This window comes from Schistocerca gregaria, chromosome 1 (assembly GCF_023897955.1).
Source record: "Schistocerca gregaria isolate iqSchGreg1 chromosome 1, iqSchGreg1.2, whole genome shotgun sequence".
Lineage (NCBI taxonomy): Eukaryota > Metazoa > Arthropoda > Insecta > Orthoptera > Acrididae > Schistocerca > Schistocerca gregaria.
In genome coordinates this window covers 1033437135-1034447425 of record NC_064920.1, presented here as the reverse complement: position 1 = coordinate 1034447425, position 1010291 = coordinate 1033437135, and the positions used below count along the sequence as shown (strand labels likewise).

General features: G+C 42.6%; 1 protein-coding gene across 9 annotated transcripts; it reads left to right on the top strand.

Annotated features, from left to right (window-relative positions):
* Nucleotides 1–517166: 517166 nt before the first annotated feature.
* Nucleotides 517167–1009486, top strand: LOC126279309 (calcium release-activated calcium channel protein 1-like). 9 transcript variants are annotated; one of them, XM_049979665.1, is made up of 5 exons: nucleotides 607166–607201; nucleotides 728771–728888; nucleotides 881435–881583; nucleotides 1008217–1008348; nucleotides 1008712–1009486. In XM_049979665.1, exons 1-5 carry the CDS (start codon nucleotides 607181–607183, stop codon nucleotides 1009234–1009236), a joined length of 945 nt encoding a protein of 314 aa, XP_049835622.1. In that variant the 5' UTR covers nucleotides 607166–607180; the 3' UTR covers nucleotides 1009237–1009486. The 9 variants fall into 9 exon arrangements, with proteins under 9 accessions (XP_049835629.1, XP_049835622.1, XP_049835623.1 ...); XM_049979666.1 differs by lacking the exons at nucleotides 1008217–1008348; nucleotides 1008712–1009486 and adding exons at nucleotides 893033–893161; nucleotides 898813–901852; XM_049979667.1 differs by lacking the exon at nucleotides 607166–607201 and adding an exon at nucleotides 630952–631070.
* The last annotated feature ends 805 nt before the right edge of the window (nucleotides 1009487–1010291 follow it).

Here is a 1010291-nt window from a genome sequence, read left to right as displayed (position 1 = left end):
ACGTTCGAAGTCCTTAGAACAAGGCCGTTAGGATAATCACTGAGTTAGTTGAGAAAACAAGTGAGAAGAGGACAACTAGATCATTGGAGACGGAGCACAGGATTAGGGAAGGATGGGGAAGGAAACCGACCGTGCCCTTTCAAAGGAACCATTCCGGCATTCGCCTGAAGCGATATAGGAAAATTACGAAAAATCTAAATCATGATGAGTTGGACGCGGGTTTGAAACGTCGTCCTCTCCAATTCGAATCCAGTGTGTTAACCACTGCGTCACCTCTCTCAGATAAGTGAAAAAAGACTGTAATCTATGAACTGGAGAAAATGAGTTTACTAATTTTCCAAAGAAGCTCATGGGGAAGATAAAAACATCTTTGGAAATTTGAGCCTCGCTCCTAAATGGTGAGAAACGTGCTCGATGCCCGCACTAATCGTGCTTTTCCTAATTTGATAGCAGCGAACGGCTCCGAATTTCGTGTCTTAGTCGGTCCATTTTGGCCGACGCTGCATTTCAAAAATGGCTCTGAGCACTATGGTACTCAACATCTGAGGTCATCGGTCAACCTACAGCTTAGAACTACTTAAACCTAAGGACATCATACACATCCATGCCCGAGACAGGATTCGAACCTGCGACCGTAGCAGTCGCGCGGTTCCGGACTGAAGCACCTAGAACTGCTCGGCCACAGCGACCGGCGATCCTGCATTTGCTAAGTTTTCTGTTTTCTGATGAAATTAACTAAATCCATGTGGCAGAAAGTAAGAGAAATTCTCTCTTTTCAAACCATGGTGGCGTAAAGTCTCATTTCGATACCCTTTGCACCAGAACATGACATCCGACAACTCACTGTTATGCTCTCTGCTAAGTACGATACTTGTACCAGCAAATCACTTTGTAATAATTTGTCTATGTGTAATATTTGTTTAACGGTATCAACTGAATTAATGCCCACTTAGTATGTAAACTGCAACATTTCTCCGCTCTTTGAACTATGTCCATTGGCTAACTTGAAATATTAGGAGATAAGACTGCGGCTTCGCTTTCCCCTTGGCTCGTTGTAATTCAAGAAGACTAAGTTCGGAACAAGACTTGCCAAAGGTCAGTAACAATCACAGACAATGAAAAATAACTAAAGTAGACATCGTGTATTTATTTCCTCAGATGTTCAAATGTGTATGAAATCTTATGGGACTTAACTGCTAAGATCATCAGTCCCTAAGCTTACACACTACTTAACCTAAATTATCCTAAGGACAAACACACACACACATTCCCCAGGGAGGACTCGAACCTCCACCGGGACCAGCCGCACAGTCCATGACTGCAGCGCCTAAGACCGCTCGGCTAATCCCGCGCGGCTGTATTTCCTCAGAGCATTGTCATTTCGCCTTCACAACACGCGAGAACTGTAAAGCAACTACAGTCAATATGGCCATACAAATGAAGAACCGTATATGTAACGTGCTAACGCAACATGTTCTAATTCCTTCACACTGGAGACAAAGTCTGTACAAAAGCCACTCAAACGTTGGAACTATAATGAAGTATTATCTGCTGAGCCTGGCTAGAATTATTTTTGCCCCAAACACAAACTGGTATCTTTTAACTGCGTTGTATCACTGTGCGCTTCAGTATATAGATATCTTTATAAATCAATACTGTTTTGTTTAAGCAAATTTCAGTGGTGAACACTCGAAAAATATGTTCTGCGGACTCAGAGGTATGTCTCAATAGGTATGCAACCACAGTATTTTTTTTCCTGCTTCAACGTGGCAACAAGACGTATATGAATATCAAACAGATTTTGCCACCAACGATGAAGTAGGCAAATACTGACGTTACTTTCTATGCGTTCATTTGTCTCGGTCTCTTCGAACACGGAGACCATGCAAGAGAAATTAGTTCTAGTTCGCCATCCAAAGCACGAGGACGCTGTTTGTTATCTGGGTCTGCTATAACCAGATATCCGCCTTACAGTGCGGTGTAATTAACTTTATTGGAAAGTAGCATACTTAATATTATTATGAAATAAGAAATAAAACAATATATATTACTGCAAGTTGATACTGTGAATAATTTTGTGCACTAAGGACAATGTTGTTGTTGTTGTCTTCAGTCCTGAGACTGGTTTGATGCAGCTCTCCATGCTACTCTATCCTGTGCAAGCTGCTTCATCTCCCAGTACCTACTGCAACTTACATCCTTCTGAATCTGCTTAGTGTACTCATCTCTCGGTCTCCCTCTACGATTTTTACCCTCCACGCTGCCCTCCAATGCTAAATTTGTGATCACTTGATGGCTCAAAACATGTCCTACCAACCGATCCCTTCTTCTAGTCAAGTTGTGCCACAAACTTCTCTTCTCCTCAATCCTATTCAATACCTCTAAGGACAATAAGAACAATAATTTCAATAGTCATTTCTGGGTCTTCTGTGTATAATTTAGGCAGAACTGTATCCATAGATTACCGACGAACTAGAATACTTTATTGTATTCCTCATTACATAATTAAAAGATAAAGAAACGATAAAAACAAACCAAAGAAAAATATAAGATGAAAGTAAACGATGTAAAACGCTATACGAGTATTGTTTGCGTAAGTACTGTTTCGTAAATGCTTATAGTTATTTTTCTTAATGGTGTCGTCCTGTTCCGACGCTGTGTCTTTCCGAAAACTTTTCCAGTTCCGGGAGGAGAGGCTAATGAGTTTGCTACTAATTAATTGGCTTCCACTCACTGAAGTCGGAGGGGTGGGGGACCTTGTAGTTGGATCGAAAAAACAAGCATTCTGTTCGATGTATAATTATGTGCAAATGGTTCAAATGGCTCTGAGCACTATGGGACTTAACTGCCGTGGTCATCAGTCCCCTAGAACTTAGAACTACTTAAACCTAACTAACCTAAGGACATCACAAACACCCATGCCCGAGCAGGATTCGAAACTGCGACCGCAGCGGTCGCGCGGTTCCCGACAATTATGTACAGAATATGCATATACATAAGGCTTCGTGTGTCTGTACAATGAAGAACTTAAAAGGCACATACACTATGTGATCAAAAGTATCTGGACACATGGCTCAAAATGACTTACAAGTTCGCTGCGACCTCCAACGGTTATACTGAAATTCAATATGGTGTTGGCCCACCCTTTGTCTTGATGACAGCTTCCAGTTCCGCAGGCATATGTTGAATCAGATGCTGGCAGGTTTCTTGGGGAATGGCAGCTCGTTCTTCACGGAGTGCTGCACTGAGGAGAGGTATCGATGTCGATCAGTGAGACCTGGCACGAAGTTGGCGTTCCAAAACATCCCAAAGGTGTTCTATAGGATTCAGGTCAGGACTCTGTGCAGGTCAGTCCATTACAGGGGTGTTATTGTCGTGTGACCACTCAGCCACAGCCCGTGCATTATGAACAGGTGTCGATCGTGTTGAAAGGTGCAATCGCCATCCCCGAATTTCTCTTCAACAGTGGGAACCAAGAAGGTGCTTAAAACATCAGTGTATGCCTGCGCTGAGAATGTGCCACGCAATACAAGGGGCGCAAGCCCCATCCATGAAAAACACGACCACACCATAACACCACCGCCCCCGAATTTTACTGTTGGCATTACACACGCTGGCAGATGACATTCACCGAGCTGGCAGATGACATTCACCGAGCATTCGCCCAAAACCTGCCATCGGATCGCCATGTTGTGTACCGTGATTATTCACTCCAGACAACGTTTTTCCACTGTCCAGTCGTCCAATATTTACGCTTCTTACAGCAAGTGAGGCGTCGTGTGGCATTTACATGCGTGATGTGTGGTTTATGAGCAGCCGCTCGACCATGATATCCAAGTTTTCTCACGTCCCGCCCTTCTGTCACAGTACTTGCAGTGGATCTTGATGCAGTATGGAATTCCTGTGTGCTGGTCTGGATAGATGTCTGCCTACTACACATTATGACTCTCTTCAACTGTCGGCGGTCTCTGCCGGTCAACATACGAGGTCGGCCTGTACGCTTTTGTGCTGCACGTGTTCCTTCACGTTTACATTTCACTATTACATCGGAAACAGTGGACCTAGGCATGTGTAGGAGTGTGGAAATCTCGCCTACAGACGTATGACACAATGACACCCAGTCACCTGACCACGTCTAAAGTCCGTGAGTTTCCTGGAGCGCCCACTCTGCTCTTTCACGATATCTAATGACTACTGAGGTCACTGATACAGAATACATGGCAGTAGGTGGCAACACAATGCACGTAATAGGAAAAACGTATGTTTTTGGAAGTGTCCAGGTGCTTTTGATCACATATTGTATGTTCTACAATGAACTGAGACAATGAGAAGTAAATAAGTACCTATTATGTATGATAATGTGGGACGTGTAAGGAATGTATTTCGGCTGTAAGACTAGATACTGGAACGATCACATAGATAATGTTGTGGGGAAAGCAAGCCGGCCAGAGTGGCCAAGCGGTTCTAGGGGCTTCAGGCTTGACATGAAAGAAAAATATAACACATTCCTGAACAATGTCAGTATCATGTTTGAAAACTGTTTTCCTCTAAAAGTTACTCAAATTAAACAGAAGTCTATAATAAAACCATGGATCACACAAGGAATAAAGATTTCCTGTAAGACAAAAAAGAAAATGTATCTGGAGACCAACAATAGCTCCAATGCTGATGATTTAGCTAAATACAAGGAATACTGTAAAATATTTAAAAAATCTAAACAAACACATTACGAGAAGAAGATAGCAATGTCAGGGAACATAATAAAAACAATATTGGATATAGTGAAAGAGGAGACTGGTAGAACCAGAAAGGAACAGGAGCAAATAGCACTAAGGGTAGATGACACATTAGTAACCGATGGGCATAGTGTCGCAAATCTATTTAACAAGTACTTATAACTGATAGAATGCGATTGTCAGGATCGGTAAATAATGCCCTTGAATATCTGAAACTAGCCTTTACATATAGCTTCAGGTACATGAATATGTCACTCACTTCACCAAAGGAAATAACTTACACAATGAAATCTTTAAAAACAAAGCATTTAGTACAATTCTAAGTTATTTGTGTAACCAGTTAATTATAACTGGGACATTTCCTGACTGGCTGAAATATGCAGATGTTGCGTAACGTATCAATAATACAATGTGACTAATCTCTCAATAAAAAAAAATGTGGGTCACTTATAACCTTTCAATAATTGACAGTCAATTTAACCTGATAAATTTTGGACGTCAACAATGCTGCGTCATGGCCCTGATACGTCATTCTGAATAAACTGAAAAATCTTACCTTAATTAGATCGCCGGATAACGCGTATATGTCTGCTCCTATAAGAAATTTTCCTGGCACAGCTAAGTGCAATGCTAGCCGATAGATTTGTCTTATATAAAAGGAAAGAACTGATTTTTCTTTTCAATAATCGGGATGGCCAAGGATTGGAGAAATTAGTGAATTCTTTAAATTGAGATGAATGTCAAAAGTTACTTTTTATGAGAAAGATTATTATTAACAGATTTTTTAAAAAAAACATTTACATGGTACTTGATGTAACAATACTACATATGCGCGAGGCTGCTTTTACCTTATCCTACAACGCTCAGGCTCCGCCATCGCTGCACACGGCCGGCCCAGCCAACACGATACACCAGACACGACTGCTCGCTAGTAACAACCTACTCCTACTGCTACACAAGTTCCTACTGCAGTCAGTACTCTTTGGTCTCAGATTCTCTTCTAGCTTACATATCGCAGGCAGCGCGTGAGCAATACATCGAAATTACATCAGCTCAAATGCGCTAGCAACAAATTCTTTAATTATGGACCTCTTACATAACCCTCCGCTGGGGGGCAAAAATTTGGCAGCGATGGTGAGTCAATTGGACCTCCCATGAGCAACAAATTTTTCTATAATCTATTTAACTACTTTGTCTACAGTCACAGAGTATATACATCATTGATAAGAGCAGAACATATTAAGAAATTAAATAGAGTGGACATGCACTGAGTACAAAACATATTCAGAAATGACAAAGTATATACGCAATGAGTACAAAATATATCAACAAATGACAAAGTGCACACGTACTGCATAAGTGTTTAGCATTTTTACATGAACTGATCACATTAACAAATGAAACAAAGTGCACACGCACTATAAAAGTTTTTAAAATTTTGTAAGTGCTGAATTCATTAAGAAAAGAAAGTGCACACGCACTATAAAAGTTTTTAGGATTTTGTAACTACTGCATTCATTAAGGAAAGAAATAAAGTGCACACGCACTATAAAAGTTTTTAGCATTTTATAACTACTGAATTCATTAAGGAAAGAAGTGCACATGCACTATAAAATTCTTTAGCATATTTAGGACAACTAATCATATTAACAAATGAAATGAAGTGCACAGGCACTGTATAAGTCTTTACCCTTGTATAAGAACTAGGAAAGGAATGGGAAGGATTGCATCATGGTTGTAGCACAATTGGTTGCACGTAGCTGCACTGAAAGTCCATATCTTTCTACAGAAGCACAACATCAAGTGAGACAATCTGAAGTTCTCTTCCCTGGAGTATTTATCAGTGTAGCCAAGGCACTGAAATGTTGTATTAATATTCAGTGTTATCATTTTGGTAGTACATTAGGTACACCAAACAGTAGGACCATAATAACATCTCCATCGTTCAAGCTGGTGGACAGCTTGATATGTCAACACCATATTCTTGTAGAATCCATACTCTTACAGCAACGTAGAATTAGTGCAAAAACCAATATAGTGCTCCATGATAATGAGGATGGACAGGATAAACGGATATTGCAGTAATTGCTGCTAATTAGGTCAGAAGGTGAAGGACATTAACTTTTATGCTAGTCATCATAGAATCACACTAGTGTATCAACCGATTTGAATGATTATTGGCACTCATTGGTTAGTTACTGAACATTTTACTGCATTATTCAGAAGTCATCATTCAAAGCAAGACTTAATTAATGGCATAGCATTTATGCATAAGTCATCATATTACAGTAATCAGTGGCATTCATTGGCCAGTTACAAAGTATTCATACAGTGTTACAAAACATTATTCAGTGTCATTCGCAAATCATCATTTAAAACAGGAGCTACTGAGTGTAGCATCAAGTTACTGGTGTTGATATACAATATCATGTAAGTGACTTAAGACATATTTAAAATGTAAGACACTGGAACTATTACTCAAGGTCGGTAGTCCAATAATACATAGACATAATGGAATCAATACACAGAAAAATTTGAATTTTATTTAAGACTAAAAATATATCTTAAACTGGTAGCATTATTTAGTTGTATACTGGTAATAATTGGGACTCGTAATAATTTTTTTGCTAGCAATGCATTGCACTGGGATCGATAATTCATTGCTGGGGCATGAAAATATTTGCTTTTGACTTATTGCTGGAAATAAGTATTAATAACGTCATTTGTCATGAGTCAGCTGTAGCAAGGTTATGAAACAAGTACAGTATATGTGATCACATTCATAAATGATAGACACAACTGGGTAAAAAAATGCACATACTAGAACAGGTTTAATAACTAACTACTTATAGCATATTATGTCACGAAAAGCTTCTCCTGGAAAAAATACAAAATGGATAATTGAGCTGGAAGAAGAAATGCATATTATGCATAAAATAGTGAACTTTGAATTAACAGGTAATGAAACGTGTACTTAATATGTATGTACTCTAGCTGTCTTTTCCAAAACATTCAGTCATTATACTATGCGACATAAGACATACTGTCAAAAGGAACTGCAACAAATACTTAAATAATTACATAGCATTTCTTAACTAACAGTAAATATATAAACTTCATCATTATCATCTGCAAAGAGAAACTTCATTATTTATATTAGCATATTCTTCATATAACTATTCATCATCATTTATTATCATCTGCAAAAAATAGACACTTCATTATGCATATTCATATTACCATTTATTTCATACAACTATTCATTATCATTCATTACTTCATATAGTATAGAGTTTCTTACTTCTAGCATATTTCATCACTAAAATTAACATCTGTAGTTCTGTCTGACAGTCTGCATCAATCGCCTTGTATTCTGAAAGAAAAATAATTAGTCAAGACTGCTATCATACGATGTGTACAGTATATTCTGGTTAATGCTTGTTAATTCTGATCCATTTACTCTTCATGACAATATATTGCATTTTCTTTCCTTCATTCTGATGGTAAAATTTCCATTTCATAGAAAACCACTGTGGTTGTTTAATTCATTTCTTTTACACGGTATTGCTTTCTGAAAAATGATGAATATGGATCAATATCTTGCATTTAATTCAATACCCATAAATAAAAACTTGTTTCTAGTAATATAATTAAGCATACAGCATAGCATGACAAAACATTTTAGGTCAAAAACAGACAGTTTTCAAGTGCAAAAAATGTATACACAGTATCATAATATAGCAGCAAAAAATGTTGAATATACATTACGCTAGAATTTGCTTGGCAGAAGTTGGTTGCGATGTCTTGCTGACTGTTGCAGAGAGAACGGGATAGTGCGTCTGCTACAATATTTTGTGTACCGGGAATGTGAACAATTGTAAAATTAAATTCCTGTAAATACAGTTTCCATCTGCTTAATCTGTCATGTGTAAATTTAGCGGAAAGTAAAAACTGGATAGCTCTGTGGTCTGTGTAAACGGTAGTATGTCTTCCATAAAGAAAATGCCTAAATCGGGTAAATGCCCATACAACACATAATGTAACAGAATAATTGCGTTCAGCAGGTGACAGAATGCGACTTGCAAAGGCGATGTTTTTAATTACTGTATTACCGTCTTCTTCAATTTCCTGAAAAATGTGTACGCCTAAAGTTGTGTTAGAACTGTCGGTGGCAATGGAAAAATTTCTAGTGAGATCTGGGTGTGATAAAAGTGGTGCGTTCAACAAAGCTTGTTTCAGATTGACAAATTCAGACTGCGCATGGCTATCCCAGGACCAAATAGTGTTTTTACCCGTCAGTTGGCATAATCTAGGGGTGTCTAAAGCAGACTAATGAATAAATTTACGGAAAAAGTTAATTAATCCCAGAAAGCTGCGTAATTGTTTCTTTGTCGTTGGAACAGTAATGGCACATAAAGCTTGAAGTTTTTCCGGGTCAGGCGCTATGCCTTCTGCTGAAATTACATGTCCAAGAAATTTTATAGTAGTTTTGCCAAAGTGTGATCTGCTAAGGTTAACCGTCAGTCCCCGTGCACAAAAAGTTTCCAACAATTGTTCCAGAATCAAATTGTGTTCAGACCAGTTAGCTTCTGCAATAAGAATGTCGTCTACATACGTTGTGATTCTGTCTTTAAGTTTTGTCGGAAGTATAGTATTCAAACAGCGAATAAATGCTGCTGAAGAAATTGTTAAACCGAATGGTAATTTACAAAACTGATAACAGTCACCAAAACAAAAGAAATGCTGTGTACTTTCTGCAGTTCGGGTGGAGCTGAATTTGCCAAAATCCCGATCTCAAATCTAATGTGGAATAAACAGCAGTACCATGAAATTTATGTAGAGGTTCTTTTAGTGTCTGTGGGCGATCTGTTTCATTAATAATATTGTCGTTGACATGACGCGAATCAAGTACGAGTCGAAGTGATTCACCCTTTTTCTTAACAATATGGAGCGGGTTTATGTACGGACTAACTGCCGGTTCAATAATACCTTGGTCAACCATAGCTTGCAGTTCTTTCTTAACTTGTTCTCTGTGAATATACGGAATGGGATTATGTTTGGCTTTAAACATGTCGCGCTGTTTAACTTGAAATTCACACATGAAACCGGACATAGTACCAGGGATGCTGTCAAAAACTGGAGCTTGCTGTGCGTAGCTCTGTACGTTCGTCGTCTGTATTTGCACTGCTTTGCTTTACTTTACTTTATCAGAAATCATTTGCATAACGTCATAGTCGGCTTCGTCTGGTGTATTGTAGTTGTGAACATACATATCTGTGAACAATGTGGAATGACAGTTTATGTTACGTGATGCAGAAATGACCTCTGTCGGATTAATTGTTTGTTCTTCTGCAGATAGAGAGTGCTGAAATTCTAATGCCAGTTGTACATTTTCATCCTTTAACATTAAATAGGAATTTTTAAAGTCAATAATTGCGTCGTGTTGTACCAAAAAATTCGTACCTAAAATAACGTCTGTCGTCAATAAGGGAACAATCCAAAAATTTGAGTGGAACGTATGACCTGCAATACAAAATGATAAGTGTCTAATTTTACATCTACTCCTTTACCAGATACTGCTCCTTTTACTTTAGTTTTGCCTAATGGTAACGTAGGATAAGTATTCTCTTCGTTACATTCGTTGAAAGTTTCTTCATTTATAACTGACATAGGTGATCCAGAATCGATTACTGCTGAAAATGTGAATGATCCGATATTTACTTCAATGACAGGGTGGGAAATGGTTTTTTTGAATAACTGGTTTTTCCTGCAAATGAGTGTCTCGGATGTCGTCAAAAGTAATAACATTCTCGTGAATAACATTCTGCGTGTCAAAAGTAGTGCTTACGTTTCTGGAAGATGCAACCTATATTGTATCTATTCAAATTCTTTCTGACGTACTGTTATTTGCGGGAGGTTGCTGTGGTATTTCGACTATTTGTACTGTTCTGTTATTTCTTCCTGGCTTATTAGGTTCGGGATGATACCGACTATCTGGTTCATTCATGATAATCTGTTGTTGTGGATGATTCTGCTGCTGGTAAGAGCGACTGTTACGCTGAAAACTGTGCTCATTACTTTTACGTCTGTCATAATAGTCGTTGCTATACGGCGCGTTGCGATAGGAGTTGAAATGATGCGTAGTGATTTCTTTGTTGCTGTGCGTTACTATTTGGTGGAGCCGACGCTATATGTGTAGGCGGCGAAACATAAAAGCTTGGTTGACCTTGCAGACTACATTGTTGGTTTGGTATGGTAACCGGCTGCTTTTGATGCTGTTGCGGTGAAAACCCTCTATTGTAGCCAAAATGTGTCTGCGATTGCTGATAATTTTGTACATACTGATGATTAAAATTTTGTCTGTTATTGAAATTAAGCTGGTAGTTCTTGTTATTTCGGGAGTGTCTAAAGAAAACTGTCACTTTCGGTAAAACTTGTCATATCAGATTTTCTCTACTCATTCCAAGTCCTAGACAGATCGATAGTTGAAGAGTTGTTTTGATAGGTATAAAGGATAGTAAAAGAAGGCAGCAGTGCAGAAAACTAAAGATGAAATAACACTACTGCGGCTCGGGGCCCTGTGAACGCTACGGCACATATTCATCGAAGTGTAATGAATCCCCTGAGGTCAATTACGCGCTGCAAATAATTTTTAGTTTCTGCATTACAGGCAATGCCGGTGAAAATTCAAAAACAAATTGTTGTATCCAGGCTAATTCTAGTTTCTGCATTACAGGCCAAGCTGATGAAAATACAAAAGCAAATTGTCGTATCCAGTCCAAAGGATGTATTTGTGTCCTGTCATTTTTAAATACCTTAGATTTTTTTCACGGATAAAAATTGCCTATAATCAACGTTATCGTTTCTGAATGTGTGAACTGGTTCAGGATTTTATGATAATCTGTTTGTCTGTGTCTGCCCGGATTCCAAGTCACGTACTCTCTGTAAATTACCTAAATTGTACTTGCTGTGTGAGTGAGAGAAATGTTCGGAAGTGGCGTATGCTGTATCGTGTTACAGGCTGAGACATTTTTCATCTCCGTCACTTCTTGCTGTAAAGAAGACACTTTTATACGCAATGTATTATTCGACGAACCTATCTCACTGATTGTCTGCTGTAAATTTTGGAATTCGGGTGTTTGATTGAAATAAATTGGTGACGTATCGTCTGATTTGGTGTCATTGTTGTTTTCGATAAAGTCAATACGACTGGCCAATTCATCATTTTTAGTGTCACAAGCATTAATTTGTTTTTGGATTTTACGGGTAGTTTTGTTCAATTTCTTAACGTCTGCTTTAATGGCATCGGGATCCTGTATTAATTCTAATTGTTCAAGTCTGTTGGTCACTGTCTGAAAGTCTACTGTGTGTGTCTGTTTTTATTTTAAGATCGGAGATTTCATCATGCAATTCGGTGTTCAACTGTTTAATAGTATTGACTTCGTCTGATACTGTAGCAATGTTATTGTCTACGTATGTTTTTGCTTTCGTAAATAATTTACGCTTATCTTGCTGTCTCTGTGCAGTAATTGTTTCCATGACTTGTTTCTTCACTTTGTTCTGTTGCTGTATGAATTTACGGTAACGCGTTTCACTGTTTTGCAGGTGGTGATTAAAACGTTCGTCAATTTGGCTGTTTTGTTGTTCAAATTTCGTGTCTACTTTCGCATCCAGTGTGCGTGAAAGTTCTGATGACAATTTAAACTCGTCGCGTAACTGTGTTGCGTTTTCAGAACATTGTTTAGCGACTGCACTAATTTCATCTCTAAGTAATTTAGTTGTGGCTGCATGTGTATTACTTAATTCTTGTGCAACGGATCTAATTTCTTCACTACTATTCCTAGCACAAGCCTTAATTTCCTCACGTAATTGTTCTTTAGTATCATGACATTGCACGGCAACGGCTGCAATCTGTTCATTAATCTGTTTAAAGTTCTCATTAATTTCTTTGATCGACCTGTCGTGTTTTTCATTCGACTGTTTGAAACTTTCATTAAGTTGTTTGAAATTGTTGTCTTGTTTTTCATTAAGTTGTTTGTTCTATTCATTAAGTCGTTTGAAATTGACGTCTTGTTTTTCATTGAATTGTAGCAATAATGCTACAAGTTGATCCAAGCCAAAATTACCGACTCTGTTCTCTGTACTGTGTGATGGTGTATCTGCATTTGTCACGTTTTGTGAAACCATTTGGTCATTGTCTGATTCACGAGAAGGTTTGCTAATTGGTTTTTCACTGAGGGTCACTACCTCGGAATCAAATAAATCTGACGTATTTTGACTACATTGTTCATCTTCGTGAGAAAAATTTATCTGTTCACTGTGTAAATTTTGCAAATCAGGTGTGTTAAACTGGGCAGCGTTCATTGTAACGGAACGTGCCACGTCATCAATTGTCCTTAAATTAACAGAGGACACAATTGAATTTGTTTGCTCATTACTAGCATTAAAATCATTACTAGTGATCGGCACGCACTGATTATCTGTAATTAGAGGATTATCACTATTACACTGACTGTCGCTAGTATGATCGGTCAAATTATTCGAGTAAGCTTTTTCACTCATTGCACATCGCGATGTACTGTTAACAGTTTTTCGCGGCATTTTCACAAATCAAATCTAAGCACAAAATCAAACAAAAACAAAGCAAAATAGAACAAATACAATTACAACAAAGAGCAATAAATTGCCAATGATCTGTGAAAGAAAAAGTGACAAATTAGTAAATGCGTTGCGCCAGATGCAAACTACTTTTAATATTAGGTAAATAAGAGCAGATATATAGCTGACTACTTCTCAGAAATTCACAAAAATACTATCCTGGCAGGTTGTCGACAAGTGTAACCTCCCCACAAAATAAAATAATATGAATAATATTCTCATTTAGTGTAACCTCAAAACAGAAAAATTCCTAAATCTCTCAACAGTAAAAAAAATATAATTATGTCTTTTACATTCAGTATAACCTACCAACAGGAAAATTGCGTAACGTATCAATAATAAAAATGTGACTAATGTCTCAATAAAAAAAATGTGGGTCACTTATAACCTTTCAATAATTGACAGTCAATTTAACCTGGTAAATTTTGGACGTCAGCAATGCTGCGTCATGGCCCTGATACATCATTCTGAATAAGCTGAAAAATCTTACCTTAATTAGATCGCCGGATAACGCGTATATATCTGCTCCTATAAGAAATTTTCCTGGCGCAGCTAAGTGCAATGCTGGCCGATAGATTTGTCTTATATAAAAGGAAAGAACTTATTTTTCTTTTCAATAATCGGGATGGCCAAGGATTGGAGAAATTAGTGAATTCTTTAAATTGAGATGAATGTCAAAAGTTACTTTTTATGAGAAAGATTATTATTAACAGATTTTTTTAAAACATTTACATGGGACTTGATGTAACAATACTACATATGCGCGAGGCTGCTTTTACCTTATCCTACAACGCTCAGGCTCCGCCATCGCTGCACACGACCGACCCAGCCAACACGATACACCAGACACGATTGCTCGCTAGTAACAACTTACTCCTACTGCTACACAAGTTCCTACTGCAGTCAATACTGCTCTTTGGTCTCAGATTCTCTTCTAGCTTACATATCGCAGGCAGCGCGTGAGCAAGACATCGAAATTACATCAGCTCGAGTGCGCTAGCAACAAATTCTTTAGTTATGGACCTCTTACACCATTGCTTTTTCTTGTGTACATTAAAGATCTTTCATCAGTTACACTGCCAGAAGCAGAGTTCGTTTTGTTTGCAGATGACACAAGTATTGCAATAAATAGTATGTCGAGTGTAGTTCTAGAAAGATATGCCAATGATATTTTCATGGATATTAATAAATGGTTTGAAGCCAATTCATTGACATTAAACTTTGAAAAGACTCACTATATGCAATTCAGATCCTGTAAGTGGTTTGCACCCAGCATATGCATAAAGTATGAAGACGAGCAGATAGAAGAGGTTGACAGTCAAATTCTTGGGATTACAACTTTATAATTCAGTTGGGAGGAGCACACCACAGAACTGCAGAAACGCCTTAACAAATCTGTATTTGCAATTCGAGTGTTAGCAGACATAGGCGACATAAAAGTGAAAAAGCTTGCATACTTTGCCTACTTTCATTCCATAATGTCATATGGTATAATATTTTCGGGTAACTCTTCAAGTCAAACAAAAGTTTTCAGAATCCAAAGGCGTGTAATACGTATTATTTGTGGAGTAAACTGATGGACGTCTTGTAGAAACCTCTTCAAAGTAATGGGTATACTAACTACAGCCTCTCAGTATATTTACTCCTTAATGAAATTTGTCCTAAATAATATATCTCTTTTTCCAATAAACAGTTCAGTTCATACATACAATACCAGGAACAAAAATGATCTGCACAAGGACTTAAAAGCACTTACGTTAGTTCAAAAAGGAGTCCACACTCATCTTCAATAATTTGCCAGCAAACATAAAAAATTTAGTTACAAATAAAGATCAGTTTAAAAGGAGCCGGAAAGACTTACTAGTGGCCAACTCCTTCTATTCCATTGACGAATTTTTTAATAGAAACAAATGATGTGTTGTATATATTTATACTATTAGTATTGTTACTTCAGCTTAAAAAAAGTGACATGTTCCACATCCACGAGGATCTCCTCAACACGGATCTATGGAACGAAAAACTAATCTAATCTAATCTAATCTAATCTAATCTAAACTACGGTCGAAGGTTCGAATCCTGCGTCGGGCATGGATGTGTGTGATGTCCTTAGATTAGTTAGGTTTAAGTAGTTCTAAGTTCTAGGGGACTGATGACGTCAGATGTTAAGTCCCATAGTGCTTAGAGACATTTGAATATTTTGGGGAAAGCAAACCGCAGACTGCGGTTTATTGGTAGAACACTTGGAAATTGTAACAAGTCTACTTTAGAAACTACATTCACTACGCTTGTCCGCCCTCTTCTGGAGTATTGCTGTGCGGTGTGGTACCCGCACCAGATAACTGACGTAGAACATCGAAAAGTTCAAAGACCGGAGCTCGTTTTGTACTATCGCGAAATAAGGGAAAGGGTGTCACAGATATGATACACGAATTAGCACAAAGACGTTTTTCGCTGCTGTAGGACCTTCTCATGAAATTCTCATCACCAATATTCCCTCAGAATGTGAAAATATTTTGTTAGGGCCCACATAATTAAGGAGAAATGAACATCATAATAAAATAAGAGAAATTCGCAAGGAGAGACTGAAGTGTTCGCTTTTCCCGCGCGCTGTTAGAGAGTGGAACCGTAGAGAAATGGCTTAAAGATGGTTAAATGATACCTCTGCCAGACAATTGTGAATTGCAGAGTAATCATGTAGATACAGATATTTGTGGTGGTGTCCGTATCTACCGGAAGTCTACTTTAACTTTCCCCAAACTACTTCCATTCTACGGGACAAGGTTCTTCGCAGCATTACTAATGGTTTATTTTCTTGCTTTATTCGAGTATGGGATAAGAATAAGTAAGAATAAAATTTTTCTGTATGCCTCTGCAAATGCCGGAATACCTATATTTCCCCTATGCTCAGTAAGTGAAGTAAATACAGTAAAAGTTTTATTTGTATGAATTACTGGTTCTCAACGGGTTGTCGTTTGGATATTGCCGCGCTGCTTCGTACAACTCCCCTTTGCGCTGTGTCGGCGTCTCCCTAACTCACACAGAAAATCCGATCGTATGCAGCCCTAGTTCCTGATAAGCCGCTACTGAATTTCTTTCACTCTCTTCCACACGATAACCGTGATGATCCCAAACAGCAGAGGTGAACTGCAGAACACTTCCCAAGGGACGCTTTGAAGTGCTCTCCACTGCACACCCAGTTTAATTTACAGGGTTTTCCTGTGATGATCTTACAAACTTTTAGGGCTAATGGAGAAGGGAAAATGTGCCAGTCTGACCCAAAAAACACTTGCTCGGAATTAGCTGAGACGGAAGTTATAAAGGCGAACGGGATGTCGAATAACTTTATCAACAACTTTCAAGAACCTATGAATCGTATGTATAACGTAATAAATTAATTACGTATCATGTAGGGTGGTGGGAAAAGGCAACTCCAATAATTCACAGCAGGCGGTTTGTTGTGATCAGTCCCATACGTCTGCAATCTCAAGATGAGGAGTTAAGTCTATCTGTTGCAACGAAACTGTAATTCACTGAGTTACGTACTTAGTTGGACAGGCAAGCGAATAAAAGCTGAGAAACCTGACAGGTGGCATAGAAAGAATATCCGTGTAGACCAAATCTGACTCACGCCATATTTGCAAGAATGGTTCATCAATGAAGGAAAACAGAGCAAATGGTAAGTAAGATCCTAAAAGGACAATGAAGTGTACAGATTTTTGACTTGGAATAATCAGTGCACGATGAGGAAACTTCTATCACTTGGTGCACGCAAAATGTATGTTGCGCGCACAGTGTTGTTACAAAGTAATGCGGCAATAGAGCCCTCTCGATTGCCATTCACGGAGAGTACAATTATTCACCAGGTACGGTAGGCTGAATCGTCGAAATAGTAAAGTATGGTCCTCCGAGAATACCTCGTTACAGCTGAGAAGATACATAACAAAAATTTACAGTGAATCTGTGGATGGGCATAAATGTTTGTGTTTATGAAATCCTCTGTCTCTTCTTCGTAGAACACTTCCACATTTAAGAAAACGTAGTATTTTTGTTATTCAACCTTAAACATAAGTGATTTGTTAGTAAGCCTGTATCTACTTCCTCCCTGCGTAATTGGACCTATTGAGGGTTTGATGTTGAAAGACCGTATTTATAAATTTTTTAGGAGAAGCCAAAAAATTACAATGAATTGCATTTATAAATAACTGATGTTTGGTTTCTTCAGTGACTTAAATTTTATTTAACTCGCATATATAATTTTAGAATATTACACTCAATTATTCCACACTTTTTAAAGAATGAGTAAATGAATATTTTAAAATAAAATTTAATGCATTTTTGACTGATTGAATCTTCTAAATTTCTATGATTTTTACAATTTTGGGCCCCCAGTAAATAAGATCATAGACAAACTCTCTACTCTGGTCTGCCATGAGGAATTTGAGATCGCCTATTTGCAGAAGTGATTACTCTGATGATGTCAGAGATTCATAAAATTCGTGATATTTCTGGCTAATGATATTTTATGTGCTAAGAATTAGCTTGTCATTTAATTATTTAATTCTTTTCTGCTTTTTCAGCTGTCGGTGGTAGTCCTGTATCAATTCCATGTCCTGCAACCTGAAGTTCCAGAGTATTCATCAGCGTGTTTTTAAAGTGCGGAAGTTCTTTTTATTGTAATTGTATTTGAAATGTAAGTAAAATAATTCATTGTTTCCTGATGTGAAACAATATTGTGTCCAGTCATCGCAGCACCCCCCCCCCCCCCCAATTAGTAATGATTTTTGTGTTTTAAACATTTCTCCTCTTGAAACTTCCTGGCAGCTTAAAACTGTGTGTCGGACCGAGATTCGAACTCAGGACCTTTGCCATTCGGAGGCAAGTGCTCTACCAGCTGAGCTACCCAAGCACGACTCACGCCCTATCTTCACAGTTTCACTTCTGCCAGTACCTGTTAGAGCATTTGCCCGCGAAAGGCAAAGGTCCCGAGTTCGAGTCTCGGTCCGGCACACAGTTTTAATCTGCCAGGAAGTTTCATATCAGTGCACACTCCTGCGCAGAGTGAAAATCTCATTCTGGATTTCTCCTCTTACTGCTTTAATATTGTACCAGTCTGAATGGTCCAGTTCTTTTACACTATACTTCTTGGTTTTAGAAACGAATGTAACCGTTGATATCACTTTGATGGAGCATAATTTCTGTCTTCCTACTTGCCTACGGGCATGAACATTCGATTTGAGAATGTCCTCGCTCGTCCACTTTTATCCACAGCACTGTTGTTTTTCATGTCGTCCAGAACACAGGAAGCTACCTCAGTGGACAGTCTACCAGCAATTCCTTCGTGCCAAACATGATTTTCAGTCCTCCTCCTTGCACAGTAGATGGTGCGAGTGTAGACGATATGTCTTATCTGATAAAATATAGCCCTGGACTGAGGTAAAGCACATTCCCGCTCAGCTTCGAGGTGAATTGTATAAACACGCGCTCGCCAAATTCTGCCTTCTCCTTTAACATGCTTAGTTTGCTTACTTGCATTTTTCATTTCATATATTGTCATCGTCCTTCCGCTTCTAATTTCGCATTAACGACACATATTGTCAAACATTTGTCACACTGCCCCTTCTGTGCAGTACGGGAGGCTAGGTTAAAGTTATTTTTCAATGTATTGCTGTAAATCAACTTGTTTTCTGGCGAAGTGGCTTGACTAATGTATTGCTGTAAATAGTGCCATACATTCCATAGGTACTAAAATCTCCTGGCAGGTACTCATCTGTGGTACCTTTACGGGGATATAACTGATGGCACTGATGCAAATGGTTCCATATGTTCAGTTATGAATTTTCTCCGGTATTGTGCTCTCTTAAAATCAGGTCTACTATAACCCTTTATGTCGTCGGTTTCCATATTAAATTCACTTCATATATTTAGATCGCACGTTATTACAGGGCCAGAAATATCCTTAACGGCAAAGGAAAGATTCTTTCGAATCTGTACGTATTAATTATCTTTTACCAGACAGAGTCCTTCATTTTTTGCCTTGTAGATGCATGCGCTTTGATCTATTTCATTCCTTTCTGTGATTCCTTAACTAATTTAATTATCTTCTTTGCGCTCTGAGACCGGCAATACCGCTGTAGTGTTTGTTAACTTGGATCATGTCTTCCTCGGTGAAATTTTGATTGCAGTTTCTGTTCCACTTTCAGCTATCCTATGTGTGTATGTGTGTGTGTGTGTATTTTTATTTGTGTGGGGTAGTGGTGAGGGGCGGTGGGCGGGGTATGTATGATATTACCAGTCTTTCTTTCAACCAATATGCCTTTTTTTTAACTCTATGCATCTGACCTCATTTGTTCTGCTTTAAAGGACAGCAAAAGCTTTCCACGGCTTCTCTCTCTATCAGATCTTCCCAAGAGGTAAAAGATGGCTTTGAGGATTCTATTATTCGACAAACGCCAGGAGAGCTGTATGTGACGGAGGTCCAGAAGTGCCGTACAAGGTCGCCGGCGCTCATTGTGAGTCTGCCGGTTGCCTGTGGGATTCCACAGAATAGAGCCTTGTGCGCATGTGTACGAGGGGCGTTTGAAAATTCCGTGCAAAAATAAAAACTACTTACGTGTTTGGGGTAAACCATTTTTATTTTTCGACATCGTCTCCTTTTAGACTTACGCACTTCGTCCAACGCTGTTATAATTTGTTGATTCCTTCCGAATAATAGGAACTGTCCAAGTCTGCAAAATAGCTATTAGTTGCTGCAACCACCTCCTCGTTTGAATAAAATCTTTGTCCTGCCAGCCATTTCTTCAAATTGGGGATCAAATAGTAGTCCAAGGGAGCCAGGTCTGGAGAACAGGGGGGATGTGAAACGAGTTGGAATCCTATTTCCATTAATTTTGCGACCACAACTGCTGAGGTGTGTGCTGGTGCATTGTCGTGATGGAAAAGGACTTTTTTGCGGTCCTAACGCCGGCATTTTTCTTGCAGCTCGATTTTCTAACAGGCCAATAACGATGAATAATATGCACTTGCAATAATTTTACCGTTTTCCAGGTACACAATGACGATTATCCCTTGCGAAACCCAAAAGGCAGTCACCATAACCTTTCCGGCCGAAGAAATGGTCTTCGCCTTTTTGGTGCTGATTCTCCCTTGTTAAACCATTCTTTAGATCGTTGTTTGGTCTCAGGAGCATATTAATGTATCCATGTTTAATCCACAGTGTTGAAAAGACGCTTAAAGTCCTGCGGATCTTCCTGAACAGCTGCAAACCATCCTTGCGACACTTTACACGATTCAGTTTTTAGTCAAGCTCAGCAATCGCAGAACCCATCTTGCGGATAGCTTTCTCTTGTCCAAATGTTTCTGCAAAATATTATGTACCCTTTCATTTGGGATGCCCACAGCACTAGCAATCTCACGCACTTTAACTCTTCCATCATCCATCACCATATCATGGATTTTATCAATGGTTTCTGGAGTCGTAACCTCTACAGGGCGTCCAGAATGTGCAGCGTCACTTGTGCCCATATGGCAACTCCGAAAATTTTGAAACTACTTATAAACTGTTCTAATCGAAGGTGCAGTCACCGTAATGTTTATCAAGCTTCTTAGTCTCCTGAGGCGTTTTTCCTTTCATAAGGTAATGTGTAATCACCACACGAATTTCTTCTTCGTCTATTTTTGACAATCACTCGACTTCCTTGATTCACACGAATGCCAAACACAAAGAAATAGACCAATATGGCGTGTGTTCTTTCCAAAGATGCTACTAGCTAAACATGACCTCGTTACGTGCCGGTGGTGCCATCTGTCGGACTTTGCACGGACTTTTCAAACGCCCCTCGTAATTTTCGTTGTGTTTATTAAAGTCACGCGCACCAATAAAAGGAAATACGACATTTTCAATATTTTTCACGTTTTTTGTGTACAGATGGAACCGTACACATGTGCTACATTAGAACGAATATGAGAATTCAAGAAAAAATTACGACTCGATTGAAGATTTGTTAATCACGAGGATGCAACATCTTACCTGGATAGAAAGTCATCGGCAGTTGTAGAAGTGATGTGAGGAGTTCCCCAGAGAAGTGTGTTAAGACCCTTGCAGTACATATAAATGACGTGCCTGACAGTATTAATAGCATTCTTAGAAATTTCGCAGACAATGCAGTATGAAATACTGTCCCATAAAAGCTCCACGAATATTCAATCAAGTCTCAGAAACATGTCAAAATCACGCTAAGATTGGCAGTTTCATTTAAATCATCAGAAATGTACAATCTTGCACTTCACAAAGCGAAAAAACAATGTATCCTATGACTACATTATCAATGAGTCACAGCTGGAGTCGGCCAACTCGTACAAATTACCTGGGTGTAACACTTTGTGGCGATACGAAGTGGAACGACCACATAGGTTCGGTTTTAGGTAAAACAGTTGGCAGACTTCGGTTCTTTGGCAGGACACTGGGGAAATTCAATCAGACCAAGGAAGGAGATTGCTACGGTCGCAGGTTTGAATCCTGTCTCGGGCATGGATGTGTGTGATGTCCTTAGGTTTAAGTAGTTCTAAGTTCTAGGGGAATGATGACCTCAGATGTTAAGTCCCATACTGTTCAGAGCCATTTGAAACATTTTGAGATGCATAAAAACCTGAACCGGCCGAAACTTGAAGATAGACGAAACTATCCCCCGAAAGCCCACTCAAAGTTTCAAGACCCGACTTCAAGTGAGAAATATAGGAATACAGGGTGTCCCAAGAGGAATAGTCTTTCTTCAGGGATATGACAGGAACGATCTTTCGAAGCGAAAAAGACTTGTAAAATATGGGCTCTGAAACGCATACCTTAAGAGCTACGAACACTTCTCCATCTTCGATGTGGTATCTGTTCTACTGCAAGCTCTTTGCTTTCCGTATTTTGGGCGAAGGTAGTGTGGAACTCGCCAAGAAAAAGCAGTAAACGTAGGCTCTAAAATGCTATGAGCTCTTATTCGTCTTCGCTATTTTGAAACAACTTTTCTACTGGAGCTGCTTTTTCTATCCACGTTGTTTAGTTTAGCCACTAAATAGGAAAGCTTATATGTTTGTCCGTGACGTGGCATTGTCTTGTGGAGCTCAGGTAATTACATTCTACGTCCACGGTTTCTAAAGCTAGCTCTCTGAACCACGTCACCTGATTTGCTTTGCCTTGTACACTGCTCGAGCTGCACATCGTTCGTTCAACCTTTACAAGTACTTCGTGGTACATCTGGCATCTATTGTTTATTCCAACTAGTAATTTCCTGTAAACTTTTTATGTTCCATTAGTTGTTAACAGAGCTAGGCGGCGATCATCGGCTGATTTAAGTTGAAAACAGCATGTGTCACGGTTCACTCTAGTATCTACACTCCTGGAAATGGAAAAAAGAACACATTGACACCGGCGTGTCAGACCCACCATACTTGGTCCGGACACTGCGAGAGGGCTGTACAAGCAATGATCACACGCACGGCACAGCGGACACACCAGGAACCGCGGTGTTGGCCGTCGAATGGCGCTAGCTGCGCAGCATTTGTGCACCGCCGCCGTCAGTGTCAGCCAGTTTGCCGTGGCATACGGAGCTCCATCGCAGTCTTTAACACTGGTAGCATGCCGCGACAGCGTGGACGTGAACCGTATCTGCAGTTGACGGACTTTGAGCGAGGGCGTATAGTGGGCATGCGGGAGGCCGGGTGGACGTACTGCCGAATTGCTCAACACTTGGGGCGTGAGGTCTCCACAGTACATCGATGTTGTCGCCAGTGGTCGGCGGAAGGTGCACGTGTCCGTCGACCAGGGATCGGACCGCAGCGACGCACGGATGCACGCCAAGACCGTAGGATCCTACGCAGTGCCGTAGGGGACCGCTCCGCCACTTCCCAGCAAATTAGGGACACTGTTGCTCCTGGGGTATCGGCGAGGACCATTCGCAACCGTCTCCATGAAGCTGGGCTACGGTCCCGCACACCGTTAGGCCGTCTTCCGCTCACGCCCCAACATCGTGCAGCCCGCCTCCAGTGGTGTCGCGACAGACGTGAATGGAGGGACGAATGGAGACGTGTCGTCTTCAGCGATGAGAGTCGCTTCTGACTTGGTGCCAATGATGGTCGTATGCGTGTTTGGCGCCGTGCAGGCGAGCGCCACAATCAGGACTGCATACGACCGAGGCACACAGGGCCAACACCCGGCATCATGGTGTGGGGAGCGATCTCCTACACTGGCCGTACACCTCTGGTGATCGTCGAGGGGACACTGAATAGTGCACGGCACATCCAAACCGTCATTGAACCCATCGTTTTACCATTCCTAGACTGGCAAGGGAACTTGCTGTTCCAACAGGACAATGCACGTCCGCATGTATCCCGTGCCACCCAACGTGCTCTAGAAGGTGTAAGTCAAGGTGGATATACACTGTACTAGTGCCGACATTGTGCATGCTTTGTTGCCTGTGTCTATGTGCCTGTGGTTCTGTCAGTGTGATCATGTGATGTATCTGACCCCAGGAATGTGTCAAAAAAGTTTCCACTTCCTGGGACAATGAATTCACGGTGTTCTTATTTCAATTTCCAGGAGTGTATAATTAGTGGGTTTCACGTTGTTACAAATGAAGCGTAGTACAGTGTTCTATGGAAGACCGCTTTCGTAGTTGGTTCTGGGCTTCCAGAGAGACACGTTTGGCGCTTTTGGTGTAGTCCAGAAAAGGAACACATACGAATGAGAAACAAAAATGCTGTGGAAAATTTGGTCACTGATGAGTTGCACAACAGTGTCAGTAAAACTGCAACACCACGATGGCGGCAGGGAACAAGCATCAAACTGCCATGAAGTGTGCAAGTAATAACGTGTCATTACAACGGTTCACAGCATGCTGGAGTAATGCCAGCTACATTCTCTATACAAAGAATGGTTGCACACAAGGCTTCTCATCTAGAGATCGCAAATGAGGGTTGTTTGTTTGTGACATTGTGTGGAGGCTCACACGTGAACTACCAGTGTCAGACTACATTCGTCATCGTCATACACCAACGGAAAAGAAATCTTAATACCAAGGAGGAGTTGAGCCACATAATCAAAAGTTGGAAGTGTGTTTCTACGTCTGAAAAACTATTCAATTTTGCACCGGTCGCATAGCAGTGGCGCTAGTAGCGCCGCTATTAGCATACAAATCAGGTTTCCTTTAAATATACTCTGTAACCGTCGTGAGCGTTAGTTACGTTTGAGATTTGAGGTGATGAGTTGATGTTAGTTAAGAATGTCTTTAAGGCGGCATAGACACCACTGTCAACACCTACGAGAAGATGGATGTCCTTCTGCGATATTGCAGAAAGACTTGGCAGGAATGTAGCCACTGTACATGTCACGAGACCAGCAATCATGTAGAGAATGTACGGTCGTGACATGACCGCATTTCGGACGGCCACGTGGCACTACCGAGAGGGAAGACCATCGTGGTCGGCGTATGGTTCTGGCGCATCTGCAGCAGCAGTTTGAGCAGCGGTTGGCCCCACAGTAACACAACGAACTGTTACAAATCGGTTACTTCAAGGACAGCTCCGAACCAGACGCTCTGAAGCGTGCGTTCCACTGATCCCAGATCATCGCCATTTGCGACTTCAGTGGTGTCAAGCGAGCGCTCATTGTATAGTTGGTCTTTTGTGTTTTCTGATGGAAGTTGGTACTTCCTAGATGCCAGTGACGGACGTGTGTTGAGGAATCTAGTTGAGGGTCTATAACCAACATGTCTGTTAGCTAGACAGACTGTACGTGCACATGGAGCTATCCTCTGGGGTTTCGTATGATAGCAGGAGCACTCTCCTGGTGATACGATGCACCCGGTTTGGAAAACTGTTCGTCAGTGTGGTGATTCGGCCTCTTGTCGTGCGATTGATGAACAGAAGGGATTGTTTTACAACAAGATAACGGTGGCCATCGCACCAATGTTATAATCCAACATACTCTACAGAAAGTCGACATCTTGCCTTGGCGTGCTCGACCGTAAGATCTATCTCCAATCAAGGACATATGGGACATCATCGGATGAAAACTCCAGCATCATCCACAAACAATCTTAAACCATCTCACTGTGGACCGACTAAGTGCAACAGGAATGGAACTCCATCCCACAAACTGACATCCAGCACATGTATAACACAATACATGCTCGTTGCATGCTTGTATTAAACATTCTGATAGCTACACCGACTATTGATGTTCCAGCTTCTGGTAGAGGGCGTCCGACTTTAGTTCTGGCCGACACCTTCTCCAGATTTCTTATCCACTGAAAACGTTTCGTTGTAGTTTGCCGAGACACTGGTTGTTACTACTCTACAGCCAATAGGATTGATTAAATGTAACATACAGCTAAAGCAGCATGGAATGGAATACCCACATCTGTCATCCAAGCTCAGTTCAACTCAGTGTGCAGCTGATTTAGAATTCTTCCGGGTCCTACTTCAAAGAAGGACCGAGTAAAGCCGAGAGATAGCGAGTTGTGCCGAGAGTGGCCGAGCCTCGGACTGCACACGTGCAGCACGCTGTGCACACCTGCAGTTTTGCACACTGAGCCTGGCATTTATACACATGGTGTTTCACAATTCATGTTACACACTTTTATAGTCATCCAGAGACGCTACAGAGCGGTAAAGTTATAAGTGCTGGCGCCTGTAAATGTATGTATAATATACAGGATGATACTGTGATGAGGTTATAAACTTTAAGTGATAATGGAAACGGATAAATGTATCAGTCTGAGGTGAGATACTCTGTTTCGTAACGAACGAGTCTAAAGTTACAAGCGAAAATCATTCTGATACCTTTGACAGTGGAATCCGCTTACTGATACAGTTGTTGCTAAAAATGTTGGGTATGCAACTTTCAAAGCTGGTAGTATGGACCAAAACAAGTAACATTTTCAGTAAACGTTGTTGTGGTCTTCAGTCCTGAGACTGGTTTGATGCAGCTCTCCATGCTACTCTATCTTGTGCAAGCTTCTTCATCTCCCAGTGCCTACTGCAACCTACATCCTTCTGAATCTGCTTAGTGTAGTCATCTCTTGGTCTCCCTGTACGATTTTTACCCTCCACGCTGTCCTCTAATACCAAATTGGTGATCCCTTGATGACTCAGAACATGTTTGTGCCACAAACTTCTCTTCTCTCCAATCCTATTCAATACTTCCTCATTAGTTATGTGATCTACCCATCTAATCTTCAGCATTCTTCTGTAGCACCACATTTCGAAAGCTTCTATTCTCTTCTTGTCCAAACTAGGTATCGTCCATGTTTCACTTCCATACATGGCTACACTCCATACAAATACTTTCAGAAATGACTTACTGACACTTAAATCTATACTCGATGTTAACAAATTTTTCTTCTTCAGAAACGCTTTCCTTGCCATTGCCAGTCTACATTTTATGTCCTCTCTACTTCGACCATCGCGAGTTATTTTGCTACCCAAATAGCAAAACTTATTTACTACTTTGAGCGTCTCATTTCCTAATCTGATTCCCGCAGCATCACCCGATTTAATTCGACTACATTCCATTATCCTCGTTTTGCTTTTGTTGATGTTCATCTTATATCCTCCTTTCAAGACATTATCCATTCCATTCAACTGCTCTTCCAAGTCCTTTGCTGTCTCTGACAGAATTACGATGTCATCGGTGAACCTCAAAGTTTTTATTTCTTCTCCATGGATTTTAATACCTACTCCGAATTTTTCTTTTGTTTCCTTCACTGCTTGCTCAATATACAGATTGAATAACATCGGGGAGAGACTACAGTAAACATGGGCTCCAAAATGCATACCTAAGGAACGATGAGCACTTTCTTTATCTTCATTCCGTGAAACACATTTTATCTATTGAACAAATGCTATGTAGCCTCTAGAAGTGTGTAACATGAATTGTGATACAGCCTGTACATTTTATCACTATGCTTTACACCCGATGCTAATGTGATACAAATACAACATTTCATCTTGCAGTTTAATTTGGGGCGTATTAACGGAGCACTAAATCTGCGACGAACTAGATATAACACACGTAACGACCGTGCACCCAGCATTTCATCCAAACGACAGCTATAATGCAATACATACTTTCCGACTTGTTTCTAGCGTACTTACAGTGGCTTATAATGCGTACAGAAGTAGAATGTAGCATTCATTAAGCGAGGTAATACAAGACCTGATGGTCTAGTGGTAAAGCGCTTCCTTGGAAACCGCCAATGTGCGGATTCGAATCCTGCTCGGACCTCCGAAATTTTCGCTTTGCATTTGATCCAACCTTCACCTCTCGGCGATCTGAGGAGTCACCAAGAATCACACATGGTTCAGATTCTACGTTAAACTGGAGGTCTTATTGACCTAATGGCATTAGTGAGGTAGGTTAGGGACACTCAAGTCGCCGAAGTGGCGTCCAATTTAATACTCGGCAACTGAACCAGGCGGAATTGTTATCGTAAGGTAATACTTCGTAAAAGTCATAGGGAAACGTAGACATAATCCTGTCTCAAGTGTGATTTGAAAATTTTGATAAGCGTAGAATAAGCGTGTGATTAGGTAACCGTTGCAAGTCAAACATGATTATTCACTTTAGTAGTGTTACTGGATAGGCATCTCGTTTTTAAACCTCATCGCATATTTATTGTGCGGCTAGAAAAAAAGAAGTATGTTGGTAATTCTTTTTGTGTGTTTGAGATCTAGTTGGTACTTGCTTGTTTATTTTCCCTAGTTGTCCAATCTGGTCAGAGACTGCGGCAACTATGTGCTGAACGACGAGGTTGACTTTTGGCTTGAGAATTATTTAAGGCAGTTTTCAATCAGATTCTTTTTCCTTTGCGTGCACGGGTTGAAACATTCTCTACTAACATGAGGCTGAAGTAGCCAACAAATCTGCAAGCATTTTTAAATAGATTTATTTAGGCCACGGAAGTGCTTTGAGAGATGTACGTCTCTTTGCCTTGACGTTAACGAATGCGGCGTACTAACAAACTTTGCAATACATGCAGGATCGTTTCAAACTACAAATAATAGCACAGACACGGTGCAACAAGTTGCTAAAAATGAAACATACATGACAACAATTTTGTAACAACCAACCTTTTTGGGGAAAATCCAATCACGGCCAAGCAACTGACCACAGACGTAGCTGGTTCATATGGGGTGTGATAAAAAATCCTTGGGGTGATCGTCAAGGAAGGAGGAAATGTTATGACGGCAACCACCAACGAAAGAGGAGGTCATATTCCAGCAGCTTTAATGAAGGGAGATGTTTTTCAACAGACGTCGAGCATTGACGCCAATGGTTACCCGATTTACCACACACCAACAAGGAAACATCACCAACGTGACCTCATATTTTAAGGAGAAAAAAGCACACGTGTAGGATACCATCACCAGCATTCTATCCCACGTCATAATTTGGCCATAATTCTGATAGTACGCACTTTTGACATAGCTTTTAAACTTTCGCGTGCTCCGGTAGTTTGTCATTCTCTGTGTTCCATATACTTTGTTCACTGTGTCAAAGTCCGCGATTTCTAATCTGTAGCTGGTACCAGAGATCTCTTGGCTTTGTACATTTGTATGTTGCGATTCCCAAACGCAATATAAACGAATGAAACGAGTTAGTGCGACATTAAAGAAATAGGGCAGTGGTGTTTAATTATTAACATCGTTGTTGTACGTTATTTTCTTTGCATTGTGAAGCTGGCACCGTTAAAATGAAGTACATATTATAGCGTGCCCAGCGAAACAATAATAATAAAAGACTTAAAAGACAGTATTTATAAAGAAGAGACATTTAAAAATTGGGTAATATACATGTACTTATTTATCCGTATTATAATAATTTCTCTGTGTAAGTTTCGAGGGCAAAGGAATAACAAAATGATCTAAAGAGACAAGATACGCTCTTTTGTTAATTTTTTAGTCATCTTCACTTCTTCTCTTGTCTTGGTTGCGTGTAAACGGACATCTTGCGAGGGCTTGCAAATGTAAGCATATTTGTACGATTTAAGCAGATAATATATTGATTTAATATTATTGTGCACTTTTAATTTGTAAGAGGTGATCCCGATTTCATGTCCGCCTTCCTTGATTTTACCTGCATTCAAGTAATTTACAGTTCAACAATCGCAGCGGCCGATGCAGCCAACGACGCCATTACGTGGCGATATTAACTTATAAAAAATTACCGGAAGCCAAACACTCGCCCGCTATTAACATAATATTCATTTTTCTCTACAGCCGCACTAAGTTGCAGAAAGTACGTAGCTTTAAGATTCTTATTTTCAGTACCATAGCTGACAGCCAGAGCAAGGACTCCGATTACGACGCAATGGTTAACAGAGGTAAAAAAAATACTCTTGCGCGTGTGTGGGCCGCAATTGTAATTAATAACTAAAGATTTTTTGCTTTAAAGTGAACTGACTAGACGAGGAAATTAATATGAAAAGTTTATTCCATTGTTCAATTTATTAGCTCCTGTTTTAAGATTCAGTGAGTCTAACGTTCATTAACGTGAAAAATAATTTAAGATTAATATTGTTAAAAAGAAGAACCTTACGAAAGCATTTAATCGTAAATCAAAATTGAATGAAATATCATTTTTGTTAAGGCCCACTACGTAAGTCGGCAACAACCAAAAATAATAATAATATATTAAATTACGGCGGCCGACGGACGCGAGATTGGCGCCGCAACTTTGGGGCCCGATCAAAGAAAAGGCGAAATTTATTAAATCTGATTATATTGTAATGAATGTAATTATGTATGTGCCTAATTGTTGTGAAATATTATTGCATATATGAATTCTTTTACATCTACAACAACATAACCACACTCTGAGGAGCTCTGGAGAAGAAAATGTGTAGAAAAGAAAAAGGATTTCGAGAAAGAAAAGTAACTAAGGTAAGGCCTATTGTGCAAGCATCCTGTGTAGCTCTGTGCGGAATACCGAACCCATATACACATGAGATACCTGCGGTGGAAAAATAGTAAAGTGCAAATTAAATTGTGTGTATTTGTGTATTTATGAGTCTATTTTTGGAGGGGATAATTATTCGTGTATGTATCAGTGTTAAAGATTTGTCAGTGTCTTAAACTGAATTTATTATGGGTAAGATAGGACAACCTAAAGCATGCGTATCAGAAGAACAAAATTCTATTAACATGGAAAGAGAGGATTAATTGCAAAACGTAAACGTATCCCAAGCCACAGCCTCGGATAACATAATTTCCGGAGCGGGGGGCGAGGATCTGTAGACGGTGAATGACGCTCCACAGCAGAATGGGAATAGAGTAACAACAACTCCACTGCCTGGGCAGGGGGGCCAATCGAATGCTAGATTAAGCGGAGCACCAGTATGCTCACAGATTGCAGACCCATTTGCAGAATTTCTGCGTAGGTTAGAAGAAAGAGATAGGGAGAGAGATCAGAAATTTGCTCAGATGCTCTATGAGCAAGAGCAACAAAGAGAACAGAAAGAAAGGGAAAAAGAAAGAATGTCAGAACAGAGGGAAAAAGAAAGAGACGAAAAACTGGTTCAGATGCTCTATGAGCAAGAGCAACAAAGAGAACAAAAAGAAAGGGAAAAAGAAAGGATGTCGGAACAGGGGGAAAAAGAAAGAGACGAAGAACTGGCTCGAATGCTACATGAGCAAGGGAAAGAATTTACGCAAAATCTCAGTGAGCAAGGGAAATAGTTTACGCAAAATCTCAGTGAGCAATGGAAAGAATTTACACAAAAGCTCAGTGAACAAAAGCAGCGCAGTGAAGCAAAACTAGACAGTATCCAAAGCGAACTTGTCGAGATGCGGGACGCTTGCAAAGAAATACCCGATCTTGTGCAAAGCTTACCCGGCGAGATGCAAAAATTACTGATATCGCAGGCTAGGGATGAAGACAATGTGCAAACTTTAACCAACATCGTGGATAATGTGGAGATAGATGCACGGAAATGTACTGATACATATTTGGAAATGCAAGCTCAAAAAGTCGAAAAAGAATTTAATGAATGGCTAGAAGTAAAGGATCGCGAGATATCTGCGAGGATTGAAAGCGATGTAAAAACAGCTGTAGTACAAGCGACTGCGGCCGCGAGTGTAAATATTTACGCTAGCGCTGCCGCACTAAACGCCGAATTAACACAGATCAAATCCCGTGTGACAGCGGATTTGGCGAATTGGCAACAGGAGGTCGCGCGGAGACACTCTGTTGGAAAGCAATGTAAACAATGGCGGACAGACAATGAATCCGACTCCGCCTACTGATTACTATAATTACGCCGACGGTATGCAGGGAGCGAGTGCGCAACCGCAACCTAATGTGAATTACGGGCACGAACAATATGCGATACCGTGCAGCGCATATCACGAAGCAATGAATGCCACAGAAGGTAGCAATCAGATGTGTAAAAAGGAGGACAATGTGATAAAACACAGGACATTCCAACCCTTCAATAGCGAAAAACGAAATGTCCACCCTGCGGTATACATTAAGAGCTTCAGGAATGTGTTTCTCAGGACATGGACGGAAAGACAAAGAATACAGTTCGTGGTCTCCTTTATTCAAGGTGACGCTGCACTGTGGGCCACCGACGTGTCCGAAAAATGTCGATGCAACAGTTTGAAGGTGCATTCTTGCAAAAATTCTGGTCCGATAGCGTCCAAGAAAGACTACGCTAGGAGTTGTACAGTCCAGAAATGTACAATCCTAAGATGGGAACGTTGCGCAAATATTTTGAAAAGTATATAAACAAAACCAGGTACTGGGACTAGCCCTTGTCCGATCGTGACATAATTAGATTAATAAAATGAAGTTTCCCAGTGAAATTAAAAGATAATTCATCAATGTGCCGGAATACGATATAGAACAATTCATGGAAATAGTGGATTCTGTTGACTTATTGATCGAAGATATGAAAACCGAAAACAATTGGAACCATTCAGGCTGTAATTAACACAGAGCCGATTACAATGGCAGCCACAGTAACGGTAGTAACTTAGGACCAAATGGTAACGGGAATAGGCAAGAGCACCGGCAACAGAATCGAGGCCAAAACAATGGCAATGGTTACAATGGCAACGGTTATAATCGTCAAAATCGGAAGAGACATCAATGATGGGCGCATGACTAATGGATATAATGGTAACGGCAATCCGCAATGGCGGAACAACCGAAACCAGTGGCGTGGTGGTAATGAACCGACACCACTGTGGCTACAAAACACAGCGCCACAATGGAACGCCGATCCAGGTCCATCAAAGAACATGTCAGGAAGTTACGACCGACCAAAGCAAAACCAGTGCCATACACAGTATCAAAATACGCCATCGGGGAGGCAGGGCGGCCAACCCAACAGTAGCAACAACAACTAGAACCACAATGTGAGGTAGTGACAGACAACTGTCAACCCACTAATGATGCCGTTAAACTAAAGACAGCCACAAAACGCTCTCCGTTGTTGGCTGCAGGATGGTGTAGTGAGGGCACATTCACGGATGACAGCCATAAACTTTGTATGCTGAGATACAATGAGGGAATAAAAATAGAAAAGGAACTTGTAGACATACTGCAGAAATGTAACCGAACCGACAAAAGTGTTGTGCAAGCTGTATTGCAAGCAGATACGCACGGAGCACCAATACAGGTAATAGTCGATACCGGAGTGTCAACCAATGTCATGAGTGCAAATTTTTACAAGCACTTGAGTCGAAATAATAGAATACCAGTATTGCCAGTGAAGAACTGTCGTGTAACAGGTGCAATAGGTGCACAATCTCATATCATAAAGCACCAGGTGCAAGTCGAGTTTACGGTAGGAAATGAAGCAATGAAAAGCTCGTACCTAGTAGTTAAGGAATTAGGTGTTGCTTTTATCCTGGGGATGGAATTTTTGCGTCAGAGGGACGCAAAAATCCACCTCTTGTGCGGGGAAGTAAGCCTTATGAATGAGGGTAGACGTGTAATTTTGTTATTGTTGAGGACACGGGAAGTGTACGGTAAATATTGCCGGAGCTCTCAATCTAGATTCGAAGGAATACAGGTAATGCTTTTATATTCTGACGTAATTACAAGAGAATCATATTATAAAGAATTTATTACTGTAGACAGAGAGGAAAAAAGAAACTGATAGCCATGAAAGTCAGGGAGTAAGAACATTTGACTGAAGCACCACAGAACGAATTGACTCAGCTACTGACAGATTATGAGAATGTGGTTTCGGAGAAAACCGGTGTTATCGGGGGTTACACCTATGACATCGAAGTGGTACCTCACGATACTTTCTGTCACGCAAACTACACCATCCCGTGGTCAAAGAAAGAGGCAATAACGAAGGAAATAATAAAAATACTTACAAAGAAAGACGTTCGCTCAGTAGAGCAACTTTTACATATGTGAATAATAGGTTAAGTTTGTATTTTTTTCTGTGTGTAAATGTTCAGATTTTAGTGTAACATTTAAAGACAGTGAGGCACACAAGATTGGTGCGGTTCAATTTTGTAGATGTTAAGGAATAACAGTATTTTTAAGCAATTGCATTTTCAAAGAAAAATTAACGTTGGTTTAAGAATATTTTACAAATTTCTTTTTCAAAAATGCTTTAAAAATATTTTTAAAAATTTCAACAGCATGTAATGATGAAAGAATTTTTCATTAATCTGTCATGAATATTTTTGAACTATAGTACTAATGAAACTTATGAAATTCAATATTAAAGTGTACATGTTGTTCCATGTATTTATGTCTATACCGATCCTGAAATATGATCAATCATAATTTACTAAACAACATGATTGCAGGGTGTACATCACCCAAGGTACCTCATGTGTTGTGGACAAGGTACAAAGCAAATCAGTAAACGCGGCTACCGCTAAGCACTGTTAAAATATGCTGCCATCTGCTAAGGCAGAGATTTGCACGAATTTAGCGTGTAAACAAAAGTCTCAAATCTAATACTAATCTAGAAACTTGCATGCTTGGCCTAGATTACAAAATGTGTCAAGTAATGTGAGAGGCAAAGTTTTGTAAAGTCGAGCCTGGCTCTGGAGGGCAAGTACCCAATGAGTAGGCAGACTATAGTGGAAAATGGAACGAGGTAATTAGTGTGAGAGACTGGTAAAACCCAACACGAGCCAAAATCGAGTTCAGAGTGAGTGAAATACATTAGTGTTTGTGAACTAATCGAAACAGTTACTTGAAACAGTGTGAAAAACTGAAGGTAAAACTGTGATACGGACAGTGAAATGCTAGTGTTGAACGTTCAACAGCGGTAAAAACGCCAAACGCCAATATTACGCACGAAAAACTGAATTTACTTCAAAGTGAACTGTTAACGTGAAGTGAACCCACAGTATTTTTGGGACAGACTGTAATTTCAGTGAGTACAATAATGCGAGATTGAAATGGGATGCGTGGACTGTTGCAAAACAGCGACCGCAGAAACGGCGAATATTTGTGCTAAGCTCGTACTGGGACACTCACCAGTGCCTACGAGCGCGGCGAAAACAATTTTATCAAGACAAAAACTGACGTGTAATGGAAACAGTAACGCATCGAAATTGCATTCACGGGAGAAGATCCATGTCAGTTATTCAGCAAGACAATGCTCGCTTGACACTCGGAAACTGGCGAAAACTTAACAACAACTGCCGCACTAATAAATGCTTCTTTCCCACTAGCGTAACCATCTGCAGTGGGAGGGAAATATTACGTTGGTTACGTATATGTTTCATGTACTACGTCGGAGATGCGTAGCAGAGCTGACTCCATCCAACAAGCGCGGGTGGGGGGGGGGGGGGGGGGGGCGGATATCATTCCACTCCGCCACGCCCGGCCGACACAAGCGCATCGACAACCGTGCAGCCGATCAGCTGATTCCGCGATGGCGAGAGACACTCTGGCGTCGAGCGGGCGTTGACCTCCCCGCATCCGCGGCGAACGCTAAGCACCGAACACACCAACCGGCGCCGTCGCGAGCTAAACGTCGCGGCGTAGATCATCAAGGACACCGCAATCAACGACGATATATAAATTGTTATAATGTCCTCATTTCAAACTAGTGTGATAGAAATACAACATTTCACCTTGCAGTTTAATGTGGGTACGTATTAACGTAGCACTAAATATGCGACGAACTATATATAACACACATAACGACCGTGCACCCAGCATTTCATCCAAACGACGGCTACAATGCAATACATACCTGCCGACTTGTTTCTAGCGTACTTACAGTGGCTTATAATGCGTACAGAAGTAGAATGTAGCATTCATTAAGCGAGGTAATACAAGACCTGATGGTCTAGTGGTAGCCGGCACGGTAGCTCAGCGTGTTCGGTCAGAGGGTTACGTGCCCTCTGTAATAAAAAAAACTGAGCTCATCGATCAACAATGAACTTCAATGGATGTCTTACGACGTCCGCCCCGAGATGCAACGATCAAAAGCGAACAAAACGGGATTAAAAAAAAAAGTTGTAAAGCGCTTGCTTGGAAACCGCCAATGTGCGGGTTCGAATCCTGCACGGACCTCCGAAATTTTCGCTTTGCATTTGATCCAACCTTCACCTCTCGACGATCTGAGGAGTCACCACATGGTTCAGATTCTACGTTAAACTGGAGGTCTTATTGCCATAATTGGATTAGTGAGGTAGGTTAGGGACACTCAAGTCGCCGAAGTGGCGTCCAATTTAATACTCGGCCACTAACCAGTCGGAATTATTATTATAAGGTAATACTTCGTAAAAGTCACAGGCAAACGTAGACATAGTCCTGTCTCAAGTGTGATTTGAAAATTTTGATAACCGTAGAATAAGCGTGTGATTAGGTAACCGTTGCAAGTCAAACGTGAATATTCACTTTAGTAGTGTTACTAGACAAGCATCTCGTTTTTAAACCTCATCGCATATTTCTTGTGCCTCTAGAAAAAGTATGTTGGTAATTCTTTTTGTGTGTTTGAGATCTATTTGGTACTTGCTTGTTTATTTTCCCTAGTTGTCCAATCTGGTCAGAGACTGCGGCAACTATGTGCTGAACGACGAGGTTGACTTTTGGCATGAGAGTTATTTAAGGCAGTTTTCAATCAGATTCTTTTTCCTTTGCGTGCACGGGTTGAAACATTCTCTACTAAGATGAGGCTGAAGTAGCCAATAAATCTGCAAGTATTTTTAAATAGTTTTATTTAGCCCACGGAAGTGCTTTGAGAGATGTACGTCTCTATGCCTCAACGTTAACGAATGCGGCGTACTAACAAACTTTGCAAAACATGCAGGATCGTTTCAAACTACAAATAATAGCACAGACACGGTGCAACAAGTTGCTAAAAATGAAACATACATGACAACAATTTTGTAACAACCAACCTTTTTGGGGAAAATCCAATCACGGCCAAGCAACTGACCACAGACGTAGCTGGTTCATATCAGGTGTGGTGAATAATCCTTCGAGTGATCGTCAAGAAAGGAGGAAATGTTATGACGGCAACCACCAACGAAGGAGGAAATCATATTCCAGCAGCTTTAATGAAGGGCGATGTTTTTCAACAGACGTCGAGCATTGACGCCAATGGCTACCCCATTTACCACACACCAACAAGGAAACATCACCAACATGACCTCATATTTTAAGGATAAAAAAGCACACGTGTAGGATACCATCCCCAGCAGTCGATCCCAAGTGATAATTTTTTCCATAATTCTGATAGTACGCACTTTTGACATAGAAGTATAGCTTTTAAACTTTCGCGTGCTCCGGTTGTTTTTCAGTCATTCTGTTCCATATACTTTGTTCACTGTGTCAAAGTCAGCGTTTACTATTCTGTAGCTGATGCCGGAGATCTCTTGGCTTTGTACATTTGTATGTTGCGTTTCCCAAACGAAATACACTCCTGGAAATTGAAATAAGAGCACCGTGAATTCATTGTCCCAAGAAGGGGAAACTTTATTGACACATTCCTGGGGTCAGATACATCACATGATCACACTGACAGAACCACAGGCACATAGACACAGGCAACAGAGCATGCACAATGTCGGCACTAGTACAGTGTATATCCACCTTTCGCAGCAATGCAGGCTGCTATTCTCCCATGGAGACGATCGTAGAGATGCTGGATGTAGTCCTGTGGAACGGCTTGCCATGCCATTTCCACCTGGCGCCTCAGTTGGACCAGCGTTCGTGCTGGACTTGCAGAGCGCGTGAGACGACGCTTCATCCAGTCCCAAAGATGCTCAATATGGGACAGATCCGGAGATCTTGCTGGCCAGGGTAGTTGACTTACACCTTCTAGAGCACGTTGGGTGGCACGGGATACATGCGGACGTCCATTGTCCTGTTGGAACAGCAAGTTCCCTTGCCGTTCTAGGAATGGTAGAACGATGGGTTCGATAACGGTTTGGATGTACCGTGCACTATTCAGTATCCCCTCGACGATCACCAGAGGTGTACGGCCAGTGTAGGAGATCGCTCCCCACACCATGATGCCGGGTGTTGGCCCTGTGTGCCTCGGTCGTATGCAGTCCTGATTGTGGCGCTCACCTGCACGGCGCCAAACACGCATACGACCATCATTGGCACCAAGGCAGAAGCAACTCTCATCGCTGAAGACGACACGTCTCCATTCGTCCCTCCATTCACGCCTGTCGCGACACCACTGGAGGCGGGCTGCACGATGTTGTGGCGTGAGCGGAAGTCGGCCTAACGGTGTGCGGGACCGTAGCCCAGCTTCATGAGACGGTTGCGAATGGTCCTCGCCGATACCCCAGGAGCAACAGTGTCCCTAATTTGCTGGGAAGTGGCGGTGCGGTCCCCTACGGCACTGCGTAGGATCCTACGGTCTTGGCGTGCATCTGTGCGTCGCTGCGGTTCGGTCCCAGGTCGACGGGCACGTGCACCTTCCGCCGACCACTGGCGACAACATCGATGTACTGTGGAGACCTCACGCCCCAAGTGTTGAGCAATTCGGCGGTACGTCCACCCGGCCTCCCGCATGCCCACTATACGTCCTCGCTCAAAGTCCGTCAACTGCACATACGGTTCACGTCCACGCTGTCGCGGCATGCTACCAGTGTTAAAGACTGCGATGGAGCTCCATATGCCACGGCAAACTGGCTGACACTGACGGCGGCGGTGCACAAATGCTGCGCAGCTAGCGTCATTCGACGGCCAACACCGCGGTTCCTGGTGTGTCCGCTGTGCCGTGCGTGTGATATTGCTTGTACAGCCCTCTCGCAGTGTCCGGTGCAAGTATGGTGGGTCTGACACACCGGTGTCAATGTGTTCTTCTTTCCATTTCCAGGAGTGTATAAACGAATGAAACAAGTCGCGTCATTAAAGAAATAGAGCAGCGGTGTTTAATTATTAACGTCGTTGTTGTGCGTTATTTTCTTTGGATTCGGAAGCTGGAGTCGTTTAAGTTAATTAGATGCTCTAATGTGTAACTTGATCGGCATGATTAAACTGTAAATCGAGAATCATTAACTTCGTTTCGAAATAATTCTTCAGTTGCTAAAGGTTATTCATCAATACTAGAATATTGTCAATATTAAACGTATATGTGCGTAAGGTTGGCTTATGATGTACTCACATTACTCAACAGTTTTCCTTAGAATAACGTATTCTCAAAGAAGTTTCACAACTTATTGGGCAGGTGTGTCCACCTACCGTCTCCACTTACCCGGCAATCAACATCTGGCAAAAAGTACGGCTCTAGTTGTTACTCCGCTGTACAGAACTTTGGCCTGGTTATTAGTTGCGTGCAATGGGGCACAGCGAGTGACAACCGGTGCGCACGAAAGATTAAAAGCTGCACTTTCAGAATGTCATATCTGAGTACTATCGGAATTATGGCCCAAGAAATTCGCGGGGGGACCGACTGCTAGGGCTCATATCTAACAACTGTGCTTTTTTCTCCTTAAAGTTTGAGGTCAAGTTGGATATGTTTCCCTGTTAGTTAAAATGACAGACTCAGATTCCGTAATGAGCAGAGGCTGAAAATGACAATCATACTGCAGCCATTGCAGACTTCGCTAGAAACACGCCCACTATTTTGCAGAAATGATATTATGCAGAGGGCTAAAAAATATAAGTTATTGTTCTATTGTGAACAATAGTGTCAAGATAATGACTTGTAAGGGAATTTCGGTAATGTTACTGTCTAGCGCAGAATAAATCTGTTGATTCGTGTCTCTGAAAGGAGTGAGTCATAAAGGATTTGATAGTTGTTGGTATCTCGTTCCCAAACTGAACACAGTAGCTTTCGAATAATGGTAAAGTGAAATTACTTTGCTGTGGAATAATGTTTGATATTGCTGAAATGTATGTTTCATTGCAAAGGACAAAAATGACGATGGTTACTGAGTATACTCATGGAGCAGAAACACTAATGGAAAGCTACATTTATCGAGGTGAGCTGATGACAGGAAACTTGACTGAATGTAACGTCGATAAATAGTGAACATAACCAGAATACATTTCTAAGGGTAACGTGTAAAGATTAAGTTGTTTTGTAGCTATAAACTCGCAAAGTCCAATTTTAAAATCGACGCCAGCAAACTTTCCAAAAGTGCACCAATTAAGCGCTCATCTCTCATTCATACATATTGTGTATGCTAGTGAAGACTTTTTATTTCAGGAATGTGGACTGTTGCACTTGCGAGTCATGGACGTGTGCAAAAATGATTTCAGAAGACTTGACTAAAAGCTGAGATATTTATCGTTTACATCTGAGTGGGTATCTTGCAATTTACACGTTAGTACTTGGCAGAGGATTCGTCGAACCACCTTCACTCTATTTCTGTACCGTCTCACTCCCGAGCAGCGCACCCTAACAACGAACACTAAATCTTTCAGTGCGAGCTCTGATTTCTCTCTCAATAAAATACATTCGAATTCAGAGGTTAAAGTTGAGGATTCAGAAATTCGTAAGAAGAACATACCGCAACGAAAAACACTTTTGTTTTAATGGTAGCCACTCCAAACCAAGTATCATACCCGTGACACTCTGTCCCCTATTTAGTGACAGTACAAACAGAACTGCACTTCTTGGAACTTTTTCGATGTCCTCCGTCTGTTCTCTGTGATAAGAATCGCGTAACGCGTAGCAACACTCCAGAAGTGGTCGGACAAGTGTAGTGAAGGCAGTGTCTTCAGTAGCTGTCTTGCATTTTCTAATTGTTCTGGCAATAAAACGCAATCATTGGTTCGCCTTCTCCACATCATTTTCTGTACGGTCGTTCCAATTTAAAGGGTTCATAACTGTAACGAAGTATTTAGCTGGATTGACACCTTTAGACTTGTGTGATTAATCGTGTAACAGAGATTTACCGGATACCTTTTAGTCTCGTGGGAATAACATCCCATCTTCGCATCGACCAGATATTTTGCATGAATCACTTTCCCGTTGCTTTCGATCTTATAATGATTCTATTAGACGCCATAATCTGCAAACAATCTACGACCACTGTTCAGACTGTCTCCCAAATCGTTCATTTGCTTAGGAACAACAAAGGGCTTTCTCGGGGAATACGACGTATCACTTCTATTCAGTCGATGAATTCTCTTCACTTTCTTTACTTTATGTCTACGGTCACAAATGTTTTGTCATCAGCCTACTGGTTTCGGTCTATGATGACCATCTTCAGATCTGTTTTATAAAAACATGTCCTAATATACTGGAGCCATAGTGGCATCGTAAAGTGTTACACATAAAATCAGCACAAACTTGATACGAGGCAGCTGCGTAACAACTGAATATAACTGCCCGGACACATAATAACTCTTCTTGTCCAGAACTAGATGTAAAAAAAGCGAAGGGACATCTAGAAAAATTATTCACATTTCGAGATATAGTTTTAGACGATGACAGGCGAGAAACTTTGGAAACAATTCTAGAATACATTTTTTACAGAAAAACGAAATATATGGGGTTGGAGACTAGTGAACGATAGATAGATTTACACATAGCACTACGATGCGATGGCATTAAAACGACAAAGCGTGATTATTTTGCGAAATATAGTGTCAATTAATGTTCATATTTTGTGCATTCCCTAGGTTTCATACCGTTACTTCGAATGTTGCACAAAATTATAAACATAAGAAAAATAATGTAAAGCAATTCCCTTCCTTTTTAAAAAACAAGGCAAACTTGTTATGATTTACGAACGTCAGACTCTTCAATGGAAAACGAAGCTAATGAAATGGTTGTAACAGTTATCTTAATCGTATGAAAGAAAGGAAGACTAGCGTTTAATGCCGCCTTCGTCAACGAAGTCAACAGAGGCAAAGCACAATCTCGGATGGAACAGAAATGAGTAAGCAAATGAACCATCTTTAGTTCGAGAAAACATCCCGAAATCTGAATTAATTCACTCAGGAAAACCACAGGAAACCTAAATCTTGGTGACCTTAACAGAATCAAACTCCTGTCCTCCTCAATAAGAGTCCAGCGTTTTCCAACTACGACATCTCTCTCGTAGTCATCTACGCAAGCGAAGAGTAACAAAACGACGAAAGACAGTCGATTCCATGGTCACAGCAAGCGAAACATAATGAGCAGCAGAGGAAAGCAAATCTGAATTCCAAGGCTGTATAGTCGAGTGGTCAATTACCAAGGCAGGTAGAAATGACAGCGCTAACTGAAACATATTTAAGACCACAGGAGGTTCTTCGCTTTTATTATTTATATTTTTGTTCTCTTGCAGGCTAATACTCTTTCAAGGGCCACAATTTGTCTTGTTGAGTAATACGACAGCCAAGTCTGTCCCCTAAGCCATGTCGAAAAACAAGATCACAAAACGTCGGGACAGCCAAGTGGAAATAACCTTGGCAATGTATTCTGCCACGAATCGCAACAGATAATATTACACCGTTTTGTACCAATATCGTAATACTGGTGCACTGTAGTAATCATTTCAGCAGCTCAATCCAACGGTAACACTTGCAGACTTAGTCACTGCAAATCCGAAGAGGTAATAACACTGTTATATGTTATATGTTATATGTTATATGTTATGTATCCTCCCCCCATGAACCATGGACCTTGCCGTTGGTGGGGAGGCTTGCGTGCCTCAGCGATACAGATGGCCGTACCGTAGGTGCAACCACAACGGAGGGGTATCTGTTGAGAGGCCAGACAAACGTGTGGTTCCTGAAGAGGGGCAGCAGCCTTTTCAGTAGTTGCAGGGGCAACAGTCTGGATGATTGACTGATCTGGCCTTGCAACATTAACCAAAACGGCCTTGCTGTGCTGGTACTGCGAACGGCTGAAAGCAAGGGGAAACTACAGCCGTAATTTTTCCCGAGGACATGCAGCTTTACTGTATGATTAAATGATGATGGCATCCTCTTGGGTAAAATATTCCGGAGGTAAAATAGTCCCCCATTCGGATCTCCGGGCGGGGACTACTCAGAAGGATGTCGTTATCAGGAGAAAGAAAACTGGCATTCTACGGATCGGAGCGTGGAATGTCAGATCCCTTAATCGGGCAGGTAGGTTAGAAAATTTAAAAAGGGAAATGGATAGGTTAAAGTTAGATATAGTGGGAATTAGTGAGGTTCGGTGGCAGGAGGAACAAGACTTCTGGTCAGGTGACTACAGGGTTATAAACACAAAATCAAATAGGGGTAATGCAGGAGTAGGTTTAATAATGAATAGGAAAATAGGAATGCGGGTAAGCTACTACAAACAGCATAGTGAACGCATTATTGTGGCCAAGATAGATACGAAGCCCACACCTACTACAGTAGTACAAGTTTATATGCCAACTAGCTCTGCAGATGATGAAGAAATTGAAGAAATGTACGATGAAATAAAAGAAATTATTCAGATAGTGAAGGGAGACGAAAATTTAATAGTAATGGGTGACTGGAATTCGAGTGTAGGAAAAGGGAGAGAAGGAAACATAGTAGGTGAATATGGATTGGGGCTAAGAAATGAAAGAGGAAGCCGCGTAGTAGAATTTTGCACAGAGCACAACTTAATCATAGCTAACACTTGGTTTAAGAATCATGAAAGAAGGTTGTATACGTGGAAGAACCCTGGAGATACTAAAAGGTATCAGATAGATTATGTAATGGTAAGACAGAGATTTAGGAACCAGGTTTTAAGTTGTAAGACATTTCCAGGGGCAGATGTGGACTCTGACCACAATCTATTGGTTATGACCTGTAGATTAAAACTGAAGAAACTGCAAAAATGTGAGAAATTAAGGAGATGGGACCTGGATAAACTGAAAGAACCAGAGGTTGTACAGAGTTTCAGAGAGAGCATAAGGAAACAATTGACAGGAATAGGGGAAAGAAATACAGTAGAAGAAGAATGGGTAGCTCTGAGGGATGTAGTAGTGAAGGCAGCAGAGGATAAAGTAGGTACAAAGACAAGGGCTGCTAGAAATCCTTGGGTAACAGAAGAAATATTGAATTTAATTGATGAAAGGAGAAAATATAAAAATGCAGTAAATGAAGCAGGCAAAAAGGAATACAAACGTCTCAAAAATGAGATCGACAGGAAGTGCAAAATGGCTAAGCAGGGATGGCTAGAGGACAAATGTAAGGATGTAGAGGCTTATCTCACTAGGGGTAAGATAGATACTGCCTACAGGAAAATTAAAGAGACCTTTGGAGAGAAGAGAACCACGTGTATGAATATCAAGAGCTCAGATGGCAGCCCAGTTCTAAGCAAAGAAGGGAAGGCAGAAAGGTGGAAGGAGTATATAGAAGGCTTATACAAAGGCGATGTACTTGAGGACAATATTATGGAAATAGAAGAGGATGTAGATGAAGACGAAATGGGAGATACGATACTGCGTGAAGAGTTTGACAGAGGACTGAAAGACCTGAGTCGAAACAAGGCCCCCGGAGTAGACAACATTCCGTTAGAACTACTGACGGCCTTGGGAGAGCCAGTCATGACAAAACTCTACCAGCTGGTGAGCAAGATGTATGAGACAGGCGAAATACCCTCAGACTTCAAGAAGAATATAATAATTCCAATCCCAAAGAAAGCAGGTGCTGACAGATGTGAAAATTACCGAACTATCAGTTTAATAAGCCACGGCTGCAAAATACTAACACGAATTCTTTACAGACGAATGGAAAAACTGGTAGATGCAGACCTCGGGGAGGATCAGTTTGGATTCCGTCGAAATGTTGGAACACGTGAGGCAATACTGACCTTACGACTTATCTTAGAAGAAAGATTAAGAAAAGGCAAACCTACGTTTCTAGCATTTGTAGACTTAGAGAAAGCTTTTGACAATGTTGACTGGAATACTCTTTTTCAAATTCTAAAGGTGGCAGGGGTAAAATACAGGGAGCGAAAGGCTATTTATAATTTGTACAGAAACCAGATGGCAGTCATAAGAGTCGAGGGGCATGAAAGGGAAGCAGTGGTTGGGAAAGGAGTGAGACAGGGTTGTAGCCTCTCCCCGATGTTATTCAATCTGTATATTGAGCAAGCAGTAAAGGAAACAAAAGAAAAATTTGGAGTAGGTATTAAAATTCATGGAGACGAAGTAAAAACTTTGAGGTTCGCCGATGACATTGTAATTCTGTCAGAGACGGCAAAGGACTTGGAAGAGCAGTTGAACAGAATGGATAGTGTCTTAAAAGGAGGATATAAAATGAACATCAACAAAAGCAAAACGAGGATAATGGAATGTAGTCGAATAAAGTCGGGTGATGCTGAGGGAATTAGATTAGGAAATGAGACACTTAAAGTAGTAAGGGAGTTTTGCTATTTAGGAAGTAAAATAACTGATGATGGTCGAAGTAGAGAGGATATAAAATGTAGACTGGCAATGGCAAGGAAAGCGTTTCTGAAGAAGAGAAATTTGTTAACATCGAATATAGATTTATGTATCAGGAAGTCATTTCTGAAAGTATTTGTTTGGAGTGTAGCCATGTATGGAAGTGAAACATGGACGATAACTAGTTTGGACAAGAAGAGAATAGAAGCTTTCGAAATGTGGTGCTACAGAAGAATACTGAAGATAAGGTGGATAGATCACGTAACTAATGAGGAGGTATTGAATAGGATTGGGGAGAAGAGAAGTTTGTGGCACAACTTGACTAGAAGAAGGGATCGGTTGGTAGGACATGTTTTGAGGCATCAAGGGATCACAAATTTAGCATTGGAGGGCAGCGTGGAGGGTAAAAATCGTAGAGGGAGACCGAGAGATGAGTACACTAAGCAGATTCAGAAGGATGTAGGTTGCAGTAGGTACTGGGAGATGAAGCAGCTTGCACAGAATAGAGTAGCATGGAGAGCTGCATCAAACCAGTCTCAGGACTAAAGACAACAACAACATGTTATGTATGTTGTTTCCAAGCCCCAACCACTTACTTTCTTTTTGTATTCATGTGTTTGTAGTGACTACTAGTCCAACGTTTTGTGTATTTTTCTGATGGTGTCTCATCACAATTGGTTGACGCCCATCTTGAAGTTCTCCGTTCAGTTCTTCAATCGTTGCTTCAAATGGCTCTGAGCACTATGGGACTTAACATCTATGGTCATCAGTCCACTATAACTTAGAACTAATTAAACCTAACTAACCTAAGGACATCACACAACACCCAGCCATCACGAGGCAGAGAAAATCCCTGACACCGCCGGGAATCGAACCCGGGAACCCGGGCGTAGGAAGCGAGAACGCTACCGCACGACCACGTTGCTTCACTTCGATTACATGGGGCATGTCACACTGCTGTGGAAAAATCGATATCCGCATAACTATCTCTGTTTTTTATCCATGTTAACTTGTGTTAGGATTTTTGAGGTTTTCTTGTCATTTTGAAAAATGGCTCTGGGACTAAACTTCTGAGGTCATCAGTCCCCTAGAACTTAGAACTACTTAAGCCTAACCAACCTAAGGACATCACACACATCCATGCCCGAGGCAGTATTCGAACCTGCGACCGTGGCGGTCGCGCTGTTCCAGACTGTAGCGCCTAGAACCGCTCGGCCACACCGGCTGGCTGTCATTTTGAAAGGCGAGTTCGAAGTATGTAGTGTCCCCGCATTTATAGCGATAGTGGCGTGTGCACCCTCCCAGGGTAGATTAATAGCTTTTCAGCAGTAATATATTGTTCCATTGCATTTTATCATCCTGTCATACACAATATTTCGCAAAGAGGGTATGTGAACAACGTCCACTCTTGGAGAAAACAGCATTCACTGTGTAGTTTTTCACTACATGTCGATCAACTTCGAGTCAACAGAAAAATGTGAGCATATGGCGTCTTCATTTACTATATTTAAAGTAACTGGGATAAGTTCTGCTGTATCCAAAGAGTAAAGAAAACACCGTGTATAATGTTGTTACACAGTACTCTCGATAAAGTAACATTCTCCTGCCGCTAGATGAGCAAATAATCAGCTGAACATTTGAAATTACGACAATTTAAAATACATGGCAGCATTCTTGAATATATCATATTCAGGCTGTAGTACAGAAGCTGAATGCTGGTGTATTCGCCAGTAACACACATACCCTGCCAGCCCAAAAAGTTTCGAGAATGGATTTGTGGTAGGTTCGTGTCAGTAATATCAAGTCTCGTCAAGCGTTATAACACTTGCCAGAAAAAATTTAACCATAATCAAGGAAAAAAACTAGCCCAGACTGAAGGCGATCCGCCTTTTATAAGAGCGATGTCAGAAAAGACCTCTCACGGCCTTGGATTCCACAGTCCCAGAGACTCGGCAACATGAAAGCGTTCTCACTTTTTGCAGTCGGCTGATTGCGGGGATATCTGACCTGTGATGCTGCAGCCATATATATTCCTGTCGTTGTTTGGCACTTAGAGTGAATTGCAAGGCAAGCGAAAGTAGTTACGAACAAGACTGATATCGTGCACTCTACTCTCTGTACTCATTAACAGTTCGTTGAACAGGTTCTCGTTCAGATGCTTGTATAACACCTGCATCCTTGGTCAACCTACCTGTAAAAGACGCAAGTTACTGGTACACTCCTGTGCTTCTTTGCACTACTTCAGTTACTTACATTAACTGAACACTGCTGGAGGAATATGCATATACTGGGTGATCAAAAAGTCAGTATAAATTTGAAAACTTAATAAACCAAGGAATAATGTAGATAGAGAGGTAAAAATTGACTCACATGCTTGGAATGACATGCGGTTTTATTATAACAAAAAAAAAAACAAAGTTCACAAAATGCCCGACAGACGGCGCTGGACAGCAAAACGTCAGTGACTGCGCATGTCAATCGTGTATAAAAGGAGCTGTCGCAGCATGTTGACGTTACCTGAAAAGGCGCTTTTAGTGAAGCTGTATTATCAGAATGGGGACTGTGCTAGTTCAGCGTTACGATCCTATCGCCATAGGAAGGTTATTCGAAAGGGTAAAGGTCCGTTTACAAATGCAGCTGTGGTGAGAATGATTTCGAAGTTCGAAGCCACGGGTTGTTTAGACGATAGACCCCGTAGTGGCCGACCGAGCACAAGGCGTAATGCTGCTGAGACACTTCAGGAAGACATGGAGACTGTAGCGGGTTCGTATGTGCACGGGGAAGTCAGCGCTCGCGCAGTCGCACGTCGCACCGGCATTCCGTACACTACTGTTTGGTTGGCACCTAGGCGTACGCTCCGAAGCCATCCGTACAAAATCCATCGGCATCATGAACTGTCGATTTAGTGAAGCGGAGGGCATTTGCGGTGTGGGCGTTTCAGAAGATGGCGGAAGATGACGATTGGTTGAGTAACGTGTTGTGGACCGACGAAGCTCATTTCAGGCTCCGAGGGTCTGTCAACGCCCACATCTGCAGAATTTGGGCTACCGAAAATCCTAGAACTGTCGTGGAAACTCCATTGCACGATCATAAAGTCACGGTATGGTTTGGATTTACCACCTCTACCGTTATCGGGCCTATTTTCTTCGAGGAAATGCGTGATTCTGGTTTTGTAACTGCTACCGTGACGGCTGAGAGGTACGCCGATATGTTACAGAATCGCATCATCTCCAGCCTGGCTGATAAACACCTGCCGGAACGTACGATGTTTATGCAGGATGGCGCTCCACCCCATATTGCTAGACGCGTGAAAGATCTCTTGCGCGCGTCGTTTGGTGATGATCGTGTGCTCAGCCGCCACTTTCGTCATGCTTGGCCTCTCAGGTCCCCAGACCTCAGTCCGTGCGATTATTGGCTTTGGGATTACCTAAAGTCGCAAGTGTATCGTGATCGACCGACATCTCTAGGGATGCTGAAAGAAAACATCCGACGCAAATGCCTCACCATAACTCCATAACTTGTATACATGGAAGAACCCTGGAGATACTAAAAGGTATCAGATAGATTATATAATGGTAAGACAGAGATTTAGGAACCAGGTTTTAAGTTGTAAGACATTTCCAGGGGCAGATGTGGACTCTGACCACAATCTATTGGTTATGACCTGTAGATTAAAACTGAAGAAACTGCAAAAATGTGGGAAATTAAGGAGATGGGACCTGGATAAACTGAAAGAACCAGAGGTTGTACAGAGTTTCAGGGAGAGCATAAGGGAACAATTGACAGGAATAGGGGAAAGAAATACAGTAGAAGAAGAATGGGTAGCTCTGAGGGATGTAGTAGTGAAGGCAGCAGAGGATAAAGTAGGTACAAAGACGAGGGCTGCTAGAAATCCTTGGGTAACAGAAGAAATATTGAATTTAATTGATGAAAGGAGAAAATATAAAAATGCAGTAAATGAAGCAGGCAAAAAGGAATACAAACGTCTCAAAAATGAGATCGACAGGAAGTGCAAAATGGCTAAACAGGGATGGCTAGAGGACAAATGTAAGGATGTAGAAGCTTATCTCACTAGGGGTAAGATAGATACTGCCTACAGGAAAATTAAAGAGACCTTTGGAGAGAAGAGAACCACGTGTATGAATATCAAGAGCTCAGATGGCAGCCCAGTTCTAAGCAAAGAAGGGAAGGCAGAAAGGTGGAAGGAGTATATAGAAGGTTTATACAAGGGCGATGTACTTGAGGACAATATTATGGAAATGGAAGAGGATGTAGATGAAGACGAAATGGGAGATACGATACTGCGTGAAGAGTTTGACAGAGCACTGAAAGACCTGAGTCGAAACAAGGCCCCCGGAGTAGACAACATTCCATTAGAACTACTGACGGCCTTGGGACAACCAGTCATGACAAAACTCTACCAGCTGGTGAACAAGATGTATGAGACAGGCGAAATACCCTCAGACTTCAAGAAGAATATAATAATTCCAATCCCAAAGAAAGCAGGTGCTGACAGATGTGAAAATTACCGAACTATCAGTTTAATAAGCCACGGCTGCAAAATACTAACGCGAATTCTTTACAGACGAATGGAAAAACTGGTAGATGCAGACCTCGGGGAAGATCAGTTTGGATTCCGTCGAAATGTTGGAACACGTGAAGCAATACTGACCTTACGACTTATCTTAGAAGAAAGATTAAGAAAAGGCAAACCTACGTTTCTAGCATTTGTAGACTTAGAGAAAGCTTTTGACAATGTTGACTGGAATACTCTTTTTCAAATTCTAAAGGTGGCAGGGGTAAAATACAGGGAGCGAAAGGCTATTTATAATTTGTACAGAAACCAGATGGCAGTCATAAGAGTCGAGGGGCATGAAAGGGAAGCAGTGGTTGGGAAAGGAGTGAGACAGGGTTGTAGCCTCTCCCCGATGTTATTCAATCTGTATATTGAGCAAGCAGTAAAGGAAACAAAAGAAAAATTTGGAGTAGGTATTAAAATTCATGGAGACGAAGTAAAAACTTTGAGGTTCGCCGATGACATTGTAATTCTGTCAGAGACGGCAAAGGACTTGGAAGAGCAGTTGAACGGAATGGACAGTGTCTTGAAAGGAGGATATAAGATGAACATTAACAAAAGCAAAACGAGGATAATGGAATGTAGTCAAATTAAATCGGGTGATGCTGAGGGAATTAGATTAGCAAATGAGACACTTAAAGTAGTAAAGGAGTTTTGCTATTTGGGAAGTAAAATAACTGATGATGGTCGAAGTAGAGAGGATATAAAATGTAGACTGGCAATGGCAAGGAAAGCGTTTCTGAAGAAGAGAAATTTGTTAACATCGAATATAGATTTATGTATCAGGAAGTCGTTTCTGAAAGTATTTGTTTGGAGTGTAGCCATGTATGGAAGTGAAACATGGACGATAACTAGTTTGGACAAGAAGAAAATAGAAGCTTTCGAAATGTGGTGCTACAGAAGAATACTGAAGATAAGGTGGATAGATCACGTAACTAATGAGGAGGTATTGAATAGGATTGGGGAGAAGAGAAGTTTGTGGCACAACTTGACTAGAAGAAGGGATCGGTTGGTAGGACATGTTTTGAGGCATCAAGGGATCACAAATTTAGCATTGGAGGGCAGCGTGGAGGGTAAAAATCGTAGAGGGAGACCGAGAGATGAGTACACTAAGCAGATTCAGAAGGATGTAGGTTGCAGTAGGTACTGGGAGATGAAGCAGCTTGCACAGGATAGAGTAGCATGGAGAGCTGCATCAAACCAGTCTCAGGACTGAAGACAACAACAACAACAACAACAACTCCAGACATGCTTTACAGTGCTGATCACAACATTATTCCTCGACTTCAGCTATTGTTGAGGAGTGATGGTGGACATATTGAGCATTTCCTGTAAAGAACATCATCTTTGCTTTGTCTTGCTTTGTTATACTAATTATTGCTATTCTGATCAGATGAAGCGCCATTTGTTGGACATTTTTTGAACTTTTGTATTTTTTGGTTCTAATAAAACCCCATGTCATTCCAAGCATGTGTGTCAATTTGTACCTTTCTATCTACATTATTCCTGGATTTATTCAGTTTTCAAATTTATACTGACTTTTTGATCACCCGGTATATCGCTAAAATGGCGTCTTCCACCTTCCCGCGGTCACATCCCAGTTGCGGAATACGAAGCAATTGCGTACATCAAGAGCTTAGATGTAAACCCAGTTCTAAGCAAAGAAGGGAAAGCAGAAAGGTGGAAGGAGTATATAGAGGGTCTATACAAGGGCGATGTACTTGAGGACAATATTATGGAAATGGAAGAGGATGTAGATGAAGATGAAATGGGAGATACGATACTGCGTGAAGAGTTTGACATAGCACTGAAAGACCTGAGTCGAAAGAAGGCCCCCGGAGTAGACAACATTCCATTGGAACTATTGACGGCCTTGGGAGAGCCAGTCCTGACAAAACTCTACCATCTGGTGAGCAAGATGTATGAGACAGGCGAAATACCCTCAGACGTCAAGAAGAATATAATAATTCCAATCCCAAAGAAAGCAGGTGTTGACAGATGTGAAAATTACCGAACTATCAGTTTAATAAGTCACAGCTGCAAAATACTAACGCGAATTCTTTACAGACGAATGGAAAAACTAGTAGAAGCCGACCTCGGGGAAGATCAGTTTGGATACCGTAGAAATGTTGAAACACGTGAGGCAATACTGTCCCTACGACTTATCTTAGAAGCTAGATTAAGGAAGGGCAAACCTACGTTTCTAGCATTTGTAGACTTAGAGAAAGCTTTTGACAATGTTGATTGGAATACTCTCTTTCAAATTCTGAAGGTAGCAGGGGTAAAATACAGGGAGCGAAAGGCTATTTACAATTTGTACAGAAACCAGATGGCAGTTATAAGAGTCGAGGGACATGAAAGGGAAGCAGTGGTTGGGAAGGGAGTGAGACAAGGCTGTAGTCTATCCCCGATGTTATTCAATCTGTATATTGAGCAAGCAGTGAAGGAAACAAAAGAAAAATTCGGAGTAGGTATTAAAGTCCATGGAGAAGAAATAAAAACTTTGAGGTTCGCCGATGACATCGTAATTCTGTCAGAGAGAGCAAAGGACTTGGAAGAGCAGTTGAACGGAATGGATAGTGTCTTGAAAGGAGGATATAAGATGAACATAAACAAAAGCAAAACGAGGATAATGGAATGTAGTCGAATAAAGTCGGATGATGCTGAGGGAATTAGATTAGCAAATTAGACACTTAAAGTAGTAAAGGAGTTTTGCTATTTGGGGAGCAAAGTAACTGATGATGGTCGAAGTAGAGAGGATATAAAATGTAGACTGGCAACGGCAAGGAAAGCGTTTCTGAAGAAGAGAAATTTGTTAACATCGAGTATAGATTTAGGTGTCAGGAAGTCATTTCTGAAAGTATTTGTATGGAATGTAGCCATGTATGGAAGTGAAACATGGACGATAAATAGTTTGGACAAGAAGAGAATAGAAGCTTTTGAAATGTGGTGCTACAGAAGAATGCTGAAGATTAGATGGGTATGTCACATAACTAATGAGGAAGTATTGAATAGCATTGGAGAGAAGAGAAGTTTGTGGCACAACTTGACCAGAAGCAGGGTTCGGTTGGTAGGACATGTTCTGAGGCATCAAGGGATCACCAATTTGATATTAGAGGGCAGTGTGGAGGGTAAAAATGGTAGAGGGAGACTAAGAGATGACTACACTAAGCAGATTCAGAAGGATGTAGGTTGCAGTAGGTACTGGGAGATGAAGAAGGTTGCACAAGATAGAGTAGCATGGAGAGCTGCATCAAATCAGTCTCAGGACTGAAGACTACAACAACAAGAACTGCCTTTTTGATCACCCGGTGTTTATTTTCTGACTGGTTTGATGCAGCCCGCTACGAACTCCTCTCCTCTACATCTGAGAAGCGCTTGCACCCTACGTCTTAATTACTTGCTGGATGTATCCCCATCTCTTTCTTCCTTTACAGTTTTACCCTCTACACACCCCTCTAGTACCATGGAGGAATAATACCCAGCTGATACTGAAAAGATCAGCAGAAGCTTTTAATCCGACACACTATTTGTCAAAAAAATTCCGATACTGATTTCATTCCTGGCGTATAAGCGACACTTGCGCGCCAATTGCAGTGTCAGCTTGAACTAACAAAACAGCAAACACCAGATGAGCGTTCGACTAGTCTGTTGTGAGCAGGCAGTGTTAAGTAGTGAACTTGCTACTGTCGTGCGCCAACGTTGTTGTATCGCGATGGAACAGCGTCTCTAAATTAAGTGTTCATGACATTTTTTAGAATGTTTTGAAGAAGAAAAAAGTGTGTGCAAAGCTGGTCCCGCATATCTTGACTTCCGAACAAAAACACGGCGCATAGACGTCTGCCGCAACTTGATTGAAATGCAAAACGTGGACCGTTCTATTCTGGCTAGTGTCATCGCGGCTAGAAAATTTTTGGGAATTTGTGGTAAAATCTTATGGGACCGAACTGCTGAGGTCATCGGTCCATAAGCTTACAGACTACTTAATATAATTTTAACTTACGCTAAGGACAACACGCACATCCATGTCCGAGGGAGAACTTGAAACTCCGACGGGAGGAGCTGCGCGAACCACGACAGAACGCTCCGGACCTCCCGGCTCCCGCGAGCGGCTATCACGTTGGACGAGACTTGATATTACTGACACGAACCTACCACAAAGCGACAGAGTGCACAAAATCCAGGTGAAAGGGCAACTCTTTGACGACGTTCAAGCCAAAGAAGGACCTTTCTGACATGAGTGTTCCGTGAGTTGTATTCAAATTAGAGAACACCTGAAGTAAGTAAACCACTGTCTTAAATTTTCTGCTTTCTATTAATGCACTGTCGCAACCTTTTGGGCTGGCTGGATATGTGAGTTATTGTTGAACACAACAACATTCAGATCTGCACTAGATCCCGGATATGATACTTTAAAGAATTCTGCCCTGTATTTTAAATTGTCCTAATTAGAAGTGTTCACTGATTATTTCATCATTTAGCGCGAGGAAAATATTATTTTATCGAGAGTACAGTGTAACAACATTACGATTGGCTCTGAGCACTATGGGACTTAACATCTGTGGTCATCAGTCCCCTATAACTTAGAACTACTTAAACCTAACTAACCTAAGGACATCACACACATCCATGCCCGAGGCAGGATTCGAACCTGCGACCGTAGCGGTCACGCGGTTCCAGACTGAAGCACCTAGAACCGCACGGCCACACCGGCCGGCACAACATTACGCACGGTGTTTTCTTACAAGTAAATGAGAATCCGTTCTACGCAAGGTAAGTACTGATATTAAATCGCTATGTATTAAATCTTTTCCATAGTCGCAAAGTAGTCTACACGTGGGGCAACCACAGTTAGAATAACATAATAAATAGAAATGGAATATTTCTTCTACAGGGATCCATTAGATTCTTGTTGGGTCGATATGATCCAGCCGACGAATTTTATACACGCAATACTCTCCAAAGTAACCGTATGCGTTGCTGTACGAATTCTAGTGAGCACTACTTCCGCTTATTGGTGAGTTACATTTTTATTCTTACCCTGTAGCTACTGACCCCTGCAACTGCGATTTATTTTACGAATTATTTTAATTACTTTAATAAAAGACTCCCGACTCTTGACCGACCGTATTATTTCATTGTTGGAACTTCCACATCCTCATTTTCTCGGATTACGGATATTTTTTAGGACGCCCACCATCAGTGCTTAACAGCCTTTTACTTTGATGACAACTGTTGAGGGATCACTCACTTTTTTTTATCTGCACCTTGAAACATGTAGTTCTCGTCAGACGTGAAGTGATTACTTGAAAGTAATGACTATGTGAATAGACTATGAACACCAGCATATAATATTGCATCTGTAACAAAATTTTTTAAAGTTTATTTAACGCAACGGCGTTTAGCAATATCTATGCAGAATAGCGTATGGGGGTGGAAGTTCAAGTTTAAAAAAAATTATTTATGATTCTTTTATTAAACAGAGACTGTAATTTTTTATATAAAAATGCACCTGAGGAGGCACCTTTAAGGTGCGAAACGGGTCTTTGAAAGGTCTGTAATAAACAGCTAATGCGTCGTATGGACTTTGTATGGTACTTGAATTACGTAATCATTAAGGCACCTCACCTGAACCTCTCGATACCAGCAATATTCTACTGTGTTTCTGTAAACTAGTTGACATATTTCTAAGACAACTTTCAGATTTGATTTCATTAATGTAGAGGTACTTTGATACATCGATATGTTTGTATTGCAATGATATTATTCTTATGTGTATTCTTTTTTTTGTCACTATGATCTTTGACGTATTTGTAACTCTGATTTTTGGGCGCGTAAGCGATTATTAGGTAGTTAGAGAGTCGGACCTTGAAAAAGTCAAGTCTTGGACGTTATGTTGGAAAGACGCATATTGTAGTCAGCTTATAAAATGTGAACTTTAACAGTGAGGAAGATGTTTTCAAGTATGTTTTGTATTGTGAAGTGATGTTTTGTGTGTTACGTGATATTGCAATAAAAGCAATAAATAGGAAATGTAACTTAAATTCGGAGTGCTGATTACTTTTTTTACATCACCATTGTCCTGCAAAAGTGTAATCTTCAAGAATGGTTTGTGAAACACATCTATAAAATTTTTGAATATAGCAGAATAAATTCTAGGCCTCTTTGCATCCGAGCATGGAATCATCACCACCTAGATTTTCGACGATTGAGCCATGATTTTACAACGAGACCAGCGTGGGAAACACGAAAAATGAATGCCTAGTTTATTCACTATTACATGAAATGACTTTATTAACTGTGCTCTAATGATACCTGCCACATAATAACGTGGTTGTTGCCCGAAAATGCAGTATTTAGCAGCGTGAGCAATACCACAATCATTATTAAATTTTGACCTTTGTTGTGGTAGGGTTGTTAGAACTTCCATTCATTTTAATTCTAATTTCCTAATTACATTTTGCATAATATCATGGTGTGAATGTTCCAGTACCATGAATCGTTTATATAGTATTCTAAGTCTTTCGCAGTGACATATAATCTGCAAGTAATCATGAAAATCAAAGGGCCAAGAACCGAAACTCAACTCACTACGATCTACATCTGCATCTACATACTCTGCAAATCACATTTAAGCGCCTGGCAGAGGGTTCATCGAACCACCTTCACAATTCTCTATTATTCCAATCTCGTATAGCACGCGGAAAGAATGAGCTCTGATTTCCCTTATTTTACCGTGATGTCGTTCCTCCCTATGTAGGTCGGTGTCAACAAAATATTTTCGCATTCGGAGGAGAAAGTTGGTGATTGGAATTTCATGAGAAGATTCCGTCACAATGAAAAACGCCTTTCTTTTAATGATGTCCATCCCAAATCCTGTATCATTTCTGTGACACTCTCTCCCATATTTCGCGATAGTACAAAACGTGCTGACCTTCTTTGAACTTTTTCGATGTACTCCGTCGGTCCTGTCTGGTAAGGATCCTACACCGCGCAGCAGTGTTCTAAAAGAGGGCGGACAAGCGTAGTGTAGGCAGTCTCCTTAGTAGGCCTGTTACATTTTATAAGTGTCCTGCCAATAAAACACAGTCTTTGGTTGGCCTTTCCCACAACACTTTCTATGTGTTCCTTCTAATTTAAGTTGCTCTTAACTGTAATACCTAGGTATTTAGTTAAATTTATGGGTTTTAGATTAGTCTGGTTTATCGTGTAACCGAAGTTTAACGGGTTCCTTTTAGCACTCATGTGGATGACCTCACACTTTTCGTTATTTAGGGTCAACTGTCACTTTTCACACCTTACAGATATGTTTTCTAAATCATTTTGCAGTTTGTTTTGATCTTCTGATGACTTTATAAGTCGATAAAGGGCAGCATCATCTGCAAACAACCGAAGACGGCTGCTCAGATTGTCTCCCAAATCGTTCATATAGATAAGGAACAACAAAGGGCCTATAACACTACCTTGGGGAACGCCAGAAACCACTTCTGTTTTACTCGATGACTTTCCGTCAATTACTACGAACAGTGGCGGATTTGTCATCGTTGACAGTAGAGGCAAACCTCGTACCTGCTTTATAGGTACGAATGGAGGCATTCATAAGTTTTCTTCATCATTTCCACAATTCTCCAATTAATGTAAAAGTACCACACAGGTGTGAAGATTTGGTGTAAAGTGCTGTATAGGGATTTCTGTCGACGTGATCCGGCGAGTTGTTTAGTACGTCACATTCTGCAGGCCGGCTGCACTTGTGAACGATTGGTAGCCAGCTTCACTGGGGTCAACCGAGGGCAAACGAGGACAGCCGGCGAGACACCTTTCTCACAGTCGGACAGCCGTCAGCCTGCGTTTTTTGTGCCTACCATCGCTACATCTACTCACTAACTTATATTATTGGTGAAGATTGTTCTTTATGTCCTAACATGGTTTAATGCTTTTCATTGGTTTCGTTGTAGACTGATGTGACAAAAGTCATGGAACAGCGATAAGCTCATATACAGATGGCGATAGTATCGCTTAAACAAAGTAGTAAAAGACAGTGGACCGACGGAGCTGTCATTTACACACAGGTGATTCATGTGAAAAGGTTGCCGACGTGATTACGGTCGCACGACGGGAATCAAAAGACTTTAAACACGGAATGGCAGTTTCAGGCAGACACCTGGGACGTTCGATTTCGGAAATCGTTAGGGATTTCAACATTCCTAGAACCACAGGGTCAAGTATGTGCCGAGAATACCAAGTTTCAGGCATTACCCTTCACCACGAACAAAGCAGTGGCCGACGGCCTTCATTTAACGACTGTAGAGTTGTCAGTGCTAACAGACAAACAATACCGCTTGAAATAACCGCAGAAATCAATGTTGGGCGTACGAGGAACACATCCGTCAGGACAGTGTGGCGAAATCTGGCGTTAATGGGCTATGGCAGCAGACGGCCGACGCGAGTGCATTTGCTGACAGGACGACATCGCCTGCAGCGCCCTTCCTTGGCTTGCGATCATGTCGATTGGCACTAGCCAACTGGAAAACCGTAGCCTGGTCCGACGAGTTCCGATTTCCGTTGGTAAGAGCTGATGGTCAGGTGACAGGAATTACAATTACGAGCAACTTAAATTGGAAAGGCCACATAGATAATACTGTGGGGAAGGCGAAACAAAGACTGCGCTTTGTTGGCAGAACACTTAGAAGATGCGACAAACCCACTAAAGAGACAGCCTACATTACACTTGTCCATCATCTGCTGGAATGTTTCTGCGCGGTGTGGGATCCTTACCAGGTATGATTGACGGAGGACATCGAAAAAGTGCAAAGAAGGGCAACCCGTTTCGTGCTATCGTGCAATAGGGGCGAGAGTGTAACTGATATTATACGCGAGTTTGGGGTGGCAGTAACTGAGACAAAGGCGGTTTTCTTTGCGGCGAGATCTATTTACGAAATTTCAATCACCAATGTTCTCTTCCGAATGCGAAAATATTTTGTTGACACCCACCTATGTAAGGGGAAATCATCATAATAATAAAATAAGAGATATCAGAGCTCGAACGGAAAGATTTAGTTGTTCCTTTTTCACACGCGCCATTCGAGAGTGGAATGGTAGAGAAGTAGTACGAAAATGGTTCGATGAACCCTCTGCCAGGCACTTAAGTGAAAATTGCAGAGTAACCATGTAGATGTAGATGTAGAATATAGGATAATATCAGCAGCAACAGAAAATGGTATAATAGGAATAGAATTAGTTATGAACAGGAAGGTAGGACAGAGACTGAGTTCCTGTGAATAGTTCAGTGATGGGGTTGTTCTCGTCAGAATCGACAGCAAACCAACATCGTCAACGACAGTTCAGGTATACAAGCCGTCTTCACAAACCGAAGATGGAGAGATAGAGAAAGCATCTGAGGATATTGAACGGGTAATTCAATACGTAAAGCCATAGTTGTTGGCTATTAGTTTGAAGAACTTCTGGACAATTCGAGCGAATTATTTGGTCTCTCAGATTGTCCGACGTGTATTCAAATGGTTCAAATGGCTCTGAGCACTATGGGACTTAAGATCTGAGGTCATCAGTCCCCTAGAAGTTAGAACTACTTAAACCTAACTAACCTAAGGACAGCACACACCTCCATGCCCGAGGCAGGATTCGAACCTGTGACCGTAGCGGTCTCGCGGTTCCAGAGTGAAGCTCCTAGAACCGGTCGGTCACATAGGCCGGCCTCCGGCGTGTATTCCATCGTACTTTTATGTGACATAATCGAGAGGTCAGTTCGTGCACAAAATCGAGCACCGGCTACACTTTCGCAATTGTGGGCGACTTTGAGGCTGCATGGCTCAATATTTCTGCAGGGGAGCCCCCGCCACGTCGAGTTGCGGCAATACGCCGGGGAAAACGAGGTCCGGCACGATATTAGGAGGTATCCCATGCCTTTTGTCACCTCGTTGTATGTCAAATCATTGCTACTTTTCTCCTTACTATATGATTAAGTACTACATCTTCTGTAACTCATGGCTGAACGTACTGGGGTTTCCAACTGCTACCAAAATATCCCTCAAGCGTCAATCTGTAGATAGTTTTGATAATGTTGGAATGAAAACTGTGGTGTCACAGCCAGACAACACACTTGCTAGGTGGTAGCCTTTAAATCGGCCGCGTTTCGGTAGTATACGGCGGACCCGCGTGTCGCCACTATCAGTGATTGCAGACCGAGCGCCGCCACACGGCAGGTCTAGAGAGACTTCCTAGCACTCGCCCCAGTTGTACAGCCGACTTTGCTAGCGATGGTTCACTGCCTTTTACGCTCTCATTTGCCGAGACGATAGTTAGCATAGCCTTCAGCTACGTCATTTGCTACGACCTAGCAAGGCGCCATTATCAGTTACTAATGATACTGTAAATCATGTACCGTCAGGAGCGACGTTCGTCATTAATGGATTAAAGTTAAGTATTCCACCAGCCTGCGTGACCTAACTCGCGTGCCTATCGGCCTCCTCTAATGGGAGGAAATGGAAATTTTGGCGGATATTCAAAAATGGCGGGAAATTCGAATTTATTGGTGGGATATTAAATTTCGTATGTTCACCTTGAGCTTCGGAGACCAACTGACCTTAGAGAGCGCTGTTGGCTTTCGCCCTCTCCCCACTACCCTCTCCCCCACCTCACTCCATACCCTCATATGAAAATTGGTGGGGAAAAGATCCAGTCTGTGCTGGGCTGCTACATAGTACAGGTGAAAGTCTTTATTTTGTACACAGTACAGAATATTGTTTATTTAAACATTTTGAGTTGGACAGGGGTATTTGCCATTGATTGAGCACCTGACAGGAGCTCCGTCCAGTTTCGCCAATAGCTGCCAGATATGGAGTTGATATTTTGACTATTAGTCTGGCAACAGAGGGTTGCTCCAGCCAGTCTACCCAACAGCCCAATATGTGGAGAATGGCAAACAATAATAACAGGACAGCAAGCTATCACTGAAGCACAGCCTCCTGCTAATCTACAAATGAATGTTGGGAGGAATGTAAGGACGGGTAATAATAATATTAAAACAAAAACCCACTGTCCCATTGAACCTGTAACTCAATGCCTCTATACACCGCACTCCAGTGCTAACATCATTTGGAATTTAAACACACTTATACCTCTTTACGAGTCGCAAGTTGCATCCTGATCAACAGAAACTTGGGATATATATTCCATGATGTTTTTTTTACGAATGTAGTGCTCATTATCTTACCTGAACGAGATGTCTCTAGACGAAAAAGAAAGTTGAGCAGTCGCATATAGTCACCTCCAGTCTAGGTCAGCGCCATGTACCAAGTGTATTGTGTACCTGTAGAGCCGGTCCACCGGGACAGCTGTGAGCCGCGACGGCCATAAGCCTCGTCTTCCGGTCACTCGAAATCCTCGTGATCACTCCCGCCCTGACTGCGATACAATGCGGCGCGACTTGGACTACCTGCCGCTCTAACCTTGACACAGACTCTTCAGTTTAAATAATCTGAAACGAAGACGTTGTATTGTCGATACACCTAGAATTCCTCATGCAAAATGTAAATTCCTCCGTTTTATACCAGTTATTTTCGAAGACAAAAGAAATCGGACCATATACACGTTTTCACATCGCTAAAGTATCGTTACTTCTTGTGAAATTCCTGTACGATACTGTGGCATAGGCTATATTTCCTATGAGTATTCCGGCATATGTTTTCTTATCAACTTAATATCAGCTACATCATGCACCACAGGACTAGATTAATAAACTCATTTTTGGCTCAGGACGGAGTGCTATGAGCATGCTTTGCTTCTGTCATAAGACGCCTCCTCACTTTCGAACTCTCTTAAAGAAAACAAGCCTCTCGTCGCATACGAAGTCTCTCAAGGTAACAACACAGGAAGTCGTAAATATCAGGTTTCTACTACGTATCGCTTTCTGAATTCGATAACATAGCTGATTTTATTACGATTATTATCTCTCCCTGAGTTGGTGCGAGAATGAAATTCAGATAAAAGGTCTGTCCACAACGAAAACACGCATGATTACCGCTCTAATTCTTCAGTCTTATCCCGGGGTTCTCTCACTCTCACTTCCACCTGCCTGGCGGCACGTAATCGATATCAAGTTGTTCGGCTGATTAATTAAGATGTTTCACTCTCTTCTCCAGCCCCGTGATGCCTCCCCCACTACGTTGCATGTGAACAGTTACCACTGCGTCACGAACCCCTGCCCTCGCGTAAGGGTTGTACCGTTCCCTGCCAACAACTCACCACTCACTGTGCCGGACAGCTCATAATGATTCGTCCTAACCTTCTCAGAAGGAATGGGAGCTTGAATGTCGCTGGGGTATATACCAAAATACTGAAAATATGCTTCCCCTCATTCCTCCTAAAAACCAAAGTGTTCTGTGTTTTAGAAATATCCTGGAAACGCTGACGCTATATGAGGAACAGGGTTTGAAGCTGTATGCTCTGCGCATTACATCTGGAGCGATTTTTGGAGGTAGATCCACAATACGATACATCTGAGATAGAGTTTGAAGGTGTCTAGAGGTGGATCCATAATGGGTTAATCTGGAATCTGGGATAAGATTCGATGATGGATCAACCAAATGTTACATCCGGAGGTGTGTTCTATGTCCGAAGGTGGATCCACCAGTGGAATATCTGGGTCATGTTTATGGGGGTCATCTGTAATACATGCACAGACACAGCAATACAAAAAATAGAGAAAACGCACTTCAACTGTAGAATATGTGGTTGGAAGTAACTGGATGACTTCGAGCACAGTGCTACACTATACCATCCAACTAATGTGCTGTTATGTCTTATACATAAGAATGGTACTCACGAAGGACTGTCTCCATGCATCGAACAGACATCAAGAATTCAAAATAGCGTGATTGGGTTGCACATCCGCCATCATTGCGGATCTTTAGAGTATAAAAGGATATCTGATAGGCGCAGCGAGATGTCTTGGATGGTTGTTATTACTGCACAATGTAGACCCTGTTGAGGTAGCCGGCCGCTGTGGACGAGCGGTTCTAGGCTCTTCAGTCCGGAACCGCGCTGCTCCTACGGTCGAAGGTTCGAATTCTGCCTCGGGCATGAATGTGTGTGATGTCCTTAGGTTAGTTAGGTTTAAGTAGTTCTAAATCTAGGGGACTGATGACCTCAGATGTTAAGTCCCATTGTACTTAGAGCCATTTCAACCATTTGTTGTTAGTAATATAAATCATATTCAAGATGCTATGCTTTTTAGCAGGATGTATTTAAATATGCTTACACCTGCTGCACAACAGTTTTGCGAAGAGCATTTTGCAATCTGCAGAGCTGTAGCACAGTCGAAAACGTCGTACAAATGGTTGAAGTCGAGAATTCGCAATTGGTAATATACGTACAGAGTCTCTATATTGCATGTGTGTAGAGTTGTCGGGGATGGATGGTTCTAGTTTTGATGCATAACATGCTAACTTTTCATCTACAAATGATGCTACTAGAGAGACGCACTCTGTAGGCAGAGAGAGGGGAGGGAAACTCTTATGGCCCAATATGCTACCTGCAGTCGACACACTGTTAACTAATGATGACTTGTTACAGGGGTAATAAAAATAAATAGTTGAAAGCTACAGTTTGTAGATGTCCTAACAGGGTTGTGGCTATGTATCAGAGTTGAAAGGTATAAACAGAAATAACGAAACACAGCTGGTAAACAATAACAGTATCTAAGTACTTACGAAAAAAAAACATCTGAGCAGCAACAGAAATAAACTCTGTACATATAATAAATCGCTGTTGCAGATTTCTGCACGATGAATTGGAAGTCAAATGAACATGTAGAACTGTTTCCAGACCTTTGAGTTTGCATGAATTGGTACCACCACAAGAGTCTGTACACAAGCTCTCTGATGGGTCAGACAGTACACGGAATTGTTTACAGACTTCGAGTTTCCAATACATCCACCATCTGCACCAATCGTTAAGCTTCACATAGGTATGAGCGACTATTGCTATACTCTTCATGCTCTTCCTCTCAAAATGCATGCATGTGGATCATCAGGGTGAGGGGTGGTCTTCGTATTTTTAGTAGGTTGGTGTATATGAAGCGAAAATATTCACGTATAAAATCAAACAACACATGGGTATGTCAGCTATATGAGCGCATACATATGGAAAAACTGTAGAAAAAATATGAAAAATGACATAAAATCTATGAAATTCGAGGAAAAATTGGTATAATCACGAAAAATTGATGTGAAATACGTATAATTGAGGGAAATACGTAAAATCGCGAAAACCTAGCAAGATTACAGAAATTAACTGAGAAAACATAAAATTAGAGAAAAAGTACCGTAAAATGAGTGTTGACCAAAGTCATTAAAATTGAGTACTGGAGAAGAGTGGATTGATGTTACAAATACACACCTTCACAGTGGAAAGAGGGGCGTTCTAGAGACATGGTGTCAAGGCGAAACGGTCATACTATCCTGTACATGAGCAATATAACCTTACATCGTACCATAGCTTGCACGTTCAAGAGGAAGGTTACCAGGGGTGGTGGTAAACTGCAATAAGACTGTTACATCTTCTCTGGCCACTGATCATGTTGTTTATTTCCTCAAAAGATGTCGCTGTTTCTTCATACGCATTGTCAGCTGCCGGAGATAATTTTGTAGGACTGTTGTGAACAAATGATAATTTCCGACCGTAATCGGCTTGAAATTCGTAAACAGCAGGCGTCATACACTTCCAGAAACATATGTAGTGTTTGTGTTACAAAGAAATGACTTTTTCTTTGGCGTGCAACGTAGTTGTTTTATTGCGTAACAGTTTGCCTCCATAGTTTATCGGAGAGAAACTGCAGGGAGAATGTATGTTATGCGCTGGAAACATATTTCTTAGACTGGAATATTAACAGAATTGGATTTCATACTGCTAATAGGTCGAAAACCGCTCAACTCTAGCTTTATAGCGTGTTTAAGAGCTCTTGGAATGTGTTTATGTTCCACTATCTTTTCTCTCTTTCTGATTCCTTCTTCGTATGGACAACAAACACTTCAGAATTGTTAGCACGATTGCTTTACATAAAATGTCTCAAACTCGTTTTCCAGGTCTCTGACAGAGATTTGTGAGGTACTACAAACCCTGTGTGTGCATCTACTTGACGGTTGTCCTGATTATGGAGTTAGCGCAGCATGCTGGCGATCATTTTATACGACTGATGCGAGCATAGTACAATTTCTGAACCGCAATCGGATGTGATCACTGGGCGCTATACACCTCTGGAAAGCTATATTGTGCATGTATCATAAACAACCTGTTTTCCTTTGGTGTAAAAGGAAGTAGTTTTATCATCTTAAAGTTCGTCACCATAGTGAATGGGACAGTTTGGATGTATGTCAGATGTGGGACAGTTATATCAGCGTTAGAGTATTAAGGGGGTTGCACTCTGCATTACTAATATTTCAGAAACCACGAGGCTTTAACATTATAGTGTGTTTAAGTGCAGAACTGTGTTGTCTCAGGAGTGCATGTTTTTATGTTCTAATGTCATTTCTCTCTTGCCAGTACATTCTCGTACTGACCCCAGCCACTAGAACGATTCTTCAGAATTGATAGCACTGTTAATTTACGTAAAATGCTTCAAACTCCATCCGTCTGGAGCTCCATCATACATAAAACACATATTTCTTCTTAACGGTCTGTCACATCACTGCAACACTCTCATATCTACAGTACACCGATGAGGGGTGCTAACCTCCTCGACATGCATGCATCTCGAGAGATCTTGCGCCCATGGATGGATGCGCGAGTACGATTGGTGCAGAACTGTCTCCGCTAAACAGCAGTTATGGACTCAGCTCGCTCTGTTCCTTAACGACGCGTGGAATGTGACTCTTAGTACCCTCCTACTTCTGGTCAGTAACAAATTAAATATGGGACAATGTTGCAGGGAGGGTTGGTCAAAGACAATGCGGGGAGATCTTTCAATATGCAACTTAACCCTGTGAATGCGAGAACTCTCCGTGACTCCCATCCACGTAGGGAATGATGGCCAATCGTATTCGTAAATTGTGTACTGTGATCGAAATGTAAAAAATACGTAAACAACCTAACTGCATCGGTTGTAGGATGCTGTCTGGTGTACTCTGGTGTTCGAAAATTAACCACGAATGGCCGGCCGGTGTGGCCGAGCGGTTCTAGGCGCTTCAGTCTGGCACCGCGCGACCGCTACGGTCGCAGGTTCGAATCCTGCCTCGAGCATGGATGTGTGTGATGTCCTTAGGTTATTTAGGTTTAAGTAGTTCTAAGTTGTATGGGACTGATGACCTCATATGTTAAGTCCCATAGTGCTCAGAGCCATAATCACGAATTAACGTATTGCCCAGTCCTCTATCTACATTCGTGATGTAGTATATGGCACGCGCAAAGCAGTGGAGGGGTAGTGTAGCGGTGATACAGAAACTGGGAAGCATACTGCCACGTCATTGGCGTTGAAATTACGATAAAACTGGTAAAGTTGCTGAAATTGATCGCAATACCAACTGTGGTGGTTATTACAGTACATCGTGCCACATCGACGGTGTTTTCCCCATCCTATATGCTGTTCATTACTACACAATGGCTGACACCACTTGTCTGAGACGGAGAGAGTCTTGGTGGGAGCAACACCTTTGTAAATTCACTCTTCATAGTAATTGCGCATACAATTGTGGAGTAAATTTATTGGCATGTAAGTCCACGAAGAGGCTTGTGTAAGAAGGTAGTGTGTCATCCTTACATAATATTAATGGATATGGATGCTCGCACTATGTAGCAGTGTTACCAATGTATTTAATAGTAATGACAACGACATATAAATGTGTCAGTTCATTGTAGGTTGACATGGCATAATAGCCATAACATCTACACTTGATAAATGCCTAACGCCGAAACTGCAGTCGTGAGATAAAGAAAGTGTTACAGTCACTGGCGTAAATGTGGAGTGTTTTGTAAAGTTCTGCATGACTATGAATCCCAGATATAAAAAGTTAATTAAGGCACACTTGTGTAATACAATTCTGGCCTAAAATTCAGCCCCTCAGATCAGAAAAAAACACTGCAATTCAAGACGTTAGAAATTACGTATACTACTGGGAACGTGAAATACACGTTTTCACAGAATGACACCCTATAACATGTGTTACGAACCCTCCCAAGAACGCCACATGCAGTGACGAGTTAGTGGACGGCCGCCCAAGAACGGAAACAAAGCATGAGTCGAGAGTAATTAACGAATAAGAAATCAAGTGACAGATTAGGTGCGTTTTGACGAGGAAAACAATACCGCGTCTCTATCTATTACTTTCATATCAGTTTTATTTCGAAGTGTCTAAAGATTCAACCGCAAACTAAATCAGCTAAATAATTACACAAACGAAAGAAACCTTGTAATAATAATCCCCCACATACAGGGAAATCGAAATCTGTGAACAAATCTCGGCTGCCGTCATTTTGAGAGGAATTAATACATTATTTAAAGTGGCGGTGGTCGTTAAAAAGATTGAAGTTGAAACGTAGCGTCCTCTTTGTCTTGAGGAGCGCACGAACACAGAACATCCTGCCGTTCCAAAGGCCGAGGCTGCGCCAGATTAGGAAACTTCTGGGTCAAGAAGCAAGCGGCCAGGTCTGTGGCCCAACAGAACTAACGTATTGTAAGCAATTTCCTTTGTTGAAGGACTGCATCGCTTCAGGATTCTACCAATAAACCACAATATAGAGTTTGCCTTACCCGTTACTCGTGTAATCTGATCATTCCATTTTAGATCATTTCGAATAGTTACACCCAGATACTTGACAGATGTTACCGCTTCCAAAGACTGGGCATTTATTTTGTGCTCGTACACTAATGGGGATTTTCGCCTTGTTCTACGCAGTAGTTTACACTTGCTAATATTGGGAGATAACTGCCAGTCATTACAACACGCATTTATTTTCTGCAAACCCTAATTGATTTGTTCACAACTTACGTGTGATACTATTTTCATGTAGACAACAGCATCATCGGCAAACAGTCTAATGCCGCTGTCAATACCATCAACCAGATCGTTTAAATGATCGTAAAAAGCAGCGGACCTATTACGCTGCCCTGGGGCACACCTGTAGTTACTCTTGTTTCTGTGGTCACCCCGTTCAGGACGACATACTGCTCCCTGTCTGTTGGAAAACTTCCTATTCAACCGCATATGTCATCGGATAGACCGTAAGCGCGCACTTTTTGGAGCAAGCGACAGTGTGAACTAAGTCGAACGCCTTTCGAAAGTCGAGAAATATGGCATCATCCTGGGAGCCGGTATCTAGAGCCTGTTGTATCTCATGCACAAAGAAGGCCAGCTGTGTCTCACAAGACCGCTGTTTCCTAAAGTTGTGCTGGTTTCTGTAGATGAGCTTCTCAGAGTCAAGAAAGGACATTATGTCTGAACACAAAATATGTTCCATGGTTCTTCAACAAATCAATGTCAGTGAAATTGGCTGGTAATTACGTGCATCCGATTTTCTACCCTTTTTATAGATTGCTATGACCTGGGCCTTCTTCCAGTCCCGTGGAACTTTCCGCTGCTCCAGTGATCTCTGATAGATGATGGATAAGAATGGAACTATAGTCAACATATACCCTTACAGGGATACCGACTGGGCCAGATGCCTTCCTGGCGTCTAAAGATCTTTAGTATTTTACAATCCCAGATACACTAACCACTATGTCAGCCATCCTTGCGTTTGTTAGATAATTGAAAGGGGAAATGGTGCTGCAGTCCTCTACCGTAAACGAGTTTTTTAGAGCTAGGTTTAGAATTTCGGCCTTCTGTTTATCATTATCAGTTACATTACCCTTACTGTCAGCAAGCGAAATATCCTCAGTTAAATTTGTGTAGCTATATGTGAATGCTATCTCTACATGCCATTCAGTGAACATGTCTATGTCAGTGGAGGCTGCCCGCAAGGGTACAATAATCTGTGCTAATTTCAAAATATATTCCTTTGTTGTGCTTTTTAAATCTTTAACTTCTGTAGCGATTTCTACCACTTTCCTGCAGTAAACATTCAAATCAGTGGCTCCATGGAAATGGGGACGTAGTCCATGCCTTCCCCCAGTCTGATACTTGGTAGAATAATAACATGAGATCCCGATAGCTAGTCAATATTTTCCCGCCCTCTAACTGCAGCAAGCTCTTTTCATTCAGCCCGACTGGGATACGAAAACTGTATCCTAGTTTTCGACTTTGTTGCATGTATTACATAACTGACTGGGAAAAAATGCATCTATGACTCGAATTCGACCTTTCAGCTTCAGTACTGTGGATAGAACTGCCAGTACATCTCGAGGACGGTTCCATATTTCATAGAAGCTAACCTTAAAATAATATGCTGGAGTATGGTAATTGTTCAGTAGAATGAAATCTTACTCTGTAAAGCAGGGCAGTTCCGCAAGTCGTTGTGTTTGAAACCGAGTTCCAGGTTGGAAACCGAAGCTATAACTACAGCTTCTTGGTGGATGCTCTTTCTAGGCACTGGTTGGATGCAAGGCCTCAACGCCAAGGTCAACCGGACGCCATCGCTGTTTGCTTGGCAGGCAGCCGTTCTCACTCACAGAGGAGGAGGAAGAGGAGGCGTAAGAGGAGAAGGAAATTCGCATGTACTGTTTTTAAAAATGAAACAGTTATTTGTGTCCGTCACTAAAACCGTTTTTAATGACGTTCAGTTGGATGAGCTCTCATATTCTGTTAAAGGTAGTGATGTTTATTTGTGTTCAAATGGCTCTGAGAACTACGGGACTTAACATCTGATGTCATCAGTCCCCTAGACCTCACAACTACTTAAACCTAAGTAAGCTAAGGACATCATACACATCAATGCCCGAGGCAGGATTCGAACCTGCGACTGTAGCATTCACGTGGTTCCAGATTGAAGCGCCTAGAACAGGTCGGCCACTCCGTGTGTACTTCCGCTGAAATCAGCCATTGGTCTGCATTTGAAATATTCCAGTAACTAAGCTTTACACATCACCAGTGCTGTAGAACTTGAAGATAGGGATGCAACATCTAGAAACACTTCGTGGATTGTATTAAACTGTGTGTCACTTAGATACCCGCTCTATTTGATTTTATATCACAAACAATCATAGTTTTTTGAACAACACTTTAAAATAGACAGAAATTGATTTTGCAAAGTCTAAGAAGACGTCAAAAAACGTTGCTGGACTAGGATCTGAACACTGCCTGTACATGAAACACGCCCAGAATCTACACTGATAAGCCAAAACATTACGATCACTGTACACCGAGATGTAGGGTGTCACCTCGTGACTTTGCGGGCATGTGACGCGGTAAGGAAAGTATGTGAGAGGAGCAGACACAGACGGGGATCACCCTATGGGCTGCAAATGAGGAAATCCATTGAGATAAACGACTATGAGAAAGGCAGGTTTTTATTACGCAGAGCCTATGAACGAGTACCTCGAAAACGGCGAAGGTGATCAAATATTCGCGTGCTACTTTCGTGAGCATCTATGGAAAGAGGCAGGACAGTGAAACTACCACAAGGCGCTAGATGGTTGGACGTCCACGATTCCTTACAGAACGTGGGTTTCGAAGGCTTTTCTTAATCTACATAGACATTCCGGAAGCCCTCCGTGCGTGGCGGAGGGTACCCTGTACCACTACTAGTCATTTTCTTTCCTGTTCCACTTGCAAATAGAGCGAGGGAAAAGCGACTTTCTGTATGCCTCCGTATGAGCCCTAACTTCTCGTAAATTATCTTCGTGGTCCTTACGCGCAGGGTATGTTGGTGGCAGTAGAATCGTTTTGCAATGAGATTCAAATGCCGGCTCTCTAAATTGTCTCAATGGTGTACCTCGAACGGAACGTCGCCTTCCCTCTAGGAATTTCCATTTGAGTTCCCGAAGCATCTCCTTAATACTTACGTGTTGTCCGATCCAGCCGGTAACAACTCTAGAAGCCCACCTCTGAATCACTTCGATGTCTTCCTTCAATCCGACCTGGTATGGATTCCAAACACTCGAGCGGTACTCAAGAGCAGGTCGCAACAGCGTCCTACGAGCCCTCGCCTTTGCAGGTGAACCATTCTTTACTAAAATTCTCCCAGTAAACATAAGTCGATCATTCGCCTTCCCTACCACAGTTCTCACACGCTGGTTCCATTTCATATCGCTTCAATATGTCAAAAATCCGCCTCAGGTGCGAAATGATACTGGTCTTTACCCAGGTTTCAGATAAAGTAATCTAGCCTTCTTCAGAAGCATAAAATAAACTAATACATGCTAGAATACGGCACGGTAAAACATAAAAACCTAGAGTACCGTCGTACCATGTCAAGCTACGTTACTTAGCTGAGGAACAGCCCCGGCTCCACTTTGTGGAAAGCGGTCGGTTAGCCACGGATGCTACGTTGGTGAGTTCTTAATACTTATTTACTTCGTAAATTTTGATTCACTAAGGCTCTCGCTCTCGTCCCATAGGTTGGGGTTTGAGAGAGAGGAATGAAAGTGAGTCAAAATATGTAAAACTCTAATTCCTTACCCTCAAACTCTAACCTATGAGGAGAGAGGGAGAGTTTTAGTTTTAGCGAATCAAAATTTACGAAGTAAATAAGTATTTTTTATTTATCCGTAACCATTTTCCACGCAGAAATGAGGACACGGATTTTCTTGAAATATAGCGCCAGGTACCAAGGATCAAAACAAATGTTTAAGACAAAATGTGCGTAGTTATTTATGTAGAATCTGAATCCGAAATAAAAAATGGGGGTTCCCATTTGAAATTTTAATGTTGCCTCCCGCCCTACCCCCAGGGGCTTGGGTGGAGGGCTAATTTTAGGATCAGCAGATGTCCCCATCGAAAATAATTAACTTTTGATTCTGCACATTTTTTCGTGTGAAGCTTCTTTTTCGAGTTATTCTGGTTTGTCAACTTAAATTTTTCACCCTCTGCACTATCTGCTGCTAGGTACTATACTAAAATTAGTTTCTTTTTAATTTCAAATTGCAACCCAAGAAATATCAATAATTTTATGTGAATCTATTAGCATTCAAGGAGTAAATAACTACTTGATATTAGAGACTGTCGTTTTCATAATTTAGAATGAGGCTCAAGACACTATAGTCGGTATTTCCCGCGTATGAAAAAATGGAGGTAAATTAAGTAATAAAAGTAATGTGTGTTAAACAGAAAAATTTGTTCCAGAAGAACTTCACTCTGCAAAGGTGTGTGCGCGAATTTGAAAAGTACTGCCAAATAAAGAATGTAGGAGTCTTACTTTGATAGCTCAGTCGGTGGAGAACATGCCTGTAGAAGCCAAAGGTCCCAGGTTCGAGTCTCGATCCGGCACTAAGTTTCATAATTTTTGGGTGTTCAAAACATATTACAATGAGATGTGAATCAGAATACGACAAAACAGGAAGGTATAGTAAAGAAATGTATTGTTAATATATTCTTACTATTGTTGTTACTATCATTGTTGTTGTCGGTTTCGTGTCATTTATATGCCACGCTCAAACACAAAAATTATACACTGAAGAGCCAACGAAACTGATACACCTGCCTAATATCACGTAGGGCCTCCGCGAACACGTAGAAGTGACGCAACACGATGTGGCATGGACTCAACTAATGTCTGAAGTAGTGCTGGAGGGAATTGACACAATGAATCCTGCAGGATTCGTAAATCCGTAAGAGCACGAGGGGGGTGGAGATATCTTCTGAACAGCAAGTTGCAAGGCATCCCAGATATGCCCAATAATGTTCGTGTCTGGGGGAGTTTGGTGGCCAGCGAAAGTATTTACGCTCAGAAGAGTGGAGCTACTCTGTAGCAATTCTGGACTTCTGGGGTGTCGCATTGTCCTGCTGGATTTTTCTAAGTTCGTTGGAATGCACAATGGACATGAATGGGTGCAGGTGATCAGAGAGGATGCTTGCGTAAGTGTCACCTGTTGGAGTTGTATCTAGCGGTATCAGGGAATCTACATCACTCCAACTGCACACGCCCCACACCATTAAAGAACCTCCTCCAGCTTGAACGATATCCTGTTGACATGCACGGTCCTTGGACTCATGAGGTTGCCTTCATAAGCGTACACGTCCGTCTGCTCGATATAATTTGAAACGAGACTCCACCGACCAGGCAATACGTTTCCATTCATCATAAATTCAATATTGGTGTTAACGGACCCAAGCTAGACGTAAAGCTTCCTCTCATGCAATTATGAAGAGTATACGAATGGAACTTTGGCTCCGAAAGTCCATGTCGATGATGTTTCGTTGAATGATTCGCACGCTTGTTGATGGCCTACCATTGAAGTCTGCAGCAATTTGCGGAAGGGTTGCACTTATTTCACGATGAACGATTCTCTCCAGTCGTCGTTGGTCCCGTTCTTGCAGGACCTTCTTCCGGCTGCAGCTATGTCGTATATTTGATGTTTTACCGGACCCCTGATATTCACGGCGCACTCGTGAAATGATCGCGCTGGAAAACCCCACTTCATCGCTACCTCGGAGATGCTGTGTCCCATCGCTCGTGCGCCGATTATGACCGCACGTTCAAACTCACTTAAATCTTGATAATCCGCCATTGTAGCAGCAGTAACGGATCTAACAACTGCGCCAGACACTTGTTGTCTCATATACGTGTTGCCGACCGCAGCACCGTTTTCTGCCAGTTTACATATCTCTCTATTTAAATCGCGTGTCTATACCAGTTTATTTTGGGCTTCAGTGCATTATCACTTTTATGGCCAATACTTTGCAACAAGGAGCACTTTCTGCGTGGCTTGAAGCTGTTCGACTTCGGTACCAGAAGAAGGACAAGAGTACTGGAGCATGCTTGGGGGTTTGGACTTCGCTGCTCTCGCAGGTGCTGCTGTTGGAGTTAATGTAGTTAGGTTGGCTTTGGACCTGCACACTCCTGGCCTATTATATGTCGACATGATATAGTTGTCACTGCAAGCAGATAGTAAGCCTTCAGTAGAAGTGATTTTCCTGGGATGTTGGGGATCTAGGCATTGCACAATTGCACTTCTCGAATTTATGGCGATGCAGTTAGTTCCTATAGTTCTTCTTATATCGCGGTCTCTGAACCAGAGGTAGTTGCCCGTACTCTTCAAATCGATGCAGCTTGGTAATCGGATATGTAGACCTAAAATTCAAAGTTCATCAACTTTGGCTGGTTAGGACCAACCTGACAACTAACTTAAACGACCGTTCTTAAGATTTGGGTGATGACTTTTTCCCATTCGCAATTTCCGACTCGCTTCAGTCTCAATGGACAGGAAACATATTTTCCGAAATTATTTCACTTGAAATCAGATACTAATTTCTTTCCCAGCAGGTAGTTACCATCCTTGAGGTAAAGACATCTCCCACGGCATAACGAGATGATTCATATCTTTACCAGTTAGGAATATTTTGCAACTTAGGTTGACGTAATTGCCAAGAGTACGAATTACTGCTATAGATATTCACGCAGTGAGGACTTAAGCAAAATCATGGAGATGTTAGATGTTTTTTGAATGTTTAGTGAAAATGGCAGGGCTTATGTAAACAGAGTTTTGTTGCGTACTGCATCATAAAACTTTACATGCTAAAAGAAGCATTTCATAGTTTACAAGCACGCTAAAAAAGGACATATTTGGGCATTTTGTTATCCACATGTATAGAGGGAAACACAAGCGACGGGGTAGGTACACAGATTTCTTTTTACTGAAAAGAGTTATGCTCTTAACTTGTCAAGCTTAAATTCAAATTCTGATCTGTCAATCTAGTATATTAGAGCCATCACAATACTGTCTGCTATATATTTCACACATAAGAGGAAATGCCATGCTGTCAATATTAGATATTACTTTAACGGAAGTTTCATTGGTCTCAGTACTAATGCCATATCTTGTTTCTACGTTCACGTAGTGAAGAGATAGACAAATTGTGGAGAAGGGACAAAAGAAAGCAGAGCAGAGAACTGACGTTTGTTATCCATATAAGAAAAGACCGACTGCGGGCAAATGTTACGCTGTTAATTCAGGGTGAATGTGTCTCCAGTCACACCTAAACATCTTTATTTCCTTTCAGTAGTTTGAATACCATGTCCTCATTTTTAAAGAGGATTTATAATTTTGCTGCATGATGTACATTGCAAAAAAAAAAAAAAAAAAAAAACCTTTCTAGACGTTTCCAGTCCACTCAAGACTTAATGCTGCGACAGTGCATATGGAGTACATGAAATGATTATATTTACAGATTAATAGCACAAGCAGTTCTGAACTATCAGGTATCGATCGACGCTGAAACACCCATATTAGTACGAGGTGTAGCCTTCGCGAACGGCAGTGCAGGCGCCGACTCTGACATGTAGTCGACCGTACAGATGACGAATACTGTGCTGTGGTACTTTGTGATAATCCTGCTTTATCGTTTGCGTAGTTCTCTAAAGAGCTGTTAGTCGACGAGTCGCTCGAGTCACTTCTCGTCCGTCACATCTTACACGTGTTCGACTGGAGTCAAGTTCGGAGATAGTGCTGGATAGGGAAGTTAAGTTGCTGCACATCTTGCAGAACACGATGAGTTTCACGGGCAGTGTGTGTGTGTGCGAACATTACCCTGTTGCAACATCGCATTACTTTCCTGTTGCAAGAATGGAAAAGAACGGGTCTAACAATATGCACCGAGCGCTGTTTAGCGTCCCCTGCAGAAACACCAAAGGTGAACGAGAGTTGAAGCTTATCGCACCCCAGACCATAAGGTCTGAGTTAGGGCCACTGTGTCTTGGACGAATGCACTCTACGAGACAGCGCTCAACAGGCCTACGCCGTATGCGGAAATAACCATCACTTGCGTGCAGGCAGAATCTTCTTTTATCGCTGAAGATTTCTTCCGAAATGTCTTCACAAAAGAAGACGAAGTAAATATTCCAGAATTCGAATCGAGAACAGCTGCCAACATGAGTAACGTAGAAGTAAATATCCTCGGAGTAGTGAACCAACTTAAACCACTTAAGAAAAGCAAGTCTTCTGTTCCAGACTGTATACCAATTAGGTTCCTTTCGCAATATGCTGATGCATTAGCTCCATACTTAACAATCATATACAGCCGTTCCTTCGACGAAAGATCCGCACCCAAAGACTGGAAAGCTGCACAGGTCACACCAATATTCAAGAAAGGTAGTACGAGTAATCCACTAAATTACAGGCCCATATCGTTAACGTCCATATGCAGCAGAATTTTAGAACATATATTGTGTTCGAACATTATGAATTACCTCGAAGAAAACGGTCTATTGACACACAGTCAACATGGATTTAGAAAACATCGTTCCTGTGAAACACAACTATCTCTTTGTTCAAAAAAAGTGTTGAGTGCTATTGACAAGGGATTTCAGATCGATTCCGTATTCCTGGATTTCCGGAAGCCTTTTGACAATGTACCACACAAGCGGCTCGTAGTGGAATTGCGTGCTTATAGAATATCGTCTCAGTTATGTGACTGGATTTATGATTTCCTGTCAGAGAGGTCACAGTTCGTAATAATTGACGGAAAGTCATCGAGTAAAACAAAAGTGATTTCTGGCGTTCCCCAAGGTAGGGTTATAGGCCCTTTGATCTTCCTTATCTATATTAATGATTTTTGAGACAATCTGAGCAGCAGTCTTCGGTTGTCTGCAGATGACGCTTGTGTTTATCGACTAATAAAGTCATCAGAAGATCAGAACAAACTGCAAAACGATTTAGAAAAGATATCTGAATGGTGCGAAAAGTGGCAGTTGACCCTAAATAAGGAAAGGTGTGAGGTCATCCATATGACGAACTCGTTAAACTTCGGTTACACGATAAATCAGTCTGATCTAAAAGCCGCTCGTGGTCTCGCGGTAGCGTTCTCGCTTCCCGAGCACGGGGTCAGGGATTTTTCCTGCGTCGAGATGACTGGGTGTTGTTGTGTCGTCTTCATCATCATCATTCATCCCCATTACGGTCGGAGGAAGGCAATGGCAAACCACCTCCACTAGGACCTTGCCTAGTAAGGCGGGTTTCCCGCGTCACTCCCCTACGCTCTGTAAATAAGTATGGGACTCATCACCATCATCAATCTAAAAGCCGTAAATTCAACTAAATACCTAGGAATTACAGTAAGGAACAACTTAAACTGGAAGTAACACATAGAAAATATTGTGGGGAAGGCTAACCAAAGACTGCGTTTTATTGGCAGGACACTTAGAAAATGAAACAGATCTGCTAAGAAGTCTGCCTACACTACGCTCGTCCGTCCTCTTTTAGAATACTGCTGCGCAGTGTGGGATCCTTCCCAGATAGGACTGACGGAGTACATCGAAATAGTTCAAAGAAGGGCAGCACGTTTTGTATTATCTCGAGATATGGGAGAGAGAGTGTCACAGAAATGATACAGGATTTGGGCTGGACATCATTAAAAGAAAGGCGTTTTTCATTGTGACGGAATATTCTCACGAAATGCCAATCACCAACTTTCTCCTCCGAATGCGAAAATATTTTATAGACACCGACCTACATAGGGAGGAACAATCACCGAGATAAAATAAGGGAAATCAGAGCTCGTATAGAAAGATACAGGTGTTCATTCTTTCCGCGCTCTATACGAGATTGGAATAATAGAGAATTGTGAAAGTGGTTCCATAAACCCTCTGCCAGGCACTTATATGTGATGTGCAGAGTGTCCATGTAGACGTAGATGTGGACCACGCCGCGCCATTCCATCTTCCAAGTGATCCTCTGTCGGCACTAATCGAGCTGTGCACGTCGATGCTGTAGCGTGAGTGGAAGACGGGCTAGAGATGTGCTTGCCCGTGGTCCAACTGCTAATAACCGGTTGGCAACAGTTCGTGTTGACACGTCTACGCTCACAAGCCCTCTTATCCGTTGTGTGGTAGCTGTACCATCTGCCACTCCAGCCCTTACAGAACGATGATCCTTGTTGCCGTCTGTGCTGCGTGGACGCTATCTGAACCTCGTATACGGGTGTGAGAATGTTCACGTCACCACTGACACCAGCATCGTTGCACAACTGATGCGGCACGTCCAACCTGTGTGGCAATTCTGCGAAAGGACCGCCCCTCCACTCGGAAGGTCACAATTTGGCCCTATTTCAAACTCACTCTGTTGGCTGTAGGAAGCACAAGTGCGTCTTCGTTATTTGGTTACTTGCTTGATTCACACGTTTGTACCAAAGAAAGCCTTCTGGTTGCGAGCATTCTCTATTAAAGGGTAGGAACAATGGCGCTCCGGTAACTATACCACTACGCTATCTGTTGGCGGACGCCATTGCAAACATTATCAGTTGTCTACTATCACATGCCGTCATCAGATAAAAATCGATGTCGTCTTTCCAGGTGCACTAACATTTTTTCCAGCAGCGTATATGTTCACGTCGCAACAATAACTTAGTCTAAATCCGAAAGTAGGGTCGGCAGAAGTAAAATACAATACTTTGCACTGAAAGCACGTTTATCGTGGTCACCAACGTACAGAGAGAACAGAACTGCCTCCTGGACGGAGAGTGCTGCTATTTATACAAATATAGAATATTCCAGTATATGTAAACATTAAAAACATAAGAAAATCTGGAGAAACGTCTGGAAATGATAAATACTAAGTAATAAATGTGGCCGGTGAGGCCCACAACAGGCCAACCAGAAAGGCTAGAGGATAGTCCACATTGCGTTCATCACATAACGGGGCATCGCTCTCTCTGGTTAGGAAACAGCGACCCACTGTTTCCGACGTTCTCAATGGAGCCGACTACAGCCTCTTATATCTAAGTGTTGTCAGTTGTTTCTATAGGGCACGGCTGCAGGCTTCTCGCGTCCAGGTCGTGTTGTCATGCCCTCTTCATTATGGTGAGAATCGAAGTTGGCCTCTCCCGTCGAAGCTTCACGAACATCGAGTTCAGTTTCCTTGAACGAGGAGCGCCTGAAGTCGATCTGCGTCTCAGGATTGTAGTAGGTCTTCTTACGGAGGACATGGACGACATCTCTGAGCTCTTCAATTATTGATAAATGGACATAATCCTCGACTTCGTAAGTGGCTTTCGACAAACTACGAAGGATGCGATACAGCCCGACGTAGTGTTTTTGTAACTTTTCTGACACACTCAATTTTCGCACAGACATAAAAATCTATAACACGTATACTGGCTGTATCTCACTGGCCGGTGCTTGGAGCTATAATGCTCTCGGTACTTGCCGCGGACGTCCAGGGACCGTATGCGAGACAGCTGCCTTGTTTCTTCGGTCCTCGTTAGGATGTGTTTCACGTTGTCATGCAAAGTGTCATCCGGTTGAGATGGAAACAATGTATTCATTAGCGTTTCACCTGGCGACCATGGAACATAAAAAAAGGCATGAAGCCTGTAGTGTCTTGCTTCGCTGCACTATATGCGAATCTACATCTACATCTACATGTACATCCATACTCCGCAAGCCACCTGACGGTGTGTGGCGGAGGGTACCGTGAGTACCTCTGTCGGTTCTCCCTTCTATTACAGTCTCGTATTGTTCGTGGAAAGAATAATTGTCAGTATGCTTCTGTGTGGGCTCTAATCTCTCTGATTTTATCCTCATGGTCTCTTGGCGAGATATACGTAGGAGGGAGCAATATACTGCTTGACTCTTCGGTGAAGGTATGTTCTCGAAACTTTAACAAAAGCCTGTACCGAGCTACTGAGCGTCTCTCCTGTAGAGTCTTCCACTGGACCTTATCTATCATCTCCCTAACGCTTTCGCGATTACTAAATGATCCTGTAACGAAGCGCGCTGCTCTTCGTTGGATCTTCTCTATCTCTTCTATCAACTCTATCTGGTACAGATCCCACACCGCTGAGCAGTATTCAAGCAGTGGGTGTCAAGCGTACTGTAACCTACTTCCTTTGTTTTCGGATTGCATTTCCTTAGGATTCTTCCAATGAATCTCAGTCTGGCATCTGTTTTACCGACGATCAACTTTATATGATCATTCCATTTTAAATGGTTCAAATGGCTCTGAGCACTATGCGACTTAACATCTGTGGTCATCAGTCGCCTAGAACTTAGAACTAATTAAACCTAACTAACCTAAGGACATCACACACATCCATGCCCGAGGCAGGATTCGAACCTGCGACCGTAGCAGCCGCGCGGTTCCAGACTGAGCGCCTAGAACCGCGAGACCCATTTTAAATCACTCCTAATGCGTACTCCCGGATAATTTATGGAATTAACTGCTTCCAGTTGCTGACCTGCTATATTGTAGCTAAATGATAAGGGCTCTATCTTTCTATGTATTCGCAGCACATTACACTTGTCTACTTTGAGATTCAAATGCCATTCCCTGCACCATGCGTCAATTCGCTGCAGATCCTCCTGCGTTTCAGTACAATTTTCCGTTGTTACAACCTCTCGATATACCACAGCATCATCCGCAAAAAGCCTCAGTGAACTTCCGATGTCACCCACAAAGTTATTTATGTATATTGTGAACAGCAACGGTCCTACGACACTGCCCTGCGGCACACCTGAAATCATTCTTATATCTGAAGACTTCTCTCCATTGAGAATGACATGCTGCATTCCGTTCTCTAGGAACTCTTCAATCCAATCACACAATTGGCCTGATAGTCCATATGCTCTTACTTTGTTCATTAAACGACTGTGGGGAATTGTATCGAACTCCTTGCGGAAGTCAAGAAACACGGCATCTACCTGTGAACCCGTGTCTATGGCCCTCTGAGTCTCGTGGACGAATAGCGCAAGCTGGGTTTCACACGACCGCCTTTTTCGAAACCCATGCTGATTCCTACAGAGTAGATTTCTAGTCTCCAGGAAAGTCATTATACTCGAACACAATACGTGTTCCAAAATTTTACAACTGATCGACGTTAGAGATATAGGTTATAGTTCTGCACATCTGTTGCTCACAATGTGTAGTATTTTATGAAGATAGTAAATGTTGTCGACCGAACAGATACCATTGATGACCGTGCATCTCCTCTAGAATAAATGATAATTAATTGAAACCCTCAGTTGCCGACAGGTGTTGTTGATATACCTCGATGGGGACAGTTGCAAATGTGTGCCCCGACCGGGACTCGAACCCGGGATGTCCTCATACATGGCAGACGCTCTATCCATCTTAGTCACCGAGGACACAGACAAAAAGCGCGACTCCAGGGACTTAACCCTTGCACGCTTCCCGTGGGCCCCACATTCCAACTGTCCACAGTCTACATACGTAATGTACCTAATAGATATTTGCCCATCCACTCATTACTCGTGCACAATGAGGTGCACAGTCATCAATGGTATCTGTTCTTTTGAGAACAGCTACTATTTCCACATATATAGTTAAAGGCTACTCGGCCATTGAGCTCCGTCTGTGCGAATGCGCACAGCTTGCGCGAACTCTTACAGGAATCGTCACTCAGTGGGCGCCTGTCACGAGTGGATGGGCAAATATCTATTATGTACATTACGTATGTAGATTGTGGACAGTTGGAATGTGGGTCTCACGGGAAGCGTGCAAGGGTTAAGTCCCTGCAGTCGCGCTACTCGTCTGTGTCCTCGGTGGCTCCGATGGATAGAGCGTCTGCCGTGTAAGCAGGAGATCCCGGGTTCGAGTCCCGGTTGGGGCACACATTTGCAACTGTCCCCATCGAGATATATCAACAACACCTTTCGGCAGCAAAGGGTTTCAATTAATTATCACTTATAGCCTTTTATCCCAACATCTCTGTTCGACATTAATGTACGAGGGTCAGTCAAAAAGTAATGCCTCCTATTTTTTTTCTACGTTTAATTGTCAGGAAATATAAATGCAATTACATAGGTTGAAAACCACAACATTGAGGATCATTTGTCATTTTTCAATGTAATCTCCGCCCATCTCTACAGTTTTGGTCCATCTTTGAACAAGGGCATGTATCCCAGCACGGTAAAAATCACAGCTCTGCTTCCTAAGCCATTGACGCACGGATGTTTTGACGGCCTCCTCATCTTCAAAATGAATCCCACGATGAGCTTCTTTTAGTGGCCCGAACAGATGGAAGTCTGATGGTGCCAGGTCAGGGCTGTATGGGGGATGAGGCAAAACTTCCCATCCAATTTTGACAATCTCGTCAGAGGTGTGACGACTGGTGTGTGGTCTTGCATTGTCATGCAAAAGAAGAACATCTGCCATTGATTTTGTTGGGCGAACTCGCTGAAGACGTGCTTTAAGTTTTTTGAGGATTGTGACGTATTGAACAGAATTTATTGTGCATCCCTGCTCCAAAAAATCAACCAGAATCACACCCTCTGTATCCCAAAAAACTGTTGCCATAACTTTCCCTGCCGATCGCACAGTTTTGAATTTTTTCTTCCTAGGCGAGCTTGTGTGACGCCACTCCATTGACTGCCTCTTTGATTCGGGTTCAAAAAAATGCACCCATGTTTCGTCCCCGGTCACAATTTTTTTCAGAAACTCATCTCCCTCCAAACGGAAGCGCTGCAAGTGTTGGGAGGCTATTGTTTTCCTTGTCTCTTTATTCTGATCGGTTAACATTCTTGGAACCCACCGTGCACAAACTTTTGAGTACCCCAATTGTTTAATAATCGTGATCACACTGCCTTTACTAAGAGAAATAATGCGACACACTTCATCTGCAGTCACCCGACGGTCACCACGAATGATGTCATCAACTTGCTGAATGTTGTGTGGAGTCACTGCACTCACCGGCCTGCCGCTCCGCTTTTCGTCAGTCAACGGTGTTTGCCCTTCAGCTTCCTTACAACGACGAACCCATCGTCTAACAGTGCTGACATCCACTGTCACAACACCATACACCTTCTTCAGTCTTTCATGAATGAGTATGGGCGTTTCACCTTCTGCATTCAAGAATTCAATCACACAACGCTGTCTCAAACGAACATCGATGTCGGCCATCTTACAAACTTCTGCTGTGCTGCCACCTGTTGACACAGAAAGTTACTACTGCAGTGGATTGCAGAAGAAGGTTTGAGGAATGGCGCCAAATTCAAATTTTTCACTTAACTTAATTTTTTTAAGTAGAAAAAAAATGGGAGGCATTACTTTTTGACCGACCCTCGTACTTCGATACACATCTACCAACGTCTTATTGAAACGTTCTGTGAAGCCATTCCTCCATAGTTTGTTGGCAGGTGTCACTCTGTGGGTGACGTCGCAACTTCGAATTACCCCCGGTACTGGGATTCAACGTCCTTGTGTTTGCAGAATTGAAATGATCCAACATTTCTTCTTCGAATCTTATTAACGTTCGTAAATCATCCTGAATGTTGAGCTGATAAGCCAAAAAATTATCGCCATGTGATTAGTATCGTATTTCTCCATCTTTTTATTGCAGTACAGCAGCGACTCTGAAGGCATTGATTCGATAAGTACTTGGTACGTTTTGCGGAGGTAGATAGCACCAGATACCTATGCACAGCTCACACAACATAACGTCATTTGTGGCTGCGGAATTGACATCCACTACTGTTCCAAATGTGTTCCAGGGGGTTCAGGGCGGATTAATTTGGTGGCCAAAAATCAAAGCGAGCTCCTTATAAAGCTGCCCAAACTACTGTAGCACGATTCTGACTTTGTTACACTGACAGTTATCTTGCCTGAAGATGCCACTGCCGTTGCGAAAGATACCAAGCATGAAGGGATGCAGGTAGAGCAGAGTAACGTTCACGTGATTTACATCTATCAAGGTCACACAGAAGTCCAGGTGAATGTTCATCTCAGCATAACACTGCACCCACCAACCTGTACCAGTGGTGCGGTGTATGCTGCCAGCAGGCGTTCACATCAATGACAGTGTATCCGGACACGACGTGGTGTAACAAGAAATGGGATATACCGGTCCAGGCGATACGTTTCCACTGTCGAATCCCGATGATTTTGCGCCCACTGTAGCCGTAACTGACGATATCGTTGTTATCATTGGGAACATGCAGGGATCGTCTGCTGCGGAGCCACGCGTTCGACAATATGCACTACACGGTGTGCAGCAGAACATTTTTTCCTGCACCAACACTGCACCCTGTCATCAGATCTGCCACAAATCGTCGCCGCCCTGCTTTTTAAAGCAGACAGGACTTTTCCCTGCACCTGTGATGAGGGGTATACGTCCATCACACTGTCGCCTACTCAAAGTTTCACCGTCCTTGAGCAACTTTCCATACATTCTCACGATGGTAACATTCGAACCGCCTTTTTCTGTTTCCCAGACGCTCGTTCCCAGTAGCCAGAAGTTATCAACCTGCCCTTTTCTCACCGTCACTTATGCCAGTGCATTACCACATTTACGGCGTGTATCGTCGCTAGAATAATGCTCCATTCGTCTCTCCTCCGGTTGTAAAAACTTGACGCGTTGAACACGAACCCGCAGTGCCACCAAGCGGCACACAGTCTCACTCTGGGCAGTAGTCGTAACGTTACGGTTCATCAGCTTCTATCGCTAGGATATAGCATCCCTTAAACCAAGCAATAGACATATACTGGGTGGCTATAATTAAAGTGTAGCTCTGCACAGAGGTCCAGTTTAGGCTGTAATTACCATGTGGAAACGAAACTTGGTAGTGGGACACATCTACACTACTGGCCATTAAAATTGCTACACCAAGAAGAAATGCAGATGATAAACGGGTATTCATTGGCCAAAAATATATTATACTGGAACTGACATGTGATTACATTTTCACGCAATTTGAGTGCATAGATCCTGAGAAATCAGTACCCAGAACAACCACTTCTGGCCGTAATAAGGGCCTTGGTACGTCTGGGCGTTGAGTCAAACAGAGCTTGGATGACATGTACAGGAACATCTGCCCATGCAGCTTCAACATGATACCACAGCTCATCAAGAGTAGTGACTAGCGTATTTTGACGAGCCAGTTGCTCGGCCACCATTGACCAGACGTTTTCACATGGTGAGAGATCTGGAGAATGTGCTGTCCAGGGCAGCAGTAGAACATTTTCTGTATCCAGAAAGACCCGTACAGAACCTGCAACATGCGGTCGTGCATTATCCTGCTGAAATGTAGGGTTTCGAAGGGATCGAATGAAGGGTAGAACCACGGGTCGTAACACGTTTGACATGTAACGTCCACTGTTCAAAGTGACGTCAATGCGAACAAGAGGTGGCCGAGAAGTGTAACCAATGGCACCCCATACCATCATGCCAGGTGATACGCCAGTGTGGCGATGACGAATGCACGCTTCCAATGTGCGTTCACCGCGATGTCGCCAAACACGGATGCGACCATCATGATGCTGTAAAAAATGACGTTTTGCCATTCGTGCACCCAGGTTCGTCGTTGAGTACACCGTCGCAGGCCCTCCTGTATGTGACGCAGCGCCAAGGGTAATTGCAGCCATGGTCTCTGAGCTGATAGTCATGCTGTTGCAAACGTCGTCAAACTGTTCATGCAGATGGTTGTTGTCTTGAAAACGTCCCCATGTGTTGACTCAGGGATCGAGACGTGGCTGCACGATCCGTTACAGCCACGCGGATAAGATGCCTGTCATGTCAACTGCTAGTGATACGAGGCCGTTGGTATTCAGCATGGCTTTCCGTATTACCCTCCCGAACCCACCGATTCCATTTTCTGCTAACAGTCATTGGATCTCGACCAATTGGAGGAGCAATGTCGCGATACGATAATCCGCATTCGCGATAGGCTACAATCCGACGTTTATCAAAGTTGGAAACGTGATGGTACGCATTTCTCCTCCTTACACGAGGCATCACAACAACGTTTCACCATGCAACGCCGGGCAACTGCTGTTTGTGTATGAGAAATCGGTTGGAAACTATCCTCATGTCAGCAAGCCAACCTTATGTGAATGCTCTGAAAAGCTATATCACAGCATCTTCTCCCTGTCAGTAAAATTTCGCGTCTGTAGCAGGCCATCTTCGTGGTGTAGCAATTGTAATGGCCAGTAGCGTTTATTGGGAAAAACATTGTTCTAGCGTAGGCTACCAGGTGCAAATCTGGAACTGTCAATGCAAGAAAGGAGTACAGGAATGTTTCCATATGTAATGGTTAGGACCGAGACTTGGGCCAAAAAAGGTCAAACAACTGAGAAAGTCATAATGTTGATTTTATTATTAACCAACGCTTACAAAATTTGTTCAGTATGAACACTGGAGGCGTCAACGAAATGTTGCACCTGGTGACCAAAATTGGTCATAATTTTGTCAGGGAAAATCGGTTCCACACTGTTGCATTAGTGTGTCTACCAAGTATCGCTGCCACACGACTACTCAGCCCACACTGGACTTCCTTCAGTGGCTGCTCTTTGATTGTAACCAACCGCCACCAGACACACTCACAGTAGGGGAACGGCAGTTAGTGTGGGACGGTGGGTAGTGTAGACCACTCGGTGGTTCACGAGTTTGCCGTAAAAGGGCCGACGCAGACAGTGCCTGGAATAAAGCGCAGACTCACTCCGCCACTTACTAGAGCTTGAGTGATGTTGCTCTCGAGTTTGTGTCACAAGTAAATTTTATTACTTTTGAGTGTCGAAGATGGTGTACGGTACAATTTTCTGCAATGGTGTTGTACTTTTACATCTACATTTACATCTACATGACTACTCTGCAATTCACATTTAAGTGCTTGGCAGAGGGTTCATCGAACCACAATCATACTATCTCTCTACTATTCCACTCCCGAACAGCGAGCGGGAAAAACGAACACCTAAACCTTTCTGTTCGAGCTCTGATTTCTCGTATTTTATTTTGATGATCATTCCTACCTATGCAGGTTGGGCCCAACAAAATATTTTCGCATTCAGAAGAGAAAGTTGGTGACTGAAATTTCGTAAAAAGGTCTCGCCGCGACGAAAAACGTCTATGCTGTAATGACTTCCATCCCAACTCGTGTATCATATCTGCCACACTCTTTCCCCTATAACGTGATAATACAAAACGAGCTGCCCTTTTTTGCATCCTTTCGATGTCCTCCGTCAATCCCACCTGGTAAGGATCCCACACCGCGCAGCAATATTCTAACAGAGGACGAACGAGTCTAGTGTAAGCTGTCTCTTTAGTGGACTTGTTGCATCTTCTAAGTGTCCTGGCAATGAAACGCAACCTTTGGCTCGCCTTCCCGACAATATTATCTATGTGGTCCTTCCAACTGAAGTTGTTGGTAATTTTAACACCCAGGTACTTAGTTGAATTGACAGTCTTGAGAATTGTACTATTTATCGAGTAATCGAATTCCAACGGATTTCTTTTGGAACTCATGTGGATCATCTCACACTTTTCGTTATTTAGCGTCAACTGCCACCTGACACACCATACAGCAATCTTTTCTAAATCGCTTTGCAACTGATACTGGTCTTCGGATGACCTTACTAGACGGTAAATTACGGCATCATCTGCGAACAGTCTAAGGAATAATATCAAACTAGTATTAATATGTCAGTAGTCTAATGTAAACTGTATTGTATTACGAGGGTGAGTCAAATGAAGAACTTAAATTTCTAATAAGAAATCGAAATTTTGCGCTATTCTCCTGTAAGTTGGTAAGCGTGCTACAAAGAGCGTGCAGATTGGCCTGTAGGTGGCAGCATAGTGCATATGCACACATGCCGTCGCAGTGTCAGTACAAAGATGGACGCCTCACTTGCGACTTGCACCAGGGAATAACAGCGTTCTGTTATTCGGTTTTTGCGTAGTGAAGGTGTGAAACCTATTGAAGTTCATCGCCGAGTGAAGGTTCAGTACGGTGATGCATGTTTGTCACAGCAGTAAGTCTACGAATGAAGTAGGAAGTTCGCAAATGGTGTGACTTCAGTGGAAGGTGCTCCTCGTCCAGGTCAGGCACAACGAGTTGTGACTCCAAAATCGTTCAAATGGTTCTGAGCACTATGGGACTTAACATCTGAGGTCATCAGTCCCTAGACTTAGAGCTACTTAATAAATAACCTAAGAACAGCACACACACATCCATGCCCGAGGCAGGATTCGAACCTGCTACCATAGCAGCAGCGTGGTTCCGGACTGAAGCGCCACTTTGCGCATGATGTGCTCCAGTTTCACAAAGTGTCTGCAAGATTGTTGCCACGGCAGCTGACTCCTGAAATAAGAGAACGACGAATTGATGCTTGTGAAGAACTTCTTTAGCGCTCTGGACGAGAAGGTGACGGTTTCCTTGCAAGAATCGTTACTGGGGACGAAACCTGAGTTCGCTTCCACCAACCGGAAACGAAGAGAGCGAGCAACCCAGACCTTGTCCCAAGTGATTTCGATATGTTTAGACCACTCAAAGACGCAATGGGAGGAAAGAAGAAGTGCGCCACGCATTGCATGAGTGGTTGCGCGAACCACCAAAAGAATTTTTCTCTGAGGGAATTTATGCACTTTGTAAACGCTGGAGGAGCGTAGGGGAGCGTAGGGGAGATTATGTTGAAAAGTGATACAGCTTTGTACCACTACTGCACAATAAATAATATTTAAGAAAATATTTAGGATTTTCATTTTACTCACCTTCGTAATTAAATTCTGCTCTCTTAGGCCTACTTCTGTTTCTACCTTGTTTTAATGCAGAACGTTTGTCGTATATGGCATGATACCAAGACTGAAGAAGAAGAAGCGTGCCTGCCTATGAGGGTTCAGCAGAGTGGTCGATAAATAAAGATGCGGACCTCGGGGAGGATCAGTTTGGATTCCGTAGAAATGTTGAAACACGTGAGGCAATACTGATCTTACGAGTTATCTTAGAAGAAAGATTAAGAAAAGGGAAACCTCTCGTTTGTAGCATTTGTAGACTTAGAGAAAGCTTTTGACAATTTTGACTGGAATACTCTTTTTCAAATTCTAAAGGTGGCAGGGGTAAAATACAGGGAGCGAAAGGCTATTTATAATTTGTACAGAAACCAGATGGCAGTAATAAGAGTCGAGGGGCATGAAAGGGAAGCAGTGGTTGGGAAAGGAGTGAGACAGGGTTGTAGCCTCTCCCCGATGTTATTCAATCTGTATATTGAGCAAGCAGTAAAGGAAACAAAAGAAAAATTTGGAGTAGGTATTAAAATTCATGGAGACGAAGTAAAAACTTTGAGGTTCGCCGATGACATTGTAATTCTGTCAGAGACGGCAAAGGACTTGGAAGAGCAGTTGAACAGAATGGATAGTGTCTTAAAAGGAGGATATAAAATGAACATCAACAAAAGCAAAACGAGGATAATGGAATGTAGTCGAATAAAGTCGGGTGATGCTGAGGGAATTAGATTAGGAAATCAGACACTTAAAGTAGTAAAGAAGTTTTGCTATTTGGGGAGCAAAATAACTGATGATGGTCGAAGTAGAGATGATATAAAATGTAGACTGGCAATGGCAAGGAAAGCGTTTCTGAAAAAGAGAAATTTGTTAACATCGAATATAGATTTATGTATCAGGAAGTCGTTTCTGAAAGTATTTGCATGGAGTGTAGCCATGTATGGAAGTGAAACATGGACGATAACTAGTTTGGACAAGAAGAGAACAGAAGCTTTTGAAATGTGTTGCTACAGAAGTATTTTGAAGATTAGATGGGTATATCACATAACTAATGAGGAAGTGTTGAATAGGGTTGGGGAGAAGGAACTTTTGTGGCACAGCTTGACCAGAAGAAGGGATCGGTTGGTAGGATATGTTCTAAGGCATCAAGGGATCACCAATTTAGTATTAGAGGGCAGCGTGGAGGGTAAAAATCTTAGAGGGAGACCAAGAGATGAATACACTTAGCAGATTCAGAAGGATGTAGGTTGCAGTAGGTACTGGGAGATGAAGAAGCTTGCACAGGATAGAGTAGCATGGAGAGCTGCATCAAACCAGTCTCAGGACTGAAGAGCACAACAACAACAACAACAACAACAACAAATGTTGACTTCAGTGCTTGTGTTGACATGCGACTCATTGCTCTACAGTACTAGCATCAAGCACATCAGTACGTAGCATCAACAGGTTAGTGTTAATCACGAACGTGGTTTTGCAATCAGTCAATGTTTACAAATGCGGAGTTGGCAGATGCCCATTAGATGTATGGATTAGCACGGGGCAAAGGCCGTGGCGCGGTACGTTTGTATCGAGACAGAATTCCAGAACGAAGGTGTCCCGACAGGAAGACGTTCGAAGCAATTGATCGGCGTCTTAGGGCGCACGAAACATTGCAGCCTATGACTCGCGACTGGGGAAGACCTAGAACGACGAGGACACCTGCAGTGGACGAGGTAGTTCTTCGTGCAGTTGACCATAACCCTAATGTCAGCGTCAGAGAAGTTGCTGCTGTACAAGGTAACGTTGACCACGTCACTGTATGGAGAGTGCTGCGGCAGAACCAGTTATTTCCGTACAATGTACAGCGTGTGCAGGCACTATCAGCAGCTGATTGGCCTCCACGGGTACACTTCTGCGAATGGTTCATCCAACAATGTGTCAAACCTCATTTCAGTGCAAATGTTCTCTTTACGGATGAGGCTTCATTCCAACGTGATCAAATTGTAAATTTTCACAATCAACATGTGTGGGCTGACGAGAATCCGCGGGCAATTGTGCAATCACGTCATCAACACAGATTTTCTGTGAACGTTTGGGCAGGCATTGTTGGTGATGTCTTGATTGGGCCCCATGTTCTTCCACCTACGCTCAATGGAGCACGTTATCATGATTTCATACGGGATACTCTACCTGTGCTGCTAGATCATGTGCCTTTACAAGTACGACACAACATGTGGTTCATGCACGATGGAGTTCCTGCACTTTTCAGTCGAAGTGTTCGTACGCTTCTCAACAACAGATTCGGTGACCGATGGATTGGTAGAGGCGGACCAATTGCATGGCCTCCACGCTCTCCTGACCTCAACCCTCTTGACTTTTATTTATGGAGGCATTTGAAAGCTCTTGTCTACGCAACCCCGGTACCAAATGTAGAGACTGTTCGTGCTCGTATTGTGGACGGCTGTGTTACAATACGCCATTCTCCAGGGCTGCATCAGCGCACCAGGGATTCCATGCGACGGAGGATGGATGCATGTATCCTCGCTAACAAAGGACATTGTGAACATTACCTGTAACAAAGTGTTTGAAGCCACGCTGGTACGTTCTGTTGCTGTGTGTTTCCATTCCATGATTAATGTGATTTGAAGAGAAGTAATAAAATGAGCTCTAACATGGAAAGTAAGCGTTTCCGGACACATGTCCACATAACATATTTTTTTTCTTTGTGTGTGAGGAATGTTTCCTGTAAGTTTGGCCGTACGTTTTTGTAACACCCTGTATAAAGAAAGCTGATAACAAATAAAAATGTATTTCTACACACATCTCACAGCTATAACGGGTCACTGACACAAATTTTTAGAATTTTTATATTAGGTTTGGCTGAAGTGCTCCATACTAGACGCCATGGTCCTGCCATAAACTAGCGTGGTATTGGCAGTAGGTAAGCAAGCAGTGACCCTTTACTTCATACAGGCGTCGGTACCTGTGAGTGAAACATGACGCTGTTGTGTAACGTGAATCACTCCACCGGTGTCGGTGAACGGGGCCCTGACTGGTCTGATCGACACGAACGCGGCTTGAAATCGGAGCCCGTCCGCTCTACATCAGGAAGGGTGACTTTAAAAAGCTCGTTGTCAACCTCCCACGTCTAGCAACGGCTTCACTGTGTGTATGGATTAATACGCACGTCCCTCCTATATGCGAGCAGGGTGAAACAACGGATTTACAGACTACCTGTTAACGTTCCTAGCGTCTATACGTTCCAGAGTTTTATAACATACTGTAATTTCGAACGTTATAGTGGTCTCCGAGCTTCTGTGAAGCCTCAGAAGTGACCGAGGAATCACTCGTGTAAAACATAGCGCTATCAGGCAAAAAGTACACTATTAGCCATTAAAATTGCTACACCACGAAGATAACGGGCTACAGACGCGAAATTTAACCGACAGGAAGAAGATGCTGTGATATGCAAATGATTTGCTTTTCAGAGCATTCACACAAGGTTGGCGCTGTGGCGACACCTACAACGTGCTGACATGAGGAAAGTTTCCAACCGATTTCTCATACACAAACAGCAGTTGCTCGACGTTGCATGGTGAAACTTTGTTATGATGCCTTGTGTACGGAGGAGAAATGCGTACCATCACGTTTCCGACTTTGATAAGGTCGGATGGTAGCCAATCGCGATTGCGGTTTACCGTATCGTGACATTGCTGCTCGCGTTGGTCGAGATCCAATGACTGTTAGCAGAATATGGAATCGCTGGGTTCAGGAGAGTAATACGGGACGCCGTGCTGGATCCCAACGGCCACGTATCACTAGCAGTCGAGATGACAGGCATCTTATCCGCATGGCTGTAACGGATCGTGCAGCCACGTCTCGATCCCTGAGTCAACACATGGGGACGTTTTCAAGACAACAACCATCTGCACGAACAGTTCGACGACGTTTGCAGCAGCATGGTCTATCGGCTCGGAGACCATGGCTGCGGTTACCCTTGACGCTGCATCACAGACAGGAGCGCCTGCGATGGTGTACTTAACGACGAACCTGGGCGCAAGAATGGCAAAACGTCATTTTTTCGGGTGAATCCAGGTTCTGTTTACAACATCATAATGGTCGCATCCGTGTCTGGTGACATCGCGGTGAACGCACATTGGAAGCATCACCCGGCGTGATGGTGTGGGGTGCCATTGGTTACATGTCTCGGTCACCTTTTGTTCGCATTGACGGCACTTTGAACAGTGGACGTTTCATTTTAGATGTGTTACGACCCGTGGCTCTACGCTTCATTCGATCCCTGCGAAACCCTACATTTCAGCATGATAATGCACGACCGCATGTTGTAGGTCCTGTACGGTCCTTTTCTGGATACAGAAAATGTTCGACTGCTGCCCTGGCCAGCACATTATCCAGATGTCTCACCAAGTGAAAACGTCTGGTCAATAGTGGCCGAGCAACTGGCTCATCACAATACGCCAGTCACTACTCTTGATGAACTGTGGTATGGTGTTGAAGCTGCATGGGCAGCTGTACCTGTACACGCCATCCAAGCTTTGTTTGACTCAATGTCCAGGCGTATCAAGCCCGTTATTACGGCCAGAGGTGGTTGTTCTGGGTACTGATTTCGCAGGATCTATGCACCCAAACTGCGTGAAAATGTAATCACATGTTAGTTCTAGTATAATATATTTGTCCAATGAATACCCGTTTACCATCTGCATTTCTTCTTGGTGTAGCAGTTTTAATGACCAGTAGTGTAGCTGCAGATGAACAGGTAGAGTCCGCCTTCATAGAATTCAAAAAGACTTTCCAAATCGTACCAGACGGTCGAATGATAACCAAGAAAGCATCAGACTATCTTCGCAAATACAAGATGCTTCGTTCGAAGAATTTACGAATTTTAGAACCCAAAATTTTACACTGAACGGAGAACATTCAACACGAAAGAAAGTAAATCGGGGTGAGCCCCATCGATGTGCAAAATGTCCATTAACTTTGTCTCTTCACATAAAAACCTTGTTTCATATGCAGACAAGGTTGCTATTCACAATTATGAGTTAGCGCTTGATTCAGAGATTGGCGGTTCGTTTCTTGCGGGTGAAAGACTTTATCACCCGTACTTGGCTTGCCAAGATAAGAAGAAGTGATAATTAAATCCTGGATATTCACCATGGATTGAGTATGTATATTATTTGCTGTACAAACGAAGGTTTCCTACCTAGATGCAAAAGCAAACCTGTAACTCCTACTATCAAACATACAAAAAAATACGTTAAGAACATAAAATAAAATGTAGCAACAAAATCTGAGTACGAACCAAAAGTCTTGAATTCTGAATATAAATTCTAAACTCAAACTACGTGTCGAATCCGGATATAAAACCGCTGGTCTCTAGCTCTCGGTTCTCCACAGGAAAAGCTGCCGATAGCCAGATGCGCTACCTGTTGTTATACACCACATATATAATGCTTTCTTTTCTTATAGTGGTACGAAAGAAATCGCAATAGTCGTCTTTCACATTAAGTTGACCTCCACACCTTGCAAGGAGTCCCTTAAGTGAGAGATCGCAAGTTAAATCTTCAGTTAGGCTCATTTGAAAGCGTTGTGGTAACAATAATGACAGGAAAAATATTAAGCTGCTCATGACGCACCTCGTGCAGACATCAACCTTCTATATACACTCCTGGAAATGGAAAAAAGAACACATTGACACCGGTGTGTCAGACCCACCATACTTGCTCCGGACACTGCAAGAGGGCTGTACAAGCAATGATCACACGCACGGCACAGCGGACGTGAGGTCTCCACAGTACATCGATGTTGTCGCCAGTGGTCGGCGGAAGGTGCACGTGCCCGTCGACCTGGGATCGGACCGCAGCGACGCACGGATGCACGCCAAGACCGTAGGATCCTACGCAGTGCCGTAGGGGACCGCACCGCCACTTCCCAGCAAATTAGGGACACTGTTGCTCTTGGGGTATCGGCGAGGACCATTCGAACCGTCTCCATGAAGCTGGGCTACGGTCCCGCACACCGTTAGGCCGTCTTCCGCTCACGCCCCAACATCGTGCAGCCCGCCTCCAGTGGTGTCGCGACAGGCGTGAATGGAGGGACGAATGGAAACGTGTCGTCTTCAGCGATGAGAGTCGCTTCTGCCTTGGTGCCAATGATGGTCGTATGCGTGTTTGGCGCCGTGCAGGTGAGCGCCACAATCAGGACTGCATACGACCGAGGCACACAGGGCCAACACCCGGCATCATGGTGTGGGGAGCGATCTCCTAAACTGGCCGTATACCTCTGGTGATCGTCGAGGGGACACTGAATAGTGCACGGTACATCCAAACCGTCATCGAACCCATCGTTCTACCATTCCCCTTCTTACTTCAATTTCCAGGAGTGTATTACGTTTCACAAAACGGACACCTTCGACATTGATTCAAGAAATGTTCAGCATAAACCATCAATTTGCCCCAAGAACACCGAATGAAAAATGGCGTGCCACAGTGACCACAAAGGTTCGCATCATCAAGAGCGAAGGCGAGCTCATCGGGGACCAGAACAAGCCATGGGCAAGGTAGTCCCACATCCATAATCGCTGTGTACGCAGTCACAGACGGTGCAGTGTGGCACAGAGAAGACGCCTACAGACTGTCTGCTGTGGAGGGTCACAGGAAGAATGGAAGCAGGAGAGTCGAAAACTAATGTCTCTCGATGACTTAATGTGGATCTTTCGATTGTCTTTCGGATGAGGTGACAGTTTATAGCGACCGAAACTGTATCCCTGAGACCAGAACAGGGCCGAACACGTGTGACATGAGAAAGACCGGACCGTTATTTGGCTGTAAGGGCAGGACGGTACCGCCTTATTACTGCACTGCAACTGGCATCTGACCTCGCAGCATCCACTGGACGTGTTGTATCGAGGCGGTGTACAGAAGGTTGCAGCAGAGTGGCCTTTATTGTTGGAGACCTACTGTTTGTTTACACCCGGCCTCTCTTCACAGAAGGGAACGTCTAGAGTGGAGCAGTCAACATGCCACCTGGATAGTGGAAATTCGGCCATCACATATGAGTCCCGATTTGGTCTGGAGAGTGATTCTCCGCGGATTCGCATCTGGAGGGCACGAGGAATACGATTTCGGGACCCAAAAATTGTGGAAGGAGGCCGATATCGAGGAGGATCCTTAATGGTGTGGGCAGGGATTACGTTGACCACTCGAACACGTCTCCATGAAACTGAATGGGTGAATCAGCAAGATTTGGCTGCTGTCAGGTACCGTGAGGAGATCTTGGGACTCATACGCGGTTGTTGCGAGGTACTGCGGGCCCAGACTTCGTATTGATTGACGGTAATGCTCGACCTCATTGAGCACCGGTGGTTGATATTTTTTTGGAAACGGGGAATATTGCATGTAAGGCGTGGCCTGCACGCTCTCTTGATTTTAATCCCATAAAACATGGGTGGGATGGACTAGGGAGAGGGTTGCATCACATCAGCATCCACCAACAACTCTTCAAGACTTGTTAGCAGCTCTGCAGGAAGAATGGGCCTTCTTGCCTCGACATGAGACTGAAGACATCTTTCACAGCATGTTCCATCGTTGTAAGGCCTGTGTTGGTACCAGAGATGGTCACAGACCATACTGAGCACATTAAGCAGTTGTCGGAATGTGAGTGGAAAGCCATTAAGTCGGGGCAAGTGCTCTACCATCTGAGCTACCAAAGCACGGCTCACGCCCGAAACTCACAGCTTCACTTCTGCCAGTATATCGTCTCCTACCTTCCAAACTTTACAGAAGTTCTCCTGCGGACCTTGCAGAACTAGCACTCCTGAAAGAAAGGATATTGTGGAGACATGGCTTAGCCACAGCCTGGAGGAAGTTTCCAGAACGAGATTTTCACTCTGCAGCGGAGTGTGCGCTGATATGAAACTTTCTGGAAGATTAAAACTGTATGCCCGACCGAGACTCGAACTCGGGACCTTTGCTTTCGCTGTGGCTGTGGCTAAGCCATGTCTCCGCAATATCCTTTCTTTCAGGAGTGCTGGTTCTGCAAGTTTCGCAGGAAAGCTTCTGTAAAGTTTGGAAGGTAGGAGACGAGATACTGGCAGAAGTGAAGCTGTGAGTACCGCGCGTGAGTTGTTCTTCGGTAGCTCAGATGGTAGAGCACTTGCCCGCGAAAGGCAAAGGTCCCGAGTTCGAGTCTCGGTCGGGCACACAGTTTTAATCTGCCAGAAAGTTTCATTTCAGCGCTCACCCCGCTGCAGAGTGAAAATCTCATTCTGGAGACGTTCTGTACTCTTTACATTGTTTCTACTCTTGGGCACCAGTGTACATTTACGGGATCTGGCGCCCATAACTTCGACGCTCAGTAGCGTCGTTCGATGACGTTTACGGGCCTTGGTTTCATATTCAAAATATTGTATACTCGCTCCCCTCTAGAAGTCCTAGGAGTTTGTAAGGGGAATTTACGAACACACTGTTTATCAAGAACACTGCTAATTCTAGTTCTATACTTATCCAAGTAAGCTAGCGACTGACGATATCGATGTCGCCTAAATATTACCTCTAGCCATCTATCACCGAGCGAGGTGGCGCAGTGGTTAGCACACTGGACTCGCATTCGGGAGGACGACGGTTCAATCCCGTCTCCGGCCTTCCTGATTTAGGTTTTCCGTGATTTCCCTAAATAGTTTCAGGCAAATGCCGGGATGGTTCCTTTGAAAGGGCACGGCCGATTTCCTTCCCAATCCTTCCCTAACCCGAGCTTGCGCTCCGTCTCTAATGACCTCGTTGTCGACGGGACGTTAAACACTAACCACCACCACCACCATCTATCCTTTTGTCTACAGGTGTGCAGACCTTTGTTAAAATATAATGAAACGGGCTACACATCCCATAGCAGCCAAACACTGCATTTCCTGCTTGCAAGTGTGACACGTCGTAGTACTTTTTGCTTTTAGTGACTACACGCCGAAAGAACAACACGATGCCGAAAGGCCGCTGTTTCATCAAGTGCCGTATGGCGTCATTTGGATGCATTGTGGAGGGGCACGGTATCAGCACGCTACTCTCCCGCAGTTCTCAGCTTTCCAGTCATTGGAGCCGCGACTTTTCAGTCAAGTAGCTCCTAAACTGGCCTCCCCAAGCTGCGTGCACCCCGTTCCAGTGCCAGCGCCAAGCAAAAGCACCTGCTATTTACGGGAATAAAACCTGCGTTTTACGCATGGCAGTCAGGCACGCTGACCGCTAAAACCAAGAGCCACAGCCCATCAGGAACACTTTTAATAAAACACACTGCGTTTCAGACTATCAGCAGGATGGTTACTACAAATGATTTTTTTATAAACTTAATGTAGTTTTATTTTTTTAGTGTGAAGGAACATTAAAAAGATCGTTCCGTATACCTATAAACGTTATGGATACGGCCGGTCTGCTCCGCTGGTAGATTGGTTGGTTGGTTGGTTGGTTGGTTTGGGGAAGGAGACCAGACAGCGTGGTCATCGGTCTCATCGGATTAGGGAAGGATGGGGAAGGAAGGCGGCCGTGCCCTTTCGGAGGAACCATCCCGGCATTGGCCTGGAGTGATTTATGGATATCACGGAAAACCTAAATCAGGATGGCCGGACGCGGGATTGAACCGTCGTTTTCCCGAATGCGAGTCCAGTGTCCGCTGGTAGGTGCTCCAACACAGTGATCGGTAATGGGCCCTTTCCTGTTCCAAGTATTTGTACATGATTCAAGCTCTCATGGACAGTACTTGCAATACTCAGATGGCATAATTCTGTGCTCGAGAGCTATTGACGCCAGCAAGACTTTAAAAAAAAGTAAAGGCTTTGTCTGATGCTACCGTGGAATGTTTTCTTATGATCAATACGAAAATAAATTTAAAAAACGCAATAAAATTGTATGTACCCTCTGTGACAAAGGATACCTAAAATGTAGGAACTGTCAAGCTTCTTGGGTCACGGTGGATAGTAAACATACTTGGTAAGAACACACTGCACATATGTAAGACGAGTCATTTACCTCCTGAGGAAACTGAAGCATGTGATAACTGATCAGTATCTGCTGATGGTATATTATTCACTGTTCCACAGCATATCAGTCGTGGCCTGTGGGGTGACTCTACAGGCTGCAAGAAATTCTATTACTACAAAAAAAGCAATAAGGATCAAACATGAAGCAGAAAACTGGACTACTGCAAGCCCGTCTTCACACGGCTAAGAGTGACGACGCTTTTCAGTCAATATTTCTTCACTTGGCTCATGTTCGTGAAAGAAAATCTTGAAACATTGACTAACAGGCGTGACGTTCACAATTACAACACGAGCAATGAGGAAAACGTAGACACCCCAAGCTGTCGACTCTCCATGACACGGGACGATTTTCGAACAGTAGCTATTACATTGTTCAACCATATAAATACTAAAATACAGTCCTCGGACTTGGTGAAATTTCAAGGAAAGATGTCTAAAAATCTACATCAAAAAGCACTGTACAGTTTAAATAAGTTCTTTGGCAGTGAACAATTAACAGATATTAGAGCGCCATATTGTCTTCTATAAATAATAAAGGAGGGAATTTAACGAGATGGGGCCTGGATAAACTGAAAGGACCAGAGGTTATAGAGAGTTTCAGAGAGAGCATAAGGGAACGATTGACAAGAACAGGGGAAAGAAATACAGTAGAAGAAGATGGGTAGCATTGAGAGATGAAATAGTAAAGGTAGCAGAGCATCAAGTAGGTAAAGGGACGAGGGCTAGTAGAAATTCTTGGGTAACACAAGAGATATTGAATTTAATTGATGAAAGGAGAAAATATAAAAATGCAGTAAATGAAGCAGGCAAAAAGAAATACAATATTTTCAAAAATGAGATCGACAGGAAGAGCAAAATGGCTAAGCAGGGACGGCTACAGGACAAATGCAAGGATGTAGAGGCATATATCACTAGGCATATATCAAGGGCTCAGAAGGAAAGCAAGTTCTAAGCAAAGAAGGGAAGACAGAAAGGTGGAAGGAGTATTTAGAGGGTCTAATAGGGGCAATGTAGTTGAGGGCAATATTATGGAAATGGAAGAAGACTTAGATGAAGATGAAATGGGAGGTATGATGCTGGGTGAAAAGTTTGACAGAGCACTGAAAGACCTGAGTCGAAACAAGGCGCCCGGAGTAGACAACATTCCATTAGAACTACTGATAGCGTTGGGAGAGCCAGCCCTGACAAAACTCGACCATCTCGTGAGCAAGATGTATGATACAGGCGAAATACCCTCTGACTTCAAGAAGAATATAATAATTCCAGTCCCAAAGAAAGCAAGTGTTGACAGGTGGGGAAATTACCGAACTATCAGTTTAATGAGTCACAACTGGTGTAAGTAGGCTGTTTAGGTTTTCTTATTGGTAACGCCACATTGCGCTCTGTCTGAAAAATCACTGGCTGTGCTGTGTGCAGTCAGTGGCTGGTTGGCATTGTTGTAATACTCGCCATTGTAGTGTTGGGCAGCTGGATGTTAACAGCGCATAGCGTTGCGCAGTTGGAGGTGAGCCGCCACCAGTGGTGGACGTGGGTAGAGAGATGGCGGAGTTTTGAAATTTGTAAGAGTTGGTGTCACGAACTGATTTATATATTATGACTATTAAGGTAAATACATTGTCTGTTCTGTATTAAAATCTTTCATTTGCTAACTATGCCTGTCAGTAGTTAGTGCCTTCAGTAGTTTGAATATTTTATTTAGCTGGCAGTAGTGGTGCTCGCTGTATTGCAGTAGCTTGAGTAACGAAGATTTTTGTGAGGTAAGTGATTTGTGAAACGTATAGGTTAATGTTAGTCATGGCCATTCTTTCGTAGGGATTTTTGAAAGTCAGATTGCGTTGCGCTAAAAACTATTGTGTGTCAGTTTGAGCACAGTCATGTAAAATTTTTCAAAGGGGACGTTTCATGTGTCGACCCATAGCCGAGGATACCTCATTGGAATCTTCTGATTTTTTCTTGTAGTTTGTGTAATTAGTGTAGCTTTTGTTTATTGCTGGCGCGTAATCATAGAGAGAATTTCCTTTGTAGTTGTAGTCTTTCATTGTTGTACAGTACAACAGTTGTGGCATGCATGTAGAGTTGCACCAAGTATTTCGCAGCTGCGCTTGCAATTAACTAGATATTATTTTCAGTGATATGTTAATGTGTTGTCTTATTTTTGCTTTTCAAATTGTGCTTTTTTGTGTTGTCGTGTGAAATATTGTGACAATAATGGCGTGTGAAAAACGTAATACTAGGCTCCAAAGTAAACTGAGAAATGACAGTGAAGACGAAAGCAGTGTGTTAGCGCCACCATGTAATGAATTAACTAATGTTCAAAGTAGTAATTTGGTAATTGTGCATAGGGAAATGGAGCGGGTTGCAAATAATGGTGTAGGCAGTGAAACAATTAGTGAACAGGAAAGCGTTATCGATCGATCGGTCGGCAACAGCTCGCCTCAGGATTCCGAAATGACAGGACACAATATTGCAAATACTGTAGATTCAGGTTTTGCGTCCTCACCGTTTTCTCAAATAAGTCAAGACACATTTTCTGTTTTTCAAACTGCGAATATTGCCGGTGCAAATGCATTGCCGAATAGGACTAAGGAACATGTTTCAGACACCAGTGCATTGTTATTACAATTAATGCAACAAATGGGACAAAAGCTTCAAAAGTTAGACACAATGGAACAAAATCTTCAAAAGTTAGACACAACGCTTGAACAAAATCAGAAACAAATGGGACAGAATCTTCAAAAGTTAGACACAATGGAACAAAATCAGAGACAAACACAGCAACAGTTGGACACAATGGAACATAATCTTCGGAAGTTAGACACCACACTTGAACAAACACGTGAAGATTTAACTACTGAGTTACATAACATTGAATCGAAATGTCAAAAAATCTGTAATGATGTAAAAACACAAATTTGTGAGCATTTTCAACCTATTTTTTCGCGGCATGAAAACTCATTACAGAATCACGAAGCAGCCATAAAAGAATTGCAAACTGTTGTTCGTGAAAATCACGACACCTTGCAAGCTAAAATGGACTCAGTTGCATCCACCGATTCGGTTACGCAACTTGCAAGAACTCAGGAAAACTTAAAGGACACAGTAGATTCGATTTCAACACAAATGGACACTCTGAAACTTGGTTCAGAAAAACACACTGAGGAAATGTGTTCACTATCGGAGAAAGTAGCCGAACTTTGGGATCAGTTCACTAATTTATCTACGAAGGTAGATGATAATCTGAATGACACAAAACCGGTAGTCTTTAATGACACAGAAGAGTGCGAACAAATTAGGAAATTCAAACAAAGTCTGAATCAAATTAGTACGCAACACTAAAGAGAAATCCGCGAAGTACAAGATCAGTTGACACAGGTAATACAAGAATTACGTATTTCAGAGGGACACTCGCACTCCAATACGGGAAGAGGGACATAAAAATACGGAACTGCCACAAAATAACAACACAGGGCACTTTGGAGATTATGAATGAAATTGGCAAAGTACACCGAATTTTGAGATGGAACCGCCGAAACGACGTAACAATGACCGATATGCGACCCGCCGACACGATGATTTTGACTATAAGCTGTTCATTACTACACGTAAATTCAAAACATTTAAGAATTCTGGCAACGACATTCATCCACAAGCTTGGCTCCATCAATTCTCTCATTGTTTTCCTCCCAACTGGTCACTAGAGCACAGATTAGAATTTATGTGTGGCTACTTAGAGAATGAACCGGCTGTAAGAATGCGATCGGTCATTCACGATTGCCACAGTGAAGGATAATTTTACCATGCCTTCCTCTCAGCATATTGGTCCCAAGCCACAAAGACCGAGTAAAACATGGCATCGTGATGATGAAACATTTCGAACAATCTGAATTTTCCAGTCTTGTGAAATATTTTGAAGACATGTTGCACAAGAATCAGTACCTGTCAAACCCATACAGCCCGTCAGAACACATCCGCATTTGCTTAATCAAATTGCCTGAACATTTACGGCATATTATTTTGGCAGGGCGTTGCAAAGACGACATTGAAGCTTTTCAGGGACTCTTACAAGAATTAGAAATTGACACAGACAGTCGCGGAATGCGAAAACAGGAAAACAATCACTACAGTTCACATCCGTCACAATTCCGTGACGACAGAAACAATAACTGGACACGACAGGTCTATTCTTACAACGCGAATCGTGACCAAAACAGACACCACCCATATGACAACCACTGGCGGAGTAATAATAGTTACAGAGAAAGATCGCATTTCCGTAGTAATGATTATAACAGAGACAATCGTAGAAACAGACAATATGGGAGCCAAAACAATTACTATCAAGGGAGACAGAATAACTTCAGACGCAACAGTTCAGCGCGCAGTTACGATTCAGGGAGAAATTCTCCACCACTTTACCGACAAGAAAGAAATTACAGAAACTACCGACAAATCGACAGACCTGAACTCCATCAGAATTGGCGGGATTCAAACAGAGCAGGGCCCTCTCGACAAGGAGAATTTGTCGAAGTTAGGTCTTCAAATCCCAATAACGACGCGCGCCAACAAAGAAACAGACAATGACTCGCACCGCAGGCAGCCACCTGCGCCTGCTGGCTCAGAGAAAAATAACAGAGACACTAACCTTGAGAAAAATTTTAGCATTCTTTACCGACGTAAACGACATGATAATTCCGTTGAAGCTCGAGCTTTGCAGAGTAGGAAGAGTAAAGGCTTGCACCACATTTTACATGTAAAACCGTTTATTGAAAGATAATCTGCTTTTTAACTTTGTCTTTGCCATAAAGCTGTTCACATCACGTCACTAGTATACTTTGTCACACTATGAATCTGTTAACATGCAACAATGTTTTGAAGTTAACTATCCAGTCTAGAACTTAGAGAACTTATTTAGACAGTATTTACGAGTGCATTGTTATAGTGAACAGACGTCACAGTGTTATTGTGTGTGTACATTCTTGCTTGTTAGTTGCACGATTACGTAACGACTATAAGGCTTACACACTTAGAACATTTACCAGTACTGCTAATGAGATTTTAATGCAACATTTTGGTTTACTTGAAAATACATTCTTTATTTGAAGTACATTCGGTGAGATTAAAGATGACTTTGCATTTGGTTTCTCTGATAGCTATACGATTATATCACGACACTACTAACATGTGACACGATTTACATTGTTGCTTTTGCGGTGTATCTGTTTTATATCTGCACAGTTTTTCTGTATTATTCTGCAAAGTAAAACATGTTTTAGTAGTAACTTTTGTGGTATAGCTACAATGAGACAGCCTTTATCGTAGCACAACAATATGTTACATTATAGTACTTTCTTCATCACGGTAAGGTACGTAATAACTACGATATCTATACGGAAAGCATTACACCTTCGTTTATGATGAGGTAAGTACATTGACTTCAGCAGAACTTTGCTTACAGAGGACGATAACTACGACAGTTCCACAGAATTATCTTACAGCAAAACGCACATTTAGCACTACAGGGCACGCATTTGAGTGATTAATTTGGTACTTAAACCATTTATTTATCAATATTGTTGAATTAAAAAGAAAGTTTTTTGTGATACATTTCATTCCATTGCTGTAATCGGTAACACCTGAGGGTATAATTACATTATTCCTCAGGGGGGTACACGCTTACTTTGTGTACCATGTGTTTGGCAAGCACAAGGAGCCCTAGCTAATATGGTATTTGTTTATACAACTTTACACATCGGTACCATATTTCTCTAACACATAAATTACACAGCTATCTGATCATTTAACTGAGAGAGACAAACATTTACTTTACTACATCAGTGACAGATGTTTACGTAATTACACCATTGGATAACTTCACACTTACGAAGTAGTATTTTGTGAACTGTTCATATTTTTTCGGAAACATTGTGATACTATGAGAGCTTTGAATGACATATTTGGTATGGGATCACGATTTTTAAAGTACGTTTGAGGCAGATGACACTTTTGACATGAGCAGAGAATTTTTTTTTAGGTTTTGAAATTATTGGAGGAAGCTACGGAGATTTTGAGAATTTGACTGTGGTGTTATGATGTTATTATTACGACGACGATGTGAATTATGCTGCTGAAGTATGCTTAAGCTGATACTATATGAGTTATTTGGTTATGCTACGTATCTGTTATGATGACATATTGAAGAAATGTCGACGAATATACATATGTGTAATAAGGTAAGGAATAATGAGTAGTGGTTAGGGACTCGTGTTTGTGAAAAAGGTTGTTGGAAACCAAGAATCGTACTTTAAGAGTTATGAAATGTATGTAAATGCGTGAATGTATTACAATGCCGACGAAAATTTTTTGAACACTGTTATATCAATAGGATTTTGTTTCTACAGATTTGTAACGCAAATTCTCAACCTGTGAAAATATTTTTATGTGAGACTGTCACTGTAGCGGAAACTGGTGTTGTAAATATTTCGGTAAGAAAGATAAGTGACCGTGACGTAATGCGTTGTGAGCGGCCAGGTGTGCCAGCCGCCTTGAGAAAAAGTCATTAGTGTGTGACTTTCAGAGGCACAGGTGGAGAAAAAAATAAAGAGGCCATTACCCTCGCTATTGAAATTCCTTTGTAGAAAGCATCGCAAAAACGACACGCTCATTACTTGGAAAGATATTTTCTTACATATGCATACCTGACAATGACAATCGTCTTTCTACGAGAGTTCAGAGAATTTGTACTAACTTATGAAATGTCACATGACTATTGAATGATATTTTTATACTTTGCCTTTCATAGTTGCTTGTTTCATTTGATATCTGTTTTCCAGCTGTGTTACAGCATTGGTTTTATAAAATAAAAGTAAATGCATTTGCTAATGTGAAAACTTTCTGTCAACAGATCTGTTAAATAATAATTTTATGATCCACATTCTTAAAAAAAAGGAGCACTTGGAAAGGAAAGAACAATAAGAAGGGACTAGTAACAGCAACTGCATACATAATTTTCTTTTCAAGTACTTGGTAATTTATTTAATAGAATAAGTTGTGGTGCACCACTTTAATTATATAGTCATTAAGATGTGATTATAACTTTCCCTTATCTGCATTGTTGTCTTTAGTGTACTATTTTTTTCTGCTTGTGGGTTTGTCATGTTGAGGTATAAGTTATTACATTTACTGCTGCTTGCTATGCTTACTTGCATTTTTTATTCATTGCTGTTTGTGTTAATCGTTTTGTGCTGCTGCATTGCGTCGTCCCTTAGTTTAGCATCTGAGCTCAGTAGATTTTAAGGGGGTAGACTATATAAGAAACTAACTGTGATGAATTGGAAGAGAAGCATTGAGAAGCTATATGAAAATGATTTGGCCAAAAAAAGTAGTGTACAGTGGAGAAAAACTATTTTTGAAACAGGATGAGAAAAGTACAGAAAGCAGGTATAGATAGGACTTTTTGGAAATAATGAAGAACGAAGGGAGATCTCCGAGAAGTAAAGAAAGTTTTGTTTGCAAAATACTGCAGTAAAACAAACCCTGTCCTTTCCTTTTGTGTTATCCCAGTATGTGTTTGTGTACTCTTGTGTATTTGTTTTCTTCCTGTCTCTGTGTGCTGTTTCATAGAATTTTTTCTCTTCTAATACTAAGCTACATTCACTATGATGAGGAATACTGTTATCCTCAAATATAATTTGCGTTAATAACATGTTATTTACTTCGTAAAGATGTTTACACATTATTTATTCTGTTTTGTTCTAATGCTCATGTGTGAAGTTGATGTTTCAAAAGTTATTCTGATCTTTTATGTATGTACTTATGTCGTAATTTTTTAACACTGGTGTATTTGCTGTTTCAATTCTTTTGTAAAGCCTGTACTACTACCAATGTTATCTGTTTTGTTATGATCTTTAATGATATATTATGTACCTTTCTTATTGTATTATTATGTTATAAAATTTTAATTGACACCAGTTCATCAAATTAAGTAACTTGTAAATTACATTTCACTGCACTCGTTTCATTGGTCATAGTATATGCACAATATGTGAGAAGTAGGGACTGATAGTGTTTGCAAGTGTATTGATAATTCAGCAAGGGACTGGTTAACAGCATTGCTGGTTCTAAGAACATTTCAAACAAATTCTTTGTGATTGGACAAGTGGTGGTTTATGGACTTGCTATATTCTCCGCAAGACTCTTCGAGGGTGATTGTGCGCCTGCACAGTCGCAACAGATGGCTGCTGGCCATCCCTACAAGGACTACAGTGGGTCTACACCTTTGATGACCCACCAATACCATTATTTCTACAAGGACTGCAGTGGGTCTGCTCTGTGATGACCTACCTACGGATAGTCTTCAACATCGACTGACTCTGCTGTGGCTGTGGCCTATTAACTGTCTGCATGTCAAGAGTCAGCACTGTCTTTCGTTGGAAGGACAACACTACTTCTTCAAAACTGCATGGAAATCCACTACTTCCGTGTGCATTTTCTTTTACTACTCAGACTTTGAGAAAAACACTGCAATTTTACTTTGATGAATGATCAGGACTGTCTTTATGGACTGTGAGAAAATTTTAGCTTTTGACCAACATTGTATCGATAAGTGTGTGCATTTCATTTCTTTGTCATTGTAATTATAAAAAAAAATTCAAATCTGTATTGGCCACTGCCCAAAACAATTTGTAATTTTTTTTTCTGGGGAGCATGGGGGCTATGTAAGTAGGCTGTTTAGGTTTTCTTATTGGTAACGCCACATTGCGCTCTGTATGAAAAATCACTGGATGTGCTGTGTGCAGTCAGTGGCTGGTTGGCATTGTTGTAATACTCGCCATTGTAGTGTTAGGCAGCTGGATGTTAACAGCGCATAGCGTTGCGCAGTTGGAGGTGAGCCGCCACCAGTGGTGGACGTGGGTAGAGAGATGGCGGAGTTTTGAAATTTGTAAGAGTTGGTGTTACGAACTGATTTATATGTTATGACTATTAAGGTAAATAAATTGTCTGTTCTGTATTAAAATCTTTCATTTGCTAACTATTCCTGTCAGTAGTTAGTGCCTTCAGTAATTTGAATATTTTATTTAGCTGGCAGTAGTGGTGCTCGCTGTATTGCAGTAGCTTGAGTAACGAAGATTTTTGTGAGGTAAGTGATTTGTGAAACGTATAGGTTAATGTTAGTCATGGCCATTCTTTCGTAGGGATTTTTGAAAGTCAGATTGCGTTGCGCTAAAAACTATTGTGTGTCAGTTTAAGCACAGTCTTGTATAATTTTTGTGAGGGGACGTTTCACTGGAAAATACTAACGCGAATTCTTTAGAGACGAATGGAAAAACTGGTAGAAGCCGACCTCGGGGAAGGTCAGTTTGGATTCCGTAGAAATGTTGGAACATGTAAGGCAGTGCTGACACTGCGACTTATGTTAGAAGTTAGACTAAGGAAAGACAAACATACGTTTCTAGCATTTTTAGACTTTGAGAAAGCTTTTGACAATGTTGAATTTAATACTCTCTGTCAAATTCTGAAGGTGGCATGGCTCGAATACAGGGAGCGAAAGACTGTTTACAATTTGTACAGAAACCAGATGGTACTTATAAGAGTGGAGGAGCATGAAAGGGAAACAGTGATTGAGAAGGGAGTGAGACAGGGTTGTAGCCCCTCCCCGATGTTATTCAATCTGTTTATTGAGCAAGCAGCAAAGGAAACAAAAGAAAAATTTGGAGTAGGAATTAAAAATCCATGGAGAAGAAATAAAAACTTTGAGGGTTGCCGACGACATTGCAATTCTGTCAACAAAGGACCTGGAAGGACAGTTGAATGGCACGGTCAGTGTCTTGAAAGGAGAATATAAGATGGACATCAACAAAAGAAAAACGAGGATAATGGAATGTAATCGAATTAAATCAGTTGGTGCTGAAGGAATTAGATTAGGAAATGACATACTTAAAGTAGTAGATGAGTTTTGCTATTTGGGGAGCAAAATAACTGATGATGGTCGAAATTGAGAGGAGATAAAATTTAGACTGACAATGGCAAGGAAAGTGTCTACGAAAAAGAGGAATTTGTTAATATCGAGTACAGACTTAAGTGGCAGGAAGTCTTTTCTGAAAGTATTTGCATGGAGTGTAGCCATGCATGGAAGTGAAACATGGACGATAAATAGTTTAGACAAGAAGAGAATAGAAGCTTCGAAATGTGGTGCTACAGAAGAATGCTGGAGATCAGATGTATTTATCACGTAACTAATGAGGAAGTACTGAATAGAACTGGATGGAAGAGGAATTTGTGGCACAACCTGTCTAGAAGAAGGGTAGGACACGTTCTGAGGCACCAAGGGATCATCAGTTTAGTATTGTAGAGAAGTGCAGAGGGTAAAAATCGTAGAGGGAGACCACGGCACGAATACACTAAACAGATTCGAAAGGATGTAGGTTGCAGTAGCTACTGGGAGATGAAGGGGCTTCCGCAGGATAAAGTAGTATAGAGAGATGCATCAAACCAGCCTCTGGACTGAAGAAACAACAGCAACAACATCAAATTTATGTATCTCTAAGTTGGCATTTTTTCCTTGTGTTTTTCTTTATTTGTATCATTGGTGCAAAAAGAGAGGCCTCTCCAGTGTACATCGTCATTCTGGTGTGTTGTGAATACAGCGCTGTTCCCTTGCCGCCGTCCTTACTGGGAACATTGGCGGACGTGATCCTGCACTGATCGCGCCATGCCATTCGTAAAGACCTTGGCTCTGCGTCCATTTTCATTCTTTCTTCTCTGAGAGTTAAGATTTCCTCCGTCTCTTGGCAGACCAATGTTCATCTGAGTACATCACCGTAAAGCATTGCAACTGGTTCCAAATCATGATATTCATAACACCATTGCAATAATGAATGGCGGTGGTTTGAAATCAGTATTATGAGCAGCAGTGGCGAGCATTTAGTGCGAGACAGCGGCAGTCTTGAAAACGATCTGTGGAAACATGGGTGCATGAAGTACTACGAGAGTTGTAACTTAAATAGTGGCAACTATTTATTCACAAACGATACAATAGAGTTACATGTTTGCACCTGTTACTGTCATTCAGAGTAGTCACTAGTGTTGTGTAGAACCCGTTGCCAGTGATGTGGAAGGCGTAGGATACCGTTAGTAGACCCTGTACTGTTGATGCTGCAAATGGAGTAGTATAAAGTTATGGTGATTATCGTGTACGACTGCGATGGTGTTAGCCTACTGCTTTACGTTCCTCCACGGCAGACCGTCAATGTACTGTATTACTGTTCGTTTTCGGAGCATCTCCTGCGACCAGCTTTGCGAAAGAAGCAGCGACACTTTCTGAGCAACCCACCCATCATTTTGCACGACAATGCGTGGGCGCATACAGCGCAAGCTGTGGCTGCTCTGCTTGGTCGACGGGACTGGGAAGTACTGTACCATCCACCATACTCCCCGGACTAAAGTTCTTGTGACTTTGATTTGATTCCGAAGACGAAGGAACCGCTTCGTGGCATTCGCTTCAGTACTGTCCCGGAGATTCGACAGGCAGAAGACCGCTCCATTCGTATCATCAACAGAACAGACTCTGCTAACGGTATACTACGCCTTCCAAATCGCTGGCAACGGGTTTTGCACAACGATGGTGACTATTTTGAAGGACAGTAACAGGTGCAAACATACAACTTTTTGTATCGGTTGTGAATAAATAGTTTAAGTTCGAACTCTCGTAGCAAGACCTGGAGCATCCTGAGTACCTTTGAAATTCCGTTGTTTCGTTTTCCCGTAAATGTGCACCCACTTTACAACCTCTTTTAAACACTGCATCAGCTTCCCGACCTTTATACACACACGTTCCACTGGTAACGTCAACATTAATGTGCAGATAAACCACTTCATGTCTCATATTATGTCTTTCATTAGTAATATGGCGCATGAGACGACAGCATCCTCAGATATTCATTGCCCAGGAGGCACTACCTTTGTGTCCACAGTGGTGCCGAGCGGGGCTTTAAACCTTTTACTTGTTGCCATCATGGCAATAAATATATGAAGATGCTACGTCTGATGAGTAATGTTTGTTGTTTTGTTCGTCAAAGACACTTGGCGCCCCACATAAATGTATCAGGAAGAGAACCCCCTACCACCGAAAGTAGTTTCTGTTTTTCAGGTGGCTGAACAGCATGCAGCAACTAAACGGAGCCGTCACAGGACTGACTAAATTTAGGCAGGCAACACACAAATTAGCAACAGTTAACAATAATTTGTAAAAACAAGTAAACCACTTAACTTTAGTATGATGATGTGTAGCAATGTTGTTACAAGTTCACTTGCGATCGTATAACGTTTAACACTGGTCTAGTTCTGAATCCAGTGAACGACGACTAACTTAAATAGTACAATGCCCAGTGGTCTCTCGTGATGGCGATCGTAGATAAATCACGATTTCTGTCTTCAGGCACTGTTGAGACATGCACACTGCGACACTGCGGCATTCAGTAGATGCTGCAAGGATTCTGTGCGACATTGGTTGTCAAGGAACCCCTTGAGTGCGAGGTCGCCAAGAGTCAATGATGTCTACGGGATTCGACGGCCGACTTATTGTCTACCACGATACTGACTGCAACGGGCAGCGGGGGGGGCGTGACAGGAGGTATCTAATGGTGAGCACAGTATGAGGATACGGAGTGTAGTGGAACTGCTTAGTCGACTAGTAACTCACAACAGTACTACAGTGCCAGTGGTATTGATATAAATCAGAGCAATGGCAACAATAAACAATGCAAAAATTGAATTGTGTCTTCAATAGTTGCCGAAGATAACATTTCGTCAGAAAGGAAACCAAGGAATTTCGTAGAATGAGAAAGAAGTGGCAGATGAAATATTAGCGTTTCTGCAAGATGAGTCAATAGAATGTGTGTTGTCGTATATGCTCTTTGGGTCTATGGGTCTCAGAATATTGTGTTCCTTAACTATTTTCGAAATGTAATGTCCCATGTTCCTATCTCCATCTGGTCTTTTAATTCCCGTCATGCGGCCATAGTCACGTCGGAAACCTGTTGTCATGAATCGCCTGAGTACAAAAGACAGCACCGTCAATGTAGTATCCTTCTATACCTTGTGTAACGACACTATCGCCATGTGAATATGTGCAAATCGCTAGCCCACGACTTTTTTCCGTGAAGTTTGCTTATTTGGACTCGACGAGTTACGCTGTCTCTAGACATATACATAGTTTTTAAAATACAGTCACTATTTACAGTATATGATCAAAAGTGTCCGGAAACCTGGCTGAAAATGGCTTACAAATTCGTGGCGCCCTCCTTAGGCAATACTGGAATTCAATATGGTGTTGGCCCAACCTTAGCCTTGATCATAGCTTCCACTCTCGCGGGCATACGTTCAATCAGGTGCTGGAAGATTTCTTGGGTAGTGGCAGACCATTCTTCACGGAATGCTGCACTGAGGAGGGGTATCGATGTCGGTCGATGAGACCTGGCACGAAGTCGGCGTTCCAAAACATCCGAAAGGTGATCTATAGGATTCAGGTCAGGACTCTATGCAGGCCATTACACGGATGTTATAGTCGTGAAACCACTCAGACACAGGCCGTGCATTATGAGCAGGTGCTCGACCGTGTTGAAAAAGGCAATCGCCATCCCCGAATTGTTCTTCAACAGTGGGAAGCAAGAAGGTGCCTAAAACATCAGTGCAGGACTGTTATGTGATAGTGCCACGCAAAAGAACAAGGAGTAGCCCGCTCTAAGAAAAACACGACCACGTATAACACAACCGCCTCCGAATTTGACTGTTGGCACTTCACACGCTGGCAGGTGACGTTCACTGGGCATTCGCCATACCCACATCTTGCCATCGGATCGCCACATTTTTTACCGTCATTCGTCACTCCACACAACGTTATTCCACTTTTCAATCGTCCAGTCTTTACGCTCCTTACACCAAGCGAGGCGTTGTTTGGCATTTACCAGAGTGATGTGTAGCTTATGAGCAGCCACTTGAGAATGAAATCCAAGTTTCCTCACCTCCCGCCTAACTGCCATAGTACTTGCAGTGGATCCAAATGCAATTTGGAATTCCTGTGTGATGGTATGGATAGATGTCTGCCTATTACACATTACGACCCTCTTCAACTGTTGTGGGTCTCTGTTAGTTAACAGGCTAGGTCGGCCTGTATGCTTTTGTGCTGTACGTGTCCCTTCACGTTTCCACTTCACTATCACATCGGAAAGAATAAACCTAGGGATGTTCAGGAGTGTGGAAATCTCGCGTACAGGCGTATGACACAAGTGACACTCAGTCACCTGACCACATTCGAAGTCCGTGAGTTCCGCGGAGCGCCACATTCAGCTCTCTCACGATATCTAAAGACTACTGAGGTCGCTGATATGGAGTACCTGGCAGTAGGATGCAGCACAATTTACCTAATATGAAAAATGTATGTTTTTGGGGTTGTCTGGATACTTTTTTATCCCTTAATGTATATGGAACATTGAAAGTCAGATTAAAGTCAACAGTGAGATAGCAGTAAGATTTGTTTATTTACCTGTGTACGGCTGTGGCGTCACGAGAAAGCCGAGGAGCCGCCAGCTCCAACCATTGTTGTTGTTGTGGTCTTCAGTCCAGAGACTGGTTTGATGCAGCTCTCCATGCTACTCTATCCTGTGCAAGCTTCTTCATCTCCCAATACCAACTGCAACCTACATCCTTCTGAATGTTTAGTGTATTCATCTCTTGCTCGCCCTCTACGACTTTTACCCTCTACACTGCCCTCCAATACTAAATTCTACATCTACATCTACATCCATACTCCGCAAGCCACCTGACGGTGTGTGGCGGAGGGTACCCTGAGTACCTCTATCGGTTCTCCCTTCTATTCCAGTCTCGTATTGTTCGTGGAAAGAAGGATTGATGGTATGCTTCTGTGTGGGCTCTAATCTCTCTGATTTTATCCTCATGGTCTCTTCGCGAGATATACGTAGGAGGGAGCAATATATTGCTTGACTCTTCGGTGAAGATATGTTCTCGAAACTTTAACAAAAGCCCGTACCGAGCTGTTGAGCGTCTCTCCTGCAGAGTCTTCCACTGGAGTTTATCTATTATCTCCGTAACGCTTTCGCGATTACTAAATGATCCTGTAACGAAGCGCGCTGCTCTCCGTTGGATCTTCTCTATCTCTTCTATCAACCCTATCTAGTACGGATCCCACACTGTTGAGCAGTATTCAAGCAGTGGGCGAACAAGCGTACTAACCTACGATATGTACTTAACAAGTGAAAAAGATACTGCAACAGGTGTCGAGCAATCCGATTCATCGTCCTTGTCGGACAGGGAGCCACAAATCTCCAGTGAAACGTAGTAAAGGATATTCGTTGTTCAAGGAGGGCGTACTAAACATAATTACATACGTGGAAGATTAGTCACAGAATAGTAAAAAGCAATTATGAGCAGTTTTCGAACAAGTCAGCAGCAATATGACCGTGTAGTGCACAAGAAATACTGCGCCTGTTCAGAAGAGGACAATTCGCACCTGTTACGAAAACTGCTGTTTCAAGGATGGTCGTTACAATTTACAGGATGTGGATATCAAATTCCTCGGCACGTATATTACAGTGATTTAAAGGAAAGCAGTGGACGGTTGATTAACTTCAAACAGAGCTGCGGAATTTGAATATATGTTGTTGTTGTTGTGGTCGTCAGTCCTGAAACTGGTTTGATGCAGCTCTCCATGCTACTCTATCCTGTGCAAGCTTCTTCATCTCCCAGTACCTACTGCAACCTACATCCTTCTGAATCTGCTTAGTGTAGTCATCTCTTGGTCTCCCTCTACGATTTTTACCCTCCACGCTGCCTTCCAATACTAAATTGGTGATCCCTTGATGCCTCAGAACATGTCCTACCAACCGATCCCTTCTTCTGGTCAAGTTGTGCCACAAACTTCTCTTCTCCCCAGTCCGATTCAATACTTCCTCATTAGTTATGTGATCTACCCATCTAATCTTCAGCATTCTTCTGTAGCACCACATTTCGAAAGCTTCTATTCTCTTCTTGTCCAAACTATTTATCGTCCATGATTCACTTCCATACATGGCTACAGTCCATACAAATACTTTCAGAAATGACTTCCTGACACTTAAATCTATACATGATGTTAACAAATTTCTTTTCTTCAGAAACGCTTTCCTTTCCATTGCCAGTATACATTTTATATCCTCTCTACTTCGACCATCATCAGTTATTCTGCTCCCCAAATAGCAAAACACGTTTACTACTTTAAGTGTCTGATTTCCTAATCTAATTCCCTCAGCATCACTTGACTTTATTCGACTACATTCCATTATCCGCGTTTTGCTTTTGTTGATGGTCATCTTATATCCTCCTTTCAAGACACTATCCATTCCGTTCAACTGCTCTTCCAAGTCATTTGCTGTCTCTGACAGAATTACAATGTCATCGGCAAACCTCAAAGTTTTTATTTCTTCTCCATGGACCTTAATACCTACTCCGAATTTTTCTTTTGTTTCCTTTACTGCTTGCTCAATATACAGATTGAATAACATCGGGGAGAAACTACATACAACCCTGTCTCTTTCCCATCCCAACCTCTGCTTCCCTTTCATGTCCCTCTACTCTTATAACTGCCATCTGGTTTCTGTACAAATTGTAAATAGCCTTTCGCTCCCTGTATTTTACCCCTGTCACCTTCAGAATTTGAAAGAGAGTATTCCAGTCAACATTGTCAAAAGCTTTCTCTAAGTCTACAAGTGCTAGAAACGTAGGTTTGCCCTTCCTTAATCTAGCTTCTAAGATATGTCATAGGGTCAGTATTGCCTCACATGTTCCAACATTTCTACGGAATCCAAACTGATCTTCCCCGAGGTCGGCTTCTACTAGTTTTTCCATTCGTCTGTAAAGAACTCGCGTTAGTATTTTGTAACTGTGACTTATTAAACTGATAGTTCGGTAATTTTCACATCTGTCAACACGTGCTTTCTTTGGAATTGGAATTATTATATTCTTCTTGAAGTCTGAGGGTATTTCGCCTGTCTCATACATCTTGCTCACCAGATGGTAGAGTTTTGTCAGGACTGGCTCTCCCGAGGCCGTCAGTAGTTCCAATGGAATGTTGTTTACTGCAGGGGCCTTGTTTCGACTCAGGTCTTTCAGTGCTCTGTCAAACTCTTCACGCAGTATCGTATCTCCCATTTCATCTTCATCTACATCCTCTTCCATTTCCATAATATTGTCCTCAAGTACATCGTCCTTGTATAGACCCTCTATATACTCCTTCCACCTTTCTGCTTTCCCTTCTTTGGTTAGAACTGGGTTTCCATCTGAGCTCTTAATATTCATACATGTGGATTCTCTTTTCTCCAAAGGTCTCTTTAATTTTCCTGTAGGCAGTATCTATCTTACCCCTAGTGAGATAAGCCTCTACATCCTTACATTTGTCCTCTAGCCATCCCTGCTTAGCCATTTTGCACTTCCTGTTGATGTCATTTTTGAGACGTTTGTATTCCTTTTTGCCTGCTTTATTTGCTGCATTTTTATATTTTCTTCTTTCATCAATTAAATTCAATATTTCTTCTGTTACCCAAGGATTTCTACTAGCCCTCGTCTTTTTACCTACTTTATCCTCAGCTGCCTTCACTACTTCATCTCTCAAAGCCACCCATTCTTCTTCTATTGTATTTCTTTCCCCCATTCCTGTCAATTGCTCCCTTATGCTCTCCTTGAAACTCCGTACAACCTCTGGTTCTTTTAGTTTATCCAGGTCCCATCTCCTTAAATTCCCACCTTTTTGCAGTTTCTTCAGTTTTAATCTACAGGTCATAACCAACAGATTGTGGTCAGAGTCCACATCTGCCCTTGGAATTGTCTTACAATTTGAAACCTGGTTCCTAAATCTCTGTCTTACCATTATATAATATATAGGATACCTTTTAGTATCTCCAGGGTTCTTCCATGTATACAGCCTTATTTTATGATTCTTGAACCAAGTGTTACCTATGATTAAGTTGTGCTCTGTGCAAAATTCTACCAGGCGGCTTCCTCTTTCATTTCTTTGCCCCAGTCCATATTCACCTACTACGTTTCCTTCTCTCCCTTTTCCTACTACCGAATTCCAGTCACCCATGACTAATCAATTTTCGTCTCCCTTCACTATCCGAATAATTTCTTTTATTTCATCATACATTTATTCAATTTCTTCGTCATCTGCAGAGCTAGTTGGCATATAAACTTGTACTACTGTAGTAGGTGTGGGCTTCGTATCTATGTTGGCCACAATACTGCGTTCACTATGTTGTTTGTAGTAGCTTACCCGCATTCCGATTTTCCTATTCATTATTAAACCTACTCCTGCATTACCCCTATTTGACTTTGTGTTTATAACCCTGTAGTCATCTGACCAGAAGTCTTGTTCCTCCTGCCACCGAACTTCACTAATTCCCACTATATCTAACTTTAACCTATCCATGTCCCTTTTTAAATTTTCTAACCTACCTGCCCGATTAAGGGATCTGACATTCCACGCTCCGACCCGTAGAACGCCAGTTTTCTTTCTCCTGATAACGACATCCTCTTGAGTAGTCCCCGCCCGGAGATCCGAATGGGGGAGTATTTTACCTCCGGAATATTTTACCCAAGAGGATGCCATCATCATTTAATCATACAGTAAAGCTGCATGCCCTCGGGAAAAATTACGGCTGTAGTTTCCCCTTGCTTTCAGCCGTTCGCAGTACCAGCACAGCAAGGCCGTTTTGGTTAATGTTGCAAGGCCAGATCAGTCAATCATCCAGACTCTTGCCCCTGCAACTACTGAAAAGGCTGCTGCCTCTCTTCAGGAACCACATGTTTGTCTGGCCTCTCAACAGATACCCCTCCGTTGTGGTTGCACCTACGGTACGGCCATCTGTATCGCTGAGGCACGCAAGCCTCCCCACCAGCGGCAAGGTCCATGGTTCATGGGGGGGGGGGGGGGGGGGGGTTGGAATATATAAGGTACCGAAATTTGAAAGAATGAGTCAACTTGACGACGCATTGAAAACTGCGGACTCAGCCCTAAAATTTGTAGATGAGGTAAACAGACTTATCTCGTCATTCAGTAAGAAATTTGTTTTCAACTCAGACCAGTCGGTATTTGTAGAGGAAATGCATATAAAAGGAACCCTGGAAATTAGAAGTACCAAGAGAGTTGTATCAAGATTAATTAACATCAATATCTTGACGCATTCGTATGCAGTTTTTCCGACATCTAATGTGGGTGGTAAACTGGCTAAAATGTTATTTACTGTGCTGTGTGAAGTCGGAGGTGCTTTGCCCTCTACGATTCTTTCTCGTGTGCGTGATCTTGAAAGGGATGCAGGGAATCGTTACGTCACAGCAAGGAAGAATGGGAAAATGGGCGTAAGAGAACTACAACTGTGGTATGAGCACCGCTTTTGGCTAATAGCTGGTGAAAATAATTAGGTTTTGATTGATTCCTGGTCTGCGTATAAAAAAATCATATTCCTTTAGAGAAAATTGTCATTCCTGAAAAGTGGGTGATATTGAAATTGGTACCACATAGAAACACTGGACAAATTCAGCCTCTGGATGTTTGTTTTCTCCGTGCCTATAAAACATATTAGCGCACTATCTGCAGTTACGCCTTAAAGGATAGCCAGTTTCACGGTATAAACTCCATGACAGGCTGTTTCGCATTCGGTTGCATGCCGTCACATTCCGTCAGTTCTCATCACCCCCGTTACACCAACATGATTCTATGTCCATCCTTTAAGAGTACATATCCAGCTGAACGTCCTGCAAGGTTTTTAACTCCCAAGGAGTGCACCTTCGATCTTGAAGGTGTGCATATATGTGATCACTGTGGTCCGATATTTTTCATTCGGTGTTCATGGTGCAAATTAATATTTTGTTTTGAACATTTCTTGAATGTCGACGATGTCCATTTTCTGACGTGTAATACATACATGCCATAGAAGATTGATCTTGCCATGTCCCTCACACTCATATTCTGCCGCGCCCCTGATGCGTATGGTGGGTAATTGGCAGCTAACACTTCTCCTGGCATAATTGTTAACACAAAACATTCAAGTGAGCTTCACTAAAGACAGAACTTACGACTTGCGACCTCGCACTCAAAGGGTTCCTTTGGAGTGAAGCCGTGCGTTCGCTTACATCCGCAATTGCGTAATGAATGTTCATTTGAGAACTATTTGCATTTCGTCAGGCGGAAGCATAATGCAGTCCGCGTTTTGTGCGCCTTCTATGGCGTCGTTCCTTAGCTACGTTGTGCCACACAGGAAGCTGGCCTTACCGTGTGGAATTCTCTTGGAGTATAGGTGTGCACCGTTCCTTCCGCCGGGGTAAGCACTTGTAATAACGTAACATGTGAATACGGCAGCTTATCTATACTAATAGTTCCTAGCGGTCGTTGTGTCTCTTACGAGTGATGCCTGCTAAACAATAAGTAATTCTGTTTGATGCTGACATCGCATTTATGGGCATTCGTATCGCACAAAACTATAGAATTTTTATAAAATTTTGAAAACATTATCGGCGAGCTTATATTAATATGATAATTAAAAACAGTCTTGTTCGCAAATTGTTTTTCATCGGAGAGACCGGTTTCGATCCTTAAGGATCATCTTCAGACTCCAGAACGGCAAGTGGACTTCGATGTAACAAGCTGTGCCACCCACGACGGAGTCGCAGCAATTTGCGATCAAGACTGTTTTTTATTTATCATATAATATTTTTGACTCGCCTGAAGTCGTACAACTACCTGTTCACGAATTACTCCGACGATTCCTTGCAGCCATCTTCCGGCATAACTATTGAGGTGCCTTTCACAAGGGAGATCGTGGATGTGGATGCATGGGCCACTTGTCGCAACGGTCACTCCCGACTGCTCTTCTGCCTGAAAGTTACCTGTGTCTCGGCCGGTTTGACGGAATTTTATGGGTCCTCCTCGGTCCGCCATCCCACACCGCTTGGCACTTTGTGTAGGGGCAATGGCCTCGCACGTACGACATATTTCCTGCGACACCTGAAACGCTCATGCAGTCGGCGGGAACAGCTACTCAAATAAAAGTTTAGTTGCCCAAATTAATTATCGCTCGTAATTTTTTGAACAACACTGTCACCTTGTAGTCCAAACTAGGTTGGGTTGTTTTGGGGAAGAGACCGAGCAGCGAGGTCATCGGTCTCATCGGATTAGGGAAGGATGGGGAAGGAAGTCGGCCGTGGCCTTTCAAGGGAACCATTCCAGCATTTGCCTGGAGCGATTTAGGGAAATGATGGGAAACCTAAATCAGGATGGCCGGACGCGGGATTGAACCGTCGTCATCCCCAATGCGAGTCCAAACTGCATGAATCCTCTATAGAAGTAACAAAGCCGAAATTAACAACACCCAAAGTACACCAGTGGTCAGATTTTGAAGTAATAGTAGTTAAAGTACTACTTTTAGTTATTAAAACTTTCAGGTGAAACTGTGTTATAGGAATTGGAATTCCCCAGATTTCTAGTCTGTATTAGCTGAATAACTGATGCGCTGAACGTTGGTTCACTGAGCTCTGGTCTGTTTCTTACCATATTACTCACTTCTTGCACAGTGCAGACCTCAGCTGCAGCAGCACTGCGTCCCCATTAACTCGTTACTTTTCAACATCCATTTATTCTGCATACTGAAGAAGCTTTAGAAGAGTTTGAAGGTGGATATGAACAATTGGGCTGTTCGTGAGTACTATTTGTAATAATTAAAGATGCATCTGATATCCAATCAGAGGATGTACTATCTCGCTCGGACAGTCTACTATGGATATACAAAACAATACATGTGAGTCGAAGTGCTGAAGCCAAGTGCTTGTAGTTTGCAGCGAGTTCCTTAGCGTTTTATAGGCTTGCTAACCTTGCCACGAGTTAGTTCACAGTGCTTCGTAGCAGGCGCGTAAACACTATTCTTCCTGTAAACAGTCCATACGATGTATGAACTCGGACTCAGTTTTCGAAACTTCTTCAACGCAGATGCACGAATTACAACACGTACACGTACACGGTCTTTCACGGTGTGTACTTCTTTCGCCAAGAGTGAAATTTTCGCTCTGCAGCGGAGTGTGCGCCGATATGAAACATCCTGGTAAATTAAAACGATGTGCTGGACCGGCACTCGAACTCGGGACCTTTGCCTTTTCCAGACAACAACTCTGCCAGAATGAGATTTTCACTCCGCAGCAGAGTGTGCGCTGATATGAAACTTCCTGGCAGATTAAAACTGTGTGCCGGACCGAGACTCGCACTCGGGACCTTTGCCTTTTGCGGGCAAGTGCTCTACCGTCTGAGCCACCCAAGCACGACTCACGCCCCGTCTTCACAGCTTTACTTCTGCCAATACCTCGTCTCCAACATTCCAAACTTTACAGAAGCTCTCCTGCGAACCTTGCAGAACTAGCCTACCTGAAAGAAAGGATACTGCGGAGACATGGCTTAGCGACAGCCTGGGGGATGTTCAAGAGCTCTATAAAATTTGTTACCCAAGCACGACTCACAACCCGTCCTCGCAGCTTTACTTCCAGCAGTACCTCGTCTCCTACTTTCCAAACTTCACAGAAGCTGATCTGCCAAACTTGTAAGACTAGCACCTCTGGTCGTGAGCCGTGCTTGGGTAGCTCAGTCGGTAGAGCACTTGCACGCAATAGGCAAAGGCCCTGAGTTTGAGTCTCGGTCCGCCACACAGTTTTTCTCTGCTAGGAAGTCTGAAATATTTTGCCAAGTAAAAAAAAAATCTTTATATTTTAAGGCTAACACACGCTCCTTCTCCCAGTAGAACGGATCGAGAATGTGCTGAGATGACAAAACTCACCGGTTAGCTCCTAATTGAGTCGGGTCTCCTTTTGCTCGGTATAGTGAAGCAACTCGACGTGGCGTGGACTTAACGAGTCGTTCGAAGTCCCCTGCAGTGAGCCATGCCACCTCTATAGCCATCCGTAATTGTGAAAGTGTTGCCGGTGCAGGATTTTGTCCACGAACTGCCGGACGGAGTGGCCGAGCGGTTCTAGGCGCTACAGTCTGGAACCGCGCGACCGCTACGGTCGCAGGTTCGAATCCTGCCTTGGGCATCGATGTGTGTGATGTCCTTAGGTTAGTTAGGTTTAAGTAGTTCTAAGTTCTAGGGGACTGATGACCTGAGAAGTTAAGTCCCATAGTGCTCAGAGCCATTTGAACTATTTTTGTCCACGACCTGACATAGCGATTATGTCTCACAAATGTTCTATGGGATTTGTGTCGGGTGCTCGAATTGTCTAGGACGTTCTTCAATCCAGTCAGGAACAATGGTGGCCCAGTGACATGACGCATTGTCTTACATAAACATTCTGACGTTGTCTGGAAGCCGCACGGAGTAGCCGGGTGCTTTGTCACGGTCCGCGCGGCTCTCCCCGTCGGAGGTTCGAGTCCTCCCTCGGCCTTGGGTGTGTGTGTGTGTGTGTGTGTGTGTGTGTGTGTGTGTGTGTGTGTGTGTGTGATCCTTAGCGTAGGTTAGTTTAAGTTAGATTAAGACTAGGGACCGATGACCTCAGCAGTTTGGTCCCATAAGCCCTTACCACAAATTTCCAATTTTCCGTTGTGGGAAACACGAAATTCATGAGTGCCTTCAGACGGTCTCCAAGTAGTCGAACGTAACATTTCCAGTCAGTCGGTTCAGTTGGACCAGAGGATCCAGTCGATTCGACGTAAAGACAGCCCACACCATTGCGGAGCCAACACCAGTTCGCACAGTGCCTTGACAACTTGTGTCAATGGTTTTGCGGGCTCTGAGCCACACTCGAACCCTGCTATCAGCTCATGCCAGCTGAAGTCGGAACTCATCTGATCAGGCCACTATTTTCCAGTCGCCTAAGGTCCAATAGACGTGGTCGTGGGCTCAGGAGAAGTGCTCGAGACGTTGTCGTTCTGTTAGCAAACGCACTCACGCCGGACGTCTGCAGCCATTCCCCATTAACGCCAAAAGTCGCCATGTTGTCTTAACGGATACGTTCATCGTACGAACCACATTGATTTCTGCCGTTATTTCACGCAGTGTTGCTTGTCCGTTAACACTAACAACTATACGCAAAACGCCGCTGCTCTCGGTCGTCAAGTAAAAGCCGTCGGCCAGCGCGTTGTCCGTGGTGAGAGGTAATGCCTGAATTTTGGTATTCTCGACACACTCTTGACACTGTGGATCTCGGAATTTTGAATTCCCAAACGATTTCCAAAATTAAATGTCCCATGCGTCCAGCTCCAAATACCACTCCGTGTCTAGAGCCTATTAATTCCCGCCGTGAGGCCGTAATCACATCGCAAACTTCTTCACATTAATCATCTGAGTGGAAATGAAACCTCCGCCTGTGCATTGCCATTTTATACCTTGTACGCGCGATGCTAGTTCCATCTGTATATGTGTTTATCGCAATCCAAAAATGATTCAAATGGCTCTAAGCACTATGGAACTTAACATCTGACATCTAGACTTAGAACTACTGAAACCTAACTAACCTAAGGCCATCACACACATCCATGCCCGAGGCAGGATTCGAACCTGCGACCGTAGCAGCAGCGTGGGTCAGGATCGTAACGCCTAGAACCGCTCGGCCATATCGCTATCCCATGACTTTTGTCACCTCAGTGTAAAGTTATAAATAGGCTGTTTATGTGTTTGTATGTTGGCAGCGCTATGTAGCGCTCTGCATTAATATCTCTGTGCACTCTGTAAGAGACTCTGTGGCTGGTGTGACACGCACTTGGAGGTGAACAGCCAGCATTGATGGAAGTGGGAAGTGAATAGCTAGCAGTAATTGAGGTTAGAGGTCTGAAGTGTTAGCGTAAGCGGATGAGCTGGACGTGTGTCCGTCATGGAAATTTAATTTTGTCAATGATTATATAATTTTCGGAACTGGATGTCAAGGACGATTATATAAATTTTTGAACTGGGTGTCACATTATTAAGGTAAAATTTCCTAAAAACATTGTCTGCTCTGCAACAAAATCTTTCCTTTGCTAACTACATGCTTATTAGTAGTTAGAGCCTTCGATAGTTAGAATAGTTAGAATCTCTTATTTAGCTGGCAGTATTGGCGCTTGTATCGCTGTAGTTCGTGTCATGAAGATTTTCTTATGAAATGTATGGGTTATTGTTAGGATTTCTTCTAATTCAGGGCCATTCTTTGGTATCAATTATTTGAAGTCAGGTTATCATTTTTTCAGCAGTCAGTCTTCGTTGCGCTGGGATATTGTGGATCAGTGTTGAAATGATAAGAGTAACTAAAGAGAAAGTAGGTCAGTACATTCAGTTTCACTCAGCAATTGCATAATTAAATTAAGAAGTTTCACCTTCTCCCAGTTATGGCAATATAAGCAAAAAAATAGTTATTTTATTAAGACGTTTCAAAGTACCTGCGTATGAGTACTATTCTCCCTGACCCTAATTTGCATTGAGAAATTTAGAGGACTAGATCGCGCACTTATGGCGTTCTTGCTGATCGCTTCCTACACACGGTATAGCCCGGGGTAGGGTGAGTCGTCACAGTCATTCCTCTTGGCGCCCCACAATCTGAATTGTTTACTCTATGCTTACATATACACTCCTGGAAATGGAAAAAAGAACACATTGACACCGGTGTGTCAGACCCACCATACTTGCTCCGGACACTGCGAGAGGGCTGTGCAAGCAATGATCACACGCACGGCACAGCGGACACACCAGGAACCGCGGTGTTGGCCGTCAAATGGCGCTAGCTGCACAGCATTTGTGCACCGCCGCCGTCAGTGTCAGCCAGTTTGCCGTGGCATATGGAGCTCCATCGCAGTCTTTAACACTGGTAGCATGCCGCGACAGCGTGGACGTGAACCGTATGTGCAGTTGACGGACTTTGAGCGAGGGCGTATAGTGGGCATGCGGGAGGCCGGGTGGACGTACCGCCGAATTGCTCAACACGTGGGGCGTGAGGTCTCCACAGTACATCGATGTTGTCGCCAGTGGTCGGCGGAAGGTGCACGTGCCCGTCGACCTGGGACCGGACCGCAGCGACGCACGGATGCACGCCAAGACCGTAGGATCCTACGCAGTGCCGTAGGGGACCGCACCGCCACTTCCCAGCAAATTAAGGACACTGTTGCTCCTGGGGTATCGGCGAGGACCATTCGCAACCGTCTCCATGAAGCTGGGCTACGGTCCCGCACACCGTTAGGCCGTCTTCCGCTCACGCCCCAACATCGTGCAGCCCGCCTCCAGTGGTGTAGCGACAGGCGTGAATGAAGGGACGAATGGAGACGTGTCGTCTTCAGCGATGAGAGTCGCTTCTGCCTTGGTGCCAATGATGGTCGTATGCGTGTTTGGCGCCGTGCAGATGAGCGCCACAATCAGGACTGCATACGACCAAGGCACACAGGGCCAACGCCCGGCATCATGGTGTGGGGAGCGATCTCCTACACTGGCCGTACACCTCTGGTGATCGTCGAGGGGACACTGAATAGTGCACGGTACATCCAAACCGTCATCGAACACATCGTTCTACCATTCCTAGACCGGCAAGGGAACTTGCTGTTCCAACAGGACAATGCACGTCCGCATGTATCCCGTGCCACCCAATGTGCTGTAGAAGGTGTAAGTCAACTACCCTGGCCAGCAAGATCTCCGGATCTGTCCCCCATTGAACATGTTTGGGACTGGATGAAGCGTCGTCTCACGCGGTCTGCACGTCCAGCACGAACGCTGGTCCAACTGAGGCGCCAAGTGGAAATGGCATGGCAAGCCGTTCCACAGGACTACATCCAGCATCTCTACGGTCGTCTCCATGGGAGAATAGCAGCCTGCATTGCTGCGAAAGGTGGATATACACTGTACTAGTGCCGACATTGTGCATGCTCTGTTGCCTGTGTCTATGTGCCTGTGGTTCTGTCAGTGTGATCGTGTGATGTATCGGACCCCAGGAATGTGTCAATAAAGTTTCCCCTTGCTGGGACAATGAATTCACGGTGTTCTTATTTCAATTTCCAGGAGTGTATGTCAGAAGCGGACAAAACACGTGCTCTATACTGTACACTAATGACCACTGGGCATTCTCCTGACGTAACAACGTGTACCGAAACTAAGCGCGAATGGCGATAAGCTGCGAAGGACACGATCAGGGGGCCGTGGTTCGCAGTAAAAGCGATTCGCTTCGGACCATGTCACGGACTGCGCGACCGCTCCCGCCGAAGGTTCGAGTCCTCCTTCGGGCATGAGTGTGTTTGTTGTTCTTAGCATAAGTCAGGTCAAGTTAGTGTAAGTAGCGTGTAAGTCTAGGGACTGATGACCTCAGCAGCTTAGTCCCTTAGGTATTGAAACACATTTGAACATTTCGCTTCAACACAGAAGCTACACAAGGTCAGTTGTGAGCCGAAGACGAAGCTCTACACCACTCGTCCGAAAACACGCGTAATTGTTAATGTAAAGCAAATCACGTTGATTCACTACAGCTGGATTCACGCCCTAGCTGTGCAAAGCGATGCCACAGTGTAGCAGATCTCTTCCATCCTTGAGGTAATGGCACAGTTTCCTAGGTAAGCAGGCTTCGATAGCGCTCCCGTGTCTACCGCTAGAACGTACTGGTTCTCAGTGACCTTTCCAGTGACTTTGTACAGTTACATCGACACAGTACGGCGAGGTATTTGTAAAGGCGGAATTCCACCGAGGCAGCACTAGGCGGAACATTGCTACTAGTCGTAGGCTGGTTGCTAGCGTTGCCATATTTTGGTGTGCGACAGGCATCCATGCTACAATTTTTATGTTTCACAGAAAAATGTTTTGCCTGATGTCGCATGCCATAACTTGCCTCTGTTCGTATCACGCTCCTCAGTGAGATCCGTTGAAGGTACAATAAGAAGTTACGTCTTGCCTTTAAAACGGCAGCAGCACTACATTCTTGGTCGTAACCTTGACTAACAGAAAGAAAAGAAGGAACAGAATCAGGATGTTGGAGCAGAGAACAGTTTGTTGGAGAACAAGAATCTCGCAGTGAATTATTTTTAGGAATTTGATGGGTGATTATAAACCGTTGTTAAATATTGTTACACGAATGTATTTAGTAGATTTTCGGTACTTTTGGGATAAGATTGTGCTAATGATGAGAAAATCAGGTAGCTAGGCAACACCGACTGATGACACACTCTTAAACGACTTCGAGATATTTAGCTACATGTTACAGTTATCCTTCATAGATTTATCTTGTTTTTGTCCTTCTTTCTCATTTCACTTATTAGGAAAATTACCAGTTACTGTCTCTATGCTGTTCATTTTTGGAACGCAACCTACGATCAGCTTAGAGACAGAAAAGATGACACTTTCTGCAGGACCTGACCATCATTTTGCAGGACAACGCTGAAGCACGTACAGTACAAGCTGTTACTGATTTGTTTGACTGATGAGGCTGCTAAGTGCTATACTACCAATTTCACTCCCCTCACTTAAGCCCTCGTGAGTTGATTTCTAAACTAAAGGAAACATTTCACGACATTCGCTTCAGAACTGCTACAAATTCATCGGGAAGTAGACAGCGCCGCTCGAACTGTCAACACAACTGGCACTGCTAAGAGTATCCTACGACTTTCACATCGCTGGCAGCGGGTTATACACAATGCTGGTGACTACGCTGAAGATCAGTAAGACTTTGAAACACGTATCTATTTTGTACGAACTGTAAATAATTAGTCGCCGCTATTAAAGTACCAACCCTCCTATATCCGTTTAAGAACACTTTTAACTCTTTGTAAAAGGCCTTGGCCGGCCAGAGTCGCCGAGCGGTTCTAGGCGCTACAGTCGAACCGCGCGACCGCTACGGTCGCAGGTTCGAATCCTGCCTTAGGCATGGACGTGTGTGATGTCTTTAGATTACTTAGGTTTAAGTAGTTCTAAGTTCTAGGAGACTGATGACATCAGCAGTTGAGTCCCATAGTGCTCGGAGCCATTTGAACTATTTTTTAAAAGGCCTTGGACTCGTCAATTTTTCCTTTCTCTGGGCAATAATTTGCATAGGGTTCGTCTTGAACTTTTAATCCTACTAGCATAATGCGCACAACTACGTATTCGTAGTCAGTATTTTATCTTTGAAGTTTCTGTGAATGTCAATGGCAACGCGTTTACTTGCTCTTCAATCCTGCTTTTCTCCACTGTAGATCGTAATATACTTACTGAGTTCCAGATGTTTTCTTCTCTGTTTCTGTAACTGCTGCAGAATATATTTTCTTTTCTTTCCAATGTTACGCTAAATCGACTTACGTAAGAGCAAATCCCCTAACGTTCCAGGTGGGAACTTGTCAAGCACCATTAAACCATTTTCTCTTTTTCCTATTTCTTACCCATGTCGTATCCTGTAATCCGTTCTGTTTTCGAGGCTAGATGGAGTGCTACAAGTCCGCTTATTGAGTCCCTGAATGACGCCCTGTCCCTCTGCAGGTGCGACTGCTGATGGGAGTACCATCTCTGAGCTGTCCGACCACCGCTCGTTACTCACATAAGTATACAGGGTGTAGCTAAATTCGTTACCGACTTTGAGGACAGGTTCCTTACACCAAAACAAGAAACATTTATCTAATAAACATGAGCTCTAAAGCGCATACCTCAAAGAGTACAATTCCGCTCTACCAAAACTACAGTTGGCACAGTACATAAATGATGCACTAAATGGTAATATTACCAGTGGCATTGGTAGGGAAAGAAATATAAACGAATGTAAGAGTTGTTTGTTTTGCACATTATTAGGACCGCACATCGTTCGGCGTCAGTCCCTTGTATAATTTATTTCCCTGCAAAATATAAATTGCATTTTATAAGTAATCATAATTGGTTGATCGCGAAACTTCTGCGCTCTATATAACGAAATCAATTATTTCTGATGCAAGTACAGTTTACATGCACAAACATAAAAAATCTATATAAGTTTTGTCGTTATTTCGTACTCAATGGAGTTCTCCATTAAAATCATATGTTTCCTGTTATTATTATTAATAACAATAACAACAACAACAATAATAATAATAATAATAATAATAATAGCTTTATTCAACATCGAATGGTACACTGCACATGTACAAAGAAACAGTAATGATAAAGTACACAAGACACATTCTTCTGAATACGTCATTAATTTCCAACAAAATTACAATAAGATGTTTATTGATTTCTATTCACATAATTTCACAAAGCATTTGTTGTTCTTCACGTAAGTGTGGTACTCTTCTAATGTGTAGAAAGGGTGTTTTACTAAAAATTTCTTAAGCTGATGTTTCAGTTTAATTGTAGCAAGAGCCATGACTGCACTAGCCAGTGAATTAGCTAATTTTATGCCTGCGTACTGAGGCCCCTTTTCGTAAAGTGCTGTTCTGTGGCTGCCAATGTAAAATCTTTCTTTATTTCTAGTATTGTACTGGTGGAAATCTGAATAAGTGTTTGGGTGCAGTCTTTTCACAAGCAATATGGCTTTTAGAATGTATGTGTTTATAATAGTTAACACCTCAATTTTTGGGAACAAGTTACGACAAGATTCCCTATATTTTGCTCCACAGATTATTCTCACACCCCTTTTTTGAAGAATGAATAGCTTATCTAGATTAGCTTTGGTTGTTGCCCCCCAAATTTCAATGCCGTAGTTCAAGTGAGAGGAGAAAAGAGCATGATACGCAGTCTTTAGGACTACGGTGTCTCTACAGAACTCGCTAATAGTACTGATTGCGAATATATTTTTTGACAACTTAGTTGCTAGGGAGTCAATATGTCTCCCATTTCAGGTTGCTTTGGATTGTTATGCCAAGGAATTTTACACTATACTCTTTCTTTACGAACTCGTTGCCCATGTATAATTTAATTTCATTAGTCAAACTACTTTTGTTAAACTCCATCAAATATGTTTTACTGGTGCTTACGTTTAAGTGGCTTTCATTAAAAAACTGAACAATTTCTTTTGTCACATTATTGCACTCGGCCTCTAGTTCATTACATGGTTCCATTTTACATACAATGGACGTGTCATCGGCAAACATAACAATTTTGGAATTTATAGTTCAGTATTTAATATCATTTACATAGATCAAGAACAGAAGGGGGCCCAACACCAAGCCCTGGGGCACGCCATATTTTATGCAAGTGATCTCTGATTTGTAGACACCACTTTCCGTTTTAAGTGGAACAAACTGTTTTCTATTGCTCATATAACACTTTATTAGGTCATAAGAAGCGCCTCTAATGCCCATGTTCCATAGCTTGTCTAATAGGATGTCAAAGTTCAAACAATCAAAGCCTTTTTCCAGGTCTAGGTATACACCTGCCACATGTTCCTTGCTTTCGATACCCCCTAACATCTCTTCAATTAGTTGAGCACCTGCAGTGCTAGTTGATTTACCTTTTAGGAATCCATTTTGATTTTCGAACATCAGGTTGTGTTTTTTAAGAAAGTTTAAAATCCTATTGTATATAACTTTCTCAACTATTTTGGAAAAGACAGGAAGGATTGAGACTGGTCTGTAGTTTTCTATTTTGTTTTTGTCACCTTTCTTAAAAATGGGTGTTACGTGTGCTATTTTTAGTCTGTCTGGAAAGGTGCCTGATTCTATTATATTGTTGACTGCTGCAGACAGAGGTACAAAGACATTTTGGCTACAGGCTTTTAAGACATTAGTATTTAGGCCATCATGCCCAGCTGAATTAGAGGGTTTTTAGAGAGGTAATGATGCCCATTATTTCTGCACAGTTTTTGGGGGCTAGATGTATACTATGGTCACATGTATTACCTTTAAAACTGTAGTGCATGTTTTTATGTTTGTCATTTATGGCTTCCCCTATGGAAGAAAAATATTCATTAAAAATATTTGCAATTTCCAGTTGGTCTTTTATGAGCATGCCATTGTTGTTAATAGTAAAGCCCATACGGGATTTGTCATTACAGGTTCTAAAACTGTTTATGACTGCCCAGATAACGGCAGTTGCTTTGTGTGAGTTTTGAAGCTTATTTGCAACATAGTTGCTCCTGGTCTGTGTGAGTAAGTCCTTATAGTGTGCTTGATATATTTTGAAGGCTTCATTTAGCTCAGGAATCTCTCTATTATTCAGCATTGCACTGTGGAGTAGTTTTAATTTTTCCCTCGCTTCAGTGACATTACTATTTACCCAAATATTTTTGTTTATATTTTTTGTTTGTTTCATTTTTGTGAATACAACTTGGCATGTCGTATCAAAGCAGTAATAGAAGTCAGCAGCAAAGCTATCACATGAAAAGTTATTATTTTCAAACCATTTTATTTGTGCTAGCATGCAGTTTAGTCTATTTATGTTGTCATTATACATTATTCTTTTAGTTACAAACTGTTGCTTTGTGGTGACAGTGGGGGCCTCATGGAGCTCCAGTTACTGACAAGTGCGGAAGTTGTCCATGAAAAACAGAAACATGTTTTAATAGACATTGATAATTTCAGTTTTGCTACAAACACTATCCACTTTTAACTAGCAGACAGGAGGCTAATTAAGTCGGACCAAAATGTTTTGTTGGTTACGCAGACCTTTACCTATCCTCACTATTCGGTTACTAGACAGCTCACTGCTTCCTGTGTCTAGGGAATCTAATAACACACTAATCGCATACGTAAACGTAGCGATCGAAATGAGGTAACGCCCGACAGGTATGCAACACACCCAATGGACAAGTAGTACGGTTACGATTGTAACCGAGCAGAGCTTCTAGGAAAGTTATCACAGTCTACGCTTACTTACGATACTTTACTGACGGTAGTTTTGCAGCTCTACTTAAGAGCTAACAGCCCTTGTTCGAGTTAGAAGAGCCGTGTTTCTTAGTAACGAATACGAACAAAATCTCACAACTCTTAAGATATGTGTTTTAGTGCATATGTTTACTGGACATTTTTTCCTTGTTTCGGTCCTTACTACCTCCTCTTAAAGTATGGAAAGCAAAGATCGTGCATTAGAAGAGATGTGTTTCACAGCATCGAAGAGGAAAAAGTGTTCATAACTTTTAAGGTATGTATTTTAGAGTCTACGTTTACTAGACATTTTTTTCTTACTTTAATGAATGAACCTGTCTTGAAGGCCTGTAAAGGGACTTAAGTTACACCCTGTATGTTTCTGATATCAGAACTAAATATTGCAAGAACTATTCCACAACTATGTAAAGTTTCTTTCATTCGTGATAGATTGCTATCTGTTAAAGTTTGATTTCCTTCTTTGCTTCCTAACCACTACATTCCTCAGCTTATTTTTTTCTTAATCTGGTATTTTTGTAGTCGCTTCTTTTAAGAGTCCAACAACTAAATCAAATTATGATAGTCTTCAATAAATGGAGGCGTTTTCACAATTGCTGACTTCACGTCGGATGCGACAAGCCGCAATGATCCAATGACTTATTAGGTACAACTCGTCGTTTCCTATCGACAGGTGGACATGCAGCTCGCAACAGCTTGCCAAGTACTGCATGCATGCTACAGCTGTGTATGAGGCATTTTTACTTTGTGTCACCCTGATCGAATTGTTCTGTGTAACATGCAGCATGAGCATAGCCGCCTACCACGTATTGGCGAGATGATGCCTGGGTGAAATTGAGGCTTATGTCACGTTTCTCCTTAGATATTATCAAGGATTACAGTTACTATGCGGTGTTCGTAATGCAAGTCTTATGTCAACAGATAACAGTTGATACAATTAAAGTTACAATAGACCCAGTTGGTCGTACGTATTGCAGAATTCACATCATTTCCCACAATACACAGGACTTGATATATCTAAGACAGTAAGGAGACTGTTGTATCTTGAAACACTTTAGAGGTTTTGCCTCTAGCCGCCTCTGTAAGGCATCTTTAATATATCTTCGTATTCCATTTTTGAATGATAGCATTCACTTTTTATGTGTTGTAACCTTCTTCTGAAATTACTCCGGAAAAGTAGGGGTTTTACCATAAGTGAAAAAAATGTTCCAACATAGAACATGGTGATATTTCTAGGCGTATAAATTCTGTTCAAATATAAAGACGTTGCCACCGGAAAATTTTGCCACTACTGTATTTAATAATCTGTCTGTTATATTATTACGCTACCACATACCAACAATTTGAGAGAAAATTAGGTAAAAGTATTATTAAAAATCTGTTGCAAGTTAGTAACATATTGAAATACAAAACGAACACCAATTTCTATTTCAAAGAAAGTCATGGTCACTTCCAAGAGTTGCAGATACAAATTTGTCTATTTAACAACCACTTTTGGTCCACAGACCATCATCGGCTTCGTAAAAGCATTTACAATGTCATATTAACCGATATAAAATCATTGGCGTCAGGTAATAAAATCCTGAATTCGTCACTTTTGTCACATAGTAATACAAATTACACTGAGGTGTCAAGAATCATGGGATAGCGATATCCAGATATGAAGATGGCGGTAGTATCACTTACACAAAGTGAAAAAGGGTACTGCAGTGGTGGAGTTGTAGCTTGTATTCAAGTGATACATGAGAAATGGTTTCCGACGTTATTGTGGACGAACGACGGGAATTAACAGACTTTGTGCGCGGAATGGTAGTTGGAGATAGACGCAAGGGACATTCCATTTCGGAAATCGTTAAGAAACTCAATAATCCGAGACCCACAGTACCAGACTGTGCCGAGAAACCAAATTTCGGCAATTACCTCTCACCACGGACAACGCACTGGCAGACAGCCTTCACTTAAGGACCGAGAGCAGCGGCTTTTGCGTAGAGTTGTTAGTGTTAACAGACAAACAACACCGCGTGAAATAAAACCAGAGATCAATATGAGACGTACGACGAACGTAACCTTTAGTAAAATGCGGCGAAATTGGCATTAATGGACTATGGCAACAGACGACCGACGTGAGTGCTTTGCTAACAGCACGACATCGGCTACAGCGCCTCTCCTGGTCTCGTGACTATATCGTTTGGACCCTAGATGACTGGAAAATCGTGGCCTGATCAGATGTATCCCGATTTCAGTTGGTAAGAGCTGCTGGTAGGGTTGGAGCGTGGCGCAGACTCCATGAAGCCACTGCAGCTTGTCTACAAGCACTATACAATCTGGTGGTGGAGCCATAATGATGTGGGCCGTATTTATATGGAATGCACTGGGTCTTCTGGTCCAAGGGCTATGTTCTCCTACTTGAAGACTATTTGCACCCATTCATGGGCTTCACGTTCCTAAACAACAATGGAATTTTTATTGATGACAATGCGTCATGTCAACGGGCCACAATTGTCCACGACTGGTAAGAAGAAGATTCTTGACAATTCGAGCAAATGATTTCCCCACCCAGATCGCCCCACATAAATTCCCTATAAAATTTATATGACGTATTCGAAAGGTCAGTTCGAGCACAAAATCAATCACCGGTAAAACTTTTGGGAGTTATGGACGACTATAGAAGCAGCATGGCTCAACATTTCTGCGGAGACTTCCAACGACATTCTGAGTCCACGCCACGTCGTGTTGCTGCACTAACGGGGTCCGACGTGATGTTATGAGGTGTCCCATGACTAGTCACCACAGCGTATATCCTCAAACATAAAGCGTTCCACGCAGTACTCTCATTCATGATATGTCGACCGTCAACATTGACGTTACATACTCTGACTATAGTCTTTTTCCAAAGCTATTTCACAGACGAAGACTGCACTGTAGTTCCTTCTCTAGATTGTAGCACAGACGACAAAATGGTAGATATCGAAATAGACGACAGAGGGATAGAGAAACAATTAAAATCGCTCAGAAGAGGAACGGCCGCTGGACCTTATGGGATACCAGTACGATTTTACACAGAGTGCGTGAAGGAATTTGCCCCCCTTCTTGCAGCGGTGTACCGTAGGTATCTAGAAGAGCGTAGCGTTCCAAAGGATTGGAAACGGGCACAGGTCATCCCCGTTTTCAAGAAGGGACGTCGAACAGATGTGCAGAACTATAGACCTATATCTCTAACGTCTACCAGTTGTAGAATTTTGGAACACGTATTATGTTCGAGTATGATGACTTTTCTGGAGAGTAGAAATCTACTCTGTAGGAATCAGCATGGGTTTCGAAAACCCAGCTCGCTCTATTCGTCCACGAGACTCAGAGAGCCATAGACACGGGTTCACAGGTAGATGCCGACACTATCCATTCCGTTCAAGTGCTCTTCCAAGTCCTTTGCTGTCTCTGACAGAATTTCGATGTCATCGGCGAACCTCAAAGTTTTTATTTCTTCTCCGTGGATTTTAATACCTACTCCGAATTTTTCTTTTGTTTCCTTTACTGCTTGCTCAATATACAGATTGAATAACATCGGGGAGAGACTACAACCCTGTCTCACTTCCTTCCCAACCACCGCTTCCCTTTCATGCCCCTCGACTCTTTATAACTGCCATCTGGTTTCTGTACAAATTGTAAATAGACTTTTGCTCCCTGTTTTTTACCCCTGCCACCTTCAGAATTTGAAAGATTGTATTCCAGTCAACATTGTCAAAAGCTTTCTCTAAGTCTACAAATGCTAGAAACGTAGGTTTGCCCTTCCTTAATCTAGCTTCTAATATAAGTCGTAGGGTCAGTATTGCCTCACGTGTTCCAACATTTCTACGGAAGCCAAACTGACCTTCCCTGAGGTCGGCTTTTACTAGTTTTTCCATTCGTCTGTAAAGAATTCGTGTTAGTATTTTGCAGCTGTGACTTATTAAATGGATAGTTCGGTAATTTTCACATATGTCAACACCTGTTTTCTTTGGGATTGGAATTATTATATTCTTCTTGAAGTCTGAGGGTATTTCGCCTGCCTCATACATCTTGCTCACCAGATGGTAGAGTTTTGTCAGGACTGGTTCTCCCGAGGGCGTCAGTAGTTCCACTGGAATGTTGTCTACTCCGGGGGCCTTGTTTCGACTCAGTCTTTCAGTGCTCTGTCAAACTCTACACGCTGTATCGTATCTCCCATTTCACTTTCATCTACATCCTCTTCCAATTCCATAATATTGTCCTCAAGTACAACGCCCTTGTATAGACCCTCTATATACTCCTTCCACCTTTCTGCTTTCTCTTCTTTGCTTAGAACTGGGTTTACATCTGAGCTCTTGATGTTTGTACAAGTGGTTCTCTTATCTCCAAAGTTCTCTTTAATTTTCCTGTAGGCAGTGAGATAAGCCTCTACATCCTTACATTTGTCCTCTAGCCATCCCTGCTTAGCCATTTTGCACTTCCTGTCGATCTCATTTTTGAGACGTTTGTATTCCTTTTTGCCTGCTTCATTTACTGCATTTTTATATTTTCTCCTTTCATCAATTAAATTCAATACTTCTTCTGTTACCCAAGGATTTCTACTAGCCCTTGTCTTTTTACCTACTTGATCCTCTTCTTCCTTCACTACTTCATCCCTCAAAGCTACCCATTCTTCTTCTACTGTATTTCTTTCCTTTATTCCTGTCAATTGCTCCCTTATGCTCTCCCTGAAACTCTGTACAACCTCTGGTTCTTTTAGTTTATCCATGTCCCATCTCCTTAAATTTCCACCTTTTCGCAGTTTCTTCAGTTTTAATCTACAGGTCATAACCAATAGATTGTGGTCAGAGTTCACATCTGCCCCTGGAAATGTCTTACAATTTAAAACCTGGTTCCTAAATCTCTGTCTTACCATTATATAATCTATCTGATACCTTTTAGTATCTCCAGGCTTCTTCCATGTATACAACCTTCTTTTATGATTCTTTAACCAAGTATTACCTATGATTAAGTTGTGCTCTGTGCAAAATTCTACCAGGCGGCTTCCTCTTTCATTTCTTTGCCCCAGTCCATATTCACCTACTACGTTTCCTTCTCTCCCTTTTCCTACTACCGAATTCCAGTCACCCATGACAATTAAATTTTTTATCTCCCTTCACTATCTGAATAATTTCTTTTATTTCATCATACATTTCTTCAATTTCTTCGTCAACTGCAGAGCTAGTTCGCATATAAACTTATACTACTGTAGTAGGTGTGGGCTTCGTATCTATCTTGGCCACAATAATGCGTTCACTGTGCTGTTTGTTGTAGCTTACCCGCATTCCTATTTTCCTATTCATTATTAAACCTACTCCTGCATTACCCCTATTTCATTTTGTGTTTATAACCCTGTAGTCACCTGACCAGAAGTCTTGTTGCTCCTGCCAACGAACTTCACTAATTCCCACTATATCTAATTATAACCTATCCATTTCCCTTTTTAAATTTTCTAACCTACCTGCCCGATTAAGGGATCTGAAATTCCACGCTCCGATCCGTAGAACGCCAGTTTTGTTTCTCCTGATAACGACATCCTCTTGAGTAGTCCCCGCCCGGAGATCTGGATTGGTGCCTATTTTACCTCCCGAATATTTTACACAAGAGGACGTCATCATCATTTAATCATACAGTAAAGCTGCATGCCTCGTAAAAAATTACGGCCGTAGTTTCCCCTTGCTTTCAGCCGTTCGCAGTACTAGCACAGCAAGGCCGTTTTGGTTATTGTTAGAAGGCCAGATCAGTCAATCATCCAGACTGTTGCCCCTGCAACTACTGAAAAGGCTGCTGCCCCTCTTCAGGAACCACACGTTTGTCTGGCCTCTCAACAGATACCCCTCCGTTGTGGTGGTCGTTAGTGTTTAACGTCCCGTCGACAACGAGGTCATTAGAGACGGAGCGCAAGCTCGGGTTAGAGAAGGATTGGGAAGGAAATCGGCCGTGCCCTTTCAAAGGAACCATCCCGGCATTTGCCTGAAACGATTTAGGGAAATCATGGAAAACCTAAATCAGGATGGCCGGAGACGGGATTGAACCGTCGTCCTCCCGAATGCGAGTCCAGTGTGCTAACCACTGCGCCACCTCGCTCGGTGTCCCGTTGTGGTTGCACCTACGGTACGGCTATCTGTATCGCTGAGGCACGCAAGCCTCCCCACCATGGGCAAGGTCCATGGTTCATGGGGGAAGCTACACCTTAGGAAACCCTAAACGGAGCACAATGTACGCTATGGGACTGCGAGGAGTGGCCGCGTGGTTTGAGGCACCCTGTCACGGATTGCGCGACCCCTCCCGCCGGAGATTCGAGTCCTCCCTCGGGCTTGGGTGTGTGTGTCATTCTTAACATAAGTTAGTTTAAGTAGTGTCTAGGGACCGATGACCTCAGCAGTTTGGTCCCTTAGGAATTCACATACATTTGAACATTTTGTACGCTATGGGGCGCTGTAGATGGAATAAAACTGCATCCAGGCAGTCAAGTGTACCTATGCCGGCAGTGAAATTGTCGGTGTATGCTGGTCGGTTGTAGGGAATCGGCGGAGATGTGACAGGAGGCTACTATGTTTGGACGTGATGTGACCACAACGCGAATAAAGTTACCTGTTTTTTCACTGTACCAAAGCGATCTGTCCAAGGTGTCTCTAAAAGGAATGATATACTACCCTCAACCATCTAACACTGCACGCTCTTCGGAACAGTGGTCGCAAAAAGACCACAACCGAAAGGGCCGGAAAAGAGTGTCTCGCCTTGTCAATGTCAGTCACTTTCAAACCTGACAAAAGTTGCTCCTGTCACTGAATGCGGGTCATTTTCAAACAGTTTTCGAGCGATCCTTTCTAAGAGAACGTCACGCAACGGAAACTTGGAATCGGGTACCTGCAAGAGGCATTGCTCGCACTGACACATAAAGCTCATCAGTGGGGGTGTAGTGTGATCTGGTGAGGAGAGAGTTGGCATGTTTTCAAATGATGTAAGACATCGATTTCACCGTCAGTCCAATTAGACTTCTAACTGCTGAGTTTGAATTTTATACACTGACCAGACAAAAGCGCAACACCACGAAAAAGTCAAGCAACATGAACGAAAGTTGGTATGCGCGTCTTTACATCTGAAAGATGAGGTCTATTCAAATTTTGCGTCAGTCACATGAGTGTGGCTTTAGTGACGCCTCTATGAGGATGCAAATCAAGCTTGCTTTAAATACACTCTATGCCAGTCATAAGTGTTAGCTACCTCTGAGACAGGACGTGATGAGCTGATGTTGGTCAAGAACGCCTTTGAGGCGACAAGTTATCAACACCTCACTCAGTTTGAATGAGGTCGTGTTGTGGGGCTTCGAGAAGCTGGATGTTGCTTCTGCAATAGTGCAGAAAGACTTGGCAGGAATGTAGGCACTGTACATGATTGCTGGCAGAGGTGGCCACGAGAATGTACGTTCGCAAGAAGACCTGGCTCCGGACGACCAAGTAGCACTACCGAGAGGAAAGACCATCATGTTTGGCGTGTGGCTCTGGCTCATCGCAGTGCATCTACGGCACCAATTTGAGTAGCAGTTGCACTACAGTGACACAACGTCCTGTTACAAATCAGTTACTTTAAGTACAGCTCCAAGCCAGACGCTCTCTGGCGTACATTCCACAGGTCCCAAACCACCGCCATTTGCGACTTCAGTGGTATCAAGCGAGAGCTCAATGGATGATGATGATGATGTTGTTTGGGTTGTGGGGCGCTGAACTGCGCGGTTATCAGCGCCCATACAAATTCCCAACATTTGCTCAGCCCAATCTAGCCACTTTCATAATTATATTTTGGTGTAAATTATTTAATGTCATGGGGTTTTGACATTACTCCTCGGATTTCTACAGAGAGAAGCAGTTAATATTATTCACCCCAATTAACATTGAACTGGTGAAGAAACATCATCGACACCAACGAGATAAGTACGCCCTCCAAGTGAGGACAACACAAATACCCAGTCATCTCGAGGCAGCTCACTGGATGGCAGGGTGAAGGTCTGTTGCGTTTTCTGATGAAATCTGCATCTGCCTCGGCTCCAATTATGGCCTTGTGTTAGCTATAAAGAGGTCAGTTGCGGGCCTGCAACAAACCTGTGTTCGTGGTAGACACAATGGACCTAAGCATGCATTTATGGTCTGGGATGCGTTTTCGTATGACAGCAGGAGCACTACCGTGGTCATCGCACGCAAATTTGTACGTCAGTCTGGTGAAGCTATCTGTTGTGCTGCCATAAATGAACAGCATTCCAGGGGGTGTTTCCCTTCCACATACCGCTGTTTAACTCAGTATGCTCCACGGAGCGTCGACACGTTACCTTGGCCTGCTCGATCACCAGATTTCTCCCGTCGAGCACATATGGACCATCATCGGGATTACAACTCCAGCTTCATCCACAAACAGCATTAACCGTCCCTGTATGGACCGACCACGTGCAACAGGCACGGAACTCCATTCCACAAGCTAACATCCGGCACCAATACAACACAATGCATGCCCGTTTGCAGGCAACAATCTGACAATGGCAACGATTATTATGGAACAAGCGTTTCACATTCGTAATAGCTTACCTCACATTTACATTAAACTGCCCTCATTATTTTTTGGTGTTGCGATGTTTTTCCCTCAGAGTAATTCGAAACCGTGTTACCTAATTACAATAGTAATAAAGCTGTCATCAACATGTAGGTAGGTTTGAACACCATAGTGCTTTACTAGGCATGGTCTTGTTGGAGGTGATATGCCACTGCCTTCGTCCTAGCTTTGAAATGACTTTTAGGGGCACCTACATTATAACGTGGACTCCAAATCACGGTACAGCTTGGCATTTTTCTCATCAACAAACATTTCCAGAATGGATAGGCGTGACAAATAACAGACAAAAATCGTGGGACTGACCTGGGATCGAACTGCAAAGCTCTGAATTCGTATTCTGGCACCTTACCACGGCGCCATTTTAAACGGACTTTTAATTCTGGTGCAAATATTGGGTGAATTCACGAAACAAAATTCTGAGGAACATTGTGTTCATTATAGTGAGTTGTTAAACCTCGAGGCAGCTTATCGTACCGCTGTTGCAACCCAACATACTCTACAGAGTGTCGACGTGTTGCCTCGGCCTGCTCGATCACAAAATCTGTCTCCAGTTGAGCACATATGGGACATCATCGGACGACAACTCCAGCGTCATCCACAACCAGAGCCGGCCGCGGTGGTCTCGCGGTTCTAGGCGCGCAGTCCGGAACCGTGCGACTGCTACGGTCGCAGGTTCGAATCCTGCCTCAGGCATGGATGTGTGTGATGTCCTTAGGTTAGTTAGGTTTAAGTAGTTCTAAGTTCTAGGGGACTAATGACCACAGCAGTTGAGTCCCATAGTGCTCAGAGCCATTTGAACCATTTGAACCACAACCAGCATCAACCATTCCTATACTGACCGATCAAGAACAATAGGCATGGAACTCCATCCCACAAACTGACATCCGGCACCTGTACAACACAATGCAGCCACATTTGCGTGCTTTGCATTCAACATTCATTATCAGTGTACCAGCATTTCACATTCGTAACGGCTTATCCCACGCCTACATTAGCCTGTGATCTTGCAATGTTAATCACTTAGTTATGATACCTAGACAAATGTATTCCCAAAAATTCATTACTCTTCATTAATTACTTTTTGGGCAGCGATGTTTTGTAGTCAGTCAGTAGATGGTTCTGTGATGCCTTCGGACCGTTTAGGCCATTAATTCAGATTTCCATGAAAATGAAACGAGATGTTTATTTCTACATTGTCGGCGACATACTGTTACCTTCTCCTCTACATCTTGATCAGTAAGCTGCGAATACGTCCGTCTTCTAAGATGACAACACCCATGTTCATAGGACTGCTCGCGTTCGCTCCTGGTATGACGAACCCAGATGCACCCTGTCACATCTCGACAGGGATAGCCGTTGTCCCTCAAATAACCGGTTTTATGTTATAGCGGAATATTTTTCATCTCCAGTTTAATCTGACTGTTAAAAGCGCTCGAAATCACCGGTTTGTGAAGTAATCAATTTTCGGCTTTTTACTGCTATTATTTCCGGTAATAAACGCAGTCAGGGAACAAAGATTGAAACACGTTAAGACGTTTGATGATACATAGAATGAAAATACCAAATAAAACCGGTAAATATTGGGAATCTTAGTTCGTTCAACGTTCGCCGCCTTTCTCGAAACAGATAAAGGGCTGAATATAACAAAAAATCAGCAGTATTCTCTTATTGATTCGAATTTTTTGAAACTCGGCTCAAAAATCACGTTGCAATCTAGGATCACACCACTATTTGGCCATTACGAATAATCAGTGTTAAAGAATGAAAACTGAGGTTGGAGAATTATATTTAAGTTGAAACTCCCTGGCAGATGAAAACTGTGTGCCGGACCGTGATTCGAACTCGGGACCAAGTTCGAATCTCGGTTCGGCACACAGTTTTAATCTGCCAGGAAGTTTCATATCAGCGCACACTCCGCTACAGAGCGAAAATCTCATTCTATTTAAGTTGTTTGTTTCCAGGAACTACTAGCAGATAAAGACATATTATGTAAACACAGGCTGTTGGTCAGGTATTTCCTATTTTTATTATAGAGTATGAATGAGTTGTTAAGTTTTTAATTTATAACTGTTGCTGTAATTTCCTTTTTCTATTATTATTTCATGGAAATGACAGTCAAATAATAAACTTTTGTGCAAAATTTGTAGCATTATTTTTTAGTTACTTTGAATGGAAAACCCGTTCTTTGGTCAAATATATTTAATTTTTAAATCAAATATGAATGCAACTGATCTTACTTGCTGACAAAACTGAACATACACATTAAAGAAACTAAAATGAATAACTTAGTAGGCATAAAGCATATGCCAGGAACAACTACACGCTAACAATTAAAATTTCCATGATTATGAAGATGCCCACTATTTATCGTCCAGTCTATCCACAGTTACTCGTTTCTGTAATATGTTGGTCTGTATCTCGATTCCTTTCATCGTAAAAAATATCTTACAAAACTATACCAATGTTTCAGAATCCACAGAACTTCCTAGAAAGGCAAATATTTTTTCGATGACAAATGATAAACCTTCTACTCTGCACGCAAAAAAAACATAAGGATCACTGCTTCTTAAAGTTGCTGAAAGTAAATGTTTCGTTTTGCAAAGAAACTCTGGGGCTCCTGTAGACCACTCTTAGCTACTTTCAAGATTAGAGTAAGTCAGTATAACTATAGGTATATCAATCACATTCACCTTTCGTCACTTTGTAAGATACTTCCAGAGTACGGACAGTGCCATTCCGCAATATAACTGATGTCCTGCGACGACAGCGAGGGCAACAGCTGCATTATTGTGTCAGCAGTGCTGTTCTGATACTTATGTGGTTCGTTTCTAACTGTTGGTGCAATATCACTGGTCACTTTTCCTATTTTCTATAGTAACTCAATGTTTCACAGCGATCTTATAATATACTCACATCAAAAAAAGTTTTGCAACAACCTGGTCCTCCGAACTCCTGAAGATAGACGTTGACTGTGTTTATTGTGTCACAGACACAGTCCCTTTGACTGTTCAGAGATGTCACTAAACTCTTCCAAAGATGTAAACAATCATGCATGAGCAGTGCCTATTAGACAGAGGTGGTCCGACAGCCGATCAGTTTGAGTCATTCCACCGGGATGGAGGTACACGGTTCGTATTGTCTGTAGTTCAACCATGCCTAGAGCGTCTATACCGTGGTTCGATCGCGTCCGCATTGTTACTTTGTGCCCGGAAGAGCTCTCAACAAGGGAAGTGTCCAGGAGTCTCGGGATAAAGCAAAGCGATGTTGTTCGGACATGGAGGAGACGCAGAGAGATTGGAACTGTCGATGACATGCCTCGCTCAGGCCGCCAAGGGCTACTACCACAGTAGATGACCGCTGCCTACGAATTATGGCTCGGAGGAACCTGACGGCAACCATGTTGAATAATGCTTTTCTTGCAGCCACAGGACGTCGTGCTACGACTCAAACTGTGCGCAATAGGCTGCATGATGCGCAACTTCACTCGTGACGTCCATGGCGAGGTCCATCTTTGCAACCACGACACCATGCAGTGCAGTAAAAATAGGCCTAACACCACGCCGAATGGACCGCTCAGGATTGGCATCACGTTCTCTTCACCGATGAGTGTCCCCTATGCCTTCAAACAGACGATTGTCGGAGACGTGTTTGGAGTAAACCCAGTCAGGCTGAAAGCTTTAGACACACTGTCCAGCGAGTGCAGCAAGGTAGATGTTCCCCGCTGTTTTGGGGTGGGATTATGTGGGGCCGACGTACGCCGCTGGTGGTCACTGAAGGCGCCGTAACGGCTCTACGATACGTGAAAGCCATCCTCCGAGCGATAGTGCAACCATATCGGCAGCATAATGGCGAGTGATTCGTCTTTATGGACGACAGTTCGTGCCCCCATCGTGCACATCTTATGAATGACTTCCTTGAGGATAACGACATCGCTCGACTAGAGGTGCCCAGCATGTTCTCCAGACATGAACCCTATCGAAAATACCTGGGATAGATTGAAAAGGGCTGTTTATGGACGACGTGACCCACGAACCAGTCTGAGGGATCTACGCCAAACCGCTGCCGAGGAGTGGGACAATCTGGGCCAACAGTGCCTTGATGAACTTGTGGATAGAATGCCACGACGAATACCGGCATGCATTAATGCAGGAGAACGTGCTACTGGGTATTAGAGGTACTGGTGTGTACAGCATTCTGGACCACCACCTCTGAAGGTTCCACTGTATGTTTGTACAACATACAGTGCGTGGTTCTCATGAGCAATAAAACGAGCGGAAGTGATGCCTATGTTGATATGTATTCCAATTTTCTGTACAGTATCCGGAACTCTCGGAAGCGAGGTGATGCAAAACTTTGCTGGGTGTTATCCGGAAATTTATTTTTCAGATTTTTTCCCTTTTCGACGTTATCGTCCCACGCTAGAGTATTATTTTTTGGATGACATTTCCCATGTACTAACAGTGCTTTCCCTAGACATTAGATAATTTTTAGGCATTTTATTTCCGTTCACAGTAGTGGCCCATTCATTATTAGTTTTTTCTCCCGCATTTTTCTAGGGCAGGCTTATTCAATAGTTATGCTTTGTAGATTTTGACAAGCATCTTTTGGATGTATTCATTTTGGTTTGATTCCTAACGTGGATAACCTCCCGAAAGCTGTGGCTATGTAACTGTTCTTCTACGTTATGAAAATATAACCATTGTGAGTTCTCGTCACCGATTTTTCTTGAGTGCCAACACTATGGTTCTATATTTTTCCCACTTCAAAAATATCACTATGATTTGTATTTTTAACGGATAAACCTGAAGATTCGTCTATTGAGACGTGAAACAAGTAGTTGCGAATAAAGCACTTGCATACAGCTGTGCGACTTTAGGAAATTTATAATTTTTCTGATTATGTGGATGGTTATTAGTGTTGACACTCGTTATTGTTATTCGTAATATCACTGAGAAGTGACTGCCCTCCCCAAAAAAAATTGAATCCATCTTTTCTTTTCCCTAACGAGTGGTTTACCACATTCACTTGACGCCAGTGTTAGAATGGTTCCTTGCAAAGGTCGAGGGGCCTGCAATGATCTCGTTGCTGAAGAGACGTTGTATCCTTTCCTTCCTTTGCCCGGCTAGCCGCGATTTTGTTGCGACCTGTAGAATCGTCACACGGAGCGTTGCAGTTCGGGCAGACCGACCAGCTGTGGGTCGTTAGGCAACCGGTTGTGCAAGCCGGCTTGTCCAGCCCAAGCCGGCGGCCGGCAGTGAAAGCGGTCGCAGTGAGGGTCTGCTGTAATCGCTGACGCCAGGGGCATCCTAAAGCGGGCCGCCGGCGCTGTTCCGGTCACCTGCAGCGGGCGACCGCCGACAGTAGCAGCCGACTACCCGCGCCACTGTAAGCACTGAGGATGCCGAGTATTCAGCGTAATGTCTGAACCGTCCAGCGTGTTCGAAGATAAAATTCTTCATCAGGTTACCTTCTATTCAGAAAGCTGTGGCACTCAGCGACTGTTATATCGACATGTAAATTATAGATTGCAGCAATCAGTCGTTCTATTTAAATTTTATTGTGCAGATCTAGATTTCGGATAGAAGCTAGCCATTCTCAATGTTAAGAATACAAGAAGTACATAGTTAGGTGGTGTCATTAAAAGTTACAAGTAATGGCTTAACTCGTATGGTTTGTATATTACTTACCACTATTATTTTCCCTCAATGTATGTAATTCCCTGTTGATTGGGCTTCGCCCACAGTTCATTGAATACTACCGTTTACGGAAGGCAGGCTGTATGGAGAACACATCGGTTAGTTACACGGCGCCATCTACATGAACTACGTATACAAACTTCAAGGGAAGTAAACCACTTCAAATTTGTATGAGAATTACATAAAATGAAACATAAGTAAAACTGAAACTTCCTGGCAGATTAAAACTGTGTGCCGGACCGAGACTCGAACTCGGGACCTGCTGTGAAGACGGGGCGTGAGTCGTGCTTGGGTAGCTCAGTGGTGGAGCACTGGTCCGCGAAAGGCAAAGGTCCCAAGTTCGAGTCTCGGTCTGGCACACAGTTTTAATCTACCAGGAAGTTTCATATCAGCGCACACTCCGCTGCGGAGTGAAAATCTCATTCTGGAAACATCCCCCAGGCTGTGGCTAAGCCATTTCTCCGCAATATCCGTTCTTTCAGGAGTGCTAGTTCAGCAAGGTTCGCAGGAGAGCATCTGTAAAGTTTGGAAGGTAGGAGACGAGGTACTGGCAGAACTACAGCTGTGAAGGCGGAGCGTGAGTCGTGCTTGGGTAGCGCAGTTGGTAGAGCACTTGCCCGCGAAAGGCAAAGGTCTCGAGTCTCGGTCCGGCACACAGTTTTAATCTGCCAGGAAGTTTCATATCAGCGCACACTCCACTGCATAGTGCAAATCTCATTCTGGAAATAAGTAAAGTTCTTTACATTGTCGCCCGACTTATTTCATATTTGCCTGGAAGTAATAAAATTTCCATGTTCACTCCTTCTGAGTCAATTATTGTTATTATTAAAATATTTGAATTACGTCAGGTGGACAAAACTTTGTAAAAAAATTAAAATTTAGAAAACACGAGAAGACACGTGCTGTATACACCTATTAGTTGGTTGGTGGTTAGTGTTTACCGCCCGTCGACAACGAGGTCATTAGAGACGGAGGGCAAGCTCGGGTTAGAGAAGGATTGGGAAGGAAACCGGCCGTGCCCTTTCAAAGGAACCACCCCAGCATTTGCCTGAAACGATTTAGGTAAATCACGGAAAACCTACATCACGATGGCCGGAGACGGGATTGAACCGTCGTCGTCCAGAATGCGAGTCCAGTGTGCTAACCACTGCGCCACCTCGCTCAGTACCTATTAGTTGATATGGCTTAAATATATTGCTGCAATATATATTTTACAAGATAAAATTCTATCTAAATGAACTCCTAAAAAGTTTAGCCTTTGTTGAATCAGTAAACAGATGAAAGTCGTGTGTACATTTAGTGATCATAATAGCATCACGAAGGAGAATGGCAGATCGAGAGCCGAAAAATTCTCCTTCTTCCAAACCTGTTTCACCTCCAGCAATGAAAATGTTCAGCGACAGTGGAGAAAGTTCAAGTTTATTGTAGAATATGGCTTCTACTGGTATCAGTAAATCCTCTGTTCTTTTAAGAAGAGTCCTCCCATGTATAAAAAACTTCAATTTTCCAATTACTTTACAAATGAGTCAATACACACTGAAGGAAAAAATGTAACACCAGAAAATAATTAATGTAGAGAAATGAAATTCTGGGAATACGTTTGTCTCAAAAACATATTTAAGTGATTGACATTGTAAGATCATAGGTTAATATAAGTGCGAGATAAGCCATTGTAAATGTGAAATGCTGGTGTGTTAGTAACCAGTGTAATCAAAACGTATGATGTGAGGTCCGCCAGATATGCAAAACACCGTTTTTTCTCAGTACCCAACCATGGTTCAAATGGCTCTGAGCACTATGCGACTTAACTTCTGAGGTCATCAGTCGCCTAGAACTTAGAACTAATTAAACCTCACTAACCTAAGGACATCACACACATCCATGCCCGAGGCAGGATTCGAACCTGCGACCGTAGCGGTCGCTCGGCTCCAGACTGTAGCGCCTAGAACCGCACGGCCACTCCGGCCAGCACCGAAACATGTTTCAGCAGCACTTTCCCATCATCAGTGGATTTCCGTTTTATTTATTCTTTGCACTTGGTGTGCATGATTTTTTCGGATCACTTGTTCATTATTTACTACAGGTAGCTTGTCATGTTATCGTGCGGCAGGCCCTTTTATTCCCCGCAACATGGTAAGGTGTCGTGATGCACACACATAAATATAAGACGTATTTTCCACAAATAAGGTCGTAAAACACTTTTCACTTCACCAAAACACAATGTAGTTGTGGTTTGTCACAGTCAACTACCTCCTTCTAACCAACACACGGCCATCACTGGCACCGAAGCAGAACTGGCTGTTATCAGAAAACGTAACAGTCCTCCACCCTTCACTCCAGTGAACTCTTGCTTAACACGAAGTCACAAATTGTGGTTGTTTGCGGTCAGTGGAATCCACGCTACAGAGAGTCTACCTCGGACCAGTCGTTGAAGAAACCGATCAGTAACAGTTATTTTAACTGCAAACCTGGTTAATACAAGGAGGAGCAAATCCAAGTGGTAAACATCCAAACGTACATGAACTGCGATATAGATGTGTCAGAAATCAGTTTGTGAGTTGGAGTTCCGTTCCTATTGCCCTCATTCGGCCAATACAAGGACGGTTAATGCTGTTGTTCAAGACATTGGAGTTGTCCAATAATGTCCCATACGTGCCTGATTGAAGACAGATCTGGTGATCGAGTAGACCAAGAAAACATGTTGACACCCTGTAGAGCATATTGGATTACAACAGCGGTATGCGGGCGAGCGTTATCTTGTTGGAACAGAACCCCTGGAACCCTCTTTATGAATGGCACCACAGCAAGTCGAATCACCAGACTCACGTATTAATTTGAGGATGCATGGGACGACCACGAGAATGCTCCTGCTGTCATACTAGATCGTACCCCAGATCATAACGCCAGTGGATCTAGCACGTAGACAGGTTGGTTGCACGTCCTAAAATGACCTCCTTCTAACCAACACACGACCATCACTGGCACCAAACTAGAACTGGCTTTCATCGGAAAACGTAATAGACCTTCACCCTGCACTCCAGTGATCTCTCGCTTAACACGAAGTCGCAAATGGTGGTTGTTTGAGGTCAGTGGAATCCACGCTACAGGGAGTCTGGCTCGGAGTTGTCGTTAAAGTAACCGATTTGTAACAGTTTGTTGTGTCACTGTGGTGCCAATTGCTGCTCAGAGTCCTGCTGCAGGTACAGTACGATGCGCCACAGGTATACTCCAACAAGATGGTGTCCCCTCTTGGTAGTGCCATGTGGCCTTCCAGAGCCCGGTCTTCTTGCGACCGAACATTTTCATGACTGTCGATACCAGAAATAATGTACGGTGGAAACATTTCTGCCAAGTCTTTCTGCAATATCGCAGAAGGAACATTCAGCCACTCGTAGCCCTATCGTACGAACTCGTTCAAACTCGGTGATGCGTCGATAATGGCGAATTGTCGCCTTAAAGCCAATCTTGACTAACATCAGCTCACCATGTCCAGTCGCAAAGGTAGCTAACGCTCACGAACGTTATAGCGTGTGCTTAAGCAAACGTGATTTACATACCCATAGTGGCGCTACAAGCGCCACTCTTAATCTACTCGCTTGAAATCTGAGTAGACATCATCTTTCAGATGTATAAATACACTTAGTAACTTTCGTTTATGTCGCACAACTCCTCCTTGGCGTTGCGATTTTTTCGTCATTATAATAAATATTTGACTTTAAAAGTGTAAAAAAAGAAACAGTTAACATAAGAAAGCCGCCAAGTGCTCTTATTACCAGATACTGGATGAGCAGATTGTGGGTAACTTGCGCTTCGTTTTAAGCAAAAAGCTAGTTGTTCATGCTGCTTAACGTTATGACCTCATAGCTTCCGAAACATATGTCATGCAATGAAATAATTTTGCAGGCACATTCACTGGAATATCTGTATACTGTCTGGAAACTGCGTTGCGAATTGAGTTAGTAGCGAAGAAGAAATAAATTAAAACACCGAAAATGTAGTAAGCGATAAACTTCTTTCCTTACATCTCTTCGTGGGAGAGTCAGCGAAAAAATTCCCGCAAAGGTGTTAAGTTTGTTGCAAGTTACTAAGCGATTTCATTCACAAATTCCGAATGAATATACACTGAGGTGACAAAAGTCTTGGGATACCTCCTAATATTGCGTCGGGCCTCCTTTCACCCGGTGTAATACAGCAACTCGACGTGGCATGTAATCGATAAATGTTTGGAAGTCCTCTGCAGAAATATTATGCCTTCTTGCCTCTATAGTCGTCCATATCTGCGAAAGTGTGGCCGGTGAAGGATTTTGTGAGGGAATTGACCTCTCGACTTTGTCGATGGGATTCATGTCGGTCGATCTGGGTGACCAGACCACACATATAGAATTTTCCAGAATGTTCATCAAACCAATCGCGAAAGATTGTAGCCCAGTGACATGGCACATTGTCATCCATAAAAGTTCCATCGTTGTTTAGGAACATGTAGTCCATGAATGGCAGCAAATGGTCTCCAAATAATCGAACATAACTGTTTCCAGTCAATGACCGGTTCACTTGGACAAGAGTACACAGTCCACTCCATCTAAACACAGAGCATTCGCCCGCGCAAGGCAAAGATCCCAAGTTCGAGTCTCGGTCCGGCACAGAGTTCTAATCAGCCAAGAAGTTTCATATCAGCGCACACTCCGCTGCAGAGTGAAAATCTCATTCTGGAAACAGAGCACACCATTACGGAGTCAAGCCCAGCACTTACAGTGCTGTGTTGACAAACTGCGCCACACTCGTACCCTACCATCAGCTCTTACCAGCTGAAATTAGGTTCAAAATGGTTCAAATGGCTCTGAGCACTATGGGACTCAACTGCTGAGGTCATAAGTCCCCTAGAACTTAGAACTACTTAAACCTAACTAACCTAAGAACAACACACACATCCATGCCCGAGGCAGGATTCGAACCTGCGACCGTAGCGGTCGCGCGGTTCCAGTCTGTAGCGCCAGAACCGCTCGGCCACCAGCGGCCGGCCTGAAATTAGGACTCATCTGACTAGGCTACAGTTCTTCAGTCGTCTACGGTCCAACCGGTATGGTCACAAGCCCAGGAAAGGCACTGCAGGCGATGTCGTGCTGTTAGCAAAGGCCCTCGCGTCGGACGTTTGTTCCCACAGCCCATTAGCGCCGAATTTCGCTGCACAGACCTAACGAATGCGTTCGTCGTACGTTCCACATTGATCTCTGCGGTTATTTCACGCGGTGTTACTTGTCTGTTAGCACTAACAACTCTACGCAAACGTCGCTGCTCTCGGTCGTTAAGTGAAGGCCGTCAGTCTCTGCGTTGTCCATTGTGAGAGGCAATGCCTGAAATTTGGTATTCTCGGTACACTCTTGGCACTATGGGTCTCAGAATATTGTGTTCCTTAACTATTTTCGAAATGTAATGGCCCATGTTCTTATCTCCATCTGGTCTGTTAATTCCCGTCATGCGGCCATAGTCACGTCGGAAACCTGTTCTCATGAATCGCCTGAGTACAAATGACAGCTCCGTCAATGTAGTATCCTTCTATACCTTGTGTAACGACACTATCGCCATGTGTATATGTGCAAATCGCTAGCCCATGACTTTTTCCGTGAAGTTTGCTTATTTGGGCTCGACTAGTTACGCTGTCTCTAGACATATACATAGTTTTTTTTATACAGTCACTATTTACAGTATATGATCAAAAGTGTCCGGGCACCTGGCTGAAAATGGCTTTCAAATTCGTGGCGCCCTCCTTAGGTAATGCTGGAATTCAATATGGTGTTGGCCCAACCTTAGCCTTGATCATAGCTTCCACTCTCGCGGGCATACGTTGAATCAGATGCTGAAAGATTTCTTGGGTAATGGCAGTTCATTCTTCACGGAGTGCTGCACTGAGGAGGGGTATCGATGTCGGTCGATGAGACCTGGCACGAAGTCGGCGTTCCAAAACATCCGAAAGGTAATCTATAGGATTCAGGTCAGGACTATGCAGGCCATTACACGGATGTTATAGTCGTGAAACCACTCAGTCACAGGCCGTGCATTATGAACAGGTGCTCGACCGTGTTGAAAGATGCAATCGCCATCCCCGAATTGTTCTTGAACAGTGGGAAGCAAGAAGGTGCTTAAAACATCAGTGTAGGACTGTGCCGTGATAGTGCCACGCAAAAGAACAAGGAGTAGCCCGCTCTAAGAAAAATACGACCACGTATAACACAACCGCCTCCGAATTTTACTGTTGGCACTTCACACGCTGGCAGGTGACGTTCACTGGACATTCGCCATACCCACATCTTGCCATCGGATCGCCACATTTTTTACCGTCATTCGTCACTCCACACAACGTTTCTCCACTTTTCAATCGTCCAGTCTTTACGCTCCTTACACCAAGCGAGGCACTGTTTGGCATTTACCAGAGTGATGTGTAGCTTACGAGCAGCCGCTTGACCATAAATCCCAGTTTCCTCACCTCCCGCCTAACTGTCATAGTACTTGCAGTGGATCTAAATGCAATTTGGAATTCCTGTGTGATGGTATGGATAGATATCTGCCTATTACACATTACGACCCTCTTCAACTGTCGGCGGTCTCTTGACAGTCAACAGAAGAGGTCGGCCTGTATGCTTTTGTGCTGTACGTGTCCCTTCACGTTTTCACTCACTATCACATCGGAAACAATGAACCTAGGGATCTTCAGGAGTGTGGAAATCTCGCGTACAGACGTATGACACAAGTGACACCCAGTCACCTGACCACATTCGAAGTCCGTGAGTTCCGCGGAGCGCCACATTCAGCTCTCTCACGATATCTAAAGACTACTGAGGTCGCTGATGTGGAGTACCTGGCAGTAGGATGCAGCACAATTTACCTAATATGAAAAACGTATGTTTTTGGGGTTGTCTGAATACTTTTTTATCCCTTAGTGTATATGGAACATTGAAAGTCAGGCTAAGTAAACTGTGAGATAGCAGTAACATTGTTGTTGTTGTGGTCTTCAGTCCAGAGACTGGTTTGATGCAGCTCTCCAAGCTACTCTATCCTGTGCAAGCTTCTTCTTCTCCCAGTACCTACTGCAACCTACATTCTTCTGAATGTTCATCTCTTGCTCGCCCTCTACGACTTTTACCCTCCACACTGCCCTCCAATACTAAATTCTACATCTACATCTACATCCATACTCCGCAAGCCACCTGACGGTGTGTGGCTGAGGGTACCCTGAGTACCTCTATCGGTTCTCCCTTCTATTCCAGTCTCGTATTGTTCGTGGAAAGAAGGATTGTCGGTATGCTTCTGTGTGGGCTCTAATCTCTCTGCATTTATCATCATGGTCTCTTCGTGAGATATGCGTAGGAGGGAGCAATATACTGCTTGACTCCTCGGTGAAGGTATGTTCTCGAAACTTCAACAAAAGCCCGTACCGAGCTACTGAGCGTCTCTCCTAAAGAGTCTTCCACTGGAGTTTATCTATCATCTCCGTAACGCTTTCGCAATTACTAAATGATCCTGTAACGAAGCGCGCTGCTCTCCGTTGAATCTTCTCTATCTCTTCTATCAACCCTATCTGGTACGGATCCCGCACTGCTGAGCAGTATTCAAGCAGTGGGTAAACAAGCGTCCTGCAACCTACTTTCTTTGTTTTCGGATCGCATTTCCTTAGGATTCTTCCAATGAATCTCAGTCTGGCATCTGCTTTACCGGCGATCAACTTTATATGATCATTCCATTTAAAATCACTCCTAATGCGTACTCCCAGGTAATTTATGGAATTAACTGCTTCCAGTTGCTGACCTGCTATTTTGCAGCTAAATGATAAGGGATCTATATTTCTATGTATTCGCAGCACATTACACTTGTCTGCATTGAGATTCAATTGCCATTCCCTGCACCATGCGTCAATTCGCTGCAGATCCTCCTGCATTTCAGTACAATTTTCCATTGTTACAACCTCTGGATACACCACAGCATCATCTGCAAAAAGCCTCAGCGAACTTCCGGTGTCATCCATTAGGTCATTTATGTATATTGTGAATAGCAACGGTCCTATGACACTCCCTTGAGGCACACCTGAAATCACTCTTACTTCGGAAGACTTCGCTCCATTGAGAATGACATGTTGCGTTCTGTTATCTAGGAACTCTTCAATCCAATCACACAATTGGTCTGATAGTCCATATGATGTTACTGTGTTCATTAAACGACTGTGGGGAACTGAATCGAACGCCTTGCGGAAGTCAAGAAACACGGCATCTACCTGTGAACCCGTGTCTATGGCCCTCTGAGTCTCGTGGACGAATAGCGCGAGCTGGGTTTCACACGACCGACTATTTCGAAACCCATGCTGATTCCTACACAGTAGATTTCTACTCTCCAGAAAAGTCATTATACTCGAACATAATACGTGTTCAAAAATTCTACAACTGATCGACGTTAGTGATATAGGTCTATAGTTCTGCACATCTGTTCGACGTCCCCTCTTGAAAACGGGGATGACCTGTGCCCTTTTCCAATCCTTTGGAGCGCTCCGCTCTTCTAGAGACCTACGGTACACCGCTGCAAGAAGGGGGGCAAGTTCCTCCGCGTATTCTGTGTAAAATCGAACTGGTATCCCATCAGGACCAGCAGCCTTTCCTCTTTCGAGTGATTTTAATTGTTTCTCTATCCCTCTGTCGTCTATTTCTATATCTACCATTTTGTCATCTGTGCGACAATCTAGAGAAGGAACTACAGTGCAGTCTTCCTCTGTGAAACAGCTTTGGAAAAAGACATCTAGTATTTCGGCCTTTAGTCTGTCATCCTCTGTTTCAGTACCATTTTGGTCACAGAGTGTCTGGACATTTTGTTTTGATCCACCTACCGCTTTGACATAAGACCAATATTTCTTAGGATTTTCTGCCAAGTCAGTACATAGAACTTTACTTACGAATTCTTTGAACGCCTCTGCATAGCCCTCCTCATACTACCTTTCGCTTCACGTAATTTTTGTTTTTCTGCAAGGCTTTGGCTATGTTTATGTTTGCTGTGAAGTTCCCTTTGCTTCCGTAGCAGTTTTCTAACTCGGTTGTTGTACCACGGTGGCTCTATTCCATCTCTTACGATCTTGCTTGGGACATACTCATCTAACGCATATTGTACGATGGTTTTGAACTTTGTCCACTGATCCTCAACACTATCTGTACTTGAGACAAAACTTTTGTGTTGAGCCGTCAGGTACTCTGTAATCTGCGTTTTGTCACTTTTCCTAAACAGAAAAATCTTCCTACCTTTTTTAATATTTCTATTTACGGCTGAAATCATCGATGCAGTAAGCGCTTTATGATCGCTGATCTGCATTAACTGTTACAAATATTTCGGGTCTGTTTGTCACCAGGAGGTCTAATATGTTATCGCCACGAGTCGGTTCTCTGTTTAACTGCTCAAGGTAGTTTTCAGATAAAGCACTTAAAAAAATTTCACTGGCTTCTTTGTCCCTGCCACCCGTTATGAACGTTTGAGTCTCCCAGTCTATATCCGGCAAATTAAAATTTCCACCTAGAACTATAACATGGTGGGGAAATCTACTCGAAATATTTTCCAAATTATTCTTCAGGTGCTCAGCCACAACACCTGCTGAGCCCGGGGGCCTATAGAGACATCCAATTACCATGTCTGAGTCTGCTTTAACCGTCCCCTTCACACAAATCATTTCACATTTCAGATATCCGTCAATTTTCTTCGATACTATTGCACTTCTTATCGCTATAAACACCCCTCCCCCTTCACTGTCCAGCCTGTCTCTGCGGTATACATTCCAATCTGAGTTTAGGATTTCATTACTGTTTACGTCTGGTTTCAGCCAACTTTCTGTCCCTAGTACTATATGGGCGTTGTGACCGTTTATTAATGAGAGCAGTTCTGGAACCTTTCTATAGACGCTTCTGCAGTTTACTATTAGCACATTAATATTGTTATTCCCTGTTGCATTTTGCCTACTCCTTCGTTGGCGGGTCTCAGGAGGCGTCTTGTCGGGCGTAGGGAGGGAATTCTCTAACCTAAAAAACCCCCATGTGCGCTCCACACGTACTCCGCTACCCTCGTAGCCGCTTTCGGCGTGTAGTGCACGCCTGACCTATTCAGGGGGACCCTACATGTCTCCACCCGATAGCGGAGGTCGAGAAATTTGCACCCCAGCTCTCCGCAGAATCGTCTGAGCCTCTGGTTTAAGCCTTCCACTCGGCTCCAAACCAGAGGACCGCGATCGGTTCTGGGAACGATACTACAAATATTTAGCTCTGATTCCACCCCGCGAGCGAGACTTTCCGCCTTCACCAATTCCGCCAACCGCCTGTACGAACTGAGGATGACCTCTGAACCCAGACGGCAGGAGTCATTGGTGCCGACATGAGCAACAATTTGCTGCCGGGTGCACCCAGTGCTCTCTATCGCCGCCGGTAGGGCCTCCTCCACAACTCGGATGAGATCCCTCGGCAAGCAGACAGAGTGAACATTGGCCTTCTTCCCCGACCTTTCCGCTATTTCCCTAAGGGGCTCCATCACCCGCCTAACGTTGGAGCTCCCAATAACTAATAAACCCCTCCCCCCGTGTGCCTGCTCGGACCTTGCTGAAGGAGCAGCCACATGTCCACTCACAGGCAGAGCGGGCGATGCCACACGGCCGGCCTCCACATTGACCCTCCGCCTTCTGCGCCGCGAACGCCGCTGAACCCGCCACTCCCCTTGGGGAGAGGGTGGCCCATCCGCGCCCTGTACCCGCGAAGATGTCTCGACAGCAGGGACAGTGAAGCATGTAACACCTGGGGTGTACCTTGCGACGCACCAGACTCCCCACTGCCGCTACACTCCGAGGCAACAGCCTGAAGACGGTTGACCGAGGCCGTCAACACGCTCAGCTGTTCGCGAACAGTGGCCAGCTCCTCCTGCGTCCGTACACAGCAGTCACACATCCTATCCATTCTAAGGAATCAATTTACTGAGGAGACTTAATCAACTTTTAACTGGTGTTCCCTTTGCGGCGGCGCGGTTCTTTCCGTCCCTTTACGACGGACCTACACCCACCTGTGAACATTGTCTCAGCAGATCATCAGTAGGAAACCCGAGTGTAACCTAGTGTACTTCGACGTGAACCAGGCTGCAATTTAAGTCACTAATCTACGTTTCGGGAGAAAGTTTTCACACAAATGAAAGTTTGGAAATTTTGTTCTCAATTAATATATTCTGAAACTTAGGTGAACAAGTATCACTGCCAATCCTGTGATAGTCTTAACACAGTCACTCATAATCCCTTTCACTCACGTCAGCAAGTTTATGGTGTTGCATTTCCTGAAAACGCAATAGCTACAAAAATACTGATTGTTTTTGATTCATAATGCTCGCCAAATGTTAAGTCTGTCGGTTCCAAATGCAGTCAGTTTTTAGCCACCGACCTGTTCAATACGCCATGCGGAATATATGTCTTTTCTCGTCACAAAATTCACTTAAAAATTCCGAAATTTCTACACACACATCGGAACAATTATGCCGTCACTTTCCAACACTTTTGATGTATGAAACACTGCTAGATCCGGCAATTTATCATTTCCAACGGAACTACTACTACACACGTCCGATCTGTTTCCTCGCTAGGCTTCGACTCTGCTCTAGAATACTCTCAGTCTTCTCTACCAGCAGAGAAAGGCGCGCGAAGAATATTGTTTAACCATTGGTCAGTTCACTCAACAGCCAATAGCAAAACAACAATCTCCCGTGTCAATCCGAGCTTTTCATCAATATCCAATCGCAAAATAGTATACCTAACGACTGCACTTTTTACCGACGTAATGATCTAATATGCTGATGTTTTGCTTATGCATAAAGTTATTTACTATTGTTATTTATACCTGAATTAACTTTCCCTTTGCCATAAACTTACTTTACAAATCTATTCTACAAATATCCTCTTTGTTCAAATCCATACTTCTTTGAAATGTTCTCACACTAAATCCTACTAAACTCGTTAAACAAGTATCTTCATATTAACCTTAAACCACACTCACACAACATCATTCATACTGCTAAAACACATTTATAACATTTTACATACACAAAAAGACATAATAACACTTTATGAAAATACTAGAAGAGTTTATGAAAAGGATTCTATTACTTTAGTACACTCTAGTGTACTAAAATCATAGTCCCCCTATCCAATATTGCCCTCTATAGGCTGATACATAAACTATGTGAGCGTCCAGTCTCGCGTCACTATCTGTCACTATCCAGCTCTGAACACATCTCTCTCTTAACCGCTCCAAGGCAGGATCGTTATACGACGCTACGCCTCACCTTGATGCCTCACAATATTCCCTACCAACCGATACCTTCTTCTAGTCAAGTTGTTACACAAATTTCTCATCTCTCTAATTCTATTCAATACCTCCTCATTAGTTATGTTATCTACCCATCTAATCTTCAGGATTCTTCTGTAGCACCACATTTCGAAAGCTTCTATTCCCCTTCTTGTCTAAACTATTTATCGTCTACGTTTCACTTCCATACAAGGCTATATTCCATAAAAATACTTTCAGAAACGACTTCCTGACACTTAAATCTATACTCAATGTTGACAAATTTCTCTTCTTCAGAAACGCTTTCCTTGCCTTTGCCAGTCTACATTTTATATCCTCTTTACATCGACCATCATCAATTATTTTGCTCCCCAAATAGCAAAACTCAGTTACTACATTAAGCGTCTCATTTCCGTCAGCATCACCCAATTTAATTCGATTACACTCCATTATCCTCATTTTGCTTTTGTTGATGTTCATCTTATATCCTACTTTCAAGACACTGTCCATTCCGTTCAGTTGCTCTCCCAGGTCCTTTGCTGTCACTGACAGAATTACAATGTCATCGGCGAACCTCAGAGTTTTTATTTCTTTTCCATGGATTTTAATTCCTACTCCGAATTTTTCTTTTGTTTCCTTTACTGCTTGCACAATATACAGATTAAATAACATCGGGGATAGCTGGAACCCTGTCTCACTCCCTTCCCAACCACTGCTTCCTTTTCATGCCCCTCGACTCTTATAACTGGTAGAGTTTTGTTAGGCCTGGCTTTAGTTCTAATGAAATGTTGTCTACTCCTGGGGCCTTGTTTCGACTTAGGTCTTTCAGTGCTCTGTCAAACTCTTCACGCAGTTTCATATCCCCTATTTTATCTTCATTGACATTATCTTCCATTTCTATAATATTGTCCTCAAAAATATCGCCCTTGTATAGACCCTCTATATACTCCTTCCACCTTTCTGCGTTCTCTTCTTTGCTTAGAAAGGGGTTTCCATCTGAGCTCTTGATATTCATACAATTGGCTCTCTTTTCTCCAAAGGTCTCTTTAATTTTCCTATAGGCAGTATCTATTTTACCCCTAGTAATATGTGCCTCTACATCCTTACATCTGTCATCTCGCCATCCCTGATTGGCCATTTTGCAATTTCCTGTCGATGCCATTTTTGAGACGTTTGTATTCCTTTTTGCCTGCTTCATTTACTGCATTTTTAAATTTTCTTCTTTCAATAATTAAATTCAATATCTCTTCTGTTAGCCAAGGATTTCTACTAGCCCTCGTCTTTTCACCTACTTGATCCTGCGCTACGTTCACTATTTTATCTCTCAAAGCTACCCATTCTTCTTCTACTGTATTTCTTTCCCCCATTCTTGTCAATCGTTCTCTAACGCTCTCCCTGAAGCTCTCTACAACCTCTGGTTCTTTCAGTTTAACCACGTCCCATCTCCTCAAATTCCCTCCTTTTTGCAGTTTCTTCAGTTTTAATCTATAGTTCATAACCAATAGATTGTGGTCAGAGTCCACATCTGCCCCTGGAAATGTCTTACAAATTAAAACGTGGTTCCTGAATCTCTGTCTTATCATTATATAATCTATCTGAGACCTTCCAGTATCTCCAGACTTCTTACACGTATACAACCTTCTTTTTTTATTCTTGAACCAAGTGTTAGCTATGATCAAGTTATGCACTGTGCAAAATTCTACCAGGTGGCTTCCTCTTTCATTCCTTACTCCCATTCCACATTCACTTCTTTTCCTTCTCTTCCTTTTCCTATTAGTGAATTACAGTCCCTCTTGAGTATTATATTTTCGTCTCCCTTCACTATCTGAATAATTTCTTTTATTTCATCACACATTTCATCGATTTCTTCTTCATCTGCGGAGCTAGTTGGCATATAAACTTGTGCACGTTGGATGTTTAGGTTTTTATGTTGGTAACACCACATAGCGCTCTGTATAAATATCACTGAATGTGCTGTGTGCAATCTGTGGCTGGTTGGCATTGTTGGAATATTTGGTATTGTAGTGTTGTGCAGTTGGATATGAACAGCACGTACGTTGCGCAGTTGGAGGTGAGCCGCCAGCAGTCGTGGATGTGGGGAGAGAGATGGCGGAGTTGATGATTTGTCCGCGTGTCCGTCAGAAAAAGCAAATTTGTGAGACTGGATGTCGTGAACTGATGTATTTTACTTAATATCTATTTTCTTGTTGCACTGTAGCATTTGGTTAAATAAAATTTAATAGATGTATTAATATCACTATTTCTATCTACAGACCCAGTAAAGAATAATTTTATGATCTACTTTCTTAGAAAACGGAGCACAAACAGATATTTCCCTTCACAGAAATTGCATACATAATTTTTTCAACGATTTGGTAAATTTTTTGGTACAGTAAGTAAAGGTGATGCATCAAATGGTTCAAATGGCTCTGAGCAGTATGGGACTCAACATCTGAGGTCATCAGTCCCCTAGAACGTAGAACTACTTAAACCTAACTAACCTAAGGACATCACACACATCCATGCCCGAGGCAGGACTCGAATCTGCAACTGTAGCGGTCGCTCGGCTCCAGACTGTAGCGCCTAGGGCCACTCCGGCCAGCTAACCACTTATATATATATACTAAGCTCAGTAGATTTAAGTTAGCTTAAGAGGGGTAGGCTATATAAGAGAATGAGTTGCGATGAACTGGAAGGAATGCATTGAGAAGTTATATAAAAGAAAAGGTTTGGTAGAAAAAAATGTGTGCACAATGAAGAATAATTCTTTTGAAAGAGGATATAAACAAAAAAGTAGGGTTTAGGGACTACAGGTATTGATAGGACTTTTGAGGAATAATGATGAACTACGGGAGATCTCCAAGAAGTAAAGAAAGTTTTGTTTGCAAATCAAATACTATAAATACTGCAGTAAAACAAACCCTGTCCTTTCCTTTTGTGTTATCCCGCTATGTGTTTGTGTACCCGTGTGTATTTGTGTTGTTTCTGTCTTTATGTGTTTATCTGACAAGAGTTATGTTGTTTAATTTTTCTAATAATGTGTTATTTACTTTGTAAAGATGTTCAGACATTATTTATTCTGTTTTGTTTTAATGCTCATGTGTGCAGTTGAGGTTTCGAAAGCCATTCTGATCTTTTATGTATTTACTTATGTCATAATTCCTGTAACACTGCTGTATTTCTTTATTTCTATTCTTTTGTAAAGCCAGTATTACTACAAATGTTATGTGTAGTATTACGTTCATTAATTATGTATTTTGTACTTTTGTAATTGTGTTGTTATGTCGTAAATTTATAATTGTATAAACACCAGTTCTTCAAATTAAGTTTCATTTCACTGCACACGTCTCTGTTGCTCATAGTGTATGCACAATATGTGAGAAGTTAAAAATAAAGGGGATTGTTAACGTTTGTGCGTGTGCTGATAATTCAGCAAGGGACTGGTTAACAGCACTGCTGGTTGTAAGGACATTCCAAAAAGTTTATGAGTGCACAAGTGGTGGTTTATGGACTTCCTACATTGTCCGCAGGACTCTTCGATGGTCATCTGGCCATCTCTACAAGGACTGCAGTGGGTCAACACCTCCGATGGCCCACCAATACCATTATCTCTACCAGGACTACAGTGGGTCTGCTCTGAGATGACCTACCTACCAATATTCTTCAAAACTTCGACTGACTCTGCTATGGGTTTTCTCTGTTGTGGCCCATTACCTGTCTGCATGTCAGGAGTCAGCACTGTCTTTCCATTGGAAGGACAACGCAACTTTTTGAAGACTGCACGGAAATCCACTACTTCCGTCTGCATTTTCTTTTACTGATCAGACTTTGTGCAATGCAATTACTACTGTAATTAATGATCAGGACTGTCTTTATGGACAGTGGACAATTTTTGCTCCTGACCAACATTGCATCAGTAATTGTGTGCTTTTGATATATTTGTTAGCGTTAATATAAATGTTTTTAACAAATATGTATTGGGCACTGCCCAAAACAATTTGTAACATATTTGTGGTAGCATGAGGGCTATGTAAGTAGGCTGTTTAGGTTTTTATGTTGGTAACGCCATGTAGTGCTCTGAATGAAAATCACTGACTGTGCTGTGTGCAATCTATGGCTGGTTGGCATATTTGCCATTGTAGTTGGATGTGAAGAGCGCGTAGCGTTGTGCATTCCTGTTTTCCTATCAATTATTAAACGTACTCCTGCATTACCCCTATTTGATTTTGTATTTATAACCCTGTATTCACCTGACTAGAAGTCTTGTTCCTCCTGCCACCGAATTTCACTAATTCCCACTATATCTAACTTTACCCTATCCATTTCCCTTTTTAAATTTTCTAACTTACTGCTCGATTACGGGATGTGACATTCCACGCTCCGACCCGTAGACCGCAATTTTCTTTCTCCCGATAACAACGTCCTCCTGAGTAGTCCCCGCCCGGAGATCCGAATGGGGGACTATTTTACCTCCGGAATATTTTACCCAAGAGGATGCCATCATCATTTAATCATACAGTAAAGCTGCATGCCCTCGGGAAAAATTACGGCCGTAGTTTCCCCTTGGTTTCAGCCGTTCGCAGTACCAGCACAGCAAGGCCGTTTTGGTTAGTGTTAAAAGGCCATATGAGTCAATAATCCAGACTGTTGCCCCTGCAACTGCTGAAAAGGCTGCCCCTCTTCAGGAACCACGCGTTTGTCTGGCCCCTGAAAAGATACCCCTCCGTTGTGGTTGCACCTACGGTACGGCCATCTGTATCGCTTAAGCACGCAAGCCTCCCGCCGTGTTATTACAGTGAAAATACAAGCGCGTTTGGAATGAAGGGAACATTTCATCAGCATTGTTTCGCAATACAATCAGACTCTTGAAGACAACACGTAGGGCCTTCTCATTCATAAACAGCACTACAGCTTGTGAAAATCGGAGCACTATTAAGAAATTATCCAAAGGATATGATCCGTACAAGAGTCTAAAAGCAGAGTATAACAAACAAGTACTTGCAGACGAGCAAGGAGAGCCATACGATAAGCATTCAGCTAATTCGAAAGTAGTATTCTATTTACGGACTTGACAGAAAATCTTAAAAAATTTAAGTACGTTGGGAGTATTCTCTGATGTGATGAAAGATGTGCCGGGGATATCCAGCAGTGGATCAGGCTGGAAAATCTTGTGCTTTGGTCCTCAAAAATGGGTTTAAAGATTAAAATGTGACTGTACAAATCAATCGTGAAAGCTATAACAAGTTAAGTGAGTGAGTGTTGGGAACTCACAGAAGGAAAAACAAAGAGATTTACAGCATTAGAAATGGAAGATGCGAGCTAACATCTCAAAGATGTGTGGACTCACATGCGGTTCTTCTTCGGCGAAATGTGTTGGCCGAAACTGGTCTATGGATTGAACCACACGTGTCGCACTACACGCCCTAAATTAGACACTTGTGACCCTTTGATTACAACGTCTGGCTGATAAAAAGTTTGCGAAATTGTATGAAACAAAGTTAATGTAACATATAAAAACAGTACTAATAATATCGGGAACTTAATTAACAACACATAAATGATGTAGGCCACACAGTTGCTATTTGGTTAGAATAATTTTTATTCAGAAAGAAAACTAATAGCGAAAGTGGTCGTATTTAGAATTACTATTACACTCGAGAGCATATCCATTTGACACAGTTAGATCATTCACAATCTCATCGCGAAACCCAAGTCCAATACTCCACCTTGATATTTACAAGAAAAGTTAAGAGTTCACACCAGGCGCGCGGCTGCTCACAGCTCAGAGACTAAGCCCGCGATAACACACAACGCGAAATTTTCTATGTCGTTTCACTTCCAAGCTGCCTAAAGACCGACTGTCCGCTTTAACGTCTCAATCCGAACTGTACCCTTTTGTGTCTCCAGCCGAAATGCCCGCTTTGGCGTCTGCGCCAGCACTGTCCCTTTGCCCGTCCCCGGCCAAGTTTCCCGCGCACCGAAGATCCTGCCTAGGGTAGTTCCCTTTCCTGAAGCCGTCCATCTGATTGCTACAACTTATTCTACAGTACTTTAAATTTTAACATATTTAAATCATCAAAGCTTGACCACTTTCACGTTCTAAATTAAGTAACAATGATATCCGTTACATAATAAACGTTAAAATCTTTTACATAAAACCAATACAATTTCCTTCTTAGCTTTGAATGTCACGGCCAGCAGTCTTGCACCTATGTGCTTTCTGATAAATAAATAAAGAACGAAAGTAACTATTATGCACTAAACTTTACATCAAATATTCTATTACCTAATGATTCAATAAGGTGTCATGCTGTCATCGTTCAATGTGTTTTGTGTGGAGGAAATAATGATCTGATGTTTAACTGAAATTACTGATAATTCAAATTTACTATATCTTTTAAACAAACAAAGTTACAGAGTTGATATTTACAACATTTGTCATTTTAATGATGCTTTTTTTTATACGAAATATCGATCGTTAAGATCGACTAAATCCTTCAGATTTTAGCATTCAGGTCTTTATTACGAAATTTGTGAATTTCTCTTTAACAGAAAATCATGAACTATTGTAGATATGATCAATGTTCAAGTGTTATAGGGATCACCATGAAAATTTATGAAGGATCGTAAATTAAAATTCCTGTGGTTTCATTCCCTGCATTACTACAGAATTAAATAGTTTTCGTAAATGTTTCCTTTTATGCCCGATATTAGGTACGCCATTTTTAACACTGCTTCGTCTCCTTAGTCACAAATGCAGGGCCGGCCAGAAATTCTGCACGTGTGCGGTGCTCCTGCACGTTTGCAACTTCCGGGTCACACCGTGCAGGCCGCAGCCGTCAGCGTTCATGTAGTGCATGTCTCTACGCACAGATGTCGCTTTATTCACATGCCGGGATACTCTAGTGCCCTTTCCACAGCTTGCAAGCCAACCATGGGAAGGTATTTCGCGTATTAAACATTTAAAATACTGTCACAGTCTACTCAATGAGACGTCTACTTTTATGTTAACAGTTTAACACAGTAAGACAAGTAATACAGTCAACAACCTTGAGTTAATATTAAGCCAACTTGACTGATGGCACGTAAATACGCGTAATGTTTTTGATCTCGTATTTAAGGGGTTGTTTTGGGGAAGGAGACCAGACGGCGGGGTCATCGGTCTCATCGGATTAGGGAAGGAAGATGGCCGTTCCCTTTGAAAGGAACCATCACTGAAAACCTACATCAGGATGGCCGGACGCGGGATTGAACCGTCGTCCTCCCGAATGCGAGTGCAGTGTTTTACCACAGCGCCACCTCGCTCGGTTAGTATTTGAGAAAGAGAGCACTTAGCGACTTCCAACGAACCTCATTCATGATTTCAAATAACATTAAACTAATGCAACGTTTCCTATAACTAATTCTCGGTGCCCTGAGTTGCACCCACATAATTTCTGTCTCACTGACCTCTGAACAGAATGCTAACCGCAGACCTCTCAATTATCACTTGTTATTTCAGTACCATTATTGCTATAACTTTCATCAGTTACGTCTGAAATCTACATAATAACCGACAATTAGATGAATGTTATGTTTTATCGACTTTAGGCTGAGCGTAGGCCTTCACACATTAAAAAAAACCTAAATGTAAGTATACACTGGAACAATCAGTTTAATGACCAACTTTCCTGATAATAATGTAACATGGAGCAGAATGAGGCAATAATGCACAGTTAGTAAACGATAATTTTTTATTTTAAAAGGAATAAATCCAAACACTTTTATCACTGGTCATGAGAAATGATAATCGAGTTGATGTGTCTCATCCATTTTCTTAAGGACATTTAATTTTGCTTGCCGTTCTTCACAGTTGAGTACACTACCCTGGTCTTTGTGATATGCATTGTAGTGTCTTTTAATTGAAAACTTACGCTGGCCGCCTATTATCCGGCGGCACAGCAAACATTGTGAGTTTTCACCAAGGGCTACAAAAAAGAATTGCAGTTCCCAGTCAGTTTTAAACGACTGAGAACGTAGATCTCCCGTCCTTTGCTTTTTCACAGTACCTGCCATTTCTCAGTACCTCTCTGTTAAGGTTACGGTTACCAGGGGTAAACGAGACTGGATATGTTGCGCTCTTGCTTGTACCACATAAACAGGGAAGTGGAGGCGCCGCCGTTCATTTAGGAAACATGTCTAATAACAGCTGCACACTGTGCAGCGTTTGGTCGGCCCTGCACAAATGCCTTCTACTGGTTACCCAATGACGTAAGTTCTCGTCTGTCTCACTAGCACACTACAGCACTTAGGCCTCAATAGACAACAGACATCTGTGAATTTCCCCACCTCGCGGTGAATCTGCACCATTTGTGGCACACGGTCCTGGATGACAGGGTTCGTTTCACAATTCCTGTAGGCTGACTCTTTCGACCAAATATTTAAATGAGAGCGAAATTCTCGTTAACTCACAAAGAAGATGTTGAATTTTCCAACCTGACTGCAGAATAAATGACGAAATAAGACAAAGGACGCAGATCCATTGTAGTATTAGGGATACAATAGAAGGAAGATAGCTGGGATGGTTAGGCCATGTCAAAAGGGGGAAAAAAAATGGAAGAACACTTAAATGGCAATTTCATGTAGGGAAAAGAAGAGTAAGACCACTGACAGTTTATCTAAAGGTTATCCAGAAAGCGATTTAGAGAAGAGGAATAGATGAGGAAGAACGGCCAGATCGAGGCGCTTGGCGACAGAGATGCAGGATGCGGCAGCAGCTGTAGCATTCCTCCTCCTCCTCCCCGCCTCCGACACGATCGTTTTATTGATCCTCCTTCAAGTCGTTGCAGAATAGCTTCACCGACAGGAATCGAAATAAATGACCTCGGATTAGAAAATCAACTACAATTGTGCAACAGAGCAAAGGCGATTGGATCTCATGGGATACCTATATGGTTCTGCATAAAACATGTGAGGGTACTTGTTCTTCTTCTACCAGCAGCCTACTGTGGACTGCTGGAGAGTCTGGCAAATATGTTGAAGAATTTTGGAAAACGTTTTATGCTCGAGGATTATAACCCTTTGGAAACAGAAAATTTCTTCTGTATGAATCAACATGGATTTCAGCTCGCTCTGTTCGGCCACGAGATGCAGGAGGCAGTAGATGGCTATCTACACAGTTCCACATTGTCGTCTAATGAACAAAATACGAGCTTACAGAATATCAGACAAGATTATTGATCAGATTGAGGAGCACCTATCAAATAAAATATAGTGTTTCGTTCTTAACGGAGAGAAATTTTCAGATGTAAAAGTAGGTATGGGCATACGGCAAGGGACTTTGATAGTACAATTTCTGTTTACAATGTATATAAATGACATACCGATTGTCAGAGGTTCCATAAGGCTCTTTGCGGATGATACTGTTGTACACAGAGAGGTCTCACAAGGAACTCCTTGATTGCGATGTCGCACGTTCAGTCTCTAGTAAGGCTCATTTGAAAGTGTTGTGTTAACAGTTATGACAGGAAAAATATCAGGTGCAAATGACTTAACATGTGCATCAGGAGGGTGATAGAAAATGAGTGTCAGGAAAGCACAGAGATCGACCTTCTATGGGATGTATGTATTACACTTCACAAAAACAGACATCGTCGACACTTGAGAAATGTTCAAAACAAATCATTAACCTGAACGATGAACACCGAATGAAAAATGGCGAATATTCGCACCATCAAGATCGAAGGCGAACTCCTCGGGAGTTAGAAACCTTGCAGGACATTCAGCTGTATACGCTCTCTTAAAGGATGCATATAGAATCATATTGGTGTAACGGGATGATGAGAACTGATGGCATGTGACGGCATGCAAGCGCATGCGAAGAGTCTGTCGTGGAGCTTATCGTGAAACTGACTGTCCTTTATGGCGTAACTGCAGTTAGTGCGGTAATATGTTTTATAGACACGGAAAAAACAAACATCCAGAGGTTGAATTTGTCCTGTGGTTCCAGGTGCTACGAACTGCAATGCCACACACTTTTCAGGAAGGGTAGTCTGCTCTAAGGTGTACAATTTTTATACGCAGATCAGGAATCAAGAGCTAAACTCCGCCCTAAGACGCCATGAAGGCCCAACTGTACCGACCGGCCGCCGTGTCATCCTCACCCCATCAGGAGTCACTGGATGCGGATACGGAGGGCATGTGGTCAGCACACAGGCCGTTTTGTCAGTTTACTAGATCGGAGCCACTACTTCTCAATCAAGTAGTTTCCAAGCAACATGAAAAAACGAGTTATTTTGATCACCTATTGGCCAAAACCAGTGCTCATACCATAGTTGTTTCATGCTGCCATTTCTCCACTCTTGCTTGGTGCGACGTAAACGTAAATTTTCTCTACTGCCCTTCCAAGATCACGCACACGAGAAAGATTGGTTTCAGGCAGAGCACTTCCAACTAACAATAGATAATTTTCCAGCCAGTTTAGTGCTCAGATTAAGAGTCGGCATAATTGTGTACGAATGCATAAAGGCGTTGATGTTGATACAGTTCTCTTGGTGCCTCTAATTTACAAGGTTCCTTTCATATGCAGTTCCTCTTCAAATCCTGATTGATCAGAGCAGAAAGCAAATTCCTTACTGAACGATAGGATAAGTTTGTTTATCTCATTAACAAATTTTCGGCCGATTCCTCAGTTTGTTGTGCATCGTCAAGTTGACGCTTTGTTTGAAATTTCGTTATCTTCCGTCTTCCACTTCTGTAGCATCGTTTAAAGTTACGGAACCATCACTGCTTCCCATGAAATCACTGCAATGTATGTCGCGCGCAATTTGATGCGCGTAAAGTAACAGGTCACTATCGTGAACATCCTGTCAGTCGTATCTAGCATAATTGAAAAGCCCAAACACGTTTTTGTAACGAGTTCTCCTCGCCCTGCCTTGAATATCGTAATTTTACTTATTCACTACGCGGTCATATTGCTGCAATATTACTCCGAAACTGTTCATAATTTTTTTTTATTATGCTGCGGATGATCCTCCATCTACGCAATTATGTTTGGTATCCGCTCTTTGGACAACGATTGTCCTTCACTGGAGAAGGGATTTGTGGCTCCTTGTCCGACAAGGACATTGTCCACACAGTCGAGAGTGCACGGGACCACACATTCTACTGACCCATCTTGTAGAAAAGCACCTCTTTGACAGTCTTCGAAATTCCTTGGCTTCCTTTCTGACAAAATATCAACTTGAGCAACTGTTGTAGATATAATACAATATTTGCTTTGTTTATCATTTGCATTGCTCTGCTTTGTGTCGACACCATTAGCACTGTAGCACTGTTGAGAGTTGCTCGTCAACTGCGTAGTTCAATCACGCTCCTTAGCTTCATGCTGCGCTGACCATTGGATCCCCCCCCCCCCCCCCCCCCCGTCTCACCCACTGTTGCCAGCCATTATTGTGGTTCCATGGTACACAGTACGTGGGATGTCGAAAGCTGTAAATATCATTGGCCTTTCGCGACCTCGCGTTCAAGGGATTCCTTGTCAGCGCTAGAAAATTGTAATCAAATGCATGAATACCCGTACACGATTGATTCTGTGTTTGGCAGTTAAATCTCAATATAAACAAATGTAATCCAAAACGCATAATTAGACAGAAGGATCCATTGTGGTATATGTCTATCATTCACTGGAAACAGTCACCTCCATTAAATATCTGAAGTGGAACGACTACATGAAACCAATAGCAATAAAGGCAGGAACGAGACTGATATTCATTAGAAGAATCTTGAGGAATTCTAATTCACCCACGAAGTACGTCACTTACAAAATACTGGTTCTATTGATACTTGAATACTGTTCGTCAATCTGGGGTCCGTAATAGATAGGTCTGATATTGGAAATAGAAGAGATCCAAAGAAGAGCAGCATGTTTCGTCACAGGTTCATTTACTGAGCAAACCCAGGAGCAGACGCTACAGGAGAGTTGTGCATCGCATCGTGGTTTAGTCTTAGACCTCTGAGAGCGTATGTAAGAATCAACCACAATACTGCTTCCTCCTGCGTATATCTCATGGAAAGATAACGATGGAAAATAAGAAACATTCGAGTTCACACCGAGGCTTACCAGCAATCGTTCTCTCGTGCACCATTCATGACTGGAATAGGAAGGAAGGAAAGTGACAGTAGTATACAAAAAACCTCCAAGAAACACCATAACATAGCAAGGTATAGATGTAGACGTAGACTCCGTTTATTGAGACCTTGGCGGCCGTGCAGTGAACTTTTATCTACAGGTTAAGGTTTCGCCTTTTTGCGCCGACTTGTGTAATGACTACCTAACGTTGCGCTGCCGGCAGTTATCAGCATGGTCAACAGGTAGTGAGATACCGTTGTCGTTAACTTCCGTTAGGAGGCGGATGTTGTTGCTGCTGACGTAGATAGTGCATATGCGTAGGTGGATTGTGTAACAGGCTCGTGTGTTTACGCTTTGTTAGGGGCAGTACCCGTATACTGTTTATTTCCACGCTTTCGATCTTACTGTCAAGTGCTAGCAGGAAGGTGAGATTAGAGGCGCCTCCAACACGCCCACTAGGGTTTAATTCATAAAATAAGTAGAATTCAAACTTCAAGTGCTGTCGCCTATAAAAAGATTCGTCCGATTTCACAAAACTACGTCTTCAACGCGAATTAATATACACTACTGGCCATTAAAATTACAACACCAACAACAAATGAAGATGATAAACGGGTATTCATTGGACAAATATATTATTCTAGAACTGAGATGTGATTACACTTTCACGCAATTTGGGTGCATAGATCCTGAGAAATCAGTACCCAAAACAACCACCTCTGGCCGTATTAACGGCTTTCATACGCCTGGGCATTGACTCAATCAGAGCTTGGATGTCGTGTACAGGTACAGCTGCCCATGCAACTTCAACACGATACCACAGTTCATCATGAGTAGTGACTGGCGTATTTTGACGAGCCAGTTGCTCGGCCACCATTGACCACACGTTATCAATCAGTGAGAGATATGGAGGATGTGCTGGCCAGGGCAGCAGTCTAAAATTTTCTGTATCCAGAAAGGCCCGTACAGGACCTGCAATATGCGGGCGTGCATTATCCTGCTGAAATGTAGGGTTTCGCAGGGATTGAATGAAGGGTAGAGCCACGGGCCGTAACACATCTGCAATGTAACGTCCACTGTTCAAAGTGCCGTCAATGCAAACAAGAGGTGACATAGACGTGTAACCAATGGCACCCCATACCATCACGCCGGGTGATACGCCAGTATGGCGATGACGAATACACGCTTCCAATGTGCGTTCCCCGCGATGTCGCCAAACACTGATGGGACCATCATGATGCTGCACACAGAACCTGGATTCATCCCAAAAAAATGACATTTTGCCATTCGTGCACCCAGGATCGTCGTTGAGCACACCATCGCAAGCGCTCCTGTCTGATGCAGCGTCAAGGGTAACCGCAGCCATGGTCTCCGAGCTGATAGGCCATGCTGCTGCAGACGTCTTCGAACTATTCGTGCAGATGGTTGTTGTCTTGCTAGCGTCCCCATCTGTTGACTCAGGGATCGAGACATGGCTGCACGATCCGTTACAGCCATGCGGATAAGATGCCTGTCATCTCGACTGCTAGTGATACGAGGCCGCTGGGATCCAGCAAGGCATTCCGTATTACCCTCCTGAACCCACCGATTCCATATTCTGCTAACAGTCATTGGATCTCGACCAACGCGAGCAGCAATGTCGCGATACGATAAACCGCAATCGCGATAGGCTACAAGCTGACTTTTATCAAAGTCGTAAACGTGATGGTACGCATTTCTCCTCCTTACACGAGGCATCACAACAACATTTCATCAGGCAACGCCGGTCAGCTGCGGTTTATGTATGAGAAATCATTTGGAAACTGCTCATGTAAGCACATTGTAGGTGTCGCCACCCGCGCCAACCTTGTGTGAATGCTCTGAAAAGCTAATCATTTGCATATCACAGCATCTTCTTCCTGTCAGTTAAATTTCGCGTCTGTAGCACGTCAATTTCGTGGTGTAGCAGTTTTAATGGGCAGTAGTGTACAAATTTGCCGTACATTTTAAATTACACGTCGAAACTAACAGCTTCTATTGGCACGAGTTGTCATTTACCGTTTGATGTGGTAGCTGACAGTGCCTCTATGTTACTGGCATCTGCATGTAAAACAATATTTCAGCCTTTCAACCATGGTCTCACGTATGTAATTTTTATTTTTTTTATTTTTTTGTAGGATTTGTGAAAGACTCCGTCCATGCGCTACGCCTACCAACAACTTCGAATGAACTTCCACGCAGCATATCAACAGCAGTGAACCTAGTAACTACAGGCATGTTCGCACAAGTATTGGGCTTCTGAATTACTGTTCTGTGCCCGGAGGAGGGCATATGGAACATTCGAGAAGAGTAATTGAAAACTTTGAATCTAAACCTGATTGCAAGAAGTTCCTCAAGGTTCTATGTGCATGCATGTAAAATATATAGCTTGTAAAATTGTTGTTTTTGAAATAAGATCCTTGTAATGCGATGCATAAGTTAAAATTTACTATAGTTTTTCAAATGGGTCAAATGCCTCCAAGCACTCTGGGACTTAACATCTGAGGTCATCAGTCCCCTAGACTTAGAACTATTTAAACCTAACTAAGCTATGTACGTCACACATCCATGCCCGAGGCAGGATTCGAACCTGCGACCGTAGCAGCAGGTGCGGTTCCGGACTGAAGTGCCTAGAACCGCTCGGCCACAGCTGCCGGCTATAAGTTTTCATCTTCACTCTAATAGAAGACATAGTCTTGTGAAATCGATGACTCTTTTGAAACAACTGGTATTACAATGCAATTCGTAGCGTACATTGAATTCGTTTTCAACAGAAACCTATGCAGACAAAAAATTAGCAAATGGGAACTACTCCCATGCAACCATGGCCCCTTTTACTACACATAACTCCTCTGTAGTGACCTTGGGATGGCATATCCCAATATTTTCAGGATCTGTAAATTATAGATTGTAGCAATCAATCGTCCTTTTTGAATTTTATTATGCAGATCAAGATTTCGGCTAGAAGCTAGCCATTCTCAATGCGCTATTATTTTCGCTCTATACGTGTAAGTCCATGTTGATCGGGCTTCACCCACTGCTCAATGTGAAGCCCGATCAACAGGGACATACATGTATTGAGCGAAAATAATAGTGCATTGAGAATGGCTACCTTCTAACTGAAATCTAGATCTGCATAATAAAATTTAAAAAGAAGACTGTTTGCTGCATTCTATAATTTACACGTCAATATAAAAGTCGCTTGAGTGCAACCGCTTTCCGAATGGAAGGTAACCTGATGATTTTCAGGATTGTTTCCTAGTTAAAAATTTTATTGTTCTATACTTTAGTTGAAACTGAACTTAAGTTTATGATTACTAGATAGGTACGTCGAATTCATACTTGTGTTGCAGGTTGGCTGTATGTGTCTACATCTGAATCTACACGATGTCTGGAGCCCAAGTAAAAAATGAATAAGGTCACGAAGAAACAAATAAAATACGCTTTTCGTTAAAGCTATCGACGTAAGTACGATATTCAGTATCCTCTCTATTGTAGATTAACAACTCACAGAAGAAGCAGTGTAACCTCTGTCTGCGTTGAAACGTCCCCTTAGAAAGATTGTACAAGACTGTGCTTAAACTGACACGCAACATTTTTTAGCGCAACGCAATCTGACTTTCAATAATCCCTACAAAAGAATGGCCCTGACTAAATTAACCTAGACGTTTCACAAACCACTTACCTCACAAAAATCTTCGTTACTCGAAATACTGCAATACAGTAAGCGCCACTACTGCCAGCAAACAGGCAATAGGCATAGTTAGCAAATGAAAGATTTTAATAGAGAACAAACAATGTATTTACCTTAATAGTGTTCAAAAGTGATAATATATATAGCAGTTCATGACATCCAGCCATTTCTCTCCCCACATCCACCACTGCTGGCGGCTCACCTCCAACTGTGCAAGGCTACGTGCTGTTAACATCCAGCTGCCCAACACTACAATAGCAGACAACAATGCAAACTAGCCACAGACTGCACACAGCACAGCCAGTGATTTTCATACAGAGCGCTATGTGGCGTTACCAATATAAAAAAACCTAGACAGCCTACTTACATCGTGAATGGTAGATGCCTTGTCAGTAACCCTCAGCTGGCTCTTAGGCCTTTGACAGTGCGATACACTGGGTCCAACAGGATGTCATGCAATCAAGAACTAGAAAAATTATCTTGTGAATAATTGTAATTTCCCTACATGAATACTATTTAATCTCAATGTTATGTACATAGTTCCACGTAGTCAGTGCGTACACAACTTTCCTACTAGAGCGCGCCCCGCTAAGCACAACAGCGCAGGTGCAGCGCTCGTCGGTCTCCGCAGTACGAGATGGCGCTGCCATAGAGACGGACCAAATTCTGCTTCCGCCGATCCGCGTATCAATATGTAACAAAGCCAATGAGATTGCTGCTTACGTAGAACCTTTTCTGCTTGCGGATCACACTCACACAGTGATACATGAACGCACAAGGTATATTAACGAGTGTACAGACCTCCGATAAGCCTGCACAAGTCTGCACAAGCCTGCACAAGTCTGCACAAGTCTGCACAAGTCTGCACAAGTCTGCACAAGTCTGCACAAGTCTGCACAAGTCTGCACAAGTCTGCACAAGTCTGCACAAGTCTGCACAAGCCTGCACAAGCCTGCACAAGCCTGCACAAGCCTGCACAAGCCTGCACAAGCCTGCACAAGCCTGCACAAGCCTGCACAAGCCTGCACAAGCCTGCACAAGCCTGCACAAGCCTGCACAAGCCTGCACAAGCCTGCACAAGCCTGCACAAGCCTGCACAAGCCTGCACAAGCCTGCACAAGCCTGCACAAGCCTGCACAAGCCTGCACAAGCCTGCACAAGCCTGCACAAGCCTGCACAAGCCTGCACAAGCCTGCACAAGCCTGCACAAGCCTGCACAAGCCTGCACAAGCCTGCACAAGCCTGCACAAGCCTGCACAAGCCTGCACAAGCCTGCACAAGCCTGCACAAGCCTGCACAAGCCTGCACAAGCCTGCACAAGCCTGCACAAGCCTGCACAAGCCTGCACAAGCCTGCACAAGCCTGCACAAGCCTGCACAAGTCTGCACAAGTCTGCACAAGTCTGCACAAGTCTGCACAAGTCTGCACAAGCCTGCACAAGTCTGCACAAGTCTGCACAAGTCTGCACAAGTCTGCACAAGTCTGCACAAGTCTGCACAAGTCTGCACAAGTCTGCACAAGTCTGCACAAGTCTGCACAAGTCTGCACAAGTCTGCACAAGTCTGCACAAGTCTGCACAAGTCTGCACAAGTCTGCACAAGTCTGCACAAGTCTGCACAAGCTCTACATTCGTCTGTACGAATCTATAGTCAAGTTTCAGTTTGCGCCTAGTGAGATTACCATATTCTTGTACATATCCATGAAGATAACTGTATAGACACTTTTGTCCAGTATCAGAGATATGTGAGAATAAGATTAACGTACCAATACCAAAGGAACTTCAGATTCTCAATTGTAAATAGCATCCAGAACCAAGTTAAGTAATTTTTATGGTTGTTATTATTTTAATAAATATGTGTGAAAATTAATCAAGTTCTGTTTAAAGTTGGTCACTGTCAATCTGCTACTCTAAGCGTGCAAGTGGCATTTCTATTGTCTGACCTAATGGAAGAAGATAAACACGCCACGATAAGACCACGAATCATATTGCTGACACTCGCCTACTTCGTTAGAGTGACAAGTCGAATAATCTGATGGTGTGTGTACTGAAGGTCTTACAGTACCCACACCACACTCAGATTACAAAATCTCATTAATTTTAACTAGCTGCATATTCAGGAATAGCCACATTCATGAAGCGTATAAATACAAAAATACGTAATTTTACCGCTGTAACATGAAGTATGAATGTTTATGAGTGATCTACATAACCATTATCAGTGACGTTCATTAAGACAAATATGAATACAAAAACACATTTTGCCGACGTTGCCTGTTTTCATAAGGGAAACTCTGGATGAATAACTAAATAATAAGGTGTAGTTGTAGATAATTTCAATAAAAGATCTCTAAATAAATTTAGTTTTCTGTCGAAGCGACCAACGCTCACCAAAACCGGATATCAAAAGACCCGTCATGGTTCTGACAAAATCATGTTATTCATACGAGAGATGGGTGAAGCGAATACCATCAAGAGTAAATTTTGAACACTGGAGAAAAATTCAAGGAGACTGTCCATAAGAGGGTAAATAAACATGTGTTCGGTAAACGCATAATTTTCATGCGAGAAGTCATTTTACCTGTACCTTACGTAAGTGTGTACACGGAGTTCCGTTGGACGTTATAGTATCACTCCCAGACACAGCGTATTTCTGAACAGACTTTATTTATTCCTTACCTTTCCAGAGGTTTTCGCCTTCCACGATGTCTGGCTGGCTGGCAACGCATTTACAAGCACACCACGCTGCCTCAACTACTGGAAGGAGTGCGTTTTTCAGCAAGAGATGCTACATGCCGGACACTTTTCTGTCTTCCACCCACTTAGGCACCCTGTTTGGAAACGACATCGTGTCGTCCACTGAAAATTACTGTACAGGGCTATGCATCTTATAATGTCCTCTAGAATGAATATATAAGAGGCGATCAAAAAGCTTCTGTTTGAGAAAGCTGCTGCGTATGTACAATGTATCGCGACTCCGATGCGCGTTTATAAGCACCGACATGTAAGCAAGGGATTAGTGTGGTATTCGTGTCTTTCCGACGTGTATACAGAAAATGAGAAAACGTGAACTATGGCGATGTTATTACCAAATGAATCCAAACAGAACCAACGAGCTGTTATTCTTTTCTTGGCTGCCAAAGTAGAGACAAAGTAGTAGACAGCCAATGGAGAATGATGAATGTGTGTGGGGCAGCATGTCTGTCGAAAAGCACTGTTGTGGAATAGTGTGCCAAGTTCGACGCTGGATACGATTCGCCACAAGACAGCGGTCGTAATACGGAAGCTAAAGCCACCCACCCTATTGTCCTGACCTCTTCCCATGCGATTATCACCCTTTGACGGCTTAGCAAAAGCCGTTGAAGGGACGAAGATTCGTGTCGGATGAGTATATGCAGCAGGACATGGTGTTTACCAAACAGGTATTTTCAGCAAGGTACATTGAAACGTCCCCTTAGAAAAATTATACATGACTGTGCTTAAACTGACACACAGTATTTTTTAGCGCAACGCAATCTGACTTTCAATAATCCCTACAAAAGAATGGCCCTGACTAACATTAATCTATACCTTTCACAGATCACTTACCTCACCAAAAATCTTCGTTAGTTGAACTACTGCAATACAGCGAGCGCCACTACTGCCAGCTAAATAAAAGATTTGAACTACGGAAGGCACTAACTACTGATAGGCATAGTTAGCAAATGAAAGATTTTAGTAGAGAATAAACAATGTATGTCCCTTAATAGTCATAATATATATAGCATTTCATGACATCCATTCTTACAAATGTACTGTTTCTGATGGACACACCTCCAGATTATCCATTCTCAAAAATCCGCCATCTCACTTCCCCACATCCATCACTGCTGGCGGCTCACCTGCAACTGCGCAACGCTACCCGCTGTTAACAGCCAACTGCCCAACACTACAATGGCCAACAACAATGCAAACCAGACACAGACTGCACACATCACAGCCGGTGATTTTCATACAGAGCGCTACGTGGCGTTACCAATATAAAAACCTGAACAGCCTACTGACAACATCAGTGGGATGATTGCCACAATGCTCACGGTGATTTTGCCCAAATGGAGTACCGATTCTGGGCTGTATCTTCCGAACGGAACCTTTTTGATCGCCCTGATACTTTCACCATTATCACCCTCATCGACAACAAAAATCACAATCGACATGTTCCACCACAGAGCTGTTCACAATATTTCTTTGACCTCTGGGATTATATTACAATGCAATTCCAGTGATTCTGTTGTCTTCCATTCTTGTCTTTCATGCTCTGAACACGATCCCACGAGTTTATTTTGTATTCCTTTACAATATCTGCAACTGATTCCGTATATGATTTCCATATAATGTCAATCTTTTTCGGATAATCTAACAGCAAGTATTTCACTACATAATGGAGAAACCTCATTTCAGACGAATAAATTTGTCTTATTAGTCAGAAATTAGAATGCAGCTTTCACATCCGTACATCGGCAAACGGATTAATTAAATCTCTGTATATTTTAAGTGGGGTTTCCCTTCGAATGTCACGTTTTAATAATCGTTGCATTTTAACACAAAACTGCCTAATACTTTGAAGCTTCATTTCAACGTCATCTGATTCTGTATACTCAGAACACAGGGTACTTTTCTTGGCTCCACATTTCTTTTTTATATGTTATACAGTTTTGTAGTTCAACATAGCTATAGCAGAATACTTTCTAAGCAGTTTGCAAGTGTTTTCAACAATTTGAAATTACTGATGTTTATAAAAAAGTATAAAAGTATTGACGAACAATATTTTTTAAAGTGCTTCTTCAAACTCAGGAACCATTTAATCCTATAAGTCATTTGTGAAGGAGACCTAATTTTTGCCAGGTACGTATGATATGATGACTGAGATACGAGGCCTATACTGCACATTAGGGATATTAACCAGAAGAAATATTATTATATCTTACATTTTTATATTTATATATTTCCTAATTAAGAGTTTATTATTCTATAATTTAGTTGTAAATGCACTGAAGTTTAGATCTACTAGATACATGCAGACCATTGCAAGCTACAGATAAAAACAATGCAATGTTTTATAAACTTAAGGAGGTATTTGTACATAAATTCTGAAAAGTACTACTTGTGCGAAACTGCAAATGAAGATTTGAATCACATTAAATTGTGCTTCGTAATATTCCTGAAGCATAATTCTCATCCCGCTGCATTTTTTCATCTTCAAGCTTCCTGTTGGCATTCGTTGTTGCACTTCCTCCTTTTGTGGTGAACGTATATTAAGTATATTTGTGTCCTCATAGTTCTGCAAAGTAACTATTAAGTTCCTTTTGGTACCATGAAATTATTATCGAGATAAAAACGTTTTACATACATGAAGATGTAATTTCTTAAATGTAATTACATCTGCCTAGCAATAGAAAACTACACTTAATTTGTCGTTACATGTAAAATAGTGGGGTGTATTGTGATACAGTTTCATAACCGATTATCAAAGGATTTTGTCTGATGTATGAAGCGGCGAAATGTAAACAGTGTGATGGCGTAGATTATCTGGAAGTACCTGAACGACAAGGCAGTAGGAAGGGTTTAGCATCACTACTACCATAAAAATTTGAATATCAGGAAGCAAAACATGTGAGAGTTTCTTTCATGAACAACTGATCCATAGGTTACTCTCCATATTATGTAATGCTTTGTTAATAAACTGGATGACGATGAAATTTCTTTTATCGAATTATTTGTTGTCAATTAATGAATATCTACACCACAAAAATCTGTGGCGTTTTCACAAACTTCCAGCAGGACGTAAACAAAGAGCGAAAATAAACAGAAGTAAGGATCATCAGTTACAGACATTGTAAGCCAGAGTGTTGCAAACGCATACAATACATCCCAAACAGCATCGCTAAAACTAAAAAAATTTCATTTCTTTTGAGAAATCCTACTGCAACTGAATTGCAACTGCAACTGAAATGAGATGGCTTTGAACCACATTCACCAACGTGACTCTTACATTTAGTTTATAGCGATCGTTAGACATTCTAAAGCAAATAAAATACATATCAATGTAATCAGAAAAGACTTCAGAATTTAATGAAGTTACAAAAAGATTTCGATTTTTCCGTCATTCAAGAGTTCCACGTTCTTCGTACGCCCTTTTACAGGTGATTCACGAAAATATGCAAATGTTTTAATATGTTACTCTACAAATAAAACTAAAGGAAAAAGTTCATATAAACAATGGTCCGCAAATGTTTGGTTTCTGAGTTACGGCTAATAAAATATTTTGCCTGAAATTTAGCAACTTCGTTAAGATAAAGCCATTGGAAACCTGTGCGAGATTAAAGTAAAGCACGATTTCCATTTTTTGTTGTTGTTATTGGTCTGGTGAATCTAATGAAACATGTTCCAGACGTATATCTGCTGTAGGTTTCCAGAAAATCCAGAGAAGCAAAGAAGTAATTTCGTAAAATTTTTAATTTATTAAGTACTTGGCTCAAGTTGTTTTTTAAATTCCAGACAATTACATAAAGTTTTAACAGAAGTTATAGAGAATTTAATTTTGGAAAAATTTGGTAATAACTGAAACTGTACGAATGTGAGATAATCTGCTTTTATTAATAGCATAGCACACATGAATTCATATTAAACCGGAAAAAACAAAGATCAGTGTTAAGGAAGTTGTACAGTGTATATAAAATTTCACAATACATTTACAAATGTTCAAAAATGTCTCCACCGAGTTCAGTGCATTTAGCTGCACGTGTATGAACAGATTTTGTTGCTCGTTTCAGTTTCACAGGGTTATTCTTAATTTCGCCTATTACATTCATAATGCGAGCATAATGGCTCACGTGTAATGACTTGGTCCTCATGAACTATGTCTTTCATTCATCCCCTGCCGGCCGGTGTGGCCGAGCGGTTCTAGGCACCTCAGTCTGGAACCGCGCGCCCGCTACTATCGCAGATTCGAATCCTCCTCGGGCATGGATGTGTGTGATGTCCTTAGGTTAGGTAGGTTTAAGTAGTTCTAAGTCCTAGGGGACTCATGACCCCAGATGTTTAGCCCCATAGTGCTCAGAGCCATTTGAACCATTTGAATCATTCATCCCCAGACACAAAAATCTATTGATATTAAATTGGGCGATCTGGGTGGCCATAGACATATAGCATCACTATCAATCTATTTCTAGGGAAAATGTTCATTTAAGTGTGTAGTGACACCGTTGGTGAAATGTGGAGGTGCGCCTTCATGTTGAAAATACTTTTGCAATCGCGAGCAAGCGGGGCATTTCTTCTTGAAGGAGTTGTAAGTACGTCTCGCCAGTTAGACGTTCTGGGAAAATGAATGGTCCAGTAGAGTGTGTGTTGATTATACCATACCACATATTTATGCTAACTCGCTGCTGGAAATTGCTTTGCACTGTTGCATGTGCGTTTGCTTCGGATCATACGTGCTTGTTATGTAAATTGTATATACCATCTCGAGACAACTGTGCCTCGTCAGTAAATAAAATGTATTTGTATGACTGCCGATTAGTTTTTAACCAATTGCACAACTTCAAGCGAAGGGAAAGTCCTCCCGGATGTAAATGATGCACTTTTTGTGTATGGTAAGTATACAGATTATTGTACTTCAGTGTACGCCATACCTTAGATTGTGACATGCCTAATCGTTGAGAGATAAGTCGTGTACTGGTATCAGGGTTACGTTGAACAGCATCCATAATATCCTCGCCATCGTCTTCACGTATTGACCGCTCGTACTGAATATGAACGCTATGTAGAATACCTGTCTCCTGTAACATTCGAAATCCTCCACTAATGGTTCGTGCATTCGGAATCCTCCGAGTTGGAAACGTACGCGATATTCGTTAACTGCAGCCGTAGCATTACCATCACATTTGTCATAAATAACATCATATCTGCATATTCCTCTGTCGTAAATTTGAAAGGCATCCCTATTTCATAAATAATCTACAAACTACAACAGTTACTATGTGGCTTCACATAAATACACTGTTGTTATTACGTTCTTTCAATGAACAATACAGAAAACTAACTCGTTTCAAGGTTAGGAAACGACTGAAGCAACTCACTAACGGTTGCCAACAATGACATAACGTTTCTACATTCTTAATGGAAAGTAAACAAATTTACTTGCATAACAATCTTTGCTTCTCACGTTGTTCAGGAAAACTGATCCAGATACACGTCTGGGACATATTTTATTAGAGTCACCAGATCAATAACAACACTTCACTTTAACCTGGTATAGTTTTGCGATGGCCTCATATTAGCGAAGTTGTTAAATTTCTGGCAAAGCCTTTTAGTAGCTGTAACCCCGTAACTAACCATTTGCGGATCTATGTTTATATGGAGTTTTTTCTTTAGTTTTACTTGTAGAATAGCATATTAAAATATTTGTATATCTTCTCGAATCACCCTATATTTAAATTCACTTCTTTATTCGATTATTTGTCCGTTTATTGCAGTTTTTGATCTTCTCGCTTCTAATCCTAGAAATATTATCGCTTTGATTTCCATTGTAGAAATGGTTTATAACATATGCAGCAGCAACCTGACTCAAAATGTATAAATTGATTATAGATGGCAGTATAGGCAGCAACTCTTCCTCATACAATTATCATCCAACGGTGACGACAAAAAGCGGCCCGCCAGGATAGCCGAGAGCAATAACGCGCTGCTTTCTGGACTCGGGTAGGTGCGCTGGCCCCGGATCGAATCCGCCCGGCGGATTAATGACGTAGGGCCGGTGTGTCGGCCAGAATGGATGTGGTTTTGAGGCGGTTTTCGACATCCCCCTAGGTGAATACCGGGCTGGTCCCCACATTCCGCCTCCGTTACACGACTCGCAGACATTTGCGTCACATTCGCACATATCCATGGCTTACACCAGACACAGACAGCTGGGGTACACAAGTTCCTTCCCGGGAGGTACGGGGTGGCGGTATGAAGGGCATCTGGCGTAACTGCGGGAGAAGGCTCAGACTAAGAAAGAAAGAAGAAAGAAGGTGATGGCAAAAAGTGTTATCAAAAAAATGGTTCAAATTGCTCTGAGGACTATGGGACTTAACATTGGGGGTCATCAGTCCCCTAGAACTCACAACTACTTAAACCTAACTAACCTAAGGACATCACACACATCCATGCCCGAGGCAGGATTCGAATCTGCGACCTTAGCAGTCACGCGGTTCCGGACTGAAGCGCCTAGAAACGCTCGGTCACCGCGCCCGCCTGTTATTAAAAGCCAAAGGTTGCCTGTCTCTCTGGACAACAGGTATCCACAATTTAAAAACCTCAGTGTTTGTCTGTGATGCTTCCTGGTCCGTTTTTGCAGCTATAAGGAAAGCGCCTTGCAGCAAAATGTTGTTGCAACGACAATCGCTCTGGCACGTGTGGTTGTCCATTGAGTTTGCGTGACGACATTTCGCAAGCAGATGGCGTGACATAAAGTAACCTCACGTCCGAGATGTCTATCCCACTGCCTGAACTCGTCCTGCAAAATTTTTGTTGATCGTTTCGTGTTCTATAACTGCAACTACTAATACAGAACCGGAACTTCTCGTAGTCACGGGTATCGTCGATCTTGGGCTTAAACCTCCGTTCATGGAAACAGTTTCTGAATAGTTCGGTCTACAAAGAGTTTGCATCGCTTACCTAAGAAACCCTGCTATCATTGTTCTAGGGAGTACACTTCTTGCCAGATGTGGAGAGTGGCGTTATATTTCTAATATGTGATATTAAACAACGGAAAGTCCTGAAAGGAATAATGACAGTATTATGAAAAGGAAAGTTGTTACTTCTCTTATAGCGGAGATGCTGAGTTGCAGATAGGACCACCAAAAAGGCTCTCAAATAAAGCTGGAGTTATGCTTACTACGCATTGCACATCCGATTCCATTTCCAGGTAAGGGGCCAATGCGAATTCGTTTTAATAAGCGTTCTTCTTTTCAAGGAACAACTCCCTTCAAGTGTAAGTAACTCAGTGATGCTGAGCCATAGTAATACAGTATGTTTTGGAAGAATACACCGCAATTTGACTGTATATTATTGTGTTTTTCTTCTGTAAAACCTAGATTTCGACTTTCTCGCAATTATAGAGTTTAGTGTTCTTAGACCGTTAACATCATTTTGCTGTGTATTGTGCAGGTTAACAATACGCAGTTGAGCACATTTGCTTGGCAATGATATAAAGCCATTGTTACAAGGCGTTAATTCTGTATAATTTGTATCAGTGTTAAGCAAATGTATTGAACTGTATGATTGTCATTCTGCACGGTACACAGCAAAATGATGTTAATGGTCTAACTGTACTCGATAATGACGTGAAAGCCGAAATCTAGATTGTACAGAAGAAAAATACAATAGTGTACTGAGAAATGGTGGTGTATTGTTTCAAAAAAATGTAAGGATTTATTTATAAATATTGAATGATTCCATTCGATTCGTCCGCAAACATGTTCAATGGAACGCTCCTCTAAGTCTGTAGCCTATGTCGCATAGGCTGACATTTGCTAATTTCTGTTTCGCTTTCGTAAATATCGTTTATCTTGTGCTGATCGTCACCAGTTGCCACCGGATTAATGCTGCGGTGTAAGGGCGATATCATAGCATTTCTCGAACCTCTTGAACTGGCAACAAACGAATTACATTTAGAAACAGTAACTTCATGCAAACTCTTAATATTAACAAAGGATAGGGCTACGACAAGATCACGTTAAGTCGATTAAGCATGAAACCTGAACAGGTCTCGATTCATGGTTGCAAATATCTTTCTCGCCAGAAAAACATATTTACTATCTATCCTGAGCGAATGTGCCAAGCGTGTCGGGCCAACAGGACTAGTTAACATTAGGTGACATGGAATCCTTATGCGAACGTAGAGAGCCCTCAGCAATTCTTGACTGACTGGTTGATTCATTCATCGACACGCCGTGTTCCGCCAAACTCATCATGACGGAGAGCCTTCAAGGATGTGGAAGCTGAAATTACACATTAAGAGGCAGAAGCAACCAAACAGCAAATTATACTGACAAGCAATTATAATTAGCACTAACATATTGAAACTGATAATTAGGGTGATTAGTACTAGATTACTTCATATACTGACCGACAAAAAAGTGAAGCACACAGAACGTTTGGTAGGATCTGAATATAACTTCGTGAAATTACTCACCATCAGTGGATATTTAAGTGATGAGACCATCTTGAGATTAAAGCTCTTCTGTCCTTGCTTACTTGAAAATAAATTTGCTTTTGGAAGGGATCCGCCTTGAGCTAAAAACATTTTTTTTTCTTTTCTTCTGTTATCCAGACATGTTTGGCTGAAGTTTCAACGTGATCAGTGGACTTTTATTTTCTTCCTATTAAACAACGGGAAAAATGCTCTTTACTACTTGTACACCTATAAATTCGAGTTTTCAAGGAAGTAGTTAAAAATTTGAAAGACAGACTAAGTTTTGTATAAATTACCTTGGTACCATATGCTGTGGTTCAGAATTTTCAAGTCAGTGTTGCTGTCTGTCGGAGTGTATCCATACCATTCTCATGAAATAGTGCAGTCTCACCTACAACGACTAACCATCCCACAGGGTAGTCAACATACTCAAAAAACAAGGACCTAAAATAGACTACAGACCAGATAACTCAGCACAGAGAAAACTAAGGGCAACCATTGTAACCTACTGATACTCCAGGACAGCAAATCAATTTATAATGAATAAACAAGTGGAAACTTTAATATTATTCACACAGTGTTTTCAGTTATGTGCAACGGTTAGACCATCAGTGACAAAGCCACTCCAGTTCCTGCTGCTAATAAGGCGACTACACCATTCGTTTGTTACATATCTTTACGAGTTTCAAACAGGAGCGACTTCAGAAATGGATAGTCACTGTGATTGCTGTGTACAGACGCGAGCTGAGTTGGTGACCGTTCGCTCACAGCTCCAGGCAGTGCTGGCCTCCGTCAGACGGCTTCAGGCTGCTGCCAATGGGCATCACTGTGGGGGATCGGATGTGAGGGATGTCTATCACGACCCACGTGTCCCCCGATCGGTCCACTGCACTGACGTGGCTGCCCCAGGTGCTGCCTGTACTGAGGGTGGCCCCTCTGCCCCTCACCCGTCGTCGAGTGGGAGATCATTTCTAAGTGTGGCAGGCAGCGAAAGACTTACCGAGGGGCTGATTTTAGGGCTTTGCCTGTTCGTTGACGAACAGGTTTCGGGCATTATCTGCGTCTGACAAAGTCTGTCAGCAGATGCAGTCGTTCCTTGTTCCAGAGGAAGCTTCTCGGCCCACCACCCACCACGCATTCACAGTGGGTGGATTTGCTGGTAATTGGGAGCTCCAACGTTAGGTTCATAAGGGAGGACATTAGAAACATGGCTCTCAAGGAGTGGAAGGAATCCAGTGAGCACTCTGCGCATATACTGGGGAGGAGTCATTCCGGATGTGTAGGGTGCTTCTGGATGCCATGAAGAGTACAGGGTGCAGTTAACTGCAGGTGATGGCCCATGTCAGTAACAATGACGTGTGTCACTTTGGATCAGAGGAGATTCTCTCTAGTTTCGGGCGGCTAGCAGAAATTGTAAAGACTTCCAGTTTTGCTTACAGGATTAAGGTGGAGCTCACCATCTGCAGCATCGTCGACAGAGCTGACTGTGATCCTTTGGTGCAGCGCCGAGCGCAAATTCTGAATCAGAGGCGAAGGCGGTTCTGTGACCGTTTAGACTCCAGATTCCTTGACTTGCGTCATTGGGTAGTGGGTTTCCGGGTTCCGCTTAATAGTTCAGGAGTCCATTACAAACAGGAAGCGGCTACATGGGTAGTGGGGACTGTGTGGAAGGGACTGGGCGGTTTTTTAGGTTAGAGGGTCTCAGGAAACCACAGGAAGGGCGTCCCACTAAAAGAAGGCAGGTAAAACACAGTAAGGTAGATGCAGATACGATCGGTTCTGTAGTTATAAATTGTCGAAGCTCTGTTGGGAAAGAAACTGAGCTCCAAGCCCTAATAGAAAGCACGGAAGCTAAAATAGTTATAGGTACGGGAAGCTGGCTAAAGCCTAAAATAAGTTCACCCGAAATTTTTTCAGAAGACGAAACTGTGTTCAGAAAGGATAGATTAAATATAGTTGGTGGTGGAGTATTTATATTGCTATCAGAAGTAGTTTACCTTGTAGTGGAATTGAATTACATAATTCCTGCGAAATAGTATGGGTAGAGGTTATACTTGACAATCGGAATAAACTATTAATTGGATCGTTTTACCGAATCTCCAACACAGAAGAAATGGTTGAACATTTCAAAGAAAACTTGAGTCTCATTTCAGATAGGTACCTCTCTCATACAGTTATAGTCGGTGGCGACTTAAATCTACCCTCGATATGCTGGAAAAATCATACGTTTATACCTGGCGGCAAGCATAAAACGTCATCCGAAATTGTACTGAATGATTTCTTAGAAAATTATTTTGAACATTTAGTTCATGAGCCCACTCGAAGCGTAAATGGTTGCAAAAGCATACTTGACCTCTAAGGGACAAATAATCCTGGTCAAATGGGGAGTATCATGACGAATACAGGGATTAGCAATCACAAGGCAGTTGCTGCTAGGCTGAATACCGTGTGAAACGTCCCCTTAGAAAAATTATTGAATTACTGTGCTGATAAATCTCTTAAATTATTTGATTTTCAAACAGCTGAGCAAAACTGAACGTACTCAGACATTTCGCTCTTTACCTATTCTGATCAACACTAAACTGACACACAATATTTTTTAGCGCACCGCAGTCTGACTTTCAATAATCCCTAGAAAATAATGGCCGTGACTAATATTAACCTATACTTTTCACAGATCATTTACCTCACAAAAATCTTCGTTACTCGAACTACTGCAATACAGTGAGCGCCACTACTGCCAGCTAAATAAAAGATTCAAACTACTGATAGGCACAGTTAGCAAATGAAAGATTTTGATAGAGAACAAACAATGTATTTACCTTAATAGTGTTCAAAAGTCATTATATGTATCTCAGTTCATGACATCCAGTCTTAGAAATTTACTGTCTCTGTCCAGATCATCCGCTATCAAAACTCCGCCATCTCATTCCCCACATCCACCACTGCTGGCGGCTCATCTCCAACGCTGTTAACATCCAGCTGCCCAACACTACAATAGCAAACAACAATGCAAACCAGCCGCAGACTACACACAGCACAGCCAGTGATTTTCATACAGAGCGCTACGTGGCGTTACCAATATAAAAACCTAAACAGCCTACTTACAACCGTAACACCCAAAAACATAAAAAAGAGACGCAAAGTACATGTATTTAAAAAGGCTGATAAAAATGCTCTTAACGCATTAAGAGACATTCTTCACTCCTTCCGATCTGATTACGTAAGCGCAGAAAAGATGTGGAATGATTTCAAAGATATAGTATGGACGGCAATTGAGAGAATAATCCAACTAAATAAATAAATGACGGTACTGATTCCCCATGGTACACAAAACGGGCCAGATCGCTGTTGCAGAAGCAACAAATAAAGCATGCCAAATTTAAAAGAACGAAAAATCCACAAGATTTGCAAAGTTTTGCAGAAGTTCGAAATGTAGCGCATTCGAGATGCTTTTCATCTTCATAAACATCTACATGGATATTCTGCAAATCACATTTAAGTGCCTGGCAGAGGGTTCATCGAACCACCTTCAGAATTCTCTATTATTCCAGGCGAAAGGAATGAACATTCATATCTTTCCGTAGGAGCTCTGATTCCCCTTATTGTATCTTGGTGATCGTTTCTCCCTGTGTAGGTCGGCTTCGGAGGAGAAAGTTGCTGATTGGAATTTCTTGAGAAGATTTCGTCGCAACGAAAAACGCCTTTCTTTTAATGATGTCCAGCCCAAATCCTGTATCATTTCATTGACACTCTCTCCCATATTTCGCGATAATACAAAATATGCGGCTCTTCTTCGAACATTTTCGATGTACTCCGTCAGTCCTATCTGGTAAGGATCCCGCACCGCGCAACAGTATTCTAAAAGAGCACGGACAAGCGTAGTGTAAGCAGTCTCCTTAGTAGGTCTGTTACATTTTCCAAGTATCCTGCCAATAAAACGCAGTCTTTGGTTAGCCTTCCCCACAACATTTTCTATGTGTTCCTTCCAATTTTAGTTGTTCGTAATTGTAATTCCTAGGTATTTAGTTGAATTTACGGCCTTTATATTTGACTGGTATATCGTGTAACCGAAGTTTAACGGATTCCTTTTAGCACTCACGTGGATGACCTCACACTTTTCGTTATTTAGGGTCAAGTGCCAATTTTCGCACCATTCAGATATCTTATCTAAATTGTTTTGCAATTTGTTTTGCTCTTCTGATCACTTTATTAGTCGATAAACGAGAGCGTCATCTGCAAACAACCTAAGACGGCTGCTCAGATTGTCTCCCAAATCGTTTATGTAGATAAGGAACTGCAAAGGGCCTATAACACTACCTTGGGGAATGCCAGAAATCACTTCTGTTTTACTCGATGACTTTCCGTCTATTACCATGAACTGGGACCTCTCTAACAGGAAGTTACAAATCCAATCACAAAACTGAAACGATATTCCATAATCACCCAATTTCACTATAAGCTGCTTGTGTGGTACAGTGTCAAAAGCCTTCTGGAAATTCAGAAATACGGAATCGATCTGAAATCCCTTTCCGATAGCCCTCAAAACGTCATGCGAATAAAGAGCTAGTTGTGTTTCAACAGACCGTTTTCTTCGAGGTAATTCATAATGTTCGAACACAATATATGTTCCAGAATCCTGCTGCATATCGACGTTAATGATATGGGTCTATAATTAAGTGGATTACTCCTACTACCCTTCTTGAATATTGGTGTGACCTGTGCAACCTTAGTCTTTGGTTACGGATGTTTCGTCGAGCGAACGGTTGTATTCGATTGTCAAGTACGGAGCTAATGCATCAGCATACTCTAAAAGGAACCGAATTGGTATACAGTCTGGACCAGAAGACTTGCTTTTATTAAGTGATCTGAGTTGCTTCACTACTCCGAGGATCATGCTGGCAGCTGTTCTTGATTTGAATTCTGGAATATTTACTTCGCCTTCTTTTGCGAAGGCACTTCGGAAGGCTGTGTTTAGTAACTCTGCTTTGGCAGCACTGTCTTTGATAGTATCTTCATTGCTATCGCGCATAGAAGGCATTGATTGTTTCTTTCCGCTAACGTATTTCACATACGACCAGAATCTCGTTGGATTTTGTGCCAGTTTCGAGACACAGATCCGTTATGGAAACTTTTATAAGCATCTCGCACATAAGTCCAAGCTCAATTTCGAGCTTCCGTAAAAGATCGCCAATCTTGGGGATTTTGCGTCTGTTTAAATTTGGTATGTTTGTTTCGTTGTTTCTGCAATAGTGTTGTAACCCGTTTTGTGTACCAAGGAGGATCAGCTCCGTCGTTTGTTAATTTATTTGGTATAACTCTCTCAATTGCTGCCGATACTATGTCTTTGAATTCAAGCCACATCTGGTCTTCACTTATATTATTAATGTGGAATGTGCGGAGTTTGTCTCTTAGGAAGGCGTCAAGTGAATTTTTATCTGCTTTTCTGAATAGGTATATTTTTCGCTTATTTGGGGATTACAACATTCAATCTCGCTACGACAACTCTGTGTTCACTAATCCCTGAATCGGTTTTGATGCTCGTTATTAACTCAGGATTATTTGTTGCTAAGAGGTCAAGTGTGTTTTCACAACCGTTTACTATTCGCGTGAGCTCATGAACTAACTGCTCGAAATAATTTTCAGGGAATGCGTTTAGCGCAATTTGGGATGATATCTTATGCGTACCTCCAGAATTAAACATGTATTTTTGCCAACATATCGAGGGTAAATTAAAGTCACCACCAACTATTATCGTATGGGTCTGGTATGTGTTTGAAATCAATTTCATGTTTTCTTTGAACTTTTCAACAACTGTATCATCTGAACTGGGAGGTCGGTAAAAGGATCCAGTTATTATATTATTCCCGTTGCCAACAATGACCTCTGCTCATACTAACTCACAGGAACTATCTACTTCAATTTCGCGACAAGATAAACTACTTCTAACAGCAACAAATACACCACCGCCAACCGTGTTTAGCCTATTCTTTCGGACATCGTCAGGTTCTTCGCAAAAATTTCGGTTGAGCTTATATACGGCTTTAGCCAGTTTTCAGTGCCTACAACGATTTGAGAATCAGTGCATTCTATTAGCGCTTGGAGCTCTGGCACTTTCCCAACACAGCTACGTCAATTTTCAACTGTTATACCGATGGTTCCTGTATCTACATTCTTCTTGTGTTCGGCCTGCGCCCTTTGTGATTGAAGCCGTTCTTGTGTTTTCCCGAGACCCTCTAACCTAAAAAACCGCCCAGTCCACACCACACAGCCCCTGCTACCCGGTAGTCGCCTCCTGCGTATTGTGGACACCTGATCTATTCAGTAGGACCTGAAACCCAATCACCGTTTGGCGCAAGTCAGGAGGTCTGAAATCGGTTCTGTCGACTATGCTACAAATGATCAGGTCTGCTTTCATCTTGCAAGCAAGACTGGCAGCCTTTACCGCTTCCGTTAGCCGCTCGAAACCAGAGAGAATCTCTTCTGATCCAAGTGACATACATAATTGGTACCGACGGGAGCAACCACCTGCAGTTGGATGCACCCTGTGCTCTTCATGGCATCCGGGAGGACCCGTTACACATCTGGAATGACTCCACCAGGTATGCACACAGACTGCACGTTTGTTTTCTTTCACTTCTTGGCAACCATGCCCCTAAGGGGCCCCGTAACGCACCTAACGTTGGAGCTCCCAGCTATCAATAATCCCACCCTCTGTGATTGTCCGGATCTTGCAGGCTGAGAGGTTTCCTCTGAAACCGGACAGGCGACAGCATCTGGCTCAGCGACAGCGTCAGCCACTGATAGCGCCCGGAACCTGTTTGTCAGACAACTCGGGGAGCCCTTACGTGCGGAATCTGGCAGAAAACTCAAAGAGATTCTGGTCACATATAAAGCACACCATTAACAAGACGTAGTCAACACCTTCACTGCGCGATAACAACGGTGAAGTCATCGAAGACAGAGCCACTAAAACAGAGTTATTACACACGGTTTTCCGAAACTCCTTCACCAAAGAAGACGAAGTAAATATTCCAGAACCCCAATCAAGAACAACTGCGAAGATGAGAAACATAGAAGTAGAAATCCTCGGTGTAGCAAAGCAGCTTAAATCACTTAAATAAAGGCAAGGCCTCCGGTCCAGATAAAATACCAGTCAGGTTGCTCTGAGAGTATGTTGATAAAATAGCTCCATATTTAGCAATTATATACAAACGCTCGCTCACAGAAAAATGCTTACCTAAAGACTGGAAAATTGCTCAAGTCACACCAATACCCAAAAAGGGAAGTAAGAGTAATCCGCTGAATTACAGGCCCATATCACTAACGTCGATTTGCAGTAAGGTTTTGGAACATATAGTGTATTTGAACATTATGAGTTATCCCGACCAAAACGATTTATTGACACATAGTCAGCACGGATTCGGAAAATACCGTTCTTGCGAAACACAACAAGATCATTATACTCGTGAAGTAATGAGTGCTATCGGCAGGGGATATCAAATTGATTCCATATTTTTAGATTTCCGGAAGGCTTTCGACACCATTACTCACAAGCGTCTTCCAACCAAACTGCATGCCAATGGAATATCATCTCTGTTGTGCGACTGGATTCGCGATTTCCTGTCATAAAAGTCACAGTTCGTAGGAACAGACGGAGAGTCATCTAGAAAAACAGAAGTAATATCCGGCGTTCCCCAAGGAAGTGTTATAAACCCTATATTGTTCCTGACCTATATTAACGACATAGGAGACAATCTGAGTAGCCCTCTTAGATTATTTGCAGATAATTCTGTCATTTACCGTCTTGTAAAGTCATCAGATGACCAAAACGAATTGCAAAATGAATTAGATAAGATATCTGTATGGTGTAAAAAGAGGCAATTGACGCTGAATTGAGAAAAGTGTCAAGTTATTCACATGAGCATTAAAAGACTTCCGCTAAATTTCGATTACGCTGTAAGTCACACAAATCTGAAAGCTGTAAATTCAACTAAATACTTAGGGATTACAATTACAAATAACCTAAATTGGAACGATCAAATAGATAATATTGTGGTAGAGCAAACCAAAGACTGCAATTCATTGGCAGAACACTTAGAAGGTGCAACAGATATACTAAAGAGACTGCTTACACTGGACTTGTCCGCCCTATTTTGGAGTATTGGTGTGCGGTGTGGGATCCGCATCTGGTGGGACTGACGGATGACATCGGAAAGTTCAGAGAAGGGCGGCTCGTTTTGTATTATCACAAAATAGGGGAGATAGTGCCACAGACATGATACGTGAATTGGAGCGGTTTTCTACTCAGATTGAGAAAACCTTCTGTTGCCACCCACATACATAGGGAGAAATGATAAACACGTTAAAACAAGAGTAAATCAGGGCTCGCACAGAAAAATTTAAGTGCTCGTTTTCCCCGCTGGCCATTCATGGAACGGTAGAGGGACAGCTTGAATGTGGTTCATTGAACCCTCTGCCAGGCACTTAATTGTAAATAGCAGAGTAACACACGTAGATGTAGGTACTGTGCAGTATGCTCAAAGAAGTGGGAGTGTTTTTGAAATGTTTCTCCCCACTGTCCCATGACTTCGTGATTGACTGGCTAGCTTCAGTATTGTTCTACCAGTAGCAGGCTAGGATTGTTTCCCTGTGAGAGGCATCGACCAGCTGTTGTCAGAGTGATTTTATAGTGCGTTTTGTTGGTGTATGTGATACTGGCCAATCATGTATAACTTGTTCGGAAATTAGTATTGCCTCCATCGCCACTGGTTCCACAATGTCGTGTGGCAAGTGATTGGGCTCAGAAGGGTCGAGTGTGTTTCGCTGGATGACCACGTGAGAGATTAGCTGCTGGTTTGTCTGTCTGGTATCTTACATTAGCTGTTGTTCTTTGAGATCTTTGTGACACCCTTTTAAAGTCTGATTCTGTATCTCAGCGGTTCGATAAGAGTAGTGATTTTGTTGACGAGGAGATAAGTTTTACGTGTCAGTCGAGAGGAACGACTAAAAGGTCTCACAGACGCACTGTGTGGAATCTTCAGTACCTAAATTAAGACTTGAGGTACCCTCTGCATTACATGCTCACTCAGTGGCGTTGTCAGAGGACATTTGGATTGCAAGTGCCGCATCCGAGAGAGTATTAGATTTAACTAGCTGTATCTTATTAATTTGTGACGATCTTCTAGATCGTCTGGTTGCTGGATGAACGTGAGCACCTCTAGTTACATCGCCACCTTATGTTCTGTATCTGTCTTGTGTATTCTTATCGCAATTTTGATATTACTTGTGCGTTGAAAACACGTCAGAGCATTTAAGTCGTCGGCTTGTGGTGATCACCCTGAGGCCGTTGTGTGGTTTCACTGGTTCTAAGGAACGAGATCATTGGTGTTCGTGTTATATGAACATTTCGTTTACTTATCTCTGCTGCTTATTTTACGGAAGTGTGCATATTTGTTAAGCTGCGCCCTTGTACTGCGTAAGGAACAACGGAGGTGCGTTCGTTGTCCAAGCTGTCCACTTTGCTCAGTGGCTATCTTGAGCTCTTATGTGCGACAATTGTTCTAATTCTTTAGTGCTAAATTAGCCTATGATGTTGGTTACTAAGACTATTGCTGAGTAGTGGGTTTTACCGATAGCGTTGATGAGGCTATTACCCGTTTAGAGGTTACGAGGTTTAGTGCCTGCTCTAAACGGAAGATCTAGATTAAGCTGTGGCTGATGACGATTAGCTGAGTGGTATTCTATTACAAGTACCTGGTGCCATAGTTATGAGTAACGGTAAGCTCAGTGAGCGGTCTAGCTTAAGCAGCCCTGGGTTTAGGTTAGAGAGCGGCCGCTAGTGTGTCTGCAAACGTCTTGTAACTTTTATTACTAAATTGCCACATAAAATAATATTAAGTATGTAATCACTAGGCTGTGAATATTGTTTCTTAATCGTAGTTATCTTGACGCTGTCTTTAAGGGGGGTATGACGTCAAACGGGCCGACTTGGAGCAGGAGAGGTACCACAGGACATTTTATTTTCTACTGTCTATACTTTTACAAATAAATTCATAAAACTTTGTCAGCATGAGCAGGAAGGATTCAGAGTTCACACTCATAACAGTGGATGTGCAAAAACAAAAAATAATTTTCTTTAGATATGAAATTTCATCATTTTTTCAGTTACTGTTGGCTTTATTTGTTACTATAGGTACATGTTTCTTCACAAGTAAGAGAGATTCTTTGATTAATTTTGCACAGCATACCAACCACACTTACAGGTGTATGAAACTCTAGAATTTTTCAAATCTATTAAAAACTGTGGTAAAAATTGAGATACTTAACTACAAAATTTGATTTTTTTTCTAAACATAAAGTTTAAAACTTAACAGCTCATTCATTTTCTCATAAATTAAATAGATTCTAGAGTTTCAGACACTTGTAAGTATGGTTTGTATGCTGTGCAAAATTCATCGAACAGTCTCTCTTACTTATGAAGAAAAGTGTACCTACAGCAAAAAATGCAGCCAATAGTAGGTGAAAAAACGATGAAATTTCACATGTAACAAAAATTATTTTGTTATGTGTTTGAACTTCCGCTGATAGGAGTGTGAATCCTGAATCCTTCCTGGTCATGCTGATAAAGTTTTATGAATTTGGTTCAAATGCCTCTGAGCACTATGCAACTTAACTTCTGAGGTTATCAGTCGCCTAGAACTTAGAACTAATTAAACCTAACTAACCTAAGGACATCACACACAGCCATGCCCGAGGCAGGATTCGAACCTGCGACCGTAGCGGTCGCTCGATTCCAGACTGTAGCGCCTAGAAGCGCACGGCCACTTCGGCCGGCTTTATGAATTTACTTGTAAAAGTATAGACAGTGGAAATTAAAATGTCCATGGTGCCTCTCCTGCTCCAAGTCGGCCCGTTTGACGTCCTACCGCCGTAACGCCCACGAGGCCAGAAATGTTGAAATCCCTATGTAATCATTACTCTAAGTTCTAGTGCACTGCACGACTGAATCTTTTGCTGTGGTTTTAAATATAGTCAGCGAGTGGTATTATTAGCTGAAGTGAGATCAAGTGGTTATACAGATCTCTGTTTTAGAGCAAGAGTGCTTCCGTTTGCCCTTGGTCTTTCTCTCTCGGCAGTTGTGGAGTCCGTACTGCCATTGCCACCGACGCCGCACTGGTCAAGCTTGATCAGGTTCTCGCATCTGGTTTCTGATTCATTCCAAGGACGTCGGGCGTTTAGATTGGCATCGCATCTGGGAACTTGTTAAACAAGACTGAGAAAAAAGTAAAAGAACAAAAAAATTAAAAAGAAAATAAATTTGCCAGTCCAACCAATCCACAGTCATAAACACCAAGATTTCCACTCTCAGTCCCTCGCTCCCTACACTCTTATAAATAAATAAGAAAATAGTTAAATAATAAATAAATGAACCCCCCTCTACACAAACACATGCACGCGCGTCGCAAATACACGTCACAAATATTCAAAACTCCCGCCCAGAATACATCCAGCTGTTCAGCTGTCCGCCATATCGTTTCCATGGTTTGTAAATAGTGACAGTGAAAATTAAACAGTGAAATCTTTCACAGTGAAGGTAAATGGGCAAACAGAAAAAATAAAATCATATTGTACATGAGCACACAGACTGATTCTTCTACACATAATTAATCAAGGTTGGGCCTAGCAACAACATTCCCAGTCGGTTGCAGATCATAGACTGTGAAAAGAAAGCTTAATGCAAAACTGAGGTGACAAGAGACATGGGATAGCGATATGCACATATACAGATGGGGATAGAATTGTGTAGAAAAGGTATAAAAGAGCAGTGCATTGGCGCAGCTGTCTTTTGTACTCGACTGATTCGTGTGAAAAGGTATTCGATGTGATTATAGCCGCACGATGGTAATTAACAGACTTTGAAAGCAGCTAGATGCACGGCACATCCCATTTTACAAATCGTTATCGATCAATATTCCGAGATCCAAAGTGTGAAGAGCGTGTCGAGAATGTTAAATTCGGACGTTACCTCTCACCACGGAAAACCCAGTGGCCGGCGGCCTTCACTTAACGACCGAAAGCAGCGTTGTTGGCGTAGAGTTGTCAGTGCTAACAGACAAGCAACACTGCGTGAAATAACAGCCGCGGAAATCAATGTGGAACGTACGGCGAACATATCCGTAGGGATAGTCCTGCGAAATTTGGCGTTAATGGCCTATGACAGCAGACGCCCGACGCTAGTGCATTTGCTAACAGCACTACATCTTCCACAGCGCATCTACTGGACTCGTGACCATATCGGTTGGATCCTAGGCAACTGGAAAAGCGTGGTCTGTTGAGATGAGTCCCTATTTCAGTTGGTAAGAGATGATGGTAGGGTTCAAGTGTGGCACAGACCCCGTGAAACTGTGGACCCAAGTTGTCAACAAGGCACTGTGGAAGCTGGTGTTGGCTGGATATGGTGTGGGCTGTGTTTTCATGGAATGCAGTGGGTCCTGTGATCCGACGGAACCGATCATTGACTGGAAATGGTTATGTTCGGCTGCTTGGAGACAATTTGCAGCCATTCATGGACTTCATGTTCCCAACCTTTTGAATTTTGTGGATGACAATGCTCCATGTCACCGGACCACAACTGTTCGTGATGGTTTTGAACAACATTCTGGACGGTTCGAGTGAATGATTTAGCCGTGCAGATCGCCCGACATGAATCCCCTCGAATATTTGTGGGACATATCGAGAAATCATTTCATGCACAAAATCCTTCCCTGGCAACACTTTCGCAATTATGGACGGTTATAGAGGCAGCATGACGCAGTATTTCTGCAGGTGACTTCAAACGGCTATTAAGTCTATGCACGTCGAATTGTTGCACTACGCCGGGTAAAAAAACGTCCGACAAGATATTAGGAGATATTCCGTAACTTTACTCACCTCAGTGTATTAGTGCCGTTAGTCCTACAGAAAAAAAAATCAAAAGGACTTTTTGTAGGTAATCTAATGTAGTTGTGTTTTATATTGGGATACCTTTTCGCTGGAGGCCACGGTTTCGAGTCATTCAAGAAAAACGCACAAATTTGATCTTCAAACGCGCTTCCGCCCCACACTCATCCCTCACCAGCCAGGCTTCCTTGTGGGTCGTTCGTTGCATGTATGACCACCGCAGGGGAGTCCTATATTGAGCACCAAACACGCTGTTGTTAACATTACAACAAAAATGGCCGTGTATGGGAAGCATGGACTGCTGATGAATAACGTCGTATTGTGCTCAGCGATGAATCACGGATCTGCAGTACTGTGGATGAGGATCATCGGTGAGTATGGTGGCGACATGGGAAGAGGTCTCATTCTTCCAAGAGGCACAGCGGTATTATTACTGGCGCCCTGATGTGGAGAGACTTCAATTCTCTGCTGGATGTGACAGAGGGAATCCTGAAATGTAGCGGTACATCACGGACATCATGAACCCTCACGTGTTACATATCCTGTGGTGTGTGTAGTAGAAGAGCTAGTTTGCCCATGTGTGCGTATTGGGTGTATTGAACCAGGGACTTAGAAATGATGGATAGGCTTCGTCCCAACGTAGCCTTCAGGGGTTTGCAACCCCACAACAGGCTACAGCAGTCCACCCACCTCACTGCCGCCCCACACCGAACCCAGGCTTATTGTTCGGCTCCCAGTGCCCCCCCCCCCCCCCCCAATCCCTCCAGGAATGTCTCATACCAGACGAGTGTAACCCCAAATTTATGCGTGGTAGAGTAATGATGGTGTACGTGCACATGGAGACAGTGAATGCGCAGAAATCGCCGACATAATGTAACAGGCTGAATAAGGGGAACCAACCCGCATTCGCCGAGACATGGAAAACCGCCTTAAAAACCATCAACAAGCTGGCCGACACACGGAACCTCGACGCTAATCCGCCGGGCAGATTCTTGCCAGGGACCGGGACGCCTTCCCGCTCTGGAAGCAGCGCGTTAGACCGCGCGGCTAGCCGGGCGGGCACTAGTATGCTCGTAGTCCCACCGCTAATAACCGCCGAAAAACAATTTCTGCGGACACGTTGTAACACCTCCGTTTTTTATCCCGTCCTGAACTGATCGAATAGCAGCCCAATATTTATTATTAACATGACCGTGAACCTAATGGGGCTGGTAATCGGTATTGACTCCTACGGAAGTTGTTACTTTCCAGTTCGTCTTGTTCAATACTATAATACTGAATGTATGGTAATAAGGAACACCAACACAATTCTACTAATTACGAACTTATATTCTTCTCAAATCACAAAAAGGAGACCGCCACTCCCTTCGTCATATATATCTAATTACGGCTAATCTAAGTACAGGCTTTCTTCAATTGCCATTATCGTCACACGCTAATCCATCACTGCATCCAACACTGCAATCCAAGGTTAGGCTGGCGCGGTAGACGCGAAACTAAATATCGGCACTAGTAACGTCACTGATCACTTTTACAAAGATGCTTTATCACTTTCCCGGTATTTATTTATTATTTAGGGGTCTAACCACGACGATGGTGACACCCTTCTCGGTTAAAAACCCCGTATTCCAATAATGGCCTCCACACACACCCACACCATTCCCGCCAACCACTCTGGCACATCTAGACACTCGCTCTCACAACAGGGCCTACGGACCCTTTACAACGTGTGGGCACCCAAGCCCCGTTATCTGTGCTGTGTAGCTGTACGATTTGCCCCTGCTGCCCTTACAGTACGATGTTCCTGGCGGGCATCTGTGCTACGTAGACGTCCAGAAGCTCGCCTATGGGTATGAGAATGTTCACGTGACCACCGATAACCAGCATCGTAGCATAAGTGATGGAGCATGTCTAACTTGTGCGGGCAATTCTCCGAAAGAAACATACTGCTATTAAGAAGGCCACAATTTGACCCCTTTCAGATTCGCCCAGTTGGCTGTAGGAAGCACAAGTGCGTCTCCGAGGCATGGTGGCTGCTTGTATCACACGTTGCATCACGCTGAGCCTTCTGGCTGTAAGCATTCCCCATTAAAGGTAGGTTGCTATCCCCCCAGGTCGTTGACTCATATACAGTCATCGGATAAAAATCTTAGGTGTGTCACAAACCACTGATAGAAGTAAACTGGTAGCGAAAATGGTTTATAGGAACGTGAATGATACACTACCCGACAAAGAAAGTGAAGCATCTAGAAACAGAGAAGGAAACGAAACGAAACGTGACGAATTGGTTAGGTATTTGATGTTATTTCAGTGATTACAAAATCGAGTCACTTTGGCAGTATGAGCCCACTTATCAGTACAACGTTGCACTCGTCTGGTTTGGTTGCATACACTGTTTCGTTTGTGAAGAGTGTCGTAGAGCCGTTCTATCTTGTCCTGAGGTGGGATGGCCCAGAGCTGTTTTATCTGGTCCTTGATGGTCCGGTTACTGGCACTGGGATGGACTTGACGTCTGTCCTTGTCCCACTCAAGTTCTGTAGAGGACAACTCTGGGGACTTACTGGCCACTAGAGTGCCTCAATATTCCAGCGGCCTTGCCGCAGTGGTAACACCGGTTTGCGTCAGTTCACCGAAGTAAAGCGCTGTCAGGCTAGACTATCACTTGGATGGGTGATCATCTAGTCTTTCTGTTGGCAAGCGGGGTGCACTCAGCCCTTGTGAGGAAAACTGAGGAGCTACTTAATTGAAAAGTAGAAACTGCGGTCTCGGAAACTGACGTACAGCGGGAGAGCGGTTTTTTTATTATTTCGTTTGGCATCAAGGATACATTACTTGAATTCAACGGCAATGACGTTACTATGCTGTCCACATGCCCCTCCATATCCGCATCCGGTGACGCCTGTGGCCTGAGGATGACACGGCGGCCTGTCAGCACCGTTGGGCCTTCAAGGCTTGTTCGGGCGGAGTTTAGTTTTAGTTTTAGAGTGCCTTAATGTCACGCAGAGAGTTCATAGGGACAAGAACCAATCGCAAAATGGTGCAACGATACTGTCACGTGAGAGGTAACACGTGAGGACGCGAGATGTCCACGACGAACGTAGTGTCGTCAGAGCTGCCTCAATCACTACCAGCCGTGACCTGAAGTTATCCATAATGGCTCACCGCACTATGATGCTAGGAGCAATACAGTTGTGCCTCTTCAAATAATGGGAAGAATGGGGACCCTCCCTAGTCGCTGCCACAAAGAGTAGTGCGGGACCGTAATTCATTTTTAATGCAATGTGACGCTATGTATCATCAACCCCTCCCTGCCAGTCAGCACTATGGGGCTCCTGGCCCACTTTATTGACATTTGAGATTTATGTCACTGTCCTTGACTTACATTCTGGCCTCTCTTGATCACATCTGCGACTTTTGTCTGTGATCTAATATGATATTATCAAAGCATGCACCATTTTTATGCTATGATTATGACAGTGTAACATCATTAAGATGTGGATATGGGAAATTCGAGAAACAGGTGTGAAATTAGAAAAAAATTAAAGATGGCAGTTGTTCGCAAATTTCACTGCACACACACACACACACACACACACACATACACTCCTGGAAATGGAAAAAAGAACACATTGACACCGGTGTGTCAGACCCACCATACTTGCTCCGGACACTGCGAGAGGGCTGTACAAGCAATGATCACACGCACGGCACAGCGGACACACCAGGAACCGCGGTGTTGGCCGTCGAATGGCGCTAGCTGCGCAGCATTTGTGCACCGCCGCCGTCAGTGTCAGCCAGTTTGCCGTGGCATACGGAGCTCCATCGCAGTCTTTAACACTGGTAGCATGCCGCGACAGCGTGGACGTGAACCGTATGTGCAGTTGACGGACTTTGAGCGAGGGCGTATAGTGGGCATGCGGGAGGCCGGGTGGACGTACCGCCGAATTGCTCAACACGTGGGGCGTGAGGTCTCCACAGTACATCGATGTTGTCGCCAGTGGTCGGCGGAAGGTGCACGTGCCCGTCGACCTGGGACCGGACCGCAGCGACGCACGGATGCACGCCAAGACCGTAGGATCCTACGCAGTGCCGTAGGGGACCGCACCGCCACTTCCCAGCAAATTAGGGACACTGTTGCTCCTGGGGTATCGGCGAGGACCATTCGCAACCGTCTCCATGAAGCTGGGCTACGGTCCCGCACACCGTTAGGCCGTCTTCCGCTCACGCCCCAACATCGTGCAGCCCGCCTCCAGTGGTGTCGCGACAGGCGTGAATGGAGGGACGAATGGAGACGTGTCGTCTTCAGCGATGAGAGTCGCTTCTGCCTTGGTGCCAATGATGGTCGTATGCGTGTTTTGCGCCGTGCAGGTGAGCGCCACAATCAGGACTGCATACGACCGAGGCACACAGGGCCAACACCCGGCATCATGGTGTGGGGAGCGATCTCCTACACTGGCCGTACACCTCTGGTGATCGTCGAGGGGACACTGAATAGTGCACGGTACATCCAAACCGTCATCGAACCCATCGTTCTACCATTCCTAGACCGGCAAGGGAACTTGCTGTTCCAACAGGACAATGCACGTCCGCATGTATCCCGTGCCACCCAACGTGCTCTAGAAGGTGTAAGTCAACTACCCTGGCCAGCAAGATCTCCGGATCTGTCCCCCATTGAGCATGTTTGGGACTGGATGAAGCGTCGTCTCACGCGGTCTGCACGTCCAGCACGAACGCTTGCTCAACTGAGGCGCCAGGTGGAAATGGCATGGCAAGCCGTTCCACAGGACTACATCCAGCATCTCTACGATCGTCTCCATGGGAGAATAGCAGCCTGAATTGCTGCGAAAGGTTGATATACACTGTACTAGTGCCGACATTGTGCATGCTCTGTTGCCTGTGTCTATGTGTCTGTGGTTCTGTCAGTGTGATCATGTGATGTATCTGACCCCAGGAATGTGTCAATAAAGTTTCCCCTTCCTGGGACATTGAATTCACGGTGTTCTTATTTCAATTTCCAGTAGTATATGTATATATCACCTCCCTCTCCTCTCTTCAAAATGGAGCCTAGTATTTCACTCATTATTAAGATAAAAGAGCCCGTTACAATGTAGCCTCATCTGCACTATGCTCAAAAGTTTCTGAATGACCTGAATTAGCCGGCCGGGGTGGCCGAGCGGTTCTAGGCGCTACAGTCTCGATCCGCGCCACCGCTACAGTCGCAGGTTCGAATCCCGCCTCGGGCATGGGTGTGTGTGTGATGCCCTTAGGTTAGTTAGGTTTAAGTAGTTCTATGTTCTAGGGGACTGATGACCTCAGAAGTTAAGTCCCTTAGTGATCAGAGCCATTTGAACCATTTTGACATGAATTATTTATCAAAAAATACGTCATACACCTAAAAAGTGTCTGAAGTACATAAAACTATGAAAATGTTATCAACTGCGATTTCATTACTGATTTTAAAAAATCGTTTATTGACTGGCTCACTAGCACCATTGGTAAATTTCATTGGGAACTATTATTCATTATGGAATAATACTAGGTGTACAACTTTGCTTCCGCCGTTTTCTCTCGAAATTCTGGGCTTTATTGTGAAAAACTTCCAAACAAATTATTATTCATAATATTGTCCATCGCTGGCCACTACATTCTCCCAACTTTCGCATAGATTACGAATCCTGTGGCGGAAGAACTGGGGGTCTTTTGTGGGACTCCATGAATCGATTCCATTTTGCACTTGTTCATATGGTCGGAAATGCTGGACAGCCAGACTGTATGCCACTGATCGAAAAATATGGTAGTCAGAGAGAACAACGTCTAACATTCTGCGTGGTGTCTGTTCTATATCGTGTCTCCCACGGCTCTCGCGCAACGGCGCTCTGAGCGTGTTTTTTAGGGAATTGACTAGTTTGAACCTGGGACCTATTGCTGTTAAGGAGACGCCACACCACACATGACATGTAGAGTTCAAAAGAGTTCAGCGAGACTAGCGATGATATAACCAAATAATGATTTCAGCGTCAGCTCCGTTCCACTCCCTGTAAAAGAATCTTAATACTAACTAAATTTACTGGAAGGGGTTCGAGGCTTTCTTATTTTTAGTTAGCTGGTAAAATAACGTCGAAAAAGCAGTTAAGTTTGCCATTGGAAATTTTATTCTACTTACAAAACATTGTTTATAAATTGCACTATTGATAAAAGGATATGTTATAATACAGGATGGTAAAAACCAACTGCGCTCAACAATAATGTGAACGAATATTCCATGAATGGGTTTCCAAGTTCTACAATGGATCGAAGGATAACCTATATCTAGGTTTAAGTTTCACAAAAGAGAAAACTATTAAAATGGTCTACAGTGACCCTCAATTATCTTTAATTACTTATTTAACTTGTCGTAAATTACAGTGGCTGATGTGGCTTCTCAATAACTATATAACAGAAAAATCATCGCGTTTCAGATTTTTACTTCAAGTGGCATCGTGTGCATTCATTACCTTGTCGGTGATCGTCGGGGGGCGGCGTACAGCACAGCTCCGCTACCTCGCCGTCTCGGAAGCAACTCTCTGCTAACTTCTGCTTACTACAATTTACTGAAGTTGGTTTAAAAAAACTATCTGGCTGTGTTTTCATCTGAACAATCAGGGTCTCAATGTTAATCTTAAGCTCCGCCTACAAAAATTCTCTCTGTCCAATGAGAAACGTTATACTTTTCGTGGTGGGGCAATGTTTTTAAAGTTTGCAACGTAACAGAGACGCGAAAAAGTCTCACGCTAAAACTTGCGGCTGGGGTGGCCCTTTTAGCATTATCGTAAGATCTATACTGTTCTTCTGGAGGGTTCTAGCTTTTAACATGGACTGGGAGTTGGTCCTAGCGGTTAGCTGGCGACTTGGGTGTCCGTCCCTTATCGTAGGACCTTCTAGCTTAACACGGTTCTGCTCTCGGCTTCTGTTCTCGTTTCTCCCCTCGGAACTGCGTCTGTCTCACGGTGGGAAGGTATGACATGCATTTAGGCATTCTTGTGTTAGTCTGTGGTATTCCATTTGCTCACTCGTTACTCGTATTACTTTGGTTAATTTGATGTCACGATTTATTCGGAGCTATGTGACATACTACTGGATTTGCTTATTATGTCAGGGTTTTTATGGAAGGTGTAGGATTTGCCTGACACCTTACAAACGTATGGAGACTATGGCGGGAGGGTGAGGACTTCTCATTTCAACGTTTCGCCGCGCGGGGTAGCCGCGTGGTCTGGGGCGCCTTGTCGCGGTCCGCGCGGCTCTCGTCGCCGGAGGTTCGAGTCCTCCCTCGGGCATGGGTGTGTGTGTTGTCCATAGCGTAAGTGAGTTTGAGTTAGATTAAGTAGTATATAAGGTCAGGTACTGATAACCTCAACAGTTTGTTCTCATAAGATCTTACCACAAATTGCCAAATTTCAACGTTTCCATGTACGTTTTGACCACTTTTGCGAGATGGGATCGAGCACTGACCTGATGAAAAATTATCTTTACGTGTCTATCGCTGTATTGTGGCCGTTTGTGTTTCAGTGCTGGACTCGAACGCATCAATTGCTTTCGATAATGGTGTCCTGTGACTGTCTTCGTCTGTTTTAGTAGCTACGAGAAAGTTCTGTCTTCCACCTCCACGCCTGTCTTCGACACCAAAATCAGCCTCCTTAAGGCGCTGAAAACATTCTCTGCACGTTCTTCCACTAATAGTTGCCTCACCATTGGTCCTACCCAGCATTTTAAGAGTCACGTCCGCAGAGTTCTTCATGTTAAAGCAGAAAATTGAAACTTCCCTCAAATGGCGAGAAATGGGTACGTAAGTTGACGTACTTAATCGAGAATAACCTTATGATGCAATCACAAATCGACTAATATTTTTATGGCATTAGGTTTACAAATGTCTAATCTTATTGTATTAGACCTATGACCAACCACCCGAACCCCACTTGCCGCTCCTGCCGTCTATTGCAAAACGGCGGAAGCAAAGTTGTAGACCTAATTGAGTATACACAGTGTAACAGGAAAGGGAACGGCCGGCCGAGGTGGCCAGGCGGCTCTAGGCGCTACAGTCCGGAACCGCGCGATCGCTACGATCGCAGGTTCGAATCCTGCCTCGGCCATGGATGCTTGTGATGTCCTTAGAGTAGTTAGGTTTAAGTAGTTCTAAGTTCTGGGGGACTGATGTCCTCAGATGTTAAGTCTCATAGTGCACAGAGCCATTTGAACCAGCCATTTTAGGAAAGGAAATGGCTAGCAGCAATACAAGCTAACTTCCACCATACATCGTACAATGGTTTGTGGAGTATGTATGTAGCTGTAGATGTACAGATAGGTAAAACATAACCTTCACAAATAGTTAAAACCCAATGTTTGCATATGCAATGTAACCAACGAATTAGTAATATTTATTTTCCAAATATGAGTTTTACTTTAAATACTATTTCGCAAAACTTAAAGAACAAAAAATAAATAAATGCCAGTTTAAGTTCCTGTCGCTTGTCTTCATTATGAGATGTTTACACAGGTAAAACGTTCAATGTTCGATATGAGTACCCTGCTTGATTTAAGAGATGACACAGCTTCAGATTAATTCTTTTCCGCTTATATAATGCTTTTCATGGGTCACAGTGCTCTTTCCAAGCCTAAAGTATCTGCAAGAAAACATCTGCAAAGCAAAAAAGTGTAATGCTTACATCAAATATCGCAATGTTTTTTTACACGCATGTAGATCACAAATCGCATGATAAAATAGTTGACATTAGAAGTTAGGCCACAGAGATCAGCGTCGTGAAATTAACCTGATGAGGTTTATAAGTGCAGAAAATACTTGTTAGCTAAAGTACTACGCTAAGCATGCAACCACACAAAAAAAACAGGCTGTCTGATTTACCAGAAGAATGTAGTTCGTTAGACCCGCTCTCGATGTAAGTCGCAGTGCACTCTCAAATTAAATATTTACACCTTTAATTTTTCCTCAAATACTATTTTATGAGAGAAGAAGATAGTGCATCATGTCATACATTGGAATAACGTAATCAGTGATATCAATTGATGATTTTTGCGTTCGTTACAACTGCCTCAGTCCTACGACAGTTTGTGCACAGTAACAACTTTCGATGAAGGTAGCTATATTTAGAATCAGAAACGTGGTGCCAAGACCCCCTAAACGTTCATAGACTGTGTTTCTTACAATCAACTATTAAGTAACTCCAACATCAAACAAAAATATGTGATCGCACATCCACGAACGCAACATGGCAAAAAAAACGAACAAACTGAGTAAACACTGGATTACCAAGGAAGATAGAAAGATGAGGTTTTGACGATGTTATTGTGATGTAGCACTTAAAGTGCATAATTTTTCGTAATGCACAACGAGAACTTCTATTGTGTTTAGACACATATCACAACCAAAGACGATCACACAGGTAAAACATCTCAAAAGAAGATGGCGCAACAATGCAAGCGATATTTCGAAAGTAAACTCTTTGATAAAATTATTTACAATTCATCAAGCACGCGCATGCACATGCACACACACACACACACACACACACACACACACACACACACACTGCTTGTGATAAGATGCAATTATAATTACAGATCTCTACAATAATTCCTGGAAGACATTCTTGAATAATTTCTCGAAATATGCAAGATTTTATACTCTTTGCGAAAATAGTGGACCTTCAAGCTAAATATTTCTGCATCTGAATTGTCTGTATTACTTATTAAAGTAATGACAAGTATTTTGGACAGGTCAGGAAAACTACTGGTGAATCCTGTTGATGCCTTGGGCAGATGGAGGGAATATTTTGAAGAGTTGCTCAATGTAGGTGAAAATACGATCATTAATGTTTCAGATTTCGATGTACAATGGGACAGGAATGATGATGGAAATAGGATCACATTTGAGGAAGTGGAGAAAATGGTCAATAGATTGCAGTGCAATAAAGCGGGTGGGGTGGATGAAATTAAGTCGTAACTCATCAAATATAGTAGAATGTCAGGTCTTAAATGGCTACACAGAATAATTGAAATGGCGTGGGAGTCGGGACAGGTTCCATCAGAATGGACAATAGCAGTAATCACACCAATCCTTAAACATGGGAACAGAAATGATTGTAACAACTACAGAGGTATCTCTTTGATCAGTGTTGTGGGTAAAATCTTATCAGGTATTGTTGAAAGGAAAGTGCCAGTATTCGTTCAGGACAAATTGGATGAAAATAAGTGTGGGTTTAGGACTCTTAGAGGTTGTCAGGACCAGATATTTAGCTTACGGCAAATAATGGAGAAGTGTTACGAGTGGAATAGGGAATTGTATCTATGTGTTATAGATCTAGAAAAGGCATATGACTGGGTTCCTAGGAGGAAGTTATTGTCTGTTCTACGTGATTATGGAATAGGAGGCAAACTTTTGCAAGCAATTAATGGTCTTTACATAGATAGCCAGGCAGCAGTTAGAGTTGACGGTAAATTGAGTCCATGGTTCAGAGTAGTTTCAGCGGTAAGACAAGGCTGCAACCTGACTCCACTGTTGTTCATATTATTTATGGATCATATGTTGAAAACAGTAGACTGGCTGGGTGAGATTAAGATATGTGAACACAAAATGAGCAGTCTTGCATATGCGGATGACTTAGTTGTGATGGCAGATTCGATTGAAAGTTTGCGAAGTAATATTTCAGAGCTAGATCAGAAATGTAAGGACTATGGTATGAAGATTAACATCTCCAAAACTAAAGTAATGTCAGTGGGAAAGAAATATAAACGGATTGAGTGCCAAGTAGGAGGAACAAAGTTAGAACAGGTGGACAGTTTCAAGTACTTACGATGCATATTCTCACAGGATGGCAACATAGTGAAAGAACTGGAAGCGAGGTGTAGCAAAGCTAATGCAGTGAGCGCACAGCTACGATCTACTCTCTTCTGCAAGAAGGAAGTCAGTACCAAGACTAAGTTATCTGTGCACTGTTCAATCTTTTGACCAACTTTGTTGTATGGGAGCGAAAGCTGGGTGGATTCAGGTTACCTTATCAACAACGTTGAGGTTACGGATATGAAAGTAGCTAGGATGATTGCAGGTACTAGTAGATGGGAACAATGGCAGGAGGGTGTCCACAATGAGGAAATCAAAGAAAAACTGGGAATGAAATCTATAGATGAAGCAGTCAGGATGAACATGCTTAGATGGAGGGGTCATGTTACACGCATGGGAGAAGCACGTTTACCCAAGAGACTCATCGGTTCAGCATGTGATGTCCGGAATTAAAAAAAAGGGAGGGTGGTAATTTTTTTGTTTTTCTTTTTGTTGAAAGGAAAGAAAGAAAAAAGGGTGAATAATGGTGAAGGGAAGTGGTTCTATTTTTACTGGAATGAACTTATTGATGGACATCACAAAAATTTATTTTACCTATTTTTTTTTTTTCCTCATCGAAGAAGACAACACAACACATATAGAAGAAATCATCACACTAATATTATCCACAGAATGATCGTTTCACAAGACACTTTCTAGCTCGACTGACTCTTAAGACTGAACAAGACTCGACTGACTCTACTCTCTCTCTGGACCACAGCCTCTTCACGTCCCTCTGGACCAGAGATTTCAACTGTGATTAGCACGCCGATTATTTAATTAATCGTACAGCCGCTGGGCGCGCGCTTGGCGCGTCATTTAAATGGGGTTAAACGCACACCGCGCGAGGCGTGGGCTAGCGGTGTCTTACAGGTATCGCCACACGGCCCCCTCTACTGGTGCGTAAGTTTTTCAAACTTCGCGGCAGTACCAGATTTGAGTTGACGAACAAGGTTGTGCAGTGTTTGCACCAGCATTATACAACATTTTCAAACATATGACAAGTACATACATATATAAAGAATTATAGCCTAAAGTACAAAGTTTAAGTAAATATACATAAATTGTTGCACATTACAAAATAGCCACTTTGAAATTGATCAATGGATGATTCATTTTTTTTTAGAGAGATGCCTGCACCGTTGGCAGTCCTGTTATTAAAACAATAGCTGCTACCCTGTATTCACAGTTCTTATTGTGTCGACCAGTGAGCACTATGCTTTGCCTCAGTTCAGTGTGGTGCGTCGTGCGAAGCACAGTAAAAGTCACAGCACCACAACTCTTTGTTTACTTTACAGTTTGCACATCAGGACAATAGGTAATGAATCTGCTTACGACAAAAGAACACAAAAGGTCATACAATTTGGTTTTAAGTTGTCGATGACAACAAAGTTCATGTCAGTATTGTTGGTGTTTAAGAGTGGCTGTGCGTGCACGAGTGCAGTAATTTTGATAAAGTGGTCCATCCACCACGCACCGCGGCACTGCGTACAGCCTCGCGCTCGGGTCCGCTGTTGAGGTATAATAGGCGGTGACACGTCTGGCGGCGCCACCCCTTACGACGGACGCGACAGTACTGGTAGCCGCATCCGAAGACCGTACAACGCAGACTTCCAAGCACTTTCCAAGGTAGGGATCACTGTGATACGCATCATTGCACTTTATCGTAGAATTTGAGATTAAACTTATCACTTTGTACGGAAAAAACTTTTCTATCATATTTTTACTCTTGACTGGTTGATTTCTCTTTATCAACACTATTTGATTTTTTTTTACACTGTTCAGAAGGGAGGTTCGACGTCCTGTTCCTTCTGAGAACACATTTTCACAGACACTTCACTTTTGAGCAAAATTACACTTTGCATCTTTTCTCCTTTTATATTAGGTGCACATAATAAGACTGTTTTGTGTGTGGCCTTCACAAGAGGACATTTAAGTTTTGAATAGGCAAGTTCAAAATTACATAGAAAAAATGGACATGTACATATACATAAAATGATTACCTACTATAGACATGAAATTCAATATACATAATACAAATGAACTTCTTCGTAGCTAAGTTGCTACATAGCCATTGAAATACTTTGCTAGTCGTGACCTGTGAAACTCTCCCAAAATTCATATTTATATAGAGAATACTAGTTGTTTACATCTTCAAAAACTTACAATTAGACATGTTTTGCTAGTCGTGTCCTGTGAAACTTTACAAAATTCAGATTTATATTGAGATTGCTAGTTGTTTACATTTACAAAATTTTACAATTAGACATGACATGACATATTTATGTACACGAAATTCAGGTTGTGCCATCTATTTCTTGCTGTGCATGTGCACTAACGGAGTACTATCTCCTTCTTTACAGAATATTGAAATCTATGGCATCTGCCATCAAGAATTCTGCAAAACTCGACGAGAGACCCTAAGTGCTGCAAATTATGAATGGACAAAATATACAAAAGAATAGTGCAAAAACCTCACTACCCCACTATCCATCGTCCAGCAGTGGGCAAGGAGGTGGGAGTAGGATCAAGATAGAAGGATTGGGTTATATTCATATTTACAAAATCTTCATCAATACAGTAGTGTTTTCACACATGTGTGCGACGAATAGTGTATCTGTTTGCGTAACGTATGCATCATAAACTTTGCCATTGCGCAAGTGTCACTGACTTTAAGCCAATTCATGTTGTATTCAGTTTCATCCTTTAAAGTTGATCCGAATTGCTGTGTAAGCAAAAAGAAACTCAATGATCATTGTCAATCACTTCCTGTAAATCAGTCAAAGATTTTTGCAAGAATCAATGTGAGTACCGTATATGGTTTAATTCACTCGTTGAATCAGTCATGTTTAGGTAAATACGCGCTTAATGACACGGTAGTTTATATTCCTGAAAAAAAAATTCGGTCAGTAAACGTACTAATAAATGACTATAGGATCCTTCCATAAGAGGTGTACTTTAGTGAGTATCACGTAGTAAAATAAATATATGAATTTCCTGTAGGTAAAGGAAAATGAATGCGCTTTAGTTTCCATAAAGACAAGAAAATCGCTGTGTCCACGAAGACAGCTGCGTCGTACTGCTTCACACACAAATCTTCAAAAACTTATCCACTTTGCTGAAAGAGAAAGAAAAATCTCATACACTAATGTATGTTTTCTTGTAATCGTGAATTGTACGTCGTACCGGTAGTCGTGTAGTTTTTGTTTCCTGGTCGAGAACATGAGCAGAGAGCGGGAGACTTCGTATCCTAGCAATTGTTTTATGAGAGTCGCATTTTCTTAACTCTGGTCCAGACAGAATGACATAAAATTGCATAACTTATATACTATCCCACTTACACAAATACATATGTCCATGTCCTCACAGTATCAAGTAATGAGTGCTAGATTTCACCTAAATTACTTCACAGTATAAAAAAACATTTTTTTAAATAGTGTTAATGTTAGTGAGTTCATAAGTTCGTAACCATTAAACACGACCTTCGTAAATGTAGAATACGAATCTTACGAAGGCAGCCTGCATGCATGGTACTACACAATTAGCCTGTGTAAAGAATGAGATTCTATAACGACAGCAATTTTTATTCGCTACGTAAGCAGATTATTTATTTCGCTGTGGCTGATAAACATTTTTCCTCCACAATGACCTATGTACAAAATTTACGTTTGTTACGATGGAGAGCACACAAACTCTTTTTGCCAAGCGTGAGATAATGGTTTTTTAAATAGGGCCCATACCAAATAAGTTTTTCTTTCTCCTTTTTTATTGCCTACACGGCGAATCATTTCTCATTAACATCTATCAGTATTCATACACACGTATCGTTTTCATTCATACAGCTTCATATAATTAATATTCACCTTTCTTCTCATAGAACAGCTTCAATATAAATCGCAAATCATCAAATAATACTACGTGGTGGCATCATTGGCTCACACACAACGAAATCCTCATCATCATCATAAAAACTACCTTATAAACTAAAATTCACATTCATTCTTTCACACTCATTTCAGCACAATCATTCACTCATGCTGGCGTATAGTATAGCATTCTGGTGGCTCTCAAATTCATCACAGTTATTAACATAATAAAATCTTTTTTCTTGTACATAGTTTCCTGTTCTAGAAAATGCCTGTTTAAGGAGTAAGTTTGGTCGCTAACTTCGTTGTCCTTGGCTAGTAGTCAAATTATTCGTAGCATAGTAAATATAACGTAGATTAAATAGTTCATGGATTGCATGTAATGTTTAACGTAGATTTGCTATAGTTTAATGCGTTATGATTCTTTGCATTGACTAACAATTAACACTAACATTTTAGCTGTAACTAGCACATCCTTTCTCTTGCTCTTACTTTACATACTGCTTTAAGTGGTGGTGGGCGTAAAGTCCTTTAACTTTCTGTGTTGTAGGGTATGCTAATAAATAACATCCAGGGTGAGGAATATCGACGATCCGGTATGGACCTGAGTAAACTAATTGCCATTTCTTAAGCAAACGTTTTAGCCTCGTAGATTTGGGATGGGTTGTGAGCAATACCAAATCATCAATTTCGAACACACGTGTCGGTCTGACCCGTTTATCAAATTTTTTCTTCCGGAGCTCCGCAGTGTGTGCCAGGGTAATGGCAGCTTGCCTTACCTTTTCCTGCAAAGAAATATCGTTCGAAGACAACTTAGGCAGGGGACTTGACCATGAGTTTTTTTCTGGTTCGTCTGATAATAACTCGGCAGGTGAGAATCCGGCTGAACTATGTGGCAAATTGTTCACAATGTACTCGAACGGAGCGAGGTATTCTATCCATTTGGAATGTTTTGTAGAAGAATGGATGCGCATAAATTGATTAAATTCTTTAAAAATTCGCTCAACGGGGTTACCCTGTGGGTGAAATCGGGAAGTAAGAACATGTTTAATATCGGAATCTTGCAGAAATGATTTCCACTTTGCACTCGTAAAGTACGATGCATTGTCCGTTAGGACAGCGACAGGTTTTCCGACGCGGGCTAGGTAGTCGGCCGAAAAGCGTCGAAGGATAGCCGCAACAGTGGCTGTGCGCAAGGCGTACAATTTCACATACTTAGTAAAAACGTCCAATATAGCCAAAATGTATTTAGCACCACCGCGGGATTGTGGATAGGGTCCGCCAATGTCTACGGAAATCAAATCAAGCGGTTGCTTTGGAAGAATGGGATGCAATTCAATTGATGCATGTTTGTTCAAATATTTTGCCTTCTGGCAAATGATACATTTGCGAATGACCTGCAGGACTCTACGTCGCATGTTAGGAAAAGAGCAGAAGCGTAGGATCTTGGCGGCACATTTATTAATGCCATAATGTCCCCAGGTTTTGTGGGTGAACAAAATGAAGTCGTCAACATAAGCTTCCGGTAAACATACCAACCAACGCTCTGACACGAGATGGGAACGATGAAACAGTACACCATTGTTGATCTTGTAGTAATTTTGAAGATTAGAATTTGAATTCTGACATAATTTTGTTTTTACTGTAGACCACCTAGGATCGGCATCTTGTAACTGTGCAAAATCCCTGCAGATTCGGTGATAGTAGCGGTTGTAGGATTCGTCATACATTAACATGACCTGAAAGTCGGAAGTTTGCTCATGCAAATCTGAAAGATTTTTCGCATCGTGCGGAAGACGAGAAAGAGCGTCCGCAACAATATTGGTTTCGCCGGAGATGTAAATAATTTCGAAATCGTATTCTTGTAACGACAAACACCAACGAGTGAGCCGGGAATGAAGTAATTTGCAAGACAGTAAAAATGATAAAGCTTGGTGGTCTGTATAGATGCGTGTATGTTTTCCCCAGAGAAAATATTGGAATTTTCGCATAGACCAAATAATTGCAAGGGTCTCGCGTTCCGTAACTGAATACGATCTCTCGCATTCAGTTAAGGTGCGACTGGCAAAACTGATAGGTTTTACTATTGTTCGATCATGTTCAACAGACAGTTGAAACAAAAAGGCCCCAAGTCCATAAGATGACGCATCGGTCGATAGGCAGAAGTCTTTGACATGTCCGGATGACAGAGGAGTGGTGCGTGGATTAATGATTGTTTAATTTTTTCAAAATCGGCTTGACATTCTGTAGTCCATCGCCAAAGGGAATTTTTCTTTAGAAGATTTAGAAGATGTGGGCTGTTAAGAGCTTGCTGTGTCACGAACTTTCTGAAAAATGACGAAAGACCCAAAAATGCTTTAAGTTGTTTTTTGGTTCGGGGTGCAGGAAAGTTGCGAATTGCTTCAATCTTTTTAGAGTCCGGCCTGATGCCTTCCGGCGTGATGATGTGGCCAAGGAACTTAATCTGTTGTCGGGCGAACCTTGATTTTTCCAAATTGATTGTCACGCCTGCATCGGCGAATTTAATCAAAATTTGTCTTAGAAGATCGATATGTTCTTCCCAGGTGGCAGTCGCCACAACTAAATCATCCACATAGGGAGTGATTTGTGAAAGTAAATCTGGCCCGAGGACGTCGTCAAGCGCCTCGATAAAGATTCCTGCACTTATTCGTAACCCGAATGGCAAAACACGGAATTGGTATGATCGTCCTTCGCACAAAAATGCGATATATTTACGTGATTCAGGATGTAGAAGAACCTGGTAGTAGGACGATCGTAGGTCGATATTAGTCAGAAATTTGGCGTTGTGAAATTTCAGGAGTTGTTCGTCCAGATTTACAGGGCGAGTATTTACCGGTATAATAATTTTGTTAATTTCGCGTGCATCGAGAACAAGACGCACGCTTCCATCGGGTTTCGAAACTGACAACAAAGGGTTGCAATACGGCGAGTGTGAATTTTCTATGATTTTCCAACGTAGTATTCTGTTAATTTCCTGCATAACCGCTGGTTTTTTAGACCACGGTATATTGTAGTGTGTACGACAAAATGTTAGGTGGGGTTTGACATCCATCTTGTACACATACCCACGTATGATACCAGGTTTATCTTGAAAGACTACTGAAAATTGTTGAAGAAGGTGAAACAGATTCTGTTTTTGCAAATCAGTTAGATGGTAGGCTTCGGCACACTTTTCCCACAGAGTTTTACTATCAGCATTGTAAGAAGAATTGCAATTGTTTGTCATAGAAAAATTAGTGATGGACACATATTGTACTTTCAAGTGACGTACGTCCCGATAAGGATTGTTGTTATTAATTGTTTTAGATAAAGGTATCAAAATTCTTTGTTTTCAACCGTCAATTGACAGATACCATTCCCTAAGTCAATCACTGCTCGATACTGATTTAAGAAATCAGATGCCGAAAAGACATGGAACTGTTAAATTATCCACAACAAGGAAATGATAACGAACATGCACGTTGGAAACAACAAAAGTTAGAAGAGCTTGTAATTTGACATTTTTTTATTTGTTTCCAGTGGCACCGATGATTCGGCAGTTCTGCACTGGAAATGTCGGAAGTTTAGAACCTTTATCTAGATCCAAGTACAGGGAACTAGAAATCACGCTTGCTGACGCTCCAGTGTCGAATAACACTTCTACAATGGATTTCTCTAACGATAAAACAGCAATTGCCTGAACCGTTACCTTTACTTTGTCGTTATTACTAGACTTATTATTCTCGGCAAGAAGGTCATGTTCCATAGTGTGTCCGTCTTGGAATCTCAAAAAACAATTTGCAAGATTATTTGCGCCCGTGCTCACGTTCTCGACCGGGGGTTGGGCGCTTACGCCGGTCTGCTCATGTTTTCCGCCACGTTATTAGGCGACGCATTTTGGTCATCACTTACCTCAAAAATATTTATCCTTTGTTCATGGACATGTTTGGTATTCGGTGGAGTTTGATTACCGCAGTCCTGATTATTAGCATTGTTTGTTGGTACAAAGTGTCGTGCATTCGGAAACATATAATTGTAGTTGTGTGGTGTATAGTTCGGGTTTCCCCACTGCGGGGGGTGGATAACTGACTCTAGAATTTTGACAGTTTGAATTATTCTGCTGATATGGCGAATTTCTCTCAAAATAACCAGGGTTGTATCTTCCATCCTGACGTCTGTTTTGATTGTTGTTGTTTCGGTTACGGTTGTTGTTGCCTCTGGAGTACTGATTGTTGTTGAAACTACCATTGCGTCTGTTGCCATTACTATTACTTTTTCGGTAAAATTGACCATTACCAAAACTGTTGTAATTGTTGGAATTTTGGAATCGGGGATCGCAAGATTGCTGCGAATATTGTGTGAAGTTGGGCTGTTGTGATTTTTGCCCCTGATTTTGAGGAAGCGGGTTTGCATTCCACATGTTACCGCTGTTGTTATTTTGATTGAAATTATGGCAATTGTTTTGGCGAGAGTTGGAATTAGCATTATAAATATGTGGAGTGTTCCCTGAATCTCCTCTAAACACAAGGTCTACTTCATTCAAATAATCTAGAAATTTCTTGATGTTAGTTTCCGGAACACCAATTAATTGTGTCCGGTAATGCAGGGGTAAATGACTTTTTAAGGTGTTAATCACATCGGCAAGATCGGCCGGTTTTGACCAATAAAGTGTTTTGTCCAGGTATCTTTCAAAATATTGACGCAAAGTTTCTTTACGAGGGTTGTATGGTTCGGGACTGTGAACTTCACGTCGAAGTTGTTTTTGCTCATGTTCTGACCAGAATTCCTGCAGAAAAGCCTCTTCAAATTGCTTGAAAGTTAAATTTTGCCTTTTTATTTCAGCTCCCCATCTGGATGCTCGCCCCCTCAACAGATTACTTACAAAAAAAATCTTTTCCGCATCTGACCAGTTGTGCGGAAACATTCCGTCAAAAGACCTAATAAAAACAATCGGGTGCACCGCTTGGGTATCATCGGAACTGAACGTTGGAAAATAGGCATGTTTAATCATGTTACCGTCAACAATACCGGCAGGCACTATAGGGCCTGAACTATTGTTCCCTGGTGAAACTTCATGGCACAAGGGTGGTTGAGAATTACTGTTTTGTGCGATCACTGAGAGCGGCTCTGTTTGATGTTTTTCGCTCGCAAATGATTCGCTGTTAGACTGTGGAACAAACTGCACAGTGAAATTAGGCGGTGAACTCGTTGTGAGTGGGGTTGTAGGCGGAACAGTAACTACGTTAGAATCGGGAGTTAATAACTGAGAAATTTGGTTTTTTAAAGTGTTGGTCTCGGTTTGCACCTGCGACATGGCCTGGTGTAAAATCTCTTTTGTAGCGGTTTCTACCCTTTGCTCAATGAGCTTGTTGCAAATACCAAATTCGTGCACTAATTTTTCTGCAATGTTTGCGTTACACTCTAAAGAAAGCGATTCTGTTTTTTCCTCCAAATGGGAAATTTTTTCTTTCATTTCTAATTGTTGTAAGCATACTACGCTAACTTGTTGAGTAATACCTTCGATATCCATCGAAATTTTATTTTGTGAGGTGGTTTGATTTTGCACGAAATTCTGAACTAGATCATTGACCTGAGCCTGAGCGTTCGTGACCTGATCCAACTTGGTTTTACATGACTGCATTTCGGAATTTGTCACTGTTTGATATTTAACAAAGGAATTTTCGTGAGTGTTTACACGACATGACAATTCGTTGAAACTTTCGGTCAATTGTGTCGTTTTTGAATTAAGTTCTGAGATTTGGTTAGCCTGTTTTTCCAGAGTAGATGTTACCTCAGAAGACAATTGATCGATTTTGCTGTTTAATTCTTTTGTACTCTGCTCCTGTTTATCAAATCTAGTGTCTAGTTTATCAAACCTTTCATTAAGGATGCTATCGATACTTCGCGTAAGAAGTTGTATTAAAATTCCGTACTGATTCGGATCAATGTTTGGATCATTGTTCCTTTCACTAGAGTTGTGCAAATTAGGATCGGAGTGGGAAATCCCTAGTTGGACACGTCTACTATCGTTTTCCATAGGGTCAGGATTATTGGGTGTGTCACCTGATGAATTACTTTCGTTACTTAGTATTATTTGATGTGATACACCTGCAGTAAATTCCATAGATTCTGGGCTGGAAAAGCCTAGGAAAGGGGATGCTGATGATACAGTAGCATCACCGTTATCAGTTTGCTGTTGCTGTTGTTCCATTTTTGCCAATAATTAACAAACGTGAAATATACAAATAGACACCCAGAATGGCGATGGCTTGCAAAGTACAAAAGATAAATAAAATTTAAATAGTTAGACGGTAATAACTATTACTTGGTAGAATTTCCAAAAATGTCTGAATTATTATTGTGGTTGTAACCGTATTCGCGTAGCTAATCTGAAAGTGGTGACATGACGTAACAAACAGGATTGACTCATAACAATGACTTCTGCATATCTTACTGTTGAATTTCAATGTTACAATAATAGAAATTCCATTGACAAAGGGTATGATTCTTGTTGAGGGAAAGGCATGGGAAATGGGAATAAAAGTTAGCATAGGCGGGAGGCGCACGCTGGACAATGGCATAGCAGAACAAATGCTTTTGCACTACTCACCGCGCTGCGTTGAAGCTTGCAGAAATCTTGTTAATCTTGAAACAACGTTAGCTCTCGTTTTCACATTGGGCATGAAAGAGAAAATTACAGTTTTTTAGCCAATGTACAAGACAATAAATATTACTACACGTATGATTTTACTTTAATTTGCCCTTGTTAAGTTCATTCCAGTAAAATCCGAAGATTGGCGTCCTGTAAACGGTCGCCAGTGTGATGTCCGGAATTAAAAAAAAAAAAAAAAGCGTGAATAAAGGTGAAGGGAAGTGGTTCTATTTTTACTGGAATGAACTTATTGATGGACATCACAAAAATTTATTTTACCTATTTTTTTTTTTTTACTCATCGAAGAAGACAACACAACACATATAGAAGAAATCATCACACTAATATTATCCACAGAATGATCGTTTCACAAGACACTTTCTAGCTCGACTGACTCTTGAGACTGAACAAGACTCGACTGACTCTACTCTCTCTCTGGACCACAGCCTCTTCACGTCCCTCTGGACCAGAGATTTCAACTGTGATTAGCACGCCGATTATTTAATTAATCGTACAGCCGCTGGGCGCGCGCTTGGCGCGTCATTTAAATGGGGTTAAACGCACACCGCGCGAGGCGTGGGCTAGCGGTGTCTTACAGGTATCGCCACAAGCTGTAGAGGGTAGGAGGAGTCGGGGTAGACCAAGGAAGACGTACCTGGATCCGGTTACGAATGATTTTGAAGTAATAGGCTTAACATCAGAAGAGGCACCAATGTTAGCACTGAATAGGGGATCATGGAGGATTTTTATAAGGGGGACTATGCTCCAGACTGAACGCTGAAAGGCATAATCAGTCTTAAATGATGAGTAAAATAAAGTTGTATTACATCTCGAATTACGTAAGAGTTTGCTTACTTTGAAAGCTCTATGGACCTCAGAATAAAAGTATTTCTTCGTCTAAGTTGTTTGCATAAACTGATTATGGGTCTACTTAAATAAGTTATACACTCCTGGAAATGGAAAAAAAGAACACATTGATACCGGTGTGTCAGACCCACCATACTTGCTCCGGACACTGCGAGAGGGCTGTACAAGCAATGATCACACGCACGGCACAGCGGACACACCAGGAACCGCGGTGTTGGCCGTCGAATGGCGCTAGCTGCGCAGCATTTGTGCACTGCCGCCGTCAGTGTCAGGCAGTTTGCCGTGGCATACGGAGCTCCATCGCAATCTTTAACACTGGTAGCATGCCGCGACAGCGTGGACGTGAACCGTATGTGCAGTTGACGGACTTTGAGCGAGGGCGTATAGTGGGCATGAGGGAGGCCGGGTGGACGTACCGCCGAATTGCTCAACACGTGGGGCGTGAGGTCTCCACAGTACATCGATGTTGTCGCCAGTGGTCGGCGGAAGGTGCACGTGCCCGTCGACCTGGGACCGGACCGCAGCGACGCACGGATGCACGGCAAGACCGTAGGATCCTACGCAGTGCCGTAGGGGACCACACCGCCACTTCCCAGCAAATTAGGGACACTGTTGCTCCTGGGGTATCGGCGAGGACCATTCGCAACCGTCTCCATGAAGCTGGGCTACGGTCCCGCACACCGTTAGGCCGTCTTCCGCTCACGCCCCAACATCGTGCAGCCCGCCTCCAGTGGTGTCGCGACAGGCGTGAATGGAGGGACGAATGGAGACGTGTCGTCTTCAGCGATGAGAGTCGCTTCTGCCTTGGTGCCAATGATGGTCGTATGCGTGTTTGGCGCCGTGTAGGTGAGCGCCACAATCAGGACTGCATACGACCGAGGCACACAGGGCCAACACCCGGCATCATGGTGTGGGGAGCGATCTCCTACACTGGCCGTACACCTCTGGTGATCGTCGAGGGGACACTGAATAGTGCACGGTACATCCAAACCGTCATCGAACCCATCGTTCTACCATTCCTAGACCGGCAAGGGAACTTGCTGTTCCAACAGGACAATGCACGTCCGCATGTATCCCGTGCCACCCAACGTGCTCTAGAAGGTGTAAGTCAACTACCCTGGCCAGCAAGATCTCCGTATCTGTCCCCCATTGAGCATGTTTGGGACTGGATGATGCGTCGTCTCACGCGGTCTGCACGTCCAGCACGAACGCTGGTCCAACTGAGGCGCCAGGTGGAAATGGCATGGCAAGCCGTTCCACAGGACTACATCCAGCATCTCTACGATCGTCTCCATGGGAGAATAGCAGCCTGCATTGCTGCGAAAGGTGGATTTACACTGTACTAGTGCCGACATTGTGCATGCTCTGTTGCCTGTGTCTATGTGCCTGTGGTTCTGTCAGTGTGATCATGTGATGTATCTGACCCCAGGAATGTGTCAATAAAGTTTCCCCTTCCTGGGACAATGAATTCACGGTGTTCTTATTTCAATTTCCAGGAGTGTAGATTAGTAGACGACTATAGTTCGATCTTTGTACCATGCATTAAATTCATCTAAATACATAGAAACTGGCTGTAAAAACGTGCCCATGAGCGTTACTGCAAATCTAACTGCTAAATTAAAATGCACCACGTATTACCAATGTTACTCCCACATTTAAACCGCGTCTCTAAATATGGTAGTTCGATAATGCTACAACACTTTGTCAGCGCAACCGATCTTCAAATTAAATATTTCCATATCCACATTGTATAAATGATTAAAGTCCACACGGATCGGTTACTGATAACATTGAATTCACCTAAAACACTTCTGCGGGTCTAATTTAGCGCTAAAGGGATACCGAGAATCAACTAAGTGAAAACTGATAACACCACACTACGATTAGCACAGTACAAAAGTTTGCAAAAACAGACATAATTTCTTATGGGATAACAGCAATCAGTGATTTTATAATGTTACTAAAAAACCGTCTTGATTGCAATTTTTTTTTATTCATATGACCGGTTTCGGTTAATTCACAACCATCTTCAGATCTGTAAAAATAAGGATACTAGTTTACTATTTCACGGAAGCAAATCTTTTTCATCCTATCTAATCAACATCAAATGTACCAGAGCGTACCTGATATTTCAGTTACAGGAATAACCCGTCAAAATCCAGATATTTTCACATGCTACGTCACATAAAATTGGTTGGCAGAGTGCACGTCATTTATATTAATTATAACACTATTACCGACAGGTGGCGTCTGGTACATTTGTTACATTCCATTTGCACATACTGTATTCAGTAGATCTATTTTTTAATTAAAAATACCTAATTAAAATATGTAGATGTCAAGGTTAAAATCAGTACTTGTCAGCATTAAAAACAGTAAAATTATTTTTATACGATCTAAAAAACATAGGGCGGTTCACCGTGGAATTTGAAGAAAACAACCATATAGATTACTTAGATTTAACACTCACAAAGAAAGATGGCAAGCATGAATTTAGCATATTCAGAAAACCTACGTGTACAGATCTAGTTATCAACGAGCGCTCTTGACACCCACCGCAATACAAATGGGCATATTTTACTTCGATGGTATACAGGCTACTAAGATTGCCACTAAGCCAACAGGAAGTAGAAAAGGAGTTACGTGTTTTAAAACAAGTGGCCGTAGCGAACGGATATCCGTGTAAGCAGGTGATGAATATTAATAGGAAGATAAAGAAAAGACAAATGGAACAAATAAAAGGAAGTCAAGTAGCAGTTAAGAGGAACAACAAGAAAAATATATAGCTCTCACTTACAATGGAAGAATCACAGATAAAATTGAAAGATGCTTTCGTAAATCCGACGTTAAAATAGGGTTCCGAACAAATAACTCGTTAAAATTGAAGCTCCGGCATAGAATATGTAATAGTAGGAATAAATTTCAGGATTCAGGTGTATATAAGATCAAATGTAATGACTGCTGTAAACAATATATAGGGCAGACTGGTAGGAACTTTGAAACCAGATTCAGGGAGCACACCTACTCTCAAAACAAAACAGCTTTTGGGGCGCATATGGCTGCGACAAAGCACTCAGTCACGAACATTGAACACAATTTAGACATCCTGCATAGAGCTCACAAGGTACGGTTTCTTAACATTTTGGAAGAAATTGAAATATACACCCACAAAAGTAAAGATCCGGATTTAATCCTCAACGAGAAAGCGAATTCAATCATAACGCCTATTTCAGCATTTATGACGACCTACTAAGACCTGCGCGGTGGAGAAGCCGGAAGACGCGTGCAGCGCCTGGCGTCGTTGACGGGGCCCTCCTGTGCGGCCCTCTTGCCCGCGGCGATGGACATCAGACGACTGAGCGGACCGCGGCACAACACCGAAATGGCGGGAAATACGGAAGCAGACCGTAGAGGAAAACAAGTTCACACCATCACCATAGATATATAAATCGCCCTATGTTTTTTAGATCGTATAAAAATGATAATTTTACTGTTTTTTTATTAATGCTGACAAGTACTGATTTTAACCTTGACATCTACATATTTTAATTAGGTATTTTTAATTAAAAAATAAGATCTGCTGAATACAGTATGTGCAAATGGAATGTAACAAATGTACCAGACGCCACCTGTCGGTAATAGTGTTATAATTAATATAAATGACGTGCACTCTGCCAACCAATTTTATGTGATGTAGCATGTGAAAATTGTTGGATTTGGACGGGTTACTCCTGTAACTGAAATATCAGGTACGCTCTGGTACATTTGATATTGATTAGCTAGGATGAAAAAGATTTGCTTCCGTGAAATTGTAAATTAGTATCATTATTTTTACAGATCTGAAGATGATTCTGAATGAACCGAAACCGATCATATAAAAAAAATAAAAAAATTGCAATCAAGACTGTTTTTAAGTAAGAGTACAAAAGGTTGTCATCTTCTGCTGTTTGGCAGTGGATAAAACTATATTCCCTCTACAGTATGTATCTGTAATGTTGTTGCCTCATTAAAGTAAGCATTACGAAGAGAGGAGACACTGTGCAACTTATTAAAATCAGTGTGTATCTGCAGTGGGTGTCAGCTACTGGGTGTGTCAGTTACTGGGGGTGTCAGCTATTGGGATGTCAGTTATTAGATCTTCAACAGGAGGGTTAATTGTAACAGTTGTTAAAGTAATTCTACAACATGTATTAGCGATCAATGATAATGATCAGTGGTCAATGACGAAGATCATTCATCAGTAATGATGACCAGTTGTCAATGATGACGTACCCCATAACCCACAATCTTTAACCCATAACCTATAAACCATAACATTTAACCCATATCATGTAACCCAGGCATCAACTACAACCCATTAATCATAGAACATAACTTGTAACCCACAACACAAAACATGTAACCCATAACCTGTAGCCCATAACTTGAAACCCATGACCCATTACCTTTAAACCATAGTTTGTAACCCTTAGCCTATAACATGTAACCCATAATCTGTAACCATAACCGATAACCTGTAACCCATAACGTACAATCCACAAATCGTAACCTGAAATCAACAACCCATTCCACTCTATTCGTCTTTTTGAAGTTATACTGCAACCATATGATTCTAAAATTTTCCATCTTAAGGACCAGTGGTAGCAGTCGTGAAGATAATCGTTTTACTTGTACTTACTTTAGTATACAGCCATTGATTTTGGCATTCACTGCAAAAAACCGTATCAGATATTGTTTAAAACATGAAGATGGGAACAGAATAAGTAAATTTAAACAGGGAGTTGTTCAAGCGATACAGCGTGTATCGTGTGATGAGAAATATACAGCATAGAAGCGGAGGAAATTGGGTTTGATAATGTACTTAATGCACAAACGGGCGGTAGTGGTAAGATTAATACGCTCGCAACTCGCACAAGTTGAGTATGTGAGGCACTGCAGTACCTCGGGCGCGAGATGCGACACCAGGAAGATGTTCGGAGGTGCAATGAGTACTCCGCCAGTTACATAAGAAGTGACATGAAAGCTAACACTCGACGAAGTGACACATCAGAAGAATAAATGTCAGCTATAGCCTTTCTGACATACATCTCCGGAGTGACTGACAGAATCGGCCGTGTATTGCACAAATGCGGCGTAAAGGCGATTTACAAACCAACCAAGAAGTTCAAAGTGTGTCTGACATCAGCAAAGGACAAAAGGGATCCATTTGCAATGTCGGGAATATACTGCACACCCTGTACATGTGGAAAAGTCTACGTGGGAATGCCTGGAAGATAAATCATTGCCAGAACCATCGGACATAAACAGCACTGCAGACTGGGACATGTGGAGAACTCAGGCGTCGTGGAGCACGCCCTGTGTGAGACTGACCACACAATAAAATTCGCCGGCACGGAAGTTCTCGCCACGGGAAAGAGATACCACGTCCGCCTGTTTAAGAAAGCCGTAGAAATTCAAAAAGAACAGCTTCTGTAAGAACGAGGAAAACCTGAAGCTAAATGGATGTTCGATTCCCGTGTTTAAGCGAACGACAGTTGCAGATAGCAAGCGGAGAACCACAGCGAACATGGCGTCAGACGTTGGTACGACAGGTTCATGTAATCTGTATCCGCACTCTAGACACCAGTCGACCACCAACAGTGCAAGGTACACCTTTGACAATGTCAACCACTTCTGCTGGCGGAACGTCAGAAAAATCGTCAAACAAATGTCGGCGGAAAACACGAGACAGAAGTCAACAGGTGCACAGTTTCACTCAGTTCTGTCCTATGGTATTATCTTCTGGAGGCTTGTAGCCAACATGAAAAAATTCAACACTCTACAATAGAGAGCAATAAAAATATTGTGCGAAAGTGGTAACCGAACATCTTGCAGATGCCTCTTCAGGGACGTCGGGATTCTTACCCTTATATGCCAACAGATCTGTGGTTGATAACAAGAGCGAATCTAGGATAAACTTGACAATTCACAACCTAAAAATCAGAAGCAGACATATTTTCCATGTAGGCTATTCTTCCCTCTCTAGGGTTGAGGATAAAATTTTTATATTTGGTAGCAAAAGTCAACAGAGCTTTCGAATGGACATCAAGCTGGAAATAAAAATCGCCAAATATTCTAACAAAGTAAAACACTACCCCAGTAGCTACTTCTTCCACAGTATATCTGAATACTTGGAACAGGGAATGTAAATGCTGCCAAATTCTAATATTCGAATGAGATGGATTCTTATTTTTCCAGTACATAGGCAGCAAATATTAAGCTGTGTTAAGTTAAAATGCTTTTTTTGAAGTATTGGATAACAAACGCAGCTTATCAGTATAGGAGGAGGAGCACTGGCTTGTTTTAAAGCAGTTATTTTTCTCCTCATTGGAGGTATGAATTAAACAACGCCGTCAGTCACAACTTTTTCGTGTTTTATTAACTACACGATGCATTTCGGGCCATGCGGATCCATCGTCAGGTGTACTTTGTTTTAATACATATTTTATTTGTTCTTCTGAATGAGGTGAAACGCATATTTCAGTCACGAAAAGGTTTAATGTTAGGTTATGAATTTCGTAAGTCGAACGCGGAAAATATGTGCAAAATAGTGAAAAATGAACAGGGAAGAATGTTTGCCGGTGCTAAAACGTTGAAAATGCTTTCCTTGGATTATGTGGTAAGTTTACACTGCTCATTTTACACTATTTTGCACATATTTTCCGGGTTCAGCTTACGAAATTCATAACCTAACATTAAACCTTTTCGTGACAGGAATATGCGTTTCACCCCATTCAGGAGAAGAAATAAAACATGTATTAAGACAAAAGTACACCTGACTATGGACCCACAGGGTCCAAAATGCATCGTGTAGTTAATGAAACACGAAAAAGTTGTGACTGAGGGGGTTGTTCAATTGATACCTCCAATGTTTTGAATAAAGTCACATTTTAAGCTGCAAAATATGGATAAAATTAAAAAAATATTTTTCTCCTGTTATACACCCCTCCCCCTGACCTGAATGCATGAACTGATTCGGTTAGAAGGGTGTCTTAAAACAGCTGAATCCTCTCTTGAGCAAGATGGCCCACATATGTTGTTGTAACTGAAACTGGACAGTGGCAATGGGACGGAGTTGACATCCAGGCTGGTCCCCCACATATTCTATCAGGGACAGATTGGGGATCTCGGTTGCCACGGTAGTACCTCAACATGCGACACTAACATTGTGTGGTAACTGTACGGCAGTTTGTTCTGAATAGCAGTGCTGTTAACAAGATGACTGTGGTATATATATATATATATATATATATATATATATATATATATATATATATATATATATAACGATTTTGGCGCTGATTTAGTGTTTATCATTTGACGATGCCACTATGGCTACATTGTATTAGAACATGTTTTTAAAATAGGTTTGCCTTCTCGTATTTAAAGCGCATAATTTTCACATCTACGCAAGTCATACTTTTCATAATGGCCTATTTGGTTGTTGTGCTTTTTCCCATGTTTTGCTGCAGATCTGAAGATTGTCTTTGCTGACCGAGAACGGCAGTCTGAGAACCTACAAGTTTATGATCGTAGACGTGAAATAAAGAAGTTTATTCTAAAAATGCTGTCTGTTGTTTCACACCTCTCCGAAAGAATGGACATCACATATACGTAAGTCAGTACTGTTAGATCACGAAAACATTACACGATATGCGCTACATCAAATCGCAGTTTCATGCAATTTTATACATGATGACATACACTGAGGTCACAAAAATCATGGGATACCTACTGATATCGTGTCGGACCAACAAGTCGTTGGAAGTCGCTCTGCTGGAATATTGACCCACGCTGCCTCTATAACCGTCCATAATTGTGAATTTGTTACCGGTGCAGGATTTTGTGCTCGAACTGACCTGTCGATTATGTACAATAAATGTTCTATGGGATTCAAGTCGGTTCATTTGGGTGGGCAAATCATTTGCTCGAATTGTTCAGAATGTTCTTCAAGCGAATCTGAGAAAGCTGGCAGGCAGTACATGGGGAGCAACCACATCAGTCCTCTGAGGAGCATCCCTTGCAGTGGGTATACTCTGCAGCAGAATACTGTGCACCAGCCTGGCTCCGAAGCGCCCCCATAGTGAAAGTAGACGTCCAACTGAACTCAGTTATGAGAGTAATTAGTGGTACAGTCCGGTCTGCACCTACTTGCTGGCTACCAGTACTTTTAAACATCTGTCCGCCAGATCTCCGTCCAAAGGCTGCTCTTTACAACCTCCGTCGGCAAGTTTATGAAAACAACTCGATCCCTGTTCGTGACGATTTGCTATCACTGCCCAGGAAACGCCTCATATCTAGAATACGAACATACGAAATGGGATTCCAAATGCTATCCACAGGATTCGACCAGGACGCAGAGTGGAAACGTGTGTGGGGAGCTACAAGAACCCGAAACCACGAACTTGTAGACAATCCAACAGTTCCAGTTCCTGGCTTCCACCAACCAAGGAAGGTGTGGGTGCAGTTAAACAGATTTCGGACAGAAGAGGGTAGGTGCAAATACACTCCTGGAAATAGAAAAAAGAACACATTGACACCGGTGTGTCAGACCCACCATACTTGCTCCGAACACTGCGAGAGGGCTGTACAAGCAATGATCACACGCACGGCACAGCAGACACACCAGGAACCGCGGTGTTGGCCGTCGAATGGCGCTAACTACGCAGCATTTGTGCACCGCCGCCGTCAGTGTCAGCCAGTTTGCCGTGGCATACGGAGCTCCATCGCGGTCTTTAACACTGGTAGCATGCCGCGACAGCGTGGACGTGAACCGTATGTGCAGTTGACGGACTTTGAGCGAGGGCATATAGTGGGCATGCGGGAGGCCCGGTGGACGTACCGCCGAATTGCTCAACTCGTGGGGCGTGAGGTCTCCACAATACATCGATGTTGTCGCCAGTGGTCGGCGGAAGGTGCACGTGCCCGTCGACCTGGGACCGGACCGCAGCGACGCACGGATGCACGCCAAGACCGTAGGATCCTACGCAGTGCCATAGGGGACCACACCGCCACTTCCCAGCAAATTAGGGCCACTGTTGCTCCTGGGGTATCGGCGAGGACCATTCATAACCGTCTCCATGAAGCTGGGCTACGGTCCCGCACACCGTTAGGCCGTCTTCCGCTCACGCCCCAACATCGTGCAGCACGCCTCCAGTGGTGTCGCGACAGGCGTGAATGGAGGGACGAATGGAGGCGTATCGTCTTCAGCGATGAGAGTCGCTTCTGCCTTGGTGCCAATGATGGTCGTATGCGTGTTTGGCGCCATACAGGTGAGCGCCACAATCAGGACTGCATACGACCGAGGCACACAGGGCCAACACCCGGCATCATGGTGTGGGGAGCGATCTCCTACACTGGCCGTACACCTCTGGTGATCGTCGAGGGGACACTGAATAGTGCACGGTACATCCAAACCGTCATCGAACCCATCCTTCTACCATTCCTAGACCGGCAAAGGAACTTGCTGTTCCAACAGGACAATGCACGTCCGCATGTATCCCGTGCCACCCAACGTGCTCTAGAAGGTGTAAGTCAACTACCCTGGCCAGCAAGATCTCCGGATCTGTCCCCCATTGAGCATGTTTGGGACTGGATGAAGCGTCATCTCACGCGGTCTGCACGTCCAGCACGAACGCTGGTCCAACTGAGGCGCCAGGTGGAAATGGCATGGCAAGCCGTTCCACAGGACTACATCCAGCATCTCTACGATCGTCTCCATGGGAGAATAGCAGCCTGCATTGCTGCGAAAGGTGGATATACACTGTACTTGGTTCAAATGGCTCTGAGCACTATGGGACTCAACTGCTGTGGTCATTAGTCCCCTAGAACTTAGAACTACTTAAACCTAACTAACCTAAGGACATCACACACATCCATGCCCGAGGCAGGATTCGAACCTGCGACCGTAGCAGTCGCACGGTTCCGGACTGCGCGCCTAGAACCGCGAGACCACCGCGGCCAGCTACACTGTACTAGTGCCGACATTGTGCATGCTCTGTTGCCTGTGTCTATGTGCCTGTGGTTCTGTCAGTGTGATCATGTGATGTATCTGACCCCAGGAATGTGTCAATAAAGTTTCCCCTTCCTGGGACAATGAATTCACGGTGTTCTTATTTCAATTTCCAGGAGTGTACAACATGCACAAGTGGGGCATTTCAAGTGACGGTGTGTGTGACTGTTGTGACACCCAAACAACGAGCCACATTCTGAATGAATTCCCAATGAGACGCTTCCCTAGTGGCATTGAGAAGCTCCATGAAGCATCCTACAAGGCACTCCTTTGGACCGAATCCATCAACAGTCTGAGCCGTTTTAAAACTTGTGTACTGTATATAATTTCGCATGTTCATTTTTATATATATTTCTTTGTTTTGCTAAATGTGTATTACTGTAATTGAGGCATACGATAATAATAATTCAAGCGAATCGCGAGCAATTGCGGCCTGGTGACATGGCGCATCTTCATTCCTACAAATCTATTGCTTGGGAACATGAAGTCCATGAATTGCTGCAAGTGTCTCCTATTAACCGAACACAGCAATGACCAGTGAACTATCGGTTCCGTTGAACCAGAGGACCCAGTCCACTCCAAGTAAATACAGCCTACACCAATATGCAACCACCACTAGACCGTACTGCGCCTTGTTGACAACTCGGGTCCATGGCCTAGTAGGGTCTGCGCCGGAAGTGTACACATTCCGCTTTTAACCGCTTGCCTGGTAGCCGTCCTGGCAAGCTGCCTGACGTTATCAGCCGAACGGACAGGCTGCTTTATTCTGATCCAAGCCAAGTACCGCCAACCCAAGCAGGCTAAGGGAATCTTGCTAGCCTGCCCGTCTTACCGCGGTGCTACGCTACTTACAAGGGAACCTCTCCATCGCACCCCCCTCAGATTTAGTTATAAGTTGCCACAGTGGATAGGCCTTGGAAAACTGAACACAGATCAATCGAGGAAACAGGAAGAAGTTGTGTGGAACTATGAAAAAAATAAGCAAAACATACAAACTGAGTATTCCATGCGTAAGATAGGCAACATCAAGGGTAGTCTCACTTCAGGAGCGCTGTGGTCCCGTGGTTAGCGTGAGCAGCTGCGGAACGAGAGGTCCTTGGTTTACGTTTTCCCTCGAGTGAAAAGTTTACTTTATTTTCGCAAAGTTATGATCTATCCGTTCGTTTATTGACGTCTCTGTTCACTGTAGTAAGTTTAGTGTCTGTGTTTGCGACCGCAACGCAAAACCGTCTGATTAGTAGACGAAAGGACGTGCCTCTCCAATGGGAACAGAAAATATTTGATCGCAAGGTCATAGGTCAACCGATTCCTGCACAGGAAGACACGTCTGATATATTCTATACGACACTGGTGACGGCATGTGCGTCACATGACAGGAATATGTTGTCGACCCACCTAACTTGTACACTTGGCGAATGGGTAAAAAGATTCTTCTACTTTGCCCGATTTAGGTTTTCTTGTGGATGTGGTAATCACCCCCAGAAAGTGATCGCATCGGACGGACGGACCGATAGATAATAATTGTCTGAAAATAAAATAATCAGCCTTACTTGATCGAAGACTCGAACCAAGGACCTTTCGTTTCGCAGCTGCTAACGCTAACCACGGGACCACGGTGCTCCTGAGCTCAGACTCTCCTTGATGTTGCCTATCTTGCGCATGGTATCAGTTTGTATACTTTGCTTATTTTTTGCATAGTTCCACACACCCTCTTCCTGTTTTCTCGATTGATCTGTTCAGTTTTTCAATCCCTGTCCACTGTGCCAACTTATAACCAAATCTGAGGGGGGTGCGATGGGGAGGTTCCCTTGTTAGCAGTTGCTGGCCGATATGGCCGAGCGGTTCTGCCGGCACGGTAGCTCCGCGATTTCGGTCAGAGAGCAGGTTGGCCTCTGTAAAAATAAATACTGAGGGGAAGGATCTGCCACCAAACTTGAACGGGATGTCTTGCGACGATCAATAACGAACAAAATGAAAAAAAATAAATCAATAAAAAGAGTAAAATTCGGACTTTTTTATGCGAGTATCGCAAGACGAGGCGCAATATACTATAGCTTATATAGTCATTATGGGTCACTGAGCCCAGAAAATTGAAGACTTTATATATCCTTTTTTCCTTTTCGGTGTATTTCTGGCTTATTTATTTACTTCGATATGAAAGGTTTTCTCTGCAAATTTACCCTCTTTCGACTAGCATTGGCTATTCTCAGTTCGAACCATCATCACGTCATCTCTAATGCCTGTTTTCTACTGAAAGCAGAATCTTTTCTGAAGGTCGAGATCCTTTGAACACAGGAATCTGAGGAGGTCTATTTTGACAAATGTTGATGGTGTTAGGACAGCAACCAGCCACAAATTTACTTTCAGTTCCTTTATTCAAAGGGCACCGTTACCGATTTCGAATCGTTGTGATTCATCCTCAGACGGTTTACACGATTTCTTTATGACATGTGTGTTTTTTACAGATTAATTTTCCTAAAATATAAATAATACGTAATTATAAACACGTCACACACAGATGGTTGCCTTACAGATTTTCGTTGCATGTGACTTACGTGAAACGTCGGTTTGGAGTGTTTGTTTCCATAACATTCGTCCAACAGATGTAAATACATTCCCACTGCATTCTTATTGTTGCACACGTAAATTGTTCTCACTAAACACTTTAGATTTGTCACTGAGAAGATTTCTACCACGCACCACATGTTTTGATACATACAAAGAGCTTACAAACACATGAATATCACAGATGCTAAGATATATCGTAACATTTGTCGATGATGTCCTATGTTTGGGAAGGATCATATATTCATACACTAGTACAGAGGCGTTGAATTTTTGAGTTGATAATTTTAAATTAATTATAAAGTTTTTTTTGTAGAACTGTATAGGTAAAATAGTATATTATTTAATTACATTTTTATAGTATAAATGTATAGTTGAAGATGCTGTTCGTGTTCCCAGAACACAAATGGAGGGATTTACCATAAACTAACAAACTAACGTGTGCCAGAAGTGCTTTTCCACAGCAAATCTCTTATGATATCACAATAAATGGTGTGGTGGAACTCGCATTAGAATATTAATTTCTCTTACGACAGTTAACTGCATCTGAATTATGGTTGGAGTGAGTGATATTTTGTTAGGAGAAAATACTTTAACTTGTGTCTGAAGACCTGCAGTTTGCCACCAAGAGCTTTCGTCTCTTGTGAAAGTCGCTTCAAAATTTATATTGCATAGTGCTTCACTTTTTTTTAATCTACTTTTGCAGCACCTCCCGTTCTGCTAAACCAAATTTCCCTTCTACAGCCAAATCTTTTTCCGTAAATCCAATGTACGCACCTTCACCTATCAACTTAGGCACTCAAGCTCCTTATTCACACCTCGAACGTACCTTACCTTTTCATAATCCACTTTATCACCCACACTCTGCCTTGAGTTGGTCATCGAAATTCCTGAAGACCTCCCCCAGTCTCAAACGAATGACCTTTGCAGCACTATCATTACCTATCACCAGTTGTAACGATTTTCATATTAAACTTCCTGGCAGATTAAAACTGTGTGTCGGACAGAGGCTCGAACACGGGACCTCTGTCTTTCGCGGACAAGTGCTCTACCATCTGAGCTACCCAAGCACGACTCGCGGTCCATCCTCACAGCTTCAATTCTGCTAGTACCTCGTTTCCTACCTCCCAAACTTCACAGAAGCTCTGGAAACTTCCAGGAAGTTTCATATCAGCGCACACTCCCCTGCAGAGTGAAAATCTCATTCTGGCACCTTCATATTTTTAAACCTGTGTGGCTGAATGGCGGCTGCATTGCTGCTACATCCCCAGAAGGGGGACTAAAATAATAATGAAGAAAAAATGTCAAAGAGTCTTACAAGATGCCATCGATAACTCGTTTTTTTTCATTAAAAATATTAGTTCTGTCTGAACTGAGTTATTCCGCAGAACACCAACAGTTGAAAACATGTACAGTAAACAAACTTCACTTTGTGGAATCTGCAATATTTATGCCGACGGCACACGGCGCTACTAGCGAGCCTTTCCAAAGTCAGCCTATTTTGAAGCTTTTGGCTAGCCGCCAGCAGGCGCCGTGTTCTCTCCGGATTCTCCATCACTCTCCGCAAGACCGACGGGTGGCTCTAAGTATCCAGATAGCGGTCGCCGCTAATGGCCGCGCCCACTGTGGAACAGATTGTACCCTCCTCTTTGTAAGTCAGCACACGCAGAGATTCGGGAGAAGACACGCAGAACCTTGGAACACTGCCACCGGCATCTGCGCCTCGTCTCCAGTTACTGGAAGCAACATCTCTGAAGCAAGTACTACATAGTGGGCGCGGTCTGTACGTCGTACCAATATTAACTTTTTCTATCCTATTCCGTTCGTGTATTGAGAGAACAAAAACTGGCTGACCAAACCGTCCGTCCAAAATGTTCCGAGACTTATTTTGTCCCTGGCATATGTACAGTAACTAGGGCGGCAGCTTGCACTAACTCCGTGGCATATTGTGGTGTGCGTACTGTAAGACCTTCGGCACACACACCATCAAATTATTTGACTTGTCGCTCTAGCGAAGTAGGCGCGTGTCAGCAATATGTCTCGCGGTCTTATCGTGGCGTGTTTATCTTCTGCCGTTAGGTCAGACGATTGAAATGCCACTTGACCGCTTAGAGTAGCAGATTGACGGTGACCAACTTTAACAGAACTTGATTAATTTTCACACACATTTATTAAAATAATAAAAATCATAGATATTATATAACTTGATTCTGGATGCTGTTTACAATTGACAATCTGAAGTTCCTTTGGTCTTGGTACGTTAATCGTATTCTCACATATCTCTGATACTTGACAAAGTGTCTATACATTTATCTTCTTGGCTATGTACAGGAATATGATAATCTTATTAGGCGCAGACTGAAACTTGACTATAGACTGGTACAGACTAATGCAGACTGACTAATCGGGTGTCTGTACCACAGAACACCAATTGTAACACTTCCCATATTTGGTATGTAGTAAACGGCATAATAAATGGTACTTATTCTGTCACTAAGAGTACTTCGTGGCAAAAAGGAAGATGAATCAAAGAGAGAATTATATTCGATTACAGGATTCGGAAAGTTGAATACCAACTAAGTCAAAAACTGCTAGCATGGGATTCTCCATGAAATACAAGGAAATATGAACAGAAATGAGAAATTTACTTACCATTTAAGTAAACTGAGCAACGGAATTTGTATTTCTTTGCAGGAACAAATATACAAGAGTCCACAGAACGTAATGTGATGATACAACCTCGTGTTTTATATGAAACAAAAGTAAAAAAGTAAATACTGACTCTTCACACCATCAAATATTACGAATGCACCCAAAAATTAAGCAGAGTAATAGCAACATACTTACACTGCAATTTAAACGAAAAATCACGATCACGTTGCTACGATACCAAAACAATTATGGAAGACTAAGGCATCCAATAGGAACACGAGACTGTAGATTGCTAAACTTGCAGCGCTCCAAGTGGTCTGGAACCAAACCAACGTCGTGTTAGCGAAAATCCCTATGAGTTTCACCCCCCTGGTCTGTACACTCGTTATAATACCTCCGAGTTTGATCCGCGAGGAGAAAAGGTTCTACGTTAGCAGCAATCTCATTGGCTGCGTTACATATTAATACGCGGATCGGCGGAAGCAGAATTTGGTCCGTCTTTATGGCAGCGCCATCTCGTAGAGCGGAGACGGACGAGCGCTGCGCCTGCGCTGTTGTGCTTAGCGGGGCGCGCTCTAGTGGGAAAGTTGTGTACGCGCTGACTACGCGGAACTATGTACACAACACATATGTACAGTAACTAGGGCGGCAGCTTGCACTAACAACTGTAAACAACAGATGTACGTTCGACCAGTCAGTGGGTGAGCTGACAGCGTTAAGTAGTGGACGTGCGGCCGTAGTGTGTCAACGTTGTTGTGTCACAAATCACAATGGAGTAACATATCTAAATCAAGTGTCCAAGACATTCTCCAGAATGTTTTGAGGAAAAGAGTTGGGTGTGCAAAATTTTTCACGTAAACCCTGACTCCAGAAGAAAAGCAACGACGCATGGGCACCTGTGGTGACTTGATGGAAATCCTAACGCGGAAAATCCTTTTATGGAAAAAGTCATAACGTGGTGTTATCAATACGAACCGACAACAAGATGACAAAGTGCAAAAACTCACATGAAGGGTCAACGCTTTGACGACATATCCGACAGTCAAGCTAGTGCGCCGTGCGAGGTGAACAACATCCAAAAGAAGGATGTTTCCAGCAGTTTCACGTCGTTGTATACACGTTATGTGCCTTGTATTAAAGAGGGGGGGAGGGGGGGGTGGAGAGAGAGAGAGAGAGAGAGAGAGAGAGAGAGAGAGAGACTATGTACAGCATCCGAAGATTAAAACCGTCATCTTAGCTATTCTCTGCCTTCTATTAATCCAGTCTCGAAGCTTCGCCTCTATACGCACTTATTCTCTTTCCCACAATTCTCAAGATAAGTACGTGAGATTTACAATACTGTCACCGAAACTATAGTGCAGTCTTCCCCGAATACTGTTTCGTTAACTTTACCAAACAGGTTTTCGCGAGAACAACATCACCTTTTTTCCGGAGTTCGCAGATTATTTCTGTTACATTTCCATAGGGGCTATGCCATACGCTTATGATTTTGGAGGAGCATCTCTGCATTCGTTAGATGATTGCTGTCTTGCTTATCACATTAAGGCTTCAAACACTAGATCAGAATTCTACAACTGGATGCGCTAGCATTTTGTAAGATTTTAAGCAGAGTCTCTATGCTCGAAGGATGATAGAGCTGAATGTCGTGTTCACCATACAGTGTGGGTCACTGATACAAGAACAGCATGTTGCACATTGTTTGGTACAACAACACCAAAGATTATACGAGGGGTGTTTGAAAATTCAGTGCAAAAATAAAAACTACTTACATGTTTGGAGTAAACCTGTTTTATTTTTCGACATAGTCTCCTTTTAGACTTAAACACTTTGTCCAACTCTGCTCTAATTTGTTAATCCCATCCGAATAACAGAAATTATCCAAGTCTGCAAAATAGCTATTAGTTGCTGCAATCACCTCCACGTTTGAATAAAATCTTTGTCCCGCCAGCCATTTCTTCAAAATGGGGAAAAAAATAGTAGTACGAGGGAGCCAACTCTGGAGAATAGGGGAGATGTGAAACGAGTTGGAGGCCAGTTTCCATTAATTTTGCGACCACGACTGCTGAAGTGTGTACTAGGGCATTGTCGTGATGGAACATGACTTCTTTTCGGTCTAATCGCCGCCGTTTTTCTTGCAGCTCGGTTTTCAGTCGGTCTAATAATGATAGTCGATGAGGATTATCCCTTGTGAATCCCAAAACACAGTCGCCTTAACTTTCCCGGCCGAAGGAATTGTTTTCGCCTTTTTTGGTGCTGATTCTCCCTTGGTAACCCATTGTTTAGATTATTGTTTGGTCTCAGGAGTATAGTAACGTATCCATGTTTCATCCACAGTGACTAAACGACGCTTAAAGTCCTGCGGATTCTTCCTGAACAGCTGCAAACCATTCTTGCAACATTTCAGACGATTCCGTTTTTGTTCAAGCGTGACCAATCGAAGAATCCATCTTGCGGATAACTTTCTCATGTCCAAATGTTTATGCAAAATATTATGTACCCGTTCATTCGAGATGCCACAGCACTAGCAACCTCACACAACTTAACTCTTCTGTCATCCATCATCAGTCGAAAATATATGGATGAATAAATAATTGCTCATGCAGTTTTGTAAAATGTACAAATATACAGTGACACAAGGAGAACAGAGAATATAGGAGGAAATAGAAGAAGAACATAGGCGCAGCACATCTTTCTAAAGTGTGGGATACAAAATGTAGCAATGCATCCAAAGGCAAACTAATAATAGTCTTCAGTCTATTAGTAAATGCTAGGAAATTAGTTTGTCTCCGAAAAAGATTTCTTACAAAACACTTTCATTTCACATACCGGTAGTGGAATACTGCCCAAGTGTATGATATATGTAAGGTTGGAGTATAAGGGAACTTCGAACTAACAGAAAGAACAACACCTCAAATGATCACCGGCTTATTTGCCTCGTGAGAGACCATTGCAGAAATGCGTCGCACAATGATAAACTTGTTTATACCCTATTTAAATGCATCGAACCACGTCCTTGAACTTAAACCGCGGGAATATAACGCACGGCAAGACGTTTAAATGACTGCAAGCCACCTCTAACGGTAAGTTTTACTTTCATGTACTAACGAGTCTGCTTTTGGCCATTTTCAAATATCCTGACAAAAAAGAAGCGACAAGAACGCAGTACGTCAAAATTCAATTAAAAATTAGACACAGTGACAAGCCAGATCATAAGATATGTTAACGTTAGTAAGGACTTGTGGACATTTGTCGACAACACATTTGTCAAAAATCAGCGATAGTACATTATGGCACACTTGTCACTCACACAAGTTGCATTTGAAGAATATCCACAGCGATTGTACTTTGAGTACAAGTGTCATAAGGCAATAAAATCTGCATCACTATGAGTCACTAATTTAGTTAAGATGGGTGCACGTCACAACTTGAAAATTACGTGTCTTACCAGATAGCATCGCACTCGAGTTACGCGTTATTACCGGTCATTAGTGGATGTGGGCATGGTACTATGGGAAATACTGTTACAAAGAACTCATGCTGAAGCTACACATGTTAATATGGTGTACAGAATTGTCTGTCCGTCCAGTTCCTTCATATTTATGTGGTTAGGGGTGGTGGGATAAGTTTGATAAAATGGTCAGGGTGTATAATCTACCAGTCTGATGAATTAAGAATACGATACAGGGTAACATCTACATTTGTATAATAAACCAAAAACATATGATTGCATGACAGGTCCTCTCACACAGTGTACGTGTATGTCGTGTGTTACCATGGTGACGATTCTACGGCGGATGGTTCTGCAACAACTCGTCGTGGGATTTGGACGAAGTTATCCAGAAACTTGTCATTTTGCAAGAATTTTTCTTCATTCAGAATCTATCAGACTGGTTCCTACGATTGTTATGGATTTCCATCTGCACCAACAAGTCTATTACTTTACCCTTGTGTAGTCTATGCAAAACCTGCAATGATTCACCAATACTGCGTGCTTTAATACTTTGAGTCCTTTAAACGTGCAGCAGAGATGTGGGTGTTATTGTAACACATCGGCCTGTGCCAGAGGGCATGAAAAATCTATAAGAAACATTGAATTAACAAAACGACTTGCGAAATGGTGAGAAGTTTCTGGACAACTCGCATATACTAAGAAGAGGTTCTTGAAAAGCATAAATTTCAGTTTTTAACCGATATTCGCTTCAAAGCCCTGCATTCTCCATTTGTTTACGTTATATGCTACCTATGACGTAACCATATGTTCGCAAAACGTCTGCATATTGTTATTCAGTTCTATGTTTTGTGGTATCCCAGTTTGATTTTGTTTCCATACCTGTTATTTTAAAGATATTGTCCACCACGTGGTTAGAACAACGTTTAAATTTACTCTCTAGGTCTTCAATTGTCTCTCTCCTTGCGGAGGCGGAGGCGACACCAAAGAACATTTAGTGTATGTCCATCAGCTCAAAGACGCTTTTGCAATGAACTTCGCCATTTATTGTTGTCCGCCATAAAAAGAAGCGGAATTATCATCATATTATTTGATTAAATTAACTGAAGCAATCTTACGTAGAGTACACGAGAGGTGCAAACTTGGAGCATTGTTAGAATTTTGGTGCTCGAATCAAATCAAGGTAAAAATACTTCTAACTCTCCGATTTCTCTGTTATTAATCAATACTTATTTGTATGTTCCCAGCATACTGACCACAGAGAAACAGAGGTAAAAGAAATGGTTTAATAAGAATGCTACGCGCATGAAAAGAGGCGACATTGGCAACAAATAGTAAAAAAGTAGGCATGGACAAAAGATATTCAGAGTCGGATGGTTAAAGTATAAATCTGCCGAAAGAGGAATGGATTTAATAGTTTTCTTTACTTAATCTTTGAAATCACATTGGATATAGTTTCTGTTGTAATAGAACTTGCAGTATATGTAGTATTGGTTACGAATCTGTGGTCGTAACGTTCTGTCCGTATGGAAGAATTCTTCGTCTTTCAACTTCTTTCAATCGTCCTCAGTACTTTTAATATAACTTAGCCGTCTGGTTATTCATGTTTTCTGATTTCACAATGACATATAGATTTTTAACATTCCAATGCACTTACAGTAGCAAGCAACTTTCATCGTCCTTTTTTCTGTCTTTGGTATTTTGATGGTGTTATGCTTCTGTTTCTAAACACGGCTAACGAGGCTAGAAGCCGTGAGGGCAGGTTTATGATGTGATACGCAACATCCACCTAATGATTTCAACACAAACCAATACTTGTATGATTGTTGGAAAATAGAAAACTGCATCAGTAATATGATAATCATTTTATTTTACTCACAACCGGTTTCGTGACCTTGAAACCGCATCTTCAGGTTTTTCCAGCATAATGATCATCTCAAGATGTGGTTATAATGCTACGAATCGGTCGTGAGTCCAAAAAGGTTTTTTGCAGTTGATGTGGTTTTCTATTTCCCAAAATACGGATTCGCAGCTATACGATTTCAGCTGTAACACGTCCACGCCGACCTGGTCGTTCCAGTTCTCGTCAGATAAGGTCAGAATCCCAAGGACATAAGGCTGACGCCAGCGAGGACATTTTCTGCCAATTGCCATGTGTTGTTTATTATGTATTTCCCTGTTTTTTGTATGCTTGTTTCACTACACGCAAACGGCTGTTCAAGGTCGAAGGCAGTGAGAAGAGCTGGCCTGTTAACTAAGTCGCTTTACACAACTGATCTTCGAGGTCCTGGCTAACTTCAAACTGGTGTGCGGCTCTCAAGCTTAAGCAATATTGGACCGCAGTGCTTTCAAAATAATTTGTGAGCAGTATGTTTTGTACACAAAATATCGTCATAAAGATTACTTAAGCTGCAAAATGTATATGATTGCCCCACTTTATATGTTAACGCATTTACAAAAAGGAATTATGAAGATGTTAGGGTCTCCTGGACGTGCAGCCACGTCTCGATCCCTGAGTCAACAGATGGGGACGTTTAATAGACAACAACCATCTGCACGAACAGTTCGACGACGTTTGCAGCAGCATGGACTATCAGCTCGGAGACCATGGCTGCGGTTACTCTTGACGCTGCACCACAGACAGGAGCGCCTGCGGTGGTGTACTCAACGACGACCCTGGGTACACGAATGGCAAAACGTCATTTTTTCGAATGAATCCAGGTTCTGTTTACAGCACCATGTTGGTCGCATCCGTGTTCGGCGGCATCGCGGTGAACGTACATTGGAAGCGTGTATTCGTCAACGCCATACTGGCGTACCACCCGGAGTGATGGTATGGGGTGCCACTGGTTACACGTCTCGGTCACCTCTTGTTCACATTGACGACACTTTGAACAGTGGATGTTACTTTTCAGATGTGATACGACCCGTAGCTCAACCCTTCATTCGATCCCTCCGAAACCCTACATTCCAGCAGGATAATGCATGACTGCATGTTGCAGGTCCTGTATGGGCCTTTCTGGATACAGAAAATGTTCGACTGCTACCCTGGCCAGCACATTCTCCAGATGTCTCACCAATTGAAAATGTCTGGTCAATGGTGGCCGAGCAACTGGCTCGTCACAATATGCCAGTCACTACTCTTCATGAATTGTGGTATCGTGTTGAAGCTACATGGGCAGCTGTGCCTATACACGGCATCCAAGCTCAGTTTGACTCAATGCACAGGGTATCAAGGCCGTTATTAAGACCAGAGGTGGTTGTTCTGGGTACTGATGTCTCAGGATCTATGGAAGCAAATTGCGTGAAAATGTAATCACGTGTCAGTTGTAGTATAATATATGTGATCAAGGAATACCCATTTATCATCTGCATTTCTTCTTGTTGTAGCAATTTTAATGGCCAGTAGTGTATATCTCCGGCTGACAGTGACAATCCAGGTTATTCTCCATGTCTGCAACCGATAGTTGTTTGTTCAGTAGCTCAGTGGCCATAATGTATAATGAAGATGCAGAATATATACTCAGATCAGCCTGAACATAATGAACACCTACCTAATAGCCGGTATGACCCCCTTTGGCACCTATAATAGCAGGGAAACAATGATCCATTGGTAGGTCGCTCGAGATAGTTGGTATCACATCCAAATTCCCGAAATTCCGGGAAGGCGGCCGATTAGCTCCCTCGCCATGTTCAACCATATACCAGATGTGTTCCATGGGGTTCAGATATGTCGAGTTTTGGGGCCAACACGTCAAATAGAATTCGCCACTGTGTTTCTCTAATCACTTAATCACACTCCTGGCCTTGTGACATGACGCGTTATCTTACTGAATTACGCCACTGTCGTCGGGAAACATGATCGTCGTGAAGCGGTGTACGTGGTCTGCAACCAGTATGCAATACTCCTTGGCCGTCATAATGCCTTTCACGAGCTTCATTGGACCCATGGTTCCCCACAGCGCAATGGAGCCAACATCAGCTTGTCTTCGTCCCGCAGTACAGTTGTCAAGGAGCTATTAGCCTGGTAGAAGACGGATTCGCTCCCTCCGATTTATTTTATTTATTTCTTTATTGTTCCTTGGGACCAAATTAAGGAGAAGTCTCCATGGTCAAGGAACGAGTCAATACATGAAATTATAACACGATAGTAGAAACAGATAAAATGAAATATAAGAAACGTATTCAGGCGACAAATCGTTTCTTTAAATAAAGAAAATCAACAATGTAACACTGGAATTTGCTTAATTTTTCAGCTCTTCCAGGAGCTCCTCGACAGAATAGAAGGAGTGAATAATGAGGAAGCTGTGTTTGGGCTACTGCTAAGATTTTTGAGTTTTTGTGGTAGCTTATTGAAAATAGATGCAGCAGAATAGTGCACTCCTTTCTGCACAAGGGTTAAGAAAGTGCATTCCACATGCAGATTTGATTTCTGCCTAGTATTAACTGAGTGAAAGCTGCTAACTCTTGGGAATAAGCTAATATTGCTAACAACAAACGACATGAAAGAAAATATATACTGTGAGGGCAATGTCAGAATTCCCAGCCTACTGAATAGGGATCGACAAGAGGTTCTCGAAATTACACCACATATAGCTCGAACAGCCCGTTTTTGAGCCAAAAGTACCCTTTTTGAATCAGAAGAATTACCCCAAAAAATAATACCATATGACATAAGCGTACGAAAATATGCGAAGTAGACTACTTTTCGTGTTGAACTATCACTTATTTCAGATACTCTTCTTATGGTAAATAAAGCAGCATTTAGTTTCTGAACAAGATCCTGAACATGGGCTTTCCACAACAGCTTACTATCTATCCGAACGCCTAGGAACTTGAACTGTTCCGTCTCGCTTATAATATGCCCATTCTGTCTGATCAAAATATCGGTCCATGTTGAACTGTGAGTTAGAAACTGTAAAAAATGTGTCTTACTGTGATTTAGCATCAAATTATTTTCCAGAAGCTGCGAACTTATTTCATGAACTACATTATTTGATAATGTTTCAATATTACACACAAGATCCTTCACTACCAATCTGGTGTCATCAGCAAACAGAAATGTTTTTGAATCACCTGTAGTACTAGAAGGCATATCATTTATATAAATAAGAAACAGCAGTGGCCCCAGCACCGACCCTTGGGGAATGCCCCACTTAACAGTGCCCCATTGGGACTGAACATCACTACCACTCTCGATATTGAGGAGAATTACCTTCTGATTTCTGTTCTTAAAGTAATAGGCGAACCAATTGTAAGCTACTCCCCTTACTCCATAATGGTCTAATTTCTGCAGCAATACTTTGAGGTCAACACAGTCAAAACCCTTCGTTGAATCAAAGAAAACACCTAGCGTTCGCAACCTTTTATTTAATCCGTCCAAAACCTCACAGAGAAAAGAGAATATAGAATTTTCAGTTGTTAAACTATTTCTAAAACCAATCTGTACATTTGACAGCAAATTATGTGAATTTAAATGCTTCAGTAACCTTCTATATACAACCTTCTCGATAACTTTAGCAAACACCGATAGCATAGTATGATGAAGAAGATATCGATATTTGTCAGACCATGCAACGCTTCGTCAGTGCGCCATGGTCCAGTACTAATGGTCACATGCCCATTCCAGAAGTAGTTTCCGATGCCGTGTTGTTAACATTGTCACATGCAGGGGTGTCGGTTGTGAAGGGCCATCGTTAGGAGTGTTCGATGCGTTGTATGTTCAGACACACTTGTACTCTGCCCATCACTAAAATCTGGTGTTTTTTTCCGCCACATTTCGCCGCCTGTCCTGTTTTACCAGTCTGTCCAGCCTATGACGTACGACATCAGTCATGAGATGTGGCCGCCCAACCCCACGATGTCTGGACGTGTTTTCACCTTGGTCTTCCCGCGTGCTGAAAACCCTCACCAAAGAGCTCCTCGAATACCCGACAGGTCGTGCAGTTTCCGAAATGCTCGTGCCGAGCCTCGGGGCCATCACAGTCTGCCTTTGAACTCAGACAGATCACGCACCTTCCGCACTCTACACAAGGACAGCACCCTCACTGATAGTACATAGACCCTACTTGTGTCTGACTAGCACTCATTCCTCGCCATGTGACGCTGCTGTCGCGTGAACGGATTTGCATCCATAGTATGTCTGAGGCCATAATGTTCTGGCCGATCAGTGTACATAGCTGACCATTAATATTGCAACACCGGTATGGATAGAAACAACGTAATCTTACATATTGTACGTATACGCTTTAGGAGCTACTGGTCTTGTGGTTATCGTTCTTGACTCTCGATCGCGGGGTTCCCGGTTCGCTATCTGCCGGATGGGCGATTTTCTCCACTTGGAACTGGGTATGTTGTCTTCATCGTTACTTCGTCAACATCGCCACTTAAGTCGCCGAAGTGGCACCATATATACAGCAAACAAACAAAAAATCGCAACGCCAAGAAGGAGTTGTGCGAAATAAACGAAAATTTGTAAGTGTGTTTCTACATCTGAAAGATGTCTATTCAAATTTCGCGCCAGTCGCACAACAGTGGCGTAGTAGCGCTATGATGAGGATGCAGATCAGGCTTGCTTCAAATACGCGCTCTAACGGCCGTGAGCATTAGTTACTTTTGAGATTGGACACGGTAATTTGATGTTACTCGAGAATGCGTTTAAGTCGCCATTATCAACACCTCACTGAGGTTGAACTAGGTCGTGTAGTGGAGCTAGGGAAGCTAGGTGTTCCTTCCGCGATATTGCAGAAAGACTTGACAGGAATGCAGCCGCTGTATATGATTGGTGGCAGCGGTGGTCACGAGAATGGACGGTCGCAGTAAGACCAGACCCCTGAAGGCCACATGGCACTACTGAGAGGGAAGACCATCGTGTTCGGCATATGGGTCGGCAGCATCGCACTGTATCTGCAGCACCAATATGAACAGCAGTTGGCACGCCAGTGACAACGAACTGTTACAGATCGGTGACTCGAAGGACAACTCCGAGCCCATTCCCAGTAGCGTGCATTCCACCGATCTCAAACCACCGCCATTCGCTACTTCAGTGGTGTCAAGCGAGGGTTCGTCGGAGGGCAGGGTGTTTCCTCATGAAAGATAGTTCTGTCTCGGTGCCAGTGACCGCTGAGCCTTGGTTAAACGAAGGCCGTTTGAGGGCCTACAACCAACCCGTCTGCGTGGTGGGCACACTGGACCTACGCAAGGGTACGATTTCATATCACAGTAGCAGCACTGTTGTGGTTATTCCACGCACCCTGACTCCAAGACTGAACGTCATTCTCTGGTTCGACCTTTTGTACTGCCATTCATGTTAAGCATTCGAAGGGGTGTTTCCCAACAGAATAGCGCTCGCCTACATACCACTGTTGCACCCCAAAATGCTCTACAGAGTATCGACATGTCACCTTGGCCTGTTCGATCACCAAATCTTTCTCCAATCGAGCACATATCATCGGACGACAACTCCAGCGTCATCCACAACCAGCATTAACCATCCCTGTATCGCCCGATCAAGTGCGACCGGCAAGGTACTCCATCCCACAAACCGAGAGCCGGCACCTGTGCGACACAACGTATGCATTTTTGCATGTTTGCATTCAACACTTTGGCGTTTACACCGGTTATTAATGTACCAGTATTTCGCATTCGCAATGGCTTATTTCGCGCTTACATTAGCCTGTGATCTAGCAATGTTAATCACTTAAATATGTTAACTAGATTATCGAAATTTCACTGCTCTACCTTGGTGTTGTGATTTTTCTCCGTCAGTGTAAACAGACTAGCACCATGCGGCCGAATTCCCCAGAAGGGAGTTTCCGGCCACAAATGACTCCCGCATATTTCAGTATAGTAGGAAAAGTACGTGATTAAATCTGTAGGTGACTTGGGAGTGTTCAAGTGCAAATTTAGTGTATCGATATGTCTCCTCTAGCTGGAACAATGGCCCTTATGAACGAAAATTCACTGCAGATTTCTATCTTCTTTCATGGGGCTGAGTATGGTCCACATTGATTCCGTGTTTGCACGACAATTGCAAGATCCCGACCAATGCGAGCAGCGATATATGGAAACGATGGACGGGATTCTCGACAGCCCACCATCCTGCCTCAGCGAAACTCCGAAATATGCTGGTGAACGTTTCTCCTTGCTGTACGAGGCATAACATGATCAAAAAGCAATTTATGAATGAGAAACCCGTCGAGTAATCTTTCATTATAATGGGTGAGTCAAATGAAAACCTTGAATATTTGTTTCAATATTATTTATTGTGCAGAAGTGCTACAAAGCTGTATCACTGTTCAACGTAATCTGCCCCACGCTCAGTGCACGTCTTCAAGCGCTTTCACAGTCCATAAATTCCTTTAGACAAAAATTCTTTTGGTAGTCCGTGAAACCACTCATGCACTGCGTGGCGTACCTCTTCATCAGAACGGAACTTCTTTCCCTCCCATTGCGTCTTTGAGTGGTCCAAACATCACTCGGAGCAAGGTCTGGTGAGTATGGTGGATGAGGAAGGCACTCAAACTGCAGGTCTGTGATTGTTGCAACTGTTGTACGGGCAGTGTGGGGCCTTGCATTGTCATGTTGCAAAAGGAAACCTGCTGACAGCAATCCACGTCGCTTTGATTTGATTGCTGGCCGCACATGATTTTTTAGGAGATCTGTGTATGATGCACTGGTGACAGTGCTCCCTCTATGCATGTAATGCACCAAAATGGCGCCTTTTTCGTCCCAAAAGAAAGTCAGCATAACCTTCCCTGCTGCTGGTTCTGCTCGAAACTTCTTTGGTTTTGGTGATGATGAATGGCGCCATTCCTTGCTCGCTCTCTTCGTTTCCGGTTGGTGGGAGTGAACCCAGGTTTCGTTCCCAGTAACAATTCTTGCAAGGAACCCATCACCTTCTCGTTCAAAGCGCTGAAGAAGTTCTTCACAAGCATCGTTCTCTCATTTCAGGAGTCAGCTGCCGTGGCACCCGTCCTGCAGACACATTGTGAAACTGGAGCACATCGTACACAGTATGGTGTGCTGACCCATGACTAATCTTTAAACATGCTGCAATGTCATTGAGTGTCACTCGGCGGTTTTCCTTCATCACGGCTTCATCTGCTGCCATATTCTGTGTTGCACAACTCGTTGTGCCTCACCTGGACGAGGAGCATCTTCCACTGAAGTCACACCATTTGCGAACTTCCTACTCCATTCGTAGACTTGCTGCTGTGACAGACATGCAACACCGTACTGAACCTTCATTCGTCGATGAATTTCAATCGGTTTCACACCTTCACTACGCAAAAGCGGAATAACAGCAGCTGTTCTTCCCTGGTGCAAGTCGCAAGTGGGGCGGCCATCTTTATACTGATACTGCGACGGTATGTGTGCATCTGCACTATGCTGCCACCTACAGGCCATTCTACACGATGTTTCTAGCACGCTTACCAACCTACAGAATAAAGGCGCGAAATTTCGATTTGTTATTACAAGTTTAAGGTTTTCATTTGACTCACCATCGTACTTAGAATGTAGGTGGCGTTAGTACTTTGAGCGGCTGCACTGGGATGCTAATCTCTTGCTTATCCAAGAATGTAGAAGGGAAGCATGTTGCACCTTGGATCACTTTTCAGAATTTCGCCCCTGCAGAAGAATTTCAGTATATTTTCTTATTCCATTTTGAACTGATAACATTAACGATAAGGACAGAAGCTGAATTAATGAATTAAAATTCGTACCAAAGTCGAGACTTTAACCTTGGTCTCCTGCTAACAGATCACCTATGCCTGAGGCACAGGCAGGCTTTCCTCATTACATACAAAGTTGGGGTGCTATTCCAATATCGGAGAGCCTGTGCAATACTGACGATTTTAGAAGGGGGAAACGGGCTGAAGACGTGAACTGAGGTTTAGGGATGGCACTGTGCTACGTTAGTCTGTGCAGCAGCAGGAGCTACAGTGCCATGGTTGGGTTGTGGTTAGCACATCTGCCTCGTAAGAAGGAGACACAGGTTCCAGTCTTGGGCATGGCACAAATTTCAATTCATTACTTCAGCTTCTATCCCTTTCAAATCTAAAGCTGAGACTCATGTCTGTAGGAAAATGTAATTCCATCAGACTGATAGCTCTAATTTTGTGTGTCCTGTAGTCCTTTTTATGGAACAACAAAAATTACTCAGGAAAAGTAATATTTTTGCAAAGTTAAAAACTGTTACAGGGTACAAAAAAGTCATGTACCTGGGAATAGACATTCTGTTCAAATTTGTGTGTGTTTCAACCGAGAAAATGTTGTCATACTGCATTTAATGGAGTAATTATTAGATTATTAATATACTATGCACCAGTAATCACTAAGTGGAATGAAACTGAGAAGAAGTGTTTTCAGAAACCAGTTACAAGTTACAAACATTTTAAAACAGAAGGTACAGGCCAATGGCTTTCAAACTTTTTGGGTCCACATTTCCCTCGTCCTGAACATAAACATATTCATATATGAACATTGTAACTGTTCTCGAAAGAACAGATACCGTTGATGACCGTGCAGCTTCTCTAGAATAAATGAGTAATTGAAACCCTCAGCTGCCGACAGGCGTTGTTGATATACCTCGATGGGTATATCAACATCAGGAGATCCCGGGTTCGAGTCCCGTTTGGGGCACAAATTTTCAGCTGTCTCCATCGAAGTATATCAAGACCTGTCGGCAGCTGAGGGTTTCAATTAATCATTTATTCTAGAGAAGCTGCACGGCTATCAATGGTATCTGTTCTTTCGAGAACAGTTACTGTCTTCATATATATAGTTAAAGCTACCCAGCCATTGACCTTCGTCAGTGCGAAAGCGCACAGGTTGCCCGAACTCTTACGGGAATCGTCACCTTAGTGTGCACGAGTAGTGAGTGGATGGGCAAGTACCAATTAGGTACATAATGTATGTAGATTGTAGACAGTTGAGAATGTGGGTCTCAAGGGAAGCGTGCAAGGGATAAATCCATGCTGTCGCGCTATTCGTGCGTGTTTGTTCGGTCAGAGAGCTGGCTGGCCCCCTGTAATAAAAAAAAAAAAAAAAAAAAAAAAAAAACTGAGTGAAAAGATCAACAGCGAACTTGAACGGATGTCATGTGCCGTCCGCAACGACCAAATATAACGAAAAAAAATGCCATGTAAGCAGGAGATCCCGGGTTCGAGTCCCGGTCGAGGCACACATTTTCAGCTGTTGCCATCGAGGTATGTCAACAACACCTGTTGGCAGCTGAGGGTTTCAATTAATCATTTATAAACATATGCAGCTTCTTTTGAGTTTTGACTCTGGGGTACATAAACTTAAGTTTCGAAAAAAATGAGTATGGGAAACAACTACCTAGACGACTGAAAAACCTGAAATGCCTGGACAGACGAGTCCCGATTGTAATTGGTACGTGTGTGGCTCAGAAGCTGTGGACCCAGGCTGTCAACAATGCACTGTGCAAGCTGGTGATGGCTCCCTAATGGTGCGGACTGTGTTTACGAGGAATGGACTTGGTCCTCAGGTCTAACTGAACCGATCGTTGACTGGAAATGGTTAGGTTCGGCTATTTGGATACCATTTGTAGCCGTTCATAGATTTAATGTGCCAAAACAACGATATAGAGTCAGCATGGCTCAGTATTTCTGCAGGGGACATTTAACGACTTGCTGACTCCCTGCCGCGTGAGCTGCCGCATTACATCTACATCCATACTCCGCAAGCCACCTCACGGTGTGTGGCGGAAGGTACCCTGAGTACCTGTATCGGTTCTCCCTTCTATTCCTCTCTCGTATTGTTCGTGGAAAGAAGGACTGTCGGTATGCTTCTGTGTGGGCTCTAATCTCTCTGATTTTATCCTCGTGGTCTCTTCGCGAGATATACGTAGGAGGGAGCAACATACAGCTTGACTCTTCGGTGCAGGTATGTCCTCGAAACTTTAACAAAAGCCCGTACCGAGGTACTGAGCGTCTCTCCTGCAGAGTCTTCCACTGGAGTTTCTCTATCATCTCCGTAACGCTTTCGCGATTACTAAATGATCCTGTACCGAAGCGCGCTGCTCTCCGTTGGATCTTCTCTATCTCTTCTTTCAACCCTACCTGGTACGGACCCCACACTGCTGAGCAGTATTCAAGCAGTGGGCGAACAAGCGTACTGTAACCTACTTCCTTCGTTTTCGGATTGCATTTCCTTAGGATTCTTGCAATGAATCTCAGTCTAGGTGTTCAGATAGACAGCGTTACGGTGGATAAAAGAACGCTCGAGTAGGTGTTAGGAGGTATTCCAAGATTTTTATCACCACCGTCACCAGAGTGTATAACCTGTTTGAAAAATATACGAAATTTTACCCGCCACAAAGCTCTGCATCTGAAGACATAACAATATCCGCCAAAGAGCTTTAATATATCATACAGCACTTAAATATGTAAGTCTCGTAATATTTACAAACGCTGCAGGTTAACACAGCCTCATGTCTCACAACAACAAAAATAGTAGAAAATGCCGGAAACTGCTTATGGTGGTTTCTAGTGCGCAGTCCTTTACGTGGTGCAAAACCTAGTCTCTTGATTGGAAAACCGACCAGGGCATATCACGTGTTTCTAGGTACATTATAGTCCAGGTGTAATACCCTCCCCTACACTTCATGTAAACTTGACGTTTGCTGGATGCCGCCGTAATGATGTTTCAGTTTTAACGGCCAGTGGTGTGCTGCTCATGAAATAAGTGCATGACGCGTTGAGAATTAACTACAGCTAAACACAGTAAGACTCCGTTTTTACAGTTTCTAACACACAATTTAAAAAACCCGACGTTTTAATTTCACAGAATGGGCATATGATTAGTGAAACAGAACAGCTCAAATTTCTAGGTGTTCAGATAGACAGCAAATTATCATGGAAAGCCCAAGTTCAGGATGTTGTTCAAAGATTTAATGCTGCCATTTTTACTATTCGAATAGTATTTGAAATAACTGATGGCTCGACACGAAAGTAATCTACTTTCCTTATTTTCAGTCGCTTTTGACGTATGGTATTATATTTTGGGGTAACTCTACCCATTCTCAATTGATATTTTTGGCTCAGAAACGGGCGGTTCGGGCAATAAGTGGTGTAAAGTCGCGAACCTCTTGTCGATCCTTGTTCATTAGTCTGGGTATTCTGACATTGGCCTTTCAATATACATATATATACATTATATATTCTTTGCTGTCGTTTCTTGTTAAAAATATCAGCTTTCACTGAATTAAAACTAGGCAGAAATCCAACCTGCACTTGGATCCTTGACGTTTGTGTAGAAAGGTGTGCAGTACACTGCTGTATCCATTTTCAATAAGCTACCACAAGAGTTCAAAAATATTAACTGTAGTCCACGCTCTTTCAGATCGAAACAGAAGAGTTTTCTCATAGACCACTCCTATTCTGCCGAGGAGTTCCATGTAAAATTAACCTGATTCCTGTGTTATATTGTTGATTGCGTTTACATAAACTTATAGCTTTTCTTCCTTTGGGTTCATAAACATTACATTTCATCTGTTTTTACTTTTATGTTGTAATTTCATGTATGACACGTTCCATGACCTTGGAGATTTGCTACTCAGTTTCGTCCTACGGGACTAGACGTGTAAAATAAGAATGAATAAAATGAACTAACAAGACACGGAATCGCAGATTCTGGGAAATAATGTGATTTTTTAGGGTAGGATAAGTGGGCGTCACGCATGAGCTACCTAGTGGCGTACAACTACTTTGATCGGCGAAAGGAATGATCTGAACTGTTCCATAATGAGTAAGAGCCCAGAGCCTACGTTAATTTTTAGGACGACACGGGGAAGACAATATACAGGGATACTTCTGCCATGCAAATAATATGCCGCTAAGCCTGATGTGAGTCGTTTCAAATCTGTTAGAAAGTCGCCCAAGGCACAGTTCGTGAGTGTAGACAGTGACGATCAACATAGTCACTGATGTTGAACACATTGTCGAGTCCTGAAGAGCTACCCTCACACACAAGAAACACCCAATGGCCAGATATTCCGCGTATTGCACGTGCCGCAGGCCTTACCAGATGCCCACACTCCGTCCACCCACCACATACTAACGATTACTCTAATTCAAGTATAGCTTTGTCTGCCAATATTCTATTGTTTCAGAGTAATAGGTAACCTCTGCGAACGCAACCATGCGCTGTGACGTCCCCTCTCCCCGTTTTGTTCTCGCTGGTGATGTTGAGCCGTTACTGCTACAGCTCGGTCGGTGGAATGGAGATGCGAAGCGCAGTGATGGTTGACCCCGTCGGACGACGTGGAACAGCACCTGAAAATCTCTAAAGAAAATTGTTCCTCGTGTAATGTATGAAAGTCTGTTTGCGAGTCCGCACAGTCTTCTCAGCGATGCGAACTGCTGATTATAATTGTCTGTTATGGTTTTATGAAAATTTATTATGTCCGGTTAGTATCATTCATCACCGGCATCGTTTCACACCGCTGAAGCGAGGAAAAATTCATTTGCAGTTCAATATCAGTAGTTGTTACGTCGCTAGGCAGCCTCTTTTAAATAACCTTGCTAGGCAGAATTGTTCACTACGGCATGACGCAAATCCAGAGATAATCTATAATGCTATCTTGCTTTCGTGCGTCGAAATATTATTTCGACAAAACATTCCTTTCAATGCTCAACGTTCATCAAGCCGCTCTTTCAATTAGAATGTTCACAGTCAATTAAGTAATTCAGTTAACGATGCAGCCAACACGTGAGATTTCCATTACTGACGAACAGTTTTATTGTTCCTTCTTAGCAATTAGTTTATAATCACCACACCACACGCACACCGATGGATCAGATCAATTATGTTCTTTTCAATTCGGTGATCGAGAAAGTTACAACTTTTACAATCGGCGTATTTGTATTATCTTCGTGTGGTCGTATTAATGTTTCCTACTCCAGGCTAATCGAGTATTCCAGTCTTCAATACTATGTCCAGTGGTTACTGTTCACTTTGAAGGTTGATTTCAACAATAATATCTCCAATATGTATAGTTCATTAACTCGTCCTACACTATCAGAATACCACTTCAGTTCAAGTTCTCAAGTCAGAATAACTGAGAAAAAAGTCCCCGCATCTCTATCATTTTTTCGGATGAATCCAGGTTCTGTTTACAGCACCATGTTGGTCGCATCCGTGTTTGGCGGCATCGCGGTGAACGTACATTGGAAGCGTGCATTCGTCAACGCCATACTGGCGTATCACCCGGCGTAATGGTATGGGGTGCCACTGGTTGCACGTCTCGGTCACCTCTTGTTCACATTGACGGCACTTTGAACAGTGGATGTTACTTTAAAGATGTGATACGACCTGTGGCTCAACCCTTCATTCGATCCCTCCGAAACCCTACATTCCAGCAGGATAATGCATGACTGCATGTTGCAGGTCCTGTATGGGCCTTTCTGGATACAGAAAATGTTCGACTGCTGCCCTGGCCAGCACATTCTCCAGATGTCTCACCAATTGAAAACGTCTGGTCAATGGTGGCCGAGCAACTGGCTCGTCACAATATGCCAGTCACTACTCTTCATGAATTGTGGTATCGTGTTGAAGCTACATGGGCAGCTGTGCCTGTACACGGCATCCAAGCTCAGTTTGACTCAATGCACAGGGTATCAAGGCCGTTATTAAGACCAGAGGTGGTTGTTCTGGGTACTGATGTCTCAGGGTCTATGGAAGCAAATTGCGTGAAAATGTAATCACATGTCAGTTGTAGTATAATATATTTGACCAAGGAATACCCGTTTATCATCTGCATTTCTTCTTGTTGTAGCAATTTTAATGGCCAGTAGTGTATATCTCCGGCTGACAGTGACAATCCAGGTTATTCTCCATGTCTGCACTCGATAGTTGTTTGTTCAGTAGCTCAGTGGCCATAATGTATAATGAAGATGCAGAATATATACTCAGATCAGCCTGAACATGATGAACACCTACCTAATAGCCGGTATGACCCCCTTTGGCACCGATAATAGCAGGGAAACAATGATAGATTGGTAGGTCGCTCGAGATAGTTGGCATCACATCCAAATTCCCGAAATTCCGGGAAGGCGGCCGATTAGCTCTGACGCCATGTTCAACCATATTCCAGTTGTGTTCCATGGGGTTCAGATCTGTCGAGTTTTGGGGCCAACACGTCAAATAGAATTCGCCACTGCGTTTCTCGAATCACTTAATCACACTCCTGGCCTTGTGACATGACGCGTTATCTTACTGAATTACGCCACTGTCGTCGGGAAACATGATCGTCGTGAAGCGGTGTACGTGGACTGCAACCAGTATGCAATACTCCTTGGCCGTCATAATGCCTTTCACGAGCTTCATTGGACCCATGGTTCCCCACAGCGCAATGGAGCCACCATCAGCTTGTCTCCGTCCCGCAGTACAGTTGTCAAGGAGCTATTAGCCTGGTAGACGACGGATTCGCTCCCTCCGATTTATTTTATTTATTTCTTTATTGTTCCTTGGGACCAAATTAAGGAGAAGTCTCCATGGTCAAGGAACGAGTCAATACATGAAATTATAACACGATAGTAGAAACAGATAAAATGAAATATAAGAAACGTTTCAGGCGACAAATCGTTTCTTTAAATAAAGAAAATCAACAATGTAACACTGGAATTTGCTTAATTTTTCAGCTCTTCCAGGAGCTCCTCGACAGAATAGAAGGAGTGAGTAATGAGGAAGCTGTGTTTGGGCTACTGCTAAGATTTTTGAGTTCTTGTGGTAGCTTATTGAAAATGGATGCAGCAGAATAGTGCATTCCTTTCTGCACAAGGGTTAAGAAAGTGCATTCCACATGCAGATTTGATTTCTGCCTAGTATTAACTGAGTGAAAGCTGCTAACTCTTGGGAATAAGCTAATATTGCTAACAACAAACGACATGAAAGAAAATATATACTGTGAGGGCAATGTCAGAATTCCCAGCCTACTGAATAGGGATCGACAAGAGGTTCTCGAAATTACACCACATATAGCTCGAACAGCCCGTTTTTGAGCCAAAAGTACCCTTTTTGAATCAGAAGAATTACCCCCAAAAATAATACCATATGGCATAAGCGTATGAAAATATGCGAAGTAGACTACTTTTCGTGTTGAACTATCACTTATTTCAGATACTGTTCTTATGGTAAATAAAGCAGCATTTAGTTTCTGAACAAGATCCTGAACATGGGCTTTCCACAACAGCTTACTATCTATCCGAACGCCTAGGAACTTGAACTGTTCCGTCTAGCTTATAATATGCCCATTCTGTCTGATCAAAATATCGGTCCATGTTGAACTGTGAGTTAGAAACTGTAAAAAATGTGTCTTACTGTGATTTAGCATCAAATTATTTTCCACAAGCTGCGAACTTATTTCATGAGCTACATTATTTGATAATGTTTCAATATTACACACAAGATCCTTCACTACCAAGCTGGTGTCATCAGCAAACAGAAATATTTTTGAATCACCTGTAATACTAGAAGGCATATCATTTATATAAATAAGAAGCCTTCCTAAAAGACAATTTCCATTCCTTCCGAACTGACTATGCGAATGTAGACGAGATGTGGCTCAAATTCAAAGATATAGTAGCAACAGCAATTGAGATATTCATACCTCATAAATTGGTAAGAGATGGAACGGATCCCCCGTGGTACACAAAAAAGGTCCGAACGCTGTTGCATAGGCAACGGAAAAAGCATGCGAAGTTCAGAAGAACGCGAAATCCTGAAGATGGGCTAAAATTTACAGACGCGCGAAATTTGGCACGTACTTCGATGCAAGAAGCCTTTAATAGGTTCCACAACGAAACATTGTCTCGAAATTTGGTAGAAAATCCGAAGAAATTCTGGTCGTATGTAAAGTACACAAACGGCAAGACGCAGTCAATACCTTCGCTGCGCAGTGCCGATGGTACTGTTATCGACGACTGTGCCGCTAAAGCGGAGTTATTGAACGCAGTTTTCCGAAATTCCTTCACCAGGGATGACGAATGGAATATTCCAGAATTTGAAACACGAACATCTGCTAGCATGAGTTTCTTAGAAGTAGATACCTTAGGGGTTGCGAAGCAACTCAAATCGCTTGATACGGGCAAGTCTTCAAGTCCAGATTGTATACCCATTAGGTTCCTTTCAGATTACGCTGATACTATAGCTCCCTATTTAGCACTCATATACAACCGCTCGCTCACCGATAGATCTGTACCTACAGATTGGAAAATTGCGCAGGTCGCACCAGTGTTCAAGAAGGGTAGTAGGAGTAATCCATTTAACTACAGACCTATATCATTGACGTCGGTTTGCAGTAGGGTTTTGGAGCATATACTGTATTCAAACATTATGAATCACCTCGAAGGGAACGATCTATTGACACGTAGTCAGCATGGCTTCAGAAAACATCGCTCTTGTGCAACGCAGCTAGCTCTTTATTCGCACGAAGTAATGGCCGCTGTCGACAGGGGATCTCAAGTTGATTCCGTATTTCTAGATTTCCGGAAAGCTTTTGACACCGTTCCTCACAAGCGACTTCTAATCAAGCTGCGGAGCTATGGGGTATCGTCTCAGTTGTGCGACTGGATTCGTGATTTCCTGTCAGGAAGGTCGCAGTTCGTAGTAATAGACGGCAAATCATCGAGTAAAACTGAAGTGATATCAGGTGTTCCCCAGGGAAGCGTCCTGGGACCTCTACTGTTCCTGATCTATATAAATGACCTGGGTGACAATCTGAGCAGTTCTCTTAGACTGTTCGCAGATGATGCTGTAATTTACCGTCTAGTAAGGTCATCCGAAGACCAGTATCAGCTGCAAAGCGATTTAGAAAAGATTGCTGTATGGTGTGTCAGGTGGCAGTTGACGCTAAATAACGAAAAGTGTGAGATGATCCACATGAGTTCCAAAAGAAATCCGTTGGAATTCGATTACTCGATAAATAGTACAATTCTCAAGGCTGTCAATTCAACTAAGTACCTGGGTGTTAAAATTACGAACAACTTCAGTTGGAAGGACCACATAGATAATATTGTCGGGAAGGCGAGCCAAAGGTTGCGTTTCATTGGCAGGACACTTAGAAGATGCAACAAGTCCACTAAAGAGACAGCTTGCACTACACTCGTTCGTCCTCTGTTAGAATATTGCTGCGCGGTGTGAGATCCTTACCATGTGGGATTGACGGAGGACATCGAAAGGGTGCAAAAAAGGGCAGCTCGTTTTGTATTATCGCGTTATAGGGGAGAGAGTGTGGCAGATATGATACACGAGTTGGGATGGAAGTCATTACAGCATAGACGTTTTTCGTCGCGGCGAGACCTTTTTACGAAATTTCAGTCACCAACTTTCTCTTCCGAATGCGAAAATATTTTGTTGAGCCCAACCTACATAGGTAGGAATGATCATCAAAAGAAAATAAGAGAAATCAGAGCTCGAACAGAAAGGTTTAGGTGTTCGTTTTTCCCGCTCGCTGTTCGGGAGTGGAATAGTAGAGAGATAGTATGATTGTGGTTCGATGAACCCTCTGCCAAGCACTTAAATGTGAATTGCAGAGTAGTCATGTAGATGTAGATGTAGATGTAGATGAAGAAACAGCAGTGGCCCGAGCACCGACCCTTGGGGAATGCCCCACTTAACAGTGCCCCATTGGGACTGAACATCACTACCACTCTCAATATTGAGGAGAATTACCTTATGATTTCTGTTCTTAAAGTAATAGGCGAACCAATTGTAAGCTACTCCCCTTACTCTTATTTCTCAATTTCTGCAGTAATATTTTGTGGTCAACACAGTCAAAACCCTTCGTTAAATCAAATAAAACACCTAGCGTTCGCAACCTTTTATTTAATCCGTCCAAAACCTCACAGAGAAAAGAGAATATAGCATTTTCAGTTGTTAAACCATTTCTAAAACCAAACTGTACATTTGACAGCAAATTATGTGAATTTAAATGCTTCAGTAACCTTGTATATACAACCTTCTCGATAACTTTAGCAAACAACGATGGCATAGTATGATGAAGAAGATATCGATATTCGTCAGACCATGCAATGCTTCGTCAGTGCGCCATCGTCCAGTACTAATGGTCACATGCCCATTCCAGAAGTAGTTTCCGATGCCGTGTTGTTAACATTGTCACATGCAGGGGTGTCGGTTGTGAAGGGCCATCGTTAGGAGTGTTCGATGCGTTGTATGTTCAGACACACTTGTACTCTGCCCATCACTAAAATCTGATGTTTTTTTCCGCCACATTTCGCCGCCTGTCCTGTTTTACCAGTCTGCCCAGCCTATGACGCACGACATCTGTCATGAGATGTGGCCGCCCAACCCCACGATGTCTGGACGTGTTTTCACCTTGGTCTTCCCGCGTGCTGAAAACCCTCACCAAAGAGCTCCTCGAATACCCGACAGGTCGTGCAGTTTCCGAAATGCTCGTGCCGAGCCTCGGGGCCATCACAGTCTGCCTTTGAACTCAGACAGATCACGCACCTTCCGCACTCTACACAAGGACAGCACCCTCACTGATAGTACATAGACTGACTAGCACTCATTCCTCGCCATGTGACGCTGCTGTCGCGTGAACGGATTTGCATCCATAGTATGTCTGAGGCCATAATGTTCTGGCCGATCAGTGTACATAGCTGACCATTAATATTGCAACACCAGTATGGATAGAAACAACGAAATTTTACATATTGTACGTATACGCTTTAGGAGCTACTGGTCTTGTGGTTATCGTTCTTGACTCTCGATCGCGGGGTCCCCGGTTCGCTATCTGCCGGATGGGCGATTTTCTCCACTTGGAACTGGGTATGTTGTCTTCATCGTTACTTCATCAACATCGCCACTTAAGTCGCCGAAGTGGCACCATATATAAAGCAAAAAAAAAAAAAAAATCGCAACGCCAAGAAGGAGTTGTGCGAAATAAACGAAAATTGGTAAGTGTGTTTCTACATCTGAAAGATGTCTATTCAAATTTCGCGCCAGTCGCACAACAGTGGCGTAGTAGCGCTATGATGAGGATGCAGATCAGGCTTGCTTCAAATACGCGCTCTAGCGGCCGTGAGCATTAGTTACTTTTGAGATTGGACACGGTAATTTGATGTTACTCGAGAATGCGTTTAAGTCGCCATTATCAACACCTCACTGGGGTTGAACTAGGTCGTGTAGTGGAGCTAGGGGAAGCTACGTGTTCCTTCCGCGATATTGCAGAAAGACTTGACAGGAATGCAGCCGCTGTATGTGATTGGTGGCAGCGGTTGTCACGAGAATGGACGGTCGCAGTAAGACCAGACCCCTGAAGGCCACGTGGCACTGCTGAGAGGGAAGACCATCGTGTTCGGCATATGGGTCGGCAGCATCGCACTGTATCTGCAGCAGCAATATGAACAGCAGTTGGCACGCCAGTGACAACGAACTGTTACAGATCGGTGACTCGAAGGACAACTCCGAGCCCATTCCCAGTAGCGTGCATTCCACCGATCTCAAACCACCGCCATTCGCTACTTCAGTGGTGTCAAGCGAGGGTTCGTCGGAGGGCAGGGTGTTTCCTCATGAAAGATCTGTCTCGGTGCCAGTGACCGCTGAGCCTTGGTTAGACGAAGGCTATTTGAGGGCCTACAACCAACCTGTCTGCGTGGTGGGTGTTGTGGTTGGCAGGAGAGCCTATCGTGTTTTTCTAAAGGAGGCCGAAATGCACGCGTCTCAGCTCACGCAGGCTGGCGTGAGGTCTGGAACATGACAAGGGAATTAGAATTGAGAAAAACGGACGCAGCCGGTGGAACACTTAACTTTAACCCATTAATGACGAACGCCGCTCTTTATGGTACATGATTCGCAATATCAATAGTAAGGATACTGGCGCCTTGCTAGGTCGTAGCAAATGACGTAGCTGAAGGCTATGCTAACTATCGTTTCGGCAAATGAGAGCGTAGAAGTCAGTGAACCATCGCTAGCAAAGTCAGCTGTACAACTGGGGCGAGTGCTAGGAAGTCTCTCTAGACATGCCGTGTGGCGGCGCTCGGTCTGCAATCACTGATAGTGGCGACACGCGGGTCCGACGTATACCACCGGACCGCGGCCGATTTAAAGGCTACCACCTAGCAAGTTTGGTGTCTGGCGGTGACACCACAGTGGGCACACTGGACCTACGCATGGGTACGATTTCATATCACAGTAGCTGCACTGTCGTGGTTATCCCACGCACTGACTCCAAGACTGAACGTCATTCTCTGGTTCGACCTTTTGTGCTGCCATTCATGTTAAGCATTCGAAGGGGTGTTTCCCAACAGAATAACGCTCGCCTACATACCACTGTTCCACCCCAAAATGCTCTACACAGTATCGATATGTCACCTTGGCTTGTTCGATCACCAAATCTTTCTCCAATCGAGCACATGTGGGATATCATCGGACGACAACTCCAGATTCATCCACAACCAGCATTAACCATCCCTGTATCGCCCGATCCAGTGTGACCGGCAAGGTACTCCATCCCACAAACCGACAGCCGGCACCTGTGGGACACAATGTATGAATTTTTGCATGTTTGCATTCAACACTTTGGCGTTTACACCGGTTATTAATGTACCAGGATTTCGCATTTGCAATGGCTTATTTCGCGCTTACATTAGCCTGTGATCTAGCAATGTTAATCACTTAAATATGTTAACTAGATTATCGAAATTTCACTGCTCTACCTTGGTGTTGTGATTTTTCTCCGTCAGTGTAAACAGACTAGCACCATGCGACCGAACTCCCCAGAAGGGAGTTTCCGGCCACAAATGACTCCCGCATATTTCATTATAGTAGGAAAAGTACGTGATTAAATTGTATGTGACTTGGGAGTGTTCAAGTGCAAATTTAGTGTATCGATCTGTCTCCTCTAGCTCGAACAATGGCCCTTATGAACGAAAATTCACTGCAGATTTCTATCTTCTTTCATGGGGCTGAGTATGGTCCACATTGATTCCGTATTTGCACGACAATTGCAAGATCCCGACCAATGCGAGCAGCGATATATGGAAACGATGGACGGGATTCTCGACAGCCCACCATCCTGCCTCAGCGAAACTCCGAAATATGCTGGTGAACGTTTCTCCTTGCTGTACGAGGCATAACATGATAAAAAAGCAATTTATGAATGAGAAACCCGTCGAGTAATCTTTCATTATAATGGGTGAGTCAAATGAAAACCTTGAATATTTGTTTAAATATTATTTATTGTGCAGAAGTGCTACAAAGCTGTATCACTGTTCAACGTAATCTGCCCCACGCTCAGTGCACGTCTTCAAGCGCTTTCACAGTCCATAAATTCCTTTAGACAAAAATTCTTTTGGTAGTCCGTGAAACCACTCATGCACTGCGTGGCGTACCTCTTCATCAGAACGGAACTTCTTTCCCTCCCATTGCGTCTTTGAGTGGTCCAAACATCACTCGGAGCAAGGTCTGGTGAGTATGGTGGATGAGGAAGACACTCAAAATGCAGGCCTGTGATGGTTGCAACTGTTGTACGGGCAGTGTGGGGCCTTGCATTGTCATGTTGCAAAAGGAAACCTGCTGACAGCAATCCACGTCGCTTTGATTTGATTGCTGGCCGCACATGATTTTTTAGGAGATCTGTGTATGATGCACTGGTGACAGTGCTCCCTCTATGCCTGTAATGCACCAAAATGGCGCCTTTTTCGTCCCAAAAGAAAGTCAGCATAACCTTCCCTGCTGCTGGTTCTGCTCGAAACTTCTTTGGTTTTGGTGATGATGAATGGCGCCATTCCTTGCTCGCTCTCTTCGTTTCCGGTTGGTGGGAGTGAACCCAGGTTTCGTTCCCAGTAACAATTCTTGCAAGGAACCCATCACCTTCTCGTTCAAAGCGCTGAAGAAGTTCTTCACAAGCATCGTTCTCTCATTTCAGGAGTCAGCTGCCGTGGCACCCGTCCTGCAGACACATTGTGAAACTGGAGCACATCGTACACAGTATGGTGTGCTGACCCATGACTAATCTTTAAACATGCTGCAATGTCATTGAGTGTCACTCGGCGGTTTTCCTTCATCACGGCTTCATCTGCTGCCATATTCTGTGGTGTCACAACTCGTTGTGCCTCACCTGGACGAGGAGCATCTTCCACTGAAGTCACACCATTTGCGAACTTCCTACTCCATTCGTAGACTTGCTGCTGTGACACAGACATGCAACACCGTACTGAACCTTCATTCGTCGATGAATTTCAATCGGTTTCACACCTTCACTACGCAAAAGCGGAATAACAGCAGCTGTTCTTCCCTGGTGCAAGTCGCAAGTGGGGCGGCCATCTTTATACTGATACTGCGACGGTATGTGTGCATCTGCATTATGCTGCCACCTACAGGCCATTCTACACGATGTTTCTAGCACGCTTACCAACCTACAGAATAAAGGCGCGAAATTTCGATTTGTTATTACAAGTTTAAGGTTTTCATTTGACTCACCATCGTACTTAGAATGTAGGTGGCGTTAGTACTTTGAGCGGCTGCACTGGGATGCTAATCTCTTGCTTATCCAAGAATGTAGAAGGGAAGCATGTTGCACCTTTCATCACTTTTCAGACTTTCGCCCCTGCAGAAGAATTTCAGTATATTTTCTTATTCCATTTTGAACTGATAACATTAACGATAAGAACAGAAGCTGAATTAATGAATTAAAATTCGTACCAAAGTCGAGACTTTAACCTGGGTCTCCTGCTAACAGATCACCTATGCCTGAGGCACAGGCAGGCTTTCCTCATTACATACAAAGTTGGGGTGCTATTCCAATATCGGAGAGCCTGTGCAATACTGACGATTTTAGAAGGGGGAAACGGGCTGAAGACGTGAACTGAGGTTTAGGGACGGCACTGTGCTACGTTAGTCTGTGCAGCAGCAGGAGCTACAGTGCCATGGTTGGGTTGTGGTTAGCACATCTGCCTCGTAAGAAGGAGACACAGGTTCCAGTCTTGGGGATGGCACAAATTTCAATTCATTACTTCAGCTTCTATCCCTTTCAAATCTAAAGCTGAGACTCATGTCTGTAGGAAAATGTAATTCCATCAGACTGATAGCTCTAATTTTGTGTGTCCTGTAGTCCTTTTTATGGAAGAACAAAAATTACTCAGGAAAAGTAATATTTCTGCAAAGTTAAAAACTGTTACAGGGTACAAAAAAGTCATGTACCTGGGAATAGACATTCTGTTCAAATTTATGTGTGTTTCAACCGAGAAAATGTTGTCATACTGCATTTAATGGAGTAATTATTAGATTATTAATATACTATGCACCAGTAATCACTAAGTGGAATGAAACTGAGAAGAAGTGTTTTCAGAAACCAGTTACAAGTTACAAACATTTTAAAACAGAAGGTACAGGCCAATGGCTTTCAAACTTTTTGGGTCCACATTTCCCTCGTCCTGAACATAAACATATTCATATATGAACATTGTAACTGTTCTCGAAAGAACAGATACCGTTGATGACCGTGCAGCTTCTCTAGAATAAATGAGTAATTGAAACCCTCAGCTGCCGACAGGTGTTGTTGATATACCTCGATGGGCATATCAACATCAGGAGATCCCGGGTTCGCGTCCCGTTTGGGGCACAAATTTTCAGCTGTCTCCATCGAAGTATATCAAGACCTGTCGGCAGCTGTGGGTTTCAATTAATCATTTATTCTAGAGAAGCTGCACGGCTATCAATGGTATCTGTTCTTTCGAGAACAGTTACTGTCTTCATATATATAGTTAAGGCTACCCAGCCATTGACCTTCGTCAGTGCGAAAGCGCACAGGTTGCCCGAACTCTTATGGGAATCGTCACCTTAGTGTGCACGAGTAATGAGTGGATGGGCAAGTACCAATTAGGTACATTATGTATGTAGATTGTGGACAGTTGAGAATGTGGGTCTCAAGGGAAGCGTGCAAGGGATAAATCCATGCTGTCGCGCTATTCGTGCGTGTTTACGGTGGCTCACATGGGGCGGCAAGGTAGCTCAGCGTGTTCGGTCAGAGAGCTGGCTGGTCCCTGTAATAAAAAAAAAAAAAAAACTGAGTGAAAAGATCAACAGCGAACTTGAACGGATGTCATGTGCCGTCCGCAACGACCAAATATAACGAAAAAAAATGCCATGTAAGCAGGAGATCCCGGGTTCGAGTCCCGGTCGGGGCACACATTTTCAGCTGTTGCCATCGAGGTATGTCAACAACACCTGTTGGCAGCTGAGGGTTTCAATTAATCATTTATAAACATATGCAGCTTCTTTTGAGTTTTGACTCTGGGGTACATAAACTTAAGTTTCGAAAAAAAATGAGTATGGGAAACAACTACCTAGACGACTGAAAAACCTGAAATGCCTGGACAGACGAGTCCCAGTTGTAACTGGTACGTGTGTGGCTCAGAAGCTGTGGACCCAGGCTGTCAACAACGCACTGAGCAAGCTGGTGATGGCTCCCTAATGGCGCGGACTGTGTTTACGAGGAATGGACTTGGTCCTCAGGTCTAACTGAACCGATCGTTGACTGGAAATGGTTAGGTTCGGCTATTTGGATACCATTTGTAGCCGTTCATAGATTTAATGTGCCAAAACAACGATGGAATTTTATGGATGATAATGGCCAATGTCACTTGACCGCCATTGTTCAGGAGTGGTTTTGAAAAACTTTCTGGACAGTTCGAGCGAATGATTTGGCCACCCAGATCTCATTGGACACATATTCGAGAGGTTACTTAGTGTACAAAATCCTCCACCGGAAACAGTTTCGCAATAATCGACGGCTATAGAGTCAGCATGGCTCAGTATTTTTGCAAGGGACATTTAACGACATGCTGATTCCCTGCCGCGTGAGCCACCGCAATACATCTACATCTACATCCAAACTCCGCAAGCCACCTGACGGTGTGTGGCGGAGGGTACCCTGAGTACCTCTATCGGTTCTCCCTTCTATTCCACTCTCGTATTGTTCGTTGAAAGAAGGACTGTCGGAATGCTTCTGTGTGGGCTCTAATCTCTCTGATTTTATCCTCATGGTCTCTTCGCGAGATATACGTAGGAGGGAGCAACATACTGCTTGACTCTTCGGTGCAGGTATGTTCTTGAAACTTTAACAAAAGCCCGTACCGAGCTACTGAGCGTCTCTCCTGCAGAGTCTTCCACTGGAGTTTCTCTATCATCTCCGTAACGCTTTCGCGATTACTAAATGATCCTGTAACGAAGCGCGCTGCTCTTCGTTGGATCTTCTCTATCTCTTCTATCAGCCCTATCTGGTACGGACCCCACACTGCTGAGCAGTATTCAAGCAGTGGGCGAACAAGCGTACTGTAACCTACTTCCTTCGTTTTCGGATTGCATTTCCTTAGGATTCTTCCAATGAATCTCAGTCTAGGTGTTCAGATAGACAGCATTACGGCGGATAAAAGAACGCTCGAGTAGGTGTTAGAAGGTATTCCAAGATTTTTATCACCACCGTCACCAGAGTGTATAACCTGTTTGAAAAATATACGAAATTTTACCCGCCACAAAGCTCTGCATCTGAAGACATAACATATCCGTCAAAGAGCTTTAATATATCATACAGCACTTAAATATGTAAGTCTCGTAATATTTACAAACGCTACAGGTTAACACAGCCTCATGTCTCACAACAACAAAAATAGTAGAAAATGCCGGAAACTGCTTATGGTGGTTTCTAGTGCGCAGTCCTTTACGTGGTGCAAAACCTAGTCTCTTGATTGGAAAACCGACCAGGGCATATCACGTGTTTCTAGGTACATTATAGTCCAGGTGTAATACCCTCCCCTACACTTCATGTAAACCTGACGTTTGCTGGATGCCGCCGTAATGATGTTTCAGTTTTAACGGCCAGTGGTGTGCTGCTCATGAAATAAGTGCATGACGCGCTGAGAATTAACTACAGCTAAACACAGTAAGACTCCGTTTTTACAGTTTCTAACACACAATTTAAAAAAACCCGACGTTTTAATTTCACAGAATGGGCATATGATTAGTGAAACAGAACAGCTCAAATTTCTAGGTGTTCAGATAGACAGCAAATTATCATGGAAAGCCGAAGTTCAGGATGTTGTTCAAAGATTTAATGCTGCCATTTTTACTATTCGAATAGTATTTGAAGTAACTGATGGCTCGACACGAAAGTAATCTACTTTGCTTATTTTCAGTCGCTTTTGACGTATGCTATTATATTTTGGGGTAACTCTACCCATTCTCAATTGATATTTTTGGCTCAGAAACGGGCGGTTCGGGCAAAAAGTGGTGTAAGTTCACGAACCTCTTGTCGATCCTTGTTCATTAGTCTAGGTATTCTGACATTAGCCTTTCAATATACATATATATACATTATATATTCTTTGCTGTCGTTTCTTGTTAAAAATATCAGCTTTCACTGAATTAAAACTAGGCAGAAATCCAACCTGCACTTGGATCCTTGACGTTTGTGTAGAAAGGTGTGCAGTACACTGCTGTATCCATTTTCAATATGCTACCACAAGAATTCAAAAATATTAACTATAGTCCACGCTCTTTCAGATCGAAACAGAAGAGTTTTCTCATAGACCACTCCTATTCTGCCGAGGAGTTCCATGTAAAATTAACCTGATTCCTGTGTTATATTGTTGATTGCGTTTACATAAACTTATAGCTTTTCTTCCTTTGGGTTCATAAACATTACATTTTATCTGTTTTTACTTTTATGTTGTAATTTCATGTATGACACGTTCCATGACCTTGGAGATTTGCTACTCAGTTTCGTCCTACGGGACTAGACGTGTAAAATAAGAATGAATAAAATGAACTAACAAGACACGGAATCGCAGATTCTGGGAAATAATGTGATTTTTTAGGGTAGGATAAGTGGGCGTCACGCATGAGCTACCTAGTGGCGTACAAGTACTTTGATCGGCGAAAGGAATGATCTGAACTGTTCCATAATGAGTAAGAGCCCAGAGCATACGTTAATTTTTAGGACGACACGGGGAAGACAATATACAGGGATACTTCTGCCATGCAAATAATATGCCGCTAAGCCTGATGTGAGTCGTTTCAAATCTGTTAGAAAGTCGCCCAAGGCACAGTTCGTGAGTGTAGACAATGACGAGAAACATAGTCACTGATGTTGAACACATTGTCGAGTCCTGAAGAGCTACCCTCACACACAAGAAATACCCAATGGCCAGATATTCCGCGTATTGCACGTGCCGCAGGCCTTACCAGATGCCCACACTCCGTCCACCCACCACATACTAACGATTACTCTAAATCAAGTATAGCTTTGTCTGCCAATATTCTATTGTTTCAGAGTAATAGGTAACCTCTGCGAACGCAACCATGCGCTGTGACGTCCCCTCTCCCCTTTTTGTTCTCGCTGGTGATGTTGAGCCGCTACTGCTAGAGCTCGGTCGGTGGAATGGAGATGCGAAGCGCAGTGATGGTTGTCCCCGTCGGACGACGTGGAACAGCACCTGAAAATCTCTAAAGAAAATTGTTCCTCGTGTAATGTATGAAAGTCTGTTTGCGAGTCCGCACAGTCTTCTCAGCGATGCGAACTGCTGATTATAATTGTCTGTTATGGTTTTATGAAAATTTATTATGTCCGGTTAGTTATTTATTGCAGTATCATTAATCACCGGCATCGTTTCACACCGCTGAAGCGAGGAAAAATTCATTTGCAGTTCAATATCAGTAGTTGTTACGTCGCTAGGCAGCCTCTTTTAAATAACCTTGCTAGGCAGAATTGTTCACTACGGCATGACGCAAATCCAGAGATAATCTATAATGCTATCTTGCTTTCGTGCGTCGAAATATTATTTCGACAAAACATTCCTTTCAATGCTCAACGTTCATCAAGCCGCTCTTTCAATTAGAATGTTCACAGTCAATTAATTAATTCAGTTAACGATGCAGCCAACACGTGAGATTTCCATTACTGACGAACAGTTTTATTGTTCCTTCTTAGCAATTAGTTTATAATCACCACACCACACGCACACCGATGGATCAGATCAATTATGTTCTTTTCAATTCGGTGATCGAGACAGTTACAACTTTTACAATCGGCGTATTTGTATTATCTTCGTGTGGTCGTATTAATGTTTCCTACTCCAGGCTAATCAGGTACTGCAGTCTTCGATACTATGTCCATTGTTCGTTGTAACTGTTCACTTTGACGAAGGTTGAGTCCAACAATAATACCTCCAATATTTAAAGTTCATTAACTCGTCCTACACTATCAGAATAACACTTCAGTTCAAGTTCTCAAGTCAGAATAACTGAGAAAAAAGTCCCCCCATCTCTATCACACAATATTACATTTTTTAAAATAGAAAAAATCTCGTAGCGTAGCGTTTGAAGTGCTATAACAAACAGTGCTCTCTCTCGACTTGATAGCAAGCAAGCTAGCAAGCGATCGAGCATTGTAGACGCACTGAATTTTCTTTTCGCCGCGTTTACAACTCTCTTTCACAATAAATGTCATCTCTGACCGACATATTACTTTGCACTTAACTTTCGTCGTACTGATTTGCAGTTATTACTGAGGTGTTTGATAGCTAATTAAAAATAACATTTCTTTCTACCTTTATATGACGACATACTCAGTAATTATTGAAATTGGTGTTCATCAAAACTTTAAGGAGTTATATTATTGTTGTCGTACCTGTCAGGATAACACTATTCCCTACTTTAAATTATCATGACATTCTTATTTGGGTTTTCAGGTTTCTTGGAGTGTTACAGTGCTTATCATTATTTTTAGGGGTCTGTACCCCATTCGCTAAAAACAGAATCGCTTTCTTGTCCGATTGTCTATCTCTCTGTCTGTTCGAATTTGAAGGACGGATGAACTTGAAATTTATGTCAGATATTAAGGTCTAAGGTACAATGGCGATGTAAAAAAATAAAGCTTCTAAATCAAGGCAGTCAAAAGATACGGCCTTGTATGTCACATATTTCGATAGTCGCAAACTCACTCATCAAAATCTACAGGGTACTTCCCGTTGACGCAGAATCATGTCGAAATTTGCCAAGAGGTAAGGTTTCACACTGCAACCAAAGGGAAGAATCAGAAGTTGTTAATTTGTAAGTACGTAACACAAAAAAATATTTCTTTTGCCATTTGTTATTCAACTTGAAACTTGAAATTAAAATATTCTCTAAAGTCTTGGCATCCCTGGGACTGATATCTTGCCAGAATCAGTGTCGATAGCAGGAAAAATTAGTCGCGACCATTGATTCTCGGAATGGATGAACTGCCTTTATACATAATTGAGATTGTGGGGAACGGTCAGTGAAGGAGTTCTACCTGCACCGGGCCAGTTTCTTTTGCTTTCAATCTTAATGTGTGGTGGAAAGATTTTAAAAGGTTTGCTGCAAACATTTATTAATCATTTTTCAAGCTGCGACATATTATTTGGGATCCCTGATCCGTATAATTTGGAACAGTTTCTTTTTTTTCACAGTCAAGAATAAGAAGATGCTATTTATTTATTACGATCTGGTTCGATTCTCCTTGAAAATAATCTTCAGATATTACGGTGATCCGTGTATCATGTGAAGCTAAACAGTTAACTGAATGTGATGCAAGGGTCATAATGCCTGATGATGGTTGTTGAAGACAGATGAAACCCTTCGTAATAATAACAAATTAAAGGGAGCCCTTTTTTTGCAAGAACACAATTTTTATATTATTTAACACGCATACACGTGTCACCATAGTTGTGGCATTCAAATACAGCACTGTTGGCAGTACAGGGAACACATAATGGAAGAAAAGAAACAATAAAATGGAAAATATCCCACTGGTGATCCACAACCGAAGTGAAACATGTTTTAGTATTAAATAAAACAAAAATTAAAGGCGGACGTCTTTAATTGGTCATTATTCTCTTCAAGCACGGAAACAGCGCTTAAAATCCCATTATGATAACAATCTTAATATAAAGAAATGGCTTTGTGATGCAGACAATGAAAAAAACCTGTTCTAAATTTATCAATTATTTTACTTAAAGAGATACTGCCATAAATTCAACTGTGACCCAAACTAGATACATTTTATGAAAATAAAGTAACTGATTGTAGTGACTGAACGTGCTGCATGTAATTGCTCTCTGACAGTTAATAAATGAACATAGATCAGCTTCTCAAGAATGAAACTATATCACGACATTCCCCCCCATACTGGGGCAAATGAAAGCTGTAGTTATCTGGAAGGAAGAAGACGCTCTTTTCACAAGGCGCTGTTGCGGAAATTTAGCAAACAGTCATTTGGGGACCACGAAGACAAAATGCGAGAAATTAGGGCTTCTACGGAGGCTTATAGACAATCAGGAAAGGAAATCACTGATAGCGGTGTGAGGGGTCCTCCGCCATGCACGGTACGGTGGTTTGCGGAGTGTGTATGTAGATTTAGTAAGGGCTTTGACATCCTTTGACGACGAGGTTATTAACGACAGTTCAGGGTCGGGTAGGACCAGGAATGTGAAGTCCTCTATCAAAGTATCCATCCTCACATTTGGCATGAGCGATAAAGGAAAACCAAATAAAAATCAGAATCTGGAATATAGGTTTAAGATTTAATGTCCTACTGACGACTAGGCCGGGTAAAATCCAAGAATACTTGCGAGGGATATGTATATCGAATGCGCGACTATTACGGCTCCAGATAACGATTCTGTTGCCAGCGTTGACAACAATAAAGAAAAAAGGTGGCCGATGCCGATTTTGTTTACAGCATTGGCAACAACAACGGTAAAACATGAATGTCCTCCAATAGTGAAATAAAGTGTTGTTGTTGTTGTTGTGGTGGTGTTCAGTCCTGAGTCTGGTTTGATGCAGCTCTCCATCCTATTCTATCCTGTGCAAGCTTCTTCATCTCCCATTACCTACTGCAGCCTTCATCCTTCTGAATCTGTTTAGTGTATTCATCTCTTGGCCCCCCTCTACGATTTTTACCCCCCACGCTGCCCTCCAATATTAAATTGGTGATCCCTTGATGCCTCAGAACATGTCCTACTAACCGGTCGCTTCATCTAGTCAAGTTGTGCCACAAATTTCACTTCCCTACAATTCTGTTCAATACCTCCTCATTAGTTATATTATCTACTCATCTAATCTTCAGCATTCTTCTGTGGCACCACATTTCGAAAGCTTCTATACTCTTCGTGTCTAAACTATTTATCGTTCATGTTTCAATTCCATACATGGCTACACTCCAAACAAATACTTTCAGAAACGACTTCCTTACACTTAAATCTATAGTGGACGTTAACAAATTTTTCTTCTTCAGAAACGCTTTCCTTGCCATTGCCAGTCTACATTTTATATCCTCTCTACTTCCACCATCATCAGTTATTTTGCACCCCTAATAGTAAAACTCCTTTACTACTTTAAGCGTCTCAATTCCTAATCTAATTCCCTCAGCATCACCGATTTAATTCGACTACATTCCATTAAACTCGTTTTTCTTTTGTTGATGATCATCTTATATCCTCCTTTCAAGGCACTGTCCATTTCGTTCAGCTGCTCTTCCAGGTCCTTTGCTGTCTCTGACACAATTACAATGTCATCGGCGAACTTCTAAGTTTTTATTTCTTCTCCATGGATTTTAATACCTACTCCGAACTTTTCTTTTGTTTCCTTTACTGCTTGCTCAATATACAGATTGAATAGCATCGGAGAGAGGTTACAACCCTGACTCACTCCCTTCCCCACCGCTGCTTCCCTTTCATGTCCCTCGACTCTTATAACTGCCATCTGGTGTCTGTACAAATTGTAAATAGCGTTTCACTCCCTGTATTTTACCCTGCCATCTTTAGAATTTGAAAGTGAGTATTCCAGCCAACATTGTCAAAAGCTTTCTCTAAGTCTACAAATGCTAGAAACGTAGGTTTGCCTTTTCTTAATCTTTCTTCTAAAATAAGTCGTAGAGTCAGTATTGCCTCACGTGTTCCCATATTTTTACGGAATCCAAACTGATCTTCCCCGAGGTTGGCTTTTTTCAGTTTTTCCATTCGTCTGTAAAGAATTCGCGTTAGTATTTTGCAGCTGTGACTTATTAAACTTATAGTTCGGCAATTTTCACATCTGTCAACACCTGCTTTCTTTGGGATTGGAATTATTATATTCTTCTTGAAGTCTGAGGGTATTTTGCCTGTCTCATACATCTTGCTCACGAGATGGTAGAGTTTTGTCAGGACTAGCTCTCCCAAGGCTGTCAGTAGTTCTAATGGAATGTTGTCTACTCCCGGAGCTTTGTCGTGACTCAGGTCTTTTCTGTGCTCTGTCAAACTCTTCACGCAGTATCATATCTCCCATTTCATCTTCATCTACATCCATAACGTAATCTTATTCGTTATTGATATCCAATTCCGCGTTACGTGTTTGCAACTGGGAACAATCCTTTTTTCCCGTAGTCAGGTTCACTGTATCACGAAAATTGCAGGGAAATTTATGCCACGCAAACGCAAATCGTGGAAGTACAGGTACTGAAAAACGAACAATTCGTCTTTGCCTCCTGGTCGGCCTCCTGTTCGATACTATGCTTGTGAACTCGGAAGACAAGAATTACACTGAAAGATTCACAAATTTGGGCTCAAATACTTCTTTCGCTAAACTATTGTACGACTTCCAGTCGTCGGTAATTATTTTGGTTCCTGACAAGATGAAGTGTCTTACTCATGGCCACTAAATTCGTTTGTCTATCGAAGACACCTTACCTACGAAACATTTCCAAGACTCCCTTTTCTATGCCTCCAAACACCCATATCTGTTCAATTTCGTTCTTCAAAAGTCGTCCTGTCCGGTATTTAAGAGTTACTAATGCGATTCATCTACTTGTACAATAGTGTTCTTACCACCTACAGGAGCAGTCACATAACACACCTCACGACAGAAACTAAAATAATGGCAGACGCTGTTGGGAGATAACCGTTTCTGAGGTTGTGTTTTCCAGGGTACATTCTTTAACTCAGCAAGAAACCGAAATAATACTCTGCTGTATCGTTAATTTGACGAACCATGTGCTTTTTCTTATAGTAGTTCTTTTGCGGCATTTGTTGCAACATAATTGGAATTGGATGTCAGCGTCACTCGTTTTCGTACCCAGTTTTACATATCGTTAGTCGGCAACAGATGGTATTCCCAACAGAAGTGTACACAATTTAGCACAAGGCTCAATCTCCGAATTAACTCACGGTATGTGAGAGTCATACAAGTCGGAAATGCACCGGTTTCTCTTATCTCTGTAATTAGATGTTCAGCTTTCAGCGAAAGTCGATCAGAAACGGTGACAAAACTCTCGCAAATTTTTTGCAATTGCTACTGCTGCGCTACCAAGAGGCTGATCAGTACAAACAAAATCGGTATCATGGGGCAAATTCGATATCTGTAGCCGTGTCAGTTGCGTGTTCGATATATATCATTTTCAGGTGCTCTTGCAAAGTACCCGACATCATATGGGAGCAGGCAAATGTTCAGACTGGACAAAGATCAGGAATGAAATCGACCATTTCCAAATCAAACAAACATTTCCGGCATTAACCTTAACCGTTCGAGGAACACTACGGGGAAGCTGAATCTAACTGTCAGACGGGGAATCCGCACAAAACGAGTGTGTCTTATCACATTGCCACCATTTCTCAGTGGTATCTGCTGCAGTCCTCAGCTTCCAACAACCTTAGTTATGGTATTGCAACGGCCAGGGAACTTTAAGTGACGTAATCAAACACTTCATTGCTTCATTCGCAGTGTTCTCTCGGGCAGGCACCGATACTGTACCAGGTTGCAATGGGAATTTCTTTGTGTTTTACCTAGCTGAACGCATAGAGTGATTCAAGAAACAATGGCAATGTTTATATAGAGTGAGAGACTTCAGTATGGTGGGGAATTAGCATTGTCGCCCGCATTGTTCAATACTGAGGTCACGTGTTCCACTTAGACTCTAACAGTTCTTTGTTACATCAGTTATCGGATATCCTGGGTACTGTTCACTGTTTTCTTCGTCCTACTATTTTTCATTGATGACATATTACTGCGAATCATGAATGCTGCCATCACTTCAGATGGCATTGCTTTTGACGCTTGAAAGGCACTGGACACTTTTCTCTCACATTTGTCTTCACGGGACATCCACAGCTGTTATTCATTGAAACCAGTAGCGCTCCAACAGTCCATTCCCATTGAGAGAGACTACTTTTCCTCAATTACGTTTGGCGTATTTCACATATGAGCACACAATACACAACTTAGTCTACTGTAAGCCGTTTAGCTTAAATTCAGTGAGAAAAAGTCGGGACACTAACTAGTATGAGCTACACCATAAAGATGCACTGTTACTGCACGCACACTGACTCATCTTAATGTTTGGCCACCACTGTGACACAGACGTTATTGAATATTTTAGCATATTTATGAATAAAATAAAAGAAGTTTTGATTTTACGATATATCTGCCTTTCTACTGCGCATTTCAGTCACAGATAATTATCACGAAATAAACAAAAACAAACTTAAGGAATAAGGAGGAGATAAAGAGATGCCAGTTGAAGGAATAAGGAGGAGATAAATAAATGCCATTTGTTTGCTGGACCACCATTAGCATAAAAAAAATAAAACTTCTCCATTGTAGGAATGAAGATGCTTATTAATACCTTATCTGAGATCTCGTTCGTAGTATTTCTTTTAAGCATATAAAAATTGCATCGTCGGTAGGAAAGAAGAGCAGTGTGTGGTACATTACTACTATTGACGATGTAAGTTACATATTGGCGCCATTGGTTTTATATCGCCTTGCTGGTATAACTGTTTTATTATAACTGATGAAATGGATCTGGTTGTATAATAAGGAAATTTTATCAGTAGCTCTTGGTGCTAAATCATGATGTTCTTTCAAATACTTACACGGTGTAGGGCATTACCTTCTTCATATGTTTTGGGTGTCTATGATTATATTAAACTGCTGATCTAGCATTGCCTAGCACTATACGAAACATTATATATTTTTATATTACTGTTTCTCTTCTTTAAAGACTATTAATTTGACATTTTTCGGTAGTTTTTGGTCTTAGTATTAAACAAGCTACTTAAATCGTCCGGTTCTTTCTGTTTCAGAAGTTTTATTTCCGCATAAACCTCACGTACTTTTGTTTGTGCAGAAAAATATTTATTATCAAAAGCTCGTTGAATATCCTGAATATTATCATAAGAAAGAAATTCATTTGTTTGAATAAAAATGATGAAATTCATACTCTTATTAATACTCTGCAAACATGTTGCCTGCTTGCGAAATACCGGTTGGAGTTATTATTTTATTAATTGTCCTGTGAGTGCATGTATCAAACACTACACCACTCTTCTGAGGTTGAATGTCTGATAAACCCACGTAAGTATCCGAAAAATCAGCATTTAAAGGAACGAATTTCACCCAATGATGTGCATTCAGCACAAATTACTCCTAACATTTTTTAATACCACATCTGACTTACATAAAATGAATTTGGTACTTCTTAATAACGCAACTGACTTACATGAATAAAAATATAATACTGCTCTGAATCTTCATCCATAGCACACAAAATTCAATGATGAATGGTGCTACTACCTGAAACAAAGATGTTACCTTTAATATACAGGGTGTTACAAAAAGATACGGCCAAACCTTTAGGAAACGTTCCTCACACACACAGAGAAAGAAAATATGTTATGTGGACATGTGTCCGGAAACGCTTACTTTCCATGTTAGAGCTAATTTTATTACTTCTCTTCAAATCACATTAATCATGGAATGGAAACACACAGCAACAGAACGTACCAGCGTGACTTCAAACACTGTTACAGGAAATGTTCAAAATGTTCTCCGTTAGCGAGGATACATGCATCCACCCTCCGTCGCATGGAATCCATGATGTGCTGATGCATCCCTGGAGAATGGCGTATTGTATCACAACCGTCCACAATACGAGCACGAAGAGTCTCTACATTTGGTACCGGGGTTGCGTAGACAACAGCTTTCAAATGCCCGCATAAATGAAAGTCAAGAGGGTTGAGGTCAGGAGAGCGTGGAGGCCATGGAATTGGTCCGCCTCTACCAATCCATCGGTCACCGAATCTGTTGTTGAGAAGCGTACGAACACTTCGACTGAAATGTGCAGGAGGTCCATAGTGCATGAACCACATGTTGTGTCGCACTTGTAAAGGCACATGTTCTAGCAGCACAGGTAGAGTATCCCGTATGAAATCGTGATAACGTGTTCCATTGAGCGTAGGTGGAAAAACATGGGGCCCAATCAAGACATCATCAACAATGCCTGCCCAAACGTTCACAGAAAATCTGTGTTGATGACGTGATTGCACAATTGCGTGCGGATTCTCGCCAGCACACACATGCTGATTGTGAAAATTTACAATTTGATCACGTTGGAGTACATACTGACGAAACTAAAATGAGCTCTAACACGGAAATTAAGCGTTTCCGGACACATGTCCACATAAAATCTTTTCTTTAACTATGTGTGAGGAATGTTTCCTGAAAGTTTGGCCGTTGTATATGAACCATAAGCTCAGTCAGAAGATCGAGAACGAATTTAATTGTATTAGTTGATGTGTGTTTGGATGTAGAAAAAGGGGAAATTGAAACCATCAGATTCTTACTTCTCGGTCACAAGACAAATTACTCTTCCAGAATAATAAATAACAGAATACTAAAACAACTGTACATATACATTGAAGAGGAAAGAAATTCTCGAACAGACAGAAATTAGCCTGAGTCTTGCCTCCTGACTTCCCTACCATACCGTGGTGGAGCCGTACTTTGCCATAGCGAAAGATGGCACTGCAAGCGTCGTGGTTCCGATGGCTGACACTGGTCGGCGTGTCTTCTTCATATCGGGTCTGTATTTACATAGTTGTCTGGCAGTGGTTGAATAAGGACTTAACCTGCCCTATGCTGAAGTAATTTTGCGAAAAATCCTAAACAAATTTAAGTTAAAAGGACGACGGCATCCAGATCAAGAGAAAAACCAAGCTTTATACTTGCGCAAAATTCAAAACAAAATGAAGAAGAAAATTCTAACGGAAGGGTAAAAAACATATGATCCTGAGTGAAGCTCCTGAATAAACGTGCGCTTAGAGCCAACGATCTCCTAACATGGAACAGCAGACGAAAATTTTTCTAAGTCCTTTCCACTTTCTGGGATCATAAACAGAAGTCTGTCAAATCCTATAGTTATGAACAGCATTTAGTCTGTCACAACTGAAGGTTATCTACTTGACTGTGTGCTAGAGCGGATGGCCGGTCTGCATTTGCTAATTACAAAGCAGAAGAACCTCGTATCTACTGCAAGTGCAGTCGGGCATAGGCCTGTTAATCTCGTATAGCAGTCAGCCCGACTCAGAAAATCGGAAAGTAGGAGTGATACAAGACTCTCGCATTGGGAATTATGTTATTATACATTCCCCCTCTTACTACCATTTCTCGCATACCTCTGCCAATCACAGGTCAAGGAACAGTGCAGAGAGTCTGTATTACAAAACAAAACAAAAACAAAAAAGAACAATTCTGTCCGCACCTGCATGTTTTTACATTTTGTGCTTGCCAGGAAAGCGTCTCCTACCGCCCCGCTGTCATAATCTTTAAGCCAATCAGCATTTCTCTTTCTGCACATTGATAAAGCCGAAACATTCTCACGTTCGTTTCGGAGTTTATCTAAAAAAAAAAAAAAAAAAAAAAAAAGCGAAACTCAACTGCACTGCAGGGGTTGAGGGTGAAATTCCACTGTTTCTCAGCTGAAATTCCCAATTCAGACTTCGCAGAGAACTGCCTCCCCAGGGTGGGGTGAGGAATGCAGTAAAATTTCCATAACAAAGGTTTTTCCAAATTTTCGTTGTATACTCCAGAAGCAAACTACTTTATGCATGTGCAAGCTCACGGGTGATGGTCCTCTGCAAAACCTCAGTGCCTGTCCCAGTAGCTGGTGCCACCTAGCGGCGGTCAGACCCCCCCCCCCCCCCCCCACCCGTTGTAAAAAAAATACTCATTGTAGCTAAAAGCTGAACTACACTTGTCATAAGAAGTAGGAAGATAGTTATTGAATTAAAGAATAAAGAGAATAAGAATGAGAAAATGCGTGCCCATTCATTGACTCTGACACTAGTAACACAGCAGATTTGCATACCTCTCGATTTAATGTGCTGTTAAGCATTTAAAAGGGCAGTTTTACGTGGTTAAAAACTATGAGAAACGGCTCCTACACCCACAATGTTTCTCATACTAATAAAATATGTTTACTGTTTCAGTATCACAGTAACATGCGATAAGCGTTTGACATACGACCAGTTTTGTGTAATTCCTGTCAAAATTAGTTCTTGGGACCCTATATGTTCGCAAACTCGCGGATTCAGTTAGAGAAAATGTGATAATGTTAGGATGTTGGTCTCTCTAGGATAAATTTCTGTGAACATCCATTGATATTTCACCATGGGGAAAGACATTTGCTTTCTAGATGGTGAAACATTAAAGTAAGGTTGCTTCACGGTTTATAGACGTAGACGAGGGAAATATTACTTTAAGATGAATGTAAAGAAATTTGGAACGGTGAAATAATAAATGTTCGATATTATTCATGTAATTTTATATCAAAAATTTGAAAAAAATATACACAGAATTACCAAATATTGCGAATAATATTGTATTGTATTGAATGGAACCGGGGACCTAGAAACGACAGAGAGGTTTCGTTCCCGTCGTAGCCCACAGTGGTTCACAACCGCACAACAGGCTACAGCAGTCCACTCACCCCACCGCCACCCCACACCGAACCCAGGGTTGTTTCGCGGTTCGGCCCCCAGGGGACCCCGCCCGGGCGCGTCTCGCACCAGGCGAGTGTAACCCCAATGTTTGCGTGGCAGAGTAATTATGGTGTACGCGTACGTGGAGAAAGTGTTTGCGCAGCAATCGCCGAAATAGTGAAACTGAGGCGGAATAGGGCGAAGCAGCTCGCTTTCGCCGAGGCAGATGGAAAACCACGTTAAAATCCATCCACAGACTGGCAGACCTCGACACTAATCCGCCGGGCCGATTCGTGACGGGAACCGGCACGCCTTCCCGCCCGGAAAGCCGTGCATTAGACCACACGGCTAACCGGGTGGGCTCACTAGTAATATTATTTATATAGCCTTTGCATTCTCCTTAATAACAATACACCAACACTCTTCCTTGTAATGTTATTGACATTTGACCCGTGAAATGGTACAGTGGTCCTTTTTGGTTTTTAATAGCTGGAAAGTGAAGTAATGTTCAGTGGGAACTGAACATCCAAGGAACTCAACTGCTGCATAAACGTATTAGATAACAAAGCGGATCACTATGACTGAAAGTATAAACGTACTAAAGGAGATTCGGACTACCTCTCTGTGGTTCGAGCTGAATCGCGTTTCACTGTGAAGCGAGTTGGCTGACGAGCGAGGTCATTAATAACTCCGGTCGGTGTCAACGTACAGCACCAGGGTCGTTGTTAGCTGTGGGATAATTTCTCGCGCGTGTCACCTTCAGCTGTGCTTGCCGACAGGAGTAGCAGTCATATGGCCGACAACGAAAGGCAGGCACTGGACCTTCAGGTTCCACTTTATTTTAAGGGTAAGGAACGACCTTCTACTCTCACACGAAGTGACCCGGTTGGCAAATTGGGACGCCCTTTGAGCCATTGTCGGCAGCCTTCCAGCTTCAAGTAAATTCACCGAACCAGTGTCAGAGCTTTCTGGAAAAATGGGATCAGTCGTCTTGAGTCCAAATTCCACATATTCGACGCCAGCGCCACCATAGGTCAATGTCAAGTTAATACTCGAATTATGGATTTCCTGCCTGACTCCTCGTCATTCAATCACCACAGTAGCGTGGTTCTCTGCAGCAAGTAACTGTTATAACATCACTAGAGGACGAGGACCTACCTTACACAGAACGATGCACGGAAGTACCGTATTCTGCTCAAGACGAAGTAGACTAGTACTGTGTTCCATAGCGTCATTCGTAAAACTGAAGGACATAACTTTTCACACAATTTTTTAACAATAAACAGAATTTTCCCAGGAATTCATTCAGCCCTAAGCAACAAGGTGTCCACATTCTGGAGAGGGGGTAGAAGACCTCTATAAAAAGGAACAGACGTCTAACTAGAAGATGATTATTACGGTACTCTAATGCAAAGACAGGGTAAAAACTAAAGAACGGCTTCTAAGAGTCAATCTTAGGGTCTGACGACAAGAGGCAGTGCATTGCTGATAAGCACAACGCATTTGACCTTAACACGTTCTTCCATATATATATATATATATATATATATATATATATATATATATATATATATATATATATATATATATATATATAAAAGAACATATAGAAGAGGGCTCTGCAATGAAACTAAGTGTAAGATTACTAATACTTATAAACAATCAAGAAATTATATGGGACACGACAATTCTACAACACTTCTGAATTACAAACGGTTATGGTCATATAACATGTAGTGAAAAAAATAGATTCAAAGCAAGAAAGAATCGAACTCACCAAGCAAGAAGTCAGAAGCGGAGACTATCAGAATTAATTAATGTATAATACCAGATTAAATTAAGCAAAATGTTTAGCATTTTAGAAAATGAAAATGATAAGGATATAAACGAAGTGAACAATTATTTACCAGAGATAATTAGGTAAACAGTGAATGATGGCGCAGGTATGAAGAAGGCCACGGATTAAAAAATCTACAATTATCCTGGCATTTCGGTAAGGCGATCAAAAACAATTACAAAAATATTAAACAGAAACGTTGGTTAATTATCATATTTCTTTAATGTTTGCATACTTCAAGAGATGAGTGAGAAACACAGAAAATAGTCAAAATAAAAGCATTCCCTATTTAAAGCCAGATGAGATGCAAGAAGCCATTCGAGCTACAAATAAAGGTAAGGTGCAGTTAGGTGTCAGTTTATCAAAAGAGATTGTTAAAACTGTAGGAAAAATAATTACAAAGAACTTGCTATTCTCTGAACACGACACTTGCGTAACATTCTACGATCTTTATTGTTTTTGGAAGTTAGGCCTTCTTCAGGTACAAAGATTAGTGTAGCTGTCAATTTTGTGAGCTCAGAGGTGCATCCAAAGAATTTTTCGATTGGATGTCAGAGATGACAATTACACTGATCAACAAATTTTCTCGAACTCTCACTACCATGACTTTTTCACTGATTTGTAGTGTTTTCGATCTGCTAATTTCAAATCTGAAATAGGTTTTGCTGTCCATCTTCTGGTTTCCATGCAATTCGAACTTTTTCCTTCCAGCCATTTGCGGTAGGATTAATTTCTTATATATTTATGTTATCGGCGAGGTTGTGACTTTTTATCTTTTTTTCTTTCTGATCTGGTGTCATTTCATCGGGGATACAAGAGACGTTTAGATAATTATCATCCAGAAAATTTATGTTAAATTTCTGTATAGAACACCCTTATTCGTTAGACGCAATATAAATTCCTTTGTGAGGCAAGCTTAGCTTCTTCCCAGCAAACAAGACAAAACATCGGCCACCACGTACGTAGTGCATGTCACAATTGTGAGAAAATACTGCGTGAATCGTAAGCGTTTATCTTTCCTAATCCCCATATCCTGGCGAGAACCAATGGATCACACAACCGACTGCTACTTTTGTATCGTTAATACCCTAATATCACCCTGAGTAATCAAACCTATTATGCACTCTATTGAGCTATCACATCCAGTTTTTATATGATTTACTCCATCTGCAATTGCGAACAGCGACCAAAACCCAGAGACAAGTGAATAAAGTTACTTTGACGTGTATTCCTCTAATTCTTCACAGTCCTCTCATCAGTTTTACAACTCTGAGCTGAATGACCTTGCGCGTGATTTGGGTATCTCTAAAGTTGCAGCTGAAGTGTTAGCCTCTAAATTGATTGCAAGAAAAATGCGTGCTGAGAGATACTGTAAAAGTGTCATTTTACCGAAAGCGGGAAGAGCCCTTTCCTTCATATGTTATAGAGGAAAATAAGTTTGTTTTTTGTCATAATGTCTCAGGTCTTCCCAAGAATTAGGTATTACATTGTACAACTGAGATGAATGGCGTTTATGTGTAGACTGTTCAAAGCGCAGTCTGAAATGTGTTCTAAGATATAATGGAAATGTCTATGCAGCTGTTCCAGTTGGTCATTCTGTGCATTTACAAGAGAAGCACAATGACATGAAGGCTGTGATTAACCTACTATAATACCAGGAGCACAACTGGACAATACGTGTGGACTTCACAGTGGTTAATTTGCTGCTAGGCCAAGAGAGAGGATTTGCAAGGTATTCCTGTTTTATTTGCATTTGGGACAGGCGAGCACAAGGTAGATATTAGAACCAGAAGGAGTAGCCCGTACTCGGGTCTCTGTAAGACGGCGCGCAAAATATTCCCAATGATCCACCTGACAGTCGAAAAAACATAATTTTCCCGCAACTCCATGTCAAATTAGGTTTAATTAAACACTTTTTTAAAGTATTGCGTAGAGACTGTGACTACTTCCGACATACGGTTAGTGCTGTGGTTGGTGCTCTTCCTGCTTTGTCTCTTGAGAAAATCAAGGCAAGAATGTTTAATGACTCCAGATTCCAGTACTTGTACGTGATACACATTTTATCGCAAAGGTGAACATCAAGGTAAGAGCTGCATGGGTGTCATTTGGGTAGATAATGGAAAATTTTCTTGGTAATAAGAAAGCTACTTACTACGAAAGTCTCATAACTGTTATGTTGTCAGTGTTTCATGTTCTGGGATGTAAAATGAGTATCAAAGTCCATTTTCTATACAGTCATCTTGATGAATTCCCTTCCAATTTAGAAGACGTTAGGGACGAGCAAGGTAAACTAAACTGTTCCATCGAGACCTCACGGCTATGGAAGAGCGCTATCAAGCGAGATGGGACAAACATGCGATGCTAGGCTGTTGCTTGAGTATTAAACTAGATCTCCCTGAAAAAGCCCACAAAAAGAAAAGCTTGAAACGAAAATTTCTGCCGCAGTAGAATGTGTTAATTAGTTTTAAATCACTTTTATCTAATTGTAACCTTATTTATGATAGTAGGTGTTTCAGTATATACCAATGTTTAATTGGTGTTTCATTTAATTTTTATGACCCAGTTGAGTTCTGGACACTTAAATATTTATCCACCTACATTATGATTTAAAGATAAAACAGGAAAATTGACATTTGGCGTTTACAAAAACTGGAGCTCTGAGAAAAAATTCGACCTCAGATCTTACATCATCACTCTTAAATTAAGTAAGAACAACTAGTGAGAGCAGTGGAACAAAAAATATGTTATTGAATAGTGACATTAATGTTTTCTGTAAGACAAAAGTGGAAAGAATTATTTCGATAAAACTATCAAGTAAAAGTTATTTATCTCAGATAAAATATTTGATACACTGAGTTAATGAACTACATGATAAATTCAACAATTATTCAGAAAAAAAGTCGAGAAAAATGTAATAAACTTTGTTGTCATGTTTCAAGAGCATGATTGAATAAGACGTCACTGTCTGTGCGTTTTTATCTAAAAATTGTGGAATTTATAATTGGCTGTCTGAGTACTGAACCCTTTCTGGATATTAGTGTTCTGACGGGTAGATTTAGTGCCTTCAACAACGTTTAGTTTCTCGGTCAGATAATCAAAAAGCAAGGCGCAGAGCATCTGTTAGCACATAAATTAGTATCATAAAACTTTTTAGGCGTCGTATTCACATGACGTGTAGAAGTAAAATAAAACGTTCAATAAAAACTGGTTAGGCTACATGTCGCTGTAGAGGGACTCAGAAGTTAATCAATGTCACGACCCAGGCGCAACATTAAACCGGTCCTACACGCAATACCAGCATTACATCTGTTGAGCGACTGCAGTTTCACGAATGATATGGCGAACAACATTGACAAGGGCCATACGTTCATCTCTCACCCAATGTTCTCATACACGTCTGCAAGTACTTGTTTGTTATACACTGCTTTTAGACTCTTGTACGGATCATATCCTTTGTATAATTTCTTAACAGTGCTCCGATTTTGACAAGCTGTAGTGTTGTTTACGAATGAGAAGACCCTACGTGTTGTCTTCAAGAGTCTGATTGTATTGCGAAACAATGCTCAATGAAATGTTCCCTTCATTCCAAACGCGCTTGTACAGGGTGTTTCAAAAATGACCGGTATATTTGAAACGGCAATACAAACTAAACGAGCAGCGATAGAAATACACCGTTTGTTGCAATATGCTTGGGACAACAGTACATTTTCAGGCAGACAAACTTTCGAAATTACAGTAGTTACAATTGTCAACAACAGATGGTCTGGGAAACTCTATAGTACGATATTTTCCACATATCCACCATGCGTAGCAATAATATGGCGTAGTCTCTGAATGAAATTACCTGAAACCTTTGTCAACCTGTCTGGCGGAATGGCTTCACATGCAGATGAGATGTACTGCTTCAGCTGTTCAATTGTTTCTGGATTCTGGCGGTACACCTTGTCTTTCAAGTATCCCCACAGAAAGAAGTCACAGGGGTTCATGTCTAGCGAGTAGGGAGGCCAATCCACGCCGCTTCCTGTATGTTTCGGATAGCCCAAAGCAATCACACGATCATCGAAATATTCATTCAGGAAATTAAAGACGTCGGCCGTGCGATGTGGCCGGGCACCATCTTGCGTAAACCACGAGGTGTTCGCAGTGTCGTCTAAGGCAGTTTGTACCGCCACAAATTCACGAAGAATGTCCAGATAGCGTGATGCAGTAATCGTTTCGGGAAAATGGGCCAATGATTCCTTTGGAAAAAATGGCGGCCCAGACCAGTACTTTTTGAGGATGCAGGGACGATGGGACTGCAACATGGGGCTTTTCAGTTCCCCATATGCGCCAGTTCTGTTTATTGACGAAGACGTCCAGGTAAAAATAAGCTTCGTCAGTAAACCAAATGCAGCCCACATGCATATCGCCGTCATCAATCCTGTGCACTATATCGTTAGCGAATGTCTCTCGTGCAGCAATGGTAGCGGTGCTGAGGGGTTGCCGCGTTTGAATTTTGTATGGATAGAGGTGTAAACTCTGGCGCATGAGACGATACGTGGACGTTGGCGTCATTTGGACTGCAGCTGCAACACAGCGAACGGAAACCCGAGGCGGTTGTTGGATCACCTGCTGCACTAGCTGCGCGTTGCCCTCTGTGGTTGCCATACGCGGTCGCCCTACCTTTCCAGCACGTTCATCCGTCACGTTCCCAGTCCGTTCAAATTTTTCAAACACATCCTTTATTGTATCGCTTTTCGGTCCTTTCGTTACATTAAACCTCCGTTGAAAACTTCGTCTTGTTGCAACAACACTGTGTCCTAGGGGGTGGAATTCCAACACCAGAAAAATCCTCTGTTCTAAGGAATAAACCATGTTGTCCACAGCACACTTGCACGTTCTGAACAGCACACGCTTACAGCAGAAAGACGACGTACAGAATGGCGCACCCACAGACTGCGTTGTCTTCTATATCTTTCACATCACTTGCAGCGCCATCTGTTGTTGAAAAATGTAGCTACTGTAATTTCGAAAGTTTGTCCGCCTGAAAATGTACTGTTGTCCCAAGCATATTGCAACAAACGGTGTATTTCTATCGCTGCTCGTTTAGATTTTATTGCCGTTTCAAATATACTAGTCATTTTTGAAACACCCTGTATTTTTACTGTAATAACACGGCGAGAGGCTTGCGTGCTTAAGCGATACAGATAGCCGTACCGTAGGTGCAACCACAACGGAGGTGTATCTTTTGAGGGGCCAGACAAACGTGTGGTTCCTGAAGAGGGGCAGCCTTTTTAGTAGTTGCAGGGGCAACAGTCTGGATGATTGACTCATATGGCCATTTAACACTAACCAAAACGGCCTTGCTGTGCTGGTACTGCGAACGGCTGAAAGCAAGGTGAAACTACAGCCGTAATATTTCCCGACGGCATGCAGCTTCACTGTATGGTTAAATGATGATGGCGTCCTCTTGGGTAAAATATTCCGGAGGTAAAATAGTCCCCCATTCGGATCTCCGGGCGGGGACTACTCAGGAGGATGTCGTTATCAGGAGAAAGAAAACTGGCGTTCTACGGATCGGAGCGTGGAATGTCAGATCCCTTAATCGGGCAGGTAGGTTACAAAATTTAAAAAGAGAGATGGATAGGTTAAAGTTAGATTTAGTGGGAATTAGTGAAGTTCGGTGGCAGGAGGAACAAACTTTTGGTCAGGCGAATACAGGGTTATAAATACAAAATCAAATAGAGGTAACGCAGGAGTAGGTTTAATAATGAATAAAAAATAGGAGTGCGGGTAAGCTACTACAAACAGCACAATGAACGCATTATTGTGGCCAAGATAGACACGAAGCCCACGCCTACAACAGTAGTACAAGTTTATATGCCAACTATCTCTGCAGATGACGAAGAAATTGAACAAATGTATGATGAGATAAACGAAATTATTCATATAGTGAAGGGAGACGAAAATTTAATAGTCATGGGTGATTGGAATTCGGTAGTAGGAAAAGGGAGATAAGGAAACGTAGTAGGTGAATATGGATTGGTGGTAAAAAATAAAAGAGGAAACCGCCTGGTAGAATTTTGCACAGAGCACAACTTAATCATGGCTAACACTTGGTTTCTAGAATCATAAAAGGAGATTGTATTCATGGAAGAAGCCTGGAGATACAGACAGGTTTCAGATAGATTATATAATGCTAAGACAGAGATTTAGGAACCAGGTTTGAAATTGTAAGACATTTCCAGGGACAGATGTGGACACTGACCACAATCTATTGGTTATGAACTATAGATTAAAATTGAAGAAACTGCAAAAAGGTGTGAATTTAAGGAGCTGGGACCTGGATAAACTGATAAACTAGAGGTTGTACAGAGTTTCAGGGAGAGCATAATGGAACAATTGACAGAAATGGGGGAAAGAAATACAGTAGAAGAGGAATGGGTAGCTTTGATGAATGAAGTATTGAAGGCAGCAGAGGATCAAGTAGGCAAAAAGAAGAGGGTGGCAGAAGATATATTGAATTTAATGGATGAAAGGAGAAAATATAAAAATGCAGTAAATGAAGCAGGCAAAAAGGAATACCTACGTCTCAAAAATGAGATCGACGGGAAGTCCAAAATGGCTAAGCAGGGATGGCTAGAGGATAAATGTAAGGATGTAGAGACTTATCTCGCTAGGGGTAATATACATACTGCCTACAGGAAAATTAGAGGGACCTTTGGAGAAAAGAGAACCACTTGTATGAATATCAAGAGCTCAGATGGAAATCCAGTTCTAAGCAAACAAGGGAAGGCAGAAAGGTGGAAGGAGTATATAGAGGGTCTATACAAGGGCGATGTACTTGAGGACAATATTATGGAAATGGAAGAGAATGTAGATGAAGATGAAATGAGAGACATGATACTGCGTGACTAGTTTGACAGAGCACTGAAAGACCTGAGTAGAAACAAGGCCCCGGGAGTAGACAGCATTCCATTAGAACTACTGACAGCCTTGGGAGAGCCAGTCCTGGCAAAACTCTACCATCTGGTGTGCAAGATGTATGAGACAGGCGGAATACCCTGACTTCAAGAAGAATATAATAATTCCAATCCCAAAGAAAGCGGGTGTTGACAGATGTGAAAATTACCGTACCATCAGTTACAAAATACTACCACGAATTCTTTACAGACGAATGGAGAAACTGGCAGAAGCCGACCTCGGCGAAGATCAGTTAGGATTCCGTAGAAATGTTGGCACACGTGAGGCAATACTGACCCTACGACTCATCTTATAAACTAGCATTTGTGGACTTAGAGAAAGCGTTTGACAATGTTTACTGGAATACTCTCTTTCAAATTCTGAATGTGGCAAGGGTCAAATAAAGAGAGCCAAAGGCTATTTACAATTTGTACAGAAAGCAGATGGCAGTTATAAGAGTCGAGGGGCATGAAAGGGACGCGGTGATTGAGAAGGGAGTGAGACAGGGTTGTAGCCTATCCCCGATGTTATTCAATCTGTATATTGAGCAAACAGTAAAGGAAACAAAAGAAAAATTCGGAGTAGGTATTAAAGTCCATGGAGAAGAAATAAAAACTTTGAGGTTCACCGATGACATTGTAATTCTGTCAGAGATTGAGAAGTACTTGGAAGAGCAGTCGAAGGGAATGGATAGTGTCTTGAAAGGAGGATATAAGATGAACATCAACAAAAACAAAACGAGGATAATGAAATGTAGTCGAATTAAATCGAGTGATGCTGAGGGAATTAGATTAGGAAATGAGACACTTAAAGTAGTAGAGAAGTTTTACTATTTGGGGAGCCAAATAACTGATGATCATCGAAGTAGAGAGGATATAAAATGTAGACTGGCAAAGGCAAGAAGAGCGTTTCTGAATAAGAGAAATTTGTTAACAGCGAGTATAGATTTAAGTGTCAGGAAGTCGTTTCTGAAAGTATTTGTATGCAGTGTAGCCATGTATGGAATTGAAACATGAACGATAAATAGTTTAGACACGAAGAGTATAGAAGCTTTCGAAATGTGGTGCTACAGAAGAATGCTGAAGATTAGATGGGTAGATCACGTAACTAATGAGAAGGTATTGAATAGGATTGGGGAGAAGAGAAGTTTGTGGCACAACTTGACTAGAAGAAGGGATTGGTCGGTAGGACATGTTCTGAGGCATCAAGGGATCACGAATTTAGTACTGGAGGGCAGCGTGGAGGGTAAAAATCGTAGAGGGAGACCAAGAGATTAATACACCAAGCAGATTCAGAAGGATGTAGGCTGCAGTAGGTACTGGGAAATGAAGAAGCTTGCACAAGATAGAATAGCATAGAGAGCTGCATCAAACCAGTTTCAGGACTGAAGAACACAACAACAACAACAACAACACGGCGACACTTGAAAACTTGGAAGTAAGTTATGGCAAAGCGTACTCATGAAGTAGCCGGCTGACTTCGGCATACACACTACAGATTAAAAACAAGGGAGGTCGAGCGTAAGAGAACATACTGATTTTCACAGTGATAAACAGAGTGTATGCTGACTACAAGTCGTCGTATCATAAAGAAAATTCTTTGTTCTTAGCCACTCACAGTTACCACGTCGGTTGCTGAAGCATGACGTCGTCTTTTCATTGAATGTCTTCATCAAGTAGCGCCTAGGGTCGAGATATGAAACGGAACGAGATGTACCTTTACGCCCATGTAAAAGATGTTTTCTCTGCCCAATAAAAAACACGAAGTTCAGGTTTCTGTCGTGGAACTCTGACGCAAGAACAGAGGCACTGTACGTTGAAAAGACACTGAAGATTAATGTTCTGTTTTCTCATACTACTGTTTATCTCCGAGAACATGTAATCTGGTAACTAACTACAGGTGTGAGACAACAATGGCTACGCATGTCTCGACAGTTCTCACGAATTGTGGACAATATATGTCGGGAGATCAGTGTGTCATAGGACCAAGCTAGAAATCAGCGTATCGTGATAAAGGCTCCCATTCCTTTTTCCTCCGTCATGAACGGTGCAAACAGCAGAACTGTTGCAGATAGTAGGCGCTGTTTCATTTGTGATGTAAATCCTTAACGTTACGAAGTTACTGTATCAGCCACTGTAACAAAATGTTATAAAACGTTCGTTTTACAGTATAAGGCAAACAATTACACACCAACCACCTTTCCTACGTGCGTGCCTTATCCACGATCTGTGTTAAGTAAAACTGACTTAACCGTACTTAATTGAACACGGTGTAGGCAATGCCGTCGGGCAAGCTTTCGAGGCCGTCAGGTGGCTTGGAGTGAGCGTAGAGAGGCCTTCCTGCCTTCATTACAATTTGCTTGTGGAAGAACGTTTTGGTAGCTCAGTGTCATTTACAAATTCACTTGGAGTCTTTTTGTGCCTATCACAGTTCTGTGGGAGTCACCAAATCATCTTAAGCTTCCTTTAATGATCAGTTTGCTAGTATGTCGTGAACACAGTGTCAAATCTTGCGAGACATTCCACAATGTTTATTTTCGTTACTAAACGACGATGTAAGACTGTAATTAGAGGAATGTAATTAGCCGCTTTGAATTAGCCGAGCGGTCTGAGGCGCTGCATTCTTGGACTGTGTGGCTCACCCCGGCGGAGGGGCGAGTCCTCCCTCGGGCATGGGTGTGTGTGTTTGTGTGTTTGTCCTTAGGGTAATTTAGGTTAAGTAGTGTGTAATCTTAGGGACTGGTGACCTTAGAAGTTAAGTCCCATAAGATTTCACATACATTTGAACATTTTGGACTGTAATTAGAACTGTGTGTCGTACTAAAAGGATCTTCAAAATATAGCACAGTAAATAAAATGCGACGGTTGGAACTTAAATAGTGGCAACTACTTATTCATAACCGATACAAAAGAGTTACATGTTTGCACCTGTTACTGTCATCCAAAGTAGTCACCAGCGTTGTGTGCAACCCCTTGCCAGCGATGTGGAAGGCGTAGTATATCGTTAGCAGAGCCTGTTCTGTTGATGGTGCGAATGGGGCAGTCTAAAATTGTGGTGATTCTCGTGTACGACTGTGATGGTGTTACTCTAACGCATTACGGTCCTCCTCGGCAGACCGTCAATTCACAGCATTCCTGTTCGTTTTCGGAGCATCTCCTGCGACCAGCTTTGCGAAAGAAGCAGCGACACTTTCTGAGCAATCCACCAATCATTTTGCACGACAATGAGCGGGCGCATACAGCTCTGTTGGGTCGATGGGACTGGGAAGTGCTGTACCATCCACCATACTCCACGGACTTAGGTCGTTGTGACTTTGATTTGATTCCGAATATGAAGGAACTACTTCGTGGTATTCGCTTTAGAACTGTTCCAGAGATTCGACAGGCAGTAGACTGCTCCATTCGCACGATCAACAGAACTGGCTCTGCTAACGGTTTGCTACGCCTTCCACAACGCTGGCAACGGGTTCCACACAACGTTGGTGACTACTTTGAAGGACAGTAACAGGTGCAAACATGTAACTCTTTTGTACCGGATGTGAATAAATAGTTGTCACTATTTAAGTTCCAACCCTCGTATTTTTGCACTTGCACCTGTTTTACTCTAGAAAGTTATAGGACGCAAGGAGTACAGGTATTTTTAATTCATTATAAAAATAACGCAAGGGCATTACAATATCTAACCATGCTTAAAACATAATTCATAAACAGCTATTGAACTTAGTCGGTCATTTACTCAGTTTTATTCAGCTAGTACTTGTACCATTTCTACTGTCAGTCCCTCAGTTGTCAGCTACACAGATGCAGTACTCGCTGCGCTTGGCGAGTCTTTGCTGATGAATCTGTGTGAGACAAGTTGACCTAGGCGCCCATAGGAATAACCGTTGTGGGCGAGTAAGCTACACAAGGTCCTCAAGCGTACGTCAGCAGACCACCGTTACGTGGTTCTCGATTCTGATTGGCACGTACTAATGGCCAAACGTGGAGCTCGCTTCGATTATCAATCTCTAGAAAAATTTTCCATCTGGAAACAGTCCTCTAGGCTACGGCTCCGAAATATCTTTTCTTCAGGAAGCGCTAGCCCCACATGGTATGCACAACTTCTCCAAACTTTGGAAGGTAGGAGAACAAGTACTGGCGTAGTTAAAGCTGTGAGGGGAGAAGAGGGGGTGATGAGTCGTGCCTGGACAGCTCAATGAGTGGAGCACTTGCCCGTGAAAGGCAAAAGTCCCAGGTCCGACTTCCGGTCCTACACACAGTTTTAATCTGCCGGAAAGTTTCTGTTATGTCTGTAGTGGAGATGGCCAATAAACACTGTCAGAGATGTACACTTACTAAGTTTATTTACAGTTTGAATGCTAAATAATTGGGATTTACGTAACTTGGAAGTACTGTGGGTTCTTCTGCGGCGCAGAGTTGTATACAAAGAGAATTAAGTTTTTCTTTCTAACGGTCGAATCAGATTAATGTGACCACAGCCCATGTTCGACGTCAAGGTGCAATAACCTGTACAGACGGCGTATGGCAGCGCTAGCAGTGGAGGGTACATAAAGCGTGCTGGAGGGACAGTGTAAAACAGTGTGACACTGGTTTCCGGGCCAACGCTGGAAACATTTCCGAAATGGTTAGTTTTATAAACTGTTCCCGTGTCGACGTGGTTAAAGTTGAAACGTCCCCATAGAAAAATTATGACTGCTGAAAAACTTCTTACGTAAATTGTTTCTCAAAGAGCTGAGCAAAACTGAACGTACTCAGATATTTCTCTCTTTACTTATTCTGATCATGACTAAACTTACACACAATATTTTTTTAGCGCAACGCAATGTGACATTCAATAACCCCACAAAAGAATGTTCCTGACTAACAATAACCTTTACCTTTCGTGAATCACTTACCTCACAAAAATTTTCGTTACTCGAATTACTGTAATACAGCGAACGCCAGTACTGCCAGCTAAATAAAAGATTCAAACTACTGAAGGCACTAACTACTGATAGGCATAGTTAGCAAATGAAAGATTTTGATGGTGAACAAACAGTGTGTTTACCTTAATAACGTTCAAAAGTTACCACATATCAGTTCATGACATCCATCTTTACAAATTTCCTTTTTCTGGCGGACACACGTCCAGGTCGTCCGCTTATAGTCAGTGACCTCTCAAAACTCCGCCATCTCTCTCCCCACATCCACCACTACTGGCGGCTCACCTCCAACTGTGCAACGCTATGCGCTGTTCACATCCAACTGCCCAACACTACAATGGCGAATATTCCAACAATGCCAACCAGCCACAGACTTCACACATCAGAGCCAGTGATTTTCATACAGAGCGCCACGTGGCGTTACCAACATATAAACCTAAACAGCCTACTTACAAAGTATACCATACGTGGAAAAATGGCGCTATCCAAAACCGAGGTAACTGTGGTGAACCACAGGTGGAAGATAGCCGGCCGCTGTGGCCGAGCCGTTCTAGTCGCTTCAGTCCAGAACCCCGCTGCTGCTACGGTCGCAGACTCGAATCCTGCCTCGGGCGTGGATGTGTGTGATGTCCTTAGGTTAGTTAGGTTTAAGTAGTTCTAAGTCTAGGGGACTGATGACCTCAGATGTTAAGTCCCATAGTCCTTAGAGCCATTTGGTCAAAGATAACAGAGGTGGACAGACGTGCAACTGTTAAGCAACTGACCACCCAGATGAACCAAGGGGCTACCAACAACGGTTCCTCAAAGACCGTTCAGCGAACGTTGCCGCACTTGGGCCTCCGCAATAGGTGCCCATGCACCCCGGGCTGATTGCTATTCGTTGGCTGTGATTGGCTGTGATTGGCACGCCAATACCGTTGCTGGGCGTCCATTGGGTGGCCTTCTCAGGTGAATCGCGTTTTATCCTCCATCGAACAGAAGGGCGTCAGCGGGTCCGTACCGTAGGAGGGAGCACTATGGTCTGGGAAATATTTTCGTGGCATTCCCTGAGTGATCTCGTCATTCTGGAAAGGTCCATTGATCAGCACAAGTATTCATCTATCCTTGGGACCATGTACACCCCTACACGCAGTTTAATTTTCCTTGGGATTAACGCATCTTCCAGCAGGACAATGCAACATGTCACATAGCTCGCAGTGTATGTACGTAATTCGAAGAGCACAACGATGGGTTTAGCGCACTCTCTTGGTCACCAAAGTCCCCGGATTTATCCCTGATCGCGGATCTGTGGGTCCACTTCGGTGGTAAGTTTCGCACAATGGATCCTCACCCGAGAAACATAGCGCAGTAGGCCAAGCCACTGGAGTCTGCATAGCTCCACACCTCTGTCGATTCCTTCCAGTACCTCATTGACACTGTTCCTGCACGTCCATGGTGCAAAAGGACGTTATTCACGCTTTTAACACGTGGTCACATTAATGTTACTGGATCGTGTATAAGTCACTGAATATGGCGTCGTGCTCACTCCCTTCTTCCGTACTAATGTTGATAATATTGTATTGTAGAATGTAGATGCACCAGAACGCAAGTGTAAAGCTCTGTGTGGCTACTGAAAAAGACGCGCCGGCCAATCAGAGTCGCATGCAGTGACGTCATGTGATTTTAGTGTCGTCTGGTGGCGTGTGTATGTAGCGCCACCCGGTGGAACTTTAGCGAGCTATGGATAGCGAACATGGCAGGCGGCGCACTGGCGGGAGATTTAGAGATTTAAGAGTGCCGTCCCTTGCGTAGATGAGAGCGGAGCGCGGTCAACGAAGGTGCCGTCGATACTGCAGTTTGAAATCATCGCATAGTCCGCTTCAGAGTGGTAATTCATTCTGGAACTGGTTTTTTGGATTCTTCGACTCTCCATCTAGTCCAGCCAATGATAGATGTACGAGACCCTGACCTACTACCGTAGGATCCAAAGACATCTCCCTCACAAACGAGAGTATTAAAATGCTAGTGAGAAATGCCGAAGCATTCGCATCAAAGTGCCGAAGTTTGAGGCGCTCCTCATACGCTATGGAGAACACATAATGTTATATCTAGAGAGCTATTTACAACCAGAAATCGATAAAAGGAGATTTTTGGGGAAAAATTAAATATTTATCGAAATTATAGGCTAATGGGAATTGGAGGTTGTGTATTTGTTGCAGTAAACAAGAAACTCAAATCCACCGAGATATAAATTGGAGCTTACAGTTCTTGGTTGACAGCTACGATGTCATGACATTGATGGCATCCGCTAGTTGAAGCTCTGCCTTATACCCCAACCTCCGAGCCAATTAGTTACGAGTAGTTCAGTGTAATTGTGAACCTTACGGCAAGTTGAGGGTAAGGATTTCCTGCTTCGTGTGTGAATTCCTACTGAATACGCAGGGAAAGTGTCTGCAAATGCACATTTTTATCTCGTTTGAAACGTCGAATTTCCAGGCGTGTTTCGATGGCCAAAAAAGCAGTAAGTCCCGTCTTGTTCAAATGGCTCAAATGGATCTCAGCATTATCGGACTTAACTGCTGAGGTCATCAGTCCCATACAACTTAGAACTACTTAAACCTAACTAACCTAAGGGCATCACACACATCCATGCCCGAGGCAGGATTCGAACCGGCGACCGTAGCGAGTCTTTCTCCATATGCATCATGTTACGCTTCCACACTTCAAGATACGCTTAAAGTCGTTACGACAGTAAAACGTCGTAACTCAAAAATTGTCAGTTTTGATTTAGATGTTCTCACATATTATGAAGAGTGTGCCACATAAAATGAAAACCCCTTATCTCAATACAGATATGCTTATCTCTTCTACAGCGAAGTACCAAAACCTTGTGTCTCATAATATTTACATCTTGAGGTGTGAAACATATCTCAGAACAATGTTTCTGCCTGGGAATTTAGCGCACTTTTTCATTTTTGTGCGAATTTAGTAATTATTTAGAGTTTGTTGGCGATATAACATTCGTTCTATAGTTTAAGTGTTATATAGTGTAGTGATTAATATGAAGTAAGTTATTAAGTGTTCAGCTGATTAGTTAATCTGTGCAGTAGATTAAACAGACTATCCAAAAGCGATGAGAACACAAATAACGAAGTACATTGTCTTCAGTAAAAAAAAAAAGGGATCAAGTGTAGGCCTATAATAAAGTAAAATTCGCCAACAAAAATTAGGTTAACTTAGATTTGAATTGTATGATTCTTTCGCTTCCTGATTATATGTTACTGTACCAGAGCTTAAATTTCTATTTGTAGACACTGCTCTGTGTGCATAGATAGTAATATCATGCTATAGACCAACATTAATGGTGCAGAGTGACCCAGAATTAGCTGTATATAAATTTCACAGCCAATTAGTAAAATTTTCTAGAGGCTCATCTTGATAGTCTGGAATTGAAGTGCAAGTATGGCCTAAACAATTTCTAATCAAAGAGGAGTAGAATGCAGACGGGTGTGTCCTTCGTGTTCTACACAGGACCGCTAGTGTCGTCTGACATATATATGCAGAGCCACACTCACAGGGAGTTTTATCAACACCCGCCTTCCTCTATTGTAAATCGTCTTTAACGGATCCGACTAAGGCCCTGCTCTTTGCTGGTGGATGGAAGATGACATTAACAAGTCGTATTATTCTGTCAAAGCAATCTGCCTATTTTAGAAGACACGTTCCCAGCATATGGAAGGAACGTAGTTGATTTACAGTCGTCGTCAGTCTCCTTAGACTGTTGCTTCTTGTTTTTATAACTGGACATGGCCTTCCGTATTTGACGCTAAGTATAGCCATTCTATTTCAAAACCTTCTCCAGGTGCACTAATTCTTCGTGAGGGCTGCCAGCATCCGATATTACATGCGCCTGATGACAGCTGAACGCCTGAAGATATAGACCTGTATGTGTGGGTTTTCTGTACACCAAATGTCCCAAAGACCCATCAATCTTACGGCATACTAACACGTCTAGAAAGGGTAAAGTCTCATCTTTCTCAATCTCTATAGTAAACTTGATGTTCTCATGTAAAGAGTTTAAATGACAAAGGAATTTTTCCAGTTGTTGTTTGCCATGAGGCCATACAACGAAAGTACGACCTACGTAACGCCAGAAAAACGTAGGCTTTAAGACGGCAGACGCAAGAGCTTTCTCCTCAAAGCCTTCCACAAAAAGATTGGCCACCACAGAGGAGAAGAGAGTCTCCATAGCGACACTGTCAGTTCGTTCCAAAAATTCGTTATAAAACAAAAAAAATAAGTAGAGGAGAGAGTATGTTCGAACAAAGCCGTCAAATCAAGTTACCAATAAGATGTAGCGAGTCAAATGAAGACATTTTGGTAAAAAGTGAGACCACATCGAAGCTAACTAGTAAATCCCAGCTGCTAAGCTTAACAGTCTTCAAACGATGGATAAAATCCTTGGAATTATGTATGTGGTGGCAGCACTTACACATATACGGCTTGAGTAAGGAAGCCAGACGTTTTGCAGTCGAATAAGTGGAAGCACCAACATTACTCACTATCAATCGTAGCGGAGCGCCATCGTTGTGAATCTTGGGCACTCCATACAGTCTTGGTGGAACAGCATTGTGTGGTCTCAGCCTCTTGATAACTTGTTCAGGTAAAGAATTATCGTCCAAAAGAGCACCAGTTTTTCTGGATATACTGTGAAACCGATAACAGTGGCTAACGGGCAAAAATTCTAACAATCAAGGAAGTAAGGAGCCACTGGGATCGGGCGAGGAAGCAGGGCCAAGTGCTGGTAGAAGTAACACAACACCTTACTTCTACTGCATTTATTAAATTTAAATTTGCTAAAATACAATATACAATCTGCCAAGATAATGAACATAGGTAGAATCAAACCTTAAGAAACTAGTTCATCGACGATTTAACATTGTAGCACGCAACATACTACTGCATATGCCTTAAGGGCTGAAGGGCCAATTTAGCAAAAATACATATAGCGGGTTCAGCCTGAAGGGCTAGTAAACTTGCAAACCAGAATTCACTTCACTTCAAAATTTAAGATATAAAAGGCCAATAGCACAGACAAAGAAAATATTCAAATATAAACGTATGAACAGAAGGTTTGAGCCTGAAGGGCCACCCAAATAATTAACTAGACTTTAAGTAAAGAGCAGATTTTCCAACAGTTTAGGCAAGGCAGTATGAAACAATAAGGAGGCCTGAGGGGCCGTACAACTTCCAAGTAAGGGGCCTGAAGGGCCAAATTAACAAGATAAGAAAATCTTAAAGATGTCAACTGGAAAATAACAAGTGATTATAAACAACTCGACCTTAAGGGCCAGGTAATGAATGAAATTAATCAAACAAATTCTGCAATAAGTAAGTAATGGCCAGGAATTCATCAGTAAGCCGGCCTTAAGGGCCCCAGTACACTACCAAGGGACGTTAAGTATTAAAACTGGATTTCAAAGCCTTAAGGGCTGTAGAGCTTCCAAAAGGGGGGCCTGAAGGGCCAATTCATCAAGGTACTTAATAAACAGCTCAGCCTAAAGGGCTAGCCGATGGTTAAGGTTAGGCAAGTTCTCAAAAATAGAAGGCTAATCAACAAATTTATCAGTAATCGCGCCTTAAGGGCCACAGTACATTTAGAATCCACATTAAGCATTGAGAACTATCATACAGCGAAGCAATTCCCTAAAACTTAGCAACCTTAAATAAATCAATTGATACTATCCAGCTTAAAACTTAGGAACAACAATACATGCATATACTTCTAAAAGATAAACTTGCATAAAATTTAAATTTGAAATGCAAACAATCGCACACCAACATGGCCAGCAAATTTACAAAAGTTTAACCACAGTTGCTGAGTATGGAATACAAGCAGCTGCAAGGCTACCAATCAGTCATGGTGCCCAAATATCATGATTTACAATCTTCACGTAGTACGAAACAGGAAAAATACAAGGCGAGCCCAAAATAGGAATTAAATGATGCCCTTCAATTACAAATAATTAAACCACAGCGTAAACCTGGCACATTTCACAAACTGGCGTAAAAGGCACCAGCTCAATGACACTGTTCATATAAGCAAACATACAAATAAAATTCTCTAACACTGCAAAAATTTTTAGTCCAAAAGGGGGCTGGTAATAACATACGGTATTAAAACAATCTTTAAGAAAAATACATGCACCAACAACTTTTAAGGTGTGCACAGCTACGTACTTTACAAATTTCATTTCTTTCTCATACATAGAACACGTAAGCTTGGAACTGACGACCAAATTGGTCACAAGAATCAATAGATAGTCACCAATACATCAGTTCCTATTTAGACAGTCTCCTAGTGTAACATGACAGAGCAACCGTTCACATTCACAGCCTTTGATTCAACATGTTCTACTATCCTCTTTGTACAGCATCGACCATGCCCTGAGTGCCTACTGCAAATTTTAACCAAGCAATTCACGCTCACGTCGACGCCTAACCGAGGATCCAGCCCAGCAGTACAAGAATAACCTACACACTCGAAGTCAAACTCCGCAAACGCAGTGCAGAACTAACATTCAACCCTTTCCTTCATAGGTTCAGAACCGGCGAGCTAAACCGGTGGACGGAAAACACACAATAACGGCGGCAGCAACATAAAGGAAGTCGCAAACACCACCCTAATACAAGGCAATAACAAGTCAAAAGCACAACGGCAATAGCGAAATATACTCAACTTCGGTCCCGGAGGAAAACCTGCTGCCCTCAGTGCTCAAAACATTCCCGGAGCAACCGTCCTCGGCGACTCCCACTATTATCCGGAACAGCAACATCACAGCTTCTTATTTCAGTTCTCTTCCGACAAGAACAAGCATAATCGGAGCTAACGGCTTCTCCAAATCAGACACGCTATGCGGTAGAACCTCACGGTGGAATGAGCCGGCCGACACCACACAAACCATCGCAAGTAAGACAAACAAGCACTTCCGGAGTCGATGGCGTACTGCCACGTTTCACGACTCAGTCACTCCACTCCGCCGACCTAGGGGCGGGGCATGGGACGAGGAGAACACACGGCGCCGCCACGTGGAAAAGCGCCGGCGGGAGGCCAAGGCGTAACTAGAGCGCGTGTTTAAACGAGACGGACAGAAGCACGTCTCATCAGGGAATACGACCACACCAATGTCTTCACGGAGGTTGCGAAGAGCAGCTCTTTCCGCTGAAGAGATGTCACTCCGTTGCGGCGCATGTTTCAGCAAGGTATGACACGATTGCGAACGATTGCAGAATCCATGGGAAGAGATCTAATAGCCTCCTCAATGGAACTGATGGAATCCATTAAGAAAAGTGAGAAGGTGTAGGAGCAAAGTTTAAACCTTTTGCAATCACTGAAATCATGGCATCGTCAAACGATATCTCCGTGAGACACACAACGGATCATCCCAAAAGGGGCTGTTGTGGTTTGCGTGTTGCGAGACTATTAAACGTAGTACTTTGTCTATTTATACTATTCCTGTGGCCCAGTCCGCCTTGGCCCAAGTTACACCGTCGATGCCCAACTAAGGGAGGAGCATCTTGCCGCAATCTTCAGATGCTCTTACCCACTTCCCAAACAACTGCCCCAACCTCGCCTCTCCACCCTCCTATAATACCTGTGATGCACCCCCTCCTACCTACTCCTCGAAATGTAAAGCAAAACCTCTTCCTGTCACCCCAGAGTTCACCATCCCTGTCCGCCCTCTAAATGACCCCATCCACCCCAACAACTCGCTCTGCCCTCCTCCTGCTGCAGAGGACATCGTCCACTTTGTCACCATTGTCCTCCAAAACATCCACCTCTTCAAGCTCCCCCACACCCTCTCCCAAATCGTCCTCGCTGCCCGCTCCATCTTCCTCCTCACCATCTATGCCACCTACTTTCACAACCAGACCCACTTCACCTACACCCCCCTCGTCTAAATCTCCCCTACCACGGGGTGACAACATTACTGTGTCCTTTACCACAATATCCGCTTCCTACCCACTCCTCTTCCTCCACACCCTCAATTGACATCACGTGGATGCCTTCATCCTAAGTGAAACCTTCCTCCAACTCCGTATCTCCGTCTCCACAGACCATGACAACCCTCACCACACCGATAACCTGTACCCCCCTTGATATTTAGGAACTGAAAAATAAATAGGGCCTAAACAATTTCTAATCAAAGGGGAGTAGAATGCAGATGGGTGTGTCTTTCGTATTCTACACAGCGTTCCTGGACCGTTCGTGTCGTCTGACCTATATATGCAAAGCCACACTCACAGGAAATTTTATAAACACCAACCTTCCTCAATTGTAAATCAACTTTAATGGATCTGATTAAGGCTCTGCTCTTTGCACGACCTTACCTTTGCCTTCACCCTAAATGGAACCTTCCTCCAACCCTGTACCTTTGTCTCCACAGCCCCTTACACCCTACACTCCACTGATAACCTGTACCACCTGGTGCATGGCGGGGTTTCTATTAGCAAGCTCCACCCTGTTCGGCCCCAACCTTTTCTCAACAACCCTGCCGAGCTTCTCACCCTCAGCTTCTTCTTTTCCCCATCCTTACTTTCACATGTGCGACCATCTACATCCACCCTCATACCCCCACCCCACAAGATTTCCTGGCCCACATTGACCACACCTTCTCCACCTATGTGATTGCAGCAGACTGCAATCTCCACACCTGTGCTCCTGCTGATCTCCAGAGGTGGCTTCAGTTTATAACCACCCCTCAGGGAAAACTAGTTCTCCTGCCCCAACACACCCAACCCAAATCAAACACCACTCCTGACATGATCCTAGTCTCTCCCAACCACCCCTGGGCACATCACCATGGAATTGACATACTTGGTAGTGAACATGCCCCCATCCTCCTCACTATCTCTGATGGTCGCCGGCCCTGTCCCATTCCTCACCCTGACATTCCTCCTAAACTTGTCTACGATTACTCCTGCGCCATCTGGGATGCCTGCCAGGAATCCATACACACCCAGGTCGAATGCCATCTCCTGACGATATCTCCTATACCGCTACCTTCCTCCACCAGACCTGACGCCGTAGCCTCGCGTATCCCTACCAAAGCCATCCACTCTCACTGCTTAGCTCTGCCCCACAGGCTGTCCTCCTCCTTCATGAATCCCGTCGCCTCTACCGATCCTTCCTCTGCACTCATGCCTGGGACACACTCACCCACCACTGGCAGTAACAACGACACATCTGCAACATGCTTACTGTGAAGAAATGCCGTGCCTGGCGACAAACATGCACACAACTCAACGCCACGCTCCCAGTAAACTCTTCCAAGCATGGTCTGCTATTAATTGCCTTACTGGGAACTGCTCTACCCCGCAATACCCTCTCTTCCTTGATGACCATACCTTTCCTGACAACCTCAGTAAGGTCAACCACATTGCCATCCGCCTATCCGATGTCTTTTCCCCTGGCCACGACCGTGTTGCCTACCGCCATCTCAAACACTGCCCTCCCTCTTTCCTTGCAGTCCTTGCCATCCTCTACAACGTAATCCTTGTCACCGGCTTCTACCCTGACCTGTGGAAAACCTCCCACATCCTGATGTTCTCCAAACCCAACAAGCCTCCATCTGATGCCTCTTCCTATCGCCCTATGTGTCTCACCTCGGTGTTCAGCAAGCTCTTGGAATCCATCCTTACCCAGCACATCCATCACCACCTCTGCTGACACCACCGTCTCCTCAATACCCAATGTCGCTTTCGACCTTCCTTCTCTGCTGAAAACCAACTCCTATGCCTCACTCATCTCCTCTCCCTCCAGCTTAACTCCCATCACTCCATCATTTTTATCTCCCTCTCTAGACATTGTAAAGACTTACGACCACATGTCCCAATATCCTGTTTAAACTCTATACTACACTCTTCCTATCAATTATGTACGTCTGATTGCCTCCTTCCTCTCCTGATGCCCCTTCTATGTTACCGTCCATAATGCTGATTCCCACACCTTCTACCCTTACATGGGTGTATCCCAGGGCTCTGTCCTCTCCCCTTTCTTCTACTTCCTGTACATAGCAGATATGCCCTAATCCCCTCCTCCAGTCCACCTCCTGCAGTATACCGATGACCCCACCTTCCTTGCCCTTGCTTGTACCCTTCAATGGTCCCATTGACTTCTCCAGAATCACCTTGAACTTTTTTCCACATGGGGGAACCAGTGGCTCCTCAAAATCAATCCTTCCAAAACCCAGGCAATCATTGTAGGTCATACCAGTCGCTCCTTCCGGCTCGTTGATTTTCCCCTTATCTTCTGTGACCATCCTGTCTGCCTCTCCCCCAGCCTCACCTACCTTGGACACACCATTGACCGTCACCTCACCTGCATCCCTCATCTCCTCTCTATCTAATCCAAAGCTGACAACTGGCTCTGTCTGCTTAAACTCCTCTCTGGCCAGACATACGGGTTGAGCCCCACTACCAACCTCCACCCCTACAAATCTTTAATCCATCCTATCTTCTGTTTTTCCAGCCCTGCTTGAATATCCGCCCCCCCCCAAATTCTATAAGTCCCTCCAGATCCTTGCGCACCATGCAGTCCTCCTCACCTTCCGTATATGCCTCCCATCCCACACGCGGCTCTTCTATGACCTGATTCCTTTCCCCTTCTGCTCATTTTCCTTGAACATATCTGAGTCCTCTACACCTCCCACTGACTTGATCCCCCCCCCCCCTATCCCCTGGTTGCTGCTCTCCTCTTCAAACCCCGCCCATTGCTGCGCCTTCACTGTTGTGTCCCCTTACCCTCCACCTCTACACCCTTCATCTCCTCTCCCAAGGTGGCTTCTTTTAACTTCCCATCCCGGATGATGCCCTCTCTCCCTCCATTTATCGCTCCTATCAACTCTGATCCTCACCTTCCCCTACCTCACTCTGTCCTTTTCCCAAGCTCCTTCTCCCCCCCTTCCATCTTGCTCCCCCCATCTACCCTGTCTTTGACTCCTTTCTCTCCCCTCAGTCCTTTTTCTTTCCCCTCCACTGCCTTCCCCACTCCTTCTCACATCTGCCCTGCCCGCTTTTCTGTGTCCTCTCCCTAGATCGATTCCTCCGTTTTTTTGCTTTTCCTTTCTTCCCCCTTTTTTCCTCCTCATCTATCTGGGTCCTTGCCCCCCTCATATGACTTCATAATCTACAGTGCAATGTTTCCATGCATGTTCAGTGTTGTGCATCCCCTTTTTCAATGTTGCGAACAGCCAGCATACTGTCACCATATTTTTTTAATTTGTGCCTCTCTATTTATTGTCTTTTAATGAGCATCACCAACCCCTTTGTTTTTATATTTCTTTCACAACTTTTTCGCCATGTTTCAGTTTTTACAGTCGCCATTTTATCGCCTGCTTTTATTGTCATTATATGTCCCAATTCAGTTTTCAACTTTTCTGTAGGCTGCAGAGCGGCGTATTATGATGCTGCCAGCATGCCCCCACTATGGGAGGGAAAAAACAGTGTAAGTAGGCTGTTTAGGGTTTTTTATTGGTAACGCTGCCGCCACGTAGCGCTCTGTATGAAAATCACTGGTTGTACCGTGTGCAGTCAGTGGCTGGTTGGCATTGTTGTAATACTCGCCATTGTAGTGTTGGGCAGCGGCAGCTGGATGTGAACAGCGCGTAGCGTTGCGCAGTTGGAGGTGAGCCGCCAGCAGTGGTGGACGTGGGGAGAGAGATGGCGGAGTTTTGAAATTTGTAAGAATTGGTGTCATGAACTGATATATATATTATGACTATAAAGGTAAATACATTGTTTGTTCTCTATTAAAATCTTTCATTTGCTAACTGTGCCTATCAGTAGTTAGTGCCTTCAGTAGTTTGAATCTTTTAGTTAGCTGGCAGTAGTGGCGCTCGCTGTATTGCAGTAGTTCGAGTAACGAAGATTTTTGTGAGGTAAGTGATTTGTGAAACATATAGGTTAATGTTAGTCAGGACCATTCTCTTGTAGGGATTATTGAAAGTCAGATTGCGTTGCGCTAAAAACTATTGTGTGTCAGTTTAAGCACAGTCGTGTACAATTGTTCAAAGAGGACGTTTCACATAGACCAGTCGTGTATAAATTTTTCTAAGGGGACGTTTCAACAGGTCTCTTCTCACTGTCTCCTCCACCCGTGGCCTACTGCAGCCCCCTGCCTAGCTGCCCCTCCAAAGTCCGTCCACGACTACCACCGTGCTGACTGGGATACCTACCGGGACTCCACTGCCTCACAGGTCGAAAGCAACCCCCTCGCCTTTCACCATCCTGTTGACATCATCCATGCCTCTTCCTTCCTTCTAAACGCCATCACTGATGCCGTGGAGGCCCACATTCCTACCAAACTAATTCACCCTCACCACCATATGCTTCCTCCAGAGGCCATCGTTCTTCTTCGTGAATCCTGTTGGCTCTACTGCTCCTACCTCTGCACCCATGATTGGGATACACTCATCGACCACCAGCAATTACAATGACACATTTGGAACCTTCTTACAGCAAGAAAGACCGAAACTGGCTCCAGACATGCACACACTTCACCTCCACCCTCCCTGTGGTCTCCTCCATCAGCCTTCCACTGCCTTACTGGTAGCCATCCCACCCCGAATGACCCTATTCTCCATGACAATCACCCCTTCCCTGACAACCTCAGTAAGGATAAGCATTTTGCTTCCCACCTATCAGAGATCTTCTCCATTCCCAACAGTCCCCATTTTGATTATTCCCTCTTCCCCACCATCCTTGACCACACTGATACCTCTGTCCCACCACTTGCCCCTAGTTTTCAGTACCTGGATCAGTCACCCCCTCAGACATCAACAGCCCTATCACTGCACACGACATCACACCCGTCCTCCACTCCAAATGCAACACATATGGCATCCTGATTTTTCCCCATCTACCCTCTCTTTGACTCCTTTCTCCTCCCTGAGTCCTTTTTCTTTCTCCGCCACTGCCTTCCCCGCTCCTGCCTCACGTCTGCCCTGCCCTACAGGAACCTCAAGGAATCCTCCCCCCCCCCTTCCTTCTTGGCTGTCCTTGCTACCCTGTACAACATCCCCCTCTCCACTGGCTTTTACCCTGACCTGTTGAAGACTACCCATGTCTTTTTATTCCCTAAACCCAACAAACCCCCCTCTGACTCCTCTTCCTACCGTCATATCTGCCTCACCTCTGTGTTCAGTAAGGTCTTCAAGATCGTCCTCTTCTGTTGTATTCACCGCCACCTTAACCAGCAGCAAGTCCTTCCCTTTACTCATTGTGACTTCTGGCCCTCCTTCTCAGCCAACGACCACCTACTTAACCTTACCAATCTTCTTTCCCTCCAACCAAACTCCTTTTGCTCCGCTATCTTTGTTTCACTTAACTTCCAGAATACCTACGACCGCGTCTGGTATCCTGGGCTCCTCCTCCAACTCCAGACCTATGCTGTCCCTATTAATTTCGTCTGTCTCATTGCTTCATTCCTCTCTCATCATCCCTCCTATGTCACTATCCACAATTCCAAACCCCATATTTTCTATCCCTCCACCAGTGTGACCCAACGCGCCATCATTTCCCCTCTCCTCTACCTCCTGTATACTGATGATATGCCCAAACCTCCCAACCTTTTCATCTCCTCCCATTTGCTGATGACACAGCCTTCCTGGCTCTTTATCCTACCCTTCAACAGTCTCAACATACCCTCCAAACCCACCTTAAACAGTTCACCACTTGGTGCAACCAGTGGTTTTTTTGTATCAACCCATCCAAGACCCAGGTGATCATCATATGCCACACCACCCACTCCTTCTGTCTCCATGATTTCTGCCTAACCATTTATGGTCATGCTATCCACCCCACTCCTACCCTAACATACCTTGGCCTCAACCTTGACTGCCACCTCACCTGGACCCCCCATCTCCTGACAATCCAACACAAAGCCCACAACAGACTCTGCCTCCTGAAATCCTGTCTGGCCAGACATGGGGACTGCATCCTTCCACCATCCTTCACACCTACAAATCCTTGATCCACCTGATCCTTTGTTATGCCAGTGTCGATTGGATTTCCTCCCCTCCTAGATTCTATGTACCCCTCCAAATACTAGAATGCCATGCAATCTGTCTCGCCTTCCACATCCGCCTTCCGTCCCCTATGTGCATCCTCTACGATCTCATCCCCTTCCCCCACCTTCTTATTTTCCTTGAACACATTTGCACCCTGTATATCATCCGCTGACTCTATCCCACACCCGCTAATGTCCCCCTTCCTCTCCAACCACAGCCCATTGTCGCACTTTAGCCATTGTGCCCTGCTCTCTCTCCATCTCCACACCCTCTACCTCCCTTCCCACCACAACTTCCAGCACCTACCCCTCCCACCAACTCTAAACCCACCTTCCTAACTCCTACTCATCAGGGCTCCCTCCCTTCCCCTGAGCAGTTTTCCCCTCCTCCACCCCATCCCTCTCCTATGCACCCCCTTCTGTGTCTCTGCACTCCCTCCTGCCTTGGCTTGCCTCTTCATCTCCTGCCTGCCGGCAGGTCCCTACCAGCGGTTTTTATTCTTCATGAGTGCTCTGTCGTTTCCAGTAGTTAAGTGTTTCGCTCTATGTGATTTTTATACTGTAGCCGACTTTTAACTTGTGTTTACCTCCAGTGTTTTTAAGTGTACTTAGAATTGCCAGCTGTGTTCTTTTAACTTTATGTCGACTTTTTAACTGTCCCCCAATGCATTTCCCCGTATTAGTTTATATTTTAACTCCCATCATCTCCTTTTACTGTTTTTATTGTCCCCCTTTTTATCCCCCTTTTTATGTAAGAGTTCCCCTTTCTGTATTTTTGTAAAGCCATTTGGCTGAACAGCGGTGAACTGTGCCGCTGCCAGACCTCCCTTGCCTGTATGGGGCAGGGGATTGAAATTACAATAAAGAAAGACAAAAGAAGGTCTCTTCAGTACTTCTTCTACTCACCTGAGGATGGCTGGACGTCTCTGGGCCGAAATATCGTGGCAGAATGTTGATGGGATCCGGCTGCAAAACCGAAAATTACTGGAAGGAATTTGCAATCAGTTGCAGCTGTTGAAATTTGAAAAATGTTAGACAGTCAGACTCAAAGAAAAATATCCTGAATAATAAAGTGGGGCCAGAACTTACGAATGAAGGTAATGAAACAATAAGATAGGGTTCTAAGAAAGGTAAGGCAGTACATTCTGTATGGAAAAGAAATGAAGCTAAAATTTCTAGAATGAAAGTTAGCCCTTCTGATTTGAGGAGGAATGAAGTTACTGATTACGATTTGTACGAATTAAAGAACTCTAGAGGACTGAAGTAAGAACTGAAACTGGTATCCACGAAAGAAAAAAGTTCAGATAAAATAGTAAAATAGATATTTATTATAAAACGGAGATATACGAGATATTTAAGCAAAATTAATACGTCAGACTTAAAAACAATAGGTTGGTAGCAAATAAAATTAAAATACCAAAACGAAAATATATTTTTCTCGTACCCACGAACAGGGGAAATTATTCGTAGTCACTTTCTATAATCCCCTTAATCCCCTCACAGTCGATACCTACAAACACATAATCATTTGCTTCCGAAGTCTCTCTTGAAGAACGTCCTTTTTGGGCAGCAGTCGGGATGCTGAACCACTGTGTTGTGTATTTTTCATTCTTCCTTCTTTGACAAAATCCTCTTCTTTCTTCACTCCCTCTTCTTACACCATTTGTAACTGCTGTCTGGGAAAGGGATATATTGTTGTAGAAGTCTTGATAAAGTTGAAGGGTGTTGTTCTCTATTTCCTGATGTTTTTTCCACTTCTAAAATTTTATTTAAAACTTATCTTGATGCGAAGGCCGCAGAAGAGGTATTGATGGAGGACTAATATTTGGCCTTCTTAATCCGCTTCTATAAACTCAAGATTACGGTCTAGTGAATAACTGAACTGCACTGTTAGAGGATTTTCTTTGCCGATTCAGAGCCACGTGTTATTCTTCCACTGTGTTTTGTTTCCTTCCGGTTGTGGTAGATCCATTGGATATTGTCCACTGTAACTTTCGTCTACCCTTGCGTAGTATCGTTGGAGTGGTACGCAATAATTTTCTTCCATCGGTTGTGAACGTGTAGCTGAATGCATTGCACTGTACTCTTCGCGACGTGGCTTTCCATTGTCAGGTATTGGTTGGGTATCTTGTCTGGCTAACCTTGCCGCTTCATTGCACGATCCAAACTGTCTTGAAATATACATTTGTGGTTCCGCATGTGTTTGTGATGACGTTTGTACATCAATAATTTCGAAACGTGTTTGTTGCTGTGCAGGCTGTCTGATTTCACGTATGTTACTTTCCGCTTGTTATTGGAATCGCAAATGCGTAATATCTTCGTTAATTGCTTGTTTTTCCGGTACTGTTACAGATACGGATGTGGTTGCAGACTCTGTGCCTGTTCGATCCTGTTCACTACGGTCTTCAATGGTTTGCAACAACTCTGTTCGCAATTTCTGAAATTGTCGATTCGTTTGAGCTTCTATTTCGACTATGCGGTTATCATATCTTTTCAGCGCTGCTTTTGTGATACGTTTGTGTAACACACTGTTTTCAACAATTTCATTCGCTGTACCTGTTGCTTGTCTAGTAATTACGTTTACCTGTTTCTTTACTTTCTTGACTTCTCCCTCGGCGTTGTTACGTAATGTTTTGATCTCGTCCTGAATGTCATTACGCAATGTTTGTACGTCCGCTTGTACCTTGTCAACGTCTGTTCTCAATTGATTGTGACCTGTTATTACGTTTCCTATCACTTCTGGAGATTCTTTTGCCTCGTCTTAGATATGACTTAGGTGTAACTGAATTTTTTTGTTTTGTTCTTTAATCTCACGCATTTGTCTCGTGGTTTCTGCATTTTGTTTCGTCATTTCTGCATTCTGAATTTTAATTTGGTTCGCAATTTCTTTATTTTGTCTTGTCATGGTTTCCGTCATTAATTGTAATAATTCTGCCAGAACGGTGGGTCCTATTGCATTTTCTTCCGACGTCCTACGCTCTGTGTTTTCGCCCAGTTGTTGGTTTGCAACCGATTGCATTGAACTGTGCTGTGACACGTTTCTGCTCGCACTCCTTATACTCTGTGGTGAGGGAGCTCTGATTACTTGTACTGTGGGTTCTACGTATTCAAGACGCAAGTTAGAATCCTCATCACCTGTCTCACTACTTTCCTGCTCCTCTGTTGTATGCTGACCTAGGTTTTCTGTGCCTTGGCGCACATTATCCTCGTTATGGTGCGTTATCTGTCTTATTTCTCGCGATACTGCATCGTCTGTTGTACTGTCCTCTATTCTCTGTCCATTTTCATGCTGGATCTCTACCTCAATTCGGTCAAGGTCTCGATCTTCCATCGCTAATCTTTCCGAATCCCTTATTTTCTGTTTTAAAAGCAATTCAAGCGCCCTACTTCGCGTCAACATGGGCTCATACGATCTCACGCGTTTCATAAACTTTTTGCACAGGCGACTTGACAATCAATTCACTTACTTGTTGGGTTAGAACCAACTTGTCAACGATGTATCCGCCACCTGCGCGCTTGATTTGGAGAGAAAACTTAATTCTAACAATTTTCAAAATTCATAACTTAATTATGCTATTGTCTCTGCCAGACTCATTTCTATTGAATACTTTTACTATATGTCGCTGCAGCTACTGTTTTCGACTATTTATAACATAAGAAAAAAAAATTTACTACGAAAATTTTTCAGCAGGTATTTTTCTGACGTACAGGTAGTTAGGCATGTGGGCGACCTTCAATCATGGTATTTTACCATCCGGGCAGGGTCGCCATTTTCTAACATTCTGGGTGGTGTCTGTTTGTTCTATATCGTGTCTCCCTACCACTTTCGTGCAATGACGCTCTGAGCGTGTTTTTAGGGTATGGTCCTTTTAGCGTTATCTTAAGATCTATACTGTTCTTCTGGAGGGATCTATCTTTTAACATGGGCTGGGGAGTCTCACGCTTAAACTTGTGGGTGGTGTGGCCCTTTTGGTGTTATCGTAAGATCTATACTGTTTTTCTGGAGGGCTCTAGCTTATAACATGGGCTGGGGGGGGGGGGGGGGGGGGTGGTCCTTGACATAATAGAGATGTGAAAAAGTCTCACGCTAAAACTTGCAGCTGTCGTTGTCCTAGTGTCCCTTGCCATGCCATTTCCACCTGGCGCCTCAGTTGGACCAGCGTTCGTGCTGGACGTGCAGACCGCGTGAGACGAAGCTTCATCCAATCCCAAACATGCTCAATGGGGGACAGATCCGAACATCTTGCCGGCCAGGGTAGTTGACTTACACTTTCTAGAGCACTTTGGGTGGCACGGGATACATGCGGACGTGCATTGTCCTGTTGGAACAGCAAGTTCCCTTGCCGGTCTAGGAATGGTAGAACGATGGGTTCGATGACGGTTTGGATGTACCGTGCACTATTCAGTGTCCCCTCGACGATCACCAGACGTGTACGGCCAGTGTAGGAGATCGCTCCCCACACCATGATGCCGGGTGTTGGCCCTGTGTGCCTCGGTCGTATGCAGTCCTGATTGTGGCGCTCACCTGCACGGCGCCAAACACGCATACGACCATCATTGGCACCAAGGCAGAAGCGACTCTCATCGCTGAAGACGACACGTCTCCATTCGTCCTTCCATTCACGTCTGTCGCGACACCACTGGAGGCGGGCTGCACGATGTTGGGGCGTGAGCGGAAGACGGCCTAACGGTGTGGGGGACCGTAGCCCAGCTTCATGGAGACGGTTGCGAATGGTCATCGCCGATACCTCAGGAGAAACAGTGTCCCTAATTTGCTGGGAAGTGGCGGTGCGGTCCCCTACGGCACTGCGTAGGATCCTACGGTCTTGGCGTGCATCCGTGCGTCGCTGCGGTCCGGACCCAGGTTGACGGGCACGTGCACCTTCCGCCGACCACTGGCGATAACATCGATGTACTGTGGAGAACTCACGCCCCACGTGTTGAGCAATTCGGCGGTACGTCCACCCGGCCTCCCGCATGCCCACTATACGCCCTCGCTCAAAGTCCGTCAACTGCACATACGGTTCACGCCCACGCTGTCGCGGCATGCTACCAGTGTTAAAGACTGCGATGGAGCTCCGTATACCAAGGCAAACTGGCTGATACTGACGGCGGCGGTGCACAAATGCTGCGCAGCTAGCGCCATTCGACGGCCAACACCGCGGTTCCTGGTGTGTCCGCTGTGCCGTGCGTGTGATCATTGTTTGTACAGCCCTCTCGCAGTGTCCGGAGCAAGTATGGTGGGTCTGACAAACCAGTGTCAATGTGTTCTTTTTTCCGTTTCCAGGAATGTATTTAAAGTGTTCCTTTGTCTTTTCAGTAAGGTCAAAATATTTATCAAATTCTACATGCAATATGTATCGCCAGGGTCAAGAACTTTGCGATCTGTTGTGTCAGAATGTTGACTTTGCCTGAACATATATATCCCGTATTTCAGTATATTGACTGTTTAAACCTGCGTTAAATATTACTATAAATACTCTTAAAAACATACACCTTAGGCTATTGCTATACTTGAAACCTTATTAAAGACAGCAGCAATTCTCCTACTGTATTGTATTCTAAACGCAGTCCAGGCATTGGCTTAGGACTTAAACTTTATCATCACAGAGTACAGCTATATGCAGGAAATCTCTTGTACTTCTTTTACTCAGAACAGATCCACCCTTTAGCTTACCAAATATGTGTTTAGATCATGTTCCTGTGAAACGTCTCTTGTGCTACTTCTACTCTAAGCCCCTCAATTAATGTGCGGTTTGTTGGTATAAGGTTCCAAAGAGTCAGATATTTTATTTCGCTCCGTGGATTATCATTTGTGTGTATGCCATGAACCAGATTAAGCGATGTTACAAAGTTCACGACGTCCACAGAGACAGTAGCTCTGATATCCACTGAAGGAAGCACGATTGCTCCTGGGTGTAACGTTCTCCTATTAGACTATTTTCATCCAAAATGTCTTTTCCAGGGCAACGATGTACTCAGAGATTGCATACTCCAGGGTAGGAATTATTCGAAAAACATAGCGGGACTTACGTCATTTTAAGAGGACGTGAACCTCACCATCTCTCAGAACCTGAGAACTTATGGTACAGAGTAGCCCAGTTTGGGGGTGTCGTTTATGCGAGCACCGTGGCTTGCTAATTATGACCTGTGACCGACGGAAGTGGGGTTCAGTTACCCGTCCGACGCTTCACGGTTAAGTTTACAACAGTGTCCATAAGACACATCAGGAGAATTCCGAATGATTGCTTGGGAAAGGCTACTTCTCATTTTTTGCCTCATCCTGGTCTAACCTGCAACAGGTCATCGTCTCTGGTGACCCACGTGTCATCGTGACATTATGCTCTAACTTACCTTCTTTCTTTTGCAAGGATGCTTCATTTACATTTCAATACTGAAGGCTGCACGCACACGCAGCTAAGCATCGTAATATAGCCACTCATACCTCCTTGGAACGCTGCCATGTCGTATTGCTTTAATGAAAATGGAAAGAAAAATCTACACGTTGTTGTGCAGAAAAAATTATCACATATTGCTTATCGTTTGGCCACGACGTCAACTATAACCGTTTTTATTTCACCCACTGTACGACTGCATTTATTGCTCATGTTGGTAGCTTGGATGCCTATAGTCCTCTTTTCAAACCGTGTTGCTAAACCAATACACTCCTCAGAAAAAATAAAAAAAGAAGTCCTGCGTTTTGACAGTGTTTCAAAACACTGTTTACGTATTCAAATATCCCTTACTGCTGGTACCTCGGCTTGTCACCTGCGTGTGAAAATATAAGCAAACATGAAAGGTGCTATACGCCTGCAGTTAAGGCAGCCGGCTGCTGTGGCACAGCGGTTGGGTATGGTTGGGCTGTTTTGGGGAAGAGACCAAACAGCGAGGTCATCAGTCTCATCGGATTAGGGAAGGACGGGGAAGGAAGTCGCCCGTGCCCTTTCAAAGGAACCATCCCGGCACTTGCCTGGAGCGATTTTAGGGAAATCACGGAAAACCTAAATCAGGATGGCCGGACGCGGGATTGAACCGTCGTCCTCCCGAATGCGAGTAGAGCGTGCTAACTACTGCGCCACCTCGCTCGGGCCAAGCTGTTCTAGGCTCTTCAGTCCGGAACCGCGCTGCTGCTACCTTCGCAGGTTCGAATCCTGCCTGGGGCATGGATGTGTGTAATGTCATTTGATTAGTTAGGTTTAACTAGTTATAAGTCTAGGGGACTGATGATCACAAATGTTAAGTCCCACAGTGCTTAGGGCCATTTTGAGCAGTAAAGGCAATGCAATATGCAGCTGTCAGAATTTTGACACACAGTTTCGTCATACTCGGCACGACAAACGCCTCACTACTGACGAGTAAACCTACGAAAGGGATACGCTTACATTTTGATCGACTTTGAAAATGCTGAAGTTAGAACAAAATAAGAACACCTATATTTTTATACGTGCCCATATAGCCGTTAAGCGGATGAAGTATCTCCTTGAAAATAACTGATTTTTATATTCCTGAATTTATACCATTGAAACGGTACATATATTTAAAAAACTTTAAATAAAAGTACTATCGTTTTTTATGTACGTTACAGCGAAGCGAAAGTCATTTTTACGAAGTCGTTTCCCACTCACTATTTCGTTTTTCATTTCGACATTTGACTAATAGCAAATCGTATCGTATCGGTCAATACGACACTCAGTCGTATATGATGAAGTGTTAGTCCAAAGACCCATTTGTGAGAAATAAGATCGAAATATGTCTGTGTTACTGTACGCGCGGCCAATGTGTGTCCGTTTCAGTGTCAGTTGTCATGTCGGTTTGGTTAAAAAGTCCTTTCCAGATAAATGTATTCTAAATGTATATTCTGCGTATATTGTTTTATACATTTTTTCTTTTAATTTTATGAAATATAAAATATGTTACGTTGTGTTCTCTTTTTAGATTTGGTTTTTTTTGTTTTTAAGTTGTAACCTTTCCGATTTAATTATGTATATTTGAAATTGTTCCTGCATAGTCATTCTACAATCACATACATCAAAAATTCTCAGAACTGTATTGAAGAGTGGAAGGGAAAACTGAAAATGTATTAGGGGAGAGCCAGCTAGTTTTTAGAAAAATTAGAGATATTCTAAAACTAATTTTAAGCTGTGTGACTAGTGACATATGAATTATTTGGAAAAAAGTAGGCAAGTGCGAGTATGAGGTTACCGTACGAACTTAATGATGTATGTTCATCCAACTCGGGAATCGAAATCTCGACGATTTTTGCCTGCTATCGCCATTGATATGAGCAAGATATCGATCCTGGGAGTCCCATAACTTTCGAGAATGCTCAAGTTTGAAGTCGGACTACAAGTGACAAAATGAATATTTTTCGTGCGATGTATTTACAAATTACCAATTTTCAGATTTCCCCACCTTTATTTGTACTGTGAAATCTGGTTTCCTGCCAAATTTCAGAATTCTAGGTCAAGGGGAAGTATCCTATAAGTTTTGACGTGTGTTTTTGCGAGTATCAAAACATGTCGTAAATGGTCATATATTCTGATTGCATTGACTTGGAAACTTAATGTTTTTACAACACCATGAGAACATAGGTCTTAGTATGTGACATAAATTTCAACTTTATGTATAGGTTAAAGTTAGATATAGTGAGAATTAGTGAAGCTCGACGGCAGGAGGAACAAGACTTCTGGTCAGGTGAATACAGGGTTATAAATCCAAAATCAAATAGGGGTAATGCAGGAGTAGATTTAATAATGAATAGAAAAATAGGAATGCGGTTGTGCTACTACAGTCAGCATAATGAACGCATTATTGTGGCCAAGATAGATACGAAGCCCACGCCTACCACTGTAGTACAAGTTTATATGCCAAATCGCTCCGCAGATGACGAAGAGATTGATGAAATGTATGATGAAATAAAAGAAATTATTCAGATAGTGAAGGGAGACGAAAATTTAATAGTCATGGGTGACTGGAATTCGATACTAGGGAAAGGGAGAGAAGAAAACTTAGTAGGTGAATATGGATTGGGTCTCAGAAATGAAAGAGGAAGCCGTCTGGTAGAATTTTTCACAGAGCATAACTTAATCATAGCTAACACTTGGTTCAAGAATCACGAAAGAAGGTTGTTTACATGGAAGAAGCCTGGAGATGCTAGAAGGCATCAGACAGATTATATAATGGTAGAACAGAGATTTAGGAACCAGGTTTTAAATTGTAAGACATTTCCAGGGGCAGATATGGACTCTGACCACAATCTATTGGTTATGAACTGTAGATTAAAATTGAAGAAACTGCAAAAAGGTGGTAATTTGAGGAGATGGGTCCTGGATAAACTGAAAGAACCAAAGGTTGTAGAGAGCTTCAGGGAGAGCATTACGGAACGATTGACAAGAATGGGGGAAAGAAATACAGTATAAGAAGAATGAGTAGCTTTGAGAGATGAAATAATGAAAGTAGCAGAGGATCCAGTAGGGAAAAAGACGAGGGCTAATAGAAATCCTTGGATAACAGAAGAGATATTTAATTTAATTGATGAAAGGAGAAAATATAAAAATGCAGTAAATGAAGCAGGCAAAAAGGAATACAGACGTCTCAAAAATGACAGCGACAGGAAGTGCAAAATGGCTAAGCAGGGATGGCTATAGGACAAATGTAAGGATGTAGAGGCTTATTTCACTAGGGGTAAGATAGATACTGCCTACAGGAAAATTAAAGAGACCTTTGGAGAGAAGAGAACCACATGTATGAATATTAAGAGCTCAGATGGAAACCCAGTTCTAACCAAAGAAGGGAAAGCAGAAAGGTGGAAGTAGTATATAGAGGGTCTATACAAGGGCGATGTACTTGAGGACAATATTATGGAAATGGAAGATGATGTAGATGAAAATGAAATGGGACATGTGATACTGCGTGAAGAGTTTGACAGAGCACTGAAAGACCTGAGTCGAAACAAGGCCCCGGGAGTAGACAGCATTCCATTGGAACTGCTGACGGTCTTGGGAGAGCCAGTCCTGACAAAACTCTACCGTCTGGTGAGCAAGATGTATGAGACAGGCGAAATACCCTCAGACTTCAAGAAGAATATAATAATTCCAATCCCAAAGAAAGCAGGTGTTGACAGATGTGAAAATTACCGAACTATCAGTTTAATAAGTCACAGCTGCAAAGTACTAACACGAGTTCTTTACAGACGAATGGAAAAACTAGTAGAAGCCGACCTCGGGGAAGATCAGTTTGGCTTCCGTAGAAATGTTGGAACACATGAACCAATACTGACCCTACGACTTATATTAGAAGCTAGATTAAGGAAAGGCAAACCTATGTTTCTAGCATTTGTAGACTTAGAGAAAGCTTTTGACAATGTTGACTGGAATACTCTCTTCCAAATTCTGAAGGTGGCAGGGATAAAGTACAGGGAGCGAAAGGCTATTTACTATTTGTACAGAAATCAGATGGTAGTTATAAGAGTCGAGGGACATGAAAGGGAAGCAGTGGTTGGGAAGGGAGTGAGACAGGGTTGCAGCCTATACCCAGTTTTATTCAATCTGTATATTGAGCAAGCAGTAAATGAAACAAAAGAAAAATTCGGCGTAGGAATTAAAATCCATGGAGGAGGAATAAAAACGTTGAGGCCTGCCGATGACATTGTAATTATGTCAGAGACAGCAAAGGACCTGGAAGAGCAGCTGAACGAAATGGACAGTATCTTGAAAGGAGGATATAAGATGATCGTCAACAAAAGAAAAACGAGGTTAATGGAATGTAGTCGAATTAAATCGGGTGATGCTGAGGGAATTAGTTTAGGAAATGAGACGCTTAAAGTACTAAATGAGTTTTACTATTAGGAGTGCAAAATAACTGATGATGGTAGAAGTAGAGAGGATATAAAATGTAGACTGGCAATGGCAAGGGAAGTGTTTCTGAAGAAGAGAAGTTTGTTAACATCGAGTATAGATTTAAGTGTCATGAAGTCTTTTCTGAAAGTATTTGTATGGAGTGTAGCCATGTATGAAAGTTAAACGTGGACGATAAATAGTTTAGACAAGAAGAGAATAGAAGCTTTCGAAATGTGGTGCTACAGAAGAATGCTGAAGATTAGATGAGTAGATCATATAACTAATGAGGAGGTATTGAATAGAATTGTAGGGAAGTGAAATTTGTGGCACAACTTGACTAGATGAAGGGATCGGTTAGTAGGACATGTTCTGAGGCATCAAGGGATCACCAATTTAATATTTGAGGGCAGCGTGGAGGGTAAAAATCGTAGAGGGGGGCCAAGAGATGAATACACTAAGCAGATTCAGAAGGATGAAGGTTGCAGTAGGTAATGGGAGATGTAGCTTGCACAGGATGGAGTGGTATGGAGAGCTGCATCAAACCAGTCTCTGGACTGAAGACCACAGCAACAACAATACGGTCACCCGTTCCTGATAAAAAGGGTATGTTTGGCGAATGTGATATCAGTTACAGAGACAGAAGGTAATACATTTCCTTGACTGACGGAATGGTACTGCAGGCCAGAATCAGGAAAGGTCTAAGGCAGGATTGACAGTTGTATTAAATTTGTATACTGAAAAGTAGAGAATTACTTCGATGTGGAGGTGACCTGTCAATGATGTAAAATCAGAGTGATACGATTCGCCTCGAACAACATGTCTCACGAACCTTTCCAGAAGTGACACTTAGTGAATCGCACACATGCTTGGCGGCACAAGGCCGAAAACAAAGAATCGGTTAGAAATTAATAAGCAATCAATCATATGACAAAATCAGGATGCTTTGGTACGTAACAACCAACCAATGTATCCACGATTCCCCTACAAATTTTATTTAGAGTTACTTGAATATTCAATCCAGATTTCAACGATTAACAAAATTTACGAGTAGAAAAAAATCTTCATTATAATGGATGTCTATCGCTGTCTATCCATCGGCAGCCATGAACAGAATAACAGCCCTATGGTCCTGTTTTGGACGCATTTGGTAATAAAGTCGCCATAGTTCAAGTTTCCGCATTTACCGCATGCACTTCGGAAAGACACTAATGTCACAATGATCCCTTGCCTTTATGTCGGTGCTTATATATCTGCATCGAAGTCACGATACGTTGCACATACAGTGCAGCGACGCCATCAACCGGACTTATTTGATCGCTGGTTATACTTGTCCACACTCTCTTTTCTGAAGTCGGAACAGTATCGTGGTTGACTGTTCCTTGTTGCTGTTTCTTACACACCGTACATCTACCACCACATCTCCATCGACAACCATACACTGGAACCGACTGTGAAGTGCATGGCAGAAGGTACTTTCCATTGTACCTTAAATTAAGGTATGAAGCCTAGGAAAAAAATATTATATACCACTGTGCAAGCTGTAATTAAATTAATGTTATCTCCACCATCACTGAAAGATCAATATGTAGGGAGCTGTAGTATATTTCTAGATTCCTCACTGGTACTTGAAACGTTGTAAATTGTGTTTTGAGAGATAGTTTGCGTATAATTGCAAACATATTGCAGCTCAGGGTTTTCTGTATTGACGTGACGCTCTCTCAAGATCGGACAAACACGTGCCCATTGCTGCAGCCCTTCTTTGTATATTTTCAATGCCTTCTGATACTCTTAAATTGGTCTGGATCCCATAAATATAAGCAAAAGTGTAGGATGGGTCGTACGAGTTTTTTTTGTAAAGAATCTCCTTCGTAGATTGACTGCTTTTTCCCCAGTATCCTAGCAAAGAAACCACCTGGCTCGCAATTAAAAGAGACGGTTTTAAACATTCGTTAATTCCAGCTGTTTCTGGATGCAAAGCTATAGGGGACCAGAAGCGTACGCGTCAGCTTAACAGCTTCATGATAGATAACGTTAGTCGCAATTTTTTTTGGAAATTAGTTCCTCTGTTTCACCTAATTTACCGTTTTCATTTTTCCGTTAGACTATCAGCACGGAATTCTGCAAGTGGAAGATGTACACTCCTGGAAATGGAAAAAAGAACACATTGACACCGGTGTGTCAGACCCACCATACTTGCTCCGGACACTGCGAGAGGGCTGTACAAGCAATGATCACACGCACGGCACAGCGGACACACCAGGAACCGCGGTGTTGGCCGTCGAAAGGCGCTAGCTGCGCAGCATTTGTGCACCGCCGCCGTCAGTGTCAGCCAGTTTGCCGTGGCGTATGGAGCTCCATCGCAGTCTTTAACACTGGTAGCATGCCGCGACAGCGTGGACGTGAACCGTATGTGCAGTTGACCAACTTTGAGCGAGGGCGTATAGTGGGCATGCGGGAGGCCGGGTGGACGTACCGCCGAATTGCTCAACACGTGGGGCGTGAGGTCTCCACAGTACATCGATGTTGTCGCCAGTGGTCGGCGTAAGCTGCACGTGCCCGTCGACCAGGGACCGGACCGCAGCGACGCACGGATGCACGCCAAAACCGTAGGATCCTACGCAGTGTCGTAGGGGACCGCACCGCCACTTTCCAGCAAATTACGGACACTGTTGCTCCTGGGGTATCGGCGAGGACCATTCGCAACCGTCTCCATGAAGCTGGGCTACGGTCCCGCACACCGTTAGGCCGTCTTCCGCTCACGCCCCAACATCGCGCAGCCCGCCTCCAGTGGTGTCGCGACAGGCGTGAATGGAGGGACGAATGGAGACGTGTCGTCTTCAGCGATGAGAGTCGCTTCTGCCTTGGTGCCAATGATGGTCGTATGCGTGTTTGACGCCGTGCAGGTGAGCGCCACAATCAGGACTGCATGCGACCGAGGCACACAGGGCCAACACCCGGCATCATGGTGTGGGGAGCGATCTCCTACATTGGCCGTACACCTCTGGTGATCGTCGAGGGGACACTGAATAGTGCACGGTACATCCAAACCGTCATCGAACCCATCGTTCTACCATTCCTAGACCGGCAAGGGAACTTGCTGTTCCAACAGGACAATGCACGTCCGCATGTATCCCGTGCCACCCAACGTGCTCTAGAAGGTGTAAGTCAAGTACCCTGGCCAGCAAGATCTCCGGATCTGTCCCCCATTGAGCATGTTTGGGACTGGATGAAGCGTCGTCTCACGCGGTCTGCACGTCCAGCACGAACGCTGGTCCAACTGAGGCGCCAGGTGGAAATGGCATGGCAAGCCGTTCCACAGGACTACATCCAGCATCTCTACGATCGTCTCCATGGGAGAATAGCAGCCTGCATTGCTGCGAAAGGTGGATATACAATGTACTAGTGCCGACATTGTGCATGCTCTGTTGCCTGTGTCTATGTGCCTGAGGTTCTGTCAGTGTGATCATGTGATGTATCTGACCCCAGGAATGTGTCAATAAAGTTTCCCCTTCCTGGGACAATGAATTCACGGTGTTCTTATTTCAATTTCCAGGAGTGTAGTATATGAAGAAGTTGTGGATAAAATCCGACGAAGTATCACCTTAGAGACAGTGTCGAATTGGTATTCAACAGAAATTAAGTTAGTATTGCAATGGTGCGTAAGTTCTTAGTGTTTTTCCATAAGATTAACAAACATAACAGATACACGTAACAGAGACTTCAGTCATCAATCACTATTTACACCAGTCTGTCAACGCTCGGGTAGTTTTCTGATTCCACGACTGTAGAAATCACATAGTTTTGAGGCGAAGAAATCATCGAGCCGTGTGCGGGGCGCGTTTTCAACTAGAAAGGAAGTTCCTTGAAGGTTCTTCGATACAGAACGGAAAACGTGCAAAATCTGACGGCGCAAGGTCAGGTGAATAAGATGGGCACAGAATTATTTCCCAAACCAAGTCCTGTACAGTGTTTTTTGTCAGTCTAGCAGAATGCGGGCGGGCATTACCGTGGAGTAGCATCACTCGACGCAGTCTTCCTGGTTGTTGTTCTGGAATCGCGTCAGCAAGAAGTCTCAGTTGTCGACAATAAATGTCAGCAGTTATCGTTACACTTCGGGGGAAGCAATTCGTAGCACACCATACCGTCGCTTTTCCACTAGTTGCATAAAATTATACACTACTGGCCATTAAGATTGCTACACCACGAAGATGACGTGCTACAGACGCGAAACGTAACCGACAGGAAAGATGCTGTGATATGCAAATGATTAGCTTTCCAGAGCATTCACACAAGGTTGGTTGAGCTGGCCCGAGTGGCCGAGCGGTTCTACGCGCTAAAGTCTTTGACCGCGCGACCGCTACGGTTCCAGGTTCGAATCCTGCATCGGGCATGGACATGTGTGACGTCCTTAGGTTAGTTAGGTTTAAGTAGACCTAAGTTCTAGGGGACTGTTGACCTCAGCAGTTAAGTCCCATAGTGCTCAGAGCCATTCACACAAGGTTGGCGCCGGTGGCGATACCTACAAAGTGCTGACATGAGGAAAGTTTCCAACCGATTTCTCATACACAAACAGCAGTTAACCGGCGTTGTCTGGTGAAGCGTTGTTGTGATGCCTCGTGTAAGGAGGAGAAATGCGTACCATCACGTTTCCGACTTTGATAAAAGTCGGATTGTAGCCTATCACGATTGCGGTTTATCGTATCGCGACATTGCTGCTCGCATTGGTCGAGATTCAATGACTGTTAGCAGAATATGGAATCGGTGGGTTCAGGAGGGTAATACGGAACGCCGTGGTGCATCCCAACGGCCTCGTATCTCTAGCAGTCGAGATGACAGGCATCTTATCCGCATGGCTGTAACGGATCGTGCAGCCACGTCTCGATCCCTGAGTCAACAGATGGGGACGTTTTGCAAGGCAACAACCATCCGTACGAAAAGTTCGACGACGTTTGCAGCAGCATGGACCTTCAGCTCGGAGTCCGTGGCTGCGGTTACCCTTGACGCTGCATCACAGACAGGAGCGCCTGCGATTGTGTACTCAGCGACGAACCTGGGTACTCGAATGGCAAAATGTCATTTTTTCGGATGAATCCAGGTTCTGTTTACAGCATCATGATGGACGCATTCGTGTTTGGCGACATCGCGGTGAACGCACATTGGGAGCGTGTATTCGTCATCGCCATACTGGCGTATCACCCGGCGTGATAGTATGGGTGCCATTGGTTACACGTCTCGGTCACCTCTTGTTCGCATAGTGGATGTTACATTTCAGATGTGTTACGACCCGTGGCTCTACCCTTCATTCGATCCCTGAGAAACTATACAGTTCAGCAGGATAATGCACGACCTCATGTTGCAGGTCCTGTACGGGCCTTTCTGGATACAGAAAGCACATTCTTCAGATCTATCACCAATTGAAAACGTCTGGTCAATGGTGGCCGAGCAACTGGCTTGTCACAATAAGCCAGTCACTATCTTGATGAACTGAGGTATCGTGTTGAAACTGCATGGGCAGCTGTACCTTTACACGCCATCCAAGCTCTGTTTGAGTCAATGCTCAGGCGTATCAAGGCCGTTATTCCGGCCAGAGGTGTTTGTTCTGGGTACTGATTTCTCAGGATCTATGCACCCAAATTGCGTGAAAACGTAATCACATGTAAGTTCTAGTATAATATATTTGTCCAATGAATACCCGTTTATAATCTGTATTTCTTCTTGATGTAACAATTTTAATGGCCAATAGTGTATGTTTAGTGGATGCGCACAGGTTTTTCTACGAGGAGTTGCTGCTTTGTTTGAACTCAATCACTTCTTTCTTTTGCTTATGGTAGCATAAAGACACCACATCTCGTCACCATTAACAACAGGGGATAGTAATGGTCGGTATTGTTCACGAGCCAATTGGTGATGACCAAGCAGAGATGCACGTGTGACCACACTGTGATTTTTGTGATTTTGGCTTAGAGCATGTGGTACCCATACACCGTATTTTTGAACCTTCGCCATTGCACGCAACTGTCGAACAATGGTGAAATGATCACAGTTCATCACTTTTGCTAGTTCTGGAATATACTGACGTGGATCATTGTGGATTAATGCGTTTAAACGATCTTCATCAACGCCCGAAGGACTTCCTGAACGTGCAGAGTCACTAATGTGAAAATGATCCTCCCTAAAAAGAGAAAACCATTTTCTTGGCGTGCTCTGTTGAATGACGCTATCCCCATACACGCCGCAAATGTTTCTATCTGCCTGAAATGTTGTCACCCCTGCACTGAACTCAAACAGAAGAATATGTCTGAAAAGTTCCGATTTCTCCACTTGGCACATCATTTTCTGTTGTCCACAGCTCCACTCTCGATCTCTAAATGACCAAATCACAATGTGTAAACTCAAGTAGTAACAATGAACTACAAAAAAATGACAATCGATAAACAAACTTATAGCAACCGGAATACCAAGATGCAAGAGATCAAAATCCCTTCGAACTTACTCACCAACCTTTTTGAATGAAATCTTCATATCTTATACTACTCTGGTACAATAACATTCAAAATAAATTTGTAACTTCGTTGCGACATTCGTTACGGTCAGAAAAAGTGCTCTGGATGATTTTAGAGCTGTTGTTAGCACTGGTGAAACTATCTGATCTTTGTATGGTCTGCATGCAAAGGATTTATCCATACCTCATCATCTTCCTCATTGTCAATGACCACATTTTTGGTGCGAACGAACCACTTTTACTGCCGTCATATGACGCACAGAACATGAAAATAATAAAAGCATAAATTTCCTTAACATTACAATTACGAATTCGAATGAGAAACACCAATTTGGCATAATCAGAAAATCAACAACCATCGATGTAAGTATCAACAGCAGTTCTTAGCGTGCATGTCAACAGAAAACATCATATATCAGAGCAATCTGATCCATTAAATTCCACTTGATAACACAGAGTAACTAAAAGAAATCAGTATTATTGAAACAATAGCCAGGAACTATGGCTACAATCCTTTCTTTATTGACAAACTTTGAGATCAAATAAAACCTAACAACACAACACATCTTCCACTTCCTTGTTACCAATACAAGCTACTAAAAGCACCACAGAATATGCTGTTATACCCTTTCTAGGAAGCCAGTCCTGTAAGATAATTAGTCTCTTCAAAAGTGCAAAATTCTTAATAGGTTTCTTCACAAACGGTAAGCTGCAACATCACGACATTGACAAAATACGGGCTTCCATCAACCCCCTTAAGAAATCGGGAGTGCACAAACTAATATGTCATTCCTACCCAAAATACTACATTGGTCAGACAGGCTGAGTGTTCGAGGCAATATTCAAGGAGCACCTCAGTGCAATTCGGCTAAGGAACTCAGACGAGTCCACATTTGCCACTCACTGCTGATGAGAAACAAAGCATTTAAAACAACTTACAGATGCTTCACAATGTCATTTACTGACAAAATGGTTGTACACGGAGAGATCGCAGTGATTGTTTCGCATACTGCAAGTATGACGGTGCTTTGATAAGTGTGGTAAAATAGCAAGAAAAAACATTTGTTTCGTAAACATCTCTTCTTACTTCCCGACATAAGTCTCCTTTTAGGGACATACGCTTGATCCAGCGATCCTCCATGTTTTTCATCCCATTGAAAAAATAGGTTAGGCGACGCTCCGCAACAAAATACTCGTTGACTGCAACTATCACGTTCTCATTTGATGAAAATTTCTTCCCAGAAAGCCAAAGTTTCAATTTTGCGAACAGGAAGAAATCACTTGAGGCTATGTCCGGTGAACAGGGTGAATGAACAACCACTTCAAAACCCCTTTCAAGCCCTTTCACCATTGTTATCGTTGATGTGTGGCATGGTGCATTATTATGACGAAAAAGCACTTTTTTGCGTGCCAGCCTTGGCTTTTTTCAGCCAGCGCAAACTTTAAACTTAATATGGGACACTTATGGTACTGTTTTTTTTTTTTCAAGTAATCTATGCGGCTTATTCCTAGGGAATCGCATAAAAACAGAACACAGCAATGTCATTCAGGTTCGCTCGCCGTATTGCATTCACTCTGCCAGCTCGATTATCTAACGCTCCTACTGCAAACCAAAGGCGCCAGCCATGAGGAAAGATTCACCAAAATCTCCCCCTCTGTCACCTTGATCTGCATCTCGTAGTTCAGCATTCTTTCTCCAGTCTGACCATAGTCTAATGTTTCTAGCTATGATTCAGTACATGTTCTCTGTATTGTTTGCCAGTGAAGGTATGAAACATCCCCTTTGAAAAATTATGAATGACAGTGCTGGGAAAACTCTTACGTTTACGTTGATTTTCAAACAGCTGAGCAAAACTGAACGTACTCAGACAGTTATTTCTTTACTTATTCTGATCATCACCAAACTGACATACGATATTTTTTAGCGCAACGCAGTCTGACTTTCAATAATCCCTACAAAAGAATGGCCCTGACGAACAATAACCTATACCTTTCATGAAACACTTAACTCACAAAACTCCTCGTTACTCGAACTACTGCAATATAGCGAGCGCCAATACTACCAGCTAAATAAAAGATTCAGACTACTGAAAGCACTAACTGCTGATAGGCATAGTTAGCAAATGAAAGATTTTCAGAGAGAGGAAACAATGTATTTACCTTAATAATGTTCAAAAGTCATCATATATACACTACTGGCCATTAAAATTCACTACACCAAGAAGAAATGCAGATGATAAACGGGTATTCATTGGAAAAAATTTACTATACTAGAACTGACATGTGATTACATTTTCACGCAATTTGGGTGCATAGATCCTGAGAAATCAGTACCTAGGCAACCACTTCTGGCCGTAATAATGACCTTGATACACCTGGGCATTGAGTCAAACAGAGCTCGGATGGCGTGTAAAGGTACAGCTGCCCATGCAGCTTCAACACGATACCACAGAGTAGTGACTGTCGTATTGTGACGAGCCAGTTGCTCGGCCACCATTGACCACACGTTATCAATCAGTGAGAGATCTGGAGAATGTGCTGGCCAGGACAGCAGTCGAACATTTTGTGTATCCAGAAAGGCCCGTACAGGGTATGCAACATGCTGTCGTGCATTATGCTGCTGAAATGTAGGGTTTCGTAGGGGTCGAATGAAGGGTAGAGCCACGAGTTGTAACACATCTGAAATGTAACGTCCACTGTTCAAAGTGCCGTAAATGCGAACAAGAGGGGACCGAGACGTGTAACTAATGGCACCCCACACCATCACGCCGGGTGATACGCCAGTATGGCGATGACGAATACACGCTTCCAATGTGCGTTCACCGCGATGTCGCCAAGCACGGATGCGGCCACCATGATGCTGTAGACAGAACCTGGATTCAACCGAAAAAATGACATTTTGCCATTCGTGCACCCAGGTTCGTCGTTGACTACACCATGGCAGGCGCTCCTGTCTGTGATGCAGCGTCAAGGGTAACCGCAGCCACGGTCTCCGAGCTGGAAGTCCATGCTGCTGCAAACGTCGTCGAACTGTTCGTGCAGATGGTTGTTGTCTAGGAAACGTCCCCATCTGCCGACTCAGGGATCGAGACGTGGCTGCACGATCCGTTACAGCCATGCGGATAATGCCTGTCTTCTCGACTGATAGTGATACGAGGCCGTTGGGATCCAGCCCGGCGCTCCGTATTGCCCTCCTGAACCCACCGATTCCATATTCTGCGAACAGTCATTGGTTGTCGACCAACGCGAGAAGCAATGTCGCGATACGATAAACCGCAATCGCCTTAGGCTACAATCCGACCTTTATCACAGTCGGAAACATAATGGTACGCATTTCTCCTCCTTACGCGAGGCATCACAACGCGAGGCATCACCAGGCAACGCCGGTCAACTGGTGTTTTGTATGAGAAATCTGGTGGAAACTTTCCAGCACGTTGTAGGTGTCGCCACCGGCGCCAACCTTGTGTGAATGCTCTGAAGAGCTAGTAATTTGCATATCACAGCATCTTCTTCCTGTCGGTTAAATTTCGCGCAGGTAGCACGTCATCTTCGTGTTGTAGCAATTTTAATGGCCAGTAGTGTGTATCTATCAATTCATGACATCCATCTTTACAAATTTCCTTTTTCTGGCGGACACACGTCCAGATCGTCCGCTTATAGCAACCTGTCAAAACTCTGGCATCTGTCTGTCCACATCCGCCACTGCTGGCGGCTCACCTTCAACTGCACAACGCTACGCGCTGTTCACATGCAACTGCCCAACACTACACCAGCGAATATTCCAACAATGAGTCCAAGCAGCCACAGACTGCACACAACGCAGTCAGCGATTTTCATACAGAGGGCTACGTGGCATTACCAGCTTAAAACCCTAAACAGCCTACTTACAGGTTTCCCTCGTCTTAACAATATACACAGTTCTGACTCCAGAATGCAGCTCTGTTTTTATTATTTCTTAATTTCTCCCATATTGGTGTTGTGATATCTTTCCATCTTTCCCAGTATTCAAACAAATCGGGGACCACCTGTTAGTAGGAACTTGGATGTCGTCTTATACGGCTGTAAGCTGGATATGAAATCAATTTAAAATCCCGGTGGCTAATTAATATTTTCCACGCCCGCAGACTGAGGCAAACTTATTACGTTTCCGCTGCCTGGGATAGCAAGAACTGAAGAAATAGCTGAGAGTAATGAGGAATTGATATTGGTGTTTAGTGAAACGAAGCGAGACCTATCCACCGTCTATAATATACACACAAGGGTGTAGTGTGCACACCAAGTGGACATCCTGTCTGGTTACACGTTCAACTTGGACAAGAGACTTTTTGCGCCCCAGTATGGTATCCCCAGTGGACACTAAAAGTTCGCCCACGTTCTACCTTGGCCGCATCCGGAGGCCAAATTGCCTGTGTCAATGACCAGTTGACTACTAGCTAGGGAAAATGCTGAGCAAGTTTCGGCAAACACGGAGGCTGTCGCAGCACGGGGGAACAACCGAGCGCCCAAGTCTGCAAATGAAACATGACGAGACCATGGAAGCTGAAGGATACCGCCATAGTACTGACGAAGCTTAGTATCGTTAGCAATGCTAGGTACAAAGCAATAATAAGTATTCAGGTGCCGAGCCAGCAGAAAAGAGACTCTTAAAGGTGAAGTTGCGAAAGTCTGAAGCCGCTAGGAGAGTTGACATAGAAGGAAGACACGATGTCATTGCCACCCCTACCATCACAGAGTACGCGGGAAGCACCAACATAAATACCCCACCTTTCGTGTCCCGACCTGATAGCGATCCCAGATTGATGAACAGTACTCAAGAATCGGGCGAACAAGCGCTTTATAAGCCACTTCTTACGTCGATGGATTATATCTCCTTAAGATTCTTCCGATGAATCTGAGTCTGGGATCTGCTTTTCCCACTATCTGTTTTATGTGGTTATTCCACTTAAGGTCGCTATGGATAATTACGCCTAGATATTTTACGTTAGATACTGTCTCCAGCTGTTTGTCATCAATAGTATAGCTGTACAGTAGTGGATTTCTTTTCCTATATATGCGCAATATGTTACGATATTTATATGGGCAGTCAAATAAAAATGAGACTGATTGAAAAAAGTAAGTAAACTGTTTATTATTTCAAAAGTAATCGTCATAATGTTAATACTTTTACACCATTGTGAGACAAGATGGTCAGTGCCTTCGCGGGAAACATTTTGCGGTTTCCTACAGAACTATGAGTGGAAGTGCACCTCTTCGTCCGAAGCAAATCGATGTCCGCAAATGTCTTCCACCAGGGCTCCAAAAATACGGAAAAAGCATAGAGGGAGGTCAGAACTGTATGGAGAATGTGTAAGAGTTTTCCCGGTGAAATTTCTGCAGCGAAATCGAAAAAAACCAGCACAAAATGCCCGCATCCATGGTACCAAAGTTGTTTCGACTACGCTGCAGACGTTTCTCTGGGAAACCCTTAGACATCCTCCACACAGATCCGATCTCTCTTCATGCTACACAAATCAAAAAAAAGTTTTTCATCACCCCAATTCCTAGAACTCCTGAAGATTGACGTTGACTGTGGACAATGTATCACAGACACAGTCCCTTTGACTGTTCAGAGATGTCACTAAACCTGCCCTAAGATGTAAACAGCCATGCATGAGCAGCGCCTATTAGACGGAGGGGTTCCGACAAACGATCAGTTCCAGTTATTCCTCCCGGAAGGAGGGACACGGCTCGTGTTGTCTGTAGTTCAACCATGTCTAGACGGTCAATACCGCCGTTCGATGGCGTCCGCATTGTTACTTTGTGCCAGGAAGGGCTCTCAACAAGGGAAGTGTCCAGGCGTCTCGGAGTGAACCAAAGGGATGTTGTTCGGACATGGAGGGACAGAAGCTGTCTATGACATGCCTCGCTCAGGCCGCCCAAGGCCTACTACTGCAGTGGATGACCGTTACCTGCGAATTATGACTCGGAGGAACCCTGACACCAACGCCACCATGTTCAATAACGCTTTTCGTGGAGCTACAGAACGTCGTGTTACGTCTCAAACGTTGCGTAATAGACTGCACGATGCGCAACTTCATTCCCGACGTCCATGGCGAGGTCCATCTTTGCAACCACGACACCATGTAGCGCGGTACAGATGGGCCCAACAACATGCCGAATGGACCGCTCAGGATTGGCATCACGTTCTCTTCGTCGATGAGTGGCGCATATGCTTTCAACCAGACAATCGTCGGAGACGTGTTTGGATTCAACCCGATCAGGCTGAACGCTTAGACGCACTGTCCAGCGAGTGCAGCAACGTGGAGGTTCCCTGCTATTTTGGGGTGGCATTATGTGGGGCCGACGTAAGCCGCTTGTGATCATGCAAGACCCCGTAACGGCTGTACCATACGTGATTGCTATCCTCCGACCGATAGTGCAACCATATCGGCAGCATATTAGCGAGGCATTCGTCTTCGTGGACGACAATTAGCGCCTCCTTTGTGCACATCTTGTGAATGACTTCCTTCAGGTTAACGATATCGATAGACTAGAGTAGCCAGCATGTTCTCCAGTCATGAACCCTATCGAACATGCCTGGGATAGATTGAAAAGGCTTGTTTATGGACGACGTAATCCACCAACCACTCTGAGGTATCTACGCCGAATCGCCGTTGAGCAGTGGGACAATCTGGACCAACTGTGCTTTGATGAACGTGTGGATAGTATACCATGACGAATACAGGCATGAATCAATGCAAGAGGACGTGCTACTGGGTATTAGAGGTACCGGTGTGTACAGCAATCTGGACCGTCATGTCTGAAGGTCTCGCTGTGTGGTGGTACAACATGCAATGTGTGGGTTTCATGAGCAGTAATAAGGGCGGAAATTATGTTTATGTTGATGTCTACTCCAATTTTTTGTATAGGTTCCGGAACTCTCGCAACCGAGGTGATGCAAAACTTTTTTTCATGTGTATGTTTCCATATTTTTTGTAGCCCTGAAGAAAGACATTTGCGGCCGTCGATTAATTTCAGACGAGATGCACGCCTGCGTGCAATCATGGTTCCGTAGGCAACAGCAAAAATTTTTCCATGAGGGCGCTGACTGCCTTGTCTCTCTGTGGGATAAATGTGTTAACAGTTATAGCTATTGCTTTTGAAATAATAAGCAGTTTACTTGCTTTTCTTCTGTCTCGTTAAATTTTAATGCCCCTTATATGTTAATTTTGGATTTGGTACGAAATATGAACAATTTCTGTACATGTAATGTAATCTGTGAAAATATTGTACGTTTATTAGTCCCTGAGGAGGCTTGATAAAATTGTATCAATAGAATACGAGATAGTGGAGGGAAGTCCTTCTGTGTTAAGGATTCAAACTAACGCCAATGGAAAATGTGGAAAGCAGGTGGAGAGCGCTCAGATGGGGACAGTGCACCAGTCAGTAAACAACCTTCATAGTATTCGTATTCTGTATAACATCATGGAAGTGTTTCCTCGGATGGTCGTTGGCTCAGATAGTGAAGATGTAGGATATGTAACAGTAAAATGAAATGATCGTATGGCATCGATGGGCAGTAGTCCCCACCTGGGGAAGTTCGGTCGCTGAGGGGCATGTCTTTTCAGTTGACTGCACATTGGGAGACTTTCGTATCGATGACCCGACAGAGAATCGAACCCACGCCCCCTTCATGGCAGTCAGACGTGCTGATCCCTCAGCTAACGTGTTCCCAGTGGAGATCCTTATTAAACTAGGGTGATCAGACTTTCAATTTTTAACGGGACTGTCCTTATTTTTCATCTTGTGTCCCACTGTCCTGCAAAATATTCAGTGGGACGCCAGATGTCCTGTGTTTTAGTAATCAGCAGTAACCTTATCTTTTCTTACACGTCGTTTTTTAACATTTAGTTGAGTGTAGCTTTGTCTTGAGCTCAAAGATGGAATAAAATAGAATTATTATGATTACGGCGTGAGGAGGGGTGCGAACAGAAGATTTTCCGTCGCCATGCTCAGTGCCAGTGACTTATGCGAGAACTTCGAGATTCGTATCGATTATTTGCTACTGCAGAGACGACGGACAGATGTAACAAGTTTTTGTTGAAGAACGTTGTATTGCTATCAATGTTCAGTTGTATTTGTAGTTACGAATTAGCTATTCACTGTTAGATGACGTAAATTTTCAGTAGATACAACTGACACGCTGTCTTCGGACTTTTACAGGTAACAGAGGTTCAACACTGGGTTCGGCCAGCTTGCGTAAACTGCGCTCCATTGTCAGTTGTTTGCTAACTCATACCCGCTAATATTGGAAAAAGAAAGTGTTCTTTCTTGATGGAAATCACGAGTACAAAGGTAGAATGTACGGTGTGTTGTTCAGTTCTTGCCATTGAACGTGAAGGACGTGCGGATATAACGCAGCGCGCAGAAAAAAAAAAAAGAAACACCAGTTGGCAGTTTCTCCGAGATCTTCTAATTTTGCAAATACGAATAAACTACGAGGGTAAGTCAATTATTATAAGCAAAGTAGTTATAAAATTTTGTAGTAATCAAACAGGAAACTTACAAGAACATTATTCGACATTGTCTCCTTGCGTTTCAAAGCACTTCTACCATCGTTGTACAAGCTTCCTGTTGCCCTTATAAAAGAAGGTGCTCGTTTGAGATGCGAGCCAGAAATGCACCACTCCTTTCACTGCTTCGTCCGAGACAAATTAACGGCCCCTTAATGCCTGTTTGAGTGGACCAAACAAGTGATAGAAGGAGCAAGATCGGGACTATATGAAGGATGTCGAGAAGAAATTCACATGTTCTAAGACAAAATGAGAGTCGATTTTAATGAACGTTTTATTGCCGTGCGTAATGCATGAAGTCCAGTCAGAACTTCAAAGGTGCTAAGTATGTGTCTGTGATAGTTGATGCATCAAATCACAAAAGCTTACAGCTAGTATTCCATTCCTGCCAAAGGTGTTCGGTGTAAAGTAATCTGTCTTCAGAACACTAGTGGACAAACGGTAGAATAATTAGCTAGCTGCTTCAGTCTGGAACCGCGTGACCGCTTCGGTCGCAGGTTCGAATCCTGCCTCGGACATGGATATGTGTGATGTCATTAGGTTAGTTAGGTTTAAGTAGTTCTACGTTCTAGGGGACCGATGACCACAGATGTTAAGTCCCATAGTGCTCAGAGCCATTTGAATTGGCTAGCTATATTCTGGATATTTAAAAAAAGCAAAATGTAGTTGACAAGATTGTCGCATACAACAGTGATCCTATGTTTGGTGGGTGCAAGAGGGCAGGAACAAGCAGTGTTTATTCGACACTGAACAGTGTTCTTAAATGAAATTCACGGCATCGGTTGTGAAGTCCTCGCGGTTCACAGTGGAGTTCACACGAGTGCAGACATTTTTCTCATCTCATAGAAACAATAGTGAACAACACTTTTCAATATTTTCACATTTACACTGTGCATGTGGAGGAGCTGAAATCATTCTGTGATTTCGTTGTTACTGGACACAAGCAAGTTCTAGATAGTATTGAAACTAGATGGTTGTCGTTGTTGCCAGGAGTTACAAGAGTTATTGATATGTATAAACCTTTGAAATCTTATTTTCTGTCTCATGACAGGTGCCCTACATTGCTGCAACAGTTTTTTGAGAATTGACAGCTACTTCTTTGGCTTTATTTCACACAAAGCAAATTTAAAAAAATTTCAAATTCAATTCAAAAGTTGGAAAGAACCACGATTTCAGCTACAGTATTAGCTGAGGAGTTAGAGGTGCTTAAAGGAAAAATCAGTAACAGGATGTTTAGTAAATTTAAAACTTCTTTTATATATATTCAATTTTAACTAACTTGGAAAAAGAAGGAATTTTCACTGAGTCAAAATTCGAGACGATTACCGTTTTATTTTATGATACTTTGTTGATTTATTTAGAAAAGCTGACTTCTCCATTTCAGCCTCCAAAATCTTTTCATTGGATAACACTATAAAATTCTGTTTCTTTGGCTGAACTTTTAAATTGTCTGAAAATTCTTAAGGCAGTATATTCAGGTCAACATTTCAGACAGATGAAGATGTATTGTTTGATGAGACAGGATGCGTGAACAACGTTGTATCCAAGAAACTTGAGGAATGGGAGTAATTTGGAAACAGGTAAGAGATGCTGTAATATACTCCGTACAAAGTACAGGTAGGGACTTCATGTAAAAATATGGAGACGTTTGTGAGTTTTGCTATTGCTATACTAGGCACAAATGCTGCTGTGGAAAGGGTATTTTCGATTGTGATTTCCATTGGATAGATGAGAAAAACCGTTTTACCTTGAAACCATTGAAGCAGTTGTAGTAGTTAAGACTCATTATCAAGATCTTACCTGAAAGGAATTCCACAGCCAGCTAGTAACCAATTCAAAGCTTTTGATAGATATTAGGCCTTCTGATAAGTACAAAGTTAGTAGCAATCACCTGATATAGTAGCTAGACGGGCAACGATTTTTTTTAATGTCTACATTAACGTTCATTTGTTAGAAACCATCCTGTAAGTTTCTCAGTATTTTGAATTATAAATTTCTTGGATAAGCAACGAATTATCATATTTTCTCATTAAAATATATGCCTTTTCATTTGTATGAACTTTAATTTTTAGTTATTTTGGTAAAGCGATGCAGTCATATATGCAGAATATTTTCTTTTTGCCTAGTGTCCCTTTTTTTGTCCTGATTTTTCGCAAATGTTCCGTTTCTCCACGTGGAAAATCTGATCACCCTATATTACAAGAAAAAGCCATGTGTGAGCCTGGTAACAGGCGAGGCTGAAACTGCACAGTATTCGGGGACGCCTACGTAGTGCATCGCGTCTTGGTCCCAGGTAATTTACTCCTTACTTTAGCATTATAAATTATGTGAACCAGTATCCATGTGTGTTTTTTTTATCAAAATAGTTTAATTTACGTGTGTATACAGACTGTTATTAACCAAACCATACTTCACCTGGAGTCTTCATCATATTAAAGCATTAATATAAATTTCTAGTTGGTTTACAACGTCAGCTTGGAGTAAATCGTATCTGATTACAACTCGAAAGTGCCGAACAGTTGTGACTACTTTTCAACATTGAATACGAGCGCGTCTACAGGAATCTCCTCACTTCGCAACTTCAGCACACTCTGACGGATGTATTGTGTAACTATATGCGCGTGGGCTCTAAGTTCTTTGTCTCTCCGCTAGATGGCACATCCCTACGCAAGCACAAAGATTGCCTGCATACCTCGAACGGCACGTTGCATTATTTTGCGATGCATGCGGATAGTTGAATAAGGATAGTTCCGTACTCGAGGATAATTAAGGAGCAGGTCCAGTCATCTGCAAAGCTCCGTTCATATCTTTTATATGGCCAACATCTAGTGAGAAATTTGCACTAAACGTGAAAACATTTTCTTTTTCAGATGTCAACCCTGATCTAACATTGTTTCCCTGGTACCTTAAATAAATGTCAGGACATTTAAAATGTTTCAGAGAACGGTGCAGTTATAGCTATTGACTAACTGTAATGGTTGTCCATAGGAAGACGCAAGCCTATCCCTCTTTACAAATTGGCAACTAAAGCACCTTGTATTCTTCACGCATAGACATTGTTGGAAGCCTCAGCCACACATATCTCAGCTTGTTCTATGTATCCTAATTGACCCACAACACCAATGAAGGCTTCTCCGCTGTCTAGAAACTCAGGTGGGCTGGCAATAAAGAAGCTCTAATTCTTACATTAAGCTTTACGTTCTGAAAACGTTCCATTGTTTAAGAAAAATTTATGATGCTGTCTAATAATTGCTCCTCTCTCATAGACAACCACTACCCCGTAACTGTAGTAAAGGTAATCACTTAAGCCCGGTCCACACGCAACGATCTGTCTGCGCAGACATCGGCGCAGATGTCTGTACATGCAAAAATCGCTGCAAATGTGGTGTGTTCACACGACACAAACCCCAATCTACTACTCGCCCGCCATCTGTCGGCGTAGAAAAGAAATATCAGTGGCCAGCGACTACGCTCCCCGTAAACGTCAAAAACTTAATTCAGTTATTTTGAAATATAGAAATGGAGGAAGTTCTGTTGTGGTCTGTGTTCGCAACTTGTGTTGCAAAAAGCATTCAGACCAACCGCATGAAACAGAGAAGGCGGTCAAAATGGTGTAGACAGTGGCTGCTAAAGCGAAAACAGTTTTCTCACACTTACTGCGAGAGTTGGAGGGCGAACCTGTTTTGTTTTACATACCTCGTGTTCCATTTCCTGGCACATTGACACTCCAATTTCATCTTCAATTGTACTCCTGCTTGGTCTTGGTGTTTCTTGATCACTAAGAAAGCCAAGCAGATCAAAATACCATAACGTTGGCTGGTATCCTTGATCTACTCTTACATCAGATCTTCTAGATTTCTGAACTTTGGATAACTCTTTTCGGTAAACAGTTCGCTGACAGACTTAATTTACTTGACTTGCCTTCATGAACTCATCCTTCAGGACAGCGTAAATAGCTTCACATGTGTTGGGTATTATTTTACTCAACGCTTGTCTCGATATTGCAGTTGAAAATTCCAGACCCTTGTAGCTCCTTCCTGTTGCGAGGAATCTTAATGTTACGCCAGCCGTTTATGATGAGATATTGCCCTTCTAATACAAGTATTTTCTCTCATAATATGAGGGGTTACAAGCATTAAGAGATAATTATAAGTTTCGACATCCATGTGCAAATAATTTCGCAAGTTCGCAACGAATTTTTTTTATTACCGTTTCTCTGTTTGCCGAGGCGTCAACTGCCCGCAATTTTTCAATTAGAGCATTGTATGCTGCTGTATTTTTGTCTCGGGTCACTATATACTTTACTTTCAATCTTCCACAAACATGGGTGGTTTCTATATATTTCAATGAATTCACTTACAAACTCTCGAGAACACTGACGAGTATCAGTCATTTTAATGCCCTATGCGCACAAATACAAACACTAGACTGAGCAAACAGCTGTTTCGCGCTAGATTTGCGGCGATCTCCTGTCCACACGCTCCAACTTGTCTGCGCAGATGTGGTTTGAACCCACAGATTTGAGAGGTTTCGCTCAAACCTCCAACTCGAACTTCCAGGTTTGCACACGCCTCAGGTTGGTGCAAATCTTCTGTCCACACGCAGCGATCTGTCTGCGCAGATGTGATGTGCGCAGACAGACCGTTGTGTGTGGTAGGGCCTTTAGTATCCTGCATCTTTGGTGTCTTTCCCATCTTTGACACAGCAGACAAAATAAACCAAAAAAATGTGCTCTTTACAATGCCATTAATAAATTCAACATTATAAGATTACCTTCAAGACAAAAGCATTTACTTGCAATAATCAAGTTTTAAGGCAAAAGCTTGAGTTAGGATCTGAGTTGCACTCTATGAAAACGACGGTTCCGTAATTTTGGCACATTGCACAAACGCCGTGGTAAATAGTAGGATTATCGGGTGTAACAGTAGAATTGGTAGAGGAAGAAACATAAATGAACGAGTATAGGAGACAATGAGAGTCGGAGAGCCGACGACTTCTTTTCATTTTTTTCACGACACATCCATCATTCCGTGATAGTCCGTTGCGTATTTTATATCCTTACAAAATATAAACTGCATTTTATATAATATAAATTAATTGATAGCATCATTTCTGCGCTTTTAAGTAACCAAAGCAATCACTTTGGATTCAAATACAGTGTACATGCACAAACATAAAAATATGTGTAATTATTTTATAATCAATAGAACGTTCTTCATCGTGGTCAAAGGCAAGAGTTTCCTGTTATTACTGATCAATGCGAAAGCTGTTTATGTATAACAGAGACATGTTTTGGATAAGTTCGACGAAGTATTGAAGCATTGTCAAGTATATTTTTGTTTCTTCTTTTTGCCTTTTCTCTGAGGAAATTGCGTTTTCTAGTGCTACACGATAAATCTGTATTGTCTTTCCTTTATTTTTACTACAGCATCCCTCTATGTGATGTTTATGGAACAAGCATCCCTCTATTTCACGTTACAAATAAATGATTTCCGAATAAAACACTGACAAATTCAGTTTTGCTATAAATGCTATTTATTCTTAAATAACAGACAAGTCTAGATGGTTGTAATGTGTTAAATGAAAATTTGGTACCTTAGCAGGTTGTTCGGCGCCTCAACTTGTACCAAAATGTCGGTATTAATGTAATACACTCCTGGAAATGGAAAAAAGAACACATTGACACCGGTGTGTCAGACCCACCATACTTGCTCCGGACACTGCGAGAGGGCTGTACAAGCAATGATCACACGCACGGCACAGCGGACGCACCAGGAATCGCGGTGTTGGCCGTCGAATGGCGCTACCTGCGCAGCATTTGTGCACCGCCGCCGTCAGTGTCAGCCGGTTTGCCGTGGCATACGGAGCTCCATCGCAGTCTTTAACACTGGTAGCATGCCGCGACGGCGTGGACGTGAACCGTATGTGCAGTTGACGGACTTTGAGCGAGGGCGTATAGTGGGCATGCGGGAGGCCGGGTGGACGTACCGCAGAATTGCTCAACACGTGGGGCGTACAGTACATCGATGTTGTCGCCAGTGGTCGGCGGAAGGTGAACGTGCCTGTCGACCTGGGACCGGACCGCAGCGACGCACGGATGCACGCCAAGACCGTAGGATCCTACGCAGTGCCGTAGGGGACCGCACCGCCACTTCCCAGCAAATTAGGGACACTGTTGCTCCTGGGGTATCGGCGAGGACCATTCGCAACCGTCTCCATGAAGCTGGGCTACGGTCCCGCACACCGTTAGGCCGTCTTCCGCTCACGCCCCAACATCGTGCAGCCCGCCTCCAGTGGTGTCGCGACAGGCGTGAATGGAGGGACGAATGGAGACGTGTCGTCTTCAGCGATGAGAGTCGCTTCTGCCTTGGTGCCAATGATGGTCGTATGCGTGTTTGGCGCCGTGCAGGTGAGCGCCACAATCAGGACTGCATACGACCGAGGTACACAGGGCCAACACCCGGCATCATGGTGTGGGGAGCGATCTCCTACACTGGCCGTACACCTCGGGTGATCGTCGAGGGGACACTGAATAGTTAAAGGTACATCCAAACCGTCATCGAACCCATCGTTCTACCATTCCTAGACCGGCAAGGGAACTTGCTGTTCCAACAGGACAATGCACGTCCGCATGTATCCCGTGCCACCCAACGTGCTCTAGAAGGTGTAAGTCAACTACCCTGGCCAGCAAGATCTCCGGATCTGTCCCCCATTGAGCATGTTTGGGACTGGATGAAGCGTCGTCTCACGCGGTCTGCACGTCCAGCACGAACGCTAGTCCAACTGAGGCGCCAGGTGGAAATGGCACGGCAAGCCGTTCCACAGGACTACATCCAGCATCTCTACGATCGTCTCCATGGGAGAATAGCAGCCTGCATTGCTGCGAAAGGTGGATATACACTGTACTAGTGCCGACATTGTGCATGCTCTGTTGCCTGTGTCTATGTGCCTGTGGTTCTGTCAGTGTGATCATGTGATGTATCTGACCCCAGGAATGTGTCAATAAAGTTTCCCCTTCCTGGGACAATGAATTCACGGTGTTCGTATTTCAATTTCCAGGAGTGTAGTTCCTTTCTTACAAAATGTGTATAGAAACCAGGGGAATTTGATGTGATTCTTGCACCATATGTTTGCAAATCGTGTTGTTCAGTATGTTGTAGAACGGCTGTAACTAGAGGCTCAAGAGTTTGTACTACAATTTCGGGTCGACGACTGAGACAGGTGCCGATCGGGTGGCAAACAGTTTCTGGCCTCCACGAACCGGCGTTGCTGTCAACTATCGCCGAAGCCGACGGCCGAGTACATGCAAATTTTATATTGCTGGACGACTGCAGTTCTGTTGCTAGTCGAGTAACTGGACCTACGTCACTTTACACTGCAATTTACACGGCATTTTTCCAGTCTGAGATCCGGAGGCGACAGAAAGATTGCAACTTAAGGAAAGGTAAGAGTCTACGCTGGGGACACTTACAACTACAGCTGTTAATGGTCTCTAGATAGGGGAAAAACCTTTAAGAGCGGGCCTAAGGAAATTACTGTAGCGCCGGAGGTCGATTTACGAAAGTGATTGGTCGCTAGCCTCTCGTGCTGTGGAGTTATTACTTCGGCGTTTAGTACGACCTTGATGAGGTTCTGTGTTTATGGTAGCTGATGAAATAATCGCCATGATAATATTGGTAAGAATTGCGAGTCTTGACCGGTGATAGGATTTCGCGAAACTCAGAGTGTGTGTGGAACAGTTACGTATTGGGGAATTTGAACTAAAAGGTCCTTAGTTTGACGCTAACTCAATTGCATACGACAAGGGTACACTATTGAGAGAAATCGGTTGATCGCCGATTCGTTGCTAAAGTCGAGATTGTAGACGGATTAAGTGCCTGAACTTTTCGGGAATTATAAGGTGATTCGCGAATATTTCATGGAAGAATTTATTGGAAGTTTGTAAGTGTTAGCTATTGAAAGTTCCACATAATTAATTGATGGAGCATTCTTTTTACACTGTCACACCATTTTATGCACTTTAGTAGAGACGAAGTGATTCAGCGGAGCCGGCACAGATTATTGGGGGTCGGTAGGTTTGTCAACGCCTGAAGTCTGTTTTTATGTGTATCTTTAATTTCAGGGCCCAAAGATGCGGAGCGATCGTTTCTTTGCTTTTCTTTTGTTTTCGTAAGTGGGGATCTGTGATCTGTGTGGCGAAATATAGGACGACACCCGTCACAAATCTTTTTTACGCACCCTGTAGTAGTATTTTAGTGTTGTTTTGTACTGAATAAACCAGTGGCTATTTGTTGGAAAGAAACCAAACGCTTTTTCGAAAATTAAAATTTAGATTCGTACCTACCCATATCTTACCCCTAAAGCAAACCGATTAAAGAATGGAACGTCCCTACATGGCAAGAGTTTTGAGAAAAGTTACGATGAAACCAAACGAGAAAGAACTATACAAAGCATCTGAAAGTTCCTTTTTATAAGAACAATAAAGATAGTTTTTGTTTATTTCTCTCCAAGACACACAAATAATTTGCGTTTGCTACTAATTATATTCATAAAAATCAGCAAGGCAATAGTTTTGTTGGGTACTATAAATTAGAATTGAGTTCTAAATGATATAACATTGACTCATGACCAGAGACGAGAGAAATGTTTAAATGATGTAAGTTGGTGCTTTAATTATCAAATAACGTTAGATTTAATAATCTGAAGTAATAATCATAAAGCAAAATAACATTGGTATTAATATTTTTGAAAAGAAGAAAAAACTGGAAAGACATATTTTTTACCTGTATGTGTGAGGATAACGAACGTAGCAATGCTCTCTGAGGCAGTCGCAGTTGTTGTTCAATGTAGTGGATGATGCTCAAAAAACGACCAGCTTTCCGAAAGAAGCGGCGACACTTTCTGCGCAACCCACCCATCTGTTTTTCACGACAATGCGCGGGCACATACATCTCAAGCTGTGGCTGCTCTGTTGGGTCGATGGGACTGGGAAGTACCGTACCAACCACCATACACCCCGGACTTAACTCCTTGTGACTTTGATTTGATTCCCAAGATGAAGGAACCATTTCGTGGCATTCGCTACAGAACTGATCCAGAGATTCGACATGCAGTAGTCCGCTCCATTCGCACCATCAACAGAACAGGCTCTGCTAACGGTATACTACGCCTTCCACATCGCTGGCAACGGGTTCTACACAACGCTGCTGACTACTTTGAAAGACCGTAACAGGTGCAAATATGTAACTCTTTTTTATCGGTTGTGAATAAATAGTTTCCACTATTTAAATTCCACCTATGTGTATAGATAGTCCGTTGCGCGAATAGTCTATTACTCTGTCTTATGCTAGTGCTAATCCCTGTTTCATGGCATTCTGCTCTGTGTGTCATGGTGAGATTTATTGACTACTGAGAAACATGTCATCCCGAGCAAAAAGAATAGCTGGAGGTAGCGCGCTTGTCCTCGACTAAATAAACAAGCTTTGAGTGATTGTTGGAAATAAATACTCTGTAGTTACAAGGCCATTGCTGTTCGGAAACGCATTGTACCTTAGTGGTCAGTCCATCTGGAACAGGAAGGGGGTTCTCTCTTTTGCCTACGGTATAGAAGATATACTGAGACTTAATAGCCACCTAACAAGCTACTTCTTTTTCGAAACAGTGTGCAAGCATGTAGTGAGCATAGTGTTAGTGTCAGCATAGTAATGTCTTCTGTCACGACATATCACTCCATTAAAGCCCAGTGCATGGTTCATCGCTTCCAATTTTTAGGGGAATCCAGTAAGACACTGATCGCATATGTAAAGAAAGCGATCGTTATGAGGTAACGACCGATGAGTAAGCAACACACCCAACATACAGGTAACGTGGGTACGACCTTAATTAAACAAAGCTACTAGGAAAACTACCGTAGTCTACATTTTCTTATGGCAGTCTACGGTAGTTTTACAACTCTAGCTAGAAAACAGGGTAGAACATAAAGGATTATTACAATGAAATGAACACTCTTAGCTGCTTACAGGCGTTGACATACGTCAACGGGGACAGATGAAAATGTGGGCATCTGTTCCCGTTGACGTATGTCAACGCCTGTAAGCAGCTAAGGGTGCTGATTTCATTGTAATTTCATTCTCACGAGCTGCATGATCACCAATAGTAACTGTTCTTTCGGACAAGTCCGAAAGAACAGATTCCATCTTAGTATATATATAAAGGATTATGTTGTGTTTTGCATGGAAACTGACATTTCTCCCAATGCTTTAGAATTATTGAATACTTCGTATCGATATCAATACTATTGGTATCGATACATACGAGTAATTGTCTAGGCTTACTCGTGTCATTAAAATCAGAAGTTCTGTAATCACATGCATCATGAAATCTGCAACATGGTTTTCCCTTTCCTAGGCAGCAGAGGATCAAGTAGTTAAAAAGTAGAAATCCTTGGGTAACAGAAAAGATACTAAATTTTATTGATAAAAGGAGAAAATACAAAAATGCATTAAGTGAAGCAGGCAAAAAGGAATACAAACGTCTCAAAAATGAGATCGAGAGGAAGTGCAAAAAGGCTAAACAGGGATGGGTAGAGGACAAACGTAAAGATGTAGAGGCTTATCTCATGAAGGGTAAGATAGATACTGCCTACACAAAAATTAAAGAGACCTTTGGAGAAAAGAGAACCACTTGCATGAATATCAAGAGCTCAGATGGAAACCCAGTTCTAAGCAAAGAAGGGAAAGCAGAAAGGTGGAAGGAGTATGTAGAGGCTCTATACAGAGGCGATGTTCTTGAGGACAATATTATGGAAATGGAAGAGGATGTAGATGAAAATGAAATGGGAGATATGATGCTGCGTGAAGAGTTCGACAGAGCACTGAAAGACCTGAGTCGAAACAAGGCCCCGGGAGTAGACAACATTCCAATAGAACTACTGACAGCCTTGGGAGAGCCAGGCCTAACAAAACTCTGCCATCTACTTAGCAAGATGTATGAAACAGGCGAAATTTCCTCAAACTTCAAGAAGAATATAGTAATTCCAATCCCAAAGAAAGCAGGTGTTGATAGATGTGAAAATTACCGAACTATCCATTTAATAAGTCACAGCTGCAAAATACTAACGCGAATTCTTTACAGACGAATGGAAAAACTGGTAGAAGCTGATCTCGGGGAAGATCAATTTGGATTCTGTAGAAATGTTGGAACACGTGAGGCAATACTGACCCTACAAATTTCTCAGAAGAAAGATTAAGGAAAGGCAAATCTACTTTTCTAGCATTTGTAGACTTAGAGAAAGCTTTTGACAATGCTGACTGGAATACTCTCAAATTCTAAAGGTGGCAGGGGTAAAATACAGGGAGCGAAAGACAATTTACAATTTGTAGAGAAACCAGATGGCAGTTATAGAGTCGAGGGACATGAAAGGGAAGCAATGGTTGGGAAGGGAGTGAGACAGGGTTGTAGGCTCTCCCCGATTCTATTCATGCACTATATTGAGAAGCAGTAAAGGAAACAAAAGAAAAGTTCGGAGTAGGTATTAAAATCCATGGAGAAGAAATAAAAACTTTGAGGATCGCTGATGACATTGTAATTATGTCAGAGACGGCAAAGGACTTGGAAGAGCAGTTGAACGGAATGGACAGTGTCTTGAAAGGAGGGTATAAGATGAACATCAACAAAAGCAAAACGAGGATAATGGAATGTAGTCGAATAAGTCGGGTGATGCTAAGGGTATTAGATTAGGAAATGAGACACTTAAAGTAGTGAAGGAGTTTTGCTATTTGGGGAGCTAGATAACTGATGATGGTTGAAGTAGAGAGGATATAAAATGTAGACTGACAATGGCAAGGATAGCATTTCTGAAGAAGAGAAATTTGTTAACATCGACTATTGATTTAAGTGTCAGGTAGCCGTTTCTGAAAGTATTTGTATGGATTGTAGCCATGTATGGAAGTGAAACATGGACGATAAATAGTTTAGACAAGAAGAGAATAGAAGCTTTCCAAATGTGGTGCTACAGAAGAATGTTGACGATTAGATGGGTAGATCACATAACTAATGGTTGGTTGGTTATTGTTGTTTAACGTCCCGTCGACAACGAGGTCATTAGAGACGGAGCACAAGCTCGGGTTAGGGAAGGATGGGGAAGGAAATCGGCCGTGTCCTTTCAAAGGAACTATCCCGGAATTTGCCTGAAACGATTTAGGGAAATCACGGAAAACCTAAATCAGGATGGCTGGAGACAGGATTGAACCGTTGTCCTCCCGAATGCAAGTCCAGTCTGCTAACCAGTGCGCCACCTCGCTCGGTCATAACTAATGAGGAGGTATTGAATAGAATTGTGGAGAAGAGAAGTTTGTGGCCCAACTTGACTAGAAGAAGAGATCGGTTGTTAGGACATATACTGAGGCCTCAGGGGATCACCAATTTGGTACTGAAGGGCAGCGTGGAGGATTAAATATCGTAGAGGGAGACCAAGAGATGAATACACTAGGCAGATTCAAAAGAATTTAGGCTGCAGTAGGTACTGGGAGATTAAGAAGCTTGCACAGGATAGAGTAGCATGGAGAGCTGCATCAAACCAGTCTCAGGACTGAAGACCACAACAACAACAACAACAACAACAACAACATCAGTGGTTCCTTGGACATCGGTTTCAGAGGAAGTCGCTGATTTTGTTCCAGTATCTTTTGCATTTGCGAGATGTCGTTTCCCATTTAATAGTTAATTGTCGACACCAAACTGCCCCTAAAGTTTTCGGACGAGATGTGTTCACATTTTCCTCTCGGGACGAATTTTCAGTACATTTACTCAGATACCACACACGTCTTCGTCAGTGTTTTCCGAAATTAGTTGAAATAATTATATGTATGCATTGTTCTATTGCACTATGATGCGAGTTATTTCACTTATCATGTTCTACTGATCCCAACAATCAAACCAAATTTAGCGTAGCGCATGGTGCTTTTCGATATTGTTCACCAGCACCTTGGACATGCTTGAAATCTTTTAGACACGTTGACATTTACATTTTGATCTATACATATAACTGTTTTGTTACGAGGAGTATCCACAAACAGGTATTATTATACGATGTCTAGAAGTCTTTCAACTAGAGTGAGAAACAGCTTTTCATTTGCAGACTTCTAGGTTTGACCATTGTTTATAATCATGTATGTTCCTCAGCTCGTTCTTGTTATTTAAAATGTTTGCTTTCGCTATAATATTTTTCTGCCTTAGACACACGTTGTACGAAGAACTTCATAATCTTAGAAGCACAAAACCTAAGTTTTTGGTGAGACGATTCTGTGTGTGACACTATAATGCACTCCTGGACTATCCTGTGCTCAGGGACAATTATTCTTCTTTGATCGCCTCACTTCTGAGCAAAACAATTTGCGCGCGCTATGCACAGCTTTCTTCCAGGAATTTTATAAGCGTACATGTGTCTCTATTTATCGATACTCCTTCTCCTACAAGCGTATTTTCGCTTTTTGTCCTCATTCTTGTAGCCTATCAATATCTACCGAATGTTTTTAAATATCATTATCACCAAAAATTAATTGTTTCGGGAAATGACAGACTAGTTATACAATTAATGAATCATGTATATACCAGATTTGGTTGAAACTGCTCCAACTTTCCTGAGTTATGCTTTCATGTCGTCTCTTTTCACCCTCACCCTTATTCATAGGGGTGCTAGGGCTGTCTTACAGTCACAGTAATATTTGCCAGATAGCAAGTGATTTGTATGCTAAGTTTGGTAGAAACTGATTTGGGCGGTACAGAGATACCTCACTATCTCTGCCTCCCGCCCTCCACTCCTAGAGGCGAAACGTTGACGGGGATATTAGCAGTGGGACCAGCAACCCCGAAATCTGTGGGTTTCATAATGTCATTATCGAACATGTATTTTTACGTGTCGCAGCTTGTCACTCCAAGCCATGCGTGTAGTAGGGATATATTACCCTAACATGTTATGTGTTATTCTTCTGTCACGCCCTCTTCGCCTCCACCTCCATCCCTAAGGTTCTTATACCCACAGTGCCTTTTTCCAGTCAGTAAGTACTATGATTACGAAGTTTAGTTGATATTTATTCAGTCGTTTAAAAGGAGATATGGAAAATACAAGCATACATATGAGGCATGGTCAGAAAGTACGTGCACTATGATCATAAGTGGCTATGGTCATCTTTTATGGGTTGGTAACACTGAATGGTACGGGGAATCCCCTGACAAAAACGAGCATCGCAGGAACACGCAGTACGTGAACTCACATTGTAGTTTCCTGTTGCGTGAAATATGTCGGTAAGAAATCTCGCTAAATACAAGCCAAGTGCTGTGATCATTTCGGTGTAATTTCTGTCTCAGAGGGAGAACATCAATGGATAACGATATTGTGAAACCCTAGAAAAACTCAAAAGGAGCATTCAAAACAAAAGGATGGGAATGCTTACGAGAGGAGTTTGCTTGTTGCATGACAATGCCAGTCCTCACACAGCCTCGACCACCAAGGCGCCGTTGAACCCATTTGGTTAGGATGTTTTGAACTATCCCCCTATTTCCCTGACTTGGCACCCTTAGATTATCACCTTTTCATCTTCCTGAAGGCACATGTGAGTGGAGTTAAGTTTCGAATGTAAGAACAGGAGCAGAAACATGTTCAGAAATGGGAGAAAAAGCTGGCGGGAGAGTTCTTCGGGGACGGAATAAAGGTTGGTTGGGTGGTTTAGGGGGGGCGGGGGGGGGGGGGACCAAACAGCGAGGTCATCAGTCCCACCAGATTAGGGAAGGCTGGGGAAGGAAGTCGGCTGTGACCTTTCAATGAAACCATCCCGGCGTTTGCCTGAAGCGATTTAAGGAAATCACGAGAGGGCATAAAGAATCTTGTGCCATGTCTCACCAAAGGCACCGAGTGAGATTGCGTTTATGTGGAAAAATAGTCAAGTGTATCAACAATATCCTGTAATTGTTTCAAATACACCTTTTTCTAAAAAAATATGAACACCTAATACACTTACTTTCCAAACATGCCTCGTACAATGGTTTTCCTCCTTAACTTCACCCACGTATGAATTTGACACTATATTGAACACACCTACTCTGTAGTCACCTCTTCCTCCCTGTGTCTGCCTAATTCTCCTAGCTCCATCTGTCTATGTCCTCCTCTCCACTCTCATATCTCTTGATCTCCATCTCCCTCTCTCTTTGTGCATATTCATTTCCTCTTCTCCTTCACTCTGCTCATCCCCTCCTCTATCCATCTCAGACTATCCCCACCTATGCTCATTAGGACATGTAGCCCCTGCAATAGAGATCAATAAATCAGGTCGATACATTTCCCACAAAACATGTGGCATGCTACACATCTGCAGCTTGAAAATTATTTATTTGCCCCTGAAGTACAGGCTACCATGCAAAGCAGGGCAATAAAGCAAGCCAAAACTGCTCCTTATTATGTAAGCTTATGGTGGAGTGGGAAGAAAGGAAAGGAAATGGAAGGAACTATTGATATCAGCTGCATCGTAAATTTATATGGAAGCAGCAGAGATGATTGAAAATGTGTACTGGACCGGGATTCGAACCTAAGGTCTCCTGTTTACTAACCACTGTGCCATCCGGACACAATGTTTACTGGAAATGCGCGGACTATGTTGGCACGCTCCAAGCCTATTCACATTCCACCTAGCGCCTCCTAGATGCAGTCCCAATCAACGCCCTGCATGCTCATTAATTTTAGATTCCCATTGGAGGCCGAACGTTAACGTGCATGTGCATTAAAAGTTCTGGATTCATTGTCATTGAAGCTAATCAATTATATGAATGCATGGTGCCTATTATTTTGGACAAATCCGAATGAACAGACACCGCTTATTTATATAATGACACCACCCACCAATGCAACTTGCCTGTCATGCAGGTCAGCCTATGCGCCAGGGACTGGAAAAACACGGTTTTCCTATATCTCCATTACTATTGGAGCTAATTTTATTTGTATAAGGATTATGCCTTATTTACTTGTACTGGAAGTAGCAAACATTTTGCCATTGTTATTGCTTTATCTGGTGTTTCATCTGATAGTGTCGTTAAAACTTTGAAATGTTTCGAAGCAGCACCTTGTTCGAGCGGTATTTTTGACTATTGGTGAAATGTAACAATGCAGCGGGATGCTAATTGTCAGGGTGGATTACGCAGTGTGCAGCACAAAAACAGATCGGTACAGACCAACTGCGTTCGCTGATTTGTTGCTCTTCGTAACCGAGACTTTGACCATAACGTCATCTGCTGGACTATAAATTAACTTTTTCTAGGCACGTCCAATCTGATTACGTTAGCAGATTCCGAGATTTTATATCTTAATAATCTTTATTATATTGTTTGATATGTTTTTGTCACATTCTGCGAAGACTGTGCAAGGACTTGATATGTGTTTGCCGTTTGAGTGTTCTCCTACAAAAGAGACCCAACATCTTAAAGCGAAACGTTATTTAGGTTTCATGATAACTAGACAAAGTTCATAAATAGGAAAATAATGGAGAAACACTGTTATTAATAGAAATTACCTGTAACACAGAAACACTCACCTCCTTTGATGGAGAAGAGTAACTGATTTTTCATTTTTGGATAACTATAAAGAAAATAAGGTACAAAGGGTAAATCAGAAAGATGCTAATTATGTACTCCTTTGTAAAAAAAAATTTTGTTGTTTCAAGAATGGTTTTTAACTCTGCAGACGAGTGTGTGCTGCTTTAAGATTTTGTGTCTGTTATAACTGTATGCTGACCAGAAGTCGAACCTAAGACCTTTTCCTTTCGCGGAAAGTTGCTTCAGCGATTGGGCTTTCTTTTTTTGTGCTGAAATGCGATAAACTGTGAGGAAAAGCTTAACCGTTATCAACTTATGCTTTAGATCATTTACATTAGGGCACAGTTAATTAATTAAAAATAGATCAACGAAAAAGGAGGCAATAACACTGTACGTTTTGTATCTACAAGCATATAAATTTTCCTTTAAGTAATATATACGATTTTAACTTCTCTTTGCGGAATATTTTCTCTGTGTTCTGTTGTTCAAATTTGTTTTAGATGAAAATGAATCTTCCAGGTAAAAAAAATTAAAGTGTATACATAATAAAACTGGCGTGAAACGCAAAAAAAATGCCATTTTCTTCGCTAAACACTAAAAAATGTGAAGTTACAGCGGACGATAATTTTTGTTATTTTCTTGTCCAGTATGCAGAACATCTTGGCGACAATACCGCGCCTGTGGTAATGGTTTTGAAGAAAATGTCCAAACCAGCTGCACTTTTCATTTAAAACTACGACCACCTTCGAGCCCCATGGTCTTTGTCTCATGGAAGAAGTCCTGAGAGTCACAAGACGACCTTTTGTCTCTACTGCGCTCTTATACGTAGTCTCAAAACAGTCTGTACATCCAAGCAGACTGGCGAGCTTTACTTACGCTATTACCTCTTAGCTGCCCTCCAGACCTATAGAAGTTGTGAGGTGGAGGGGGGGTCTTCATTCACCCTTGGATAGCCGGGATATCCCACTCGGAGGCCGGCACAGTGGCCCATTGTGTTTGGTCAGAGGACTAGCCATCCTCTGTAATAAATGTCTGAGAGGTGTCATTGGACATTCGCACCGAACTGCAGACGATATACGCCGACGAAACGGATAGACAGAGCGACAAAGGACGAAAAATAGTGTGTTCGGTCAGTGGACTAGCCAAAATCTGTAATAAAAAAAACTGAATCAAGTTTTCATCGATGGAACGTGACAGACATCATGCGTCATCTGCTCAGAACTGCCGAAGCAAATCGATGAACAGATTGAACGGAAGAGCACCAAAAATAAGCTGGTAGAGCACTTGCCCATGAAAGGTAAGGGTCGCAAGTTCGAGTCCTGGGCTGGCACACAATTTGGATCTTCCGGGAAGTTTGAAAACATTTTGCTGCGTTTTTATGCACTTGCACTGCCGCGGGAAAAATTAGTACACCTGGAAAGACGATGTCGATTTTGATGTGAAGACGGCACATGCCACCTGGGAGACAACAGATGTATTGATGACGGTTTAGTGGCCGAGCGGTTCCAGGCGCTTCAGTATGGAACCGCGCGACCACTACAGTCGCAGGTTCGAATCCTACCTCAGGCATGGATGTGTGTGATGTCCTTAGGTTAGTCAGGTTTAAGCAGTTCTAAGTTCTAGGGGACTGATGACCTCAGCAGATAAGTCCTATAGTGCTCAGAGACATTTGATAACGGTTTCAACGTCGTCCGCCAACAGTTAGCGTAGTGGCATAGCTACAAGAACACCATCTATGTCTATCTTTTAATAGGGAATGCTCACAGCCAGAGACTCAGTGTTGCGCAAACGTCTGGAGCAAGCAGGCAACTATGCCGCTGAGATGCCCTCGTGATTCATACAACCAACTCAGCGAGTTTCAAAGGGGTCAAATTGTGACCCTCCAAGTGGTGGGACGGTCCTTTCGGAGAATTGTCACACAAGTTGGACGTGTTGCGTTATCTGTGCAATGATGCTGGAATCAGTGGTCACGTGAGCATCCTCGAACATTTAGACGTGATTCTAGAAGACCACGCACCATAGACTCTCAGCAGGATCGTATTATTGTAAGGGCAGAACTGGTGGAACGTACAGCTACTGCGGCACAGATAAGAGGGTTTGTGAGCCCAGATGTGACAATACGAACTGTTGCGAACTGATTGACAGGAGTGGGGCTATGGGCACGCACACCTCTAGTCCCTCTGTAAGTAGCACGTATAAAAGGTCGCTATGTGTAAGGTGTGTGAAGCGCACTTTGAATGTATCCTGGTGGCTAAAAGAGCCACACGCACTTTGAATAAGAAAATGCTATATGACATTGGAATCAAGGTAAAAGATTGGGTAGCCCCCAACTCTACCCAAACCGACAATTAGTTTGTTCATTAAAAAAAACTCATAAGAGAACATTCATTGCAAAGTCACTCACAAAGAATGCGATGTAATTATTATGATGAGCCAGGCATTGTTACCGTGAATCAAATATTAAAATAAAGTAAAAAGTGCGTGGACATTGTGCATAAGAGCACCTTGCAACAACACTCCTGAAAACAAGATCTATTCTAAAGCATTTGTTTTAAATAAAAGGGAACACTAATCATTAGATCTGTGCGCATGGAAACACCATGGATAGGCTAACAAGGAAACTACAAGGTAAACTGCGTAGCCAAGATTGGCGGCAAAATTGTTTATTCATTAAAACATTAAGGTTTTAAATAAAAACACTAATCATTGGACCTGTGCACATGGAAACGACATGGATGGGCTAACAAGAAAACTACAAGGTAAATTGCGGAGGTAACAGAGACGTAACAACTGCTGTTGCCTGCTAACTAAGTACAATTTCTTGTGAAGCGGTACCTGATTCACAACACACTCGTATGCCCACGTGGTTTGCGGAGAGACAATTTCTACGTGCCGTGGCCAAGTTTTAACAACATTAAATCATGCAGTCGCGAACAATTAACATTTTTCAGAAAATACATGTGAATATACAAAGGGTAATGGCAGTGGATCAACAAACTCTAATATTAAACCATGTGGATGGCTTCCAACGGACATAAGATAAATAAGACAAAGAAAATTCGCGAAGAGGCAAAATTGTTAAGGTTCATGAAATATTAGAACGTATACAGATGCGGTCGCAGGCAGACAAACATTCACACTGAATCGAGGGCGCAATTCTTACATATGCAATCCCTTTGTGTTACGTTCTTCTGGAAGTCTGCAAAAACCTTGCATTCCTTACTGCGACAAGGTTAAACAATCTTTATAAGACGAGACACGAAACCAAAAGCTAAACGCTCTCCTCTCCCTACGAGACAACGCGACACGCCGTTAAACTAACTCACCCTCCTTCGAAGCGAGCTCGGCGGCAGACCCTCGGCATGCTGGAAGCAGACTGACGTCTCACACACTCCAATGTCCCCCACGCGACCCTGCAGCCAGGAAAACCCAGAGACGAGGATTCCGCCACCAACCTAACTCCGGTAACTTGCACACAAGGGGAGCAAAGCTCTTTGCCAACCTGAAAAATACAAGGGTTGGCCATTCTTTGCAACTACTGCTGATTCTCTCCAGTAGAATAAACCACTGTATAGCAAAATGAAACACACCCACATTACTTCGCTCACGTATGCAAGAGAGTTCTGTATCATTAGAAAGCAAATAAAATGATGTAAGGTGGCGTGGTCTCCTGATCTTCATTTCTTACATATTCCGTCCTCACAGTCGTATTCTGCACATCAAGACGCTTCATTCGAACCAAAACTCGATAAGGTAGAGTCAATTTTGTATGAATTCATGTAAGCGATATGAAAATCTAAAAATTAAATCGCAAGTGCGCACCGAGGTTGTAAAAGTCGAGGCTGGCGTACACAACATGACGGCCACAGGAATTTTCGTTCTAAAGAGGAAAGGAACCCCTTGGGAGCACCATTCCTTCAGAGGGCTGGGTGAACAACATACCTACTTCGGCCGAAGTGACAGCCCAGAGCGAAGGAATAATGACCCCCGTGTTTGATTTAAAAGCAAATTCCGCTACATTGTGTGGGAGCGCCCAGAAGACGTATTTTTTCACGGACCAACTACGTAGTTACGGATTTCTCACAGGAGGACAGTATACACCTAACAGAGATGCTACATATTTCCGCATTGGTCGACTCAAAGGAGACATCATCCTCCTGTTTAAAAGAGCAACGCTGATTGGCAGAATATTTATGACGCAAATAGCCAGAGGAGTGAGGGAAGGCAGCGAATGATATACCCTTGCAACTTTTCCAGAAAAAGAGGCCGTTCCGTTGTCGCTCTTGGAGCGGGAACTCGTAACGAGAGCGAGTGCGTTCGTACATGTACACAAAGAGCGAGGGACAAAGTCTCTCCTCAGTACTTCACTGGGAGAGAGCCTCTGTCATTAGCGAAATGGAGTGACACTCTATATTGAGTCGCTCGCGATTAAGCATTGTTCACTGTGTTGGCCACCACACTTACTGTGCGGTGTAAATACGGACAGAGTACTAGTTAAACGCCTGCGAGCGAGTATTGAGTGGCATCGCGGTGGACTGGTTATCTGACCGGGGTACCACGCCAATAGTTAGACTAGGGGTGCATAGGAGTCTTTAACTTCATCAAGGGAGAGTTTGATTGGCGAAGGTCAATCCATATAGAAAGAGATACTTGTGTTATTTAGCAGCGAGCGATGCAGGCAGCAGTCGTCGCAGCTCACGGTATTGTGCGCTACAGCTTATGTGAGCCCCGTCTCTCCTCCATAACAATACACTTCATTACATTTCTCTCGCGACAGCCTTGACCATACCTAGAAAAGTTATTCAAGTGTAGGTGCGGTTATCAGCCATTCTGCAGAGTAAATAACATTTTTAAAGAAAAAAGAGAAAAGAATCTTTCCATACTTTGTAAAATAATAGCATTCCTATCCATAAGAGGCAATCTACTGTTCCGAAAAGAGCCCAGAAATTTATAATTTTTTTATGAGAAAAAGTTTCATTTGATTTCTCAGAACTTTTGTGCAATATTTTTCGTTCGTTTAATGTTTTTCTTACACTAACTATCAATACTCTCATACTCAAATATCCCACTAGTTATGTAAGAATATATAAAATATTTTTGTGTCTTTTCCTTACAGTGGACGACTCCAGAAGTTACTTGTTGCTGAATGTTTTGCAAGCAGTTCTTGTTGGTACATTAGGAGCGTCTGTCTGACTTCTGTAGTAGTGTGGGGTGGAAGTTGTTTCTTGCAGGAGCCAAAGGGTACTTGTTGGATCAATCCATTGCGCAACTTGACAGAATAAAACCCACACACTCACAATTATAATGATGAGGGGACTACAGGACCCTTTCACCTCTTCCGCTCACGTCACAGCATCGACGTGCAGGGCTCGACCAGTGCCATCAGAGAATTACTTGCAGGATGGAATGGCATGCAGTGGTCTTCAGCGATGAAAGCAGATTCTGTCTGCATGCAAGAGACGGTGTGCGTACGACATAGACCTGGTGAGCGCTGTCTCGCAGAGTACATTTGTCCAAGACACAGTGGCCACACAACTGTGGTACATCTTTGGTGTTACTGGAAGTGAGCCTAACCAGCGTTTGGAACGTGCAGAATGTTATGAAACCCATTATTTTGTCGTCCCTGCAATAGGAAGGTGATGTATTGTTCCAACAGGATAATGCTGGCCCACACGCTGCCCGTGAAACTCAACGCGCTCTGCAAGATGTGCAGCAACTTAACTTCCCTGGCCAGCACGATCTCCAGACATGTCTCCAGTCGAACACTTGTGGGGTATGATGGGATGAGAAGTGACTCGTGCGACTGGTCAACCAACAACTCTTAAGAACTATGGTTAAAAGTCGAGCAGGCGTGGTATAACGTATCCCAGGATAGTATTCGCCATCTGTACGATCGACTGGATACCAGAGACAGCACCTGCGTACTCGTCTGTGGAGGCCAGATTACGTACTAATTTGGCTGCTGCAGCATGAGTCGATGCCTGATACTTCCGAACCGCTTGCCCTGTTGATCTGTAAATGTAACCATTTCATGCACTGTTGCAACAATAAATTTTGAGAGAACTGGAAACCTTTAAAAGAGTGTTCTATTTTTCCCGACAGTGTATGTTTTCTAGAGCTGGTAAGTACTGATGTTCTGAAATGTTTGTAGGTTACTTTTGCGATTCTTTCAGGTCGCACTGTTGTGTGAATTTACCATTTGGCATTCGTAAGAAAGGACGTCTTCTCGTCAACACAGTCGAGTTGTATGATCATCACTACAGTTCCTCGATGAAGCTTGTGTTCGCATATGCATAAGGAACTTCGCTTGCGTCGTCAACAAACTCTGCAACTATTGTTAGTACGAGGGTGAGTCAAATGGAAACCTTAAATTTGTAATAACAAATCGAAATTTCGCGCCATTATCCTGTAAGTTGGTAAGCGTGCTACAAACAGCGTGCAGAATGGGCTGTAGGTGGCAGCATAGTGCAGATGCACACATACCGTGCAGCATCAGTATAAAGATGGCCGCCCAACTTGCGACTTGCACCAGGGAAGAACAGCGTTCTGTTATTCGGTTTTTACGTAGTGAAGGTGTTAAATGTATTAAAATTCACCGACGAATGAAGGCTCAGTACGGTGATGCATGTTTGTCACAGCAGCATGTCTACAAATGGAGTAGGAAGTTCGCAAATGGAGTGACTTTTGTGGAAGATGCTCCTCGTCAAGGTCAGGCACAACGAGTTGTGACTCCACAGAACATTGTAGCAGTTGAAGCCTTAGAGATGGAAAACCGCCGAGCGACACTGAATGACATTACAGCATGTTTACAGATTAGTCATGGGTCAGCACACCACATTGTGCATTATGTGCTTCAGTTTCACAAAGTGTCTGCAAGATGGGTGCCGCGGCAGCTGACTCCTGAGATAAGAGAACGACGTGTTGATGCTTGTGAAGAACTTCTTCGCCGCTTTGAACGAGAAGGTGATGGCTTCCTTGCAAAAATCGTTACTGGGGACGAAACATGGGTTCACTTCCACCAACCGGAAACGAAGAGAGCGACCAAGGAGTGGCGCCGTTCCTCATCACCAAGTGATTTCCATATGTTTGGACCACTCAGAGACGCAATGGGAGGAAAGAAGTTCCGTTCTGATGAAGAGGTACGCCATGCGTTGCATGAGTGGTTGCGCGGACTACCAAAAGAATTTTTTTCTAAGGGAATTTATGCACTTTGTAAGCGCTAGAGGACTTGCATTGAGTTTACGGAAGATTATGTTGAAAAGTGATACATCTTTGTACCACTTCTCCACAATAAATAATATTTAATAAATATTTAAGGTTTTCAATTGACTCACCATCTTAGATGCTCATATGATGAGTATATTCCAACTTTTTGTAAGGTAACGTAACGTGTGTTGAAGTTCTACATATCTCGAGGAACAACAGGAGCCAACCAGTAAACGTGGCCGTTCTCTCCCGATCCGCATCTGAGCATCGGCAACAGGATATGTCAACACTTTGCTGAAAAGCGAAGAAAACAGGCCTCGTGTGTGCTGTGTTATGAAGGGCCACGTCTGTGACTTCGATTTGGTTTGACACGTCGACCCTCTGTAGTAGACGTGGTCCCAACGCTATGTCCTACGTCTTCCCACAGCCTCCATTATTCAGTCTTCTGACTTTAAGACCCAGGAAAAATTTATAATGAAAATAGTTCTGCTAAACACTAGAGGTAGCAGCAATTTCACTCCGCAGACATCCAGGGGAGTGCTTTGACGATGAGTTGTCCTTTCGAAATACTCCTGATGACCATCTGCTATAGTGGTATGTTACGTAATCCATAATAACATGCATCCGTGAAAGGAGTGTTGTTGTGGCAGACATTCCGAGAAAAGCGGATGCGCAAGGAAAGGAGTAGGACGATGACGTCAGTAGGAGGCGCCGTGACAACGAGTGTGTGTGCGTGTGTGTGTGTGTGTGTGTGTATGTGTGTGTGTGTGTGTGCTGGCGTCTGTGTGTGCGCGTGTCTCTTTGGGGCCGTACTTAGAACCCATAGTCCTCTAGGCTGAATTTGTAGTTAGGGCCCAACCTGGGCAGATTTTTTGATAATTTACCCACAAAAATAGGCTACGTTTTGAGCACTTGTCATATTAAAAGCCTATAACGTAGCTTTTGAGGTTTATTATTTACTTGTATAAAACTTCAAATGATTTAATGAAATGATGAGCCGGCGGCTGTGGCCGAACTGTTCTAGGCGCTTCAGTCTGGAACCGCGGAATCGCTACGGTCGCTGGTTCGAATCCTGCCTCGGGCATGGCTGTGTGTGATGTCCTTCGGTTAGTTAGGTTTAAGTCGTTCTAACTTCTAGGGGATTGATGACCTCAGATGTAAGTCCCGTAGTGCTCAGAGTCATTTGAACCATTTGAAACGATGAGATTAAAAAAAAAATGTTTTCGTAAGGAGCTTCCAATTTTAAATTCTTTCTTCCTTTTATGGCGATGAATTGATATTTTATGGCGATCCATAATTACTGATTATACGGAAACATGTGCTAAACGTCTTGTTATAGTGATAGCTTTACTTTGGTGTTACACTGTCGCAAACGGTAAGGAATATAGCTGCGACAGGAGTTTTACATATTTCATTACAACGTGCGTACAGCCCTCATAATGCCGTAATTCTTGAGTTATTCCCAGTTGGTAGCAGCATAATTACTTCAACAACAACAAAATACTGGTGTCCGCGTTAAACATATAAAAATATAAAATGTAAGAACTTGAGGCATAATTGAAATATTTATCGGCGGTTTGCTTCTAAACGTATACTAAGTCAAAATGTTTTCCATGTTTGCTTGCGGCAGTTGGTACCGCGCGCGTATGCCTGTAATTGCTTTGATCGCATAAACGCCCGATAGTTGCTATGTGGACTCCTCAGTAGTAGGTGTTCCCTGTGCTTTCTGTCCCGCAGCAAATGTCTGTCACACTGGGAACATCGTTTTCGGCGTAACAATGTAGAAATGGGTCAAGCGGCTTTGAGAAACTGGGAGTTTTCTTTCGATGTCTGGACATCACGCCAAGCACGCAGTTCCAGTGGCTGCTATTGAATTAATCTGTACGTCCTTCCAGCGGAGTCCTAGTACGTCTGAACGATATCAGACCGATAAGCACGCAGGCACGTACAATTACTTCATTCGACAGTACACGATGTCGTCCATAAAAGGCTGCGCCAACGGGCGTGAAATCCGCAGCTTTATCACAAAATCAACCCTGAGGACAGGCTGCAACGGAAGATACTGGCGGAGTCAGTTTTGGTAACAATGGGTGAAAAGAGGCATTCCTCGTTTTCGTCTGTTCCTCGGACGAAGTTACATTCCACAGTTCCGGCACGGTAAACACACGCCGTTGCCGCACATGGGAAACTGAACACCCCTACCCTCTTAGTGATAGAGAGGGCGAACGTTTATACAGAGTACGCGAGGGAACCTGCCCCCCTTCTTACAGCGGTGTACTGTAGGTCTCTAGAAGAGCGTAGCGTTCCAAAGGGTTGGAAAAGGGCACACGTCATCCCCGTTTTCAAGAAGGGATGTCGAACAGATGTGAACTGTAGACCTATATCTCTAACGTCGATCAGTTGTAAAATTTAGGAACACGTATTACGTTCGAGTATAGTGGCTTTTCTGGAGACTAGAAATCGACTCTGTAGGAATCAGCATGGGTTTTGAAAAAGACGATCGTGTGAAACCCAGCTCGCGATATTCGTTCACGAGACTCTGAGGGCCGTAGACACGGGTTCCCAGGTAGATATCATGTTTCTTGACTTCCACAAGGCGTTCGATACAGTTCCCCACGGTACTTTAATGAACAAAGTAAGAGCATACGGACTATCAGACCATTTGTGTGATTGGATTGAAGAGTTCCTAGATAACAGAACTAAGCATGTCATTCTCAATGGAGAGAAGTCTTCCGAAATAAGAGTGATTTCAGGTGTGCCGCAGGGGAGTGTCGTAGGACCGTTGCTTTTCACAATATACATAAATGACCTTGTGGATAACATCGGAAGTTCACTGAGGCTTTTTGCGGAAGACGCTGTGGTGTATCGAGAGGTTGTAACAATGGAAAATTGTACTGAAATGCAGGAGGACCTGCAGCGAATTGACTCATGGTGCAGGGAATGGCAATTGAATCTCAATGTAGACAAGTGTAATGTGCTGCGAATACATAGAAAGAAAGATTCCTTATCATTTAGCTACAATATAGCAGGCCAGCAACTGGAAGCAGTTAATTCCATAAATTATTTGCGAGTAGGCATTAGGAGTGATTTAAAATGGAATGATCATATAAAGTTGATCGCCGGTAAAGCAGATGCCATACTGAGATTCATTGCAAGAATCCTAAGGAAACGCAATCCGAAAACAAAGAAAGTAGGTTACAGTACACTTGTTCGCCCCCTGCTTGAATATTGTTTTCCAGTGTGCGATCCGTACCAGATAGGGTTGTTAGAAGAGATAGAGAAGATTCAACGGTCAGCAGCGCCCTTCGTTACAGGATCATTTAGTAACCGCGAAAGCGTTACGGAGATGATAAACTCCAGTGGAACACTCTGCAAGAGAGACACTCAATAGCTCGGCACCGGTTTTTGTTGAAGTTTCGAGAATATACCTTCACCGAGGAGACAAGCAGTATATTTCTCCCTCCTACGTATATTTCGCGACGAGACCATGAGGATAAAATCAGAGAGATTAGAACCCACACAGAGTCATACCGACAATATTTCTTTCCACGAACAATACGAGACTGGAATAGAAGGGAGAATCGATAGAGGTACTCGAAGAACCCTCCGCCACACACCGTAATGTGGCTTGCTGAGTACGGATGTAGATGTAGATGCAGATGACTCTCCGAAAGTGCATGCGTGGCGCGACTTGTTGAAGGACAAGGTTATAGGCTCAATTTTGCTCTCCGAGCCTACAATTAAATGCAACAACGTATGTAGACATACTGGAGGGTACGCTGTGCCTCAACTACCTCGTGACATGATTTTCTGAGAAGATAGGGCGCCATGCAATTTTGCAAAAATCGTGAGGGATTTCTTGCATCATGAGTTCCCAGATCGCTGGAATGAGACAGACAGTCCACCGATTGCTTGGCTCCCTAGAAGCCCAGAAAACACGCCACTGGATGTTTTTTTCTGTGGGGATTTATTAAGAAACAGATGTACTAGACCAGTTCGTGGTCTACCACAATTGCGCCATCGCGTTCGGCCATCTATTGCAAATGCTACGATCAGAATGCTGCAAAACACTCCGAGAGAAGTGGAATACAGATTAGGCGTCTGTCGCACCACGAATGGTGCACATGACGAGGTGTATTAGGTTTTTTAAACCTAAGGTGTGGTAGACAGCAAAGGACCTGGAAGAGCAGCTGAACGGAATAGACAGTGTCTTGAAAGGAGGATATAAGATTAACATCAACAAAAGCAAAACGAGGATAATGGAATGTAGTCAAATTAAATCGGGTGACGCTGAGGGAATTAGATTAGGAAATGAGACGCTTAAAGTAATAAATGAGTTTTGTTATTTGGGGAGCAAAATAACAGATGATGGTCGAAGTAGAGAGGATATAAAATGTAGACTGGCAATGGCAAGCAAAGTGTTTCTGAAGAAGAGAAGTTTGTTAACATCGAGTATAGATTTAAGTGTCATGAAGTCTTTTCTGAAAGTATTTGTATGGAGTGTAGCCATGTATGAAAGTTAAACGTGGACGATAAATAGTTTGGACAAGAAGAGAATATAAGTTTTTGAAATGTGGTGCTACAGAAGAATGCTAAAGCTTAGATGGGTAGATCACATAACTAATGAGGAGGTATTGAATAGAATTGGGGAGAAGAGAAATTTGTGGCACAACTAGACTAGAAGAAGGGATTGGTTGGTACGAAATATTCTGAGGCATCAAGGGATCACCAATTTAGTATTGGAGGGCAGCGTGGAGGGTAAAAATCGTAGAGGGAGACAAAGAGATGACTACATCAAGCAGATTCAGAAGGATGTAGGCTGCAGTAGGTACTGGGAGATGAAGAATCTTGCACGGGATAGAGTAGCATGGAGAGCTGCATCAAACCACCCTCTGGACTGAAGACCACAACAACAACAAGGTGTAGTATATATATGTCGTCGATACTTTCGTTGTGTAGAGACATGGTGAAGAACAGCACGGTGGCTTCCTAAGACACTTTAATAGCCTCGACGCCAACATAAAATTTACCATGGAATTAGAAAAGGACAAAAAACTAGCACTTCTATATGTGCTGGTCACTAGGGAAGGCGAAAACCTGGGACACAGCGTGTATCGAAAACCGACGCACACGGACCGATACCTGCACAAAATATCAATCCATCACCCGAGCCAGAAAACAGGCATGATTAATGCGCTCGTAACGCGAGCAGGACGAATATGTGAGCCGCACCACCTCAGACACGAAATTCAGCACCTGTAAACAGTTCTGATCAGCAATTGGTACACTACAAGTTATGTTATAAGTGTAACAGAGCCATGGGGTGCACTCAGCCTCGTGATGCCAATTGACGAGCTACTCGACCGAGTAGTAGCGGCTTCGATCAAAGAAAACCATCATAACGACCGGGAGAACGGTGTGCTGACCACACGCCCAACTGAGGATGACACGGCGGTCGGATGGTCCCGATGGGCCACTTGTGGCCTGAAGACGGAGTGCTTTAACAGAGCCATACACTCGGCGAAGTGACAGACCAGAAAAAGAAATATCGGGCACTTCCTTTTTGTAATACATTCCCAGAGTGACGGACAGAATCGGCCGTATATTGTGCAAACACGGCGTAAAGACGATTTTCGAACCGATGAAGATGTTCAGAGAGTGTCTCAGATCGGCAAAGGAGAAAAGGGATCCAATTGCAATGTCGGGAATATATCGCATAATATGTACACGCGGAAAAGTTTATGTTGGAACGACTGGACGATCAATCAACACCAGGAGCGCAGAACATAAGCGACCTTGCGGGTTGGGGCAGGTGGACAGCATGCGCTGTTTGAGGCCGACCACGTAGTAAAATTCGCTGCAGAGAAGAACTATCACACCCGCTGGTTCAGAGAGGCTATAGAAATACGCAAACATGAGAATAGCTTGGACAAGAAGAAAGCCTCAACGTGAACGAATCCTGGATTCCCTTGGTGCAGTGAACGACCATTGCAGGTAGCAAAAGGAGAACCGCACCGGAAATGACCTTGGAAAATTCATTGGATATTGGCGCGCCAAGCACATTACAATTTGCGGCTGCCAGCTCGACTCCAATTCACCACCAGCAATGGAGGTGAAGCTTTGACAATGCCAGCCATTCCCGAAGAACCCGAGAAAGAAGCTAACAGATAGTTTGTGTTTTAGGTGTGAAAAAAAGGACATTTTGAGTTACCATCCTTGCACATACTTTCGTCAACAAATATCCCAATTACTTCTCAGGTTCTACATCTACATCCACATCTACATCTACATATCTACTCCGCTATCCACCAAGCGGTGTGCGGCGGAGGGCACAATTGGCGCCAAAGTCATTTTTCACCCACTCTGTTCCACTCGCGGATCGCGCGAGGGGAAAACGACTGTCTGAACGCCTCAGTACGAGCTCTATTACATTTTATATTAGTATATGTTTGATTCGGACACCCTTCATTTTTATAAGAATAAATATATACGAGAAGACTTCGAGAAATAAGTTTCACGTTATTATGGTAGGCTAAGTAACTTTTATTGAATGCAGTACTACACTTCAAAGTAAAGTAGACACAGGAACTATTTTTTTACATAGTCACTAACTCTCTGTAAAGAACTATCGGCACGTTCTACCAGTCGTTTAGTTCCTCGACGACAGAAATCCGCTCCCTAGTCACGGAGCGATTCGAGAGCCGTTGTGTGGACGTCTTCATCGTTGGAAGATCTCTTTCCTCCCAGATGTTCTTTCCGTTCATTGAAAAGATTGCCTGGACGTTGGTCGATATGAATGGCCTTCCTTTCCGATCATCATCAGCCACGTTCGTACGGCGTTGGTAAAATTGTTGCCATCATTTCGCTGTAACTACGCGCGACGTTGCATTTGGTCCATGAACCGTCAGAATTTGATCGTGAATCTGTGTGCAATTTAGACGACTTGCCCACAAGAGTCGTATTGCGATCTCAACTTTGGAATACGTTTCCAGTTGCCATTTCAGTCGCACGCACAGTATGATGCGCTAACTGTGGTGTACTCGTTACTCGTTCTGCATTCAGAGCAGACTCTGCTGGAAACTAAGGTACTCTTCGCCACCGTTGCTGCGCAGTGCTCTTAGCGGGGGACGAAACGTGTAACTTACTTCCTAAAGCTCCTATGCGTTTTAAAAGAACTCGTTTGGTTATTACTCTTTTAAATTGCCCTCTAAAACGCTCACCGTGGTCGCATGACATTTATGACGTCACGAGTCATTGTGCTATTTTGCCAGACACTTAGGATCAGAAGGCATCTTGAAAATCTCGCGCAACATCTCGTTAACGAATAAAGTTATTTGAAAACGGTATCCTCCCGCTGTAAGAGCTCAAGAAATCGCGTCTGGCGACAGGAAGAAACAATTGTTGTGGGTCTCGGTTTGGGTGGAGTGAGAAATAGAAAAAGGGGCATTCCACGAAAACGAACTCACTACAACTTGACAAAATGCAGTTAACCGTTCTCTTACAAGACTTGGGGGTTTTGCCAAATTAAGTGCCAAACGGTAGTCCAACCACAGCTGGGAACTAGAGGTCAGAAAGCGCGAAGTTTGCGAAGTGAATTCTGAAGAAATTTGTGTCAGTTATCTATTGAAAAATTCAGCTAAATTAGCGCACACAGGAAAATCAAGTCTAAATCTTTTATGATTATAAGGAGGCACGCACCAAAGTATTTAAACAAAGAAAATTTTAAGAAGAGATTCAAAAATTAACTGACAGTTGCAAAACAAAGGGTTATTAGTCCTTGACCTAGGTCTCGATATTTCTAAAAATATCTACTTTAGAAATATGGAAACCTAAGTCAAGGACTAATAAACCTTTGTTTTGCAACTGGTTGGCTGATTTTAAACCTGTTCAGATTTATAGAGTTGCTGATTCGCAGCCATGCCTAAGATCTTGAAAGAAATTTTCTTAATTTTACATTTTTGTGGAGTGGGCCTCTAAGACAGCAGGTTACCAGCACGTAAATACGGAGGAGGGGAGGGGGGATATCACACTACTGTCGTAAAACTGTCCAAGCATTAATCAATCCAGATTAGTTTGCTATTGTTAGTTCCTTGAGAGCTGTGCGTTCACTTTGGTTAAGCTGATGCCACAACACACTGTGGATGCTTCAATTGCGTCTTTTAATGGGAATTCATGCACCTAGCGTAGTCTGTGTGGCGACCATGGATGGTCTCATTGGGTACACGGCGTATGTCACGGTAGCGCCCTCCAGAGAAAAATGGTTCAAATGGCTCTAAGCACTATGGGACTTAACATCTGAGGTCATCAGTCCACTAGACTTAGAACTACTTAAACCTAACTAACCTAAGGACATCACACACATCAATGCTCGAGGCAGGATTCGAACCTACGACCGTAGCAGCAGCGCGATACCAGACTGAAGCGCCTAGAACCGCTCGGCCACGGCGGCCGGCGCCCTCCAGAGCGGACTGGTTTCCATGAGCTTCTCTTTTCTGTCACTTTCGATCTACAGGGATATAGCACTATTGCGGACATCACTTGGTGTACAAAGGGTGATACTTTGAAGATAAAAAATTCTAGAACTGAATAATTACTGTGAATATGGAGTCGTCGAATGGCCCTAGATTCCAGAAATCCTAATGATCTAGAAAATTCATCTGAGTCACATTAATTACTAGTGCAACCAATGGCTGCTCAGAATCAACCACACCCAAACCCAGACTATAATTATAGGAAGAAACACCCGCAACTTCCACCCCCATGACTTCTATCTTACAATTTACAGCTGTCCTTTCCAGTTAACTAATATACTAACTATTTTGGACTAACCCTCCACCGATAAATAACCATCACAAAGAAATCTCACAACATATTAAAATTACTGGAACTACACTGCCTTCCACACCAACAAAATCTTGATCCAACCCATCCCGCTCTATGCAAACGTTGCATGGATATTCGCTCCACATCAGCTCTATCAGTCCTTCCAAATCCTTAAACGTCATGCACTTCGCCTTAATTTCCACTTTTCTTACTTTCCCACACAGATCCTTTACCATCTCATCAAATTCCCACCTCTTCTACCGAAAACCGAACACCTTCGAACAATATGTATCATCTGCAAAACTCGACTCTAATGATCCTGTTGTCTCGGTTATAATTTCCATTCCTATTAGAGTATGTTGCCATGCCCATATCGTCACATTCCACCAGTTCTACATCGGCACTTTCTTCACATCCCCTCTCAACTAAATTCTAACCGTCTCCCTCTACAGGACAATCAATTCCATCCCATCAAGGCTTCCCTTTCCTTTCCCTCCCAATCTTTCCCTACCCGTTTCCCTCCTTTCCCCTATCCCCTTTCCCTCCTTTCCCCACCTCCTTTCCCCACCTCCTTTCCCCACCTCCTTTCCCCACCTCCTTTCCCCACCTCCTTTCCCCACCTCCTTTCCCCACTCCCTTTCCCCACCTCCCTTTCCCTAACCACCTTTCCCCCCATTCTCCCCCTTTTCCCCACTCTTCCCCCTTTCCCCTCCTATAATGTTATGGTCTTGCTGACAACCCCAACAACTCTTTCCTTAGTGTCTGCCCAACATCTTCTCCGTCTCGATCGATACCACCCATCAGTCCTCTGTATTTCTACCCACACCCTCCTACCCCACTAAACACTTAACCTTTACCGTCCAACAGCACACCGTTTTTCCCAGGACAGGCCCTTTTAGTTCTACTAACAGTGCAGTACTCCATTTTCAAGATCACAGTTTTAAACCGAGATTTAACGTTTTAAATGTATTCTTATTGTTTTAGTTTTAACTTTTAGTTTCCCTGTAATAAATGTAAAAAAGTGAAGAAAATCAACCAAACACAACCAACAGAACCATAATGTACACCTAATGGGCAATTGATGCGTTTAATCCGCCAGACCTTTTTTCCTTCTCTTCTAAATTCATTGTGGTGTGAACTTCACTACAGAGTGAAACATGCACCTTTGAAGCAAAGACATTCTCACCTTTTTTCCTTCGTAATGTTAGTCCGATAACAAAATTTCTATATTGTTACGATGAGTATGAGATCTGCCCAAACGAACTGAGGATGGGAACCGAAGTGTTATCGTGCTAGTACAGCTCTGTTTGTAATGGTGTTGTTCTCGAACGGCAACGATCGGGTTGATGGCCGCAGTTAAGCAAACAGTTTTAATCTGCGAAGAAGTCTAAATCATGGCAAGCACATTTCTGAATTTTATAGTACATTTTCTTGTGACTTCCCATGATTTATTTCTTAAATACAAATGTAAATGTTCCATTTGGGGTTCCATTGTCTTAGTTCTTCACTGTTTCTCGTGTTGTTCCGCCATCGGTAACTAATTGTATGTTAATCAGTGCTGTTCATGACACCTACAACGCCAATTTGAAAATTCGCTGATATCTTCGTCATCATCATCTTTACGATTTAGGCCTGTTGGGCTCTTTCTTCTTCAGCGAAAATTGTCATCCCATCTGGTAAGTGTCATCCTACATTGCGTCGCCTGTTTTGCTTATACTGCAACATTACGGTAAGTAAATGACACTGCGTGCTTGTTCTAAAATTAAATAATTTATAACAGTCATAGTCCAGAAGTGTTGTTTAAGTGAAAACCCATCACTCTAGGGTTTGCTAGAGATGTCTTCATGTTAAAATCTGTGGATATGTTTTCCAGCTTAATCGCAGCTAACTGTTGGTCATCTTCTGGTTAGCTAAAACTACCCTGGTCTCCTGCAAATAAAAATTGCTTGAAAATAACGTTAACAATTTAAAATCATTTCTTAGTGTACTTAACCACTTCTGAATGGCTGCGACTATGTGTATATTAAATAATACTGGCGACATTAGGCATTCCTTTTTTACTTCCTGATTCACTACACTTTCTTTTTGCCACTAGCTTCCCAACTGTCAACTTTTATTGATCTAGTCTCATATAGGCTTTAAATTATTATAATCATATATTTGGATTATTCTCTAATTCCTTTTATTTTCCGTCATTTACATATGGTTACACTGCAAAACGCCCTTTCATAAACTATGGAAAAGACTGGCGGCAAGTTATAATCCAGTTTTTCCAATCAGCTTCTCTAGGAGAAATATAAATCGGAGCAACATATCTTCCTATAATGACATTGTTCTTTTGAGGGAAGTTCTTCACTAATTACATTTGACCTTCTTGTCACTACCCGCTGATTTTGTGGTTAGTATCCTGTGATAATATTGTCAACAAATATCTCACTTTCATCCACATATGAAGGGCTTATTTCAATAGTGGTACAAGTCCATTTTTGTTCATTCTGAGATACAGGGTCCTAAAGTTAAATGAGTGCTGAAAAATCTGTAGTTGAGGTACCTGAAATATCCAAGCATATGGCTTCTTGCTAGAAATGAGCCTTTCTTTCTGTTTCTTTCGATCATTAATTTCAGAAGCATCATAGACAGAAAAGTGGAGGTAATGGACTTGTACACTATTGAAATAAGCCCTTCATATATTCAATAAACTCTACTATAACGAATTTTCCGTAAAAATAAATTGTGTAACATATTAGATAATATAACTTCCACTGGAAGATGCCAATCATACGATAGGAATGATGAAATTTAGATCTGTGTGTTGATAGGAGTCGCACAGGAAAAGTAGTTGCCAGAATAACATTCATTGGAAGAATTATAAGGAAACGTAATGTACCAGTTGGCCGCGGTGGCCGTGCGGTTCTAGCGCTGCAGTCCAGAACCGCGGGGCTGCTGCGGTCGCAGGTTCGAATCCTGCCTCGGGCATGGGTGTGTGTGATGTCCTTAGGTTAGTTAGGTTTAAGTAGTTCTAAGTTCTAGGGGACTGATGACCTAAGATGTTACGTCCCATAGTGCTCAGAGCCATTTGAACGTAATGTACCAACGTTAGAGGTACCTTACGAAAAACTGACTCGCCCGTTTCTTGAGTACTTCTAAACAGTCTGACAGTATGGTTACAGGTTCTTTTAGTATTACGGAGGTGCTTTCCAAATTCCACTGTACAGGATACGTCGGTAAACGACTGTTTTTCCCTATCAAGATTCCCAAATGGAAGAAGAGAGGCAGGGCGGGTTTAAAGCCCAAGCGACGGAAGTGTGCACTTGCGAGGTCAAGCTGATTGCTGTGCTAGAGGAGCGGAAACTGACACGTGTGAAAGTATACGGTAATAGAAGCAAAAAAGTTACATACAGTTAAGAAGGATCCGCAAACGAGGCATTTGGCTTTAGTATCAAATACTATCGTAGTTAATATAAATGTACCTAAAATGTAATCTTTTCGATTAAATCCCCCTCTAATTGTTCTCAAACTTCATCCAAGTCCTACTTTAACAACAAATACTATACTACTTCAGCACGTTACGTGTCACAATTTACTGTGCTTTCGTACCTGTTAAAGGAAGCGCCCCACATATCGCCCTCACGTTTGGAAGCAATAGTGCAATCACCTCAGCAGTGGCTTACGAATTCTCTCAAGCACTCGCAGATCATCTCGCGAATCTTCAAAAAATAGTACAGTTCCTCAACTGCATGAATGGGGGTGGAACTCGTTTCATGTCTAAGATGAGACCAGGAAGAAATATCCAGAGGCCTGTTGTCAAGATACAAGTTGTGCTGGATCGATCCATCTTGGTCCATACTGGCGCATTCGATGAATTATACGAGCTGCAAAATGTGCCTGTGTCCCATCACGGACCTACGCCATCCCCACTGTTGCGCAAAGTAAGGTAGACAATTGGTGTAATTTGAGTTCAATTAGATATGGACTTTTCTGAAACGTTTACATTCAAATACTTTTATACTAACTGCGACAATACTCCACGCTGAAGTCACTGGCGGCTCATAGCCACACGTTTGTAATTACCTCATAAACGGGATTTTTGCTTCTGTAGTTTCACATGTTTCAGTTTTCGTTACAACAAAATTTTTGTTTTGATGTCACAGACAAATTAATAAATCTAGTATAGCTCAGAGCGTGGTGTAACTATTTTCATATGACGTCATTTCACTGACGGTCCTGTTGGTTTACGCTCGTGACATCACCATTAATCGAACCTAGGTCCATCTCGTGGAAAGCTTGAACGCTACCATTCAGCTGTCGAAGGGGTTATTATATTTATAGCACCGTAATACTGTAATAAATGCCGATTGGGGAGCAGTTAATAATCAGAAATGTACTTTTTGTTGTCAACAAAAATCATTCCCAAATCATGAATGATTTTGTTTCTGCGAGGTGATGAAGACTGAGAATATTTGAAAGACTTGCAGTAATGTGAGAGAAACGATAGTGAATCTATCAAGAGCATAAATTCTTGAAAGCAGTTTTCGTCTAAGAACTAAATTAGCACAGCAAGCCTGCGTTGTATATCCCTAACTCTCTGCTCGTAATTTCGATCATGTACTACCAACAAACCTTCAAACCCCGTTATTTATGAGCTACTTGCATCAGACTAATATGCTCTTGGTCAAACTACCGTTACCTGTTCACTGTCCATCGGCCAAAAATAACCTCCTCCACTCTCGTTTAGGCAATGTTCGAAATTCTACTGCAGTCTGCTACAGTTTCCCAGAGCAATTCCGAGTCCCAAAAACGTTTGAGTATGTTCAATCGCCGTTCCCCATCCACTGTTCCCATTATTTCCTTTCGTTTTCTGCTGATCATTATTAATAAGCCTTCAGCTCATTGCAGCTTTTCGAAGTTCAGTTGCTTAACGTTCATTGTCGGGTATACGCGCTTTCTGCTGCAACAGTCATGTAATGAATTTAGTGTTGTATTTATGCCTTACACGGTATTTAAGCGTTTTTGTACACTTCGAAGAACCCTAGCTTACTTTCACAGAATTATGTACTAATTACTCATATGTAACAGCTCGCTTCTATTTTACAATTCCCTGACGATTTTCGGAATATTACAATTTCATAATCACGAGATTTCAGATAAAACTCGTATATCGTTAATGTTGATATTGATCTTATATGTCTTTTGGGGTGTATATTGAAACAGACGACTGAAAACTTTCTTCGATTAAGCAAAACATTAAATCTGAAGAAACATTATATATCATGCATCTGTTCACTCGTGGATTACCATTTGTAAAATGCATTAGGAATATTGAGAACGTAATTGTCTATCGGAATCCACTCAGATGATGATAATCCCACTAAAGTGTGTCATACGTCCGAATGTTAACCTTTATTAATACCCAACAATGTAAGTTTGTTTAAATACATTTTATGCGGCACAAAAAAGGTACACTACATTAGGGGACACACAGTTACTGCAAATACAACTAAATAATTTGATTTCTTGTGTGGTGTCACCGCCAGACACCACACTTGCTAGGTGGTAGCCTTTAAATCGCCCGCGGTCCGGTAGTATACGTCGGACCCGCGTGTCGCCACTATCAGTGATTGCAGACCGAGCACCGCCACACGTCAGGTCCAGAGAGACTTCCTAGCACTCGCCCCAGTTGTACAGCCGACTTTGCTGGCGATGGTTCACTGACTTCTACGCTCTCATTTGCCGAGACGATAGTTAGCTTAGCCTTCAGCTACATTATTTGCTACGACCTAGCAAGGCGCCAGTATCCGTACTATTGATATTGTGAATCAAGTACCATAAAGAGCGACGTTCTCGGTTAATCGATTAATGTTAAGTATTCCACCAGCTACGTCCGTTTTTCTCAATTCTAATTCCCTTGTCATGTTCCAGACCTCACGCCAGCCTGCGTGAGCTGAAACGCGTGCATTTCGGCCTCCTTTAAAAACACGGTTGGCTCTTCTGCCAACCACAACATCTTGATTTCTTCCGGTCTGTCATTTTTTACCGAGTGTCAGCTTTTTCACTAGAAACGAAACATACAGAACGAAACAGAGGAATAGTAACAATTATTGTTTTCTTGTATGCAGTTCGAAAAGAATAAAAAGGGTTTTTCAGAAGGGGTGGTCGATATTCAGGGATATGACAGGAATGATCATTCGAAAGAAAAAGTCAAGTAATGCATACCTTAAGAGCTATGAGCAATTCTTGATCTTCGATACCGTGAAACAAAGCTCTTCTATTGCGAGCGCTTTGCTTTCCATATTTTGCGAAGTGGTAGTATGGACCAAAACAAGAAAAAAAGTCCAGTAAATATGTGTTTTGAAATCCATTCCTTAAGTTATGACCAGTTCATCTTCGCTACTTTGAAACACAGCTCTTCTAATTTTTTCGTATGACAGCAGCAGCTCTCTTCTAATTATTCCCTGACTGCAATTTTGTATGTCGACCTGTTGTGCTGCCTATTAAGGACAGCATTTCATTGGGTGTTTTCTAACAGGATAACGGTCGAGCACATGCTGTTGTTGTAACCCAACATATTCTACAGAGTGTCGATATGTTGCCTTGACTTTCTCGATCACCAGATCTGTCACCTATCGAGTACAGATGGAACATCATCGGACGACGATTCCAGCGTCATCCACAACTAGCAATAATCGCTTCTGTATTGACCGAACAACTGCAACTGGCATGGAACATCATCCCACAAACTGACATCCGGATTCAGTACAACACAGTGCATGCACATTTGCATGCTTGCGTTTCACATTTTGACAATTACACAGGTCATTACTGTACCAACATTGCACATTTGCAATGGCTTATCTCTCCCTTACATTAACCTGTATTCTTCTCAATGTTAAGCTTGTATTTTTTCCTCCTATCTAAGTAGTTCTCAATTCGTTCGAGCAATCAATCATTTATGATAGGAAACACAGTCATAGCTCAGTCATTCAAAATGATTAAGAAATTTTACTTGTTAGAATGAAATCAGGCGATGATTCTTCTTCTCTGCAGGCTCGTGCTTCGCGGCAGTCTGCTAATCTGTACAAATAAAATGCCTCGTAATTTTGGGAGCGTTGTATAATCAGTCGGGAAACCTCAGACCAAGCGGATATTTGGCTTTGATGAAGTTTAACCTTCCGAAGAAGTAATGGAGCTCTTGGATTATTAAATGAAGATTCGTATCCAGTCTTTCGGATGTTCCCTTCTGATTAACAACTACGCAATATATCTATGAATATCATTAATTATCAAATGTTAAATACACACCTTCTGTGTGAAGGAGCAATATATACACTCCTGGAAATTGAAATAAGAACACCGTGAATTCATTGTCCCAGGAAGGGGAAACTTTATTGACACATTCCTGGGGTCAGATACATCACATGATCACACCAGAACCACAGGCACATAGACACAGGCAACAGAGCATGCACAATGTCGGCACTAGTACAGTGTATATCCACCTTTCGCAGCAATGCAGGCTGCTATTCTCCCATGGAGACGATCGTAGAGATGCTGGATGTAGTCCTGTGGAACGGCTTGCCATGCCATTTCCACCTGGCGCCTCAGTTGGACCAGCGTTCGTGCTGGACATGCAGACCGCGTGAAACGACGCTTCATCCAGTCCCAAACATGCTCAATGGGGGACAGATCCGGAGATCTTGCTGGCCAGGGTAGTTGACTTACACCTTCTAGAGCACGTTGGGTGGCACGGGATACATGCGGACGTGCATTGTCCTGTTGGAACAGCAAGTTCCCCTGCCGGTCTAGGAACGGTAGAACGATGGGTTCGATGACGGTTTGGATGTACCGTGCACTATTCAGTGTCCCCTCGACGATCACCAGAGGTGTACGGCCAGTGTAGGAGATCGCTCCCCACACCATGATGCCGGGTGTTGGCAATGTGTGCCTCGCTCGTATGCAGTCCTGATTGTGGCGCTCACCTGCACGGCGCCAAACACGCATACGACCATCATTGGCAACAAGGCAGAAGCGACTCTCATCGCTGAAGACGACACGTCTCCATTCGTCCCTCCATTCACGCCTGTCGCGACACCACTGGAGGCGGGCTGCACGATGTTGGGGCGTGAGCGGAAGACGGCCTAACGGTGTGCGTGACCGTAGCCCAGCTTCATGGAGACGGTTGCGAATGGTCCTCGCCGATACCCCAGGAGCAACAGTGTCCCTAATTTGCTGGGAAGTGGCGGTGCGGTCCCATACGGCACTGCGTAGGATCCTACGGTCTTGGCGTGCATCCGTGCGTCGCTGCGGTCCGGTCCCAGGTTGACGGACACGTGCACCTTCCGCCGACCACTGGCGACAACATCGATGTACTGTGGAGACCTCACGCCCCACGTGTTGAGCAATTCGGCGGTACGTCCACCCGGCCTCCCGCATGCCCACTATACGCCCTCGCTCAAAGTCCGTCAACTGCACATACGGTTCACGTCCACGCTGTCGCGGCATGCTACCAGTGTTGAAGACTGCGACGGAGCTCCGTATGCCACGGCAAACTGGCTGACACTGACGGCGGCGGTGCACAAATGCTGCGCAGCTAGCGCCATTCGACGGCCAACACCGCGGTTCCTGGTGTGTCCGCTGTGCCGTGCGTGTGATCATTGCTTGTACAGCCCTCTCGCAGTGTCCGGAGCAAGTATGGTGGGTCTGACACACCGGTGTCAATGTGTTCTTTTTTCCATTTCCAGGAGTGGTATATATTTATCTTTTAATCGTTCAATTTCGTATCAGTTATTTTCCGTCATAAATCTTAATAATCAGATTACAGTTCTTCAAACAAAGCTGAGGTTATTCGGCACGAAGACAATCTCGGAATCTTTTTTCTTTCTAACAACCACCAGAGAGAGTACTATAAAGAATAATTATGCGTTCATGGCATAGCTATTGTATGAAAGTATTTTGCGCATGGATTCTGCGAGTATGAAGATAGAAATTTTGTGAACGTCATTAAAGGGTAGAATTGTATCAGAATAATTCATTGAATATAAAGACATATTACAATTGCCCCTCGCAGCGAGCAAAGTTAATGATAATACACTTTGCGAGCTAGCAGGAAAAATTTGTTGGGTTGTTTATTCAAAAGAGGCATATTTTGAATTAACAGAATTTTACTATAGAGAGTATGGGTATCATGTTAAGACAGTAAGTTACGGGAATACCTAAGCTGTAGCTTTGACATGTACCAGGGTATACCCGCATCCCGAGTACATAACAAGGGAAGATGTAGATTGGTGTAATTACGAGAAAGGTCTACCCATTTGGGAACTGGCCTTGCTAGGGAAACCCTGGAAAACACGGAAAAATAGACCCCAGCTCAGGTATTAAAGAAGAGAGGAAAGCCTATTCCAGTAATTTTGAAATATATAGAAGCTCCATAGATTAGATCGAAGGAAAAGTGCCTCATAGCCCAAAACAAATTTACAATAGTGCTCCAAAAAATTTTCAAAATTCTTCTTTCGATGATGTAGCCGGCGATCTCGTTGTGAAGTCGATGGAACAGGAACACTGGGTACGGACAGCGTGTAGGCGACGCACAGCGTTTGGTGGAGGCTTCACGGACGACAGGCGATGGCTTGTGGTACAGGACAGAAGCTCGTAACCTGCCGTAGAAACAGCAAGATGATCTCAGGAACAGATGGTCAGGGACGTGAACATGGAACAGGTTTAAAGTGGAATAAGAAATGGTTCTGACTGAATGAATCCCTGGAAGAGAGTAGATTAAGGCAACGAAGTCCATATTTCATCGTTGAACACAAAATCAGAGTGGATTCTTGTATTCTTCTTTCTGTAGTAGAATGGAACATCAATCACGCCTGACAATCGCGAATTTTTTTTTCCTCAATACCAAAGTTGTTTTGCATTACAACTGCTGATTGTCCACAACATGTCCAAAGAGACTGTGGGCATTTAAATTTTGTTGCAGCTCATATCGAATGTATTCCTATCAATTTTTTTCTTCTAATCTTCGTTTTGTTATAGTGCAGGTGGAAGTAGAGCATTGAATCTGTCCGAGGTTTGCTTTCAATTACGAAATTATGGATAAAACTTAAGTTTACACCTGATGAAAAATTTTGAACATAGACATATGGCACTGACTCCACAAAGCGAATAATTTTTAGAAAAAATTCTCTGAAAAATTATCATTATTCTTATAATTAATTGATTTATAGATCCACCTGCAAATAAATATAATTAATGATGACATATGTTCATTTAACAAATCAGCCACTCGCAAAATCTTCTTCATTCTCTCATGAACATTTATGGAAATATATTTCAACAACTAAGTCCATAATATGAAACACACAAACTGCTATTCTTAAAATGTTAATTAAAATTCTTAAATTAATTCTCCTGCTAAAGAAGGCATAAGGAAAAATCTAAAAATTATAATATTTTTCTCTTGCGCAACCAGAGAGTTTCTTCTATTATTTGCAGCAGTGACATTATTGACTGTTGCTTCATTTCACAGATCATCAAACACATAGCGTATTTACCTACATATCCCGCACTGTTCAAGTTTCACACGCAGTTCTCACATAAGTGGCGTGTCTTGGGGAAATGTAGATACACTTTCATTGTATATCACTATGGCTTCTGCTCTTAGTTCACACTTAAAACACTAGTATTTAACAAATTGTTCTACCTATCTTAAAATTTTGGCCTAAACTATCACAGGAGTAATCTAACTGTCTCTTAACCTATCACAGGACTAATCTCACTGTCTCTTAACCAATCACAGGAGCAATCTCACTGTCTCTTAACCTATCAGAGGAGCAATCTCACTGTCTCTTACCTTCTAGACAACATAAACTTCTTGATATTTATATACACATTCGACTCGTAGTCAAATTCCACTGTAAATTCTTCTCCATATTTGGTATCACAGATCCACGATCCTTCAAAAAATTTCTTAATATCATTATGCGGGAATAATCCCTTTATTCTTTTCGATTCGGGTTATGCCAACAAGTATGATCCAGGATTTGGTATATTTACAATAACATATGGTCCGGTATAAATAAGATTCCATTTCTTTATGTTCTTCATCAGTTTCGAGGAATGGATGTGTCGCCTCAATAAAACCTTTTCTCCAAGATGAAAAGTCAGAATCCGATGAATCCGTTTATCATATGTCAATTTCCGTTGTATTGCCTTTTTAGTTAAATTGACAAGTGCGAGTCGAATCTTTTCCTCCCATTTTAAATTCTGGTCTTCCTACTTTTCTTCCGTTGCCTCCAGGTTTTGGAACGACTAAGAGCGAAGAACAATATGGACTAGTCGATGGCTCAATCAAGTTCTATTCTAACATTCTATTAATCTCGCTTTGATTAGATTGTTTTAAACGCCAGGGGATCGGATAGTGCGTGTAACAGTAAGTCTGATGTGGCTTCACTTGTAGGTGACAACTGTACCCTTTAATAATTCCTGGTTTCTCATCAAAAATCTCTTCATATGGCTCTAACAAATAATGAAGCTGCTACCTTTGTTCTCCGGTAAGCTGATTTGATTCATTAGCTTTTATCATTGTTCTTTGGTTAAAGTCCTCCTGTTGTGTTAAATCCTTTGAAAGCTCCTTACAACGACCGTTTGTAGTGTCAATTAATTGAATTATGGCACCGCGACAATATTTCTCATGCACAGTTTCCTTTCTATTTTAATCCAGTGCTATCTCTTCTTCATTTAATCTAAATTTATCTATTCCTTCCAAAAAATCAATCTGACAATCGTACTGCTGCATACTCCCAATACGAAGAATATAGTCCACTAATAACTTCTCCACCACAAGGAACGTGCATTTTATTGCTACATTTCCCATTTTCATCTCTAATTGTGTTTGTATTTTGACATTGGGAGCGGGTGCTCCAATCGCTCCGATGATTTTGCAGTTTTGTACCGGCAAAATTGATACCTTCTTCTTCCTAATAATTCTCCTAAAAAGAGCGCCTGAGATGACATTGGCGGAAGCGGCGGTGTCTAATATCACATTCGTTGGAACTTCCTCTATTTCAACAAATACTTCCGATACCGGAACACTCGATCTGTCATTATGACACGTTATTAAATCCTTTGTTAACTCTTCAGTCAACAGCTCACCATCATTATATCCAAACAATTGTAATTTTACTGTTTCGCACCTAACAGATCCCCTGACCGCTCCTCCGGGGCACGATGCGGTCATGTTTAGTTTGACTGATTGTTGGTCCGATTGGTATTCGTCTCTTCAGCTACTTCAGTGATTATCGGTTGTTGTGGTGAAAACCGTCTATATTTGTCTTGCTTGATTCGTGTAATTTTTGTTGTTGTTCTGCTGGTGTTGGTAGAACTGTCCTGTGTTGCCATACATTGGATTATATTCAGTGATTATCGGTTGTTGTGGTGAATTCAGTCTATATTGTCTTGCTTGATTCGTGTAATTTTTGTTGTTGTTCTGCTGGTGTTGGTAGAACTGTCCTGTGTTGCCATGCATTGGATTATATCGATTAAAATTCCTATTGTTCCTAAAATAGCCCCTCGCTGCACCATTACTAAAGTTTCCATTATGGTAATAATTATTGTTTGCATTTTGTCCATTTCTAAGTCTCCTCGGAGAGTGTAGTTGGTTATGAATATTGTTACTGCTACCATTACTGCCATTCCCATTCGAGTTGCAGCTCGGATTCGCTTCTATTACCCTTCTTTGATGTGACATTTCTCTTGCCCTTTTATTGTCCTCCTCAATTATATCAGTATGATCAAGCGTAGTCATAAATGAGTCTATATCCTTATCATTTATATATAACAGCTGATTCCTTATACTGGTGGGTAGTCTGGACTTGAGTATCCTAAGTATATCCGGCACAGGAATCGGTACATCCCAATACAAAGATTTATTAATGTATTTCTCAAAATATCTCTTTAGAATTCCTCTAGAAAATGAGAAAGGCTCAGGATATAATACTTCCTGCCTAAGTCTTTCTTGTCTTCCAGCAGACCAATATTTTGCTAGAAAAGCCTGCTCAAATTCTTTATAACATTTACAAGAAAATCTTTCTTCGGATGCCCACAATGCTCCTGATCCTTGTATATATCCAGATACAAAACTAATATTTTGCCATTCTGTCCGAGATCGTGGAAATAGACCTCTGAAACTTCGAATAAAGACTACAGGATGAACATTCCTTTTGTCAGGGTTAAAGATTTGAAACTGTCTCTGTTTAATCATCTTCTCCTCAACGGTACTACGATTCCAAAAATCATCCTGTGTGGCTATCCGTTATATCGAATCTAACTTGTGACGTTCCAGCTCCGTCTACATCGGATCTTGACGTGGACGGAATGTCACTCGCAGATTGAGAATTTTGTTTCCTACTTCTCGCTGTTTCTAAATCCTCCTGCGAGAGATTTAGTGACAACTGGCTCGTCACAATATGCCAGTCACTACTGTTCATGAATTGTGGTATCGTGTTGAAGCTACATAGGCAGCTGTACCTGTACACGGGATCCAAGCTCTGTTTGACTCAATGCCCAGGCGTATCAAAGCCGTTATTACGGCCAGAGGTGATTGTTCTGGGTACTGATTTCTCAGGATCTGTGCACCCAAATTGTCACTAGACGAGCAGTAACAGTGAAATGGAGCTGTCAAGAGAGTTCAGTGACTCCGAACGTGGACTAATCACCAGATGCCACCTGAGTAACAAATCCATTAGGAACTTTCAGTCTTTCTAAAGCTGCCCAACTCGACTCTTGGTGAGTGTGGATTTGAAACGCGAAGGAAGAACTACAACTAAACCAAGACCAGGAAGACCTTATGTACTGACGAGCAAGGGTGGTGGAGCATTGCGAAGATTGGTTACAAAAAATCGCTTGAAATCAGCGAGAGGGAGACAGTGCGTCGAGAACGGGGTATGATGGTCGAGCAGCTCCTCATAAGCTACACATTCCTGCACTTAATGTTAACCAGCGCTTGAGGTGATGTAAAGAGCCACGCCATTGGACAGTGTACGACTGGAAAAGAATGTTTTGGAGTGACGAATCAGGCTGTATCCTGAGACAATATAATGGAAGGCTTTGCGCTTGGTGAATGCCTTTAGAGCGTTACCTGTCTCCAAGTGTAGTGCCAGCAGTAAAGTATGGAGGAGGTGGTTAGGGCGTGTTCCCCTCACAGCGCTTAAGAAAACGCTAAATGCGGAAAGATACTATTTTATAGCATTGTGGACTGGGAAAATGGAAACGATGACCGTTTATATGAGCATGACAAAGCTCCCATTCATAAAGCAGCATCTATGAGTCAACGGCTCGTGGACATTAACATTCCTGAAGTGGGTTGGCTGCTCATAGCTCCGACCTGAAGCCAGTGGAATACCTATGGGATAAGTTAGAACGTCACCTTCACTCCAGACATCAGCGTCCAACAGCGCTGCCGCCTTTGGTTTGGGTTCTTGAGGAAGAACAGGCTTTCAGCCACCTCACTGAAAGTGTCCCCAGCAGAGTTCAAGCCGTCCTAAAGGCGAAGGGTAGACATACCCCTTATTAATATCCACTCGGATGACATTTGTGAGCCTGTTGAGGATTCTACAAAGCGAACAAGTCTTCTTGGATTTTGCCGTGATTAGTCCACGTTTTACAGTGGCTAATGAAGAGAGCACAGAAACATCCGAAGAGGCTCGGCATTTTGTGATATCTTTACAAACATACCTGGCTGTCATCAATTCCTTAAATGAGCCTTCCAAGTAAAAATATCTGCAAGACACATCTTTTTCACTTTGAAAATGTTATGAATTGGTGAATAGTATAGTGAAACTAATGGAGCTAAGCATCCTAAACATTTTTAATTCCGTTACTTTCTCGTTCAAGTATTGAACAGAACGTAAGATGACACTTTACTGCAACACTGTTTTCCTTTGTTTCTATCATTTGTTGGTTGGAGAATATGGGCATTCTCAAAAATGACAATGGAGGTGTAGTACAATGAGAAGGTGCGCCTCCAAGTCAGGTTACTTTAAAGGGAATCTCGCTCTTTCAGATACAAGGAATGAAATGAGTCTATGTCATTACTGGAGGGCAGACTACGTCTGGCGTAGTTCGGTCATCTAATGCAGTCTTTCTATTTGACGCTATTTCAACGAGTTGCGAGTAGATGAAAACGAGGCGAAATGATTCGGAGAATACGAACACACGGTACCCCAACAAAGAAAATGTCCGATCCGCCCGCAGATTGAACCCGGGACTCTGCGACCCAGAGGCACCAACCCTAACCACTGAATCAGAGCTGCGATCATTCAAACAAAAATAAATGTAATAGTAATATTCGTAAATCAACCTCTGATTGGCTATTAAAAAAGACACTACAGCCTTTACTTACATGTTGACATTACTTTTCCACATAATCGCCACCCAGATTCAAATGTTTGTCGTATCATGACACTAGGTTCTATGTCACCCGATCAAAGAATGGTACAGCCTGGTGCTTCAGTTATTTGTAGCATTCTTGAGCGCATCGTCGGTCGTGAAGCACTGAATATCGAACCATGCCTTGTGGAAGGGATGAAAGTCGTATGTTGTCAACTTATGTCTATAGGGAGAGTATTGAAAAATCTTCCAACCAAACTGTCTGAGTTTTTCCTTCGTTCGATCCACAGCATGGTGTCGAGAATTGTAGTAAAGGAGAATGATTCCTCCGGTAAACATCCTGCGCACTTTGTTTTGGACTGACTTCGGAGTTTCGTAAGAGTCTTAAAATGAACCTGTGACGTCACTGATTTCTTACACCTTACTCTCTTGAGATCTAATCTAAAAATTCCTGTGTGATCCCCAAAAAAACTGTAACCATCATTTTGCAATTTGAAAGCGTCTGCTTCAATTCTTTGGATTTACTGGGTGAATGCGTGTGCTATCACTGTTTGGACTTTCACTTAGTTTCGCAGTGAACCTACTGCATCTATGCCTCGTCCACTGTCGTGATTCCGCTTGGGAAGTTCCACCCTTCTTCATGGTATTGCATGGGGGCTTCATTAAAAAGGAAATATTTGCAATAACTTAAGTAGCTGTGTGTCTCGTAACCGGTTGGCCCTGAGTAGTATTAGCACGCAATCTGATTGCATAAAATAAAAATAAAGAATGACAAGAAATTTCCATTAACACAATTAATCAATTAAGTCCCCTGCAACTATAAAAGCTAAGAAACAACAATACACAAGTGTAACTGTTATGTGTGTGGTAGTGTGACTCAACGTACATGTATCTGGCACGGTTCTTCCTCAATACGACAAAATATTTTAAACACCATTTACAATGAAATAATTGAAAAACCAGAAATACTATAATTGTACATATAAGCCAGAATTACAAGTCTAATGCATGAGCACGAGCCAGATGCTTTGTTGACTAAACCTGTGACCAAGAGGCATTGTCATTAAAGAAATGTGAAATAATTACTTTTTTACCTCAGTATATATTGACGAAAAATACACTATGATCATTGCAACATCTTCCATCAATGCACTACACCAACCGAACAGCATCTACTCTCTTGCCCAACCGAACAACTACTGCACTCGACATCCTCTGAACTAGTACTGCTCTCGACATCCTCTCAACAAGTACTGCCCACGGCAACCTCTGAACTACTACTGCACCAGTGGAGGCGGCGGAATAATGATCTTTGGCGCAATCTCTGGTGCTGTTACTCAGTGTAGCCATCTTTCAGTATCTCTGTAGCAATATCAAGACGGAACCAATTCTTTCAGTTTTGTGAACACCTGCTAGACGTTTTGGTAGGCACAGAGCACAAGAATTATGATAACCTAACTTCTCCATAACAATTGAACTTTGAGACACATCATCAGGAATAGTATACTGGATATCTCTCCTAAGAGTTCAAATGGTTCAAATGGCTCTGAGCACTATGCGACTTAACTTTTGAGGTCATCAGTCGCCTAGAAATTAGAACTAATTAAACGTAACTAACCTAAGGACATCACACACATCCCATGCCCAAGGCAGGATTCGAACCTGCGACCGTCTCCTAAGAGTCGTCAGACCCATGTTCTCTGGTGGTTCAGAGCTACCATGAATAAGGGTAGGAATTCCAAAACAGAATCACGACAGTGGACGAGGTTCAAAATGGTTCAAATGGCTCTGAGCACTAAGGGACTTAACATCTGAGGTCATCAGTACCCTATAACTTAGAACTACTTAAACCTAACTAACCTAAGGACATCACACACATCCACGCCCGAAGCAGGATTCGAACCTGCGACCGTAGCGGTCCCGCGGTTCCAGACTGAAGCGCCTATAACCGCCACACCGGCCGGCTGATCATAATCACCAACCCGACAGTCTCTGTAAGCCATTAAGGAAAGTGGGACTGCAGCCGGGACGATGTACTTGAAATATGATTAAAAAAACGACCGGCGGCTGTGTCTGAATCTACATCGCTTGTTCACTTTAACATATGCTACCAGTTTCGACACTAAATGGTGTCATCTTCAGCCCTCAGGCGTAACCTGCCATCCACAAGCGTTTTCATGTGCAATGAACAGAACTGTATGCAGCGGACCGAAATTAACTGAAATAGGTGCCTTCCGTGGCAATATGAAGCTCAGCATGATCAGATGGTATTCAAGTGAAGCCGTCCAAGCGACAGCAGCGTCACCAGGCGAAGAATAACTGCTAGTCAGACACGTGACCATCGGTACTGGACGTTGGTGCAGAGGCAAAGCGTTACTTGGTCTGATGAATCCCGACACCTTCTTCATCGGGCCAATGGGAGAGCGCGAATCCGTGGTCTTCCAGGGGAACAGGCCCTTGACAGCTGTGCTGCGGGACGGAGACAAGTTAGTGGCGGTTGTCATGCTCTGGGGAACGTTCACGCGGGCATCCTAGGTCCAATGCAGCTCGTGCTCAGGTTGCAGACCACGTACACCCCTTGGTGACGATCATGTTCCCCAGCGGCAGTGGCATTTTTTCAGCAAGATTATGTGCCACGTCTTGTTATCCGTGAGAAAGGTGGACACACCGACTATTAAGGTATGTGCTCATAATGTTCTGGCTGATTGGTGCACTTAGTGTATCTGTAGGCTACTGCTATGATGTCCTCAGTGTATATACACACAGGGTCTAAACCTCATACTGGAATACAGAAAACGCTGCGAGCAAATGAAATAACTTTACAGGGACGCTACTTAGTAGTGTGCTTAAGTTGAGAATTTGGGTCGGACGGAAAGCGTGTTCGGATAACAGAAGCGGTTAAGGCGATCGCTCGGGTAGTGCGGGAAATCCGGGGTCGAGTCCTGGTCCACCACAAGTTTCCAGCTTTCGTCATTGAGTTATCTGAGTGTCCAGCTGTGGCTGAAATCTACACCTCCTTCGAAATACATCTTCAGAACGTTCGGAAAAAGTCAGGCAACGTCTCGCTCACCAATTTCGTCAACATTTTGCCCAAGTTCTTTAGTCATAATTGAATCTCTTCCTGAGTCACTTTCATCGTGCACATTTGTGAGACGAATCTTGAATTTTCTGCTCCATTCCCTCACAGCACCATCATTCTTAACCCCATACCCACACACACGGGACAATCTACTATGAATCACGGCGGCATTGACTCCCTCTGAGTGCAGGAATCAAATGACAGAACGTACTTCGCAACTGGAGGGCGACGCAATAGCACCGTTCAATACAGACGCTTGCTGCTTACACATTGTCGAATGCAGTATGACCAAATACTCCTTTTCCAATCACATAGGCGACATGAAGCTAAAAGCGTTTGTTTGTTTTTAATACCCTTGTGTAAGTAATGTATCTGAACTGATGTGAGAAACTGTTACACAGCGATAAAAAAAGTAACTGTACAACGTTTGTGAACAATGGAAGATCATATTTTATAACTATAAAGTAAACTATATCTATGGTGGTGGTTTCTTTTTTAAATTGCCCCGATGAAACAACTCGTTCTCCGCATATTGTTTTGAGACCGACTAGAAGCAATCTCTGTGAGACAGGATACTGAATATTTTGTAGTTAAGAGATATTAAATGGATATCAGTAAGACTTTTCTGTGTAGTAATATTATGAACAGTTTTTGTTAAGAAGAGTGCCAAACCTTTGCAAGGTGTCTGCAGAGTACTTAAATTTAAATGTTAATCTCTGTAGCACCATTTGGCAGAGTCCCACGAACAATGTTGCTTCAGTTTGTATTAAAGTTTAAATAAAATTAGGCATTTATTACTATTTTCCCCATTCATTACTCTCGGAAAACATTAATGAGCAGACTGTGATATCGTGTCATTTGAACGGAGAAATTTAACCTCTTTAAAAGAAGAGGAGTTTTGGAATCACTTTGTTAACTTACAGACATACGAAACCAAATGCTATAGGAGTACACGAAAAAATAAAACCGTGTTTTTTAGTCTGTGACAGTAAAAAGATTAGTGTTTGTATGACGATGGGAACATTCAGCGTGTAATACCGCCGTAATTTGACATTACATTTATACGTCATTTCAATCTTCCTTTATGTAATATTACTAAGAGATTTTATCTTATACTTACGTCTAGATGGAATGACCTCCATAGCCCGCATCTCGTGGTCGTGCGGTAGCGTTCTCGCTTCCAACGCCCGGGTTCCCGGGTTTGATTCCCGGCGGGGTCAGGGATTTTCTCTGCCTCGTGATGGCTGGGTGTTGTGTGCTGTCCTTAGGTTAGTTAGGTTTAAGTAGTTCTACGTTCTTGGGGACTGATGACCATAGATGTTAAGTCCCATAGTGCTCAGTGCCATTTGAACCGTTTATTTTGAGTGACCTCCATAAAATACCTTGGAACGTTTTTTATTATGTAGTATGTTGCTGGCCAACAACTTTGCAGCAGTGATAACACCGGTTCCAGTCAGATCGCCAAAATTAAGCGCTGTCGGGTTGGGTTAGCACTTGGAGGGGTCACCATCCGGTCTGCCGAGCGCTATTAGCAAGCGGGGCGCATTCAGCCCTTGTGAAGTAAACTGAGGAGCTTCTTAGGAAGTAGCGGCTCCGGTGTCGTAAATCGCCGTACGACCGGGAGAGCGATGTGCTGACCACATGCCTCTCCGTATCCACATCCCGTGACGCCTGTGGGGTGAGGATGACACGGCGGCCGGACGGTACCGTTGTGCCTTCCAAGGCCAGTTCGGACGGAGTTTAGTATGTTGCTGACTTTGATTATGTATCTAATGTCTATAAAAAATAATAGTGAAATTTCGTATTATTTTTCTGACAGTTACAAAATTATGGAACGTTCCAAAGCCAACTACGAGATTTAGTAATTATCGTACTTACATCTAGCTGGAGTGACGTCCATAAGTCATCTTAGAACGAAAATTCTTTTATCTACGTCACGTATTTACTTTCTATAGAAATTTCGTGTTGTTTTTTGACATTTGTAAAATGACAGGTCGCTCCAGTGATGCTTTATTTTTACAAATAAATTATATCTTAGGTAGTCAGAGGAATGTTTTGCCAGAGGTGTTGTGCATTATGCTGATGTGCGATCTTAATGTTGTCTATTGTTTTTTTGTTTATCGTGTTGTGTTCATCCCTTTTATTTTTTTATGAAGTCAATAAAGTTTTCCATATAATTTTTATGTGTGAGATCCCTTGCTTCGTTTAAGATGGTATTCAGATATCTGTTTGTGTGTGCATAAATTTCTAGTTCTTCCAAAATGATCATGGTTTGGCGCTTTGATACCCCACGTAGAATGTTCAGTGTTTTCAATTGTGTTCGCTCTGTTATTTTTATTTTTTACCTTAGGTAAACAGTTGAGTGATTACTTTCGCAATCTCTCATGTGTTGTTTAAATCTTATACTAAAACTTCGGCCCGTCTGTCCAATGTAAAAACTGTTTCAGCCGTCAAGCAGATTTTGTCTACAGCTGGATTAGAATAGATAGGGACGACGCTTTTCCCTGATCTCAGATTTGTTTGTATATACACTCCTGGAAATTGAAATAAGAACACCGTGAATTCATTGTCCCAGGAAGGGGAAACTTTATTGACACATTCCTGGGGTCAGATACATCACATGATCACACTGACAGAACCACAGGCACATAGACACAGGCAACAGAGCATGCACAATGTCGGCACTAGTACAGTGTATATCCACCTTTCGCAGCAATGCAGGCTGCTATTCTCCCATGGAGACGATCGTAGAGATGCTGGATGTAGTCCTGTGGAACGGCTTGCCATGCCATTTCCACCTGGCGCCTCAGTTGGACCAGCGTTCGTGCTGGACGTGCAGACCGCGTGAAACGACGCTTCATCCAGTCCCAAACATGCTCAATGGGGAACAGATCCGGAGATCTTCCTGCCCAGGGTAGTTGACTTACACCTTCTAGAGCACGTTGGGTGGCACGGGATACATGCGGACGTGCATTGTCCTGTTGGAACAGCAAGTTCCCTTGCCGGTCTAGGAATGGTAGAAGGATGGGTTCGATGACGGTTTGGATGTACCGTGCACTATTCAGTGTCCCCTCGACGATCACCAGAGGTGTACAGCCAGTGTAGGAGATCGCTCCCCACACCATGATGCCGGGTGTTGGCCCTGTGTGCCTCGGTCGTATGCAGTCCTGATTGTGGCGCTCACCTGCACGGCGCCAAACACGCATACGACCATCATTGGCACCAAGGCAGAAGCGACTCTCATCGCTGAAGACGACACGCCTCCATTCGTCCCTCCATTCACGCCTGTCGCGACACCACTGGAGGCGTGCTGCACGATGTTGGGGCGTGAGCGGAAGACGGCCTAACGGTGTGCGGGACCGTAGCCCAGCTTCATGGAGACGGTTGTGAATGGTCCTCGCCGATACCCCAGGAGCAACAGTGTCCCTAATTTGCTGGGATGTGGCGGTGTGGTCCCCTATGGCACTGCGTAGGATCCTACGGTCTTGGTGTGCATCCTTGCGTCGCTGCGGTCCGGTCCCAGGTCGACGGGCACGTGCACCTTCCGCCGACCAGTGGCGACAACATCGATGTACTGTGGAGACCTCACGCCCCACGAGTAGAGCAATTCGGCGGTACGTCCACCGGGCCTCCCGCATGCCCACTATATGCCCTCGCTCAAAGTCCGTCAACTGCACATACGGTTCACGTCCACGCTGTCGCGGCATGCTACCAGTGTTAAAGACTGCGATGGAGCTCCGTATGCCACGGCAAACTGGCTGACACTGACGGCGGCGGTGCATAAATGCTGCGCAGTTAGCGCCATTCGACGGCCAACACCGCGGTTCCTGGTGTGTCTGCTGTGCCGTGCGTGTGATCATTGCTTGTACAGCCCTCTCGCAGTGTTCGGAGCAAGTATGGTGGGTCTGACACACCGGTGTCAATGTGTTCTTTTTTCTATTTCCAGGAGTATATATATATATATATATATATATATATATATATATATATATATATATATATATATATATATAGAGAGAGAGAGAGAGAGAGAGAAAGTATATATATATATATATATATATATATATATATATATATATATGGATTTGGCTTTGGTTTAGTCATCTCTTTTCATGTTATGTCTCTATGTATGTTGTCTTCTTCTGGTTTAGAACGGTCGTAGTAGATTTAAGTACTATATCTGGATCGAAGCTATTTTCTGTGCTATGTATTGTGGTGTTGTAATTTCATTTTTCTTGCTTCTTCTTCCAGCGGTACATTCACCATTCTACTGATCGTCGATTTAAAGTATGCGTACTTATGCGACCTGATGTGGCATGAAATTTTATTGGTGATGATATCTGTACCTGTAGGTTTTCTGTAAATTTCAAATTAGTGTTGGTCATTACCATTGTTTGTTTTTAGATCTAAGAAACCGATGGATGTGTTCTTGTTTGCTTCTACTATAAATTTTATTTTTTTGGTGCTGATCGTTTAATTTGTGGTGAACTTTTTTGTATATCCTTTTTGCCTCCATCTATTAGCATTAATGCATCGTCTACGTACCGGTAGTAACAGATGATTTTTGAGAGACGACTTAAAAAATCTTGAATACAGATCCACCTGACAACGCGCTGACAGTAGCTATTAATTTATCTACCTTTGGATTTAGTACTATCGTCTGATTCACAGACGAAGTGAAACGTTATGTGTATTATTATTTTTATCACTGTGAGTGCCAGTTTGCTGATAGTTTGGCTGGAACGTTCAAATAATTGTCCAAATATCTAAGAGGAATGGGGCAAGACGAATGGGCCAAACTGACCTCGTCATCTGTGGAACATCTGTTGAGCACTGGTTTCTTCGAAGCAGCTGCACTCGGTTATGTAGTTAAATGGGTTCAGAGCACCCCATTAATCCATAATGAACATTAGGTAGAGCAAACTGAAGAACAAGCATCTTCAACAAATAGCCCTCCCAACATGTCGAAACTAAGCTGAAGTATGTTTGATTTCAAACGACTGCCCAAAGAAAGGCCATGTAGGAAGAAACGGTAACGCAACACAGTGTAAAGTGCAAGTGTTTTAACAAGTTCATCTGTGAAACAAATGTTGGTTGATAACGAATACAAAGATGAGAGAAGAACGTTCAAAGGGAAGGAAACTTTCCATAGAAAGTACAATGCGGTGTCCTGCATATGATGAGATAGATGTATGTTGGGTCTCCCATAAGACTGGATAGTGTGTTGTCATACATAATTCCTTGAGTACAGTTTGAAGACTGAAGGAGGAAAATTTGTGTGATTTTCTTTTTTGTGGGCGGAATGAAACACAAGGATGTTGAGTTGCACTGATGTTAAACACAATAATCCTTTCAATATGTATTATTCATTCAGAAATACACTCCTGGAAATGGAAAAAAGAACACATTGACACCGGTGTGTCAGACCCACCATACTTGCTCCGGACACTGCGAGAAGGCTGTACAAGCAATGATCACACGGACGGCACAGCGGACACACCAGGAACGGCGGTGTTGGCCGTCGAATGGCGCTAGCTGCGCAGCATTTGTGCACCGCCGCCGTCAGTGTCAGCCAGTTTGCCGTGGCATACGGAGCTCCATCGCAGTCTTTAACACTGGTAGCATGCCGCGACAGCGTGGACGTGAACCGTATGTGCAGTTGACGGACTTTGAGCGAGGGCGTATAGTGGGCATGCGGGAGGCCGGGTGGACGTATCGCCGAATTGCTCAACACGTGGGGCGTGAGGTCTCCACAGTACATCGATGTTGTCGCCAGTGGTCGGCGGAAGGTGCACCTGCCCGTCGACGTGGGACCGGACCGCAGCGACGCTCGGATGCACGCCAAGACCGTAGGATCCTACGCAGTGCCGTAGGGGACCGCACCGCCACTTCCCAGCAAATTAGGGACACTGTTGCTCCTGGGGTATCGGCGAGGACCATTCGCAACCGTCTCCATGAAGCTGAGCTACGGTCCCGCACACCGTTAGGCCGTCTTCCGCTCACGCCCCAACATCGTGCAGCCCGCCTCCTGTGGTGTCGCGACAGGTGTGAATGGAGGGACGAATGGAGACGTGTCGTCTTCAGCGATGAGAGTCGCTTCTGCCTTGGTGCCAATGATGGTCGCATGCGTGTTTGGCGCCGTGCAGGTGAGCGCCACAATCAGGACTGCATACGACCGAGGCACACAGGGCCAACACCCGGCATCATGGTGTGGGGAGCGATCTCCTACACTGGCCGTACACCTCTGGTGATCGTCGAGGGGACACTGAATAGTGCACGGTACATCCAAACCGTCATCGAACCCATCGTTCTACTATTCCTAGACCGGCAAGGGAACTTGCTGTTCCAACAGGACAATGCACGTCCGCATGTATCCCGTGCCACCCAACGAGCTCTAGAAGGTGTAAGTCAACTACCCTGGCCAGCAAGATCTCCGGATCTGTCCCCCATTGAGCATGTTTGGGACTGGATGAAGCGTCGTTTCACGCGGTCTGCACGTCCAGCACGAACGCTGGTCCAACTGAGGCGCCAGGTGGAAATGGCATGGCAAGCCGTTCCACAGGACTACATCCAGCATCTCTACGATCGTCTCCATGGGAGAATAGCAGCCTGCATTGCTGCGAAAGGTGGATATACACTGTACTAGTGCCGACATTGTGCATGCTCTGTTGCCTGTGTCTATGTGCCTGTGGTTCTGTCAGTGTGATCATGTGATGTATCTGACCTCAGGAATGTGTCAATAAAGTTTCCCCTTCCTGGGACAATGAATTCACGGTGTTCTTATTTCAATTTCCAGGAGTGTATATAGAGTGAAGAAAAATGCGCGCACTCGGACTTCGCAGCTGGCAATAAAAAAATGTCTGTCACAACACTTCGTCCCCTCCTGCGCATATTTCGGGCAGTAAATGGACGTTAAAGATTGGCAATATGGCAACACTGTAATCACATGTGCCGTCGCTATCTCTGTCAGCAGGTAGATCAGTGCAGTACAGTTGGTGCAGTGGATAGTGTTTTCTGTTGGCTTGCAGGTGGTCGAGGGTTCGATTCTGGGTTGAGGCATATTTGTTTTTATTTGTCTGTTTTAGCCTGTTTGGTACTGTACCTGGCGTCTTAACGGTCGATTCTGGGTTGAGGCATATTTGTTTTGTTTGTCTGTTTTAGTCTGCGTGGTACGGTACTTGGTGTCTTAACCGTCATACAGCGATTACAATGGGTCTTCTACAAAACATTTGCAATTACGCACTACGAACATAGAAATGGAAGTAGCCTACATTGGTCAGCTGTTTTACTGGTCAGCTTTTAAAGAAGCCTTTCTCTTAATCCACAATGAAACGACAACTATCTCAAACTATTAACTAACTAAAATTGGTTGACCGCCAGTATCGTCAATTTGCTCTGGTTTCCCCTCTATCCTCTGTGTCCTTTGTTCAAACCATCTGCTTCCGAATGATTTTCGCACTGAAAGTCCATTTATCATAACCAAAAATCAAAACTTGGTAATAGGAACTTGTCTGTTTCAGAAAGACTCAGTCTTGAAAATTCTTTTTAGTTTAGCGAAAGCGTTCTAAATAATTTTTAATCAAATGTTTCTTTATGTTTCCAGTCTTGCAGTCTTCCACTGCTCCAGATACAAAAGCTCCAATTATTAATTTTTACTATTTGTTCGATATCATTTAAATATGTGACTGAAGGGACTTGCATAATTATATAGAGTATTCCTGGTGTAAATTCAAATATTTCTACAGATGACTGAAGACAGTGTATTGAACAATATTACATCAATATTTACTTCATTTTCAGACTTATAATTATAACTATTAGGAGCAATATGTTTTTAGATTCGTTAGTACCTCCAAGTACACGTGGCTAGAGCAAGCGATTGATGATTATTTTCCCCTTGGCAGCAGCTCAGGTGTTGAAGATCGGACACAAGGACTCAAAACGGTTAGTCTGTACTGACAGGCATTGTCCACTTTGTGGTAAAGTTACGACCGCGCAGAAAACATCCAGTAGTAAATTATATGACATGTTTGGGGGAAGACTGCTTGATACAGAAAAAAAATCTCCAGCTCTCTGATGTGTATACATATGAAGGTGCCACATACAAAAATATCTGCGCTTATACCTTTACACCCTGTACATCCGCTCGGGCATAATTTTAAACTAATGAAATACACTGACTGAAAAAAAACCACAACAGCAAGAAAGAGTTGTATGACATAAACCAGAATTGGTAGGCAATTTTCGGCATGTGAAGATGATGTCTGTTTCAGTTTCGCGCCACTCACATGTATTGTGGGGAAGGCTAACCAAAGACTGCGTTTTACTGGCAGGACACTTAGAAAATGTAACAGACCTACTAAGGAGATTGCCTACACTACGCTTGTCCGTCCTCTTTTAGAATACTGCTGCGCGGTGTGGAATCCTTACTAGATAGAACTGACGGAGTACATCGAAAAAGTTCAAAGAAGGGCGGCACGTTTTGTACTATCGCGAAATAGGTGTCACAGAAATGATACATGATTTCGGCCGGAAATCGTTAAAAGAAAGGCGTTTTTCGTTGCGACGGAATCTTCTCACGAAATTCCAATCACCAACTTTCTCGTCCGAATGCGAAAATGTTTTGTTGATACCGACCTACGTAGGGAGGAACGATCACCACGATAAAATAACGGAAATCAGAGCTCGTACGGAAAGACATAGTTGTTCATTTTTTCCGCGCGCTACACGAGATTGGAATAGTAGAGAATTGTGAAGGTGGTTCCATGAACCCTCTGCCAGACACTTAGAGGTGATTTGCAGAGTAACCATGTAGATGTAGATGTAGACTGGCACCAATAGCGTACTATTAAAGTGCAAATCAGATTTGCGTTAAGTACACGCTGTAATGCTCCTGAGCATTCGTTACCTGTGAGACAGGACTTGGTGAATTGATGTTAGTCAAGAATGCCTTTAACGTAACAAAGACACAATTATTAACACCTCACTGAGTTTGAACGAGGATGTATAGTAGAGCTACGAGAAGCTAGATGTTCCTTCTGCGATACTGCAGAAGGACTTGGCAGGAATGTAGCCACTGTACTTGACTGATTGCAGTGACAGTTACTAGAAAGTACGGTCGCAAGAAGACCGAGCCCCGGACGGTCATGTGGCACTACCGAGAGGAAAGACAATCGTATTCCACGTATGGCTTGATGCATCGTACTGCATCTGCAGAAACAATTTAGGCAGCGGAAAGCACCGCAGTGACAACGAACTGTTACAAATAGGTTACTTCAAGGACAACTCCGAGCTAGACGCCCTGTAGCCAGCATTCCACTGACCCCAAACTACTGCCATTTGCGACGTCAGTGGAGTAAGCGAGAGCTCACTGAAGTGCACAGTGGAAGTCTGTTGTGTTTTCTGACAAAAGCTGGTTCTACCTCGGTGCGAGCGATGGCCATGTGTTACTCAGAATAAAGCCAGCTGAGGGCCTGCAACCAACCTGACTGCGTGCCAGACATACTGAAGCTACACCTGAGTTATGGTCTGTTTGCGACTTCGGATAACAGCAGGAGCACTCTTGTAATTATCGGACGTACCCTGACTGCAAATTTGTATGTCAGTCTGGTGATTCGACCAGTTGTGCTGCCATTCATGAAGAGTATTACAGGGGGATATCTTCCAGCAAGATAATGCTCTTCCACATACCGATGTTTAACTCCACGGAGTGTCGACACGTTGCCTTGGCCTGCTCGATCACCAAATTTCTCCCATCAAGCATATATGGACCACCATCTGGTAACAACTACAGCTTCAACCGCAAACAGCATTAACCGTCCCTGCATGGACCGACCACGTGCAACAGGCATGGAACTCCATCCCACAAACTGACATACGGTACCAATACAACACAATGCATGCAAGTTTGCAAGCAACAATCTGACAATTGCAACGATTATTAACGAACAAGAGTTTCACATTTGTAATGCCTTGTCTCACATTTACATTAAACTGCCCTCATTATTTTTTGGTGCTGCGATGTTTTTCCCTCAGAGTAATTTGAAACCGTGTTACCTAATTATAATAGTAATAAAGCTGTAACAATCTGTAGATAGGTTTGAAGACTATAGTGTTTTACTAGGCATTGTCTTGTTGGAGGTGATATGCCGTTGCCTTCGTCCTAGCTTTGTAATGACTTTTATGGGGACCTACATTTTAACGTGGACTTCAAATCACGGCGCAGCTTGGCATATTTTACACTAACAAACTTTTCCAGAGTGTATAGGTGTGACAAATAACAAACAAAAGTCATGGGACTGACCTGGGATCGAACTGCATAGCTTTGAATTCGTATTCTGACACTTTACCAAGGCGCCATTTTTACCGGACTTTTAATTCTGGTGCAAATATTGGATGGATTCACAAAACAAAGTTCTGAGAAACAGTGTGTTCATTATAGTGAGTTGTTAAATCTCGGGGCAGCTTATTGTACTCTCGTGCGTGGTGTTATCTAAGCTCACTGATCCTTTAGCATCACGCAGATGTTTATCTGAAGATCAGCTGTAGTTTTCTCGAGTAGTACCACTGTGGTTTTTCCTCCTTGATCTTATCTATTTCTTGTTTAATAAGCCATTTGCGCTCCAGTCATTTGATTATATTGTGTTCATAGATAAGGAATGTAGTCTTTTGGAACTCCTGAATGAGTTTGGAAACCCTAGAAACGAAGTGACCTCTGTCCAGCGACTTCCTTTCACTGCTGGGAAATGTGCAACTTTTGTAGCACACTGCTGGCTGGTTACTGACGATTTCGGTTACCTTCTTCATAGATCAGTCGCAAAAGTGGTAAATATTTTCTGAGCGCACCTAGAGATCAACCATTCTGTGATCTTTAGTAGAGACATTCTTATTGTCATTAGAAAAGAAATGACTGATATAAACAAGAAAATAGTGTTGGAGTTTTTGGCGAAGTTAAATCCTTTTACACAGGTACTATTGACACCTTACCGTCAAAGTAACTTTGATTCGGGCATCATTCACCCGAATAACGAGAGTTCTATACGAGTTTGGTGGATTCGGGACTGTTTCAATACCAAAAACAATTAAAACACCGATGGATCAGATTATTCTGCCCGAAACCATGGCACCAAGAAACCCTTCGAGCTTAAGAAACGGTGTCAGCATATTTTGGGAAAATTAGCGTTGAGGTACGTTGCACAGTGAGGAAACTGCTGCATCTCTCTTTATGTCATCAGCACAAGCTATTTGACATACACTGCTAGATAAAGGCCTCGTCGAGACTTTCTTACACTTTAAGGTCCTTGGCGATACATATGCACGGTTCAACATCATGTTTTCTAATGTCGTCGACTCACCTTCCATTAAGTAATCGCCTTGGTCTTTTCTTGACTCTTGGGAACTGTCAAAGAACTTCCGTTATCGTAAGATTAATTCACACTACAACATATTACAGGAAATTTTAAACTATAATTTTTTCATTGTATTTTTAAAGTGGAAAGTATTGCTATTTTTGTTAGAAGTTAGCGTAGTTCAGTGCTTCAAAGCGATAAAAAAGGCAGACTACAAAGGTTGAAAAGAGGCGGTGCAAGAAGGAGGTTGTAACTTCCACCTGCCATCTACGTTGAAGACATAAAAAAATAAGATCCTTAGCATAGCTTCTGATGAACTTAGGCAAAGAAGTTTTTGGCAGCTCTCCTTTCTAATACATTTGAACAGTTATGTATTCCATAAGGAAAATTTCAGGCATTGTGCCATGTAGAATTAAAATTCTTAAGTTTTTAAATCATCGTTAAAAATTAGAATAGCAGTAGCAGTAGCCTGGTGCAACCATCATTGCGTCAGTCCAAATTGGATACAAAACTAGGACTAAAGAATACATTGCTAATATAATATTTTTTCTTCGTAAAAATGGCGGGTTTTGGATACCGGCTCTTAGTTGATTGTTCTGATTCCTGCTGCCTGACATGAATCTTCACCATTTCACTGCTCCCTCTTTATACCTTCATCTCAATGTATACTCTACTAGGGAGTAAAAACTTGTAGTCTTAGTAATATCTCTGACATTATGGTTAAGTCGCACTCACAGGGGAATGAAGCTCACAGCACATTTGGAGACCCTCCGTCATGTTCCTATACATTTACGTTTATACTCCCTACAGTGGCTGTGGACGACGGGTAGCAGAGGGTACTCCATTTAGAACAATCACTTCTCTTTCCTTTTGTCCCATTTGTGAATGGTGCTCGGAAAGAACCACCATCTGCAATTGATGTATGAGCCACACTTTCTTTCTGTTTAGTGCACCTCGTAGCACGTTGCACACGAAAGATCGGTATCAAGATTCGTCCCATGGTCAGACCTTTTTAACTGCCACAAAGATTCAAAACAGCGCACACGACAACAAAGATTAGAAACACGTCTCAGCATGAAGATGCCATTTGTTGTCTTTCAGTCGAAGCTCGAAGACTTCCTGGGTGTAGTACATATTATAGGTATCCGTAGACACAGACAGCTAGGTCTATAGCTATAATTCATCTTCGTAGAGCTTTTCCTGTCTTTCAGAGTGGTGGAAGGATACTATTCTAAAATATCATTTTCAATGGAACTCATAAGCAGTAAGCTGAAGCTAACGGTCAGTATTAAGTTGACTAGAAACGTATATTAAACGACAAAATTAACGCTAACGCATTTTATGCAGCGTTTGGTGCAAAACAGGAGGTTTTTTGCCGCTTTGCTTGATAAGAAGAACCAATGAACAACCGTGAAGAATGGTCTCCTTCAGGGCAGTGTACTGGCACCCTTACTGTTCAACAACTACATAAACACAAACGAAAACCGATCAACCCTTACGTAGTAGAACCCAGTACGATGTCCTCGATGGTGAGTGTTCATTTGTGGTGAGGGTATCATCTGGAGTGCCCCAGGGAAGTGTGTTAGGTCCGCTGTTGTTTTCTATCTACATAAATGATCTTTTGGGTAGGGTGGATAGCAATGTGCGGCTGTTTGCTGATGATGCTGTGGTGTACGGGAAGGTGTCGTCGTTGAGTGACTGTAGGAGGATGCAAGATGACTTGGACAGGATTTGTGATTGCTGTAAAGAATGGCAGCTAACTCTAACTATAGATAAATGTAAATTATTGCAGATGAATAGGAAAAAGAATCCCGTAATGTTTGAACACTCCATTAGTAGTGTAGCGCTTGACACAGTCACCTCGATTAAATATTTAGGCGTAACATTGCAAAGCGATATGAAGTGGGACAAGCATGTAATGGCAGTTGTGGGGAAGGCGGATAGTCGTGTTCGGTTCATTTGTAGAATTTTGGGAAGATGTGGTTCATCTGTAAAGGGGACCGCTTATAAAACACTAATACGACCTATTCTTGAGTACTGCTCGAGCGTTTGGGATCCCTATCAGGTCGGATTGAGGGAGGACATAGAAGCAATTCAGAGGCGGGCTGTTAGATTTGTTACTGGAAGGTTTGATTATCACGTGAGTGTTACGGAAATGCTTCAGAAACTCGGGTGGGTGTCTCTGGAGAAAAGGAGGCGTTCTTTTTGTGAATCGCTACTGAGGAAATTTAGAGAAGGCGTGGGGAAGGCGGATAGTCGTCTTCGGTTCATTTGTAGAATTTTGGGAAGATGTGGTTCATCTGTAAAGGGGACCGCTTATAAAACACTAATACGACCTATTCTTGAGTACTGCTCGAGCGTTTGGGATCCCTATCAGGTCGGATTGAGGGAGGACATAGAAGCAATTCAGAGGCGGGCTGTTAGATTTGTTACTGGAAGGTTTGATTATCACGTGTTACGGAAATGCTTCAGGAACTCGGGTGGGTGTCTCTGGAGAAAAGGAGGCGTTCTTTTCGTGAATCGCTACTGAGGAAATTTAGAGAACCAGCATTTGAGGCTGACTGCAGTACAATTTTACTGCTGCCAACTTATATTTCGCGGAAAGACCACAAAGATAAGAGAGATTAGGGCTCGTACAGAGGCATATAGGCAGTCATTTTTCACTCGTTCTGTTTGGGAGTGGAACATGGAGATATGCTAGTTGTGGTACGATGTACCCTCCGCCACGCACCGTATGGTGGATTGCGGAGTATGTATGTAGATGTAGATGTAGATGTAGAAGAACATTTATTTATGCAGATCATACAGCGTCTGCAGCTCAAGTCAAAACCTTTGAGGATGTGGAGATGAAGGTGACAACAGCCCTTGAAGATCTCGGTAGGTATTGTGATGGTAACCATCTGAAGACAAATCCAGGAGGAACCGGCTAGCCAGGATGAAATTAAATCATATGTAGTAAGCAACAACTATGCCACTAAGACACTAAAAAATACATGGGAGTAAAGTTGGATCGTAGTCTCACATTCAAATATCATTGCCGCATTGCCAAGAAACAAAGTTAAAATTATCTGCCCCGAACATCATCCGTAAACGTACTGGCACTACCTGGGTCTCAGCCAAACGTGCTCCTTACATCTGTCCAGGCACTGTTCTCTGCAGCAGAATACGCACCACCAGCTTGGCGAAATGTCACACATGCCAAACAGGTGAATACGCCGTTGAAAGAAACAGGATGCATTGTGAATGGCTGCCTGCAATCAATTTCTGTCACCAACATTTATAAAATTACGGGCATAGCGCCACCAGTCATTCACAGAAGATCAGTTGCAGAAGTAGAGAAAAATAAGCAAAAAATCGATCTCAGACGGCCCCTGTTTAGATATGAACCGTAAAAATCTAGATTGAGGTAGAGGTGCAGCTTCATGCACATAACATAAGCCATCCCACCAGCTCTTGGAACTCGCCAAATAGAGCTACGGCGAAATTCATTAATCGAAAGGGTTACAGAGAACGTCGAAGAGAAATCTCCTGAGAGCTTCCATCTACCGTATGTGACATGGAAGGCACTAAACCGATTGAAGACAACAGTGTCACAAGGCAAGGCGAACCCCAGGAAGGAGGGCTTCATGACTGAAGATGAGTGCTATGAGTGTGGTAACCTGCTTGAACCATAGTATCTAGTCTGCAGAAACCTGCCTGATCCCTGCACCACAGAAGATCTACGAGGTTCAAACGGCTCTGAGCATTATGGGACTTAACATCTGAGGTCATCAGTCCCCTAGAACTTAGAACTACTCAAACCTAACTAACCTAAGGACAGCACACACATCCAAGCCCATGTCAGGATTCGAACCTGTGACTGTAGCGGTCGCGCGGTTCCAGACTGAAGCGCCTAGAACCGCTCGGCCACTCAGGCCGGCAGTGACTAGCAGAATTTGTTATTATTTCTATAATTTTATATCAGATTACCTTCCATTAGGAAAGTGGATGCACTCAGCGACTGATATGTAATTTATAAATGATGGAGCGCAGCAATCAGACGGTTTTTTTTTTTTACACTTTGTATTACTCAAATCCAGATTTTGGCTAGTGCCTAGCCATTATCAATGCACTATTTTTAAACTCTTTGCATATTAGTTCCCTGTTGTTCGGGCGTCAGTCACATTTCTTTGAATACTACTGTCACTGTAGCTTCACTCTGGACGGTTACTGCCACATATTTGCTATTGCTGCTGCTTCCATTGCTTCGTCGAAAACAGCATAACTGAACACTTACATTGGGAATCAGCTCTTAGTCCCGGCCCACGCGTCAATCCTAAGCTTGTTTTACCGCATTTCAACACATTTTTCTGTCGTTGCATCTTTTTCTTTTTTACACAATAGCATTCTATAACAATAGCCTCGCGTAGTCTTCGACATTGTGCAGCATACCACCTATACAGGAAATGATCCCTGAGAGGATGAGGAACAAAAAGGATATGCAGGCCTATGACTGGAAATACTTTCCAAGGAAGGTACAATGATTTAAAGATGGAGATAAAAGATCTTTGACAGGTTAGGTTTTAATGACTGAAAGCACACATCAGAACGTACCAGGTAAGTGGGAATGTCTGTCTCAATCAGTGTTTTAGTTCCACACTCGAGAGAACACTGTGCTGGAACACCATCATGTAGTAGCCACACCACCCATTATACACCAAAAGGCACGTCTTCCTACAGTACAGACAGCGTCACTGGCAGGTAACGTTGATAGCCTCGCCTGTAAGGCGTTGTGGAAGAATGACTGACCCCATGAGCGGACGCTAATTAGTCCTGTTCACACAATGAGGCTGAAGCGGTGCTGTTGGTTCGCTGTCACCATACCATGGGGATTCTTTGTAGCCCACAGGTACATGTTGTGGAGGCTGACCTGTGGTAAGGTAACCTCGTCTTTGAATAGGATGGAAGACGGCACTCCAAGCAGCGAGGTCGTCTGTGCGACGAACCAGCAACGAAACCTTCTCCGAAACCAAGTTCGTAGGTAGAAAGGCCTGCACGTGCCTTAAGTGGTACAGATAGTGGCAGTAGTCGTGGAGGATGTTTCACTCGGCCGACTGGTTTACTCTAGGCTAGCGGGCCACCTGCCTGGTGCTGATGTACATTTACATATACATCTACATACATACTCCGCAAGCCACCACCGAGCGAGGTAGCGCAGTGGCTAGCACACTGGACTCGCACTCGGGAGGACGACGGTTCAATCCCGTGTCCGGTCATCCTGATTTCGGTTTTCCGTGATTTCCCTAAACCGCTCCAGGCAAATGCCGGTATGGTTCCTTTTGAAAGGGCACTGCCGACTTCCTTCCCCGTCCTTCCCTGATCCGATGAGACCGATGACGTTGCTGTTTGGTATCTTCTCCCAAACAACCCAACCCAACCCCAACCCAGACGCGGCGGTCCGCAAGCCACCGAAGTGTGCATGACGGAGGATATAGTGTACCACTACTAGTCATTTCCTTTTCTGTTCCACTCGCAAATAGTGCGAGGGAAACATGACCTCCGTACGAGCCCTATTCTCTCTAATCTTATCTTATCGTGAAATGTACGTTGTTGGCAGAAGGATCGTTCTGCCGTCAGCCTTAAATGCCAGTTCTCTAAATTTCCTCGATAATGCTGCTCGAAATGAACATCGCCTTCCCTACAGTGATTACCATTTGAGTTCCCGAATCATCTCTGTAATACTTTCGAAACTACGGGAAAACAAATCTAGCAGCCCATCTCCTTAATCCGACCTGTTTCGGATCCTGAACACTTGATCAGTTCTCGACAATCAGTCGCACTAGTGTCCTGTATGTGGTCGCCTTTACAGATGAACCACACATTTCTAAAATTATCCCCAATAAACCCAAGTCGATCATTCCACTTCATATGGTTTTGCAACATTACGCCCACATATTTAATCGTCGCGACCTTGTCAATCAGCACGCTACTAATACTGTATCCGAGCATTGTGGGATTGTTTCTCCTACTTACCTCCGCTACGCCCACCTGCACAAATATACATTTTTCTTCGTTTAGTGCTACATTCCATTTATCACAGTGCTAGCTGCTATTCATAACACGAAGTAGAAATTTTGTCTAAGTCATCTTGTATCCTCCTGCAGCCATTCAACGACGCCAGCTTCCCACACAACACGGCAACTTTAGCAAAAAAAGCGCAGACTGCCGCTAAACATGTCCGCGAGATCATTTATGTAATTAGAAAATAACAGCGGTTCTATCACACTGCTATGGGGCACTCCTGACGATACCCTTTTCTCTGATGAACACTCGCCGTCTAGGGCAACATACTGGGTTCTGTCTCCTCCTTCAAGTAGATCTACACTACTGGCCATTAAAATTGCTTCACCAAGAATCAATGCAGATGATAAACTGGTATTCATTGGACAGATATATTATACTAGAACTGACATGTGATTACATTTTCACACAATTTGAGTGCACAGATCTTGAGAAATCAGTACCCAGAGCAACGACCTCTGGCCGTAATAACGGCCTTCATACGCCTGGACATTGAGTCAAACAGAGTTTGGATGGCGTGTACAGGTACAGCTGCCCATGGAGCTACAACACGATACCACAGTTCATCAAGAGCAGTGACCGGCGTACTGTGACGAGCCACTTGCTCGGCCACCATTGACCAGACATTTTCAATTGGTGAGAGATCTGGAGAATGTGCTTTCTGTATCCAGAAAGGCCCGTACAGGACCTGCAACATGAGGTCGTGCATTATCCTGCTGAAATGTAGAGTTTCTCAGGGATCGAATGAAGGGTAGAGCCACGGGTCGTAACGCATCTGAAATGTAACGTCCACTGTTCAAAGTGCCGTCAATGCGAACAAGAGGCGACCGAGACGTGTAAACAATGGCACCCCATGCCATCACGTCGGGTGATACGCCAGTATGGAGATCACGAATACACGCTTCCAATGTGCGTTCACCGCGATGTCGCCAAGCACGGATGCGACCATCATGATGCTGTAAACAGAACCTGGATTCATCCGAAAAAATGAGATTTTGCCATTCGTGCACCCAGGTTCGTCGTTGAGTACACTATCGCAGGCTCTCCTGTCTGTGATGCAGCGTCAAGGGTAACCACAGCCATGGTCTCCGAGCTGATAGTCCATGCTGCTGCAAACGTCGTCGAACTGTTCGTGCAGATGGTTGTTGTCTTGCAAATGTCCCCATCTGTTGACTCAGGGATCGAGACGTGGCTGCACGATCCGTTACTGCCATGCGGATAAGATGCCTGTCATCTCAACTGCTAGTGATACGAGGCCATTGGGATCCAGTACGACGTTCCGTATTACCCTCCTGAACCCAAAACGATTCCACATTCTGCTGACAGTCATTGGATCTCGACTAACGCGAGCAGCAATGTCGCGATACGATAAACCGCAATCGCGATAGGCTACAATCCGACCTTTATCAAAGTCGGAAACGTAATGGTACGCATTTCTCCTCCTCCACGAGGCATCACAACAACGCTTGACCAGGCAACGCCGGTCATCTGCTGTTTGTGTATGAGAAATCGGTTGGAAACTTTCCTCATGTCAGCACGTTTTAGGTGTCGCCACCGGCGCCAACCTTGTGTGAATGCTCTGAAAAGCTAATCATTTGCATACCACAGCATCTTCTTCCTTTCTGTTAAATTTCGCGTCTGTAGCACGTCATCTTCGTGGTGTAGCAATTTTAATGGTCAGTAGTGTACTTCCCATGGAACACATTTCCGGTCATATGTCTGATATTTTTTGCTCCTTACCTTCTCAAATCGTTTCCTTCTGTGTGTCACCAATTAGCAAAATCACCCTGTATGCATCGTGAAAGTAACACCTCCGTAACACCCACCTGGGGTCTCCAGGCGTTACCTATACAACTGACGATTTCGTTCCGAAATATACAGATTGTAGTAGCAGAAATAACGTAGTTCGTGGCTAACGCATAGTTACGAGTTTTTATTTTTCTAATGAATCATTTTAGACTTGAAGGAAGAAGGCTGAAGCTTACTTGAAGTTGAAACCTACGATCGCTTTATTGCTGCTGAAATTGCTGTTCAGAATTGATTGAAACGGTTGCTGGCAATGGATGTTAAGTATTTTATCTGCAGAGAGTGTCGAAAAGATGTTTGGCAGAGAGGACAGCAGCTTGCGGTGCTGGCACACACTTAGGTTCGTGTGTTTGTTTATAAACGCCGCGGCCCTCCTCGGCTAACACACAGAAGTCCTGTCTGCAGCGAGATAGCATATCTGGCGGCACTCTTAAGACCTCTCAGGGTGAGATTTATGGAAGCAAGAGCCACACGTGTTTATAAAGACTTGCAGGGCAGCACGTCGGGAAGGCTAAAGGGCGCTGCTGCGAGTGCCAGCTTTTCTACGGCGTGTTTTTGGATACGCAGAGCGGACCAGCCTGAACCCAAAACTTCGCAAAAATATGATAAGCGTTTAACCTGCCATACAAAGAGTAATCGTCGTGTAAATTACGCTTCATGTTAGATTTAACATATTCTTTGTTAAGGCGCCATTCGGCGGAAATAATTGTATCTTTAAACTTAGTTTGGGACGTGTGTGTGTGTGTGTGTGTGTGTGTGTGTGTGTGTGTGTGTGTGTGTGTGTGTGTAAGCAAGTACTGAATTTGACGATGTATAGTGTATTTGTCCTTAAAAATTATTGTTTGTATCTCATTTCTTTCCTTCTACATTTACATCTACATCTACGTCATAACTCTGCAATTTCCAGCTGACTGCCTGTCAGAGTTAAAAAGTGGTTCAAATGGTTCTGAGCACTATGGGACTTAACATCTGAGGTCATTAGTCCCGTAGAACTTAGCACTACTTAAACCTAACGAACCTAAGGACATCACACACATCCATGCCCGAGGCAGGATCCAAACCTGCGACCGTAGCGGTCGCGCAGTTCCAGACTGGAGCTGCCAGAGTTCATCGGACCACCTTTAAATTACGAGGGTTGCCCAGTCTAAAACAAGGATACGAATGCGAAACGTTACATATCTACTATTTGAAGTCTCCTGTGTGAGCGCGCCAAGTTTCCGTCACTTCCGATAGAGAGCGTAGTGCAGGACAGTTTCAAAATGGCGTCTGTAGGCGATGTACGTTACATCCAACGTGCCGTCATTGAATCTCTCACTGCAGAGAAAGAAACGGTGGGAAATATTCACAAAGGCTTGTGCAATGTCTATGGAGCATCTGCTGTCGACAGAAGTACAGTAAGTCACTGGGCATGGAAGGTGTGGTCATCAGAAGGCCGTTCGGTGGAGCTCTAAGATTTGCACCTGTCGGGAAGACCATCCACGGCTGTCACACCTGACATGTTGCAGCGAGCTGATGTTGCCATTCGCGAGGACAGACGCATTACGACTCGGCAGTTGGCGCTGCATCTGTCAATCAGCAAAGGAAGTGTGGGTGCAGTTATGCACAGTCTTGGATATTCAAAAGTGTGTGCAAGATAGGTCCCACGCTGTCCAACGTGAATCACAAATCGCACAGAAGAAACATTTTTCTTGATTTCTTGCAACGTTTTGAAGCTGAAGGGAAGGCCCTCTTGTCCAGATTGTGACAGGTGATGAACTCTGGGTTCATCATTTTGAGTTCGGGACAAAACGACAGTCGATGGAATGGCGCCATTCCCACACTCCACAGAAGAAAAGATTCAAAGGAACTGCTTCAGCCGTTCAGCCGTTAAGGTAATGATAACCGTGTTCTGGGACTCTGAAGGTGTGATGATCATTGATGTAAGGCGGTACCATTAATTCATAAGCAAATGTTAACACATTAAAAAAAAATCAAGACGCACTTCCTGCGACTTCATCGCCACAGCAACCCAGGAGACATTGTGCTGCAACACGATAACGCTCGGCTCAACACAAGTTTGAGGACTGCTGAACAAATCGCGGAATACGGTTGGACAGTGTTACCAACTTTACAGCCCCAAGCTAGCCCCCTCGGACTTCCACTTGTTTGGGCCAGTAAAGGATGCCATTCGTGGAAATCATTTTAAGGACGATGAGGAGGTGATTCAGTGAAACACTGCCTTCGCTGCCAGGACAAGGATTGGTACCGACAGGACACACACACCCTTGTTTCGCGCTGGAGGAAGGTCATAGAACGGGATGGAGATTACTTGGAAAAGTAGGGTGTGTAGACAAAACACCATTATTTCGTGTGTTTAATTTTCATTACGTCCAAAAAAGAATCGTTGAAGAAAAAAATGCAGTGCATTACTTTCTGGGCAACCTTCGTATTCCTCTACCTTTCCACTTTCGAACAGCGCACGGGTAAAACGAATTCTTAAATCTTTCCGAGTGAGTTCTGATTTATCTTATTTTTACTATGATAATCATTTCACCTTATGGAGGTGGGCGTCAACAAAATATTTTTTTCTCTCAGAGGAGGAAGTTGGTGACTAAAATTTCAGAGGTGGTCCTGCGACAACGAAAATGCCTTTGGTTTAACGATCGCCACTCCAATTTTCGTATCTGATCCGTGGCATTCTCTCTACTGTTTCGCGATAACACAAAACGAGATACTCTTTTTTGAAATTTTTCGATGTTCTCCGTCAATCGTATCTGATGCGGATCCCACACCGGACAACAGTATTCCTGAAAAGAGCGGGAAAACATAGTAAACACAGACTATTAAACACACCTGTTACATTTTTTTAAAGTGCTCTTCCAGTAAATCGCAGTCTTTGGTTGTTTTCTCCAAAACAGAATCTATGTGATCGTTCCAATGTAAGTTATTCGTAAGTGTAATCCCTAAGTATTTAATTGAGTTTACAGCCTTTAGATTTGTGTGATTTATTGTGTAACTGCAATTTAGTGGATTCGTTTTAGTGCTCTTGTGGATGACTTCACACTTTTCGTGATTTAGAGTAAATTGTCACTTTTCGCACCATACAGATATCGTGCTTGAATCACTTTGCAATTCATTTTGACCATCTGATGACTTTACATGACGATAAATGAAACTATCACCTTCTAACAATCTAAGAGGTCTGCTCAGATTGTCTCTTAAATAGCTTATGTAGATCAGGAACAACAGAAAGCCTATAACACTTCCATGGGGAATGCCAGATATTACTTCTGTGTTACTCGATTACTTTCAGTCAGTTATTAAGAACTGCGGCCTTTTCGACAGAAAATCACGAAACCAGTCACAAAACTGAGACGATATTGCATGGGCACGAAATGTAATTAGAAGTCGCCTGTGAGGAACGGTGTCAAAAGCCTTATGAAAATCTAAAAGTAGGTAATCAATTTTTCGAGAAATTAGAGAACCTGTTGTGTTTCACAAGAACCATATTTTTTGAATCCGTGGTGGCCACTTGTCAATAAATCGTTTTCTTCGAGGTGATTCATAATATTCGAGAACATCATATTGTTTGTTAATGTGTATTTTGTTACAGATAATAGCCTTATTTAATTCAGTGGCAATCGTCGCTTATGTTCTCTTTGTTTTTCAACGGATCTAATAAGGTTAAAATGGCTCTGAACACTATGGGACTTAACTTCTGAGCTCATCAGTCCCCTAGAACTTAGAACTAATTAAAGCTATCTAACCTAAGGACATCACACACATCCATGCCCGAGGCAGGATTCGAACCTGCGACCGTAGCGGTCGCGCAGTTCCAGACTGTAGCGCCTAGAACCGCTCGGCCACTCCGGCCGGCATCTAATAAGGTAAATATCGAAACACCACACATATAGGGTGGTACAGCTCCCCTTCCGATCTGTTTTATGCAACCCGCAACGACCTGCGAAACCACACATTAGATTTTCATATTCACTCGCTCACTAAGCGCAAAATATTAGTCCTAAAAAAAAAAAAAAAAAAAAAAAAAAAAAAAAAAAAAAAAAAAAAAAGATTGGGCCGTTTTTGTAAGAAATTTGATATAATTAAATTTTACACTGTGTTGCGTTTTCGCTAGAGGCCGCAGTTTTCGATTTATTCAAGAAAGACACTTTTGAAGGTCGATTTTGAGCCATCCGTTGTGGCCGAGCGGTTCAAGGCGCTTCACTCTGGATCCGCGCTGCTGCTACGGTTACAGGTTCGAATCCTGCCTCGGGCATGGATGTGTGTGAGGTCCTTAGATTAGTTAGGTTTGAGTAGTTCTAAGTCTAGGAGACTCATGAGTCCCATAATGCTTAGAGGCATTTGAACCATTTGGAAGTTTAATTTTGTATGTTTTCCTTGAATAATTCGAAAATTAGGGCCTCCAGCGAAACGTATCCCACTATAAAATTTAACTGCATTGAATTTCCTACGAAGAAGTCCTGTTCATTTTTCCTGCAGCACTAATAATTTGGACATAGCGACCAAGAGAATATGACAACTTCGTGTGTGGTGTCTGAGGGCGTTATAAATTGCACAGGGGCAGTTGACTCACCCTAAATATGACAATGAAATGAAGAATAATCGGGTACCGGAGAAGAAAAGTGACACTCATAACGAGGTAAAACACCTTAAAATTTCCATTATTTCTTATGTTACACAAGACACTGATCTTACATACAAACGCTACACACGTGTTGTCTTATTCTGATAGTAGGTTCCTACGTTATCTCACGAAAAATGCAGAGGTTTTCAATGCAGACGTACGGTGATGTGCAAAGCTTATGGACGAAAGTGATGTGTCACTGCCAAGTAACATAGGTTGATGGAACTTAGTCCATACACAGATAGAACTACTATAGTACGGTATAAAATGCATCTGAAAGAAATAAGCAATGAGACGAACAGAAATGACATTTCTATTCAAAGTCACCACGATTCATGATGTTCCCGTGGGAATTACGGATGGCGAGAGATGGTTCATAATATGGCGCGTGATCACCACAGACGCCAGTGCACGCCCTGCAACGTGCTTCCATGCTGATCAAAGCACTGGCAAGGGGTTCTTGTTGTGAGGCGTTCTATGCCTTCAACACTGCGGTTGCCAGCTGCTGGATGGTCGCTGGTGCAAGTGGATGCGCTGCAGTACGTTTCCCCACCACATCCCAAACGTGCTCGTTGGGATGTATGTCGGAAGAACAGGCAGACCAGATGGTTGTCTAGCTGGTTTGGAGAGAAAGAGACCAAACTATAGGGTCATCAGTCCCTTGTGGGCCAGTCCATTCGCTCAAAATCCCCTCGTTCTAGGAGCTCCTCTACAATACTCTCATACGGCGAGTGGCAGAGTGGCAGGAACAGAGTCGAACATGATCGTTTTGGTGGTCTATGTGTTATGGTGTGGGGAGGCATAGTCTTACATGAGCGTATTGACCTTCAAATCTTTGAACACGGTACACTCACTGATCAATGTTCTAGTGGCACTGCATCTTTACAGGGGTGCATTCGGCCCTGACTTCACTTTTATGAAAGACAATGTCAGGCCGCATCGAACTGCGCAGATGGAGCCTACGTTTTGCAATGTCCGAGAGACCACCAATAATCAGTGTCATTATTGTCTTTGAATGAAGTATATATGTGCCGACATGTCCCAAAGAACAGATACCATCTTCACATATATATTCCGTAGAAATGTTGGAACACGTGAGGCAATACCAATACTGACCCTACGACATATCTTAGAATAATGATTAAGGAAAGGCAAACCTACGTTTCTAGCATTTGTAAACGTAGAGAAAGCTTTTGACAATGTTGACTGGAATAATCTTTTTTCAAATTCTGAAGGTGGCAGGGGTAAAATACAGGGAGCGAAAGGCTATTTACAATTTGTACAGAAACCAGATGGCGGTTATAAGAGTCGAGGGACATGAAAGGGAAGCAGTGGTTGGGAAGGGAGTGAGACAGGATTGTTGCCTCTCCCCGATGCTATTCAATATGTATATTGAGCAAGCAGTAAAGGAAACAAAAGAAAAATTCGGAGTAGGATTTAAAATCCATGGAGAAGAAATAAAACTTCAAGGTTCGCCGATGACATTGTAATTCTGTCATAGATAGCAAAGGACCTGGAAGAGCAGCTGAACGGAATGGACAATGTCTTGAAAGGAGGATATAAAATGAACAACAACAAAAGCAAAACGAGGATAATGGAATGTAGTCGAATTAAATCGGGTGATGCTGCAGGAATTAGATTAGGAAGTGAGACACTTAAAGTAGTAAATGAGTTTTGCTATTTGGGAAGCAAAATAAGTGATGATGGTCGAAGTAGAGAGGATATAATATGTAGACTGGCAATGGCAAGGAAAGCCTTTCTGAAAAAGGGAAATTTGTTAACACCGAGTATAGGTTTAAGTGTCAGGAAGTCTTTTCTGAAAGTATTTGTAAGGAGTGTAGCCATGTATGGCAGTGAAACATGGAGAATAAATAGTTTGGACAAGAAGAGAATATAAGCCTTCGAAATGTGGTGCTACAGAAGAATGCTGAAGATTAGATGGGTAGATCACATAACTAATGAGGAGGTATTGAATAGAATTGGGGAGAAGAGGAGTTTGTGGCACAACTTGACCAGGAGAAGGGATCGGTTGGTAGGACATGTTCTGAGGCATCAAGGGATCACCAATTTAGTATTGGAGGGCAGCGTGGAGGGTAAAAACCGTAGAGGGAGAACAAGAGATGAATACACTAAGCAGATTCAGAAGGATGTAAGCTGCAGTACGTACTGGAGATGAAGAAGCTTGCACAGGATAGAGTAGCATGGAGAGCTGCATCAAACCAGTCTCAGGACTGCAGACAACAACAACAACAACAACAACAACAACAACAACAACTCACCGGCCATTTGACCATCTTCTTCTGTGCGGATGCACAAACAGTGCCGAACTCTTTCGGGAATCGGCAGTAAAGCCGCGAGTAATGAGTATAATGAGCAAGGGCACTACGAATATACTGCGGGACAATCAGTTGCGAATGTGGGTCTCACGGGAGGCGTGCCAGAGATAAGTTCCTGCGGTCGCGCTATTCCTCTGTGTCCTCGGTGGCTTAGCTGGATTGCCGGCACGGTAGCTCAGCGTGTTTGGTCAGAGGGTTAGCTACCCTCTGCAATAAAAAATTAGTCAATAGCTCAACACTGAACTTGAACGGATGTCATGGGACATCCGCACAGAACAAGGAAAAAAAAGACGGATAGAGCGTCTGCCATGTAAGCAGGAGATCCCGGTTTGGAGTCCCGGTCGGGGCGCACATTTTCAATTGTCCCCGTTGACTTATACCAACATCTATCTGCAGCTAGAGGTCTTCATTTCATTGTAATTTGAATAAGGTGTCATTTCTTTTCGTGTGATTGCGTATTTCTTTCCGTTACTTTATGTACTACTATGTAGCAGTCATTTCTATGAATGGTCCAACTTTGATCGAACTATGTTACCCGGCAGTGACACGTCATGCGAAAGCTACTTTTGTCGTTACGTTTTGCACACCAGACTATGTAACTTCAATTAGGTCACGTTTTGAAGGCAAACATAAATGGCGATATGCTTTGTAACTAAAGGAATTCACACAATCATTCCTGTTATTTCCGGTGGAACGGAATAACACATCTGCACAAAATTTTTCTTTCATTGCCATTGAATTGATCGTTCCAGATCTAACTTGTCAAAGCCTAAGGGCACATTTCAAGGAAAAATAATAGGAAGTTGTGCATTAATAAGACGTGAGAGGTAGTTCATTAGTACTGAGAAGAGTCACGTACCTTCATTGCCTTACCTTACATGGGTAAATATCGATCTCGTTTCAGTCTTACAATTTTAGATATAGTTACAGGTATCATAGTGATAAGCCTAAGTATTGATTTCGTCAAAAGTGGCGTATACAACCTACAGAAAACATAAAAAAAGAGGACACACCAACGATGTAGAGTCCCCCTTTGCTGGAGTAACTCTAATACTTACAGCTAGACAGCTCGGCTGGGGGAGCGGTAATTTAGTTTACGGACTACTGCGTCCTGTTATGCATAAAATTCAGAGAACACCGTTAAGTAACTGAATCTTAATTCCAACTTCAACGATTTAAGCGTCATATGCCAGAAATGTTTCTGGAGGGACGACTTAATCAACAAATGTCGTTCAGCTATCTTGCACAAAATATTTATAAATTGTATAGACAAACCTTCCTCGTGAATCAGTATATCTCTACAAAGGAAATTTTTATGCAGGAAGAATAAACTAAAAGAAAGACCCTGTCAAAATTTTAACAGGTAAGGCGCCCTGCAACTACATTTCCAGAAAAGATAGGAAACTGCCAGATTCGTAGCACGCGACGCGGCTGGACAATTCTACACCCCTACTAGATCTGTAGCGGACTGCATACGCGCAACATGGCCGGCGCATCGATAAACGTACTTATAACACTCCTCAGCACGATCGTAATTTGTAAGGAGAATTTCAGTTTTCGTTGGTAAGTTCTCTGAAACAATTGTGTGCAGTTATTGTTTTACTCAAATTCGGAACTCATTTCATATCCATAATAATTACATGTTGCTTTCGCGGTAGTGTTAACGCTGTCCAATGGAGATAAAGCTAAATTAATATTCATTGTGTTCAAAGCTTTATGTTCAGCAATATGCACCCGGCTTTGCTTCGTAAAATCTGACCGTGAACTGTATAAATGGATGAAAGAGTTACTCAAAGTAATAAATACGAGCGAAAGTGAAACTAACAAGACTGTGAAAGGAAAAGTATGGAAAGATTGACAGTACTGGGTGGCCGTAAACTGCCGTTACCTACCACAAATAATCAATAAAAAAAACCTGAATTTGAATAAATAACATGAACAGCAGTACTTTAGAGGAGTTTTCTCGAGATGTGAACCATGTAGTGCTGCTCGACGGAGATCTACAAAACCGGATCCTCCGAATGGCAGTTGAGATGGACATTACTGATTTGAAGTTCACTTTGACCAGGTTAAGCAAATTCAACAGATCATATAGTATAGGAAGTCGCGAAACAACAAAGTTTGCTTCAAGTGAAAGTGTAGAGGAGATGCCATCAATTCGTATCTGACGTGAACACGAAGCTTTCTCTTGTCCCCGCATATGCTCTGTCTAAAGCCGATCAGTCAGGTTTCGTGAAGGAAGGTTTCGTGAAAGAACTGCGAGTAAACCGCACTTTATCGTTTCAGAGCGAAAAAGACAAAGTCTGCCGTGCAACCGATTAATGCTATGACACGTTCATGTACAACAGTGACAATGATAAGTATGAGTGGATCACTGTTTCCGCAGCTTTATATGTGTGTTCAGGGACTTCCAGGCTTATTAGGACCAAAAATAAAATAAGGTCTGTTCACTGACAAAAATCTTATAATCGACTTATCAAAATCTTAAAAAACAGGAAACAATGAATTTTAACATTTCATTCGAAAAGGTGTCTGATCAGGTGCAGAAATTAATTCATTGCTAGTGTTTGACTGTTGGCCAGTACATAACGATACCTCTGTCGTTGAGGAGGATAACGAAATCATTGCTGATTTAATCCAGATTCCACCTGTAACAACCAATGCGACTGTCGATAAATAATTTTTTCGACTCTGGAAAGTGTTTTTAAGTAAGCTGCTGGACAGGCTTATCAGGAGAACAGTATACTTCACTTCAGTCATTTGTGTATTATCAGTTTGTACCGGCACATCTTATGAACTACTTTAAATATGTTCAATACACAGCACAATAAGCAGATCAGTGACCAGGACCATTTCTCACTCCACCACAGTTCTGTCTGAATAAAACTAGTAATTACTGTGACGTGCCTGAAACCAATAATTTTATTTCGTCTTTCAAATGACACTTCGCTTTATTGAGACAACTATGGGAAATAAACAAGAACTGTTTCATTGGTTGTAAAATATAAATTATTCAAAAATTATCGTAATAATTGTACTATATGAATTATTGCAAAATGATGTAAGTGTAAAAAAATATTTCATTTCAATAAATTAAAGTCACGATTGATAGAAGTTCACTGTACAGTAACATCAAACACTGTCTTGATTTATTTTCCTCTGCTCGCCACCTGTCTAAGAAATACATATGCTACAGATTAACTGTCCCTATAAACTGCCTCTTATTCAAAACATTAATGATACTTAACATTTCTTGTATGGTTTAGGTGCTTCAGATTCGCTTTTGTCACTACGCTCCTACGCCGATGGCATGCTAGGCAGGAAGTGCTGTAGAAAGTGCTGCCATAAGCGGTTCTTCGTGAGACAAAAATGAACAGTTTAAAAAAACCTGCAGTGCGTCTTAGCAGCTAAAATTCTGACACTGCATTTCTCTCGTTGAATTTTTACTGCATAAAAAGTTTCGGGATGGGTTTCGAAAAGTCAGACTGGACCTTTGTCTTGTTGGTGAAAACAGTATACCAATACTTACAGTAGTTCCTGAGATTAGCCTTCACACACAGACAGAAAAACACCGCAGGGGACTTCAGTAGTTTGTGCAGATGTATAGATATACGAGAGTCAGTCATAACTTCTAATTAACTTCTCCTAATGTTACGTAAGTAGGTGTTCTTTGCTGGTATATTTCTGTAGTCGTGGTACACACTGAAATTCCCATATCGTAATGCAGTAACGCTGCCAGAGGATGCAAAACAAAACACTGATTAAGCGGATGATCATGGTGTAATATGTTTCCTGAATTTGAAACGGCACAACATTGCTACATTGCTTGTTAAGTAGGTGAAAGCGAACGTCATAAGTACATCACCATTTGACAACGTGGTTACGTGTCACAGACGTTTCCAGCGTGGTCACATAAGTCTGAATGACGAAGAACAAAGTGCATGACCATCTCTCCGTGAAGGACAGGCAGTCGCAGCTGAAATTGGGCCTTAGTCCCTGAAGGTAGACAGGAGTGCCCCAGGGAAATATGATGGGACTGTATTACTTCCTGTGTACCTGTATGATACGATGGACAGGGTGGGCACCAATTCGACGGTTGATTGCTGGTGGTGCTGTGGTGTAGGGGATAATGTCGAAGTTGAGTGACTATAAGAGAATACAAGACGACTTAGACAAAATTTCTGGTTAGTCTGATGCTCTAAATGTAAAAAAAAAGTAAGTTAATGCAGATGAGTAGGAAAACCAAATCCATAATTTTCGAATACAGTATTAGTAATGTGCTGCTTGACGCAGTAACGACGATTAAATATGTAGGCGTAGCGTTGCAAAGCAGTTTGTGGAACGAGCGTGTAAGAACTGCAGTAGGGAAGGTATATTGGAAGAACTTTCAGATAATTGTTGTTCATCTGTAAAGGAGACCGCATGTAGTGTACTAGTGTGACTCATTGTTGAGTATTGTATTACTGGTAGGTTCGAACAACACCCAAGTGTTACGGAGACGCTTTTGGAGCTCAAATGGGAATCACTGGAGGAAAGACGCACTATTGAGAAAATTTAGAGAACCAGCATTTGAGGCTGACCACAGAACGATTCTACTGCCGCCAACGTTCGTTTCGCGTAAGGAAGACGAATATAAGATTAGAGAGACTAGCGGTCATACGAAGGCATGTAGAAGGTTGTTTTCCCCTCGGTCTACATCTACATCTACATCCATACTCCGCAAGCCACCGGACGGTGTGTGGCGGAGGGTACCTTGAGTTCCTCTATCGGTTCTCCCTTCTATTCTAGTCTCGTGTTGTTCGTGGAAAGAAGGATTGTAGGTATACCTCTGTGTGGACTCATCTCTCTTTATTTGTGAGTGGAGCAGGAAACGAAATGCATAGTAGTAGTTGTAGATATTACCATTCGTCTCGGACCCTACGGTAGCTTGCGGAGTATGTGTTTATATGTAAATCTGCACCTAGTAGGTCACCCGTCAGCATGGGGTAAACCAGGCGACCGTGTGAAGCATCTTCCGCAACATCTGCCGCTACCCGTATCACTTATAGCGCGTGCAGGCCTTATTACCTACGAACTTGCCTCCGCAGAGAAGGTTTTGTAGCTGGTTCGTCACACAGACCATCGCGCTGCTGTCATCCATCCTGGTCACAGATGAGGCTGTGTTACGAGGGGAGATATCTTCAACTTCCACAACAGCTACCTGTGGGCTACAAACAATCCGCATGGTATGATGGTAGGAGAAACAAATCCGTAGTATTCGGGTACAGCGTTAGTTGTGTTCTGCTTGACACAGTCACGCCGTTTAAATATCTGGGCGTAACGTTGCGAAGCAACTGAGGATTTTGGTAGGAAAGGTGAATGGTCCACTTCCGTTTATTGGGAGAATGTTAGAAAGGTGTGGTTCATCTGTAGAGAATACCGCGTATAGAACGCTAGTGCGACCTATTCTTGAATACTGCTCGATTATTTAGGATTAGCACCACGTCGGATTAAAGAAAGACATCGAAGCGATTCTAGACTTGTTACCGGTAGTTTCGAACAAGAGGCATATATTATGGAAATGCTCCGGAAACCCAGATGGCAACCCCTGGAAAGAAGATGATTTTCTTTTCGAGGAACAGTATTGAGAAAATTTAGAGAACCAGTATCTAAGGTTGACTGCAAAAAGATTCTACTGCCTTAAAATAAGGACCTTGGATATACGAGAAATTAGGGCGCATACGGAGGCTTATACGTAGTCTTTGCTCCCTCGCTCTGTTTGCGAGTAGAACAGAAGAGGAAATGACTTGCAGTGGTATAGGGTGTCTTAAGGAGTGTGCGTGTAGGCGATAGTGGAAAAATGAGACCACTCAGGGTTCAGTTTTCAGCGTCTCCCACGTCATTTTGAACATTGCAAAGATCGCCATCCGCTGGTTTCTGTGCCCGTTAGTACCACTTCCAAATTTCCGCAGAATCGAGACAGTAATGGAACTGTTGCCGCTATGTCAAAATCGGTGTATCTGCATGATTCCGAGACAGAGGAGTAAAACTAGCTCGAGAAACATGTAGCTTTGCCGCCACCAAATAAGGCGAATACTAACAATTATCGGGCAAGATTGCGCTGTTTCCAGGGACTGGCATGCTATGGTGCAAACATATTCTGCTCTTAAGAAGCAAAATGACACAGGAGTACACTACCGAAATTTTCTGGCGAGATCACGGGAGGCCAGCAAGACGAAGCGCTGCGGGAAGCTGTCCAAGACGGGTTTTCGCTCCTCAACGCCACAGCTCATTCTGCACGGGACACGGTCACACATGCTGCTTCTTTGAAGTATCGAATGTTGCCTCACATTCCTTCTCGGTTGCAGAAACGACTGTGTGGAAGGCATTTCCAGAGTGATGACGAAATGGTTTTCTAGATGCAACATTTACAGCAGGCTTCTAGAACCACTCAAATGAAACTGTATCGTTCTACAGACCTTTTTCAAGTGTGAATTATCTATTGTGTTTATAAGCAGAAAGTTTCTACCAAACTCGAGATTCGAAACCGGGTCTCCTGCTCAGTAGACAGATATGTTAACCATGTTTTTTTTACTTTTTCTTTTCTTTTTTTTAAATTTTTTTAAAGTAAAATAAAAATAAAAACGCTGTTTCTCCGATTTATGGTCCAACAACGCGATTATTTTTTTCTTTTTTTTGTAACAGGAAGGCAGGGTAAACAAACAATCTTTATTCGTACAATTGCGCTGTCCTAGGGGAAAGTATCGAGACAGCAAAAACAATTTGGAAACCATAAAATATAAAATCAACGTACAGGCCACCCTCTTTTTTTCTTTTCTTTTTTTTGTAACATGAATAAAGTAAATGACTATCCTAGTCACGGGCGGGAGTGAAAATGAAGTTATCATCTGCATCACAATCCCTGCAGCACGCGGTGTCGCATCATAAATCTGTCAGAAAGCCATATAATCTTGACCACTTCTGCCATTCTGCCAGTGTGAGCGGCATGTATTTCTCCTGCGTCGACCATTCGAAGGGCCATTATCTGAGGCGGTTTCGGTGTTTACCATCGTTGTGTGTGTTTTTTTTTTTTCGAAGTGAACATAATCTAGTCATAACTGGCGCCAACAAGTAGGGGCCAGTTTTCTTCTCAGTGTGCCACGTGCCAATACAATTGAACCGCGCAGTGCTGTCTCTAGTCGTTCCGCTGCAGGAGTCTTCTCAGTTCTGGGACACCCCAGCTGTCGGGCGGATTTTGAAAAACACTTCCTAAAAAATTGGAAAAGTATGTCCTGTATTTCGTATGACTCCGTATGAGCTCGTGTTGTTCTTGTAAATATATCCAATAATCCATCACAAACTTAATATGTACGAATACAAATATTTCCTCGCATGTCCAGCGATACAATTGACCGCATACGTCTTTTGTTTGGGAAAAAAGGTCTTGTCCGGTAGAAAAAGTACATCCGATGTGATTTCTGTGTAGTTAGTGTGCCGAAGGAAGGCCAGTATTCGACGCGTCAGCATCCAGACGTCCCTCGCTGCGCCACACACTAAACCATGTTCTTCCGTTGGTAACAGTCCACAGTTTGTGCAAAGAGCAGAATCGACCATATGAATTGTATGTAATCGACTCCTGGTCACTCGTTTACGGTTTATAAGAACATACCACATCGATCTCGCTGCTGTTGACATTAATGGAGTATGCACTACACACCAGATGTTGTTCCACGTTCTCGACGGATATTTGAATTCCATTACGTTGCGGACATGTCGATCCATCAAGCACCTATAGATCTCCCGAGTCGTGGTATTCTCGTCGAAGGTACTTTCAGACGAACATAACTGTAATCAACAAGAAATGAGGCAATGTGTGCAAGAGAAGGCAAAATATTGTCTGCCGCAATAGGGGGTTCGTACGAAGGCGGAACAAGTACTTGTATCAGAGCTGACGACGTGGTATGCTTATGTTGTTGCCAAATTCGTATCATCGCTCGCATGTAAAGCGCCAGAGCTTTGCTTCGCACGTTTGTGAGGTTGAGGCCACCGTTCCGGAACTGTAGCGTTGTTGTTGTTGTGGTCTTCAGTCCTGTGCAATTTTCTTCATCTCCCAGTACCTACTGCAACCTACATCCTTCTGAATCTGTTTAGTGTATTCATCTCTTGGTCTCCCTCTACGATTTTTACCCTCCACGCTGCCCCCCAATGCTAAATTTGTGATCCCTTGATGCCTCAGAACATGTCCTACCAACCGATCCCTTATTCTCGTCAAGTTGTGCCACAAACTCTCTTCTCCCCAATTCTATTCAATACCTCCTCATTAGTTATGTGATCTACCCACCTAATCTTCAGCATTCTTCTGTAGCACCACATTTCTAAAGCTTCTATTCTCTTCCTGTCCAAACTATTTATTGTCCATGTTTCACTTCCATACATGGCTACACTCCATACGAATAATTTCAGAAACGACTTCCTGACACTTAAATCTATACTCGATGTTAACAAATTTCTCTCCTTCAGAAACGCTTTCCTTGCCATTGCCAGTCTATATTTTATATCTTCTGTACTTCGACCATCATCAGTTATTTTGCTCCCCAAATAGCAAAACTCCTTTACTACTTTAAGTGTCTCATTTCCTAATCTAATTCCCTCAGCGTCACCCAACGTAATTCGACTACATCGTGTTATATTTGATCTTAAAAAACATCCCAGTACTAACATAGTAACCAAAGGCAGCCACGAGGCGGCCTGCAATACCCTTCGGTATTGGTAGGATCTGCGCTAAATGGGGGCAGTCGTGACGCTATGTGCACGTTAGTGAATGCCACACGTTGGATCATGTCAAAGGCTCTCAGTGAGTTATTGCGTATCGTCAGACGAACATTTTGCAGAGGCCACAGATAACTCGCCGCCGCTGACCGCCGTAGTGAACGGGTAAATGTGATCCTCAGACATCTCAGCGATTCCACCGTCTGAAACGGTCCCGGTACGTCTTCCAGACCCCGTCCAATGTGCATAATTTTGGATTTCGTCATGTTAACGACACTGCCTGCCGCCGTCCCGTAAGAGTCTAGATGTTCAACAGCCTGACGCACTTCATGTCCTGATCTGACGAGAAGCATTAGGTCGTCCGCATATGTGCGACAAACGAAAGAGTTCTCATTAAGCGCTATCCCAGTAAGTGAGCGCCTCATAACACACATCAGCGGCTACATCTACATCTACATCTACATCCGTACTCCGCAAGCCACCTGACGGTGTGTGGCGGAGGGTACCCTGAGTACCTCTATCGGTTCTCCCTTCTATTCCAGTCTCGTATTGTACGTGGAAAGAAGGATTGTCGGTATGCTTCTGTGTGGGCTCTAATCTCTCTGATTTTATCCTCATGGTCTCTTCGCGAGATATATGTAGGAGGGAGCAATATACTGCTTGACTCTTCGGTGAAGGTATGTTCTCGAAACTTCAACAAAAGCCCGTACCGAGCTACTGAGCGTCTCTCCTGCAGAGTCTTCCACTGGAGTTTATCTATCATCTCCGTAACGCTTTCGCAATTACTAAATGATCCTGTAACGAAGCGCGCTGCTCTCCGTTGGATCTTCTCTATCTCTTCTATCAACCCTACCTGGTGCGGATCCCACACTGCCGAGCAGTATTCAAGCATTGGGCGAACAAGCGTACTGTAACCTACTTCCTTTGTTGTCGGATTGCATTTCCTTAGGATTCTTCCAATGAATCTCAGTCTGGCATCTGCTTTACCGACGATCAACTTTATATGATCATTCCATTTTAAATCACTCCTAATGCGTACTCCCAGATAATTTATGGAATTAACTGCTTCCAGTTGCTGACCTGCTATTTTGTAGCTAAATGATAAGGGACCTATCTTTCTATGTATTCGCATCACATTACACTTCGCTACATTGAGATTCAATTGCCATTCCGTGCACCATGCGTCAATTCGCTGCAGATCCTCCTGCATTTCAGTACAATTTTCCATTGTTGCAACCTCTCGATACACCACAGCATCATCTGCAAAAAGCCTCAGTGAACTTCCGATGTCATCCACCAGGTCATTTATGTATATTGTGAACAGCAACGGTCCTATGACACTCCCCTGCGGCACACCTGAAATCACTCTTACTTCGGAAGACTTCTCTCCATTGAGAATGACGTGCTGCGTTCTGTTATCTAGGAACTCCTCAATCCAATCACACAATTGATCTGATAGTCCGTATGCTCTTACTTTGTTCATTAAACGACTATGGGGAACTGTGTCAAACGCCTTGCGGAAGTCAAGAAACACGGCATCTACCTGTGAACCCGTGTCTAAGGCCCTCTGAGTCTCGTGGACGAATAGCGAGAGCTGGGTTTCACACGATCGTCTTTTTCGAAACCCATGCTGATTCCTACAGAGTAGATTTCTAGTCTCCAGAAAAGACATTATACTCGAACATAATACGTGTTCCAAAATTCTACAACTGATCGACGTTAGAGATATAGGTCTATAGTTCTGCACATCTGTTCGACGTCCCTTCTTGAGAACGGGGATGACCTGTGCCCTTTTCCAATCCTTTGGAACGCTTCACTCTTCTAGAGACCTACGGTACACCGCTGCAAGAAGGGGGGCAAGTTCCTTCGCGTACTCTGTGTAAAATCGAACTGGTATCCCATCAGGACCAGCGGCCTTTCCTCTTTTGAGCGATTTTAATTGTTTCTCTATCCCTCTGTCGTCTACTTCGATATCTACCATTTTGTCAACTGTGCGACAATCTAGAGAAGGAAGCACAGTGCAGTCTTCCTCTGTGAAACAGCTTTGGAAGAAGACATTTAGTAATTCGGCCTTTAGTCTGTCATCCTCTGTTTCAGTACCATTTTGGTCACAGAGTGTCTGGACATTTTGTTTTGATCCACCTACCGCTTTGACATAGGACCAAAATTTCTTAGGATTTTCTGCCAAGTCAGTACATAGAACTTTACTTTCGAATTCATTGAAAGCCTCTCGCATAGCCCTCCTCACACTACATTTCGCTTCGCGTAATTTTTGTTTGTCTGCAAGGCTTTGGCTATGTTTATGTTTGCTGTGAAGTTCCCTTTGCTTCCGCAGCAGTTTTCTAACTCGGTTGTTGTACCACGGTGGCTCTTTTCCATCTCTTACGATCTTGCTTGGCACATACTCATCTAACGCATATTGTACCATGGTTTTGAACTTTGTCCACTGATCCTCAACACTATCTGCACTTGAGACAAAACTTTTGTGTTGAGCCGTCAGGTACTCTGTAATCTGCTTTTTGTCACTTTTGCTAAACAGAAAAATCTTCCTACCTTTTTTAATATTTCTATTTACGGCTGAATTCATCGACGCAGTAATCGCTTTATGATCGCTGATTCCCTGTTCTGCATTAACTGATTCAAATAGTTCGGGTCTGTTTGTCACCAGAAGGTCTAATATATTATCGCCACGAGTCGGTTTTCTGTTTAACTGCTCAAGGTAGTTTTCAGATAAAGCACTTAAAAATATTTCACTGGATTCTTTGTCCCTGCCACCCGTTATGAACGTTTGAGTCTCCCAGTCTATATCCGGCAAATTAAAATCTCCACCCAGAACTATAACATGGTGGGGAAATCTACTCGAAAGTAGTGCTATCGCAAACAGCATCATGGAGAGTGGGCACCCTTGTCGGACTGAGCTGTTAATAGGAATCGAGCCCGCTTCCCGACCATTTACAATCACCTTCGATGGAGCCCCTCGTATTAGCCTCATAACGATGGAGATGAAAACAGGTGGAATCGCCATTCGGCTCATGTCTGACGACAAGAAGTCATGGTTTATCCTGTCAAACGCACGATCGAAGTCCACAGATATCATCGCTGCTCGCATTTTACACGTTTCCCGCAAGGGCGATAACGTCACGGTATTCACTTAACGCCGAGGATATGTTGCTTCGCACCCCTAGGCAAGCCTGATCAGGGGATATTATCCTGGATATCGCCAGCTTGAGACGAGACGCTAGTAGTCGTGCAAAGATTTTATAGTCGGTGTTTAGCATAGTGAAAGGCCATCTTCGGGATGGGAACAAGAAAGCCCGTCACAAAATCCGACGGTAGGCGCATGTCCGGACGCATCGCCTCATTGTACATCGACACCAACTGTGGCATCATCATGTCCACGAATTCTCGATAAAACTCTAGCGTAATCCCATTTGGCCCTGGTGATTTATGGGCCGCTCCTTTTGTGAGTGCCACCTTTAAATCGTCTTCTGTGAGTGGCTCCATAAGCGCTGCCTTATCCGTCTCTGTCAGTGTCGTTTGCTGACGTTGCAGTATCTCTTCCCCCACCCGACGGTCCGTCGGTGTACCGGCATAGAGGTGGCAGAAATGCTCTAAAAATTCTGTTGCAATGTCCTGTTGTGTTGTCAGTTGACGGCCATCTAAACCGTGGAGCACTGTTACCGATGCCCGGCGGTAACGTTTATGTTCCCGCGACACATGGTGCATCGAAGTACGTTCCCCAGTGATGGTGTCGGGACATCTTGCCCGTATTGGGATGCCACCCAGTCGTCGTCGCGTGATCGATAGGATTTGTGCCTTGACACGATGAACTTCCGCCTGATGTTCTGCAGACGGCACCTGGAATGACAGCTCACGAAGTATGGTGTAATAATAATCAAGAGTGTCTCTTTGCCATCTCGTCTTATCCCGACCATACTGTATTAGAGCTCTTCTTATTGCCGGCTTAGTACACTCGAGCCACCGTTGAAGTACGGAGGTATATGTTGATAGACGGCGTTGACATGTTGTCCACACCGCCTCGACTCTCTGACGACATTCGGGATCCGCCAAAAGTGACGAATTGAGCTTCCATGTCCCGCGGCTTTTCCACACACTTTGACCAGGGAGTGATATGGTACAAATGTAAGACAGATGATCAGTAAATGCTGCAGGCCATCGTTCCGCGTCGACCACCTTATCCTGTAGGCCAACCGAAACATATATGCGATCGAGTCTGCTCGCCGAGTGACTGGTAAAAAAAGTATATCCCTCGCGGTTCCGATGCATCAAGTCCCAGGTGTCGCTTAACTCCAGATCCAGGCATAGCACATGCAATTCACGACAGGTATTGTAATGTGGAGTCTGGTCTTTTTGGGCTAGAACACGATTGAAGTCACCACCTATAATGAAATGATCGAATCTGCCGGTAAATAAGGGCGCGATCTATAATATCTCGCACGCGCCCGTCTGTTGTCTGTGCCGGAAGGGGCATAAACATTGAGAATGGGAATTCCATTAACAGTTATCACCAGTCCTCGTGCCGAAGGTAGATAAGCCAGGTCGCGAACCGGAATCCCGTCCCGGTCCAATATCGCCGTTCCACTGTCGTTGTTCGAGTGCGGCGAGGTGTAGGAGATGTATCCATGTACTTCCTGGAACTCAGGAATGTAAATTTCCTGCACTATCAGTATATCCACGTCAGACGCGTATATCATGTCCCTAAACAACTGCTGTTTCACAGGCGATCTAATGGTATTTACACTCCTGGAAATGGAAAAAAGAACACATTGACACCGGTGTGTCAGATCCACCATACTTGCTCCGGACACTGCGAGAGGGCTGTACAAGCAATGATCACACGCACGGTACAGCGGACACACCAGGAACCGCGGTGTGGGCCGTCGAATGGCGCTAGCTGCGCAGCATTTGTGCACCGCCGCCGTCAGTGTCAGCCAGTTTGCCGTGGCATACGGAGCTCCATCGCAGTCTTTAACACTGGTAGCATGCCGCGACAGCGTGGACGTGAACCGTATGTGCAGTTGACGGACTTTGAGCGAGGGCGTATAGTGGGCATGCGGGAGGCCGGGTGGACGTACCGCCGAATTGTTCAACACGTGGGGCGTGAAGTCTCCACAGTACATCGATGTTGTCGCCAGTGGTCGGCGGAAGGTGCACGTGCCCGTCGACCTGGGACCGGACCGCAGCGACGCACGGATGCACGCCAAGACCGTAGGATCCTACGCAGTGCTGTAGGGGACCGCACCGCCACTTCCCAGCAAATTAGGGACACTGTTGCTCCTGGGGTATCGGCGAGGACCATTCGCAACCGTCTCCATGAAGCTAGGCTACGGTCCCGCACACCGTTAGGCCGTCTTGCGCTCACGCCCCAACATCGTGCAGCCCGCCTCCAGTGGTGTCGCGACAGGCGTGAATGGAGAGACGAATGGAGACGTGTCGTCTTCAGCGATGAGAGTCGCTTCTGCCTTGGTGCCAATGATGGTCGTATGCGTGTTTTGGCGCCGTGCAGGTGAGCGCCACAATCAGGACTGCATACGACCGAGGCACACAGGGCCAACACCCGGCATCATGGTGTGGGGAGCGATCTCCTACACTGGCCGTACACCTCTGGTGATCGTCGAGGGGACACTGAATAGTGCACGGTACATCCAAACCGTCGCCGAAGCCATCGTTCTACCATTCCTAGACCGGCAAGGGAACTTGCTGTTCCAACAGGAGAATGCACGTCCGCATGTATCCCGTGCCACCCAACGTGCTCTAGAAGGTGTAAGTCAACTACCCTGGCCAGCAAGATCTCCGGATCTGTCCCCCATTGAGCATGTTTGAAGCGTCGTCTCACGCGGTCTGCACGTCCAGCACGAACGCTGGTCCAACTGAGGCGCCAGGTGGAAATGGCATGGCAAGCCGTTCCACAGGACTACATCCAGCATCTCTACGATCGTCTCCATGGGAGAATAGCAGCCTGCATTTCTGCGAAAGGTGGATATACACTGTACTAGCGCTGACACTGTGCATGCTCTGTTGCCTGTGTCTATGTGCCTGTGGTTCTGTCAGTGTGATCATGTGATGTGTCAATAAAGTTTCCCCTTCCTGGGACAATGAATTCACGGTGTTCTTATTTCAATTTCCAGGAGTGTACATTCACTGCAGAGGGTCGCCCGACGGACGTGTCCCTGCGGCATTAGGTGTCTTGAGATGCGGACGGATGCGAGTCCCTACCAACAGAATGGTCCGCATCGGTGATTTCATCGTCCTGCTCTTACCAGCTGATATTATTGGGGTGCTCCAAATTTTCCATTGCTTCTTTGATGTGTGACATCTGTTGTTCTTTCGCAGCTTTAGACTCCGCCGCAGAAGGGGTATCAGGCCCCTGAGTGGATGCGTCGTCTGAACGACATGACATCTTTTCACCGTCCGAAGTCATATGGTCTGCGACATCCGAAGTTTTGAAACGTCCCCTTAGAAAAATTATACATAAATGTGCTTAAACTGACACAATATTTTTAGCGCAACGCATTCTGACTTTCAAAAATCCCTACAAAAGAATGGCCCTGACTAACGTTTCACAAATCACTTACCTCACAAAAATCTTGGTTACTCGAACTACTGCAATACAGCAAGCGCCACTACTGCCAGCTAAACAAAAGATTCAAACTACTGAAGGCACTAACTATTGATAGGGATAGTTAGCAAAGGTGAAAGACTTTAATAGAGAACAAACAATGTATTTACCTTAATAGTGTTCAAAAGTCATAATATATATAGCAGTTCATGACATCAAGTCTTACAAATTTCAAAACTCCGCCATCTCTCTCCCCACATCCACCACTGCTGGCGGCTCACCTCCAACTGCGCAACGCTACGCGCTGTTAACATCCATCTGCCCAACACTACAATGGCAGACAACAATGCAAACTAGCCACAGACTGCGCACAGCACAGCCAGTGATTTTCATTGGCGTTACCAATAAGAAAACCTAAACAGCCTACTTACAGTTTGTGGTTCCAAGTCAGACAGGTCCATAGTGTTAGACTCATCTGGGCTCCCAAGAAGAGAAGGGAGCGTCTCCGCAGAGGTTAGTCGGCGCTTTGGCGAGCGTTGTTTGCGCGACCTAACCTCGGGTTCTGGTGTTGGCGAATCTTGTATCTCCTCCTGTCTAGCCACCGCCACAGCGCCATTGGGGCCGTTCCACTTCAGCTTCCATGCCGACTATGATACTGTCATCCTGTTTCTGCACTACCCGTAGTGTTTGAGATTGGAGGTTGGTCGGAGCCATTCCTTCTTCTGTGGAGTTCGTAGGCGCCTCAATCAACTGCGGCGTCGGTTCGATAGGGCGTTCCGACCTCGGCATCACCTCCCCGCGAAGCGCCGCCACGTAAGTCACCGGCAGTGACGTTGGTGTAGTCGTATTCTGAAAGTCTCCGCTGGGGAGTTGCACGAGTCACCTCTGCATACAGGCAGATCGAAGATGTCCTTCACCACCACACCCAGAGCACGTCCGTGGCTGTCCATCATAGATGACAATAGCTCGACAGCCTCCGGTGTTGATGTACGACGGCACATGTTTCGTATGGGCAATTCGCACCTGTCGGACACCATTGAGCACTGGATACGTGCTAAAACTTTCCTAACGTTCGGCCGTATGACTAATAACTCTGCCATATGGCTGGAGTGATTCAGTGACCAATGATTCTGGTACCTCGAAAGGCAGCTCGAAGACTCGGATCGTACGCACTCCCAGGCCCGAATGAGCGACTAAAACTTCGCCAATATGACCATCGGAGTGTCGGAACTGGAATCCTCGTTTGGCGGCTTCAATGATCCTATTGCATGCTCCATCGTCAGTCATCTTTACGTAAAGAGTGCTGCTCACGATTGATAAATTAATTCCAATAATCTCCATGTAATTAAGATGCACTTCGTCCCTCAAGAAACGTTCGATTTCGAAAGCCTTCGGTCTTTCATACTCGTTACAGAAGGTGAACTGTATCGTGGTTTTTAGGAAATTGTGTGTCATTGCGTTCGATTCAAACAGTAACACACGCGAGTGACGACGGTGTAAACACCGCTTCTTCCGCAAACGTTTGCAGCCGGGACGTAAACAGTCTGAGTTGCTCCGCGGCTAAAGGCGGATTGCCACTAGGCCACCCTGGCACTACCCTATCACGTCTACCTCCTGAATCCAAATTCCCATTCACGCCTCAGCAGGCTTCGTATTCCCCCTAAAGTCGAACGGCAATACAGAGGTTTCCCAACTGTATTGGAATAGCACCTCAGCATCGAACGAAACAGAGGATCCTGTCTGAAACCCAGGCATAGGTACTGTAATTAAATGATATTGTATACTCCCAGAGACCTTTTCAAGTCTCAGACTTGTAATGGTTAGCGCATCTGATAAGTGAGTAGGAGACCTGGGTTCGTATCCCTGCTCTGGTCCAATTTTTCATACATTGCTTCAGCCAGCATACATAGCCTGCATACATGTCTGAGATGAAAAGGTCTCTGTAACAGTATAGTTTCATTTGAGTAAAGCATCTATGTTACGTTTTAGACACGGTCTCCTGTTAAGTTCGATGCTGAGTTGTTATTCCAGTACAAATGGAGAACCTCTGCAATGCTGTTAGAGTTTAGGGGGATACCAGGTCGACTGAGGCGTGAAGAGGAATTTGTATTGAGAATGTAGGCGTGCTAGTATAGTACATACAAATGGGCAAGTGTAAAACCTATCGATATTTCTATGTCAATTATAGTGTTGCTTTTGTAGAGTGTTGTATCTGTCATGGAAATTCTTTGACTATATATACTTATTTAAGTTATGTGAACCTTTGAATTATGTTGTTTAAACTGTGTTTGTCGATTTAAATAACTACTGGAATTATTGTTATGTAACGTACTGTAAATGACTTGGTCCATAGTTAGGTAACGTATGCTTGAATGTAAAAGCTGTGGATAAATCCCGCAGCTACGGAAGTAGCTTGGCGGAGTGGAAAAGGTGATGGCACGCAAGTGCAAATCGTCCTTTGTAATGGGTAAGGAGTCCGTGCTGAGCAGTGCTGTGGTTAATATCTCGCTAGCAGTAGCGGATCATTATGACTCATATTCTTGGAGTTTTGAGGCCAGAGGGGCTTAAGAGCAGCACTTGTGGGCCTCAGATACTGCATTTGGTGATACTATTATCATGGCATGGTTTTTGGGCCTATAAAATGTAATTCCGACGCCGAGAAGATCTGTAACAGGACGAGGCCAACAGTACTGCCATGGCTGCATCGCTGCCATGTTAACAGCCACTGCAGATTACGCCACTGGTACCACCAGCCTTCCACTAAATTGTTTATATTTGGCATTCTGTAAATGGACCAGGCATTTGTGAAATTTGGTTGATGTTGATAATAATCGTGGTATTGCTATAAAACTCTCTCTTTAAGGAATACTGCCATAGTGAATTTAATTCCGAGTGTCCTAATTTATTATGGAAAGACTTATTCGGCAGTTGTAAAAATAGTTGTGGTTGCTTTATGAAGTGTGTAGTTATAGTGTTTAAAGTTCAGTTTTATACTTCGAGAAACACTTCACTTCCAGTGCATTTTTAAATCACTCTGCAGTCATTTACCGGATTGCGGGGCCCTCCCGCCGGAGGTTAGGGTCCTCCCTCGTCCATGGGTGTGTGTGGTATTCTTAGCATAAGTTAGTTTAAGTAGTGTGTAATTCTAGGGACCGATGACCTAAGCAGTTTGGTCCCTTAGGAATCCACACACATTTGCAGTCATTTTCCTAAATAATTTGCCTTACTTGTAAAGCTGCCTGAAAATAGTAAAGCTGATATGAAGTGAGATTATTAATTGTTGCATTTATGCACTTTGACCAGAGTTACAAAATTTTATAAGTGTTCATTTCATGAGAAGTATTTGAACTTGAATTTAGTGATGTATTGGCATTTGCACCGTCAACAATATACTGAGTGGGCCATCAAAGCATATTTGTTATTTAAAGAGTTATAGTTTGTTGTGCTTTACTTAATTAATAAGTATTGATACTTACCATTTCTCATACTACTTGTGTAGTTTTGTTAATGAGAATGGTTCTCCAAACCATGAAACTTTAATCGCGCTCATGCACTAGGCAAGTAAATTATGAAGCGAAGCAAAGGCTCCTTCAGAGCCAGTGTAATTAGATTTGCAATCTGTGTAACTGCTTCAAACCGAGTATAAGAAAGAAATATTTACTTTGATAACTGTTCTAATGCAAGTTGGTTAATGCACAGGCATAGAGACCCTGTACTAAGCAGTGTTGTCGTAGAATATGATCATTAGCAGACCCCTAGATTTAAATCAGAATCATTTCCTGCTCGTCCCTGTTTAGTGTTCCACCTAGTTTCGAGTGTGTTGGTGATTGGTTCAGTAAACTGCTGCATCTAGTTCATTTAAGGTACGTGGTGTTGAAAGGCATATCTTACTGTCTGCTATCTCATTGGCCATTTGTTTGTCTGACTTCCAAGTTAGTAGCGCATTTATCTGCAGGGTTATGTTACTGTTAGCTTAGCACTGCCTTCTGCTTGACACAAGATTGCCTATTCTGGCTGGTGACCAATATTAATATGTCAGGTTACAACTTGATTTTGCGCTGGGAGAACGTCTGTTCCTGACCAACCCGTTTACTTTTGGTTACATTCTGCTGGAGTATTTCGGAAACGAATCCCAGTTTGATTGTTCTGTTCCCATTAGGCTATATCACGGTCACAGCTTTCTCAAAAATTCATCGCAGAGGTTTAACGTTAGCAAACAATGCCAGAATAGCGTACTGGTTAGCGCGTCTGTCTAGTGAGCAGCAGACCAAATTCGAATCCCAGCCATGGTACAAATTTTCAGTCTTCGTTTCAGTCCGCATGTATGCATTCTAAAACTAGTCTCCTCAAAGTTATCAACTGTTGTATTGATAGAAAGTGCAAAATCACTGATCGGGAGTGGGGAAAGAACAAATGCAAGAATGCAAGACTGGGGAAATATGCATGCCTAAAACAAAGTACAAAAATTGACTAGGTCAAAAATAAAATGACTAGTAGGTAAACTAAAAATGCCTTTGGAGATAAGAGAAGCTACTGTACGAATACCAAGAGCTCAGAGCAAAAACTAGTACTAAGCAAAGAAGGAAAGCTGAAAGGTGGAAGGGATATATAGAGGGTCTGTTGTAAGGAAAATAAACTTGGGAACCATATTCATAGAAGGAGAAGAGGAAATAGTTGAAGATGAGAGATATGATGCTGCGATTAGAATTTGAGAAAGCATTGAAGGACCTAAATGGAAATCGCCTGCTATAGACGACAGATGTTTTCCAACTGGTCTGCATGATATATGCGACAGGGACATATCTCCAGACTTCAAGAAGAATGTAACAATTCCAATTCCAAAGAAGGCAGGTGTTGATAGGTGTGAACACTATCGAACCATAAGTTTAATAACTCATGGCTCCAATATACTACACGAGTTATTTGCAGAGAAATACGAAGACTGAGAGAAACTGACGTCTGTAAAAAAACAGTTTGGGGTCCGGAGAAATGAACGAAGGCGGGAGGCAATGCTGACCTTACATCTTGTCTTGGAAGATAGAGTGAAAAAAGGCAAACTGACATTTACAGCATTTTTAGATTTAAAGAAAGTATTTAACAACGTAGATTCGCCTATGCTATCTGAAGTTTTGAACGTGGTAGGTATAAAATGCATCACTTACAACTCGTTAAGAAACCTGATAGCAGCTATAGAACTCGACGGACATGAAAAGGAAGAAGTAGTTGAGAAGGAAGTGAGACGTGATTGTAGCCTAACCCACGGTTTTATTCAGTCTTGGCAATGAGCAAGCAATAAAGGAAACTATGGAGAAATTAAGAAATGAAATTAAAGTTCAGGGAGAAAAAGCACAAATTTTGTGCGTTGCCGACAACATTGTAATTCTGTTAGAGACAGCAAAGGACTTAGTGGAGCAGTTGAACGGAGTGGACAGTGTCTTGAAAATAGATTAAAAGTTCAAGATCAACAGAAGTAAAACAAGGATAATGGAGCGTAGTCGAACTAAATCAGGCATCGCTGATGGAAGTAGGAAATGATATACTGAAGTAGTGGGTGAGTTTTGCTATTTAAGCGAAGGACAATGACGATGGACGAAGCATAGAGGATGTAAAATGCAGACTGTCAATGGCAATAAAAACATGTCTAAAAAAGAGGAGCTGTCAACATTTAACATAAATGTAAGTGTTAAGTAGTATTTTCTGAAAGAACTTGTCCTGCGTGAAGCTTCGTATAGAAGTGAAACACAGATGATAAATGGTTCAGAAAAAAAGAATAGAAACATTTAAAATGAGTTGCCATAAAAAAATGCTAAATACCATTTGGATCTCGAATACTTAATGAGTATGTACTGAATTGCAATGGGAAGAAAGAAATTTGTAACATAACTTGACTAAAGGAAAGTATCGGTTGATACTACACAACATGAGCATCAAAGAGTAGTCAGTTTTGTGGTGAAGGGAAGTGAGTGATGGAGTGGGGGAAGGGGAAAAATTGTAGAGAGAGACTTCGGACTGAATACAGTAAACAAGTTCACTGAATGTGGCTACGGAGAGAAATGAAAAAGCTTTCTCAGTATAGAATGACACGGATAGCCTCATTAAATCAGTCTTCGTACTGATGACCATAACAAGAACAATACCAACAAATTCTGAATATCCTTACTTTAAGGAATAAAAAATGTCAGACTATAAAGTTCCAGACACTAATTTCAAATCTCAAACATCTTTGATGTATATATCAGACTGAAGTGACAAATGAAAATTTGTTCCAAGGCCAGGTTTCAGACAACGGACTCCTCGTCACTGGGCAGATTCACTAACCACTACACCACCCTGAAAGAGTGGCTTTGCGCAACTGTATGGACCACCCTAGCATGCCTTCCTCCTCAGGTGGGCTGAAGCACGAATGGGAATGTGGACTGAGGAGGGAACATGCTAGGGTAGTCCATGCATCTGCCTTGTAGCAGGAGACCCAGGTTCTAATCCCAGCCTTGGCAGAAATTTTCATTCGTTGCTTCAGATTGCATATATACCTCAATGAAAAATGTATCTTCCATATGGTAGGCAAGACATTTGTGAATGTGGTGACTCCTTTGTTACCTTAGAGAAATTGAGTAAAATTGTAACGAAGTACAACATTTAGCCTGCTGATCTCGAAAATTCACTTTTCGTGTATTCAGAAAAGGCTAAAAGCAAACTGGATGTTGTTTCACTAACAAGTTTGTTGACGAATGTGTTAATAATATCAAAAGATACATACTAAGTCCACTTATGAATTTTTGTGGGTTTCATCCGTTTTCTGGATCATTTTTGCTGTCACAGACCTAAGTACATTATGTTCAAAAGAATGTGGGGAAATTGGTATTTCAAACTGTTACTATTCACATCTGGTTGAATGGAAACACCAATATGAAGGCAAAAGACGTGGCATCTAGAGATATTTCACTATTATATTCATTGAAATGACAATGAGAACTACAGCAAAATTTCGGGGAATGTTATCTCTGATTTCTTTGTCGTCAGTGACACATAACGTTAATGCGCACAACATTAATTAATTCTACAATTCATTCATTCGTCATGTTCAGTAGATCCCATCAAGAAAGAGATCAATCAGAGTTGTGGAACGAATCGAGGTGTTCATTGACGAGAGCGAATAAACGTTGTACAGTTGTTCTGCCACTACATTACCAATAACGTGTCACTATAATACTTATACTGCTTTTTCTAGAATGCTTGTTTGGATCATGAGTACTGTAAAGAACGTGTAAAGGTAATAAGATCTAAATGCAATCAACAATGGAAACCAATAATTAGGACACAAAAATATGAATAATTTAGACAAAACAAGCAATATTATCAAATGAAATAAAACACAAGGAAAATAAATAAAATAATAGCCTTTAAGCATACCTCCGCAATATATTATTTAATTAATTGTGTACGGTTAAGGAAGATCCACTTTTAGTTGAAAGTGTTGGAGAATCAAATTGAATGAAAAACAAAACTTATTTCCTTAACGACTGTAGAATTTCCTCATCAACGGCAATCGCATCGCCTGAGATCATATTTCAGAATTGTGCTGCTGTTTCTCCATAACCCCATATAGATATACGGACAGCAAATCCACTGGTCACTTCGTGAGACGCACTAGTCATATTGTCGCGAAAGAAGCTGAGTAGCGCCATGGTGTAGTGGTTATGATATTAAACTGTTGCATAGAGGGTTTTGAGTTCAAAACTCATCTGACCTGTACAATGTTAATTTCTAGAAGTGTCCACAAGTGTCAAGAATCATTGTACTGGAAAGTTCTGTAGCTGTGTATGTGTTCTGGCCGGAGGCAGTTCGCTCCGCGCTCTTGTATATGCAAGTGCTGTACAAACCTTCGTTAAGTGAAGTTAGTGGTCGTCATTCATCTAATTACACCTTCTTCTATGTGACAATATAGCGACCCAATAAATACGACATTCACCGCTTTGCGGAAGTTTCTTCACCTTCTACGTTTTTGCGTCTTAGCTGCTGATTTTTCAGCAGCACTCCTCTCTGGCTTTTACACTACAGAGCGTAGCGTCCAAACAACTAAGACAGCTGGACAGCGGATCGTAAACTTCCAAGCAGAATTTGCGACCCCATGAAGCACGGCTTCGGCAGTTAGATCTGCTAGAGTGTACACTTTCCTGAAATCGCCTGGGAAACTGCAAACGCGTGTTTAGTCATCCAGGCGGAGTGAGTCACCATTCTGTCTGTAATTGTCCTCTGGTGGACTGCCGCCCTTGCAGGACGTGGAGGACTATTATCGCTTGTAGCAGCGACCAAACGAGCGCGGATAAGAGCAATGTCGGTCTTCATTATACACTCATGCTCATAATTTAAGGATAGTTGGAAAACGTGGTACCACACAACGTGGAATTACACAAAACTGGAGCTAACAGCACAGGCACACAGGGAACACACAAGACACAGATCTGTAAGTCCACGGTATTGGTGATAAGTTGAGAAAGCCATCCCGAAACACATGTGCTACAAAACGCCACTGTTCCCTGCGCATGCAGCCCGACATCAATACGGGATATGATCACCATGCACCGTACACAGGCCGCACAACGGGTTGGCATACTCTGGATCAGGTGGTCGAGCAGCTGCTGGGGTATAGCCTCCCATTCTTGCAGCAGTGCCTGCCGGAGCTCCTGAAATGACGTAGAGGTTTGAAGACGTGAGCAATACGTCGACCGAGAGCATCCCAGACGTGCTCGATGGAGTTTAGGTCTGGAGAACAGGCAGGCCACTCCATTCGCCTGATATCTTCTGTTTTAAGGCACTCCTCCACGATGGCAGCTCGGTGAGGCCGTGCGTTATCATCCACCAGGAGGAATGTGGAACCCACTGCACCCTTGAAAAGGCGGACATACTGGTGCAAAATGACGTTCCGATACATCTGACCTGTTACAGTTCCTCTGTCAAAGACAGGCAGCGGTGCACGTGCACCAATCATACTCCCACCCCACATTGTCAAACCACGACCTCCATACAAGTCCCTTTCAAGGACATTAAGGGGTTGGTATCTGGTTCCTGGTTCACGCCAGATGAAAACTCGGCGAGAATCTCTGTTCAGACAATACCTGGACTCGTCCGTGAACATAATCTGGGACCCCTGTTCCAATGACCATGTACTGTGTTCTTGACACCAGACTTTACGGGCTCTCTTGTGACCAGGGGTCAGTGGAATGCACCTTGCATGTCTCCGGGCGAATAAACCATGTCTGTTCAGTCGTCTGTAAACTGTGTGTCTGGAGACAACTGTTCCAGTGGCTGCGGTAAGGTCCCGAGCAAAGGCTACCTGCAGTACTCCTTGGCCGTCTGCGGGCACTGATGGTGAGATATCGTTCTACGTCTGGTGTTGTGAACGTCCCGTACTGTGGCGCCTGGACACGTTTCCTGTCTGCTGGAATCGTTGCCATAATCTGGAGATCACATTTTGAGGCACACGGAGGGCCCGTGCTACGGTCTGCTGTGTTTGACCAACCTCCAGTTGCCCTAGTATTCTACCCCTCATAACGTCATCAATAATTGTTCTTTCAGCCATTTTCAACACACAGTCACCATTAGCGTGTCTGAAAACATCTGCACACTTACTCGCTGCACAGTACTCTGACATGCACCAACACACCTCTGCGTATGTGGACTGCTCCCAGCGCCACCGTGCGACGACTGCAGGTCAAATGCACCGCATGGTCATACCCGGAGATGATTTAAACCGGCAAACCGCCCACCGGAGCGTTTTATCACTATGTATCAGCATGATCTTTCATTTATGAGCATGAGTGTATACATATGGTATCTGGTTCTATCTAACATGACCGACAGAACATATACCACAGACACGCGGACTGGCCGTGCGCTTAGAGGCGCAATATCAGTTATAATGGTTCAAATGGCTCTGAGCACTATGGGACTCAACTGCTGTGGTCATCAGTCCCCTAGAACTTAGAACTACTTAAACCTAACTAACCTAAGGACACCACACACATCCATGCCCGAGGCAGGATTCGAATCTGCGCCCGTAGCAGTCCCACGGTTCCGGACTGCGCGCCTAGGACCGCGAGACCACCGCGGCCGGCTATCAGTTATAGCGCCACCCCTCCTGCCGGAGGTTCGAGTGCTCCCTCGGCCATGTGTGTGTGTGTGTGTGTGTGTGTGTGTGTGTGTGTGTGTGTTGTCCTTAGCATAAGTCAGTTTAAGTAGCGTGCAACTCAAGGGGCCGATGACGTCAGCAATTTGATTCCTTAGGAATTCACAAACGTTTGAGGAGATACCATTGTTTCTGATACTCAGTACCGGCGTGAAGCTCAACTGGACATTCACATAATTCAGTGGCGATAGTTGATAATTTGTGCCTGGCCGGGACTCGAAACTGGATTTCCCGCTTTACGCGAGCGATCGCTTTAACCGCTTCTGCTATCCGTGGACGCTTACCCTTCGATCGTAATTCTAAATTTATCTCACCCTACTAACAAGGCAAACTCCCCATCGCACCCCCCTCAGATTAAGTAGTAAAACGGCTGGGTGGGCAGTCCGTCAAAAACTGAACACATATCAAGTTTGTAAGCGAGAAGAAGGTGTACTGAAATGTGAAAAAAGGAGCAAAATAGGAACAGTGAACGGTCCAGTTTTAACATAAGAAACATTGAGCGAAGCAAAATAGCCCAGGTGTTGTGGTTTTGTAGTCACGGTGTTGAACTGTAAAGCGGGAGAAGCGTGTTCAAAACTCCCTTAATCATACTTTTTTTTCACAAAATTGTGAACTTTCCGTCAGGTTATTGACGTGTGTGTTCTCCTTCTGCAGCGTTGGCAATTATCATCCTATACACTGTTTATAGAACTTAAGTCACGTGGTAAAATATATTACGGTCGAAGTAAATGTGATAAAAAGTGAAAGCAAGTGAGATGCAGCATAGGTCTCTTAGAGAAGTGAATGCAAACAAAGGATGTGAACTACAAGAAATGAACTTAAGAGACAAAACTTTCAAAGCGGACGCAAGAGTAATAAAATGTGGTACTTGTATAGAACGAATATGAGGTCTGTACGTCTGGAGGTCGCTTCTTTACACCTCGGTATTTCAAACGGACGACACAGACACAAATTTGAATATAGCGAACAGATACGTCAATGATGGTATTGATAGTTCATAATTTTATGAAAAAGAAATAGGGGCAGAAGGAGGTCTGAACTCGGATCTTCTACGTGGCAGTCCAACACAGTGACCACATAACCACGATGCCGTGGCTATTCAATGCAGCTCGATGTTGCAGGGCCGGCCGGGATGGCCGAGCGGTTCTAGGCGCTACAGTCTGGAAGCGCGCGACCGCTACGGTCGCAGGTTCGAATCCTGCCTCGTTCATGGATGTGTGTGATGTCCTTAGGTTAGTTAGGTTTAAGTGGTTCTAAGTTCTAGGGAACTGATGACCTCAGAAGTTTCCCATAGTGCTCAGAGCCATTTGAACCATTTTTTTCGATGTTGCATATCTTGACTTCGAGCGTTCACTGTTTTGCTTTATTTTTCACAGTTCTGTACATCTTCTTCCTGTTTTCATGCTTGATCTGAGTTCAGTTTTTGATGGCCCATCTTACCACTAAATCTGAGGGGGAGCGATGGGAAGTTTCCCTTGTAAGTAATGTCTCTGACCATTTACCTCATTTAGAACATACTACTGTTTCCGATACAGCCACCTTGAGGAAGGTACTGACGTCAGGCGCAATTGGGCAGCGAATTAATTCAATGATGAAAATAAAAAAAATTTGTACTGAACCAGGACTCGAACCCAGATTCCTCCCTTTACGCGAGTAGTCGCCTTAAGCGCTTCGTCTATCTGAGTACCCATTCCGTCGGACCCTAATTCTCAAATAATCGCACACTACTAAGTAGCGTTCCTGACCATTTACCTCATTTTCTCACAGTTTCCCATGATACCGCAAGAGATTCGAACCCTATTATGCATCCTCACTGAGGATATAGTAGTCAAGCTTATAGACGAACACTGATGGGGAAAAAATAGCATCACAAAAAAATGATAAATGTCGAGTAATGAAATTTCGGGATTACATTTGTCTTGCTAACATATTTAAGTGATTAACATTGTAGGATCACAGGTTAACGTAAACGAGAGATAAGCCGTTGCAAATATGAAATGCTGGTACATCAATAAATTACGTACCCGCCATAATGTTGAATGCAAGCAAGCAAACGTGCACGCATTGTGTTGTACGCGTGCCGGGTGTCAGTTTGCGGGATGAAGCTCCACGCCTGTTGCACTAGGTCAGTCAATAGAGGGACAGTTAATGCTGTTTGTAGAGGGCGCTGGAGTAGTCGTTCGATGATGTCCCACACGTCTTCGAGCGAGGAGGCCAAGGTAACATGTCGAAACTCCTAACAGCATGTTGCGTTACAGCAGTGGTATGTGGACGAGCGTTATCCTGTTGGAAACACCCCCTGGAATGCTGTTCATGAATGACAGCACAACAGGTCGAATCACCGGATTGACGTACAAATTGCCAATCAAGGTGCATGGGATAACCATGAGGGTACTCCTGATGTCATGTGAAATCTCACCCCAGACCTCAGCTCCAGTTGTACGTCCAGTGTGTCTAGCATTCAGAAAGACTGGTTGCAAGAACTCAACCGGCCTCCTATTAACCAACATCGGGCTATTACTGGCGCTGAGGCAGAACCGACTTTCACCAGCAAATACGACAGACCTCCACCCTGCTCTCCAGTGAGCTCTCGCTTGACACCACTGACGTCGCAAATGGAGTTGGATTGGGGTCAGTGGAATGCCCGGTAGAGGGCGTCTGGCTCGGAGCTGTTCTTGAAGTAACCAATTTGTAACAGTTCGTTGTGTCACTGTTGTGCCAAGTGCTGCTCATATTACTGCTGCAGATAGGCCAGAGCGATACGCCGAAAACGATGGTCTCTCTCTCTCGGTAGTGCCACATGGTCGTCTGGAGCAGTCTTTTTGCGAGCGTACATTCTCGTGATCGCCGCTGCCAGCAGTCATGTGCAGTGGCTATATTCCTGCCAAGACTCCCCATAGTATTGTAGAGGGAACATTCAGCTCCTCGTAGCCCTCGTTCAAACTCAATCAGGTGTTAATGATGGAGTTTTTGTCACCTAAAGCAATTTTGACTAACACCAACTCACCACATCCAATATCAACCCAACGCTCATGACAATTACAGCAAACCTGATTTGCAGCCTTATACTAGCTCTACCTGCGCCACTCTTATACAACTGGTACGAAAGTTGAATAGACGTTATTTTTCAGACGTAGCAACATGTATAGCAACTTTCGTTTATGTCGGACAATTCCTTCTTCATGTTGCGTTTTTTTTCGGTTGTGTCGGACCTGTCGGGACATGTTCGGTAACGTGAACGAAAACTAAATTTTAGCTGGTTGCTGCTGTAAATTATGTACATTCCGTTCCGCATACCTCCTACGATTCTCTAAAAATGTCATTATACGGCAAAATAACGCTATTATATGGTTTAATAATGTTTCGTAAGAACAAAATACGCCAGAAATTTTTTTAGGAGAAATAAATTTAAGAGTTTGTCCGAGCGATCAGTACAGAAAACGGTTTTGTATCCTGAATAACCGCTGCCATCTACAATAGTAACTTTCCCTATTGCGTTTGTAACAACTTCGATAACATGGTATGACTTTGCCATTATGGGTAATATAAAGAAAAAGCGCGTTGTGGAGTGACAATTTGGGAACAAATGACTTTGTAGGTAAGCATTCTATTTTCAGCAGTATAGAGAGATAAATATAATGACCTCCGCCATTGCTCCCAAAAAAAGTTGCAGAATCATCGCCATCGCTGCGAGGACGACGTAATTCCGTCTTTTAGCTGTAAGGTTGGCCAAAGCTGACTCACCTCGGGTCGTGTACTCACGGACCTCTTTTGGTTCGATTCGCTGTCTTTCTCCTTGCACTTTTGTGATCCTCAAAAAAGTAATTCATGATTTAACTAATAAAACACTGTCCCAGTAAATCTTTTTCATGCACGGCACGGCGCATTTCAGAGATTTACTCCCATTTTCTAGTGGAATTATTTCCTTTCGTATTGTATGTGACCCTCTGCGCGTGTGTTTTTGTACTTTTTTGCCCTGTAGGGGTCTGTTTATGGTTTTACTGCAACAGCAAAATACAAATCTTTAGATTATTTAGATGGTAAAGTTAGGAAATTGTAGTTCTTGTGTATTACATACAGGTATTCTCCCCATTTAATTGCGGAGAATCTCTCACACACGCAAACGGGCAGCCACATGGGACACCCATTCACAAAAATAGGGGATTTTAAGACATTCTATCACTTCCCCAAGTCAAGTACAATGTATTTAATGGAAGAGCTGCAAATTTCTACATAATTCTCAGTGACAAAACTAGATAGTGAATCAATTTCTTAAAATACGTCTCCTTTATGTAACAATTATAGTAAATCCTTAAACTTACAGTATTAACTGATTCATTCATTCCTCTCAATATTTTCAACAAAATAGTAGAAAAAGTACAATCTAATACATAGCTGATAATTTTAGCAGTTGTTGGTGTTACTTGAAAAAGTTGTAAGTGATAGTTTGATGTAAATAATGTAATCCAAGAAAAACAGATCACCTTTTACCACATCTAAACTCTTGGGGAAGCAATACTGTCGTAGTATCTGTCTACCTTCTTTCAATTTCACTAAACAGCGTGCCTGATGTTTTGTGTGTGGGTATGTGTGGATTTCTGCACAATGAAGGTGACAAAATCCCTGTAAGTACGTACACAAAAAATACTATGAACATTACCTTCTAGCATACTGGAATTTTGAGCTCTGTCTACCCTCATGCAGAAAAATGAGAATGAGTTAAAGAGGAGCCGGCCTTCATGTAAGTACACAATTATAATTTTGCTTTAATATCCTAATTGTGCAGCGAAACGTGTGTCGAAACCTCGCAACATAACAAGATTCAGATCTTACCAGTGAGCCGGAGGAAACGTCATTCTAAAAACGCAAACAGCAACAGACACACGTTTGGCAGACAAATAAAAACAAGCCACAGTTCAGGACAGGTGAACTACGGGGCCGGCCGGAGCGGCCGAGCTGTTCTAGGCGCTTCGGTCTGGAACCGTGCGACCGCTACGGTCGCAGGTTCGAATCCTGCCTCGGGCGTGGATGTGTGTGATGTCCTTAGGTTAGTCAGGTTTAAGTAGTTCTAAGTTGTAGGGGACTGATGACCTCAGATATTAAGTCCCATAGTGCTCAGAGCCATTTGAAACATTTGAAATACGGAATTGACGACTGGCATATTAATTTAGACCAATAGCTGATTTCGGTTGGCAGCCATAAGACGTATACGAGTTAAAAGAAAAAGTAAACGAAGATGCCACAACTGGGGTGAAACATGGTAGGTTATTAAAGCAAAACATTATTACGTAAATTAAAGGTGGAAGAGGCAAGGAAAGGAAAGCGAAGGAACTCTTGACGTCTGCTGCTTTGGGACCTTACGCAGAATCATCGGCGAAGAGTGAAAATGTGTGGAGAACCAGGATTCGACCGCGGGATCTCCTGTTCATTAGACAGTTGCTTAAATACTGCGCCGGCCCGGCACTGTGTTCATCGTACTTGCACGAACTACCGTGGCACGCTCCCCGGCCGACCCACATCCTCACCTAGCATCCGCAATCCCCGTCCATGTCTTCCATGCTCGCTACTTTGGGATCCCCGCAGGAGGTCGAACGTAACTCTCCATCACTAAAAGCGTTGAATTCACTGCCCATCGAGATGAATCATTTATACACTCCTGGAAATTGAAATAAGAACACCGTGAATTCATTGTCCCAGGAAGGGGAAACTTTATTGACACATTCCTGGGGTCAGATACGTCACATGATCACTCTGACAGAACCACAGGCACATAGACACAGGCAACAGAGCATGCACAATGTCGGCACTATTACAGTGTATATCCACCTTTCGCAGCAATGCAGGCTGCTATTCTCCCATGGAGACGATCGTAGAGATGCTGGATGTAGCCCTGTGGAACGGCTTGCCATGCCATTTCCACCTGGCGCATCAGTTGGACCAGCGTTCGTGCTGGACGTGCAGACCGCGTGAGACGACGCTTCATCCAGTCCCAAACATGCTCAATGGGGGACAGATCCGGAGATCTTACTGGCCAGGGTAGTTGACTTACACCTTCTAGAGCACGTTGGGTGGCACGGGATACATGCGGACGTGCATTGTCCTGTTGGAACAGCAAGTTCCCTTGCCGGTCTAGGAATGGTAGAACGTTGGGTTCGATGACGGTTTGGATGTACCGTGCACTATTCAGTATCCCCTCGACGATCACCAGAGGTGTACGGCCAGTGTAGGAGATCGCTCCCCACACCATGATGCCGGGTGTTGGCCCTGTGTGCCTCGGTCGTATGCAGTCCTGATTGTGGCGCTCACCTGCACGGCGCCAAACACGCATACGACCATCATTGGCACCAAGGCAGAAGCGACTCTCATCGCTAAAGACGACACGTCTCCATTCGTCCCTCCATTCACGCCTGTCGCGACACCACTGGAGGCGGGCTGCACGATGTTGGGGCGTGAGCGGAAGACGGCCTAACGGTGTGCGGGACCGTAGCCCAGCTTCATGGAGACGGTTGCGAATGGTCCTCGCCGATACCCCAGGAGCAACAGTGTCCCTAATTTGCTGGGAAGTGGCGGTGCGGTGCGGTCCCCTACGGCACTGCGTAGGATCCTACGGTCTTGGCGTGCATCCGTGCGTCGCTGCGGTCCGGTCCCAGGTCGACGGGCACGTGCACCTTCCGCCGACCACTGGCGACAACATCGATGTACTGTGGAGACCTCACGCCCCACGTGTTGAGCAATTCGGCGGTACGTCCACCCGGCCTCCCGCGTGCCCACTATACGCCCTCGCTCAAAGTCCGTCAACTGCACATACGGTTCACGTCCACGCTGTCGTGGCATGCTACCAGTGTTAAAGACTGCGATGGAGCTCCGTATGCCACGGCAAACTGGCTGACACTGACGGCGGCGGTGCACAAATGCTGCGCAGCTAACGCCATTCGACGGCCAACACCGCGGTTCCTGGTGTGTCGGCTTTGCCGTGCGTGTGATCATTGCTTGTACAGCCATCTCGCAGTGTCCGGAGCAAGTATGGTGGGTCTGACACACCGGTGTCAATGTGTTCTTTTTTCCATTTCCAGGAGTGTATGAATGCACGGTGTGTGTTCACTCGGACATATTCAAAAGAACAGACACCACTCATTCATATAACAAAGCAATAATTGTGTACTTGCAGAAAGGTGGGCCCTCTCTAATTCATTATTGTTACCTTCTAAAAACAATCCGGAAATCTATATTTTCAGATTTTCTTATTGCAATAGGACCGTAAAAAGACGACTGCACAACAAAAGACAAGAATGTCGCACTATTATGGTACAGCCTCCCCAAGGACTCATATGAAATGTCCGATACCTCCTTTTTTTATATGCATCCGGATAGTTATCGGACACTTCAGTGCTTCCTAAGGCCTTGTATGTGTGTCTTTATGTATATCATTCTGTCCTATTTGATAAAAAACTTGATATTCATTGCGAAAGCATATGGAATGTTCTGAAAGGATGTGCGTTGTCATAATTATCGGTGGATTGTTGTCATTGATAAAATATGTACATGTACTAAATTAAGTAACCAATCGAGAAGTTGAAAAATAAGTCCTTAGCAATAAATACCTAGAGACTGCAGAGATGTTAGCATCAAAAATCAATGCTTCTAATGAACAAAATGGTAATCTAAAAATCGAGTAACAGAAGACCTCACTATCTTGAGAAACAGTTTAAAAGTTATTACCAAGCGATGTATTTTCATTAGTTATTCATTTTTATGTCTTCCTCTGTAATTAATATCCTTCGTATTCTAATTAACTCTCCAATTGATAGTTAGTAACCAAATCCAAACTGTAAGTAATTAGGTAACTAAAATAACACAAGAGACGATATTACAATTAAAGTTCAGAATGATTTTCTTATGGAAAACTAAAAATATTACTATAAAAGATTGTCATTGAATATTGTATTTTATACGTTATTCGACTGTAACATCAGTTTCTTTACGTTTTGTAAATTTTAACTGTAACATCACAATTGTACAAAATTAATAATGCTTTATTTTGGAAGTTATTGTTAAAATTCTATATAAAGCGATGCTGCGGCGGGTCAGTTTTGAAGTTACTTTTGGAAGTCAAAGAGTTCAGTGAAATCTGTGCATGTTTTGTTTACATGAGGAGTGTGCAGTTCAGATTTCAGTTAATGGGAATAAGTTTTGTGAAGCATGAAAATTTCCGCATTCATTCATCAATGGACCAGGCAGAAGAAACTTAAGTAACATTCAACATGAATCGTTACAACACCCAGTACTAATGTAAATAGTTCAACTTTAAATGGGAATAAATTCCTAAGAAAGTATGGTGCTACGCACGAAAAAGTAATTATCGCAGTCTTTTATTATTTGAATCATTACTTGCATGCTTTCGAGAATATCGATTATGATGAATGGAATTAATAATTATTGGCCTCCGGCATTCTTGTCTGCTAAGTGACTTACTGACTACTGATCTCGCTGATCAAAGACGGACTCACAGTGTGCTCAGAGTGATGTCATCAACCGTTTGTGCGTTCGTGGTGCTAAAATTTTTAAGTGTTGTATTTCTGTAAGTCTTGACCAACGATTAAAAAAGGGGTATAGCTTTCAACTGACGCGAAGGTAAATTGGTTGCATTAGCACCTCGAACTGGGTACATAGTATGCCGAATATTCTGCTGGAATTTACCCGAAAATCGATCTGCAGTGCTCGTTTTTTCGATTTAGCTTGTGGCATGTAGAGATATTTGCTCCTGATCGATAGGTGGATCTTCGGTGGTTGTCACCAGGGGGCAGAGAGAGGATGGGGGATATAAAGGCGCACCTGCCTAGGTAGGTGTCTCTGCCGACAGTGGTCTTGGAGTCGCAACAAGGAGTTGTAACGATACAAGGTGTGGCAAATTTGTTGTAAAAAAAAAGTCAGTACATTACATTACGGACGGTACTTTTAGTACATGTATTGCGTTCATGTCAAGCAAGTGTCGATTTGTGACGTCATCGTCCAGACACGAATTAATTGTGATCTAAATCCGTTTTGGCAAATTAATAGTTTCTCTCAGGCGATAAAATTTTATTTATTATGAAATATAAACTCTCGAAGTGTATTCAGAATGGGAAATATTTAAAATATAGGTATTTTGGTTATTCTATGCATAAATTTATGTGCAGCTTTTACTCCCTGACGACGACTTAGTAAAAGTGCAAAAGTGCGCATGTACGGTTCGCTTGGCCAGTGCGTTGAATTCTATTTTACGATTTGTTAACAGCATTCAGGTTTTACATAAGGTTCATACGGGATCTGAGTCCTCATATCGAAGAGTTGAGAGGAAAAAGTATTCAGTTACAACTACAAGCAAACCTTCTTACTCCGCAGCTCGTGGTCGTGCAGTAGCGTTCTCGCTTCCCGCGCCCGCGTTCCCGAGTTCGATTCCCGGTGGGGTGTTGTGTGATGTCCTTAGGTTAGTTAGGTTTAAGTGGTTCTTAGTTCTAGGGGACTGATGACCATAGATGTTACGTCCCATAGTGCTCAGAGCCAAACCTTCTTAGTTGGGAAAGTAGCGTGGGACCAGGTACTGGTTCACTTCCTACACAAGTTGGTCATGAGGAAAGGATGAACAACTTGGCGGTAGACGATGATGGCAGGTGGAGGATGCTATGGGAAATTGCCGTTTAAAAGATTGAGAGATTGGCAATAGATACTAATGAACGAGTAGTGCTGGTATTGCTATTGGAGCAACAAGCAAGGGGCTTCCATATTGCTGGTTATACAATGTTTCAGGTTGTCTATCCTTTAGGCCATGGACGATCAAGAAGCGTAAATAGTGAGACTTTGGAAAACGTGAGTCAGTGGTTGAATTCTGCAGAGCCTTGTTGCAGGGCATGTCGAGTAACGTGAAGAATGAGTTGACTAACAGGCTTTACTAATGAGGACAAGATAAGAGCGAGATGTTTGTGCACTACATTGAGGATTTTAGGACAGCAGTTTCGGCTCTGTATCTAGAATGGACGGAGGCGGAAGTGGTTAGCCGCTTTTTGGAGGAAATCCGCCAAGAAGATCCGTCTTGACTTATTTTTGTTCCTAAACCAGAGACTTTTCAGGATCTCAGTCAAATGGTATCCCTAATGGAGAATACTGGAATCAGAGATGAGAAGCGTGTAGTTAGGCAAAATACGGCCGAGTCACTGAATGTAGAAGTTCCACAGCAGGGGGGTGATTACAGGAGGAGCGCCTCAAACAAGATTGTGTTACACTTGTAATCGTTCTGATCATCTAGTAACGTGAGCGCCTCAAACAAGATTGTGTTACACTTGTAATCGTTCTGATCATCTAGTAACGTGAGCGCCTCAAACAAGATTGTGTTACACTTGTAATCGTTCTGATCATCTAGTAACGTGAGCGCCTCAAACAAGATTGTGTTACATTTGTAATCGTTCTGATCATCTAGTACGAGAAAGCAGGGTCCCTAGAGATAAGATCAGACAAAGCTGACACCAGAGGACGACAGCCCAGCTAAAAGATTTGCATGGGCTATTAAAAGGTTGCAGTAAGATTAAACCAGTGTCACGAACCTCCCTACCATTTGTGTACGGGTCTGAATCAAGAACCAGAGTGCATGTTAGTGGATTGAGGTAGTGATGCTTCTTTGTTATATTTTAAATAGTATAAGTGATTTCTCCATTCTGTAAATAACCACAGTTAAGTAAGGATCATACGTTGTGCAGTCAATGGAGAAACGTTGACTGTAGTTTTAAAAGTCAGAATTAGATTAGGCATTCAGGTGTTCACATGGTCAATGGATTTTATTGTGATAAAATGATCGTCCACACTGGGACTGTTAGGCTGTGATTTCTTGCAGAAGACATGGTGTATTCTCGAGTACCCAGAGTTTCATGTATAGATTTTAGCTAGAAAGAAGATTCAGACTCTGTACGCTTGGATTACAAGGACAAATATATAACGTGAAGGCGCAAAAACCACCGTTTAATGTAGGACCAAGCTAATAAGCTGCTGAAGGTACTGAGTGACTTCCCTGAAGTTCTGACAAACAAGCTGGAAGTAACGAGTTAATAGAACGTAAGATTCAGTTAACCGATCAGGTTCCAGTATAACAGATACCGAACAAATTGTCTCCAGTGCGGAATTGAGGAAAATATTTGATCAGCAGCTGGACGAGGGGTTATTAGGTCGTCAGTGTCCCCATATGCGTCTCCCATTTTCTTATTTGCTACGTCTGGTGGGAAGGAGTCTCGACTCGTCGATTTTCTCCTGTTAAATCAGAAGGTTGTCATAGAGTCAGTTCATTGCCAGACCTGCTTAAATGTTTGCCCTGATTCGCTGGAGCTCAGTTTTTTACCATCCTTGATTTAAAGAACGCCTATCACCAGGTCCATTTGGTGAAGGAATGTGAAGCACTGACGAGATCTAATACCGAGTAGAACATGTTTCAATACACTAAGGTTCAATTACGGCTGGTAGCTTGTGCCGCAGTGCTATCCAGACTGTTGGATTCAGTATTGGGCGATCTGAAATTCAACTGCGTCTGGCTTGATAATGCTATCATCTGTAGTCAGCTCATATCTGAATCATATTCACCAAGTGTTAAGTTGTTTTAGTGACATAGACCTAGTGGTTCACATGGCTCTGAGCACTATGGGACTTAACTTCTGAGGTCATCAGTCCCCTAGAACTTAGAACTACTTAAACCTAACTAACCTATGGACATGACACACATCCATGCCCGAGGCAGGATTCGAACCTGCGACCGTAGCGGTCGCGCGGTTCCAGACTGTAGTGCCTAGAACCGCTCGGCCACCCCGGCCGGCTAGACCTAGTGGCGAAGCCACCTAAAATAGATTTTGCCAAGAGCAAAATATCTTTCTTGTGCCATATTCTCTGGTAAAGGTCTAAGGATGCATATCGCACGTATCAAAGCTTCCAGTTTCCACCACCAAAGGATAAATAAGAGGTTGCACGGTTCACGGGAGTAGCCGATTCTTTCCGGACTCCAGTGTCCAATTTTGCACAGTCGGCTGACCCTCTGAACCAGTTAAGACATAAGGGAGATGCATTTAAGTGGGCTGACAACCAACAGACCACGTTCGACGTCTTAAACGTGCTTCAGCTGGTGCGCGAGTCTTGACTGATCCTTTTGCTTTAGTAGCGCAGTTTCAGATGTCAATGCCGTACCGTACCATCCTCAGCCTTTGTTTGCTGAGCGGGTAAACAGGAATTTAAAATCAACTCTAATTATATATATAGGCAGCTCAAAAACTATATTGGATTAATTTTTCATTTAATAGATTAACTTAGTATTTAACATGGCGGCGCACCCGCCAAATTAATGCTCATGTTGCAGCTCTCCGTTATCCAATTTATGGTCCATAAATGATCTTTTATCAAAAGACAACAAACTTGAAATCAGTCGGAGGACAGTATTATAAAGCTGCGAGACAGAACATTCGCTTGACGCACTGGAGAATAGCGGACCAGTATAATAAATCGGGGATAAAGTTCACTTAAAAAGTTTCTGGACTCAGAGCACGGGGCAGCAGAAAATAACCAACAAAATGCTATCGTGCCTTCGGGGATCTTATGAGGTTATTAAGCAGTGCCCGTTAAAAGATTAAATTTGTGCTCAATAGACATCGAAAGTATTCGAACCCGTTATTAATATCGTGTCGTGAGAAATGAGAAGATTAGACAGTGTAAGGCCCAGAGACGTATTTATAATTTATCAGACATTAATGGCAAAGGGAAAGCATACATTTGGTGATACGTTCACGAACGAATGTACTACTGACTGACTGTTATCATACCGAAACAATGCATACTAGGATCAACTCTCCTTCCACTGATGCCCAGGTGCCATCCGCATTAATTTAAGAACTTAATTGTGTCAGTAAAACAGAGACATACGAGACATTCCCAGTGTTTACTGAATTCCATTATCAGCTAGTATATAAACAAAAATATCTGTGATCATTCAATGGTTATTGAAGGAAGCTGATAAACCCTTTTTACAAACAGATTTAATAGGATTCAACGAATGCATACAGACTGCTAAAGTAACTAAATCAAATTACTCAGGGAAACAAATCAGTAAAAGGAGACTGGTACTCAATTGATATCTTACTCCAGAGTAATAAAAAAAACTGTCTTTGGATCCGTCGTGGTTGAGTGTATGAAATATCTCTGGAAAAAGGTGATCAATTTTTCAACTGCTAGTTCACACGACTAGATTCTCTACGTGATTCAGAGATGTTTTATGCCCGACCCACACGGCATGGTATGGTTGTTAACTAGCCGGGACAATATATACATAAACGTTTGAGATCAGATCCGCTGGCGGGGGGGGAACGGGAGGAGGGGGGGGGGACGGCGAAGCGATATCTGTGCAGTCCCGACGACGGTGTGTGTGTGTGTGTGTGTGTGTGTGTGTGTGTGTGTGTGTGTGTGTGTGTGTGTGGGCATAATAACCAAGGATTTTAAGTGCCCCAAATGAAGAAATCAAAATCTGGCAATTGGACTGGCCATGCAATGGATCGATCTTAACCAATCCATCTGTTCGGTAACTGGCTATCGAAATACTGGCATACTGTCTGTGTAAAATTAGGTGGAGCATCATCGTGCCAAACCCACATTCGCTGGATGACGCCTAGAGGTACCTCATCAAATAAATGAAACAACTCTGGTCTGAGAAATTTCTGGTACGTTTGTCAAGTAAGACGTTGCGGAAAGAACTAGGGACCAGTGAGATGGTCATGAACAAGTTTTTCGCACACTTTGAGGCTGAACCTCTGTTGGTTTATGTCTTGTCGCACTTCATTACGTTTTGATATGCCCAGACATGATTGTTACGATAATTGAAGATCCTATCACGTGAAAAGCCAACCTCATCAGTGAACAAGATTCCCCGAGCCTAGACGATGGTACATCGCACTGTCTACCACCATCTACAACTCTTTTCTCATTTGAGCCTGTTTCTAGCAAGCTTTGATGGAGTCGTACAAATCTTTGTCCGCGAGGTAACTGACTGCCAGGATAACGTTCAGCATAAAGGTGAGATGCTTTGTCCGAATTCTCATCTTCTCGGCCATATGTGAAGTGCGTGTCCTTAATTTTAGAAACTGTCTAAGTCATTGTGATGTGTCTTGATGGGAGATACCCTGAAGCAGAACAAACGACAATCAGACGAAACAAAAGAAATGTCATGACAACTGTAAACAAGAAGGTGTATTTGAGGTAAATTACACAGCCAGGAGTTACTACAGGGAATTCCTTTCATACTTCTAACACAAAGGATTTTCAGCTACATTTTCATATGAACTTTTTGTAATGTTTTGATATCAAGCATAAAGATCTAATGTTTCTGACACATATATTTGTGCACATGAAATTTATTTAACATTGCATGTTTTGTATCGAATAATTTCTTTTAAAATATTTAAAGAGTTGACAGTCGCCACTCAAGAGCAACTGCAGAAACGCAGCACACTGCTCTGACACGCGTTGACAGAAAGTAATTCTTGGGTGAAAGTCTCCTTCATTATACACTTGTACCCATTGACGGCAGGATTCCCACAAAGAATGTTCCAGATCGTCATGTGATAAACGCCTTCCTTTCCCGCAGTTCTCCTTGTACTATTTGATGGAGTTTCCTCAGCAATACGAAGAACCCGTTTGTCGAGCTCTTCTTTATTTCTTTTTTTTTTTCAGAGCATGCACCTTCAATTATCAGCCGGCTATCAGAAATTACGCTATTCCGTTTCAGTAATGTGACCACCTGTCAAAACACTGAATCACCACCTTTTGCAGCGCGGAGTACAGCGAGGCGTGCATGGAGAGAGTCTGTAGGGCTCTGGAAGGTTCGGACAAGGATGTGGAGCCGTGCCGAGTCAAGCGCCGTGACCAGCTGTGTTTGGTTTCTTGGTTCAGGATCCACTGCACGTACAGCCTGATAGAGGTGACCCCAGAGATTCTCGACTGGGTTTACAGGGTGCCAAACTTTCAGGAAACATTCCTCACACACAAATAAAGAAAAGATGTTATGTGGACATGGAAAGTAAGCGTTTCCGGACACATGTCCTCATAACATATTTTCTTTCTTTGTGTGTGAGGAATGTTTCCTGAAAATTTGGCCGTACCTTTTTGCAACACCCAGTATATCCAGGGAGGTTGGAGACCAGTGGAGCACAGTAAACTCGTCCTGGTGCTCTGCGAATCTCGGACGTACACTGCGAGCTGCGTGACACGTTGCGTGGTCTTGGTGGCAGATGCCATCAAGTCGAGGAAAAACAAACTGCATGTAGAGCCGGATATAGTCCCCGAGGAAAGGTGCATACTTGCGTTAATCTATTGTGCCTTCCAGAATTACGAGGCCACCCAGAGATTGCCACAAAAACATTCCCCAGACCACAACGCTCCTTCCTCCGGCCTGGATCCTTCCGAAGATTCTTGCAGGATGGTTGGCTTAAGACGTTACACGGCGTTCACGCCAGCAGCCGTCTGTCCGATGAAGCACAAAACGTAATTCATCTGAAAAGGCCACCTGTCGCCACTCAATGGACGTCCAGTTGTGGTAATAGCATGCAATTTCCAGCCTTCGTCGCCGATGAGCAGCAGTTAGCACGGGTGCACGAACGAGGCACTTGCTGCGGAGGCCCATACGCAGCAACGTTCGCTGAATGGTCGTTGAGGAGACACTGTTGGTAGCCCCTTGGTTCATCTACACCAGTGGCTCCCAACCTTTCTTAGACCACTAGCCCTGAGTGCAATCAGACGACACTACTTAGTACCTCTGCCCTGGCCCACGCCCGCCCCAGCTCCCCACCGCCTGTTGCCTCTCCCCCCCCCCCCCCTTCTCCCACATCATATTACCACCAACTTCAGCACCTAACTAAACTGTAGACTGAACGGCTGTGCTTGAAACAATTTTTCTTTTAATGAAGAAAGATGAATGACATTTAGTGTGTGTGTGTTTTGTAAGTAGGCTGTTTATGTTTTTATGTTGTTAACGCCACATAGTGCTCTGTATGAACTTCGCTGACTGCGCTGTGTGCATTCTGTGGCTGGTTGGACTCATTGTTGGAAAATTCACTATTGTAGTGTTGGGCAGTTGGATGCGAACAGCGCATAGAGTTGTGGAGTTGGAGGTGAGCCGCCAGCAGTGGTGGGTGAGGGGAGAGAGATGGCAGCCAGGAAGGCTGTGTAGAACACGAAAGACACACACATCTACATTCTACTCCCCTTTGATTAGAAATTGTTTAGGCCCTACTTGCATTTGAGCTCCTGAATGAAGGCATCCTACGGTATTGATTGAGGGCGTGGAGGGCAAGGAGTTTGTGGGCGGGCAGGGAGCGGATATTATGGTAAAGGATACTGTAATGTTGCCACACCCTGGTAGGGGAGATTTAGACGAGGGTGGTGAGAGGAGTGAAGGTGAAGTGGACCTGGTTGTAGGAATAGGTAGCATAGATGGTGAGGTGGAAGACGTTTACGTAGGTTGTTTAGGCTTTTATATTGGTAACGCCACGTAGCGCTCTATTTGAAAATCACTGGCTGTGCTGTGTACACTCTGTGGCTAGTTTGCATTGTTGTCTGCCATTGTAGCGTTGGGCAGTTGGCTGTTAACAGCGCGTAGCGTTGCGCAGTTGGAGGTGAGCCGCCAGCAGTGGTGGATGTCGGAAGTGAGATGCCAGAGTTTTGAGAGCGGACGATCTGGACGTGTGTCCTCCAGGAAAACGAAATTTGTAAGACTGGATGTCATGAACTGATATAGATATTATAATGACTTTTGAACACTATTAAGGTTGTTGTATCAAAATCTTTCATTTTCTAACTATGCCTATCAGTAGTTAGTGCCTTCGGTAGTTAGAATCTTTTGTTTAGCTGGCAGTATTGGCGTTCGCTGTATTGCAATAGTTCGAGTAACGAAGATTTTTGTGCGGCAAGTGGTTCATGAAATGTATAGATTATTGTTAGTCAGAGCCATTCTTTTGTAGGGATTATTGGAAGTCAGATTGCGTTGCGCTAAAAATATTGTTTGTCAGTTTAGTGAAGATCACAATAAGTAAAGACGAAACTGTCTGAGTACGTTGCGTTTTGCTCAGCTGTTTGAAAAACAAATGACGTATGAGTTTTTCCATTTCATTCTTAATTGTTCAAAGGGGACGTTCCAGTATGTGCGTGTGTTTTAGAGTGAATGATGAAGCAATGTATGGTGCATCACAAGTGCTACGCTCAACTCCTTCTCACACAAGGAAGGATAACTATCGTCAGTGAGGGTAGACATTTGTTACAAAACATTCTTTCCCTGCATTACTCCTCTCCATTGCGGCACTTGATTGACCTGCAACCCCATTTAAAATCAAACAAATTCAGATGAGTGCACTATACTTACTGTTTGTAAATCACTTGACTACTGTTCTCCGTAGTTCTGAACTGGCAGAAATTGGATGATGCTTTGTGTCTAACCTTTCTAATGATAGTAATAATAATGATAATGATAACACTGTGTACCGCACCATAGTAGCCCTTATGTAGCCACTGCTGTGTCGTGCTGTCAATAAATTAATCTCTCTCTCTCTAGAAGCGAGTAGTGAAACAATTTCTGGACTACAGCAGTTACTACCTAGAACTCAGCGAAGACATTTTCTTGAGATATTTAGCATTTTAAGTATATGTCTCACTTTTATCTTCAGCAATGTACAGGACTAAGCACAATATATGCGTGAACTGTGTGAGGAACCAGTAACCTCCACCGCATTAATGCTATTAATTGAGAAAAAGTAGTTATTGATAACTTAAATAATCAGTATTAGAGTCTTAAAATTGTGACAATAATAATGATTTTTTTAAAATAATTTAGTTCCATTGTAGGGTGGCTATAATTTCGAACCTTACAAACACTCATCCACATGCTTTGCCGTGATCCACAAACACAATTAGGTATCATCTCATAGATGGTACATTGTATATATGAATATATAAAGGAGGCTGACATTGTCACGTACGCCTTGTAAGCTCTGGGTGGAAGGCCCGCACAGGTGTTGGTCCTGTTTAAACACAGGAAGTAGCTAGACGAACGTTGTGGCTCTTGAGCGCGAAGACACAATACAGGGGCGACCGGCCGCTATTGTAGTAGGGCCAGAAGGATAACCGGATAATACTTCCGAACTTTGTAAATCTTGGATTGAGGTGAGAGGAACGAAGAAGCGGCGCCTCGGATACCACGCAGGCTGGATTATTTCCAAGGATTTTTACTCAGAAGCGTTCCATTGTATGAGTATAGGTATTTCCTCGCAAACTTTCCGCGCTGGACGACAAAAGACTAAAATATGGTTGGTCGGCGTTCGGAAGAATCTGTAGAGACGGAGAATATCCCGTGGTTTCGGGAATATGATTCGTTTTCGGAATTACGACGGTGGGGAGCTGAGCCTTGCTGGGAGGACAGCTGTGGAGAGACAAGATCTTCCGTTGTGAACGCCTGTGTGTGACGGTAGCTCGATATCAGCTTTGTTGGTACAGACAGACTTGCTGTCTTTGTTCTCAGGAGAGTTTATAGTTACAACAGTTAGGCACTGTACTGTTGCGAACCTATACGCTTCTGGACTTCACCACCGGGTTGGAAGTCGTTGAGTACGCAGCTAGCTTCAGTAACTGAGAGCACTTCCTCTGCCTGTACTTAAGTTGAAACGTTATCTGAACTCCGTCCTTGTGGCTGGGATTCGCATTTCTTGTCTGTAGAACACAGAGAGTAGAAGACAGTATTAGAGTATATTAGTCAGAGGACCGCTTTTTGCCGTCGTAGTGTTTGAAAGAGTTTATTTGTGGCTGGAGTTCGTCCATCGTCGCAGACGAGTGCGAGAACCGTCACTTCGACGCACCGGATGCAATACGTGCGGTGATATCGCAAATTGGCTCGGCTTATTAGGGCTATAAAAGCTAAACAGCTGTGACCACGTTAGTTGATTTCCACTGAGGTTCCACACCACCGTAGATCATCTTTGAAAGTAATGTCTTCTGGTGTTTGGTACGTAGATGATGTCAGTCATTTCGCGTTATTGATATCAGACCGCGCAGTCATAATAAGGGGCAGAGTTGTGCAATTGATTAGCAATTTTACTTAGGAAATTTAATCTTTGTAATATGAAGGTTCTTTATCTACAATAAATATATAAGCAGGAACAATGTTTATCATATAGTAGGATTACTTGCCTTCATCATTCATTTATGTTTAGATTGTAATTTATAAACTTAAGAGATTCTAAGATCTGCTTCAGGTAGTCGTCAGACAGGGCCAAATTTCATTTTAGGGTTTATTATTTTCCGTTGGGCACATTCATTTTACGCCCACCTGGAGTAGCATCTTGGATCGTGACTAAAACAGAATCAAATCGTTTTGTTTTTACCCCCATGTTGGGAACAACTGATGTGGACGGTCGGTTGCTCAACAGTTGTACGACTATTCTCTTGTACACATCTCCGCAGCCATCGTTCACCCGCGTCATCTATGGCCTGTAGTGCACCAGAGTTTCCATGACCCCATTTTTCCATACGCGGTATACTTTAATCACGATGGCACGCTAACAGTTTACAAGCTTTGCGCTTTCGTAAATGCTTCCACCCTTGGCCCCAAAGCCAATTATCATTCCCTTTTGGACGTCAGATAAATCGCCCCGTTTCCGCATTACGACAACGACGTTCACTGCGTCCCCCGACACGCTTTATACATCCTCCACTGCTCCTGCTACCAACTGCCGTCTGTGAGTGGTTATTGCATGTTGATATCGAACATAAGCAGTTGTCACAGTAATGTGACTGGAAAGTGTAAATCCGTACACAACTCAATTTGCTCATGATCGACGATCCATACTGTTAATAAATCCAGATAAAAGTGGCTTTTAGGCAGCTTTAACCTCTTGTTGGAAAGTTACATTCTGCTCCTCACATTCTCTCTTACCCATTGCGGAAAAATAACCTACGTAGTTACTGCTGATGATATGTCCACCCAGTTCTGCGAGTACAAACAGAGGAACCGGTAGACTGTTCAGTGACAATTGGGAGGCGGGCATCTGAGGTCTCCCAACGGTGTCGATTCGCGACCACCGGCTGAGTTCATTCATCATTACAACACTTGGCTGTGGACCAGCTAGGGCTGAGGAGTGTGTCGTTTCGTAATGTTTGATCTCGAGGAGGCATGCGCTTGGCGGGCGCCAACGGGCTGCTGCAGCGGCGGAGGGCGCCAGTTATTTTTGAACGGACGGCACCAGCGAAAACACCGTGAGCGCACTCGCCAGGTAATGCCCTGCCCACACACTGATTATTAACTGCCAGCACACGGCCCGTGCACGGCTAATGCGCAGATGGCGCGGCGACATTTGCTCTGCGTCTTAACCAGCAGGTCCAAAATATACAGCGTGACTCTTCTGTTGTTGTGGTCCTCCGTCTGAACTGGTTGGATGCAGCTCTCGTAGTCTACCATTGCAAGCCTCTTCTTCCCTGAATACTGCTGCAACCTACATTTATCTGAACTAGATTACTGTACTCGCCCCCCCCCCCCCCACCCCCATGCCATAAATTTCTATTCTCCATAATCCATTTCAATACCTCTTGGTAACTTATCCACTCTATCAATGTTATCTTCAGCGTCCCTCTATAAAACAACGTTTCAAAAAACTTCTATCCTCTTTAGCATTTTACTTCCGTACAAGGCAACACTACAGATAAATAGCCTCAGAAACGGCTTCACAACTCTTAAATTTATTTAGCTTGCTCACGCTGTGTTACAAGAGGCGACCTGTAAATATTCAGCTTGAAGAAAGACAATTTCTCAGCCAAAGTCACATTTGCAAAACCACTGTTTACGATGACCAATTTCGAAAAAAAGAGTTATCAACATATGATCTGTGAGTAGTGTATACAAAGTGTAAAACATATGACGTTATGAAAGCTAACTTGTTAAGTACCATTCATATAATACATATATTGAATTATTATTAGACGTACCCTCAATACAGGTTAACCATGTGGCCAATTTGAGCTATAAATGTACTCCATATCTTAATTAGCTAGGTAGTTCACGTAAGGTGCATTGGCATATCAAAGTTAAAACCAATATGTTTAGAGTTAAAACCAGCATTTACACGGTTCTTGAGATTCCAAAATCATACATGGACGTATCATGTGGTATATCTAGCAGGTGTTCAAATGGCTCTGAGCACTATGGGACTAAACATCTGAGGTCATCAGTCCCATAGAACGTAGAACTACTTAAACCTAACTAACCTAAGGACATCACACACATCCAAGCCCGAGGCAGGATTCGAACCTGCGACCGCAGCTGTTCCAGACTGAAGCGCCTAAAACCGCTCGGCCACATGGAGATCTGAACTGTGCAGTCTCGTCGCCAGCTATTTTTACGATCCGCAAGCATACTGTCAATAAACGTTATCGTGCCAATATTTTCCTTGTCTCTTATGTGCTACAAAGTCAGAATTTTGGATAACTACTGAGGTTGTAGTCTTAATGACATGTTTTCTTTCTTGACTTATTGTTTTATCTCCAAATGGTTATATACGTTCTTTAGTTTCAAGACAATATCTTTGCTTATGAGTGCTACCAAAATAATTTTATAATTCTAAGTAAGATTCTAGTATCATTGCTTAAAGCATTTATTGAGTATTATGACAGCTGTGTCGGAAGATTTCCAATTTCAAGTACCTGCTATACAAAGTTGGAGAATTACAATGTGCTATAGTTCTACAGGAACTTAATTTTTGTAAGCGGAGAATATGGTGAGTTCTTGGCGTATAACAGAAATTGCATTCTTAATTTTCATTATCACGAATTACACAAACAACTTGTTGAAATTAATTTTTGTATTTCTGAATTATGTAAATAAGAAGGGGACTTAGTCTACGTTGTCCTAACGTGTATATAACATCTGGTGTGACTGTATCCAGTGACTGTTTCAGTTAAATTTCACGTGAGATTCTAAAATGTAGATTTTGTACTATTTTATACAGTGCGGTGTAATATTTTCATATAATGTTGCAGTTATTTCCTGCAATTTTCGACATTTCGCACCATAAATGTTTTATGTTTACATAGTAACAGACTATGATCAGAGGAGACATCTTAAGGCAATTCAAGTATATGTATCCTGTCTTTGGTTCTCGACGTATTTCAACTTTTTTCTGACGTATAAGTAATATCTGGTGTGACTGTTCTTGCTACATTTCATGTGAAATTCGAGAAATTTCGATGTCACGTTGATTTTATGCTGTTAGGTTTCATGCAACAGGGTGTGCTATTTTAGGGTAAGTCGTAAATATTTAGCGTAATTTATGACAGTTGACACCACAGATGGCTTACACTTATGTGAGACGAGATTTTGATCAGAGATGACGATGTCTTTATGTATCTCTTGCATGTATATCCACTCTTTCACCCTCAGCCTTTACTGATTTAGTCAATAATGTCATTTAAATAATTTTTGTGTTTGAAATAACAGCAGGCCTAATCATAAAGAAAAAATTCATAATTGCATAGGCAACCAGTTAACACAGTTTCATTAAAATTACATATTTATATTTGAAATTGACGATGTAGTGAACACACAAGCTCTCAATTTCGTCTTCAAATAGTTTTTCGCGATGCAAACATATTGTCAGTAAACGTTACCGTATTGTTATTTTGTCTTAAATCCGACGTTATATAAAGATAGGATTTTCAAATACGACATACTGTCTTTTTCGACTTTCTGTTTTAGCTCCATATAATTATGTATTTCCTTTTGTTTTTAGAAAATATTTTAGTTTCTACTTAAAACAAATAATATTATACCAGTTATAACATGTGTATTAACATTACATATTTATATTAGCAAAAAACTGTGAAATGAACACACAAGTGACATCTAGCGGTACTAAATGTGAACATGTTCTCTAGTAACTTTCGCTGCGATCCAGTTCAGTGGCGCTCGTGCATCAGTGATGTACTTTGTGATCTGTAATATGGTGTCGCGTCCCAAGCGTGGGTTTTGCGAGGGATTGAGCGACACGGTTCGTAAACGGGAATTAGCCGGTTGACCTAATTGAGAGGGAGACTTTTGATCTGGCTAAGATGTTAAATTCCCTGGTGTGAAGGTACAAGGCTAGGATGTTGGTAGAAGTAAACTCGTATGGACGTTATAAAAGTTCTAATTTATTCATAAAGAATACAGATCACCCTAACTGCGTAGTGATTGTACCTACAGAATAGCCAAGCCCATTACAGAGACGGTGACTGACTTCCACCGTTCTGGCTGCCTGATAGAACTTTCCAGCACTTTGCTGCCCACACTAGCACCCTACGTCAGAGTCCCGCGGTCGCTGCCTAAACGCTCATCGGCGACTATCTCCAACTGTCTGCCTGCAGCCCGCCCTCAGCCCAAGTCGGCTGCTACTCACGCTGACTACCGTCGCTGCCTAAACCCGAGAGAGAGAGAGAGAGATCCCCGGAGCGGCGTGCCTCCGAGTTTTGTTAGCTCTTCCCCTTCGACCCCGCCAGCGCTTGGCATGACGTAGCGTCGAGTGCAACTTTTCCTTATTAGGGATTGTTTTAGTATTAACTTCAGTACTTTTCTTCAGAAGCTGGGTGGAGGGGTAGAAGGGCCTCTCCCTATATGGTCACGCACTGCGTCCTGAGCCCTTCATTGGCTCCTCATGACGTAGTGCGGTCCCCACCTAGGGCCCTCTTTCTTTCTCTCTCCGCTCCCAGACTTCTCCCTCTAGCCAAGAGTGTTGATACTGTAAGTTATTGCTTATTAAGGGACCTGCCCAGAGCGCCCTTTTTATCTTAATAGCTGAGTCTGCTTCCTTGCTTATCACGCGCAGCTGCCTGGCCCCTTGGACCGCCGCCTCGGCTATCTGGCTGCGTCGTTATCTTTTGTGACCCCTCTGACACGCCTGGCGTCCCCTGTTAACTCTATCTCCCCGTATGACTTCTGGTGTATCGTCTGAGAACAACTGCATTTAGACTTGGCTTTTCTGCGGTTACAACAATGGGACTGATGCACTTGGCGAAACAGTTTGCAAATACTGGTTTCAACTTTGACATACCAATGCATATTACGTCAACTGCCCAGCTAATTAAGATATGGAGTACGTTTATGGCTCAAATTGCGTACATGTGTTGTGAGGTATGTGTAATAATAATTCAATCTGTGTATTATATTAATGACATGTACGCTATTTCTCGTAATTTAATGTAAAGTCCCCCATTCGGATTTCCGGGCGGGGACTACTCAGGAGGACGTCGTTATCAGGAGAAAGAAAACTGGCATTCTAGGGATCGGAGCGTGGAATGTCAGATCCCTTAATCGAACAGGTTGGTTAGAAAATTTAAAACGGGAAATGGATAGGTTAAAGATAGATATAGTAGGAATTATTGACGTTCGCTGGCAGGAGGAACAAGACTTTTGGTCAGGCGAATACAGGGTTATAAATACAAAATCAAATAGGGGTAATGCAGGAGTAGGTTTAATAATGAATAACAAATAGGAGTGGGGGTAAGCTACTACAAACAGCATATCTTGTGGCCAAGATAGACACAAAGCTCATGCCTACTACAGTAGTACAAGTTTATATGCCAACTAGCTCTGCAGATGACGAAGAAATTGAAGAAATGTGTGATCATATAAAAGAAATTATTCAGATAGTGAAGGGAGACGAAAATTTAATAGTGATGGATGACTGGAATTCGGTAGTAGGAAAAGGGAGAGAAGGAAACGTGGTAAGTGAATATGGATTGGGGCTAAGAAATGAAAGAGGAAGCCGCCTGGTAGAATTTTGCACAGAGCACAACTTAATCATAGCTAACACTTGGTTCAAGAATCATAAAAGAAGGTTGTATACATGGAAGAAGCCTCGAGATACTGACAGGTTTAAGATAGAGTTAGGAACCAGGTTTTAAAATGTAAGACATTTCCAGGGGCAGATGTGGACTCTGACCACAATCTATTGGTTATGAACTGTAGATTAAAACTGAAGAAATTGGAAAAAGATGGAAATTTAAGGAGATGTGACCTGGATAAACTGACTAAACCAGAGGTTGTACAGAGTTTCAGGCAATGCACAAGGGAACAATTGACAGGAATGGGGGAAAGAAACACAGTAGAAGAAGAATGGGTAGCTTTGAGAGATGAAGTAGTGAAGGCAGCAGAGGATCAAGTAGGTACAAAGACGAGGTCTAGTAGAAATCCGTGGGTAACAGAAGAGATACTGAATTTATTTGATGAAAGGAGAAAATACAAAAATGCAGTAAATGAAGCAGGCAAAAAGGAATACAAACGTCTCAAAAATGAGATCGATAGAAAGTGCAAAATGGGTAAGCAGGCATGGCTAGAGGACAAATGTAAGGATGTAGAGGCTTATCTCACTAGGGGTAAGATAGATACTGCCTACAGGTAAACTAAAGAGACCTTTGGAGAAAAGAGAACTACTTGTATGAATAGCAAGAGCTCAGATGGATACCCAGTTCTAAGCAAAGAAGGGAAAGCAGTAAGGTGGAAGGAGTATATAGAGGGTCTATACAAGAGCGATGTACTTGAGGACAGTATTATGGAAATGGAAGAGGATGTAGATGAAGATGAAATGGGAGATACGATATAGTGTGTGAAGAGTTTGACAGAGCACTGAAATACCTGAGTCGAAACAAGGCCCCGGGAGTAGACAACATTCCATTTGAAGTACTGACAGCCTTGGGAGAGCCAGTCCAGACATAACTCTACCATCTTGTCAGCAAGATGTATGTGACAGGCGAAATACCCTCAGACTTCAAGAAGAATATAGTAATTCCAATACCAAAGAAAGCAGGTGCCGACAGATGTGAAAATTACCGAACAATCAGTGTAATAAGTCACAGCTGCAAAATACTAACGCGAACTCTTTACAGACGAATGGAAAAACTGGTAGAAGCCGACCTGGGGGAAGTTCAGTTTGGATTCCGTAGAAATATAGGAACACGTGAGGCAATACTGGCCCTACGACTTACCTTAGAAGCTAGATTAAGGAAAGGCAAACCTGCGTTTCTAGCATTTGTAGACGTAGAGAAAGCTTTTGACAATGTTGACTGGAATACTCTCTTTCAAATTCTGAATGTGGCAGCAGTAAAATACAGGGAGCGAAAGGATTTTTACAATTTGTACAGAAAGCAGATGGCAGCTGTAAGAGTCGAGGGACATGAAAGGAAAGCAGTGGTTGGGAAGGGAGTAAGACAGGGTTGTAGCCTCTCCCCGATGTTGTTCAATCTGTATATTGAGCAAGCAGTGAAGGAAACAAAAGAAAAATTCGGAGTTGGTATTAAAATTCATGGAGAAGAAGTAAAAACTTTGAGGTTCGCCGATGACATTGTAATTCTGTCAGAGACAGCAAAGGACTTAGAAGAGCAGTTTAACGGAATGGATAGTGTCTTGAATGGAGGATATAAAATGAACAGCGACAAAAGCAAAACGAGGATAATGGAATGTAGTCAAATTAAATCGGGTGATCCTGAGGAAATTAGATTAGGAAATGAGACACTTAAAGTAGTAGAGTAGATTTGCTATTTGGGGAGCGAAATAACTGATGATGGTCGAAGTAGAGAGGATATAAAATGTAGACTGGCAATGGCAAGGAAAGCGTTTCTGAAGAAGAGAAATTTGTTAACATCGAGTATTGATTTAAGTGTCAGGAAGTCGTTTCTGAAAGTATTTGTATGGAGCGTAGCCATTTATGGAAGCGAAACATGGACGATAACTAGTCTGGACAAGAAGAGAATAGAAGCTTTCAAAATGTGGTGCTACAGAAGAATGCTGAAGATTAGATGGGTAGATGGTATAACTAATGAGGAGGTATTGAATAGGATTGGGGAGGAGAGAAGTTTGTGGCACAACTTGACTAGAAGAAGGTATCGGTTGGTAGGACATGTTCTGAGGCATCAAGGGATCAGAAATTTAGTGTTGGAGGGCAGCGTGGAGGGTAAAAATTGTAGAGGGAGACCAAGAGATGAATACACTAAACAGATTCAAAAGGATGTAGGTTGCAGTAGGTACTGGGACATGAAGCAGCTTGCACGGGATAGAGTATCATGGAGAGCTGCATCAAACCAGTCTCAGGACTGAAGACACCACCACCACCACCACCACCACCACCACCAACAACAACAACAACAACAAAGTGATTTACCCTTTATGGACCTTATTCATCGATGAGATGATGGTAAGTCTACCGAAACCGGTCATCGTAAATAAGTACTTTACAACTGCCCTTTTGTCTTTCTTGAACTTGAATTCATTTTCGGTATTAATAAATTTTTCTTTCACAGAAATGTTCATCTTGCTATTGAAGTATACATTTATATTTGCTCTACTTCTTTCATTTTCTAATCCAATTTCTTTAGTACCACCTGATTTAATTTGACTAAATTCCATGACTTTTCTTTTACTATTGCTTATATTCATCTGATGATCTATTTGCCATAACAGTATCTGTTCCTCTCAACTGCTCTCCTAAATCAATTGCAGTCTTTGTCAGAATTATAGTAGTCAAAATAAATGTTGCATATAGCCGAAACTTTCATATTAGACGTTGTGACTCAGAAATACGTTATGAGGTCATTATATTCATCTGTTTGTAATGTAATTCTACCGGAAAAAGTCCATGTTTCTACCATGAGGGGGCAGTACGTGCAGTTTATGGCATATGCGAACCATGTCACCTGTAGACATTGCAGTACGTGTCCTGTGTCATTACGGGAGTTGTGTTGCCCCAGGACGGTTCGGGCATCAATAATGTATGATCAGAGGCTCGATATAGCCATCTCAGTGGAACTGGGAATGAGACAGGTGAATGTCAGATCCATATCACTGACCTCAATTTGCAGTAGGATTTTGGAGCTGTATTGGAACATCATGAATCACCTTGAAGAAAATGGCTTATTGATACATAGCCAACACTGATTCAGAAAATATCGTTCTTGTGCAACACAGCTAGCTCTTTATTCCCATGAAGTAATGAGTGCAGCCGACAAGGGATCTCAAATCGATTCCATATTCCTAGATTTTGTAAGGTGTCAGGCAAATCCAACACCTTACATGAAAACCCTGACATGATAAGCAAATCCAGTAGTATATCACATAGCTCCGAATAAATCGTGACATTAAATTAACCAAAGTAATACAAGTAACGAGTGAGCAAATGGAATGCCACAGACTAACACAAGAATGCCTAAATGCATGTCGTACCTTCCCACCGTGAGGCAGGCGCAGTTCCGAGGGGAGAAACGAGGACAGAAGCCGAGAGCAGAACCGTGTTAAGCTAGAAGGCCCTACGATAAGGGAGGGGCTGGACACCCACGTCTCCAGCTAACCACTAGGGCTCACCACCCGCACGTTTTAGAGTGAGACTGTTTCGCGTCTCAGGTACGTCAAGGACAACCCCCAGCCCATGTTAAAAGCTAGAGCCCTCCAGAAAAGCAGTATAGATCTTACGATAACACAAAAAGGGCCACTACCACCCGCAAGTTTTAGCGTGAGACTTTTTCGCGTGTCTGTTACTTTAGGACAATCCTCCAGCCCATGTTAAAAGATAGAGCCCTCCAGAAGAACAGTATAGATCTCACGATAACGCTAAAAGGACCACACCAGCTGCAGGTTTTAGCGTGAGACTCTTTAGCGTCTCTGTTACGTTGCAAACTTTAAAAAACATTGCCCCACCACGAAAAGTATAACATTTCTCATTGGATAGACAGAATTTTTGTAGGCGGAGCTTAAGGTTAACATTGAGACCCTGACTGGTCAGATGAAAACATAGCCAGATAGTTTTTTTAAACCCACTTCGGTAAATTGTAGTAAGGAGAAGTTAGAGGAGAGTTGGTTCCGAGACGGCGAGCTGGATGGCTGCTGCCCCGGCCGCTGTCGCCCTGGCGCTGCCTAAACACCGACAAGGTAATGAACGAACGCGATGCCGCAGTTTTGAGCGCATAAGGCTTCACTCAGAACTGCAGAAGTCTCATCTGTTACACCCCCTTTTTTGCGTAATAATAGTGTCGATTGTTAATGAAAACTCATGGTGTTCACATTTGCCACTTGAAGAACAGATCTGAAACGCGATGATTTTTCTTTTATATAGTTATTGAGAAGCCACATCAGCCACTGTAATTTACGAAAAGTTAGATAAGTTATTAAAGATAATTGAGGGTCACTGTAGACCATTTTGATAGTTTTCTCTTTTGTGAAACTTAAATTAAACCTAGATTATAGATGTGATATGGCATAGGTCATCCTTTGATCGATTGTAGCACTTGGAAACCCATTTAGGGAATATACGTTCACATTTTTGTTGAACGCAGTTGGTTTTTACCATCCTGTATTAAAACATTTTCTTTTATCAATAGTGCAATTTATAAACGATGTTTTGTGAGTAGAATAAAATTTCCAATGGTAAACTTAACTGCTTTTTCGACGTTATTTTACCAGCTAACTAAGAATAGGAAAGCCTTGAACCCTTTCCACTAAATTTAGTTAGTATTAAGATTCTTTTACAGGGAGTGCAGTGGAGCTGACGCTGAGATCATGAAGTATTTGGTTATATCATCGCTAGTCTCACTGAATTCTTCTGAATTCTGCACGTCATGTGTGGTCTGGCGTCTCCTTACCAGCAACAGGTCCCAGGTTCAAACTAGTTAATTCCCTAAAAAACTCACTCAGAGCGTCGTTGAGCGAAAGTGGCAGGGAGACACGATATAGTACAATCAGACACCACCATGGATGTTTAGCATTTCCATAAGGCTTTTGATACCGTTCCTCACAAGCAACTATAAATCAAATTACTTTCATATGGAGTATCGTCTCAGTTGTGTGACTGGATTCGTATTTCCTCTCAGGGAGGTCACAGTTCGTAGTGATAGACGGTAAATCATCGAGTAGAACAGAAGTGATATCTGGCGTTCCGCAAGGTAGTGTCATAGGTCCTCCGCTGTTCCTGATTTACATAAATGATCTAGGTGATAATTTGAGCAGCCCCCTTAGATTGTTTGCAGATGACGCGGTGATTTACCGTCTAGTACAATCATCAGACGATCAATTCCAATAACAAAATGATCTAGGGAGAATTTCTGTACGGTGCGAAAAGTGTAAATTTGCACTAAACAAAGAAAAGTGCGAGGTCATCCACATGGGTACTAAAAGAAATCCGATAAACTTTTTGTATACGATAAATCGCACAAATCTAAGGGCTGTCAATTCGACTAAATACCTATGAATTACAATTACGAGCAACTTAAATTGGAAAGATCACACAGCTAATATTGTGGGGAAGATGACACAAAGACTGCGCTTTGTTGGCAGAACACTTAGAAGATATTACAAACCCACTGCAGAGAGAGCCTATATTACACTTGTCCACCCTTTGCTGGAATACTGCCGCGCGGTGTGGGATCCTTACCAGGTAGGATTCACGGAGGACATGGAAAAAGTGTAAAGAAGGGCAGATCGTTTCGTGTTATCGCGCAATAGGGGTGAGAGTGTCACTGATATGATACGCGAGTTGGAGTGGCAGTCACTGAAACAAAGGTGTTTTCCTTTGCGACAAGATCTATTAACGAAATTTAAATCACCAACTTTCTCTTCACAATGCAAAAACATTTTGTTGACATCCACCTACGTAGGGAGAAATTATCATCATAATAAAATAAGAGAAATCAGAACTCGAACGGACGGATTTAGGTGTTCCTTTTTCCCACGCGCCATTCGAGAGTGGAATGGTAGAGTAGTTGTATGAAAATGGTTCGATGAACCCTCTGCCAGACACTTAAGTGTGAATTGCAGAGTAAACATGTAGATGTAGATGTAAGTCAAAGTGATGTCTCTGTAATAGTGAACAAGTTTCTAGCTGCGGGGTCAGTAGATCGTCACAGAAGTGACCGTAGAAGAAAAGCAACAGGTTTGCGGGACCGATAACTGCGTATAAAAGCAAGCAGAAACCCTCAACACGATGCTACACAACAACGGCGTCAGTTCCAGAAAGCTGCAGGAGGGCAGGTATCAAAAACACAAACGATAAGGAATAGTCTCCGTTAGCTGGGGTTATCGTGCCAGAAGACCTCTCAAGTCTGCCCCCTGAATCGGGTTCGGAGAGGGACTCCTGTCACATGGGTACTAAACCACTCTTTGTGGCAGCTGTGGAACACAACGCTCTTTCCTGACGAGACCCGTATCAGTCTCCACCTTGGCGATACTGATATTCGTGTGTGGAGGCATCGAGGACACGTTTACATCCTCATTAGATCGTAGACCAACATCCTTATCAAGGCAACTGAGCCATGCTTTGGGATGGAATCATGTATGGCCGTAGGACACCCCTTGTGTCAATACAAGGAAGGATGACTGTTGTGAAGTATCGGGAGGACATCCTTGCACGCGTTGTGGACTCATTTGGTGACCACATTGGAGCGTGATTCACGTTCTAGACAACAATGTACGTTCTCATTGACACAATCTTGTGAAATCATTCTTAGTGGAGCGTAGAATCAGTCGGATTAAATTGCCTGCATATTATCCAGATCTCAGTTGCATTGAGAATGCATGAACCACGCTAAAACGAGCACTTTTCAATCATCCTAGAGACCATACAGAGCATCATGGAGGCCGCTGGGAAGTAATTGGACAATATCCCACAGGCTTATCTTTACAATTTGGTAAGGCGTATGCTTTACCTCATTCAAAAGTGTCTCCAGCTACGAGGAGGGCCAATTGGTTGATAACCAATGTGTAATGCAAGATGACAATGAGAAGAAACTGTAGTGTTTGCAGTAGAATGCTCTGCAAGAGTTTGTTTTTGTTTTTTTGTTTGTGTGTTTCAAGTGAAAATGTGGTCCTCTTCTTAATTTTTGTTTTCTTGCGACTTTACCTGACAGATCGAAATCAGTTTTGTTTCCTATTATGCCTGGTATTGAGAATAAAGCAATATGTAATATTTATTTTGACCACTGTATAACGTCGTCGGTTGACCGCGAAGTTTCTTTTCCCTCAACTTTAACTTTCGTTACAAAATTATCCTTTGTTTCCCTCACAGCCTGCTCAGTGCACATATTGAGTAACGTTAAAAATAGGTTATAACCATTTTTCATTCCCTTCTCACTTATCCCTACCCTTCCAAGTACTTTGTTACAGCTGCATTCTGGTTTGTGCGGAAATTGTGAATTTCCTTTTGCTCACTGTATTTTGTCTGTATAATATAAGAGCTCAGGACATCTGAACTGGGTTACGCTGTTGTGGAAACACCCGTAAGATTTTATAACTACAACGATAGTACACCAAAAGGGGTTTTATAAAGCGGGGCGTTTACTCATACAGTATTAAAAACACTGGAACGCTAATGATGTAATTTAGGTTAAGGGGGGTACTCTTCTTTGATTTTCGTGGATTTTTCCCTAGTAAAATAAAGTGTAATGCTAAAACTGTTGCTGTAATTTTATTCCTTAAACTTTTGTCTTTGAGAAATCATGTTTGTGTCAACTGCTGCACCAAGTGGAAGAACCCCTTCTAACCAGAACATTCTTCATCGGTGGGAATTCCTGAAGCCCTCCTTTTGAACGTGTAAGAAAATAGTTTTGTGTAAGTCATTTTCAATATATTTTCTGTCCATATGCAAAAGATAATGGAAAACCATTAAGTTCGAACAAAATGGCCTCGTTATGAAACGTATGTTATTTTATTCACACAAATGATCAACGAAATACTGAAACGCCTCATTGCCATGCACTCAGATTCGTAGCCATAGCTGAAGGACGTGGCAAATTCAGGACCTAATTTGCTCAGAGTTGCTTAACCCACATCCTCAAGTAATCAAAGTGTACGTGCCAGGCATTTTGTCAGTGAGGTGAAGATTATCAGGGTAGTATTATATTTTACTTTGTTTTCAATAGGTAAATAGGTGGAGCAGGAAAAAAAATTGGGAATTTGTGGTAGGTTCGTAAGGAATCAAACTGCTGAGATCATCGGTCCCTAAGCTTATACACTGCTTAATTTAACTTTAACTTACGCCAAGGACAAGACACATCCCATGCCCGAGAGAGGACTCGAACCTTCGATGGGGGGGAGCCGCTTGAACCGTGGCAAGGTGTCCAGACCGCACGGCTACCCAGCGCGGCACAGAGCAGGATATTTAGATCTTGAGCAGTTGTACAGCTTGCTTCTTTTCAGCAAGGCTAGAGTTGGACAAATTACCTGCGTAACATTTCCTTCAACACCCGACAATGAGCCATATGCGCCAAGCAGTTCAACTGTCACCTCCCTGACAAACGTCACTGACATTTGAAAATTATACAGTGTGTCCCAGGTTTAATGGTCAGTATTCAGGAATAAGTGAGGAACGATAATTTTAACCAAAAATGTCCTGTAAACATGGGCTGTATAGTGCATACCTGAGAGCTGTGAGTGCTTCTTCATTAGAGGAGATGTGTTTCAATGTTGCATAGCTCTTAAGCTATGCACTTTAGAGCCTTTCTTGTTTTCGTCCATACGGCCATCTGCCAAAAGCCGGAAAGTAAAGAGTGCAGCGGAAGAGATTTGTTTTGCATTCTCAAAGAAGAAGTGCTCGGAGCTCTTAGGGTATGTATTTTAGAACCAGTGTTTACTACACATTTTGCTTCAAATGATCGGTTCTGTCGTATCGCTGAATACTGACCATTCCTCATGGGGCACCCTGTCTCTACGTATATCTCATTGCCTCAGTATCACGCTCCATATCTCTAGCGAGTATGTAAGGTGTCAGGCAAATCCAACACCTTCCATCAAAACCCTGAGATAATAAGCAAATCTACTAGTATGTCACATAGCTCCGAATAAATCGTGACATTAAATTAACCAAAGTAATACAAGTAACGAGTGAGCAAATGGAATGCCACAGACTAACACAAGAATGCCTAAATGCATGTCGTACCTTCCCACCGTGAGGCAGACGCAGTTCCGAGGGGAGAAACGAGAAGCCGAGAGCAGAACCGTGTTAAGCTAGAAGGCCCTACGATAAGGGAGGGGCTGGATACCCACGCCACCAGCCTACCTGTACGACTACACAACCCGCACGTTTTAGCGTGAGGCTTTTTCGCGTCTCTGTTACGTTGCAAACTTTAAAAACATTGCCCCACCACGAAAAGTATAACGTTTCTCATTGGATAGACAGAATTTTTGTAGGCGGAGCTTAAGGTTTAACATTGAGACCCTGATTGGTCAGATGAAATCATAGCCAGATAGTTTTTTTAAACCAATTTCGGTGAAATTGTAGTAAGGAGAAGTTAGAGGAGAGAGTTAGTTCCGAGACGGCGGGCTGGATGGCTGCTGCGCCGGCCGCCGCCCCCCTGACGAACACCGACAAGGTAATGAACGCACGCGTTGCCGCATAGCAGCGCATAAAGCTTCACTCAGAACTGCAGAAGTCTCATCTGTTACATCCCTTTTTTTGCGTAATACTAGTGTCGATCGTTAATTAAAACTCATGGTGTTCACATTTGCCACTGGAAGTAAAAATCTGAAACGCGATAATTTTTCTGTTATATAGTTATTGAGAAGCCACATCAGCCACTGTAATTTACGACAAGTTAGATAAGTTATTAAAGATAATTGAGGGTCACTGTAGACCATTTTGATAGTTTTCTCTTTTGTGAAACTTAAACCTAGATTATTGATGTGATATGGCATAGGTCATCCTTCGATACATTGTAGAACTTGGAAACCCATTCAGGGAATATTCGTTCACATTTTTGTTGAACGCAGTTGGTTTTTACCATCCTGTATTAAAACATTTCCTTTTATCAATAGTGTAATTTATAAAATATGTTTTGTGAGTCGAATAAAATTATCAATGGTAAACTTAACTGCTTTTTCGACGTTATTTTACCAGCTAACTAAAAATAGGAAAGCCTTGAACTCTTTCCACTAAATTTAGTTAGTATTAAGATTCTTTTACAGGGAGTGCAGTCGAGCTGACGCTGAGATCATTAAGTATTTGGTTATATCATCGCTAGTCTGACTGAATTCTTCTGAATTCTGCATGTCATGTGTGGTCTGGCGTCTCCTTACCAGCAACAGGACCCAGGTTCAAACTAGTTAATTCCCTAAAAAACACGCTCAGAGCGTCGTTGCGCGAAAGTGGTAGGGAGACACGATATAGAACAAACAGACACCACCATGAATGTTTAGAAGTAATCAAAATATCCGTATCGATACATTTTGTCTTGGTGCACCAGCAGCAGCAACAAGAACAGGGACTGTTCGAGTGTAATGACTTTTCTGGAGACTAGAAATCTACTCTGTAGGAATCGGCATGGGTTTCGAATAAGACGATCGTGTGAAATCCAGCTCGGGCTATTCGTCCACGAGACTCAGAGGGCCATAGACACGGGTTGCCTGGTAGATGCCGTGTTTCTTGACTCCAGCAAGGCGTTCGATACAGTTCCCCCACAGTCGTTTAATGAACAAAGTAAGAGCATATGGACTATCAAACCAATTGTGTGATTGGATTGAAGAGTTCCTAGATAAAAGAACGCAGCATGTCACTCTCAATGGAGAGAAATCTTCCAAAGTAAGAGTGATATCAGGTGTGCCGCAGGGGAGTGTCGTAGGACTGTTGCTATTCACAATATACATAAATGACCTTGAATACTGCTCAGCAGTGTGGGATCCGTCCCAGATAGGGTTGTTAGAAGAGATAGAGAAGATCCAAAGGAGAGCACCGCGCTTCGTTACAGCACCATTTAATAATCGAGAAAGCGTTACGGAGATGATACATAAACTCCAGAGGAAGACTCTTAGGAGAGACGCTCAGTAGCTCGGTAAGGGCTTTTGTTGAAGTTTCGAGAACATACCTTCACCGAGGAGTCAAGCAGTATATTGCTTCCTCCTTCGTATATCTCGTGGAGAGACCATGAGGATAAAATCAGAGAGATTAGAGCTCACACAGAGGCATACCGACAATCTTTATTCCCACGAGCAATACGAGACTGGAATAGAAGGTACCCTCCGCCACACACCGTTAGGTGGCTTGCGGAGTACGGATGTAGATGTAGATGTAGATGTAGACGGCAATCAGGAAGTACCGAATCGCCGGCGCAGCTGGGATTGCCGCGGCTCCTCCAAAATAGCGATCGGCGCGCCCCGAACACAATGGGCCATGAATCACGGAACGTTTCTGGGCGCCACGGCGGTGGCCGCTGGCAATGCTGGCCAGACGACACGTCGCGGGCCTGGCTGGGACACCTCACGCCGCTGCGCAGAGGATTCCGCGGCCCACGGCACTGGAACGCAAGCCTGCTTCGGTGCGCTCGTCTATTCTGGTGGCCCGTGCGATGCCTTAAAGCTGGCGTCCGCGGTCTCCCTTGGCTGGCTGGCAGAGCTGACGTGGCTTCATCGCATGGAGACAACGCAGCTGTCCGGGACACTTAGCGGGCACTCTGCCGATCTGCCGCCGGTCCCGGTGTTTCCATTGTGTACAGAGATAGGTCGGGCCACGTGGCCACCCGCGATACGTCAGACCTCGCAGCACTCTCGCGGGGGCACACTGTATACACTAACTTATTAACTCGATTTGACAGTTTTTTTTCTTTATTGAGTTTCGATTTCCCCCGCAGGGGGCGGGCTGGCACCAGCTTAGTATGCCGCTCTTCATCTTACAGAATTCGTTTTAGAAAGATGAAGATAATAAATAATAAAAACAGGCGATAAAATCGGAGACGTAAATGGTAGCATGGCGGAAAATCGTGGAGCTTAAAACATAGAACAAATGGATGATGATGCTAATAAAATATGTATGAAGCAGACAGGTAAAATAATTGACAGGCAATTAAAAAAACACGGCGACAGTCTGGCTTCTGTTCGCAAGAGACATAAAATTCACACCCAGCGACAGCATGATTTCAACAACACTGAAAATTCATTTGAACACTGCACTAAAAAGATGGCAAATATGACATACCACAGCCGAGGGTAGACGAGGGGAACATGGACAGATGGAAGGGGGAAGGAGAGGAAAAACGAAGGGGGGAGGGGGGAAAGTAGCCGATGGAGGATGAGGACCCATAAGGGAGTAGGGAAGGCAGACGAAGGGAATACAAAAGGAATCGGGTAGGGGGGGGGGGAGGGAAGGGAGGCAGGGAGAGGTTAGGCAGAGAGAAAACAGGATGGAAGGGGGGAAGGGGGAGCCCAGGGAAAGGACAGAGGATAGGAGGGGGTTTAGAATCAGAGTTGATAGGAGGGGTAAATGGAGGGAGAGACTGCATCATCCGGGAGGGGGAGTTGATGGAAGCCACCTTGCGAAAGGAGATGAAGGGTGTAGAGATGGAGGTTCAGGGGGACACAATAATGAAGGTGTGGCAGAGGGCGGGGATGAGAGAGGAGAGGAGCAAACAGCAGGTGAGGGGGATCAAGGCGGCAGGAGATGTAGAGTATGCGGATATGTTCAAGGAATAAGAGCAGATAGAGGAAAGGAAAGAAGTCATAGAGGATCTGCGTGGGGTACGGGAGGTGTATATGAAAGGCGAGGTGGAATGCATGGCACTCGAGGACCTGGAGGGACTTATAGAATTGGGGGGGGGGGGGGGGGCAGATATCCAGGTGGGACTGGCATAACAAACGATGGGACGGATTAAGGATTTGTAGGTGTGGAGGAAGGTAGAGGGGTGCAACACCCATGTCCGCCCAGAGAGGAATTTGAGGAGTCGGAGGTGGTTGTGGGCTTTGGATTGGATCGAGTGGCATGGGGGATCCAGGTGAGGTGACGGTCAATGGTGAGGCCAAGGTAGGTGAGGGTGGGGGAGAGGCAGACAGGACGGATGCAGTTGTTAAGGGAGAAATCTAGAAGGCGGAAGGAGCGAGCGGTATGATCTAAGATGGTTGCCTGGGTCTTGGAAGGATTGATTTTTAGGAGCCACTGGTTACACCATGCGGCAAAAGGTCAAGGTGATTGACAGTTTGCTTACCGCGCACGTGATATGACCACTAATGTCTTCTAGCAGTGCAGAGTACACCCTGATTCTAAACAGATTTTGCTGCGAGTGGCATTCAATATGTAATCCAACACATTTTTTTTCTGAAAGCAGGTTGCTTTTATTCAGAATTCCAATACACCATATTATCCACCACTCTTTCGGCTCCAAAAGACTGTTTTTCACGATAATCTACGTCCAGTGCGACAGGGAGGGCCTCTGTGCCCGCCATGGTACCACTCCACTGGTCGACGCCGTAGACAAAGTCTTGCTACATTTCAATAACCTCCCCATCATCCACGTACCGCTTCCTGTGGAATGCATCCTTCACTGCGCCAAACGGCGGAAGTCGGAATTTCCGAGATACGGGCTGTAGTGTGAACGAGGAAAAACAACCCAGTGAAATTTTGTGACGATGTTCGACAAAAAACTGACACGACCAGCCTTGTAACGCGCCAGTAATTTTGCACAGATGGTCCTTCTTGGCTCTATACGTTAGGCGGCGAGGAACCAATCGGGCACACACCTTTGAGTACCCCAACTGGTCGGCTGTTGTTTCAGCACTGCTAACAGAACCGTTCAGTTGTGCAACGACTAGTTTGATTTGATCCGCTCATCCGTGTCCACACGTTCTAACTTTGCAGGAGACAAAGCTGAATGCAGCCGACTGGCAAGCCTGAGATTAGACAGGTTTGAGCGACTTTGTTGCGTTGATGACAGACGCCTCGTGCAACGACTCGCTGTGCTTTTGATCACTGCGAGCGCCTATGAGCATCTGCCGTGCTCTCGATTTCCGCCAAAAGAAACTCAGTGACAGCTCTCTGCTTGGAACGCACCTCCATTACAGACACCATTTCGAAGGCTACGTATAGAGCCACCAACTATTGGAACTTCATGAAACTATAAGGGCTGAAGCGAGAATATTCCACGATGTCCCACAACAAATTCCGCATTTTTTATCCGAAATCGGGCGAGAAAAAATTTATTGCATTGCTTGTTAAAAGCCCCTCATATTTCCTTACGCCATATGATTCTGAAATTCCGTTTTTAGTGTTTTGACAAATCCATTGAATTTGCATGATGGGGTATGTCAGTAGCTGAATCTCTCACTAGGAAATCCACTATCTATGGAAAAGTAAAATGGCTGCTCAGTGCACGACAAACCATAACATATTGTGTGGCTGGCTGAGAGTACATGTCCAATAACGGCATAACGAAGAGTCACAACAATTTAAAATGAACCTGCAACAGATGTCAAGTTGATTAAGGCATGGCTGCATTTTTCCTGGATATGGGTGTAGGTGAAAAGAAGACAAACAGCGACTTTCAGGGTGTACAGAGACTGTCGGAAACATACGATTAGTGTTTATACGATCACCATCCGAATCAGTGAGACAAAGTACCAAAGACTACATTGCACAGTTTCATACTCAAGCTATCACAACTGTACGTTTAGAAAACAAAAGTCGTACAAGAACTAAAAGAACGTGGTGATGAATAAGGAGAACAATTTGCAGTCCGCAGCTCGTGGTCTAGTGGCTAGCATTGTTGCCTCTCGATCACGGAGTCGCGGGTTCGATTCCCGGCTGGGTTAGGGATTTTTCTCTGCCCAGAGACTGGGTGTTTGTGTTGTCATCATCATCAACATTCGTGATAGTGTCTAGATTGTTATTATTATTGTTGTTGTTGTCGTTGTCGTCTTCAGTCCTGAGACTGGTTTGATGCAGCTCTATATGCTACTCTATCCTGTACAAGTGTCTTCATCCCCCAGTACTTACTGCAACCTACATACTTCTGAATCTGCTTATTGTAGTCATCTCTTGGTCTCCCTCTACGATTTTTACCCACCACGTTGCCCTCCAATACTAAATTTGTGATCCCTTCATGCCTCAGAACATGTCCTACCAACCGGTCCCTTCTTCTTGTCAAGTTGTGCCACGAACTCCTCTTCTCCCAAATTCTATTCAAAACTTCCTCATTAGTTATGTGATCTACCCATCTAATCTTTAGCATTCTTCTGTAGCACCACATTTCAAAAGCTTCTATTCTGTTCTTTCCCAAACTATTTATCGTCCATGTTTCACTTCCGTACATGGCTACACTCCATACAAATACTTTCAGAAACGACTTCCTGACACTTAAATCTATACTCGATGTTAAAAAATTTCTCTTCTTCAGAAACACTATCCTTGCCATTGCCAGTCTACATTTTGTATCCTCTCTACTTCGACCATCATCAGTTATTTTGCTCCCAAAATAGTAAAACTCCTTTACTACTGTAAGTGTCTCATTTTCTAATCTAATTCCCTCAGCATCACCCGACTTCATTCGACTACATTCCATTATCCTTGTTTTGCTTTTGTTGATGTTCATCTTATATCTTCCTTTCAAGACACTGTCCATTCCGTTCAACTGCTCTTCCAAGTCCTTTGCTGTCTCTGACAGAATTACAATGTCATCGGCGAACCTCAAACTTTTTATTTCTTCTCCATGGATTTTAATACCTACTCCAAACTTTTCTTTTGTTTCCTTCACTGCTTGCTCAATATACAGATTGAATAACATCGTGGAGAGGCTTCAACCCTGTCTCACTCCCTTCCCAACCATTGCTTCCCTTTCATGCCCCTCGACTCTTATAACTGCCATCTGCTTTCTGTACAAATTGTAAATAGCTTTTCGCTCCCTGTATTTTACCCCTGCCATCTTTAGAATTTGAAAGAGAGTATTCCAGTCAACATTGTCGAAAGCTTTCTCTAAGTCTACAAATACTAGAAACGTAGGTTTACCTTTCCTTATTCTAGCTTCTAAGATAAGTCGTAGGGTCAGTATTGCCTCACGTGTTCCAACATTTCTGCGGAATCCAGACTGATCTTCCCTGACGTCGTCTTCTATCAGTTTTCCATTCGTCTGTATAGAATTAGTGTTATTATTATGCAGCTGTGACTTATTAACCTGATAGTTCTGTAATTTTTACATCTGTCAACACCTGCTTTCTTTGGGATTGGAATTATTATATTCTTCTTGAAGTCTGAGGGTATTTCACCTGTCTCACACATCTTGCTCACCAGATGGTAGAGTTTTGTCAAGACTGGCTCTCCCAAGGCCGTCAGTAGTTCTAATGGAATGTTGTCCACTCCCGGGGCCTTGTTTCGACTCAGGTCTTTCAGTGCTCTGTCAAACTCTTCACGCAGTGTCATATCTCCGATTTCATCTTCATCTACATCCTCTTCCATTTCGATAATATTATCTTCAAGTACATCTCCCTTGTATCGACCCTCTATATACTCCTTCCACCTTTCTGCTTTCCCTTCTTTGCTTAGAACTGGGTTTCCATCTGAGCTCTTGATATTCATACAGCTGGTTCTCTTTTCTCCAAAGGTCTCTTTTATTTTCCTGTAGGCAGTATCTATCTTACCCCTAGTGAGATAAGCCTCTAAATTCTTACATTTGTCCTCTAGCCAGCCCTGCTTAGCCATTTTGCACTTCCTCTCGATCTCATTTTTCAGACGTTTGTATTCCTTTTTGCCTACTTAATTTATTGCATTTTTATATTTTCTCCTTTCATCAATTAAATTCAATATTTCTTCTGTTACCCAAGGATTTCTACTAGTACTTGTCTTTTTTTTACTTTATCTTCTGCTGCCTTCACTACTTCATCCCTCAAAGCTACCCATTCTTCTTCTACTGTATTTCTTTCCCCCATTCCTGTCAATTGTTCCCTTATGCACTCCATGAAACTCTGTACAACCTCTGGTTCTTTCAGTTTATCCAGGTTCCATCTCCTTAAATTCCCACCTTTTTGCAGTTTCTTCAGTTTTAATCTACAGGTCATAACGAATAGATTGTGGTCAGAGTCCACATCTGCCCCTGGCAATGCCTTACAATTTAAAACCTGGTTCCTAAATCTCTGTCTTACCATTATATAATCTATCTGATACCTTTTAGTATCTCCAGGATTCTTCCATGTATACAACCTTCTTTTATGATTCTTGACCCAAGTGTTAGCTATGATTAAGTTATGCTCTGTGCAAAATTCTACCAGACGGCTTCCTCTTTCATTTCTTACCCCCAATCCATATTCACCTACTATATTTCCTTCTTTCGCTTTTCCTACTCTCGAATTCCAGTCACCCATGACTATTAAATTTTCATCTCCCTTCACTACCCTAATAATTCCTTTTATCTCATCATACATTTTGTCAATTTCTTCATCATCTGCAGAGCTAGTTGGATATAAACTTCTACTACTGTAGTAGGCATGGGCTTCGTGTCTATCTTGGCCACAATAATGCGTTCACTATGGTGTTTGTAGTAGCTTACCCGCACTCGTAGTTTTTTTGTTCATTATTAAACCTACTCCTGCATTACCCCTATTTGATTTTGTATTTATAACCCTGTATTCTCCTGACCAAAAGTCTTGTTCCTCCTGCCACCGAACTTCACTAATTCCCACTATATCTAACTTTACCCTATCCATTTCCCTTTTTAAATTTTCTAACCTACCTGCCCGATTAAGAGATCTGACATTCCACGCTCCGATCCGTAGAACGCCAGTTTTCTTTCTCCTGATAATGATGTCCTCTTGAATAGTCCCCGCCCGGAGATCCGAATAGGGGATTATTTTACCTCCCTAATATTTTACCTAAGAGGACGCCATCATCATTTAACCATACAGTAAAGCTGCATGCCCTCGGGAAAAATTGCGGCCGTAGTTTCCCCTTGCTTTCAGCCGTTCGCAGTATCAGCACAGCAAGGCCGTTTTGGTTAGTGTTACAAGGCCAGATCAGTCAATCATCCAGACTGTTGCCCCTGCAACTACCCCTCTTCAGGAACCACAAGTTTGTTTGGCCTCTCAACAAATTCCCCTCCGTTGTGGTTGCACCTACGGTACGGCCATGTGTAATGTTGAGGCACGCAAGCCTACCCACCAACGGCAAGGTCCATGGTTCATGGGGATAGGAGTGTCTAGATTGGACTGCGTAAAAAAAACTGGAGTGTGAAAAATTGGGACTTTGTACAGGCTCTGGTGACCACGCAGTTGAAATGTGCGCATAAAATTAACAAGTTACGAGAACAATTTGCCAATAACACCGATACGTTCTTATTGATATCCTGTAAGCTAGCGTCGGTGACTCGACCTGCGATATTGGGAATTTTCATTGGAGCGACACCAGTGGAGTTGAATTTTGCACACGCCATTTTTAGCACAGTGCGCAAGTACGGGAGAGCGGATGGGCTTTTGGTAGGACGTTTGTCACGGAGTCTAGTTGGAGCGTCGAACGTGTCAACTGGCCCACGCTTAGCAACAGTCGACAACTTACAAAGGCGTCGAGTTTTTCAGTTTGGAGCTGGCACTGTGATCGGAAGTCAGATATAGACTATTCGATTCCTTTCATGACCTCCTATTGCTGTTGTGTAACATTCCGATGCGGTGATTCCTGTTTCTGATCCGTTGACGAAGGTGGTACACCGAGGTTTATCTGCTGTAATGTCGTTGCAACAGCCATTACCAGGCTTTGGGGAAGTTAATGTTGAGCTTCCGTTGGCCGAGTTACATCGTCTTCTGATGAAGCAACGTTTCATTTAAGTAGCGTTGTAAATAGACATAACGTGCGCATTTGGTATAACGAAATGCCAAGGCTTGTGAATGAGTACATAGGGGACAGTCCAAAACCATTCTGTGGTATGTATTAATCCACGACGAAGTTATCCATTTTTCTTTCGCCAAACATCTTTTACCGGTACTGTGTTTTTCGATGTGTTTCAGAATTATATCATACCTCAATTCCAGGTGATACAGCCTCATGTAATGTTTCAAGTAGAGAGAATACCACCTCAATGGACAGCATATGTCCGGGAGTGTTGCTGGACGAGTTTCCGAATCGGTTGACTGTTACAGATGGCCCAATCCCATGGCCAACCAGATAGCCAGGCGTTATGCCATTGGCACTTTTCTTTCGAAGATTTTGGGAGACCAAAGTGTACGCCACACTTGTACCCGATATTCGCACGTTGAATATATTCATCACTCAAACATTTGAAACATTCAAATGTTACACAATGTGTGGCCTGAGATAGTTAGTTTGCGTATCGCCAGCGGTGTTCATATTGACTGCATTAAATGAAATTATACATTAGTGAAAATTTTGTGGCGCTGCGAATGCGTGTGCAATTATTGTCTCTGTGCCGATGCCCAAATATTTTGTATGTCCTGATATTGATTCTAGAGTTGTAACCACTTTGCATTAGAATAATCATTCTGGGACGTCCTCCATAATGTCAACTGGGATCTGAAAGCTTTTAGTAACTTCCTTTTGATTTTAGTCTTAATATTTTCTACTGGTTAGACATCGTCCCCCATTTCTTTTTATATTATCTGAGACCAATCCATCTCGCCGCAAAATTGCTCTCTAGTCTTCTAGAGACTATCCTAGTAGTATATCAGAAAATTGTAAAGAACATGGGTGTAATTTTGGATGACCATCTCAACTTAACAGAACATACTCTCACCACATGCACGAACATTTTTATTTTTTTCTATCCGCTGTAGAAATTTCTGAACATATTTTCGTAGCAGCTTCCATAGCCCTTATTTGTTTAGAGTAAACCGCCATTTGACTGTGTATTATTATATTTATCTTTTTTTACTATCCAGATTCAGGAAGAAATCTGCTGAGGTCGCAAAAGTTCCACTCTGAGGTACCAGCTTGGCAGAAGTTATTAATCGTCCATTCACACCTGACCATCAAGAGTATTACGCGAGAGGCGTGTTAACGAGAATCTCATCTATATTGCAAATGAGAACGAAAGCGCAACCTTTCAAACAGTGAATCATCGATAGCTATTGAAGCGAAGAGATTCTGATTTCCTTCTTTTTTTAGTCAAATATGAGTCCTATTAGGGCTCTTGATTTACTAGTTTATCTGGATGCGTCGGACGTCATACGACGAAACGCAGAACTACCGCACCCCTTCCACAATGTTAGGCAATCGACTGCGAAGGACCGTATTGGAAAATTCACTGGTGAACTCGCCTAAATTATTGTTGTGAGTTTACTGGGAATTTCACTTACTCTCTTCATTTTAGTCCTTCAAAGCTCGAAGACATCGAATAGGAGCTGCTCATTCACACTATTATTGGTATGAGGTGGTAAGTGCAGAATATAAAAATCAATCTGGAATAGGTGATTACCGTGCATCCATAGAAACTACAGGCAAAACACCGGTTTGCTCTCGTCTCAAACTAATGAATAATAGTGGGTTAAGGAAATCGATCCTTTCGGTACGATGCCCAAACCCACCAGAGTATCTAAGCATGCATTCAAATACTAGGAATTAAACCTAAAAATACTTTTCAAAAAGATATTTTCTGCAGTAAGATAGTAACCCACAGCCATAACCGATATCGAACGTCAACAGTTTGATATTCATTTGGAAAAGAGAGCACAGGAAGACCATCTCATCAAAAATAAAACAATTCTGGACCCAAAACCTTTAAGCCTAGAAGTGGTCTTAATTTCTACGAACGAAGTAATAAATTTAAATTATTAATAGTATCCTGCCACATGTAGGTAACTTGTATTTGCCAGCTTTTTCTTAGAAATGCAAACCCAAAGATAATAGCTGCCTGGCGAGGAGCGCAAAGATATTACGAGCTGTAGTCTATTTTCGTACGGCACGGATTTCGACAAACGTAATAGACGCTCGTTCCGCGTGTTTTACAGTAACAGAAAGCTTCACACTCGGCGTAAAAGTGGGTCTTGTATACGTGACCTGAATAGATGAAGTAAACTTTCAGTTTCCGAGAACTGCCGGAAGCTTTTCTTCTATTGTTCTCTTAAGATATCGCTGGCTAGGAGAAAGAAATTTCACTGTGGACTCGCTAATGACAGAAAGAGCATTAATAGTGTGACCTTGCCATTATTCCAGAAAATCTCTGTAGCTTTACCGGATTCGTAGATTCCTTTGTGAATCCCAATTTTTCAAGAGCTATCCATGTTTTAATAGGTGGCCTTTCGCAGAGTGCCTCATTGGGTTTTACTGTGTGTCGCTGTAAGACTGTCACAAACCATGCAGGTGTTCTTTGAATATATTCAACTACCGCGGTCAATCCAACGTGATATCGACCGCACGGAGGCGGCAGTGCTCCAGGACGAATACGAGATTCATCTTTAAAACACGATGGCCACACAAATGAAGAATCTTTAAAACAATTTCTTCCCAGGAAATCATTATATGCCTTTCCCTCTACACGATTCATGTGGACGTCCTTTTTATAAACGTTCCGTCGATTATCACCGAGATGTTTAAACGACCCCAGTGTAGTTTTGTCGTGGCTGACACTCTATCCATGCAAGATACCCAGGAGCAAAGTTTAAGGCATTAAGCTCGCTTTCCGGAGGACAACTGGGTTTTATGTGGTTTCCATAAATTACTTATGTCGACTGCCGGGGCGAATCGTTTAAACCACAGTCATACCTACAGGGCGAGGTGGCGCAGTGATTAGCATGGTTCAAATGGCTCTGAGCACTATGGGACTTAGCATCTGAGGTCATGAGTCCCCTAGAACTGGGAACTACTTAAACCTAGCTAACCTAAGGACATGGCCGTGCGGTTCTAGGCGCTACAGTCTGGAACCGCGCAACCGCTACGGTCTTAGGTTCGAATCCTACCTAGGGCATGGATGTGTGTGATGTCCTTAGGTTAGTTAGGTTTAAGTAGTTCTAAGTTCTAGGGGACTGATGATCTCAGATGTTAAATCCCATAGTGCTCAGAGCCATTTGAACCATTTTGAACCGAGGCCGGATTCGAACCTACCACCGTAGCAGTCGCGCAGTTCTGAACTGAATGGCCTAGAACCACTCGGCCCGTGATTAGCACCCTGAACTCGCATCTTTCCTCTATTTGTGTACTGTGCTTCTGAGCTGAACACAATTCCGACATATTTCTAGATGAATGTGAAGAATCGACTAAAACCATACTAATATTCACCATTATAGCCAATCTAAAAAAGTTTGTGCCACCATATTGATTTACACCGGTTGCGTATCTTATTTTTATCGGAACCCTCTGTCCTTTTATCCTTTGCATTATAGAAAATGTCTACACTCTGCCATCTGTGTAACGGAGCAATGACAACAAAACCAGCGGCTGTATTTGAATCCGCTTTCTTTACTCTTTTTAACACAGGCTAGCAGTTTCGACGTCAAATGGTGTCATCTTCAGGACTCAAGAGTAAACTGCCATTGATAACCGTTTTGATGTGCACTGAACAGAATAGTAGGCAGCGGGCCAAAATTAACTGGATTCCGTACCTTCCGTGGCAATAACAAACCCAGCATGGTCTGACGATGTACTTAACTTTAAATGCGTATTACACCAACTACAGATTGTCAATATCTAAGCACACGTCATCCAATACATGCGACTGTACGTTATTTGTAGTTTTCGATGTAACTATTTAAATTTTGATGTTAGCTGTTCATTATCTTCTCATTTCTCTTTAATTTTTTAATGACTTAAACTTGTTCACAACTATTTTTGTAGCTGTGTATTCTCGCGCGCCATCTATCAGCTTGTGTGACTTTAAAACGTCTTCTATTATTTGCTCAATATATTTCAATCTCTGTCTACCTCTGCAGTTTTTATCATATACAGCTACTTACAGTACCATGGAAGTCATTCCCTGATGTCTTAACACTTGTCATATCATCGTCTCCCTCCTTCTCTTTGCTATTAGCCATACGTTACTTAATTCGCCGATTATACGAAGAACCTCATTGCTTATGTCCACCATTTTTAACATCGTTCTACAGAATTAATTCCTGTCTTTTAATATTCAAGATCGCAAACAACGACACATTAAAAGATGGCTAGGTTCGGCTGTTCATAATCCCATCTTCAGATCGTGAACAATAACTATAAATGACAATTGCCTTAAGGTAACAGTGACTCATCGGATAGCAGGAAATATTCTAAACAGAATCATGTAAATAAATCACTGACAAACAAACGCCATTTGAACAGGCCTTGGAGGCCCAACGGTACCGACCGGCCGTCGTGTCATCCTCAGTCTTTAGGCGACGCCACGTGCGGATACGGAGGGGCATGTGGCCGACACACCGCTCTCCTGGCTGTTGTCGGTTTTCGTGAGCGGTGCCGCCGCTACTCCTTAACAAGTAGCCCCTCAATTGGCCTCACAACAGCACTCGACAGACCAGTCTGGAGATCCATCCAAGTGCTAGCCAAGCTCGACAGTGCTTAACTTCGGTGATCTGACAGGAACCGATGTTGCCTTTGCGGCAGGGCCGTTGGCAAATCACTGACACACCAATTATAAAATCAAGCATACTGCTAGCTGATAAAATGAGGCTAGGATACAACGTCTGCACATCACAGTGCGTTCCAATATAAGAATCGATCTCAATTCGGTGTTGGCTTTACCAATGAGATAAGCATTTAAGTTCTAATAAAATGAATAATTGCTGTAGTTACAACAATGAACCATTAAGAGACATTAATATATAAGAGATATACACAAAGAAACAAACCATTCTTAAAACGTTTCGTGACTGGGATTCACAGTCACATAAAATTTTTTGAAAGACATCATGTTTACGTCAGTGACTGTTAAACTTGTTATTTCCACTATTGCAAATTCGGCCTTAGGTCATTGGCAGGTGCAGATGTTTTGGTTTTAAGCCATGTCAGCTTTATTCACGCTGAAACATTTATACGTCGTTGTCATTTGCTGATACTTAGCAGCGTTACGAATGTATATAATAGCAAATGACAACTAAATATAAATGTGTCAGCGTAAAAGTTGACATGGCTAAGCCGGCCGGAGTGAGCGAGCGTTTCTAGGCGCTACAGTCTGGAGCCGCGCGACCGCTACGGTCGCAGGTTCGAATCCTGCCTCGGGCATGGATGTGTGTGATGTCCTTAGGTTAGTTAGGTTTAAGTGGTTCTAAGTTCTAGGAGACTGATGACCTCAGAAGTTAAGTCACCATAGTGCTCAGAGCCATTTGAACCATTTGACATGGCTTAAATCCAAAACATCTGCACTTCGTAATGGCCTAAGGCCGAAATTGTAATAGTGGAAATAAGTTTAATAGTACTGTAATGGAATAACCAAACACTTTTACTTATCTTTCAATAAGCAGTCATGTTGAACATAACAAGCTTTTCCAATTTTTGAACAAAATCTTTTGTCAGTTCAGCCGTAAACTCTCTTTTTAGCTGCGCTGGTTCTCGCAGACCTCATTATGATATCGGCAGCCGCTGTCCCGTGGAACTGAGCTGTAAAACTGAGAAGAAGATCCGCGTTGGCAAACTGACCTCCAAACGCTGCCTTCGGCGTCCTTTATGCCAGTGCTGGAGAAAACGCTGGTGTCGTGTAGTCTTCCCGTCGAGGGGAGGTGCGGCGCCTGATATGCGTATACTGCTACGCTGGCGTCATCTCTCGGGATCCGCAGAAACTGACGCTCGCGCTGGCGGGCTTTTGACGGCCAGCGCTTTAATGGTGTCGTACGATGACAACACACTAGAGGGAGCTGTAGACGGTAAAAACTGTAGGGGAAGACAAAGACTGCAATACGCCCAACAAATAATTGTGGGCGTAGGGTGAAAGTGCTCAAAGAATGGTGGAAATTTGTGGTCGGGCGCATCAGACCAGTCAGAGGGCTGATGAGCAATAAAAAGAAACAAAATAAAAATTACGAATTTTTTTTTCACAGTTGAATTCATTTCCAGAGCTGAGACGATACTCGAGATCTATGCAGTTTGATTAGGAGTCGATTGTGAGGAACAATGTCAAAATCCTTCTGGAAATACAGAAATATGGAATCCACTTGAGATCCCCTGCACCAAAGAACCATATTTTGAAGTAAGTGACTGAACATGTACTTGACTGTCAAGTGCAGTGAAATTACTGATGGCAAATATTGTGCGCATATTTGTAATGTACATGCAAGCCAACACTTCGTTGCAATTGCGATCGCAACTTCCGCTGACGCCCTTGTAAGAGTCTTCGATAGGCACTAACGTCTTCGACTAATGATTTTAATGTCTGTATTCTTCGGTTTCATTCTGTGAACGTTAGGTTGAGGTTTTGCGGACATAAGAGATGAACCGGCGCAATCGATTGCAAATAATCCAGGTGCTCCTCAAGGTTTATAAGGCCAGTTCCAGGGAATTTTCTCCGTACCGTCCAAAAGTGGACGCGGTTACTGTGACACCCTCGACGAGCATTTTCACTTCACCTTCGATATAGCCTTGAAGGAGGACATATTTATTAACAGTGGACAAATAGGGGTTGCTATCTACCGACCTTTCAAAATGTTCCCCAAACCTAGGCCAGCTCTCCTTGTCTCCTGAGAAGAGACACAATTTAATGGACGGTAATTTGACTGTCCTAGTAACTACGTTGGCCGGAAGGACCACATTATTCGTGCTTGAAGATTACATGGGTTCAGAGTTTCCGCCGGACACGATGATTACGGCACTTTGCTTTATCAACGTAATCCTCATACAAAATTCTGTCAGTGTTGTAATTTTCCTCTGAATAAAGGTCGTTAATTGGTCGTCAAACAGTAGAACAATTGACAGCATGTCTTCCAAACGTGCCTTGTAGTACGTAAATCCGGAGAGCAGTGTTTCAGCTGAGAATTCTCGGATCGCGGTGACGAGTCGAGCAATGTTCGATGTCAGGTGTGTTCGCTTTCTTTTCAGCGTATGTAGTTTTTCTGTCGATATGTCTCATAGTGCAATTAGTAGTTGTCGTGAACAATTCAAAATTATAGCAGCAGCAAGTAAACGAAACGTGACAGCTACTGCTGACAAAAGCAGCTCGGAAATCAACCAGAGCTAATAACTGCGAGACGCTTTGTTTTTCAATACGCCAAGATCTGCAGTAATTGTCCCACAGCAGTATTAACAGCAAGAAGGGGGCTGTAATTTTTCCTCGAAAAGCAGATCAAGACGAATTACATAACACGCGTGAAACAATCCATTTCCGCGAGCGTGAGTGTAATACGAATGCATGGCCGCTCCTCCTTATTAGGAAGTATGAAGTGTTTCTCGCATAAATTCTAAAATGCATTGGCTGCAGTGATCCTGTCTCTCAGGTTTCGGCACCAAATATTCGATGTAGCTCCAAGGAAATAAGTAAGGGGCGCCGCTTTGTTTCACAACAACAAGAACATTTCACATATACCAGAGAGAAAAAGAGTCATACAAATATATTATAATGTGTTATTCTATTGCGCAACAACAGGGGATCTCAAGTGGATTCCATATTTCCAGAAGACTTTTGATATTGTTCCTCACAAGCGACACCTGATCATATTGCATAGCTATTGAGTATCGTCTCATCTGTGCAAATGAATTCGTATTTTTATTTTATTTTATAGGTCATCAGTCTTCTGATTGGTCTGACGTGGTCCGTTCACGATTTTCGGCCATCCTCTTAGCATTTTTACCCTGCGTCCTCAATTATTTGTTGGGCGTATTCCAATATTTGTCTTCCTCTACAGTTTTTACCGTCTACAGCTCGTTCTAGCGTGTCGTCATCGTATGACACCATTAGTGCGCTGGCCGTCAAAAACCCGGCAGAGCGAACATCAGTATCTGCGGACCCCGAGGTGTGAGGCCAGTAAGGCAGTATTGCACCTCTCCTCTCCGGGAAGACTACACGACACCAGATAACACCGCAAATAACTACATTAGCTAGAGGAACGCTGTTTACGATGACTACAGTTACTAAAGTCACGATATCATGTTACGTACGGTCCACTGTGAGCGGAATATCGCATCTTCATAGTTTACACTGTAATTGGCGATGGCACTTAGTTTATAAATTTTTATAATCACCACCTCAAACATATTCATACAAACGAACCACAACTCAACTGCGTTCGCAATTTGCGCTAACTCCCTTGTTAGTTCCGAAGATATCTGTCTGCGCTGGACATTCCGCGCAAGAAGACATATCTTATCTAAAGGAGATGTTTTAATGGAGCTGTTAGCGGAAGAAGTAGACGGAGCGCTGAGTGCCCAGTAGATCCGAGGAGAAGTACGTCCGAATCCAAACGTGCTGCTTCCTGGTTCAGCTTTTAGTACGCAGTCTAAACAAACTCGCTCTAAAAGCAATAATAAGCGAACGCCAGAACCGTATTGCGTGTTCTAGGCACAATGTGTCACTGCCAACGCGGTCTGCGAAACCGTACTAGAGATACAGGAGCGTCTAAAGATACTGAACTCGTGTAGTTGGTATTTTCTTTGCCTCAAGCAAGGCAATACTTTTAAAAATTGCACGAAGAAAGACAAGACCTTCTGAACAATGAACTTATACACGCTTACGATGCCCAGATGTTAGAATAAATCAGACAAGATCGAGTTGATTTACCTATTTCTGATGCATATACAGACTCCTTTTATCTGTCACATCACATAGTTAGAAAAGAAAGACAAAGAACTATAAAATGGCTAGTTGTTTTCGATTGATCAGCTCTTGAAGAAGGCACACCGTCGCTGAACGATGTTTTATAAATTGGTCCTAACCTTCAACGAGAAGTAACGGCTGTGCTTTTACGATTCCGCCTACGACGTTCCGCCGTTATAGCTGATATCACTCAAGCCTTCCTTCAGTTTGCTCTTCACTCAAGACGACCGAGACCTCAAGACTTCTACGGTATAAGATCCCTGTCGATGATAGTTCACAATCAGTTCATGGAAGGGAACGATTGTTTACCGCTTCAGACGCCTTCCTTCGGTCCTACATACAGCCCCCTCCTGTTTTCAGCCACTCTCAGGAAAGTCACAATTCTCCACTACTGCAGCCTTAATACATAAGAGTACGTACGTGGATGATGTTATGGTCGAATAACAACACGGACTGATGTCTCTCTACTGAGAGCTGATCTCGTTGATGCAACAAATACAATTTCCATTGTCATAATGAGCAACAAATTCAGCACGAAACACAGAATGCCCAAGGACAAGACAATTAAACGAACATTGTAGTACTGGGTGTGTTGTAGGATGCAACAAACGAATGCTTTCTTTAGCCCAAATAGCTGTCGCTGGCAAAACATTAGACATGATAACAACCAAAATAATCTTTTTTTATAGTTACTGCAAGCTTCTACGGTCTTTTGCGTTTAGTCTCACCAGTATCCGTCAGCGAAAAGATTTTATTCCAAACCACTTGGTTGCTAGGGTTTTGATGAGACAAAATCCCGTCTCATAAACTTTGCACGAAATGGCGTACATTGCTATCGTCACTTCCGGATCTATCTAATATATCGATACGTAGGTGGACCTCAACCTCTGAGAACAGAAGCTCGCGCATATTATTTTTTGCGATGCTTCTGACAGAGTACACGGTGCCGTCTTTTACGTTACGTGTGAGCAAAACGGAAATACTTATGTACACGTAATGTTCGGTAAAAGCTTTAGTGCCCATCAAGAGAGTAATAATCTCACGTCTCGAATTGTTACTACATTGTTGGAAATAAGGCTGTTGCATTTTTTACAACTGTGATAATGACAATGCAACGTTTTGGGCTGACTGCTCCATGGCCCTAGCATGGATACGAGAAAAACTCGACACCTGGAAGACATTTATTAGTAGCAGAATTGTGACATTACTGTCACATATCGCAGTGGTATATGGCTTCATTTCAGGGCCATCATACTTTTCCATCATGTAGGTCATCTGTCATAGAAACCCCTGAGTGCAATCAGATATTAGGTAGTACCACTTAGTACCCCCACCCCTCCACCGCATCACCGACTTTCGCACCTAACTAAACTTTAGAATGAAAAAGAATTTTATTTGAGCACTTTTATTACTAAAATGACGAAAAAAGAATTATAGTTTTTTTTTTTGTTTTATTAAGCCACCAAGTAATGACTCAGTGAGACGATTGGTACTGCTTGTGTCGAACAACCTCTTTTTTTCAGTCCCTGCAGATCAAAAATTATGATCCAAATCCATTCAGTCCAATGTTTTTATTTTAACTGTTTTCACAGTCAAAAATCTACTTTCACATCTACAAATCTTGAACGCCCCATTCCTTTTCCATATGTGTGAGTGCGTGTGTTAGTAGGGGCGCCTTCCAGCACAACACTGTCACCTCCCGCACAGATCATGCGCGCGCGCCTGTGTGTGTATGTGTGTGTGTGTGTGTGTGTGTTTATGATGAAGCAGTTCCCGGTGTATTGCGATTGCTACTACAGCTCCTTGTCAGGTAAGAAAGCTAATTATCCACATACTTACTATTTGTAAATCACTTGATTGGTATACTTCTGCATTGGCAGAAACTGTATCTGGCCACTATTACAGTAATAATAATACTGTGTAAAGAACTATAGTAACCCTTGTGTATTTACTGTTGTATCATGCTGTCAGTTATTTCATTTACCTGTTTCGAAGTGAGTAATGAAGCAACTTCTAATATGCTGCATGAAATATCTACAACTTGAAGAAGACACTATCATCATATATTCCCGGTGCATCGCGACTACTACTACAACTCCTTGTCGGGTAGGAGAGCTAATTATCCACATACTTATTTGTTATGTATAGGCCCGTGTGTCTAGTTTTTATGGTCATCGATGTATGGCAGAAAGAACAAAGTATGTGTGTACTTGCCCGTCCGGTTAGCCGTGCGGTCTAACACACGGCTTTCCGGATTGGGAAGGAGCGCCTGGTCCCCGGTACGAATCCGCCCGGCGGACTTGTGTCGAGGTCCGGTGAGCCGGCCAGTCTGTTGATGGTTTTTAGGCGGTTTTCCATCTGCTTCGGCGAATGCGGGCTGGTTCCCCTTATTTCGCCTCAGCTACACTATGTCGGCGATTGCTGCACAAATAAGTTCTCCGCGTACGCGTACACCACCATTACTCTACCACGCAGACACAGGGGCTACACTCGCCTGGTGTAAGACGTTCCATGGGGGGGAGGGGGGGGGGGTGTCCACCGGTGGCCGAACCGCACAACAATCCTGAGAGAGGAGAGTGGTCCGGTGAGGGGTGGCGGAGGGGTGAAGTGGGTACGGTAGTCGTCGTGGGGGTGTGGACCACTGCGGCTGCAGCAGAGACGGAACCTTTCCATCGTTTCTAGGCCCTGGTTAACATACATACAATACAATGTGTGTAATTGTTGGAGTACGTGAGGAGCCTGTAACCTCCATCGCATAGTGTTATGCATTAATGTTAGTGATTGAGAAGAAGTAATTATTGATAACTTATATAATCAATGGTATGTTTAATATAATATTTATATATATATATCAAGGCTGAAATACAGTCAAACCCTTTTCGGTTTTACCGGTCAGAAAATTTGATTTTACCCTTCGAGGGGTAATTACCCCCAGGTTGGGAACCGTTCATGTAGTTGGTCTGTTCGACTATGTGCAAGGAGGGAAAAGCTTCGCATCTGCCTGTCGTTCAGGTGGCGGACTCTCGTGGCCTGTGGTAGAAACAGAGAGCCGTCAATAAATCTCACTGCGTCAACCACGCACCTGGACTTGGAGTCAGTCTGAAGGCCTCGCACCGTCGCCTTTTGTGCGTTGGCGAGCTGCGCCTAGGTGGGCAGCGACGTCACGTCGGCCTCGCCACTCTTTGAAGATAAAGTGGGTACGATAATATGGCTTCTCTGTGTGCGCTGCTTACAGCCATACTCCCGGCGCCAGCAAAAGCGTTGAAGTGGCGCCTCTGCTTTCGTTCAAAAATTTTGTTTCAGTCAGTGAGTTTGCGTCAGTTCGCCCAGAACGGAGCCCGGACGAAACAACCAATCGAAATAACATGATTTCAGTCAAGTATCAACTTCGCGAAGGATAAATGTGCATCGTGTACGTTGAGAGGAGTAGTTTGCTGACTTATCCCCGAATTTTCGAAAATTTTGTGTCGTTTCCCGGCCATCATGTTGGCAGTAGGATAGTCATCTGTGATTTGAGTGGTTGGAAGTTGGGAAGGAAAAAAAAATATTATATGAGGTTGATGACGGAGTTTCGAGTCGCGTGGTTGGAGATCGACAAATGCTGAGGATGCCGGCCGTCCACGGCTGTTTTGCAGCACTGAGCACTGCTCACTCGGAGCAGAAGTAAGCTTCCGCAGTCCGCGGTAGCGCGGGGTCTGTAACCTGAGGAGTTTGCTTCTCGTATGTTTTGGATGTGCAGCCTAAGCTGCCGATTTAACTCCAATTTGAATTTGAGTTCTTCAATATTGCATCAGCTACAGCCTCCGTGCAGTCTTGCTTCCGTAGTGTTCCTCCTACAGTGTTCGCCTCGCCCATTTTGTTAACTTAATTCGAGATTCAGCTGATTTTATTTCATTGCTACCGTTTGTCTAATATTTGCGTCATTTAAGAGGAAATAGGATCCTACGAAAGGCAGATTACTCCTTATTAATTGGTTCTATAATTAAAAGTTAAAATTCTATTTAAGGCAGTTACTTTTGACTCATCTTGTTCAACTTCAAAGTAAATAAAGATTTCGTTAAAAACAAATTTAACTTTTATTAACTTCTTTTATTAGTCCTACAGCTCTCGTGGTTTGGTAGTACGAAGGGACATTCCAGCCTGTAATCTTTGTAGAGGAGTCCCTTCAATAACAGTACAACCATTATCTGCCTGGTGGAGTGGATCGAAGTTGTTATCTAACTCTCATCCCAATGGCCATATGACCGTCACCAATTTGACCTGCTTGCTTCCTCGTTGTGATATACACTGAAGAGCCATAGAAACTGGTACACCTGCCTAATATCGTATAGGGGCCCCCAAGCACGCGGAAGTACCGCAATACGACGTGGAAAGGACTCGAATAATGTCTGAAGTAGTGCTGGAGGAAACTGATATCATGAACCCTGCAGGGCTGTCCATAAATCCGTAATAGTACGAGGGGTGGAGCTATTTTCGGAACAGCACCTTGGGAGGCATCCCAGATATGCTCAATAATGTTCATATCTGGGGAGTTAGGTGGCCAGCTGAAGTGTTTAAGCTCAGAAAAATGTGTCTGGAGCCACTCTGTAGCCATTCTGGACGTTTGGGGTGACGCATTGTCCTGCAGGAATTGCCCAAGTTCGTCGGAAATGCACAGTGGACATGAATGGATTAAGTTGATCAGACTGGATGCTTGCGTAAGTGTCACCTGTTAGAGTCGTATCAAGACGTATCAGGAGTCCCACATCACTCAGACTGCGCACGCCCCACACCATTACAGAGCTTCCACTAGTTTGAACGTTCCCCTCTGACATGCGCGGTCCATGGATTCATGAGGTTGTCTTCATACCCGTACACGTCCATCCACTCGATACAATTTGAAACGAGACTCGTCCGACCAGGCAATACGTTTCCAGTCATCAACAATCCAATGTCAGTGTTAACGGACGCAGACGAAACGTAAAGCTTTGTGTCGTGCAATCATCAAGAGTGCACGTGTGGGCCTTCGGCTCCGCTGACGTTTCGTTGACTGGTTCGCACGCTGATACTTGTTGATCGCTCAGCATTGAAATACACAGCAATTTGCGGTAGGGTTCCACTTCTGTCACGTTGAACGATTCTCTTCAGTCGTCGTTGGTCTTACAGGATCTCTTTCCGGTCGCAGCGATGTCGGAGATTTTGTTCTTTACCAGGTACACTCGTGAAATGGTCGTACGGAAAAATCCCCACTTCATCGCCACCTCGGAGATGCTGTGTCCAATCGCTCGTTCGCCGATTATAACACCACGTTTAAACTCACTTAAATCTTCACATCCAGCCATTGTAGCAGCTGCAACCGATCTAACAACTGCACCAGACACTTGTTAAATAGACATTGCCTACCGCATCGTCGTATTCTGCCTGTTTACATATCTCTACATTTGAATACGCAGGCCTATACCATTTTTTTTTTTTTTGAGCTTCACAGCAACTTTCGCAAGTTTTGCTTGTCCAGACTATAAAGCCATTAATAGATGCCACTAGATTTAGTTCTCACTCGAAACTATTACATACAGCTATATATATTGTTCGCTGCCGAAGAATACAATCCAACAGAGGAAATCTTCAGACTTAATTTATAAGGGTCGATGGAAAAGCTTCCGTTCGAAGATCATACAGTCTAGAATCCGTAGGCCAATCAGGCAAAATCGCCGTGAGCATTGAGGAATTTATCCCACTGACACAGCTGGTTGAACATACCCGCCTCATAAAACATCGCGTTCTGCTGCAAGAAGAAATCCGTAACTGCCCACTGCACATCCTCGTTCGAGAACAATCATCACCCTTGAAGGCCTTTTCTGAGGGACCAAAGGCGCAACAATCGCATGAAGAGAGATCAGCATTACAGAGCGGACGCTCGGGTGTCTCTCAGTTGAATTGGCGTAACTTTTGCTTTACGACATTTGCGATTGGGGATGTGCGTTAATCATGAAGCAGCAGCACTCTTGTTGCAGTTTTCCCGGACATTTCGCCTTAACTGCACCGTTATATACCCGCATCCGAGTCACGCTGGGTTGCATATATGCTGCAGCAATGTCCTCCAACGGAAACTTTTCAACGGACCTTATACTTCAGAGGAAATGACAGCAGCTCTCATCTTTTGGATCCGGTCAGTATATACATAACGCTTCGTCAGAGAAATCATAGCCTTACTGAAGAATCTATCACTGCCAAACAATTTAAAAATCTGCCATATTTGCATGGAGGCCTACTGTGGCTAGGAGGTCGTCTGCAACTCGAGAATTAACTCCCAGACTGAACTGACTCCAAACGAGCAAGCCACTCATCCTGGAAAGAAATCACAATTTCACAATGGTCTTGAATATTATTGCATACTCGCTTACACCATCTTGGGATTCGAATTTTACATGTCAAACATAGATTGGTCACGTCCTTGGTACTAGAAAATCTGTCCATCACTATCTACCACGAAAAATACTACTCTGCGTTGCAGATCAGGTAGTAGAGGCCTCACTGCGTACAGACAAGGTGACGCCACACGAAGCCTTTGAAGTCTCTGTGATTTTCGTTTTTTTTTTTTTTTTTAAAGGAAGCTTTATTACCAAGTGTTATGATGTTCTGTTGAGCTGCGCAGTGACGAGACATCCACCTTGAGATCGTTACCGCCGTAGCTGCAGATAAATCCTTATTAGCCATGTAAAGATTTGTTCGCAGTGTAGGCACTCACACACTCGTACAATTTACAGTAACAACGGTTACACCTTTCCGACAGTTAACTGAGAAAACTCGGAACTTTGGACGATTCTTACATCTGATCGAACCCACCAGTACATCGGCCAAAGAAGTATCACGTGGAAGTTCATCGCACCACGTGCGGTGTGGTTGGGAGGCTAGTGGGAGAGAATGGCTGGTTCAGTGAAACGATGCCTTCGTAAAATACTCGGGTGAAGCACTAGGGACGGGGAGAGACTTCAAGCTGTTCCTGTAGGCATCCGAACCGAAATCATCTAGAGACCTGTCTCCCAGACTGATGAGGTGCTCACCAAGGAGTACTTCCTGGTAGCAGCAAAGCTGAAGCCTTACTACTTCATCGAGAGGAATCGAGCCCTCAAAGTCAACTCGCTTAGTGAAAGTGCTCGAGGTCCGAGAGAAGTTAACAAAAGACTTCTAGAATCGTTGCATCAGTTACTTATTACTGCTACTTCAGAGATTTCACGAAGTTTAGAATGTCGGTAGAAGCTATAAGAACAGCATCAGCGACTTCGTCCTTCTTCAAGAAGACGTTTTGCCCGACATACTTAGGAAAGGACAAGGGCAAAGGACTTAAGAATAGGCCGGGACGGAGTTTATCGGATAGTTATTCTCAAAATTCTGGAAAGCAGAGAGATTACTAAGCCAAACCAACAGTTTGAGATTTCCAAGGCGGACTGGATGCCGCAGCGCAGTTTAATTAGACGAACTGACGGAAACAGTCAGAACACCAAAACATAATAAATGTAGATGAAAGGCCCGGTAAATCACATAGGGCTTTCAGGTAATTTGGGTTGTGGAAAGGGCCAGGGGAGTTGGGGTCGGATTCATTTCACAACTGTGATTTATTATCATTTAGTTCACAAATACACTTTTGAAAGAATTAAATTTGTTTCGCGGCTGAAGGCCTCCAAACAGATGCTTTAGAATAAGTTCAATTTTGAAAAGACATGACACAGTTATATTTACGAATAACATAAACCGTATAGATATATGATATCAGCGTGCGGGGCGGCTGAAGTCCACCGGATTAAATCTTCAAAATTCCAAATATACTATGATGATTACTGAAGGCAGAAGGCTAAAAGGGCTGATGCCCCGCAAGGTGCATAGAAAGAGAGAAACAAACGCAATAAGATGGCTGAATGCCGTGAAGTTAAATCTGAAAATTAAGGAAATATATATATTGCAACAATGGGTAAAACACTAAATTAAGTTTAAAAATTTCCTTTAGCAACACCAACGGCGGAAGGCCCATAATAACTTGTAAAATCTTTCAGAGGAAATTACAATAACCTTTCAAGAGCAGAAGGCAATAATGTTTGGACTTGAAGGAAACTCTGAGAACATGTTTCCAGGACTGAAGGCCCTCAATTAACCTTTCCCAATTGAAAATACAAAATACAGCAAAGCCGAAAAACCTTTTAAAATAAATTACAACAACATTAACACTGCCACAGAATAATTAAGGGAATAGCGTGCAGGAGCCTGCAGGGATCGGTCTGCCCTCCTTCACTTACACTCGATTCGTCAGAACCCAACCAAGGAACGGTCACGGACGGACCGAACGACCAACCGCTTGCTTGCCACGACGGAGTACACGAGAATTCAAGGTCCAAAAAAAGTTACAAGTATCACTATGCCCAAACAAACACGTATGTGAACTGAACTGCCAAAACTACACAACATGTTGGGCAGCAACTACCGGTGAGGTAAACACACTGCCTAAAAATTACGTTAGCGGCCAGGGCAGGTAAACAGAACAATAACGGCCACAAGGCAGAAAATTCGGTTGGTGCACTTAACTATGGATACATTAATCAATTCCACCCGACGGAAGCTATCTCGAACATCTACATCTACATACATACTCCGAAATCCACCATACGGTACGTGACGGAGGGTACCTCGTACCACAACTAGCACCTTCTCTCCCTGTTCCGCTCCCAAATAGAACGAGGGAAAAATATCTGCCAATATGCCTCTGTACGAGCCCTAATCTCTCTTATCTTATCTTTGTGCTCTTTCCGCGAAATGTAAGTTGGCGGCAGTAAAATTGTACTGCAGTCAGCCACAAATGCTGGTTCTCTAAATTTCCTCAGTAGCGATTCACGAAAAGAACGCCTCCTTTCCTGAAACATTTCCGTAACACTCGCGTTATGATCAAACCTACCAGTAACAAGTCTAGCAGCCCGCCTCTGAATTGCTTCTATGTCCTCCCTCAATCCGATCTGATAGGGATCCCAAACGCTCGAGCAGTACTCAAGAATAGGTCGTATTAGTGTTTTATAAGCGCTCTCCTTTACAGATGAACCACATCTTCCCAAAATTCTAGCGATGAACCGAAGACGACTATCCGCCAACTGCCATTACATGCTTGTCCCACGTCATATCGCTGTGCAATGTTAGGCCCAAATATTTAATCGACGTGACTGTATCAAGCGCTACACTACTAACATTACATATACAAACATTACAGGATTCTTTTTCCTATTCATATGCATTAATTTACATTTATCTATATTTAGAGGTAGATGCCATTCTTTACACCAATCACAAATCCTGTCCAAGTCATCTTGTATCCTCCTACAGTCACTCAACGATGAAACCTTCCGGTACACCACAGCATCATCAGCAAACATCTGCACACTGCTATCCACCCCATCCAAAAGATCATCTATGTAGATAGAAAACAACTGCGGACCTACAACACCTCCCTGGGGCACTACTGATGATACCCCCACCTCCGATGAACACTCAGCATCGAGGACAACGTACTGGGTTCTATTACTTAAGAAGTCTTCGAGCCACTCACATATTTGTTAACCAAACGCATATGCTCGTACCTTAGTTAGGAGTCTGCAGTGGGGCACCGAGTCAGAAGCTTTCCGGAAGTCAAGGAATATGGCATCCGTCTGATATCCTTCATCCATGGTTCGCAAGATGTTGTTGTTGTTGTTGTTTTCAGTCCTGAGACTGGTTTGCTGCAGCTCTCCATGCTACTCTATCCTGTGCAAGCTTCTTCATCTCCCAGTACCTACTGCAACCTACATCCTTCTGATTCTGCTTAGTGTATTCATCTCTTGGTCTCCCTCTACGATTTTTACCCTCCACGCTACCCTCCGATGCTAAATTTGTGATCCCTTGATGCCTCAATACATGTCCTACCAACCGATCACTTCTTCTAGTCAAGTTGTGCCACAAACTTCTCTTCTCCCCAATCCTATTCAATACCTGCTCATTAGTTACGTGATCTATCCACCTTATCTTCAGCATTCTTCTCTAGCACCACATTTCGAAAGCTTCTATTCTCTTCTTGTCCAAACTAGTTATCTTCCTTGTTTCACTTCCATACATGGCTACACTCCAAATACTTTCAGAAACGACTTCCTGATACATAAATCTATATTCGATGTTAACAAATTTCTCTTCTTCAGAAACGCTTTCCTTGCCATTGCCAGTCTACATTTTATATCCTCTCTACTTCGACCATCACCACTTACTTTACTTCCTAAATAGCAAAACTCCTTTACTACTTTACGTGTCTCATTTCCTAATCTAATTCCCTCAGCATCACCCGATTTAGTTTGACTACATTCCATTATCCTCGTTTTGCTTTTGTTCATGTTCATCTTATACCCTCCTTTCAAGACACTGTCCATTCCGTTCAACTGCTCTTCCAAGTCCTTTGCTGTCTCTGACAGAATTACAATGTCATCGGCGAACCTCAAAGTTTTTACTTCTTCTCCATGAATTTTAATACCTACTCCAAATTTTTCTTTTGTTTCCTTTAATGCTTGCTCAATATACAGGTTGAATAACATGGGGCAGGGGCTACAACCCTGTCTTACTCCCTTCCCAACCATTGCTTCCCTTTCATGCCACTCGACTCTTATGACTGCCATCTGGTTTCTGTACAAATTGTAAATAGCCTTTCGCTCCCTGTATTTTACCCCTGCCACCTTTATAATTTGAAAGAGAGTATTCCAGTCAAAATTGTCAAAAGCTTCCTCTAAGTCTACAAATGCTAGAAACGTAGGTTTGCCTTGTCTTAATCTTTCTTCTAAGGTAAGTCGTAAGGTCAGTATTGCCTCACGTGTTCCAACATTTCTACAGAATCCAAAATGATCCTCCCCGAGGTCCGCATCTACCAGTTTTTCCATTCGTCTGTAAAGAATTCGCGTTAGTATTTGCAGGTGTGACTTATTAAACTGATAGTTCGGTAATTTTCACATCTGACAGCACATGCTTTCTTTGGGATTGGAATGATTACATTCTTCTTGAAGTCTGAGGGTATTTCGCCTGTCTCATACATCTTGCTCACCAGCTGGTAGAGTTTTGTCATGACTGGCTCTCCCAAGGCCGTCAGTAGTTCTAATGGAATGTTGTCTACTCCGGGGGCCTTGTTTCGACTCATTTCTTTCAGTGCTCTGTCAAACTCTTCACGCAGTATCGTATTTCCCATTTCGTCTTCATCTACATCATCTTCCATTTCCATAATATTGTCCTCAAGTACATCGCCATTGTATAAACCTTCTATATACTCCTTCCACCTTTCTGCCTTCCCTTCTTTGCTTAGAACTGGGTTGCCATCTGAGCTCTTGATATTCATACACGTAGTTCTCTTTTCACCAAAGGTCTCTTTAATTTTCCTGTAGACAGTATCTATCTTACCCCTAGTGAGATAAGTTTCTACATCCTTACATTTGTCCTCTAGCCATCCCTGCTTAGCCATTTTGCACTTCCTGACGATCTCTTTTGAGACGTTTGTATTCCTTTTTGCCTGCTTCATTTACTGCATTTTTATATTTTCTCCTTTCATCAATTAAATTCAATATTTCTTCCGTTACCCAAGGATTTCTAGCAGCCCTCATCTTTTTACCTACTTTATCCTCTGCTGCCTTCACTACTTCATCCCTCAAAGCTACCCATTCTTCTTCTACTGCGTTTCTTTCCCCCATTCCTGTCAATTGTTCCCTTATGCTCTCCCTGAAACTCTATACAACCTCTGGTTCTTTCAGCTTATCCAGATCCCATGTCCTTAAATTCCCACCTTTTTGCAGTTTCTTCAGTTTTAACCTACAGGTCATAACCAATAGATTGTGGTCAGAGTCCACATCTGCCCCTGGAAATGTCCTACAATTTAAAACCTGATTCCTAAATCTCTGTCTTACCATTATACAATCTATCTGATACCTTTTAGTATCTCCAGGATTCTTCCATGTATACAACCTGCTTTTATGGTTCTTGAACCAAGTGTTAGCTATGATTAAGTTATGCTCTGTGCAAAATTCTACCAGACGGCTTCCTCTTTCATTTCTTCCCCCCAATCCATGATCACCTACTATGTTTCCTTCTCTCCCTTTTCCTACTGACGAATTCCAGTCACCCATGACTATTAAATTTTCGTCTCCCTTCACTACTTGAATAATTTCTTCTATCTGATCATACATTTCTTCAATTTCTTCGTCATCTGCAGAGCTAGTTGGCATATAAACTTGTACTACTGTAGTAGGTGTGGGATCCCGATTATGGGATCTGACATTTCACGCTCCGATCCGTAGAACAGTTTTCTTTCTCCTGATAACGACGTCCTCCTGAGTAGTCCCCGCCAGGAGATCCGAATGGGGGACTATTTTACCTCCGGAATATTTTACGCAAGAGGACGCCATCATCATTTAATCATACAGTAAAGCTGCATGTCCTCGGGAAAAATTACGGCTGTAGTTGCCCCTTGCTTTCAGCCGTTCGCAGTACCAGCACAGCAAGGCCGTTTTGGTTAATGTTGCAAGGCCAGATCAGTAATCATCCAGAATGTTGCCCCTGCAACTACTGAAAAGGCTGCTGCCCCTCTTCAGGAACCACATGTTTGTCTGGCCTCTCAACAGATACCCCTCCGTTGTGGTTGCACCTACAGTACGGCCATCTGTATCGCTGAGGCACGCAAGCCTCCCCACCAACGGCAAGGTCCGTGTTTCATCGGGGGGTTCGCAAGATATCATGTGAAAAAAGGGCGAGTTGCGTTTCGCAGGAGCGATGCTTTCTAAAGCCGTGCTGATGCATGGACAGCAACTTCTCTGTCTCAAGGAAATTCATTATATTCCAACTGAAAATATGTTCGAGAACCGTGCAACAAACCGATGTTAAGGATATTGGTCTGTAATTTTGAGGATCGGTCCTTCTACCCTTGTCATATACAGGCGTCACCTGCACTTTTTTTCAGTTGCTCGGGGCTTTACGTTGGGCAAGAGATTCGCGATGAATGCAAGCTAAGTAAGGAGCCAATGCAGTAGAGTACTCTCTGTAAAACCGAATTGGAATCCCATCAGGACCTGGCGATTTATTTATTTTCAATCCATTCAGCTGCTTCATAACCCCAGGGATGTCTATCACTATGTCCTCCATACGGGGATCTGTACGAGACTCAAACGGCGGTATGTTTGTACGATCCTCCTGCCTGAAAGAGTTGTCAAATGCTAAATTTCAAATTTCAGCTTTCGTTTTGCTGTCTTCCGTTGCCAGGCCAGACTGATCAGTGAGTGACTGGATGGAAGCCTTCGACCCACTTACCGATTTTACGAAAGACCAAAATTTGCTGTGGTTTTCAGAAAGATCTTTTGCTAAGGTATGACGGTGGTAGTGGTTGTATGCTTCGGGCATCGCTCTTTTTACAGCAGCACGAATCTCTACCAACTTTTGCCTGCCCTCATTCTCCCGATCTTTCTTGTACCGCGAGTGCAACTGCCTTTGCTTCCTGAGCTTTCTCCGAATTGCGCTGTTAAACCACGATGGATCTTTTCCGTCCATAACCCACTTTTCGCACACATACTTCTGGAATGCGTGATTTACAATGTATTTAAAATTTTCCCATAATTCTTCCATGTCCATCGTACCGGAAGTAAATGAAGTCGATTCATTTACTAAGTGGGATGCTGACAACTGCTTATCTGCTCTTTCTTGTAAGAATACTCTCCTAGCCTTCTTGGCCGACTTTTTGACTTTCGTAACCATAGTCGTAATGACAACATCATGATCATTAATCCCTGTCTCAACACTGACTCCGCCGGTGAGGTCTGGTCTGTTCGTGGCTACCAGATCTAAAATATTTCCATTAGGCGTTGGCTGTCGATTTAGCTGCTCAAGACAGTTTTCGTATAATGTGTTCAAAAGTAATTCACACGACGGCTTGTTTGTACCACCTGTAATGAATCCATAGACATCCCAGTCTATTCTAGGTAGGTTGAAGTCGCCTCCGGCTAATATAGCATGATCCGGGTACTTCTGCGATACAGAGTGTAGACTCCCTTTGAATGTTTCTAGAACTGTCTCGGTGGAACCTGGTGGCCGGTAATAACACCCAACAATTAACTTTATTTCTCCTAGTCCTGTTAAACGTGTCCAGATAACTTCTCAATCACACTCTACTTCAACCTCAGTAGACACAATATTTGTCAACTGCAGCGAAGACACCACCTCCTATGGTGTCTAATATATCTTTCCGATACACGTTCCAACCCTCACTAAATATTCAGAACTTCCTATCTCAGGGTTCAGCCAGGTCTCAGTCCCGAGAACAATTTGCGCGCCACACGCTTCCTGGAGGGCAGTAAATTCAGGAACTTTATTCCGAACACTCTGAAAATTTACTGCTAATATCTTGATAGCTGAAGTGTCTTTACACTGAGCGCGTGCCGATTTCCCTGCCTGCACGTCGACTGGTGAGTGTTCATCAGGACACCTCGCACTACTGCCTAGCCTAAAGAACCCCCATGCGCACGTCACAAGTACTCTGCTACCCGAGTAGCCGCTTCCTTTGTGCAGTGCACCCCTGACCTATATAGGGGCGTCCTACAATTCCCCACACAATAGCGCAAGTCTAGAAATCTGCATCCAAGACCGTCACAGAGTCGACGAAGCCTCTGGTTGAGACCCTCCACTCGGCTCCAAACCAGAGGACCCCAGTCCACTCTGGGAACGATGTTGCAAATAGAGAGCTCTGCTTGCACCCCGCGTGCGTGGCCAGCGGTTTTCACCAAAGCCGCCAGCCGCCAGTACGAACTGAGGATCGCCTCAGAACCCGAGCGACAGGCATCATTGGTGCCGACGTGAGCAACTACTTGCAGACGACTGCACCCCAAACGCCTGATAGCCGCAGGCAAGACCGCCTCCACATCTTGGATGAGGCCCCCCAGCAGACAAACAGAGTGCATGTTGTAATTATTTCCAGCCCTGTACGCTATTTCCCATCACGCTCCTAACGTTGGAGCTCCCAATAACCAGCAAGCCTTTGCCCGCGTGTGCCTGCTCGGGCCCTGCTGAAGGAGCGGCCACCTGCCCACTGGCAGGATGAACGGGCGAGGCCAGCCGGCCAGCCTCCACATTTACCCTCCGCCTCGAGCGACGGGAACGCGTTGCAGTCCGCCACTCACCCTGGGGTGAGGGCGGCCCAACGCGCCGGATACACTAGAAGGTGCCTCGGCGGCTGAGTCAGCGGACACAGCTAGCGACACTTGGGGGGTCGCTAGCGACGCGCCAGACCCTCCGCCGTCGCTGCACCTCGAGGCAGCAGCCTGAAGGCGGCTGGCCGTGGCCAACAGCACGCTCAGCTGCTCGCGAACCGCGGCCAGTTCCTCCTGCGCCCTCACACAGCATGCACGCACCCTGTCCACCCTGCTGCTAATATCTGGACGTATAGAGTTGCGACAAATACAACAGCAATATGCGACTGCACAGTTGCGTCACTAGCGCCAGATTGAACTGCGATATACGAACAATTACTTACGAACTAAGCAATCAAATGACAACGACTACGGCACTAAACAGATATTACAATGCGATCCTACCCATGTCTTAGTACAAATGACAACCGCCTACGCGATTTTACACTCTGCCGTTATTAAAATTTGATACTACTCCTTTCTAATTCGAAAATACGCAAAGATTCGAAAAACTTCACCACGCAAGCACGCAAACACCACAAAGTAATTTGAATTAAACCTGCGGAACTAATACGGAAAACTGAATATACGACTAGTTTCTGCTACTGCTGCACGCACGCGTGACTCTGCAAGCACAGATGAAACTAGACTGGCCTCTGCCTGCTGCTGACTGACTCTACGAAATAAACAGAAAGCACTGGCTGTCCAAAACAAAATTGACTAACGATTCGGCGAATTTATACTTAACAGCTATCAATATGCAATATAACTCCTCTCAAATGCGAGAATACGCAAGGATTTTATGTAATTAAATATGCAAGTGCACAAACACTCGGAAAGAAATTAAGAATCAAACTACGAAACAAATATGAAAGCTAAATATGCGACTCCCCACTGCACTGTTGCTACACTACTACTGCGCTGATACTGCACCAGCGGCTGCTCATGGCTCAGTCCACTCGTTTCTGCTCCCAGGGAAACCTCCACAACAACAACGCCGGAACCAACAACGTAATGCTCAAAACCACTTAACCTTCACGTCCTGGGTGGGCGAGCGACGATGCTCGTACCGATCGGACAGCTCCATCAGACACTGTACAGAGACCGCCAGCGGGCGCAGTCCACTACGCAGCACGGAGATGTCCTCGGACCGACCGACCGACCAACAAGCCACCAAAGGTCAGGCCTGACTTAAGTGATGCGTGGCGGCAACGGTCGGCCGGGCGATGTCCACGCAGGGCTCACTGATGATGCAAGCCGGCGACTGGCTGGCCCGGGCTGCGCTGCAGACGCATTGCAACTTCCTTGCAGAGCCTAACTCACGACCCGAACTGCCGCCGTGAACTCTCTTCCTTGCACGTTCCGACTCACTCCACGGCAGATGACAACCGGGGAGTCATAGCAGCCGAGCAAAGATCTCATCAGAGGGGATATATCGATATGCGCTACTAGCGCCAATGAAGGTCAGGCGAAACAGCAACTCAGTAACGCCAGTAATTTAAATTAACGTGGTGAGATGTAAATACATTAAAACAGGGTGTAAAATACCAAATGGTGCGATGTCGAGCCATGCACGGCTCATTAGAGAAATCAAATTTAGGGAATACATTTGTTTAGGTACATGTTTAAGTGATTTCCATTGCAAGACCACAGATTAATGGAAATGCGAAAAGACCATTGCAAAAGTGAAATGCTGGAACATTAATAATCGGTGTAACCGCCAGAATGTTGAAAGCAAGCAGCAAACTTGCACCCATTGTGTCGTATAGGTGCCAGATGTCAGTGTGTGAGGAAGAGTTCCATGGCTGTGGCACTTGGTCGGTCATTACAGGACAGTTAACGGTGGTTGTGGTTGACGCTGGACGCTAACGCTGTCGTCCGATGGTGCCCCCATATGTGCTCGACTGGAGACAGATTGGTGACCCAGCACGCCAAGGCAACGTGTCGACATTCTGTAGAGAGACAGGTGGGCGGACGTCATCCTGTTAGAAAACGCGCCCTGAGATGCTGTTCCTGGATGGCAGTACACCCATTGTGTCGTATAGGTGCCAGATGTCAGTGTGTGAGGAAGAGTTCCATGGCTGTGGCACTTGGTCGGCCATTACAGGACAGTTAACGGTGGTTGTGGTTGACGCTGGACGCTAACGCTGTCGTCCGATGGTGCCCCCATATGTGCTCGACTGGAGACAGATTGGTGACCCAGCACGCCAAGGCAACGTGTCGACATTCTGTAGAGAGACAGGTGGGCGGACGTCATCCTGTTGGAAAACGCGCCCTGAGATGCTGTTCCTGGATGGCAGTACACCCATTGTGTCGTATAGGTGCCAGATGTCAGTGTGTGAGGAAGAGTTCCATGGCTGTGGCACTTGGTCGGCCATTACAGGACAGTTAACGGTGGTTGTGGTTGACGCTGGACGCTAACGCTGTCGTCCGATGGTGCCCCCATATGTGCTCGACTGGAGACAGATTGGTGACCCAGCACGCCAAGGCAACGTGTCGACATTCTGTAGAGAGACAGGTGGGCGGACGTCATCCTGTTGGAAAACGCGCCCTGAGATGCTGTTCCTGGATGGCAGTACAACAGGCCGAATCACTGGGCTCACGTGCAGCCACGAAAGTACTCCAGCAGTCATGCAAAATCGCACCGCAGAGCATAGCTCCAGTTGTAGGTCCAATGTGTGTAAGACAAGTGATTGCAGGCGCTCGCCTGACCTCCTCCTAACCAGCACATAGGTATCACTGGTACTACCCAAAACCGGTTTTCACCAGGGAACATATCTCCACTCTGCCCTGCAATGAGCTCTCGCTTAACATCAATGAAGTCGCAAACGGCAGTGCTTTGGGGCCAGTAGAATCCACGCTACAGGGCATTTGGCTTATGGGCTACAGGGCGTCTGTCTTCGAGCTATCATTGAACTAATCGATTTGCAACAGTTCCTTGTGTCACTGTGGTGCCAACTGCTGCTGCAGGCGCAGTGCGACACACCACAGGCAAACGCCAAAAACGAAGGTCTTGCCTGTCGGTAGTGCCACGGGCTATCTGGAGCCCAGTCATCTTGCGACCGTATCTTCTCGTGACCACCGCTGCCAGCCATCATTTGCAGTGGCTACATTCCTGCCAAGTCTTTCTGACATAACGTGGAAGAAAGATCGAGCTTCTCATAGTCCGGTTACACAACCTCGTTCATTCTCAGTGGACTACTGACAACGATTTCTTGAAGGCATTCTTGACTAACATCAACACGCTAAGTCCAACCTCAAAGGTAACCGTATTTTAGGCAAACGCAATTTACATCCTCATAGTAGCACCACTAGTACTATCATCTTGCAACTAGCGCAAAATCTAAATAGACGCCATCTCAGATGTGGAAACAGATCTACGAACTTTCCCTTATCTTGCACAACTCCTTTTTTAACGTCAGAGTGTTTAATATCTTGGTATGACTGTCTCTCTTCATTATAAATAACGATTCTTCTTGTTGTGAATGTAAGCGGCGCGTGCTACTTATTTACTTGGATCTACAAGCAATACCTGGCATTAGCACTCATTATTGTGTATGAATAGAACGCCCATTGTGTTTAACAAGACCGATGTTTTCTGAATACATGTTGGTTATTTATTAACACGTCGTCTTCTTCGACGTATCTGATAATGTTTCGACAAAGTATACAGGGTGTCCCAGCAGGAATGGTCAACATTCAGTGTTATGAGAGGAATGATCAATCGAAGTAAAGAAGTCTAGTAAACTCAATAATGAAAACCTTAAGAGCTATGAGCACGTCTTCATCTTCGATACTGTGAAAGAAATCTCTTCTACTACATGCTCTTTGCTTTCCATATTTTGAGATGTGGTAGTATGGACTAAAACAAGGAAAAAGTCCACTAAAGATGGGCTCTAAACTACTTTAAGAGTTATGAGCAAGTGCTCATCTTCGCTGCTGTGTGGAACACGTCGCTTCTACTGAACAAGTTCTCATAGCTCTTAAAATATGCATTCTAAGAGCCCATATACTCGGCGACTTTTTCTTGTTTTCGTCCATACTGTGTCCTCCCAACACAGGGAAAGCAAAGAGCTTGCAGACGAAGAGATTTGCCTCACAGTGTCGGAGATGAAAAAGTGCTCATACTTAGTAAGGTATGCATTTTAGCGCCCATGTATACTACATTTTTTGTTTCGAGTGATGGTTCCTGTTACATTCCTGGATGTTGACCGTTCTTCCTGGGACACCCTGTACATTCCAACATCATTCTGCAAATCGATAACGCTCCATCTAGTAGCTGATAACAAGGCACTATATCCGCACCTAGGAAAGGTAGATCTTCCTTCCTTGTTGCGGGGGTCCTACAGTCGTCGCCGCATCCCGCATCTCTGTCGCCAAATGCCTCGATCTCACCATTCTTGCTCATCCTCTTCCATTCCTCTCGTTTCCGTCGCTTCTTGGATACCACTTAACCACACTTCCCGTGGTTTTCTTTTCCTTCCAGGAGGTTGCCATGTAATTACTCTCTTAGGCCGTCTGTCTTCTTCCATTCTCTTGACGTGCCCAAACCATCCTCGTTGTCTTCCTTCTACTTCTGTTATAATAGCTATGTGTCCTTTCTCTTATTTTTTCATTTCATACGTGCTCAAACCAAGGAATTCTCAAGTGGTCCGTTTCTTAACCTCTAAGTCTCTTTTTATTTATTTCTGTGAGTTCCCACTACTCACTCCCATACGTTGTTATTGGTTCCACGATGGATTTGTATAAATGAATTTTTACCTTTAAGCTCATTTTTGAGGACCAAAGTACAGGGTTTAATAGATGGATAGCCGCCCTTCTCTGCCAGATCCGTCGCTGGATATCTCTGTTACATCTTCCATCAAGTGATAGGATACTACTCAGCTACTTGACTCTTTACACACTTACTAAGATGTCCATCAATTCCCAGGTTACTTCTCTCTTCTCCGCAACACACATATTCCATCTTCTCAAAATTAATTTTCAAACCCCACTTTTTATACCGTTCCAACAACTCCATGAGCATGTAAGACATATCCTCTTCATCGTTTGCATAGAAAAGTGTGTACATACACTGTTTCCTATTTCAATGCCCATGTTCACGCACTTTCAGGGCCTTCTGCACATACATCTTAAAGAGTGTGGGAGACAGACTGCATCCTTGCTTCAGTCCATTAATTATACGGAAGACCTCTCTAGAAATTTCTTTCCCTACTTTGATGACACGTTCTGCTGGCCTGCAGAAGTTTATGCTGCTTCTACACAATTTTGTCAGTTTCCCTGGCCACAGCACCTCGGACAATAGCTTTAGTGGTACTGTATCATACGCTTTCTCAAGATCTATGAAAACCAAATGACAGCTTAGATTCCTTTCGAATCTCTTCTCCGTGATCTGTCTTGGAGTAAAGATGTTATCTACACATGACCTGCCTTTTCTAAAATAACTTTCTTCTTCCAATTTATAAACAAACTTCTCCATTCTTGATTTTAAAATAATACCGTGCAGCCTACTAACTGTACTTTCGACACTTACGTCACGATAATTGCTACATACTTTATTGTTTCCTTCTCAACGTAAGGTAGGTAGGTCTTACGGAAGTATTGCTCAATACTGTCCTTTCCGAATCTCCTCATGATTCCGTCTTGTACATCTCCACCCATTTCCCATTTGCTGTCCTCTACATCTACATCTGCATGCCTATTCTGTAAATCACAATTACGTGCCTGGCAGAGCGTCCATCGAACCACCTTCACAATAATTCTTTTTATTCCCCTCTCGAACAGAGTGCGGAAAAAATGAACACCTATATCTTTCTGTGTGGGCTCTGATTTCACTATTTTTATTGCGATGATCGTTTCTCCCTGTATAGGTCGGCGGCAACAAAATATTTTCACATTCGGTGGAGGAAGTTGCTGATTGAATCTCTTTTGTTTTAATGATGTCCTCCCAAAATCCTGTATGATGTTCATGACACTCTCTCTACTGTTTCTCGATAGCACAAAAAGTGCTTCCCTTCTTTGAACTTTCTCGATTTACTCCGTTAATTCTATCGATTAAGGTTCCCAAATCGTGCAGCAGTACTCCAAAAGAGGATGGACAAGCGCAGTATAGGCAGTCTCTTTAGTAAATCCCTTGCATCTTCTAAGTGCTCTGCGAATTAAATGCAGTCTTTGGTTCTCCTCCCTCACAATATTTTCTATGTGTTCTTTCCATTTTTAGTTGATCTTAGTTTTAATTCCAAGGTATTTAGTTAGATTTACGGCCTTTAGGTTTGACTGACGTATTGTGTAACCGAAGTTTAACAGATTCCTTTTAGCAGCCATGTGGTTGTCCTCACACTTTTCATTATTTAGAGTAAATTTGCGAATTTTAGCACGATACATATATCTTTTCTAAATCGTTTTGCAACTGGTTTTGATCTTCTGGTGACTTAACTAGACGATAAACGACACAATCATCTGCAAAAAACCTAAGACAGCTGCTCAGATTGTCTCCTAACTTATATATATATATATATATATATACGGACTGTAAAGTCTCTTTCAGGAAATCACGAATCCAGTTGAATAACTGAGATGCTATTCCATAAGCAAGAAATTTAAATGCAAGCCGCTTGTGAGTTACTGAGCCAAAAACCTTCTCGAATTCTAGGTATACGAAATCATTTTTAAGTCCATTATGGATATCACTCAACACTTTGTGCGAGTAAACACCTAGTTTCACAAGAACGATGTTTTCTAAATCCGTGGTGACTAAGTGTCAACAGACTGTTCTCTTCGTGGTAATGCATAATGTTCGACCACAGTATACGTTCCAAAATCCTACTGCAATCGACGTTAGTGATATGGGTCTGTAATCTAGTGGATTACTCCCATTCCCTTTCTTGAATATTAGTATGACCTGTGCAACTTTCCAGTCTTTGGGTACGGATCTTTCGTAGAACGAGCGGTTGTGTATTATTGGTAATTATGGAGCTATTGCATCAGTGTGCTCTGAAAGGAACCTGACTGGTATACAATCTGTACCAGAAGCCTTGCGTTTCTTAAATTATTTCGCTACACCATGGATATCTACTACTAAGTTATTCATGTTGGCAATTTTTCTTGATTCGAATTCCATTTATTTGTCTTCTTCTGTGAAGGAATTTCGAAATCCATGAATAGTAACTCAGCTTTAGTGGCGTTGTCATCAATAACATTTCCACTGTTACCGTGCAGTGAAGGTATTGACTGCGTCCTACCACTGGTGTACTTTACATACGATCAGAACCTCTTTTGGTTTTCTACCAGATTTCGATACAGAGTTTCGTTGTGGAAACTATTAAAAGCATCTTGTACGCGCTAAATTTCGAACTGCTGTAAAACTTAGCCAACTTGGGGATTTTGCGTTCTTTTAAATTTTGTTTGGTGAAAAATGAATGTGCGCAACGGAGAATAATAAACGCTAAGATGAAAATTTGGCCCTGTCTGACTACCCAATGAGGCAGATATTCGGATCTCTTACTTCTATAAATTACAATCTAAACATAAAAGAATGATGAAGGCAAATAACCCTACTACATGATAAACATTGTTCCTCCTTATATATTAACTGTAGATAAAAAAAATCCTTTATATTATAAAGTTTACATTTCCTAAGTAAAATTACCAATCAATTGCCCAACTCGGCCCCTTATTATGACTGCGCGGTCTAATATACACTCCTGGAAATGGAAAAAAGAACACATAGACACCGGTGTGTCAGACCCACCATACTTGCTCCGGACACTGCGAGAGGGCTGTACAAGCAATGATCACAAGCACGGCACAGCGGACACACCAGGAACCGCGGTGTTGGCCGTCGAATAGCGCTAGCTGCGCAGCATTTGTGCACCGCCGCCGTCAGTGTCAGCCAGTTTGCCGTGGCATACGGAGCTCCAGCGCAGTCTTTAACACTGGTAGCATGCCGCGACAGCGTGGACGTGAACCGTATGTGCAGTTGACGTACTTTGAGCGAGGGCGTATAGTGGGCATGCGGGAGGCCGGGTGGACGTACCGCCGAATTGCTCAACACGTGGGGCGTGAGGTCTCCACAGTACATCGATGTTGTCGCCAGTGGTCGGCGGAAGGTGCACGTGCCTGTCGACCTGGGACCGGACCGCAGCGTCGCACGGATGCACGCCAAGACCGTAGGATCCTACGCAGTGCCGTAGGGGCCCGCACCGCCACTTCCCAGCAAATTAGGGACATTGTTGCTCCTGAGGTATCGGCGAGGACCATTCGAAACCGTCTCCATGAAGCTGGGCTACGGTCCCGCACACCGTTAGGCCGTCTTCCGCTCACGCCCCAACATCGTGCAGCCCGCCTCCCGTAGTGTCGCGACAGGCGTGAATGGAGGGACGAATGGAGACGTGTCGTCTTCAGCGATGAGAGTCGCTTCTGCCTTGGTGCCAATGATGGTCGTATGCGTGTTTGGCGCCGTGCAGGTGAGCGCCACAATCAGGACTGCATACGACCGAGGCACACAGGGCCAACACCCGGCATCATGGTGTGGGGAGCGATCTCCTACACTGGCCGTACACCTCTGGTGATCGTCGAGGGGACACTGAATAGTGCACGGTACATCCAAACCGTCATCGAACCCATCGTTCTACCATTCCTAGACCGGCAAGGGAACTTGCTGTTCCAACAGGACAATGCACGTCCGCATGTATCCCGTGCCACCCAACGTGCTCTAGAAGGTGTAAGTCAACTCCCTGGCTAGCAAGATCTTCGGATCTGTCCCCCATTGAGCGGCCGGCCGTCACTCTATTGTGCTCCAGAGATCAGGTGCCACGACGTCCGTATAACTGCTTCCTGTGTTTAAGCAGGACCAACACCTGTGCAGGCCTTCCACCCAGAGCTTGAGTTCTGCCTGCAGTTTCATCTCCACTGGCGTTCCAACATCTACCAGTATAGGCAATCATTCATTACGCCGTTTTATAATAAAGACACTCCGTCACCTTTCATGCAATAATCGTTAACAATTATTTACAAGGCATACGTGACAATGCCAGTCTCCTTTAAATATGCATATATACGATGTACAATCTATCCAATGATATCTAATTGTGGGTGTAGTTCACGGAAAAGTATGTGGATGAGTGCTTGTAAGGTGCGAAATTGTAGCCACCTTACAGTTTGTTTGGTAAATATTTCTCAATTGCCGTCGATACTCCTCATTGTCCTTTCCGAACCTCGTTGTGATTCCGTTTCACACATTTCCACCCACTTCCAACTTTACTGTCCTTCAATCCTTTCCATTATTTTATTGTACTTCTTCGTGTTCCCTTTGCTACTTCGCTCCCACTCCTCTCCGTCCTTCTTCTTCCCCCCTCCTTCTGCCCCTCCTTATTACTTTCCTCCGGCAAGGCTTTATACTGTCACCGTACTTATTCGATCTGTATGCAGAACATGTTATGAAGAATGCAAGGCTAGGTGAAGGAGAAACAGGAATTAAAATAGCTGGAATAAATGTAAACAACCTTAAGTACGCGGATGATACGATCCTGTTGACAGAAAGTGAAGAAGAATTGAGAACACTCTTGCTGAAGATGAAAGTGAAAAGGCAGGTCTTAGGCTGAATGTGAAGAAAACGAAAATTATGGCTACTACACCTACCAATTCGTGGGATATAGCAGGAGTAACCGTAGAGGTAGGTACCACATTCAGTTATCTCGGTCCCGAGATCTCTGCTGATGGCGACTGCAGCCATGAAATCCGGAAACGCTTGTTGCTCGGTATACAGGCGATGTCAAACCTAGACAACGTCATAAGGTCCAGAGATATAATACTAGCAACAAAGATCCGTATTGTGAGGGCTATGGTCTCTCCAGTTGTGATGTGTGGATGTGAGACCTGGACCATTAGAAAGAATGAACGGCGAAGAATTGACTCCTTCGAATTGTGGTGTTGGGCGCAACTTCTTAGAGTTTCATGGACTGCAAAGAGAACCAACAGATCAATATTGGAGCAAATAAAACCAGATTTCTCCCTGGAAGGTCTAATGTTAAAACAAAAGCTGACCTGCTCTGGACACTCAATGCGAAGGCATGCCTCGCTGGAAAAAACATTAATGCTGCGGAAGATTGAAGGAACTAGAAGAAGAGGACGTCAGAGGATGAGATGAATCAATGGAATCACAGAAGCAATGTGTTCCAGCTTGGAAGGTCTACGGGAGAAAGGGCAAGACAGGAAAAAGTGGCGTGATTTGGTTCACGGGGTTGTAACGCCGGAAATGCATATCCTCCTATTATATTTATTTATGCATTTATGTCGATGTATACTTGGTTTGTTTACAAATATTATTTGTATTTTTACGCTGCGTCTTGCCTAGGGAAAACTATGTTATCGAACGATTATATCGATAGGTCATGTGGAGAACAAAAGTGTTTAGGATCTTTGGTAGTGTTAACTCTGCCGCGTGGAGCGCGGGCAGAGCAGAGTCTGGCTGGAGTAGGGCGGTGGAGCAGGTGTGTTGTGTGACGCTCCTGCGAGTTGTCGCGCTTTCGGGGTTTGGCAGCATGTAATTGCGCTCGACTTGCTATGATAGTTTCTGACACGGTGTCGCGGACGGGAAGCATTAGCTGGAGCACATCAAGAGCCCGTTTCGCCTGGTGACCGTGTCGAGAAGAAGGCGCGCCAACATCCAGCTTCTGCAACAGCGACGGCCGACTATGAGTGACTGTCGCCACCTCTCCGATCGACGACTGCAAACCTTCAATCAACCAACAAGAAAGACTAAAAGCTTGTAAAGTTTTAGAACTGTATGGCAGGCCTCAGCTTTGTAATGTTGCATAAAAAAAACAGCAACTTAGCATGAACCTTTGTTGCTCATAGTTCCAACTGCATTACCAAGCAGGGTCCCTTCCTTTTCTGGAATGAACCCCAGTGTCGTTGAAATTCATACGCCAGCATTAAAGTAATATCATTCCATTTCACTGCTTCAATTTCACAGTTCAGTTAAAGTATTCATAGCTGGCTACAATATTTAGATTACACGAGCAGAAATTAAGAGTGCCAGTTTTGTTACCATATTGTATCTTACCTGTGTCTGCAGCTCAGCTTGAGCGTACTAAATTTCACTATTGTTAAATGTTCAGAATCATGTAATTAAACTTCAAAGTTAAATCTCTTATTTCTAAATTGTGTAGATTCAAGTAGCTTTTGAAATGATTGTTGAGGTAGTCCAAGACTGACCTTATTTTATTGAATTTCGTAGTGCTTCATAAACAAAGTTCACTATTAATTTCAGTCACTAAATTAACTTTCAATTTTCCGGTTTTATTAATTCTTATGCTAAATTAAGTCAGAGTGTAGCGAAACTTATTACTTTTGACAAACATTCATTTCTCGCACAATACGTGACAACCTTCAGCTGCCACGCTTTTAGTGCTACATATACGTGCATTAATCTTTCATTTTCAGTTATTATAGTAGTTGTCCATGGGACTAGCGACCGTAATTTTCCCCAAATCTCAAATATCTAATTAACGCCAAATAGTTGTTAACGTAACGACCGCACATTTACTTTCTTTATTAACTTTACCCCTTTTCAAAATTAATTTCCACCAATTTCATTTGCATTTTTCCTTTCACTTAGATGTAACCTTTTCCTCCCTCTTTGCCGACAGAAAAGCAACAGGAGTCACTCAACAGAGGAAAGTCCACTGGACCTGACGAGATACCAATTCGATTCTACACAGAGTACGCGAAAGAACTTGCCCCCCTTCTAACAGCCGTGTACCGCAAGTCTCTAGAGGAACGGTAGGTTCCAAATGATTGGAAAACAGCACAGGTAGTCCCAGTATCCAAGAAGGGTCGTCGAGCAGATACGCTAAACTATAGACCTATATCTCTGACGTCGAACTGTTGCAGAATTTTAGAACATGTTTTTTGCTCGTATCATGTCGTTTTTGGAAACCCAGAATCAGCTCTAAAGGAATCAACATGGATTCCGGAAACAGCGATCGTGTGAGACCCAACTCGCTTTATTTGTTCATGAGAGCCAGAAAATATCCCCAGGTAGATGCTATTTTCCTAGACTTCCAGAAGGCGTTCGATACAGTTCCTCTCTGTCGCCTGATAAACAAAGAAAGAGCCTACGGTATACCAGACCAGCTGTGTGGCTGGATTGAAGAATTTTTAGCAAACAGATCTCATCATGTTGTCCTCAATGATGTGTACAGACGTTAAAGTAACCTCTGGCGTGCCACAGGGGTATGTTATGGGACCATTGCTTTTCACAATATATATAAGTGACCTAGTAGATAGTGTCGGAAGTTCCATGCGGCTTTTAGCGGATGATGCTGTAGTATACAGAGAAGTTGCAGCATTAGAAAATTGTAGCGAAATGCAGGAAGATCTGCAGCGGATAGGCACTTGGTGCAGGGAGTGGCAACTGACCCTTAACATAGATAAATGTAAATGTATTGCGAGTACATAGAAAGAAGGATCTTTTATTGCATGATTATCTGATAGCGGAACAAACACTGGTAGCAGTTACTTCTGTAAAATATCTGGGAGTATGCGTGCGGAACGATTTGAAGTGGAATGACCATATAAAATTAATTGTTGGTAAGGCGGGTGCCAGGTTGAGATTCATTGGGAGGGTCCTTAGAAAATGTAGCTATCAACAAAGGAGGTGGCTTACAAAACACTCGTTCGACCTATACTTGAGTATGGCTCATCAGTGTGGGATCCGTACCAGATCGGGTTGACGGAGGAGATAGAGAAAATCGAAAGAAGAGCGGCGCGTTTCGTCACAGGGTTATTTGGTAAGCGTAATAGCGTTACGGAGATGTTTAGCAAACTCAAGTGGCAGACTCTGCAAGAGAGGCGCTCTGCATCGCGGTGTAGCTTGCTCGCCAGGTTTCGAGAGGGCGCGTTTCTGGATGAGGTATCGAATATATTGTTTCCCCCTACTTATACCTCCAGAGGAGATCACGAATGTAAAATGGGAGAGATTGGAGCGCGCACGGAGGCTTTCCGGCAGTCGTTCTTCCCGCGAACCATACGCGAATGGAACAGAAAAGGGATGTAATGACAGTGGCACGTAAAGTGCCCTCCGCCACACACCGTTGGGTTGCCTGCGGAGTATAAATGTAGATGTAGATGTAGATTAACTTCGGCACGATTGCTTTTCCCAAATTTCCATTAGGTACACGCGGTTTAATTTTTCACTGTCATTAAGGTCGATAAGTGAGGGGGAGGTTACAGGGTGACGAAGAGTCGGAACCGACTAAACGAACAGAGAGAGAGAGAGAGAGAGAGAGAGAGAGAGAGAGAGAGAGTCACAGAACTGAGCGCTCTCCCGAGAACAGCGCCAAGGGCACGCGCCCCGACTGCCGTACCCCAGTTAACGCCACTGCGTGACATTCACCTGCAGACGAGTGGGAGGAATGCGCGGGCCGTGTTGAGGCCGGGAAGAGACGGCGCCCCAGTTTCCGTTCCTCAATCTCGATAGGCGATTGCAGGAATCAGCAGAGACCGCGGCGGGTCGAGCGCTTCGCGTGCCGTGCTGTGATGTGTTGTGGTGGGCGTGCGCAGCGGACGCTTGAAAGGGGGGGGGGGGGGGAGGTATCGGAGGGGCAGAGCCGCCACCAGCTGGGACGTGTGCCCGCTGCTCAGTTGTTGCGTGCCCGCGTCGCCGTTCACAATAAGCCTCCGAGTATCCCGCGTAGTGCGCTGCCGTGCCGCACAGTGCCGTGTGCGTTTTATTCGCGTCGTTTCGTGTTCTGTTCCGCTGTGCTGTGACCACACATGAGCGCTCCCTGGACTCTCCCCGCGCAGGTCAGTAACCGTGCCAGATGCTCGCTCTCTCTCTCGCACCCCATCACACGCTGTCACTGACACACTGTTCCGCAAACAATGGCGCGAGGCTTGCTCTAATTTTAAGAGTAAACGATGTCGGTGAAAATGTGCAGCTGTTTTGTATCTCCTGAAATCTTATACGCTTAGTGTTTTTTCAGCATTCGTATGTCACTTGTCAAACACTAATGCAGTCACATTAATAGAACTCGTAGTAAGCAACAGCTCACGATGCGATTGGAGTGGTTCTCTCAATCTTAAATGTTCCAGTTCGTCTGCTCGGCACTCAGAGTTGCAACATAATTCGTACCGAAGTTTTGTCTCCTGCGTGCAATGTGTCCACACTAGTGAACTATGCGTCTGTGAGAGCTAAACTTGAAATTAAAACCAACATTGCCACTAGAAGACACCTAAGATTGCCCACCTCGTGACTGATAAATCCAAACCTCAGTGAAGATTCTGGGTGCAATCATGAATACTATCTGTGCGAATACATAAAATATTCTATTTTTTCTAAAACTGATATGGTGAGACCGTGGCTGTGTACAATTAATGTAGGTCATTCTTGCAAAGAAGACGGCAACCAGCCACTATTAATAGTAAGAATCAAACTACATAAAATATTTTTCTTAAAAAGATATTTAGGGATGTTTCTTCTGACAACGGTAATGAACCGTTTAGCTACGATAACAGCAGGATCTGTAAACAGTACCGCAATAGTGGCTATTAATAGTGGCTGGTTGCTGTCTTCTTCTTTGTACGAATCAAACTACATAAAATATTCTTCTTAAAAAGATATCTAGGTATGTTTCTTGTGGCAACGGTAATGAACCGTTAAGCTACGATAAGGGCAGCATCTGTAAACAGCACCTCAATTTATTGTCGTCACATTTACTTAATGTGCAAATGTTTTCAAGTACGTCTCTTTTCTGCCGGTAATTGACAGGCTTTTATTATAAACATGTATTTATCATTAGGTCAAGATTTTGAGAGTCCTTCCTTGTGTACTGAACCTGAAGTCAGGTTTTTAAATTTTTTTCTATTTATTTCTGCCACTATCTAAAATTTCATTAGAAAACAATACGTAACACTATTTGAAGTTTTCACGATAAACAGTAATTTACACTGGTGTCATCACTAAAATTCTGAACGAAATGTATGGTGACTGTATTTTTTGTGTTTTGTTCCTTTCAAAAACTCATTGCCCACTTTTTCCTAAAACATGATCTTCCACGCACGTTACAAATGAACTACAGGTAGTCGTGTATATGCTTATGGTTGACTTAAAATTAATTTTTTCGTCTCTGCCCGATACTCGGTCATATATACGTAAGAGGGGCAAGAACTGTCCTTTTCTGTCTCTTATGGCGTTACACATGTTTGCACTTGTACTGCACAAGTGATCAATCGAGAGAAGTGGGATCCCAGAAACGTATACTCCCTCTCTCTCTCTCTCTCTCTCTCTCTCTCTCTCTCTCTCTCTCTCTGCGACTGGGAAGGGAGAACGTTTTCGTGGTTATAAATAGCCTCTCTGTTTTGAAAGGTGCAGCAGCGTGGCGCTGCTGCTTAACGTAGCGTTTTCCTAAGGAAAACAACATCTAACAGTGCTAAGTATGTGTGGCTTGTGATAGCTGCAAATTGCCTCTGACTGTGGACGCACTGTGCTGGAGAGCGTTCCCGCTGTCAATGCGCTACGGTGAAACCTTCTGTTGCGTGATTTCCCGTTATCCTCGGTGACAAATTGGAATCTCTAAATTAATTGTTATACAGAACAGAAAGTAAACGTCTTATTAGCTAAACGACTCGAGAAGCCCCGCAGTAGACGTATCTATTTCCTGCAGACATTTTCATTTCTGAAACATACACGACACGAATAGAAAAGCGCGGGAAAATGACTGCGTCTTGTATTTACTCCTTTGTACACTTTTCAAGAGTGATTAATTATCCTAGACGTGAAACCTAAAAATTGTTACTTACCATGGCGGACGAGTTTGTAATTAGATCCTCGAACATACAGAGAGGCTATGATGTGGAGAAAAAAATCACTTGTGACATCTCAAATCATACGCAATCCCACTCAAAGGTTTAGTCCAAAGTTTTAATTACATAAATGAGGTGACAATCATGGAAGAGCGATACGCACGTATACAGATGGCGGTAGTATTGCGTACACGTGGTACAAAAGAGCAATGCGTAGACGCAGCAGTCATTTATACTGAGGTAATTCGTGTGGATAGGTTTCCGACGTGATTATGGGCGCACAGAAGAAGCTAGGGGCATGGGACATTCCATTCCGGAAATCGACAGGGAAATCAATATTCCGCCATCAACAATGTCAAGAATATTCCAAGAACACCGCGCTTTTCTACTTCAGACATAACCTCTCACCACTGATAATACAGTGGCCGACGCCCTTCAATTAACGACCAAGAGGAACGACGTTCGCGTAAAGTTGTCAGTGCTAATAGACACGCAACACTGCGCGAAATAACTGCAGAAATCATTGTGGGATGTTCTGCGAACGTATCCGTTAGGACAGTGCCGCGAAATCTGGCGTTAATGGGCTACGGTAGCAGATGGTCGACGCCAAGTCGTTGCTAATAGCACGACATCGCCTGCAGCGCCTCACTTGGGCTAATGACCAACCGGTTGGATCCTAGACGACTGGAAAACGGTGACCTGGTCAGATGAGTCCAGATTTCAGTTGGTAAGAGTTGATGGTAGGGTTAGAGTGTAGCGCAGGCCCCACGAAGCCATGGACCCAAGTTGTCACCATGCAAGCCGAGATTGTCTTCATAATGGTGTGTGCTGTGTTTACATAAATGGACTGGGTTCTCTAGTCAAGCTGAACCGATAATTCCGGATATAATTGGACACCATATGCATCCACTCAAGGACTTCATTTTAAAGATAATGATGTAATCTTTATGGATGACAATGCACCATTCGCTGGTCCACAATTGTTTGTGATTAGATTGAAGAACATTCCGAATAATTCGAGCAAATGATTTGGCCACCCGTTGAACATCGGTGAACCGATCATTGAGCGGAAATAGATGTTTTAGGCTACTTGGAGTAAAAAAAAGGGTCAAATGGCTCTAAGCACTATGGGACTTAGCAACTGACGTCATCAGTCCCGTAGACTTAGAGCTGCTTAAACCTAACTAACCTAACGACATCACACACATCCATGCCCGAGGCAGGATTCGAACCTGAGAACGCAGCAGCAGCGCGGTTCCGGACTGAAGCGCCTGGAACCACTCGCCACAGCGGGCGGCCTACTTGGAGTCCATTTGCAGCCATTCATGAACTTAACGTACGCAGACGATGGAATTTTTATGGGTGACAATGCCCCATGTGATCGGAATACAGTTATTCGCGGTTGGTTTGAAGAACATTCTGTACAGTTTGAGCGAATGATTTGGTCACCAAGATCGCCTGGCATGAATCTCATCGGAGACTTATGGGACACAACCGAGAGATCAGTTCGTGCACGTTTTGTATTATTGAGAACTGGAGTCAAAGTATCACGGACGTGACACAGGATTTCGGGTGGACTTCATTAAAACAAAGGCGTTTCTCATTGCGGCCGGATCTTCTCACGAAATTTCAAACACCAACTTTCTCCTCCGAATGCAAAAATATTTTTCTGACGGCGACCTACATAGGGAGAAACGATCATCATAATAAAGTAAGGGAAATCAGAGCTCGCACCGGAAGATATAGGTGTTAGTTTTTTCGGCGCTTTGTTCCAGATTGGAGTGAAGTTGGGTCGATAAACCCTGTGCCAGGAACTTAACTATGATTTGCAAAGTATCCGTCTGGATGTAGATGAAAATACGTCACAGATGAATTTGTTTCCGCGTGACTGTGCTGGTAGCTTTTCCCGTACGGGTGGCTGTCTGGTGGCGGAGTAAACAAATTCCTTGAGTCGCTACAAACTGTCTTTGAGGTTTGTCAGTTGTTTATGCTGCAATCTCTACCACGATACATCATGTGACACAGGAGCCACTCTGGTAAAGCAAGTTTCGCTGCTTGCAACTCTTTCATGTCCCTCTATGTAAGTTGTAAGTTCCAGTTCATACTTTAGAGTCGACCTGCAGTAGGCTTGGACCAAGGTACGGGGGGGGGGGGGGGGGGGGGGGGGAGTAGTCTCATGGGACATACGTAGAATAAACAGACAAGAGAACTACGTGTCTCGAAAATGATGAGGAATTCTTTAAATTAAAAGTTAAATTTAACATAGGATACGGAGACGGGGGACTTAGGGAAGGCAGGAAAAGGTGTGGACGAGACATAATCAGCTATCGTTGGTTGCACGATAAACACTTACACTTTAAGGAAATATTTTATTTTAAACAATTATTTTAGAAAAATTGACTGGTAACTCAAACTACACTGACGGCTGAAGGCCTTATTAAGAAGAATTCAAATTATTTTTCGGCTGAAGGCCACAAGCAATATGAATAATTTAAACAAATATTATTTTTAAGCAACTGACACAATCAGGCCAAATAAAAAGGGAGTGATCCACAGACAGTTCTCCAAGGATCGACCTAAGAAAAAGTCCGTACAGCTGCGTAAGCGGTGAGACAGGGAGCCAAGAGTTATGCGCGCCTAACAGGAAAGCAACTCAAACTATGTTTAAACGCTGATCAGTCCTCTTAGCAACTCCACCTAACGTGTGATGACCATTACAACGATGGAATAATTCAAGCGAGGGCGAAGTAACAGCCAGCACCGCGTCTTCAGAATCCGGTGTTTAAAACATCGAAAGGCAGAAGATATCACTACAACCAAGGTAGACAAAACAAACCACAATCCACACCGCAGTCAAGGCGGCTGTCAAACTACACGTCATGCCGGACAGCATCGACAAGACGAGGACAAGTGCACTACCGCAAAAATACGCTAACGTCCAGGACAAGTAACTGACGCGTTAGCGGCCACTAGGCAGTAAAGTACCGGCTGGTTGCACTTCACCAAATAATAACTCAAAATTCAAAAAACTAATAACAGGCAGCAGAAGATAGCTAATAGATACCGCCAACTTGACACGCTCCACTTGCTGCTGTTCTTCTCACGGCGACCCTCGAGCAGCAACGCACGAATAAATGGCGTGATCCCAAATAGAGGAGGTTTCACTATTGGGTTAATGTTCACTCAACTCAACGTGGGAGGTCTGGTTGACAATGAGGTTGTGGCCCTCGCAACTACAGCCCCTCGATCCGGCAATGCCTGTTTGCCGCCAGCGGTCCCGGCATGTACTCGCGCTGCCGGACCTCTCGGCTGCTCCGTCCCAAGCGAACTCTCTACACACCCGCCCCGGAAAACACGTCCTTCCAAAGATACTATGGGTACTAGATATCGATCAACGCTGCTGCTGCCTCTTGCAGACAGACAATGCTAACAGACATAGTGGCACTAGTAAACAATAGAAGAAAACGAGACGCCACTATCACTATTACAAGGAGCCTACCTACCATCGGCACCAATTCGAGGCGCACACGGCTCAGATACCTTACTGTAACTTACGTAAGTGCCTGCCTAGATGAGTGGGATCTGACTAGCAACATGATGGCCAGATAAATGCGCACATTCTCAGGTTGACTGAATCTGCTATCTACAACATATCAGACACGATTCGTAAGACCAAAAATAGAACTAACAGAACACGGGAATGCAGGAAATGTATTCGTAGCTACGAATATGGACAACCAGCTGCTGCATAATGGAATGACGACAGTGAAAATTTGTACCGTACAGGGACTCGCGCCCGGATTTCGCCCTTATCGCGAGCGGTCGCCACACCTTGAGGCTACCCGAGCACGACTCACGGCTACATCCAAACTTCCGTATGTCATCGACCGAGTATTTACACCTTGTACTCCTACATCCATTATGTGTATTTCCGTACTCGGGAGACACTCTATTTGAAAGTCGTTTGCACTGTTTTGGCTGATAAATACGGCACTGAAGTGCACTGCAGTATCGTATAACACGAGACTTTCACTAGGAGGAGACAGGAAGAGATAGACTCTCAAGGCTAACTTCCCGAACATAATTGAAAACGACTACAAGAAACAGTATTCCCTCGTTTACATACCCACTTAGTTATAGTTTTCAGAGCTGTATTCATAGTCGAAGTGTCAAGTGAAATGCTGAGAGCACACTTCGATTTCCGTTTGCGTAAGTTATGACATTGTCAGAGTGTTGAGTGATTATTGGTATTATAGTTGTTAAATTAATTGTATGACACATGTCCGTCTCAAATTTTGGGACGAATGCAGTTTCTTAAATGTTATGCAAAAGTGATGCACTAACAACTGACGTAGGCAAATTATTATTATAACATTAAAATATTTTAAATGCTTTATGGTTATTATTGTTAATATCATCGGCATCTGTAGTAAGTGTAAGGTGTGGGTGCCAGCAAGTAATATTGTAAAACGTAAGCTTTAACGGTCGGAGAGTCACAGTTAATAAAATGTTCTGCGCTACTATACCGTGATCCAATGGATTTCACATTTGAACCCAACGTTTTCATCCCCATCTGCGGAGGACACTTTACAAGAGGATCGTAGCTTCTGGAAGTGTCTGAGTCGCACCCTGGCTCGCTACTGACAACAACAAGATTCCGTGTACGCGTGTTTCCGCGCAGTTGCGTGCCGTCACATGTTTTGGCTACCCCAGTGGAGTTGGCCGTAATACTCGTACGTCCATACGTCCGCTGTTGTCATCATCCTATTGTGGAAGACTGATACACATCTTCTTCAGCACCGAAGTCCAGGTGTCATTCAGTTTCACGCCCTCTTCTTTTCTGTTGTAACTCCTCGAGTGTCTTACAATCTCTATGGCCTCTCTGTATAGCCTTTCATGGTATCCACACACACACACACACACACACACACACACACACACACACACAAATACAAATACACGGAACCCTATAAATTCCGCTTTCTTATTTTTTTTATTATTCTCCGAGTGGTTGACAAGGATTCTTGGCCAATTTTAGTTGATCTTGTATCTTACGGGTGGATTTGTAGATCACCACGAAGTTCCGTCTATTTCAAGATTTTTGCTATCGGGACGGTAACGTCCGTAATGAAGGGCAGGAAAACTTATGATTTCTCCGGGGTGGTCTTAATGCTGTTTATACCTCAGTGGACGAATAACAGTTCTTGAGCAATGCATTGTCTGTGTGTGTGTGTGTGTGTGTGTGTGTGTGTGTGTGTGTGTGTGTGTGCTTGTGTGTTCAGAATGGTTCAAATGGCTCTGAGCATTATGGGACTTAACATCTGAGGTCATCAGTCCCTTATATTTTAGAAGCACTTAAACCTAACTAACCTAAGGACGTCACACACATCCATATCCGAGGCAGGATTCGAACCTGCGACCGTTGCGGTAGCGCGGTTCCAGACTGTAGTGCCTAGAACCGCTTACCGCTTGGCCACCCCGGCCGGCTGTGTGTGTGTGTGTGTGTGTGTGTGTGTGTGTGTGTGTGTGTGTGTGTGTGTGTTTTCGATGAACCGTGTGGCCTAAGCTACCATCTTCTTTTTTGAAAACTAGCACATTAACGAAATTTAATCTTCCGCCTGTCTCCTCCTCCACGGAAAACTGAATTTCCCTATTAATCCCGTTGAGCTGTTTTTGGAAACGACCTCGATCTTCTCTGCCGTGCCTCCACAAAACAAATGCACCATCCACGTATCGGAACCAAATATTCATTTTCTTGTTGGCAGTTTATAATGCCTGCTCCTCGAATTTTTCCGTAAAGAAATTCCTTACAGCTGAGCTTAAGGGGGCTCCCCATAGCCATGCCATGTGTCTGTTCACAGCATTCACCGTTCCATTTGAACTACTAGGTTGTGAGGCAACATTTAAACAGTTCTGCAATATAAGGGAGAAAAATCCGATTCAGCTGTTACAATGCGTCATTGAGCGGTATCACAGTACATTGTGATACCACATCAAAACTAATAAGTCCTCCGACTGGACCATTATACTGTTTAAGTTATTGTTAAAATGTGTCGAATCCTTGATATACTAATGTGATCGGTTGTTTTAATTGTGAAATCCATTCGGCCGCGATATAATAGCCCGAAACATTTTATTAATTGTCAGTAATTAATATTTCAGCGGGGGAGGGGGTGTGGGGAGCAGTGGGCTAAACAGCAACAAACTTTAATCCTGGCCAGCATGGTTCCAGTCCCCATTGGGTCATCTTGATTCAGGATTTTTTAGGTGCCTTCTGGCGACAACTGGCATTTTTCCTTAAAATGATCCCATCCTGCCCACACTTACAGTCGACAAGATGTTGAACTTTAACATACTTTCCTTCCTCCCTTCCTTCAATTTTCAAGTTCAGGCGGTTCACAGATCTCGCACCACAAGGTCGTTAATCCACCACGACAATTCGATTTGCCTGTGGCTGTATTTCTGTGCGCAGCACATTAAGCGCTGTCTAGGAGCAGGTAACGTCGTCGTAAGAGTGTCAGGTGGGTAGACGGACGTCAGCGGCTGCGGTATTCCCTGACAGCCGGCAGGCACTTACAGCGGCGTGAGGCACTCTGCTAAAGGCGCGTGCTTCCGCTGGCTGGATGACTTGCCGCTGTTCTTTCACCAATTCATGCTACCAGCCGGTGGCCATTGTGCGGTCTTCATAAATGAAACACAAAGAAAAAGAACGTCAGCAAGCTGCTTCACAGGATAATTTTCGCTTTTACCTTCCTCCTATTAATTATCTATATCCACACTCCGCAACCCATTTTGCTGCAGGTGATGGACGGTGCTTCTGGCACCATTATCATATCCGCTCTTGCTTGCTCCATTCGCACATGGGGCGTGCGGAAAATTACTCCCGGTATGTGTCGATATGAGTTCTAGTTTCTCTTATGTTTATAGTCGTGGTTACTTCGTGAGGTGTATATGTATATGAGGGTAAAATACAGGAAATGAAAAGCTTTTTAGAGCTTGTACAGAATCCAAACGGCAATTATAAGACTCGAGGGGCATGAAATGGAAGCAGTGGTCGAGAAGGGTGTGGTACAGGGTTGTAGCTTATCCCCGATGACATTTAACCTGTACATTGAGAAAGCAGTAAAGGAAACCAAATAAAATTTTGGAGTTGGAATTAAAGTTCTAGTAGAAGAGAGAAAAACTTCGCGATATCAAAGAACTTGGAAGAGCAGTTGAACAGAATGGACAATATCTTGAAAGGAGGATATAAGATGAAAATCAACAAATGCAAAATAAGGATAATAAAATGTAGTCGAAATCAGGTGATGCTGAAGGAATTAGATTACGAAACTAGATAGTTAAAGTAGTAGAGGAGTTTTGATATTTGGGTAGTAAAATAACTGTTGATGACCGCAGTAGAGAGGATATATAATCCAGACTGGCAATGGCAAGAAAAGCGTTTCTGATGAAGGCAAACTTTTTTATCATCGAATATAGATTTAAGTGTTATGATGTCTCCTCTGAAAGTGTTTGTATGAAGTCTAGCCATGTCTGGAAGTGGAATAATTTAGACAAGAAGAGAAGAAAAGCTTTTGAAACGTGGTACTACAGAAGAATGCTGAAGATTAGATGGATAGATCATGTAACTAATGATAAAATACTGAATACCATTGGGGAGAAAAGAAACTTGGACACAACCTGGTTAGAAGAAGGGATCACTTGATAGAAGACATTTGACATCAAACTATCGGAATTTAGTAGTGGAGGGAAGTGTGGAGGGTAAAAATTGTAGGAGGAGATCAAGAGATGGATACAGAAAGCAAATGTAAATCGCAGTAGTTATTCGGAGATGGAGAGACTCGCACAGGGCAGAGTAGGCTGGACAGCTGCATCAAACATGTCTTCGGACTGAGGACCACAACAACAACAAATATTGTAGAACATACTTCTAATAAATTAATAAGCAAGTCCCAGAGTCGAAAAATATGAAGATACGAGAGTGAGTCAAATGAAAACCTTAAATACGTAATAACAAATCGAAATTTCGCGCCGTTATCCAGTAAGTTGGAAATCGTGCTACAAACAGCGTGCAGAATGGCCTGTAGGTGGTAGCATAGTGCAGATGCACACATATCGTCGCAGAATGAGTATAAAGATAGCCGCCTCACTTGCGACCTGCACCAGGGAGGAACAGCCTTCTGTTATTCGGTTTTCGCGTAGTGAAAGTGTGAAACCTATTGAAATTCATCGATGAATGAAGTTTGAGTACAGTGATGCAAGTTTGTCACAGCAGCAAGTCTATGAATGGAGTAGGAAGTTCGCGAATGGTGAGACTTCAGTGGAAGATACTCCTCGTCCAGGTCAGACACAGCGAGTTGTGCCTCCACAGAACATTGCAACAGTTGAAGCCATTGTGAAGGAAAACCGCCGAGTGACACTGAATGACTTTGCAGTATGTTTATAGATTAGTCATGGGTCAGCACACCACATTGTGCGTGATGTGCTCTAGTTTCACAAAGTGTCTGCAAGATGGGTGTCACGGCAGCTGACTCCTGAAATGAATGCTGATGCTTGTGAAGAACTTCTCCGGCGCTTTGAACGAGAAGGTGATGGCTTCCTTGCAGGGATCGGTTACTGGGGACGAAACCTGGATTCACTTCTACCAACCGGAAACGAAGAGAGCGAGTAAGGAATGGCGTCACTCCTCATCACCAAAACCAAAGAAGCTTCGAACAGAACCATCAGCAGGGAAGGTTATGCTGACTCTTTTTTGCGACAAAAAAAGGTGTCATTTTGGAGTATTACATGCCTAGAAGGACCACTGTCACCAGTGCACCATACACAGATCTCCTAAAAATCATCTGCGGCCTGCAATCAAATCAAAGTAACGTGGATTGCTGTCAGCAGGTGTCCTTTTGCAACATGACAATGCAAGGCCCCACACTGCCCGTACAACAGTTGCAACCATCACAGGCCTGCATTTTGAGTGTCTTCCTCATTCACCATACTCACCAGACCTTTCTCCAAGTGATTGCCATATGTTTGGACCACTCAAAGACGCAATGGGAGGAAAAAAAGTTCCGTTCTGTTGAAGAGGTACGCCACGCCGTGCATGAGTGGTTGTGCGGACTACCAAAAGAATTTTTTTATAAAGGAATTTATGCACTTTGTAAGCGCTGGAGGACTTGCGTTGGGCGTGGGGGAGATTATGTTGAAAAGTGATACAGCTTTATACCACTTCTGCACTATAAATAATATTTTAAAAAAGTATTTAAGGTTTTCATTTGACTCACCCTCGTAAATAAAAGAATATTTGAAGAAGCAAGACGCAAAACGTCAAACTTTAAGAACACCTTGGATTGACTACCGTTATAGATTTCAATTTGGAACTTTCCCTTTGATCTTACAATAGCCTGAAAGTCTTACCCACAGATATGTCACTAAGCGAAATAGTTATAACAAATGGTACAAAAAAGACGCATTTTTGATTAATTATGAATGCACCGGCCTCTTGAAGTGATATACTTTTATAGCTTGCAAGTTATAATACGAGAATCCTTTAATCGCCAGTATGTCGTTTCCCGTCATTTTATTACTAAAAGTGTAGCCAAAAATGACGCATTGTCCAGATATCCGCAGCGCATCGGTGATTTGAAACGGAATTTTTTTTTTCACAGGATGAAAGTAGTAACATAAACTAACAGAAAAAATTGGAACACCGAGAAGGAGCTGTGCAACGTCAACAAATGTTTGTAGGAGTATTTCTGCATCTGACTGATGATATCTCTTCAAATTTCGCGACAGTCGCATAATAGTGGTGCTAGTACCGCCACCATGAGGTGAAAATCGTGTTTGGTTTAAATACACGCTGTATTGGTCGTAAGCGTTACTTATCTTTGAGACTGGACGTGATGAGTGGATGTTAGTCAAGAATTCCTTTAAGACAAAAATGTCGCAATTATCAACACCTCATTTAGTTAGAACGAGGTCATGTAATCACGCTAGGAGATGCTGGATGTTCTTTCTGCGATACTGTAGAAAGACTTGACAGGGATGCAGCCACTGTACGTGATTGCTGGCAGCAGTGGTCACGGGAATGTACGGTCGCAAGAAGACCAGGCTCCGGACAGCCACGTTTTAATACCGAAAGGGAAGACCATCGTGTTGGCGTATGGCTCTGGCATATCGTATAGCATCTGCAGCAGCAATTCGAGCAGCAATTGGCACCACAACGGCACGAGGAACGCTTACAAGTAGGTTACTTTAAGAACAAACCCGAGCCAGACCTCCTGTAACGTGCAGTCCACTGACCCCAAACCCATGCCAGCCAGCTGACCGAATTGGCAGAGCGGTTCTAGGCGCTACAGTGTGGAACCGCGCGACCGCTACGGTTGCAGGTACGAGTCCTGCCTCGGGCATGGATGTGTGTGATGTCCTTAGGGTAGTTAGGTTTAAGTAGCTCTAAGTTCTAGGGGACTGATGACCGCAGACGTTAGGTCCCATAGTGCTCAGAGTCATTTGAACCATGCCAGCCATCTGCGATTTCAGTGGTGTCAAGCAAGGGATCATTGGTAGGCAGGGTGTAGGTCTGTTGTGTTTTCTGATGAAAGCTAGTTCTGCCTCGGTGGCCATGTGTTTTGGTCACAAGGAGGCCCTGACAGCAGCCTGTCTGCGTGATGGTTACACTGGACCTGCACCTGGAATTATGGTCTGGGGTGCGAAATGTATGACAGCAGGAGTGGTCTCATAGTTATCCCACGCACCCTGACTGCAAATTTGTACGTCATTCTGATGAATCGACGTACTGTGTTACCATTCATGAACAGCATACGCGGTGTTCTCGCCGTAGCCGCGCGGTCCCATGCGCCTTGCCACAGTTCGCGTGGCTCCTCCCGCGGACGTTCGAGTCTCCCCTCGGGCATGGGTGTGTGTGTTGCCCTTAGTGTAAGTTTAAGTTAGATTAAGTGGTGTGTATGCCTAGGGAACGATGACCTCAGTAGTTTGGTCCCATAAGAAAATGGAAATTTGTGGTAAGATCTTATGGGACCAAACTTCTGTCATCGGTAACTAAGCTTGCACACTACTTAAACTAACTTGCACTAAGGACAACACACACACCCATGCCCGAGGGAGGACTCGAACCTCCAACGGAAGGAGCCACGCTGACCGTGACAAGACGCCTCAGACCGCGCGACAGTTCCACAGGATCTTGCCACAAATTTCCAAAGCGTTTTCCAACGGATTACCGCTCGCCCACATAACGCTGCTGTAACTCAACATGCGCTGTAGAGGGCGGTCATGTTGCCTTGGCACCTGTATCACCAGATCAGTCTCCAGCCGAGGACGCCCGGGACATCATCGACGACAACTCCAGTGTGTTCCTCGAACAGCATTTACCATCCCCATAACGGACGTGATCGTACGACAACTCCAGCGTGTTCCTCGAACAGCATTAACCATCCCCATAACGGACGTGATCGTACGACAACTCCAGCGTGTTCCTCGAACAGCATTAACCATCTCCATAACGGACGTGATCGTACGACAACTCCAGCGTGTTCCTCGAACAGCATTAACCATCCCCACAACGGACGTGATCGTACGACAACTCCAGCGTGTTCCTCGAACAGCATTAACAATCCCCATAACGGACGTGATCGTACGACAACGCCAGCGTGTTCCTCGGACAGCATTAACCATCCCAATAACGGACGTGATCGTACGACAACTCCATCGTATTCCTCGAACAGCATTAACCATCCCCATAACGGACGTGATCGTACGACAACTCCAGCGTGTTCCATAAACACAATTAACCATCGTCGTACTGACTGACCAAGTCCAACAGGCATGGAACTCCATCTGTAAGTAGGCTGTCTGGTAATGCCACGTAGCGCTCTGTATGAAAATCACTGGCTGTGCTGTGTGCAGTCTGTGGCTGGTTGGCACTGTTGGAATATTTGCTATTGTAGTGTTGGGCAGTTGGATGTGAACAGCGCGTAGAGTTGCGCAGTTGGAGGTGAGCCGCCACCAGTGGTGGACGTGGGGTCAGAGATGGCGGAATTTTGAGAGCGGATGATCTGGACGCGTGTGCATTAGAGACAGTAAATTTGTAAGACTGGATGTCATGGATTGATATATTATGACCTTGGACAGGTACAAAACACATTCTTTGTTCTCTATCAAAATCTTTCATTTGCTAACTATGCCTATTAGTAGTTAGTGCCTTCAGTAGTTAGATTCTTTTTTTTAGCTGGCAGTATTGGCGCTCGCTGTATTGCGGTAGTTGGAGTAACGAAGATTTTTATGAGGTAAGTGATTCATGAAAGGTATAGATTATTCTTAGTCAGGGCCATTCTTTTGTAGGGACTATTAAAAGTCAGATTGCGTTGCACTAAAAATATTGTGTGTCAGTTTAGTGATGATTAGAATAAGTAAAGAGAGTAATGTATGAGTACGTTCAGTTTTGCTCAGCTGTTTGAAAAGCAAATAACGTAAGAAGTTTTCCAGCACAGTAGTGGTGGTGGTGGTTAGTGTTTAACGTCCCTACGACAACGAGGTCATTAGAGAGGGAGCGCAAGCTCGGGTTATGGAAGGATTGGGAAGGAAAGCGGCCGTGCCCTTTCAAAGGAACCATCCCGGCATTTGCCTGAAACGATTTAGCGAAATCACGGAAAACCTAAATCAGGATGGCTGGAGACGGGATTGAACCGTCGTCCTCCCGAATGCGAGTCCATTGTGCTAACCACTGCGCCACCTCGCTCGGTCCAGCACAGTAATTCATAAATTTTTCTAAGGGGACGTTTCACATCCTACAAACAGACATCCTGCAGTTTTACAACATAATTCATGCACGTCTGCATGCATACATTCGACATTCTGGCGTTAATACCGATAATCAGTGTACCAGCATTTTACGTTTTCAATGGCATTGCTCGTATGTACATTAACCTGTAATATTCAGTGTTAATCGCTTAAATACGTTAATTAGAGAAATGTTTTCCCGAAATTTCGTTACTTAACATTAATTATTTTTTATTGTTGCGATTTTTTCCCGTCAAAGTAAAAACCAAGGAACATGTTCTTCAGCTGCAAACGCTGCAATCCAGCTTGACGTCAGCTAAGTTATTCATGTGGCGCAGGAAGAGGTCTTGCGCCCCATTGGCCACCTACCGGTACACGGAGCAAAAATCTGACGCGTTGGTTCTGCTCCGGAAAGTGAAGCCGCAGCCGCAGCTCCACGTCCCCGTTCTCTTTCCCTTTTCGCGTGTGGACGGCGCGAGGGGGCGGGCCTCGTCGTTGTGGATGTGCGTGGCCGCCGGCACGGCAGCGACTGCTTTGCGCGCACCAATTACTGTCGCTGCCCCCGCCGTGCAGCCGGCAATTGGCCCAAACGACGCGCGGCGCGATCCCCGCGTCTCGCCGCGGTCAGCCGGCCTCGCCGCTGGTCTCCAGTTACCGACCGCAGCTGCAGGGCGAACTGCAGAACGCGCCTGCCCACAGATGTGTGTGTCCCCTTGTCGCACTGCTTACGGCTCAGCACTCGTTGTTTTTTTTTTTCTTTTCTTTATTGAATCTCGATTCCGCCCGAAGGGGGCGGGCTGACAGCATCTTAGTAAGCCGCTCTTCAGCCTACAGACTTTGTTTAAAAAAAGGAGAAGATAATATATAATAAAAAACAGGCGACAAAATCGGGAACAAAGGGTAACATGGCGAAAAAAAAATCGTGGAACTGAAAACAGAGAACAAAGGGATGATGATGCTAATAACATACATATGAAGCAGACAGGTCAAATAATATACAGACAATTAAAAAACACGGCGACAGTCTGGTTTCTGTTCGCAAAAGACATAAAATTCACACCCAGCGGCAGCATGGTTTCTGTTCGCAACACGGGAAAAGACGAAACAACACTGAACAGTCACTGGAACACTGCACTAAAATATGACAGACCACAGCTGAGAGCAGGTGGGGGGAAACTGGTCAGATGATGCGAAAATAAAAAAGGGGGAAGGTGAGGGGGCGAAAGGTGCCAATGGAGGATGAGGACCCATAAGAGGGGGGGAGGGGGGGCGTGCTGGGAAGAAGCGACAGAGAGTGGGGAATGCAGAGGATGGGAAGACAAAAGGACTCAAGGGGGTGGGGGAGAGGGGAGGTAGGGAGAAGTTAGGTGGGGAGAAAAACAGGATGGAAGGGGGGGAGCCCAGGGAATGGATGGAGGAAAGGAGGGGGGGGAGGATCAGAGTTGATAGGAGGAATAAATGGAGGGAGAGAGGGTATCATCCAGGAGGGGGAGTTGATGGAAGCCACCTTGGGAAAGGAGATGAAGGGGGGTAGACATGGAGGGTAGGGGGACACAACAGTGAAGATGTGGCAGGGGGTGGGGATGGGAGAGGAGAGGAGCAACCATTGGGTCTCGTTCTTACTTGCAGCCCACGTCAAGTACGGACCCTGCAAAGGACTTGTGACGTCACACTAGTCGGATTGCCCGCCATACGTAGTGAACGTTCCGCTCTGTGCAAGGCCCACTGAAAAACAACATTTAATTCAAAAGTTATCCACTAAAGTTCTCAACTTTGTTGTGAGCTGCCGAGAGCCTACGTGCATTTAAACATTCAATCAAAAATTATTAAAGGTCTCTGAAATACACTGAGAGCAAAACAAAAAAAAGTGTATTTTAGAGCTTTCCAGTTCACTCAAGATCTCTTGTGGCAACAGTACATATGAAATACATGATATGAGTGCATCTGCAGATCAATAGCAAATTGACCCATGGTGAAACAACCATATTTGTATGATTGTAACTTCCATTGGCGGCACTGGAGTCGCTGACTCTAGCATCCAGTAGATTATAGAGATGGCAAACACTGTCCTGCGATACGTTATTCTACGCCTGTTCAATCTTTCCACGTAGTTCTACAAGAGTTATTGGTTGACGAATGTGTCGGAGGGCACAATTCACGCCAAAGTCATATTCCCCCGTTCTGTTCAACTCACGGATCGCGCGAGGGAAAAACGACTGTCTGAACGCCTCAGTACGAGCTCTAATTTTCCGTATCTTTGAATGGCATATCATTACGCTATCTGAATGTTTCTGGTAATAATATACACTCTACATCCTAGGCGAAGGTCGGATTTCGGAATTTAGTGAGCACCCCTTTTAGCCGGCCGGAGTGGCCAGGCGGTTCTAGGCGCTACAGTCTGGAGCCGTGCGACAGCTACGCTCGCAGGTTCGAATCCTGCCTCAGGCATGGATGTGTGTAATCTCTTTAGTTAGGTTTAAGTAGTTCTAAGTTCTAGGGGACTGATGACCTCAGAAGATAGGTCCCATAGTGCAGAGCCATTTGAACCATTTTTGAGCACCCCTTTCGCTTATCGCGCCGTCTATCTGCAAGAGTGTCCCACTTTAAACTTTCTATGAGATTTGTAACGCTCTCGCGATGGCTAAATGTACCAATCACGAATCTTGCCGCTCTTCTTTGGACTTTCTCAATCTCTTGAATCAGACCCAACTGGTAAGGGTCCCATACAGACGAACTGGACGAAGTAACGTATTATAATCTATTTCCTCTGTTGAAGGACTGCATCGCTTCAGGGTTCTACCAATAAACCGCAATCTAGAGTCCGTCTTGCCCGTTACTTGTGTAATCTGATCATTCCACTTGAGGTCATTTCGAATAGTCACACTCCGATACTTGACGGATGTTCCCGCTTCCAAAGACTGGGCATTTATTTCGTACTCGTACATTAATGTGGATTTTCGCCTTGTTATACAGAGTAGGTTACACTTACTAATATTGAGAGATAACTGCCAGTCATTTCAACACGCATTTATTTTCTGCAAATCCTCATTGATTTGTTCACAACTTTGGTGTGATACTACTTTCCTGTAGACTACAGCATCATCGGCGAACAGTCTAACGCCGCTGCCAATACCATCAACCAGGTCGTTTACGTAAACCGTAAAAAGCAGAGGACCTATTACACTGTCCTGGGGCACTCCTGAAGTTACGCTTGTTTCTGTTGAAGTCACCCCGTTCAGGACGACATGCTGCACCCTGTCTGTTAGAAAACTATCGATTCAACGATATATCATCTGATAGGCCGTAAGCGCGCACTTTTTGGAGCAAGCGACAATGTGGAACTGAGTCGTACGCCTTTCGAAAGTCGAGAAATGTGGCATCAACCTGGGAGCCGGTAGCTAGAGCCTGTTGCATATCAAGCACAAAGAGGGTCAGCTGTGTCTCGCATGACCCCTGTTTCCTAAAACCGATCTGGTTTCTGTAGACGAGCTTCTCAGAGTCTAGAAAGGTCATTATGTCCGAACATAAAATATGTTCCATGATTCTACAACAAATAGATGTCAGTGAATGTCCATAGAAGAGCGGCATTTGGCCATCGCGAGATCGTTGCAAACCTGTTTGAAGTGGGACACACTTGCAGATAGACGGCGCGCTATGCTGCTCACTAAATTCCGAAATCCGATCTTCGCCGAGGATGTAGAGCATATATTATTGCCACCAACTTTCAGATCGCGCAGTGATCACCATTCAAAGATAAGGGAAATTAGAGCTCATACTGAGGCGTTCAGACAGTCGTTTTTCCCTCGAACGATCCGCGAGTGGAACAGGGGGGGAAAATATGACTTGGTGGCTAGCGGAGTAAATATGTAGATGTAGCTGTAGATGAGTCTCTTCTGTCCCATCATATCCTACAAGTGGTGAATTGGAAACTAATCCAGAGATCATGCTGGCCAGGGAAGTTTCTGCACGTCTTGCAAAGGACGTTGAGTTACACGGGAAGTGTGTAGGCGAATATTATCTTGTTGGAACAATAAATCACCATCCTGTTGCAAGAATGGCAAAAGAATGGGTTTAACAACATTCTTCACGTACCGAGCGCTGGTTAGCTTATGTAGCTTATCGCACTCCGGACCATAAGGCATGGGGTGAGGCCACTGTGTCTTGGACGAATGCCCTCCACGAGACAGCATTCGCCAGGTACGCGTCGTACACACAAATTACCATCACTTGCGTGGAGGCAGCATCTGTTTTTATCGGTGAAGACCACAGTGCCCCATTCCAAGTGATCCTCTGACAGCACTGGACGAGACGTTCATGTAAATGCTGTGACATGAGTGGAAAGACAGCTAGAGATGCGCGTTCCTGTAGTCCCATTTCCAACAACAGTTCGTGCTGACACTTCTGGGCTCACAGGTCCTCTTATCTGCACTGTGGTAGCTGTACTATCTGCCACTGCTGTCCTTGCAATAAGACGATCCTGGTAGACGTCTGTGTTGCGTGAACGTCCAAAAACTCGTCCAAGCATGTAAGGATGTTCACGTGACTTTCTCCGAAAAAACCATCCTGCCACTCGAAAGGCCACAACTAGACCCCTTTCAAACTCGCTCAGTTGGCTGTAGGAAGCACAAGTGCTTCTCAGTGGCGTGACTGCCTGCTTGCACCACACTGGGACTTCCGGCTGTGAGCATTTCCTGTTAAATGGTAGACACAGATGGCGCTATCTGCTGTCGGACGACGTTGAAACCAGGTGGCATATGCCGTCATCGAAGTCGTCTTTAATCAGAGTAGCATTTCCAGGCGTACTAATTTGTTTCCTAATAGTGTTGTTACTCGCCCCCCGCAGGAGACATCTGCTGGCACTCACAAGACCTGTAGTGTCAGGTTCTGTGAGGTACCCGCCAGGGCCAGTCTTTCTCGTGGGCTCGTTGTCAGTGTCTGTCAGTCGCCATTTTGGTTTTCCGCGGCTTCCGTAACATTCCAGAAGAGGGCCTGTATCTTTCCTTGAGCAACGCCACGACTGACCCCTCTCCGAACTAGGGCTCAGTCACCAATAACCCTGATGTGAACAGGACGTTAAAAGTAGCTTATTTATCTCTACATCTGTACTCCACAAGCAACTTTATGATGTGTGGCAGAGAGTGCTTTGTGTATCACTCCCCTATTTCCTTTTCCAGTAGCCTATGCCGAGCGGGGAAAAAGACAGTTGGCAAACCTCCGTGTGAGCTCGAGCCTTTCTAATTTTAGCGTCATGGTCATTTCACGAGATGCAGGTGAAACTGCCCCAAAATGACAGAGCCTGATATACCCCGTATTTTTTGTTACTGCCACAAAGTCAGCATATCAGAAACGGTGAGTCCGTTACCTTAGACCAGGGGTGTCCAAACCGCGTCCCGTGGGCCATTTGAGGCTCAAAGCAAGTGTCAGTGCGGCCCAAGAAGTAAGCATTATCACACGACCAATAAGAAAAAAACGATAAAATTCCATTTACATGAACTACTGATAAATTGAATATTTTCAGTTTGTAAGTCCCGCCACGCGATGCTACTCTCTTATTGCTCCATTCCGTTCTTAACATTGCCGTCCGTGCTATACTTGAACATCCAGAATCTCTTTCTTATAAAAGGCCAATCCGTCAGACGCGTTCCAGCTTCGAAATTAGAGATTTTGAGACGTATAATGAAATTAATTTATGGAAATACAAGAAAATCCTGTGTTATTTCTGTACAGTTGTGATAAAGAACCTTTTTCATCGTAGTTATAAGCTAGAAATCTTCATATGGATGGCAATTACTGACAATGTTTGGTATCTATCAGTACCGTAATTCTGTTATAAAAGGTCTAATTTCATATACTATCCAGAGTTGTAAAAAGAATCACATTTGAACATGAACGTCTCTATAACGAGCTCTCACGAAATCCATTAACTGTCATGTGTAATTTCTGCCACAACAGATGATCGCTTCAAATCAGAATGTGTTAGTACTGCTGGAATCGTGGAAGCTTCTTCCCTTGCCCTTCGCCACCCCGCAGCGGCCATCATACTTATTGCCCTCGCACCCCACCCACATAAGACAAAGTTCTTTACAACGTCATTTATCAGATGGATTGCATAGAGTTGCAGTCTGACATCCAGATAAAAAAAATTTTGATCAAGCGTCTTTCTTGGAGTTTTAAAAATAATACCTGCCCAGAGATAAATATCCCTTGCTGCACAGTCAAGTATTACATATGTCATCTTTGTCTGTAAGTATGTACATTTGTGAACAGTTATTTTCAAGAATACAACACGCAAAGAGTAAAAACAGAACCAAAATCTCAGACGAACACCTTTAGAACACCCTGCTAATTGCAACAACTTCGATCGAACCTGATACTGAAACAATAGTTTCCTAAATTGAAAGTCAAATTACACATTTATTCTACGATCTTTAATTACTTATATATAAAATTATTAATAAATTCTCATACATAAAATGTCAAATTACCTCCATCATTCTGTTTTAGACTAAAGAACAACAAATTAATAAATTCTAAATTACTTAAATATAACTGTATACCTCCGACCATCCCTTCTTTTCCCAGCAGTTGTTTAGTCATTGTTAATATTCAGTATATTTTGTGCGAACCAAAAATACTCGTCTGCATCTAGTGCGACCCAGGTATGCTAAAAGGTTGAACACCCCTGGCTTAGAGGCTTACATGTTATTCGGCGAATCCGTGCACATCGGGCTTTAGAAGTCCCCTGTGGCATTCTACGCCTGGATCACTTGATTTATAATATTTTGTGCATAGATATGTCATTTTATCGGCAATCACAGTTTATGCTTCCTGTCTTTCCATTAGTTTCTGTTTATGGTAATATAATATGTAGTTTAAAAAATGGTTCAAATGGCTCTGAGCACTATGGGACTTAACATCTATGGTCATCAGTCCCCTAGAACTTAGAACTACTTAAACCTAACTAACCTAAGGACAACACACAACACCCAGCCATCACGAGGCAGAGAAAATCCCTGACCCCGCCGGGAATCGAACCCGGGAACCCGGGCGCGCGAAGTGAGAACGCTACCGCACGACCACGATATGTAGTTCATTATTATTATTATTTCACTAATAATGGTTGGAATTATAAGAGAATCAGTAATGACCAGTCATGGAATTGGGAGAGCATGCAGAAGGGTACTCATCTTGTTAATAAGAAGCATATCGGCTGACAGCAGGCCTCAGAAATGTTAAGAGTTCCTCAGTCTGCTTTAAGAAGCAGATACAATCAAGGAGAATCCAGTTGTAGGGGATGATACGTGTTCATTTCGGTTCCAGGAAACACTTCCAACATAGCTAGAAAACTGAACTATTACAGCACATTAAAGACCTTGAATCCAAGCCATTTCGACTTTCATTCAATAATGTAAGGAAACTGGCATCTGAGTTACCCAAGAGGAATGAAATCGGCATTTATTTCATCAAGCAGACATCGATGGCAGGTAAATGCCTGTTTAATTTAACCGATCAAACAATAAGCATTTAGTATGGTTCAAATGACTCTGAGCACTGTGGGACTTAACATCTGAGGTCATCAGTCCCCTAGAACTTAGAACTACTTAAACCTAACTAACCAAGGACATCACACACATCCATGCCCGAGGCAGGATTCGAACCAGCGACCGTAGCGGTCGCGCAGTTCCAGGCTGAAGCGCCTAGAACCGCTCGGGACCACCGGCCGGCTAAGCATTTAGTAGCCAACCTATAAATCGATAAACCAAACTTTTGTAATGTTTACATTTGACGTTTGCAAATGGAACTGAATATGTCTACGAGACGAAAGAGTATGTCACTTTGGACAACGGCTTTCATGACATAACATTGTGTAAGATTTCTGATAATACATTGTAGTAATAATAATAAAAGGTATAAAATACTTTTATTTCATGAACCACTGTGCAGTTAATATTTTTAGTGTTAAATTACCTAAAATAAAGCGTATAGCTCAGTAAATGTACCCACAGTAGAATTTTTTGTCTTATGATGTGTCCTATGTAGTAGGAAGCAATATTGTTTGTGTCATAGTGTCGTGGTTGCAACACGATTATATGGTAGGCTAGTCGATTCAGGATGGTGTGCAGGACGTTAGGTGTGTACTACCAGTTTTTCAGCAGTCGTGGAATCATAAATGCTCCATTAGAAAATAGAGAGAAAATGCTGAGACAGTTGTACAATGGCTGTTGGCAGTGACTCGGAAGTGTGATCGTGCATCGACCCCGCGGCCCTCTGCAGCGGATGGCATTGTTGTCAACGGCAGTAACATATCCGCCCAGTGTGGCTTAGTGGTGCGTTGGCCTTCCGCTGTAACCATTCCCCGGGAATGGTGCGTCAGATACTGATGCTCCACGATCATCTGCGGCAACAGAATTTAGTGGGCGAGACCGCAGCACTGGCAGCAGCGTAGGGTCGGGATGTCACTGCACCCCGAACCCGGGACCTCAGTGAAGGACACAGAACCAGTGACCTGGCGGAGGCTATTCTGCCGTCAGGCGCTTTTGCGGCAAAGGAGTGCCCGTACACTGGACAGATGGCTGCTCGGGCACTGGGCTAGGACCGAGACGCTCTGTCTCCGAACCCAAGACCACCTTCTTGTCGAAATAAACTATGATATCATTCATAGCAAATTTGCTTTGATCCATGTTACTATCCAACCGAAGAAAGTCCGAACAATACTTTAAGAAAATTAATTTTGCACTGTACGTCACCTTCAAAATGGAGTAAGAAATACAAAAGGCAAACCAAAATTTTGACCGACTAGAACCGGTCATCTTCGGAAAGAAGATAGCGCTGGCCCCTGTCTACGCCCAAGACTCCACCGATGCCGAACTACAGTTCTCTTGAGACCAATTGTTTATTCCGTTGCACATAGATCTTGCGGAGCTGCTCGTGACGAACGCGTAGCAGTCGCTTGCAGACAGTGAAGACAGCTATTTCCAGAATAAATTTGTTGCCATTCGCTGAAAAATTTTCTGTCCAAATGGTTCAAATGGCTCTGGGCACTATGGGACTTAACATCTGAGGTCATAGTCCCCTAGAACTAAGAACTACTGAGACCTAACTAACCTGAGGACATCTCATACATCCATGCCCGAGGCAGGATTTGAACCTGCGACCGTAGCAGGTGCACTGATATGCGAGGTGATATGCTCTGTGATATGAAACTCCTTTGCAGATTACGACTATGTGCCAGACGGTCAGTCGAAACTGGAAAAATGGCGGAAAAGTGCTCTACCGAGTAAGCCATCGGATCACGACTCGGGACTCGTACACACAGCTCAAGTTCCACCTGTATCTTATCTCCTACCTTCCACACCAATCCCCTAGGCTGTGGCTGAGGGTGCTAGCCCTGCAAGGTATGTAGGAGAACTGTGATGTGTGGAAGATAGGGGATGGAGTGGTGCCGGAAGCAAAGCTGTGAGAGGGGATCGTGAGTTGTGCTTTGACGGGTCAGTCGGTGGAGCACCTTTTTATCGTTCAAATTTTTCACGCACTTAACGACCTCCTTGGCTATCTTATTTTCTGCTGCTTACTGTGTCAACATCGTAGACATTGGTCCACTCACACCTAACCACGTAGACCCCAGCAATTTGGTGAGCATCCACAGGATCTACTGACTGAGGTTTGTGGCACAATGGAGAGACACTAGATTTGCAATCGATCTGAGGGGGTTTCGGATTCTCGACTGGTCATCCAGATTTAGATTTTCAGTGCTCCCTCTGAATCGATTAAACTCGAAACTGTATTGGTTCAAAAAAGAAAATCGGGTATTCCCTTCCTACCCTTGTTCAAACCGCTATTGTGCTCCATCTCTTTTGCGATCGTTGTCGACGGGACGTTGAAACACAACATCCTTTATTTTCGAATTCTTCAAATGGTTCAAATATATACGAAATCTTATGGGACTTAACTGCTAAGGTCAGCAGCCCCTAAGCTTACACACTACTTAACCTAAAGTATCCTAAGGACAAACACACACACCCATGCCCAAGGGAGGACTCGAACCTCCGCCGGGACCAGCCGCACAGTCCATGGCTGCAGCGCCTTAGGTCGAATTCTTCATGTGCTCTAAAAATCGCGGATTCTTAGACTGCTACAAAGTACGCTATGTGATCAAAAGTATCCGGACACTCCATAAACATACGTTTTTCATATTAGGTGCATTGTTCTGCTACCTACTGCTAGGTACTCCATATCAGCGAACTCAGTGGTCACTAGACATCGTGAGATGGGAGAATCGGGCGGTCCGCGCAACTCACGGACTTCGAACGTGGTCAGGTCACTGGGTGTCGCTTTTGTCTTACGTCTGTACTCGAGATTTCCACACTGCTTAACATCCCTACGTACACTGTTTTTGGAAAAGTGAAGAGATACGTACAGCACAAAAGCATACAGGCCGACCTGGTCTGTTGATTTACAGACGATTGAACGGTGGAAAAACGTTGTGTGGTGTGACGAATAACGGTACTCAATGTGGCCATCAGATGGCAGGGTGTGGGTATGGCGAATGCCCGGTGAACGACACCTGAAAGCGTATATAGTACGAACAGTAGAATTCGGTGGTGGTGGTGTTATGGTGTGGTCGTGTTTTTCATGGAGAGGGCTTGCACTCTTTGTTGTTTTGCGTGTCACTGTCACAGCGGAGGCCTACATTGAGGTTTTAAGCACCTTCTTGTTTCCCACTGTTGAAGAGCAATTCGGGGGCGACGATTGCATCTTTCAACTTGATCGATGACCTGTTCATAATGCACGGCCTGTGGCGGAGGACTTACACTACAATAACATCACTGTAACGGACTGACTTGCACAGAGTCCTGACCTGAATCCTGTAGAATGTTGGGTTGTTCTGGAATGCAGACGTAATGGCAGGCCTCACCGACCGACATCGATACCTCTCCTCAGTACAGCACTCCGTGAAGAGTAGATTGCCATTCCTCAAGAAACCTTCAAGCACCTGACTGAACGTATGCCTGCCATAGTGGACGCTCTCATCAAGGCTAAGGGTAGGCCAACACCATACTGAATTCCATCATTACCGATGGAGGGCGCCACGAACTTGTAAGTCTTTTCAGCCAGTTGTCCGGATACTTTTGATCACATAGGATATCTCCGCAGGACAGCCCCTTGCCTAAGCGATCGTTGATTCTTTATACAAAAGGGGAGTGAACAACATAAAATGCTCTTTTTCTCCATCTACAGTGCTCTGCAGTGAATCGTCCTAAGTGTCCTCAATTATGCAACGAGCCACAAGTTACAGCAAATATCTTTGTCAATAGTACACTCACTGAAAAAACTGCAACACCCATAAAGATGAGGTCACTTTATTCTACATCTACATCTACATTTATACTCCACAAGCCACCAAACGGTGTGTGGCGGAGAGCACTTTACATGCCACTGTCATTACCTCACTTTTCTGTTCCAGTCGCGTATGGTTCGCGGGAAGAACGACTGTCTGAAAGCCTCCGTGCGCGCTCGAATCTCTCTAATTTTGCATTCGTGATCTCCTCGGGAGGAATAAGTAGGGGGAAGCAATATATTCGATACCTCATCCAGAAACGTACCCTCTCGAAACCTGGCGAGCAAGCTACACCGCGATGCAGAGCGCCTCTCTTGCAGAGTTTGTTAAACATCTCCGTAACGCTATCACGGTTACCAAATAACCCTGTGACGAAACGCGCAGCTCTTCTTTGGATCTTCTCTATCTCCTCCGTTAACCCGATCTGGTACGGATCCCACACTGATGAGCAATACTCAAGTATAGGTCGAACGAGTGTTTTGTAAGCCACCTCCTTTGTTGATGGTCTACATTTTCTAAGGACTCTCCCAATGAATCTCAACCTGGTACCCGCCTCACCAACAATTAATTTTATATGATCATTCCACTTCAAATCGTTCCGTCCTCATACTCCCAGATATGTTACAGAAGTAACTGCTACCAGTGTTTGTTCCGCTATCATATAATCATACAATAAAGGATCCTTCTTTCTATGTATTCGCAATACATTAGATTTGTCTATGTTAAGGGTAAGTTGCCACTCCCTGCACCAAGTGCCTATCCGCTGCAGATCCTCCTGCATTTCGTTACAATTTTCTAATGCTGCAACATCTCTGTATACTACAGCATCATCCGCGAAAAGCCGCATGGAACTTCCGACACTATCGACAAGGTCATTTATATATATTGTGAAAAGCAATGGTCCCATAACACTCCCCTGTGGCACGCCAGAGGTTAGTTTAACGTCTGTAGACGTCTCTCCATTGAGAACAACATGCTGTGTACTGTTTCCTAAAAACACTTCAATCCAGCCACACAGCTGGTCTAACATTGTTTATCAGGCGACAACTGTTTCGAACGCCTTCCGGAAAATGGTATCTACCTCGGAGCTAATATTTTCTGGGTCTCATGAACAAATAAAGCGAGTTGTGTCTCACACGATCGCTGCTTCCGGAATCCATGTCGATGCCTACAGAGTAGATTCTGGGTTTCCAGAAATGATATGATACTCGAGCAAAAAACATGTTCTAAAATTCTACAACAGATCGACGTCAGAGATATAGGTCTATAGTTTTGCGCATCTGCTCGACGACTGAAGACTGGGACTACCTGTGCTCTTTTCCAATCATTTGGAACCTTCCGTTCCTCTAGAGACTTGCGGTACACGGCTGTTAGAAAGGGGCAAGTTCTTTCGCGTACTCTGTGTAGAATCAAACTGGTATCCCGTCAGGTCCAGTGGAATTCTTTTGTTGAGTGATTCTAGTTGCTTTTCTATTCCTTGGACACTTATTTCGATGTCGGCCTTTTTTTCGTTTGTGTGAGGATTTAGAGAAGGAACTGCAGTGCGGTCTTCCTCTGTGAAACAGCTTTTGGAAAAAGGTGTTTAGTATTTCAGCTTTACGCGTGTCAACATCTGTTTCAATGCCATCATCATGCCGGAGTGTCTGGATATGCTGTTTCGAGCCACTTACTGATTTAACATAAGACCAGGACTTCCTAGGATTTTCTGTCAAGTCGGTACACAGAATTTTACTTTCGAATTCACTGAACGCTTCATGCATAGCCCTCCTTACGCTAACTTTGACATCGTTTAGGTTCTGTTTGTCTGAGTGGTTTTGGCTGCGTTTAAACTTGGAGTGAAGCTCTCTTTGCTTTCGCAGTAATTTTCTAACTTTGATGTTAACCACGGTTGGTTTTTCCCGTCCCTCCCAGATTTACTCGGCACGTACCTGTCTAAAACGCATTTTACAATTGCCTTAAACTTTTTCCATAAACACTAAACATTGTCAGTGTCGGAACAGATATTTCGTTTTGATCTGTTAGTTAGTGTGAAATCTGCCTTCTATTACTCTTTCTAAACAGATAGACCTTCCTCCCTTTTTTTATATTCATATTAACTTCCATATTCAGGGATGCTGCAACGGCCTTATAATCACTGATTCCCTGTTCTGCACTTACAGAGTCGAAAAGTTCGAGTCTGTTTGTCATCAGTAGGTCCAAGATGTTATCTCCACAAGTCGGCTCTCTGTTTAATTGCTCGAGGTAATTTTCGGATAGTGCACTTGTATAATGTCACTCGATGCTCTGTCCCTACCACCCGTACTAAACATCTGAGTGTCCCAGTCTATATCTGGTATATTGAAATCTCCACCTAAGTATAATATGCTGAGAAAATTTATGTGAAACGTATTCCAAGTTTTCTCTCAGTAGTTCTGCCACTAATGCTGTTGAGTCGGGAGGTCGGTAAAAGGAGCCAATTATCAACCTAGCTCGGTTACTGAGTGTAACCTCCACCCATAATATTTCACAGGAACTATCCACTTCTACTTCACTACAGGGTAAACTACTACTAACAGCGGCAAACACGCCACCACCGGTTGCATGCAATCTATCCTTTCTAAACAACGTCTGTGCCTTTGTAAGAATTTCGGCTGAATTTATCTCTGGCTTCAGCCAGCTTTCTGCACCTATAACGATTTCAGCTTCGGTGCTTTCTATCAGCGCTTGAAGTTCCGGTACTTTACCAATGCAGCTTCGACAGTTTACATTTACAATACCGATTGCTGCTTGGTCCCCGCATGTCCTGACTTTGCCCCGCACCCTTTGAAGCTGTCGCCCTTTCTGTACTTGCCCGAGGCAATATAACCTAAAAAACCGCCCAGTCCACGCCACACAGCCCCTGCTACCCGTGTAGCCGCTTGCTGCGTGTAGTGGACTCCTGACCTATCCAGCGGAACCCGAAACCCCACCACCATATGGCACAAGTCGAGAAATCTGCAGCCCACACGGTCGCAGAACCGTCTCAGCCTCTGATTCAGACCCTCCACTCGGCTCTGTACCAAAGGTCCGCAGTCAGTCCTGTCGACGATGCTGCAGATGGTGAGCTCTGCTTTCATCCCGCTAGCGAGACTGGCAGTCTTCCCCAAATCAGATAGCCGCCGGAAGCCAGAGAGGATTTCCTCCGATCCATAGCGATACACGTCATGGGTGCCGACATGAGCGACCACCTGCAGATGGGTGCACCCTGTACCCTTCATGGCATCCGGAAGGACTATTTCCACATCTGGAATGCCTCCCCCCGGTATGCCCACGGAGGGCACATTGGTTTTCTTCCCCTCTCTTGCTGCCATATCCCTAAGGAGCCCCCAACTAGCAGTAAGCCCACCCTCTGCGACTACCCGGATCTTGCAGACTGAGGGGCAACCTCTGGAACAGGACAAGCAGCCATCTCCGGCCGAAGATCAGTATCAGCCGGAGACAGAGCCTGAAACTGGTTCGTCAGACAAACTGGAGAGGCCTTCCGTTCAGCCCTCCAGAATGTCTTTCGCCCCCTGCCACACTTCGAGACGACCTCCCACTCTACCACAGGTGAAGGATCAGCCTCAATGTGGGCAGTATCCCGGGCAGCCACAGTCGTAGTCCGATCGGGGGATGCGTGGGACGAGCTGGCCGTCCCCGACAAACCCCCATCCGGACCCCCACAGTGATGCCCATTGGCAACAGCCTCAAGCTGTGTGACCGAAGCCAACACTGCCTGAAGCTGGGAGCGGAGGGACGCCAACTCAGCCTGCATCCGAACACAGCAGTTGCAGTCCCTCACAAGTGATGTGACAGATAGTTGATCATTATAGGAGTGTATGATAACAAACTGAGACCAGATGAAACACACATGTCAAAGTAAAGGATGCTCAAGCAATCGCATCATTACACATTGTGCTCTCTGCCTCCTCTAGCGGCAAAGCAGCATTGCATTCTCGCATGCAAACGCCATAATGGTGCCGTATGGCATCCTGCGATAGACTGACCCAAGCATAGTGCACCGTTTGTTGCAATTCGGCAATGGTTCTTTCAGGCTCTCGAGAACGAGTAATTTTCTGTTTCGCCACGTCCCGTACGTGTTCACCAGGCGAGAGATTCGGCGTTCTTTTCTGGCTAGGGGCAGACCGTGTTACGCTGCAGCAGCAGTATGTGGTCGTGCTTTGCCCTGCTGCAAAAGCACATCACCTTCCTGTCTAATAAACTGCGGTGCTACGGGGCAAACAACCTGTGCTATGTAGGGGAACTGGTTGCTTTATCCCGCAGAAACACCAAATGTGACAGAGTTGCAACTGACGGTTCCCCACACCATGAGGCCCGGAGTTGGACCTGTGTATTGTGGACGCATGCACTCCGGAATAGTCCGCTCCCCAGGTCTAGCTGTGCACGTGTACGTCCACCGTTGCATACAGCCAGAACCTACTCTCATCACTGAAGACAACATTGCGCCATTCCACTCTCCAGTCAATTCCTGCGCGAAATCAAAGGAGCCATGCTTGGCGGTGTCGTGGTGTCAGTGGTAGCTTGTCCAGATTTTACTCCTGCTGCAAGCAAACGGTTTCGATTGGTCCTCGGTGACACAGCGGTGGAACACAGCGCCCGAATTTCTTTCTTGGATTGTGTTCGCTCGGCCACGACTGCTAGAACAAAGTGTCGATCTTAATGTGTGTCTGTATTAAGTGGAGTCCAGAACCTGGCCTATCATTGCTGAAAGCAGCGATACAGCACAGCGTGTATAGCAGTACTTCGATGCCTCCATCCACCTTCCCGCAGGCCTACAATGTCACCCTATTCAAATGCCTATAGTTGTTCAACAGGTGTACTTAATGGTCGGTGAGGCATGGTTGTACCTTAGAATGAGTGCTGAAATCACTGTACACCTTTGAGCTTATAACCCTACCACTAATTTTGTAATTTAGTATGCTTTTACCTAAATAACAGAAAACACTGTCTCTATGTTGCTGCGTACAATCCTCTTATTAAATTTGGTTTAGTTTCAAAAATAAAGTACATTATGGGAGGATAGTCTTCTTAAAAGGAAAAGTTAATCAATAGAGTTGCCCCTTTTTACAGGATCTGACCGTGTGTTGTGTCTAATGGAAAAGTAAGTCAGCCTATTCAATTCTTTTCCTAAGATCTTACCCAGCTGTTAGGAAGAAGCGCAGTATGAATAGCTAGGACAACTCAGTTCCAAGTTCATTTAGTGGTTTAAAATATCTACTAACTGTCGCCAGCTTGTCCAGGCAATGAAACAGTGAAGTTTTGGAAAAGCAGAAGTATGAATTTTAGCTACTTTCCTGCTACTGCTTAAGTAGCGTCTTCAAATAACTATTACGTAAGCTATGTTGGTGCAGACACTAGAATTTCGTTTTGACTACTACGCTCTTCTACATTACGTTTTTAAAATAGAAAGACCAGTAGTTAACTTCAAGTAAGCTAAAAAATTTTTTGACCAGGTGGGACATTTAGAAAAGCACTTTCTATAACCAACCAACTTAAATACTAAAATACTTGGATACTAAAGCACACACTTTTTATACCGAACATTTCACTGCAAGAAAACCTCTTTCTTACTGGAATTTACCTTCAGAAGTTATTACTCTCATTATTTATACATAAACAATTTAAATGGTGCCTCTTTATATTAAGTTGACACTTCATTAAGTCTGTAAAACAGGATACTCGGATTAATAAAACACCGGGAAGGAACCCTATGTAGATGTATGATTAGGATGAAATAACAGGGTGAACCAGTTTCTTTAAAGTTCAAGAACAGTTATTCACTAATGAAACACAGTTCAAATTAATGGTTCACGCTGTACAAAAGTAAAATACAAGAAAAAGGTATCTCATCTGGTGGATGTAGGCTTGGGAGTGGCGAACAATTATGATGGCTAAGCTATCCACAGTACGGCTTGCAAGTCTCTTGCTGTATAAGCTCAATTTCTCTTCTTGGCGGCGTTCATTTTTACATACAGTAGCCCAACTGTTCGCAGGTGTGCCGTACGACGTTTGCAGTCTTCATCCCAGGCATTTTTGTGCAAATTTGCAGGCAAAGCTTCTCCTGCTCCACAGGGGTGTTGCCTCAGTCACTGCTGCCTACAGACTGGGTGACTTGCTTCCCGCGCTTCCTCTAGGTAGTGCGCCAATTCACCCTTTCCACCATTTCCACTCCCCAGAGCCACTTTCGTTTCAAACAAAAGCACATTGGCTTTTAGATAACACCTATTTCTTACATTGTTCCTAAGCTTGACCATTTCTTGCAATTGTTAAATTTACGTCAACACGAGCAGTTTATACACACAAATGTTTTTAAATACAAAAGTCATCAGAAAATTGTTTAACGTAATAAACAATTTGCGTACTATTTTACATACAATGCAAAGAACTTCAACCTCCAGTATAGCACATTTTACTTTACACATTTAGGTAATATAGTACCAATATGAGAAAATTTTAAAGTAAAAAGTTATACAAATTTAGATGAACCATAAACAAATAGTGTTGTAAGCTCAGCAAAGTTATTGTGTGCATAGAAGAAACAGTGGGCGGGCAGACAAGACCCCTGAACGCCATTTGATCGTCGATGACCGTGACAAGTGAATCAATAAGAGAAGAACCGCTCAGTATAGACTTTTTATACCCTGGTGCCACAGAACACAGTACTTGAATATGTTGAATTTTCATCCGGTGGTGTACATTCTCAATCTGTTATATCCAACCCACTGAGTAAAGTGTAGTGGTTCTCGGATTGCCAGCTGTAAAATATTATAGCTTTAGTCATCAGAAACGACATACACTATACTCAGCAGGTTTTTACAATACGTGATTTGCACTATCGTCATTTCATCGGCTATGAATTCAAAAAAAGATTTTGAACAGATAAGTGACCGACTAAGGCCATATGGTTCAAAATGGTTCAAATGGCTCTGAGCACTATGAGACTTAACATCTGTGGTCATTGGTCCCCTAGAACTTAGAAATACTTAAACCTAACTAACCTAAGGAATCACACACATCCATGCCCGAGGCAGGATTCGAACCGGCGACCGTAGCGGTCGCGCCGTTCCAGACTGTAGTGCCTAGATCTACTCGGCCACCCCGACCGGCCTTTAGGACAGTGTTAAGTGAGAAGAGCATCACACACCGATGACCTCGGCCTAAAGCACAAGTCCCATTCCTTTGTAAACGCACTGAGCTAACAGACCCACTGAAAATTGTACAAAACAATCTGCAGGAAGTTCTATCGCTATTCTTCCTGCTGACACCGTGACACAGTTCTGTTTATCCGGAACACAACGTGAGCGTACAATCATTTTTACCTTATCGTTACATGCCACAGGTTCTAGTCTACTTGTCTACTGGACACGACCATGACATTACGTACCTCCATTATCTCTTTTCCACTGAGTCTGACCTTCGTGACATTATAGTAACTACAAGTTACCCACAAATTTCATAGTAACTTATTAAATGCGTGTTGTGAAATATTGCATTAATGCCCAATAAATTATGAACAAAAGGAAACTGTCGTAAGCAATTACGTAAATACAACGTTAAATTTCCAGTATAAAAACTAACCGGTTGACAGCAGTTGAAATGACACTTTGTGTTTCTTCGAACGAATTTTCATTGCAAAAATTTTCTTATCTGCGCTCATCTTACATGCTCTGTCCTCAGAGTGATAATTCAACTTTTATTCGTCCACTTGCATGCAATTATCTTGTTTACACCTTCTTTCACATTCTGCAGCTGAAGAGCGTGAATCTGTCAGATTAACTGTGAAGCATAAGTTGTGCACTGCATGCGGCGGAAAAGAAGGCCAGTGCCCACTCCGTTTGTCCGGATCTCATCCGAGACGTGGAGGAGGCTGTGCCGGCAATGATTGAGTACACCCGACAGCAAATCGTGGCTGATGTAGGTACGAACGAAGTCTGCTGGCCGAGTTCAGAGGCCATCCTTGTTTCCTATAGGCCCCAATTAAATATTTGATATATAGAGTAATTAGTTCACTCAGTTATGTGTTTTTAATTAAATATACTGAAATTATAATCCTATTGAAATCTATATTACCAGGAAAAAATGGTTCAAATGGCTCTGAGCACTATGGGACTTAACATCTATGGTCATCAGTCCCCTAGAACTTAGAACTACTTAAACCTAACTAACCTAAGGACATCACACAACACCCAGTCATCACGAGGTATTACCAGGAAAAAGACTTAAATTGACCATACCAGACACTTACGTAAATTATTCAGTACGTCCTCCCCCAAAAAAAGTGTAATTGAGCTAACCTATATCTCTCATCTCCAAAATTACAAACCGAATTCTCAGATCCCCACGTCACGAAAACAATAAATGAACAAACGGATACCCTGCGTCTCTGAAGCGTGTACTGAATAAACCTATATCCCGCATAATATTTTACAGGGCAGAAAGGTTCATATGGTGGCAGGAACACCTCTAATGGGCGGTAGAAGTCTTGAAACAGGCCGCTTAGGCAGATGAGTCGTGGTCCACGTAGGTAAACGTCCGTGGTAGGTTTCTTATATTGCAAGAACCACTTGAGGCTGTGCACGCCACTTGATAACATGGAAGTTGCCTTAACGCATGGGAAATATGTGCTTGATCTCTGTCTTACTGAGTGTATATGGGTCGCCGTGGAGAGGATACGTATTCGCTTTGGACTTACTCTGTCTACTGTCCGTGAATTGTACGTAAGTGTCAGTCAAGTGGTCTTGGATCAAGATGGAATGCCAGTGCTTGCGATGTTCTATGAAGTCCATACCCCGAGATGTTTAAGTGCCATCATCATGGCTAATGGAAGCGCAACACACTAATTGCTTGGTGTGTTTAATTCAGTTGATCATGAGCGTAAGTTAATGTGCTCAGAGGACTAATCAAATACTCACTTAGCTATTCCTTATTTATTCACGTGTTAAAACAATCAGTGAATTATGTTCTTTCAGTTAAGTCTTTGATTTATATTACACGTAAATGACATTACATTTCCATGATTTTTGTTGACGTCTTATAATCGCTTTTCAAGACACAATCCATTGGAGCATTGGTGAGCTGGAGATGAGAAATAGGAGAAGTAATATGCCGTAATATCCTGTCTTGGTAAAAGGAAGCGGTACTGAAATTCGTTTCTACCCGCAAAGTCAGAAGCCCTATTTATATTTCAGCTACAGCTGTACGATGTTTGTGCTTAGATTTTTTTATGATTGTGAAATTATCTTCATGTGCGTACAATATTTAATAATGATTGGAAAATTAGTGTAATTAGACGCTCTGTTTTATTTACTAATTGACTATAGAAGTGTTAGATTACAAGCGACAGGAAATTTGTAATTTGGCGCTCAAAAAGATATCGTTTTCCCTTTGTCACAATTTATAACAGTCTATCAGAAATTTCTAATGCAAGGTATCCGACAAGATTCAGTAGTTATATTCCTTACTAGAAATGGATAATTACGAGTAGACATTTCAATAATGCATGTTTTCGTATGAAATAGTAAAATAACAGTGTGTAAACGTATTCACATAGCCGACACGAAGGACAGACGTATACGAAAAGAACAACAGAAACTATCCGAACTTGGGTTACAATACGGTAAAGCTCTCCGAAATTATAAATTATGACCGTGTCATGGTGTAAGAGAACACAAGCAGTTCGTAAAAGGTTTGTTTCGTGTTGTTGTCGATACTCAGTGGTGTCCCTCTGCTGATCGATGACCTCACCCAATTGTTTCTATTGATCCCTATTTAGCTCTGTCGTTTGCTGCAACCCTCTTCCATAGCTTCCAAATCCTTCTCACTGCCCTCTTAGTCTTTCCTATCTCTTCCTCGCTCTTTGGTACAATCATTCTGATGTAAATTTGCCCCCACTGGCGTATGATGGTCTGCTGTTCTACACATTTCCGCCTCATTGCTTCTTCAGTTTTATTTCTTATTCTATTACGTATAATCGTGTACGTATGAACTGCATTCAGTATTCTTCCAGTATTCTTCGATGCAATGCCTTCTGTGTTAACCATGTGTTGTTTTCCTGTTTATGTCTTATGTCTACGTCTGCGAGCTATACTGTATGATCATGAATAAAAACTACAAACTTTAGGAACGGATTCCTGACGGGAAATGCAGGGAAAAAGGTCCTAATAACATGTGTCCGGAAATGGACGGAGTGCATGCAACGACAACAAATCGTCCCGGAACGCAGTACAGAGCTGCAGCTCATCCATGTTACAACGGATGCTCAAAGTGATCTCCATGGGATCGCAGCTGATAGAGATAGTAGCGGGGGACCGTTCTGAGCTTCAACAGCTGCTTCTCCTTTTGGCTTTTTGAGGGTCACATTTCTTCCTTCATAAAGCTGTGCTGATCTGATATGAACGCAGACTGGAGGTGTTCCAGGTTTCTCCAAAGCTTTCTCTATGAAAGAAAACATTTGCCAAAGTTTGAAGAAAACCCTAGTTTGCGACGTCTTCCACATATTATTGAATAGAGAATAAGACGTCGACGTTACCCGTCTGCAATCCCGAAACCTCATGCTGTCTCCGGTTCGAAAAATATTTTCTGTACGTTCGTTCAGTTTTCTGATCACTACACCCTGCTGAACTATACATTACATGCAAATGCGCAAATTTCTGTAAGATGTAATGTTCCATCTCTGATAATCAGTAAAGAACTGTAAACAGTGGTAACCTTCGACGTGGACATATCACAGTCGGTAGTGTATTGTTTTTTCAAAGTAGTACCATCGACATCGACGCAGCTTGCTTGTGTTAAAACATACTCACTTTGTAAAGACGTTCCTCACACTCATTGCTGAGTCAGGTCCTCGAAACACTCGAAATATTCCTTCCCTCCCATTCGTTCATCATCGAATGATACTTATTTAAGGATCCGCTACCGCCCGTCTAATATTGACTCTAAAAGTCTGATGCCTCTTTCTTTTTTTTTTCTTTTTTTCATTAGTCTTGTGACTGCAATGGTGCAGCTCGCCACGACCTTCCCTCCAGTGGCAATCTCTTTATCTGTTAACGCATGTCCGATCGACCAGTCCCTTCTCCTAGTTAGTGTTTGCTCATAGTGCTTTCCTCTTCGATTGTGCGAAACATTTCCACATTCCTTATCTGTGTCTCCTCCCCACTTTTACAGTAAAATTAGTGACGTTGGCTGAAATACGGAGGATATAAAATGCAGACTGTAAAATGCAAGAAAAGCATTGCTGAAACAGAAATTTGGTTCAAAACTGGTTCAAATGGGTCTGAGCACTATGGGACTTAACTTCTGAGGTCATCAGTCCCCTAGAACTTAGAACTACTTAAACGTAACTAACCTAACGACATCATACACATCGATGCCCGAGGCAGGATTCGAACCTGCGACCGTAGCGATCGCGCGGTTCCAGACTGTAGCGCCTACAATCACTCGGCCATCCCGGCCGGCAGAAATTCGTTAACATCGAATTTAAATTTCAACCTTAGGTAGGGTTTTTTTGAAAACTTTTGTCCAAAGTATGAAAGTAGAAACAGCTCCGGCAAGAAGAGAACAGAAGGCTTTTGCAGTGTAAAGCTACAGGAGAATGCTGAACATTAAATACGTGCAGCGGATAACGAATGAAGATGTACTGATTAGACGTCGGAAAAAAAGAAATTTATGACTTATCTCGACCAAAAGAAGAGAGCAGTTTCTAGTAATCGTCCTGAGGTATCAAGGAATCGGTCATGGAAAAAAGTGTAGGGATAAAACGTTTAGAGGGAGTAAGCAGGTTCAAATGAATGAATGTTGCTGTAACGTGTAGAGCTGCATCAAACCAATGTTCAGGGTGAAGACTACTACTACAACGGCAATTCATCAGAGAATCTTATGATTGATATCATTTTATGCTTTATTTTAATCCTACTCTTGAACATCTCTTTTATTTCCGTTATTGCTCTTTCCATGAGATACACTATGTGGTCAAAAGTAGGTCGGACACTGCGCTAAAAATGAGTTAAGAGTTCATGGCGCCCTCTATCCGTAATACTGGAACTCAACATGTTTTTGGCCCACCCTTAGCCTTGATGACAGCTTCCACTCTCTCAGGCATACGTTCAATCAGGTGTTGGAAGGTTTCTTGTGGAATGGTAGCCCATTCTTCACGGAGCGGTGCGCTGAGGAGAGGTATCGATGTCGGAGTTCCAAAACATCGCAAAGGTATTCTGTAGGATTCAGGTCACGACTCTGTGCAGGCCAGTCCATTACAGGGATGTTATTGTCGTCTGACCACTCAGCCACAGGTCGTGCATTATGAACAGGTGCTCGATCGAGTTGAAAGATGCAGCCGCCATTCCCGAATTGCTCCTCAACAGTGGGAAGCAAGAAAATGCTTAAAACATCAATGTAGACTTGTGCTGTGGTCGTGCCATGCAAATCAATAAAGGTGTGCAAACTCCCGCCACGAATCACACGACCACACTATAACACCACCGCCTCCGAATTTTACTGTTACCACTACACACACTGGCATATGACTTCACTGGACATTCACCATACCCACACCATGCTGTCGGATGGCCACATTGTGTTCCGTGATTCTTCACTCCACACAACGTTTTTCCACTGTCCAATCGTCCAATGTTTACTCCCTTACACCAAGCGAGGCGTCGATTGGCATTTGCCGGCGTGATGCGTGGCTTATGAGCAGCCACTCGACCGTGATATCCAAGTTTTCTCACCTCCTGTCTAACTGTCATAGTACTTGGAATGGATCCTGATGTACTCTGGAATTCCTGTGTGATGATCTGGACAGGTGTCAGCCTATTACACATTAAAACCCTCTTCAACTGTTGTGGGTCTCTGTTAGTCAACAGACTAGGTCGGCCTGTACGCTTTTGTGCTGTACGTGTCCTTTCACGTTTCCACTTCACTATCACGTCGGAAACAATGGACCTAGGGATGTTTAGGAGTGTGGAAATCTCGAGTACACGTGTGTGACACAAGTGACACCCAATCACCTGACTACGTTGAAGTCCGTGAGTTCCGCGGAGGGCCCCATTCTGCTCTCTCACGTTGTCTAAAGACTACTGAGATCGCTGATACGGAGTACCTGGCAGTAAGTGACAGCGCAGTGCACATAATATGAAAAACGTATGTCTGGGGGGGGGGGGGGTTCCGGATACATTTGATCGCATAATGTAGATTTCATCCCTGTCTTGAGCCCTTATTGACCGCCGGCCGCGGTGGCCGTGCGGTTCTAGGCGCTGCAGTCTGGAACCGCGCCACCGTTACGGTCACAGGTTCGAATCCTGCCTCGGGCATGGGTGTGTGTGATGTCCTTAGGTAAGTTAGGTTTAAGTAGTTCTAAGTTCTAGGGGACTGATGACCTGAGAAGTTAAGTCCCATAGTACTCAGAGCCATTTGAACCATTTGAACCTCTCATCATTATTGATCCCTTTTGATCCCTGTACAATGTTGCATGTTAAAAGAGGAGTCAAATGAAAACCAGTTATTTACACCTACACAATCATGATTTCCGCTTCAATGTATCGTATTAAAATGCCATCTTAGATAATTTATAACACTTAAAACACTTGATAATTGCACTTGAAGTCGAAATCATGATTGGGTAAGTGTAAATGTAACACTGTAAACAAACGACAATCTAATGGCGGTACTGACTTTAAAGAAATATATTATGACTGTGGCCGCGCATTATGAAAAAATTACAGAAAACGAGACAGTTGGAAAGAAAAGTAAATGAACTGTTTAGTGTTTCAAAAGCAGAAGTCGTAACTGTTAATATAGGGGGGGGGGGGGGGGGGGCGTTCAGTAAGTGATGCAACACAATTTTTCTCGGCCTATTTAGTTTGAAAAAATGTGTTCCGACTGATTGCAGCGCCATACGCAGCCTTCAAAAACGGCGTCTGTAAGGGGGATGCGTACCAAATAGAGAACTGCCATTGTGTTTATTTGGCGGGAAACCAGAGCATCGCATATATTCATAGGCGCTTCCAGAATGTGTACAGAGACCTGGCAGTAAACAAAAGCGCGGTGAATCGTTGGGCGAGACGTCTATCATCATCGCAACAAGGTTGCGCAAACCTGTCTGATCTCCCGTGTGGCAGCTTGTTGCACACAGCTGTGACTCCTGCAACGTTGGAACGTGCAAACACTCATTCGAGGTGACCGACGGATCACAATGAAACTCCTAGCTGCTCAACTAGACCTATCTGTTGGTGATGGTGACAGACTTTTCCGCCAGTTGGGGTACTCAAAGGTGTGCGTGCGTAGCGTTCGTTGCTGCCTAACAAAAGACCATAAAGAGCATCGAAGGACCATCCGTGCTGAATCACTAGCATGTTACAAGGCTGATTGTGACAGATGAGGGAAGGTTACTGATGGAGCAGGACTTTGGCTCCGTCGTAGACCAGTAGAGTGATACCATGCGGCGTTCCAAGCGTAGTGGCATAGCTACTAGAGCGCCATTTTTGTCAACCATTTAATGGAATGCTCACAACCAGAAGGGTCAGTGTGGTGCAGACGTGTGCAGCTAGCAGGCAACTATGCCACGGAGAGACACATAGCCAACTGAGTGACTTTGAAAGAGGTCAAATTATGGCCTACCGAGTAGCGAGGTGGTCCTTGTGAGAGCTGCCGCACGAGTTGGACGTTGTGGAACGATGCTGATACCAGTGGTCACGTGAAGATCTTCAGAGCCGGAGATAAAGTTCTGGGCTTCCATGCAGCACAGACGCCCATCAGGATCGTCGTATTGGGAGGGCAGCGGTGGCAGAGTGTACAGCTACCACATCACAGATAACAGGGCATGTGAGCCAAGACGTGTCAACAGGAACTGTTTCGAACTGGTTATTATCAGTGGGATTACGGGCATGCACACCTTTAACCCATTTTCCACACACCCACAGCATAGACGTGCACGGCAACTGGTGACGTAGGAAGAACACTCGGAAGATGGAATCGGTCGCCGTGGTCTTCAGCGATGAGAGCAGATTCTGCCTGGACTTGGAAGACCACAACTTCACCACTTTCAAACTAGCTCTGTTGGACGCAATAAGCAAGAGTGCGTCTCCATGGCACCATTGGTTGCTTGGGCCAAATGGTAGCAACAGATAACCAAACCTCAGATGAAATTGAGCCAAAATTATTGTAGGTTGTGGCACTGCAGAAGTTGACTCTGGCATCCAGTCGATGGTATAGATGGCGGATATCGTCCTGGAATACGTCATTCCACGCCTGCTCGACCTGTTCACGTGCTTCAGTAAGAGTGTTGGTTGACGAGCTACACGAGTCACTTCTCGTCCCATCACATCTCACATATGCTCGATTGGAAGCAAATTCAGAGGCTGTGGCGGCCGGTGAAGTTGCTGTACGCTTGCAGAGCATGTTGAGTTTCGCGGGCAGTGTGTGAGGAGCATTATCCTATTGGAACAACACATCACCTTCCTGTCGTAAGAACGGCGGAGGAAAAGGTTTAAAAACATTTTCTAGGTAATAAGCACTGGTTAGCGTCCACCCCAGAAACACCAAACGTGAACGAGTGTTGTACCTATTCGCATCCCAGGCCAGCGTGTCTTGGTCAAATGAACTCTAGGAACAGGGCTCACCAGGTCTATGTCGTACGTGCAAACGACAGTCACTTGCGTGCAGGCAGAATCTGCTCTCATTCCTGAAAACCATGGCGATCGATTCCATCCTTCAAGAGTTCCTCTTGAAACGTCCCCTTAGAACAATTATACAAGACTGGTCTATGTGAAACGTCCTCTTTGAACAATTATACACGACTGTGCTTAAACTGACACACAATAGTTTTTAGCGCAAAGCAATCTGACTTTCAAAAATCCCTACGAAAGAATGGTCCTGACTAACATTAACCTATACGTTTCACAAATCACTTACCTCACAAAAATCTTCGTTACTCAAGCTACTGCAATACAGCGAGCACCACTACTGCCAGCTAAATAAAATATTCAAACTACTGAAGGCACTAACTACTGACAGGCATAGTTAGCAAATGAAAGATTTTAATACAGAACAGACAATGTATTTACCTTAATATTCATAATATATATGATAGTTCATGACATCCAGTCTTACAAATTACAAAACTCCGCCATCTCTCTCCCCACGTCCACCACTGCTGGCGGCTCACCTCCAACTGCGCAACGCTACGCACTGTTAGCATCCAGCTGCCGCTGCCCGACACTACAATGGCAGACAACAACGCAAACCAGCCACAGACTGCTCACAGCACAGCCAGTGATTTTTCATACCGAGCGCTAAGCGGCGTTACCAATAAGAAAACCTAAACAGCCTACTTACATAGCCCCCATGCTCCCCACAAAAAATTTTTACAAATTGTTTTGGGCAGTGGCCAATAATGATTTGATAAAATTTTTCATAATTACTATAACAAAGATATCAAATGCACACACTTATTGATACAATGTTGGTCAGAAGCTAAAATTCTCTCACTGTCCATAAAGACAGTCCTGATCATTCATCAAAGTAAAATTGCTGTGTTTTTCTCAAAGTGTGAGTAGTAAAAGAAAATGCACACGGAAATAGTGGATTTCCATGCAGTCTTGAAGAAGTAGTGTTGTCCTTCCAACGGAAAGACAGTGCTGACTCTTGACATGCAGGCAGGTAATGGGCCACAACAGAGCAAACCCACAGCAGAGTCAGTCGAAGTTTTGAAGAATATTGGTAGGTAGGTCATCACAGAGTAGACCCCTTGTAGTCCTGGTAGAGATTACGGTATTGGTGGCCACCAGAGATGCAGACCCACTGTAGACCTTGTAGAAATAATGGTATTGGTGGGTCATCAAAGGTGTAGACCCTCTGTATTCCTTGTAGAAATAATGGTATTGGTGGGTCATCAAAGGTGTAGACCCACTGTAGTCCTTGTAGAGATGGCCAGCAGCCATCTGTTTGACTGTGCAGGCGCACAATCACCATTGAAGAGTCTTGCGGATAATATAACAAGTCCATAACCACCACTTGTGCACTCAGAAAAATTGTTTTTGAAATGTCCTTAGAACCAGCAATGCTGTTATCCAGTCCCTTGCTGAATTATTAACACACTTGCAAACACTACCAGTCCCTACTTCTCACATATTGTGCATATACTATGACCAACAGAAACGTGTGCATAGAAATGTAATTTACAAGTTACTTAATTGGATGAACTGGTGTCAATTACAATTTTATAACATAAGAATACAATAACAAAGGTACAAAATATATCATTAAGGAACATAACAATACAGATAACATTTGCAGTAGTACAGGATATACAAAAGAGTCGAAATAGCAAATACATCAGTGTTACAAAAATTATAAGTACATACATAAAAGATCAGAATAACTTTTGAAACATTAAATTCACACATGAGCATTAAAACAAAACACAATAAATAATGTCTGAACATATTTACAAAGAAAATAACATAGTATTTGAAAAATTCTACAACATAAATCTTATTAGCTAAACACATAAAGACAGGAAAAAGACAAATACACAAGGGTACATAAACACATAGAGGGATAATACGAAAGGAAAGGACAGGGTTTGTTTTACTGCAGTATTTTGCATAGAGATCTCCCTTAATTCATCATTATTCCCTAAAAGTCCTATCTAAACCTGCTTTCTGTATTCTGTTCACATCCTCTTTCAAAAATAGTTTTTCTCCATTGTACACTACTTTTTTTGGCCAAACCATTTTCTTAAAGCTTCTCAATGCTTTTCTTCCAATTCATCATAGTTAGTTTCTTATATAGTCTACCCCCTCTTAAGCTAACTTAAATCTACTGAGCTCAGATGCTAAACTAAGGGACGAGGCAATGCAGCAGCACAAAACAATTAACACAAACAGCAATGATAAAAAAAATGGAAACTGGCAAAAAAAAGGCAGCAATATTACAACTAATATAAGGCAATACGCAGCTAACAAGAAAAAATAAATCCGTAGTAAAACTGGCTTAACAGAGTAATACAAAGTGAAATTCAGTAGCACTATGCCTGGCACACAGTAGAAGCAAATGCAACAGCTTATAACTAAACATGACAAAGCTCAAGCAGAAAAAATATTACAGTAAAGACAACAATGCAGATAAGGGAGATGTCGATTCACATCTTAATGTCTATATAATTAAAGTGGTGCACCACAACTTATTCTACCATAAAAATTACCAAGTACTTGAAAAGAAAATTAGGTATGCAGTTCCTGTGAAGGGAAGTCTTTTTGTGTTCCTTCGTTTTTTTAAGTACATCATAATTATTTACTGGATCTGTAGGCATAAAATATCTATATTAGTACACCCATTAAATTTTATTGTAACCAATGCTGCAGTGCAGCTAGAAACTGGATATTAAACAAAATGAACAATCTCTCAGCTAGAAAGACAATAGATATAAAATGTTTCTCATCATTTCATTTCAGTAAATATCGTAAATTAAGAGCTTCACAGTGTAATCATATGTTTTCAAGTTTGCGCGTGGCGTATTTGCGATGCTTTCTACAAAGGAATTAATGTTAATAGCGAGGATAATGGCCTCTTTTTTTTCACATGTGCCTCTGACAGGCACACACTAATGGCTTTATTTTGTCAGGTGGTTGTCGCGCAGCTGGGTGCCCACGACGCATTACATGCAGGTGTCTTATCGAAATATTTACGACACCAGTTTCCGCTACAGTGGCAGTCTCATATAAAAAAAAAAAAATCACAGGTCAAGAATTTGCGTTACAAATCTGTAGAAATAAAATCATTTAAATATAATTGTGTCCAAAAAATTTTCGCCAGCATAGTGATACATTCACGCATATACACTCATTTCATAACTCTTAAAGTACGATTCTCCGTTTCCAACATCCTTTTTCACAAATCAGAGTCCCTAACCACTACTCATTATTTCTTACCTTATTACACATATATATATTCGTCGACACTTCTTCAATATTTCATCATAACAGATACATAGCATAACCAAATAACTCATATAGCATCAGCTTACACATACCTCACCAGCATAATACACATCGTCGTCGTAAAAATAACATCATAACACCTCAGTCAATTCTCAAAATCGTCGTAGCTTCCTCCAATAATTTCAAAACCTAAAAAAATGCTCTGCTCATGTCAAAAGTGTCATCTACCTCAAACGTACTTTAAAAATCATGATCCCATACCAAATATGTCATTCAAAGCTCTCATAGTATCACAATGGTTCTGAAAAAATATGAACAGTTCATAAAGTACAGACAAAATACAATTTCATATGTGTGAAGTTATCCAACTGTGTAATTACGTAAACATCTCTCACTGATGTAGTAAAATGAATGTTTGTCTCTCTCAGTTAAATGATAAGATAGCTGTGTAATTAATGTGTTAGAGAAATATGGTACCGATGTGTAAAGTTGTATAAGCAAATACCATATTAGCTAGGGCTGCTTGTGCTTGCCATACACATGGTACACAAAGTAAGCGTGTACCCCCCTGAGGATTAATGTAATTATATCCTCAGGTGTTACAGATTACAGCAATGGAATGAAATGTATCACGGAAAACTTTCTTTGTAATTCAAATATGTTGAAAAATAAATGGTTTAATGTGTGTCCTGTAGCGCTAAATGTGCGTCTTGCTTTAAGACAATCTCTGTGGAAGTGTCGTAGTTATTGTCCTTCGAAAGCTAAGTTCTGCAGAAGTCAATGATAAACGAAATTGAAATGCTTTGCGTATAGATATCTTAGTTAGTACGCTTATTGCCGTGATGAAGTAAGTACTGTACTGTACGTATTGTTGTGCTACAGAAAAGGCTGTCTCATTGTAGCTATACCACAAACGTTACTACTAAAACATGTTTTACTTTCCAGAAAAATTCAGAAAAACTGTGCAGATATAAAACAGATAAACTGCAAAAGCAACATTGTAAATTGTCACTCATTAGTAGCGTCGTGATAAAATCGTGTAGCTGTCACATAAACTAACCACTGTATCATCTGATATCTCACAGAAAGTACTTTAAATCCAGAATGTATTTTCAAGTAAACCAAAATGTTGCATAAAAATCTCATTAGCAATACTGGTAAATGTTCTAAGTATGTGAGCCTTATAGTCGTTACGTAATCGTGCAACTAACAAGCAAGAATGTACACACGCAATAACACTGTGATGTCTGTTCGCTATAACAATGCACTCGTAAAAACTGTCTAAATAAGTTCTCTAAGTTCTAGACTGGATAAACATTGTTGCATGTTAACAGATTCTTAGTGTGACAAAGTATACTAGTGACGTGATGTGAAAAATTTTATGGCAAAGACGAAGTGAAAACCAGATTATCTTTCAATAAATGGTTTTGCATGTGATATGTGGTGTAATCTTTTACCCTTTATAGTACTCAGAGTTTGAACTTGAATGCAATTATCATGCGGTATACGTCGGTAAAGAATACTGGAATTTTTCTCAAGGTTAGCGCTTATGTTATTTTTCTCTGAGCCAGCCGGCGCACGCGGCTGCCTGCGGTGCGGGTCATTGTCTGCTTCTTTGTTGGCGCGCGCCGTTATTGGGATTAGGAGACCTAACTTCTACAAATTCACCTTGTCGAGAGGGCCCTGCCCTGTTTGAATCCCGCCAGTTCTAATGCAATTCAGGTCTGTCGTTACGATCATATCGTCTGTCGGCATGTCGGTAATTTCTATAATTAATTTCTTGTCGGTCACGTGGTGGAGAATTTCTCCCTGAATCGTAACTGCGCGCTAGACCGTTGCGTCTGAAGTTATTCCGTCTCCCGTGATGATAATGGTTCTGATTGCCATATTGTCTGTTTCTATGATTGTCTCTGTCATATTCATTACTAAGGAAATGCGATCTTTCTCTGTAATTATTACTACTCTGCCAACGGTTGTCATACGGGTGGTGTCTGTTTTGGTCACGATTTGTATTGTGAGAATAGCCTTGTCGTGTCTATTTATTATTTCTTTCATCGCGGAATTGCGACGGATGTGACCTGTAATTGTTGTGTTCCTGTTTTCGCGTTCCGCGATTGTCAGTGTCAATTTCTAATTCTTGTAAGAGTCCCTGAAAAGCTTCAATGTCGTCTTTGCAACGGCCTGCCAAAATAATATGCCGTAAATGTTCAGGCAATTTGATTAAGCAAATGCGGATGAGTTCTGACGGGCTGTATGGGTTGGACAGGTACTGATTCTTGTGCAACATGTCTTCAAAATATTTCACAAGACTGGAAAATTCAGATTGTTCGAAATGTTTCATCATCATGATGCCATGTTTTACTCGGTCTTGTGTGGCTTAGGACCAATATGCTGAGAGGAAGGCATGGTAAAATTCTCCTTCACTGTGGCAATCGTGAATGACCGATCGCATTCTTACAGCTGGTTCATTCTCTAAGTAGCCACACATAAATTCATAAATTCTAATCTGTGCTCTAGTGACCAGTTGGGAGGAAAACAATGAGAGAATTGATGGAGCCACGCTTGTGGATGAATGTCGTTGCCAGAATTCTTAAATGTTTTGAATTTACGTGTAGTAATGAACAGCTTATAGTCAAAATCATCGTCTCGGCGGGTAGCATATCTGTCATTGTTACGTCGTGTCGGCGGTTCCATCTCAGAATTCGGTGTACCTTGCCAATTTCTTTCATAATTTCCGAAGTGTCGTGTGTTATTATTTTGTGGCTGTTCCGTATTTCTATGTCCCTCTTCCCGTATTGGAGCGCGAGTGTCCTCTGAAACACGTAATTGTTGTATTACCTGTGTCAGCTGATCTTGTACTTCCCGGATTTCTCTTTGGTGTTGCGTACTAATTTGATTCAGACTTTGTTTGAATTTCCTAATTTGTTCGCACTCTTCTGTGTCATTAAAGATTACCGGTTTTGTGTCATTCAAATTATCATCTACCTTCGTAGATAAATTAGTGAACTGATCCGAAAGTTCGGCTACTTTCTCCGATAGTGAACACATTTCCTCAGTGTGTTTTTCTGAACCAAGTTTCAGAGTGTCTATTTGTGTTGAAATCGAATTTACTGTGTCCTTTAAGTTTTCCTGAGTTCTTGCAAGTTGCGTAACTGAATCGGTGGATGCAACTGAGTCCATTTTAGCTTGCAAGGTGTCGTGATTTTCACGAACAACAGTTTGCAATTCTTTTATGGCTGCTTCGTGATTTTTTAATGAGTTTTCATGCAGCGAAAAAATAGTTTTAAAATGCTCACAAATTTGTGTTTTTACGTCATTACAGATTTTTTGACATTTCGATTCAATGTTATGTAACTCAGTAGTTAAATCTTCACGTGTTTGTTCAAGTGTGGTGTCTAACGTCCGAAGATTATGTTCCATTGTGTCCAACTGTTGCTATGTTTGTGTCTGATTTTGTTTCATTGTGTCTAACTTCCGAAGATTTTGTTCCATTGTGTCTAACTTTTGAAGATTATGTTCCATTGTGTCTAACTTTTGAAGCTTTCGCTGTGTTTGTCTCTGATTTTGTTCCATTGTGTCTAACTTTTGAAGCTTTTGCTGTGTTTGTCTCTGATTTTGTTCCATTGTGTCTAACTTTTGAAGCTTTTGTTCCATTTGTGGCATTAATTGTAATAACAATGCACTGGTGTCTGAAACATGTTCCTTAGTCCTATTCGGCAATGCATTTGCACTGGCAATATTCGCAGTTTGAAAAACAGAAAATGTGTCTTGACTTATTTGAGAAAATGGTGAGGACGCAAAACCTGAATCTACAGTATTTGCAATATTGTGTCCTGTCATTTTGGAATCCTAAGGCGAGCTGTTGCCGACCGATCGATCGATAACGCTTTCCTGTTCACTAATTGTTTCACTGCCTACATCATTATTTGCAACCCGCTCCATTTCCCTATGCACAATTACCAAATTACTACTTTGAACATTAGTTAATTCATTACATGGTGGCGCTAACACACTGCTTTCGTCTTCACTGTCATTTCTCAGTTTACTTTGGAACCTAGTATTACGTTTTTCACACGCCATTATTGTCACAATTTTTCACACGACAACACAGAAAAACACAATTTGAAGAACAAAAATAAGAGAACACATTAACATAGCACTGAAAATAATATCTAGTTAATTGCAAGCGCAGCTGCGAAATACTTCGTGCAAAACTACATGCATGCCACAACTATTTTAGTGTACAACAATGAAATACTGCAACTACAAAGGAAATTCTCTCTGTTATTACGCGCTAGCAATAAACAAAAGCTACACTAATTACACAAACTACAAGGGAAAAAAATCAGAAGATTCCAGTGAGGTATCCTTGGCTAAGGGTCGACATATGAAACGTCCCCTTAGAACAATTATACAAGACTGGTCTATGTGAAACGTCCTCTTTGAACAATTATACACGACTGTGCTTAAACTGACACACAATAGTTTTTAGCGCAAAGCAATCTGACTTTCAAAAATCCCTACGAAAGAATGGCCCTGACTAACATTAACCTATACGTTTCACAAATCACTTACCTCACAAAAATCTTCGTTACTCAAGCTACTGCAATACAGCGAGCACCACTACTGCCAGCTAAATAAAATATTCAAACTACTGAAGGCACTAACTACTGACAGGCATAGTTAGCAAATGAAAGATTTTAATACAGAACAGACAATGTATTTACCTTAATATTCATAATATATATGATAGTTCATGACATCCAGTCTTACAAATTACAAAACTCCGCCATCTCTCTCCCCACGTCCACCACTGCTGGCGGCTCACCTCCAACTGCGCAACGCTACGCACTATTAGCATCCAGCTGCCGCTGCCCGACACTACAATGGCAGACAACAATGCAAACCAGCCACAGACTGCTCACAGCACAGCCAGTGATTTTTCATACCGAGCGCTAAGCGGCGTTACCAATAAGAAAACCTAAACAGCCTACTTACACTCTGTCGACATCAGTCGAGCCGTGCACGTCGATGCTGTGGTGTGAGTGGAATACGGGCTGCAGTTATGCGTGACACCATCAGATATGGTGTGCCACAAGAATCAACATTAGGTCATATCCTCTTTCTTTTGTATATTGATGACCTGAATGACACTGTCCACGCCCACAGAAAACTTTATTTGCAGATGATACCAGTATTTTGATTACAGGGTCAGACCAAAAAGAGCTTCAATTAACTACAGATGCATCATTGCTGGAGCTAACACACTGGTTTGAAAAAAATAAATAAACTTATAATTAACACTGGGAAAAAGATGGCCATTAACTTTCATATATCCCACTATAAACAACAAAATGAACACGCATAGAAAATAAACAACAAAATTGTAAAATTACCTGATTATGTTAAGTTCCTAGGAATATATCTGCAGAGTGATCTCAAGTGGAATACACAAATTAAAGCTCTTACAACCAAGCTATCATCAATCTGTTACATGCTACTGATATTAAGCACAAACTGCAATAGAGAAATAGTAATACAGGCATATCACGCACATTTCCAGCCAGCAATCCGACATGGAATAATATTTTGAGGGAATGGACCCTGTAGTCATTCTGTTTTCAAAACCCAGAAACGAGCTATCAGAATCATCTGTAACATAAAGAGGCAAGGTTCATGTTGCTCTCTTTTCCCTACTCTGTACTTTCCATCCCTATATATATTTGAAATATTTGAAGTCATTTCTGATGGACCACAGTTTCTACTCTGTAAATGAGTACCAGTCAGAATGAAACAGATTTTCATAATGTTAAATTAATAAACAATCTATGGCAATTACTAGTTGTACATGTAACATTGTATTAATGTAGATATTTGTAGTCCACTGATATATATATATATATATATATATATATATATTATATATATATATATATATATATATATATATATATATATATGGTGGTCCATTGATCGTGACCGGTCCAAATAAGCATCAAACCAAAAAACTACCAAGAACGAAACTTGTCTAGTTTCAAGGGGGAAACCAGATGGCGCTATGGTTGGCCCGCTAGGTGGTGCTGCCATAGGTCACACGGATATCAACTGTATTTTTCAAAATCGGAACCCCAATTTTTATTACATATTCGTGTAGTACGTAAAGAAATATCAATGTTTTAGTTGGACCACTTTTTTCGCTTTGCGATAGATGGCGCTGTAATAGTCACGAACATATGGCTCACAATTTTAGACGAACTGTTGGTAACAGGTAGGTTTTTTAAATTAAAATACAGAACGTAGGTACGTTTGAACATTTCATTTCGGTTGTTCCATTGTGATATATGTAACTTTGTGAACTTATCATTTTTGAGAACGCATGCTGTTACAGCGTGATTACCTGTAAATACCACATCAATGCAATAAATGCTCAAAATGATGTCCGTCAACCTCAATGCATTTGGCAATACGTGTAACGACATACCTCTCAACAGCGAGTAGTTCCCCTTCCGTAGTGTTCGCACATGCATTGACAATGCGCTGACGCATGGTGTCATGCGTTGTCGGTGGATCACGATAGGAAATATCCTTCAACTTTCCCCACAGTAATAAATCCGGGGACGTCAGATCCGGTGAACGTGCGGGCCATGGTATGGTGCTTCGACAATCAATCCATCTGTCATGAAATATGCTATTCACTACCGCTTCAACCGCACGCGAGCTATGTGCCCGACATCCAACATGTTGGAAGCACATCGCCATTCTTTCATGCAGTGAAACATCTTCTAGTAACATCGGTAGAACATGACGTAGGAAATCGGCATACATTGCACCATTTAGATTGCCATCGATAGAGTGGGGTGGCCAATTATCCTGCCTCCCATAATGCCTCACCATACATTAACCCGCCAAGGTCACTGATGTTACATTTGTCGCAGCCATCTTGGATTTTCCGTTGCCTAATAGTGTGTATTATGCCGGTTTACGCTACCGCTGTTGGTGAATGACACTTCGTCGCTAAATAGAAGCGTGCAAAAAATCTGTCATCGTCCCGTAATTTCTCTTGTGCCCAATGGCAGAACTGTACACGACGTTCAAAGTCGTCGCCATGCAATTCCTGGTGCATAGAAATATAGTACGGGTGCAATCGATGTTGATGTAACATTCTCAACACCAACGTTTTTGAGATTCGCGATTCTCGCGCAATTTGTCTGTTACTGATGTGCGGATTAGCCGCGACAGCAGTTAAACACCTACTTGGGCATCATCATTTGTTGCAGGTCGTGGTTGACGTTTCACATGTGACTGAACACTTCCTTTTTCCTTAAATAACGTAGCTATCCGGCGAACGGTCCGGACACTTGGATGATGTCGTTCAGGATACCGAACAGCATACATAGCACATGCCCGTTGGGGATTTTGATCACAATGGCCATACATCAAGACGCCATCGACCTTTTCTGCAATTGGTAAACGGTCCATAATAACACGGGGAATGTATCACGAAGCAAGTACCGTCCGCACTGGCGGAATGATACGTGATACCACGTACTTACACGTTTCTATTACAGCGCCATCTATCACAAAGCGAAAAAAGTGGTCCATCTAAGCCATTCATATTTCTTCACGTACTACGCAAATATGTAATAAAAAATGGGTGTTCCTATTTAAAAAACGCAGTTGATATCCGTTTGACCTATGGCAGCGCCATCTAGCGGTCCAACCATAGCGCCATGTCGTTTCCCCCTTCAAGCTAGACGAGTTTCGTTCTTTGTAGTTTTTTGGTTTGATGTTTATTTCGTGAGGTATGTGGCCCAGTCACTATCAATGGATGTGTGTGTGTGTGTGTGTGTGTGTGTGTGTGTGTGTGTGTGTGTGTTTGTGTGTGTGTGTGTGTAATTTTTAACTTTGTGTATCATTAATGACCTGTCCTATATCTGTACAATATGTCACAGGACCAAAACTAAATAAATAAATAATCCCACCACCTATTAATATGAGTGTTTTAGCATGGGCAGATACCTGGTACCTCGGAACCGCTTGTCTGTTGGTCTGTAAATATTGTGATTTATGTATTCTATATGCACTTTTGCAACAATAGATTCCGACTGAACTGGAAACCTCTAGAAAGGTTTACTATTTTTTTCAGGCAGGGTATTGACGGTTATTTTCGAACCAATAAACAGTTTACTTACTCAGGTTGCCCGCCATGGTGTGGGTGCACGCAACGACTGTGGTTATATTGGGTTAGATAGAGCAGCAATCAGTCGTACAATTACGTTGCTTTAATATGACATTTATAGTCATAGTCGAACTGTATAAGCATTCACATGAGCACGAACAACTGCTACAATTCCGCATTGCATTGATAATGACCTGACACAGGTCGAAATCTGATCTGTGCTGTGACTATAAATCTCATATTAAAGTAACTTAATTCTGCGACTGATTGCTGCTCTATCTAACCCAGTTTACTTACTTTTTCCGTCCGCTTCTTTTTCATGCGACTGCTCCTTATACGTCTTAAATGCCTCCTCACGTAAGAAAATTTTCAAAATGGTTTAAGTGGCTCTAAGCACTATGGAACTTAACATCTGAGGTCATCAGTCGCCTAGACTTAGAACTACTTAAATGTAACTAACCTAAGGACATCACACACACCCATGCCCGAGGCAGGATTCTAACCTGCGACCATAGCAGCAGCGCAGTTGCGGACTGGAACGCCTAGAACCGCTCGGCCACAGCGGCCGGCTAAGAAATTTTCGTAGCAAAGGTAAGGAAAGAAACAGATTGGGAGTATTGTGACAACCCGTGAGAGGAGAAAAACATCGGAGATTAAATTAGATGACTCGAGCGACAGTCGGAAAGTTACGTCAAGGCTAGAGAACACAGTGCCAAAATTCAAGGCGTTCTGCTCGCGAGACCATTCCGAGTTGCCACGGCGGTAGACTATTGTGTTCTGGTAGTCGCCTGCAGGATGCTTATCGTGTGTTTGAGCAGACGCGGAGCTGCGCAGGTCGGGGCGTTTGCATAACAAGAGCAGCGCTCGGCGAGCACGCAGATCGCAGGCGCAGAGACGGACAGGGGTCGCCGTTTATAGACCCGTCGCGCCGTTTCGAAACAACTGAGCAATCGGCTGCCGCTGTGGTTCTCTGCCGCCTTGCATCTGGTCTTGTCGCGACCGCTGCGTCCGCTCCGGACTTTACTACGTGACGCTGCCGCGCCTTGACCTGGTTATCACGAGAGAAATGTGAGAGATCAGGGCTCTGTATGTGGAATCGGCATCAATCGGTATGCACGCAATGTAGTCGCTCGTTCCAATTGTAGTCAGTCTTTTATTCAGAAATACGTTTTGGATAGTATCGTGACGGCGCAGTGTGTATGATGCTACGACTGGATCTCCCAGATTTCGACTTTCGTGTCATGACCATGCTCATAACAATAACTTTCGCCATATTAACTGAAATGAGTTCGCCGATGTCGATGTACTTCTGTCAGAGACAGCAAAGGACTTGGAAGAGCAGTTGAACGGAATGGACAGTGTCTTGAAAGGAGGATATAAGATGAACATCAACTAAAGCAAAACGAGGATAATGGAATGAAGTCGAATTAAGTCGGGCGATGCTGAGGGAAACAGAGTAGTAAATAAAACACTTACAGTAGTAAAGGAGTTTTACTATTTTGGGAGCAAAATAACTGATGATGGTCGAAGTAGAGAGGATACAAAATGTAGACTGGCAACGGCAAGGAAAGCGTTTCTGAAGAAGAGAAATTTGTTAACATCGGGTATAGATTTAAGTGTCAGGAAGTCATTTCTGAAAGTATTTGTATGGAGTATAGCCATGTATGGAAGTGAAACATGGACGATAAATAGTTTGGACACGAAGAGAATAGAAGCTTTTGAAATATGCTGCTACAGAAAAATGCTGAAGATCAGATGGGTAGATCATATCACTAACGAGGAAGTATTGAATAGAATTGAGGAGAATAGGAGGTTGTCGCACAACTTGAATAGAAGAAGGGATCGGTTGGTAGGACATGTTCTGATGCATCAAGGGATCACCAATTTAGTATTGGAGGGCAGCGTGGAGGGTAAAAATCGGAGAGGGACCAAGAGATGAATATATTAACCAGATTCAGAAGGATATAGGTTGCAGTTGGTACTGGGAGATGAAGAAGCTTGCACAAGATAGAGTAGCATGGAGAGCTGCATCAAACCAGTCTCAGGACTGAAGACCACAACAACAACAACAACAGGTGAAATAACACAAAAGGTAGTATATTGTCTATATTTACAGACGCGTTCAATCGTTGAAAGAATAATCTGTTCCATATGAAGGATTTTGTAGCATTAATGATTCTCTTTACTTTTCGAGATGTTCGTTGGTTAAGTATCACAGATTTTCTTTGAGTCATGTACAAGCTTCTTAATAAAATTTTCATTTAGTATAAAAATTTTATAATACTTCGACTTCGTTCCCGTCATTAAATACGTTGCAATATCATTGAATGTGTATGTTCTCAGTACAACAGCGTTTATTAACAACAGATATGCACATGTATATACACTAAGATGACGAAAGTCATGGGATAGCAATATGCACGTATAAGATGGCAGTAATATCGATTACACAAGGTATAAAAGGGCAGTGCAATGGCGGAACTATCATTTGTATTCTCATGCTTCACGTGAAAAGATGTCCGACATGGTTGTGACCGCACGTGGGATTTAACGGACTTCGAACGCGGAATGTTATTTGGAGGTAGACGCATGGGACATTACATTTCGGAAACAGTCAGTCTCAAGAGAGCGCAGAAAATAACAAATTTCTTGACTGGTAGCACTAAACACGTCGTATGAATCAACAACACTCACGGTAAAAAAAAAAAAAGGTTCAAATGGTTCTAAGTACTATGGGACTTAACATCTGAGGTCACAGTCCCTTACACTTAGAAATACTTAAACCTAACAACCCTAAGGACGTCTCACACATCTATGCCCGCGGCAGGATTCGATCCTGCGACCGTAGCAGCAGCGCGGTTCCAGACTGAAGCGGCTAGAACCGCACGGCTACAACGGCCTGCCTCACGGTAAAGTGTAACGTAAAATGTTCACATTTAAAATCAGGCTAGATGTTTAAACGTGGTGAAACGGGTCTCCTCATATACACTACTGGCCATTAAAATTGCTACACCAAGAAGAAATGCAGATGATAAACGGGTATTCATTGGAGAAATATATTATACTAGAACTGACATGTGATAGCATTTTCACGCAATTTGGGTGCATAGATCCTGAGAAATCAGTACCCATAAAAAACACCTCTAGCTGTAATAACGGCCTTCATACGCCTGGGGATTGAGTCAAACAGAGCTTGGACGGCGTGTACAGGTACAGTTGCCCATGCAGCTTCAACACGATACCACAGTTCATCAAGAGTAGTGACTGGGGTATTGTGACGAGCCAGTTGCTCGGCCACCATTGACCAGATGTTTTCAGTTGGTGGGAGATTTGGAGAATGTGCTGGCCAGGGCAGCAGTCGAACGTTTTCTCTATCCAGAAAGGCCCGTACAGGACCTGCAAAATGCGGTCGTGCATTGTCCGGCTGAAATGTAGGGTTTCGCAGGGATCGAATGAAGGGTAGAGCCACGGGTCGTAACACATCTGAAATGTAACGTCCACTGTTCACAGTGCCGTCAATGTAAACAAGAGGTGACCTAGACGTGAAACCAATAGCACCACATACCATCACGCTGGGTGATACGCCAGTATGGCGATGACGAATAGGCGCTTCCAATGTGCGTTCACCGCGATGTCGCCAAAAAACGGATGCGACCATCATGATGCTGTAAACGGAACCAGGATTCATCCGAAAAAATGACGTTTTGCCATTCGTACACCCAGGTTCGTCGTTGAGTACACCATCCCAGGCGCTCCTGTCTGTAATGTAGCGCAAGGATAACCGCAGCCGTGGTCTCCGAGCTGATAGTCCATGCTGCTGCAAACGTCCTCGAACTGTTCGTGCAGATGGTTGTTGTCTTTCAAACGTCCCAATCTGTTGACTGACGGATCGGAACGTGGCTGCACGATCCGTTACAGCCATGCGGATAAGATGCCTGTCATCTCGACTGCTAGTGATATGAGGCCGTTGGAATCTAGCACGGCGTTCCGTATTACCCTCCTGAACCCACCGATTGCATATTCTGCTAACAGCCATTGAATCTCGACGAACGCGAGCAGCAATGTCGCGATACGATAAACCGCAATCGCGATAGGCTACAATCCTACCTTTATCAAAGTCGGAAACCTGATGGTACGCATTTCTCCTCCTTACACGAGGCATCACAACAACGTTTCACCAGGCAACGCCGGTCAACTGCTGTTTGTGTATGAGAAATCGGTTGGAAACTTTCCTCATGTCAGCACGTTGTAGGTGTCGCCACCGGCGCCACCCTTGTGTGAATGTTCTGAAAAGCTAATCATTTGCATATCACAGGCATCTTCTTCCTGTCGGTTAAATTTCGCATCTGTAGCATGTCATCTTCGTGGTGTAGCAATTTTAATAGCCAGTAGTGTGTATAGACTAAGGTGACGAAAGTCATGGGATAGCGATATGCACGTATTTATATGTCTGTAGTATCGAGTACACAAGGTATAAAAGGGCAGGGCAGTGGCGGAGATATCATTTGTATTCAGGTGATTCACGTGAAAGATTTCCGACACCATTGTGACCGCATCCGGGAATTAACAGACTTTGAGCGCGGAGTGTTATTTGGAGCTAGACGCATGGGACATTTCATTTTGGAAATCATCAGTGTCAAGAGAGCGCCGAAAATAATTTCTTGACTGATAGCACTAAACTCGTCGCATCAGTCAACATCACTCACGGTAAAAAATGGTTTAAATGTCTCTAAGCACTATGGGACTTAACGTCGGAGGTCATCAGTCCCCTAAACTTAGAACTACTTAAATCTAACTAACTAAGGACATTTCACACATCCATGCTCGAGGCAGGATTGGAACCTGCGACCGTAGCAGCATCTCGATTCCAGACTGAAGCGCCTAGAACCGCTCGGACATAACGGCCGGCCTGACGGTAAAGCATATATATATATATATGCTAAGGTCATCAGTCCCTAAGCTGACACACTACTTAAGCTAATTTATCCTAAGGACAAACACACACACCCATGGCCGAGAGAGGGCTCGAACCTCCGCCGGGACCAGCCGCACAGTCCATGACTGCAGCCCCTAATTAGTGATACCCAAAAAATCTGTGAGTGTTCCATATAATTATGGACCTAATTTAAGAAGTTAAAATGCTGTAATTGGCTATTCAGTAAGAGGTATAATATTACGTTAAATGCGTAACACGATAATTCCAGTATTAAAGTTAGAAACTGTATATACAGCTTGACGTATCGTTAACTCACAGCGCGCATATTACCCCGATTATACTCATCCAGTATTTGAGAATGAGAGCTCTTAGCGACTTCCAACAAACTTTACATATAATTTCGAATCTTTTCGAAACTTTTTCTCGCTGGCGGTCCCAAAGAATAATGAAAAGAAAAAGTTTTATTACTTAACTACATTTTTTCTATTCACGCAGTACAACTTCAGCATCAGGTAAGACGTTTTAATTTATTTCTTCTTTGCTACTAACTCCGTTCGCAACACATTTTGCAGGTAGTGACCACATATGCCATCTCCAGCGCGATAGCTGAGCTTGTTAATGCCCGCTTCTGAGGTTTTGGAGGGGCGTCAGCCCCGTATCAAATCCATCCGACAGATTAATGAGATGGACTGGTGAGCCCGCCAGCCTAGATGTGGCTTTTGGGCGGCTTTCCTCATCCTGCTGGGTGCATACCGGGCTCGTACCCAAGTCCCGCCTCATTTACACGATTCGCAAACGTTTAGAAAACGTTCGCACAGTTTCACATGGGTGATACTACAAGGAAACAGTTGGAGTACACATATTACTATTACGGGGTAGGAGGGTAGCGACAGGAGGGGCATCCGGCCACCCATTAAATGAACCGTGCCAGTTCCGAAATATAACCGTGGCGTCCCCGCGTAGAAGCGGGACAAAGGCAAAGAACGATACCATTGCACTACTGCCCCTGCAAAATGACATCATTGTACGACATATAGTTCAGGAGATATGACTTCAGAATCGTTGCGATGCGTGCAACGGACCTTTCATACATGACAATTCAATCTTTAAAGAATTGGGTGTGGGGCCTTACTGGCATCGATACAAGAAACAAAAACGTTCTGTTCTTTTGGTGACTTACAAAAAACGACGGATGACCCGTACCTTTAACAAAACAATGTACATGTATACTGTGCAAGCCATTTTACGGCGTATGTACTATCAGGCCGCTCCCTAACTTTGTCATAATGATTTAACGAACAGTCCAACCTTGACATACACCCATTAAAATAATTCGCTGGTTGTTGATTCCAGAAGTCCTCGAGGGTACAGTTCGCAGCTCGAGGTCTCGCGGTCACGTTCTCGCTTCCCGAGCACACCGTCCCGGGTGCAGTTCCCGGCGGGGTCAGGGATTTTCACTTGTCTCGAGATGGCTAGGGTTTTGTGTTGTCCTCATCATTTCATCATCATTCATGAAAGTGGCGAGACTGGACTAAGCAAATGTTGGGAATTTGTACGGGCGCTGATAATCGCGTATTTGAGCGACCCACAAACCAAAGATCGTCATCATCATCATCGAGGGTGCAGAGACGCGAGCGTTTCATCATTCACGGCGTGGCCAGTCTGGCACTTTAGTGCAATGCAGCCAAGTGCGCATGAACCTTACAGAAGGCTAAATTACTAAGATATTCCTCTAGCTGAGGCATAAGTAATTATAATAACTTCCTGGTGCGGACGAGGTCACCGACAGTAGCCTCTGTAAGAAAATAAGTTCGCCTATTCTTTGCGTGTGTTCATCGTTCAAAACACAAACATTCTGGTGCATCTACCATGCCCCAGTGATATGTGAATTTTCAGTGCGCCAAATCTCAACGACCTGATTAATGAATTTTCCTCCAGGTGGAATGTAGCTTAAAGATGAAGACCCAAGCTGCACGTTTAGCTTTGTTTGCTAAGCGTAACGTTTGGTGCGCTGCAGCTATATGAAGGAATAGAGAAAAATTAGTGTTTAAAGTCCCGTCGATAGCTTGGTGCCGACCGCTGGTGGCCGAGCTCTTCCAGGCGCTACAGTCTGGAACCGCGAGACCGCTACGGTCGCAGGTTCGAATCCTGCCTCGGGCATGGATGTGTGTGATGTCCTTAGGTTAGTTAGGTTTAAGTAGTTCTAAGTTCTAGGGGACTGATGACCTTAGAAGTTAAGTCCCATAGCGCTGAGAGTCATTTGAACCATTTTGATAACTAGATCATTAGAGACGGAGCAGAAGATCGGATTAAGGAACGGAAAGGAATCGTCCCGGCATTTGCCTGCAGCGAATTAGGAAAATCAGAGGAAACCTAAATGCGAATGGCCGGACGCTGTTTTGAAGCATCGCCCTCACGAATTCAAGCCCAATGTGGTAAGCAATGCTCGCCCGGTTGCAGTTGTACGTTTTTCGGGTAGTCTCATAGAATCTTAATGTAGCTTCTGGTATGTTATTTTTATTTATTTATTAATTTTTGCATAAACATGTGGTTCTTTTCTACTGCGGATGATCAAAAAAATGGTTCAGATGGCTCTGAGCACTATGGGACTCAACTGCTGTGGTCATCAAGTGAAATCCAGACCACGCCCACTTCCCATGGTATTTCGGCCGTTCTTCGATGTCCGACTCGTCAGTCGGCAAGACTCAGCACATCTAGGAGCACCTCCGAAGATGTCCAACGTAGCTTCGGACGAAACGTCAGGGATAGAAGAGTTCCATGGACCACGGTCCTACAACCCGGAAGAATTCTCGGCAGCTGAAACATCCGGTCGTGAAAGTCTTCCTTGTATGATGGAGAGAGACAGATCCACAGACACAATGAGCTGCGTGTTGGTTGGTTAAAAAAAATGGCTCTGAGTGCTATGGGACTTAACTTCTGAGGTCATCAGTCCCCTAGAACTTAGAACTACTTAAACCGAACTAACCTAAGGACATCACACACATCCATGCCCGTGGCAGGATTCGAACCTGCGACCGTAGCAGTCACACGGTTCCGGACTGCGAGACCACCGCGGCCGGCTGCGGATGATCAAGACGATCCAGAGGATGGGAGCTGCTGACACCTATGGCGATGTATCGTTCCTTGCAGGTGTCGCTAGTCAGTACGCGTGTGACAGCAAGCGTCACCATTATATTCCAAAACGCCGCCCATAAGAAACGGGATTCTTCCGGGGCTCAGACGTCGTGTTTTGTTGGTGAGATACATGTGTTTTGGATAGCCCTTGGTGTAGGGACCATTTGTGTACCCAACAGCACCTCACTATCGTAGACTACAGGATCAAAATTTAAATAATGTAAATGGAGCAACTCGGTCGGTTCTTTCTGCATTATATTAACCTATGGTGCGCCCTATTTGCTTATGCAGGCCCCATTTATGTCATGGGCAGTTCATCAGAAAACTAAAAAAAAACGGTTATTCGGCATCAAAACCGAGCAGCAGATTCCATGATGGCCAAGCTCAGTAAATGGCCGTAATTTTTACTATATATTCCTAAGACATCCATCTCGAGCAACCTTCACAATTTTCGTGATGTCTTTATCCGTTTCCGAGTTACAGAACTTCAAAATTACCCTACTTGAACACATAAAATACGCACTTAAAATTCGGTGTGAGGTGAAAACGTAATTTATAAAATGACGCAGCATAGAAAAATCGGCTGTAAAGTACCTCTGTTATAATCAGAAGGGTTCTGGAAACCACATGTTACAGTGCTGAAGCATATGCAAAATTTTTGTGCACCTAAAATCCTATTTGTTGTGCAAAATTAGTTTTGCAATATTTCAATTTACACACTAGTAAACTATCGAAATTTTAGTGACCAATGAAGTTCTTTTCATATGCTGTAGCAGGGAAATAGGAGGAACCAGCGGCCAAGGGCTCCTATCGCAGCACAAAAAAAGGCGAATGTGCTCCTGTCTGAAAGATTCTGACTGAAAAGTGGAGTTCCAGACGTCTCCTTCTATCTTCCTCAGTATCTTCAAAAATTTTCCCAAAAATTTTGGCATCCGAACACATACGCACCTTCTTATGCTGCGAGAGGACACAGTGACAGTAAAATAGAGACGGAAAAGTAATAAATACTGGTATACAAAGAGCAAAGGAGACAATGACACTGTGGGAGAAAGAGAAACACAGTGGCAGAGTACCGAAGTAGACTGTGAATGAACAGAGCTAGGAAAAAAATGAAGGAGACAATGCCAAAGGGAGAGGAATAAAGAGAAAAAAATGGAAATGGGTGAGAGCCAATGATAATGAGAGAAAGACTGTGAGAATGAGAACGAGGAGAGAGAGATAGTGACAGTGAGAAGATACAACAGTAGAGAAAAGGAATAAACGACATAGTACCAGTAAGAGAGAATGAGAGGGAAACAGTGACAGTGAGACAGTAGTAGCAGGACAGAACGAAGGAGACTGTGGCTGCGCCGGGCGGTGTGGCAGAGCGGTTCTAGGCGCTTCAGTCTGGATCCGCGCGACCGCTACCGTCGGAGTTTCGAATCCTGCCTCGGGCATGGATGTGTGTCATGTCCTTAGGTTACTTAAGTTTAAGTAATTCTAAGTTCTATGACCTCAGGTGTTAAGTCCCATAGTGCCCAGAGCCATTTGAACCATTTGAACTGTGGCTGTGAGACAGGAGGCAGTGTCGTCGAGACCAGAAAAGGTAATGAAAATGATTTGGGCTGGAGTGAGTGAGTGGGAATGGACAAGTGAGAGTGGGTGGGTATTAGGGACTTACAGCGATGGACTAGTGGGTATGAGCGAGTTACAGTTACGGCAGCTTGTTGGAGTGAGAGGTGAGTTGCATGTTAAAAGAGCGCAAACGTGTTCAAAATTTTGAAGGTGCTGGAGAAGGTAGAATGGGGCAGCTGGTACTCTACTTTTCAGTCAGTCTTTCGAATAGGAGCATATTCCCCTTTTTTGTGCTATAGTAGGAGCATTTTTTCTTGGTTTAAATCTGTTCGAAGGTTTTTCTGCACGTCTACTACAACAGTCGTTTTCATACAAATTTCCTCACACAAAATGCTAGCTCTTGCTGCTGTGGGTTCCACAATCTGGAACAAGGTAATGGTTCGGACGCATTGATTGCTCACATCTTTCATTGCACGTGTTAAGGACTACTGCACTGCGTCCCATCTGCACATCGTTGTGATGAAACTGCACTGGGACGCAAAACATACACTTCTCACAACCTACCATAGCCTTACGGAATCACCTTTTGGATTTCGTCTTTACCCTGTTTGGTGACTATTTTACATTTTCTACAATGAACTGTGTACTTCATTAGAATGAATTCATTTCTCATAAAATACACGTTACGGGTATGAAGTGCTAACAATAATCGTATATCGCGCCAGTGGAAGCAAGAAGCGGTGGAGAGGGGGAGAAGGTGTGGTGCAAAGAAAGTTTCCCATATTAGACATCATGTAACGCTACAAACATAACCTTCCTTCTTATGTTCATAACTTCAGAAATCTAGTATAATTACGCCCCAACTTGGTGGAAGTAGGAATGTTTTGTTTATGGTTATGTTTGCTGGAAGTTGACTATCCCACGAGCAAAATTTTAGATTTCGCATGCATATATCTACAATTGTTTTCTTTAAAGTGTTTACATATACAACCAGTTAATGGTAATACCAGAGAACGATATTGTTTCGTGTTTTACTAAGATATTTAGTACAATTGCTAGAACCATCGAAGAGTATTCAAGAAGCCTTCTTGCTAAAACTTTTGATAACTTTGCATTGTCAAGCGGTCGCACATGCAAGAAACTTTCGTGGAAAATGACTTTGATCACGGAAGCCAACGAACATGCAATATTCTATATCTTTCACGTTTATAATGTCCGCCCCCGGTAGCTGAGTGGTCAGCGCGACAGACTGTCAATCCTAAGGGCCCGGGTTTGAGTCCCGGCTGGGCTGGAGATTTTCTCCGCTCAGGGACTGGGTGTTGCGTTATCATCATCATCATCATTTCATCCTCATCGACGCGCAAGTCGCCAAAGTGGCGTCAAATCGAAAGACTTGCACCAGGCGAACGGTCTACCCGACGGGAGGCCTTCATCATACGACATTATTATTACGTTTATAATTCGTTCTTGAGCGTTTATGAAGGGCGAAAAGGGGCGATATCAGTATTTGCGACATATTTATGACGCGTATTACGCTATTTGACTTTTGACGATAGTCGGCAGTGCTTAAATGTCTACAATGTATGTATGAGCTTCCAATATTGGAATGAGAAAAAGTGAACAAAAGCATAATTCTATTTTTCTGCTATTCTATATGAGGCAGTTTTCTATACGTAAATCAAATAAATTGTATGGCTCCTCACATATTCCTGGATACATAATGAAACACTTGCCAGAATCGTGGCCGCTAGTGCAAGTTCTCGAAAAGATTCTGTGGTGTACGTTTTTGCACCGCGATAACACAGAAGCGCTCAGTCGGGGAATAACCTCTTCAAATATTGGTGGTGAGAGGTAACTTTCCTGTTGAAAGGAGAGAAAGTGAAGTCAAGTTCTTCATCTCAAGACCGTGCTTCGATATCCGGGGTAGAATTCCTCCAACCAGTGTCTCAGGAAAAGCAGGCGCGGCCCCCTGTGTGTTATTTGAGAACAGGATGTATGTGCCGTCTCGAACGACCTGAATGTCGGTGGGGACGGCTGACTGTCTTGCTCCTTGTACATAAGTCCTTGCAAAGATAAAGCGGAGAACAAATTTGCTACGATCCCTGCAAAACTACCCTTCCCATTCATGTAGATATAAGCCAGTTATGCTGGAATGCATGCTTTAGGGCGATACCCATATATCCATAGGAATTTTAAAAGAATATGTGTATACACTGATCAGCCAGACCTATTATCGATATAAACCTAGCGAGGAATGGCTTGCAGTCAGACACATGTACGGTACATGTAATGGCAGTGAGCGTGCTGTCCGCGTGTAGAATGGGGAAGGCTGGCGATCTATCTGAGTTTGACCGAGGGCAGATTGTGATGGCCCGGAGGTTCAGCACGATCATTTCGAAAACTGCATGACATGTCTGGTGTTTGAGCAGTGCTGTGGTGAGTGTCTTCAACACGTGACGAAACTAAGGTGAAACCACATCTAGACGTCGTGGTGGTTGGGCGGTCACCACTCATTACAGATGTCGGACGTTGTGGGTTGGCCACATTGGTAAACAGGACAGGCGGCGAACTATAGCGGAACTAACATTAGACTTTAATGCTGGGCAGAGTACAAGCGTGTCTGAACACACAGTGCACCAAACACTCCTAACAATGGGCCTCCGCAGCCGAGGACCTATGCATGTGCCAACTTTAACACCAGGACATCGGCAGCTACGACTGAAATGGGCACGTGACTATCGCCACTGGACGTTAGTTCAGTGGCAGAGCGTTGCATTATCTGATGAATCCCGATACCTTGTTCATCATGCCGGTGTCAGGGTGCGAATCCGTCGTCTTCTAAGGGAATAGCTCCTTTATACCTGTACTGCAGGACAGAGACAAGCTGGGGGCGGCTCCGTTATACTGTGGGTAACATTCACGTGGGTACCCATGGATTCAGTGGGGCTCGTGCAAGGCGCCATGACGGCCAAGGAGTTTCGTACACTGGTTGCACCCCACGTGAACCCCTTCATGACGATCATGTTTCCCGACGTCAGTGGCATTTTTCAGTAAGATTATGCGCCATGTGACAAGGCCAGGAGTGTGATGGAGTGGTTCAAGGAACACGTAGTGTGTTTCAGCTGATGTGCTGGCCCACAAACTCGCCAGTTCTGAACCCGATCGAACACATCTGATGATTGAACGTGACGTGAGTGCTCATTGCCCTCCTCCCCGGAATATACGGGAATTAAATAACTTGTGTGTGCGGATGTGGTGCCAACTCCTTCCAGCAACCTAGTAAGGCCTCATTGCTTGCCGTGAGGGGTAGCCGCGCGGTCAGGGGCGTCTTGTCACGGTCCATGCGGCTCCCTCGTCGGAGGTTCGAGTCCTCTCTCGGGCATGGTTCTGTCTGTTTCATTAGCGTAAGTTTATTTTAAATTAGATTAAGTAGTGTGTAAACTTAGGGACCGATGACATCAGCAGTTTGGTCCCATAAGACCTTACCACAAATTTCCAATTTTTTCCTCATTGCTTCCAAATGTTTAAAAAGGCGCTAAGCACTATGGGATTTAATAACTGAGGTCATCAGTCCTCTATAACTTAGAACTACTTAAACCTAACTAACCTAAGGACATCACACACATCCATGCCCGAGGCAGGATTCGAACTTGCGACCGTAGCAGCACCGCGGTTCTGGACTGAAGCGCCCAGAACCGCTCGGCCACAGCGCCCGGCTCCTCATTGCTTCCATGATACGACGTGTCTCTAGTGTTATCCTTGCCAAATTTGGATATACCGCCAATTAGGAAGGTGATCATAATGTTCTGGCTGATTAATGTATGTGTTCAAATGCGTGTAAACGTCTTAAATTTATGTGAAATACATGTGACATATGCGTGTGGTCAAAGTCAGAAGTGAAAGGGTCCTCGTAAACCTCAGGATCGGTTTCAATCAAATTTGGTACATACATTACTCATTATCTGGAAAGTAACACTTTGGGGATAAAAACAGCATCCGCCTTTTGGCATGGGAATGATAACATGGAGGTGGGCGGAGAGAGGGGGAAAAGGTAGACAGAGAGAGGGGAAAGGAGAAGATAAACTAATAGGAGATTGGATTATGTGCATACCTGGCCACACCGGTACTCAGGTAGTATGCCGATAAAATTCTCTGAAGCTGCCAGCCGCGTCAAGTGAATCTTTCGTATGACGTTATCATCTGCTGTTTAGTGTTGAGAACGCCCCTGTTACTTTTGTAATTGTGATATTTTCGTGTCTTATTCAAATAGTTTCTGTTGTATTTTTTAACAATACTCAATACTGCTACAGTAATCGGCTCTGTGTGGTGAAAAGTATTTAAACGACAAACTCTGGGAGGTTGTAGGCGGCATCAAAACAAATATTTTTCCCTAATGTCATTTTTTCCTACTAGGATTATTTAAACCGTTGGAGGCTGTATTACGCTCTTAAGTTGTAGGCAACTGCTGTCCACCAGTGTAGTAGTGCATTGTCTCTCTTTACTAATGGAACGATACACTTGGAGTGAGTATACTGATATGGTTGGTGCGTACTACTTAGCGCACCACAACGGACGAGCTGTACAGCGGGTTTATCAACAACAATATCCTAATCGCTGTATCCCGCACCACACGACCTTTGATGCTGTGTACCAACGTCTGCGTGAGACCAGGTCATTTAGCAGGTTACCTGGACAGGGGTGCCGTCGCACGGTAACAACGCTGTGATTTGAGGAAGCTGTCTTGCAGCATGTGGAGCGGGATCCTTCAATCAGCACTCGTGCAATTGCACGTAACATGGGGACGAATCAGACGAATGTAAGAACAGTCCATCGAGAGCAATTGTTACGTCCATTTCACTTACAGTGTGTCCACAACCTGGAACCAGTTGATTATCCACCCAGAGCACAGTTTTAGCAGTGGTACCTGGAACAGTGTGAAATGCATCCTACGTTTCCATCCTCTGTGTTCTTTACCGATGAAGCAACGTTCGGGCGTGACGGAGTCTTCAACATGAGCAATACGCGTGTTTGAAGTGAGGATAACCCACATGCCACAGTTATTAGCGCTCATCAAGTGCGGTTCTTCGTTAATGTGTGGGTCGGTGTTTTTGGAGACTGTTTAATTGGGCCGTGTCTGCTACCTAGTTGTTGTCTCTTGGTCATAAAAAAATTGAAAAGTGTTTGTTGGTTTAATTAATTTGCCGACAGAGAAATCTTCCTCTACCGGTTTAAATACTCCTCATAGGAAAAAATCACATTAGGGAAAAATATTTGTTTTGATGTCCCCTACAACCTCCCAGCGTTTATCGGTTTAAATACTTTTAAAATATTTGTTTTGATGTCCCCTACAACCTCCCAGCGTTTGTCGGTTTAAATACTTTTCACGGCATGTGTGGGTTGTACGAGGGTGCGCGCGCGCACTTGTAGATGTAGAGCAGAACATAGACAGTACTGTGGTTTTCATTTATAATTATATAACATAATTTCGCCCCGTGTATATTTTCGTTAGAAAATGGTAGAGAAAGAAAGGCAGTGTGGCAACACTGTAATCTCTTGTCCAGAAAGTATCTTCATTCAGTACTATCTGCCTAAGCTGTTCCGCGCCCCCAGATGCTCCGTGTTTACATCGGCGCCAGCTGCCGAGCGCCCTGCGAGCAGGCGAATTCGCTGCGTGCTGCTCTGTGACGAATGTGTTAGGTGTACCGAGAATTCGGTGAGTAATATCACATCGTACAACAAGTCATGTACCAAGCAATGCACGTTTGATAGAATTTCCCGAGACCCACGCTTTTGAGATTCTTGCATGGATTAGAGATTGAAATCACCGGAAGAAAATATAGCAGGAACGCAACTGGATTTGCTGTTGTATTCTTGTTTTCTGAATTGCTCACACGTGATACTGCAGAGCGGTTAGTCTCCCTTAATAATGGCGTCCGAAAATTCAAACACATTGACTGCTCCGTCGTTGACGTGTTGTTGCAACTCGCAATTTATGGAGTTCGGACTGTGTGGGTCTTAAACGTTGCGTTTGAGGTTCCTAATTACGAATTTTCTAAAACACTGAAAATATACGGAAAAGTGTTCTCTGTGATGAAAGAGTTTTGGACAAGTGCTAAATAGACAGTTGTGTTCAGTCAGTCCGAATGGAAATTCGGTAACTCCGTCATATACATGGGGTGAGTCGCGTAAGACGTAACACCCCCTCTATTCCGTGGGCGGTTGCACGTATCGGCATGCTGTTTTCGGCGAACCATAGCGGACTATGGAGGACATACGTTGGTACATGCACAATAATCACAACGTTTATATTGATCGAGATAATGAGGCAAGTACATGTTTTTTAAATGGGACGCTAAGTATAGCCATCATTCGAACGCTCTGGAAAAGACGCGTATAGTGATGTAACGCATGTTGCTATTGTGATTCAAACTTTGCTTAAAGGACGCTGGGAACTACTGTGCTATTGAAGGTCTAGGCAGTCGGAAGCGGCTGCAGACTGTAAACACGCCTCGAGCGACCCGTAAAGCCGGCCGCGTCGTACAGCTAGCAGGTCGTGCGACGTTGAACCAGTAGGGCGTGCGTCTCCTATCCAGACGTAGTTGCTGCTGGAACATTACGTCCAGATATGTACACAAATCAGGAGAAGTTAGACATGTTACTTCTGTATGGCGAATGTCGTAGGAATACTGTCGAAACCGTACGGCGGTACAGGGATATGTATCCTGATCGTCGGTGTCCTAATCGCCATGCCATTGCAAGAATGATTACTACACTAGTGCGAACAGGCCGCTTTAACAGCAAACAAAGCAGTAGGAAGACTGCGACCGACAGAGACCACGAAGAGGCTGATCTGGACGTGACGTTTATCGATCCTCACTGTGATACGAAACATATTGCCGCGGAATGTGGGGTCAGCCAGACGAGTGTCATGCGCAGCCTGCACCGGCATAAGTTCCAACCCATATCACATTTCACTCCATCAGGTACTCGAAGGACGCGATTACGAACGTCGTATGGAGCTTTGTCGGTTTGCTCTACAATGCCTGCGAGATGATAATACATTCTTCAAACGTGTGCTCTTCGCCGACGAAGCAACATTCACTAATCACGGGAATGTAAATTTACGTAACATGCAATACTGGGCACCTGAGAACCCACATTGGCTGCGTCAGGTTCAGCACCAAAGGCCATGGCGCGTCAACGTGTGGTGCGGCATTGTAGGAAATTACATCGTAGGACCTTATTTCATTAAAGGAGTATTAAATGTAAATTAGTATGGAGACTTTCTTAGGAACATTCTACCAGTTCTGCTAGAGGAGATACCACTCAATGAGCGCCTGTGTATGTGGTTCCAATACGACGGCTGCCCAGCTCACTCCTCACGTGTCGCAAGTCAAATATTGAACGAGACATTTCCTGACCGCTGGATTGGACGGAATGCTGCAGTACAATGGCCTGCCAGGTCCCCCGATTTGATTTCTTTTTGTGGGGAACACTGAAAGATGCGGTCTACCGCTAAGCCCCAACAATGCCAGACGACATGCGCCGCCGAATCGTCACTGGTTGCTCCGCCATATCACCCACTGACGCTTCATCGGTTACCCATTCTCCTAAACGTCGATTACAGATGTCTTGCAGTCGGGGGTAAACCCTTTGAGTACATGTTTAAGTAAACTACAACGCCATGTTTCCTTAAGAACACTATGAATTGTGAAGGTTATCAGTACGTACCAATGTATTATTAAACTATATTTGTCAATGACCAGTAACATCCTTGAAGTATAAATGTAACGCGTGTGGACAATGTGTATACCACGCAGGTTCTCCTTATGTCGTATTGTTTTATGGGAGGTGGTCAGCGTATCAATGTCAATGAAATGATTATCTTATCAAATGTATATTGTCTCGAATTGTAATGTCCAATACTATCTGTGGAAACAGTAGTTTCACAGCAGACACTTTGTTACCCTAGAGACACAATCAGGCGTCACCCAATGAAGAGTTTCTCATGACGCATCCATCAGTAACATTATCAGCGGCTTACTGTGCGTCAGGTGTGACATGTAAGCAGGAAGGGGAAAAAGCTTAAATGAGAAACTGTGTGAAAGACCGGTTGCTATGTTCACACAATAACTATTCATTTCAGCCTGGGAATGTCCATGCATTTGGCATAGTTCTCATATTCCCCTTTTGATATGCAGTTAGCTAGCATGTGCCACAGTTAAATACGAAACGCGACTTGCCACCCTTGTACATATGGTGTATCGTGAAGAGGGCGGATGAGTATTTACCTACGTAGCGTAGGCCGTGCATACTGCATAGAGCACGGCAACTCGGCCTCCGAGTCGCGCGAGGCGTGTTTACAGTCTGTAGACACTTCCGACCACCTCGACCTTCAATCGTATAATAGTTCCCAGCGTCTTTTAAGCAAAGTTTTAATCACAATAGCAACATGCGTTACATCACTATACGCATCTTTTCCAGAGAGTTCGAATGATGGTAAAACAAGTATAGCGTCCCTTTAAAAAAAATGTACTTGCCTCATTAACTCGGTCAATATAAACGTTGTGATTATTGTGCATGTAGCAACGTATGTGCCCCATAGTCGGCTATGATTCGCCGAACACTGCTTGTCGATACGTGCAATCGCCCCCGGAATAATGGGGGCGTTAAGTCTTACGCGACTCACCCTATATATACAGGGTGAGTCACCTAACGTTACTGCTGGATATATTTCGTAAACCACATCAAATACTAACGAACCGATTCCACAGACCAAACGTGAGGAGAGGGGCTAGTGTAATTGTTTAATACAAACCATACAAAAATGCACGGAAGTATGTTTTTTAACACAAACATACGTTTTTTTTTTTAAAATGGAACCACGTTAGTTTTGTTAGCACATCTGAACATATAAACAATTACGTAATCAGTGCCGTTTGTTGCATTGTAAAATGTTAATTACACCCGGAGATATTGTAACCTAAAGTTACCTCCGACGTTTTCGGATGCAGGCTGAGTTGGCATCCCTTCGGTCCCACCTTCAGGCTGTGTTGGCTTCGGTCACACAGCTTGAGGCTGTTGCCGATGGGCATCACTGTGGGGGTCCGGATGGGGGTTTGTCGGGGACGGCCAGCTCGTCCCACGCATCCTCCGATCGGACTACGACTGTGGCTGCCCGGGGTACTGCCCACATTGAGGCTGTTCCCTCACCTGTGGTAGAGTGGGAGGTCGTCTCGAGGTGTGGCAGGGGGCGAAAGACATTCCGGAGGGCTGAACAGAAGACCTCTCCAGTTTGTCTGACAAACCGGTTTCAGGCTCTGTCTCTGGCTGATACTGATGTTCGGCCGGAGATGGCTGCTTGTCCTGTTCCAGAGGTTGCCCCTCAGTCTGCAAGATCCGGGCAGTCGCAGAGGGTGGGCTTACTGGTAGTTGGGAGCTCCAATGTCAGGCGCGTAATGGGGCTCCTTAGGGATATGGCAGAAAGAGAGAGGAAGAAAACCAATGTTCACTCCCTGTGCATACCGGGGGGAGTCATTCCAGATGTGGAAATGGTCCTTCCGGATGCCATGAAGGGTACAGGGTGCACCCATCTGCAGGTGGTCGCTCATGTCGGAACCAATGATGTGTGTCGCTATGGGTCGGAGGAAATCCTCTCTGGCTTCCGGCGGCTATCTGATTTGGTAAAGACTGCCAGTCTCGCTAGCGGGATGAAAGCAGAGCTCACCATCTGCAGCATCGTCGACATGACTGACTGCGGACCTTTGGTACAGAGCCGAGTGGAGGGTCTGAATCAGAGGCTGAGACGGTTCTGCGACCATGTGGGCTGCAGATTCCTCGACTTGCGCCATAGGGTGGTGAGGTTTCGGGTTCCGCTGGATAGGTCAGGAGTCCACTACACGCAGCAAGCGGCTACACGGGTCGCAGGGGCTGTGTGGCGTGGACTGGGCGGTTTTTTAGGTAAGATGGCCTCGGACAAGTACAGAAAGGGCAAGAGCCTCAAAGTGTGTGGGGCAAAGTCAGGACATGCGGTGATCAAGCAGCAATCGGTATTGTAATTGTAAACTGTCGAAGCTGCATTGGTAAAGTACTGGAACTTGAAGTGCTGATAGAAAGCACCGAAGCTGAAATCATTATAGATACAGAAAGCTGGCTGAAGCCAGAGATAAATTCTGCCGAAATTTTTATAAAGGCACAGACGGTGTTTAGAAAGGATAGATTTCATGCAACCGGTGGTGGCGTGTTTGTCGCTGTTAGTAGTACTTTATCCTGTAGTGAAGTAGAAGTGGAGAGTTCCTGTGAAATATTATGGGTGGAGGTTACACGCATCAACCAAGTGTCGCTGTTAGTAGTACTTTATCCTGTAGTGAAGTAGAAGTGGAGAGTTCCTGTGAAATATTATGGGTGGAGGTTACACTCAACAACCAAGCTAGGTTAATAATTGGCTCCTTTTACCGACCTCCCGACTCAACAGCATTAGTGTCAGAACAACTGAGAGAAAATTTGGAATACATTGCACATAAATTTTCTCAGCATATTGTAGTCTTAGGTGGAGATTTCAATTTACCAGATATAGACTGGGACACACAGATGTTTAGGACAGGTCGTAGGGACAGAGCGTCGAGTGACATTATACTGAGTGTACTATCCGAATATTACCTCCAGCAATTAAACAGAGAACCGACTCGTGGAGATAACATCTTGGACCTACTGATAACAAACAGGCCCGAACTTTTCGACTCTGTAAGTGCAGAACAGGGAATCAGTGATCATAAGGCCGTTGCAGCATTCCTGAATATGGAAGTTAATAGGAATATAAAAAAAGGGAGGAAGGTTTGTCTGTTTAGCAAGAGCAATAGAAGGCAGATTTCAGACTACCTAGCAGATCAAAACGAAAATTTCTGTTCCGTCACTGACAATGTTGAGTGTTTATGGAAAAAGTTTAAGGCAATTGTATAATTCGTTTTAGACAGGTACGTGCCGAGTAAAACTGTGAGGGAGGGGAAAAACTCACCGTGGTTCAACAACGAAGTAAGGAAACTACTGCGAAAGCAAAGAGAGCTTCACTCCAAGTTTAAACGCAGCCAAAACCTCTCAGACAAACAGAACCTAAACGATGTCAAAGTTAGCGTAAGGAGGGCTATGCGTGAAGCGTTCAGTGAATTCGAAAGTAAAATTCTGTGTACCGACTTGACAGAAAATCCTAGGAAGTCCTGGTCTTACGTTAAATCAGTAAGTGGCTCGAAACAGCATATCCAGACACTACGGGATGATGATGGCGTTGAAACAGTGGATGACACGCGTAAAGATGAAATACTAAACACTTTTTTCCCAACCTGTTTCACAGAGGAAGATGGCACTGCAGTTCCTTCTCGAAATAGTCGCACAAACGAAAAAATGGATGACATCGAAATAAATGTCCAAGGAATAGAAAAGCAACTGGAATCACTCAACAGAGGAAAGTCCACTGGACCTGACGAGATACCAATTCGTTTCTACACAGAGTACGCGAAAGAACTTGCCCCCCTTCTAACAGCCGTGTACCGCAAGTCTCTAGATGAACGGAAGGTTCCAAATGATTGGAAAAGAGCACAGGTAGTCCCAGTCTTCCAGAAGGGTCGTCGAGCAGATGCGCAAAACTATAGACCTATATCTCTGACGTCGATCTGTTGTAGAATTTTAGAACATGTTTTTTGCTCGAGTATCATGTTGTTTTTGGAAACTACTCTGTAGTAATCAACATGGATTCCGGAAACAGCGATCATGAGAGACCCAACTCGCTTTATTTGTTCATGAGACCCAGAAAACATTAGATCCAGGTTCCCAGGTAGATGCTATTTTCCTTGACTTCCGGAAGTCGTTCGATACAGTTCCGCACTGTCGCCTGATAAACAAAGTAAGAGCCTACGGAATATCAAACCAGCTGGGTGGCTTTTTAGCAAACAGAACACAGCATGTTGTTATCAATGGAGAGACGTCTACAGACGTTAAAGTAACCTCTGGCGTGCCACAGGGGAGTGTTATGGGACCATTGCTTTTCACAATATACATAAATGCACAGTCTACACAACCTAAGTAATGACAATGGAGTTAGGTTTATCAGCTTCGCTACATCATTAGGGTTGTTCATCTCCAGCACAATCCTCCAGCGGAAAAAACATACATAAAGGAACCTGGGTATCACCAGATGGGAGAACTGTAAATCAAATAGACCATGTTGCCGTTGATCTCAGAGCCAAGAGATGGGTGATAGACATTAAGACAGCGCGGGGTGCCGAAGGTGGTAGTGATCATTTCCTGGTGAGAGGCCGTTTAAACGTACAGTGTAAAGGAAGAACGGGGCCTAAGTTAAAAAGAGTGGAAAGGTATCATGTGGAGAAACTGAAAGATGAGGCAACGAAGACCAGATACCAGTTGCAACTTAGTAACCGATTTGAAGCACTCAGTGAAGTGAACGCGAATCAGGACCTCGAACTAATGTGGGGAAACATCCAGAGCTCAGTTAGGTAAACAGCAAAGGAAAGACTCATGGGAAACCCAGTGGGCAAGAAGATCTGGTTTGGAAAGGGATGTGCAGATGCCCTGGAAAGGAGAAAGGAAGCCAGGAATAAATGGGTGAAGGGGACAAATCTGGCACAGGCCAAAGCACAATTTGAGGAGGTCTACACAAGCAATTCTGAGATGAGCAAAGAGGAAATACATAAGGATTATCATCACTGGAGCAGAAACAGACTTCAGAGGACAAAAGACGAGGGAAATGTTTCTGAGGGTGAAGTACCTCTGCAAAGGTCACCAGGCCAAGCAGAAATTTGTCAAAGATTCCCGTGATAAGATTCTGACCATCGATAGGGACATAGCTGAGAGATGGAAGGAGTACTTTCGACAGCTGCTAAATTGTGATGAACCCGAACTGCAGTTTGATTTCCAGTACCCAATTACAGCCGATGCAGACTATCCCCCACCTACCCTGGATGAGATAAAAACCAGAATCAGACACCTTAAACAGAATAAGAGTCCAGGTGAAGATGTAATACAGGCTGAAATGATCCTGGCAAGAGGAGAGAAACGTGCAGAAAATATACACCGACTGATACAGGCAATATCGCCCAAAAAAGAGCTACCAGGAGAATGGAAAACAGCTCTGATTTGTCCAATACATAAGAAGGGCGACAAACTGAAATGTGACAACTATCGATGAATCGCCCTGCTTAAGATCTGTTATAAAATCTTGTCCAATTGTCTCATACATAGAATTCAGCCAGTGGCAGAATCGGTGATTGGGGAGTACCAGGGAGGTTTCCGGCCAGGACGGTCAACAGTGGATCACATCTTCAGTCTCCGGCAGCTCACTGAGGAACTGGGTGCATAAGGTAAAGATTTGCATATTTTATTCGTTGGTTTTAAGAAGGCCTGTGATTGCATACATCGCAAGAACCTGCTCAACTGTTTAAGGGAGTTTGGCATAGCAGAGAAACTCATCAATCTGATAAAGATCTGTCTGAACGAAACACATGCAAAGGTGAAGATGGGAAATCGCGTAACTGAGGAATTTGAAATTGTGACAGGACTCAGGCAAGAAGATGGGTTGTCCCCTATCCTGTTCAATGCATGGTAAAGATTTGCATATTTTATTCGTTGATTTTAAGAAGGCCTATGATTGCATACATCGCAAGAGCCTGCATGCAGACGACATCTGTTTATTCTCTAGGTCGGAAGAGGAGTTAGAGCAAATGACCAAAGCACTAAAGGAGGCTGCCAGCAAATTTGGGCTAAACATAAACGAAGCTAAGACAGTTTACCTCGTTATGACGCGTGGTCATTGTCAGACTGCTGATCATCTACAATCATTGCAGGTTGGGGACCACTCCTACCAGAGAGTGCAAGAATTCAAATACCTAGGGGCACTTTTCACTGAGAACTCGTCATGTGGAGCAGAAGGTCAATGCCAGAATACAAGCAGGAAACCGATCTTACCACAGCCTAGCACAACTGCTTCGGTCCAAATCTCTCTCCAGACAGTTCAAGATTCGACTGTACAAAACCCTGATCCAGCCTGTTGTTTTATATGGCTGTGAGACATGGAGTATCCGGAAACAGGACTTCCATAAGCTCCTTGTCTTTGAGAGAAAAGTGCTTCGGAAGATCTTCGGTCCGGTTCTGGATGCAGATACAGGGGAATGGAGGATCAGATACAACCAAGAGCTTGAGGAACTATACCAACAGCCCAACATTGCAGGAGCTGTGAAAGCCAAACGAATGCAGTGTGCCGGCCATGTAGCCCGGATGGAGGATCACAGATGGCCTCGGAAGCTCCTGGATTTCACACCTACAGGAAAGAGACCGCCAGGGAGACCCAAGAAGCGTTGGAGGGATGGACTCCATGAAGATTTAAAACAAATGTCAATAGATGTGGACGAATGGCGGATAGCAGCAATGGACAGAATACAGTGGAGGAGGAAAATTGTAGATGCGTGCGGTCCACTGGGCCTGATCACGTAGTAGTAGTAGTAGTATATAAATGACCTAGTAGATAATGTCGGAAGTTCCATGCGGCTTTTCGCGATGATACTGTAGTATACAGAGAAGTTGCAGCATTAGAAAATTGTAGCGAAATGCAGGAAGATCTGCAGCGGACAGGCACTTGGTGCAGGGAGTGGCAACTGACCCTTAACATAGACAAATGTAATGTATTGCCAATACATAGAAAGAAGGATCCTTTATTGTATGATTATATGATAGCACAACAAACACTGGTAGCAGTTACTTCCGTAAAATATCTGGGAGTATGCGTGCGGAATTATTTGAAGTGGAATGATAATATAAAATTAATTGTTGGTAAGGCGGGTACCAGGTTGAGATTCATTGGGAGACTCCTTAGAAAATGTAGTCCATCAACAGAGGAGGTGTCTTACAAAACACTCGTTCGACCTATACTTGAGTATTGCTCATCAGTGTGGGATCCGTACCAGATTGGGTTGACGGAGGAGATAGAGAAGATCCAAAGAAGAGCGGCACGTTTCGTCACAGGGTTTTTTGGTAACCGTGATAGCGTTACGGAGATGTTTATGAAACTCAAGTGGCAGACTCTGCAACAGAGGCGCTCTGCATCGCGGTGTAGCTTGCTGTCCAGGTTTCGAGAGGGTGCGTTTCTGGATGAGGTATCGAATAGATTGCTTCCCCCTACTTATACCTCCCGAGGAGATCACGAATGTAAAATTAGAGAGATTCGAGCGCGCACGGAGGCTTTCAGACTGTCGTTCTTCCCGCGAACCATACGCGACTGGAACAGGAAAGGGAAGTAACGACAGTGGCACCTAAAGTTCCCTCCGCCTTACACCGTTGGGTGGCTTGCGGAGTATAAATGTAGATGTAGATATAGATGTAATTGAAAACGGAAACCACGTGTGTACGTGTACCTCACCCCTCATGGTAATGTACATGTGCGTCACTGAAAAAGACCAATAAAAAGGTGTTAGCATGTGGACTTAATGTGCTGTTCCAGTTTCTTCTGTACCTAAGGTCCATCACCGTTCCCTTTGGATACCTACGTAATTCGGTGCTCTCCGAAAAACGATCGAACAGCGGAGGAGTGGTACTCAAGCTTCAAGTTTAGGTTACAATATCTCCGGATGTAATTAACATTTTACAATGCAACAAACGGCACTGATTACGTATTTGTTTATATGTTCAGATGTGATAACAAAACTAACCGGGTTTCATTTAAAAAAACGTAGGTTTGTGATAAAAAAAATACTTCCGTGCATTTTTTATGGTTTGTATTAACCAATTACACTAGCTCCTCTCCTCACGTTCGGTCTGTGGAATCGATTTTCGTCAGTATTTGATGTGGTTTACGAAATATATCCAGCGGTAATGTTAGGTGACTCACCCTGTATATCGGAAGTCACTGAGACTTATTCTCGTCCAGTTATCAACCATAAACCTGCGCAGTCTGTCGTTCAACTGAACGTTTGCGTCAAAACTGTCCCAGCTGAATAGATGCCGTTTGTTTCTTTTAGAGGGAAATCAGTAATGAAACTGGAAACTTCACGGGTCACTTCTTGCAGCAATATTATATAATACTTACTTCCATGAAATATGTTTTACAATGCTCTGATCGAGTGCTCGCTAGGCATTTTGTTGACACTGACAGTGAAAGACACTACAAGTACCAGACGCCATGCAAGGTTTAAACTCTTGATACTTTTAAAAGAATATGTTCCTCTACACATCGTCGTTGTCTTCCCAAGGCATGCTTGTCGTCTCTTCTATGTCAGTATTAGTGCGCGACTGCATATTACACTGACGTTTTCCTTCAAGTGTTCTTTTCGGAGGTTGTTCTGCGCTTTCCTTCACGTTATTCATTTTTCGTCTTAATGGCCAAGTGAATAGAAAGAGCCTCTACCACCAGTTCAAAGGTCAGTTCGGCATTCAGAGGGATCAAGATGTTCCGTCAACTGTCGATGTTTCTTTCTAGGGTTCTGTTCCGGCGCTGAAGGGCTCTTGAGACACGACGCTTTCCGAACCACTGCGACTGACACCAGTCTGCGACTTTTTAGCCGACATTCCAAGAGAAGTTCCACTGTCTGGTGTTGGTTTCCGTTATTTGCCTTTTGTAGATGTCTCGAGAACTGACTGTCTTTCCTTGATGCGCATTGTTTTTATTTTTCAGAGAATCTTTCGTCGTGGGGCATGGCTCAAGACAGTTAAGCCCTGCATCGCGACTGTCGTCGGTAGCTTTCGCGTCAACAGCGGCCCAGCTGTAAATCGGCAGAGGGATTTCAGTTAAGATCTGTATGTGTTCTAATAATAAAACAGTAAAACCTGCCTGGCTGTTTGAACACGTTAATATCCAAAAATACTAGACGAATTTTCATGGGGTTTTCACTGGAAACATGAGCGTAGCTTTGGTCACCATGTACTATTTATTTCATCATCACCGAATCAGGAGAAGAAACAAAATATTGTAAAGTAAAGTTTTATCTAAAACCGTCGTGGTTGCCTATTTGAACACGCTAACCTCCAAACCTAGTAGACGAGTTTTCATGGAGACTTGACAGGTGACTTGAGCGTAGCTTGCGGCAACATATTAAGCTTTATTTCATCAAGATGAGACCATAAAAAAGAAAAATAATATGACGTTATTTAACAGTTTATCTAAAATCTTCTGTCCAACTTAGTAAAATGGTTCAAATGGCTCTGATCACTATGGGACTCAACTGCTGTGGTCATTAGTCCCCTAGAACTTAGAACTACTTAAACCTAACGACATAACACACATCCATGCCCGAGGCAGGATTCGAACCTGCGACCGTAGCAGTCGCACCGTTCCGGACTGCGCGCCTAGAACCGCGAGACCACCGCGGCCGGCTCCAACATAGTATTTTGGATGTATAGCCAGCACGACGTAGTACCCCAATGAACAAGTAAATGGCGCTGTTAGTTTCGTTGTACACCAAAGAGTCAATAGATGTCGCCGTTCCTTTTTTTAACTCAGTGACAGTTGTATTTCTGGAAGTTTACGTCAGTGACAGAATTAAGCGCCGCTAAGTTTTCTTTACAAACACAAACTAACGGCTAATTTACTTGGCTACGATATATGGACTTACTTATTTCACATTGTGCATCAAAACCTCAACCACATTGCGTTGCTTCTTTCATTAAATTTTATTTACATCCTTTGCTCTTTCATGTTGCTTTCGCTTTGTTTACAAATAAAAATGCCTGGAAAACAGGCGAATCTTTTTGAATCGCCAGAACTGTTAAAAAGCTGAGGATTATGCAGTCCCAAGAATCTAATGAAGATCGTGAGGTGAGACCTGCTGCGGTACGAGAATATCCGGCATTAACTCGTTCTTTGGCGACTTCTCCGAAACCGATGTGCGACGTAACTCTGGTCGAGAGTGTCATGCATTATATTGCTCTTCAGAATCCTTCACTCACAAGGACTTAACCTTACTTTTCTCGAAATTAACAAATTTTCTCTTTAAGTGGTGCAGGTGAGCGAATTTTTATACCCAGAATTTCGCTTACTCCTAACAATTACAATTTCGCTTTTTACATCTACAATTCACAGTGAGCTTATATTTGCCATTACCGTAAACATAATCCAAGGCCAGATGCTGCATGTTGCCAGCGTGGACGCTGGTGTCAGTTTCTTTCCACATGCCCAGTTCTCCGTGGCTCTCTCTCATGTTAGTGAAACAGACAAGCTGTTCGTTCATGTTCCCATTCATACTAATTCAAACATTGCATGCAAAGACGTTTTACAAGTCAAGAATAAATTCCACACTAAGAAGTCTCGGGAACAGCTATAAATAAATACCCAAGAAACTCCGGGTTACTCAGCCAGTAGTACATAATTTACATCAACTCAGTACTTCTACATCTACGTGATTACTCTGCTATTCACAATAAAGTGCCTGGCAGAGAGATCACGAACAGACGTGTCACACCCTAAGGATATCCAGAGAGAGTGAAAGAAGACAGATTAAAATATAATATCCACATATTCTTCCAAACCAGGGGAAGAATCAAAAAACTAAATGGCAAGACAGAAAAACAAAAAAAATCAGATCTAACAGGAGAAATAAAGCAACAGAGACAAATTTAGACTAGAAGCCAAGACATTCAAATGTTTTCAGGAAGATAAAACCAACACTGGAGTCAAATGGTCAGACCAGAAGAAAATACCTCATTGAGAGAAAATAAAAGAGTTTTGGAGGAGGATGAAGAACAAGAGAAATAAATTGTTATCTTGACGTGGCGCTTAGTTGGCCAGGAGGAAATTTTTTAAAAAATGGACTGGGAGCTTAAAGACATAATTAGTCACTACATTATGACGTTGATAAAAACTGTAACAGAGTTTGGTAATTACCTATGAACAAAGGTAGCTAACCCTACTGGTGAAGCAATTTTCTAAGGAAATGTAGCGGTCATGAAAGTGGTAAGCATGATAGTTAGTGCTAATAGATAGAACCAATTGCAGGAGCGTAAACCAGAAACTGGGTTATGATATTTTAGATAAAGCAGTGCGAAACAATAGACGTAGACAATCTGGCTACGTAATTTACATGTTTGCAAGGAAACCATCTAATTTGATAGAAGCAGCGATACGTCAAGGAGGAAAGATGGAGTACTTTTATTTTTCTTTGGGGGATAGGGTGTAACTGAACAAAAGGAGAGCAATGGTGACAATAGACCAGAAAGCATGGAGAGGTGTCGTGCATGAAAGTGTAAGCAGACTGTTTATGTGTTTATATATTGGTAGCGCTCTGTATTAAATCTCTAACTGCGCTGTGCGCAGTCTGTAAGAGACTCTCTGTAGCTGGTCGGACGCGGTTGGAGGTGAACAGCCAGCAGTGATGGAAGTTAGGCGTGAGTAGTTAGCAGTGATGGAGGTTAGAGGTTAGTAATTAGCTTCGTTGGAGGTTTGCAGTATTAGCACGAGCGGACGATCTGGAGGTGTCCGACTTGGAGATTGAATATTATTCATGATTATATAATTTTTGGAACTGAATATCACGGACGATTATATATTTTTTTTACAGGATATCACATTATTAAGGTGTCCGCCCCCGGTAGCTGAGTGGTCAGCGCGACAGACTGTCAATCCAAAGGGCCCGGGTTCGATTCCCGGCTGGGTCGGAGATTTTCTCTGCTCAGGGAGTGGGTGTTGTGTTGTCCTAATCATCACCATTTCATCCCCATCGACGCGCAAGTCGCCGAAGTGGCGTCAAATTGAAAGACTTGCACCAGGCGAACGGTCTACCCGACGGGAGGCCCTCGTCACACGACATTTCATTTCATTTCATTAAGGTGAAAATATAATTGCTCTGCAACAAAATCTTTCCTTTGCTAACCACGTGCCTATCAGTAGTTTGAGCCTTCAGTAGTGAGAATGTTTGTATTTATATCGAAACAGAAGTTTGTAGTAATTATTCTACATTTCTTAAGGATGCAAATACTAAACATGACGAAGCAGTCATGAAGACTTATGAAATGTGTAGGTTATTGTTAGGATTTCTACTAATTCAGGCTCATTCATTTGTATTAATTATTCGAACTCAGGTTATCATTTTTAAAGCAGTCACATCACTTTATCCTTGAATATTGTGAATAATTTATGAATAGGAAAAGTTTGAGTTCTGTTTCCCAGGGCAAATTCTGTGGGTCAGTTTTGAGATGATTAGAATAAGTAAAGAGAAAGTAGGCTAAGTACGTTCTGTTTCACTCAGCAGTTTAAGCAGGTTTACTTGCATTCAATTTCACTCAGCAGTTTAAGTAAAAACTTAATAAAGAAGTTTCATCTTCTCAGTTATTTCAATTTAAGTAAAAAATTATTTTATTAAGAAGTTTCAAAAGGAAACAGAGTAAACATTTAAACGTAATGTGACGGCGCTTAGTGTCGGCGAAAAACAATATTTGTACGAGTGACAGACACGCGTACAAAATGCGATTCGGTTGAGGAAGATGCACAGGAACTGAAGCATAAATCAGACATGGAATGATAACAAATATCACCATAAAATACATATATATTATGAACATTCAACTTGTACATTGAAGATCAGCATGTGGTGCAGCATAAAGTCTTCTGTCTACTGATGGCGTTAACATGCACAATTGTAAGTCTCTGTATAACAGTTCTATTACAGTTGACTGAAGCTAAAGTTCCACAGAGCTAACTATTCTAGCCGACAGTTGACATCTCTCAGGCGCGAAGTAAACACTGAATGTGCAATGCACGTCACTGTGCAGCTAAGTGGCTACAGTGGCATCGTCGTAGACCAGACTGACTGGGCCTCGAAGAGTAACTGGAGAGTAACTGCGAGTAACCCTGGGGTCGAGTCTGGCGCCCTGGCGGCGCAGCCGCACAGCGGGCGTGGATCGGCGTTGGTTGGCGTCCGTTGCAGTGGCGACCGCTGTGGACGGCCGATGCACTTGTGCTGCCAACTTCGGAGTTTTCGACCCTCTGTGTTATCGACTGTGCAACGATACCACAAAACACATCTCTAAAAGCAGAATGACACGACCGATAGCACGTTCATTTCTGTGCTACTTTTACATAATAGCACGTGTTTTGTTTGTTGTTGTTGTTGTTGTTGTTGTTGTCTTCAGTCCTGAGACTGGTTTGATCCAGCTCTCCATGCTACTCTATCCTGTGCAAGCTTCTTCATCTCCGAGTACCTACTGCAACCTACATCCTTCTGAATCCGCTTAGTGTATTCATCTCTTGGTCTCCCTCTACGATTTTTACCCTCCACGCTGCCCTCCAATACTAAATTAGTGATCCCTTGATGCCTCAGAACATTTCCTACCAAGCGATCCCTTCTTCTAGTCACGTTGTGCCACAAACTCCTCTTCTCCCCAATCCTATTCAATACCTCCTCATTAGTTATATGATCTACCCATCTAATCTTCAGCATTCTTCTGTAGCACCACACCTCGAAAGCTTCTATTCTCTTCTTGTCCAAACTATTTATCGTCCATGTTTCACTTCCATACATGGCTACACTCCATACAAATACCATCAGAAACGACTTCCTGACACTTAAATCTATACTCGATGTTAACAAATTTCTCTTCTTCAGAAATGCTTTCCTTGCCATTGCCCGTCTACATTTTATATCCTCTCTACTTCGACCATCATCAGTTATTTTGCTCCCCAAATAGCAAAACTCCTTTACTACTTTAAGTGTCTCGTTTCCTAATCTAATTCCCTCAGCATCACCCGACTTAATTCGACTACATTCCATTTTCCTCGTTTTGCTTTTGTTGATGTTCATCTTATATCCTCCTTTCAAGACACTATCCATTCCGTTCAACGGCTCTTCCAAGCTCTTAGCTGTCTCTGAGAGAATTACAATGTCATCGGCGAACCTCAAAGTTTTTATTTCTTCTCCATGGATTTTAATGCGTACTCCGAACTTTTCCTTTGTTTCCTTAACCGCTTGCTCAGTATAGAGATTGAATAACATCGGGGAGAGCCTAGAACCCTGTCTCACTCTCTTCCCAACCACTGCTTCCCTTTGATGTCCCTCGCCTCTTATAACTGCCATCTGGTTTCTGTACAAATTGTAAATAGCCTTTCGCTCTCTGTGTTTGACCCCTTCCACCTTCAGAATTTGAAAGAGAGTATTCCAGTCAACATTGTCAAAAGCTCTCTCTAAGTCCACAAATGCTAGAAACTTAGGGTTCCCTTTACTGGATCTATTTTCTAAGATAAGTTGTAAGGTCAGTATTGCTTCATGTGTCCCAACATTTCTACGGAATCCAAACTGATCTTCTCCGAGGTCGGTTTCCACCAGTTTCTCTATTCGTCTGTAAAGAATTCGTGTTAGTATTTTGCAGCTGTGGCTTATTAAACTGATAGTTCGGCAATTTTCACATCTGTCAACACCTGATTTCTTTTGGATTGGAATTATTATATTCTTCTTGAAGTCTGGAGGAATTTCGCCTGTCTCATACATCTTGCTCACCAGGTGGTAGAGTTTTGTCAGGACTGGCTGTCCCAAGGCTGTCAGTAGTTCTAATGGAATGTTGTCTACACCCGGGGCCTTGTTTCGACTCAGGTCTTTCAGCGCTGTGTCAAACTCTTCACGCAGTACCATATCTCCCATTTCATCTTCATCTACATCCTCTCCCATTTCCATAATATTGTGTTTTGTTTAAGGCCTGCTATAATTGTTGCATGAGGATGAAGAAGCCAGCCGCCGCATCACACTGTCTAGATATTTTTTTTTTTTTTAAGACATAGACGCGGAAACGCACTATCGATCGCCAGTATTCTAAAGAAAAAGTCTACGCAGTGCACTAAGTGTGTAGCACAGTTGCACAGTAAAATCGAAGATACTTGTTGAGCATGTGATTACATTGTTGCCAAGTTTTCTTCATATGATGTCAGTTTTGTACCGACGACATGCACGGTACAAATATTGGGTAGGGAAAATTTTTGTACTGTTAGCATGCACTGTCGCTTTTGACCATGAGGGAGAAAGGTCCGAGATACGTAGGTTAGTGAATTGTGGGTCTAACGGTTCTCTTTTAATATTCTATATTGGTTTTATGCTTTTTGATAGTACGTAAGATTAGAGGTTAGCATTAATATTTTCTTTATGTATGTGACACCGTTAGAAGCAGAGTATCTTACAGGAGGCCAAAATAAATCTTTGTTTTCAATTTAAATGAGCGCCAGGATCCCTACAAGGTTATCATAACTGTTTTTTCATCTAAATACAGTCAAGGCCAAAGTTCACAGATCTACGACAAATGGTGTCTCTGAAAGTATTTGAACTCTCGCAAGATTAACTCGTGGAACTCTTCAGATTTAAATTAAATAATGTTTTGAAACGATTTTGTCACTTCTGCTCTTGTGGAAAGCTGTAAGAAAAGTTATTAAGTCCACCGCGTAATGGCGGCCAATTGTTGCCAGTCAGCGATCACTGCTTTCGTCTTCTTGATAGCTCAAAAATACCAATTAATCTCTCTTTTCAATTAAAACATTGCGATTGGTGGCTGGTATGTTCTTGAAATAATACAATGAACTCATTTTTACACGTGTATTTCCGTTAATAACCTGATACACACCTTTTTTATTGTCTAGTCGAAAGAACAAAAAGAACATCTGCTAGCGTTCAACGCTAAACAGAATATCTATATAACAATAGTAACATAAGAATCATAAACAGTAGAAGAGCGAGTAATAACTTATCTTTTTCATCTTCTATAGTTATACAAAGATATAAATATTTTATTTAACCATACTGCGATGTTGTTTATCATCGTTATTGTCTTTGTCTACCATGGTATCGAGGTTATATTTTTTGTAATAATTTTATATTTTTTTCACAATTGACTTTCAGTCTGGTCTGTTTCGTCTTATTCAATATTTTTATACACACGCCTTATTCTTAAACATCACAAAAGGGACACCACATGAGGCACGTTGTGAATGGTGTCGAGAAGAAGGAGTGTCCACGTCTCACCGGTGTCCGTTCCTCATTCTTCCGACCGGAGCCAATCCTTCCAGCTGCGCGAGGCGACCTGCAGACTGCGCTGTGGCTCAAACAAGGGCGCGCTGGAAAGATAGCACAAGATGTCCGCATTCAAATATGGCACGGGAACCACACGGTTCACTGATTTTCAGATTAAGCGGCAATAATGTCAGCTGCATCAAACCCCCTCTTCGAAGCACTTTTTTGTACTGATTAAAGACACATCTTCAGTCATTATTACTGAACTAATCCTCACTGAAATGATTGTTACTGGGCAGCTAGTCGAAAATTTAGCGATGCCCTTTCTTAGAGCTGGAGGAGACGTAGTAGGAATAGACTAATAGTGGGGCACAAGATGATAATACGTGGCCACTGCCCTTCGTGCACAGTCAGAGCAGTTTGCAGGCTCAATACCTCTAGACCCGTCTTCCACTCACGGCTCAATCTTCCACTCACAGCACAACTTCGACATTCATAGCTCGACTCAAGGCGTCGGAGAATGACCCAGAGTATGATATGGTGCTCTGGTCTCCGGCAATGAAAGTAGATACTGCCTGCATGTTGGTGATGGTAATTTGCACGTTGATGTATACTGAGGTGGAAAAAGTCATAGGGCCCCGCGGGATTAGCCGAGCAGTCTAAGGGGCTCCAGTCATGGACTGTGCGGCTGGTCTCGACGGCGGTTCGAGTCCTCCCTCAAGCATGGGTGTGTGTGTTTGTCCTTAGGATAATTTAGGTTAAGTAGTGTGTAAGTTTAGGGAGTGATGACCTTAGCAGTGAAGTCCCATAAGATTTCACACACATTTGAACATTTGAACCAAAGTCATAGGATACCTCCCAATATCATGTCGGAGCTCCTTTTGCCTGCCGTAGCGCAACACTAAGACGTGGGACGGACTCAAGCCGTCGGAAATCTTCTGAAGATATACTGAGCCATGTTTCCTCTATAGCTGTCCATAATTGCGAAAGTCTTCCGCGTGCAGGATTTTGTGCACAAACTGACCTCTAGATTATGTCCCACAAATGTTAGCTGGATGGCTAAATCATTCTCTCGAATTCTCCTGAATGTTCTTCAAACCAATGACGAACAATTGTGGGCCGTGACATGGCTCATTGACATCTATGAAAATTCCATCGCTGTTAGGGAATACAAAGTCCATGAATGGGTGCAGACGGTCTCCAACTAGCTGATCGTGAGAATTTCTAGTCAGTGATCGGTTCAGTTGGACCAGACGACACAGTCCATTCCATGTAAACAGCGCACACCATTAAAGAGCCATCACCAACTTGCACAGTGCTAGGTTGACAATCTTGTCCATGGCTTCGTGGGGTTTGCGCCACACCCGAACCCCGCCATCAGCTCATACCAACTGAAAATTTGGACTCGTATGAGCTGGCCACTGTCTTCCAGTCACCTAAGGTCGAACCAATATGGTTACTAGTCCAGGAGAGACGCCGCGAGCGACGTCGTGATATCTGCTGTCACCATAGCCCATACCAGATTTCGTCGCGCTGTCTTAACGGATGCGGTAAGTCCCACATTGATTTCTGCCATAATTTCACACAGTGTTGCTTACCTGTTAGCACCGACAACTCTACGCAAATGCCGCAGCTCTCAGTCCTTAAGTGAAATCCGTCGGCCACTGCGTTTTCCGTGGTGAGAGGTAATGCTTGAAATCTGGTATTCTCGGCGCGCTTTTGACTCTGTGGATCACGGAATATTGAATTCCCTAACGATTTGCGAAATGGAATGTCCCATGCGTCTGACTCCAATTACCATTCCCCGCTCAGAGTCTGTTAATTCCCGTAGTGCGGCCAAAATCACGTCGGAAACTTTCTTATTTGACTCTCCTCAGTACAAATGAGAACGCTGCCAAGCCACTGCCCTTGATACCTTGTGCATATCGCTGTGATATGGCTTTTGGCACATCAGTGTAGAGCTGGTGAATGATGTCTCGATGAGCTCATCTGTCGAAGAGAGACTGGTCCCTCCCCACGCCTTCTGTTAAGGGGTGCGTCAAGCTACAGCTCTTGTCCACCGTCCACCTCTGGTGTCTATAGTGGGAACGTCGATCATCCCTCGATACAGGCAGAATGATGATCGACCAGTTCTTCTCGGGTACTTGATGTGATCTCCCAGCAGGATACCGCTGATCCATGCACTGCCCGTGACACGACGTCCTCTGCCAGTAGTGCAGCAATTCCCTGCTCAGTACGTTAGCTGGACCTGTCTCACATGTCGCACATGACGGGCCGACAGCTGACTTGAGCGTTTCGTCCACCCACAACTCTAGCAGAGCTACATGAATAGTTATAGCTGCCGTGGAATAACGCATCCCAAGACAGTATTTGTCTCCTTTCATGATTGTTTGCATGCCGGAGACAGTGCCCATCTTCCCAACAGTTGAGGTTAAAGCTTTTGCTAATATATAGTTTCAATATGCGTCCGGTGCCACAGAACCGCTTGAGCTATTTCTTCGTAAGCGTAATCCTTTCATGTTCTCCATATATGTTTTTCTCCAACAAAATTTGGGAGAGCTGGAAAACTCTCGAAGTGTGTGATATTTTTCTCCGGCGGCTTATGATACATACTGTGAACAGAATAAGATGTTAAAAAGTGCCGGGCGGAGTGGACGAGCGGTTCTAGGCGCTACAGTCAGGAACCGCGCGACCGCGACGGTCCCAGGTTCGACTCCTGTCTCGGGCATGGATGTGTGTGATGTCCTTAGGTTAGTTAGGTTTAAGTAGTTCAAAGTTCTAGGGGACTAATGACCTCAGAAGTTAACTCCCATAGTGCTCAGAGCCATTTGAACCATTTTTTTTTTGTTAAAAAGTGGCGTAACATTATAGAAGAATGTTTCTTTTTTTTGTTTCAGGTAAGGTCCTTGTTTAACTGAAGAAGGATTGCGTTACAAGTTACAGAAGAGAGTAATCATTGCCATCCACTACCTGACATGTGTCAGTAACGCCGAGACTCAGAATGCCTTCATTGGAAAGAATGGTAAGGATGCTCCAAACAGTCCCATCAACAAGCGGCTGTACAAATAGTTTTACAAGTCAGAGGTATGGCATATGGAGCTAAAAGTGGTCGACCAAAAGTGGCACCACTAGAAAAATTGAGCGAAGTGTCAGCATTCTTCAAGTCCAAAGAAGTATATGGCGTCCCCTATCTTGCCACTAGTTTCTCCGTAGATCCTGCTTATGTAGCACTGCGAAAGTGTTTCTACATCCGCATCTACATTTATACTCTGCAAGCCACCCAACGGTGTGTGGGGGAGGGCACTTTGCGTGCCACTGTCATTACCTCCCTTTGCTGTTCCAGCCGCGTACGGTTCGCGGGAAGAACGGCTGTCTGAAAGCCTCCGTGCGCGCTCGAATCTCTCTAATTTTACATTCGTGATCTCCTCGGTAGTTGCATCCGTACAGAGTTCATGCTGTTCATGAGTTGTTTCCTGAAGACAATCTTAAAGTATAGGTTTTCGCCAGTGGTTCATATCGTGTCTAGCACCAGACTGGGTAGAGCTCGATGCCTAGTTTCGGTCTGAAGAGGAACCGATTCCACGTTGGTAAATAAGTGAACGCACATAATTAATGCATCTGAGCTACGGAATATCAATACCAGCTACAGAAGTCCCGTCTGCACAAAAAATATGGGCGTTTGGTGTTCAATGTCACACAGACTAATCTTTATCGCTTTATTAGCCTCCACAGGAAACGGCGCTATAGAAAAGTGGGTTAATAGTTTGTTGTCTAGCTGCAGGACACACAGTTTCAGCAGGACGGGTCTAAAACAAATACAGCCAACAACGCTATAACATTCTGAAATCAGTGTTATCATAGCCAAGTGATGTCGAAAGGAGATTGCCCACTCCGTCACTTCATGTATCACAGTCTGACTTTTTTTGTTGAGATACGTTCAGGATGCCAGTTACAAAACCATTCCTCACAGCATTACAAAATAATTTTTATCAGAAAGCAGCACTTTCTGCTAAACACAGTATCCTTTTCTTTGTTACTGTCTCACACTAGTCTTGGTAAATAAGTTTAATATTGTGTGTATCGTTTTTTCCTTATTTCTGTAAAATTATTATACAGACTTTTGGGTCGTTTTCTAAAAATATAAGAAGTGCATCTATTTTGTTGTGGTTGCTCGCATTAAACTGCATTAATTTAAGAGCTGGGTGTACAGTGTGGGCTGCTGCTACACGTTTTGTAACTTGTCAGTGTGTCATCTGAAAAGCAGCCCGAAAAAGCTTATTTCTTTGGTCAAAACTTTGTTTTTGTATTGGCGTACCGCGAAATAAGACCTGGCAACTCAGTAAAATTAAAGAAGAATTCCAATGGTAACGCAAGAGACGAACAAAGTGAGTCAGCACGCAACATTCGGAAGCAATGCGAGTATGGAACGATCGCTGATGTTGCACGTAATATGGCTGGAAGACAAAGTTAATTGCTACACACCCTTAGAGCAGAGTGCTCAAAGTGCGAATGCAGTAGAATGACACCATGGGGAGAGAGGGATACCTTCATTGTGTTAACCATGCAGAGTGTAGTAAGAACACGTAAGTCCAACGTTAGAATGTCTATTCAGAGCACTGACACTGCAGAATGTTTCCACCACTGCCTCTGAAAGGCGAAGTCGAGACACCTTTCAGCTATAGCCAGAGCGTCCAGAAAGCTGGCCGGTCAAGGAAAGCAGGCCAAGTGAAGTCGTCATTACTTCGCAACAGCAACACATGCAAGAGAACTCGTGTAGAAATATTTCTCCAGTGACTTGAGCTACTTGTACTCATTTTGAGCTCATCTAGCCTGGAGTCTGAACCTATGTCGGCTTATCCTCTGCTCGTCGAGACGGTCTTCAGTCTCTGAGGGAACGGCAAGTCCTGCCTCAAGGTCATTGACATTGCGAGCCGCAGTGCTGCCGTCTGAGTCCAGACTGATAGGTGAGCTGTGAGTGACATCAGAAGACAGGCTTTCTGGTGGCCTAATCAGCAGGTCCCGGGAGGAGTCAATAACCATCACAGCGGTGAACGCACCTATATAGTTGCGTTCTAGCCTGCCTCCTGTACCTGTGGGCCTACTTCGATGCTGTAGACCTTGCTCCCGTATGAGGCCGCAGCCTGACTTCCAGCCAGTGGGTGCTTCCCAGGGCGCCGTCTGTGATGTCAACGAGAGCGTATCGTTACCCACTTCCCTCAGCTGCTATCACCTGAGGCAGGACGGACAGCACTGGCCTGCGACCCGTGACGTACTTCCAGTCTGGACTCAAGAGAAGAACGGGCGTCGCAACGACCTTATGACGTCACACTAGTCGGCCTATCCACCACACTTGGCGAACGCTCGAATCCGTAGAGGGCCCACAGAAAACAATATGTAATTGAAAAGATGCCCGCTAAAGGTCGCTATCGGCCGGAGACGGCTGCTGGCACGCGTTAGACATTCACTGTTACATGCTGTGAATACACGCCACGGCCTGTCTTTCTAGTTGTGGACCTCGGCTCCCGGCGCTGTGACGACCGTCAGGGCGCGGCGCGCGAGAGCTCAGCGAATTCTTGAGTGGCGAGCGCCACTTTTGCCCGCAGTAGCTGCTGGCAGCTGTGAATGAAGACAATGTTTTTTTAACAATAAATGTTTGTTTTGTCGATGATATTTTATTAGGCTTCCAGGGGTCGAACCAGCCATCTCCCACAGATGATGATGTTTGGTTTGTGGGGCGCTCACCTGCGCGGTTATCAGCGCCCATACAAATTCCCAACCTTTGCTCATTCCAATCTCGCCACTTTAATGAATATCTCCCACAGAGCCTAACGTGTGACGGTCTGGGCAGATTCTGATATCGACAACGTAACACCGTCATTTAAAGGAGTCACTAGGTCGCAGTAGTTTGTTTCAGAAATACACTCCTGGAAATTGAAATAAGAACACCGTGAATTCATTGTCCCAGGAAGGGGAAACTTTATTGACACATTCCTGGGGTCAGATAAATCACATGATCACACTGACAGAACCACAGGCACATAGACACAGGCAACAGAGCATGCACAATGTCGGCACTAGTACAGTGTATATCCACCTTTCGCAGCAATGCAGGCTGCTATTCTCCCATGGAGACGATCGTAGAGATGCTGGATGTAGTCCTGTGGAACGGCTTGCCATGCCATTTCCACCTGGCGCCTCACCTGGACCAGCCTTCGTGCTGGACGTGCAGACAGTGTGAGACGACGCTTCATCCAGTCCCAAACATGCTCAATGGGGGACAGATCCGGAGATCTTGCTGGCCAGGGTAGTTGACTTACACATTCTAGAGCACGTTGGGTGGCAAAGGATACATGCGGACGTGCGTTGTCCTGTTGGAACAGCAACTTGCCTTGCCGGTCTAAGAATGGTAGAACGATGGGTTCGATGACGGTTTGGATGTACCGTGCACTATTCAGTGTTCCCTCTGCGATCACCAGAGGTGTACGGCCAGTGTAGGAGATCGCTCCCCACACCATGATGCCGGGTGTTGGCCCTGTGTGCCTCGGTCGTATGCAGTCCTGATTGTGGCGCTCACCTGCACGGCGCCAAACACGCATACGACCATCATTGGCACCAAGGCAGAAGCGACTCTCATCGCTGAAGACGACACGTCTCCATTCGTCCCTCCATTCACGCCTGTCGCGACACCACTGGAGGCGGGCTGCACGATGTTGGGGCGTGAGCGGAAGACGGCCTAACGGTGTGCGGGACCGTAGCCCAGCTTCATGGAGACGGTTGCGAATGGTCCTCGCCGATACCCCAGGAGCAACAGTGTCCCTAATTTGCTGGGAAGTGGCGGTGAGGTCCCCTACGGCACTGGGTAGGATCCTACGGTCTTGGCGTGCATCCGTGCGTCGCTGCGGTCCGGTCCCAGGTCGACGAGCACGTGCACCTTCCGCCGACCACTGGCGACAACATCGATGTACTGTGGAGACCTCACGCCCCACGTGTTGAGCAATTTGGCAGTACGTCCACCCGGCCTCCCGCATGCCCACTATACGCGATCGCTCAAAGTCCGTCAACTGCACATACGGTTCACGTCCACGCTGTCGCGGCATGCTACCAGTGTTAAAGACTGCGATGGAGCTCCGTATGCCACGGCAAACTGGCTGACACTGACGGCGGCGGTGCACAAATGCGGCTCAGCTAGCGCCATTCGACGGCCAACACCGCGGTTCCTGGTGTGTCCGCTGTGCCGTGCGTGTGATCATTGCTTGTACAGCCCTCTCGCAGTGTCCGGAGCAAGTATGGTGGGTCTGACACACCGGTGTCAATGTGTTCTTTTTTTCCTTTTCCAGGAGTGTACATTGCAGCAGTCCCCCTGCTTAGCTGATTGATAACGTGTTTGCATGGCATGCAGCGGACCCAGGTTCGATTTCCGGCCGGGTTGGTAATTTTCCCCTCTCGTGAATTGGGTGTTGTGTTGTCGTCTTCATCATTTCAATAAATGGTTCAAATGGCTCTGAGCCCTATGGGACTTAACATCTGTGGTCACCAGTCCTCTAGAACTTAGAACTACTTAAACCTAACTAACCTAAGGACATCGCACACATCCCTGCCCGAGGCAGGATTCGAACCTGCGACCGTAGCGGTCTCGCGGTTCCAAACTGAAGCGCCTAGAACCGCACGGCTACACCGGCCGGCTCATCATTTCATCATCACTGACCTGCAAGTCGTCCAATGCAGCGTCACCGTAAATAAGACTTGCACCTCGGCGGCCGAACTTCCCAGGATGTGGCCTCCCAGCCATCAGTGCCACACGATCTTTTCATTTCACAAAAAACGTGGGAATGCGTGTTTACGAACCTGTAACGTTGTACTCAGCTATGTGAATCAAAATGGAATCCGCTCGCAAACTTTGTAACTTACAAGTCGACACTACAGACTGCTCGTTTTTATTTTCTCTGTACATACAGGATTTGAAGATCATCAATTTCCTAAAGCAGTACGACACACTGTGCTTCTAAAAAAAAAAAAATCCTTTGAATGTTAAAAGATCTGCAAGCTCTGTTAAGTACAAAAAAGTTATAGTGTATTACCATTTCAATTAACAAATACTGAATCATAATTTCTAATAAGAATAACATCTTTTAATTTTTAGTTGCTTGTCGAATGGGAGTAAATTAAAGTTTGACACGCACACGTAAAATGTCATTTCGTTAAATTAAAAAACATTGCATGCATCAATAAAACTTTTGAATCAGTATAAATAAAGATGTATTTTATCTCCTCTTGGATGTTTCTCAAGTAGGTGTCAAGTTTTAATTTAGCACTTCCGTAGTTTAATCAGTAATATCGCTTCCAACAAACTTTACACGTAATTCGAAACCTTTTCGAAGCCTTTTCTCCCTGACGTCCCCGACAAAATAGCGAAAGGAAAAATGTTTATAGATCACTACAGGTTCGTTCTTCATGCAGTAAAGCTTCAGCGTCAGACATGAAGTTTTACTTTTTACATCTTTATTGATAACTCTATTCGCAACACATTTAGCAGACAGTATCCACATATACCACAGAATGTATCTGGAAAACATATATCAATGTACGGCACATAGTTCAGAAGACATAACACAATGAAATTTGAAGTGCATAAAAAATAGTTTTTCTGAAAAAGTTTTTGTTTTATACACTATAAGACAAAAAGACGCACAACAAAGGAATTATCTCAATGAGACGGAAGTCGGCAGGTGTGCTGTACATGTACAGACGAACAAATTACTACAATTTAAGAAAAATTTGATGATTTATTCAAGAGAAAGAGTTTCAAAAATTGAGTAAGTTGATCAACCTGTGACCCTTAAGCAAACAGTTATTTAGCTTATCATTGATTGATACATTTGCTGGATGTCCTCCTCAGCGATGTCGTGCCAAGTTCTGTCCAACTGGTGATTTAGGTCGTGAAGGTTGTTGGAGAATCCTGCTTACAATGCCCTAAACGTTTTCAATTGGAGAGAGATCCAGCGCCCTTTCTCGCCAAGGTAGGGCTTGAAAAGCGTGAAGAAAAGCAGTAGAAACTCTCACAGTGTGCGAGCAGGCATTATCTTGCTGAAATGCAAGCCCAGGATGACTTGCCATGGAGGGCAACAAAACGGGCCGTAGAATATCGTCGACGTACCGCTGTGCTGTAAGGGCGCCGCGGATGGCAACCAAAGGGGTCCTGCTGTGAAAAGACCGTATGGCGGGCGACAGTCTGGTTGGTACCCAACTGCAACCTAGGGCGTCTCCATACCCGTCTTTGCTGGTCATCGTGGCTCATTTCGAAGCGGGCCTCATCACTGAAGGCTATTTTACTCTAGTCAATGAGACTCCAGCCGGAATTCTGACGATTTTACATGCCAATTGGACAATTTGGCACAATACCCCTCAGGAGGACATCCAACAACACGATCAATGCCGAGCCAAAGAACTACTTGCGTAAGGGCCAGAGCAGCGCGGAGTAGCCGCGCAGTTTGAGGCGTCATGCCACGGTCTGCGTGGCCCCTCCCGTCGGATGTTCGAACCCGCCCTCGGGATTGGGTGTGTGTGTTGTTGATAGTATAAGTTAGTTTAATTAAAAATGGCTCTGAGCACTATGGGACTTAACTTCTGAGATCATCAGTTCCCTAGAACTTAGAACTCGTTAAACCTAACTAACCTAAGGACATCACACACATCCATGCCCGAGGCAGGATTCCAAACCTGCGATCGTAGCGGTCGCGCGGTTCCAAACTATAGCGCCTAGAACCGCTCGGCCACTCCGGCCGGCTAGTTTAATTAGTGTGTAAGTCTAGGAACCGATGACCTTAGCAGTTTGGTTCCTTAGGAATTCACACACATTTGAACATTTTTAAGGGCCAGAGATGGACCGAAGCGTTACTGAGTCATTAGGTTTGTATTGCTCTTTCTCTTGCCTGAATCATCCAATTTTTCTTAAATTGCAATCGTTTCCTTTTTTTTCGTGTACATGTATATCAACTACCGATTTCCGTCCCATCCGGATAATTCCTTCGTGAAGCGTCTTTTTTTTTACGTTGATGGGACTTTGATCCTTTAAAGAAACGACAACGATGTTGGTGGGTGAGAGGGGGAAGATGGTGAACGTGGGAGGGGGGAGGGGGGGAAGAGGGATTACTGGTTTTGTAACCTAACTGAGCACGGAAATTATCTCTTCTTAGAAGGCTATATTTCCTAGTTGTTTCATGAGAATTTCTTCGTTCTAGATTAAGAAACTGAAGTCCAGGCACTAACCTTGAAGTGTTTTTAGTATGAAGAAAATCGAAGAGGACAGAGCAGTCCCTAAGGTACCCTTGTTATTCGTTTTGGGATACGGTTGCTTTACTTTTTACGTAGCTTGTGGCGGCACTTACGCATCCGTGATACCTGTGTTATCAGACTGCCCTAGTACCGTTCCAGTAGGCTGTGACGGACCCAGGGGTGCGCCGGCTCGCACCTCGGGACACGTGAGTCATTGTTGTGGAGGTCAGTGCGTGGCGCGCTGACGGGACCTCGGGGCCAGGAAGGCCGGACCGACCCCGTTACGGAGCGGCCTCAATAGCGCGTGCTTCGCAGAGCCGTGCTGTGCTCTGTTACCGTCGTGCTGCGACCACTTCCAGAAAATCGGACCGGTTTCTCGCCGGACGCGACAGCCTCCGCTGGTAAACAACGCGCACCACACCTGACACCTCGACCTTTCACTCCGTGCTGGTCGTTTCAAGGCTGTAGCTGTGGCACTTCCAGCTTCACACCAGACACTCAGATCGAAAGATGTGGTAGTGTAGGTGGGGGGGGGAGCGACCGTGGTGGCCGAGCGGTTCTAGGCGCTACAGTCTGGAACTCCGCGACCACTACGGTCGCAGGTTCGAATCCTGCCTCGGGCATGGTTATGTGTGATGTCCTTAGGTTAGTTAGGTATAAGGAGTTCTAAGTTCTAGGGAACTGAAGATCTCAGAAGTTAAGTCCCATAGTGCTCAGAGCCATTTTTAATTAAACTAACTTATACTAACAACAACACACACACCCAGTCCCGAGGGCGGGCTCGAACCTCCGACGGGAGGGGCCACGCAGACCGTGGCATGACGCCTCAAACCGCGCGGCTACTCCGCGCTGCTCTGGCCCTTACGCAAGTAGTTCTTTGGCTCGGCATTGATCGTGTTGTTGGATGTCCTCCTGAGGGGTATTGTGCCAATTTGTCCAACTGGCATGTAAAATCGTCAGAATTCCGGCTGGAGTCTCATTGACTAGAGTAAAATAGCCTTCAGTGATGAGGCCCGCTTCGAAATGAGCCACGATGACCAGCAAAGACGGGTATGGAGACGCCGTAGGTTGCAGTTGGGTACCAACCAGACTGTCGCCCGCCATACGGTCTTTTCACAGCAGGACCCCTTTGGTTGCCATCCGCGGCGCCCTTACAGCACAGCGGTACGTCGACGATATTCTACGGCCCGTTTTGTTGCCCTCCATGGCAAGTCATCTTGGGCTTGCATGTCTCTTAAATCCTCGCCCCCACTACTTCGTTTTTCATTTCGACATTTGACTAATAGCAAAATATATAGCATCGTTGATACCAATTTCGATCATATATGACGAAGAGGTATTCCAAAAACGTATTTGTCATAAATAAGCTAGAAATATCATTATATCACTGCAAATGTGTCCGATGTGTGTCCTCTTCATTTCCAGTTCTCATGTTGGGTTATTTGATAAGTCTTTACCAGATTCATATATTCCAAATGTATATTCTACAAATATTTTTTTTAATTTTTTGAAATATAAAATATCTCGTGTTGTATTTGTGTTTTCTTTTTGCATCTGGCGGATTTTTTAAAGTTACAACGCTATATTTGAAATTATCTGTACGTTACTGTAAATCTGTTCAACAATGAGAAGCACAGAGTTGCTCTCCTTAAAAAAAAAAGCTGAATGCACTTCGATTTTGCTCACCAATCACATCGGACAATTGCAGTTTAATGACAGTGGACACAAACAGCATAACAGTTTTTGAACCCAAACTGAACAGGTGTGTCACATTTAGATGGTTGCTATACATTGTAACCACTCTTGTACCAAGTTGACAAATACGGGAAAAGAAAACTGGTCGTGGGTGAGGGATTAAATTTTTAGAATATCATTTCTTAAATGCAAGATACCATAATTTATTATCTAATACCGTCTGAAAAATGTTTCAAGAATTTTTTCCATGGCCAAAACGTGTATGCGCATAATGGCCGAATCATACCGGTCTTTCTGGTAGGAGTCGTTAAAATATTCATGTTTATTAATGGTATTAAATTTTTTTTTCATTTTGCCCGGTCCATGAATCAAAACACAACACAGATTTTTCATTCGTATTATCTATGTAAACCTAATCGAACCGTTTCCTTACGAGCTGCGGTCACAATTTACCGGACGTAAAAGCGTACACAAGAATGTTTTCCTCATTACATAAACTTTTATTTCAACTTTGGTCCGAAGTTACCATATTTTTCCTTTAAATCTATGACTAAGGGGGACATTGAATTTCCGCTTGCAGACATAATGCGCTGTATCCCATAACTATTTGTTAAGACATTGAACGATTTTACCACAATTTCAACCTTCGATTTTTCTTTAAAGGATCATGTTCGTCTTGCATGCATTTCCAAATTGAAACCTGCCTAGTGAGAATAATATATTGCCCTCTCCAGTTAATAAAATAAAATTTTTGATTTGACAGACTCCACAAATTCGTAAGCTTTTCCCCTCAATTCTTCTTTATTCGCTGAAGTGAAATGAAATAATCGTATGGCGGCGATGGCCGAGAGTTCCCGCCCAGGGGAAGTTCAGCCGCCGAGTTGCGAGTCTTTTCAGTTAACGGCACATTTGGCGACTTGCGTGTCGATGATTATGATGATTAGGACAACAGCATCCAGTCTCCAGCGGAGAAAATCTCCGTCCCAGCGGGGAATTGATCCCGGGCCTGCTACATGGCAGTCAGACGTGATGACCACTCAGCTAAGGGAGCGGACTCTTTATTCGCTATTTGCACTTGAATGGCGAATTTATTGATTTTCCTTGAAACAATCTGGTGTCTTAATTTAAAATTATGAGTCCAATTTGAGGGACCGACGAACAAATGTGCTAAATTACGCATCCCTTGCTTGTAAGTCTCACCTCTTGACTTCCAGATTACGTTATCAGTGCTGTTTTATTCAGGGCAATTTGAAAACTGGTCAAAATTGTGGAATGCAAAGGCAAAATATTTCTTGGGTTCATCGACATTTTCCTTATGTACATAATTGCGTATAACTATATACACAGGGTGATCCAGCTGCCCATAAATGTTCAAATGGCTCTGAGCACTAAGGCACTGAACATTTGCAGTCATCTGTCCCTTAGAACTTAGAACTACTTAAACCTAACTAACCTAAGGACATCACACACGTCCAAGCCAGGCAAGATTCGAACCTGCGACCGGAGCGGTCACGCGGTTCCTTACAAGCACCTAGAACCGGTCGGCCACAGAGGCCTTGCTGCCCCTACGTATGGGTCTTATGCAACCTGCAACACTTTAAGAAACCACACGTGAGACTTTCATTTTCTCTCGCTCAAAACACAAACTATTGGACTTATAGAAAAAAATGAAAAGCACCTTTTTTGGAAATTGAATGCAACTAATTTTTGTACTGAGATATGTTATCGCTGGAGACCAAAGTTTTCGAGTTAGTCAAGGAAAACGCGTTTGAATCCCATTTTCGTACGTTTTTCTTGAATAATTCGAAAATTGCGGCCCCTAGCGGAAACGTATCCCGATATAAAATCTAACTAGATTTAAGTTCATCTAAAAAGATCCTGCTCTTTTTTTTCTGTAGGACTAAGAGTTTGCACATAACAAGCGAGGGAAAATTAAATCTTGCACATGGTATTTGAAGGCGTTGCGGGTTGCATAAAACCCATAGGTATGAGCAACAAGAAGAAGCGAGCTGAAAAATACAGTAAATAGGGCGTCCAGAGCTCAGCGTGGAAGCATCACAGTGTCTTTTTCTTTTTCGGTACGTGGCCTTTCTCTCACACCCTTTGCCCTCGCTCCGCTGTCCGTGCGCTTGGCTAAGAAAGAGAATCGTCTCTTCTTTCCCACATTCGGCATTTTTTTTTTACTTGGACAATTCTGTGCTTCCTCATTATTGTACTTACTACAATAATGAACGAACAATTTAAAGTATAATATAATTAAATATAAAAAATTAAAACCTGAGAAGAAAAAATACACCAAATGTAAAATCAAAACACAAATACAAATCTGGGAAAGACTTGTTAAACAACCCATCATGACAACTGATACCGAAACGGGCACATATCGAACGTGCGTATAGTGATAAAAAGATATTTTGAAACGTCCCCTTTTAAAAATTGTACATGACATTAAACTGACACACAATATTTTTAGCGCAACGCAATCTGACTTCCAAAAATCCCTACGAAAGAATGGCCCTGACTAACATTAACCTATACGTTTCACAAATCACTTACCTCACAAAAATCTTCGCTACTCAAGCTACTGCAATACAGCGAGCGGCACTACTGCCAGCTAAATAAAAGATTCAAACTACGGAAGTCACTAACTACTGAGGCACAGTTAGCAAATGAAATATTTTAATAGAGAACAAACAATGTATTTACCTTAATAGTCATAATATATATATATCAGTTCATGACACCAATTCTTATAAATTTCAAAACTCCGCCATCTCTCTCCCCACGTCCACCACTGCTGGCGGCTCACCTCCAACTGCGCAACGCTACGCGCTGTTAGCATCCAGCTGCCTCTGCTCAACACTACAATGGCAGACAACAATGCAAACTAAACACAGCACAGCCAGTGATTTTTCATACCGAGCGCTAAGCGGCGTTACCAATAAGAAAACCTAAACAGCCTACTTACAATTTCTAGTTTATTTCTTACACATGCGCCTTTGGAATACCTCTTCACCCTATATGATTGAATTTGATATAAACGATGTTATTCACTTTGCTATTAGTCAAATGTCGAAATGAAAAAACAAAGTAGTTGGGGAGGGGATTTCGAAAAAATTACTTTCTCGACAAATCTTGGTGCACGTTGTAAATTACATAAAAAATCATACAACTTTTATTTAAAGCTTTTTTATATCTGTTACGGTTTGAACAGTACTCATTCAGAAATATGTAAGGCAATTTTTTTTCCAAAGGGCTGTTTCACCCCCTTATCGTCCATATTGGTACCTATATCGCAAAACGAAAAGCCTAGTATTCTATGACTATCATGTCATTGAGTCACTGTTGGAATCAGCCAACTCATACATATACCTAGGTGTAACATTTTGTTGGGATATGAAATGGAATGACCACACTGGGTCACTCGTGGATAAATCAGATGGCAGACTACGGTTTACTGGTCGATGTGGTATCGGTGTACAAGGGAGATTGCTCAAAAATCGCTAATGCGACCCAATCTGGAATACTGCTCAAATGTGTGGATTCCTTACCAAATAGAACAGGGGGTATTGAAAGCACACTCCTGGAAATGGAAAAAAGAACACATTGACACCGGTGTGTCAGACCCACCATACTTGCTCCGGACACTGCGAGAGGGCTGTACAAGCAATGATCACACGCACGGCACAGCGGACACACCAGCAACCGCGGTGTTGGCCGTCGAATGGCGCTAGCTGCGCAGCATTTGTGCACCGCCGCCGTCAGTGTCAGCCAGTTTGCCGTGGCATACGGAGCTCCATCGCAGTCTTTAACACTGGTAGCATGCCGCGACAGCGTGGACGTGAACCGTATGTGCAGTTGACGGACTTTGAGCGATCGCGTATAGTGGGCATGCGGGAGGCCGGGTGGACGTACCGCCGAATTGCTCAACACGTGGGGCGTGAGCTCTCCACAGTACATCGATGTTGTCGCCAGTGGTCGGCGGAAGGTGCACGTGCCCGTCGACCTGGGACCGGACCGCAGCGACGCACGGATGCACGCCAAGACCGTAGGATCCTACGCAGTGCCATAGGGGACCGCACCGCCACTTCCCAGCAAATTAGGGACACTGTTGCTCCTGGGGTATCGGCGAGGACCATTCGCAACCGTCTCCATGAAGCTGGGCTACGGTCCCGCACACCGTTAGGCCGTCTTCCGCTCACGCCCCAACATCGTGCAGCCCGCCTCCAGTGGTGTCGCGACAGGCGTGAATGGAGGGACGAATGGAGATGTGTCGTCTTCAGCGATGAGAGTCGCTTCTGCCTTGGTGCCAATGATGGTCGTATGCGTGTTTGGCGCGGTGCAGGTGAGCGCCACAATCAGGACTGCATACGACCGAAGCACACAGGGGAAACACCCGGCATCATGGTGTGGGGAGCGATCTCCTACACTGGCCGTACACCTCTGGTGATCGTCGAGGGGACACTGAATAGTGCACAGTACATCGAAACCGTCATAGAACCCATCGTTCTACCATTCCTAGACAGGCAAGGGAACTTGCTGTTCCAACAGGACAATCCACGTCCGCATGTATCCCGTGCCACGCAACGTGCCATAGAAGGTGTAAGTCAACTACCCTGGCGAGCAAGATCTCTGGATCTGTCCCCCATTGAGCATGTTTGGGACTGGATGAAGTGTCGTCTCACGCGGTCTGCACGTCCAGCACGAACGCTGGTCCAACTGAGGCGCCAGGTGGAAATGGCATGGCAAGCCGTTCCACAGGGCTACATCCAGCATCTCTACGATCGTCTCCATGGGAGAATAGCAGCCTGCATTGCTGCGAAAGGTGGATATACACGGTACTAGTGCCGACATTGTGCATGCTCTGTTGCCTGTGTCTATGTGCCTGTGGTTCTGTCAGTGTGATCATGTGATGTATCTGACCCCAGGAATGTGTCAATAAAGTTTCCCCTTTCTGGGACAATGAATTCACGGTGTTCTTATTTCAATTTCCAGGAGTGTATACAGAGGAGGGAAGCACGAACTGTCACAGGTTTGTTCAATCCGTGGGAGAGTCACAGAGATACTGAAGGAACTGAACTGGAAACTGTTGAAGACATACGTAAACTATCCTGAGAAAGTCTATTAACAAAGTTTCAAGAACAGACTTTAAATGATTACTCTAGGTACATACAACAACCGCTAAGTATTGCTCGCATGGGGATCGGGAGGATGATATTAGAATAATTACTGCACGCACAGAGGCTTTCAAACAATCGTTCTTCTTCCTCTCCATACGAGAATGGAAGAGGAAGAATAATAATTGGTACGGTGGGAGGTACTGTTTGCCATGCACCTCACAGTGGTTTGCAGAGCATAGATGTAGATACAGAAAATATGTGTCTGTTATTTTACTCTACGCCACGACAAATTTAAAGCCGATCAAAGTCGAAGTGTATCCCTTGAGTACGTTTACTTGTAAGTCTCTGCCCATTACGCTGGAACTGGTACAGATATCACATTCTAAAATTTTAGTACATTTCTGCCTCTTTCCAAACCTTATTGAGGAGTGTACCTACCAAATTTTTAAAGTTTGTATCACTGACCACTGGAAGCAATAAATTAGAAAATTCTTAACATACTTTAGTTTATGATATATTACGTTGTTATTGTTGTTATCTTTCCTGTCTTGCTCAACTGAGAAAGGAGAAATGTGAATGATAAGTATAAATGTACCACGTTTTCTTCCTGTGATAGTTTCAGTATTTAAAATGTAGTTGGAGGGAAGACAAAGAATTCGGAGTAGCTCAGGTATTCCATTTGCGGAATAAAATGATACAAAGAGCGATAGAGACAAAGATCACATGTGCGTTAATATTCGAACTATCACGTTTTAACGATCTAATAACTAAGAGTTCTGGCTGTGACAGTATTTCCAGTTTCTGGTGAAACGAACCGCTATTTAGAACAGAGATAAAAGGTTTGGTCAGTGCTCATCAATACGCGTTTCTTACATTCTAAGTGCATTACCTCTGTAACAGGAGATTTATATTATTATTATTATTATTATTATTATTATTATTAACAACGTTTTAACTAAATAACATTACTACTATCCGAGCAATCACGTTAACGCCCACATAAGTTTCATAAAATGCAGATGATCATTGTATTCTTGAACTTCAATACTGAAACGCTGTTACCTCTTTTTGAAATGGTCTTTACATTCTGCATTCCATTATCTTCTTGCGTTCTACATGTTCTGCCATACAGCACTTAAAAACTCACACATCACTAATTGATTTCCCACTTTATTCTTTCGTTATAAAGAGCGTGAACTGTGAGTTACATTAAGATCGTAGCTCCTGTAGTCTGAGTGACTTCGTGTGCGGCAGACATCTACCACTAGTATGACAACAAACCCGCGTTTGGGGAACGAATTGTTGTCCAGCGATTAGTTAGAGTTTGTGGACCTGTAAACTAAACAGTTTTGGCGAAGAACGGGTGAGTCGCTTTTGGCCTCTGTGTACTAGCGTTATCTACTGTCGCGACTGCCATGTTTTGCGCACACGATTTCGTAATTCCGCCAGCGTTACTTCCTTGCTGTCAGGAGGAGTGAATGCAGTTAAAATGTCTTGGTTACACTTGCCTATATTTCCGTTGAAGAAGCAAAGTACCACAGTCGCCGTAGTGTAGTGGTTATGATACTAGACTGTCGATGGAGGGTCGTGAGTTCTAGTCTGGACGGTAGCTTAGAGTGTTGATCAGACAGATGGTCGGCCTCTGTAATAAAAAACCGAGTGGAAGGATCAACAAAAGAACTTGGCCGGATGTCAGGTGACGTCCGCAACGATCAAACACAACGATCAACAACGAACAAAATAAAAAAACACCCTTCTGAACTAAAATTTTAATTTCTGTATTCGGTTCTAGTACATTCTAGAAGTATCCACAAATGGCAAGAATTATGGTACTGGAATGTTCTATATACCGTGTGTATTTTGGCCGGAAGCAGTCCGCTCCGCGTTCTTGTATGTGCAAGTGTTGAATAAATCTTCGTTAAGTGCAGTTAGTGTTCGTCACTCATCTACTTACACCTTTTTCTACGTGACAATATAAATTTTTCAACTTTACACCATTCATTTCACCTGCGTCTCAGACATTGCTTTTTAGTGAAGAAACTAAACCTGAATAGACTTTCCACCGCTGTGAGTCTGTGACGGTCACTGGGAGTCGAATGTGGTTCCTTTCCCTCAGTCCCCAACAACGGGGAAAGTGGGTCATAACAGAAGACAGCGTCGATTTAAATTATTATTGCCTTCTCGTAGATGCGAAGCTTGCAGTCCCATGGTCGTGGTAGCTTTCCGGAAAAGTAGAATAATGTATTTGAAATCAGTTTCGTCATGATCTTTTCATTATAGCCGAAATATTCGTCGCGACAGAGTTCAACTACGTTGATATTTAAAGAGCGATTAAAAATCATGAACCTTTGACGTGTGAAAGTGTACCTTGAATGGATAATAGCATCGACTATCGCGGGAACACCGGAGATTAACGAGTCAGGTATTAGAAGTGGGCATCGGTTACAACGGCGAGTGAAAACCAACCTTCATTCCACAGTGGAACAGTTCACCATTCAAATAAATCAAGGGTGAGTGGGGAGAGGACTTGTACATGATAGTTTAGCAAATTCTGCTGCGAATGAAATTCAGAAGCAAATGGACAGTATCTACGCCTACAGTAGCGATCTGAATGACTAGCAACGACTCTCAACTGCTATTGAAACCAGATCGTCCTCTCCGATGAGTCACAGCCTTTACTACAAGAAATTATGCTTGTATAGAGAAATACTACGGAAAAAATCTAAATATTGTTAGAAAAACATAAATCAGAGGTAACAGTGATGCGGTTTGGGGAACTGCTTCGTGGTATTTCGTAAAATCATAAATATGTGTGAAATGCACTACGGTCGATTTGCTTACAAGTTTTCCGGGGTAATCACATTAACGTTTGCATAGCGAATGCCTTTCTTGGGTAGGATTGTATATTGTAAAAAGATAAATCTCCTTGTTACATGGCTATGAGCGTCCGCAAGTGGCTATAAAAGACGATCGACTTTAATTCACTCAGTGGCTCCAGATTCCACACCGGTAGCTGCGTTTTGTTGTAGGAATGTTTCAAAAGTCTGTCGACTGAGCTGTACGAAGCTGTTAAACAAGTTAAGGCCATATAAGAATAAACACCAATATGTACCTCATTCAACCACTTCCAGCTGCACGTGCTACAAATGGCGACTACTCTGCAAATTAGGAAATGATTATAATGATGTTGCGGAATATTTTAGCGCAGTTAGGCAGCGTAACAGCCCATACCTCATCGTCGACGCCTGAAATTTACTGATTATGGTCATTGTGTTCTCTAACCCATCAACTACTTGTACCAAACAGTTCAGAGGTCACTTGTGCAACATTCTTCTTCGGTTTCATTCATTACAGATAGTGCATCAATCCTGAAGACATTCCTTGTTTATTCGAGAAACATCTAGTCTGGCCACTTAAGGTACGGTGGCAACCATTAGACTTGTATAACGGAAAAACAGAAGTTACTACTGGAAATGAATCTCTAACTCCACAGCGTCGTCGTCACTTCAGGCACCTAACTATACAACCAGCACTGGCACAGTCATGACACCAATTACGTTGTACACCATGCGTTCTTACATCCGACAGCACCCACTCATTTGCTGTATTGTTAACATTGCTTTGTCGCTGTTGCGTTAGAACGAACTTTATTCTGTAACCAGTCGCGTATGTTATTGTTCACGTTTTTACTAGCAGCGCGATTCGAACAACTGGTGTTCACCTTAGGGCACAAAATTATACAAAACAGTTATTATAAATGCTAACAATATGCTATTGACTAATTTTACATTAATGGTGCTTCTCTGAAGTTGTCGCAGAGGTCTTAATTTGAATCTCAGATAATATACTTCCCTAAATTGGACCATTACCTGCGAAGGCCAGTTATCCAGTTATTCTGTTTAAAAATCACGTTAATATTTGTGGCCAGAGTCCACATATTCGGTTGGAAATGTCTCACAATTTATGATCTGGTTTCGAAGTATCTATCTTACCATTATGTAATCATTCTGAATCCTTCCGGTATCTCCATGACTTCCACATATACAACCGTCTTTCATGATTCTTAAACCAAGCGATTGTTAAATTATGGTCTGTGCACAATTATACCAGGCTCCTTCCTCTTTCATTCCTTTTCCCAGCCGATATTCACCTACAATTTATCCTTGTCTTCTTTTTCTTACTATGGGATTTCAGTCCCCCATCGCAAGTAAATTTTCGTCTCCCTTAACGATGTGACTACGGCAACACCTTTGCCGCAGTGAATGCACCGGTTACCGTCAGATCACCGAAGTTAGGCGTTGTCGGGCGTAGCCGGCACTTGGATGGGTGACCATCCGGGCTGCCATGCGCTGTTGCTATTTTTCGGGATGCACTCAGCCTCGTGATGCCAACTGAGGAGCTACTCGACCGAATAGTAGCGGCTGCGGTCAAAGAAAACCATCATAACGACCGGGAGAGCGATGTGTTGAACACAGGCCCGTTCTATGCGCATCCACATCTGAGGATGACACGGCGGTCGGATGGTCCCGATGGGCCACTTGTGGCCTGAAGACGGAGTGCTTTAACTATGTGAATAATTTATTTTACCTCGTCATACATTTCTTCAATCTTTTGATCATCTGCGGAGCTAGGTGGCGTATAAACATGTACTGTAGTGGGTGTGGGCTTTGTGTCTATCTTGGCTCCTATAATGCGTTCACTATGCTGTTAAAAGTAACTTACCCGTATTCCCATTTTCTAATTTATTATTAAACCTGTTCCTGCATTACCCTTATATGAGTTTGTATTTATAACCCAATATTCACCTGACCAGAAGTCCTCTTCCGTTTGTCACCGAGCTCCCCAAGTCTCACTATCATGAACTTCAACCTATTTCCCCTTTTAATTTTTCTAATCTATCTGCGTGATTAAGGGATGTGACATTTCATGCTCCGATCCGTAGAAGTCGGTTTTGTTTCTCCTGATGACGATATTTTCCTCTGTAGTCCCGCCCGGAGATCCGAATGGGAAAATATTTCACCTCAAGAACATTTTACCCAAGAGGACGCCACCATAATTTAACAACACAGAAAAGCTGCATGCCCTCAGGAAAAATTACGGCTGTAGCTTCCCCTTGCTTGCAGTCATTCACAGTACCAGCACAGCAAGGCCGTTTTTGTTAGACTAATGTTCCAAGGCCAGATGAATCAATCATCCAGACTTTTGCCCCTGCAGCTCCTGAAAAGACTGCTGCTCCTCTTCAGGAACGACACGTTTGTCAGGCCTCTCAACAGGTACCCATCCGTTGTGGTTGCCATCTGTCTCACTAAAGCGCGAAAGCCACCCCACAAACGGCAAGATCCATGGTTTAAGGAGGATGCTCAGTATATCTTCTATAAATGTTTTCGGTTGTTGTAAGCGTTGATACTGCCAGAGTTCATAAATCGTAAAAAAGAAGAAAATCTCTTGAATTGTGGAAGGCCACAAGTGTTAATTGGTTGTAGTGTTGATCAGGCTTTGATGACTTTAAAATCGGTTTCTGTAGAAAAATCGTACGCTATAATTATTGGAACGCTTTTGACATGCGATGGCTAAGGTTAAAAAATAAAATGTGTACTGCAGAGCAGAGAATAGCGCGGACACACACGTGTTTACCGATGTCGGAATATTCCCTACATATTTCTTCGTAGTGAAAGTATATTCGTTTTGTAGAAATTTTAAACCTGTTCCGAGGACATTTTGCAATGAGTGTGAATTTTGTACAAAAGTAGAGTCGTCCGAGGTGAGCGGTAATGCCTCAAATTAGGTATTCTCTGCATACTGAGCATAGTAATCTTTTATTAGTGTGATTGCAGCAGGGTCCATAGACACCACAAACTGAACTGTAGCATTTACAAAACTATACGATATTGCAGCACCTGTATTGATCGGAAGTATAATTTGTTACGAGATCGTTTATGCGTTATGGAGATGCCCAATAAACTCTAGTGGCAGGGACTACGTTTCACGGAGAAGTTTAATATTGAAATTCCGAGGGCGTACGTTCCACGAAGAGTGGGGCATCATGTTACTTCCTGGCACATGTTGTTGTGGTCTTCGGCCCTGAGACTGGTTTGATGCTGCTCTCTATGCTACTCTATCCTGTGCAAGTTTCTTCATCTCCCAGTACCTACTGCAGCCTACATCCTTCTGAATCTGCTTAGTGTATTCATCTCTTGGTCTCCCTCTACTATTTTTACCCTCCTCGATGGTCTCCAATAATAAATTGGTGATCCCTTGACGCCTCAGAACATGTCCTACCAACCGATACCTTCTTCTAGTCAAGTTGTTCCACAAACTCTTCTTCTCCTCAATTGTACTCAGTCCCTCCTCATTAGTAATGTGATCTAACCATCTAATTTCAGCATTCTTCTGTAGCACCACACTTCGGAATCTTCTATACTCTTTTTGTCTAAACTATTTATCGCCAACGTTTCACTTCCATTCATGGCCACACTCCATACAAATACTTTCAGAAACGACTTCCTGACACTTAAATCTATATTCGATATTAACAAATTCCTCTTCTTCAGAAATGCTTTCCTTGCCATTACCAGTCTACATTTTATATCCTCTCTACTTCGACTATCATCAGTTATTTTACTTCCTAAATAGCAAAACTCCTTTACTACTTTAAGTGTCACATTTCCTAATCTAATTCCCTCAGGATCACCCGAGTTAACTCGACTACACTCCATTATCCCCGTTTGGCTTTTGTTGATGTTCATCTTGTATCCTCCTTTCGAGACACTGTCCATCCCGTTCAACTGTTCTTCCAAGTCCTTTGCTGTTTCTGACAGAATTACAATCTCATCGGCGAATATTAAAGTTTTTATTTCTTCTCCATGGATTTTAATACCTACTCCGAATATCTCTTTTGTTTCCTTTACTGCTTGCTCAATATAAATATTGAATAACATCGGGGAGAGGCTACAACCCTGTCGCACTCCCTCCCAACCACTGCTTCCCATTCACGTCCCTCGACATTGGACCACAGTTGTTCGCCAGATCATCGTCCGATATGAATCCCATCGAACATTTATGGCATATAATCGAGAGGTCAACTTGTCCACAAAATCCTGCAACGGCAATACTTTCGCAATTGTGGATGGCTGTTGAGACAACATGCCTCAACATTTCTGTAGGGGATTCCGAACGAGTTGTTGAGTCCACGTCACGTCGAGTTGCTGCAGTACGCCGAGCAAAAGAAGATCTGACACAATATTAGAAGATATCACTTGACTTCCGTGGTCTTAGTGTAAAGCAGCTTCTGTGAGTGTGAGGCACTGGTTTGTGGGTAGTAACACTCCTTAAATGGACTGGCCTGTCCAGTAGCGCCTAAACACAATGAAATAGCTTTGGAATGAGTAAGAACGTAGAATTCGCTCCAGATCGCAGCGTCCAACATTAGAACCCTGTCCGGTTTCGGTTCTTGAGGAAGAATCGGGTGGCATTTTTCCACAAACATAATGAGATACATCATTGACAACGTCCCCAACAGATTTCAAGACTTTATAAAGGCAACGGGTGAGTGCATTCCACACAGTGTCGCCTAATAGATGTCCTAATATCTTTGATCATATAGTGCAGGTATCGACAGGAAGTGCAAAATGGCTGAGCAGGGATGGCTAGAGGACAAACGTAGGGATGCAGAAGCGTATATCACTAGGCGTAAGATAGATACTGCCTACAGGAAAATTAAAGAGACCTTTGGAGAAAAGAGGACCACTTGCATGAATATCAAGATCCCAGATGGAAACCGATTTCTAAGTAAGGACGTGAAAGCAGAAAGGTGGAAGGAGTATATAGAGGGTCTATACAAGGGTGATGTTCTTGAGGATAATATTATGGAAATGGAGAAGGATTAGTAGAAGATGAAATGGGAGATATGATACTACGTGAAGAGTTTGACAGAGCACTAAAAGAGCTAAGTCGAAACAAGGCCCGGGAGTTGACAACATTCCATTACACCTACTGATAGCCTTGGGAGAACCAGCCCTGACGAAACTCTACCATCTGGTGAGCACGATGTATGAGACAGGCGAAATACCTCCAGACTTCAACAAGAATATAATAATTCCACTCCCAAAGAAAAAAGGTGTTGGAATATGTGAAAATTACCGAACTATCAGTTTAGTAAGCCACGGTTGCAAAATACTAACACGAATTCTTTACAGACGAATGGAAAAACTGGTGATCAGTTTGGATTCTGTAGAAATGTTGGTACACGTGAGGGAATACTGACCCTACGACTTACCGCAGAAAGTAGATTAAGGAAAGGCAAACCTATGTTTCTAGCATTTGTAGACTTAGAGAAAGCTTTTGACAATGTTGACTGGATTACTTTTTCTCAAATTCTAAAGGTGGCAGGGAAAAAATCAGGGAGCGAAAGGTTGTTTATAATCTGTACAGAAACAAGATGACATTTATAAGTGCCAAGGGGCACGAAAGGGAACCAGGGGTTGAGAAGGCATTGAGGCAGTGTTGTAGCCTAGCCCCGATGTCACTCAATCTGTACATTGAGCAATCAGTAAAGGAAACAAGAAAGATTTGGAGTAGGAATTAAAGTACAAGGAGAAGAAACAAAAACTTTGAGGTTCGCTGATGACATTGTAATTCTGTCAGAGACAGCAAAGGACCTGGAAGATCAGATGAACGGAATGCACAGTGTCTTGAAAGGGGGATAGAAGATGAATAACAACACAAGGAAAACGAGGATAATGGAATGTAGTCTAATTAAATCGGGTGATGCTGAGGGTATTAGATTAGGAAATGAGACACTTATAGATTTAAGTGTCACGAAGTCGTTTCTTGAAGTGTTTGTATGGAGTGTAGCCATGTATGGAAGTGAAACTTGACGATAAATAGTTCGGACAAAAAGAGAATAGAAGATTCAGAAGTGTGTTGCTACAGAGGAATGCTGAAGATTAGATGGGTAGATCACATATCTAATGAGGCGGTGTTGAACAGAATTGGAGAGTAGAGGAATTTGTGGCACAACTTGACTAGAAGAAGGGATCGGTTGGTAGGACTTGTCCTGAGGCGTCAAGGACCACCAATTTAGTATTGGAGGGCAGCGTGGAGGGTAAAAATCGTAGAGGGAGACCAAGAGATGAATACACTAAGCAGATTCAGAAGGATGTAGGCTGCAGTAGGTACTGGGAGATGAAGAAGCTTGCACAGGATAGAGTAGCACGGAGAGCTGCATCAAACTAGTCTCAGGACTGAAGACCACAACAACAACATAGTGCATGTCGGGAAGCGCGTCAGCTTTTAATGTTGTCGCGAAGTTTAGCGATTTGGCTGCGACTAGCTGCTACCCAGCAGCAGGTCAGCTATGCTGACAGGAGATGACGTGTTTTCGGTTACTTTCGCAGTGTAGGTGCGGTTTGCCCAGATGCGGCAGCGGCGACAGAGGCGCGCTGGGGCGGCGCCAGCCGTGGCCGGTGTGGGCGACGCGTGCCCTGTAACGGCGTGTCCGGTGCCGCCGCAGTCGCAGCGGCTGTCACAGCTCGTGGGCGGCGGTTCGCACAGTCACCGGCACTAGTTTGGAGCCGCCGAACCCTATATTAAGCGGCGCTCCACAGCGGCCAGGCCCATCGTTGTCGCGTGCCGTGGAGCCGGTCCAGCGCCTGCCGTCTCTGAGGAGGCTCGCTTCTCGCGCCCGTGTGTCTCTCGGCAGCTCACGCCACGGCGCTGCGGGGCTGCGGAAGTCCGCCTGGGAACCAGCGGTATTTTTTGCCGCTCCATCCCGCGGCGAGGCCGATATTCCCTGAACGAGAGCGGGTGAGTCTGCCGATATTTTGAGTGCTTCCTGCGTACGCCGTATTCCGAAATCTGACCGTTTCCACAAAAAGGGCTTTCAGGAAAGACCGAGGCAGCTCTGTAAGCTTACACGTACTGCTAGTTCCGCGTCCTGAAAGTCAGAGCATTTCTTTATTACAGAGCGAGGCAATAGTTGAAACTTCATTTAAATGAGTGCTGTAAGAGGTCCATGACTAGGGAATTTGTTTTGCTAGCGCACTCGAGCAGATGTAATCTCGATGGATTGCTCACGCGCTGCCGGCGATATGTAAGCTATAACAGAATCTCAGACCAGAGAGCAGTGTTGTATGCAGTAGGAACTGTGTGGCAGTAGGAGTAAGTAGTAGCAAACAGTCTGGTGTATCGAGATGGCCGGTCGTGTGGAGCGATGGCGGTGCCTGAGCGTTGTAGCATAAGGTAAAAGCAGCCTCGCGCTTATGTAGCATTGTTATATCAAGTCCCATATAAATGCTTTTAAAAAGAAATCTCTTAATAATAATCTTTCTTATAAAAATTAACTTTTGACTATCATTCAACTCAATTTAAAGATTTTACTAATTTGTCCAATCCATGGTAATCACAATTATTGCAAAGAAAAAATTTCTTATAGAAGCAGATATATACGCGTTATCCGGCGACCTTATTCAGGTAAGAATTTTCAGTTTATTCAGAATGATCTTTCAGGGCCATGGCGCAGCGCTGCTGACGTCCAAAATTTACCAGTTTAAATTCACAGTCAGTTATTTTATTCAGAGGTTAGTCACATTTTTACTATCGGAAGGTTGCGGAATTTTTCTGTGGGGAGGCTACACTAAATGTGAATATATATACTGTTGGGAGGTTACACTGTGCCTGTACTTAAATTGCAGAATGACTGAGAAGATGAAGCTTCTAAGCTTCTACGTTACTTCATTCTGAAACATCTGAGAAAAACTGAACGTACAGAGCCTACTTCATCTTTACTTTTTCTTATCATGTCAACACAAACCCACAATATTCTAGCGCAACGCAGTCTGACTGCTCAAAAAAATTACAACCTGACTTCAAATAATTAATTCAAAAGAATGGACCAGACTAAAAAGAAATAACCTATACATTTTATTAAGCACTTACCTCAAAAAATCTTCATTACGCGAACTACTGCAATACAGCGAGCGTCAGTACCGCCAGCTAAGTGAAAGATTCGAACTACTAAAGCCACTAACTACTAATAGGCATGTGGTTACCAAAGGAAAGATTTTTTTGCAAACCAAAGAATGTATTTATTACCTTAATAATGTGACATCCAGTTCAAACACGAATATAAATTTCATTGACATCTAGTACAAAGGTGTATAATCATGAATAATATTCAATCTCCAAGTCGAGCATGTACAGATCGTTAGCCTACGCTAACACTTCAGACCTCTACACTCCACCAATGCTAACTTCTGACATCTAACATCCATCACTGCTGGCTGTTCACCGCCAACTGCACAACGGTACTTCCATCGCTGCTGGCGACTAACTTCCAACTGCCCAACAGAACTGGCGATTAACTTCCAGCAACAAGTCCGACCAGCCACAGAGTCTCTTACAAAGAAAGCGCAGTCAGAGATGCAATGCAAAGCGCTACACAGCGCTACCAATTACAGAAGCAGCCCACTTACATAGTATACGGACCGATCTGGCTGATCACTCTGGAACCGCGTGACCGCTACGGTCGCAGGTTCGAATCCTGCCTCGGGCATGGATGTGTGTGGTGTCCTTAGGTCAGTTAGGTTTAATTAGTTAGGGGACTGTTGACCTCAAATGTTGACTCCCATAATGCTCAGAGCCATTTTTTAATTTCATCTGGCTGACTACGCTCTTTCGCAGCATTTGTACCGTGTGCGAATCTTCTGTTTCTCATAATCTGGCGAATTTATTTTGGACTGACGGAAAATAAAATCGCAGTACCAAAAAATAGTTGATGTAGAGTATGCAGTTTCGGGAATACATTTGTCTCGGTAACATATTTAAGTGATTCACATTTCGGGATCACACGTTAATGTAAGCGCGAGATAAGCCATTGCAAATGTGAAATGCCAGTACATTAATATACGGTGTAACCGCCAGAATATTAAATGCAAACATGCAAACGTGTACGTGGTGTGTTGTACAGGTGCCGGTTGTCAGTTTGTGGGATGGGGTTGCATTCCTGTTACAATGGATCGGTCAATACAGGAACGGTAATTGCTGTATGTGAGTAAGTTGCCGGCCCATAATGTCTCATATGTCCTCTGTTGGAGACAGATCTGGTGACCGATGAGGCCAAGGTAACATGTCGACACTCTGTAGAGTATTTTGGGTTACAACAGCGGTATATGTGCGAGCAGTATCTTGCTTTTCATGAATGGCAGCACAACAGGTCAATTCACCAGACTGACTCCTTTCAGATTACGCTGATATTATAGCTCCCTACTTAGCACTCATATACAACCGATCGCTCACCGATAGATCTGTACCTACAGATTGGAAAATTGCGCAGGTCGCACCAGTGTTCAAGAAGGGTAGTAGGAGTAATCCATTTAACTACAGACCTATATCATTGACGTCGGTTTGCAGTAGGGTTTTGGAGCATATACTGTATTCAAACATTATGAATCACCTCGAAGGGAACGATCTATTGACACGTAATCAGCATGGCTTCAGAAAACATCGCTCTTGTGCAACGCAGCTAGCTCTTTATTCGCACGAAGTAATGGCCGCTATCGACAGGGGATGTCAAGTTGATTCCGTATTTCTATATTTCCGGATAGCTTTTGACACTGTTCGTCATAAGCGACTTCTAATCAAGCTGCAGAGCTATGGGGTATCGTCTCAGTTGTGCGACTGGATTCGTGATTTCCTGTCAGGAAGGTCGCAGTTCGTAGTAATAGACGGCAAATCATCGAGTAAAACTGAAGTGATATCAGGTGTTCCCCAGGGAAGCGTCCTGGGACCTCTACTGTTCCTGATCTATATAAATGACCTGGGTGACAATCTGAGCAGTTCTCTTAGACTGTTCGCAGATGATGCTGTAATTTACCGTCTAGTAAGGTCATCCGAAGACCAGTATCAGCTGCAAAGCGATTTAGAAAAGATTGCTGTATGGTGTGTCAGGTGGCAGTTGACGCTAAATAACGAAAAGTGTGAGATGATCCACATGGGTTCCAAAAGAAATCCGTTGGAATTCGATTACTCGATAAATAGTACAATTCTCAAGGCTGTCAATTCAACTAAGTACCTGGGTGTTAAAATTACGAACAACTTCAGTTGGAAGGACCACATAGATAATATTGTCGGGAAGGCGAGCCAAAGGTTGCGTTTCATTGGCAGGACACTTAGCAGATGCAACAAGTCCACTAAAGAGACAGCTTACACTACACTCGTTCGTCCTCTGTTAGAATATTGCTGCGCGGTGTGGGATCCTTACCAGGTGGGATTGACGGAGGACATCGAAAGGGTGCAAAAAAGGGCAGCTCGTTTTGTATTATCACGTTATAGGGGAGAGAGTGTGGCAGATATGATACACGATTTGGGATGGAAGTCATTAAAGCATAGACGTTTTTCGTCGCGGCGAGACCTTTTTACGAAATTTCAGTCACCAACTTTCTCTTCCGAATGCGAAAATATTTTGTTGAGCCCAACCTACATAGGTAGGAATGATCATCAAAATAAAATAAGAGAAATCAGAGCTCGAACAGAAAGGTTTAGGTGTTCGTTTTTCCCGCTCGCTGTTCGGGAGTGGAATAGTAGGGAGATAGTATGATTGTGGTTCGATGAACCCTCTGCCAAGCACTTAAATGTGAATTGCAGAGTAGTCATGTAGATATAGATGTAGACGTACAAATTTGCGGTCAGGTTGCTTGGGGTAACCAAGAGAGTGCTCCTGCTGTCATACCAAATCGCAGCCCAGATCTTAAGTCAAAGTTTAGATCCAATGTGTCTAGCACGCAGACAAGTTGGTTGCAGGCCCTCAACTGACTTCCTTCTGACCAACAAACGGCCATCACGAGCACCGAGGCCGAACGAACTTTTATCAGGAAACACAACAGACCTCCACCCAGTCCTCCAATGAGCTCAAACTTGACACCAGTGAAGTCGCAAATAGCGGTGCTTTGTGGCCAGTGGAATGCAGATTACATGGTGTCTGGCTCGCTACTATCGTTGAAATAACACATTTATAACAGTTCGCTTTGTCATTGTGGTGCCAACTGCTGCCCACAATGTTGTTTCAAATGCAGTTGGACGCGACGCATCCACACGCCGAACACGATGATCTTCCCCTCTTAGTCTTCGTGGCCGTCTGGAGCACGGTCTTCTTACGGCTGTACATTTTAGTGATCACCGCTGCCAGAAATCAGCTGCAGGTACATTCCTGCCAAGTCTTTCTGCAATACCACAGAAGGAACATCCACCTTCTCGTAGCCTATTCAAATGGTTCAAATGGCTCTGAGCACTATGGGACTTAACATATATGGTCATCAGTCCCCTAGAACTTAGAACTACTTAAACTTAACTAACCTAAGGACATCACACACATCCATGCCCGAGGCAGGATTCGAACCTGCGACCGTAGCAGTCGCCCGGTTCCGGACTGAGCGCCTAGAACCGCGAGACCACCGCGGCCGGCTCGTAGCCTATTACGCGACTTCGTTAAACATCAGTGAGCTGCTGATAATGGCGTCTTTGTCGCCTTAAAGGCATTGTTGATTAAATTAACTGACCACCTCCAGTCGCAAAAGCAACTAACGCTGGTGACCGTTACAACGTATCTTTAAATCACATGCGACTGGCCCGAAATTTTAGCAGCCGTAACCTTTCAGATGCAGAAACACGCCTACCAACTTTCATTTATGTCTCACAGTGCCTTCTTTGTGTTACGATTTTCTTTCCGTCAGAATTTAATTTTATAGCCAAGTGCTCTTCTCGTCGCCACAGTCATCAATTAGCTTGAAGGAGGGAAGTTGTTTGAGCTATTTGTCTATGACTAGAGTTCGGTGTGTTATCGTATTTTAGCTGTTTACGTATGGTATTTTTTGAGGCAGAAACTGAGGACCGGCCGCGCGACCGCTACGGTCGCAGGTTCGAATCCTGCCTCGGGCATGGATGTGTGTGATGTCCTTAGGTTAGTTAGGTTTAAGTAGTTCTAAGTTCTAGGGGACTGATGACCACAGTAGTTAAGTCCCATACTGCCCAGAGCCATTTGAACCATTTGAGGACCGGCTCAGTGTTAGCCTGAACGAGTGGGAAAAATCTCTAGCAATCGAACCACTTTATCGACCTTAACGACAGTGAAAAATTTAACCGGATGTACCTAATGGAAATTTGGGAAAAGCAATCGTCACCGAAGTTAATCTGTCGGTAAAGAGGGAGGAAAGGGTTACATCTAAATGAAAGGAAAAATGCAAATGAAATTGGTGGAAATTAATTTTGAGAAAAGGGTAAAATTAATAAAGAAAGTAAATGTGCGGTCGTCACGTTAACAATTAATTGGCGTTAATTAGATATATGAGATTTGGGGGAAATTACGGTCGCTAGTCCCATGGACAACTACTATAATAACTGAAAATGAAAGATTAATGCACGTATATGTAGCACTAAAAGCGTGGCAGCTGAAGGTTGTCACGTATTGTGCGAGAACTGAATGTTTGTCAAAAGTAATAAGTTTCGCTACTCTGACTTAATTTAGCAGAAGAATTAATAAAACCGGAAAATTGAAAGTTAATTTAGTGACTGAAATTAATAGTGAGATTTGTTTCTGAAGCACTACGAAATTCAGTAAAATAAGGTTAGTCTTGGGCTACCTCAACAATCATTTCAAAAGCTACTGAATCTACGCGATTTGGAAATAAGAGATTTAACTTTGAACTTGAATTAAATGATTCTGGACAATTAACAATAGTAACATTTAGAACGTACCAAGCTGAGCTGCAGTCACAGGTAAGCTAAAATATGCTAACAAAACTCGCACTCTTAATTTGTGCTTGTGTAATCTAAATATTGTAGCCAGCTATGAATACCTTAACTGAACTTTGAAATTAAAGCAGTGAAACTGAATGATATTACTTTAATGCTGGCGTATGAATTTCAACGACACTCGGGTTCATTCCAGAAAAGGAAGGGACCCTGCTTGGTAATGCAATTGGGACAATGAGCAACACAGGTTCATGCTAAGTTGGTGTATTTTTGTGATGCACCAGTTTTACAAACTGAGGTCTGCCATACAGTTCTAAAACTTTAAGTGCTTCCAGTCTTCCTTGTTGGTTGATTGAAGGTTTGAAGCCGTCGATCGAGGAGGTGGCGACAGTCACTCATTGTCGGCCGTCGCTGTTGCAGAAGCTGGATGTTGGCGAGCCTTCTTCTCAACACGGTCATCAGGCGAAACGGGCTCTTGATGTGCGCCAGCTAATGCTTCCCGTCCGCGACACCATGTCTGAAACTATCATAGCAAGTCGAGCCCAATTACATGCTGCCAAACCCCGAAAGCGCGGCAACTCGTGGGAGCGTCACACAACACACCTGCTCCACCGCCCTACTCCAGCCAGACTCTCTCTGCCCGCGCTTCATACGGCAGAGTTAACACCACCAAAGACCCTACACACTTTGGTTCTCCACACGACCTATCGATGTACTCGATCGATAGCATAGTTTTCCCTAGGCCAGACCCAGTGTCAATTACAAACCATATTTGCAAAACAAACCAGTTATACATCGACATAAATGCATATATATATATATATATAGAGTAAAACTATTACAATATATAAAGACACAGAAATGTCATATCTTGAGGTACCAAAATAAGGAAAAAAAATTATAGTACAATAGATGGAAATAGGAGGATATGCATTTCTGGTGTTACACACAAATGCGAAAAATGCCAACTCGCACAGTGGATCGTAAACCACGTTAAGTTTTAGGTCCCCATCAAATGGACGGGTAAGTCAGTTCAAAGACTGTAGGAAGGCACAGTCATGTCGCCTCCAATAGGACCATACCTAGTAAACCAGCCTTCGGGATGACGACAGCTTTAACTCCCTCTTTAACACGTTGCATGCGTGTATTAATATGCATGCGAGTAGATAACACAATTCCTTTTTTAGTGAATTTTTCGTTATGTATATCTCGCAAGGGGACAACGTCTATTCGCCATCACTGATTGCGTCCAAATTTATGATACACGCAGGGATTTTCCAGAATCGAAAGTGAGAGAAGTGGAAGCTTCAGGTGGGCGAGCGTTTATATATATATATATATAAAAGCACTTTTGGCGCTGGTCGTGTGAGACATGAGCCAATCGTGTCAACGTAGTTTCCATCCAGTGGGTGGCGCAGCGAAAAGACTATAGAACGGTAATATGAGAGGCGTGGGATCGAGTCGCTGATGTAATTTGTTTTTTAATTTTTTATTTTCAATTTTCGCGTACTTAAAAAAATAAAAAATAGAAGAAACAATGCTGAATCTAATTTTGGATTGAAAAAAATGTAATCAAATGATCGTATGGCATTGTTGACCGGGAGGCCCCATGCTGGGAAGTTCGGCCGCCGAATTGCAAGTCCTTTTTAGTTGACGCCACTTGGGTGACTTGCGAGTCAATGATGATGAAGAACACTCAACCCCCAGTCATCACGAGGCAGAGAAAATCCCTGACCCCGCCGGACTCGAATCCGAGACCCCGTGCGCGGGAAGCGAGAACACTACCGCCAGACCACGAGCTGCGGACAAATAATTTAAAAGAAAGAATTGTACTTACCGCGTCTACAGAACTCTGTGAACATCTTTCCAAAAAGGGATTGTAATTAAGGCGTGCAGGACTTCCGTTAAGACTACGAAGTCTTTCTTTTACCCCTGACGAAGATGACGTAGGTAGTCATCGAAAGCTCGGGATTTTCTCCAAATTTGACGCGGCAAGTAAAGAGAGATTTTTTATGCAAGGACTTCTGTTAGTTTCATTTGGCCACGCGGGGTAGCCACGCGGTCTAAGGCGACTAGCCACGGTTTGGGAAGCTTCCCCCATCGTAGGAACGATTCCTACCTCTGGCATATGTGTGTGTGTGTGTGTGTGTGTGTGTGTGTGTGTGTGTGTGGGTGGGTGGGTTTTGTCCTATGCATAAGTTAATGTTAGATTAAGTAGTGTGTACGCCTAGGGACCAATGACCTCAGCAATTCGGTCGCATAGGAATTTACCACAAATTTCCAAAAAGTTTCATTTGACCTTCGAGCAGATCTCAGCAGTTGCAAGCGAACAATAAATTCCCTCTGCTTTTATAATGAATATCACCCTAGTACGTATAAAATAGCAACTATGAAATAATAAAAGTATTTAGTTTTATATACGAAGTTCTCGCGTACACCTTACAATCCCTTCCTGCAAGTTTCTTTCCAATACAATTTTTTCCTTTTCTTTTCATGACTTTAATGAAAATATTAAAAAATACTATATATTGAGCATTATTTCGGTTAATTTGTATAAGTAAAATAAAAACTGGAAGTAAAGTTTCGTTAAATGAAGTCGACCTCACGACCCTCATTTACCGCTCTATACGCTGCGCCAACCGATGTCTTAAAACTACGCTAACATAAATGGCTCATGCCTCGCCCGACGCGCGCCAAATGTGCTGCTTCTTTTCCTAAGGTCTTACCTATCTGGAGCTTCCACTTCTGTCACTTTCGTTTCTGGCCAAGGTCTGCATGCATCGTAAGTTTGGCTGAAATTTATGATGGCGAGTAGGCGCGGTCCCCTTGTGAATGAAGTCAGTCTCAGAAATGAAAGTACGCCATCCGATTACGTACATACTCATACTCATATTATTTCCAAAGTTGAAGATTTGCTACGATAGACAAAAGAAAATTTTGCAGACGGCGCTTTGCGCGATTTAGCAAGAGGCGTACTAAGTTGACTTCCATATATGGATACTGAGTTGGCAGTGGTGTCTTGTGGAGGAAAGTACCGAGTGATCAAAAAGTCAGTATAAATTTGAAAACTTAATAAACCACGGAATAATGTAGATAGGGAGGTAAAAATTGACACAAGTGCTTAGAATGACATGGGGTTTTATTAGTACCGCCCCATATTGCTAGACGCGTGAAAGATCTCTTGCGCGCGTCGTTTGGTGATGATCGTGTGCTCAGCCGCCACTTTCGTCATGCTTGTCCTCACAGGTCCCCAGACTCAGTCCGTGCTATTATTGGCTTTGGGGTTACCTGAAGTCGCAAGTGTATCGTGATCGACCGACATCTCTAGGGATGCTGAAAGACAACATCCGACGCCAATGCCTCACCATAACTCCGACATGCTTTACAGTGCTGTTCACAACATTGTTCCTCGACTACAGCTATTGTTGAGGAATGATGGTGGACATATTGAGAATTTCCTCTAAATAACATCATCTTTGCTTTGTCTTACTTTGTTATGCTAATTATTGCTATTCTGATCAGATGAAGCGCCATCTGTCGGAAATTTTTTGAACTTTTGTATTGTTTCGGTTCTAATAAAACCCCATGTCATTCCAAGCATGTGTGTCAATTTGTACCTCTGTATCTACATTATTCCGTGAGTTATTCAGTTTTCAAATTTATACTGACTTTTTGATCATCCGGTATTTCGAAGGAGACAGTGCACAGTAAGTAAAAGGTAAACGTGGAAATATTTCGTGGACAAAGTTTCGGAATTTTTTGAACAGACCTTGCACTGTGACTTTGATACCGGATAATAACTACTACAGAGTTGTTATTAACTCATAAATACACACGGGGTATTCAGGGAGAAATGGTCAATAGTCAGGAGTATGACAAGAACGATCACTCGAAGTAGAAATGGAATCTAAAATTCATATATCAAGAGCTATGAGCACTTAATTCATCCTCGATGCTGTGGAACAAATCTCTTCTACCGCAAGCTCTTTGCTTTCCATATTTTTGGAGGATGTAGTGTGGACCAAAATAAGAAAAAAATTATATTATACATGGGCTATACAACAGTGACCTTAAGAGGTACGAGCATTTGTTCAGAAGAAAAGACTAGCCTCACAGTATCGAAGATGAAGAAGTGCTTGTAACTGTTAAAGTTTGCCTTTTAGAGCCCATGTTTATTAGACTTTTTTGTTGCGAATAATCGTTCTTCTCGTATTCCTGAAGACTGACCATTCCTCCTGGGACACTCTATGTAACAGAGCACAAATCACTTGTTATACACCTATGTAGTTTAAAATGTAATACATAATTCTGAATTACTAACGTAATGGTATATTGTCGTAAGACATGTAGCTGAGATATATTAGCGGTACCACATTAGCTTAATATGGCTGGTTTATATCCTTGTTTTTTTTTTTTGGCGTAGAATACATGTTAAATAAATGTTAGAAATTGTGAGAGATGTCATGTGAGCTGCTATAGCTAGCAGCTAGGCGGCAGATCAAGTCAGTATTAGAAGATAAATCATTAATTACTCAATTATGAATGGTACAGTCTATTACGCAGAGTATAGTTGGTTGTTGAGACTAGACATACACTTCCCTGATCAGAAGTATTCGGATACCTTTCGGTGGACATTAATATGTGATGTCTCCACCCTTCGTCTTTACATATGATGGCTTGAATTCTGCCCGGGATGCTTTCTGTCTCGTGCCCGAATGCCTGAGGAGAAATGTCATCCCATTCTTTCTCAAGAGCCGAAAACATTGAAGGTTCGCCACTTACTGTAACATCACCTCCTCTGTACTTCACAGTTGGCATTACCCATGATGGCAGATAACGTTCTTCAGGCATTCGCCAATCCCTAACTCTCCCATCGGACTGCGACAGTGTGCAGAGTGATTCGTCACTACAAAACCCTCCTTCCCAATCACTGACTGTCCAGTGGCGTCGCTTTTGACACCACCTCAATCGTCGCTTGGCACTGACCAGACAAACATGTGGTTTATGAGATGCTGCTGCACCGTTGTACCCCATTCTTTTTAACTACCTGCGCACAGTCATTGTGCTAGCTAGACTGCTGGTCGCATTTTTGGAATTCTCGAATAATCTCTTCCGCATAGTGCATGAGACTTTTTTACAACCGCCCAGCACAACACTCTACTATCTCTGTCAGTACATGAAGTCTGCTGGTACTGATTTAACGTGGTTGTTCCTTGGCGCTTCCGCTTCACAATAACATCATCAACATTGGAATCGCGCAGCTACTGACAACATAATACTTTCCATCTCCTTTCATATTGGTGGGTCTGCCTCTCTTGACACATAGCAGTCTGCATTACACAGGAGTGTAGTCAGGTGGTGCGGATGAAGTCGGCAAAAGGAAACACCAAAATTAACTACCAACACGCCATCATCAAGGTTGAGTCTGGTGTTCAACCTAGTGACCTTTGTTACAAACAGGAGGCCACGCTATAGAAAGAGCACAGGACTCTCTTAACAGTACGCGGCCAGCGCGTTTTTACTAGGCTAAGGCCGCGCGCTACACAGCACCGAGCCGGGTCGTGATGTCACTGCCTTTTACGGCCCACACAGACAGTGGTGTTAGACACCGCCTTCTGCTCAGCCGGAACTCAGGACATTCCATCTTCAGTACTGAGCCAGTCCTCATCCATTTGGCACATAGCCCAGGTAAACACTGTACAAACAGTACGCATTGAAACAAAACAGTCTCAAGAGTATAGGGGATTGCTTTTCATGCAACGTCACACACCCTTTCATGCTTCTTCATACATTTGCGTAATCAGCAGATGACGTAAAAGAAATGTTCAACAATCTTCAATGGAAGAGACTACTAGAAATGGTCTGTTCACTGTGGAGGGCCTTACTCTCTAACTTGCGAGACCACAGGTTCCAATTCGAGTCCGTGGAAGTGCTCCTACAATAACAGAACAAATATCTGCAAGTCATTTTAAAGAAATTACATACAGTCGTATTTACACCAATGATGAACGATAATTAAATATAACTGAGAACAAAAGCAGATGCAGGGTTAAGTAGCAAAATTCTGTAAAATAATTATAGTCTTCCTAGTGTTAAGTACGTTACATATAAGAGCTTTGCAACAACTACTCGAAAGTAACATGCTCATAAAATAGCGTGAACACCTCGAACTAATTTATGAGGGTTACATGATGTCGCAGAAGCAACGACGCATATGACATAATCTGTAAAGTTATAATGCGCCTAGATATCTTCAAATATGACTTCATCCTATATCAAGATCACAACTGTCACTAATGCACCCAATGCGTTAAACTTCCGTTTCAGATACTTGAAAATGGCCTAAGGCCGAAATTGTGCAATCGTACAGAAAATAAAGAAAATGACAACTGAAAGCTTATAAGAAATCATTCAAAGAATATAACTTCGTCTAACATATATCTCGCTCAATGACAAATAGGGAAAAATTAAGGTGTATCAGAGGCGTGTGGACAGTATGTTTGCACGCAATCCAGGCGAATGGAGCAGGAACGCAAGGGGGGCGGATAGAGGATTCGGGCAAGGGGGCAGAATGGGGGGGGGGGGGGGGCGGATGATTGTGTACCATATATCTGCTGCAACACAGCGTGGAGTGGTGCGTGTCCTACGGAGTACAGATGTAAGAGAAGGGCCCATCTTTAGAATAAGAGAGTAAGTGATCGTTGTTCAGTCCTCAATTATCAGTGTGAGTGACGCCCACTGTCAGTACAAGAGTGTGCCTATCACTAATAAAAAACTTTTATCCATAGGCCGCTTCGCATTAAAAGACCTGACATTACATCATAATTAACACATTTTCGCAGAATCGATCTTCTTCGTTTTACTAGCCAATATTATATCAGGCATGGTTGTGATTTCGCTGTTCCTTTACTTTCTAGGTGAATTAAACAGCTTGTCCGCATTAGCTGACACATCTTAGGTAAAATATTTCGCTGCTGGCACACTGAACAAGAGGTCTGCAGAGCTTCCGAGGAATTCCGTGGAATCGCATTTCAGTGTCCTCCATGTTTTCACCGCTTTCCCGTGTTCTGCCAGACAAAGCTTTGCGAGTGACAAATGATGTAACGAGCAGTCTCGCATTGTCCCTGGAACTGATGTCATAAATTTTGTCTCCAAAGGACAGGGTACTTGTGTTTGAATAGTAACCCAGGTAAAGTTACGTAACTTCAGCTGACACGAGTGCTCGCTGGACGAATTCTTCAAGTTGCAGAAGGCAACAAGTATTCCACTACGCATTACTCTACGGGTAACCTTCCTACTGAAGAAACGAAGAGAACCAACACCTGAGAAGAGCACCAAAAGGTGCACGGTAGTGTGTGGCAGCAATAAGTACCATTTACTTCTGTTCCTACTCTATTCATAGCATCGAGGGTAGAAGCACATAGTCGGCGCTTCTACTCGTTTGCAACTTCATCTCATTTCCTTTTACTGCTCTCTTCATTTCCGATGCACGAAACACGCCCAATAAACAGTGCTATCCAGATATTCATCTTGAGGTTCAAGCTCACTCTCGTGTCGGTGTTTGCTTACAGATAAATTGTTTTTGGATAAGTTTATCACTTGAACAAACACTCATGGGTAGAAAAGAAGAGACATGTGTTTTTCCTGAAGGCGGAACTATCCAATGACAAATTTAAATGCTGCGCAGTCCGGGTCCATCCAATAACAGTACAAGACTGAAATAAGCCTTTTCCTAATCAAACGGCTTTCCCGTGTGCCTTTCATTTCGGCGTGCTGAGTATCTCACACAATGGGACAGTTTCCGGAAAGAATTGCCTGAGAGCTCTTCATTTCCCTGTGGAAGCGCTGCTGTTCTTTTTCAAAACTTTATCGATGGATACTACGTTTGCCTATTTTCCTCACCCATTGCTTGGCTGACCTCATGCTAAAGAGGGCCAAGACAAACACAGCACTCGTACTCGTAGTGAGATCGATTCGAATTCTCATCACCTCGATCTAAGTTTACAATTGCCTTCATAAATCACGTGAGATGAACTCCTGTTTCGCAATAAAATAAAATTATTCGCAAGTTGTATACAAAACTTTTTGCTGAGATTACCACGAACTATGTGACTTTTACATCAACAGTGCTTTATATTTACTCTGGAGAACTTTTAAGAATTAGATAATTTTTTACTTTTGTGAGATTAATATAGTAAATTTCCTTTCTCCTGAACTCGCTATATCAGAGAAAATCTGAAACTTCCTTGCCCGCAAAAGGCAAAGGTCCCGAGTTCGAGTCTCGGTCCGGCACACAGTTTTAATCTGCCAGGAAGTTTCATATCAGCGCACACTCCGCTGGCTGCAGAGTGAAAATCTCACTCTAGAGAAAATCTGTTTTGTACACCTATAAATCCTATTCATGTCAGCTAATATCGTTATTGTTATTATTGTCACTATTACTATCATTATTATTATTTCTTAGTCAGAATTTTTACACACATTTCCGCTTCAGACACTCAAACCATTTTAATGCTATTTATCACATTAAAATTACTATTTCTTAGGTAACTATGATGTAAAAAAGGTACCGCATGTTTGAAACTCTTGTCCGGCTTAAGACAGGGCCTGATGTCCCTAATCAGATCAAGTTAAATAAATAAATGAGTAGCAAGTGTGTTCCCTAAATCCATGCCTACATCAATGCAGAATAGATTCTAAAATAAAGAATTTAATATAAAGTCACGTTAGCGTCAGTGAGGAATGCGTGTGTCATTACCCTCTGTTTTTTGTGGAGACATTCACTCGAAGAAGAAAAATCACATAGGCAATGTGTAACATTCTAATGCATTTTCTGAAGCAAATTCCACGTTTTTCAAAATGAATAAAGCAAAGAAAGCAACGCGTAGTCGTGACTAAAAGAGGACTTTCATTTCAGATTTCTTACTGTCAGAAACCGCTATGAAATATCTTATTATTTTTCGTTTTATTTTTAGGTTTATTACTAGCACTTAATCAACTCGAAAGTTAAAAGTCACACACATTACAAACTAAATTCTAAAATTTTATAAATTATAGAGTGCAACAATCAGTCGTCCTTTTTTAGATTTTATTACGCAAATCCAGATTTCGGCTAGTAGCTAGCCATTCTCAATGCACTATTTTCTATTGAAAGAACTGTGACTGACGCCCGAACAACAGCGACTTATATGCGTTGGTTTTGCGATTCTTTTTTCGTGAGTTTAAATATTTGGAAGTTTCTGCCGATTGTGAATATGAATATTTCCTGTCGAAATGAAGGCCATAATAAAAAACCACAGATACAACGCCCAATGAACACTGTTACAGTCCTTTAAAATGCAGTAGTTGCTCTGAAACGCTTGGGTGTAGACACGAAAATGAAGTACTGTGACTAAAAATGGTGTCTTAATAACAACAATAAACCTTACGTTGGTAAGTTGTCGATAACAATATTTTGGCTGTCTAAACACTAAGTCTGCTTTCGTATCATTGCTTTTGTGTTTTAGTACGGGTACAGTCTATTCGAAGGGTAAACTAGATAGTCACGTACAAGCTATCAAGACACGTGCAAAGTACGTCGGTGGCTGTAACTCAGTGTTATGTCTGCAACGTTGCACGATGACTCAAGACTCATTCTTTGTGTCTGGGCGTTCACTCTGCACTTGTATTTTATTGTATTGAACTGGGGACCTGGAAACGACGAAGAGGCTTCGTCCCCGCCGTAGCCCACAGTGGTACACAAACCCAAAACGGGCTACAGCAGTCCACTCACCCCACCGCCGCCCCACACCGAACTGAACTTACTCGTACTGTAATTTCCCCAGTGAGCAACTGCGTACTGATGTCGACACTCCGTTCCTTTCTACCTCGGTAAGATACTCCTCTTCTCGTTAAATCGCCTTCGTGGCAGTGTGTATTTTCAGGAGTGTATTCGGCGCTGCGAATAAGCAAATGCACCGTCCTGGATTTCGCAAGTTTACGAGGTTAAAGCACCGTGCATCTAGCCACTGGTATCGTATGCAACATTTGGCACATGCAAGCACACGTCCTAAATTAAGCACCAGGTCACAGCTCTTCACTAATCTTATTGATTAAAGATATGGAGTTGACGTTTATTTAGACACCCTGACGGGTGCAGTGAATAAGACATTTGACTAGAATTTATAGTGTGTCCGAGCATCTTAGTTACGGTTGTCATGATCCTTCTCCAATATCAGCTCACATCAGTGGTTCCTTGTAAATTTAATTTCACTCATACTTCTTAAACAGTCTCTTATGATCTCCATTAGTGCAGCAAAAGTGACGATTAAATTTAGGACCGAGCGAGGTGGTTCAGCGGTTCTACATCTACATCCATACTCTGCAAGCCACCTTACGGTGTGTGGCGGAGGGTACGTTGAGTACCTCTATCGGTTCTCCCTTCTATTCCAGTCTCGTATTGTTCGTGGAAAGAAGGATTTTCGGTATGCCTCTGTGTGGGCTCTAATCTCTCTGATTTTATCCTCATGGTCTCTTCGCGAGATATACGTAGAAGGGAGCAATATACTACTTGACTCCTCGGTGAAGGTATGTTCTCGAAACTTCAACAAAAGCCCGTACCGAGCTACTGAGCGTCTCTCCTACAGAGTCTTCCACTTGAGTTTATCTATCATCTCCGTAACGCTTTCGCGATTACTAAATAATCCTGTAACGAAGCACGGGAAGACGACGGTCCAAACCTCCTTCCGGCATCCAGATTTAGGTTTCACGTGATTTCTCTAAATAGCTCCAGGCAAACGCCGGGGTGGTTCCTCTGAAAGAGCACGGCCGATTTCCTTCCCCCATCCTCGATACCATCCGAGGTTGTGCCCCGTCTCCAATGACTTCGATGGCGACGAGACGTTAAACCCAATCTTCCTTTCTTCCTTATTTAACTTCGAATCGTATACATCTATACGAAAAAGACGTGTCTTTGTTCCTAAGTATTCATAAGTTGTTTACTTCTTCAGTGACTGCCGCTACGTAAGATGCGTCTGACGTGCCGTTATCGCTAGCAGCGCATTTTTCTAATTCCCCCCCCCCCCCCCCCCCATGGAATAGCGCGATTCGATTCGTGAAGGGGGAGAAGGAGGGCGGTGTGGCAGTAAATAGTAATTCTGTATTATGTTGTAACGCTGGAGTGCCTCCCCGAGCTCTGCATGCAGCTGGATACCTAGGCACGTGACTCGCACCCTCAGCAATGCCTACTTTTAGCCTATACCGATTGTCACCGTTAGATTTTGGTCAGATGTATTACAAAGATACTGCATACAAGACGTATTCATTTATTCAACCTATATTGTTTAAGAACTACAAACAGATAAATCAAGCCTCAAAGTAAACAAAACTACATTACAAGTAACATGGCAGACATGGGATGTTTTGCGTATGTAATATAGGCATCTTCAGTGGTCACTGTAACTGCACTTCACTGACACAATATCCTTTCGTTCTCGTGTTTTTATAACACCGCATTCATCTCGTGTGCTTCATGCATTTTGTTATGATCGCGCAGAATGTGATCATGCCTCTGAACACTATGGGACTTAACATCTGTGGTCATCAGTCTCCTAGAACTTAGAACTACTTAAACCTGACTAACCTAAGGACATCACACACATAGAATATGATCATCTTCTTTTCTTTTGCTCATGTATCTGTTACAGCGCTTGCTGTTCATCTTAGGGTTTTTATCGCTTTTTAAGTCTGTGTGTTCTGTGTATCAAAGATGAGAGAGAGAGAGAGAGAGAGAGAGAGAGAGAGAGAGAGAGAGAGAGAGAGAGGGAGGGAGAGAGAGAGAGAGTTATTACTTTGTTAAGTTTGTTTATTGTGATACTTGGGTGGGTGCTCCTGAATGTGTGCGTTGTCAACTCTATATGATAATGTTTGTGTGATCAGAGGGTTACCACAATGAAAAATGCCCCTATCATAGTACAAAAAAAGGCGAATATGTCCTGGGCAGAGTTAGCGATGTAAAAGAAGGGAACGAGCTTTTCGACTTATCCGACAGTTTCAAAGGCATTTAAATCAAGACATCTTGACAAATTCATGGTTTTTTACTTGTTAGTATTAGCACCCATGTTAAGTAATATAACGCACCGTGTCAAGTAAAGTAACGTGACACATAATGTTATATTGTGCAATATAAGACAAAGTGTCATTAAACTACACAACTGCATGCATCCCTACTCTGGAATGCTCACGGATACTTCCTATTTTTGATGCACAGAACTCAGTAGAAGCACAAAAATTGGTGTCTAGCTCTTATAACCCTCACTCTTATAACCCTCATCGAATATCGTACGTCTAAAATAGCTCACTGCAGTGGAGAAGTAGGATTAACCCGTAAAAAAATTCGAATATGTAAAAATGTTTTAATTTAAACGCCTTTGAAGCTTTCATATAAGTCTAAAAGCTAGATCCCTTCTCTTATATCCGTAACTCTACCAAGGACATATTCGCCTTTTTTTGTCTTATGATAGGAGCATTCTTGTTTCGAACTTTTACTCTACCATAATTTTGACATAGAGCGCCGTAGCTTGGCAGCCGGTGTAGATTTTTGTTGACTCAGGCGACATCTGATCCGGTATGGGCTTTTTTTTTTCTTTCAGACTTTATTCCTTGTATCACGGCAACGGGTGAAGCTTTCACAAGACAACAGGATGAACACTAATTAAATGTATTTGTCTACCTTCTTACATCATTTGATCCGTTTTTGACAAGTATGAAATATAGAAGTGGCGCGCGAAAAAAACCTCACAAAAAATGTTTTCTGCACTGAAAATCCGAATGAAGCTAATTTTTTGAAATCGAGTCTTCAATTTATAATTTTAACGAAAGACTGCATTTTTATCTATTTAATTACCTTTAAACTGTTTCCGCGAATTCAGTTCACGTAATGGAAGCTACTGATAGCCTTGGGAGAGCCACCCATAACAAAACTCTTCCATCTGATGAGCAAGATACATGAGACAGGAGAGAAACGCTCAGACATCAAGAAGAACATGTTGTTGTTGTTGTTGTTGTCATCAGTCCTGAGACTGGTTTGATGCAGCTCTCCATGCTACTCTATCCTGTGCAAGCTGCTTCATCTCCCAGTACCTACTGCAACCTACATCTTTCTGAATCTGCTTAGTGTACTCATCTCTCGGTCTCCCTCTACGATTTTTACCCTCCACGCTGCCCTCCAATGCTAAATTTGTGATCCCTTGATGCCTCAAAACATGTCCTACCAACCGATCCCTTCTTCTAGTCAAGTTGTGCCACAAACTTCTCTTCTCCCCAATCCTATTCAATACCTCCTCATTAGTTACGTGATCTATCCACCTTATCTTCAGTATTCTTCTGTAGCACCACATTTCGAAAGCTTCTATTCTCTTCTTGTCCAAACTAGTTATCGTCCATGTTTCACTTCCATACATGGCTACACTCCAAACAAATACTTTCAGAAACGACTTCCTGATACATAAATCTATATTCGATGTTAACAAATTTCTCTTCTTGAGAAACGCTTTCCTTGCCATTGCCAGTCTACATTTTATATCCTCTCTACTTCGACCATCATCAGTTATTTTACTTCCTAAATAGCAAAACTCCTTTACTACTTTAAGTGTCTCATTTCCTAATCTAATTTCCTCAGCATCACCCGATTTAATTTGACTACATTCCATTATCCTCGTTTTGCTTTTGTTAATGTTCATCTTATATCCTCCTTTCAAGACACTGTCCATTCCGTTCAACTGCTCTTCCAAGTCCTTTGCCGTCTCTGACAGAATTACAATGTCATCGGCGAACCTCAAAGTTTTTACTTCGTCTCCATGGACTTTAATACCTACTCCAAATTTTTCTTTTGTTTCCTTTACTGCTTGCTCAATATACAGATTGAATAACATCGGGGAGAGGCTACAACCCTGTCTCACTCCTTTCCCCACCACTGCTTCCCTTTCATGCCCCTCGACTTTTATGACTGCCACCTGGTTTCTGTACAAATTGTAAATAGCCTTTCGCTCCCTGTATTTTACCCCTGCCACCTTTAGAATTTGAAAAAGAGTATTCCAGTCAACATTGTCAAAAGCTTTCTCTAAGTCTACAAATGCTAGAAACGTAGGTTTGCCTTTTCTTAATCTTTCTTCTAAGATAAGTCGTAAGGTCAGTATTGCCTCACGTGTTCCAACATTTCGACGGAATCCAAACTGATCCTCCCCGAGGTCTGCATCTACCAGTTTTTCCATTCGTCTGTAAAGAATTCGCGTTAGTATTTTGCAGCCGTGGCTTATTAAACTGACAGTTCGGTAATTTTCACAACTGTCAGCACCTGCTTTCTTTGGGATTGGAATTATTATATTCTTCTTGAAGTCTGAGGGTATTTCGCCTGTCTCATACATCTTGCTCACCAGCTGGTAGAGTTTTGTCATGACTGGCTCTCCCAAGGCCGTCAGTAGTTCTAATGGAATGTTGTCTACTCCGGGGGCCTTGTTTCGACTCAGGTCTTTCAGTGCTCTGTCAAACTCTTCACGCAGTATCGTATCTCCCATTTCGTCTTCATCTACATCCTCTTCTATTTCCATAATATTGTCCTCAAGTACATCGCCCTTGTATAAACCTTCTATATACTCCTTCCACCTTTCTGCCTTCCCTTCTTTGCTTAGAACTGGGCTGCCATCTGAGCTCTTGATATTCATACACATGGTTCTCTTCTCTCCAAAGGTCTCTTTAATTTTCCTGTAGGCAGTATCTATCTTACCCCTAGTGAGATAAGCTTCTACATCCTTACATTTGTCCTCTAGCCATCCCTGTTTAGCCACTTTGCACTTCCTGTCGATCGCATTTTTGAGACGTTTGTATTCCTTTTTGCCTGCTTCATTTACTGCATTTTTATATTTTCTCCTTTCATCAATTAAATTCAATATTTCTTCTGTTACCCAAGGATTTCTAGCAGCCCTCGTCTTTGTACCTACTTTATCCTCTGCTGCCTTCACTACTACATCCCTCAGAGCTACCCATTCTTCTTCTACTGTACTTCTTTCCCCTATTCCAGTCAATTGTTCCCTTATGCTCTCTCTGAAACTCTGTACAACCTCTGGTTCTTTCAGTTTACCCAGGTCCCATCTCCTTAATTTCCCACATTTTTGCAGTTTCTTCAGTTTTAATCTACAGGTCATAACCAATAGATTGTGGTCAGAGTCCACATCTGCCCCTGGAAATGTCTTACAACTTAAAACCTGGTTCCTAAATCTCTGTCTTACCATTATATAATCTATCTGATACCTTTTAGTATCTCCAGGGTTCTTCCACGTATACAACCTTCTTTCATGATTCTTAAACCAAGTGTTAGCTATGATTAAGTTGTGCTCCGTGCAAAATTCTACTAGGCGGCTTCCTCTTTCATTTCTTAGCCCCAATCCATATTCACCTACTATGTTTCCTTCTCTCCCTTTTCCTACACTCGAATTCCAGTCACCCATTACTATTAAATTTTCGTCTCCCTTCGCTATCTGAATAATTTCTTTTATTTCATCGTACATTTCTTCAATTTCTTCATCATCTGCAGAGCTAGTTGGCATATAAACTTGTACTACTGTAGTAGGTGTGGGCTTCGTATCTATCTTGGCCACAATAATGCGTTCACTATGCTGTTTGTAGTAGCTTACCCGCATTCCTATTTTCCTATTCATTATTAAACCTACTCCTGCATTACCCCTATTTGATTTTGTGTTTATAACCCTGTAGTCACCTGACCAGAAGTCTTGTTCCTCCTGCCACCGAACTTCACTAATTCCCACTATATCTAACTTTAACCTATCCATTTCCCTTTTTAAATTTTCTAACCTACCTGCCCGATTAAGGGATCTGACATTCCACGCTCCGATCCGTAGAACGCCAGTTTTCTTTCTCCTGATAACGACATCCTCCTGAGTAGTCCCCGCCCGGAGATCCGAATGGGGGACTATTTTACCTCCGGAATATTTTACCCAAGAGGATGCCATCATCATTTAATCATACAGTAAAGCTGCATGTCCTCGGGAAAAATTACGGCTGTAGTTTCCCCTTGCTTTCAGCCGTTCGCAGTACCAGCACAGCAAGGCCGTTTTGGTTAATGTTGCAAGGCCAGATCAGTCAATCATCCAGACTGTTGCCCCTGCAACTACTGAAAAGGCTGCTGCCCCTCTTCAGGAACCACACGTTTGTCTGGCCTCTCAACAGATACCCCTCCGTTGTGGTTGCACCTACGGTACGGCCATCTGTATCGCTGAGGCACGCAAGCCTCCCCACCAACGGCAAGGTCCATGGTTCATGGGGGGAGGAAGAAGAACATAATGATCCTAATTCCAAAGAATGCGGCGCTGATAGGTGTGAAAATTATCGACCTATCAGAATAATAAGTCTAGGCTTAAAAAAAAAAAGAAACGCGAATGCTTTAGTGAAGAATGGAAAAACTGATAGATGCCGACCTTGGGGAAGATCAGTTTGGATTCCGGATAAATGTAGGAACAAGCGAGGCAGTACTGACCTTACGAATTATATTAAAAACAGGTTAAGAACAGGCATGCGTACGTTTATAGCATTTGTGGACTTAGAGAAACCTTTTGACATTGTTGACTGGTATACTTTCTCTCAAATTCTAAGGGTGGTAGGGATAAAATCAGGGAGCGAAAGGCTATTTATAATTTTTACAGAAACAAGATGGTAGTTATAAGAGCGAAGGTGCACGAAAGGGAAGCAGTGGTTCAGAAGGGAGTGAAACAGCGTTGTAGCTTATCCCCGATGTTACTCAATCTGTATATTGAGCAAGCAGTAAAGGAAAAAAGAAAAATTTGGAGTAGGAATTAAAGTCCAAGGAGAAGAAATAAAAACTCTGAAGTTTTTCGATGACATTGTAATTCTCTCAGAGACATCAAAGGACTTAGAAGAGCAGCTGAACAAAATGGACAGTTTCATGAAAGAAGGAAAGAAGGAAACATGAACATCAACAAAAGCAAAACGAGGATAATGGAATGTAGTGGAATTAAATCAGGTGATGCTGAGGGAAGTTTTTGTATGGAGCGTAGCCATTATGAAAGTGAAACATAGACGATAAACGGTTTAGACAAGAAGGGAGCTGCGCGTAGTGGCCCCCCGGTTTGAGGCGCCATGTCACAGATTGTGCGGCCCTTCCCGCCAGAGGTTCGAGTCCTCCCTCGGGCATGGTTGTGTGTGTTGTTCTTAGCGTGAGTTAGTTAAAGCAGTGTGTAAGTCTAGGGACCGGTGACCTCAGCAGTTTGGTCCGTTAGGAATCCACACACATTTGAACATTTTGAACAAGAAGAGAAGCTTTAGAAATGTGATGCTACAGAAGAATGTTGAAGGTTAGATGGCTAGATCATGTAACTAATGAGGAGGCACTGAACAGAACTAAGGAGACAAGAAATGTATGGCACAACGTGTCTAAAAGAGGGGATCGGTTGGTAGTACATATTCTGAGGCATGAAGGGATCACCACTTTAGTACTGGAGGAAAGCTTGGAGGGTACAAATCGTAGATGGAGACCAAAAGATGAACACACTAAGCAGATTCAGATGTATGGATGTTGCAGTATTTACTCTGACATGATGAGGTTTGCACAGGATAGAGTAGCATGGAGAGCTGCATCAAACCAGTCTTTGGACTGAAGACCTCAACAACAACAACAACAACAACAATGACGAATTTTACTTGCTACATTCGCTCGATTTTAAGCCATTGTATCCCGTCAGTAGATAAAGATCATTGTATAAAAAAAGTTTCGTTTTGACTGTAATCATTTATCCATCTTCGTGCAAAGTTTGAACCGGTTCGTACAAGTTTAAATTATGGAAGTATAGCGCATCTGAAACATCCCAGAAAATCTTTTTTTGCTTGTTTTTGCACTTTAAAAAAATACAAATGGTGCCATTAGCTGAGCTTTACTTTCAGCCGAATTAAAATGTTTTGCAAAAGAAATTAATCGATTCCCACTATCTGCCTGGGCGCTAGCTCCAGTTCGTCGTTCGAACCTTGCTCAGTATACTGCAACAAAGTTACAGTAAGACAGATGATCGAATCGCTATACAAATGGCCTTTGATTTGAGCTAAACCAAAAAGTTTTACCTCATGCTCCTAGCTCAAATAGTAACAGTACACCAAGACCCGTCCCCATCCCCAAACCGTGATTCTGCATATGGGCTTTCCAGACATATTTGTCACTAAATCTGGTCATTTTCATGTATTTTTGTATTTTGGTAGGGTGGTTATTTCCCTTTCGGAGGTGTTACAAGAACGTTGAATGAATGGTGCTATATTCATACGTTGTTTTATCCTTTTTGTTTTTTTATTTCAAGCGTTCTTGGCTCTGAGCGCTATGGGACTGAACTTTTGAGGTCATCAGTCCTCTAGAACTTAGAACTACTTAAACCTAACTAACCTAAGGACATCACACACATCCATGCTCGAGGCAGGATTCGAACCTGCGACCGTAGCGGTCGCGCGTTTCCAGACTGTAGCACCTAGAATCGCTCGGCCACTCCGGCCGGCTCAAACAACGTTCTTCTGCTCTTTTCTAAGTACAGAGTACTGCAGCTGTTACGGTGAAGTTGGAAATGACAAACCTTTAGAATGTATTTGACCAGGGACAGAGCAGATTTACAAGTAGATAACCTCCGTCTTGTTCATATTCTAATTGACGTCTACCTCTCTCCCTGGTTAGATATCAGAGAGCCGAATTATTGGTAATTCCTCCCCCGTTGGTAGTTAACATTCACTGTCGATAACTACTGACGGTTGCGTGGTGCGCTAGCTGTATGTTTTTGTGCATATGCCGCATTACGATTTGTGGTCGGCGGAGCCTCGCATACCGAGGTTTTCCTAAATAGTGCGCTCTCGTTACATTTGAGGCTTAAAGATGATGGGGCGTGCTCCTCTCGAAATATCAGTGGTTGTCGAAGATGTTAGTGGTGGTTAGTGTTTAACGTCCCGTCGACAACGAGGCCATTAGAGACGGAGCGCAAGTTCGGGTTAGGGAAGGATTGGGAAGGAAAACGGCCGTGCCCTTTCAAAGGAACCATCTCGGCATTTGCCTGAAACGATTTAGGGAAATCACGGAAAACCTAAATCAGGATGGCTGGAGACTGGATTGAACCGTCGTCCTCCCGAATGCGAGTCCAGTGTGCTAACCACTGCGCCACATCGCTCGGTTGTTTGTCGAAGACGCCGCCTTCTTACATTCCTGTGAGTTATGCGAATGGTACACTTTGCTAAGTCGTGGGAGCTGAATTCGCAAATGAAATCAGTTTTCGGCTATTGGTCTCACAGTTTTATTGGGACACGCCACGCTCTGTTCATTGAAACCCTTGAAAATGCTGTGTGTTGGTCATTGACTATGGCTTAACTTAAAAATTCTGCAGATTTAAGTGCTCAAAAACAATCGACATGTGTACTAGAACTTACCACGCATAATCCCCAGTTCAGAACAGTTTCTTCAGTTCCGGTCGGTCTTCTAGGAGCAGCCTTGAGTACATGCTCACTCCCACGGCGCTCTGTTTTCATCGGCTATGGGCTTCTAAAAATGACTAAAAGTATCGAAAACGGTTTAGCCAACACACAGCATCCCTCGACCAATTCTAACAACGGAGACAAGCAACAAGTACTGTTATTAGAGCTGATATCCAACGCCTCTCCACATGGTTCCGCGACTGGTCTGAAGAGGGCCTATAAAGGTCTTGAAATTAATGACCAAGCCAATCTGTCCTGATTACTACCATGTCGTTTACAGCAGCCTGCATAATATGAAAATAAATCTCGTTTTAGAGCACTGATTTGTCATTTTCCATTAGTCTATCGGCATTAAAATATATATTCATTTCAATATCACTAAACAATTTGATCAGCTGAGTATCACTGTTTCGACACAGATATTCCAGTGCATCACGTACGTAACTGTAAAAAGGTTTCTCATGGCGAGTAAAAATGGAAACACTCGGTACTGATTTTCAGGAACATTACTGGAATTTCATTCTATGACGTTCTAGTTGAAGCGGTATCCCATTAAATTCTTCCGACCTCTCAGTGAAGACCTGTGTCGTTTAGGAGACAGTGACGAGACTTTACGAAATGATAGTCTTTTTCTGTGTTTTTGTGAAAGTGTACGCGTAACGCATAGTCAACTCATGTGAAAGAATACCAATAAGCCCCCCAACCTTAATGTTCCCGGTTGACCGGCAAATCGTAACATTCCTTCACAGCTCGAGTCACTGAGAAGAGCTCTGAATTTCATCCTTGGCCATGACACCTATTTTGGTAATTAAGACCTTAAGCCACTGCGTCCCCTGATCTGCCAGACGAATTCTGATAATGCTTTGCAAAAAGCCATCGAAATAAGTCTCAGAAATATCTGAAGAAACTAAAGCGTAATGACGTAGGGAAGTATATCACGATTGAGCAACACTTATGGTTCTGCAGTCGACATCTGCCATATGCTCAGAACCGTAATGTCTCCAAGGTGACTCGTAAGTAAAGCTCGATGAAGAAAAGATGAGTTAATGTCAGCGATCAACGCACACGGTATTAGGTCAATCTGCTGTCTGCAGGCACAATAGAAATTACAAATTTACCTTTAGATTTTTCTCGAAACCGGAAAGAATAAAGAGCAGTTCCCAGTTCATCGTAGCTCGTCGGAATTATAACCAACATTCGTTTCTCCTTAGCAGTTATTTCTAACCTGGCGCTCTTATCGTCGCGTGCCGAGGCGAGTATTTTGATCCGTCAAAATGTGGGTTAAGCTCTGTACAATATTGGCTGGCATATAAATACACACGAATCATACAGTAATTGTCTGGCGTTCCTCCATGTCTTTTCATCTACTCTCTCTCACTTCCACTTTCTTGCTGTGTGTGTGTGTGTGTGTGTGTGTGTGTGTGTGTGTGTGTGTGTGTGTGTCACACAAAGATATAAAGAGAGAGAAAATGAGACAGAAACGAGTCGTAGAAAAGAAAAAAAAACAACAAAAAGCCGGATCGGGCCAGAATTAGACCGACCGTCTCACGATTTGCAAATGAGCGTGCATACTTCTGATTCAAAGTGCTATTTATATTTTGTTGCGTAAGTGTGCTTAGCTCTTTCGAATAAGTGACATCCATGACGAGGTACATGAAACAAGGTTGAGTGCGTGGCCAAATCTAGCCCCGTGGCAGTTATCTTTAGCCACTTCAAAGGCTATTTCAGGACTTTTAATGTATTTTTCAGGCTGTTTGCAGTACTAACTGTTTGCGTGTGCAGAACTTCTTTATTTTACGAATTTAATCAGTATAGCTCACAATTTTCTAACAAAGCGTTTTACTTTGGAATACACAGACACCTAATTTGGCACTTCGCGAGCGTGGAATGCTGGGAGCGGAACGACAGGCAAAATTCCCTACGGGCCACACACATGACCGATATGTCACTGGCAGTCTCGGCAGCAATATCTCCCACAATTAGTTGCTTACTTTCACCTCAATGCACACGAGAAATTTACCAAGCAATTTCAGTTACGGGGTCGTAAAATGTAATTGTCGAAGAAGAATTGTTGTGGGATTTGCTGTACTTTCTAGTTTCTTTTCATGTGTAAGAAAGACAATCGAGATCTCTACGTGCTGAACCAAAACTTCTGAATCCTCTTAGTACAGTAAAGGAAATGCTAAAATAATAATGATATAATAATAGTTGTAATGACAATAATTATGAAGGAAAGACGGAAAGTGCAAGGATGCACGGGAAAATAATAAAGAACTGTGTAGTGGGGACAACAAATGGTTCAAATGGCTCTGAGCACTATGGGACTCAACTGCTGTGGTCATTAGTCCCCTAGAACTTAGAACTACTTAAACCTAACTAACCTAAGGACATCACACACATCCATGCCCGAGGCAGGATTCGAACCTGCGACCGTAGCAGTCGCACGGTTCCGGACTGCGCGCCTAGAACCGCGAGACCACCGCGGTCGGCTCGGGACAACAAGTTAGATGTCAGTCGTTGAGTATCTGCAGTTATTTGTACCGATAGAACTATACGTATGGTTTCCTTTTCGCACTGGCTTTAGACATTACAGCACGTATTTAATTTCTAGCAGACGGCACCCCCACATCCTATGGAGATCTCTTTTTCAGATATATTAATTGCGAACATCAGCTATCTCCACCGGAAGTTGTGAGCTCTCAGACAGTGTGAGCGTTATTGTATCCATACGGCACATATTGCGGAGAATCTTGCACTATTAGTAGAGTAAAACAACTGTATTTTATTAAGAACAAGTAAATGTAGCATGTATGATTACTTTTAAAATAACAGAGTGTGTGAAAATTGTATATTTATTGCATTCGGTGGGTAACTGTTTTCTGTATTTTGTAGTGGCGCAAGCAGCTCTTTTTTGGAGGAGTCACTCATTCATGGAGGGGGTGGGGGTGGGAGAGTGCCATCATGGCAGGAATAAACTAAAGTATTTGCTTTAGCAGTGATTTTCCTTTTGCGCAACTAGCTGCATGGACTTTTAAATTACTGGCATCAAGCTTTAGTCCATCACTTATAACCCGGTGAAACCAGTGAACCGTGACACTTTTCTTTTATAGTTTGTTAGTTTTATATTTTTTTTATTTCATTGGCAGTAAGTGCTAGGAAGCGTTATTATGGGTGATAAACTGAAGTACGTCCCGCTTCGTAACCTACATCGTAGGTTAGGTAAGCTATATCCAACCTCCAACCTCCCTAACTCTGCTTCAGGAACGTTAGTTTCTTGTCCCTGTCCTGATATACTACCGCTCGTTTTCTCCATGGTACTTCGTAACCTTTTGCCCTGAGCACGCTTGTGTTGATTAACACTGTCGCACTTCCTCAGAAAAAAATGGCAACTGTTGGTACAGTTCTTAACTATGAATCACGAAGTTACCATGTGCTGGGTAAAAGGACACTATCGCATTCCTGGCAGTCAAACAGCGGACAGGCTACACAAGCTACCCAACCGTCCATGACGGAGAGAGAGAGAGAGAGAGAGGATACATGGAATTAGCAGCTATTGACCTCTCAACATCAACAAAAGCAAAACATGGATAATGGAATGTAGTCGAATTAAGTCGGGTGATACTGAGGAAATTAGATTAGGAAATGAGGCACGTAAAGTAGTAGAGTAGTAAAGCTGTTTGGGGAGCAAAATAACTGATGATGGTCGAAGTAGAGAGGATATAAAATGTAGACTGGCAGTGGGAAGGAAAGCGTTTCTGAAAAAGAGAAATTTGTTAACATCGAGTATAGATTTAAGTATCAGGAAGTCATTTCTGAAAGTATTTGTATGGAGTGTAGCCATGTATGGAAGTGAAACATGGACGATAAATAGTTTGTACAAGAAGAGAATAGAAACTTTCGAAATGTGGTGCTACAGAAGAATGCTGAAGATTAGTTGGGTAGATCACATAAGTAATGAGGAAGTACTGAATAGGATAGGGGAGAAGTGAAGTTTGTGGCACAACTTGATTAGAAGAAGGGATCGGTTGGTAGAATATGTTCTGAGGCATCAAGGGATCACCAATTTAGTACTGGAGGGCAGTGTGGAGGGTAAAGATCGTAGAGGGAGACCAAGAGATGAATACACTAATCAGATTCAAAAGTATGTAGGCTGCAGTAGGTACTGAGAGATGAAGAAGCTTGCACAGGAGTAGCATGGAGAGCTGCATCAAAGCAGTCTCAGGACTGATGACAACAACAACAGACCTCTCAAAAGTTATGAAATTAGTAATCAGAGAGAAGTGGAATGACAAGAGACCTGCAAATACAGAGGCAAAGATTGTCCAATAGGGAACCCAGTGCTGCTTACAAACTTTTGACATGAGAAATATCGATGATCTAGAAGACTCAAGAACGCTATAAGATACCTCACCTTGTCCCAGGGTTGGTACACTAAGCATCTACGTCGTATTTGTCTGGCTGCATCCCCATTGTGGAATTACTAAATACCCTCTTGTTCAGAAAAAAAACGGAATACCTTGAACGACTAGAGATATGGCGTTCATATTCACAAGACATGTTGATGAGTATGTTCTGGAGAAATGATTAGCATTTGAACCATGTCGGCCCTCGGGTTCACGCTCAACACTGATATCGCTGGTCAACACTACCCTCGTTGTCGCTGTCAACTGAAAGTAATGGATGAGTGCGACTTCAGCAGACGTGCAGGGTGGCTCGCAGACATATGTGCGCTCCGTACCGTCAAATGAATGAGTTTGAAAGAGGGCGCATTATTGGCATGAGAGATTGTGATGCATCCAATCCAGGAAATTGCTGCTCGCGTGGGACGAAATGTTTCCTCAGTGCAACGCTCATTTCCATTTTTCCAGTGCAACGGTGTGTACAGATTGGTTCACGGAAGGCCGTAGAACACGACGAGATGGGTTAGGTCGCACAACACAGACCATGCCCTGAAAAAATCGCCACCTCGTCAGGATGGCATTGCACGGCAGGTCTGAGTCTTCCTCAGCTCTGCCGTAACGGTGTAACACATCATACAATATCGTGGGTGACAGTCCGTCGCCCTTTATTACGACATGGGCTACGTGCGAATCGTTCACTTCTTCTCCTACATTTAGCGAACGTGCAGAAAGATGCTAGACGGCAATGGCGTATGTAACGACATCACTGGGAACAGGAACGGAATCAGATAGAGAGTTTTCAGACGGATTCAGGTTCTGTTTGTGTGTAAATAATGGTTTGCTGCAGACATGGGGAGCGGCACGACACTCACCATTCGGACGAGACATACAGTGCGGTTCCAGGCCTTGTGGTGCGGGGTGCTACTGGGTACAACCACAAACCACAGTTGGTGCGTGTCCAGGGCACTGCGACCAGTGGGATCCACGTGAGTGACACCCGGCGACCCTTAGCACAACTGCCAAGGCGCCATTCTTCGGCTAGACATGTTGCTGCACGAACATGTGCCTTGTTGGTGTCACGGAATGTCAGCCTTTTGCACTGACCCGCCAGATCAACAGACTTGTCGCCAGTTCAAATGGTTCAAATGGCTCTGAGCACTATGCGACTCAACTGCTGTGGTCATTAGTCCCCTAGAACTTAGAACTACTTAAACCTAACCAACCCAAGGACATCACACACATCCATGCCCGAGGCAGGATTCGAACCTGCGACCGTAGCAGTCGCACGGTTCCGGACTGCGCGCCTAGAACCGCGAGACCACTGTCGCCAGTTGAAGATGTGTGGGATGTGGTGAAACGACGGGTGCAGCTCTGTGACGCAATTAACTATGGAACTATGATGAACTATGGAACCAGGTGAATGCAGAATGGGGAGGGCTGTACCACAGGACGCCATTCGCGCCTTATAAGCTTCTACATCTACATCTACATTAATACTCCGCAAGCAGCCCAACGGTGTGTGGCGGAGGGCACTTTACGTGCCACTGTCATTATCTTCCTTTTCTGTTCCAGTCGCGTATGGTTCGCGGGAAGAACGACTGTCTGAAAGCCTCCGTGCGCGCTCGCATCTCTCTAATTCGATGCCATTAAGCATGGAATGAGTTATCGGGGCCCATGGCGGACCCTGTACCTGCTGGACGGCAGGACACGTGCAGAACCGAGGTGACTGAAAACACTAATCATTTCTGCAGAAAATATTAATGTACATTTTCTGTGAACATGAACGCCTTATCTCTACTCTTTCACGGTTCGAATCCTGCCTCGGGCATGGATGTGTGTGATGTCCTTATGTTAGTTAGGTTTAAGTAGTTCTAAGTTCTAGGGGACTGATGACCTCAGAAGTTAAGTCCCATAGTGCTCAGATCCATTGGAACCATTTTAAATGAAGGAAAGGATGTCAGTCCTATCGTTTTCGGCTGCCTGAACAGTTACAAACGTACAGGTCACCTTCCACAATATGTGGCCACTATGAGTTACTGCTTGTCGACATGTGTTATCGAACTGTTATGCTTGAAACATCAGCAAATGTATCGCCTTTTATATGCCTTTTTGTTAGAGGAGGAGTTCAGATTTTAATTTGATTCTACAGTAATTAATGTTTATGTTGACGTACAATATATTCAGCACTATGTGTATGTTGCTCTCCAATGTATTATAGTTTACTTGTTTGATGAAGATTGTATGACTCCGGCTCAAACGCCAAAATAAAATGTTTCAATGAACTACCGCTTTCGGCAAATTAAATTTTTACTTCACACGAAGTTCTCAGAGTGTCCGGCAGCTGCTTTATTTCTTGTGGTATCACGATTTCAAACAATGGAAATTCCAACTGGCCACAAAACCTTCGAAAGGCTCATTCAGGCTGTAGAACATGTCAGAAAGAAACTGCAACTGTCAAATAGGATCACATTGTTGTCCCTATTTGAATACCGGTTTTCCTCAGAAACGGGTGGAGATATCAAATTGAAAATTATGTTAAATATTAAGGTCTATAGTCTATCGCCGGTGTAAGAAATTTAAGCTTCTAAGTCAGTGCAATATAAAGATACGGTATTTACGTCACTTATTTTGATGCTCGTAAACTCAGTCATCAAAAGCTATAGATGAACTATCTGTTCACAAAATTAAGTTTGTACGAAACGCTCAGAGCGCGAGTGCTACTCTCACTTGTTCCATTCATTTGCTTTATGTGCTGTGCCTTTCTTCTGTCTGCCCTGTGTCTAACGTATAAGCAGAGAGACAGCTAAAGCAGGCTTTTGAGAAGAATGCGTACTCTAGTAAGCAAATAAATAGAGTTTCGCGAGCGAATAACAGGAGGCCTAAGGACAATGATAGGACACAGCGATGGAAGAACATGGTTTCTCTACCTTTCATCGAAAAAGTAAAGGGTCAGATCGTCAAGATTTTAAGAAAAAATAACGCTCGACAGATTTTCAGACCGACTAAGAAAATTGGCAAAGCATTTCGTTCCGTTAAGGATAAACGACCCCTCCGTCTGCAAGTGATGAGGTCTACATTGGAACTACAAAGACAAGTGTGAATACACGGTTGAAGGAAAATACACTCCTGGAAGTTGAAATAAGAACACCGTGAATTCATTGTCCCAGGAAGAGGAAACTTTATTGACACATTCCTGGGGTCAGATACATCACATGAACACACTGACAGAACCACAGGCACTTTGACACAGGCAACAGAGCATGCACAATGTCGGCACTAGTACAGTGTATATCCACCTTTCGCAGCAATGCAGGCTGCTATTCTCCCATGGAGACGTTCGTAGAGATGCTGGATGTAGTCCTGTGGAACGGCTTGCCATGCCATTTCCACCTGGCGCCTCAGTTGGACCAGCGTTCGTGCAGGACGTGCAGACCGCGTGAGACGACGCTTCATCCAGTCCCAAACATGCTCAATGGGGGACAGATCCGGAGATCTTGCTGGCCAGGGTAGTTGACTTACACCTTCTAGTGGGTGGCACGGGATACATGCGGAGGTGCATTGTCCTGTTGGAACAGCAAGTTCCCTTGCCGGTCTAGGAATGGTAGAACGATGGGTTCGATGACGGTTTGGATGTACCGTGCACTATTCAGTGTCCCCTCGACGATCACCAGAGGTATACGGCCAGTGTAGGAGATCGCTCCCCACACTATGATGACGGGTGTTGGCCCTGTGTGCCTCGGTCGTATGCAGTCCTGATTGTGGCGCTCACCTGCACGGCGCCAAACACGCATACGACCATCATTGGCACCAAGGCAGAAGCGACTCTCATCGCTGAAGACGACACGTCTCCATTCGTCCCTCCATTCACGCCTGTCGCGACACCACTGGAGGCGGGCTGCACGATGTTGGGGCGTGAGCGGAAGACGGCCTAACGGCGTGCGGGACCGTAGCCCAGCTTCATGGAGACGGTTGCGAATGGTCCTCGCCGATACCCCAGGAGCAACAGTGTCCCTAATTTGCTGGGAAGTGGCGGTGCGGCCCCCTACGGCACTGTGTAGGATCCTACGGTCTTGGCGTGCATTCGTGCGTCGCTGCGGTCCGGTTCCAGGTCGACGGGCACGTGCACCTTCCGCCGACCACTGGCGACAACATCGATGTACTTTGGAGACCTCACGCCCCACGTGTTGAGCAATTCGGCGGTACGTCCACCTGGCCTCCCGCATGCCCACTATACGCCCTCGCTCAAAGTCCGTCAACTGCACATACGGTTCACGTCCACGCTGTCGCGGCATGCTACCAGTGTTAAAGACTGCGATGAAGCTCCGTATGCCACAGCAAATTGGCTGACACTGACGGCGGCGGTGCACAAATGCTGCGCAGCTAGCGCCATTCGACGGCCAACACCGCGATTCCTGGTGTGTCCGCTGTGCCGTGCGTGTGATCATTGCTTGTACAGCCCTCTCGCAGTGTCCGGAGGAAGTATGGTGGGTCTGACACACCGGTGTCAATGTGTTCTTTTTTCCATTTCCAGGAGTGTAAAAGCCTTTGCCGACTAGGGAAAACAGACGCGTCAGCCGCGGCGGAACATGCTCTTCAGTCCGGTGATCACGTAGTGAAATTTTCGGAAACAAGTTATATGTAATATGACGAACTATTATCCACAGCTATATAGAGAAGGCATCGAAATATATAAGCATGGTGATAATTTTAACAGAAATAAAGTAGCCATGAGACTCAGCGCTACAGAATCGATGACAAGTGTTTATCTTTGACGTGCTATGATCAATAGTTATACTTTATCCTGGACAATGTTCATCTCTGCTATCACGTGAAATCCAGACCACGCCCACTTTCCACGGTATTTAGGCCGTTCTTCGATGTCCGACTCGTCAGTCGGCAAGACTCAGCACAACTAGGAGCACCTCCGAAGATGTTCAACGTAGCTTCGGACGAAACGTCAGGGATAGAAGAGTTCCATGGACCACGGTCCTACAACCCGGAAGAATTCTCGGCAGCTGAAACATCCGGTCGTGAAAGTCTTCATTGTATGATGGAGAGAGACAGATCCACAGACACAATGAGCTGCGTGTTGGTTGGTTAAAAAAAATGGCCTGAGCGCTATGGGACTTAACTTCTGAGGTCATTAGTCCCCTAGAACTTAGAACTACTTAAGCCTAACTAACGTAAGGACGTCACACACATACATGCCCGAGGCAGGATTCGAACCTGCGACCGTAGCGGTCACGCAGTTCTGGACTGTAGCGCCTAGAACCGCTCGGTCACTCTGGCCGGCCGTGTTGGCTGGTGTTGCACCAAATGCACCTGCGCTTTGCATATGAACTGGACTCTGGATTCAAACAATGGGCAGCCTTCCTTTCTTCAACCTCAGTCTGCGCGCCGGTAACCTCGCTCCATAACACACTACGGCCTCCCGATAGAGGAGGATAATTATTGGTGGTGTAGCGGGCGCGACTCCAACGCCGGAACGGTATCCGTGGTAAGCAGGTGTTGGCTGGAGGGCAGCCAGCAAACCACGGCCACCCGCAGTACCAGTGCGTCCTCCGTAGACGCGACAGGTGAGCGGGCTAAACCCCGCCCAGCCCTGCCTTGGGCGGCTCGCCAGGGCTGGCTATCTTTGCGCCAGTTTCATTACCGCAGTGGCGCCACCCTGTCGCCAGGTGCGCGCGGTGACCGCGCTCATACAGCTCTCTTCCCAAATCGCGTTCCAAGTTCTTTGCTCTTCCCGGCCAGGAGACGTTAGGTTCGCCCACAGAGTACAAATAGCCATGGAGTGAGCATTCGGATGCGCAGAACGAGAATTCCGTCCGCAACATCTGCTGCAGCTCAAGTCACGTGATTTTGGGACGGCACATTTTAGCCTGTATAGCTATTAGCGTATTACTTCGCTGCTACAGATAGATCACACTCCAAAGGACAACGCAACTGCTTATACGTCTTTTACAGACATCTTAACAATTTGATAACAGGGACTGATGTTGGCATGAAGATGCGCAAGTGCAATAGTATTCTGATATTTCGCCACAGTATCATAGCTCAGATTCCACTTTATTCACGTTTTTCGGGTAACAGGATAAGAACTGACAGCCAACAATAATTTTTTGCGCTTCCTATTGTTGTTATTCATATTGCCGAATATCTGTTCTAAATAATTACGTTACAATGACACTGTAGACTGCGCCGAAGTGTCACTAAAGAAGAACGCACTTGGAACTACGAAACTGTTACAGTAAATACGGTAACCGATTTGCACCACCTGCATGTCGTTTATTATTTTCATTTTTTCTTTATTTACCCTTCTGCTTTTTCTAGACAAGCAAAATATCTGTAATATTTCTCGCCATCTCATCAGAAAAGTAGCACCATACACCAAGCACAAAGTAATAAAATATGCAAGATTAGTGCTCGAATTTTGGAGTGATAAAAGGAGTGATATATATGGGGGGGGGGGGGGTGTTTTCTATTGCACTGATTCGTACTGTCGAATCTCTTCTAATTAACTGCGTTACGACACTGTATAGGAAACTGTCTCATGCAGAAATACTTAAATACATGCAAGGGTTTGAGAACCTGAATTGGAGGAAATTAATCAGAATGTCATGTGTAAATTTTATCTGCATATGAGCACAGCACCAGTATGTATACAGTGACTGGCGCCATACTCAGACACACTTGTAAATTTATCTAGCACTTGTCTCGTAAACACATGCCGTAAAATCGCAGTAATTATCTGTACAATACAAGACTTTTGTAAGACCGTGACTCGATATTTTTCAATAAGTGCCTCACATCAATATGACATTTAAAATTATACATTTTTGTGCGTATGTATGGAAAGTATCTGGTCATCCTTTCACATACTTCTCTTTACATCCGTAGCAACGACAGTACTGCACCACAGCTGCGCAGAAACGTATACAAAACAAGGCGAATACTATTATATTCAGATAACTCAATTACCGCAAATTGTCGTCCCAACATCACGTGACTAGACAGGTTTGATGTTGAGAAGATTTACTGCAGTGATACCCCTGCGTGACGTCACCGTGACGTATTCGTTCCCAGTTTCGACTATTAGGACGGTCTACTGACTTTCGTGGTCGTGAGCTCCCGTGGTACGAAGCTCGAAGCTCCCATCTGGTATACTTGCTACCGCGACTTAATGATTCTTAGAAATAATATGACTGGTTGCTGTTTTCAATACATAATACTTTCCAAGTATGAAACTAATGCGTGGCTAACCAGGTTATGTTCATTTCAGAAATAATTTCTGCAGATGCTCAGTCACTGTGTGTGCTTCATTAGTATCAATTAATGGAAACGTAGTTAGTGGTTCCACACCAGTGGATTATTCATATCTTGCCTCACATTATTCGATTTCATCTGTTTATAACTGCTTTGTTCTCCGGAGTAACAGTTATATTAGAGAAACACACTTCTGGAATCGTAAACATACTGAAAACATACGGTATTATTGTGACTGTGGTAGCCATTCTTGCGCATGAATTAAACCAGCAACGCATATCATCGACTTGTACATTCATTGCAACCTCGGAAACAACGCTGCCTTTTCTTTCTTTGAAAGTGAGAACCTATCAACTTCGCACTCGCTATTTACATGTGTATCACAAAAAATTCTTAGCAATAAGCTCCCAAGTGGTGAAAGTGTGTACTGATTGTGTGAAGTTAGTTCTAATTTGTGCGAAAAATTGCAATTCCCTGTGAGAAAAACGAGCTTCTTACTTTGCAATTCAAAGTAACTGAAAAAAGAGAAAAACAACAGCAGGAACATTCCTGTGCCGGTACCAGAATGATTTCGTGTGCATACGCACATTAATTGAAGACGCTATTGTTGGGAAGAAAAGTCTCCTAAAATAAGTAGCCTGTGAATTTTCTTTTATCCTTCAGAAACGGCTGAGACTAAGTTGCTGTTTTTCAAATACATCATTTCTTCTCTATGCTCTTTACTCCGAGTGATTTCTAGTTTGTTTTGCCAGGTAATTACCATGTATTCAATATATGCTGCCATCTGCGTGTTTCGCATATAATTTGTAAATAGACAATGAAATCAGCTACATCTGACTTTACAACCCAACATCTCAATATACTTCGCCACCGTAATCTTTATGACTCTCTTGTTTTCACTTACACCTTCTGAAAATCTCAACTGCCAATATGTCTTTGTCTTACATTTAATTATAACATATCATACCAATATCGACTCCTTTTCGAGAGATCCTCGAAGCAGTATATATTCATAGGATATACTGTAAGTTGTAATTTAAAACCTGTCAAATAAGAGCTTCAACTGAAATCCAGTTGGCTTCTTCCACTTCTCGGAAGTCGATACAGCCACGAAAGTAAATAGACATCCCAGACGGTCGAAACTGGGCATGTACCCATCATAGTGACTTCATGGAGAAGTACAACGCCTGAGCCTAACGTCTCCCCTTCCAGGCGTAGAACGATGTAGCGAACTGAGTCTAAAATTCGAACCTCCAATTTCTCCGTGATGTAGAGTCTTAAGCCAGTTTTGTGCTTGCGACTTTCTTGTCGCAATCGACTTCTCGAGGTAATCTGAATCGGAAGAATAAAGTGATCGACAGCTAGTTCAGCAACAGCCAACGAGATTGTTCACTTCTTCTGTTTTGTGTGCCATTGTGATATCGCTCTGCGGACGACAATTACGGCCACTATTATAACTCATATGATTCCCTTCCGTCATGCGCTTCTTTCGTTGGTGCTAATTCTTTTTATTACGGGTAAAAGAATGTCTACATCCAATACCGAAACTGAGCAGCTTAGTGATGAAAGGCTAGTGCAAGCCTGCACTACGAACTCAGTGCTACATGTTAACAGAAAACGTACGAAAGCATTCAGTACTGAATTGCACACCTATTGCTGCCTCTGCCATATCGAGCACCCGGGTTACAACGATGCATTCAGTTTCAGCGAACCGTCAACATCGCCCTTTTGTATCTGTCGTTATTCTGATCCAGAGATACCGCAGGGCACCTACTGAAGTATTATCCCCTTATTGGGGCATCTTGTCGAACGTGTTTGGACGTCAACGCCAAAATTGAATGTGCTCCGCCAGCCGTGAAAATGAGGGTATGAGGGCCGTCCTTCTTAGTAAAAGCTGGAATATGGTAACAGAATTAACGAAGTAGCAGTGGGAGTAGACATGTATACTAATAAGCAAACGAAAACTCATAGTCAGTATTCTAGAAAAAGGTGTATAATGAATCCTTCACACTGCTAGGAACTTGGAAAACAGGAGGGAAAGTGTCGTATAAACATTACAAAAAATCACCATTCATTTTATAGAGAAAGTACATACATAGAAACCCATCAAACAAAATACAGAAGGCAGGACATAACGCCATTTTAGTTCATCCTTTGTATCTAGTTTTCTTTGTAAGTGCCAAATGACATCTGAAGCTCTTTGCCTACTTCAACTGATCTGATCATTTCACTGTTGACACAATTTTCATTCTAAACTTTTATTTACTTAGGTTCTTACCTACACACAGTATTAATTTTGTCTCTGTCCAGGTACTGCAAAACCTAAATAATTTTTTGCTTTGATCTGTGTCCACAAAGATCCAGTTGAATGCATCCCCGTCCATAATGCAGTCATTTCCATTATTTACGGGATCTACAGAAAAGCATTGCATAATGCCAAGACAGTACGTAGTAAGCATTGCAATTATGTTACATAAATGTAACACCACTACAAGACAGTTCGCACGGGAAGTACCCCGGCTGGAACGGCTAAAACTGAATAAAAATTAATTTAAAATACCGAGATGAGGGTGTTCGATCCTCCATCAAGGTCATTTATCTGTAATACTTTGCTTTTTTATGATTGTAGCTAAACGACTCTGTAAAAAGTAACACAAATCGATGTAGAAAAATACTGTGTAACACAGAATTCTATCTTTTAGACAATATAAATAGTATGCCAGAAGTCTTGTTCATTTTGTACGTCTGTAAACTGACAAACAGCGGGTAACGATTCATGATCGATATCTCATAATCCCTCTTCAATCTGTTAGCTACAGCCGAATTTGTGGATCTTGATATAGAGCTATATTAACATATGCGTTTAAAATATGTGATCATGAAGCTGATATTCGTGTCACGTCATTTGATAAACACAGTGTTGTACAAAATTTAAAGACGAAAGTGGCTGTCACATAACATGTCACTGCCAAGCTACATATCTCGATGGAACTTGGTCCATACATAGAAAGAACTTGCAGCAGTACAGTACAGAAGGTAACCGAAATAAATACGTAGTGAGGCGATCAGGAATGACGCTTTTATTCAAAGGCATTAATTACAATGATTTACGATGGTCCCTTGAAATTTACAAAAGGCGGAACATGGTTCTTAACAGGATCTGATGCCACCAGAGGCAGCAATGCATGTTGTGCAACGCGCTCCCATGCTACCAACAAAGTTGGTAAGTAGTTCTATTCCTCTACAACGCGACTGAGAACTGTTGTATGGTCGCTGGTGTGTATGGACGTGCTCCAGGACGTCTCCCCAACTCTTCCCACACGTGCTCGATGGGACTGAAGTTGAGGGAACGGGCAAGTCAGTCCGTTCGCAGAATATCCTCTCGTTGTCATCCCAAAAAATGCAGTCAGAGATAAGACGCGCATCAGGAAGGACTACAGCATCGCAATAAGGTTAACTAGTTTGTGTACCATGTTTAAAGATTTAGAGGGTTGTGCACCCATGCAACTTTATGCCTCCCCGCACCATAATACTTGGACCACAGAATGATCACGTTCGATAACGTTCCCGGGTGCATTACATGTTCCCGCTTCTCACCATATGATAGTAAGTTCAGCATTGTAGAACATGATCGTTCCGGTGGTCCATGTACACTACTGGCCATTAAAATTTCTGCACCAAGAAGAAATGCAGATGATAAACGGGTATTCATTGGACAAATATATTATACTAGATTTGACATGTGATTACATTTTCACTCAATTAGGGTGTATAGATCCTGATAAATCAGTACCCACAACAACCACCTCTGGCCGTAATAACGTCAACACGATACCACAGTTCATTAAGAGCAGTGACTGGCGTATTGTGACGAGCCAGTTGCTTGGCCATCATTGACCAGACGTTTTCAATTGGTGAGAGATCTGGAGAATGTGCTGGCCAGGGCAGCAGTCGAACATTTTCTGTATCCAGAAAGGCCCGTACAGGACCTGCAACATGCGGAATCTGGATTCATCCAAAAAAAAAATGACGTTTTGCCATTCGTGCACCCAGGTTCGTCGTTGAGTACACCATCGCAGCGTGGTGAAGGGTAACCGCAGCCACGGTCTCCGAGCTGATAGTCCATGCTGCAGCGAACGTCGTCGAACTGTCCGTGCAGGTGGTTGTTGTCTTACAAACGTCCCCATCTGTTGACTCAGGGGTCGAGACGTGGCAGCCCTGCGGATAAGATGCCTGTCACCTCGACTGCTAGTGATACGAGGCCGTTGGGATCCAGCACGGCGTTCCGTATTACCCTCCTGAACTCACCGATTCCATATTCTGCTAACAGTCATTGGATCTCGACCAATGCGAGGAGCAATGTCGCGATACGATAAAACACTATCGCGATAGGCTACAGTCCGACCTTTATCAAAGTCGGAAACGTGACGGTACGCATTTCTCCTCCTTACACGAGGCATCACAACAACGTTTCACCAGGAAACAATGGTCAACTGCTGTTTGTGTATGAGAAATCGGTTGGAAACTTTCCTCCTATCAGCACGTTGTAGGTGTCGCCTCCGGCGCCAACCGTGTGTGAATGCTCTGAAAAGCTAATCATTTTCATATCACAGCATCTTCTTCCTGTCGGTTAAATTTCGCGTGTGTAGCACGTCATCTTCATGGTGTAGCAATTTTATTGTGCATTAGTGTATTAAAACGCGGGGGGATGCACAGTGTTGTTGGGTTGTACTGACCTCCAAATCGTTGCATACAGTACACTCAGCGGTCGTCGTTATTGTGACACTGTGATCCTTCTACATGGACGTTCGGTCCTGGCTTGATTCTTATGGATGACAATATGGGACAGCATCGAATAGTGCAGGTGGTGGAGAGGTCGGAACGAGGGGTCATTCGGCGAACGGTCTGGCGCGTCCTCGTGAACAGTCAGCGACTGGAGTCAAAACGTTAGCTAATTCGGCGCACACTAATGCGTATTCGGATATGTTTTAGTCTTTCCAAGGCTCCAAACAGTTAGAGTGTAACAGTGATCCATCAGTGATGACTTCGCACTTTTGCCCCAACGCGCGAAATCTAAGGCGGTGTAATCAAACATTCTCGCACACTTTGAACGACGTGAGTAAGATTTTTAAATCTCTCTTCTTGAATTATACCCTCCTCCTGGACAAGAGTTCGTTAACATTCTTAACGAAAGCGAAATTTCTCTTTCCTAAATTGTGGAGGTACTGGTAAGCTCACTGCCGGCCGCGGTGGTCTCGCGGTTCTAGGCGTGCAGTCCGGAACCGTGCGACTGCTACGGTCGCAGGTTCGAATCCTGCCTCGGGCATGGATGTGTGTGATGTCTTTAGGTTAGTTAGGTTTAAGTAGTTCTAAGTTCTAGGGGACTGATGACCACAGCAGTTTAGTCCCATAGTGCTCAGAGCCATTTGAACCATTTTTTGGTAAGCCCACTTCATTGTGATGATCAAATCAGAACGGCTGATTTACAAACAACATCTGTATAAAACAACTAACGCTCGGTAAATCGTTATGAACTGAGGTTAGAAAAATGGATTCAGGCCTCTCATGTAAAAACGCCGGTGAAAATTTGTGTCGGAAATTCCATTTTCGTGGTCCGTAAGTTGTGTCACTTGTAAACACAGTGACTACGTATCGTCCGCTTCAATAGTTTATGGACGCGGCTACCAGCAGAAGCATTTGCTGTCGCTCAAAGTAAACTTCGTGTGTCGATAAATGTGTCTCGACCAAGGTTTGTATTCCCTATGAATAGCTGAGTAGCGGTTTAGCGTAGAGAGGTTATAGCATTGTCTGTTCGCCTAATGCTTTGTATGTTCGCCAGGTGCGATCCAGTGACGTGTTACAAACCAACCAATTTCGTGAAAAAGGGATGCGTCAAGTCTATTGGTGCGGCATCATGTTAGGAGCCAGTACGTTGCTTCACATGTTTCGTAAAGGTACAGTGGTGGCTACGGTCTCTTGTAATGACATCTTGCAATCCTTTGATCACCTTTTCGGTGTTACAAATGGGCCAGGTTTTCATTTTATACATCATCACATCTGAGAGCAAATAGGTTATGCATCATCATATCTGACAGCACAATACTAGCATGGTGAACGATTACTTGCACCATGGATATGCCATGCCATTAGATTGTATCGCCGTTTCCGGATTTAAATCCGGCTCAGCATGCACGGACGCTTTATGATGAAAGTTAAGCTTATCCATTAATTAAGCTTATCCATTACAGTTATTTAAGAACCTATGATTATTCAATACAGATACAGAAAACTGCAACTTGTCACGTTTTTGAAATAGTTATGTACTCCCTGAACCGACTTTCGAACCTTTTCAGGCTCATCTTCAGATAGTGCACTGGAAGTTACATAGCTATTTCAAAGCGTAATGCTGGATGCTAGCTTTGTGACAAGAAGATGGAACATGCTTTAATGCATCGCCATGAGTATTGTTTACATGCCGATTTGGATCCAAAATTAAATTTTGTACTTATTGCGGCAGTATGGGCGGCTTTTGTTGTTAATATCCATCTGTCTGCTTCCATTTTCATTGAGAGCTGTTACCACATCACTTACTCTCACAGCGCACGTATGCATACGAGGTCTGTTAGAAAAGCACCCGATCTTTTTTTTTTCCGAACACCTGATGCATCTGAACCTAGCACGCTTGCATGAGCCTACATTGAACCTTCGTACACATACGTGAATTTATTCCCGCCTGTCGATAGTGTCAGTTGCTGGCAAGAAGCTGGCAAGTGAGGTAGTATGTAGTGCTCGCATCGGTTTTTCATTTCAAAAGAAATGACGGAACTATAGTACAGCGCTACTGCATCAAATTTTGCCACAAACTTGACGACAACCAGGTGGACACAGTTCTAAAGATTTAGATGCCTTTCGGTGACGATGCTACGGGAAGCACACAGATTAAGAAGTGGTACAACCAGGTAAAGACAGCTGCAAATCGGTGGAGAGCGAGCACCCTCCGCTCGGCCATCAACATGACAAAATGATCAGGTCACTGACAAAGTAAATGCTGTGGCGATGAAGGACAGTCGTGTGACTATAAGAGAAATTGTGGAAAAGGTGGACATCAGGACTTTACCGGCACATTCCATTGTGACCGAAAATTCAGCCATGAAGAGTGAGTCGGCGAAATGGGTGCCGAAGATGGCAGCGCCGGAGCAAAAGCAACTTCGTCGTGGAGTCTCACAAGACGTGATGGAGTCCACAGTGACCTCGACATCGTGAACGCCATAATCACTGGTGACGAGTCCTGGGTGTATGGATACGACCCAGAAACCAAATCCCGGTTGTCACAGTGGAAGGATTCCTCGTGACCAAGACCAAAGAAGCCCCGCCAAGTGTGCAGCATCATCAAAGTGACGCCGACTGCTTCCTTTGACTCCCATGGTATGGTACACCACAAGTACACCACAGGATCAATCAGTCGCCAAAGACTACTAGAGGGATGTCCTCCGTCGTTTATGTGATGCTGTGTGGCCCAAGACACTGAACTTGCGGTCAAAGGGAAATTGGCGCCTCATTCACGACAATGATCCAGCACATTCCTCGCACTTGATTCAGACTTTTTTTGGCGAAAAACCCGTACCTGTGCTTCAACAGGCTCCTTACTTTCCTGATATGGAACCCTGCGACTTCTGGCTGTTCCCCAAACTCAAGAGGCCATTGAAAGGGTCTTGATTTCAGACAATAGCCGACATCATACCATCAGCGACACCCTCCATTCGGAAAGAGGCTTTTTCGGCATGTTCCCAACAAGGACGGTACCGCTGGGAGAAGTGTGTGAAGTCGCAAGGGAACTACTTTGTGGGTGATTAGTTGTCCAATGCTCGAGGTAAGCCAGGATTTTCCCCCTGGCCAAAAGTCGAATACATTTTTAACATACCTCATAAACCCTCTAATGATGAATGACACTTTGCTGGCATCCAGCATTTGCTGTACAACTGTTGCTTATTACAAAGATTTTCACGTGAAGATATGACACATTCCTACTTTTCTCAAAGATATTATTTGTTTTTTGGTTGCTTATATTACATGTCTCGACTTTAATATACGGAAACATCTATTAAAGTTGATGCATGTAACACAAACAGAAAATAATAATATCTATGAACAAAGGAGACATATGTCGTATCAGTAGTTAAACCTTTGTAACAAACAACATTATGACTAACTACATAATAGCTTGTATGTCCACCTTTGACATGGGTAACAGCGGTGACGCATTATAGCCGTGGAAGCAATGAGGCCTTGGTAGATCTCTACAGCGAGCTGTGACTACATCTGCATGTTCCCAACAAGGACGGTACCGCTGGGAGAAGTGTGTGAAGTCGCAGCACCCAGCATTACACTTCTCCTAAATTCTGGGGAGGGGCGATGAGCTCTGACGCCACATTCAATTACATCCCAGATGCTTTCAATCGGATTCAGGTCTGCCGAGTTGGGCAGCCAGCACATCAACTGGATCCTGACACTGTGTTTCTTGAACCACTCCATCGCATTCCTGGACTTGTGACATGGCGCATTAGTTTGTTCAAAAATGCCACTGCTGTCGGGAAACATGATCGTCACGAAAGGGTGTACGTGGTCGGTAACCACTGTACGATACTCCTTGACCATCATGGAGCCTTGTACGAGCTTCACTGGGCCCGTGGATACTCTTTGAACGTTCTCCAGAGCATAATGGAGCCGCCGCCAGATGGTCTCCGTCCTGCAGTATAGGTGTCGAGGAGCTGTTCACCTGGAAGAAGACGGATTCTCGACCCCCCCACCGGCATCAAGAAGAAGGTATCGGGATTCATCAAACCATGCAACACTCTGCCACTGTGCCAATGTCAAGTGCCGATGGTCACGTGTCCATTTTAGTCATAGCTCCCAACGTCATGGTATTAACATTAGCACATGCATCGGTCGTCCGTTGCAGAGCCCAATCGTTAGGAGTGTTGGATGCACTGTCTGCCCAGCACTGAAGTCTGATCTTAGTTCCGCCATAGTAATCCGACTGTCCTGTTTTATTAGTCTGCCCAATCTACGACGTCCAACAACTGTACAGAGGAGTGGCTGCCCAACCGAACAACCTATGAATGTGGTTTCACCTTGGCTTCGCCACGTTTTGGAGACACTCAGCGCAGCCCTTCTCAAACAGCCGACAAGTTATGCAGTTTCCGAAATGTTCGCGCCTAGTTTCCAGACCATCTCAGTTTGCCTTGGTCAAACTCAGATAGATCGCGTGCCTTCCCCGTTCTACACACGGACAACACGCACATTGATGCTACATGCACTCAGCGTGTGTCTGACGAGCAGTCATTCCTAGCCAAGTAACGCTGCTATTGCCTGGACGGCTTTATATCGATAGTAGGTCGGTGGTCATAATGTCCTGGTTCAAATGGCTCTGAGCACTATGGGACTTAACTCCTGAGGTCATCAGTCCCCTAGAATTGAGAACTACGTAAACCTAACTAACCTAAGAACATCACACACATCCATGCCCGAGGCAGGATTCGAACCTGCGACCGTAGCGGTCGCGCGGTTCCAGACTGTAGCGCCTAGAAGCGGTCGGCCACTCTGGCCGGCTAAAGTTCTGGCTGATCAGTGTATATGCATACATACTGCGTAAAAGCGAGTGGTGTGGTACCAACAGTCAATCAAAATGGAAGCAGACAGATGGATATTAACAACAGAAGCCGCCCATACTGTCGCAGTAAGCATAATATTTAATTCTGGTTGCAAATCGGAATATAAACAATACTCACGGCGATGCATTAAAGCATGTTCCACCTTCTTCTCATAGACCCAGCACCCAGCATTACACTTTGAAATAGCTATGTAACTTCCTGTACAACATCCGAAGATGAGCCTGAAATGGTTCGAAAATCGGTTCACAAAATAAATAACTATTTGAAAAGAGTGACTGGTTACAATTTTCTGTATTTATATTATGCTTAAGGATTTTATTCCTCTATCACAGAACATTGCTGACCTCCAGAAGGTTTTGTCCAACACTAGAGAGTTGTCACCCCAAGCCATCAATTTTTCAGCGAGACAGTGTCAAAAATTGCTTGTTTGTGTTAAGATTGCCTTTGTCTCTGAAATGTAATTTCTTTCCACTAGGCCTGTTGAGACGTTACTCCTATTTCTGTGTTATTTATATAATCTTCTTTGTTGCACATTAGAAGTCAGCGTAGTATGAAAGCACACACTGCCTTCTGTAAGAAACGCGGTAAACTAATTAGGAAAAGCGTTATCGTTTCTCACTCTTAGGCGCTTTCGGCCTTAAGGTCTAGCGAACGTTCCAAGATCGCAGGCGAGTGTGGCGCTGCAGCTATTTGGGGTCAACACCGCGTGATGCAACGCTCCACGATGGCCGCCAAACGCAGCCATTGTTTAAAGTTGCCACGTGTAGGCCATCTTTGCAACGTGGCATTAGCAGTACACACGCTCTGTAGCATTTGTAGATGTGTTGCGCTCCTCCGGTGACGGGTGTGCAGTCTTTGTAAGCTTAACAGCTGACGCACAAACTGCGCTCATTATCAAAGTAGAGGATCAACTCAGTTTCGTTCGAATGCGTATCTAAATGCCACGTCGTGCGCTTACAGCAAAGCGGGAACTTTGTTTAGGTTCTGGGTTTGAATCCTGGTTCAGTACACAACTTTAATCTGTCAGAAGGTTTCAAAAGAGCACTTTTCACTGCAGAGTGAAAGATTCATTCTGGAGCAATCCCCAGATTGCTCATACACCGTTTCTCCGCAGTATCCTTCTTTTCACGGTCGGTGGTCCGATAAGGTATACAGGATTAATTTGTAAAAGCAAAAGAAAGACACTGGCAGAACTGAAGCTACGAGGGCGAGTCATGTGTGGTGTCTTGATAGCTCAAACAGTAAAAACTAATGTTCTGGTTTCGAGTTCCAATCTGACACACAGTTTTCATCTACTAGCAAGTTTCACCAGAGCACACACTCCCTACAGAATAAATATTCTTTCTGGAGCCCACACCAACTCACTCACTGTATCCGGCCTTTAAGGACGTGAGTCGACTTAAATCAGCATCTAGCGACTGTATTCTTGAGCTTGGTGCATCCAATTTGATTCCGTCCCCAGCTTACGTAGGCCTTTCATGTTTTCGTACATTCGTCGCTTACTCGATCTGCCAAGTGAACGTCTTTCTTCGGAGTATTCCCACAGCACTGCTCAGAAGCGAAAATTCTCTAGTTCTTACAACGCATTTGGTGTATCAGGATAATCACGAAGGAGTTCCAATCTTACAAGATATTTCTCGCGTCTCCGCATTGACTGCATAGTTCAATCTGCATTATTTTCTCTTCTACTTTCAACTCAATAGCAGTTGTTCTTTCCTGACCGGGAGCCTTTCTGTTCGTCATTTTTCCCGTTACTGTGGGTGCATCATCAGTCTCGTTTCCATTCTCTAAATCTGAGAAACTGATGTGTGAGCGCTTCCGCATTTAGTAACTACTTAGCGTATTCACCTCATTTACCCAATAAATACACTACTGGCCATTAAAATTGCTACACCACGAAGATGACGTGCTACAGACGCGAAATTTAACCGACAGGAAGAAGATGCTGTGATATGCCAATGATTAGCTTTTCAGAGCATACACACAAGGTTGGTGCCGATGGCGACACCTACAACGTGCTGACATGAGGAAGGTTTCCAACCGATTTCTCATACACAAACAGCAGTTGGCCGGCGTTGCCTGGCGAAACGTTGTTGTGATGCCTCGTGTAAGGAGGAGAAATGCGTACCATCACGTTTCCGATCTTGATAAAGGTCGGATTGTAGCCTATCGCGATTGCAGTTTGTCGTATCGCGACAATTCTGCTCGCGTTGGTCCAGATCCAATGACTGTTAGCAGAATATGGAATCGGTGGATTCAGGAGGGTAATACGGAACGCCGTGCTGGATCCCAACGGCCTCGTATCACTAGCAGTCGAGATGACAGGCACTTATCCGCATGGCTGTAATGGATCGTGCAGCCACGTCTCGATCCCTGAGTCAACAGATTGGGACGTTTGCAAGACAACAACCATCTGCACGAACAGTTCGACGAAGATTGCAGCAGCATGGACTATCAGCTCGGAGACCATGGCTGCGGTAACCCTTGACGCTGCTTCTCAGACAGGAGCGCCTGCGATGGTGTACTCAACGACGAACGTAGGTGCACCAGTGGCAAAAAGTCATTTTTTTGGATGAATCCAGGTTCTGTTTAGAGCATCATGATGGTCGCATCCGTGTTTGGCGACATCGCGGTGAACGCATATTGGAAGCGTGTATTCGTCATCGCCATACTGGCGTACCATCCGGCGTGATGGCATGGGGTGCCATTGGTTACACGTCTCTGTCACCTCTTGTTTGCATTGACGGCACTTTGAACAGTGGACGTTACATTTCAGGTGTGTTACGACCCGTGGCTCTACCCTATCTTCGATCCCAGCGAAACCCTACATTTCAGCATGATAATGCTCGACTGCATGTTTTAGGTCCTGTACGGGCCTTTCTGAATACAGAAAATGTTGGACTACTGCCCTGGCCAGCATATTCTCCAGATCTCTCAACAACTGAAAACGTCTGGTCAATACGCCAGTCACTACTCTTGATGCACTGTGGTATCGTGTTGAAGCTGCATGGGCAGCTGGACCTGTACACGCCATCCAAGCTCTGTTTGTCTCAATGCCCAGGCGTATCAAAGCCGTTATTACAGCCACAGGTGGTTGTTGTGGGCACTGATTTCTCAGGGTCTATGCACCCAAATTGTGTGAAAATGTAATCACATGTCAGTTCTAGTATAATATATTTGTCCAATGAATACCCGTTTATCATCTGCATTTGTTCTTGGTGTAGCAATTTTAATGGCCAGTCGTGTATCTTCCTGCTTGAGAGCATCTATTCACCACTTCAATTAATTATTTGTGGATTACGTGTGCATCCATTCCTTAGCTGCCTTACATTCTGGAACATCTGTGCGCTGCTATTCTCATCGCTAGTTCAATTTCTGTATCGTGTTAAACACGAATTTTCCCTTCTCAATGCGTATAATCCTAGTTACCTCCTTCTTCATCAAACGTAGAGAATCATTTCGGCTTTAATTGACTCTTAATGTTAAAAATATACACATCCCATAAATATCCTGTTTTATTAGTCGAGTTATATACACGTGAAACGCTGTGTCTTCTGCAACCTCTTATGATATTTTCTTGTGTACCTTCAACTTGCAGATACTATGTGAATTACCACTTTCTGAATTGCGATGACGTGTGGAGTGTTTATAGGAATGTAAATACAGATGCGTAAACAGACTCATCTTCGTATCAGGCGAAGGAAGAAGATCAAAATCTCAGATGGTGAATCCAGCACGTCATACATTACGCGTTTATTTTCTAGGTTTAGACATAGAATGATTTACTAGGAGAAGGAGATGATGAAACGAATTAAGCAGCCTTGAAACTGTTGTGGTGAAGAAGGAGCGAACAAGGACGAGCGAAAGTTCCGGTTTGAGCGCTTCATTAGGCAAGAGCCGCCGGCTGCGGGCGACTCCCTGTAACTGGAAGTGAGTCACGTTTCTGGCGGCGGAAGAGTTGCGACACGCGGCTGGCAGTGCCTTCAGACTGAAAAAGTCAAAACAAATGGCTAAGGCTTATCAGAACCGCAGCCTGGCGCAATCACTTGCTTCTTCGTATGCTGTATTCATTTCTGACAGAAAGAAGCTACAAGCCGAGGGCTAATCTGTGATTATTCAGCAGTGGACGATAAAGTCCCCAGAACGCCTATAACAAGTTTTAGAGGCCACTAACCTGATGTGAAATTTTTCACAGCACCACTAAACTATTGCAGTAGAAACATCCTTCCTTCATCCTCATCAGTACTACGCTGTCACAACCCATGAGTCATTCAAGGCAAAGTAGTGTGCTGGTGCTTTGTTATGAAAATGAATGGAATGAAAAAAATGAGAGGATGAAGCATGAGGCCGGAAAATCGTCCACCCCCTGCTGAGTAGTACCAAAGAGCTTCATTTCCGCGTGACGTCACTGTGTTAGTACCGCGTGAGGTCTCGCGATAAGAAATTGCGTGCCAGAGTCAATTCCCCCTGCCCTAACCCACCTCACCTTAGAGGTCAAACACAACCTTGAAATTTTCTTCCAGCATCAGGGTTCGAACGCAGGAGCACCTGCTTGCGTTGACGACATCCACTGCGAAAGCTATTTCTGAATGTGAATTGCACATAAGAAGAAGACATTAAGTACAACAGCGAAATGTTTATGGTAACTGTTCGGCAAGAGGAGACACTCCGAAAGAAAAATTCAATTTTATATGAATCAAAATCCTTTGCGCGCAACAGCGATATTGTTTCGCGAATTAACTTATGAAATCTGTGTTGTGTTTATGATCTGTATTAGAGGTTAAAAACTCTAGAGGGAGACAGAGACTGAAATACAGGCAGCAAATAATTGAGGACCTAGGTTGCAACTGCAGGTTTAGCACAGGAGAGGAATTAGTGGCAGGACGTATCAAAGTTTTTCTGTTGCTAGTGTTATATTCATGCTTTTCATTATTTCTTGTGAAAAGAGAAATATTATTAATGACTAAGGACATTAATGGATAAATAACAATTTTTTTGACGAAGTCTCTGGAGGGGGTGTCTGTATTAAGATGAGATATAATTCTTATAACAGGCTTCTGTAGTCTGAAAATACTATTCCTGTAACTGGAATTTCCGCAGAAAACGATTCCATAACTCATTAATGAACGGAAATATCCATAAGAAATTGGTTTCTTAATTTTTAAATCTCCTGAATCAAGGCACATTATTAATTCTAAGCAGTGGATTTTCCAGTTTGTGATCTATCTGTGACCCCAAAAACTTTTCGTGTTTCATGGTTTGAGAACTAACATTCCGGTCCGATCTACGGATGTGACGGTCTTGTGTGCGTGAGCTATGCCTACTTGTATGAATGAATATGTGTTTTTTTTTTTTCTGTCGAATGGCTTGGCCGAAACCTAATGTGTAAGTGTCTTTTCGTTGTCCCTATCTGCAACTCAACGTGTCATCTTTACGGTGAACAGCAATCTGTCTTTACTTTATATTGTTGTTATTGTTTGACAAAATTATTTTACAGCTTTTGCAATTCTGTGAGAATTAGTTAATGGGTCACGTCCTGAGGCATCAAAGAATCATCGATTTGGTTCAAATGGCTCTGAGCACTACGGGACTGAACATCTGAGGTCATAGTCCCCCTAGACTTAGAACTACTTAAGCCTGACTAACCTAAGGACATCACACACATCCATGCCCGAGGCAGGATTCGAACCTGCGACCGTAGCAGCGGCGCGGTTCCGGACTGAAGCGACTAGAACCGCTCGGCCACCGCGGCCGGCCATCATCGATTTGGTGTTGGATAGTTGTATGGAGAGTAAAAATTACAGAGATAGTCAGAGAGTTGACTCTAACATACGGGCTGATATGGATTTAGGTTGCAGTAAGAGAGCTGCAGCAAACGAGATTGAAGATAACAAAAACAAAAAAGAAGAGAATGGGCTGCATAGTTTGACACATATTTCGATAGGGAGAAACCATAGTTGATTGGATGGTGTAAGGACTCTGAAAGCCACCGTGTGTAGACCTAGTGGATCTACACACATACTGTGGAAACAACTGTGAAGTGCACGCCAGAGTGTAGCTCCCGTGTAAAGAAAGAATCGCAGAGGCAGACATACATGTTGTTGTTGTGGTGGTCTTCAGTCCTGAGACTGGTTTGATGCAGCTCTTCATGCGACTAATCATACAGTAAAGCTGCATGCCTTCGGGAAAAATTACGGCTGTGGTTTCCCCTTGCTTTCAGCCGTTCGCAGTACCAGCACAGCAAGGCCGTTTTGGTTAGTCTTACAAGGCCACTTCAGTCAATCATCCAGCCTGTTGCCCCTGCGACTACTGAAAAGGAACCACACGTTTATCTGGTCTCTCAACAGATACCCCTCCGTTGTGGTTGCACCTACGGTACGGCTATCTGTATCGTTGAGGCACGCAACCCTCCACACCAACGGCAAGGTCCATGATTCATGGGAGGCAGACATACATGGAAGGACAAAAATTTGTAAACCCCATAAACTCTGCACATTACCACGCCTATTACTGAGCAGAAATCGGTTGGCAGTCAAAAAAGCTTCCAGTCGTCACAAAATGGGTAAATAATGGTTCACTGTGGTTTTGAAGGGTATCTTATACCATTCTTCCTGATAAATACTGGTAAGTTCAGGTTCAGAAGTATTGAGATCTGGTGACTGTGGCAGCCAGGGGAGATGCAACATTCATCCTTATGCTCTCAAAACAAGTCCTGTACGATGCGAGAGGTATAAAAAGGGGTCATGTCATCTTGGAACGTAACATCGCCATGCAATGCACACAGGAGTACTAAAAGAGAGCCGCGCGTGATTACCCGAGCGGTCTTAGGAGCTGTAGTCACGGACTGCGCTGCTGGTCCCGGCGGAGGTTCGAGTCCTCCCTCGGGCAGGATAGTTTAGGTTAAGTAGTGCGTAAGCTTAGGGACTGATGACCTTAGCGGTTAAGTCCCATAAGATTCCACACACATTTGAACATTTGAACTAAAAGAAATCAGCTATATTTCGATTACGCGATAAGTCACACAAATCTGAAGGCTGTAAAATACTTAGGGATTACAATTACAAATAACCAAAATTGGAACGATCACTTAGATAATGTTGAGGGTAGAGCAAAACAAAGACTGCGATTCATTGGTAAAACACTTAGAAGATGCAACAGGTCTACTAAAGAGACTGCTTACACCACGTTTGCCCGCCCTGTTCTGGAGTATTGCTGATCGATGTGGGATCCGCATCAGGTGGGACTGACGGATGACATCGAAAAAGTACAAAGAAGGGCAGCTCGTTGTGTATCATCGCGAAATATGGGAGATAGTGCCACAGACACGATACGTGAATTGGAGTGGCAATAATTAAAACAAAGGCGTTTTTCGTTGCGACGGGACCTTCTCATGAAATTTCAATCACCAGTTTCCTCCTCCGATTGCGAAAACATTCTGTTGCCACCCACCTGCATAGGGAGAAATGATCATCACGATAAAATAAATCAGGGCTCACACAGGAAAATTTAAGTGCTCGTTTTTCCCGCGTGCCGTTCGAGAGTGGAACAGTAGAGAGACAGCTTGAAGGTGGTTCATTGCACTTTATTGTGAATAGCAGTGTAATCACGTAGATGTGGATGTGGATGCTCTATTGCTCCATAGTCCAGGTTTTATGGCTTTGGCACCACATTTTTGTCTTTCGAGTATCTGCATTATCGATACGTGGTTTTGGAATTCCAGTTCACCCTGCAATTCCCTGCTCATGGCGCTCTCTTCGTGTAGTTCTGGTACTGACAGGGTTCGCGCATGCGACACTTAGTTCTGCGATGACTGTTGCAGATGTCATCCTCCAACCCAAGTAGCTAAGAGTACCGAAGGCACTTTGTTAATATTGAAGGATGAAGGAGTTACGCTGAAATAATGAGTATAGCTGTTGACACACACAGTGGTTACGGTTACTACAAGCCACACCACAAGTTGGGAAACGGGGCCAAATTTCCAGTAGTTTACTGTCGAGTTGAGATTTTCACAAATGTTTTGTTCGTATCTTACAGAAACTAGCAGTACGGCAATAAACAGCCTTTTAAAACACGCCGCTAACGCCAATCAAAGTAATTTATAGCAATACAACAATTTAAAAAAATTTAGAGAACATTAGTAAACAAAGCTACTAAAGTAAATACAGAACTTTGCTAATAAAGTAAGGTGAGGTAGTGAAGCTACCAGCTCCGCCATTAAAAAAATTAAACAGGTCTCAGCACACACACGATTAATGGCAATAAAAGGAATTTACAAACTTGGAGGAATTTTAAAAAAATTAAATAAAAGTGTCCTTGAATATCATCAAAACATAACAGATATGACGGACCAATCTAAAGCGGCCACAAATCGCCCACTCAGGGATGCTCAGGCTAGACAGAATACTGACCAATTTAAATACGCCCCTTAAACATAATTACCACTCTCAGGCTCGTCACTGCACCGACTTTTAGCCACGAAAACTTGTTATAAGATGGCTTAACTTGCTGACAGAATTAGAGCTAACCTCGTGCACGGAAACATTACACCACACAGTCCTGAATGGGAGACCACATGATCAGCCAACAGGAAGCATGAATTTGCTCATAACCCACGACAGAATAGCGAAACAATTAAACTGCCAAAACTACACCTCTGATCGGACAGTAACGAGATGACGAAGAAAGATCACTGTTTTCAATCACTCCGGTGCCAGGAACAGGAAACCCGGTCGCCGAAGGCCACAAGGAAAAAGAGACGCTGGTTACACAAAATTATTACTTAATGATAAAACCTTCCACGAACTTAACTTGCAATTATGCTCGAACAGACAGTACACTACCTCCGATGGCAAGGATCCACACATCCGACCGCGCACACGGTCACGCGACAACACGCTCTGTCACCGTAGCTCACGTCTTCTCTGCAACGTTGACGGATAGTGACCGCTCCTTCATGTTAGGTGTCTTCTTTTAAACTCCAGTGTTAAAACGGAGGATTTAAAGAGGCTTGTTAACGTCCCACCAAGGCGAAATGAAATGCAGCTACTCGTGGGACGATTCTGTATACAACCAACACGCGGGGAGCTCTTCCGTCAACTCGACCCCCTCGTTACACACAACCGACATACATCACGTGGCGACTCGGTACAATAGACCACTCCTGCTTCGCGCTGGAGAGCCACACTGCCTTCCCGCGTCCCCCACACTCTCTGCGCACAACCCCATACTTCCGCACCACCACACGAGGTTACCACCGGTCAAAGATCTCACCTCCTCCATAGCAGTTTCCCGGTAACAAAAACGCAGATCTCAGAGGGAAAAGACAACCAAGCAGTCACTTAATGACAGACAACATATCAAACAAACATGTCAGGGGAAGAAAAGGAAAACCAAAGCAATCTAAACACAAGGTGTAGCGCGAGTCGATACATGGCTCAGCTGTCAAACGACAGGGCTGGAGAACAGTGCTAAACCGACAGAAAATAATTAATTATGAGGAATCGCAGAACTGTTATTGATTTGAGGAGCGTGGTAACTCATAATTCCACATAAAGATGAAAAGAATGAAGAGACTCGGTTTGGCAGGTGTCTGTCGTTCATGGCGCTCCAGATGACAGACACGAGACAGTTTGCGTGGAAAGCTTTGTATTCCGGTAGATGTCGGCAGCTGCTGCCTCTGCTGGCGCCATCCATCACGCCTCGGCAGCGCAAATATACAGAGGCAGGGCCGCGTGAGGGCAACACCGCACGGCGTGCCACGCGGCCGCCGGCTGGTCCCTAGCTGCTGTGTCGCAAGGCACTACACTGAGGGGGATGCTCGGTTCTGCGGTGCATCGACTAACATACACTACTGGCCATTAAAATTGCTACACCACCAAGATGACGTGCTACAGACGCGAAATTTAACCGACAGGAAGAAGATGATGTGATATGCAAATGATTAGCTTTTCAGAGCATTCACACAAGGTTAGCGCCGTTGGCGACACCTAGAACGTGCTGACATGAGGAAGGTTTCCAACCGATTTCTCATACACAAACAGCAGTTGGCCGGCGTTGCCTAGCAAAACGTCGTTGTGATGCTTCGTGTAAGGAGGAGAAATGTGTACCATCACGTTTCCGATTTTGATAAAGGTCGGATTGTGGCCTATCGCGATTGCGGTTTATCGTAATGCTACATTGTTGCTCGCGTTGGTCGAGAACCAATGACTGTTAGCAGAATATGGAATACGGAACGCCGTGCTAGATCCCAACGGCCTCGGGGTCACTAGCCACTAGCAGTCGAGATGACACGCATCTTATCCCCATGGCTGTATCGGATCGTGCAACCACGTCTCGATCCCTGAGTCAACAGATGGGGACGTTTGCAAGACAACAACCATCTGCACGAACAGTTCGACGACGTTTGTAGCAGCATGGACTATCAGCTCGGAGACCATGGCAGCGGTTACCCTTGAAGCTGCATCACAACAGGAGCGCCTGCGATGGTGTACTCAACGACGAACCTGGGTGCACGAATGGCAAAACGTCACTTTTTCGGATGAATCCAGGTTCTGTTTACAGCATCTTCATGGTCGCATCCATGATTGGCGACATTGCGATGAACGCACATTGGAAGCGTGTATTCGTCATCACCCGGCGTGGAGTGCCATTGGTTACACGTCTCGGTCACCTCTTGTTCGCACTGACGGCACTATGAACACTGGACGTTACATTTCAGATGTGTTACGACCCGTGGCTCTACCCTTCATTCGATCCCTGCGAAACCCTACATTTCAGCAGGATAATCCACATGCGCATGTTGCAGGTCCTGTACGGGCCTTTCTGGATACAGAAAGGCCAGCACATTCTCCCGATCTCTCACCAATTGAAAACGTCTGGTCAATGGTGGCCGAGCAATTGGCTTGCCACAATACACCAGTCACTACTCATGATCAACTGTGGTATCGTGTTGAAGCTGCATGGGCAGCTGTACCTGTACACGCCATCCGAGCTCTGTTTGACTCAATGCCCAGGCATATCAAGGCCGTTATTACGGCCAGTGGTGGTTGTTCTGGGTACTGATTTCTCAGGATCTATGCACCAAAACTGCGTGATAATGTAATCACATGACAGTTCTAGTATAATATATTTGTCCAATTAATACCCGTTCATCATCTGCATTTCTTCTTGGTGTAGCAATTTTAATGGCCAGTAGTGTATTAGGCGAGAATCACTTTAGAAGCTCTCTCATGTCCTTCTAATTTTCATGGGTATACACTGTCTGGTGAAAAGTTGCCGGACACACCTATGTAATGCGAAAATCGGCCACTAGACGTAACGAGAGGTGCATCCGCCAATACACTGAGGTGACAAAAGACATGGGAAACCTCTTAATGTCGTGGCGGGGCCCCTTTTACCCAGCGTAGTGCAGCAAATCGATGTGGCATGGACTCAACATGTCGTTGCAAGTCTCTGCAGGATAATACTGAGCCATGCTGCCTCTATAGCCGTCCATAATTGCGGAAGTGTTTCTGGTACAGGATTATGTGCTCGAACTGACCTCTCGATTATGTCCCACAGCTGTGTGCAACAAACTGCCACACAGGAGATCAGACAGGTTTGCGCAACCTTGTTGCAATGATGATAGACGTCTCGCCCAACGATTCACCACGCTTTTGTTTACTGCCAGGTCTCTGTACACATTCTGCAAGCGCCTATGAATATCTGCGATGCTCTGGTTTTCCGCAAGAAGAAACTCAATGGCAGCTCTCTATATGGAACGCATCCCATTTAAAGACGCAGTTTTTGAAGGCTACATATGGCGCCGCAACTAATCGGAACGTCATTAAACTACAGGGACTAAAGCGGGAATATTCCGCAGTGTCCCACAACAAACTACACATTTTTTCAATCGAAATAGGCCGAGAGAAAATTTGTGTTGCATTGCTTACTGAACGCCGCCCCTATATTAACAGTTATGGCGTTTGCTTTTGAAACAGCAAACAGTTCGTTTGTTTTTCTTTCCATCTGTCTCGTTTTCATTTGACCCCTCTTTTAATATGCAATATGTACAGGGATCAAAAGGGACAATAATGATGAGAGATGAATAAGGGCGCAAGACAGGGATGCAAGATGATCAAAAGTATCCGGACAACCCCTAAAACATACGTTTTTCATATTAGGTGCACTGTGCTGCCACCTACTGCCAGGTTTTCCGTATCAGCCATCTCAGTAGTCATTAGACATCTTGAGAGAGCAGAATGGGGCGCTCCGCGGAACTCACGGACTTCGAACGTGGTCAGGTGATTGGATGTCACTTGTGTCATACGCCTGTATGCGTGATTTCCACATTCCGAAACATCCCTAGGTCCACTGTTTCGATGTGATACTGAAGTGGAAACGTGAAGGGACACGTACAGCACCAAAGCGTACAGGCCGACCTCGTCTGTTGACTGCCACAGACCGCTGACAATTGAAGAGGGTCGTAATGCGTAATAGCCAGACATCTATCCACACCATCACACAGCAATCGTGATAATCTAATATATAAGAAACCACCAGCCTCCATTGCGGTAATGAAACCAACCTTTACCTAGGTTTCAGCCCAATTAATTGAGCCTCCAGCAGAAGATAAACCTGAATCGATAATATGTCTAAAATGGCATGGTTTACAAATTAAACTAAAACAGCCTGAATAGGCGTAGTCAAATTTTTAGTTTTATTTATCTCTATTTCTAGATCATGCTCTTTTAGACATATTATAGACTAAGGTGTATCTTCTGAAGAAGGCTCAATTACTTGGGCTGAAACCTAGGTAAAAGTTGGTTTCATTACCGCAAGCGAGGCTGATAGTTTCTTACATAATTTGGTAAATTATTTACATATTTTATTTGTTGTCTAGTGTGGTGTGTAATCACCGTACGAGTAATAATATCACTACTGTTGTATTTTCGCCGTTTCCGCAACATCGCACACGAACTTTGAAAACACTTGGTCGGTAAAAGTTTACTTCTCAGTTTACAACTAGGTCATTAGAGATCCAGGACAAGGTCGGATTGGACAAGGATGGGAAAGAAAATCAAATGTGAGCTTTTCACAGAAAACATCCCGCCATCCACTGTGAGTGATTTACGGGAACGTAAATCAGGGTCATTGGTTGAGGATTCGGATCCTGTTCTTCCTGATTGCGAGTGCAGAATCTTCACTACATCACCGCGCTGTATGGTCACAAAATTCGAGGTTACGAACTGCTTGGGCAAAGGTGAGCAGCCAGGGCTCAGGCGTGCCGCTTATGAAGTTACTGAAGGTCAGTGCACTGGTAAACAGGTAGTAAGTAGTTGAGCCACGTTATTGTGGCCACATGGTCGCCAGTGTGTCTCGCCTGTAATACGACACGTGCCGCGCAGCTAGGTGTACAAGTTCCTCTGTGTACCAACTGCACTTACCAGCTGCTATACTCGTATAGCAGCACTCTTCGCCGTTGTGTGTAAAAGCAGCAGTTATCGATTTTCGGACTAATGAATCTTACAGGCGACACAGTACGTCAGTTTCATGTCCCACAGATCAGCTATACGATGTCCCTCTCTAAAGAGGAACGAGGCAACTACTTCCAAACATCTGACTACTTCATAAATGAATTAATGCTTTAAATATTTGACGTTAAGAGTGTAAAACCTTTATGGCTGAAGACGAAAAACCACAATTTTGTTTGTTTTATTGATTTCGTATTATTCATCCTTATAATAATGATTTTTTTTTTTTTTAGACATCAGGCTTCGAACTGGTTTGAATCGGCCCGCCACGAATTCCTCTCCTGTGCCAACCTCTTCATCTCAGAGAAGCACTTGCAACCTACGTCCTCAATTATCTGCTGGTTGGATTCCAATATGTGCGTCCGCCCTCGGTAGCTGAATGGTTCAAATGGCTCTGAGCACTATGGGACTTAACATCTGAGGTCATCAGTCCCCTAGAACTTAGAACTACTTAAACCTAACTAACCTAAAGACATCACACACATCTATGCCCGAGGCAGGATTCGAACCTGCGACCGTAGCGGTCACGCGATTCCAGACTGAAGTGCCTAGAACCGCACGGCCACACCGGCCGGGTAGCTGAATGGTCAGTGTGACGGACTTTCAATCTTCTGGGTCCGGGTTCGATTCTCGGCTGGGTCGGGGAATTTTCTCCGCCCAGGAACTGGGTGTTGTGCTGTCGTCATCGTCATCATCATCACCATCCTATCATCCTCAACGACTGCAGGTCGCCGAAGTGGCGTAAAATTGAAAGATCGGCACCCGGCGAACGGCCTGCCCAAAGGGGCGCCCTAGCCATACGATTAAATAAATTTCAATATGTCTTCCTCCACAGTTTTAGCCCTCTACAGCTCCCTCTAGTAGCATGGATATTACTCCCTGATGTCTTAACTGATGTCCTATCATCCGGTCCCTTCTTGTCTGCGTTTTCCACATATTTCTTTCCTCTCCGATTCTGCGCAGAACCTCCTCAATCCTTACCTTACCAGTCCACGTAATGTTCAACATATGCCTGTAGCACCACATGTCAAATGCTTCGTTTCTCTTCTGTTCTGGTTTTCCCACAATACACATTTCACTACCATAAAATGCTATGCTCCAAATGTACATTCTCAGAAATGTTTTCTTTTTTTTTTAAGAAAAGCTAATTTTTCACGCATCTCAATTTTCATGCTTATAAAAGTTAATGACGTCATATGTTCTGAATTATGTTTCATACAATGATATAATTTTGCAGGTACTTTCAGGGGTATATGCGGATACTATCTGCAAACTTTGGTGCGAATAGAGTCAGTTGTAAAGACGCAATAAGTTAACTCGTCATGCCTGGTGCTGGACTGTTGCTGCATCAACAGCGGAAATGTGGAAAGCGACAAGCTTTATACCTTTCATTATTTTGTACAGGATGTCAGCGAGAAAAGAAAATTGGTAAGGATTTCAAATAATGCCTAAGGTTTGTTGGAAGTCACTAAGTTCTAAAAAATGGTTCAAATGGCTCTGAGCACTATGGGACTTAACACCTGAGGTCATCAATCCCCTAGAACTTAGAACTACTTTAGCCTAACTAACCTAAGGACATCACACACATCCATGGCCGAGGCAGAATTCGAACCTGAGACCGTAGCGGTCGCGCGGTTCCAGACTGAAGAGCCTAGAACCGCTCGGCCACAACGGCCGGCGCCATGGTTTCCATAGGACAAGGACAAGGGAGGAAATTGTCCGTTTCCTTTTCAAAGAAACTATACAAGTATTTACCATAATCGATGTAGGGAAACCACTGAAAACTAATTTGGATGGCCAGATGGTTGTTTTAACTTCGCATCTACCGCATGAAAGTTCAGTGCCTCAACGCGCCAGTTCGATTGGTAGAGAAGTAACACACACTTCTCAGTGAGTATACACTGAGATGACAAATGTCATGGGATAGCGAGAAGCACACATACAGATGACACTTGTACAGCGTACACAGATATAAAAGGGCAGTGAATTGGCGGTAATGTCACTTATGCCCAGGTGATTCATCTGAAAAGATTTCCGACATGATTATGGGCGCACGACGGGAATCAACAGACTTTGAACGCGAAATAGTACTTGGGGCTAGACGTATGAGACACTCCATCTCGGAAATCCACTGTGCCAAGCGTGTGCCGTGGATACCAAACCTCAGGCATTCCCTCTCACTACGGACAACGCAGTGGCCGACGGCCTTCACTTAACGACCGAGTAAAACAGAAGTGATTTCAGGCGTTTCCCAAGGTAGTGTTATAGGCCCTTTGCTGTTCCTTATCCATACAAACGATTTGGGAGACAATCTGAGCAGCTCTCTTCGGTTGTTTGCAGTTGACTAATAAAGTCATCAGAAGATAAAAACAAACTGCAAAACGATTTAGAAAAAATATCTGAATGGTGCGAAAAGTGGCAGTTGATCCTAAATAACGAAAAGTGTGAATTCATCCACATGAGTACTAAAAGGAACTGGTTAAATTTCGGTTACACCATAAATCAGTCTAATCTAAAAGCCGTAAATTCAACTAAATACCTAGGTATTACGAACAACTTAAATTGGAAAGAACACATAGAAAATGTTGTGGGGAAGGCTAACCAAAGACTGCGTCTTATTGGCAAGACACTTAGGATTTGTAATAGATCTACTAAGGAGACTGCCTACACTACGCTTGCCGTCCTCTTTTAGAATACTGCTGCGCGGTGTGGGATCCTTAGCAGCCAGGACTGACGGAGTTCATGGAAAAAGTTCAAAGAAAGGCAGCACGTTTTGTATTATCACGAAATATGGGAGAGAGTGTCGCAGAAGTGATACAGGATTTGGGCTGGAAATCATTAAAAGAAAGGCGTTTATCGTTGCGACAGAAACTTCTCACAAAATTCCAATCACCAACTTTCTCCTCCGAATGCGAAAATATTTTGTTGACACCGACCTACATAGGGCGGAACGATCATCACGATAAAATAAGGGAAATCAGAGCTCGTACGGAAAGATATAGGTATTCGTTCTTTCCGCGCGCTATACGAGATTGGAATAATAGAGAATTGTGAAGGTGGTTCGATGAAACCTCTGCCAGGCACTTAAATGTGATTTGCAGAGTATCCATGTAGATGTAGATAGCAGCAGTCCTTGCGCAAAGTTGTCAATGCTGACAGGCAACGCTGCGTGATCATACAATGAAGACTTTCACGACCGGACGTTTCAGCTTCCGAGAATTCTTCTGGGTTGTATGTCCGTGGTCCATGGAACTCTTCTATCGCTGACGTTGAACACCTCCGAAGATGTCCAACGTAGCTTTAGACGAAATGTCAGGGATAGAATAGTTCCATCGACCACGGCCATACAACCCAGAAGAATTCTCGGCAATGTTGCGTGAAATAACCGCAGAAATCAGTGTGAGACATACGGCGAACGTATCCGTTAGAACAGTGCGACGAAATTTGGAGTTAACAGTCTACGGAAGCAGACAACCGACGCGAGTCCCTGTGCTAAAAGCACGACATCGCCTGCAGTGCCTCTCCTACGCTCGTGACCATATCGGTTGGAGCTTAGAGGACTGGAAAATCGAAGTCTGCTTAGGTGAGTCCCGATATCAGGTGGTAAGAGCTGATAGAAGGGTTAGAATGTGGCGCAAACTGCACTAAGAGATGGACTCAACTTGTCAACAAGACACTTTGCAAGCTGGTGGTGGCTCCACAATGTTTTGAGCTGTGCTCACGTGGAATGGACTGGGTCATTGAGAACTGGTTATGTTCGACAACTTGGAGACCATCTACAGTCTTTCACAGACTTCGTGTTCCCAAACAACGGTGGAATTTTTATGGATGACAATGCGTGACGTCACTGGGCCACAATAGTTCGAAATTGGTTTGAAGAACATTCTGGACAGGTCGAGCGAATGATGTGGCCACCCAAATCGTCCAGAGTGAATGCCATCGAACATTTGTGGGATATAACCGAGAAGTCAGTTAGTGTACAAAATTCTCTACCGGCAACACCTTCGCAGCTATGACGGCTGTAGAGGCAGCATGGTTCAATATTTCTACAGGCGACTGCCAACGACTTGTTGAGTCGGTGACACGTCGAGCTGCTGCAGTACTCCGGGCAAAAGGAAGTCAGACACGATATTAGGAGGTACGCCATGATTTTTGTCGCGTCATTGTATTGGCTACAGGCGAGACATTTACATCAGGTGTTAGATTTATATTTGCCTTATGCTTAATCTATGTTTTATTGTATTATGTGAAACACACAAAAGTGCGTACCTCCTCCCCCCCCCCCACCCCTCTGCTTCCTTTTTGTCAGACAAATGTTATTGCATATTAGTTGGAAAGTCGAAAACTGTTATAACTGAATTACTTACCTCTTTCTGTCCTATAGTCATGTTTTTGAACCAGTAATTGCTGGTACTAGTTTTGTGTTTTTGAACGTTGCTGTTGTCTTGTAATTCTTACCTGATGTTAAAGATCATCTCATAAAGGAAGTAGATAAAATAGGTTGTGGGTCGCGGAGAGCCATAATCACATAGTTATTAGATCCCGCATTCCAAAATCAGTCAAAGAACATACTACTTTCTACCATTTATATCTGTACTACTATATAAAGAAAATCTTAGTTGTTACCAAAAATCTCGAAAAGTTCTTGCTGGTTTTTTTTTTAATTTTTTCCACAATATTCTAATAAACGTTCAAACTAATATAAGATACACTTTTTTAAAGAAATATGTGTGTTGTATACGTACATGTGTACTATATAAATGGGAAAGATTGTTAGCAAAAATCCTTAATACTTAATGATCGACATACTTCTAATAAACTAAACAAACCTTTGAACGGACATGCCACATACATTATTATTTTGTTCACTGATAGGTCTCCTTAAGTCCCATAGTGCTCAGAGCCATTTGAACCATTTTTTTTTTTTTTGATAGGTCTCCATAAACATTCTGAAAGCATCTATGAGCATACAGGATGCTCTGGTTTTCCGCCAAAAGAAACTCAGCGACAGCTCTCTGGCTGGAACGCACATCCGTTGCAAACGACATATTAAAGGCTACGTGTAGCGCCTCAACTGTCACAACTTCAGGAAACTATAGGGACCGAAGCGGCAATATTCCACGATGTCCCACAAACAATTCCACGTTTATTCAACCAAAATTAGCTGAGAAAAAGAAATAAGTTGCCTTGCTTATTGAACGCGCCTCGCAGAGGCCACTTCTTCAATAAATTGAGTTTGATCAGCCTGTTTTACCTTTTATACAGAAACACGGATAGTGATGGCCATGATGGTCATCATGCTGAAGATCAGATTATTGCCGAGGTAAGCAGGAATAAAATCTGAACTTTGGAGAATCTTATAGACTCTGTAAACCTTAGACGCAGAATATTCGTTGCTATCGCAAACCCTCATTGTTAGATTAGTCTGATAAGCTGCTAGAGTATACTTTAAGTGTAGGGCAAGCAAATATCGTGTTTGCGCGCGCACACACACACACACACACACACACACACACATACACACACACACACACCAGTGCAAATTCGCAATCACAAGTCGACGTTTCGGCTCCTCGATTTTCTTTTCTGAGATGTAAGGAAAAGAAATCCACTTTAATTCGCCAGACGTCTGTCTTCAAAGCAGTGTGATTGCTTGAGAGCCTGCAGCAGTAACGCAAGCAGCAATAAACACTACGGCCTTAAAACTAGTCCCCTTGGATCGCTAAAGTCATTGGTCCTACTTCGAGGTTTATTGCCGAGTCTCTTCACGTGAACTACTTTCGTTGAACCATCGAAAAACAATTCGCAGATTTAAATGGTGTTTTATTTTGAGGACAACGAAGGCCGCTTGAATTTAGATTAGGTGGACCAGAGTTAGGTAGCTTTTTCATGAAAACTAAAATACATAGATGCTTTCTTAGGGTGTTGGTTCGTCAGAGCAGTCGGTATACTGGCGGAATATTGTGCTCGCTGGAAACTTAAAACAAGGCAAATTTTACGCTGAGAAAAACTGAAGACTCATATTTTATCAGCAAGGCGAGCAAATGTGGAAAAATGCTCGCTCTTCAGAAGGCGCAGTCCGCTAGATTGATTTGAAGCTTTATGACTACCGCCTTCTTTTGACGTTCGCAAAGTTTTCTCATTGCGTCATTCTCAGTGCAGCCGGCAACCAGAGGTTACAGGTAGCATTCCAGACTACCCCTCAGAGAATATATATATATATATATATATATATATATATATATATATATATATATGTGTGTGTGTGTGTGTGTGTGTGTGTGTGTGTGTGTGTGTGTGTGTGTGTGTGTGTGTCATCTACACGTAAAAGACAACCAACGACTCAAATTCTTGCATAGTTACGGAACAGAATTGTTCCTACTTCTCTGTGCAAAATAATAAGTGAACTCTAATAATCGACAGCTATAGATTTTCACATCAAATTTCTAAAGTCCTTATGTAACCCATTTACTGACAAATATACGACGGACGTTCGGTGAGTAATGCAATACAAGTTCTTCGCGGCCAGTTTCGGTTGAAGATGCGGAATTTTTTGGGGTATTGCCGCTTCAGCCCCTGTAGTTTCAGGATGTTCCGATAGATGGCAACGTTATACGTAGGCTTCAAAATGAAGTCTGTAACAGAGAGCTGTCATGGAATTCCTTCGGCGATAAACCAGAGCATCGCAGATATTCATAGGCGCTTTCAGAATGTCTACGGAGACCTTGCAGCGAACTGGTCGGTCGCTCATAGCTGTGACTCCTGCGATGTTGGAACATGAGGACATAATCATTCGAGGTATTCGACGGATCACACTCAAATACCTCTCTGTATAACTGGACATTTCTGTTGGTAGTGGTGGCATACTCGTCTACCAGCCAGGGTACTCAGAGGTGTGTTCCCGCTGGATTCCTCGCCCCCTATCCACTGTAGCGGATAGTGGGAACGCAGTCGCATACAGTAATAATAAATAGCCTCAGGCTGTATTTAGTGTGCTATAAGTTTCCTTGCGTGATAAATGTCGAGCCGGCTGGTGTGGCCGAGCGGTTCTAGGCGCTTCAGTTTGGAACCGCGCGACCGCTACGGTCGCAGGTTCGAATCCTGCATCGGGCATGGATGTGTGGGAAGTCCTTAGGTTAGTTAGGTTTAATTAGTTCTAAGTTCTAGGGGACTAATGACCTCAGATGTTAAGTTCCATAGTGCTCAGAGCCATGATAAATTTCGAGACTTCACGCCTCATACTCAGATACACATCTAATTGAAGATTACATGTCAATTTCCACAGCTCACACAGGCTGTCAACAACCGGAATACCGGTAACCACGCAGTATTTCCGCAACTCCATCCAGGCGACGCTACATTGGTGGGCAAGAAACAACCACCGATGTAGTATCGCTTGCATGGCATTGCGCACGTAACTCGTGGTTACCAGTATTTTGATTATTGACAGCCTGTATCACCTGCAGAAATAGATGTGTGCAAAGGCGTATCTGAAAATGAGGCGTGATGTTTCTAAATGTATCATGCAGTAAAACACAAAAATTGCACACTGAGGCTATTTTAGTTACTTTTTTTACTTTCTTTCCTTGATTACTAAAATACCTCGCTCGGCAACACATCATTCTTAAGTTGAGTATCGCGCTGCATTTGCAATGTACAAGCTTCGGAAACGACGGCTTTCGCAATTACTTAATTCGTAACTAGTATGAAGTCTAGAGTTTCTACCTCCTACAAAAAATACGTGAAAATTATGAAACTCGTGTTTGGTATAATCCCGACAGTGTCTATAAACATTTCACAGGTTAGTTCTTAATTACTATAAGGGCCATAGATACATTTTTCCTTGCAACAGGAGAAATCTTAGAGTCTGGAAAAGTTTCTTACTTGAAAAGTGGCAAGCACAACGCTTCGCGCAGCTGAAATAGCAACTTAGTGAAGCATGCCAGACGGCTATTGGTGTGTTACTGGTGGGCGCAGCTCACCTCACTAGCTGTCAAAGGCTAACTTCTTCAAACCGGACTATATAACTTTTTTTTATAACTTTGGGAAACACTCAGTTCCAGTCCAAGAATCCTGGCTATAAGGAAATTGTGGTCCCAGCACATGAGACTTGAGACTGGTGGCGAAATGCACCACTTTACCGGCAGAGCCCCCACACAGTTAGCGCTCGTCTGGACCAGAGAGGAGTCTCTGCCAAGAAGCGGAAGCGGGCGCGAGACGAGGCTCATTTTGCTGTTACAGCGTAATTGTGAGTGACGGGCTGCTCCCCGGTACTAATTAACTTTTCATTCCTACGCTCTGCTCTTTATCGCACTAACGCGAGTACACTCCAAACCACGGGAAAAAAAGAATCCTCCCGAAAACGATTCCACTCCGTCACCTCGCTTGGTGCGTACTTAAGGCCACAATCTGTCTTCCCCATGTCGGCCAAATACTGGTGATGAGATGTTCTTCCACCGTCAGGATTCGAACCTGCGACCTCCTAGTCGAACGCTATCGCACAGGCAAGCATTACTGGTACGGAGGCTTGTCATCTACTATGTATTAAGGGATGTAGAGTGAAGGCTTTCACGACCGTATGTCATAGTTGCTAGTGAGTCATCCGGGTTGTATGACAGATTTCCAAAAACCTTTTCGGTCATAACGTTTCGTCCATACCTACATCTTCTGAGGTCCTGGCGACACTGAGTCTTGCCGACTCACAAGTCGGGCGTCGTAGAGCGACAGAAATACTGCGTCAAATGAGCGTGCTCGAGTTTAAGCATGATGAGCAGAAAGGAAAAAGTCTCGAAACTAAGTGACAGGCGACGATCAGTAGTTAAGATTTGACTCTGACAAGGATTGTGTCAGCTGATCACGTGTAAACGTGACCACGTCCATTTTACACAGTATTTATGTCGCTCTCCGACGTCTGACTCATCAGTCGGCAAGATAGCGTCACCAAGAGCACCACCGATGATGCCTAGAGCAGCTCTGGACGAAATATCAGGGACTGAAAAGTTTTCTGCACCACAGCCATACAACCTGGAAGACTCGCCAGCCATTAAGGGTTCGCTTAGTCACAGATATTGACTCCTTTAGGCTGCTCCATGTGGCGCGTTTCAGCAAAAGGTCCAAATGGCTCTGAGTACTATGGGACTTAACATCTGAGGTCATCAGTCCCCTAGAACGTAGAACTACTTAAACCTAACTAACCTAAGGACATCACACACATCCACGCCCGAAGCAGGATTCGAACCTGCGACCTAGCAGCCGCGTGGTTCAGGACTGAAGCGCCTAGAACTGCTTGGCCACCGCTGGGGCGTAATTCCTGCTGAAAAGCAGAGATGCGTTTTTGATTGTCGGAGTGCTAAGGATGTAAGAGAGCAAATAGAGCCTTTCAGAATATGTTCTGAAAGTAGTACGAGCTTCAGGTGATTAGCTAGCTGACTCACAACCCATATGGTGGAACGTGATGTTTTTGTAAAGGCCGCTGGGATTTGTCACCTAAGCGCAAACATAAACGCAAAGTGCCCAGGAGCGAGCGGGGTATGGCATGAGCGAGGATCTCGCTCTGGGGACCAATCGAGAGCACATCCTTGTCAGGATCGATCCAAGATAGCTCCCTACTGGGATCGAGCTACTGGCATCGCTTACAAGAGCCGCAGTGGAGAATCTGACGGCTAGATTTTGAGAGGTTTGCTTTCGACACAGAGAGCGTTTGAAGTCGTGTCGCTGTAACAGAGCTGCTATTCAGTTTACTCAAGCGACGATTCTTTAGCTCTTTGACGAGTCTGACACACATTGAAGTGCTTCTTTAAGGAAGAGTACACTAGTCGAATTTCTGTTCCTGGATAGTGAAAAAACAGAAATCTTGACTCGTGTCCTGTCTTGTACTAAGGTAACACCCCTATGAGTTTGTGGACGTCGCATTGCGTCTACTGTATGGACAGAGAATTGTGGTTAACACCCCACGTATGCAATATTGATGCAGCACAACTGCTATCCGTATACCAATAGGTGATTGCGCTCTTTGGTTCGGCGGACAAAGTAAAACTTACAGTGAATGTGTTGAGTTCCACTTGCTTGTCTACTGAGTGTTTGCTTAAAGTGCCCGTCAGGATGAAGGTCTTCTGTTTCTTACCGCAAAGCAGCATCAGCCAACTAACAACGGGGAGAAGGGTGGAGGGAGGGGGGGGGGGGACAGGCCGATCTAAAGAAAGTCAAACAAATGTTTGGCAATTTCGAAATTACGTATATGGTAGAACGTAACAGTTTGTTCTCTATATTTATATATAACTTTTTGCATTGTATGTACACTCCTGGAAATTGAAATAAGAACACTGTGAATTCATTGTCCCAGGAAGGGGAAACTTTATTGACACATTCCTGGGGTCAGATACATCACATGATCACACTGACAGAACCACAGGCACATAGACACAGGCAACAGAGCATGCACAATGTCGGCACTAGTACAGTGTATATCCACCTTTCGCAGCAATGCAGGCTGCTATTCTCCCATGGAGACGATCGTAGAGATGCTGGATGTAGTCCTGTGGAACGGCTTGCCATGCCTTTTCCACCTGGCGCCTCAGTTGGACCAGCGTTCGTGCTGGACGTGCAGACCGCGTGAGACGACACTTCATCCAGTCCCAAACATGCTCAATGGGGGACAGATCCGGAGATCTTGCTCGCCAGGGTAGTTGGCTTACACCTTCTAGAGCACGTTGAGTGGCACGGGATACATGCGGACGTGCATTTTCCTGTTGGAACAGTAAGTTCCCTTGCCGGTCTAGGAATGGTAGAACGATGGGTTCGATGACGGTTTGGATGTACCGTGCACTATTCAGTGTCCCCTCGACGATCACCAGAGGTGTACGGCCAGTGTAGGAGATCGCTCCCCACACCATGATGCCGGGTGTTGGCCCTGTGTGCCTCGGTCGTATGCAGTCCTCATTGTGGCGCTCACCTGCACGGCGCCAAACACGCATACGACCATCATTGGCACCAAGGCAGAAGCGACTCTCATCGCTGAAGACGACACGCCTCCATTCCTCCCTCCATTCACGCCTGTCGCGACACCACTGGAGGCGGGCTGCGCGATGTTTGGGCGTGAGCGGAAGACGGCCTAACAGTGTGCGGGACAGTAGCCCAGCTTCATGGAGACGGTTGCGAATGGTCCTCGCCGATACCCCAGGAGCAACAGTGTCCCTAATTTGCTGGGAAGTGGCGATGCGGTCCCCTACGGCACTGCGTAGGATCCTACGGTCTTGGCGTGCATCCGTGCGTCGCTGCGGTTCGGTCCCAGGTCGACGGGCACGTGCACCTTCCGCCGACCACTGGCGACAACATCGATGTACTGTGGAGACCTCACGCCCCACGTGTTGAGCAATTCGGCGGTACGTCCACCCGGCCTCCCGCATGCCCACTATACGCCCTCGCTCATAGTCCGTCAACTGCACATACGGTTCACGTCCACGCTGTCGCGGCATGCTACCAGTGTTAAAGACTGCGATGGAGCTCCGTATGCCACGGCAAACTGGCTGACACTGACGGCAGCGGTGCACAAATGCTGCGCAGCTAGCGCCATTCGACGGCCAACACCGCGGTTCCTGGTGTGTCCGCTGTGCCGTGCGTGTGATCATTGCTTGTACAGCCCTCTCTCAGTGTCCGGAGCAAGTATGGTGGGTCTGACACACCGGTGTCAATGTGTTCTTTTTTCCATTTCCAGGAGTGTATATTTCGAGAATAAATAATTTACGGTATCAATGTTGTCAGTCATTCTAGTAGCGTCCGGATAGGAATTGCTGGTTTGATGTGTTAAACTGACGTGAAGTAAAACCACAACATGATACTTCGTTTTAAGGATATCCCTAGGTGCAAGTTGTCAATGACATGGTCACCTTGACCTCTTGTAGGCGTGAGAATTCCATTGCGCAGGCAACATTAGGCAACATCGCATGCACACGCCATATGTTACAAATACCATGGGGATTTACATCTAGCGGCCAGGAACGTCACACCACCACGTCACCTTACCTTACCGGCCAAATACCGGCAGTGAAAGTTTCATCCTCCACCAGGATTCGAACCGGCTTACCTCCCAGTCGACCGCCATCGCACAGGCGTGCGTCAGCGATCTCGGCTACGGAGGCGGGTTATTATTTTAGAATTGTCGCTGAAAACGTCGTCCGTTTGTATTAATGCACAAGTGACATCTTGCGTGCTAAGATTCTCTGGCACGTTTAAAACAATCAGGTGTTTCACGAGTAATGGCTGCAGCTTCGGCCAAACTGGCAATCAGCTCTTCTGTCGGTGTCTCGTACTCTTAAACGCTTCGTTTCCCCGCACCATCCCCCACAAAAATAAGTCCTTAGGATTGAGGTCGGTAGAGCGTGGGTGCCGTGGTACTAATCCACCCCTCCCAATCTAACAGCTGAGAACATTATTTAAATACCTTAATACAGTGTCTGTATTTCAGAGTGTCTGTAAAGTTCGATGCAATGTTCCTTTGGACAGCCGAAGCGGTTTAGGCGATCTTTAGCATAAAGTGGTAAATCCAGGGTCCAGTCCCGGTCCGGCACAAATTTTCATTTGTTTTTCAGTAAATTGTATGGCTGAGGTGGTAATTGTATTCGCAGTATGCAGTATTCGTGATGATTTAAATATTCATTGACATGAACGGGAAAATGTTGTGGGGATTGTCACGCTGGAACCACAATGATTGCCTGGCTGCTATCCGTACATTCTCCAGCTTTTCTGGTAGTATTTCACATGGAAATATATGGTAATTTCTTCCGCTGAGCGTGTCTGACAGAAAACAAGGACTAACCAGATGATCGTGAACTATGCCAGCCCACACACTTATGGTAAACCTGAGCTGATAGTGGAATACGCGTGTCACCTTACGTTTTACCTTTTCCGAAATATGAATTTGGCGGCTGTTGATTATCTATTTTTTGTGAAAGCAACCGCTTTAGTAAACAAAACACACGTTTGGAAGTCAGGCATGCTTACAGTTCGATGTAGACACCACTGATGGAACTCCACGCACTGGCGCTAGTCATCGGCAGATAGATTGCACCATGTGGCACTTGAACTGGTGCATGTTCGTCTCGTGCAAGACATTTCAGACATTAGAACTGGAGGTATCTAGTTCGTGGGCAACGGATCATGAACTGTTGCTCGGGTTTTCCACAGTTCGCTGTAATATAGCTGCCTCCAACTGAAGAGATAGGACATTGTTGAATGGTTTTTTGTTGTATTATCAGGAATATCCTGGGAATTGAAATGTATACTGAGAACCCTGAGGCATGCTCAGCTCGTTCCGCATTTAATTAATTATTTAGGTCTGCCATACAACATAGTCGGGAAAATTCAGTTATAAAAGTGGAATTAATCACTTCTTTGATCCACATTACTTACTGTATATGCCCTTAACTGCTTTCATCAGCTGATCACTCAGTCAAATTATGCATTAAGTGTATTCTTTCCGGATGAAAGGCAACAGGGGGTTAAGTCTCGAAACTATACATTAAATTTTCAGTGAGAAACAGGTAAAGAATTGGCCTAAAAGAACTGTCGTCCTTAGAAAATCGCCAAGTTGGACGCACGAGGGCTATTCGGAGAGAAAGGAGCGATCGGTCACGAAACTGAAACCACTGTAAAAAAAATCCGATGAACCGTCGCACAGATGTCTCTTGCTGACTCAACGGAGGAGTAACGTCATTGAAGATGTCCGGCGCAGTTCTGAACGAAACGTTACGAACAGAAGAACAGAAGAGTTCCGGGGAACACGACCTTATACCTCGAAAAGTTTACCACCAGCAATGTCATGGATTTCATTCTCTTGCAGCGTTTTCGATGCCTCCCTCTGCTTTTCATCTCTTCTCCGATGAACCGCTGACTTTAAAGACAGCATTTTTGCACAGATGATGTGATTCAGTCCAGCGTAGAAAATTGTCGCAAGCACAAGAGGCTGCCTTCTATGACACTGGTATTGGAAAGCAGGTACAACGCTGCGACAGGTGTCTAAGTCTGAGAGCCGACTACATAGGGAAGTAGCTGAAAGGTGTAGTTAACTGTTGCAAATAAAACATTTTTCATTTTCACTGTGGTTTCCATTTCGCCACAGATCTTCCCTTACTTTTCGAACAGCCCTCGTACTACGCTTATTCTAACAGGGAAAGAGTTGCCTGAGAAACTGTAATCAACTTTCAACGATTTATTTTCATAGAAAGAAACAATTTCAGACATTGCATAAGATCTCGAGTTAACTTAAAGTTTCTTGCATGCTGATATCATTCCAACTAACAAGATGTTGCATACTAAAACATTTCATGAATATAATTCATACAAAATGAGGAAAGGACAGGATAAATTCACACGTACTCACATTGAAAGAATACAGACAGAAGCAAGTCAGCTCTTCCCCAAATAATTACACATTACATGGTTTGTGCCTTACAATGCATTCAGGTTGCAGTAAAAATGAAATGGCACCGATAAACCACGTCTATGCACACAAGACCACGTGTGGTGTCATACAAAAGAAAGCGGTCAAGTTGATCATAAAACAAACGGAAATGAATTTTCGACAATAATTGAAATCACATAAATGCGAGAGAACAGGCACAAGCACCCTCTTACTTAAAAGAAACCATTCTCTCAAAACCTCCGTACAACGTGGTGAAATGTATTGCAACACAATAAATTCTGTTAAGGAAAAGTAACTCTCAGAAAAAACTTAACACAACCTGCTCTAAATAAACTATGAAATATCATTCTGAGGCTATTGCTGTGAAATAAATCGAGTTAGAATACATCAGACAGCACCAAGACACACAAGATGAAGTTCCTTGTGTCGCTCTTAAAATTACCCTGTGTATTCATTTATGGTCCACTGCCAAGTAACTTAGCACATCCTCGCCGAATAACAGACCTCCAAGTAAGGGAAACTGACCGTGTGGGTCCCTTCCGCTACCAAACTAACGTTAGTCAAAAGGCCACTTAAAGGGCACAAACCTCTTTGCTTTAACTGAACCAACTAAGTTTGACACTCTGTGTCTACATCAGACAGCAAAGTGCAGCGCAATTAACTACTATTGAAATACTATATAAACACGCACATTCACTCACTCTTACATACAGAATGTAAGGAAGAAAGGGAAATGAGAAGCACAAAATATACATTCTTGGAAATTGAAATAAGAACACCTTGAATTCATTGTCCCAGGAAGGGGAAACTTTATTGACACATTCCTGGGGTTAGATAGATCACATGATCACACTGACAGAACCACAGGCACATAGACACAGGCAACAGAGCATGCACAATGTCGGCACTAGTACAGTGTATATCCACCTTTCGCAGCAATGCAGGCTGCTATTCTCCCATGGAGACGATCGTAGAGATGCTGGATGTAGTCCTGTGGAACGGCTTGCCATGCCATTTCCACCTGGCGCCTCAGTTGGACCAGCGTTCGTGCTGGACGTGCAGACCGCGTGAGACGACGCTTCATCCAGTCCCAAACATGCTCAATGGGGGACAGAACCGGAGATCTTGCTGGCCAGGGTAGTTGACTTACACCTTCTAGAGCACGTTGGGTGGCACGGGATACATGCGGAGGTGCATTGTCCTGTTGGAACAGCAAGTTACCTTGCCGGTCTAGGAATGGTAGAACGATGGGTTCGATGACGGTTTGGATGTACCGTGCACTATTCAGTGTCCCCTCGACGATCACCAGAGGTGTACGGCCAGTGTAGGAGGTCGCTCCCCACACCATGATGCCGGGTGTTGGCCCTGTGTGCCTCGGTCGTATGCAGTCCTCATTGTGGCGCTCACCTGCACGGCGCCAAACACGCATACGACCATCATTGGCACCAAGGCAGAAGCGACTCTCATCGCTGAAGACGACACGCCTCCATTCGTCCCTCCATTCACGCCTGTCGCGACACCACTGGAGGCGGGCTGCACGATGTTGGGGCGTGAGCGGAAGACAGCCTAACGGTGTGCTGGACCGTAGCCCAGCTTCATGGAGACGGTTGCGAATGGTCCTCGCCGATACCCCAGGAGCAACAATGTTCCTAATTTGCTGGGAAGTGGCGGTGCGGTCCCCTACGGCACTGCGTAGGATCCTACGGTCTTGGCGTGTATCCGTAAGTCGCTGCGGTCCGGCCCCGGGTCGACGGGCACGTGCACCTTCCGCCGACCACTGGCGACAACATCGATGTACTGTGGAGACCTCACGCCCCACGTGTTGAGCATTTCGGCGGTACGTCCACCCGGCCTCCCGCATGCCCACTATACGCCCTCGCTCAAAGTCCGTCAACTGCACATACGGTTCACGTCCACGCTGTCGCGGCATGCTACCAGTGTTAAAGACTGCGATGGAGCTCCGTATGCCACGGCAAACTGGCTGACACTGACGGCGGCGGTGCACAAATATTGCGCAGCTAGCGCCATTCGACGGCCAACACCGCGGTTCCTGGTGTGTCCACTCTGCCGTGCGTGTGATCATTGCTTGTACAGCCCTCTCGCAGTGTCCGGAGCAAGAATGGTGGGTCTGACACACCGGTGACAATGTGTTCTTTTTTCCATTTCCAGGAGTGTAAATACACTACTGGCCATTACAATTTCTACAACAAGAAGAAATGTAGACGATAAACGGGTATTCATTGGACAAATATATTGTACTAGAACTGTCATGTGATTACATTTTCACACAATTTGGGTACATAGATCTAGAGAAATCAGTACCCAAAACAACCACCTATGGTACGCCTGGGCATTGAGTCAAACAGAGCTTGGATGGCGTGTACAGGTACACTTGGCCATGCAGCTTCAACACGATACCACAGTTCATCAAAAGTAGTGACTGGCGTATTGTGACGAGCCAGTTACTCGGCCACCATTGCCCAGATGTTTTCAATTGGTGAGAGATCTGGAGAATGTGCTGACCAACGCAGCAGTCGAACATTTTCTGTATCCAGAAAGGCCCGTACAGAACCTGCAACATGCGGCAGTGCATTATCCTGCCGAAATGTAGGATTTCGCGGGGATTGAATGGTAGAGCCACGGGTCGTAACACATCTGAAATGTAACGTCCACTGTTCAAAGTGCCGTCAATGCGAACAAGAGGTGACCGAGATGTGTAGCCAATGGCACCCAATACCATCACGCCGCGCCGGGTGATACGCTGGTATGGCGCTGACGAATACACGCTTCCAATGTGCGATCACCGCGATGTCGCCAAACAGGGATGCGACCATCATGATGCTGTAAACAGAACCTGGATTCATCCGAAAACATGACATTTTGCCATTCGTGCACCCAGGTTCGTCGTTTAGTACACCATCGCAGGCGCTCCTGTCTGTGACGCAGCGTCAAGGGTAACCGCGGCTATGGTCTCCGAGCTGATAGTTCATGCTGCTGCAAACGTCGTCGAACTGTTCGTGCAGATGGTTTTTGTCTTTGCAAACGCCCCCATCTGTTGACTCAGGGATCGAGACGTGGCTGCACGATCTGTTACAGCCATGCGTATAAGATGCCTGTCATCTCCACTGCTAGTGATACGAGGCCATTGGGATCCAGAACGGCGTTCCGTGTTACACTCCTGAATCAACTGATTCCATATTCTACTAACAGTCACTGTATCTCGACCGACGCGAGCAGCAATGTCGAGATACGATAAACCGCAATCGCGATAGGCTACAATCCGACTTTTATCAAAGTCGGAAACGTGATGGTACGCATTTCTCCTCCTTACACGAGGCATCACAACAACGTTTCACCAGACAACGCCGGTCATCTGCTGTTTGTGTATGAGAAATCGGTTGGAAACTTTCCTCATGTCAGCACGTTGTAGGTGTCGCCACCGGCGCCAACTTTGTGTGAATGCTCTGAAAAGTTAGTCATTTGCATTTCACAGCATCTTCCTCCTCCCGTTTAAATTTCGCATCTTTAGCACATTATCTTCTAGGTGCAGCAATTTTAAGTGTGGTATTGAGGGCTTGCATGGGACATGAACAGAGAATAAGGAAGGAGGAGTAAGGTGAAAGCTGAAAATATAAATTAAATTGTATTTGGGGCTTGCGTGGGACATAAATATACATGTATGAATACGTCCGGGAGATGCAGAACACGATTTGTCTGCATAAAATGTTTCAAATGGCTCTGAGCACTATGGGACCTAACTTCTGAGGTCATAAGTCCCCTAGAACTTAGAACTTCTTCAACCTAACTAACCTAAGGACATCACACACATCCATGACTGAGGCAGGATTCGAACCTGCGACCGTAGCGATCGCCCGGTTCCAGACTGTAGCGCCTAGAACCGCTCGGCCACGGCGGCAGGCTTGTCTGCATCGTTCAATTAGTTTATAATGAGATAAGCATGTCCCACTGCTCAGTTTTCTCGCAGGCTGTGCCATGAAACGAATCGATAATTCGAGGTGCCAATATTAAGAGGAACTAACATTAAATCCGAGAAAGACTACATGAAACGTTTTTGGCAGAAACGAGAAGGTTCACGAGAAGTTTCATCAGGGCTTTGAAGAGTGACACGGTTTGCTATCCTCCTCCCTGAAAATCATTTTGCGTACAAGGACCTTGTTGCTGAACTGCTGCATCGTGGATTCCCATAAATAAGACGCACGTCATCTAACTCGGTTAGTGTGTAGTCAGCCATCGAGAACCTGTAATTGTTAGTAGAAACTTTATGTAAACGTAACATAACAGAAACATGAACAATGTAATTGTTTATCCAGATACTTGAACACTGCTGGCAGTAATGAAAACTTACCCTTCCTAGCCATAAGATGCAATAGTGTTTGAAATCAGGTACCAATGTCAAAGTGTTGCATACGAAGCAGCCAAAGAAATTGTGGACATTGTTGTACGGAAGTCCAGCGCCAAACACTTCAAGGACCCCTTGCAGGAAAACGGCGCTCCTGCGATGTTTATGTAGTTTGATAAAAGTGTGTCTTTTTATCTCCCAGATTTAATGGCGTAAACATAAACAGTTGAAAGTACACGATACTAGGAGCAAAAAAGTCTCAGTAAACAGAGGAACAGTTTGCGATATAATTGCGACTTTGCGGTTACCAGCCACTAATGACGTGATTCTGAGTAAACACAGCATTCCGGTCCATGGTGTGGTCTTTGTTTTTTGAGACGTGGAGCAGTAAACAGACTGGATACGACGGTACAGCACACAGAGTGCCACTCATGTCAGCTGTTTTGTTGTACGAGTGCTGGCAGTAACATGGAACATTACAGTAATGAGGAATATGCGGATATGCATTTCGTGTATTCAGGGCTAACGCCAATGCACAGGAGGATGCACGCTTGTATCAAGAAAATACCCTTCTCGAAGACACCCCGAGAATCAAACGTTTGCAAGGGTGCATCAACGCCACAGAGAAACTGGGGGGTTTGCACGTGCTGCTGGAGTGGGTGGGTCTGCACGAATTAAATCTGTGGTTGAAGATAAGATGCTGCAAATAGTCGGACACTCTCCAGCAATATCGACAAGGAAACTTGCCTCACAAATTCGTGGATGAGCGTCGTCATGGAATGTACCCGTACCACCTCCAACGAGTTCAGTAACTTAGTTAGGCGGGCTTTGGTCCTAGACTTGTAAGGTGGCTATAATTTCGCACCTTACAAGAACTCATCCACATAGTTTGTCGTGATCTACAAACACTATTAGGTATCATGTGATAGGTTGAACATCTTATATATGAATATATAAAGGAGACTGACATTGTCACGTACGCGTTGTAAATAATTGCATGAAAGGTGACGCAGTGTCTTTATTATAAAAACAGTGTAGTGAATGATTGCCTATACTGGTAGATGTTGGAACGCCAGTGGAGATGAAACGGCAGGCAGAACTCAAGCCCTGAGTGGAACGCCCGCACAGGTGTTGGTCCTGCTTAAACACAGGAAGTAGCTAGATGGACGTCGTGGCACCTGAGCTCTGGAGCACAATAGAGTGACGGCCGGCCGCTATTGTAGTAGGACCGGAAGGATAACTGGATAATACTTCTTGACTCTGCAAATCTCAGACGCAGGTGAGAGGAACGAAGAAGTGGCACCTTGGAAATCACGCAGGCTGGCTTATTTCCGCGCATTTTTACTCAGAAGCGTACCATTGAACGAGTATAGGTATTTCCTCGCAAACTTTCCCCGCTGGACGATAAAAGACTAAAATATGGTTGGGCAGCGTTGTGAAGAATCTGTAGAGAGGGAGAATATTCCGTGGTTTCGGGAATATGATTCGTTTTCGGAGTTACGAGGGTGGGGATCCGAACCTTTCTGGGAAGACAGCTGTGGAGAGCCGACGTCTTCCGTTGTGAGTGCCCGTGTGTGACGGTCGCTCGATATCAGCTTTGTTTGTATGGATGGACTTGCTGTCTTTGCTCTCAGCAGAGTTTATAGTTGGAACAGTTAGGAACTGTACTGTTCCAAACCTATACGATTCTGGACTTCACCTTTGGGTTGGAAGTCGTCGTTGAGTACGCAGCGTTCGGTAATTGAAGCACTTCTTCTGCCTATACTTACGTTGAGAGGTTATCTGAACTCCGTCCTTGTGGTTGGGAGTTCGCGTTTCTCGTCTGTAGTACACAGATAGGAGAAGACAGTATTAAAGTATATTAGTCAGAGGACCGCCTTTTGCTATCCTAGTGTTTGAAAGAGTTTAGCCGGCCGAGGTGGCCGAGCGATTCTAGGCGCTACAGTCTGTCCTTAGGTTAGTTAGGTTTAAGTAGTTCCAAGTTCTAGGGGACTGATCACCTCAGAAGTTAAGTCCCATAGTGCTCAGAGCCATTTGAACCATTTTCGAAAGCGTTTATTTGTGGCTGGAGTTCTTCCATCGTCGCAGACGAATACGAGAACCACCACTTCGACGCACCGGACGCAGTACATACCGTGATATCGCAAATTGCTTCGGCTTATTAGGGATATAAAACAGCTGTGATCACGTCAGTTTATTTCCATTGAGGTTCCACATCACTGTAGATCATCTTGGAAAGTAGTGTCTCCTAGTATTTGGTACGTAGATGATGTCAGTCTTCCGCGTTATTGATATTTGACCGCGCAGTCATAATAAGGGGCAGAGTTGGGCAATTGATCAGTAATTTTACTTAGGAAATGTAATCTTCGTAATATAAAGTTTTTTTTTTAATCTACAATAAATATATAAGCAGGAACAACGTTTATCATTTAGTAGGATTAGTTGCCACCATCATTGATTTATTTTAGATTGTGATTTATATGTTGAAGTCCATTAAGAGATCCTAAGATCTGCTTCAGGGGGTAGTTAGACAGGGCCAAATCTTCATTTTGGCGCTTATTATTTTCCTTTGCGCACATTCATTTTACACTCGCCTGGAGTAGCATTATGGAGACTAACGTTCAGGAGTGGAGGTAGCAAAAAGCTGTAGTCGATAACGTTTACTTACAGATGAAGCAAGATTCACTCGTGATGGTGTGTTTCATTATCGCAATTCTCATGTTTCGATACATCTAGACCCCAACCCACGTGCTGTGCATGAGTCTCCACATCAGCGACGTTTCTCATTGGTTGTGTGATTAAGAGTACTAAGTGATCGTATTATTAGCCCCGTGGATTTCTGTGTTTTGGGCGACCTTAAAGGTGTTGTGTGCGCCACTCCAGTTAAAACGGTTGAAGAACTGGTACAGAGACGTGTCAATGCTGATCAAGAATTCCGAAATGATCCTGGCACGTTTGAAAGGATTCAAAACTCACTGCGGCGAATAGGTACTGACTTGCATCCGAGTACATGGACGACACTTTGAACAACTCCTTTAAGGACGAGTACAGTCATGTAACTGCTGTCATGTTCATTCAAAACACCTGCGGTTCTGCCTAAGTATCTCTAAGAACTTTTCCTAACAGGATGATATATTTACACAGAATAAATTCAGTGGCGGCTGGTAACCACCAAGTTGCAATATCTCGCTAAAGGTTCGTTTGCGGACCTATGTTTACTCAGAATTTTTTGCTTCTAACATCGTGTACTTTCACCTGTTTGCGTTTACGCCATTAATTATAATGCTTTCTGTTTGTAGCAAGTAACAATAGTGTCGTGTCATAAAAGCCATTATTTTCGTTCTCGATCATTTCTCGGTATGATATACTACTTTTGCTAAATAGTTCGTGCTGTTCAGTCATCCAGTAACTGCCCTAATTTGGTTCCAAGCCAAACAAATGGTAGTTTTCGACTGCTCGAGCCGGCTGGTGTGGCCGAGCGGTTCTAGGCGCTTCAGTCTGGAACCGCGCGACCGCAGGTTCGAATCCTGCCTCGGGCATGGATGTGTGTGATGTCCTTAGGTTAGTTCGGTTTAAGTAGTTCTAAGTTCTAGGGGACTGATGACCTCATATGTTGAGTCCCATAGTACTCAGAGCCATTTGATCCATTTTTTTCGACTGCTCGAAAGTTAGGAGGAAAGAATAAAATTGACATAATGAAACGGGCACTGATTCAGTCGATATGGTAAAGTCGTTGAAACATTTATAAATTAAAACACAGAACGAAGATACTGATGCTCCCATTTTTTTCTCTTACGTCAGATAATGGGAATATTTATTCAGATGCCAGTTACAATGTTCCACAAGCACACATTCTACGTAGTAGCAAAGTTAGATGTTCAAATAGCTCTGAATACTATGGGACTTAACATCTGAGGTCATCAGTCCCCTATAACTTAGAACTACTTAAACCGAACCAACCTAAGGACATCACACACATCCATGCTCGAGGCAGGATTCGAACCTGCGACCGTAGCGGTCGCGCGGTTCCAGACTGAAGCGCCTAGAACCGCTCGTCCACGCCGGCCGTCAAAGTTAGATGTAATGGAGTTTTCTGTCTGTAAAATGCAATATGGTTCGTGGCGCTAACAACATCAGTAACAGGTATAGGTGCACTATATTGCTGTAGGACTACAGACAGTTGCGTCTCTAAGGCGTACAGCACTGAACACGCCGCCAGAACAGGCTGCACCGCGTGATCACCCTGTCCCATTCTATAGGCAACAAGCCAGGAGTCACACAAAAATAGACGGCCCGTGCTTCCCTATTGCCTGAATTCAATGGTGTATTAAGTATTCTGCACGCTCGTTCATCTTAGGAATTAACGGCACCCACAAAGCTCTCTTAGTGCAGGAGTAGTCATACTGATCTATAGTGAGACACTGAGATAAACATGTTCAGTATGCAGCACAGTGAACGTGTTTCGCTGCATAACCTGGCAGTCCTTTATTCCGAGCCCTTGTTGGACACGCGTAGTCGTCTTGAGAATGTACGGTGCGTCTGGAATAGCAACCCTTTGAGTGTTTAACATATCATAATAATTTATGTTCACACACTCAAGTTGTGCACCACATGCGGGAGAGATCATAATGTGTACATTTGTATTGCACCCTTCAGCTTTGTACAATTTTCAGCTCCAGAGGTTCGGACATCTACTTACGTTAGTTTGAAACGACCTACGAAACACACTGGACTCGCATTCGGAAGGACGACGGTTCAATCCCGTCTCCGGCCATCCTGATTTAGGTTTTCCGTGATTTCCCTGAATCGTTTCAGGCAAATGCTGGGATGGTTCCTTTGAAAGGGCACGGCCGATTTCCTTCCCAATCCTTCCCTCCGTCTCTAATGACCTCGTTGTCGACGGGACGTTAAACACTAACCACCACCACGACCTACGAAACAGGCAAGTCATGCATTATCACATTTACAAACACTTTTTCGGTCGTTAAAGCTGTTGAACCCACTGTCTTCTACGGTGAACGTAGATATCAGTACTTGCACCCAAACTCTTTTCTTTTAATGTTGTAAATATCTCTCTTTCACTTTAGTGGCATTAGCAACAGCAGGAATTAGAGACAAAGGCAGAAGAGCTTCCCTTGCGTCCCAAACACCTATCAGACGAGGCACTTGGTTTAAATAGCAAACTGATCCTGTGAACACGTCATTGTTTGTAGATTTATGAGGGTATTATCGAGGAGTGTCGCTAGACCGCGGAAAGATTTGGGAACTAGTATGTTATCGATGCACTTGAAATACTCCAGAGCGAAAACACATTCACTTATATGGTTAAAATAAAAGCCCATAAAAACACGCCATATAAGATCGGTATTGAAATTGTTAATCTACTTTCGAAAAAGTATTACTAGAAAGTACTCTAACATAGTTACGACATCCTGCGTTACCCGAAACTTTCCGAGATTAGCGAAATCACTTTTCTTGCAGTTCAGTTGATATTAGACAAGTCACCCAACGGAAAGTTCGGAATTTGTCAATTTTTTTTCATAATTCAGTCTTATAAACTTATTTAGCTCATCTTGAGGCCGAAGCTCTTCTGTCCGTGTTTGCCTACAAATAGATTTTTTTTGTTGAGGTAGTCCTCCTTGAGCAAAACACTACTTTATCTTTTTTTGCGATATTTTCGAGATATGCTACGGCATGCAATGTGACTTACTACCATGGCATTATAATGACTCTCCTAAAAATGATTATAGAGCCGCAACTGCAACAGCTTCGAAAAGATAAAAAGAATAGTCAAATGGCGGCCGTATTATTTCAGTTCTGCTTGACTACTAGTCCAGAAGTTACAAAATTGTGGAAACAGTCTTTTGTTTACAACAACAAAGACTAGAAGAACCGAGACAGACTTCATATTTCGTGTAAGACTTCTGATGAGCAGGGACTGCTACCTATGACAGGACATGGTATGCTGCAAAAGGAACAGTCGACAACAGTGCGGTGTCGACCTTTTTGTAGAAGGCTATGGCGACTGGGAATTAAAAAACACTATTAAACTTAGCCCCTATTCTCCTTCTTCTCCTTCTTCTTCTTCTTCTTCTTCCTTCTCCTCCTCCTCCTCCTCCTCCTCCTCCTCTCCTCTCCTTTCCTTGTTTCTCTGCGTGGTCGCCATTCTTATATGGTTTGTCGCAATGTTCGTGACAATTGTGGCCAAGTACCCTTTGTGACGCCATCACTCCCCGCTCCCTCCAACGGGACAGTACCTGGATACTCCATTTCTTTCTCTACGACTAGAGTAAACGAATTGTTCAAGTGTGGGAACATTTTTAAATGTGTGCGTAGTGTGCATCTGAGGCGGAGCGTGGGTACCATCCCGGTATTCACTCAGTCAAATGTGGGAAACCGCCTAAAAACCGTATCCAGGATGGCTGGCTCAGCAGCCTTCGTCATTAATCCTCGAGACGGATTATTTCCGGGGAAGGACCGTCTTCCCGAATCCTGGAAGCAGAGCATTAACGTGTTCAGCTATCGGGGCGGATTCATCCAACTTTTCCCATCTGAGAATGTTATTTCGTTTCTTGTATGCATAATAGTGTGCGAACAGTGGATGCTCCAGTAGGCGTATCATTGAAATCTTAGGGTAGTTGTATCAAAGGACAGTTGCGTACAGTTGTTCACGTGCAGACAGATTGTTTGGTTCTTGTAGAGAGTGCTGTGTTTACACCACCTATCGATCTTCGCATGATTTACAGGGGTTCAGTGTAATTTCGCCAAGTTATACTGATTCTGCTCGAAGGAAACCATCATTGCGTATGTTTTGTTCCGAAATGGTTACAGTCTAGCTTTCTTTGATGACGCCTCAGAATACACAGTCAGGGGTCGCAGATTCCGCATAGGGGACCCAAGTCTGTGGGAAATGTAGCTCCTGTTTCACTCCACATTCCTTCTCTTTTCTTTAAATGCTGCCGCTTCTATTCTTACGTTGATTGGAGCCACTCCAGCAGGGCCATAGACCTTCTCAGTAGGTGTTGGCTCAAGTACAAGGCGATTATTTTATATGTTGCTTTTAGTCCTGTATATTCGTAATTGGAGTGAGCTGACATAAGTTAAGGTCACAGCAAATGTCACAATTCTCCGTTACATTAACCATCGTTCAAAGCCGCTAAATAGCTCCACCAAATAAAATGAAAATTAACCACATTGACTGGTTTACTTTATAGTACCGCAAACATTTAAGTAGGAGACAATTTTGTTTACATTAAAGCTATAAAAAACCGCAATCAAAGCATAAAGAAAATCTTTTACAGCTGAAAAATCGTTGTACAAGTATTATGTTTTAAAATATGGTTATCTAACGATGAAGTGTACACTGGTGTTCAACGTTGTGCTCCACTTTAACAAAGCTGACTTTAGTATGAATTTAGTATGCTTTGTAAGAATGGTGAAATAAAGTAGTTTTGTGATTCGACTTAACGAGTTAAAATATAGGCAGTTTTGTGTAGTAAGTCGCGCGGGGTAGCTTCTTCGCGGTCTTAGGCGCCTTGGTTAGCGCGGCCCCTCCCGTTGGACGCTGGAGTCCTCGCTCGGGCATGGATGTGTGTGTTGTCCTTAGCGTAGTAAATTATATTAAGTAGTGTGTAAGCCTGGGGACCGATGACCTCAGCAGTTTGATCCCATAGGAATTTCCAATTTTTTTTTTTTTTTTTTTTTGTGGTAACTGTCGCATTTTGTACTCGTATATCCCAAATCATCTACAGAATTAATCATGTATTCTTCTTACTATGCTATAGTATATACATGCAATATATATGCATATTTTCTATCATTCCTAGGGTTAAATTTTTTTGTTTTTGCCTACCCTTCATGTTCAAGCAGCCCTATATAACAACTTGAAAATACTCAATGTAAAATACTCTTAAAATCATAAAAATTTTAACGTGAGAGAAGGTGAAAAATACATCGTTAAAACAAGATCAGAACTATAATTGACCCTTTCCAGCCCAAATTTTATGTTGCATTAGGAAAAAATATTAAACATTTTTGACTTGTAAAATCTTCTAGCAAAAGATTAAACATGATTACAATTTTTTTAATTAGTGTAATTTTTTATAATGGGTCCTTACGGATCCAATACTTGTTATCCTGTTTATGCTGCCATCTATGTATCTGGTTCACACAATAAAACGCTATGGTGCAATGAAAAACCAGTGGACTTTCTTGAATACTGCAGAAATATCTAAAATCTGTAATGGGTCGAAATGGGCCCACTTGGCTGGAAAAGATTAAATATAAGTAAATAATGAGAGAGTTTAAATGGAAATCCATTAATAAGTAATGTACAAGTCTATATGACTTAGGTAATAGTAGAATAAAGCAAATTATTTCATATTCTTAAAAATACTGCTGCGGGAAAAATCTAAGACGTACCGGGTGAACGAGAACTCCACTGAAAAACTTTCAGCAGTGGTAGTATGGATCAGTAAACCCGGGCTTTAAAATGCGTGCTTTAATTGCTATGGGCACTTGTTCATCTTCGCTACCGTGACACATACCTCTTCTACTAAAAGCGCTTTACTTTCCAAATTTTGAGAAATGGTAGTATGCACCAAAACAAGAAAAAGATGTCCAGTAACATGGGCTTTGAAATGCATACCTTACTAGCTATGAGCATTTCCAGAGGAGATGTGTTTCACAACAGCGAAGATGAATAAGGGTCTGCAACTCTTAAGATATGCATGTTAGTGCTCATGTTTACTGAACTTTTTTCCCATTTTTGATCCATACTATGTTCTCTGGAAGTTATGCTCCGCAGTGTATATCGTGGGTGGACCTCAGTCAGGCTGAAGAAGATGCTTCACTGCTTTACTGCCACAAATGGTACGGAGGTGGTGTAGCTCACCCGATATGTCTCGTGCTTGTGCGCCGGAGTCCTAAGTCCGGTTTTTTCGTTGCGAAGGATGCTGACAGCTGGGCCTTACTCCCTACCGTACTCCTATAAAATAGATACATGTTAGACAATGTGAGGATTACACAAAAGTGAAGAACAAAGAGATACGGTTGTGTTGCCATACGTCGGCGGGCGTTTCTTCGGAAATATTTATTTTTTATTTATTTATGCATTTATTTTACCTGGCAAGATTAGGGCCTTCAGGCCCTCTCTTACACCTAACCAGGCATACTCAGATTGAACGAGTTACAATTTCTAAATAACATTAAGGACATTTAACGTATTATGCAGTACTGATGTTAAACAAAAAATTGAGATTATAACAGTAGTACAATGATAATTATAACAATAAAAATAATTATAACAATCAAGAATGATAATGATAATAATAATGATAATAATAATAATAATAAATAGGGAGAATACTGACGAAACAAAGCTAAACGCGTCTCCCGTCTGGAAATGAAACTCGGATCTCTTCTAGACTTGGTGAAGGGCGGTATTGATTTGAGAAGGCTCGGTGTTTATAAGATCCCTTGTAGCTGCGAGAAATCGAACATCGGACAAGACAGATGCGTCGAACATTGACAACACACACGACTCGACCAACCAGAGACATCTGCTGTGGCCGAGCATTGTCTCAGTACTGGACACAATACGAACTACATAAATACCAGAATTCTTCGTCGATGTCTTCGTACTGGGACAGGATAATTAAAGAAGCGATGTAAATTCACCCCTCGGCAGATCCTGTGACCAGGGTTTCCAACTGGACATAGTGTGGGATTAATCGCTGGCAATATTAAAGTGATTTGAAGTGACTACAGAGGGAAACCATTGATCATTTAAGGAATGACGCTTTCAAGAAATGACGTTTTGGTGGCGATTTAAATACTCGGATGACAACAGCGCTTATGGTCACGCGCGTATTTCGGGTGCGGCTCCCGACAGATGGCGCTGCGTCAACCGACGGCGGCGCACATATGAACGACAGCCTTCGCACGTGCGCCGAAGTCCTTGGTTCGTCGTCCGACAGGTTGCGTCGCTGTTCTTCCCGCTACCGATCACGATCACCTGCATACGTGCGCGTTTCTTACTTAGATGTAGGTAAATAAGAGTTATAAGTCATAGCTCAGCAGTGTGCTCGTCGCCCCTGAAGATGTCGGCCAGGTGCACTGCTGACTAATTGTGGGCTTTCACGATGACACCCGACATCTCAGCCGCGAAACATTTCTACAACTATTACTTACGCGTATCTTCTGTTTGTCCCTTTATTTTCTGAATAAAAAGCTTTACATCTTACCTGTATAACTCTCCGGCTTAAAGCCATTTTACAATATAAATCTTATATTTTTGTTCCGCACTAATTTTTACTACTATGAGCTATAGATTCTCCTAATTCGTCATACATTTTTATACGAGTACATTTCTTAGTAATGAGATTCGTTTTTTATTTATTTGCCTTCATAATTAATAGTTTAGATTCTGTCGTGAAAGAATTTTGGATTTGATTTGTTTTCTGGCATTTGTTCATCTTATGAAAGAAGTTCGCTTGAAAATGGACGCCAGTCCGATGCTAGTAACGTCGGCTTAGCAGATTTTGATGACTTCAACCCACAAGGCTTTTAGGGATGAGATTAGCTGGTAACTTTAGTTGGCATTATATGCTGTCTGTATACAAACGAATCTTTGTGTCTGACGACATTCCAACCAAACAAAAAATGGTTTAAATAGCTCGGAGCACTATGCGACTTGACTTCTGAGGTCATCAGTCGCCTCGAACTTAGAACTAATTAAAGCTAACTAACCTAAGGACATCACACTCATCCATCGCCGAGGTAGGATTCGAACCTGTGACCTTAGCGGTCGCGCGGCTCCAGACTGTAGCGCCTTGAACCGCTCGGCCACCCCAGCCGGCATTCCAACCAAACACAATAGTTATATAGCACTCATGTAATCAGTTTTAAGATGCCATTCTATCGTTATAGAAAAGCGTAACACTGTTAGCAGGTAAATTAGAAAATGAAACATATTATTCGATATCGTTTCTGGCTAGCGAGTAGCTAAATAGCGAGAGTAATGAAGCAATGGCAGCGTTTGATAACAAATACCTTAGTACAAAGCACTGATGATTAACTGACGACTGTATTTTTCTTTTCCGTTGCCATTGTTGGCAATTGTCCAATCATCTGATCATTAAAAGATAGAAAGCTATTCGAGATGACAGACACGTTTTTGTACTTATGTACATGTTCTTTCATTTTTACTGTCGTTGTCCGTATTTGACGCTAAAGTTTCTGTCGTGAAAAAAAGAAAACTGTTGAAAGCTGCTTGTGTATTCTGATGCTCGAATCCGCTTTGTCTTCTTTTCGTCATCGTTGCTAGGCTATTTTTCACACATTGTCCATCAACTGTGAATATTGAATTTTCGAGTTTAGTTTTTTGGTAATTATCTCTCCTTTCATCACTAGAATATATGTTAAAATTGAGAAGGTACACCGTGGTTAGGAGCAGACGATAGTCTGTAGTCAGTCTGTAGGTCCTCTAAAAACAAGCGAGGGTAATCCAGTCCAAAAGTCGGAGAAAGGCCATCGCCAGCAGGAGAACGCCTAGTGAAGCACTGTGATGCTCCAGACGTCAGTTTGAGTACAGACTCAGTTATTTAATGTCTGTTTATAACATAATTTTCCTAATTTGGCAGCGTCAGTGCTGAAACACTCTAAAATCACCAGTCACATGTTTAACTGAATCTTGTGTTGGAAGTCTGCTGCTGGTAAGTGAAAAACACTTGCCAAAAAATAATGATCTAGAAACTGAGTAGCTTGTACAGGTCATTAAAATTCTCATCACCAGCCTGGTTCTAAGGAGCTTGTGTGCAAATGGATTCTCTAGTCTTTTTGAGGAGTCTCTGTGGCACTGGTGAGTGACTCAGATGTGGACATGGAACGGTGCCCATAGTGAGGGCGGCAGGGAGTACAGTGAACCCTGCCCGCGGGTCCCCAGGAAAGAGTGGGTCAGTGCGAGGCGGTCCTATTACTGGCGGTCGCGGAACTGAGCCGTGCGGTAGCCCGGGTCCAGGTCCGCGGCAAGAGGCCACCTGCCGCCTCGCCTCATCGTCCATCTGTTGGAACGGCTCTGCGGCTCGGGCTCCTGGCCAGCGCCAGCTGCAGCTTTCGTGGTGGAAAACAACAGCCCCGTAGTCTTCAGCGAGGACAAAAAAGTAACCTGCCCCTACAAAACCACTCCTCGACAGCTCAGATACGAGGCGCGTTTTTTAAGTAAGCACCGTTCTGAAATTAAAAAATACTTGCTAACATAACCCAATAATTTTATTTTCACACGAAAGCCTGTACCTTATTCTACTTTTCTACAAAATTTCCGTCAATATTGAGACACTTGTCATAACGTTGTACCAGTTTTTGAATTGTTGTTGTTGTGGTCTTCAGTCCTGAAACTAGTTTCATGCAGCTTTCCATGCTACTCTATTCTGTGCAAGCTTCTTCATTTCCCAGTACCTACTGCAACCTAAATCCTTCTGAATCTGCTTAGTGTATTCATCTCTTGGTCTCCCTCTACGATTTTTACCCTCCACCCTGCCCTCCAATACTAAATTGGTGATCCCTTGATGCCTCAGAACATGTCCTACCAACCGATCCCTTCTTCTGGTCAAGTTGTGCCACAAACTTCTCTTCTCCCCAATCCGATTCAATACTTTCTCATTACTTATGTGATCTACCCATCTAATCTTCAGCATTCTTCTGTAGCACCACATTTCGAAAGCTTCTATTCTCTTCTTGTCCAAACTATTTATCGTCCATGATTCACTTCCATACATGGCTACACTCCATACAAATACTTTCAGAAATGACTTCCTGACACTTAAATCTATACTCGATGTTAACAAACTTCTCTTCTTCAGAAACGCTTTCCTTGCCACTGCCTGTCTACATTTCATATCCTCTCTACTTCGACCATCATCAGTTATTTTGCTCCCCAAATAGCAAAACTCCTTTACTACTTTAACTGTCTCACTTCCTAATCTAATTCTCTCAGCATCACCCGACTTAATTCGACTACATTCCATTATCCTCGTTTTGCTTTTGTTGATGGTCATCTTATATCCTCCTTTCAAGACACTGTCCATTCCGTTCAGCTGCTCTTCCAAGTCCTTTGCTGTCTCTGACAGAATTACAATGTCATCGGCGAACCTCATAGTTGTTATTTCTTCTCCATGGACTTTAATACCTACTCCGAATTTTTCTTTTGTTTCCTTCACTGCTTGCTCAATATACAGATTGAATAACATCGGGGATAGACTACTGCCCTGTCTCACTCCCTTCCCAACCACTGCTTCCCTTTCATGTCCCTCGACTCTTGTAACTCCCATCTGGTTTCTGTACAAATTGTAAATAGCCTTTCGCTCCCTGTATTTTACCCCTGCCACCTTCAGAATTTGAAAGAGAGTATTACAGTCAATATTGTCAAAAGCTTTCTCTAAGTCTACAAATGCTAGAAACGTAGGTTTGCCCTTCCTTAATCTAGCTTCTAAGATAAGTCGTAGGGTCAGTATTGCCTCACGTGTTCCAACCTTTCTACGGAATCCAAACTGATCTTCCCCGAGGTCGGTTTCTACTAGTTTTTCCATTCGTCTGTAAAGAACTCGCGTTAGTATTTTGCAGCTGTGACATATTAAACTGATAGTTCGGTAATTTTCAAATCTGTCAACACCTGCTTTCTTTGGGATTGGAATTATTATATTCTTCTTGAAGTCTGAGGGTATTTCGCCTGTCTCATACATCTTGCTCAGCAGATGGTAGAGTTTTGTCAGGACTGGCTCTCCCAAGGCCGTCAGTAGTTCCAATGGAATGTTGTCTACTCCAGGGTCCTTGTTTCGACTCATATAAGTCTGCCACCTGACTCGTTAACCATCGCATCACCACTGTTTTGACTTCGTCATCGTCATGAAAACGCTGACCGCCCAGGTGTTTCTTAAAGTGTAGGAACAGATGGCAGTCACTGGGCGCAAGGTCGGGGCTGTACGGAGGATGATCAAGAGTTTCCCATCGAAAAGATGTGATGAGATCTTTGGTCTGATTCGCCACATGAGGACGGGCATTGTCTTGCAGCAAAACGATGCCCTTGCTCAACTTCCATGGGCTGTTGCTTAGATTCTGGTGTGACGTAGGCCACCCATGTTTCATCGCCCATAACAATTTGGCTTAAGAAATCATCACCGTCGTTGTGGAACTGCTCAAGGAAAGTCAATGCACTGTGTAAACGTTTGGTTTTGTACACATCCGTCAACATTTTCGGTACCCAACGTGCGCACAATTTTCGGTAATTCAAGTGCTCGGTCATAATGCCGTACAAAACACTAAGAGAAACATTAGGAAAGTCATCCCGCAAGGAAGAAATCGTAAAGCGTCTGTTTTCTCTCACCTTATTGTCCACTTCCTGCCCCAAAATTTCATTAACGACCAAAGGACGCCCACTCCGTTGTTCATCATGCACATTTGTGCGGCCATCTTTAAATACTTTCACCCACTTTCTTAACATTACATCACTGATAACGTTTTCTCCGTAAACTGCACAGATCTCACGATGAATATCGATCGCTTTTAGGCCTTTAGCACTAATAAATCTTATAACAGCCGGTACTTCACAGTCGGCGGGACTCACGATTATCGGAGGCATCTTAAACACTCAGTACACAACGTAAACAAGGAAGAATCAGATTTTAATGGCCTCAGTGCGTAGATTAAAGCACAGGCTTTCATGTAAAAATAAAATTATTGAGATATTTTAGCACGTTTTGTTTTTAATTTCGAAACTGTACTTACTTAAAAAAACACGCCTCGTATGTCCGAGCCTAAGACCTAACAGTAGCTTCTACGAGACATGGCTGGGAAGAAAAAGAGCAGGTATTTCGAGAAATTTTGAAAATAGTTGGGGTAAGATGTGCGAAAGACAGCCAGACAGAGCTTAATTACGCTGTTGATGCCCTATAAAAAGTATTGGTCTGGTGGTTTACTAGGAAAAGAAATTCAAATCCCAGTCCAGTGACTCTAATTTATGTTCCTTTGTAGAGTCCTTACATTGCTTTCAGAAGAATTGATCAAATTCTGGGGGCTCTGCTGAGTACTATGTAAATACAAGTTTGGAAACATTACCTGCACTATAAATTAATTTTAGATAACGTACCACGGCTCTCATTTAACCTGTTACATACTCACACCAAACAAAGAGGTCGATTAACACACTTTCAGTTATAGACTTACGTGCACATAAATACTTAGTAATATGAGGGTGAGTCAAATGAAAACCTTAAATTTTTTTAAAAATATTATTTATTGTGCAGAAGTGGTAGAAAGCTGTATCACTTTTGAACATAATCTCCCCCACGCTCAATGCAAGTCCTCCAGCGCTTACAAAGTGCATAAATTGCTTCAGAAAGAAATTCTTTTGGTAGTCTGCACAACGGAGATGATAGATAAAATCCAGTGGAAAACTCTGCAGGAGAGACGCTCAGTAGCCCAGTACAGGCTTTTTGAAGTTTCGAGAACATACCTTCACCGAGGAGTCAAGCAGTATATAGCTCCCTCCTACGTATATCTCGCGAAGAGACCATGAGGATAAAATCAGAGAGATTAGAGCCCACACAGAGGCATACCGCCAATCTTTCTTTCCACGAACAATACGAGACTGGAATAGAAGGGAGAAACGGTAGAGGTACTCAAAGTACCCTCCGCCACACACCGTTTGGGTGGCTTGCAGAGTATGCCTGTAGATGTAGATGAACCATTCATGCACTGCGTGGCGTCGCTCTTCATCAGAAGGGAACTTCTTTCCTCCCAGTGCATCTTTGAGTGGTCCAAACATGGAATGGCGCCATTCCTTGCTCGCCCTCTTCGTTTCCAGTTGGTGGAAGCGAACCCAGGTTTCGTCCCCAGTATCGATTCTTGCATGGTAGCCATCACCTTCTCGTTCGAAGCACCGAAGACGTTCTTCACAAGCATCAACACGTCGTTCTCTCGTTTCAGGACTCAGCTGCCGTGGCACCCATCTTGCAGACACTTTGTGAAACTGGAGCATGTCATGCACAGTGTGGAGTGCTGACCCATGACTAATCTGTCAACATGCTGCAATGTCATTCAGTGTCACTCGGCGGTTTTCCTTCACTATGGCTTCAGTTGCTGCAATGTTCTGTGGAGTCCAACTCGATTGTGCCCGACCTGGGCGAGGATCATCTTCCACTGAAGTCACAGCATTTCGAACTTCCAACTCCATTCGTAGACTTGCTGCTGTGAGAAACATGCATCGCCGTACTGAACCTTCATTCGTCGATGAATTTCAATAGGTTTCACACCTTCAGTACGCCAAAACCGAATAACAGAACGATGTCTTCCCTGGTGCAAGTCGCAAGTGGGGCGGCCATCTTTATACTGATACTGCGACGGTATGTGTGCATCTGCACTACGCTGCCACCTACGGGCCATTCTGCACGCTGTTTGTAGCGCGCTCACCAACTTACAGCGCGAAATTTCGATCTGTTATTACAAATTTAAGGTTTTCATTTGACTCACCTCGTAGTTAACAGAAAGTTCGTACCGTTGTCTCCAGTTCGTAAGATCGCATTCGCACTGCGATTCCACTGCCCTTGTTCGATACGACTCCTGCTGTATTCTGAAATCTGAAACGTTTTTACTGAATTGCGTGATATTATAACTTCGTGAATCAGGCGATTTAAAATATTCACTACTGATATTTTCGATGAGTCGAATAAAAAGCACGATAGTTGTGTTTGATTTATGAGTTAACCTGACTCCTCGCTCTGCTGACTCAATTTTCGTAGTGTTAAAACCTTACAAACTCTGCAAAATTTTACTTTGCTTATGGTTGCGGGAAAGATCCATATTAGAAAGAGCAAGTGCAGGTAGAATAACAAAGTTAATGGTTTGCACATAACTTGCAGTAGGCCTGTTCGTTTGCAGATTGATGTATTGTCAGTTGGCTCTCTATCTAGTTCCTCCTCTTGCAAGAAGAAGTCGGCTTTTAATTTTGAAGTATGGACGATGAAATAATATAGATACTGCAGGCAACTTTGTCTTCAAATCAATTTTTAATAAACATAAATTACACTTCTTCCAGTTAACACAGTTTACTATGTTTCAACTGACCAGTTCTTAGCGCGATAACTCAACAACTTTACAACTCAAAATTTCACAGCCAAGTTGACCAGCGATACAAGTCGCATACTAGCGCAAGGATGCTACAGTTAAATATCGATTCTTAACTTCCAGAGAAACACACATAGGATTTATGTAAAAAAAAAGTATATGGTTTGTGTAAAAAAAATGAAAAAATCTTTTAAGCTATTTTTCAAAACAATTACTGAAACGTTAAATACAATTATAATGACAATTAGAGCGACTTCAAATGCAATTACAATTTTGAAAAGCATCAAAAATATAAAAATCAGTTATATTTTTTGAAAAATAATATATTTTATGTTGAATTCATGTATTCTGCTTATAAATATGTAAGGCTATTTGAGTTATGTTGTCGATATTACACTAAGGCATGATTACAGTCTGTGTACTCTTGGATGGTGCTCTAAATTTATATGTGTACCGTATTCTACGTTGTGTGCGATATTAAGTCCACTGACCAGTTCCGTTACAACGTCGGTATCTGACGGCTCCGTATGGCATGTTCATGAGGTGTGCCGGAACACCGTCTCCCACGATTTAGCCGAGTGTGGGGGCGCAATAGTATGGCACCAGACCTTTATCAGACACCTCTGTTTAACTATGCTGATTAGTGTAATTGCTTCTAACGAGTCTGATTTTGACTACATGCCGAAATGGAAAAAAGGGGCGAATATGAGTTGCTGGATCGCGTAACAGGAGCTCCTTGTCCCCTCCACCTTCGGGGGAGGATTTTCTTAAAATAGTAATGAAAGAAAAACGAATGTGAAAGTGATCTGGTGCTCCAAAATTCATCAGCCGCAAGGCCTGTAGTACTAACAGTTCGCTCATGTATACATTAACTAATAACACTTTTCTAAAAAAAAAAAATACCGAACGTTGCTAAAACTAAGATTTGCACAGTCAGTGCATGTGGATTTGCTTGGCCCACGTGCGAAGGAAGTGCACAACGATAAATTTGTTCCCGTCAAAGAGCAATTCATCACTGAAGAAGATTCACGACAAAGAGTCCAGAATAGCGAATTATTTTAGAGTAGAAAGATATCCGCTCTTGTGATAATCGTTGCTCAATTTACTAACGAAAGAAATGTTAGTTTTCATGCAAAGCGTTGTCCGTCGGCTTACAGGATTCCTGAGTTTAGTTAGCCTGGAGATCAAGATTTTGTGCCCTGTTTCGTTGAACCTGTAGTTTCAGTTCCTTTGTTTTACCGTGTGGTATATCATACAAACATGAATCTCGCAGCATTATACAGCTGCAACTGGCTTTCTCTCCAGAGTCAGACTGCCTACAAATAGAATGAATAACAGTACTGTAATCTACCGAGGACATAGGACTGTGTGAATTACAAGCTCTATTTCTTGTCAGAACTGGTATTCTAAAGTTTATTCTTATAATTTCGTACTTTATATAATAAACTGATAGTGTTATAAGATGAATTCTCTTTTTTAAAAGAAAGCTTATTAAGTTGTGTTTCTTTTTTTCAGGTAACTAAAATGCCCGGAACAGTTAACATAGCAAGGACTTCAAAGTACAAATATCGCACGCCCAAATCCAACGTTGCTCGAGAACCAAGAAGAATAGCAAACATCTCTAACTGCCACAGTAAGCTAATGAGATCAAATTCTATTATGGGATACTACACTTATGTTAATCGTCTGTATCACAATCTACAGAAAACATTATGAAGCCCGTAACATAAAAAGCGTACAAGTCCATTCGTCAAACGCATAATACATAGTAAACACCACTATATTCATACAATTTTGAAAATGGATTCGGATTTTCATCTCTAGAAATCTCTCTTACCGCTGTTGAGTATGGTCAAAACAATATGGAGTTGAAAGAATCTGTTCGTCAGCATCATATCATAGTAAAAGGGAATTTGTAGGCCGCCCACCTCCAACAGGAAGCGTAAGTGTTGTATTAATTGACAAGAGTTGCAAATGTTTTATTTTCGTAAAATCAGTGGTTGGAGTAAAGTATCGGACAGGTTTCGTTGCCTGCTTTTAGTCAACTGAATAATACAGGGGACCTCGTGTATTGGATAAGATGTATTATACCTGAGCGCAGTTTTTGGGTAAGTAATAAGTCAGTCACGTGACTCTTGATTTTCTCATTTGAGATTTTCTGTGCCTGGACCACTGAAGAGATTTATTTGACTCATCGAAAATATCGAAAGTAAATATTTTAAATCGCCTGCTTCGCGAAGTTTTACCATCACGCAAAACACTATAACAGTTTCGGATTTCAAATTACAGCAGCAGGAGTGGTATCGAATAAGGGCATTGGAGTCGCGGTGCGAACGCGATCTAACGAACTGGAGACAAGGGTACTAACTTTTCACAATTTCTTTCCCTGTTATCCTACACAGTTATCTTCTTCGATGATGTAGCTAAAGTCAAGAAAGTATTTACTTTGCAAAAGTGGCAGTGAGAATGTTGCGTATATTTCATAGGCCTTTTTCAAAGCTCTTGGTACTCTTGCACTCTGTTTCCTATATACTCGTATCTATTTTTTTATGGAATTTGCGTCTGTTAATAAAAATAAGTTTCATATCAGCCGTGATTTAAACAATCACACCGCAAGACAATAAACGATTTCCATGAAGATGTTGTCGAGAGGGCCCGTATTTTTCAGTACGGTGCTTTAAACAAGCTGCCGAGAGGCAGAAAGCAAGAATCTGTTGTTTTTTTTTTAATTCAGAGCAAAATTAAAATTTATTTATTAGTCACTCCAACAGGGAAGTTAGCCAAATTTCAAGAGTGAAATACTCGTTAGGAACATGTAAACTAACAATGCTGATCGTAAATTAGCCTCCAGATTTTCCGATAATTTTGTTGCATTCATCCGCATTCTTCTTGGGCACGGATAGAGTAAGACTGCAGCGAATCAATTATAGCTGATTACTAATACAGTCCACAGAAGTAATTTTATTACAGCGACTATTCCCTTTCTGTAAATCTTGACATGTTCCACACCCATGGCGTTACTCCTCCATCACGGGCTCTATAGGACACGACATGTGAATGAGCGGATGAGTCATTCAGTGTCGTTAAAGGCCACATGCTATATAGGTGTGAATTTATCTAGTAGTAATACAGATTGTCCCAGGAGGAATGGTCGATATTCAGAGAAAGGGCAGGAACGATCATTCGAAGCAAAAAGGTCTTACAAAAACGTGGACTCTAAAATGCATCACTTAAGAGATATGAGCACTCGTTCCTCTGCACTACTGTGAAACACATCCCTTCTGCTGAACAGCTCTTAAGGTATGCATTGAAAACCCACGTTAGCCACACTATTTTTTCTCGTTTTAGTGCATACTAACACCCCTCAAAATATAGAAAGTAAAGAGTTTGAAGTAGGTGTGTTTCACAGTATCGAAGCTCTTAATATGTGCATTTTAGAGTCCATGTTTACTGCTCATAGACTTTTTTGCTTCAAATGATTGGTTCTGTCATATCCCTGAGTAGTGACCATTTTTCATGGGACACCCTCCCCAGAAGAAGACACAACGTTCTCGTTCGACGTTACGTGTCGTGGTGGGAGGACACAATCCTCAAGCTCGTAGTGTTTGTGGTTTCATTAAATTCTGTCTATTAGCAACATTTTGCACTATAAATAGGTGTGGCCGTGATTTTGTAGACTGTAAGTGGGCGGGAGCAGAACTAGTACCAAACTCACAAAATCTCTAAAGAAAATATATTTCCTTATAAAATAATGATGATGTCGGCACCATTGACTCAGATCACTTAAGAAAGGCAAGTCTTCCGCTCCAGATGGTATAACAATCAGGTTCCTATCAGAGTATGCAGACACAATAGCGCCTTTCTTAGCAATCATATACAATCGCTCACTTGACGAAACTCTGGTCCTAAAGGCTGGAAAGTAGCACAGGTCACACCAATATCCAAGAAAGGAAATAGGAGTAACCCATGGAATTACAGACCCATATCACTGACCTCAATTTGCAGTAGGATTTTGGAGCATATACTGTACTCGACATTATGTATTACCTTGAAGAAAATGACTTATTGATACATAACCAACACGGATTCAGAAAATATCGTTCTTGTGCAACACAGCTAGTTCTTTCTTCCCATGAAGTAATGAGTGCTGTCGACAAGGAATCTCAGATCGATTCCATATGCCTAGAGTTCCAGAACGCTTTTGATACAGTTCGTCACAAGCGGCTATTAATCAAATTGCGTGCATATGGAGCATCGTCTCAGTTGTGTGACTGTATTCGTGATTTCCTCTCAGAGAGATCACAGTTCGCAGTGATAGGTGGTAAATCATTGAGTTGAACAGAAGTGATATCTGGCGTTCCGCAAGGTAGTGTCATGGGTCCTCTGCTGTTCCTGATTTACATAAAAGATCTAGGTGATAATCTGAGCAGCCCCCTTAGCTTGTTTGCAGATGACGCTGCAATTTACCGTCTAGTAAAATCATCAGACGATCAATTCCAGTAACAAAATGATCTATATAGAATTTCTGTGTGGTGCGAAAAGTGTCAATTGGCACTGAACAAAGGAAAGTGCGAGGTCATCCACATGGGTACTAAAAGAAATCCGATAAACTTTGGGTATACGATAAATCACACAAATCTAAGGGCTGTCCATTCGACTAAATACCTAGGAATTACAATTACGAGCTTCTTAAATTGGAAAGATCACACAGATAATATTGTGGGGAAGGTGAAACAAAGGCTGAGCTTTGTTGGGAGAACACTCAGAAGATGCGACAAACCCACTAAAGAGACAGCCTACATTACACTTGTCCGTCCTCTGCTGGAATATTGCTGCGCGGTATGAGATCCTTATCAGGTAGGATTCACGGAGGACATCGGAAAAGTGCAAAGGGCAGCTCGTTTCGTGTTACCGCGCAATAGGAGTAAGAATGTCACTGATATGATACGCGAGTTGGGGTGGCAGCCAGTGAAACAAAGGCGATTTTCTTTGCGGCGAGATCTATTTCCGAAATTTCAATCACCAACTTTCTCTTCCGAATGCGAAAATATTTTGTTGACACCCACCTACGTTGGGAGAAATGATCATCATAATAAAATAAGAGAAATCAGAGCTCGAACGGAAAGATTTAGGTGTTCCTTTTTCCCACGCGCCATTCGAGAGTGAAATGGTAGAGATGTAGAGATGAACCCTCTGCCAGGCACTTAAGTGTGAATTGCAGAGTAACGATGTAGATGTAGAGAAGTGACTGTAACAGTAGTGACAGTTGTGCAGTCCACGCCACAGGTAATTTATTTACTCAATATTAACCAAACATTGAGCGTCTACACTAAAAAGTGATTACTAAAATGGTGTTATTGCTGTTTGACATGACTGGTCATGTTGCTTCCATTTACACATTTTCTTGTTCAAGGTATAATTACAAAAAAGTATGAAGCAACAAGAAGAGTAATGGGCAACAGAAGAAACGTTTCGAGGAACTTCAATTTGTCTCGCAATAGCACACAGTCCAGATTTACGAGACGGTTGAAAGCAGAATTTTCCGTCGTACCACGTCAGTCACTACGAGGTGTACACTCAGATTTTGTCACGTGGGTTATTAGATGGTGCTCCACAAAGGAGACAACGATTTTGTGAGCTAGTGTCTACATCTACATCTACATTTATACTCCGCAAGCCACCTGACGGTGTGTGGCGGAGGGCACTTTTCTGTTCCACTCGCGTATGGTTCGCGGGAAGAACGACTGTCTGGAAGCCTCCGTACGCGCTCGAATCTCTCTAATTTTACATTCGTGATCTCCTTGGGAGGTATAAGCAGGAGGAAGCAATATATTCGATACCTCATCCAGAAACGCGCCCTCTCGAAACCTGGCGAACAAGCTACACCGCGATGCAGAGCGCCTCTCTTGCAGAGTCTGCCACTTGAGTTTGCTAAACATCTCCGTAACGCTATCATGGTTACCAAATAACCCTGTGACGAAACGCGCCGCTCTTCTTTGGATCTTCTCTATCTCCTCTGTCAACTCGATCTGGTACGGATACCACACTGATGAGCAATACTCAAGTATAGTTCGAACGAGTGTTTTGTAAGCCACCTCCTCTGTTGATGGGCTACATTTTCTAAGGACTCTCCCAATGAATCTCAACCTGGTACCCGCCTTACCAACAATTAATTTTATATGATCATTCCACTTCAAATCGTTCCGCTCGCATACTCCCAGATATTTTACAGAAGTAATTGCTACCCGTGTTTGTTCCGCTATCATATAATCATACAATAAAGGATCGTTCTTTCTATGTATTCGCAATACATTACATTTGTCTATGTTAAGGGTCAGTTGCCACTCCCTGCACCAAGTGCCTATTCGCTGCAGATCTTCCTGCATTTCGCTACAATTTTCTAATGCTGCAACTTCTCTGTATACTACAGCATCATCCGCGAAAAGCCGCATGGAACTTCGGACACTGTCTACTAGGTCATATATATATATATATATATATATATATATATATATATATATATATATATATATATATTCGAATCACCCTCAAGCAATTAAGCTGGTTAAATTGGCATTAACTCTAGTTAACGTTATTTTGGAGCCAAGGCCAATAACCCAAGAACACAATCATAGAAGCAGTCTTATCATATGGAGGAACTATGCCACACGTTTTGACTTTAACCCGTCCGGAAAAATGAACTTCGGTCTATCTATGGATGTGATGTCACGAATCATGAAGCTTACTGACAACCACGAAAGCTTTAATTTCAGGACGATGGAGCGCCCGCTCATACACAACTTGCCGAAACGAAAACTGAATTCCGGAAACCGTTTACTTGTAAGACAATAACTGATTTTGCTAGCGTGGTCACAAATCGGTTTTCCAGGCGTCAGTTATTTTACTCGAATCGCGTTTGTAAATCAGCTGTTCTGGTGTCAGCACAACGAAGTGATCGTAGTATTTATAATAGAGTGATGCAACGATTTATTACTGGATGTTTCACCTGCCTCGAGATGACTGGGTGTTGTTTTGTCGTTTTCCTCGTCATCATTCATCCTCATTACAGTCGGAGGAAGGCAACGGCAAACCACTTCCATTAAGACCTTGCCTCATATGGCGGTGCGGGTCTCCCGCATCCTTCCCCTACGCTCTGTCAAGAAACATGGGACTTCATTCCCATTTCAATGGACTATTAAGGGTGAGGACGAGAAGACTGTTCAAGAAAATATGTTTAAAATCTCTTCAAGAAAAGATGATTAAAAATCTTATCACGCCAGTGAATGTAACTGTTTTGTTATGAGTACATTCATCTCATCATGTGCATTCTGGAAAACATATTACCGAAGCTTCGCTGGGAAGGTGCACTCCTGTTTGTTGCAATCATGGCCCCTTAGGAAAACAAAAATATTGGTCCATTAAGGTATTGACAGCCTTGTCTCACAGTGGGATAAATGTATAAAGAGTAATGGCGATTACTTTTGAAATAATACTCAATTTACTTACTGTTTTCCATCTGCCTAGTTCTCATTTAACGTCCCTTAAAGATACTGAAATCTGGAAGCCAGAATCGCTTTTCCAGAATCGATATGGAATGTTTACATGATCAAACAGTAACGGGGTAGGGAAAAAAGTTAACGAAAATCGGAATTTGGAAGCACATGTAAACTACCATTGTTGTTGTTGTGGTCTTCAGTCCTGAGACTGGTTTGATGCAGCTGTAAACTACCGATTATGCATAAAATGTCTTATTGTACTTCAGTGATGCTTTCAGCAAAAGAGTGAGAAAATTGCGTACAGCCATTGAAATAAAGTTCTCCTAACTGATCTTACTCGACTGGACGTTGAAGGTGAAGTGTCTGGGAAGAAAGTACAAACGTTAAAAGCTGATGTACATATTACAGTAGACTTAGTGTATGTAAGTAAGAGGCTTACTATCAATCGAAGCGTTATTAATGGAACCGAGATTAGCACAGATCGCAGTACAAGTGTACAATATTCGTGCAACAGTGTGTTCAACGTTCAATCTTTTTATCACGCGTATATTCTATAAGCGGTCGGTTACAATGTCGCACGCTGCAAACGGCCTCCGGTAGCCTCAGAGAGATTCACCTTTCGCGTTGAGCTTCGCAAGGCCACCGACAGAGAGCATCACAAGCCTACCTGTCGCTAGCCGACAGACGCTGGCATCCGTATCTTCACTGTATTCTGCACAGCCCACCATCAGAGAACACTACATTTATATATATAAGAATATACAGCCTATAGTATTTAAATAATATTTTATGTAAGTACTACACGTTGCATCCTGTAGGATGACCATATCTAATGTAAATTTAGAGGCGCATTATAATATTAACTTGTTGCAGGTTCTGAAGAAGACGTTATTACTAACGTTGAAACCTAGGTAAACGATAAAGTTAACCTGCAACTGTAGGCTGTATATTCTTACATAAACAATATCAGTTGCTGTCGCTGCATAAAAATGTTAAAAATTAGGAAGACTACATTAACCTGGACTTCCTTATCCGTTCTTCATTAAACTTATTTGCCAAACTGCTTCTGGTAAGTTCAGGTACACTACGTTCACATGAGACTCCCAAAAGAATTTTTTTTAACAAATTTCCCAATACCGCTTTACGGCTAGATCATACTCCGCAAGCCACCTGCCGGTGTGTGGCGAAGAGTACATCTGATATCGCTAACTGATCCCTGTACCCAATTCCACTTGCGATTGACCAGAGGGAATAATGATTGTCGATAAGACTCTGTATTGGCTCTAATTTCTCGGATTTTCTCGTTGTGGTCATTTCCCGGAAAGTGTTTTCTCGAAATTTCAATTGTAAACTTCTCTGTGATGCACAACCCCTCTCTTGTAGCGTCTGCTGAACATCTCTCTCTCTCCCGACCACTAAACGATACCTTGACGAAACGTGCCGCTCTTCGTTGGATCTTCTCTATCATTTCTATCAGTACTATCTGGTAACGGTTCCAGATTTGTGGACAAATTCAAGAATTTGTCGAACAACCGCATTGTAAGCCACTTCCTTGTGGATGAGTTACATTTCCTTAAGATTCTTCTTACGAATCTGTCTGGCATCTGCTTCTTCTATCGAGAAAAAGCGACATTTATTCGACCGGTCTATCAAAACTGCTTCCGGCCTTAACATGTGTGCACGACAGCGAAAAGGATCAGAAAGAATTTTTTTTCCCGAAGCTGTGGCTCATGTAAACGTAGTAATAGACGCCAAAATATGGTTCAGTTATGGAAACTGAAGGAACGAATTAAAATTCGTGCTGTGGCTGGGATTTGAACCTGTGTCTCTATACTTACTAGGCATGGAAACCGAAGAAATGAATTAAAATTTGTACCACGGCCAGGAGTCGAACCGGGATCTCCTTGCTTACTAGTCCCGGCCGTGGCACAAATTTTAATGCATTTCTTCATGCCTTGTAAGCAAGGAGACCTGTGTTCAAGTTCCAGCCATGGCACAAATTTTAATTCATTCCTTCAGTTACCATCATTATCATAGATAAAGTTGAGACTCAATGAAAATTAAATTATATCACAACAGAACGTGATTTAATTGCATTGTGTTTCTGATTACGATTCGTATTGTGTATTGCACTCTTTAAATTGCGTTATGAATACGTTGCTTGTATTCTGCTTGATTTTTGCAAGCACTTTTAATATCTGGTGGCGAAAATGATTCCATATTTGTTTTGCTTCATATAAAACCCAAGGTTTTTCATACTTTCTCGCATTTAATGGTTAACTACATTTTAGCAACTTGTCATAGAAATGGTCTTAAACTGTCTTACATCTTGTTACAGGAGGAGTATGTATTTCTGTACATAGGAATCCGTGGTATAGTGTGAATGTACTTCCACTAACTGAATGCTGCTCTTTTTAGTAACTCTAGTTGTACAGAACTGACTATTAGATCCAATGATGAAAACATGAGAATGTGTGTTATTTGCTTTTAAATTTTCTTTCGGATGAGAGGATAATTGTAATACACTAATTTCTGCTAAAATGTATTGTTTGTAGTACCTGTTAATAACGTATGAACACATTTGCGTAACTATTGTTTCATTTTTAGGATTTTCAAGGAAGAATGTCTCAGTCATTAAGACTACAGAGCATAGTCAGTAGCAAGAAGCAACGCCATTCAAAGCAGAAATACATACTCATTGTGTGACAAGACGTAATAAAACTGAATACCAATTTTGTAAAAAACTGCTAACATGGAGTTCTCCATCTAGTACAAGTATGTGAGAAAAACAGGTGCTGACTAAAATAAAGAAGAATGCGAACAATACACCTACAATACATTTAAATCGAACAGTTCACACACGGATTCATAAGCAGAAATTAATATACATGATCCATAGAACATAGTGGACGAAACCAACTTTTGTTTTATATGAAACGAAGACAAATATGTTATCATTTACTCCACCTAATAGTATGGATGCGGACAAAAACTAAACAGAAGGCGGGCAATATATTTACAATGCAGTTCGCCTCTATGTCATCCAGTGTCAGATTATTTTGATGTCTTGACATGTGCTGAGGTGTAAATATTTCCACCCGAGCATGACCACACGATCGTAACTCTAACATTGGGTTTTACAAATAAATAATTTTACAGTCAACAGATGACCACGACGCCAATTACAAAATTTTACATGACTTTGAGTACCAACTACGAGAAGTTAATCTTACCTTTTGATTGAGATTTCTCGAATATATTACTTTGCAGGGCCACAAAAACCTTTCAGTTTCCAGGCACACACTTTACTATTAGATTATTAAGCCCACCCTTAAAGTATAAATGAAAAACTAACATGCGTATTTCAAATCAAAAATACGGATTTTCGTGCCTTATTTTCACGTATTCGAAGTTCACTACTGTTGTAACATCAGCCTTGCACCTCTCATATTTTGGTGTTCTGTTCGTTCTACAGTTTTTGAAGCTTGATTGGGTTGTCAGGTTCCTACTTCCTTTTAAAAAAAGTTAATTAATCTCGACGAAGTGACATTTTGTGCAGAGGAAGAGAAGAAGAAATATCTGACTGACCAAGATGTTATCCACCTTCGATATTTAATTGAAGAGAAACATCAATCAAGCTAGCTAATCGGAAACTGGGATAGCTGATTTACAAGCACTTTTCGTATAAAACAATTGTTACTCATAAAAGCAACATTTGATCGGGCGTGCAAACGTCATACAGGCTGAACTTGTAAGCACGACAGCGAACAGTCGGTTTCCGCAACTCAGTTTTCATCGCCCACTGGTTAAGACGCGTGAAAACTTTGTATTAGTAATATGGAACGAGTCATGGTAGGCGTTATATGAGAGACGCAGGTTTGAAGATTACTTCTACAATTTGACTTCATTTTAATCAGCTTACGTTATTTATTCAGGATCTTCCCACACTCTATATATATTTAAAAATGCCATAAAATTAGAGTTTTAATTACTGGCAAAAAGTCGTTACTTTGTGAAAAGCTCCTATTTAATTAGGTACATAATTCAGCTGTCATTTTTCTATTGCTGCGAAGTTGGCGACGCAGTTACACTTGTTTCCTTAAGATGAATTAATTAAGGAGCAGTCGAATGAAAATCAAACACCCGCCACAGTGGGACCATGGAATGGTCCCATTCACAAGTAATCACCACACGCGTTACGACATTTATTCAACTGGGAGACGGGAATATCAAATCATGGTATGTAGAATGCGGTCGGACGCTGTACGATCTACAATCGCACCTACTCTTCCACTTCCTCGTCCGACTGAAACCGACGTCCGCGTATGCCTTTCTTCAGGCTGTCAAACAGGTGGAAATCTCACAATAAAAGATCCAGGTTGTACGGAGGATGTCGCCGTGTTTACCAATCAAATCGCCAAAGTGTAGCCTTCGTCTGATTGGCAGTGCGAGGCCGGCCGTTATCGTGAGCCAGGATGCTTCCTCTGCTGGTTCAGTTCCTCGAGCGTAGAACCACAAACAATGCGCAGCGCTATGAAGACACATAACAGAAACTGCGACGTGCCAAAAAGTCAGCACGCCCAGGAGGAATGCTGTCGGGCTGTGCTCCCTGCCGCCGTTGGATAAGCAGCTGCAGCAGCAAGTCGTATAACCCTAGCTTACTTATTTGTTAGATAGTTTAATTAATTTCTTTGCGTGTTTTTGGGTACTTGCATTGTTTAATTCGTATATTTCGGGCGTATTATAGTATTTGAGGGTTGTAGCATCGCGCCTTAGTACCTGAATAGTGCAAATTCGCGTAGTCGTCTGTCTTCTGTTTTTGTTGTGAACGGCCAGAGTCGGTTGGCCAGTCAGTGTGCTCCCTGCCGCCGTTGGATAAGCAGCTGCAGCAGCAAGTCGTATAACCCTAGCTTACTTATTTGTTACATAGTTTAATTAATTTCTTTGCGTGTTTTTGGGTACTTGCATTGTTTAATTCATATATTTCGGGCGTATTATAGTATTTGAGGGTTGTAGCATCGCGCCTTAGTACCTGAATAGTGCAAATTCGCGTAGTCGTCTGTCTTCTGTTTTTGTTGTGAACGGCCAGAGTCGGTTGGCCAGTCAGTGTGCTCCCTGCCGCCGTTGGATAAGCAGCTGCAGCAGCAAGTCGTATAACCCTAGCTTACTTATTTGTTAGATAGTTTAATTAATTTCTTTGCGTGTTTTTGGGTACTTGCATTGTTTAATTCGTATATTTCGGGCGTATTATAGTATTTGAGGGTTGTAGCATCGCGCCTTAGTACCTGAATAGTGCAAATTCGCGTAGTCGTCTGTCTTCTGTTTTTGTTGTGAACGGCCAGAGTCGGTTGGCCAGTCAGTGTGCTCCCTGCCGCCGTTGGATAAGCAGCTGCAGTAGCAAGTCGTATAACCCTAGCTTACTTATTTGTTACATAGTTTAATTAATTTCTTTGCGTGTTTTTGGGTACTTGCATTGTTTAATTCATATATTTCGGGCGTATTATAGTATTTGACAGTTGTAGCATCGCGCTTTAGTGTTTACTTCGTAGATTCTTATTCAAATTGCGTGTGAGTTTCGTATAGGAGGTGCAATTTCGAGTTTTAGTTACTGTAATCGTAAATTCAGCAGATTGTAGCGCAGTCGTTAGGCATTTGTACAGGTTAGTTGATACATTCTTTGCGTGTTCCGCTTGCGTTATCTAGGCACCGACTCGTGTTTCAGTAACTGTTGTTAAACATCGATTAGAATGGACAGGGACTGCGATTGCTGTGTTCGGATGAGGGCTGACGTGGCATCCCTTCGCTCACAGCTGCAATCGGCGCTGACTTCGGTCGCGCAGCTTGAGGCTGTTGCCAATGGGCACCACTGTGGGGAGCCGGACTCGGGTATCACAGGGATGTCAACCTCATCCCGTCTGTCCCCAGATCGGTCTGCCGCTGTGGTTGCCCCGGTTGCTGCCCGCAGTGGGGCTGAGCCCTCGCCTGTGGTTGATTGGGAGGTCGTTCCAAGGCGTGGCAGGCAGCGAAAGGCGTCCCCGGAAGCTGACCAGAAAGCCTCCCCGGTGCGTCTGACAAACCGGTTTCAGGCACTGTCTCTGGCTGAGCCAGATGCAGCTGCCTGCCCTGTTTCAGAGGATCATTCTCAGCCTTCAAGGTCCGGGCAATCGCAGAGGTTGGGCTTACTGGTAGTTGGGAGCTCCAATGTTAGGCGCGTAATGGGGCCCCTTAGGGATATGGCGGCTAAGGAGGGGAAGAAATCCAGTGTGCACTCCGTGTGCATTCCGGGAGGAGTCATTCCTGATGTCGAAAGGGTCCTTCCGGATGCCATGAAGAGCACAGGGTGCAGCCAGCTGCAGGTGGTGGCACATGTCGGCACTAATGACGTGTGTCGCTTTGGATCTGAGGAAATTCTCTCTGGATTCCAGCGGCTACCTGATTTGGTGAAGGCTGCCGGTCTTGCTTACGAGATGAAGGCAGAGCTCACCATCTGCAGCATCGTTGACAGAACCGACTGCGGACCTTTGGTGCAGAGCCGGGTGGAGGGTCTGAATCAGAGGCTCAGACGGTTTTGCGACCGTATTGGCTGCAGATTCCTTGACTTGCGCCATAGGGTGGTGGGGTTTCGGGTTCCGCTGAATAGGTCAGGAGTTCACTACACTCAGCTGGCGGCTACACGGGTAGCGGAGGCTGTGTGGCGTGGACTGGGCGGTTTTTTTAGGTTAGAAGGCCTCGGGAAAGTGCGGGATGGGCTGCAATGTCAAAGGGTGCTTGGCAATTACAGGACGTGCTTGGATCAAGGAACAGTCGGAATTATAGTTGTAAATTGTTGTAGTTGCGCTGGAAAAGTCCCTGAGCTTCAAGCGCTAATAGAAAGCACAGAAGCTGATATCGTTATAGGTACAGAAAGCTGGCTAAAGCCTGAAATAAGTTCTGCAGAAATTTTTACGAAGTCTCAGAAGGTGTTCAGGAAAGATAGATTAGGCAGAATTGGTGGTGGAGTGTTGGTGTCTGTCAGTAGTGGTTTATCTTGTAGTGAAGTCGAAGTAGATACTCTGTGCGAATTGGTGTGGGTGGAGGTTATACTTAACAGCCGAATTAAGTTAATAATTGGCTCCTTCTACCGACCCCCAGACTCCGATGATACAGTTGCGGAACAGTTCAGAGAAAGTTTGAGTCTCGTAACAAATAAATACCCCACTCATACGGTTATAGTTGGTGGGGACTTCAACCTACCCTCGGTATGTTGGCAAAAATACTTGTTCAAAACCGGTGGTAGGCACAAAACGTCTTCCGAGATTGTCCTAAATGCATTCTCCGAAAATTATTTAGAGCAGTTAGTCCACGAACCCACGCGAATTGTAAATGGTTGCGAAAACACACTTGACCTCTTGGCCACAAACAATCCAGAGCTGATAGAGAGCATCATGACTGATACAGGGATTAGTGATCACAAGGTCATTGTAGCTAGGCTCAATACCATTTCTTCCAAATCCATCAGAAACAAACGCAAAATAATTTTATTTAAAAAAGCGGATAAAGTACCACTAGAAGCCTTCCTAAAAGACAATTTCCATTCCTTCCGAACTGACTATGCGAATGTAGACGAGATGTGGCTCAAATTCAAAGATATAGTAGCAACCGCAATTGAGATATTCATACCTCATAAATTGGTAAGAGATGGAACGGATCCCCCGTGGTACACAAAAAAGGTCCGAACGCTGTTGCAGAGGCAACGGAAAAAGCATGCGAAGTTCAGAAGAACGCGAAATCCTGAAGATGGGCTAAAATTTACAGACGCGCGAAATTTGGCACGTACTTCGATGCGAGATGCCTTTAATAGGTTCCACAACGAAACATTGTCTCGAAATTTGGTAGAAAATCCGAAGAAATTCTGGTCGTATGTAAAGTACACAAGCGGCAAGACGCAGTCAATACCTTCGCTGCGCAGTGCCGATGGTACTGTTATCGACGACTGCGCCGCTAAAGCGGAGTTATTGAACGCAGTTTTCCGAAATTCCTTCACCAGGGAAGACGAATGGAATATTCCAGAATTTGAAACACGAACATCTGCTAGCATGAGTTTCTTAGAAGTAGATACCTTAGGGGTTGCGAAGCAACTCAAATCGCTTGATACGGGCAAGTCTTCAGGTCCAGATTGTATACCGATTAGGTTCCTTTCAGATTACGCTGATACTATAGCTCCCTACTTAGCACTCATATACAACCGCTCGCTCACCGATAGATCTGTACCTACAGATTGGAAAATTGCGCAGGTCGCACCAGTGTTCAAGAAGGGTAGTAGGAGTAATCCATTTAACTACAGACCTATATCATTGACGTCGGTTTGCAGTAGGGTTTTGGAGCATATACTGTATTCAAACATTATGAATCACCTCGAAGGGAACGATCTATTGACACGTAATCAGCATGGCTTCAGAAAACATCGCTCTTGTGCAACGCAGCTAGCTCTTTATTCGCACGAAGTAATGGCCGCTATCGACAGGGGATCTCAAGTTGATTCCGTATTTCTAGATTTCCGGAAAGCTTTTGACACCGTTCCTCACAAGCGACTTCTAATCAAGCTGCGGAGCTATGGGGTATCGTCTCAGTTGTGCGGCTGGATTCGTGATTTCCTGTCAGGAAGGTCGCAGTTCGTAGTAATAGACGGCAAATCATCGAGTAAAACTGAAGTGATATCAGGTGTTCCCCAGGGAAGCGTCCTGGGACCTCTACTGTTCCTGATCTATATAAATGACCTGGGTGACAATCTGAGCAGTTCTCTTAGGTTGTTCGCAGATGATGCTGTAATTTACCGTCTAGTAAGGTCATCCGAAGACCAGTATCAGCTGCAAAGCGATTTAGAAAAGATTGCTGTATGGTGTGTCAGGTGGCAGTTGACGCTAAATAACGAAAAGTGTGAGATGATCCACATGAGTTCCAAAAGAAATCCGTTGGAATTCGATTACTCGATAAATAGTACAATTCTCAAGGCTGTCAATTCAACTAAGTACCTGGGTGTTAAAATTACAAACAACTTCAGTTGGAAGGACCACATAGATAATATTGTCGGGAAGGCGAGCCAAAGGTTGCGTTTCATTGGCAGGACACTTAGAAGATGCAACAAGTCCACTAAAGAGACAGCTTACACTACACTCGTTCGTCCTCTGTTAGAATATTGCTGCGCGGTGTGGGATCCTTACCAGGTGGGATTGACGGAGGACATCGAGAGGGTGCAAAGAAGGGCAGCTCGTTTTGTATTATCGCGTTATAGGGGAGAGAGTGTGGCAGATATGATACACGAGTTGGGATGGAAGTCATTACAGCATAGACGTTTTTCGTCGCGGCGAGACCTTTTTACGAAATTTCAGTCACCAACTTTCTCTTCCGAATGCGAAAATATTTTGTTGAGCCCAACCTACATAGGTAGGAATGATCATCAAAATAAAATAAGAGAAATCAGAGCTCGAACAGAAAGGTTTAGGTGTTCGTTTTTCCCGCTCGCTGTTCGGGAGTGGAATAGTAGAGAGATAGTATGATTGTGGTTCGATGAACCCTCTGCCAAGCACTTAAATGTGAATTGCAGAGTAGTCATGTAGATGTAGATGTAGAATCATCCTGCTGCACCATAACGCTCGTCCTCACACCTCCAATTGGACGAAGGCTACGCTTCAACCATTTGGTTGGGAAACAAATGGTTCAAATGGCTCTGAGCACTGTGGGACTTAACAGCTGAGATCATCAGGCCCCTAAACTTAGAATTACTTAAACCTAACTAACTCAGGGACATCACACACATCCATGCCCGAGGCTAGATTCGTGTTATAATTTAAGCAGCAATGGCAGGAATGTTATGTAACCCACAAAAAGTGTGGGACTGCCGACATCAATCGATTCATATGACAGGGACAAGTCATATTGTGGTGTCACCGCCAAACACCACACTTGCTAGGTGATAGCCTTTAAATGGACCGCGGTCCGTTAGTATACGTCGGACCCGCGTGTCGCCACTATCAGTGATTGCAGACCGAGCGCCGCCACACGGCAGGTCTAGTCTATAGAGACGCCCTAGCACTCGCCCCAGTTGTACAGCCGACTTGGCTAGCGATGGTTCACTGTCTACATACGCTCTCATTTGCAGACACGACAGTTTAGCATAGCCTTCAGCTATGTCATTTGCTACGACCTAGCAAGGCGCCATATTCAGTTACTATAATTACTTCAAGAACGTATTCTGAACGGATAATATTGTGAATCATGTACCGTCAAGAGCGAAGTTCATCATTAATGGATTAAAGTTAAGTATCGAATTAATTACGTCCGTTTTCTGAATTCTCATTCCTTTTCATGTTCCACACCTCACGTCAGTATAATAGTTCTTCCCTCTTCACGCCAGCCTGCGTGAGCTAAAACGCGTGCATTTCGGCCTCCATTCGTAACACGGTGTTGGCTCTTTTGCTAACACAAAACATAACATGCCTTGGACAAGCGCAGACTCCTGGCAAAATTCGGATTAGGCTGGAAATTTTTACAAGTTAAAACTTGCGGCCGACTGTGATTCGATCCTAGTCTTGTCCCTTTTGCTCCAGCCATTTTACAAGCTTCTCGCTCGATGAAATACCATCATCGCTTAGATAGTACCAAAACATTGTTAACATTTCAGTGTTATTTCTTGTTCATAGCGAACATTACGCTTCACCCATACACAAGAAAATAATACTCGTATATTGTATTTTTGGAGTGTACCGCTTTTAGTGTGGCAAAATTTATTAATACAAGTTTCTGGGTACATATTTCGTTGATTTAATGAATTCAATTTGACTCAAAATAAATTGAAGGAGATACGCCAATCAGCTCTTTAGGTGCTCCGCAACATCACGGAGTTTACCGGAATTGATAATGTTAGCTCCACAGGCCCACAGTATATCTATGCACCTGGGTATCAGTCACCTAGAACTTATAACTATTTAAACCTAACTAACCTAACGACATCACACACGACTATGTCCGAGGCACGATTCGAATCTGCGACCGTAGCAGTTGCGCGGTTTCAGACTGAAGGGCGTAGGACCGCTCGCCAAAGCGGCCGACTCAACAATCCATCTGGATTTGACGGTAACAGAGATATTCACACATACAACAGTAGGTTGGTTTGTTTGGGGAAGAAGACCAGACACCGAGGTCACCGGTCTCATCGGATTAGGGAAGGATGAGGAAGGAAGTCGGCCGTGCCCATTCAGAGGAACCATCCCGGCATTCACCTGGAGTGATTAAGGGAAATCACGGAAAACCTAAATCAGAATGGCCGGACGCGGGATTGAACCGTCGTCCTCCCGAATGCGTACAACAGTAGGAGGAAATATTATCCGCTTTACCCTATAATTAATCTAATTCTGGCAGAGAAAGGGGTGAAACATGCAGCTGTAAATATCTATGACAATCTACTCCTGAATCAAAATGTGTGAAAGAGAGCGGAAGAGTTTTCAAATGTAGACTGAAGATATTTCTGTTTAATAACTTCTCCTGTACCAGAGGAATTATTCAATAGGAATAATTATTTTCACAGAAAAAAACTTTAAATGAAACTTCAAGGCAGGTTAAAACTGTGTGCCGGACCGAGACTGGAATCCTTTGTCCTCTAATCTGCCAGGAAGTTTCATATCAGCGCACACTCCGCTGCAGAGTGAAAATTTCATTCTGGTACCTTTAAATCGTCATCATGTAGATATACAGTGTCCACTCACATTAATGTGACCATCTGTCGAAAGCCTGAAAAACCGCACTCTGCGGCGCTGACCGCTGGTAGGCGTGCAGGAAGAGTCTGTGAGATTCTGGCAGGTAGCGACAGGACTGAGCAGCCATGTCGATTGCAGTTTCATGGGTACCTGCACTAGATTTCTCAACTGAGGATCCTTGGCACGAACAGCTCGATCGAGATGGTCCCATGGATTCTCGACTGGGTTCTAATCCGGGGAGCTTGCTGGCGAGGGGAGTACGGCGAGCTCGTCTTGGTGCTCTTCGAAAAACGCAATTACACTGCAAGCTGTGTGAAACGTTGCATTGTCCTGTTGGTAGATGCCATCGTGCCGGCGATAAACAAACTGCATGTGAGAGTGCACATGGTCACTAAGGCAGATGCATACTTGTGTTGATCCACTGTGACTGTAGGAGGATACAAGATGACTTGGACAGGATTTGTGATTGGTGTAAAGAATGGCAGCTAACTCTAAATATAGATAAATGTAAATTAATGCAGATAATAGGAAAAAGAATCCTGTAATGTTTGAATACTCCATTGGTAGTGTAGCGCTTGACAGAGTCACGTCGATTAAATATTTGGGCGTAACATTGCAGAGTGATATGAAGTGCGACAAGCGTGTAATGGCAATTGTGGGGAAGGCGAATAGTCGTCTTCGGTTCATTGGTAGAATTTTGGGAAGATGTGGTTCATCTGTAAAGGAGACCGCTTATAAAATACTAATACGACCTATTCTTGAGTACTGCTCGAGCGTTTGGGACACCTATCAGGTCGGATTGAGGGAGGACATAGAAGCAATTCAGAGGTGGGCTGCTAGAATTGTTACTGGTAGGTTTGATGATCACGCGAGTGTTACGGAGATGCTTCAGGAACTCGGGTGGGAGTCTCTAGAGGAAATGAGGCGTTATTTTCGTGAATCACTACTGAGGCTGACTGCAGTACAATTTTACTGCAGCCAACTTACATTTCGCGGAAAGAGAGATTAGGACTCGTACAGAGGCATATAGGCAGTCATTTGTCCCTCGTTCTGTTTGGGAGTGGAACAGGGAGAAAAGAGGCTAGTTGTGGTACGAGGTACCCTCCGCCACGCACCGTATGGTGGATTGCGGAGTATGTAAGTAGATGTAGATGCCTTCCAAAATGAGATCACCCAGGGATGCCCTCCGCCCCTGATCCTTCTGAAGATAGCTGCAGTGTATTTGCTTACAGATGTTCCACGCCGTACGCGTCAACGGCCGTCTGTCCAAAGAAGCATAGAACGAGATTTCTCTGAAAAGGCCACCTGTCGCCATTTACTGGACGTCCAGTTGCGGTATTGGCTTGCAAATTCCAGCCATCGTCGCCGATGAACAACGGACAGCATGGGAGAGTGAACCAAGCGCCTGCTGCAGAGACCTATAAGCAGCAACATTTCCTGAACGATCGTGAGTAGACACTGTTAGTACTACGTTGGCTCACCTGGCCGGTCAGTTTCTCAACAATCGCACCTCGATTCGTACGCACACACCTCTGAAGCCGTCGTTCACCCTTGTCATAAATGGCCTGAGGTGCTCCACAGACCCTCCGCGCCAGTTTCGGATTGCGCCATTTTGCCATACACGGTATACTTTAACCATGGGAGCACGCGAACAATTTACAAACTTATCCGTTTCAGAAATGCTTCCACGTTTGGCGTTGCAGTCCGGAATAGATAGAAAGAAGGATCCTTTATTGTTTTATTATATGATAGCGGAAGAAACACTGGTAGCAGTTACTTCTGCAAAATATCTGGGAGTATGCGTGCGGAACGATTTGAAGTGGAATGGTCATATAAAATTAATTGTTGGTAAGGCGGGTACCAGGTTGAGATTCATCGGGTGAGTCCTTAGAAAATGTAGTCCATCAACAGAGAAGGTGGCATACAAAACACTCGTTCGACCTATACTTGAGTATTGCTCATCAGTGTGGGATCCGTACCAGATCGGGTTGACGGAGGAGGTAGAGAAGATCCAAAGAAGAGCGGCGCGTTTCGTCACAGGGTTATTTGGTAAGTGTGATAGCGTTACGGAATTGTTTAGCAAACTCAAGGGGCAGACTCTGCAAGAGAGGCGCTCTGCATCGCGGTGTAGCTTGCTCGTCAGATTTCGAAAGGGTGCATTTCTGGATGAGGTATCGAATATATTGCTTCCCTCTACTTATACCTCCCGAGGAGATCACGATTGTAAAATTAGAGAGATTCGAAAGGGCACGGAGGCTTTCCGGCAGTCGGTCTTCCGGCGAACCAAACGCAACTGGAACAGAAAAGGGAGGTAATAACAGTGGCACGTAAAGTGCCCTCCGCCACACACCGTTGAGTGGCTTGCGGAGTATAAATGTAGATGTAGATGTAGAAGCTGCTATGGTCGCAGGTTAGAGTCCTGCCTCGGGGATGGGTGTGTGTGTTGTCCTTAGGTTAGTTAGGTTTAAGTAGTTCTAAGTCTAGGGAACTGATGATCTCAGATGTTAAGTCCCATAGTGCTCAGAGCCATTTGAACCACCTTTGGCCCAAAAGCCAACGATCATGTCCTTTCTGATATCAGGTAAATCGCTCCGTTTCCGCCTTATTATAACAGCTGCGCTGTTTTCCGCGTCCCCCCTCCATTACCAATGCTGCCACCTGCCGTCTGTGGGTGACTACTGCACGTTGATAACGCACTTAGGTAGTGGCCAGATTACTGTGACTCCTTCATCACAGTTTATACAGATGCCTATAGTCGCGAATTCTTATAAAGTGGGTTTAAGATTGAATCCGAAGAGAGCTATTCACTAAAGTTGCCGAGGTGAGCCAATGTTTGAGATGGTCCTGCGAACACCGTTGTTCTTATTTAGGCTTTGGGAATCCAGATGAACAGACGGCAGGCAATTCAAACCCCTGTCTTTCCATATGCGAAGTCACTGACTTAACCATTGCGCCATCTCGTTCGGCGGTAGCTGATGAAGTACTCAGACTCAAATAAAATCTGTTGCCACCTTACTAACACAAGAGCAACTAAACATGAGTAGCGATTTCCTACACTACTGCACAACTTTCTTTCACTTTTCAGAGACATTCAAAAAACTTTTCGAAAAGACGAAGTTCTACGAGAGTATGGAATAGGAGCAAACTTTTGCAAGCAATTGAAGGTCTTTACATAGATAGTCAGGCAGCAGTTAGAGTTGACGGTAAATTGAGTTCATGGTTCAGAGTAGTTTCAGGGGTAAGACAAGGCTGCAACCTGTCTCCACTGTTGTTCATATTATTTATGGATCATATGTTGAAAAACAATAGACTTGCTGGGTGAGATTAAGATATGTGAACACAAAATAAGCAATCTCGCATATGCGTATGACTTAGTTGTGATGGCAGATTCGATTGAAAGTTTGCAAAAATAATATTTCAGAGCTAGATCAGAAATGTAAGGACTATGGTATGAAGATTAGTATCTCCAAAACGAAAAATGTCAGTGGGAAAGAGATATAAACGGATTGAATGCCAAATAGGAGGAACAAAGTTAGAACAGGTGGACGGTTTCAAGTACTTCGGATGCATATTCTCACAGGATGCCAACATAGTGAAAGAACTGGAAGCGATTTGTAGCAAAGTTAATGCAGTGAGCGCTCAGCTACGATCTACTCTCTTCTGCAAGAAGGAAGTGAGTACCAAGACTAAGTTATCTGTGCACCGTTCGATCTTTTGACCAACTTTGTTGTATAGGCTCGAAAGCTGGGTGGATTCAGGTTACCTTATCAATAAAGTGGAGGTTACGGGTATGAAAGTAGCTAGGATGATTGCAAGTACTAGTAGATGGGAACAATGGCAGGAGGGTATCCACGATGAGGAAATCAAAGAAAAACTGGGAATGAAATCTATAGATGTAGCAGTCAGGGCGAACAGGCGTATATAGTGGGGCCATGTTACACGCATGGGATAAGCAAGGTTACCCAAGAGACTCATGGGTACAGCAGTAGAGGGTAGGAGGAGTCTGGGTAGACCAAGGAGAAAGTACCTGGATTCGGTTACGAATGATTTTGAAGTAATAGGCTTAACATCAGAAGAGGCACCAATGTTAGCACTGAATAGGGGATCATGGAGGAATTTTATAAGGGGGACTATGCTCCAGACTTAACGCTGAAAGGCATAATCAGTGTTAAATGATGATGATGATGATGACAGACGAATTTCATCTTCGTATGACCTCCGAGTGCTTGGCAATTCACGACGACTTGCTTTTCGGGCTTTTGTCTGAGGCATCTGCGCGGTCAGTGACATGTTTGGTTTTTTACTCGGTGCATGCAGCCGTCAGCGGGCGAGTGGCCAAGGTGAGCCAGCCATCCTGTGTGGCGGGCCTGCCACTGACTCGCCCAGAACGTTCGCTTTTCGTTACGCCTGTATCCTCTCCACACAGCTCCTGCAGACGCCACAGCCTGTTGTGCATTCTTACAATGTTAATGTGAGAATGAATTTGTAGTTTTCATTTACAAAACTGATATTTCTCTAGTATGATCGGAGTAGTGTCATGTCTTTGTTGTACGACGATGAAGAGAAGGGAGTAGAGGGGGAGGGGAGAAACCTGTTCCAGCACACAGCATGCACCTTTCGAATGGACGCGGGGTCGAGGGGAGGGTCATGACACCACGTCCATCTTTGCCCAAGAACAATTTATTAGAAATGGCATTTCCCCTAGTTAAAAGATCAGAAAGCCATACTCGCAGATACTGCCAGAAACGCATGCGTGAACATAAACGGAGATGCCAGCCAAGCATGCATGTTGCGCTGTTGTGTTTGACCACGAAAGACACCTCTGCAAAGCCCTCAGTACGTTGCAGGTGTCAGCCGTGGTCAGAACAGTGTACTGTGTAGTTGTGAGTGCACTATATCGGAGCTACACTTCTGGCCATTAAAATTGCTACACCAAGAAGAAATGAAGATGATAAACGCTTATTCATTGGACAAATATATTATACTAGAACTGATATGTGATTACATTTTCACGCAATTTGGGCGCATATATCCTGAGAAATCAGTACCCAGAACAACCACCTCTCGCCGTAATAACGGCCTTGATACGCTTGGGCATTGAGTCAAACAGAGCTTTGATTGGGTGTACAGGTACAGCTGCCCATGTAGCTTCAACACGATACCACAATTCATGAAGAATAGTGACTGGCATATTGTGACGAGCCAGTTGCTCGGCCACCATTGACCAGACGTTTTCAACTGGTGAGAGATCTGGAGAATGTGCTGGCCAGGGCAGCAGTCGAACATTTTCTGTATCCAGAAAGGCCCATACAGGACCTGCAACATGCAGTCATGCATTATCCTGCTGGAATGTAGGGTTTCGGAGGGATCGAATGATGGGTAGCGCCACGGATCGTAACACATCTGAAATGTAACGTCCACTATTCAAAGTACCGTCAATGCGAATAAGAGGTGACAGAGACGTGTAACCAATGGCATCCCATAGCATCACGCCGAGTGATAAGCCAGTATGGCGATGACGAATACATGCTTCCAATGTGCGTTCACGGCGATGTCGCCAAATATGGATGCTACCATCATGATGCCGTAAACAGAACCTGGATTCATCCGAAAAAATCAAATTTTGCCATTCGTGCACCCAGGTTCATCGTTGAGTACACCATCGCTGGCGCTCCTGCCTCTGATGCAGCGTCAAGGGTAACCGCAGCCATGGTCTCCGAGCTGATAGTCCATGCTGCTGCAAACGTCGTCGAACTGTTCGTGCAGATGGTTGTTGTCTTGAAAACGTCCCAATCTGTTGACTGAGGGATCGAGACGTGGCTGCACGATCCGTTACAGCCATGCAGATAAGATGCCTGTCATCTCGACTGCTAGTGATACGAGGCCGTTGGGATCCAGCATGGCGTTTCATATTATCCTCCTGAACCCACCGATTCGATATTCTGCTAACAGTCATTGGATCTCGACCAACGCGAGCAGAATTGTCGCGATACGACAAACTGCACTCGCGATAGGCTACAATCCCACCTTTATCAAAGTCGGAAGCGTGATAGTACGCATTTCTCCTCCTTACACGAGGCATCACAACAACGTTTCACCAAGCAACGCCGGTCAACTGCTGTTTGTGTATGAGTAATCGGTTGGAAACTTTCCTCTTGTCAGCATGTGTTAGGTGTCGCCACCGACGCCAACGTTGTGTGAATGCTCTGAAAAGCTGATCATTTGCATATCACAGCATCTTCTTCCTGACGGTTAAATTTCGCGTCTGTAGCACGTCATCTTCGTGGTGTAGCAATTTTAATGGCCAGTAGTGTAAATGAAATGGAATGTGGACAAATTATTTGTGTTAATATGGTGGGTGCTTTCCTAACCAAAGTGGCTGGAGTATTTGTTGCTTCAAGGGACGCCACATCGACGATTTGTATTGTAGCCGGCCGCTGTGGCCGAACGGGTCTAGGCACTGCAGTCTGGAGCTGCGCGACCGCTACGGTCGCAGGTTGGAATCCTGCCTTGGGCATGGATGTGTGTGATGTCCTTAGGTTAGTTAGGTTTAAGTAGTTCTAAGTTCTAGGGGACTGATGTTCTCAGAAGTTAAGTCCCATAGTCCTCAGAGCCATTTGAACCATTTTTATTATTATACGTCATTTAGTCCCGCCCCGCGGGCTCCCCGGAGTAGGGTCTGCTGGATCAACAGTTTTTGCGTTTTCGTTCACTTTCTAACCCCTTTTGAGTCTACTAACGTTGCTGTTCTCAGGGCTGGTATCAAGCTGGCTTTATACACTAGCACGTGCCCGTTGGCTACAAAATTCTACGGTGACAACCTACTACAGCGTCTAGACGACATATGAAGTTACATGTTAATTCCTTGGAGAGTAACTAACGCCCTGGGACCGCGTCTGGGGGCGTCTGCATTTTCGCAAGGCTCTCCCCTTACTGTTAACTTCATGTAACAATATCTCTCCTAGTTTCGTCTGCCCTCAGCATCGTCTCTGCTTCCGCCCCTTGGAACGCCTGTACTCCGTTCTCACAGCTTCAAGATTACACTACGGTAGCAAGGAATAATCAATTTATTACAAGATGCCCTTAATAGGAAAATGTGGTGCCGAAACCATACAACAGAGGTACGATGCAGTGGAAGAAAGTCATTTGGTCGAATGATTCTTGTTTCACACTGTTTCCACATTCTGATGAAGTTCAGGTTCCAGGGGAGAAAGATGGCGGGGGTTCGGTGGTGAGTTGGTAGTCATATTATGATATTCCAAGGGGTCCATTGTTACTTTACAAGGTCGAATCCTGTCAAGGATTCTGTCAATATTTTGGCTGATCAGGCTCATCCCACTGTACAGTGTTTGTTCCCCAATGGTGATGCTGTGTTCCCAGACGACAGCGCTCCTGTTCACACAGCCCACATCGTTCATTACTGGTTTTGTGAGCACGAGAATGAACTGTCGCACCTCCACTAGCCACCATAGTCACCAGATATCAATATTATTGAACTTTTTTGGTCTTCTTCGGAGAGAAGCGTGCGTGATCTGTACTTATCTCCATCATCGTTACCTGCTCTTGCCACTATTTTGCAGGAAGAGTGGCATAAGATTCGCTTGACATCCGTACAGGACCAGTATCTAACCATTCCGAGAAGAATGGAAGCTTTTTGAATGGCATCGGTTTTCCTACACCGCATTAGGCATGGCAGTGTGTTGTGTTTGTGGTGTTCCGACACTTTTGTCCTCCCCTGTATAGGGCGAGTCAAAAGTCGTTGGACACCTCCGTAAGTTGGGAGATTAAAGGGAAAATTGAAATGTGATGATGGGAACATAGGTTTGATGCGAGGCCGCAACTTTTGGAGTGAATGTCATTCATGGCCGCCATCGTGAAATCCACAATTTGGATTCAAGTATTTTTTTTAATGGGAAGGGGGGGTGTATGACACATCAAATAACACTCGCTTGAGCTCTGGAATGTAGTGGTGTAATTTGTTTTTGTCTACGTTGTACAGTTTAGAGGTTATTAATGTTCAGAGTTGGGAAATTACCTTTCTACCTGCTTCTGCAACCCATGTTCTACGTCTTGCCCATCCCGTGCAATGCACAACTGTAGTCGTCGCAACCACATTAATAACTTCTAAACTGTATAAGATATACAAACAAATTACACCACTCAATTCCAGAGCTCAAGCGAGTATTATTTGATGTGTCATACACCCCCCTTTCCCATTTTAGAAAAAAATGACTTGAATAAAAAATGGCGGATTTCAAGATGGCGGCCATGAGTCATATTCACTCCAAAAGTTGCGGCCCTACCTCAAACCTATGTTCATATCATCACATTTCAATTTTCCCTTTAATCTTCCAACTTATGGAGGTGTCAAAGGACTTTTGACTCGCCCTGTATATCGCTGCCCCTGTAACTCAGAGTTACCACCCTCACTCAGGTCAAAAACAATGTAGCGAGCGCCGTCTTATAAACATACACACATCTGCAGTTTACTAAAGCTTCTGCTCAAGATTCTCACAACAACAACCTCCTACGGAAGAGCTACTGCCAAAAAAAACCTCCTTCACCAGAAGCGGCAGATTTGTTGTAGTGGTTAGCCACGTCATTCTCATGGCATCAGTCAAGCACTATGTCATGAATGCCACTTGTCTTATGGCTCAAATTAAATGATTTGTAAATTTAAATTATGATAGTGGCTAATGATACAGATAGTTCAGTGCACCGAAATGACAAGAATAATCCCTCACAAATTCCCGTTTCTCTTCGCATGCAAACTATGTTTATAATGATATAATTGAATCGGGTTGAAAGGGTTATAAAGGAAACAAAAATCATTAGAAAACGCCAAAAAAAATCTAACACAATGTTGTCATGGTTGTGCATCAAATAATTCCGTTTGTCTAGAGGCTTACAAAACTGTACTTCGATTTGGTCTGGGCAAAGTATTATGAAAGTGATTGTTATTCATGTTTTATGTGAAATCCAGTGAGTGCACACTTCAGTATTATACTGTGCAAATAATGACATTGGCAAAATTGTTACAATTTTTTGCTATTATGGTTTTTAAATCCATGGTGCACGCACTCCTCAAATTTTCAGATAAATGCTTTTCAAATTACCCATTTCCCTGAACACCAGTTTCTTGCAAGTCATGCTAACGCGAAGTACTAAGTACTGATTTCAACAAGTTAGTATTATTATTATTTTAAGCATTTTATACATACTATTGTTATTATTATAAAAATCTACACATCTCTGGCATGTTAAATTGGGAGTGAGGAGAAATTATATTTGGGTGGCGTGGGGGAGACAGTAGCAGACTGCGAATCCTTTCAGTACTGAACCGTGGACCAGCGGCTGCCTTTGAAAAGCACCTAGGGGACCGCTGGGGCTAACGCCCCACCCCACGTACTGATCACATGACTTCTCCTCCCCTTTCCGGCTACCTCCAAGGCGACCGTCTCCGCGTGGTATGGGTTAGCGACCTCTGCTACAGAGGCGGGTACGATGAACGGCATTAACGAAATTAAACGTTTAATGATTTAATGTGAAAAGAAAAATTTTTTTCTGTGAAACTCTAAGAATGGAAGGTATCTCAATAAAAATATAAAGACAGTTTATTCCTTGTGGCAAAAGCTTACTCTAGCATTCCTATTTGATCGAGTACTGAACTTCACTAAGAACAGTCTTTAAAGTAGTTAGGAAGCGGATCACGAACAATGAAGAAGGACGAAAGAATACGTAAATTACTTAAAATATAAATCCTCGCTGCTCATAGTTGAGCTGATTGAAAAGCTAGGAACTTAATAAAAGTGTGTCGCAAAGACAAATTCTCAAATATATTACTTAACTTTGCGGTAGAAAAATATTATTTACGAATAAAAAAATACAAAAGTATGAGGTGTGCGAATGTAGCCCTGGTTACTGGAGTCTCGAGTCCAACACTTACGGAGAAAATGAGTGAGTGACACGCAACGTGAAAAAATTACACCGCAGAATCGTGTAATTATCTAATTATTTATAAGAGCCCCCACATGTTTAGTGGATAGTTCTAAGTTAATATGCCCTGCAATTCAGGCAGAACTTCCTTTCGCCAATAACGTAATGGGGCTCAGGCACTTAGAAGTCAATTAACAGTGGTCGAGATCAACTGACGAAAGCTGCTTTCTGGAATCCCACAGTATAATGATCTCGCAAACAACGTTTTTCACACACTGGGTGAAAATCAAACACAAGCTTCCACTTAAAAAAAGGACTCTATGTATTTACCTTGATGTACGAGGCGGTACACAAAACAAGAACGGAATAACATTGCAGGGGGCGGAGCTCGTGTAGTACGCATTACTGCCGCTAGTCGTGTATGGCGCAAACTCGTTGGCAGTTCAGTGCCGCCTGTTGTTGACCTGACTTGTTCTGTTCATCGCAGTGATTGTTTTTGCTAGTGCTATTTTGTTCTAGTGTCGTTTTTTATGATGGCAAATTTAAGTGAACAGCTTGCAGCTGTGAAATTCTGTTTTCAACTCGGTAAAAAAGCTGCTGAAGCTGTTTTAATACTGGAAACAGCTTACCAAGATGACACTAAGGGAAAAACTCAACTGTACGAGTGGTTTGCTCGATTTAAAAATAGCGACATGGCGACTGATGATAAACATCGTTCTGGACGTCCATCAACTGCCCGAATCGACGAAAATATTGTTCCCCCAGGTCATATCGTAAATCAAACCGTTTATTTGGAAGTTTTAAAAAGACTGCATAACAGTGCTCGTCAAAAAAGACCCGATTTGTGGCAGACAGGAGACTGGTTCTTCCACTATGACAACGCACCTGCACATACAGCATCTCTGTTATGCAGTTTTTGACTAAAATGACATGGGTCCGCTGCCCAACACTCATTACTCACCTGATCTGGCTCCATGCGACCGGTGTGACAACACTGAAGAATTCAAGAATACAACAAGGGAGAAGCCGTCAGGCATTTCTACAGATGTCCCCAAAAAATGTTTCGAACAGTGGAGGCACCTATTGGACAAATGTATCAGTTGTAATGGAGAGTATTTTGAAGAGGATAAGGTCGTTTTCTAAACTGTTTGAGAATATATAGTTTTTAAAAAGTAATTCTGATTTCAACGATCATGGCTTCTGAAAAGCAACCCTCAGTATCATACGGATAGGAAAGTGCACTTCCTGACAAAAAAGTCAAACAGCCAGGAGACATAGTTGGATTTTGTACATGTGCGCAGAATCGGTGAGCATGTAAATGGTTGAAGCTGCTGTTCTCTGTGACAAGGCGAACGCTCAGCAGAGTGCAAGAGAGTTGTTAAGTTTAACGTTGTTACGAAGCCTAGTAGGACACATAAGGGGCGTGAATAACATAAGATGTTGAGTGATCACTGTAAAGATCATGGATATGCAGCATACTAGAGTGAGACAGCGTTATCAGCACCTGACAGAGTTTCAAGTGGGCCTCATTGTGGGTCTCCATTTGGTCAGCTAGTCGAATCGTGCAATATCCAGGTATGTGGAATATTCGGATGTGTCACTCGCCCGATGTTGGACTACATGGAAACCGAACGGCATAGAAGGCTTAGTCGTCATCAATGTTCTGATCGACCATATCTGACCACAACTAGAGAGGATACCTATGTTCTGCACCACATCAAAACCCCTTCACATCTGAAAATGCCAACCGAGAACAATTGATGGACTCCTTGTAGCATTCTGTGTCATTCCACGCCATTGATCGGAGACTAACAGAAGCCAGACTAGGAAATTACCGTCCTATATGTAGACTGGCGTTAAAACCACAAAAAAACGGTTGCATCTGGAGTGGTACCGTGACCAGGAAGCATAGACTGCTGCTGAATTGCGGCCCATTGTGCTCAGCGATGAATCACGATTCTGCACTTTACCGGCTGACCATCGTCAATAAATATGGCAGCGACCTGGGAGAGCTACCAGCCTTCCAGTGTTTTTGAGAGGTACAGCGGTGTTTCTGTTGGCCTCATGGCGTAGAAAGCCATTGGGTACGACTTCATGTCACAGCTGATAATGATTGAAGGAACTCCGACACCATATGGTATGTCTCAAACATCCTGTGTCATTATGCGTTATCTTTCAGGTGACAGTGTCGTGGTGCTATTTTTCAACAGGACAAAGCTCATCTACACATGACACATATCTCCACGCACTGTCTACATGATGTTGAGGGACTCGCATGGCCAGAAATATTCGCAGACATCCTGTGTCGTTATGTGTACTTCTCATATGACAGTATTGTGGTGCCATTTTCAACAGGACAAAGCTCATCTACACATGGAACGTAACTCCACGCACTGTCTACGTGACTTTGCGGTACTCGCGTGGCCAGCGATATTCGCAGATCTGTCACTGAAAGAACATGTGCAGAACCAAATCGTTCACCAACTCCGCCTCAGTGCCCCATTATCTAGGATACTGAGGACCCCTTAAAACAATTGTCAGTCAGCTCGCTTCAGGCGAGCATGCAACGGCCCTTCCCAACTGATTCAGTGCGTTCAGCTAGACAAGAAGGGGTGCAACATCATACTGATAAGGAGGCTCATACTACCATACTACCATTTTCGATTTTGTAACCACTGCAACAACATCACATACCCTCTCATCAAGCCGTGAAGTTTGTTTCCTTCTCCCCCTCACCTTTTTTCTTGGCAGTTTACATATTTCTACGTTTCTGTGCACGGCTGTAATTTGATGTTAGCTGGATCTGAGGTTTGGGTGGCGTTTTGTATGTATATAAGGGAAAGCGATCTCATGAAACTGTCACTTCATTGTTAGCTGTTCCATGTAGCAATTGTAATAGAAAAGATTGAATTACAATGCAATGCAAATGCAAATACTGCAAACCGTATCGAGAAACTTATCTGTTGTTCTTGAATTTATATAAGTACTTAAAATACTAAGAAGCATCATTTTGGACTGCTGCTCTTATTACGCAGCTCTTCCCAGTTTTGAGTAGCTTTCAACGCCAAGTACAATTTCGCGATAAATGTAACACAAATAAATATTACAGGAAAGATTATGGTGTATGAATACTTTTCTTACCACCATACATTGAGGTGACAGAAGTCATGGGATGGTTCGTATTATCGTGTCGGACGTCCGTTTGGCCGGCACAGTGCAGTATTTCGACGTGGCATGGACTCAACAAGTCGTTGTAAGTCCTCTGTAGAAATATTGCGCCATACTCTCTCTATAGACGTCGATAACTGTGAAAGTGTACCCGGTGCAGGATGTCTAACATGAACTGAACTCTCTATTATGGCACCTAAATGGTCGATCGGACATCAGGTCGACCGATATGGTTGGTCAAATCATTCGCTGCAATTGTCCAGAATGTTCTAAAATGGCGCACTGTGATGCATAATAATTCCTTAGTTTTGGAGAACATGAAGTCTATGAATGACTGCAAATGGTCTTCCAGAAGCCGAAGATTACCATTTCCAGTCAATGATCGGTTCAGCTGGACTGGAACACCCAGACCACTCCATGTAAACACAGCGCACACCATTATAGATCCTCCACCAGCTTACTCAGTGAGTTGTTGACAACTTGGGTCCATGGCTTGGTGGGTTCTGTGCCACACTCGAAGCCTACCATCAACTCTTACCAACTGGAATCGGTACTCGTTTCAGCTGGACAATATTTTCCAGTCGTGTAGGATCCAACCGCTATGGTCACGCGCCCAGGAGAGGCGCTGCGTCGTTCGTCTGCTGCAATAGCCCATAAACACCAAATTTCACAACACTGTCATAACGGATAGACTCGTCGTACATCTCACATTGATTTTTGCGATTATTTTGCGCAGTGTAGCAAGTCTGACAGGACTGACAACTCTACTTGAACTTCCTGCAGTCGGTCGTTCAGTGAGGGCTGTGGGTCCTTGCGTCGTACGGGGTGAGAGGTAATGACTGAAATTTCATATTTTCGGCACACTCTTGACACTGTGTATCTCTGAGTATTGAATTCCCTAACGACTTCCGAAAAACTAGGAGAAGCCAACCTTGGGGAAGATCAGTTTGTATTCCGTAGAAATATTGGTACACGTGAGGCAATACTGACCTTACGACTTACCTTAGAAGAAAGATTAAGGACAGGTAAACCTACGTTTCTAGCATTTGTAGACTTAGAGAAAGCTTTTGACAATGTTGACTGGAATACTCTCTTTCAAATTCTAAAGGTAGCAGGGGTAAAATACAGGGAGCGAAAGACTATTTACAATTTGTACAGAAACCAGATGGCAGTTATAGGGGTGGAGCGACATGAAAGGGAAGCAGTGGTTGGGAAGCGAGTAAGACAGGGTTGTAGTCTCTCCCCGATGTTATTCAATCTGTATATTGAGCATGCAGTAAAGGAAACAAAAGAAAAATTCGGAGTAGGTATTAAAATCCATGGAGAAGAAATAAAAACTTTGAGGTTCGCCGATGACATTGTAATTCTGTCAGAGACAGCAAATGACTTGGAAGAGCAGTTGAACGGAATGGACAGTGTTTGAAAGGAGGATATAAGATGAACATCAACAAAAGCAAAACAAGGATAATGGAATGTTGTCGAATTAAGTCGGATGATGCCGAGGGAATTAGATTAGGAAACGAGACACTTAAAGTAGTCAAGGAGTTTTGCTATTTGGGGAGCAAAATAACTGATGATGGTCGAAGTAGAGAGGATATAAAATGTAGACTGGCAATGGCAAGAAATTTGTTAACAACGAGTACAGATTTAAATGTCAGGAAGTCGTTTCTGAAAGAATTTGTATGGAGTGCAGCCATCTATGGAAGTGAAACATGGACTATAAATAGTTTGGACAAGAAGAGAATAGAAGCTTTCAAAGTGTGATCAAAGGATCACCAATTTAGTATTGGAGGGCAGCGTGGAGGGTACAAATAGTAGAGGGAGACCAAGAGACTGAATACACTAAGCAGATTCAGAAGGATGTAGGTTGCAGTAGGTACTGGGAGATGAAGAAGCTTGCACAGGATAGAGTAGCATGGAGAGCTGCATCAAACCAGTCTCAAGACTGAAGACCACAACAACAACATCGATTTCCGAAATGGAATGTCCCATGCGTCTAGCTCCAGCTACCATTTTGGGTTCAAAGTATGTTAATTCTCGTCTAGCGGCCATAATCACGTCTGAAACCTTTTCACATCAATCGCCATAGTAAAAGCGACACTTCCAACAATGCACTGCCCCTATACACTTTATGTACACGATACTGCCACCCTCTGTTTATGTGCATATCACTATCCCATGACTCTTGTCACGCCAGCGGATCTTGTTGCAACGGTTTCTTGTCAAAGTTGCTTTGATACAGTAGCAAGAGCCATAAGAGCACGTCGTGAGAGGTATGTCAAGCAACTAATCGACTTCACACTGTCATAGAGAGACACATACATACTTACACTAGGTGTTCAAGCTATAAATACCGCCAATTTTGCTGATTCTGACAAAGGTTTTTGGAAGAGATTCCTTCGTATTAAGGCAAATGACGCGACTGGAAGAACGGCAGCCCACCCAGATTTAAATATCCGTTTATTTCTCCGAAAATAATTAACTCGAATGACTGTAGATTTCTTAAGAAAGACCGGCCAAATCCATTTCCCATCTTGTTAATATTGATCCTATGCTATGTCTTTAATGGATTATATTTCAGTAACATTTTAATCCAAATAGCTCTTCCTCGTTTTCTTACAAGATATACAGAATAAACATAAAGACTAAAAATAGTAACCAACCGATTAGGAAATTCAAGGAGAAGTAAGATAGTTAGTGATGTTTTAGAGATATTCTCTTTAGCACTAGGGAGACTCTCAAACGTAGATTATACCTTCCCAAGCAAAAGACAAAATATTTATACCAGTTCGGATTAATATGGTTTCTTCCAAATAATAAATCAAACTACCGTTACACAAGACAAACTAAGGTCACCTTAGGTTTTTCATACCCACATGCGTAATGACAGAAGAAATAAACATTTAAAATAGAAAAAACAACCTCGATGCGAGTTCCTATCTTCTACTTAGACAAACTTGTGGTATAAGTAAGAGGCACGATAAACGTCACGTATATTTTTTGTCTTCTGTCAGTACTCCAGCCGATCAGCCCCGAATTCTTAACATCTATCTCGCTCTACAGACTCTTTGTAGAGGGGAGTAACTTTGGTCCGATAGTTCTTTACGTCCCCAGTATCCTCGGTCAGATACAGTAATTAAACCAAAAATGTCGTTGGAGTCTAGGTACTACTGTATTCAAAACCTAACCCTTGTTCATAGAGTGTGTGTGTGTGTGTGCGTGGGTGGGTATGTGTGTGTGTGGGTGGGTGGGTATGTGTGTGGGTGGGTATGTGTGTGGGTGGGTATGTGTGTGGGTGGGTGGGTATGTGTGTGGGTGGGTGGGTATGTGTGTGGGTGGGTGTGTATGGGTGTGGGTGGGTGTGTATGGGTGTAGGTGTGTGTGTGTGTGTGTGTGTGTGTGTGTGTGTGTGTGTGTGTGTGTGTGCAGAACTTATACTTCTAGGACAGCGATATGAACTGGGTAGTGAAAAAAGGTGACACAGAAAAACTTTAGAAAACCCTGTAGCAACAAAGATTTGCTTCTGGCCTTGCTTCAAAGTTTCCGCCTCCACTACAAAGATATCTATAGAACGTCCGCAGTTTCCTGCTCTATTCCCGTCGGCTAATAGTGAAAGGAAGGCCAATTGTTGCACTTTGGCATTCAACCATACCCTTCAGCTATGTTCGTGTTGCCTGTAGGTAAAGTTTCAGTTGTCTCTCTTTCAGTAGTGTGAAACAGGTCAAATGCTTTTGGGAAAAGGAACTGAAAGTATTTATTTTAGAACTTTCACTCGACGCTTTAGTGCCTTACAGTAAAGGATGAAACGCACCAAGGAAAGTTGTGCAATTGTTACTCCGGTATGTCTAAAAAGGATTGATACAAAAATATATCAGCTAAACAGTACGCAACTAATTACTTGCATTAAAAGCTAATCTACTGTATCTAGAAAATAAACCTAGTAAGAGACTGCTTCAACAGTATTATATAGCGACAGCATTGCTGACGTGAGTGAAGAAAAATACTATCAAGAAACAGTTCATAGTCTCGACTCTTTAGAAGACGAAACATGTTTCCTACCTGTCTAATTATGGGTAGTATACGAAATTTCCGTCAGCATCTACTGCTACGATGTATTAGCACTTCTTAAGTATTGACATAACCTCACTTGAAATATAGAGCGACCCACTTTGCCACCAGTAAACTTTTTGTCGCGCGAGTATCGCTAATTATTATAAAAAATTCTCATTAACTGTTTCGCCATCGACAGATATATGGATTATCACAAAAAAGCTTTGTCTAAATGTAAAGAAAACTGTTTTGAATACTATTTTATCAAAATATAAATAAACTTCACAGCGTAATACGATGATGAATATTGATACTAAATCTGCCGCTTATGTGAACTTTTTTACAATGAGTAACAATCTTGACTTAGTAAAAATTTTATTGGCGTTTAGCGCTTCCAGCGATATTGTATTTGTGTATCTGTAGTAGGATTTCCCGCGCAATACTCAAGCGGTGAAGACTACCATCGGTTGCAAAGTAGCATTAAAAAAAGTTTGTTTCATTGATATAGTAGTTGCGTAAAGCGTTTGATGAGTTATCTTTTATGTTTGTCTCTTGGAGTTCGACTCGAAACAAGAGACAGTACATGGAAAGAGTCTCGGCAAAAACAGTGGGAGGAGTGGAACTATTATTTTAGCGGTGAGACATGCCGCATAGTAAGAATGTACTGCGGCTGTAGTCGATACTCAGACGTCCTTGGGACGTTTGTCTCGTCTCTGGTACTTCCCCTCGACCCGTCCCCACCAGGTTGGGCGTTTCCTCCAGCAACTCACTGGTAATAGTCATCGTAATCCTTTATTCTTTCGGAATAGTAACAACAGTACAACGCCACTTGTTAAGATATTCGACTTAAAGAAATATCCTTCATCTTTCAAGTCGACAAGGACGCAGCAGAGGATAGCGTGCTCTCCATTTTCGCCTAGAGTATTGGTTGAGAGGCCAACGACCTTCCCGGATTGGTAACACCGGTTCCCGTCAAATCGAAGCTAAGCGGTATCCCGCTTGGCTAGCACTTGGATAGGTGACCGTCCGAGTCTGCCGAGCGCTCTTCGCAAGCGGGGTGCACTCAACCATTGTGATGCCACATGTGGCGCTACATCACTAAGAAGTATCGACTCCTGTCACAAAAACTGACAACGGCCGAGAGAGTGGTATGCTGTCTACATGCCCCTTCGTGTCCGCATTCAGTGACGCCTGTTATACGTGTTGTTGGTAAGATTATAGTTAGCTAACTTTCAATGGTAATAGTATGCATCAAAACAAGAAAAAAAGTGTAAGTTAGTGGGCTCTAAAATGTATAGCCCTAAGAGCTATGAGCTCTTGTTCATCAACAATACTGTTAAACCCATCTTCTCTGCTGAAAGCTCTTTGGTTTGCACGTTTTTGGAGGAGGGAATATGGACGAGGATAATGGAATGTAGTCGAATTAAGTCGGGTGATGCTGAGGGAATTAGGTTAGGAAACGAGACACTTAAAGTAGTAAAGGAGTTTAGCTATTTAGGGAGCAAAATAACTGATGATGGTCGAAGTAGAGAGGATATAAAATGTAGACTGGCAATGGCAAGAAATTTGTTAACATCGAGTATAGATTTAAGTGTCAGGAAGTCGTTTCTGAAAGTATTTGTATGGAGTGCAGCCATCTATGGAAGTGAAACATGGACGATAAATAGTTTGGACAAGAAGAGAATAGAAGCTTTCGAAATGTGGTGCTACAGAAGAATGCTGAAGATTAGATGGGTACATCACATAACTAATGAGGAGGTATTGAATAGAATTGGAGAGAAGAGGAGTCTGTGGCACAACGTGACAAGAAGAAGGGACCGGTTGGTAGGACATGTTCTGAGGCATCAATGGATCACCAATTTAGTATTGGAGGGCAGCGTGGAGGGTAAAAATAGTAGAAGGAGACCAAGAGATGAGTACACTAAACAGATTCAGAAGGATGTAGGTTGCAGTAGGTACTGGGAGATGAAGAAGCTTGCACAGGATAGAGTAGCATGGAGAGCTGCATCAAACCAGTCTCAGGACTGAAGACCACAACCACAACAACAACAATATGGACCAAGGAAAAAAGTCCAGTAAATATGGGCTCTAAAATGCGTACCTTAACCTGTGAGCTATCGGCGCTTGTTCAGTAGAAGAGATATTTTTCACAGCCGCGAGGATGAACAAGTGCTAATAGCTCTTAAGCTACGCATTTTAGGATCCATGTTTTGCTAGAGATGTTTTTCTTATTTTGGTTCATACTTATCACCTGTGAAAGTTGCGTCCCCCGCAGTCTTAACAACAACAGTACCGGCACATGTACTCAACTGTCAGAGGTATCTGAACGATCTTCGTTTGTAACTTTCGACCCGGCCGTTTCCAGACCATCCCCCTCACCTCCATATGGATACATTTAATCTTCTCCATCAGCCTCGAATTTCTAGCAAGGAATTTCAAATTAAATTAAGGCTGTGGTAATACAACATGATAAGTAAGAGATAAATGGCATTTGAAACATCTAGTAAACATTTCTGATCGTGTCTCATAATGGGTAACTTTTATAAATGTATTGACTTTTATTAGTCCATTAATTATGCGCTCGCACAGACAACACAACGAACTTCATCACGCAGTTAAAGTGTCACAACTTTGGAGTCTCTGAGGTTGCAGAACTATGAAACAGAACAGTTGAAAAGAAGTGTTCGGAATGGCGCTGGCTTTTTACGATCAGCCCTTGAGGGCCGGTGGCCAACGTTTCGCGGCCGTACTAGAGCCAGTCTATTGGGAGTCTCATAACACTCTACTTGGTGTAGGTTACCATTTGATAGTTAGATCGGTACATATATTGCGCGAGATGGCGCCACATAATGTCAGTATTGCACTTCAATAAAAAAAAAGTTTGATGACTGCTGCTCTGGACTGCATATTTTCCTTGCGTTCTACAACCGTAAACACGTTCTCTTGTAGGTGCAGCTTGAAACTGGACTTGTGGGACAACGGTTTACGTTTTGTTTTGCTGTCTGTGTAGCTAGTGCATTATCTGGCAGCCTACGGCAGATGGTTCAAATGGCTCTGACCACTATGGGACTTAACATCTGAGGTCATGAGTCCCCTAGAACTTAGAACTACTTAAACCTAACTAACCTAAGGACATCACACACATCCATGCCCGAGGCAGGATCGAACGTGCGTCCGTAGCGGTCACGCGGTTCCAGACTGAAGCGCCTAGAACCGCACGGCCACACTGACCGGCCCAGGAAAGGTATCCAGAGAGAAGACAGCTATGTTATTGATATTAGTTCCCTCTCAAAGCTTTGGGCGACAGTTAGCAAACGGAATCATACCGTAAAAGATACGAATGAGGGATGGCCGTGAGTTACACAGTATTTTAGGTACACACCGATGCAAGTATCTTCAGTTTTTCTTTGTCTAATTAGTAGTGTAGTCATACACAGTTTGGATGTCTCTGTTACTTTATTTCATTTATAGTACTTAATCTTTCGCAAATGGTTCAGTGACTATATACTGGAAAGTTGTTACTTCCCCACTTTCCATTTTGATGTCTCCTCTTAATTTCGTTGATTCTGAAGGTGAAGCACACTTTGTAAGTCAATGTTTCTGAACCATTTACGAGGGATTAGGTACTATGTTGTTGTTGTTGTTGTTGTGGTCTTCAGTCCTGAGACAGGTTTAATGCAGCTCTCCACGCTACTCTATCCTGTGCAAGCTTCTTCATCTCCCAGTACCTACTGCAACCTACATCCTTCTGAATCTGTTTAGTGTATTCATCTCGGAACAAACTTACTGACACATCCAAAACCTGTGTGATTACAGCACTAATTACACAAAGAAAGATTGGAGACATGGCAGAAGTAAAGTACATCTTGGTCCACAAAAAACCATGCAACTCATGGCTAATCCTCACTTGTATTTTTTACAGTGTCATTCCGTTTGCTAACAAGCGCCCAAAGCTCTGAGAGGGAACTTACGTCGACTATATGGCTGTCGCACGTCCAGATATATTCTTAATAGACACTTAGTGCGGATTGCATAAAACGAATCGGTGGGGGCAGCTAGATCACCCTGCATAAGCAAAGCAGAGACATATATGGGGAATTTTATCTACTGAGAATGTGGCCTGCAAACGGCGAAATTCACTGATATAAGCGACTTCGGCAAAGGACACATGGTTATGTCCCAAAAGGGGACATGGTTATGTCCCAGCACTTCAGAGCGAGTATCTCGGAACGGGTGAAGCTTGTCGGCTGTTCGCTGAGCATCTTGCAGGTGTTAGATGTCCAAGCCTCAGAACGTAGAGGTCAGAGGGTTGCCTGTTGTGTAAAGCAGGATCAGTAGCTATTTTTAGCAGATATGACGACCGAGTACAATGCTGGCACAGTCACGAGTGTTTCTGAGCACACCATTCAGGGCACATTCTAGAAGGTGGGATTCTGTAGCTTACGACTACTATGTGTTCTCACGTTGGTCCAACGACATCGTCGGTTGTAGTGGCCACAGGTTCATCGAGATTGGATCATGGATCAACAGAAACGTGTCGCTTGGTCGGATGAATCTTTTTTTTTACCAAACGTCGATGGACGTGTCTAAATAAGCTACTCGTCGAAGTGAGCGGCAGCTCGAAGCATACACTACGCCATGGTCGCAGGCTGGGTTTCCATTGGAATTGTAGTAGTAATCTAAGGTCCTATGACACACGAGGACTGTGTGAATCTTATTGCGGATCACCTGCATCCATTAATGCTTTATGTCTTCAGCAACAGCAGTTGTATGTTCCAGCAGGGGATCTGCCCATCTCACAAGGCCAGTGGTTCGAGCAACATGATAGTGAACTCACTCTGATCCGTTGGCGACCAAAATCGCCTGATATGAATTAGATGGAACACTCCTGGAACGCTATCAGACGCCAACTCAGCAACCACAAGCAACCTGTGTGTAGACATCTGATACCACATACCCTGGAAACCTAGAACGGTCTACTCGAATCCCTGTAGGCATAAACGTTGCTTTATTCCGTTCCAGAGATAAACCAGCGCCCTATAAAGCATGTTTAAGCTTGGTCATAATGTTTTGGCCCCCCCATGAACCATTGACCTTGCCGTTGGCAGGGAGGCTTGCGTGCCTCAGCGATACAGATACCCGTACCGTAGGTGTAACCACAAAGGAGGGGTATCTGTTGAGAGGCCAGACAAACGTGTGGTTCCTGAAGAGTGGCAGCAGCCTTTTCAGTAGTTGCAAGGGCAACAGTCTGGATGATTGACTGATCTGGCCTTGTAACAATAACCAAAAAGGCCTTGCTGTGCTGGTACTGCGAACGGCTGAAACCAAGGGGAAACTACGGCCGTAATTTTTCCCGAGAACATGCAGCTTTAATGTATGATTAAATGATGATGGCAGCCTCTTGGGTAAGATATTCCAGAGGTAAATAGTCCCCCATTCGGATCTCCGGGCGGGGACTACTCAAGAGGACGTCGTTAGCAGGAGAAAGAAAACTGGTGTTCTACGGATCGGACCGTGGAATGTCAGATCCCTTAATCGGGCAGGTAGGTTAGAAAATTTAAAATGGATAGGTTAAAGTTAGATATAGTGGGAATTAGTGAAGTTCAGTGGCAGGAGGAACAAGACGTCTGGTCAGGTGACTACAGGTTTATAAACACAAAATCAAATAGGGGTAATGCGTAATGCAGGAGTAGGTTTAATAATGAATAGGAAAATAGGAATGCGGGTAAGCTACTACAAACAGCATAGTGAACGGATTATTGTGGCCAAGATAGATACGAAGCCCACACCTACTACAGTAGTACAAGGTCATATGCCAACTAGCTCTGCAGATGACGAAGAAATTGAAGAAATGTATGATGAAATAAAAGAAATTATTCAGATAGTGAAGGGAGATGAAAATTTAATAGTAATGGGTGACTGGAATTCGAGTGTAGGAAAAGGGAGAGAAGGAAACATAATAGGTGGATATGGATTGGGGCTAAGAAATGAAAGAGGAAGCCGCCTGGTAGAATTTTGCACAGAGCACAACTTAATCATAGCTAACACTTGGTTTAAGAATTATGAAAGAAGGTTGTTTACATGGAAGAACCCTGAAGATACTAAAAGGTATCAGATAGATTATATAATGGTAAGACAGAGATTCAGGAACCACGTTTTAATTTGTAAGACATTTCCAGGGGCAGATGTGGACTCTGACCACAATCTATTGGTTATGACCTGTAGATTAAAACTGAAGAAACTGCAAAAAGGTGGGAATTTAAGGACATGGGACCTGGATAAACTTAAAGAACCAGAGGTTGTACAGAGTTTCAGGGAGAGCATAAGGAAACAATTGACAGGAATGGGGGAAAGAAATACAGTAGAAGAGGAATGGGCAGCTTTGAGGGATAAAACAGTGAAGGCAGCAGAGGATCAAGTAGGTAAAAAGACGAGGGCTAGTAGAAATCCTTGGGTAACAGAAGAAATATTGAATTTAATTGATGAAAAGAGAAAATATAAAAATGCAATAAATGAAGCAGGCAAAAAGGAATACAAACGTCTCAAAAATGAGATCGACAGGAAATGCAAAATGGCTAAGCAGGGATGGCTAGAGGACAAATGTAAGGATGTAGAGGCTTATCTCACTAGGGGTAAGATAGATACTGCCTACAGGAAAATTAAAGAGACCTTTGGAGATACGAGAACCACTTGTATGAACATCAAGAGCTCAGATGGAAAGCCAGTTCTAGGCAAAGAAGGGAAAGCAGAAAGGTGGAAGGAGTATATAGAGGGTCTATACAAGGGCGATGTACTTGAGGACAATGTTATGGAAATGGAAGAGGATGTAGATGAAGATGAAATGGGAGATACGATACTGCGTGAAGAGTTTGACAGAGCACTGAAAGACCTGAGACGAAACAAGGCCCCCGGAATAGACAACATTCCATTGGAACTACTGACGGCCTTAGGAGAGCCAGTCCTGACAAAACTCTACCATCAGCTGAGCAAGATGTATGAAACAGTCGAAATACCCTCAGACTTCAAGAAGAATATAATAATTCCAATCCCAAAGAAAGCAGGTGTTGACAGATGTGAAAATTACCGAACAATCAGTTTAATAAGCCACAGCTGCAAAATACTAACATGAATTCTTTACAACGAATGGAAAAACTAGTAGAAGCCGACATCGGGGATGATCAGTTTGGATTCCGTAGAACTACTGGAACACGTGAGGCAATACTTACCCTACGACTTATCTTAGAAGAAAGATTAAGGACAGGTAAACCTACGTTTCTAGCATTTGTAGACTTAGAGAAAGCTTTTGACAATGTTGACTGGAATTCTCTCTTTCAAATTCTAAAGGTAGCAGGGGTAAAATACAGGGAGCGAAAGACTATTTACAATTTGTACAGAAACCAGATGGCAGTTATAGGGGTCGAGCGACATGAAAGGGAAGCAGTGGTTGGGAAGCGAGTAAGACAGGGTTGTAGCCTCTCACCGATGTTATTCAATCTGTATATTGAGCAAGCAGTAAAGGAAACAAAAGAAAAATTCGGAGTAGATATTAAAATCCATGGAGAAGAAATAAAAACTTTGAGGTTCGCTGATGACATTGTAATTCTGTCAGAGACAGCAAAGGACTTGGAAGAGCAGTTGAATGGAATGGACAGTGTCTTGAGAGGAGTATGTAAGATGAACATCAACAAAAGCAAAACGAGGATAATGGAATGTAGTAGAATGAATTCGGGTAATGCTGAGGGAATTAGATTAGGAAATGAGACACTTAAAGTAGTAAAGGAGTTTTGCTATTTGGGGAGCAAAATAACTGATGATGGTCGAAGTAGAGAGGATATAAAATGTAGACTGGCAATGGCAAGGAAAGCGTTTCTGAAGAAGAGAAATTTGTTAACATCGAGTATAGATATAAGTGTCAGGAAGTCTTTTCTGAAAGTATTCGTATGGAGTGTAGCCATGTATGGAAGTGAAACATGGGCGATAAATAGTTTGGACAAGAAGAGAATAGAAGCTTTCGAAATGTGGTGCTACAGAAGAATGCTGAAGATTAGATGGGTAGATCACATAACTAATGAGGAAGTATTCAATAGGATTGGGGAAAAGAGAAGTTTGTGGCACAACTTGACCAGAAGAAGGGATCGGTTGATAGGACATGTTCTGAGGCATCAACAGATAACCAATTTAGTATTGGAGGGCAGCATGGAGGGTAAAAATCGTAGAGGGAGACCAAGAGATGAATCCATCAAGCAGATTCAGAAGGATGTAGGTTGCAGTAGGTACTGGGAGATGAAGAAGCTTGCACAGGATAGAGTAGCATGGAGAGCTGCATTAAACCAGTCTTAGGACTGAAGACCACAACAACAACAACATAATGTTTTGGCTGATCAATGCACCTCTTAAGTATGTTCATGTGGCTTAGCTGTATTTTTCATGTGTTATTCGACAAAATGTCAATTCTGTTGTCATCTGTTAATCTGAATGTGATGCCAATAGCAAACATTATACAGGCTGATACTTCCTGGCAGATTAATACTGTGTGCCGCGCCGAGGTACTGGCGGAAGTAAAGCTGTGAGGACGGGGCCTGAGTCGTGCTTGGGTAGCTCAGTTGGTACAGCACTTGCCCGCGAAAGGCCAAGGTCCCGAGTTCGAGTCTCGGCCCGGCACACAGTTTTAATCTGCCAGGAAGTCTCATATCAGCGCACACTCCGCTGTAGAGTGAAAATCTCATTCTCATTATACAGTCTGCCTCAGGCTACGACGGGAAAGACCATTCGAAGCAAAATAGTCTAGTAAACATGGATTCTAAAATGCATGCTTAAGATCTATGAGCACTTGTTCATCCTCGAAACTGTGAAACAGATCTCTTCTACTGCCAGGACTTACTTTTTCATATTTCGGGAGGAGGTAATATGGACCAAAACAAGATAAAAAGTCTAGTAAACATAGGCTCTAAAAGGAATAATTGAGAGCTATAAACACTTTTTCATGAGGAGTTCAAAAATGTTCAAATGCGTGTGAAATCTTACGGGACTTAACTTCTAGCCGGCCGCGTTGGCCGAGCGGTTCTAGGCGCTTCAGTCCGGAACCGCGCGACTGCTACGGTCGCAGGTTCGAATCCTGCCTCGGGCATGGATGTGTGTGATGTCCTTAGTTCAGTTAGGTTTAAGTACTTCTAAGTTCTAGGGGACTGATGATAGAAGTCCCATTGTGCTCAGAGCCATCTGAACTATAAATGAATCCCTACTTAACCTAAATTATGCTAAGGACAAACACACACACACCCATGCCCGAGGGAGGACTCGAACCTCCGCTGGTACCAGCCGCACAGTCCATGACTGCAGCGCTCTAGACCGCTCGGCTAATCCCGCGCGGCTCATGAGGAGTGATCTGTGTCACACTGCCGAATATGAACAAGTGATCATATACCTTAAGGTAAGCTTTTTGGACTCCATGTTTACTTGAGACTTTCTTCTTCGTTCTGTCCACACTACCTCCTCCGAAAACATGAAAAGCGAAGTTCTAGCAGAAGAGATCTGTTTCATATTGTCGAAGATGAACAAGTGCTCGTAGCTCTTAAGGCACGGATTTTAGAGCCCCTGTTTAAAAGTCTTTCTTTCTTGTTTTGGTGTAAGGAACCTGTCCGTAAAAATTGTTCATGTGACACCCTGTATATTCGAAAATAAGTCGATGTGTAGCTTTCTTACAAAAAAAAAAAGTCATAAATACCGTACTTTACGACCGAAATTGAAAATAAATGTTACTCAAATGGAAGTGGAATCGTAACTTTCGGTTGATGGAAGGTGGCATGATAAATCCTGGGTTGTTATAATGGGAAGAAACAAATATTATATTCAACTAACAAAGCGGGCAATGCTTCGTAATTGCTAAATATGTATGGCAATTGCATACACATCCTAAATTGCTTGCCCCTCTCCTCTCTCTCTCCATCTTCTCATCCGTCCCCTCTCTCTCTACATGTCCTCCTCTCCCACTTCTTTGTGCATAACGTCCTTCCCTTTTCTTCTCTGTACATCTCCTTCGTCTACACCCCCCCCTCTCTCTCTCCCTCTCTCTCACTCTCTCTCTCTTTCTCCCCCTCTCTCCCTCTCTCTCTCTCTCTCTCTCTCTCTCTCTCTCTCTCTCTCTCTCTCTCTCTCTCTCTCTCTCTCTCTCTCTCTCTCTCCCCTCTCTCCCTCTCTCTCATATGTATCAGTTTCCGTCTGAATGTTCAGTAGAGTATCGAGCAAAAATTTGATGCAATTCCCTCAAGGTGTTTTCGATATCTTTGGTAACACCATTTCCCCTTTATACATTATCTACATTTATACATATAACTGTCAATCTGATTTTTTTCTTATGAAAACATATGACAGGAGAACTTTCAATCTCAACGTAATTTTTAAAATTTTCTTTTTAACACCAAAAATACCATTACCATCCGCAATTACGAAGGCAAGGGAAAAAGTAACCCATATAGGCTGAGCCGTTTTCAAGTTATGGTGTTTCACAATTGAATTTAATTTCTGACTTTGACGGTGGATTTTCCAAAGATTTTTCTTTCATACGAAGCTTGTCTTGACTATAACGAACAAAACAAAAAATATTCGCTCAAGCCGGTCGCAAGTAATTATTAGCCGTTCTCAGGTAACGATCTTTCATACATATGGCAGTTGATTTTTATTTTATATAGGTTAATACACAGTCACATTTTCTAGCTGTGTCTGTGATGGGTTCAAAATGGCTCTGAGCACTATGGGACTTAACATCTGTGGTCATCAGTCTCCTAGAACTTAGAAGTACTTAAATCTAACTAACCTAAGGACATCACACACATCCATGCCCGAGGCAGGATTCGCACCGGCGACCGTAGCGTTCACGCGGTTCCAGACTGAAGCACCTAGAACCGCACGGCCACACCGGCCGGCCGTCCGTGATGGGAAAGGTTAATCTGAGTCGACCGTAATATCGATCCAAATGGCTTGGAGGCAGCTTGTAACGCATCGGTCGCCGGTCTGGTGTGGATGGACGAGACGGGCGCCGCTGCTCTTGGCGGGTCCCTCCGCCGCCGCCTGTCGCCCCCCCGCCACTGCCGCTGCCGGCTGCCTGCTGCGGCCCTCTGTGCTGTCTGGGAACGGCGCGCGTCAGTCGAGGGCCAAGGCTGGTGGGCGCCGCTTCTGCCACGTCACGCAGCCAAGCAGCCAGCACGGAACAGACCGGCAAGCAGCGCGCCGCCCCACACCCGCCGCAGACACTCCGCGCCTCTGGTGTAAGTGCAGAGGGCGCGCTCAGCTGCGCCGAGAGTGCTTCGCCCGGATCACGGACTTCTACGTACATTTCCTCAGTGCCGTCGCAGTGCTAGTAGCTCCCGATCTCTCTTACCTCCCTTCGTACTACTGCTCGAACTTCATTTGCCGTTTACGTGAATTGTGTCCGCTAATCTTCTCTCTCACAACTCATTAGACACAGTGTAAGTGCAGTGAGAAAGTGTCATACTCAGTTCCAAAAGATTTCAGATTTCTTCCTCAATTCGTCTTTAGGTGCTTTGCACAACTTCTGTCTTTTCTTTGTGTTTGTCAAAAACATCAAACTGCTGCTTTGTTCACAAACTACCTTTTCGCTTGTGTCTTGGGTTCTTCGGCCGACGTTTGTTTGATGACTGTTCTGACGTTTCGCTAGCACGAATGATTGGCATTGTCAAAGTTTCACCATGCATTGCCGGTGGTGGACTGAATGGTGAAGCTTTGACAATGCCAGCCACTCGTACTTGCGGAACGTCAGAGAAATCATTCAAAAATTTGAAAATTTGCGCTGCGGTCGCAGGTTTGTTACCTGCCTCGGGCATGGATGCGTGTGATGTCCTTAGGTTAGTTACATTTAAGTACTTCTAAGTTCTAGGGGACTGATGACATCAGATGTTAAGTCACATAGTGCTCAGAGCCATTTGAACCTTTTTTTTTTTGTGGTAAGATCTCATGGGATCAAACTGCTTAGGTCATCTGTCCCCTCACGCGCTGTGCGGCTGGTCCCGGCGACGGTTCGAGTCCACCTCGCGCGTGGGTGTGTGTGTTGTCCAGAGCGTAAGTTAGATTAAGTAGTCTGTAAGCTTAGGGACTGATGATCTTAGCACTTAAGTTCCATAAGACTTAACACACATTTGAATATTTTCATCGGTCCCTAAGCTTACACACTGCTTAATCTAACTCAAACTAACTTACGCTATGGACAACACACACACCCACGCCCGAGGGAGGACTCGAACCTCCAACGAGGGAGCCTCAGACCGCGCGGCTAGCCCGCGTGACAGAAAGATCATCAAACAAATGTCAGCCGAAGAGCCCGAGACAGAAGTCAACAAGTAGTTTGTCAACTGTTTGGTGTTGCTTAGTAATACGCATACTCCGTGATTGCTCTGAAATGCTACAGATATATAGCTATGCAGTGCAAAATTCTAAACATTTTACAAAAATAATGCGTTTTCTCTTCCTTTACACAAAGATCCTTCTTTTATTTTCTTCATCATAGTATCTTATGACAGCAAACCTTTATTCGCATTCTTTTTTCCACCGTTGTTTCTTTTCTATTGTTTAGCTTAATGTAATGTCGTACCCACTTCTATCTTCTGCAGTAGACCTTCTTGTGACACCACACCTGTATAGGTATGCTCTTTTCGACTATTTTTTCTATTGTTTCGCCTAATGTAAGTTCGTATCTCACTGCTGCCGTGTATCTAAAAAAATGACACAATTAATAAATAATAGTATCCATTATATTACCTGTAGACGAATGCCGGTAATCAACGTCTGAACTCGCCTCTAGCCATTTATATGAATGCAACAAATGTTCTCCTTACACCTTCTTCATCTATGTATAGGACACTCCAGTGTTTTTCTACTGTTTACCTTCGTGTACGGTCGTATCTCACTGCCTTGTACATAAAAAAGAAATATATTTAAATATGAATAATCAGTGTGATTTTTGTGATCAGGCCATGAGTAGCATACATCCCGTGAGCAATGTGTGTGAACAGTCATTTCCTACCGTTTACATGAGTTATTTATGTTTATATTAAAAATACACGTTGCTGCATTTACTTTGTGTTTAAATTTATCAAGTGAAACAGCTGTCTACGGAAGTACCCGAATATTTTTAATGTTCATGTTATTGTGTCCTTCCTTCTCTCTTTGTGTAGAACAGTTTTCAAAATTAGAGGCGTTTTTGTAACCATAGGCTCCTGTGGCCGTTGTCACTGTCAACAAAATTCTTCAGGACATGTTACTGCCTTGTCAATATGTAAAATTCTCCAACATTCCGACCACTGTTGTAAATAGCCTTCGACAGGGTCTTGTGCCTGGGAAAGGCTATGCATTTTAGAGCACACACCCTCAAAATTTTTATTGACATTGAATTCGAGATTTTATCCACTAATATTTGCACCTCACCGGTTTTCAGCTTCGTACACCGTTACCACGCAACACCTGACTTGACAAGCATTCATGAAGACACTAGTGCACAAGAAGTTAAGCCTTGAAAACTAAAGATATGGCAGCGACACGGAATGAATACTGCATAGTTTGCCACATTTTTGATACATCGTAATTAGTGGAGCTATTTTGTTCGTCGTGAGATTTTTATGAATCTATAGTCGTTTCCAAATTCGCGCCTGATTTCAACAACAAAGTTTGTGGGAGAATGATGTGGTTTGGGTCCTACCTTAGTTTGACGGTAAACCCTCCGATAAGCTATTCACGCTCAGACGAGAACATGTACGGCTGAACCATACGGCGTAAAATCATTGGAGAATCCAAATCAATCTTTTAGATGATGGGCTGTTTGCCCTGCCTAGTGGATGGAGACACGTAGCTATTTACTGTTAAAATTTAAATTAATTGAGGCACGTATCACATACACGTAAGAGACTATTTTTCCATCTAGTGGTACAATATTTTTTCCACTCCCTTGGATAGCACGTGACAGAAATCCTCCGTTTATCTTCCGGAGGAAAGAGTGTGTAACACCAAAACTGTTGATGCAAGTATTTTTTAATAAGCGCTTGTATATTTATGTCTTTCTCCAATATTCTTCAGTGATTAGGATTAATCTGAGGAGATATCTCACTGCTGCGAGTAATAAAGAAGGAAAAAGAAAGCCAAGTTAGTAACAACATTACTTTTTTTTCGCTTTTTCAAGATACCAGCAGCAAATACCCTTCAAGTAGTTTGAACAGTCATGTTTCATCCGCGTCCATACTTGTAATTTACAAATCACCATAACATTTATTACGTTAGCAGGTGCACAACGTATCCTTCCTGTTTACATCAAGGCCGAAACGCGTAAAGAGCGATTGTTTACCCATCTGCTGCCAGCTGGCAGTTCACACTGACAGTTTCAAACCTCAATAGATCTTTCACAGAGAACTGTATTATTTCATCGTAACAAGTTTCGGTGATGGATATACAATTATATCACTTGTACGCTAAAAAGCAATAGTTGTGGATTCTATTCAAAAGTTTTCTCTAGATTAGGTCCGCAGGGCAGGAATGATTGCGGAAAGGTCCAACCAACGACAAAGTTTTTTTAAAAAAGGAGACATTTTCGCCGTAGTATTTAAGTAATATACAGGCAGTAATAATCTTTGGTGTGCTAGCAGTACCGACAGTACGGGAAAATGCCGCAATTATTATAAAATAATTTTCGCGATAGAGACAAAGAAACTTCTTAGTTAGTGAAACCAATGCGGAACCAGGACAATTACTAAACCCTGAGATGACGAAGTAGCAAATTTTATGACGTTGACAAGAGACTGGCGGAGCACATATATGTAGTGAAATTCAATAAACTTTAATATGCCTCATAGTTAATTTTATTTCCAGATATAAATTTTGTTTGACTTTCTAGTGAAAGTCGTACCTATATTTTCTTGAAACTTTTAAAGGGCAATCTGCATTGCTTGCATTTACTTACAACACGGAAGCCACTGAACGTATGTTGATGTGCTGGGTGCCGTTTCTGTAGAGCGGACAGAGAGCAGGACACACCGAGCTTTCTGTTGTTTACAGTGCTTCTGGAGCTTGTCAACACTGATATGGTCTTATGATCAATGTATTGGCCCAATTTCTCCCACAGGCGTTTTAAGCCAATGACAAGAGAGTCGGAAGTGACTCCTCCCGCATGAACGCTGTTCATTTGACCGTGTGAATTCTCATGGCCAAAGCAAGAGGTGTGACTCGACATTCGGAATACATTACAGACGATAATTCAGCACGCTGCCGGCTCCGAATGATGTGTCGCTGTAGTACAGTACATACAAAGGAGAAGGAAATCGTTTCCTTCAACATTTTTCCAGTAGAAGCCGACAGCTGTCATTGGCAGTACGCCATCGTTTGCGAAATTCCCTTCCTCGAAATTGCCAGCTGGTTCTGGGATTTTTATGACATGTCAAAACTTTTGTTTCTCACAAATGTTAGTAATTGGTGAAACGTAACTTCGTTTTTGTGAATCAGGACGTGACTGTCGATGTGGAGAAGATGTGATTCAGATTTTTTGTGTCATTGAGTCTGATTACAATCACTGGTTTTATTTTTAAAAGTACCGCTTTCAGCTGTAATCTACAGCCATCTTCAGATCAGTGTTGCAGCAAGACACCGCATGCTCCTTTGTGTTCGGATTTTTCTTATGCTGCAAAGCTAATCTGAATATGGCTGTAGTTCACAAGTGCAACTGATCGCTATGAAAATAAAATCGGTGCCAGTCGTCTAGTAAAAGAAAAGAAGAACGTCAGCCCCTGCAGTTGTTCATCTGTCTATGTACAAATGAAGCTTGCCAGCTAAATGCCAATGTGGGAACATTATTAACCTTCGCTTATCTCCGTTGCCCAACAGAAACGATATGTTGGAGGCTGAAGAATATTCCTGTTTATTGGAAAATAAAAATGGTTCAAATGGCTCTGAGCACTATGGGACTTAACTTCTGAGGTCATCACTCACCTAGAACTTAGAACTACTTAAACCTAACTAACCTAAGGACATCACACACATCCATGCCCGAGGCAGGATTCGAACCTGCGACCGTAGCGGTCGCGCGGTTCCAGACTGTAGCGCCTAGAACCGCACGGCCACTCCGACCGGCTATTGGAAAATAATGTGTGTACAACTGTAGCGGATGTTATCAGTCATGAATAATATTCTTACTTGCCTCCACGAAAACATTCAAGGCCGAGTTCCCAGAAACAATCGGCTTCTCTTAGTGATACAGCTTCCTCTGAAATTATCTCATAAATCAAAGTTCATTCTGACTGTCCTGCTGTGCACACTGACGCATAAAAAATGCAACACGAAAAAAAAATGAGTGTTGAAATTCCGGAAACCTATTTGTCTAGGTAAGTGATTAAGATTGCAAGGTCACAGGGTAATGTAAGTGCGAGATAAGCCATTAGCAATGTGAAACAGTGGTACATTAATAACCGATTTAACTGCCAGAATGTTGAATGCAAGCATGCAAACGCGCATGCATTGCGTGGTGCATGTGCCGGATGTCAGTTTGTAGAATCGAGTTCCACGCCTGCTGCACTTGGTCGGTCGGCACAGGGACAGTTAATGCTGGTTCGTTGGTTGATCTGGGAGGCACATCAGTCTGGAACCGCGCGACCGCTACGGTCGCAGGTTCGAATCCTGCCTCGGGCATGGATGTGTGTAATGTCCTTAGGTTAGTTAGGTTTAAGTATTTCTAAGTACTATGGGACTGATGACCTCAAATGTTAAGTCCCACAGCGCTCCGAGCCATTTTTTGATCTGGAAGGAGGAGATCAAACAGGAGGTCATCAGTCCCATCGGATTAGGGAAGGACGGGGAAGGAAATCGGCCGTGCCCTTTCAAAGGAACCATCCCGGAATTTGCCTGAAGCGGTTTAGAAAAGTCATGGAAAAGCTAAATCAGCTCGCCCGGTGCGGTTAATGCTGGTTATGGTTGACACTGGAGTCGCCGGTCTGGTGATGTCAAATAAGTGCTCGATTGGAGACACATCTGGTGAACGAGCAGACCAAGGCAACAAGTTGACACTCTGTAGAGCATGTTGGGCTGAAACAGCGGTGTGTGGGAGAGCGTTATCCTGCTGGAAAACAGCCCCTGGAATGCTGTTCATGACTGGCAGTACAACAAAAGGTTATCGATTTGTAACATTTCGTTGTGTCACTGTGGTGCCAACTGCTGCTCAGATTGCTGCTACAGATGCAGTACGATGAGCCAGAACTGTACGCCGGACACGATGGTCTTTCCTCTCGGTAGTGCCATGTCGCCGTCCGGGCTACGACCTTTTTGCGACCGTACATTCCCGTGACCGTCGCTGTCAGCAATCGTGTGCAGTCCTACATTCCTGCCAAGTCTTTTCTTTCATCACAGAAGGAACACCCAATTTCTCGTAGCCCTGTTACATGACTTCGTTCAAATTCACTGAGGTATTGATAATGGCGTCTTTGTTGCCTTAAAGGTATTCTTGAGTAACAACACCTCACCGCATCCAGTTCAAAGGTAACTAATGATCACGATGGTTCCAACGTGTATTTAAAGCAAACCTGATTTGCGATAGGTGCGAAATTAGAGTAGACAGTATCTTTCAGATATAGAAATCACCTACCAACTTTTGTTTAGGTCACACAACTCCTTCTTGCTGTAGTGATTTTTTTTTTTTGTCAGTGTATATGTATTACGTCTCATGTCTTACTAAAATGACATACAAATCCCCCCCCCCCCACACACACACAAGAACGATCAATACTTGTTAGTAGGCAGTGCAATGGAAAGCAAGTTCGCAGGAAATTTGTAGTTCCCTAGTATCCTGATGAATCGAACTCGTGTAATATGAACTTTTGCTTCATTAACAGAAAAAAAAATATTTTAAGAACGTGCAATGTAAATATTTTCCAGCATTATTTTCTCGTGCTATACATTTTTTTCTAAACTACATATTTTTATATACTGTCTTTAGGTTGTGCTGCACGTAGAGGAATTGCTGCTCTCTAATTATTTATTTATTTGTCCTGATTTGTTTAGGGCCGTCAGGCCCTCCCTTACATCAGACCAGGATTTCACACATACTGTATCTGTTACATCATAGTCGCCTAAGAAAATTATAATTTCAATGTGACAACTAATGATGATAATTATGACAGTAACTCTGACATTAATAACTGTGGCAGATAAAAGAAGAATTTATTGGTCTATACAGGGTGTTACAAGAAGGTACGACCAAACTTTTAGGAAACATCCCTCACACACAAATAAAGAAAAGATGTTATGTGGAGCCGGCCGCGGTGGTCTCGCGGTTCTAGGCGCGCAGTCCGGAACCGTGCGACTGCTACGGTCGCAGGTTCGAATCCTGCCTCGGGCATGGATGTGTGTGATGTCCTTAGGTTAGTTAGGTTTAAGTAGTTCTAAGTTCTAGGGGACTGATAACCACAGCAGTTGAGTCCCATAGTGCTCAGAGCCATTTGAACCATTTTTGTTATGTGGACATGTGTCCGGAAACGCTTAATTTCCATGTTAGAGCTCATTTTAGTTTCGTCAGTATGTAGTGTACTTCCTCGATTCACCGCCAGTTGGCCCAGTTGAAGCTAGGTAAAGTTGACTTCGGTGCTTGTGTTGACATGCGACTCATTGCTCTACAGTACTAGCATCAAGCACATCAGTACGTAGCATCAACAGGTTAGTGTTCATCACGGTTTTTGCAGTCAGTGCAATGTTTACAAATGCGGAGTTGGCAGATGCCCATTTGATGTATGGATTAGGACGGGGAAATAGCCGTGGTTTGTATCGAGACAGATTTCCAGAACGAAGGTGTCCCGACGGGAAGACGTTCGAAGCAATTGATCGGCGTCTGAGGGAGCACGGAACATTCCAGCCTATGACTCGCGACTGGGGAAGACCTAGAACGACGGGGACACCTGCAACGGACGAGGCAATTCGTGCAGTTGACGATAACCCTAATGTCAGCGTCAGAGAAGTTGCTGCTGTACAAGGTAACGTTGACTACGTCACTGTATGGAGAGTGCTACGGGAGAACCAGTTGTTTCCGTACCATGTACAGAGTGTGCAGGCATTATCAGCAGCTGATTGGCCTCCACGGGTACACTTCTTCGAATGGTTCATCCAACAATGTGTCAATCATCATTTCACTGCAAATGTTCTCTTTACGGATGAGGCTTGATTCCAACGTGATCAAATTGTAAATTTTCACAATCAACATGTGTGGGCTGACGAAAATCCGCACACAATTGTGCAATCACGTCATCAACACAGATTTTCTGTGAACGTTTGGGCAGGCATTGTTGGTGATGTCTTGATTGGGCCCCATGTTCTTCCACCTAAGCTCAATGGAGCACGTTATCATGATTTCATACGGGATACTCTACCTGTGCTGCTAGAACATGTGCCTTTACAAGTACGACACAACATATGATTCACGCACGATGGAGCTCCTGGACATTTCAGTCGAAGTGTTCGTACGCTACTCAACAACAGATTAGGCGACCGATGGATTTGTAGAGGCGGACCAATTCCATGGCCTCCACGCTCTCCTAATCTCAACCCTCTTGACTTTCATTTAGGGGGTCATTTGAAAGCTCTTGTGTACACAACCCCAGTACCAAATGTAGAGACTCTTCGTGCTCGTATTGTGGACGGCTGTGATACAATGCGCCATTCTCCAGGGCTGCATCAGCGCATCAGGGATTCCATGCGACGGAGGGTGGGTGCATGTATCCTCGCTAACGGAGGACATTTTCAACATTTCCTGTAAAAGTGTTTGAAGTCACGCTGGTACGTTCTGTTGCTGTGTGTTTCCATTCCATGATTAATGTGATTTGAAGAGAAGTAATAAAATGAGCTCTAACATGAAAAGTAAGCGTTTCCGGACACATGTCTACATAACATATTTTCTTTCTTTGTGTGTAAGGAATGTTTCCTGGAAGTTTGGCCGTACCTTTTTGTAACACCCTGTATAACAGATGCAGCGAGTTTTGGGAAATGGAAATTTAAGGACACTTCATCGGCTGAGAATACTGGGAAATGAGGATGATCAAGTTGGAAAGAGGGACGCACAAGGATAACGAATGCCTACAGGAACAATGCTGATCCTAGCGTTTCTGTACTAGCTCCGATGTACTATCTGTCATCTGAAGCTGGAGATATGAAGTTTTCTAATATAATCCGCGAGGTTGTTCCAAAGTCGAGTTCCTGCTACTGAGAAGGACTTCCAGAAGGTGGCTGAACGACGAGATGAGACAGAAAGGATTTTGCTCTTATGGGAACGGGGGTTTTCGCCATGTTATTCAGACAAAACCGTTTCTGGAACGCCCTGGTTACTAAAAAAGTTTCCTTCCATGTTGTGACTAACTTGGCAGCAGGTGCTTTTTTTTCCATTATGGATAAAAACTTCCGCTGCACAGTAATCGCTGATTTGGTTTCTGATAACCACACAACACAGTGGGCTTTCTCCTTGGGTAGCCATTTTTGGCGAAAGTGTTGAGTGAGACATAGCTGTACAGAAACTTAATGTGTTCCTTAATAGAACTGTAACAAAAAACAAACTTGACTATGATAAATATAATTAATATTTAATCTTGAAATTATCTACAAAACTTCAGGTCTCCAAGTGGTTCGCCCGGACTTCGGCGCAACTTCTGGGACGCGATAGTCCCTTGTCAGCCAGCAGGTTTCTGTGTACACCCCGTCCGCCGGTTATTCCAGGCTTCCGGCAATTCGTTACACTTCGCGGATTGCGTTCTTTTGTGGCCGCGTCATGGCAGCCGCACTGCTAGCTTCTTGCTGTTTCCTTGAGCGTCTGTGTGCGAGTGTTGTGAGAATGTGTCGGCGTCTTCGTATGGCAGGAATATTTGCGCACAGCAACAGAGGCCACGGCTAACGGGACGCCGTGTGCGGGCGGTCACTGTAATTGCGCTTTCACCAGCCGCGATGCCCAGGTGGGAAATCCCATCGTTCCTCCGAAGGCACCCAAGAGTTCGCGACCACTCCATCTGAAACGTGTCTGGCACCACCGTCAAGCAGCAGAGTAAATCTCCCCCGTCCTCCTTTCCTTTCACGTATCGAACCAGATGACGAAGTGGTGAGACAAGGCGTCATTAAATTCTTCATTAGTGCGGCAGTATTGTCCATAGTTGCTTTATAATTCTTGATGGTATATTTGTTCTGTCGTTGCAAAAAATGAGTATTTTTTTCACCAGACGCGTTTCGCTTTATTGAGATAAAGCATCGTCAGTGGTCTGTAATTTATTTACATTTTGATTTGCTTTAAGACTGGAAAACAGTTCTTTAACAACATGCGTCTGGTGAAAAAAACACTTTTTTTGTAATTGCAACGACAGAACGACAATACCCTCAAAAAAAGTTAAGACCAGGGACTTGCATTCAGAACGGTGGTGGTTCAGTCCCCATCTGACCATCAGAATTAGGTTTTCCGTAGTTTCCCTGAAGATCTCATGGCAAATGCCGCGTTGCTCTCTTTGAAATGGCATGGCCGATTTCATCCATCGTCCGAGCCTGTCCTCAGTCGCCACTGACCTGATCGTCGACTCTTCCTTTCCTTCTTTTTCCGATTACATAGCAGAAATGTTTTACAACGTTGCAGGTTGCAACACTAAACATTTTTTGCAAAGTGTAGGCACACGTGCAGGCTATCACGTTTGGTGTAGAGGTTAGCTGTTGAGACTTTACACACTGTAATGGGTGCGAGCGAACTACATAGCTCCATATCCATTGATTATACCATCAACAGTCAACTCCTGTAATCAGTCATGTAAGTCACATATCCAGGGATTATGGTTCAAATGGTTCTGAGCACTATGGGACTTAACATCTGAGGTCATCAGTCCCCTAGAAGTTAGAACTACTTAAACATAACTAACCTCAGGACATCACACACATCTGTGCCCGAGGCACGATTCGAACCTGCGACCGTAGCGATCACGCGGTTCCAGACTGAAACGCCAAGTACCGCTCGACCACACCAGCCGGCCCTATCCAGGGATAGCCGACAGGAGTACTCCAAATAACATCAATACATATTATAAAAATGTGTGTGTGTGTGTGTGTGTGTGTGTGTGTGTGTGTGTTTGTGTGTCTGTGTGTGTGTTTATGAGTGTTCCACATCTCCTCCTAATCCACTGGGCCAATTTCAACCAAACTTAGTACACATATCCCTTACTGTCAGGTGTCAGGCAACAAACACTGCCAGGGTAATAACCACCTACCTCTCATAGTTCAGGAAATATGTCATAAAAAGTGAGATGCGTCAAATAACTGCTGTATCATGCATGGCGTTTAAATTTATTACTTCTATGCCAATAATTCTACTAGCAACAGATGTCGCAGACACTACCCATATATGCCGCTAAATGTACCTACAAAATTATATCATGGTACCACACATAATTGAGGAGGTATGACGTCATAAACACTGAGATGTGTGAAAAACTTCCGCATTGTGTATGACGTTCAAATTTATTACTTCTTTGCGACTAATTCTATTGGCATTACTTTTGTAGACAGTATCCACGTATGCCGTTGAATCCATCTACAAATTTACGTTATGGTACCAGACACAGATCAAGAGATATGACGTCATAAACACTAAGACGCGTGAAAAGCGGTCGAGTCATGTGTGACGTTTAAATTTGTTAATTTTTTGCTATAACTCTATTCCCAACATTTAGCAGACGGTATTCACATATGCCGATAAATCTACCCACACAAAAGCATCATTGTACGACACACAGTTCAAGAAGTATGACGTCATAAATACTGAGACACATGAAAAAACGCAGTATCTTGTCTATAATATTAAGACTCTCCTACAGTCGACTCAACGGAAGGAAATCCCTAACACCTGGCAGTGATTTTGACAGCTTTCACCTGCGAAACGCGAATGACTGTAGGCGAAAATAATAACCGTCTATGGAGCTATGAAGAGGCGTTGCCCTGGAGATGTTTACAAAGCTGCGTTGTAGACGAGCGAAGCAGCTGTACTTATAAATTCCAACATTATGTATATTTCTTTGTACGACTGTTTCATTATTTCGGGAGGAGTAGGAATAGGCCAGTGTTTGACGTCCCGTCGGCAACGAGTTCACTGGAAACAGAGCACAAACTCGGATTAGGGAAGGATGGAGAAGGAAATCGGCCGTATCCTTTCTTAGGAACCATCACGGCAGTTGCCCGAAGAGTTTCAGGGAAAACACAGAAAACCTTAATCAGAACGGTCGGACTCTGGTTTGTGCTGTCGTCTAGTGTGCGAACCACTGCGCCATCTCGCTCGGTTTTTCAATTTCGAAAGTGCTTCCACTGGTACATGGAAATGAAATTTTTTCGATATTACGGTACAAACACAGTTCATGTTTTGTTTCCTTTTCAACAGAAAATTGGCAAAACGAATACCCAGGCAGTGCCCGGATTGTCAGCACCTTACACTATTTGCTCAAAAGTATCCGGACACCTGGCTGAAAATGGCTAACAAGGTCGTGGCGCCCTCCATCGGTGATGCAGGAATTCAGTATGATGACGTCTTCCATTCCCGCAGGCATACGTTCAATCACGTGCTGGAAGGTTTCTTGGGGAATGGCGACCCATTCTTCACGGAGTGCTGCACTGAGGAGGGGTATCGATGTCGGTCGGTGAGACCTGGCACGAAGTCGGCGTTCTAAAACATCCCAAAGGTGTTCTGTAGGATTCAGGTCAGGACTTTGTGCAGGCCAGTCCATTACAGGGATGTTATTGTCGTGTAACCATTCCGCCACAGGCCGTGCATTATGAACAGGTGCTCGATCGTGTTCAAAGATGCAGTCGCCATCCTCGAATTGCTCCTCAACAGTGCGAAGCAAGAAGATGCTCCAAAAATAAATGTCGGCCTGTGCTGTGATAGTGCCACACGAAACAACGAGGGGTGCAAACCCTCTCCATGATAAACACGACCACACCATAACACCACCGCCTCCGAATTTTACTGTTGGCAGTACACACGCTGGCTGATGACGTTCACCTGGCATTCGCCATACCCACACCTTGCCATCGGACTCCACACAAAGTTTTCTCCATTGTTCAATCGTCCCATGTTTATGCTCCTTACACCAAGCGAGGCGTCGTTTGAGATTTACCGGCGTGATGTTTGGCTTATGAGCAGCCGCTCAACAATGAAATCCAAGTTTTCTCACCTCCTGCCGTGAGTTCCACGGAGCGCCCCTTTCTGCTCTCTCACGATGTCTAATGAATACTGAGGTCGCTGATATGCTGTACGTGGCAGTAGGTGGCAGCACAATGCACCTAATATGAAAAATGTATGTTTTTGCGGTTATCCGGATACTTTTTATCACATAGTTTATTAAATAAATCTTTTCCTGTGGAGAACTGGAGCCATGGTCATCTGTATGGGATCGTTACTATGTTGGATAAACAAAAAAAGATTAAACCCAGAAACTGTGTGTGTGTGTGTGTGTGTGTGTGTGTGTGTGTGTGTTCTTAGCATAAGTTAGTTTAAGTAGGGTGTAAGTCTAGGGACCGATGACTTCAGTAGTTTGGTCCCCTAGGAATACACACATTTGAATAAAAAAGACTTGGTGTTTTACGGAAGTCTGTAACCTTGAAATTCTGAGAGAGCATGTTCAAAGACGAGTCCAGAAACATATTGCTTCTTACATCTACTTCCCACGTTATGGTCAAATTATCCGTATTTGGCGTTACTCGGGGTTTTACCGTTATGATTCATCCACTACTGGAATAGGAAGGTGTAAAATGACACTGCGCCTGCAGCAACACTTCTCAAGACATGGCACACTGCAGATTCCAGGCGTAGAATGGAAGGGAACGGGAGTAAGCAACCGAATGAAAAAACATGAATTTCCTGTCGCTAAACGCGAAATAATTGACTCGATTGTCGAATTAATGTTAAGAGCTCACAGGATGATTTTGTGCAATGGGGAAAACTGCTAGGATAAGAAGCAAACCATGTCATGTGTATGTTGTTGTTGTTGTTGTTGTGGTGGTGGTCTTCAGTCCAGAGACTGGTTTGATGCAGCTCTCCATGCTACTCAATCCTGTGCAAGTTGCTTCATCTCCCAGTACCTACTGCAACCTACATCCTTCTGAATCTGTTTAGTGTATTCATCTCTTGGTCTCCCTCTACGATTTTTACCCTCTACGCTACCCTCCAATACCAAACTGGTGATCCCTTGATGCCTCAGAATATGCCATAACAACCGATCCCTTCTTCTAGTCAAGTTGTGCCACAAATTTCTCTTCTCTCCAATTCTATTCATTACCTCCTCATTAGTTATGTGATCTACCCATCTAATCTTCAGCTTTCTTCTGTAGCACCACATTTCGAAAGCTTCTATTCTCTTCTTGTCCAAACTATTTATCGTCCATGTTTCACTACAAATACTCTCAGAAACGACTTCCTGACACCTAAATCTATACTCGATGTTAATAAATTTCTTTTCTTCAGAAACACTTTCCTTGCTATTGCCAGTCTACATTTTATATCCTCTCTACTTCGACCATCATCAGTTATTTTGTTCCCCAAATAGCAAAACTCCTTTACTACTTTAAGCGTCTCATTTCCCAATCTAATTCCCTCAGCGTCACCCTATTTAATTCGACTACATTCCATTATCCTCGTTTCGCTTTTGTTGATGTTCATCTTATATCCTCGTTTCAAGACACTATCCATTCCATTCAACTGCTCTTCCAAGTCCTTTGCTGTCTCTGACAGATTTACAATGTCATTGGTGAACCTCAAAGTTTTTATTTCTTCTCCATGTATTTTAATACCTACTCCGAATTTTTCTTTTGTTTCCTTTACTTGTTGCTCAATATACAGATTGAATAAGATCGGGGATAGGCTACAACCCTGTCTCACTCCCTTCCCAACCACTGCTTCCCTTTCATGTCCCTCGACTCTTATAACTGCCATCTGGATTTTGTACAAATTGTAAATAGCCTTTCGCTCCCTGTATTTTACCCCTGTTACCTTCAGAATTTGAAAGAGAGTATTCCAGTCAACATTATCAAAAGCGTTCTCTAAGTCTGCAAATTCTAGAAACGTAGCTTTGCCTTTCCTTAATGTTATGTATATATGGTCGTAAATCGTTCCAATGGAGGTACACCTGTTTGAAGATGGCAATAAAAGATCTTTGACAGCGACCACGGTGTCAGCAGCAGACAGGTGCCCCGCCTTCATGAAGATGAATCAGACGACTGTATGAAAGATCCTTCACAACAACCACCACTATCCGTATCACTTACAACGTGTGCAAGCCTCATTACCTCCGCGGCGACGATTTTGTCGCTGGATCATCACACGGGCCACCATGATGCTGGGATTTCTGTCATCGGTCCTATTCATAGACGAAGCTGCCTTTACGATGGACGGTATCGTCAACCTTCACAACACCCATTTGTGGGCGACTTGGAATAATCATGATATGGCCGCAGTGAAACATCTGCATCCATTCAGCCTCAGTGTGGGAGCAAGGATTATTCGCGACCGCTTCTTTGGACATCACTGTCCTCAATGTCTCACAGGCAAGGGACTGAGGTGACAAAAATCATGTGATTTCTATATGCAGTGTACAGATGGCGGTAGTACGGCGTACACAAGGTGTAAAAGGGCAGTGCAATGGCAGAGCAGTCATTTGTAATCTGGTGATCCATGTGGAGAGGCTTCCGACGTAATTATGGCTGCGCGACGGGAATTATCAGATTTTGAACGCAGAATGGTAGTTAGAGATAGACGCATGGGACATTCCATTTCGGAAATCGTTAGAGAATTCAATGTTCCGAGATACATAGTGTCAAAAGTGTGCTGAGAATACCAAATTTCATGTATTACCTTTCACCACGGGTAACGCACTTGGCTTACCGACCGTGAATATCGGCGTTTGCGTACAGTTGTCAATGGTAACTGACAAGCAATACTGCCTTAAAAACCGCAGGAAGCACGTACGATGAAGGACGTACGATGAAGGCATCCGTAATGACAGTGTGACAAATACGGAGTTAATGAGTTGCGACAACACACGACCGACGCGAGTTCCTTTGCTAACAGCACGACATCGCTCGCAACGCCTCCCCTGGCATCGTGATCATATCGGTTGGAGCCTAGAAGACTAGAAAACCGCGGTCTGACAAGACAGTCCCGATTTCAGTTGGTAAGAGCTGGTGGTAGGGTTCCAGTGTACTGCAGACCGCGCGAAACCATGGCTGCAGGTTGTCAACAAGGCCCTGTTGAAGCTGGTGCTGGATCCATAATGGTGTGTGCTGTGTTTACATGGAATGGACTGGGTCCTCTGGTCCAACTTAACTGATCATATACTGGAGAATGCCATTTGCAGCCATTCATGGACTTCACGTTCCCAAGAAAATTGAATCTTTATGGATGGCACTGCACCATATCAGCAAGCCACGATTGTTCGCGACTGGTTTGAGAATATGCTGAACAATTCGAGCGAATGGTTTGGCCACCCAGATCGCCGACATTGGTCCTATCGAACATATATGGGGCATAACCGAGCGGTCAGTTTGTGTACAAAATTCTGCACCGGCAAAACTTTCGCAATTACGGACGGCTATTGAGACAGCATGGTTTATTATTTCTGCAGGAGACATCCATTAACTTGCTGACTCGGTGCCGAGGTATTCCATGACTTCTGTCGCCCGTTTGTAGAATCCCCGTGGTATGGTGGCAGTGAACCATCAGCACTAGTTCATCCTCAGCGTGAGAGCGAGGATTATTGGCGAGTGCCTTGTTGAACCAGTCACTTTCCACGACGCCTCATAGGCGAGGCACATATGAACTTTCTGCGGGTGACCGCGCCTCCCCTGTTCGAAGGGCTTGCCTTTGGCATTACGAAGCGTAGAGTGGCTACTACATGATGGTGCTCCAGCTCACTGCGCTCTTGTGTATCGAGCTAAAACAGTAGTCTGACGGGACATCCCCACTTGCCTGGTGTGTTCTCACGTACGCTTTCATTCATTGAAACCTACACTCTCAAAGATATTTTATCTGTACCTTTAAGTGGGTACATCTCTGTTGGAACGCATTTCCGGCCGTACCTCCATATGACCTTTTCTGCTACTCATCCTCTCTGGAATCATTTCTTGCATTTTGTCCCCTTTAGTAAATTCTTCTTGCATTATGCACCAAGCGTATGGTAGAACGTTTACCTAACGACATTTAAGAAACAGTATTACACTATACTGGAAAGATTAGCTTTACCTTACTAAAGATCGAGAATCTTCGCAAGCAGTGTCTCTGCCTATGGAAGCGAACGATTAAAATATGTTGTCTTCTGTCGAATCTAGATAGTTTCTTTCATCATCATTTCCTCTTTTATTTTTCCACAGACTACTTATAAACGGAGCTTATGTACTCAGACGTAGATCAATACCGGAACGAGCTTTCGGCATCAGCCGAATTCATCATTAGGAAAGTAAGCAATTACTGAGTTTCGTAATTATTTTTATGAGAGAAAATACTTGTCAGTGCTATGTCAAGCCCAAGGCCTGCCTTTCTAAACGTGTTTTGGCAACTCTTTTATTTATTTCATTTAAGGCGTCGTTAGTAGAGCAGATACAATGACTCACTTGAAGAGAATGGGGGGAAACACTAAGGCTTTGTGTTCAAACAGGAGGTATGACGTTCGTCTGAGGTTTAAGAAACTGCAGGAAAACGACAGTTACGGTCGGGTGCGAATTTTATCCCATCTCTCTATATTCATCAAGAGAACGTATTATTTTATTGTCCCAAGGAGTTCCATCTTTAACGAGTCTGTTACACATGAACAGAGTACAGATTGAAAGCGAAACTTTTGAGGAATGTTGACTGAATATCTTGATCCAAGGAGTCCAGCATTTCCAGTGCCTCGTTTGCAAGATTTTTTTCTTTTCTTTTCTTTTTTCAATTTAAAAAACAGGGGATTCTTAACTAGATAGGTTTACTAGGTTTCCTGAGCTGATATTCCTTTACGCATGACGAGACATTATTAAGCATTTCACTGCATGTTAGCAAACACCCTCACGCGCTATCGGACATGATTGTTTCAGCGTCGTAGCTGTGCTGATTGGATGTCGTTGGATTTTTCCGTTCGATTCATACAGTTGCTAGGATCGTGGTATTCTCTCAAGAGATGTAACGAAGTCACACAGAAGCTAGAGCGCATACGTTGTACAGGTTATGTCTCTGTTAATTTTGCCATTATCACAGCATTTTCAGCAGTGACAATAAGAAAACTGTATCTTGCACAAAATAATGTACAAACTAGTACAAGTTACACAACTGTGTCAGTTAATTACCTAAATATATTTTGCAAGTTTGGTTTATGTCTTTCGTACTTAAATACTGACGTTTAGTACGTGGTTACATTTTCACTATGTTGTTGAAGGACTCACTTATCATCGAAAAAACTCTGCACAAGATTACCAGCTTAACACAAAATACCTGTATTCCGTAATGTAAGGAAAAATGTAACCACTATGGGATTTCTTTTACACTCAAAAATGATTCAAATGGCTCTGAGCACTATGGGACTTAACATCTGAGGTCATCAGTCCCCTAGAACTTAGAACTACTTAAACCTAGTCAACCTAAGTACATCACAAACATCCATGTCCGAGGCAGGATTCGAACCTGCGGCCGTAGCAGTCGCTCGGCTCCAGACTGAAGCGCCTAGAACCGATTGACCACTCCGGCCGGCTCTTTTACACTCTTTTTTTCCTGCCTAGTAATGTGTATCGCATGTGCGTAGTACATGACCACCATGGTCCCTATACTCCACTGCGAAACGTTCGTAGGAGGAAAGGCGGAAGCTCTGTTCCTATCTTTGGAAACAGAATAAAGTCTAATTTATCAGTATGTCATAGACTGGTCATGAGATTAAGAAAGTGTTCACAAAACAACTTAGAAAGGTTAGAGTTCCATTCAACTCAAATTTTCGATGATATCGGTGAAGCAGAATGGTTTACTGAAATTCATATTGTTTTGTAAATCGCCTGTCAAATCATAATCTCATTATAACATGGATAATATCTTTAAAAAAACTCACAGTTTTGTGATTTTTACTCTTAAGCATAATAAGCTAGTGTACAAATGAGTTTCAGAAACGTCAAATAATCTGTAAATTCCGTAAATTCCGACATCGTCGACGTAATCTCTGACCGTGGATGCCTCTGATGAAGTTCACGATCTGATGCAAAGTTAACGGAGGAACCCTGAACAAGAAACTGCAGATACAGCAGGCGCGTGAGAACGGCTTGTGGCTCGTCTGAATGTAGCGCACGCTCGCTACCTCTGACCCGGCCTATAACATTTATTGAGCGTTTAAGCAGAGCGTCACTCATCTCCGTCAAACTCTTCGCGCTCTAAGAAAAAGCCTTAGTCACGAGAGAGACGGTCTCCTGTCGGAGCAGAGGCGAAAGAGCTGAAAATTGCACTGCAGCTGCTAGATGGTGTGGGGTTCTGGTCTGTTGCTCCGTTGTTTTCGTTCCGTGACCCTGATAACATTTGCGCTGACTGCGTCGGAGGCAGCAGCTGTCAGTTTGTGTGTACGTGTGTGTGTGTGTGTGTGTGTGTGTGAGGGGGGGGGGGGGTCCTATCAGTTTAAGCTCCGTCAGCTTTCGTAAACACGAAAGACAGCTGTTGGTAATTCTGGCAGCCCTCGTGGATTAAAACTGACTGGTACAAAACGATCTTCCTGAGATCTTTCCTTTTCTGCAGACCGTTGACCCTGTCCTCAGACGAAACTACGGCAGTACGAGAGTATAATATAATGGGTGGATGATAGTCAGACACTTCTGGATGTCGTTCGCCTCTCAGCCCTTAGCCTAGAGGTAACAGATTACCAGTATCTACATGATCAGGGTAACTGTCGTGCTATTTCGAGTTTGTCTCTCTGTCGCTGATTTTTTTTTCTGTAATTCATCTGAACAGTTATGCCGACATAAACTAAATGACCTCAGTGTTTTTTTCTATCTAGTGAAACGCTACTGAGCGGGATGCCGTAGTTCAAAAGCCCATCCAGCTATGCAGATTTATCTTTCTATGTTGTTTCTCAAAATCGCATAAGGCGATTCTTTAATAGTACCGTTGAAAGGACGTGGCCATTTTCTTTCTCTATTCTTATCCAATTTGAGTTTTTGGTTTGTATCAAATGACCTCTTGCTTTTCATAAATCAGTTAAGGCGATGTTGAAATGGTTCCTTTTAAAAGGACGTGGCCTATTTCCTTTCCCATCCTTGTCTAACGCGCGCTTACTCTACGTAGTCGATGGGACGTTAAATTCTTATCTTCTTTTCCTTACATTTAATGACTTCGTCGTCGACGGGGCCCTAAGGTTCACTACTTCCCATTTTTCTAACTGCACAGAGAAGGAGAGAAATTGAGAAACAGAGACAGGTTTAGTATTCCGTTCAAGCCCTTCCAAGTGTTATCTTAACGGCGCGGGCAGCACTTAGAGAGCCCTCCTCTCTTCTCGTCACAATTACCACTTGCGCACCGACCATTGACGTAAAGCGCAGCTCGCTAACGGAAACTACAACCAGGACATTCTGCACAATCCGAGTGGATAATTTAACCACCCAGATCGCTCGACATGAATCCCGTCGAACATTTCTAGGACGTAACAGAAAGGTCAGTTCGTTTACAACATCCCGCACCGTGAACACTTCCACAATTATGGGCAGCCATGCTACAAATATAGCACCATTCTTATCCGTCACCTATCAGAGATCATTGGAACGGCGGAAAGTTCCACGGGACTGGAAGAAGGCCCAGGTCATAGCAATCTATAAAAAAAAGTAGAAAATCGGATGCACATAATTACCGGCCAATTTCACTGACATCAATTTGTTGTAGAATCATCGAACATATTTTGTGTTCAGACATAATGACCTTTCTAGACTCTGAGAAGCTCATGTGCAGAAACCAGCACGGTTTTAGGAAACAGCGGTCATGCGAGACACAGCGGGCCCTCTTTGTGCATGATATACAACAGGCTCCCAGGTCGATGCCATATTTCTCGACTTTCGAAAGGCATTCGACTCCCGCACTGCCGCTTGCTACAAAAAGTGCGCTATCCAATGACATATGCGGTTGGATAGAATTTTTTTTAACAGACAGAGAGCAGTATGGCGTCCTGAACGGGATAACTTCAACAGAAACAAGAGTAACTTCAGGTGTGCCTCAAGGCCAGCGTAATAGGTCCTCTGCTTTTTACGATTTACATAAACGATCTGGTTGATGGTATTGACAGCTGCCTTAGACTGTTTGCCGATGATGCTGTACTCTACAGGAAAGTAGTATCACACGAAAGTTGTGAACAAATCAATGAGGATTTGTAGAAAATAAATGCGTGGTGTACTGACAGTTATCTCTCAATATTAGAATATTAGTAAGTGTAATGTACTGGATATAACAAGGCGAAAATCCCCTTTAATGTATGAGTACAAAATAAATGATCAGTCTTTGGAAGCGGTAACATCAGTCAAGTATCTGGGTGTGACTATTCTAAATGATCTCAAATGGAATGATCAGATTACACAAGTAACGGGTGAGGCGAACTCTAGAGTGCGGTTTATTGGTAGAATCCTGAAGAGATGCAGTCCTTCAACAAAGGAAATAGCTTACAATACGTTAGTTCGTCCAGTCTTAGAATATTGTTCGTCTGTATGGGACCCTTACCAGTTGGGTCTGATTCAAGAGATTGAGAAGGTCCAAAGAAGAGCGGCAAGATTCGTGACTGGTACATTTAGCCAACTCATAGAAAGTTTGAATTGGGACACACTCGCAGGTAGGCGAAGCGCTAAACGGAAGGCGCTGCTCACTAAATTCCGAAATTCCATCTTCACCGAGGATGTAGAGCATATATTATTACCACCAACTTTCAAATCGCATAATGATCATCATTCAAAGGTAAGGGAAATAAGAGCTCGTACTGAGGCGCTCAGACAGTCGTTTTTCCCTCGCGCGATCCGCGAGTGGAACAGAGGGGCGGAAATATGACTTTGGCGCGAATTGTGCCCTCCGCCACACGCCGCTTGGTGGCTAGCGGAGTATGTCAAGGTCGCGGCCTGTACAAGGTCAGACGACATGCGAACCACGTCCTTGGTGTCAAGGAACCTTCATTTAACATGGTGTAGTGTTGATCCGTGACTTGAACACGATCGATTGACGGAAATTGGTTGTCTGAAAATACATATTCATTACAACTACTTCTGGTGGTTTCATGATGCAACTTCGAAGCGCTGTGTATAGAAAACACGCAGAAATGCTTTGAACTGTGGAAGAAACGGATGCAAGCGTTTGAACTCGTCCACGGTGACTGTGTTCCTCGAATACCAAGAAACTTGTACATCTACATCATACTCTCTAAGCCACCTAATGGTACTTCTGGTGCCATTAATTTATTCCCCCCCCCCCCCCCCCCCCCTCCTACACTCCCCTGCTTCCTATTCCACTCGCAAATGGCGTGTGGGAGGAATGGCCCGAAATTCGATAAGCTCGTAGTTTTTTTACTAACTGGCAGTGCGGGGCAGTTTCAAATGCCTTCCTGAATTCAAGGAACACCCGAGAGTCGTTATCTACAGCGCTATGGATCTCAAGGAGGAACAGAGCGAGCTGAGTTTGGCAAGATCCCATATTGATTTCTGTTTCATTTGTCGTAAAAGTCTAGCATGTTCCATAATTCTACAAGAGACTGACGTCAACGATGTAAGTCTATAATTTTTTGCTTCTGTCCTGCAGCCTTTCTTGAAAACGGGAATGACCTCCGCATTTGTCCAGTAGCTAGATGCCCTTTGTTGCTCCAGTGATCTACGATGAACTGCCGCTAGAAGGAGAGCAGGTTCTTTCGCATAATCTTTGTAGAATCTCATAGGTATTTAATTTGGTGCTAATGCCTTTCCTCTGCTAAGTGATTGTAGTTGCTTTTCTATTCCACGAAAGGTTATCTTAGTATCTACCATTTCGACGTTCTTATGATGCTTCTAAGGAGGGACTGTGTTACGATCTCCCACGGTGAAGCAATTTTGGAAGATCAAATTCAGTATTCCGGCATTCTTCCTGTTATTTTCCGAGTCGTTGGCATTGTGGTCTCTAGAGTGAATGAATAGGTGATTTCGAACGGATTGCTGATTTTACGTAAGACAAAAACTCTTAGCGTTTTTACTCAGCTTTTGATTTTAAAGTCGTTGAACGCTTCCTCATTGCTCTCCTTTCACTCAAGTTTGCTTCACAGCGTAATATCGATGACTGTCGCTCACTATTGTGCCTCATGCTACGACAAACCATTTCTTACATGGGAACTTCCCCATCGCAGCCCCCTCAGATTTAGTTACAAGTTGGCACGGTGGATAGGCCTTAAAAAACTGAACACAGATCAATCGAGAAAACAGGAAGAAGTTGTGTGGAACTATGAAAAAAATAAGCAAAATATACAAACTGAGTAGTCCATGCGCAAGATAGGCAACATCAAGGGTAGTATGATCTCAGGAGCTCCGTGGTCCCGTGGTTAGCGCGAGCAGCTGCGGAACGAGAGGTCCTTGGTTCAAGTCTTACCTCGCGTGAGAAGTTTACTTTCTGTATTTTCGCAAAGTTATGATCTGTCCGTTCGTTCATTGACGTCTCTGTTCACTGTAATAAGTTTAGTGTCTGTGTTTTGCGACCGCACCGCAAAACCATGCGAGCTATATTTACTGGATTCATATTGCCCACGGAATACATCTCACGTATTTAATGCACTCTCGTCTAAAGTAGCGAACAGTCAACTGCCAGCCAAGGAGCCACGTTAGCAGGAATACTCTCTCTTCCGTGCGCTGTAGTCGACTGACGTCGTGTGTTTCGATGTTTGTTTAGGTGTAGCGTCCCCATACTACGGCGCAGTTACCTCGCATCGGACGGACGGACGAACAGATAATAATTGTCTGAAAATAAAAAAATAAACTTTACACTCGAGGGAAGACGTGAACCAAGGGCCTCTCGTTCCGCAATTGCTCACGGTAACCACGGGACCACGGCGCTCCTGAGCTCAGACTATCCTAGATGTTACCTATTTTGCCATGGACTACTCAGTTTGTAAATTTTGCTTACTTTTTTCATAGTTCCACACAACTTCTTTCTGTTTTCTCGAATGATCTGTGTTCAGTTTTTCAAGGCATATCCACTGCGCCAACTTATAACTAAATCTGAGGGGGGCAGGGGGGGGGGGGGTGCGATGAGGAGTTTCCCTTGTTAGCAATGCGACCAGGATGACGTGCCCACGTTTGCGTTTGTGTGTGTGTGTGTGTGTGTGTGTGTGTTTGTTTGTTATTTCAACCCTGATACACGAATTTTGGAAGACAGTTCTATAAGGCTATCGGTTCACACAACATTTTAATCGAGTTTTGCCATCCAAGAACCAGAAATTCCTATCGGCGTCCTCAAACCGCTCTTGATAACTTGCAATGAAAAGGAATAGTGAATTGATTGCAGTATGTAACGTACTGCAACCACAAGCATTTCACCAAAGTAAATTAAGACAGTTACGCCGTACCACAAAAAATCAGTGGGCGACAAATGTTACACCAGCGGCATACTGGGTTCCTTAAATCGTCTTAGGCTAATAGACGTCTACGTAATCCTTCAGAACTGCGAAGCTAACGAAACAGGAAAGAGAATGCGCCGCGTGCAAGCTGGACCTTCAGCCGCTCTACTGCCGGGAGCACTGACCTCGGCCTACATGTTATAAACAGTCGTGTAATTTGTGTGCAGCCGGTGGGTCGCCCATGCGCCTCGAGGACGCTCACAGCGTTGCTGGTACTGGGTACGCTTGTTTAAGTACTCTGCATAGAGTAGACACATATCCGGAGTGAGTATTGTGTTCTGTGCATGTTGTCAGTAGTAAGCTGGAATTGTCACGTGATTTCGGAAAATGCTGTCTGTTTAAAGCCAGTTCACACTGGTCGTCACATCACGTACAAAACATTCCACATTGCATTTCAAATGACGGCATTCACACAGCTCGTCAAAAAATGGTTCAAATGGCTCTGAGCACTATGGGACTTAACTTCTGAGGTCATCAGTACCCTAAAACTTAGAACTACTTAAAACTAACTAACCTAAGGACATCACACACACCCATGCCCGAGGCAGGGTTCGAACCTACGACCGTAGCGGTCGCGCGGTCCCAGATTATAGCAACTAGAACCGCTCGGCCACCCCGGCAGGCACACAACTCGTCAGTGGACCGTCACGTCAGGTCATGTCACGTCCCGACACATCACGTGTAGGTTTCTTGGGAAGAAAGTTTTGACGGCGTCGCAGTCTGCTAACATCGCAAGTTAATCCCTTCCGTCGCGCTCACTTATAGTAGTGGATTTTATGGTTTTGTGTCTTCGCAATCTTCATTATTATGCTTGGTTTTCGTGGAAAATTACAAATGTTTCATGACTACTTGGATATGTTTTCCTTTGAGTGAGGTCAGATATCTGAAAGTGAAATAGTATTTAGGTTCTACAATAATAGAACAGTGCTGACCCTACAATGTATGTAAATGAGAATGTGAGCTGAGAAAACAGTTTCCATAAAATAAAATTATAAGTGAAATGGTGAGCTCTAATGAAGGCGAAAAATATAGCTGTTTATGGCGTTATTAGTTACGCAAGAAAAAAATGATAAGGTACACAGGCTCCAATTATTTCGTTATAGCTCTTGTTTGACATGTCTATATGTATAGCTATATTTTCCCTAGCAAATAAATGTCGATCTTTTGAACTGCTGTTTTATTTTTCATCATTTTAGCAAACAAAATTAATCGAGAACATATTGTATTATATTGTATTGTATGTTAACCGGGGATCTAGAAACAACGGAGAGGCTCCGTCCCCGCCGCAGCCACAGTGGTCCACAACCCCACGACGACTACCGCAGTCCACTTCACCCCTCCGTCGCCCCACACCGAACCCAGGGTTATTGTTCGGTTCGGCCCCCGGTGGACCCCCCAGGGAACGTCTCACACCAGACAAGTGGAACCCATATATTTGCGTGGTAGAATAATGGTGGTGTACTCGTACGTGGAGAATTTGTTTGCGCAGCAATCGCCGACATAGTGTAACTGAGACGGAATAATTGGTGGTGGTTAGTGTTTAACGTCCCGTCGACAACGAGGTCATTAGAGACCGAGCGCAAGCTCGGGTTAGGGAAGGATTGGGAAGGAAATCGGCCGTGCCCTTTCAAAGGAACCATCCCGGCATTTGCCTGAAACGATTTAGGGAAATCACGGAAAACCTAAATCAGGATGGCTGGAGACGGGATTGAACCGTCGTCCTCCCGAATGTGAGTCCAGTGTGCTAACCACTGCGCCACCTCGCTCGGTGAGGCGGAATATGGGGAACCAGACCGCATTCGCCGAGACACATGGATAACCGCCTAGAAAACATCCACAGACTGGCCGGTTCACCGGACCTCGACACAAATCCGCCGGGCGGATTCGTGCCGGGGCCAAGCGCTCCTTCCCGCCCGGTAAGCCGTGCGTTATACCGCACGGCAAACCGGGCGGGCATCGAGAGCATAAGTTATAAAGTTTGCTTTGGCTATCAATAACCTTCGTCGTTGTTGATACCTCAGTTCCGGTTCTATATTCCGACATGGGCTAAGCGAACTAACGTGACATGGCGTGACGGACAGTGTAAATACACGCTGACATGACGGTGCCGCGACGTGATGCCCGTTTATTTTGTTCGTCAAAACTAAGAGCCCAGTTTATTCCAGGTGTCAAACACAAATAGTCATGGTCTCTACCAAACGCCTATACGGAATCCACAGCATCTACGTAGGGGATCTGTTTCTACTAGCGATATGACAACATTCAAAGTTTATAGAATGCTTTACGGAAGAAACCTGCTCCGTCCAGAGATCACGTAACCAGGTGAAAACGTATGTTGACAACAGAAATCAATTCTGCGCATTTGAACGCTCACTCCAGAGATATTTCTACTCAGTGGTACAGCAGAGAGGTATCATATATGGAACTATAATGAAGAGCATGTAGCAAGTCTTTGGTTTATGTTACTTTCAGCGCATTCTATGCCAGTTAAAGAAGGCACACTATAATCAGTAAGTCGTTTTCTCTCTTTTGGTTACTGAAACATAGGAATTTCCCATGCTAACCATGATGCTAGTTACACTGAAGTGCAGAAGTCATGGAATAGCAATATCCACATATACCGTTGGCAATAGTATCACTTATACGATGCACTAAAGTGCAGTGCATTGGCGAAGCTGTCATTTGTACTCGGGTGAGTCATATGAAACTATTACCACCATGATGGAAATGGAAAAGAGCGTTTGGCGTCATTCGCCTGGAGGCCCCTTATGGGGCAGGTCCCACTGCCTTGGTGCAGGTCTTATTACATTCGACGCCAAATTGGGCGACCTGCGCGCTGGATGGGGATGAAATGATGATGAACACCCAGTCCCCGAGCAGAGAAAAATCCCCGACCCAGCTGGGAATCGAACCCGGGCCCCTTAGGACGGCAGTCCGTCACGTTGACCATTCAGCTATCGGGGCAGACACCACCATGATTAGGCCGCATGTCGGTAATTAACGCGAAACTACAGTTGGAGCTAGACGCATGGGACATTCAATTTCAATAATCGTTAGCGAATTCAATATCCCCAGATGTACAGCGTCAAGACCGTGCCAAAACTTCAAGTATCAGGCGTTCGCTCTCCCCACTGACAACGCAGTGGCGGGCGGTCTTCACTTAATGACCGAGAGCAGCGGCGTTTGCGTCGAGTTGTCAGTGCTAACAAACAAACAACACAGTGCGAAATAACCTCAGGAAGCAATGTGGGACGTACGATGAAGGTAGCTTTAGGACAGTGCGGCGAAATTTGGCGTTACTGGGCTATGGCAGCAGAGGACCGACACGAGTGCCTTTGCTAACAGCACGACATCGCCTGCAGCGCAGGCATATCGTTTGGATCCTAGACGACTGGAAAACCGTGGCAACGGCAGATGAGTCCCGATTTCAGTTGTCAAGCGCTGATGATAGGGTTCGAGTGTAGCGCAGACCCCACGAAGCCATGGTACCAGGTTGTCAACAAGGCGCTGTGGAAGCTGGTGGTGGCTGCATAATAGTGTGAACTGTGTTTGCTTCGAATGGACTGATTGTTTTGGTCCAACTGATCCAATCATTGACTGGAAATGGCTACGTTCGGCTACTTGGAGACCATTTGCAGCCATTCATGTTCCCAAAAAAAGATGAAACTTTTATGCATGACAATGCGCTATGTCACTGGGCCGCAATTGTTCGCAGCTTGTATGAAGAACATTCTGGACAATTCGAGCGAATGATTTGGCCAGCCAGATTGCCCAACATGAATCCCATCGAACATTTCTGGGACATAATCTAGAGGTTCACTTTGTGCACAAAATTCTGCACCGACAGAACTTTCCGAATTGTGGAGGGCTATAGGAACAGCATGGATCAATATTTCTGCAGAGGTCTTCCAACTACACTCATGCTCATAAATTAAGGGTAATTGCAGAATCTGGTGCCACACAACGTGGCACTACAAAACGCCACTGTTTCCTTCGCTTGTACCCCGACATCAATATGGGATATGATCACCAAGCACAAGTACACAGGCAGCACAACGGGTTGGCATTCTCCGGATTAGATGGTCGAGCAGCTGCTGGGGTATACCCTCCCTTCTGGCACCAGTGCCTGTCGGAGCTCCTGAAGTGTCCTAGGGGTTTGAAGACGTGCAGCGATACGTCGACCGAGAGCATCCCAGACGTCCTCGATGGGGTTTAGCCATGGAGAACAGGCAGGCCACTCCATTCGCCTGATATCTTCTGTTTCAAGGTACTCCTCCACGATGGCAGCTCGGTGGGGCCGTGCTGTATCATCCATTAGGAGGAAGGTGGGACCCACTGCACCTCTGAAAAGGCAGATCTGTTACAGTTGCTCTGTCAAAGACATGCAGGTGTGTACGTGCACCAGTCATAATACCACCCTACACCATCTAACCACAACCTCCATACACGTCCCTTTCAAGGACATTAAGGGGTTGGTATCTGGTTCCTGGTTCACGCCAGATGAAAACCCCTACGAGAATCACTGTTCAGACTATATCTGGACTCGTCTGTGAACATAACCTGAGACCACTGTTCCAATGACCATGTACTGTGTTCTTGACATCTGGCTTTATGGGCTCTCCTGTGACCAGGGGTCAGTAGAATGCACCTTGCAGATCTTCGGGCGAATAAACCATGTCTGTTCAGTCGTCTGTAGACTGTGTGTCTGGAGACAACTGTTCCAGTGGCTGCGGTAAGGTCCCAGGCAAGGCTACCTGCAGTACTCTGTGGCTGTCTGTAGGAACTGATGGTGATATATCAATCTTCTTGTGGTGTTGTACACTGTGGACGTACCGTACTGTAGCGCCTGTACACGTTTCCTGTCTTTTGGAATTGTAGCCATAATCGTGAGATCACAGTTTGTGGCATTCGGAGGGCCTGTGCTACATGCTGTGCATGACCAGCCTCCATTCGCCCTAGTATTCTAGCCCTCATAACGTCATCAATATGTATTATTTGAGCCATTTTCAACACACAGTCACCATTACCAAGTCTGAAAACGTCTGCACACTTACTCGCTGCACAGTACTCTGACGTGCACCAACACACCTCTGCGTATGTGGATTGCTCCCAGCGCCACCGTGCGACGACCCCAGGTGAAATGCACCGCATGGTCATACCCCTAGGTGATTTAAACCCGCAAAACCGCCCACCAGAGCGCTGTTTCACCGTGTATCAGCATCATCCTTGATTTATGAGCATGTGTGTAGTTGTTGAGTCCATGCCACGCTGAGTTTCTTCTCTACGCCGGGCAAAAGGACGTCCGACACGATATTGGGAGGTATCCCGTGACTCAGTGCATGAAGCGTGGGGCTACCGGTAAACTGACAAAGACGTTGCTGCGGAGGAGACACGCACGTGCTCACTCAGCAGCGACTCTTTCAACACTCGGCGGCCGCCAAGGTGACGCCAGTCCGACGCCTGCCAACTGGGCTGGGGACTGGCGCGCCGCCGCGGGGCCAAGGTGGGCGAGCGCCCTTGTAGCCCCTGAGGATGCAGCCCGTCCGGGACTGCCGAAACGCGTTTCTGATTGTCCGTCCGCATCGCTGCCAGCTGCGGTCCTATCCATTACGCGGACCTATCCATTACGCGGAAGTTATGAGACTGGCGCGGCTTGTCTCCTGCGCTGACGGCATCCAGGAGTTCTTTAAGAACAAATAGTCATTATAAGGAGGAATTATTGATGGCTTTATCTACATCTACGTCTAAATTTATACTCCGCAACCACCCAACGGTGTGTGGCGGAGGGCACTTTACGTGCCAGTGTCATTACCACCCTTTCCTGTTCCACTCGCGTATGGTTCGAAGGAAGAACGACTGCCGGAAAGCCTCCGTGAGCCTTCGAATCTCTCTAATTTTACATTCGTGATCTCCTCGGGAGGTATAAGTAGGGGGAAGCAATATATTCGATACCTCATCCAGAAACGCACCCTCTCGAAACCTGGACAGCAAGCTACACCGCAATGCAGAGCGCCTCTCTTGAAGAGTGCACCACCTCAGTTTGCTAAACATCTCCGTAACGCTATCACGCTTACCAAAGAACCCTGTGACGAAACGCGCCGCTCTTCTTTGGATCTTCTCTATCTCCTCTGTCAACCCGACCTGCTACGGACCGCACACTGATGAGCAATACTCAAGTATAAGTCGAACGAGCGTTTTGTAAGCCACCTCCTTTGTTGATGGATTACTTTTTCTAAGGACTCTCCCAATGAATCTCAATCTGGCACCCGCCTTACCAACAATTAATTTTATATGATCATTGCACTTCAAATCGTTCCGTACGCACACTCCCAGATATTTTACAGAAGAAACTGCTACCAGTGTTTGTTCCGCTATCATATAATCATACACTATAGGATCCTTCTTTGTATGTATTCGTAATACATTATATTTGTCTATGTTAAGAGTCAGTTGCCACTCACTGCAACAAGTGCCTATCCGCTGCAGATCTTCCTGCATTTCGCAGCAATTTTCTAACGCTGCAACTTCTTTGTATACTACGGCATCATCCGCGAAATGTCACGTCTCGTGTTAATATCTGCACCTCTGCGAACATGCTGCTCCCAGAATCTATGGTAATCTGCGCCACCCACGTCTGAAGCTCATGTCACCGACGAAGGCCAAGTAAGATCGCGTTCTAACTGCTTGGTGTAAATTCGAATCCCAGTAGTGTTAGAATTTTTTACCGCCAGAATTTGGTCATAAAGTGGCAAAACTTTCCATTATGCTAAGTTGTAGCATAGCGTATTGCACACGAAATGATCTAAGAGACCCATTATTGTTTCGCAGTGAAACAGTCACAACCGTTAAAAGTCTCTGCATGCGTCACTGAAAGTGGAAAGCCCATATAAAGCTAGATGTCTGCAAGAAGGAAACTGGACTGACATGGTAGAATTCTAAAAAAATGTAATTACAGCACGGAAGTGCTAGCTTACGAAACCCACTTTCGGAACATTCTTGAGTATTATTCGTCGGTCTGACACCTTTATCAACCTGGATTAACGGTTTCGTTTAGTAAGAGACAGAGCGCATGGGAACGCTCAGCCAGCTGCACTGGCAGACTGCTACAAGAGAGGCGCTGTATACCACGGATTTACTGCTGAAATTCCGAGGTTCCACGTTCCAAGTACGGTCAAGCGAAATACTAAATTCTTTTAAATACGGCCAGTAACGTTAGGTGAATATCAGCTTATATAGATCCCTTAGGACAAGCTGTTTTTCATGCACACCATTCGTGATCGAGATAGTGGAAGAGAATGTACATCATGCGTCGTGTTCATCACACGACTGAAACTAGCTCTTGTGGTCTGATAGACAATCTTGCCACAAAGCTTTACTTAGATCGTAACCTGTGTTACGTGTTGTAGTTATTACCTTCTTCTACAATCTTGACTATCTATCGCTTCTTCCTTTGTCTTGGCGCCTAAGTACGTAATCACCCTAAACCTTTTCCCTCTAAATTTTTCACAAACTTGTTTTCTCTTTTTTTGTCTTTTAACTGCGAACTTATCATAAATCATCTTTTGCTTAATTTTAACACCTCTTGTAACAACTTATTCCAGATACTCAAGTTTCAGTGACAATATTGTTCTGCCAAGACCGTGCAATTACCGACACCAGCTTTATTTACATTATATTATTGACCAATTTTCGTTGCAGAGCAATTGTCAAGTGACACAGAAAATAAGTATGTCCCTTATGAAATTCAAATCGTGAGTGGTACTAATCACAAATAAAAGCACGATATACGACATAAGAAGGGCAGGCTTTCTTTTGGATGTAGGAAAAATAGTTCGAATTGCTCTAAGCACTATGGGACTTAACATCTGAGGTGCCGTCCGGAGTGGTCGGGCCGTTCTAGGCGCTATAGTCTGGAACCGCGCGACCGCTACGGTCGCAGGTTCGAATCCTGCCTCGGGCATGGATGTGTGTGATGTCCTTAGGCTAGTTAGGTTTAAGTAGTTCTAAGTTTTAGGGGACTGATGACCTCAGAAGTTAAGTCCCATAGTGCTCAGAGCCATTTGAACCATTTGAACATCTGACTGAGGTCATCAGTCCTATAGACTTAGAAGTACTTTAACCTAACTAATCTAAGGACATCACACACATCTATGTCCGAGGCAGTATTCGAACCTGCGACCGTAGCAGCAGCGCGGTTCCGGACTGAAGCGCCTAGAACCGCTCGGCCACAGTGGCCGGCTTGAATGTAGGAAATTGGAGCAACGACTAACAGTTGAAAACTTTATTGGCAATTTGACAGCCCGGTAAGTATATTCTGTTGATTGCAGCGACAGTTGTGAAAGAATATAAATAACTGAGTCAAGAATCGATGTCAAGTCATAGCTCTAAATGGATGGAATCACTAATTATGACGAAAATAAACTGTCGTAAATTTTTGACGAGAAGCGTTAATCCAACTGCGAGTGCTTCAGTTTCTTGACCAAACTGGATATAATAATCTCCTCCATGTACTCGTATAGCCTGCATTCCTCAATGAAGAAACTGTAAAGCGCGGGATTTAGTAAGATAATAGGAAACCTTCGTCAGTATCTCGACGGGTATTTGTAAAAAAAAAAAAAAATGGTTCAAATGGCTCTAGGCACTATGGGACTTAACATCTGAGGTCATCAGTCCCCTAGACTTAGAACTACTTAAACCTAACTAACCTAAGGACATCAAACACACCCATGCCCAAGGCAGGATTCGAACCTGCGACCGTAGCAGCAGCGCGGTTGCGGACTGAAGCGCCTAGAACCTCCCAGCCACAGAAGCCGGCTGTTTCTAACACAATGTTACCTTAGACATGCTGCTAGTCAATACGGTGTGCCTCTGCCTGTCTCCTAACTGAGAAACAATGTTTGGAATTTTAGTATTGTTTAATGGAAATTAGAACCACTAAATGGCTTGGCGTTTCTCACATTCGAAATGCGTTGTCGCGACGTGTGTTGTTCACATTAAAAGAAAATTGAGGATCTCCAAATACAATGACGGAAAAAAATAGCAGCACAAAGAAGGAGCTGTGCGACATAAATGAAAGCTGGTGGGCGTGTTTCTACATCCAAAAGATGTGTTGAATTTTCGCGGGATTTGTGAGGAACGGATTTGGCAAGGTTACGATGAAGGGGTGGTCGGATGCCCATTCTGCCGCCACCTCGTTCACCACGGGACGGAATTAGTGTACCCCAGCTGTCTGCGTCTAGTGTAATTCATGGAATAGTGTGAAAATGTTAAGATGTCGGCGAGTCGTGTAACTTAGGCAGAACGTGGGGACCAGCTTGGTATTCACCTAGCGGGATGTGGAAAACCGCCTAAAACCCACATCCAGGCTGGCCGGCACACCGGCCCTCGTTAGTCCGCCAGGCGGATTCGATCCGGGGCCGGCGCGCCTATCCGAGTCCAGCGCTCTCGGTTTTCGTGGCGGGTGCGCTAGAGGCGCCACTATGAGGAAGCAAATCAGGCTTGCTCTGAATACACGTTGTAACGATCGTAAGCATTAGTTACCTTTGAGACTGGACTTCATGAGTTGATGTCAGCCAAGAATGCCTTTCAGGTGACGAAGACGCCATTATCATCTCACTGTGTTTGAACGAGGTCATGTAATAGGGCTACGAAGAGCTGGATGTTCTTTCTGCAATACTGCAGAAAGATTTGGCAGGAACGTAGCTGTTGTACGTGATTACTGGCAGCGGTGGTCACGAGAAGGTATGGCCGCAAGAAGACTGGGCTTCGGAAGGCCACGTGGGCTACCGAGAATGAAAATCACCGTGTTCAGCGTGTGGTTCTGTCGAACCGTACTGCATGTGCAGTAGCAGTTAGGGAACCAGTTGGCACCACAGTGACACAACGAAATATTACGAATCGGTTATTTAAAGTACAAATCCGAGCCCGACGCCTTGTAGTGTGCATTCCACTGACCGTAAACCACCGCCATTTGCGACTTCAGTGGTGCCTAGCGAGAGCTCACTGGAGGGCAGAGTGTAGGTCCGCTGTGTTTTCTGATGAAAGGTGGTTCACCCTTGGTGCCAGTGATGGCCGTGTGGTTGTTAGGAGGAGGGCAGCTGAGGTCGTGCAACCAACCTGTCTCCGTGCTAGACACACTGGACCCAGACCGGGATTTATGGTCTGCGGTGCGATTTCGTATGACAGCAGGAGCACTCTCACTGTTAACCCACGCAACTTGACTGCAAATTTGTACGTCCATCTGGTGATTCGATCTGTTGTGCCGCCATTCATGAACAGCGTTCGAGGGGGTATTTTCCAGCAGGACAATTCTCGTCCGCATACTGCTGTTGTAACCCAACATTCACTACAGAGTATCGACATTTTACCTTGAACTGATCTATCACCAAATCTGCCACCAATCGATCACATATGGGACATCATCTGACGACAACTTCAGCGTCATCCACAACCAGCATTAGCCGTCCCTGGATTGACCGACCAAGTACAACAGGCACGGAAATGCATACCACAAACTAACATCCGGCACCTGTAGAACACAATGTATGCATGTTTGCGTGCTTGCTTTCAACATTCTGGTGGCTACACCCGTTATTAATGTACCAATATTTCACATCTGCAATGACTTACCTCGCGCGTGTATTACCCTGTGATCTTGCAAAGCTAATACCGTAAATATGTTACCTAGACAAATATATTTCAGAAATTTCATTACTCTAAATTATTTTTTGGTGTTGAGATTTTTTTCCGTCAGTGTATTTCGAACATCTTTCACAGACATAAGCAAGAGGGCTGTCGAGGCAAGCTTTCGAAAACTTGTTAACGTAGGTAACCTTTCCTACGACCTCACACAAGTAACAGCTGCCATGGATGGCGCAGTAAACCGCTTATCGCAGCAGCGCCTTGCAAAAAGGAAATACCACAGCCTAGCTGTGTTGCTTAAGTTGGGGAGAACCACTTTTTAAAGTTCGTCTGTTTTTCTTCGATGATAAAGGATATTCTTTTATTGGTTAGTAAAGATTAATTTTTCATTTCGAACATTTTTTAAACTAATGTCTCAGACTCGCCTCTATCACTTTCTAAACAATACGATTTCACTGTAACAAGCGTTGAAATTACTGCTGTGAGTTTTCCGGGTCAACAGGGAATACTGCGTAGGGCTTATTTTTGAACCGCCACTTGTTAAAATTAAGATTTATCATTCAGCTTAAGTACTGCGGAAAAAGGCAATGTCTTCTTCTAGGAATTGCATACAGCAAACAACTTTTTTGCTCCATCCAAGAAATACGTAGATGAGCATGATGAAACTGTGTACAACCAACCGTACCAGAGTTATGAGGAACTTTGCATTACAAAGTCTTCATTGTAATTACAGTCCCATGAGAAGGAAGTGTGTCTCAGCTATTAATGAACTGCGAGTTCAGCATAGCGAGGAAACTTGCTTCATGTTTTCGTCTGTCGTCGAAAGTACTTATGAAAACCAGGAGGAAACTGTAATTAGTGGGATGGGAACGAATTTATGGACAGAGGCGAACGACAGCCAAGACAGGCTATGGAGAGAGGATTTTTAATTTTAAAGATAATTATGAAATTGTTCATTCCCATACACGTCTGACAGTTTTGACATCCGTGCGATGTCTCTGGTTCTGTCACCAGCGAAACGTAACTAACAAGCAAATAGATTATTACAGAACCACCGGTATCGCGTGGATGTCAAAACCATCAGACGTACGTAAAAATGTAAATAATGAAATCCATTTAATAACCACCTTTAAAACTAGAATCAGTGTACCAAAATTATGTACCATTTAAATTCAGAAAACATGATGATGGTAAGTCAGCCGAAATAGACCTATCGTAAAATAAAAGCGATCAAACTCGGCAGCGAACCTGGAACCAGCTTAGAAACCCGGCGTTGACCGGATCAGAATATGTGGCATGGGAGAAGGCAGGAGTGGCATTGTGGATACGAGATACATACAGACGTATATCTTATTAAGGATATTATGAATGCACTTATCCTGTTGGTAAGGAAGTTTTCTCGCGGTGCATGGAAGTGGGTGAGGGTGGCGTGCCAAAGACCGCAAAATATGGTGCAATAAATATTCCTAGGTAAAGTTAAATAATATATGACTTACAAACTTTAGTGTATATGTGAAAATCTTTTTATCGTTTCATCACCATGCAATAGAATCGTGACAGAGTCATCAACGTGTGTGGTGGGTGAAAAGAGTTATTGTGGTTGGGTGATATCTCAGAAAATGCGCGATGTGGAACACTTAGTTCTCTTAGAATAAGCTATATTGTGTATGACTTATGAACTTTACCGCATTAGTGAATATATTCGGTGACATAATCCTCACCTTGTTGCATCCATACTGGCAATAACGTTACGTTACGAAGATATACTTAACCTCTGATAACACCACGGGGCCAATGCTAGTTTTGTAATACTGCCTTAACATAGAAGTATTTAAATGATGCTGGAAAGGAATGGAAGTTACTTTATTTCATTAGGCATTAGCGAAGTTATTTCATTTGGCATTAGCGAAGTGACTGACGACAACGCGCTAAGTTGTGAATAAGATTATACTCACGAAGAATATGCGAAATGTTTATCCGAAATCACTATAGTGTACTGTTCGATTATTCATTTGTTAGTTACGAGTATCCTTATCTCTGAGTCTACGAGCCTTTTTTTCTTTGTGTCCCTGGTGATCTTTGGTGAAGGGTGATCGACGAAAACGCGCTGAGATATTTAAAACTGCCCTATTTGATATAATTGCGTAGGCTTCCGCGGCCAGAGTCAGTCGACATTTTTATGTGTATGGTACCGCGTGATAGTGTGTAAAACTATTGCTGGAGAAAACTAACGTTTCGGCCACGATCGCAGCGGCGTTCTTATTGGTCGTACTTGTGTACTCCATCTGAAAAGAAAGAAAGAATATATGGAGTATAAATATACATCATGAGCAAAAAAGAGGAGACTGACAAGGCTGACATAACTGTAGATTATAAATTATTATTATAGTAAAGAAAAGTTATTAACCCTCTCCCACCTGTCCATACTTCCGAAAGTGATACTCTGATATCTACATCTACATTCTGAAAACCATTGTGAAGAGCACGGCATAGAGTTCCCACGATCCTGACAGTTAACACGGATTTTTCTCGTTCCATTCATTTATGGTTCGCGGGGAGAACGATAACTTAAACGCTTCTGTGTAATCAGTTTAATCTTGTCTCTGGTATCTCTGCGGGAGCGATACGTAGTAGGTTGTAATATATTCCTAAGTCATTCTCTTAAATCTGGTTATTGGAACAGTGTAAGTTGCAATGGGATGGGATGCATCTATCTTCAGGCGCCTGCCAGTTTATTTTATTGTGATTCTCCGTGATGCTCATCTATTGGTCGAACATTAGTGACCCCCTTCTTTGTATACATTCAATATCCCTTGTCAGTCCCATCTGGTACGGCGCCCAAACGCTGTGCAATATTTTATGATGTGTTGCTAGACTGATAACATTTTTTACACTACTATTAAGTAATCGAAGACATAGTATCGATACCGTATGCATCGCAACAAAATACGGTAATTTCTAAAAATGATTGCCTGTCAAAGTCGCAGGGTCCAAACGATATATATCGAACATGCGAACGTAAATCGATCATGCGACTCTGGTGGCGGGCGTTGTGATCAATTATTTGTGATCGTCATTTTTATGTTTTCCGTCGTTCCCTTAGTTGCTCTAAATTACATGCCTCTGCTAATTATTTGTGAGTTGCTAGGGAATCCCAGACGATTTATGTCGTTAGTGAATGGGATGTCTGGTGTTATTGACGCTTCTTCGACGGATTCTCTCACATGGAAAAATCTAATTCTATGTTTATCCAGCGTAGAAGATTGTTCGACGTTTTGTCGCAAATATGGAATACTACCGGACGAGGAAGGAAGGAACTGCGTAGAATGTGGTGGTGCGAAGTGTGTAAAACTTCGTAAGAACAGTTTCGATGCTGAAATAACGTTTCATTGCGGACGGTGCGGAAAACGAATGAGTATCAGGAAGAATACTCATCCAAATTATCCATCCAGACCACCGTAGTGCACTTTCACATGATAACAACACCGACGACGAGCAAGGTAAATCGTTTCCTTTTCAATTACAAGTATTTTTGTAACGCTCTTCTTTTGCCGTTGCTGTAGCGACCACCGTAAACATACTTATAATGCTCGCCATCAGAGTCGCATGATCGATTTACGATCGCACGTTCGATATGTAACGTTTGGACCCCGCGACTTCGATAGGCAGTCATTCTTGGAAATTACCCAAAAAACCTATACGCGTTTGTAACAGTAGCTTCGGAACGTCCCTGCTCACCCACTTTTCCGAAAGAGAGTGCTGTGCCCCTGCCAGAATGCCACCTCACTCGGTCGCGACACAATGGTATGGCATGTCGGGTGCAGATCAGTAACCTGGCAACGAACGCGGCTCATTCCACTGCGAGGTATCACGGGACGGGGGAGGCCGCCTGCGAGCGCCACGGCCGGCAGACAACAATAGCCGAGCGGAGGCGGCGGCCGCGCAGTGCAGTGCCCTGGCCATCCCACCACCGCCTCTCCCTGACGTAACACGAACGCTGCTGCCCCCAGTGCTCTGCTGCTGGAGTCAGTCACACCCGTCAAGCTTCCATCCGGTGCGACTGAACGTTGAAAACGACCACAGATTTCTAGTTGAGCTGCTCCTATTGTTTACACTAATCACCATTAAAATGGCTACTGCAATAAGAAATGCAGATGATAAACGGGTATTCTTTGGACAAATATATTATACTAGAACTGACATGTGATTACATTTTCACGCTATTTGGCTGCATAGATCCTGAGAAATCAGTACCCAGAACAACCACCTCTGGCCGTAATAACGGCCTTGATACGCCTGGGCATTGAGTCAAACAGAGCTTGGATGATGCGTACAGGTACAGATGCCCATGCAGCTTCAACAGGATACCACAGTTCATCAAGAGTAGTGACTGGCGTATTGTGACGAGCCAGTAGCTCGGCCACCATTGACCAGACCTTTTCAGTTGGTGAGAGATCTGGAGTATGTGCTGGCCAGGGCAGCAGTCGAACATTTTCTGAATCCAGAAAGGCTCGTACACGACCTGCAACATGCGGTCGTGCATTATCCTGCTGAAATGTAGGATTTCGCGGGGATTGAAGGGTAGAGCCACGGGTCGTAACACATCTGAAATGTAACGTCCACTGTTCAAAGTGCCGTCAATGCGAACAAGAGGTGACCGAGTTGTGTAGCCAATGGCACCCAATACCATCACGCCGCGCCGGGTGATACGCCAGTATGGCGATGACGAATAGACGCTTCCAATGTGAGTTCACCGCGATGTCGCCAAACACGGATGCGACCATCATGATGCTGTAAACAGAACCTGGATTCATCCGAAAAACGACGTTTTGCCTTTCGTGCACCCAGGTTCGTCGTTGAAAACACCATCGCAGGCGCTCCTGTCTGTGATGCAGCGTGAAGGGTAAACGCAGCAATGGTCTCCGAGCCGATAGTCGATGTTGCTGGGAATGTCGTCGAACTGTTCGTGCAGATGGTTGTTGTCTTGCAAGCGTCCCCATCTGTTCACTCAGGGGTAGAGACGTTGCTGCACGATCCGTTACAGCCGTGCAGATAAGATGCCTGTCATCTCGACTGCTAGTGATACGAGGCCGTTTGGATCCAGCACGGCGTTCCGTATTACCCTCCTGAACCCACCGATTCCATATTCTGCTAACAGTCATTGGATCTCGACCAACACGAGCAGCAATGTCACGATACGATAAACCGCAATTGCGATAGGCTACAATCCGACCTTTATCAAAGTCGGAAACGTGATGGTAGGCATTTCTCCTCCTTACACGCGGCATCACAACAACGTTTCACCTGACAACGCCGGTCAACTGCTGTTTGTGTATGAGAAATCGGTTGGAAACTTTCGTCATGTTAGCACGTTGTAGGTGTCGCCACCGGCGCCAGCCTTGTGTGAATGCTCTGAGAAGCTAACCATTTGCATATGACAGTATCTTCTTCCTGTCGGTTAAATTTCACGTCTGTAGTACGTCTTCCTCGTGGTGTTGCAATTTTAATGGCCAGTAGTCTACTAATGAAACCATGAAATTTAAGACATGTTATTCGTATTAATAATGTGTCAAGCGATTTCCTTTTTGTAGATCGTGAGTAAACACCTCTAACACAAGTATGTGCCAACAGTACAGAAGGATTCAGTGTGGACAGGAAGTTCACTGATCAGAGGAAGAGCGAGAAATAATGGGATAAGTTTAGCAGATGAGATGGAAAGAAAAAAACAGCCTTAAAAAGGGATGAGAAAAGCATGGATAGTTAACAATGTGACATATATCCTGGTTCGATGAGGGACAGAATGGAACACAACTGGGATAAGTTGACTGGGAAGCTAAGTTGACAGATAAATCTTTAGTCTCCTCTTGAATGCATGGTGGGTTTGTGTAACATGCAATCACAGGGTAGTTTGTTTCACTGTCGCGTGGCTGAAATGGAGAAGGAAATAAAGACAGATTTAGTGTTACGCAAGTATACACCCAAGATACGTAGGCCTATTTGGTATGTGAGGAGGGATATTCAGGAGACCAGTAACTAAGAAACCGACGAAGCAAACAGAGCCTTCTTCTATCCGTTGACATCCAGCTTAAGTGAACACAGGAAGGACTAGCGTGATCGAACAACCGAATGTTACACACACGTTCACACCTTCCGTAAGCGTTCGTAGTTATCTCGACTCGTCTCGAGTTTCACTATTTGTCCCGTGTTGAGGTATAGGGCTCGGACAAAAATTTGCAAAGACCATTAACACAACGTGTTGTCATACCCAACGCGGTGTAGCAACAGCGCTGGCATGCAGAGAAGTTACCAGTCGTCTCGCAGTTGATAAATACAGATCTTGTATGGATACAAGGCAGTATTGCACCATTGTTCGACTTCAGATGGCTCGGACTTAGTGAACACTTCTCGCCACTGCTAACTCTTCCAACGAATTAGATCGTTGCACAGGTGGCTTTCGTGGTCAAATAAAACAGCACAATCTGCAGGCTTGGGTAGCACCTGCATTTATGTCAAGCATCATCTCTCTTGGTGTATCCATGTTTTTGTACAACCCCTGTGCCTTAAGTTGCGACATAAAGTGGAGCAGGAGACTGTCGACCACTATGTGAGTACTGAACATTAGTGACCAAATAAAGCAGTGGGGGGGGGGGGGGGGGGGGGAGAAGTGATCTTTGTTTAACTGAAAGACAGGAGCAAATATTTGAGAGGACTGGTGAGTGAACCAATTATGGCCAATTTATTGAGTATGAAGCTTACTCCATGACCACGGAGAAACGCTAGGAAGCAGAAGAGAATGGGGCCACACAAATCTAGTTGCGGGGGAGGCAGATGCTATACTGGTATTTATTGGAAGAATACCAAGGAAATGTAATTTTCCCAAGAAGTATGGCGCCTTCAAAACATACGGGCGACGATTTCCAAAGTATTAATCATCGCTATTGGACCCCTATCAATTTTAAGTAAATGAAGAGATAGGAAAGAGTCAAAGAAGAGTTACGCGATATGGGGGTGTTAAGTCAGTGCGAGGGCGTTGCAAGAATTCTCAACAAGCTCCAGCACGAGCGCTTAATGTTCAAATTTTTACATGTTTCAAGAAACATTTTACTTCCTCCAGTAAATATGTCATGTTATGATCATGATGGTAGCATTTAAAGAAATTTGTACTTAACGGAGGCACATCGACAGTTTTAACGTAGGCCGTCGTAAACAGTGAAGTGATAATGGTAATTTTATACCTGTGCCCACCTCTACATGGCGCACCGTGGCTTGCGAAGTAGTTCTGATATGGAAGTATCTCAATATTAACAAGCTAAAACTGGTTCTAGAACTGGAAAACTGGAAGGAGTTCAGGAATGTCTAGTTATACTCATGTTGGGAAAGAAAAGAACATCTTGAACGCCTAGAGATACGACGTTCGTATTCACACGACATGTACGTTAGCATGTCCTGCAGAAATGATAAACATTTGAACCATATCGGCCCGCGGCCTCAAGGTCAACGTCGATATAGCGGCGCTACAATACCTTCCGGTAAAATGTGCCTGCGGCTCTCGCCGTCGCTACATACCGAGGGTAATGGATCAAAAAATGGTTCAAATGCCTCTGAGTACTATGGGACTTAACATCTGAGGTCATCAGTCCCCTAGAACTTAGAACTACTTAACCCTAACTAAGCTAAGGACATCACGCACAGCCATGCCCGAGGCAGGATTCGAACCTGCGACCGTAGCTGTAGTGCGGTTCCAGACTGAAGCGCCTAGAACCGCTCGGTCACAGTGGCCGGCGGTAATGGATCAGTGTGATTTCAGCAGCGTGTAGGATGCCTCGCAGATATGAGATGCCTCGTATATGCGCGAACCGTACCGTCAAGTCAATGAATTTGAAAGAGGGCACGATATTGGCATGAGAGAACGTGATGCATCTATCAGGGAAATTGCTGCTCGTCTGAGACAATGTGTTTGGGCAATGCAACGGGTCGATGCAGAATGGTTCACGAAAGGCCGTACAACACGACGAGATGAGGCAGGCTGCACCACACGGTCCACACTTCGAGAAGATCGATACCTCATCTGAATGACATTGCAGGACAGATCTGCATCCTCTTCGACTGTGGCGCAAGAGTGGAATACTCTTCCACTCTTCTACACTATCAGGGGTGACAGTCAGTCGCCGTTTATTACGGCATGAGTTACGTGCGCGTCGTCCACTTCCCCGCCTACCTTTGACGAATGTGCGGAAACATGCTATGGTGTGTCGAACGACGTCACAGGGGACAGGAATGGCATCAGAGAGTATTTTCGGACGAATCCAGGTTCCGTTTTTCGGAAAATGATGGTCGGATTTTGGTTCGCCGCAGACAGGGGAAGCGGCATCATTCGCACAAGACATATAGTGCCACCTCCAGGCCTTATGTTATATCATGCTATTGGGTACAGCCATAAATTACAGTTGGTGCGTGTCCAGGGCACTGTGTCCTACCTGAATGACTTCCAGCGACCCGTAGCCACACCCTTTCTGCACACCATCCCAGACGCCATTCTTCAGCAAAACAACACACGACCACATGTTGCTGCACGAACATGTACGTTCTTGGTGTCAAAGTATGTCAGCCTTTTCCCTGGCCCGCCAGACCATGGACTTGTCGTCCATAGAAAATGTGTTGGATATGGTGAAACGACGGGTGCAGTGCTGTGGCCCGATGCCAACCACCATAGATGAACTTCGGAACCAGCTGAATGCAACATGGGTGGCTATGCCACAGGACGGCATTCGCGCCTTATAATCGTCGATGCCATCACGCATGGAACAAGTTAACAGGGCCCAAGGCAGACCCTGTGACTACTAGACAACAGGACACATGCTGGACGGAGAGGACTGTAATCCTAATCATAATACTGATGCACCTGTCCTGTGAATATGGACTTCATAACTTAAGTCGTTGAAAGTGTTTTGTTTTTTTCGGAATATGAGTGTATTTCCGATTGCCATGAACTCCATGGGAGAGCTTGAGACTTCGCAAAGGGTCTGTAAAAGTCGTAGCAACAATTCTAGGAACGTCCATGCCGAGAACCAAAAGCTTATACCCTTGCAGTCACGTTGGACTGGCGTCTGGGGAGGCGCTAGCGTCTTGAACAATTTGTCGTCAAGGCGCTGGGAATATGCCGTGAGCTCAACCCGACTCTGGACCCGACTCTGGACCCGAGGCTGACGTTCCCGCCGCATCTGGGGCTCATCATCGGCACGTCTGTCGATCAAATGCTGCTAGAGCACATGGTGTAAGTGTAGAGTAATGTAATGATGCGGAACATCATTTACCTCCAAAGGAACCTATGACATTTCTCCACATGATAATACGGCGCCAACGCCAGGAAATAACACTTAATCTCCAAAAGTATCTATGGTATTTCTCCACGGAATAACATGACGTAAACGCCGCTTCTAGGGAACTGGTAAAGGCAAATCTCATTTACTCCTATTAAATGAAAGAGAGTGGCTAGAATGCGAAAATACGAGTAACTGCGCTTGACGCGGAAGCTATAGCTGGTGATACTTGACTCAATCCATTGAGTAAAAATCTCTGCCTGATACTTATACAAATAAGCCTTAACGGTACGTGTGAGAAAATGTATCCGCGACAAGTCGTTGACTAGCAGCAGCAATAATAACAGCAGGTAATTTATTGCACAGCTGCCTCAAGAATTTCGCCCGAGCTTGAAGGATTCAGTTTTAACCAAACTGTCGCTGCCAAGCTATTAACTATTGCAGCAAATAGTGCGAGATATTATATTCAAGATCATTAAAGAAAATACCTCGTCTGAAAAACGTAGAAAATGCAAGACGCAACAGATGCATCATCTCATTCGGATCATTTAGTAGACATATTTCAAGGGATAGGACAGATTGTGTGACCAGTCATGAGAAAAGCAGTGCCTCGTGAAAATGGTAAGGAATCGTAGAGCATCCTTTCTGGTCTAAGGTAGCTATCGTGTTCTTCTGGGGACCTCATCGCCGGCCGTTGTGGCCGAGCGGCTCTAGGCGCTACAGTCTGGAACCGCGCGACCGCTACGGTCGCAGGTTCGAATCCTGCCTCGCCCATGGATGTGTGTGATGCCCATAGGTTAGTTAGGTTTAAGTAGTTATGAGTTCTAGGGGGCTGATGACCTCAGAAGCTAAGTCCCATAGTGGTCAGAGCCATTTGAACCATTTTTTGGGGACCTCATCATTGAAGATGTACGTTTCCGAAAGTAAACAACGCGTACCCCATTTCTTCTGTCCCCCCTATGATATCATTTTCCCTCGAAGAACACAAGTGGATGATATCAGAGTATCACATGACTTTTAACCTTTCGAATTACTATTACGTAATACGCTTTTTGCATGCATTGTTTTTATAACTGTTACTCGCTTCAAAAAAATTACATAGAAACATACGCTACTCATCGCCTAAGAAGTTAAAATCAAACGAATGCTCAATTGTTTTGTGTTTTCATTTCTGTCTATCCACGATACGATTGGGCAAATATTTTATTTATGCATTTGTACATCAACTAACGTATGTTCCTCTGGTTTATAACCTCATTGTCACTGGCAGTTTGAAAATGAAATTCTCCGTAATTGCAAGAACGCATTTCCGAGTGTCTTACAGAATTCAGTCTGTGCTGATGGGAAACAGATCAAGCACGACCCGCTGCCTTCAAGTTCGGAGCGTTCTCTCTGTGTTTAAACTCGTAAAAAAAAAAAAATGCAGGCCCCAGATAAGGTCTAGTTTGTAATGAGTACTTAATTTCTTGAAGTGTAAATATTTTCACTTCACACTGCGTTTACGCCTTCGACTGAACAATTACATACTATTCTCACCGCGATTGGAGAGTGTTTTGGCCGGCTGGTGTGGCCGAGCGGTTCTAGGGGCTTCAGTCTGGAACCGCGCGACCGCTACGATCGCAGGTTCGAATCCTGACTCGGGAATGGATGTGTGTGATGTCCTTAGGTTAGTTAGTTTTAAGTAGTTCTAAATTCTCAGATCCATTAATTGGAGAGTGTTTTACGAAATACTATTTTAATAACTGAAACTGGTATCCATATGGAATGAATAATACAAATGGCATTTGACAAGGTCTTGAGAATTTTTTTCTAGTAAAAATTCCTTGAAGTAGAATCATTGTTAACTTCCAGGAAAAGATTAATAGATTTGTGTACTGTAATATAAAAAGGTGTCTTCATAAACACTGCCTGGAAGATGATTGTATTGTGACTGATTCAGAGTTGGAAGTTACTGCTGCATGTAATGTATGAAACTTTAGCCATATGTAATATTTTCTGTTGTTTAGCATATCTTAGACCTGTTGGCCTCTGGCGACGTCGTAGTATAACATTACTCAAAGAGCAAAAGTAATTTCTTCGCCTGTGTTGTCATACTTCCGAGTTCAGTCAGTACTTTGATACAGGCTACTGGGATCACATCGGGAAAAACAGAACTTGTAAAACAAGGAAAGTGATGTTTCGTCTTGATTTCTATCGCAAACTTTGAGGAAATAGGTGCATAGAAAGAGCATCAACCAGAGGTACAACATTTAAGTGTTTGTGTCGACTTCTGCGGAGTAATATTCATAACGGCTTTAAGATGCTCATCGGAATGAAGTAAAATAATTTTACCATCTTTATTTCTAAATGATTAGATGGGTAGATCACATAACTAATGAGTAGGTATTGAATAGAAATGCGGAGAAGAGAAATTTGTGACACAACTTGACTAGAAGAAAGGATCGGTTGGTAGGATATATTCTGAGGCACCAAGGGATCACCAATTTATTACTGGAGGGCAGCATGGAGCGTAAAAATCGTAGAGGGAGATCAAGAGATGAGTACACTAAACAGGTTCAGAAGGATGTAGTTTGCAGTAGGTACTGGGAGGTGAAGAAGCTTGCACAGGATAGCGTAGCATGGAGAGCTGCATCAAACCAGTCTCTGGACTGAAGACCACAACAACAACAACAACGTATTTCTAAATAACATATTCAAAATACAATCAGGCTACAAAAGATACATTTATAATATTCGTTCTTAAGGGCATAACGACGAAGCTCTGCAGCTCCACCTAGTATTCCTGAAGTCGTATTAACGACATTACAGACTGCTCGAATATTTTCTTTCTCTGAGACGTCTCGTCAGTTAATCCGTGAAGGACGTGAGCAATCCCATAATGTAGAATGTGAACGCATCGATGAAAATTATGAACGACGTATTCCACTAGCTAGAAAACTTAATTCCAGAAATACGGTGTACACTATTACCTTCAAGCTCTAGGGAAGACAGTGCCAATAAAGAAGACTCTGGCTATGAAGTCCATTTGCTCAATGAAAATCTTATTTGTGTGCTCATCGAGCTGCATTTTTTTCTAGCTGATGGTCTCTTTTCTCTTCTCTTTTATCGCCCCAAGTATTATACATTAACGAATACGACTTGTGTAGAATAGAAAAGCAGCCAAACAATACACTAAAGTTATAAATGTCTAGACTTGCGCGACTGGTGTCTTGTTAAATTCCTTCTGAGGCTACTGCCGTGTCATGTGAAAGGTCACTTCAACAGAGCAGAAAGATCTGCTATTTAATTCTTTTAGGATTTAAAGTATTTTATAAGATAATGCAGCAGTACAGCCAGAAGGACCTTAATGAGATTACATCAAAGTAGTTTTACGTGACAGGTTTGTATTGTTCTCCAGTTGTTGTTTCGAAACAAGCATGGCACATCGGCAGATCTGTTTCGAATGAAAGAATTGTAATTTTTAAATTGCTATGGCGTTGAATGTTACGCTGTATTACGAATTAGGAATGTGAGAATTGTCAGAAAACGTCTGCAGTATTTTCCTTTTACGTGAGCTGCTTTCGCTGCGCAGTTAGGCCCTGTCCTTCACTCCTTAACAACTGTAGATTATTTTTTAACTCGTTACTGATAAGGAAGCGGTAAACCAACTAAGGGAGACCTCACCGATAACGAAAAGGAAGTGACGTTATCTTTGGTGGACAATACGCTGCCATGAAAACAAATTGTAAGAAGCTCGTAATCATCCAAATTTTCCCAATTTCAGTGCATTACTCTCTTTTTTCGTAGTTTCGGAACTGATAGTAAGCTGATTTTGTGTAAATAAATATGTAGTTACCTTTCTTAACTGTCATCACTAGGTTTCGAAATACCGACTTATACACTCCAGGAAATGGAAAAAAGAACTCATTGACACCGGTGTGTCAGACCCACCATACATGCTCCGGACACTGCGAGAGGGCTGTACAAGCAGTGATCACACGCACGGCACAGCGGACACACCAGGAACCGCGTTGTTGGCCGTCGAATGGCGCTAGCTGCGCAGCATTTGTGCACCGCCGCCGTCAGTGTCAGCCAGTTTGCCGTGGCATACGGAGCTCCATCGCAGACTTTAACACTGGTAGCATGCCGCGACAGCGTGGACGTGAACCGTATGTGCAGTTGACGGACTTTGAGCGAGGGCGTATAGTGGGCATGAGGGAGGCCGGGTGGACGTACCGCCGAATTGCTCAACACGTGGGGCGTGAGGTCTCCACAGTACATCGATGTTGTCGCCAGTGGTCGGCGGAAGGTGCACGTGCCCGTCGACCTGGGACCGGACCGCAGCGACGCACGGATGCACGCCAAGACCGTAGGATCCTACGCAGTGCCGTAGGGGACCACACCGCCACTTCCCAGCAAATTAGGGACACTGTTGCTCCTGGGGTATCGGCGAGGACCATTCGCAACCGTCTCCATGAAGCTGGGATACGGTCCCGCACACCGTTAGGCCGTCTTCCGCTCACGCCCCAACATCGTGCAGCCCGCCTCCAGTGGTGTCGCGACAGGCGTGAATGGAGGGACGAATGGAGACGTATCGTCTTCAGCGATGAGAGTCGCTTCTGCCTTGATGCCAATGATGGTCGTATGCGTGTTTGGCGCCGTGCAGGTGAGCGCCACAATCAGGACTGCATACGACCGAGGCACACAGGGCCAACACCCGCCATCATGGTGTGGGGAGCGATCTCCTACACTGGCCGTACACCTCTGGTGATCGTCGAGGGGACACTGAATAGTGCACGGTACATCCAAACCGTCATCGAACCCATCGTTCTACCATTCCTAGACCGGCAAGGGAACTTGCTGTTCCAACAGGACAATGCACGTCCGCATGAATCCCGTGCCACCCAACATGCTCTAGAAGGTGTAAGTCAACTACCCTGGCCAGCAAGATCTCCGGATCTGCCCCCATTGAGCATGTTTGGGACTGGATGAAGCGTCGTCTCACGCGGTCTGCACGTCCAGCACGAACGCTGGTCCAACTGAGGCGCCAGGTGGAAATGGCATGGCAAGCCGTTCCACAGGACTACATCCAGCATCTCTACGATCGTCTCCATGGGAGAATAGCAGCCTGCATTGCTGCGAAAGGTGGATATACACTGTACTAGTGCCGACATTGTGCATGCTCTGTTGCATGTGTCTATGTGCCTGTGGTTCTGTCAGTGTGATCATGTGATGTATCTGACCCCAGGAATGTGTCAATGAAGTTTCCCCTTCCTGGGACAATGAATTCACGGTGTTCTTATTTCAATTTCCAGGAGTGTAGAATGTGTAGTTGCATCATAGTGGTTACATCGTGGATTCGCAAACATACAGTTACACTGTTCAGCCAGAATATTATGACCACCAACCTAGCCTGCAGTATGTCCTCCTACGGCACAGGTAATAGTGGCGACGCGTCGTGGAGGGAGTTGTCACCACACGTGCACGCTCAAGTCATCTAATTCCCGTAAATTGCGGAGAGATGGCCGATGAGCCCTGACGTCAGGTTCAACCACACCCCAGATGCGTTCGACCGGGTTTTAACCTTTGAGATCTAGTGCGAGAGGTAGGGGGAGGGGGGGGGGGGAATGCGAGCACATCAACTGGAACTCACCACTGTGTTCCTCGAACCACTCCATCACATCCCGGCCTTTAGACATGGCGCATTATCTTGTTGAAAAATGCCACTGTTGTCGGGAAACATGATCGTCATGAAGGAGTATAAGTGGTCTGCAACCAGTGTACAACACTCCTTGGCCATTATGGTGCCGTGTACGAGCTCCACTGGCTCCATGGAGGCCACGTGAATGTTCCCAAGAGCATAATGGAGCCGCCACCAGCTTGTCTCCGCCCCACAGTAAATGTTTTCCTAGGGAGACAAAAGATTCGTGCCCTCCCATGAGAATGATGAAGTAGGTATCGGGATTCGTCACACCATGCAACACTCTGCCGATGGTCACGTGCCCATTTCAGCCCTAGTGGCCAATGTCGTATTAACAGTGGCACATGAATGGGTCGTCAGCTGAGGAGGCCCGTCGTTAACGTTCGGTACACTGGGTGTTCAGCCCACCTTGTACTCCGATCAGCATTGTAGTCTGATGTTAGTTCCACCACAGTTCGCCGCCAATCTTGTTGTACCTGTCTGCCCTGTCTACGACGTTCGACATCTGTAATGAGGGGTGGCCGCACAATTCCACGATGTCTGGACGTGGTTTGATCTTGGTTTCGCCACGTATTGAAGACACTTACCACAGCACTCCTCGAAACCCGACAAGTCCTATAGTTTCCGAAATGCTCGTGCCGACCCTCTGGGCCATCACTATCTGGCTTCGGTCAACTTCAGACAGATCGCGTGCCTTCCCAATTCTACACACGGACAGGATGCTCATTAATACTACATACACCATGTGTGTATCTGACCAGCAATCATTCATCGCCAGGTGATGCTGCTATCGCCTAGACGGGTTTATGTTGATCGTAGGTCTGTGGTATTAATGTTCTGGCTGACCAGTGTATATGGCTCAAATGGCTCTGAGCACTATGCGACTTAACTTCTGAGGTCATCAGTCGCCTAGAACTTAGAACTAATTAAACCTAACTAACCTAAGGACATCACACACATCCATGTCCGGGGCAGGATTCGAACTTGCGACCGTAGCGGTCGCTCGGCTCCAGACTAGAACCGCAAGGCCACTCCGGCTGGCGACCAGCGTATATCACCCATACTCAACAACTGACAGAGTCCATTGCCTTTATCAGCATCCCTGACGTGGTTACAGTGAGCCAAGGAAGGATACATCGATCACATAATGATGCATGCCGCACATGAAAAGAAGTACAGATGGAATAAGCTCCGCCTACCTCACGTGGCTATGATGCTTACGCCTTACGTGACGATCATCCATAAAAGTAGAATTAATACATTGAAGAAAAGAACATTTAAATGATAATTTTGAGCTTACTGATCCGAGAAAAGGTCGTAGGTGTTACCCCTGATGGGCCAGAAACCACTTTTGTCACTCACTCTCGCATAAAATCTGAATACAGAATTCGTCAAAGAAGTCTTCAACGCTACGGTGTTGCTTTATCTTATAAGTTGGCAACAACCAGAGACAAAATGCTAGTGGTCCAGAGGCTTCCGACTTCCACCGATGGAAGGCTAGGGAATCGAGGGCTGAAACAGAAGTGCGCGGATACTATGGACTTACGTCGGTTCTACTGGATTAACAACAGTTTCTGAATGACGAATGTCTGTTCTTCATCGTTGCCCAAGTGAGCCAGAGCTCAGTGACTAATAACCTCGATATTGACTTAACATTAGACTCTAAGGTCGAATACCTGCAATAAATTAAAAACCAAGGATGGTGTGGTGTCTAACTTCAGCAGCTATACTCCAGCCTTATAGTCTTCTTTCTTTGTTCATTACTCATAAAGAAATTGATGAAATTACAATCAGAAATGTTGGCAGAAGATTACGAATAGTAGGGGACCAGTGGGCTATGAAATAGGGTTACATATAAACCACTGTGATCAAAGCCAGTCAGGATACAACGTGAAATAAGTATTTTTTATTAATAAGTACCAGGCTGATAAGAAATAGGACTAGTTGAGTGAAGAGGACGCAAAGGACAAGAAATTTGCATAGGGAAGTCATGTAAAGAGTGTAATGAAAAAGCAGAGAGAACAGAAAAATTGTTTTGCTGTCATAATTTGCGTCGAATGGCATGTTTAAGAAATATAACCCATCGTCAGTAGTGTACCGCGAATAACAGTGTGACCAATGATACCAGTCATATGGAGTCAGCAAGATCAGGATGCGCCATACAGTGATTAATGGACACATAGTCTATACAACTAAGAATTCTAGACAGAACACAATAAATGAGCCACAAATCAAAGATATGCATAAAAATTCGTAAGAGCTGAAGAAGGAAGACGGAAACAAGCAAGACTGGAGACATTATGAGATATATTTGGTGTCGTTGAATATTGTACTGTATACAAATCGAATTACGTTCTTAATATATCTATGAAAATAGATAGCATTAAAGCTGCGTTACGTGGGGATACGCTACTTTCCTTCAGCCCTTATCTTATTGTTCTGAGAAAGCTTTGTGTGTGAAGGAACAAAGTGCTCCAATTTGCAACACATTAACTGCAATACTCCGGTGGTAATGCTAGCAACACATCCAGTTTGACCTCCAGATCCGTCGGAGAACGGTGTAGATAGGGATTGTACACGGAGACAAGGAGGCACCCACATGGAAGGGATTCGGACGGAAAAAACTGAAAAATCCCTAAATCTCAGGTCGAATCAAAGTCGGTGCCTTTCAGTCTGGAGCCAAACCCCAACACTTGAGCTACTCTTTTGCTTTAAAACTCCCGTGATGAAAAATCTACGACATGCGCAATGAGTTTGGGCGATAAACGCAGTGCAATTTGGCCAAGGATCATATTACTCGCTATAAAGGCACAGGAAACTTGCCGATGTACTTTCCCTGAACGACGACTGTGCAGACGCAATTAAGTTCTTATTCGCCAATAAGGAAGTATTGTCTGCATTATCCGAATTACCTTACACAGAAGTCCATAACTGAGGCAGAAAGTCTTCTTATCGGTTTTTCGCTCTTAAATTCATCAAATGTGGCTACAAATGCGCAGTTACTTACTTTAACTTTTCTGTCGGAGTGCTAGCGATATTGTGGTGCTTAACAGCCTATTGCCACATGAATTAGTTTATGATCAATTTCGCAGAAACATAAAGTTTTTTCACAGAGTTTGTGTTCTGCAAGTCGTTGCAAGCGTGTGAGGAAATACGAATGATTTTCTTTTTTTGAGTATCGCGATTAACGAGATGATCAGAAAGTTTGAGTCGCTTGGCAAAGCTGAATCACTCAAAATATTGCACCCAATCAGCTAGTCTGCAAAGCGCGCTCTTATCGCTTATGCAGATATTTACTATCAGTACCAAGAGTTAAATGGCAGCATTAAACACATCGAATAATTGACAGTGTACTATGTAAAAAGAGTATCGTCGAACCGCACAGCCACTAAGTAGAAACCACTCCCTAGATGATTCGATCAGTCAAGTTTAGCTATCAGTGTTGTAGATTTTCTTTTCCACATTTGCCTGATAATAAGCACGTCGTTGATATGTTACATACAAAATTCGTTTATATGATGATTTTAGTGACAACAATCGAATACATCAAGTTCTTTTCCTATAAACAGTAGAATGTCTACGACGCCATATAATATATACCATAACAAACGATTGTACTTGTGAGGTTTGCAGTCAAATGAAAAACTTATATGAAAAGTACGTAATTTATGTAATGTGTAATTTAGATCAGTATATTACCTGAAACTAGCATATTATGAGGTTACTGCCAATTGTGGTAGGAACTACTGATTTGAGCAGCTGCTATTGAAATCAGAGGGACACCAGTGGGGTACTTCGCAAAGCTCCAACACTAACAAGTCTTCTTGCTTCCTTTATTATACGTAACGGCAATCACTGGCTTCATTTTTACAGTGACCGGTATCAGCTGTGATCTACACATAATTGTGAACACAGACGAGATCGAAATTTTGAAAATACAATCAGTGGTTGTTGTCAGGTACAATAAAAGAAGAAAGAAGAATCAGTTTTTAAGGATGGCCTTCTCCAAATCGATAATTATTTCGTATGCGCACGATGAATACTAAGCCGGCCGGAGTGGCCGAGAGGTTCTAGGCGCTACAATCTGGAACCGCGCGCCCGTTGCGGTCGCAGGTTCGAATCCTGCCTTGGGCATGGATGTGTGTGTGATGTCCTTAGGTTAGTTAGGTTTAAGTAGTTCTAAGTTCTAGGGGACTGATGACCTCAGCAGTTAAGTCTCATAGTGCTCAGAGCCATTAGAACCATTTTTTGATGAATAGTACGTCATGATACAGCGATGGCAACGGGAATAGCGAAACAACTTACTAGTGTTTAAGCTTCGCACAATACCCCAAAGTGTACGTCGTGTCATTATACGTATGTTGTCATCAGGAGAGATTAGAACATCCTTTAACGTGTTTTTAGTATAATAACTGTGAGGGCACTTCGAGCAGCAAACTTCTCAAGAAACATAACTAGTTCATTCGCTGACCAAACGGGTTTATGATTCATTTATTTTGTGTTTTTTTTTTTTTTTTAAGTCTGATCTGGTTTACGCTAGTTGGTTGGTTGTTTGGGGGAAAGAGACCAGACAGCGAGGTCATCGGTCTCATTGGATGAGGGAAGAATGGGAAAGGAAGTCGGCAGTGCCCTTTCAAAGGAACCATCCCGGCATTTGCCAGGAGCGATTTAGGGAAATCACGGAAAACCGAAATCAGGATGGCCGGACGCGCGATTGAACCGTCGTCCTCCCGAATACGAGTCCAGTGTGCTAAGCACTGCGCCTCCTCGCTCGGGTACGCTAGTTGCCGTAGGCGAAGACATTAGATGTTTTCCCTGCTTCGTTCGTCAGACACGTCATAGATGGGAGATAGAAAAGGTGCAGTTTCCAAGTATATCGAGTCGGATCCGACTCTGGATCCGGGAGGAGTTCGTGAGCATCTCGTGACGCGGTCGAAAATATATTTCGTTATAGACAAATGGTTACATAGGTTCAATTTTTCCTTTCCTACCAATATCTCGCGCTTCTTGGACCATCCTTAATGAGTCTCGTCAGTCGGACACTAAAACAACAAAATCTCTTAAATCTGTGGAGAGGTCTGTCATTCAAGCAATCTTATCTGAAATAATAAAAATCAATCCACGTGCGGTTTCATGTTCAACCAGGCATTGGAGACTAGCGGTTTAACGACGCGCCGACGCTAAGTCGCTAGAGAAGGCGCCCTTACTAAGGTGAACGAAGATGAAGGGAATCGCCGGCGGGTTTAAGAAATCTCCGAAAATCTAACTGAGGATAGTCAAAAGAGAATTTGCACCCACCTTCCGAAAACGAATCCAGTGTATTAAGCAACGCTTCACTTCGCTTGGACATCTTTAGCAGTTATCCTATTGTTTTTCTAAGGCTGAGATGGAAAACGATTCTGGTGATGGTCTAAACAGGTGTCCGGAAAGCATGTCAGGGCCAACCTATGTATCAAGACCGACAAGTGTGAATCTTCTTTGTCAATTTAAATCCGCTTTGGTTCTCACCCAATCTCATGAGCTAACGCTCTGCGTGTTACGCTAAGTGAACAAGTTGATCAATCTAAATTTTAACCAATGGATTGCAACAAAAAGATCATACGTCTTATTCTTATGATTAATGCCCTATAGGGTTGCTGTTCTAATCGGCGTTAAGTGTTAAGAAATATAGTCCGTCATTTTAGAAAATAAGTTAGGTATTGGTATCGGCAAAAGATTGCTTCAGTCTCGAGTGGAACAAATTGTACTGAAAGGCCTGCTAAATGCAAATTTTTTAGTTTCCTGCCAGATGTCGTCTGTTGTATCCTAGCGGGCGGGAGCAGCCTTAGATGTAATGAATGCTAATCAGATTCCTGTAACGTTGGTGCCACGAGGCGACGTCTCCAGAGCTGGCACGATACGCGTTACGAAACTGCAAGCCACAGACAAGCTTTGTAAGTGCCCAGCTCCCATAATTAAGAGAAGACTGTGAGAAGAAACAGGAAAACCAGAGAGAGAGATAGCTGATGTCAGCGTATTTACATCTGGCCAGCTACACTGCTGACCTCTGCTTTAAGCTTCTGAGGCGTTTCAAGCCAAAGAGCGTTCAACATTACTAAGAGTATATTGCACCTCTTTTCTTACTAATTTGTAATCTCAGCACGATAGGACGGCCGATCATGTCAGGTATTTGCGTTTCTAGATCGAGTTTTGGCCTAGGACTTATTCGAAAATGGTTCCTCACTCACGCCAACAGTGGAGATCCGTTGGAATTCCGTTGGAATTCGATTACTCGATAAATAATAAAATTCTCAAGGCTGTCAATTCAATTAAGTACCTGGGTGTAAAAATTACGAACAACTTCAGTTGGAAAGACCTATTGTGGCGAAGGCGAGCCAAAGGTTGCGTTTCATTGGCAGGACACTTAGAAGATGCAACAAGTCCACTAAAGAGACAGCTTACACTACACTCGTTCGTCCTCTGTTAGAATATTGCTTCGCGGTGTGGGATCCTTACCAGGTGGGATTGACGGAGGACATCGAAAGGATGCAAAAAAATGGCAGCTCGTTTTTTGTATTATCACGTAATAGGGGAGAGAGTGTGGCAGATATGATACGCGAGTTGGGATGGAAGTCATTAAAGCAACGACGTTTTTCGTCGCGGCGAGATCTATTTACGAAATTTCAGTCACCAACTTTCTCTTCCGAATGCGAAAATATTTTGTTGAGCCCAACCTACATAGGTAGGAATAATCATCAAAATAAAATAAGAGAAATAGAAGATGCAACAGAAAGGTTTAGGTGTTCGTTTTTTCCGCGCGGTGTTCGGGAGTGGAATGGTATGGAGATAGTATGATTGTGGTTCGATGAACCCTCTGCCAAGCACTTAAGTGTGAATTGCAGAGTAATCATGTAGATGTAGATGTAGATGTAGATGTAGATGTAGAGGAAGCTAGTCATCGGTGAGCCATGTAGCCGGCCGCTGGTGGCCGAGCGGTTCTAGAAGAGAGTGGCAACACTAACATTTGAGAAATGTTATCGTGACCAATCGTGTATTAATTATGTTGTCCACTACCTTACTTGGGAAAGTATTGGAATTCTTATAAATGTCAACAGATTTGACAATAAACAATAAATAGCTCCCATTGTTATGCCAAGGAAATGAACCCCCCCCCCCCCCCCTCCGCTGCAATCTGGAGCCGCGCGTCCGCTACGGTCGCACGTTCGAATCCTGCCTCGGGAATGGATGTGTGCGATGTCCTTAGGTTAGTTACGTTTAAGTAGTTCTGAGCTCTAGGGGACTGATGACCACCGAAGTTAAGTCCCATAATGCTCAGAGCCATTTGATCCATTTACACTAACCTGTGGATAGTAGTTAACATCTCAGTTGCGAAAACCTTTTATTCGAATGGTTTGCGCCGGCCGTTGTGGCAGAGCGGTTCTAGGCGCTTCAGTCTGGAACCGCGCAACCACTACGGTCGCAGGTTTGAATCCTGCCTCGGGCACTGATGTGTGTGATGTCCTTAGGTTACTTAGGTTTAAGAAGTTGTAAGTTATAGGGGACTTATGACCTCAGATGTTAAGTCCCATAGGGCTCAGAGACATTTTTTTATTCGATTTGTTTGCACTTTGTACCAGTGTTAACTATGTTTTTGTCAAAGGTGCCAGTCACTTCTTCGTCAAATTGAAAAGATAGAGCATCTATAAAGAACAGGTGGTCGGATTATGTGTCATGTTTCGTGTCGCTTTTGAGCATCTCGTTCGTAGCTACAAAGAAGAGGAGAAATGTTAATAACTGATCGTCTAGAGATGTCTAAAAACTGATTTTTTTAAACATCAGTCTTGTTTACAACGTCCGTGTCGCTCTTCGTCAAAGCGGGGGACAAGGCGCCAAGTGAGCTCAGAGACATTTTTTTTTATTCGATTTGTTTGCACTTTGTACCAGTGTTAACTATGTTTTTGTCAAAGGTGCCAGTCACTTCTTCGTCAAATTGAAAAGATAGAGCATCTATAAAGAACAGGTGGTCGGATTATGTGTCTTGTTTCGTGTCGCTTTTGAGCGTCTCGTTCGTAGCTACAAAGAAGAGGAGAAATGTTAATAACTGATCGTCTAGAGCTGTCTAAAAACTGATTTTTTTAAACATCAGTCTTGTTTACAACGTCCGTGTCGCTCTTCGTCAAAGCGGGGGACAAGGCGCCAAGTGAGCGGCACCCAGTCGTGACATCACTTGTCCAGAGAGAGCGCTGGAGACCTACGTCATCCATTCCGCCTCTGCTCCGTGTTCCTGGAACTCTGTAGCCGTCGGTAGCGCCTCGGAAAACTACAGCAGGGAGCCTGGCTAGAAGCACTCATTGTATCCATGTACAACTGCCTGTATAAGCTGTGAAACTAGGAAGGAAGCTTATGGATTACGTAAAACTTACAGGACATAAGCAGCGCGGTGACACTTGTGATAAAAAATTAAAGGAGTAGCGGAGTGATGGCGAGTATGTGAAGTGAGCAGCAATCTTTGAACAGCGTGTACAAAATAGGTCAGAAGTACTTTGCGCCGCGCGGGATTAGCCGTGCGGTCAGGGGTGCTACAGTCATGCACTGTGCGGCTGGTCCCGGCGGAGGCTCTAGTCCTCCCTCGGGCATGTGTGTGTGTGTGTGTTTGTCCTTAGGATAATTTAGATTAAGTAGTGTGTAGGGACTGATGACCTTAGCAGTTAAGTGCCATAAGATTTCACACACTTTTTTTTGCGAGTACTATTCCGAACACTGGGCCAGACTCATCCCTAAAAAAACAACGAAGAATGACCATATAATCGTATGTCCCAAAGTACATATTCTTTAGATAGACTCTTTTATTCGTGTGAAGAATACGCTCCAAAATTTGCCTATCGACTTTAGAAGAGAGCAGAATGCTGCTAATCACTGTTAGATCACTGGCAGATGCCCAGTCGAAATATCACGCGATACATTAAACAACCAGCTGCAACATTCCATTTGTCGGGGAAATTTTAATCACTCTGTCTTGCAAAAAACAAGAACAGAAAAAGGTAGTCCGATTACGGAGTCTGGAGAAGGAATGTAGGAGTATGCTTTGTCAAAGCGGTATGTTGTCTCATGCATTTTACTCTTTTATTGGGCAAAGTGCTGCTATAATGAAGACAGTATTGAGTACGAACATTGCGGAAAACTTAAAAGCCAGCAGTAGAGCACAAAATTCGACATCAGGATGAGATGGCAAAGGTGCCGTCCACAAAGCAGTGCCAATGGTGCTCCAAACCGTAGAGCACTGGGAACGTATTGCGGCGGACTTCTCCCACTGAAAGGTCTGATTCCACATGAGACTTCACTGGAACAACCCATTCCATTTGCAGGATGAAAAGTGTAAACAACAGCAATAGAAAAGTAATGAAAAAAATAATAAATGTCAGCAGCCGTGGTTCTAATCCTGAGGAACAATCTGTGATACAAGACGCTATTTTTAATCCCGCCAGACACACAATATACAATACTGTTCGTGAACATTTCAATGCGAAGAAGGAGATATATTATAAGAATGAAATTTATTTCACAGATTAGGGACATGACAGTACATACATGATTAGAATTACAGAACGGTACATGCACTTTGAGCATGAGAATTCAGTATGGAGTGAAGGCGCCACGTGCTGTGGCCAAAAGGGGCAGGAATACAAAGAGCGCCTGCATATACTGCTGGAGAATACGCTGCTACGTGGTTTGTAGCACCGACAGTGGTTGCAGGACAACCCGACATTATCACATACATGTTCGGCAGATGACGTGGTAAGCGTACGTACAAGCGAGGGGGGCTTCTTCGAAGAAGGCTTGCACATTCCTCGCCACGAGAGACCGGGCATTGTTTCGTTGAGATATGACATGTGGAGACACCTGCGGGAAGGGCAGCTCACAGGGTTCTAAATCCTCCTCGGCGTTGCGGCTGCTGTTCAGATTGTCCTCAATACGGCGCATGTCATGGCCAAAGGTGCTCCAAACCATCACACATGGCTTTTGTCCGTTGTGCCACTCTACAATGCACTCTGCCCCATTGAATTCACCCCAGTAGCAGCCACGTAGAAATCACTGTAGGACAAGTTGAAACAGGACTCGTCCGGAAATACTGCATTTAGCCACTCGGTACGCCAGTGACATCGTTCACGCGACCGTTGCAGTCTGAAGCATTGGTGGTTTCTGACCACTGGAAGCCGATGCATAGACAGGCGTGCCGCCAATCCAGTCCTCAATGGATGGCGTCGAATCGTCGACGCAAACATAGCCACACCCCTTGCAGTGCACCAACTGTGGACGAAGCTGTTGTGTTGGTTACGGCTGCGTGCCCTGTACGATGCACAATGTCACAACACGACAAACCAGTTTTCCAGAGTCCAAACATTCTGCTCCGTCGAACTCTTTCACAAGCTGATATTGCCCCCTATGACGTCGATGAGATATACCAGCTCTTGCTTGCACGTCACCACTTCGTTTGACGGTTCTGCACCGACTGGTGTACTGATACTGACATGTCCGATCACACAAAGTGGATGTTTTGGGCCTACGTGCACGCCATCTCTCTTCAGACTTAACCATTTATTATGGTTCCACTTTCCTAGGGATCCCCCGGTTTTGAAGTGTTGCCGTTTTCACAGAGAGTTGTGTAGTTTTGTATGGAGAACAGGAATGGGCAAAAGGACAACTCACAAAGCGTATACAGATGTCAATGTCCTGATTTTTATACATTCACACTTAAAACTTGCTGTATACCAGACTTTTTGTCTTTGTCCTTGCAATGTACACGTCATTCGACAGTTGGTTTCAAAGTGATTAAGTCTTTTTAAAGTCTGAAGTCTTCCTGAATACAAGAAGTGCCCCTACTTGAAACCATGGATTTCTGGTTTGCCGTACTTGATCGAAAGTGTGACGTAAATAGTGCCTGACATCACTTGGTCTCTGTTTAAATGGTTAAAATGGCTCTGAACACTATGGGACTTAACTTCTGAGGTCATCAGTCTCCTAGACTTAGAACTACTTAAACCTAACTAACCTTCGGACATCACGCACATCCATGCCCGAGGCATGATTCGAACCTGAGACCGTAGCGGTCGCGCGGTTCCAGACTGAAGCGCCTAGAACCGTTCGGCCACTCAGGCCGGCGGTCTCTGTTAAATTAATGAAAAATAGAGTACACCTGAACAGTTCAATTTATTCCACCTCTGTTTCCTTTAACTTAGAACTAACAGAAATAATCTTTACGACTTCAAGATTAAAAGCTCGTTTACGACCTCAACATAACATATTGAATACAAGATGACAAAGGCATTATTACGATAACGTGAGAACCAAGTGAAACCCAGATGACTTAAGTGTCAAATTATTATACATTTGTTTCCATAAAACTCAAACACGTTAATAATTCTGGGAAACAAAACATATTACGCATGTAGCTGAAAGAAAATATTAAACAGCTGATGTCCCTGCACCTTCCATCAACTTGTAACAAAGAAGACAAAAACAATTGTGGTATAAATGTGTTAAGACAATAGTCCTAGTCAACATGGCACATCAAAGTGCTGCAATTTACTTTTTCACTGCACTTGACAGATAATTAAAGGCTTGAGAGTAAGCCAACATTCAGTGCTGGGCGAAGTGAGAGAACCCAGTTGCCAGAGCTAATTTGGCAGTAAGGCAGCGAGGCATCATTTAAGGGGTAGAATTTTGTCCAAATTCACGGTGTGTTTATTTCAGTTATCGATATTTCGTGATTTGATTTATGGAAAGTAGTACTTACAGAATCAAGCTGTAGAATTGCGTGATTCAAAGAATAAGAATTTCATAAATTGAAATGTTTAAGATTGCGATCTCCAGTGAATAGCAGCACCTTATCTGAGAAAGTTATTTTTGCGACCCTTTGTGATCAAAAAATACGATGTATGAATTTTTTTATTAGCAACTAGTAACTCCACAATCATTTAATGTAATTTTTGTGATAGCCTGATCCTTTGACAGGCAGCGTCAAGTTGGAACTGTGCCTAGTAAGCCAGAGCGGTGTGCAAAATGACCTTTGGGTTGAGGACAGATTTATTTTAATGTAGTTGTACTAATCCTAACTTCACTCGTTTATCCGTACTACAATTGACGTCGATCTTCTTCATTCAGCCAGCAGCGCATCCTACGTCACTATGCATACAGTAATGAACAAAGAATCGCGACTTACAGCGGCCCGCGACTTGGGCGGCAGGAGTTTGCAGCAGGCAGCGCCAGCGCGCTGCAGGGTTAAGTACCGTGAGTCTGCCTGCTTCTCGTGAGTTCAAGGCCAACGCCGGCCGGCGGCAGAGATCCCAGGCTGCCTCCGGAATGTGGCTCCACCACCTCCAGCATGGCTCCTGGGTGCACGGAGGCGGACAAGGCTCTGTTGGGTTCCGAGGCTCAGACTTCTTGCGAACGAAACTGCGTCCAAACTAAAACCGCCACACAGTCCTTGCCTGCTGCCGACAAACAAGCTATCCCAACCAACCAGTTAGAGGCCGAGGTACATCGTAATGTGGAGTACAAACTAGGGAGCAAGCATTTTTCCCTTTTCTTGAACATAAAGAGTGTCCTAGGAACGATTATTCGAGCCAAAGAAGCCCAGTAAACGTGGGCCCTAAAATACACATCTTAGTAGTTATGAGCACATCATCATTTAGACACTGAGACACAAATCTCTTCCACTGGAAGCTATTTGATTTCCATATTTTGAGAGGTAATAGTATGAACCAAAACAGGAAAAAATTGTCTAATAAACATGGGCTCTAAAGTGGATATCTTAAGAGGAATGAGCCCACATCCACTTCTCTACTGTGGAACACATCTCTTCTATGGAACAAGTACTCATAGCTCTTAAGGTATGCATTTTAGAGCCCATGTTTACTAGACTTTTTTACTTCGAATCATCATTCATACTATATCCCTAATTACTGACCATTCCTCCTGGCACACTCTGTATACGAAATATGATCAAAAATACGGCGAATAACTTTATTAGAACCAAAATAATAATCTTACATGAAATTTGATGTAATCTGCTTCGAAAGGATATTCTTGGTTAGCAATGCACTTATTCAAACGTTGAATTCATGACTGCAAACATTTCTGGAAGGCTTATGTGGAAGGGCATTCAGCTGCTCTGTCGTGGCCCTCTCGGTGTCAGGAATGGCGTCGAAACGTTTTCGTCTGAGCACGGTTTTAATTTTTGTGAACAGTGAGAAGTTGCTTGATGCTGAATCTGGTGCATAAGGAGAATGTGCACATGCAGGAGCACTTTTCACGGCCAAAAACTAGCGAAGCAAACTCGAGGTGTGGCACGGTGCATTGTCGTAATGAAGAAGGAAACCACTGGCACATTTTTCTGTTCTCTTTCTGTGTACATCGTTTCGCAAAAGTTGCAATACTCCCTTGTAAAATTCGGCGTTTACAGTTGTCCCCGTTGGAGCGAACTCCCACCACGCTCTCAATATAGAAAAAAAGCATGACTATGATAGTCGATTTAGACTTACATACCTTTTCGGGTGATGAGATCCACTGGTAACTCCGAATTTTAGTCTCAAGGTCATATACATAGACCCAAGTTCCATCTCTAGTTACAATTTTGCACATGATGCTTCACAGCATCCATCAGAGTAAACAATCTCTTCTCATCCAATGTCCAAGCCAATTGTGTTTTCCCTTCTTGATAACTTTGAAAATTCCTCTCTCATTCTTCTCAGCACATCCTCATTTCTCGCTTTGTCCACCAATTGTATCCTTTCCATCCTCCTCCAATTCCACGTCTCAAATGTTTCAATTCTTCTTTCTTCCTCTTTCCTCAGTGTCCGTGTCTCAGCTCCTTATAATGCCACGTTCTGTATGAAACACGTCGCCAGTCTCTTCCTCAGGTCCCAGTCCATGCACCCACATAGAAGCCTCATCTTCTTAGTACATGCTTTTTGGTAATTGCTACACATGTTTTCACCTACTTATTACATCTCATGTCATCCATAACTATGGTTTCCACATATTTGAAAGCACTAACTTGTCGTATACCTCCCTACCCTAACTTTGTGGTTGTTCTTATTCTTCTCGCATTTATCACCTACGTTTTGTCCTTTTCTTATTAATCCAAAATCCGAAATCATCACGGGTCTTATTTCATTCTTTTAACATTCCAGTCACAATTTTTTCGCTCTCTGCAAATAACACCGTATCATCCGCAAATCGAATACATTATATTCTCCTACCACCAACCTACACTCCTCGTTTTCGTTTCAAACTTTTCTGAATGATGTGTTCCAAATACGTGTTAAATAGTACTGGGGAAACATATCAGCCTTGTCTCACTCGCCTTCCAATTTTCATCTCATTCCCAATCTGTACTCGTATTTTCTGCTGTAGGTATAGGATCCTAATCAACCTTCTATCCCTCCAGTCGATACCATTCTTTCTTAGAACGTCCATTAAGAATATGAAAATGACATAAAAATCCTCGTAGAGTGAATATTGTACCCCGGACCTCTCGATTTGTTGTCTGTAACTCAGCCGTCAGATTACCGATAGCTGCACAGCTACTTTTCGAGAAAAAAAAAGGTTATTGGTGGGAATAAACCTAAAGGGAGTGTTGTAAGTAGGTTGTTTAGGTTCTTATCTTGGTAACACCGCCGCCACGTAGCGCTCTGTATGAAAATCACTGGCTGTGCTGTGTGCAGTCTGTGGCTGATTTGCATTGTTGTCTGACATTGTAATGTTGGGCAGCGGCAGCTGGATGTGAACAGCGCGTAGCGCTGCGCAGTTGGAGGTGAGCTGCCAGCAGTGGTGGACTTGGGAGAGAGATGGCGGAGTTTTGAAATTTGTAAGACTGGATGTCATGAACTGCTATATATATTATGACTATTAAGGTAAATGCATTGTTTGTTCCCCTTTGCTAACTATGCCTATCAGTAGTTAGTGCCTTCCGTAGTTTGAATCTTTTATTTAGCTGGCAGTAGTGGTGCTCACTGTATTGCAGTAGTTCGAGTAATGAAGATTTTTGTGAGGTAAGTAATTTGGAAAGGTATAGGTTGATGTTAGTCAGGGCCATTCTTTTGTAGGGATTTTTGAAAGTCAGATTGAGTTGCGCTAAAAAATATTGTGTGTCAGTTTAAGCACAGTCATGTATAATTGTTCTAAGGGGATGTTTCATACAGGTTCGAATCCTGGCAGGGTCGCCATATGAAACATCCCCTTAGAACAATTATACATGACTGTGCTTAAACTGACACACAATATTTTTTAGCGCAATGCATTCTGACTTTCAAAAATCCCTACAAAAGAATGGCCCTGACTAACATTAACCTATACCTTTCCAAATTACTTACCTCACAAAAATCTTCGTTACTCGAACTTCTGCAATACAGTGAGCGCCACTACTGCCAGCTAAATAAAAGATTCAAACTACGGAAGGCACTAACTACTGATACGCATAGTTAGCAAATGAAAGATTTTAATAGAGAACAAACAATGTATTTACCTTAACAGTCATAATATATATAGCAGTTCATGACATCCAGTCTTACAAATTTCAAAACTCCGCCATCTCTCTCCCCACGTCCACCACTGCTGGCGGCTCACCTCCAACTGCGCAGCGCTGCGCGCTGTTCACATCCAGGTGCCGCTGCCCAACACTACAATGGCAGACAGCAATGCAAACCAGCCACAGACTGCACACAGCACAGCCAGTGATTTTCGTACAGAGCGCTACGTGGCGGCGGCGTTACCAATATAAGAACCTAAACAGCCTACTTACATTGTTTAATACCCAGCACTAGGTCGTAAGTTATTCTCTTCGAATATGAGCAACGAAGTCGGCGATCTTAACATCGTCATCCGACAAGCCGCTCACCATTAACCACATTCCATCACTCCATAAACAATGCGCAGATGTTTGGAATTTAATACAGGTTATTGGCACGATATCTGAGGAACTTCACGTCGCCGTCTCTTCTCCCCTTGACAATCAAATATTGGAGGGTGATTATTTCTTATTTTGTCTACCACTTTCACTTACCCATTCCTTGTTCCAGTTCCGCGAAAAGAACGTTTGTTGGTGAACCTCTATGTAAACTCGAAACACACTAATTTTGCCTTTGTGACCTTCTCGCGGGATATATAAAGGATCAATATATTGACTGATTCTTCTAGCAACACACTTTCTTGGAATATTAACAGTAAACCATTCTGTAAAGCGAAACACCTCTCTTTTGCCGCCTGCCAGTGGTGTTGGCTGAGCATCACTGCGACACTTTGGCACTTATGAAATGAGCTCTTAACGAAACGCGCTGTTCTTCTTTGGATCTTTTCTGTTTCCTCTATCAGTCCTATCTGGAATGGATCCAAGACTTACGATCAATATCCAAATAATGGTATAACATGTGTTTTGTAGCCTATCTATTCTGTGGATAGATTACACTTATTGAGGATTCTTCCAACGAATCTGAGTGCGGCATCCGTATTACGAGCTATTAGTATTACGTGTTCGTTCCACTTTAAATCGCATCGTATGTGTACTCCTACGTACAGAGAAGAGCCAAAAAAACTGGTACACTTGCCTAATATCGTGTAGGGCCCCCGCGAACTCGCAGATGTGCCGCAGCACGACGTGACATGGACTCGACTGATGTCTGAAGTAGAACTGGAGGGAACTGACACGATGAGTACAAGGGGTGGAGATCTTTCCTGAACAGCACATGCAAGGCATCCCAGATATGCTCAATAATGTTCATGTCTGGGGAATTTGGGGGCCAGCGGAAGAGTTTAAACTCAGAAGAATGTTTCACTCTGTAGAAATTCTGGACGTGTGGAGTGTCGCATTGTCCTGTTGGAATTGCCCAAGTCCGTCGAAATGCACAATGGACATGAATGGATGCAGGTGATAAGACAGGATATTCACGTGTCACCTGTCAGAGTCGTATCTAGACGTATCAGGGGCCGTAAATCACTCCAACTGCACACGCCGCACACTATTACAGAGCCTCCACCAGCTTGAACAGTCCCCTGCTGACATGCAAGGTCCATGGATTCATGAGGTTTTCTCCACACCCATACGCATCCATCCGCTCGATGCAATTTGAGACGGGACTCGTCCGACCAGGCAACATGTTTTCCAGCCGTCAACAGTCCAATGTCTGTGTTGACGGGTCCAAGCGACGCGTAAAGCTTTGTTCCGTGCAGTCATCAAGGGTAGACGAGTGGGCCTTCATCTCCGAAAGCCCATATCGATGATGTTTCGTTGAATGGTTCGCACACTGCCACTTGTTGATGGCCCAGCATTGAAATCTGCAGCAATTTGCGGAAAGGTTGCACTTCTGTCACGTTGAACAATTCTCTTCAGTCTTCGTTGGTCTCGTTCTTGCAGGATCATTTTCTGGCCACAGCGGTGTCCGAGATTTGATGTTTTACCGGATTCCTGATAGTCACACGTGAAATGGTCGTACAGAGGAATCCCCACTCTATCACTATCTCGGAAATACTGTGTTCTATCGCTCGTGCGCCGACTATAATACCACATCCACACTCACTTAAATCTTGATAACCTACCATTGTAGATGCAGTTACCGATCTATCAACTTCGCCGGACACCTGTTGTCTTATATAGGCGTTGTCAACCGCAGCGTCGTATTTTTCCTGTTTTCACGTCTCTGTATTTGAATACGCATGCTTATACCAGTTTCTTTGGCGCTTCAGTATATTTTATTAAGGTGGCCATTTCGAATGGTTGTTCTGCAATCGGTTTATCACATAATAATGGATGTGCTTATTCATGCGCAATACATTCATACTTGTTTTTGTTGAGAGTTAAATGCCAAACTCTACACCGCGCTTTGATCGTCTGTAAATTTTCCTGCGTTTCGATACACTCTTCCTGCGTTGCGACTTATCTGTATACAACAGAGTCATACGCGAAAAGCCTCATGAAACTTCCGACTTTGTTCAGTAGGTAATTTATATATATTGTGAATATCAGTTGTCTTTTTACACTTCCGAAGTCACTTTTAGGTCTGAAGATTTATTTCCGTTAATAATAACATGCTGTGCTCTATTAACTAGGAATCCTTCAAATCCAATCACGCAGTTGGCCTGATCTTCCGTACGCTAGTGTTTTGTTCGTATCTGTTACCCCCAAGTTCGTGGACGCAGACAAACTTGCGCTAGTGACCACGGCTAAGAAGAAAGAGGAAAAATAGCCAGAAAAAGACAACTTATTGTCAACCTTTTCTCTAGTGGCTGTACTGATGCCCCTGGGAGATCGACCATTGAGCTTGATGTTTCAGCATGATAATATGGCCTCATAGGGAACGAATGTCAGAAGTGACCTGCATTATCATCTATGATCGAACTAAGGCCAAACACGAATGGTCTGAACATCCTTTCGGAGCACTCCTGTCACTCCATTCCACACTAGACAGTGCCAAATCACATGACTCTCGATCTCTACACGACCTCTTTGCAGTACAAGGAACTATTTCTTGTCTTACTAGATTGTCTGCTATACCGCTGCCTAGATATGTACGGCTTCTAGTCTCTCTGCAATGGCCCGTCTGCCTTCCCCTGCCGTCAGTAGCAATAGACTATGATCTAGCATCGAAGCAGCCTGACAGGCAGAGCCTCAGGAACACATCAAAGGCCTCTCCCTAATTCAATGTCGTAATATGTAGCACCTCATACTTCAGCCAACGGCAGCCTCAGGAAATGTGATCATATGGCAGTCATTTGTGGAACTTTTCAAAACTTGAATCGTTTACATACTATGCGAGTAAAGCTACAAATCAACATCTAGGATTAACTACGCACGATTCTATTTGAGGGCGTAGGCCTTTCAGTTCCTACATCCTCATATCAGCTCACTCAGCAAGGTAGAAGGTAACTTGGGAATTACACGTGTACCGAACCTTTCGATGTGTATAAGGGGCAGTCAAATGAAAACGAGACCAATGGGAAAAAGCAAGGGAACTGTATTATTTCATAAGTAATCGCCATAATTATTAATCCATTTATCTCGCTGTGGGAAAATATGATGAATACCATCATGGAAAATATTCGCGGTTGTCTACGGAACCACGATTGCATCCTTGCGTCCACCTCTTCATCCGAAGTAAATCGGCGGCCTGTCTTTATCAGGGCTCCAGAAATATCGAAACGGCATGGGTAGAGATGGACCGTATGGAGGACGTGTAAGAGCTTCCCAGGGAAACTTCTGCAGCATACTCAAAACAACCTTGGCAATATGTGGGCGGGCATTACTCTGCAACAGAATGATGCCGTCCGCTGACACTCATGTGTGTTTGGAGTTAATGTCGCGCTTCATTTTGTGCAAAGTGTTCGCATAGACATATTTTTTGGAGCCGTCAAGAAAAGCATCCATGGCCCCGTCGATTTGCTTCGGGTAAAGAGGTGCATGGCTGATACAGACTTGGTTCCGTAGAGAACTGCAAATATTTTTCCATGAATGCATTGACCGTTTAGTCTCACTGTGGGATAAATATATTGACAGTTATAGCGATTATTTTTGAAATAATAAACAGTTTACTTACTTCTTTCACCTGTCTCATTTTCTGAATGATTTCGTGGTGCCTTCAGCTGCCATTCTGTTTATTTCATGTACAATTGTACAATTTCAACCTCAGGCCATTCACAAGTATTTTGTGGATGATTTTTTAACAGTAAATTATGCCATGTATGTCATTGCTCCTATACCTCCATCTTATGCTCATAAAATATATTACAGAGTTTTACGCCTTTTTAGGAGCACGTTACTTTCGAGCAGTTGTTGTAGTATATGGCATAATTTACTACTAAAAATCATCCATAAAATCCTTGAAATGGCCTAAGGCTGAAATAGTACAATCACATACAAAATAAAGAGAATGGCAGCTGAAGGCATCACGAAATCATTCAAAACGATTCATCGCAGCTGCAGACCTTATCGCAGTGAAAATGTTTAATTTTCATTTGACTGCCTCTTATACTTGAAAACTCATGCAACACCATTCCGTACTTAAACACCCCGCTATTAGTCATTTGAAGCATCAACTTTTATGTTTCTGTTCACCAATGATTTTAGATTCGGAAACTTGCAACCAAAATTACCAAAAGTCTTACCTCAAGCACATGCAGAGCTACACTCCTGGAAATGGAAAAAAGAACACATTGACACCGGTGTGTCAGACACACCATACTTGCTCCGGACACTCCGAGAGGGCTGTACAAGCAATGATCACACGCACGGCACAGCGGACACACCAGGAACCGCGGTGTTCGCCGTCGAATGGCGCTAGCTGCGCAGCATTTGTGCACCGCCGCCGTCAGTGTCAGCCAGTTTGCCGTGGCATACGAAGCTCCATCGCAGTCTTTTAACACTGGTAGCATGCCGCGACAGCGTGGACGTGAACCGTATGTGCAGTTGACGGACTCTGAGCGAGGGCGTATAGTGGTCATGCGGGAGGCCGGGTAGACGTACCGCCGAATTGCTCAACACGTGGGGCGTGAGGTCTCCACAGTACATCGATGTTGTCGCCAGTGGTCGGCGGAAGGTGGACGTGCCCGTCGACCTGGGACCGGACCGCAGCGACGCACGGATGCACGCCAAGACCGTAGGATCCTACGCAGTGCCGTAGGGGACCGCACCGCCACTTCCCAGCAAATTAGGGACACTGTTCCTCCTGGGGTATCGGCGAGGACCATTCGCAACCGTCTCCATGAAGCTGGGCTACGGTCCCGCACACCGTTAGGCCGTCTTCCGCTCACGCCCCAACATCGTGCAGCCCGCCTCCAGTGGTGTCGCGACAGGCGTGAATGGAGGGACGAATGGAGACGTGTCGTCTTCAGCGATGAGAGTCGCTTCTGCCTTGGTGCCAATGACGGTCGTATGCGTGTTTGGCGCCGTGCAGGTGAGCGCCACAATCAGGACTGCATACGACCGAGGCACACAGGGCCAACACCCGGCATCATGGTGTGGGGAGCGATCTCCTACACTCGCCGTACACCTCTGGTGATCGTCGAGGGGACACTGAATAGTGCACGGTACATCCAAACCGTCATCGAACCCATCGTTCTACCATTCCTAGACCGGCAAGGGAACTTGCTGTTCCAACAGGACAATGCACGTCCGCATGTATCCCGTGCCACCCAACGTGCTCTAGAAGGTGTAAGTCAACTACCCTGGTCAGCCAGATCTCCGGATCTGTCCCCCATTGAGCATGTTTGGGACTGGATGAAGCGTCGTCTCACGCGGTCTGCACGTCCAGCACGAACGCTGGTCCAACTGAGGCGCCAGGTGGAAAAGGCATGGCAAGCCGTTCCACAGGACTACATCCAGCATCTCTACGATCGTCTCCATGGGAGAATAGCAGCCTGCATTGCTGCGAAAGGTGGATATACACTGTACTAGTGCCGACATTGTGCATGCTCTGTTGCCTGTGTCTATGTGCCTGTGGTTCTGTCAGTGTGATCATGTGATGTATCTGACCCCAGGAAGGTGTCAATAAAGTTTCCCCTTCCTGGGACAATGAATTCACGGTGTTCTTATTTCAATTTCCAGGAGTGTAGATTTCGAGACTGAAAGTAGAGCCAAGCAGGATCCAACGGTTACCAGTACACCGCACAGACGATTCGTAAACTGGCCTTCCGGCCAGCCGTTGTAAGATTTTTAAGCATTTCCCAACACTCATTCACATCCGACTCGGAAACAATGTCCAGGAACAGTTACACATGAAATCATGCGGAACAGAATTCACACGATTTGTATTCAGATTTCTCGCATAACTTTCTCCATTCCTGGAAAAGGAATGAAAACAGAACTTAAAAAGTGGTTCAAATGGCTCTGAGCACTATGGGACTTAACATCTGAGGTCATCAGTTCCCTAGACTTAGAAGTACTTAAACCTAACTAACCTAAGGACATCACACACATCCATACCCGAAGCAGGATTCGAACCTGCGACCGTAGCGGTCGCGCGGTTGCAAACAGAAGCGCCTAGAACCGCTCTGCCACAGCGGCCGGCAAAAGTACTTCGATTTCATATGGCCTGCCGGTGTGGCCGAGCGGTTCTAGGCGCTTTAGTCTGGAACCGCACGACCGCTACGGTCGCAGGTTCGAATCTTGCCTCGGGCATGGATATGTGATGTTTTTAGGTTAGTTAGGTTTAAGTAGTTCTAAGTCTAGGGGACTGATGACCTCAGAAGTTACGTCTCATAGCGCTCAGAGCAATTTGAACCATTTGATTCCATATGAAACAACTCGAGATAATTATTTTACTTCCTTAAACATAGTGTTGCAGCTACAATTAGGACGAAAAAGAATTTCAACAAATGTTACACTGTGAGATCTCCGCATATAGGTAGCCAATGATGCAAGATAGATGGTGCCGAAAGCTAGTTTTAGGCTCCGATCTACCGCCGACAGTGCGACAATATCTTTGCACGGAGGTTTAGTCTGAACAACGCTGAAGGTTACGAGCTTCGTGAGGAAGGTAATACCCATTTCAACAGTGAGAACGATCAACTGACAACATTGTTGAGTAGATACGTTAAAAGTTCATTTCTACTTGACCTAGATGTTTTAACACATCAGTTTCGAGTCGCGACTGTACAATTTGTTAATCAACACTAATTTTGAAACTGAGTACTTAATTAACTGGCACGCTATAGTCCGAATCCGATTTCCTACCTCCAGCGATCACGTTAGACTCCCAAGTAAAACGCAGATCTCACAGCTGCGCTTCATTTTTCATACAAAATCTTGGGCCCGAGCTCTAAAAGTGTAGCATATTGCATGGCGTTTGAAACACACTCTTGCAGATGTGACTCCCGATCGCCATACTCACGTACGTGCAGACAGAATGACTTAGAGGTAGTTTACCCCTCCAGAGACCTCCTTTCTTCTTTTTTTTTTTACGGTAGCCGTTAGTGTAAGAAGCATTACCCCACACGCGTGCAAATACACCCAGATATTGGCAGCAGATGCAGAACAGTGTCTTGTAGCAGACAGCCGACTTCCCGACTACAGCCGGCGGCCTTGTGTACACAAATTCCCACGCGTCGCGACCTACACTCGTAAGCCGTTTCCTTTTCACGGCTGTTCTTTTAGCAGGTCTCTGGACATTTCAGATATGATGATGCAATAGCTCGTTTCAGGCAGTTATAACATATTCACAAAGGTCATAAAGTAGGTAATATTTGGTAGAAAGCTAAACTGTTGCTTGAAGCAAGATACATAACACAGTTAGCACTTACAGCACCGTTTTAGCCGGCCGGAGTGGCCGTGCAGTTCTAGACGCTACAGTCTGGAACCGAGCGACCGCTACGGTCGCAGGTTCGAATCCTGCCTCGAGCATGGATGTGTGTGATGTCCTTAGGTTAGTTAGGTTTAATTAGTTCTAAGTTCTAGGCGACTGATGACCTCAGAAGTTAAGTCGCATAGTGCTCAAAGCCATTTGAACCATTTTTAGCACCATTTTACCTAATATAGAAGTCGCTGTATTGTCGTATTTCGTCCCTCGTTCGCCATCTAACAACGGGACCGCGCCTACGCTTCACCACCGACTTCGTCCATATTTATTGTTTATGAACGACTTGTCCAGAAATGAAAGTGGCAGAAATAGGAGCTACAGATGATAAAACTTTTGGAAAGAAACAGCATTTTTGACGCTGGTCTGGCGAGACATGACCTATTTATATCATCGTTGTTTGGAGGCAGCGGTTGGCGTATCAGAAGTAGTTCACATCGGTAAACCGAAGTGCGTGGGTGTTATTCAGTATGTTGAAACATATTTTTATTTTCAATTTTTATGTTATTCACACTGAAAATAAACCAAAATAATGCCCAATATACTTTATTTTTTAATATTTTCATAAAATGCATGAAACGAAAAGGCAAAGGAAAATTTGCGATTGCAAATAAATTTCCAGGAAGGGATTATAAGGCGTACACGAGAACTTCGGAGATAAAATCAGGTACTTCTGTTATTATACAGTTGATTATTTACATGTGTTGGGGTATTTTCATGGTAAAAGCAGGAGAAACAGTATTTTTCAAGGCATGTTGCACAAGTTATAAATGCAGCAATTTTACAGTGTTCGTTAAAATTCCTACAGAAAAACAAACTTGGTTTACATCCATAAAAAGATTATTCCTCATCGCACAGTTTGACAATAAACTGTGCATAACACATCACTACATCGAGTCTTTATTTAAGTGTCAGGAAGTCGTTTCTGAAAGTATTCGTATGGAGTGTGGCCATGCATGGAAGTAAAACACGGACGATAAGTAGTTTAGACAAGAAGAGAATAGAAGTTTTCGAAATGTGGTGCTACAGAAGAATACTGAAGATTAGATGGGTAGATCACATAACTAATGAGGAGGTATTGTATAGAATTGGGGAGGAGTTTGTTGCACAACTTGACTAGAAGAAGTGATGAGTTGGTAGGACATGTTATGAGGCATCAAGGGATCACCAATTTAGTAATGGAGGGCAGCGTGGAGGGTAAAAGTTGTAGAGGGAGACCAAGAGATGAATACACTAAGCAGATTCAGAAGGATGTAGGTTGCAGTAGGTACTGGGAGATGAAGAAGCTTGCACAGGATAGAGTAGCATGGACAGCTGCATCAAACCAGTCTCAGGACTGAAGACCACAACAACAACAACACATCACTTCGCCAAATACTGGCGAAGGTAGCTGGTGATGGACAACAGAATATATTTTGATGCAGTCGTCTCTGGCTGTGATTTCTTTTCCTCTCTGTCGGTGAGATACGAGCAGCTTTTTGATGAAATTCTGTATCTGACGATAGAAATAGACAGTGCAGGCTTGCATCAGCGGTCGAGGGCCGCTCGAAGCCCTTAGAATGATATTTGCAGAGTCCTCATGAATGTTGTAATTAACAGTAATTTCTGGAAAACTTATTTGCATTTACAAATTTCCTTTTGTTTTTCCTATTCTTGCCTTTTATGAATATATTTACAACTACAATATATTGAGCGTTATTTCGGTTTATTGAAGTATAAATAACGTAAAAAAAGAAAATTAAAAGTCACAGAAGTGTATTCTCAGATGCGAATACGTACAACCATCAGCTGTATGAGGGAATGACGGCAATGAAGATCTGTGCCGGAAGAGGACTTGAACCCGGGTTTCCCGCTTCGCATGAAAGGTTGCTTTAACCGCTTTGTCTATCCGTGCACGACTCACGGCCAGGCCCAGATTTCCATATGTCGTCGTTCCTGCTTTACAACCTGTACTCGTACACACATCATGTAATTCTCGTACAGGGGAGGACATTTTTATTGAAAGTACCTGGTATCGACAGACAAATACGATATTGCAGGGCCTGTGTTTTTAAGAACGTTGCATCGTTCTTCTTAAAAACACATACACTGAAAAATAGAAAAGTTTCAGCAGAGCGACTCGAACCAATGACCCTCGGATTACCGATCTGCACTCTTTCCGCTCCGCCAGCAGCTGCCTCAAAACAACGATGCCACAAATGAGTGATATCTCGCCCGACCAGCGCCAAAAATGCTGTTTTTTTTTCCCTAAACGCTTGGCCATCTGGAGCTCCCACTTATTTTGCTTTCATATCTGGCCGAGCCTTGCAAAGCGGAAAAAGAACACTATGCACACTTCACAAGAGCAACAGGTGTACATGTTACACAGTTTTCAGCGAACCCGCACTGCTCAGTCCAGTATCAAAAGCCACAGCGACCACATTATCCAGATATTTGCCGTGGGCTGATCCACTCTGCTGTGACTTAATCACTCCACTGAAACTCCACATATGCACTTTGATGACTAGTAAGGCAAGAACATTACAATAACACAGAGACTGCTTCTTATCCCTAGCGTTTATCCCATCTAGTATGGGGTCTTCTTTTTAAGGATTTAGTTAATTTTATAGTATTATTTAACTTTGTGGCCAGATGTCACAGTCATTAAATTAACCTAAGAGAGGTAACTTATGTGCATCTGTGATTAGTGTAAACTTTGTTCTGTGCTTTACGGTATTTTGTTTGTTCATCATATTCTCTAAGCCGGAATTTGGGGACCAGCCCAGCATTTGCCTAAACAAGTGTGAGAAACCGCCTAAAAACCTCACTTCAGCTGGCGGATCCAATCAGGCCTCGATCACCTGTCTGTCTTCACAACCTAGCGAGCAGCGCGAAACGCGAATTCTGGTTTATGAAATAAGACGCTGTAAGTACTGCGTCTGTTATCCGACATTGTTTTGAGCAAAAGTTCTTCTTTTTCACAAATACGAGGGGCGTTTGAAAAGTCCTTGCAAAGTCCGAGAGATGGCACCACCAGCGTGTGTCGAGGTTATGTTTAGTTAGTAGCATCTTTGGAAAGAACGCACACCAACTTTCAGCCATGTTGGTCTATATATAAATACAAATAAAAATCCTTCTGTGACTAATCAACTTATCTGGTGTTTTGAATTTTCCTTGCACCGTGACGGAGATTTTGTCTCAGTCATCCACGCAGTACGTTATGCTTTTCCCTGAACTGGTGCCGCAATTTTACGCTTTAATTAATACTAACACTCCCAGCGACTGGTTCACCAACTGAAACACACAGTGTGGAAACTTAACGAGTTTCTCAAGACACCAAAAACAGGATATTGTAGACATAGGTGAAAGTAAGTGGTAATAGCTGCTTGGGATCCGGATAAACATTTTAGCACACCGTGTACTGTGCGTATTGTACGTACTGCCACCAAAACAGGAAAATTCACGAGTAATGTCTTCTTCTATTGCTGTGGAAGTTGTTAGCTGACTGTTCCGGAACTACACTTTGGACGCGGTTGTGCAGGAGACTAGGCGTGGATATGGCTGCAGCCGCGGCCTCCTCTTGGCCTTGGTGGCGGCAGAGGCACTTCCCACGGCCTCTCGTCATCGCTGCGAGCTCTCTCTCTCTCTCTCTCTCTCTCTCTGTCTGAACCGGCATTGTAAGCCGCCGCGCGACTGCAACGGGTTGCTGTTGAGCCGTTGATACACGGACTGTGCATTCGAACGTCCAGCGTACCGCGTTCAACGTGCTCCTGAAAGCTCAGAAACGAAGCGGCGGCCTGCACATACCGCCCGCGCGTCTCATTGTGGTATACGCGATAGCAGCGCGCTCCAGCGGCAATCGTCGGATGCATCTGGCTCGCAGATCTCACAGTTTGTTTACAAAATGGACGGGTGTAAAATCCTACGTCATCTCTATTAAAACGCACATTTCCTCCTTCTTCCGTAAGCTATTCATGTTATTCTGCTTGTAGTATACATAAACAAAAACTTCAGTATCCATGAATATGTTATAAGGCAAAAAGGAAAGTGTCATATACAGTCAGTAAGGACATCAGCTTACAAAAATTGCGTTACAAATAGTTCGATACAAATTTACAGTAGTCCACCACAGAAGATAAAAATTATTTTATCGTTCTCACTCTTTAGTAAAACCATAAGGTCATTTTTATTTGATCGTTGTTTCTGTTTAGTAGCAGAACGCGCGAAACGCAAGACTAAACAAGTAAGCGCAAAATATCTTACTGCATGTAATGCAAGCTCTCTTGTAGATAAAGCCAATCGAACACACACACTCCTGAGAGAGAGCACACTTATATTTACATAACATCGAACACCATAGAATATACTTGTATTGAATTGAAAATAAATTATCAGAATCTATTGGAAAACCACCGAAGGTCAGTAAAAGAAAATTGGATGCAGTGGGATGCGAACCTGCAACATTTACGCGTCGCTTTGTAACTCCTTATCTCTATTTGTTACGCTACACTGAGATTCCATGTTGTATGTTACTAACTCCCAAACGCTTTAATCGTGGACACGCTATTAACTGACATTTAATTACAACAAACTGTACCAAGAAAAATATGCTTTTCATGGACCTTTAATCTTAAAATTTACATCGCAATAAAAATATGGGAACGCTCATAGAGACGTGTCGACAGCCTATGGATGCCGACTTTTCAATGTCACTAAAAATTTAAAATTGGCCGCCTTGTTATACAAAGGCAATAACTTCAATTTTTTTATAATTTACCGGTTCATATCCCGCCTAACACATTTATAATACCTCTTCAGTTGTACTTTACAGGTGTTTTTGGTCTTCCACTTTCTTCAGTTTGTTATAATTCAGTCGAGTGTCACTCTCTCAAACAGGACCAGCCCTTTTTAGTACATTCAAAATATTAAAGAACGACAGCAAAATATAGGATGTGTAAAAGGGAAAAGGGCAGAAAAACCATGAGTCACATAAGAAATGATTTCCAAGATAGAGGAGAGAAGAAAATTTAAAACCAAGAACACTGAAGATGCCAGAAAAATTTACCGAAGGCTAAATAATGAACTACGAAGAGAAACAGAGCAAGCTAGGAAAAAATGGCTAAAATAGGAACATGATGCAATTGAAGAACTGGACAGGATGGGAAGATACGACTTACTATACAACAGAGTAAAGACTATGACATGGGATCAAAACAGAGCAGGAAGTGCTTTGAGTAAAGACAAAGAGGTAGTGTACAAAGATCGTGACGATGTCCTCCAGAGACGGGAAAAGAGTCTAAAAGAGCTGTATGACACAGATCGCAAACCAGAAACTCTGGAACTTGGATCACTCAACAGTGTAAGTGATGACGAGAAAGTACCAATCATCATAATGGAAGAAGTAAAGTCTGCCTTAGCTGCAATGAAAAATGGCAAAGCAGTAGGTACAAATACGATACCGGGAGAAATATTAAAATGCTTCAACCAAGATGGAATAAGAGAAATATTGAGGCTATGTAATAAAATACATAACAGTGGTGAATGGACTGAGAACATTCTGAGAACAGTAATGATTCCATTACCGAAAAAAAAACCAAGGAAAGATATCCAATGAGCACAGGACAATTAACCTCATTTCACATGCAGCCAAAGTAATGTTAAGAATAATTAATAAGAGACCTGAAAAAGTAATGGAGAAGAATCTTGGCGAGGAGCAGTTTGGCTTTAGACGGAATATAGGCACCAGAGATGCAATAGAGCTTCTACAAATCTTGGGAGAAAGGTTTATGGATAAATGAAGAGACCTCTATATGTGCTTCATCGATCTACAAAAGGCATTTACATTGCGGCTGGGGACAAGCTGGCGACTATTATGAGGGAAAAGAGAGTGGACTGGAAAACCAGAAGACTTGTAAACTCATTATATCTGAATAAAAAGCCTCAGTTAAAGTGAGAGGAGAAAGTACAAACTGGATCGGACTAGGAAAGGAGTAAGACAAGGATGCTGTCTACCACCTACCCTCTTCAACGTCTACTTGGAAAATATGATTGACCAATGCTCATTAGATGACAAACGCGCAGAAATTGGCGGAAGAAGAGTAGGGTGTTTGAGGTTTGCTGATGACACGGTCCTTCTAGCCACAGGGGGAAAACAATTACAGGAACTAGTAGACACTATTGAAGCTAACGGACAAAAATTGTGGAATGAAAATTAACATAAAAAACAAAAGTATTGGAACTAGGAGGAAATAAAGAAACAAAAGTCACGCTGAATGGCGAAATATTAGAACAGGTGCAAAATTTTAGGTATCTTCGAAGCAGGATAGGCATCTACTGAAACTGGAACACTGAAATTAAAACAAGGATAGCAATGGCAAAAGAGACATTTTATAAGAAAAGGAGGATTTTCTGCAGCAGACCGGACAGACACTGAGGAAAAGGTTCATAAAATGAAAATATTTTGTAGGGGCTGTTGTTCTGTACGGCGCAGAAACATGAACTTTGAGGAAGAAAGACAGAGAAAGTCTCAAGGTTTTTGAGATATGGACATGGCGGAGAATTGAAAGAATAAGTTGGGCGGACAGAGTAAAAAATGAAGAGGTACTGAGAACATTGGGAGAGAAAAAACAGTTACTAGATGTAATAAAAGAAGAAAAATAAATTGAATTGGGCATATGTTAAGAAAGAATGACGGACTGATGAAAAAAAACAGTTTTAGGAGGTTATGGAGAAGGGAAAAGGCAGCGAAGAAGGAGAGACGTGATGTACGGCACAACGTACAGCTGCCTTAAAACATACTGCAGCCTTAAGAAGGAAGAAATGGATCGCAGAAAATGGAGAGGCAAAGGACCTGCTAATATAGCAGAAAACTGATGATGATGATGAATAAAATGTATACGGAGCCCTATTAGTAGCCATTAATATGGGTTGTGTCCATCCTTCATCTTTATGACGCCTTGAACTCTGTTGGCGATACTTTCAGTGAGGTATCTAAAGGTCTGTGGAGGAATGGCAGTCCATTCTTCCTCAAGAGCTGAACCCAGAGAAGGTTGTGGTGTTGGACGCTGGGGTCTGGAAAGTAGTCGAGTTCTTGCGAAACACAACTAGCTCTTTAAACTCATCAAGTAATGAGTGCTATCGACAGGGGATGTCAAATTGATTACATATTTTTAGATTTCCAGAAGTCTTTCGACACCATTCCTCAGAAGCGGCTTCTAACCAAACTGACTGTTTGCCTATGGTATATCGCCTCAGTTGTGCGACTGGATTCGTGATTTCCTGTCAGAAAGGTCACAGTTCACAGTAGTAGAAGAAAAGTCGTAGAGTAAAACAGAAGTAATATCCGGCGTTCTCCAAGGAAGTGCTATAGCCCCTCTGTTGTACCTGATCTATGTTAACGACATAGGAGACAGTCTGAGCAGCGTTCTTTGATGATTTGCAGACGATGCTGTCATTTACCGTCTTATAAAGTCATCAGATGACCAAAACGAATTGCAAAATGATTTAGATACGACATCTGTGTGGTGCTAAAAGTGTCAATTGACACTGAACAAAGAAAAGTGTGAAGTTATTCACATGAGTACTAAAAGAAATCCGCCAAATTTCGATTACGCGATAAGTCATACAAATCTGAGGGCTGTAAATTCAACTAAATACTTAGGGATTACAATTACAAATAACCTAAATTGGAACGATCACATAGATAATATTGTGGGTAGAGCAAACCAAAGACTGCGATTCATTGGCAGAACACTTAGAAGGTGCAACAAGGCTACCAAAGAGACTGCTTACACTACACTTGTCCTCCCTATTCTGGAGTACTGCTTGGTTTAGCTGTGGTTGTTCGTTCACGTTTCCACTTCACTATCATTCAATCGACCTTGCCGTTGGTGGAGAGCTTGCGTGCCTCAGCAATAGACATGGCCGTACCGTAGATGCAACCAAAACGGAGGGGTATCAGTTGAGAGGCCAGACAAACGTGTGGTTCCTGAAGAGGGGCAGCAGCCTTTTCAGTAGTTGCAGGGGCAACAGTCTGGATGATTGACTGATCTGGCCTTGTAACACTAACCAAAACGGCCTTGCTGTGCTGGTACTGCGAACGGCTGAAAGCAAGGGGAAACTACAGCCGTAATTTTTCCCGAGGGCATGCAGGCACAACTTGACAAGAAGAAGGGACCGGTTGGTAGGACATGATCTGAGGCATCAAGGGATCACAAATTTATCATTGGAGGGCAGCGTGGAGGGTAAAAATCGTAGAGGGGGACCAAGAGATAATACACTTAGCAGATTCAGAAGGATGTAGGTTGCAGTAGGTACTGGGAGATGAAGAAGCTTGCACAGGATAGAGTAGCATGGAGAGCTGCATCAAACCAGACTGAAGACCACAACAACAACAACAACATTCTATCACCAACTGTCGACTTGGGCAGCATTAAAAGGGCTCAAATGTCCCTAATGGATATTTTATTGAGTTGACCTCCAACGACTAGTGCAAGTTTGAAGTCACTCCCTGACCTCTCCAAAACAATCTATTTTACTGCCACTGCTTGTCTACTGACAGTAGTACAGTTTGATCTCAGGTGGAGAATACTTTACCAGTGTGTACAACTGAAAAATACTGTCGCAGTCGCCTATTCCATAAAGCGTGACTTTATGCCAGACCGATTTAGTCTGTAACAAACCTTGTGCCCTTATTTTAGCGTTATCTGACTTTCCAAAGAACAGTAAATCCTGTAACACAAACTATTTTAGCGGGCGGCCGTTCGCTGCACAAACATTTGCACAGATTAGTCAGCTTCTCCCAAACAAGAGCTCAGCAATGTGCTGCTTACGCCCTAGCATGTTTTTTTCTCCTCACAAGCTGTCAGTTACCCACTGTGGAACACTCAATCGACTAACACGACAGTCAGGCCACAACAGCGAAGAGCATAGGAGTAGAAGAGTGCTGCTGTCGTTCATGGCATCTTACAACGGCAATCATATCCGTTGTTTATCGACCAAGTGCCGGGTTTTCCAAATGAATATCGCGGTTATAAGGCTGTGTAGCGTTTGTGACATTCAGTTTACAATTACAAATAATACGTAAAATGAAGAGCATCTCAAACAGTTTCTGTAACGAGTGTTTAATTTGAGCACCATTCGTCACGCGCCACACATAAAGTCGATATGTGAGTTCTTCCCAAACTTTGATTAGTGTGTCTTGAGTAATCGCTGCAAAAACTGAATTACTCTCGTTTCTTAAGTCGGCGAGGTCAGCTGACAACTGATGCACATACACATGATGTTTCTTGAACCTCCAAAGATAAAAATCGAATAGATCGGGTGAACGTCTGTCATTCGGCTTCTTGCGGCCAATCGAGCGATCGTGTACGAACGACATCGATTAGATTAGATTGGATTAGATTAGATTAGATTAGTTTTCGTTCCATAGATCCGCGCTGAGGAGATCCTCGTGGATGTGGAACATATCAATTTTTTTATAGCTGAAATAACAATTCTAATAGTATGAGCATAAACAATACATCATTTGTTTGTATTAAAAAATTCGTCAATGAAGTAGAAGGAGTTGGCCACTACTAAGTCTTTCAGGCTCCTTTTAAACTGTTCTTTATTTGTAACTAATTTTTTTATGTTTGCTGACAAATTATTGAAGATGAGTGTTCCTCAGTAGTGGACCCCTTTTTGAACTAAATTAAGTGCTTTTAAGTCTTTGTGCAGATAGTTTTTGTTCCTGGTATTGAATGTATGAACTGAGCTGTTTGTTGGAAAAAGAGATATATTATTTATGACAAACTTCATTTAGGAGTAAGTGTACTGAGAGGCAGTAGTTAGCATACCCAGTTCTTTGAAGAGGTTTCTACAGGACGTCCGTTGATTTACTCCACAAATAATACGTATTACACACTTTTGGACTCTGAAAACTTTTGTTTGACTTGAAGAGTTACCCCAAAATATTATACCATATGACATTATGGAATGAAAGTAGGCGAAGTTTGCAAGCTTTTTCATTTTTATGTCGCCTATGTCTCCTAAAACTCGAATTTCAAATGCAGATTTGTGAAGGCGTTTCGGCAGTTCTGTGGTGTTGGCTGGCTCTGAGCACTATGGGACTTAACTGCTGTGCTCATTAGTCCCCTAGAACTTAGAACTAGTTAAACCTAACTAACCTAAGGACATCACACACATCCATGCCCGAGGCAGGATTCGAACCTGCGACCGTAGCAGTCGCACGGTTCCGGACTGCGCGCCTAGAACCGCGAGACCACCGCGGCCAGCGTTCTGTGGTGTGCTCCCCCCAACTGAATTTATTATCAAGTTGTAATCCCAGAAATTTAAGACGTCAACCTCTTCTATCTGCTCTTCTTCATACTTTTTTACGCATATGCTGGGTGGAAACCTCTTACAGATTCTGAATTGCATATAGTGAGTCTTTTCGAAGTTTAATGTAGTGAGTTGGCTTTAAGCCATTTATTAATATCCATGAAAATATCATTAGCAGATCTTTCTAGAACTACACTCGACATACTATTTATTGCAATGCTTGTGTCATCTGCAAACAAAACTAACTGTGCTTCTGGCAGTGTAGCTGATGAGAGATCATTAATGTACACAAGAAAAAGGAATGGCCCTAAGATGGATTAACCAGTCGTGTACTGAGTTATGGCAGTGGGGCGGCTCACTATCTTGCGGGCAAATAAACTTCTGTGGTTCAACTTTCCCCGACTGCGAGAAGAGCCATAGTTCTTGCGCATCAAGATAAGAAATACCGGTTACGGTTGCTTTACCGGAAAAGAAAGGCCCATAAATTCACTGCCGTGATATGACACAAAAAACATTCAATTTAGGGGAGTCTCTTTGCAACTGTTCCATCTCATGGTGATTTGCTGGCCTCCAGATGCGCACATTTGCGCTTGGGTGAAATGTCGATTCGTCTCTGAAGACAACACGATCCGGAAAATCTTCATCGCCGTGCAGTAACAGTTCGTTTGCAAAGTTCGGGCGTAAACCGTAATCTGTAGGCTTTAGCGCTTGTAACAGTTGCAAACTATAAGGAAGTAGTTGTAAGCGTCTCCTTACAAGTTTTCACACAGACACCACTGTAATTGCTAATTCACGATTAGCCTTCCGAACTGATTCCTAGGGGCTACACGTCAAAGCCTCTCTCCCTCGTTCAACACATTATTCAGTCCTCCAGGTCATCCGGTATTCTTTCCTTTACAAAGACGGCAGTTGGGCCCAAACTGATCATACCATCTATGAATGTGACAATCACTTGGAGGATTACAATGGAACTTAATACGGAACGCACGTTGCATTGTAACGACAGACACAGGAAACAATGCATGCTCACAGGTATACAAACACAACTTTGAGTCGCTCTTTCATTTGATGTATTATTTATAACTACAAGCTGAATGTAATAAATGCCACAAGCCTTAAAAACTCAATATTTATTTTGAAACTCGCTGTATATTATTTAGCGAGGTGCTCCTTGATCACGTGGAAGACTCGCCATATCGGTCTGAAGGTGTGTTAAAAGTTTCAAGGAACACAGAGAATTGTTCAGATGTCTTGGTGTGAAGATCAGCTGGGAAGCTGCTGAGTGAAGCCAAGCAAGTTGTAAAGGACCAACTGTTGGCAAAGGAGACCACGTACGTGTTGAGGCTTTTCACACGATCACAAAAGTTACGTGAATAATCAAGAGACTGAAATATGTGAAGTTGTTTACCAGGGAAATAGAAGAGCGTCCTCCAAAGTGTCTTTTCTCCTAGAAACGAATATTTACAGGAAAGACTAATTTTAAATACAGTACTTCATTTTATTTCCTGAACTCTGATTTTTTTGCAGTTGGCTATACTTTTAGTTCTAAATGGAGAGAAAAATCCTGGTCCTTCGTGTTTTGGAGTTAAGTTGGTACGCAGCAATATCACTGAATTTTTCTGCACATTGTTATAAAAATAACTATTTTTATCTGGTTCATGTAAAAATTCAAAAAATATTGACATCATCCCAACTACCAGTTAACACTAATTTATTTAAAAGCTCATCAAACTTTCCCTGATTAAGGCTTCTGCTTAGTGGCTTATTATCAGCTGCAAGAGATGACCGCCTTTTGACTCCGTTTAACAATGTGGGCTCATGCGCTGCTAGTAAATCACAAAATGTGATTTGCAAGAGACTGACTTTGAGCGTACGTGACCCATTCCCAGCTAATTCTGTTGGCTGGTAGGAAATGCGAGGAGTCATGCAGAACCCATCATGATGCAATTTTTCGCATGCCCAGGCGTTCCTTCAGGATGCGAAGTACAGTCGTATGCGCTGAGCGATCTCACGAATCGTATGTCGTCGATCACTGTCCACTAACGCGGCAACAGCATGCTCTTCTTCTTCAGAAACGCTAGGACCACCTGCCCGATGCATGTCAGCCACAGTTTGCCGACCTTCGTTGAAGGCTTTTACCCAACGTGCAATGTCGATTCCCCGCACGCTTCTTGAAGACCTTGATGACACTGTCGTGCTGTACGACCTCTGGCACATTCAATCTTGATCCAACTCCGTTGTTCCTGTTTGGAAAACAATGTGACACCGTTACGTCAGACCGCTCGCTCACAGGTGACTGTGTTTCCCGCGATTGTGTGCACGCCATTGATGTGGGACTGGCGAGTCCATTTGCTCGGAGGTAAGGTAGGTATGTCAACAACGTGTGCTATCAGCGACAACAGTAGATTTCATTGCACAGTGTCTTCACAGCGGTGTTAACACTATTTAAGTTCCAACCCATGTACATATTCATTTAACGGAAGTAGTCGTTCGCAACGTCTGAAGTATAATTTTCTTTAAGAGTTTCAGTGATTTAATAGAACAGCGAAGAAGAAGCTGAAGGAAAGGGAGAAAGAAGATGATAATGTTTTCACAATGCGGACGCTGAGGCAAAATATTGTCACCACCTGTTTGACAGAGTGCTGGTCCATCTTTGACCAGCAATACAGCAGCGATTCTGCGTGGCATGGATTCGACAAGACCGTGAGAGTTTTCCGAAGCTATGCAACACCAGATGTCTACACGCAGGTTACACAATTCCCGTATATTATGGGCCCGAGGTTTGTGGGCGTGGATCTGGCTCAAATGACTCTGAGCACTATGGGACTTAATTTCTTTGGTCATCGGTCCCCTAGAACTTAGAACTACTTAAACCTAACTAACCCAAGGACATCACACACACCCATGCCCAAGGCAGGATTCGAACCTGCGACCGTAGCAGTCACACTGTTCCGGACAGAAGTGCCTAGAACCGCTCCGCTACCAAGGCGAGCGTGGATCTGGCGCCCGATGGTGACCCTGATGTGTTCCGTCAGGTTCAGTTCAGGAGAATTCGATGGCCAAACGTCAACGTGAGTTCACTCACGCTCCTCAAACCAATGCATCGCTATACTGACCTTTTGACACGGATAGTTATACAGGTGGGAGATTCCCTCGCAGTTGGAGAAGACATCAAGTGCTGCAGGTGGTCAGAAATAAAGTTCATGTATTCCACAGCTGTCATGATGCCTGTGAGATTACAAGGGATACTGTAATAGTATAACTAATTTGCTGGATGTGGTAATGTTTACTGTGGAAGAACAGTTGGGGTGTAGCAAACACAAGTCAAAATATTTATGGTTCTTCAAATGGCTCTGAGCACTATGGGACTTAACTTCTTTGGTCATCAGTCCCCTAGAACTTAGAACTACTTAAACCTAACTAACCTAAGGACATCGCACACATCCCTGCCCGAGGCAGGATTCGAACCTGCGACCGTAGCGGTCGCGCGGTTCCAGACTGTAACGCCTAGAACCGCTTGGCCACTCCGGCCGGCAATATATTTTTGGAGTCACCTTCTGGATAAAGAGAGGAGGCAGCATATAACAGTTTCACATTGAATTACTTAGTTACATAATTGCCTATGCCTCAGTGTATAACTTGGTACATGTGTTAATAATGTAAAGTGTGCTTGTCTAGCGAATCATTGGATTTGTTGGGTATCTGATCACTGAAATACGAGTACTCCATAAACGTAAGAGCTCTTCAAAATAGTTCAAAACTCATATTTAAAGCATAGTAGCAGGGATAATATTTTGGACATTAAAGAACGTGTTTTATATAAAAATTAAGTGGTAAAGATGTTTGAGAACCTCTACATAATAAGTTATTGTCTTTTATTGTGAAGGTACTGTTCAGTTTTCGATCTATGTAGAGCAAGATGAGTATATCGTATGCCACACCTTTCAGGCATACACGTGATTAAACAAAAGGAGAGGGGTGAAACTGCCAAAAAGTTGAGTGCCCTTAAATATGTAAATAATCTGATGATAGTCTGCAAAATAGTATAAGGTATTTAGTTTTACGTATTTTAATATTGCAACATCGTAAATGCATGATGGCCATGTTTAGAAATAATATATTTGACTAATTTAGTGTCACGTGACCGGACACAGGACAGAGGATAGGGGACAAAGGTCGAGGTCTTTTGATCGTGGTCCCGCGGTGCGGATAAGAGCCGCCGACATAGTATCACGTGGCCATCAGTTTGTTTTGTGGATGTGAATTAGAAAAATAGAAAACGTTTTCATTCTAAACAGTTGTCGGTGTAAATCATTTGTGAACGATCGTGATTTAGACTCGAATTCATTCACTGCTATTTACTCGATACAGGGCGCGAATGGAACTGTGCACAACTGAACCCTTTTTGCAGACGAGTCATGGTAAAAGGTTGTGTACAAGCCCGAGTGAAGTTGCATGCCTTTAATTACTACCACAAGTCTCACGGAAGCCTAGCTAAGTGTCCCTCATATCATAAAACTGCCCCACTGGTCTGCGTCCATGTGCATGTTTCGGGCAGCCTTGATGGCGATGTATTGGGCACGACCATTGACCCGGTGTAACAGTAACAAGAAACGTGATTTATCCGACCAGGTAACGCTCATCCATTTATCCACGGTCCAGTCGCGATGATCCCGTCCGTGCTCGCGGCAGCCGTTAACTGGCGCCTTCGGTGGGCCAGCGTGGGAACTCGCAGGGGTTGTCTTCTGTGGAGCCTCGTATTCAACAATGGGCGCTAAACGGTAGCTGCAAAACACGTGTGCCTACACCTTCATTGTACTCTGCTGTCAGATCTCCCATATGCCGTCGCCTATCCTGCACTACAGAGCGGGGAAGTCTCGTGTCTTGAGGCGTGGAAGTCCAACAGCTACTAGCAAACTCGTGGTTTCGCCAGCCGTCAATCACTTTCCGTAGACGAATGAAAAAAAAAAAAAAAAAAAAAAAAACAGGAAGTGCAGGGAAGCTAAGGCGAAATGGCTACATGAGGTGGGGGACTGATGACCTTAGCTGTTTAGTCCCCCTTAAACATCCCAACAACCACCACCACAACCACCGTTACGTGAGAAGTGTGAAGAAACCGAAAAAGAAATGATTCTCGGAAGGACTGACTCAGCATACGGAAAAGTCAAAACAACCTTCGGTGAAATTAAAAGCAAGGGCGGTAACATTAAGAGTGCAACGGGAATTCCACTGTTAAATGGAGAGGAGAGAGCGGATAGATGGAGCGAGTACATTGAAGACTTCTGTGAGGTGGACGACTTATCTGATTACGTGATAGAAGTAAAACAGGAGTCGATAGGGAAGAGTTAGAGGATTCAGTATTAGAATCATAGATGGGTAGATCACATAACTAATGAGGAGGCATTAGTTATGGGGAGGAGTCTGTGTCACAATTTGACTATTAGAAGGGACCGGTTGGAAGGACATGTTCTGAGGCATCAAGGGATCACAAATTTAGCATTGGAGTGCAGCGTGGAGGGTAAAAATCGTAGAGGGGGACCAAGAGATGAATACACTAAGCAGATTCAGAATGATGTAGGTTGCAGTAAGTACGGGGAAATGAAGAAGCTTGAACAGGATAGAATAGCATGGAGAGCTGCATCAAACCAGTCTCAGGACTGAAGACCACAACAACGAACATATTAGAATCAGAATTTAGAAGAGTTTTCGAAACCTTGAAACCGGGTAATGCAGAAGGGATAGATAACATTCCATCTGAATTTGTAAAATCATTGGGGGATATGGGAACAGGAAGATCATTCACGTTGGTTTGTAGAATGTATGAAACTGGCGTTATATCATCACACATTCGGCAAAACATCATCCACAAAATTCCGAAGACTGCAAATGCTGACAAGTGCGAGAATGAGCTTAACAGCTCGTGCATCTAAGTGACTGACAAGAATAATGTACAGAAGAATGGAAAAGAGAAACGAGAATCTGTTGGATAACGAACAGTTTGGCTTTAGGAAAGTTAAAGGCACGAGATAGGCAGTTCTGATGTTGCGGTTCATAAAATGTTGCGGTTGATAAACGAAGCAAGACTGAAGAAAAATCAAGGCACGTTCGTACTATTTGTCGACCTGGAAAAAGCGTTCGACGAAGTAAAATAGCGCAAGATGTTCGAAACCCCGAGAAAAATAGGAGTAAACTATAGGCAAAGACGGGCAATGTACAATATAGCCAAGAAGCAAGACAGAACAGTAAGAGAGGAAGACCAAGAACGAAATGCACGGATTAAAAAGGGTGCAAGAGAGCGTTGTAGTCTTTAGCCGCAGTTGTTTCGCCTATACATCGCAAAAGCGACGATGACAATAAAACAAAGGTTCAGGAGTGCTATTAAAATTCAAAGGTGAAAGTGAAGAAGAATTACAGGACCTGTTGAATGGAATTAACTGTCTAATGAGTACATAATATGAATTGAGAGTAAATCGAAGGAAGACGAAACTAATGAGACATAGCAGAAACGAAAACAGCGAGAAACCTAACATCATAATTGGTTCAAATGTGTGTGAATTCCTAAGGGAACCAAGTGCTGAGTCATCGGTCCCTAGGCTTACACACCACGTAAACTAACTTAAACCAATTTATGTTAAGAACAACACACACTTCCATGCCCGAGGAACGACTCGAACCTTCGGCGGGAGAGACCGCGCAATCCGTGACATGGCTCCTTAGGCCACGCGGCCACTCCCCGCGACTCATAATTGGTGACCACGAAGTAAGATGAAGTTAGGGAATTTTGCTTCATAGGCATCAAAATAATCCATGACGAATGGAGCAAGGAGGACACGAAAAGCAGACGAGCACTGGCAAAAAGGGCATTCCTGGCAAAGAGAAGTCCCTTAGTATCAAACATAGTCCTTAACTTGAGGACGAAATTTCTGAGAATGTGCGTTTGGAGCCCAGCATTGTATGGCAGTGAACCATGGACTGTGGGAAAACCAGAACAGAAGAGAATCGAAGCAGTTGATATATGGTGTTACACAAGAATGCTGAAATTTAGATGGACTGGTAAGGCAAGGAATGAGGAAGTTCACCACAGAATCAGTAAGGAAAGGGATGTATGGAGAACACTGACAAGAAGAAGGGACAGAATGATAGGATATCTGTTAAGACAGGCGGGAATAACTTCCATGGTACTAGAGAGAGCTGTAGAGGTTTAAAATTGCAGAGGAAGACAGAGATTGGGATGCATCCAGAAAATAGTGGAGGACGTAGGTTCCAAGTGCTACTCTGGGATGAAAAGGTTGGCACAGGAGAGGAATTCGTGGCGGGCTGCTTCAAACCAGTCAGAAGACTGATGACTCAGAAAGATCGTCACGACAGTAGCACGCATACAGTCAACCGCCTTCGCAGTTCCCGAGATACTCGTTTCTAGGCGTAAGGTTATAAAAATTTGCCTTTGTCAGAGACGCTCATATCAGTGAATTCCACAATTTGCGGCACATAACGTCGGTGGACTCAAAGTAGTAAATGAGTTTTGCTATTTGGGGAGAAAAATAACTAATGGTGGTCGAAGTAGAGAGGATATAAAAAGTAGACTGTCAATGGCAAGGAAAGCGTTCTGAAGAAGAGAAATTTGTTAACATCGAGTATATAGATTTAAGTGTCAGGAAGTCGTTTCTGAAAGTATTTGCATGGAGTGTAGCCATGTATGGAAGTGAAACATGGACGATAAATAGAATAGAAGCTTTCGAAATGTGGTGCTACAGAAGAATGCTGAAAATTAGATGGGTAGATCACATAACAAATGCGGAGGTATTGAATAGTATTGGGGAGAAGAGAAATTTGTCGCACAACTTGACTAGAAGAAGGGATCAGTTGGTAGGACGTCTTCTGACGCATCAAGTGATCACTAATTTAGTACTGAAGGGCAGTGTGGAGGGTAAAAATTGTAGAAGGAGACCAAGAGGTGAATACACTAAGCAGATTCAGAAGGATGTAGGTTGCAGTAGGTACTGGGAGATGAAGAAGCATGCACAGGATAGAGTAGCATGGAGAGCAGCATCAAACCAGTCTCTGGACTGAAGACCACAATAACAACAACAACGTCGGGGGAATGCTTCCCTATTCGTCTCTGCTCCGCTCATTTACGTTCCTACTGCATCACGAGCCTGCACAACGCCACAAAGCGGCATTCAGTCTCGCTGTGGACAGTGGTCACAATGTTTTGCCCCATCAGTTTATATAAATTTTCAAAAACTTCGAAAGAGAGCAAATTCAGAAATTAGTGTACATGGCAAGTTGGTGGAGTATTGCCAACAATCCTGCTAAGACTGCATGCTTACGAAGTACAGAGTGTTTATAAATTAGTTAGGGTGTTTATACCTAAATTAGTTATACAAAATTAACCTTTAATTGTGAAAAGATAAATCACTTACAGATATGTCTGATATGCACTGAGTGCAGTGTATCATAAAGTCTTATTCCCGCCTTAACACAGTTCCTGACGTGCCCGCTAGGTGCCATGCGCGAATGAGTTATTCCGACGTGAACGTGGTGCAACAATATCCTGACCATCACAATCACCTGAAACGACTTCTGTGTAAGGGGCTATATTAAAGACAGAGTGCTTGTTCCACCGCTTCCAGGGAACGTCGACGAGTTGCGACATCGGATAGCACAAGGAGCTGCCACCATACATCAAGACTTGCTTCATAGGATTTGGCAGGAAACATGACAGATGGGACATTGCCGTGTTACAAAAGGTAGCTACATTGAACATTGGTAAATAAAACTTGAAGAGCACTTCACTCAGCGCTGCAACAAACATGTCTGCAAGTTATTTACCTTTTCACAGTTCAAAAGATACTTTCGTGTAAATGATTTATGAACACCCTGTACAGTATATTTCGTTCACTTTGTTTTGGTTTAAAGCCAAGTTTCGACACTGAACTACAAACCGAGAGTAAACGATCACTGGCAACGGAAGTAAACACAGCAGTGATCGCAAATTTTGTGACAGAAGCTACAAAGAATATAGGCAGTTGTCAACTTTTTTTTTTTTTTTTTTTTTTTTTTTTTTTTTTACGATTTCTGCCCTCCTGGGCACATGATAAGCGAGTAAGGCGAATACTGTTTGCTTGTCTTGAACGGGAGGATACTCGGGGCGTCGGCAAGAAGCTGCGGCGTTGGACTCAAACGCATTTATACACCAAACGAGCCTCGGGGCACTACTGTGGGAGCACTTGTGGTTTTCACACGACTGGCGGCGCCGATGCTCCGGAAGTTACGTAACCAGTCCGCAAAATTCAATTTGTCCCGCTTGCCGAGGTGACTGCGAGGCGCCGCTGTGGATTCGGAACCACGTTCTGCACGTTTACTTGTTGAGCAGGGGTTCTCCTCGTATTTATCGATATTTGAGTGTTCATCCCTAACGAAAAAATTAGCAGAAGTTTCCATGAGTGGAAAGGCGTTTGGACCGGATGAGATACCTGTGATATTCTGCAGAGCTTGCGTAAAAAAGAAAAGGCTTCTCTTCTATCAACAGTTTATCATAGGTCGTTGTAACAACGAGGGGTATCAAGCGATAGGGAAAAAGCGTAAAAGTCATTCCCATTTTCAAGGAGGACATCGGACAGATGGGCACAATTATACGTTTATATCAGCCGGCTGTTGTGACCGAGCTATTCTAGGCGCTTTAGGCCTGAACCGCGCTGCTGCTACGGTTGCAGGTTCGTATTCTGCTTCGGACATGGATATGTGTGCTGTCCTTAGGTTAGTTAGGTTTAAGTAGTTCTAAGTCTAGGGGATGACCTCAGGTGTTAAGTGCCATAGTGCTCAGAGCCATTTGAACCTTTTTTTACGCTTATATCGCTGACGTCAATCTGTAGCAAAATTATAAAACATGTATTGTACTGGAAACAATAACAGTGCCTAGGACTATCTACGTAAAACAAATGCAACGGACGATCAAAAGCTTTCCGTTCGAATGCCATGCAGTTCAGAAACGGTATGGCAATCAGTCAAAATCGCCGTAAGCACTGAGGCAATCATCCCACCGAAGCATCAGGTTGAGATATCCGTCTGGTAAAACACTGTGTGCTGTTGCAAGAAGCAGTCCGTAACTCCCTGCTCCATATCCTCATCCGATAGGAATCGTCCACCGTTCAAGGCCTTTTTCAAGGGACGCAAAGCGTGGTAACCACATGAGAAGAGAGCAGGACTAAAGGGTGGGTGCTCGAGTATCTCCCACTTGAGTTGACGTAATTTATGCTTTACGACATTTATGATACTGGGGAGGGCGTTATCATGAAGCAGCAGCACCCTATATTCGACGGAACTTAGCGCGCCATTCCACAATCGTGGTTTCGACAGACATGCTGCCCCACACACATTCTTCATTCTCCGATGTTTGTCCTTCGGTAGCCAGGAAAAGATAATATCAAGTTGGTCCTGTTTGGCAATAATGTCGTAGCCCACGTATCGGAAAGACACGAATATTACATGAATTCTTTGCTTACATGTTGGTGCTTGTATACCCGAATTCCTCAGCTCTACAATAACCGTTGCCAGTATTGGTCAGTCATTGGCTAGTCTCTTCAACCTACATATAAGCAGCCTTTTTCCTGTATCACCTGGTTGATGTATTTCAGCGGTAGTTGTTCCCTTCATATTTTACCTACCACTGACACTTCTAAAACTGTCTTCATCACAGGTACACGTCCTAATATGTGCCGATCGATGTCTGTCTCGAAGCAGGTAGCTTTTAAGATGTTCCGCATATCAGATTTCATTTCCTTTCGCGTCAGTACTTCTACGCCAATTATTCTACCCATCCACAATTTTTTTGTAATTTTTTTCTTGTTGTAATATTTCTTTTTGTAATATTTTCTTGTTGAATAACAAGTAAACTGTTTTTATTCTACTGATTTTTGTATATTTCAAACTACTTTTCGGCTTATTGGGTCATCTTGAGGAAACGACGAACTATCGTCTGAAAGGGACACTAGTTCTTAGGTAAACAAACATTATAACCAAAGATATAATCCACTTGCATAGAGTGTGATGCATGAAACTTGTTTCTTAACGTTGAAGTTCACGCAGTTCAATGAACTGAGGTACACAACATTATAGGTTAAATGGTTATAACGCTAAATTTTGTGATGTCTTGACACTGGCTGAGAAACTGTTAAACTGAACACTCTTCATTTATGTTGTGCAACAAACATGTTTTTAACTGCGTAAATTATAGTGTAAGATTATGTATTTTAATTATTACGTATGATACTGTCCATTGTCTAAAGTTTTAGAGGTTATATGTTTATGATGCCATAGTTCGCGAGGTCGTTTGATCCCAATGTCAGGTAACGCTGCTTGTAAAAAAGCTGTAATGTTTTTCTCTACTATTGCTGTTTCACGTTTCTCTTTGATATGAAATTACTCCTCAAGCGATTATCCTGAAAATACTAATTTTCTCCTAATGTTCTAGTGTACTTTTCTTTTCCAAGAGTACCAGAACAGATGTAAAACGGAGTAAATATTAATGGGTATGTTCTTTCAAAATAAATATTAGATTCTCGGCGTTCATAACAATTTACATCTGGAGTTACGTAGTACAATTTTCTTTGCTGGTGATTTTCCATGTAGCTTCTGCAGCGCCTTTCCTCGTTTCCAGTTATTCGCGAATTAGTAAAGACAGCAACCATAATGTGTTCACAAATGAAGTAGATTTCTGTCTTAACACAGAATGTAGTCGTATTCTGTGTCTTTCAAAAAATTAATTTGAGGTTTCCTAAAATAGTATTGCAAGTGACTAAGGCGGTATGAAACAGAGTTTCAGAGTTGCGTAACGAGTAGTCGTAACGAACGGGGGGAAGACTACACTGGCGGCTGTGCCAGACAACAACGAGCTATATATAAAAGGCAAAAATCTGGCCTCTGTGCGGCCCGATGAAGCTGCCGTAAATACCCGCTGCTCTGCGCCATCAGAGATATCTTTGTGTTGTTGCTGCTGCTTTGTGTTATAAGCTTCACAGATCGGTATCACCGAGTAAAGTCAATACTCACGACTTCGTACGGTTGTTCGAAGAATGAGCACCCTATTGTTGTCTGTCATAGGCAGCCTATTGATCACAGTACGTAGCAATATCACCTAAAGGTAGTAAGTCCTTCTTGGTGTAGCATTTCTATCTCTTACCTTTGTTGTCAGCTGGCTGTAATTACCATAATTCGTTTACTGACCCCACTGTTTATAAGCGATGTTCTGATTTTTTATCTAGAATCTTTCCCTTAAATGCCTTTGGAAAGCTGTTATCGTGAATTTAATATTCATCAAGTTTGGTTTATCTCTTTTGTATGGTGTTAATCAACGTCCTCTTTCCCTAATTTCGTATGAAACCTTGTCATTGGATTTTACCTCGATTCATTATGTTTCTTTTTTTGTTATTTGTCTTTATATGACACCTCTAGCCTCTTTACTGTTTCTATATTTCCCAAGATCACTAACTTAGTTTAAGACGCTCCAAACAAACTTCTTGGAAATTATTTACTTGATTATAGTACATCCAGATGATTGTTTGTCAGTATATTAGTTTCATATCCCAAGTTCTGCTTGACCACAAAATGGTTAAAATGGCTCTGTCACTATGGGACTTAACATCGGAGGTCATCAGTCCCCTAGAACCTAGAACTACTTAAACCTAACTAACCTAAGGACATCACACACATCCATGCCCGAGGCAGGATTAGAACCTGCGACCGTAGCGGTCGCGCGGTTCCAGACTGAAGCGCCTAGAAGCGCTTGACCACAAAAATTCCACTGTAAGGCATGCTGTAAATGGTTACAGTTCTCCTAAACAATATAATTAACTTACTCAGTCAGTCTGATCTGCTGACTGAGTCCAGCTCATCTATAACTATGAATTTTATTTCCTTTGTATTTATCCTCGCACAAGTTTGGTCAAATCGTCTGTCAGAATCCTTATCATGTACTTTATTTCCTTCTGAGGCGTTAGAAAGAATCGCGGCACTTGAAAATGGCGTTGTAAGCCGAAACAGGCAAGCTTGTTGTGAATAAATATCTAGAGGCAAGCAAATAAATATTCGAATTGACTTAATGTAAAATGTTGCTTTTCACTTCCAATTTGCTTAAGCGATTTACACTAAAATACATATTTGGAATACAAATTGTTAGACGTGAAGATCAGTGACACTGTTTCAGAGTTGGCGTGTAGATTTCACATTAGAAGACATTCCAACGAGCTAATCACCATGTATGGATGTGCATCACACAAGCGGAGTACTTACTCTCTGTCTAGAAGGGCGATCTAAAAAGGAGCGTACGCTGTGGTTTCAGCACCGAAAAAGGTTTTTCAGCTGATTGTTTGAGGGGAGATGGTAGGTCCTTTCTCGCATCGTGCAACACATGTTACATATTGTAAACCGTGACTGAGATCACTCACGCGTGCACTCTTACAAGCGCATGGGAAGCGTCTGAGAGACACAAACAGGCGGCATGCGCAGAGAAAAACGAATGAGGTTCTGTCTTCACTTCTAGGCACCGACAAGTGTCATCTAAAATTAAAATGACGTCAAGTCAGAGAATCATAGACAAACAAGGATACGTGCGAACGATATTCAGCAATGAATATTCTGGTTCTGTTTAAGCAGGAATGACGAAGGCACCCAAGTCACTATCAAGTGAAAGGAATGATTGTTGAGTGCCATGTTGCTCGAAGATGTGTCAATTTACGGGAGACACGGCTGCCTACAAAGCTAAGTTACTTCCTTATGCATCCCAGACACGTGGACAACATGCTAGTAGTTGCTCTACAGATCAAGGCCTCACACCCGGGGAGAACTTTAGAACAAGATAACACTCAGTCCCCCCCTTTCAGACACACACGTATACACCTTCCTCGGTGAAGAACTGGTTGCAAGCCATGTGCATTATTCCATGGCTTGCATCATCACATGAAGCGTCCTAGATCGATAACGTACAGAGTGAAATTGAGCGTAACCCTTAGAAGGCGACTCTTGCGCAATATTCCAGAACGTTTTGCAGTTATTGCAGCAGTGACGATCAACTATTACAGGACGTTTTTCAGATGCCCCAGTACAGCACACAGTGTGCAAAATGGAGCTAGTATTACTTTATTACTACTTCCGCGTCGTTTACCAGTCACGACTGGATGGACTGCGTCCAAATTATATACATACATATGAGTGTTTGCAATTTTCCATATAACATATGAAGAAAATTGTCCACAATAATGACAGTCCAATCACTTTGCTCGCTGTTGAAAAGTTGTTTAGCAGAGTATAAGGTGTGCCGTTTGAAGTCGTATGAAATTTTTCTTTGTAATGTTCCTGTCGGCATGTATTGCACTTCTCAATGCAGTCTGTTGAATATCTTTAGAACAACCATTAGAAAACTATCTTGTCTTCCAGACAGTCGACTGCTCCTTGGTTTTCTTTCACGCAGATGAGGCATAGAAACACACACTCTCTGAAAACGGTCATTATTCCCAACTGGTTAAATATACGCTCGCACCGCTCTAGTCTTTTGCTTGAAGTGACGATGCTGACAGCGTGTGTGTATTAAACCGGGGACTAGAAACGACGGAGAGGCTTCGTCCCACCATAGCCCTCAGTGGTTCACAACCCCACAACAGACCACAGCAGTCCATCCACCTCACCGCTGCCCCACACCGAAACCAGGGTTATTTGTGCGGTTCGGCTGCCAGTGGAACCGTGAAGGACATGCCATACTTCTCAACTCTCTGAATTATTATATATGAATTCACTTTTTTTAACAATGTCCTTAGGCTGTACTTAATTCCAGTTTTTAATAATGCAACAGTTTACATTTTTTATATGAGCTGTAGGATCTAAGTCCAAGTCTGGTATTTCACTTGCAGTATTTTTCACCATTCTAACAAAGTGCTGGTTGAAGAATAAGGACTGCAGGAATGGAAGGCAGAGGTAGGCATCTTCCTGTGTTCATTTACGAGATTTCAAGTTGCTTTACACGGATTACGAGCTTCTTTAATAAACCTGTATTCGTATTTCTTTTTTTGCATCATCCTCTCCCATTCTGTAAATTCTCTTGGCTCTTAAGTAGTTACAGTGAAGCATCTCTTTAGCTGGAAGATCTGAAGCTATCTGCATCCAGTCCCTGAACATTTTGACAGTGCCTTTAGTTTACCTAACTCAAGTATATGCTACACCTTCCCTTTAGTATTTCTCGGAGATTACTGGGAATATGTCATCAAGTTTCGTTTTTAAGGTTTGAAGCAGACAATCAGATGAGTCACTGCCCCCTGTTTCTGCAATTTTCTGTTGCCAGTTTACACCAGACAGTGCTGCTTTCAAATCATTTTGTCCCTCCTCTTTCACAATCCTTCAACTGAATGCTCTTCAAATGATTTCCATTACTAATGCGCTGTGATCTGTAATCACTGATTCAATTACACAGATATTATAACCCCGCGTTATGAGGTTGGTGATAACTGTATCTAGACAGACATCACACTATGTTGCGAGTTGGTTCCCTACAAACAGCCCATAGCTGTCTATTAAGTTTGTAAAGACCTACTTTTAACACCTCTACCACCTATATGTATGGTGAAGTCAACACGAAATTTAATTTTAGAGTTAAGGCGTGTAAGATACGATAAACAGTTCTCGATCTGTGCAGTAAAATTTTCAGTTACCAACTGATGACAAGGCATTATGTATCTTCTCTGATGCTTTGGGAGATATCTGCTATTTTATTTCTGCAATGTGGGCGTGGAATTGGCTCAAACAAATACTACCATCACACGTATTATTGGGCGCCCAGTGTCAATGGAATGCTGTGGTCTGTTTCCCATTACAAACAAAATTATTTTTAAAGGGGAATTTTAGGCGCCCATTCGATAGAGCAGTCCCAAATTATTCTAGTGCGATATTCGGTTTATCGATATTAATTAACAGTGACAGTAAAAACAAGAAGAATAACGAATACTCTAACAGCGAACGAGAAGCGCGCAGGTGTCAACAGTTTGACCAAGGTCGTACAGACATGTATGATGCTGATCGGAAAGGGGGGCCATCGACATTGACCACAGACGACAATGTCCAGGTAATTACGGAGCTGATTTTCCAGCGATGGGCAAGTTCTCACAACGGTTCTCGAATGGCTCCCTGACCAAGGAGCGGATTCCTATCGTCGCGGAATTGAGCGATTGGCAAAACGTTTCGATCGTTGTTCACGGGGACGTTGTAACTACTAGTGTGTTACTCATACTGTCGTTATGTATCTGTGTCACTTCCAGTAAAAGTTACCTGGCCTTCGAAAATAATGGGTAATTTACTTTTTTTTTAATGTTCTCGTACCTTCGGGAAACACGTACCAGTACAAATTACTCTTTCTTGCACATAAACGTGCGATCATTTCGATTTCTGACATTAGTGGCAATCTATGATATGGCACATTGTTAGTTATTTTGGGAACCGGGATTGGTTTAATGTTGCCGCTGATGATGTTTGTACGCCTTCTCAGATACCTGACTGTGTGCAGCAGATAAAGAAAACGAGTATTCGTGATGTGTAACGTTATCCCGGTATGAAAAGTGCTATCGATGCCGACTTCCCTGTGAAGAGTTTCGTCCGATCAACAGTGTATAAATTAAATGGTAGCTTCGAATTCGAATCAAGGCGCAACCTGGCATTTTTCACTTTCCAAAGAGTTACCCGAGGCTAACGTCAAGTTAACTGTAACAAAAAAAAAAAAAAAAAAAAAAAAAAAAAAAAAAAAAAAAAAAAAAACTTTCCATCTGTTGATCAACGAATCAGTGGATTTGATTATTAACAAAATGTAAAATACTTGCTAAATTACAAGGAAATTAATTTGTATTCTCTGACAACTATATTCTAATTGATATGCACAACTTTTTAATTCACAGTCTAAATCCTTCTGCAGATCACAGTTCTCAACTGAAATTACTCACAGTAACACGTGGCTCAGTGGCTATGGTGAGGAGTGGGGGTTGCCCTGTTGTGACAACTGTGGTAGGAGAAGTAAACAAACATGGCGGAATAGTATTTTTAAAAGGTAGCGGAAAAGTTTTTACGAACTGTTAGGGATAATTATATCCAAAATATGGTGCACAGAATTAGCATAACAGCAGTTGGATATTAGTAATGTTCTCGGGTAAATGGCGAAATGTACATGTCTGCAGTGTTAATGCCTATATTCGGAATCCTAAAGTTTAAGTCTTCGGCGCGAGAAGGTTTGTATTAAAAAAAAAAATGTTTACTGTGAAATTCAGTTCTTGGTTTTATTTGTATGTTGCGGTTTTATGTCATGTAGTGGCGTCATGATTTTATTATTTGTATTACCTATATTTGGAAATACTGCGATACAAGGAAAACAGCCGTGATTGCAGACGTTACTTAAAAGTAAAACTAGAAACGTTATCTGTAATAAATTTTTCCGTAATTACGACAGTGTGTGTAGAGGTACCGTGCGTTGATTTATTTATTTATATTCCATAAATCCGATACAGAGAGACATTCCCATGGATGTAGGACTTGTCAGATTAATACAAATTATACAAAAGGAATAACATGAAAAACACTTGCAAGAGGAAATTTGGGTATAAGAAAAATACATGTTAATAGGTATAGGCAAAATTACACTTAAAAAAGTTAAAATAAGGGTAGATCTTAATATCTACATAAAAGACGTAGTAATGTTAACAATGATTCAATCTATCGTAATGCATAAGAGTACATCAGATGTAATTAAAACAAAAATCAATTAGAGTTAACACAATTAGGTTATTCTTTGACCGAATAAAAGGAATTACCTATTAGATAGTGTTTGACCTGTTTTTTAAATTTGGGAACCTCGTGGACAGGTGATTTCAGTAATGGTGGGAGAGCATCTAAGACTTTGCAGCTCATGTAATGGTCTCCTTTTTGTACAGTACTAATGTTTTTTAATTCATAAAGGAGGTCCATCATCCTCCAGGCATTGTGGGTGTGATATGAATCATTGGTTTTGTGTAGTTGCTCATTTTTACCAATGAAACATAACAGGGAGTAGATATATTGACACACACGGTTGTCAGTATCCCTAATTTTCTAAAAAGGTTTCCACAAGAATGTCTTTGCCGAACACCTCTCATTATCTTAATAATTCTCTTTTGGGCAGTGAATATTTTTTTGGAATGTGGCTAATTACTGCAGAAAACTATGGCATGCAACAATACTGCATGTGGGATTACAACTCGATAATAAGTTCAGTTGGGAAGGTCATACCACAGAATTTCTTAAGCGCCTACGTCTGTATTTGCCGTGAGAATGATGTCAGAAGTAGGCGATATAAATATTAAAAAAAACTTGGATACTTTGCTTACTTTCATCCTTTTATGTCATATGGGATCATATTCTGGGGCAACTCATCAAACCGAGCAAAAGTTTTTAAGGTGCAAAATCGTGTGATAAGAATCATTTGTGGTGTAAATCCAAGAACGTCTTGTAGGAACCTGTTCACAAAACTTTGTGTTCTAACCACTGCTTCTCAGTATATTTATTCCTTAATGAAATTTGTTGCAAGTAGTACATCTCTATTTCCAGCCAATAGCTCAATGCGTAGTATCAGAACTAGGAATAAGAACAATCTACATAAAGACCTGAGGTCACTTACCTTGGTTCAAAGAGGGATCCAATGCTCAGAAATACACATTTTCAATAAATTGCCAGCAACCATTAAAAACTTAGTTTCATATAAAACAGAGTTTGAAAGACTTTTTGATAGGCAACTCCTTCTACTCCATAGATAAATATGTTAACAGAGACTGTTAAGCGAGCTTAAGTTAAAATATCTTTTAGATTTCAGTTTTGACAACAGTCAAAATTAGGTATTTTATGTAGCTATGCTAAATTTATTAATAGTGCATAACAGTGTTTCATTCTGACAGTACGTTAATTCTGTAAATATTAGCTGTTCCAGTTTACTGCATTGTATTAACCTGTTTCGATTATCTCCTGACAAATGATTAAGGTATTAAGTATTATATTCAATTCTTTTATGTTACACTTCCTGACATGTTCCACACCCACGAGAACCATCTCATTTTTTGGTTCTATGGAATGAAAACTGAATCTAATGTAATCTAAAATAAACAGTTTTGTGGTGTCTCGGTCTTTCTTACATCAAAATGAACAAACTTGATCTTGCCAACATTTCGTGATAACCCATTATTTTTAAACCATTTAAATATTTGGTTAAAGACAATATTGGCCAATTCCTCAAGATTGTGGTTGGGAATTTTGTTGATGAGGATGGAGGTGTCATCATCGAAAAGAGTAAAATGAGTTTTCAAGCTAGTACACAAGGGAAGGTCATTGATAAAGACAAGGAAGAGAAGGGGGCCAAGTAAAGAGCCCTGGCGAACACCAGAGCCAATAGAGCCCCGACTAGATGACACAAGAGTGCCCCTCAGAGTAGTTCAACATGCCTTGCTTTTTTCCAGTTAGGTAGGATTTAATCCATGAGCCAGCTAATCCTCTTACACCATAATATTCAGCCTTTGCTAAGAGGATTTCATGGTTAACATTATCAAAGGCTTTAGAAAGATCACAGAAGATACCAACAGGAGATAATTTATTATCAAAAGGCTCTTAAGATTTGATGGGTGAAGGAGAAAATAGTTTGTTCTGTTGAAATTCAAACAGGATACTGTTTAATACAGTATAATGAGTGAGGTGGTCATTAGGTCTTTTGTGAACCACTCAAGAATTTTGGATAAGGTTGTTAAAAGGGAGATGGGCCAATAGTTGGTAATGTCAGTTTTATCGTCTTTTTTAAAGAGAATTTTGACAGTAGCACTCTTTGATCTCTCAGGAACAATCCTATGCTGGATGGCTTCATTGAATATGTGACACAGTATTTTGGTTATTGGCTTACAGCATTCCTTCAGAAATCTTGAGGAGATACCATCAAATCTAACAGAATTCTTGCTTTTTATCTCCCTGATTATATTCTCAATTTCATGTACTGTGCCAGGAGACACTTTAATCTGCTTGTTTTTTTTTTTTTTTTTTTTTTTTTTTTTTTAATAGCTTTTTGAAATGATAACATGGCTTTGTTAACACATGTTTTTCCAGTTTGGGCTGCTGTTGCCAAAACATGGTTCTTAAAAATGTCTGTAATTATTTTGACATTTTCGTCAATGGTATCATTTGTTTTAATTTCTGTGGTGTTTCCTGCAGCAGGGATATCACCTGTTCCCCTTTTTATTATGCCCCAGATGGTTTTAATTTTATTATTATGTACATCAATTTCTAGTTTTATAGAAATGCTCTTTGCCCTTCTTAGAACTTTTTAAGGATAGAGCAGTGTAGTTTGTATTTTTTCCCCCTTTCCTGGACTATAACTGGATTTGAGTGAGGCATGAAGATTCCTTTTACTTCTGCAGTAGAATTTGATAGCCAGAGTTAACCAGTTTTTATTAGAATATGTTTCACATTTGAATATGGCAGTCCGTTTAGGAAAGGCCCCTTCAAATAGGTGGATCAATTCATTTACAAAAGCATTATACTTGTCATTAACATCGTCAGAGAGCTCAAACTGGTCTCAGTCAACTTCTTGTAGGGAATTACAGAAGGTATTGATAGATTTTATGTTAATTATTCTGAAAGTTTTACTGCAGCAATTGTTCTTACTAAGAGGGCTTATCTAAAGAATGTCTATCATAAAGAGCTGCTAGGTTGTAGTTATTCAGTTGCAGCACATCAGAACCAAGTTCCATAAAGGGTTCATTAAAATAGATAACATCAGCATTATTAATACAGTGCTCATCCAAAATGTTACTGGATTGCTCATTAGTTTACTTAATAAGCTTTGAATGTTCTGATGGAAAACAGTGAATTTATTAGCACTGACTGGAGATTTGAGGTGGTTGATTGGGTTAGTCTCTCTCAAAGTATTGACATTAGGCTTACTTTAAGACGTAGTTATGACACAATTTTCCTTGCCTTGGGATAATAACAAAAAAAATTCTCACTGCGTACTGCAAATTTTTTGAGCCTCTGGCTGCTCGTTTCTGCATGTGGCACTTCTCCTTGAAATGGTGAAGAGTTCTTGTCTGTCAAGTGCTCAGATGGTTCTGCCACAGCAGCCACTGATACTCTGGGTGTTAATGACGCTCTTCATCTTTTTGCTCTGGAACTATCCTTGATACCCTTAAATCTTCCTGAGGTGATGCTGGGGAAGCCTCTTCTGCTTGTGAGAGTGATGATATATCCTGAGCTTCTTCTGAAATTGTTGGTAGATCTATTCTGGATAATGAAGTAATTTCTTGAATGACCAATGGCGCAGTATCAGTTGTTGATGCTTATACTACTGTTGTAGCTGCTTCTGTCCTTCAGTTGATTCAGATTTTGTTGCCCTTGGTGAAGACTCTGTTGTATCGGCAATTAATCCTGGTATTGCTTCCAAAGGTGTTGGCTCTGTTGGATCCACTGATACGGTGAATTTACTGATACTAGTGATAGTGGGTCAGTTGTTTGGAGTTAAGTTGTAGCAGCAGTTTTGGAATGTACAGCTGCTGCATATGACGGTGGTTGCTGAGGTACTGAAGGCTGAACTGTTGTAGGCGAGTCACTTCTTTTTTTGGCGATTGCGTACAGCATTTCCACAGTTTTGCTGCAGAGTAGTTTCTTGCCCTTTCTGTTAAGGTGCAACCCATGTCTCATGAAGCTGTCTTTTTGTAGGAAGTCGGCGGACAGTATCTGAGTGTTGAGATACAGTTTGCATATATTTTCGAACTGTTTATTACCCTTGGTTATTTCTTTGTTTGCACATGATTCATATATAAGGTCATGTCAGTGTGGTATTCCCATGATCATCATTGCTTTACTATTACGAGAATTAAGTATCATTGTAAAGTTTTGGACAGAACCCGATAGTTCGTTTTTGTAAACGTTGTGTCCCCTCCCCTCTGCCCCCCCCCCCCCCCCCCAATTACTGTATATTCATTTATATTTTTTGGAGAGCCGTCTTTTGTGTTCTTCCGGTTTTGTACATTGGTGCTCCACGATTCACAGAACTGCAGACATTGACATCGTGATATTCACGTAAGATTTTTCCTAATCCACAACCATGACTTTCCGAGTGTGTGTTTACATTAGGGGATTTCTTGCTTTATCTCTCTGAACGTATTTATAGACACACTTTTATTTGGCAGCACAGTACCAAAAGATTCTTTTAATATTTCTATTTTCTTCTGGGACACTGAAATGGTTATTTAATGGCACTTGGGTGACAGATTTGTTTGGTTTTTGATGAGTGAACATTTTAGGCCTAGTATATTCAGCACAACTTTTATTTGGCGATGCGTTAGCAGTATGTAGTGAGTGAAGATATATCAGTTTAGATGCAGATATGAATATACCTCTGCTGTAGTTATATTGTGCATGCTAAACATCTAAAGGTCAAATTATTCCTGGAAAAAAATCACTTTATGGACTCTTCAGAAACATTACAGACCAATTTTTGCCGGCATCTGATGTGAGACAAACTAGCGTCGTATACACAGTACAACAATAACTGATGTGTATTGAATGGTACTTTCTAATTTACATGGATCAGCTAACATGTGTAATAATAACATAATTCAAACTTAATTCCTGATTGATGCTTACATATAGATATATGCACACTAAATAAGTATTTTGTTCGGATACTGTTACTACCGAACTTGTGTAATGAAAGGGGTGGGTGTGATAAAATAAGACCTAAATAATCCTTTATGTCAGTTACTTGAATTTTAAATAAATAGACATTTTTTCAGTATTATGTATTTGCAAGTTTTTAGAAAATGTGTACACCAACAGTGATTACAAGACTGAAGTTGTTTCAACTATGTTACAGTGATTGGTGTTTCAACAGACACCATTGGCAAATTCCTCATGTCGGAGTGGTCAAGCAGCACAGGACGGAGGACTATAATCAGTCCGGCTTACATCAAATCATACAGCAGTGCCACTACCTGCCCGTGTAGCAGTGGATACGCCCCAGAGGTACAGGTCTAAGCATTTACTGCTGTAGAAAGTTTAAAACTACATTATCTCTTCTTTGCCACTGCTGAAAGTAAATAAATTAATTTACATATGCGTCATGATATTTCATTATTGATAGTTGAAAGTATTGAATATATGTTATTTATTTTTTATTACTTTGTTTGCCTGTTTTATTTTGTACGCTTCTTTTCATGTGCATTGTATAGTAATCTATTCTTACACATCGTGTTAGCTAATTATGTATTGTGTAGATTGTTCATGTTCTGTTTATTAAATGCTTCTTATAATGCATTATCCTTATTGTGCGGTGTTCTGCCTGCAAGTCCATAAGATGTCAGTTGTTTGATGATATTAGTACAGGGTGCTTATGTTCCATTTTCAGTAACTGTCAAGAAGAAAGAGATGAACAATCTATCTCCACCAGTATTGAGACAATGTAAACAAAGTACAGCTTCTTAATATAATGATTCTCATCCAACCTTCTCGTTTTTATGCTGGCAGAAAGTTACTAAGACAATAAAATGATTGAAACTTCCTGGCAGATCAAAACTGTGTGCCAGACCGAGACCCTAACTCAAGAACTTTGCCTTTCATTAGCTTGAGCTACCGAAGAATGGCTCACGACCCGTCCTCAAAGCTTTACTTCCACCAGTACCTTGTCTCCTACCTTCCAAACTTCACAGAAGAATAAAATGGTTACTTAAGATAAAACCCTTTGAATTTGTTAGGAAGTTTATTGAAGGACCCGTATTTGAAAGACTGAAAAATATATTTAAACAGGAGACAGACACACTAAAACTCTTTCGAACATTAGCATTTGGTGATTTATTCACTGAGGTGTAGAAGGGTAAAAAGCAAGAATTGATGAAATAAGATACAGAATGAACCTCGAAAAACTTGATGTAAATAAATAGTTGCAGATGGTACCAGAGATTTGCATTTTGCTCCCTTATATACTTACTACTACAAGTGATATTTACTGTTGGAAGTTTAATTTGTCTTTGCAAAATTTAAATTTTATGGTCTGTTACCACTATTTCCATTTGTCACTTATAACTTCTTTCACCTTGGGCAGTGTTTGTTAATGCCCAAGTTGCATTGTGATTAGGAGTCCACATTAAACTGTAGGCCAGGAGTGTCAAGTATCAGTGCTGCCCAAGGAGGGAGCATCTATCACAGAATCGGTAAAAAGAAAGATCTGTGAAATTTGATTTATGGTAAATTACAATAAATTGAATGTTTTCAATTTGAATTTCCTGTCACATGATGCTATTCTCTCATTGGTCCCCCCCCCCCCCTCCCCCACACACACATCCCTTCTCCTCAGCAGTTGTTGTTAATGGTAAATATGTTATTTGCAACCCAAAAATATTCGTCTTCTTTCAAAGTGGCTCAAAAATAAGTCAAAGATTAAACAGCCCTTTTATAACTGGCTGGGTCAGTCATTTCTAATGTCGGAGAGAGGCATACCATTACCTCTAGGACCAAGCCTAATAAATCACTATGGCATTCCAACCAGCCTTTGCCTGGATGACAGCATAACATCCCTTTTTTACCGTGGTCTTTTGGTTCCATGACAAAATTTTAAATTATCACCAAAATAATAGGAGATACTTTAAATGATTTAGAGGACTGGCATGAGCAGTCTCAGTTTTGCTGAGATGAATTCTTGGGTTATCAGCCGAGTGGTGGTGACTTCACCAGAAAATGATGGGTACGAAACTCATCGAAATGTTGCGACAGGACGACACCACCACTTGGCTGATAACCCAAGAAGAATTCATCAGTGGAATACGCCCAGAAAGACTGCAATCACAAATGTTTTGGTTTTGATCATCAGGTCTATTATCATAAAATAGAATAACAAAAACATGAAACCCAAATTGTTTTCAGGACTTAAAAGCATCAACTAAGGAGAACATTCACAGGTGCCATGAACCTAAAAATTTACTATTCCTAGGAATTTGCTACAGCAAATGTTCTTATACTAAAAGCTAAATATGCAATAAATTTATAGTGTCCAGTAATAGTCTTAAACACAACTGTCATGGGAACTAGCACCAAGTTTCTCACACTGACCCACTTGAGTCACACACTGTAGAACAATCAAAAAATCTTCTTCTTCTTCTTCTTCTTCTTCTTCTTCTTCTTCTTCTTCTTCTTTTTTTTTTAAGCGTAGTATGCATTTGAAATGGAAAGCATAGCTAGTAGAAGTATTATGGCTATATTACCGAGATGGGTTTATGATGCCCTGGGTCCTCCCCACTAATACCGTTAACATTCTGTCATTAATCATGCGTTTTTTGCAGGACTGCTTGAACATTCATAGGATAATTCGAAAGATAAGTGTAACAAGCTGCCTCTGCTAGAACTGCTGCCTTCCTTCAGAGATAGATAATTCAAATTGATACATAGACAATGTATGTTAAGGAGTGTGTTGTGTTTATCTTCTGCATCTCTCAATACTCCTAAAGTATAAATGCAGTAATTAAAAAAAAAATACTTACCAACTGTGTAGGTAGTAGGAACTGTATTAAAAAAAAGTTTCTATTTTGTTGTGTTGGTACTCCACAATAAATGCTTCATGCCACACACATATAGGGCTCATTTGACAGTTCTTGTTTTTACAGCCAAGTTTCTTGACTGTGATAGGAACTGTTGATTGCTTGCAGATAATATTTATTTGATTCTCTATCAAATTAGCAGTTATGATAACTCCATTTTTGTCTTTGTTCTACACCAGAGTAGCTCTGTCATACGTAATGACATAACATATTATGTTATTCAGAAGTCTACAAGAGCCACATAAACGTTTTTCAGTATAACTACATTTGGCAATTATCAGCAAAATTTGAGTTTACAGTCTGATTCAAATGGTGTGGTCATGCCTATCCCTCTTCCATTTATTTTTTGAGCTAAGTTCTAGATTGGAACGATTCATTGTAGATGTGACAACAGTGGAGTGGTTGTTATATCCAAGCTAATTGTGATGTAGCTTGTGTTTCATTGAACCTGAAAAAGTGCAGGGAGTTGATATGCTGCTTTATGGCGTGCTTTGCTATATTGTTTAATAAACTATGTATCAGTTATTTAAATGGTGCGTAGTGCTTGTTTATGACTGTTGAAAATATTAAATGTGATATTGTGTTTAGCTGATAACTTGCAAGTGGTGTCTCCCTTTATGGCAGTGTAATTTTACACTATATATGCAGTTAAATGTTCTGCTGTGCCACAGTTGTCTCACACTTTTGCTTTGCATTACAAACTGTAATAGTAGATTGGTAAAACGTTCTGTATGCTTTTCTTCTTATGTTTTGCTTCTTACTGACACAATGCGCTGTGAATCTGTTCATTTACGATGTTGCCAGTCTTCTTAGTGTTTTCATGAAGTTCTTTATGTGGCTGCATGGATTCAAAAGTAATCTCTGTTGTAATTATCAGAATTATATTTTGTTTGCACTACTTTGGTATGTGAAGCTCGTCAGTAAAGTAATACATACAGTTCGGTTTACATTGAAGCTTGACACTATATTGTTTTACATCCTTTTAGTCAAGGTAATAATTTGCGATTTTGCTTCATATCAACACTACAAAAACATGCTTCAAAGCTTTGCTGTTTATGTAACAGACAGTTCATGCTTGTTAGTGCCATGTCTCAGATGTTTGGACCTGCATAACTCATTTTGTAGGACAGTTAGAGAGTGGTATATTAATAATTGCACTTTTCCTTGAACGCTATTTTGTTTTCGTTTGCTAGACTTACACAAGATTCCTCATATCCACGCTACTGTAATTATTGCACATCGCAGCCAAGTACTTCTCAGTCTCAGTGACCGGAGGTCAAATTTGGAGACAAGTCAAGAATTGGGTAGGTGCTCTTCTTTTTCAGTTTGAATATTTTTCAGTAATTTTTTCATACTTACCAGAAATTTATAATTAGAATGTAACATAGTTCGGTATAAAATCAAAAAATGAAAAAAAAGTAGGAGCAGAGATTGAATGCTCTCTGGTTACTGATTGCACCGCACCATCAAATTATTGAACATCTAACAAAATCAACAAACATTTTCATAGCATTATTCTTTTAGTACATTTATAGCTTCTCTAGGTGATTCTAATATTTCGAGTTGTACTATCTAATGGTGACTGTCCCTTCCTTTCTGAGTAAGTAAATACTTGTAGCGGAAGACTGGAATAATGAACTATGATATTTACTAGTGTACTTCCAGGAGTTTTTATAAAGTAGTTGTTTCCATTTTCTGCACAAAATGGAAACTACTTCGCAGAACACCCAGAAGTACACTATATATCTACCATGCCAAGAAAATCACAACTATGATGCTATGCACATGTTTGTATTGATATATTTCCCTCAATTGGCGAATAAGAAGCATTCTGAAATATTTTATTTTCAGTAGCACTGTATCTTTTATTTTACTGTAGGATATAGCATAGGCCTACTGAAAGGTGAATGAGTCAACAGAAAGCATGTATAAAGGTCAATGCTTTATTTACAATGTAGGAAAAGCTAGAGTGCTTTATTTGCTATATTATCATTTTGTTGCTTACATAAAATGTGAAATTAAATGTATTATAAATTGGCCATGTAAGGGTATTCCTCTTATCTCTGTTTCCTTGAACTTGAAAAAAATTAACATTTAAGCTACCCTAAGATGCTTGCATGTGCCATTTTGAAGCCAAAACTCATCCCAAATAAGTTTCTATGATAATATAAACTATTTAATACACGTTTTTATTTCGAATGATAATGCTTGATTTTGAGTTGAAATAAATCTTAATGAGAAATTTGAGCATGTTCATTGATTACATTCTAGTGCTTTGAAATAGTATGTGACAGGTTTATATATTATTAATACTACACCATGTTCCACATAATTCTCATCAATATTAATATATCAAAATACCATAAATGTAATGATGTATTAGAATCAAGTACTGTTATATGGATAATGTGATATTACATCTAAAGTTAACTGTGCTTCTAGAACAGGTATAATAGTAAAAGCTGTAAAAAAAATAAAATGTCAGTAACATGAAGATGCTGTTAAACTGAAACTGAAATGACATTTTATAAATATTATACATATTATACCTAACGAAGCAGTGTGAAAATGCAGGCGTGAATGGATCTTCTATTTATAATCAGAATATTTACTCATGACACTGTTACCCATAGAATGTGTTCGCATAGGGAAATGTTACAAATTAAATAGGGTGATTCAGAAGGAATAGCCACATAATTTGTGGAGGGATTGTAACGTGAAAATAAACAAAAAGTCATATGAACATGTTTCTGATTTTCAGTCTTTATGGAACGGGAGCAGGTTAAAAACCACACAAATCCGTGAATGATCATGAAGACTTAACAAAATACTGTGTAGGTGCTATGGTGGTGCAGATGACTGATCTACCCTACAAGAGGTGTTCAAAAAGTCCCCCACCAGTCTCAATCTATTTGTCAATGCGTTGGAGGGTGTGTTGTGTTGCACATCAAACATCATCTGGGCATGCTTTAATGAGGGCAGTAGCATCGGTGATGTGTTTGACAAGTTCTTCATGTTTATTCACCTTCTTAGCGTACTCATCCTCCTTTCACCAGTCCCATAAACGGAAGTCTAGTGGGGTTAGATTGGATGGTCTAGCAGGACAGTTAATGGATCTGCCACAGCCAGTCCACCATTGAGGAAATGTGTTATTAAGATACTGGAATACTTGTTGGTACAGTGAATCAGTGATTCAGCATGTTTCAAGTACATTTGTCATCACTGCTTTAATGTCAGGTCTTCCAAAAGTGCAGGAAGGTCTTCTATTGGGATATGTGCTTATGCTGCGACTGTCATGCGATTTGGCAGGAATGCAGGTCCTATCACTGGATCATCAGTCATACCATATCAGACATTCACCGAGAAACTAACTTAGAATATTGCTTCCATAGTGTCATGTGGCTTCTCCATTGCCCGTGTATGCAAATTGTGGGTGTGGACACCATTGCATGTAAATAGAGTGTCATCTGCAAATAAAATATATTGCATCTGGCTCTATGTAAAGCTAACAATTCACAAAATCGTTGTCCGCTTACTGAGCCACCTGGATGCAGATGTTGCATTGGCTACACATGGAGTGGGTAGAAGCCCTTGCAATGGGCGGCCTCACATTCTGATGTTATGTGTGTATTGGGTAATGTTCCGGATTCGCGTAATCTTTGAAAAATCCTTGGAAGTACCCTGGCACAGCCGTTACAGTATCTATGTACAAACAGCATGTCTGCATATTCTTTATGGGTGAATTTATGTGGTATGTTGATTTTTACAAACACAGTAGACTTTCTCAGCTAAACAACACTCGTGCATGGCATGCACATGACCTCATGACTGCTCACTGATACATCCCGCAGTTGCACACTGGGTATGCTTGCAGCTATTGCGTCAGTGCCATGTCACAGTGCTTCCATTTGTTAGAGAACCCCCATACCTCTTATAGGATAGATCAGTCATCTGTCCCACCATTATCTGTCCACCACAGCATATACACAGCATTTCGGCAAGGAATATTCACACTTGTGTTTTGTTTGCTTTCATACACATGTGAAGTCTTCAGCCTGCTCCAGGTTCACAGCAGAAAATCAGATACATGTTCATAGAACCTTTTCGATTTATTTTCACATGTAGAATCGCCACACAAATTATGTGACATTCTTCCTGAATCACCGTATAATAGTGTTCTCAATCCAAATGGAACACAAAAATAATTAACAACAATATTTCAGATAGGAGAGGAGCATCCTCTTTCTAGTTGCTGAAACCACAACAATAGGATTACAGACTACAGGCATTTCTGAGAAAAGGACAAGAAAATATTTCCTTCACAGAGAGAAAGGAGATACTGAAAATAGGAAAACAGAGTAGGTTATAAAATTTTTTGAAAATAGGAAAGATCACTCTAAACTCTGGATTAGATGGTACACAAGGTGCGAGAACTTCAAAGTAACAAATGTCAATAGCTGTTTTTGAATACTTGCCTTAAGCTAAATGAGTGAGGGGACCACATTAATTTGTGTTGAAGGATGGTGGCAGGGATGAATTCACTTAAACTCAAGAAATTTCATGAGTGTCTTTAAATCTGTGTCCACAGTAGCTAAGAAATTTTGAATGATTCCATACTGCCTGCAGCTATCAATTTTGAGTTTGGTGTTGCACAGTTTCGGCTTTCCAAGTACCTAGATGTAATTATTAACTGCAGTCAATAAATGTGTCTACATACTTGAAAAGGTGTAACATTGAAATTGTACTGTAGTACAGAAAATCAACCAGAAATTGAACATATTAAAAAAATTAGAGTTTTTGACTGCAGAAAAAAATTGCCTATGCCTATGCCCCTATAATGTTACTGAGTGAAAGAAATTGAACAAATTTAGCAGATGTTGATACCATGTAACCACCTTTCTTAGATACAGTTCTGGTGGTATTCAGATTTTAGTGGGAACTGAAGAGAGCTAACAAGAAATAAAGTCAAAGGGGATGGACTGTTTTAGTATAAGAACTGAGAGAATGGAAGGGAATTAGCCCAATTTTTCTTTGGTTTTTCTTGCCATTCTGCATCATTCCAAATTCTCAGTTAGTTTGTATTGATTGACAGAGGGCGTACGTATTCTGTCAGTTGTGTGTCTAGTAAACTTATAGGTCATGGGTGTGTAGCAGTGAAGTGTACATGTCCAGAAAAGTATTAAGATGTATGTTGTCACAGATAAACTTTTGTGGCAATGATCTGAAAAAAGGAATTTTTGTCAGGGAGTGATTGGTGTTGAGAACACCCACCAGCCATTGAGACACCCAATGACAACCAATATCATTACTGCTGTTGTTCTTTTATTGAAAAGAAAATGGCCCTCTCCTCAAAGATTTGTGAAACATCCCTATTAGACATGGTCCTATTGGAAAGGATACAACTTTTCCTTTTCCCAACCTATAAATGTGTTTATCCTTACAAAAATTTACATTTTAACATGGAATCCAAACAAGAATGTCACCTACACTAAGTGTTTACAAAGATGAAAATAACAAAGAACTAGAAAAAAATGAAGTATTTATTGAGGGTTAAATTCTAAATTTGAATTTGTCGTAACTTGGTCCAAACACTCCTTGCTAAACCATCGAACCGCATCGTATTCATCTGTTATGAAATAACAAAAACAAATATGTGGTAAAGCATTTACCTGTGCTTCATCTAAAACACTTTTGACTATCATTATAAACTGATGATTAGTTTGGCTTTAGGAATGGTGAAGGCACCAGATAGGCAGTTCTGACATTGCAGTTGATAATGGAAGCACGACTAAAGAAAAATCAAGGTGAATTCATAGGATTTATGGACCTTGAAAAGCATTCAACAATGTAAAATGATGCAAGATGTTCGAAATTCTGATAAATATGGGTAAGCTGTAGGGAGAGATGGGTAACATACAACATGTACAAAAACCAAAGAAAATAATAAGAGTGGAAGACCAAGTACGAAGTGCTCTGTTTAAAAAGGGTGTAAGACAGGGGTGTAATCTTTCATCCCTACTGTTCGTCTGTACATTGAAGAAGCAATGTCAAAATTAAAAGAAAGGTTCAAGAGTGGAATTAAAATCCAGGGTGAAAGGATATCAAAGATAAGGTTCGCTAATGACATTGCTATCTTGAGTGAAAGTGAAGAAGAATTACAGGTGTCACTGAATGCAGTGAACAGTCTAATGAGTACATAATATGAACCGAGAGTATATCGAAGAAAGAGGAAAGTAATGAAAAGTAGCAGAAATGAGAACAGTGAGAAACTTTATATCAGGATTGCTGGTCACGAAGTAGATGAATCTAAGAAATTCTGCTGCCTAGGTAGTAAAATAACCCATGATCCATGATGAATGGAGCAAAGAGGATATCAAAAGCTGGCTAGCACTAGCAAAAAGGGCATTCCTTGACAAGGAAAGTCTACTAATATGAAACATATTCCTTAATATGAGGAAGAAATTTCCGAGACTGTGCCTTTGGAGTACAGCATTGTGTGGTAGCAGAACATCGACTGTGGGAAAACTGGAACAGAGGAAAATAGAAGCATTTGAGATGTGTAATAGGGTAAGGAATGGGGAGGTTCTCCACAGAATTAGCAAGGAAATGAAGATATGGAAACCACTGACAAGAAGAAGAAGAAGCAGGATGATAGGACATGTGTTAAAACATCAGGGAGTAATACTCATGGTGCCAGAGGGAGCTGTAGAGGGTAAAAACTATAGAGGAAGACAAATTGTAATAAATCCACAAAATAATTGAGGATGTAGTTTGCAAACGGTGCTCTGGGATGGATGAAGAGTTTGACACAGGATAGGAATTCATGGAGGACCGCATCAAACGAGTCAGCAGATTGATGGTTTTAAAAAAAAAAAAAAAAACTGGATTAAAGAAAAATTCATCTAAATAGATCCTTTACCTTCCCTGTATTATCATAAAGCATATTTTAAAGTGCTTGTGCTTTAGGCTAATATACTGTCTGCAAAGGAATGATTACAGAAGATTCTGTGTACGCTATAACAACCATATTATGAAAGAACAATGTTATCCAGTTCAGAGGCATGTGCTTGTTAGTGTCTTTGCGTGTGCAGCAAATGTTGTAGGACGAAGAAGACAGCAACAGATTTTTTGTGAAAGCACAAGGTATAGAATCTTCCTAATAGCTGTAGTAACAAGGTACTGAGTTCTGTGCAGTTTAAAAGAAGCTCTGTAAGTCTTTTCCTTATGTATGTGGCCTACAGCACACATATAAGAACCTGTTTTATTGTGACACTGTTGACAACTAATGGAAATGGTTGGTAACTGCAGCACACGAAAGTGGCAGTAAATTGATGCACTATCATTTACGGTTATTTACAAGTTGTACAGTTTATGATAATTTGACAGTCAGCCAGTGAGTGCACTTCAGGTAGGATGAAGCATTTTTCTGCCTTACAGGCACAGAACCTCTCTCTTACCATCACAGACAGCTTGGTATGTGAACCATGATGTGAGTTTGCTGCGTATGTATGGCACCTCAGTCTGGCTGAACACTCAGCAATGGCCTTAAGAGTTGAAACCAATGTGCAACTGAGAAGAGATCTCGATAAACATACAGTCAAAGTGGAGAAAAATGCTACCTTCTTTGATTGGGAGAGAGGTGGGAGGGATTAAAAAACACATCTCTGACCTTGCACCAGAATCTTCCTAAAATATATGTGCAGCGTAGATATTTTCATACCTTTGAATAACATTTTAAACTTTTGATTTATTAGTTTTGCATTCACAGTTCAGAAGCTGGCTGTAATTTGTGTAAAATGTGTCGGGGGGCAAGTCTGATTTCTGAAGCTCTGATATAAATATGGTAGCACACAGTAACATGTGTTCAGAGATATTGATAACTTACACTGAAACATGCTCATGCAGCATACCTTTTCCACAGTTTGACAGATGTATTTGTATCTTAAGTTTCCATTAATGCATATGGATCGTTTAGTGGTAACCTGGTAACCATATCTGACTAGTATTACATTTTTTCTCGTGTGACCTATTTTCACAAATACTATAGTGGTGTGCATGTAAGACAGTGGGTGATGCACAATGGAAAGGGACAGTGTAACACATGATGCTCCAGCCAAGAGTTATTCTACCATATTCCGACTGTAGCATTGCCTTTGGGGGTGCACATAGAAAATTTAGAGTTGATTTTCGTTGTAACTTGGGCATAGTGAAGATTCTCAGTGGTGTCCATTAAAGGTGGCATAAAGCAAACACGACAACTTAAGAAGGAACTGCAATGGTTATCTGAACATATAAATTTATCTAACAAGAATAATAAGCAGAAACAGTGAGCCCAGTGTGTTGCCCTTTCCAGCATTGCCAGTTACCAGCATAAGCAACAACTGGAGAGTGTGATGTGGGACAAAGACAGATAATACACTGGCACTGTCGTAGAGTCCCTCTATGCATGATACTGCTACCTTCTTACGTGCATGCCACTGTAGCATTGTGGAGATTGTATTGCAGTTTAGGGAGGGTTTTGCTCAGACTAGTGTTCTTGAAGTACTGATAATGAAAATGTTGAGCAATAAACTTGACAGGAACATATTACTGTGCTTTGTAAACAATCTAGAATTACAATAATCACTTTTGATGAAAGTGTTAGTGCATATCTGAAGATATAGTGTTAAACTTTATTTGTTCAACTGCAAGTACATTTGTTGCTTTTATTGTGTTTTTATTCATTTTACTTCTTTGAAAGTATCACTTCACAAAGGTTATTATTCTCCCGTCTACTGTATGTTTGAAATGTTATCAGCACAGGAGCTGTTGGTGATATTTTGTATAAATGCTAGTGTAATTTCATGTAGTTACAGTTGACATGTATTGGTGTGTAAAAATTGCAGGAGAAGATGTCCCATGCAGGTGATGGCCTGCATACTCCAGGTTATTTATCATGGAGGAAACTACAGCTAAGTAGAGCAAAGCTGAAAGCATCAAGCAAAACATCAGCCCTGTTATCAGGGTTTGCAATGGTTAGTGTAGTGGATCATATATTTCTAGAATTGTTGCAGATGTTTTAGTCTTGATAAGTTTATCTGTCAAACGCTTATGACCGTTAGAGTATTGGTTCAGCACAATACTAGCTTAACATGAATTTCACATTTTTACCCGTAGGTTTTGTAGACAATAAGGAGAATGTTAGATATTGGAGCAGCCAACAAGCAATTGGATTATCACCATCAGAATCTTAGTATTCTTAGAAGTGTGAGCTCCATTTGCTACCTGCATATAGTTGTTAAATGTTTCTGTTGTGCCACGTATTTATGCTACTCAGTCATATCTAAATCACGTGTGTGGCACAATGGTTTTATGGGGCTGGTATGCAGCTGAACGATTTTAAAAGCAAACTGCAAGAAGTGTGGTCAAGCACATTTGTTACTTTGAAGCTACACTTGTAACTCTGCTGGTGGTCAGCACATCAGCTGTGAATTATGTGAACAGATTTTTCTTTTTACATAATATGCATTTATTTGTATTCTCTCTCTCTCTCTCTCTCTCTCTCTCTCTCTCTCTCTCTCTCTCTCACACACACACACACACACACACACACACACACACACACACACACACACACACACAAGAGGGAAACCTGTCTTTGCTGGAAGAATTATTAGAAAGTTTATTGCAGCTGCAAAGAAGACGACAGAAAAGATTGTAGAATTACAGCAGGATATCAAAGTAATGCAGAGATGAGCAGAAGAGTTTCAGATTTCAGATCAGAAAATTCATTATGGAAAATAATATCATAGAGATGTGTTTTGCTGTGGAAGAATGGTGGGGAGGGGAGGGGGATTGGGAGTGACATACATTCTTTCTTCAAAGTGCTTTTTGGTAAGATTAGAGAGTCAGTATTACAGACAGGCTGGAAACTCCCTCCATCACATTTCTTGTGCAAGGAACATAAGAAAGGGATAGGGTTGTGGTTGTGTACAAAGCACACACATATAGTAATTTTTCTCTTACTACATTCACAGAGGTTGTACAAATAGTTGTTTAAACTAATGAGTGAGTGTAAAGTACTTCACTGTCGACTGTGACCTTTGGCTGATGATGTAGAGGCTACAAAAGTCATGAAATATTTCAACATCTCTGAACCTTTTTTAATCAGTAGTATTCTACGCTCAGTGTGAACTGTACATCCATGATGTGGTGAAGAAAATGGCAAGGAAAATAGAACAGTTGAAAATTTGTACAGTATTAATAGGGCACTAAATTTAGAATTTATTCTGCCCTTCATCTAATAGATACTCGATGTCAGAGAATGAACAGAAAAAATTACATGTGGACACAGATTTGGTAAGCCTCTTTTTCTCCAAAGTTACTCTTATCATTGGTTTTCTGGAATCACATACTGATTCAGCAATGGTCTATATCTTTATTACAACTGATTCTCTGTCCTTGAATTCATTGAAATAAAATTGATTAAAACAAAATACATAGGATTGAAAGTTCAGATAATTCAGTGACTTACCTGCACCATTACATTTTTATATGGTATTTGACTGTTGTATTGTAGGAAAACAAACAGTATTAAAGATTAATACTGCTAGTTGCTGATTAAAAGTGTGGTGTAGAGTATGTTCATCTATGAAGTAATGAATGTTGCACTCAAATTAACAAGCTGCGCACCTTTACTATTGTTCTGTGTTGACTATCATTTGTATCCACTGTCAGTGTGTGATCTGTCCTATTCGACAGATTGTTTGCGGATTACATTACATTATATTTAGCAAAATATGAATATTTACACTGACTTTTGCACCAGGATTGCAGTACATTGATGCTGATCATGATCTTCTGTGCTTATAACTCAATGCATATTGTTACATCTGAATCAGAATCAAGTCCAAATACGAAGGCAGGGTCAGCATTGAAGTTCAAAACCAAGTACTGAAAGCACATTTATTACTAACACCAACATACAGCCAGAACAGAACTGATTTGTACAGTGTGTGCAGTTATTTATAAAAACATGAATCTTTCAGATTTTTTAAATGTATATAAATTATAGAGTGCAGCAATCAGTCGTCCTTTTTCTTTAGATTTTATTACGCAAATCCAGATTTTGGCTAGTTGCTAAGCCATTCTCAATGCACTATTTTCTATTCTCAATGCATGTAAGTCCCTGTATTTCGGTTGTCAGTCCCAGTTCTTTGAATACTTATACATGTGTTAGCAATTTGGTAGTTCTTTCCTCTTGTGTATTGTCTTCAGTGACAATAAGCTGACCTTCCTGCACTATACTGGTTGCTCGGTGCACACGTGTTTAAGGATTAATTGTGGCTGCACTTGAGAATTAGTGATGCAAAGTTCTCTTTGGCCATGTACCTTATTTATGACTGTCACTAGCATGTGAGATTCTTTTGTTAGCATAAGTAGCTTTTTTCAGTCAATGAAATCTTCAGTTTTAACTGTGCATTTTAGTTGACAACTGGAACTCTTCTTGTTGTTGGTGGCAGTATAACATCTTTATTGGCAAACAACCACCCAGCACAGTCTTTATTATGTATATTTCTTGTAGTATTTTTGTCAGTTTGAAGCTCTGATCTTCAATAATCTAGAAGGAGTGTTCATATGAAAGTATATTACATGTTAGAACAGCCAAACCTGTTGAAATTTGCATATGATACTTTGGCATAATGTAGTGATATGAATGTAGTGTCCGGCATCATCACCTCCTCCTAAAAAATTCAAAGCCGTGCCCGGAGAGGGAAAGGTGACGCTCACTGTCTGTCTTTTTTTTTTTACGTGCAAGGCCTGATACTCATTGATTTCCTTGGGCAATGAAAATTTGTTAACAGTGATGGGTACTGTGAGACACTCCATAGCCTATGCAAGTTCATCAAGAGTAAGCGGTCCAGGCTGCTAATGGAGGGAGTTTATTCTACTCCACAATAATTTATGTCCAAGTATCTTCCAGGTCACATCAACTGTTGTGGCGAAGTTCAAGTGGGACCAGCTTGAGCATCAACCCTTCAGCCTGAACATGTTGCCCTGCAACTTCTGCGTTTTTGGTCCACTGAAAAAACATTTCAGTGGGAAGTGCTTCAGCTTGGATCATGAACTGAAGGGTACAGTGGAGGACTGGCTCCTTTCACAGCCACAGGGATTCTGGGAATGGGGAATCCTTTGGCTTGTGAAACAGCCGAGATAATTGTGCTCAGTCCTTCGGTGATTTCTTTTGAACGACGACTTCAGTTATACTTTCAGTGTTGTTTCGTACCTTTTCTTTTGAACCCTCTCATATGATCACTTGTGATACCTACAAGAAGGCCCACCCAAGAATAACACCATGACTATACTCTGTTAAAATGACAAATTCTAAGAGCTGTGTTATTTCATTGACAGTTATTCTCGCAAGACATGTACCTGTCAGCTGGATGTATTTCCCATTTGTGACCTTCAGCACAATCACTTTCATATTGCACTACATCATCTTCTTTTGCTGATGATGATTAGCATTTGACATTGTTGGAGTTGACTACCACCTGGACTAGTCAGCTGTTGATGGTATCAGTGAGATTTCCTGCCATCTTGGTAACTGTCATCCATGTTGCGGCTTCATCTTCATAGATTGTTGCCTTGCTTAGTTTTCCTGAATTCAGTAACTAAGTAAGTGGTTGATACTTCTGCCAGTGACAGGGAATGGCTACAACATGTTGTGGATTGGCCTCTTCCAGGTAGACTATAATTGTCTGCAGTCGACCGGCGTGAGTAGGACTGTTGCGATGGTTGACATTTGCTACATAATAGTCATCAAATACTTGTCATTTTCTCTGCAGTAGTGCACAATGTATCCACAGTGAAAACAAGACTGATATGTTGTCCTCCGCCCTGCAAACGTATGTTTACTTGGCAGAGTTGATTGTACCTGCATTGGTTGGTTGCTCCTCTCTAACATATCAAATCGACATTCAGTGCCACTATGTCTTATTGTCTTATGTACTCAGTGTAACATTTCTGGCTGTCATACACTACTGTATCTTTTCTCATACTGTATGGTGTGTGAGACAAGCAAGGTCATGGTGGTTTTCCACAACTGCCATAGGGACAACATTTGGCATTCACTTATACCTCTTTCATTCGCTCTTTTCCTGTTGCATTTCCTCTGTTCACTGGCACCATTTGATGAATTCCTCTGTTGTTGTGATAGCCTTTACCAGAAGAGCTTGTGAGATTTCATTGGCTTCTGTCATATTGTGATTAACGATGTGACGTAGGGCCAAAACATTCTGTATGTACTACTGTGTCTTTCCACTGTGACATTGGTCCCTGTTCTTCCATTGTTCTTTAGATGAACAGATGTGCTGCTGATTGCCCTCAAAAAATTTCTTCAGTTCTTCCTTGAATTTGTCCCAGCTACTGAGATTCTGTTCATTGTCCTCGAACCACTGCTGTCCAAGTAGAAGTACACATTGGCCAAACACATAATCTCATCCCACCTCTTGTATTTGGTGACTCGGCTGAATTATGTCAGTTAATTTGTCGGGTCCTGACCAGTCTCCAGAAAGCAAGCTGACTTACTGCTGTTTTGTAATCAATCTGTCTTGTGCATAGGGATGGTGTATTGCTTGTGTTCCGGTTCTTGTCCTTGTAGGCAAGAGGTTTTATGTTACCTAATTGAAGCTACAGTAATGTAGATGTCCTGAATTACCCAGCATCTCCACCAAATAGTGTCACGTCTGGTTTAGACTAGTGTTCAAATATGAATGCAGGATTGTCAGTGAAGTTCAACACTTAGTACTGAAAGCACAGTTATTACTGACACTGATGTACAGCCAGAACAGGACTGATTTCTTTCAGATAGAATGCAGTTACTAAACAGACATTGAATATTTCAGAATTCTAGTATTTATACAACCATTAACTATTCCAGATATACAAACATCACAAACTTAAGATGTTTCAAGAACCTTCCAGAAACAATAAATATGAAATAATAACAGGTGACACACAGTACACCAACCAGTGATGCTAACCACTACATCATACTACATGCACCAAAGTTTGACATTGCAGACATTGATGTCTGTGCCTTAAGAGTCATAATATCTGTTGAGGAAATGTAATGCAAATAAATTAGAACTAAGCTTTTTCTGTGCTGTGCACCTCTATTATGAAGCTTAATTTGCCAGCTCCTACACATTCTCATTATATCGTATGAGAAAAAATTTTGGTTGATCTGCAGAAGGGAATCCCAGTATTAATTGCTTTACTGGGAAGCACAAGTGATGGCTGGATGGGAAAATACACACACACACACACACACACACACACACACACACACACACACACACACACACAGATAGAGAGAGAGAGAGAGAGAGAGAGAGAGAGAGAGAGAGAGAGAGAGATATGCTCAGTTTCTTTTGTAGTTGTTTATACCAGCCCACTATATCTAGAAAAACTAAAACTATTCTCTCTGTGTTTATAGTTTTGCTTGTGTAGCACTTTTATGTGTGTTTACATGGTATACAATTTATGCTTCCATGTACTTGCTTCTTCATGGATGATTTGATATTTTTTATATTATTAACAAGATAATGTTTGTTTTGTGTAATGAATATTACTGTTCACCAGGTGAAAGTTAAATATAATTTCAGAATACTTGTTTGTGCTTCAGGTAGCAATGGTGGAAGTGCAGCTCAATGAACGATCTAAAGTACCTCAGGAAATGCTGATAGCATTTGCTATCTGCACTACGTTGCTAGTTGCAGTTCACATGTTGGCATTAATGATCAGCACATGCATCCTTCCCAACATTGATGCTGTTTGTAACCTACATTCCATCAGCTTGGTTCATGAATCGCCACATGAACGTCTGCACTGGTATATAGAAACTGCATGGGCATTTTCTACACTACTGGGACTCCTTTTGTTTCTGTGTGAAATAGCAATATTGTGCTGGGTAAAATTTTATGACTTTTCAAAACTTGCCGCGTGGTCTGCTTGTATTGTTCTTATACCAGTTCTTGTTATTTTCTTAGCATTTGCTGTTCATTTCTATAGATCTCTTGTCACACACAAATATGAAGTTACAGTGTCTGGCATTAGAGAACTAGAACTTTTGAAAGAACAGATTGAACTAGGTGATACAGAGGGAAGAGTCAATGGCATTGGGTTGTTCAATAATGCACAGATTGTGTAATGCATTATTGATTGTTAGTATGAGACCATAACCTTTCTGCTGTTTGCATCATTTCCATTAAACTGGAAAATGTTACATGATGTGTGATCGAACTTATTGAGTATTTAAGAGCTGTGCTACTTATTTGTGTGTTGTATCTCGAATGGAATGCCAAGGTAAATATTATTTCTATGATACACTGAATCTGAAGTGTAGCCGCACATTCTTGTCTTCCTCATAGTTCATATTCTGCATTGATTACTGTTAGTCGTGAAGTATTTACAATCATGACCTGTGTGTGTGTGTGTGTGTGTGTGTGTGTGTGTGTGTGTGAGAGAGAGAGAGAGAGAGAGAGAGAGAGAGAGAGAGAGAGAGAGAGATGGGGGGGGGGGAGGCTTTAAAAGCTTTAATGTGATGAATTTCAAGACAATTCTAATAGTTTTGAAATGTGTATTGTTTACTTTTTGTTTTGAGTGCATTGTGGTGAAATTGTTCAGAATTATTGCATTTGGATGGAAAGAGCGTAGTCCATTTTGCCTGTTTCATATGGGGTTGTATTTTGAATTTATTCTTTCTCATATTACATGTGAGTTAAATATTATACACAATGTTTGCCATTCAATTTTTCAATTTTTTGTTACTGTTTAACTAGAAGAAGAGATATTATTGTGTGTGTGTGCTCAAGTGCTGTATCTGAAAGTTCCATATACAGAAAGCAGAAAAGTAGCGATTAAGAATTAAAGCTAAAACTTTTTATTGGCACATGTGACTTCCGGAATTACGTCTGTAAAATGTGGTAAGAAGGCAGCAGTAGCATGTAGCAGTTAATAGGAAAGATTTTGAGTTCTAGATTATTGTACCAAAGAAAAGGAAGAAAGACAAAGTATGAAAAGTTTGCAGAAGGCAACGAAATATACATAATCCCATACATTACTATATATTTTTCCTCATTTTGAATGCCTACTTTCTCCACCTCTTTGTGATTAATAACTTGTTCTTTCCAGTTTTCCACAGCTCTCTCTTTCTTCCTTTCCTCTATTCCAGAAGAAAGTGTTTATGAAAATGTCAGATTTATTGCCTTAGTTTCCACATATTACTGCCCATTAGATTTATGACTTAGTATTGAAATCTATAGTTTTTTTGAAAGCCAGTGGTAGAAGACCTTGTTAAATCAGTAAAAAATCTGTTTTTCATGAAGACTTTGTAGAGACTTTTGTTGAACGAATGGTAAATTTGTGTTAGTGATATGTCAGGAAATGCTCATGCTGTGATTAAATTAAAAATAAGAAATGAAATCTGTTTTCATCAATATAATTTTGATGAAAGTGTATTTTGAGAAGGTATCTTCCACAATGCAATTAAATGCACTGACATTCCTGTTTTGACTTACAATTTGTGTGTACTTGTTGACGTTTGTACATAAGGGAACAGCCGTGAAGATAACCATTTTTAACCTATAACACAGTTTTCATGAAAGACTATTTTGGAATGTATATGTGTCTTCATGGCACACCTCAGTTCTGTCAGAAAATGTGAAAAATTGAAATTATTTGGTACTTTGTATGCTGTACATTTCTCATAGAATGGACAATTGTTGCATGATGAAAAATGTGCTTTTTCAGTTACTCTAGAATATTACATAAAGAAATTTAATAATCTTTGAGTTTCTCTCCTTAAGTGTGAGGAGAACAGCAAACAATTCTGCCCAAAAATAATTATGCAAATCTCCTAGGACACCAAAGTACCTGAAATCATGGCATGCATCAAGAATTAGTTCTATACCACCTTTTAATGTTTACAGTGTCCTTAAAATACAATAAAATAATAAAGTTAGCTTACCAGTCCTCATAACAAAGTTACTAAATTAACATTTTGTCATTCCAGTATTTTCTATGCAATCCTTTGACTGAATTGTTATCATTGTACGAGACAGCGACATCTGTGTCTGGATTGTAAACTGTGGATTCAGTTGTTGAGAGGTATACAGTACCTTAATGTTAATTATTTGTACTAAATTCTCAAAATGTATTATGTTGTGCCACATGTTCTTTTTTATTGTGCGCAGTTGTATTTAACTGCAACTAAATACCCAATTTTAAAGATACCTGGATTTTTTTCTGAAGTAGTTAAACTCCATTTATCTTCTATGTTTAGAGATTGCATTCAAATTATTATGTAATACAAAAAATTCTTCTAGTATTTTGTGTGTGAATGTACACAGTAAAACTGTCATTTTTTTCTAAATTATAATTATTTAAAAGTGATTTTGTGTCACTGCAGATGCAGTCTTTCAAATGTCATGACATATTTAAGTACAAATTTTGTGGTTTGTGGCATTTTGTGGTCAAGTGTACTGTATTTGTATATAAAATCTTGATGTCGTGTATATAATTCCTGTAATTAATGTGCTGTATGTTTCTACTTGAAAAATGATAAGTTCCTTTTGTTATGATAATTGTGCACTGTACAGAAATTTTTGTCAAATTTTGGCATTCATAATTGTTTTGAAAAATAAATAAAATGTTTGTATGTGTAATTCATTTAAAAAAAGTGAAAGAACCACAGTTACCTAAAGACAAGAAGTTACAATTTACTTCTAAGGAAATGCAACTTGACTTGTAGAAATTGTACTTAGTTGTTGCAAACATAATCATATCTCTTAATGTTTTATTCTGTTTCATTTTAAACATTATTCACATAAAGTGTGACAAATTATCCAATTAGGGAGAAAAGGTTTCCACACATCTTTTTACTGAAGTTAATTTTATTGTGGGTTTCAAACACTTTCACTATAAAATGAAATTTTTTGTTGTATGTCATGTCTTGCAGACTTTATGATTTACAGATGGACTGCTACTCATATATGTCTGAGTCATTTTACTCATTAAAAAAAAAAAAAAAAATCATTGCTGACCAACACTTTGTAATTAAAACTATTATCCTTCTGACTGCTTTTCTTTACAACAACACTACCGTCTCAAAAGTTAGTTCTTTTTTTTCCTTCATCGCCCACGGACAATCTTTGGGTACCCTATCAGAAGGAAACTTTCTTTCTAAAATGATTTGGGACTGATATTGCAGTTAAATGAAGTGTAAACGCAATAAATCTTTAAAGTATATTTTATAGGAGTTATTTGTTCTCACCAGCTTCTTGGCATGATTTTATCTTGCATTTTGTATGTTACAAGATTTACGCAGAGAGACGTTGTTCAATTAATACAAGTGGATTTTTGACATGCAGTGTAGTCTGTTGTGAACCAAATGGAAATATACTTACTCTGGGAAATTTAATTATATACTTGAAACCTGCCTCCATGCTTGTTTTTATGGCCAACAGTTTCTGTAGTGTTCATTTAATTTTATTCTGGCCATGGAATATTCCCGCCCATGAACCAGGGACCTTGCCGTTGGTGGGGAGGCTTGCGGGCCTCAGTGATACAGATAGCTGTACCGTAGATACAACCACAATGGAGGGGTATCTGTTGAGAGGCCAGACAAACGTGTGGTTCCTGAAGAGGGGCAGCAGCCTTTTCGGTAGTTGCAGGGGCAACAGTCTGGATGATTGACTGACCTGGCCTTGTAACAGTAACCAAAATGACCTTGCTGTGCTGGTATTGCAAACGGCTGAAAGCAAGGGGAAACTACAGCCATAATTTTTCCTGAGGGCATGCAGCTTTACTGTATGATAAAATGATGATTGCGTCCTCTTGGGTAAAATATTCCGGAGGTAAAATAGTCCCCCATTCGGATTTCTGGGCAGGGACTACTCAAGAGGATGTCGTTATCAGGAGAAAGAAAACTGGCGTTCTACGGATCGGAGCGTGGAATGTCAGATCCCTTAATCGGGCAGGTAGGTTAGAAAATTTAAGAAGGGAAATGGAGAGCTTAAACTTAGATATAGTGGAAATTAGTGAAGTTCGGTGGCAGGAGGAACAAGACTTTTGGTCAGGTGAATACAGGGTTATTAATACAAAATCATATATGGGTAATGCAGGAGTAAGTTTAATAATGAACAGGAAAATAGGAATGCGGGTACGCTACTACAGACAGCATAGTGAACGCATTATTGTGGCCAAGATAGATACGAAGCCCACACCTACTACAGTAGTACAAGTTTATATGCCAACTAGCTCTGCAGATGACGAAGAAATTAAAGAAATGTATGATGAAATAAAAGAAATTATTCAGATAGTGAAGGGAGATGAAAATTTAATAGTCATGGGTGACTGGAATTCGAGTGTAGGAAAAGGGAGAGAAGGAAACATAGTAGGTGGATATGGATTGGGGGTAAGAAATGAAAGAGGAAGCCGCCTGGTAGAATTTTGCACAGAGCACAACTTAATCATAGCTAACACTTATTTTAAGAAGCATGAAAGAAGGTTGTATACATGGAAGAACTCTGGAGATACTAAAAGGTATCAGATAGATTATATAATGGTAAGACAAAGATTTAGGAATCAGGTTTTAAATTATAGGACATTTCCAGGGGCAGATGTGGACTCTGACCACAATCTATTGGTTATGACCTGTAGGTTAAAACTGAAGAAACTGCAAAAAGGTGGGAATTTAAGGACATGGGATCTGGATAAGCTGAAAGAACCAGAGGTTGTACAGAGTTTCAGTGAGAGCATAAGGGAACAATTGAGAGGAATGGGGGAAAAATACAGTAGAAGAAGAATGGGTAGCTTCGAGGGATGAAGTAGTGAAGGCAGCAGAGGATCAAGTAGATAAAAAGACGAGGGCTAGTAGAAATCCTTGGGTAACAGAAGAAATATTGAATTTAATTGATGAAAGGAGAAAATATAAAAATGCAGTAAATGAAGCAGGCAAAAAGGAATAAAAACGTCTCAAAAATGAGATCGACAGGAAGTGTAAAATGGCTAAGCAGGGATGGCTAGAGGACAAATGTAAGGATGTAGAGGCTTATCTCACAAGTGGTAAGATAGATGCAGCCTACAGAAAAATTAAAGAGACCTTTGGAGAAAAGAGCCAGTCCTGACAAAACTCTACCATCTGGTGAGCAATATGTATGTGACAGGCGAAATACCCTCAGACTTCAAGAAGAATATAATAATTCCAATCCCAAAGAAAGCAGGTGTTTACAGATGTGAAATTTACCGAACAATCAGTTTAATAAGCCACAGCTGCAAAATACTAACACGAATTCTTTACCAACGAATGGAAAAACTACTAGAAGCCGACCTCAGGGAGGATCAGTTTGGATTCCATAGAAATACTGGAACACGTGAGGCAATACTGACCTTATGACTTATCTTAGAAGAAAGATTAAGGAAAGCCAAACCTATGTTTCTAGCTTTTGTAGACTTAGAGAAAGCTTTTGACAATGTTGACTGGAATACTCTCTTTCAAATTCTGAAGGTGGCAGGGGTAAAATCCAGGGAGCAAAAGGCTATTTACAATTTGTACAGAAACCAGATGGTAGTTATAAAGAGTCAAGGGGCATGAAAGGGAAGCAGTGGTTGGGAAGGGAGTAAGACGGGGTTGTAGCCTCTCCCCAATGTTGAAACAAAAGAAAAATTCGGAGTAGGTATTAAAATCCATGGAGAAGAAATAAAAACTTTTAGGTTCGCCGATGACATTGTAATTCTGTCAGAGACAGCAAAGGACTTGGAAGAGCAGTTGAATGGAATGGATAGTGTCTTGAAATGAGGATATAAGATGAACATCAACAAAAGCGAAACGAGGATAATGGAATGTAGTCGAATTAAGTCGGGTGATGCTGAGGGAATTAGATTAGGAAATGAGACACTTAAAGTTGTAAAGTAGTTTTGCTATTTGGGGAGCAAAATAACTGATTATGGTCGAAGTAGAGAGGACATATAATGTAGACTGGCAGTGGCAAGGAAAGCCTTTCTGAAGAAGAAAAATTTGTTAACATCGATTATAGATTTAAGTGTCAGGAAGTCTTTTCTGAAAGGATTTGTATGGAGTGTAGGCATGTATGGAAGTGAAACATGGACGATAAATAGTTTGGACAAGAAAAGAATAGAAGCTTTCGAAATGCGGTGCTACAGAAGAATGCTGAAGATTAGATGGGTAGATCACATAACTAATGAGGAAGTATTGAATCGGATTGGGGAGAAGAGAAGTTTGTGGCACAACTTGACCAGAAGAAGGAATCGGTGGATAGGACATGTTCTGAGGCATCAAGGGATCACCAATTTAGTATTGGAGGGCAGTGTGGAGCGTAAAAATTGTAGAGGGAGACCAAGAGATGAATACACTAAGCAGATTCAGAAGGATGTAGGTTGCTGTAGGTACTGGGAGATGAAGAAGCTTGCACAGGATAGAGTAGCATGTAGAGCTGCATCAAACCAGTCTCAGGACTGAAGACCACAACAACAACAACATGGAATATTAAGCAGACTGCTTAGATCCACTAAGATTTTGAACGGTGAATGCAAAATGTAACTTAAGCAATAGCTGCTTTTATGATATTTTCATAGAATATTCTTGATAAATGACATATGCAGGAGTTAATCAAGCATTCATACATCTGTAGGAGAAGAAAGAATTTTGAAATTTACCTTTTGAGTGATGGGACAGACATGTTAGATTTTGAGAGTTTACGTAACCACTGTGTCGCATACTCCCCATTTTCAGTTATCACTGGAGTGAAACCTTTGTCTACACAGATAATTATAGAACCGTTTGCCTCTAGGCCATGGATGACTTGAATGTGTGCTGGAGTAAGGTGTAAGATTTTGGAGACATTTCCGGCAATGGTTGGAAGGCAGTGCTGGGAATGGGAAATTTGTAGAATGCCTCTAGATAATGGTTTTTGGAATAGGAGGAGGATCCTTCTGGAACTGTGAAGGAAATGTTCCCTGAAGCATTTAATGCTTGTTCTATTTGTGGACTGGTACTGGATGGTTAACCAATGTTTCAAGTTGAGGCTGCAGGTGAACAAGAAGACTACTTATGAGTTTGAGAGATTGGTGTTGTGGATGGTGGTTGGAGGAAGTGTCACCACTTTTGAAGCATTTCACCAGTTTGGTTGATAGCTTCCTCATACACTGTGAGGCAGTTTCTTTCCCATTTCTAAGGGTAGTTTCACTAAGAGTGATTCAAAGTGAGCTTACATAATGTGGGGCTGAGAGGTAGAGAATTGTAATTACAGACTGGAGCTGTTGAAGGTAATGCTTGGTGGAGGCAATGTATAGCTGGAGGATAAGATTGGTAAGGGCTTTATTTTTTATATGATAGTTTTTAGTTATAATGAGGTAAGCACTGATAATTGATTAATAATTATGAGCTGTCAAAAGTGTGCAGAAATTATTTTTAAGATGCTGTTTCTGTGGTTTAAGAGACTTCATTTATCACAGCCTCGGGCTTGTTATTCAAATGAAATTTCATTTGTGATTAATGAGAAAAATTGTACATGAGGTAGGATTAATGACATAAAGCTAGAAAAATAGAAATATAAGGTTTAGTTACATATTACCTATATTCAACCATGTGATTTTCATCTTCTGCATTGGTGAAAAAGTCCCACATTAGCACCTCCATATTGAAACTATTTTACATGTTTATTACATTACTACATGACTCTAATGGTGCATATTTCTCCTAAGTTGCTGTGATGTGATGGAGCATGAGATTTGCTATTAGTTCCATTTATATAACTCTCAAAATAAAATAAGATAATTACATACTTCCATCCATAATTACAGGAAAGCTATGCAAGTTCGGACATGCAACTAACATAACAGGATATGTTGTTGTTGTTTTTGTGGTCTTCAGTCCTGAGACTGGTTTGCTGCAGCTCTCCATGCTACTCTATCCTGTTTAAGCTTCTTCATCTCCCAGTACCTACTGCAACCTAGATCCTTCTGAATCTGCTTAGTGCATTCATCAGCCTCCATGCTGCCCTCCAATACTAAATTGGTGATCCCTTGATGCCTCAGAACATGTCCTACCAACCGATCCCTTCTTCTGGTCAAGTTGTGCCACAAACTTCTCTTCTCCCCAATCCTATTCAGTACTTCCTCATTAGTTATGTGATCTACCCATCTAATCCTCAGCATCCTTCTGTAGCACCACATTTCGAAAGCTTCTATTTTCTTCTTGTCCAAACTATTTATCGTCCATGTTTCACTTCCATACATGCCTACACTCCATACAAATACTTTCAGAAAAGACTTCCTGACACTTAAGTCTATACTCGATGTTAACAAATTTCTCTTCTTCAGAAACGCTTTACTTGCCAGTGCCAGTCTACATTTTATGTCCTCTCTACTTCGACCATAATCAGTTATTTTGCTCCCCAAATAGCTAAAATCCTTTACTGCTTTAAGTGTCTCATTTCCTAATCTAATTCCCACAGCATCACCCAATTTAATTCGACTACATTCCATTATCCTTGTTTTGCTTCTTATAGCCTCCTTTCAAGACACTGTCCATTCCGTTCAACTGCCCTTCCAGATCCTTTGCTGTCTCTGACAGAATTACAATGTCATCGGCGAACCTCAAAGTATTTATTTCTTCTCCATGGATTTTAATACCTACTCCGAATTTTTCTTTTGTTTCCTTTACTGCTTACTCAATATACAGATTGAATAACATCGGGGAGAGGCTACAACCCTGTCTCACTCCCTTCCCAACCACTGCTTCCCTTTCATGTCCCTCGACTCTTATAACTGTAATCTGGTTTCTGTACAAATACTAAATAGCCTTTCGCTCCCTGTATTTTACCCCTGCCACTTTTAGAATTTGAAAGAGAGTATTCCCGTCAACATTGTCAAAAGCTTTCTCTAAGTCTACAAATGCTAGAAACGTAGGTTTGCCTTTCCTTAATCTTTCTTCTAAGATAAGTCATAAGGTCAGTATTGCCTCACGTGTTCCTGTATTTCTACAGAATCCAAACTGATCTTCCCCGAGGTTGGCTTCTACTATATGAGTTGTCTAAAGAAACATTAGACCACTGTAATAACGAAAACTAATAATAATAACTTATCACATATGTGAAACCCACACTAATCAGACGATGTTAGCATATTCTGATTTCTTCAACATATAACATTGCTTCACTGGAGTAGGAATGAACGTTATGAAATAGTGAATTTCTAAAGCTCCAATCACTGTGGAACAGAACAGTTGAAAGTAGCTGCAATAGTGGAAGAAAAAATTCAGTGGGAAGAGACTGAAGTTAATAAGGGGTTACTGAAGTACAGGTAAGCAGGAGAGTGGGAGAGTAGTTCATGAATGGTAGTAGCAAAATAAAGACAAATTCAGGTAACAGTCACACTAATTAGAGTAATGATATGCATAAGAACTAAGATAAGCTACCCCTTCTACTAGTCATCTGCCGTGTACTTCATTCACAAGTGCATGACTCGGGTGCTGACCTGTCCCATTGGGTACACTATAACATTGCACTTTCAATAGAAGGAAAGATGACTTGCATATAGACCACCACAAGAAGAGAAAAGATATAGTGGGAACATCCCCTTGCTTCACTCACACAGTGCAGGCAGTTTATACTGTACCTGTATTGTATCCTTCTATGAAATCACCTTATGTATTTACTTCTTCAATAATAATATTTCAGTAGTGGTACTTATTGCTATAAATTACATATCAGTGAAATAAAATTGCAATTAACAAAAGCTACTGCAGACAAGTCAATACAGGCCAAAATTACCTCCTCCCACTGTCCAGTGATAAGCACTTGGAACTCATGTGAACTCAGTCATGTCATATATATGACAGTTTCCTATGTGGTTATGACAACGGATCAGCTGTCAACTTGCATGGGTGCCTACTATCATACTGTGCATAACTTCAAAATTGACCTTCCAGTTGACATGTATGTTACACTCCGCTATATCAATGTCTTCACCAGCTGTTTTAATACCCATGTTATTTGTATCCCCCAGAACTGCCTCTTTTACACTATGTACTTTCTTTCTGAATGCCCTCCTGGCATTAATTCCACTAGCTTCCAACCTCAGCTCATACCCAAACATCACAATTTGCTTCCAAATATGTATTTGAACAAAAGCTTTCAAGAAACTAGCCTTTTGTATAATCTAATAAAACACCATAACAAAGCCATGTGATTCCCCAACAATGCCTAATTTTAACATGTTAATTTGATAACCCAGATATGCCCCGAAGTCAATTAGGTCATTACACACATTTTTAAATTTACTTTGCCACTACACATTAACATGTCCAAATTGTGGTTACTGAATATAATTTTTTTACTTCAATGAATTTTGAAGCTAATTTTATTGAGAAGTAGGCTACACAGACAAAACTTATAGTTATTTACAGTATTAACTATTATTTATAATTGTAGAATTGCTTCAATAAAAATCTTGGAAAGACCATTTACTGTACTCCTAATTATATAAACATTGTTACATACACTTTTTCTCATAAACATCAAGTGCAAGAACGACATATAATGAGTCCATCATATATAATTAACTAGCAGGTCAGACCAATTACATCATTAAGGGTTCTTAACTTTAATCAGCTTTCACCCCCCCCCCCCCCCCTTTCACCACCACAATTAAATCTGTGGACTTCTATGGTGGCCGTGAATTCTACAAAAAAGCTTTCTAATGATTTTAATAGGTTGTAATCACACCCAACACAACAAGGGAACATGTGTTTCCAGGCTATATCAGCAAGTCTGACCACAACGGAGGACAGAAAATCATGTGGACTACATGTTAATTGACAGTATCACAGTGTCATAATTTGAAAATTCAGCCACTGTCTTGAGAAGAGTGGTAGCTCATAATTAAAATTAGTGGAACACTGCTCCAAAAAAAATTTTAGTCTTTGTTTAAAACTGTGTAAAAGGAAACAATTTATTCATAAACTTGACAGAATTCTAAAAAAAAAAAACCAAATCAAACTTTTTTTTACTTACTTTAACCTAAACTGTTAAATTCAAGCCTGATCTATTCATCTAAAAATGAAATCCATTTTTCTTATTTTATTAACAATTTTCTTCTTGATCTCTGGATAACCACCAAGGAAATTTTTCTCCACTAAAAGCACTGTAAGTGCACTTACTCTTTCTATATTTATAGTGCTCCTCAAAAAAGTTTTCAGTGTTGAAAGCAGCATTTTTCTTCTGATGTAGTCATGCATACTGTCAAGAGAATTTTTTTCAGTTTTGTTATTTCATGAAGATCATCATCCAGATTATTTTCCAAGATACATTCCAGCAGATCAATTAATTTGCAATATTTATGAATATCAGACCTGAAATAGAATACTATTAGTTCAATTTCAAGCTTTTCTTTATCAGTCATGGGTTATGCTTCAGTGAGACTGCAGTTGGTTACACTGTAAATTATTTCAACACGAGGCATAATCTGATAAAAAGGCCTAACCAAAACTTGAAAAGGTAGTCATTCAGGTATTTTCAAATTCTTGTTGCTTCTGCAGTGATTTGATTTGCATTTGATGTTGACTTGATTTCAGTAAGGCAGTTTTTTAAAGGTAGAAAATTTTGATGATCCTGTTTATGGTTTATACATTGAAATTCCACCTTGTAGGAGTGGATGTGGGATGCTGACATTCATATGCCTCTTGAGAATGGACACACATTGTGATGATCTTGAGAAGAGTTCTGTAGATGCTTCGGGAACTCAAATGGGAGTCCCTGGAGGAAAAGCAGTGGTCTTTTTGAGGGATACTGTTGATAAAATTTAGAGAACCTACATTTGAAGCTGACTGCAGAACGATCCTACTGTCACCAAATTCTTTTTGTATGAAGACCATGAAGATAATATTTGAGAAATTAGGGCTCATACAGATGCATATAGACAGTCATTTTCCCCTCACTCTATATGCAAGTGGAATAGGAAAGGAAATGACTAATAGTGGTACAGTGTACCTATTAAATTAAGGTGATGTATTTCTCTCTTTTTGAAACAAGATACTTTTTTTCTTAAAAAAAAAATGCTGAAAACTCCAGCCATGGTCTGTGTTCTACCATAAAGGCTAAATTAGTATGTAAGTGAAACCACAACAATCATAGGCTGAGTGAAAACATTCATATAGCTGATATAAATGACATGGACTATGGTCAATCAGTTGTTTCACATAAAGTAAAACAAAACAGGGAGAGTGCATGAAAAACATCCATACAGCTGACGTGGCCACAGAAATTAGTTTCATTCAGTTATTTCACTCAAATGGAAAAAAAAGAAGAAGAAGTACTGAATGAACACACACACACAAAAGTAGCCTGGTCAGTCAGCTGTTAAAATCAATCAGTTGCCCCATTACTATCAGCACTCCATTTGCTTATCACCAACACATTGGAAAGGCTTTCATGAATTAGCATTTTCAACAAAACCATTTATTAATTCCTTGTAATGTCATTAATGATTGTGCAAAGCAAGATACTGTTCTGTGAGAGCAGAATAAATTACAGTTCTTAACCAAAGTGAGAGCCTTCTGCCGTAGTGAATTCCCAAGACTGCTAGAGTTCTTTCCAATTTCCCAGAGTTCAAGGAGTTTATGCTAAACCACACACTTGTGTTAGTTAACACTCAGTGATATACCAGCACTGTCCTAGAACTGGAACTGAATACCAATTTGCACTGTTGTCTCCAAGCACGAGGGCAGCTTAGGCTGCTCTGTGGTTTGCCCCAAGTCTCAACTCAGCATCAGATTACGATATTGGTTCACCATCTGTGAAAATGAATACAGAAATCAGTAGAGCACTGGAGTAGATGAGATGTATCTGAGCAATGAAATTCTTCATCTGCTACGGCACTTTCAGTGAACCTTGGACCATCCAGCAAAGAAACCTGCGCATCCATCCAGGGCACCCTTCTCTGCTTGCAACATTTATGGAAGGAAGCAACATTATACTGGTTACCATGGCAGGTGGAAATAGGAGAACAAGCTAATGGCTACAGCAGCCAAGGTGACCTGCAAAATAGCCACTTAAGTACAATATTGGCCCTCCCCAGACAGTGACCCAGCTGTTCAGGTACAAGGCTATGCTTTATTTGTAGGGGAAGAAGATGAAAGTGGGGGATGACAAGCTATTGTCAGTGAAGTCAGCTGCTTGATTGTGGCACAACTGCTTAAGGAAGTCCTTTAAACCTTGGGATAGGACTTTGCTCTTTGATAGCTGGCTTAATTCTCTGATATGAAGACCCAATAGTTTATGATGTTAGAGGCATAGAAACTTATGTGTACCATATGTGCAGCCCATGGATTGAATGAAGGTCTGTCCTGCATTTTGTTTGATGGCAAAAAAAATGCCAGATATTGACTAAAATGTTGTCTACATTCCTATCTCATACCTATGGTGCTGGAAAGGAAGAATTAATACATTGATTAGGGTTTCATTAACTGCTAAATTTAAATATATTCAGTTTTGTAACTCAGTACATATTCGCAATACAGTTTTATGTGCGAATAGAAAAATTCCCAGCTGGACGACAGGGAATGTCCCAATAATCAAGTTGAAGCAGTTAATTGCACATATACTTTATTCACGAAGTGTCACACAATAACATGTCTCCACAGTATCTTGGCTCAGAACACACTTGAAGTATTTGACTTAACCACAGCTGTACCTCTCTACACTTGCCAGCAATGCCTGTAACAGTCAACCTACCCATAGTGAACCTCTCCCTCCTGTAGTGCAGAATGCTGAAGGGAAAATGTGAACTGTGTCATCGTTTGGCTGGATTGGTGTGCACAGACTTGACCAGCTGCCTTGGGTGGCTGCATTGCAGGTCACAGCCAGACTGTTTCACAAAGTTATGTCATGCAAGGTGCTGGTGCTGTATAGCTTGTAGGAGAGCAGGTGGTGCGAAAGGTGCTTGGCATACTCAAACCAGGTCTCTGGCAGGGTGGGGCGTCTGGGGAATGGGGTGAGCGTGTAGGTGTCGATCATGGTGGGATCTCCAGACATGTGACAGTGAGGATGATATCTGTTGAAAGATGGGATGATATGGAGGCCTAGTTGATGTCACTGGGTCGATATATGTGTGGTTGAGGTGTCAGATATATGCAACATTGGCTGTCAGAAAATCAACCAATCTGACAGTGATGTCATCAGTGTTGAAATCTCTGAGATTGAGCCCAATGATAACAGGGTGGGCTGTGTCATGCTTGGCCGTCTGCATACTAGGTAATGGGTGGTCATCATTGGCACTTCTAATAATTTCTGGGTGTGCAGCTGCATCCCGTCAACATTCTGCCACGATATTTCACCTCAGGACGTCTGGACACCTTCATGTGAGTAGATAATTACTCAAGAGCCCAGGTGCATTCATAGTATTTATGCTGAATCTCTCTCATGTGGAACATGCTAGCATCTTTCAGTGCATGTATCAGGTGATGACATATGCAGGACAGCTGAGTTGTGTGTGCAGCCCTCAGTGATGGGAAGTGAGAGATGACCGAATCATTGAGTATTGAATGACCCCGGCACTGCTGGCTGCTGTGACTGGATTCCAATTTTTATCCAGTTGAAAGCTGTTGTCATGATTTATAAGATTATTGCTAGACGTATTTCCACTGGAAACTGGAGCTAAAATTTTTGTTCTGTTGAAATCCATCGCTCCCCCTCCCCTCCCCCCCCCCCCCCCCCACCCCTCCCATGAACCATGGACTTTGCCGTTGGCGGGGAGGCTTGCGTGCCTGAGCAAGACAGATAGTCGTACCGTAGGTGCAACCAAAACGGAAGGGTACCTGTTGAGAGGCCAGACAAACGTGTGTTTCCTGAAGAGGGACAGCAGCCTTTTCAGTAGTTGCAGGGGCAACAGTCTGGATGACTGACTGATTTGGCCCTGTAACACTAACCAAAACGGCCTTGCTGTGCTGGTACTGCTAACAGCTGAAGGCAAGGGGAAACTACAGCCATAATTTTTCCCGAGGGCACGCAGCTTTTCTATATGCTTAAATGATGATGGTGTCCTCTTGGGTAAAATATTCCGGAGGTAAAATAGTCCCCCATTTGGATCTCCGGGCGGGGACTACTCATGAGGACATTGTTATCAAGAGAAAGAAAACTGGTGTTCTACAGATCGGAGCGTGGAATGTCAGATCCCTTTATCGGGCAGTTAGATTAGAAAATTTTTAAATGGGAAATGGATAGGTTAAAGTTAGATATAGTGGGAATTAGTGAAGTTCAGTGTCAGGAGGAACAAGTCTTATGGTCAGGTGACTACAGGGTTATAAACACAAAATCAAATAGGGACAATGCAGGAGTAGGTTTAATAATGAATAGGAGTGCGGGTGAGCTACTACAAACAGCATAGTGAACGCATTATTGAGGCCAAGATAGATACAAAATCCCCCACCTATCACAGTAGTACAAGTTTATGTGCCAACTAACTCTGCAGATGACAGAGAGATTGATGAAATGTATGATGAGATAAAAGAAATTATTCAGATAGTGAAAGGAGACAAAAATTTAATTGTCATGGGTGACTGGAACTCGATAGTAGGAAAAGGAAGAGAAGGAAACGTACTAGGTGAATATGGAATGGTATTAAGAAATGAAAGAGGAAGCCACCTGATGAAATTGTGCACAGATCATAACTTAATCATAGCTAACACTTGGTTCAAGAATAATAAAAGAAAGTTGTATACATGGAAGAAGCCTGGAGATACTGGAGGGTCTCAGATAGACTTGTCTGCAGTAGCTTTTGTTAATTGCAATTTTATTTCACTGATATGTAATTTATAGCAATAAGTACCACTACTGAAATATTATTATTGAAGAAGTAAATACATAAGGTGATTTCATAGAAGGATACAATACAGGTACAGTATAAACTGCCTGCACTGTGTGAGTGAAGCAAGGGGATGTTCCCACTATATCTTTTCTCTTCTTGTGGTGGTCTATATGCAAGTCATCTTTCCTTCTATTGAAAGTGCAATGTTATAGTGTACCCAATGGGACAGGTCAGCACCCGAGTCATGCACTTGTGAATGAAGTACACGGCAGATGACTAGTAGAAGGGGTAGCTTATCTTAGTTCTTATGCATATCATTACTCTAATTAGTGTGACTGTTACCTGAATTTGTCTTTATTTTGCTACTACCATTCATGAACTACTCTCCCACTCTCCTGCTTACCCGTACTTCAGTAACCCCTTATTAACTTCAGTCTCTTCCCACTGAATTTTTTCTTCCACTATTGGAGCTACTTTCAACTGTTCTGTTCCACAGTGATTGGAGCTTTAGAAATTCACTATTTCATAACGTTCATTCCTACTCCAGTGAAGCAATGTTATATGTTGAAGAAATCAGAATATGCTAACATCGTCTGATTAGTGTGGGTTTCACATATGTGATAAGTTATTATTATTAGTTTTCGTTATTACAGTGGTCTAATGTTTCTTTAGACAACTCATATAGTAGAAGCCGACCTCGGGGAAGATCAGTTTGGATTCCGTAGAAATACAGGAACACGTGAGGCAATACTGACCTTATGACTTATCTTAGAAGAAAGATTAAGGAAAGGCAAACCTACGTTTCTAGCATTTGTAGACTTAGAGAAAGCTTTTGACAATGTTGACGGGAATACTCTCTTTCAAATTCTAAAAGTGGCAGGGGTAAAATACAGGGAGCGAAAGGCTATTTAGTATTTGTACAGAAACCAGATTACAGTTATAAGAGTCGAGGGACATGAAAGGGAAGCAGTGGTTGGGAAGGGAGTGAGACAGGGTTGTAGCCTCTCCCCGATGTTATTCAATCTGTATATTGAGTAAGCAGTAAAGGAAACAAAAGAAAAATTCGGAGTAGGTATTAAAATCCATGGAGAAGAAATAAATACTTTGAGGTTTGCCAATGACATTGTAATTCTGTCAGAGACAGCAAAGGATCTGGAAGGGCAGTTGAACGGAATGGACAGTGTCTTGAAAGGAGGCTATAAGAAGCAAAACAAGGATAATGGAATGTAGTCGAATTAAATTGGGTGGTGCTGTGGGAATTAGATTAGGAAATGAGATGCTTTAAGTAGTAAAGGAGTTTTCCTATTTGTGGAGCAAAATAACTGATGATGGTTGAAGTAGAGAGGACATGAAATGTAGACTGGCAATGGCAAGGAAAGTGTTTCCGAAGAAGAGAAATTTGTTAACATCGAGTATAGATTTAAGTGTCAGGAAGTCATTTCTGAAAGTGTTTGTATGGAGTGTAGCCATCTATGGAAGTGAAACATGGATGATAAATAGTTTGGACAAGAAGAGAATAGAAGCTTTCGAAATGTGGTGCTACAGAAGAATGCTGAAGATTAGATGGGTAGATCACATAACTAATGAGGAGGTATTGAAGAGAATTGGAGAGAAAAGAAATTTGTGGCATAACTTAACTAGGAGAAGGGATCTGTTGGTGGGGCATATTCTGAGGCTTCAAGGGATTACCAATTTACTGTTGTAGGGCAGTGTGGAGGGTAAAAATCATAGAGAGAGAACGAGAAATGAATACACTAAACAGATTCAGAAGGATGTAGGTTGCAGTACTTACTGGGAGATAAAAAAGCTTGCACAGGATAGAGTAGCATGGAGAGCTGCATCAAACCAGTCTCGGGACTGAAGACCACAACAAAATGTATTCCATTGAGTTTACCATGGAAATACAGTGTTCTTCTACTGTTGATTTTAACATTTGCTACAGACAGGTGTATATTTCATGTTCTATACAATGCTCCTGAACAGTTCGTGTCATCTGGCCAATATATGCATCACCACACTCACTGGGAATTTTGTAAAGACCAGCTATAGTGCCAATCAAACCATGTTGTTCCATAGCATGACATGTTCACAATGGAAGAGCAGTTTATGTATGAAGACCATGGGCATCAAGTACTTCATGGGAGGGGGCTTGTGGATAAGACTAATTTGGTCCTTCACTCAATGAACTATTATTGGTAGGTCCATACAAACAGGTTCTCGCATGGCTAAAGCAAAGTCGGCAGGAAGCTTTTGAAGATGGTTCGGACACTGCATAGTACCCATAGCAAAGCTTCAGTCCACAATCTACTGTGGTACGTAATGGTGGCTTTGAGAGTCCTGTGCCACTGCTTGACTAAAACGTAACTCTGGGAGTAATATGCTATAGTGCAATTATGTTTTGTTTGACAGAAATTACACAGGGTGCCGAAGAGTGCTGACTCAAACTGGTGGCTGTGATCAGTAGTTATCATGTCCGAAAATGCAACCCATGTTCCTACAAACAGGTGGGCAGTGGACTCTGCTGCGATGTCCTTGAAAGGGGGGGGGGGGAGGGGGGAGCTGCTTCCACCTATTGGAATGCTCTGTCTATTATTAGCAGTAAGTACTTGAAGGCCTCTGGTAGAAGGCTCACAAAATATCTAAGCACATGTCAGAAGTGGGTTTTTGGAATTTGAAACTTACCTAATTGTGGTTGTGTATGGCTTCTGACGTTACTGCATTGCCGTAGTGTACAGTCTTGTTTTTTGATGATGGGCCACACAAAGTGTTCCTTAAGGAGTTGGAGACAGTGGTTCTGACACCTGGATCAGATAGGGTGTGGAGTTGATCGAAAATTGCAAGGTGCATTTCTTGTGGCATTGACAGCCAAATCCTGTTAAGGGGCACTTCACAGAGAATCGGCATTTCAGTCCCTGGGACAGTGGGTAGTTTGATTTGTAGGCCGGTATTGTGGTTCCACAATTTGTGGCATAACTTGACTAGGAGTGCGAGGGTGATGAAAGTTACCAAAAAGCACAATTCACACAAGAGTCGGGAATTTACACACTAGTGTCTTTACACTAGTTGGTGGCTAGCTTCTTGTAATCAAATGGAGGGAGACGACTTTGACTCATGATAGGCTGTCACTACCGTGCAGGTGTCATATATCTGTAGTGTACTGAGCAATAATGTCCAGCTGTCAGAAGCATCAAGGGTGACGTCTTTCAGTGGGTGCAATATCGCATTGATTAGTGGTTTATGGTCTGTAAACACTATCACATGATGGCAGTCAGTATCTTGATGGAAGTATCTCACCACCTAATAAACAGCAAGGAGTTCTCAGTCAAAGGCTGACCATTTGCCATGAGAGTATGTAAGTTTCCACAAGAAGAATTAGAGGGGCTGTATCTCCCTGGCCACTTGTTATGCAGATCAGTGCGTGTTGCAGTGTCGTTCACATTTGTGGTAACTGTGAAATGTGCATCTGGAATGGGATGGGCCCATATGATTGTGTGTGTATGGCTCTTAAAACAGTGGTTATGCATTCATAGATTACTGTCTTGGTTGACTTCTTATTTCTGAAACCATGTTGAGGACTGGCTAATATTCCATTTTTGTTCATAATCTTTGTTAACTTATTGTGCATTAGTTTTCCAGTACAATACATGATATTAATGTAATGAGGCAATAGTCTGTTACTTTATCTTTGACATCAGCTTTGATTACTGGAATAACTTCGGATCTTTTTGGCTGATTAGAAAAGATAGCCATTCCTAAAGAGCAGTTACATATATGAATGAGGGGATCGATAATATTTTTGAAAGAGAGTTGTAAGATTCTGCTTGGTATGCCATCAGCTCCTCCTCGGTATGTTGTTTTTAGTTTGGTAACAGCCTTTATTGTTTCCACCTTGATTCCATGATCCACAAACATAGATAGATAATTTACAGCTCTTGATCTCGTTTTCTGCTGGTTGCAGATTTCCAACAAAATTAGTTTTTATTAACAATGTAGGAAAAGATTGATTAGTACACACACACACACACACACACACACACACACACACACACACACACACACACACACAGCACACCTCAGGCACACATGACTGCCAACTCCAGCATCTCGGCCCCGAGATGCTGAAGTTGGTGGTTGTGTGTGCGTGAGGTGTGCTTGATTTGTGTGTGTGTGTGTGCGTGTGTGTGTGTGTGTGTGTGTGTGTGTGCCTTTACTGACGAAAGCTGTGGCTGAAAGCTACATATGAGTGTCTTTTAATGTGCCTGTCTGCAACTTGATGTGTCTTCTTTACGGTAAGTAGCAGTCTATCTTTTTCTAGATTGTTGATATTCCTACATGGAGTTCCATTGTTTCATTTTTATTAAATTTTCTACCATTCCAGTGAAGTAGCTCTTGAGTAATACTGCATTTGGTGTTTCACTTGGTTCTGTCATCTTTTTACTGTCATGTAACAGGACAATATTCTCACTGGTTTTCATATTCTTGCTCATTTCCTTTTTCATGATATCCCACATAGCTTTTACTTTGTTTGTAGACCTTTTTATACACCTATCATTGCGTGCTCTTTTTGCCTGTATTATGACCTTTTGTGAAATTTTTGTGTATGTTTTATAATGATTGTTCGTATCTACTGTCACATTATTTTCTTTGCAGATTTGATGAATTTCTCTTTTTTTCTGGAAGGAAGTTCTAATTCATTTGGTAATCCAGCCATTGCCTCTTGCATTATTTTTTATATTTATCATTTTTAGAGGGAAGGCTGTATCAAAATGCTGTATCAGTTTTTCTAGAAATATGTTGAATTTGGTATCCTGATTTTATGTTTCATAGATGGCAGGCCAATTTTCACTGTGCAGTAGTGAATTAAAGATGTTTGTGCTTTCCTGATGGAAGATCCTGTGTTTAATCTTAAGTAGGTTGTTTGCCTGTTCTCCTTCAGTGGTGAAGGTCATTATTAAATCTTTATGCTACTGAATCCTGTATTGAATACTTCTACAGACCGCTTAAATTTCTCTTTATCAGTCAGACTTTGATCCTAGGCTGCCTGACTGGTTGATGTTATTCTCGTTGTACGATGTGCTGTGACAGTAAGATTAAGTGATTAGCTGAGACTGACCAGAATGGCTTCCCATTAACAGTTACTGATAAACCCTACATTAAAAGTCACCACAAATTATAACTTCACATCTTGCTGCAATTACGATTCAATTTTTTCTAGATATACCTCAAAATTTCCTGACATGAAATGGTACACTGTGGCTATTATCAAATTTAATTTTGGAACTTTTATTGCTACCATCTCGAAGTCTTTTTCACAATTTTGGTGAGTCATATTAGCTACATTGATAACTTCTGTATCATGCTTGATGAATATGACTACTCCCCTATAGTTATTACCCAGTCTACAATAGAAGTCAATCGGAGAGAAATTTTGTAGAGAGACAGATTTATTAAGGTCTCTTCAGGCCAGTACTCAGAACACACATACTACAGAACTATCTTTTAGTTCATGCATTAGTAGTACATTTAAATTTTCAACTTTGTTGTATATAACTGAATATTTTGGTGAAAGATCTTCAATCCTGAATTTGTGGGACTATCTACAGTATCCTTACCTTCAGTTTAGATGCTGGTTATTTATAACTGCTGTAGGTGCTGCTTTCAGCAATAAAAAATCCTTCAGATGACTTGGCTACCTCATTGTATTTCTAATTGGGCATGCTGCCGGGGTGTTTGGTGGTGATGCTAAAGTGGTTGCAGTTGCTGTTGGTGAGGTTGTTGTTGATCTTTGTGAGGTTGTTGCAGATCCTGTTGAAGTTTCTTCTGAAGCTTGAGTGGTTGTTTCCATTGAGACTACAGGTCTTACAACAGCACATAATTTTTTAGTACTGGGACAACAGTTTTGACAAATGAAACATATTCATAGTTGTACTGGTTGACATCTTGCTCTCGCCTTTCCTCTGGATAGTTTCTCTGGTCTAGATCATTGTTATTTCTCAGATATCTACTTTCTTCTTCAGTTGTAGTTTGCACTGTTCTGATTATTTTATTTTTATTTTTTGCCATTTTTCCCCAAAAGCCACTTATTAATTGTAGTTTGTACTGTTTTAGTCATTGTCTTTCTGATGCCTTTTGCTTTCTCCTTTCTTATTTCCCTGTCCATGATTTTCTGGGGCTTGATATTAACATTTGGGATTATTACTTTATTCTTGTTAACAAGAGAAGCCAGTCTTTCATATATCTGTTTCTTTCCTTCTCTGTTTAAGTGGAAGCCTTGTACAGAAAATTTGTTTCTATTAATCTGTCCATTCCAAAGTTAACAGTAATTCTTCTTTTTTGCATTTCTTAACTCATTGACTGTCTGTACCAAATGGCAATTTTTTGCCTCTATTTTTGAATGTAGATGTTTTACATCATGTTGTTTTGGGATAGGTTGAATAATTATATTGGTTTTATGACTAAGTTTCAGTACGTTCTCTAATGTTTCATGCAAATGCTACTTAATCTTTTGAAAGGGATTACCAGTCTCATTTGTATCTTCTATTACCACTAATTTATCATCTAATATGAAAGTTTTTGTTAGGTTTACCACACTTTTTTTGTGATTCCCTTTAATGGTGCTCTCCTATAGAAATGATCTACATTCTCTTCTCTGGCTGGACGCTAAAATAAGTACCTTGTTTTTCTCATTTCTGACCATTTCACTTCATCCAAATATATTTATTACAAACATGATATTGGACACTGTCAGCTCATTTGTTTTTATGGTCATATCACTTTCACTCTTTGTTTCTGCATTTTATTTATCAGATTTTTGAATGCTGTTGAATTCAGGGTTATTAACAAGGTTCAATATTTGTGGGTTTTTCATTTCCTTGATGTTTCTCTTATTCTCATTCTAAAAATTTAATTCTTCCTACCTATTTGGCTTTTTCTTTGAGAAGAAAATTTCTGTTGTAGGTATTGAGATGTTATGCATGGTAATATTGAACCCAACATTAAGTATTCGCTCATTTGTAATGAACTAACTTTATTCTGATCATGTCAATACAAACACATCCGCTCGAATACAGAGTTCGGAACACACTGAGATCAACAATTTTCAAAGAAGTTCGTTCTGAAAGATGAGGAGGTCAACTCTTGCAGTTGATAACCGCCTCAGAGCCCCCGACGGCAGTGCAGATCACAGTAAGGGTGATATGAGGCGTGTATGCATGCAGCCGGCTGATGGCACAGGTGTGCGTGACCAATCGTGTCGCGGCAGGCGCTAGTGCGAGGCGCGATCAGACCATTTCTCGATGTCTTGGTAGGCACGACCATCGAAGGGAAGGCGCAGAAGGCATCCACAGGTTGACCATGCCATGCTGCTGATGGCACAGTGGAAGCAGAAGGCGGCAGCGTGTCGGTGGGGAGAACATCGTCGTGCCGAGGCCATGCGGTGCAGTGGGTTTTGATCCGATCAAAGGCGCGGTATGCGTCAAAGATGCAATCCAATGTATTGCCAAAGTATTTGCCAGCGAGCACTGCGGTAAGTGCAACATGTGCGGTATCAGTTTGTTATTGTCCATACGACATAAAGGACCAAGCATGCTGTGGCTTAACAGGTTGCGTAAGAGATGCTGGATGAGTGACGCATGCGGTAATGACAGAGTTATAGAGGCGCTTGATGTCGCAGCAGGGGAGAAAACAGCAAGCTGCACATGACTGACATTGGTGGCAGATGACTTCAGTGTAGACGGAAGCGTCACCTCAGAGTCCGTGGACAGTGAGAGCATTACAGTGGTAGATGGCAGGATGTTCCAAGCAGAGTTGACAGTGTCAGTGTTTTGATTTGCGAAACAGCTGTGATCGAAGGTTGGGGGGTGTGGCCGTGAGCCCTGTGCATGAGGCATGGCGACGGCAAGAGGTGGTGGAAGGCGGACGTGGTTGGCGAAACCATGGTCAGAGCAGGAAGGCGATGAGATGTACTGTGAACATGAAGAAGTCAAATTGGCAGATGAACTACTGGTCCGTGGTGGAGAGGCAACACAGTTTGATGGAACTGGAGCTGCGTGTGTACTGTCGGTGCTGCAGTCGAGTCGTAAGGCTGCAAGCTGCTCGCGCGAAACTGCTGCACGTCGTGTGTTGGAGCGGAAAGATGCTCACTCGGTGAAGCAGAAATGGCAGATGTGTTGGTCATACATTGTGGAGGTAGTGAAGAGGGCACAAAGCAGGCGGCACTGGAATGTGGCTGGTTATGCTGTAGTACAGAAACAAAGTGTCCGGAACTACCAAGGAAAGGTGGCAGCTGCGTAAATAAGTTGCTTGTATCACATCAGTAACGTAGAATTTCCACTTGAGGCGGCGTCATGATGAAAGTTGTGACATTTGGGACATAGATCCATGTAGTGTGATCATCAGGGTATTAGTTGTAGCTTGTAGTAACGGTGAAAGATCGGAAGCAGTCAGAGGCAGAACAATGACAGGAGCACCTCGTTGCATGTCGTTCTCGGTCGGTGTCGGCTGCAGCATGTGTAACTGATCTTGTACCAACAAGTTGTATGTCGCAATTTGCTCATGTAGCTGTTTCAGTTGTTCAGGCGAAAATATATGTCATGAAGCAGTCTGATGTGTATCACTGAGTAAAATGGGGTCGAAATCAGAATATGTCTCTATCAAGGGTAACCTGGCTTACAAGACAAGGTCGGCGGCACAGTATTGACGTAACAGTTCGAGTAGAAGAGATCATGTGTGCGATCACGAATGTGAAACTCAGTACTCGGCAGAGGTGGAGTGAGAACACGTTAACTGCTGTATGAAACACTGATACGGCTGAAATCGTTTTCTGGGGTGGGTGAACAAGATGCGGGCGCGATCCAGTAGTGAATGCCCGGGCGGTAAGCGTGCATAGTGTCGGCGAGTTGTTGACAAGATGCAGATGTGATAGCCATGGTGGGATTGTATGTAGTGCAGCTGTTTGTTTTGACTGGGTCGAGGTCAGTGAGCCAGCAGGCGGCGGCCGTGACATCGCTGTCGGTAGCGGTCGAGCAGAGTCCGTGCGGCTCGTGTGCTGTGTAGAGGGAGGCGTGGCACGTCCAGTGTTGCACTGAGAAACAGCCGGCATTGTCGTCGGTGTAATTGGTGCATTTTCATTGATCGGTAGCATGTCCTTGATGAAATTGTTCCAGTGAATTCGACCAGGCATGTGATTTAGCCGTAGTTCGGAGTTCGTGCAAACTGGGATTTGCAACATAGTCCCCATTTGTTGCAGTCCATTGTTTGGCATGATTGTCCGATATTGAAGCATTGCACAAAGTTAATTCATTACACAAAAGCAAGTCAAAATAGTCCAAATTAATCAGTGAAGGAGCACTGCACTGTCCAGAAGTGAAATTACCGACATGTTGAGCAGGTTTCGACGGACGACGTGTGCACCTCGGTCGCATTGTCAATGTGTGTGAGGGTGACGAAAGTTACCAAAAAGCACAATTCACACAAGAGTCGGGAATTTACACACTAATTACACTTCCTGTACACTGCATCCAGATGCGGCGCTATGCGAAGTCGATGGACGTATAAATCCGACAAAAGGTTGCCGCATTGTTTATCCATGGCGATGTTCCAGTACACATTTCTGGCATCACAAGCGGCGTTTGTGAGCATCAGGGTCACCAGTGTGGGGATTGAGATGTTACGTACGGTAATATCGAACCCAACATTAAGTATTTGCTCGTTTATAATGAACTAGCTTTATTCTGCTCATGTCGGTACAAACACATCCGCTCGAATACAGAGTTCAGAACACACTGAGATCAACAGTTTTCAAAGAATTTCGTTCTCAAAGATGATGCGGTCAACTCTTGCAGTCGATAACCACCACACTGTCTTCTTTACTCACTAACTAGCTCTCATAATTAATACCATGCTTTAAAGTTAATACTTCTGTTGTTGCACTGTATACAGTTACCATGTCTGTTGCTCCACTTGTAACATGCTTGTTTCTTGACCTTTTTGTTTCAGGACTCATAGTTTTTAGTTTTTCTTTTCATGTTTACTGCACTTGCAAAAGCCTTGTACACTTATATTGGGGCACTTTTTGCACAGAACACCCTTAAATATATTATTTTTCCAAGCACAAGTTACAGAATGTCTAGTACTAGATTATTAGTAGGTCATTCAACTGATTAGAGATGTTTCTGCACATTTCGCAGGAATTTCTTGCTGAATAAACTGGAAACAGTGAAATTCCTAAACAGGTCAGCTGATGATTACCATTATTAAATTATGCTTCATTATCCTTTATGTCCCATCATGCAGCCATCATTGATTCAAACTAGTTGGAAATAGATCTGACCTCAGGTCAGTGTCCACATTAGTTTGTATGAGTAATAAGATTTTGAAAAATTAACGGCCTGATCTCTATGTTTGTCTTGTATTAGCATAAAGCATCCTTTAACTACAAACGCCAAGCTACTGATATAATATAGCTCAGCATTTATTCACAGATTTTCGACTGACTATTTGAATCAACTTTTGTCCTGTATTTGTACATTTAAAAAGATATTATTTGCAATTAATCTTGTGATGGATATTTAACACACTGGCAATATTAATATGAAATGGTGAAAAAATTGTACAGAGTTTCATGGAGGGGGATCTGGATTAAGAGAATCATAGTCTGCAGTGCATGGGGTATATTGGTGGTAATTATTTACCTAATGCAACTTGTGATACGCATGCACCAAGGAGAAATGTGAACAGCACACAAGTGTTCTAAATAAATATGAAACATAAAAAAGCTTAATATTGGTTCACTGAAATACTGAAAATAGATGGTATTAAGAAGAAATCTCATAAGCCTGGTTGCTATGCACAACTACAAGAATACAAGAAAGGTACTAACACATTTGAACTAAGATATAAATTATTATCATAAATTCTTCACCTCCACAATCAACAAGGAAAGAAACAATCAAGTTTGGCAATTGGTTGAAAATAATAAAAAAATAATTAAAATATGGATTAGTTTAATTTTACAGTGTGGAAATACATGGTAGTAATGTTATGGACCTTAATAGTTTCTCAGAATGAAGCTAACAGTACAGGAGAGGAACTGATGGGCAAGAGCACTGATATCGCAGGTTGGCTAGATACATGCCTGAAACAGTCCCTCAATACACCCATTGAGTGACATTTCATCAAGTACAAATATCTCTCCTTCTACTTTCAACAAAGTCATATCAGTCTGGCTGTTCCCCCTATGGACTATTAACGTTGATATGAAGCATTCTCACATATTAATGACTTTGTGGATGACTCACTTACAATCTGAGACATTCAGTAGCCAATGAATATCTCTGAAGTAGTGTTATCTTGGAAAAATAATGGTAATATTTACTCACAGTTTAACCTGCTATCAAACAGGTGCAAAGAAGTGCAGTAAGCTTTAAAGGTGTGCAGTAAGCTCTAAACCTACAATTCTGCACCTCGTAAAATGTAAAAATGCTTTAGGCTTTCTCTACATAACTGATTCTCTTTCTTCTATTATTAAGGAACCATTTGTTATGGCCTATTAGTAGATAACTGTTTTCTCAACTTTAACTGTGTTCTCATATTGTGGCAAGTTTCTGTATTCTTACAGTGTGGCAAGTTTTGTGAAAAATGTTTGAGCTCAGGGACAGTGGATGAGCAAATTATTAAAAATGTGTTCTTGCACTTCACAGAAAATGTCTTTTATAAGATATTACACAAAAGAAATGGGATGGAATGATGTAGCAATTTGTGCATTTACCAAATATGTTCATGTGATAGCATTCCCCTTTAAAATAGTACCCATTTGAGTCCACATATCTACATTCATTTGTTCCAATACTCAAATTATTTATGCATATCACTTTGTGTGCAAGAAGTCTCCCATTTCTACCTTCCAGAAGAACAGAACACTTCAGTAGTATGCTGCCCATCCACTGCTGCTGAGTTTATTGGTTCTGATGAGACTTGTCACAGTGTAAAGAAACAGTTCACTTATTACAGTGTAAAGACACAGTTCAAGGTGAGAAAACAGTCATATATCTCTACAGTTCATTGTGGTCACTAAGGAAGGTTAAAGAGTCCACATACACTCAAAAGGAAAATACATAATTTATTGGGAAAACTGAGAATTCTGAACACAGGTTTCCTATGTGGGGTCAGTTAACATACTTCAGCCAGAAGAATGAACAATGAAGGCAAGCTTTCCACAGAGGAAACTATACATTCATCCCATTCTTCATTTGTGAATATAAAATGAACAACCGTAACATGTCGTGCCCTCTGTCAAAACATACCTTACTGTAGTTGGCATAGAAAAACAAATGAGTTCTCAACCCAAAGGTTAATTGTAACACCACACAGCCATATGAGGTATGGTTCTATTAGAGGCACTAAATCCTTGTAATTCTCCAATGTGAGAAACAATTGACCTAGCCAGTCATAGCCATACTTGCAATTTTTAAACATGAAATCAGATTCATGTAATAACGTACCTAAAGCATATTTATAGATGATATTTAAAATAGGCAGAAGTTGGTCTTTAAGAATAGTACATTCAGATAAACTAAGGGTGGGTAATGGGGATATGACCACAGTTTCCAGTCACAGGGAATGAATCTGTAAGAGAAGAAGAAGAGCTAATCATAACAATGCAGAATCTAACAGACCATAGGAAACTGTAAGACGAGGTGAATGACATCCAGAAAGCAAATAATGGAACATTTCAAATTAAATGGTGACATGCTTTGTTTTCTGTGCACAAAACATCATTAACACAAAATGACAGCGGCCCACAGTCACCTCAAATAACATCATGAAGCTAGTACTCTTTCTTTAGTCTGATGTCAAAGTAGTTGTAAATCCTTAGTCATGTTATTAGTTGAATATTTATCGACAGAGAAATGGAAAGAACTTAAGTTTTAACATAATTATAAATGATATATGTAACTATATATTTAAAACTTGGCTCAAATAGTACATGGAAATCGTTTTTCAGTTGTCTACTGTAAAATATCTAATAAAAAGAGCCAAAAACATTCAATTTAGTTCAGCTGCTGCCCAGTTCTCCCATAAATTCAGGACTCATAGTATCTTTTGCACATAATTGTGTTCAGCAATTACTAGAACTTCTGTAAAGTAATACCATGACTTTTAACATCTTACTAATATATACATCTCAGTCTAGTTGAATTATATGTATATTTATTTTTTTCAAACCACTTACTCATTTGTTTTAGAGAGACAAAGTTTCCCATAGGTCCTGTGATTTACGTTTACAGGTGACTGGCTGAACTAGGAGCTGCAATGTCAGACAAATCATCTTCTGCTATACTGAAAAAGCCAGCTCCAACTTTTTTCCCATTTTACTCAAGGCAATATTCTGGCAACAACAATTCACCCTGGTTTACAGGGTCTCTTTATAATGTGAGTACCTTCCTTTAGTTTATGACAGGCAGATGTTGAAGATGAACTGCATGCACCATTAATGTACTACTTAAATTGAATTTCATGTTATTCAATACTTCTTTTTCACAGCATATTTTCATCAAATAATACAAAAACATAAAATTCCAGGATGAAAACAACAAGTAAAACTGAGGAAGTGTAACCATGCAAAGACAGTTGATTGGTTGGTGGCACATAGACACATTTAACAGCTCAGAAAATGCACCAGAGTTTGAAGAAGCTATCATCTTAAATGATGTTTTCATATTCATGAACTGGGGAAAAGGAGAAGCAATATGTGTTAATGAAACTGTGGATAAGGCTTGCACTCCACATAAAGAAATGTACACAGAATTAAAGCTTACAGAATTACTTTTTATTTCTAGCAATAGGCATCCACATCCACAAATAAACACAGATAACACTGAGAGTAACTTCAAAGATACTGCTTGTACCAGAAATAACACACACAACAGTCAGCTGCTGGATTGATTTGCAAGATCTCAGTGGTATGGTTTCCTCATTGAAATTCCAGTGTACAGTGGCTGGAGTGGCAATTTAATGAGATTTGTTCGGAGCATGGTGTTCACCATGGCATAAAGCAGGAAGACAACATGTTTTGCCTAAGTGATCTTGGATGTGTTACACCGACTGTGGCAGTTGTGTTGCAGATGGCTGTGGTGCTGATGTAAAAATAGACTGCTAGAGCGTGTATCGGCTCCACATACATCATTTCTGCTAACGATGATTTGATGTCAGGCTTGTAGATTGTACAAAGACCTAAAAGGCCCAAGGGAGGTGCCTCTGTCCACTTCTTCCAATTGAAAATGAGATCAGCCTTTAGAATCAGATGCCATGTCATCTTTCTACCTTTGCACTGCTGGCAGGGTGGTACTTGTTGTATTATGATGCTGGATGCTGTATAAATTGGACAATTCTTAGAACAAACTAGATTTAAATTGTTGGCCCTGTTCTGTTGTAACATGGAGAGGGCAAGTGAATTGTGCTATGTAGGTGGTGGTGATGGTTTTTGCTGTTATAGGCATAAGTGTCTACAAAGGGTGTAGCTTCTGCCCATCAAACACATTTGTCCACTGTTTTGGAAAGGTGTCTGTAGCCATCCACAGGCGCAAGAGGACCTGCAGGACTGATGTGGATGTGGTCAAATCTTGCTGGAGAGCTCGGGGAATGAGGACCACTGTGCTAGTTAGGCTCATATGAAGACTGTGAAAAGCTTCTTTCATTTCTGTGGGACAGTTGAGGGGGCATCACCCTGTGATGTCATGTCCTGTGAGCTCACCTGTAAGTGGCATTTGTATAATCGCCATTGCTCAGAAGTTGCAGCAATAAAAGTTGACCATTCCCAGGAAACTTTGTGAGTGCTGGTAGTCAGTCAGTTTTGGAAAGGCATGTAGAGCTGCTATCTCCTCTGGTAACAGATGATTGTCATCTGCCAAAACTGTGTATCCCTTGTTTTACCAATGACACAGTTCTCTTCATGCAATACTATGCTATAGTTGTGCAGCCGATGACGCAATTCCCACACATTGTTCTTGTTGCTGGGCATTTGGTGAGTGCACTAGTCTTTCATAATGGTGTACAAAGGAAAACAGAAGCTCCTTTATGACTTCATACATGCCTGTATCATTTTTGATCCAAAATTAAGATAGGCGAAAGGGTATAATTACCATTGTTTTTGGGATTCTGGAAGGGGCCACAGTCTGTGACACTAAAAACTGTTGCCATTGGCTAATGCACAGGTAAATTTTGAATTTTTGGTATTGGGCATCTGCCTAGAACTATCCTAGCATGTAGCCACAGTGATCAGCATAGGTGCACCACAAACCATCTTTCTTGTGAACAACATGCAAAGGCAGACACCATGGACTGTCAGGACAATAGCATATCCCAACTTGGAGCATTTCTTCAGATATAACCTTGGTTTCTCTGCGGCAATTCTGGGGGCATGCTGTAAAATGGGTTGGCCAAGGACATGATGCACAAGGACATGTTTGATGCCATTATGCTTTTCTGGTGTCTGCAAATCAGTCAGAGATTTCCTCTGTTGTGTCTTGTAGTTCGCATTTTCTATTCTCTGTGTTATGCTGTAGGCAGAGTGTCCCCATCTGCTGTCTCGTGTATTCTGAAGTCATGTTTTCCTCAAATCTGCAATTACTGCACAATAAGCAAGGACGATGGTACCTGATATAGGTTCAATGACAATAAATGTCTGCATGAAGAAGATGGTGAAGCCTAAGTGGTCATAGGTGGCTATCATCAAGTTGTTCACTGCTTTCAGATGTGAATTTTTATCAACTGGCTTACTGTCAGGTGGGCACCAGGCTGGGAGCATGCTGACATATCAGCTGCTGTCAATCAGGAAGGTCCTGCCCATATGCCTGTCTGGTATGTACAAGTGCAGTGTGGTGTGCTGGCAGCTGTAGCATTTGTAGAGTTTGTGTACACATTCAACCGCTCCTGCAGACCTATCACCTGTCGTGGTGCAGTTTGTCTACAGTTGCATGCTGATGTTCCACCTGTTGTTTATCTTGCATCCATGGCGGGTGTCACTTTTTGTACAACATGCAATCTGTTGTGCTTAATCAAGACCACAGTCATAATTTGAGTGGATGCAAGTTTATGTGTATTTCAGTGCCTGCTGCCTGTGGTACCAACAAACATTATCAAAGTTGACTCCAGATTGCTGGTAATTGTAGAAGTACAGCATTGTAGTGCGTGAGGATCACAGCTCTTTACTTTCTCCTTCTTGCTGCTGTTGCAGCACTTGAGCCAATATGGCCAGCATCTTGGCACATGAACTCTGGAACTCTTTAAAAATGCTCTGTCAGAGGAGTGGCATGAAGGTGCAGCAGTCAACTGTTGTCTCTTTAGGCAACTTTGGCATCTACTGGTTGGGGTCACTTTTCATGTCATCTGCTGATGGCATCAAAGCAACAGTTGCTGGCAACTCCAATTTGCATATATTTTGACGGACACTTTTACCAACTTGACTGTTAGCTGATCATCTACCAATGCTACTTGCATAATTAAGTGGTAAGTGGTGTTGCCAAATATGCAACAACAAATTATCCAAAACTGTAATAGTGTCTATCATACCTTGGGGAAAACAGGCTCTGAATTCTAGACCTGATGGGCCAATTGGGACTGACTGACAGCCACATCATCCTATGCCAATGGAGTCATTGGATGTGGTACAGAGGGGTGTGGGGTCAGAAAACTGCTCTCCTCGCTGTTGTCAGATTTCATGGCTTTGTAGCTGCTAATTCCCACTCAAGTAGTTCCTCAATTGGCATCAAGCACCTGATTGCACCCCATTACAGTCCTCACACCAAGGAAAAATGCCTGGTAGTATCAAGAATTGAACCTGGATCCTCTGCATAGCAGCCAGCAGCAGCTAACCACTGACCTACAGAGGCGGACTGTTGTACCTTGTACATGCCATCAGAATACAAAAGGGATTTCATCACTTCCTTTTTCTTGATAAAGCACTTCTCTGAGCTTGTAGTATGGCAATTTCATGCAGTGAACAACTAATTCAGCTTTCAAAGCAAGGTAAATTTGATGCTGTAGCAGGTGCACAATAATGTCCAAAACCAATGCTGGTCTAAATTGCTGGTCATTCATGTCAATTGGCCATAATCAACAGTAACCTGTGGGTGCATGAAAGTATTTTCTGTGAACATGAACCAAATTTGTTATTAGTCAGGCGTAAACAGCAAGCACAGTATGGAAGAACCACTTGAATCAACAAGCAGGCTATTCATTCCTCCTGAGTATGATCACAACGCAGAAGAAATCACCAGAGCAACCCACATTGTCAAATCTGCCTTAACATCACCTCCTGGCCTACCTGAAAGATCAACTGGATAGAGATGTGCAGTTTCCATTGCTGTCTGCATTGATTAAACCAATGTGGAGTTGTGTAGTGTTTTAGTACTCAATTCTTTGCACTGTACTTTGTCCACTTTTTGCATTGTGGAAAGGAAGAGCTCCAAACCTTCAATTTTGTTATGAATTTCCTGATTCTCATCATTGATGGTTTACAACTGCTTGTGGGAGTCTTCTATTGCTGAGGCATCACATTTAAATGTTCAAAAAAAAAAAAAAAAAACTGTTCAGAATTATACTCATTTCTTCATTGTTGGGGTCACCAATTATATGGGTAAGGCTCATACGCCACATAAAATAATATACAAGGAATTGAAGCATATAGAATTAATTTTTATTTCTAGCAACACACATACACATCCTTAAACAATCACAGATAATTAGATACTGGGAGTAACTTCAATAATGCCCCATGTACCAGATGTAACACACACGGCAGTTGTTTGCTCGATCTATTACTCCCAGAGAATATGTTATATAAACACCTTAACTTTGCTAATAACATTAAATGGATTGCCCCTACAGCAGATAAAACATCAACAACTAATGGAAGTACTTTATAAGCAAGTATAAAAGTATACCTGAAAGGCAACTGTAATAAGATCACAATAATTTACAATCAGTACATCTAAAACAAAATTGCACAAATTAACAATGATAACATAGCACCAGTTGTTGAGTTTCTGTATGTTGGTCAGATGAGGAAACAAATGAATGGATAACAGAATAAAAATGATCCAGAATATTTTGTAAAGGTTAAAAAGTACATTGTGTCTGAAATGGAAAGTTTAGAGTCAGTGTGTATTTTCAGTTTTGACTTTTAATAGTGAGGCATGAGCTTCTAATGCAAAAGACCTTAAAAAAACTAGGGGTTGCTCTATAAGCAATGGAATTACCAGGAGGAACAGGAAAAAGTGGGTAAGGGAAGACACAGCTATGAAATATATATTGTAAGACAGATTCTGTTGTTCAAGAGTTAAAATTTTTAGCACTGCTGATAGACAAATATAAAGGTCTCAAAAATCAGTGTCATCATGACTGGATTGTGTGTGTGTGTGTGTGTGTGTGTGTGTGTGTGTGTGTGTGTGTGTGTGTGTGTGTTTGTAGATGGTGTTTACACTAGACAAAGAACAAAATGTCGCTCAAAAGCTGGAACAATTATTTCCTGAGCTGTTATACACATCTATGCACCACCAACTAACTAACTACAGATGAGTCATGGACATTTTGCATTTTTATCTATCATATTTTCACCCAATTCTGTTGAGAAATAAACCCATTTCTCAGTCAATTATCAGACAGACTTGCCTGCTCAACTTCTTGGTTACATGTGGAATGAAGCACTGAAATCTTGAAGCATGCTTTGATTGTTTATCATCATAAACATGTGTGTATGTATACACTAACCCTCCCCCTGCTCCACATTGCCAATACACACATTGCAACAATTTGTAGTTACTGATGTAGAGAAACCCTCTGAAGATAGGGGTTCAATTGATGAGGCATGTAAGTAGTTGCTATTTGTCTTAGGCTTTTTTTGAAGTGAGTGAAATAAAATGTTTTAAAATAAAATATTGTGTTTTATTTTTATTTTCGAGCGCTTTGATAATATTTGTTACTTTTTCTTGCTCTGTATATATAAGGACAGTCAAATGAAATCCAAACACCCACCACAACGTGACTGTGGAATGATTCTATTCAAAAGTAATTACCACACACTTTAAGATAGTTATCCCATTGGGAGACAAGATGATTAATTCCTGTTTCATGTAACATAGTCAGCCACTTACAGATCCAGAACCACACCTTCTGTACAGCTTAGATCTTTCACTGTGTTACTTTAACATCTTTGGCAACCTGAAGAAAGACATCCATGGACTTCGGTTTCAGCCGAACGAGTAAGTGAGAGAGTGGGTGTGGTTGTGGATCCAACAGTGGCCGACTGTGTTCTGTGAAACAGGAATTGATCATCTTGTAGCCCAGTGGGATAAATGTCTTAACACATTTGATGATTACTTTTGTGGCAAGGGTTTGGTTTTCATTTGACTGTCCCCTCCTACGTGCATGCAAGGGTGCTGTTTCTAAAAGAGATGTTATAGCTGTCATAACAGTATACCAATATGCTTTTGATGTGCTACAATAACCTCTTATACTTTTCATGTTTTTTGGGAGTACTAACTGGTTTATATTTCAGGCTGTATTTCTGAATTAATCTAAGTGAATGTTTTCAAGGGTTCTTTCAATGTTATGTTCAATTCCTTTTCTTGTCCCTGGCAAAATCAGTATAATATCGTAATTATTACAATATCAGTTCAGTATTAAAATTAAGAAAATCATAAAATTATAGTTTATTATGTAATGACTTCTGTACTTTTACATAATGGTTTGTTTTCTCATTTTCACTGAGCATACATTTTGATTGACCCAAATAGTAATCACCTGTGCAGATTACAATAATGCATGTCTCTGAAACGTTTGTATCATAAAATGTATATACTTAATGATTATAAGAACAGAATCAGCATTTGAAGACTCACAATAGCTTGTAAGTAGGCAAGGGTTGGCAAAGAAGAAATGATAAATGATATGCTAAGTTAATGTACAATCATGTTCAAACAAGTTAATGCACTATAAAAACAGCAAAATTAGCTCTGTTTGTGAACATTCATGTATGTCTACATAGTGAGATAGAATCCTGAACAGTCTTTAAACAAGTTTTGCAAACTGCAAACAATTATCAGTGTCTTCTATCACAGACACATATCACATAATCTCATGAAACAGCTAAGCTCTCCATATATCAGTACATATTACTAATACAATGAGGAAAGAAGGGACTAGGGGGAAGGGGTAGAAGGACTGACGTTTACATTTTGCGTTTAACTTTTTTTTTGTATGCATCACATACACACTCAAATGGTGTTGTTATAGACTATCTCTGAATATGGATGTGATATATATTTGATAATGTTGTGAATTTTCTATCAATGCTGATAAGTCTCCAGATAGAAATAATCAACATTTACATCAAACACTTTTCATTCATGCACAAAAATAAAGCTTAGCATGTGAAAACAACTAAAGTCTGATCATTTTCCAAAGCTCACTGAATCTGAAGATAGAGTACTCCTCATTCCAAACCCACCTCCTCCCCCTGGAGAGTGCAGAGCACGGAGGAGAGGAAATGGGCATTGTCGAATACAGGGGTATTGTAGGCGGCTCAATGGTTCTTGGTTGATTGTGCGAGGTGGCATAACCACCATGCCTTGGATGGAAGGCACGGGTGGACCGTTTCTCATGAAGCTGGGGAGGTCCATGCCAGTTGGACTAGAGAAGGTATAGTCCACAATCCAGTAAGGAGGATGGGCTGGTCAATGAGCATGTGTGAATTGGCCCAGCAGGGGAGATGTCGGTATTGGAGGAGCAGCAAAGAGGGGGCATATGTATCTTGAGCATCCCATTAGGTTGACTGTCACTGTTATTCCAACTGCATCCACCTCATCTGGAATGGGGACTGTGCATCAGATGTGAAGTGGGTGGGTGTGGCCTCATGCATGCAAACTGTCCCTCAGATGAAGGACACATTTTCAACTCTCCCCGTTGATTTCTATCAACATCCCATAAACAGCTGATGTTTGTAACTCCTTGAAATTTCATTCTTCATGGCTGTCATGATTCCCCATGGTGTCTGTTCTTTCAGACATGTTCAAAAGAACACACATCATACACATATAATTATGATGATCACAATCCAAGGATCATTTCTGTGCAGGTGCACACATATGCTCGAACTCATGCGGGAACAGGCCTTGCCACAAGCATTGAGATTATTGTGCAGGGAGTACTACTTTCGTAGTGTGTGGAGTAAGTTGAGAATGTGTCTGCTGGGGGGCGTGCTTGGGCTAAGTCCGCACAGCCACACTAATTCTTTTGTCCTCAGAGGCTCAGGGGTTAAAGTGACTGCCAAGTAAGTAGGAGATCCTGGGTTCAAATCCCCATTGGGCACACATTTTCAACTCTCCCCATTGATTTATATCAAAGTCCCATGCACAGCTGATATTTGTAACTCCTTGAAATTTCATTCTTCATGGCTGTCACGATTCCCCATGGTGTCTGGTTCTTTTGAACATGTCAGAAAGAATAGACACTATACACATAGAAAATGGCAATGTTGTTTTGGTATGCCTAGCAGTAAGAGCAGTTTAAGAGAAGTGAGTTTGTGACATTGCCAAATTTGTGCCACATTTCTGAGGTCAAAAGGCATGTATCTAAACTTGCAAAGGTCAAAGGGGGTGATCAAGGCTTTTTTTGGTGTGTCACTCTGTTCCACAGGTGTTTATAAATATCTACGTCTACATCCATACTCCTCAAGCCACCCAACGGTGTGTGGCAGAGGGTACCTTGAGTACCTCTACTGGTTCTCCCTTCTATTCCAGTCTCGTATTGTTCGTGGAAAGAAGGATTGTCGGTATGCTTCTGTGTGGGCTGTAATCTCTCTGATTTTATCCTCATAGTCTCTTCACGAGTTATACGTAGGAGGGAGCAATATACTGCTTGACTCCTTGGTGAAGGTATGTTCTCGAAACTTCAACAAAAGCCCGTACCGAGCTACAGAGTGTCTCTGCTGCAGAGTCTTCCACTGGAGTTTATCTATCATCTCCGTAATGCTTTTGCAAATTACTAAATGATCTTGTAACGAAGCGCGCTGCTCTCCATTGAATCTTCTCTATCTCTTCTACCAACACTATCTGGTACGGATCCCACACTGCTGAGCAGTATTCAAGCAGTGGGCGAACAAGCGTACTGTAACTTACTGCCTTTGTTTTCGGATTGCATTTCCTTAAGATTCTTCCAATGAATCTCAGTCTGGCATCTGCTTTACCGACGATCAACTTTATATGATCATTCCATTTTAAATCACTCCTAATGCGTACTCCCAGATAATTTATGGAATTAACTGCTTCCAGTTGCTGACCTGCTATATTGTAGCTAAATGATAAGGGATCTTTCTTTCTGTGTATTCACAGCACATTACACTTGTCTACATTGAGATTCAATTGCCATTCCCTGCACCATGCATCAATTCGCTGCAGATCCTCCTGCATTTCAGTACAATTTTCCATTGTTACGACCTCTCGATATACCACACCATCATTTGCAAAAAGCCTCAGTGAACTTCCGATGTCATCCACAAAGTCATTTATGTATATTGTGAATAGCAATGGTCCTATGACACTCCCCTGGGGCACACCTGAAATCTCTCTTACTTTGGAAGACTTCTCCCCATTGAGAATGACATGCTGCATTCTGTTATCTAGGAATTCCTCAATCCAATCACACAATTGGTCTGATAGTTCATAGGCTCTTACTTTGTTCATTAAATGACTGTGGGGAACTGTATCAAACACCTTGAGGAAGTCAAGAAACACGGCATATACCTGGGAACCCGTGTCTATGGCTCTCTGAGTCTCGTGGACGAATAGTGCGAGCTGGGTTTCACACGATTGCCTTTTTCTTAACCCATGCTGATTCCTACAGAGTAGATTTCTAGTCTCCAGAAAAGACATTATACTCGAACATAATACGTGTTCCAAAATTCTACAACTGATAGACGTTAGAGATATAGGTCTATAGTTTTGCACATCTGTTCGACGTCCCTTCTTGAAAATGGGGATGACCTGAGCCCTTTTCCAATCCTTTGGAATGCTACACTCTTCTAGAGACCTACAGTACACCGATGCAACAAAGGGGGCAAGTTCCTTCACGTACTCTATGTAAAATCGAACTGGTATCCAATCAGGTCCTCTTTTGAGCGATTTTAATAGTTTCTCTATCCCTCTGTCGTCTATTTCGATATCTACCATTTTGTCATCTGTGTGACAATCTAGAGAAAGAACAACAGAGAAATCTTCCTCTGTGAAATATGCCTCAGGGCAGTACAAAACTCTGAAAATGCATGCTCTACTAAATAGTTGGGTAGAGTCTTGAATGTATAGGATAGGATACTTGTGTATTATGGTAAGTGAATGAAAATAACAATTGTCACCACAGAGCCACACTGTGCCATCCTTATTGGGAACTAAGTGTATGGGGGACAACCAATTACTGTCTGGCAGTGGAACAGTACCTGCCCACAGGAGTCCTTCCACTGCAGTCCTAATGAGCATAGTTTGTGTGGAGAGATGTGGTGTGCTTTATGAAGCACTGAGGGTCATCTGTCATGACAATTTTATGTGTTGTCCTATTTGTAATCACAGTCCTTTGAACTGATGAACATGGCAAGGGGACACAAGGGGACATCTCAAGCAGAAGTTGGTAGCACACAAGAGTCACTAACCTGAGATGGCATCAGTTTGGATGAGGTGGGTTCACCAGAGTTGAAAGAGGCAGATCACTGGTGCTGAGATACAGCAATGTAGACATCTACATCTATACCATGCAAACCACTGTGAGGTGCATGGCAGTGGGTATGTCCCATTGTACCAGTTTAAGGTTTCTTCCTGTGCCATTCTTGTATGGCATGCAGGCAGAATGACTGTTTGAATGCCTCTGTGTGTATAGTAATTATTGGAATCTTATCCTCACAATCCCCCATGTAGGCAATATGTAAGGGATTGTAGAATATTCTTAGAGTAATCATTTAAAGCCGGTTCTTGAAAATTTGTTAATAAACTTTCTCAGGATAGTTTACGACTACCTTCAAGAGTCTTCCAATTCAGTTCCTTCAGTATCTCTGTGACACTCTCCCATGGATTAAGTAAACCTGTCACAATTTGTGCTGCCCTTCTCTGTAAATGTTCAATATCTCCTCTTAGTCCTATTTGGTATGGGTCCCACACACTTCAGCAATATTCTAGAACTGGTCTCACACGCAATTTGTAAGCTATGTCCTTTGTAGATTGGTTGCACTTCCTCAGTATGCTGCCAATAAACCAAAGTCTACCACCCGCTTTACCTACAACTGAACCTATGTGATCATTCCATTTCATACTCCTACAACGTGTTACACCCAAGTATTTGTATGAATGCCAGATTACAATAGTAACATTGATATTGTAGTCATAGGATACCATGTTTTTTTGTTTTATGGAGAGCAAAATTTTACGTTTCTGAATATTTAAAGCAAATCGCCCATCTCTCCAGCACTTTGAAATCTCATCAAGATCTGACAATATTTTTGCAATTCATGTCAGACATTACTTCATTTTGGATAACTGCATCATGTGCAAAAAGCCTGAGTATTAATAGGAACTGCAAATCAGCAAGGGCATGCTTAGCCATGCCATTCAGTTCTGTGCTGCAAGTGCAAAGGTCATCAACCACAGTGGATTTGGATTGGAGTCAAGAGAGATTAGTGGTGAGGCAGTTCACCAGAGAAGAGCATTTGAAGGGAACTAGTTCGGTATCATTGGAGGGCTCAGGGGGAGGGGGAGCTGAGGCAGTGACTGAACATGCAATATGTGTACCTGAAGCACAGTGCACTAAAGCAGATGACAGGAGGTGAGGCGATGGATCAAAGTGAATAAGGAGATCAGTTCCAAATACTGGCTCTTCAACATTAGCCATTTGGAAGTACCACGTGAACAGTTTGATGGGGATGCATTTAATAGATAACATGACCATGCCATCAACATGAGGTGTCGATTTATCTGCCACTTGTAGGAAAAGTTTGGTTGGTTTCACATCCACTACAATGAATGAGAGTCAGATAATACCAGCTCCAATGTTGAGAAGAAAATGGTAACATGTGCATAAATCCAAGGCATTCAGATAGCCTTGTGGAGTAGAGGATAGAACAGAATGCAATGTCTGTAGGTGCCCTTCGCCATCCTCTCGAGCCGTGGCACCTACTGCAGCCTGTCTAAGGCATTTTGGAATGTACAGGGCGGTTGGCAGCTGCAGGCAGCATCCCCAAAAATTGCGTGGAACCACCACAATGAATATATTGGGTGGGGGGAGCTGTGTGGGGGTCAGCTGGTACCACTGCCCTTCCCACAACAGAAGGAGAGGAGAAAGAGGGGTAGACTATTTGCATTGCTGGCCCCTAGGTGCCTGCAGTTCATTGTGTTGTTCAAGGTGAGCCCACGCCCAACTTCTATTAACCTCAGTGGCAGATGCTGCACTGCGTGAAGGAAGTAGGCAGCAGTGTTGAATAATGGTGTATGCCTAGTCAGTCTACAGTACTTTATCCTTGCATGGTCAGGAGGTATGGGGAAGCAACTGTAATTGTTATTCCTGTGACAGTTTAACTAACCACAATGTCTGGAGCACTAAGTCTGGCATGACCTCTGTCATGACCTGAGCATGGAGACATTGCTACAGTTGGGAAGATGTTCTGTCACCTAAACTCTCATCGTAAATGATGCCATGGATTGCATTTGCTGGTGTACATGAAAGGTGCTCAGTGAGGAGTGCACAACCAGGCCACACAAGGGTTCAGAAGAGTAGCATCCACTGGTGTCGCCCATGCAAAGTGACAGGCACAGTATTCTGACAAAAGTCCAGCACTTGTTCCAGCACTTGTGTTGGCATGATATGATGCCCAACACTCACAGGTTATGTGGAGAAGGGCCCTGTGTGGCCACATAATGAAGACAAAATGGCTGGCTTGGAAGAATCATGAAGCAAGACAAGTGAAACAAAAGCAGCAATGCCAAAGTGTGCTGTCAGTGGTCTGTTGTATGCAGTCTGTGGAGGAGGGGGCAGCACATGACCACAAGTGAAACCTAATGTGGAAGCATTGACAACCAGTGCCGATGGATTCCTGAAGGATGGTTGAAGTCATGACTGAGTCCTGAGTGGAGGGGCAGAACCATGGCTGGTATGGTGCTGGAGTTCTGCATGGTGTGGTAGATTAGGTAGATGCAGGAGTATCTCAGCACAGTTGACTCAAGTGTCCCATTGGCTGGTGCAGAAGTGGGCACATTAAACAGCACAGCACGATCGGTGAGAAAGTTGTTGTCAAACGTGTATGACGCATTTAATGGCGGGCCATACTGGTGAGGGGGGAGCCATGCATGTGGACCCTGAAACTGTACAGCTGAGCGATCCATAGTGGAGTGAGGTAGAAACTCCAAAAAGAGGAAGCCAGAATCTCATGCAGAAGAAACTTCCTGGTGAACACAGACTCCAGTATCAGGCATCAGTGGAGGTGTGTGCTGCACCTGGCATGACAAAGGAGTTTAGGGTTGTCTGTTCCAAGGGAGTAAACACTGAAGAAATGAGCATCCTCATTGTATTAGTAGCATCTGCAGAAAAAACATTGTGCTTCACACTCAAAAGTCAGTACATAGTAGCAATGTCATGCACTGTGAGGAAGGTTTGAGGTTGACTCACCGTTTGAGCAGGTATGAAACCAGTAATAAGTGATGCACAAACTGAAGCATGTTCACATGACATGGGGTCACCAATGTGGATTTTCTATCAATGCCAATGAGTTTCTGGATTGAAATAATCAATGTTTACAATCGAGCACTCTTCATTTGTGCAGGATTACACAAAAACAAAGCATAGCATGCAAAAATAACCAAAGCTTAAATGTTTTCCAAAGCTTATTGAATCTGAAGATAGAGTGCTCCTCGTTCCAGAGTCATTGGCAATCAATAGTCACCATAATGTTACACACTAAGCATAACTCTTCCAGTTATTTTCTAATCATTTCTCTTTAAGTGTTTTGGAGCTAAAGACTTAATAGAAGTGAAAACCATATTTACAGTATCGGTATTACAAGACAGTTCATTCACTGACTAGCAGGGAACCCACAACTATTTACTGCAAACAAATTGAATCTGTACTCCAAAATGAAACATAACTTTCATTGAGGTAGAAAGAGTTGAAGAAATAGATTAGTAAATTTACTTATTATGAAAAAAATACTAATGTAGGATACTGTTCTTCTTTTAATCACATGAAAAATGAATGAGATTAAGGACCAACAGTCACTTTCAAACCAAAATTCTTGTTCATGGATGAAAGAAAATACTATATTTTAGTATTAACTTTTATAAGTGTTTTCGTAGATAGAAGGTTAGAAGCACAATAATAACCCACCATCGTGAATACATATTTTGATCATGCCACAGCAGGTAGTTAGCACTTAGTGTTACATGATGCTAAAATGAAAGGTAATCAGCACACTTGCATGAAAAAGGGGAACAAATGTGGTTGAAATCCATTAAAACAACAATAAATTCTGAAATCACACTGTATCAACAAACTCAGCACAATATACGAGAATTTAAAATGGAACATTTACATATGTAAGGACATAAAAAGAAATTCATGTAATGTAGATAAAAACACAGCAGAATTACTGTAGATAAAATCATTTATAAAATGCCAGTACAAAGACATTTAAAAGAATCCAGATACTGGGGCTGAATGACTATTTATAAATTTTGAGTGACACAGCCACTCTACAACACACTAGAATATCACAGCCAGTATTTTTGATAGGATCCCTGACTAGACATAAAACTTCAATGAAAAATACTGAATTTGTCTCATTGTCATTTAAGGGGAGACGACGGCAGTCTTGCAATGATATCTTTGTAAATTTGTATCATTTTTTACGTCTACATCTACATCGACATCCATACTTCGCAAGCCACCTGACAGTGTGTGGCGGAGGGTACCCTGAGTACCTCTATCGGTTCTCCCTTCTGTTCCAGTCTCATATTGTTCGTGGAAAGAAGGATTGTCCAAGCTAAAGTTCAGTGAAAATCCAAAAAATACACAAGGTTCATCGACAAGTGAGTGGGCTGCAACACTCTTCACTGGAATGTGGTTTTTCTTGTCTCCTGATGTTGTAGTAAGTTCAGTGTTTTCTATATTTTTGTAAACTGTTGTGCGACGACATCGTCGTCATCACACAACAGTTTACAAAAATATAGGAAACAATGAACGTACTACAACAGTTGAGGACAAGAAAAATTGCATTCCAGTGAAGAGTGTTGCAGCCCACGCTCTCGTCGATGGACCATGTGTATTTCTTGGATGTTCTCTTAATTTCAGCTTGGATATTAACGACACATTCTCACATGGAAATGGATGGTTCACTGTTTCTGTAGTCAGAGGTGGTAGCGGAATGTCTAGTGTACCTGGACTTGAAAATTTTAATGATAGAGACGTAATTGCCTATCATACCTACCATATGTTTGAACTTGCTAATAAAGACTTTGGTAAATCGGCTTATGACTCTACCTCTCCACTTGTATTGTATACACGTAACAAAAGAAAACTCAATCCTAATGAATCTGTATTTATTTGGATTAAAGGTAAAGGTGTATGTGAATATGTAAAATTTGTTGGTGATTGTACTGTTGTTGTTGTTGTTGTTGTGGTCTTCAGTCCTGAGACTGGTTTGATGCAGCTCTCCATGCTACTCTATCCTGTGCAAGCATCTTCATCTCCCAGTACCTACTGCAACCTACATCCTTCTGAATCTGCTTAGTGTAGTCATCTCTTGGTCTCCCTCTACGATTTATACCCTCCACGCTGCCCTCCAATACGAAATTGGTGATCCCTTGATGCCTCAGAACATGTCCTACCAACCGATCCCTTCTTCTGGTCAAGTTGTGCCACAAACTTCTCTTCTCCCCAATCCGATTCAGTACTTCCTCATTAGTTATGTGATCTACCCATCTAATCTTTAGCATTCTTCTGTAGCACCACATTTTGAAAGCTTCTATTCTCTTCTTGTCCAAACTATTTATCGTCCATGATTCACTTCCATTCATGGCCACACTCCATACAAATACTTTCAGAAATGACTTCCTGACACTTAAATCTATACTCGATGTTAACAAATTTCTCTTTTTCAGAAACGCTTTCCTTGCCATTGCCAGTCTACATTTTATATCCTCTCTACTTCGACCATCATCAATTATTTTGCTCCCCAAATAGCAAAACTCCTTTACTACTTTAAGTGTCTCACTTCCTAATCTAATTCCCTCAGCATCACCCGACTTAATTCTACTACATTCCATTATTGTCGTTTCGCTTTGGTTGATGATCATCTTATATCCTCCTTTCAAGACACTATCCATTCCGTTCAACTGCTCTTCCAAGTCCTTTGCTGTCTCCGACAGAATTACAATGCCATCGGCGAACCTCAAAGTTTTTATTTCTTCTCCATGGACTTTAATACCTACTCCGGATTTTTCTTTTGTTTCCTTCACTGCTTGCTCAATATACAGATTGAATAACATCGGGGAGAGACTACAGCCCTGTCTCACTCCCTTCCCAACCACTGCTTCCCTTTCATGCCCCTCGACTCATATAACTGCCATCTGGTTTCTGTACAAATTGTAAATAGCCTTTCGCTCCCTGTATTTTACCCCTGCCACCTTCAGAATTTGAAAGAGAGTATTCCAGTCAACATTGTCAAAATCTTTCTCTAAGTCTACAAATGCTAGAAACGTAGGTTTGCGCTTCCTTAATCTAGCTTCTAAGATAAGTCGTAGGTCAGTATTGCCTCACGTGTTCCAACATTTCTACGGAATCGGCTTCTACTAGTTTTTCCATTCGTCTGTAAAGAATTCGCGTTAGTATTTTGCAGCTGTGACTTATTAAACTGATAGTTTGGTAATTTTCACATCTGTCAACACCTGCGTTCTTTGGGATTGGAATTATTATATTCTCCTTGAAGTCTGAGGGTATTTCGCCTGTCTCATACATCTTGCTCACCAGATGGTAGAATTTTGTCAGGGCTGACTCTCCCAAGGCTATCAGTTGTTCTAATGGGGTGTTGTCTGCTCCTGGGGCCTTGTGTCGACTCAGGTCTTTCAGTGCTCTGTCAAACTCTTCACGCAGTATCGTATCTCCCATTTCATCTTCATCTACAGCCTCTTCCATTTCCATAATATTGTCCTCAAGTACATCACCCTTGTATAGACCCTCTATATACTCCTTCCACCTTTCTGTTTCCCTTCTTTGCTTAGAACTGGATTTCCATCTGAGCTCTTAATATTCATACAAGTGGTCCTCTTTTCTCCAAAGGTCTCTTTAATTTTCCTGTAGGTAGTATCTATCTTACCCCTAGTGAGGTAAGCCTCTACATCCTTACATTTGACCTCTAGCCATTCCTGTTTAGCCATTTTGCACTTCCTGTCGATCTCATTTTTGAGACGTTTGTATTCCTTTTTGCCTGCTTAATTTACTGCATTTTTATATTTTCTCCTTTCATCAATTAAATTCAATATATCTTCTGTTACCCAAGGATCTCTACTAGCCCTCATCTTTCTTATCTACTTGATCCTCTGCTGCCTTCACTATTTCATCCCTCAAAGCTACACATTCTTCTTCTTCTGAATTTCTTTTCCCCATTCCTGTCAATTGTTCCCTAATGCCCTCCCTGAAACTCTGTACAACCTCTGGTTCTTTTAGTTTATCCAGGTCCCATTTCCTTAAATTCCCACCTTTTTGCAGTTTCTTCAGTTTTAATCTACAGTTCATAACCAATAGATTGTGGTCAAAGTCCACATCTGCCCCTCAAAATGTCTTACAATTTAAAACCTGGTTCCTAAATCTCTGTGTTATCATTATGTAATCTATCTCCAGGCCTCTTCCATGTATACAGCCTTCTTTCTTGATTCTTGAACCAAATGTTAGCTCTTATTAAGTTATGCTCTGTGCAAAATTCTACCAGGCGGCTTCTTCTTTCATTTCTTACCCCCTACCTACTGTTTCCTTCTCTTCCTTTTACTACTATTGAATTCCAGTCCCCCTCCATGACTATTAAGTTTTCGTCTCCCTTCACTATCTGAATAATTTCTTTTGTCTCATCAAACGTTTCATCAATCTCTTCATCATCTGCGGAGCTAGCTGGCATATAAACTTGTACTACTGTGGTAGGCATGGGCTTCGTGTCTATCTTGGCCACAATAATGCGTTCACTATGCTGTTTGTAGTAGCTTACCTGCACTCTCATTTTTTATTCATTATTATACCTACTCCTGCATTACCCATATTTGATTTTGTATTTATAACCCTGTATTCACCTGACCAGAAGTCTTGTTCTTCCTGCCACCGAACTTCACTAATTCCCACTATACCTAACTTTAACCTATCCATTTCCCTTTTTAAATTTTCTGATGTACCTGCCCGATTAAGGGATCTGACATTCCACGCTCCGATCCGTAGAACGCCAGTTTTCTTTCTCCTGATAACGATGTTCTCCTGAGTAGTTCCTGCCCAGAGATCCGAATAGGGGACTATTTTACCTCCGGAATACTTTACCCAAGAGGATGCCATCATCATTTAACCATACAGTAAAGCCATTGCAACCTCATAAAGGAGGTTATTTTTATGGCTGTAAGCTTTACTTCTTCCCTTGCTTTTCAGAAATTTGTACCATTTGTTAGAACATAGGTCACGTTGAAGTAAGTGTCTGTTGACAAGTAATGAAACCAAATGTCCTATACTGCCTTCCTCATACTATCCAAATCTGTTAGGTTATTTCAATTGCAGCACCATAATAGACTATCAGGTTGTACATTCTTTTCTTTGTTAGTCTGTTTTTACCGCCCAGTGGCTTCTCATTCTCTAGTAGCTTGGCTTTATTAGCTGCAATGAGTCTTCTGTGTCGTCCACCCATCCTCTTCTGATTATGGCCTAAGTTTTTCGAAAGTGCAGTCTTTTATATAGGGCTGACTTTCAGCTACATTCTTGAAAGCACAAGAGTCTCCATCTCCTAAATACTGTGTGTATCCTGCTCCATACTTTTGCAAAGACCTGTGGAATAAAAGTTCATACCAGCAGCTTCCATCCCAACACAGGAGCCTACATAATTCCTGCTACAAACAGCTTTGTTAGCTTCTGGTCATTCTGTTTCTTTCTTCTTCTTTTTTATCTGCATCATTATGTTTCTTGAGGCAAGGAATGTGCAGAACAATATTTAGACATTACCTGTAAGTCTACTACCTTTACAGTGTCGACACTAATGACTGTTCAAACTCCAAGCAGTGAAGTATGACCCTCTTCATCCAGGAACTGTCACAGGAAACTGCTATATCTTTGATATTAGTTGCATCACAGTTTTCTTAAAAAGCCTCCTGGACTGGCGTTTTCATGCTCTCTTCACTTACTTGTGAAACTGCATTGGGGAGAGTAGTGTTCATTGCAGCAAATTTTAGGGCAGGACCAGGCATCTTCATAATAGAGCATAAAAGGTTTCCACCATATCTTCCAGTCATTATACATATTAGTCCATAAGTGCAAACCTCATAGTGGCTTCATACATTCTAATACTGGCATTCGATGTCTTGAATGGTGTGTCAGCATCGCAGTTTTGACATAAAATGTGCAATGTGCAAACCAAACCTTCTCTCTTTCCATCATCCACCAAATTCACATCTCCTCTACAAAAAGAGCTTTTCTAAGTGCCTCTGCCACCAATTCCAGATCCACAATTCTCAAACCTGTATTTCTGTTATGATTTATTTCTTCTGACACAATACCTTGCCTAAGTTTTAGTTCATATGCAGTTGGAGACAACCTAATGTTTGAATCTGCAGCCCCAACCCTAACCTCAACATCAGTTTTTTTGCTCTATATTGGAAATATGGGATTTACTATATTTTTAAATGCTTTACCAGGTCTATGCATTGTAAAAAATGGTCAATATATTCAACCTTTTACAAAGAGTGACACAATAAATCTAACTTCACTCAAATTCCACTAAACAGCACAAAACTTGTTTTCAAAGCTCCACAGTCTTTTATACCACATTGTTTGGACCACAAAATGGCTCCACACCATATATACAGCAATGCTGTATACAAAAAAATCACAGCCTTTTCCATGTACACAGGCAAAACTGAGAAAGAAAATTTTTCCTCAACTGGATACCTTGCAAAGTGGGCATGGCGTATTGCACTGCTTACAGTTTTTTTTTTTTTTTAGTTTGAATTTCAAAGAAACATTTTGGGATAACAATCTCAATTAAATTTACTTTCAAAAAACCAAATAAAAAGATGTGGTTTCTTTTGTGATTTCTGCCATCATCTCCTCTAAAAAAGAGAGAGAGCAGATCCTGTGGGAGGCTCAAGCCTACCCTCAGGTCACCACATAAAACACACTCAATTAAAATATGCATCATTGACTTCTGTGTTTTGCATCTCTGATACAATGGTGCAGCACCCTATTGTGAGAGATAGCCTTGAGTCTAGGGACAATATCGTACTCTTAATATTGTGATAGCTACTTCTTTAGCTCACAGTGATGAGAAGAGTTAAGCCATAATTGAGCTGTAGTGTCACTGACTGGTTGTCCCTGGCTTCCAGTCACTGAACCTCCCGCCAACACATGGCCATCTGAGTTATGAGGGTAACAAGGCAAAAACTGAATTGCTTAACTCCATTTTCAACTGTTCCTTTACAATGGGAACCTCAGGAAAATTGCCTCAGTTTAATCCTCATACACTGCAAAGATGAATGAAGTAAGTATTACTATCAGTGGTGTTGAAAAACAACTGAAATCATTAAAACTGCACAAAGCTCCAGTGCCAAATGGATCCCTGTCAGATTCTATACTGCATTTGTGGCCGAGTTAGCCCCTCTTATATTTATAATCTATCATACATCCCTTGAATGGAAAACATGCCCAGCTCTTGGAAAAAGACACAAGTCACTCCAAACTACAAGAAGGGTAGTGGAAGTGATCCACAGACTACCATCCAATATCCTTGACATCGATTTGCTGGAGAATCTTACAACATATTCTGAGTTCAAACTCGATGAGTTATCTTGAACAGAATGCTAATTTGCTGGAGAATCTTACAACATATTCTGAGTTCAAACTCAATGAGTTATCTTGAACAGAATGCTCTCCTCAATGCAAACCAGCATGGATTCCGAAAACATCCATCATATGAAACCCTACTTGTGCTTTTCTCACATGACATACTGAAAGCTTTTAATCAACACACTAAGATAGATGTAGTGTTTCTTGTTTCTGAAAAGCATTTGATTCAATACCACACCTAAGGTTGTCAAAACTACAATCATATGGGGTACCAAGTAAAATTTGTGTCTGGATTGAGGACTTTTTGGTAGGGAGGACGCAGCATGTTATCTTGGATAGAGAGACATGGTCAGATGTAGAAGTAGCTTTGGTTTGCACCCCAGAGAAGTGTATTGGGACCCTTGCTACTTATGTTGTTGTTAATGACCTCCCAGACAATATTAACAGTAGCATCAGGCTCTTTGCAGACGACACAGTTATCTGTAAAGAAGTACTATCAGAAAGGAGCTGCATAAGTATTCAGTCAGATCTTGATAAGATTTTGAAGTGCTCTATACTGCTCTCCTCAATGCGAACCAGCTTGGATTCCGAAAACATCCATCATGTGAAACCCAACTTGTGCTTTTCTCACATGACATACTGAAAGCTTAGAATCAATGCACTAAGGTAGATGTAGTGTTTAAATGTGACTTTAAATGTACAGAAATGTAAAATTATGCACTTCACAAAATGAAAAAAAATGTAGTATCCTATATCAATGAGTCACTGTTAAAATTGGCCAACTCATACAAATACCTGGGTGTAACACTTTATTGGGATATGAAATGGAATGATCACATAGGTTCAGTCTTGGGTAAAGCAGATGGTAGATTTTTGTTTATTGGTGGAATCCTGGAGGAATGCACTCAGTCTACAAAGGAGATTGCTTACAAATCACTGGTTCTAGAATACTGCTCAAGCTCATGAGACTCATACCAGATAGAACTAACTGGCAATACTGAATGTGGTGAATGGTCACAGGTTTGTTTAATCCATGGGAGAATGTCACAGGCATACTGCAGGAACTCAACTGGAAGACTCTTAGCGACATATGCAAACTATCTCAAGAAAGCTATCAACAAAGTTTCAGGAATGTGCTTTAAGTGATGACTCTAGGAATATATTACAATCCTCAACATATTGCCCACATCAGCATTGTGAGGATAAGATTAGAATAATTACTGCATCCACAGGTGCATTCAAACAACCATTCTCCCTATGCTCCATACATGAATGGAGTGGAAAGAAACCCCAATAACAGGTACAATGGACTGTACGCTCTGCCCTGCATCTCGTGGTGCTCTGCAGAGTGTCAATGAAGATGCTCAATTATTTGGTTTGTAATTGCATCATTTTTCTTTGAGTTACAATTAGTTTTAGTCCATTTTGGTGGAACCAAGATTTGAAATTTTCTAAAGGCACTTAATTTTCAATTAGAACTGATGTACCATCAATAGAAAGTGGTAGGTCGTTTATGTAGAAAAGGAATATGGATCCAGTATCGATTCTTGTGGGGCTCCTTGCGAAATTGTTTTCCAGTTTTAGGTGTAACTGCTTGAATTTGAGGTTACAATTATTCTTTGTTTCCTATCTGGTACATATTGAACCATTTTATAGCTGTCCCTGATTCCATACATCTCCAGTTTGTGGAGAAATAAGGAGTGGTTCACTGGATCAAATGCATTTGTCAGATCACAGAATATTCCTGTGACCTTTTTACCATAATGTAACGTGGAGCATATTTTTTTGAGTAAATGCAATTATGCTGTTACTGTGTTGAAACCCAAACTGGTTTTTAAAAATTTTGTCATTTATAGAAAGAAATTTTTTAATTGTTTGGCTGCAATCTTTTTGAATACTTCAAAGAACACCAGCTGAAGAGAGATAGCACAATAACTCCCCATATCTTCTGTCAATACCTTTTTGAATAATGGTTTTATTTCAGTACATCCAGAAAACATCTCTGCTCAAAATATTGGTTTGTAATAACTAACAGTGGTTGTGAAATTATATCATACACACCCTTGATTACAGTTGTGGGTATTTCATGCCAAACAAATGAGGTTTTGTTTCTTAAAGACAATATTTCATTTTCCACATCCCTTCGGGTGACTTTTTAAAAATTACTTAGAAAATGTGTTCTGGTCTAAGCAGGGTTTACTATATCAATTTCTAATTTAATTTTCAGAATCTTGTGACTTTTGACCTTGGCTCCTAATTCTGACTGAACAGCTGACAACATTCCTTTTATCTTAATTCTGTTATTGAATATGAATGTATTATAGGGGATTTTTTAGCTGCCATTCAACTTTCCTGAATATAGCTTTTAGCATTTGACATAAAAAAATCAAAATTTCTGCTTGGTATGAACTTACTGTGGAGCTCTCTTTTTCTAGCACTAGAAACTATTGTTTCTTGTTTAATCTATTTAAGTTTACTGCTTATTTTCTTGTAGTAAGATCTATGAAGAAAAGATTTATTAAATACAACTAAGAAACAATGTAAGAATTTTGCAATACTTTGGGCTGTAGTGATCTACAGGCCAGCTTACACTACTTAGTTTGCTGCAGAATAAATCCATATGAATTTGATGAAATTCTTTTTTCTATTTATTTGTGTAGGCTTCATTCTATTGCTTTTGGGAGCTCATTAAACAGAGCTGAGCGATCTGAGATACCTAGTTTTAAGCAGTAATCATTTGCATTTTCAAACTGGTAGTTTGTAGTAGTATTATCAATGTAGGTCACTGATCTATTTTTTCTCTAGTGCCTTCAGAAAAATTTAACTTGAAACCAGGTTTCTGAGTTAAATCACAAAGCTTTGTGGTACCACTGTTTTCAACTTAAGTTCATAGAGCCTCTGCAATTGGAGGATAGGGCATCTTTCCTCACACATTTATCATTTAAAAACTTGTTTGGGTCAATGAATATTGAATTGTGTTGTTCCCTAGTGCTCGTGTTTTATTCTGCTGACTTACCTATCTTCTGTGGATAACACCACTAATATCATACCAACAAACAAATAATGGAAAGTCCAAGACAAAATAAAAATATAAAAAAAGAATAGATTGCTACTCACAGGAAGCACTGAGTTGCAGACAGCACAGTTAAAAAGAGCACTAGAAATATTTTCAGCTTTCGGACAAAGGCCTTCTAGAGAAGTAGATTCCTCGTACATTCACAAAATAATAGCTTACACATGCATGGCCACTGACTCTGAGTTCTAAGGCCTGACTCTTTAGACATTCTCTACTTTGGCCTTGAGGTAGAATGTAAAAATAACAGAATTATCAGGTCTGTTGTGTTACAACACTAATCTGTTTGCTTCAGCAACATATTGCATATATCAAAGTCAATGTCCTCATGCATAGCCTAAAACAAAGACACGGCTCTGTTTGCTTTCACAACCATCCTATGTGAATTTAGTGTCCCTCCTGGTGTAACTCAATCTTAATCATTCAATTATACAAAGTAGCATTCTGGCCCATCCTCATGTGTGAAATCATACCGCCTGAGAACTTATCCTCTCCCATGACTTGGTGGGCAGAATTGAAAAAATGAAAAAATACAAACACAAAAGAACTGAAGAACCAAGAGGGGAAGAAGGAAATGAAATTTCATGGTTGGAGAGGGTATGTGATGTCATTTTAGTGATTACAAAACCAAGGAATTTTTTTTGGAAATTTGTGGTAAATACTTATGGGAACAAACTGCTTAGGTCATTGGTCCCTAAGCTTACACACTATTTAATCTAACTTAAACTAACTTACGCTAAGGACGACATACACACACATGCCCGATGCCCGAGGGAGGACTCGAACCTCCAATGGGGGGAACCATGTGGACTGTAACAAGAAGCTTCAGACTGCGTGGCTACCCTGTGGATCAAAATCAAGTCAAATTTATAAAGAACTTGGCAGTATGAGCCCATTTATCAGTATGATGTTACACCCATTCTGGTCTGGATGCATGCACTGATTTGTTAGGGAAGGGTGTTATAAAGTATCCCCTCCTGAGGCAAGCTGCACAAAACTGTTTTATCTGGTCCTTGATATCCTGGATACTGGCTCTAGAACATCTGAGCCAGTCCCACACATTCTATAGTGGATAGATCTGGGGATATTGCTGTCCACAGGAGTACCTCAACATCATGCAGACAGCTCACAGACACATGTGCCATGTGCAGACAAGCATTATTGTGCTGAAGAATGGCAGTGTAATACCATCACATGTGTAGGGTCTTGCCCACACATCTCGTATAGGGTGCCTAAGGGATGCTGCATTCTCGGAATGCTATACAACAGTTCAAGCAAATAACATTAGTAGTTTTATTTCTATAAAGCAGATTGACAGTACTTAACTTGGAGATTTACAAGGAGTAGTTGTAAACAAAGGGTGACTTGCAAACAGTAATATTCTTGGCTGTGCAGTGTTCCTGCAAGTTGACTCTCTGCTCTAAGAACTGATCTGCAACTACCGGTCTACAACTGTGCTTATACTGTCCACTAATGTTCATATGTGGAGCTGATCTGAGTGGTCAAGACTGGCAGGAGTAGTGCTTATATTCACTGCAGTTTGAGGGTGCTTCTGTCATGGTGCAGTCCTATTCCACTGACGTCGTGTCACCACCTTCTCTCGTCTTGCATTCTTCATCTTCGTTCCGGCACTTGTGGTTGTGTCAGAACATTCCTCCCCCCAAGAGAATGGACCAACATTGTGTAAGGAGTGCAACCATGGCAAGGGATGCAGGAGTGTGGGGGCGATGTCGGGCCGGAAGCTGTGGCTACAGGAGACATCAAGCTCACGGCCGCACCCTGCCATTGCATTCTGGTGGAAACTTCCCCTGGAAAATGACCAGAAGGGCACGCGTCCACCTCCCACTGCCATGAAACAGATGAAGAAGATGGCAACTGCTGTGGTGGGGGTAGGCCCAGATCCATTGGTAGGACAAGAGGAGGCGGAGGAGGCGAAGGCTCCGTCTCCATGGGGTCATCCAAAGATGTTGTGATGACACCCTCTGGCAGCTGCTGTGGCCACACTGTCCTGTGAATCTGGAGGAAGAGAGACTAAAAGATCATCATGTACATGTACATGACAGAGGCAAAACTGATTCTGATGTTGGCACTGCAAGCTATCAGAACCTGAAATCAGATACACGTCAGCGTCAAGTCGATGGACGATCTCGCCTAGTGCCCACCATCTGCTGCCACCAAAAACCCTGTCAAAGACAACATCATGTGGTGTGAAGCAATACTTGCAGGCTCCCAGGATGCTGGGGAGGGTGGAGCAGTGTCCGATGGCAGCTGCCGTGAAGCAATTCTGCCGACAATGCTCCCTCTCATGGGTATGAATGATATGAGGCAAGAAACAGTTGAATGCTTGATCTCTGGTGTGTGCAGAGTGACGTTTGGCCATCTGCCACTTGTATGTTCTGACAAAACATTCTGCTTCACCGTTTGGCTGTGCCAGGAATGGTGCACTATTTAGGTGCTGTATGCCATTGCGTACACAGAATGTTTTGAATTCATTTGACTTGAACTGAGGTCCATTACTTGACAATATTACTTCAGGTAAACCTTCCAGGCAAAAACTGGATGACAACACCTGAACTGTGCTACGTGACATTGTCGAGTTCATGGGGACAGTAAAAGCAAACTTGCTATTTGAGTCACCGACAATCAATCAACTAATGTTCCAAAACGGTCCCGCAAAATCTATGTGCACATGTTGCCATGATGATTGCTACTTATGCCAAACAGAGAAATTTTGTGGTGGAGTGGACTAATTTTCTGCACATGCATGACACTGTGACATCATTTGCCCTTTTTAGGCATCCATACCCTGCCAAGTACAGTGTCAATGTGCTGTTTCGTATGAACAATCCCCCAGTGACCTTGGTGAAGTAACTGCAACACCTCATTTTGCAATGCCTTAGGGATCAACACACGTGACTGTCCACTGTCATTTTGAACAAGAATTACACCTTTCTGTACAGCGAGGCTATGCTAATGTTCAAATTATCGGCACACAACTGAGTTCTTTATGCTGTTCAATGAGTGAGGCCAAGATGTGCAAATGTAGTTGAGCAAAATATTCAAATCTGAATCAGCTTCCATGGCCTATGCAATTTTCCTAGAGATCAGTGGGAAAGACTGAAGCAATTCAGAATTCTGAGCATCGATGTGACAACAAGATGCAGCAGAAGCGTCAAAGTACATATCTAGGCCAATCGGAAGACGTGAAAGTGCGTCCGCATAACAATGTTGAGCTGTCGGATGATACACAATCTCATACTGGTATTGAGACAACAACAAAGCCCATCTTTGTAATTTTTGGGCAGTTTGTACAGGAACTTGTTTCATCTGATGAAACAAGGACTGCAAAGGTTTGTGATCCGTTACCAAGTAGAATTTTATGCCATACAAATAGTGGTGGAATTCGGTGACACCATACAAAATAGCCAAAGCCTCTTTTTCAATTTGTGAATAGTTACACTGAGCTTTGGACAACACTTTTGATGTGAAAGCAATAGGTCTGTCCTTATCACCAATTCTGCGTTAAAGCACTGCACCGATTCCGTAAGAGGAAATGTCAACTTGCAATACCACTCGTTTATCAGGATCAAAGTGAACTAAGCATCGATCACTGAGCAATGCATCTTTAAGTTTTTGAAAAGTTACTTGACACTCATCTTTCCAAACAAAGGCGAAGTTCTTGCAATGCAAGCAATGCAATGGAGCCACTATTTGTGCAGCATTCAGTGTGAACTGAATGTAATAGTTTGTTTTCCCTGAGACTGACTGCTATTCTGTGATATTGCAAGGAAATGGCTAACAAATGTGACTGAAGAGGATGTAGACCTTGACTGATTATGACATGACTAAGATAATGCAACTCAGGTTTAAAAAAAATCACACTTGTCCAGTCTATACTTTAATCCTGAATCAGATAACACATGAAACAAAGCATGTAAATTTGCAAATATGTTCTTCAGGTGTATGACCTGCTACTACAATATTGCCCAAATAGTTTGAACAGTTTGGCACTTGTGCAGTCAGCTGTTGCAAATACCATTGGAAAATGGTGGGTGTGGAAGCACTGCCAAAAGGCAAATGCAAATATTTAAAGAAGCCCAAATGAGTATTTACTACACACACTTTTTGAGAGTCTTCATTGAGTGGTGTTTGAAGATATGTGTCGTGCAAATTAATTTTTGAAAAGTAGTGTCCAACGCCTAATTTGTCCATGAAATCCCCTGGGAGTACCAATGGATAAGTGTCAATTACAGTTTGTGGGTTACTGTAGACTTAAAGTGAACACAGAGGTGAATGCAACCTGAAGGTTTGGGGAGCAAAACCAGTGAACTTGGCCATTAACTAGGTGATATGGGCACTACAGCTCAGTTATCTTTCAATTCTTTAATTTCAGCAGCGACTTTGCCCCTTAATGCAATGGGAACAGTTCTGGCCCAGCAAAATTTTGGCTGAACATTGTCTTTCAGAGTAATATGTTCAACGAAATTGTTAGCTTTGCTAAACCTTCAAAAAAGAGTTCTGGGAATTCTTTTAGCAAGTTAGCTACTACGTCTTTTGTGTTAAATGCAGACGCTGACAAGACATTGTCCTTAATGTTAAAGCCAAACAAATGATTGGAATCAAGACCAAATATGTTCTCACACTCATGTGATTGTAGCACTGTAAAAGCCATTGTTCACACATGCGAGCAATACATAGCAGGCAAAGTACATGTTCTGAGAATGGGAATGTCTTGTCTGCCATAAGTCATCTAGTTGCATGCTGGTTTTAGACAGGCATGGCAAGCCTAACAGTTCATAGATGTGACGATTGAGCAATGTGACAGAGGCACCCATGTACAACTGAAATTTCACACATTTCACACTATAAGTAAATGAACAAAAAGTTTGTTTGACTGATGTATCACTGATGAAACTGCATGCTTGCTACTTACAGTCTTGGAATATATTGCATTAATGACATGGGCCTTGTGACGAGAGTTTTGTGACTGGGCTGCATGCTTATGTTTGTTCCGTTGCAAACATACGGTTTTACATGTCCTTTCCTACCACAAGCTTAACACTGAGCTTGTCGGGAGAGGCAGTCTTGGAGTCTGTGCCATTAATAACACCTAGGACAAGAGTTAATTCTGTTCACCTGTGTAGCCCCCTGTTTAGCGAACTGCTTATGTGGTGTGGAACATTGTTTACTCATCACGGCTAGCGTACATCACCGGTGCAGAATGGGGTGATCACACCAAGGCACTGGAATCGTACTAATCTAGTATTTGCACTACCAGCTGAAATGATGGATTGGACTGTTTCAAAATTTATTCTCTGAGTTTGACTTGAGGTTAATTGTACACGATCACATCAAGCAACATAACATGTGAAAAGCACTACAAGCACATTTGAATTTACATTTTGTCATACCTTACAAATCTGTTACCCACTTGTGATATGTTTGTTCTTCCCGTTTTTTGCAGTTAAAGAATTGATACCTAGCTGCTACCACATTCACTAGTTGGTCATAATAGTTTGTTAGGGACTGTACTACTTGGTTGTATGACTGTTTACTTGGATTGGCATTAGGAAAGAGTTTTTGAATTAATCTCAACACTGCAGTTTCTACTGTTGATTATAAATATGGAAGTATCACAGTGCCCAGCACACCGTGCATGAGCAAATGTCCATAGAACTGTTATAACCACTTGAGCCACTCTTCTTCTTGTTCACAAAACTATCGAAAAGGTGGTATAGCAGCTGCAGTAGGCGGTAGTTGTTCTGTCACACAGTGTTATTGAGTAGCTGCTGAAGCATGTTGAGTAGTGTTTATATTTACTGTGTCTGAAACTGAAACATCTGCATTAGCTGTGTGGCATCTAACATGTGTGGCTCTGGTGCCTAGGCAGGGGGTGGGACAGGTGGGAGGGGAGGGGGGCAGGGGTCATATAGGAAGAGATAAATGCACAAAATATACAAGGCAAGCAACCTAAATAATGACAAAATCAAAGAAATGTTCTGCAACACCCACCTGAAAACACTTATTAGCAATAATGACGAGAAACTGTTAAAGCAAAGCAAGCATACCTGAAAAGGAAAGGCAAGAGAGAATTAAGGGGCCACCACAATATACACAAAATGCCATTGCCGTCAGACATTGGGTTTGTTTGTAACACCTCATCACCAGTTGTTGGGTCTTGCCCACTCATCTTGTATAGGGTGCCTAAGGGATGCTGTGTTCTCAGAATGCTGTACAACAATTCAGACAAATAACATTAATAGTTTTATTTCTATAAAGCAGATTGACAATACTTAACATGGAGATTTACAAGTAGTAGCCGCAAACGATGGGCAACATGCAAACAGTAATATTCTTTGTCTGTGCAGTGTTCCTGTAAGTTGACACAAGTATCTAAGAACTGATCTGTGAGTGCCAGTCTACAACTGTACCTATACTGTCCACTAATGTCAATATACGGACCTGATCTGAGTGGCAAAGGCTGACAGGAGCGGTGCTTGTATTCACTTTGGTTTGAGGGCACTTCTGTCATGTTGCATTCCTATTCTACGCACTATTGGCCGACGTTGTTTCACCACCTTCTCTGGTGTTGCGTTCTTCATCTTTGATCCAGCACTTGTGGTTATGCAGAACAACATGAGGGATAACGTGAGTTCACAGGATGTGTGTGATGTACCGGTGTGGTAGCACAGTTCCCTCAACCACTACCAGCCATAACCTGAAGTCACAGCAGATGGTTCCCCATACCACATTCAACTAATAACAGGAAGTGGGAAACTATACAAATAATAAATGAAACAGGAATTGAAGGTATAATAAACTGTTTGAGGAATACAGACTGGAAAGATGTATACAATTCACAAGGGATAAATTAAAAATATAATTGTTTCTCTAATACAGTTGTAGGTCACATTGAAAACTGCTGCCCTAAGAAAGTAATCAAAGCAAATAAATTAAATGTATCAAAACCTTGGATTACAAATGGAATAAAAGTATCTTGCAAAACAAAAAGAAGACTGTACTTAATATCAAGGGAAAACGATGACTACAGAGCTAAATCACATTACAAATTATATTGTAAAATTCTAAACAAAGTAATCAGAGCTGCAAAATGTATTTATTTTAAATAAAAAATAAATGCCTCTAATAACAAGATAAAAACTATGAGGAACATAGTAAAAAGTGAAACAGGAAAACTAATCAGGCAAATGAGGAAATTATGTTAAATGTAAATAATGAGTTGATTAGAGATACCTCCAAAATTGCAGACACTTTCAACAACTTTTTCCTTTCAGTAGCAGACAACTTAGGTTTGAATACTTCCTCAGAAGATAGCTTAAAATATTTAAAAAATGCATTTCCACATAAGTTTGACAAAATTCAACTATATCCTACCTCACTAAAAGAGGTTTCTAACATTATTAGCTCTCTTAAAAACAGATGTTCCAATGGTTATCATGAAATCAGCACTACCATAATTAAATGTTGCTCCTCAGAACTTTGTGATGTACTGAGTTACTTATGTAATGAATCCCTCCACAGTGGTACTTCTCCAGATAGGCTTAAATGTTCTATAGTCAAACCATTACACAAAAAAGGAGACAAATCATCGACGGAAAACATCCGCCCCATTTCATTATTGGCAATATTTTCAAAAGTGTTTGAAAGGGTTATGTACAATAGACTTTATAAACACTTAAGTACAGAAAAATATTCTCATTCACAATCAGTTTTGATTTTGGAAAGGATTGTCAATGATCAAGCTATATTCACTTTCACAGATGATATATTAGAATCAATAAATCAAAAGTTATTACCACTTGGAATATTCTATGATCTGGCTAAAGATTTTGATTGTGCTAAGCAAGATATCCTTATACAAAAGTTACAATATTATGGATAACAGGAGTAGCAGGCTCATGGTTCTCATCCTATCTTTTTAATAGAAAACAGTGTGTATCTGTATCAGGCTTACTACATAACAGCAGTCATTCAAAATATGAAACCATCAGACAAGGGGTGCCCCAAGGTTCTATTTTAGGTCCCTTGTTGTTCCTATTAATGACCTTCCATATGCAGTGTCACAAAATGCAAATTTTGTCTTATTTGCAGTGATACAAGTATTGCTATAAAAAAAAAAAAACAGTACCCAATATTTCACTGAGCAACCACGTAAAGAAATATTTGGAAGTATCAGTGGGTGGTTCACAGCAAATGGATTGTCACTGAATTTTGACAAGATCCAATACATGCAGGTTAGTACCTCACAAAGAATACCTCTCCCTATAGGTATAATGTATTCAAACAATGAAATTAAAGCTGTAGACAGTGTCAAATTTTTGGGGGTACAAACTGGCCAAAACCTAATTTGGAAAACTCACACTCTAGACTTAATGAAATGCCTGTTCAGCTACATTTGCAGCACACATGATAACAGAAATAGATGATTTAAAAATGAAGAAGTTAGATTTTTGGCCTACTTCCATTCACTAATGAGTTATGGAATCATCTTCTAGGAAAACTCCTCTCACAAAGAGAACATTTTCAAAGTTCAGAAAAGAGTCATTAGAATTATATCTGGTGCAGTCCTAGATCATCATGCAGATATCTCTTTAAGAAACTTGATATTCTAACTACTACATCTTAGTACATATACTCATTGATGTCCTTTGTCATTTCCAACATGTCTCTTTTTACACAAAATGGTGCAAAACATGATTATAATTCCAGAACCAAAAACAATATGTATACGGACTATAAAAGCTTAACATTAGTACAAAAAGGAGTCAGATACATGGGTACTCATATATTCAATAACTCACCAGAGCATATCAAAGGTCTTGTAAGTGATAAAGATCAGAGTGAATTAAAGAACTTCCTGTTGGCCAACTCCTTCTACTCAATACTCCAGATCTTCACAAGGATTATAGCTCATAATTCTGTCTGCATTAGAGTTGTACAATATCCATCTATATGAGTATACATATAAAGAATTTGACTCTTTCCACATTCCAGAGACTCTTCTCCAAGGGATGCATGAGAAACAATAAACGTAATGTAATGACACCAGAACAAACATTGCTCTGTCTCTCCAAAATATTGAAAGATTGGGACCTCTCCCAATTTGTCGCATGGGATGACACATGTTGTTGAAGGGAGTCCATTACATGTTCTGAGGTGACAGGCACAGCTGTGAAGCTTGCTCGGTACATAATACAGTGATGATCCCTTGTGGTGGTCAGTAAGGGTTGACTGGACCCTTGACAACAAGATGCCAGCCCTCATGCTTCCATGTCGCATTTGAATGCCCCACAAGTGTGGATATTGCATTATTTGATCAGTTGGCCAAATGGAAACTGTAGACTGTTTCAAACCCTCTCAGGTGCTGATAATGCTGTCTCATGCGAGTATGTGACATCTACATGTCCTTCACAGTGAGTACTCAACATCTGGTGCTCGTCATGCCCTTTATGCAACCTAACACTAAACATGAAGAACATTAATCCACTCTAGTGGCCATTCTGTCTCCTACAGAGAATTGCAACTTTAATCATTTACATACCTGCCAATAAGTGGATGAACTCACATTGATATTCAATTGTGTCTTTTGAGTGCTTCACTTTTTTTTACCAGGCAGTGTAGGTTTAGCCCTGAGATCATTCTTAATTAATTAATTAATGCTACATTGGTCCTCTCCCACAAAGCCAGTTTTTCTGCCATCTAGTTTGATGGAGGACTGTTTTGTTCTTTCTTAGTAGCTTAACCTCAGTCAAATTAAGGAAGAAGTATATTTACATTGCTGCAGTTATCAGCACCATACAGCGTACAGAAAAGTGAAAGATAAAGATAAAATTGTGAAATTAATTGAGAGAAATGTTATCCATCTGCTCTAGCCAACTAAACATAGAATGAATGAATACTTTACAAGTTTGTTAAAACTGAATCAACATGTGTAAAATCAAACAATTGTAAGTATAAAGAAAATAAATGAAGCAAAAAAGTTTAACAAGCTTTACGTGATAAATTAATTTATAAGGATAATTTGAGTTGCTTCTCAATTGGATAGCCGAGCTCATTAATTTATGATTCTTGGATTCAGTGAGGCAAGTCAGTCCTGGATTGAATCCACCTCATGGATTAATGATGAGGAATGCTGGGCCAGCCACATTGGATGCAGTTTTTAAATGCTCACCAAAACTAGGTAAATACTGGGCTGTCGTCTATCTCGCCCTTCAGATACATGCAGCACAGACATTTAGAAAAGTCCTCGCATTTGAGCAACAAATTTATATTAGATGCAGACAGATGGGATACACAGATTCTGTACTGGGGGAAGTGGTGATGTCAGAAAGGACATCGAGCCCCAACTGTGAGTGATATTATTAAAACCCACAAACAATACCATCTCCAAAGAGAAACAGGAAAAAGGCAAAGAATAAGAAGAAGATTAGCATTACTAGACTTCCTCCATCCATTATTATATTGAAAGAAGCCATTGTCATCAATAATCACTTTATTGAAACCAATTCAGGTAAAGTTTGCATCATTTATATAGTTTCTTCCCTACACAGGTACAGTTTGCATCATTTATATAGTTTCTTCTCTGCGTGTCTACTACATGAGAAAACACAATACTCTAATGATTACTCATTCCACAGCCTAACACCATCTGGACTTCCTAGGAGCTCCAAATAACTATCCATTGTAGAAGCAGTCAGTATTTAATATCACAATTGTGGTTCACTTCTGTCTGAATTTGATTCAGTTCCTCTGCATTAATTATGTGATCCACCCATCTAATTTTCAGCATTATTTTGTATCATGAAATTTCCAGAACTTGTGTTAACTTTTTTTATATTGTTTGTTTTTCTAAACTGTTTGTTCTCCATTCACTTCTACATAAGGCAACACTACAGACAAGTACTTTCAGAAAATACTTCAAGAATTTAAATTAGATGTTAAAATATCTCTCTTCTTAAGAAGCATTTTTCTTGTTATTAGAGTCTGCATTTTATATCCTCCTTATTTCTACCGTCATCCTTATTTTACACCCCAAATACCAAAACTTCTCTTTTATTTTCAGTGTCTAATTTCCTAATCTAAATTTCCTCAGCATCACCTAATTTAATCTCAGTACATTCCATTACTTGTGTTTTATTTTTGATTATGCTCTTTTTACCCTCTTTTTTAACACTATTCATTCTGTTCAACTGATATTTTCTCTGTCTGTCAAAATTATGTCAATGGCAAGCCTCAAAGATTTTATTTTTTACTTCCTGAACTTTAATTCACCTTTCAGAAATCTCATGAACTGCTTTACTGCATGCTTAATGTACAGGGTGAATGATTTGGAAGATATGTAACAACTCTTTCTCACTCTCTTTTTAACTACTGCCTCCCTTTCATGTCCTCTGCCTTTATAATGGCAGTCTGATTTCTGTACAACTTATAGATAACTTTTAACTTCCTTTATTTTATTCATGCTACTTTCAGAATTCCAAAAAGTGTGTTCTAAGGTCTGCTTTAATGTAGATTTGTCATTTGTTTTGTCTGTCTTCTAATATAAGTTATTAGTCAGTGTTGACTCACATGCTCCTATGTTTCTCTGGATCCAAAGGTAGCTCATACCAGTTTTCCATACTTCTGTGAATAATTCGCATTAGTATTTTGCAACTGTGGCTTATTAAACCAATGCTTTGATAACTTTCACATCTGTCACTACCTGCTTTCTTTGGGATGGGGTTATCACATTCTTCCTGAAGTTTGAGATTTTTTTTCATGTATCATTCACCTTGCTTACCAGTTGGAATACTTTTGTCATGGTTGGCTCTGCTATGGATCTCAGTAATTTTGAGGGGATGTCTCATCTCCTCCAGATGCCTTGTTTCATCTTACAGTTTATCTTTCAGTGCACTGTCAAATTTTTCTTGCAGTATCACGTCCCTCTTCTTCTCTTCATCCACTTTCTCCTACCTTCCTGTAATATTCACTTCAAATTTCTTTCTTCATATAGCTATTATATATATTCCTTCCACTATTCAGCCTTGCCTTATTTATCTAGTACTGGCTGACAATCTGAACCCTTTTCTCCAAAGGTTTCTTTAATTTTCTTATAGACCACTTATCTTTCCCATAATCAAGCATGTTTCTATAACTTTGTGTTTCTCATCTGGGCATCCCTGCTTTGCCATTTTGCTCTACCTGTCAGTCTCAGATTTTAGATCTCTGTATTGCAATTTCCCTATCACATGTTCTACCCTCTGAAATCTTTTATCTTGTGCAGCTTCTGACCCTTCTACTCTCTTTAGGACCATAAAAATTACTAAAATTTAACTAAATTTCTGTTAACTAATCCAGTTTTACAAAATTACTGTGTGTGTGTATAGGAGATTATATACTCATCCATTATTAAATGCATAGAGAGCGAGAGAACCAGTAAAAAAATATTTTGCACTCAACTTGTCTTCACTCGTTGTCAGTTCTTCTCTTTCTTTTGGCATAGTCATTGTTAATACTACAGAGAGGTGTCCAAGGTCAATTATACCATAATGCAGGAGCCTATTTTTTTCTTCAAAATTAATTTATTTCACACTTTGCACTGTTTAACGCACTTTTTCAAAAGAACTGCTGACTTCCAGCTGTATTGTGGTACGCAAATATGTTTACATGTCCTTGACCAAAGAATTACAGTTTCATTAATATTTTACAAAAGCAAAAAGAAATACAGTCTTCCATCGATTTCATCTTTTAGAACAATTATGGAAAACAATAAGTATGATTATAATGCGAAATCTTAATACTTTCAACCTCACAAAAGAACAAAACTGTCAAATACATTAGAAATTAAAAATAATTATGTTTCTCATAAAATAGTTAATCTTATATCATCTTTATACTTCATCAATGCTACATTTACAACAAAGTTATAGAAAATGTACAATTTGCAACTTTGATCTCTTTGGGCCATGTTCTGAATTATAGTGTGGCTGATTCTCCAATTCTTGATGAGATGTATTGAACTATTCCATTACATGTTGCTGAATAATTTGTATAAAGACCTGCATTATACTATCCCACTATGCCCTCCTTATCTCATGCATCCTTCCCTACAGCCTCCCCACCTCCATCTGCCCAGGCAATTGCTATCGATTATCAACAGTCAGTCTTGCCACGGCCACAGGCATGTGCATTTGGAAATCTGTATGGTTGAGTGTGTAAACGTGTGTCCTTCTACAGGAGAAAGAGCAAGATCTTAAAAGCTAGAATAAATAGTTTTCTGTTTTGTGATTCTGTGTGACACACATCAATTAGCTACAGCTAAGTGGTTGCCTTTCATTTATCTACACATTTTTCCATCCACATATTTCCATTGATGTAGTACTCACTTTTATATTTTTCTTCGAAGGAGATGTTAACATTGATGAGAAAAATGTGAAGAGTATTGTCAAAGATGTATAAAATGAGTTTTCATATCTTTGTTATGCAAGGCCAGTGGAATCTATGTACTGGTAAAACTGAAAGTGTTTGATACTTTGTTGTCGTTTGTGTGTCTCTGAGGAAACAAACATTTGCAAATCTTTTGTAGTGTGTTTTAAATAAATAATCTTAACTCAGTTACCTATTGGATGTGTTCCAGTCTTGTCTCCCCCTTAGCTCTTAACCAATACAACTTCCTCTAGTGCCATAGAAATTAGTCTCTGATGTTGTAACACATGTTTTATCATCCTGTCCCTCATATTGTCAGTGTTTTCCACATATTTCTTTCCTCTCAGATTCTGCAGAAACACTTCTCGTTTTGGATAAATTCTAGCATACAATTCCACCAATTAGCTTTGACCAGTGATATCATACCAGACTCAAAGATGCAACACACCCAAGATTTCAAGATGATGACCAATATTTGTAAATGTTTTTATGGCACAAAAAGCAACCATGAATTATAAAATCATAGAAAATTCTAAATAATAAATATAGAAACTAATGGAACAATGCCAGGAAAATGGATTTCTGGATGTGGTGAAACTAACATGTAATGTAAGAACCTCAGAAACACAGTAATAGTAAAACATAGCAATCACAACAGACAGGAACAAGATAAGGTAAAGTCATGAAAAATAATGAAATGTGGAATTGACAACTAAGACTGGGCTTTTTAGCTTAAGTACATGGAGCGGAAAAAAAAAGAAAAAAAAACTCAAACAAATCGCACTACACGCCCAATGAAAAATCAAAAAAATTGCAAAATTTGGAATCAACTAGAATTGAGCTATATAGCTTATGTACATGGAGAGAGACCAAAAAAATTAAGTCCTAAAAGAAATTGCTTATACACCTAATGGAAAATCATGACAAATAACTAAACATGGAATCGACAACTAGAACCGAGGTGTGGAGCTCAAGCAGACAGAGCAACACCAAAAAAATTAAATCCTAAAAGAAGTCACAGTACACTCCTAATGAAAATTAGTTAAATGTGGTATTGACAACTACGATTAATTTATGTACTTCAAGTATTCAGAGTGATACCAAAAAATTAAATCCTAAAAGAAATCAAGCAAAATGTGGAATCAACAACAACTTGAATTGAGTACCAAAGCTGAAAAAAACTAAAAGAAATGAAGCCATATTTTGAAAAACAACCAGCCAAATATTTGTGAGAACCAATTTTATAAATGTGATTGATGCTTGCTTCACTTGCAGCAATATAAGCTGTGCTCTTGGGTTTCTGCCTAACCTCACCCTTGGAAATTGTGCTACAGTCAGAAAAAAAAACAGTCAAATATTTGTGAGAACCAACATTGAAAATATGATTGCTGCTCATTTCAGTGGCAGCAATTTAAGCTGTTCCCTTAGTTTCCCACCTAATGACACCCTCAATAATGTGGCGTATTTAGAATAAACATTATAGTTTATACCAGATACTAAGATAACCACAGATAACATTTAATAACAGGCTGCTTACATCCTTCACATCGTAAACTCATGTCATCCTGGCTGAGAACTGGAATCACACACTAGAACTGACTTCTCATTTCCTCTCGTATCAGTCAATCTTATTTTCAACATCCTTCTGTGACACCACATGTCAAACACTTTGGTTTTCTTCTTTTCTACTTTTTGCACAGTCCATGAGCCACATATAAAACCTTATTCCTTCATTCTTAAACAAAGCATTTGCAAAGATTAAATTGTACTATTAATAAAATTCTACTTAGTTGCTTCCCTTTTCATATCTTTCTTCCAGTTCATGTTCTCCTATCATTTTTCCATCTCTTCTTTCTCATAAATTCGATTTCCAGTCCCCCATTGCAATTAAATTTTCATCTCCCATAAAATATGTAGAGGACAATGTAAGGATGTAGAAGCTTATATCACCAGGGTTAAGATAGATGCTGCCTACAGAAAAATTAAAGAGGCCTTTGGAGAAAAGAACAATGTCAAGAGCTCAGATGGAAAACCAGTCCTAAGCAAAGAAGGGAAAGCTGAAAGATGGAAGGAATATATAGAGTGCCTATACAAGAGTGATATACTTGAGATGAAAATTATGGAAATGGGAGAGGACATAGATGAAGGTGCGATGAGAGATATGATACTGCATGAGGAATTTGACAGAGCACTGAAAGACCTAAGTCAAAACAAAGTCTCAAGAGTAAAACAACATTCTGTTAGAACTACTGATAACCGTGGGAGAGCTAGCCATGACAAAACTCTTCCATATGGTGAGCAAGATGTATGAGACAGGCGAAATACCCTCAGACTTCAAGTAGAATATAATAATTTGAATTCCAGAGAAAGCAGGCGGTGACCAGTGTGAAAATGACCAAACTATCACTTTGATAGGTCACAGATGCACAATACTAACACAAATTCCTTACAGACAAATGAAAAAAAAAAATGGTAGAAGCTGTCTTTGGGAAAGACCAGTTTGGATTCCACAGAAATGTAAGAACACACAAAGAAATACTGACCCTCTGACTTACCTTAGAAGATAGGTAAGGAAAGGCAAACCTACATTTATAGCATTTGTAGACTTAGAGAAAGCTTTTAACAATGTTGAATTGAACACTCTATTTTAAATTCTGAAGATGGCAGGAGTAAAATACATTGAGAGAAAGGCTACTTGTAATTTGTACAGAAACCAGATGACAGTTATAGAAGTCAAGGGGCACAATAGGAAAGCAATGGTTGAGAAGGGAGTGAGTCTGGGTTGTAGCCTATCCCTGATGTTATTCGATCTGTATATTAAGAAGTAGTAAAGGAAACAAAAGAAACATTTGGAGTGCATATTAAAATGCAGGGAGAAGAAATAAAAACCTTAAGGTTTGCTGATCATATTGTGATTCTGTCAGAGACAGCAAAGTAGATGAACAGAATGGACAGTCTCTTCAAAGGAAGCTATGAGATGAACATCAACAAAAGCAAAACAAGGGTAATGGAATGTAATCAAATTAAATAAGGTGATGCTGAGGGAATTATGTTAGGAAATAAGACATTTAAAGTAATAGATGAGTTTTGCTATTTGGGATACAAAATAACTGATGATGGTCAAGTAGGGAGGACTGACAACAGCATGGAAAGTATTCCTGAAGAAGAGAAATTTGTTAACATCAATTATAGTTTTAAGTGCCAGAAAGTCTTTCTTGAAAGTATTTGTATGGAGAGTAACCCTGTATGGAATGAAACATGGACAATAAACAGTTTAGACAAGCAGAGAATACAAGTTTTTGAAATGTGGTATTACAGAAGATTGGATGGGTAGATCACATAACTAATGAGGAGGTACTGAATAGGATTGGGGAGAAGGGGAATTTGTGGCACTACTTGGCCAGAAGAAGGGATCAGTTTTAAGACTCATTCTGAGTCATCAATTGGTCACACATTTAGTATTGAAGGGAAGTATGGAGGGTAAAAATCATAGAGAGAGACTAAGAGATGAATATGCAGATTGAGAAGGATGTAGGTTGCACTAGTTATTCGGACATGACGAGGCTTGCACAGGATAGAATAGTGTGGAGAGATGCATCAAACCAGTCTTTAGACTGAAGGCCACAACAACAACAACAACAACAACTCCCTTAACAAATAGAGTAATTTCTGTTATTTCATCATTTTTTTTTTCAATCTCTTCAGCATGTGCAGAGTTAGCTAAATATACGTTTGTATTATTAAGTACAGATGACAATATCAACTGGAAGAAAAGGAATGAAAGGGCAAGCTACTGAATAGGATTTTGACCATAGCACACTTATGTCTATCTTGGCTCCAATGATGCTTCACATTACTGTTCATAGCAGTCCACTCACATTGCTAATTTTTGACTCATTATTAGTCCTATTCTTGCATTCCTCCTATTTGATTTTGTACTGATAATCCTATACTCTCCTCGCCATAAGTAAGACACATTATTGTTTGGGCGTCAAATGAAACCAAAACACCTGCCAAAACAAGAGCATGGAATAGTTCCATTTAAAAGTGATCATCACATGCTTTATGACATTTATCCCACTGGAAGATGACATGATTCATTCCTGTTTTGTAGAATGTGGACGGCTGCTGACAGATCCACGACCACAACTCCTCTTGCACTTCCATGATTGATTGAAACTAACACCTGTGAATATCTTTCTTTAGGTCACCAAATATGTCAAAATTATGTGGTGAAAGATCTTGGCTGTATAGAGAATGTTGCAATGTTTCCCAGTGAAATCACTGAAGCAAAGTCTTCGTCCGAGTGGCAATGGGAGGGGGTGGGGGCGAAGGGGGCAGTGTTATTGTACTACAGGATGATATTGCCCAACAACATTCCTGGGTGTTTTGACTTTATTGTGCTCCATAGTCCTGCAAAATATCTTCATCGCACTGCACACTGATCATGGTTTCACAAATGAGGAACTCGGCAAACAAAGGGCTCCTGCAGTTGTAGAAGGAGGTCATCATGACCTTACCAGAACATGTTTGAACAGATTTGGATTTCTTCGATGGGAGAGATGCAAGGTGTTTTCACTGTTGGCTTTGTCCTTTCCCCTCATGTTGTTAGAACGCTGTTGGATAGAATCATCCCCTTGTACGATAAAGCCTGACCCCACATTGCCAATCAGACGAAGGCTAAATTTCAGTGATTTGGTTGGGAAACACTGCAACGTCCTCCATACAGCCCAGGTCTTTCACCATGTGACTTTAACATCTTCGGCAACCTGAAGGCAGATATGCATGGACATTCGTTTCAGAGAAAGTGCAAGAGCATGTGCAATTGTGGATCTTCCAGTGGTCAACTGCACTCAACAAAACAGGGATTGATCATTTCATCTCCTAGTGGGAAATATGTCTTAACAAATGAGGTGATCACTTTTGAATCAAACTATTCCATGGTCCAATTGTGGCAGGTGTTCAGATTTCATTTGATGCCCCTCATAATTCCCACTCTATCTACATCTATACTCCACAAAACACAGTGAGGTGCATAGCACAGAATATGTCCTATTTACCAGTTATTAGGGTTTCTTCCTGTTCCATTCACATATGGAGTGCAGGAAGAATCATTGTTTGAATGTTTCTATGCATGTAGTAATTATTCTGATCTTATCTTCATGATCCCTATGTGAGTGATATGTAGGGGGTTGCAGTATATACCTAGAGAAACTACATAAAGCTGGTTCTTGAAACTTTGTTATAGACTTTCTTGAGATACACTAAGTCTATCTTCAAGATCCTTCCAGTTCAGTTTCTTCAGTAGATCTGTGACACTCTCACATGGATTAAACAAACATGTGACTTTTCGTGCTGTCCTTCTCTCTATATGTTCAGTATCCCCTGTTAGGTCTATCTGGTACAGCTCCCAACACTTGAGCGATATTCTAGAACCAGTCACACAAGTGATTTGTAATCAATCTCCTTTGTACATTGACTGCATTTCCCCAGTATTCTACCAATAAACTGAAGTCTACCACTTTAACCTATCCATCTCTCTTTTCAAATTCTCTAACATATGTATCCAATTAAGGGATTAAATATAATGTGCTCTGCTCCATAGAGTGACAGATTTGTTTTCCTAATGACAGCATCCTTCTGAGAAGTCCTTGCCCAGATATGGATACCTCTGGAACATTTTTCCTAAGATTATGCTATCATTATTAAACCATACAATAGAGCTGTATGTCTTGTAGAAAATGGACTACTGACAAGATACCATGTGCTAAGAGGCCTTGATCCATAATCTGCCTGATATTTCTTTTGTCTATATTCTTTGTTATGATTGTGTGTTATGTGGTCTTCAGGATTTCAAGGAAGAATACTCACCTTATTGCACCAAAAAGCTTCTTCAGTTTATTGTGTGGGGAGTATCTCTCAACAAACCTATGTTCAGGACTGCCATTATGATGATGTGTTCATGTTGACACTGAAGTGAATGGTAGTCCAGGTGAAAGGCTCCCAGTGTGTTTATTTTTGGCAGCTTATAGATGACACTGGTTAATCACTTATGGCTGTGTTGACATAATTCAATGAACCATGAATTCTGCCTGCCTTCTTTAATAATGTTCAACTTGATTAAGATGTAGGGTTTGTGGTCAGATTGTATATTGTTTCCAATAGCCCCACCATGCTTCTATGGCCTGGCAGCCCTTGGAGGTCAACAGATGGAGAGATTATGTGTGGCTTTAGCCTTGTTTCAGTCAAGAGAATTGCACAAGATGTTAGTGTCATAATGTAAGACACAAATAATGGTACGGTCACAATAAACCAAAGCTCAGTTTTCTTCTTCCCCATACAAGCGAACAACAGTTGAGAACATGGAGACACACACAGAAACAATCCTGATCCTGATACAAGCAGTTGCTGACAATAAGTAAGAAAAAAGCAAGGGAGCAAGTGCTTGCTGAACAGTGCTTATAAAGAGGAGGGCACCAATAGATGGTGAAGCAGGTGCCATGCCATGTGCACAAGCCATGTGCTCCAACACAGTTGGCCTGTGGTTGCTGTCCCATCACAGATGCCATTGGTAAAAAATATGAACTGTAGGACACCTGTGGCCTGGTGCTTTGGCATGTATCCAAGTGTTACAGGCAGAGTAACACGTTAGTTTATGGAAAGAAGGTTCAGTTCTTCACAATGTTTACACAAGGACTGCATATTAAATGCACCATTAATTTCTCTGATGCATAGGTTTAGGGGGCTTGCTTCAGGAAGTTTGACAAATTTTCCCGATCAGCTGAGCTGCATTTTGATTGTCTGAGATTACTAAGGTTTGTGACTAGAGGAGCAATTTGGTTGAGTAGAGACAAGTTTGAAACAATTAACCCTCTGTCTTTAAATAGTAACAGTGAGGGAGTAGAAAGAATAATTAGCGGTACCTCTCAAAGTCCAGCATGGATAGAAAAGGAATGATTTGCAGAGCTGATACTGCCTGCATGAAAAAATAAATTTAATGACGTCAAGATAAGCAGGAAAAAGCCACAATTCAGTTTAAAAATTTCTGTGATGACTAATTTTCCTAATTAGGAATTATGTACAGACATAATCAATATGATGCATGAGAAATGTAATCTACGAAAATAGCAGTAACCATGGTGCTTCTATTACAAACAAATAGGAATTTGAAGAGCAAAAGAAAAACAAGTAGAGGCATTAGTAATAATTACAAAAAAAAATTGTTCAAATGGCTCTGAGCACTATGGGACTTAACTTCTAAGGTCATCAATCTCCTAGAACTCAGAACTACTTAAACCTAACTAACCTAATGACATCACACACATCCATGCCTGAGGCAGGATTCAAACCTGCGACTGTAGCAGTTGCACGTTTCCAGACTGTAGCGCCTAGAACTGCTCAGACACCCCGGCCGGCTAATAATTACAGTTCAGAGTTATGTAACAAGGACGATAGGAGAAGGCACAATAACAAAAATACATAATTAATATTATGGGAAAATAGGTTTTCCAAAGAATAAAATAATATTACACCAGATATGTATCAATATCCTCTCTTTGACCCAGTCTCACCCAGTCTCTCCCTCCTCCCCCAACTCCTTCATCTTTATCACCTTTCTTTCCCATGAAAGATGGGTCCCTCCCATCCTTCACGTCTTAGTGACAAGCCCTTCTTTTTTACCTTCCTCAAAACATCTGTCTCTCCTCCCTGAGGAATGAAATATTAGTTCCAGCTAGGACAGTGTACATACTGTTAATTTGTGGTTTAAGAAGCTACTTCAGCTGTATTTAATATTTTTATTATCAGATCACAACTAGTTTTATGGAACTGAAAACCACACCCTCAGGTGACATCTGCATAACAATGAATCATTAAAGAGTAACAGACCCTAAATTATCCACCAATAGAAAAAAATTTAAAGAATTTTTACAAACATGTAAGACAGAGAAAACTATACTCACGTAACTAAGTCATACATCCTGGAACATGGAACCAAACATTCACTGTCAGACCAAACTAATAAACCACTAAATGGTGGCACGCCAATGAATCAAAACAGTGCACATAGAGATCTAGAACAAAATGGCCATTGGAGCCTAAGCAAATTACACCACAGTAATCCAATGGCAACATGAAGATAGATAAAACAACCATTTAAAGACCTGATGTATCCACGTGGGAAAAATATATCTAAAAACAAAGATGATGTAACTTACCAAACGAAAGCGTTGGTATGTTGATAGACACACAAACAAACACAAACACACACACAAAATTCACACAGCAGCTGCAATTTGTGTGTGTGTTTGTGTGTCTATCAACATAGCAACACTTCATTTGGTAAGTTACATCATAAAGAGAGAGAGAGAGAGAGAGAGAGAGAGAGAGAGAGAGAGAGAGAGAAAGAAAGAAAGAAAGACTGCACTCACCCCACCTTGTGTCGACTAAACTGTTACTGCTCCCTGTCCTGTCACCAAATGGCATGGCAATAGGCTCAAAGATCCCATTTCTGACACCAAACTATAGCAACCCCCGGAGCAGGGTGGGGCAGTTAGTAGCCAGGATGGTGTGAGCAGGTGGTGGAGGTGAGATAGGAGCCCAAGAGGCTCCAGAGAAAAGCAGCTGCAAATGTAACAAGTTCTTTTATTGATGTATTTGAACTGCTTGGCTGTTGAATTCTGCTGGGCTACCTGCCTGCATACCCAGTGATGCTGACACAGCACTCCACCATGCAGGCAGCCTTGTTACATAAGCCAGCTGTGCAGTGTCCCCATCAAATGTGTGTTCTTGATGACGGGCTGTCTGCTATGGACCCTGTGATACATGTCTCCATCCTCATGGGAAACGCCCACCACTTGGAGACACCCATCCGGCAATGGTGGATGATGGCTGATGTGCGTGGTGTGCAGCCCACTGTCCCCTGGGCAAAAGTTGGCTGTACTGCTGGAGATGATTTGGTGTGGCCAGTTGCACTAAGCCAGGAGGCATTTTGTCAGTGAATTCTGTGGGTAGGTCCAGCACAGCCCCATCATCTTGACAACCCCCAAAGCTGTGGCTAAGCTATTTCCCTGCAATATGCCTTCCTCCAGGAGTGCTAGTCTTGCATGGCATTAAGCTCTTCCTCAGTAATTTAAACTAAATTGACAGTGTTCCTAAGGCTTTGGCTATCGTACCTTTCAGGGAGAGACTTATGCCAGACTATGACCAATAATGGAAAATAAATTGGTAGTCATAAATTATGGTGAGGGTCTGCTGCAATAAAAGATGATGTCTTTTACATTCAACTTCTAACAGCAGAAACACATGTCACTCATTCCCGTTGACAAAACTAACAAATGCCGAACTGCAACACCACAGCCACAAATAGTGCATTCTGCTAGGCAGATTGCTGGTAAGGATATCGATATGGTATCCTTACATCCCAATCTTTAATTGTTTTGCAAAATGCAAATTTTGGAAAAATTGAGAAATCAAAACCCGAGAAATTTACAAACACCCCTTCTGGATAAAGGAAAACTATAAACATCAATGCACTTGACCAACATCTGTGATTCAACCCTCACTTATAGCTTTACAATATGCTTCAATAAGACAATGCTCCAACTCTTCCGTATACTGAAAGAGTACAGTGAGATCCTCAGTAGATTTTGAGAGGGCCTGCACCTCACTGCAGATGAGAAGATCATGGGTTGTTAGGCTGTGTGGAAGGGACTTGTTGGTACGAAATGGGTGGCAATTGTCAAAGTGAAGGTACTGTTTGCGGTTAATAGGTTTGATATGGACGGAGGTACTGATGTAGCCATCTTTGAGGTGGAGGTCAAAATCTAGTGACAAAGCAAGCTGGGATAATTTTACTTCCCCTCTTGCTTTGCCATCTGCCATTTGTTTTTACACTTTTAACTACTTACAATTGACATATCTGTATATAATCTGCATTTTCATAAAAGAGAAAGACTGGCCGTCAGTTTTAAAGAATATAACAACATATCTAATTTTTTGTAGTTTTAGGTATGTTATGGATTTTCTAATTTCTTTTGGCTATTCCCAGATAGTATCTTTTGTTATAGGGTGAAATCAGTAATTGTTTCCTAACTTAAATTCTATTGTTGACTTATAAATAACTATAAATTTTGTAATAATTGTAAACATTTGGAAGATTAAATGCTAGTAATATTAAAGTATCTACTTGGCTCTATTCGAAAATACGTTAGCAAAGCCAGCCCTTAATCAATTCCTAAGCAATTAACGGTTTTGTCAAAAGTATTGTTTGTGTAATGATATATGTTAATTTCATCATTTAAACAAATAATTTGGCCTAACTCTTGTACTAGAAGGAACTGTAAGAACAAATTTTTCGATATATTAGGCTTTAATGAGTTAAGTTGTAATTGTGATTTCTGTAAATTAAACATCAAACAATGTGAAGTTGCAGTACCTATTATTGTGAGGATATATAAGGGCCCCGTTTTTGGTCCTGAGACAGTCAGTCCACGGCCAAGTTTCAGACGAGGAACCTGTGTTGGTTAGAATGACAACAATGCATCAACATGACAGTGAAATATATGTTACACCAATAGGTCATGTGTTGCAATGACAGTGTCTGTTCAGTTTATTTTAAAGACTGTAAACTGTGTGGTTATGCTTTTACTGCTCGTAGATGTTCAACATGTATAATTGTGTATTATTAGGGTGTTGTGAACAGTGAAAGTAAAACACTGTGAAACACAACTGTACATCTGTCGGCTACATCATTTACAGTAGATAGTAGTTGCACTCCCCCCCCCCCCCCCCCCCCAATTTTTTTCAGCCATTATGTTGACACCGAGGACAATCAATGAAGAAATAAAGCAGGGAATGTCATCACAATCTAGGAAGCTGGTTTGTTGGGTTGAGTAGGACCAGGTGAAGCAAAGGGAGGAGAAGTTGTTGAGGTTCTGGAGGAATGTACTTAGGGTGTCCTCACCCTCAATCCAAACCGCAAAGATGTCATCAATGAATCTGAACCAGGTGAGGGGTTTAGGATTCTGTATGTTTAGAAAGGATTCCTCTAGATGGCCCATGAATACGTAGTGCCATGCGGGTGCCCATAGTCATAACACATTTGTTTGTAGGTAATGCCTTCAAAGGAGAAGTAATTGTGGGTGAAGATTTAGTTGGTCATGATGACTTTTGTTGGGAAAGATGTTCAACAGCAGTAAGGCCATGGGCATAAGGGATCTTTCCACCTCATCCCTCCGTGCTCCCCGACAGCACATCACTGTCTGCCATGCCTACCCTATTATCCCTCCCCCTCCCTGCCCCAGGCTCCTCCTTACCCCCACCCATAGTGCACAGATGCTGCTGCTTGCAGTGCGGCCTCAGTTGCCTGAGACTGCAGTCACGTGTGTGTGAGTTGTGTTTGCACTAGATTGTATGTGTGTTTTCCATCTAATTCTATCAATGGCCTTACTGTCTAAAAGCTATTATCTGTGACAGTCTTTTTGTTGTGCCTACCTGTAACTCAGCATCTCAATTATATGGAGGGTAGAAACTTTCCTTTTTACAGTACTGTTACAGTCCGTTGATTTTCTACTCAATAATGCTTACAGTAGCAAGCCATATGCAACCCACTATGCCAGTAAATCTTTGTGACTCTTACACATATTTCTGCTTGATGACTTAGTTTGCTGTATTCCTGCTGTTGATTTGCACTGTTGATTTGCACTGATGCTGGGGTCTCATACCACTGCAACCCATCTTCTTCTCTGCTGGATGAATGTGTTCACTGCTTCACACATATAACACTTCTTCCACATGTGTCAATTACCACTGCCATTTGTGCGCATGGTGAATTCCCTGTTGTTGCTTCTCACAATTCAGTACAGTTCCTTTCTGTGATTACCAAATCTGAAAAGTGAATCTTGAGAAGGTACACCCCTTGCAAGCACTTCCTCAGTAATCGTACAATTTTTCTACATCTTTGAACCTGTATTGGAGAGGCTTACATCAAAACATGACCGATATGGAAAATAATCAGCAGCCTAACTGTGCTTGATGCGTCTATAATTATTTACCATAAAAATTAACCATAATTGATGTTAAGTGTAACCTGCAACAAAAAATGATGTCCTTTACACAGTTTATCCAACTTCCAACAAGGGAAACACATCTAATTGAATTTCATTCATTCCTGTCGATGAAATAAGTAATCCAGATCTATTCATTCCAAATAGCAACAGACTGTTCAGTATTCCTACTCCAGTTAAATACACCCCTCAACACACTATTATGAAATTTCCACTTTGACTTCACATCTTTCTGCATCCTGACTCTTTCACAAGAGGCAAATTTGAGTGACTCCTCCCAACTATGCTCTTTGTGCTCTCATTACTGACTAACATTGTCGCTGCAAAATGATAATGCTCTGTTTGTTGGAAAAGTCATGAAGTGATAGAAAGATCTGGAAACGAAGTCTTGCCAACTAGTGCATGCTGCTTGGAAGACTGCTGGTAAGGATACCAATCTTAGTATCCTTACAGCACCCAGGAAAACTCCTGTGATGTTTGCAAAGTAGAGAAGTATGCACGACTGAAGCTGTGAGGATAGCTCATGATTCATACTCGGATATCTCAGCAAGTAAGAGCATTTCCCATGAAAGGCAAAGTTTCTGGTTCAAGTCCCAGTCCAACAGACAGTTTTAATCTACATTTTCCCCTGGTGTTGGTCTACTTAACAATCCATCCATTCATCTTGTTCCAGAGATCCCTCATGAAGAAAAACCATCAAAGAATTGCAGTGTATCTAGATACATGTTAACAGATTTTTATTACAGTGCTAAAATAAGTTTCCAAATGAAAAATCTTAAATTTGGAAAATTTCTAGAAGGTGTTGTGTTGCTACTAAAATATACATATATTTTTTAATTTACAATACTTCTTGTCATGTGACTATAGGTCACTTGCTAAAAAATTGCACCTGAAGAATTCCATTCAGTCCCATAGACAGGACTACGGAATCAAACTATTCAAGTTATTTTTATATTTGTATTGTGGTTATAAGTGTCAAAGTTCATTTGAAACTGAGATTCATCTTTTCTGTTAATAACATGCTGGCATGTAAGATGAGAGCAAGCATATTATTTCTATAGAAGTCTATGAAACGATGGCAAATAGAAGTTCTGCCTTGTGTGGAAGGCAAGCATAAAAAGTAATCATAACCACTGTGAGGGTGAGGATGAGGTCAATTAGTTAGCGCCTTCAGGTACTCATCGACTGAATAAAAAGTATATTTCATTAGCAAATCCTTAACTTTATTACTGAAGGTATTGTTTTTGTTTCTAATTGACAGGTGTAATTTGTTGAAGAGCAAGCTGCCTATATTTCTCATCCCACTGTGACGTCTGCTTAATCCTTGTACCACCAGATGAATGTTTGCCTTCATTCTTGTGTCATGGCTGTAGCTTTCTTCTTGTGTCATGGCTATAGATTTCTCCATTTGTTGCAAAGAGATCAAGGATTTTTTCTAACAAAAGAAACTGTCTTTATAATGTAAATACAGGAGACAGGCAGCAGAATGAGCTCTTTGAAAATAGATTTGATGGCAGAGCATATTGGTACTCCTTCATTATTTTTATTACTCGTTTTTGTAACAGGATAATTTTTCTGAGTAACCTCCCGAAAGGGATGCCATATGTTATTAACGAGTGCCAACCATGATAAACAACTTTTCGTGTGTTTATATCACATGATTGCCTGAGAATTCTGAAAGCATGGTGAAGAGTACCAAGCCTGTTTAACAGTTTTACCCTGTTGGTGGTCCCACTGGAATGATCTGCCAACCCAGACTTCAACACTTTGTTTCCATTACTAGTTCAATTTCTTTGCCATCAATGTACAAGTATTCCATAAAAGCAGGATGATTTTGGGATGGATAGAAGAGCATATGAACTGTTTGTTTGTGTTCAACAGTAATTTATTGTAGTGGAGGCACAGGAGGAGTGTTTCAGTTGTTTCACTAATTTTGAGCTTCAATTTAAGAGCCGAGTCTGACTGGAAGACCACATTTGTGTCACTTTCAAACAATACAGCAGAAGTATTAGGGAGATTTAAAGGAAGGTCATTGATAAAGTGTAGGAAGAGGACAAGGCCCAGTACTGTGCCTTCTGGGGCTCCACAGCTTGTCAGGACTAGATCAGAAGAATTTTTATAGATTCAGGGCTTGTGTTTCTATCATTTGTTTCAATTGGTGAGATGGAATTTGAGCCAATTATTTGTTGTACCTCTGATGTCACATGATTCTAGCTTCTGAAGCAACAGTGAATGATTAGTGAGATCCAAAGCCTTAAAGTCCAGAAGAAAATTCCTTTTGATTGAAGGCTTTAAGAATCTGGTCAGTGAAATTGGAGGGCGCATCATAAACGGTCCTGGTTTTCCTAAATACAAATTGGTGTTTGGTTAATGATTCAGTTGTTTTCTGGAAATGCTGTGATTCTATTGAATATGACTTTCTCAAATATCTTGAACGTAGCTGGGAGTACAGAAATAGGATGATAATTGTTCACATCATGGCTGTCTCCCTTTTTTAAGAAAGGAATTACCTTCGAGGTCATTAGCTCTTCTGGGAAGCATTATCTGTTTATTGAGCCACTTTTCACGTTTCATATTAGTGGGGCAATTTCTACACATATGTTCTTCAATACGTAATCTGAGATGTCATCAACTCCACATGAAAATGATTATTTTGTGGTTCTTGTGATTTTTAATACCTTTTGTTCGATTGCTGATGTCAGAAAAAAATTGACCTGTCTGATGCTGGGAACATAGGTTTGCTTGATACTGCTGACATAGTGATCCCTGAAGCTAGATTATTGGCAGTCTATAAGAAACACAAGTTAAAATGTTCACTAATCTGTTCTGCATCAGAAATGTGTGTTCCATTTAGCTGGAGATATTCAGGTGAGACACATTTGGCTTTGGTTCGTATAGTACCGTTGACAACTTCCCAACATCTTTTTATTGTATGCTAACTCATTACAGACCAAGGAGTGAAAAAATGAAATATTTTAGCATTTTTTCAGAAAGTCAAGCAACTAAGATACACATTTAACACTACAGTCTAATTTTTTGCTATCCCACAGTATCTACCTGCTGAATGTAGTAAATTTTGTATCAGGTCCGCTCTGGAAGTTAACTATGTTGTGATGTATTTCACTATGTTAACAATCATCAAACATTTGAGACTAGCACCAAATAAAAGGATTAGGTGCACTGGCTGCAGGATTAATTGAAATGCTTTATAATAACTTTGACTATTGGTACTACAGAACACATTTGTTTTGGACCAGGACCAAATAGCTTAGTCACTCATCACACAGTTTATTCTGAAACTATTAATGTCTTAAAAATGAATGACACTGCTCACTGTATTAATAGTTATCTCAGAATCACATTCCTGGGCATCAGTAATTATTCATTACTGGACATCGAAAAGACAGTGTGGTGATATCAAGTGGCTGTGCATGTGTGTTGACAGTAAGTGGTTGTTGTGTGTCTGTGGCTGTAGCTTAGTCTGGACCTCTCGCATTAACATAAATGACTCCAATCTCATATTAACACCCTAGCAGCAAAATGGTCCATGATAGGAGTATAACTCTCTCATTTGATACTTTACTGCACAGACTCACTATCATTGAATACCATGTTGTATAGTAGTCACTATCTTTGCCATATGGAGTTGCTGTTCTTATCTTTGGTTTCAATAAATTCTTCCAGTGCTTTGTCACTATTCTGTTTATCTATTTATTCTTGTAGTTATCTTTCAGCAAAATCAAAACATCCGCTCATCAGTTACCTGTTTATTGCTACTTTATCTAAATGTCTTGCAGCGGGGTGGGTTGCACTCTCACTATCCTTTAAAAAATCTGTCCACCTACCTGGATAGGCTTTGCACTCTCACTATCCTTTAAACAATCTGTCCACCAACCTGGATAGGCTTCAGGTTGTCTGCCCCTACACTCTGAAATGGTAGATACTGGTTTAGCTGACAAAAGCAGTGTTGATATAAGTTCAACTAAATACCTACCACACAAAGGCCACATAACTCCAGTCCACGTATAATAGCTGAAAGTTACTTAAACTATCAAGCATTTGGAATTCTTGCATGACCAGTTAAAAAAAAGGGTCTAAAATTCCCTTTGAGTTGGTTTATTGTCTTTAAAACACAAATAATGGATATCAAGTCCTTATTTAATATCCTAACATTAATTACACAATGTTACTGTCTGTCCCTGTTACAAGTTCACACCTGAAAGCAGCCAAAAGATATTTATGAAATTACAGTGAAATCCAGTGTAGCTGCTTACAGGTGTTGATAAATAGCAGCGAGAACAGTTTAAAACGTGTACCTTGACTGAGACTTGGACCCGGGATCTCCTGCTTACAGACTTGGACCCAGGATCTCCTGCTTACATGCCAGACGCTCTATCTGACTGAGCCATCAAAGACACAGAGAATAGTGCGACTGCAGGGACTTATCTCTGGCACTCTTGCCGTGAGACCCACATTTCCAATGTATTGGCCACACTTTATATTTTTAGTGCCCTTGCCCACTATACTCACTACTCACAGCTTTCAATCTACTGAATACTCACAAGCATTCAATCTACTGAATCCCGTAAGAGTTTTGTGCAATGTGAGTGCATCCGCACTGCAGAAGATCACTGTCCCTGTTGATATTTCCCAACATGTGTAAGCAGCTACGAAGGTCTGGATTACACTGTAATTTCATTCTTCGAAAGCTGCAAGATCACCAATGGTGTCTGTTCGTTCGGTCACCATATTCAATTAAAATGATATTTGGTCTGTCCTGATATTTTGAATGTTCTAAACAGTCACTGACCCACAACCACTAGTGAGTTAATGCATTCAGTTGTTCAGTAGGCTTCTTGTAAATAAGTGCTTGCCATAATGGTTCATAATCTGCATGAAACATACCATGCAGAGTTTATATATGACATGAAACTTCACCTGAAAATATCTCATAAAATAAACCACTAACAATGCTCAAACTTCCACCAAATAATCAATATTGTAGTCACTTTTTGTCAACAACACGAAACCTGTTCAAACGCATGAATTGCTTCATTTGGTACAAATTTGATCAGCATGGTTTAACGTAGGTGTTCATCAGAAGACGGCTCCCGAGTTATTACATCAACTCATAGACCTGAGGCACAAAGCCCCACTCACTTCTATACTTGTCATGTTCCTAATGTCAGCCAATCAGATAAGCACAAGTAATTTAGACCAGAAATCTTATAATTCCAAAACTAAGTAAAATTTAATGAAAAAAGTGTGGTTCCTATCCACAAAATAAAATACTAATAAATTTAATACTCAATGCCCCTTCTGGATACTTTTCACAAAATCAAGCTCACTCGGAGATACATCACAAATTTCCCTATTACACAACACCTTTCTCATGATTACATTTACATAGATTTAATAAAAATATCACATTCTCACTTTATGTATGTCCTCCATGCACTCTCTCAGTCTCTCCAAAACACTCACACAATCAAAACACAAAGATATAATAATTTTACACTGCCCTTGTAATTAAGTGAGAAATATGTGGTAATGAAACTAAAGAGAATTCCAGAAAATTACATTATATGAACCTATGCTCTTGGTTGTAGTTTCAGTTGATACTATAGAAGAATACATTACTGTCCCTAACTCAGTTTCACAATGGTAGCACAGTTATTATGTGTTTTAGATAAAAATTTATATCTCTGAAAGTATTAAAGTTATTGGTTTGAAATTTTAACAATATGGTTGTGTTATCCATAGAATTCGATATACAAAGTATGAAAAAGATCAATTAATATTTAATAGTACTTCTTCAGATTCACAGAGAATATGTGTAACATATAGAAGACAGCATTAAGCAAGTACACCGCTTGCTCGGCTCAGCAGGTAGCGTCAGCTGTGCAAGAATGGAACCAAAATCTGCTGTCTTCCTGGCTCCACAGAAAGCTACACTTTTAATGCAAGATGACAACTCATAATAATTTGCCACATTGCAATCTTTTCTGACTTCTGTACCACAATTGCTGGTCGAACTAATTGTGTGATTACTCTCTTAATTTTATTTGACATTCTTGGCCTCATAAAACAGTTTTCTAACTCCAAAATCAATTTATTGAACCACTTACTGTAGCTTGCCAAGCTCCTTTCGGGAGTTTGGTTATCAGTATCTTGCTGAAGATACATTGCTGCTTTTTTTCTGTTGCTTCTGTCTCCAGTACTTGTGTTTCCACTTTGATGTTGATGAACACATTTCTCTCTTTTTTCTATTCCTGGTCTTGTTCCCTTGTAATTAGTCACATTCAATGCTACTCTTTTGGTTCTGCTTCAGAGCAGGCTTTATCTGGACCCTTTAACTCTACCTTAAGTCCAATGCACTTTTGTTTCATTCTGTCATCCATTCAAACATCACATCACTTCCATCTCTCATTGTTTGATCAAACTGCTTGTAATTATTCCTTATGAGAATCGTCACCTTAGTGTGCGCGAGTAATGAGTGGCTGGGCAAATATCTATTAGATACATTATGTATGTAGATTGTGGACAGTTGGGGAATGTGGGTCTCACAGGAAGTGTGCAAGGGATAAGTCCCTGCAGTCATGCTATTCATGTGTGTCCTCAGTGGCTCAGATGGATAGAGCATCTGCCATGTAAGCAGGAGATCCCGGGTTTGAATCCCGGTCGGGGCCCACATTTTCGGCTGTTCCCATTGAGGTATGTCAACAACACCTGTCGGCAGCTGAGGGTTTCAATTAGTTGTCAATTTTTGATATAATTTGGACATATCTCGTTTTTTAATATTGACATTTTCTGTGTTTTTGAGAATGATATCCTCGTCTTCACATCTCTTTCCTGTTTCAGTCTTCACAATACCCCTTATGAATTTTGATTTGTTACCAGACTGTCTTAAGTTGTCATTACTCGTAAATCTTGCCTTTTCTTTTATACATGAAGTACACTTTTTTTCTTGCAGGGGCATTGATGGAATTTTGAGGACAAGGGCATTATGGTCTGATAATCCCAAATCAGTATTTGTTACTTCTACTTCTATGGATTGTACATTTGAAAATATATTATCTATAAGACTGTTTGTATTATACTGGGAGTGTCAAAAAAATGTATACACACTTTGAAGCGTCATAGAAAATTTTATTTCCCATTCTACAGTGTTAAATTTATGGAAATGGAAAGCTTAAAGTCCAATTGGAAAAACAAATGTACTTTGCAAATGTGATTAATGTCCAAACTGGTGGCTTTCAGCATCAATACATTTATGAGTACGAGTCACCACTGATTCCGTACATTGTACCAAAGTGTCCAATGAGATTTCTGCCCACACCACCTGAATCTCATTCCAAAGTGTGTCCAGGTTACGTGGTTTACATTTGTACACCTCATCTTTTACTGTTCCCCATAAGAAGAAATCCAGCGGCGTGAGGTCTGGAGAGCATGCAGGAAACTCAATTGGTCCCCTGCGTCCTATCCACTGGCCTGGCACATTGTGATCCAGGTATGCTCGTACGTCCCTATGATAGTGCGGCAGGGCGCCATCTTGTTGGAAATAAAACTCATCATTATCGTATAATGCATGAATGGCATGGCACGGAATATGGAGTCAGTAAGCATTGTTAGGTACGTTTCTCCAGTAACAGTACCTTCAAAGTGGAAAGGCCCAATGAGTCCCCTTGCAGACTGCCTATTGACAGTTCCATTGAATTTGAATTGGACTTCATCCGACCAAATTATGCAAGCCATAAATCCTGGTTCACGTCTCACCATCTCCTGAACCCATTCACAAAATTCTAACCTTTGATCTGGATCGTTATCACGTAGCTGTTGCACCAGCCTTGGGATGTACACACGAAACTTGCCTATCTTCAGAATGCATAGCACACTACTAGCACTTACATTACTCTCATGTGCCGCTTGCCTTGAAGATTTTTGAGGCGCTGAAACAGTTCCAAGATCACAGTTGTGGAATCATCACTTGTGAGGTCGCCCTGATCGACCATATTCACATCACACACTGTTCCATGAATTTCGAATTTGTCTCATAGATGTGTAATTGTTAACCTTGAAGGTGGTTCTGTACCATACTCACTTCTCCATTGTCTTCGAACCGCAGCTACATTCTCAAACTTCCCGTACCACTTGATTATCTGAAGATTTTTGAGGTGCTGAAACAGTTCCAAGCTCGCAGTTGTGGAATTATCACTTGTGAGGTCGCCCTGATCGACCATATTCACATCACACACTGTTCCATGAATTTCGAATTTGTCTCATAGATGTGTAATTGTTAACCTTGAAGGTGGTTCTGTACCATACTCACTTCTCCATTGTCTTCGAACCGCAGCTACATTCTCAAACTTCCCGTACCACTTAATTATCTGAAGATTTTTGAGGCGCTGAAACAGTTCCAAGATCGCAGTTGTGGAATCATCACTTGTGAGGTCGCCCTGATCGACCATATTCACATCACACACTGTTCCATGAATTTCGAATTTGTCTCATAGATGTGTAATTGTTAACCTTGAAGGTGGTTCTGTACCATACTCACTTCTCCATTGTCTTCGAATCGCAGCTACATACTCAAACTTCCCGTACCACTTAATTATCTGAAGATTTTTGAGGCGCTGAAACAGTTCCAAGATCGCAGTTGTGGAATCATCACTTGTGAGGTCGCCCTGATCGACCATATTCACATCACACACTGTTCCATGAATTTCGAATTTGTCTCATAGATGTGTAATTGTTAACCTTGAAGGTGGTTCTGTACCATACTCACTTCTCCATTGTCTTCGAATCGCAGCTACATTCTCAAACTTCCCGTACCACTTAATTATCTGCTTCTGTGCTTCAAAGCCCAAATGCACATCCGCCATGTTGCAGTTACTTCCTTGCCACTGCTGCCACCTGTTGAAGAAACATAACATTACTTTCTCAGAGATATTTAACCTTGCAAAACGGGAAATAAATTGTCTATGACAGTTCAAAGTGTGTAATACATTTTTTTGACACGCCCTGTATGTTATTCTTGTGGGTTTGTGCATGTGTGGAAAGAGACTGAAACTACATAATAAATTCACAAGTTGATTTTTTAGCCTCTTTCATTCATAAGATTTATGTTGAAATCCCCACAGGCAACAACGTAACTTTTTCAGTAAAAACAATGTTAAGCAGTGTTTCTAATTGATTAAGAATATGTCTGTATCCCCAGTAGGTGGTCTGAGTATTGCTAAGACCATGACTTTTCCCTGTACCTCATACAACTGTATAGCTGCTGATTCAACATGATATTCCACACTCAGCCTTTAACTGCAACCATAGAACTATTAGGCAAAAGACTTGAAATTGTAAATAGCACACACACAACACCTATGTAGGAAATTAAATACCATTTGTTATAGTATAAAATTCTTGCTGGGTGCGCATCAATGCAAGCCATAAAAAATGTGTACTATGCCCAAGCAGAATAACTAGTAAGATGTGGTTTAATTTAATGGGGAAATGCACCACCCAGCAAAAGCTGATTTATTGCACAAAAAATAATTACAAGAGCCATGGAATGCTCAGCACCTCAATCTTCATGCAAACCCTTATTTAAAAAGCTTCATATTCTTCCATTACCATGCCTGTATATCCTAGAAACAATAATGTTTATAAGGAAAATCGTACATGAAAATAGCAAGATTGCTCCAAAAAACCAAAATATCCATTCCTACAACACAAGGAGTAATCAAGATTTACACAAGCAGTTTTCACATACAACACTAAAACAAAAAGGACCCTTGCAAGCAGGAAAAAAAAAAACTGTACAACAAACTACCTAAAAAAAATTAAGGCAATAACTGGCATGCATAAATTCAAAACTGCAGTGAGTGACTACTTGCTACGGAATTGCTACTATTTGTAAATATGTGAAAAGTTTAAATAATTTATACAATTGAGACCAAAATAAGAAATGTGTACATATAGATTTATCTGTGTATTATATGTAGTCTATTACATATATGTGTTGTAATGTACCCTCTTTCGTCCAGGGTGAAAATCAAATATCAAGCGACAAACTTTCAATTCATTTAAATGCTACTTCAAATCCTGAGATTATGATGATCAATTGACGACACCCCGCCAGTTTAGGTGGTCTGTATCTACAACAGACGATGTTAAGCTTAATATTTAGACAAAAGGATGCATCACAGAATACTAAAACTAATTAAAATACGTTACGTTTAGGTGCTGAATTTGGTCTCATTGTCTTGATTCTCGCCATGGTGCGTTCCATCCATCTAACATTGTTAATATTAGGTCCGGGTCTTTGTGTGCTAATGAAAACTGGTACTCACTTTTTGTTTTACTATTGATTCTTCATTTTTATTAATTTAACTTTTTCACAATAATTTCCATCTTCATATCACATACTATTTATAGATACTCTCTATATAAGACAACAGACTTCCTTCCGTACTCCTATCAACAGTCCACCTCACAAAACCACGCTCTCACCACAGCAGTCCAACTAACTCACTCCAACAGTCACCTTAACAATGTCCGACTCTCTACCTTTCACACACGAATGTCTTTGGCTCACACTCGTGCCAACATATTCTCCAGAAATAAACAAATAAAGTTCACATTATAGAATAATATAATAAAAAAGATTTGGGCAAAATTAAATACTACATACAATAATATTAAATTAAAAAAAATCATAGAAATGAAATTGGAGCACTGACCCTGCAAGGGCAGATGCGACTATAAGGGTGGTATCGCACTCTTTAATGGTCTGTTACATTACACACACCCCTCGAGATTTCATGCAAAAGTATTTTGCAAGAGATCTCGACAGATACGCAAAGCAACGAAGCACTGGTTTTTTCTTTTTTTTTTTGTAATTAATGTAATCTTCAATAGTTGTCTTCTCGTCTCTTTCTGCTGGTCTTCTCCTCTTGAATTTGTCCCCTTAATCGCCTCATCTGTCAAATTATATCATGGTAATTTTCCTGAAATCATACAACACTTAATTAGTCACATATAAACACATTCACCCAGGATGCCTCTTCCCTACCATACTGGGTTTGATTACCAGAGTTCACTTACATATTTATATAATGATTGTACAAATATATTAGACACTAAAAGTAAGACATAAAAGAGATAAATGTGGTCTTATATTGACTTGGTTTTAACATCAACTAAAAAGGTTATTTTCAATTTAGTTCAGACATCTACTGAGAAATATGTGGCTAATATTTTTTTGGTGTAAAGAGTATCATTTGAACAATCTCAGTTAAATAAGCATTGCAGCGTCCTTATATCAATAAGTTTTCCATAATATAATGTAAAATAGCTAAAAGGTGAGAGTTTAGAAATGACAGTCACCCAGCCATCATCAGTGGTATCATGCTTCACTTGTACATATGTATAAAATAATTCAAATGTACAAATTCAGAGGTGGCATTGCAATGGGAATCTGTAAACCCCATCAAATATAGTGGGAAAATACTTTTCTCACAAATATAAATTAAATAGTAATAAAATGAATACATGTAAATATTACACAAAGTTTTGTGTTTGTCAGTTCCTGCATGTACTTTATCCTCTAATCCTAATCCACTCCATGCTGACACTCATCCATCCTACCCTTATCTCATATTCTGTGTCTATACAAGATCAATTTCTTTCAGAGTTAGTCAGTAAAACATAAATCTGCGGAGATACAGAGCTCCATCCACATAAAAGTGTTGTTGTTTTCTCAACTGATCAGAACAGAAGCTAGCAATTAGTTGGTCAGGTCAGTTTTTCAATATAAGATAATAAAATAGCAAACACACTTCTAATCCTAGAATTCAAAGAAAATATAAATACATATATATGAAAATTCCCTCTACTCATGGCATAGGCAATGTGTAATCATGTAAAGTGTACATCTATGTACAGTGTGTAGTCCTCTCTCCATACCCAGTTCCTTTGTCACATAAAACATGTAGATTAGTTAATTATATTGCAGAATCATCCACCTTCTGCCACCAATACTCAGCCTTCAATCAATCTTGGCCTTATGCACAGGACGCAAGACTAAACAGTATGCAGAAGTCCAACCAGTACCAAGGCGCACGGTGTCTATGTGTCTCCATGAGAACCACATAGTATACACAACTGTGGCAAAACAGGATCACCATCACTATTAAGAGTATGAACGCTGGTTCACTCAAGATTAATTGCAGTTTTTCATCCTCATACTTCAACTCACATAGTTTGTAGTAAAGACAGGTTACTCTGGTCATAACTTCTCGCATAACTTCTGGCAAGGTAAGTTTCGAATGAGATGTCTCAGTGGTATAGAACAAACGTCACACCTCCGGAATTTTGACTAAGTAATAACGCAAGGCATAAAGAAATTTAAATATTACATAAAAAGGATTCACGAATAAAAGTTTACCACTGAAAAATCTCATCTACTGTTATTTCTCTCCAGTCCTATCATTGTGTTTTTATGTTAGGTATCAGTAAATCAAAATGTAAGTTTCTAAAGGGTATGGTATCCTATTAAATCCATATATACTTCAGGTAATAGTAGATAAGCCTCAGAACAGGCAATGGTACAAATTATTATACTTAAGAACTCATATTTTGTGACTTACGCCTCAACAAGAAAAACAATGTATAGCATATATAAGTCTTCTAAAACTATACTTCAGGTAAGTTTCTCACAGAAATGATAATTGTTTCACTGGTTCAAGAGTAAATGCCTGTCCAGGTATCTACTTATGTGCACAGTGCACATGTTTTCAAACAAGATAAGACTAGTGATCTGTCTTGAAGCAACATGGCCCAATACTGTGTTAAAAGTCCATAGTTATTGGACAAGACAAAGTTATGCAAAAAAAATTATAATACAAAAGTTAAAACTCCTTAAGCATAAACAAGAATAGAAACATGAAAACTTCTCTCCCCAACACAAATACTTAGCATAAGAGTGTGTTGGTCAGTTACTCATAAAGTCTGGTTCATAAAGGATCTTCAGTAGCAAAATGTTACAAACAGTTTGCACTGTGTATAATAAATATCAATAACAAATATATTAAGCATAATGTCTAAATGAATAAGCTCTTTTGAGGACAAATAGCCATATTCAAACAGATGAAGTATGGCCTCATCAACTTACACTAACACAATGATACTAAGATTAAAAATCTATATTTTCAAATCACATGAGTATAAAGAAACATTTAAGTTTTGCACTCATCGTGCAAGGCAAGAGCATAAGATATTCATTGTAATAACCATAAATATATACAAAACAAAATGCTAGATTAAGCAGCAAAGATACAGTTCAAGACAGAGTCCCAAGTTTTCAAAATTGTGACACTGTAAACTTAGCTTGGACTTTTATAATGCTTCAACTCCGTGATGTTACGTAGACCAAAAAGTTTTCTAGATTCAGGATAGATCAACCTATAGGCATTTGGATGTGGGTTCTCAGATATCACAAATGGTCCTATATAAATATCAAAGAATTTCTTAAGTTCCCCACACAATGATTTTGACTTTTATACTGTTTTCACTAGGACTAAATCTCCCACATTAAACTAGCACATTTTCCCCTCCTATCAAGTCTACTTTACCTAATTTCCCCTTGCTTTTTCATGTTGTTCCTTACAATCTCCTCTCTTCCTTCTTTTGATAAGCTTTTACATGCTGGAAACTCAATCAATTCACTAATAAGATTTGGTGGCTTTTTATCATAAGGTATCTCATGTGGAGAGAATCCTGTTGAACTGTGCTGTAAGCTATTCATCACATCTTCAAGTTTGCTAATGTAATGTATCCAAGAGTTGTGGTCAGTATGACAGTAAGTCCTAAATAATCTCCCAATTTCAAGCATGTATCTTTCGGCTGGGTTGCTGGATGGGTGATAAGCTGAAATAAGTATGTGGTTGATCTCCTCTCTATATACACTCCTGGAAATGGAAAAAAGAACACATTGACACCGGTGTGTCAGACCCACCATACTTGCTCCGGACACTGCGAGAGGGCTGTACAAGCAATGATCACACGCACGGCACAGCGGACACACCAGGAACCGCGGTGTTGGCCGTCGAATGGCGCTAGCTGCGCAGCATTTTTGCACCGCCGCCGTCAGTGTCAGCCAGTTTGCCGTGGCATACGGAGCTCCATCGCAGTCTTTAACACTGGTAGCATGCCGCGACAGCGTGGACGTGAACCGTATGTGCAGTTGACGGACTTTGAGCGAGGGCGTATAGTGGGCATGCGGCAGGCTGGGTGGACGTACCGCCGAATTGCTCAACACGTGGGGCGTGAGGTCTCCACATTACATCGATGTTGTCGCCAGTGGTCGGTGGAAGGTGCACGTGCCCGTCGACCTGGGACCGGACCGCAGCGACGCACGGATGCACGCCAAGAACGTAGGATCCTACGCAGTGCCGTAGGGGACCGCACCGCCACTTCCCAACAAATTAGGGACACTGTTGCTCCTGGGGTATCGGCGAGGACCATTCGCAACCGTCTCCATGAAGCTGGGCTACGGTCCCGCACACCGTTAGGCCGTCTTCCGCTCACGCCCCAACATCGTGCAGCCCGCCTCCAGTGGTGTCACGACAGGTGTGAATGGAGGGACGAATGGAGACATGTCGTCTTCAGCGATGAGAGTCGCTTCTGCCTTGGTGCCAATGATGGTCGTATGCATGTTTGGCGCCGTGCAGGTGAGCACCACAATCAGGATGGCATACGACCGAGGCACACAGGGCCAACACCCGGCATCATGGTGTGGGGAGCGATCTCCTACACTGGCCGTACACCTCTGGCGATCGTCGAGGGTACACTGACTAGTGCACGGTACATCCAAACCGTCGTCGAACCCATCGTTCTACCATTCCTAGACCGGCAAGGGAACTTGCTGTTCCAACAGTACAGTGCACGTCCGCATGTATCCCGTGCCACCCAACGTGCTCTAGAAGGTGTAAGTCAACTACCCTGGCCAGCAAAATCTCCGGATCTGTCCCCCATTGAGCATGTTTGGGACTGGATGATGCGTCGTCTCACGCGGTCTGCACGTCCAGCACAAACGCTGGGCAACTGAGGCGCCAGGTGGAAATGGCATGGCAAGCCGTTCCACAGGACTACATCCAGCATCTCTACGATCGTCTCCATGGGAGAATAGCAGCCTGCATTGCTGCGAAAGGTGGATATACACTGTACTAGTGCCGACATTGTACATGCTCTGTTGCCTCTGTCTATGTGCCAGTGGTTCTGTCAGTGTGATCATGTGATGTATCTGACCCCAGGAATGTGTCAATAAAGTTTCCCCTTCCTGGGACAATGAATTCATGGTGTTCTTATTTCAATTTCCAGGAGTGTATAAATGTTTCCCAACTTTTGGATGTAAACTGTGATCCGTTGTCACTAAGAATTGCCTTGGGTACAGCTACACATTTAAAATAGTCACGGGTAAAACATGAAATAATGTTTTTGCTAGTAGCATTCCTCAATGGGTACAACTTAATAAATTTGGAAAATAAGTCCACCACTGCAAAAACATACTAATAAATTTGGAAAATAAGTCCACCACTACAAAAACATACATAAACCCTCCTTTAGTGGTTGGCAGTCGCCCATACAAGTCAATTGCTACAACATCAAGCTACTGTTTTGGAAGTATATTTTGCATCTGACCTCTACTTGTTTGATTGGTTACCTTGACTCTCTGACAGAAGTAACAAGTGGACAAGATTTTCCTCACAGTCCTCGCCATATTGTAAAAGTAAATGTTTTCTTGAATCTTTTGTATACATTTTGCTGCCCCACAGTGACCATAACTTTCATGGGTATATTTTACAAGTAATTTGACAAATTCATATGGCCAACATAACTTCCATACCTCACTATCTTCCTTCATCCTCCGAAATAATATTCCCCTATGAACTTTGTAATACTGCCCTACTTTTTCTTTTCCCTTCTTTCCAATATAACTTTTCACCAGTTTCCACTCCTCATCATGATTCTGAAACCGTCTAATGTCACTGCAGATTTTCACGACATCTTTCTCCTCATTTATCCGTTTTAAATGCATAATTTTAAATTCATTCTCTCCTTCATCACCATTGTCACCAATAGATTCTCCCAAAGGATGCCTTGAAAGAGCATCTGCTATGCAATTTTCATCACCTTTAATATATTTGATGGTGTAGTTAAACTGCTGAAGAAAAAGTGCCCATCTCGTGATTCTACTATGGTATAATTTACATTCTTGTAAGTAGGATAGTGCTTTATGATCTGAAAAGACTATCACCTCGTGACCCAATAAATAATTCTTAAATTTTGAGAAAGCCCAATGAACGGCTAATAGTTCCTTTTGTGTAATGGTGTACTGCCTCTCGTGTTTCTGCAATGTCCTGCTGGCAAAAGCAATAGATCTATGTTCTTCCACCCCATTCTGACTTCTCACTTGGAAAAGGTGTGCCCCTAAACCATACTTACTACTGTCAGTCATAATACAGAAAGGCAACCCAAAATCTGGCCTACATAAGATTTTACTATTTACCAACTGGTGTTTAATCTCTTCAAAAGAAATCTGACAATCTTTATTCCAATCCCATATAGTATTCTTTTTAAGCAAATTCCCTAAACAAGGTGCATTACGAGCCTGAGTAGCACAATACTTCCTATAGAATCCACACAGTCCGAGAAATGACTTTAGCTGTTTCTTATTCCTAGGTGGTACAAACTTTGCAATTGCTTCAATTTTCTCATCATCTGGCATAATTCCATTGTCAGATATAATGTGCCCCAAAAATTTTAATTGTTTCACTGCAAATTTACATTTCGTTAACTTCGGTGACATTCCTCCTTTTCTAAACTCCTCACAAATTTCCTTAAGTAACCCAATGTGTTCTTCCCCACTTTTACTGGATACCAAAATATCATATACATATATAGTTAATTTATGTAACAATTCCTTTCCCAACACATAATCTAAAGCTCTGATAAACTCTGCAACAGATACATTCAGCCCAAATGGTACTACACTAAAGGTATAACATTTTCCATTATATAAGAATGCTGTGTATTTCTGAGATTCCCTTGCTAATGGTATTTGATGAAATCCAGAGGTCAGATCGAGGCTAGACATAAACTTTACATGTTCAAACTTGTGTAGTAATTCATCAATGTTTTCAGGATGATCAGTTTCCCTACATAATAATTTATTGAGGAACCTAGAATCTAGGACAAGTCTTACACTATTATCCTTCTTGGCAATGGCTATGATAGGATTATTATATTCGCTATTACACCTCTGAATAACCCCCCCAAGTCTGCATCTTTTCCAACTCCCTCTCTACAGCTTTCCTCCTGCTTAATGGAATCCCATAAGGTTTAATGAAAAATGGATCATGCGGTTTGAGTACAAGTTTACATTCATACCCTTTCACTCTGCCTGGTCTGTCACTAAATACATCAGAATATTCCCATAAAAGTTCCATGAGATCAGATTGTTGTTCCCTAGTTAAACTCTCTGCTTCAGCAATCTTATTTTCTGCTATGCTTTGGTAATCTTTGTCATCAATAGAAGTCTGTTTTTCAAAAGGATCAGTGCATCTCCCATCATCTAAATAATCCACCCCCCTGATCTGATTATGACTATTACTATTCTTCTCAATGAAGCTCTCTGTATACAACTAATTTTTATCTGTTGGTTCCCTAAATTTGACAGTTTTGTTTTTCCAATTAAATCCCATATCCACTTTTACTATCCAATCCATACCTAGAATTATGTCCTCACTCAGGTCCAGAATGACAAGACAACCCTTATCAAAGACCACATCTCGAACTTTGAAAGACAAAAGAATTTGACATTTTACTGTTTTACTGAATCTTCCTGTCGCTCCCCTAATTTTAACCCCAACTACTGGTAATTCTGCAAATTCTTGGTTTTTATTTATCCTATCCCTCAATTTTTCACTGATTCCTGATATCGGGCTTCCAGTATCAATCAAACAATAACCTGTCCAATCATTAATACAAATTTACATGTATGGGCTTCCTACAATTTCACTCTCCTGCTCACCAACATCTTCATGCATCAAGTCATCTTCTACGCTTTTAAAATTCAGATCTTCGTTTTGTTTGACATAAGCTGAACTATTTTTAGTCTGCACATTGCGCAGAAGCCAACTAGGATTCTCAACACAAACATAATTAGACACATTATTATTATCAGTAATCATAGGCAATTCTTTACATTTTATACCTGTTTTTGCTTTTTCCCGCCAAATAGGATATACCTTCTCACAGATGGATAACAATTGTATCCAAAACATATTATGTTTATTAGCCTCATTAAGGCTGTCCCACAATCTACAAATGAACTCTTGTCCCTGGTTTCCTAAGTTAATAATTACCTTCTCTTCATTCGCAATATTAATGTCATCCCCTCGATTACTGGTGGTGTATTAACCCACGTGACTGCAGCCTGATCCTCTTGTACTGAATGATTATTTTCTTTAACACTATTACCCTCCTCCTTCATAACTACATCTGCATCATTCTTAATCACAACAAATACTCTTATCTCACTTCTATATTCCATATCATCACTATCATCAACTGCCTCTTCCTCAGCATCATTTAACATCTCACCATTTGACTCAACTTCCCTAACCTTAGCTACTTCAGCACGACTTCTCACATCAACATCACACTCTACTTCTACAACCTTATTATTCAGTACTTGATTGACATTCTCACCCACAGAAGTTTTTACATCACTCAGATCTCCATTTACTGCAATTTCATCAGAATACATTAATGCATGTATTCCGAAGGTATCATAACTATTATTGACATAGGAACACCCACCTACATCCCCCCTCACATCAGTTTCTTCCTGCCTAAACAAATTCATTTTCTCCCCACTAACCTCTGAATCTTCAATACTAATGTATCTAGAATTATCTGTGCTCATAGCCTTCTCACTGACTTCCTGTCAAAACTGTTTATCAAATGGACTCTTATCAATTTCCAGTGCTCTTGTCATGTTATTACTATGTCTTCTTCTGTAATCATTTTGCCCATACCTTTTCTGATTCCACTTAGCCTGATTTCTAGCATTATATCTGTTCGTCCCAAACTGACAGGCCCTCATTGGGACGACTCTTAGTTTAACCGGCCTTGCCCATTCCCATCTCGTCTTCTATCTGGATTTTCCCATTGTCTATTTCTGTTCCCACCATAATAATTACCTCCCTTATTCTCATGTTGACGCCAGTTGCTATTCTCTCCTCTATTGAAACCTCCCTGAAAATTACCTTGCCGATCCTGATGATTATTCCCATTATGATTATTTCGCCTACCATTATTCCCATTATTAGAATTTTGGTTCCACCCTCCATGATTTTGTTCATAATGATGCCCATTAAATCTTTTGCTTCTTTCTAATGCACGATCCAATTTCTCCACATAATTCAAAAATTGTTCAACTGAATCATCTGGCCCATATACCAAGCCCACTGAACTCTTATTTGGTAACCTCCTTTTTAGAGCGTCTATTTGCGTTAGTTCATCAAAAGGTCTGTCTAAATGCGCCAACTTTCTTAGCTGTTTCTCGCAAAATTCCCTCATTGTACCATCACATTCTTTATAATTAGCCCCATTAAGAAAATCGCTTTTGAGTTTGGCCTGAACAGACGCTGAGAAAAATTTGTTCAAAAAACTTTTTTCGAATTGACTATAGGTTAAATCAGAACTGGCGGTTAGATTAGCCCACGACAATGCTTCTCCATGTAAGAATTTTTTAACAAATTTGGTCTTTACAGTGTCACTCATTTCGAACGAAAAATTGTCACGACAGTTCATAATGAAATCAACTAAGTGTAATTTTCCGTCTCCCGGAAAATTACGCATGTTTGTACCTGGAAAATCCGTTAAATGAAGTCGCTACCGATTTCATAGCTAAATTATCCCGAATTTCATTTAATTGTTTCTGTAGTCGAACTACCTCATGCTCATTGTCTTTAATTACATTGTTACAAGAATCTACATTATGTTCAATAATTTTCACTTTTTCTGTTACCTTGTTTTCGAACAATGACAATTTGTCATCGACATTTTTCGTATGTAAGTCAATTCTGGTAATCATTTCCCTATCTTTAATTTTTCTCTCACTCGAAAATGATTCAAAATACTCCGTGGTTTCTTCCACTTCCCGTTTGATTGTTAATTCGACTTTATTGAGTTTATCTTCCACATTGTCTACCCTATCTTCAATTTCGTATGTTCGCTCCTCCAAACTGGTTTTCGTCTCTTTCATTTCCGATCTGATAGCTGAACATTCATTAAAGAATTCCTTAGCCAATTGGCTATTTTCTTTTAAAAGCTTCTCTTCTAAATCAGACACTTTCTTTCCCATACTTTTCGCGTTTTCTGTAATTACCTTAATCAAGAAACTAAATTGTTCAGAACATTGCTAATTCAAACAACTAAACCGTTTGTTCAAAGTATCGAATTGTTCAGCATTCTGTGTTAACAATAATTACAACGTAGCGGACATATCTAATTCTTCAACCTTTCCTTCCTATTTTTAACGTGCCATTTCTGTACTAGCACTTGCTTGAACACTTTCGATAGACTTTTTATCCCCCTGCTGATTTTGTTCCAACTCGTCTGTCACGGTCATTTTTAATCGAATTCAGGAACTCTTGCTCCGATAAAACGCCCAAAATGTCAACAATACAAATAACTTAATAGGTGTACTTATCTCGTTTTTCCGCGTGGTCCCACGTCCGTTATTATTTACTTTTCTTATTCTTGTTGGATTGTTACTTCCATTTGTCAGTAGATTATATTTCCTTTCATTTAGATCGTTCTCCTCTTGTATCTAATACATTATTAGTCCATACCTGTTAACATAAAACGAGTATCAGTCCAATAATGCAATGGATCCCGGACAAGAGGCCCCAATTGTAATGTACCCTCTTTCGTCCGGGGTGAAAATCAAATATCAAGCGACAAACTTTCAATTCATTTAAATGCTACTTCAAATCCTGAGATTATGATGATCAACTGACGACACCCCGGCAGTTTAGGTGGTCTGTATCTACAACAGACGATGTTAAGCTTAATATTTAGACAAAATCATGATGCATCACAGAATACTAAAACTAATTAAAATACGTTACCTTTAGATGCTGAATTTGGTCTCATTGTCTTGATTCTCGCCATGGTGCGTTCCATCCATCTAACATTGTTAATATTAGGTCCGGGTCTTTGTGTGCTAATGAAAACTGGTACTCGCTTTTTGTTTTACTATTGGTTCTTCATTTTTATTAATTTAACTTTTTCACAATAATTTCCATCTTCATATCACATACTATTTATAGATACTCTCTATATAAGACGACAGACTTCCTTCCCTACTCCCATCAACAGTCCACCTCACAAAACCACGCTCTCCCCACAGCAGTCCAACTAACTCACTCCAACAGTCACTTTAACAATGTCCGACTCTCTACCTTTCATACACGAATGTCTTTGGCTCACACTGGTGCCAACATATTCTCCAGAAATAAACAAATAAAGTTCACATTATAGAATAATATAATAAAAAAGATTTGGGCAAAATTAAATACTACATACAATAATATTAAATAAAAAAATCATAGAAATGAAATTGGAGCACTGACCCTGCAAGGGCAGTTGGGCTATAAGGGTGGTATTGCACTCTTCAGTAGTCCGTTACATTACAGTGTGTATCTGTATAATCAAGGCCAAAAGTATGAAATGTGTGCGTGTAAAATTTATTTGTGTATTTGTGAAATGTTATATTGATATATACTGAAAACCGTACAACAGTTTTTCTGTTAAACTTTATTGCAAATTATTTGACTTGTCCTATATCATTATGTACCCCTGCACAGTGTATGATACACAGGATCAATAAATATACAATACAATACAGCTTGACACCTACTTTTGTACCTGATACTTGATGTAGTAAGGACCTCCATTTTTGGCATTTTTTCTACAATACTGACTTGCCAGCTTATATGGATGAATGTTAACGGTATTTGGCTAAAAACTTCTGCACCAATGCTCCATTATGCACATGCAGTCAATGTTTGCACCATTTGTTGCTACCTCAAGTTCTAGTGATTTATTTATAAGGCACTGAATATTTAGGCTTAAAATCTGCAAGTGACTAGGATGAAAACTGGTTACAGTTTTATTTATGTTTTGTGCTGTCATATTTGTTCCTGTGTCCTGGTGAGATACCAAAAATCCCTGAGAAAGACAGGTTTCCTGCACTTCTTAGGTTGTACATGTACATTGGGCTGTGGTGAGTTGCTTGTTTCTGCTATTGGTGCTGCTACTAATGTAATTAATACTGCCATTTCTGTTGTTGTTGTTGATGATGGTGATGTTGTTTCTGATACTTCAAATGTTGGTTCTGCTACTACTGCTGTGCTTCCTTGTAGACTTGGAGTCTTCCCGTTTTTCTTGTTTTTGTCTAAAAAAATATTTGGGTGATGAACTGTAGTTCTCTTGTCGTTCAAATCACTGTCTACTGTTCTTTCTGTTAACACTTTATCCTTTTTTACGTGCTTTGCTGGTGCTGATGACGGTTCTAATGCTTTTACCTCTTTTTGAAATGCTTTTGTTATGGAGTCTGGCAATGGCAATGCAATGATCATTTTGGTTTTGATTTTATTTTGGTTTTTTATTTCCTTGGTTATCAGGTTTGCCAGATATTCTTTCCCCAAGGCATTCAGATGAAGTCCATGTTGTGTGTGGAATCTACATCCAATATTGCTTATATCAACACATTTCACATTTTTAAAATGTCTGCAAATTTTTACAAACTGGTTGTTGGCACTTTTTATTTCCGTATTAACACATGACCATCTTACAAGATCATAGTGATGCAGAGCATTGATAATTACTACATATTGTATGAGTGAAGTTCCTCAGACACTATTGAAGATTGTGTATAGCAGTCATGGTTTCATTTTGTAGATGTCATTTGCCCTTCCAGAAGTACAACAAAGTCTTAATTGTGCACATATTTTACCTCTGCAGATGCAGTCCTTTTTTAAATTTTGGCATGTGGGGCTCCTGGTTTCACTATACCATACAAATATGTTTTACATGATAACAGTTTATCATATTAAACTTACCTGCTCAGCCAGTCTTTCGGTGACCAAGAAGAAATGCTGCAAACAGGGGTTACACACAGATCAGACAGCCCACGGTCTTCACCACTGCATCTGGTCAAGAAGAAAGAATGCACCTGGAGGTCCTGCAGATATTACTGCATATTACATGCACTCACCCTTCCAGACCTTTACCTGGTACTGAATATTAAGGATTTCATAATTATACAAGTGGGAGCTACGACCTTCGGCAAGATTGATTTTAAGAGGGCTTGCAGTCAAATAATGGTAGAGGGAAAAGACATACCCAAGACCACAGTGATAACCCCATTTGGTCTTTTTGAATATTTGCGTATGCTATTTAAGTTTCAAAAATGCTGCACAGAGACGGCAGCGTTTCATAGACGAAGTCTTAAGAGGACTCAATTTCTGCTTTGTTTATTTCATTGATATTCTGGTATTTTCCAAGATGACAACAATACATGAGGAACACCTCAGAGCAATGTTTAACAGAATATGCAACTATAGTGTAATAGTCAACAAAGCAAAGTGTGCTCTGCAACAGAAGCAATTGACATATCTCAGGACACTCAGGACATCATCAGGGACATACCACACCCAAAGCAGTTTCAAAAATTAAGATGACTCCTGGGAATGCAGTTTTTTTGGCCCACCCTGTTCAGGACACTTCGTAAGTGACAGTGGTAGATGATAGCCAGGCAATCAGCATAATTCTCCATCACAGGAGGCTTTCGCAGCCCTTGGGTTTTCTCTCTCATGAACTGACAGAGTCTCAAACCAAGTGGAGTGTATACGAATGGGAACTATTAGCTATTTACAAAGCAGTGCAACACATTCATCTTTATGTGGAGGCCAGGCTTTTCACAATGTTTATGGACCATAAACCTATCACATTTGCCTTTAGCAAGAATTATAGCTGATCCACACAAGAATTATGCCAGCTTGAGTTTACTGGCCAGTTCACCAAGGACATAAGGCACATAAGAGGGGTGAAGAATGTAGCACCTGAATTTTTCTTATGAATTGCAGCTATATTGTGCACAATTGATTACATACAATTTGGCAGAGCACAAGCTAGTGATAAACAGTTGCAGGAATCAACTGGGCTACAGCTTAAGCCCGTGTGGCTATTATGGACTAAGCATATGATTTTGTACGATATTTTCAAAACCAGCCCCAGATCTTTTGTACCAAAAAAGTTATGCAAAGTGGTTTTTTATAGTATTCATAACCTAGCCCACCCTACACAAAAATAAGCATTAAGCTTTTGACAGAACAGTTCATGGGCCCAGCACAATGAAAGATAGTCACCAGTTTATAAGAACATGCATACTGTGTAAAGTGATAAGAGATGTACACAAGCTGATGGAAGAGTTTCCAAAGGCAACAGGCTGGTCCTCCCAAGTACATATAGATATTGTGAGCCCACTGCCTTCATCAGGATACCACTATATTAAATATTTACCACAACTGACAGATTAAATGATGACTCGAATAATCTTGATGTCATCATTTGATCAACTTCCTGTCATTACATATTGTACCATTAGGCAACACATGATCAACTAAAGAGTGCTGATGACACGTTGAAGAATACAGTCTACGGATAAGAAGAAAAAGATCATGAAACGGAATATAATTTTATCAGTTATGCGAGACATGGGTAGTGGAGATCACATATGATAGCTGCAGCAATGAAACAGAGTAGCACTCATCCACAAAAATATGTAAACACTGGGCGTTACAAGACAAAACAATGTATAAAGTATTTAACTTCACATTAAAACTAGAAAACTGCACTACAGATTTGTAGATATCCTCCATTTCACTCTGTGTTATTAGAACAATGAATGAACACTTCTGAATTCAACATATTTCATTATGCATGATCAATTAACACAACAAGCGATTCGCAAATGAACACCGAACTGTCAAAACTGCAATGCCAATGAGTAAACGTAAGACACTAATATGCATCTGCTGTCTAAAGCACAATAAAATACATTATGTGTGTTATTCTGAAGACATTGCTTCCCACACAGCTCACCCACAGTATTGTGCAGCTCCTGGAATGTGCAGTTACTTGTAACGCCAACACCAAACATGTACTTTCAAAATCAAATTCTCATTCACACTTCTCATTCATTCTCTCCAGTAAAACAAACTGTTTTACTCATGTGATAGAGGGCACAATTAAACTTCATCCTTTGATGAGTTTCCACCTTGTATAAAAAAGATTTCCGCAGAAGACTGTGAATGCTCTGGCACAGCTGCTGTTAAAATCTCTGCTCAATGTTGCTCTGAAAATAGTGACAATCAAGATACAACAGAAAGGTCCTCAGCCCATATGTTCAAAAACTTCAAGATTTCAGAGCTCAGATGGTGAGCATCGCATACCTTGAGGGTCTCCCAACCAACTGTGCGATATGACTCTTTTTGTGTATTCAGTTGGAGGTTCAGACACCTAAATGAAAGGGTTTTCTTTCTCCATACACAATGACCACTTTCCTTGCAAAGCGTGAGAGTTGCATCCTAAGTGTATCTTGTTGAGTGTAAGTGACTACTTGTGTTGTATGATGATGACAGAAGGGAGAGGGGAAAGCCTGGTTCTGACACATAGCCTGTCCCTATTCTCTTGAACAGTGAGGAGTCATCAAGCTCAGTGTTACCATCTGACAGACTGATCAGCATCAATGTTATAATGTCCCTTCACTGTGTGAAACACTGCAGTGAGATTTGGAATTTAATGCAGAACACTGATGGAAAGTCTGGTGATGAGGAATTTCACACAACCTCCTCTCCTCCCCTTGCTGGCTAATACTTGTAGCGAAAATATTTTCACCACCAGAGGATTCAAACTGCCAATCTCCAAGCCAAGCACCACTGCACAATTAGTAACCTAAAACTTAGCAAAAACTGACAGTGTATCAGTTCAAGCGTATAAGTAAAATTTGATAAATAAGTGAAAAAGTTCTTAGCTATTTGCTCCAAAAATTCTAGATTTGTGAAGTCAGCTAGTGTGCTGTGTCACCAACTTAAAAATTTTAGACGACTGACTAACTTGATTATGCTCTTCATGGGTATGCTGCCAGACATGATCTCTTCAATACACAATATTTTGGCAATCCATCTGGCCGCCATCTTCAGGTGTGCTCCTTTATACCTCGGGTCCAGACCACTGCGCCTGTGAGAGAAGAAGAAGAGCTGTCCCCTGTGAAATGAAGAATTGCAGCACCGCCGGTGGTAGAAACTGACGAAAGTGATAAATCACAAATTAAAATGTAGCGGGTCAACAACCAGACGATTGTTGTTTTCTATCAGATAAAATAGGGTTCCATATCATGCTTAAAGGAAAACCTCTATCCCTCTTAATAATGTCATCAGATAATCATATTTCGATGAATTCCTTGAGCACACAATCCCAGTAATGAGAGGCCAGAGGAACAATTTGTGTCTCTTTAAATGACATGTTATGCCCTTCATTGATACAATGTTGAGCGATGGAAAATTTTTCAGGCTGGAGCAAATGTACGTGATGCTGATGTTACACACATCAGACATGAACAGTGCGAATAGTCTGTCCAATATAGGCCTTTCACAATGACTGAGAATTCTAGAAATTTTCGAAGAAATACTTCCAACAAAGGGTAGTAAAGCAACTTATTTACTAGTGACCAGCACTGGTCCACGTGATGATCTAAATTGAAAAGCATGATTAATGTGATGATCGGTATATCCATTGAGCTGTGTCAAATTTTCTGAATCAGAAATGGCATAACCTCTCTTGACCAATGTACATAGAACTCCCATGCCCTGATGTGGTGGATGACAGTTCATAGAATGAAGATAGTGGTCTGTATGTGTGGGTTTATAATAAACGCCATGTGCCAAGGTACCATTTTCTTTTTTGTGTAAAATATCCAAAAAAGGTAATTTGCCATGTTTTTCAATTTCATTGAAAATTTGATGCGTGGATGAAGACAGTTAAAATTTTCATTGTTTGACCACATGGAATGGAAGCTGTTAATCAGTTTTTAGATCATTTTAACTGTCTTCATCCATGCATCAAATTTTTGATGGAAATTGAAAAGATGGCAAATTACCTTTTTTGGATATTTTAGTGCACAAAAAAATGGTACCTTGGGACATGGCGTGTATTATAAACCCACACATACGGGCCACTGTCTTCATTCTATGAGCTGTCACCCACCACATCAGCACATGGGAGTTCTACATACATTGGTCAAGAGAGCTTATGCCATTCTGATTCAGAAAATTTGACACATCTCAATGGATATACTGATTACCAAATTTATCGTGCTTTTCAGTTTGGACCATCACGTGAAACAGCTTCGGATACCAGTAAATCAGTCGCTTTTCTACCCTTTGTTGGAAGAATTTCTAGAATTCTCAGGAATTATGATATTAAAAGGTTTTTTTTCCCAATACTATAGCCCTTTTTGGATCTGTCAAAGATGATTTAAGACTGAGAAAGCCTGGAGTTTATAAAATTCCCTGTAATTGTGGAAAGGCCAATACCAGACAGGCTATTCGCACAGTTCATGACCAATGTGTGGAAGATCAGCGTCACATACACATTTTCTCCAGCCTGAAAAATCTTCCATGGTCAAACATTATCTCAACAAAGAGCATAATAGGTCATTTAAAGAGATGCAAATTGTTGCTCCGGCTTCTCATTACTCATTACTGGGAGTGTGTGCTCAAGGTATACATCAAAATATGATTATCCAATGACATTATTAATAGAGATAGAGGTTTTCCTTTAAGCAAGATATGGAACCCTATTATCTGATATAAAATGACAATGGTCTGGTTTTCAACCTGCTACATTTTAATTTGCGATTTATCACTTTCGCCAGTTTCTACCGCTGGCAGCGCTGCAATTTTTCACTTCACAGGGGGCAGCTCTTCTGCTTCTCGCACAGGCGCAGTGGCCTGAACCCGGGGTATAAAGGAGCCGTCATTTCTGATGTTCATTCAGTTAGAGTGTGATTATGTCTCAACGATTGCAACTGAAGATGGTGGCCAGATGGATTGCCAAAATATTGTGTCTTGAAGACAATCATATCCGGCAGCACACCCGTGAAATTCATAATCATATAAGATGCCGGGAAAAGGTATGGGATCACAACTGACTGACGTACCTACCTGGTTCATATGCAAGACTTAAACTAAGCCTGACAGGCTCTACCTCTCATTTGATTAAGATTTTGGTGTCTATCTGATCTAAATGAATCTAACGCTTCAAGGGGATACATCTGCTACAAAATTCAGTGTTTTCATCTGGAAAAGGATGTTCATAAGACTGTATAGTATGTACAGGGAGTCAAATTCACATATTAATAGTAGTGTAACACCAATTACAACTTATAGTCTGGTTAGAGTTCAGGCAGTGAGCACTCATCTACATCTATACTTAGGCAAAACACTGCGACATGCAATGGTGTACTTGCAACTGCACCAGTTACTGGGGCTACTTCTTGTTCCATGGTCGACAGCAAACCACTGTGATGATCATGGTAGAGGACACTTTCTATTGTACCAGTATTAGGGCTCCTTCTTGTTCCATGGCTGACAGCACCTGACAAACATAATTAGTCACTTTTTGTGTGTGCAAATGGGATCACCGACACAGCTGGCCCTGTGGAAAGATATTGCCTGAAACAAAGTACGAGGGTCGGTCAAAAAGTAATGCCTCCCATTTTTTTTTCTACTTAAAAAATTTAGTTAAGTTAAAAATTTGAATTTGGCGCCATTCCTCAAACCTTCTTCTGCAATCCACTGCAGTAGTAACTTTCTGTGTCAACAGGTGGCAGCACAGCAGAAGTGTGTAAGATGGCCGACATCGATGTTCGTTTGAGACAGCGTTGTGTGATTGAATTCTTGAATGCAGAAGGTGAAACGCCCATACGCATTCATGAAAGACTGAAGAAGGTGTATGGTGTTGTGACAGTGGATGTCAGCACTGTTAGACGATGGGTTCGTCGTTGTAAGGAAGCTGAAGGGCAAACACCGTTGACTGACGAAAAGCGGAGCGGCAGGCCGGTGAGTGCAGTGACTCCACACAACATTCAGCAAGTTGATGACATCATTCGTGGTGACCGTCGGGTGACTGCAGATGAAGTGTGTCGCATTATTTCTCTTAGTAAAGGCAGTGTGATCACGATTATTAAACAATTGGGGTACTCAAAAGTTTGTGCACGGTGGGTTCCAAGAATGTTAACCGATCAGAATAAAGAGGCAAGGAAAACAATAGCCTCCCAACACTTGCAGCGCTTCCGTTTGGAGGGAGATGAGTTTCTGAAAAAAATTGTGACCGGGGACGAAACATGGGTGCATTTTTTTGAACCCGAATCAAAGAGGCAGTCAATGGAGTGGCGTCACACAAGCTCGCCGAGGAAGAAAAAATTCAAAACTGTGCGATCGGCAGGGAAAGTTATGGCAACAGTTTTCTGGGATACAGAGGGTGTGATTCTGGTTGATTTTTTGGAGCAGGGATGCACAATAAATTCTGTTCAATACGTCACAACCCTCAAAAAACTTAAAGCACGTCTTCAGCGAGTTCGCCCAACAAAATCAATGGCAGATGTTCTTCTTTTGCATGACAATGCAAGACCACACACCAGTCGTCACACCTCTGACGAGATTGTAAAAATTGGATGGGAAGTTTTGCCTCATCCCCCATACAGCCCTGACCTGGCACCATCAGACTTCCATCTGTTCGGGCCACTAAAAGAAGCTCATCGTGGGATTCATTTTGAAGATGAGGAGGCCGTCAAAACATTCGTGCGTCAATGGCTTAGGAAGCAGAGCTGTGATTTTTACCGTGCTGGGATACATGCCCTTGTTCAAAGATGGACCAAAACTGTAGAGATGGGCGGAGATTACATTGAAAAATGACAAAATGATCCTCAATGTTGTGGTTTCCAACCTATGTAATTGCATTTAAATTTCCTGACAATTAAACGTAGAAAAAAAAAATAGGAGGCATTACTTTTTGACTAACCCTCGTATGTTTGTGGCCTATGATATTAAATAAGAATTATAAATTTTCTTTTTGCACTGCCTTCTGGTTAAAGTCTATACATTACAAAATAATACAGAGAAGGTTTCATATACAGTTTTAACCATTCTCTTGTTTAATATTATTTCATTAGCAATCAGAATTTCACCCTATGTAAATAAAGTTCTTCAAATAATTTTTTTATTCTTTTTGCAGAAGGAAAAGAACAAGCTACTTACTGACCAGTTGTAAATGTAATTTCTGTTTCATCTGAAGCTGTAACTCTAGCTGAAATCCACTCTTAATTCTTTATTTAATGTTGCAGGAAAAAATGTCGTCAACGAATGATGAATGTCTGCATACTGCTAATTTTTTGACATGGAGAAAAATACAGCTGAGCAGAGCTAAACTCAAAGCATCAAGCAAAACTTCAGCTCTTTTGTCAGGGTTTGCAATGGTGAGACAACAATTTTTCTTTGTGGTTAGGCTTATTGCCACAGTATCGTGTATTTTCTTGAGATATATATAGTTTCTCAAAATTTTACCGTATTAGTACTTCTAAAATTCAATGTCAAAAAAGTATTGGGAAACCCTGCAGTGGAGGCACATTAGCACAAGTTACCTAAATTCATTGCATATCTGATGCAAATATAAACATATGGTAATGCAAAGGGAAAACCATTGTTACAGTTAAATAATTTTCTGTTTAAAATTGTCAGCCTTTTCAGTTATTTTGCATCTGCTTGAATCTTTCACTAAAATAAAAAACAAACAATGTGAGATGTGTTACAATTTTATAGCTGACTCTTTTATTTTTCAGGTGGCAATGGTTGAACTTCAGCTGGATGAAGACACACCTAAAAATTTGCTGATTGTTTTTACTGTGTGCACAACACTCCTTGTATCTGTTCATTTGTTGGCCCTTATGATTAGCACATGCATTCTTCCTCATATTGAAACCATCTGTAGCAGTGACAGCAAGTCCACAACTATAGTTCAAGAATCTCCACATGAACGCCTTCATTGGTACATTGAAATAGCATGGTTTTTTTCTACTCTCTTAGGTTTGCTTCTCTTCCTATGTGAAGTGGCTATTATTTGTTGGGTAAAATTTTATCTGTTATCTAAAGCAGCAGCTTGGACAACTTCAATTATTATGATACCAGTAATGATTATTTTTGTTGCGTTTGCAGTTCATTTTTACCATACACTTGTTATGCACAAATATGAGGTAACAGTATCTGGCATCAGAGAATTAGAGCTACTGAAAGAGCAAATAGAAGCTAGTGACCCTGAGGGAAGAAGTGACAAAACAGGAATATACGGAGGGATACAGATTATATAATAATATGTGTAGCCTAGAGCAAATGCCCATCATATTCAAAATGGAAAATGATGCAAATATTGCTAAAAAATAGTACCTGTCATAAAATCAGGTAAAATGTCTTATAAGTTATATATTGTAAATTACATGACACAACTAATATGGTGCTTTATTTTATTATAGTGACAGCACTGAAATGTAAAAAAACTCCCATGTAACTGTGAAAATAAAGAAATGTAATGGCAGTTGTAATAAAATTTCATTTCAAACACTTTTATGTAGTTAATTGTTTAGAACTTTCAAATTTAATTCCCTTACACATTTAGTTATTCCCAGGTATTCTTTTATTCCACAGATAAAATTGTATCTTGCAACAGAGACAGTGAGCTACATAATTATTTCAAAAACAGTTCCAAATTGTGAAACTAGTTTTTTGGCAAATGATGGTACGCAGATGGCAAATAATTTTGTTTCATGGTTAATACTTGTAACTCTTACAATAATGAAAAATAAACAAGTAAGTATATGTAGTTGAGTCGAATACCTTTTGTAATAGCATCTAAAAGCTCTTAAAATTACAGTGTCGCTGTTTTACTGAACTTACTGCAGACGTATGTGAGAAATATAATGAAATTGAGAAGCATTTTCATTAAAATTTTTCACTGTTAAAAGTGTTGTATAACTGGAAATTCTTTTTTAAAAAAAGGTAGTAAAAGATGAAGAGAACCTGACCAGAAATTACAATACAAAGATAGCTCTAGCAGAATTTATGCTACAACTGTTGCACTAAATGATTAATGGTAATTATGAACATATGGGTGAATAATTAGAATCTAGATTATCATCCAGTTATCAAATGAATGCAACTGGTCTCTCTTTTTTAAGTCACCAGTCTTTTGACTAGTTTGATGCTATCTATAAGCTATTTGTGACTTATGCCAATCTTGTAATTTCTACATAACTACTTCACACATCATCATCTATAAACTGTTGTCTGCGTCTTCTGTTTTTCCATCTCTACTGCTCCTTCCAACACCAGACTAACTATTCCTGAATGCTATAACAGGTGACTAACT

Bases quoted from the DNA above. Each gene is read 5' to 3' on its own strand.
- LOC126279309 (XM_049979665.1), top strand. From the start codon at position 607,181: ATGCCTTCATTGGAAAGAATG. The intron at 607,202-728,770 runs GTAAGGATGCTC...TCTTTTTTTCAG, and splicing joins TGCCTTCATTGGAAAGAATG to GTAACTAAAATGCCCGGAAC. The intron at 728,889-881,434 runs GTAAGCTAATGA...ACTATGTTACAG, and splicing joins AAACATCTCTAACTGCCACA to TGATTGGTGTTTCAACAGAC.